The sequence below is a fragment of the Heterodontus francisci genome, chromosome 43, assembly GCF_036365525.1.
Source record: "Heterodontus francisci isolate sHetFra1 chromosome 43, sHetFra1.hap1, whole genome shotgun sequence".
Classification (NCBI taxonomy): domain Eukaryota; kingdom Metazoa; phylum Chordata; class Chondrichthyes; order Heterodontiformes; family Heterodontidae; genus Heterodontus; species Heterodontus francisci.
Genome location: NC_090413.1, coordinates 26,745,890 through 27,809,679, shown reverse-complemented (window position 1 = coordinate 27,809,679; position 1,063,790 = coordinate 26,745,890). Strand labels below are relative to the sequence as shown.

General features: G+C 44.1%; 15 protein-coding genes across 32 annotated transcripts; 4 read left to right on the top strand and 11 right to left on the bottom strand.

The window, feature by feature from the left end:
- Nucleotides 1–9,398: 9,398 nt before the first annotated feature.
- LOC137355765 (surfeit locus protein 4-like) lies at nt 9,399–24,198 on the bottom strand. 2 transcript variants are annotated; one of them, XM_068021265.1, is made up of 6 exons: nt 24,089–24,198; nt 20,887–21,073; nt 15,162–15,238; nt 13,979–14,022; nt 13,088–13,274; nt 9,399–11,331 (listed from the first exon to the last, which is right to left on the bottom strand). In XM_068021265.1, the coding sequence occupies exons 1-6, from the start codon at nt 24,137–24,139 to the stop codon at nt 11,065–11,067; spliced, it is 813 nt and encodes a 270-aa protein (XP_067877366.1). In that variant the 5' UTR covers nt 24,140–24,198; the 3' UTR covers nt 9,399–11,064. The 2 variants fall into 2 exon arrangements, with proteins under 2 accessions (XP_067877366.1, XP_067877367.1); XM_068021266.1 differs by lacking the exon at nt 20,887–21,073 and having other exon boundaries at nt 24,089–24,189.
- Nucleotides 24,199–122,679: 98,481 nt separating this feature from the next.
- LOC137355764 (voltage-dependent P/Q-type calcium channel subunit alpha-1A-like) lies at nt 122,680–767,394 on the top strand. Its single transcript, XM_068021264.1, has 51 exons — nt 122,680–122,728; nt 139,022–139,363; nt 207,082–207,342; nt 278,594–278,699; nt 282,831–282,970; nt 445,342–445,433; nt 446,188–446,349; nt 450,080–450,258; nt 503,231–503,334; nt 509,554–509,669; nt 519,077–519,133; nt 519,809–519,898; nt 521,145–521,354; nt 522,088–522,200; nt 523,810–523,922; nt 526,098–526,229; nt 527,781–527,853; nt 528,364–528,481; nt 530,189–530,256; nt 530,888–530,994; nt 552,958–553,848; nt 556,846–557,306; nt 559,052–559,190; nt 560,683–560,812; nt 564,317–564,376; nt 567,832–567,938; nt 588,052–588,148; nt 588,477–588,637; nt 592,885–593,025; nt 599,996–600,197; nt 604,924–605,088; nt 608,948–609,058; nt 609,771–609,854; nt 618,902–618,907; nt 624,893–625,009; nt 626,418–626,483; nt 631,966–632,063; nt 632,707–632,857; nt 633,894–634,021; nt 643,045–643,141; nt 662,908–663,013; nt 664,200–664,307; nt 665,625–665,725; nt 696,806–696,894; nt 700,770–700,793; nt 707,206–707,341; nt 711,426–711,539; nt 729,776–729,811; nt 737,848–738,040; nt 742,401–742,633; nt 767,262–767,394. Exons 1-51 carry the CDS (start codon nt 122,718–122,720, stop codon nt 767,283–767,285), a joined length of 7,170 nt encoding a protein of 2,389 aa, XP_067877365.1. The 5' UTR covers nt 122,680–122,717; the 3' UTR covers nt 767,286–767,394.
- Nucleotides 767,395–801,446: 34,052 nt separating this feature from the next.
- Nucleotides 801,447–803,088, bottom strand: LOC137355763 (immediate early response gene 2 protein-like). Of its 2 annotated transcripts, XM_068021263.1 has the most exons (2): nt 802,613–803,088; nt 801,447–802,558 (listed from the first exon to the last, which is right to left on the bottom strand). In XM_068021263.1, the coding sequence occupies exons 1-2, from the start codon at nt 802,919–802,921 to the stop codon at nt 802,016–802,018; spliced, it is 852 nt and encodes a 283-aa protein (XP_067877364.1). In that variant the 5' UTR covers nt 802,922–803,088; the 3' UTR covers nt 801,447–802,015. The 2 variants fall into 2 exon arrangements, with proteins under 2 accessions (XP_067877364.1, XP_067877362.1); XM_068021261.1 differs by having other exon boundaries at nt 801,447–803,085.
- A 3,721-nt stretch (nt 803,089–806,809) lies between these two features.
- On the top strand, nt 806,810–823,607 carry LOC137355762 (syntaxin-6-like). Its single transcript, XM_068021260.1, has 8 exons — nt 806,810–806,911; nt 809,545–809,714; nt 812,864–812,958; nt 813,595–813,657; nt 814,815–814,925; nt 816,191–816,297; nt 818,224–818,318; nt 818,795–823,607. The coding sequence occupies exons 1-8, from the start codon at nt 806,877–806,879 to the stop codon at nt 818,869–818,871; spliced, it is 753 nt and encodes a 250-aa protein (XP_067877361.1). The 5' UTR covers nt 806,810–806,876; the 3' UTR covers nt 818,872–823,607.
- Nucleotides 823,608–827,682: 4,075 nt separating this feature from the next.
- Nucleotides 827,683–847,835, bottom strand: nacc1b (nucleus accumbens associated 1, BEN and BTB (POZ) domain containing b). Its single transcript, XM_068021259.1, has 6 exons — nt 847,678–847,835; nt 838,841–839,698; nt 836,278–836,454; nt 836,009–836,114; nt 835,149–835,246; nt 827,683–832,919 (listed from the first exon to the last, which is right to left on the bottom strand). Exons 2-6 carry the CDS (start codon nt 839,670–839,672, stop codon nt 832,654–832,656), a joined length of 1,479 nt encoding a protein of 492 aa, XP_067877360.1. The 5' UTR covers nt 839,673–839,698; nt 847,678–847,835; the 3' UTR covers nt 827,683–832,653.
- An 80-nt stretch (nt 847,836–847,915) lies between these two features.
- On the top strand, nt 847,916–869,762 carry trmt1 (tRNA methyltransferase 1). 2 transcript variants are annotated; one of them, XM_068021258.1, is made up of 17 exons: nt 847,916–847,973; nt 849,585–849,984; nt 851,768–851,823; nt 851,903–852,036; nt 853,342–853,529; nt 854,908–855,023; nt 855,494–855,606; nt 858,691–858,839; nt 859,681–859,764; nt 861,325–861,394; nt 862,127–862,261; nt 863,626–863,711; nt 865,181–865,289; nt 865,776–865,852; nt 867,782–867,901; nt 868,700–868,814; nt 869,541–869,762. In XM_068021258.1, the coding sequence occupies exons 2-17, from the start codon at nt 849,617–849,619 to the stop codon at nt 869,616–869,618; spliced, it is 1,998 nt and encodes a 665-aa protein (XP_067877359.1). In that variant the 5' UTR covers nt 847,916–847,973; nt 849,585–849,616; the 3' UTR covers nt 869,619–869,762. The 2 variants fall into 2 exon arrangements, 1 of the variants encoding a protein (XP_067877359.1); XR_010970963.1 differs by lacking the exon at nt 869,541–869,762 and having other exon boundaries at nt 867,789–867,901; nt 868,700–868,788.
- Nucleotides 869,763–870,398: 636 nt separating this feature from the next.
- man2b1 (mannosidase, alpha, class 2B, member 1) lies at nt 870,399–899,527 on the bottom strand. The gene is made up of 24 exons (XM_068021257.1): nt 899,395–899,527; nt 894,035–894,137; nt 893,328–893,501; nt 892,181–892,374; nt 891,527–891,659; nt 890,415–890,560; nt 888,647–888,763; nt 887,343–887,425; nt 886,602–886,722; nt 886,037–886,115; nt 883,552–883,661; nt 881,805–881,912; nt 881,502–881,618; nt 881,000–881,209; nt 879,896–879,993; nt 879,059–879,176; nt 877,456–877,574; nt 877,035–877,136; nt 876,156–876,243; nt 875,313–875,393; nt 874,830–875,066; nt 873,979–874,128; nt 872,897–872,999; nt 870,399–871,557 (listed from the first exon to the last, which is right to left on the bottom strand). The coding sequence occupies exons 1-24, from the start codon at nt 899,521–899,523 to the stop codon at nt 871,448–871,450; spliced, it is 3,030 nt and encodes a 1,009-aa protein (XP_067877358.1). The 5' UTR covers nt 899,524–899,527; the 3' UTR covers nt 870,399–871,447.
- A 1,543-nt stretch (nt 899,528–901,070) lies between these two features.
- On the bottom strand, nt 901,071–920,090 carry LOC137355570 (afadin- and alpha-actinin-binding protein A-like). 2 transcript variants are annotated; one of them, XM_068020825.1, is made up of 14 exons: nt 920,041–920,090; nt 918,585–918,649; nt 917,874–918,046; nt 915,034–915,249; nt 914,074–914,184; nt 912,672–912,807; nt 911,394–911,469; nt 909,948–910,122; nt 906,364–906,478; nt 904,990–905,126; nt 904,100–904,261; nt 903,849–903,969; nt 902,397–902,571; nt 901,071–901,770 (listed from the first exon to the last, which is right to left on the bottom strand). In XM_068020825.1, exons 2-14 carry the CDS (start codon nt 918,631–918,633, stop codon nt 901,593–901,595), a joined length of 1,824 nt encoding a protein of 607 aa, XP_067876926.1. In that variant the 5' UTR covers nt 918,634–918,649; nt 920,041–920,090; the 3' UTR covers nt 901,071–901,592. The 2 variants fall into 2 exon arrangements, with proteins under 2 accessions (XP_067876926.1, XP_067876925.1); XM_068020824.1 differs by having other exon boundaries at nt 906,352–906,478; nt 918,585–918,653; nt 920,041–920,066.
- Nucleotides 920,091–921,926: 1,836 nt separating this feature from the next.
- clpp (caseinolytic mitochondrial matrix peptidase proteolytic subunit) lies at nt 921,927–930,521 on the bottom strand. The gene is made up of 7 exons (XM_068021255.1): nt 930,430–930,521; nt 927,677–927,778; nt 927,019–927,090; nt 926,837–926,933; nt 925,519–925,706; nt 924,011–924,116; nt 921,927–922,245 (listed from the first exon to the last, which is right to left on the bottom strand). Exons 1-7 carry the CDS (start codon nt 930,448–930,450, stop codon nt 922,088–922,090), a joined length of 744 nt encoding a protein of 247 aa, XP_067877356.1. The 5' UTR covers nt 930,451–930,521; the 3' UTR covers nt 921,927–922,087.
- A 2,124-nt stretch (nt 930,522–932,645) lies between these two features.
- Nucleotides 932,646–940,478, top strand: LOC137355756 (guanine nucleotide-binding protein G(I)/G(S)/G(O) subunit gamma-10-like). Its single transcript, XM_068021256.1, has 3 exons — nt 932,646–932,793; nt 935,907–936,069; nt 937,627–940,478. Exons 1-2 carry the CDS (start codon nt 932,710–932,712, stop codon nt 936,030–936,032), a joined length of 210 nt encoding a protein of 69 aa, XP_067877357.1. The 5' UTR covers nt 932,646–932,709; the 3' UTR covers nt 936,033–936,069; nt 937,627–940,478.
- A 3,635-nt stretch (nt 940,479–944,113) lies between these two features.
- dcaf15 (DDB1 and CUL4 associated factor 15) lies at nt 944,114–967,878 on the bottom strand. 2 transcript variants are annotated; one of them, XM_068021253.1, is made up of 13 exons: nt 967,788–967,878; nt 964,930–965,027; nt 957,275–957,419; nt 956,367–956,473; nt 955,059–955,195; nt 954,791–954,961; nt 952,737–953,549; nt 950,387–950,475; nt 948,703–948,831; nt 947,754–947,836; nt 946,422–946,526; nt 946,213–946,328; nt 944,114–944,933 (listed from the first exon to the last, which is right to left on the bottom strand). In XM_068021253.1, exons 1-13 carry the CDS (start codon nt 967,860–967,862, stop codon nt 944,878–944,880), a joined length of 2,124 nt encoding a protein of 707 aa, XP_067877354.1. In that variant the 5' UTR covers nt 967,863–967,878; the 3' UTR covers nt 944,114–944,877. The 2 variants fall into 2 exon arrangements, with proteins under 2 accessions (XP_067877354.1, XP_067877355.1); XM_068021254.1 differs by lacking the exons at nt 944,114–944,933; nt 947,754–947,836 and having other exon boundaries at nt 946,219–946,328.
- Nucleotides 967,879–968,988: 1,110 nt separating this feature from the next.
- On the bottom strand, nt 968,989–986,842 carry LOC137355752 (deoxyribonuclease-2-alpha-like). 9 transcript variants are annotated; one of them, XM_068021249.1, is made up of 8 exons: nt 986,145–986,395; nt 983,825–983,937; nt 981,503–981,668; nt 979,530–979,605; nt 977,800–977,961; nt 974,760–974,957; nt 972,791–973,190; nt 968,989–969,116 (listed from the first exon to the last, which is right to left on the bottom strand). In XM_068021249.1, exons 2-7 carry the CDS (start codon nt 983,935–983,937, stop codon nt 972,817–972,819), a joined length of 1,089 nt encoding a protein of 362 aa, XP_067877350.1. In that variant the 5' UTR covers nt 986,145–986,395; the 3' UTR covers nt 968,989–969,116; nt 972,791–972,816. The 9 variants fall into 9 exon arrangements, with proteins under 9 accessions (XP_067877350.1, XP_067877346.1, XP_067877347.1 ...); XM_068021245.1 differs by lacking the exons at nt 968,989–969,116; nt 986,145–986,395 and adding exons at nt 984,811–984,912; nt 986,597–986,842 and having other exon boundaries at nt 969,618–973,190; XM_068021246.1 differs by lacking the exon at nt 968,989–969,116 and adding an exon at nt 984,811–984,912 and having other exon boundaries at nt 969,618–973,190.
- A 1,973-nt stretch (nt 986,843–988,815) lies between these two features.
- Nucleotides 988,816–1,002,529, bottom strand: LOC137355750 (hepatic lectin-like). The gene is made up of 8 exons (XM_068021239.1): nt 1,002,210–1,002,529; nt 1,000,666–1,000,767; nt 997,899–997,973; nt 995,877–995,948; nt 994,278–994,370; nt 993,419–993,570; nt 991,291–991,403; nt 988,816–990,519 (listed from the first exon to the last, which is right to left on the bottom strand). The coding sequence occupies exons 1-8, from the start codon at nt 1,002,292–1,002,294 to the stop codon at nt 990,390–990,392; spliced, it is 822 nt and encodes a 273-aa protein (XP_067877340.1). The 5' UTR covers nt 1,002,295–1,002,529; the 3' UTR covers nt 988,816–990,389.
- Nucleotides 1,002,530–1,007,265: 4,736 nt separating this feature from the next.
- Nucleotides 1,007,266–1,042,851, bottom strand: LOC137355749 (hepatic lectin-like). Of its 3 annotated transcripts, XM_068021235.1 has the most exons (9): nt 1,042,715–1,042,850; nt 1,039,642–1,039,769; nt 1,037,676–1,037,777; nt 1,037,259–1,037,333; nt 1,036,520–1,036,591; nt 1,034,068–1,034,145; nt 1,032,161–1,032,312; nt 1,008,414–1,008,526; nt 1,007,266–1,007,942 (listed from the first exon to the last, which is right to left on the bottom strand). In XM_068021235.1, the coding sequence occupies exons 2-9, from the start codon at nt 1,039,724–1,039,726 to the stop codon at nt 1,007,804–1,007,806; spliced, it is 816 nt and encodes a 271-aa protein (XP_067877336.1). In that variant the 5' UTR covers nt 1,039,727–1,039,769; nt 1,042,715–1,042,850; the 3' UTR covers nt 1,007,266–1,007,803. The 3 variants fall into 3 exon arrangements, with proteins under 3 accessions (XP_067877336.1, XP_067877338.1, XP_067877339.1); XM_068021237.1 differs by lacking the exon at nt 1,036,520–1,036,591 and having other exon boundaries at nt 1,042,715–1,042,851; XM_068021238.1 differs by lacking the exon at nt 1,037,676–1,037,777 and having other exon boundaries at nt 1,042,715–1,042,851.
- Nucleotides 1,042,852–1,046,846: 3,995 nt separating this feature from the next.
- Nucleotides 1,046,847–1,063,528, bottom strand: LOC137355751 (C-type lectin domain family 4 member E-like). Of its 3 annotated transcripts, none has more exons than XM_068021240.1 (8): nt 1,063,370–1,063,528; nt 1,061,073–1,061,186; nt 1,060,314–1,060,388; nt 1,058,451–1,058,516; nt 1,056,099–1,056,164; nt 1,055,345–1,055,499; nt 1,052,261–1,052,373; nt 1,046,847–1,048,938 (listed from the first exon to the last, which is right to left on the bottom strand). In XM_068021240.1, exons 1-8 carry the CDS (start codon nt 1,063,458–1,063,460, stop codon nt 1,048,806–1,048,808), a joined length of 813 nt encoding a protein of 270 aa, XP_067877341.1. In that variant the 5' UTR covers nt 1,063,461–1,063,528; the 3' UTR covers nt 1,046,847–1,048,805. The 3 variants fall into 3 exon arrangements, with proteins under 3 accessions (XP_067877341.1, XP_067877342.1, XP_067877343.1); XM_068021241.1 differs by having other exon boundaries at nt 1,055,345–1,055,496; XM_068021242.1 differs by having other exon boundaries at nt 1,061,073–1,061,183.
- Between the last annotated feature and the right edge of the window lie 262 nt (nt 1,063,529–1,063,790).

Sequence of the window (1,063,790 nt, the reverse complement as noted above, 5' to 3'; positions counted from 1 at the left end):
ATTCCGTGAATAGGATTAGCCGCAATTACTTTGAGTACTATTTGCAAATAGGTTGTATTTCTTTAAGCATTCCCCTTTCATGGAATGGATTCTTCCTAGTCTGTTGCCTCTGAAAAGATGAATGGGAAACAGAAAGGGGGGGGGGGAGGTACCGCTGCTCATTGTAGTAACTGGACTCAAATACTCTACACATTGCAGCCATGCAGCTTATTTCATAAACAACGCTTTTAAATATTGTTTTAGCGAGAGTAAAGCAATATCAGTTCAGTTTGTTATTTTACATTTCAAAGTATTATTTCAGCGACTAGTAGCGATTGAATTAATCTCACTGGCCCCTGAGCAAAGTCAGACCGCGAAGTTGTAACTCGCTCCCTGTAAAGTGCCACTTGTGTCATATCTGCTGCACCTCAGTTTTTTTTCACCAAATACGTTTTTTTTGTTGCATTGTACCAAACTTTTTTTTTGCGTCCTTCCTTTCCTCTTGCATAATAGATCGTTTGTTGATGGTTACAGAGCATTTATTACTGCCTCTCCAAATTTAGCAATGGTAAATAGAGGAAGAGTAATTGTAACCGGAGGGCATACACTTAAGATAATGGCCAAAATAATAAGAGGAGGATCGGAGCATTTTATGTCACAGAGTTGTGAGAATGTGGAATGCACAAGCAAGAAATAGCGATGGAAGCAGAATTCATAATAGCTGTTAAAAGGACGTTGTTAAATCTGTTTTTAAAATAAAAATGTATTAGAAAAAAAGGACAGTTGTGTGAGCTGTAGCTCAGTGAGTAGCACTGTCACCGGAGACAGAAGGGCCAAGACCCACTCCAGAAACTTGAGCACAAAACTTGGGCTGTCAATGAATCACAGAACACAATCACACGTTACAGCGCAGGAGGAGGCCATTCGGCCCATCGTGTATGCACTGGCTCTCTGATAGAGCATCTCCCTCAGTTCCCCACACCCCTACCTTCTCTCCATAACCCTGCACATTCTTCCTTTTCATATAACTGTCTAATTCCCTTTCGAATGCTTCAATTGAGCCTGCCGCCACCACACGCCCAGGCAGCGCATTCCAGACGTTAACCACTCGCTGTGTGATTTCTTTTTTCCTCATGTCACCTTTGCTTCTCTCACCAAATACTTTAAATCTGTGCCCTCTCGTTCTCGATCCTTTCACCAGTGGGAACAGTTTCTCTCTATCTACTCTGTCCAGACCCCTCATGATTTTGAATACCTCTATCAAATCACCTCTCAGCCTTCTCTTCTCCAAGGAAAACAGTCCCAACTTCTCCAATCTATCTTCATAACTGAAGTTCCTCATCCCTGGAACCACTCTCATGGATCTCTTCTGTACTCTCTCCAAGGCCCTTACCTCTTTCCTGAAGTGTGCCACCCTGAATTGGACGCAATACTCCAGCTGAGGCCGAACTAGTGTCTTATACAAGTTCAACATAACTTCCTTGCTCTTGTACTGTATGCTTTATTAACCGCTCTCTCAACCTATCCTGTCACCTTCAATGATTTATGCACATATACACCTAGGTCCCTCTGCTCCTGCATCCCCTTTAGAATTGTACCCTTTATTCTATATTGTCTCTCCATGTTCTTCCTACTAAAATGAATCACTTCACATTTCTCTGCATTGAACTTCATCTGCCACCTGTCTGCCCATTCCACCCAATTTGTCTATGTCCTCCTTACAGTTCACAATGCTTCCAAGGTTCATATCATCTGCAAACTTTGAAATTGTGCCCTGTACACCAAGGTCTAGGTTATTAATATATATCAGGAAAAGCAAGGGTCCCAACACTGATCGCTGGGGAACTCCACTACAAACACCAGTGCAGTACTGCATTACCAGAGGTGCTGTCTTTCAGATGAGACGCTAAGCTGTGGCACCCTCTGCTCTCTCAGGTGGAAGTAGAAGATCCCATGATGCAAAGAAATGCAGGAAAATTCCTCTGGGGTCCTGGGTCAATATTCATCACTAAAACAGATTATCTGGTCATTGTCACATTGTGGGAGTTTGCTGTCTGCAACTTGGCTGCATTTCCTACATTACAACAGTGACTACACTTCAAAAGTACTTCATTAGGATATCCTAAGGTTATGAAAGGTGCTATATAAATGCATGTCTTTTCTCTTTCACAGTCAGCTCAGACATGATTGGCCAAATGGCCTTTTCTGCTGTAAGGTTTAATGATATCTCTTCAAAAGGTATGGATGCACAGACAGCAGTGCTGTCTACTATCATTTCAAATTGGGTTTTATTTGTAAGCTTATTTTTATTTAGAGATACAGCACTGAAACAGGCCCTTCGGCCCACCGAGTCTGTGCCGACCAACAACCACCCATTTATGCTAACCTTACAGTAATCCCATATTCCCTACCACCTACCTACACTAGGGGCAATTTACAATGGCCAAATTACCTATCACCTGCAAGTCTTTGACTGTGGAAGGAAACCGGAGAACCCGGCGAAAACTCACGCGGTCACAGGGAGAACTTGGAAACTCCGCACAGGCAGTACCCAGAATTGAACCCTGGAGCTGTGACGCTGTGGTGCTAACCACTGCGCCATTGTGCCGCTTGAACCACATTTTTGAACTGGGGAGACACCCAGTTGAGGTCCAGGAGAGGTTAACAAGGTAATCAGCATGTCTGTATTTAGATATAGAAAATGCAGAAATCTAAAGAACAAACTTCAATTTCTACAGCAGATTTTACAACCTCAGGATGTCCCAAAGTGCTTCATGCTAATGAAGTACTTTTAAAGAATAGTAATTCTGGTAGGAACTATTTTATTAACTATTTTATTGACTTACTAGTATGTTATGTTCCTAATAAAAATGTTTTCTGCAATGATTTAATGTATCTGTTTGGATAGCTGATACTAGGGGCTTGATTTTTAGCCACCGCCAGGGTTGGGAACAGAGACAGACATAAAAATAGCACTGCCGGCCAGCGTTTTTCTTTGTTCTGTCGCAAGGCCAGCATTTGTTGCCCATTCCTAATTGCCCTCGACAACTGAGTGGCTTGCTCGGCCATTTCAGAGGGCAGTTAAGAGTCAACCACATTGCTGTGGGTCTGGTGTCACATGTAGGCCTGACCAGGTAAGGACAGCAGATTTCCTTCCCTAAAGGACATTAGTGAACCAGAAGGATTTTTGCAACAATCGTGATAGTTTCATAGCACCATTACTGAGACTAGCTTTCAATTGCAGATTATTAATTAGATAGTCGTTTGGTATTACAGAATTTGAGTATTGCTGAAAACAGAGACATGTTGTCAAAGCTTTTCGTCTTGCACTCATCAGGACAATCTGAAAGAATACCAATGTAAGGGAAAACAACAATGTTATACTGTATGAGAAGAGAGTGCTAATTGGTTGGCAAGTGAACTCTGATTGGCAGAGGCATTGCCATGAAGAATGTACCAGTTTATGGTGACTGACAGTTAATTGCCAAGCTTTGTTTGAAATTTAAACCAAGCAGCTTGACTCTGATTGGTCAAGGCATTGCCCTGAGGCATGAACCAGTGAATGGCTGTCACTTATTATGTTCAGCTGATACAGGCACAATGTGTGTACATGTTCTTTCTGTCTGCAAAGAATAGGGCCGTGTGTATTAATATATGTAGCTTCCAGTACGCACCAATGTGCCACACTGCCTATTGACAATCTTAAATTGGTTGTTAGCGTAAATCTTAGCACACTGAAGACTATTTAGCAAATGTTGTCCAATCACGGAATCACATCTAATGTTGGACACTGTGTTTTGAGTTTTGCAAGCACAGGCTGGTTGGGTACGGCCTGTACCTTGCCCATTGCAAACAGCGGAAGGGACATGTTGTTTGATACAATCCGCCAGTCTTTGGGATTTACTGCCTTGCATCACACTGGCATTCAAATTCATATATCACATTACTCATTTATTAATTAATTGAATTTAAATTCTACCAGCTGCCGTGGTGGAATTTGAACCCCTGTCCCCAGAGCATTAGCCTGGGCCTCTGAATTACTATTCCAGTAACATTACCACTACACCACCGCCTCTCCTCAATCCCGCCCCTGGGCCATTTTCGCAGAGGTGAGATGGGGATCAGGCAGGGCGTGCCTACCCGCACGCACGCGGCAGGAAGCCAATCAGGCTCATTAAGGGCTACTTTAACACCAGCTAAAGGAAGCCGACTGGTATTTTCCAGTTGGCCTCCAGGTTCCTGGAGCTGGCAGGGGACGATGTAGATGGCTGGAGGAGGCCACCCAGCGGCAGACCAGGGCGGGGAGAGGTGGGGGGGGGCCTGTGCTCCAGGCAGGCTTAGAGGCCCTTCCTGCCCGCCTGGGTGCAGCAGAAGCCCCAGGCTGCCCTGTAGGCTCCCCTCCCCACACTGGCTGTAAAAAACTATATTTTATTTAAATTTTTAAAAATTTGGAGAGAGCGTGCCTCCAGTTTGAAGTGCTCTCTTCCTCACTTACCTGCCAGCTGTCCTGCTACTGATTTCAAGCCGGAAAGCCTCTGATTGGCCCTTCAGTTTCAAGAGCCTGTCTGCTGTCCTTACTTGGATGGTGAACTGGCCCATTCAGGGAAAATGACATTGAGTTTCCCACACAACACAGGCTTCTGATCCATATTTGAGCCTGATAGCAGGGTTCGAAAACCTGCAGGGAAAATCGTGCCCTAAGTTAGGACAGCAGTCCATGGGAATATGTCAATATTTGCAGGAAGTCTCCACCCAAAAAAGTTTTAAAATCACTTACCTCTTCTATGTGTCAACAGGCTATTTGCCCATGAAAGGTACCATGAAAGGCTGGTCCTACTGACAAACAAAATCCACACTTGCCACTATGGAAGTTTTAGAAAGAGGAAAAGGCTGAAAAAGCTTGTCCTTTTCTCAAATCCACTTAACCGCTTTCTCTCAATATAGTCCTAGTAACTTATTCTAAAATGTTATTATCATTCGTTTAAAAATCTTCTGCTCAACTTCCCATCATACAGCTAACTTTCAAATATTTGTAAGATTCAATAATTGGAAAAAGTTACCAACAATTGGGAAGTGGAAAGGAAGCATGTTAGGGGTAAAAAGAATGGGAAAATTCTGGTGCATGTTTCTAGGATAGACTATCTCTTGCTGGGATACAGTTCCATAGGTATAAGTAACCCTCTAATACGATGCCAAATTGACTACTTTTCACATGTGGGCCTGAGTAATGCTGCCAGGCTATTTCTCTGAGCAAGGCATCAGAACAGCACCTGTTTTGCATTCACTAGTCACTTTGCAGTAAGAATGACTGAACCTTGCCTGATTTCACCCTCAGGGATGCTGAGGCTAATGTAGCAACTGACCTACTGTCCAAGCTGAAATCAGCTAACTCACCAGAGACCAGGAACCAAACCTCCATGGATCATTACTACAGCAAGTGGTAACTTTATCCATTTGACCACTAAGGGAACTTGTGCACTTTTTTTTATCAGTTCTTTAACCATATGAGACTTCTATTCATCCTTCGATTTGGGACATGGAGTTTGTCAGCCAAGACATAGAAATTTTATAAAATTGTATTCTACAGATTATACACATAGAAATATAGAAAAATAGGAGCAGGAGTAGGCCATTCGGCCCTTCGGGCCTGCTCCGCCATTCTAAAAAGATCATGGATGATCATCTAATTCAGTACCCTGTTCCCACTTTCTCCCCATATCCCTTGATCCCTTTGGCATTAAGAAATATATCTATCTCCTTCTTGAATATATTTAATGACTTGGCATCCACTGCCTTCTGCGGTACAGAATTCCACAGGTTCACCACCCTCTGAGTGAAGAAATTTCACCTTATCTTGGTTCTAAATGGCATACCCCGTATCCTGAGACTGTGACCTCGGGTTCTGGACTCCCCAGCCATCGGGAACATCCTCCCTGCATCTAGCCTGTCTAGTCCTGTTAGAATTTTATAGGTTTTTATGATATTCCCTCTCATTCTTCTAAACTCTAGTGAATATAGGCCTAGTTGACCCAATCTCTCCTCGTATGTCAATCCTGCCATCCCAGGAATCAGCCTAGTAAATCTTCTTTGCACTCCCTCCATGGCAAGAACATCCTTCCTCAGATAAGGAGACCAAAACTGCACACAATACTCCAGATGTGGTCTCACCAAAGCCCTATATAACTGCAGGAAGACATCCTTGCTCCTGTACTCAAATCCTTTTGCAATGAAGGCCAACATACCATTCGTCTTCCTAACTGCTTGCTGCACCTGAATGCTTGCTTTCAGTGACTGGTGTACAAGGACACCCAGGTCTCTTTGCACCTCCCCCTTTCCCAACTATCACCATTCAGATAATAATCTGCCTTTCTGTTTTTACAACCAAAGTGGATAACCTCACATTTATCCACGTTAAACTGCATCTGCCATGGATTTGCCCACTCAGCCAACTTGTCTAAATCACATTGGAGCCTCTTTGCATCCTCCTCACAGCTCACATTCCCCCCCCAGCATTGTGTCATCTGCAAACTTGGAAATGTTACATTTAGTTCCCTCACCCTAGTCATTAATATATACTCTGAATAGCTGAGGACCAAGCACTGATCCCTGCAGTACCCCTCTAGTCACTGCTTGCCACCCGGAAAAAGACCCGTTTATTCCCACTCTCGTGTCCTGTCTGTCAACCAATTCTCAATCCATGCCAGTACCTTAGGCAGGATACATTCACCTTGGAGGGAGTGCAGTGTAGCTTTACCAGAATGATACCTGAACTCCAAGGATTAAATTACGAGAGATTACACAATTAGGGCTGTATTCCCTGGAATTTAGAAGGTTAAGGGTCATTGTTAAAATTATTCATTTTAAAGAGTATCTCGAGTTAGATTACAGATCAGCTCTGATCAGACTAAATGGCAGAACAGGCTTGAAGGTCAGACTGGCCTCCTCCTGTTCCTATGTTCGCTGATTTTAAGACTGCATTCAGTGCATGAGGTGACAGTGTTTTCCATAAATTTAACACATCAGTTACTCACAGTGCTGTGAGCTAGGCTCAGTGCCTGGAACCTCCCCAGATGCACTGAGAATAGTCCATGGTAAGAATAATCTCTCCTTGTAATTTAATCCTTGGAGTTCAGGTATCATTCTGGTAAATCTACACTGCACTCCCTCCAAGGTGAATGTATCCTGCCTAAGGTATGGTGCCTCGAACTGCTCACAGTATTCCAGCTGTGGTCTAACCAGGGCTTTGCATAACTTCTACTCCCTTGTATTCTAACACTCCAGCTATAAAGGCCAACATTCCATGAGCCTTTTTGATTTTTCTGTACCTGTTCATAACATTTTAATGATATATAATAGTTTACGGAAAATCTGAGTCCAGTTCAGTGAGCTGCACCAAGTACGAGGTACCCTCACGCTTAGCAGTGCACAAAAACTGTTGGGGCTCAGCCCTGCTGCATATCAATATGGTGTTTGCACCCCCCCACCCCTCCCCCATTTCCAGTATCTCACCCATTTACCATTTTCATAACTGTTAATGTAGGCAGTATCAGAGTTATTCTACCATTGGAAAGGGACAAGTGTCTCTGCTTTCCTAATGTTTACATACATGTATTTTCTAGTAGCAGGTCACAGGTCATTACAAACGTGAGAGAAATCTGTCTGTTCCCCTCCTCCATCTGGGGGATGGCCAGGGTGGGGGTGGGGCTGAAGCTAATTGCAACTTCCTGACTGCTATCTGGTTGTGGTCAGGTCAGCATAGACCAGAAATTCAATTGTGCTCTCCTGATCTGTACGGATGAGTATTACACCAAGTGGTGTCTTTCTCTACAAACCAGCTCACCTGATAATTGACTGAAGTTAAAATATTGTGGGTGTGCTCTGAACAGTGGGTTTAACGTTATGAAAGGAACAATCTGTCAAACACAATCATACTGGGGCACATCTGAATCTATCTGCTCTCAAACTGACCTCTCAACTGGAATAGAATGATTTGAGTTCGTTACACTGTACATTGGCAGTCAGATTATTCTTGATTGTGTTAACTTAAATTAAAAAAAAACTTATAAGTTCCAACTTAAACTTCAGAAAGAGATTACACAACTGTGCCCTCCCTCGGCTAGATGTTGGAGTTTATCTCTATCATCTCCCTGGATTGCTTTGGTGCAATTAAAGTTCTTCTAAGTCACACTTTACCTGGAATCTGTCCAAATTCTCTTCTATACTGAAGCCATCACATCCAGCTGGTGTACAATTCCAGTAGCTTGCTAAGTGGTCATTCTTCATGGTAGCCAAAACAGTGAATGTTGATAAGCTACATGACTGCAGACAGCAACACAGTCGAGTTTGTTACTCTCCTTCTCCCACATGTATATGTGCACCACATAGGGATAGGAAATCTGGCCATCAATTCTCTCCTTAGTCAAGGAGCAGCAAAGTCAACTTTAGCACTCCAAATGCTATGCTGGTCAAGATGTGCAAACCCAAGTGATGCCAAGTATTTAATGTGTGGCGTGTACCACGGCAGGGGGTGCCTTTACCCACTGGGCCATTAGGGGACTTTGATCAGAAATTTTAATACCATTTAAATCAATGAGGTAAAAAGAAATCACCACACAGAGCAATCTAGTGGAGAACTAGTATTTATGAAATGCTCATCACATTCTCGAAATCCTAAGATGCTTCTTATCCAATTAATAATACTTTTGATGCATGATCACTTGCGTTGGAAAAAGTGACAGCCAATTTGAGTGCAGCAAAGACCCACAAACAGCAAATCCAAAATGGATCAATTACTGTTTTGGGCAGGCAAGGGAGAAATGTTAGCCAGTACACCCTTGCTCTTCTTCGAATAATGCCATGTTCAACTGAACATATAGACGGGAACTCTGTGTAATGTCTCATGTGAAAGTCCTGAAGCGGGGCTTGAATCCACAACTTTGACTCAGCCAAGAATGCTAGTGACGGAGCTGAAACTTCAGGAGGTTGCATATCACAATATATACACACAGTTACACAAGGGGAGTTTGCTTCCTCCAGCTAGGTGTACATATTGCACATAGACATTAAGTTTTGGTAGCAGTTATTGTCTATTATAGTCACATGATTGGTGTCAGCTCTAACTGTAGTTTGCCACATGGCTGGGGTGTGAGGCTGAAGTGGAACCTCAACATTGTTGACTTTTTATGTATTAGTTTAGTCTTAATAGCAGGGTCCAGTCAGCATGCTGTCCTCCCCACTCCTCCCTCTTTCTTCACCAAAAGAATTAGGTCACAAAACATGAGTTTCCAGCATGGTAATTGATAAAAATATGAATTTAAACTTCCACACAGATGGGATAATGTTAACTTGCCTTTGTAGCCCATTATATATTTGTAAAGGACTGTGGCTTCAACTATTGCCATTACATATAGAACAAAGAGCAGTTTTTCAATGCATTTAATGAGTCTTCCAGCAGAACTGCAAATACAACCACAATGTCAAGACATTCAAAAGTCAGCACTGCCTGCACTTACTGCCACAGATTAAGACACTTTTGTATTAAACACATTAAAATCTATTTATAAAATGGTTATGTGTTTGTAACAGATTATTTTGGCTATTTTTACCTAGGTTTCGGCGAAAAAGTTAACACAGGGTTGAAAGAGGCTTTGAAGAGTAAAACTGTTGAATTTTTGCAAGGGTTACATTGCCTTTATACAAGTGCAACCTGTAGCCTTCTCTCACTCCCTCCTGGATCTTGTATTACTTCAAGCCCAGTGAGAAAGCCAATAGTGACAAGCCCACTGGTCACCAGAGTAGATCTTGCTGTCAAAATATTTGTTTTTACCATCCTCACACCTCTCATTAAATTACGTGACTGGCAATGGTACACAGCCTCACAAAAACACACGGGTGACAGGTGAATTTCTCCATAAAGCAGCTAACTCTACATGTGCTATTATGGAGTGATACTAAGCAGAACATGGGCACTTCCACACCAGCATGAGCAAGAGGGAAAGAGAAAGATTGCTGTGAACCAGTGCAGGAAACGTCCTTGTGGCTTTTTAGCATTGGCAAAAAAAAAGTCGTGACATTTGGCTTATAAATTGTGAAATGAAAATTAGTGACACCAAACACATGGAAAATAGAGCTCAGGTAATAATTAAAGGAGCTAATAAGGACAAGCAAAACATTATCAACTCATGCATTTTAGATACAGGGCCTGTCAAATGATTCGGTATTAAGAGCTGTACTAAGTTTGCTTCTGATTAAGCCGGACAGTGTACAGGTATGGGAGTGTATTGGGCACACCCCTGATTCAGTCATGCAGATGCTGTTTTGCCGAAGATAGATAATTAAAAAAAGATTGAAAACCAAACAAAAACACTTTACCAAATTGTTGGACTTTAGGTGGAAAACGGGACACAGATATAGTCTCAAAGTTGCTGCTTGTACAAGAACAACTAAGCTCGAAACTCAACACATTACAACATTGCTGTGCAAGGCACTTCAGTTTGTAGCAAGGCAGTCGTACCACGTTTGAAAGTTTACAGAAGCTGAATATTCCATACATTACACTAGCAAATAGGATACTCAAGATAATTTGGTCCATTTTGTCAAAGGTCCGTTTGTTTTATTCTTAATACAAGTTGGAATGGTCATGTTATACACCTGAATTGAGATATGGCACCTTCAACATTCATTTTGCCATCGAACCTCAGAATATTCTAACTTCCTGTTAAGCCAGCCAGCCTGTCCCCAGAAATTCATTAAATAGATTGTCTGAAACATCAAAGCCCAGAAAGAAGAAACACTCCCCAGCCTGTACCCAGCATTGAAGCAGTACCAGAAAGCACTGTGCAAAAATATGTACCAGAACTGAGCATCTGGTAAATTTTGGCACCGATTTTAACATCACTTAATTTCTAAATACTAGAAGGGAAAGCAAAACAGTAAAACTGATGTGTGAATTTTAATTTCTGCTTCACATGAAGGAAATCCAATAGGAAAAAGCAATTCAGATTCAGACAGAGAACTGATACGGTAGTAAAAATAATTAAAAAATTACACAAATATATATATATATATCTCTTCCGAAAAACCTCTTCACCACTTCTTCTTATGTTCGTCCATCGAGACTCCTCCAGGCCCCAGTGCTACTACTAACAGAAGGCCGCCAATCACAGACATGGTTTGGAAAAAGTCATACTTTAAGAAGTCATGCATGGGCCGATAAACTGGGACATTCCAGAATGGATTCTGAATCAAATTCAACATAAAGAGCCAAATGACCAGTGTGAGAGCAGCTAACTTAGTCTTGAAGCCAATGGCCACAAGGATTATCAAAGTAGTGCCAACAATGTCTTGAAGAATCTAGGAAAGAAAAATTGCAATACATATTTAGGGAATCCTTGATATATATAAAAAAAATCCTCTACACCCCCACCCACCTCTCAAAGCATCAGCTCATGCTGCAGTAAAGCTCCATGGACACCAGCACCTCTTCCAAACTTTGCATGATAATTTATTTTCTGTATGACACAAAAGTGACCGCTAGGAACATAGGAATAGGAAGAGTCCATTAAGCCCCTCGATCCTCTCTCGCTGTTCAATTAGATCACAGTTGATCCGTAACTTAACTATCTATGCCCTCGTTCTTTAATACTCTTGTCTAACAAAACTTGTAATCTCAGTTTTGACATTTTCAATTAATTTCCAGCCTCAAAAGCTTTTTGGGGGCGAGAGTTACAGATTTCCACTACCCTTTGTGTGAAAGTGTTTGTCCTGACATTACCCCTGAACAGCCTAGTTATAATTTTAAGGTCGTTCCCCCTTGTTTGGATCCTCTCACCAGAGGAAACAGGGTTGATGCTTTTTTATCAACTCTTTTAATCATCTTAAACCGCTCAATTACATCACATCCTAATATTCTTCATGAAAGGGAATACAAATCGAGTCGATGCAACCTGCCTTCAATTTAACACTTTTAGATCCTGACGAATCTGCACTGCACTCACCCCAAGGCCAATATAACCTTTCATGCCCAGAACTGAACATTATACTCTGAATGAGGTCTTACCAAAGCTTTACATAACTAACATAACTTCTACCCTTTTATATTCCAATAGACTATGTTATTGTGAAAGACTCATAGTTGAGTTGAATCCTGTCCTTGCCCGATGTCACCATCTGTACAATTTCTAGGGGCTCACAGGATAAATTGGGTGGGACATAGTAGAGATCTGAGAAAAAGGGAACACATCCTGGTTGGCAGAATGTGGAAAGTCGTGTTCCTCAGATCTATAGGGCATATATATATATACACACACACACATATATATGACTAGAATCCAGTCCTTTATACATGCATACGAAGTTTTATATCCATGCTTGCAGATGACTAAGTTAGTAGGCAAAGTTGTGCAGATGGAAACAGGAAGTTAGAATGGGACATCAGAAGACTTAAGCGAAGGCAAAGATCTGGCAGACAGATATAAACATGGGACGTGTGAAATATCCACACAGCATTGATTAGAATCAAAAACTCTTCAGCATCAACAATAACCCAAAAGTAATTTGCTTGTTTTGTTAATCTGAATAGCGAAAGGGTAAAAGTCTTAACTTTGCAAACTCTAAAAAGAAATTACTGCAACACACTAACTTCTACTCTCAAGCTCAATGTTGGGAGCATTAATCTCATCACATTTTGGCAGATGCACCATAGATCACAATATTTACTGAACTAGCTGAGTTCCTCTGGTATATGGTGCACTCTAACAAAAATCTAACCATAAGGACTGTGCAGCACAGCACATTTAAAAGCTACTGGTGAGGGTTGGAAAGTGAGAAGAAAGGCAGACAGGCAGAGACAGGAGTAGAGTTAGAATACAATCTGCTTCATGTCTGGGGACGTGAGCTGGAATCCAGTTAAGACTACTGGCATGAAAGACACTGAAGACTGCAAGTTAACTCACCAACATTGTTGTATCATTGAACGAGGCAGGATTCCCTCGACTGCCACATGAAGCAGACATTCATAATATAACTTATCGCAGTGCAAGGTCTTGTACGAAACTAATCTGTCAATACTTGGCAATTTTAAAGTAGATGATGTTTTCCAACCACTCACCGTAAGCGCATTCAAGGAGAAGTGCAACAAGGTCATAAACATTAAGACAAGCAGGACACGGCCTCCCAGCTGCATGTACTGACGTGGGGAATTAGTGCCCATGGTAGGAACACCTGCAAACATGGTTTTCCCTTCGGATCGAGACTCGGCCAGCAGCAGCAACAAACCACCTCCAAGTGCAAGATTCCTAAATGGGAGGATCAAAAGGGACTCCATCATTAAACGTTAAGGCTGAAATCTAGAAAGCCAAATACTGTACTTTTTCCAAATACTGAACAGCTCTAATTTACAACACAATTCAAAGTAGCACATAATTAATTCTCCATTATGCACAGCAAGTAAGGTCGACACATACATATTTCTAATAAAGTTTCTGTTCTCTAAGTCGTCTCCCCTTCTGAAGGCCAATGATTTACAATGGTTCAGATCCCTCGGTACCAGTAATCCCATTACTTCATCCAAATGGCCAATCTCGTGAGCCTGGACAATATCAATAGTCTGTGCACCCAGAACAAGCACCATATTCAAAACTGTTCTCAACACACATAGGTTTGCAAAGAAATCACCAGATAGCAATCGGAAGCAGGAAACCTGCCCATTTTCTCAGCACGTTTGGCCAAGAAGGAAGGAGAGACTTAAAAGTTTGTTTAGATACACAAGTACAGCCTTCCCCACTCCCATTCACCCAAACAAGAGTTGGCCCATCTCAACCTTACAACTGATTCAAAATTTCCTCAGCTAAAGTTTTGAGGAAAGGGAGGATTACCTGTATTAAAGCCTCCAAACTGAATTTTCAGATTTAGAAATCAAAGGAATTATCAGAATATCTTTGCTCCGCTCTATGTTAATTTTCAATAACTGCCAAGACTGCAGTAACACCAATTCACTCACCTCATAAGGAATTTAAGGTCCCAGAGAATACTGTAAGCAACAGTCTGGAAAAAAAAATACAGCAAACTGCCATTATTGCCCTGAAACCTCATCAATGTAGGCAACTGTTATTGAGTCATAGAATGTTACAGCACAGGAGGCTGCTCTTTGGCCCATCAAGTCTGTGCTATTACAGCATTCTCATTCCCTTTTCTTATACCCTTTTAATGTTTTCTTCATCAAATAATTATCCAGTTCTCTTTTAAAAGTTATTATAGATTCTGCTTCCACCACCATTTCTGGTAGGGAATTCTAGGTTTTAATAATTCTTCATGTTAAAAAACAATTATGTCCAAATCACCTACTTTGTTCTTTCGATCATCTTAAATCTATGTGTCCGCTAGTTATTGGCTCACCAAACAGAGGAACAGGGTTTTCCCCATTTAGCCTGACATCAGAATATGGGACAGAGCTGATCCCATCTTTGTTATGATGCTGAGCTAAGTTATGCTGCCACGGAAGGAACACACTTTAACATAAGTGGCTGCATATGGAAATTACCATTGTTTTAGCCTTTATTCGGATTTTGGATATTTGTCAACCTTTGCCGAGGCTGGGGGAGGGGAAAACAGCATCAAGCATATGTCAAGTGAAAGGAAACCTAACAGGGAGATAAAAATTAGAAACTGTGGGCAAGTAACAGAGTGCCCGAGCCCCTGTTTGATGAATGGCTGAAAGGACATGTAGTTCCATGAGGTGGAATTGAGAACGGCTAATCTATTTGGCATTTCATTGTAACTTCCCCAGAGAACAGCAGTGCACTCTTACAGGCAGCTGATAAATAAGACAGTACACACAAAGGAATTTGTACAAGAAGAGAGGATATTAAATCTGGGGACGTGAGTTATTAATACGATATTGTATCTTGTGGAGGTGGTAACAAAGGATTAATTATGGCCTCAGTACAATACTCTTCTTGTCTATAGGGGTGGAACATGAGTTAACACCACAGTGCCCCACAGCTCAAGTTACTCATCTCAGCTATGCCACTATGAAGCAGTTCCAGCACAAACATTACTTTTTCCCAACAGGGAAGAAAGGACAAGGGATGATTTGAAAATTACAAGAAAAAATATGTTTATGCATTTCAGGAGTAAAAGAATAGCTTTTGCAATGTGTGTGCATGCTTGCACCTGGAACTTACCTGCATAGCAATGAGTATAAATAAACCACAGCAAGCATAAGGCACAAACTTCCTGCTCAGCACCAGAATGCAACCACCTGGAAATAAAAAGTCAGGTGCTAAAAAAAACCATCCCAGACAGGATTAAAATAACCACAAAACTGCATGTAGCAGTAAAAAAAAAAAAAGGACCTTTTCAGGATTATTTTCAATCAGTATTGGATACTGAAAGAGGCATAGCAAAATACAATATTAAAGGCTATTCAATATTTGAGGGTGAATCTGCAATCTTCCAACCACATGGTATTTTTATAATGATAGGCCATACAGCTGTAAAGACCACACATCTCCACTATTTCTGTAAAGATGACATATGATTACACACCCAAGTAGGACATAGCTTATATGCCATTAGTTGCCTTCATGTGCAAATACAAATCACCCACTATAGATTCTTTTTCTGTTTTTGATTTCACATATTCAGTAGCCTGTCAGTGATTGCAAACTGCTCCTGCCAGTTGTCTGCTGCTGCAGCTGAGGCCACTGTGCTTTTATATAAACTGGACACTGGAGAAAATGTTGCTCCTATCCTTCTCCATTATATATAGAATTTAAATTCGGGTTTTTGTTGCTTTATACAGTTATCAAATCACTCGCAGAGCAATTTTCATCCTCTGCCTCGTCACTGTTGCACTGATTTCCCATTTACACCCATCTGTGTAGTTTAATTGGGATTCCAAAGGTCTCTCTGTTCTTCTGCCCAACCTGTAGACACAAAGCATGGGCTGGAGCCTCACTGCTCGAAGCAAGAAACGGCAGATTCTCCACCAGGCACCAGAGAACAGCCACAGCACAGGACAGGGGAGCTGGCTGCCAGGTACTAGTCTTGTGCTGTAACGAACAGGAGGTAGCAGCACAGTGCTATGTTTACACAAACGTGGGACTGTGCTATGCTCTTTTCAAACTTCCTTCTACATGGATACACTTCCGTTCCCATGGCCAAGCAAATGCACCAACTGACCCATTCCTAGATATGATGCCTTGAGGTAAAACCCGAAGTGCCATGCATTACTTTACAAGGCTGTTTAATACAGAGGGCCCCTCTGTCAGTAGTGCTGGTCCATCACATCACACAGCATCAACTGTTTCGGCTGGAGCTGTAAACTGACTGAAGAGCCAGAAGAATGGAGTACCCGAAAGCCTGGACACGACTATGGACTAGACCAACCACTTTTGCAGCACAGTGCATGGAACGGGCACTGCTGAAAGCACAGGTTCCCCCTTTGCACAAATTTCCTCTCACAGGGTCTATCTGGGTGATGCTAGCGCCAACGTGATGTAGCTGGCGACAGGAGATTGGTCTGTAGCACGTATCCGAGCTAGTCAATCTTCTGTACTGCGGGGAACTGTACACGATGACCAGTCATTAGGGTTGAGATTTTTCTCATTTAGCTCCAATGTTCTATAAGGAACGGTGATCCCAGCTAGACAAGCAGCAGAAAGCTTACTAGTGCTCTGTGCTGGTAAACTGCTGAGCTTTAGCTGGTACAAACTTACTGGAGATGTCTAGCCTTGGCTGTTCCCAAGCTGCATCCACACTTTCCGAAATTAGTTCAGTGTAGTCTGCTGTGCGAATATGCACACTCTTCTTGTGTGGCTTGGTTTAAAGATACACGTGAGCCACTCAGCTTACCAAATAAATTAGAGTTATAGAGTCATTAAGGCAATGAAGGAGGCCATTTGGCCCATCGAGTCCATGCCGAATCACCATAGAGCAATCCAATCAGTCCCATTTCCCCACTCTATTCCCATAGCCCTGCAAGTTTATTTCCCTCAAGTGCCCATCCAATTTCTTTTTGAAATCATTTGTCTGCACTTCCACCACCCTCATAGGCAGCGAGTTTCAGTTCATTACCACTCACTACATAAAAAAGTTCTTCCTCACATCCCCCCTGCATCTCTTGCCCAAAATCTGTGTCCCCTCGTCCTTGTACCATTGGATAATGGGAACAGCTTTTCATCAATGGTTGCAGAAAATAAATATTCATATTGTACACTGGGGAAGCCCCCTTCTCTGACAACTACTAAAATTAGCTAGAATCTGACAGAACAATAGGATGAATTTTAATGAGATGGCTTCTTAAAAGTGTGCATGTTATAGCAGGTTATAGACACTTTTTCCCCTCAAATTCTCTCCAGTCATCCAAGACTCAGATTTCTCAATCACCAGAATGAGTAGGAAAGGCGGTTTGACAAGGAGATTCTGGATGTTGATCATTCACTTTCTCTTTCCTCTCATGACAAAATGCTTCAAATCTGTGGAACACTCAAGACATGATAAAAACAGCCAAAGTTGGTGAGTTTTAGCAAAAGGCATCTCTGAGGCCCATGCCTTTCTGGTCAAGACTCAAAGACTTCACATACAAAGCCACAAACTCACAACTTGGAAGTTGTTAATGTGACAATATTCTCTCGGAGAAACAAAATTACTCACACCTTAAATACATCAATAAGAAAAATGAACAGCCAAACACAATTATTGCCATCAATATATTTTTAGCAGTGCCTACAACTCACCATCAGTAGCAAAGTTAAACTAGAATGAAAGACAGTGATGACAACAAGGTTAAAGTGAGAACTGGAAACTGGGACAATGCTGTTACACCAGAGGCCTTCGTTCAAGGTCCTGATTTAAACGCGTTTTCTACATGCAAGATTTTCAAAGGCACAGAAATAATGAGCACAAGAACCAGAGCATAAATATGAACATACAGCTGCCAAGAATGATGGAGTTTTCAGGTCACTCCTGAATTTGGCTTATGCTATAAAAAAGTGCCACAGTGGGTGGCTGTGCATCTACACAGCTGCGTGCCACTTAAACCTTGGCACAGATTTTTTGTAACCTCTCTTTTAAAATAAAGAAAAGAGTTGCCAAGTCAAATTGCTAAAATTTGGCCACAAACTTATTGAGTCCCTAATTTCCAACTGGGAAACAATTTTAAAATCTACAGAAAGAAAGTGAGATGTATAGAAACATTTACAATGAATGCAGCATAAAAGACTTGGGGTATAAAGGTAAAATGGATTACTCAACAAATTGGGGGAAGGGGAGAGGGGCAAGGGTGTTACGGAGGGGTGGGGGGGACAGTGAGGTAACGTGCTAACCTGCAGGGGAGGGGGAGGCCAATGTAAACCTGTGGGGGTAGTGGGAGGTGTGGGTTGGTGGAAGGAGGGTGCTACCCACTCTGGCAATGAGATAAAGGAGGGTGGGAAGAGGCTTGTGTGAAGCATAAACATCGGCATGTCAGTGGGCTGAATGACCTGTCTGGTGCTATAAATACTTTGTAATTCTTTATGACTGCCTGACATCAAGTTCCTGATGAATTGTAATTTCCTTCAACTCAATGTTGATAAAACTAGATCCATCCTTTGGCTTGCAACAGTACCTTTCTGCCTTGAACACAGGTCTGGATCTTCAGCACTCTGCTCAATCGTAATTTGAACTTTCTATCCTGCATCCAGTATGTGGCCAACAGCGTCTTTGATCTTCAGAACACTGTATGCCTGAAGCCCTCCCTCTCCATCACTGCTGCCAAAATGTCCTCCTAACTTGTACCACCTTAAGCCTAGACTTCCCTAAAGCTGCCCTGCACAAACTGCATCTTATTCAGACCACTGTGGCCCTCTCGCCCCCAGAATCGCACACAACCATCTTCCTCAATGAGCTGAGCTTCAAAATCCACATGCTATGCAACATTAAGACTGCCTAATTTTACCAATACAACATCCACCCCCTCCTTCCTTACCCCATTTGCACCACAGCTAGTCTTCTGTTAGCTCAAGACTTAATACCATCCTCTGCAGCTTCCCTAGCTGACACAAATTCTCAAGGCAAAATTACCACCACTCACATCCTGTCCTGCCCATGACCCTTGTCCAGCAATCAATGGAATTCAAAATCCTGTCTTTGTTCACAATTCCCCCCCCCCGCCTCAGCAAATTGATTTTTCCCTGGTTTTCAAATCCTTCTGAGCCTACTTCTCCAGCTGTATTTCCAAAATCACCTGCCGCACCTTTGACATCATCCATTCCTTCAACTCTAAAAGACTGCCTCTGTCTTCCGAAACTCACCTTGCCACCTGCCTTGAATAGCTCTTTCTGAATTTGCTTCCCTCCGCTTTTCTGTTCACTTCTTGTGGCCAAACTTTCAGACATTTCATGTTGGGAACATGTTAGAAACATACAATGTTGCTCACCCAAACACTTCATACTTTTCTCTCTTAATACAAGGTATTTTTCTCCCCATAACACACTGTTCTGACTAAACAGGCTGGTGTTTGGCCATTTCCTAGGCTTTTTCTCATCATCAGTCTTTGACTAAAAACACCAGAAGTTCAACATTTCCCTAACAAATGAAGATATTTCTTAGGGAAATTCACTGCTTGATGTACTGTACTCAGCCACGCAATCAACTCTGCTTCTCTCTGCACAGATGCTGCCAGACCTGCTGAGTATTTCCAGCAATTCTTGTTTTTATTTCAGATTTCCAGCATCTGCAGCATTTTGCTTTTAGATCAATCCCTGATTTGTGTTAAGTTAGTTGATCTCAGTCAGGAGGGCACTACAATGAGCTAACGTACCGACTTCTGACTGCTACCTAATGGCTTTTCTAAAAACTGCGTGTTGAAGATGGGTAAGAACTGACCACCTCCCCATCACAAAAGAAGAGAGTCTGGAGAAAGTGTCCCTGTAAAATTCACGAGAACCTTTTCAAGAAGTGCTACTGAAGTCCTTTTTTTAAAAAAAAGGAAAAAATGTCACTAGAGGGAGCAAGAACATTCTTACAGCTCTCCAAGACCATCCAAAGGCAGAAGTAAAAAATGGTCATTCACTTTGGATCCGAGACGTATCTAAATGAAAGACTAGGAGATGTGGGGGAATAAACGAATTTGGAGTTCAGGTACAAAATTAAAAGCTAGCGTACAGGTACAAAAGGTCATCAGAAAGGCAAACGGAATGTTGGCTTTTATCTCAACGAGGTTGGAATGCAAAGTAGAAAAAAATTGTCCAATCACATCTGAAGTTCTGCATTCAGTTTTGGCCACTGCGCCCCAAGAAGAATAGATTAGTTTTGGAGTGGGTATAGTGCAGAATCACCAGAATACTAGGGTTAAAAGGGTTAAATTATAAGGCAGGTTGCATAAACATGGTTTGCTTGGAAGACTGACGGGTGATCTAATTGAGATATTTAAAATGATATAATAGGGATTCGATACAGTAGATACAGAAGAATCTATTTTATTCTGGAGGGGAAATCTAGAACAAGGCAGCAGCTCAGCCGCTTAAGAGTGGACTTTTGAACTTGCTTCCTCAAAAAGCTGTGGATGCTGAGTGAATAGAAACTCGCAATACTGAGATCGATAGATTTTTGTTAAGTGCATCAAGGGATGTTGAATAAAGTCAGGTAAATGGATGTTCAGTTAATGATCAGCCATAACCTAATATAATGGGCTGGGGGGTGGTGGTGGGAGGGGGGGGGGCGGTTGAATGGCCTACTCTCATCCCTCAAACTCAGTACGGCAAAGAGTTACAATGCCAAACAGCCTTGTGAAATCTTCAACGGCCTAAAATAGTTCAGTCAGGTTATGGACAAATATGCCCTCTCACTGCCACCACCTGCTAAAAACAAAATGTACCAATGAGTTGCACATTTTGTGAACTTCACTGTTACCATCCAATGACTCACCTAGCTGCCCAATCATATTAAGCAAAACAAATAGGGTGGCGAGGACGTTCCCACAATGCCAGGTCATGTTGATATAATCACACTGCTCACTCCACTGGAACCACATGCGAGCCCCATCTTCCAAGAACGTGCTGATCAGACACAAGTGTGCAACGTGAGGCAGGAAACGCTTGGTCACGCGCAAAAACTGGAAGTAAACAGAAATGTTGTCATTCTAAAATCAAAATGGGTTCAGGACCGTGTAAAGTACATTTCAATTAGCCGTGATTGACTGTTCAGGACAATTTCATTCCTGCTGCACCAAATGGCTGGTTATTCAGTTTATTCCCAGAATGAGAAAGAGGAAATGTTGGAAATCTACAAAGAGACAGAAAATGCAATGCACGACCGTCTTTACTTTAACGCGATTCGTACACCATTCTGAATCAACAGGCCTATGAAACTATCAGGGTTCAAGGCATAGAGAAGCCGCACAGACTGTACTTTGGACATCTCTGTCCTAAACTTAGGAATACAGGCATGTGGAAAAGCAACATTTTGTAGTTTCACTAAAAAAAAAGGAGATAAAATTAAGATACATTTGTGATCTGTGCAATAAGGTTATGCCTCATCCAGGGCTTTGCCCTACAAGTATTCTGGAGCACAAATTTTGGAAGCTACGTTGAATATTTTGACATGCCTATTAATCAAAATCCTGAACACTTTTGCCAAGAGTCATAGTACTTAAACTACATACAAGTTTGCTCATTTAAAAGTACCCCTACTAAACCAACTAATCAGTTGGGAATTGGAGCTGGTCTGAACCTATAAACCTGCACTGTTACTATAAATCAGAGTTGTCCAACATACGGCCCGTGGGCCAGCATCCGGCCTGCCGAAGGCTTCCTTCTGGCCCGCGAATGTAAACTGTATCTGAGCCATTCCTCATCCTCACCGGGGTCCGTGACTGGAGATGAGAAATTTCCCTTTGTCAGACCAGCTTTTAAAAAAAGATCGCAAGTCAGTTTCACAGATGACAGCTGCTGACATCACATCGGGAACAGTGCTTTCCCAACTTCAGACAGACTCAGTTTTCCAGCAGTTTGACTTTTTTTTTCTAAAAAGCCCACCGGAAAACCCCAAATCTGTCTGAGGTTGGGAAAGTGTTGTTCCCAATGTCAGCACCTGTCAGCTGCGCAACTGACTTGCAATCTTTAAAAAAAAAACTGAACCAAACATCCGCTGAGCGTTCTTGCGCTCTGCAACCGTCAGAGAGAGAGAGATATATATCACATCTGACAGAATGATATCTATCCGGAATACTCTGCATCGCTATCCAGAATACTCAGTGCAGGCAAACATTGACTACTTGTGCAAGCAAAGAAATGCCAGGTATCTCACTAAATCAATGTCCAACATAGTGAAGAGAAAGTAAGTCAATACATTAGTCTTCTCATTGAAAGTTTCTTCACAAAAATGTACATTTGTTGTTGTTTTGATTAAGATAAATTTTTAATGCCTTTATCTTTCTGAAATTCTCTCACTGGCCCTATGCAAGATAAAAATTGTAATGTGGCCCCCCCAGGCGAAAGGGTTGGGCAACCCTGCGATAAATGAATGCCATAAATCCACATTTTAACTCATTTTCAACACACCATCAACTTTTCGGACATACTGTACAAAGAGTCAACACTACAGTTTATCATTTAGCCTATGGCATCAGCACCTGCTTTATGAAACAGCTGACCATTTAGTAACATTCCCCATCCCTTCTAACTTTAATTTTCAAAATATTTATCAACTTCTCTAAAGCATTTATGGATTGATTTTCTGGTGGAGAATCTCCCTCTACGTTAAAAACAGGTCTGGCTCACCGCTTCTTTGATGACTTTATGTATAAACAGTGTCATTTCACAATGGTTTCTTGGAACTGGGAATTTACGAATACCTGCAAATCTGCAAACTGCTTATCAACTTTAGAACATGACTATTTACATGCCAGTAAAACACTTTGACTTTAGAAACAGAATATTGTGCACATGTTACAGTGCTCCTATCGTCATAAACATGTCCTGCAATTTAACGTGAACAATTAACTATAAGTCTACTCATCAGTATAAAGCAATCCGTTGACCAATTGTCTGCACCCTCTCCATCTTGAAAGTAGGTACACATGCTGAACAGTGAGCGTTGGTGGATCATTTAATTCTGGGAAACGGAGCCAGAGAACATCACGTCCCAATCCTATTTTCACTCCATATACACAGTTTACAGTAGCAGTCATCCAGGCTTAATTTTTCTCTTCCTTGCTCATAAGCACAGGTCAACTTTAGTGTTACTACCAGAAAACTTGATGCCAATTTGTACAGCTTAGCATTACATCATATAACACATTCACCCAATGAATCATTTGGGATGGTTTATAAACTCACGTCTATCCAGAACAACATATGGGGGAATCAATCTGCACATAAATGTGGCTTTACAGTGCCCTGTAACCAAATACAGAAAAAGTTTGCCCCACACTACAATATGTCACACTATCACACTTGCTTTCGAGGCAAAACACAACTGCCTACGTTCCCCCCAGAACAATTTATTGAGTGATTACAGCACAGGAGGCCATTCAGCCCATTGTGTTCATGCCAGCTCGCTATAAAAGCAATTCAGCTAATCCCACTCCACCTTTTCCCCAGAGCCTGGCAAATTTTTCTCTTCAGATAATTATCCAATAATTATAGTTAGGAAATGAGCTTAGTAACTTACAAAACTTTGTGTTATTTAATACATTTTACAAGCAAACTACAAGTTTTGGGCGAATGTTAATGCCGGAGCTGAAATATTAATTCATTAATTGTTTCAAAACGTTACAGGATGAAATAGCATTGTATATTATAAAGTGTCTGTAACTGTATGAATTAAGGTTTTAATTCCTCAATTGGCCAGCTGTTATTTCTAAACTATCCCACAGCAATATTTGTAGAGATATTGCCAGTAGTTAAACGGTCCCAGAATTATTCTGCAAACACAAAATCACACGGCTGCATCTCAGCAGCATCATGCACCAAATCCGGTTAGGGGTCAATCCGAGTGCCGAGGCTGCAGCCCCCCCGACCAGGCCCCAGCTCCCCGAGCAACAGCGCCTTTCCCCGCATTACCACTGCCCAGGACGGGCGCTGGCAGGCAGGGCTGCGGCCTTGTCTCCGAGGGGCGAGGAGGGTACCTGGTCGGCGAGGTCCTCGGCGGTCCCCATCACATTGTTCTGGACCGACATCTCGGCTGTCTCCGTCTCTCTGCTCCAGGGAAGGGAAAGGGGGAGGGGAGGAGGAGGGGGCGGGGCGGAGGCGGGGCCGCGCCGCGTGCCCGACTGCCACGTATCAGCGCGCCGGGCAACGGGCATGAGCCCGCCGGCGACTACAGTCACCAGGGACGCGCAATGGGGCGGGGGCGGGGGCGCGCGCGGGGGAAGCGCGCGAAATTCGTAAAGCGGACGTGAAAGAGCGAGGGCTGATGAACGGCCACGGGAAAGCGGACCTGACAGAGTGAACCTCAATTAAAGCCCGATTGAAAACAAAATGGTGGAAATACTCGTCGGGTGCTGACAGCTTCGGTGCTGAGGGGAAAACAAAAACATGGTTCTGAGGAAAAGTCACAGACATGAAAGGTCAAACTCTGTCTCTCTCGTTACAGTCGCTGCCTGATCTATTTCTAGCATTTTCTGTTTTTTTGTATCAATTTCCAGCATCAATAATTTGCTTTTGTATTAATGGATTGGGGATTTTGGGGGGGGGGGGGGGGAAGCGGACGTGAAAGAGCAAAAAGTAAAGCGGACCTGAAAGAGTAAAAACTAATTAACGATGGGGTTGCGGAGAAGCGGACCTGAAAGAGGTAATTGACGGAAATCTCAAGCGGACGTGAAAGCGAGCTTGACGGGGGTGGTGGTGTGGGTTTGGGGGGGGGGGGGTGTGGTGTGTGGAGAAAGCCGACGTGAAAGAGCGGCGTATTGGGAAAGTGGACCTGAAAGAACAACGTTATGGGCTGTTTTTATTACGTCAGAGGCGCTATATAAATATTTTGTTGTTGGACGACGGGGAAAGCGGACGCGGTGGAACGAGGGTTAGTGAGTGGGGTGGTAAGCGGACGCGATAGGGAGAGAGTGGGTCGGGACCGCGCACAGGCGGGTGCGACACCGCCTGGAGGACCATTGGGGGAAGAACACGTAAGCTGGAGTTGATTATAAATGCAGCCAAGAATGGGCTGGCCAGTGAGCAACATGCAGGGAATTGGGAATTATAAAGCATGCCTCCCTCACTGAGATCATTATAGCAAGACAGAAAACGAGCAGAGGGTCAGATCAGTGGTTAGAGGATTGTCCTGATGAACTGAGGAATGAGAGGCGAGAACAGAAGTGCTTTTCTGAATTGGGAGACAAAAAAAAAATGATTCAATTAATTAAAAAAGACTTGCATTTATGTCGTGCTTTTCATGACCACCAAACTCTCAAAGCCAACAAAATACTTTTGAAGCGTAGTCACTGTTGTAAAGTAGGAAACTCCGAAGCCAATTTGTGCACAGCAAGCTCCCACAAACAGCAATGTGATAATGACTGAATAATCTGATTTTATGATGTTGATTGAGAGATATGTATTCGCCAGGACTTTGGGGAGAACTCCTCTGCTCTTCTTTGAAATAGTCCTATGGGATCTTTTACCCCCACCAGAGGGAGCGCACAGGGCCTCAGTTTAGTGTCTCATCTGTAAGACGGCGCCTCCAACAGTGCAGCACTCCCCCAGTACTGCGCTGGAATGTTAGCCTTGATTTTTACACGCAAGTCCTGAAGTGGGACTTGAACCTGGCATCTTGTGAGTTAGAGACAGGTTCTACCAGTTGACACCACACATGAGGGAAGGGAAAAGACTGCCTTGGAGCTGAAGGTGGGGGAGTGGTTTGAGAAGAGAGCCTCTGAAATGACTGAAAAGAGGGAGAAAATTGCATCAACTGGGAGAAAGATATCAACGGCATAAGCAAATTTTAAGACGATAAAATGTAGCAACAGAGAGTGTAATTCATAACTGCAATTTCTCCAAGTAATTAACTAAAATGTTTCTCTTTGCTATGATCTTTTATTCTACATGTAAATTTGGATATACCCCTACAGTTTAAACTGAGATAAGCTCATATTTTTGTACTGTCTATGTAACTACTTGCCATAGACCTTTGATTAAGGCTGTTTGAGTTGTCATTTTTAATTGAAGCTGTGAGTTGTTGGTCAGCTTTGATTATCTTGGGGTAGAATTTTCCCTGTGGGTTTCAGGACCCTGCCGCCAGAAGCCGCGCTGTGTAGGGAAGAGTCACACACCTGTGATTTCCCCGAATTGGTAAATTAGTGGCCAGAGGGCGGGCTTACCATCTAACTAAGGAACGTGAGCAGGCGCTCGTAGGTGGAGCTGGTAGGAGGCCCTCCAGCACTGAAGCAATAGCAGCAGGATGCCCTTACAGGTAAGTGAGGGAGAGGGCACCTCCACTTTCACAAATTTAAAGTAAAAATAAAAATTAGATCAAGCAGCTGGGCCACCATTGAGGGGAGGGGGGAGCCCTTCCACAGGGTGACCTGAAGCTGTTGCTGAACTCGGGCAGGCAAGGGGAACCTCAAAGTCTGCCTGGCCCTCCCCAGGTAATTGCCTTGTTCCCCGCCGTCTCCGGGACCTGGCAAATCTCAGTCTGTCTCTGACAATAGGTGTCACGCCAACTTGTTTTGTTGAATGATAGTTTTCTTTAATCCACTGACTGGAAATCTGAATTCATATTTTTTTAAAGACATTTTTTTAAAAGACAGAAGATGACTTTGCTAGCAGCTTAAGATGATTACCTAATTTAGAACATAGAACATAGAAAAATACAGCACAGAACAGGCCCTTCGGCCCACGATGTTGTGCCGATCCTTTGTCCTCTGTCAAGGACAATTTAATCTATACCCCATACACTGTATCCGCATTGCAAGGCTGATGAGGAGGGAGATGAAATGTCTGCTCATTCCCCAGCAAGAACCAAGACCCAGGAGGTTTGAGGGAACTACCTGTTCTTTTTAGCAAGAGAGAAATACTGCGAACTGCTATGTTTGAATCACTGAGTGACTGTCATGTGACAAGCCCCTCCCCATTTGTGGTTTTAAGCTTCTGGTTTTTTCTGCAGCAGAGAAGAAGCAACTGGGTTCTGACACGTGCAGATGCAAGTGGGGGTCCTTTCCATTTCAGCTTGAAAGCTTCAAATCATGATTGTTGACTGACCACCTTTGTATACTCCGGTTACAATTGGACACCTCATTGAAGGAAATCATCCGCATCGCTGTGTCCAAGAGACCCACCAAACCAGCCATCTACCTGTTCAAACTAAAAGCCTCAGGACCATCGATTTCAGCTGGAAGCCTGCTGAATCACCAAACGCCACAGACTGTATACCCCTTTTGTCCATGGACTCTAATTCAATCAATCTACCTTTCCCCACTCTAACTTATTTGTGTGTGAGTGAAAGTTAGCATGTAGTTTATTATATTTATTAGTTTGGTTTGGGTACAATAAAGTTAACCTCTTTCTTAACTCAAGATAACCTGTCTGGTTGGTTGTTGTTCTGATCGTAGTAAGTAATCAAACATCTACTGAAGATCCACAAAAGCAGATATTAGGTCAGATGACCAAAAGCTTGGTCGAAGAGGCAGATTTTAAGGAGTGTCTTAAAGGAGAAAAGTGAGAATGAGAGACAGAAGTTTAGGGTATTCCAGAACTTAGGGTCTAGGCAACTGAAGGTATGGCCACCAACCATGGATTGATTAAAATCGGATATGCACAAGAGGTTAGAATTGGAGGTGCACAGGTATCTTGGAGGGTTGCGGATCTGGAGGAGATTACAGAGATGGGGATTACGACAGAAATGCAGTTTTTAAATTGAGGCTTTCTAACCCAGTCCCCTAATGGCTTATTGGGTAACTAGTGGTGGGACATGAAGCCATACAAAACAGAAGATCCAAGCACTGATTTCTCCCATGACCTCAATTAAGACAGAAAATGGGATATTACATTTATCAGTGAGTAAGTGGGGCAGGAGTGGGACTCAGTCTGCCTTCCTCTCCAGATAACTATCCAAGGACACCAGCCAAAAAATCTGGGTGGGGAGGTTGGATGAGTAAGGATCAGGCTTTGATATGATACACACCACAGATGAATAGCCAACCAACTAGTCTCACACTAAAGAATGGCCACTTTGGCCAGGATGTGTCAACATCTTCAGAAAAAGAAAGGAGACATTTAAAAACTGAGACCATCTAATCTATTTCATGTGGGATTCTTGCAGCTGATGGGGATTGGGTTTCAGTAAGGTACCAAAGAGTTGAAAAGACAGCGAAGTAATCTGCTGTGACGCCTCTGCTCTCCATATTTAGTTACATTTGACACATCAGTCTAAATTCTTCAAGTGCCATCTGATATATGTGCAATAAAAATAATTCTTTGCACTGCCATTCATTTGACTGTCGGTACTGAATTTCCTTTTCATCTTTTAAAATATACACATGCAAACCTGACATTTGGTGTATCTTTAATGGCGCAGTAAAATAGAACTGCAACCAGGCACTGAATCACTTCATAAACAAAACCATTATTTTTAGCTTTGGGATTTCATCCAGATAATAACACAACCTCCAAAATGTGCTGCAATTCTAGATTTCAACCAATGATACTTCTAGATATTGTTAGCAGGCTCATGCTGCACGAAAGATGGCAAAGGATTTCCCTAAAGGGAAATAGGAAAATTAAAAGCAAAGATTACTCTGGTACACCTCAGTTACAAGTAGTATTGGTGTCACTTAATTACTCTGGATGGCTCAGTGGATAAATGCACGACATCTCTGGGGTATGAAACTGGGAGTTTCAAAAGTCAACAAACTTTGTTTGGAGCCAAACTGGCAATCAATTAGTAGGCTGTTAGGATAGAAGTGTTGAGTTTCTCACTTTGATGGTTTCCATTTATTTTGACAAAACTGAAAGATGGTTATTGGGGGTCTGACGGTTCCTTGACGGTTGCTATATTCCACAGAAAGGGTTACCCTATTTGGTAGTTGAAATTGATGAGTGTGAGGAGTAAATACTTCCTCAGAGGATCATTTGACAATTCAAAGCATCTACACCATCAGGACGATCAGTTTTTCCAAGATGCAGTTATGAAAAATACTTCTTGTGTGTGATATTTATCTGGCATTGCTGAACGCCATTGCGAGTTATGGATCTTGAACCTCTGATGACTTTTCAGCAAATGTGGAATTCAGCAATTTTCACCTCATTGATTCCACCTCCTCAAGAGCCTCAAGGCTGCATTATTTTTTCATTTGCAGGATTTAGCTGCCATTTATTGCTCATCTCTATTTGCCCTGAGAAGGTGGTGGGTCTGCTTGCTTAGCTACTACAGAGAGGGATTAAAAGTTAAGCATTTTGGTGTTGTCTAGACTGGGTTAAGGACAGCAGCTTTCCTTAGTGAACCAGTTGCTATTTTACAACAGTCTTGACAGTTTCATGGTTGCTGTCTATTTCCAAACGTCTATGGTGGAATTTGGATTCATGTTCTCCGGATTACTAGTCCAGTAATATAACCAATCACTACTATATCTTGCTTATTCTGTACCTGACCAGAGAATCCTTGATATTGACGCTGGATGTCCAACGTCGTTCCTTGTAGCAACACTGACCTCTCATCTTGCTGAATTATAGAATCAGTGTAACTCACAGCACATAGGCTGATCAGTCCATCTTGCCTGTGCTGTCTCTAAAGGGCAGTTGTGCGTGGTCCCACATTCCCGCTTTTCGTCCATAACCCTGTGAATTCCCTATCCCATCCTCATGTATCTGTCCACCTCACGATTAAAATAATTTTTGGAACCAGCCTCCACCATCTTTTCATATTGAGCGTTTCAGATCCTGACAACCGAGTGAAACATTTTTCCTCATCTCCCCTCTAGATCTTCTGCCGATGATTTTGAATCTATGATTTCTGGTTATTGAACCAGTTGCCGGGGAATAGTTTTTTTTTGTTGCTATATCCATCAAAATCTCATCATCCTATAAATGTCTATTAGGTCACTTCTTAACTTTCTCTGTTCTGAGAAGACCAATCCTAAATTTTCTAACACCTCATAACTTGAAGTTGTCCCTGCGCAACCCCCCTTTGTACCATTTCTAAGGCCTTTAGAGTCATACAGCACAGAAACAGGCCCTTCGGCCCATCGTGTCTGTGCCAGCCATCAGGCACCTAACTATTCTAATCCCGTTTTCCAGCACTTGGCCCATAGCCTTGTATGCTGTGGTGTTTCAAGTGCTCATCTAAATACTTCTTAAATGTTGTGAGGGTTCCTGCCTCTACCACCTCTTCAGGCAGTGCGTTCCAGATTCCAACCACCCTCTGGTTGAAAAAATCTCCCCTCAAATCCCCCTCTAAACCTCCTGCTCCTTACCTTAAGTCTATGCCCCCTGGTTGTTGCCCCTCCACTAAGGGAAAAAGTTTCTTCCTATCTAAACTATCAATGCCCCTCATAATTTTGTATACCTCAACCGCATCTCTCCTCAGCTTTCTCTGCTCTAAGGAAAACAACCCTAGCCTTTTCAGTCTCTCTTCATAGCTGAAACGCTCCAGCACAGGCAACATCCTGGTGAATCTCCTCTGCACCCTCTTCAGTGCAATCACATCCTTCCTATAGTGTGGCGACCGGAACTGTACACAGTACTCCAGCTGTGGCCTAACCAGCATTTTATACAGCTCCATCATAACTTCCCTGCTCTTATATTCTATGGTTAATAAAGGCAAGTATCCCATCTTTATTATCCATATTATATCTTTCCTAAAGTAACAACCATGCTGGCTCTCCTTGATTAACTCAAGCCTTTCCAAATCAAAGTTTATTTTTGTCCCTGCTAATAGTTTCCAATAGCTTCCCCACCATCAATGTTATGTTGTCTGGTTTACAGTTTCCTGGGTTTATCCCTCTCCCCTTTCTTGAATAGTGGTGGAACATTAGCAACCCTCCAGTATTACTCCTGTATCCAATGTGGATTGAAAGATTATGACCAATGCTTTTGCTTCTTTGCATTCCATCGAGACCAGGTGACTTATCAGCTTCCAGTAATGTGAAACTTTATGAACTCAAAATAAAACAAACACATCCACAAATCTTTAATTTAATTGTTCAAATGGAGTGTTTACTCCTGAATGAAGCAGTAAAAGAGTCCAAGACTAAGGGTGGCCTGTCACTCAAATCTGCCCACTTCAGTAATATGGAGATTGTCAAGTTTTGGACAGATTGAGACAAAATTGCGAACAACAGTGCTGCTATCACTGGGTCACACACCTCTCCATCAGTAGAAATGACAGCACAAGGAGGAACCTGAAACAGGAATAGAGAGGTAGTTTGGGTGGAAATGTGGGTGAGAAGGTAGTGAGCTGGAAATGAAGAAACTCAAATTGCATTTCTATACCTACTTGACTGAAACCTGGTGCAGCCTATTGATATTGACAGCAGGTCCCGGAGGAGTAAGTGACCCAGTTAGTTGATGCGACGCTGCTTGTTAGCAAGAGGATTGGAAGGGGAGCTTTCCCGGCGGAGCAGCAGGAGAAGGTAGCGACTCTTCGGTGGGTGAGTGAAGGCATCAGGAGCTGTGTTTTAAAAGTAAGTACTTACTGTTTTACTTACTGTTTTCCTTGTCTTTGAGTTTCTTTTGGCGCCGGAGGAACCGGAAGCTGGTCGGCAGCGAGGACTCCTGGGTAGGTATTTTCCTTAAAGGTGCGGAGCTCCGTGGACTCGGCCTCATTTCCCGGCGGAGCAGCAGGAGAAGGTAGCGACTCTTCGGTGGGTGAGTGAAGGCATCAGGAGCTGTGTTTTAAAAGTAAGTACTTACTGTTTTACTTACTGTTTTCCTTGTCTTTGAGTTTCTTTTGGCGCCGGAGGAACCGGAAGCTGGTCGGCAGCGAGGACTCCTGGGTAGGTATTTTCCTTAAAGGTGCGGAGCTGAGTAAACCCGAGCCGCTACAAATGTAGTGTCTCCCACCCATCCTCCTCCTCTAACCTAATAATAAGACCCTTTTTACCCTCCTCCTCTAACCAAAAAGGACTGAGCAGGTAAGCTATTTACTGTTTTTGTTAATATCTATAGTTGTACTTAACTAAGGGGTAATTGAATAAAAGAAATGGCAGCCAGTGTAGTGTATTGCTCCTCCTGCAGAATGTTCGAGGTGAGGGAAACCTCCGGTGGCCCTGCCGACTTCACCTGCTGGAAGTGCATCCGTCTCCAGCTCCTATCAGACCGTGTTAGGGAATTGGAGCTGGAGCTGGATGAACTGAGGATCATTCGGGAAGCTGAGGGGTTGATAGATAGAAGCTACACGGAGGTCGCTACTCCACAAATCAAAGGCAGCTGGGTAACAGTTAGAGGTGGGAAGAGGTCAGTGCAGGGATCTCCTGTGGTCGTTCCCCTCAACAACAAGTATACAGTTTTAGATACTGTTGGGGGGGACGGCCTATCGGGGGCAGGCTGCAGTGACCGGGCCTCTGGCACGGGGTCCTGCACTGTGGCTCAGAAGGGAAGGAGGGAGAATGGGAGAGCACTAGTCATCGGGGACTCGATGGTGAGGAGTACGGACAGGCGGTTCTGTGGGCGCAGGCGAGACGCACGGATGGTTTGTTGCCTCCCTGGTGCCAGGGTCCGTGATGTTTGTGATCGCGTCTTCAGGATCCTTAAAGGGGAGGGGGAGCAGCCAGAGGTCGTGGTGCACATTGGCACCAACGACGTAGGAAGGAAGGGTGGCACAGATGTTAGAAGTGAGTTTAGGGAGTTAGGCTGGAAGCTGAAAGCTCGGACGGACAGAGTTGTTATCTCTGGTTTGTTGCCGGCGCCACGTGATAGTGAGGCTAGGAATAGGGAGAGAGCACAGCTGAACACGTGGCTGCAGGAATGGTGTAGGAGGGAGGGCTTCCAGTTCTTGGATAATTGGACTGCATTCTGGGGAAGATGGGACCTGTTCAAACAGGACGGGCTGCATCTGAACCAGAGGGGCACCAATATCCTGGGAGGGAGGTTTGCTAGTACTGTTCGGGAGGGTTTAAACTAGTTTGGGAGGGGGATGGGAACCGGACTTGTAATCCAGGGACCAGTGGGTCCACTCAGAAAGACAAAGAGTGTAGTGAGGTATTGGGGAAGGTAGCACTGTCGCAGAGGACAGATGGGCACGGAGAAGGGTTAAAGTGCGTATACTTCAACGCAAGAAGCATCAGGAATAAGGTGAGTGAATTGAAGGCGTGGATGGGCACTTGGGACTACGATGTTGTGGCCATCACTGAAACGTGGATAGGTGAGGGGGAGGAATGGTTTTTGGAGGTACCTGGTTATAGATGTTTTCATAAGATTAGGAATGGTGGTAAAAGAGGTGGGGGGGTGGCATTGTTAGTTAGAAATAGTGTAACAACTGCTGAAAGAATTTTCGAGGAGGATCTGCCGACTGAGGCACTGTGGGTTGAGGTCAGGAACAGGAAAGGAGCAGTCACCTTGATGGGAGTTTTCTATAGGCCCCCCAATAGCAGCAGGGAGGTGGAAGAGCAGATTGGGAAACAGATTTTGGAAAGGAGCAGAAGTCACAGGGTAGTAATTATGGGGGATTTCAACTTCCCAAATATTGATTGGCAACTCTTTAGATCGAATAGTTTGGATGGGGTAGTGTTTGTGCAGTATGTCCAGGAAGCTTTTCTGACTCAGTATGTAGACTGCCCGACCAGAGGGGAGGCAATATTGGATTTGGTACTAGGTAATGAACCAGGGCAAGTGATAGAGCTGTTGGTGGGCGAGCACTTTGGAGATAGTGATCACAATTCTGTAGCATTCACTGTGGTAATGGAGAGGGATAGGTATGTGCAACAGGGCAAGGTTTACAATTGGGGGAAGGGTAGATATGATGCTGTCAGGCAGGAACTGAGGAGCATAAGTTGGGAGCATATGCTGGCAGGGAAGGGCACGGTCGAAATGTGGAACTTTTTCAAGGAGCAGATAGTAGGGGCCATTGATAAGCATGTCCCTGTCAGACAGGGAAGGGATGGTCATGTGAGGGAACCGTGGTTGACAAGAGAGGTTGAGAGTCTTGTTAGGAAGAAGAAGGATGCGTATATAAAGTTGAGGAAAAAGGGCACAGGCATAGCTCTGGAGGGATACAAGATGGCCAGGAAGGATCTGAAGAAAGGGATTAGGAGAGCTAAGAGAGGGCATGAAAAATGCTTGGCGGGTAGGATAAAGAAAACCCCAAGGCCTTTTACGCGTATGTCAGAAATATGAGGATGACTAGGGGGACCGTAGGTCCGGTCAAGGACAATAGCGGGAGACTGTGTGTTGAGCCGGAAGAGATAAGTGAGGTTTTGAATGAGTACTTCTCTTCGGTATTTACGAATGAGAAGGGGTGTATTACTGAAGAGGACGGTGGGAAGCAGACTGGTAAGCTCGAGGAAGTGCTCGTTAGGAGGGAAGATGTGTTGGGGTTTTTGAATAACTTGAAGATAGACAAGTCTCCCGGGCCTGACGGGGTATATCCAAGGATGTTATGGGAAGCAAGGGATGAAATTGCAGAGCCGCTGGCAATGATCTTTTCATCTTCTCTGCTGACGGGGGTGGTACCAGGTGATTGGAGGGTGGCAAATGTTGTGCCCCTGTTCAAGAAAGGGAATAGGAACAACCCTGGGAATTACAGGCCAGTTAGTCTTACTTCGGTGGTAGGCAAGTTGATGGAAAAGGTGCTGAGGGATAGGATTTCTGAGCATCTGGAAAGACACTGCTTGATTCGGGACAGTCAGCACGGTTTTGTGAGGGGTAGGTCTTGCCTCACAAGCCTGATTGAATTCTTTGAGCAGGTGACCAAGCAAGTGGATGAGGGTAAACCAGTGGATGTGGTGTACATGGATTTTAGTAAGGCATTTGATAAGGTCCCCCATGGTAGACTTATGGAGAAAGTCAGGAGGCATGGGATAGTGGGGAATGTGGCCAGTTGGATTAAGAATTGGCTAACTGATAGAAGGCAGAGAGTGGTCTTAGATGGTAAATACTCAGCCTGGAGCCCAGTTACCAGTGGCGTGCCGCAGGGATCAGTTCTGGGTCCTCTCCTGTTTGTGATTTTTATTAACGACTTGGATGAGGAAGTCGAAGGGTGGGTCAGTAAATTTGCAGATGATACAAAGGTTGGTGGAGTTGTGGATACCGAGGAGGGCTATTGTCGTCTGCAAAGGGACTTGGATAGGTTGCAGTGCTGGGCTGAAAAGTGGCAGATGGAGTTTAACCCTGAAAAGTGTGAGGTCGTCCATTTTGGAAGGACAAACATGAATGCAAAATACTGGGTTAACGGTAGGGTTCTTGGGCATGTGGAGGAGCAGAGAGACCTTGGGGTCTATGTGCATAGATCATTGAAAGTTGCAACTCAAGTGGATAGGGCTGTGAAGAAGGCATATGGGGTGTTAGCGTTCATTAGCAGAGGGATTGAATTTAAGAGCCGTGAGGTGATGATGCAGCTGTACAGGACCTTGGTAAGGCCTCATTTGGAGTACTGTGTGCAGTTCTGGTCGCCTCATTTTAGGAAGGATGTGGAAGCCTTGGAGAGGGTGCAGAGGAGATTTACCAGGATGTTGCCTGGAATGGAGAATAAGTCTTACGAGGAAAGGCTGAACATTCTAGGCCTCTTCTCATTAGAAAGGAGAAGGATGAGGGGTGACATGATAGAGGTTTATAAGATGATCAGGGGAATAGATAGGGTAGACAGTCAGAAACTTTTTCCCCGGGTGGAGCAAAGCGTTACAAGGGGTCATAAATTTAAGGTGAAGGGTGGGAGATATAAGGGGGATGTCAGGGGAAGGTTCTTTACCCAGAGAGTGGTCGAGGCATGGAATGCCTTGCCCGGGGAAGTTGTTGAGTCAGAAACTTTAGGGACTTTCAAAAGGCTTTTGGATAGGTATATGGATAAAGGGGAATGATGGGGTATAGATTAAATTGTCCTTGACAGAGGACAAAGGATCGGCACAACATTGTGGGCCGAAGGGCCTGTTCTGTGATGTATGTTCTATGTTCTATGTTCTATAAAAGAACTCACTTTAAAAATGGCAGAGAAAGCAATGTCTCCAAAATTTATTCTGAAGTCCATTTAGAACCATAGAAAGATTATGGCACAGAATGAGGCCATTCAGCCTGTTGTGTCCGTGCTGGCTGAAAATATTAGCCGCCCAATCTAATCCCACCTTCCAGTACCTGGTCCATAGCCTTGCCGGTTACAGCACTCCAGGTGTATGTCCAGGTAAAGGCCTGCTGTCCGACCCGAACCCGACGGGACCCAACGACATGTGTCGGGTTCGGGTCGGGTCGCACTTCCGGGTCCGGCATTCGGGGTCGGGCCGGGTCAGACACGCTCTATCTCAGGTACGTGGCTCCAATGTTAATTTTTGGACTAGAAAGGTGGTTTTGTTAGTTATTTTAACCTTGTACAGATCAGCAACAAAGTGAAAAACGGAAGGTAAGTTAACTGATGGTCGGGTCAGGCGAGGGAAAAAAATGGAAGTACTCGGGCCGGGTCGGGCTCGGCTTGGATTGGTTCTGTTGGGCTCGAGTCGGGTTACTTTTTTGCAGACCCGAACAGGCTTTTATGTCCAGGTACTTTTTAAATGAGTTGAGGGTTTCTGCCTTCACCATTATTCCTGGCAGTGAATTCCAGACACCCACCACCCTCTGGGTGAAAAAGTTTTTCCTCATGTCCCCTCTAATCCTTCTACCAATCACCTTAAATCTGTGCTCCCTGGTAATTGACCTCTTCGCTAGGAAACACAGGTCCTTCCTGTCTACTCTATCTGGGCCACTCATAATTTTGTACACTTCAATTAAGTCACCCCTCAACCTCCTCCGTTCTAAGGAAAACAATCCTAGCCTATCCAATTTTTCCTCATAGCTGCAACGTTCAAGCCCTGGCAACATTCTTGTAAATCTCCTCTGTACTCTGCAGAGCAATTATGTCCTTTCTGTAATATGGTGACCAGAACTGTACGCAATACTCCAGCTGTGGCCTAACCAGTGTGTTTTATACAGTTCCAGCATCACATCCCTGCTTTTGTATTCTATACCTCGGCCAATAAAGGAAAGCATTCCATATGCCTTCTTCACCACTCTATCTACCTGTCCGGTCACCTTCAGGGACCTGTGGACATGCACTCCAAGGTCTCTCACTTCTTCTACCCCTCTCAATATCCTCCCGTTTATTGTGTAGTCTCTCGCTTTATTTGCCCTCCCCAAATGCATTACCTCACACCTCTCTTGTTTGAATTCTATTTGCCACTTTTCCGCCCAGTCAACCAAACCATTGATATAATTCTGGAGTCTACGGCTATCCTCTTCGCTATCAACTACACGTCCAATTTTTGTGTCATCTGCAAATTTCCCAATCATGCCTCCCACATTTAAGTCCAAATCATTAATATATACCACAGACAGCAAAGGACCCAACACTAAGCCCTGTGGAACTCCACTGGAAACAGTTTTCCATTCACAAAAACATCCGTTGACTACTACCCTTCGTTTCCTGTCACTGAGCCAATTCTGGATCCAACCTGCCACATTCCCCTGTATCTCATGGGCTTTCATTTTACTGACCAGTCTGCCATGCGGGACCACGATAAATGCCTTACTAAAATCCATGTAGACCACATCCACTGTGCTACCCTCATCAATCCTCCTTGTTACTTCCTCAAAAAACTCAATCCAGTTAGTAAGACACGACCTTCCCCTAACAAATCCATGCTGACTAGCCCTGATTAATCCGTGCCTTTCTAAGTGACAGTTTATCCTGTCCCTCAGAATAGATTCTAACAATTTACCTACCACCGAGGTGAGACTGATCGGCCTATAATTATTTGGCCTATCCCTCGCACCCTTTTTAAACAATGGTACCACATTCGCAGATCTCTAATCGTCTGGTACCTCTCCTGTGTCTAGTGAGGATTTGAAGATGATCCTCAGCGCATCTGCTATTTCCTCCCTGGCTTCCTTTAACAAACTGGGATGCAATCCATCTGGCCCTGGTGACTTATCCACTTTCAAGGATGTCAGACCCTCTAGTACTTTCTCTCTCATTAATGCTTATCATATCTAAATCCCATTCAATGGTGTGCTTTGCACCTTGTGACCAGTAGATGTCCCCATGTGGCTATGAGGCCCTATAGTTGTTGAGTAAAATGTTCCATTATGATGCAAATCACAGAGAGCAGTGAAATCAACTCCACACACTTCAGTTTGAGTCACATGGTGTAGTTTTGTAATTGCTCAGCTTTGTTGTGCACCCCCAACTTTCTTTGGGATTTCTCCATTCACGCCTGCTCTCTATAAAGTTACCCTCTGTTCTGAAATACTCAAGAGCAGATTTGCCCATCTACAGCAGTCTTTGCATCCGGCACACTTCAAACTGCCAAATGTGAAAAGCAGAGAATGAAAGCCAGCAGTTTCATGCTAGTTTCTTCTGACCCAGAGCTGGGAATTTACAAGTGCCTGCTAATTTACAAACACCAATTAACCTCCAGTTCTGATGAAAGGTCACAGACCTGAAATGTTAACTCTGCTTCTCTGTCCACAGATGCTGCCAGACCTGTCGAGTATTTCCAGTACTTTTTGTTTTTATTTCAGATTTCCAGCATCTGCAGTATTTTGCTTTTATTAACCAATTAACCTCCAGTTGACTCTGTATACAGTAATTAGAATGTATGGGCTTACACAACACCAGCGTGCATTTATATAGTGATCTTAATTGTCATTTCCAACTTTGTCTCAAAGGTTTGACTGCCCACTCTGCCCCAGAGATGAACATTAGTTATCACCAAGCCTTGGTGAAACTGAAAGCTCAGTGAAAGAGAATATGCTTTGAGAGGGGCTTTAAACATTTGGTAAGGGGCAGAGGGCTTTTTTTCCTGAGAGGAGGTCACGATGGCTGTTCTGAAAGGGAGTGATGGGGTGTTGGAGATTAGATGGGTAAACAAATGGGGGGAGTCGGGAACAGCTGTCTAGATCTTGTCAATCTCTACGACCAAGAAAGCCATGAGCTCCTTATGTTTTGTGTCGAAAGCAGGAGGAGGAGACAGATTGGGGGTTTAGGGAAGGAGACTTGAAGAGGCACTTTCTGATAAGAGTTTTTGTATTGTCCTAAGTATTCAAGCTGACACTGGAATAGCAGTAGGATTTGACCATGGAGACAGAAGCATGTTAATGCTTGGTATGGTCCAACAAGATCTGGTGGTGGGCAACAGAACTGTTATGTGCTGTACAGCAGTCAAGTCTATGAGTGACTTTGCGGGAATGAGGACATTGAAGGCAGAATTGAGGGAATTGTTTAGGGGGTCAAGAATGACAACAGAGTTGCTGTGAGTGGAGAGTCAGATAGAGTGAGAGAGCGAGAGGTAGTTTTGTCAAGGGGAAAAGGGTGACATTATAGGAATGGAGGAAGGCAGGGAGATGTGGATGGTAAGGAGGATGACAGAGGTTGGAAATAGCCAAATAGGTGATTGAGACCTTGGGTGTAATGAATAAATATGACGGTGAGGAGGAGGGGACGTTTTGAGGGAGGAGAAGAGGGCAGGGAAGTCAGAAGAGCTGACGCAAGGGAATGTAGTGGGAAGTTGAAGTCACCAAAGATGGGTAGTCAGTGCAAAGGCTGAGGGTGAAGATCTCAGCACGGAATTCACCTTGGAACTTCAGGACAATACACAAGCAGGAGAACCCTTGTAGAAATCCACTCCTTAATTCTATTCAGAAAATAATCATCCCCACTCTGTTGAAATCAAGCTTCATTTCACAAAGGCTAGACCCGACTTTTTTTTTAAATGGTGAAAAGCTAGAAGCAGTGGAGGTCCAAAGAAATTTAGGGGCCCATGTAAATGGATCACTAAACTGTGGTGCTCAGATATTAAAAACAATCAAAAATTCTAATGGAATGTTAGTTTTTATATCTAAACAGCTAGAATATTAAACCAATGCACACATAAAGCCACAGCCCTTTTGATAGCGCTGTCTGTAAACCAACCAACATGGTGTGATACGACACCATACAGACCAGGAATGGTTTGATCCTAAGTTGATCTCAGTCAGAGTTACAATGGGAGCCACTAGACCCGTGGGCTAGAGAAACAAAACAGAAACAAAATAAATTCAGGCAGAGTTGCTGCTTGCATGTCAGCTTTAGCTTAGCAGGAGAAATCTTACCTGTAAATCATAAGGTACGAGCCCTATTCCAGGACTTGAAACATAATCTAGGCTGACACTTCAGTGCAGTACTGAGGGCGTGGCGTCTTTTGGATAAAATGTTAAACTGAGACTCTGCCTCTCAGGTGGATGTAAAAGATTCTATGGCAGTATTCGAAAAGATACCAGAACGCTCTCCGAATCTGTTCAACAATACCACAGCATAAATCTGTGAGTTCAGGAGAGGAAGGAAGAACATTGGAGGCCAAATAAAGCCAGGGGGAGGGTTGCAGTCCAGCATTAGTTCTATTCGATATAAGTTCTATTCTATATTGAATAGCCTCAGATGGTGTTTCAATAGTGGAGTGCAGCTGCTTCCTTTCCAACAAGTAATTACAGGATAAGCTGCCTGCTGCTATTTCTAGTTCAATGATACTTATTCTTGGGTGGTGGGTCCATAAATTGCTCTTTAGTCACTTAATTAAAACATTAATATCCCACTTAATTGGCTTTCAAATCTCAATATTAAGATGTGGAAACAAAAGTGGATTACAGCATCAATGACACATTAATGCTTTTCTTTTGTGAGTGTAAAGAAACTGTATTTTATATGTACCTTTGGCAAGAGCAAGAGCTGTGATGATTTGTATTCATCTCACACATGGCATTACAGAAATGCAGCATCATCTGTGTAATAGTCTGTTCAATCTAAGATCACTCTTCTAGTTAGGTTTAAAAACCTTTTGGGACAGGATATATGATGTGGACTATTTAGACAATAACAAATGAAAAAAATGCATATTTGTGAGAGGATGGGTGGCAGCTTGTCCTAGATTTAGTGAACAGAGGACAGTTTGGCCATAAGGTGAAGCTAACAGCTAAAGATGTTCCTAAACTATAAAAGCACTTTTATGTTGTTGTAGAAGACCTCAGGGTAGTGGGTCTCGAAAGGAGATTCGTTACTTCCATGTCCAACTTCCTCTATTTGACTTGCTGTTGCCAGTGCAATTGTAGTCACTGAAGACTGAACAGTGTTATGACCAGGTGAGGAAGGGGTCTAGGGTTCCCTCTCAGCCTTCACCTGGTCTTACCATAACAGGGTTTAATTTTAAACACCCCGTGTTTTGAGCTCCCCTTGGTGAATCCTTGTTCATCGCTTTCCAATTATAAGGCAAAGAAACCAGCACAAACAGGTTTCCTTAGGGTTAAAGAAGAAAAGTGAAATTTATTAAACTTAAACTAAAAGCTCTAATTTGGTTAACGCCTACGGATACACACCGCGCCCCACACTAACATGCATAGGTGATACGCACATGCAAATAGAGACAGAAAAGAGCAGAAGAAAAATAAAGTGGAAAAGTTTGAGGCAATATCTGAAGAGTTTTTTTGTTACGGGTCTTCGAGCTCACTGCAGAGTCCTTGTTTGTAGGTGGATTTTGCTTCATGTTGGGGCCCAGTATTCTTCTTAAACCTTGTAGACTGTACGGGACTTTTCTCTCTTGGGGTTCAGGTATCTTCAGTGGGTTTCAGTTCTGTGAGAAAGAGTTGGGAGCAGACAGGAGGGGAGGAGGTCTTTTCAATCCAGGAGCACAGAGCTTTCTGTCTTCAAACACTGTCTCTACAATTTAAAACTTCCCAGGTTGGCGAGTAGTCACATGACTGGTATAACCAATTCTGGCTTTGTGTATTGGGTGGGTCGGGGAATGGTCCTTTGTTCCAGGCAGTGTCTGTTAATATGCAAAAAATGTCCTTCCAGCCAGGGGCCTGCAGCCCCTTGTAATAGGGGCTCTCTTTTTCCCAGCAACAATTTGAAATTTAATGTCCATGTGGCGAAATTAATGTGCCTCATTCTTGGCAGGTGGGGGCCTGCATGACAACAGTATTAATGCAAAGGCCTACAAGGGCCATGCCCAGGGTCTGTGCAAATAAATGTCTTGTGGTGAGACTCACCATAATGCAGAAAGACTGCATTCAACCACTGGATCAAAATGTTCTAGCATTTAAAAATGTTGTTAGAAGTGGAAAGGCTGAGTCGGCAGATTAATTACAACATTAATACTGACACTTACAGTTTATGTTTGTATTTTAATGGAGGGATATGGTGCGTGGGGGCTGCAGAGGGGCCACTCCATGGCCAGTATATCCTTCCTGAGATGTAGTGTTCAGAACTGAATGCAGTACTCCAGATGCAGTCTAACCAGAACCTTCTATTTCTGTAGCATAACTTCTACCTTTGTATTCCAGCCTGTTTGAGATAAAGACTAACGTTCCATTAGACTTTTAAATTATTTTCTGTACCTGTTTTTATTCATTTCTGTACATGCACCTTGTAATCTCTCTGCTACTCCAGCTGCTAATTGTTACAAAATGCTCAATCTATTTTTCCTGTATGCGAAGTGAATGACCTCACACTTAGTCACCTTAGTAAGATCAGAGTCATTATGGCACACAAGGAGGCCATTCAGCCCATCGATTCCTTGCCAGCTCTCTGTACAGTAATTAATCAGTCCCATTTCCCCCGTTTCCTGTAGTCCTGCAAGTTTATTTCCCTCAAGCGCCCATCCAATTTCCTTTATATCATTCATCGTCTCCACTTCCTCATAGGCAGCGAGTTCCAGGTCATTACCGCTCACTGTGTAAAAAAGTTCTCCCTCACATTCCCCCTGCATCTCTTGCCCAAGACCTTAAATCTGTCTCCCCAAGTCCTTGTACCATCAGCTAATGGAAAATTAAAAAAAGGAATTGAGAACTTGATAGTGTCTATTCCCCCATGTCATTAGAAATCAAGCTTCCAAATAAAGAAATGAATGATATAAGATCCCACATATTCGGTGTGTGAATGTGCTTTGGTACTGAGCCATGGAGGGTTTAATAGGTCACAGGTTTAATCTCTGGTCTGTGCTGAGTTATCTGACCTCAGTTGGGGTGACTGCAAGGATTCTATAGTCAATTCATGCCTCTATATTAGTGTGTTATCACTCTTTTCAGTTTGATTTAAAAAAAAATTAATTCCTGGGATGTCGGCATCGCTGGCCAGGCCAGCATTTATTGCCCATCCCCAATAAAGCGTGGCTACCCAACCCGAACCCGACCAGACCCGACGACATGTGTTGGGTTCTGATCGGGTCAGGTCTCTCTTCTGGGTCCGGCATTCGGGCTCGGGTCGGGTTGGGTCGGACTGGACATGGACACAGTGCTGACTTGCTCAGGGAGGGAAGTAATCATCAAAATTTGAACATTCAGCCGGGACATCAAGGCGGGAAACGTGCTGCCGGAACGGAGGATCACAACATTTGGATAAGGTAGAGCACAATAACCTGTTTGATATAATTAACTTTATTACGGTAGTCGGGTCGGGTCGGGCACGGGAAAAAAATCAAAGGACTCAGGCTCGGGTCAGATTCAGGTTGGATGTGATCAGGTTGGGCTCGGGTCCGGCTTCAATTTCATACCCGAGCAGGCATTTAATCTCCATTGCCTATGAGAAGGTGGTGGTGAGCTGCCTTCTTGAACTGCTGCAGTACATGTGGGGTGGGTACACCCACAGTGTTGTAAGGGAGGGAGTTTCAGGATTTTGACCCAGCGACAGTGAAGGAACAGCGATATAGTTCCGAGTCAGGATGGCGTGTGGCTTGGAGGGGAACTTGCAGGTGGTGGTGTTCCCATGTATTTGCTGCCCTTGTCCTTCCAGTTGGTAGAGGTCACAGGTTTGGAAGGTGTTGTCTAAGGAGCCTTGGTGAGTTGCTGCAGTGCATCTTGTAGATGGTACACACTGCTGCCACTGTGCATCAGTGGTGGAGGGAGTGAATGTTTGTGGATGGGATGCCAATCAAGCAGGCTGCTTTGTCCTGGATGATGTTGAGCTTCTTGAGTGTTGTTGGAGCTGCACTCATCCAGGCAAGTGGAGAGTATTCCATCACGCTCCTGACTTGTGCCTTGTACATGGGGACTCAGGAAGTGAGTACTCGCCGCAGGATTCCTAGCCTCTGACCTGCTCTTGTATCCACAGTATTTATATGGCTACTCCAGTTCAGTTTCTGGTCAATGGTAACACCCAGGATGTTGATAGTGGGGGATTCTGCAATCGTAATGTCAAGGGGAGATGGTTAGATTCTCTCTTGTTAGAGATGGTCATCGCCTGGCACTTGTGTGGCGTGAATGTCACTTGCCACTTATCAGCCCAAGCCTGATTATTGTCCAGGTCTTCTTGTATTTCTACATGGACTGCCTCAGTATCTGAGGAGTCATGAATGGTGCTGAACATTGTGCAATCATCCACGAACATCCCCACATCTGACCTTATGATTGAAGGAAGGTCATTGATGAAGCAGCTGAAGATGGTTGGGCCTAGGACACTACCCTGAGGAACTCCTGCAGTGATGTCCTGGAGCTCAGATGATTGACCTCCAACAACCACAATCATCTTCCTTTGCGCTAGGTATGACTCCAGCCAGCGGAGAGTTTTCCCCCTGATTCCCAATGACATCAGTTTTGCTAGGGCTCCTTGATGCCATACTCGGTCAAAGGCTGCCTTGATGTCAAGGGCAGTCACTCTCATCTCACCTCTTGAGTTCAGCTCTTTTGTCCATGTTTGAACCAAGTGAGAAAGAAAAATATCAGTAGGGTTCGCTGCCTTGATCTCTGCCCAGTGACCTATGCCAGAAAGTGGATGTTTACATTTGTCATGCGAGGGCAACATTGGACTTGGTCAAAAAGTTTGTCAACATTCACTTCTTGTCGAGTTGTCCTTCTACCTGAGCAGAGGGCAAGGAAAACCATTAACTGGTGATGATTGAACTCACCTGGTTACAAAGCCTGCCCTGATGTATTTTTCCTGAATTAAATGGGGAGTAATTCAGGTTAGATTCTCCATTCTGAACACTGCTCAGGTGGCACAGACAGAAATCTACCTCCCTGTCTCAACTCACATGGACGTTCTGAAGGGCTGTAGGTATGTGTGGATCTCGATTAGAGCATAAGTCAACACTTTCAGCACAGGATGGGAGAAAAATTAGGGAGGACCTATCTCTCTGAGGGGAAATTAATCAGTTCAGTTTGCTGAAATATATATCAACTTTCCTTTGCAAAATATTCTCCATATATTGAGATAAAGTCCATTGGTTTGTTCTTTTTTCCTTATTATTAATTGACTGAATAATTGAAAAATTTGCATCTGAAGGGGAAATGGAAAACTGAAGTAAAACAAATGCAAAAGGTTAAAAAACAAAAGGAGACAGACGAAAACAAGCATGAAAGTGATAAATGCTGACACACAAACAGAAACAGAGAAGACAGATGTACAGTAAAAAGATAAATGAGGCAGATGGAGAGACACAGACAACAAGGCCCTCAGAATCAAATACCAACATTTACTAACCTCTCACCTTTTAAAAAATATTCTCCCTTTCAATTCTTCCTACCAAAGTGGCAACTTCCCCACATTATACTCCATCTGCCACCTTCTTGTCTAATCACTTAACCGGTCTATATCCCTTTGCAACCTCTTAGCATCCTCCTCAGAGCTTACTTTTCTACCGAGCTTTGTATTTCAGCAAACTGGAATATATTACATTCGGTCCCCTCATCTATAGATTGTAAATAGCTGAGGCCCAAGCACTGATCTTTGTGACACTCCACTATTAGACCCTGCCATCCTGAAAATGACCTGTATATTCCAAACCTCTGTTTTCTGTCGTTTGACCAATACTCAATCCATGCTAATGTATCACTTCAATCCTGTGATCCCTAATCTTGTGTAAAATAACCTCTTGTGTAAGTCATACTGTTTATGGGAATGACTGATGTGATCAAACCTCAGAAGATATCTACTGTAGGCCTGAATTGGGGAGACGGTGGCATAATGGTAATGTCGCTGGACAAGTAATCTCAAGGCCCAGGCTGATGCCCTGGGAACATGTGTTCAAATCCCACCATGGCAGCTGGTGGAATTTACATTCAGTTAATTAATAAAAACCTGGAATTGAAAGTTAGTCTTAGTAATGGTGCCATGAAACTATCATCGATTGTCATAAAAACCCATCTGGTTCACTAATGTCCTTTAGGGAAGGAAATCTGCTGTCTTTACCTGGTCTGGCCTACCTGTGACTCCAGAGCCACAGCAATGTGGTTGACTCTTAACTGCCCTCTGAAATGGCCTAGCAAGCCACTCAGTTAGCAAGGGCAACTAGGAATGGGAACAATTGCTGGCCATACCAGTGATACCCACATCCCATGAAAGAATAGGAAAGAAAATTTGTGAGGTTAGTACAGACAAGAACCAAACATGGGATCTCTAGGGACATATGTTTCCAAAACAAAAAATACACAATTAGCTCTTGGTTAGAAACAGAAAATGTCCTTAAATGAAGAATCACTCTCCCCCTTCAATTATCACATCAATCAAATTTATTAGCAAAAAACCATAATAAACTGACTGAGACAAGAGCTCTTCAAAAGTAACATAATAATAATGTTTAGAGAAAATTATTCAGAATTTCCAAGGGAAAAAAGGCAATGAGATCTAAATTGGAACTAACAACTATCTAAATTTGCATATCCACAGGATCATCTGTAATAATTTTTTAAAATTATGCTTTCATGGGATGTGGGCATCGCTGGCAAGGCCAGCATTTGTTGCCCATCCCTAATTGCCCTTGAACTGAGTAGTTTGTTGGGCCATTTCAGTGAACAGTTAAGAGTCACCCACATTGCTGTGGGTCTGGAGTCACATGTAGGCCAGACCAGATAAGGACAGCAGATTTCCTTCTCTGAAGGACATTAGTGAACCAGATGGATTTTTACAACAATTGATGATAGTTTCATGGCACTAGCTTTTAATTCCAGATTTTTAATAAAATAATTGAATTTAATTTCCGCCAGCTGACGTGGTGGGATTTGAACCCGTGTCCCCTGGGAATTAGCCTGAGCCTCTGGATTACTAGCTCAGTGACATTACCATTACACCACTGTCTCCCCATGTTAGAATATTCTGCTTCACTGAGGTGATCTCTTGAATTTTAACAATCAGTTGTTGGTGAGCTCAAATGGCCTCATTCCAATTAAAAACATTCGACTTCTCTTAATTTTCAACACTCAGTAGCTGACGGTGTCACAGTAAGAAGAAGGTTGGTACAGCAAATTGAGTTTCTGGGAGTTAAATGCAGGCTGGTGTCCATGGTTTCTAGCCAAAGGACTCTCAGCAATAGCAGTTGAAGCTGAAATGATTAACTCAATTTATAATGGGAGCTGGGTAAATAGTAACCTTTGTGACTCAAGCTTTTTCAGCTCCTTCCTTCCCCCCTTCACGAGCCCACTGCTCTCAGAGCCTTTATGCGATCTTAGCTGTGATCTCTGGAATTCCATTCTCATCCCATCCACCTCTCCTGTTTGCTTTCAAAATCCTTCTCAAAACCCATCTTTCTGATTAAGCTTTTGCAGGTAGTTGTCAAAAGGAAGAGGTGAAGGAGCGATTTAGCAATTCTGTGGTAACTGGAGTTTGTGGCTGGCAGAGGAGGGGAAATTAAGAGTTCAGGAGTGAATTATCAAGGGAATTAGGAGGGAGGTTTTTTTTGGATGAAGAGGGTTGTAGGGTTGTGAGGCATTAGGAAATTGTGGATGGAGAGGGAGATAAGGAAGTGGTTGAAGAAAGCCTGGACAGTGATACAGACCTCAGGAATGACGAGGCCGCAAAAGATGTTGAGTTGAGACCGGCTGTGGATGTGAAAATTCATATGGAGGGAGAGATTGAATGAGGAGAGGAGGTCAGACAGTCAAGAGGAAAAGTGGCTCTAAGAGTTTAAGCGTGCACTGAGGTCACTAAGGATGAGTAATCACTTGGTGTGGAGGCTAAAAGGCCGAAAATAGGTCTTGGAGAGCAAGTTGGCATGAGGCTTGGGAGGGCTGTAAATCAGAACAATTTTAAATGAGGTGGGATGGATGCCTGAATGTATGGTGCTTAAAGGAAGAGAAAGTACCAGAGAAAAGAAAGACTTGCATTTCTATAGCACTTTTCACCACCACCGGACATCTCAAAGCATTTACAGTTAATTAAATCTTTAAGTGTAGTCACTGTTGTAATGTAGGAAACATGGCAGCCAATTTGCACACAGCAAGCTTCCACAAACAGCAATGTGATAACTGATTAGACAATCTGTTAGTGATGTTGATTGAGGGATAAATATTGACCAGGACACCATCTCTGTTTTTCTTTGAGATAATGCCATGGAATCTTTCATATCCAGCTGAGTGGGTAGACAGACCTCACTGCACTGGAGTGGCGGCCTGGTTTTTTATGCTGCTGGAGTGAGCTTGAACCCAGACCCTTCACATTCAGGGTCAAGTGTGCTACCCACTGAACCAAAGCTGACAACACTAGATAGAAGCTGATGTGAGAATTAACAATAAGAGCTACACTGCCAACCGATACTTATGATTGTTATAGATGTATCATGTTAAACTTGCAAGTTGGTTTAGAAATCATTTGCTTAATTAACTGATGGATCAGTAGTCTACTGATATTGTTCCATGTTGACATTACAAAATAAAGGGGATGCCACTTGGGACCAAGATGAGGAGACATTTCTTCACTTAGAGGGTTGTGAATCTTTGGAATTCTCTACCTCAGAGGTCTGTGGAAGCTCAGTCATTGAGTATGTTTAAAGCAGAGATTGACAGATTTCTAAATACCAATGACAAAGGGATATGGAGACAGTGTGGGGAAAAAGACAGTGAAGTGGATGATCAGTTATGATTGTATTGAATGGTGGAGCAGGCTCGATGGGCTGAATGGCCTACTCCTGCTCCTATGTTCCCAGGGATGCACCTGCCGGTGTCCTGCTGGCCGAAGGTGTCCAGCAACATTATTGGAGACCATTGTCTATGTGAATAATCCCAGTGCGGGGGTCCCTTCATTTGAAAGAACTATTGAGACTTTGCATTTTACTTGTTGGACTACAAGAGGTTAGGTGGTCAGATTCTGGGGAGTTTCAGGTGGGCTTCATATCATTCCTACAGTCTGGCACATAGGATGGATCCAAAATTGAGGGTTAGCTTTGGTCAGTATCTCTAGATACAGATCTACAGTATTAAACTGGTCTCCAGTATTGCAGTGACTGCTTAAAACTGTCTCAGTCATGTCTACATGATTATGATGGTTGCTCATGCATCAACTAAGGAGGTATTAACTGAATCAGGGCAGTAATTGAGGCACAACAATTGGTCTTAGTCCTTCTACACATGGCGGGCTATTAGTGTTTAATCACTCCTGATCACTGTCTAGTGACTCCCAGTTACAAAATGTATCCATGTGGATGTTGGGTGGGAACAGAAATGGACATGTCTGTGGTGCCTGCCACAGTTGAATAGCCTGTCAATAGACTTAAACATGAAGGTCAGCTACCTGAATGAGGTACTGGAGACCTACTGATACCTGTGGGACTATATCCTAGAAAGAGCAAGTACCTTCAGGCGAAAAGGGGAAGAAATTGGAGGGGAGAAGATCTGTGCTGTCTCTTGTTAGTGTCTTTGCTGAATTATATCTCAATGTGAGGAGGTCACATACCTCCTCATTGCTCCACTGCCCTCCAGAGAATCATTTATCCTGCAGATCATTTACATTAACATTGCTCTCAGGCCTTCAAAATGTCATAAGTCAAGGAACAAGTTTTTAAAAACTACTGGTGCTAACTGGAGCATAATCTGAAGGGCTCAAATTGATGCAAACTCACTGTACACATCAGTGAGGTGACAAACAGATGGAATGAGACACTGAAACCAGCCATTCAGAAAAAATAGAGTCAACAGAGGTAATATTTATCAAAATGACGGGGTGCAGGCTCATTGAAAAAGACTGCATAAGCTTCCTGTTACTGATTTCCACATTGTAGTGTTGCCATAGTGCCAGGATCTGGGTAACTGACTCAAATTCTCAGCTGCACAAAACAAGTACACAATTTGGCACTCATCCCTCTTATTTATTGACTGTAAAACCTGTCTATAATAACTGCTGTTCTAGGCTACAGTTGGCAACCTTGATACATTTGTCCAATTGGACAAATTACAAATCTAATTATTTTTCCCAATTTTCTCCTCGACTCTATTGAAAGTATTGATTTTTACTGCAGTGCAGTCCCATCGGCAGCCCTTGGCTCAGTGGCCATTATTTATCATTTGAGTCCAGACAGTGTCAGCAAACTGTTCAACTGGATAGGGGTGGTGAATATTACAGCTCATCCTTCTCTCAACTGCCTACATGCATTTTCCAATGGTGGGCGATCAGGGTCGGGAACCTTGGATGATTATTTTCATCTTCCCTAGGCTAGGGGTGCAGAGGCCACCTGTCACCCCAACTACTGATCTGACTGAGATTGGTTAACTCAGTTATAGTTCTTACGAGCCGAGTTCTTTCACTTCTTTGGGTTTAGGTTCACGGATAAGTGCTTGAATTTTACCAGATTAAAAAATACAGAAACTATCCAGTGTACATCTCTCAGTCACCTCTCTACTTCGGCCACTTCTTATGGTCCTGAATTACTAACCATTGTCAGACGATATAAAACTTTCTCCATAAATTGTTCACACTGTATTACAATCACATCATCTGGTCCTGTTATAGTCTGCTCCTCTACAGTCAACATGGAGTCTGGAGTGGCATCTCGAGACTAAGTGCTGAAGTACAGTTGGACATTAAAATAAACCAACACTTCAAGCTTCCATTAAGTAATTAGGCAAAATTATGACCACACTAATGATTTTACTACAGTAAAACATACCTTTTTTTACTCTTTCACGGGATGTGGGCATCGCTGGCAAGGCCAGCATTTGCTGCCCATTCCTAATTACCCTATGACAACTTGCTCGGCCATTTCAGAAGGCAGTTAAGAGTCAACCACATTGCTGTGGGTCTGGAGTCACATCTGGGCCAGACCAGGTACGGACGGCAGATTTCCTTCCCAAAACGGCATTCGTGAACCAAATGGGTTTTTGCAACAATCACTGAGACTAGCTTTCAATTCCAGATTTTTATGAATTAATTGAATTTAAATTTCACCAGCTGCCGTAGTGGGATTTGAACCCCCCATCCCCAGGTCATCAGCCTGGGTCTCTAGATTACTAGCTCAGTGTTATTACCATTGCTTCACTGTCGCCTACTACAGAATGTATTGAAATTGTTCCACCTTATTCGGGAAGATACACACAGTCCTTTGGAGAGACAGCATGCTGCTAGAATATGTTAGTATTTCAAACTCACTGTGGTAAGTGTAGGCATTACAGAAGTGACTCCACTTCGAAATTACTTAATTGCTGTAAAGTATTTTGGGACGACTGAGGTTGAGAAAGGCTCAACAGCCCTTAGTATTTGAAACACCCACATTAAAATGGGCAGTTTGTTTATATAGGCAAAAACCAATAACCATTATTCATTTGTATGAACATCAATTTCAAAGTTGCCGATTTTAAGTGCTGTGTTTATTTCAGGCTGACTCACTAGTGCCATCTCATTAAAGTTTTCGCTTTCATTAAGACCACTTCCGTATCCAGTTCTTTCTTCTAGTTGGCCCCCACTTTGGAGTGTTGCACATTTGGTGTCACACTGTGATGTCTTGTCTAATTCACATTCCCCCAGTTCTGATGAAAGGTCACAGACCTGAAATGTTAACTCTTGTTTCTCTCTCCACAGATGCTACCAGACCTGTTGAGTATTTCCAGCACTTTGTGTTTTTATTTCACATTCCCCCAGGTTTTACGCTGCCAGAGCTTTTTTCTAGAGCTTTTTCTGCAAGTCTTTCCAATTTCACTTCCTTCCACCTTCCTTAGCTTTCCTGCAATGTGGGAGGAATAATATTATATAAATGGAGACCCCTTTTTGTATGATAATGGGTGGTATAATACCTGAACAAAGTTTATTGTCTTTCTCTTTCTCACCCTATAACGTGCTGTCTGCAGCTCCCCCATTTCCAGCCTCTTCATTGAGAGTGGATCAGAACTGGGTGATAAGCTTTTGAGTCTGCGACAGTGATTGGCTATGTCAAGATAAAAAATGTGGAAATATCATTCTTGTTGCAAAGCTGACATTTCCATCATTTTTACACCGGCCACCAAGTATTGCAGGCAAACCACATTTGCACAAAGATGCCCACAATAAGTAGTGTGAGCCCCATGTAAATGTAAGTATCTCTTTAGCAGCTGTTCATAAAACAATTGAGTCGACTCTACTGATGACAATAATAGACGTATGTATTCTATGTAAATATATTGTATTCAGCATTGTTAAGTGAACAACTTAAAATGTTTAGCCTTTTGTCTCAAGCCAGACCTTTGAATAGATTTGTAATCTCCCTCCCCCAAACTGCACAGTGATGTGAGCTGCCACAATAAGTGTTTTCTGAATTCAGGAGATCTAATGCATCTTAATCCTTTTCCTATTGATTCTTTCAATATTAACTGTTCATGTAGCCTTTGTCTTCCTCTTAAGATTTCTTCACAGTCATGCTCTACCTGGCGGCTCCTACAAGTGCTATTTCACTTTGATGGGTTAGTCATCATAATCCTCTGTCTTTGGAGCCTTTCTCTGTTAAATTATTGACTGTCCTTGTAATCCTGAAAGCTCTGGGTGAACCTCCTAAACAGTTCGAATTGTCATGTCTAACCCAATCCAATGCAATCCATCTCCATGTCTTACTTGGCCAAAGGAAGAATATGATCAAGCGAATGGAATTAGCTAGTTTAGCAATCAGAGAAGAAAAGATTTGCCATGAGTCAGAGGCAACATGCTCACAGAAGCTTTTACTGCTGTTGCACCTATTGATTTTGCGTGATTACTATAAAATCCAATGAATGTGTCACACAGATGTAAAAGCCAAACTTCTGTTCTTTTTATCTCTTAATTTTTCTACTTCCATAATATCGGCACATTTAGTTGTAGAGCTATAGGGGTGACACTACCTTCTGATATCTCACCTAAATAGCCATTTTTCACGTGTAAGTCTTAATAGTAAACGACAGGAGACTACCTATGATCATAGCTGAATGTGAACCTGCCTTTGCTGACTGTCCACATATAAACACTTTCCAGCATGGATCATGATTATGAGCGGAAAGCTATACTAACTTCTCCCTTCCCAAGTTTTCAGTACAGTGGCCAACTCGTTCTCGATTGAGATCTGTCAACAGTACAGATCAGCAATTAAACCTGGCCCCAATCCTGACTCCTGGGGAACATCACAGTGTATTGAACCTAACATTTGCCACAAGACTACTGTTTCTGTTTCATCTTAATCTCTATGGAGGCAAAATTGGACAAGGCCCAAAAGTGGGTGCAAGGATTGAGATGTGGGATTATCCTCCGCCTGTTGCTTCCAACAAAGTTTACATGCTCTCTGCTAGCTTAATCGATTGCAGTATTCATCCAGCGCTTAGCATGTTGTTGAGCGTCTGCACACATGAACAGCGACACAACATTGTGAGACACTAGTTCCAGTTAAAGCCAGGCTTCACCTTGTAAAGGGGAGGTGCTGGAAGTCGTTCTGAAAGTGATTTTGAGGTGGGGAATACTCAATAATGGTACAATATGTTAGAAAGCAGCCTCCAACGAGTTGTTCATGGACATGCCTGGCCAGGAAGGGGCTTTTCCTCCTCTTCCTCCACTTCTTTCTGCTCCTTTTCCTCCTGCTCAGCTGGTTGGCGTATAGTCAAGGGATGTTCCCCCATGCTGAGGTTGCTCAGCATGCAGCTGGCCATCATAAATCTTGATACCTGCTCTGCCAAGTATTGCAGGGCTCCTCCAGCGCGGCCTAGTCAGTGAAGCACAGTTTCAACATGCCAATGGTGTGCTCTATGATATTTTGTGTGACAGCATGGCTTTCATTGAATGCATGTTGCACACCAGAGTTCTGAGCCATGTCATCATTGTCTAGTAGTTTGTCATGGTGGCTGAAATGCAGATGGCACAGCGGACTGCTGCCAGGATTGGACATTGACCTGCAGGATACACTGCCTCTGATCATATACCAACTGGATGTTGACAGGAGGAAATCCCTTTCAGTTGCAGTACATCTGAGAGTTGAGATGCCCAACAATGTGCGATGTGTGCAGTCATTGGCACCCTGTACTACGGGGAAGCCAGCTATCCTCGCAAAGCCAAGTGCTTGCTCCACCTTGCTCTCTGGCAAGAGGGAATTAAATGGATTCAGCTCTCTTGGAGTACAGAGTCTCAGTGACCACCCTCTTACAACAGTGGATGGAAACAGGGAGATGCCAGCCTGGAAGGAGCTCGATGCATTAAGTTTCACGGGCATGGTCACCTTCACAGTCACTGTGACCCTTGCTGTGTTCTGAGGTTGCAGCTGTGGCTGCAGCAGGTGGCTGATATCAGTGAGGATGTCTTTAGTGAAGTGTAGATGTCTGACACATTGTTCCTCGCGAAACACCCCAGGCAGGTATGGCTTCCTGCTGAGAGGCTTTCTCCCCACCACCTCCTCCCTCTTCCAGCAACTTGTCCTTTTCCATGCCACCTCTGCTCATTCTCTGCTGTAGTCCAAGGGGAATGCTGACTACTGCACCCGTATCTGGGATTCTAGAAGTCAGGACAAAGTCCTCCAGAATGCACCACACCACTCCCTTGGAACTTTAGTAACTTAAAACAAAACTCTAGAAACCACCAAACACTTCTAAAATTACAGCAACAGGCAGCAGAGACTAATCAGCAACAAGGAGAGAAGGAGGAGGAGAGGTGACTTAATAGAGACATATAAGATAATCAGAGGGTTAGATAGGGTGGATAGTGAGAGTCTTTTTCCTCGGATGGTGATGGCAAACACGAGGGGACATAGCTTTAAGTTGAGGGGTGATAGATATAGGACAGATGTTAGAGGTAGTTTCTTTACTCAGAGAGTAGTAGGGGCGTGGAACGCCCTGCCTGCAACAGTAGTAGACTTGCCAACTTTAAGGGAATTTAAGTGGTCATTGGATAGACATATGGATGAAAATGGAATAGTGTAGGTCAGATGGTTTCACAGGTTGGCGCAACATCGAGGGCCGAAGGGCCTGTACTGCGCTGTAATGTTCTAAAAAAAAAAAAATCTGAAAGTTGTTGATGATCCCTTTAAATAACACCACTGAATGAGAATTCGCTGGGGCATTGAGCTCCAAAATTGAGCTTCAATTCTGGGTACTGCCTGTGTGGAGTTTGCAAGTTCTCCCTGTGCCTGCGTGGGTTTCCTCCGGGTGCTCCAGTTTCCTCCCACATGCCAAAGACTTGCAGGTTGATAGGTAAATTGGCCATTATAAATTGCCCCTAGTATAGGTAGGTGGTAGGGAAATATAGGGACAGGTGGGGATGTGGTAGGAATATGGAATTAGTGTAGTATTAGTATAAATGGGTGGTTGATGTTCGGCACGGACTCGGTGGGCCGAAGGGCCTGTTTCAGTGCTGTATCTCTAAACTAAAACTAAACTAAAATGGCACCGCTGTGTCAAATCAGTGTTACCCATTGATCGACATCGTGATCTATCTACTCTGCATACTTCCAGCCGACAGAGCACACGCTATCGTCTCCACCAAAATGATGTCTGCCGTGAATCACACCAGAAATGTGTGCGTGTGTCACAGACACCACTTTGGACCTCTACGGCCACTCACAGCACCCAAACATCGGGTGCTCTACATTCTAAATTTGCAGATAACGTCTTCAGTAATCTGGGGAGTTTCAGCTTTTGATGCCTTCCTTTTCCCTTTGCGGGAATCTGTCTACTCTATACCCTACCGATTTCTTATTCCTATAAACTTGGGCTAGACCCCTTTTCAACTCACTGAAATTAGCCCTCCTCCAGACTCTATTTGGTGGCCTATAGAATACACTGAGTAGCATAATAGCTCCTCTGTTGTTCCTTAATTCTAACCAAATAGATTTTGTCTTTGGTCCTCAACTACATCATCCCTTTCCAGTGCTATAAGTTTTTCCATTAGTACTGCCGCCCCCTCCTTTTTTACTTCCTTATCTTTCCTGAATACTTTGTAGCCGGGAATGTTGTTCCCGATCCCCCATTCTTTGAGCCAGATCTCTGTCATTGCCACAATATCGTTGTCCCACGTGACGACTTGTGCCTGCAGCTCACCAGACCTATTTACCACACTACATACATTTATATATATAACTCCAAATCCATCTCAGACTGCCTCATATTTGCCACCCTCCCTCTGTAAAGCAGAACATTTAAATTTGGAGCAGGCGTCACAGTCTGAAATTTGATTAAATCCAAATGCTCATCTGTAAGTAGTATTGGATCATTATCAGTGTATCCAAATGGGGGCTGTCCTGTTAGTTTGTATGGGAGGTAGGGAGGGGGCGTAGTATCACGCTTCCCTGTTCTGAGTTGGTGGAGGCCAAAGAAAGGCATCACGCCTGCCCTTGACAGATCGAGTTCGTCTTTTGATTCACTCACCTGTCCTCCAACTTATACAAAAGCTTATCTTGCTCCAGTCATCTTAATGAAACACCTTCGCACAGCCCATAGCACTGAAACATTGAAACTCTTTGTTAAGAAAGAAAAGCTTCCTCTTTCAAAAATATCATCACATAAAAGACAGAAAACACGAGAGACAATCTTAACATTTCCTTTAATATTGCATTTTTATGTCTGAGTCACACTGATGTGTTCATCGAAATGGAAAATATCTTAAATGTAAAGGACATTTTGAAGAGAAAAATAGTTTGAAAATGATGGTGGTCCCTTTTGTATGTTTTCAAAACCATCAAGCCCACATCATGCGCTGTTTGTTGTCATGGCCTTGTCACAGTGGAGGAGGATTTTCACTAACGTCATTCAATTCTTGAGATAAAATTAATCAAAAGCAGTGAGAGTGGTAGTCAAGAGTGACAATCACCTACTATCAATCTAGAACGTCAATTTTATGGGAAGGTTGTCGAACATTTTCCAAATCCTGACAAATTGTAAGGCAAATTCACAAGCCCACCATTAAGATCAGAAGAAAGCATGAAATGAAAAAAGGGCGTCTGGTCCATCCAGCCTGTTCCTTCCACAACTCACATATAATCTGTTGTGAATGAGGGGACTGCACTGAGATATATGTGATACTAAAGTAGAATAGAAAAAGTTAATCTGGAGCATTATTTTAAGTTAAACAATGACTGTTGAAAAAGGGGACATAGATAAACACTTGCAAAAGGCAAGTCCACACTAATGTCAAGAAGTATTTCTTCACACAAAAAGATGAATATCTAGAATAGTCTTCCAGATACGGTAGTGGGGAAACCCCGGAGTTATTTAAGAGGAAGTTGATGCTGCGATAGGCATCTTGTATAATTCTATGGAGGGTTGAGCTAATGGACTCCCTCATCTGTAATTTTATGATAAGAACTCTACCCAGTTGGTTTAATCTCCTGAAGAGACAGCCCGCAAAATTTCTCCTGCCGTTCCTATGGATAAATCAATCCAAACTACAGAGCATCTATCTAACCTCACATCGTACCTCTCTGAACTGACACAACCACTACCTGGGATGACTGGGACTTTCCTGACCAAAATTTTCAACAGTACAATTTATTACATTCCCTTATTTCATATTTCCCTCTGTAGTATACTGCATGGTGTGTAGGGACAAAGATTGCACTTGAATTGGATTTTAAATGGATCTCTGCTTATATCTGACCCCAAACAGCCAGTCAGGACCATTCTCACCTGTCACCAACAAAGAGAGCTGATGTCCAAAATTACTGGTTTGCTACAATCCCACTCTTGAATGTATTATGCCATCATGAGATTCACTTTACTATCTTGTTACCTGGTTAATGCCAGCTTTATGTAGTGCCACCTATTTTAAAAATCCTGTTGTTTAGTAATTTTAATCAAAGGACCTTGTCCTTTGACACTTTACCTATCCTTCCAACAGAGGTCGCATCCTGTCTCATTGTGGCTAACGTTTGGGACATCAACATGTTTTGCCGAAGTGCCACATATTTGGGTAAATTTACTGAACCCACACTCTGCACTCAAACATTTAGAAAATTGGTGCAACAACAGTTTATCCAACTCAGATTCCTTTCAAATACAGTTGTTCAGGAACTCAGGATCACTGAACTTTACCCTACAATGTGCACTGGGACAGGCTTGATGGACAAGGCAGCCTTTTCCTGCCCGTCTTTTCATATGTTCAAATAGATAAAATAAAATGGGAACAAGAGAAGGCTGCAAAATATTTTCATTTCACTCCTACTTGGCCTGGGAAGAGGGAAGAGAGGTATCAGGCAGGGTTCCCACTCCTCATCATTATTCAGTGATCCTTGTAGACATCAGGCAAAGAGAGAATGAGGTTTGGCTGTGATACCCGCCATGGGGAATAGTCAGCCGACATGTGCACATGAAGAATGAAGCCACTAACTTAGGCCAGATACTCGAAGTTGGCTGACACCTATGGAGCCATATCCCGGAATGCCAACATTTTCAGGATTAAAAAGAAATTGTGGGAAAACACTGCCCCCACACCCCTCCTTCATAATGTAAATAAAGATTCCCCCACTGGTTAAATAAGCTGTGGTTCGGGATAATCCAAAACCTATCAAAACACACAGTGTTCACCAAAACAGATTCCTGTATTTATTAGAGCGTCAAGAACTCGATTCGTACAATTTTTGTGTCTTTCCTCTCTTAAACAGTTTTCATGAGAAAAAATGTTCATAAGTTTGTTTACAAACTTGACAATATAATGAGGTAAATTGTGTTGAACTGCATGAAATTTGCTCTCTGCTTCTGTTCCTCTATGTTTGGGCTGTGGCTTCATAGGTGCTAATTCTACTGCATTATCTCATCCACCCGGCCAAATTTCCTGTGTGGGCAGAGACAGTCAGGAAGTGGTCGGGGTTGGAATTTTAACCTTCCTGTCCAGTGGAAGTCGGGTAAGGGGCAGTAAAAATGGAATACAGAAAATTCCCCACCAACTTCCTGCCCTGATCTGGCTGACTACAATGTTAAATTGCAAGCGGCTAAGGCATTTGCCTAAAGCCGACGAGGGCCACTTTAAATATGTAGATGACTTCATTGGGGGCCTGACTGCAATATTAACCCAAGGTCTGAGTAGAGGTTGCTTTCCAGCTGGATAAAAACTGACAAGAAGTGGATCAAAGGCCAGGAGAGGCCAGACATGTACATTTAAGAAAATATATATTTAGCCCTGTGAGCCAGGTGGGGGAGCAGTTCTTCTCTGTGCCCCACAAGGAAAACTTCAGCCTCCCCTGCTTTGGGCTTCCCTCCCCTTACCCTTGTGGGACCCTCTTTCTGATCATTTACCTTAGTATTAGGGTTTATCACTTCTGGTCTCCAGTAGCGGATTTTAACAGCCGGGCATTTTGGTCAGGACGTTGGCTGGTGCGATTCTAATGAGGTTCGGATGTTAGCATTGGCTGGACCTCTCCACTGCTGCTTCCAGATAGGCCAGTTACTCACTAGACCTTGTTATCACCTGGGACTGAATATAGACCCCTGAAGATCAGCAGGCAATTCAATCATAAAAAGCAACATAACTGAGCCCAGTGTTGTCCTCATCCAGGTTGGAAGTGTTCTTGACACAGAATTACATAGTATTTACAACACAAAAAACAGGCCATTCGGGCCAACATGTCCATGCTGGTGTTTATGCTCCACACGAACTTCCTCCCACTCCCCCTTCACCTAATCCCTTTAACATATCCTTCTACTCCTTTGTCCCTTATGTGTTTATCTAGTTTCTCCTTAAATGCATCTATGATATTTACCTCAACCACTCCCTGTGGTAGTGATTCCCACATTCTCACCACTCTCTGGGTAAAGAGGTTTCTCCTATATTCACTACTTGATTTATTAGTGACTATCTTATATTTATTGATCTCCCCCACAGTGGAAACATTTTCTCTATGTTTACCCTATAAAACCTTTTCATAATCTTAAAGACCAAAATGAGAGTGCATATCCCAGCATGTGATTTTTTTTTAACAATTAAAACGCCTGCAAAGGGTGTGGAAGGAGCACTGAAGTGGAAGACTCGATTGAGTAGTTCTCTTTCCCTGTTTTAGCCCAGGGGTGATAAGCCAACTATAGAAACCCCCCACTGCAGTCCCATTTGAGATCATCATAGGTTGGGGATTAAACTGGTATCTTGTTGGATGCGGATCACACCACTTGATTCATTTACCTACTGAGTCACTGGATGAGCTTTCCAGACCAATTTCTTTTGAAGGCAATGTGTCTTTAACAATAGTTCAGCTCAACTGAACATGAAAACATACAATGCAGATAATGAGCACATTAAAGAAAATAGGAGTGTTACTTTTATAACCTCAGCACTACAAGTGTATTTATTTTCCAATCTATGCAGCTTAGAACCAGTCATCTCTGAAGAGAAGCATCTAATTTCTCTCCTCACAGAAAGCAGGATTTATATTCATGCAGATTTGTTCAATTAAATATATAGAAACTCACAATGTGGAGGTGGAAGATTAGAAATCCCAATTTGGCTTGTGGGGAAGGTTTTTTTAAATTGTGTCATCAAAACGTGCTATGCTGAATGATAATTTTTATTCAACGGTTGGAAACCTACATTCAACTTTTTAAAAAAGCAAGCAGCTAAGATGGCCACCACGATTTCTACAGAAATACCTCACATTCCAAGGGCCTGTTTCTGTGCTGTGTAACTCTATGACTCTATGAGAAGCATGTCTAAATAGCTCTCATCCAGAACAATGGCTTGAACAGTTGAATGAACTACCTGATAATGCTTTCATTAGCTAGACATTCAAAGCCATCTTGTAAGATTACCCCTAGTGGAGATGAACCTCCAGGCAGTCATCATTGAAACAATAAGGCCTGAGAGAGATTAAAATTCTCGGACTTGAACCTCATTAAAGTGCAACAGAGAATACACTGAGACAATCATGTGATAGTCTGTCCATCTCTGTGAAAACTTGGAGTTTCTTCTGAATACATCAGACAAGCTTTGAGTGCAGGACTCCAATGGGGTTTTGTGTGTGTGTGTGTGTGTGTGTGTCTCTCTCTCTCTCCAGGTGATACTGCAAGTTTCGAACCCTGTCTGTGGACTGCAGAACATCCAAGTCTATCATCGCTACAGACAAGGATTCTGGGGAGAAAGCCATCTACAGCACGGTCTCCAAGAAAACCCTGAAGCAAGGGAACTACTTCCACCAGCCAGGAACTTCAGGACCACAAATCAGCCGGAAGGTGACTGATTACCAGACCCCACAGACTGTATATTTTTTATAATTTGTTTTGGACTCTAATCCAACCAAACTATTCTTCATCACTCTGTAACCTATTTGTGCCTGTGTGATTCTCATATGTGTATGTGCGTATGTGCATGTCTGTGTGTATGTGAAAGTTGGAGCGTAGTTTATTATTTTTAGATCGGATTTTGATTTTAAGTACAATAAATGAACTTTTTTGTTTAAACTCAAGAAAACATGTCTGGTTCTTTTATGATCATAACACTTAAAGGGTTACACACTCACTTAATTGGTATGCACATTCACTGTTTAAAAGAAATAAACCCTTTTGTGCTCAAACAAGGAGACGGACAAGAGGGGAACCTTTCAACCCCTCCTCACCTGATCGTAACAACTGTTAGACACGTGTTATGGAGCCATCTCCAATTGAGAATTTCATAGGTGCCCTTGGTGTAGTCCCTAGCTATCACCCATGATATGCTACATTTCCATGGCAAAGAGCTTCACCAACTGCACTGCCTAGGAAGTAAAGAATTTGTTAAATAATGTTCTGCATCCATCTGACATCTGACATACTTCAGATATCATACGTCAAGGTGTCAGAGGTATGAAAATAAAGAGAAAGAAAGTCAAAGATTCAATGTTCGTTTCTCCTGGTCTGTAGCTGGCAATACACTAGCTTCTGACATTCTTTAAGCTTCTCTCACCAACAATTAACTTACAACTGACCTCAGGATTTACAGGGATTAGTTTGTGCCCTTAAAGGATGGAGTGTAATAATTGCAATTTTAAAATGAAAGGAAATAAACTAAGCACAATGATGGTATCTTAATAGCAGAATAATACATTGTGAGGGCAATTTTCTAGTTTGGTGTGAGTAAAAGACTGGTGGTTGTGGCTTGGCCGCCAATCATACTCCCCACCTGATTTTTCCTTCCATTGTGAAAAAGAAAATTGGGTCGGTTGCATTAACGGGGGCCGATCTGCCACTGAACTTTCTGCCCCCTATGTGTTACAAGGTAAAATACTGCTGTCCTGGTTTCACTTGCTGTATCAAAACCATGTGCAGTATCATTCACACTACTGGTTATCTCATTTCACTTAGCTCATAATAAATATTCCTCAATTTTTAATCTCTTACCTCATCCTTCTCTCTCGGAGACAGAAACTCCAGTGGGGTACAGTTCCACATATGCTAACAGTCCATTTGTCATCTATAATTCCTGTTCCATCTGGAGCAGCAGACATCAAACCCATTCATTATTGACAAACATACACTTCCCACAGGCTGGGGAATGGTGTCAATGGAGATTTATCTGCAGGAGCCCTGTATGATTTTCCTTTCTATTTCATGAGCACTGGTGCCAATTGTAGCACCCTGTTGTCACACCAGAGAGGTTGCCAAGCTTAGCATAAACTGGAGATCTAACCTTGGGCTCTGCTGGTATCTATGCTCAATTCTTCTCAAAGGTGTCAGCTGTGGCTCAGTTGGTAGCACTCTAGCCTCAGGATCACAAGGTTCTGGGTTTATGTCCCACTCTAAAGCACGAGCACAAAAATCAATGTGACACTCAGTGCAGTACTGAGGGAGTGCTGAAGTGTCAGAGGTGCAGTCTTTCAGATGAGATATTAAACCGAGGCCCATCTGCCTACTCAGGTGGATGTAAAACATCCCATAGCACTATTTTGAAGAGGAGCAGGGGAGATCTCCCCGGTGTCTTGGCCAATATTTATCCCTCAACCAACAACACAAAAAACAGATTATCTGGTCATTATCACATTGCTATTTGTGGGAGCTTGCTGTGCGCAAACTGGCTGCTGCGTTTCCTGCAATACAACAGGGGCTACATTAGCTGTGAAGCACTTTCAGACGTCTGGTGGTTGTGAAAGGTGCTATATAAATGCCAGGTTTTTTTTTCTCATACTTCTCATTGTCATTAGCAACTGAACCATCAGAGGAACAGTCAGGTTATCTTTAGGAACAAGACATACTGATTCCCAGCACTCAAATTTATGTAAGTGTAATAGGAATATGAAAATATGAAATGAAGTGGATGAAAGACACTGTATGTATCAGGCATTATTGACACCTTGGATGCTGTGAGGAAAGCAAGATACAAAGAAATTACTTAATAACTCAATTTTCTTTATTGATCTGCAAACATGTTTTACATTTTAAGTAAAATCACATAAACATTAGTGCATTGGACAGCCCTGCAGCATCTTGTAACCCACTCTATCCACGGGGAAATTTATGAGAAGTAGGATCAGAGATCATTTTCTGCTCAGTCATTACCCAATTTCGATCTGTCCCTGACCCTCTCGTGGGTTATTGCTCGCAGACTGAGGAATAATGATATCTGAAGATGTTCATCAATAAGCTTTAATTCCAATTAATTTCCCCAAATACGTAGTGATCAATTTATGGAAAAAAGATAATAAGTTGCAAAGAGGACAATAGGCAGCCAACTCATTATCAAAAATGTCAGTCTGGGGCTCTTTTATAAGTGTATGGACTCCTTCCACAATAAGCTTTCTCCTTTGAACTGGGTACAATATATTCCTTAGACTTTTCTGCTAATTAACTGGGAAATTATTTATCGATAATCTTTGGAGTAATGATAGCAAAGTTGTCAACACACCAGTTATCAGACATCATCAAGACAGAGTGTTCTCGCAGTTACTGTGGATGATATGAGCGTAAAAGAATAAGCCCAGCAGAACAATGCACAACTTTTATAGGACCAGATATTATTTAAAATCACCAGGGTGACGTGGCCTCATTCCCAAACCTGTCACACTTTCGAAAGCCTCCTGAAAACCTACCGCTTTAATCATGCTTTCACTACCTCCTCTGATTCTTGCCTTCCTGTTTGTTCCCTGAGAAACTAGAGATATGCCATTGTATGAAAAACACGATTAAAGTGGAGTTCTTGTTGCAGAACCTTTGTATTGATCTCTAAATGAGCTGATGTGTACATAACATGTTAGAATTACTTTTGTAACTTTTTAAAAAAGGTTATTTCTCCTCTCCTGAAGACTTATGTTGACTATAGGTAGAGTACAGCTGAATAAATATGTAAGTTTTCTGCTACTCTGCCCATCATTCATCATTTTTGAACCTAAGGAATAATTATTAACTCTGGAGAAATCATTAACATACAGTGTTACTTCCCATTAATGGTCAAGGGATAGCAAGCACAAGCAAGCGCACTGGTTAATTTCCCCCTCTCTAGCCAAGCAACAATGTGACCAATTGTAATGCCCCTACTGTCATCACATCTGAGATCAGTTAGCTCAGAACTTGAGACCTCTGTAGTCTGCATGGGTCAGTTTTACACTGGGAAGTGTATCTGTAGATGCACAATTTTTAATGAAAAGAAAAATCCTTTAAATTCATTAAAAACTAAACCACATTGAAGAAGCAATTAAATGGCTCCCTGAATGAGTTAGCAGCATTCATTAAGTGGGAAACTCCAATCTTTTAATCTTGGCACTCCATCCACATTGATTATCTGCACATGCGAAGGGGGAATAGCAATCTGATGGGTTTTAGTGAGAATGTGTGGGAGGATTAGGATGAAATAATTAGTATGATGGTCATGGTAATAGTGTGTCCAAAGGGAAGCAGCAGAAATCAATTTACAATTTGTACAAACGCTTTGGTGATGAAAGGAGGTTGGAATATGCAACAAGAAACAAAATGGCCTGTGAGATTAAATTTATCGCTATCAAAATTTTCAGCAGGAAATGATGCAGGGAAACAGGAGGTGACCACCTCTCACAGGACTCAAAATGAATGTGAACAAATACTTTATACATATGTAAAAAGACCGTGGTGGAGGGGCCTTGAAGTAGAAACATCAGGCACAAGTGATATAAACACATGTTTTGCATCATCACATCATTATGTTGGCTATTTTTCATTAAAGTCCTTTAAGTTTCTTGTCCCTAAATAAAATGCTGTTATTTGAAAGGCTGTGACTTAGCCCAGTGTAAACCATTACAGAAACTCAAATGGTAAAGCAGCACTACATTTATCATTTTCACTGTGTAGCACCTGGTACCTATTGATGTGCAGGAGCAACAATTCAGGCAGCAGACTGAATTTTCTGTGATTTGTATTAGGTTGACAAGGTACAATGGATCTTTTTTAATCTATTCTAGTCCAGGGACACTAAGGCTTCTTGTTACACCGTCGCTAATTCTCAAGATAAAATCTACTAAATAACCCTGGGTGGAAGTTGAGTTCTTCTTAGTTTGGATGGCTTAGTATTATACACACAGTAGAGCAGCCAGGTACAAACTTAAGTCTGAGGCTAAGTGGAAGGTTGAGTGGCTACTGGGTCTTGGTGCATAAGCATTGGCATATGATCTGATTGCTTCTTCCTGTACTGACGTTAGGATCCACAAAATTAATTTCTGGGCCAGAGTCATCTTCGTCAGCATAAGTGGGAATTTTAAATGAGTTTTGAAACTGTTAAAACTGTATGTTGACGCTTAATGCATTGTTTCTAAGTCACCATGTGTGCTAGGAACAGAGGCTATGCAGGCAATATTTTTACAATTCTTTTTCAATAGTCTAGTGATCAATACCTGACAGACATTTCAGCTGCTCTTCTCCTGAATACTCATCTTCCTATAGAAGAATTGGGAACGAAATCACAGCAAGACAGTTAATGCAGTGCGATAAAGTAAACCTGAAACAGTAAGTTAGGAAGGGTAGTTGACGCATGCCTCTTCTGGCTGTTCACTTTCTTCAAAAAGGACCCACCAATTTTCTCCCTTTCTCTCTGCTCCTGCTGTCCTGAAGGTGTTGATTCACGCCATGTGGGCCCCTACTCCATAGATTTTGGAGCTGTTTAGCAGTGGTCCATGTGGCTATTTTGTGGTGTGTGACCCTGCACAGTGAGCATTAGCAAGGTAATTGATCGGGAGTTTAATCCTGTCCCCACCCAATGTTGATAAACTCACATTTTCCAACTGTGGTTACTGGATAACAATCAGGATTTTCAGGCTTGGCTGTGAGGAAGAAGCAGAATGGAAATGTTTTCTGCTAAGCTGGATAGAAAGAAAGGTTTCAACCCCACAGTGTTGGCTTCGCACTCACACCTGGTACCACAGGCTATACCATGTCTACATCGACTGACTTATCCTATGTGTGAAAATGTCAGGTGAGAAGTGGTTAAGGCTTGGCTGTGATGGTCTGCATAGTTCGATAACTTGCTAGCAGGGCTAATACATAAATGAAATAACTTATATTTATATTACGCCTTCCACATTGTCAGGACGTTTCAAAGTGTTTTGCAGCGAATGAAGTGGTTTTGAACTGCAGTCAATGTTACAATGTAAGGAAACACGGCAGACAATTTTCTCACAGCAACAGATTAATGACCAGATAACGTATTTTATTGATGTTCGTTAGGGAATAAATATTGGCCAGGACACTGGGAGAACACAGGGGCGGCGCAGTGGTTAGCACCGCAGCCTCACAGCTCCAGCGACCCGGGTTCAATTCTGGGTACTGCCTGTGTGGAGTTTGCAAGTTCTCCCTGTGTCTGCGTGGGTTTCCTCCGGGTGCTCTGGTTTCCTCCAACATGCCAAAGACTTGCGGGTTGATAGGTAAATTGGCCATTATAAATTGTCCCTAGTATAGGTAGGTGGTAGGGAAAGATAGGGACAGGTGGGGATGTGATAGGAATATGGAATTAGTGTAGGATTAGTATATAAATGGGTGATTGATGGTTGGCACAGACTCGGTGGGCCGAAGGGCCTGTTTCAGTGCTGTATCTCTAAAACTAAAACACCCTCAGCTTCTTCAAATATTGTATCTTTTATGCTCACCTGTAAGGGCTGAAAAGGCCTCACTTAAATATCCCATCTGAAAGATGGGACCTCTGACAGTTCAGCACTCCTTCAGTACTGCATTGAAGTGTCAGACTAGATTCAGTGTCAAGGTTTCTGCAGTGGGACATGACCCCATAACTTTCTGACTCAGGGACAAGGGTGCTACCATGAAACCAAGACTGAGATCAGCTTAAGACCAGCCTTCGGGGTAAGGTAGTAGGAGGGCTAATGCTTTCAATGGAGCCATACTCCAGTTCAGGGGAGAAGGTAACTGGCATTTGGATCATAAATTAAAATAAATTAAATCCTTCTCACTGATTAATTCGTCGGCACCATTACTGCTTCTGAAAATTTAGCAATGCAGGAATTGGAGTACAATAATGCATGAAATGCCTCAGATGGGCACAGATGCAAAATCAAGTGAAACATGTTAAAGAGAGATAGTTATTGAGAAGTAAGTAAGTAGAGATATGGCAAAAGGGTGGGAAATTGGGAATAAGAAAATAAAGGCTATAAGGGCTAACAAAATGGCAGAGAAGGTTTGATGAATTGAGCTTACTTATATTCCTATTTTACCACTCTGTTGCTTGACCGATTTGAGCAAGAATATACTGTGCCTGTATTTAAGAATAATTATAGAACTTCAGAAGTGAAACATTATGCTAGGATCTTTGCTAAGTTTATTTCATCAACTAGGGCCCTATGAAGTCTGTGGGAGGATGACTAACATTTTTATGACTAAGTTGACCTATGATATTACTGCATGCACTACTCCCATTTGGTCCTCCAGTCAGCACACACTTAAATTCCCTATGCTGTCAAACATTTGCCTAGAGACAAGACATTTCTAGTGACAAGCATTTGGAATGCAGCTCCTAGTTGTTGGGTGCACAGCAGTTATAGCTAGATTTTAAAATATCCAGAATACAATAAAGAGTTTTTGCTCTCTTCAAACCCTCGGTTCTTCCATTGTTTTAACTTAAGAACATAAATAAGAGCTGGTGTTGGCCATTTGGCCCTTTGAGCATGCCACACCATTCAGTAAGATCATGGCTGATCTTTTCCCTCAACTCTACCTCTCTCTCCCTTCCTGATCCACTCTGCTTATTTTTACCTAAATCTGCTCTACAGCCTTGGCATTTCTCTTATTGCTTTTGAATTTGTTAGTTGATTCTCCTCTCCTCTCCTGAAGGCACTGATTGTTGCTGGGGTTTTGAGTAGGGCTGCATGGTTTCAGAAAACATTTCACCTTCTGCTCATGCAACACAGGCTGTCTGCCATTCAGTGCTGCCAGCAATGGTCTAATAAACAGGCCGGATAAACACACACCAACGACAGCACTACCATTATCAGGGAGCCCAACACTGCTGTTGCTGTTTCTTCCCACATAAGCTCTAATCAAAGGAGCTGGTGGAATTTAAACTGTTTAAATAGATCATATTTTGCTATAAAATAAAACACATACCTAAATCTGAGAAAACAGCACTTATAAGCCATGCATGTAACAATATGTTTCAAACTAAGCAAAGCATAATATATATATGTGTGTGTATAATATATACAGGGATATAAGTGCAGCAGAATGCATTATTGCACTGGGCCACAGAGCTATGGGGCTTATCTTTAAATTCTCACACTGCAGAGTCCCTGATCTTAACTATGCTAGTGCGTGGAGTGAGTAGAGAAAAACAACTGGTTCTGGTTCTCCTTAAAATTAGTTCAAAGTGACAGAGTTATATCAGAATTACACAGAATTCTACAGCACAGAAACAGGCCATTCAGTCCAACTGTCTATGCCAGTGATAATGTTCCATGAAAATTTCCTCCTACCCAATATGCCTTAATAGCCTCTTGTGGTAAAGCATTCCATTTTCTAATAGCCCTCTGTGAGAAAATATTTCTTCAAGTTTCCTCACTGAACAATTTCTGGTTCATAGATCAATGTTTTTTTTTAAAGGTCCTTTTTAAGGCTTTTTTAAGGCCAGGTGACATGGGCTGGATATAGGAACAGCAGGAGGCCATTCATTCCCTTGAACCTGTTCCGCCATTCAATGATATCACGGCTGATCTGTGACCTAACTCCACATACCCGTATTTACCCTATATCCCTTAATACTTTTGGATAACAAAAATCTATCAATCTCAGATTTAAAATTAACAATTGATCCAGCATCAATTGCCATTTGCGGAAGAGAGATCCAAACTTCTATCACCCTTTGTGTATAGAAGTGTTTCCTAATTTCACTCCCGAAAGGTCTGGCTTTAATTTTTAGACTTTGCCCCCAATTCTAGACTCTCCAACCAGTGGAAATAGTTTCTCTCATCCCCTTTCAGGTATAGCCATCTACATCCCATATTCTTTCCAGTCCACCATCTTCTCACCTTTAAACTGTGGAGGTGAACTTAGGAGCTACCTGTGACTTTTTTAAAAATTCTGTTCATGGGATGTGAGCATCGCTGGCATGGCCAGCATTTGTTGTCCATCCCTAATTGCCCTTGAGAAGGTGGTGGTGAGGATCGAGAATGAGAGGACAGAGATTTAAGTAATCGGCAAAAAAGCAATGGTAACATGAGAAAAAACCTTTTCAGACAGTGAGTGGTTAGGACCCAGAATGCACTGCCAGAGAGGGCGGTGGAGGCAGGTTCAGTCAAGGTATTCAAAAAGGGAATTAGACAGTTACTTGAAAAGGAAGAATGTACAGAGTGTTGGGGAAAAGGTGGGGGAATGCCAGTAAGTGAATTGCTCACTCGGAGAGCTGGTGCAGACACGATGGACCAAATGGCCTCCTTCTGTGCTGTAACAATTCTATATTTTAGCTGGAGCTGCTGTAAGGATATTAAGGGGTGGGGAGAAAAATAGGTTACATTTTGATAATAGAAAAAGGACTGTTATTAGTATATGGAATAAGTAACAAGTGTTCAAGAGACAACTGGATGTGTTCCTATAGAGGGGGAATTGAGGGAGGAGGTGAGGTTAGATGGGAATAGTAGGCTTCTTGGCTTTTTCCAAACATTTCTTTTATTCTGATCACAGAAATGCCTCTGGACATCCACATAACCAGCCTTGATTGTTTGACTAATGCTGTTGTTCACTGCAATGCTAAATGACAGCAGGGCGTTTCTCACAGGGTAAAGGAAAAGTACATTAGGATTAGTTCTGTACTGTACAAAGTCTGTTGAGTCAAACACAGAAATAGCCTGATGTCAATCATGGAGATGTTTATGATGAGTATTTCAATGGGAGATAAAACAGGGATTGATGGCAATGGAAAATCCAAGAATGAGAGAATAGGAAAAACAAACACACACACACACACACACACACAGCTACACATCCAATACTGATCCTGGTCAAATGAACGGAAGTCAAGTAGGTTGAGAGGGTTAACGTGAGCATCTAACAGAAGGCTACTGTTATCTGAAAAATCTTTCATTAAAGCTTAATCCCCTGCAGGTTGTTTGAGAAGCACGTTTCTGCCTGGTTTTATGACTTGCTTTTTCATTAAACACGGACCATCAGATGGCAGACTGTTAACGGTTACCATGGCAATACACTTGCTTCTGAGGCTGCTGTTTGCTGTTACAATACTGAGAGCTGGAGAATACATGAAGCTGTTTGGACAATAAGCTTTAATCTATTTACATCCAATTATTTAGTATAGAATGTAATCAGCCAGAACAAAGGGTTACCTTTTCTTCAGTGTCTTTAAGGTTATAAACTTTAATTAACTGTTCAGCAGTTATGACAATAAGAACTGAGGGAGGACAGTGTTGTTTCTGTTACTGTGTAAGTGAAAAGGTTCCAACAGATGGTTCAACACAAGGGAAGAGAAGTGAGTGTACAGAGACCTGCACATTAGGTGTCAGCCTTGGCTCAGTGGTAAGTCTTTTGCAAGTCAGAATATCATGGGTTGAAGCCCCACTTCAGAGACTTGAACACACGATCCAGGTTGATACTTCAGTGCAATACTATGGGAGTGCTGCACTGTTGGAGGTGCTACCTTTTGTATGAGACTTTAAACTGAGGCACTGTCTACCCTCACAGATGGACATACAAGATCTCACAGCACCACTTGAAGAAAAGCAGCAGTTTTTCCCTGGTATTCTGGACAATATCATTAAAATAGATTATTTAGTCACGTATCTTATTGCTGTTTGTAGAACCTTGCTGTACTCAGAATTGGATGGCGTGTTTGCTGCATTACAACGGTGACTACAATTGAAAAGTAGTTAATTGGCTGTGAAACGCTATGGACATCCTGAGGTCATGAATAGGGTTCCCAATCCTTCCCAAATGACCAGGAGTTTCTCTAAATCAGGAATTCCTCCCCTGAGTGCTGCCTCCAGCCGCCCAGAAGATTCAATGATTTACATTTCCTATCGCAGTGCACCATACCCACTCCCACCCCTCCCCCGGCTTTATGACATCACTGGCCACTGTTTGAGATGTCTCAGGCTTGGTGATGCCACTCGCAGAGAGCCTCAACTGTGTTGAGAAGGCTGGAGAGTTGGAAATTGGGAGGTCCTGGGAATCACAGGTTTCAGCATTCGGAGCGGGGGATGTTTCATCAGTTGGGAATTCTCAGCATTTGGGGTGGAGCTCTGAAATTATGGGTTACTCTGAAATCTGGATGGGTTTTGAAATCAGGGAGGGGGAGTCTCTGAAATAGTGGGGGGGGGGGGATCGTTGGTTTCCCCTCTTGCCCATCGTCAACTTGCCCTCTTTATTAGGTAAATGCAATAGCATTTGGAGAGGTTATGTGAGCAAATGTCACATGATCAGATGGCATGTGACTAGGCATCATGTGGTCAGAATGTCATGTGATCAAAACTCCAGGACTGTCTCCAACTAGAGTTGACAACCCTGGTCATGAAAGGTGCTATATAAATGCAATTCCTTTCCTTTTATTACACATTGGTCTTGAGAACAATAGCTCCTAGGTGGCTTAGTGTACTTAGTGCTGATGTTCCTAAATTGTGAGGGACTGGGGGTTTACGATAAGGGTAGCAGGAGAGGACACATGGAGAACAGAGAAGGCCAAGAAGGAGAGCTACCACTGTGACCTCAGCCAGAAAAAGTGAATCAAGTCCAAATTTCTTTAAATTTGAAAGAAATTGGGAAACATAGTTAAATTCTTACTGATTTCTAGAAGTTGAACTTTCACTTCTAGAAATCAGCAGGAATTCAAACATCCTGAGAGCACCCCATGTATGTTTTGTATCAGTTTATACTTTCTCTTTGAATTTATATTTGCTCAGTTTTTTTTTTATAACTTAGAAATTCAGACTTTTGATTGCTAATCTACCATAATTCAAGCAGGATGTGTATTGAGGCTACATAAGTGGCAGCTATAGGCATTTACCAGGGAAGTCTTTTCACAATATTATAGTTTTTAAAAATTCTTTCATGGGATGTGGGCATCACTGGCAAGGCCAGCATTTATTGCCCATCCCTAATTGCCTTTGACAGCAGGCAATTAAGAGTCAATCCTATTGCTACGGGTCTGGAGTCACATGTAGGCCAGACCAGGTAAGGACAGGAGATTTTCCTTCAGGTGAGTGAACCAGATGAATTTTTATAATCTGTGACTTTTCTAATATTTGTCAGTTCCGAAGAAGGGTCACTGACCCGAAACGTTAACTCTGCTTCTCTTTCCACAGATGCTGCCAGACCTGCTGAGTGAATCCAGCATTTCTTGTTTTTGTTTCAGATTTCCAGCATCCGCAGTATTTTGCTTTTATGCTTGAATTTTTATAACGATTGATTATAGCTTCATGGCACCATTACAGAGACTAGTTTTCAATTCCAGATTGTTATTAATTAAATTTAAATTCCACAAGCTGCCATGGTGGGATCTGAACCCATGTCCCCAGGGCATTAGCCTTGGCCTCTGGCTTACTAGGTCACCTCCCCCAGTTTACTTACCAATTCATGCCTGAATTGATATGTACATTCGTCTGCCATTTCAAATTAAAGTCTTCTAAACATCCTTTACCTCTGCCCAGGCCCCCCGCCCCCCCTGCCCCACCCAGGCCTCTTATGTGCTATATAACTGATGTAACTATTATACATGATCAATAATTGTGACGAAATTGAACGTTTTTTGAAACATAAAGTTGAGGATGTTGATCTCACAGAAGGAACAAGTATAGATGGGCAAAAGAAAAATAGCAAATACAATTCTCCACACTTGGACATGCAATTTACATTTACTGGTGCTGACGAAAGTCATCAAATGAAATATGATGAAATCAAAAATGAAGAGTATTTCTTAAATGGTCAGAGGTTGGGAAGTGTTGATGTCCAAAGGGACCTGGGTGTCCTTGTTCATGAGTCACTAAAAGCTAGTATGCAGGTGCAGCAAGCAATTAGGAAGGCAAATAGTATGTTGGCCTTCATCGCAAGAGGTTTTGAGTACAGGAGTAGAGAAGTCTTGCTGCAATTGTATAGAGCCTTGGTGAGACCGCACCTGGAGTATTGTGTACAGTTTTGGTCTCCTTATCTAAGGAAGGATATAGTTGCCATAGAGGGAGTGCAATGAAGGTTCACCAGACTGTTCCTGGGTTGGCAGGACTGTCTACGAGGAGAGATTGAGGAAACTGGGCTGTATTCTGTAGCGTTTAGAAGAATGAGAGGTAATCTCATTGAAGCATACAAAATTCTTACAGGGCTCGATTGGGTTGATGCAGAAAGGATGTTTCCCCTGGCTGGGGAGTCTCAAACCAGGGGACACAGTCTCAGAATAAGATGTAGGTAATTTGGGACTGAGATTAGGAGGAATTTCTTCACTCAGCAGGTGGTGAATCTTTGGCATTCCCTACCCGGAGGGCTGTGGAGGCTCAGTTATTGAGTATGTTCAAGACAGAGATCGATAGATTTCTAGATATTAACGATATCAAGGGATATGGGGATAGAGTGGGAAAATGGCATTTAGGTAGATCAGCCATGATCTGGTTGAATGGTGGAGCAGGCTAGAGGGGCCGAATGGCTCCTGCTCCTGTTTCCTATGTTCCTATGTTTGTGCTGAAGCTCAGAATATCATGAAACGAATAAACTAAAATACCATTGAGACAAAATAAGCTGCCCTCAAAGATAAACCACATAGGTTTTTTCAAACAAAAGGACAGATGAAGCTAACTAAATAATGATGAGTATCTTGTGATAAAGTTTTGGCAAGATTCTTCAAAGTCAGAAAGAATTGCTGCAAGTTTTTGACTGACTCTAAATCACCATTTCACCATAACCTCTTCAACCAGCACTTCCAGGTTTTACTGGGCTATTTGGCCGACATATTTACCAGATTGGTTCCAGGGATGAGGGATGAGGGATTTTAGCTACAAGGCTAGGTTGGAGAAGCTCGGGTTGTTGTCCTTGTAGCAAAGGTGTCCTAGCCAGGACAATGGCTTGCTCTAAGTGATTGAATTATCTAAAATGACTTCATTAGCACGGCAGTCAAGGCAATCCTCACATATTGACTTTAAACAGCAAACCCCCTTCAAGTGTAAATTGACATCCTGGGCATATGGAACCTTGAATTTCATTAGATGGTTCCAGAAAAACCTGAGGCAACCATGTGACCATCTTCCATTTCAAAGGAGTTGTTACACAGACAAAAAGACAAGCAATAACTGAGTGGGCAGCAACAGAGAAGGCTGCAGGCCTCCCTTTCTCACTCTCTCTTCCCCTCTCCCCAGAAAACATAAAGTTTGAAAACCGTCTGCGACTGGGAGACCCTTCAAGCCGACAGACTGCTACAGCCAGCAACCAGGGGAAGACAGCCAAATACAATTCTGCCTTTAGGAAAACCCTGAGCAAAGCAAGCCAGTCAAAGTGCACTATGACCAGCAGGGACTTCAAGAATACAGCTTCAGCCGAGGACTACCGGATCATCCATTTCACAGACTGTGTATTTAAATTCCATTTATTCTGGACTTTAATCCAACCATCAAATCTATTTTTCCTCTGTAATCTATTTGTGTGTGTGTGAGAGGTTCTGGTGTGAATGTGTAGCATTTCTTTTAGTATTTTAAAATCAGGGTTAGAGTGTTAAGTATAATAAACTCACCTCTTTCTTGTTTAAACTCAAGAAAACCTGTCCGATAGGTTCTTTCACATCACAGTAAAGAAAAAAGGTAAAAACACTCACAGAGATGGTAAGCACAGCCACTGCTTAAAAGGAATAAATCCTGTTGCGGTCAAATAAGAGGAAGGGTGAGAGGGGAGCCTGAGACCCCCTCCTCATCTGGCCGTAACAGCAGTAATGACCTGGAACCCGCTGCCTATGATGGTGATGGAAGTGAAGACGATGAATGATTTCAAAAGGAAATTGGATGGGCAACAGAGGGAAATAAACTTGCAGGGCAACAGGGATAGAGCAGGGGAATGGGACTGATTGGATTGCTCTACAGAGAACCAGCCTGTACTCAATGGGCTGAAAGGCCTCCTTCAGTGCAGGAATGGCTCTATGACCCTATTTGACAGGCTCAATGAACTCAATCTTTCTTTGCAAGGTTAGAACTGTTGACATTTTCATCACATACAGGAAAGTACAGATCTTTGCCAAAGACATTAGCAATGGAGTAGTTATGTTTTGTAGTACAATGCAGCTACCTTCCCAACATTGTCTTCTGTCTCCACTGCAGAGATGTAACACGAAATCTAGGTTGACACTCCAGTGCAATACTGAGGGAGTGCTGCTCTGCTAGAGGTGTTGTCTTTTGGATGAGACATTAAACTGACTATTTTCTAAGGTGGATGCAAGAAAATCCCATGGTACTATTTCGAAGAGCCAATAGTTATTTTCCTGGCTAATATTTATCCTTCAATCAACATCACAAAATTAGATGATCTGGTCATTATCACGTTACTGTTTGTGGCACCTTTCTGCATGCAAATTGGTGGCCATGTTTCCTACATTAAAACAGTGACCACACTTCAAAAAGTAAGTCATTGGCTATAAAGTGCTTTGGGATGTCTCGAAGTCATGAAGGATGCCATATAAATACAAATCTTTTTTTTCTTTATTATGGACTGCAAAATGTCAGTCCTAGGAGTTAACAATGTGATTCTGGAGCATTTATCTCCGCTTTTTATAAAATTCAACAAATAGTTTCCTGAAAGAGAGAGGCAAATTAATTGCAGGATTTTGCCAAGGTTTGAAATCCATTTTCAGAGGATTTCACAGCAAAGGTCAAGATTACTTTGAGTCCAAATTAGAATTTGATTGACAGTGTCGGTACTCTGTTCTGAGGAATAATTTTAAAGTCATGTCTCTTGATCAGTTCTGGCCAATTCAGAAACAGTACCCTGATTTATTCTAAAGAGCCATTGAAATAGTTATCTATTTTGCCTCAGTGTATCTGGGTGAAGTGGGATTTTCTTCTCTTCTTACATCAAAAACAAATATAGAAGCAGCATGAATGTAGAGACTGATTTGTTTTGAAACTCTCCAAAGTCAAACTGCCACAACTTGTGGATTTGCAAACATGCTCATCCGACTCACTTAGATAAGGGTGAGTCATCAAATGTTCTTTTCTGCTCGTTTATTCTGTTGTATACTGCAGGTAGTGTGGCATTTATGTTGCCTTCTGTCTTAATGTTACGTTAACCAAGAAAATAAATCTTCTTGTTCTATGTAAAAATACAAGACATGACATTGATCTTTACCAGTAGTGCAAAATGGGCTCACAGTGAATTAGCACCCGATTTTACTCTGTGCCCAATTTTCTTTTCCAATTAATTTCATTGCCAATTCCTAATCAAAATTCTCACCCTAATCACTAATCAACAACTTGAGCTTAGAAGTGTATGTTTGGATATTGGACAAGAATAAGGTCAGGCTTGGCTGTGATACACTCTCCTCCTGTTCCCCCACTCCCAACCATATTCACAATTAAATAGCCTGCCCACAGTGATGGTCTCTGCAATATACATATGAACAAATGACCACTTAGATGAGTTACGAGAGAGCTGCCTGTGCTCACTGAACTATACACAAACGAGCGTCAACACCTTAAGGAAATAATCAGGCAAAAGATGCCCAGTACATTCATGATTCTTCCTGTATCAGCTCCTTCAGAAGTTTTCCCTGACACTACAGATATCACTCCAACGTTAATCAGGATTAGAATCAACTCCTTACCTAATTTTAAGGTATGATATTCACAATGATGGCTGAGTTCAAGAAATCTTTTTCTGTTCCTTTACAAACACACTGGCTCTGATTTTGGACACTCTACCACCCCATTTTTCAGCAGTAGTGGGGCAACTGCAAAATTTACTTATCGCCAAACTCCTCCCCCCCCCCACCTTACCCCGAGACCCACCCACTACTCTTTTCAAATGGGCCTCAATTTAAGCAGCCAGCGCTTGTGCCAGAAACAGGCCGGGGTCTAATTATGGCATTATGTGCTCCTATGACAGAGTTAGATTCCAATACTGTTTTGATTTGGAAAAGCACAGCACCCACTGAGTGTTGGACCAACCTAATACACAAAGCAGGAAATGCTCATAACCAGTGTTTCTTAAAGGGCTTTTTTTTAAAAAGAGATACAGCACTGAAACAGGCCCTTCGGCCCACCGAGTCTGTGCTGACCATCAACCACCCATTTATACTAATCCTACATTCCTACCACATCCCCTCAATTCCCCTACCTACACTAGGGGCAATTTATAATGGCCAATTTACCTATCAACCTGCAAGTCTTTGGCTGTGGGAGGAAACCAGAGCACCCGGCAAAAACCCACACGGTCACAGGGAGAACTTGCAAACTCCGCACAGGAAGTACCCAGAATTGAACCCGGGTTACTGGAGGTGTGAGGCAGCAGTGCTAACCACTGTGCCACTGAACCTTGCTGGAAGCAAGTTTCTACGGGATTTTCTGAACTTCAGGAACATAATTGATTTCCCTGCATCTCACTGACAATCCTTTCCCTTCAATAATTCTCCCTGTCAACCCCCAGCCAAGGCTCTTTCTTTTAATGCAGTGCTGCAGACTCATGCTCTGTGGTTGGCCCATTGGGTTTCCCATTCCCTAAAACAGTGAGATACCGATCAACACTTGAATTGTATGCACAGCTAACCAATTAAATTTAAATGAGGTCTGACCACCAAAGCCATTTGTTAACCAGAGCACTAGGGAAATATTATTATTTAGGGGAGGTTGTTGCATTAAATTCTGAACACACATTCCCAAAGCTCCATTCAAGAATGACAGAAATCTGAAGTACTCATTTGTCTTCGTGTGGATGATCTTGAAATAATCAGGACAGAGGGGGGTGATTTTTTCAGTCAGTTTCCTCAGATCAGTGTCACTTACCAATTTTCAGTCAATGGGCCACTTTTTGAAATGTTTCAGCAGGCTGTACTTGAAATGATGGTTTAAACCCAGGCCTCTGACTCATCACACGGTGAGCTTCAATTTCAGTCATGTCAGTTTACATAATTGCTGTTTCATTAGTGCAATGGATAATGGGATAGCCCTCCCTCCTTCTAGTGTTCCTTTACAACCCCGCTCCAGGACATGAGTACATGATCTAGGCTGATGCACCAGTGCAGTATTGAGGGAGTATTCTATTGTCAGAGATGTCATCCTTCAGATGAGGCGTTAAACCATAATCCTGTCAGCCTGATCCATTGGTTAATGAAAGGTTCCATAACACAATCCAAAGAGCAACAAATAATCACGATTTCCTGTCCAACATACCTCTCTCAACCAATTAAAAATAAGGACGAACTGTATGCAACCCAACCTTTCACTAAAGCCCAAAGGGAAAGAGACTCAGAAATACATTTGCTAATGCCCATACATATGTTTTTTTAATTCATTCCTGGGATGTGGGTGTCGCTGGCCAGGCTAGCATTTATTGCCCATCCCTAATTGCCCTTGAGAAGGTGGTGGTGAGCTGCTTTCTTGAACCGCTGCAGGCCATGTGAGGTAGGGACACCCACAGTGCTGTGAGGAAGGAAGTTCCAGGACTTTGACCCAGCGACAGTGAAGGAACGGTGATATAGTTCCAAGTCAGGATGGTGTGTGGCTTGGAGCGGAACTTGCAGGTGGTGGTGTTCCCATGCATCTGCTGCCCTTGTCCTTCTAGGTGGTAGAGGTCGACATATAATGACTATCAAAAGCTGTTTATGAGCACATTTCAGATGGTTAAAATATGATTCTATTTTTTCAATTGCCCCTCCCTACAGAGAGTGTCAACTCACACACTGGAGTACAATTCCAGGGTTATGATCTGGTACATTGACCAAGTAGTCACTGAAGTTGAGCGCAATCATAACCTTTCCCAGCAGCAACACACGCCACCCAAAAGATAGCAATCAGAAGCTAAAGAAGCCAATGGTTCTGTCGCTGAAGACGGAGCAGGGAAGGGGAAGATGTATGAGAGGCCGCAGATGGAAGATGCAGGAGAAGAGATAGGTTGGAGAAGGTTACAGAGGTAGGATAGGGTGATATCTGTAGGCAAGGACAAGAACAAGAATTTAAAGTTTGAGTCACTGTGTTGGGAGGAGTGGGGAGCAAGGATCAAATGCAGGTCAATGAGCACAGGTGTGATGAGTGAGTGGAGCTGAGTGTGAATGGCAGAGTGTGGGATGATTGGTTGTTTATAAATGGTCCAGAAGGACGGTGGTAAAGAAATTGAATCGAGAGGTGAAGGTGTGAATGAAGGTTTTGGAGGTAAGTTTGGAGGACAGTTGCCATGTTGTGAAGGTGGAAATAAGTTATTCTGGTAACAAATATGGGGTTGAAGTTTGGGGATTCAGATTGAAAGCACCTAGGGAGGGGGTGGAGTCAGTGCAAAGATATGGGCATTTAATTTCAGGAAAATTTGGCTCCTTTACAACTTAATTTGAGACAGACAGTCTGACAAGTAGTTGTAAGGTGAAAGGAAGTGGTGTAGAGGTAGAGCTGAGTGTTGTCAGCACACATGTGGAAGTTGAACACACAGATATATATATTATATATATATATGCGCGTGTGTGTGCGTGTGCACTGCCAATGGACAGTATGCAGATAAGATGAGAAGGGGACAAAGAATGGATGCTTGGGGAATTCTGCAGGTGATTATGTGGAAGCTGCAGAAGACGTCAGTGCTGGGATATGTGCTTTCTGCTTTAGGAATGGTAGGATGCCAGGGCATCCCGCTGAGGCAGAACCACACTGGTGGGTACACTTTACATATTGAACCTTCTGAGACAGCTCCCTCCAACTGGTGTGTGGATGTCAGATCTGAGCCTAAAAGAAGGGAGAGGGAGGGGTGGAGGGAAGAAGAGGAACAAAAGCAATCCTACATAGGTTACTCAAGTTTCAAGGAGAAAAACAAGGGCAGCCATCAAAAGCGTCTGCCGAGCGGCCAAGATACAAACATCAATTTAACCAGGTTCAGGATTCAAACTCACAGTGGCAGAACAAACGATCAGATTACAGAAGCCACAGGCCAATCACAGCTCTACCAGGCAGATGAAAGACTTGCAGCCATCAATCAAGGGATTTACTCAAAACTCTGTAGGATGTAAAGTAGAAATACAAATTGCAGCCAGTCAAAGAGCTCTATCACACACGGATAAGAAAAGCATCTATGACATTAAAATCATCTTCCTAATTTATGTTATGTACGTACATGCACACACAGTAAATTGTGTGGGAGGATGCGACTGGAGATGTTAATAACCAGCATTCCTTATAATCCTACGCAAGTTGCTAGAACTTGCTGCCTATAAGCATGATGGAAGCAGAGACAATGAATGATTTCAAAAGGAAATTGAATGGGCACTTGAGGGAAATAAACTTGCAGGGCTACGGGGATAGAGTGGGGGAATGGGACTGACTGGGGATAGAGTGGGGGAATGGGACTGATTGGGGATAGAGTGGGGGAACGGGACTGACTGGGGATAGAGTGGGGGAATGGGACTGACTGGGGATAGAGTGGGGGAATGGGACTGACTGGGGATAGAGTGGGGGAACGGGACTGAATGGGGATAGAGTGGGGGAATGGGACTGATTGGGGATAGAGTGGGGGAATGGGACTGATTTAATTGCTCCTCAGAGAGCCGGCATGGACCGGATGGGCTGAATTGCCATAATGACTCTAAGTCAATGATTGGTACAATACATAGGGCTGAATGTTTGTGTTGGGGATGAGAAACATGAGCCGGGACTGTTTCCGGGTCCTGAACCCACCCCCGGGGGGAAAACAATCACTGAGCTGGGATTTTCACAGAAGCGCCCCTCAGTGGAGACAGGTCCCCTGCACAATTCATGGTGGCAGGCGGGCTTTCAAAACTGGAGGGCAAATCAGAGGACGTCCAGCTAGAGAGGAGCAGTAGACTGCAGTGAAGAGTAAATAGCTGAGAGGATGCGTTAACATGGAGGTGTCCTCTCACCAACCTTTATAAAACTTTCAATAAAAAATAGATCCAGCAGCCAGACTGCAGGTGGCGGGGCGGGGGGGGGGGCGTGCAGGGAATCCCTCCACAGGATGGCCATTGGCTGCACCCACACCCACTCAGGCAGGAAAGTCCCAGTCGGCTTCTTTTAAGTGAGGTTAACAAGGCTCTTAATGAGCCAAATTGGCTATCCGCCTTGTGGGGGTGGGCAGCCCTGCCAGCCCCGAATATACCTCGGTAAGAATGGCCAGTGCCAGCACTCCAGCTAGCACTGGCATTTTTGGCCCCGCGTGCCTCCATTCTCGACCTCAGCCCATAGTGTATGTTTTTAACTGTGAAAACTGGGTAAAGGGCCATGGGCAGCGCAGCACACCAACAAGGCTGAAAAGAGTAGAATCATAGAAAAATTACAGCACAGAAGGAGGCCATTCAGCCTGTCATGTCTGTGCTGGCTGAAAAACTAGCTGCTCAATCTAAGTAGGAGCGAAGATGAGCTATTTCCGGAAGTAGTGGTTAGGTGCACTCTTTGAATCAGGCAGCTCTTCTTTCCACTGGCTGTTGCATTACGTACAGCACTTTCTCAGTCGAACAATCTGCATTACAAAGACATGGAACAAGCCTCTCGCAAATATACCCTGTGTATGGTTCTAAGGACAGCTCTAAAAAGATGGAGCCAGTTGTATTTCAACACAATAACATTAGAACACAAGAAAAATGAGGATAAGACAAAGGCTACTCAGCCCATTGAAACTCATTCCTCCTGTAGCCTAACTCTTGCATGGAAGGTACATTTTGGCACCCTAAATTGTTTTAGACCCCCTCGCCCTGCCTAGCAGATTATTTGAACTATTTTTTTTCCACTCAGTTCTTCCTAATATATCAATTTCAAATTTATTTTTAAACAAATTTAATGTGCATTGTCTGGTCTCACTTTCTGCTGTTAAAGTAATATTTACATCTTTAAGAATGGATTGGAGATACATTGGCAACAGCTTATGATCACAGAGAGCAGAGCTAACAGGGCATAAATCCGCAACATCTGACCCATCATTAAACCCAATGAGCCTGAAACAATCTTCCAGTTCCTGAAGGAGGAGGATTTGGCAAAGCTTGACTGGGCTCTATTAATCACACTGATAGTAACAGAGGGTCAGTCAGAGCTTCCATTATTAATTGTGTGGTAAGAAATTGCCTCCACCCTTCAGCATGACTGAATATTGAGTATCTGACAGCTTGATTGACTGCTCCGCCCAGCTGAAAAACACAAGCAAAGCCCCTGCCAGCCAGGAGCACGTGAATGTGGAGGAAATAAGGGCAGTTATTGCAAAGTACAGTATTCTCTACTTAATGCAACTTGTCAAATGTTTGATATTGTTAAATGAAGAGCTTCTCCCATTAGGAGCACTGCCTGGAGCAGTGCTATTGATTAATGGGGAAAGATTGCTTGTTTGCCCTCTCAGATTGGAACTGTGTGATCAGTGGGGAGATAGAATAGGGGATTGTGGGGGGGGGGTGGGGGAGGGGTGTGTGGATTGTCGGGGGGGGTTTGGGTGGGGGGGGGAGGTGTGTGGATTGTGGCGGGGGTGTTGGGTGGGGGGGGGAGGTGTGTGGATTGTGGGGGTGGTGGGGGAGAGGTGTGTGGATTGTGGGGGGGGGAGGTGTGTGGATTGTGGGGGGCGGTGGGGGAGAGGTGTGTGGATTGTGGGTGGGGGGAAGGTATTGGATCAGGACAATTAATCTCTATATTCACAGGCAGAAAAGGAAAACAAAGGTCAATCAAGGTTCTGAAATAACTTTGCAACTGCCTGTAATTCCTGTTTTCTCCTTTAGTGGCGGAATTAACCCTTTTGTTTTAAATAGGCTGGAATCTGTCCTAATTGTAGAGAGAGATGAACATGGCAAAAAGAGGTCGTCATTCAACCCCTCCAGCCTGTTCCTCCATTCAGTGAGATCATAGCTGATCTGCATCCAAACTCCATCCACCTGCCTTGGCTCCATATACCTGAACACCCTCGGCTCGCAAAGATTTATCGATTTCAGATTAAAAATTATTAATTGATCTCGTATCCATTGCATTTTGTGGGGGAGAGCTCCACACTTCTACCACCCTTTGTGTGAAGACGTGTTTCCTAACTTCTCTCCTGAATGGCCTGGCTTTGATTTTAAGGTTATATCGCCTTGTGCTAGACTCCCACATCAGCGGAAAAAACATGTTAAGTGTTTGTATGCTGGCGTCTTGCAGTGTAGCTTTAGGTCAGAGATCCCTACTCTAATTGCTAGATAGTTACCCCACTGAAACTTCACATGTAGGTCCTAGGCAAAGGTCAGATTACTTTGGCTGCCATGGCCTCACCAGGCCCTGCCATGATCCTTCCTTAGTTGAGTAACGTGCTTAGCATGAATCACCCATCAATTAAAAAACATGATTTACTGATAACCCAAACCATGTGCCACAAATCGTACAATGAACTTGACCACATAATTCAGACTAATTCCAGAGTCAGAATTTACCATGCTATCTTTGGATCAGACATTAAGCCCGTCTACCTATTCGGGTGGGTGTAAAAGATCTCCTGGAACTATTTTGAAGATCAGAGAGTTTTGGCCAATATTCTTCCTTCAACCAATATCATCAAAACAAATTCTTGGATCATTCATTCATTTGCTCTTGTGGGACTTTGCTGTGTGAACATTCACAGCTTTGTTTGCATAATTAACCACAGTGTTTGTACTAGGAAAAAAAAATGTAACCATTATTTGTAAAACATTTTTGCAAGCCCTGACAATGTAAAAGCTGCTATTATAAACACAATTTAAATTTACCGACTCTTTCTTCCAGTCATTGTAAAACAGCATTTGTCACTCGTCCAAAATGGCAGAGATCTGTACGGTTATCAAATTTCACAGATGAAACCTTATCTAAACAAACATTTCAGCAAGAATTATACACTATAAATTATGTCCCAACTTGTTTCATTCAATTTTATAGGCAGCGTTCCCCACAATAGTACCAAGGCAAAAGTGAGGGGAAAAAATGGCTACTTCTACTAAAACAGAGCAATTTTCAATTGCATTCCCCTATGCACAGTCACATCCTTATGTCTCTCCGTAGTTCAGTCATTTTCTGCAGTTTCTAGTGATCTTTTCAAAGATCACCAGCTACTACAACCTCTCAGAGATCCAAGGGATCATCAGATTTTTAAAGCGAGGAGGGAGGATTCAGAAATGTCCAAAATGTAGACCACACACGAAGTACCTGATCGTTTTGTGAAGCAGGGACAGAGTGGGGAAACCTAGAAATACAGGAAAGGTGAGGGTGCTGATGAATTTAATGGCAGGACCCCATTTGAATTGGTTTTACTCACTTTCCCAGACAGCAGTCAGGAAAGACTGCTGTGCAAGGGTGCAGCTAGGAATCAGAGAGGAGGAACGAGGAATCATGGGGAGGGAGGAGAGACCACGTGGAGGGAGGGGAAGATTGGATCGCAGGGAGCGGGTCTGGAGATCGTGGAGAGGGGTCAGCCGATTTCAGCGAAGGGGTCTGGAGGTCGCAGCAGATTTGTTTGATGGACTGGAAGGAAGTACTTCTCCTATTCCAGGCCCACAAGCAATGCTGGAAAAGAGCAAAAGAGCTTCTCTGCTGGATCCGCCAGTTCTCACTTCACTTCAGCTGCCCGGTTGCCCATTTTTAAGAACTTAACTCCACTGCCACCAATCTCTCACCTGTCCTGGGGTGGGGTTAAATTTCCAGCAAAAGTCTACTTTTTAAAATAAAAATCCTTTCCTCACCACCACCCCAGTTTACACCAGTGTCTCATGTTGCAGTCTTTAGTTATCAACATTTTCAATTTCAATTCATTTTCATCAGTTCCAAAGCAAATAGCATTACTCGAAACATGATCCCATCCCATAAATACAGTCAGTTTTGCTTAAGAGTAATGTTAATCATTTAGAGTATGTGTAATGCCTTGGACTAGTCAATTGAAACAGGGTATATAGTACACAGACTAATGGAGGACAAAGTAATTGATGGCCTTTCTCTCATTTCCTGCTTTGTTCTGTTTTTGATTGACTGTAAAGCCTGGCTCGGGTCTAAAATTAAAACCCGACATGACCCGACACGACATGAATCTCCTTCATCTGTTCCGGCAGTAGGCTATTCCTGCAGCTGGAGTTGTGGGGCATCATGGGTAAGCCAAATCCCATGGCATCCCGGAAGCAGCAGTGTCCAACTCGACCCAACCCGAGCCTGAATGCTGGGACTCGGAATATAGACCCAACCCGATCCGAACCCGACACATGTAGTCGGGTCAAGTCGGGTTCGGGTCAGGTAGCCAGGCTTTAATTTACGGTGCATGACAATGTAAGGGATATGTATTAAAAGAGGAGATATAGTTTGTTAATCTGTTAATTGTGTATCAATGGTTTGATTACATACAGGTGAAGGGTGTTAATTGGGGTCTTAGTTGAGTACTTATAAGCAGACACGCACTGAACTGGTGGAGGGTTTTGAGTGAGGAGCTACGTGGTTGCAATCCTTTCACTCTGCACAATAAATGTGAAACTGAGTAAATATAGACTCCAGCATCATCCTTCCATCACAAGCTAGTTCAACACTAGGGCTGAATTTTACTGCAGGCATTGGGACTCCAACATTGGGCCAAAAAGCAGGTCCCAAGCCCACACTAGCTGGCAATGGGAATGGCTGGCAAATGTTACCGCAGGCGACCTCCTACTGCCATTAAGGATGGTGGGCGGGCTCCTGCTGCTGCCAATGCAATCAGAGGGCTGGCAAGCCCCACCGGAACAGGTGGGCGCTGCTCATGCAGGTTGGGGACCCAAGGGCGCCTCAACATGGAGGTACCCTCGGACAGTACGTAGAAATTAAAATTTAGGGGATTGAGGGTGGTAGGCCCCAGGGGACGGAGGGGAAAGCACTCTGGGGGGATTGTTGGGCCTGTGGGACCTGCCTTTTGTGTCCGCGGGCCCTGCTTTGGGCAATGGAGTCGCTGACTCCAATGGTCCCCAGGACCCCCACAGCGAGGCTGCCTCCATGATGCAGCCGGCCTCCCACACAGCAGGGGCCAGTCTGCCATCAGCAAAATGCTGGCGGTCTGGTAAAATGGCCCTTAATAGGGCCTTAAATTATGCAAATCAGCTGGCCACCTCCGTGGAGAGGGCAGCTAATCCACCTCGCTGCCTACCGCTGAGAAACTTCCACAGTGACTGTATAGCGTCCACACTATTTTACCAGGCACGATCCCCCCCAACCTGCCCGCCATCAGGGTCAGTAAAATTCAGCCCATAGCCATTAATGTGCTTCAATGATTATGTCATTTCAAGTGAGCTTGCAAGAGTGAGACCCAAGCCGAGCTAACACTACATAGTGAAAATGACTTTGTGGTTAAAGCACCTGGAGTTATTGCCATAATTGTACTGGTGTTAATACAAGTCCTTTACACGGTCAGGCTCAGTATTTTATCCACATTAGCTTTCCCAAGTGGAGGTTGCTCACAGAATCACAGAATTGTTACAGCACAGAAGGAGGCCATTCGGCCCATCATGTCTGCGCTGGCTTTCTGAAGGAGAAATTTACCTAGTGCCACACCCTAGCCTTCTCCCCGCAGCCTTGCACATTCTTCCTTTTCCGATAATTATCCAATTCCCTCTTGAAAGCCTCGATTGAACCTGCCTCCACCATATTCTTCAGGCAGTGCATTCCAGATCCTGACCACTCACTGAGTGAAAAAGTTTTTCCTGATGTCCCCATCGCTTCTTTTGCCGATTACCTTAAATCTGTGCCCTCTTATTCTCAATCCTTCCACCAATGGGAACAATTTTTCCCTATCTACTCTGTCCAGACCCCTCATGCTTTTGAACACCACACCTCTATCAAATCTCCTCTCAACCTTCTCTTCTCCAAAGAAAACAGTCCCAACTTCTCCAATCTATCGACATAACTGAATTTCCTATCCCTGGAACCATTTTCACAAATCTTTTCTGTACTCTCTCTCATGTCTTCACATCTTTCCTAAAGTGTGGTGCCCAGAACGGAACATAATACTCCAGTTGAGGCTGAACCAGCGTTCTATACAAGTTTAACATAACTTCTTTGTTTTTGCACTCCATGACCCTATTAATAAAGCCTAGGATGCTGTGCGCTTTATTAACCACTTCTAGAAGCTTCTCCACCACTGACATTAAACTGACCTGCCTGTGGTTGCTGGGCTTATCTTTACACCCTATTTTAAACAGGGGTGTAATATTTGCAATTCTCCTGTCGTCGAGCACCACCACTGAGTCTAATGAAGACTGGAAAATTATGGCCAGTGCCTCCGCGATTTCCACTCTTACTTCCCTCAGTATCCTTGGATGCATCTCATCTGGTCCTGGTGCCTTACCAACTTTAAGTTGGGTGGCACAGTGGCGCAGTGGATAGCACTGCAGCCTCACAGCTCCAGCGACCCGGGTTCAATTCTGGGTACTGCCTGTGTGGAGTTTGCAAGTTCTCCCTGTGTCTGCGTGGGTTTTCACCAGGTGCTCCGGTTCCCTCCCACAGCCAAAGACTTGCAGGTTGATAGGTAAATTGGCCATTATAAATTGCCCCTAGTATAGGTAGGGGAGTATAGGGACAGGTGAGGATGTGGTAGGAATATGGGATTAGTGTAGGATTAGTATAAATGGGTGGTCAATGGTCGGCACAGACTCAGTGGGCCGAAGGGCCTGTTTCAGTGCTGTATCTCTAAATAAAAAAATTTAAAAAGTGCAGACAGCCTATCCAATACCACCTCTTCATCAATTTTAAACTCTTCAGGCGTGTGAATGACCTCCTCTTTTACCCATGACCTGCACAGCATTTTCTTCCTTGGTAAATGATTACTATATGTCCGTCTTTAATACCTCAGCCATGCCCCCTGCCTCCATGCATAAATCCACTTTTTGGTCCCCAATTGGCCCCACTCCTCCTTTTACCACCCTTTTACTTCTTTGGCCTCCTTATCTCGAGAGACAATGGATAAGCGCCTGGAGTTGGTCAGTGGTTTGTGAAGCAGCGCCTGGAGTGGCTATAAAGGCCAATTCTAGAGTGACAGGCTCTTCCACAGGTGCTGCAGAGAAATTTGTTTGTCGGGGCTGTTACGCAGTTGGCTCTCGCCTTGCGCCTCTGTCTTTTTTCCTGCCAACTACTAAATCTCTTCGACTCGCCACATTTTAGCCCCGTCTTTATGGCTGCCCGCCAGCTCTGGCGAACGCTATCAACTGACTCCCACGACTTGTGATCAATGTCACAGGATTTCATGTCACGTTTGCAGACGTCTTTAAAGCGGAGACATGGACGGCCGGTGGGTCTGATACCAGTGGCGAGCTCACTGTACAATGTGTCTTTGGGGATCCTGCCATCTTCCATGCGGCTCACATGGCCAAGCCATCTCAAGCGCCGCTGACTCAGTAGTGTGTACAAGCTGGGGATGTTGGCCGCCTCGAGGACTTCTGTGTTGGAGATACGGTCTTGCCACCTGATGCCAAGTATTCTCCGGAGGCAGCGAAGATGGAATGAATTGAGACGTCGCTCTTGGCTGACATACGTTGTCCAGGCCTCGCTGCCATAGAGCAAGCTACTGAGGACACAGGCCTGATACACTCGGACTTTTGTGTTCCGTGTCAGTGCGCCATTTTCCCACACTCCCTTGGCCAGTCTGGACATAGCAGTGGAAGCCTTTCCCATGCGCTTGTTGATTTCTGCATCTCGAGACAGGTTACTGGTGATAGTTGAGCCTAGGTAGGTGAACTCTTGAACCACTTCCAGAGCGTGGTCGCCAATATTGATGGATGGAGCATTTCTGACGTCCTGCCCCATGATGTTTGTTTTCTTGAGGCTGATGGTTAGGCCAAATTCATTGCAGGCAGCCGCAAACCTGTCGATGAGACTCTGCAGACACTCTTCAGTGTGAGATGTTAAAGCAGCATCGTCAGCAAAGAGGAGTTCCCTGATGAGGACTTTCCGTACTTTGGACTTCGCTCTTAGATGGGCAAGGTTGAACAACCTGCCCCCTGATCTTGTGTGGAGGAAAATTCCTTCTTCTGGGGACTTGAACGCATGTGAAAGCAGCAGGGAGAAGAAAATCCCAAACAGTGTAGGTGCGAGAACACAGCCCTGTTTCACGCCACTCAGGATAGGAAAGGGCTCTGATGAGGAGCCACCATGTTGAATTGTGCCTTTCATATTGTCATGAAATGAGGTGATGATACTTAGTAGCTTTAGTGGGCATCCAATCTTTTCTAGTAGTCTGAAGAGACCACGTCTGCTGACGAGGTCAAAGGCTTTGGTGAGATCAATGAAAGCAATGCAGAGGGGCATCTGTTGTTCGTGGCATTTCTCCTGTATCTGACGAAGGGAGAACAGCATGTCAACGGTCAATCTCTCTGCACGAAAGCCACACTGTGCCTCAGGGTAGATGCGCTCGGCCAGCTTCTGGAGCCTGTTCAGAGTGACTCGAGCAAAGACTTTCCCCACTATGCTGAGCAGGGAGATTCCATGGTAGTTGTTGCAGTCACCGCGGTCACCTTTGTTTTTATAGAGGGTGATGATATTGGCATCGCGCTTGTCCTGGGGTACTGCTCCCTCGTCCCAGCACAGGCATAGCAGTTCATGTAGTGCTGAGAGTATAGCAGGCTTGGCACTCTTGATTATTTCAGGGGTAATGCTGTCCTTCCCAGGGGCCTTTTCGCTGGCTCGAGAATCAATGGCATCGCTGAGTTCCGATTTGGTTGGCTGTATGTCCAGCTCATCCATGACTGGTAGAGGCTGGGCTGCATTGAGGGCCGTCTCAGTGACAGCATTCTCCCTGGAGTACAGTTCTAGGTAGTGCTCAACCCAGCGGTCCATTTGTTTGCGTTGGTCAGTGATTATGTCCCCTGATTTAGATTTGAGGGGGGCGATCTTCTTGATGGTTGGCCCAAAAGCTCTCTTAATGCCATCATACATTCCGCTGATGTTTCCGGTGTCTGAGGCCAGCTGAATATGACTGCATAGGTGTTGCCAGTAGTCGTTTGCGCAGCGCCTGGCTGTTCTTTGTGCAGTGCTTCTGGCTGCTTTAAGTGCTGCGGATGTTAAATTGCTGGGGGCTTTCTTGTAGTTCAACAGTGCAATGTGCTTAGCGGCTATGACAGGTTCCAGCTCTACATTATGAGATTGAAACCAGTCTGCATTTCTCTTCGCACTTTTGCCGTAGGTGGTCAAAGCTGACTCATAGATGGCGTCTCTGACTTGGTCCACGGTCTCAGCATCCCCTGTGGGAGTGTTTTGAAGGGCTGTTACAAGTGAATTTAGAAATTTTTGTAACAGCTGTGGGTGAGAAATTCTGCTCGTGTTGATGCGCGGGTGGCCCTTCTGCTTGGAATGATGCAACTTCTTTGGTCTGAGTCTAACCTTGCTGCACACCAGGGAGTGGTCGGTGTTGCAGTCCGCACTGTGGAAGCTGCGTGTGATTTGAACACTGTTTAAGGCAGCTCGCCTTGTGCCAATGAGGTCTAGCTGGTGCCAACGACGCGATCTTGGGTGCCTCCATGAAACCTGATGACAGGGTTTAGTGTGAAAGAACGAGTTGGTGATGCAGAGGTTATGATAGGTACACAACTCAAGCAGTCTCTGCCGTTCTCATTCATCCTTCCAACGCCATAGTGCCCAAGGCAGGAGGGCCATGAGTCATGGTCGGCCCCAACCCTTTTACTATTTATATGCTTATAGAAGACTTTTGGATTCCCTTTTACATTAGTGGCCAGTCTCTTCTCATACCCTCTCTTTGCTTTTCTTATCCGCTTTTCAATTTCCCTCTGACCCCTCTATATTTGGCCTGGTTCTCAATTGTATTATCAAAATTGCATTTAACAGAATATATTATTAATCATCCTTTTTTCGAAAGAAAAACTTGTGAAGATTAGACTTACTCTGGAAAAAGCTTTTGAAATATATGAATCTTGATTGGGGCTCCCTCTCTGAATAGAACATTCCATGAATTTCTAGTTCCATCACACTCGTGGATTCAGCAGATTATTTGCCATCAGCCATTTAATGACCTGGAAACACTGCTGATGTCATATGACCTTCACCAGCATCTCTTTTAAGTTGTAAAGTTCAATGCTGAGTTTTGCCTTAAAAGACAACGGGCAGAACTTTCAAATCCAGCAGGTGGTGGATCAGTCACCCAGTTTACACCCTACCCATTATAGCCGGGCTATCTCCTGTCCCTAGCAACGATCGTCTCAGTGGAAAAGCGTCACAGAATGAAGGATTCACGGAAGCTGCCAGTGAAACTGGTGCATATTTGCATAATACTCGTGCAGTGATCACAACCCAGTTGAACATTGATGAACTGGAAGCCCTTCCCGTTCACATAAACTGCTGGCTTGTCTTCTGGTATCCGGATAGCAGCAGAATGCCCTGGATATGAGGAAAACTAGTCACTGCTGAAAATTCCAGGATTGTTCTGTTCTGCACGTTGGTATCCATTATTAGTTTGCTCTGAAAGGACTGCACTATAAACAAAAATAAAGACATGCATTTATATAGCACCATTCATGACCTTAGGATGTCTTAAACAATTTGAAATTCAGTCAATGTAGGAAAAGCAGCAGCCAATTTGCACACAGCAAGCTCCCACAAATAGCAATGTGATAATAACCAGATAATCTGTTTCTGTGATTTGATTGAGAGATAAATATTAGCCAGGACACTGGGCAGAACTCCCCTGCTCCTCTTTAAAATAACACTGTGGGATCTTTAGTATCCATCTGAGACTGCAGATGTGGCTCTGTTTAATGTCTCATCCAAAAAAGCAGCACCTCCAACAGTGCAGTACTCCCTCATTACTGCACTGGAAATTAGGCTTGATTTTTTAGGCTTAAGTGTCTTAAGAATAGGATTTGAACCCACAAACTTTTAACTCAGGCAAGAGTATTATTCACTGAGGTGAGGTGTTTAATGCAGCAGGGCACTGCAGACTGAGAGATGCAGCAGATGTCCCCATAGCAGCCTGTGGCGAGAAAAATGAAGGTCGATGATGACATTGATGCACTGGCAAAGTCCGGCACCCTGGTCCAGGGCACAGCATAGGCTGCATAGATGAGTGACAGCCAGCTCGCTGAAGCACAGCCTTCTCCTGCACTGCTTCTTAGAAATACCCAAGAAAATAACTCAGCCTATAGACCCTATGGGCTGAGCAAGGCCTTCTACAGGGAGCCCCACCCACAAAACCCCACCTCCGACCCCATCCGTCCCTCGCCAGCTGTCTTCTGACAGGGCCAGCTGCTCCTCTGATTCCAACTGACTGTCCATCCAAGGGAGTGAAGTAAAAACAGACCCCTGATAAACAGTGAAGGTAGGTAAGGGAGAAAAAAGATCAGAAAGAAGCAAACTGGTTTGGAAATGCATGTCACACAAATCCTAATGAGCTGAGTGCATGCAGGAGAGTGCCATTTTAAACTGAGCTTCCAGTCGCGTCAATCCGTTTGTGAATCCAATGCCAGTAAGTTTTACTCAGTGGATTTGTTACTGGGTGAAACATCTGACCCACCCAGGTAAAATCAGTCGGGGTTCAAGTGACACTATCAGATCCTTATCTGAATTTATTGATGAGGCATCTGCCTGTTTTTGATCTGAGTCAGCTCCAGAATTAAAATGTAAGTTGATAGTTTTCTGGTGGGAATGAAGTGAGGCATAGAATACAAGAGCAGGGAGGATATGCTGGAACTATGTATAACACTAATTATGTCACAGCTAGATCACTGTGTGCAGTTCTGGCCACTGCATTACAGGAAGGATGAGATCGCGCTAGAGAGGGTACAAAGGAGATTTCCGAGGATGTTGCCAGGACTGAGGAATTTTAGCTATGAGGAAATATTGGATAAGGTGAGGTTTTTGTTTTCTGGAGGAGCCTGAGGGAAGATTTAATTGAGGTGTATAAAATCATGAGTGCATTGGAAGGAAGTATTTCTCTTAGCAGAGAGGTCAATAATAATGGTCATAGATTTAAAGTAATTGGCAAAAGGATTAGAGGGAATCTGAGGAGAGTTTTTTTTGCACCCAGAGGGTGGTGGGGATCTGGAACTCACTGCCTGAAAGGGTGGTAGAGGCAGAATCCCTATCACATTTAAAAGATACTTGGATATGCACTTGAAGTTTTGTAACCTACAGGGCTACCGACCAAGAGCTGGAAAATTGAATTAGGCTGGTTAACTCTTTTTCAACTGGCACAGCCACGATGGGCCAAATGGCCTCTGTCTGTGCCGTGAATTTTTAATGATTTCTCCCTCGCTTTATCTTTCTGCTCCTCGAGCTCCTTTTTTATAACCCCATTACTTTGCCATTATCTCTACTGAACGAAAGAACAAAAATTAAAACAAAAAAAAAAGGAAAACAAATAAAAAGACAAAGAAAAGATAGATACCAAAGCAAATGGTTTTTCTTATGAGTCCTTAAAGTATAATTAATCTGCCAAGTGATGATACGCTGGAATCGGGATTTGTATGAGCAGCTTTGAAAACTTTCCAAAAGTATAAAAGGATTTGAAATGTTTGTTACTCATCCTATTTTAGTTACTTAGAATGGAACTGACAGAAATTAAAACTCCTAATGTTGACAATAAGCTTCAAATGTGTGAAAAATGAATATATACAGGGCCAATAATATTCAGGGAGCTGAATGGATTAACTGAGCACAGACAAGGCAGCAGTTGGAGTGGAATAATTGGTCTCAGTCTGTCTGAGACATGGAGATAAAAATCAACTAGGGCTTCTTTTCCTAGTGACTCCATCTCTGTCCAGGGGTATGTCTGTGGACATCATAACCTCCATGATTGAGTAGTCTGTCAACACTCAGTCTAGACTCACAAATGAAGAGTGCCGGAGATGCCTATGGAATTGGAGCTTAGCAAGGGGTCAACATCTTCAGGTGGGGAAGGAGAAATATGGAGAAAAAGTGAGGACAAAAACCAAAGCTGTTCTTGCTTGGGTTGGAACGTTCCATTTAACTGGAATGTGTCCCGATTATAGACTCATGTCTGTTATTGGTGTGCAGCCGGCACCAACTTCAGTATCAATCTGATTTTTCTCTTCATAACTTTGCTTTTCCTAAGTTTTCTACCTGCATCTCTTGAAAGAACAGATTTCTTGCTGGGTGAGGTTTTGTTGACCCAATTACCCTCTGATACTCGGCCAAGTGGTTGCTCTTCATGTGTAATCTCAGTGTGCATCAGCATTTATTCACAGAGGCACGGCAGTTGAGCCTGATCATGTCCTCATCTAAAATCCACATGTAGGAAGTTTCCAGTAGGGATACACGATAATAAGCAAGAACCATAGCTGCAATTTTCCTTCCAACTCTGAGGCACTAAGTCCTATTGGAGCTCCCTCCCCCCAGCCCAGGTATGAAACCTGCACCATCCTGATCTGTATGGCTTCGTATCACCAGTGATGCATTTACCTAATGAGCCGTTGGATGAGCCAAATTCGTTTTATCTAGATCATCGTGCGCCATCACCATCCGGGGCAACAGGCAGATGAACTGATCTGAGACATCTGCTTAAGCTGCCCTAGGTTTGGCAAGAGAACCAGAAGCGACATGAAACACCTTTCTTACACAGCGAGATGCAGTGATCTGGAACGCACTGCCTGAAAGAGTGGTGGAAACAGATTCAAAAGAGAACTGGATAAATACTTGAAGGGAAACATCGTACAGGGTTATGGGTAAAGAGCAGAGGAATGGGATTAATTGATAGCTCTATCAAAGAGTTGGCACAGATACGATGGGCTGAACGGCCTCTTTCTGTGCTGTATCATTCCATGATTCAATGTAGCCATTAAATAGCCTTATTCTGTGATCACTCATGGGCACAAAATCATGACTTATCAATCTTTGGCACCATTCCAAAAGTACACACTGTACAAGTCTCAGAGGAGGATCCTAGGTTGTTTTTGCTGGGTGTCAACTCCCAAAGTTGCCTACAAACCTTGAGTCTGTAGTGCTCCATTGCTCTGTGCAATTGGAAGCTTCTTCTTGCAATAACAAGAGCAGGCCCAGGTGAATCACAATCCTTTTTGGATACATTGGGAGGCATGTACACTGAGTGTGCTTAATACACCTCAACCAGGCAACTAACTCATTTAATTCTGGAAATCATGTGTGATATATGAACAACAATACAACTCAGATGCTAGTTGTTCAATAATATTTCAGTACCATGTGGCACAAAACTCAACTCGTCCAGTGTAAAAAAATAACCAAGTGCACTCAGTACAAGCACAAGAACTGCATATAAATTATGTATCGCGATAAGTTGTACAGTTAAAAGTTGTAAGGTCATTTTTCCAATCTGGGCTGCAGGGAGTCTGACAGGCTCAACATTTACTAAACACTAGGGTTTATTTCTAGAGGGATAGAATTGAAAAGCAGGAAAGTCATATTAAAATTGTATTGAACCTTGGGTAGATCACACTTGGAGTGCAGGATACAATTCTGGTCGCCATATTATAAAAAAGATATAGAGGCCGTTGAGGGCTCTTTAAATCCCTGGACAGTGTTCCGTGGATAGAGACCTGACACAATCTTCACTTGCATTTCCTCTGCTGAGTAATCTCTAAACATATGCAGAGGAAAGTTCACCCTTGTTTGTTTGCCTTGCATTTTTTGCCCATGACAATTAAAGTGTTAACACTGTAAATTTGGGTGTGGTCCTTAAATCAAAGTATAAAGAAATAAAGGTATTCAACTGGAATATACAAAGAATACTTCCAGCAATTAAAAAGATTTTTGACTTAGACAGTAGCCAGAATGTCTGTAACACCTGATTGACTTTACCAATTAAAAAAATACAGATGCCAATTTAAACTTTTGGCGTACTATCGGTGTTCAGGCAGTGGAGTTTGGGTGCCTTCTGTTTTCTTATTGTAACCATTATGATGCCTGGTAGCCCTAGTTTCATTTGCACGTGTTAAACTGGGACTGGAAGCCCACGCTTTGTCCATTTGTACCTCAGAATTGTAGTCAGGATCCTATGTGTGTTTGAAACATAAAAGATCCTGAGTGGTTTTGACAGGTTGGATGTGGAAAGGATGTTTCCCCTTGTGGGAGAATCTAGAACCAGGGTTCACTGTTTAAAAATAAGGGGTCGCCTATTTAAGACAGAGATGAGGAGAATTTTTTTTCTCTCAAAGGGTCGTGAGTCTTTGGAATTCGCTTCCTCAAAAGGTGGTGGGAGCAGAGTCTTTGAATATTTTTAAGGCAGAGGTAGATAGATTCTTGATCAGCAAGAGGGTGAAAGGTTATTGAGGGCAGGTGGGAATGTGGAGTCGAGGTTACAATCAGATCAGCCATGAACTTATTGAATGGCGGAGCAGGCTCGAGGGGCCGAGTGGCCTACTCCTGCTCCTAATTTGTATGTTCATATGTGGTTGTGCTCCTCTTTGCGTATTACAAGTGGCCACTCATGAAGCGGGTGCTGTGGTGACCCTTCGAAGGATCCTGCCCAAGATGGCTGAAGGTGGAGTGTTAGCATAAATGGGATGGTAAATGAACTAATGTCATTGTCAGACCGCTGCTCTCCTGCTACCCAGGTGAAGGTACTTAAAATTGGTGCCACAAAGAGAAAATCAGGGTTCTGGCTGACTTCACCTAGTGTTTAATTTACATGAATTAGACTTTGTAGCCTCAAAGGACCAGAGGTTCAACTTAGAAACAGAATAAAACATTGCACATTAGATGGCATGGTGTAGTGCTCATAAAACACAATGGGGTGTTTTATGCTCTCCTCCACGGCGGGTTTGGAGGTGGGAACAGCATAAAATTGGGTGGGATGGTGGTTGGAGGGGGTGCGGAGGGCAGGGGACTCCTCCACTTTCCCGTCTCTGCCAAAATTAAGTCCGGGACAGGAAGCCCTTCCACCCCTAACCCCCCCCCCCCCCCCACAATGCCAATTGAGGCCTTTAGCTGGACAATCAATGCCCAGTTAAGTGCTTCATCCCACTGCCACTGCAATTATCTGTGTGACAGGTGGCCTTGTTGCCACACTGGAAGCATGGCAGGAAAAACCGTGCGGGCTGCTTGCCAGCTCCGGGGTTGGGGGTAGGGGGGCGGAAATAGGGGGTGGTCCCTCGTTAAAGGGCACTTAGTGCCTGAATGAGCGACTCTGCATCGGGAAGGGGGCCCACTGAGAGCCACCCCCACTATCCTTGCTACCCCTTTACACCCCCCCTCCCCCCTGACCCCCACGCTGCAATATCCCTCCCTCCCCTCCCTACCTGTGGCCTGTGCCAAGCGCCGCTTCTGGGCCTCGGGTAGGTGCTCCACTGGCAGGTGGTGGCATTACTCAGTTAAAGATCTGCCAGCTTCTGATTAGCCAGCGGCTCTCAGAGGAAGGGAGGTCTGTCACTGGGGTCCTTGATCCCATGGAAAGCCCACTGCTGTCCACTTAAGTGCTTAATTGGCACTTGATTTGACGAGCCTCCCACACAAAAGGCGATGTGGGTGCCTTGGTGTCACTTTTTCCAGCGTTGAGACCACCATCGTCACCATAAAATCCCAACTTTTTTTTAAAATCCATCATATTTTAAACTGTCAAATTTCTAAAAAGAGAAAGAAAATAAGTCATGTTATGCTGCATTCATCTGATCAGGAGACAAAAATTTACTAGCAATTATCAGTCGAAACTTCTTCAACCATAACTGCTAATCTCAGCATATCAACAGCGATGAGACTTTGTGGCTTTAAAATGTTTTAAACACAGAATCACATTAATAGCAGCAGATAATGCAAGTGTTAAATTGTAGACCACCTCCAGGCGTATCCATTGTCTCTCGAGATAAGGAGGCCCAAAAGAAGAAATTGTAGAACACTCCTGTCATTATAAAACAATCTATCATCCAACCTACAATGAACAAAGCTTCAGGAGATCCACTCGTAAGTTTAAAAAACATTAGCAGGTTCTGTCACTTGTTATTCGGATGACCAGACAGAATCAAAGAAAGTCGTTCTTTTTTAAAATGAAAAAGTTTTGTTTCAATAGAAAAGTTAAAACAAATATAATTCAGTGAGATTCTCGGCCCTTTCAAATTGGAGATTGTGAGAATGTTTAAATTGGAGAATGTGGGTCAGCTCAGCTCTCCTTCACTTCTAAATGAGAAGATTGTGGTTTCAGGCTCCACTCCTGGACTAGAACTGTTAATCCAGGATGTAACTCCAGCAATATTAAGGGAATAACTGCATTACTGGAGGTGGCAAAGCTTTGTCAAGGTTCCAGTGTTCAAAGAGAAGTAGTGACTTCTCCCGAAGCCCTGGCTAATATTCTTCACTCAACCAATAATGGCAAGAACTAATGATGGGGTTTTACTGTGTGAAAAATAGCTCCCATCTTTGCCCACATAACAGTCACTGCATTTCAAAGTAATTCATTGTCAATGAAATGCTTTCCTCTTTCTGAGATGTATTAAAGCACTATCCCCTACCAACATCTTCTCTCCACTTCCAAAGTTTCACAGCCACTTTGAATACTTTGGCCAGCAACCATTCTTTTTATGTGGGCCAAGACACCAACTGTTAGGCTATTTAACCCTAGTACGACTTTACAGCCAAGCCTGATCTTATTCACGCCTGCACGCACTCACATACATGTACACATTTTCAGCAGCCGTCACTGAATAGGGATCACGAGTAAGAAGTCTGGTTGATTTTTTTTTTATTTACCATTGCCCAGGGACATTGAATCTACTTGCAGTTCCCGATCTTCTGCCCTGGCTAAACCAGCACAGACTTGAGATCAAGCCCACAACCTTTCTGTGTCTGTATGGCTCAGGAGGTCCTTACGGAAGCTGACATTGAGACACATACACATACATAGTAAAGGATGGGAGCCATTGACAGCACTTAACCAATGCGTGCCACTTATGAACAGGAGCTAACAGTGAGAGACGCAAACTATACAGAACCAGATGTCATTATGTCAAGATACATGAGCTGTACAAAAGCGGTTGAGTGTGAATGGACAGTCCTTATCCAACGTATACTGTTGTTACGACCCAGACAGAATAGTGTCTAGGGTTCCCTCTCAGCCTCCACCTGGTCTTACTGTAATAGGGTTTAATTTTAAACACACTATGTTTTTAGCTCCCCCTTGGTGAATCCTTGTTCACCGCTTTCCAATTATAAGGCAAAGAAACCAGCACAAACAGATTTTCTTAGGTTTAAAGAAGAAAAGTTGAAATTGATTAAACTTAAACTCTAATTCGATTAACGTCTACGGATACATGACATGCCCCATGCTAGCATGCATACGTGATACACACATGCAAATAGAGACAGAAAAGAGCAGAAGAAAAATAAAGTGGAAAGGTTTGAGGCAATATCTGAAGAGTTGTTGTTACAGTTCTTCGAGCTCACTGTAGAATCCTTGATTGTAGGTAGATCTTGCTTTTCGTTGGGGCCCAGTATTCTTCTTAAACCTGCTTGCTGTAGGAGACTTTTCTCTCTTGGGGTTCATGTGTCTTCAGTGGATTCAGAGGCTTGTGAAGAAGAGATGGGAGCAGACAGGAGAGATCTTCTCAGTTCAGGAGCAAACAGACTTTGAGTTCAAACTCTCTGTGGCCAGTTCAAAAGAATACCCTGGAACAGCCAGGTAGTCATGTGACCAGCTGGTCTAACCAGTCCTGGCCCTTGTGGATTGTATCCCCCTTAGCAGGCCCTGGAAATCACTTCCTAACCTTTGATGTCTGTTAGTATGTAAATTTGTTTTTCCAGCCACGGCTGATCTGTTTAACAAGTCATTTCCTCGCTCCAACAACAGTTAAAAATCAATGTTCATGACAAAATTGATGTGCCTCATTCTTGTCAGGTGGGGGCCTAGCATGACACTGTGCATACACAGGAGCTGATATTGAATTATCCAATGTGTATCATACTTGTACAGGAGCCGAAACTGATTTACCCAGTGTGTGCTGCACATCTACAGGAACCAACAGTGAGTTATTCAGTCTGTACTATACCTATATGGGAGCTGACATTACACAGAAATATCCTGTAGATAAACAAGCTATACATTACCAGACAGAAGTAACTGGACTGGTCCTGCTTATAGCATAAAATAACATTTGCATTTATGACAGACATGTTACTAAATGCAGCTGCTGCATAATTTCCAATGAAGGTGAGTTACAGCCTTTGATGAAGATTTGTATCTCAGCAATAAATTGTTAACAGTCCCACAGCTCACAGTGTGAACACAGCATAGGACAAGTCCGAACTGCATTAACATGACAGCAACTTAATAAAGCAGCTCCCATTTTGATCTTTTACGTCTGGTTGAATTCAGTAAACAACCCAGGGGCATAATCTGTACAGACTCTAATGTCAATAAACTCCAGACAAAATTAATCTTTCATTGTCAGTAAAAGAAGTGATAGAACAAAGCAGCAGAAAAACAATATAATACTTTTCACTGGTGATGGTTTAGTATATTGTGAATTCAGTAAGTCCCAGAATCAAGAATGGATAGCTCCCTTATGAGGACGTGCTGCAGATTCAACTCCCTCCCCCACCCCTGCTAAGTTCCTAAAGTCAGTTGCATTGATGTAGAAAGCCACGAAGAAACTGTATATGCCCCCATTCTCCAAGAGGAGGGTGAGGCAGAAAAAATGAATGGGCAAAGTAAACTCTGGTCACTGCCATGTAACATATTTTGTATGAAAATATGAAGTAGTAGATTCTGGGGAAAAGAACCAAAATATGACAAATGGTAATACTCTCAATAGAATGGAGGAATAGAGAGACACCTGGTACAGATACATAGCTCATTAAAAAAAGGTTGTAGGTGGAAAAATATAATAAAAATAGCAAATGAGATTTTGAGTTTTATAAAAAGGGGCTTTGAAAGAAAGCAAAGATTGACGATGCAATTGTACAAGACATTAGGTAGACTACAACCGGAGCACTTTGTACAGTTTTGGGGAAACCATGAAAGAAAGGGTATTGGAGTGATCAGTGGTTTGAGGGATGAGTGGTTCAGAACACTAGGTATGTATTCACTGAAGCAGAGGTAGTTAAGGAGGAACCTAACAGAATCATTCAATGTTATGAAAAGACTTGTATGTTAGTGAAAAAATGATTTCTATTCATTCATACATATATACGAACATATGAATTAGGAGTAGGAGTTGGCCACTCGACCCCCCAGCCTGCTCCGCCATTCAATAAGATCATGACTGATCTGATTGTCACCTCAACTCCACATTCCCGCCAACCCTCGATAACCTTTCACCCCCTTGCTGATCAAGAATCTATCTACCTCTGCCTTAAAAATATTGAAAGACTCTGCTTCCACTGTCTTTTGAGGAAGAGAATTCCAAAGACTCACGACCCTCTGAGAGAAAATATTTCTCCTCATCTCTGTCTTAAATGGGTGACCCCTTATTTTTAAACAGTGACCCCTAGTTCTAGATTCTCCCACAAGGGGAAATATCCTTTCCATATCCACCCTGTCAAGACCCCTCAGGATCTTATATGTTTCAATCAAGTCACCTCTTACTCTTCTAAACTCCAGCGGATACAAGCCTAGCCTGTCCAACCTTTCCTCATAAGACAACCCGCCCATTCCAGGTATTAGTCTAGTAAACCTTCTCTGTACTGCCTCCAACGTATTTACATCCTTCCTTAAATCAGGAGACCAGTACTGTACACAGTACTCCAGATGTGGTCTCACCAATGCCCTGTATAATTGAAGCATAACCTCCCTACTTTTGTATTCAATTCCCCTCGCAATAAACAATAACATTCTATTAGCTTTCCTGATCAATGAAACAGTAAATGGGGCCATAAACTCAGGATCGATATTAAAATCATAAAAGTGAAATTTAGAATATTTATTTTTTCATGCAGAGTTATTAGATTGTGGAATATAGGGGGCTATTGAAACTTAGTCACAACATGTAAGATATTAAATTTGCATTTATATAACAACTTATATGGCCTCGGGATGTCTCAAAGCACTTTGCAGCTAATGAAGTGTTTTTGAAATTGAATAATTTTGTAATATAGATAAATGGGGAAATTTTTCCACTTCAAGGTCTAAAATAAACTCTTGTAGGGAAAAATATTAAAGGATAAAGTGAAAGAGCAGGGAAATAGGATTCGAGTTGGTAAGTCTGATGTGGAGTTAGCACTGGCAAATCCCCAAAGGGCTGAATGGCCTCCCACTTTACTGAAATTTCTATAATTCTGTGAACTCCCAGTGGACAGCTTAGAGCAGTGTTGGTTCAGTCTGGGAGCAGGTTATCATCAACCTCTTGGCTTCAGTTGGTATGTAGACATGAGGCAGTTGAAGATTCAATATTACAGCAGAAAAATCAATATCACTGCTTTATACAATGTCCTGGGGTTTCCTCCGTGGAGCAAACCAGAATTTGAACTTGGAATTGGCCCATTTTGCCAATGTCAAGTTACACCCGAATATCCTCTCAATCTCATTAGAATTCACCGAAACTTAAAATGGGCGTAAATGGGAAAATGTAAACAATCAGGACCCAAGGAAAGGCTGAACTCACACATGTATATTTCTTCTTTGAGTCTTAAAATGTTAAGTTATAACTCATTTGATAACTATTCATGCACATCAGACACAATATTTATAATAACCTGCAATTGGGCAAGCTTTGAAATTAAAAGACCACAAATACGATTTGGTTTCCTGCTGCTTATGGTCGCAATGTTGCAAGAACACCCCAATCAAGCGCGGTTGGAGGATATGTGCATTTGTGAGTCAGCTGGCCAGTTTTGTGGGCAGTGGTTTCTTCAGATGGATGGTTTGATGGATGGATGTAAAAGATCAAAGGGAGTTGGGTGTATTTAATTATGTGCATAATACACACACACAAAATTCCATGATCCTTTAAACCATGTAATAGATTTGTGCCCAAATTATGTGTGTATAGGGATGCAAATACGTAGGAAACTTAAGGTCAATGTATTAAAGACAAAAATGTGAGGAAGGAGTGATTTCCATCCTGTTAATAAGTTTCAAATGAGACAATACATGAGAAGAACCACCGTGCTTCCCCCTACCCTCTACAAATAGTGAATATAATACTCAATCCCACCAAAAGCAGCTGAGGCTGAAACAATTAACTTCTACACAAAATAGAGGGTAGTTGTATGTTTAGGTTGATGATCAGAGTTTACAGGGATGCATGCTGGGATAATACATACTGCGCTGGACGTAACAGTTCCTGTGCTAATTGGGGTAAAGGCGAGAAAATGATGATTGTATAATGAAGATGTGAGGATGGATTAATATTGAGAATTAGAGAGAATTTATGTAGAATATTCCATCCAGAGATTAAATGTGTTGGGGTAGTGTCCTCCATTAAGTAAATTGTACATGGTGTGTGAAAGAAGAGGGTTCGATTGGGTAAATTGTCCTTTGCTTGTTCCATGTTTTCTTAGGCTTTTGATTATTTTATTTAATCCAGTACAGAACCAGATACTTGGGAATATAATTTATTGAATCAAGTTAAATGCAGGACTGGTCCGAGGATGGTTTTGATGGATGGCCTAAGACATCAAACACTTTTTTTGCTCACCTGTGTGGTTCAGGAATATAAAATTCTGATTAAATAGGAATATCTTAATTCATGGTCCAAACATCACTTGCAGGCTGCTTAATAATTTTCAACAACCAAGTAGTGGCCAGTGGTCCTGATGTTTGACAGTACCTGATACAGGCCAACTATCATGTTGATTTGATCCTTTGATGGCCTCATTCTCTCCTTTTGCCCCCCAAATATATTACATGTTTTGAACCTGTTACATTTCAGTGTCAAAGTGCTAAAAACAAAATGGAAGCCATTTATTTCATGCTAGTTTTGTAAGATCTGGAGCCAGGAATTTATAATAACTGTTCGAATCTGCAAACCTCACCTCTAACTGATCTCAGGATCTTACAGTTTACAGCAATTCAACTTTTTAACATTAAATGGACAGCCAACGCTAAACACCAAATCAAAATATGGCAGATGCTGGAAAACTAAAATAAAAACAGAAAATGCTGGAAATACTCAGCCACTAGTCTGTCTTATGAATTGCTTTTTCTGGTAAAACACAATTCCTTCTCCAAAACAGCAATCATCCCTTTTTACAGCTGGCCCGATTTCTGCTGGAAAAATGTGATATTAATGACGGAAGCAGTGGATGTAAATGAACAATAAATTAGAACAAAAACAAAGTTCCAAAAATAAAAAGAGAAAAGAGAAGTATGTAACTGTAAAATCTTGGCATGATGAAGACAGTGCTATAAAATAAACATCTCACTCTTAAGTATAAATCATAAGTGTTTGCTTCTATTTGGCCACTTTTCACCAAAATTCTAAGATTTACCATCCTATACCTCTGTTTTGAAGAGTTTAGTTCAATAAAAGGACAGGAAGGTGAGAGCTTATACTGATAGATTACAACAGTTATTGTTTAGTGAGTTTAATATCAAATTATTTGTTTGTAGTTCCGGGGAATTAAAAACTTCTGCATTTCAGATTTTAGTGTGAGCATTAGCACTCCCATGTCTGGTATAGAATGGCTAGATGCAGAGAAAAGCTCCCTTTGCTCTGACCCAATAATGCACCCCAGCCATACCCCAGAAGAATGTCCACTGCACCAATGCAATCACTCCATTTTCTACACTAGTCATCCCATTGGCCTTTCTGAGCACTACATTGGATTCAGTTTTATGTTAAGCCTATTGGAAATTTGGTTGAGATTGCCAAATTCATTTTCTGTCGGATCCTTACTGACCATAAATTGAGGAGATTTTCATTTCATCAGTCTGGGCTGGATCTTAACCCCAATTGTATTTCATACAATTAATCTCAATTGGACTTCAAAGCCATTTTGACTTCTTTTTGGCACCCTTTTATGACATTCTAATCTACCTGAAAGATTGAGCATTTGGCCCCCTCCTGAGCACTGCCAATATTTCAGAGGTCTGAGAGAACATATCTCAGCACACTCTTCAATTCTAAACCACCAATGATATCTGACAGAGAAATACCAGCAGCCTATGCCCAGCAGATTGTTGTAATAGCACAACTGAAACTAGGAAATTTTTGTGTGGGCAGTCAAGAATCCTTAGCTGCTTTCTACCACTCTGTCGTAGAGTATCTGGATAAACCAATTAATGATGCCTGAGTCTGCTCCAAATGGACAGACCAACAGTAAACAAATCTATTCAACAAAGCCGTGATCAATGAATTTAAATAGTCCAGATTTAGAAAGAAGGAGCCTTGAGTTCAACAATTTCAGAGCATGACTGGCCTTTTTTCTATATTTTTCTATTTTATTTTATGACCATATGTCTGTTTTTTCATGTAGAACAAAGAACAAAGAACAAAGATAATTACAGCACAGGAACAGGCCCTTCGGCCCTCCAAGCCTGCGCCGATCCAGATCCTCTCTCTAAACATGTCGCCTATTTTCTAAGGTTCTGTATCTCTTTTCTTCCTGCCCATTCATGTATCTGTCTAGATACATCTTAAAAGACTCCATCGTGCCCGCATCTACCACCTCCGCTGGCAATGCGTTCCAGGTGCCCACCACCCTCTGCGTAAAGAACTTTCCACGCATATCCCCCCTAAACTTTCCCCCTTTCACTTTGAACTCGTGTCCTCTAGTAATTGAAACCCCCACTCTGGGAAAAAGCCTCTTGCTATCCACCCTGTCTATACCTCTCATGATTTTGTACACCTCAATCAGGTCCCCCCTCAACCTCCGTCTTTCTAATGAAAATAATCCTAATCTGCTCAACCTCTCTTCATAGCTAGCGCCCTCCATACCAGGCAACATCCTGGTGAACCTCCTCTGCACCCTCTCCAAAGCATCCACATCCTTTTGATAATGTGGCGACCAGAACTGTACGCAGTATTCCAAATGTGGCCGAACCAAAGTCCTATACAACTGTAACATGACCTGCCAACTCTTGTACTCAATGCCCCGTCCGATGAAGGAAAGCATGCCGTATGCCTTCTTGACCACTCTATTTACCTGCGTTGCCACCTTCAGGGAACAGTGGACCTGAACACCCAAATCTCTCTGGACATCAATTTTCCCCAGGACTTTTCCATTTACTGTATAGTTCACTCTTGAATTGGATCTTCCAAAATGCATCACCTCGCATTTGCCCTGATTGAACTCCATCTGCCATTTCTCTGCCCAACTCTCCAATCTATCTATATTCTGCTGTATTCTCTGACAGTCCCCTTCACTATCTGCTACTCCACCAATCTTAGTGTCGTCTGCAAATTTGCTAATCAGTCCACCTATACTTTCCTCCAAATCATTAATGTATATCACAAACAACAGTGGTCCCAGCACGGATCCCTGTGGAACACCACTGGTCACACGTCTCCATTTTGAGAAACTCCCTTCTACTGCTACTCTCTGTCTCCTGTTGCCCAGCCAGTTCTTTATCCATCTAGCTAGTACACCTTGGACCCCAAGCGCCTTCACTTTCTCCATCAGCCTGCCATGGGGAACCTTATCAAACGCCTTACTGAAGTCCATGTATATGACATCGACAGCCCTTCCCTCATCAATCAACTTTGTCACTTCCTCAAAGAATTCTATTAAGTTGGTAAGACATGACCTTCCCTGCACAAAACCATGTTGCCTATCACTGATGAGCCCATTTTCTTCCAAATGGGAATAGATCCTATCCCTCAGTATCTTCTCCAGCAGCTTCCCTACCACTGACGTCAGGCTCACCGGTCTATAATTACCTGGATTATCCCTGCTACCCTTCTTAAACAAGGGGACAACATTAGCAATTCTCCAGTCCTCCGGGACCTCACCCGTGTTTAAGGATGCTGCAAAGATATCTGTTAAGGCCCCAGCTATTTCCTCTCTCGCTTCCCTCAGTAACCTGGGATAGATCCCATCCGGACCTGGGGACTTGTCCACCTTAATGCCCTTTAGAATACCCAACACTTCCTCCCTCCTTATGCCGACTTGACCTAGAGTAATCAAACATCTGTTCCTAACCTCAACATCCGTCATGTCCCTCTCCTCGGTGAATACCGATGCAAAGTACTCGTTTAGAATCTCACCCATTTTCTCTGAGTCCAAGCATAACATTCCTCCTTTGTCCTTTAGTGGGCCAATCCTTTCTCTAGTTACCCTCTTTCTCCTTATATATGAATAAAAGGCTTTGGGATTTTCCTTAACCCTGTTTGCTAAAGATATTTCATGACCCCTTTTAGCCCTCTTAATTCCTCGTTTCAGATTGGTCCTACATTCCCGATATTCTTTCAAAGCTTCGTCTTTCATCAGCCGCCTAGACCTTATGTATGCTTCCTTTTTCCTCTTAGCTAGTCTCACAATTTCACCTGTCATCCATGGTTCCCTAATCTTGCCATTTCTATCCCTCATTTTCACAGGAACATGTCTCTCCTGCACGCTAATCAACCTCTCTTTAAAAGCCTCCCACATATCACATGTGGATTTACCTTCAAACAGCTGCTCCCAATCTACATTTCCCAGCTCCTGCCGAATTTTGGTGTAGTTGGCCTTCCCCCAATTTAGCACTCTCCCTTTTGGACCACTCTCGTCTTTGTCCATGAGTATTTTAAAGCTTACGGAATTGTGATCACTATTCCCAAAGTAGTCCCCTACTGAAACTTCAACAACCTGGCCGGGCTCATTCCCCAACACCAGGTCCAGTATGGCCCCTTCCCGAGTTGGACTATTTACATACTGCTCTAGAAAACCCTCCTGGATGCTCCTTACAAATTCTGCTCCATCTGGACCTCTAACACTAAGCGAATCCCAGTCAATGTTGGGAAAATTAAAATCTCCTATCACCACCACCCTGTTGCTCCTACATCTTTCCATAATCTGTTTACATATTTGTACCTCTATCTCACGCTCGCTGTTGGGAGGCCTGTAGTACAGCCCCAACATTGTTACCGCACCCTTCCTATTTCTGAGTTCTGTCCATATTGCCTCACTGCTCGAGTCCTCCATAGTGCCCTCCTTCAGCACAGCTGTGATATCCTCTTTGACCAGTAATGCAACTCCTCCACCCCTTTTACCTCCCTCTCTATCCCGCCTGAAGCATCGATATCCTGGGATATTCAGTTGCCAATCATGCCCTTCCCTCAACCAAGTCTCAGTAATAGCAATAGCATCATACTCCCAGGTACTAATCCAAGCCCTAAGTTCATCTGCCTTACCTACTACACTTCTTGCATTAAAACAAATGCACCTCAGACCACCAGTCCCTTTATATTCATCATCTGCTCCCTGCCTGCTCTTCCCCTTAGTCACACTGACTTCATTATCTAGTTCCTTACAGGCTTTTGTTACTACCTCCTTACTGTCAACTGACCTCAATTGGTTCCCATCCCCCTGCCACATTAGTTTAAACCCTCCCCAACAGCGTTAGCAAAAGCAGCTCCAAGGACATTGGTTCCAGTCCGGCCCAGGTGTAGACCGTCCAATTTGTAATAGTCCCACCTCCCCCAGAACCGGTCCCAATGTCCCAAAAATCTGAAACCCTCCTTCCTGCACCATCTCTCAAGCCACGCATTCATCCTGACTATTCTTTCATTTTTACTCTGACTATCACGTGGCACTGGTAGTAATCCTGAGATTACTACCTTTGAGGTCCTACTTTTTAACTTGGCTCCTAACTCCCTAAACTCTGCATGTAGGACCTCATCCCGTTTTTTACCTATATCATTAGTGCCTATGTGCACAATGACAACTGGCTGTTCACCCTCCCCCTTTAGAATGTTCTGCAGCCGATCTGAGACGTCCCTGACCCGTGCACCTGGGAGGCAACATACCATTCGGGAGCCTCGTTTTCGACCACAGAACCGCCTATCTACTCCCCTTACAATCGAATCCCCTACGACTATAGCCCTTCCACTCTTTTTCCCGCCCTTCGGAACAGCAGAGCCAGCCACGGTGCCATGGACCTGGCTACTGCTGCCTTCCCCTGGTGAGCCATCTCCCTCAACAGTATCCAAAACGGTATACTTGTTTTGGAGGGAGATGACCGCAGGGGACTCCTGCGCTGCCTTCCTGCTCTTTCTCTGCCTTTTGGTCACCCATTCCCTTTCTCCCTCAGCAATCCTAATCTGCGGTGTGACCAATTCACTAAACGTGCTATCCACGACCTCCTCAGCATCGCGCATGCTCCAAAGTGAGTCCATCCGCAGCTCCAGAGCCGTCATGCGGTCTAACAAGAGCTGCAGTTGGACACACTTCCTGCACGTGAAGGAGTCAGGGACATCAGCCATGTCCCTGAGCTCCCACATTGAGCAAGAGGAGCATGACACGGGTCTGAGATCTCCTGCCATTTTTAATCTTAAGTTTAAACTTAGTTAAATGAAAAAGGAACGAAAAGTTTTTACCAATCACAATAAAACCAGAGAAATCGAAAAAGCCTTACCTTATAAACACCCCACCGAGTCCTTTTTTTTTTGGTTAGAGGAGGAGGGCGGGTGGGAGACACTACAAGTGTGGTGTCTCGGGTTCAGAAACCGCCCAAATATATAGTGTTTTACTTACCCAGCAGCCCCCCAGCAGCCCCCTGGCCTCCGCCGAAAAACAAAAGGAAATTAAATTTACTTTCAAACGGACTTTCCCAGCTGCTCACTCGCTCACAAGCTGCTCCCGAAAAAGCTGCTGCACTGAAAGGCAGAGCTGCTCATTATTCTGCCATTAACACTCTCTCTGGACTAATGCTTTGTCTTTCACCACAAGCATTAAAACGCTCTTTGCCTTTGTCCCATGACAGCTTTGTTATTTAATCTCTCCTGCCCTCTGCCCTATCACACACCTTCCCTTTTGTTCTCTTCCCCACAAAACTCCTCCCCCCCCCTTCACTTGCTTAAAACCTAATTCTTTTCTAACTTCTGCCAGTTCTGATGAAAGATCACAGACCTGAAATGTTAACTCTGCTTCTCTCGCCACAGATGTGGCCTGACCTGCTGAGTATTTCCAGCACTTTCTGTTTTTATTTTAGAAAGAAAGAGTTTGCCTTTATAAGGTGCCTTTCACAACCTTGAGATGTCCCAAAATGCTTCAGAGCCAAATGGGGCGGCACAGTGGTGCAGTGGTTAGCACCGCAGCCTCACAGCTCCAGCGACCCGGGTTCAATTCTGGGTACTGCCTGTGTGGAGTTTGCAAGTTCTCCCTGTGTCTGCGTGGGTTTCCTCCGGGTGCTCTGGTTTCCTCCCACATGCCAAAGACTTGCGGGTTGATAGGTAAATTGGCCATTATAAATTGCCCCTAGTATAGGTAGGTGGTAGGGAAATATAGGGACAGGTGGGGATGTGGTAGGAATATGGGATTAGTGTAGGATTAGTATAAATGGGTGGTTGATGGTCGGCACAGACTCGGTGGGCCAAAGGGCTTGTTTCAGTGCTGTAAATCTAAACTAAACTAAACTAATGGCTGCAAAAGATCCCATGGTACTATTCAAAGAAGAGCAAGGGAGATCTCTTAGTTCCTGAGCAACATTCATTTCTCAACGAATACATATAACACAGGAAGAGGAGGAGGTTATTTAACCCATTGAGCCTGACCCACCATTCAATGAGGTCATGGCTGCTCTGTAAGCACTGTCTGCTGGGGACCATTTCCACAGGTTCCCAATTCTTCCTCCCATCAGCCAGGTAGTCAACCTAGCCAGGTATCAGGTAGAACACTGCCACTATTTGTTCAGAATGTATATTAAGAATGGCAGAGCCTCTACGTTCCTGAGGTTGCCAGGCTCCCACCTACCTTTCGCTCTCCCACTGTAAAATTAGAGGCCAGATTATTTGGTCATTTATTTCATTGCTGTTTATGGGACCTTACTGTGTACAAATTGACTGCCACATTTGCCTTAATTTCAAAACTTAGGGAAAATAGAGTAAATACTATTTATGCTGCTTTTTACAAGATTCCTGTGACTCTTTTATCGAAATTACAGTGGATGAGTGAGAGTACCCATCTCCCCTTATTTACATTATTTTCTGAAGCAAATGGCTCCCCACCTGCCAAACTATCTACTTCTAGCGGTCCAGATAACAGTGCAGAGCACTCAACACATGCTTCACTCGTGCAGTCAGCTGTGCTAAACAAATTGTGTGGTGGTTTACAAAGCAAGAACGGTTGGAAGGAAATAAAGAAAATCAAACTTGCAATTATATAACACTTTAGTAACTCCGAACTAACTCAAAGTGGCTCATTTGCAATGAATTTGACTTGTAGTTAACTGCTGTCATTTAGCACCAAGCAAGATCCCGAACAGTAATGAAACGAATCAGCATTTCATTTTTTTTTGGTGGTGTTGGTTGGAGGATGAATGTTGGTCAGATCGTGAACATCCAAAACAGGCACAGCCATACCACCAGGACTCAGGGAGCTGCACATCATTAAATTCAGCAACTCTCTTAAACATCATTGAAGCAAACCTTCCATTTTCACTGATTTTAAAAATATTTGTTTACTGAAGTGGGTTGTTTTGTTAATCACAGAAGCAGAAATGTACAGCACATGGAGCGATTTTCAGAAAACCCAGTCCTATTCCTCCACCTTTCCTCATATCCTTCTGATTTTTTATTCTTGACTACCTGTTGCAATTGCTACTTAAAGTGAGGGATATTGGCATAAGGAAAAGGAACAATTTTGCCTCTTTTATGCTCCTAGTATGAATCTCCAGCACTAAGTTCCTTCTGATTGACCCCCAAAATATGACTTCAATAATACTGACAACTATATCATTGTAACAATCTAATTTTCCACATTCTTATGAACTCTTGGAGTGAAATTGCTGACTTCATTTCCAGATATGCTAAACTGTCCTTTCTGCCATTGAAACCCTCACCTGTGCATTTTTCATCTTCAGACTTCACTCTTCCAAGCTTCCCTCCAAAATGCTACCCTGCACAAATTTCAACTTATCCAGAATTCTGGTGCCCTATCCTGTCATACTCTAGCTTCCACTTTCTTATCACTTCTGTCCTCGCCTACCTCCAATGTCACCAATACCCCAATTCATTGAATTCAATTGACCCTCATTTAGAAATGATCCCTTGCTGGCCCATTGCCCTATCTTTGGAACCTCCTCCAACCCCATATCCCAGATTGCACCGTATGTTTTCCCAACACTGGCCAACTATATGTTTCTCCTGTGTATTTGTAAAAGGCAAGCCATGTTTTAATTGAAATTTAATAGTGTTCTTTGAGGCACAGTGTATCAGTATTGGTTGTGTATATGGATTTTCAGGAGGCATTAAGATGCCACACAAATAAAATTAAGATACATGTTATCAAAGGTAAGTTGGCAGCATGAATAGGAAGTTGGTTAAACAACAGAAAAAAGGTTGTGGTTGATGATGTCTTTTGGATTCAGATGTATGTATGGGCGGCACAGTGGTGCAGTGGTCAGCACTGCAGCCTCACAGCTCCAGTGACCCGGGCTCAGTTCTGGGTACTGCCTGTGTCGAGTTTGCAAGTTCTCCCTGTGACCGCGTGGGTTTCCGCCGGGTGCTCTGGTTTCCTCCCACAGCCAAAGACTTGCAGGTTGACAGGTAAATTGGCCATTGTAAATTGCCCCTAGTGTAGGTAGGTGGTAGGGGAATGGTGGGGATGTGGTAGGGAATATGGGATTAATATAGGATTAGTATAAATGGGTGGTTGTTGATCGGCACAGACTCGGTGGGCTGAAGGGTCTGTTTCAGTGCTGTTTCTCTAAATAAATAAATGTAAACATTGGTATCCCCTAGAGTGTTAGGACTTCTCAATACATATAAGTCATATAGAGGGCAGGATCAAAATTTGTATATGATACCAAAGTAGAGACTGTAGTTAAATTTGAAGAGAACAGTTTTACTTAGGGGTAGAGAATAGAAAAAGTGGAGCACAAGGTATCAGCCTTGGTTATTGATAGCACTTTCACATCTGAATTTGAAGATTTTAGATTCAAAGCCTCAATTCAGTACTTCCGTGAAATAATGAGTGAGTGCTTTACTCAGAAATTCTGTCTTTATAATGAGATGTTAAACCAAGGTCCCAATCTGCCCGCTCAAGTGGATGTAAAAGAATCCCTTTGCACTATTTGAAGAAGAGGATGGTAATTGTCCTGAACAACATTTTACCTCAGTGAGGATCACTGATAAAATGATTCATTTTGTCATTTGTCTCATTACTATTTGTGAGATTTTGTTGTGCATAATTTGGCTCCTGCATTTCTTTATATTACAACTGTGAAGAATAGCCACTTACTGATGTATTACAGGATGTTTAGAACTCAGGGAAACATCACTCAGCATGAGTGGCACCTTCAGGACAGGAGGGAGTTTTTTTAAAATCTCCATAATTGTATACATTACTCATTCCAAAGTCTCAGATGATCTGGAACAAACAAATACCAAGGTAGGTGGTGGTTTCCACACAGTTTTCTGTTAAAAAACAATAGCAATATGCCTGCCCCAGAATTTGTGAATCAACAGGAAAGAGGAGCAATGTTTGATTCAAAAACCAAAATCAGACTGATGGTTTTTTTTTCAAATGGTATCGTGACTGTATCAATCATAGAAACATAGAAAATAGGAGCAGAAGTAGGCCATTCAGCCCTTCGAGCCTGCTCCACCATTCATTATGATCATGGCTGATCATCCAACTCAGTAACCTGTTCCCGCTTTCTCCCCATACCCTTTGATCCCTTTAGACCCAAGAGCTATATCTAACTCCTTCTTGAAAACACACAATGTTTTGGCCTCAACTACTTTCTGTGGTAGTGAATTCCACAGGCTCACCACTCTCTGGGTGATGAAATTTCTCCTCATCTCAGTCCTGAAAGGTTTACCCCGTATCCTTAGACTATGACCCCTGGCTCTGGACTCCCCCAACATCAGGAACATCCTTCCTGCATCTACCCTGTCAAGTCCTGTTAGAATTTTATAGGTTTCTATAAGATCCCCCTCACTCTTCTGAACTCCAGCGAATATAATCCTAACTGACTCAATCTCTCCTCATAAGTCAGTCCCACCATCCCAGGAATCAGTCTGGTAAACCTTTGCTGCACTCCCTCTATAGCAAGAACATCCTTCCTCAGATAAGGAGATGAAAACTGCACACAATATTCCAGGTGTGGCCTCACCAAGGCCCTGTATAATTGCAGCAAGACATCCCTGCTCCTGTACTTGAATCCTCTCGCTATGAAGGCCAACATACCATTTGCCTTTTTTACCACCTGTTGCACCTGCATGCTTACCTTCAGCAACTGGTGTACGAGAACACCCAGGTCTTGCTGCATATTCCCCTCTCTCAGTTATAACCGTTCAGATAATAATCTGCCTTCCTATTTTTGCTACCAAAGTGGATAACCTCACATTTATCCACATTATACTGCATCTGCCATGCATTAGCCCGCTCACTCAACTTGTCCAAATCACCCTGAAGCCTCTCTGCATCCCCCTCATAACTCACCCTCCCACCCAGTTTTGTGTCATCTGCAAATTTGGAGATATTACATTTAGTTCCCTCATCTAAATCATTAATGTATATTGTGAATAGCTGGGGTCCTAGCACCGTTCCCTGCAGTACCCCACTAGTCACTGCCTGCCATTCAGAAAAAGACCCATTTATCCCTACTCTTTGTTTCCTGTCTGCCAACCAATTTTCTATCCATCGCAATACACTACCCCCAATCCCATGCGCTTTAATTTTACATGCTAATCTCTTATGTGGGACTTTGTCGAAAGCCTTCTGAAAGTCCAAATAAACCACATCCACTGGCTCCCCCTCATCAACTCTACTAGTTACATCCTCAAAGAATTCTAGTAGATTTGTCAAGCATGATTTCCTTTTTTATAAATCCATGCTGACTCTGCTCGATTCTACCACTGTTCTCTAAGTGCTCTGCTATAAAATCTTTGATAATGGACTCTAGAATTTTCCCCACTACTGACGTCAGGCTGACTGGTCTATAATTCCCTGTTTTCTCTCTACCTCCCTTTTTAAATAGTGGGGTTACATTAGCAACCCTCCAATCTGTAGGAACTGTTCCAGAGTCTATAGAACCTTGGAAGATGACCACTAATGCATCCACTATTTCTAGGGCCACTTCCTTAAGTACTCTGGGATGCAGACCATCAAGTCCTGGGGATTTATCAGCCTTCAATACCATCAATTTCCCCAACACCATTTCTCTACTAATACTGATTTCCTTCAGTTCCTCTCTCTCACTAAGCCCTGTGTTCCCCAACATTTCTGGTATGATATTTGTGTCCTCCTTTGTGAAGACAGAACCAAAGTATGCATTTAGTTGGTCAACCATTTCTTTATTCCCCATAATAAATTCCCCTGTTTCTGACTGTAAGGGACCTACATTTGTCTTCACCAATCTTTTTCTCTTCACATACCTATAGAAACTTTTACAGTCAGTTTTTATGTTCCCCGCAAGCTTGCTCTCGTACTCTAATCAATCCTGAACAGTTTAGAAAGGTTAGGAAACTCATTAAATCCATTGAAAATACTGATCAGTATTTCTCATTCGGTAAATGTCTGCTTTGTGCAACAATGTCCTATGCAGGTCAGGAGGATCACAGATTTAATTATCAGCCTGTACTGAGTTAGCTCATTTCAGTAGGAGGAATGATATGGAGTCTGCAATTTGTCTTAGCACTTCTGAACTCAGTAGATTGAAAAATATAGCTAGGGTTACCACTTAGAAATCCATTGATATTTCATAGGTGTAGAATGTGTCCCTCAGGATCCAATATGGCAGGTGGGGGACGGGCGCATAATCATGTTGGAAGCCGGAAGCCTGTCATATTGGTAAAGGCTCCAGAATAGTCGTCCAGGGACTGAAACAGGTATTAGGCACTTTCGCACGTGTAAATAAGATGCCTAACACCTGTTTGAGGTCCCCTTCCCAAAATTGGGCTGCCCCGAACACAGCCGGACAACTATGTCCGCCTGTAGCCTAACCATCAGTTCTGGATACAGCCACCAACATGGTAAGTTAAAATAAATACTTACCGACTTCAATAATTGTTTGTTTTTAAAGCAGACTTTTCATGGAAAAGTGTCTGGCAAGCTTATTTTTGAGGAACGAACAAGTGCCAGAATGCCACAGGTAATTTTCAAAACCATGACAAGTTTTGGCCCAATTTATACTGCAGTGTCAATTGTTTTTCAACAAATAAATGCAAGTTTTTCTTGAAGATAATACTCCTGAAAATGAACAAAAACATTACTGCATTTATACAGCGCGTAATCACACCTCAGAAATGTTTCAACACACTTTGCACACAACGAACTGCTTTGAAATAAACTGACTGTTGATTTGCAAACAAATGCAACAACCATTTGTGCAGAGTCAGATGCCACAAACAGTAATGAGATGAATGACCAGTTCATCTGTTTGTGCTGGTATTGGTTGAGAGATGAATACTAGCTGGGATACCAGGAGAGGCCCTGCTGTTTTCTAAATGGGAAATGCTTGCTTGAACCAATGGTTGAGGAAGATGTGGCTCTGAAGGCTGGTCCTGTAACAGAGGGATTTATTTTATTTCAAATCATAGAAAGCCTCGATACTGCGTATCTGTTTAAAGGATTTCAGTATGGATGTCACCTTATTTAACTGGCTTGGCTAATTGGTTTCTGTGAACTGTCTGAATCTGGACTCTCACCACCTATGACTTGTAAATAGAGTGACTTTACATTCCTTTTCTTCCCTGATATCGATAATTATATTTCAGAGATTAGGACCATATATAGAATGAAATCTGTATAACCCTATGATTCAATGAGAGGAATCTCCTGTTTCATCCAAGTGTTAGAAACAGTTAATTTTTATCATGGTGAGGAAACAAAACATCATTTGGTATTGCTGTCGCACAAGAGGGTATGAGTCTGTTGCATCAATCACTGTATTTTAAATCCTATAGATGATTGACAGCATTGTTAAATTGTGAATGATACTTTTTTAAAATTTCCTTTGTCTCAATTTGAACTTTAAAGCAGGATATGAATAAACCTATTGCCTTACAACTCCATTACAACAGTGACTGCACTTCACTAATTACTTCAGTGGTTGTAAAGCACTTTGTGAGGGTCTGGATTTATGCAATGTGCTATATAAATAAATCCCTTCTTGTTATATCAAGGCTTTTCAGTGGCATAACTTTTGCTTTGCATCTTGGCTCTTCAATGGGTATAACTAATGCCCTTCACTAGACCTCTCAGTGGGTATAACTATTTCCCTACACCCAGCCTCTTCAATGGGTATAACTTGTCATGCAGACCCCCACCTGCCAAGAATGAGGCATATTAATTTTGTCATATGAGCATTGATTTTAAACTGTTGCTGGAGTGAAGAACTGATTGAAGATCACCAGACACTGGGCGGGAAGGACATTCGCATACAAAACAACGCTGCTTGTGGAGACAAAGGACTATTCCCTGCTCCAATTAATCCAAATGGATTTTGATCACCAGACATTGAAGGTGTAAAGAAGCGGTTTCCAGAGATGGCTAAGGTAATACAATCGACAAACCTCGCAGGAGAGACTGTTTAAAATAAGGAGCTAGTCACATGATTAACCTGCTGGGCAACCTGCGGTTTTTTGTATTGTGCCACATGGAAAGGAACAGAAGGCAGTTTGGACCTGAAGCTGGAACAAGGAAGCCTCTCCCTCTTACTTTCTCCCAAGCTACTGGACCCACGGAAGACACGTAAACCTCAAGAGAGAAAAATCTCCAACATTGGAACAAGTTGAAGCGTGAACTGGGCCCCAACAAATTGCAAGATTTACTGGCAACCAAAGACTCCACAGTGAATTTAAAAGGACTGTAACTACCAGATATTGCCTCAAACTTTTCCCCTTTATTCCTTCTACTTTTTTCTGTTTCTATCTGTATGGGTGTTTATTGCGTATAGAGTCATAGAGTTATACAGCACAGAAACAGGCCCTTCGGCCCATTGTGTCTGTACCGGCCATCACGCACCTAACTATTCTAATTCCATTTTCCAGCACTTGGCCTGTAGCCTTGTATGCTATGGCGTTTCAAGTGCTCATCTAAATAATTCTTAAATGTTGTGAGGGTTCCTGCCTCTACCACCTCTTCAGGCAGTATGTTCCAGATTCCAACCACCCTCTGGGTGAAAAAATCTTTCCTCAAATCCCCTCTAAACCTCCTGCCCCTTACCTTAAATCTATGCCCCCCTGGTTATTGACCTCTCCGCTAAAGGGAAAAAGTTTCTTCCTATCTAACCTATCAATGTCCCTCATAATTTTGTTTACCTCAATCATGTACCCCCTCAGCCTTCTCTGCTCTAAGGAAAACAACGCTAGCCTTTCCAGTTTCTCTTCATAGCTGAAATGCTCCAGCCCAGGCAACATCATGGTTAATCTCCTCTACACCCTCTCCAGTGCAATCACATCCTTCCTATAGTGTGGTGCCCAGAACTGTACACAGTACTCCAGCTGTGGCCTAACTAGTATTTTATACAGCTCCATCATAACCTCCCTGCCCTTATATTCTATGCCTCGGCTAATAAAGGCAAGTATCCCATATGCTTTCCTAACCACCTTATCTACCTGTGCTGCTGCCTTCAGTGATCTATGGACAAGTACACCAAGGCCTGTCTGACCTGTACTTCCTAGGGTCCTACTATCCATTGTATATTCCCTTGTCTTGTTGGTCCTCCCAAAATGCATCACCTCACACTTCTCAGGATTAAATTCCATTTGCCACTGCTCCGCCCATCTTACCAGCCCATCTATATCGTCCTGTAATCAGGCTTTCCTCCTCACTATTTACAACACCACCAATTTCTGTGTCATCTGTGAATTTACTTGCATGCTAGCGTGGTTGTGTTGCACATTCATAGTCGTTAACCGGATTAGAATTTAAGATGAATAAACTTCTACCTTTCATGTTTAAATCTAAGAAACCTGTTTGATTTCTTTGCCTTACAATTGGAGCAGTGAACAAGGATTCACTAAGGGGGAGCTAAAAGCACAGTGTTTTAAAATTAAACCGTGTTATGGTTAAACCAGGCAAAGGCTGAGAAGGAACCCCTAGACCCCTCCTCACCAGGGCGTAACAGGCCCAGGGCGTTGACCCAGCGACAGTGAAGGAACGACGATATAGTTTCAAGTCAGGATGGTGTGCGGCTTGGAGGAGAACTTGCAAGTGGTGGTGTTCCTATATATCTGCTGTCCTTGTCCTTCTAGGTGGTAGAAGTCACAGGTTTGGAAGGTCCTGTCAAAGCAGCCTTGGTAAGTTGCTGCATTGCATCTTGTAGATGGTACACACTGCTGCCACTGTGTCAGTGGAGGAGGGAGTGAATGTTGAAGGTGGTAGATGTTGTGCCAATCAAGTGGACTGCTTTGTCCTGGATGGTGTTGAGCTTCGAGCGTTGTTGGAGCTGCACCCATCCAGGCAAATGGAGAGTATTCCATCAAACTGCTGACTTGTGCCTTGTGGATGGTGGACAGGCATTGGTGAGTCAGGAGATGAGTTACTTGCCACAGAATTCCCAGCCTCTGACCTGCTCTTGTAGCCACAACATTTATGTTGCCAGTCAGTTAAGTATCTGGTCAATGGGAACCCCCAACATGTTGATAGTGGGAGATTCAGTGATGGTAATGCCATTGGATATCAAGGGGAGATGGTTAAATTCTCTCTTGTTTGAGATGGTCATTGCCTGGTACTTGTGTGGAGGGACTTCAGGAGGAGATAGACTGGTGAAATGGGCAGTCACAAGAGCCGGAATTTTATGCCACCCCATCGAGCTGGATGGTGGCAGGGGGGTGTCATAAAATGGAGCAGGTGACTCCGGGAAGCCTTCCTGACCCGCTCCCGCCTCTGCCCCACTTTATGTAGGGCGGTGGGTGGGGGGAGGGGGTGAAAAATGGGCCGCCTGCCCCAGGCCATTCAAGGCCCTTAAATTGCTAATTAACGGACACTTAATGGCCTTTGCCCACCTCCACGGGGATTTTACCCATGGCAAGCGGGTGTCCTGGAGCCAGGAAAGGCCACCCAGTGAAAGCTGGTGGCCTCCCATCACTCCGGGGGTGGGCCCTGACAAACAGGCACAAGGATGGTTGAGGGCCGATCTCGCTTCCCCAACCACCTCCAGAAACCAAGACGCTTCCCCCCCCCTCCCCCAAACGACCACCCTTGCCTCTCCTGGACCCGACAATTACCCCTGGCGAGGCAAACCAAACTTACCCGCACTCCTGGCTCCATGTCCTCAGCTGGGCTGCAGTCCCAGCAGTGGCCACCGCTCCCAGTGGCGCTGCTGGGACTAAGAGCAGCCGGCCTGATGATTGGCCAACAGCTCAATGAGGCGGGACTTCCTCCCTCAAGCAGGTGGAAATCCCTCCTCGGGACAATTAAAGCCTGGCAAACCATAAAATGCGGGATGGATGCCCAGGCTAGGCGGAAGCGGGTTCGCCTGACTTTTGTATCGGTGGCCAGTTCACGTCCGCCCAGCGTAAAATCCAGCCCAAGGTAACTAAAATTTAAAAGAGAACTGTGAAGTGATACATTTTGGAAGGAAGAATGAGGAGAGGCAATGTAAACTAAATCGTACTATTCTAAAGAGGGTGCAGGAACCGAGAGACCTGGGGGTTCACATACACAGATATTTGAAGGTGGCAGGACAATTTGATAAAGCTGTTAAGAAAGCACACGAGATCCTTGGCTTTATAAATAGAGGCATAGAGCAAGGAGGTTATGATAAATCTTTATAAATCATTAGTTAGGCCTCTGATGGAATACTGTGTCTAATTCTCAGCATCACATTTTAGGAATGAGGTCAAGCCCTTGGAGAGGATACAAAGGACATTTACTAGAATGGTACCAGGGCTGAGATACTTCAGTTATGTAGGGAGACTAGTGAAGCTGGGATTACTGTCCTAGGAGCAGTGAAGATTAGGGAAAAATTTAATAGAGCTGTTCAAAATTGTGACGGGTTTTGACACATTAAATTGGGAGAAACGGTTTCCAGTGGCAGGAGGGTCAGTACCCAGAGGTTTAAGGTAATTGGCAAAAGAACCAGAGAGGACATTTTTTGTGCAGCACCTTATGATTGGGAATACAATCTCCGAAAGGATAGTGGAATCAGATTCAACACTAACTTCCAAAGAGGAATTGGATACATACTTGAAAATGAAACATTTGCAGGACAATAAGGAAAGAGCAGGGAGAGTGGGACTAATTTAAAAGCTCTTTCAAGGAGCCGGCACGATGGACAGAATGGCCTCCTCCTGTGCTGTACAATTCTATGAACAAATTCTGAGGTGGAGTTTGAACTCAACCTTGTGACCCTGACTTGAAAAAAAAAACGTTATGCAGAACACAGGTAGAGAGCACCTTTAACTGCCTGCTTTACGGAGATGTGCAGATCGGAAACAGAAATTTTGAGGTACAAACATAAATATTGCTGTTTTAAAATATGAATGTTGTCACTGTGGGCACCACATAAAACCTACAGCGCACTTTATTATGTTAAACACATACACAACGTCCCTTCACGATGTCACAATGTTACCATGTCCTTATTTATACTGCCATACATTTTTAACCCAATTAGGTTTAACAATAATTACCTCTTTAAACTGCGCAAAATAGTCAAGGATTTTTCATTTCCATTAGCTACAAGAAAAAGTATTTAATTATAAATTTTAGAATTAACACGCATTTAAAAAAAAAATTGACATTACCAGGCAGACCAGCAGCGGGTCTGACAGTCTCAGCTTGGAGTGGGAATTCATTCAGACCTCACATTGTTCGAGATGTGCGCTGGGCTCTGTTCATTTCTAAGCTTGTGGAGTACGTTAGTGTGATGATTGATTGTTCCAGGGATGGAGGGGTGGAGTGTTAGGGTCGCCGAAACCTCCTGATCCCTAATGAGGATGGCGCTGGAGTGGGTAGTCCCCAAGACAGACGGTGGAAGGGGTGGAGAAAGCCAGGCTCGGGAGAGGTTGCGAGTCGATGCCTTTAACCTTTTTTTTTAAACGTTGATTTCGTATTAATTTCACAGTACAGTGACTCTGTCTCGCCTTCTGCGTTTATACAGGACTGCATGGATTCCAGGTGAGTGATTTTTGCATTTAACCTATTTAAAAATATGTATATATAAAATGTATTCATATTTTAATTAATGCTATTATCCAAATGCTCCTGGGGGTTTAAAAAAAACTTTATATCCTCCTGAATTTAACTGATTTTAAAGTATGCTACGCAGAATTTCATTTTAGGTTCGCACCAGGAGCGAGCCAGCTTCGCAAATTCAACAAATGCTTTAAGGGAAGATATAGGAGTCCTGAAGCATTTAAGCCACAATTTGTGGTGATTTCACTCTGCTGCATTATTATGCTGTGGTACCTCGTTACATGTTTTCCAGTCGGATTTTTTTTGGAACTTTTAGCCAGGAGTGCTGCCTTTTCCACACACGTCGATCTGTGAAGGGGTTAGATACCTGGAGTGCTTTAAGTATCTTCCTTTAATATTTCCAGTGATTAAAACGCGGATTTTATTGGTGTTCAAAAATAGATAATTAGCTGATCTATGTTGGTGTTGCTCACAGGTAGCTTTTGGGGACCGGGAGCAGCGGCTGATGCGGCTGCTAAAATAAAGCTGTATTTAACTTGGCGTGTTCATTTAAAACCACTGGCTAAGGAACTTTTCTGTAGGTAAGTGGTCTAAATGGACATATCCTGAGGCTAATTGCTGAGGGAGGTTTCTGTGGATAGACAGATGCTGGTAAATCCCTGGGGGTGGAGGTCAGTTATCAAAGAGCAGAAAACCCATCAGAAAATAACTGACGATATTTTCCTGTTTTACTTTAAGCTTTTGACTGATGTATTATATTTGAACACTAGGTGAATTTTTGAGTTAGTCGGATTTTCCTTCCCCATTCACAAGAGTTTTTGGTAAACGTGTAAGTAAAGACTGGAGTTAGGATGCCTTACTGCTTAGTTTAAAATGTTTACATTAGAAGAATGTGCCGTGGACATGGCTTCACACGCCATTGATTTTTGCAGTCGCTTTAAGAGGTTGTTTAGAATATATTGTGGGACAGGCTGCTGCGTGACCACATCGAGAACACTGGCAAACTCAATGCAAATTAGTCAGATGTGCAGACACACTGAACTGTGACTACAGCGCAGAGAAATGTAAAGTGCTGTACATTTGGCAACATATGTGCTCCATGTTGGATTGAGCTCCGAGAGGATGAGGTTGAAAAGAGACCTTGGGGTATTATTCTTGGTGCTGAATATGTCTTGGAGGAATAATTAACAAAACAAATAGAACTCTGCATTATATTTCTAAACCAGTATAATAGAAGTAGCAGAATGATCAACCTAAACTATTGTTCTAGTTGGACAGCCAGAAAAAGAGACTTGCATCTTGACTTCAGCATTGCCTCAAAACACTTTACAGCAAATGAAACAGTGGCTGTTGTAATGTAGAAGCTGCAACGCACTTTGAGTATGGGAAATAAAAACAGAAAGTGCCGGAAATACTCAGCAGGTCTGGCAGCCTCTGTGGAGAGAGAAGCCGATTTAACGTTTCAGGTCAGTGACCATCAGAACTGGCAAATATTAGATAAGAATTAAGTTTTAAGCAAGTGAAGTTGGGGGCGGTGTGGTGAGGAAGAGAACAAAGGGGAAGGTGTTTGATAGGGCAGAGGGCAGGAGAGATTAAATAACAAAGCTGTCTGAGTATAAAGGCAAAGAGTGTGTTACTGTTTGTGGCGAAAGACAAAGCATTAGTCCAGAGAGAGTGTTAATAGTAGAATAATGAGCAGCTCTGACTGCATGAAAAGCAGGCACATGGTTAAAAATTAAAATAAAATATAAAAATATTTTTAAAAAAGGTCAGTCATGCTCTGAAATTATTGAACTCAATGTTCAGTCCACAAGGCTGTAGAGTGCCTAATCGAAAGATCAGGTGCTGCTCCTCGAGCTTGCATTGATGTTCACTGGAACACTGGAGCAGGCCGAGGATAGACATGGTGGGGGGAGGGGAGGGGATTGTGGGGGGGTGTGGTTGAAATGGCAAGCGACTGGAAGCTTGGGGTCATGCTTTTGGACTGAGTTGAGGTGTTCCGCAAAGCAGTCACCCAATCTGTGTTTGAGTATGGGATACATTTCTGGTCACTGAGATACAAGGGAGACACTTAGACCACAAAGTTTGGCTCCTTAGCACTGGATTTTCCATACTGTGGGTGTCATTTTGGCTCCAAACTGGTGTCTGCAGCACATGCACACACTTCTGCTGCGAGCCATGCCAGGTGTCATCTTGGGGAGGACATTAGTGCGTGTGCCGGATGAATGGAGAGTAGGAAGATTGTGACATCAGTCAATGTATAACATTGATTTGACACCAGTGCTGCCATTTTTGGAGCACAATGCTTCAGCTGATGCCCTCTCTTAAACACGTACAGCGGAACATGTGTTCAGTAGCAGAAAGGACACCCCCACCAGCACTATTAAACGGATCATCAACTACTTTGAGGTTAGTTGCTGATTAATTTCTACTGTGAAGTTGGCATACTGTCAGCATCGGAAGCGACAGGTGTGGGTTAATCGCGCATCGTGATTCCTGTGCCTGTTTTCAGGGGCTATCGAAATTTGGTGTCTCAAACTCTCAAGGAGGTGCAGAGAAGAGCCATGAAGTTCATCTCTAGTGTCAGTGATAGCAAATAATAAGGGAAGACTAAACTTTGGGCACATTTACTACTGGTATAGTGATTTCTTCTATATTCAGAGCACTCAATACATGGAATGGAAAATTGGAATCATGTAAATTGGATGCTGTGATGGTGACTATAGATTGATATGAAAGGATTAGCTAATTTGGGCTGAATGGCCTACCTGTTTTGTATTTATCTTAGAATCATGGAATGGTTGCAACACAGAAGGAGGCCCATATGACCCTTCGTGTCCATGCCAGCAGCCTGCAAGAGCAAATAAACTAGTCCCACACCCCCGCCCTTCCCCTTTAGTCCTGCAAATTTTTTCTCTTCAAATAATTATTCAATACTCTTTTGAAAGCCATGATTGAATCTGCCTCCACCACACTCTCAGACAGTGCATTCCAGATCCTAACCACACGCGCGTAAAAATGATTTTCCTCATGTCGCCTTTGATTCTTTTGCCATTCACTTTTGGTTCCCGACCCTTCGTCAACTAGAAGTTTCTCCCTATCTACTCTGTTCCGACCCCTCATGATCTTGAACACTTCTATCAATTCCTCTCTCAACCTGCTCTTCTGTAAGGAGAACAACCCCAGCTTCTCCAATCTATCCACATAACTGAAGCACCTCATCCCTGGTACCATTCTCGTAACTCTTTTCAGCACCCTCTATATAATGCCGTCACATCCTTCCTAAAGTGTGTGCCCAGAATTGGACACAATACTCTAGTTGAGGCTGAACCAGTGTTTTATAAAGTAACTTCCTTGCTTTTGTAGTTTATAAAGCCCAGGATCCCATATTCGTTATTAACCACTTTCTCAACCTACCCTGCCACCTTCAATGATTTGTGCACATACACACTCTGCTTCTGCACCCCTTTTAGAATTGTAGCCTTTATATTGCCTCTGCTCATTGACATGAAGTCCTGTGACATTGATCACAAATTGTGGGAGTCAGTTGCCAGCGTTCGCCAGATCTGACGGGCAGCCGTAAAGGCGGGGCTAAAGTGTGGCGAATCGAAGAGACTTAGCAGTTGGCAGGAAAAAAGACAAAAGCGCAAGGAGAGAGCCAACTGTGTAACAGCCCCGACAACCAATTTTATCTGCAGCACCTGTGGAAGAGTCTGTCACTCTAGAATTGGCCTTTATAGCCACTCCAGGCGCTGCTCCACAAACCACTGACCACCTCCAGGCGCTTACCCATTGTCTCTCGAGATAAGGAGGCCAAAGAAGCCTCATTCTTCCTACCAAATTGAATCACTTCACATTTCTCTGCATTAAATTTCCTCTGCCACGTGTTTGCCCATTCCACCAGCTCGTCTATGTCCTCTTGACGTTTATCACTATTCTCCTCAATACTTCCAAGTTTTGTGTCATCTACAAATTTTGAAATTTAGCACTGAACATCCAAGTCTAGGTCATTAATATAGATCAAGAAAAGCAGTGGTCCTAGTACCTATCCCCGGGGAACTCCACTACATACTGTCCTCCAGTCTGAAAAATAACCATTTGTCACTACTCTCTGTTTCCTGTCACTCAGCCAACCTCGTATCCATGCTGTCACTGTCCCTTTTATTCTATGGGCTTTACCTTTTCTGACAAGTCTGTTATGTGGCACTTTATCAAACATCTTTAGGAAATGCATGTACATCACATCAACTGCATTACCCTCTTCAACCCTCTCTGTTACATTGGTTTATTCTTGCAACTTTTTTTGAACAAGATGTTACATTTGCAATTCTCTAGTCCTCTAGCACCATCCCTGTATCTAAGGAGGATTTGAAGATTATAGCCAGTGCCTCTGCAATTGCCACCCTTACTTCCCTCAGTATCCTCGGATGCATCTCATCCGATCTTTGTGACTTATCGATTTTAACTACAGCCAGCCTTTCTAATACCTCCGCTTCATCAATTTTTAACCCATCAGTGTCTCAGCTACCTCCTCTTTAACAATAACTTTGGTAGCATCTTCTTCCTTGGTAAAGACTGATGCAAAGTGCTCATTTAATACCTCAGCCATGCCCTCTGCCTCCCTGTTTTGGTCTGTAATCCGCCCCACCCCTCCTTTTTATTACTGTTTTTCTATTTATATGCCTATAGAAGAATTTTGGATTCTCTTGTAGTGTTTTGCTTTGAATCAATGGCCGGAATTTAACGTTGGGTGGGAGGCCCTGCACAAAAGGTTGTGGCCGTCGGGCCTGGGAGCCATGCTATGATTTTATGTGGCCCAGGCCCTTAATTGGCTTCAGATGGGATTTCCGCCCCTCTGAGGCAGTTAGTTCCACCTTGAAGAGCTGCTGGCCAATCAGCGGGCTGGCAGCTCTCAGTCCCAGTGGCACCATTGGGAGCAGTGGCTACCGCTGGGATTGCAGCCAACGAGAGGAGCAAGAGAGACGCCGACCCCAGGAAAAAGGTATGTGTGTGGGGCCTCGCCGGGGTCAGTTGGCCTGGGCCTAGGAAGGCAAGGGGGTGGTGGGGAAGGTAATGCAGTTGGGCCATGTGGTGGGGGGGGGGCTCTCCGTGGGGCACAGGGTGCCTAATCAGGAGGGTCCCCCCCTCCCCTTTAGCCTGCTAGGAGGCAGCCAGGTCTTAGAGTGGCCTCCCAGGAGTCCTGAGCCATCTTCCCGCTGCTGGTAATATACCAGTGGCTGTGGGAAGAAGCCCTTAAGTGGCAGTTAATCGGCCTGGAGCGGGTGGGCTGTTTCTTGCTGCCGCCACCCCTCGTAAAATTGCAGCAGGAGCAGGAAGGCAACAGGAACAGCACCCCCCCTCCCACCCCCTCACCCTACCTACCACTCAACTTTACGATCCTCCTCGCCTCCGGCCCGCTTCTGCTGGGGTGGGGCGTAAAATTCCAGACAATGCTTTTAAAAACTCTGTTCTGTAAAATGAAGACCCCTTTAAACCTCTTTACAGGCTCGTTCATATTCTCTGCTCCTCTCCTAAAGGTGGTCTTACTGGAATACTGTATGAGCATCGGTGAGGCCATGGCACTTCACTCAAGTAACTATTAGAGTCATAGAGTTATACAGAACAGAAACAGGCCCTTCAGCCCACCGTGTCTATGCTGTCCATCAAGCACCTACCTATTCTAATCCCATTTTTCAGCACTTGGCCCATAGCCTTGTATGCTATGGAGTTTCAAGTGCTCATCTAAATACTTAAATGTTGTGAGGGTTCCTGCCTCTATCACCGCTTTAGGCAGTGCGTTCCAGATTCCAATCACCCTTTGGGTGAAAATTTATTTCCTCGAATCCCCTCTAAACCTCCTGCCCCTTACCTTAAATCTATGCCCCCTGGTTATTGACCCCTCCGCTAAAGGGAAAAAGTTTCTTCCTATCTCCCCTATCTATGCCCCTCATAATTCTGTATACCTCAATCAGGTCCCCCCTCAGCCTTCTCTGCTCTAAGGAAAACAACCCTAGCCTATCCAGTCTCCCTTCATAACTGAAATGCTCCAGCCCAGGCAACATCCTGGTGAATCTCCTCTGCACCCTCTCCAGTTCAATCACATCCTTCCTATAGTGTGGTGCCCAGAACTGTACACAGTACTCCAGCTGTGGCTTAACTAGCGTTTTATACAGCTCCATCACAACCTCCCTGCTCTTATATTCTATACCTCGGCTAATAAAGGCAAGTATCCCATATGCCTTCATAACCACCTTATCTACCTGTGCTGCTGCCTTCAGTGATCTATGGACAAGTACACCAAGGTCTGTCTGACCCTCTGTACTTCCGAGGGTCCTACTATCCATTGTATATTCCCTTGCCTTGTTAGTCCCCCCAAAATGCATCATCTCACACTTTTCAGGATTAAATTCCATTTGCCACTGCTCTGCCCAGCTTACCAGCCCATCTATATCGATCTGTAATCTAAGGCTATCCTCCTCACTATTTACAACACGACCAATTTTTATGTCATCTGCGAACTTACAGATCATAACCTGCTATATTCACGTCTATATCATTAAAATACACTACAAATAGCAAGGGTCCCAGCACTGATCCCTGCGGTACACCACTGGTCACAGGCTTCCAATCGCAAAAACAACCCTCGACCATCATCCTCTGCCTCCTGTCACTAAGTCAATTTTGGATCCAATTTACCAAATTGCTCTGAATTCCATGGGCTCTTACCTTCTTAACCAATCTCCCATGCAGGACATTATCAAAAGTCCATGTAGACTACATCAACTGCTTTACCCTCATCTAGTCACTGCCTTGAAAAATTCAATCAAATTTGTGTTATTCATGCACGCGCACAGGTGTTGAGTGTGAAGTGGGCTATTTAGCTGTGGAAACCCTTTTCTGCTGAAACCCGCATCCACGCCTTTGTCTCCTCTAGAATAAAAGCAAAATATTGCAGATGCAGGAAATCTGAAATAACAAAAATTTCTGGAAATACTCAGCAGGTTGGGCAGCATCTGTGGAGAGAGAAGCAAAGTTAATGTTTCAGGTCAGTGACCTTTCATCAGAATTGGCAAAGGTTAGAAATTTAATAGGTTTTAAACAAATAAAGCTGGGGTGGGGCAAAAGAGAACAAAGGGAAGATGTTGATAGGACAGAGGGTCACAGAATAACTGACAAGGAGATCATGGAGCAAAGGCAAAGAGTGTGTCGATGGTGTAGTGAAAGACGAAGAGTTAGTGTAGATTGGGTGACCACTTTGCGGAGCACCTCTGCTCAGTCCGAAAACATGACCCTGAGCTTCCTGTCACTTGCCATTTCAACACTCCCCCCTGTTCTCATGCTCACATCTCTGTCCTGGGCTTGCTGCAGTGTTCCAGTGAACATCAACGCAGGCTCGAGGAACAGCATCTCATTTACTGATTAGGCACACTACAGCCTGCCGGACTGAACATTGTGTTCAGTAATTTCAGAGCATGACTGGCCCCCTTTTTTATTTTTAGTTTTGTTATTTTTTATTTTATTTTAGTTTGTTTCATCCAACTTTTTTTTTTAACCATGTGCCTGACCACTTTTTTTCATGTTTGTGCTTTTGGCTAGGGCTTTCATTATTCTGTCATTTAACACCCTCTCTGCACTAACGCTTTGTCTTTCACTGCACCATTAACACACTCTTTTCCTTTGCCCCATGATCTCCTTGTCAGTTATTTTCTGACCCTCTGTCCTATCAACACCTTCCCTTTTGTTCTCTTTTGCCCCACCCCCGTTTTATTTGCTTAAAACCTATTACATTTCTAACTTTTGCCAGTTCTGATGAAAGGTCACTGAACTGAAACATTAAATCTGCTTCTGTCTCCGCAGATGTTGCCAGACCTACTGAGTATTTCCAGCAATTTCTGTTTTTATTTGTTTCCTCTAGACTTGATTATTCTAATGCTCTCCTGACTGACCTCCTACCTTCCACCACTCCTCCGTACACATGAACTCATCTAAAGTCTGCTGCCCTTATCTTAACTTGCACCAAGTCCCGTTTACCAATCACCCCTGTGCTTGCTTTATGTTGACTTCTGGTCTAGCAATGCCTCAACTTTAAAATACTCAGCCTTATTTTCAAATCCCCCCCTGATTTTGCCCCCGTTCTATCTGTTATCTTCTCCAGACCTACAACTCTTCGAGATCTCTACAGGCTTTCAATTCTGACCTTTTGCGCATTTCCGATTTGAATTGCTCCACCCATTGGCAGCTGTGCCTTCAGCTGCCTGGATCCTAAGCTCCCTGAAAGGGAATTCCCTCTCTTAATCTCGGCACAGTGGCGCAGTGGTTAGCACCACAGCCTCACAGCTCCAAGGACCCGGGTTCGATTCTGGGTACTGCCTGTGTGGAGTTTGCAAGTTCTCTGTGAGTGCATGGGTTTTCCCCGGGTGCTCTGGTTTTCTCCCACAGCCAAAGACTTGCAGGTTGATAGGTAAATTGGCCATTGTAAATTGCCCCTAGTGTAGGTAGGTGGTAGGGAATATGGGATTACTGTAGGGTTAGTATAAATGGGTGGTTGTTGGTCGGCACAGACTCAGTGGGCCGAAGGGCCTGTTTCACTGCTGTATCTCTAAAAAAAAAACCCCTTTTATCCTATAAGACACTCCTTGAAACCGACCTCTGACCAAGTTTTCTGTCCTAATTCTCCTTCTGTGGCTCTGTGTCAAATTTTGTTTGACAATGCTCTTGTGAAGTACCATGGTACATTTTATAATGTTAAAAGTGCTATATAAATGCAGGTTGTTGTTGTTGGAGGGCATCCTAACTGAGCCCAATTCTGACCTCACCGCTACATAGTTTCCAGCAGGGATTGTTAGACAACAATCAAGAGCAGGAATCCTGGCTGATCTCTAGCCCCAGGGCACTATAGCCAAGCGTAGTGCATTTATTTTCCCCTGCTCATTCCCGTAGAGTTTAGTTCACTCAATCCAGACATGGATAGAACCCTCAGTGCCATGCTGGGTGAGACTTTGCCAACTGAGCCAGCAGGGGAGTTATGTAGAGTCTTTTAAATTGATTGTTGAGAGGTTATTGGCTGTTCACCTAATGTACTTCCATCACTGATTCCTGTGAATAAATACTCCAGCAGGCAGTATTGTTCACTGTAACTGAGTAACTTACTTAGTAGTGTTATTTGTTAAAGTCACGAGTCCCTGGAAGGCAAGGGTTGGAAAAGACTCCGATCTCTGCAACTAGACCCAAGATTATTGAGGGCACTGTAACACAGAGGATATGATGGTATATTAAGGTCCTGCTACCTCATTAATTTGTTCCCAAGAGTGTCCTGTTGAATCTGATTTATACTGGCATCTGGTCCGACTCTTCCTGTAGGGAATGATTTGAAAATAGAAACCTGTTCTCCAGCACACGTGATGCATCGTAATGACCCCACGTGATGACTGAAGCTGTGTTCAGGGCGGGGATCATATGTGGCTGGGATCATAGCAACATGACAGAAACATGCATGCACAGGGACTCAGCCTAGCATTTTTTTAATAGTCCGGAAAGAGAGGTGGCTAATCTGACTGACCACAAGATCCATGAAAAAGGTACCAGTTGTTCTCCAGTGATTGGGTCATTTTATATTTGGGAACATTATCAATAGCAGGATAAGGGGAGGCGCTGGAGTCATGGTAATGTCACTGGACTGGTAGCCCAGAGGCCCAGGCTAATGCTGTGAGGTCATGGGTTCGAATCCCACCGCGGCAGATGGTGACATTTGAATTCAGTTAATAAAAAAAAAATCTCGAATTTTAAAAAAAAGCTAGTCTAGTGTGACCATGAAACCATTGTCGATTGTTGTAAAAACCCATGTGGTTCACGAATGTCCTTTAGGGAAGGAAATCTGCTGTCCCTACCTGGTCTGGCCTACATGTGACTCCAGATCCACAGCAATGTGGTTAACTCTTAAATGCCCTCTGAAGTGGCCACTCAGTTCTAGGGCAATTAGGGATGGGCAATAAATGCTGGCCTAGCCAGCGACGCTCACATCCCATGAACGAATAAAAAAAAAGAGAACTGTGGGTCTGCCATTCGTGACATTCCACGAAAGTAAAAGTATCTTAAGAGATGTTGTGCTTTGGTTGCCAACTTGCTGTGTCACAGGTGGTAAAACAAATGTCGTCCACATAATTCTTCAGTTGTTTTACAGTATTAGGAGGGCCTACCTTCAGGCTAGATTTCTGCTTCTCTTGTGCGTGTTCTTCTTTCTACACCACCTTACTTTAGGAACGGTTTCGATAAAGGTCCAGCACCCACATTATTGCCAACTCCCCTGATTCACTTGTGCATGTTCTTTCACTTGTTTTTTTTGCAGTGCGTGTGATTCAGCAGAACTTCAAACATGTAGAAAGCCCTGTTTCAACTTTCTATGTGAATCTTATGTCAAAAAACACCAAAGCAAATTGCAGGACTAACAATCCAGAGTGGCAGTTTGAATTACTTTGGAGTGTTAGTAATGTTGCACCTGCCTTTTTAGTTTGAAGATACCAGGAGGTATTCGGGGCTAAAAAAAAAAATGAAGATTAATAAATTGGGAAAAATAATGAATTCTGTCTTTATCGTGTGTTATTTCTCAGGATAAAAGTGCTTCATAGATGGCTGGGGTGGGAGGTCAGCACACTATAACAATCATAATTCTACTCATAAGTGCACAATGACTTCTTCACTCATAAAGCACGGAAGAAATTTTCATTCCCTGGCATGGTATTGAGCTATACGTGGCAGAAAGGTACCAGGTTTGTTCCATGATCTGTTCTGAGTTAGTATCTCTCTATTGGGTATTGAATGAGACATGAAAATTTGCTTCAGAGCCTCTAGGGAGAGGCAAATTAAATCGGCTGCCATTCCTGATTATTCCCCAGTGACTTTTTCTGCAAGGCGTATGTGTGTAAATGTTGGGCAAAGATCTGTTTGGGCTGAGTTACGATATCTCCCGCTTTGATTGCAATGCCAGAAGGAAGCAATAGAAATAACTCATCCAACAGGCCCATACACACAATTCCAGCAGAGGCTTAATAATAGGATCACAGAATAATACAGCACAGAAGGTGGCCATTCGGCCCATTGAGTCTGTGCCAGCTGTCCAGTTAGTCCCACACCCTGCTCTTCCTCCATATTCCTGCAATTTCTTTTCTCCTTCAAGGAATTATCCAATTCTTTTTAGAAGGTTATTAATGAATCTGATGTACTGCCTGATCAGGTAGTGTATTCCAAATTCTAACCACTCATTGCATAAATAAGGGTTTCCTCATATCGCCTCATTCTTTTGCCAATCATCTTAAATCTGGGATCTCTGGTTATTGACAATCAGCCATTGGAAAGAGTTTCTCTTTACTTACTCTATCCAAATCCTTCATGATTTTAAACATCACTGTCAAATCTCCTTTTATCCTTCTCTGCTCTAAGGAGAACAACTCCAGTGTATATCCCAGTAACTGTAGTCCCTCATGCCTGGAACTAGTAAATTCTGTACCCTTTCCAAAGCCTTTTATGTCCTTCCTAAATAGTAGTGTCCAGAATTGGACACAATAGTCCAGATGGGGCTAAACTAGTGTTTTATATTGGTTTAGCATAACTGCCTGGCTTTTGTACTGACTTAATTTATAAAGGATCCCATTTGCTTTATTTGCTGCTTTGTTAACCTCTCCAAATGAAGATTTTGCACAAATACACTCGGGTCTCTCTCTTATTGTACTCCCTTTAAAATTGTACCATTCGGCATGTATTGTCTCTCCTCATTCTTCCTACCAAATTTTTCTGAGTTGAATTTCATCTGCCATGTGTCCAGCCATTCCACCAAACAGTCTATGCTCTCTTGAAGTCTGTTACTATTTTCCTCACTGTTTACCACACTAAGTTTTGTGCCATCGGTAAATTTTGAAATTGTGCTTGTACCCCCAAGTCCAAGTCATTAATGTCAATCAAAATCAGCAGTGAACCTAGTACTAAACCTTGGGAAACTCCACTATATATCTCACTCTAGTCCAAATCACAAGTATTCACCACAACCCTTGTTTTCTATCCCTTAGCCAATTTTGTATCCGTGCTGTTACTGCTCCTCTTACCTCATTGTCTTTAATTTTGCTAACAAGCTTAATACGTGGTACTTTATCAAAAACATTTTGAAAGTCCACACACACCACATCAATTCTGTTGCCCTCATTCACCCTCTTGCTTACTTTAAAAAATTCAATCAAGTCAAATACGATTTGCCCTTAACAAATCAGTGCTGGCTCTGCATTATTAGTTTATGTTTCTCCCAGTGGCTGTTAATTTTCTGCTGGATTATTGTTTCTGAAAGCATCCTCACTATTGATAAACTGACTGGCCCTTAATTGCCAGATTTATCCTTCGTCCCCTTTTTTGAACAAGGGTGTAATATTTGCAATCCTCCAGTCCTCTGGCATCACCCCTGTATCTAAGGAGGATGGAAAGATTATGGCCAGCAACATTGCAATTCCTATCCTAACTTCCCTCAGAAATGTTGGATGTGTCCCTTTTGGACAGGGGGACTTATCTACTTTAAATAATACCAGCCATTCTAGTACCTCTATCTTTTTTATCTCCGGTATCCCGGCAACCTCCTTGATTCTGCAGCTTTGGCAATATCCTCTTCCTTGGTAAACACCAATCCAAAGTACTCATTTAGTTCCTTAGACATGCCTTGTGCCTCCACCAACAGATCTCCATTTTTTTCCTGAATTGGCCCCATTGCTCCTCTGACAAGCCTTTTACCATTAATAGAAGACCATCAAATTCCCCTTTATGCTCGATGCCAATCTAATATCGCACTAAATCTTTGCCCTTCCTATTACCTTTTTCACTTCTCTGTACTTCCTGATACTCCCATATCATCAAACTGTCATATGCCCCCCTTTTCTGCTTCATCCTGTTCTCTAACTCCTTCGTCATCCAGGGAGCTCTGGCTTTAATTGCTCGCTCTTTCCCCCTTGTGGGAATGTACCTAGACTGTAACTGAGTTGTCAGTAATTTCTTTGCAAGTCTGCTTCTCTGACTCCTTCCCAGTATTTGGTGTCCTATAACATCCACCAAGTAGCCAAAATAGATTCATTGACTGCTCAGGGACATGCTCTCTTTATAGCACTGAAATATTTTTCTTAACCAAAACTGCTAAGTGTCCTCCTCTTCCTATCTTTTCTGAATAAGTTGTACAATGAAGTGTTCTAAAGTTCCCAGTTGGAGGCTACCGTGACAGCTGTCCTCCATTCTTGAGTAATCTAGAACAATAACCTGGCTGACTTCCCCACATGCAGAGATGCTGTGCTCAAATATGGGTTTCCTTTTGTTGTTGCGTTTAATTCAGCACAGATCGAGGATGAAATCTAGGAATTTCTTGGTCTTTGTGACTCCCCTCCACACCGAGGAGTGCTTTTACATACTCAGGAGGGACTCTAAAATATAGATTTATGTGCTGTGCTAATTCTGAAGGGACCATATAACATTCTCAATTAGATACCTGGCAGTACTTGTATTATGGCGACTAGATGGAATTACATGATTATAAAATGAAACAAGGAAAATGTGAATCTGCATCAGAGGATGCTATACATTGTAAAGTTCCACTGCTGAACTATATTGCTAGTAAATACACCAACTGGTACTGAAATGAAACATCAAGTTAGATTAGCTGCAGAGGACTGTCTTATTCCAAATCTAAAGGAAAGTCTTTTGCCTGAGGGCTTTGCAAATGTTGGTTCTGATTTGTGGTGTTTCCTATCTTGGGAGCAGACAGTAATATAACCCAAGGGGCCTGGGTCTGGATACCTTACAAACCAATTCCCCATATTTGTGTAATCTTAGAACTGGATATCCATTGTTCGATTTATAAACCATCTGACCTCCTCACAGATTTGTAGCAACATAGCTGTTCAGGCAAATGGCTTCCTGTGCTGTATTAGCCCTATCTCAATGCTAGCTCTTCAATTGGAACTGTCTGCTTCAATCCTTGTATCCTTTTATATTCTCCCTTTCCAAATACTTTATTCAGTTCTCTCGAATTATGTTAGTGTTAATAGGTATTGCAACCTCTCATTCCATGTCATGTTGGTGAATCTTCATGGTACCCTTTTCATAACTTTGATTAGGTCATAGGAAGGAAATTAAAGTCTGCACAGATTCAACATCTTTTTTTTGCTTTTGCTGTAATTTCTCTTATTCAGACTTATGAAAACTTATTTCCCAATGTGTTTTCCTACCATCTGTTGTTTTGCTTTCTTATCAAGAACCGGATGTAGCACTGAATCTTTCCACTTTGGACAAGTGATGCACTGATTAAGAAAACAGTCCTGAATGCATTCTGGAAATCCATTTCCAATTTGACCAAAACCTTTTATCTTATCAACCGGTCAACCATGAAATACTTAAAGTTTCCTATTATTACAACTGTGTTAATACTTTAACCCTTTCTAATTGCGTACGAATCTAAATTTCCACCATTTGGTGGTCTATTATATACTCTCAAAACGATAACAGATCCCTTGTTTCTTAATTCAACCTAGATTGATTATACTTATTCACTGCCAAATATTAAAAACTTTTCTTTGACTGTACGACTTTCCTTAATTAACAAGGCTACTCTTCCTTTTTTTTTCTTCTGCCTCTCCTGATCCTTCCGCCTTATCACACCCCACGCCCCCTCCCTGCGCCCCAGGCTCTTCCTTCTCCTCGCCAACTGTCAGTCCGCGCGACGTTACCGCCAACTGTCATTTTGTGGCCCATTTTCTGTTTCCTCAGAGCAACTGCCCATGGGCAAGGAGCTATCTCATGTTGCAGTCCTCATCTTCATTCTTTCATACCTTGGAGACAAACTTTCCATTTGTGTCTTTGGACACGTTGCTTGGGCGCTTGTTGGGCAATCGCCAAAAATTGTCAATCCACCAGCTGTTGCTGGTGATAGTGTTTACAAATGAAACCGGTTTTCAGTGACTCTGATTTTTTTTGTTAGCATTTTTCTAAAGGGATGGCCTGAATCAGCAATGGTAAATCTGTGTGTGTTGAAGCCAGGATTGCCCAACCCGCTGGAATTTAGAAGAGTAAGAGGCGACTTGATTGAAACATAAGATCCTGAGGGGTCTTGACAGGGTGGATGTGGAAAGGATGTTTCCCCTTGTGGGAGAATCTCGAACTAGGGGTCACTGTTTAAAAATAAGGGGTTGCCCATTTAAGACAGATGAGGAGAAATGTTTTCTCTCAGAGGGTCATGAGTCTTTGGAATTCTCTTCCTCAAAAGGCAGTGGAAGCAGAGTCTTTGAATATTTTTAAGGCAGAGGTAGATAGATTCTTGATTAGCAAGGGGGTGATAGGTTATTGGGGGCAGGGGGAAATGTGGAGTTGAGGTTACAATCAGATCAGCCATGATCTTGTTGAATGGTGGAGCAGGCTCGAAGGGTCGAGTGGCCTACTCCTACTCCTAATTCGTATGTTCATATGTATGTAATCTCCAAACAACCCCCAGTCCTTGAAGCCCACGCTACTTTGTCCTATTTGCCGTTATATTTATTTTTCAGAGGTTTAACTCTGGATTTGGACATTTGAAAAGGGCTGTTCTTATTGGTGGGCAAATCCTAAATCAAAACACCAAGAGCCATTTGAGATTTATGCAAATTAATGAATGTATGGATTTAAACTTTATCTGTGACTTGCAAGGCTCGTAGCACACATCTAAGTAAAGACAAAAGCCAGGACAACTCCGTATTAATATGAAGTTTATAGGTGCACATTTGTGCCCCAGTATTAACAGTTCCCAGATCTGGTATAGCCCAGGTGCAATACAGAGCAAAACTCTCTCGATCCCAACAATATGCCTCAATTTGAAAAAAAGCCTAATCCACTGTGTAGTCCTCACACCATTCATGCTTGTGTTTGGGCAAAAGTGCTAATTTAGTGCCAGTTTTATGTTGTTAGTTCATCCCAACCAGAAGTAGTGTTGAGGGCAGCACTAAACTCATTCCCTATTGGATCCTTACAGGCAACAGATAGCTGAAAGTTTACACTAATCAAGCTGGACTGAAGTCAAAACCAATTCCCTGAGATGAAAGGCTAATGTATAACTTATTGCACCATTAAGTCTATTTTATTTGAACTAATTTGTGTGAAAAATGGGTGTGTTGCTCTGCAGAGTGTTATATTGCCTGGGTGTGTGACAGGGCATGTGCTATTGTTTCTAACACTTTGTGATTTGCAGATGTTAAGTGTTCCATTTATTCTTGGTGTCTTGTTTTGCAGTTCGTACACTTCGCTCTGGGCAGACAGATTGATGAATTCAAAAGCAAATCCATGGACGGATCCCCGAGAGAATCCACAAACAACTGCCCCAGATTTCAGCCCATCATCCCCTCCAAGCTATTATGAAGCAGTCTGTGATGTGAAAGGAGAAGTGGGCACAGATTCTGCTGTCCATCGTAGTCCTAGTGCTTTACATGAAGCTCCGTATTACCAGATGACAGAGAGTGGGCTGGCTGCTCCGTACAGAAGGCGGGGAGGCCTGGTAGATCACAGGGATGTTATCAAAGCACATGAAGCTCATAAAATGCACAGTACCCCTCAGGCAAAGCGAAAGGAATGGGAGTAAGTAATGGATTCTATTTTATATGTTTATATATTGGTAGAAAACCCTAGCCCTAATTCTTATTTTGCCACCAATTTTCTCCCACAAGCCCTGTCTCCTCTCCAATACTTTACCCAAGTGGCCACTTATCCTATGTTGGCCTAGATAATAAGTGTTTTTCAGGATATTTAACTGCTGAGGGCATCACAGTGGGGGCCTATCCAGCCCTTACCCATTTTCTATAGGCATTTGCACTTTCCAGAGGGGTCTTTGGGTTGTGATCATGAATGAGAACCTGCTGACATTTCATCTCCTTGCCCAGGAGTACTCCAATATCTTAAGTCATTCCTGATCAAAATAATTTGCCTAGTCTCTCAAATGTTGAGGCAAGGCATGCAATCCTGTAGTTTGGTTAAGTTACAAAGTCTGTTTTAACTAAGTGCTTTAAATATGGACAATAATGATGGGGCCAAATGCCTGTGTTTGTCACAAGACAAAAGTAATAGAGAAGATAAAGTGATTCAAGAAGTAGTGATTGGATAACTCTAGGCTTAGGTTTTAAGAGCATGAAAATTGAGGAAGGAAGCTGCGTGTGAGGGAGGTATTGGATTTCAGCAGTTTTGAGTTTCTGATGATAAAATGAATTAGAGTAGGCGACTACAGTCAGCCTTGATTTCAACACTGTGAGGATGCAGGGAAGAGGAAGAATATGCAAACTGGCATGTTTGGAGCTTAGGAGAACTGAGATAAAAGTTCAGAAAATCACCAGCAATAGTAGGAGTAAAATGGAAGTAAAATCCCCACTGCAGCACTCTGCATATCGCAACATTACACACACCTAGCCCACGATATTGTAATATGTGCTCCAAATGCACACCAGAAGTGGGTGCAGTGGATTTTTTATCCCACGGTTAATCAGTTAACTTCATGGGTTGGATTTAACCAGCCCCTCGGCATTGTGGATGGTGGTGGGGAGGTCTGTAAAATGTTTGTGGGAGCTGCCTGCCACGACCCACGATGGCCTAAAGGTGTCACTGGATATTAGCAGAGGCGGCAAGGCCTCAATGCGGCCCTTTTTGTTAAAATATTGAAATGAGGTTAATAAAAACGCAAATCAACTTACCTGCTCTCGGCGGACGTCCCACGCTGATTTTACGGCCGCCAGCCGCAACTCGCGCACCTTCGGAACTCAGTGCGGAGTTCCAAGGCGAGACGCTGGTAGGGAGGAGGGATGGATTAAAATTATCAGGGCAGGAGTGGGGGGTGGGGGGTTGGTAGTGGGGAAAACAATCCTTATTGGCTGTGGTGATGGTGGAAGGGGTTTAGGGTCAAAGGGAATAAATTTGGGGGGGAAAGGTCATGAGTGGGAACTCACTTTTCTGGGGAGGATAGGGCATAAAAATAAGTATTTATGCATTGGGGGCGGGGCGGGGAGGGGTGTGGTGGGTAGTGGGAGAGGGGATTGCAGGTGTGGAAAAATCCTTTTTGCAATTTATATCGACCGGCACCTTTTAAATATTTAATTGACTCCTGATGGGCTTGAAGCTCTTTAAAAATGGCGCTGGCACAGGGGATGTGGCGTCCGCCCTGTCTGTCATCTGGGGCAGATGTTCCACCCCCTCCATTTAAATGTGCCCCTGTGCGTAATATTGCGGGGGCTCTGCTGCGGCACTTCTGGGTCGGAAGGCCGCTGACCTCACAGCGTGAAGCGCGCGGGCTGGTAAAATTTCAGGCCCATTTGTGGAATGTTTTCAGTTACATTGGGAGCGATGACAACTTCTTCAAAAGTGCTGGCTGGAATGAAAGCACGCGAGAGCTCACGAGTTGAACATTGTGAGGAAGCTATAAGTTAATTATTATCTCAAATGACTCTGGCTCTATCGATGTGAATCCATATTCTTCACAGGGTCAGGCTCAGGTACTCTTCCCAGTCAACAGCCTGTGTTACTGACTATATTTCTGGTGGTGTGATGCACTATGGGCTTGGCCTAACTATTTCCACTCATATGACTCCAGCTTCTTCCCTGATATCAGAGTCAATGATGGATTGAAGGGAGTGGGTAGACAAAAAGCCAATCAGAGGACAGAAGGGTCTGGGAAATGATGACGAGGTTGCAGAGATAGGTTGGAAGTTTGAAGCCAAGAAAAAGGACTTTAATGAATTGGGGGATGGGGAACCAATGATCATCAGCAACGACTGGTGTGATGAGCAGAATTTAGTATGGGACTGGATGTGAGCATCTGATTTTTGACCAAGTTGGCATTTATAGAGAGCAGAGGATGAGGGCCTGGAAAACGGATATTCGTAAAATTGGGACTGATTTTACCTGAGGTTCCCTGGTTTAAACAGGGTGTTACTGCCCTGCTTATGGTGGAAATCTGGCTGCCAATATCTTGTGTCATGGTCCTGTAGTTTTTTTTCAGAATATGCAGTTTGCCTTTAAGGCTTGCAAGGGATCAGTATTGCTTTAAGAACCAGCAAGTCTCAGGAGTTATGGGAAGGTGCATTTTCGTTGCTTTAGAAACAGTCATTTGGAGACTGCGATTCAAAGGGTGTATTCTCGTTACCATAGAAACAGCCACTGCGAGTGAGTCTCGTGCGATACATTTGTTACAATTCAGTTTTGAACTGGCTGTTATTTGAAGACAGTTTGTTGTAACAGACAGATACACACAGACACAGACACAGCTGTGATGACAGCACCTGGAAAAATAGCTCTCAACCATTTAAACTGAACGAATAGGATTTTAGTCTGTTTAATTATTATCTCTCAAAATTCTAAAAAAAGTCAAGCCTAAACAAAGATCTCTGGTAATTTAAATTGAAGAAAGGGAAGTTAGACTGTGACAATCTTTTATCCCTCAAAAACTCTAAAGTCAGCTTGATTCCACTGAAAGAGCTTACAAGTCATTATTTGTTGAAATTTGCTGGAGACGAAAAGCAACATTCTGTGAGGACTTCAAGCAACATTGGACTGTAAATTTGCAAGGACTCTAATTTTTTTCTATTTTAATAGTTGATTATATCTTCATAGTGTTTTAAGAATTTAGTTCTTCTAATTAAAGAGTTAATTTGTTGATTTAAAGACACCTGGTTTGGTTAGCCTTATTCGGGGGTTAATAGATGGTACAATTTGGCTGGGTCTTTCTTTAATTTGGCACGTTTTAAATATGTTAGCCGATCTGTGGAGTGACGGGATTGGATTAACAGTGCGTTGGTCCCAGCACAATCAGAATCGTATATTTTGATTGGGGGCTTTGACAGGAGCGGTCGGTTGTAACACTTGGTTGCGGCATTTAGATGACTGGCCAGAGAGACCACTTTTAATATGTAGATAGGGGCTATATCACCTGTCCAACATTGCCAGTTGCAATTTTGAGTTGTGCGGTGTTGGCTGTGGATTACACTCAATGTAAACTGCTCTCGGAGTTGGCCTTGAATGTAGCAATAGTTGCTGGGGGCTGTAGTTGTTGGAGAATGGAAATAGTCTTACTTGAACAGCAGTGTCTTAAGATTTCACGGTAAGTTATTCAGCACGGCGGGAGTCTCTGTATGAGAGAATTTTAATACTTTTAATAATTTTAATACTTTCTTTAATCCACATTCTGTCATCAAAACACTCCTGGGCAGGAATTTCAGGGACAGCAGCACCCACTCCTCACCTTGCCCAAGTGGCTGTTCATGTGTAAGACTAGGTTATTTAACTTTAGAAGGCCTCGCAGACAAGCCTAATCTTGCCCTTATCCAATGCCCACATGTGCTTTTTCCAGAGAAAAGGGATGTTGTGGGGATGAGTGGAAAACTATGCTTTATTTCAAATAATTCCCCACTATGCATTGTGTATCTCTATCAAAAACAGGACTTGTCACATCTAATACAAATTTCTGTGTGGCACTTAATCACCAATTAATATAGACCAGAACATTTATACCTTCTTAACTGAATTTCCCACAAACAAACTTAGGGTTCTGATTACAGTCTGAGCTAAGCATTAATTTCAAGAATGCAGAGCATTCATACCCTGTAGCCTTAAAGCAAAACATACTTTATGTTTGGAATTGAATGAGATTCCTGCAATTTATAAATTAACACATCATCTGCAGCTATGTGGGACATCCACTGATATATTAAAATAGAAATTGCATCAATGTACAGAAATCACACTCTTTACAAAGACTAAATAATCATTAAATATACAATATGCTTCTTAGCTGGAGCCTGAAACTGATGGGCACATCCAATTTACAAGGATTTCTCAACAATTATACTCCGAATGATCTGTACTTTTTAATTAACAGCTAACTCTTTAAAGGGACAAAGATTCACAGAATAATACTCTACATTACATACTATAACATAGTTCTGCCCTTCCAAAACGTTTTGTAATCTGGTCGCCACAGGAGATTTGCTAGTGTATATTGGTCCAAATTTTGCGGCAGTAATGATGGGGAAACTGTCAGTGCTCGGCGTCACTACGCCACTGAAACTGGAGTCCGCACATGCGCAGAATAACATGGAAAGCCGGAAGTTTCTGTCAGTGCTTTTAGCATCCAGATTTGCTGTGTGAGAATACTTCAATGTGATTGGCTGCCTACCTACTTGTTGATATCACTGCTGCTGCACACCAAGAAAATCTCTTGACTTGGCGCCAGATTTAAACAGCTGTTGGGAAAGGGGGAAACCATGCCATAGACATCATCATTCTCCGAGATCCGGGCCAATTAAAAGGGTATGTCAATGTGCACAGCCATCACCCTTTGTTTTATATATAACAATCTGATGAAAATATTATATTTTAAAACAATTTTACAAAATAATGAACTTTCTAAATTTCTTGATTTGTCAATTGGAGACAAATCTCTGAACATGTTGGACATGTACTCGCAGCTGTTAAAACGGGCAGCTAAGGTCAGCGTGAAGCACTCCTGTCAGAAGCATAAGGACATGGGTTCAAGCCCCACGCCAGACACGAGCACTTGATCTACGTTGACGCTTCAGCACAGCATTGGCAGAAGTGTAATCTTTTGGGTGAGGCGTTAAACAGAAACTCTGTTCAAGTGAATATGTAAGATCTCAAGACACCTCTTGAAGAAGATCAGGAGAGCTCTCCTGGTGCCCTGGCCGACATTCCTTCGTCAACCAACACCACCGCAACAGATTAAATAGTCATATATCTCATTAACGTTTGTGGGATCTTGCTGTGCAAAAATGGTTTATGCATTTACCAGAAAGCAAGTGACTGCATTTCAAAAATAATTTATTGTTTTTGAGATGTCTTGGACATGAAATGCAAATACAATACGCATATATCGATAAATAAAATATTTGTTTCTTAATGTATTTATGATCTGTTAGATGTAATTATATATCATACCTAAAGTTTGGGTGGTTGTCAGTACATGGTCTGAAATACTGGAAGAAAGGGTGTTTCCATTTGTTGTGTTAAATATAGGAAGGGGAAGGACTAGGAGTTGGGTTGAGAATGCCCTAACTCATTTCGCCTAGGACTTTTGCAACCAGTAGGGCATTTTCATTTCATTGGTCTCGATTAGCTTCTCACTTTGGTGAAAGGGACAGTGTCTAACCCATTACAGTAACTGGCCCCCAATTTCAATTTATTTTTGCCACACTTCTTTCTTCCTCAACCTGAAAATGATGACTCTTGCTCAGGAATGAATCCAGTGGTGTCTCTTTTTTTCACTTTTACCCCTGGCATTTTGCAAACAAAAGTGTGAGATGCACCCTGAACAGGATCCTGACTTGAGGGATGGTTAGAAATGTCACAGTTGATATAGGCTGTAAGAATTCTGAAGCCATATTCCAGCTGTGTATAGGTGTGAAGATTTCACACACACACTTACAATGATGTTGCAATGAGTCTCCCTGAATTTCTGGCTGTGTGATGATGTTTGTTGAATTAGATTGCAGCCAGCGAATCTCTGTAAGGAAATTGTGATCTTTCTGAACTGCTACACAACATGAGGTGTTCTTGCTGCTGCCTTGTTCATTACTATTTCTGTTGTATTGTTTAAAATTGTTGGTTGAAGACTGATCGGGAGGCATTTTGTGTAGAGCTTGCCACTTGACTGAATAGACAGGATATAGAAAGTGAGCTAAATTGCCCATAGTGCAGTGCTCCTACCCACACTATTCCTGTAAATTGATTTTACACACTATAAACTATGCACATCGGAGTAAACAATATCTCAGTCCCTCTGATTAAGAAATGTGGGCGGAGAGACAAATTAAGCACATTCCAGACTCCAATTAACCTCAGCGAAAAAAAAGAATTGTAACTGGTGCAAGACGTTTTTAAAATCCAACAATGCCACTTCAGAGTCAGATTTACGTTGACTCTCAAAAAATGTGACTTTTTGATTTGAAATTGAGGTAGTGATGAGATGTGCCTGTTGATGGCAGTGCAGTATTACTCCAGTATGAATTACCGCCAGGGATGATAGCATAGTGTTACTGGACTAGTAATACAGAGGCCTGGATTAATGTTCTGGAGACATGAGTTTAAATCCCACCATGGCAGGTAGGGGATTCGAATTCAATTAATTAATAAATCAGGGGTGAAATACAACTACTGGATTGTTGTAAAAACCCATTTGGTTCACTAATGACCTTCAGGAGAGGAAATCTGCAGTCCTTACCAGGTTTAGTTTATGAGTCACTGTAGACCAACAGCAATGTGGATGACGATTAACTGCCATTCTGAAATGGCCGAAGGAGCCACTCAGTTTCAAGGGCAATTAGGGATGGGTAATAAATGTTTGCCTTGCCAGTGATACTGGGGGAGGAAACAGGGAAATTAGGATGAAAATGAGTAGCTTGTACTGATTGATATGAAGGACAATTGCACCCCCTTGTGTCAGGGTTGCTTTATGCCTCCTTTCAGTGGTAATGCAAGACAATTTGGCCTATATTTTGCTGAGAGCATCAAAGGAATGGGTTTCGTCATTCTCTTCACCTACAGTTGTCCGGAGACTTTTCGTAGCCTTGTCAGTGAAGATTTCTAGTTTTCAGGCATCTATTCATAATCCAAGGCGGCGCCCTTTATTTAAGCAGTAGTTAACAATTGATATTCTGGATAGGAAGCAATGGCCAGCATTTGACGCCCCCTCCCCACCAAGAGGAGCGGGCTGGTGGGGGGGGCATAAGATTGAGTGGGAGGTGGGGGTTGCGGTTCCCAATGCCTTCCTGCCTCCGCTGCAGTTTTACATGGGGCGGTGGTGAGAAACAACCCGCCCTCCCCAGGCCAATCAAGGCTCTTAAGTGGTCAGTTAACTTTTTTTATTCATTCCTGGGATGTAGGTGTCACTGGCTAGGCCAGCATTTATTGCCCATCCCTAACCTCCCTTGAGAAGGTGGTGGTGAGCTGCCTTCTTGAACTGCTGCAATCCATGTGGAGTAGGTACACCCACAGTGCTGTTAGGAAGGGAGTTCCAGGATTTTGACCCAGCGACAGTGAAGGAACGGCGATATAGTTCCAAGTCAGGATGGTGTGTGACTTGGAGGGGAACTTGCAGGTGGTGGTGTTCCCATGCATTTGCTGCCCTTGTCCTTTTAGGTGGTAGAGGTCATGGGTTTGGAAGGTGCTGTCTAAGGAGTCTTGGTGCGTTGCTGCAGTGCATCTTGTAGATGGTACACACTGCTGCCACTGTGCATCAGTGGTGGAGGGAGTGAATGTTTGTGGATAGGGTGCCAATCAAGTGAGCTGCTTTGTCCTGGATGGTGTCGAGCTTCTTGAGTGTTGTTGGAGCTGCACCCATCCAGGCAAGTGGAGAGTATTCCATCACACTCCTGACTTGTGCCTTGTCGATGGTGGACAGGCTTTGGGGAGTCAGGAGGTGAGTTACTCGCCACAGAATTCCCAACCTCTGACCTGCTCTTGTAGCCACAGTATTTATATGGCTACTCCAGCTCAGTTTCTGGTTAATGGTAACCCCCAGGATGTTGGTGGGGGATTCAGCGATGGTAATGCCATTGAACATCAAGGGGTGATGGTTAGATTCTCTCTTGTTGGAGATGGTCAGTGAATGTTACTTGCCACTTATCAGCCCAAGCCTGGATATTGTCCAGGTCTTGCTGCATTTCTACACGGACTGCTTTAGTATTTGAGGAGTCACGAATGATGCTGCACATTGTGCAATCATCAGCGAACATCCCCACTTCTGACCTCATGTTTGAAGGAAGGTCATTGATGAAGCAGCTGAAGATGGTTGGGCCTAGGACACTACCCTGAGGAACTCCTGCAGTGATGTCCTGGAGCTGAGATGATTGACCTCCAACAACCACAACTGCCTTCCTTTGTGTTAGGTATGACTCCAACCAGCGCAGAGTTTTCCCCCTGATTCCCATTGACTCCAGTTTTGCCAGGGCTCCTTGATGCCATACTCGATCAAATGCTGCCTTGATGTCAAGGGCAGTCACTCTCACCTCACCTCTTGAGTTCAGCTCTTTTGTCCATGTTTGAACCAAGTCTGTATTGAGGTCAGGAGCTGAGTGGCCCTGGCAGAACCCAAACTGAGCATCACTGAGCAGGTAATTGCTAAGTAAGTGCTGCTTGATGGCACTGTTGATGACACCTTCCATCACTTCACTGATGATTGAGAGTAGACTGATGGGGCAGTAATTGTCCAGGTTGTATTTGTCCTGCTTTTTGTGTACAGGACAGACCTGGGTAATATTCCAAATTGCAGGGTAGAAACCAGTGTTATAGATTTACTGGGACAGCTTGGCTAGGGGCACAGCAAGTTCTGGAGCACAGGCCTTCAGTACTAGTGCCGGAATCTTGCTAGGTCCCATAGCTTTTGCAGTATCCAGTGCCTTCAGTCGTTTCTTGATATCACGAGGAGTGAAATCAAATTGGCTGAAGTCTGACATCTGTGATGCTGGGGACTTCAGGAGGAGGCCGAGATGGATCATCCACTCGGCACCTCTGGCCTAAAATTGTTGTAAATGCTTCAGCCTTATCTTTTGCACTGATGTGCTGGGCTCATCCATCATTGAGGATGGGGATATTTGTGGAGCCGCCTCCTCCAGTTAGTTGTTTAACTGTCCATCACGATTCACGACTGGATATGGCAGGACTACAGAGCTTAGATCTGATCCGTTGGTTATGGGATCGCTTAGTTCTGTATCACATGCTGCTTACGCAGTTTGGCACGCAAGTAGTCCTGGGTTGTAGCTTCACTATGTTGACACCTCAATTTGAGGTATGCCTGGTGCTGCTCCTGGCATGCCCTCCTACACTCTTCATTGAACCAGGGTTGATCCACCAGCTTGATGGTAATGGTAGAGTGGGGGATATGCTGGGCCATGAGGTTACAGATTGTGGTTGAGTACAATTCTGCTGCTGCTGATGGCCCACAGTGCCTCCTGGATGCCCAGTGGTTGTGCCACACAACACAATGGAAGGTATTCTGCGTGTGAAGACAGGATTTTGTCTCCACAAGGACTGCACCGTGGTCATCCCTGCTAATACTGTCATGGACAGATGCATCTGCGGCAGGCTGTTTGGTGAGGACAAAGTATGTTTTTCCCTCTTGTTGGTTCCCTCACCTCCTGCCGCAGACCTAGTCTAGCAGCTATGTCCTTTAGGGCTTGGTTAGTTATGGTGCAACCGAACCACTCTTGGTGATGGACATTGAAGTCCCTCACCCAGAGTACATTCTGTACCCTTGCCACCCTCAGTGCTTCCTCCAAGTGGTGTTCAACATGGAGGAGTACTGATTCATCAACTGAGGGAGGCCAGTAGGTGGTAATCAGTAGGAGGTTACCTTGCCCATGTTTGACCTGATGTAATGAGACTTCATGGGATCTGGAATCGATATTGAAGACTCCCAGGGTAACTCCCTCCTGACTGTATACCACTGTGCCACCACCTCTGGTGTGTCTGTCCTGTCGGTGGGACAGGACATACCCGGGGATGGTGATGGCAGTGTCTGGGACATTGTCTGTAAAGTATGATTCGGTGAGTATGACTATGTCAGGCTGTTGCTTGTCTAGTCTGTGGGACAGCTCTCCCAACTTTGGCACAAGCCCCCAGATGTTAGTAAGGAGGACTTTGCAGGGTCAACAGGGCTGGGTATGCTGTCATCCTTTCTGGTGCCTAGCTCCTTGCTGTGTGATCTGTCCGTCTCATTTCTTATCAACTTTGTACCGGTTTGATACAACTGGGTGGCTTGTTAGGCCATTTCAGAGGGCATTTAAGAGTCAACCACATTGCTGTGGGTCTGAGGTCACATAAAGGCCAGACCAGGTAAGGACAGCAGATTTCCTTCCTGTCTTTTTTTTTTTCTCTCCGGGAAATATGTGGTGTGTCTTTAAGACAGCAAAGGATCAGTACTGCTTTAAGAACAAGCAAGCCTCAGGCGTTACCGAGAAGGTGCATTTTGGTTGCCGTTGGACACAACCATACAGAGAGGGAACCAGCCAGCTTCAAAGGGTGCATCCTGGTTGCCTTGGATACAGCCACTCGGACTGAGCATTGAGAGATACTTTTTACAGTCTAATTTTGAACTGGCTTATACTGGAAACAGACTGTTCTACCTCAGAGCCACAGACAAACAGCTGCGCGTTAGCACCTGAAAGGAGAGCTCTCAACCCATTTAAACTGAAGGAAGCGAATTTAGTCAGTTTATTTATTATTCTCTCTCAAAATTCCAAAACATCAAGCCAAGACACAGACCTCTGATAATTTAAACTGAAGGAAGGGAAGTTAGATTGTGACAATCTTTTATCCTTAAAAAATTCTAAAGCCCAAATTGATTAATTAAAAAGTGTTTGCAAGTTGTTAATTGTAGAAATTCATCGCTGGAGAAGGAAAGCAAAAATTTCAACTTCTGGATTAGACAATGGACTGTTCTCCTGTTGAAGAACCCTTTTTCCCCCATCGGATGTCTGTGAGGACTTCAAGCAATCTTGGACTGTTTCACATCCGGCAAGAGCATAAATCTGCAAGGACTCTAATTTTTTTCTATTTTAAATGTTGTTTAAATCTTTGCAGTGTTATAGGAATTTAGTTTTTCTAATTAAACAGTTAATTTGTTGATTTAAAGACACCTGGTTTGGTTAGCCTCATTTGGGGGTTAATAGATGGTACAATTTGGCTGGGTCTTTCTTTAATTTGGAAAGTTTAAAATGATATGTTAGGCGATCTGTGGAGGGATGGGATTGAATTAACAGTACGTTTCTCCCACCACAATCAGAATTGTATATTTTGATTGGGGGCTTTGACTGGAGTGGTCGCTTGTAACATTCCCGAAAGGACATTAGTGAACCAGATGGATTTTTATGACAATCGACAATGGTTTCATGGCCATCATTAGTCGAGCTTTGAATTCCAGATTTATCAATTGAATTCAAATTCCACCTGTTGTGGAGGGATTCAAACCCATGTCCCTAGAGCAATATCCTGGGTCTCTGGGTTACTAGTCCAGTGACAATACCGCTATGCCACCACCCCCACCCTCCCCCCGAACCCAATGCCACTTAAGAGCCTCCTCCCGCCTTCTTGCGGGCTGAGAGGGGCCCTCATGATCGAGCACCCTGTGTCCCACGGCAGGTCCCCCTGAACCCCAACCGCCCCGACTAAAATAAAGCCCCCCCCCGCCCCCCCACCAATTGACCCTCCCCTTGCCTCGCTGAAGTCCACCTGATTGTCAGTGGCGAGGCCCCAAAACTTGCCTTGTTTTCAGGCTGGCATCTCTCTTGCTGCCGATGCTGAGTGCAGTCCCAGCAGTGGCCAGTGCTCCTGGTGGTGCTGCTGGGATTAAGAGCTGCCGGCCCGCTGATTGGCCGGCGGCTCTTAGAAGCGGGACTTCCTACCTCAAGGAGGTGGAAATTCCGCCCAAGTCCAATTAAGGGCCTGGGGAGCGTAAAATCCTGGCATGGCTCCCCAGGCCCGGCGGAGGCAGGCTTGTCTCCGACTTTCTGGCCGGTGGGCGGGGCCTCCCGCCCAGCATAAAATTCCGGCCAATGTTTCATTTGTCAGTAGCCCGTCAAGTTGCTCCTTTGCCTTGACTTCACACTCCCTCGGCATGACTCCTAGTGTTGACCCTAAACCTAAACTGCAAACTTGGCTGCTGTCCACTGCTCACTCTTTACCCAGTGCATTAGCCCATGTCACCCACCCATAAGGTCTGCCCTGTGTTGTGGACTCCCAGGGAGGTCTCTGAGGACCTCCCCTCCATGGACCTTATTTTGAGAACCATTACCCTAGGGGATCGGTGATAGGCCCGTAGGATTCCTTGACAGGTTTCTATATTTTTCTAAATTTTTACTGCCTCCATAGCTTATTATTTCTGTCGCCGATACTAACGAAAATATCTTGTACGATGATAGTAATTCTTTTCTTTGGGCAGTGGACACTTTTTTGACCGTTAAGACAGAAGTTCTCTGGGAGTATGTCAGTATTTTCAGGCATTCCCTAGAAGTGTGCCAATATTTGCAAGTGCTCTCTGGAAATTTGTCAGTATTTTCAAAGTTTTCCCGCAAATAATTTCAATATTTTCAGGTGTCCTCAACACAGAAAACCCTTGAGAAGCATTATATTTCCAAGATGCTTGATACTTGTCATTGGCTGGGAAAATATTTAATTTTCAAGCACCATCACCTTTTGCTTCAAAATACCCCACTGCCTTTTTTAAAAAGATAACTGTAAAGCAAAAGTAATCCAAAGTCTTGTCCAGGCCTGCAAAAGAGAACGGAATGTGCATTACTGATTTAAAAACATATTGCTGCCACAAGATGGTGCTCACATATCTCTTGGCACCAGTGTTGTCAGCAATGGACTGGATACGCACCATCAAGATTGAAAATTGGGGATTGTTAGTTAAATACTTTCTACTGCCTTATATCATTAACAAACACTTTTTTTTTCTGTTTCTCCACTCTTTCTGTTCCCCTTTTTCTAGTGTTCGTGGGTTCAATTTTCCCATGATTGCTCTGACTAGTGGGAGAATCTTGGTGCATTTTGTTCAATCCATAATAAATACAGCGATTGTGAGAGGCCTTTGTCACATCCTGGCCAGTATGAATATTTTGTTTGCTAACTCCTTCCAGTTGCAATCCAGGATTACGGCACATGCTAACTCTTCTGGCATATGTGGCTGAACCTGTTGATGGAGTCATAATAGATCTGTTTGAAACCCACATGATGACTCTGTATGAAACTTCTTCACACACAGAGTTATTAGGGTCTGGAACGTGGAATCAAATTCCATAAGAAATTTTAAAAGGAAATTGGATAAATTTGGAAGAGGACTAATTTTACAAGGTTATGGAGAAAAATCTGGGGCATGGGACTAAATTGGATAGCGCTCTCCAAGAGCTAGCAGAAGCATGATAGGCTGAATGGCCTCCTCTGTGCTATAAATTTCTATGTTTATATTCTAAGCTGTGTGAATACATTTCTTGATAGCGCACCAATGGAGAATCAATATGCAGTGCCATGGAAATTAGTCTCCCTGCTTTTGCTGTGCCCTGTTACAGTATCGCAGATTTCTGTTGGGAGGCAGTGTGTTGAGGCCAGATGTCTCCCTTCAACGAGGACGATCACTGAATCACACATGTTGCATGGCTCCTGAGAAGTCCTGGGAGACACCTGGAAGCAGCTTGCTTGCCTGTATTCTTGCCCTTAGGGGTTGTGTGGCCCAGAAGACCAGCAAGGGAAGGAAATAAGGTATAAAGTAATCAGAGAGCATGTGTTCATTTTCTCTCGAGTTTTTTTTTTCTCCAATTCACTCAATTGACACAGCTGATTTTTCCCTGTTTCAGTGCATGGGACTAAAGTTTTAAGCAATCCACTCTAGTGGGAAGGTACATCAGTGAATCATATCAGAAAGGTTTCAGACTTGATATTTGCTCTGTGTTGGCTGATTTCTTATTTGGCAGCAATAAGGTTCCTCGAATTGGTTTCAACCTGGTGCAGTTACTAGCAATCTTGGTTCTGAGCCAGAATGTTGTTGTCCCACTTCAGCACTTAAGCACATGATCTAGGCTGGCACTTCAGTACATAGTTGGAGGTGTTAACCTTCAGATGAGCTATTAAACTAACCAAATTATGTTTTGGCATTTAATCATCTCTATTTAACTTTTTTTATTTGAAGAACAGGGGATTCTCCCAATGCCACCATTTCTCTTTCAACTAATATCATCAATATTAGACTAACTGGTCATTCGTGTCTCTTCTGTTTATGGGATCTTGCCCTCATGAGCATTCATGACAAAAATCATTGCAATCAATGTTCATGAAGCATTTTGAATTGTTTCTGAGAGAGGTGCTATTGGTAGTATATATGTGTAAGTCTGTGTTAATTTTTTCAGTTTCTGTAGGATGAGGTAATCAGTCAGGATTCCTATACCGTGACCCCTGTTAGACATGTGTGTATATGCATGCTGGGTGAAGACAGTCTTGTCTTTGGTGCCCTCCATCAAATAAGCGTCTGAGACTTCCGTCCAAATGCAAACCCGAAGAATGGCTTGTTGGAAGATGTATCAAAAGGTGTCTGACACCTTTGGAATTATACCCGAGTAAAAGTTAATGCTTTCTGGAAAGAAATGTGAAATTATTAAAATTGATTAAAATTTAATTTATAAAATGGCTTTAATTGGTCAGTAATGGTAAGTAGTGGATGACTACTTTATGAAATTGCAATGGTCACGATATGCAGTAAGGTGCATTCTTCAGAGATTGGGGCTGAAAATACATTGCAAATTAGAGGGAACTTTACTCTGGACCTAATCATGGCAATACATGGCCTTGGAGAGACATTGGAGAGAAGGGGGCTTTACTTTTCATCTAATCATGGTGATACCTAGCCTAGAGGAATACTTGCTGGGACGGGAAAGAACAAGATGTATTCTGCATTGTGCAAAATTCTGATGAATTCCCTTGGATACTCTTCCTTGACAAGCCTCCTGGTACTTGGGAACTGCAGCCTTGGTGATGCTACCTAGTTTAATGTATGCCTTGTAATGGGTTGTGTTCTGTTAGGCTTGTTAATTTTTGTGCTTATTTAGATTGGAGTGTTAACACTTGAGGATAGATCACTTTCTTCAGATTCTGGAACAAGCAGTTCCAGGTAAGGTATAGCAAAGTTAGATGCCCAATAAAGCTTCCTGTATTCTGTCCCAATGTACCAGCCCCAGTCTCTGATCAATACCCTCTTCTACAAATTTCCATTTCACACACCAGCTATCTTGGTGGCTTCTCTGACTGACATTGGCAATTATTGCTGAATTAGGTGCAGTTTTGTCTTGTAGGACTATGATAGGTGGGAACTTGAAACTACTCAAATTCATTTTATCACATGGGCAGCAGAGAGAGGAGACTTTCAACAGATTAATCTGAGCTGGATCTGAATGTCCCAGAGGTAAAAGGATAGTGTGCTACCCCTGTTCTGGAAGGTTCCCTATGGGGGAAAAACTGTATTGAAGTTAACAGAGCAACATTTGCTTGATTAGTCAGAGCAACACTGACATGATTCAAAACATTAATAAAAGTATTAAATTGAAATCCAAGACATTATTTTAGAAAGACTAGACTGTTCAACTTAACATCCCCCTATCTGCGATACCCTCCGACCTCATCACAAATAGCACCCTCTCAATTCTAGAAAATGCATGTTAATTAGTTCAAACAGCACAGGTTTGTTGGCAATTATCTGAATGACATTAAATGCTGTTCTATTTCATTTAATTAGCTTTCACAATTACTTTAGTTGTGCTTTTCAGCACAATCTCCTCAGGCCCAAATTCCATCATGCTGGAGTTTAATATATTAACCCACTCGGTGCTCACATCCCATAACAAGTATCTGTATGGCATTCAATCCAATAATCTGCTCCACGTACTGTAACTAGGGATTACACATCTGTTCCAGACAGTCCCGTTTCTGTCTGCGGTATTTGGACATTTTGAAACCGAAAACTGGACAATGAGGCGGTATTTAAAGCAGAATTTAAATTTTTCCATTCCTCATCATGCAATCTTTAATAAGTTTTTTAGAAGCAAAACAAACCTCATTGGACGAAGATAGACTTCTATTTCTATAGCACCTTTAACACATTTTAAATGTCACTAAGTGTACAATGAAGTGTAATGATTTATGTAGGCACACACAGCAGCCATTTTATATGCAACGCCATCCGACAGACAAATGATCCTTTATTTTGGTATGTGACAGAAGGCCAGGATACTGGTAGAACTCCCTACTCATCTTTAAATGGTGCCATAAGATCTTAACATCCACCAGAACAAGCAGATAAAACCATGCTTCTGCATTTCAACCAGAAAATGGTATTTAAGGCTTTGCAGAACTCCCTCATTATTATACTGGAGTGTCAGCCTATATCATGTGCTCACTTCCTGCAGTGGGGCCTGAATGCACAGCTTTCTAATCTAGTGGTGAGTGTAGCACCACTGAACAAAACTGCTACATTTGACTAAACTAGATCAGCCACGGATTCCTGCTTCAACAATGTTCATTGAAGCCTCAATAACTGAAGCCTCTGCAGCATGTGAAACAAATGGCAACTGGCGCTTGAAATTTCTCTGTGATACTAATGTACACTTAATATCTGAAGGTCCTCCCTCCGTTATTCTAATGATGGTGTTAACCAATTTTTAAATAAATGCGTTAATGTCTCTATTAAACTAGCAGTGTGAAATTTCAGATGATTATATTCCGTTTATATACAAGAATCATACAAAATAATATCAAGGACTAGAGCCAGAATTCTGCGGAGGTGGTAGATGTCCTGCTCCTGGGCCTAAAGCACAGGGGAGACCCCACGTCGGCAGGCGGTGGGATCCGGGGCTGCATTTTGCCAGGGGCAGCCCCCAAAAGTTCAGTAGCTCCACCGGGAGAGGTGGCCATCGCTGGGGCTGTACCTGGAGGATGAGGGACTAGCGATGGCTGTGCGCCCTCAAAGTCAGGTTTGTGGGGTCTGGGGGCACCCAGGCCAGTCACGCGGGCCCCGGTGGGGGTGGAGGTGCCGTTGTGGAGGGCCCCTTAGTGGCTAAAGAACTCCCAAAAAGGAGTTTCCCCCGCCCCATCACTCACCCACGGAGCCAGAGCCCTGGGAGGCCGCCAGGGTTTGCCTGGCAGTATCCTCGTGTGGCAGTGGGCCCTCCCACTGCTGCCAATATGCCAGCAGAGTCAGAAAAAGGCCCTTAATTGGCCACTTAAGTGGCTCAATTGGGCTCCAGTTGGACACACCTTCCTGTGCCACTTTACTAGCCCTCCTGCCTCCCAGCTCATTCCCAAAGGGATGGTAAAATTCAGCCCTAGGTATCTGGTTTTACAGTTTAGAAGATTCCAGACTGTCACACGACTTGAGCCCGTAGAGGATCTGGCAATGGGAATTTGGGACAAGATAAGCTAGGGTGTTTGGCCCATTACAGCATCCAACTATTTCTGAATCATTGTCCCAGCCTCATATTTACATGAGGTACAGTAATCATTTGCTAATTTTTCTGCACGAGTACCCCAGAAAATATTAACACATTACCAGTGATATCCTGCTGATACTGACACGTTCCTCAACGTTCCCATTTTAACTGAAAGACAGTACCATTTACCCACAAGAAAACAGCCCTGCCAATGCAGAACACATTTTTATTACTGAAAGCCATAAACAAATGTATAAACCTGATGAGCTTGTGGGTCCCAGTTTGAAAACCTATTGTAGGAAAATTATCTTGCATTTATAAGTCTATGCAAGCATGACTGAGTGCTTCACGCACAATGAGTAACTGTTGGTATATAGGTAAATGCCACAGCTATTGTGCACACAGCAACAGCAAGATCCCACATACGACACTGATCTGTTAACTCTTTTTCATAGTGTTAGTTAACAGATGAAAATTGACCAGAAAACAGGGCAACATTATTCTTACAGTGCCATGGAATCTTTATCATTTCCTGACCACATGAGTAGGTAGGCACATCTACAGACTTATGTGTTATCTGAAGGACAGCACCTCTCACAGGCAGTACTTCAATATTGTATTGAAATGTCAAGCTAGAGGCCTGGAGTGGGATTTGAACCCACAAACATCTGAGAGCGATACCAAATGAACCCAGCTGACACACCGATACAGACAAATAGTGGACAGGATGAATGACAAACTAAAGGGTCCTTGAACAGCATAAGAAAAGTGAAATTATGAGATAGATAATGATTAAATTGATGTTAGTAGGGGCTAATTAGTGTGCAATAACAGGGAGTCTTTTTTTGGGGTTGTTTGCTGTATGCTGTTACAGGTTACAGGTCATGAGACCAGCAAAGTAAAATATAATGGGAAGGACAGAAGAAACATCATGGGGAGGGAGGGTGGGTGTAGAGACTGGACAGCATGAGTACACTGATTACCAGGATCCTGAGGAGAGAATATACATAGAGAGGAGCTGCTCCCTTTTGACAAGTCCAAAATTAGACAAGCAGCAGATTAAGGGTGGACCATGAGATGGCATCAGAGCTTGTGAAGGAAATCACACCCGCCAAATTGAAATATATTAATTTTGTCATATGGGACACTGCTTGAAATGTTTTTTTTTTACTGGACATTTCAAATAACTTGTTTTTTTAAAAAAGCAGAACTGAACAGCGGAAGAAATGGTTGCACATTTGCATTCTGAAAAGGCTGAGAATGGGAGTGCTCACTGATTCAATTAATGAGACAGGTTTTGTTAATAGTGATGATCAAAAGGCATTAACAGCCTTTGACTTTGTAAGAGACAAATTCTACCCCCCACCGTGCATGTCTGAAAGTCTTTGAAATCCAACAACCCTCCAAGAAGCTGCTGTTTCAAACAAAGGGATTGTCACATGCTGGGCAGACTGGGGCTTTTGTGCCTCACAGAAAGGAAACAGACTGCAACTGGACTGGCAGAAGTTTCTCCCCCTCTCTCTCTCCAGCAAAGTCGCTGGAACTACAGACAAAGCCCCTCTTTGGCCTCTTGTACCAGAGAAGTAAGCCTAGAATTGTGCACCTGGCCCTGGCGAGGACTCCAAGACCTTCACCTCAATCAAGGACACTACCCCAAGGACACTAACACCGTACCTGTAACACATTTATTACAAACTCTACTTCAACCCCCCCAATTCTTTCTTCCCCTCCGTATCTATGTGTGTCTGTGCACCTCTCATATGCATGCGAGCTTGGTTGTGTCGCGTATTTTGATTATTTTAACCGGGTTAGAGTGATAAATCTAATAAACTTACATCTTTCTTGTTTAAACCTAAGAAAACCTGTCTGATTCATTACAATTGCGAATGAACCAGAGTGCGGTGAGCAAGGGATCACTGAGGTAGTAAGCTAAAATCACTTGTTTTAAAAGATGGCCAAACCAGAGAAGGGACAAGATGGGAGTCTGAGACCCCTTCTTCACCTGGTCCATAACAGAAATTTGGGGGCACTCGTCTGAGATTGGACCCACAGGCAAACGAGAAATTGGAAGTGGGAAATCAAATTGATCCCAATCAAAAAGAGAAACGACTTCAATACAGATTTTCTTGTGGTTTGTGTGCTAGAATACTAACATGTCTGTGATCGAAGCCAGTACCACCTCGAGCCAGGGTGATGTAACTTGGGATAAGTAAAAGGCACTATCTATGGAGGAGGTGAGGAATATGGCTGATCAGCGTGAAATCACTTTCCGTGCCAAGGCTAGGAAATCCAAACTCTTAAGACTAGTGATTCTGATTTTTCCCTCGAATCCGAAGAATCAGAGGCAGGGTTAGAATTAGATTTAGACTTGGTAACAGTAGCAAAAATACAATTTGAACAGAGGAAACTTGAATTGGAATTGCAGAGACAGGAGAGAGAGGGAGGGAGACAGAGAGAGAGAGAGAGACAGGCAAGAGAGAAAGAGAGAGAAAGAGAAAAGAACTGTCCAGAAGGAACAGGAGGAAAAGGAGCTGAGGTGGCTTGAGTTAGCTAGGGGATGACAGAGTAACCCCAGTGAAAGCATGGCCAATGTGCAGAATACAAGTAATTAGGGCCGTGTGCTGAGTTTTTGAAATTTTCCCAATTGATCCCAAAGTTCAATGAGGGAGATGTGGAAGCATTTTTTGTAACTTTTGAGAAACTTGCAAGGCAGTTAAAATGGCCAGCTGATAACTTGCTTTGCAGCAGGAGTGTCCAGCTAACAGGAAAAGCCCATGAGGTTTATTCCCTGTTGCCAGATCAAAATTCATCAAATTATGAACTGACTAAAAATGCTATCCTCGGGGCACATGAGCTAGTACTGGAAACATACTGCCAGCAGTTCCGAACCCTCCGGAAACAAGCTGATTAAACCTACTTGGAGTTTGAGAGAATTAAACAGCTGGCTTTTGACCAGTAGTTGAGGGCTCTTAAAATACAGCCCACATATGAAAACCTCCAAGGTAATTCTCCGAGGAATTTTTACACTCTCTATAAAGACCCATGTGGAGGAACAAAAAGTGCACAGCGCGAGGCAGGCTGCAGTTCTGGCTGATGAGTTTGCTCTAATACACAAATCGGTTTCCCGGGGAAAACCTTTCCCAGTCACCCTCACAAATCCAAAAAGGACAAAGGGTGGGAAGATGAAAAGAGCCCAAGCAATCCTGGGAGAGAAAGAAAATTTGGACAAACAGGGGGCCCGCCTCCAGCCAAAAAGGATCGTGCTTAAAGTAGGAGTGAGACCTGGAGGCCTGTGTGTTTCCATTGTAATAAGGCAGGTCACCTCAGAGCTGATTGCTGGAAACTACGGGGAAAGCCTGTAGGGTTAATCGGGGCACACCCGCTCAGTGCAGGAGAAGAGACCCTGATGGAAAGCACAGCAGAGCCAGGCTGTGGCTTTAACTGCAGCAGCAGTAAGGCCAAGAAAAAATATGCTGTGGGTGCAGGAAAATTTAATCGGATCCCTGAAGGTTATCAGGATTTTGAGTCTGAAGGGAGAGTAACCCCATACCCCTTGAGTGGGGCAAGCAAGCCCATAGTTATACTCAGGGACACAGGGGCCACCAGTTCCCTTTTGCTGGGAAAAGGCCTGACTTTTCCCCCAGAGAGTGCAGTAAATGCCAGAATGGTGGTGAATGGTACTGGAGAGCAGTGTACGCCTGTACCTTTACATCGGGTGCACTTGGAGTGCCACCTAGTTTTGGAACCAGTGACCGGAGGGATTGTCCCTAGTTTGCCTGTGGATGGGGTTGACCTGCTCCTAGGTAATGATCTGGGGGGGGGGGGATGAAGGAGTAGTTTCCCCAGTAGTAAAAGAGAGACCGAAGGAGGTTGAGAGACAGGGCAGTGGCAGGAGACGGTCCCCTGCAGTTCCCCAGAATGCGCAGTGAATCAGGCCATGGCCAAAGCAGCTCCCCCAGAGGAGACTGAAGTGGCACTGCAGGCAAATGACCATGAGGTCTGAGACTTTTTTTGGAAAGTTTTGGGATCAGGGCATGGATTAAATGGATTTTCCCTAGCTGAGGCTCAGCGAGCCGACCCAGTATTGAGAAAGTTAGCACAGGCTGCCCAGTCTGAAACTGAAGCAGAGGGAGTCCCTGATTGCTATTATTTAAAGAATGAGGTACTGATGAGGAAATGGAGCTCTCCTCTCAGACCTGAGGACAAAGAGTCGACAGTGGTTTACCAGTTAGTGGTGCCGCAGAGGTACCGGAGAGAAATATTAAGAATGACCCATGAGATTACAATGGCTGTACATGTTGGTATATGAAAAACCAAAGCCCGCATAAGACAGCAGTTTGACTGGCCAACACTCCACAAAGATGTGGTGGAGTACTGCAGAACTTGCCACATGTGCCAAGTTGAGGGGAAACCCCAACCTGTAGTGAAATCTGCACCTCTAATTCCTGTACCAGCTTTTGGGAAACGCTGCAGCAGAGGGCTGGTGAATTGTGAGGGACCCCTGCTGAGAACAAAAGGGGACAGACAGGCACAGGTCTGGCAAAGAGTTAGAGAGGAAAATGGAAAAGGGACAAAGCGGACAGGTTCAAGGAGGTCTGGGAGGATTCCAAAATGAAAACCCCTACTGGCCAGTCAGCCAACCCTGAAATGTTGGAAAAATTAGATCCCACATCCTCTTATGTAAATCCAGTTGACAGAAGCACTCTACCAGGGCTGCTAATAGCATTTGCAGAAACCTGTAGCGACAAGGGGGCAGAGAAACCATGTGGGTGATTCCTCACCTAGTCGAAGTACCACAAGGCATGTAGTGGAATTTGAACAAATACCTGTAAGCAGGAGTGTCCCAGAAGAGAAAGGGAAGATTAGCAAAGAATTCATCCCCAGAGTCAGGAGAAAAGGGAGCCAACAGTGCCCTGAAGTGAACAGCAACTTGATTGACTCACCAGAGCACTGAAAGTGAGGTCACACTGGATCCACCCACTGCAGACTCCCATGATCAGAGCTCCAACCCAGAGCTAATTAAATCCAACAATCCGCCTGCAGACCCCAACAGGAACAAAGGCATCCTAGACAATTATGGAAATGTGCAAACATCAAACCTCCCCAAAAATTCAATGTTTATTGGGATGCCCATTCCCAGCTCATCACCAGCTGATACTAAAGAAACTTTAAATCCACTGGGCAACACATAACTATCTCAGACCCACCTCAAGGGAGAAGAGACAGTTTAAAGTAGCACTGCTACAAAAAGAAAATGACAGGCCGAAACAATTTACGATTTCTGAGTGGATGAGAATGAAAGAGAAATGCATGTGTGCTTTCCTGTATTTTCTCTTCCTTCTAACTTATAATATTTGGCATGGTGCGGAGGTGCGACGGAAACCACACCTACCAAATGGAAATATATTAATTTTGTCGTATGGGACACTGCGTGAAACTTTTTTTTTACTGGACATTGCACATAACTTGTTTTTTTTAAAAAAAAAGCAGAACTGAGCAGCTGAAGACATGGTTGCACATTTGCATTCTGAGAAGACAAGGACTAACTGAGTTGAATAGAGAGACAATAGGAGTATTCACTGATTCAATTAGCGAGTTGGGTTTTGTCAATAGTGATGATCAAAAGACATCAACTGCCTTTGACTTTGTAAGAGCCAAAATCCACCCCCCACCCCATTCACCCACCGAGTATGTCTGAAAGTCTTTGAAATCCAACAACCCTCCAAGAAGCTGCTGTTTCAAACAAAGAGATGGTCACATGACCTACCTGCTGGCCAGACTGGGGCTTTTGAATTGTGCCTCACACGAAGGAAACAACTGGACTGGCAGAAAAAAAGTCTCTCTCTCCAGCAAAGTCCCAGGGAATGCACGACGGCAAATTAAACTTCAAGACTACAGACAAAGCCCGTCTTCGGCCTCTGGTACCAGAGAAGCAAGCCTGGAATTGTGCACCTGGCCCCAGCGAGGACTCCAAGACCTTCACCTGAATCAAGGACACTAACACTGTACCTGTATTCCATTTATTACAAACTCTACTTCAACCCACCCCCAATTATTTCTTCCCCTCTGTATCTATTGTTGTGTGCCTCTCATATGGTTGCGCCACATATTTTAGTAATTTTAACCGGGTTAGACTGATAAGGCTAATAAACTTACATCTTTCTTGTTTAAACCTAAGAAAACGAGTCCGATTGGTTCATTTGCAATTTTAATGATAGTGCGGTGAGCAAGGGCTCACTGAGGTGGTAAGCTAAAATCACTGTTTTAAGAGATAAACCCTGTTACGGCCAAACCAGAGAAGGGGCAAGAGAGGAGTCTGAGACCCCTTGCTCTCCTGGTCATAACATTGTGTTCTAGTGATTATAATTGCATTTTATTATGGGCGGCACAGTGGCGCAGTGGTTAGCACCGCAGCCTCACAGCTCCAGCAACCCGGGCCCAACTCTGGGTAGTGCCTGTGCGGAGTTTGCAAGTTCTCCCTGTGACTGCGTGGGTTTTTGCCGGGTGCTCCGGTTTCCTCCCACCGCCAAAGACTTGCAGGTTGATAGGTAAATTGGCCATTATAAATTGCCCCTAGTATAGGTAGGTGGTAGGGGAATTGAGGGAAGGTGGGGATGTGGTAGGAACATGGGATTAATGTAGGATTAGTATAAATGGGTGGTTGATGGTTGGCACAGACTTGGTGGGCCGAAGGGCCTGTTTCAGTGCTGTATCTCTAAATAAAATAACTAAATTTATTAATATTCAGCAAAGGAAATAACATGCTATTAATCCATTCAGAAAGCCAGAAACAAATGCAGAAAGCGGATGAGTTCCAAACCCGCGACCTCTACCAATTAGAAGGACAAGGGCAGCAAATGCATGGGAACACCACCACTTGCAAGTTCCCCTCCAAGTCACACACCATCCTGACTTGGAACTATATCGCCGTTCTTTCACTGTCGCTGGGTCAAAATCCTGGAACTCCCTTCCTAACAGCACTGTGGGTGTACTTAACCCACATGGACTGCAGCGGTTCAAGAAGGCAGCTCACCACCACCTTCTCAAGGGCAATTAGGGATGGGCAATAAATGCTAGCCTGGCCAGCGATGCCCACATCCCATGAATGAATAAAAAAAAAGTTTTGGGACCCCAGTTTGAAAGACTATGGTGGAAAACTTACGTTTGCTTTCCTGATGAAATTGATTGAAGACATATTACAGAAGTAAAAAGTTCAGACTGTGGGGGAACTATTTTCACCTCCCTACTGAAAATGAAAAACACATTAAGAACAAGAAGCTCTGACTTAATGCTGGTTGACTAGCTGGTTAGATTTTAGCAGAAACCATCATGCCGAATGAATATATGCAAATAAGGGTCAAATGACAACATGACCCTCAATGACATTTTCATCTCGGTTACATTGCTACCGACAGTTCCTCTTCTTGCCTGTGAATTATGGGCAGTACCAACCTGTGATATTTAATGGGATCTTTGGGTCCTCTCAGGCTAAATACAGGAAAAATATCAGGAGCTATTTTGTTTGTGTTACATTGTTATTTTTGACTAGACTATTTAAAAGTGCTTGTAATTGCTCCGCTCCAAAGGGGATTCTGGCAATGTTTTTTTTACTTCATCTGGGATCTTCTGGTATTTCCATTCTGCCAAGACGATGAAGTGAAGTTGCAGATGCGGAGAGAATGAATAGAAGGAGGCGTGCTGCAGAAATCCTTACCCTCCTAACAGAGTTAATAGGCTGAGAAAAATACACATCAAATAATGCAGTGCAAAAAGAGGATGTGCTTTTCCAAGGAGGCTGGCATGGACTTGTGTCATCACCTACAACAAGACCTACAACCAACTACCCCAGGTAGCATAACATTGCTGGTTGCAGTCAAAGTCACTGCAGTCCTCAACTTGACTTGTGAACAGGTGACACAAAACTCGAATACAGTAAACATTGAGGATAGTAGCAGAGTTCGGGAGGACATAGATTGGTGAAATGGACAGACATATGGCAGATTAAATTTAATGTACAGAAGTTTGAAATGATGCATTTTGGAAAGGTGGTTGAGAAGAGACAATATAAACGAAATGGTACAATTTTAAATGAATGTAAGGGTTCACTTACATAAACCCTTTGAAGGTGGCAGGACAAGCTGATAAAAGCTGTTACAAATAAAAAGCATGTGGGATCTTTGACTTTATAAGGCATAGAATACATATACAAAGGAATTATGCTAAACCTTTACAAATGACTTCTTAGGGCCCAGCCAGCATATTGTGCCCAATTCTGAGCACCACACTTCAGCAAGGATGTTAAGGCCTGGAAGTGGGTGCAGAGGAGGTTTATTTATTTAGAGACACAGCACTGAAACAGGCCCTTCGGCCCACCGAGACTGTGCCAACCATCAACCACCCATTTATACTAATCCTACATTCATCCCATATTCCTACCACATCCCCACCTTTCCTCAATTCCCCTACCTACACTAGGGGCAATTTACAATGGCCAATTTACCTATCAACCTGCAAGTCTTTGGCTGTGGGAGGAAACTGGAGCACCTGGTGGAAACCCACGTGGTCACAGGGAGAACTTGCAAACTCCGCACAGGGTCGCTAGAGCTGTGAGGCTGCGGTGATAACCACTGTGCCACTGACTCAGTTATGTGGAAAAACTAAATAAGTGTAGAAGTATCAGGGGATATTTAGTATTATTCAAATGATGAAGGGTTTTGATAGAGTTAATAAGGAGAGCCTGTTTCCAGTGGCAGGAGGGATGATAAACCAGATGACACAGATTAAAGATAATTAGCAAGAGAGAAGAGGAGTAACTTTTTTTATGCAGTGAGATATTACAATCTGGAATGTACTTCCCTAAAGGGTGCTGTAAGAAGATTCAATGTGACTTTCAAAAGGGAATTGGATATATACTCGAAGAGGAGAAATTTGCAGAACTATGGGAAAAGAGTGTGGGGGTGGGGGGTGGTGGAACTAATTGAATAGCTCTTTCAAAGAGCCAGCAGACACAATGGGCCAAATGACCTCCTTCTGTGCCATATGACTTTATGAACTTCTTTGCTTCTGGCCGCTTTCAGATTGCCATAAGGGACCTGAGTAACATCAGTCAGTCAATCTGCAGTTCAAGCTTGCATTAAATTGCATCAGTCAGTTTCTTTTGCCAGAGCACTTTCATCACGTTCCTCATGAATATCCAAAAGCAGAAGGATAGTTCTCTGATGTTTGCACAGATTGCAGGATTTCCACCAAGTCCAGAGCTTCATTGACTGTGGCCATGTCACCCTGCGGGCTCCTTCAGACCACTCCGCTCGCTGCCTTCCTGAATTGCAAGCGTTTTTACCATTTATGTGCATCTGGTGCAACATTTTGCTGGCAGCTGCTTTTATATTACCTGATTCCTTTCCCTGACTCTTTGTCAGAAGAAGCTGGTTGCTTTGGAATATTCACAGAATCATAGAATACTACAGCATAGAAGGAGGCCATTCAGCCAATGAGACTGTGCCGACTCTTTCAAAGAGCTGTCCAGTTAGTCTCACTCCTTTGCTCTTTTTCCTGTAGCCTTGCAGTTTTTTCTCCAAGTAGTCCTTCATGCTTGGCTCATAACCCCTCTCAGGGATGATACTGGACAGGCAAACTACATTAAGTCAGATTCATGGCTCAACTGGAGTCCTCATTTGGCAGAATATTAGAATCCTCAAGCAACAATTTCACTATCTAGACAAGTCTTCTGGGTTTCTGCAACACATCCCACAAAGTGTGGCTTACTGTATCGGCATAACTTTTCTCTGCAAGGAGGACAGCACATGGAATCACCATTGGAAAAGGGCCTTCAGCATGATGAGGGAGAAACCACTGCCCATCAGAGGATGGCAAGGAAGTGGGAGGGTCAAATGCTTGACTACAGCCAAAGCTTCTTAGTAACAGCTCATTGAAGAGTCCCTGCTCCCTTGCATTAACAGTCAAGACCAAAATTGTCCCAGTCCTTTTACCCTCAAATAAACAGCATCTATCCAAAGAGCAACATTGATATTATGTCACCTAACATTGCAGGGCCACCAGTTATGGCATGAACACTCTCCACAAAAACGTTTCAAAAAGTATTATAAATTTCACGCCTTCATTAAATGCCTAATACTAATTATCACCATGGACTGAGCTTTCTTAAGTGCTCTCTTATATAGTCTTGTGCTCCTAAGAACTGCTCTCCCAGCAGCTGCAGGGTGAGAGGTGGAAGGCTGTAACGTCTTACTGATGTTTAGATGTTCATGGTTAGGGACGACTAGGAGCTGAGGCTTTAGCAACAACTCAGTGACAATCTGGCCAATCTGGCACCAAGGCAGGCTTTGGCTGAAGTGGCTGTGAGGGTCCGGAAGTCCTGAGTCATGGCAACATGTTTCATGCCCATGATGTGATTGCCACTTCTATGCTGCTATGTCTCAGAATTCCCCCAACCTGTGGGAGAGCACGTGGGAGGATATCTGACTAAAGCCCCTATCTGTTTTATCTCCCAGCCTGTTCAAGGCAGAGTAGATGTTTGAGCCCAGATCCTGAATGGCTCCAGTATGAGTATCCCTGAGAGAGGCAGATACTGGTGCCAGAGATTCCAGGGAGACTCAGCTGCACAGTCTACGGAGGTAAGCACTCACTCCATGGTTGATTGCAGTGTCTATTTCAGTGCACCAGAATCTCACGAGTTGGTAATTGACTCCTCCATTCTGTCAGACATATTCTGGAATTTCTTAGGCATTGAGCAGTTGCTGGTGCATTGAAAGCACCTTCCTTTTAAAGGTTATGTCCTTGGAATCTGTACCTTTGATATCTTCAGCAGAGCCAGGACACGGGAACAAGAGTAGGCCATTCAGTCCCTCGAACCTGCTTCGCCATTCAATGAGATCATGGCTGATCTGTATCCTAACACCATTCATCTGCCTTGACACCATATTCCTTATCCTTAGCTAGCAAATACCTATCGATCTCAGATTTGAAATTATTAATTCAACTAGCATTTATTGCTTTTTTGTACAAGGAATTTTAACACTTCTCCCACCCTTTGTGTGAAGAAGTGTTTTCTAATTTCTCTCCTGAATGACCTGGCTCTGATTTTAAGGTCAAGTCCCCTTGTCCTATCTCCCCCACTAGCGGAAAATGTTTCTCTCTATCTGCCCCATCAATTCCTTTCAAAATCCAAAAAAACTTCACATCAAAGCACCCCTTAACCTTTTATATTCTGGGAAAACAGGCCTAGTTTATGTAATCGCTCCTCGTAACCTAACCCTTTGAACCCTGGTAACATGAGTTTGCCCCGTTTTCCTGGACTGTCCTTTCTACCTGCACTTGTTCCTGGTCATTTGTGCTCAGTGAATCATACAATGCAGACCCCACCAACACTATTTATAGCACATGGGGTGCCAATTTCTCCACTGATGTGTGAAAGGGTGAGAGCCAAATGATGGTGCATTTTCTGGGAGTCAGTTAGTGCACATGGGGGCCACAAGACATCCAAAAACCTAGAAAAAAATGAGCAGAAGAATTTAGTGGCAATGGTAAGCAATAGCAGATGAATGGCAGTACATTTACAACAGTATTGTTCTGCTGAATGTATGTGAGCGATAAATGTTAAGAAGAAAGCCTGGGAAGATGCTGCTGGACATCTGCTGACAAGGAAGTGCAGTTAGTGCAGGAAGCTCACAGTTTGCATTCACTGATGCCCAAACGAAGATGGAGTGGACAACCTGCCTACTGCCCGCCTGATTTATCCTTCAGACAAAAATTAACCCCTTGATTTCAGGTATTTATGTTGACATTTTCGGACATAATACTTCTGAACATATGAAAACAAGGGAAAAGAAAGGGAGAACAGATCGTCAGGCTTTATCTGTGCTATAATCTGGGCTGTCTAATCAAAACCTAGCAAAGGGGACAATTGCTTTTTAAGGCTTTTCTAATGAGGCATTGCAATCTGGTATTTTGTTCTAATTATTTTAAAGCTCTAATCCTTGCTGTCATTCTGGTGTTGTTACTTCTGATTACCACAGAGGGATGCTCTTGGAGTAACTGACTGAGCTTTGAAGATTTATTTAAATGACCAGCCTCAGCAGAAGGATGGTGTTAAATACCATACTATAAACCGTAGGCTTTGAAATTAAGAGGAGCCTGAGATTTAATTGGCCATAGCTCAGAAACAACACCTCCTGTAACTGTTCTGTCAGAAACTAAATTTTACTCCAGCATAAACTAGGCCTTGAAAGTGCTATTTTATGTATTGGTACCCTATCTTGCATATATAGCACACTTCAGGCCAAATTTAGTTCCTGTCACAAATATCTCAATTCAAAGTCATTATTTGGATCTATTTAGTGAATTCAGCTGTACTGAGCGCCTTGCATAAGCAAGTGCGCACATTCTGAAAACAGTGAAATAAAACGTGCAATTAAAATAGTAATTACAATTCTTCCTTAAAATTTGGCATTTTAAAATTGTCAGAATTAATATGCTCCAGATTGAATGACACTGGTTGGAATCTTGTGCGGATTGAACATTTTCAAGAGTTGGAACCATTTCTGGGTCCCGACCATGCGTGGGTCTGCTGTGTACACTCTGGCACAGTCCTCCAGGGTTCCTAAGGCTGAAACCCAATCAGAGGGCCTGGAGCTGTGGACAGTTGGCAGCACCCACTGGGAGAGGTGGGCACTGCTCAGGCAGATCTTGCTCCTGCAGGACCAGGAAGATGGTACACTGGTCTTCCATGCTCAAATCTATACCAGACTGATGAGGTGAAAGTTTCTCTTCTCTGATTTCTACATGCAGGAGGTTTTGGCACAGTGTCACTGCAGTTCTCAATAAGTGTGAGCTGACAAAAAAAAACTGCCCCAAATTTGGCATCAAATAATAATAAATTAGTAATTTCAGTCAAAGGTCATGCAGCTATAAGAAGTGCAAATGTTGCATTGCTACGTTGAAGGAAGATTCTTCTACAATTGGTCTAAAGCACTGTTGGCATAGAGTATATACCTGTGATTATATACCTGTGATTGGCAGCTAGTTGTGATGCCAAGTGGAGAATTGCTCCTTTATCCACCACTAACTCCATGCATCTTAATAATGAAGAAAAATATTCAAAATATATAAATTTTAAAAGTTTTATTTTCTATTTCCTCCCTTTATAGTAAATTAGGGAATATACCTTTTCTATTCCAGAAAGCCAGGTAGTGAAAGATAGCACTGGAGCCAATGTTTACACACTTTTATAAGCATTTATTTGCAGAGATACACATTACAAACATGCATCACCCAATAGCCACAGTTGCAGTCTGTTGCTTTTTAAAGGGGCACAAGTGAATCCCCAGTTAATGCCCACCACCTGCATACAATTAAATGTAATTGATGTACAATTAACAATGACTAAGCTTTAATCAATGTTGCTTTACGACCAGTCCCCAGGAGAGTGTTTTGAGAGTGGAGTGAGGATAACTCCATCTCAATAGGGGATTGCCTGGTTTCTTCTGATGCTTCCTAGAATGATGATTAAGACCAACGAATCACCTAATTGGGATTGGCCAATGTGACACCATGTTATACAGCTCTGTAGCTACAACAAGGCAGCTGCATAGCACTGCCTGAGTATTCAGTGGTATAACCTGTAGCATGTTGTTGATGAATTAATTTTTTGTTTTTTTAACATTCTGTGGTTGTGAAAGGTGCAATATAAATTCTTTCTTTAAATGAAACTGTGGCTAGTAGCACTTTCAATTCCACTAGAAAATTCAACATAGAAAACATGACCATAGATATGACCATGTAAATACTACCAGTACACAGCCTTGATGTTGGTTAGCTTCCTGTCATCAGAAGCATATTGTCAATACCTCCTAAAGGAAAGAATTTCAAATATATAATACTGTTAATGTCCTCAGGACATCCCAAAGTGCTTCACAGTCAATGGATAAAAGTACTTGTAAAGTTTTGTTGCTGATATTTTGTAGGCAAACATAGCAGCTCATTTACCCCACCAGGATCTCACAAACAGCTGTGAGAGAAATGACCAGCTAATCTATTTTGGGTGATCATTCTTTAAATAATGCCATGGGATCTCTTGCATCCATCAGAACAGGCAGATGGGAATTTAGTTTAACATCGCATCCAAAAGACAGCACCTCTGACAATGGGGCACTCCCTCAGTACTACACTGAAATGTCAGCCTAGGTTATGTGCCCAAGTCTTGTATTAGGGCCCGTGCCCATGAGCTTCTAACTTGTATGAGACTATGATCACTGAGCCAAGCTGATACTGATACCAGATCCAGAATGCGTCTGTTATTTGTTCAGCTGCCTGGGCCCTAAACTCTGGGATTCTTTCCCTATGCCTCTCTGCCTCTCCACCTCCCTCTCCTCTTTTAAGACACTTCTTAAAACCTACCTCTTTGACCATGCTTTTGGTCACTTGTCCTAATATATCTTTATGTGCCTGGGTGTCAAATTTTGTTTGATAATGCTACTGTGGACGTTTTACTATGGTAAAGGCACTAAATGAATGCAAGATGTTATTGTCTGTCTCTCTCATACAAGGAGATAGAATGAGTGTGTCAGTGAGAGAAAGACAGCAAGACATATCTGTTAAATTTAGATCAAGATATTTTGAACACTTGTTATTGTACATAACATTTCATAGTTAGTTTTGACTAGTGCTAAATTTGCAGTTTGTCAGTGAAGTTCTCTCCTCACATCTATTCGCTGAATGATTGCATAAGCAAGATGTAGAAACACCTACAAATGATGTAAACAAAGCAAAGATTAAATTGCAGTTCCCTCATAAGTTTAGAGTCATTTTTGGTCAATCATTACATGCTTCCTTACAGATGATTACCAGTGTATACTTGTAGGCAATTAATACAAGCAGTATGTACTTTATTTTAGGACCATGTTGCCATATGAAAAAATAAAATCATTGAGGCCTGAAGATTCCTCCAAAAGACATTTTACATGTTCCCTTTAAAACTTTGTTGTGCGTTTCTGTTACATATTCTCTCTATATGCATTGTTAAATAGATTCATTGTCTGGGGATGATTTTGATGTGAGGTATATATAGCTCTGCCTGCCAACTGCCGATGAAACCTGCTGCAGCCAAACTATTTTAATGGTCAGTCCGTATTTAAATAGAATTTAGTACTAATGCTAGTGCTAAACAAGCGCCAAGAGGCAGCATATATATCCACGGCAACAGGTAGGTGTGAAATCCAGCAGTTGGCAGGTGTGAAATTTGGCTGTTCATCTGTAAAGACAAGCTGGCCGTTCACCTGAAAATAGTGGAAGGTGAGGACGAAGGTGGGAGGATTTTTGTGGAGGCACAGGAAGAGCAATCATACTCCTCTGGGCCCTAAAAAGATTTTCCACCAGACTTAACTTTGTCATTTTCTAAGCAGCCTCCAACAGTCCCGTTTTAAGGGGCACTGTTTTGTCCACATTCCACACTGTTGGCGGGGCTTGTGCAGAATAGGCACCACACAATTTTCCGTAAAAACTGCATTGTGTTCCAGGTCATAGAAACCCAATTTGCATATAGTGACAGGGTTTCTGTCTATGACGCGCCTTGGCTGCTTATTTTGTGCAAAAATTGTGAGTGGCAGTAAGTGGTTTTTTAGTCTCACTGCTTTCCTGTTCCCTGCAAAATATGAGACAGTATAGAATCTAAAATTATCCCCTGAATGTGTCTATCTCCCCCATAAACTGTCTTTTGCCCAGATTTTAACTGGCTAGTTTTGGGCAGGTAGGCAGCAGTGTGAGTTAGAAACTCACCTGTTGCTCTAGGAATGAAGCATGCGGTAATTTAACTCATGAGCCTCAATTAAGGACTCATTTGAGTCTGCAGTAGTGAAGTCCCAAGGTTTCCTTGTGGGCTCAGAGGAGCACTCCTACTTTTCCTGACCCCTTAAAGAATGTAAAACTTACCTTTTAGGCGTCTTTTGGCTGTGACATTGCTTCATCACTGGGTTGGCCAGACACTCTCTGTCTCGTATACACATTCATCCTGTCTTTCTCTCTTTCTGCCTCTCTCTAATTCTGTATGTGTGTTTGTGTGTGTGTCTGTGTTATACACACAATCTATATCTGTCTCTTGACAGACGCGCGCGCACACACACACACACACACACACACACACGTGATCATCTGCATCTCCTTTTCCTCTCCAAAAACCTTGAATGTATTGTCACCTCCTGAATCCGTATCCAACTTTCACAGAACTCTGTATTTGAATTCCTGCAATCTTATTTCTCTCCCTGTCACATTACCGAAATGCCTCTTACCAAAGCCACAGATGAAATCCTATGTGAACAAACGAATTTGGAACCGGAGTAGGCCACTCGGCCCCTCAGGCCTGCTCTGCCATTCAACAAGATCACAGCTGATCGGATTGTAACCTCAATAGTAGTGGGAAGTTGTGTGTGGAATCAGAGGAGATAGGGGAAGCGTTAAATGAATATTTTTCATCAGTATTTACAGTAGAGAAAGAAAATGTTGTCGAGGAGAATACTGAGATTCAGACTACTAGGCTAGATGGGATTGAGGTTCACAAGGAGGAGGTGTTAGCAATTTTGGAAAGTGTGAAAATAGATAAGTCCCCTGGGCCAGATGGGATTTATCCTAGGATTCTCTGGGAAGCCAGGGAGGAGATTGCAGAGCCTTTGTCCTTGATCTTTATGTCGTCATTGTCGACAGGAATAGTGCCGGAAGACTGGAGGATAGCAAATGTTGTCCCCTTGTTCAAGAAGGGGAGTAGAGACAGCCCTGGTAATTATAGACCTGTGAGCCTTACTTCGGTTGTGGGTAAAATGTTGGAAAAGGTTATAAGAGACAGGATTTAAAATCATCTTGAAAAGAATAAGTTCATTAGCGATAGTCAGCACGGTTTTGTGAAGGGTAGGTCGTGCCTCACAAACCTTATTGAGTTTTTCAAGAAGGTGACCAAACAGGTGGATGAGGGTAAAGCAGTGGATGTGGTGTATATGGATTTCAGTAAGGCGTTTGATAAGGTTCCCCATGGTAGGCTATTGCAGAAAATACGGAAGTATGGGGTTGAAGGTGATTTAGAGCTTTGGATCAGAAATTGGCTAGCTGAAAGAAGACAGAGGGTGTTGGTTGATGGCAAATGTTCATCCTGGAGTTTAGTTACTAGTGGTGTACCACAAGGATCTGTTTTGGAGCCACTGCTGTTTGTCATTTTTATAAATGACCTGGAAGAGGGTGTAGAAGGGTGGGTTAGTAAATTTGCGGATGACACGAAGGTCGGTGGAGTTGTGGATAGTGCCGAAGGATGTTGTAGGTTACAGAGGGACATAGATAGGCTGCAGAGCTGGGCTGAGAGATGGCAAATGGAGTTTAATGCGGAAAAGTGTGAGGTGATTCACTTTGGAAGGAGTAACAGGAATGCAGAGTACTGGGCTAATGTGAAGATTCTTGGTAGTGTAGATGAACAGAGAGATCTTGGTGTCCAGGTACATAAATCCCTGAAAGTTGCTACCCAGGTTAATAGGGCTGTTAAGAAGGCATATGGTGTGATAGCTTTTATTAGTAGGGGGATCGAGTTTCGGAGCCACGAGGTCATGCTGCAGCTGTACAAAACTCTGGTGAGACCGCACCTGGAGTATTGCGTGCAGTTCTGGTCACCGCATTATAGGAAGGATGTGGAAGCTTTGGAAAGGGTGCAGAGGAGATTTACTAGGATGTTGCCTGGTATGGAGGGAAGGTCTTACGAGGAAAGGCTGAGGGACTTGAGGTTGTTTTCGTTAGAGAGAAGGAGGAGGAGAGGTGACTTAATAGAGACATATAGGATAATCAGAGGGTTAGATAGGGTGGATAGTGAGCGTCTTTTTCCTCGGATGGTGATGGCAAACACGAGGGGACATAGCTTTAAGTTGAGGGGTGATAGATATAGGACAGATGTCAGAGGTAGTTTCTTTACTCAGAGAGTAGTAGGGGCGTGGAACGCCCTGCCTGCAACAGTAGTAGACTCGCCAACTTTAAGGGCATTTAAGTGGTCATTGGATAGACATGTGGATGAAAATGGAATAGTGTAGGTCAGATGGTTTCACAGGTCGGCGCAACATCGAGGGCCGAAGGGCCTGTACTGCGCTGTAATGTTCTAATTCTAATTCCACATTCCCGCTTGCCCCCAATAACCTTTCATCCTGTTGCTCATCAAGAATCTGTCAACCTGTGCCTTAAAAATATTCAAAGACTCTGCTTTCACCGCCTTTTGAGGAAGAGAATTCCAAAGACTCGCAACCCTCAGAAAAAAATATTTCTCCTCATCTCCATCTTAAATAGGTGACCCCTTATTTTTAAAGAGTGACCCCTAGTTCTAGATTCTCCCACTAGAGGAAACATCCTTTCCACATCCATCCTGTCAAGATCCCTCAGGATCTTCTATGTTTCAATAAAGATGACTCTTACTCTTCTAAACTCAAGCTAATACAAGCCTAGCCTGTCCAACCTTTCCTCATAAGACAACTCGCCCATTCCAGGTATTAGTCTAGTTGCATTTACATCCTTCCTTAAATAAAGAGACTAATACTGTACACAGTACTCCAGATGTGGTCTCACCCATGCCCTGTATAACTGAAGCTTACTTTTGTATTCAATTCCTCTCGCAATAAACAATAACATTCGAAATAGTTTTCCTAATTACTTGCTGTACCTGTATACTAACCTTCGTGATTCATGCACTAGGACACCCAGATCCCTCTGCATCTCAGAGCTCTGCAATCTCTCACCATTTAGATAATATACTTCTTTTTTAGTCTTCCTGCCAAAGTGGACCATTTCACACTTTCCCACATCATACTCCATTTGGCAGATTATTGCCCACTCACTTAACCTATCTATATCCATTTATAGCCTCCTTATGTCCTCTTCACAACTTACTTTCCTACTTATCTTTGTGTCATCAGCAAATTTAGCAACCATACCTTTGGTCCCTTCATCCAAGTTATTTATATAAATTGTAAAAAGTTGAGGCCCCAGCACTGATCACTGTGGCACAGCACTCATTATATCCTGCCAACCAGAAAATGACCCATTTATGCCTATTCTCTGTTTCCTGTTAGCTAGTCAATCTTCTATCCATGCCAATATGTTACCCCCTACATCATGAGTTTTTATTTTTCACAATAACCTTTGATGTGACACCTTATCAAATGCCTTCTGGAAATCCAAGTACAACAGGAATGCAGAGTACTGGGCTAATGGGAAGATTCTTGGTAGTGTAGATGAACAGAGAGATCTTGGTGTCCAGGTGCATAAATCCCTGAAAGTTGCTACCCAGGTTAATAGGGCTGTTAAGAAGGCATATGGTGTGTTAGCTTTTATTAGGGAGATCGAGTTTCGGAGCCACGAGGTCATGCTGCAGCTGTACAAAACTCTGGTGAGACCGCACCTGGAGTATTGCGTGCAGTTCTGGTCACCGCATTATAGGAAGGATGTGGAAGCTATGGAAAGGGTGCAGAGGAGATTTACTAGGATGTTGCCTGGTATGGAGGGAAGGTCTTACGAGGAAAGACTGAGGGACTTGAGGTTGTTTTCGTTGGAGAGAAGGAGGAGGAGAGGTGACTTAATAGAGACATATAAGATAATCAGAGGGTTAGATAGGGTGGATAGTGAGAGTCTTTTTCCTCGGATGGTGATGGCAAACACGAGGGGACATAGCTTTAAGTTGAGGGGTGATAGATATAGGACAGATGTCAGAGGTAGTTTCTTTACTCAGAGAGTAGTAGGGGCGTGGAACGCCCTGCCTGCAACAGTAGTAGACTCGCCAACTTAAAGGGCATTTAAGTGGTCATTGGATAGACATATGGATGAAAATGGAATAGTGTAGGTCAGATGCTTTCACAGGTCGGCGCAACATCGAGGGCCGAAGGGCCTGTACTGCGCTGTAATGTTCTAATTCTAATTCTAATACATCCACCGGTTCCCCTTTATCCACTGCACATGCTACTTCTTCAAAGAACTCCAATAAATTGGTTAAACATGATTTCCCTTTCACAAAACCATGTTGACTCTGCCTGATTACCTTGAATTTTTTTAAATGCCCTGCTATAACATCTTTAATAATAACTTCTAACATTTTCCTTACGACAGATGTCCAGTTAACTAGCCTGTAGTTTCCTGCTTTCTGTCTCTCGCTCTTTTTGAATAAAGGAATTACATTCACTGTTTTCTAATCTAATGGAACCGTACCCGAATCTAGGGAATTTTGGAAAATTAAAACCACGCATCAACTATCTCACTAGCCACTTCTTTTAAGACCCTAGGATGAAGTCCATCAGGACCCGGGGACTTGTCAGCCCGCTGCTCCAACAATTTATTCAGTACCACTTCCCTGGTGATTGTAATTTTCTTGAGTTCCTCCCTCCCTTCCATTTCTTGATTTGCAGCTATTTCTGGGATATTACTTGTATCCTCAATAGTGAAGACTGATGCAAAATACCTGTTCAATTCATCTGCCATCTCCTTATTTTCCATTATTTATTTCCTAGACTCACTTTCTGTTGGACCAACGCTGACTTTGTTAACTCTTTTCTTTTAAAATAGCTATAGAAACTCTTACTCCCTCAAACTGTGATAAATGTAAACTATCCCTCCTCATCCTTCTCAACCTGTCTACAGCCTTTGACATAGTTGACTACACCATCCACCTCCGACTCCTCCTCTCCACTATTGTCCAGCTGTGTGCGACTGTTCTTGCCAGGTTCCATTCTTATCTATCAAGCCACAGTATCACTTACAATGGTTTCTCTTTCAGCACCTGCAACATTACCTCTGGTAACTCCCCAAGGATCTATCCTTGGCCCCCTTCTATTTCTCATCTACAGTCTGCCCCTCGGCGACATCATCGAAAGCGCAGCATTTGTTTTCACGTGTCCGCTCAACACCCAAGCTCTACCACACTACGACCTTTCTCAACTCCTAAACTACCAGACCTCTTATCCAATATTCAGTACTGAATGAGCAGAAATTTCCTCCAATTAAGTCCTGGAAGACTGAGGCCATTGTCTTCGGTCCCCATTCCAAACTCCGTTACCTAGCTACCGCCTCCATCCCAACCCATGGCAACTGTCTGAGACGAAACCAGACTGTTCACAACCTAGGTGTTATATTTGACCCCGAAATGAGCATCCAAGCCATCACTAAGACCACCTATTTCCTCCCTAACCGACTTTGCCCCTGCCTCAGCTTATCTGCTGCTGACTCCCTCATTCATGCCTTTGTTACCTCTTCTTTTTCTTTTCTCTTCTTTTGGGCCTCCTTATCTCGAGAGACAATGGATACGTGCCTGGAGGTGGTCAGTGGTTTGTGAAGCAGCGCCTGGAGTGGCTATAAAGGCCAATTCTGGAGTGACAGGCTCTTCCACAGGTGCTGCAGAGAAATTTGTTTGTCGGGGCTGTTGCACAGTTGGCTCTCCCCTTTCGCCTCTGTCTTTTTTCCTGCCAACTACTAAGTCTCTTCGACTCGCCACAATTTAGCCCTGTCTTTATGGCTGCCCGCCAGCTCTGGCGAATGCTGGCAACTGACTCCCACGACTTGTGATCAATGTCACACGATTTCATGTCGCGTTTGCAGATGTCTTTATAGCGGAGACATGGACGGCCGGTGGGTCTGATACCAGTGGCGAGCTCGCTGTACAATGTGTCTTTGGGGATCCTGCCATCTTCCATGCGGCTCACATGGCCAAGCCATCTCAAGCGCCGCTGACTCAGCCATGTGTATAAGCTGGGGGTGTTGGCCGCTTCAAGGACTTCTGTGTTGGAGATATAGTCCTGCCACCCGATGCCAAGTATTCTCCGAAGGCAGCGAAGATGGAATGAATTGAGACGTCGCTCTTGGCTGGCATACGTTGTCCAGGCCTCGCTACCGTAGAGCAAGGTACTGAGGACACAGGCCTGATACACTCGGACTTTTGTGTTCCGTGTCAGTGCGCCATTTTCCCACACTCTCTTGGCCAGTCTGGACATAGCAGTGGAAGCCTTACCCATGCGCTTGTTGATTTCTGCATCTAGAGACAGGTTACTGGTGATAGTTGAGCCTAGGTAGGTGAACTCTTGAACCACTTCCAGAGCGTGGTCGCCAATATTGATGGATGGAGCATTTCTGACATCCTGCCCCATGATGTTCGTTTTCTTGAGGCTGATGGTTAGGCCAAATTCATTGCAGGCAGACGCAAACCTGTCGATGAGACTCTGCAGGCACTCTTCAGTGTGAGATGTTAAAGCAGCATCGTCAGCAAAGAGGAGTTCTCTGATGAGGACTTTCCGTACTTTGGACTTCGCTCTTAGACGGGCAAGGTTGAACAACCTGCCCCCTGATCTTGTGTGGAGGAAAATTCCTTCTTCAGAGGATTTGAACGCATGTGAAAGCAGCAGGGAGAAGAAAATCCCAAAAAGTGTGGGTGCGAGAACACAGCCCTGTTTCACACCACTCAGGATAGGAAAGGGCTCTGATGAGGAGCCACCATGTTGAATTGTGCCTTTCATATTGTCATGGAATGAGGTGATGATACTTAGTAGCTTTGGTGGACATCCGATCTTTTCTAGTAGTCTGAAGAGACCACGTCTGCTGACGAGGTCAAAGGCTTTGGTGAGATCAATGAAAGCAATGTAGAGGGGCATCTGTTGTTCACGGCATTTCTCCTGTATCTGACGAAGGGAGAACAGCATGTCAATGGTCGATCTCTCTGCACGAAAGCCACACTGTGCCTCAGGGTAGACGCGCTCGGCCAGCTTCTGGAGCCTGTTCAGAGCGACTCGAGCAAAGACCTTCCCCACTATGCTGAGCAGGGAGATTCCACGGTAGTTGTTGCAGTCACCGCGGTCACCTTTGTTTTTATAGAGGGTGATGATGTTGGCATCGCGCATGTCCTGGGGTACTGCTCCCTCGTCCCAGCACAGGCATAGCAGTTCATGTAATGCTGAGAGTATAGCAGGCTTGGCACTCTTGATTATTTCAGGGGTAATGCTGTCCTTCCCAGGGGCTTTTCCGCCTTAAACAGTGTTCAAATCACACGCAGCTTCCACAGTGCGGACTGCGACACCGACCACTCCCTGGTGTGCAGCAAGGTTAGACTCAGACCAAAGAAGTTGCATCATTCCAAGCAGAAGGGCCACCCGCGCATCAACACGAGCAGAATTTCTCACCCACAGCTGTTACAAAAATTTCTAAATTCACTTGTAACAGCCCTTCAAAACACTCCCACAGGGGATGCTGAGACCAAGTGGGCCCACATTAGAGACGCCATCTATGAGTCAGCTTTGACCACCTACGGCAAAAGTGCGAAGAGAAATGCAGACTGGTTTCAATCTCATAATGAAGAGCTGGAACCTGTCATAGCCGCTAAGCGCATTGCACTGTTGAACTACAAGAAAGCCCCCAGCGATTTAACATCCGCAGCACTTAAAGCAGCCAGAAGTACTGCACAAAGAACAGCTAGGCGTTGCGCAAACGACTACTGGCAACATCTATGCAGTCATATTCAGCTGGCCTCAGACACCGGAAACATCAGAGGAATGTATGATGGCATGAAGAGAGCTCTTGGGCCAACCATCAAGAAGATCGCCCCCCTCAAATCTAAATCGGGGGATATAATCACTGACCAACGCAAACAGATGGACCGCTGGGTTGAGCACTACCTAGAACTGTACTCCAGGGAGAATGCTGTCACTGAGACTGCCCTCAATGCAGCCCAGCCTCTACCAGTCATGGATGAGCTGGACATACAGCCAACCAAATCGGAACTCAGTGATGCCATTGATTCCCTAGCCAGCGGAAAAGCCCCTGGGAAGGACAGCATTACCCCTGAAATAATCAAGAGTGCCAAGCCTGCTATACTTGTTACCTCTAGACTTGACTATTTCAATGCAATCCTGGATGGTCTTCCACATTCCACCCTCTAAACTTGAAGCCATCCTGCTGCCTGTTTCCTTACTTGTGTCAAGTCCCGTTTGTTTATCACCCCTGTGCTTGCTGACCCACAGTTACTCTTGGTCAAGTAATGCCTGGATCTTAAAATTCTTACCCATATTTTCAAATCTCTCCATGGCCTTGTCCCTCTCCATTTCTGTAATCTCCTCGAGCCCCAACTCTGAGAAATCTGTAGTCATCTAATTCCAGCCTCTTGAGCATCCTTGATTTTAATTGCTCCACCGTTGGTGGCTGTGCCTTCAGCTACCTAGGTCCTAAGCTCCGAAATTGCCTTCCTAAATCTCTCCACCTCTCTACCTGTCTTTCTTCCTTTAAGACGCTTATTTAAATCTACCACTCTTGACCCAGATTTTGACCATCTTTCCGAATATCACCTTATGTGGCTCAGAGACTAATTTTGCTTTATAATGCTCCTGTGAGGTGCCTTGGGATGTTTTATTATGTTAAAGGTGCTATATAAATATAAGTTATTGTTGTTATTCTCTCTCCATTGTCTATGTTTCTCCCTCTGTCATATTTACTCTGTGTTCTGTTTGTTTTTCTCTCTGTCACACATGTTCATGCTGAGTTGTATGTCTGACTCTGTTACACATCACTTTCTGTTGTGTCTCTCTCTTGTGCATTCTCTTGCCATTTTGCATTGTTTGCTTTTCCATCTTTCTCTCTGCCTGTCACAAATCATTCTGTGTTGTCTCTCTGTCTGTCAAATATAATTCTGTGTTGTGCATCTGTCCATCTCTCCATCTTTCTCTGCCTGTCACACGTATTTCTGTATTGTGTCCCTCCTTCTTTCTCTCTGTCATAGGAAGAAACTATTTCCTCTGGGAGGTGGGTTGGTAACCAGAGGCCATAGATTTAAAATAATTGGCAAAATAACTACAGGGGAAATGAGGATAAATATTTTTCACACCAAGGCTTGTTATGATGTAGCATGCGTTACCTGAAAGAGTGTTGGAATTAAATTCTGTAAGAACTTACAAAAGGTAATTGCACATGCATGTGAAAAAGACTAATTTGCTGGGTTATGGGTAGAAAGTTTGTATGTGGGAATAAATTCCACAGTTTTATCAAAGTGTCAGCACAGACGTCACAGGCTGAATGGCCCCCCTCAGTATTGTAAGATTCTATGGGGGGAATTTTAACCCTTAAAAATAGGTGGGTTAGGGTGAGGTCAGATGTTAAAATTTTAAAAATCTCAAACTGACCCAAACATGCCCACTTCTGGATTTAACAGGGATGGGCAGCCAACCTGCTCCCAGAAAGTGGGTTAGCAATTTAACTATTTTACTGAGGCTCGCAGCTTCTAAATTAACCAGCTTTGCAGGTTTAACAGTTACCAGCTAGATTTTCCAGGCCTCAGGAAACCCAGCATCTAAATGGAGGCGCGGACAGCTTCAGGGAGAAGCTAAATGCCTTTATAGCAGTGCCTCTGGGTCAGAAGGAGCAGGACTGCTTTCCCCCAGCCCCCCCAAAGTTCCCTCCTCCATCAAATCTACCCACCACATCCGAGCTATCAGCAACAGGCTCCTTACCTGTTCCTGTGCCTGCCCTGGCGTTGTCCCCAGCCAACTTATCAAACTGACTTCCAGCTGGGGAAACTGCCAAAATAAAAAGATGTACTCTAGAAAGTTAAAACTATGGCTTGTGGAATTCCAATCTGGAACTCCCTGTTCCCACAAAACCTGCCTGCCCCTATTAATATCCATGGCTGTGATTCTATGTCATGCTGAAGTCTGTAACTATCCTCCTCACTGTTTGCTACATTCCCAAGTTTTGCGTGAGCTGCAAATTTTGAAATTATGTCCCCATACCCATGTGTAGGCCATGTGAGCCGCATGGAAGATGGCAGGATCCCCAAGGACACATTGTACAGCGAGCTCGTCACTGGTATCAGACCCACCAGCCGTCCATGTCTCCACTTTAAAGACGTCTGCAAACGTGACATGAAGTCCTGCAGCATTGACCACAAGTCGTGGGAGTCAGTTACCAGCAATCGCCAGAGCTGGCAGACAGCTATAAAGGCGGGGCTAAAGAGCGGCGAGTCGAAGAGGCTTAGCAGTTGGCAGGAAAAAAGACAGCGCAAGGAGAGAGCCAACTGTGTAACAGCCCCCGACAACCAATTTTAACTGCAGCGTCTGTGGAAGAGTCTGTCACTCTAGAATTGGCCTTTATAGCCACTCCAGGCGCTGCTTCACAAACCACTGACCACCTCTAGGTGCTTACCCATTGTCTCTCGAGACAAAGAGGCCAAAGAAAGAGAAAGAAAGGTCATTAATATATATTAAAAAGAACAGTGGTTCTAATACTGACCCCAGTGGATACCACTGTATATTTCCCTCCAGTCTGAAAAACAACTGTTCATCTCTACTCTCTGCTTTCTGTTTCTTAGCCAGTTTCATATCCATGTTACTACAATCACTATAATCCCATTGACCTCAAGTTTTCTATTCTCTTTTCATTGATATCTAAGTCAATAGCCGCTTGTAGTGAAACATCCCATTGCCTAATAGCCCTCAGTTTAAGAACCTTCCTCTCCTTTCCCCCTTAGATCTTCCAGTGAGAATGCATACTTTGTGCCTTTCTGTCTCTATGGTCCCAATATTAGCTGGTGTAGGATTTCCAAATGGCAGGTGTAGTTCTGGAGCCGAACAGCATGGAGAAACGGAGGTTGATCACAGGTGTTGGAGAGAGATCGGGGCAGAGATGGGAGGTCAGAGGGGGGTGTTGGTGTTTCCGGGATGGTTGGGAGTTAGTGTTCCGACCGTGGGTGATGTTCGATCACAGGGAATGAGAAATAAGTTGGAGGTTACAGCGAAGCACTCCTCTTCTTGCTCTAAAAAACAGTACTTACCTCTTCCACGTAGAATTCCTTGCCTTCCTTTAGCTGCTGGGTTTACTGAGTCTCGGGAAACCTGGCCAACCAGGGTTAGAGCTGGAAGATAAATGTGGCTTGCAGCCTTACTTAAATATTTAAATGAGCAACTCACCGCTTGGGAGTGGGTTGGTTGCCTGCCTACTGTCTGGTCCCACCGTTATGCAAACCAGAAGTGACTGGGTTTGGGTTCTCTTACGTTTTAACATGCCACCAGACCAAAACTCGTCCATTTTCGAAGGTTAAAATTACTCCCAATGTGCCAATTTTGCTTTCTGTTTCCTCTCTTACTGTGACTTTTTTTTTTACCCTCTGGTTCCTTCTGTATTAATTCTCAGCTCCTCTCCCACGCTTTCTATACATCCTTTTCACTCAATCTGTATCCCTATTTTGCTCTTAGATTCTGTTTTCTCTCTTTTTCAGTTGTTCTTTGTGTCTCCATCTCAATTTCATTTATTGTCTTTTTCTTATATTTTTATCTCTCTAAATTTTTTTTGATTTTAATATAGCCTTGCAATTTTCTGGGGTAAATGCGAGAATTTGGTTTTGCTTTCCCCAGCAGCTAGACTAAAACCATCTCTGAGAATCTGACACCGGCTTATAGCAACACTCGCTCATTTTGTTCCTGTATTCTGCCATCCTCTAATTACAGTGACGCACATACCGGCAAGAATAAGTATTTTAGCACTGGCTCTTTCATGCTTCACCTAAATATGGGACTGAATGCATGTTCCTTTTCCATGAAGAGCCACTGCTCTGCTTCAAATGCCTGGTCCTTGCAGCAAATCTCTGAATCTACTGCACTGTATGCTCGGAGTGACGCAGGCAGCTAATATGTGCTGTGTAGGTCTCCTTACATTCACCCTTAGAGATTAATTTATAAATTACACCTGTAATTTTAGTAACACATTGATTATTCAAAAAGACACATTTGTTTCTGTCAGGAAGGCCTGACTTAATAGAAAGCATCCTGGTGCTTGTGCTGTTTCTTGCTGGCATTCAATCTACGTGACCAGAATAATTATTTTGCAGAGTTTTTTCCAGCTGCTTTGAGAAACCAAGATTGGCTCATGGGGTTGCAATATATTTCTAATTTCTTGAACAATCACTGATAATTTTTACTTTGATCTTTTCTTTTATCTGTCACAATCAGCCCAGATTTGGAATTAAACAACACATTTCACAGGTGTACATCTATCAGTGACTGCAATTGGTTGTGATTGGTTTAGTGGCACCCCCTTAAACACAGTGCTTGTGATGATGCCAGACAAACAACGGACTCCACTGAGCAGCAGGATAGTCAAAATCAAATGATTATAAATGCAGCTCTCGGTCAAGTACAGCTCAATGATGACCCTTGCTTACCACCAGTTGATCACCTTTGGCATTGCTCATTGGTAATCTGGGGTCTGGACCATAGCTTTGATGTTTAGCTGCTAAGGTGGAGCTTTTGTTGAACTTGGTTTCTCCCTTTAAGATGATTCTTCGTGTGCAATCTTATATGGTGGGGGGTGGGGGTGGGGGTGGGGGCGACAGTGGTCTAAATAGCCGCATCTTGAGGTCAGTTTTAGGTTAATTGTTGAGGAAGGTTTCTGTAGATTGGCAGTTGCTTTCTTCTCTTGGGAAGAGCTCACAATGTCAAGGTCATACTATCGGCAGGAAATTGGTTAAATAAATCTAAATAGCATTCAGGTTGGCATCACCCCCCCTCCCCCTCCCCCCACCCCCGGATATCAGAAAATGGCTCTAAAGGCCAATAAAAGTAAAAGCATTATTAACCTGTCGCAGTGGGTAGAGAGCTCAGCTTTTTAAAAATTAATTCATGGAACGTGGGAATTGCGGACAAGGCCAACATTTACTGTCTGCCCCTAATTGCCCTTCTGAAGGTGGTGGTGAGCCGCTTTCGTGAACTGCTGCAGTGCGTGTGGTGAAGGTACTCCCACTGTGCTGTTAGGTAGGCGGCTTCAGGATGTTGATCTAGTGATGATGAATCAACGGTGATATATTTCCATGTCAAGATGGTGTGTAAATTGGAGTTGGTGGTGTTCCCATACACCTGCTGGCCTTGTCCTTCTAGGTGATACAGGTTGCAGGTTTGGAAGATACTGTTGAAGAAATCTTGGCGAGTTGCTGTAGTACATCATGTAGATGGTACACACTGTTGCTAGGGAGAACCTAGCGGTGGAGGGAGTGTATGTTTAAGGTGGTGAATGGGGTTCTAATTAAGCGGGCTGCTTTGTCCTGGATGGTGTCGAGCTTCTTGAGTTGTGGAGCTGCACCCATCCAGGCAAGTGGAGAATATTCCATCACACTTCTGACTTGTGCCTTGTAGATGGTGGACAGGCTTTGGGGAGTCAGGAGGTGAGTCACTCGCCACAGAATTCACTGCTTCTGACCAGCTCTTGTAGCCACAGTATTTATGTGGCTTGTCCAGTTATGTTTCTGGTCAATGGTGACCAACAGACCTTCCAATTTTTTTATAGTATGTAGCTGTTACAGTTAAGTGCAAGGTACCTTTTTTTTGCACATCTGCGCAAGTGCAGTAACTTAAAGGGGCTGACCTTTACATGGCTTGTGCGGGTACTTTCGGGTTGCAGCCGCGCCGCTTAGAGGGAACATTTCTGGTGACCCCCAAGATGTTGATGGTAATGGATTCAATGGTGGTAATGCCATTGAATGTCAAGGGGAGGTGGTTAGACTTTCTTGTTGGCGCTGGTCATTGTTGGGCACTTTTGTGGCGTGAATGTTACTTGCCGCTTATCATCCCAAGCCCGAATGCTGTCCAGGTATTGCTGCATTCATTATCTGAGGAGTTGCGAATGGTACTGAACAGTGTGCTATCAACAGCGAAAATCCCCACTTTTGACCTGATGGAGGAAAGGTCAGTGATGAAGATGTTTGGGTCTAGGACACTACCCTGCAGCGATGTCCTGGGGCTGAGGTGATTGGCCTGCAACAGCTACAACTATCTTCCTTTGTGCTAGGTATAACTTCAGCCAGTAGAGAGTTTTCCCGCTGATTCCCATTGACTTCAATCGTACTAGGGTTTCTTGATGTCACATTTGGTCAAATGCTGTCTTGATGTCAAGGGCAGTCACTCTCACCTCACCGCTTGAATTCGGCTCGTTTGTCCATGTTTGGACAAGGCTGTAATAATATTTGGATCCTGGCTGAACCCAAACTGAGCATTAGTGAGCAAGTTATTTGTGAGTAAATGCTGCTTGATAGCATTGTCAATGACCAGCACTTTGCTGATGATTGCAAGTAGACTGATGGGGCGATAATTTGGATTGGATTTGTCCTGCTTTTTGTGAACAGGACATACCTGAGCAATTTTCTACTTTGTTGGGTAGATTCCAGAGTTGTAGCTGTACTGGAACAGCTTGTCCTTGGCTAATTCTGGAGCACAAGTCTTCAGTCATGTAGCTGGGATGTTGTTGGAGCCTTAATCTTTTGCTATATACAATGCACTCAGCTGTTTCTTGATGGAGTAAATTGAATTGACTGAAGACAGACTTCTGTGATAGTGGGAACCTTAGGAGGAGGCCTCGATGGCTGCAAATGCTTCAACCTTGTCCTTTGCTCTATGTGCTGGGCTCCACCATCATTGAGGGTGGGGATGTTCATGGAGCCTCCTCCTCCCATTGGTTATTTAATTGTCTGTAATGAGAAGCTTTTTATGTTGTCTGATGCAACATGAAAAGAGATTTGTGGAGTTCAGTTGATTGAAGATCTCAAATAGGTTTATTAAACAGCTAACAAGTATATACAGTGCAGAGCTATCTATTTACAGGACTTATCCCTTGGTGTTACAGAGCAGAATGAATCTGGCAAGTAATCACGTGACTGAATCCCGGCACATAGCATGCTATGATCTTAAAGGGACATCACTCCTAAAGGCAATCACACAACTTTGTTTAGCACCATTCATGACTGGATGTGCCAGGACTGCGGAGCTTTGATCTGATTCATTGTGGGATTGTTTAGCATACTGCATCTGCTGTTTCACATGGACATAGTCTTGTGTTGTAGCTTCATTAGGTTGGTACCTCATTTTTAGGTACATCTGTTGTTGTTCCTGGCAAGCTCTTCTACACTCCTCATTAAGTATTGTTTGTCCCCTATCTTGATGATAATGGTAGAGTGAGGAATATGCCAGGCCATGAGGTTACAGGTTGTGTTGGAATACAATTCTGCTGCAGCTGATGGCCCATAGTGCCTCATAGATGGCCAGTTTTGAGCTGCTAGATCTGTCCTGAATCTATCACATTTAGCATGACGGTAGTGCCACCCAAAACGATAGTGTCCTCAGTGAGAAGATGGGATTTTGTCTCCACAAGGACTGTGTGTTGGTTATTCCTACCAATACTGTCATGGACAGGTGCATTGCAGCAAATAAATTGGTGAGGACAAAGTCAAGTAGGTTTTCCTGTCATGTTGGTTCTCACCACCTGCCACAATCTGGCAGCTATGTCCTTCAGGACTCGGTTAGCTCGGTCAGTAGTGGTGCCATCGAGTCAGTCTTGGTGTTGAAGTCCCTCATTCAGGGTACATTCTGTTCCCTTTCTACCCTCAGTGCTTTTTCCAAGTGGTATTCAAAATGGAGGACTACAGATTTATCAGCTGAGGGAGGGCAGTAGGTGGTAATCAGCAGTAGATTTCTTTGCACATGTTTGACCTGATGCTATGAGACTTCATGGGATCCAGAGACAATGTTGAGGACTCCCAGGACCACTCCCTCTTGACAATATATCACTGTGCTGCCACTTGTGGTGGGTCTGTCCTGCTGGTGGAATAGGACATACCCAGGGATGGTGATGGAGAAGTCAGGTACATTGGCTGAAAGATATGATTCTGTAAGTATGACTGTCAGACTGTTGCTTGACTATTCTGTGGGACAGCTGTCCCAATCTTGGCACATGTCCCAAGTTAGTTAGCAAGCTAGTGAGGAGGACTTTGCAAAATTGACTAGGCTGGGGGTACCTTTGTCATGTTTGAATTCTGTGCCGAGCTTGCTTACAGTCAAATCCAGGATGGATGACCTAATTAACCTCGACGTTAGTGGCACTTTATGTTGGAAGCACCTAGTGAAGCATGATCTCAGGAAGGGTTTTGTGCCTCCAAATCCACTAGCATCCTGATCCTTTATGCTACCGTGTTCTAATGTCTCTCACTATCTGGGGTGATCATGTAGGTTAAAGGGGCATTAGATACAGGTTTAAAGCCCCCCCTGCTCTGCCACTAAAAATCTGTCTCACTCAACCCCAGAAGAGCAATCCCTACGACCTACCATAAAAGGCCATCCCATAGCCTTTCGAATTGATATTGCAAATTAATGACACTTGTTCTGGCCCATTATTACTAGGAACTGAATTGAGACCAGCCAAACTCATTTCATGTCAGAACCTTATAAGTTGCGAAGAGAAGAGACTTTCATCTCGTCTGTTTGGGTAGGGTTTGAACACATGACCTAGAGGTAGAAAGCCGGTGCGGTATGTTATGAAGGTGCTTCATTCTTGAAATGTTTTGAGGACTTGTGTAAAAGATTATGGACATTGGTTCATTTGGAAAACTGAAATGATTCCATGGATTTTTTTTTTTACAAGTGTCACTGGGAGGATCTTGAGGTTTTGTTTGGGAACAAATCTTTACTGGATGTCTTTTTCCGTAAGCTAAATAAACAACAAAAGCCTTGGTGACTCGGGGGAGTTGTTTACAGAGAAGTGACATGTCAAGATTTATGATGGTCAAGAGTTTCACTTTTGGGATATTGTTTTGGTTGAGTTGAGGTGTGGGCTGTTTTGAAGGCAGTTGGAGGTCAGCCTGCCAAGAGAGAAGCATCCAGCTTACCTCTTTCCTCCTGTCTCTGAGAAACTCTCTGTATCCAGTGTGATATCTGAAACCCCTGATGCCGCATTTCTGCTGGAAAGCCTACCAGACTAGTTCTCGACATCTCCGGAACAAACTGTTTCTGAAAAGATCCCAGTGACCCGTCTCCGTATACCTGGATGCCAGACCAAGGGACAACTGATATCCTTCCATATCTTCTCATTTTCCTTCAAGATTTAACAAGTATTTGGCCAAAGTACTTTTTTTCTCTTTTTGTAAGGTGAATCTCTGCAGAGAAGCTTATTTATTTTTCATTTAACCGGTGTGTGTGTGTATGCATGTGTGTTGGGTATCTAGAAGTGAATATCTATTTGCATTCATATTTCAAACTGTGTGTTAATGTTTTGTATCTTTACTGGATATGTTGCTTCGGCTTGAAAGTTGCAACTATGAGGAAAGATTGGATCAGCTAGGGTTGTTTTTCCTTAGAACAGAGGAGGCTGAGGGGTGACTTAATTGAGGGACACAAATTGTGAGGGGCCTAGATCAAGTAGACAGGAAGGACCTGTTTCTCCCAGCAGTGAGGTCAATTACCGGGGGCACAGATTTAAGGTGGTTGGTAGAAGGATTACAGGGGTCATGAGGAAAAACCTTTTCACCCCGAGGGTGGTGGGTGTCTGGAATTCACTGCCAGGAATGGTGGTGGAGGCAGAAACTCTCGACTCATTTAAAAGGTACCTGGACATGCACCTGAAGTGCTGTAACCTGCAAGATTACAGACCAGGTGCTGGAATCTGGGATTAGATTAGGCGACTAGTTTTTTCGGCTGGCGCAGACACGATGGGCTGAATGGCCTCCTTCTGTGCTGTAATTTTTCTATGGATAAGTCTTGGTTTATAACAAACTGATAATTTTGTTGTTTATTAAAGAAACCTGGTTGGTGTGTTTTATTCTGAAATAAAAAACAGAGTATATGATTGACTGTATTGGTAACTGGGTGAACATTTGAATATATGTAGTGACCTGTGGAGAAATGGAACTAGAGAAAGACAGTGCACTCCTTCCACCTCGGTTGTAACATATAATTGGGGGCTCTGTGCGGGATAACCCAAAGCCGACAATGTGCAATTGTAAGTGGAGTAATAATAATTGAGAAGAGAAAGAGGAAAAATCAGGTGCTTTAGAGTAAAGTTTACATTACCGGAATGGCTTTGTCGGTTGCTGCGATCTTTCTGGGGAGGGAGGATTTATCCCTGAGTGATTTGACAAACTTAGTCACAGTCACTTGTGATTCTGAGTACGTATAAATGGTAAGCAACTAAAGCAAATTCAGAATGATTGAAATATGTTTATATCATTGGCCCAGTAGCTAGTGATTCATTGAGACTTATGTTTGAATGCCAGTGTTGATTGGTGGATGTGCTCGCTTCCCCCAAAGTCTTACTAAATCTGCTCATTAATGAGTGAAATTTTGGGAGGAGAGAGGTGAACTGAGTTTGCCCCTCCTCTTTCTTCTCTCCTTGTACTGCGTTTGATTGTACCAGTGTCTGCATACTCCAGTACTACTCCCAAGTGACCATTCTTCATGTGATAGATAATGAATGTTGGTTGGTTAGTCAAACCTGTCTTCACCTCAAATAGGTCTATATGGCTCAGTAGTGGATTGGCAGTGCATTCACTCACTAATTCATCAAGGAGCTAATTTAACATTTTTTCTATACTTTTCACAATTATGGATATTAGCAATTTGGCCTAGCAGAGGGTATTGGTTTAAGTTGAAATATGTTCCTGATGCGAACTCAGGTGCAGGATTTTTAAGGAATAATACTCAAAGACCAAGCATCCTTTCTGTCACCTCGACAGAGGGAAGCAAACTAATGCCATCCAGACAAAGAGGAAATTGTTATGTTCGTGAGCTCACCCAGGAGCTAATGAGCCAGTCATAAGAACTGTTAGCTGTCAGAATCTGGGACAACCAGTAATTCATTCTCCTGTTTCAGACACTTCCAGTAGGCATTTATGCACGTGATGGTGGATGCAACTATGTTCCTATGTACACAGAACGGGGTCTGCTAAGAAGTCATGGTTTGAGGCAGTTGCTGGTTTAATTGGTGACCTTATAAGAGGTCACCCAGAGAGGGAAGGAGTCAGGTCAAATTGTCAGCTTTCTATCCTAACAGGGTACAAAATAACAAACATCCACATATTTCAGGTCAGCTGATAAGGTCTGTTAAGAGAAACCGATAAAACCTTGGCTAATCTACCTTAAGAAGAATGGTAATCCGAGCCAGCCTTGATCTGTTTCTTAGTGTGGTCAGCAGCGAATGCAGGGCTGGCAGCCCATTAAATATGGCGCCAGCACCTGCCGCAGAATCGCCATTGCTGCCTCGCATCCCGCTTCTGCTCTACAATTGGGTGGCCCCTGTGCCTCCACTGAGTTAATTGGCTGACTGCTGTAAGATTACGTGCGGCTGGGCACTGAATGCAAAAACAGAAGTAGCACCTACTTCCGGTGCTGCCACCGGACCTGCAGGCTTGCTGAAAAATCCAGCCCAATGAGTTAGAATAGGTGCAGAGTTTTTGTTTCAATGCAGTGAGAACATAGGGAGTGGACAGAGTGTGTATGATAGTGTTTTGAATTTAGGAACAATAGAGAAAAGTTAAGGGAAGCAATTAGTATTGATAGGTAAATCGTACACCAGGAATACTGTTGTTGGAAGGCATGCATGCTCCTTCTACCATCATCTGCGTTAATAAAGGACCCAACACTGTGATCCTGATGACATTAGTTTTACATTTTCATGATTCCCATCAGGTTCTACATCTCGTGCCTACCTGGTAAATGCACAAAGGTAGTTCTATGCAAATTATGATTCACAAGTTGTTTTATTTTGTGTTGTATTGGTGATGGTATGGGAAGCTGCCGTTTAGTGGAAATTCTACAGCGTGCTAATGGGACTCAATTGACTTACACCAGAGTGAATTTATTGTTATGATGTCATAGTGCTCCCCAGTTTACAAACATACAGCTGTAAAACTGTAAAGATGTGCACAGGTCTCGATTTAGACACTGACCATGATTCGCCAAAACAGATCACAAGATCAGACATGGAGAGAGGTGCAAAAAGATCATGGGTCAACTGTTGTTGCCATATTCTTAGGATTTGAACAATAATGTGAGGGATCCTAATAAGATGGAGATACATTCAGATGTCAGACAGAGGGAATAAAGAATCAGAGGTGAGGGGACAGGCCGAGAGAATGAGTACGAGAGAGAGACGGAAAAAGCAAGTGAGACACTAAGAATTCAGAGTGGGAACACTGGAGGGAAGAATTCAAATGGTTGCTGCACTAATTTTACTAGCAAGCTGATGATTACTTTTCACTAAAGCTAGAAAGTATCTCATCCCCTATGAGCTGACACGTGGAATTCTTAGTCCTGTTTGTAATCCTGCATTGAGGAGCTCCTTCTCATGATACATATTTCATGGTTCAGTATGGTGAATATTTTCCAGTTAAACACTTCTCTATCACCTACTATACAGTAACAGCTTCTTATAAAGAATCACTCATAGTGTAATAATGAATGTTCCTTTGACATTGTGTTGCATGGTTAGTGATTAAATGGGCCTGGGCACAAATTTATAAATACAAGTCATCTGGGAAGTGCTGATCCCAACAGAACCTTTTGAGCATCATAAGTTGTGTTGTTGTTACTGAAGTGTATAAGGCAAGGCTTTATTTATTTGTATTTTTAATAATATATATGAATTTATGTTTCTCCCTCTGTTGATAATTGTTCTTCTTGGCATGGTATTGAAACATAAAGACGAGCAAAGCTTCAGCTTCGATCCCTGATATGTACTGAATTAATTCATCTTAGTCGGGTTTTTTTTATATTCGTTCGGGGGATGTGGGCGTCGCTGGCTAGCCCAGCATTTATTGCCCATCCCTAATTGCCTTTGAGAAGGTGGCGGTGAACTGCCTTCTTGAACCACTGCAGACCTTGGGGTGTAGGTACACCCACAGTGCTGTTAGGTGATAATAAGAGCAATACAATTAGACTCAGCATAAGACCTTTGCATAAGAAGAGGAAAAATCAAATAGAATTCCTGCTCCTGATCACTGTCCATGGACCCCATCTGCTATAAAATGTGGGCATCAGATGCTGATAGAGTTGAAGTTGCCAAGATCCCTTCATATTCAAATAGTCTGCTGACACTCACTATCTAGGCTTCCAAATGAAGAGCCAACACTTGGGCATGATACTTGGCACTTGGCAAGGGCTTCTTGGATCTTTACCCAACATGAGTCAATACCTTGAGGGGAAGAGAAAATTAGGAAAAAATAAATTTAAAATAAGGAATTATGAGCTTCAAGGAGAGACATTAGATATAATATTTAAAAACTTTTGGATATTCAGTCTGCATTATAGGGTGTTTCATTTCATGAGGGAAAAGAGCTATGTATTACTGTCATCATGGCAAGTTCATAATCAAGTGATGTGAAGATGGATTTACTTTTTACTTTTCATGAAGGGAAACTAGATGAATAGTAGTTAAAGTTGGAGTAGTGGAAGGCAACTAAGTGTGTTTGGCTAGCATTGCCCACAGAAAAGCCAAATCATTTGAAATATACCTCTGATATGAGAAACTGCAGATAAAAGATTAATTGAAGTAATACCTCGGAATTATACTTGGCTTCAAGGTGATACATGGTCCATTAATACTGTCATTATTTGTAAAATTTGGACAACTTCAGCCTTTCATGTTTCTTTCTAAAGGCAGGGTCCATCGTAACAGGACAGTGTAAGTGCTGGAAGTGTAACATTGACAACCATTACATTGAATACTGAACTATTAAATACACCCTGGTTTGATAAACAAATGCATTTTGTAAATGTTTATGTGCCAATAAAGTTCACTACAGTAGTTTTGTATTTCTTGATGAGACCTAGATTTGAACTCAGGCCCTTTGAGTTTCACCCCTTACTACTGACGAGAGCTCCTACACTCTGTTGGTGATGGTGCTGTGTTCCACTGGATGAGGTCACACACTCTGTATAGTAGTAATAGTATATATAATAGTAGTCAACCTTGTTAACTAGCAGTCCCACATTCTATTACTGATGGTACTGGGTTCCTTTTAATGGGACTCCATTCCCTATCAATACAGCTACTGATCCAGTATCCAGTGACACCCTGTTAGAATGTGTGGACAGATGTTGTATGAGGACAGGATTGTTTTCAGCTGCAGTGCCCCTCTCTGGTCTAGGAACCTGCTTGTTGTATATTGTTCCTCGCATTTCAGATGCTAGGTTGAGTTTGGTTTACAGAGATCTTGGGGTTGTCGTAAATCTAAACAGTAACTCATTTATTATATTTACATGGACTATATACACTTTAAATAACCCTGTCTAGCTTCTCCTACTCATGATGCTTCTTGCTTCTCCCAGGCCTATTACACATGTGATCTCATGTCATCATCATCACAGTGGGAGGTGTTAGTCTCATTATCCCAAACATTAACCCTTTCAGCCCTTTATACTACATCTCCCCCCAAGTCTTTGTCCATATATATTATACACATTCGTTTTTACTTTAAGTACTACCCCATGGCCCCCCGCAAGTCTCTGACATCACAGATTCACACTGTCAGGAGGCTTCACGACTCTCCCTGATGGTGTTCTTGTCAGACTCAGAAGATCAGTAGTCGTTTCCTGAACTCTTGGTCACTGACTAGGATGGCCTTCGTTGAGGTTTGGAGTATCCTGTTTTCTCTGAACTTCAGGATCAACATTTGGTTCATCCAAATATATTGAGGTCTTTGAGGAACAGGAATAAGGTTTCTCCTATTTCGTCATAGTACCTTCTGGAGTATGTACTAGCTAAGACCTCTGATGATTTTCATCTCTCTGGATAATTACTCCTTCTCCGCCTTGGTCTCATATCTATACCTTTTGCCCTTCTATCAACATGGGTAGATTTCTGGTACAATTTCGTCTATTGTAATTCTGACCTTGTTATTTCCTATAAGACTTCTCTCTGACTTGAACTCTGATAATCCTGGACTTCTAGCCCTGTAAGTAGTTTTATGGGTGAGGTAGGAAGTTGAGTTTTGAACTTCCTCCCCATCAACAGCTTGCATGGTGCTCATCCACATAAGCAATGGAATAGACCTGTAGTTTAAGAGTGTAATTTGAAAATCTTCATTTTTCTTCAGCAATGCTTTGATAGTTCCGACTGCTCTTTCAGCTTCACCATTAGATTGAGGACATCCCGGGGAACTTGTGAGATGTGCGAATCCACATTTTCCCGTAAATTGCGTGAAGTATTTGTTTGCAAATTGTGGTCCATTATCTGACACAACCTCATCAGGAATGCCATGCATTGCAAAGATCTCCTGTAAAGCTCGAATGACAGATTTGGTTGGCATTGTATACAACCTTTTGACTTCAATCCATATTGAAAAACAGTCAGTTGGGATTTCCCATGAAAAAAAAATAGATCCATCCCTCGATGTTCCCACGGTCTGGTTGGAAATGCTGTCGATATAAGGGTTCCCTCTGGTCTGGTCTGTGCACTGTGCATACCTGGCAATTAGAGATTATTTGTTCTATCTCTCTAGATATCCCTGGCCACCAAATGGACGATTGAGCCTGTGCTCTACATTTTGTTTTACCCATGTGCATTCCCTGATGTATTCTATCTAAGATATCTGTCTGGAGTGAGACCAGAATCGCCAGCCTGTCGTTATACAGTAGCAACTCATCCATAATAGTGAAGCGCTGTTTTCTGTGTTCAAAGAAAATTTTCATCACTGTATCACTGGGACATTTCTGTGGGCAATATTGATGTATTCGGATGCATTCGTTATCTCACTTCTAAGCATGACGAATCTCTTGAAGGTTTTGTGAACTTGCCAGCCATTGTGATGCAGTGTACTGTGTGTACGACTCAATTTTGTCAACTAAGTTAGCATCCTGTTGTGTAAGATGGTCACCAGTAGCTCTGGATAAAGCATCTGTGGAAGTTTGCATCTTGTCTTGTACATACACCATCTCGTATGTGAATCTCATTAGCCTCAACTGGAATCTCTGAATTCTCAGAGGCATTCTAGTGAGTTCCTTTTCATCCAGTAAGGAAACTAAGGGTTTGTGGTTTGTCACTATGACAACTTTTAAATCAATAATATAATCTGAGACCTTCTCGCAAGCCCACGTGACTGCGAGAGCTTCTTTCTCTATGACTGCGTACCTTGTCTCAGTCTCAGACAATAGTCGAGATGCATAATTGGTCTTCTACATCCATCTGGCTGTTCTTGAAAAAAGACTGCCCCTCGCCCTGTAGCTGAGGTGTCTGCTCTAGTTGTGGTTGGTAGTGAAGGGGTATAATGTGCTAAGATGTCTGGTGAAATCAGCATTTCCTTGATCATTCGAAATGCCTGCTCTAAATGTGCATTACAATACCATGCTTGATCTTTCTTTAAGAGTTGTCTTAAGGAATCAGTAGCTTGCGCTAGATTGGGCAAAAGTTTTGCCAACTGATTAACCTTTCCAAGGAATCGTTGAAGATCTTGGACGGAAATAGGAATTAGGAATTCACTAATGGCTCTTGTCTTTTACAGGTTTGCCATTATGCCCTTACTACTAACAATGTGTCCTAAGAAACGAATAGACATTTACGAAAATTCACACTTTTCATTAAGTGTTGGGCCTTCTTCTTGTAGACGATTCAAATCCACTCTAACCCTCAGGTCATGTTCTTCAGTGGATTCACCATGGACTGTCCGTATGGCATATTACTCCTTTAAGGCCCTGAAAAATGTCTGACATAGTTCTTTGGAATATTTCAGGTGCAAATGTTATCCCGAATGGTAAACAATTAGAACAAAATCTTCCGAACTGAGTAATGAAGGTTGTCAATAACCTTGACTTTTTAATCCAATGGAACTTTCTAAAAGCCACCATTCGCAACGAGTTTTGTGAACATAATACTCTTGGATAACTTTGCCAAGCTTTCGTCTACTGAGGACATGGATGAATTTCCCTTGTGACAGCTTTATTAAGCTGAGTTAGGTCCACACAAATGCGAAGAGTATCATTTGGTTTTAGGAACTGGAACCATTCCCCAACACCACTCCGTGACAGGGGAAATGACTCCCATCCTAGTCATCTCTTCTAGCTGAATTTGGAATTGCATCATTAATGGGTGTGTATCTTCCTTGGCGTAAAAAGATATATACCGGGTTAGCATCTTCATTCAACGTAATGCTATATTTGGTCTTATGTCTTCCTAAACCCGAGAATAGATTTGGAAAGTTTGCTTGAAAGTGGCTCTTGGATTCTTGCTTGAATTCATCCACTTTTTTTGATCAGATGAGCTCTAAACATGCTCTTCTGCTCAATAAAGAAAATTCTTGATTCTGTAGAACATATAGCGTTTCCAATATCTGCTTTTCTTTGTACTAGAGGGTTGCCTGTAGCTTTCCCTTGACTTTGAATTTAGTCTCTCCGGGACCAAGTAACTGTGTGTCTGTTGGTTGTAAGCAGCGTGTTGACAACCACAGTTCATTCTCTGACAAAGACGCTTGATCCGTTGTCTAATTTGAAATTGGTAATATGTCCATTGATATAAATGTCTGCTGTCCAAAAGGCATTGTTAGGGTCATTGATCTCCCCCAGGAAATTTGCTAATTTATCTTTCAATGGAGCTTGTTCCACTGCACTGACAGCTCGTTTCATGAAGACTTTTTGTCTGGAATCTTTAAGAGTAGAGGTCTTGCTTTGCAACACTTTACTGAAGTGACCTATCTTTTTACAATTAAAGCATTTTGCCTTATTTGCAGGACACTGTTCGCATCTGCGGGTCTTTTTGTATCTCAGGTGCATTTGGAATGCGACCTCGTTTTGGGACCAGTGACTGGGGATTGTCCCTAGTTTGCCTGTGGACGGGGTCGACCTGCTCCTGGGTAATGATCTGGAGGGGGTGAAGGTGGTAGAGAGACCGAAGGAGGTCAGAGAGAGATTCGGCATTTTTAGGAGAAGGTCCCCCAGCATTTTCCCTGACTGTGTAGTGACTCGGGCCATGACCAAACCAGCTCCCTCAGAGGAGAATGAACTGGCACTGCAGACAGATGACCATGCTGTCTGGTGGTCTGAAACCTTCTTTGGGAAGTTAGAGGACCCAAGGAATAGGTCAAACAAATCTTCTCTAGTTGAGTCTCAGCAAGCTGACCCAGTATTAAAGAGGTTAGCACAGACTGCCCAAACCGAAACGGAAGCAGAGGGAGTTCCTGAGCGCTACTATTTGAAGAATGAGGTGCTGATGAGGAAGTGGAGACCTCCTCACAGACCTGCGGACAAAGAGTGGACAGTGGTTCATCAGATAGTGGTGCCACAGAGCTACCGTAAAGAAATATTAAGAATGGCCCACGAGCTCAAATGGCTAAACATGTCGGTGTACGAAAAAACCAAAGCCAGCATAAGACAGCATTTTTACTGGTCAAAACTCCACAAAGATGTAGTGGAGTTCTGTAAAACTTGCCACATGTGCCAGGTTGTGGGGAAGCTCCAACCTGCAGTAAAACCTGCACCTGTAATTCCCGTACCGGCTTTTCTAGAACCATCCAGCAGAGTGCTGGTCGATTGTGTGGGACACCTGCTGAAAACAAAAGGGGACAGAAAAGCACAGGTCTGTCAGACAGCTAGGGAAGAAGGGGATGAAAAGGACAGTGAGGACAGATTAAAGGAGGTCTGGGAGAATTCCCAAATGAAAACCCCTACTGTCCGGTCAGCCAACCCCAGATCGAGTCGGGTCGGGTTGGGCCAGACACACACGGTAAGTGCTCTTCTGGTAAGTATTAAAAATAAAAAAACTTACCTGAGCTGGGAGTCCGGGACGAAACTGAGTCTGTGCAGTTAGCGAGTGACGTCACTATGACATCCTCACGCATGCGCTGCAGCTTCATGCAGGTTCGATGTCAGGAAGGTAAGTGAAGGAATGGTTGGGTCGGGTTTGAGGCAAAATTGGAGGGAATCGGGCTGGGTCGGGCTCGGGCCTGCTGTGGTCCAGTCAGGTTCGGGTCGGGTTCTTTTTCCCGACCTAAAGCAGGCCTCTACCTTGGATCCCGGCTCCATGGCATCCTCCTTGGTCAGCTGGGTTGCAGTCCCAGCAGTGGCCACCGCTCCTGGTGGCGCTGTTGGGACTAAGAGCTGCCGGCCCGCTGATTGGCTGGCAGCTCACTGAGGCAGGACCTCCTCCCTCAAGTGGGTGGAAGTCCCGCCTCAGGACAATTAAAGCCCTGGGGACCCGTAAAATGCGGGTCGGAGCCCCAGGCTAGGTGGAAGCGGGTTCACCACCATCTTTTACATCAGTGGCGAGGTCTTGTCCACCTATGGTAAAATCTAGCCCATGGTGTTTTTTGTCACAGTATCAGATAACAAAATGTTCTATGTAAACAAACTTTAAAAATTTCAGGGTACAAATTTTTAAAAGGTGACTAAAGCCATATGAAGAGAAAATTGGATGCTGAATCAGCTGTAGGGGCATTGAATACAAAAACGAGGAGTGATGATCAGTCAATACAATGTAGTGATTCAATTATAGTTGGAGTACTTTCCAAGTCTTTTTATTGAATACAGCTTTGGCCATCCTAATGTACAGAGGATATTGGGGCCATACATCAGGTGCAGCAAAGATTTATTAGAATGATGGAAGGGTGACAGGATAGAGTTATGGTGAAAAACCTATATTCGCCGATATTCTCTTGGACAGAGAAGGTGATGAGAGGTCTAACAGGAGTGTTCAAAATTATGGGAAGGTTTTATAGGGCAAATAGTGAAAGTCATGTCCGCTGATTGGTGAATCAGTAACAAGGAGACATAAATTTAAGATTAGATCATGGAATACTTTGGCGCAAATAGCTATTAAAGTTGAGTCAATAGTGGTATTTCAGAGGGAATTAGATAAATACTAGACGAGGAGGAATATTAAAAGATTTGGGGAAAGAGAAGATAAACGGGATTAGAGTAGATTAGAGTGATGTGGAGCAAGCACCAGCACAAACACAATATGCTGAATGGTTTTCTGTTGAGCTGAAATTTCTTTGGTTTTACAATAAACATTACCATACAACACTAACAGTGTAACACAACTGGGCTGCATTTCAAAGCAACAGTGCATATTGCTGGGAATTTTATTTTTAAACTTTAGACTCCTTTGGGCCTCTAGAGGAAACCTTAAGCCTTCCCTGTCCTGGGTTTCCCTCCTCCTCTCTGGAAGTATTTGGGGCTCCAGAAAAAAAAACAATCCCTGTCAGATCCCCGCTTCTGAAGATTTACCTTAGTGCAGGTTCCCTCTGGCCTGCCTGATTTTAATGTCTGGGCAGCTATTTACACCCTATAGTAATGACTTGGATGAAGAGACAAAGAGTAATGTATCTAAGTTTGCTGATGATACGAAGCTCGGTGGAAAGGTAAGCTGCAGGGAGGACATTGAGAGGCTACAAAGAGATATAGACAGGCTAAGTGAGTGGGCAACAAGATGGCAAATGGAGTATAATGTAGGGAAGTGTGAAGTTGTTTACTTTGGTCGTAAAAATAGAAAAGCAGAATATTTTTAAAAAGGTGTGAAACTGGTAAGTGTTGATGTTCAGAGAGACTTGGGGGAACTCGTACAAGGAACATACAAAGTTAACATGCAGGTTCAGCAGGCTATTAGGAGGGCAAATGGCATGTTGGCCTTTATTGCAAGGTGATTGGAGTACAGGAATAAAGATGTCTTACTAAAATTGTACAGGGCTTTGGTGAGACTGCACCTGGAATATAGTGTGCAGTTTTGGTCTCCACATTTAAGAAAAGATATACTTGCTCTGGAGGCAGTGCAGCGAAGATTTACTGAATTGGTCCCTAGGATGAGGGGGTTGACCTATGATGAAGAGGCTGAGTAAATTGAGCCTATACTCTCTGGAGTTTGGAAGAATGAGAGGTGATCGAATTGAGACATAGAAGATTCTGAAAGGGCTGGATAGGGTAGAAGCTGAGAGATTGTTTCCGCTGGTCAGGGAATCTAGAACACGGGGACACAGTCTCAGGATAAGGGGCCAATCATTCAGGACTGAGATGAGGAGAAATTACTTCACTCAAAGGGTTGTGAATCTTTGGAATTCTCTACCCCGGACGGTTGTGGATGCTCCATCATTGAGTACATTTAAGGCTGGGATAGATAGGTTTTTGATCTCGCAGGTAATCAAGGGATATGGGGAGTGGGCAGGAAAGTGGAGTTAAAGCCCAAGATCAGCCATGATCGTATTGAATGGCGGAACAGTCTCGATGGGCCATATGGTCTACTCCTGCTCCTTTTTCTTGTATTCTTGTGTATTTCCTGCTAACTTCTAAGTTGTTTTGGTCAGAACACGAGAAGGTGGTATACTAATCAGACCTGGCTGGCTGCTTGCTAGCCCATGTTCTTGTCTGGCACTGAAAATAGATCCGTTCATTAATGATCTCATGTGGAGATACAGAATAAGGAGGGGAAAATGGAAAGAATAATCTAGACTCTTTCTGGGCTCTTTCAAAGCAGGCATTGGAAAAAACTTGGCACCCATCATTTTAGTCAGTAAAGGTGTATATAGCAAGGAAGAGGAAAAAACACTTTAAAAGAGCATGTTTAATTCTCAGGCATCAAGGGCAGGATTTGCCCTTTGAGTCAAAACCCTGACATCGGGGTCAAATGGAAGTCACAACCCTGCACTGTGTGGAAAACAATCACCCAGCAGCGATTTTCCCCGAATTGGCCAATTAGTGGACAGAGGGCAAGCTCGCCATCCAATTAAGGATGGCGGGTGGGTTCTCGAAGATAGAAGGCCAATAGGAGGCTCTCTGTCTCGAAAGAAGATGAAACCTGCAGTTCAGGTAAGAGAGAGAGAGGGCACCTCTGTTTTGAGGCGGCCTCTCCAACTTTTTAAACTTTAAATTTAAACAAGGCCCTCAGCACCTGGGCCACCATTGTGGATTGGAACACTTCCATAGGTGGTCTTTTTTTTCTTCTTTCATGGGATGTGGGTGTCGCTGGCTAGGCCAGCATTTGTTGCCCATCCCTAATTACCCTTGAGAAGGTGGTGGTGAGCTGCCTTCTTGAACCGCAGTCCATCTGGTGTGGGTACACCCACCGTGCTGTTAGGGAGGGAGTTTCAGGATTTTGATCTGGCGACAGTGAAGGAACGATGATATATTTCTAAGTCTAAGTGTGTGACTTGGAGGGAAACTTGCAGATGTTGGTGTTCCCCATGCATCTGCAATCCTTGGTCTTCTGGGTGCAAGAGGTTGTGGGTTTGGCAGATGCTGTCGAAGGCGGTATGGTGAGTTGCTGCAGGGCATCTTGTACATGGTACACACTGCTGCCACTGTGCGTCAGTGGTGGAGGGTGGGAATGTTTAAGGTGGTGGATGGGGTGACGATCAAGCGGGCTGCTTTGTCCTGGATTGTGTTTTGCGTCCTGAGTGTTGTTGGAGCCGTACTCATCCAGGCAAGTGGAGAGTATTTCATCACACTCCTGACTTGTGCCTTGTAGATGCTGGAGAGGCTTTGGGGAATCAGGAGATGAGTTACTCACTGCAGAATTCCCACCCTCTGATCTGCTCTCGTAGCCACAGTATTTATATGGCCGGTCCAGTTCAGTTTCTGGTCAATGGTAGCCTCCGGGATGTTGATAATGGGGGATTCAGTGATGATAATGCCATTGAATGTCAAGGGGAGATGGTTAGATTCTCTTCTTATTGGAGATGGTCATTGCCTGGCACTTGTGTGGCGTGAATGTTACTTGCCATTTATTAGTCCAAGCCTGGATGTTGTCCAGGTCTTGCTACAGCTGTGGCCAAGCAGGCAGGGAGGGCTTCAAAGACTGCCAGGAGCACTGATCCTCTGGTCTGCTGCCCGGAGGCCACCTCCATGCAGCTGGCCTAGTTCCTGATTCCTCTGGGGAAAATTTCAGTCAGCCTCTTACAATAAGCCTTAATAGGCCTTTAACTAGCTCGATTGGTTACCTGACACTTGCAGGTGGGTAGCCCTGCCGAATCCCATCCCATTTCTGGGAAAGTGGCCTGGGGGCTGGATGTTGCCGCTAAACCGCACACCAACTGGTGGCGCGAATTTTCATGCCTGCCCGCCTCTGTGCTCGCCCCCATATGGAGCTAAAAATCCTGCCCCAAATCAAACAAAGATTGCACTGAAATATTTGGGACTTCAGAAAAAAAGATGAAATTTAGTCTGGACTTGAGCTCCTCATACAATTGAATTCATCAGATTAGGCTCAGAATTTTAACATAAAACCAGCAGAATGCCCGTTTTTCTTCATAAATAAACAACTTGTCATGGAATTGCAGGAATATGTGGCTTTGAATATACGCTAAAACTCACTGGTCTTTTTCAAATAGTGCCAGGGGATTTTTAACTTCCAGCAGTATCACTTTGATGTCTGTCTAACAGGTCATCTAAGGAAAAGCACCTTCAGTGCAGCCTCTCCTCAATATTACACTGGAATATCAGTCCAGAGTGCTCAAGCCTTGGAGTGGAAGCTTGATTCCAATCTTTTGACTCAGAAGTAAGAGTGCTACCAACCGATTCATACTGGCACTCCATTTCAGTTGGAGTGAAGGGACAGAACCACCTTTCAGATATTAGTAATATTAATGAAATCTTGCAATTCATGTAATGCGCACTGTAATGTGACCTAATATGAAGGCAGAAAAAGTTAACTAATTGAACAGACTGACCTCCTGTTGCATATGTCAGTAAAACAATACCTTACTGATAATCGTTTGCTGGGTACATATGGCCTAGTAGATAACTTTCAACACATATTGAATACATCTGGTGACAATTTATTAGTACAGACATTTTTTCTGTCTACAACATCCATCTCTGTGAGGCTGCCAATCAGTGTCAATCTATATATTTATGCGATGTGTTCATGTCTGCTGGAATTGAATAGAGGCTTCCCCTTTCACTTAGGACCCTTGGCAGAGAAGAGACTTTTATCCCATCAGCCATGGCTGAATTTGAACCCAAGTCCCATGCGAGATGACACTGCCACAATTTATCTCTACTTAAAAAAAAAAATTGTGGTTAACTTTTCAAAATCAGAATTCGAGCCATGTAGTTTAAATATATATATTTTAAAAATTATTTTATGAATAGAATGCATTGAAGACTAGACAGAAAACTAAAGTTATTTGTGTATTAGCAAAATACTAGCCAACTTTGTTCATCAGTATAACTGCTAGAAACAATGGGAAACTCTGTTCAGAGATTTTGACAGTTAAATTGAAGGTTTATCATGAAACTGTTGAAATAATTAAGCTTAATATGTTTTAAGCCCTCTGCTGTACATTATTTGTTTTCAGGCCAGGGTTGAGTGATGGATAAGTTTTCATCCATATGAACTTTCTTTCAGAGCCTTGGGTGGTTAGGGAGTATTTATGCAAAATCTCTCCCCAGGACATTAAATGGGAGGTTCAGAATCCTAATAGCGTAGGGTATACATGCTTTATAGAAGGACGGGGCTTGATGGACTAAATAGCCCTTTGCTATTTCATGTTTCATTTTCTTATTTTAAAATGGGTTCCGGTGATTAGGAGTTATTCATTTGGGAATTGTGGGGGTCCTGATGTCACTGAATTAACATAGGTCAGTGAAATGGTGGTGGCTGCGCCATCGAAAGGTTTGTACATTGTAACTCAGAGATTTGGTGGGTTAGGTGGAATCCATGATAGATCCTGTCTCTTTATTAAATATGTCAATCCTGCTTACTCCCGATTATTGCTCCAAAAATTCAGATATTTGCCTCTTATACTAGCTTGTACTGCTTGCTTTGATGGACTTTCCTAGGAACTTATTTTACAAGCCCATTAACCTATAAAATTTTGACAGCCAATATGAAGGCAAATTATCAGTCCATGACTGAAGAGGAACGTCAAGAATTGGAGTACTCAGTTATGCAGAAAAATTCACAGGACTGAGGATATTTGCATGTGAAAAGATTAGAAAAGGGCATATAATCCAAGTTCTTAAAATCCTGAAAGGATTGGATAATGTGGATGAAAGTGGGCAGCACAGTGGCTAGCACTGCAGCCTCATAGCTCCAGTGACCCGGGTTCAGTTCTGGGTACTGCCTGTGCGGGGTTTGCAAGTTCTCCCTGTGACTTTGTGGGTTTCTGCCGGGTGCTCCGGTTTCCTCCCACAGCCAAAGACTTGCAGGTTGATAAGTAAATTGGCCATTGTAAATTGCCCCTAGTGTAGGTAGGTGGCAGGAGAATGGTGGGGATGTGGTAGGGAATATGGGGTTAATGTAGGATTAGTATAAATGGGTGGTTGTTGGTCAGCACAGACTCGGTGGGCTGATGGGCCTGTTTCAGTGCTGTATCAATAAATAAATAAAAAGCAGATTATTTAATTTGGAAGAAGAGTGCAGCAGTCAAAAACATAAAATTAACAAATCGAAGAAATGATTGAGATTAGAAGAACTTGCGTCTCACCATAGTGTGTGTAGGCTGTCAGATGAGGCAATTACGATGTAATTAACACTTTTTCAAAAAGAGTTGGATGAATAGCATATGGAGCAAGGGGGCAGGGGCTGAAGGTTACAGGGCAAGTGAAGAAAGAGATGATGAAACACTATGTGGAACATGGTGGTTCCTGAGTGGTTGGGAAGTAGAAATGCCATGTCAAAGAATGGGACTGGTTGAGGATATATAGTGTCGATGTAAGATTGGACACTATTGTGTTACTTTATGTGCCTTGGGAGGGGTTTCATGGAGGAAGGGGGGGGGGGGGGGGGTGATAGAGAAACACCCCCTCTTGACCAAATGTTAATACGAATTAGTAGAACTGCTTTTCTTGGCATTATAGAATCTGGGTCAATGAATACTCTACTCTGAAAGGACTAATAACGCAAGGTGGGTTTGATGAATGTCTTAAAATCGAATTTTGCCTCCTCTCAAACCAGGTCATGGTGGGATGGGCTCCTTTTTTTTTAAAGGGGGAATGAAAATGTGTTAGTTTTCGTCTCTCTAAGCTTTTTTGAATAAAATCTGGGTTTTGGCCCCTCATTGGGCATTAGGAATCATGTGGCTAGCTTTGATGCTGTGGGCTGTTGGTTGGCTGTATAAATGTGATCAGATGCTCCCCATAGCTTACGCTTTGCCATTCGATCGGGCACTTGCATCCTAGATTCTAATTGATATAAATACATGAGAGAGGAGGAAAAATGTTTGACGATGCAGTATCTGAAGGAAGCCGATGAAAGGCATGAGTAGATGGTGGATGTTTGCCTGGGAGGCTGTGTGGATTTTACTCTGGGATTCTACAGCTTTGAGATGCAGATGATGCAAAGGCGATCGGGAGAATAAAAAAAAAACTGCAGATGCAGAAACGATCGAGAAAATATCAGAGCTGATTTTTTTTTTGACAGAAGACGGGGAAAACTTATTTCTTAAATCTGCAAATGACCCAGTTATATGAAGGAATAATCCGCTGGACAATGAAAAACTGAAAAACAGAAAAAAAAAACTAAACTAATTGCATGTGCACCAGTATTGGAACAGATGGGATGTAATGTGGAGTTGCCGTATTTCTCTATTGAATGGTGATCTTTGGCATCTGTTTATAGAATGGCGAGATTTGGAGACGAGGTGCCGGCCAGGTATGGAGCCGGCCAAGGAGGCGCAGGACGCGGTGGCAGCCGCCAGGGCGGACCGCCAGGAGCTCCTCAGAGGATGTACAAGCAGTCGATGGCCCAAAGAGCCCGCACCATGGCTCTCTACAACCCCATCCCAGTCCGACAAAACTGCTTGACAGTTAACAGATCTCTCTTTCTCTTCAGTGAAGACAACTTTGTAAGAAAATATGCCAAAAAGATCACTGAATGGCCATATCCTTTTTATTTTGTCTAATTTATTGATATATTTTAAAGTATTGCATGCCCGCAAATTCTTTCGATCGATTGATAAATTGAAACGATGTTGATTTCACACTGGGAAGTACAGATGTCAATTTCACTGGTATAAATGATGGCATCATGTCAGTTGCTCTGGTTATAATGGTTGCATTTGCTGTGACTGGCCCTTTATGTAAATTGGATGGCGATTGCATTACCATTTGCAGTCAGAGGACTATTTGCAAAAAGAAACAAAATAAAACCAATCACGACCAAAAATGTTGCTGTGCTTAAAAATTCCTCCACACTGTGATGCAGCCAATTTCACTTTGAGCGAATATATACAGCCATTTGCAGATATTTATTATTATCATTAGTACACCCTGTCCAATGGTAGCTTTTTCTTCAGAATAAATTATAGAAGCCTTTTTTTTTTGATATGTAATTGCAGACTTTTTTGTTTTTGTAGTGATACAGATCTGGTTAAATGCCTGATGGGAGTGGGATGCATTAACTGGTGTTGCTGACGTGGGGCTGTACCTATTTTAAGGAACCATTGAGAGGTTGGGTGATAAATAGGATTTTTTTTTCTCATGCGTGTGTTCACACAGTCACATGCACTCCAGTGGACACATGATCATATGGATCGGATGAATAAGTTGATTATAGAGTCTATACTGGCACAAAATCCTAACCAGCACCTCTGTAGTTTTTTTTTTATCCACATGCACCTGGGAGTAGAATGGAAAAATAACAAATGGGCATGCATGTTTCTGAATTTCTGTCACTGGAGTTTATAGTAATTGGAGAAGTTAAATTATATCTTTATTAACTGGAGTCCATAATCTTTACCAATGTCCTGGAGATAGTCTTCTGCAGTTTGTTTTTGGTGCAGACTACAAACTTGTGTCTTTGCTTATGTAATACCTATGCTGAACTCTTCTTATAGGGAGGTTTATTAAATTTCTGTCCAGCTTTTTCCAATCGTTTGAGCACATGAACCAAAGTAGAAAATTACATTTTTTGAAATAAATGTCAAAGTACAAGTGTAGTGAGAGTTCACACCATCTGGAAGCTTTCATGTGTACGCTGATGATACCCAACTCTGCCTAACCACTTCCTGCATGGAACCATGGTTACTGCCATTGTTAGTGTTGAGGAGGAATGTCAGAATCATGCATTCCCATGTCAGACATTGCATAGAGACTTCTACTCTGCTATAACCTCAGAAGAACAGCCCCTATTGCTCTAGTGTGACATTCCCCACCCACGCCATACTAACTGGCCTGTGGCCCTATATTTCCCCACCCCCCCAAGGTTAGTTTCATGAGGAAGTAGATTGAGACTGCCAAACTGATTTCATTACCAATAGATAGAGGAAACTTTAATTCCATCAGTCTGGGCTGAATTTGAACCTAGGTCTCAGAGGCAAAAGATCAACGTTTAACCCACTGCACCAACCATTTCCCCCAAGACTGTTTTGTTTCACCTCTGCACAATTGCCCGCATTCACTGTTATACCTCATCCCCATCCTAATGAAGGTTTATTCCTAATGGGCGGCACAGTGGCGCAGTGGTTAGCACCACAGCCTCACAGCTCCAGGGACCCGGGTTCGATTCTGGGTACTCCCTGTGTGGAGTTTGCAAGTTCTCCCTGTGTCTGCGTGGGTTTTCGCCGGGTGCTCCAGTTTCCTCCCACATCCAAAGACTTGCAGGTGATTGGTAATTTGGCCATTGTAAATTGCCCCTAGTGTAGGGAGGTGATAGGGAATATGGGATTACTGTAGGGTTAGTATAAATGGGTGGCTGTTGCTCGGCACAGACTCGGTGGGCCGAAGGGCCTGTTTCAGTGCTGTATCTATAAATAAAATAAATATTCCATCTTCTTATCATTTAAGTGGCTAAATTTCTCAGATGCTGTCCTTGTAATTCCATATTCTTATCTGTATTAAGACCCACCTCTGCCCTTGCTTGGGTTTCTGTACCACAGAGAATTAACTCTTAAGATTCATTGTTCCCTATCCCCTCTTCAAATCCCTACACAGCCTTGGACCTCATTTTCCCTGAGTTCTCCTCCAGCCATACAACCTTGTGCATCTTCCAGTACACTCAGCAGTCTACTTCTTGCTCGAGGATCTACTGTTGCCAATTTCATTTTCAGTTGGTATGTGTCCACTCTCTGGATCTACTTGTCTGCACTCCCTCCATAGTTTATACACCCTATCAGCTTCATCCTTCAAATGCCCCCAAACTTTTCCCTTTGACTTTTGCTTTTGCCCCTGCTCCTACCCCACTACCTCTTCTCCTTCTCTCCTGCTAGATGTCCACTTCCTAGCAGCTGACCTGTTCTGAAACATCACTTTGTAAATAGCAAGTGCTTTAGAAATTGCATTGTTCATTTTCAATTGTGCATTAGCACTAGTCTAACAGCAATGATATCAAATTATATGCAATCAGGTATACATAAATTTCCTGTGGTTAGGCAGCCAACTAATAGAAAATGTTTGTGCATTATATTGTAAACATTACTAAGTTCCTCATAATGCAGTGCAGTGTGATAGTTCTGTTATTTTGTGCGGTCCATCACAATTGCAAAGAAAGTGTATATTATAAATCATACTTTTGCCTCACATTGTTGTATATTTATTGGGGATATACAAGAGTATATATAACATTTTCAAAAGGCAAAATTTCAGTCTTTTCCTAGAGGTACTGTCTGTTAAATGTTCAGTTTAAAAAAAGACCCTAGTGGAGTGCTGTGGCATTGCTTAAAGTAAGGTGGAGTGTATGGTAGAAGTTTGGGAGATATTTGGTGAGAGAGAGCAAATTAAGCCAATAGCGGAAATTTTTGCCGAAAGCCCATTAACCACGACTCGCTTGTACTGATTTGCTTGGAAATTTGAATCAGTCAGAAAATTGTGCTTTACGCACATTTTAAAGTGTCGCTGTAAACTGTGTGGAGGATTGTGTAAATGAATATGAATTATGTAAATTAGAACAGGCACTTTGTATAAGAACATTTCAGAACAGAAAAACATTACTATGAACAACAAGCCCATTTAAAAAAATATTTTAACCCCAATTACCCTTTTCTCATCATATCTCTCAATCCTAATTACATCTAATTGCTTCATTTACACTATCCGTGTCAGAGGCCTTCCCTGGTAATTCATTTCACAGCTCTATGACACTCGATGCCCCCTCTTTTTTTATTCGTTCATGGGATGTGGGTGTTGCTGGCTAGGCCAGCATTTATTGCCCATCTCTAATTGCCCTTGAGAAGGTGGTGGGTGAGCCATCTTCTTGAACTGCTGCAGTCCTTGGGGTGTAGGTACACCCACAGTGCTGTTAGGAAGGGAGTTCTAGGATTTTGACCCAGTGACATTGAAGGAACAGTGATATAGTTCCAAGTCAGGATGGTGTGTGACTTGGAGGGGAACTTGCAGCTGGTGATGTTCCCATGCATCTCCTGCCCTTGTCATTCTAGGTGGTAGAGGTCACAGGTTTGGAAGGTGCTGTCTAAGGAGCCTTGGTGAATTGCTGCAGTGCATCTTGTAGATGGTACACACTGCTGCCACTGTGTGCCAGTAGTGGAGGAAGTTTGTGGATGGGTTGCTGATCAAGCTTCCTGAGTGTTGTTGGAGCAGCTCTCATCCAGGCAAGTGGAGACTATTCTATCACACTCCTGACCTGACCCTTGTAGATAGTGGACAGACTTTGGGGAATCAGGAGGTGAGTTACTCGCGGCAGAATTCCTAGTCTCTGACCTACTTTTGTAGCCACAGATGGTGACCCTCAGGATGTTGGTGGTGGGGGATTCAGCGATGGTAATACCATTAAATATCAAGGGGAGATGGTTAGATTCTCTCTTGTTGGAGATGACCATTGCCTGGCACGTTTGTTGCACGAATGTTACTATGTTTAGCATAACTTCTGCTTTTCAATTCTATCTCTCTAGAAATGGAGCTCAGTGCTTGTTTTGAGCATCTCATTAAATTGCATCACTACTTTTAATGATTTCCTTAACCTTATTTGTGACTATTGATAGCAGAATTATTATTAACGTTTTCTAATTGCAAAATCACACAGCACAGAAGGAGGCCATTCAGCCCACTGTGCCTGTGACAGCTCTTTGTAAGAGCTATTTAACTCCCACACCCCTGCCCTTATCCCCTAGTCCTGCATTTGTTTTCTTTTTCCGGTATATATCCAATTCCCTTTTGAAAGTTACTATTGAATTTTCTTCCACAATCATTTCTGGCAGTACATTTTAAATCATAACAGCTTGCTGTGTGTAAAAAAAAAAACCTCATAGTTCTTTTGCCAATTCTCTTAGATCTGTGTGTTCTGATTATTAATCCTTCTACCAGTGGAAAAAGTTTCTTCCTGTCTACTCATAATTTTGAACACCTATGATATACTCTGCTCTAAAGAGAATCCCAGCTTCTCCAGTCTCCACATAACTGCTCCCTCATCCCTGCAACCATTCTAGTAAATCTCAACTGTACTCTTTCCAAAGCTTTCACATCCTTCCTGTAGTGTGCTGCACAGAACTGCACACAATACTCCAGCTGAGGCTTAACCGGTATTTATAAACTGCATAACTTCTTTGCTTTTGCACTATCCACCTCTATTTATAAAGCCGAGAATCCCATATGCTTTTCTTTTTTAACAGTTTACAACTTGTAATTATACTTTAAAGATTAAGACAGCCATAAGATATGGGGAGTTCTCCTGCTGCTCTGCAGGTGTGCTGAGTATTGTTAGTGAATTCCTGTTCACTTGCAGCCTGACGCCCCCCCCCCCCACCCTTTTGCATTAGAGGATAAATGTGGAGTAATGACAGTCACAATATAGACTCACTTTCGTAACTTGCCACTCCCACTTTACCTGGTGATACTGAGTCAATCTGACTGTCAAAATGGGATTGGTTTTTCCATGTGTGGTACTCTCCCTATCCCAGAGAAAGACCCACAAATTCATCATTTCTATCCTCCAATGTATCTATTTCAAAAATCCTCATCCTCTTCAAACCTCTACAGAACCATGTTCAATCCTACCTCAATAATCACCCCCTATTCACAACAAAGATCTCTCTTCTAAAACAAAAAGCAGAAAATGCTGGGAATACTCAGCAGGCCTGGCAGCATCTGTGGAAAGAGAAACAGAGTTAATGTTTCAGGTCTGTGACCTTTCTGTCTTCTAACTTTGGCTTACTGTCCATCCCGATCCCCTGCACTGTACAATTTTCTGCCTAAGCCTTTTCGACCACTTTCTCTGTCCTCAAAACCTACCTCTTCAACTGTGCTTTTGGTCACCTCTGCTAACACTTTTTAAAAAATCATTCCTGAGATCGAAGCTTCACTGGAAGGCCAGCATTTACTGCCTGTCCCGAATTGCCCATGAGAAGATGGTAGTGAGCTTATTTCCTACCTAGTGATCACCACTCCCATTGTAAAGCACCTCGAGGAACATTTTGTAATGTGAAAGGCTCTATCTAAGTGGAAGTGATTGCATACATGCTGCCATTATGCTGAACCTCTCCATGTGCAGGATGGCAGTACCTTAGGAGTAATTTGGCCCATTTTAAGTATGCCGTTTGGAGGCGAGAGCTCTGTCATCATTATTAAAAGTGCTAGTGTGATGATGATTAATCATCAGTTTAACCTTATAAATGCAGTACTGTAGACAATTTAAACAACCCGACAATACCTCCTCTTGGTGGCTTACCTGGTCAACAATCTGTCCAGGGTGGTACAGAGCCATTTGAAATGGGATGGCCCCAGGTTTTGATCCCTGGTCTTTGGTGTAGTGGGCTATTCAACTGTGGTAGGTATCCCAGCTGAGCTTGATTATGCTCAAAATCACATACTTTTATGCACGATCCAGAGTTTGGATCAGTGAATAGAAATCAAGACAACAGCTATAGTTGTGTTTCTCCCTAGCTTGCACATGCTGAAATCAATTAACATAGAACAGGCCAGGAAAGTAATCGGAGACTTTCCAGGTCTCAATACCTTGGTTGCACACTGGGAAGTATGATCACAAATGTGCTATTAAATTAACAACAAATAGTAATATTTGCGAAAGCAAGAGGTGAGGATTGTGCCTGACGCAGGAAGTGCAAAGAAAGAAAATGCTTGCAATCAAAATAAAATCAGGTATATCATTTCTAAAGTATGTGCTGCATCAGATCCTGTGCCAGTACCATAGCTTAATGATAAACAGTGCAGTAAATGGAATAAAAATGACATGAAAACTTGATTAAATTCTCTCTTTTGTTTAAAAAAATCAAGCAATGCAGAACCCATGGCCCCAATACTACAGCTTCAGAAAAGTCCTTTCTCTTAATTGAAATCAGTTTGTCTAAATTATATCCCTACTGAACTCAGCAGAAAAGAGCCACCAATGATATTAACATTTCTTTCACGAGTGCCCTATAATAATCTTTAAAGAATTAATTAAAAAAAATACAATATTGGCAACAGCAGGCTCTGAATAAAGAGAACCTCAACATTGGCAAACCATGAAATGGTAAAACAACTTGATTAGACGTAAAGCAATTTTTGGTTATTTTAGTGTCAAATACAAATTGGAAGAAGCAGGTAATTTTTCCTGTCTTAAGTTCATTGACCTATGATTTTTCAATGCTGGAATATCACTGATTTTGTGCAAATAGATTTCATTTATTTGATTTTTATCCTTACTGCCATTAGTTAGTGCTCTGTCCCTTTCCTATCCGGTCATTCAATGTTTCAGTTGCTCAGTTGTTGCAAGGGATGGAGTAGTGAAGGGGGAGGAGTTCAGATAGGCTGGTTCCCTGACCAATGTTGAACTGTGCGTTGTTTCATTTCCTCTGCCTCTCCCTGTGAAGCTCTGACCTTTTGCTGAGACACAGTTTCACATTTGTGCAGCCACCTTCACAATCTTGCTCAAGTGGCCATTGTTTAGTGTAAGCAGGCTACTTAATTGTGGAGGAGTATAACAGACAAACCCAATGCAGTCCTCAGCTGACACCTGCAAGCTTGTACTTTCTAGCTGATCTCGCTGGATAATACTCAGTATCTTTGTAGCATTTTTTAACCTCCCTCCTGCCACCTTCCGCACCACCACATCCCCTCCCCCGAATCATCCATCAGAGACCACTGCCATGGGGCCATTTAATAAATCACATTTATATAGCACAGTGAATACAGTAAACATCTCAAAGTACTTTGCAAAGGAGAAACATGCTCAACAATAACAGAAGAATCGAAGTGGAGACCAAGAAGCCTTTGAAGAAGTGGAGAAGAGGAGTGAGGAAGAATGGTTTGATAGTGTAGGCCCATGATGGCCGATGCCAATGACGGTTCCAAGAACTCCAATTTCCCCTCCAAATCGCATCCTGTCTTGGAAATATATCGCTGTTCCTTCATCATCGCTCGGTCAAAATCCTGGAACTTCCTTCCTAAGAGCATAGTGGGTGTACCTTACTAGTTACGCCCACATCCCATGAATAAATAAATGAAAGAAAGTAAGGAAGAAGGGGATGCATGGAAAACCAGAGTTAGAAGAGCAGTGGGTATGAGCTGGGACAGGTTACTAGGATTGGGTGGAATGTGATCTTGTGGATTTATAGCAAGGATGAGGACATTGAATTCACTCCCCCATTTTTGGTTTGATGTTTAAATATCTTGCCACCAGGAACACTTTGCAAAAAGAAGCAGAAGAATTAACATTAACAGGCATTTGTTTTTTTCCTGTTCATTTCTTCCATTTTTTTTTCAATTATATAAACAGGGCGAGCTGATATCGGTGGTTGTCTTCAAGAAGTCGAGGAACCTGTCTGTGAAGAAAATATTTCATTAACTTGATTTGGTTACCATTCTAAAACCAGGTGTAATTCAGTATAAACTGACTGGTCATCCCAATGCTCAGTGTTCGAAGCAAAAATTAAGTCTATCAAACTGAAAATAGCATGTTAGTGTTGATCATAATTCTTTCTAGCCTTAATCTCTGATTGAGATTCTAACAATGAGACGCCCTTGTTCATTTTTGGAAAAGAATATTCATCTCCAAAGAGCGTGCCTGGATGTTTTACCCCTTCTGCTGGTATGGCCCTGGTTTCTCATTCCTTGCTTTTTCTCGTTGGAGATCATGAAAAAGGGAGGGGACAGTCCTAAATTTTAGTTCTGGTGACATTGGCCAGTGAGTCAGCCAGTAGCAGAGGCCCAGAGACACATGGAGCAGCAGACTTACTTGGAGCCATAGCTGAGCAGGAGGTGGGAAGGTGCCAACTGTATTCTAAGTACTAGTGGCTTTGATGGAAAGAAAAGGGCAAAGCATTGAAATATCCTTGGTCACCCAAAAAATAGTCTACTGTGACATTTCAGAGGGATTCTTTTTTATATCAGCAATCCACAACGCCACTGCACTTCCCCTAATGAGCTCTGTTTTGCTCATGGCTGTAAGTGACAAGAGAAGGTTTTATTTTTCACTTTACAAATCAGAACTGGAAAGAAAGTAAGAACAGTAAATTGCAGTAAAGATTGATGCATTCCCTTGTTAGTTTACTGGGTCGATGCACCATGATATGGCACTAAGCACAGAGAGCAGGAAATTCCAGGTTTACTACCAAGTCTATGCTGAATTATCTGACCTTAGCCGAGGCAGCATTAAGCTTCCGTGTCCCTGGTCCAGGTTCCAATTCCTGATCACTATTTAATGATGGGGAGTGCTTGTGCATGAATGTTGGGGTGAAGGCAGAATTGGGCTCTACTCTGATGCCTTCAATGATGGTATAAGCTGTCGACCCTCTCTTGGCTAGTGTGAAAAATGGGCACCAGGGTTGGGTACTTGAGGGGCTGCCAATACCTGTAGAACAGCAACAGTCAGCAGCTTCAGGACAAGGAGCAGGGAGGTGAAGATTTATGAGTAGGTTAGGGTTAGGTTTGGGCTCAGAAAGCTTAATCAACAATTTATGAAACATCCATCACTAAAATAAAAATCCCAAGGATTTACTGTGTCAGGAGCATAGAGCTGTATTTTATTTTCAGTATTAGTTTTACAGTACATGTTCTTTAAGAAATAATAAAAATGGTCTTTTGAAAATCTATTTGAATATTGATTTACACTAGTGGATCTCCTGGGATGTTGCTTATGATAAATTGCAGGGAATTCTGTTTTAACGAGGACAGAAGCATTATAATGTAGTATTGCTAAGATGGAGTTTTGTGTATCTTAGCCAGGTCCTTAAATGCTACAAGGTCTAAACTGCTGTAATTAGAAACATTGGGCCAAATGTTACTATCGAGATGTTGGTCCTGCCGTAGGGACTGGAACTAGGTGCGAGGCACGTTGTGGGCAGGAGTCACTGGCCGCATGTGATTCAGCAGCAGCTGGCCCATTAAGCCTAATGAGCCGTGACACCCGAACAATAGTGTGGTTGGTGTTGGTGTTGGGCCCGGGGGTGGGGAATACAGCGTCAGGTGATGCCTCGGCAGATGCTGGCACCATTTTTAAAGGACTGCCAGCCCTGCATTGAACTCTGCACTCTGAAGGCCTTGGAGAGGAGGAAGTGATTGCAGAAACTGAAGAGATGGCTGAGAGGAGATCCCAGGTGGCTCCACGTTTCCCTGATGCTTCCCTCACGTGCTTTTGCAGGCTGCATGGGAGAGGAGGGATGTATTGTTACTGAAGTACAGCAGAAGGAGACCAGGGAGCCAAACTAAGCAGGCCTGGCACCAGATAGCAGAGGAGGTCGACAGCCGTGGGAACATGCCATGGATTCAGTGCAGAAAGTGGCTCAACGATCTCAACTGGGCTGCAAATTGCCTTTTAATGCCATCATCTCTTGGGCCTTGTATCTGACAAAGCAGGATGGTGGGTTGGGAGCAGAGGGATCAATCCCCTCCCCCACCCTCCAACCTTACCCGCCCCTCTTCCCCCCCCCCCCCCCCCCAAATGTGGGCTAAGGGTCAAGGGATGCAAGCTGACTGAAAGTGACATGGCGAAGTGGCCCTGAAAGGAGGCCCCTTGTCAGCGCAATCTTGCAGGGTCCCTGGAAAGGGGATACATGCAGGAGGCATCTGTGTGCCCCCATCAGTGTTGGGATTGATGTCGCTGTGGGACCAACAGGTCCCTTTCCTCTGGCTGCAGGAGAAAATAGCACACAATTGGAGAGAGCGGGCCAAGAGTGGTGGTGGGCCGCCCATTCTGTTTATTTGAACAGAGGGAAGAGGAGGCCGGGGAGCTGGCTGGACCACAAGATGGGCAGAGCATTGCGGATGGAGAGGCTGGGTCATCTTCCCAAGGCGGCGGGTAAGGTCGCCATGGGTCACAAGGCTGCATCTGCAACAATGGCGCCATGCCGCTCATCAGGCTTCCAGTGTCCACTGGGGTCTGCATCATAGTGGGTGTGTGCAATGACCAGAGGGGAGGCCCTTGACCCTTACATATCTCTGCTCTCTCTTGCAGGTCAAGCGGTGCCAAATCAGGCAGCCACTGAATCTGCGTCAGAGCCTGCTTACTCTGAGAGGGTGGCAGGAGCTTCAGAGGGTCCATTGGCATCACATACTCCCGCACCTTGCACCAGCACAGATACTCGTATTTTGGTAGGTATACACTCGAGTTTAGATCTGGGCACACAACCTGGTGAGCACAGCACACACACGCCCAAGCATCTACTGGTGGCTGTGACAGCCCAGGCCTCTAACAGTCGGAGATCTGTGGGAGGCCAGATCCATGCTGTCCACGGCTCATGACGTGCTTCTGGTATTGGCAGCATCATGGGAAATGCTGCAGTGAGAGGTCCGGCAACCTCTGGCAGAGATGCCAGAGGCAATGCGTGCCCAAGTGCGGATTATGGAGGAGTCCATCCAGGGCTTGAGCTTGATATTGTGTCTGACTGGTGTACGAGTGCCGTCCTCCGTTGAGAGATTGGTGGCTCTAATGCAGAGCCACATCCAGCAGAGCACTCTGTGTCAGCAGGACATTTGTGCAGACTTGCATATCCTCGCCTTGACCAAGGGCACAAGACAGCAGTGGCACCACCAGATCCTCTGCACTCTCAGGTCTGCAGGGAAGCAGAAGTCTGCTTGCTAGGGAGGGGGAGCGGCTGCTTCCCGCAGCTGGGGGCTCCTCTCAGGGTGCTCTTGATTTGGCCAGTTGCTCCTCTGCCCATCTGCCAATGTTGCCCGATGCTTCTTCATCCCTGCTGACAGAGGTGGTTCAGGTTCTGGACAGGTGGCGCTCAGCCAAAGAAGGTATCCAAAGGATGGCCCCCAAGGTCATCCCTAGTCAAGAGGCAGCAAAGACAGCAGCCAGCCTCCACTTCAGCTGACTGTGCTTTAGAGTTCACTTGAGAGATGAAAGAAGTGCCCATAGAATCTCGGGGTTGTCATGGGTGAGTGTGTCTTCCACATGCAAAGGGCAGGCTCTATTGTGAATGTAATTAAATCATTTCTCTTAACTGCCTCCCTTCCCTGCCAGCTGCCCCCACTTTGTTCGCCCACGTGTGAGCCTTGCCCAGGTTTCACTTGCCTGTTGCTCCACTTGCAACAGCCCCTCCAGCAGCTAAAACAACCTTCCCCTCACTCCGCACTCAATGTGTGCAGCCCTGCCTTCATAACCCTGCCAGGCCTTCGATGTTTGCCCTCCCGATGGCCTCCTCCTGCCTCTGTGTTGCCTCCTTGAAGGAGCCAAGACTCAAGCCCCATTAGACCCATGCACCATTTGAAAAATCCAATCAGGACCATAAAATCGCTTTCAGTTGGCCTGTAAAGTATCTTAATTACTTGCCCGCTGCATCGCCATCGAACTTCCTCACTCCATATTTGCCAGCATGGATAAAAATGGGGTTGGGACATCATGACATCTGGCATGTCCCATCCTGATTTTATGTACCCCCACGTCTTCATTCCTGTCCACTTCGTTCCCTTAAAATTCTGCCCATTGTACAATCAAATAGAGGCGAGTTAGCTCCTCCTCATAAAACAACAGCAGGAAAAAACTGCCTTTCTCTTTTTCTTTTGTTTGTTTTGCATCGGTAACAAATTAGGATAGACTAAAGATCTGTCTGTGTACAATAATTCCTTGACAAAAATAGATATAGGTAGCTTTGTCATGCCATTTACCAATTTTCTTTAAAAAAATTCAATTACAAAAAATAACTCCCTTGCCTCTCATGCAGCATTTCTCAGCTGAAAGGACATACAGGTTGCCTGCTCTGCTCTTGTCTAGCCCCAGAGCAGTGTGAGCAGGGCCACAAGGAATAAGCCTTCCTGTTGGGTATTTCTCTTTCCACTCAATGCATAGCCTGTCACCACATGAAGCCCATGCGGGTTGCTTGCCGGCTCTGGGGAGGGGTCCCTCATTAAAAAGCACTTAGTGCCTGAATCAGGGACCCGACATCGGGGGATGGTGGGTCTGCTGAGAGCCAGCCCCCTGCTCTTGCTGCCGACCCCCACGAAACCTCTCCCGCTGTGACTTGCCTGTGGCTTGGTTCTAGGGCTTTGGGTGAGTCCAGTCCCTGCAGCAGCCACTGCCTGTGTGGTGGTGCTGCTCAGCTAAAGAGCTGCCAGCCTCTGATTGGCTTGTACATCGACGATGTCGCCGTTTTCTGCTCGGATCTGCTGTCCGTTCGCAGACTGATGAGCATCTGCGACCAGTTCAAACTGGCCTCGGGAGCCAAAGTTAACCACGGAAGCAGTGAGGCCATGTTCTTTGGGAACTGGGTCGACCGATCCTTTGTCCCTTTCACTGTCAGGTCAGACTACCTGAAGGTGTTGGGGATATGGTTTGGAAGGGCTGGGGCATGCGCCAAAACTTGGAGGGAGCAAGTCGCCATGGTACAACATAAACTGAGCATGTGGGAGCAGCGATCTCACTCCATTGTGGGTAAGAACCTGGTCATCAGGTGTGAGGCACTCACATTGTTACTGTACGTGGCGCAGGTCTGGCCCATACCCCACTCCTGTGCCGTGGCGGTCACCTGAGCCATTTTCCATTTTATCTGGAGGTCCAAAATGGACCAAGTCCAGAGGGACACGATGTTCAAACCTCTGGATAAGGGCGGGAAAAATGTACCCAACGTCGCCCTCATCCTGATGACCATTTTCGTGTGCGGCTGCATCAAGCTGTGTGTAGAGCCCCAGTACGCAAACTCCAAGTGTCACTACATGCTGAGGTTCTATCTGTCCCCGGTGTTGCGAAGGATGGGCCTGGTCACATTGCCGCGGAACGCTCCATCCAGTTGGACCGTGTCGTACCACCTATCCTTCATGGAAAAGTTTCTGCGGGAAAACACCTTTGACCACCAATCTATCAGGCAGTGGTCTGCACGGAATGTCCTCAAGGCCCTACGGTAAAAGGAGATGGTGGATCCTGTCGGATGGTTCCCCGAGCAGACCGCCAAAGTCATTTGGCGGAATGCCTCATCACCAGAACTTTCAAACAAGCACCAAGATGTAGCTTGGCTGGTGGTGAGAAGAGCCCTCCCTGTCAGATCCTTCATGCACGCCCGAAGTCTCACCCCCTCCGCACAATGCACTCGAGGTGGCTGTGGTGGGGAAGAGACAGTTGCCAACCTCCTTCTGGAATGTGTCTTTGCAAAGCAGTTGTGGAAAGAGATGCAGTGGTTTTTGTCGAGGTTCATCCTGAGCAGCTCTGTAACACAGGAGTCTGTGCTCTACGGGCTGTTCCCAGGGACGCATCAACTGCTGCTGGAGGACGATCAATTTGGTGAAAGACGCCCTTTGCTCTGCCCAAAACTTGCTGGTCTTCCAGCACAAAGTATAGTCTACGACCGAGAGTTGCAGACTGGCACATTCCAAGGTCCAGGACTACGTGCTGAGGGACGCACTAAAGCTTGGGGCAGCCGCTGCAAAGGATCAATGGGGAAAGACCACTGTGTATGGTCCTCCCACCAAGGTGAACTGAGGGGCTGCACCCATGGGAAACCCCTTGGGCTGGAGACACCAAATATGGTTTTGCTGTAAAATGTACCTGGCAGGTCAAATGGAATGGAAGGGTTGTGAGGCAACTCACTCCTGTATTGAAGAAAACTGATTTCCTTTGCACTTTTTGGAATGTCAACTTGGAGCTGTTTTGAACTTGTTTGTAATGTATTTTTTACAGATTTTTATGAATAAAGTATATTTTGGAAAAAAACGCTGGCCTCTGGCTGACAGCTCTCAGCAGGCGGGATGTCTATTGCCGAGGTCCTTGATCCCGGGAAAGGCCCCCCACTGTTCACTTGAGTGCCTAATTGGCACTTGATTTGGCGGGTCTTCCCCGGAGGAGGTGGTGTGGGGCTCTCACCGGCACTTTTGCCAGTGGTTGAGCCCCCTGTAGCCAAGATAAATCCTGGCCTCTATTTCTGCATGAAACTGCGATATGCCCCACGCTTTTTTTTTTTTAGAACATTACAGCGCAGTACAGGCCCTTTGGCCCTCGATGTTGCGCTGACCTGTGAAACCATCTGACCTACACTATTCCATTTTCATCCATGTGTCTATCCAATGTCCACTTAAATGCCCTTAAAGTTGGCGAATCTACTACTGCTGCAGGCAGGGCGTTCCACGCCCTTACTACTCTCTGAGTAAAGAAACTACCTCTCACATCTGTCCTATATCTATCACCCCTCAACTTGAAGCTATGTCCCCTCGTGTTTGCCATCACCATCCGAGGAAAAAGACGCTCACTATCCACCCTATCTAACCCTCTGATTATCTTATATGTCTCTATTAAGTCACCTCTCCTCCTCCTTCTCTCCAACGAAAACAACCTCAAGTCCCTCAGCCTTTCCTCGTAAGACCTTCCCTCCATACCAGGCAACATCCTAGTAAATCTCCTCTGCACCCTTTCCATAGCTTCCACATCCTTCCTATAATGCGGTGACCAGAACTGCACGCAATACTCCAGGTGCGGTCTCACCAGAGTTTTGTACAGCTGCAGCATGACCTTGTGGCTCCGAAACTCGACCCCCCTACTAATAAAAGCTAACACACCATATGCCTTCTTAACAGCCCTATTAACCTGGTTAGCAACCTTCAGGGATTTATGCACCTGGACACCAAGATCTCTCTGTTCATCTACAGTACCAAGAATCCTCCCATTAGCCCAGTACTCTGCATTCCTGTTACTCCTTCCAAAGTGAATCACCTCACACTTTTCCGCATTAAACTCCATTTGCCATCTCTCAGCCCAGCTCTGCAGCCTATCTATGTCTCTCTGTACCCGACAACATCCTTCGGCACTATCCACAACTCCACCAACCTTAGTGTCATCTGCAAATTTACTAACCCACCCTTCTACACCCTCTGCCCCATCCTCATAGTTCAGATCTTTAAAAAGATGTTTTAATGAAACAATTTCTAGCAAACTTTCTGTAACAAGTGCATGATCTCATGATGGAAATTGCATTACTTACTGTGACAGAAAGAAAAATTGTGCCCAGTTCTGCCTTACCAAAATTTCCTAGATTCTGGAACAGTCTAGCAGATTGGAAATTAGCAAATGTAACACCGCTGTTCAGGAAAGGAGAGAGAGACGAAACAGGAAATTACATGCCAGTTAGCCTGACATCAGTCATAGGGAAAGTGCTGGAATCTATTATTGAGGAAGTCTTAACAATACACTTAGAAAAGCATAGTATGATTAGAACAAGTCAACATGGTTTTACAAAAGGGAAATCCTGTTTGATATTTATTAGAGTTTTTTAAGAATATACCTAGTAGGGTAGATAAAGGAGAACCAGTAGATGTAATATACTTGGATTTCCAAAGGCATTTGATAAGGTGCCACACAAGGTTAATACACAAGATAAGGTCTCATGGAGTTGAGGGTGATATATTAGTATGGATAGAGGATTGGTTAACAGACAGGAAGCAGAGAGTAGGGATAAATGGGACATTTTCAAGTTGGCAGGCTGTGTCTAGTAGAGTGCTGCAAGGATCAGTGCTAGTGCCTCAGCTTTTTACAATGTATATTAATGACTTAGATGAAGAGCGTAATGCATCTCAGTTTGCTGACCATACAAAGCTAGGTGGGAATGCAAGCTGTGAGGAGGACACAGAGAGGCTGCAAAGAGATATAGACAGGTTAAGTGAGTGGGCAACCAGGTGGCAGATGGAGTATAATGTGGGGAATTGTGAGGTTACTCACTGTGGTTGTAAAAATAAAAAAGCAGAATATTTTTCAAAAGACATGAAATTTGTAAATGTTGCTGTTCAGAGAGACTTTGGTGTACTCATACAAGAAACACAAAAAGTTAACATGCAGGTACAGCAAGCAACTAGGAAAGCAAATGGCATGTTGGCCTTTATTGCAAGGGGATTGGAGTACAAGAATAAAGAAATCTTGCTACAATTGTATGGGGCTTTGGTGAGACCAGACCTGGAATACTGTGTGCAATTTTGGTCTCCGTATTTAAGGAAGGATATACTTGCATTGGAGCCAGTACAGCAAGGTTCACTAGATTGGTCCCTGGGATGAGAGGGTTGGCCTTTAATGAGAGGCTGAGTAAATTGGGTCTATATTCTCTGGAGTTTAGAAGGATGAGAGGTGATCTAATTGAAACATTAAAGATTATGAAGGAGCTTGACAGGGTAGATGTTGTTTCCCCTGGCTGAGGAATCTAAAACAAGAGGACACAGTTTCAGGATAAGGGGCCGATTACTTAGGACTGAGATGAGGAGAAATTTCTTCACTCAAAATGTTGTGAATCTTTGGAATTCTTTACCCTAGAGGGTTGTGGTGCGCCATCATTGAATATATTTAACTCTGAGCTATGCAGATGTTTGGTCTCTCAGAGAAGCAAGGGATATGGGGAATGGGCGGGAAAGTGTACCTGAAGCCCAAGATCAGCCATGATCGTATTGAATGGCAGAGCAGGCTCGATGGGCCATACGGTCAACTCCTGCTCCTATTTCTTATGTTCTTAAATAAAGTTTGATGCACTCAGCACCCCAAAATCTAAGCTGCTGATCTGTCTTTTAAATTAAGCTGAAAAAACAGTCTTGAGGGTATTTTAGTTTATTATAAAACTGCTATTGTTTTAAGTGACATGAAGCATTAAACTGCAGATGTTGGAAATCTGAAACAAAACCAGAAAATGCTGGAAATCTATTTTTAGTGAGACTATTTCAGAAGTTAATACGTGACTTTTTTTTGATAAAACTATTCACATTTAGAGAAACAGAAAAGAGAAATGGGAAAAAATGCAAAATAGCTAAAACAGCGAGGTACATTTTTAGAAGGAGACAGAGGCAGCTTTACCCTGAATATAGCTGTGGTGCACTTGATCTGTGAGTGCTTAATTATGACACTGGGAGCTAGATTCTTCTCCATGATCCTGCCCAAAATCAGGTGAGAGAGTGGCAGAGAATGATGGGAAACTTGGGCAGTGATGGCTACCATTGATTCACTCCCCAGCCTTTCAATTCTTCCCTCTGCCCTTGCTGGGACTACTGCTGGCTGCTTCTTTCCTGCCTGCCTCATGCAGTAGTGTGAGGTATGGAGCAAGTGCTCCTGGTGGATTTCCTTCTGTCCACCTATGTGACTGCTGCTTCCTGGGTTGCAAAGATGGCGATAGGCCCTGGGAAGTAATAATAGCTGCTCTGGGGTCCAGACATGGAGGGAGACGACCTCCATTCTGGCCTGCATTTCCATGCTTTGTAGACCATAGTCCTTGTCTATGGATCTGATGAATCCTGACCCTTGTAACTTGGGACAATACTGCAGGAGTAGAATCCTAGTCTGGGTGTCTGAACACTGATATCTCTCACCTTGATGAGTGCAAAAATTCAACAAGAAAACCTTTAGCTATAATAGCAATCAATGGAGGCGTTGCTCAGCAAATACTGGCTTCAGAAAGTTTTTACGATTTTGCAAAGCTTGATACTGATCTTAAAACTAGAGAAGAAAGTTTGTGTTTTTCGTCAAGATCCTATGATGCTTTGATTGATTGTTTTTTTAAAAATCAGGTTATTTAATCATTAGTGTTGGAGTCAGGAGGCTTATTCATCTGTTTTATCTGGGAGAAGGATATATTACAGAATTTAGAGATAAAACAAAAAAAAATAGAGAATAAGAATGGGACTTTCCTGGGTTCAGTATAAAGGTGGAGGAAGAATTCGTTGCAAGATATTTATAATTTTAAAAATGCTACTCCTCTCCTGCAATAACCTCATGGACAAAGGCACTACTTGAGATGGCTCAAACTGAGGTTTGATTTTTGGTTTGTGTGAATTTGTTGATTGCATTAGGGTCCAGGGAGGAGAAAAATCAACCAGGAATCCCATCCCTGAATTGCTATCCAGCGACACCTACCAGAAGTGTGGGGGTGGAGGTGAGCATCAGATAATGAATAGCCTGGCGACTGATTATTTAAAATCACAAATGTAGAATGCCAAAAGGTGACTGGCACTTGTGGAACTGTACCCAAGCATGACTCAGCATTTTTCAGGAGAGTTGGGGGGAAGTTATATGGGATGGAGGGTGGAGTGGTGACTATGGATTTACACATGCCTTCTGAAGACTGATCAATAAGAAATGCAGATTTAGTGAGAATTGAATATGTCGGTCTTCACTTTCATTAGCAAGTTCAAAATTACTGTATGGTTGAATATTCGATTACTGGGCCAACTGCTGTGCACACACATCAGCACATAATTATGCAGTTACTCAGGTGTGCATACAGTAGCTTACATAAATTACACACTGTGTGATGCACGCACTCAGAGCTGTAACCCAGTTGTTCCTCAGAATCTAGGAATGTGGTGCCGATATTGGCAAAATGAGAGCAGATCTCAATCTAAGCAAAATAAATCTGTTTAACAAGTGAAACAATGTTGATAGATTAACTATTATACCTGTTTTTTTGATACGTGAATCTCATTTTTAGAAGATACTTTACTCACTAAATTAAGAGGAGTTTGTAGTATTTAAAAGGATTATATTTTTGCACGAATGTGATCTGGTTGATTTACTTTCAAAAACATTTTCTGCACCTAGTAGCACTAATTATGCATTTCAACCTGTTTGGAATTATTCTTATGTACTGTATAGCCACATAGTCCTCAATGAAGAAATGAAGAAAAGAACTAGTTGACCTCCTCAGGTGTTGCTCATAGTAAGTCAGTGGATATGGTAGAAATTTGAGAGAATGAATTAAATAGTGCGGAAGTGTTTAAATTTCTCAGAAACTGATTAGAAATAGATAAGGTTATTTTTATGATCTGGACCATTTGAAGCATGATGTGCACTAAATGCAAGCAACTTAAAATGTTAAATACAAAGATAATAATCTGTAAGATAATTCCCCCTTTAAAATGAGTTTATAAAGTGTTTAAATTACTGAATGCAGACACTAATTGACGGTGGCTTTTCAACTTAAAAAAAACTGATAAATGAAATAAATCTTTAAATAGCTTTTTCTCTTGCTGATCATAAATATCACTCCCAATACTCTCCTCTTCCCAATGTTTTTATTACTATCAGTGTGATTGGCCGGTAGTTGTTGTGCACAATTGTTGGACTTTCAACCCAGAAGTTCTCATCTTTACTCACATTCAAACTCAACTGTTATCACATGTGCAATTGTAGTGCTGGTTTCTTAACTGAAGTTGGGACATTGCATTAACCCCAAGGGTCCCTTCCTTAGGCAGTCCCTCAGGATTGAGGGTTAAAAAAAACCTGGCCGTATGTTGGAAAATTGTCTTTTCACCTTTGGGACATTTGTTTCAAACTCAATGCAGATAGATGAAAATCTCCTATTTGTAGAGATGATAGGCCCAATATGAAGTGAGATTGGAGCACTTTCAATCCCATTGCTACTAGGGGCAATTATATACAAATCTGTTCATAATTTGGGATTGGTGTATAAAGTAGTGTGACCACTATAGTGGTTCATCTGTTGAAGGTGACTTTGAGGGCAGAGCAGAGGAAACTTGTTCTGGGCAAGCTTGATCACAATGTAGAAATTAAACGCTTTCCACATTTTCAGCTAATTACTGATGTTACTCACATTAAGTGAAAAGGCACATTCATGCCTCTCCTACAAGTGCATTTTCTTTCAGTTGTCTATGGAGCATACTGATGAAAGCTTTGGGGGCAGGGGAGTAATGAGCATGGGTAAGAAAGAGACAACTGAAATAGATGGATCCGAAAATAATAAAGTTAATGTGGTTGATTTTGACTTTTGGGTGGCCAACCGGAAAAGTGCCTATTCTGGTGGGTAAAAGATCCTTATGACTTTGAGGCCATGGCATCACTTAAATTGGCAGGCAAGCTGCGGATGCCAAAGAGACATTAAGATCAGGCCAGGATACCTTCCAGCATGGTAAGTTGTGGAGGGGTGCGGGGGAAGGGCCAGGTTACTTTTGTGGACCCTGGAGGAGTATGCATGTTCCTTTGGGCCAAATAAAAATAATTTGACACTTGCATTTATTGGGTATCTTTGGTTCCATCATCCATGGAACTGATTTGAATGTGCATGCACAGGCTTTGACCAGTTCTGACTAAAAATGACAATTGGATTCTGATTTTTCTATTAAAAGGGACATAAAGCTTGAAAAAGGCAGGCACTTTGGACACCTGTGGTAGATCCCTTTCAAAATGGATCTGGCTGCATCACCAGTGTTGACATGGTGGTGAGGATTCTGACACTATTTTGATGCCATTAACACAAGGCAAAGAGAGAAAATTATAATGCTAATATTGTTAAATAGGTTCATTTAGGTAGTATTTTCTTTGGATATCGCAAACCATGATTTCAGTGAACCGGCATTTCAGCAAAAAGCAAAATACTGCAGATGCTGAAAATCTGAAATAAAAACAGAAAATGCTGAAAACATTTAGGAGGTCAGGCAGCATCTGTAGAGAAACAGTGTTAACGTTTCAGCTTGATGACTTTTCGTCAGAGTTTTCTTAGTTAATTGATTTAGTAATGTAATCCACAACACTGTCCTTTTTAATGCTTTGATGGGTTTTTTTTTGAACTGGCAAGCTTGAGGTAACATTGAGCTTGCTTCTTAAAAGTAAGAACACAATAAGCAGTAGACAGAACTGAAAATTGTTAATGAAATTTATCTGCCCAAGGTCCTGAAATTTGGTGAATCTGTGGGAGCTGTTGATGGTGTTGAAAGTGGTCTGACTGAGGGCTGACACAGACCCTGTTAAAGACAATTTCTCAAATAGGCCTGGTGAGGCAAATAAATGACTGTGGTACTAAATGGGGCAAGTTTAGCAGAATATTCTTTAAAATAAAGCTGGAACTTATTTTCAGATCCAGAAGCAGTTCTTGATGTAGAAACTGCCCTTTTCTTAATAGTTTAGTGCTGACACTGAAAACCAGAAAACAAAATACTACAGATGCTAGAAATCTGAAATAAAAACATAAAATGCTGGAAACACTCAGTAGGTCAGGGTTAAGTGGTTAATACCACCTACTTGACTGCATTAAAAATTTCTGAACATTGTGTTACAAATTATTTTAGGTAAATGTTAGAGACACCAAATGGTTGTCATGCAACTTGACCTGGTAAATTCATAATACAGAATACTATAAAAGTAGTGGGAACACAGACCTTAAAACTGTTCTCCATGTGTAATGTCCTTGGGATAGACTAAGACTTATCGCATTGTGATTTCAGTTTTGATTTGGGTGTAAGTGCCAGTATAGTCCTCAAGAATGACAGTAACTTGCAGCAACTAACAACTCAAAAATAATTTCTTTTTAAACTGGTAAAATTAACTAGAAATTAAAACCTTCAATGTACAACTATTGACAAATCTTCTGTATAATGAGAAGTACTGAAGTGCAACTGGATCCTGGTTCTAAAAATGTGGCCATGTGAAATTTAATCTTAAAATTGACTCATGGCACTGGTACTTGATAAGGAAGAGCTGGTTACATGTCAGTTGTGTATAATTCTGTCCATAATTCAGTACAAAATGAAAACCTGTGTCCACAAAGTGTCCACAAAGATGCCTGGTATGGCAAATACAAAATTCTCAACTGATACAGTAGGAGGCCCTTTAAAGCACATCATCAGGACAGAGTAGGAGGAGTTTTGCTCTGTGTTTACTTGTGGTCTATCTAACCTGAGGCACTTGGTGTTGATAATGGATGCTGAGACAGAAAATGTTCCATTCCCCAGTGCTAAAATCACTCACTTGATGAAATCATAGAAATGTACAGATTTGTTATATATAAATTTGCTTAAGGTAGTGAAAAGCTGGAATGTGTGCATGAAAAAACAATGTTGTTTTTGCCTCAGAATTCAGAAACTCTAAATGTAGATACAAAGTTTGGTGGGCAGAATAATTAATATTTGTAAGTACAACTATAGACATGTATTGAGATTCAAACAATTTATTTAAAACTAGATTTAAGGACTGTTAACAGCACGTATTTTTTTACCTGGGAATGCCAGTTGCAAAATGCTGGATTGATCACTCATGTTAATTAGCACTTAATTCAACCCTCTGGGTGCAGGGAATTTTAGGAAGTTGCCAGATATAAAATTATGTTTCTTTGTATCCACACCATTGCTTTTAAAAATGGCAAATGTTGGAACAGCAGGAGGTATGGAAATGTGTACTTTGTCCTCTGTTTTGCTACTGATGGAGAATAGTAGCACAGACTTAAATACAGGTTTCTGCACTAATAGACACTTTATTCAGCAATATAGAGATTGTTGCCAGGAAATATTTGAACACCGAAGCAGCCATATTGAGATACATGGTTGTGTTTGTAAGGATCTGAGCTTGCCAGAGTTAAATCCATATAGAATTTCATAGATAGTAAGTGTTTTTTATAAAGGCAAAATGTATTTAATGTTTAATCTTCTCCATGCTGCTAGTAAACCTGTAGGAACATTGTGATTCATTGTGACAAATACATCTCAAATCTTTTTATTTACAGGTAGTTACCCTTCATATTTGAATGAATTTAATTTATTTAGAAATAAATTTAAGATTTGTATTGAGCCAACTGATACTTGTTAAAAAGTAAAAGGGCTGTTATTACAACATCTAATCTGCCAGAATGGCCCTTCAGTCTGCATATTTTCAGCAAAGGACTTCTGTGAGAGTTGTGACATACTAAATGTAGAATCTAACATTGTTCAGAATCCTTCCCCCCCCCCTCCCCCAACCATTGGATGAAAATTTATTTATTTTATTTATTTAGCGATACAGCACTGAATCAGGCCCTTTGGCCCACCGAGTCTGTGTCGACCATCAACCACCCATTTATACTAATCCTACATTAATCCCATATTCCTACCACATCCCCACAATTCCCCTACCTACACTAAGGGCAATTTGTAATGGCCAATTTACCAATTAACCTGCAAGTCTTTGGCTGTGGGAGGAAACCAGAGCACCCAGCGGAAACCCACGCAGTCACAGGGAGAACTTGCAAACTCCGCAAAGGCAGTACCCAGAATTGAACCCAGGTTGCTGGAGCTGTGAGGCTGCGGTGCTGCCCACTCCGCCACTGCGCCATATAACTCATGAATGGGGTAGGGCTGAATACTACCCACATTTCACTCTAACCGTTTATGTCCATGCATCTGTAACCTCCAATTCTAAAGTATAAAATAATGTAACAAGAAATGACTGAGAGCCAGGGATGAGTGTACAGATATTTTCACTTTAATAACATTCACCATTAAAGGGCCTTTCAGTAGAATAGTACCTTTCCTTTTTTAATGTGTGACTACACTTTATGGACATTTTATTTTATTCCATAATATGGCTTCCGCATTTTGTATTGTTCTTCAGCTTTCCTTCTAAGATTTATGAACAAAGGGTTTTTAAATTGCAAATTGAAACAGAATGAACTATTAGAATATGGTGTGCACTTCTGGTGTTATTGGATTCTTGAAAAGTGGATATCCTTTTTACTGTGAAACTGTAAACCTTAAGATTGGAACCCATTCTGAACTGGAATTTGGGTTCCCCACTTGGCTTCAACTTGAAATATTCATACAACTGTCGCACTCAGGAGCCATTTTTTGCCTGCCTTCCTCTTTAAGTTTGGAAGACCTGCTGCTCCCTGTGTCTTGGACCTCTAATCAAAGCCTGCCTGGCTTCAAAATATCAGCAGATGAGATATTCAACATTTTTCTTCAATATAGGATCTATAATGGAACTGCTGGCCCTATATTTTTGTACCTGCTTCTCCCATTACTTCTCTTTCCCATCCCCCAACCTGTGGGGAAAATATTTGACTTGCACTTGACAATTTTTGAGATCAGGATTTCAAAACAACCACATTGCCTTTAACATAGAAAAATAGCCTAAGGCAATTCACAGGAATGTAAATTGTCACTGAGCCAAAGGAGATATTAGGACGGATGACTGAAAACTTATATTGGAAATTATGACAACAGGCTTGCATTCCATCACTTCAGTGTGTAGAACAGTTGTTACAGCTTTGAAGAGATAAATCTTTGATGAGGACTACGCTTAGGGTTGTAGAGCTGCCTGACAGTGAGTTCCGAGGCAGCAACCAATAAACGAGTTAATTTTATTTGGGTAAACTCCACGACAGAACAGGTTGTATAGAGTTTGAGCAACAGATGGGCTGAAAGATATTTTCTATGCTTTCATACAAAATATTGGAAAAGCTTGTGTAGTTTTATATTCATTACTGACTCAGTTTAATTATTGTCTGATATTAACGAGATGTGCTGCACTGTGTAGTGGATGGTGAGCAATTTTTGTATTAAATTATATACATTTTCTGATCCTGCTGGTGGAGATGGGAGTGTAGGATCTCACAGATTGGTCGATAATTTTGGGAACTGTGAAAGGCCAATTTGTTCAGTCGATCAATTTACCCTTTCAATCTCTCATCTTCAGAAACCTAATTAGTTGCCTCTTGAATCAATTTATAGAGTGCCTTTCAGTGGGCTTTCCGGTAGAGAAAGAAAATAACTTTTTAAACATCCCATAGCATTTCATATACAGTGAACTACTTTGAGATGCTATATAGGTGAATGTAACAACCTTTTTGCAACCAGAAAATTCTGAAAAGAAGTAATGAGGTGAATAAGTTACTCTGTTTTTAGTGGTGTTGATTGAAGGAGGGATATTGGCAAGGTACTTTTAGGGAAGGAAATCTACTGTCCTTACCCAGTCTGGCCTATACATGACTCCAGAGCCACGGTAATGTGATTGTGTTTAACTGCCCTCTGAAATGGCCCAGCAAGCCACTCAATTGTGTTTAAGAAGCTTTCTTATCGTCAGCTTCTCAAGTGCAATTAGGGATGGACAATTAATGCTGGTCTTGCCAGCGACACTCACTTCCTGTGAATGAACAAAAAAACGGACACTGGCAAAAACTCCCTACTCTACAAATTATGCAATGTGATTTTTAACTTGCCTTAAGCAAACAGATATTACTTTTAACATCTAAAATTTATTTATTTGGGTGAAAAAGATCCCTCCTTGCTCCTTTTTTCTGATTTTTTAAGTTGTTTTCCCCGGTATTTGAAGCCTTGCCCACAATGAGCAATTCACTTCAGTCAGTTCTGTCAGTTCCCTTAGAGTCAAATCTTCGTGAGGTTACTTAATTCCTAAAAGAAAGTAAGTTTCTTAACTTTTCTTCATCCGTTCAATTTATGACTTTTCTGTAATGCTGAGTGATAGATCACAGAAACATCTATTGTGCTAGGTAGGGAAGAGGGTAAATTACTTCTCCCTCCTTTAAGTGTACTCCCCTCCCTGTACCCATGCATCATTTCACAGCTTAGTATGTAAGATAAGTTGCCTAACAGCTGGTTGGCATCCTTCCATCTATAAAAGATGATGGACATGCTGCAAACAACCCATTTAGGTGGGGTGTCTTCTCTTGGTGAACCTTTGCTGATGGCTGTGAAGGCCAATCCTTGAGAGGCAGGTTCTGCCACAAGTGCCGCACGTGAAGCTGCCAAGTGATGCCGTGAGTTGTTGTTTTCAGCGTTGGCACCTGTTGCCAAGCTGCTGTAGCCACTGGTTGTCGTGGTAATGCACGTCAGTCCACAGGATGCGTCGCCATTTCCCTTTCACCAGCTAGTGATTCCCAGGTACGATTGTCGACATTTAGGGCCTTCATGTCTGCTTGCAAGCATCCTTGAAGCGGAGCTTTGGGCGCCCCACTGGTCGTCTGGCCCCGGCTACCTCACCATACAGAAGGTCCTTGGGTATGTGACTGTCTTCCATCCTGCAGAAGTGTCCGATCCACTGAAGTCGCCTCTATTTGATTAGTGCCAACACACTTGGGAGCTCTACCTTTGAGGACTGCTGCATTTGTGATTTTTGTCCTGCCAGGCTGTACCCATAATGCGCCGCAGATAGCATAGATGGAAATTATTGAGCTTCTTTTCCTGGTAGCTGTAAGTGGCCCATGTTTCACAGCCATACAGCAAGGTGCTGAGAACACAGGCCTTATAAACCATCAGCTTGGTCCTTAGGATCAGCTTGGTGTTATCCCATGTGCATTTCACAAGTTAGCCAAAGGTGGTAGCTGCTTTCCCTCTGCGTGTATCGAGCTCTGCATCAAGGGGCAGATTGTCTGTCACCGTGGATCAAGATCAGGTTTCTGAGTTGGATTACATTGGAAAAATTTAAGACTCTGCTTCCGTTTATAATCTGCTTTTTTTTTGATCTGTGAGCTGTGGAAAAGATCTGGAAAAATCTCGATCTTTTTTCAAACTTGGCAGCCTAACAGCAGGCCTTGATATTCAGCTGTAATCCTATTCAGCTGCTGAGCATTGCATGTCTGTTACAATTCTTCACTGTCGAAGCATGCTAGAAAACCTAACACATGACACTACGAGCCAGTAGAACCTTTGTCCACTCAGTATCCGTCACACATGCATTTATGCAAGTAATATTATCTAACTCATGTAGGGTATTTAATGCAGACACTGAGGGCAGAGAATAGAAACACATTGTTCATCTTGATGAATAGAAAAAAAAACTTGAAATTTAGATTAGGAATACTTCTGATCTGATCATTCAACAATTATATTTTTAGTTTACATAAATGTCAAACAGTTTGTATTTGAGTAGGAACTGTTTTAATTGCATTGGCTGTGCTGGAGATTGTATCTGCATGGCTTTGGCCTCTGCAGGGGATGGCTGAGACAACAGGACACGTTTGAAGCGGATCAGTACAGCAGCACTCCTGTGGTGACTTTTTTAATTTGTTACAGTGTCAGCATAGTTGTATCCAATTCATGTGATAATGGTTTCGTTTCCTGCTCTGCCATCTTCCTCCTGTAGCCCAGGTAATTTAACAACTATGTTATTCCCACCTACTGTTCTTCCACCTCCACTACTGAAGGTGGTGACTTTCTGCTGGAGTGCACATTTACATTGAGCAAGAACAGGAACAAGGTCTGCAGTGATGTCACACTCCTCTTTCTCTCTTTGTTTCCCCCATTCCCAGGGAACATGATACGATAGCCCACCAAAATTATCTAGGCTCACATAGGAAGAATAGCTGTTTGGTTAAGGTGCCAGACAGCTTAAATGGAAGTGTAAGCCGGCATAAGTCATTGCTTTTAGGAGAATGAGAGTGTGTGATGCTCTCCTTACGTTTAAAACAATTTGCATTTATGTAGCATCTTCAAAACAGAAAAATGATCAGGGGCTTCACAGAAACAGAATCAGACAAAAGTTGGATGCCACGCCAAAGAAGGAGATGTTAGGAGGAGTGATAAAAGACTTGGTCAAGAGGTGTGTTTAAAGGAGAAGAGGGAGCTGTATGGGGAGGGGTTTAGGGCAGGAATTCCAGAACATAGGGCCAAGATAGTTCAAGGCACAACCGCCCGTGGTGGAGTGGAGATGCACAAAGCAAACATGTTACCATATGATAGTGACAACACTGCATTTAGAGTGTGTTATATTTAAAATTAATGGTAAACATGTGAATAATGATTTTGTCTGAGACCACTGTCTTTGACAGATGACAAGAGTTACATCTGAAAATTTAGCAATAAAGAAAAGATAATTTGGAAAATCCAGGCTCTTTTGCATGTGGGCCTTATAATTACAAGGAATCTATTGCATTTGCCTGTGACTCCCTGCATACAGAGATTGGGCCTAGACCATGCTAAGCTTAGAAAGCAATGATTAGTGGTTAAGGTTGGAATGAAAAATCCCAGGATAACTCTCCCGCTCACCCTACCAACCAATTCTAGCAACCAGTTCATAACTGAAACAATGGAGGCCTGGGGCGAGGTGAATTACGGCTTGAGTGAGGAGAAAATCATTTTTGAAATGAGGATACGGAATTGCCTTTTTGGAAAAGAATATAAACCCCAAAAAAATCACGATCATGACAAATTGGTTGTGTATTTTTGATTCAGCATATATTTAGCAATGCATCTAGGTCATTCTCAGTAAAGCTAACCCACTTTTATATAAAGCAATATAAAGAAAAGATGGGCCTACATTTACATAGCACCTTATCACAGCTTTTCAAGCTTACATGAATTGCTTTGAAGTATAATGAATTATGTTTTATAGGAAAACACATAGGCAATTATGCCTATAGCACAGTCCCAAAAATACCGGTGTTTTGAAGGATCTGCTAATCAGTTTTCGTTTGATCATGTTGCTTCAAGGATAAACATTGGCCAGAAAACCAGGAAACTCTCTTTTTTTTTTCAATTATGCCATGGGATCTTTAACATCCATCTGGATTAGTAGCACTTTGATAATAGAGCGCCCCCTCAGTTCCGCATTGAAGTATCTGCCTAGTTTGCGTGCTTTTTTTTATTTGTTAGGGGGATATGTGTGTTGCTGGCTAGGCCAGCATTTATTGCCCATCTCTAATTGCCCTTTAGAAGGTGGTGAGCTGCCTTCTTGAACCGTTGCAATCCTTGGGGGGTAGGTACACCAACAGTGCTGTTAGGAAGGGAGTTCCAGGATTTTGACCCAGCAACAGTGAAGGAACGGCGATATAGCACCAAGTCAGAATGGTGTGTGGCTTGGAGAGGAACTTGCAGGTGGTGATGCTCCCATGCATCTGCGGCCTTTGACCTTCTGGGTGGTAGAGGTCGCGGGTTTGGAAGGTGCTGTTGAAGGAGCCTGGTGAGTTGCTGCATTGCATCTTGTAGATGGTACACACTGCTGCCACTGTGCGTCGGTGGTGGAGGGAATGAATGTTGAAAGTGGTGGATGGGGTGCCAGTCAAGCAGGCTGCTTTGTCCTGGAGCTTCTTGAGTGTCATTGGAGCTGCACCCATCCAGGCAAGTGGAGAGTATTCCATCACATTCCTGACTTGTGCCTTGTAGATGGTGGACAGGCTTTGGGGAGTCAGGAGGTGAGTTACTTGCCACAGAATTCCTAGCCTCTGACCTGCTTTTGTAGCTACAGCATTTATGTGGCTGGTCCAGTTCAGTTTTTGGTCAATGGTGACCCGTAGGTTGTTGTTAGTGGGGGATTCAGCGATGGTAATGCCATTGAATGTCAAGGAGAGATGATTAGATTTTCTCTTGTTGGAGATGGTCATTGTCTGGCACTTGTGTGGCGCGAATGTTACTTGCCACTTTTCAGCCCAAGCCTGGATGTTGTCCAGTTCTTGCTGCATATGGATATGGGCTGCTTCAGTATCTGAGGAGTTGCGAATGGTGCTGAACATTGTGCAATCATTAGCCAACATCCCACTTCTGACCTTATGTGGAGAGAAGGTCACTGATGAAGCAGCTGAAGATGGTTGGGCCTAGGACACTACCCTGAGGAACTCCTGCAATGATGTCCTGGGACTGAGATGATTGACCTCCAACAACCACAATCATATTCCTTTGTGTTAGTACGACACCAACCAGCGGAGAGTTTTCCCCCTGCTTCCCATTGACTCCATTTTTGCTAGGGCTCCTTGATGCCATACTCAGTCAAATGCTGCCTTGATGTCAAGGGCAGTCACTCTCACCTCACCTCACTGGAGTTCAGCTCTTTTGTCCATGTTTGAACCAAGGCTGTAATGAGGTCAGTAGCTGAGTGGCCCTGGCGGAACCCAAACTGAGCATCACTGAGCAGGTTATTGCTAAGCAAGTGCCATTTGATAGCACTGTCAATGACCCCTTCCATTACTTTGCTGATGATTGAGAGTAGACTGATGGGGCGGTAATTGGTTAGGTTGGATTTGTCCTGCTTTTTGTGTACAAGACATACCTGGGCAATTTTCCACATTGCCGGGTAGATGCCAGTGTTGTAGCTGTACTGGAACAGCTTGGCTAGGGGTGCGGCAAATTCTGGAGCAAAAGTCTTCAGTACTATTGCTGGAATATTGTCAGGGCCCATAGTCTTTTGCAGTATCCATTGCCTTCAGCCGTTTCTTGATATCACATGGAGTGAATTGGATTGGCTGAAGACTGGCATCTGTGATGCTGGGGACCTCAGGAGGAGGCCGAGATGGATCATCCATTCGGCACTTCTGGCTGAAGATGGATGCAAATGCATCAGCCTTATCTTTTGCACTGATGTGCTGGGTCCCCCCCCATTGAGGATGGGGATATTTGTGGAGCCTCCTCCTCCTGTCAGTTGTTCACGACTGGATGTGGCAGGACTGCAGAGCTTAGATCTGATCCGTTGGTTATGGGATTGCTTAGCTGTGTCTATTGCATGTTGCTTATGCAGTTTGGCATGCAAGTAGTCATGTGTTGTAGCTTCACCAGGTTAACACCTCATTTTGAGGTATGCCTGGTGCTACTCCTGGCATGCCCTCCTGCACTCTTCATTGAACCAGGGTTGGTCTCCTGGCTTGATGGTAATGGTAGAATGGGGGATATGCCGGGCCATAAGGTTACAGATTGTGGTTGAGTACAATTCTGCTGCTGATGGCCCACAGTGCCTCATGGATGCCCAGTTTTGCATTGCTAGATCTGTTTGAAATCCATCCCATTTAGCACGGTGGTAGTGCCACACAACACAATGGTGGGCACCCTCTGTGTGAAGACAGGACTTCATCTCCACAAGGACTGTGTGGTGGTCACTCCTACCAATACTCTCATGGACAGATGCATCTGCAACAGGTAGATTGGTGAGGAGGAGATTTTTCCCTCTTGTTGGTTCCCTCACCATCTGCCGCAGACCCAGTATAGCAGCTGTGCCCTTTAGGGCTCGGTCAGTAGTAGTGTTACCAAGCCACTCTTGGTGATGGACATTGAAGTCCCCCACCCAGAGTACATTTTGTGCCTTTGCACTCCAATTGGTGTTCAACATGGCAAATCACTGATTCATCAGCCAAGGGCGGGGGTGGGGGTGGGGATGTGGTAGGTGGTAATCAGCAGGAGGTTTCGTTTCCCATGTTTGACCTGATGCCATGAGATTTCATGGGGTCCAGAGTTAATGTTAAGGACTCCCAGAGCAACCCCCTCCCAACTGTATACCACTGTGCCGCCACCTCTGGTTCCACTGGCAGGACAGACCCAGGGATGGTGATGGTGGTGTCTGGGACATTGTAAGGTATGATTCTGTGAGTATGACTATGTCAGGCTGTTGCTTGACAAGTCTGTGGGACAGCTCTCCCAATTTTGGCATAAGCCCCCAGATGTAAGGAGGACATTGCAGGGTCGACAGGGCTGGGTTTGCCATTGTCATTTCCGGTGCCTAGGTCGATGCCGGGTGATCCGTCCGATTTCATTCCTCTTCTTAGACTTTGTAGTGGTTTGTTGCAACTGAGTGGCTTGCTAAGCCATTTCAGAGGTAAGTTAAGTGGGTCTGGAGTCACATGTAGGCCAGACCAGGTAAAGCCGACAGATTTCCTTCCCAAAAATTCATTAGTGAACCAGATGGATTTTTACAACAATCAACAGTGGTTTCATGGTTAACCTAGACTAGCTTTTTAATTCCAAATTTATTAATTGAATTCAAATTCCACCTTCTGCTGTGGTAGGATTTGAACCCATGTCCCCAGGACATTAGCCTGGGGCTCTGGGTTACTAATCTAGTGACAGTACCACTAAGCCACCGCCTCCGCTCCACTCAAGTTAAGTCTGTCTTGAACCTACAAGCTAAAAAAAGAGTGCTACTATTTGAGCTAAGCCAAGTGGACATGATCCTTTCTACTTATTGTGGTCAGGATTCTGGCTCTCTTTAGTTAATCTCTGAACATCAGGTGAAGATGTTCTGTCCTTCAGATTTTTTTCTTCTATTCCTGTAGGTATATACTTGGCCCTCACAAGGCATTATCAATGAAGCCACAGATGAGATTGGTAATTCACTGCAAACAAGAATTCTGAATATGTAGTCACTCTTTATTGCAGTGCGCTGCAGCTGGACACATGCTATACCACTGTGTCATCATCCTTTCCCATTATAAAAGCAGAGGATGCAGAAACCTGATAGCCAGGACACTTCAATCTTTGAGTCTTGACGACATGCCCAAATTTTGGAATACCAAACTCTGCTTCAGCAATCCTTGAGATGTGTTTTATCTTTATCTTTTTCTTTATCTTTAGAGATACAGCACTGAAACAGGCCATTCGGCCCACCGAGTCTGTGCCGACCATCAACCACCCATTTATACTAATCCTACACTAATTCCATATTCCTACCACATCCCCACCTGTCCCTATATTTCCCTACCACCTACCTATACTAGGGGCAATTTATAATGGCCAATTAACCTGCAAGTCTTTGGCATGTGGGAGGAAACCGGAGCACCCGGAGGAAACCCACGTAGACACAGGGCGAACTTGCAAACTCCACACAGGCAGTACCCAGAATTGAACCCGGGTCGCTGGAGCTGTGAGGCTGCGGTGCTAACCACTGCGCCACTGTGCCGCCCAACTCAGGACAACAGAAAGTAAAGGAAGTGATCGAGAGATGGATCAATATCCACTACTCTAACAGGCCTCCTTAAATTAACTAATATACCCCTCTCACACAGTAAATCCTGTAAAGGTATTCCAGTGTCTGCAGGTATTTGCTAGGCCCATTTTATTACTCTGCTTCACTTTGCCCTCCTTTCTAGCTATCACCCCATTTAACATCTTTGTCTGCATCCTGATTTGCTTGCATTCTCCCCAACTCTATTCAACCTTGGTAACGTCCTGCACTATTAACTTTGGTCCATTATCTGGGTTTATTAATATTATTAATTTTTTTATCTGAACATGATGCTTCTGGTGACTCATCCAAAGATCAGAATTGACTGCTTCGGTGCATACGTCTGTACGCTGAATCTTTTTCTTCTGAACAAACCTAAAGGGTTTTCATCATGAAAAATAATCTCTAATTGCCTTGGACCCAAACCAGCAGAACAGAGGAGATCAATATTTTCTGGGGAATAGACTGCGAGACTGCTAAAACGAAGAGTGTTTCATGCACGGATTGCAATTAATCAGTATCTAATAAGGACCCGCCTGCAATTTAATTTATAAATGATCTCCTGACTATCATCACCCATTTTGTCCAATCTCTACTCATACACTAGATTCTGAATAAATCAATTCCTGAATTCCACTTTTTTTGGGTGGGGAAGGAATCCACTTTGTTCTCAACAGGACTGATGTGAATATGATCAGATTCTAAATTCTATTATGCAGCAGGAAAATGTGAAGGAGCAGGAAAATGGAATTAGTGTAGATAGCTCTGAAGTGGAACAAACATTACCACTGGGTTGAAATGCCTCCGCCTGTGGTGAAAATCCTATGAATTTTAATCTGGGATGAATCGCGAACTAGTTATTTATAGTTATAATTAGAGAGCAGTGTTAATGTTGACCAACAGAAACCCTATCACTTAGAAACAGTTATTCCTCAGCATAAAATTCCTTGATGAACAACTACCAAATGAATATTTAAAATGAGAAGAAAGTCTCTTACACTCCATGCATTACTAATGCAAATTTTTGTGTTACTTTTAAGAAAAGCATTAGCATAAAAGAAAGCCAGTCAGACCTCCAATTGATTTGAGAACGTAAGACCAACCAGCCTGTGAGTGAACTAAAGGGGCACAGCAATTACACTTTGTGACCTTAAATGAACACATCATCAAGTTTCATATAACTGGACTTTAACAGCAGTATAATACTATTCATTGGCTTGACATTTCCTCAGAACCACTGCTGTAATTTTGCTGAAAGTGTGGCAGAAACCCTCATTTAAGCACACCTCACAAGGATGGAAGTGGAATGGGAGCAGTTCCAAGGAAAGTTCCAGCCCATGTGTGCTGCATGGTATAACACTCCTGTCCTTATAAAACATCTCCTCTGACTTTCAGTAGTATCACAGGAGATCTGCGTCTGTATGTAAAATTGTTTTTTATCTGGCACAATTCAAAGTGGCAAAAGTATGTGAGAAACACAGACAAATATTTCATTTTGTTTCTTTTTTGACCTGGAGTTGGAAATTTACAGGCACTGCAAACTTCTCTCACAACTGTAATTAACCTCTGGTTTACTTCAGGATGTCTTTATTTATTTATAGATACAGCACTGAAACAGGCCCTTCGGCCCACCGAGTCTGTGCCGACCAACAAACACCCATTTATACTAATCCTACATTAATCCTATATTCTCTACCACAGAGAATTTACAGGAATAGCACAAGAGATTGTCTAGCTCACCTAAAAATGGAATAATAGAACAATAGGAAGTAAAAGTTAAAATTTTGTCATAATTTCTTTTTGTAAAGATAGGCAGCATTGTCAAACCATAGTGTTCAAAGAGTGAACTTGCTCATGACCAACGCTGCCATTTGGATGATGTACAGAAAGTGAAATAAAGATTGGGAAATGCAGATAGAATTAAGGGTGAGAAATAACAGAGGTGGACAGAAAATGTAAAAAAATTTTTTTTTCAATTCTTCAACACTAATTTTCTTAGGGAATGAGACCTCAGACTTGTAAAATTAATTATTCAGGGCTAGAGAGGTTGTTCAGCATTAATTATCACTTATCATGCCGTTAAAAGCTCATTTACTCCTAATGCACCAGCCCTAACATTTGCAGCCATCATTATCCAGTCTGTTAGCAAGAACAGCAACAGCACACCATGTGAAGGAGCAAAGATTCTATGGCAGCAACTTTTGGATTTACGCGTTGTACTGTGCATATGCATACTCCGGAAGTTACTTCCAGATTTCCTCCACTATAACGGATGAATGCTGATATTGTCATTTTTATTCTCATTGTAAATTCTGGGCCCTCATTCACACATGCACTGTTTCAAGCAAGTGTCTTTGGATAGTGAGTGGGAACACTGAATAACTTTTTTGCTAGCGGCATTGAGGCCAATTTTAGGGTCAAACTTCCAGTGACATCAGAGATCAGTTAAATCAGTTCAGGCTAGAGCCATCTGGTCATGTTAAGCTCAGTAGCACATTGGATATGGCCTTTATTCACTAAACAACCAAGGAAAGCTGGGATTAGAGTTTTTTAAAAAACAAGGTACAGATTTTTTTTCAGATAGCTTTCTAAATGTTGTGCTGCAGGCTTCAGAAATGTTGTGCAAGGAAGAGGTTGATGTCGAGTCATGTAGCTAATTTCCAGTTACTCAAACCTTCACCCTGCAATTACTTATCTGCCTAAATGGACGCCTAAGATAGAAATGCACTCGTGCAACATGCTGATTCAGTTACTTTTTACCTTGCACCAATCAATGAGCAGTAAAAGTCCGCAGCAGGGTGCATTCATCAGTAAGTGATGCTTCCAGTACACTATATCAAAGTGAAAGCAGGTCATTGACGAGAGCTACAATCACCAGGACACGCTGTGTATATCTGCAGTGCTTGAAGTGAGGCCGACCAGGCCTAACTGGGGACCATTTTATGTTGCAAGATCTGATCTTGCTGCAACATGATTCCAAGCATTTGTAAGAGAGAAGGGCAAAAAAAAAAAGTTATTTAAAATGATTCTGTGTCTTGAGGACAAAATATTGTGTATGCCAAAGTAACACCCAACATCTGTGTAACACCAATACCCTTAGCAATTTTTTTTAAATAACTAGGATTGTTAGTTTCATTTCCTTTTGAATTGGAGAGATTTTTGGGCTGCCTGGATGGCTTAGTAAATAAATGCAATACCCCCCACCCCTGTGAGGTACTGGGCCACACAGATCAGGAAGCTCCTAGCTTTAATAACATGAATATTATGGTTCAGCTGGTTAAGGTGATAAGTAGCTGATTTAAATAGTCAAAGGGAATTTTGGCTTCAGTTACCATCTGTGTTTGGGCCACTACAATTACTCTGAATTTCTGGCTGAGGAATGTAAAAATCAGGCTGTGTTCTTACACCTGATCACTATCCAGTGACTTGCTGGCGAATATCTGTGAATGTCTTGTTAGAACAAATCGGTGTTACATGTATATTGCCTTTTGATGTTAAATAACACTAATTTGTGCAAGCTCACCCATAAAAAATGGCCACTTGAAGTATTGGAACTGAACTCAGATGTATTCTGGCTGAGGTGAACTTTTCAACATATACTTGGAATCAAACTTGAGCACTGATTGTTTTGGAGATGTATCTGCAAATTCCCAATTGTGATTATAAAAAAGTACAATTGTAAAAAGACATAGACCTGAAGAGGTGAATTGTAATCTTGAAATATTTTTCGCTTGTTTTTTGAGCTAGTTTTATTTTAAATTTTGCTACAGAATCATACTGTGGTTCTCAAAGTCAGAGTGGGTGTTTGAGATAGATTTGTATTAGTATTATTGCAGGGTTGATCACCTGTAGAGTTTAGGATAGATGTAAATTGGCGAAGAGGGTGACCTGGGACACACCTTGGGCAACTTTTGGCTTTTGGTGTAAAATACTTTTAGTTTGCGAGGCTTCCCAAGTGCAAATAACATGCAACGTTTGTGTCTAATCTTATTTACATAATGGGGTAGTTTTTAACTTGCCCTACTCAGCAAGAGCAGAGCAAGAGGTTTTCAAAATCAATCAATACAACTTCCTGCCCTATTCCTGCTGTAATCACTTAGGCTGCTATTTTAAGTGCGGACTTCAGATGGCAGTACTGGTGGTGCCTCATAAATACATGCGATGATGTAATTAGGACCCCAACATGATTTTAATTGAGTGAGGCAGAAGCCCTGCAAAGCAGCAAGCACGCAGGGTCAAACTATTCACAATATATATTAATGATTTACATGAGGGAACTAAATGTAATATCTCCAAATTTGCAGATGACACAAAACTGGGTGGGAGGGTGAGTTGTGAGGAGGATGCAGAGAGGCTTCAGGGTGATTTGGACAAGTTGAGTGAGTGGGCTAATGCATGGCAGATGCAGTATAATGTGGATAAATGTGAGGTTATCCACTTTGGTAGCAAAAACAGGAAAGCAGATTATTATCTGAACGGCTATAAACTGAGAGAGGGGAATATGCAGCGAGACCTGGGTGTGTTCTTGTACACCAGTTGCTGAAGGTAAGCATGCAGGACCAACAGGCGGTAAAAAAAGCAAATGGTATGTTGGTCCTCATAGAGGATTCGGGTACAGGAGCAGGGATGTCTTGCTGCAATTATACACAACCTTGGTGAGGCCACACCTGGAATATTGTGTGCAGTTTTGGTCTCCTTATCTGAGGAAGGATGTTCTCGCTATAGAGGGAGTGCAGCGAAGGTTTACCAGACTGATTCCTGGGATGGTGGGACTGACGTATGAGGAGAAATTGAGTTGGTTAGTATTATATTTTCTGGAGTTCAGAAGAGTGAGGGGAGATCTCATAGAAACCTATAAAATTCTAAGAGGACTTGATAGGGTAGATGCAGGAAGGATGTTCCCGGTGTTGGGGGCGTCCAGAACCATGGGTCATAGTCTAAGGATACGGGGTAAACCTTTCAGGTCGGAGATGAGTGGTGAGCCTATGGAATTTGCTACCACAGAAAGCAGTTGAGGCCAAAACATTGTATGTTTTCAAAAGGAGTTAGATATCGCTCTTGGGTCTAAAGGGATCAAAGGGTATGGGGAGAAAGCGGGAACAGGTGACTGATTTGGATGATCAGCCATGATCATAATGAATGGCGGAGCAGGCTCGAAGGGCCGAATGGCCTACTCCTGCTTCTATTTTCTATGTCTCTAAACTTGTGGGATTGGCTTTAGCACTGACTGACTTACTGGGGCACTCAACTGCAGGCACTCAGATCATAGTGCAGTGTTGTACTTCACGAATTTCCAGTGGATTGGTTGAGTTTGGAGATTGCTTGTTTCTATCTCTTCACCAGTGTCATTTTGCTTCATTGTTTTGGATAGAGGAACAGCTGGAAGAAGAGAAACAGCAGCAGAAGCATTTTTAACAGTTGGATCTGTCAGAAGACAACAAATGAGAGGGGTAGTAGGTGATGAGTCAAATGCTACTCATAGAAGATCTTATCCAGTCAAAGACACCAGCTGGCTGAGTCACTTTCCTAGATATGACTGTGGAGTACTGCATCAGGAGACTGTGCTTCACCAGGCAGGCTGTTGCTGATCTATATTTTTTTATTCATTCGTGGGATGTGGCCATCGTTGGCAAGGCAAGATGTTCATCCTATATCTAACTCCTTCATGAAAACATACAATGTTTTGGCCTCATCCATCCCTAATTGCCCTTGAGAAGGAGGTGGTGAACTGCTTTCCTGAAACTCTGTAGTCTATGTGATGAAGGTACACCCACTGTGCTGTTAAGTAGGCAGTTCCAGGATTTTGACCCAATGATAGTGAAGCATTGACAATATAATTCCAAGAGGGGAGCTTGCAGGTCGTGGTGTTCCCATGCACCTGCTGCCGTTGTCCTTCCAGGTGTTAGAGGTTGCAGGTTTAGAAGGCGCTGTTGAAGAAGCCTTGGTGAGTTGCTGCAGTGCATCTTGTAGATGGTACCTGGTGCAACCACTCCAGTGATGGAGAGAATGAATATTTAAGGTGGGAGATGGGATGCCAATTAAATGGCCTGCTTTGTCCTGGATGATGTTGAGTTTCTTGAGTGTTGTTGGAGCTGCACTCATCTAGGCAAGTGGAGAGAATTCCATCACACTCCTGACTTAGCCATGTAGGTGATGGAAAGGCTTTAGGGGTCATGAAGTGAGTCATTTGCTGCAGAATACTCAGACTCCTACCTGCTTTTGTAGTTGCTGTATTTATGTGGCTGGTCCAGTTAAATTTCTGGTCAATGGTGACCCCTAGAATGTTGATGGTGGGGGGAATTCAGCGATGGTAATGCTGTTGAATGTCAAGGGGAGGTAATTAGACTTCCTCTTGTTGGAGATGGTCATTGCCTGGCATTTGTGTGCTATGAATGTTACATGCCACTTATCAGCCCAAGCCTGAATGTTGTCTAGGTATTGCTGCATATGGCACGGACTGCTTCATTATACGAGGAGTTGTGAATGGAACTGAACGCTGTACAATCATCAGAGAACATCCCCACTTCTGACCTTAAGATGGAGGGAAGGTTATTGATGAAGCAGTAGACGATGGTTGGGTCTAGGACACTGCCCTGAAGAACTTCTGCAGCGATGTCCTGGTGCTGAGGTGATTAACCTCAAACAACTACAGCCATATTCCTTTGTGCTAGGTATGGAGAGTTTTCCCCCTAATTCCCATTGACTTCAATTTTATTAGGGCTACTAGATGTCGCTGTTGGTCAAATGCTGCCTTGATGCCACGGGCAGTCACTCTCACATCACCTCTGGAATTCAGCTGTTTTGCCCATGTTTAGACTGAGGCTGCAATGTGGTTGGGGGCCAAGTAGTCTTGACAGAAGCCAAACTGAGTATTAGTGAGCAGGCATTGATCACACCTTCCATCACTTTGCTGATGATTGAACGTAGACTGATGGGGCAGTAATTGGGTAGATTGGATTTGTCCTGCTTTTTGTGGATAGGACATAGTTGGGTAACTTTCCACATTGTTGGTCAAATGCCAGTGTGATAGTTTTTTTTTATTCATTCAAAGGATGTGGGTGTCACTGGTAAAGCTAGCATTTATTCCCCATCCCTAATTGTCCTCAAGAAGATGGTGGTGAACCACCTTCTTGAACCACTGCAGTCCGTATGGATTATAGGTTCTCATTGCAGTTTTTTGACAGAATTTAATGGCTTTCTAGGCCACTACAGAGGGCAGCTAAGAGTCAACATCATTATTATGGGTCTAGCATGGATGAGGACAGCAGATTTCCTTTCCTAAATAACATTAGCGAACAAGAGAAGTTTTTACGACAATCCAGTAGTTTCATAGTCGCCATTACGGTACTAGCTTTTTATTCTAGATTTATTTAATTAACTGAATTTAAATTCCCCAGCTACCATGGTGGGATTTGAACTCATGTCTCCATATTGACAACCGCAACAACGACTTGTATTTATATAGCACCTTTTATATTTATATAGCACCGCAGCACTTAAAGCAGCCAGAAGTACTGCACAAAGAACAGCTAGGCGTTGCGCAAACGACTACTGGCAACACCTATGCAGCCATATTCAACTGGCCTCAGACACCGGAAACATCAGAGGAATGTATGATGGCATGAAGAGAGCTCTTGGGCCAACCATCAAGAAGATCACCCCCCTCAAATCTAAATCGGGGGACATAATCACTGACCAACGCAAACAGATGGACCGCTGGGTTGAGCACTACCTAGAACTGTACTCCAGGGAGAATGCTGTCACTGAGACTGCCCTCAATGCAGCCCAGCCTCTACCAGTCATGGATGAGCTGGACATACAGCCAACCAAATCGGAACTCAGTGATGCCATTGATTCCCTAGCCAGCGGAAAAGCCCCTGGGAAGGACAGCATTACCCCTGAAATAATCAAGAGTGCCAAGCCTGCTATACTCTCAGCACTACATGAACTGCTATGCCTGTGCTGGGACGAGGGAGCAGTACCCCAGGACATGCGCGATGCCAACATCATCACCCTCTATAAAAACAAAGGTGACCGCGGTGACTGCAACAACTACCGTGGAATCTCCCTGCTCAGCATAGTGGGGAAAGTCTTTGCTCGAGTCGCTCTGAACAGGCTCCAGAAGCTGGCCGAGCGCGTCTACCCTGAGGCACAGTGTGGCTTTCGTGCAGAGAGATCGACTATTGACATGCTGTTCTCCCTTCGTCAGATACAGGAGAAATGCCGTGAACAACAGATGCCCCTCTACATTGCTTTCATTGATCTCACCAAAGCCTTTGACCTCGTCAGCAGACGTGGTCTCTTCAGACTACGAGAAAAGATCGGATGTCCACCAAAGCTACTAAGTATCATCACCTCATTCCATGACAATATGAAAGGCACAATTCAACATGGTGGCTCCTCATCAGAGCCCTTTCCTATCCTGAGTGGTGTGAAACAGGGCTGTGTTCTCGCACCCACACTTTTTGGGATTTTCTTCTCCCTGCTGCTTTCACATGCGTTCAAATCCTCTGAAGAAGGAATTTTCCTCCACACAAGATCAGGGGGCAGGTTGTTCAACCTTGCCCGTCTAAGAGCGAAGTCCAAAGTACGGAAAGTCCTCATCAGAGAACTCCTCTTTGCTGACGATGCTGCTTTAACATCTCACACTGAAGAATGCCTGCAGAGTCTCATCGACAGGTTTGCGTCTGCCTGCAATGAATTTGGCCTAACCATCAGCCTCAAGAAAACGAACATCATGGGGCAGGATGTCAGAAATGCTCCATCCATCAATATTGGCGACCACGCTCTGGAAGTGGTTCAAGAGTTCACCTACCTAGGCTCAACTATCACCAGTAACCTGTCTCTAGATGCAGAAATCAACAAGCGCATGGGTAAGGCTTCCACTGCTATGTTCAGACTGGCCAAGAGAGTGTGGGAAAATGGCGCACTGACACGGAACACAAAAGTCCGAGTGTATCAGGCCTGTGTCCTCAGTACCTTGCTCTACGGCAGCGAGGCCTGGACAACGTATGCCAGCCAAGAGCGACGTCTCAATTCATTCCATCTTCGCTGCCTTCGGAGAATACTTGGCATCAGGTGGCAGGACTATATCTCCAACACAGAAGTCCTTGAAGCGGCCAACATCCCCAGCTTATACACACTACTGAGTCAGCGGCGCTTGAGATGGCTTGGCCATGTGAGCCGCATGGAAGATGGCAGGATCCCCAAAGACACATTGTACAGCGAGCTCGCCACTGGTATCAGACCCACCGGCCGTCCATGTCTCCGTTATAAAGACGTCTGCAAACGCGACATGAAATCGTGTGACATTGATCACAAGTCGTGGGAGTCAGTTGCCAGCATTCGCCAGAGCTGGCGGGCAGCCATAAAGACAGGGCTAAATTGTGGCGAGTCGAAGAGACTTAGTAGTTGGCAGGAAAAAAGACAGAGGCGCAAGGGGAGAGCCAACTGTGCAACAGCCCCAACAAACAAATTTCTCTGCAGCACCTGTGGAAGAGCCTGTCACTCCAGAATTGGCCTTTATAGCCACTCCAGGCGCTGCTTCACAAACCACTGACCACCTCCAGGCGCGTATCCATTGTCTCTCGAGATAAGGAGGCCCAAAAGAATATAGTAAAACATCCAAAGGCACTTCACAGGAGCCTTATCAAACAAAATTTGATACCCAGCCCTGTGAAGAGAAATTAGGGCAGATGATCAGAAGTTTGGTCAAAGCGGTAGTTTTACAGAGCATCTTAAAGGAGGAAAGAGAGGAAGAGAGACGGAGAGGTGTAGGGAGGGAATTCCAGTGCCCAGAGCCCAAGCAGCAGAAGGCATGGCCGCCATTGATGGAGTGATTAAAACCAGGGATGCTCAAGAGGCCAGAATTGGAGAAGCACAGAGATCGTGGAGGATTGTATGGCTGGAGAAGGTTATAAAGATAGGGACATGCAAGGCCTAGGAGGCATTTGAAAACAGAGATGATAATTTTAAAATTGAGGTGTTGCATGACCAGGAGCTAATGTAGGTCAGCAAGCATCGGAATGATGGCTGAATGGGACTTGGTGCGACTTAGGACGTGGGCGGCTGTGTTTTGGATGACCTCAGATTTAGGGAGGGTAGAATGTGGGAGGCTGGCAAGAAATGTATTGGAATAATCAAGTCATGAGGTAACAAAGGCACGGATGAGTGTTTCAGCAGCAGAGCTGAAACGGGGTGGAATTACTCAATATTATGCATGTGAAAGTAAATGATCTTAGGGTATGAGGTCAGAAGCTCAACGCGGGGTCAAGTATGACACTAAGGTTGCAAACAAAGTTGGCAGAGAAATGGATGGAGTCGGTGGCTTGGGAATGGGAGTTTGTCGTGGGAGCTGAAGACAATTCTTTGGTCTTCTCAATATTTAATTAGAGGAAATTTCCACTCATGTGATTCTTTTCTGCACCCTCTTGAATGCTTTCACATCCTCCCTAAAGTCTTAATAAAGCAAATGGGATCCTGGGCTTTATAAGTAGGGGCATAGAATACAAAAGCAAGGAAGTTACGATAAATCTGTATAAAACACTGGTTTGGCTGGAGTTTTGTGTCCAGTTCTGGGCACCATGCAGGAAGGATGTGAAGGCATTAGAGAGGGTGCAGAAAAGATTTACGAGAATGGTTTCAGGGATGAGGAACTTCAGTTACTTGGAAAGATTGGAGAAGCTCCATGGAGAAGAGATTAAGGGGAGATTTGATAGAGGTGTTCAAAATCATGAGGATCTGGACAGAGTAGATAGGGAGAAATTGTTCCCGTTGCAGAAGGATCCAGAACCAGAGGGCACCAATTTAAGGTAATTGGCAAAAGAAGCAACAGTGGCATGAGGAAAAACTTTTTTACGCAACGAGTGGTTAGGATCCGGAATGCACTGCCTGAGAGTGTGTGCAGACAGATTCAATTGTAGCTTTCAAAAGAGAATTGGACAATTATCTGAAGAGAAAAAATTGCAGAGCTATGGGGAAAAGGCGGGAGAGTGGGACTAGGCTAGGACTTGCAGAGAGCTGGCATAGACACAATGGGCTGAGTGGCCTCCTGCACTGTAACCATTCAATGATTCTATGATTTAACTGGAGGGGTCAATAGCTGGTGAGGTAGAGCTGGGTGTCATCAGCATACATGTGAAAACTGATGCTGTGTTTTCAGATGATGTCTGCTTGGCTGGCCTCTGTTAATCTGTTAATTGTGTATCAATAGTTTGATTATATACAGGTGAAGGGTGTTAATTGGGGTCTTAATTGAGCACTTATAAGCAGACACGCACCGAGACTGGGGAAGGGTTTTGAGTGAGGAGCTGCATGTTTGTAATCCTTTTACTATGCACAATAAATGTGAAACTGAGTAAATATAGGCTCCTGCATTATCCTTCCATAACAAGCTATCTGGAGTTTAACAGCCTGTAGGTGAGAAATAGGAGGAGGCCAGGGATGGATTCTTGGGCATCATTTGTCCAGTAACATAACCACTATGCTACCATACCCCTATTCAACCATCTGCAACAAGGCTACCTACTTGCTAGTCCAGGTGGCCATATTTTACCAGTGCCTATCAAAGTCACTAGGTTTTTTTCTCGGCTGTTACAGGAGATCATCCGAATTTTCCTGCCACGTACAGCTTTAGCAAGCAGGTCATCTTCTTTCCCGTGGACGCCAATGCTCAAAATTAGAACTCTCTGCAATTTGCAGCCATGGCTGGCTTCCCTCATGTTCAGGACATTATAGACTGCATCTAGCCATCACAACACCAGAATATGAGCCAGCAGCTTTCGTTAACAGGAAGAGCTTATTACTTAATTAATGTCCAGCTGGAGTATGATCACCAAGGAGGATCGTTTATCTGTGCCAGTTTTGCAGGCAGTTGTCACAGTACCCTCATCCTGTAACATGTTCATCCCCGCACTATTAGAGCTGACCAGGAACATAAGAGGATGGTTTCTTATGTAAGAGAGGGACAAGTGCTACCCCCTGTAAGCATGGATGATGACACCCTTGCGCAACCAGACTATGCCTGAACAATTCGGGTACAATCCCAGCTATGGGACCACTAGGAACATCAGAATAGATGCATTGGTTGTAATTTTCCAAAGTCCCTATATTCTGGAAAAGTACCATCAGATCGGAAAATAGCAAATGTAACTCATCTATTCAAGAAAGGAGGGAGACAGAAAGCAGGAAACTACAGGATAGTTAGCCTAGCATCTGTCGTAGGGAACACGCTAGTATCTATTATTAAGGAGGTTATAGCAGGGAACCTTGAAACTTTTAATGCCATCAGGCAGAGTCAGCATTGTTTTGTGAAAGGGAAATTGTGTTTGACTAATTTATTAGAGTTCTTTGAAGAAGTAACAAGCAAGGTGGGTAAAGGGAAACCTGTCGATGTGGTGTACTTGGATTTCCAAAAGGCATTTGATAAGGTGCCACATCAAAGGTTACTACACAAAATAAAGGCTCATGGTGTAGGGAGTAACATATTAGCAAGGATAATGGGAAGCAGAGAGTAGTGATAAATGGGGCATTTTTGGGATGGCAAGCTGTAAGTAGTGGAGTGCCACAGGGATCAGTGCTGGAGCCTCAACTATTTATAATCTATATAAATGACTTGGATGAAGGGACCGAATGTATGATTGCTAAATTTGCTGATGACACAAAGCTAGGAGAGTAAGTTGTGAAGAGGACATAAAGAGGTTAAGTGAGTGGGCAAAAATTTGGCCGATGGAGAACAATGTGGGAAAATGTGAACTTGTCCACTTTGGCAAGAAGAATAGAAAAGCAGTATTTTATTTAAATGGAGAGAGATTGCAGAACTCTGTAGTACAGAGGGATCTGGGTGGCCTGGTACATGATTCACAAAAAGCTAGTATGTAGGTACAGAAAGTGATTAGGCAGGCAAGTGGAATGTTGTCATTTATTGCAAGGGGAATGAAATATAAAAGTAGGCAAGTTTTTCTACAGTTGTACAGGGCATTGGTGAGACCACATCTGGAGTACTTCGTACAGTTTTGGTCTCCTTACTTAAGAAAGGATATAATTACATTAGAAGCAGTTCAGAGAAAGTTCACTCGACTGATTCTTGGGATGAAGGGGTCATCTTATGAGGAAATGTTGGACGGTTTGGGCTTACACCCATTGGAGTTTAGAAGACTGAGAGGTGATCTTATTGAAACATATAAGATCCTGAGGGGACTTGATAGGGTGGATGCTGAAAGGATGGTTCCATTTTTGGGAGAAACTAGAACTTGGGGACACAGTTTAAAAATTAGGGGTCTCCCATTTAAGACGGAGATGAGCAGAAATTTTTTCTCTCAGAGGGTTGTTCGTCTGTGGAATTCTCTTCCCCAGAGAGCAGTGGCGGCAAAGTCATTGAATATTTTTAAGGCTGAGTTAGATAGATTTTTGCTTGACAAGGGAGTCAAAGGGTATAGGGGGCAGACAGGAAAGTAGAGTTGAGGTCACAATCAGATCAGCCATGACCTTATCAAATGGCAGAGCAGGCTCGAGGGGCTGAATGGCCCACTCCTGCCCCTAATTCGTGTGTTCATATGTATCATTGAACACGTTATTGTGCTATAGAAGCAAATGTTCAAATGCCTATATCACCTTGGGGCTCCCTACAATACACCCCATATAAAATCTGTTGCATCATTATAGTGTGTGGAAAATTGCACATCATGTTAATAGAGAATTGCAGTTGGAAGAGTTATCAGCTGATGAGGAAGGACTAGGTGAAGTCAACGGATAACAAAGATTCACTAGATTCCTGGGATGAGACGGTTGTCCTATGGGGAGAGATTGAGTAGAGTGGGCCTATATTTCCTTGAGTTTAGAAGAATGAGAAGTGATCTCATTGAAACTATAAAATTCTTCGAGGGTTTGACAGAATAGATACTGAGAGGCTGCTTCCCCTGGCTGCACAGTCTCGAACTAGGGCCATGGTCTCCGGATAAGGGGGTTGGCCATTTAGGACTGAGATAAGGAGAAATTTCTTCACTTAGGGGGTTGTGAATCTTTGGAATTCTCCGCTTCTGGGGATTGTGGATGCTCAGTCATTGAGCATATTCAAGACTTAGATCGATAGATTTTTGGGCCTTAAGGGAATCAAGAAATATGAGGATCAGGCGGGAAAGTGAAGTTGATGTAAAAGTTCAGCCATGATCTTATTGATTGATGGAACAGTCTTCCTGTTCCAGTTTGCTATGTTCTTCTGAGATGTAGAAGAAAGAGGGCAAGCACAAGCCATTGAAGCCAAGACAGCCCAATAATCCTAAAAAAGTTGATCGAGTCCTGCTGATTTCTCACCTTTTGAAAAGTTGCACAAAGTCACTCTGTATTAACAGTTCTTGTTACCCCCTTCACCACTCCCTTAATCTTACATTAAAGAACTTTGAAACTAAATTGGACAGCTGTTTCAGAGCTGTGTTACGACCGAGGCGGGAGGAGTGCTCTGTCTTTTCTAGTTCCACTTCTCCACAGGTCACAACATATATTTTTTCAAATGTTTACCCAGTTACCAATGCAGACAATCATATACTCTACTCTTTATCCCAGAATAAGATACACCAACCAGGTTTCTTTAATAAACAGCAAAATTATCAGTTGATTATAAAACAAGACTTAAGCAGTAATGAAGCAACGCTGCTCTGCATTTCCAGCACTTCACTGCCCCCCTCCTCCCCCCTTTCCTGGATTTCCAACATTTGCATTATTTATATTATCTATCCCTACAAGATAAAGATTCTTTGGCAAAGGGTTAATGCACAAATTGACTAACTTACTATGCAAAGTCTTAGTGTGCTACAGTCAAGCCTAGCAAATTGTAATTTGTAAGTGCAAAGTGCATTGATAAAGCCAACTTTAGACAAGGTCTTAAATAACAGGAAGTAGTTTTTGTAATACTGTACCTTAAGTATTACATGTGCAGTTTTTATTTATTTTGTACTGTATTTATTTATTAACACACAGATTGAAATATAAAAATTCCCCTTTTTAAATTCCCCATACACAAACTCACCCTCACACTGAAAAAATACAGAAATTCTCTCTGCAGAGGTCTGTTACAAAAAAAAAAGACAAAAAAGAATACTTTGGCCAAATACTTGCTAATTCTTTAAGAAAAAAATAGAAGTTATGGAAAGATGTCAGTTGTCCCTTTTTGGTCTGGTGTCCCAAAAACGCGTAGCCGGCTGTCACTGGGATGTTTCTAGAGCAGTTCTTTTCAGGCGACGTTGAGGATCAGTTTGGCAGGCTTTCCAGGAGAAATGCAGCATCTGGAGTTTCTGACAGGCTTTCCAGGAGAAATATAGCATCAGTTTCTCTATTTTTTACACTTAATTCTCAGGAACTTCTCAGAGATGGAAGAGGGTGAGCTGATGGTGGCTGTTCTCTTGGCTGGTTTTCTCCAACTGTTTTTAAAACAGTTCACACCCCAACACACTGTCCAAAGCAAAAACAAAAACAATATCTCAAGTGTGAAGCCTCCTGACCCCTATAAATCTTGACCTGTCACTTTTCCGTAAACATTTTCCCCAGGTCACCAAGATTTCTGTTGTTTATTGCTTAAAGCACAGGACTTCCAGCAACATCTCAATGTCCTTTCAATGAACTGTCCACAACAAAGCAAAGTCCAGCTTCTATGAAATCTTCAGCCTTCCAATGAATCCATCTCCACAATTTAAATCGAAGTCCTCAAAAACATATACTTAACAAAAAATATAGAAGCACTTTCGTAACAGCTGGCAAAGGCAAGACAGGCTGAATGGCCTCCTTCTATGCTGTAAGATCCTATGATTCATTTAGCCAACCTTTTACATGAATGACATACTTATAAGACAGACACAAAAGCTGTGATGAAAAGACACTGCAGACCAAAGTACCGATACGATAACGGTGATTAATCCAATGCCATGCACAATAATTGTTTTGAATTCATTCCTCACCCAGGTGTCAATCCATCGTGTTTTTCTTAAAATAAGGTTTGATAACTCTACTATTCCTATAGGGCGCTCTTCAGTGACTTCAGCAAAGCTGGTGGAATTGCTGAGATGCTGATGAAGTGTGACTTGGAATCAAAGGGGGAAAGATTCATTAGTACCTGAGAACAGGTGCAGGGATTGCAATGTGCCCCAAACTTCAGGCTGGCTGCTAACTTAAATGATAGCAGTGTGCAGCTTAGCACTAAACACGTTGTCGAATGGCTGCATGCCTCAGCAGGGGGCCAAACTCTGTGCAAGGCTAGCCCCACTTAATGCTAGCCTGCACTATTTAAAGTCAGCCTATACCTCTTAAAGTTGAGGGACAGGGGGAGGGTGGTTGGGGGGCGGCGGTGGTGGGTGGGTGTTGCATTCTGGTTGTAGCAGGTGCTGGAATTGGATAGGGAAGACATTCTGACCAGGAAGAACATTGATTAATGGTACAACAAGGCAGAGAATGTGCTCCAAGGTTCTCAAACACAGCAAGGAGGTCTTGGTGCAGGAGGTGGAGAGGAGGTGAGATGTCCTCTATCCACAGGGGCAACAATGTGGTAGAGTGCTTTACACAGAGCATAGAGCCCATCTTTTCTGGGGTGGAAGGGGTTGCCAACTCCATGAGCACAATTGCAGACCCAACCATAATGCAGTGTCTGATGGCCGATGTCTCGGCTTTTATTGCAGTCCAAGTAGAGGTCACTCGCTGCTGTGGAAGCTCAGACTGAAGTCATTGCAAACCCAGACTGCTGCCACCGATGATGAGTGCAGTCTGAAGTCAGTCCTGCTAGGGCCAACGCTGGTTGCGGTGTTTCTACAAAGCCATCTGCACTCTTCCCCCACTGAACGTCAGCTGCCTCAAACCAGCCATGCTACGGTCACTCAGGGAGCACTGCATATAGGTGTGCCAGGACAGGCAAAGGCACATGGAAGCAGGTACTAAGGGAATGGACAAGGATGATTAGTTGACTTTTATATTGGATGATTTGATTGATAAATTTGGTTGGGAATGTTTGTTTTGTGGTGGCTTTTATTTCAGTTATTGCAGCCAAGAACACTGTGATGGTCAGTAGTAGAGGGAAAGTAAGGTATGGAACTGTTGATGAATGGGGAATTGGGATTTCATGCACTGGTATCGGAGTTGGATGAGTCGATCACAGACAGTCCGACCGGAAAAGGGATGTGTTGATTACGTCCTTCCTTTCTTTTCCTCCTCCTTTTCCTCCTCTTCCTCAGCTGGTTGCCATATCCCTGGCTGTGCCCTCATGATGGGGAGGTTGTGCAGATCTCAAATCTTGACACGCGCTCTGCCGAGTACTGCAGTGCTCGACCAGAACAGTCCAGGCAGTGGAAGTGTTGTTTAAGCACCAGTGGCTGGACTATCATACTGACAAGTAGTTAATTTCTAAATACACATGTGACTTAATGGGTGAAGACAGTATGCTGAGCCACATAGACTAGAGATCTCTATGCTGCATTAGCTGATCTCAATAGATAAAGATGGAAAAATTGCCTCAAACTGCATGAAAGATTTACATGTGCACATACAAATTAGGAGCAGGAGTTGGCCACTTGACCCTTCGAGCCTGCTCTGCCATTCAACAAGATCATGGCTGATCTGATTGTAACCTCAACTCCACATTCCCGCCTACCCCCAATAACCTTTCACCCCCTTGCTTATCAAGAATCTATCTACCTCTGCCTTAAAAATATTCAAAGACTCTGCTTCCACTGCCTTTTGAGGAAGAGAATTCCAAAGACTCACCACCCTCTGAAAGAAAACATTTCTCCTCATCTCTGTCTTAAATGGGCGACCCCTTATTTTTAAACAGTGACCCCTAGTTCTAGATTGTCCCCGAAGAGGAAACATCCTTTCCACATCCACCCTGTCAAAACCCCTCAGAATCTTATATGTTTCAATCAAGTCACCTCTTACTCTTCTAAACTCCAGTGGATACAAGCCTAGCCTGTTCAACCTTTCCCCATAAGACAACCCACCCATTCCAGGTATTAGTCCAGTAAACCTTCTCTGAACTGCTTCTGATACAACTGAGGCAGGAGGAGTGCACTGTTAATTCAGTCCCACTTCTCCACAAGTCACAACATATATTTAAATTTTCAGACTTTCCGATATGATTAATCATATACTCTATTTTTCCCAGAATAAAGCACACCAAACAGGTTTCTTTAATAAACAACAAAATTATCTGTTTGATAAACCAAGTCTTAACCAATAATGAAGTAAACATACACACGAGTTTTGAAATATTAACGCCCCTTATTTTTGTCCTAGCCCTCACGCACACACACATACAAAACCGGTTAACTGGAAAAAAGCGATTTTTGTTTACAGCTATTACAAAGAAATAGAAGGAATAAAAAAAAACTTAGACTGAAAAGAAAATATGGAAGTCCTTTGTTTTGGCGAGATGTCCCAAAGGCGAATAGGCGGCGGCCACTAGGAATCTTTCTGGAACAGTTCTTTCCAGGCGATGTTGATTGTCTGTTTGGGTAGACTTTCCAGGAGATTCAGCACAGAAGGTTTCTCATAAGTCTTACATCAGGTGTGCAGCAACAAAGGTTTCAATTCTCACATTCAGTGCAAAGCTCCTTCAAAATGCAAGGTTCCTGCAAACATGCAGGATTTCTTCAAATACAGGAGGCAACAGGAAACACACATGATGCAGGATTTTCTATTCAAAAGAAAATGGGCTGGCTGGACCTTCTGTTCTCCTGGCAGGTCAATAAGCAAATTTTAACTAAAAGCAAAATACTGCGGATGCTGGAAATCTGAAACAAAAACAAGAAATGCTGGATTCACTCAGCAGGTCTGGCAGCATCTGTGGAAAGAGAAGCAGAGTTAACGTTTCGGGTCAGTGACCCTTCTTCGGAACTGACAAATATTAGAAAAGTCACAGATTATAAACAAGTGAGGTGGGGGTTGGGCAAGAGATAACAAAGGAGAAGGTGCAGATTGGACCAGGCCACATAGCTGACCAAAAGGTCATGGAGCAAAGGCAAACAATATGTTAATGGTGTGTTGAAAGACAAAGCATTAGTACAGATTAGGTGTGAATATACTGAATATTGAACATCAGCAGGTGCAAACCTGAAGAAAAACAACCTGAAAAAAACAGTGGGTGAGCAAACTGAACAAACTAAGATGAACTGAAATAAATACAAAAAAAGATTGTAAAAAATGTAAAAAGGAATGCCAAAAAAAAAAAGGGAAGAAAAAATAACTAAAAATGAAAGTAAAGTGGGGGGCTGTCATGCTCTGAAATTATTGAACTCAATGTTCAGACCGGCAGGCTGTAGTGTGCCTAATCGGTAGATGAGATGCTGTTCCTCGAGCTTGCGTTGATGTTCACTGGAACACTGCAGCAATCCCAGGACAGAGATGTGAGCATGAGAGCAGGGGGGAGTGTTGAAATGGCAAGCAACCGGAAGCTCAGGCAAATTTTAACTGACTGGTCAAACACCAACAGGCTTTTCCACAGTTCAAAATGAAACTAAACCTTCCCAAAGGCATGGTGTGTGACAACCATAAATCTTGACTTGTCATTTCCTTGAAGTAGCTCTTCAGGTCAAAACACAACCCCCTGCTGTGTTCTTTGCAAACAGGTGCCTTCCAGTAAAAACTTGTTTACATTCAGTCCAAACCTTCTGGTAACTTCTTTTAAGAAAAACGCCCAAAGTTCAGCTTCTTCAAGATTTCAGCATCTATGGAATTCTTTTCAGTTTTTAAAATATAGATTCTCAAGTTTTAACAAAAAATTGAAACCCTCGTAACACTTCCAAGGCATTTACATCCTTCCTTAAATAAGGAGACCAATACTGTACACAGTACTCCAGATGTGGTCTCACCAATGCCCTGTATAACTGAAGCAAAACCTCCCTACTTTTGTATTTAATTCCCCTCGCAATAAATGATGACAATTTATTAGCTTTCCTAATTATTTGCTGTACCCGCAAAGGACTTCCATATTGCGATTCATGCACCAGGACATCCAGATTCCTCTGCATCTCAGAGCTCTGCAATCTCTCACCATTTAGATAAAATGTTTCTTCTTTATTCTTCCTGCCAAAATGGATAATTTCGCATCTTCCCATATTACATTCCATTTGCCAGATCTTTGCCCACTTACTTAACCTATCAATATCCCTTTGTAGCCTCCTTATGTCCTCTTCACAACTTACTTTCCTACCTATCTTTGTGTCATCAGCAAATTTAGCAACCATACCTTCAGTCCCATCATCTAAGTTATTAATATAAATTGTAAAAAGTTGAGGCCCCAGCACAGATCCCTGTGGCACACCACCAGTTACATTTTGCCAACCAGAAAATGACCCATTTATGCCTACTCTCTGTTTCCTGTTAGCTAGCCAATCTTCTATCCATGCCAATATGTTACCCCCTACACCATGAGCTTTTATTTTCCGCAATAACCTTTGATGTGCCACCTTATCAAATGCCTTCTGGAAATCTAAGTACAATACATCCACCGGTTCCCCTTTATCCACTGTACATGGTACTCTTCAAAAAACTCCAATAAATTGGATAAATATAATTTCCCTTTCACAAAATCATGTTGACTCTGCCTGATTACCTTGAATTTTTCGAAGTGGCCTGCTATAACGTCTTTAATAATAGCTTCTAACATTTTCCCTAAACAGATGTTAAGCTACCTGGTCTGTAGAACCACAGAAAAGTTTCAGCAGAGAACGAGGCCATTCAGCCCGTCGTGTCCATGCCAGCTGAAAAAACTAGCTGCCCAATCTAATCCCACCTTCCAGCATCTGGTCCATTGCCTTGCAGGTTACAGCACTTCAGGTACATGTCCAGGTACCTTTTAAAATAACTGAGGGTTTCTGCCTCCACCACCATTCCTGGCAGTTAATTCTAGACACCCACCACCCTCTGGGTGAAAAGGTTTTTCCTCACGTCCCCTCTAATCCTTCTACCAATCACCTTAAATCTGTGTCCCCTGGTAGTTGACTTCTCTACTAGGGGAAACAGGTCCTTCCTGTCTATTTTATCTGGGCCCCTCATAATTTTGTACACCTCAATTAAGTCACCCCTCAGCCTCCTCTATTCTAAGAAAAACAACCCTAGCCTATCCAATCTTTCTTCATAGCTGCAACTTTTGAGCCCTGGCAACATTCTTATAAATCTCCTCTGTACTCTCTCCAGAGCAATTATGTCCTTCCTGTAATGTGGTGACCAAAACTGTATGTAATATTCCAGCTGTGACCTAACCAGGGTTTTATACAGTTCCAGCATTATATCCCTGCTTTTGTATTCTATACCTTGGCCAATAAAGGAAAGCATTCCATATGCCTTCTTCAGCACTTTATCTACCTGTCCTGCCACTTTCAGGGACCTGTGGACATGCACTCCAAAGTCTCTCACTTCCTCTACCCCTCTCCATATCCTCCTGTTTCTTGTGTATTCCTCACTTTATTTGCCCTCCCCAAATGCATTACCTCACACTTCTCCGGATTGAATCCCATTTGCCACTTTTCCGCCCACTCAACCAAACCATTGATATCATTCTGGAGTCTACGGCTATCCTCTTCGCTATCAACTACACGGCCAATTTTTGTGTCATCAGCAAATTTCCCAATCATGCCTCCCACAATTAAGTCCAGCTCATTAATATATACCACAAACAGCAAGGGGGCCAACACTGAGCCCTGTGGAACGCCACTGGAAACAGATTTCCATTCACAAAACATCCTTCGACTACTGCACTTTGTTTCATGTCCCTGAGCCAATTCTGGATCCAACCTGCCACATTCCCCTGTATCCCATGGGCTTTCATTTTACTGACCAGTCTGCCATGTGGGACCTTGTCAAATGCCTTACTAAAATCCATGTAGACCACATCCACTGCACTACCCTCATCAATCCTTCTTATTACTTCCTTAAAAAACTCAATTAAGTTAGTAAGACATGACCTTCCCTTAACAAATCCATGCTGACTATCCCTGATTAATCCATGCCTCTCTAAGTGGTAGTTTATCCTGTCCCTCAGAATAGATTCTAACAATTTACCCACCACCGAGGAGAGACCGACCAGCCTATAATTATTTGGCCTATCCCTCGCACCCTTTTTAAACAATGGTACCACGTTCGCAGACCTTCAATCGTCTGGTACCTCTCCTGTATCTAGTGAGGATTTGAAGATGATCCTCAGCGCATCCCCTGTTTCCTCCCTGGCTTCCTTTAACAACCTGGGATACAATCCATCTGGTCCTGGTGATTTATCCACTTTCAAGGATGTCAGACCCTCCAGTACTTCCTCTCTCATTATGCTAATCATATCTAATATTTCACGCCCCTCCTCTTTAACTACAATGTCTACACCAACCCTCTCCTTTGTGAAGACAGTGACAAAAATCTCATTAAGAACCTTGCCCAAATATTCTGCATTCACGCATAAGTTCCCTTGTACAAGATAAAACATCTTAGGGTTTTCCTTGATTTTACCTGCCAATAATTTTTCATGTCCTCTCTTTGCTTTTCTAATTTCCTTTTTTACTTCACCCCTGCACTTTCTATACTCCTCTAGGCTTTCTAATATATTAAGATTTTTGTGATTGTCATCAGCTTTCTTTTTCTGCTTTAACTTACCCTGTAAGCTTCTAGATAACCAGGAGGCTCTAGATTTGGCAGTACTACCCTTTATCTTAATGGAGACATGCCTACACTGTGCCTGTAGTATCTCACTTATGAATACCTCCCACTGGTTTGCCACTGATTTTCCTTCAAGTAGCTGAATCTTGTCCACTTTTGCCAGGTCACCTCTCAGTTTCTTAAAATTTGCCTTCCCCCAATTTAGAACTTTTACTCCTGTTTTACCTTTGTCCTTTTCTATGCTCACTAGCATGTGGCCTTGGAAGTAAATCCAGAGATTACTACCTTTGAGGTCCTGCTTGCTCATCTCACTCCTAACTCCCTAAACTCAGCCTGCAGACCTCATCCCTCTTTCTTCCTATATCGTTGGTACCAATGTGGGCCACGACCTCCGGCTGTGCACCTTCGCTCTCCAGAATGCCCTGTAGCCGCTTGGTGATACCCATGACCCTTGCACCAGGAAAGCAACATACCATCCTGGAATCACGTCTGCGACTCAGAAACACTTATCTGTTTTCTTAACTATAGAATCCCCTATCTCTATTGCTTTCTCATCCTTTCTCCTCCCTGTACAGCTGAGCCACCCATGGTACTCTGGTCATGACTTTCGCTGCACTCTCCAGTACTCAGAACTGGTTAGAAAGTGGGATGCTCTCCGGGGACTCCTGCACTACCTGCCTTGACCTTCTTGTCTGTCTGGCAGCCACCCAGTCCCTCTCTGCCTGCGCTCTCTTAAGCTCCAGGGTGACTATCTCCTGAAACATGCTATCCATGTAGTTCTCTGCCTCGCGAATGCGCCACAGCGACTCCAGCCGCCGCTCGAGTTCCGAAACCCGGAGCTCAAGTTTCTGCAGCCGGTGACACTTCCTGCAGATGTTTGTCCAGGACACATGGTGCGTCCATGACTTCCCACGTGCCACAGGAGGCACATTCCACTTGGTCAAGCTGCCCTGCCATTACTTAAACTTTACAAATTAACTATAACTAATGTACTAACTTACCAGTTACTGGCCAATCAGCTTCTTCCCCTATACCATGGAGGCTGAAAAGGCAGAAAAGAAAGAAAGACTGCAACGAGCAACTCTTTCCCCGAGTCAGTAAAATCCCTCACACACAACTCGCAGCCTGACCCTGTCCAAACAACACTATTCTAATTAGTAATTATGAATAAATTACACTAATTAAAAAAAACTTTAGTAGTACTAACCTTATCACTTACAAGGTAGCTAGTTGAGGGTTTTCAAAAAATTACTTTTTTCCCCTGATTTTTTAAGCTATTTACAGGCAATAACAGCTGTTACTTACTAACCAATCAGCGTACAGATTTCCCATGATGTCAGTGTTAGTTTTTTCCCCCGTCTTTTGAAACCCAGTGCGCGCAGACACAAACAGAGCCGCCGACTGCTGCTGCTCCAGTCTGAGGTAGGTGAGGGCCTCGAGCCCTGCTCTTTGTTTCCACAGTGGGCGGCATAGTGGCGCAGTGGTTAGCACCGCAGCCTCACAGCTCCAGCGACCCGGGTTCAATTCTGGGTACTGCCTGTGTGGAGTTTGCAAGTTCTCCCTGTGTCTGCGTGGGTTTTCTCCGGGTGCTCCGGTTTCCTCCCACAAGCCAAAAGACTTGCAGGTTGATAGGTAAATTGTCCATTATAAATTGCCCCTAGTATAGGTAGGTGGTAGGGGAATATAGGGACAGGTGAGGATGCGGTAGGAATATGGGATTAGTGTAGGATTAGTATAAAATGGGTGGTTGATGGTCGGCACAGACTCGGTGGGCCGAAGGGCCTGTTTCAGTGCTGTATCTCTAAACATAAACATAAACCGGTCCCGCTCTGGATCAGCCTTCTCCCAGGTCCACCGCCGACTGCTGCTGCTCCAGTCTGAGGTTTCCTGCTTTCTGTCTCCCTTTTTGAATAATGGAGTTACATTGGCTATTTGCCAATCTAATGAATCCTTCCCCGAATCTAAGGAATTTTGGAAAATTAAAACCAACGCATCAACTATCTCAGTAGCCACTTCTTTTAAGGTCCTAGGATGAAGTCCATCAGGTCCCGGGGACTTGTCAGCCCGCAGCTCCAACAATTTGCTCTGTACTACTTCCCTGGTGATTGTAATTTTCTTGAGTTCCTCCCTTCCTTCCATTTCCTGATTTACAGCTGTTTCTGGGATGTTACTTGTATCCTGTATGGTGAAGACCGATGCAAAAGACCTGCTCAATTCAACTGCCATCTCCTGATTTTTCCTTTATTAATTACCTAGACTCACTTTCTATAGATCCAATGCTCACTTTGTTAACCTTTTTAAAATATCTTTAGAAACTCTTACTATCTGTTTTTATATTTCTCGCCAGCTTTCTCTCATACTCTAATTTTTCCCTCCTTATTAATCTTTTAGTCATTCTTTGCTGTTTATATTACATCTATTCTTCTGACCTGCCACCCATCTTTGTGCAATTATATGCTTTTCTTTAACTTTTTTAGTTAAGCACGAATGATGGGTCCTCCTTTTGGAATTTTTCTTCCTTGTTGGAACATATCTATTTTGTGTATTCTGAAATATCCCCTTAAATGTCTGCCACTGCATCTCTATTGACCTATCCCTGAACCTACTTTGCCAGTTCACCTTTGGTAGCTCTGCTTTCATGCTGTCATAATTGCCCTTATTTAGATTTAAAATACTAGTCTTAGATCCACTCTTCTCTCCCTCAAACTGAATGTAAAATTCAGTCATATTATGATCACTGCTGCTTAGGGGCATCTTCACTATGAGGTCATGAATTAATCCTATCTCGTTGCACAATATCAGGTCTAGTATCGCCTGCTGTCTGGTTGGCTCCTGAATGTGCTATTCTAAAAAACTATCCCGAAAACATTCTATGAACTCCTCATCTAGGCTACCTTTTCCCATCTTATTTTTCCAGTCTATATGTAGATTAAAATCCCCCATGATTATTGCCATACCTTTCTGACAAGCACCCATTACCTCTTTCTTTATACCCCATTCTACCATGTGGGTACTGTTAGGGGGCCTGTACAGCACTCTCACAAGTGACATTTTGCCTTTATCATTTCTCAAACCGTTTCTACATCCTGGTCTCCTGAACTTAGGTCATCCCTCTCTATTGCGCTAATACCATCATTAATTAACAGAGCCACCCCTTCACCTTTTCCTAGCTTCCTGTCCTTCCTAAATGTCATGTACCCGTCAATATTTCTTTTTTATGTGTGGGAAGTGAAGTTGGTTCAGTAAATTATACTCAGCACTGATAGACTGATATAGGATATGTATTCTATTCAATGACTTCCAAACCGTGGAACTCTGCCTCCCTCCAAATTCCTTACTCCTACAATATCCAGGTAATCACTTGATTGACTAACCTTGTCCTTTTTCCTTTTTTCCAAACGTGATGCTGTCCTGCACTATGGGCCTTGATCCTTCACTTGGGTTTTTTGATGTAAACCACAACCTTCAGAAAATGATTTGTACTTATTCTGGCCCTGAAGTCCCCTTCTGTCGCTGTTTGCCTAGCAATGCAGAGTGACCAAGTGTGACGTCAGACTATAGCACCGAATGATCTGTGCTTAACGGGCTTAGTAATCGTTTCGGGTATGTTTCGAGCTGACAGCAGATCAGCTTGTTTTAAATGTGCAGTCAGAGATGCTTAGCAAAAGGAAATGCCAGGTGGAAGTGGCACCGTGGGGACATTAAAGGAAGATGATTAAATGAAGGAATTGATTTTCTTTTTGTTTAATTAGGGGAATGTACATAAAAATAATAGTCACCATCAGAAAAGTTGCATAGGTCACCCATTATGAGTGGCGATTTGTTTTTCTCAATTGGAAGGAATTGCCAGGAATATGATTGTCCAGCACTGCAGTGCCTTGTGCTTAGTTATCCGGTTTTCTTATGGCTAGGTGGGCAAGTACTCCACCCGGCATGGTACTGAGCTATACAGAGCAGGAAGGTTCCTGTTATAATTGTTGGTCTGTAGTGACTTAGTTTCTCTCAGTCAGCATAGCTGTATCACCATACTAGAGAGGAGCAAAATTTTCCCGTGTTCCTGCTCCTGATAATTCAAGCATATAATGAGTGTTATGACCAAGGTGGGAGTAATGCACTGTTAATTCAGTCCCACTACTCCGCAGGTCATAGCATATTAGTAAAGTTTCCCATCTCCCGGAAAATAACCAAATTAAACACTCTATTCATCCCGCAGAATGCGGCACTAAGGCAATAAGACACAACAACAAAATTATTTATTAATAAACTAAGTCTTAAACAAAAATGAGATAACTCTATATGTGAAAGGATTCTTTTCAACTTCTTATTCTTCCTAACCCTCATGCACACACGCATACATTCAATAAAAAAAGAAACCGGTTAACCGGGAGAAAAGGATGTTTTAGTTTACAACTGTTTCTTAGGAATAATAAAATAACCGGGTTGTAATGTTCTGGTAGGATGTTTCCAGGTCAATGAGCTGTCCCAGAGTTGAATAGTCAGATGCCATTTGAAGTCACTGCAGGCGAGGTTGTGATGGGTAGGTGTTCACGGCACTTTGTCTGCAGCAGGTGTCACACAGATCTTTCAGCAAACGATGTCGCAACATGTCTACTTGACTTTTGAAATAGCAGTCTAGCAATAGAAGCTTTCTTGAGCTTTCAGGATCTTCCAAAACACAAGAGGCAACAGGAATCACTCCTGAGGTAGAGATTTTTCAGAGACTGGAGGCAATAGGAGTTTGCTACCTTTTAAAATGCAGGGCTTCCTCTCAGCAAAGGAGCCTTTCTCCACAGAGAGCAGCAACTCCTCTTTTCCTGGGTCTTTTCTCTCTCCAGGCAGACCACAGCCACCACCTCAAATGTAGCATTTCTTTTTACAAGAGATGCAAGCCTTCTTTTCAGGGAGAAGTCTCTTTTTTATCTGATCTGCAAAAAAACAGGTCCCGGCCAGTTTCTTCTACCTCCTGCCTGTCCAATTCACTGGTCTCCACAAAGCAAAAGTGAAACCAAAAGGCTGAATGATAAGTCATGTGACCGTCATTTCCCTTGCTGCTGGTTGGAACAGGTGTCTTGCGGTCTGTCCCACTCAGTTCAAACACCAAGTTTCAGCATTCGATGTTCACAGAAAATCCTTTTTCTCAGTCTCTTAAAACATACAGAATTCCAAGCTTCCAAATAAAAAACAAAACTCTTGTGACAGCAGCCGAAAAATTGCTGAGCCAGAATCCACAAACACATTCATGTGTAATACCTTTCTACTAATCAAATAATGGTATGAACCAATCTATTTAAAATGTGTTAATGCCACTGCTAAAATAGCAGGCAGAGGAGTAATACATGAATGCATTATGTTCATCTGCTAATATTGGTAACAGTAATATCTAACATATGAATTAGGAGTAGGCCACTCGGCCCCTCAAGCCTGCTCCACCATTCAATAAGTTTATGGCTGAACTGATTACTCCACATTTCCACTTACCCCCGATAACCTTTCACCCCCTTGCTTATCAAGAATCTATCTACCTCTGCCTTAAAAATATTGAAAGGTTTTTGTTAGGCTTCAATGCATGGGCTGGAATTTTTTGCCACCCTAGCGAGCCGAATGGTGGCGGAAGGATGGCGTAGAATGGAGCTGGAGGCTCTGGGAGGCCTTCCTAGCCCACTCCCGCCTCCGCCCCACTTTACGTGGGCCGCGGGGGCTTGAGAAACGGACCTCCCGCCCCAGGCCAATTGAGACCCTTAAGTGACCACTTAACGGCCATGTAAGAGCCTTTGCCCACCTCCATGAGTATTTTACCAATGGCAAGCAGGCGTCCGGTAGATGTGAAAGGCCGCCCAGTGATACCTGGCGGTCTTCCAGGGCACTGGGGTGGGGAAGGGGGGGGCTGACAATCAGTCACAGGGTGCCCGATTGAGGGCCACCCCCGCTTTCCCAACCACCCCCAGGACCCAAGACGCCCCCTTCCCCCCAAACGATCACCCTGGCGAGGTAAACCAAACTTACCTCGGTCCTGGCTCCGTGTCCTCAGCTGGGATGCAATCCCAGCAGTGGCCACTGCTCCCGGTGGCGCTGCTAGGACTGAGAGCTGCCGGTCCGATGATTGGCTGGCAGCTCAATGAGGCGGGACTTCCTTCCTCAAGTGGGTGGAAGTCCCGCCTCTGAACATTTAAAGCCCGGGGACCTGTAAATTGTGGGTTGGATCCCCGGGCTGAGCAGATGCGGATTCGCCACCAACTTTTACGTTGGTGGCCAGCTCCTGTCCGCCCATCGTAAAATCCAGCCCATGGTCTCTGTGACTGGTATCGTGCCCTGGTGAGGGGACAGTTCCAAAAACTATAAGTGCATTTGAGAATATCCAGAGACTGGACAGAAAAGCTCCTGGAATTGGGCATGTTAGACCATCCAAATCACTCAGAATGGGGGAGGTGGGAGTGGAGATGGAAAATGCTTTTTACTCTTTCTACTGTTCAATGCCCACCGTCCCTCACCATTTCTGTTCAAACATTAACAATTTGCTGAGCTATCCATATGAGCACTGACGCAGCATAGTTTTGCACTGAAATGAATATATGACAAACTTGTAGTTTATTAAAAGAAAACTGGTAGCGGAGCAGCATTTTGAGTGCCTTCCCAATTGGCATGGCATGGTGCACATTTCTCACCCACAGTCTCAGCTGGACCATCTGGGAGGAGGTGGAGCATTCGTTCCCATGAGGTGCAGATAGGTGCTTGGATGGTGGATGAGTCAACATAGAGTAAAAGAACCCGTAACCATTTATCATCCAGTTTATCTTATAACCTGATACTGTGGAGAAAGACCACAATAGCTGTGATGTCTAAAATATTTGAAGCTGCCTTATACAGTCATCGATGCAGGTGGCACTGTGCCACCCCTTGGCTCAGTGTCAATTGATTTTTGAAATACCACCACAAATTCTTTGACAATATTTCCTGCAACAATTAAACTGGACAACTGGCTAGAAAATACTAAAGAGAATATTTGGCTGTCTTGGTTGAGTTTTTTTTATAAAGTGGGAAAAAAAGACTTTGGCCATCCATCCTAACCAAAGAATGTGAGTGAATGTTTATTCTGCTACATTAGATAATAGGTCCTTAAGAAATGTCTGTGCCAATTTTATTTGCCATCTCCCTACAATGCTCTTGTTAAATGCCCTTTTTTCAAATTAAAGAAAGAAGTCAAGGGTTCAGAGGTAGATGGGATGGAAGTTACCTCCGAAGGCTGTCAAAGATCCTAAATGAAATGCGAGTGGGCAGCTTGAGCCAAGCTGCCAGTGGGAGTTCACTTCAGAAAGTTGCCCCCACAATCATAGCAATAAAAAGTGTGCTGGCCTGAGAAGAGCAAAATTCTGTGAACTGTTTTAACCCTTTGTTTGTACATAAATCACACAGCAGCATCTGCAGAATAACAGAATTATCTACCCAATGAAAACGTGCAACCTTTTGAATCACTTAAACAATAACAAGTGCTCAAATATGAAAGTGCTACTTTTCAGGTTATTACACATGGAGAAATTTTCATCTTCTGCGCAAAATGGCGTGAAATCCGCTGAGGGGCTGTGCTGCACGATGAAAGCCAGCGTTGGGAGGCCTGAGCCATCACTGTGGATACCACAGGTGCTGCATTGCACCTACAGGGAGGGGTGGGAACTCGTCCACTTCCTACTCTGAGCCAGCCATTAGGTCAGGCCTGGAGTGCTAAGCTGGAGAGGTGGGAAGATATGGGCCTGCTCCATCTGGCCTCAAAAATAAATAAAATGGTTTGTGGTCCTTTTGTGGAGTGGCCACCAATGGAACAAATGAGCAGAGTATGAAAAGCCTTGGGCATCCAAGGTGTGGCCTCCATTTTCACTGCAAACCACCTCTTTCTTTGGCTGAGAAATGGGCTGATATCATTTGAAAATTGCCTTCATGTAATTCAGAATTAATTGATGGCCTTCCAGCCCAAAAAAGGGTAGTAGGTAAAAGCACCATGAGGTAAAGTCCTGCTCGGGCATAAAATTAAAACCCGATCCGGGTCTGATTCAATCACAGCCAAACTGAACCCGACTGGAGCCCGAGTCCTTCAATTTATTTTCATGCCCGACCTGACCCGAATATCGCTAAAATGTAATGACGCATTTATTTATAAAACACGGAGCCAGTCCAGTCCAGCCAGACCCGACCCCGAATACTGGACACAGAATATAGACCCGACCCCACCCGAACCCGACACACGTAGTCGGGTGTAGACGGGTTCGGGTCGGGTAGCCAGGCTTTACCATGAGGGAATGAATTGCACAGAAACAGGCCATTCGGTCCAGCTGGTCTATGCAGGTGTTTATCCTCCACATGAGCCTCCTCCCACCTTACTTCATCTCATCCTATCAGCATAATTCTTCCATTCCTTTCTCCCTCATGTATTTATCTAGCTTCCCTTGAAATGTATTTCTGCTATTCACCTCAACCATTCCTTGCAGTAGCAAGTTCCAGATTCGGACCACTCTCTGAGTATAGAGGTTTCTCCCGAATTCCTTATTAGATCTATTAGTGACTAATATTTATGACCTCTAGTTTTGAACTCCCCCACAAGTGGAAATATCTTCTCTACATCTACCCTCAAACTCCTTCATAATTTTAGAGACCTCTATTATGTCACCACTCAACCTTCTTGTTTTTAGAGAAGAGACCCCCCCAGCCTGTTCCTCTTTCCTGATCATTATAATCTCACAGTTCTGGTAACATCCTTGTAAATCTTTTCTTTATCTTTCCCACTGCCTCTATTTTTTTGTAATATGGAGACCAGAACTATGCACAGTACAGGCATGATCTAACCAAGGTTCTATATATGTTTAACATAACTCCTCAGCTTTTGAATTCTATTCCTGTAGAAATTAACCTATGCATTGTTACCATTTTAATGGATTTATTAACCTGCTTTGCTACTTTTAATACTTTTCACTTGCTAGATTCCTTTGCTTCTCTGCTCCATTTAGACTCTTAGGGCTGAATTTTATCAGCCCTCTGGGGATGGGCTAGGAGGTGGAGGAGGGTCTGTAAAATGGTGAGGGAAGGCAGGGAGTGGAGTGCCTGGCCACCATGCCATCTTTCCAGTAGTGGGGAAGGTGGTGGACAGCCCTCCTGCCCAAAGGCCAATTGAACCACTTCCTGTCGCCACTGGCATTTTATCCTGGCGGCCTCCCAGTGAGCTCAGGTGAGGGAGGGCCCTCCTATTTTGGCACTGTTTGGCCCATGGAGAGGTTCCCAGGTAGCAATGGCCACCCCTGTGGTAGCGGTGCGAACCTGCCCTCACCAATCGCTTCCCCCACCCCCCATCCCTCACCGGGGACTGCCTGACTGGCCTCGACACCCTCTGACCCCACTTACCTGTTTAGGAGGGCAGAGGCTTCCCTGGCATCCACTTCTTCCAGGTGCAGACCCAGCAGTGGCCACCACTCTCAGTGTCACTGTTGAGATTGCTGAGCTATTGGCCCTCTGTTTGGCAGGCAGCTCCTTGGGGGCAGGTGGCCATCCTTAATCGAGATGGCAGCCCCAAAAACAAACAATAAGTTGCCTGACCCCTGTAAAACACATCTCCGGATCCTGCAGATGGTTGAGGTGGAGTCGTCCCCAGCTTTCGGGCCCGTCTTCAGGAGCCCCGCTGTGAGAATAAAATTCTGGCCTGATTTTCCAACAAGTATGTGGCTTAATTATTCCTCCTACAAAAGTGCACCACCTCACACTTATCTATATTGAAATTAGTTTATCATTTACACCCCCATTCTGCAAGTTTATTAACCTGTTGATGCCATGTGTAATATTTTTATATTATAAATAATATTTTTTCAAAAATATACTTTATTCATAAAATTTGTAAAATACATTACATAACAGTTCAAACTTGACATAATATCAAGTGCAATACAGATCAGTTCTTTCAGTAGAGTACATGAGGTGCCTCACTACACTTGCCTTTACAGGTTATATTTACAAAGTACATTTACATTCCGTTTCAAACATTCCCTCCTGCTTACAGCTCAAGGGGTTTTACGCGGTTTCCAGCCCCTCGGCCCACTATGGCAGGAGATTTAGTTTTACTTAGATTTAGCCATCGCAGATGCTGATAAGCAGTTAGTTAAGATTAAGATTGTTGTTGGAAAGGAGGGGCTCCACAGAATCAACACATCGGGGCTATCCAAGGAAGATCAGAAGGATCCTGCCAAATTTTGGAGCACACTGGAGGATCAGCTTCATGTAAAGGTGAACTTCAGAACTGACCGTTCGGAGCCGATGACTTGCAGACAGCAGCCGGAAGAGACGATCAATCAATTCAACTTCAGGTGCCGTGGTAAGGACAGAGACTGCAACTTCTCTGAGGCTGAGCTGTCAGAGGATTATTGAACTGCTCACAGCTTCAACGCCAATAGAAGTTCCAAAAAGACCTGGAGATAAAGAAAGGTCACAGCATTGACGTATTGTTGAATGACGGCAGGAAGTACAAAGCATTAGGCCTGGTTACAAGTACTGGTGCAGTGACCAAGGTGCAAAAACCAAGCAAGTCGCGTGGGAAATGCAGCCTCCTGCACCCACCGTGAAGCTGTCCTGTGTTCCAAGACTTTGCAAGGCATGCAATTTAAGAGGACATTGGGCGATCCAGTGCAGGAAATCTGGTTCCGATAGCACAACCAGAGGGTACAGCAAGCCACGAGCCAACAAGTAGTGCGTGCAGCATACTGACAGCAACAAAGGATGTGCCAGAACGCGACAAAAGTGCAAGCACCTATATGAAGTCAGCGGTAAGACAGACCAGGGTGAAGATTCAAACAGGAAATTTTTAACTCGAAAGCGAATAGGCTTTCCGTATCGTGAATGTGACACAACGTGTGGATGCAGTTACACTAAGGAGTTTGCTACAATTAGCATCATATGCCCAAAGATCCGCACACTCTGCCACAGGTGGGGCAGGTGGTGTTTGGTGAGGCGAGTGAATGGGATGCTCGAAATTCCGAACGCTCCTTCCATTGTTTGCACTTGGTCGCTGCCTGGGCATGTCGACGTTGTTCAAATTGGCTGGCACCATCGCAGTCTCCAGCAAGAGATTCCCACCAATTGGTGGAGATGTCACATTTCTTCAGGGAGGCTTTCAGGGCATCCTTTTAGCGTTTCCTCTGCCCTCCTGGTAGCCTCTTGCCGTGACAGAGTTCGGAGTAGAAAGCTTGTGTTGGGAGTCCTGTGTCAGGCGTGCAGACGATGTGGCCCGTCCAGCATAACTGACTAGCCATGACCAGTGTCTGGATACTGGGGATGTTGGCCTGAGAGAGGACTCGAGTGCCTGTCCTGCCACTGAATTTGCAGGATCTTGTGGAGGTAACGCTGGTGATATCTCTCCAGGGCGTTGAGATGTCTGCTGTACAGCGTCCATGTTTCCGAAGCATACAGGAGGGCAGGTAACACTGCGGCCCTGTAGACCATGAGCTTGGTGCCAGGTTTGAGGTCTTTGTTGTCCAACACTCTTTTTCCTCAGATGACTGAAGGCTGTGCTGGCAGACTGGAGGAGATGCTGAGTTTCATCATCGATGTCTGCCCTTGCTGAGAGGAGGCTCCCAAGGCATGGGAAGTGATCCACATTGTCCAGTGGTTCACTGTGGATCTTGATAGTCGGGGGGCAGTGTTGCACTGTGGGAGTAGGCTGGTAGAGGACCTTTATCTGCCGGATGTTATCTTAAGGCCCATTCTTTCATACACCTCTGTGAATGCATCGACAAGGGTTTGAAGCTCAGCCTCTGAGTGTGCAGATATGCAAACATCGTCAGCATACTGCAGCGCGATGATAGAGGTTGGAGTGACCTTGGTTCTAGACTGGAGGCAACGTAGGCTAAATAGTTTCCCGCTCATCCTGTAGAGTAGATCTACTCTGGCAGGGAGCTTCAAGGAGATGAGGTGGAGTGTTGTGGCGAGGAAGATGGAAAAGAGCGTTGGTGCGATGACACAGCCTTGCTTGACCCCAGTTTGCATGCGGATTGGGTCAGTGGCAGATCCATTGGCAAGGATTACAGCTTACATGTTATCATGCAGCAGGCGGAGGATGGTGACGAATTTCTCCGGACAGCCAAATTTGAGGAGAATGTTCCATAATCCCTCCCGTTTGATAGAGTCAAAGGCCTTTGTGAGGTCAGAGAAGACCATGTATAAAGGTTGCTGCTGCTCCCTACATTTTTCTTGGAGTTGGCTTGCTGTGAAGATAATGTCCACTGTGCCTCTTGATGGACGGAATCCACATTGTGATTCCGTAGGAGCTCTTCAGCCATGGGGAGGAGGCGGTTGAGAAGGACTCTTGTGATGACCGTCCCTGTGGTGGACAGCAGGGATACCCGCCTGTAGTTACTGCAGTCGGTTTTGTCACCTTTTTTGAAGATGGTCACAATTACAGCATCTCGGAGATCCTCTGGCAGGCTCTCTTCCTTTCAGGTGAGGAGATGGGATCCGACGACACGTGTCGGGTTCGGGCTGCGTCATGTCGGGCTTCCGGGTCCGGCATTCGGACTAGGCTCGGGTTTCCTTTGCACACCTTTAGATGAGACCATGTATTTGTGTCAAGTGTGCCTTTCTGCCCTATTTTATAATTTTAGCGGGATTCACTTCTGCACCGGCGGCCTTATTGTTCTTTAGCTGTTAGATGACCTTTTCGATCTCATGTCTGGCTGGGATTGTGCTGAGGTCGTGGCGGGAAGCATGCTGTGGAATGTGGTTGAGGGCGCTCACATCAAGGAGTGCGTTGCGATTGAGAAGATCTTCGAAGTGCTCCTTCCAATGAGGGCTGATTGCCTCTCTGTCCTTGATCAGCGCCATTCCATTCTTTGCTCTCAGTGGGGTAGATCATTGGATACTTGGGCAGTAAATGGCCGTAAATAGTACACAGGAGACTAACGTGTCTACAAGTCAAGATCAACAAAATGATGAGTCTAGATTGCAAAAGGATTTCATCATCACAAGATCTGGAAAGCTCGGCAAACCACCTCTACGTTATAGAGACTCTTAAACTCTCAAATGATAAGTGGAGATCTATCTATTATATAAATAATTTTTACAACAACCCTATTATATTGTGTTTAACTGTTCTTATTGTGTGTAGTGTTTATCTTTAGAGAAAAGGGGGATGTTGTATTAGTGCTTGAAGGAAATGTACAGATCGTAGGTATGAACATTGCTGAAGAAAGTGATGTCATGCAGCATGTGACCTGTGGTTGTAATGTGTTGGAACCCTAGGCTAGATGTGCCTGGTGGGCTCCTCTGTAATCTATATGTAACAGTACTAGTCTTCAAATAAAAGAACGACCTTATTCTACCAGTCGTCTCATTGTGATTGGTAAGTTAGTGCACAGCAAGCAAGAAATGCAACAGGCCTTACACCGTGGCCTTTCCCCATTGAGCCTTTGCAGCGACTGCCCCAAGCTTTAGTGCGTCCCTCAGTGCATAGTCCTGGACCTTGGAATGTGCCAGTCTGCAACACTCAGTTGTCGACTGTTCTTTGCCCTGGAAGACCAGCAAGTTTTGGGCAGACCAAAGTGCATCTTTCACCCAGTTGATGATCCTCCAGCAGTAGTTGATGCTTATCTTGATGTGCGTCCCTGGGAACAGTCCTGGAGCTGCTCAAGATGACCTTGACAATGACCACTGTATCTCTCTTTTTCTAGACCTGCTTTGCGAAGGCACATTCCAGAAGGAGATGGGTGATCGTCTCATAGAAACGTAGAAAATAGGAGCAGGAGTAGGCCATTCGGCCCTTTGGGCCTGCTCCGCCATTCAAAAAAGATCATGGATGATCGTCTAATTCAGTACCCTGTTCCCGCTTTCTCCCCATATCCCTTGATCCCTTTGGCATTAAGAAATATATCTATCTCCTTCTTGAATATATTTAATGACTTGGCCTCCACTGCCTTCTGCGGTAGAGAATTCCACATGTTCACCACCCTCTGAGTGAAGAAATTTCTCCTCATCTCGGTTCTAAATGGCATACCCCGTATCCTGAGACTGTGACCTCGGGTTCTGGACTCCCCCGCCATCGGGAACATCCTCCCTGCATCTAGCCTGTCCAGTCCTGTTAGAATTTATAGGTTTCTATGAGATCCCCTCTCATTCTTCTAAACTCTAGTGAATATAGGCCTAGTTGACCCAATCTCTCATACGTCAATCCTGCCATTTCAGGAACCAGCCTAGTAAATCTTCTTTGCACTCCCTCCATGGCAAGAACATCCTTCCTCAGATAAGGAGACCAAAGCTGCACACAATACTCCAGATGTGGTCTCACCAAGGCCCTGTATAACTGCAGTAAGACTTCCTTGCTCCTGTATACACTTCCCCACCGCAACTGTCTTGAGGGCAGTGTGCGAAGACAGTGAGACTCCAGGCATGCAGGAAGGATCTGACGAGGAGCGCACTTCTCACTACCAGCCAAGCTACGTCTTGGTGCTTGGTTGAAAGTTCTGGCGATGAGGCATTCTGCCAAATGAGTTTGACAGTCTGCTTAGGGAAACATCTGACTGGACCATTTCCTTTTCCCGCACTGCCTCGAGGATGTTATGTGCAGACTGCTGCTTGATGGACTTGTGGTCAAATGTCTTTTGCTGTACAAACTTTTCCATGAGGAACAGGTGGTACGGCACGGTCCAGCTGAATAGTGCATTCCACGGTGACATGGCCAGACTGAGCCTTCGCCATACTGGGGACAGATAGAACCTTAGCACATAGTGACACTTGGTGTTTGCATACTGAGGGTCTATGCGCAGCTTGATGTAGCTGCACACAGAAATGGTCATCAGGATGAGGGCGATGTTGGGTACATTTTTTCCACCTTTATCTAAAGGTTTGGACATCATGTCCCTGCAGTCACGGTCCATTTTCGATCTCCGGATAAAGCGGAAGATAGCTTGGGTGACCGTCACGGCGTAGGAGCAGGGTATAGACCAGACCTGTGCCTTGTACTGCATAAATGTGTTCAAAATGGACATTTTACAATTGACTAAAGTATTAATTCCCTCAGTTTGTGCTTTCCTTGCCCCTATACAGTGAGGTATGACCAGGTCAGCACTTTGTTGATCTCTTTCACTGATGTATGTGGTATCACAGTAGTTTGCAGAAACAAAAGAAAGTTCTGGAATAGTTGTTTGAAGAGAGAAAAACCTTATAAAGTACCATAACACATCCCAACCAATGAAGTGCAGTGATGGCTGGTATGTAGAGAATTGTGAGAATTGCAGAGAAATTGCAGTCCATTGTAAATGATTAAGCCTGACTGGTAAATAAATTTGAATTGTTTATCCAGTTGTCGCAATGACATGGAGACAATTATTTTCTGCCCCCACAACACCATGGTTAGTTTATGTTGGCATTCTTCTGTTCGTTCACACTGACAGTGGTCTCATCACATCCACCTTCCCCCCTAGCCCTCATCACCTTAATCATGCTCACTCCGTTCTTCCCTCCCTAAGTTTGCCTCGGCACTTTTTTTCCCCTAATCCCCTCATTCAGGCTCGTACTGTTTCCCACTCGCTCAACCCCATTTATGTAGAAACAGCTGCTTTGAGGATCAAAAATCTGCAATATGCCCTAGAGTAGCTCTTGCTGATTTTTGCCTGCAAACTTGGAATATTGGTCACTGCTTGAAATGCTGGCTGGATATTGTTCCAAACAATTTTGAGGTACCAAAGGACTCCTGTCTGGAACTGAGCTGAGATTTATGCATGAAAACTGGTAATCATTGTTTTCAGTGTTTATAATGTAAGATTTCTTTACACCAGATTTTGCCTTAACTGACACTCACTCCATTTGAATACATGATTTTAGCAACAATCATCGCCAACTGTATTGTTTTAGCATTGGAACAACACTTACCTGATGATGACAAGACTCCCATGTCCGAACGACTGGTGAGTGATGTTTTTTCTCACACTGTTTTATTATGTGTGTGCATCTATCTGGAAATGAGATGAAAATTGGCTCCATATAACTATGCAACGTGCTATGACTGGAAAGTGCATGGGTGTAGATGTGGGTTCAGGTTGGACTCTATTTATCCCATTGTCAAATAACTTGCAGATGTATAAAGTTCAGACTCATTCAAAGTTGGCTAGCATCCATGGAGCTGTTGCCCAGCCTGATTTGGCATCCAGGAGAAGAGGGGAAATTTCTTGAAAATTATCCGATGTGAATGTTTTTTTTGCTTCCTCTCTTGCTATCCTCTCCTGACAGTGCTAATGTGCTGGGGTATGAGATAAATTGGGATAGTGGTGAGATTGTTCCATTGGATGTTTTTGCAATTTGTTCTTGGATGCAGATGATACTGGTAAGATCACATTTATTGCCCATTGGCTAATTCAGAGGGCATTGTCAATTATGTAGCGTGGACTAGAGTGATGTGTAGGCCAGACTGAGTAGAGACCCGTTCCTGAAGGACATTGGTGAAACAGTAGGGTTTTTACAACAATTTGGTGGCTTTCATGGTCACCTTTTTGGTGCTAGCCCACACATTACCAGATATGTTGAATTACATTTTGTAACTTGCTAGTCCAGTGCCATAACCATGACACTACCATATTCATATACCAGAGCTGAACACTCCTGTGGATTTTAATTTGCCACTTCAACAAATGGAGAGAAGATGAATTCAGATGTACACTAGGTTATCTAAATAGTGGCTGTTCGTTAAATCATGTTCCAGTGGTGACATATTCTTGTTTATGGGGTCACTCAAAGAGCGACGAGCTGCTTTCCAACATATAACTAATTCAAAGCCAAGGAACAAGAAATTGAGTTTCTCCCTGTGAAAATGTTAAGATTCGATAGAAATTCACAATACTACAGAACACTCCTTTAAAAGGGAAACCATATTTGTGCAAAAGTGTATGACAACCCAACTGCAAAGGTATGGGATTCTATAATTCTCCGTGTCCCTGGACTAGGGAGGGGAAAAAGGTCACTATTGAGTAATCCCTGCCAGAAACTGCACATATGTGCGTGGGTTTTGACCGAGAACAAGTTCTGGATCAGCTGTGATACCTTCCCACAGTCAGATACCCTGCTGACACATGTCCAGGCTCACACATGAAGGATACGCAAGATACTGGATGCTAACTTTACTCCAGTATGAGTTAGTACTTTCAGGAAAGAAGAGATGTCTGAGCAGGAGAAATCTACAGAACAAAACACTGTCAAGAACTCCACAGAGTTGACCATATAAACAGGCACCACAAAAATGGTTAGAAACTATTCTTGTCTCAGGATTTGGATACTGCAGCACTTTTCATAACAACCACTTGACTTTTGTTTTCTGTGAGCTGAGTAACTGAGGCATGGGAACCCACCATTGTGCTGAAGGGCTTCCAAGGTAAGCTGCTAAGAAATTCACATATTTCTGTTTGTTTAATATGGAGTGCACACAACTCACTTGCCCAAATCCAAAAAATGTAAGTGCAGGTTGGCATGAGTCAAAGTTTTGGTTTCCTAAGTGTTTGCAGGTTACTGCTGGTATTAATCATGCAGCTTACCAGCATGTAGCCCGAGTACATTTTCTGTTGCTTGTCCAGTCGGGACCACCCTACCCTTAGCACATTAGCTTTCAAGGTTATCTGTGGCCGAGTGTGAAAAATCCCAGCTTACAGTGGCAGCTTCACCCCACCGAGTCTCGTTAATGAGGCAGGCTGGCTGGTCATTTGCCATCAGTGCCCTGGGTTTTTTATATTCGTTCATGGGATGTGGGTGTCGCTGGCTAGGACAACATTTATTGCCCATCCCTAATTGCCCTTGAGAAGGTGGTGGTGAGCCGCCTTGAACTTCTGCAGTCCGTGTGGTGTAGATACACCCACCATGCTGTTAGGAAGGTAGTTCCAGGATTTTGACCTAGTGACAGTGAAGGAACGGCGATATAGTTCCAAGTCCGGTGTGTAGTTTGGAGGGAAACTTGCAGGTGGTGGTGTTCCCCATGCATCTGCTGCTCTTGTCCTTCAAGGTGGTAGACATCGCGGGTTTGGAAGGTGCTGTCTAAGGAGCCTTGTTGCGTTGCTGCAGTGCATCTTGTAGATGTTACACACTGCTGCTACTATGTGTCGGAAGTGAAGGGAGTGAATGTTGAAGGTGGTTGTTGCAAAATTGGTGAAATGCAAAATTACTCGATTCAAGTATTGGATTATAGAGTTTGCCACGTAGCATTGACAGTTCAAATCCTCCGTGCCAGATTTGTTTTCTTTATTTCCACCTTGAAGTCACTTTCAGGTTTTCATTATTTCCGACTGAACTCCTCCTAAAACTAGCATGTAAATTCAACCATCAGAATTTTCTGTTCCTCTCCAGACTGACTTTGTGTGTACTTGGGGATTTGTGAATCACAATATTGTCTGAAACCTCAGTTAAAATCCAGGACTGAGGTTTCAAGGATGAAAAAACAGTGTTGGAACACATAGCTCCCTAAACATTTCCATGATGAAGGGATATCTTCATCAGTATCTGTCTGGCCAACAATTTATATGTCCCGTAGGTGAAGGAAATTGTTGCAATATACAACTCCCTCAATACCTCTATCAAAGAGAGGAGACAGACCATCCAATCTGCAAGTACTGCTTTCAAAACTGTTCTCAGATTCAACTCTTCAATAAGGTTGAGGTCTCTTTGAGATAATATAAGACCACTTTATTAGCATTGTGAAATGTGCAACTTGAAGTCCTGTGACATTGACCACAAGTCGTGGGAGTCAGTTGCCAGTGATCGCCAGAGCTGGCGGACAGCCATAAAGGCGGGGCTAAAGTGTGGCGAGTCGAAGAGACTTAGCAGTTGGCAGGAAAAAAGACAGAAGCGCAAGGGGAGAGCCAACTGTGTAACAGCCCCAACAACCAATTTTATCTGCACCGCTTGTGGAAGAGTCTGTCACTCTAGAATTGGCCTTTATAGCCACTCCAGGCGCTGCTCCACAAACCACTGACCACCTCTAGGCGCTTACCCATTGTCTCTCGAGACAAGGAGGCCAAAGAAGAAAGAAAGATATGTGCAACTCCTGATTTACAAGTGTTTGATGTTGTCAATGGATGCAAATTGGAAAATAACATTCGCCAACCTTTATGAAATGATGAAAAGAATAACATTTGTATTTATAGCCTTATCACATCTATCTCTCTGAAAGATCATTAGAGTTTCACACGGTGAGTTACTTTGATGTGTGGTGACTATTATATAAGCAAATAAGACAATTCTACATGAGACAAGATTAACAACAAGGTGGATAATATTAGTCTTTTTTTTATATTATTCTTTCATGAGATGTGAGTGTTGCTGGCAAGACCAGCATTTGTTGCCCATCCACAATTGCCCTTGACAACTGAGTGGCTTGCTAGGCCATCTCCAAGGGCAGTTAAGAGTCACCACGTTGCTGTGGATTCACATTGCTGTGGGTCTGGAGTCATATGTAGGCCTGACCAGGTGAGGACAGCAGATTTCCTTCCCTAAAGGACATTAGTGAACCAGACGGGTTTTTATGACAATCAATGGTAGTTTCATGGCACCATTGCTGAGTCTAGCTTTCAATTCCAGCTTTTTATTAATTAATTGAATTTAAATTCCACCAGCTTCTGTGGTGGGATTTGAACCCATATCCGCAGGGCATTAGCCTGGGACTCTAGATTACTAGTTCAGTGACATTACCACTATGCCACTGTGTTCCCTTTGGTGATGTTGGATGTGGGAGAAGAGTTTCGTCGAACAGCAGAAAAACTGTCTGCTTCTTTCTGACTATGCCATGGCTTCTTTCGCATCTGCTCGAACTATGTGCTGAAAAGGCGCTTGATTCAAATGCGAAGGACCGAAAATGCAAGTGCTCCTTTCGTAGTGGACTGGCATGTGAGCCGAGATTATATGTTGAAATAGAATGAGACTTGAAGCCACAACTTCTTCTGACTTAGAGTCGAGTGCTACTAGTTAAGGCAAACTAACGTCCTTTATGAGCTCTCAAATATATTAACCAAGAATATATTGAGAAAAGGTTAGTAACTGTTCTTTTTTCTGTTTTATTTTAGGATGACACTGAACCATATTTCATTGGAATCTTTTGCTTTGAGGCAGGAATTAAAATAATCGCTCTCGGATTTGCTTTCCACAAAGGTTCTTATTTACGGAATGGCTGGAACATCATGGATTTTGTTGTGGTCCTGACTGGGTGAGTCACAGGAATGTTGTTTTATAATATTTGTGCTTGTTGGACTGGGGTTATTATGCAGCTCGACGTGCGTGTATGTGATTGTGTTCAGTAAATATATGGAGCTCATCAACAGAGAGAATATACTGGGTTAACTGGAAATGAACTCTAAGATCAAATTGTACTTGAGTAAAGAGTATTTTCCTTGTTAAATAATCCTAGATTTTTTTTTTATTCATTCATGGAATGTGGGAATCGCTGGCCAGGCCAGCATTTATTGCCCATCCCTAATTGCCCTTGAGAAGGTGATGGTGAGCTGTCTACTTGAACCGCTGCAGTCCTTTTGGGGTAGGCACACCCACAATGCTGTCTTTTTATTGACTTTGTAGCGGTTAGATACAACTGAGTGGCTTTTTGGGCCATTTCAGAGCGCATGTAAGAGTCAACCACATTACTGTGGGTCTGGAGTCACATGTAGGCCAGACCAGGTAAGGACAGCAGATTTCCTTCCCTAAAGGACATTAGTGAACCAGATGGGTTTTTACAACAATCGACAATGGTTTCATGGCCATCATTAGACTAGCTTTTAATTCCAGATTTATTAATTGAATTCAAATTCCACCTTCTGCTGTGGTGGGATTTGAACCCATGTCCCCAGAGCAATACCCTGGGTCTCTGGGTTACTAGTCCAGTGACAATACCACTGCGCCACCGCCTCCCCATGATACTGTTACAACCTCTATGAGACCATTAATAAAATGAGATATGAACACTCAGACCAATTAATAAAATTACAAGATAAGATTTCACGTTTTCATGCTATTATTATAACGACTGAACTAAAAGAAATCCCCATGAACTAAATAGTACTTTGTAAGTGGCTGATAACCCAAATTACAGAGAATGTTTTTTTTTCACTTATTAAAACACTTGAAAACCTCACACCACACTTATACACTCCACAGTCCTTCTTGATGGCAAAGCCTTTGCAGTTAAAAGTACCAAACTCCTCCCGGTTGCAATGGGTGGGATCTCCCAAACCTTTTTCAAAGTCAATGCCCTCTTCGCTCACTTCTCCGAGCACCTTTGACCTAGAAGTCTGTGAATAAGGTGATCCCCGGTGATCCTGTTGATTTTTTTCTTCTCCGCAAACTTCAACTTTCAAAATAGGTTCAAGTCTTCTCAGCCTTTCTCTGTCTCAGTTTTTTCTGAGAGCAGGTGTACCCTCTCTCTCTCTTGAGGTTGCCGCCACTGGTCAACTTCCTTGCAGCCTGCTATCAGGCTACCACCACTGGTCTTTTTGACAGCCTGTTTGCCTTCAGAAAATCAGTTAAATTGATCTGGAATCAAAAGTCACCAGCATGTTTGGTGTTTTGTCATTCCTGAATGCTGATTGGTCCAGGATTTTTTTTCTGAAACAGAGTTAACCATGTTTTGAGCCAGTTGAGGATCTTTAACTTAAGTCATTTCTGGAATACTGAGGAGAGGTTTATCATTACCAATTGTAGGAAAAAAAGTCAGGGAGAGGGGAAAGGAGGACCACATCAGCATTCAAAATTCCATCAGTCTGTCTGCTTACCAGTCTCAATATGGATATTTGGAGGAGATAGCAACCAAAGATAGGATGGTTTGGACAAGGTTGAGCAGCCTTTTAATGAAAGAGTCATGGGGCTGAATTTTAAGCTGCCCCAGTGGGTCAGATGGTGGCGTGGGGGCGGATGGGGGTGGCGTATAATTGAGGAGGAGGCTCCGGGAGGCCTGCCTGCCCCACTCCCACCTCCAGCCAACTTTCCGGTGGTCGGGTGGGGGGGCAGGGGGGGAAAATCAGTCTGCCCGCCTGAGGCCAATCAAGGCCCTTAAGTGGCCACTCAACGGCCACTTAAGGGCCTTTGCCCGCCTCCATGGGTATTTTACCAGTGGCAGGCGGGCATGCTGGGGATGTGAAAGGCTGGCCAGTGTTGGCTGCCGGACTTTCCCACGCTGGGGGTGGGGGGGTGGGTAGCCATGGCAGTCGGGCACAGGATGTCCGATTGAGGGCCGCCCCAGCCTCCCAACCCACCCTCTGGACCCAAGACGCCCCCCTCCCCCCAAATGACCGCCCCCTGGTGAGGCATGCCCAACTTATCTTCACTCCTGGCTCCATGTCATCGGCTGGGCTGCAGTTCCAGCAGTGGCCACCGCTCCCGGTTACGCTGCTGGGACTAAGAGCTGCTGGCCCGCCGATTGGCCGGCAGCTCACTGAGGCGGGACTTCCTCCCTCAAGCGGGTGGAAGTTCTGCCTCGGGACAGTTAAAGCCTGGGGATCTGTAAAATACGGGAAGGATCCCCAGGCTAGGCGGAAGCAGGTTCACCACCGACTTTTATGTCAGTGGCAAATTCCCGTCCGCCTACGGTAAAATCCAGCCCATGGTTGAAAGTTAGAATTTTGGACTAAATGTAATCGGTGAAAATATTTCAGAGTAAATGCTCTGTCAGTACCCTTTCTTGACCACCAAATAACCCTGTGATTTAAACGTTGCTAAAATGTAATCTCACTTTCAATTGCAATAGTGTAACTTTAACTGAGTATAAAATGCTATGTATGATGAAATCTTTTTAAGATCAAAATTGTTGCCTAGTTTATTCAAGCTTTTATAAACTGAGATTATATTACCAAATAAAAAGTTGTATGCAATCATTTATAAATTTATTTCCAAAAAGGGGAATCACAAATAGATAAATAGGCAAAAGATAAATGAGGATAAAAAAATTAAAACTTGACATTTCACTGCTCTTTCAGCTAGCATCTTTAAAATTGATTGAAAAAAAACTATTGAGGTAAACTGATAAATGGCAGGAAAAAGGAAACCCACGAAAATAGCAAGTGTAAAGAATTACAAGTGCGATCTGCAGTGTTGGTAAAATACCGAGTTTTGCTTTTTTCCCTTAATTCCTCTTTTTTCTGTGATACCATAACAGGTGGTTTTTGATCTCTGTCTTCATTCAGTTTGTATTTGAGTTTTACTTGGAACTGGAGGTTAACTCTGCGGAGGTCAGTAGAATAATAGAGTTGTTAACTGACTTGTGTCCCATATAGTTTGTAGGTTTATGTTTTTTGTTGGGGTTTTCCATGCATTTGATCAATAGAACAGTGGAGTAGAAGCAGTGGAGTCATTCCCTCTGAGTGTGTCCGCTTACTGCTACTGGCATTTTCATGATCCATGTTTTTTTACGCTCATCACAGGTTGTGACTCATAACCCTCTCTTCCCAAAGTTTTTGCAAAACCTTGACTGGTACAGAGAAGACAAAGTAAGTAATATGTCTGAAAATCGATCACCCCAATGCCACTGATAGGAAAGGGATATACTTTGAGGGGAATAACCTTTGTTTTACATTTCTCCAGAACTTCATCTGTAGCATTGACTGACTATATGGACGATGGGCTCCACTGAGAAATGTGTAGCCCTGAAAGAAAATTATAAAATATTTGGAATACTGAAGAATTATTTCCATTGACTAGTGAATTGGTAACAGTGGGGCATAAATTCAGATTATTACTAGAAGAGTAAAGGAAGAGTGAGAAGAATTTATTTTTCATGCTTAGAGTATGGTACGTAGTAATGTCAGTCACCATTGAAGTTGAGTCAATCACAATATTTAGAAGATGAACACTGGAAGAGGAAGGATATTAAGGAGTAGGGGAATGGGATTAAACTACATAGCTTCAGCATTTATAATGTATCTATCTGGGGTAAGTACCCATGATACATAATACCAACTTAAAGAGATAATCATCATTTCAATCTTAGTTGTAGCACGGGTGATAATCCATTGTTAAAATCTCTGGAAAATACTGCTTGACATTTACTGAATTATAGGGTTGTAACCCATTGAGGGATACTGATGTAGTCATAAACTGTGAGAATGTAGCTTGTGCAGTTTGTCAGAAGAATCCCACAATTGGATTTCTAACTGTTATCCAGTGCTATTAGAATTTAGGCATTCTTTTTATCCCGGCAGCTGGCGGGTTTGACTTTGTGGTGTCTTTGTTTAAAGTAGTGCTGTGTGGTGTTGGCATCTCACTGGGCATAGCAGTTAAAGTGCAAGCTGCCAGGTTATTTCTGATAGTGAATGATGTAAAAATCGACTAGTGTGTGTAGGTTGTGAATTGCTGTTGCACTGCATACTTTGTCTTTCCAATGTCACAATAATGGCTGATGTATCTCATCATAGTTGTTCTGGTTTGATATACGAATTGCTACTGTGATCTTTATACTGGTTATTTGCTGAATTATAAGGTCCTGTGTACAGTGGAAGCCACTATGGTTCAGTAGGCAAACTGCACCTTCTCCCATAGTACTGAGTGATACAGATTAGGACAATTTTTGTTTTGATCCATGGTCTCTGTTAAGTTCTCTGCTAAGGTGATGTTTAGAAACACAACAGTTCGGTGTAAAAAGGAAGACTTGCATTTATATAGTGCCTTTCACAACCACAGAATTTCTCAAAATGCTTTACAGCCAATGAAGTATTTTTGAAGTGAAGTCACTGTTGTAATGTAGGAAACGCGGCAGCCAATTTGTGTACAGCAAGATCCCACTGTGAAATGCCCAGATAATCTGTTTAGTGATGTTGATTGAAGGATAAATATTGTCCAGGACACCAGGGAGAGCTCCCCTGTTCTACATTCAAATAGTGTCATGGGATCTTTTACGTCCACTTGGGAGGGTAGACAGGGCCTTGATTTAATGTCTCATCCAAAAGATGGCCCCTTGATTTTTGTGCTCAGTCCTGGAGTGAGACTTGAACCCACAACCCAGGTTTTGGTGCAGTGGGATGGTGAGTAAATAATTAGCCTGGGTTCCTGTTCTTGTTTGCAGTGCGTTAACTCCAGCATCAAGGGGTGTACCTTTGGATTTTGGGTGAGGACAGGTAAAGCTTGGCAGTGATATCTCACATAGTCGAAAAGGCTGCTGTTCTGCAGGAAGAGTTAGGCAGGTTTGTCAAACATCCTTGGAATAGCATCCCAGCAAGAAGCTAGCAAAGGCGGAATATGTTTTTAATATAAACAGAAAACGTTAATACTCAGCAGGTCAGGCAGCATCAGTGGAGAGAGAAACAGAGTTAACAGGCTGGATTTTACCAGCCCTCTGGGACAGGCTGGGAGGTGGGAGGCCTTGTACAAAGGCTGCAGGAGGTGTCAAGAGGTGAGCTCGATGTCTTCCTGCCGCCATAGGATTTTCTCAATGGTGGGAACCTCAGCCGCCCACCGACCGGAGGCGGGCAGCCAATTAAACCAATTAGTTGGCCAATTATTCACTGGCTTTGGGAGGGGCTGCCGCACTGTGGGGATACTGCAAGTAAACCGTGGCGGTCTCCCAGTGGGTTCCTGGGGGGAGACCTCCTTTATGACTGCTCCATGGCCCATGGAGGAGCTCCCCCGGCGGCAATGGCTCCACCCGCTCCCTGTTCATGGCGCCAGCACTGGAGGGTGCACCCCTCCCATTGCCGGGGCCTGCCTGTCCAGGGCACATTAAATAAAAAACGTACCTGGCCTTCGAGGGTGCCTCAGCCTGAAGGTGCCCTTTTCTTCCTTCAGCCTCAGCAGCAGCCAACTCTGTCAGTGGTGCTGCCAGGCCTCTGAGTGGGCGGGCGTCCTCAATTGGACGTCGCTCTAAATCGCCGCTATTGGTAAATTGCCACCCAAGGTCCTGCCGTCTGTCTGCGCAGGCTCACGTCCTGCTTTCAGCCCGGCAGCAGGTCAGCCCGCACTTTGATAAAGTTGCGGCTAATGTTTCAGGCCGTGAAGTCTTATCTTGTTTTGATGCAAACGGCCATTTTATTAACAATAGTTGTTACATGGTACAATGTGATTGTAAATGTTAGACAAAATCTTGTTGAATTATTTTAGAAACCACTTGTTGGATGCGTCACTTATTGTGTCACGTTCATTCACATCTACGAGAGAATCCCGCTGCATGTGATCATTCTGCTCTCCTGATATTAAAATAATGATAATTTACACTTACACATAATTTTGAAGTTAGAACTAAACTGGTTAAGGTGAATCTAGAGAAACGGAAAGCACTGATTCAAAGAGTCATAGATGCAGAATCAATAGAAATGCTTAAAAGGGAGATGGATGCTAATTTGGGAAGTGAGGATATTAAGGGATAAGGGTAGGAAACTGGGATTCAATAACAAAGAAGTAGCATGGTCAATAAAATGGAGTAGTTTTCACGGACTGAGTGACTAGCTCCTGCTACTATGTTCCTACACTCCTTGAATTACATATGCTAACTTGCATATTTTCACCACTCTCTTTTTAAATGAGTTTATGCTCTCTCACTCATTTTGAATTTAAATATCATATAATATATAAATATATTGAAGTTTTACACATTGTAGAGATTTGGATTTGGGGTGGGTGGGTGTATAACATTGCAAATTTCTTTCACTTCGCTGCCTTAATTTTAGCAGAGATCCTTGGGGTCTCCAGAGGTAACTCTGTGATGGTGGAACAAAGACTATGCTAGAGATTATCTGGCTATAATTTGATAGCTAAGAGCGGTACCAAACAAGGATAGATCTATTGCCTGTACAGTGGAGGAGAAGGATTGGGAGGATGGTGTAGTTAGCTGTATAAAAGGTTGAAATACAACATTGCACCATAGTTAAAATCATAGAGCATGTAATTTCTCACCTTGCTTAGGACCATTTTGGTGCTGGGCAGGGGTGGAAACATGATTGGAGAGAAGCAAACAAAGAGTTGCAGGAACAATGGGTTTGGATTTGGAGGTGACAACATGTTCAAGGACTTTGGAAAGGAAAAGGAGATTGGATGGCAGTTTGCAAGGAAAGAAGTGTCAATGGTGGAGAGAAATGTAGCAGAATAGGAAGGAGGTGGATTCGAGATAGGGATTGGAGTTGGGCAAAATACTCAAGACAGAAAAAATACATGATGGCATGACTGACCAACAAAAAGCATTGAAAACAGGATGGAGGGCCTAAGAGTCAATAGGAAAAATAAGGGAGATAGAAGTAATGGTCTCGGGTTTGGAGTTGTTGTCAAAATGTACATAGGAATGGACACAGAGGGAATTTGGGTTACATAGGCATGGCAGAGATTAGAAGAGACATGCTCTGGTTAGAAAAAGAGGACCTTTTCCCTTACTGCAAATGCCTTGCATCAGATGGATCAAAAATTGTTATAATTAGTAATTACACTGACATGTGACTGTCACCCATCCTTCTCTGATATAGATACATTTGCTTGGATTCTTGCACGCTAGCCAACAGCACAATGATAAACAGCAATTCACCCTTTGCATCACAGCATCAGCCTAGCTCAGCAGCTGTCCTAAGTTACCTCCCAGGCAGCATTGCATTTTGGTTGATCATCTTCATAGGAGGCAGGTAAGTAAGTACAAACCAGTCTTTTTTTGAAGCTTCCACAGCAGAACCCAGTCCTACCTTCACCAGAGATTGCAGACAGGGCCATTTGGATTGAGATTATACATTAGACAATGTTTAGACCTTGAGTATTCTGTGAATAGGAGTGGGTACCAAGGATGCCGCTATTAAAAAGAAAAGAGTTTGACAATTTCTGTTTCTATTTGTGTAACAGAAATATTCAGCAATATTTACTGGAGCAGATGCCAGTCTACCAAAGAGATCAGTTCTCGTTTGACATTGTTCCTTGTGCTGTTCCCTCTATTTCAAAAGAGTGGATCTTTAGCAATAGATGAGAAGACTTTATTAAGACTATATTCATCACTTCACATAGAATGATTAACTTTGAAGTATAGTCATAGGCATTTTTCACACACTGATCCCACAAACAGCTCTGAGATGAAGGACCAGTTAATCTATGTTTGGTGTTATTGCTTGTAGGAAGAATGTTGCCAGAATGCCAAGAAAGCTGTCTGCTTCAAAAAGTGCCAAAAGATGGCACCTCCAATAATGTAGCACCAGCTCAGTACTACATTAGACTATTATGTGCTTTTGTACAAGCCATTAAAACAAGGTCAGATCTGCCTGTTCCAGTGGCCCAAGTGTATGTTAAAGATCCACGGTAGTATTTGAAGAAAAGCAGGCAGTTCTCTTGGTATCCTGGCAACATTCTTCTTGCAGTCAATAATATCAAAAATAGATGAATCCACTTGAAACCAATTCTAATTCAGAGGCAAGGGTGGTGCCAACTGAGCAAAGTGACAGTCTAATGGAGAGCTATTGATGGATTATATATAGATTAATGGATACCTATGAGTAAATTATAGGATGGAATCTGATTGAGCAGTTTGCTTGGTTTATAAAAGGAATAATGGGCACCCAGGAGTGAATTACAGAGTGGAATCTAATCGAGGGGTTCAAATTACTTTATAACCCACAATAGCAAATCACAAACAGTTTCCAACTGTTATCTAAGTCAAAAGCATTTGTGACCTGAACTAGTTCCAGGATATCCATCATTTTCTGTTAATTTACTCTGTGGGTTCATGGGGTGATGGAACTGCTATCAGAAAAAAGTGGTGTTCAGTTTTAGTAACAAGTGCAGACACTGGCAATTGATGTGCTCTGTGTGACTGACGCTGGTGCCATTGGAGAACTAATGATTGTGACACAATTACACGACATTTATCATGCAAATGTCAACAATTAATTTCCAGAAATAGTTATGATTTATGATAATAAATTGAAAATATTAAGCTGCACACTTTTTAATAAATCAATATATCCAGGACTATAATTGGAGCAGTCTATGTAAACTTGTTATACTGTAAATATATCCTCCCACCAGTGATGGCACCCTCATTTTTGCATCTATCAACCTCTTCATCTTGCACTGCAGAGAAACTCTTATGTTCCAAACAACTCTCCAACTCTCACTACATTTGGATATTTACTATAAATATCAGTTTAAAGTATTAGACAAAATAGTGACAGAATGTAAAATGGAGACTGAATTACATTGTGCATGCCTATGTTCAATTTTCTCCCAACCTTTCACCTAGCTTCACCTAAAGACTAAACTTGGTCTGAGCCCCTTAATTTCTCCTTCAATTTCTCATTGGTAAAATACGCTGTTTAGTGCGATACTGAGCAATAAAGATTCGGAATGTTCCAGGTTCAATCTCTGGTTTGTGATGAGCTAATTCAGCTCATCTGGCTAGCAGTTGGATTCTGTAATTGGTCTTAGGATTCCTGAGGTAACAAGAGGGAAAACACCCCACCAAATTTCCAGATGACTATCCATTGACAGTTACTGTGAAGAGCACAGATTTGAATATCAAATGAAGATTTCATGGTCACTGGGTCAAAATCTTGGAACTTCCTATTTTATAGCAATGTGAGAGTACCTTCACTACATAGACAGCAGTGGTTCACTGGCACCCTCAATGGCAACTGAAGATGGGCAGTAAATGATGACCTTGCCTTATCCCAGTAATGAACTAAATAAAAGTTGTGATGTACCTCATGGTGAATGTCGTTCTGATACCACCAAGCCTTACACCTGACAATTTGTTTTTTATTCGTTCATGGGATGTGGGTGTCACTGGCTCGGCCAGCATTTATTGCCCATCTCTCATTGCCCTTGAGAAGATGGTGATGAGCTGCCTTCTTGAACCATTGTAGTTCTTGGGATGTAGGTACACCAACAGTGCTGTTAGGAAGGGAGTTCCAGGATTTTGACCCAATGACAGTGACGGAACGGCGAGATGGTACACACTGCTGCCACTGTGCATCAATGGTGAAGAGAGTGAATGTTGAAGGTTGTGGATGGGGTACCAATCAAGCAGGCTGCTTTGTCCTGGATGGTGTCGAGCTTCTCGAGTGTTGTTGGAGCTGCACCCATCCAGGCAAGTGGGGAGTATTCCATCACACTCCTGACTTGTGCCTTGTAGATGGTGGACAGGCTTTGGGGAGACAGGAGGTGAGTTACTCACTGCAGAATTCCTAGCCGCTGACCTGCTCTTGTAGCCATGGTATTTATATGGCTACTTCAGTTCAGTTTCTGGTCAATGGTGACCCCCAGGGTGTTGATGGTGGGGGATTCAGCGATGGTAATGCCATTGAACGTCAAGAGGAGATGGTTAGATTCTCTCTTGTTTGAGATGGTCATTGCCCAGCACTTGTGTGGCTCGAATGTTACTTGCCACTTATCAGCCAAGCCTGAATGTTATCCAGGTCTTGCTGCACAAGGGCTGCTTCAGTATCTGAGGAGTCACAAATGGTGCTGCACATTGTGCAACCATCAGCAAACATCCCTACCTCTGACCTTATGATGGAGGGAAGGTCATTGATGAAGCAGCTGAAATGACCATTTGAAGAGGACCATAGGGATGGCTAGTACCTATTTAACTCACTGTTTTTTAAATGTTTCAGTGTGGAGAAATCCCTTGCAAATGCTGACTGACTCCTATGGACTCCAGTTCTACTTTTAAAACATAGTGCCAGCTACCCAAAGGTAAATAGTACTATCATTCCAAAACAATTCTTTATTAGCATACAACAATAGATATAGTATGCTGGTAAGTCAATAAATACAGAAATAGCAGGAGACTATGATGATTTTGCATGCCTCCTCAGTGGTCTCATGACCCTAGTTTGAAAACCTAACATTATTCCAACATGAGCAGTACCTGCTGGAGTCAACAGTAGTAAATGGATAAAGTGAGTGTACAGTAATAGGATCTGTGTACTCACAGGTGGGCAGTGGTTTACTTCTCTTGGGAGCTATTACTGAAGTAATGAATCATATTAAACCATGATACAAATCAGATAAATCACTGGTTTCAGTTCAGTGGGTTATTTTTCAGTAAATGGCTGCTGATCCATCAAAGATCAGTTGGAATTGTCAAGAAGAGTACCTGAGAGCTGTTAAAGTGAATCCTAATTCTTTGTTACTGAGTTTTAGATGGCTGCTCCTCATGAAATGCTTGTTTTGCTGGAGAATGTAAGTTAGTGTTGTCTAAAAATAATTTTCAGTCTGCCTTTCTTTGGTGTCTTTGCACCATACGGCACGCTTGGACAACCAGCCTCCGGTTATATTATTGTGAAAGCACCTGCTGGGAAGTGTCAAAAGTGATTCAAGGCATCATGCCATCCAAATTTCCTTTATGAAGTTTGAAGAATTGTTGTGCCTTTTGCTCTGCATCTTTTCACAGCAGTAGATTTGAAGTTGAGAAGTCCCCATGTGGACAATTCCTGATACGAACCCATGTACTGCCTCTTGTGGTCTTGATGTGAAAGACAAGCACACGCACAAGTGAGAACTAGGCTGAATATCAGAGGGCAATTGTGAAAGGAAATAAGAGGGCAAAAGAAGTAGTATGAGAAAGAAACTGGGAGCTAACATAAAAAGGAATCCAAAAGTCTCCTATAAGCATATAATTAGTAAAAGGTGGTCAGAGGAAGCTGATCAGAGACCAAAAAGGAACCTACGCATGGAAGCAGAGGGCATGGCTGAGGTACTACTGAGCACTTCCCATCTGACTTTACTAAGAAGAAGATGCTGCCAAAGTCACAGCGAAAGAGGAGGAAGTTGAGATACTAGATGGGCTAGCAATTGATGAAGCAGAGGTACTAGAAAGATGGGCTGTACTTCAAGTTGATAAGTCACCAGGACCAGATGAGGCACATCCGAGGATACTGAGGGGAAGTAAAGGTAAATATTGTGGCAGTGTTGGTCAAATCTTCCAATCCTGCTTAGATACGGGGATGGTTCCAGAGTGCTAAACTCCAGAATGCTTGTTTTGGAAGGATAATGCTGGAGCCTATATTTACTCAGTTTCACATTTAATGTGCAGAATAAAAGGATTACAAACATGTAGCTCCTCACTCAAAACCCTCCACCAATTTGGTGCATGTCGGCTTATAAGTGCTGAACTAGGACCCCAATTAACAGCCTTCACCTGCTTATAAACAAACCATTGATACACAATTAACAGATTCATACAGGGGACTGGAGAATTACAAATGTTACATCTTTGTTCAAAAAGGGTGTAAGGATAAACCGAGCAACTACAGGCCAGTCAGTTTAATCTGGGTGGTGGGAAAGCTTTTCGAAACAATAATCCCGGACAAAATTAAGGCTGCATTTGCTGACAATGCAACCATTAGGTGGCGCAGTATTGGCACATGCGCAAAAGCAGCCTCATCCACTGAAACGTCACTGTCTGCAACGCCTCAGGCAGCTGCCTCTATTAAAAATGGCACTGCTCAATTTGTCACAAGAAACAAATTAAACCCAAACCCCTTCAATGGATGCGATTGTCGCCTCCATCCCACCCCAACAGTACCCTGCTCCCTCCAAACATCGTGCTCTCTCCGCCGCTCTCTCCTGCGCTCATCTGCTCCCTGCCCTCCCCACTCTGCCGCTTCCCCCTTCTCAGCCACTTGCTCCCCGCCTTGCCGCTTCGGCAGCTTGTCCCTCGCCCTCCCCACTCCGCCACTTCTTTGGGCGGTGTGGAGCGATTGGCTGAAGGGGGAGGCGGCAAGGCTGGGAGTGAGTGTCCGAGGGGGGGAAGCGGCCTGGGTGGGAGCGAGTGGCCGAGGGAAGGCAGTGGCGACGTGGGGAGTGAGCGGCCGAGGCGGGGAGAGGTGGCGTGGTGGGATGGAGCAAGTAGTCGGGAGCAGGAAATTGAAAGCGGCAGTTGAAGTGGGGATGACAGGAGGGAGTGGTGTGTTGTTAGGGAGAATGGAGGTGGCGATCGTGGCTATTGAGGGGTGAGGACATCGTTGTGTGGTGATGTCAGTGTGTGCATGCACGCATTCATACTGGCAAGCTGGCAAATGTTCGCATACACTGATGACATCTGCGATTGCTTCGCGTATGATCTGCATTGCCAGCAGTCACTCTGCTAAATTAACAGTCACTTGGACAAGTGTGGAATAATTAAGGAAAACCAGCACTGATTCAGGGTGGAAGTTCCGCCTCAGGACAATTAAAGCCTGGGGACCCGTAAAATGTGGGACGGATCCCCGGGCTAGGCGGAAGCGGGTTCGCCACCGACTTTTACGTGGGTGGCGAATTCCTGTCTGCCTAAGGTGAAATCCAGCCCTCTGAGCTTTATAAAAAGAGGCATAGAGTCCAAAAGCAAGGAAGTTATGATGAACCTTTATAAAACACTGGTTCGGCCTCAACTGGAGTATTGTGTTCAATTCTGTGCACGGGACTTTAGTAAGGATGTGAAGGCTTTAGAGAGAGTGCCGAAAAGTTTTATGAGAATGATTCTGGGGATGAAGGATTTCAGTTACGTAGAAAGACTGGTGAAGCTGGGGTTGTTTCCCTTAGAGTAGAGAAGGTTGAGAGAAGATTTGATAGAGGTTTTTTTTTAGAATTAGAATATTACAGCGCAGTACAGGCCCTTCGGCCCTCGATGTTGCGCCGATCATCTGACCTACACTATTCCATTTACATCCATATGTCTATCCAATGACCACTTAAATGCCCTTAAAGTTAGCGAGTCTACTACTGTTGCAGGCAGGGCGTTCCACGCCCCTACTACTCTCTGCGTAAAGAAACTACCTCTGACATCTGTCCTATATCTTTCACCCCTCAACTTAAAGCTATGTCCCCTCGTGTTTGCCATCCTCATCCGAGGAAAAAGACTCTCACTATCCACCCTATCTAACCCTCTGATTATCTTGTATGTCTCTATTAAGTCACCTCTCCTCCTCCTTCTCTCTAACGAAAACAACCCCAAGTCCCTCAGCCTTTCCTCGTAAGACCTTCCTTCCATACCAGGCAACATCCTAGTAAATCTCCTCTGCACCCTTTCCAAAGCTTCGACATCCTTCCTATAATGCGGTGACTAGAACTGCACGCAATACTCCAGGTGCGGCCTCACCAGAGTTTTGTACAGCTGCATCATGACCCCGTGGCTCTGAAACTCGATCCCCCTACTAATAAAGGCTAACACACCATATGCCTTCTTAACAGCCCTATTAACCTGGGTAGCAACTTTCAGGGATTTATGTACCTGGATACCAAGATCTCTCTGCTCATCTACACTACCAAGAATCTTCCCATTAGCCCAGTACTCTGCATTGCTGTTACTCCTTCCAAAGTGAATCACCTCACACTTCTCCGCATTAAACTCCATTTGCCATCTCTCAGCCCAGCTCTGCAGCCTATCTATGTCCCTCTGTACCCTACAACACCCTTCGACACTATCCACAACTCCACCGACCTTCGTGTCATCCGCAAATTTACTCACCCACCCTTCTACACCCTCATCCAGGTCGTTTATAAAAATGACAAACAGCAGTGGCCCCAAAACAGAACCTTGCGGTACACCACTAGTAACTAAACTCCAGGATGAACATTTGCCATCAACCACCACCCTCTGTCTTCTTTCAGCTAGCCAATTTCTGATCCAAAGCTCTAAATCACCTTCAACCCCATACTTGCGTATTTTCTGCAATAGCCTACCGTGGGGAACCTTATCAAACGCCTTACTGAAATCCATATACACCACATCCACGGCTTTACCCTCATCCACCTGTTTGGTCACCTTCTCGAAAAACTCAATAAGGTTTGTGAGGCACGACCTACCTTTCACAAAACCGTGCTGACTATCGCAAATGAACTTATTCTTTTCAAGATGATTATAAATCCTGTCTCTTATAACCTTTTCCAACATTTTACCCACAACCGAAGTAAGGCTCACAGGTCTATAATTACCAGGGCTGTCTCTACTCCCCTTCTTGAACAAGGGGACAACATTTGCTATCCTCCAGTCCTCCGGCACTACTCCTGTCGACAATGACGACTTGAAGATCAACAACAACGGCTCTGCAATCTCCTCCCTGGCTTCCCAGAGAATCCTAGGATAAATCCCATCTGGCCCAGGGGACTTATCTATTTTCACTCTTTCCAAAATTGCTAACACCTCCTCCTTGTGAATCTCAATCCCATCTAGCCTAGTAGGCTGTATCTCAGTAATCTCCTCGGCAACATTTTCTTTCTCTACTGTAAATACTGACGAAAAATATTCATTTAACGCTTCCCCTATCTCCTCTGATTCCGCACACAACTTCCCACTACTATCCTTGATTGGCCCTGTTCTAACTCTTATCATTCGTTTATTCCTGATATACCTATAGAAAGCCTTAGGGTTTTCTTTGATCCTATCCGCCAATGACTTCTCGTGTCCTCTCCTTGCTCTTCTTAGCCCTCCCTTTAGATCCTTCCTGGCTAGCTTGTAACTCTCAAGCGCCCTAACTGAGCCTTCACGTCTCATCCTAACATAAGCCGCCCTCTTCCTCTTGACAAGCGCTTCAACTTCTTGAGTAAACCACGGCTCCCTTGCTCGACAACTTCCTCCCTGCCTGACAGGTACATACTTATCAAGGACACGCATTAGCTGCTCCTTGAATAAGCTCCACATTTCGTTTGTGCCCATCCCCTGCAGTTTCCTTCCCCATCCTACACATCCTAAATCTTGCCTAATCGCGTCATAATTTCCTTTCCCCCAGCTATAATTCTTGCCCTGTGGTATATACCTGTCCCTGCCCATCGCTAAGGTAAACCTAACCGAATTGTGATCACTATCGCCAAAGTGCTCACCTACATCTAAATCGAACACCTGGCCGGGTTCATTACCCAGTACCAAATCCAATGTGGCATCGCCCCTGGTTGGCCTGTCCAAAATCATGAGAGGTCTAGACAAATTAGGTATATTGGCAAAAGGTTTGAAAACCAGAGGACATAGATTTAAAGTGATTGGCAAAAGAACCAAAGGTGGCATGAAGAAAATCTTTTTTAAGCAGCGAATGGTTAGGATCTGGAATGGACTGCCTGAGACTGTGGTGGAGGCAGATTCAATCATGGCTTTCAAAAGGGAATTGTATAATTTGCAGGGCTACAGGGTGAGGGCTGGGGAATGGGACTAGCTAAAGTGCTGTTGCAGAGTGCCGGCATGGACTCGACGGGCCGAATGGCCTCCTGTTGTGCTGTCAGCGTTCTATGATTCTATAACCCATCACCCATACCTTGGCCACACTCAGTATCCAGCAAGCACTCAGATTCACTCTCCTTGCCTCACCTACAACCCTTGTCTTCTACCCACATGTAGAGAACTGTGGAAAATCCAGTGTCCCATACTTAAATTGTCATCAACTACAACAACAACATGCATTCATATTGCACTTTTAATATCCCAAGATGCTTCACTGTGGCATAATTTGGGCTAAGAAGGGCAGCTATTAGGAAGGGTGATCAAAAACCTGGTCAAAGAGATGGGTTTTAAGAAGGGTCTTACATAGAAACATAGAAAATAGGAGCAGGAGTAGGCCATTTGGCCCTTCGAGCCTGCTCCGCCATTCATTATGATCATGGCTGATCATCCAACTCAGTAACATGTTCCTGCTTTCGCCCCATACCTTTGGTCCCTTTAGACCCAAGAGCTATATCTAACTCCTTCTTGAAAACATACAATGTTTTGGCCTCAACTGCTTTCTGTGGTAGCGAATTCCAGAGGCTCACCACTCTCTGGGTGAAGTAATTTCTCCTCATCTCAGTCCTGAAAGGTTTACCCCGTATCCTTAGACTATGACCCCTGGTTCTGGACTCTCCCACCATCGGGAGCATCCTTCCTGCATCTACCCTGTCAAATCCTGTTAGAATTTTATAGGTTTCTATGAGATCCCTCCTCGCTCTTCTGAACTCCAGCGAATATAATCCTAACCGACTCAATCTCTCCTCATAAATCAGTCCCACCATCCCAGGAATCAGTCTGGTGAACCTTCGCTGCACTCCCTCCATAGCAAGAACTTCCTTCCTCATATAAGGAGACCCAAAACTGCGCACAATATTCCAGGTGTGGTCTCACCAAGGTCCTATATAATTGCAGCAAGACATCCCTGCTCCTGTACTCGAATCCTCTCACTATGAAGGCCAAGATACCATTTGCCTTTTTTACCACCTGTTGGACCTGCATGCTTACCTTCAGCGACTGGTGTATGAGAACACCCAGGTCTCGCTGCATATTCCCTTCTCTCAGTTGATAGCCGTTCAGATAATAATCTGCCTTCCTGTTTTTGCTACCAAAGTGGATAACCTCACATTTATCCACATTAGACTGCATCTGCCATGCATTAGCCCGCTCACTCAACTTGTTCAAATCACCCTGAAGCCTCTCTGCATCCTCCTCACAACTCACCCTCCCATCCAGTTTTGTGTCATCTGCAAATTTGGAGATATTACATTTAGTTCCCTCATCTAAATCATTAATATATATTGTGAATAGCTGGGGTCCTAGCACCAATCCCTGCGGTACCCCACTAGCCACTGCCTGGCATTCAGAAAAAGACCCGTTTATCCCTACTCTTTGTTTCCTGTCTGCCAACCAATTTTCTATCCATCGCAATACACTACCCCCAATCCCATGCGCTTTAATTTTACATGCTAATCTCTTATGTGGGACTTTGTCGAAAGCCTTCTGAAAGTCCAAATAAACCACATCCACTGGCTCCCCCTCATCAACTCTACTAGTTACATCCTCGAAGAATTCCAGTAGATTTGTCATGCATGATTTCCCTTTCGTAAATCCATGCTGACTCTGCCCGATTTAACCACTGTTCTCTAAGTACTCTGCTATAAAATTTTGTATCATCATTAGCCGCGGGTGATGTACTGGAAGACTACAGGATAGCTAATGTTGTGCCTTTATTTAAGAAGGGCAGCAGGGATAAGCCAGGGAACTACAGGCCGGTGAGCCTTACATCAGTGGTGGGAAAGTTATTGGACAGGATTCAGAGAGACAGGATTTATATGCATTTGGAAAGGCAAGGTCTGATTAGAGATAGTCAGCATGGCTTTGTGCGTGGGAAATCATGTCTCACGAATTTGATTGAGTTTTTTGAGGAGGTGACCAAGAGGATTGACGAGGGCAGGGCGATGGACGTTGTCTACATGGACTTTAGCATGGCCTTTGACAAGGCCCCGCATGGTAGGCTGGTCCAAAAGGTTCGAACACATGGGATCCAGAGTGAGCTAGCCAATTGGATACAAAATTGGCTTGGTGGTAGGAGGCAGAGGGTGGTGGAGGGTTGTTTTTCAGATTGGAGGCCGGTGACCATGGTGTGCCGCAGGGATCGGTGCTGGGGCCTCTGTTGTTTGTCATATATATTAATGACTTGGATGTGAATGTAGGGGGCATGATTAGTAAGTTTGTAGATGACACGAAAATTGGTGATATAGTGGACGGTGAAGAAGGTTGTCTAAGGTTACAACAGGGTATAGATCAACTGGGAAAGTGGGCAAGGGATTGGCCAATGGAATTTAATGCAGACAAGTGCGAAGTGATGCATTTTGGGAAGTTAAACCAGGGCAGGACATATACAGTGAATGGCAGGGCCCTGGGGAGTGTTGTTGAGCAGAGAGACCTTGGGGTGCAAGTACATAGTTCCCTGAAAGTGGCAACACAGGTAGACAGGGTGGTGAAGAAGGCGTATGGCATGCTTGCCTTCATCGGCCGAGGCACTGAGTACAAGAGTTGGAACGTCATGTTTCAGTTGTACATAACGTTGGTTAGGCCGCATTTGGAGTACTGTGTGCAGTTCTGGACGCCACACTACAGGAAAGATGTGATTAAGCTAAAGAGGGTGCAGAAAAGATTCACAAGGATGTTGCCTGGTTTGGAGGGCTTGAATTGTAAAGAGAGATTGGATAGGCTGGGTCTGTTTTCCCTGGAGCGAAGGCGGCTGAGAGGGGACATGATAGAGGTATATAAAATTATGAGAGGCGTAGATAGCCAAGAGTCTGTTTCCCATGGTAGGGGTGACTAAAACTAGAGGGCATAGATTTAAGGTGAGAGGGAGGAGGTTTAAAGGGGATCAAAGGGGTAAATTTTTCACACAAAGAATAGTGGGTATCTGGAATGAGCTGCCAGAGGAGGTGGTGGAGGCAGGAACAGTAGCAACATTTAAGAGGCATCTGGACAGGTACTTGAATGAGCAAGGCATAGAGGGATATGGAATTAATGCAGGCAGGTGGGATTAGTATAGATAGGCATTATGGTCGGCATGGACGCAGTGGGCCGAAAGGCCTGTTTCTATGCTGTACCACCCTATGACTCTAAAATCTTTGATAATGGACTCTAGAATTTTCCCCACTACCGACGTCAGGCTGACTGGTCTATAATTCCTTGCTTTCTCTCTACCTCCCTTTTTAAATCGTGGGGTTACATTAGCTACCCTCCAATCTGTAGGAATTGTTCCAGAGTCTATAGAATCTTGGAAGATGACCATCAATGCATCCACTATTTCTAGGGCCACTTCCTTAAGTACTCTGGGATGCGTACCATCAGGCCCTGGGGATTTATCGGCCTTCAATCCCATCAATTTCCCCAACACCATTTCTCTGCTAATGCTGATTTCTTTCAGTTCCTCTCTCTCACTAAGCCCTGTGTTCCCAAACATTTCAGGTATGATATTTGTGTCCTCCTTTGTGAAGACAGAACCAAAGTATGCATTTAGTTGGTCAGCCATTTCTTTGTTCCCCATAATAAATTCCCCTGTTTCTGACTGTAAGGGGTTACATTAGCTACCCTCCAATCTGTAGGAATTGTTCCAGAGTCTATAGAATCTTGGAAGATGACCATCAATGCATCCACTATTTCTAGGGCCACTTCCTTAAGTACTCTGGGATGCGTACCATCAGGCCCTGGGGATTTATCGGCCTTCAATCCCATCAATTTCCCCAACACCATTTCTCTGCTAATGCTGATTTCTTTCAGTTCCTCTCTCTCACTAAGCCCTGTGTTCCCAAACATTTCAGGTATGATATTTGTGTCCTCCTTTGTGAAGACAGAACCAAAGTATGCATTTAGTTGGTCAGCCATTTCTTTGTTCCCCATAATAAATTCCCCTGTTTCTGACTGTAAGGGGTTACATTAGCTACCCTCCAATCTGTAGGAATTGTTCCAGAGTCTATAGAATCTTGGAAGATGACCATCAATGCATCCACTATTTCTAGGGCCACTTCCTTAAGTACTCTGGGATGCGTACCATCAGGCCCTGGGGATTTATCGGCCTTCAATCCCATCAATTTCCCCAACACCATTTCTCTACTAATGCTGATTTCTTTCAGTTCCTCTCTCTCACTAAGCCTCTCTCACATTTGTCTTCACTAATCTTTTTCTCTTCACATACCTATAGAAACTTTTACAATCAGTTTTTATGTTCCCCGCAAGCTTGCTCTCGTATTCTATTTTCCCCTCAATCAATCCCTTGGTCCTCCTTTGCTGAATTCTAAACTGCTCCCAATCCTCAGGTCTGTTGTTTTTCCTGGCAAATTTATATGCCTCTTCCTTGGATCTAATGCTATCTCTAATTTCCCTTGTAAGCCATGGTTTGGCTACCTTTCACGTTTTACTTTTGCGCCAGACAGGGATAAACAATTGTTGCAGTTCATCCATGTGCTCTTTAAATGTTTGCCATTGCCTATCCATCGTCATCCCGATAAGTAATGTTTCCCAATCCGTCATGGACAACTCGCGCCTCATACCTTCGTAGTTTCCTTTACTAAGATTCAGGACCCTTGTCTCAGAATCAACTACGTCACTCTCCATCTTGATGAAGAATTCTATCATATTATGGTCGCTCGTCCCCAAGGGGTCTCGCTCCACTAGATTGTCAATTACTCCTCTCTCATTACACAATACCCAGTCTAGGATGACCTGTTCTCTAGCTGGTTCCTCAACGTATTGGTCCAGAAAACCATCCCGTATACACTCCAAGAATTCCTCCTCTACGGTATTGTGACTATAATTTGATTTGCCCAATCTATATGCAGATTAAAGTCTTAAAGAAGGAGAGACAGGTTGAAAGGTGAAAGGGTTTAGGGAATCAATTCCTGTGTGGGCCTAGGTAGCTGTCAACACAGTTGCCAATGGTGGGCGAAGGGAAAGGATTGTGTAAGAGGCCAGTCAGAGATATGGAGTCTTTGGCGGGGGGTTGGCGGGTGTGGGGGATGTAGTGATGCAGTGGTGATGTTGTAGGGGCAGAAAAATATTGCAGTGATAGGGAGCTGCGAGGCTGTGAAAGGACTTAAACATGGGACCGAGAATTTTAGATTGGGGCGCTGGGGGACGAGGTGCCAATCTAGGTCAGCAAGGACTGATGTGATGGTTGAGTGGGACTTGATATGGGATAGAATATAGGGAGCAGACATTTGGATGAGCTGAAGTTTACAGAGGGGGAGAATGGAAGACTAATCAGAACAACATTGGAATAGTTAAGGCTGGAGAGGGCAAAGGCATGAATCAGGGTTTCAGAAACAAATGAGCCAAGACCAGAGCAGAAGACATTACGGAGGTGGAAATACTTGTGATGGAGGGTTTATGGGGTCAAAAGCTCAGCTTGGAGCCAAATAGGAGGCTGAGATTGTGAGCTGTCTGATATAACCTGAGACAATTGTTGGGGAGGGAGTTGTAATCAGTGGCGAGAGTTCAGAGTTTGTGCTGAAGGTTGAAGACAATAGGTTCAGTCTTTCCAATGTCCAATGGATGAAATTGCACCTCGTCCAAAACTGAATATTGGACCAGCAATCTGTCAACATAGCAACAGTGTTGGATCAAGAGAAGTGGTGGAGAGGTAGAGCTGGCTGGTGTCAGCATACACATGCCAGCTGACCCCATGCCTTTGGATGATGCATGACTGGGTGACAGAAAGGGGAGGAAACAGGGGAGTTTAATGGAAGGGTCACAAAGGAACCCTGGAATGTCGAAGACTGAAAAAAGGGCCATTGTAGTTCATCTGGCTGGTCTCAAAGGTCAAAAAGAATACAGCAACATACTCTATGTCAATCATTCCTTTTGTCAAAAAACTGTCCAATCCCCTCTTTGAGTTACTGACACTATCCGTCACCTCTGCCTCTATCTTTTCAGTTATTTCCAAACCAGCAAGCCTTTACAAAAATGATAATATGGTGGTATGTATCAATGCAGTAAAATACATTCTTGTGACTCCATTGTGTTGACTTTCTAAAAATAATTGTGTGGATGATAAACCCTTCACTTTGGAAGTACTGGTCTCGAGTAATAATTCAGCACTTCTAGAAGTTTCTTTTTCCTGTTAATCCCAACTCTCTTCAGTTGAGATTTGGAGTGATATATTCATTTATATTGTACAAAGTCTGTGAAGTTAGGACTCCTGTCGTTGAATCAGAAGGTTGTGATTCAAACATTACTAGAGGGACATAATCTTAGCAGGTAGTATTGGAGATGCCGTTTTTCAGATGAGACGTTATACCAGAGCCTTATCTACCTCTGAATATAAAAGATGTCATGGTGTTGACTAAAGAACAGCAAGAAGGGGTGGCACAGTGGTTAGCACCGCAGCCTCACAGCTCCAGCGACCCGGGTTCAATTCTGGGTACTGCCTGTGCCCATGTGGGTTTCCACCGGGTGCTCTGGTTTCCTTCCACAGCCAAAGACTTGTAGGTTGATAGGTAAATTGGACATTGTAAATTGCCCCTAGTGTAGGTTGGTAGTAGGAGAATTGTGGGGATGTGGTAGGGAATATGGGATTAATGTAGGATTAGTATAAATGGGTGCTTTATGGTCAGCACAGACTCAGTGGGCTTGAAGGCCTGTTTCAGTGCTGTATCTCTCTAAGCCTCCCCTTGTCTTGGCTAACATTTATCTCACATGTTTGTTGGACTTTGCTGTGTGCAAGTTGGTTGTCACATTTTTCTACATAACAAAAATGAGTACACTTCAAAACTAATTCAACCTAAGGGCATGAAAGGTGCTCAATTAATACAAATTCTTTATTTTCTAAGTGGGAGCAGTGTTATCAAGATTAAAAGGGTAATATACTCTTTTATTTTGGAACATATAGACGCCCAGGATATCAGGAGTTAAAGGGCTAATATGTGCTTTATTCTAAAAGCAAAATACTGTGGATGCTGGAAATCTGAAATAAAAACAAGAAATGCTGGAATCACTCAGCAGGTCTGGCAGCATCTGTGGAAGGAGAAGCAGAGTTAACGTTTCGGGTCAGTGACCCTTCTTCGGAACTGACAAATATTAGAAAAGTCACAGGTTATAAGCAAGTGAGGTGGGGGTGGGGCAAGAGATAACAAAGGAGGTCTAGATTGGACCAGGCCACATAGCTGACCAAAAGGTCACGGAGCAAAGGCAAACAATATGTTAATGGTGTGTTGAAAGACAAAGCATTAGTACAGATTAGGTGTGAATACACTGAATATTGAACAGCAGCAAGTGCAAACCTGAAAAAAAACAGTGGGTAAGCAAACTGAACAAACAAAGATGAAATGAAATAAATGCAAAAAAAAGATTGTAAAAAATGTAAATAAGAATGTTTAAAAAAAGGAAGAAAAAATAACTAAAAATGAAAGTAAAATGGGGGGCTGTCATGCTCTGAAATTATTGAACTCCATGTTCAGTCCGGCAGGCTGTAGTGTGCCTAATCGGTAAATGAGATGCTGTTCCTCGAGCTTGCGTTGATGTTCACTGGAACACTGCAGCAATCCCAGGACAGAGATGTGAGCATGAGAGCAGGGGGGAGTGTTGAAATGGCAAGCAACCGGACGCTCAGGGTCCTGCTTGCGGACTGAGCGGAGATGTTCCGCAAAGCGGTCACCCAGTCTGCGCTTAGTCTCCCCAATGTGGAGGAGACCACACTGTGAGCAGCGAATACAGTATACTACATTGAAAGAAGTACAAGTAAATCGCTGCTTCACCTGAAAGGAGTGTTTGGGGCCTGGGATAGTGAGGAGAGAGGAGGTAAATGGGCAGGTATTACACCTCCTGCGATTGCAGGGGAAGGTGCCCTGGGACGGGGACGAGGTGGTGGGGGTAATGGAGGAGTGGATCAGGGTGTCGCAGTGGGAACGATCCCTTCGGAATGCTGACAGGGGAAGGGAGGGGAAGATGCGACTGGTAGTGGCATCACGCTGGAGGTGGCGGAAATGGCGGAGGATGATCCTTTGGATATGGAGGCTGGTGGGGTGAAATGTGAGGACAAGGGGAACCCTGTCACGGTTCTGGGAGGGAGGGGAAGGGGTGAGGGTAGAGATGCGGGGAATGGGTCGGACACGGTTGAGGGCCCTGTCAACCACAGTGGGGGGGGAATCCTCGGTTGAGGAAAAAGGAGGTCATATCAGAAGCATCGTCATGGAAGGTAGCATCATCAGAGCAGATGCGTCGGAGACGGAGAAACTGGGAGAATGGAATGGAGTCCTTACAGGAGGTAGGGTGTGAAGAAGTGTAGTCGAGATAGCTGTGGGAGTCGGTGGGCTTATAATGGATATTAGTAGACAACCTATCCCCAGAGATAGAGACAGAGAAGTCGAGGAAGGGAAGGGAAGTGTCAGAGATGGACCATGTAAAGGTGAGAGAAGGGTGGAAATTGAAGGGTATATACTCCTTATTCTGTAGTGGACACAGAAATTGGTATATTTGAATGATGCACTTGATTCCTTGAAATTGACATTGATAAAATTTCCAGGAAATTTATATAAAATTCTGTTTTTTCCATTATTATGGTCCCTGACTATTTTAAAAATAAATAAATAGCAGTTAAGTGTCTCTCATACAGAATTTTTCAGGTGGAGCTATCCGCACTTTATAAACGTGTACTGTGATTAAGCATACTACAATAGTTGTTGTCGGACATCTTCATCCCCATTCTTAACGTTGTATTGACATCTGTTAACAACTGCAATAATCTTCAGATTACAGAACAGTTTTGATTTTTGAAATCTCAGCCAGGGCAGTTGTAGGCCAATTGTAGCTGACCTCAGCATAGCTGCAGTATGGAGAAAATAACATTGCTCAAATACCCCTGTGAACATTTGAAACCATGAATAAACAGACCCAGGGAGACTGAGTGGTGCAGTGGATGAGACAGTACCCTTTCAATTCTGTAACTCTTCCTGCTCTGCTGCCGATCAGCATCCTAATATGTAATACTTTTGAGAAATCTCAGCTCAATTTCTAGTCTGTGTGATACTAGAGCACAATCTGCCCCTAATTTACAATGAAACTGACTCAGAGGCCACAATAGGCTGATGTGCGAAATGGAAAATATGATACTGGTGCACTGCAGTGAGGGTACTCTTCTGAGTCTGGAACTAAGGGAATTTGGTGAGGTAAGGAGAGTTAACACCTGGCACATAAACTGTGAAAAAGTTCCATTCCCCGGTACTTCACCCTTTGATTAGCCCAAAATCAAATTCTTGAAAAACATTGAAGTATGATAACATTTTTGGGGTCTCTTATTTATCATTACAGTGGAGCTTCCATTAACTGCTGTACTGAAGGGGATTCTCTCCTCCTCTCGAAGTGGATAGTGAAAATTAGAGGATCAGTGACAATGTCCAATACTGGTCTTGTTTGTACAGGACAGCAATACTTTAGGACAAGAATATAGATGAGTACAGTACAAATAAAAGAAGCATCACGCAGTATTATTTATTGGGAATTACAGAGTAACAAAGCAGCTGTGCAAACTCTGGCAGATAATTGGGACAGCTTTGTTTAAAAAGAGATTGTTTTGCATCAGTCACATAAATTTGGATTGGAGAGAAGTGTAGTTGTAATAGGGGATAGCATACTTAGGGGAATAGTTACTGTTCTCTGCAGCAAAGACGGAGTCCCGAAAGCTGTGTTGCCTACCTGTTGCCAAGGTTAAGGACCTGTCTTCTGGGCTGGAGAGAAACTTGGAGTGGGAGGGTCAGATTCAGTTGTCGTGGTCCACGTAGGTACCAAAGACATAGGTAGGACTAGGAAAGAGGTTCTGCTGAGGGACTATGAGCAGCTCTGGGCAAAATTAAAAAGCAGAACCTCAAGGGTAATAATCTCCAGATTACTACCTGAGCCACGTGCAAATTGGCGTAGGGTAAATAAGATTAGAGAGATAAATGCATGGCTCAAAGATTGGCGTGGGAGAAATGGGTTCCGATTCATGGGACACTGGCACCAGTACTGGGGAAGGAGAGAGCTGTTCCGTTGGGATGGGCTTCATTTGAACCATGCTGGGACCAGTGTCCTGGCGAATCATATAACTAGGGTTGTAGCTAGAACTTTAAACTAATTAGTGGGGGGGGGTTCAATTGAAGGGAAGTTTAAAAAATCAAAAAGAAACGAGAGCACAGAGGTGCAGGGTAGTGAAGAGGCGAACAGTAATCAAAGTGTGAGAGGAAGGGGCAGAAAATATAAGCAGAAGAGTGCAGCAGAAATTAGAACCAGAATGAGTAATAATGGTAAAAAGTCAAAGCTTCAGGCTCTTTATCTGAATGCACGCAGCATTTGTAACAAGATAGATGAGTTGACGGCACAAATAGAAATAAATGAATATGACTTGATAGCTATTACAGAGATGTGGTTGCAGGGTGACCAAGACTGGGAACTCAATATTCAAGGGTATTCGACGTTCCGGAAAAATAGGCAAAAAGGAAAAGGAGGTTGGGTAGCTTTGTTAATAAAGGAAGGTATCAGTGCGGTGGTGAGTAGTGATATCGGTGCAATAGATCGTGATGTGGAATCAGTTTGGGTGGAAATAAGGAATAGCAAGGGGAAGAAATCACAGGTGGGAGTCGTCTATAGGCCCCTGAAGAGTTGCCTCACTGTAGGACAAAGTATAAATTGGGAAATAATGGAGGCGTGTAAGAAGGGCGCTACAATTGTCAAGGGTGACTTTAATCTGCATATTGACTGGACAAATCAGATTGACAGAGGAAATTTGTGAGTGCATCAGGGATTGTAACGAAGAGTAATACATTGCAGAACCTACCAGGGAACAGGCTATTTTAGATCTAGTAATGTGTAATGAGGTAGGATTAATAAGAGATCTCGTAGTTGAGGATCCTCTAGGGGGTAGCGATCACAACATGGTAGAATTTCAAATTCAGTTTGAGGGCGAGCAACTCGGGTCTTCAACTTAAACAAGGGCAATTACAGAGGTATGAAGAAAGAGTTGTCTAAAGCGGGCTGAGAAAATAGACTAAGGGGATAAGCAGTTGCAGACATTTAAGCAGATATTTCATAACGTTCAGCAAAAATTTATTCCGATCAAAAAGAAAGACTCGATGAGAAGGATGAACCACCTATGGTTAACAAAGGCGGTCAAGGAGAGTATCCAATCAAAAACTAAGGCATACAAAGTGGCAAAAACTAGTGGTAGGCCAGAGGATTGGGAATTTTTTAGGAACCAGCAGCGGATGACTAAAAAGTTAATAAAGAGGGAGAAAATTGATTATGAAAGTAAATGGGCAAGAAATATAAAAGCAAACAGCAAGAGCTTCTACGGGTATATAAAAAGAGAGTAGCTAAAGTGAGCGTGGGACCCTTGGAGGATGCGACTGGAGAATTGATAACGGGGAACAGGGAAATGGCAGATAATTTAAACCAATATTTTGCATCGGTCTTCACGGTGGAGGACACTATAAACATCCCACAAATATCAGATAAGCAAGGAGCTAATGGGAAGAAAGATCTTGTAATAGTCTCTATCACGAGGGACAAAGTATTTGCAAACTAATGGGACTAAAGGCAGACAAGTCACCAGGATCTGATGACCTACATCCAAGGGTTTTAAAGGAAGTGGCTGCAGAGATAGTGGAGGCATTGGTCGAAATATTCCTGAACTCACTGGATTCTGGGAGGGTCCCAGCGGATTGGAAAACCGCTAATGTGACACCCCTGTTCAAGAAGGGCGGGCGACAAAAAGCAGGAAACTATAGGCCAGTCAGCCTAACATTGGTCGTTGGGAAAATGCTAGAGTCCATTATTAAGGAAGAAATGGCAGGACATTTAGAAAAGCTTAACGCAATCAAACAGTCAGCATGGTTTTGTGAAAGGGGAATCGTGTTTGACAAATTTGATAGAGTTCTTTGAGGATATAACAAGCAGAGTTGATAAAGGGGAACCAGTAGATGTAATGTATTTGGATTTCCAGAAGGCATTCGATAAGGTGCCACATAAAAGATTATTGCACAAGATACTCACGCTATTGGGGGTAATGTATTAGCATTGATTGAGGATTGGTTAACTCACAGAATACAGAGAGTTGGGATTAATGGGTCTTCTTCAGGTTGGAAAGATGTAACTAGTGGAGTGCCACAAGGATCAGTCCTAGGGCCTCAATTATTTACTATCTATATTAATGACTTGGAGGAGGGGGCAGAGTAATATATCCAAATTTGCTGATGATATAAAAATAGGTGGGAGGGCATGTTGTGATGAGGACATAAGGAATCTGCAAGGGGATATTGATAGGTTGAGTGAGTCGGGAAAAACTTGGCAGATGGAGTTTAATGTAGGAAAGTGTGAGCTCGTGAACTTTGGTAGGAAGAATCAAAAGGCAGACTATTATTTAAATGGAGAGAGACTCCAAAAAAGTGCAGCACAGAGGGATCTGGGTGTTCTTGTGCATGAAACACAAAATGTTAGCATGCAGGTGCAGCAAGTAATTAGGAAAGCAAATGGAATTTTGGCCTTTATTGCTAGGGAGTTGGAGTTTAAAAATAGGGAAGTCTTGTTACAACTGTGCAGGGTGTTGGTGAGGCCGTACCTGGAGTACTGTGTACAGTTTTGGTCCCCGTATTTAAGAGGATATACTGGCATTGGAGGCAGTTCAAAAGAGATTTACTCGGCTGATTCCAGGGATGAAGGGGTTGACTTATCAAGAACGGCTAAACAGGTTAGGCCTTTATTCGTTAGAGTTTAGAAAAATGAGGGGTGATCTTATTGAAACGTACAAGATTCTGAGGGGGCTTGACAGGGTAGATGTTGAGAAGATGTTTCCACTGGTGGGGGAATCTCTAACTAGGGGACATAGTTACAGAATAAGCGGACACTCATTTAAAACTGAGATGTGAAGGAATTTCTTCTCTTAGAGGGTAGTGAATGCCTGGAATTCTCTAACCCAAAGAGTTGTGGAGGCTAGATCACTGAAAGTATTTAAAGAGGAGGTAGATAGATTTTTGAAATATCAGGGAGTTGAGGGCTATGAGGAGCCGGCATGAAAGAGGAGTTGAGGCCTGGGGCAGATCAGCCATGATCTTATTGAATGGTGGGGCAGGTTTGAGAGGACAAATGACCTACTCCTGCTCCTATTTCTTATGTTACTGGTGTGTACTAGATAAGATTTTTAAAAATATATAAGTTGATTTTCTCATGTCTTTGCTCATAGTAAGTTGAAGGAAGCACTGTTTGTAAAGGATGGAAATGTTACATTATAGAATACAGATATGGCCCAGAATTTGCTGAGAATATAATGATGAGTTTAATCTGCACACCATTATAATTGTGTAACTAACCCAACAATTTGTGACAAGGAAGAGATACAGATACCCTGGGAGTTGCAAATCGCCTCAAGTTGCAGGACGATTCATGTTGCTCTGCTATGAGCATTGCAAAAAACACAACTCACCTTCAACATCCCCATGAGTTTCAAAAAATTGTGGCCAATTTATGCTGTTAAAACAAATAAAACTCATTGCAGAAAGTTAGGACTGCTAAGGGCCCTTTAAATGACAGGATCTATGTTCCTGCAATGCCCCAACCTTGGATGTCCAGAGAGGGAACAATTGAAACTGTAGAGTCACATTCACGCAGGTAGTGAATTGTTCCTAGAGGTTTTTTTAAAATTCAAATTTTACATTTTAAAATTATTTTATTACTTTACCTTTCTGTATCTTTTTTTCTCTCCCTCTCTTAACACAATCTCTCTTTCCCTCTTTTTTTCTTCCGGTATTTAATTTGACTCTATTTCACATTATTTCCTTTCCCCTCATTCCTCTGTTTCTTTATCCTTAAATCTCACTGGTTAAGTAGATAAGCAGTTGCTCCTGTCATTCACCAAGGCTCCGTTGAACTCATGCATAGCGTATCAGGTCACACTTCCAGCAATTTGAGGTGCAAATTTTAGTTCCAGGTGTAAGGTAAGGGAAAAAAATCTAACAATTGGGCGGCAAATTATGGGCCAATACTCTGCTTGTTGGAGCTGTGTTCCCTTTTGACCATAAAATGTAACTGTTAATAAGCAGAGCCTCAGTTGAATCAGATGAAGAAAACTATATAAAGTGGGAACAGTTCGAGTTCTAATTTTTCTTCATTCTGGAGGTTAGAACCCAGGATAAAACAGCTGGATTACTTTGTTGTGATTTTTAGAAGTGCGATTGATAAGGAAACATTCTAATCCCTGTGCTTTAACTGTGGCAGAGAAGTGAAATAAATTTACGTGATAATAAAATGTAACACGGGGGGGGGCTGGATTCTATGAGTCCACCGCCAACCTCAGTGGCGAGCTCAAAAAACTGTGGCCCACCCGCCAAAGAGCCGCCACGATTTTAAGCGCGTGGCTCATTTAAATAGTCGGGGTGGCCCGCCCCACCAATCACGTGGAGGGGGTGGGCTGTCCGTCCCCAGTAACAGTGCCAGCTGCCTGTGCGCCGTGCTGGCGCCATTTTTAAACAACAGCCAGTCGTGCCGGCTTATTTAAATATTTAAAGAAATATGCACCAAAATTAAATAAATACATTTCTTTTTCCCACCCCCCCAATATCAATTACGATAACTATTTGCCCTTTCCCCCCCGCCCCAAAATTGCACGAAGTGTAAGGTTCAACCCTTCCCATCATCCCTTGCACCCATTACGTATATTTGACCTCACCTCCCCCCACGCGAGCAAACTTACCTCATCCCCCCCTCCCCACCTGTGTGGCGCCTTGTTTCCCCGGACGGGGGGCTGAAGATCACGGCGGGCCCTCAAGATCTAAGGTAACTGTATGTAAATTAATTTTATTGATTTGAATATTCAAATTGTGGTTCCGTCCCAGTGGCGGGGTGGGGTGGGGGGGGGGGGTCGTGCCGGTGGGGGGCGTGGAGGGTGGGGTGGAGGGGGGGCCGCCACGGATCCTTGCTGCCACTGGGAGGATTGGGCCGGGACCTGCCGGCATCGAAATCCCTGGCGAGCCTCATCCGAAGCCATCTTCAGGCACCCTGCGCCACCGATCACAACACGAGGGCTTCTTAAAATCCAACCTAGAAAGTCTGACAGGCTTTTACATATACCATTCTAATGTATCCCGTGTCATTGCTTATTGTGAGGCAAATCTGATTTGGACTGTGGAAGTGGGGAAGGGGTCCACATTTCCAATGAATGAATTTGGAAAGATGTTTGTAAAGGATTTTCAGTGCTTTTTTGTCTGCAGTAATTTCCCTCCAATACACAGAAGTGTACAAGGGCTGGTGCTTATAGATAGCAGCTTCTGACAGTTTCTGTGAATGGGCAGTTTTGCGGTTGACCATAAGTAAAATCTGGACACACAAGTACATTTGGAACTGGAGCCTACAATCTGCTGAATCTCCAGGCTGCAAGTAATGGCACTGGAAACCCCAATGAACCTCATACTGAGGCTTCAAACATAGGCACAGGCCACTGAAAGATAACTTTGTTTCAAACACAATAAAAAAGAAAGACTGCATTTATGTGACATATTTCAAAACCTCAGGGCTTCTCTAAAGCACTTTTACAGCCAATGATATATATTTTGAAATATAATCTCTATTGTAATGTAGGAAACGAGGCAGGCAGTGCACAGCAATAATGATGCAATGTGATAATGACCAGATATTCTGTTCTTTTTGTGACGTTGATTGAAGGACACTGGGGAGAACTCCCCTGTTCTTTGAAATAGTGCCATGGGATCTTTTACATCCACCTGAGAGGACAGGCAGGGCTTCGGTTTAATTTCTCATCCAAAATACTATTATATAGATAAGATTAATCTTTACAAATTTTTATTTCTTTATTATGCTGCTAATTTCCTTTCCATCTGTAAGCCCTCAGCTTAGTGAAAAAAGATGGTGGTTTCAAGGATCTCAGAAAGTATTCTGAGCAATTTGATTGGTTTTCTTTTTTTTTATTGATGTTTGCTCAGTTTTGAGTCATAATTCTTTGAACTTCATTGTGGATCAGGTGCGATGCCTGTAGGGTGACAAATAAAGCACGTTCCAGAGGCAATGCTTTTCTGTATAGGTGGCAGATTATATATAAAATCTTACTTTTAGAATGCATTGTCATGCTCCAGCCATAACACACTACTAGTGAAAATTGGAATGAAATTTACAAGTATCTTCCAATCTGTAATTAAACACTAATTGACTTCACTCTCTATTTAATACCAATTAGAGGTGGTGGCCTTGATTGTTGTATTAGCAGCAGAATAATACATTTTGTATTGCATAAGAGAACATTCTGCATTGCACAGCCCTTATGAGACAGCACTTCATGTGCAGTGCCATGGTAGATCTGCCAATATATAGATATGAACAAAGGCCATCTCTCTATAAATGATTTATACAAAATTATGCCTGTTGATTGCAACATCCACAATTACACACCCAGGTTGCAAGTTGAAAAACTAAGCCGTATGTCCCATTACACTTTTGACGTAGCAACTTGCTTTCTAGTATTTTGACTGTGCTTTCAAGGCCAGTATAACAATATCCAGGGCTGTTTGGTTGTCAGCTTCTTGAATTTTTTTTTGCCAGTTTTCAAAGTTGGTATGTGTGTGATTAAAGGTATTCCCAGTGTAGTACTAATCTTCACAGACAGATCAGCTTTTATCCCCACTATCCTGAACTTTTTTTTCAACCATCACCTGGGACTCTCAAAAATGGCATCGATGCACCTGAATTGGAGAGGAGGAAAAATTTAGTTAAGGTTTCCCCTCCTAATCCAGTGGCCTGCTTGAAAGTGCTCACGAGTTGTATTGAGTGAGGACAGAATCAGGTTTGCTAACAATTTTTATCTGGACTCACACATAAAATATGCCCATTTGTATCTAGGATTGCCAACCTTCCAGGTTTGCCCTGCAGTCTGTCAGAATTAAGGATTCATCTTCAGGGCACTGCTATGAGCAACCCAGGAGAAAAGTCATTGGGGCAATAAAAAATTGTGTTTTTTAAAATTTTCTTTGAACACTTTTGTCTATTATTTATAAAAACATCAATCATGGGAGAAAGGGCTATTTAAGTGACAGTCAAGAATTATACAATCAGGTAATGAATAGTCTTGTCAGTTTTCCAATTGGCTGTGGAAAGGTAGGGCACTGCGAGGATGGACATGGTGGGCGACCAATGACAGTAATGCTGGGGGCGGATCTGTTGGAGGTAAGAGGTCATGCGATGACACCTCCAGGAATATGTCCAAACAGAGCTGGCTGCTTGTATACGGTACTATAGCAGTGCCAGTAGCCATGAAACTTATCCCAGCAAGCGGCAGCAGCTTCAGGAGAAGTGAAAACTGGAAGAAAAACATAGAAGCCGAAGCAAGGAAGCTTGTGCATAATCCCATACACCTTCTATTACAAAACATCATTCATCACAGTCTGTGCCAATATGCTGGTGAGGGAATCAGAACATTCACACTGTGCAGATAGAACCTTCCAGCAATGCCGAGCTGTATGGTTTCAGATCTTACCTGCTAGCTTCTTGTCCTAACAGTGAGAGGAAGCAGGCTGCTTTCTGCCCCTTGGGACAGCAACTACTGTAAGCTTGTGCTAATGACTCTGGCACACTGATATATAACAGACAGTCCCCAGATTTATAATAATGGTATAGCTTTGTTGTGAGATACCCTGTTCTTTCAGTTTCAGCGATTTCATTAAAATCACCGTTGTAACACGAAGGGTAAGGGCTAGGTAACAAGACAAAATAATTTAACTTCAGTCCTGTCGATTAAATGCTCCCTTTCAATTGCAGCCCAGTAGACATGAAAGCTCAGTGTGAGTGAAAGAAGATGTCACTCCCCTCCCCCATGAACAGCTTTTTCATTGACCTTGTCAGGCTGAAAGACACAGGAAACAGTGGGGATTTTCATCAGTGGCCTAGCAAAGGCCTAAGTAAAGAGAATTGGCTGAGAATTTTTTATTATTGGCTGTGGTCTCTTGTATCTCAATGCAAAGAGGGAAGATATGAACTTAAATAAATTAGGGACAAGGAAGAAAAAAGATCAGAACAGAAATCACAGAGAAAGCCGTCCTTGCTGTCACCTTGATTAAACGGTCATCTGTTTTTCCTCTGTGTTATTAGGAATTGCTGCGATTAAACATTAATTGGCAATGGGAACAGTTCAACTTCCATTTTTATGAACTTCCTGCTGGCTAAACATTTATATGCAGTAATTAGTAAGAAATCTTGGTGGCTGATGGTTTGTACACCAGCCTGTTTTGTAACAGAAAGACTCAAGACCTTATCAACTACTATTTGCTACTGTCACAATAGTAAGCCAAGAATATGTCAGTTTCCTGTATTCCCTTCCCTCTCCCCCCATTCTCTCCCATCCTCTCATGTTGGATACAGTGCCACAGATTTGGTTACCCTCTTATACCTTGTCCAAGTGGTATTAACTTTGACACTATGCAATCATGGATGTGGAGGGGTCATAGTTGGAGGGGAAAATCGCCTCTGAGCCTATTTCTGTCCTTGCTTTATGCCCATGTACATCCACTTTAGAATTCAAGTTTTTTTTTTGCTACACTACGTAGAGACTGTTAGAGGATTGATCAGTCTTTGTGTAAAGAAGCAACATTGATCCTGAACTTGCTTTTTACTAGTTTATATCTATTTCTCCTTATTGTGCAGTAATATTTTAACTGGACATAGTGGACTGGTTTTATGGGCTCCCCTGAGTTGGGGTCCGAGGCCCATAGGATGGCGGGGGGAGGAGAGGAGGCGAAGGGCCCGTTGCTGCTCCATCACCAAGTGATTTTTCCCACGGGCGAGATAGGCCGATGACAGCCTTCCTGCCCAGAGGCCAACTGAGGCCCTTAAGTGGCCAATTAAGGGACTCCCCCCACCCCCCCCCCATCGCTGGGATTTAACCAGCGGCAGGGTGTGGGCCTCCGCTGTGGAGAAGGTGCCTTGTAAAATGAGCTCTTCCGTGGGCTTCGGGGAGGCGGGGGTCCCTTCTCCATGGGCTATCTGTGGCCCATGGAGGGCCCTGGCTGGGAAGCAGTGCACCTCCCAGGACCCCCCCCCCCCCCTCCCCCTGGACTTTATGACCACCCATTCCCCCTCACTGGGGCCTTCAGGCCTGGCCCTGGCAACCCCAGCTCACTTACTTGAGGTCTGAGATTCCAGCGCTGGGCCTAGGTCCTAGGCCTCTGTAGTACCGGCAGTGGCCACCACTCCTAGTCTTTAAAGGGATGGAGATCCAGGTGCCAGGAACTTCGTCTCCGGAACAACGGAAGATCGCGCCGGGGGTGGGGCACAAATAAGCCGATGCGGATGCCCCCACCTTTTTGGTCTGGCGCCAGGAGCCCCACCTCCTCCACAAAATCCAGCCCAGTGTTTCAGATTAACATTTCACTTACTAGGTTCTATATGATGATATGATCTCCTCTCATTCCTTTCCTTTTGTCTTCGAGATTTTACAATAAATTTGCTTCCATTAATGAAAGATCCCGGATGCATTTACAGCCCTCCCAGAAGCTGGGTTAATGCCACATTGGTAGATATACTATCATCCCTGCCCACCAGCGCACACAGAGTGCTTGGGAAGTATTGATTTGTTATCAGGGACACTGTTTGAGAGATGTAGTTTCCCTCAGTAGTGTATGAGAGATGAAATAATGACTACCGCTGCTCATTGATTGTTGTCCAAGGTTCTCACACAAACTGGGGGAAGAGAGGTTGAATTAAGGGGTCAGTAACTGCTTTAGTAATGTTATAAATACTCATGGCTTATCTAGAAAGAGATCAAACAATAAAGAGCAATTGCAGAAAGGATAATTTTTATCCTTTTTATTTTTCTCTAAACCTTCAAACACGATTGGGCAAGCAGACACAGAACAGAACGTCCTACTCACTCGCTCTCCAGATTTGAAATCTCTTGGAGGTTAAAGTCTGGCAAGGAGCTTGCAATTCATTCACTGGAATAGCAATAAAGTCAAATAATTCTGCTTCCCTTGCAGTAAGCGCACCCTAGACAGACAGAAGTTGTTAATCTTGTGAACCCTGTAGAATTGCTGTGAGGGCCCCAGTTTGCACTTACATTTAAAAACACCAGAGGATCTCATGGGGGGTGGAGGGGGGGCCGCGAAAAATGCAAAGGCAGGGTTCCCCCCGCCTTGTCGGCCCAGCGTCGGGAGCCCCACCTCCTACACAAAATCCAGCCCTAAATGTCTGATGCACAGACTCGGAATAGTTTTCTAATGGGCTGAATTGTTTCCTTTGGTCAATTTCTACTGCTTGTGGCAGATGGGACAAATAGTAGATACATGAGAAGTGTCTGAGTTGTCTTATTTTACGTGTGCGTTCTCATTGACATCTGAACAAACAAAAAGGAGCTTTTATTTTTCTAATGCTTTATCACATTTCTCAAATGTCTCGAATTGATTGACATAGAATTGTCATGCAGACCCCCACCTGCCTAGAATGAGGCACACATTATTTCGCCACATGAACATCAAAACTTAAAATTGCTGCTGGGAAGAAAAGAGGGCCTATTACAAGGAATTGCCAGGTCCCTCGCTGGAAAGACTTTTTTTGCATAGCAACAGACAGTAGTTGAAACGGACAAAGGGGCCACTCCCTGCTCCAATTTAATCCACAATGGACTTTTGATTACCAGACATTGAAGGTGGAGAGGCTAGCATTCCAGGTTAACTGCTAAGATGGACGAATACACAAACAGATGTGGTTAGACCAGTTTAGTCACATGACTAATTGACTGTTGGAGTTTTTTGAATTTGAACTTGCTCCTGGACTGAGAACACCTCTCTCCTGTCTGCTCTCATCTCTTTCTCATGGAACTGAAGACACATGAACCCCAAGAGAGAAAAATCTCCTACAGTGAACAAAGTTTAAGAAGAATATTGGGCCCCAATGAAAAGCAAGACTACTCACAAAAGGGCTACAGTGAGCTCAAAGGACAGTAAACAAGAAACTCTTCTGATATTGCCTCAAACCTCTCCATTTTATTTTTCTTCTGCTCTTTTCTGTCCCTATTTGCATGTCTGTATCGTGTATGCATGCTAGCGTGGGGCGTGTCGTGTATCCGTAGGTTTAAACCGAATGAGAGTTTAAGTTTAATAAATTTAATTTTTCTTTTTTAAACATAAGAAAGTCTGTTTGTGCTCATTTCTTTGCCTTGTAATTGGAAAGCTGTGAACAAGGATTAACAAAGGGGGAGCTCAAAACACAGTCTGTTTAAAATTAAACCCTGTTACAGTAAGACCAGGTGAAGACAGCAAAAGACCCCGAGACCGCTTTCTCGCCTGGTCGGAACAGAATGAATTACTTTGGATTGCAATGACTTGTACAGTCAAACTTTGCTGCCATTTTATTCACAGCAAGAACCCTGAAACAATTAGGTGAATGATGAATTAGAATTTTGATAGTATTGCTTGAGTGCAGAATATTGGCCTGAACAGTGGGAGAACACCTTGCTATTCAAATCGTGCCATGGGATCCTTTGCATCTACCTGATGAGACAGATGGGTCCTTAATTTAAAATCTCAAGGATGACTCCTTTGATAATTCAGTACTGCATTAGAATATTAACGTCAATTGCTTATTAGAACCCACAACCTTGTGATGAGGTTGTCAATTACAGAACTCCTCCCTCCTTTAACATCAGGAAGTTCAACAATGAACATGCTGTTCATGTGTGGTGTCACTGAAGTGAAATATCATAAAATCATGTAGGGGAGATGGAGAGAAAATTCTACACAAAATATTTTATCTGAACCCTGGCCAGAAATTCAACACCAGGTGAACAGTGCATTTTAAATTGTATAATGAAAATAATAGTGAATCTTCATGGGGCTATTCATGGTAATGCACAGTTTTACAAGGTCTGATACGTGTAATTCTGCTGCTTATATTGCCAATGTGTGTCCCTTTAAGGCTAAAAAGTCTAATTGATAAGTAAATACTGGCTAATTAGAATTAGAACATTACAGCGCAGTACAGGCCCTTCGGCCCTCGATGTTGCGCCGACCTGTGAAACCATCTGACCTACACTATTCCATTTTCGTCCATATGTCTATCCAATGACCACTTAAATGCCCTTAAAGTTGGCGAGTCTACTACTGTTGCAGGCAGGGCGTTCCACGCCCCTACTACTCTCTGAGTAAAGAAACTACCTCTGACATCTGTCCTATATCTATCACCCCTCAACTTAAAGCTATGTCCCCTCGTGTTTGCCATCACCATCCGAGGAAAAAGACTCTCACTATCCACCCTATCTAACCCTCTGATAATACATAGATAAGTTAAGAGGCTGCACATTCTCTTATTTTTGGATCTTTCTGTACATTCTGAATGTTGCCTTTATTTCTCTATACTTGTCCTTCAATTGTGGCACAGGCATTTACATTACAGAGTGTGTGATATCTGGAGGCAGAGGCTACATCACTGAGCAGTCTGTAAGCAATTTTATAATAGATCAAGTGATTTTAGGAGAAATTCTAACATCAAAAATGTTATTCAGGTTGCTGAATTTTCAGCTGGATCACATAAAAATGATTGTTTAAACAATATAAACACAATGCACTGATGTGATTGAATTTGATTGATATGAGACTGCAGCCTTTCAAATTGTTACATTACTGTGGAATCTTTGTTGATCTCTAGTTCAGTGAATCAGTGTGGTTTAGTTGGTGAAAAAGCAAAATGCTGAAAATGCTGGAAATGTGAAATAAAAACAGGAAAATGCTGGAAATACTAAGCAGGTCAGGCAGTATCTGTGGAAAGAGAAAGAGAGTTAACGGGCCTAATTTTCATTCGGCTGCGGAAATGGGACTCGAGGCAGACAGGCCTGCAAAGTCCCACTACCAGCCAGCCAGCGTGCTGATCTCCTGCCATGGTTTTGCCTCCAGGCAATTTCCATGGCAGGATCGAGGGCATGTTGGCTACCTGCCCACATGCCAGGTAGCCAATTAGGCAAATTAAAGGGCCTATTAAGGCCAATCTCCACACGCCTATTGGAATTTTCTAGCCCCCCACTGCGGCCAAAATACAGTTGAGGGATGGAGGCGGTCTCCCGGCAGTAGACAAGGAAACCAACCACCTGCCATAGTCATAGGGCCACAGCTGTGGCCGCAGGCTGTCCGCTGGAGAGGTTGCCCCTCCACAAGACAGCCGGGCAGCCATGGCCTCTTTGATTTTATAAATTTGTATAAGCTCTTCAGAAGGCATCTCCATCTTGAAGCGCCCTCTCTTTTTCTTCACTACATCAGCAGCTCCCACCTCTGGCAATGGGGCTATCGATCTCTCAGTGCAGGAGAGCTTCCTATTGACCGTCCAGCATCGGGAGTCCACCCTCCTTCCTTAATTGAATGGAAATTCTTTCATGGGATGTGGGCGTCGCAGGCCAGGCCAGCATTTAATGCCCATCCCTAATTGCCCTTGAACGGAGTGGCTTGCTAGGCCATTTCGAGGGCATGTAAGAGTCAACCACATTGCTGTGGATCTGGAGTCACATGTAGGCCAGACCAGGTAAGGACAGCAGATTTCCTTCCCTAAAGGACATTAGTGAACCAGATGGGTTTTTACAACAATCGACAATGGTTTCATGGCCATCATTAGACTAGCTTTAAATTCCAGATTTATTAATTGAATTCAGATTCCACCTTCTGCTGTGGTGGGATTCGAACCCATGTCCCCAGAGCAATACCTGGATCTCTGGGTTGCTAGTCCAGTGACAATACCAGTACGCCACCGCCTCCCCTGGAAGCAGTCATTGGCTGCCTCTTTGAAAATTGCCCTCTGGGTCCCAGCGCTAGCATGTGTGGGTTCCCAGCCCGCATTTCCTCCCGAGAGTGAGATCGGGACCCACAAACAAAAATCCAGCCCAACGTTTCAGGTCTATGACCTTACATTAGAATTAGAAAAAGTTAGGGATGTCAGTAAGTACGGAGGCTGGGAAAGTGGGGCCAGGGTAGGAATGAACAAAAGTGAAAGTCTTTGATAGGTTGGAATGAGGAGAGTCTAAATGACAAAAGAGAGATGGTACAAAGTAAAAGGGGATGGTAATGGTACAAATAAAGAAACAAAAGATGAGTCTAGAAGAAGTGTAAATGCCAACAGCAGAACCATTGCCAACAGCTGCCATTCGAAATTGCAGAAGTTATGATCTAAAATTGTCTACCTTGATATTGAATCTGGAAGGCCGTTAGATGCCTAATTGAAAGATAAGGTGCTGTTCTTTGAGCTTCAGTTGGGTTTCATTAGAACAGTGTCAGAGGCCGAGGTCAGCGTGGGAGTGGAGCGGAGAATTAAAATGTCAAGCGACGGGAATCTCAAGGCCCTGCTTGTTACAACTCAGATAGCCAGGTGGTAAAGGATATAATTAAGAACAGAAAGTGCTGGAAATACTCAGCAGGTCTGGCAGCGTCTGTGGAGAGAGAAACAGAGTTAACGTTTCAGGTCAGTGACCTTTTTCATCAGAACAGTTACTGCCAGGCCTGCTGAGTATTTCCAGCACTTTCTGTTTTTATTTTGGATTTCTAGCATCCGCAGTATTTTGCTTTTATTTATTTATTTATTTAGAGATACAGCACTGAAACAGGCCCTTCGGCCCACCGAGTCTGTGCCGACCATCAACCACCCATTTATACTAATCCTACACTAATCCCATATCCCTACCACATCCCCATCTGTCCCTATATTTCCCTACCACCTACCTACACTAGGGGCAATTTATAATGGCCAATTTACCTATCAACCTGCAAGTCTTTTGGCTTGTGGGAGGAAACCGGAGCACCCGGAGAAAACCCTCGCAGACACAGGGAGAACTTGCAAACTCCACACAGGCAGTACCCAGAATTGAACCCGGGTGGCTGGAGCTGTGAGGCTGTGGTGCTAACCACTGCGCCACTGTGCCGCCCTTTATTTTGCTAAAGGATGGAGCACTGTAGCCTAGTTTTTAGACACATCTAAGTTTTTATTTACAGAGACACACATTGCATGTTGTGTACCTCCAACCAACAACGCTCTTAGGTGAGTCCCTGGTTAATACCCCCCACCTGAAGGCAATTTACATCCAATTGATATACAATTAACTATGTTTGTTGACTGAATGGAGGTGTCCAACCTGCATTTGCTTTCCCCAAAGTAGAGGAGACTGCATTGTGAACAGCGATACGGTATACTAAATTGGTTTAGTTAGTTACTTGAATCAAAGTGAAAAAATGTGACGTTTCATTCCCCCCCACCCCCCCCCGGTTAGGGACAGATTTGATGTGTGACATGTGTTGCAGAGGCTGTTAATTGTACATACTTCTCACTAAGTATGTGACGACCCAATGAAGGACAGTGTAGAATCTTGTGTGATTTGCTGTGTTTTTTCCCTCTCCGCTGCTTGGGAATACCTTCATCATTTAGTTTTTGGTACAAGGTGCAAAATTCAGTGTGTCTGTGGTGATACTAATGCTGGTGCTGCTTTACCTGAGACTTCTGGTTGACTCTTGATGGGTTAGATAATATTGGCACCAGGGACAGTGTATGGCACATTGCTAACTATTGCAGCATAAAGCTCTGTGCTGAGGGGTGTATGCTTAAACTTAAATGATAAAGGCAACCTATAACTAAGGCCAATGTGTTCCATTTTCATGAGTCACTACAAGCATCTTAGTGGAAGTGAAATTGTTCTGTGATAATGGTAAGGAGCACAATGCACAACTAGGGGCAATTTACAATGACCAATTTACCTGTTCTTCCCCATGTTCCTTATGGAGGTTACAGTGACACTCAACCTTCATTGAACCATAGAACCATAGAAAAATTACAGCACAGAAGGAGGCCATTCAGCCCATCGTATCTGTGCCAGCCGAAAAATCTAGCCGCCTATTGGAGAGCACAGGATCCACGAGGGAAGGTGGGGATGTGGTAGGGGATATGGGATTAATGTAGGATTCGTATAAGTGGGTGCTGTTTCAGTGCTGTATCTCTCTATGATTCTATGACACCTGTCCTTCTCAGTAATGCTCCAGTTAATGTTACTAGGGGAGTGGGCAACTACAAATTGTGGGGGAGAGCATTCACTCCTGCAGATGAAATGTTATAAGTGCTTTGCCAGTCAGGTGTGATGGTAGGCACTTATGGAGAAATTATTTTGAGCTGTATAACACTAGTGGTGGTTGTGGCCTGTAACTGGTAGTCGGAGGAAAGTGAGGTGATGAATAAAGGATGGGTTTTTATTGTAACTTTAGCATCACTGAAAAGAGTTCAAAGTGGCTGTTGTATAGCTTTGGACTCAGGGTCTAATTGAGTTTGGCATCATAGAGTCATAGAGAGTCATAGAGTATTATGGCTCAACGCGCCTGCACCGACCATCAAGCACCCATCCTAACTAATCCCATTTCCCCGCACTTGACCCGTAGCCTTGTATGCTATGGCATTTCAAGTGCTCATCCAACTACTTCTTGAATGTCGTGAGTGTTCCTGCCTCTATCACCCCTTCAGGCAGTGTGTTCCAGATTCCAGCCACCTTCTGGGTGAAAAAATTCTTCAACTCCCCTCTAAACCTCCAGCCCATTACCTTAAATCTATGCTCCTTAGTTATTGACCCCTCTGCTAAGGGAAAACGTTTCTTCCTATCTACCCTATCTGTGCCCCTCATAATTTTGTATACCTCAATCAGGTCCCCCCTCAGCCTTCTCCGCCTCAAGGAAAACAACCCTAGCCTATCCAGTCTGTCTTCATAACTGAAATGCTCCAGCCCAGGCAACATCCTGGTGAATCTCCTCTGCACCCTCTCCACTGCAATCACATCCTTCCTATAGTGTGGCAACCAGAACTGTACACAGCACTCCAGCTGTGGCCTAACTAGCGTTTTACACAGTTCCATCATAACCTCTTATACTCTATGCCTCGGCCAATAAAGGTAAGTATCCCGTATGCCTTCCTAACCACCTTATCTACCTGTGCTGCTGCCTTCAGTGATCTATGGACAAGTACACCAAGGTCCCTCTGACCCTCTGCACTCCCTAGGGTCCTACCATCCATTGTATATTCCCTTGCCTTGTTAGTCCTCCCAAAGTGCATCACCTCACACTTCTCAGGATTAAATTCCATTTGCCACTGCTCCGCCCATCTTACCAGCCCATCTATATCATCCTGTAGTCTAAGGCTTTCCTCCTCAATATTTACGACACCACCAATTTTCGTGTCATCTGCGAACTTACTGATCATACCTCCTATATTCACATCTAAATCATTAATGTACACTACAAATAGTAAGGGTCCCATGTGCAGTATAACACCAGTGTAGCACCAAACAGGATTTGATTTGGGATCCTTAGATGCCATGTTACTGGTTAAATTTATCTGAAGTCAATTTCAGTGTTCAAGTGTATGTATGCTCTTGCACATGCTTTCTAAGTATTTAATCTTTTTCTGCTGGCCGAGATTGTTAGATCATAGCTCCTTCCTGGGCAAGAGAAGCATAGTTAATTCCAAAATGATAGCAAAATACTGCAGATGCTGGAAATCTGAAATATTGTTTTGCTTGACCGAAACTTCAGATATGAGTCTTGATCCAGTGATTGCAGCACAAATACATACAATTATCATGCATGCTGTGCCATGGTTTAACTACAGTTTCTTACCCTCCCCTCATACAATATTGGTACCAATATTCCAAATTAGCTGAGTGATGACACTACAGTGTGAAATACTTCTGCATATATGTTGTTGTGTGTGAGAGAGAGTGAGCCTCTGGGAGTTCAGAAGAATAAAACTATTTGCTTTCATTACATTTGCTATTGTATCACTGTTAGCTTTTGCTTTCTCTCTTTCTGATGATCTCAATCAGTTGTGATCAGTTGAGTTACACGTTGAGCTGGAGAATGTCACAAACACTGCAGTCTATAAAACATTATTCTAGAGAGCTTGGAGAGGAATGTGCAGAATATTGAGATCCAAGTGTGTAAGCTGGCTGCTTTTCATTTTTGAATGTTGCTGACGTCTGTGTTCTTGAGGAATGACAGACTGGAAATGAATCTATCAGCAGAGCTTCCAGCAGAGCTCCGGGACAATGCTGTATGTCCTTGGTTCCACTGCAAGACAATGTGCTGGGGAGAGCCCACTGAAAAGGAATAGCTTCATTGGTTAGAAAGAAAGATAAATGAAGGCATATTGCTTTGAATTTAAGTTAAAAACCCAGCTGTTGTATTTTGCTCATTTTAGTCTCCAGTGATTTTACATGGGACAAAATATCTACTGTGCAGTATATATGTGACAAGTTTTGTTCATGAGTACATTGGGAGATGTCTGCAAGGAGAGTTGGGCCATCAGATCCCAATGGTGTGGACCTGGCAGCCCTGACTGCCCATCCTCCTGTTGAGTACTTCTGTATCATACCTCATCCAATGGTTCAGTGGATAAATGCACTGGCATTGTAGAATTGAGCTATAAGTAGAAAGACACCAGCTTTAATACCCAGGTAGTGTTGAGTCAGATAATAGAATTCCCTATGAGACAGTTCACTTGGACGAGAAATTTCTGATGAGATTCAGCAAGAAAGACTTCTAATTAACGTGAAAGCATTGCAAACCATGGTAGAGTATTGGATTGGATATGAAGTTGGGAAAAAGAATAAGAGCAGCAGGGTCACCTAAAATCTTTTGGTTTAGGCGTGGAATCCCACTTCTGAACATTATCCATTGACCTGCTCGAAAATGTGTCTGTGTGTGAGGACAGGCTCAGATTTAGCCGTGACCTCCCCGTGGAGGAATGGCTTTGTGATACTGTCTGGACTACTGCATGAAGCATAGTTGCTTGGATGAGGCACTTGAGGATTGCTGGTGCAGATAAAATTGTATCTCGGCTGAGTCAGCCACTTGCAAAGGAGAGAAATGATGGCAAAGTATCCAGCTGTTACACATACTGAATCTGCTGGGTAAGAGGTTTCATGAATCTTTAGTTTAAACACTATTGTTCTTAAAATCCAAATGTACCATTTTCCCCTGTGAATAAATGACCTAGTTACATTAAGATATATTCAACATAGCTTCATTTTTTCCCAACTGATGAATTTTTGTGTTCGTCAGGGTTGGTGTTGGAAATTGAAAGGTTGTCCACATCGAACATTACCAGATAAGTATCAGTGCAGACAGATGTCGGGTAAGGCCCTCTGTAATCTGCCACAATAATGCTTTAATCCCAATTTCAAGAGCACCCCTACACCATCAGAGTTCATTGCTATTTCCTACACCAGCTGTCCTGGTGGTCACTATGGAGGTTGCTACTGCATTGTGCTGCAGTTTTCTTGGTATTGACTTGTGCATACTGTGTAGGATTGATTTTATCCAATTTTTAATTACTTGAGACATGAACCTAGAAATTGGTTCTTTCAGCACTCATTTTTGGGTGCTACTCGGACTACTATGGCCCTAATATGGCAGGCAGTAAGAATGCACATATTTCCATCTAAAAGTGTGCCCGCCGCCATATTTGGTAAAGACAGGAATATGCATCCTTTAACCATATATGCCTGAAACAACAATAATTTGCATTTATATCGCACCTTTAATGTAGTGAAATGTTCCAAAGTGCTTCACAGTAGTGTTGTTAAACAAAATTTAACACTGAGGCACATATGGAGATATTAGGACAGATGCCCAAAAGCTTGTTTAAAGAGCCGTTCGGCCCTTTGCATTTGCAAATAAGGGGCCTAATCCCTCTCCAAAACTGGTTTGCCCTGAGCCAGACAGTACCAGTTGCACTTGGGGAGACCAGTTTGAGTTTGAAGGGAAGACTGCATTTTTCACTGTTCTATCAGTCTCCCGACTTTCCATTTACGAGAGAAATGAATATTTCTGTAGGACATACCAATTTGGAAGTTGTATTTAAGATAATGCGCCTGAGTTAAGTAACGGGTTGGTATTCTGACTTTTCAATTTTGAGACCTAGGTTTGACTTTGGATCACACTAGGCTAAGTCTCTGTGTGCCAGATGAAGTCAGAGCCCTTTGTTTCCACAATTTAATTTCTCTCTTCTATCATCTGTTCCACACAAATTTCTTGAATGAGTGGATGAGCTGGAGAGTAACTCCCAGGCCCCATCAATGCTACTGTATAGCTCAATACTGGTCTGTGTGAGAGAGGTGTGTTACAGCTGACATCTTCTTGGTTGCATCCTGAAGTAAATTTTAAAGTTTAATTGTTGTTGGTGAGTGAAATTTATAGATTGGCAAGTGTTTAGAAACTGGTTCCTTCTCTGTCTTTGAAGATAGTTTCAGTATGCAGGTTGAACAGTTTTGTAGGAAATAGGGGTAGGGCCTGTTTCTGTATCCCAAACCCACTCCTGTGGGGAAATCAGTCACTCAGAATCTTCTGTTTCAATAAGATCACCTCTCATTCTTCTCAACTCTAATGAGTACAGGTACAATCTGCTCAACCTTTCCTCATAAGACAACCCCTTCATCCCAGGAATCGGCCTAGTGAACCTTCTCTGAGTTGCTGCCAATGCAAGTATATCCCTCCTTAAGTAAGGAGACCAAAACTGTACGCAGTCCTCTAGGTGCCGTCTCACTAACGCCCTGTACAGTTGTACCAATACTTCCCTACTTTTATACTCCACCTCCCCCTTGCAATAAAGGACAACATTCCATTTGTCTTCCTAATTACTTGCTGTGCCTGCATGCTAACTTTTTGTGATTCATGTACAAGGACACCCAGATCCCTCTGTACCACAGCATTCTGCAGTCTCTCTCCATGTAAATAATATTCTGCTTTTCTATTCTTCCCACCAAAGGGGATAACCTCACATTTTCCCATATTATACTCCGACATGCTTCAACATGGAGGTGCCCTCTCTCCAACCTTTTCAAGTCCTTAGTTAAAAAATAGATACAGCAGCCAGGCCGCCGTTGTTATGGCTTTGCGGGGGGAGGGGGGGGGGCAAGGGGGGGGGGGTGGGCGGTGGGAATATTGGTGGTGCCTGGTGGGGAAAACCCCTTTACCCATCTCCAGGAACCGAAACTGGCCCCCACCGGTGCGGGAACCTGGAAAACGACTGGAAAATTCCAATTGGGCTCCTTTAAATGGCCTCAATTAGGCTCTGAGAGAGCCTGATCAGCTACCAGCCATTTACGGTACCAGCCAGCCCCGATCCCACCTCTGCAAAAATGTCGGCAAGATGGAGCAGGCAAATTTTCGGCCCCGCCTGACTGTAAACCCGGCCTTGGCGAGGGCTGAAAATCCAGCCCATTTTCTCAGATGCCTATTTGAATACCCTTGTGCAACTATAAAGCCTTACTGTTATACTGCTGCTCCTATGTGGTGCAACTTGTGTGGCTTCAGCAGAGGTAGAGGCAAGCTGCTCAGGTCTTTGCTCTGACTGCTGAGATGCTCTTGGCCAACTTCCACTGGCTTTCAGAGTCCATGAGGACTCCGTCAAAGACTGCTTCACTTGCACCAGTGCAGGGGCAATCGGGAGAAAATGAAGCAGGTGGACTACTGAGAGGTGGGCTGGAGTGTATTTAATGAGGGAAACTATGAAGGAGATTCTTTTTTATTCGTTCATGGGATGTGGGTGTTCCTGAAAGGCCAGCATTTATTACCCATCATTAATTGTCCTTGAGAAGATGGTGGGAGCAACCTTCTTGAACCACTGCAGTCCATGTGGTGTAGGTATATCAACAATGCTGTTATGAAGGGAATTCCAGGATTTTGACCCAGTTCCAGCATTTTGATGCATGACATTGTATAAGGATGAGGGTGAATGGGAGTGATGGATAGATAGGTGGGGATGTGAGGAAGTAAATGGAAAAAGAAGGATAGGTGCATCTGCAAGTGGGTGTGAGGAGTGATGTGATGGAGTAGGCTTGAGAAGGGAGAATGAGGGGATGGGGGTGATGTACACAGCAGGATATAGGTGAATGTGCCTCTGTACTCACCTTTCCTGACCTGGTTAGCTCATCATAGTGCTTCCTGCACTGAATCCAGGAGCATGGCACCACACTCCTGCTGCTGACCTCCTTTACTATCTCCAACCACTCCTTTTTGGTCTCAGCGCAGGCTTCTTCCTTCCGTTGCTAGGTAATAGTAGCAGTCCTCGGCAACACATCAAGGGAGCTGTCAGTGAAACGGGTCGCAGCCTTTGCTCATCCGGTCTTCATTCTGACACATCCACCTCTCTGACAGCCAACTCCAACTCCTTCAACTGGCATGTTTGAATTGTTCCTTTAAATACTGGAGTTGCCAATGCATCATGTAGGTTCACATGGTGCTCTCTGCCACTGATTTGTGAAACCTGGATGCAAAATGATAATGAGGCGGCTGAGTTTAAAAAGCCACTGACAAATGCTCTGAACTTGCTTCCAGCTTTCCCGCAGGCTATCAGGCCCATCCCTCCCTCACCACCACCAATTCCTAGCACCTCCTCAACTTCGGGCCCGATTTTAAGTATTAATGGGTTATTTGACCTTACAGATCAGCTCTATACAGCCTAGCATTACAATTGGCACTTCATTTATCTACTGATAGACTGGGGGAAGGAACTGATTCAATTCATTTTAAATCAAGACACAGATTGTCTTCCAAAACATCTAAAATTCAGAAAAAACCTAAATGTTTTCCCCATTTTTTGCCTAAAACACTTTATCCAAAATTCTTCTTGTTTGATTTGTGGTTTTGCGCTCTCTTTCTCTCCTGTATAGTGCTGTGTGTGTTAATTTAACTGTAGGTAGATGGTGTGCTAATATTATGAACAAGCTGATGAATGTGCTTTGTGCTATTCTTGTGCAGCCCATTCATCATTCAAGATGCCGTAGAGGCAGCTTACACCTTTGCCTTTCAGAGAAAGCATTACATTGCAAGATGATGTATTGTACCCCAGAGTGAATGGCAGGACAAGGAGATGTTTCCTCTTGTGGTAAGCTCAACCCATTGGAGAAGTTAATGAACAGAAGCCAGCTATGATCATTAACGTGAAGGGAATGTTCAAGGTGGCATCACACTTCCCTGGACAAATTCAATATTTTCCACCATGCACTTGAAACTGGAATTTGAATATTCAAATTATTTTCTCGTGAGTCAGCAGTACTGCTCTACTCAAACTAGAGTTTTGCAAACACATTTCTTTTTGCTAAATAATTACAATTTAATGAAGAATTTTCATCAGTGAGTGTGGAATACCAAATAATTATTATAATCAGTTATGCAAATAAGAGTCATATGTATTGTGGGAGTCAAGCTGTGTTATGAATGGAAAGAGTGGGTGCATAGAGCCCTTCGCTGATTTAGCTGCTGTTTCTCCTCATGTAAATTCTTTGGAGTTGATTTAAATTTGACATTAATTTGGGCCCCACTCTCTCACTGCACTGTTGTTCAACTGCTCTGATGACATAAGGCAGAGCTATAAAACAGGGAGCCTGCAGAACAATTTTCCAAGGTTGACATTGTACTGCACTTTGGGCCCCAAGCCCAAACCCCCTCATAGGACATGAATCTCCAGCACTCTTCCTCTGACGGCCTGGAAGAACTGTGCCTTTTAAATTTTTGCGCCACAGCAACCCCTCTCCCCTTGATGAGCTATCGAACCCACGGCCACCACCCTCTAACCATGGAACTGAGAGCCACTCAAGGATGACCGGAAATGGGACAATTAGAACAGCTTGTGGAGGGGAGTGTTATGGCATTGGATTGGCTAGGCTGGGCCAACAGAGATTAGGGTATGGGACATTGGGACACAGGAAGAAGAGTTTGTGAGATGGGGCCGAGGGGCGGGGTGTTTCGTGAAATTGGGAAAGGGGGAGGAGCAGGGGATGTTTGTGAAATTGGGCCAGAAAAAGAAGGGGTTTGTGAGATTGGGCCAGGGAGAGAGGGAGTTTGTGAGGTTGGGAGAGAGGGTGTTTGTGAGGTTGGGAGAGAGGGTGTTTGTGAGGTTGGGCCAGGGAGAGAGGGTGTTTGTGAGGTTGGGAAAGATGGGGTTCGTGAGGTTGGGAGAGAGGGGGTTTGTGAGGTTGGAAGAGAGGGGGTTTGTGAGGTTGGGCCAGGGAGAGAGGGGGTTTGTGGGATTGGGCGAAGGAGAGAGGGGGTTTGTAAGGTTGGGCCAGGGAGAGAGGGGGTTTGTGAGGTTGGGCCAGGGAGAGAGGGGGTTTATGAGGTTGGGCCAGGGAGAGAGGGGGTTTGTGAGATTGGGAGAGAGGGGGTTTGTGAGATTGGGCCAGGGAGAGAGGGTGTTTGTGAGATTGGGAGAGGGGGTTTGTGAGATGGGGAGAGAGGGGGTTTGTGAGATGGGGAGAGAGGGGGTTTGTGAGATTGGGAAAAAAGGGGGTTGTGAGATTGGGAAAGAGGGGGTTTGTGAGATTGGGCCAGGGAGAGAGGGGGCTTGTGAGGTTGGGCTGGGGGAGAGGGGGTTTGTGAGATTAGGAAAAAAGGGGGTTGTGAGATTGGGAGAGAGGGTGTTTGTGAGATTGGGAAAGAGGGGGTTTGTGAGATTGGGAAAGAGGGGGTTTGTGAGATTGGGAGAGAGGGTGTTTGTGAGATTGGAAGAGAGGGGGTTTGTGAGATTGGGCCAGGGAGAGAGGGGGCTTGTGAGGTTGGGCTGGGGGAGAGGGGGTTTGTGAGATTGGGAAAAAAGGGGGTTGTGAGATTGGGAGAGAGGGTGTTTGTGAGATTGGGAAAGAGGGGGTTTGTGAGATTGGGAGAGAGGGGGTTTGTGAGATTGGGAGAGAGGGGGTTTGTGAGATTGGGAAAGAGGGGGTTTGTGAGATTGGGAAAGAGGGGTTGGTGAGATTGGGAGAGAGGGGGTTTGTGAGATTGGGAAAGAGGGGGTTTGTGAGATTGGGAGAGAGGGGGTTTGTGAGATTGGGAAAGAGGGGGTTTGTGAGATTGGGAAAGAGGGGTTGGTGAGATTGGGAGAGAGGGGGTTTGTGAGATTGGGAGAGAGGGGGTTTGTGAGATTGGGAGAGAGGGGGTTTGTGAGATTGGGAGAGAGGGGGTTTGTGAGATTGGGAGAGAGGGGGTTTGTGAGATTGTGAGAGAGGGGGTTTGTGAGATTGGGCTAGGGATATTTTTAACTTTCAATACACCACCTCCAAGGGTGCCTCCATGTTGACTGCCCTCACAGTCCCCAACCTGCCTCAGCAGTGTCCACCTCACTCGGTGGGGCTGCCGAGGCTACAGAGCTGCTGGCCCTCTGATTGGGCCGGCAGCATCGAGAGCCTGCCGACGACTAGTGCAGAGGCAGCCAATTAGGAGGCCACTTCCAGGAGGATTGTGCCACCAGGTGCGGTGCCGGCAGGTGTGGGCTTGGGACCCTCGTTTTGTATTGACGTCGGGGTCCCAAAACCCATGGGAAAATCCAGCCCTAGGCTTTAGACATTTTATAGAGATATATAATGGGATAGAAAGAATGAAAAAATAATTTTAGATATGCCTGGGACAAAGGGGCACAGCTTCAGGGTCGCAAAGGAGAAATTTAAGACAGATGACAGGTAGCATTTCTTTATACAGAGGTTGCTAAAAAGTTCCAAAGGCTAGTTGAAATCAGGGCACTGCATTTATTTAAGAAGCAGCAATGGAAAAATGGTAAGGTTTGTATTGTGAAAGGATGGGATGAAATGGGCTGAAGGATCTGCTTCAATCTGAACTAATTCTTTGAAGAGATTGACTCTTTAAATTAGAAAACCATGCCAGTACTGTCTGAGTAAATAATGTAGAAATGGATTTAACCAGTTATTTATGTTGCATCTATTATATTCCGTTTGATCAGAGCTATTGATTTCTGCAGAATTATTATGCTGTAATACAGTTTCAAATCTTTTCTGCCAATTTGCTAGTTTATCTCCTCATACTCGTGTTCCCCTCTGCTTGGCATTATTTTCTCATTGAAAAGGTAGAATGGTAACCTTTACCTGCCCTGTAACCAGCTCCTATCAACTCTTCCTCCAGTTCCTTGGTGGAAGATCACCCCATATTCTGTTTCTCGCCTTCTGCTGATACACATTTAGCACAATGCAACTGAAAAGAGGGGTTGCTGCATTCAAGAAGCTTTCCAGTGGGTGTTGTCACGGAACTGTTTTTTTCTCCTTTGTTTAAAGCAGTGTGCCTTTAAGATTCTGTTTTAAAACAGTGTGCCTTTGAGACAGAGCACAGTTTGCCAGCAGCTGCACCTGTTTGCTAGGCCACAGCAGGAGAGAGAGAGGGACACATGGTGTACCTTAACTTTCAACTGTGGATAAAGACTGGATTCAACTAGAGTCCAGCGAAGACTGCTCTGAAGGAAGAAGCTGTCTATTTCTCTTAGCAGAAAAACTACATTGAGTAACAGGCTGCGTTATTGCCTAAGGAGAGAAAAAACCCTGTAAAAAGAACATTTGTCTTCAGGAGGGACTTTCTGTTTGTTTGTGTTTGCTGAAATTCTCAGTAAAGTTCTACTGAAAAACTACCAATTTTAGAATCCAAATAGACCTGTGGCTATACTCCTTGTTAAAAGAACTGTGTGACACCTGCTGCAACCGAAGTGCTTTGAACGCCTATCTGTTATAGCCTGGAGACTTCGAGTGGCATCTGATTGTTCTAATCTGGGACACCTCGCCAACCTGGAAGGTAACTCAACAGGACTTACAACCCAGCTACTTATTTTATTCCTAAAAATTCTGTTTTTTAAAAACTGGTTAATGATTGATTTTTGAATGTATGTGTGTGTGCATTAGGGTTCAGAGAAAATAAGAAGTTATAAAGTCTTGAGACATAAATTTATCTTAGTGGTGTTTAAGATTTAGTTTATTAATAAATAGTTAATTGTTGTTGTTTAAAGATACCGGGTTTGGTCTGTTTTATTCTGGTGGTTACTAAAGTGTTCAATTTGGCTAATTTCCTGCAGGTGGGAAAACTTTAATAATATGCTGCGACCTGTGGAGTATTGGGACTGAATTGACAGTGCATTACTCCTGCCCCAGTTGTAACAGTATGGTTAAAAGAATGACAGGGTGCTCCCTGAGGGGGAAAGAATGGTTGCCATGTCAATGAATCATACAACACAGAAGGAGTCCATTTGGACTATTGTGCCTGTGCCGGCTATTTGGCAGAGTTGTTAATGGGAGAATTAACAGATTAAAAATAGCTTTGAATCACAGTGGCATAGCAATTTTAAGCAATGATTCTCAGTACCACAGAGGGGTGGTATGTTTGTTTGGGTCAGTGATCTCCTGCCATACGATCAGTTATCCAGTTTCACCCCTCCTTTGCTGATGTGGTGAAGAGTCACGTGGTTGCCAAGTGCTTCTCCATTGGGAGGCATAGTCAACCAAGGTCAATGACATAACATTCCCAGAAGACATTTTATAAGCAGATTTAAAAACCAAGAAGTAGTTTGGTTGCTTGATTTTTGGGCTGCAGAGGGTGTGCCATGTGGAAACCTGGAGCTGGGAAGAAAGTATTGCTATTTTGTTTGTACCCTGAACTGCAAATTATTAAGTGTAAGTTAATCATGTTGTCAGTGACTCAATAATGCCACGGAACTGCAAGCATAACTGGTTTGAAACTACTCTGTGCAATATTAGTAACCCATATAAGTTATTCTGTCCACTTTGTTAATGGCTGGGTTAAGCCTGTTTAATCCGATCAATTAATGCTTTTATTCAAATTGCATTCAAAGGAGTTCTCGTTAACTAGTAGGCCTGCTTTTGCTAATATTACACAGCCTGATTTCAACCAACAACTTCTGGCAAACCAGATTATCACCATGCCAATGCACTTTCAACAATAAATGAGAGTTCCCCAATGATATTATTGAAGAAACCCGTGCGGGCTGCACAGGTAACTTACAGGGAATCGATGTAGTCTGTGTAGCATTGCTTGAAGTGCTACGCAAACACATTTTCCCCCTTGTGTCTGATTTGTATGATTTAACCCTCCACCCACTTTGCTGGAAACTGCAAGTGTGTAGGATATGGGTTCCCTTACTGTCAGAGTTAGGTAGACTGCTGACATTCGTTGTCTAGTTTCAGGTACAAAGAATGATGCCCATTTTGGTGAGGTAGTGAAAGGATTCAGACACCCGTGGAACTGTATGGCAACATGAGTGAGTGCCTTCAGAAGGAGAGGAGGGAGCAAATTAAAATTAATATTTCTCAATAGATCTCATTTCTGATTTGAAGGCTATCTTCTGTGGCTCACTGCCATGCTGTTGGCCACCTCTGTTAATGTCTCAAGGTTGTAGAGTACAAGGGAGGGTATCTCCTATGGTGTTCGTTCTGAATGCATTTTCCATATGCTTCACTTTACTTGTGGCCATCTGTCTCTCTTTTAGAAATACACTACTTTATATTTGTTCTGCCCAAGCATAAAGAGCTTCTCGCAGGATATATGAGTTTGGGGCCTTCGTTATTTACACTACATGAACCTTTTTTTTATTGCAGTGACTGCATGTAGCAGCTGAGTAGATGAAATTAAACAAGAGCCAAGCTAAGGCCTCACAGTAAAACATTGCAGCTTGTCTATTACAAAAATTCTTCATGTACTTCATGTTTGGGAAATTTAATGTGCCTTAAAAGCATTTTATACCGTGACCAGGCGAACAGGCCAGATAGTCTGTTGAGCATTTTGTGCTGTAAAGTTATTCACTGTATATTTGAGGGGACAGATCAACATTAATGCTAGGGATTTTAACTTTCTGCAACCAGGGCTGAATTTTTGCTTGGGGGCGGGAAACAGGAGCCGGGGAAGAAATAGTCACTTGAATTCTGACCGGGGCGCCCCCTTAATTGGCATGGAGACAGGTTCTCTGTCCAGTTAAGGGCAGCCGGCTACAGTAAATGGTAAGTAACTCGGAGGGCACTTCAACAGGAAGTGGCCTTTCAGCCACTTTTTAAGATATGCAATTAAGAAATAGAGAGAGCAGCCAGGCTGCCGCTGTGGGAACGGGGTGGGGGGGGGGGTGGGGTGGGCTGCGGGGGTGTTAGTGGTGTGGATGTTAGGGGAAGGGGTGCCCCTCTACAGGTGGCTGTTGCCGGTACCCACACCCAGGCAGGCAGGGAGGGCCTGTAGGACTGCCTGGAGTGCTGGCACCCTAGCCTGCCAGTGGGTGCCACCTCCAGGCAGTTGAACTGCCCCCCGTTGCATCGGAAAACTGGAGGCCAGCTGGAAAATCTCTGGTTAACAAGGCTCTTAATGCATCTAATTGCCTTCCCGCCTTGCGGGGGTGGGTGACCTTGCCGGGCCCCAAACATGCCTCGGCCAAAGTGGCCGATGTCGAGAATAGGGTTAGGAAACTGGCAGGTCAGCTGGCCTCGTAATTTTTGGGCCCTGGTCACCTCCGTGCCTGACCTCAGCAGGGACTGAAAATTCAGCCCCCAGTGTCAGCATTAAGTGCCCATAGGCCTTATGTAACATCAGCTTAGATGAAGGTTTTAGCTGCCCCTGCATTACCTAAGGAATATGCGCTAACTCCCAACCTATGTAAAGCTCTCCCGATTGTACTATTGTGAAATTACCACGTCAGCTTTTGTCAGTTTGCCAATTTCATGGTAAATTACAGGCAATTCTTTGTCAAATTTACTGACACTGGCAACTGGATTGAATTGGTTCAAAATTAATATCAGTTAGTCTCTCAAGGCCTACTGAACCAGAATGAAAGCAAACTGTTGTAACTGACTGAAACAATCCTCAGCCAATTCGGTTCATTCCACATGGTATCAAGAATAAAGTGACTCCTGACAATGCAGCGGCCCACTGACATCATCAGAGCGCTCCAAGCTGCACGATAAAGTGTCATCGGGTATCCAGTCCCCGACTCGGCTGGAGGAAATGGCTGAATGGGAGACTTTGAGGCTGGAGCTCTCCCCCCTCGGAAAATTGCTGCAGGCCTCGGCGCTTCCTCCCTTTAGTCGCTCGCTCCAGACCTCGCTGCTCCCCCCCCCCCATTCCCCTGGCCGATTGTTCCTCACTTTGCGACACCCCACTGTCTGGCCACTCGCTCCCCGTTTCCCCGGCCCCCCCCTCCAGCCGCTAACTCTAGACCACGCTACTTCCCTCCTTTCGGCCACTCGCTCCTATGTTGCCCTTTCGTCCCTTGCGGTCAGCCTTGCTTCTTCGGGCGGTGCGTGGAGAATGATCAAATGTGGGAGCAAGTGGCCGAGAGGAGGGAAGCGCCGCCGTCTATAACTAGTGGCTGGAGGTGGGGAGGGTGGGCTGTGGGGGGGCCGACTGGAGAGCGGCGTGGCGCGAGCGGGGAACAATCAGCCGGGGAAGTGGGAGGGAGCAGCGAGGTCTGGAGTTGGTGGCTGAGGGGGAGAAGCGTCTGGTGGGGAGGAGGGGGAGAAAGCGAGTTGCCGAGGGGGGAGAGTGGCCAGTGGGGTGGGATCTAGTAGCTGCGTTCAGGTGAAATCAGTCCTGGTCAGTCATATAAACGAATCACAATAACGAATTGGCAGCACATTTTATACTCTGCCCGATTTTCCTTTCCATCGATCGGGGTGACAATTCACTGTCTTCCAATGGAAATTCAATCATAAAATTCCTTTTGTATTTAATAAGATTACTAGCATATTAAATGAATCTGAGGATTACAGTTAGTATCCTATAACTACATAGAATATTTCTTGGCTTCCATCCAACTTAATGTAAGGTTAGTTTGCTAGAATGATCTAGCCATAGGTATTTCCTGTGATAAATTGAACAGCGCCTTCTTTAATCCTGGCAGATGCCTGAGCGTTGCAGACACTGACGTTTCAGTTGAAAAGCCTGCATTTGCGCATGTGCAAGTACTGCGCCAATTAGTGGTTGCGTTGTCAGCAAACACAGCCGCGAATAACTCACCTCCTGACTCCCCAAAGCCTGTCCACCATCTACAAGACATTTTCCTTGGGAACACATGTACTGAACTTGTTCTCCTTAAATTGCTGTATATTTCTAATTATTTCAGGGAATTCCAACACAACAGGTTCCCAACAACAGCAATGAGATTCCCATCTACAAGGCACAAGTCAGGAGTGTGATGGAATAAGGGCCTGCTCGGGTCCACAAAAAAAAACCCGACCTGAGCCCAACAGAACCACATCCGATCCGACCTGAGTCCTTCCATTTTTTCCCGCGCCAGACCCGACCCGACCATCAGTTAGCCTACCCTTCGTTTTTCACTTTGTTGCTGATCTGTACAAGGTTAAAATAACTGTTACAAAACCACCTTTCTAGTCCAAAAGTTAAATTAACAGCGGAGCCACTTACCTGTGATAGAGCGTGTCTGACCCGGCCCGACCCGAGCCCGAATGCCGGACCCGGAAATGCAACCCGAACCGACCCGAACCCGCCGCATGTCATTGGGTTCCGTCAGGTTTGGGTTGGGTAGCAGGCCTTTAATGATGGAATACTCTCCACTTGCCTGAATGGGTGCAGCTCCAACAACACTCAAGAAACCCAACACCATCCAGGACAAAGCAGCCCGCTTGATCGGCACTCCACACACTAACTTAAACTTTCACCCCTGTTATGACCGACGCAGGAGGAGTGCACTGTTAATTCAGTCCCACTTCTCCACAGGTCACAGCGTATATTTAAATTTTCCCACTTACCAATATGATCAATCATATACTCTATTTTTCCCAGAATAAAACACACCAACCAGGCTTCTTTAATATACAACAAAATTATTAGTTTATTGTAAGACAAGTCTTAACCAATAATGAAGTAAAACAAGCAGAAATCTAAATATCAAAGCTCCTTATCTATCCTAGCCCCCCCCTCCCCCACACACACACACACACCAATTAACCAGAAAAATAAAAAGGCTTGTTGTTTACAGCTCTGTTACAAAGAATTTTTTTTAAAAAAGCACTTAGGCAGAATACTTGTTCTTGGTTTTGGTTTGGCATCCCAAATGCACATAGATGGCTATCACTGGGATCTTCCTAGAACAGTTCTTTCCAGGGGATGTTGAAGATCAGAATGGGTAGGTTTTCCAAGAAATGCAGCTACGGAGGTTTCAGATAGGTCTTACAGCAGAAATGCGGCAACAAAGGTTTTCAGTTCCCGCATAGTCGATGTGCAGGGTTTCTTCAAATACAGTTGGAAATAGGAAACTGATACACTGTATGCAGGGTTTCTTTTCAAGAGAGAGAGAGAGCTGGGTCTTCTTTGGCAGGCCAAAATCAATTGTCTATTGTAACAGTTCAAACTGAAACTAAAAACATTCCAGAAGACAAGCTTCTTGCCCTCTGTAAATCTTGACCTGTCACTTCTTTGTAAACACCTCCCCAAGTCAAAAACAACCCCTGCTGGGTCATTATTCACAGACAGGTGCCTTCCAGTAAGACTTGTTTACAAGCCAAAACCAGAAACCTACTGATGACTTTTTAAAAAAAAGTTCCGTATCTCTTCAAGATTCCAGACGAATCAATGTCCATAATTCCACTAGAAGTCCTTAAAACATATTTTGCAAAAAAAGTAAAAGTACTCTCGTAACACTCCTTCCAGCACCGGCGCATAGTGGCAGCAATATGTACCACATCCAGCTGTGAATGGTGGTGGACAATTAAGCAACTAACTAGAGGAGGTGGCACCACAAATATCCCCATTCTCAATGATGGGGGAGCCCAGCACATCAATGTGAAAGGTGAGGCTGAAGCATTTGTAACAATCTTCAGTCAGAAGTGCCGAGTCGATGATCCATCTCGGCCTCCTCCTGAAGTCCCCAGCATCACAGATGCCAGACTTCAGCCAATTCGATTCACTCCGCGTGATATCAAAAAACGACTAAAGGCACTGGATACTACAAAGGCTATGGGCCCTGACAATATTCTGGCAACAGTACTAAAGACCTGTGCTCCAGAACTTGCTGCATCCCTAGCCAAGCTGTTCCAGTACAACTACAACATTGGCATCTATCTGGCAAAGTGGAAAATTGCCCAGGTATGTCCTATACACAAAAAGCAGGACAAGTCCAACCCGGCCAGTTACCGCCCCATCAGCCTACTCTCAATCATCAGTAAAGTGATGGAAGGAGTCATCAACAGTGCCATCAAGCTGCACTTGCTTAGCAATAACCTGCTCAGTGACGCTCAGTTTGGGATCCGCCAGGGCCACTCAGCTCCTGACCTCATTACAGACTTGGTTCAAACATGGACAAAAGAGCTGAACTCAAGAGGTGAGGTGGGAGTGACTGCCCCTTGACATCAAGGCAACATTTGACCGAGTATGGCATCAAGGAGCTCTAGCAAAACTGAAGACAATGGAAATCAGGGGGAAAACTCTCCACTGGTTGGAGTCATACCTAGCGTAAAGGAAGATGGTTGTGGTTGTTGGAGGTCAATCATCTGAGCTCCAGGACATCACTGCAGGAGTTTCTCAGGGTAGTGTCCTAGGTCTAACCATGTTCAGCTGCTTCATCAATGACCTTCCTTCAATCATAAGGTCAGAGGTAGGGATGTTCGCTGATGTTTGCGCAATGTTCAGCACCATTCACGACTCCTCAGATACTGAAGCAGTCCGTGTAGAAATGCAGCAAGACCTGGACAATATCCAGGCTTGGGCTGAAAAGTGGCAAGTAACATTCACGCCACACAAGTGCCAGGCAATGACCATCTCCAACAAGAGAGAATCTAACCATCTCCCCTTGACATTCAATGGCATTACCATCGCTGAATCCCCCACTATCAACATCCTAGGGGCTACCATTGACCAGAAACTGAACTGGAGTAGCCATATAAATACCGTGGCTACAAGGGTAGGTCAGAGGCTAGGAACCCTGTGGTGAGTAACCCACCTCCTGACTCCCCAAAGCCTGTCCACCATCTACAAGGCACAAGTCGGGAGTGTAATGGAATACTGTCCACTTGCCTGGATGGGTGCAGCTCCAACAACACTCAAGAAGCTCAACACCATCCAAGACAAAGCAGCCCACTTGATTGGCAACTCATCCACAAACATTCACTCCCTCCACCATCAATGCACAGTGGCAGCAGTGTGTACCATCTACAAGATGCTGCAGCAAAGCACCAAGGCTCCTTGGACCGTACCTTTCAAACCAGCGATCTCTACCAACTAGAAGGACAAGGACAGCAAATGCATGGGAACGCCACCACCTGCAATTTCCCCTCCAAGTCGTACACCATCCTGACTTGGAACTATATCGCTGTTCCTTCACTGTTTCTTCGCTGGGTCAAAATCCTGGAACTCCCTTCCTAACAGCACTGTGGGTATACCTTCCCCAAATGGACTGCAGTGGTTCCAGAAGGCAGCTCACCACCACCTTCTCAAGGGCAGCTAGGGATGGGCAATAAATGCTGGCTTAGCCAGCGACGCCCACATCCCATGAATGAATAAAAAAAATTACGAGATGCACTGCAGTAACTCACCAAACATCCTTTAACAGCACCTTCCAAACCCACAACCTCTACCACCTGGAAGGACAAAGGCTGCAGAAACATGGGAACACCAACATCTGCAAATTTCCTTCCAAGCCACACACCACCCTGACTTGGAAGTATATCACAGTTCCTTCACTGTCTCTGGGTCAAAATCCTGGAACTCCCTCCCTAACATAACTGTAGCCATACCTACACCAGACGGACTGCAGCATAGAGTCATAGTCATAGAGTCATACAGCACAGAAACAGGCCCTTCGGCCCATCATGTCTGTGCCGGCCATCAAGCACCTATCTATTCTAGTTCAACAAGGCGGCACATCACCACCTTCTCAAGGGCAATTAGGGATGGGCAATAAATGCTGACCTTGCCAGTGATGCCAACATCCCATGAATGAATAAAAAAGTGGCCATTCTGTATGTATGCCCAGATAACATTGTGTGTAACTTATTCAGTTGTAAGTAGCATCACACTGCCAAGCCTGAGCCTGTCCTTGTCTGATACACACACACACACACACACACACACATGGAGGTGGTAGTGATCTCAAAACGGATTTGATAGCCTTACCATCCCATAAATGCTGATGATCTGTTTGCACTATTTCTGTAGAGGCCTGGAACATAGGAATAATTGTAGGCTAGTCAGCTTCTCAAGCCGGTTATGCTTGCTGCTGGGTACAGTCAAAGAGAGATACAGCACTGAAACAGTCCCTTTGGCCCACCGAGTCTGTGCCGACCATCAACAAAACATTTATACTAATCCTACATTAATCCCATATTTCCTACCACATCCCCACCTTCTCTTTATTCTCCTACCTCCTACCTATACTATGGGCAATTTACAATGGCCGATTTACCTATCAATCTACAAGTCTTTGGCTGTGGGAGGAAACTGGAGCACCCGGTGGAAACCCACGTGGTCACAGGGAGAACTTGCAAACTCCACACAGGCAGTACCCAGAACCGAACCCAGGTCGCTGGAGCTGTGAGGCTGCAGTGCTAACCACTGCACCACTGTGCCGCCCCTGGGTAGAGGCCCTGTCATGCTTAGCACCCACCTGTCAAGAATGAGGCACATTAATTTTGTCATGAACATTGATTTTAAACTGTTACTGGAGTGAAGAAAGGACTTGTTGAACACATCAGCTGTGGCTGGAAAAGACATTTGCATATTAACAGATGGTGTTTGGAAGGACAAAGCAGCCATTCCCTGACACATTCAACCCACAATGGACTTTTGATCACCAGACATTGAAGGTGGGGGAGCTCACATTCCAGGTTGACTGCTAAGATGGCCGAATACACAAATGGACATGGTCAAACCAGTTAGTCACATGACTAACCTGCTGGGCAACCTGAGTTTTTGAATTTGTACAAACAGTTTGGGGCATGTCTGTTTGCTCCTGGACTGAGAAGATCTCTCCTGTCTGCTCCCATCTCTTTCTCACAAGCCTCTGAATCCACTGAACACACATGAACCTTAGGAGAGAAAAGTCTCCTACAGCGAAGAAGGTTTAAGAAGAATATTGGTCACTTTTTCCCTCTCTCTGTCTAACCTTTTGCCAGCCTTGTGCCTGCCTGTCCTTTTTTGTTCTCAGCAGGGGACCCTTACAGTTCACCAGCCCTCTGCTGGAGGGACCTCCTAACAATGACTTAGGGGTGCAAGTTTCACTGTAGGTTCGGTTTCCCTCTCAACCTGGCACATGTGGCAACTCCTGCAGTACTCCACCACATCCTTGTGGTCTTTTGGCAAGTCAAATTGCTGTCTTATGCAGGCTTTGGTCTTTCATATATCGGCACATACAGCCATTGTAATCTCGTGGGCCCTTCTTAATATTTCTTTCCGGCACCTCTGTGGCACCACTGACTGGTGAACTAGTGGGCCCCCAACAAAAAGCAAGATCTACCCACGATCAAGGACTCTACAGTGAGCTCAAAGAACCGTAGAAACAACTCTACAGATATTGCCTAAAACCCTTCCACTTTATTTTTTTCTTCTGCTCTTTTCTGTCTCTATTTGCATGTGTGTATCGCGTATACAAGCTAGCGTGGGGCACGGCGTGTATACGTAGGCGTTAACCGAATTAGAGTTTAAGTTTAATAAATTTCAACCTTTCTTCTTTAAACCTAAGAAAGCCTGTTTGTGCTGGTTTCTTTGCCTTGTAATTGAAAAGCGGTGAACAAGGATTCACCAAGGGGGAGCTAAAAACATTGTGTGTTGAAAATTAAACCCTGTTATGGTAAGACCAGGTGAAGGCTGAAAGGGAACCCTAGACCTCTTTCTCACCTGGTCGTAACAGATCCTATGACATACACAGACCCCAATTGGCGTTTTAAGACAAAACTAGTTGGAGAATGTGCTGTGCAAGCTCTGATCATTTTTAGGCCAACTAAAGATCCCAAAAAAGTAAGTTATAGGCCTGGATATTGCGATTTGTGGCAAAGTTAATTTATCCCCCTTCCCTTCACTCTTCCATCCCCAGAACAGAATTTTTTGGTACCCAATTCAGCACCTGTAACACCAATCTCTCTGAAATTAGCAGCTTAATGAGAGCTGGCATTCTGGGAACTTCCTGATTTTGACTCTGTACCGCAGCTGAAGGTGCATTTTTCCCACTGAACCACAGGGATCTGATACAAACCCAGTAATGCCAAGATCAAGCGCTTGTTGTGATGTTTAAAATCAGCACAGACCTGCTTCACAACATCATGAGCATGCAGGCTGTGGGAGTGCTGTGACACTCTTCCGCCCCCAGGAACAGCTACACTTCAATAATTTGATATGGGGTCTAATTTAAATCTCTACTCCAGTGACTAGTTTGCATCAAATAAATATAGTTTAACACCAGAAACAATAAAAATGAATTATTTTCTGATAATATTTACAATGCTGTTGAATCACATAGGCAGAATTTAAAACAACTAAGTGGATTATTAAAATATTTAAGACAACTAAGTGGATTATTAAAATATTTACTCATTGATGAACAGCCCATAATTTCTCAGTTGATTCTTCTAGTAGAATCTCAGACGAGCAGAAGAGAAAGCTATTGATGGAAAACAACTGAGATTAAAATCTAGTAAATATAGCTAAGAAACCAGTAGGATTCCCCTTTGAGCTTTCCCTGATGTTCAGTGAGTAAATGTGCTGTGGAGTGTGATACTGAGCCATACTGACGGTTGGGCAGGGCCGTGCGGACCAGGTGGGCAGCTGTGTGGACCAGGGAGGTGGGGCTGTGCGAACTGGGGGTGCGGCCAGGCTGACTAGGTGAACGGAGCCACGCGGACCAGGGGAACGACACTATGCGGAACACGGAAAGGGAGCCATGCAGACTAGTGGTTTGGAGCCATGTGGACCAGGGGCACTGAGCCATATATGGGCTTCGAAATTGGAGTCCTAATCTGTGTTTTCAGCTGGGATTGCAACAAATATACTATAGTTGGCTCGAGTTCCCTGAGCTGAGCAGAGTAATATTAGCCAGGATTCCTACTCCCCTATATTGTCCAGTAATCCATGCTAAAAATGTCAGTGTGTTGGCATCGGTTGAGACCAGGATCAAGCTGAACAATAATATCTCCATCGCTAAATAGCCTGCTGACACTCAGGCCCTGTTTATAACTCCCCTCACCTGCCAGAAACTGGGCTGTGGTGGTAGGGGAGGGGGAGGTAGTTAAACTGATGGCAGAGAGTCACCTCCTCTGATCCCACTGCCTTCTTTTGAACATGCGAGTGGGACACCCCTAGGAAAAAGTGAGTAGATTGGGTACAAATCAGGGGAGTCGAGGGTTATGGGGAACAGGCAGGAAAGTGGAGTTGACGGCAAGGTCAAATCAGCCATGATCATATTGAATGACGGAGCAGGCTCGAGGGGCTGAATGGCCTACTCCTGCTCCTATTTCTTATGTTGTTATATTCAATGATGTCCCCTCCAACTAGATTTTAATGAGCTTTTTAAAATACTTTAATTGGCCTCCATAGGAGAGTGGGATTACTGTCCTTCCCTCCCTCCCTCCCCCGCCCTGGTTAACATTGCTGATGCTGGAAACTGACGCACTGGCGCCAGTATTTTCGGGGGGCCCTGCCCCCACCTCCATTCCCAACCCTGTGGGGGTGAGGGGGCAAAAAGTCAGCCTCCTGGTTTGTCACCCATTTGGGGGCTTCACATGCACGACTGTGCCCATTATTCCCTTAGAAATTGGGGTCTCACTGTCTGGACTCAAAGGAATGATGGCCACTAGGGTGCGGTATCATCATCCTGATGCGTGGAGTGAGTAAGAGTCAAAACCTTTCGTAGAGGAGGAAAGATGGGGTTAAAGAAAATTGAGTACGTAAATCTGTGTTCGACAATATGCTGCCAATTTAGAAGCTAACAGATGCTAACACATTATGGACACGAGACTGGAAGATACAATTACATTACATTCAACACATAGGCTGGAATTTTATGCCCCTGCCCTTCCCCAGCCTCGGGAGCAGGTTGGGAGGTGGTGGGAGCATAAAATCGGGTGGGATGGCGGGGGTGCTGTGCCCATCGCTTACCCACCTCTGCTGGTATTTTACCAGAGGCGGGGGAGGTGGCGTGCTGCCTGCTAATTAATGGCCACTTAAAGGCCTCGCCACACTGCTGCTGGTATTTTACCAACAGTGCGGGTGGGGGCCCACGCCACATGGTGAAGCCACTGGGACTGCGGGCTTGCGGGGTGTGGGTAGCAGTGTCCCACCTGCTCGGGCACCCTGTGCCCCATGGAGGGCCCCCTGACTTGAAGAAACAGCCCCCCCTCACCCCTTTGCCAGAACCTGCCTGATAGGCCCCAGCGAGCCCACCCCACTTAGGTTTACTCCAGATGTCCAGTATTGCTCCCGGTCCTGGATCTACTGCAGGCCCAGCAGTGGCCACTGCTCCCGGTGGTGCTCCTGGGACTGAAGAGCAGCCGGCCCTCTGATTGGCCAGCAACCCTTGAAGGCGGACATCCTGCCTCAACGGGGCAGAAGCCACAACCTCAGGCGACTAATTGCCTGACGACCGTAAAATCTGGTCATGGCTTCCAAGGCTGGCGGAGGCAGGAATGCCCCCGACTTTCCAGCCAGTGGGAAAGGGCCACCACCTCAACATTAGAGCCCAGCCATTGTTGGTGAAACACAGAGCTGGAAATGGATAGTTCGCTCCTGTAATCTTGTTGGTAGTTTTCGGAGATGATTTGAACATTTATAATGCAATTCCAAATCCAAATTTAAATGAGTTTATTTCCTTTCTTTCTACCTAAGTATTTTTCCAGTTGCAATAAGCTATTGATTTAAAAATAAACACAAAGCAGCTAGCTGCTGTCGGTTGCTAGCTTCCTGTAGCCATTTTGGGGAGTGTTCAGTTACATTCACTCTTGATGTTCTTTGCAAGCTTCAGGCAACAAAAATAACATGACTTCCAAAGCTCGTCTCAGCAATTTACAGACACCTTCATCTCAAGACAGAAAGGCCACGAAATATGGTTCCTTAACGCCCGGTTTTTGGTGCTATGAGTGCCTCCAGAATGGTGTCCGCAGTTCATGTGCACACTTCTACAACAAACTGCACTGGACACCATTTTAGTGAGAATGTTTTCTCGCATGCTGGGAGTGTCTACTGGAATTATGCAGAGTAAGCAGATCATGGCGTCAATCAGCGTGTCATGCTGATTTGATGCCAGTGCTGCCATTTTGAAGTTCAACCCTCCAGCTAATGCCCTCTCTTAACCTCGCACAGCTCAACACGTGTCCAGCAGCAGGAAAGACCCACCCGAGGCCCACCACCACCAGTGTTATTTTAAGGGATTATCAACTACTTGCAAGTTAGTTGATGTTGGCTTTCTACTGGACTGTTGCGGTTGTAGAAGCATTTCTTGGTTTCTAGACTTCTACATGAAGTGGCACAGCACCTGCTGAGGGATTTTCTCCTGACTTCAAGGACTCGGTACAAATCAGACATGTCTGGGGTAGTCTGCCTCCCCCTTAGACAATAGCAAGACAGAGAAAACGAGCAGAGGTATCACAGAGCTGGACAAGCTGCTGGAAGAGGAGTGGGGGAGAAGGGTTTTCAATAGGAGGCCAAATCTGCCCAGGGTGTTCACGGAGCAATTCCCCTACTCGAGCCTTAGCAAGGAACAGACATCTGACCTCACTGAGGACATCCTCACTGAAATCTGCCACCTGCTGCAGCTGTGTGGGATGACATTAACAGGACCACCTTAAGAGCTGTAAGTGAAGATCACCAGAGGAAGTGATGCCATGTCACATGTGACCAGGGAGTTGCAGGTGTAGCCCAACAGAGTGAGATGTATTTGGATGTGTTCATGCAATAGCTGTATATATATAAACCCACATTTTCTTTGGACCTTGCTTGGAGTCCTGTGAATCTTACAATCCTTCACACACCAAAGGAACAAGTAATATTACAACAGCCACAGCTGCAACCTCAGAGCAGGGTGAGGACAGCATTGCTAGTGGCTGTGACGATGACCGTGACTTTTGTGTTTCTGGCTCCTCCCAGTTTCTGACCACTGTTGCAAAAGGGAGGTCACAGAGAGCGAAATACATTTCATTCTCTCTTGCTAGAGAGAAGCGGGTGGAGAGAGCATGGTGCTTTGTGAGGATTGCAGACTTCCACATGGTTTCAGCTGCCATTGACTGCACACAGGTCGCGTTGTGAGTGCCACATGTCAACTCTGAGATGTGCCACAACCGAAAGTGATTTCTCAGCTCAACATCCAGCTGGTATGTGCCCATATGTAATGTATCATACAGGTCAATGGCTGGTGTCCTGGCAGCTGTGGCAGTCACCGAGCCATCTGCATTTTAGCCACTATGACAAACCAAAGGGTGGCTACTGGCCGACAGGGGCTGTCCTTGATGACATGGCTCATGACTCTGGTGCATAACCTATGCACATGTGGGCAGTATGCATTCAGCGAAAGCCATATAGGCCAACGAACAGGCCATTGGGATGCTAAAACAATACTTATGCTGCCTGGATCGCTCTGGAGAATCCTGCAGTACTTGGCAAAGCGCATGTCATGATTTGTGTTGGTCTGCTGGGTGCTGCAGAACTTCACCATCAAGAGGACACACCTGTTGCCACCAGCTATATAGTGGCCAACTGAGGAAGGGGAAGAGAGGAGGCTACCAACAGAGGCCATTTCTGCCTGGGCTGTCTGTGATCAACTTGTCTTATTGTGATACCAGTAAATGCAACCCAATTCTCTTACCACCAACAGTCCCACATCTTATCTTCCTTTTACTGACCATCACAGTGTCCTTTAGGCCACAATGCTAAAATAAAAGCCACCACAAAATAAACCAAACCAAGATTATAAATCAAACCATGCCATCCTGCGTACAAATGTCAACTAATCATCCTTGTGCATTTATTTTCCTGTTTTCCCGATGCCTTTTCCTGTCCTAGTGCTCCTACACAGGAGGTGTAGGTCCCTAAATGTTTACATTTTATATTCTACTTGCCATCTTGCCTTTGGACAACCTCCTGCTCCATGGTGTCGAGGTCAACTTCGTGGTTGTCTTCCCCACAGTCCTTCTGCTTATCATCAGAAGTATCAAGTAAATTGTATCTTTTGGACAGGACCAGTGTCTGTGGAACCTCCTCCTTGATTTTCCCTTGGTCTTCCCTATCCTGCTGACTGACAATCACATTCTTCCCTTCCTGCACCTCTACTTTCCTATGAAGTGTGACTGCATGCTGGAGAAAACGATCCAGAAATTCCTTCCCCTCCCTGATGTGTAAGAGTGTCTCTAACTCTCACTGCAACTCAAGGACTCTTCCAGCGACATTTCCTGTAGAAGTGGCAATCCGGGACAGTCTCACTGTCTATCAACTCCCACATAACACTCTACCAACATACAACCTGCACTGCCATTTTTAGGTTTTGTTTTTTTATTGATAGTACTTCAATTCCAGATTATAATAGAATTACTTGAGATGTAGATTATATTTAGTAAATGGATTTAGCTTGATTTCAGATTAATTTGTAGCTAATTAATGTTTTTGTTACCTTCTTTATGTTAGTATCTCCTTATTTATTATTTATGTCCGCAAGATTTTTATTTAATATATTTTGTATCCCTTTAATATTGGTATCCTCTATTTGGTTTATTTCCTGAGATGTAATTAATCACTCTAATTATTTATTTATATATTTACTGTTGCCCTTTGGTTTAAATTACTGAGCACCTCCTCATTCCCCTCGTGCTCATACCTGTTACCAGACTGACTCTTATAATAGAAAATAATTAGGCCAGATAAATTCTCTTTTAGTTTCTAAGGGAAAACATATGAAAATGAAGCAGGAGGTTGGATTATATAAACCCTCTTTAGGGAGTTTATTTATCATTATATGTTGGACCCTGATGCTTCCCTGCCCCAGCTAATTGGCAGAAATAGGGGTTGTTGAACCATTTAGGAGTACTCCCATTAGTTGATGAAAGTTGGTACTGGCTTTGAAGTGTGACAGAATCTAAAATCTGAAGCTCAAGCACCCGTGTTTTTCTTGGTGAGAATTAGTTGAAGTACATTCACTGAACCATTGGGCTGGCACAGTCCCCAGAGTCACACCTCCAATGCCAATTTGTAGTGATGCCCAAACACCACTACAGGATACCAGACAAGGTTCACCCAATTACCCATTAAATAAACACTTGGTTTCACCCCAGAATTAGAACTGAGGCAGCAAGGGACTTGCTATTTTAAAGTGAGACATGAAGATGTTCTTAGTTGAGCTGAGAAAGCACCCTCTTGCAGCAATTAGACTCTGTTATGTTAAGGTACAGGCCAGGTTACTGACGGGCTCACTGTGGTAGTAGAACAATACATTGTGCTTTATGTGTCAAAATAATTTATTGTTAGTAATGCCACAGGAGAAATCGATTCTGCAATGACACTGCATAGTATGGCTGGGAGGCGGGATTGGTGGAGTGGGGGACAGGTGTGCATGTGGAATAATTCCTTATAATCCCAGTTGATATCAATGTAATATTAAAAATATTTCCTTGATTAGATGCCAATAGGTCAGAGTTGCCTCTGTCAGACATTTGTGCACATAAAATCGTATTTGTTGCTTCCTGGTAGTGTTGTAGGAGACCAGTAATTTGAAGCAGATGGATTTGGCCTCCTCAGAGCTGCAGAGGAAGTGGTGCCCAAGAGCTCATTTCTTTCAGCTCAGCAGCAACAAATCCAATAACACTCTTTTATTCCTCCCCTTTTTCCACTGCGTTAAATTTAGCTGTTGCTCAGTTTAGGTCTTTAAATAGTGTAAAAGCTTATTCCCTTGTATCTATTTCTAGCACCTTCCAGAACTTGCCAGAAGATTTTAGCTGAGGCACACTTGACAGCTATATTCATCTTTTCCCATTAATGTTTAAGGTCTAGATTTCTGTTTATTCACTGATAGATACTAAAGGAACAGTTAATGGAGAAAGGAGTTTTGGATGGGAATGGCAGGAAAGGTTTTTTAAAGACTAGTGCTGAGCAACAACTTCCAATCTGGGTTTAGGTGGAGTGGAGTGGTGTTGTAGCACACTTGGTAATTCAGTATAGTAACCCTGTAGCACGCGAAGATTGACATCACAGCTGCACATTATAGTAACTTTGCATTCTGGTATTACTCTGTGATGACGTTCCAGCTGGAGTTTTGCAGTATGATACTGCAGCTTGGCCTACATGGAATCATAGGATGGTTACAGCACAGAAGGAGGCCATTCAGCCTATCAAATCTGTGCCGGCTCACTACAAAAGCAACTCAGCTAGTCCCACTGCCCCACCCTTTCCCCGTAGCCCTGCAAATTTTTTCTCTTCAGGTGTTTATCCAGTTCCTTTTTGAAAGCCATGATTGAATTCAACACTGTGGCCTTTGTCTTTATCCAGTCAAGTCCCACTTACCACTACATTTATTTTTTATTTATTTAGAGATACAGCACTGAAACAGGCCCTTCGGCCCACCGAGTCTGTGCCGACCATCAACCACCCATTTATACTAATCCTATATTAACCCCATATTCTCTACCACATCCCCACAATTCTCCTACCAACTACCTACACTAGGGGCAATTTACAATGGCCAATTTACCTATCAACCTGCAAGTCTTTGGCTGTGGGAGGAAACCGGAGCACCCGGCGGAAACTCACGCAGACACAGGGAGAACTTGCAAACTCCACACAGGCAGTACCCAGAACTGAACCCGGGTCGCTGGAGCTGTGAGGCTGCGGTGCTAACCACTGCGCCACTGTGTAATTTTTTTGTATTCATTCATGGGATGTTGGCTATGCCAGCATTTATTGCCCATCCCTAATTGCTCCTGAGAAGGTGGTGGTGAGCTGCCTTCTTGAACCGCTGAAGTCCATGTGAGGTAGGTAAACCCACAGTGCTGTTAGGAAGGGAGTTCCAGGATTTTGACCCAGCGACAGTGAAGGAACGGCGATATAGTCCCAAGTCAGGACGGTGTTTGACTTGGAGGGGAATTTATAGATGGTGGTGTTCCCATGCATTTGCTGCCCTTGTCCTTCTAGTTGGTAGAGGTCGTGGGTTTGGAACGTGCTGTCTAAGGAGCCTTGGTGCATTTCTACAGGTCATCTTGTAGATGGTACACACTGCTGCCACTGTGTGTCAGTGGTGGAGGGAGTGAATGTTTGTAGATGGGGTGCCAATCAAGCAGGCTGCTTTGGCCTGGATGGTGTTGAGCTTCTTGAGTGTTGTTGGAGCTGCACCCATCCAGGCAAGTGGAGAGTATTCCATCACACTGCTGACATGCGCCTTGTAGATGGTGGACAAGCTTTGGGGAGTTAGAAGGTGAGTTACCTGCCGCAGGATTCCTAGCCTCTGACCTGCTCTTGTAGCCACGTTATTTATATGGCTACTCCAGTTCAGTTTCTGTTCAATGGTAGCCCCTAGGACATTGATAGTGGGGGATTCAGTGATGGTAATGCCATTGAATGTCAAGGGCAGATGGTTAGATTCTCTCTTGTTGGAGATGGTCATTGCCTGCCACTTGTGTGGCGCAAAGGTTACTTTCCACTTTTCAGCCCAAGCCTGGATATTGTCCAGCTCTTGCTTCATTTCGACATGCACTGCTTCAGTATCTGAGGAGTTGCGAATGGTGCTGAACATTGTGCAATCATCAGCGAACATCCCCACTTCAGACCTCATGATTGAAGGAAGGTCATTGATGAAGCAGCTGAAGATGGTTGGGCCTAGGACACTACCCTGAGGAACTGCTGCAGTGATGTCCTGGAGCTCAGATGATTGACCTCCAACAACCAAAACCATCTTCCTTTGTGCTAGGTATGACTCCAACCAGCGGAGAATTTTCCCCCTGATTTCCATTGACTCCAGTTTTGCTAGGGCTCCTTGATGCCATACTCGGTCAAATGCTGCCTTGATGTCAAGGGCAGTCACTCTCATCTCACCTCTTGAGTTCAGCTCTTTTGTCCATGTTTGAACCAAGGCTGTAATGAGGTCAGGAGCTGAGTGGGCCTGGCGGAACCCAAACTGAGCGTCACTGAGCAGGTTATTGCTAAGCAAGTGCAGCTTGATGGCACAGTTGATGACCCCTTCCATCACTTTACTGATGATTGAGAGTAGGCTGATGGGGCGGTAATTGGCTGGGTTGGACTTGTCCTGTTTTCTGTGTACAGGATATACCTGGGCAATTTTCCACATTGCCGGGTAGATGCCAGTGTTGTAGCTCTACTGGAACAGCTTGGCTAGGGGTGCGGCAAGTTCTTCAGGAGTACAGGTCTTCAGTACTATTGCTGGAATATTGTCAGGGCCCATAGCCTTTGCAGTATCCAGTGCCTTCAGTCGTTTATTGATAATACGCGGAGTGAATGGAATTGGCTGAAGTCTGGCATCTGTGATGCAGGGGACTTCAGGAGGAGGCCGAGATGGATCATCAACTCGGCACTTCTGGCTGAAGATTGTTGCAAATACTTCAGCCTTATCTTTTGCACTGATGTGCTGGGCTCCCCCATCATTGAGGTTGGGGATATTTGTGGAGCTGCCTCCTCTAGTTAGTTGTTTAATTGTCCACCACCATTCATGGCTGGATGTGGCAGGACTGCAGAGCTTAGATCTGATCCGTTGGTTATGGGATCGCTTAGCTCTGTCTATCGCATGCTGCTTACGCAGTTTAACATGCAAGTAGTCCTGGGTTGTAGCTTCACCAGGTTGACACCTCATTTTGAGGTATGCCTGGTGCTGCTCCTGGCATGCCCTCCTGCACTCTTCATTGAACCAGGGTTGGTCTCCTGGCTTGATGGTAATGGTAGAGTGGGGGATATGCCGGGCCGTGAGTTTACAGATTGTGGCTGAGTACAATTCTGCTGCTGCTGATGGCCCACAGTGCCTCATGGATGCCCAGTTTTGCATTACTCGATCTGTTTGAAATAGTTGCTATGACAGGGGAAAGCTCCTATAGTGGCTCTGGTTTATATAAATACACCTCTTTAAGTGATTGTTGGAGCCTCTAAAGTCAGTAGCTCCATCTTAGTTACCTCATACCCTCTCATCTAGATCAGTGCTATAGTTTGCCATCAGGTTGTTCAGAGAAATGCTCAAGTGTGCCAGTGAATTCCTCTTTGTATCTCCAAAAAAAGGAAGGAAATAAGATTCGAAGGTTGAAAACTTGCTTTCATTCTGATGTGGCTAATCTGTGTGTGAGGTCATGTAACCTTGAAATCTGCTTTTGAAGTAGTTGAGATCGACATCATTAAATATGACGGCGTCGGTATTCTGCACCTCATTGAACAAAATCTATTAATAAGTCCTGGGTCTTGAGATTTGTAATTTCCATGAAGAAATCCTAGAGAATCTGATTTCAAAATGAATGATATTTGATTGCAAGCCATCACTTTCTGGCCAAATCTGAATTTAAATCCACTGTCAGATTGAAGTATCCTTAAATTTAGTTGTAATTCCCTATCATCAACTCCCTTCTCTCTTGTCTACATTACCTATCTATTTATATATAAAATTTGAGAACATCTGTTACACTCCGAGCAATAGACTTTCTATAGGATGCCAACAAATCACAGCTGACCAATCTTTATAAATAAAAGTATACAAATATGAGAGTCATTTTCTGTTTGCTTTTCTGATTAGCGGAGAGGGGTCATACCACTGCCAAACTGGAAAAGATTTTCTTCATCACTCCTCCTGTAATTACTTTCAACTTTCAATGGTCATTTGCCTCTAATTGACTTCCAGACTACTTGGTCTACTTCCTCACACAGAGTATCTCAGCAGTGGCCTTAAAGGAACAGGTCAGGTTAACAGATAGTTCTTACAATTGTGCTCTAGATCATAGAATACCCATGAGAAATGCCAGGGGAAATCAAATAGTAATTTTTAAATTATAATCTGGGTCCAGGCAGTCATGGAAGAAAAGGAACAGAAGGGGGTGTGGTGGTGATAGTAAGAAGTTCTTTTGGGCCTCCTTATCTCGAGAGACAATGGATACGCGCCTGGAGGTGGTCAGTGGTTTGTGAAGCAGCGCCTGGAGTGGCTATAAAGGCCAATTCTGGAGTGACAGGCTCTTCCACAGGTGCTGCAGAGAAATTTGTTTGTTGGGGCTGTTGCACAGTTGGCAAGTATTAGTAAGAAGTATTAGCATTGTTATCACAGAGTGGGGGAATCAGTGGTTCCAGTTTTTTTTTTTCTGTTCATTTGCTTACCTGGGATGGGACCTTATAGATTGAAGAAAAGTCAATAAGAAAAAATAAAATATATTGATATGTAATCTTTCAAATCGCTTTATTCCTTTCCCCTCACTTTCCCCTGTATTCATTGTTCTATTCTATCTATTGCACAGCTTTTCCAACAAGAAGATGGGTTTAATGCAGTTTAATACTTTGTGACAGAGTGATCCTGCCACCATTTACACCCTCACTATTGTGATGTGAGGAATCACCCAATCTCCATCTGGCAGCATTTTACGGAGTCGCAAGCTCAGAATGTTGAGACTTTTGACTGTGGATTTGCATTCTTATATGCGTGGCAGATCCACATTGGGACCATAGTACAATTCCATTTCTGTAACGATCTACTAGTCTCTAATATTTGAAAATTCTGTATGGGTTGCAATTTTCCATTTCAAAATGATTAGAAACACCTATGTCACATTTCATATCTCCAACTGCTACCTTTGTATGTCTCTCCTCCCTTCACCCCACATCAATGGAAGCGCTTTCATCCACTTGGGCCCTGCTATTTGTAGCTCTCCATCTCTCCTCCATTATCTCCTCAAGATCTGTTACTAGACCCAGCTTTTGGTCACACCCCTCCTAATCCCTTCCTTGCTCAAGAACTGTTTTCCTTATTAATAGTTGTGAAACACCTTGGGATGCTTTTTACATCAAAGACATTATATAAATACTTGTTATAATAGTAGCAGTAAATTGTCCTTTATTTTCTCCTCATTGCTAAAGCTGCTAACTGGTGTATACCTCCAAAGATGTTGGGCACCATTCTGTACCTCGCTCATGTGGCAATTGTTGAATTGTCAGTATAAGCTGTAGTGTCAGCAAGCTATCCAACTGTGGATTGTATCTCAGCTAATCCCAACCCTGCACTCATTCGGCATCTACACAAATACTTTTGCAGTAGGAATTACTGGACTGTGATCAGGAGCAGAAAACCCAACTAATTTGTATCCCACTATCCAGGAACTATTCCAGGAACACAAACTAATTGCATTATCCCAGTTGCTACCATTAAAGGCCTGTTTGGGTCTGCAAATGAGACCCGACCCGAGCCCGACAGAACCCCATCTGACCCCGAGCCTGACCCGGCCCAAGTCCTTTCATTTTTTCCTGTGCTCGACCCGACCCGACCATCAGTTAACTTACCTTCCGTTTTTCACTTTGTTCCTTACCTGCACAAGCTTAATATAACTGTGGCAAAACCACCTTTAAAGTCCAAAAAGTAAATTAACATTAAAGTCACTTACCTGAGGTGGTGATAGAGCGTGTCCGATCCGGCCCGACCCGACCTGAGCCCGAATGCCGGACCCGGAAGTGTGACCCAACCAGACTCGAACCCGACACATGTCGTCGGGTCCCGTTGGGTTTGGGTCAGGTAGCAGGCCTTTAGCTGCCATACTGGAATCCAACTAATAGCAAAAACCAAGGGAACAACTAAATTCGACTGTGCTAGATATCTATGTCAGGCACATGTGAGGCCCATAAGAATCTCCTAATCAATCTACTGAGAAATTCACACAAGGAATGTTCCTACTTGTCTGATATGAATTACTCACTCTACTCATACATGTCTCACTTACATAACTTCAAAGAGCAAAGTCATCAGTTAGCAAGGGTTGGGATTTAAGGACTCCCATTATGCTAAGGGGTGCAGCTTGACTTTAACAAAATAAACTGCAATTTACTAGCACAGAACACTGACCAAGTTCCCTCTGTTCATTCAGTTCAGATCACCTTTCCTGTAGGGTATTAGTTTGCAGGGTTATGTGGAGCTGAATGGGAAGAACGCCCAACGTCCAGTAGCAGGTTTGGAAAGTGAAGGACTTTGTAACCTGTGTATGAATGGAATAGTTAGTTCCTCTGACATATTCCCTGGATTTTCAAAGATTGCAACACATCCTGATAGAATGGTACAATTTCCATTTGCAGAGCCTTGAGCGTTAGAAACTTAAGGAATTGTTGTTTTAAGTGGATTTCCATCACTGAGTTAGTTATAGAAGCTGTTCTTTAGGAAGAACGGCTTTTCAGCATAAGTATTACTCTCATCTGTGCGTAGTGTAAAAATCTCCTAGAAGTTCCTCCAATAGCTGAGTAAGTAAACACTCTACCTGGTGTGGTACTAAGTTGCACAGACTGGCAAGGTGCAAGTTTTGGCCACTGACCTGTGCTCAGTTAGCTGAACCCTTCTGGGGCCAGAATAAAGGTGTTAGAATTGTCCTCAGCACACTTGGCCTGGCTTTGAATCCGGAGACTCCTGCTGGAATATGTGTGCTGTGTATGAGAGAGAGTTTGGTGAGGAAAGCATTGGCTTTGTTCTCCTTCATAGTTGAAAATCCTGCTGCCACTGCCTGCGAATAGGTTTGCACATAAGAAATAATCACTTGAGCCAGGTACTGAAGGGTTGACAGTGCCTGGTGATGTCTATGCTACGGTAATCCAAGAGGTGCCAATGTCTCCAAAATAGGAGAGGAGAAAATGGTTGAGTCTTGGAAAAATGAGCTTTTAAAAATAAAAACTCTTCACCCTGTTACAGATCAACCTTTGCTCTTAGTTGACATGTGACATTTCTTTAAAAGAAACTGCTCTACTGACATCAGCTACAGCAGTGTGAGCAGGCAACTTGGTATGACATCCCACAGAGCAGGATTCAATCAGCTCTGGATGTTGATTCGAGATATCAAGCATGAGAAATGTATTACAACGAAAATAAAATAGCCAATTTAACCGAATGCAGCGTGCTGCTGCCATAAATACAATTGTTCCACTTCACTGCTTATGCGTAATATGGGTAATAAGGGTTTTCAGTGAGCTGTTCAACAGAGCAGGGAAATGTACAGAGGGCCTTATTATTAGAGATTCTTTTCCAAGAGAAAGAAAGGCTACTTAGATGGGGATCAGTGGGATACAAAGACTAAGTGGTAGCGTTCTCACTGTTGAGTCAGATAGTTGTCAGTTCAGATTCCAATGCAGGAACTTGAACTAGGCTGACACATTCAGTGCAGTACTGAGGGAGTGTTGTACTGTTGAAAATGACAACTTTAAACCAAGGCCCTGACTGCCTCGTCAGGTAGATGTTAAATATACCATTGCACCAGATAAAAAGGAGCAGGGGAGTTCTCCTAACATCCTGACCAACATTTATCCCCCAAGCAAACCTATCAAAAACACCATTTATCTCGTTGCTGTCGGTGTGATTTTGTGTGCAAAATAGTCGCCAAGTTTGCATACATAACAGCATGACTACACTTCAATAATAATTCAGATGTAAATTGTATTGGGTCATCCCGAGTATGTGAAAGGTGCTATATAAATGCAAGTTCTTCTGCCTTTTTTAACTTTATGGCGATCAAACATAGAGGATTACTGACTTACAGAGATCAAGGGCTGAGTTTTACCGGGATGGCTGAGATCTCACCGCCAGTGCCGAAAGCGGTAGGTGACCCTGCTTAGGCCGGTGGCGGGACCCAGAGAGGCATCTTCCTGGCGTTGGTCAATTAAGTGGCTGCCGCTGGGTCTGCCATCCCTTTTAAGGACGGCGGTCCTCCCCAAGAGCTGCCAGCCCAATCAGAGGGTTGCACCTGCAGGATGATAGCGCATTGATGACCGTGCGCCCTCAAAGACAGGTAAGTGGGGTCTGGGGTGCCGGGATCAGGTAGGCAGGCCCCAGCGATTGAGGTGGGGTGGGGGGTGAATCAGTGAGGGGAGGCATCAGCGTTGCCGCGGGAGCCCTCTGAAAGGCCCCCTCCCCCCACCTCCGGAGCCCACTGTAAGGCCGCCAGGTTTCATTGGATAGTCTCCCCATGTGGCAGCGGGTCCCCTTGCCGCTGACAAAATTTCCGCAGAGGCAGGAAGAGGCCCTTAATTGGCCACTTAAGTGGCTCAACTGGGTTCCCAGGAGGCGGCACCTGTGCCAGCTTTCCCACCGCTGGCAAAATGTCATGGCAGTGGGAAGACTTCAGGTGTGCCCCAGTGCTTTCCCACTCCATTTTGCCAGGCTTCCCGCTTCCCAGCCCAGTGCCAAGGGGCTGGTAAAATTGCAGCCCAACACAATGAGGATGCATAGATAGAGAGGGTGGCGACATGACAGGGATCAATGGATACAGATGCTAAGACAATGGGATCACATAGTAAGTGGATTGATGCACTATTTCTAATACCAGGAGTGTTGTACCATTTAACATCATTATTTTGCTGCTGATGTGCGGCTGTGTTTTAATATGACTTGTTCCTTTAAATATTTGTCCCTTTAAGGCTACAGAGTTTAATTGTTTTAGGTGGGACATTTTGAGGTCAATAGCAGGTTAACTGCTAATGGTGAGGAGAACTTGAGGATTAGCAGCTGTTTGTAAACTTCAAGCTCCAATCAAAAGAAGCTGTCCTATTTGTATATACACTTTTGATACTTTGAAGTGTGAAATTTGAAGTGCGATGGCCTCAAGAAATTTTTTATGTGTACTTTTTTTAAAATAAATGTGCTACTTTAAATTTCTCAGCAATGAATAGTATCTGTCACCTAACTGCTACTCTGCTAACCTATTCCTGTCTGTAATCTTCTGTATACTTTCTCAATATTTGTCATGCCCCTTAAATTGGCGTCATCAGCAAACCGCAATATCATTCTTTTTAAGCCCATGTCCAAAAAAAGAGAAAGCAAAAGCAGCCCCTGCAGTGTCATTGCCCACTGTCTGTGCACTTAATGGGCTGGATTTTATCTGGCCAGCAGGAGCAGGAGTGCAGGTGTTGGGGGGGCTGAAAAATTGGGGAGGCTTCGCCCAGAAACCTAACGTTGTGATGTCGGTTCCGGATTTTGTCAGCGGCAAGAAAAGTCCAAGGAGGCATTGCCGCTACGACACGGCAGGACTGCAGTTATAATTGCTGAAAAGGTATTTGCCATGTATTTGCATCGGTCTAACTCAGATTTAATGGGTGGTTTCCTATTCAGTGAATGATGCGCGGGGATTGCGTGCATTCAGATTCTTGGGTGTTTACAGGTGGCGGCACTGAGGCAAGGCACAGGAGGCAGCCGTGGGGTGTTTTGGATGAATCCAGGAAGTGGAACAGGGGGTTACGGTGGCCATTGCCTGACAGTGGCGTAGCCCTCGAGGCAAGGGTGGGTGCAGAGGGGGTGCAGCCCTCGAGGCAAGGGTGGGTGCAGAGAGGCATTAGTCTGTGATCAGAGGGGAGGGGCAAGGGGAAGGCTCCCAAGGCAAAGTCATCTCTCCAGGGACAGCACACCGGAGGGGGAGCAACCAGCTGGATTGGGTCTTACACACCCAGTCTTTGTAGATCCCCGCATTGCACAATAGAGATTCAGAGGAAAGCAGGCCAGGTAGCTGCTGGGCAAGCTGGTGAAAATCGGCTAGGGGAGCCACAGCAGCCAGTCGTGCCGAGAAAGGTTTAGCCGCAGCAGAGAGTGTCTTGGACTCATCTCAGCTATCTCCAGATGTCCAAATGGCAATGTCAGCGAAGACTGTGGCTCTCCAGGGAGGCCGTCTCCCACTTATGTGCCATTCTGCAGGATGAGCTGCAACCCATGGGCTTTGGTGGACATCCTATGCCTGTGGGCCTGAAGATCACTATTGCACTCAACTCTTACGCCTGCGGATCTTTGCAGGGCCCCACTGGGGTCATGTGTGGGGTGTCAGCAGCCCACCGCTATATCAAGGAGGTGACCAATGCCCTTTCAAGAGCACCGACCATGATGTGCGGTACTGGACTGACCCTGACAGTCAGGCGGAGAAGGCTATGGGTTTCCATAGGAAACTGTCATCGATTACACGCATGTGACAATCGTGGCTCCCTCAGAGCAATCATAGCCTTCATCAACAGGAAGGGCTTCCATTCAATCAATGTTCAACTAGTCTGCGACCACTGAAAGTATTTCCTGCAGGTGTGTGCCCACTTCCCGGGAAGTAGCCACAATGTCTACATACTTCAGCAGTCCCAGGTGCCATAGCTTTTCAGGTCCTCCGCTCGCCTTCAGGGATGGATTCTTGGGGACAAGAGCTACCCATTGAAGACATGGCTACCAATGCCTGTGAGGAACCCTCGGAATGCAGCAGAGGAGAGGTACAACACCTGCTACAAGTCCACCTGAATGACCATCGAGCAGGCCATTGGGCTGCTGAAGATGAGATTCCGGCGCCTGGTTAGATCTGGCGGAGCCCTGCAGTAATGCCCCAGTGAGGATCTTAGGTATCGTGGTGGTCTGCTGTGCTCTGCATAATCTGGCAATGGAGAGAGGGGATACCTTGCATTAAGAGGGCATGATTGAGTGCCATTCCTTATCCAACGAGGAGGATGTGGAGGAGGATGCCAAGCAGGCAGCATGGGATGGTGTACTAGAGGCAAGGGCCATCGAGAGAGGTGCAAGAGAGGCTTGGGTCAATATCATACATAACCGTTTTTTGCCACCATGATGCCCATTCCAAGAGAACTCAGTAAAGACTCACCTCACTGTATTCTTTCCTATCACACTCCCAGGAGATGACATGGCTGTTAGTGAGTGAATCATGATGCTAAAGATATCATGTCTGTGCGGATCAGGGTCAGTGGACCATTATTGTGTGTTTTGTATAATCACAAAATTTGGAGCATACAGAAATATGTGATCAGAATTTTTTGTGTAACGACAGAGAGATAAAGGAATCTTTGTCTTAGTAAACGTAGATTTAAATGGTCAAATACCCATGGATTAGAGAGAATCGTGCTACTGGAACCACAGAAATATCAAGGAAATAATGAAGGTGATAGTGCATGTTGAAATTGTGGAATTTTGTTATAAAACATAAATGTGATTATAAAATATAACAAACTATATTTCAGTTGAATTCAAGCTTATTTTAAACTATGCCAATGAGGTGTATGGTTTTGACTGTACTTCAGTTATATTAACCAACTGGAATCTTCCTTCAATGTTAGGCATACTGAGGGGTGCAGAACATAAACTTTTAAAACACATTTGCTCAATATTTTAGAGTTTGTTTCTGAGTCTCTCTCTCTCTCTTTCTCTTTCTTTCCTCTACTCCTCTCCTCCCTTTTTGGAGGCGTCATCTTGATTTTGTCTCTTCTGTATTATTTGGCTCTCATATATTTTGTATTTTTTTATTTATGTTGTCTTGTACTCTATGTTTGTTTGTCAACACATCTATATCTCCCTCTCACTCACACACTGTGGGCCAGGATTTCTTCAGTGTGAAGTTGAAATTTAAATTGGTTCTGTGCTGATTACTCCAAAATTTCCTGAGAATTTCGTCAGTGTGCGCCTGAACATAAAAATGGGTATAAAATAATTGGGGCCTGAAGCAAATATAGAACATACACCATCTATCTAATTTTAGTTTCTCTTTTATCTTATTAATGTTATGAAAATTATTTTAAATCCATCAAACTATCATTTCTGCACACTAAGCACAGCATGTTTATTTTTAAGGTAACAAATTCTGATACCATAAAAATATTAAATAGTAAGAAAATATTATGCAGGTCACAGTAAGGAGAAATTACTAAAAACAAATAGTTACCAAACACCAGAATTAATGACTTACGGTCGTTCTGCACCTAGAAATTTGGGGTAGATTTATGTTCATGTAAAACTGGTGCAAATGCTCGAGAAAGTTTGTGCATAGTGCTGTTTGGCTGCAAAACTAGACAAATCAGTCGTGTGCAAATTTCCTCTGGAGGAAAAGAACGGCACTATTCTGCTGTTAACCCACATTTACAATGAAATGTTCCAGGAAATTCTGGGCTTATTTTGCTCTCTGTTGGTCTCTGTGTCAGTTTATGATGGACTGGTAGTGTGTATGTATGACCCTCCCCGGGCAAACAGTGGGTAGCCAATTAGGGTAAGTAAATGGCCTATTAAGGCCAGTTAACAGAGGGGGACTGGAATTTTCCAGATGGCCTTTGGGCTCCCTGAGGCTTCGGGAACTAGGCCAACTTCCTGGAGATGGCCTCCCAGAAGAAGAGCCAGCAATCCAGGCAGGCTTTGAGGTGCTCCCTGTCTACCTGGCCACAGCTGCAGGTTCCTCCACAATGGTGGTCCAGCAGCTGTGGCCATTTTTCAGTCTAAAAGTTTTAAATGTTGCTGAGAGGGCACCTCATGATGTAGGCAGCCTGTCTTCTCTTACCTGAATTGGAAGCCTGCTGTTTCTTCAGCCCTGGAGGGCCTCCTATTGGTTCTCCAGCTTTGAGAGTCCACCAACTATCCTTAATTGGATGGCGAGCCCGTCTTCTGGCCATTAATTGACCAATTCGGGAAAAATCCCTGCCAGGTGATTGTTTCCCACATGGTGTGTGATTTGACCCTGACATCGGGATCCTAACCCAAAATCCTGCCCCGATCTCAGGCTGTCATTTCTACTATAGAATCATAGAAAAATTACAGCGCAGAAGGAGGCCATTCAGCCTGTCGTGTCTGCGCCAGCCGAAAAATCTAGCCGCCCAATCTAATCCCACCTTCCAGCAGCTGGTCCGTAGCCTTGCAGGTTACAGCACTTCAGGTGCATGTACAGGTACCTTTTAAATGAGTTGAGGGTTTCTGTCTCCACCACCGTTACTGGCAGTGAATTCCAGACACCCACCACCCTCAGGGTGAAAAGGTTTCCCCTCATGTCACCCCCAATCCTTCTACTAATAACCTTAAATCTGTGCCCCCTGGAAACTGACCTCTTGCTAGGGGAAACAGGTCCTTCCTGTCTACTCTATCTAGGCCCCTCATAATTTTGTACACCTCAATTAAGTCACCCCTCAGCCTCCTCTGTTCTAAGGAAAACAACCTTAGCCGATCCAATCTTTCCTCATAGCTGCAACTTTCGAGCCTGGGCAACATTCTTGTAAATCTCCTCTGTACTCTCTCCAGAGCAATTATGTCTTTCCTGAAATGTGGTGACCAAAACTGTATGTAATATTCCAGCTGTGGCCTAACCAGCATTTTATACAGTTCCAGCATTATATCCCTGCTTTTGTACTCTATACCTCGGTCAATAAAGGAAAGCATTCCATATGCCTTCTTCACCACTCTATCCACCTGTCCTGCTGCCTTCAGGGACCTGTGGACATGCACTTCGAGGTCTCCCACTTCTTCTACCCCTCTCAATATCCTCCCGTTTACTGTGTATTCCCTCGCTTTATTTGCCCTCCCCAAATGCATTACCTCACACTTCTCTGGATTGAATTCCATTTGCCACTTTTCCACCCACTCAACCAAACCATTGATATCATTCTGGAGTCTATAGCTATCCTCTTTACTATCAACTACACGGCCAATTTTTGTGTCATCTGCAAATTTCCCAATCATGTCTCCCACATTTAAGTCCAAATCATGAATATATACCACAAACAGCAAGGGTTCCAGCACTGAGCCCTGTGGAATGTCACTGGAAACCACTTTCCATTCGCAAGTACATCCGTCGACTCTACTCTTTGTTTCCTGTCACTGAGCCATCCTGCCACATTTCCCCGTATCCCATGGACTTTCATTTTTCTGACCTGTCTGCCATGTGGGACCTTGCCTTACTAAAATCCATGTAGACCACATCCACTGCACTACCCTCATCAATCTTCATTGTTACTTCCTCAAAAAATTCAATCAAGTTAGTAATACATGACCTTCCCTTAACAAATCCATGCTGGCTATAATAAAAGCAAAATACTGCGGATGCTGGAAATCTGAAACAAAAACAAGAAATGCTGGAATCACTCAGCAGGTCTGGCAGCATCTGTGGAAAGAGAAGCAGAGTTAACGTTTCGGGTCAGTGACCCTTCTTCGGAACTGGCAAATATTAGAAAAGTCACAGATTATAAACAAGTGAGGTGGGGGTGGGGCAAGAGATAACAAAGGAGAAGGTGCAGATTGGACCAGGCCACATAGCTGACCAAAAGGTCACGGAGAAAAGGCAAACAATATGTTAATGGTGTGTTGAAAGACAAAGCATTAGTACAGATTAGGTGTGAATAGACTGAATATTGAACAGCAGCAAGTGCAAACCTGAAGAAAAACAACCTGAAAAAAACAGTGGGTAAGCAAACTAAACAAACTAAGATGAAATGAAATAAATGCAAAAAAAGATTGTCAAAAATGTAAAAAGGAATGTAAAACAAAAGGAAGAAAAAATAACTAAAAATGAAAGTAAAATGGGGGGCTGTCATGCTCTGAAATTATTGAACTCAATGTTCAGTCCGGCAGGCTGTAGTGTGCCTAATCGGTAGATGAGATGCTGTTCCTCGAGCTTGCGTTGATGTTCACTGGAACACTGCAGCAATCCCAGGACAGAGATGTGAGCATGAGAGCAGGGGGGAGTGTTGAAATGGCAAGCAACCGGAAGCTCAGGGTTCTGCTTGCGGACTGAGCTATCCATGCTGGCTATCCCTGATTAATCCATGCCTTTCTAAGTGGCAGTTTATCCTGTCCCTCAAAATTGATTCTCATAATTTACCCACCACCGAGGTCAGACTGACTGGCCTATAATGATTTATCCTATCCCTCGCACCCTTTTTAAACAATGGTGCAACGTTTGCAGATCTCCAATCCTCTGGTACCTTGCCTGTATCCAGTGAGGATTTGAAGATGATCCTCAGCACATCTGCTATTTCCTCCCTGGCTTCCTTTAACAACCTGGGATGCAATCCATCCGGCCCTGCCAATTTATCCACTTTCAAGGATGTCAAACGCTCTAGTACTTCCTCTCTCATTATGCTTATCGTATCTAATATTTCACACTTCTGCTCTTTTACTACAATGTCTGCATCATCCCTCTCCTTTGTGAAGATAATGACAAAAAACTCATTAAGAACCCTGCCCACATCTTCTGCATCCACATGTAAGTTCCCTTGTACATCTCTGATAGGCCCTACCCTTTCCTTAGTTATTCTCTTGCTCTCAATGTACTGATAAAAGATCTTTGGGTTTTCCTCGATTTTATATGCCAATAATTTTTCATGTCCTCTCTTTGCTTTTCTAATTTCCTTTTTTACTTCATCCCTGCACTTTCTATACTCCTCTAGGCTTTCTAAGGTATTAAGATTTTTGTGATCGTCATAAGCTTTCTTTTTCTGCTTTAACTTATCCTGTAAGCTTCTAATAACCGGGGGCTGTAGATTTGGCAGCACCACCCTTTATCTATGTGGGGGCATGTCTACACTGTGCCTGTAGAATCTCACTTTTGAATGCCTCCCACTGGTTTGCCACTGATTTTCCTTCAAGTAGCTGTATCCAATCTACTTTCGCCAGATCACCTCTCAGTTTCGTAAAATTTGCCTTCCCCCAATTTAGAACTTTTACTCCTGTTTTATCTTTGCCCTTTTCCATGATTAACTGTATTATGGTCGCTATCTCCAAAATGGTCACCCACTGTTACTTCATTCACTTGCCCAGCTTCATTACCGAGGACTAAACCTAGAATTGCGCCCCCTCTCATTGGCCTTGTTATGTGCTGGCTAAAAAAGTTCTCTTGAATGCAGTTCAAGAATTTTGTGCCCTCCGTGCCCTTCACACCGTATCCCAGTTGATATTTGGGTAGTTGAAATCCCCAACTATTATTGCCCTATAGTTTTTGCACTCAGAAATTTAATCTTATATCTCCCTCGAACTGGGGGACATAGTTACAGAATAAGGGGACACTCATTTTAAACTGAGATGCGAAGGAATTTCTTCTCTCAGAGGGTAGTGGGTGTCTGGAATTCTCTACCCCACAGAATTGTGGAGGCTAGATCACTGAAAGTATTTACAAAGGAGGTAGATAGATTTTTGAAATATTGGGGAGTTGAGGGCTATGAGGAGCTGGCATGAAAGAGGAGTTGAGGTCTGGGGCACATCAGCCATGATCTTATTGAATGGTGGGGCAGGCTTGAGGGGCTGAATGGCCTCCTCCTGCTCCTATTTCTTAAGTTCTTATGAAATGTTGGCTTGAGAGCAGTGGGAAGTGTTGAAATGGCAAGCAACCGGAAGCTCGGGGTCTGGGCTGCACTGCTTGGATTGAGCGGAGGTGTTCCACAAAGTGGTTACCCAATCTGTGTTTAGTCTCCCCAGTGTAGAGGAGCCCGCATTGTGAGCAGTGAATACAGTATATTACATTGGAAGAAGTACAAGTAAACCGCTGCTTCGCCTGAAAGGAGTGTTTGGGGCCTTGGATAGTGAGGAGGTAAAAGGGCAGGTATTACACCTCCTGCGAGTACATGGGAAGGTGCCATGGAAAGGGGACGAGGTGTCGGGGGTAATGGAGGAGTGGACCAGGGTGTCGCGGAGGGAACGATCCCTTCGGAATGCTGACAGGGGAGGGCAGGGGAAAATGCATTTGGTGGTGGCATCACGCTGGAGGTGGCGGAAATGGCGGATTATGATCCTCTGGATGTGGAGACTGATGGGGTGGAAAGTGATAAAGTGATAATGCTATTTAACCACAAACATTTAACAATTTGTCAGAACAGAAGGATGCCCATGACATTAATTATTCTTTCTCGTAACCTGTGTTTTAAACACAGCCCCTATGGTGAGATTCCCATTTCACAGCTATTAACTAAATCAGATTTATTTCTTTGGGGTCACATGTTTGGTCCCATTTTCTCATAAAACAATTCACAGATTGTGCACCTTGCAAGATCAGAATTTCATCTGAAGGTTGTCAGCACAGGAGTGATGTGTGGTTATGTGCCATTTCATTGCAGGCTGTAAACTTATGGCAAGTCAAAAAGATAGATAGTGATGCACATTTAAAAAAAATGATCCATCAGGAATGGGAAATGTAGATTGGATCGAGTGTGTGAAATGTGGATTGAAATCTGGGTCAGATCATTCTCAGCAGTGATTTTTTTTTTTGTTTTCAGTCCTGCGTTGGTCTTGATTATCAAAATTTCCAGATGGACAAACCACCCCCTCAGAACTGTTGGGAGATTAGCTCAACATACGATGTTACATTCCATAGATCTCAACCACAACTATCCAACTTTACACCATATCTCTCAATCTCTCCTTAACTGTCCACCTACTCACCATTTCCCTCACTCCCTTCCCTCAACTATCCACCTTCTCATCATTTCCCTCAAGCCCTTCCCTCAACTGTCCACCTTCTCACCATATCCCTCACACCCTTCCCTCAACTATCCACCTTCTCATCATTTCCCTCAAGCCCTTCCCTCAACTGTCCACCTGCTCACCATATCCTCCACTCCCTTCCCTCAACTGTCCACCTTCTCATCATTTCCCTCACTCCCTTCCCTCAACTGTCCACCTTCTCATCATTTCCCTCAAGCCCTTCCCTCAATTGTCCACCTTCTCACCATATCCCTCACACCCTTCCCTCAACTATCCACCTTCTCATCATTTCCCTCAAGCCCTTCCCTCAACTGTCCACCTTCTCACTATTTCCCTCACTCCCTTCTCTCTCTTCAGGCCTTTCTTTTCTACTGGAGAAAGTGATACTAATTTGTCTCTATCGGAGTAATTACCATACAGGTATTTTTCTAAAAGACTTGGTCACACTTTGACTTTAAAAATAATCTTTCTTATCTGTGAAAGTATGATTATATCTATCAGGAAAGATTGAACAGGCTGGGCTCTGTAGAACAGAGAAAGCTGAGGGGAGACCTAATAGAGGTTACGGTTATGAAAAGGTTTGTTAGTGAAGATGTTTCTACTTGTGTGGGGAGACGAAAAGTAGGGGTCATAAATATAAGATTGTAACTAATAAATCCAAGAGGGAATTCAGGAAAAAATTCTTTACCCCAAAAAGTGATTAGAATATGGAACTTGCTACCACAAGGAGTAATTGAAGTGAATAGCGTAAATGTATTTAAGGGTAAGCTGGATAAACACATGAGGGAGAAAGGAATAGAAGAATATGCTGATAGAGGGAGAGGAAGAAAGGTCAGAGGTGGCTCATATGGAGCACAAACACTGGCGTAGATTGGTTGGCCTGAATGCCCTATTTTTGTGCTGTGAATGCTATGTAATTCTATGAGACAAAAAAGTTAAAGAAATAATGCCTGTAGACTGCTTTAATTAAGGAAGCCTGACCCTGGAGTTGACCTTATGTCTGGATAAACAAGGTTCAGTCAGAGGATTCAGGCAGATAATTGGTGGCCATGACTGCCTGAAAGGATGGTTGAGGTAGAAACCCTCAGCGCATTTAAAAAACACTTGTATATGCACTTGAGGTGCTGTAACCTACTGCGTAATGGACAAAAAACTGGAAAGTGCGATTAGACTGGGGCTGGATTTTTACGCACTGCCCCCTCCAAGGAGAGAGCTGGGAGATAGGGAGGGGTGGGGGGGGGTGCAATGGTGGGGGTGCTGTGCCCATTGCTTACCCTCCGCTGCTGCTGCTGGTAAAATATCTAGAGGCAGGGGAGGCAGCAGATAGTCCACCCGCCCTTAGGCCAATTGAAGCCCTAAAGTGGGATGGGCACTTTGGCATCTGGGGAGGTGGTCTAGTAAAACCTAGTAGCCTCTTTGCGGTCTGTGGAGAGGGCTTGTGCGTCCTGAATGAAGAACTTGTGGGATAGAATATTTAGTGTAGAAGAAGAAGAGAGAAAATTTCAGATTTGCAATGGTATTACTGATAAAACAGAGAGAGAAAAGAAAGTTGAGAGAGAGAGAGAGATATTCTGGAGGCTACAGGTGCCTATTTTAAAATTTTTTTTTTAGAGATACAGCACTGAAACAGGCCCTTCGGCCCACCAAGTCTGTGCTGACCATCAATCACCCATTTATACTAATCCTACATTAATCCCATTACCCTCTCACATCTCAAATTTCTTCCTTTAATTCTCCTACCACCTACCTATACTAGGGTCAATTTACAATGGCCAATTTACCTATCAACCTACAAGTCTTTGGCTGTGGGAGGAAACCGGAGCACCCGGAGAAAACCCACGCAGACACAGGGAGAACTTGCAAAGTCCGCACAGGCAGTACCCAGAATTGAACCCAGGTCGCTGGAGCTGTGAGGCTGCGGTGCTAACTACTGCGCCACTGTGCCGCAAGATGGCAAGAAAAGCCTCCTAGATATAAAAGCAGGATTCAAATCATGTGTTGATCTGGTCTTAACAGAAAGTTAATGCATTTTCAAATTTCTTCATAGATCATGTACAAATCCTAACATTAAAAATACTTAACAAGAAATTATTGTAAAATCTAGAAGAATGAGAGGGGATCTCATAGAAACCTACAAAATTCTAACAGGACTGCACAGACTAGATACAGGAAGGATGTTTTCGATGGTGGGGGAGTCCAGGACCAGGGGTCAGAGTCTAAGGATAAGGGGTAAGCCATTGAGGACTGAGATGAGGAGGGATTTCTTCACCCAGAGAGTGGTGAACCTGTGGAATTCTCTACCACAGAAAGCAGTTGAGGCCAAATCATTAAATATATTCAAGAAAGAGTTAGATATAGTTCTTAGGGCTGAAGGGATCAAGGGATAGGGGAGAAAGCGGGAGCAGGGTACTGAGTTTGGATAATCAGCCATGATCTTATTGAATGGCGGAGCAGGCTCAAGGGACCTTATGGCCCTCTCCTGCTCTTATTTCATAGGATTTTATAAAATGTAGTATATTTGGGAGAGGAGAGAATAAGGGAGAAATCTGAGAGGAGAGAAGAGCGATAATTATTTTGTACCTGGTGCCAAAACCAGGGGAATAACAGACTACATGTCACTAGGGATTTCAGTATACTGTTGAAATCCCTAGTAACTCCATATTCTCTTCACCAATCTTCTTTGCAGCATTGCCCGCCTCCACTGTTGATGCCCTTTTCTCCATAAATTTCAACTTGTGCAAAATTCTGCTGCTAATCATGCATCATATTCCATACTAACATGGTCCCTGTCACCCCAATTGTGCTTGCTGAACTACGTTGGCTCCCTGGCTCCCAAAGCATTAAATTTAAAGTCCCCTCCTTTAAAGTTGTCTGTGTCCCATGGTATTGCCTTGCAGTATCTCTGAAATCATCTTGAGCTTCCTTAATATATTCTTACATTAAAGGTGCTACATAAATACAAGTTGTTGTCTGCTATACTAGGTAGGAAATAATAAATAGCAACTGTCAAGCAGTCCTGAGTTGTTTTGTACCACAACATGCATAACCACTTCCGATGAAGGGTCACTGACCCGAAACGTTAACTCTACTTCTCTTTCCACAGATGCTGCCAGACCTGCTGAGTGGTTCCAGCATTTCTTGTTTTTAATGCATAACCACTTAATGGCATAGCATTAGTAGAAATACCAAATCTACCAGAGACTCATACCCATCTGTAATTATCCCCCAACCTTCTACTCCTTTGTATGCTCTGCTAACTACAGTGCAATTCCTTCTCCTCATTGCATGCTGTTAAAATTTGGCTGCCATCTCTTTTAGTGGTGAGCTGACCATGTGGGTCAGGAGGTCCTTGGTAACCAAGAGCAACAGGGGAATAACATCATTGGTGCAATGACCGCCTAAAATCAGAGGTATATAATGGCAGGAACAGATCACTTACAGGAGTATAATATTCAGATAATATGGGGAAGATTTTGTATCCTGCAAAAATTAATACAAAAATTCTGATCCAAGCTTAATGATGTTAAAATACAATATCTTGGTAAGTGAGCTGTGTGGTAATTAGATTGGTTCTGTAATGCTGTTGAGCCAAGCAACTGAACACTGTTTGTCTAGTGAAGTACTTTGGTGAATTACTGTGTAATAATACAAAAACCTCAGGGTACAGTAACTGCTGGTTATAAATACCAGTTTTCTTAACCCTGTTCACGCTATAGGATTGAGAAGACAATTTAACTGAGGGAACATATTTTATATAACAACAATAGCACCTTTAACATTGTAAAACACAGAAGCCCTACCAAAGAAAATTTGACACTGAGCCACATAAGGAGATATTAGGACACATAACCAAAAGTTTGTTCAAAGAGTTATGTTTTAAGGAGTGTCTTAGAAGAGGAAGAGAGGTTTTAGGGAGGGAATTCCAGAGCTTAGGTCCTTGGCAACTGAAGGAACAGCTGGCAATGGGGTTGGGATTAAAATTTGGGATTCTCAAGAGGCCAGAATTAGAGAAGCGCAGAGATCTCAGAGTATTGTGGGCCAGAGGCAAAGGAGAGGTGAGGCCATGGAGGGATTTGAAAACCAGGATGGGAATCAGAGCATTGTGTGAGCCAGTGTAGGTCGGCAAGCGTGGGTTGATGGGTGAACGGGACTTGGTGCGAGTTAGGAAATGGGTAACAGAGTTTTGGGGGCCCTGAAGTTTATAGAGGCAGATCATGGGAGACTGGCCAGAAGTGCATTGGAATAGTCAAGTCTAGAGGTAAGAAAGATAATGAAATTTTAACTTACCTAGTCACTGTAAACCAGTAGCCCTGATTATCAGTGACCCATAGAGAGGGGTAAGGGTCATGGCATCATGTGCCTTATTATCCTGGTCTTCTCCCTCTTCTTATCCATGCACACATTATTGACCAGGCTGTAATTTAGAGCTATGCTGGTTCAATAAGGTCTTGCAGTGACTTATCATTTACTGTGCATACAATTGAAAGTTTAATCATTTTTAAGATTGAAATGACTGGAAAAGAAATTTAGCGTCCTAACTTCCTGGTGGAAATCTGCTCAGAGATGTAACATATTTTCGGTTTCTTTATTTCTTGGGGCGGCACAGTGGCGCAGTGGTTAGCACTGCAGCCTCACAGCTCCAGGGACCCGGGTTCAATTCTGAGTACTGCCTGTGTGGAGTTTGCAAGTTCTCCCTGTGTCTGCGTGGGTTTCCTCCGGGTGCTCCGGTTTCCTCCCACATGCCAAAGACTTGCAGGTTGATAGGTTAATTGGCCATTATAAATTGCCCCTAGTATAGGTAGGTGGTAGAGAAATATAGGGACAGGTGGGAATGTGGTAGGGATATGGGATTAGTATAAGTGGGTGGTTGATGGTCGGCACGGACTCGGTGGGCCGAAGGGCCTGTTTCAGTGCTGTATCTCTAAACTCTAAAGGATAGCAATATAATCTGAATCCCAGTGCTGTGAAGAGAAAGCAAAATAGAGGATCTATGTTGTTTGAATGGGTTAAAGAACAGGTTCATGGTGCACTGGTGCTAATATAAGCTTTCTGCTGTATTCCTCTTTTTTAGGTCGTTTCATTTTAGTATTTCAGGTCTTCCTTAGCTTCTGACTGATTTTCAGATGTATTATCTGAATTAACTGTCTGTTAAATTCAACAAAATTCCATCAAAAGCTGAGGATGACTTGAGACAGTCAACAACAAAATGGGAGAGGAATGAGGCAGAGACCAAAATGATACCATTCATTCTTCCAACTCTCTCTCTCTATCATACATCAGATGTCACATTTTAAAGTATTAGAATTAAAAAGAAGAAAGGCAGTTATTTTCTGCATTTTTTCTAATCTTGATGATCTGATCTTTTGCCAAGAGTAAGAGCCAGGATTTACAAACAACTGCCAAGCTGCAGATACTTCCTTCAGCCATCACCTTCTAATTGACCTCAGGATGTCCCCATTTATACCACTTTCCCCCAGGAAGTACCGAGCAGTAACCTTAAAGTGACATGTCAGTGAAACAGAGCTCCAGTGTAGCATCTCCAAATCACAACTGTGCTTCAAACCCACTCCACCCCTGATTATCATCACATAAGGTCAGCTAGTTTGTTGTTTGTGTAGCTCAAAAATAATGATACATTGCAGTGAGCCTTGAACATTGGTCATTTGTCTATGCCAACTGCAGTCTCAACATGAGAAGACTGTAGATCTTTGTGCATGACAACAAGTAGGCCACAATGTTCATGATTTATTGTAGTTTGTAGAGGTCGGATGCAGGAAGGCATTTAAAGCAATAAAAGCATGCGGAAAATTCTTAGCATCAGTAAAGAATAGCTAGGATCAGTGATTGGCAATATTGCAGAGGTGGAATATAGTGGTGTTGATGATCAATTAGATAGAAACACAGAATCAGAAATAGGGCATTCAGCCACTTGATAAGACTGTCGAGCTTTGTGCGTGACAAGGTGCACAACGCCTAGGGATGATCCCTAGCAATAGGAGTGGGGGAGAGGCCCACTATCATTGGGAGGGAGGGAGGAAGCCTGCGCTCAGGAAGTGGGAGAGGACTGCAATTGTCGGGGACAGGGGGGTACGGAAAAGTCTGTGTTCTGGGGGAGATGGGGGCAGGGAGAGGCCCGCAGTCGTGGAAGGGGGTGGTGGGAAGCCTGCATTCAGCAGAGGGAGAGAGGCCCACGATTGTTGGGGGGGGGGTAGGGGAAGCCTGCGTTCAGCAGGTGGAAAGTATCACAGAATTGTTAGTGCAGAAGGAGGCCATTCGGCCCATCGTGTTCGCACCAGCTCTCCGAAAGAGCAATTCACTCATTTCCATTCCCCCGCCTTCTCCCCGTAACCCTGCACATTCTTCCTTTTCAGATAACTGTCTAATTCCCTTTTGAATGCTTCAATTGAACCTACCTCCACCACACTGAGGCAGTGCATTCCAGACTTGAACCACTCACTGCGTGAAAAAGTTTTTCCTCATGTCACTTTTGCTTCTCTTACCAAATACTTTAAATTTGTGCCCGCTCATTCTCGATCCTTTCACGAATGGGAACAGTTTCTCTCTATCTACTCTGTCCGGACCCCTCATGATTTTGAATACCTCGATCAAATCATCTCTCAGCCTTCTCTTCTCCAAGGAAAATAGTCCAATCTATCTTCATAACTGAAGTTCCTCATCTGTGGAACCATTCTCGTGAATCTCTTCTGCATTCTGTCCAATGCCCTCACATCTTTCTGAATGTGCGGTGCCCAGAACTGGATGCAATACTCCAGCTGAGGCCGAACTAGTGTCTTATACAAGTTCAACATAACCTCCTTGCTCTTGTACTCTATACCCCTATTAATAAAGCCCAGGATACTGTATGCTTTATTAACCATTCTCTCAACCTGTCCTGTCACCTTCAATGTCTTATGCACATATATACCTAGGTCCCTCTGCTCCTGCATCCCCTTTAGAATTGTACCCTTTATTTCATATTGCCTCTCCATATTCTTCCTACCAAAATGAATCACTTCACATTTCTCTGCATTGAACTTCATCTGCCACCTGTCTGCCTTTTGAAGTTCTACACTATCCTCCTCACAGTTCACAATGCTTCCAAGTTTCGTATCATCTACAAACTTTGAAATTATGCCCTGTACACCAAGGTCTAGATCATTAATATATATCAGGAAAAGCAAGGTTCCCAACACTGATCCCTGGGGAACTCCACTACAAACCTTCCTCCAGTCCGAAGAACATCCATTAACCACTTCTGTTTCCTGTCATTCAGTTAATTCCGTATCCATGTTGCTACCATCCCTTTTATTCCTTGAGCTATAAGTCTGATCACAAGTCTGTTTTGTGGCCTTTTGAAAGTCCATGTACACCACATCAACAGCATTGCTCTCATCAACCCTCTCTGTTACCTCCTCAAAAAACTCCAGCAAGTTAGTTAAACATGAATTGCCCTTAAGAAATCCATGCTGGCTTTCCTTAATTAACCAACATTTGTTCATGTGACTATTAATTTTGTCCTGAATTATTTTTTCTAGAAGTTCCCCACCACCGAAGTTAAACTGACTGTCCTGTAGTTTCTGGGCTTATCTTTACATCCTTTTTTGAACAAGGGTGTAATGGTTTGCAATTCTCCAGTCCTCTGGCACCACTCCCGAGTCTAAGTATAAGTTGATAGAAAACTTTGGGATTTCCTTTAATGCTAGCTACCAGTCTCTTCTCATGCTCTCTCTTTGCTCCTCTGCTTTGCAGTCCTGCTACGATGCAACCCATATGTCTTATACAGGTCCTACCTTCCCCAGAACTGGTCCCAATGCCTCAGAAATCTGATGCCCTCCCTTCTACTCCAGTTCTCCAGCCACGTGGTCAATCACTCAATTCTCCTATTCCTTTGCTCACTTGCACGTGGGACTGAGAGTAATCCTGAGATTAATGCTTTTAAGGTCCTGCTTTTTAATCTCTTTCCTAGCACCCTAAAATCTTTCAGGACCTCATCCCCCTTCCTACCTCTGTCATTGGTGCCAACGTGGACCATGACCGCTAGCTGTTCACCCTCCCCCAGAAGAATGTCCTGTAGCCTTACCGTGACATCCTTGACCCTGGCACCAGGGAGGCAACACACAATCCTGGAGTCACGTCTACGGCAGCAGAAACACCTGTCTGTTCCCCTAACTAACGAATCCCCCATCACTACTGCTTTTCCACTCTTCCTGCTCCCCTCCTGTGCAGCTGAGTCACCTGTGGTGCCACAAACTCGGATCTGACTGCACTCCTCTGAGTTACCATCACCCTCACCAGTATCCAAAGTGGAAAACCGATTCGCAAGCGAGATCATGGGGGCTGGGGGCAGGTCGATGATTGGGGCGGGGGGAGACCTAGGGGTTTCTTGAGGAGCCTGGGAAGAACTCTTCCTAGTTTATAAGGAGTGCTGAAAGGGGCATTAAACTTTGTGGAGCCAGCAGCTCCCACCCTCTTTTAACGGCCAAATTTCCCAACACTTGGGAAACCCTTGCATCAGCAGTAAATTTCACATCGGCTTCCCGTTGCACTGTGGGAACCCAATTTAAATATGTTAATTGAGCAATCCACTTCTCCATGACAGGACACTCAGATGTCCTGATATTCACTGCCACTAAATAGGCAGGAGGCACGTGTGCAGGAAGGCCGGGATCACATTCCTCATATTTCACTGTTTAACCCTCTCCTGCCCATTATCTGGTAGGGAGGTTAATCTTGAGGCCAGAGAATTAGGGATAGAGAAAACATCAGATAGGGGAGTAATTCTAACTAACCCACCCGTCGGGAAACTGACGCCATCGAGTGCAACACTGATGTTATACCCTGCCCGAGTCTACTCATCATTGAAGTCAATATTTGACAGGGTGTCAAACCAGCGTTCCACCTGATTTGGTGAGATTTCTGACTAGTGAGTTAGGTGAAAATTACCCCTATAGTTACCAGAGGGGAGTGAGAGAGAGAGTGTTCTGAAAATAAATTGTCAGAGTATCGCCACAGAAGATCAATATAGTATGTGTTCCTGAACCTGCACATATCCACAGTTGAAAAATATCACACCTCAGAGTGTCACTTTTGCACTTGGCCCAGATACCATATTTGTAATAAAAGCAAAATACTGCGGATGCTGGAAATCTGAAACAAAAACAAGAAATGCTGGAATCACTCAGCAGGTCTGGCAGCATCTGTGGAAAGAGAAGCAGAGTTAACGTTTCGGGTCAGTGACCCTTCTTCGGAACCATATTTGTAAAATAGTTACAGCTGAACAGGTCAAAAATGTACCAATAAACAAGGAGCATTTTTTATTTAAAAAGAAGAGGGATTAAAAATTCCTGCTTGGTTTCTTTTGATCTGGAGATTGGGATTTACGAGTGGCTGCCAATTTACAAAGCTAACCTCAGAATGTGTCTATTTATAGTGTTTCTACCTTGTCACTTTGCTGGAACTGACCTGCTCAAGCACAGCTTCAGCTTAGCAGTGGAGTATGACACTGAGTGTTAAATGGTATAACATTCTTATCCTTGTAAAACAGGAATTCCGTAGGAGATCCAGTAAGAAAGGAAGGAAAAAAATAACTTGCATGTATGTACTGTCCTTCACATCCTCACGACATCCCAAAGCATGGCTAATATAATGTAGGCAAACATGACAGCACTTTTCTGCACAGCCAAGTTCCACAAACAGGAATGAGATAAATCATGGGATAATCTGTTTTTAGTGATGTTCATTGAAAAATAAATGTTGATAGCGTTATGACCAGGTGAGAAAGGGGTCTAGGGATTCCCTCTCAGTCTTTTCCTGGTTTAACCATAACAGGGTTTAATTTTTAAAACACTTTTTTTAGCTTCCCCTCAGTGAATCCTTGTTCACTGCTCTCCAATTGTAATGGCAAAGATATCAACCAGACAGGTTTTCTTAGATTTAAGCAAGAAAAGTGTACGTTTAGTCACCTTATAACTCTAATTCGGTTAAAACTACTAAAAACACGCGACACGGCCATCCTAGCATGTATACGCGATAAACACACATGTAGATAGAGACAGAAAAGCAGAAAGAATCAAGGGGAAAGGTTTGAAGCAATAGCTGGAGTTCATTTACTTTCTTTTGAGATCAGTGTAAAATCTTTGATTGCTGTTAAATCTTGATGTCCCGTTGGGGCCCAGCACACTCTTTCAAACTTGTTTCAATGGTTTTCTGTCTTGGCTTAGTTTCTTCTGTGGGTCCCCGTCTTTGCATGAGAGGGAGAGAGAGCAAGACAGGGAGATGCTGTCTTCCTTCAAGTTTAGTTACAGCCTCTTGAACTGTTCTGTGAACACAATTCAAAACTCCAAGTTGGCCAGCAGGTTAAGCGACTAACTCCTTATTTGGAACAACCTCTTCTGTGGTTTGTGGATTGTCCATCTTAGCAGATATCCTCAGTGGGTGGGGTGGGGAGGGATGGGATGCTGGCTTTTTACACATTCAGTGTCTGGTGATCAAAATCTATTTGGGTTAATTGAATCAGGGAGCAGTTCCATTGTCTTCTCCAGGCAACTGTCTCTTAGAATGCAAATGTTTCCAGCCACTGTCCTTTTAAAATGCAGGTACAGCCATTTTTCAGTCCAGTAAAAGTTTCAATATTAATGTTCCATATGATGAAATTATTATGCCTCATTCTTGGCAGGTGGTGTTTCCATCACATTAAGATACTGGAGGAAATCTCTGATTTTTTTGCATATTGGCATGGGATCTTTTACATTCATCGAATAGACAGACAGGGCCTCGGTTTAACATCACATCCAAAAGATGGCACCGATTGTGCAGAACTTCCTGAGTACTGCATTGGAGTATCAGCCTCGATTACATGCTGGCCAGTGAAGTGAAGCTTAGTATATAATAACTAGCAGACTTTTGCAGTCAAATTAGTGTCTTTGTTGCAACAGTACTTCTATAAATACAGGATTTCTAGTTATTCTTTCACCAAAGTCTTTAACAGAATCAAAACTTCTCACTCTGGACAAAGCTACATAAAACTGCCCATGTGTAAAAACAGGCCTAGGAAAATAAATACAAATTCTGTCAAGAGACTCGGTTCTTGTGACTTGTTTATAGTCATAGAATATGATAGTTTAATTGGGAATTGTTTTCTCCTGAATTGAAAAGGCAGGTTTACTTTTGATGAGCTCAAAAAATATTATTCAAGGAATAAACAGAGTAACTTTGATGTTGGGCTCTCCTTACCTTCCACTGTTTTTGTTCTGCACCAACTCCCCCATCCTATCACTGCAACCAACCATTGGCAGCTGCATATGCGTCACATGTTTCAGTCCTCTGCTACCCCACGTGCCTCCACATGCACCAGGCACTGCCCATCAAATAAACCCACAAATAGATGCGCCCCTTAAAGTGACCAATCAAAATAGTCCAGACAGACAAAAACTATGATTAATATGCCCCGGTGTGACATTTCCATTTACAAAACCAGCCATGGGCTGATGAGATTGGCAATTTGTTCCATTTGGTGCAGAAAGCCATCAGGATTTGGACTGCAAATTGCCCAAACTCATTAAACAGAGGATCCTAATTGCATTTTTACATTTAAGCATGTGGTTCTCCCATCACTGGCTACAGATCAGGAATCTAAACTTGTCAGTTTGACTTGACGAATGACATTGGGTTATAGGAATTGCTGTCAGATTCACCAGGCTTACCTGTGTTCAGTGCCTGATGCACAACATCATCGAGTGGAGGTATAAACGGGGAAGAACAGTATCAGATGGCGTTTTGGTGCTGAAATATAAAATGCCTGTAGAGCCTGCAGAACGAGGAAGCTGGCTTTGTACCCAAGTGCTTTAGATGCAAGGCCAGTGTTTCATCATTTCCCACTATTGCACCCATAGATTGGAATGCAGTGGTATGGTCTCACCCATCCCCTCCCTACAAGGTAGTTTCTGCTTACTTATGTTGTATTAAGTTAATTGAAGAAAGTAACGATTTTGTTCCCACCAGGTGAGCAATGTGTCTGGGGGGCCTCTTGCTGTCTTCACCTGGTCTTACTGTAACAGGGTTTTAATTTTAAACACAGTGTTTTGAGCTCCCCTTTTTGTGAATTTGTGTTCAGTTTCTAATTATCAGGCAAATAACTGAGTGTAACCAGGCTTTCTTTGGTTTAAAGCAGAAACAGTAAATTTATTAAACCTTAAACTTAACTCTAATATGGTTCATGCCTGTGGATATATGACCCACTCGCAGTAGCATGCACACACGATATCAACATGCAAGATAGGGACAGAAAAGAGTAGAAGAGATAAGAACTGTTTGAGGCAATATCTTGTTACTGTTTCTCGAGCTCGGTGTAGTCCTTGACTGAAGTTATATTCTTGCATTTCGTTGGGGCCCAGTAATCTTCTTAAAACTTTGTTCAAGTGGCACACCTTTCTCTTTTTGCATTTCACGTGTCTTTAATGGTTTCAGTTCCCTGAGAGATAGGCAGGAGGTCTTCTTATTCCAGGAGAGCACATGGCATTCTAACTGGCAAATTCTTTGTTTGGGAGTTCCAATTCAAAAACCTCCCGGGGTGCTCAGCAGGTTAGTCATGTGACTAGTTCCTTATATGGAACAGTCTCTTCACATCCCTTGTTGGAGGCTCAAATTTCTCTGCCCCAGCCAGCTAGCCATGTGACTAAAACTAGTCTGACCACTTCTGTGTATTGGAGAGCAACTGCAGAGTCTCCATTGTTTCAGCATTGTCTGTTACCGTGGAAATGTCTTTCCGGTCAGGACTTGCAATTTTAAGTTTTAATGTTCATATGGCGAAATAATGTGTGCCTCAGTCTTGGCAGGTGGGGGTGTGTCTGACAATTTTTAAAAATTTATGTGGGTATCACTGGCAAGGCCAGCATGCATTGTCCATCCCAAAATGACATAGGCAGAAGGAATTGTCAGGTAACTGCTCATTTCACTATCGTTGCAGGAAATGTGCAAATGTCTTTCTTTTCTTGCATATGACTTACATTGTTGTGTTATGGAAAATTTGCATCTGACAATTACGTGGAGGGCTGCTGTGCTGGCCACCATGCACAGAGTTTATTATCCTGAGGAGCCACTATACTTCCCTCCCCCACACTGATCCTAGCCAAATTCAATTACATTAGCAGTTGGGTAATGGAGTGACTTTGTTCAGGCCCACATGTACAGCCCAGGCAGCTTCCAGGAAATGCCTAACTGTGTAGAAATGCTAAATCGGCATTGCACAGCCAGTTCCTGTTAAATTAATAACCACTTTGCTACAAATCATTCACTTTCTGAATAGACAGACAAATCAACCCCTTTGCTGGCTTGCTGTTTAAAAGTTTAGCTTCTGATTATAATTAAAGCTACATCATCCCATCAACTCCAGAGAGAGGCTGGAAGTAAGAGAAGGGTCACTTAGAAGACAAAGTACTTTTTTATTGTATTTTGTCCAAGAGAACAAGGGAGATGCCAGAAACTGGTGTCTGATTAAAATTAAGAAAGTTTGTATTGAAGTGTGAGTCAGGGCCAGTTTTATATCCCTTTTATTGTTGCCCTAGTTCGAGTCCTTAGTTTTAGCACTCAAGCCAATTAGGACATTAATCGGTATCCAGAGATCAGTCTTACTCCAGGCAACTGATATACTTTTTATAACTCAAAACCTTGGTATTGCACCAGCCGGTGTTAAGACTTGTCTTCAGGTACTTTTATTGTTTCTGTAGTGAGATTGTGGGAGAGCGATGGCTATGCACCATGTCGCCATATTTGTACTGTTAAAATGTTAACTCCTTTATCCAAGCAGTAGAATCGTAGACCCACATTTTCATAATTGTATGGTTCTTCCATCACAGTAAGTGAGCCTGTTTTAATAGTAGAAATGTAGGGAGCCATTGCATGTGTCCTGCTAGACCCCCCACCTGCCAAGAATGATGCATATTAATTTCACCATATGGACATTAAATTTCAAATTGTTGCTGGGAAGAAGAGAAGGCCTGTTACAAGGGCTGCCAGACACTTGGCTGCAAGACATTTACATACCAATAGGGACAAGAGAGGTTACTTCTCTTATCCATTTAACCCACAATGGACTTTGAGCAGCAGACATTGAAGGCAGGGAAGCCCATTCCAGGCCCTGCTAAGATGATACAATCCACAGAGCCAAGACATGGTCAGGCCAGTTAGTCATGTGACTAACCTGCTTAGCAACCTGGGCTTTTCTGAATGGTACAAAAAGTTTGAACTCAGAAAGACTATTTGCTCCTAGATTGAGAAGATCTCTCCTGTCTGCTCCCATCTCTTTCTCTCAAGCCTCTGAATCCACTGAAGACACATGAACCCCAAGGGAGAAAAGTCTCCTACAGTGAGCAAGGTTTAAGAAGAATACTGGGCCCCAACGAAAAGCAAGATCTACCTACAATTAAGGACTCTACAGTGAGCTCCAAGAACCGTAACAAAAACTTTTCAGATATTGCCTCAAGCTTTTCCACTTTATTTTTATTCTGCTCTTTTCTGACTCTATTTGCATGTGTGTATCGCATATGCATGCTAGTGTGGGTGCATCGTGCATCCATAGGTGTCAACCGAATTCGAGATTAAGTTTAATAAATTTCAACCTTTCTTCTTTAAACCTGAGAAAGCCTGTTTGTGCTGGTTTCTTTGCCTTATAATTGGAAAGCGGTGAACAAGGATTCACCAAGGGGGAGCTAAAAACACAGTGTGTTTAAAATTAAACCCTGTTATGGTAAGACCAGGTGAAGGCTGAGAGGGACCCCTTTCTCACCTGGTTGTAACACATGAATGATCTTTCCCCACAACTAAAACTGGAGGAAATGCCAAGTATATCAGTCAGTTAGCTGTGGCTCAGTTGGTAACACTCTTGCCTGTAGCTCAGAAGGTTTTGGGTTCAAGACCTACTCTAGAACTTAAATGCAAGCCTGACACTCCAGCACTAAAGGATGGATGTACTATCAGAGGTGCTGTATTTTGGATTAGATGTTAAACTGAGGCCCTGTCTGCCTTCTCAGGAGGATGTAAAAAAGCCCTTGGCGCAGTTTTAAGGAAGAGTTACCCCCAGTGCCTTGGCCAATATTTGTCCCTCAATCAACATTACAAAAACAGATTGTCAGGTCATTATCACATTGCTGTTTGTGGGAGCTTGCTGTGCGCAAATTGGCTGCCGTGTTTCCTACATTACAACAGAGACAACTTGAAAAGTACCTCATTGACTGCAAAGCACTTTGAGACGTCTGGTGGTTGTGAAAAGCGCTATATAAATGTAAGTCTTTCTTTCTTTAAACAAACAAGATCAGAAGTTGTCAGTTTAGGTCTTCTTCCCTTTTAAATAGACTAGATATTTAGGAATTCTGCTTCACCATTATCTGCAGCTTCTGTATAAATCCAGTTTCTCTGATTGTTGTCCAAGAAGGTTATAGCTTCATGGATGCCGCCATCATTATTGTTTGTTTAGGAGATGGTTCGGTATTTTGAAAAGCAACATTTTACCTCAACTTCTGCATTTGCCTCAGCTACGTAGAAATATCTTCCGAGCTGTGAATTGATAGATGATTCCATATTAGTTTTGGCTCAAAATTTGAATTGTCTATTCCTGACCAAAGAAAGGGCATTGTCCTACCCAATCACCTATATGGTGTAGGATAGTTTGAAAGTGATCCATGCTGAACTGTGATCGTGTGATTGCAGCTCAGTGAGTGGATGTTGACCAACAGCCATTTCTTTATTTAGTTAAGCTTTTATTTACATGGAGTTCCTCAACTTCCCATTCTTTCTGCTGTGCCCCAACTAGTTGTGGCAGTGCCATTGACTTGATAGATTTTTGGCACCATTTTTGTTTCACTGTAGGCTTTTGTGCCACTTGACTACTGTGGCAGAGTCTTGATGTCTTCCCAACAAAGGACAGTAAGTTTAATATATTACAAGATCAGTTTTAAGCATATATTTCAAGTTCTCAAGGATGATGTTCCATTCTACTGTGCTACGATGTCAGCTGTTTCTGCTACCTCCAAAGAAGGTTACCTTTTGTCACAGTTGGAGATACTTACATCTCTTATTACTAAAGAGTTAGAGATATGAAGCAAAAGGTTCAACGAAGAGAAAGCTCTTCATACAACGATTCATTCTATGAATACCAGCAATTGACACAAGAGGGACAAGTTAAGATACAACATTGGAGCATGTGCACAGTTACTCACCTTTATGATTGGGATGTTAGAAGGCTTATGATGATAGATCTTTTTTTGACATACTTCTGCTCAGGGTTTCACTGTGGCTCAGTGGCAGCATTTGTGCCTATAGATTAGAAGGTTATGTGTTCAAGATCCACTCCAGAAATTTGGGCACAAAATCTAGGATGGTGTTATAGTACAGTAGTAAGACTGTCTTTTGGATGAGACTTTAAACCGAGGCTCTGTTTGCCCTCTCAGGTGAGGAGCAGGCAGGAAATTGAGTTGAGGCAGAAAATCAGCCATGATTTTATTGAATGGCGGAGCAGGCTCGTGGGACCATATGGTCTAGTCCTGCTCCTACTTACGTTCTTTTTTTCCTCAAATGGCAATTGATGCTTGATCAATTGTTAATTGTAAATTTGAGATTAATATTTTTGTTATCCAGATGTATTAGTGGATGGGGGAAAAGGCAGGGGGTATATGGTGTTCGGTTGCAGATCAGCCATGATCTCATTGAAAGGTAGACTATGCTCTAGGGGGTAAATGGCCTCCTGGTCCTACTTTTTCTACACAACCTATATATAGCAGCAATGAGCTTGATAGGTTCCATATAAAAGTTCCAAAAATATATCATCACTTCAAACTTCTCCACATTGAACTCCATCTGCCATGCTTGCACCCAATTCACCATCCTGTCGATCATCCTGAGGCCTATAACTAATTTCATCACTATTTACTACTTTGCCAAGTTTTGTATCATCTGTAAACTTTACACTGCTGCTCCCTACACCCAAACCTGGGCCGTTCAAAAATTGAGAAGAGTAATGGACCCATAACTGGTCCTTGGGGAACATCACTGCCACCTCCCAGTCTGAAAAAACATTCATTCACCACCACCCTTTGCTTCCTGTCACTGAGCCAATTTTGCATCCGTACTGCCACTTTCCCCTTAATTCCATAGGCTTCACATGAATGTCAGCCTCTACTGAGCTTGCAGCCAGTCAGCAGTGCGTTTAGCACTGGACTGCATGCCCCAATCATAGAGATGAGCAGGCAGCATAAAGTTTGTGTGCAGGGTAATCATGCATCACAAATGGACCATATCCAATTTTTAGCCCTATGACTTAGTGTGACACCCATTAGTTAATTCCTGCTCAAAACATTTTGGAACCTATGCAGAGTTTTATTTTCCTCACTTGTTCAGCTGCTTATTAAACCAAGACTTGAAAGGCTTTTAGTCGTGCAAGAACTTGGAATTAAAGGTATTCAATGAACAAGGACAAGCACAATAAATGAAGGCAAGTAAAGATTTCAGATTTTTTCCCCCTTGTATTTCAGTACGATTGTCTAACTCACTTTAATAGAATATACTAGGCATTGGGAAGTGATTTCACTGTGACAGCATTTTTTTTTTTTTATTTTCACTTTCACAGATTGTACAGTCTATAGCAGCAACTAGCTTGGTAGCTTCCATGTAAACCCTGAACAGTGTGTAAAAATAACATTTAGGTGTTGGATTGAGCACATCAAATTTGTCTGTCATCAGCAAGTTTATTGCTCGGTTGCATTATGTGGAAGTCAAGGGTGATTAGTTTCTGGTGATCTATTTGGTGGGAACCACAGCAGTTCCTGCTGGATTAGATACAGCAACATACTTGAATAGATCTTTGATCTGAATTAAAAAATGGATAAACTTTGCACATAAACAGAGTGTTCACACATTAATATGGATCGCTTCAGTGATGGTGCTCAGAACAGCTCCTGTACAGTTAAACAGCACACTGCTGAAATGCTCCCTAGAACACAGTCTGTTCCCATTATTACATTCTGTCCAAAGTATGTTTGGGGTGTGGGTAAAGCATTCAAAAATTGGAATGACATTTGTGGATAATTTTTTGAGAGTGTACGTGTGCACACACTTAATGCTTAAGGAAACCTGCCTTTTTTATTTCATTCTTAGTATGTGGGTATCATTGACATGGGCATTTATTGCCCATGCTTATTTGCTTCGAGAAGGTGGTGATGGGCCTTCTTCTGTAGCGTTTTGATAGAACTGAGAGGCTTGCTTGACCACCTCAGAGGGCTGTTATGTGTCAACCGCTTTGATGTGGGACTGGAGCCCCATATAGTCCCAGACCAGGTAAGGGTGGCAGTTTTCTTTCCTAAAGGCCATTAAGAAAGTTGTGTTTTTATAACAATCTGACAGTTCATAGCCACTTTTACTGATGGCAGCTTTTTATTTACAGATTTTTTAAAAACTGAATTTAAATGATAAAAGTTCAATGCTATGATTTGAATTCCATAGAAACATAAAGTACAGCACAGAAGGAGGCCATTCAGCCCATCGTGTCTGCGCCAGCCGAAAAAAGTATCCGCCCAAACTAATCCCACCTTCCACACCTGGTCCATAGCCCTGCAGGTTGCAGCACCTCGGGTACATGTCCAGGTATCTTTTTAAAGAATTGAGGGTCTCTGCCTCCACCACCGATCCTGGCTGTGAGTTCCAAACACACACCACACACTGAGTGAAAAAGTTTCCCCTCATGTCTCCTCTAATCCTTCTACCAATCACCTTAAATCTGTGCCCCCTGGTAACTGACGCTCCCCCGCCCCACCCTTACCCCCGCCAGGGGAAACAGGTCCTTCCTGTCCACTCTATCTGGGCCCCTCAATTTTGTACAGCTCAATCAAGTCACCCCTCAGCCTCCTCAGTTCCAGGGAAAACAACCCTAGCCTATCCAATCTTTCCTCATAGCTGCAACCTTCAAGCCCTGGCAACATTCTTGTAAATAATTGCCAGAGCAATTATGTTCTTTCTGTAATGTGGTGACCAGAACTGCACGCAATATTTCAGCTATGGCCTAACCAACACTCTGTACAGTTCCAGCATCACATCCTTGCTTTTGTATTCTATACCTCGGCCAATAAAGGAAAGCATTCCATATGCCTCCTTCTTCACCACTCTATTTAACTGTTCTGCCACCTTCAGGGACCTGTGGATATGCACTCCAAGGTCTCTCACTTCTTCTACCCCTCTCAATATCCTCCCGTTTATTGTGTATTCCCTCGCTTTATTTGCCCTCCCCAAATGCAATACCTCACACTTCTCTGGATTGAATTCCATTTGCCACTTTTCCGCCCACTCAAACAAAACATTGATATTGTTCTGGAGTCCACGGCTTTCCTCTTCACTATTAACTTCACGGCCAATTATGGCGGACAGCCATAAAGGCGGGGCTAAAGAGTGGCAAATCGAAGAGACTTAGCAGTTGGCAGGAAAAAAGACAGAAGCGCAAGGGGAGAGCCAACTGTTTAACAGTCCCGACAACCAATTTTATCTGCAGCGCCTGTGGAAGAGTCTGTCACTCTAGAATTGGCCTTTATAGCCACTCCAGGTGCTGCTTCACAAACCACTGACTTCCTCTAGGTGCTTACCCATTGTCTCTCAAGACAAGGAGGCCAAAGAAGAAAGAATTAACTACATGGCCAATTTTTGTGTCATCAGCAAATTTCCCAAGCGTGCCAGCCACATTTAAGTCCAAATCATTAATATGTACCACAAACAGCAAGGGACCCAACACTGAGCAGTGTGGAACACCACTGAAACCCGTTTTCCATTCACAAAAACTTCCTTCGACTACTACCCTTTGTTTCCTGTCACTGAGCCAATTCTGGATCCAACCTGCCACCTTCCCCTGTATTCCATGGGCTTTCATTTTGCTGACCAGTCTGCCATGTGGGACCTTGATAAATGCCTTACTAAAATCCAAGTAGACCACATCCACTGCACTACCCTTGTCAATCCTCCTTGTCACTTCCTCAAAAAACTCAATCAAGTTACGAAGACATGACCTTCCCCTAACAATTCCATGCTGACTATCCCTAATTAATACCTGGCTTTCTAAGTGACAGTTTATTCTGTCCCTCAGAATAGATTCTAACAATTTACGCACCACTGAGGCCAAACTGACTGGCCTATAATTACCTAGCTTATCCCTCGCAACCTTTTTAAACAATGGTATAACGTTCGCAGACCTCCAATCATCTGCTACCTCACCTGTGTCCAGTGAGGATTTGAAGATGATCCTCAGCACATCTGCTTTTTCCTCCCTGACTTTTTTTAAACAACATGGGATGCAATCCATCTGGTCCTGGCGATTTATCCACTTTCAGGGATGTCAGACCCTCAAGCACTTCCTCTCTCATTATGCTTATTGTATCTAATATTTCACACTCTTCCTCTTTAGCTACAATGTCTACATCATCCCTCTCCTTTGTGAAGACAGAGACAAAAAACTAATTACGAACCGTGCCCCCATCTTCAGCATCCACGCATAAGTTCCCCTGTACATCTCTGATAGGCCCTACCCTTTCCTTAGTTATCCTCTTGCTCTTAATGTACTGATAAAACATCTTCGGGTTTTCCTTGATTTTACCTGCCAATAATTTTTCATGTCCTCTCTTTGCTTTTCTAATTTCCTTTTTTACTACACCCCTGCATTTTCTATACTCCTCTGGGCATTCTAAAGTATTAAAATATTTGTGATCATCATAAGCTTTCTTTTTTTGATTTAACTTACCCTGTAAGCTTTTAGATAACTAGGGGTCTCTAGATTTGGCAGTAGCACCCTTACTCTTTGTGGGGACATGCCTGTAGAATCTCGCTTTTGAATGTCTCCCACTGGTTTGCCACTGATTTTCCTTCAAGTAGTTGTATCCAGTTCATTTTCGCCAGGTCACCCCTCAGTTTTGTAAAATTTGCCTTCCCCCAATTTAGAACCTTTGCTTCCGTTTTATCTTTGTCCTTTTCCATGATTATGCTAAAACTATCTGTATTATGGTCACTATTTCCAAAATGGTCATCCACTGTTACTTCATCCACTTGCCCATCTTCATTACTGAAGACTAAATCTAGAATTGCGCCCCCTCTCATTGGGCTTGTTACGTGCTGGCCAAAAAAGTTCTCTTGAACACAGCTCAAGAATTTTGTCCCCTCTGTGCTCTTCACACTGTTTGTATCCCAGTTGATATTGGGGTAGTTGAAATCACCAACTATTATTGCCCTAAAGTTTTTGCACTCAGAAATCTGCCTACATATTTGTCCTTCAATCTCCCTCTCAATATTTGGGGGTCTACTATAGTACACTCCCAGTAATGTAGCTGCCCCCTCTTTATTTCTGAGTTCCACTCATAAGGCCTCGTTTGATGAATCATTTAGCACATCATCCCTCCTCAAATCTGATATTGATTCCTTAACTAATAATGCTACACCCCCTCCTTTTTATCTTCCTCTCTATCATGTCTGGAAACGCTACATCCTGGGATATTGAGCTGCCATTCTTGCCCCTCTTTAAGCCAAGTTTCTGTTATAGCAAAGATATCGTGTCACCATGTGTCTATCTGTGCCCTCAACTCATCGGCTTTATTTCTATACTCCTTGCGTTTAAATAAATACCCTTTAACACTGCCAAATTCCTGTGTTGCACACTTTTTAACCTTTGCTTCTTCTGCCTTTCAGAGTCACTCTCTAATTTTGCTAATTTTCTGCCTCCCGTTCCCTGCCCTGAATTTGTCCTATCTAAGACTGCACTCAGGTTCCCATCCCCCTGCCAATCTAGTTTAAACCATCCCCAACAGCACTAGCAAACCTTCCTGCAAGGATATTTGTCCCAGTCCATTTCAGGTGCAGACTGTCTGGCTTGTACAGATCACATCTTCCCCAGAACCGGTCCCAATGCCCCAGAAATCTGAAGCTCTCCCTCCTGCACCATATTTCCTGCCATGCATTCATCTGGTGTATTTTCCTATTTCTATACTCACTAGCACGTGGCCTTGGGAGTAATCCGGAGATTACTACCCTAAAGGTCCTGCTTGCTAATCTCTTTCCTAACTTCCTAAACTCAGCCCGCAGGACCCTATCCCTCTTACTTGCTATATTGTTGGCAGCAAAGTGGACCATGACCTCTGGCTATGCACCCTCGCCCTCCAGAATGTTCTGTAGCCGCTCGCTGATATCCATGACCCTTGCTGCAGGGAGGCAACATACCATCCTGGAATCACGTCTGCAACCACAAAAACGCCTATCTGTTCCCCTAACAATAGAATCCCCTACCACCATTGCTCTCTTGTCCTTTTTCCTCCCTCCCTGCACAGCAGAGTCACCCATGGTGTTCTGATCATGACTGTCACTGCACTCTACAGAGGAGCCCTCCTTCCCATTGGTACTCAGAACTGAATACCGGTTGGAAAGTGGGATGCTCTCCGGGGACTCCTGCACTACCTGCCCTGATCTTATTGTCTGTCTGGCAGCTATCCAGTCCCTCTCTGACTGTGCTCTCTTAAGCACCAGGTTGACTATCACCTGAAACGTGCTATTCACAAAGTCCTCCGCCTCGCGGATGCACCAGTGACTCCAGCCACCGCTCGAGCTCCAAAACCCGATGCTCAAGCTTCTGCAGCCGGACATACTTCCTGCAGATGTGTTTGTCAAGCATGGGATAACACCAAGCTGACCCTTAGGACCAGGCTGATGGTTTATAAGGCCTGTGTTCTCAGCACCTTCCTGTATGGCTGTGAAACCTGGGTGCCTTACAGCTACCAGGAAAAGAAGCTCAATAATTTCCATCTTTGTTGTCTGCAGTGCATTATGGGTATATCCTGGGAAGATAAAATCACAAATGCAGCAGTCCTCTCAAAGGCAGAGTTCCCAAGTGTGTTGGCACTAATCAAACAGAGGCGGCTTCGGTGGATCATACATGTCGCAGGATGGAAGACAGTCGCATACCCAAGGACCTTCTGTATGGTGAGGTAGCCAGGGCCAGACGACCAGTGGGGCGCCCAAAGTTCAGTTTCAAGGATGCTTGCAAGCAGACATGAAGGCCCTAAATGTTGACTATCGCACTTGGGAGTCACTAGCTGGTGAAAGAGGGAAATGGTGACACATCCTGTGGACTGGTGTACACTACCACGATGACCAATTGCTACAGCAGCTTGGCAACAGGTGCCAAAGCTGAAAACAACAACTCACAGCATCACCTGGCAACTTCACGTGAAGCACTTGTGGCAGAACCTGCCTCTTGAGGATTGGTCTTCACAGCCATCAGCAAAGGTGCAACAAGAGAAGACACCCCCACATAAATGGATTGTTTGCTGTGTGTCCATCATCTCCCATAGATGGAAGGATGCCAACAACAAATAAAACCAACACTTTACTCAGCAGCATGGTGCCAACTGTAGCACTATTACTGACACTGCAGCTGTCATTGCTGAACAAGAATTGGATCTGGGGCTTTCTTATCTGTACTTCTTCATTACTTGATACATAAATTTGCTGAACCCTTAAAATAAACTTTTTGAAGTTCCAATATTTCTGTTCGTCTTTCCCCTTTATTTTTTTAAGATTCCTGTGGTCAGGGAGGAAATATGCAAAATAAAAACAGAAAATGCTGGAAATTCTCAGCAGCTTTGGCAGCATCTGTGGAGAGTGAAACAGAGTTAATATTTCAGGTCTGTGACCTACCATCGACCCCTCTGTACCTTTTTATTAATTTAATTTTTAACATGGAGTATCAGGAAAGTACAGGTGGATACACTACAGGGTTGGATAGGTGAAAATACAGAATTTCCGATAGGATAGATGGTATAAAATTCAATTAACGTTCTAATGAATCAGCTGCTGTTTATTAAAAAGATGGATAAAACTATACATAAGTGTGGATTTCAACCCGGCTGGAGATTGACGTAAGTTAGACCAGATGTGCAAAGGCTTGGGTTTTATTTTTTAATCTTTGAGTGAGTGTTAACATTTTTACCTACTTCCTGCAGAACATAGTGGAAATAGGCTAAGGTGAGACTCCCTCTGATTATCTTTCTTGTCTATTATACAGATAGGACACACTTGGGGCTAGATTTTGTTCTCCTCCCGACATCGGGCTCTGTTGGGGGGCGGGGATGTGGCGTCGGAAGATCGAGGCGGCAACGGACTGCCACGGAACCCGACGCCAGGATTGCCAGGCCCGATCTTCCCAGCGGTGTGGTTGGCCTTCCGCTGCTCTGCGACGGGACCCGACTTTACATATTTAAATTACCTGTTTGCATGAATTAAAATCTAAGCCACAGCGATCTTACCTGCAGTTCCAGATCTTCAGCGCGATGGGCGGCACTCATCGCCTTCGCTTTTCCGTCCAGGGAAAGCTGGCACCATCAAGGTGGAGAAGGGGGGATCTCTGCATTTGTAGTGTAGTGGGGGGGAGCAAAGGGGTCAACTCTGCACTTAGTGCAGTTGAGGGGGAGAAGAGGTCAACCCTGCATTGGTAGTGTAGTTGGAGGGGAATGGAGCAAATATGCATTTTTTGGTGTAGTTGAGGGGGGAATGGGGACCACTCTGCATTTTCTTCGCAGGGCTGGCACCCCTTTAGAAATGGTGCCAGCGCTTACGCAGAAACAGTTGACGCCATTTACGGCATCGCCGAGGCCACTGCCACCATGTGATTGGGAGGGGGGGTGGTTGCTGCCCTACATATGATAATGAGCCACCAGGCTGGAGATTGTGGCACCGTGGCAACGCGTGGCCCATGCCTGCAGGCGGCCATTTTTTTATGCTGACCACATGATTCAGCTCCTGGATTTATCAGAACACAGCACAGCCAAGACTTGTAGAATGGGAGATCTGAGTTCCCATTACTCTTTGGCATGTGCCTCCTTTTTCACAAAGAATGCCAATGTGTCAAGATCATGTGTGAATGTGTGGGAATGGAGGCTGCCCCCCGTTCTCATTTTCCTCAACAACCAATGAGAAATTCTCAGTATTACTCTAAGTTTGGGAAGCTCTTTATTTAATAATTCAACATTAAGAACTCAATATGCAGAAAATGCTGGTATTCAGATGATTCTCCATGTAGCTGCTCAGAAGCTGCTCTTATGTTGCTGTCGTTTGTGCAGAGATAGAACATGGCTCCCCTGTTCACTGACTGAGGATGAATTTCTGGCACATTACACCACAGATGGTGTGTGCTTGAAAATGCAAGTTGGTTCTTTGAGCTGTAACTGTTTATGTACTGGATTTGCAATTGGAATCATGAAAAATGTTGCTTCTGGATGAAATGTATGTCTATTTCCCCCTTTTTTCATTATTTTCACTCTTTGCTCCTGCCCTTCATTGGAGCACAGTGTTATTATGCTGCAGAAGTGATATGAAATACTACGCCACCTCCACAGCCCGGCTTCCTTTTTGTGGCCCTTGTAACTGGAGATTAATAGGCCAAAACCCTCCTGATTTTTCATCCCTGCTTCTTCAAAGAGGCCTTCCTATGCATCAGCAGCATGTTGAATCATGCATGGTGCATTGTGCACATGTACCGTCCTCCCAAATATACCCCTTGTTCTAATAAGACCTTGTACAGTTTGAACCCCTCAATTTAGTTTGATAGTGTGAACTTATATATTTTAACATTTTTGTTCACTTACCGCCCTCCAGTTCTCCGACCACAGTATCATCACTGTGTTTCTTTCATCAGCCTACAAGGCTAATTGTAGACTTTTCTACAGGGCCCTGAACTGTTAAATGGTGATCTCACCTTGAAGGACAGACCTGAACAGTCCAAACAGTGAACGTAATTCAAAAAATTGTACAACTGATCCAATAAAAGATGCTGGGATTTTCTGTATTTTTCAGATCAGCAGTGTTCTCCTGGTGTCTGTGCATGGTATTGATTACTGAGCTGCACAGATCAGGGAAATCCAAGTTTCCAACCAAATATTCTGCCGTGTTAGCGGATCTCAGTCAGGGTGATTGGTTTTGATGTCTTGAGCTGAGGAGGAAAAATTATAATCAGCCTCGATCATCATCCAGTGACCCCTGCTGGAAAATACTTGGATGTTGGGTGAGGAGGGAAATATTTGGTTGGGTGAGGACAGGATTGAGCTTGGTGATATTTCCCCAGTGTCCAGTACTGTATAACATTCAGTATTTAGGCCATTGGATGAAGAATGACATTTGGATGCAGTTTTTGCTTCCTCACGTGGTGGGAGGTATTGACGTTTTGGAAAGGGTGCAGAGGAGGGCAACAAGATTAAACTGAGCTTAGAATGCATTAGTTACCCAGACAGGCTTAAGAAGATAGGCTTTACAAAAGCTTAGAATCAGGGGTGATTTGATCGAGGTTTATGAAATAATGAAGGGACTAGATTATTTTTACGTGGGCCAATTATTGCAATTGTACAGGTTAGGAAGGACCAGGGTTCAGGCTTACAAATTATGTAAGGGCAGAACTATGTTGTATGTTAGGTCAGGTGAGAGCGACTGTCCTTGACATGCAGGCAGCATTTGTCTTGAGTGTGGCATCACGGAGCCCGAGCAAAATTGAAGTCAATGGGAATCAAGGAGAAACCCTCCACTGGTTGGAGTCACACCTATTACAAGGAAAATTGTTGTGTTTGTTGGGGGTCAAACATCTACTTCCCAGGATATCGCTGCAGGAGTTCCTCAGGGTAGTGGCTTAGCCCCAGCCATCTTCAGCTGCTTCATCATTGACCTTCCCTCCATTATGAAGTCAGAAGTGGGGATGTTCACTGATGATTGCACAATGTTCAGTACCATTCAGTTGTCAAGATCAAATAGGGAAGTGCAACAAATGCTGGCCTTGCCAGTGACACACACATCGCATGGAAGAATTTAAAAAAAATTGCTGAATCCCCCACCATCAACATCCTGGGGTCACCATTGACCAGAAATTTAACTGGACCAGTCATATAAATACAGTGGCTACAAGAGCAGGTCAGAGGCTGGGAATCCTGCAGCAAGTATCTCACCTCCTGACTCCCCAAAGTCTGCCCACCATCTACAAGGCACAAGTCAGGAGTGTGAAGGAATACTCTCCACTTGCCTGGATGAATGCAGCTCCAACCACACACAAGAAACTTGATGCCATCCAGGACAAAGCAGCCCACTTGATTGTCACCCATTCACCAACTTAAACATTCACTCCTTCCACCACCGACACACAGTGGCAGCAGTATGTAACATATACAAGATGCACTGCAGTAACTCACCAAGCCTCCTTCGACAGCACCTTCCAAACCCGTGACCTTTACCACCTAGGGGCAGCAGACGCATGGGGACATCACCACCTGCAAATTCCCCTCCAAGCCACACACCATCCTGACTTTGAACTATATTGCCATTCTTTCACTGTCGCTGGGTCAAAATCCTGGAACTCCCTTCCTAACAGCACTGTGGGTGTACCTACATGGACTGCAGCAGTTCAAGAAGGCAGCTCACCACCACATTCTCAAGAGCAATTAGAGATGGGCAACAAATGCTTGCCTTCCTCACGTGCCATGGAAGAATAGAGAATAGTGGACTTGTGGAACAGGTTTCTCGTTTTTGTCGTGAACGCTGATACTTTGTGTTTCTGGCTGAGGCACAGATCACCATGTACAGAGGTCCTGCAATATAAATTAAGCTCTATTTGATCTCCTCGACCAATTTCGATCCCCTAAAGCAGTCGGAGAGGAACTTTGCAGATTTTTTTTTTCCTGAAGTGGCCTGGGGTTTTTTTTTTGACTCTCTCTCAGGAGATGACATGTCTCCAGGTGGGTGGAGAGTCTCTGCGACATAATGCATAGAGGACTGTTAACATTGTACCTCTGTTTAAAAAGGGAATGAAGAACAGACCAAATAATTACAGGCCAGTCAGTCTAACCTAAGTGATGGGCAAATTATTGGAATCAATTCTGAGAGACAGGATAAACTGTCACTTAGCAGGGCACAGCTTAATCAGGGATAGTCAGCATGGATTTGTTAAGGGAAGATCTTGTCTGACCAACTGGATTGAACTTTTTGAAGAGGTTATAAGGAATATTGATGAGGGTAGTGCAGTTGATGTGGTCTACATGGATTTTAGCAAGGCTTTTGACAAGGTCCCACATGGTAGACTGAATCCCATGGGATCCAGGGAAATGCAACAAGGCGGATACAAAATTAGCTCAGTGGCAGGAAACAAAGGGTAATTGTTGACGGGTGTTTTTGAGACTGGAGGCCTATTTCCAGTGACATCCCGCAGGGATCAGTACTGAGTCCCCTGCTTTTTTGTAGTATATATTAACGATTTGGACGTAAATGTAGGGGGCATGATCAAGAAGTTTTGCAGACGACATATATATTGGCTGTGTGATAGAAAGCAAGGAGGGTAGCTGTAGATTACAGGAAGATATTGATGGACTGGTCAGATGGGCAGAAAAGTGGCAAATGGAATTCAACCCGGAGAAGTGTGAGGTAATGTATTTGGGGAGGTCAAACAAGGCAAAGGAATACACTATTAATGGGAAAATACTGAGAAGTGTAGAGGAAGTGAGGGACCTTGGAGTGAATGTCCACAGATCCCTGAAGGTAGCAGGACAGGTCGATAAGGTGGTTAAGGTGGCATATGGAATCCTTTCCTTTATTAGCCGTGGTATAGAATACAAGAGCAGGTTATGCTGGAACTGTATAAATCATGAGTTAGGCAACAACTTGAGTACTGTGTGCAGTTCTAGTCACCTCATTACAGAAAGGACATAATTGCGCTAGAGAGGGTACAGAGGAGATTAACGAGGATGTTGCCAGGATTGGAAAAATGCAGCTATAAGGAAAGATTGGATAGGCTGGGGTTGTTCTCCTTGGAACAGAGAAGGCTGCGGGGAGATCTGATTGAAATGTACCAAATTGTGAGAGGCCTGGATAGAGTGGAGTTGAAGGGCCTATTTACATTAGCAGAGAGGTCAGTGACTAGGGGCGGGGGTGGTGGGGGGGGGTGCATAGATTTAAAGTAATTGCTAGAACGATTAGAGGGGAGATGAGGAAAATGTTTTCACCCAGTGGGTGGTGGGGGTCTGGAATTCACTGCCTGAAAGGACAGTAGAGGCAGAAACCCTCAACTCATGTAAAAAGTCTCCGGTTATGTACCTCAAGTGCCGTAATCTGCAGGGCTACGGACCAAATGCTGGAAGGTGGGATTAGACTTGGTGGCTCAATTTTTGGTCGCACATTCACAATGGACAAAGTGGCCTCCTTCTGTGACATAAATTTTCTCTGATTCTATGATGCTATATGGAATAGGATAGATGACGCACTGAGTCTTTTCCTGAATATTTTTTGTATTTTTGTATGTTTGTACACGGTTAGTGCCTTCGGAAGCACACTGTTGCAGTACTTAGTGACTGAGGGTCGAAATAATTCGAGATTAATAAAGGAAAAATATATTCGATTGGTCTAATCTGTTTTGTATCACATGGACGATCCTGTTTGAAAGAAATGAGGCTTTTCTGATGCAAAAACAGGTCATAAATCAATCGGTCAAGAGTGTGCAATCTCAATCCACACTTCAGTGCATCATTGTTGGAAGTGCTATCCTTTGAATGATACATTAAATGGAAGCCTCTGGCTGCTGCTAATTCAGATAGATGTTAAGGATTCACAGGATGAATTGAAGATCATAGAGTTCTTCAGTGTTCGAGCTTCCCTCAACCAACACCATCAAAAACTGACTTATTGCTCATTCATCGCCCATTTGCTGTTTATCAGACCTTGCTTGTGTCCACAATGGTTGACATTTTTGCCTACACAGCACTTCAATGTAATTTGAGATTTTTGAAGTTTTTTGGGATGCTTTTGAGATGTGATATAAATGTTAGACTTTTAATTTAATAGCTTTTTTCTTTCATTTTAATGTAGTACAGCACTGGGAGGTTGTGCACTCCAATACACCTAAAATAGGAGCCCTAAAATGGGTAGAAAAAGCAAATTTTCCGTTTCGCCCATAGCATTTTTTGGGATTAGCCATTGAAAGCTATAAAAATTCCATTGGAGTCTCACTTTGAATAGGCTGGCCCGAAGGATAAATTAAAAGAAGCTCAGTTTGTGAAAATGCTTTATGAAATTATCGGAGCCAAAAAAAAATCTGCACTCAACCATCATTGATTCGCGAGAGCTAAGTGTGCCTGCTTAATGAGACTATTTGTAAAAAAAAAAGCTCAGCAGGGTAATAATGCTGGTGGCAGGGCATGGGAGAGCTTGGCGAATCATGTGAGATCGCTTCAGGCTCTGTCAATGCTGGGTGTCTTTCTATATCTGCTGAATTGTCTCATGCTGGCTTAGCACAGTGCAGACAAAGCTCCTTGATGGCAATTCATTCTGTCAGAGTCACTGCAAAATTGAAAAAAGAGCCATTAAACTCATGTTGCAAAAGAGGTTGAGGAAGCCCATGCAATACCATGCTCTAGAACAGCAGCAATTCAGAGGCTGCAGAGATTATGGTGTACTGAGGAAAATATACCTCAAGTATTGCCCTGCTGTTTGCAGTAAAATTCTATGTCTCAGGGTTTAGTTCCACAAAATAGCAGGGATGAGAAATTGGGCGCATTAACTCCTGTTTTTGGGCACTACAAGAGCTCTTAGAGCTCCAAAATGGTGTCCACAGCATGTGCAGATGTGAGGAGCGAATCACAATGAATGCCAAATTGATGTAGATGTTAGCAAGCACGCAGTGAATGTATGCCTTGAGAACAGGCAGATCATGACATCAATCAGTGGTGCCATTTTGAAATTCAGCGCTTCAGCTAACATCCTCTCTTAACCTACCACAACTAAACGCGCGTTCATTCGCAGGAAGGACACCCCCGCCCCCCCCAACCCTCTCCCCAACCCACGTTATTTAAAGAGATCAGCAACTGCTTACAGGTTAGTTGTTGGTTCATTTCTTCTGGCTGTTGCTACAGTTCTGCAAGTGCTTGGTGCTTTCTATAGTTGTTTCAAGTTGCAGAAGTCTACAGGGAAGGGTGTGGAGGTGCTGAGGACTTTTTGCTGACTTCAAAGCTTCTGTACACACCATTGCTCCAAGGCATGGGTGCAATAGTAGGCATTCCTCTTGGAATACAAGATGACTTGGAGAATGAACAGAGGCCATGCAGTGCAGGACAAGTTTCTGGAAGAGGGAGGAAGCGGAGGGTGAAGGAGGCCGTATTGCCCAAGTTGTTAAGAGTACAATTCTTCTACCTGAACCTCAGCGAGGAACAATGTGTGAGACATCTGTGTTTTACTTTGGATATTCGTACTGAAATTTGCCCCCTGCTAAAGCCACAATTGCAACCTCAGGACACAGCAAGGAACTTTTATGTGTCTGGCTCTTTCTAGGTTGAAGCAGGAGATATTTGCAACATCTCACAATTTGCCATCCACTGTTGCATACGGGGGCTGCTTTGGCTCTCTCTTCAATGACAGCTGACATTTCATTATCTCTTACTGGAGACAAGCAGGTGGAGTCAGCACCTGGCTTTGCTGGAATTCCAGACTTTCAGTTGCACAGGGTGTCACTGACTGCACGCATATCACTTTGCGAGTGCCACATGTCAACTCTGCCGTGTACCACAACTGAAAGGGATTCCACTCCCTTGACGGCCAGCTATTGTCTGACCATAGGCAATGAATCATGTAGGTCAATGCCTGGTATCCTGGCAGCACTCATGATGCCTTCATTCTGTGGCAGTCTGTTGTGCCATCTGCATTTGAGCGACCACAGTAAATTAAAGGTTGGCAAATGGACGAGAAGTGCTAACTGCTGACAACATGGCTGCCACACACACTTGCGCAGCATGCATACAATTAAAGCCATGCTGCCACATGAACTGTGATGGACAGACCATTGGCATGATCAAACAATTCTTTCTGCTGCCTGGATTGCTCTGGAGGAGCCCTGTAGTTTCTTTTGGGCCTCCTTATCTCGAGAGACAATGGATACGCGCCTGGAGGTGGTCAGTGGTTTGTGAAGCAGCGCCTGGAGTGGCTATAAAGGCCAATTCTGGAGTGACAGGCTCTTCCACAGGTGCTGCAGAGAAATTTGTTTGTCGGGGCTGTTGCACAGTTGGCTCTCCCCTTGCGCCTCTGTCTTTTTTCCTGCCAACTACTAAGTCTCTTCGACTCGCCACACTTTAGCCCTGTCTTTATGGCTGCCCGCCAGCTCTGGCGAATGCTGGCAACTGACTCCCACGACTTGTGATCAATGTCACACGATTTCATGTCGCGTTTGCAGACGTCTTTATAACGGAGACATGGACGGCCGGTGGGTCTGATACCAGTGGCGAGCTCGCTGTACAATGTGTCTTTGGGGATCCTGCCATCTTCCATGCGGCTCACATGGCCAAGCCATCTCAAGCGCCGCTGACTCAGTAGTGTGTATAAGCTGGGGATGTTGGCCGCTTCAAGGACTTCTGTGTTGGAGATATAGTCCTGCCACCTGATGCCAAGTATTCTCCGAAGGCAGCGAAGATGGAATGAATTGAGACGTCGCTCTTGGCTGGCATACGTTGTCCAGGCCTCGCTGCCGTAGAGCAAGGTACTGAGGACACAGGCCTGATACACTCGGACTTTTGTGTTCCGTGTCAGTGCGCCATTTTCCCACACTCTCTTGGCCAGTCTGAACATAGCAGTGGAAGCCTTACCCATGCGCTTGTTGATTTCTGCATCTAGAGACAGGCTACTGGTGATAGTTGAGCCTAGGTAGGTGAACTCTTGAACCACTTCCAGAGCGTGGTCGCCAATATTGATGGATGGAGCATTTCTGACATCCTGCCCCATGATGTTCGTTTTCTTGAGGCTGATGGTTAGGCCAAATTCATTGCAGGCAGACGCAAACCTGTCGATGAGACTCTGCAGGCATTCTTCAGTGTGAGATGTTAAAGCAGCATCGTCAGCAAAGAGGAGTTCTCTGATGAGGACTTTCCGTACTTTGGACTTCGCTCTTAGACGGGCAAGGTTGAACAACCTGCCCCCTGATCTTGTGTGGAGGAAAATTCCTTCTTCAGAGGATTTGAACGCATGTGAAAGCAGCAGGGAGAAGAAAATCCCAAAAAGTGTGGGTGCGAGAACACAGCCCTGTTTCACACCACTTAGGATAGGAAAGGGCTCTGATGAGGAGCCACCATGTTGAATTGTGCCTTTCATATTGTCATGGAATGAGGTGATGATACTTAGTAGCTTTGGTGGACATCCGATCTTTTCTAGTAGTCTGAAGAGACCACGTCTGCTGACGAGGTCAAAGGCTTTGGTGAGATCAATGAAAGCAATGTAGAGGGGCATCTGTTGTTCACGGCATTTCTCCTGTATCTGACGAAGGGAGAACAGCATGTCAATAGTCGATCTCTCTGCACGAAAGCCACACTGTGCCTCAGGGTAGACGCGCTCGGCCAGCTTCTGGAGCCTGTTCAGAGCGACTCGAGCAAAGACTTTCCCCACTATGCTGAGCAGGGAGATTCCACGGTAGTTGTTGCAGTCACCGCGGTCACCTTTGTTTTTATAGAGGGTGATGATGTTGGCATCGCGCATGTCCTGGGGTACTGCTCCCTCGTCCCAGCACAGGCATAGCAGTTCATGTAGTGCTGAGAGTATAGCAGGCTTGGCACTCTTGATTATTTCAGGGGTAATGCTGTCCTTCCCAGGGGCTTTTCCGCTGGCTAGGGAATCAATGGCATCACTGAGTTCCGATTTGGTTGGCTGTATGTCCAGCTCATCCATGACTGGTAGAGGCTGGGCTGCATTGAGGGCAGTCTCAGTGACAGCATTCTCCCTGGAGTACAGTTCTAGGTAGTGCTCAACCCAGCGGTCCATCTGTTTGCGTTGGTCAGTGATTATGTCCCCCGATTTAGATTTGAGGGGGGTGATCTTCTTGATGGTTGGCCCAAGAGCTCTCTTCATGCCATCATACATTCCTCTGATGTTTCCGGTGTCTGAGGCCAGCTGAATATGACTGCATAGGTGTTGCCAGTAGTCGTTTGCGCAACGCCTAGCTGTTCTTTGTGCAGTACTTCTGGCTGCTTTAAGTGCTGCGGATGTTAAATCGCTGGGGGCTTTCTTGTAGTTCAAAAGTGCAATGCGCTTAGCGGCTATGACAGGTTCCAGCTCTTCATTATGAGATTGAAACCAGTCTGCATTTCTCTTCGCACTTTTGCTGTAGGTGGTCAAAGCTGACTCATAGATGGCGTCTCTGATGTGGGCCCACTTGGTCTCAGCATCCCCTGTGGGAGTGTTTTGAAGGGCTGTTACAAGTGAATTTAGAAATTTTTATAACAGCTGTGGGTGAGAAATTCTGCTCGTGTTGATGCGCGGGTGGCCCTTCTGCTTGGAATGATGCAACTTCTTTGGTCTGAGTCTAACCTTGCTGCACACCAGGGAGTGGTCGGTGTCGCAGTCCGCACTGTGGAAGCTGCGTGTGATTTGAACACTGTTTAAGGCGGCTCGCCTTGTGACAATGAGGTCTAGCTGGTGCCAACGACGTGATCTTGGGTGCCTCCATGAAACCTGGTGACAGGGTTTAGTGTGAAAGAACGAGTTGGTGATGCAGAGGTTATGATAGGTACACAACTCAAGCAGTCTCTGCCCGTTCTCATTCATCCTTCCAACGCCATAGCGCCCAAGGCAGGAGGGCCATGAGTCATGGTCGGCCCCAACCCTGGCATTAAAGTCCCCCAGCAGGAATAGGTGTTCGGTGTTGGGGATGCTGCTAATGATGTTATGGAGTTGTTCATAGAACTGGTCTTTAGCTTCAGGTGCGGAACAGAGTGTTGGAGCATAGATGCTGAGTAGGTGTACTGGACCAGAGGTGGTGAGCAGTCGGATGGACAGTATGCGTTCCGAGCCATTTGAGGGAGGCTCTATCATGCTGAGCAAGGAGTTTCTGATGGCGAAGCCCACTCCATGCTGTCTTGGTTCTTCAGGATCCCTGCCCTGCCAGAAGAAGGTGTAGTCTTGCTCTGCTAGAGAGCCACTCGCGGGGAGGCGAGTCTCCTGAAGTGCTGCAATGTCCACATTGAGTCTACTGAGCTCGTTGTTAATGATGGCGGTCTTCCGAGAATCGTTGATTTGTGTAAGGTCTTCCGACAGGCCAGGACACATAGTTCTGACGTTCCAGCTTGCAAAGCGAAGGGCTGGTACCTTCTTTCCTGTAGTCCTGTAGTACTTGACAGAGTATGTGTCAAGATTCATTGCAGTTTGCTGTGTGCTGCACAATCTTGCCATCACGAGCGGACAGCCCTTGCCACCAGCTGTATGGCAACCAGCTGAGGAGCTGGAACATGAGGAGGAGTCGGAGGTGCAGTAGCTTCCAGAGGAAGAGGGAGGAGGCAACCTAGACAGCCCCTTTCTGCCTGGGCTGTCTGTGACAAACTCATCTGAGTACGATACCAGTAACCACAATCCCAATTCCCCATTCACCAACAATCCCACTCCTTACAAAAGCAAAACACTGCAGATGCTGGAAATCTGAACTAAAAACAGAAAATGTTGAAAAAGCAGGTCAGGCAGCATCTGTGGAGAGAAAAACAGAATGAACATTTCAAGTTGATGACCTTTCGCCAGAACTTCCCTCTATCATTGACCATCACAATGCCCTTTTGTTAACAATGCAAAAATAAACATTCTAAAACAAACTTATAAATAAAATCATGCCATATTACATACAAATGTCAATTAATCACCTTTGTGTATTGTCCTAGTGCTTGTCTTCTGTGTCTCTTTGGTTGTTCTAGTGCTCCTATGCAGTTCTCCTATGCAGTTATTATGTAGATTGGTTAGTTAACAGGAAACAGAGAGTAGGCATAAATGGGTTATTTTCTGGTTGGCAAAATGTAACGAGTGTTGTGCCACAGGGATCTGTGCTGGAGCCTCAACTTTTTACAATTTATATAAATGACCTAGATGAAGGGACCAAAGGTATGGATGCTAAATTTGCTGATGACACAAAGATAGGTAGGACAGTAAGTTGTGAAGAGGACATAAGGGGGATACAAAGGAATATAGATAGATTAAGTGAGTGGCCAAAGACCTGGAAAATGAAATATAATGTGGGAAAGTGTGAAATTGCCCACTTTGGCAGGAAGAATAAAAAAGAAGCGTATTATCTAAATGGTGAGAGATTGCAGAGCTCTGAGATGCAGAAGGATCTGGGTGTCCAAGTGCATGAATCGCAAAAGGTTATTAAGAAGGTACAGCACGTAATTAGGAAAGCTAATAGAATGTTTTAGTTTATTGTGAGGGGAATTGAATACAAAAGTAGGGAGGTTATGCTTCAGCTATACAGGGCATTGGTGAGACCACATCTGGAGTACTGTGTACAGTACTGGTCTCCTTATTTAAGGAAGGATGTAAATGCGTTGGAGGCAGTACAGAGAAGGTTTACTACACTAATACCTGGAATGGGCGGGCTGTCTTATGAAGAAAGATTGGACAGGCTAGGCTTGTATCCACTGGAATTTAGAAGAGTAAGAGATGACTTGATAAGATCCTGAGGGGTCTTGACAGGGTGGATGTGGAAAGGATGTTTCCCCTTGTGGGAGAATCTCGAACTAGGGGTCACTTTTTAAAAATAAGGAGTCGCCTATTTAACACAGAGATGAGGAGAATTTTTTTCTCTCAGAGGGTCGTGAGTCTTTGGAATTCTCTTCCTCAAAAGGCGGTGGAAGCGAGTCTTTGAATATTTTTAAAGCAGAGGTAGATAGATTCTTGATAAGCAAGGGGGTGGAAGGTTATCGAGGGTAGGTGGAGATGTGGAGTAATCAGTTCAGCCATGGACTTATTGAATGGCGGAGCAGGCTCGAGGGGTTGAGTGGCCTACTCCTGCTCCTAATTCATATGTTTGTATGTTTCCGGCAGGCATTTCATTGTGCGTACCCATCAGTGTTCTTCTGTATGCTGCCCGATCAAAGTAATTATCTGAGTCCTCTGTAGCAGAGCCCATGTGGGACCTTGCCCTCCGGCAAGATGGCACCTGTGAAATCCTTGCCAATTCCCTGACTGCAGGCCACTTGCGCCCGATACCTCACCACGTGCAGTTCCTGCCTTTAGTCTATCATCTAAGATACAAATTGTGTCAGTATCTGAGGTGGTGGCTGCAAGTGTGAAATCAAGTTATGGTGCTGTGTCTCTATCATTCTCCACTGCCTGTCCAGATTGCACCTCTTCGTATCTGAAAGGAAACAGGCACAATGGTAAGCTTGTGGCACAGGGAGAGGCGGAAAATAAGAGGTGCGGCTTACCTTATCTGCAGCTTGCAAATCAAAAGAGATTGTGGGATGATGGGGTAGTGGGATGTGAGAAGGAGGTTTGGGTATCAGGATACTGTCATCTTCAATGGTTTCAACCCCACTGCTGGCAGCGGCCTCAGCAATGGGTGTGCCAATAATGGTCAACACACTCTCCTGCATGGAGGTTAGGACATGAAGGTGCAGCTGACCCCCACTGTTTAGCTGCTGCTGCCCCAAGTTATGCGCTGCCTTTTTTTGCACGAGAGAGAGAAGGTTTTCAGTGAGTGTGATGCAATCTGTTTTGGCTGATGATGCTGGTGTGCTTGAATAGCTGGCAGCATGTGCATGCTATGAGATGTAGGTGCGAGGCTTGCAACAGTGCTAAGTGTGTGAGGGTGAGGTGAAGCATATATATGTCATGATTGATAAAAATTGTTGCCAAATGAGTGATGGGGGTTGTGGTGATTTGAGCAGTGGCTGATGTTCTGCTCCAAAAAGCCAGTTGGTGAAGGATAGTACAGGAGCCAATCTTTACTCAGTCTTACATTTATTTACAGAGTGAAACATTGCAAGCATATACCTTCTAACTCAACCACACCACAGTTTCTTTATATGTGTTCATGAAATCCCAATTAATGTCCTCCACCTACATATAATTATACGATTACAGCCTAGGCTAGTGGTTGTGGGATATGGCATTTGAAGAAGCATTGACTGACCTTGACCACTTGTGTGATGGCGCCTTGGTAGATGAGATGGAGAGGAGGAGAAATGTGATCTCTCGACAGGAGTCAGGAGCCCCTTCAGACAAACTTTGCAAAGACAGTGGGACCAGATATCCATGGAGGGCAATGCCTGGAGTCAAGCTCTGACAATCTAGATACAGTGCCACAGAAAGTTCAATGATCTCACCTGAGTGGTCAAGGTTAGTGAATGCATCCTTCAAAGCAATTTCACACTGACTATCGCTAGCCTCGCACACTGCTCAATTCACGACACTCCCTTCACTCACTTACCAAGATTTTCTATCACTCATGACTCATACCTAACATGCATATGTTTCACCTCATCCTCACACACCTAGAACTGTTGCAAGCCTCACAACCAGACCTCACAGCATACATACACTGCCAGCTATTCAACCATGTCGGCCACATCACCAAAGCCCATTGTACCGCAGTTACTGATACATTTCCCTCTCTCTTGCAGGACAAGGTGGCACAAAACCTGACCTAACCAGTGGGGGGCAGGTGCAGCTGCAGTCCTTACCCCAGAGAGGAGACAGTGTTTGCTAACATTGCAGCATCCATCACTTCACACTTCTCTGCCTTAAATCTCATCTGACACGTGTCTGCCCATTTCACTGGTTGGTATCTGACGTCCGTTACTACCCTCCTCAGCATTTAGTACATTTCTGAGTTTCATACTATCTGTAGACTGTGAAATTATTGCTCTCTGTTTCTTAAGTGGACTGTTCAGAAATTTCTAAAGTGAAAACTGAATATAAAATAGTTTTGTAAAAAGAACCTTATCTCTGTGTCTTTGGTGTGGAGTAATTAGTTATTATGTTTACAAAGGTTTTGCTATGATTTTTCAAAGCAAATATTAGAATGCATGCCATAATCACAGTTACTGGCCTGCCCTTAAGCTGCACTATGTTCGCTTTTGGACTTAAAAGGTGGCTTGATGCTGGACCCTGAAATCCAGCTTTGATACCAGTGCCAGAAATTAAAGTTTCAAATAGTGTAGTATGGCTTTTGGTGGTTTAGTAGTACTCCACTTTGGAATTTGATTGTTTTAAATGGCAAACAGATGCTTTAGAATTGATAATATTTTTGATACTGGAGGTGGAACTACGATATCTAAGTATGGTTTTCAGTTCGTTTTGATGGAAGTAATTTAGTCATCCTATCTCCAAGTGTTTTAACCTCAGTGAGCTCTGATACCCATTTAAAATAAATAAGAATGGAATGTGCATTATTTCTGCACTGGTAGAGCCTAACAGGTTTTAGGGACTTAACCAGAATGCAGTGTAAGTGTAATTACATTAAATAACTAGCCTTATTTATGTGAAGCTAACAGTGATGGTTTATTTGTCAATAAGATCAATTTTGGTTAATAAGTTAGAGGATTTGTTTGATTCAAAGATCTGTTGGCATCAAGAATGCAGAAAACCAAACTGTTGGAAATGCAGATAGCCATTTTGTGCCAACATATTTTAGATTTAGATTTCAGGCCTGAATTTTACGCCCAGATTTGAGACTTGTTGCCTCTGTCTGGATAACAAACTGGTCAAGTCCCATTCATTAATAGGCAGTCTTGCCTATTTTGGTTTGAAGATGCAGTTCTTGATTTTTAAGTGGATTTATCTCCCTATCTTATTCATTTTGTTCATAATTTTGAGAACTAACATTTCCTTAATGTTGCTGGTGTTCTGTGGTTTTAGGGCAGTGATGTTATTCTTTCCTGTGATGTGAGCTTCACTGGCTAGGCCAGCATTTGTTGCCGATCCCTAATTTCCCTAGATAAGGTGGTGGTGAGCTGCCTTCTTGAACTGCTGCAGTCCATCTGGTATAGGTACCCCCACAGTGCATTATTTCTGCACTGGTAGAGCCTACCAAATTTTAGGGAGGGAGTTCCAGGTTTTTGACCCAGCAACAGTGAAGGAACGATGGTCTAGTTCCAAGTCATGGTGATGTATGACTTGGAGGGTAACTTCCAGGTGATGGTGTCCCCATACATCTGCTGTCATTGTCCTTCTATGTGGTAGAGGTCGCAGGTTTAGAAGGTGCTGTCGAAGGAGGCTTGGCGGGTTGCTGCAGCTTTTATTTGGTACGCACTGCTGCCACTGTGCGCCGGTGGTGGAGGGAGTGAATGTTTAAGGTGGTGCGTGGGGCGCCAATCAAGCGGGCTGCTTTCTCTTGGATGGTGTCGAGCTTTTTGAGTGTTGTTGGAGCTGCACCCATCCAGGCAAGTGGAGAGTATTCCATCACACTCCTGACCTGTGCCTTGTAGATGGTGGACAGGCTTTGGTGAGACAGGAGGTGAATTACTCACCACAGAATTCCCAGCCTCTGACCTGCTCTTGTAGCTACAGTATTTATATGGCTGGTCCAGTTAAGGTTCTGCTGACCAGTATCTTTGACTATATTAGGAGTTGTGAGGCGACGGCATCATTGTTGACTGTGCTGCTGGTGTGTTTGTTGTTTGGCTGCTCCCAGACGGCAAGCAGTTTCCATGCCTTTCAGCTTGAGTGCGTGAAGTCAATGCTGTTTCCCGCCATCTTATGAGGCATCCTTCATCAAGGAACTTGAGGAGTGCTGTTGCTACTTTGGGGTTCTCATTTTCCCTGTATTGTTCCAGGAGTTGCTCACTTTGCAAGGTTCAACAAGATTTTTCTGAAGCCCTGGGGAACAAATTTTGTGGTTGCTAGTTTGAGAAGTCAAGTGAAGTGGTTGTAGTTCTTGGGGAAGGGTGGGATCCGATTAATGGTGGTTTCTATGTATCTGCTGCTGTAGGCATTTCAGTTGCCCCTCCGCAGATTCCAACATGGTTTTGGCTTTGAATTTATGGATGGTAGCTTGACGCTGGTGTGGATGAGACTTGGGCAATGTTGGAAAGATGTGCAGCATTTGTCGGGAGCACATCAGTGGTCGGCCTTTGCTGTCATGGGTCATGAAGCAAAGATCAGGTGACTAGTCCTTTATCCACCTGGCTGAATGGAATGTGCCAGGCTGCTTTGCATCGTACACAAGTTTTAGATCACGCGTGGAGGCCCAGTATGACAGCTGTTCTCCCGCAGTGTTGTTCTTGGGGTACCCCCTCATGTGATGTTGGCTGTTGAAGTCACCAGTGTAGGTGTGCTGCAGGCTGCAATACGCTGTTGGGCCAATGGTCATTTGGTGGATTGTAGACATTTGTGATATTCAGCTTACCCACTTTGATGGAGATGGAGTAGGGATCGTCTGATTTTAGGTCTTCATCTTTGATGAGGCTTTCCTTGATAGGAACATAGGAAATCGGAGCAGCACTAGGCCATTCGGCCCCTCAAGCCTGCTCCGTCATTCAACTAGATCATGGCTGATCTTCTATCTCATTGCCATTTTCCCGCACTATCTTCACATCCCTTAATATCTTTAATATCTAGAAATCTATCGATCTCTGTCTTGGACAAACTCAGTGACTGAGCCTCCACTGCTCTCTGGGTCGAGAAATCCAAAGATTTACCACCCTCTGAGTGAAGAAATTCCTTCACATCTCAGTCCTAAATGGCCGACCTCTTATTCTGAGACTTGCGTCCCCTGGTTCGAGACTCACCAGCCAGGAGAAACATTCTTCCTGCATCAACCCTGTCGAACCCTGTAAGAATTTTTTATGGTTCAATGAGATCACCTCTCATTCTGACGTAGGTGGCTAGACTGTATGTCTGTTATCCCTGCTTGCAATGAGTTGTTACCCAGAATGTGGGCTTGATGGTTGGAGTGGTCCGCAAGGTGGGTTTCTTGCAGGGTAACTGTGTCCCATTCCTGTCAGAGAGGTCTTTAGTGAGTAGCTCACGTTTTGCCCAGGATAGGCCTTCAGCGTTGAGCTGGTATATTTTTGTTGATGGTCTTATTTCTCGACTTTGTTGTCCCTGAGAGAATCCATTTTCCAGTGGATTTTTACTGCTTGGATCAGGAGCCCAGTAAATTGGGGTTCAGTTGCGTTCTTGGCAGCATTAGTTTGCAGGTTTTCAAGTTGTAAAACTTACTTTAAAAGGAGGACCACATGCAGGTTACTGTCCCCCACATCCCCTTGCTTTGAAGCACATTCGCTGTTCTGCAGGTGAACATGCAGCCATTTTGTACACAGCAAGAGACCAAAAGCAGCAATGGGGATGGAAAATGAAACAAAATTAAAAGAGAACATTTTACACTTACAGAAGCCATTACTTCCTCTGAGATGTTGATTGCGGTTTTCTGTCATCGGGTGATGGCAACAAACCCAGATAAGCAGGTTTTTCTGAATAATTAATTCGAATGAGTTTTTGTATATTTTAATGCCAGCTGAAAGGAAAGAAAACAAATTAAAGGGCACATTTCCAAAATTGTCAACACTAGTTAAGGTCATGTGTCATTGCTTACATTTAGTTTGGGTTCTGGTGCATGGTTGTCATGTTCAGCTGCTAAAATGGACTTGTGTTTTATCTGTTCTGTTTCTCTAAGGCACTGCTAATGTGCCTATATGGATCTAACTGTTTCAACATTGCAAGTTATCAGCACTCAGGCCTAGATTTTCCTTGCTGAAACCATCAATTTTTGGGCAATTTAAAGGCAATCTGATCAAAATAAGAGCAAATTGCCTTTCTGCTGAAACTCTGTCCCAAAAACTAGTCAGCAGAATTTGCCTCCCGTGACCATGAACTGACTATCTGAAACGCACCTTAACACTTGCAGATAAAGTCATGGAGGGCGTAGCTTTGTTATGCCTGCGTTCCACCAATTCTGACTTCTTGTGCGTTCCTGATTTTCTTTGCTCCACCATTGGCCTCAGCTGCCTAGACCCTAAGCTCTGGAACTCCCTCCTTAAAACTCTCTGCACTCTACTTCTCTCTCCACCTGTCTTAATATATCGTTCTGTGGCTCTCTGTCACATTTTATTTGATAAAGCTCCTGTGAAGCACCTTTGGATGTTTTACTACATTAAAGGCGCTACATAAATACAAGTTGTTGCTTATGATGTGGACAGGGAAGAGAGGTTGGAAGCCAGGAGAGTGTGGCACCATCAGCAACTTCCAACCTGTAGATATCCATGCCACAGGGTCTATAGACAGAGAAAGTTCTATCTGAATTTTTCTGATAAACCATGTCTTGAGAAGGCTGCAGATATACCAACTGTTGGAACCTGACCTGTAGACATTTTCGACCAGGGTGATAGGCTTGTCAGTGTTATAAAGGTCACCACACTACTACATTTTTATATGTCCAGATGTTTCTAAGTAGCTTCTCATGACATTAATCATGTCAGATCTATAAGCACTGTATCGACATATTATGCAATGGCTGAATTGCCACCAGTGCAGGGTATTATTGATATCACCTATGTGGCTACAAAGACCCTCTTTGAAAGCATTAAAAAATTCGTATACAGGAAAGAAGTTCATTCAACGAATGTGCAGATAGAATGATAGAAGCTATCTCATTCCACATGTCAGTGCATGCTACCCACGGAAGCAATCATGATTCTCTTATTCTCAGGCGATCGAGGCTGCTGCATTGTTCAATCAGAGCACCATGTCAGGATGGCTGATAGGTATTCACTTCAGCCCTGGGTAATATCTCTTTTCCGTCATTCGACAGAGGTTCCAAACAGGTACGATGTATTATTGAGTGCTGCATGATTAATAGTTGAGCAAACATTTGGGATGCTGGGGTGCCCTTTTCATTGTCCAGATCAGTTTTGGAGCCCTATAGTATCCTCAACAATGGTTCAAGAATTATAGTGGCTTGCTGTACCCTTCATAATTTGGCCATTACAAAGGGATTGAGCTTTCCAAGCACAGAAGGTAAAGAGGAAGAAAGTGCTGGAGACTAATTCCCTCATCAAGAAGTGGATGCTCAGGCGAGAGAAGTTGGAGGTACATCAGGTGGGACATCATCAGCAACTTTTTCCACTAGAAAGGGTGCACCCCATCTACAGAAATCAAAAACACCCCAATTGTCCCTTGCCTTTCTCTCAGGTGACAACGACCAGTTCTATCTTTTTTTGACAGCGTCCTTGTAAGGAACTACGTTTTGGGGGGGGAATTCTATGCTCTCCCCCACGGCGGGTATGGAGCTGGAGTGAGCATATAATGGGGTAGGGGTGGGGAATCTGCCTAAATTAAATCCAGGTCAGGAAAGCCTGTGAAGGGCCATCCCGCTTTGCCGCCAATTGAGGGCCTTAAGTGGACAATTAAGCACCTTATCCCATTGCCGCCGCATTTAACTGAGCGGCAGACGGAACTGTCGCTGCACGCGAAGCATGGCAGGAGAAACCGTGTGGACTGTTTGCTGGCCTGGGGGCAGGGGGGGTGAGAGGTGGGTGTGGGGGTGGTCTCTCTTTAAAAGGCACAGTGCCTGAACGAGGGACCAGCATTGGGAAGGGGGGGGTGGCCGCTGAGTGCCAACCCCCTGCCCTTGCTGCCGACATCCCCCTACACCTCTCTCTCCCACACCTCTCTCCCCAACAACCCCCACCCCACGAGACCCTTCCTGCACTGACCTATGTGTGGCCTGGGTCCAGTGTTGTTTTTGGGCCTTGTGTGGATGCTTCGCTGGCAGCAGCCACCACCTCTGCGGTGGCGCAGCTCAGTTAAAGAGCGGCCAGCCTCTTATTGTCCGGCAGCTCTCAAAGGGTGGGACTTCCGTCACAGGGGTCCTTGATCCCATGGAAGGCCCACCGCTGTCCATCTAAGTGCCTAATTGGCACTCGATTCGGTGGGCCTCCCACAGATGAGGCAACATGGGGTACTCGCCGTCCCTTTTGCCAGACGTCAAGACCTCCATTGCCCGAATAAAATCCCAGCCTTGAGGTCATGTTGCTTTGCAAGTTCCATGTCTGCCTGGAGGCCCAGGCCAGATACTGCATCCTATGCAACCATTGAAGGTGGCTATCACTATGATCAGAAAAGGTGATATCTGCAACTCGTTATTGAAGCCCCATGGGCTTAACTGAACTAATAGCATGAAAGCTGCTTGTGAGTTCTAAAAGCCTTTTCTAGGGTGCTTGTTTGGGCATTTATGGACGCTGTCATTGCTAATGTTGTATTAATTGTATGCAGGTGGTGGACATTTACTGGGGATTCACTTGTGCTCCTATAATTAGGAAAAGGCTGAAACTGTAGTGGTTGGTTGAGGAGGTGCATGTGTATCTCTGTAAATAAATGCGTATTGGAGTGTGTAACAAGGTTTTGTTTTTGTGTTAAAAACTTAGAATTCTGTGTGTTGTAAAAAACTGAGAAAAGGATTTTTTGCTCAGTGGACACCGACTTGCAAATAGTTGGAATTTTTGCAATGTTTGAAAGGAAGTTCATAACAAAAGTTGAACTTTATGGGTGCTTTGAAAAGAAATTGAACTTGTACATGGACAGGAAAACAGGCAATTTGAAGGAAACCACAGGGGGTTTGGCCTTCCTCAGAGCAGTTTTTTTTTGAATGACGAGACACTGTGTCTGGACATGTGGCCATGTTCTGGAAGGTTTTTTTCACTTTGAACCCTTTAAAAAGCCAGTGAGTTGGACAAAGAGCAGGCATTTTAAATCTTTGCTTTGATCTGCCTGGAGCAAGAGAGGAAGACCCAGAGAAAAAGACTTCTCTCTGTAAAGGAATCCTACATTTCTTGAGAAGTAACCCTGCATCCAGTGTGGTTCCTGCTGCCTCCCATGTTTTGGGAGATCCTGCAAACTCAAGAACGTTTATGCTGCTAGACTGCTGCTTCAAAACCCAAGCAGACCTGTTGCTACACCTTTGCTGAAAGATCTGTGTGGCACCTGCTGCAGTTAAATTGCCGTGAACAATATCCATCACAGACTGTTCATCAACCTTGTCTGGAGAGGCTTTGAGTAGCATCTGCCTATTCGACTCTAGGACATCTTACCTTACCAAAAACATCGTACCAGAACATAATAAAATCAATCATTTTATTTTTTCCTTTTTATTCTTAAGAAACAACTGTAAACCAAAAATCCTTTTTCCTGGTTAACCTTTTTTTAAATGTATATGGGTGTACATGAGGGTTAAGGAAATAAGGAGTTTTTCATATATATAGATTTATCTCGTTAGTAGTTAAGACCTATTATTTCTTGTCTAATAAATAGTTAATGTTGTTGTTTAAAGAAACCTGGTTTGGTGTGCTTTATTCTGAGGGGACAAATAATGTGTTTAATTTGGCTATTCTTCAGTAGATGGGAAACTTTATTTGATATGCTATGACCAGGGGAGTAGTGGGACTGAATTAACAGTGCATTATTCCCGCCTTGATCATAACAGGTGTATAAAATTGGCTTCAATTATATCCTTCACCACCTGGCTTCCCGGAATATATGTCATTTCTGCCACACCTGAAGCACAATTTCTTGACACTTTTCATGCTGCAGTTATCTCCTGGACTGCCATGCTCACCATTGTGTTCTTCATGCCCTGCTATACCTCCTCCATGGTTGGCAGATGTGATTTGTGCACTCCTTCAACTTATCCACAATCTAGAATACACGAGAGGAGATTGTCTCCACTACTTGAACATGAAATCTATGCTTCCAAATCATAGATATTTTAAAGACTGAACTCCTGACATTTTCATTCTTGTGCTTTTCAACTTAGAGAATTCATCACTGCACCCTATGGGGAAAGGCAAGGTTTGCTTCCAGCTCCTCCTGCTCACTACTGCTCTGTGATTTATCTTGTAGTTTACACTTTGTCTCACTATTTACTCCTTCCTGAGTGAGCATATCTGGGCTAGTGCTTGAATAAGTAAAGTGCCATGACAGTGTAAATGAATTAGATGGAGCTAACAGACTGTTCTTCAGATCTTATTTTCTCTAAAGGTGCAGCACTTTGAGGAACACATGGCACATATTTTAGGAGGATGCACCATAATTTTTGAACCAGAAGATGTGACTGCAATGAGAGGAGGTCTTTCAAGTTTTTTTTAACACTGGAGTGCTGACTTGGGTTGCATTAGAGTGTTATAGTGGAAGTTTGGTAACTGAGGAAGTTCGGTGAGGAGGGAGCGAGGAGCTCCTTTCATTTCCTGTCCTCAGAGTGAGGGGAGCCGAGAGCTTCCAAAGAGCACAGCTGACTGGTGAGTAAGTCCTGGTGGGTATTTTTCAAAGTGGATTGAATTGTAAGTCATTGTTTTAGAAAGACTTAGTTGTTTTTTAATATAATCTTCCATAGTTTTAAATTTAAAGGGTTTAGTCATGGCAGGAGTGCTTGAAGCCGTGGTTTGCTCCTCTTGCTGCATGTGGGAATCCGGGAACATTTCTAGTCCCTGGGACCAGCATGTGTGCAGGAGGTGTGTCCAGCTGCAGCTCCTGGAAGCTTGGGTTTCAGAGCTGGAACGGCGGCTGGAAACACTGTGGAGCATCCGCGAGTCTGAGAGCATTGTGGAAAGCACGTATAGAGAGGTGGTCTCACCGCAGCTGAAGGGACTTGAGGAAGGAAGGGAATGGGTGACCACCAGGCAGTCCAAGAGAAACAAACAGGTAGTTCAGGAGTTCCCTGGGGTCCTGCTTGCAAATCGGTATTCCATTTTGGAGGCTGGTTCCTCCAGGGAGTGCGGACAGAGCCAAGCTTCTGGCACCACAAGCAGCCTGTTTGCACAGGAAGGGGGAAAGAGAGGAAGAGCAATAGTAATAGGGGATTCTATAGTCAGGGGAACAGATAGGCGTTACTGTGGCCGTCAACGTGACTCCAGGATGGTGTGTTGCCTCCCTGGTGCCAGGGTCCGGGATGTCACTGAACAGCTGCAGGGCATCCTGAAGGGGGAGGGTGATAAGGCAGAGGTCATGGTACATGTTGGTACCAATGACATAGGTAGAAAGAGGGATGAGGTCTTGTATCAAGAATTCAGGGAGTTAGGCAGTAGACTAAAAAGCAGGACCTCACGGGTTGTAATCTCTGGATTACTCCCAGTGCCACGTGCTAGCGAGTATAGAAATAGGAGAATAGCACAGATGAATGCGTGGCTTAAGAGTTGGTGCAGGAGGGAGGGTTTTAGATTCCTGGACCACTGGGACCGTTTCTGGGGAAGGTGGGACCTGTACAAGTGGGACGGTCTACATCTGAACCAGAGGGGGACTAACATCCTCGCTGGCGGGTTTGCTAGTGCTGTTGGGAGGAGTTTAAACTAATTTAACAGGGGCAGGGGACGCAGACTCCTAGCAGAATAGGGATACAGCTAAGCACAGGAAAGCAAACAAGTCAGAGGGAATACAGTGGAAGTAAGTTTCAAGGGAGTAAGACCAGGATGGAAGGCCTCTACTTTAATGCCAGGAGTATTGCAGGTAAAACGGATGAGTTAAGGGCAATGATTGACATGTGGAATTGTGATATAGTAGCCATCACGGAGACATGCTTGAGGGAGGAGCAGGATTGGCAGCTCAATATCCCGGGGTGTAGAATCTTCAGGCGAGACAGAGGAGGGGGTAAAAGAGGAAGGGGTGTTGCAATATTAGTTAAGGAGTCAGTTACAGCAGTAAAGAGAGATGATATCTTGGAGGGGGCATCAAATGAAGCTTTATGGGTAGAGTTTAGGAATAAAAAAGGGACAGCCACATTGCTAGGTGTTTATTATAAACCCCCAGATAGTCAGCGGGAAATTGAGGAGCAAATATGTGCGCAATTTGCAGAGGTGTGTAAAAATAATAGGGTAATTATGTTAGGTGATTTCAACTTTCCCAACATTAATTGGGATAGTTATCATGTTAAGGGCTTAGATGGAGTGGAGTTCTTAAAATGTATACAGGAGAACTTTTTAGCTCAATATGTAGAGAATCCAACAAGGGAGGGTGCAGTGCTGGTCCTAATTCTGGGAAATGAAGCCGGACAGGTGGTTGATGTGTTGGTGGGGGTGCATTTTGGTGATAGTGACCATAACATAGTACAATTTAAGCTTGTTATGGAGAAATAAATATACAAATTGCAAAAAAAGGTTTTGGATTGGGGGAGAGCAAATTTTAGTAAAATAAGGCAGGACCTGGCCAAGGTAGACTGGAAAGAGTTACTTGTCGGGAAATCTACAGAAGAGCAGTGGGGGGCATTCAAAAAAGGAAATGGGGAGGGTACAGGCCCAACATGTTCCCTCTAGGGTAATAGGTAGGGGCAACTAGTCCAGAGAACCATGGATGACCAGAAACATTCAGGGTATGATGAGAAGGAAAAGAGAGGCTTTTAGCAAATACAAGGAGAGCAAATCAACGGAAGCATTAGTGGAGTACAGAAAGTGTAGGAAGGAGCTTAAGAAAGCAATTAGGAGAGCAAAGAGGGAATATGAGAAAGCTCTGGCTGGTAAAAGTAGGGAAAATCCCAAGATATTCTATAAGTATATCAATGGGAAGAGGATAACCAGGGAAAGAGTAGGACCCATTAGGGACCTAGGGGGAAATTTGTGGGTGGAACCAGAGGACATTGGTAGCGTGTTGAATGAATACTTCACATCTCTTCACCCAAGAGAATGAGGATGTAGATATGGAATTCAGAGAGAGCGACTGTGAGGTTCTTGAGCAGATTGTCATAGGGAGTGACAAGGTATTGGAGGGTTTGGAAGGCTTAAAAGTGGACAAATCTGCAGGTCCAGACGATTTGTGTCCCACGATGCTGTGGGAGGCGAGGGTGGAGATTGCAGGGGCTCTGACCCTAATTTTTAATTCCTCTCTGGCCAAAGGACTGGAGAACAGCTAATGTGGTCCCACTATTTAAGAAAGGTTGTAGAGATAAGCCAGGGAACTACAGACCAGTGAGTCTCACGTCAGTGGTAGGGAAACTATTGGAGAAAATTCTGAAGGAGAGAATCTGTCACCACTTGGAAAGGCAAAATTTGATTAGGAATAGTCAGCATGGCTTTGTCAGAGGGAGGTCATGCCTAACAAATTTGATTGAATTTTTTGAGCATGTGACCAGGTGTGTAGATGAGGGTAGTGCAGTTGATGTAGTTTACATGAATTTCAGCAAAGCCTTTGACAAGGTCCCACATGGGAGACTTATCAAGAAAGCAAATGCACATGGGATACAAGGTAATTTGATAAGGTGGATTCAAAATTGGCTTAGCTGTAGGAGACAGAGAGTGATGACAGACGGCTGTTTTAGTGACTAGAAGCCAGTGTCCAATGGCGTACCACAGGGATCTGTGCTGGGTCCCCTATTTGTCATTTATATAAACGACATAGATGACTATGTGGGGGGTAGGGATCAGTAAGTTCGCGGATGACACAAAGATTGGCCGAGTGGTTAACAGTGAGGTGGAGTGTCTTAGGTTACAGGAAGATATAGACGGGATGGTCAAATGGGCAGAAAAGTGGCAGATGGAATTTAACGCTGAAAAGTGTGAGGTGATACACTTTGGAAGGAGTAATGTGACATGGAAGTATTCAATGAATGGCCTGACACTGGGAAGTTCTGAGGAGCAAAGGGACCTTGGCGTGTTTGTCCATAGATCTCTGAAGGCAGAAGAGCAGGTTAATAGGGTGGTGAAAAAGGCATATGGGACACTTGCCTTTATCAATCGAGGCATAGATTACAAAAGCAGGGAGGTCATGTTGGAGTTGTACAGAACTTTGGTAAGGCCACAGCTGGAGTACTGTGTGCAATTCTGGTCGCCACATTATAGGAAGGATGTGATTGCATTGGAGAGGGTGTAGAGGCGATTCACCAGGATATTGCCTGGGATGGAACATTTAAGCTATGAAGAGAGGTTGGATAGGCTTGGGTTGTTTTCACTGGAGCAGAGAAGACTGAGGGGTGACCTGATCGAGGTGTACAAGATTATGAGGGGCATGGACAGGGTGGATAGGAAGCAGCTGTTCCCCTTAGTTGAAGGGTCAGTTACGAGGGGTCACAAGTTTAAGGTGAGGGGCAGGAGGTTTAAGGGGGATTTGAAGAAGAACTTTTTTACCCAGAGGGTGGTGACGGTCTGGAATGCCCTGCCTGGGAGTGTGGTAGAGGTGGGTTGCCTCACATCCTTTAAAAAGTACCTGGATGAGCACTTGGCACGTCATAACATTCAAGGCTATGGACCAAGTGCTGGCAAATGGGATTAGATAGACAGGTCAGGTGTCTTTAATGCATCGGTGCAGACTCGATGGGCCGAAGGGCCTCCTCTGCACTTATTATTCTGTGATTCTGTGATTAATCAGCATGTCTGAAGACAGGAAACTCTCTCAGTACTGTAAGTGACCCATCCCTTGAACTTGAATTTGACAACTCTTCTCCAACTAAGTGGACATTCGTCTGAACAGCTGCATTTACACTATAACTGTAATGTTGGCGTAAAGCAGTTTCATTTCTTACTAATTATTAGCATAGATGCAGTCTGAACCTGCAATCTGGATCCGACCTGAAATTAGTGAAACAGAGCAAGTTCTACTGGAGGAGGAAGTAACATTCAGCTTTGCTCCAGATTCAGGTTGGGTTTAACTCCAACCTTTACACTACAACTGGAACTGTTGGGGAGCCTGTGCATTGTAGCTATTTCTGAATAAACAAATTCTAAGAGTGCAAATAGCCTTAAACTGTATTATTTGAAGCAGTAGCATTTTGAGTTTGATGCATTGACATTTGGGATTAAAAAAGTAGGAAAAGATCATCTCAAAAATGGAAATCCAGAATAAATGTACAAACTTGCAATGAAAAGAGGACACCCTTACCTTTTGGGATCTACCATGAATTTACCAGTTGCAGCAATATTCATTGGTATTCAAGCAGTCAAAGCAGATACACATCTGTTTCATTATTATCCAGAGATTATTCCTTGTATATAGCAGGATAAATCAAAGTGACTTCTTTCTTCTCTTCTCCCAACCCAACCCATTATGCGTTTACACTGATCGGGAGCACATTTTCATTAGTGACGTTATTTTTGAGCTACAGCTTGTTGCTCTGGAGATTATATGAATGAGCAAATGTCCATTGCTATAGTAACTGTTATGAATGAGTTATGGCCCATTGCCATGGTAACAGTTATGAATGAGCAGTGGCCAGTTGCCAAGGAAACTATGTGAATAAGCAATGGTCCGTTGCTATGGAGATGGTGTGACTGAGAAGACACCCAGTGGCATGATTCTATTGAATAGGTTTCAGAAATTCATACATGATAAAGCTTTGCATTTTTGAAATTCTTGATCATATACCAAAATTGTTTTATAAGGCATATCTGACATGCAGGGTTTTATAACTAAAAAAAGTTAAAAATCAGAATATGGTGTTATTCTCACTGCTAAAAAAAGAAATTATTTAAATTTCAGCCAGAACCTAGGTTTTATCTCTCTCTGTCGCCATATAGTTAGTCACCTCATATCACCTCAGATACTCGTTCAGATTGGCGAGGAGAGGAGACAAACAAGCTGCAGTATTCAGTGATTTATGGTGTTGATAATAAATATATGCGATATACCTAAAGCCTGGTGCCTCTAGATCAGCAATGCCCCAAGGTCAATGAGATAGCAAAGGCAGATAGTAAGGGTGCAATAAATTAGCTTTATTTCCCCTATGGTAGCGAGAAGACAAAACTTCCAGGGATCCTGCTCCAATCCGATATCTCATTACCCCTGCGGAAACATGGGCATATCAGATGACAGTAGGATTCAGTATTGCTATGAATAGCCAGACAACATTTGAACTAGACACTGGTGGGAATCCAGTGACCAAGAAACTGTACCAGGATTTGAGTCAGGAGAGGAGGGGAGAAAATTAGAGCAAGCTGGGAAAAATTGCAAAACACATGCTGTTATCAGTAGAGATGTACATGTGATAAAACAGTGGAATGTGGAACATAACTGCACTTGTGTAGCAATGTTCTCGGTGTCGTATGCAGCCCAATTCACCTGGCTGCACACTGAACTCCACATGCCTGCCTAAAGCAGAAGATTGGTCTTGCAGAGTTATATAGATAGATACAGTGCATATTCTGTCTGGGGAAGTAACAGCTCCTGTGTTGGAACCAATAGAATGTGAATCTGTGAACTGTTACTTTCTTGTAACTTGCCATGAGAATTGGTTTGAAATTTGCTGGTGTCATGCCACAAATACAAGCTGAAATAAGCATGAATTTAACACTATATTTGTAATATCACTGCATAACATGCTTGTAGAATGATGCTATACAATGCCACACGGGCAACAGTCTAATTGTCCTATCCAGACCCCAAATTGGAATGAATCCAAAGTTTGCATTTGGATTTCTGTCTGCGTATTGGAACACGTCCAGCATTAGCTTTCATTGATGCCTGTTGTTGACATTTCACCAACTTTCTTGGACTGCTACTCTTGTCAGTCCTGCAGATAAACACTATTTTACTTATTCATTGAAAAGAATAATTAAAAACTACTTTTCTATTAAATTTATCTTCTATGGCATTTTTCATAGTAAGCCAGAGGACATGCTGTTATAAAAGGACAGGACTTTTCTAGTATCTGGTGCACCTTGTCTTGCTCTCCTGCTAAGGTACAGCTGTATCTAATCTTACTAACCCTCTTCAAGACTGCAAAGTCTAATTGCAGTAACTAGACATAACCTAAGGTCATTTAGAGGTTAATTGCTGCTGATAAGCAGAGTTTCCAGATTGGCAGATGCTTATAAATTTCTGATCAGGAAAATCAACAGGAAATAAACTGCCTTTCTTTTAAAAAAATGATTTTTGATCCTTGAAATATGACAGATACATTCTAGGCTTTTAATATAGTATAGATGTTGATCATTTAACGAGGTTGCAGGAACAGAGAGACCTGTGGGTTCGCATACATAATCTTTGGCAGAACATTGTAAAAAGGCTATTAAAAAGCATAACAGAATCCATGGTTTTATAAAAAGAAGCATTGAGCACAAAAGCAAGGAAATTATGATAAACATATATAAATCACTGGTTAGGCCTCAGCTGGAGTATTATGTACAATTCTGGGCACCACACTTTAGGAAGGAAGGATGTCAAGGCCTTAGTAACGCTGCACAGGAGATTTACTAGAATGATTCCAGGGATGAGGAACTTGAGTTATGTGTAGAGACTAGAGAGCTGGGGTTATTCTAAGGCAGCTGCCTTTCCTTTCTTATATATAAAGCATTTAGTGTGGACTTGATGATGCAGTGGATTCAACACTAGTCTTTCATCTTGAGAACCTGGGTTTAAATCCAGCACAGACTGATGGAATGAAAGTGTTCTCTTTCTGCTTGCTATAATCCAGTTCCTAGTAGACATGTGCCCACAGCAGTAAACTATCTAATTTGGCCTTAATCGGCACTGAATTTGCACTCAAAGCAGGATGGCTGGTGTGAAAATGCCCCTTTGGTATGATATAGGGCATGAAAAGCAGGCTTTTCTTTATTTGTTCTTGGAATGTTAGCGTCGCTGGCAAGGCCAGCATTTATTGCCCATTCCTAATTGCCCTTGAGAAGGTGGTGGTGAGCTGCCTTCTTGAACTGCTGCAGTCCATTTGGTGTAGCTACACCCACAGTGCTTACAGGAAGGGTTTCCAGGATTTTGACCCAGCGACAGTGAAGGAATGGCGATATAGTTCCAAGTCAGGATGGTGCGTGGCTTAGAGGGGCACTTACAGGTGGTGGGGTTCCCAAGCATCTGCTACCCTTGTCAATCTAGATGGTAGAGGTTTGGAGTTTGGAAGGTGCTGTTGAAGGAGCCTTGGCGAGTTGCCGCAGTGCGTCTTGTAGATGGTACACACTGCTGTCATGTGTGCTGGTGGTGGAAGGGGTGAATGTTTAAGGTAGTGCATGGGGTGCCGATCAGGCGGGCTGCTTTGACTTGGATGGTGTTGAACTTCTTGAGTGTTGTTGGAGCTGCATTCATCCAGGCAAGTGCAGAGTATTCCATCACACTCTATACTTGTACCTTGTAAATGGTGGACAGGCTTTGGGGAGTCAGGGGTGAGTTGCTCAATGCAGAATTCCGAACCTCTGACCTGCTCTTGTAGCCACAGTATTTATATAGCTGATCAAGTTCAGTTTCTGGTTAATGATAACTCCAGGATGTTTATGGTGGGAGATTCAGTGATGGTAATGCCATTGAATATCTATTGTTGGAGAGTGTCATTGCCTGGAACTTGTGTGGCACAACTGTTACTTGCCACTTATCAGCCCAAGCCTGAATGTTGTCCAGGTCTTGCTACATGTGGGCACGTATTTCTTCTGTATCTGAGGAGTTGCAAATGGTACTGAACACTGTGCCATCATCAGCAACATCCTCACTTGTGACCTTATATTGGAGGGGAGATCATTGATGAAGCAGATGCTGAGGAGCTCCTGCTTTGATGTTCTGGGGCTGAGATGTGTTTTAAAAATTCTTTCATGGGATGTGAGCGTCGCAGCATTTGTTGCCTATTCATAATTTCCCTTGAGAAGGTGGTGGAGAGCTGCTTTCTTGAACTGCTGAAGTCCATCTGGTGTAGGTACACCCACAGTGCTGATAGGAAGGGTTTCCAGGTTTTTGACCCAGCAACCGTGAAGGAACGGCAATATAATTCCAAGTCAGGATGGTGTGTGGGATGAAGGGGAACTTACAGGTGGTGGTCTCCAACAACCATAACCAATTACTTTTGTGCTTGGTATGACTCCAACCAGTGGAGAGTTTTCCCCCAATTCCCATTGGCTTCAGTTTTACTAGGGCTCCTTGAAGGTACATACGATCCAATGCTGCCTTGATATCAAGGGCAGTCACTCTCACCTGACCTCTGAAATTCAGCTCTTTTGTCCATATTTAGACCAGTGCTATAATGAGGTCTGGAGTTGAGTGGCCCTGGCAGAACCCAAACTGAGCATTGGTGAGCAGGTTATTGCTGAGTAAAAGCTGCATGATAGCACTGTTGATAACACCTTCCATCACTTGCTGATGATCGAGAGTACACTATTGGGGCGCTATTTGGCTGGATTGGATTTGTCCTGCATTTTCTGGACAGGACATACCTGGGCAATTTCACATTGTCGGGTAGATGCCTGAGTTGGAGCTGTACTGGAACAGTTTGGCTAAGGGCATGGCTATTTCTAGAGCACGTCTTCAGTACTACAGTTGTACAACGTAGAGTGAATCAAAATGGTTGAAGACAGGCATTTATCACCGTGGGAATCTCTGGTGGAGGCCGAGATGGCTCATCAACTCGGCACTACTGGATGAAGATGGTTGCAAATGCTTCAGCCTTGTCTTTTCCACTGACGTGCTGGGCTTAGTCATCACTGAGGACAAGGATATTTGTGGAGCCTTCTCCTCTGGTTATTTGTTTAATTGTCCACCACTACTGGATGTGGCAGGATTGCAGAGCTTTGATCTGATCTGTTGGTTGTGGAATCGCTTAGCTCTGTCTGTAGCATGCTGATTTCACTGTTTAGCATGCATGTAGTCCTGTGTTGTAGCTCCACCAGATTGGCACCTCTTTTAGTTTAGCGGCCTTGATTTACTCACACAAAAAAGAGCTAGATAAGAACCTAGTTGCCATTAGGATTGACTGTTACAGGGATAGCTATACACTGAGATGAACAAATACTCCATAGGACATGATAGCTTTTTGCACTCTGGTGGAGGAGACAATTGCTGTCTTAACAGAAGTAACCAAGGTTGAGAAATTGAAGTTTGAGGATAGATAAAAGCTGTGGAGCTGTGGTTCATTACCTCCAAGGATCAGGGAGGATTTATACATAACTTTCTATCCAAATGTCTGTAATAGTGTGCATGATAGGTAAATTGGACATTGAGTAGAAGTACATTGATCATGTACTTATCCTCTTTCTACAGGGGAGTAGAAACCAGATAGTGAATGGATTTTCAACTTTTCAACTGCTGATTGCATTACAGCTCAAACTGATACTGTTTGCACCTGATGTCCAGATGCAAGAAGTTTAAAGTCGGGATCACTGAGCAATGATCAGAAATGGCATTACTCATTCAAATTGTAATATCCCTATCTGAAATCAGCTAATTCAGAACGAACTAGTGACCTTGAACCGGAGACCTTCCCAGTCTGTATAGCTTAGCACCACATTCAGCATCAAGATGCATTTAACCTATTGAGAAAGCATATTGATTCTGATCAGAAAAATAAGAAAATATATTTATTAGTACAAAGAGATCAATAAAAGCAGGGAAGAGCCACAAGTGGGAAACTGGAGAAGAAAACAATGCAGGTTGGGAATGGAAGGATAAATTTACTGATTGAGCTAACAAAATCTGAAATGAAACTCTCCCATTCAGCGATTAGCCCTAGTTAGTAGAAACCGCCTTGGTTCAGTCCACTGCACATGTGTTGTGTATTAGTGATCTCTGAGTTCTAACAGAGACTTGAGTTGAAGTTCATCCTGGTCAGTTAGTGGGAAGCTACAAATTAATATTTGAAGCTCTTGTTACAGTCCATTATCTGCCTTCTACCTCTTCCACTGAGTCCCAGACCCAGCATGTTAAGAAATCCTAATCCAATTCAAAGTTCTCAGGTCCTTTATTGATTTCCACATTCATTTAAACTGTTGGACCTGTGTAAAATACAAACCACCAAAACTGTACTTACTGTTCAAACTCGGTCTCTATCTCCTTTTATATTTAGACATACTTAACATTTATTTTGTGCTCAAGGTAAAGCCTGTTAATGTTCTGAGGTGCAACATTTTTCCATTTCAAGCACCCAGTATCAACATCAAGGTCCACGGACCATATATAGCACATGCTTTCCACACCTGCCCTTCCAGCGTCCCCAGGTTAAGTACAGTATAGTTAGAGTAAATCTCCCTCTACACTGCCCCATCAAATATTTCATGATCAAGACAGTACAATTTGATGCAGTTTAATGATTTCTCTACATTGTTGCGTGAGTGTCCCTCAGAAGATATTACACCACTGTGATATTTTCCATTTCCCATACCAGCTACACCGTTGGCCTCATCAAATTTGGCAATTAGCCTAAACTGTTAGCAGGTTTGTGCAATTGTTCCTGTCCATAGGTATTGGGTTGAGACTGGTCTAATCTCATTCTATCTAGGGCTGTTACGACTGACATGAAGAGGGGAAAAAAATGAAGGTGGAGTGAAGAATGAGGAAGTCTGGGTGGATGTGATTCCAGGTCTGAAGTGACGGGGCCAAAAGTAGTGACTAAAATAACAATAACAACTTGTATTTATATAGGTTGGGAATTTCCTTGGCTACTTCAGCTCTGCCATCATAACTTAGCTGGCAGTGCTGTTTATGCAGGGTTTCAACAGAGTTCCATCACACTTTCAGTGAACTTGGGTAGCGCCCGGTTCGCTCCAAGGAAATTCATTCCTTCGCACCTTTAGCATAGAACTAACATACAAAGGTACTTCACAGAGGGATAAGGTGAAAACATGAAGGTGGAATGAAGAATGAGAAAGCAAAGAGGTGAGTTTTAAGGAGGTGGAGGATTTTAGGATTTTTAAATTTGAGATGTTGGCGAATCAGGAGTCAACGTAATTCAGCAAAGATAAGGGTGATGGATGAATGTGTCTTGGTGCAGGATAGGATATGGGTAGAATGTTTTTGGAATGAATTGAAATTCATAACATATGAAGGATGGGAGACTGGCCAGGAGAGCATTGGAATAGTTGAGACTGGATGTGACAAAGACATGGGGCTGAATTTTCGCATTCCGCCAGGGGCGGGAATGGATACGGACGGGGCCCGAAAATACCAGCACTGGCTGACGTACTGGTTTCCCAATGCTATTCCCAGTGTCAGCTACGTTCACCAGGGCAGGCGGATAATGGGATCGCGATTCCGCCATATCCCCCATTAAGGCCGTTTAAGGTGCATGGAGAGCTCATTAAGAGCTTGCTAATGGGGGTGCTCAGAGTTTCATGGGGATGCACGAGCTACACACACTATCTGGGGCAGACCGTGTGAAAGCAAGTGGGCAGAGGATTACCCTGGATCCATAAAAGATTAAATGGCCCAGAGGGGGACTCAGCCATTTACAAACAGGTGCCCTTGGCACTACGCAGGTACTGGGGTTCATTGGCAGCAAGCACTTGGACGGTGCAGGGGGTCATCACTCTCCTGGCATTGTGGGGGCAGAAGAGCAGAGGGCAACGCTGATGAGGACAATTGGGCAACCAGCTGACCACAAGGAAGGCATATGGGATACTTGCTTTTATCAGCCGAGGCATAGAATTTAAGAGCAGGGAGATTATGATAGAGTTAGTTAGGCCACAGCCGGAGTACTGTGTACAGTTCTGGGCACCACACTATAGGAAGGATGTGATTGCAGTGGTGGGGTGCAGAGGAGATTCACCAGGATGTTGCCTGGGCTGGAGTATTTCAGCTATGAAGAGAGACTGAAAAGGCTAAGGTTGTTTTCCTTAGAGCAGAGAAGGCTGAGGGGGGACATGATTGAGGTATATAAAATTATGAGGGGCATTGATAGGTTAGATAGGAAGAAACTTTTTCTCTTAGCGGAGGGGTCAAAATCCAGGGGGCATAGATTTAAAATAAGGAGCAGGAGGTTTAGAAGGGATTCGAGGAAAGAAATTTTCACCCAGAGGGTGGTTGGAATCTGGAACACAAAGCATGAAGGGGTGGTAGAGGCAGGAACCCTCACCACATTTAAGAAGTATTTAGATGAGCACTTGAAACGCCATAGCATACAAGGCTACGGGCCAAGTGCTGGAAAATGGGATTAGAATAGTTAGGTGCTTGATGGCTGGCTGAACACGATGGGCCGAAGGGCCTGTTTCTGTGTTGTAAAACTCTATGACTCTATGACTAAGGCAGCAGCTCGCAATGGGGGCATGACTGTCAGATTTTGGGCTTAGTGGCGAGGAGGGGAGGGGAGAGAAATGAGGGGCAGGAAGGACACGGAGACCATACCCTCAACATAGGATCTACCACTGAAGAAGGGAGCTACTTGGACCTGACTGAGACCCCCTATACAAGATGGTGCATCTGCGCATTGAGCCATTGGGGAAACTAGCCTTGGAATGTCTATAAGTGTGCTGTTGACTTAAAACTGTGGAAATATAAGGTTTTTTTTAACCTGATGTAGCAATTGTACAAAACCAATTACAAAACACTGAATTGGTTTGTGAAGACATTACCTACACAATGGGCTGGATTTTATGGGTCCCCCTGAGGTGGGGCTGGAGGCAGGGGAGTACGGAGAATCGTGATGGGTGACGGGGGGCAGAAGGCCTGTTGCCTCCCTGCTGTCAAACGATCTCACTGGGGGCAAGATGGCCAATGATGGTCTTCCTGCCCAGAGGCAAATTGAGGTCCTTGTGGCCTATTGAAGTTCAATTAAGGGCCTCTTCCCACTGCTGCTGGGTTCTTATCAGCGGCGAGGAGTGCCTCTGCCACACGGGGAGAGTGCCTTGTAAAATGAGGCGGGCTTGGGGGTGTCCCTCCTCTGTGTGCAATCTTTGGCCCGCAGAGGATGGCCACTGGGACTCAATTCACCCCCTAGGATCCCTCTCCCCCTGGGCTGCACCATCACGCTTCCGCATCCCCCCCACTGCCCCCCCACCTCCTCACCGGGGCCTTCCGAACTGGCCCCGGCAACCCCGCCTCACTTACCTCTGGTCCGGGGTTCCAGCGCTGGGCCTGAGTCCGAGGCCTCAGCAGTATTGGCAGTGGCTACGGCTCCTGGTGGCGCTGCCGATACTGCTGAGCTGCCGGCCCTCTGATTGGCTGGCAGCTCATGGAGGCGCCAACCCCGTCTTTAAAGGGACAGAGATCCCGGCTCGTGAAACTTTGAGGCAACAAGACTGGAGGATCGCTACCGGGGTGGGGTGGGGTGGGAGAGGGGGTGGAGGGGGCAGGAAAAGGCCGAGGCGGGTACTCCCCACCTTTTCAGCCTGGTGCCAGGAGCCCCGCCTCCTGCACAAAATCCGGTCCAATGTCTGCTAATTCTTATTTCCTTTTCTGTTGGATCCTGATTTCCCTTGATGCACCCTTTGCCCTAATCTCCCTTAAATTTGGAAGTAAATTGGCTCTCTCACACAGCTCATAGGATGGATGGTTTCTGTGGACAAGGTCGTACTGGTGTAGCAGTGGGGTATTCTGTGGTTGGAGCTGAGGGATGTGTTGGGACAAAGTAAAAGAAGCTTTATTCTGCATTTAATCCTTGATGTACTTGATCTGGGTGTGCTTGGTGTTGATGCTGTGTGAACAAAATTGAAAGCATTGCATCCCCTAGGACTAACATCTTTCCTTTTGATGAGCACAAAATTACTACCAAAAAATGCTAAAGCTGTCCATTAATTTCAATGCTATATCCTGATTTTGCACGTGTCTGTTAAAGCCATCCATTAACTTTTTCCACCCTGTCATTCACAAACACAGTGAGGTGAGCCCCTTTCGACAACCAGTCCGTACCATTACAACCTGGCTTCAGTTTCTATGTTGGTGAAGTAAATGCTTATTGATTGGATAAAAAGGATATTTTATTTCACAGAGGTGTAATAAATGTGCTCTTATTAAAATTAACATGATGCAGCAAGAACTACAATTGCAGTGGCGATTGCCTCCTAATGTAATTAGTATTATGCAGTAACTGAGCAGCTCTGTCAGCAAGATACCATTTTACTTCAGTATATTCATAGTTCTGTTCTTGCTTCATTCATACTTCTGTACATGCCAATTCAGTTAGCCAAACAAATTCTTGTCTGTATCCTCATATGATGCAATGACAGATCATCCTGCCTACTACATCTGTTTCATATGATGGGGTCTGTATGGGCTACCAACTATTCCCTAGCCACCCTAATCACTGCCTGATGCTGAACCAGACTATTTGCATCCCTGGCATTCTATTTGAGTCTGAGTTGAGCTTCTGAACACACATTCTCTCCATCACCAAGACTGTCTCTTGCCACCTCTGTGACATTGCCATCTTCACACTTGCCTCAGTCCATCTTCTACTGAAAACCACATCCAAGCTTTTGTTACCTTTAGACTCGACCATTCTAATTCTCTCCTAGCTGGCCTCCAACCCGACATAATCTTGAGCTTATCCAAAGCTTTGCTACCCTTATCCGAACTCGCAGCAAGTCCAGTTCACCCATCACCTCTGTGCTTGCTGACCTAGATTGGCTTCTGGTCCAGTAATGCCTCGATTTTAAAATTCTCGACCTTATTTTCGGTCCCTCCATGGCCTCTGCACTCCTTATCTCTGTAACTTCCTCCAGCTCTACAAACCTCCAGGATCTCTGGCTTCAACCCTAAGCTCTGGAATTCCCTCCCTATATTTCTCTACCTCTCTCTCCCCCTTAAAGCTTTTGGTCATCGGTGTACTATCTTTTTATGTGGCGAGGTGTCAATTTTTGTTTGATAACACTCCTGTGAAGTACCTTGGGGCCATTTTGCTGCTTTTGAGGCACTATAAATATGAAAGTTGTTGTGACATAGTGGATCAAATGCATTGATCAAGTGTCTCTGCTTCGGGTACAATCGTTGATCCATGTGCAAATGGCACTCAAAATTGTGTTAGTTTGGCATAGTGAGTTTTTTGCTCAGTTGTCCACTCAAATTCAATTCGATATCGCCAAAATTAAAATGTTCCATGAACCAGAGCAATTGGGCAGCATTTTGAAATGTAATTTTTAACAAAGCACAGTGGTGCAGTGGTTAGCACTGCAGCCTCACAGCTCCCGTGACCTGGGTTCGATTCTGGGTACTGCCTGTGCAGAGTTTGCAGGTTCTCCCTATGACTGTGTGAGTTTTTGCCAGGTGCTTTGGTTTCCTCTTGCAGCCAAAGACTTGCAGGTGATAGGTAAATTGGCCATTGTAAATTGCCCCTAGTGTTTTAGTTTTAGTTTTAGAGATACAGCACTGAAACTGGCCCTTCGGCCCACCGAGTCTGTGCCGACTATCAACCACCCATTTATACTAATCCTACACTAATTCCATATTCCTACCACATCCCCACCTGTCCCTATATTTCCCTACCACCTACCTATACTAGGGGCAATTTATAGTGTAGGTAGGGAATATGCGATTACTGTAGGGTTAGTATAAATGGGTGGTTGTTGGTCAGCACAGACTCGGTGGGCCGAAGGGCCTGTTTCAGTGCTGTATCTTTAAATTAAAAAAAATAAAGTTTTTTTGTATTACAACATATTCCTCGATATGGTGCAATTTTATTAATACAGCTGAAAATGTGTTTATCACAAAAAAATAAGTTTTTTTAATAAGTGTTTGATCCAGAACCTGCGAGTAACTGATTTTAAATTAACTAAAAATGACTTCAGAAAACTATATAAAACTATATAAAATTTACTAATTGTCAGTTTTTAGTAAATTAACAAAAAAGCTATTTAAAGGTGCCTGTTATTGGCCTTGCACCTAAAAATAATCCATTTTAAGAGCCCGCTTAGAGGACATATACAGGTGCAATTAGCGGAAACTTGCTGTGCTGTTTAATTTGATTTGGGGGTACAGCCTGTGTTGTGGAGAGCTTCCAGTGCAATGTTTTTCCAAACTGGAACAAAAGATCATGGAAGCTCGATATGCACTGGATGTAATTTCCACTGGAATCTTTTGCACTAGTTTGGCTGATTTTGGGTGAATTATGCTGGAAATCCCTGTGCAACCTTGCGGAAACTACAAGCCACTCCTTTTATCGATGGGAAACAGGTGGGTCAAATCCCTTATAGATGGAAGTCTTTTCTCCCTTCTGGTTATCAGGAACCAGTGATGTGAGCTCTGATGAAAGATTATTGACCTGAAACCTTAACTAGCTCTGTTTCTCTGTTGCTGCCTGACCTGCTAAGTATTTCAGCATTTTGTGTTTTTATTTCAGGCAGTTTGAACTTGGTTCCTAGTCGGCACGGATTTGATTAACTTTCCGACCATTGCATTCTGTGAAATGTGATAAATGGCTGTTTTTGGCATTTCTCCAATATTATGACCAATATTCCACCAACGTTATGATGGGAGATCAGGAAACTACTGCAGAAATTCTACCCCAGTTGTAGAAATTAGTGCTTGAGCTCTGCAGACTCTTCAGATTCTTAGACTCATCACTCCTGCCTTAATCAGGTGATCTTGGCAGCTGCGGAGCCTCGTATATCTCAATTGAAGTTTTGTTCCATGGAGCTGCTCAAGAATGTATTTGGCTTTTTCCATGACAAATATCATTGGAAGGACTGGGAGGAAAAGAGACCGAAAACCATAACTCTGCATGGCTGCAAAATCAGCATTTGATCCCCACTATCAAAATATTTATATATACTACTCCTGACAGTTTAGCCACATTTCGGATAACTGCAAAAGAATCTTCAAATTAATAGATAATGGGGGAGCAACTGGTCTCGGTAGCACCCGTTTTTTTGGTTGCTATGACTGCCACTAGGAATTAAAATAGTACCTGCGGCATGTGGGCACACTTCTGGCTTGAAGTGTGCCAGACACCATCTTGGGAAAGAGTTTAGTACGCGTGTACTTAATGCCCACTGCAAGTTTTTTATTATTCTGTCATGAGATGTGGGCATCGCTGGCCAGGCCAGCATTTGTTGCTCATCCCGAATTTCCCTTGAGAAGGTGGTGGTGAGCTGCCTTCTTGAACCGCTGAAGTCCATGTGGGGTAGGTACACCCACAGTGTTGTTAGGAAGGGAGTTCCAGCGACAGTGAAGGAACAACGATATATTTCCAAGTCAGGATGATGTGTGACTTGGAGCAGAACTGGCAGGTGGTGGAGTTCTCATGTATCTGCTGTCCTTGTCCTTCTAGCTGGCAGGGGTCAGGGGTTTGGAAGGTGCTGTCGAAGGAAGCTTGGCGAGTTGCTACGGTGCATCTTGTAAATGGTCCACACTGCAGCCACTGGCGGTGGAGTGAATGTTTAAGGTGGTGGATGGGGTGCCGATCAGCGGGTTGCTTTGTCCTGGGTGGTGTCAAGCTTCTTGAGGTAGTATGCAAAATAGGCAGTTCACAAAGTTAACCAGCATGATTTGATGACAATGCTGCCATTTTGGCTTTCTCTTAAACGCATACTCTGTACAAGTGCTAAGCAGCAGGAAGGACACACCCCACCAGCACTATTTAAAGGGATCATCTACTTACAGGTGAGTTTCTGGTTGATTTCTTCTGGCTGTTGTTACAATTCTAAAAACAGAAAATGCTGGAAATGCATTCTCTATTTCTCTCTCCACAGATGCTGTACATTTCTAGCATTTTCTGTTGTATTTCAGATTTCCAGCATCTGCAGTATTTTGCTTTTGTATTAGATGCAGAGAGGCTGGGCCGAATTCTTAAACAGCCACGGAGGCAGGACCGGAGGCTCGCAACGTCCCCGCCACCGGCTGGCGTGCTGGTTTGCCGGCATGTTCTTCCCTTGGGGTCATTTTTGAAGAGGCTGTTTCGGGGGGTGGTGAGTAGTCGAATGGCTACCCACCCACAAGTAGCGGGAGCCAATTAAGCCCCTTAATGGAACAATTAAGGCCACTGTGCAGACACCTGGAATTTGCCAGTTGGCAGTCGGGGCTCCCAATGAGGCCAAATCCCAGTTGATAAATGGAAGCAGCCTCCCTGTGGCAGACCAAGGTGTCAGCATTCCATCTACCATTTTTAACTCGCCCAGCCCATAGTCGCGATTGCAAGGTGGACGTAGTATTTGTAGTTCTTTATGGACCTCAATGCCATTAAGCTGGAATCAGCTATAGCTCCTGCTGAAAAGTCTGGATGTCTTTTTTTTATTTGTTCATGGGATGTGGGCATCGCTGACTAGGTCAGCATTTATTGTCCATCTCTAATTACCCTTGAGAAAGTGGTGGTGAGATGCCTTCTTGAACTGCTGCATTCCTTGGGGTGTAGACCTCCAACAGTGCTGTTAGGAAGGGAGTTCCAGGATTTTGACCCCACGACAGTGAAGGAACAGTGATATAGTTCCAAGTCAGGATGGTGTGTGGCTTGGATGGGAACTTGCAGGTGGTGGTGTTCCCATGCATCTGCTGCCCTTGTCCTTCTAGGTGGTAGAGGTCGTGGGTTTGGAAGGTGCTGTCTAAGGAGCCTTGGTGAGTTGCTGCAGTGCATCTTGTGGATGGTACACACTGCTGCCACTGTGCAATGATGGTGAAGGGATTGAACGTTGAAGGTGGTAAATGGAGTGCCAATCAAGCGCTTTGTCTTGGATGGTGTTGATCGTCTTGAATGTTGTTGGAGCTGCACCCATTGAGACAAGTGTAGAGTATTCCATCGCACTCCTGACTTGTACCTTGTTAATGGTGGACAGGCTTTGGGGAGACAGGATGTGAGTTACTCATAGAAACATAGAAATCATAGAAAATTTACGGCACAGAAAGTCTCTACTTGGCCTATCGTGTCTGCGCCAGCCGAAAAACAAGCCACCTAGCCTAAACCCAATTTCCAGCATTTGGTCCGTAGCCCTGAGTGCATATTCAGACACCTATTAAATGAGTTTCTGCCTCTACTATCCTTACAGGAAGTGACTTCCAAACCCCCACCACCCTCTGGATGAAAAACATTTGCTCATCTCCTCTCTAATCGTTCTACCAATCACATTAAATCTATGCCTCCTAGTCACTGACCTCTCTGCTAAGGTAAATAGGCCATTGCCATTTACTGTATTCAGGCCCCTCACAATTTTGTACATCTCAATCAAATCTTCCTTCAGCCTCATCTGTTCCAAAGAGAAAAACCCTAGCCTATCCAATCTTTCCTCATAGTTGCATTTTTCCAGTTATAAATCTCCTCTGTACCCTCTCTAGTGCAATTACATCGTTTCTGTAATGAGGTGACCAGAACTGCAAACAGTACTCAAGTTATGGCTGACACCTCATTTTGAGGTATGCCTGGTGCTGCTCCTGGCATGCCCTCCAGCACTCTTCATTGAACCAGGGTTGGTCCCCTGGCTTGACGGTAATGGTAGAGTGGGGGATATGCCAGGCCATAAGGTTACAGATTGTGGTTGAATGCAATTCTGCTGCTGATGGCGGACAGCAGCTCATGGGTGCCCAGTTTTGAGTTGGTAGATCTGTTCAAATTCTATCCCACAGTTAGCACAATGGTAGTCATCGAGAGATACAACACTGAAACAGGCCCTTCGGTCCACCGAGTCTGTGCCGACCAACAACCACCCACTTATACTAATCCTACATTAATCCCATATTCCCTACCACATCCCCACCATTCTCCTACCACCTACCTACACTAGGGGCAATTTATAATGGCCAATTTACCTATCAACCTGCAAGTCTTTGGCTGTGGGAAGAAACCGGAGCACCCGGCGGAAACCCACACAGTCACAGGGAGAACTTGCAAACTCCGCACAGGCAGTACCCAGAACTGAACTGGGTCGCTGGAGCTGTGAGGCTGCGGTGCTAACCACTGCGCCACTGTGCCGCCCACTATGCCGGTAGTGTCACACAACATGATGGCGGATATCCTCAATATGAAGATGTGACTTTGTCTCCACAAGGACTGTGTGGTGGTCACTCCTACAAAACTGTCATGGACAGATATATCTGTGACAGGTAGATTGGTGAGGACGAGGTGTTATGAAAGTACTTTTATTTTTAAAAATATTTTTTGAGGACTCATATTTTAGAATGGTGGACTTTGGTTCATTTGGAAAACTGAAAAGATTCCTTGGATGTATTTTTTTTTTAACAAGGGTCACAGGGAATACACTTGAGTTTTGTGTTTTCAAACAACCTTTACTGGATGTCACATGCCTTAAGCTAAATAAACAACAGGAACTTTGGTGGCGAGGGCAGTTGTTTACAGAGAAGTGACATGTCAAGATTTATGGTGGTCAGGAGGTTTTGATTCGTTGATGGGCTGTGGACTGTTTTGAAGGCAATTGGGTTTGTAGCCTGCTGAAAGAAACACCCAGCTCATCTTTCTCCACCTCTTTGAAAAAAAACCCTGCTAATCCAGATTAATAGTTGAAATCCCGATTCTGCATTTCACCTGGAAAGCCTGCCAGATTAATTCTCAATCTGCCTGAAAATGAAAAGACCTACTCCAGAAAGATCCCAGTGACAGCAGTCTTTGGGAATTTGGGACGCCAGAATAAAGCAACAACTGATATCATTCCATATTTTCTCCTTCTCCAAGAGTTAACAAGTATTTGGCCGAAGTATTCTTTTGTCTTTTTTTTTGTAAAAGACCTCTGCAGAGAAAATGTCTTTTTTTATCTAACTGGTATGTGTGTGTGTGTCTTGGGTATCTAGAGGGGAATATCTATTTACATTCATATTTCAAACTGTGTGTTAATGCTTTGCATCTTTACTGGATAAGACTTGTTTTATAATAAACTGATCATTTTGTTGTTAAAGAAACCTGGTTGGTGTAGTTTATTCTGGGAATAAAGAATAGAGACCGCATCGAAAACTGAGTAAATATTTAAATATATGTTGTGACCTGTGGAGAAGTGGAACTAGAGAATGACAGTGCACTCCTCTCACCTCGGTCGTAACAGAGGTCAACAGAGGTCCCTCTGTTGGTTCCCTCACCACCTCCCGCAGACCCAGTCCAGCAGCTATGAACTTTAGGACTCAGCCAGCGCTGTCAGTAGTGATGCTACCGAGCCATTCTTGGTGATGGATTTTGAAGTCCAGAGTACATTCTGTGCCCTTGCTACTCTCAGTGCTTCTTCCAATTGGTCTTCAACATGGAGAAGCCCTCATTCATCAGCCGGGGGTGGGGGTGGGGGGGGGGGGGGAGGGGGGTGGGGAGAGGGAGCGGTAGGTGGTAATCAGCAGGAGGTTTCCCTGCCCATGTTTGACCTGATGCCATGAGACTTCATTGGGTCCAGAGTAAATGTTGAGGACTCCCAGGGCAACTCCCTCCCGGCTGTATACCAGTGTGCCACCACCTCTGCTGGGTCTGTTCTGCCGGTGGGACAGGACATACCCAGGGATAGTGATGGTGGTGTCTGGGACATTGTCTGTCAGGTATGATTTTGTGAGTATGACTATGTCAGTCTGTTGCTTGACTAGTCTGTGGGACAGGTTGCGAGTGGGCAAGATCAGGCTTGATAGTGATGCACCCTGTGTCTGCCATTAGTCAGTACAACTCAATTAGAATATAGCACATTTGGAACCTCTCCTAGAAAGAGTTGATTCAGTCAGGGAGAGAAGAGGAGAAAATTACAGGTAATATATTTCCAGGTTTTCTCCTTGGAACCACATACCTGCTTGGACTTGGTCTCATTGAGGCAGATTCTGCTTCCTTTCTATTTCCTATATAGTGCACCATTTAGTTTGCTAACTTTTCGGATCTTTTTGGTTAGATTTCTGTCTGAGTTTGTAACTTCTGTTATATGAAACAGAGACATAAAGAAAAAGAGGCATACAGAGAGAGGGAGAGACAGCGACAGACACGGAGAAACATTTCCATGAACCAATCAGAACATTGAATGTTTGCAGAGATTTCTTAAAAAGTTACAAACCAGTTCTGTCAGGCCCATTCCTTTCCCTTCCCTCACTGCTGAACTGCAGGAATCCTTCTTCTTTTGGGCCTCCTTATCTCGAGAGACAATGGATACGCGCCTGGAGGTGGTCAGTGGAGTGACCTCTCCATGGCGCATGCCTGGGCAAATTTATGGAGGTTGAGAGTTGCCCAGTCGTCAAAACCCCCCTCTCGGCCTTTCTGGTGGGGTCCAAAGGAGTGCAGGACACGACGTTTGGCACCAGTATGGCTGCAGGAACTGCCGGAAACATGCCAAAGGTGACACATGACCGCCTACGGGGTTCCGCTCCGGATTTTCTGTTAGGGTTTACTCCCTTAGCCTTGGTCTCTCCCGAGACGCCCACAAGGCAGTGGGGTTGTTGGGGCCCCTACACAGTTCTTATTAAACCCCGTAGCAAGGACGGCTATTGACAAAGACAGCCAGGTTTGATAGAACAATGAAACTTCCCTTTTATTGGAGGCCACCAATGAGCTAAACCCGACCCCTAGTTTTGCCAAATACTGCTTCCGCCTCCGCAGTGATGGCAAATGAAAGGATCTGCCACCCCATACTGCCAAACCCAGCTGCCACAGTTCTTCGGGATCTTAATTTGTGCTATTCCATTGAATCGATGACCTGTTGGTGGATGTAATGCAAGAGGGAAGAACTGGAAATAAATTCTCATTATTTCAGGCCAATGGGGCTATCTGCTCATCCAATTCAGCAGTACACCTAGACTGATTTTTGCCCACTGAGTTGTGAACAAATTCTGAAAATTTCTGTGCTCCAAAATCTCTGTGTTTCTCCAATACTGGCCCCTTGCTGTACCATTAGCAGCCATGCCTTCAACTTCCTGAGCCATAAGCTCTGGAATTTCCCCCTTAAACCTCTCCTTCTTTAAGACGCTTCTTGAAAACTACTTCTTTGACCAAGCTTTTGGTCACCTGTACTAATATCTCCTTTTATGGCTTGATGTCATTTTTGTTTGATAACGCTTCTATGGAGGCCTTGGATTGTTTTACCACATTAAAAGTGGTATATAAAATGCAAGTTATTGTTGCTTTGGTCTGGGGCTCCCTGGGTGACACCATTCCCTGATATGGAGCTAAGTCATACTGACTGGGAAGGTCTTCAATTTGATCAATGATATGTACCACGTTGATTTGACCCAGGTCAACAATCGGGTGCTCTTATTGGCTTCAGTGACCCTGGACCGGGGAGTGGAAAAATTAGTCAGATTTTCAACATAGGAATAGGAGTAGGCCATTCAGCCTCTCGAGCCTGTCCCACCAGACAATTAACTCATGGCTGATCAATACCTCAACTCTATCCTTGTTTATTCCATAGCCCTCACCTAACAAAAATCTATTGATCTCAGTCTTGAAAGTTTAATTTGACCCATCATTTGCAGCCTTTTTGGAGAGAGATTTCCATTTGTCTTTGTGTGAAAGGTGCTTCCTGATTTTACTCCTGAATGTCCCAGCTCTCATTTAAAAATTATAGCTTCTTGCTGTAGATTCCCCCAACAGAGGGAGTGGTTTCTCTGGGGGAAATTGGTCTGCGGCATTGGTGCATAACAGGCAATAGTGAATCGGCAGCTCATGTTACACTCCACCTGATTTTCTTTTTCAATGAAGCCAGTGGAAAAGAAACTTGAAGTCATATATAATAGACTGGCGATTTGTTAGTGTCTACTTTGCATTGCGGCCCATGACTGATTTCACTCCCCTGTATCGACCCTATCTAATCCCTTTATTGTTATAAATTCCTCGATTAGATTACCCCTGAACCTTCTAAACTCCAGCGAATACAAGCCAAGTATATGCAACCTGCACTTGTAATTTAACATGGTATCATTCTGGCGAAACTATACTCTACCCATCACGAGGACAACATATGTTTTGAGGTTTGGTGTCTAAAACCGAGTGCAGTAGTCTAGATAGGATTAAGCTTGGACATGTCACTGCTTACTATCAGGATTGACACTGGGGGAATAGCCACTTGGATGACATACCAGAAATTGTGGAACTGTATCTTAACAAGTCAGTGGATTCAGCAAAGGGAGAGAAATGAAAGGTGGGAAAGAGTAGAAAAAAAATCTCCAATCTCCTTGTTAAAGATAGTGATAATGTCTTAGAATATGTAAGTTTGACAGTGTGATATTAAAAGGCTAGGTCTAAGAATCCTTGATGCATTCAGGTAATTCAAATCGAAATATGTTCATATGTTGCATGGGTTTAACACAGTTGAGATTAAATTGTTCCACGAACAAAAAAAATGTTTGCCAGTGTTTTCTCCTGAAGTTGATGCCATTGTATGAAAGTCTATCATGTGGGTTTACTCTGGTGACATTTCTATGGCTGAACCCTGCTGATGTAAACCACTATCCAGGCACATATTGGCATAGAGTTGGAATTGTACAGAGTTGCTATTTGGATGGTATTAGTTGGGGTAGGCTGTGTTTAAATCTCATTCACTTCAATCCCTGTGCTGGATCTCAATAATATAAATGTTCCAGTCAGCACAATCATTGATTGCACAAAGCTGGTAGTGCAGGATTCAGTTTAGTTATTCATTCACTGGGAAATATGGTATTGAGCTGTGTGAAACATGGAAAATATATAGCAAGGATTCCCTACTGGTTCCCTAATCAACCTAGGAGAAAGTATTTAATCTCGTGAGGGCCCAAAGTACGCAAGCCAGGTTTAATGCAATAATTATACCAAGCTACAAAGACCAAGATGCAATCTAACAGGATTCTTTCATTTTTGTGTGCAGCACTGAGCCCTTAGATTAGGGCGGCACAGTGGCGCAGTGGTTAGCACCGCAGCCTCACAGCTCCAGGGACCCGGGTTCGATTCCGGGTACTGCCTGTGTGGAGTTTGCAAGTTCTCCCTGTGTCTGCGTGGGTTTTCTCCGGGTGCTCCGGTTTCCTCCCACAAGCCAAAAGACTTGCAGGTTAATAGGTAAATTGGCCATTATAAATTGTCGCTAGTATAGGTAGGTGGTAGGGAAATATAGGGATAGGTGGGGATGTTTGTTGGGAATATGGGATTAGTGTAGGATTAGTATAAAAAATGGGTGGTTGATGTTCGGCACAGACTCGGTGGGCCGAAGGGCCTGTTTCAGTGCTGTATCTCTAATCTAATCTAATCTAATTAGGAAAGTTCCAGGTTTGACTCTTGCTTGCTGTTGTATTGCTCTCAGTCATGGGTGTCAGTTGAGGATCCGCAATAGGCACAAGCACCCAAGGTTAAAATGAGGAGATAAAGCTGTTTAAATTCCCACTCCTGATTACTTTGCTGGAAAGCGCACAAGTGTGTATGTTAAATTAGGACCAGGTTAAACTTGTCAGCAAAGTTGAAGCCCGTGGAATAGCAGGGAGACAACATGGATACGAAGTTGGCTGAGTGACAGGGACAGAGAGTAGTGGTGAATGATTGTTGGCGGACTGGAGGAAGGTATATAGTGGAGTTCCCCAGAGGGTGGTTCTAGGACCATTGCTTTTCTTGAGATATATTAATGACCTAGACTTGGGTGTATAGGGCATAATTTCAATATTTTCAATGATACAAAACTTGGAAATATTGTGAACTGTGAGGAGGGTCACGAAAGACTTCAAGAGGATAGAGACTGGCTGGTAGAATGGGTGGACAGGAGGTACATGAAATTTAATGCAGAGAAGTGTGAAGTGGCATATTTTAATAGGAAGAATGGGAAGAGGCAATATAAAGTTAAGGATAGAATTCTCAAAGGGGCGAAGGAACAGAGAGACCTGGGGGTATACGTGCAAAAATTGTTGAAGGTGGCAGGGCAGGTTGAGAAATTGGTTAAAAAAGCATCTGGGATTCTGGGTTTTATAAATAGAGGCATAGAGTACAAAAGCAAGGAGGTTATGATGAACCTTTATACAATTCTGGTTCGGCCTCGACTGGAGTATTGTGTCCAATTCTGGGCACTACACGTTAGGAGGGATGTGAAGGCTTTAGAGAGGGGACAGAAAAGATTTACGAGAATGGTTACACGGATGAGGGACTTCAGTTATGTGGATAGACTGTAGAAGCTGTGTTGCTCTGCTTAGAAAAGAGAAGGTTGACAGGAGATTTGATAGAAGTGTTCAAAGCCATGAGGAGTCTAGACAGAGTAGATAGAGAGAAACTGTTCCCTTTGGCAGAAAGGCCAAGAAACAGAGGACACAGATTTAAGGTGGTTGGCAAAAGAAGTAACGATGACAAGAGACAAAACTTTTTTACGCAGTGAGTGGTTCAGACCTGGAATGCACTACCTGAGACTGTGGGGGAGGAAATTATAATGGTGGTTTCAAAGCCACTCTCTCATGGTGGCATAGTGGTAATGTCACCAACTAGTAATGTAGAAGCCCAGGCTAATGCCCTGGAGACATGGGTTCAAATCCCACCATGGCAGCTGGTGGAATTTAAATTCAATTAATTAATTTAAAAAAAATTTTTGGATATAAAATTGGCTTGGTAATAGGAGGCAGAGGGTGGTAGTGGAGGGTTGTTTTTCATATTGGAGGCCAGTGACCAGTGGTGTGCCGCAGGGATCGGTGCTGGGCCCTCTGTTGTTTGTCATATATATTAATGACTTGGATGTGAATGTAAGGGGCATGATTAGTAAGTTTGCAGATGACCCGAAAATTGGTGATATAGTGGACAGTGAAGAAGGTTGTCTAAGGTTACAACAGGGTATAGATCAACTGGGAAAGTGGGCAAGGGAATGACAAATGGAATTTAACGCAGACAAGTGTGAAGTGATGCATTTTGGGAAGTTAAACCAGGGCAGGACATATACAGTGAATGGCAGGGCCCTGGGGAGTGTTGTTGAGCAGAGAGACCTTGGGGTGCAAGCACATAGTTCCCTGAAAGTGGCAACACAGGTAGACAGGGTGGTGAAGAAGGCATATGGCATGCTGGCCTTCATCGGCTGAGGCATTGAGTACAAGAGTTTGGACGTCATGTTACAGTGGTACATAACGTTGGTTAAGCCGCATTTGGAGTACTGTGTGCAGTTCTGGTCGCCACACTACAGGAAAGATGTGATTAAGCTAGAGAGGGTGCAGAAAAGAAAGATTCACAAGGATGTTGCCTGGTTTGGAGGGCTTGAGTCACAAAGAGAGATTGGATAAGCTGGGTCTGTTTTCCCTGGAGCGAAGGAGGCTGAGAGGGGACATGATAGAGGTATATAAAATTATGAGAGGCATAGATAGGGTAGATAGCCAGAGTCTGTTTCCCATGGTAGGGGTGACTAAAACTAGAGGGCATAGATTTAAGGTGAGAGGGAGGAGGTTTAAAGGGGATCAAAGGGGTAAATTTTTCACACAAAGAATAGTGGGTATCTGGAATGAGCTGCCAGAGGAGGTGGTGGAGGCAGGAACAGTAGCAACATTAAGAGGTATCTGAACAGGTACTTGAATGAGCAAGGCATAGAGGGATATGGAATTAATGCAGGCAGGTGGGATTAGTATAGATAGGCATTATGGTCGGCATGGACACGGTGGGCCGAAGGGCCTGTTTCTATGCTGTACGACTCTATGACTCTATGACTAAAAGGGAATTGGATAAGCAGCTGAAGAGAAAAAAACTGCAGGGCTACGGGAAAAGGGTGGGGGAGTGGGATTAATTGAATTGCTCATGTAACGAGCTGGCACGGACACAATGGGCTGATTCTGTGACGTAACCATTTTATGATTTTATGATTCTATGAACCTGGATATGATGTCTTTCCACCTACCCACAAATTCATTACCATAAGAGAAGACTAGCTGCTTACACGAGGAACTGTAACCTAACATGAGTCTGAGCAGTTAAGTTATGCAAGAAAATAGAGAGGAAACTTTTTGCTGAGATGCAGCACAGCCCCGTTGTGCATTGTACAGGAACAAGGTTCTTTCTGTGTTCTGTGGCCTGCATAGAACTCGAGGCAGATGCACAATAGAGTGCGGGAGTACAACTCGTGTGTTGTTGAATATAGGTACGTGACGTGCACTTTCTGTGCTTTCTTTTCCAGTATCGTTGCTACAACAGGGGCCGAATTTGATCTTCGAACTCTGCGTGCAGTTCGAGTCCTCCGACCCTTGAAGCTGGTTTCTGGAATTCCAAGTAGGTATCACAACTGCTTTAAAAATAGTTTTTAAAGATAACGAAGCAGTAGATTTCAAGAATTATTCTCTGGTGAAGCTAATCCCCCAACATCTGTATTCTAAAGTGATGTACCATCGAGTGGTAGAATGTGGCACTGAGCCTCACACTAGCATTTGTGATGTAACCTGCTGGTATTTAATACTGACAATGGGGCCAAAATTTTACCTTCGGGCTGATTTAAGACAGGCAGAAAGTGACTGGAATTTAACTTTTAACTACCAGCATCATTTGAATTCTGCTGCATGACATTCCACCCATTTTGGATCTGACCTTTGGGAAGGGGCTGTTGGTGAGATCTCATTGCAGTGGAGCCTAACATTTTGTGTGGAGCCCAGAGGAGCCTAGCCCATATAGAAAGGTAAAAACGTAGTTTTTCTTTTGGCTTCTTTGCTGCTCAGGCCTCAGTTAAAACTGATGTCATCAGGACCTGACACACATGTGCAAAGATGGACCTTGTCAACTTTGGGTGGGTTGATTGGGTTAAAATTCGTAATGTTGGGATCCTGGTGGCTTTCCAGTAGTTAATGAGCCTGGGCGATTTTGCCTGCCAACCTGCCTGGTTTTCACTGAAAGTGTTCCATTTACCAGAACTAACGTGTTTCATTTTAGCGAGCAGGACGATCACACCAAACCACAAATGTTGGAAGGTAAAATATTTCCTAGGCATGATTTACAGAAAATGGGAGCTAATTGGAGTTTCTTTGTATTTCAGGTTTACAAGTCGTGCTCAAGTCCATCATGAAGGCAATGATCCCCCTGCTTCAGATTGGGCTGCTACTATTTTTCGCCATTCTCATGTTCGCTATCATCGGATTAGAATTTTACATGGGCAAATTTCATAAAGCGTGCTTCGATAGCAACAGTACGTTTGTGTGTCTGAAAGTGTACAGGTAGAAGTCTGGATGAGGCTGCAGTTTATTCCAGATTTTTGTGAATCATAAGAATGAAAAGCGAATTGTCATTGGATTAGCCTGTAAACCCTGAGATTAAATCACAGCCGTATCCTCATGTTGTTTGAGTTTTCTAATGTGTACTGTTGTCTTGGGGAGTGCTAATGAGAAGAAAATGAACAGCTAATATGGTACTGAACTATATAGAATAGAAAGGTATCAGTTTTGTTCCCCTATGTGCTGATCTTATTCAGGGCGACAGTTGGAAGGCATAAAAATGCTACCTTGCTGATTTGCTATGAAGGGGGATAAAATCAACCTGCTGCGGTCCATGACCAGGATCCAGTGATCCCTGCTGGAAAATGGACCTGTGTGAAATGAGGATAGGGGCTGGCTTGGCCATGATGCCCCCCCACCTCTTGGAGAGAATTGGCCACTAATTCCGTCTAGGCTCACACACGAGAAATAGGCCACCTGTCAGAAGTCCTAGAGGCTTGCCAACACATGTCAACTCTACCCAACGAGACTTCACGACTTCAGGAGGGGAAGGGGGGAGCAATTTGAATATAATGCTTGGTATGAGGGATATGGTGATATTAAAGGTGGATGGGCTTAATCTCTTAAGCAAAGGAGGTTTGTTTGGCAAGATTATCCTGTTCCTAGAAATACTTTCTTTCTTAGAAACTCTGATATATTGCATATGTACACACATACATAGATATAGATATATAATTCCTCGATTCCATGCTTACCATCTGATCCAAGAGCTGACCCCAAGCATATATTACAATAATGCACATTATACAGAATGGAGAAAAATTCAAGCCAGGCCTATTACCTGCTTGGAAAAGCTAAACACAGATAATTCCACAACCTTCCCTGTTGGTATTGTCTTAATGACAATTATCTGTGCAACTGCAGTTCAGTCTGAAGCATCTCTTGTTTTATCTGCATCTTCTACCTGAAGACTAATTAATTTAAGGGTATCTAATCATACATTAATGTGTTCCACATCCCTGCCTGTACATCACTTCCTTTCTTCTACTTGCATTGAACCTGTAGTTCAATTGACAGTGTTTAGAGTCATACAGTTATGCAGCACAGAAACAGGCCCTTCGGCCCACTATGTCTGTGCAGGCCATCAAGCCTATCTGTTATCCTATTTTATTTGTATGCTATGGCATTTCAAGTGCTTATCTAGATACTTCTTAAATGTTGTGAGGGTTCCTGCCTCTACCACCTCTTCAGGCAGTGCGTTCCAGAATTCCAACCACACTCTGGGTGAAATTTTTTTTCCTCAAATCCCCTATAAACCTCCTGCCCCTTACCTTAAACCTATGCCCCCTGGTTATTGACCTGTCTGCTAAAGGAAAAAGTTTCTTCCTATTTACCTTATCAATGCCCCTCATAATTTTGTATACCTCAATCAGGTCCCCCCTCAGCCTTCTCTGCTTTAAGGAAAACAACCCTAGCCTATCCAGTCTCTCTTCATAGTTGAAATGCTCCAGCCCAGGCAACATCCTGGTGAATCTCCTCTGCACTCTCTCCAGTGAAATCACATCCTTCCTATAGTGTGGTGCCCAGAACTGTACACAGTACTCCAGCTGTGGCCTAATTAGCATTTTATACAGCTCCATCATAACCTCCCTGCTCTTATATTCTATACCTCAGCTAATAAAGGCAAGTATCCTATATGTCTTCCTAACCACCTTATCTACCTGTGCTTCTGCCTTCAGTGATCTGTGGACAAGTACACCAAGGTCCCTCTGACCCTCTGTACTTCCTAGGGTCCTACCATCCATTGTATATTCCCTTGCCTTGTTAGTCCTCCCAAAATACATCACCTCACACTTCTCAGGATTAAATTCCATTTGCCACTGCTCTGCCCATCCTGTCGTCCTGTAATCTAAGGCTTTCCTCCTCACTGTTTACAACACCACCAATTTTCATGTCATCTGCGAACTTACTGACCATACCTCCTATATTCACGTCTAAATCATTAATGTACACTACAAACAGCAAGGGTCCCAGCACCGATCCCTGTGGTGCACCACTGATCACAGGCTTCCAATTGCAAAAATAACCCTCAACCATCACCCTCTGCCTCCTGCCACTAAGCCAGTTTTGGATCCAATTTGCCCAATTGCCCTGGATCCCATGGGCTCTTACTTTCTTAACCAATCACCCATGCAGGACCTTATCAAAAGCCTTACTGAAGTTCATGTGGACTACATCAACTGCCTTACCCTCATCTCCACATCTAGTCACCTCCTCGAAAAATTCAATCAATTCCGTTAGACACGATCTCCCCCTGACAAAGCCATGCTGACTATCCTTGATTAATCCCTGCCTCTTCAAGTGGAGATTAATCCTGTCCCTCGAAATTTTTTCCAATAGTTTCCCTACCGCTGATGTTAGACTCACCGGCCTGTAATTACCTGGTTTATCCCTGCTACCCTTCTTGAATAGTGGTACCACAATTCCTTGATCAGATTCCAATCTGTAACACCTTCTAAGTAATCCAATGTTTTATAAATGACCAGAATGGCTCAGTTGGATTCCAGTCTGTAAATTACTCTTAGATATACTTTATTCTACATGTAAATCATCTGAAACCCTTTGCTCAGATTCCGGTCTGCACTCGCTCTGAGGTATCTGTTATTCAATATAGATTCCACCTAAAGCTTGGGTCTCTAACTCATTACCAAGTATTCGTTATAATGTATGTAGACGATCTGAACCTCTCGGTGGGACTTGAGTCTGTAACTCAATACTGACACTTGCTGGTACATGCATATGTGTGGGCACCGTTTGGGTTAGGTTTGACACCATGCATCGTCAAATAGCTTATAAACATTTACTGTCTGACCTCACGCATGAGGAATGGCATCTGCATGAGGTACCAGAATGCAGTAGGTATCCAACAGACTGTGTTCAGCAAAAATCAGCGCCTCCAAAAGAGAAGAGGGGAAAAAGTGTGAAGAAATAGTTAATGAGCTTGTTAATACTAATTTGGTCAACTTTCAACAAATTCAGTGCTCTCAGTTCAGTCCTGGAGAGATGTGTATTGAAGCACAAGTGGGTTTACTGCACTGGAACATTAACCCTGTTACCCCAGAGACCTGGGGTCCATTCATCCCTCTCTCTCTGAGAACTGGGGAGGTCTCTTAAGTGCTGTTTTGTATTGACAAGTAAAAGATAGCAATTAGTTGTTGCAGGAAGTCAAGCTCTATATTGTAATTTGAACACTTCCCTACAATTTTGTGATGTACAGATAGTCAGGTGCCTCCCATGAAAGCCATTATAGAGTGTGCTACCTTTCAGTAATCAGAGTAAGTAATGAATACCAACAAGTCAGTGTAAGTATTTAATCTTTCCAAGAGTTCTGCTGGTTTATGTGCAAAACAATGGAGAGCTAAGGCTCACTGCCAGTATGAAATATAATCACAGAGAAAAATGGATAGTGGGGAGTTAAAGGCTGGAATCTGACCGAGGGCATCAAGCGATACTGTATATTGTAAAATGAATGAAGCTAAAAGAGGTTTGAACTATCATAAGAAACACAGCATTTTTTATTTATTTATCTGTCTCTTGATGATCCATGTGGCTTTGATTGAATCCGGAATGAAATGGATCAATCTGTTTTGATTGTGATATTACAGTATATTTGAATTCTAAATGTAGATTGTCTTGTTCACTTATCAGATGAAATAGTGGGTGAGTCTCCTTGTGGGACTGACTTACCCGCTCGAATCTGTCCGGTTGGAGTCAACTGTACTGAGTACTGGGAAGGACCAAATTATGGAATTACACAGTTTGACAACATCCTGTTTGCTGTACTGACTGTGTTCCAATGCATCACCATGGAGGGCTGGACTGATCTATTGTATGATGTGAGTAACCAGAAGCCAATATTGTTTTAGTCTTTCAAGTAATTTTAATTTTAGTCTGAGTTTTGGTCTTGTCTCTGGACCTCAAATTTTTATCATATTATTTGTAGCCTTTGGAAGAAATGTAATCCTAGTTTTAGTTTTTTTTTATATTTACATTTAGTCTCGGAAAACCATTGCCAAACATAATTTTTGCTCTCCATGTTTTTTTCCCTAATTTTCTCAGGCTTTTTTTTTCAAGATTCATATGATATAAACTTTTTTTAAAATTAACTTGTGATCCAACAAATGAAGAGTTTTTATATTTTTATATACTTTAGTGAACAAGTTGAGTTAGTCAGAGGATGTGCAGTTTTAAGAGGCCAAGAACATTATACAAAGTGAAGTGGAATATCGATTTGTGCCCCTTTCAGGCTCAAAGGGAGAATTATTCTTTGAATGAATACATGGGCCAATTACAAGTCAGATTGCAGATGAAACTCCAGGGTTTGCTTGGTTGGGAGCTCAATGAATTGGAGGCAATGTGGAACAATGTTCCCGGAGACCAGGAGCAGAAACCTTTAAGATTATTTTGCATCTATAAGAGAGCTAAGTGCACAAGTAGAAAGTGTCGCAATAATCCTAATTGTAAGGATGGTTGTTGTAAAAGTTTAATCCTGCCTACACTAACATCCAACTTGGAGCTGTTCAATTGTTTTTAGTTTGTTTTAGCTTACTTGGAAGAGGTTACGAAAATATTTTTTAAAGATGATAATTAGGACATGGAAAGTCCCAGCAGAAACAGTGGTGGAAGCAGAATCCATAGTAGCTTTTAAAAAGGAAGTGGATGAAATTGGAAAAAGAAAACATTGGAAGAGTATGGGAAAAGGGCAGGGGCATGGGACTAAGTGGACTACTCATTCAGATAGAAAAATGAAAATACTGTGGATGCTGGATATCTGAAATAAAAACAGAAAATGTTGGAAATACTCAGCAGGTCTGGCAGCATCTGTGGAGAGAGAAATGGAGTTAACGTTTCAGGTCAATGACCTTTCATCAGAACTGGGAAAAGTTAGAAATGTAATAGGTTTTAAGCAAGTGAACGGTGGGGGGGAAGGTTGGGAAAAGGAACAAAAGGGAAGGTCTGTGATAGGATGTAAGACAAGAGAGATTAAATGACAAAAGGGTTGGTGGTGCAAGGCCAAAGGGAGTGGTAATGGGACAGGTGAAGAATCAACAAATGTGTGTAGAGGAGGTGCGAATGGCAGATTGTTCTGCGGACTTCCCTTTTGTTCTTTTTCCCATCCGTTCCCCCTTTCACTTGCTTAAAACCTATTACATTTCTAACTTTTCCCAGTTCTGATGAAAGGTCATCGACCTGAAATGTTAACTCTGCTTTTCCCTCCACAGATGCTGCCTCACCTGCTGAGTATTTCCAGCACTTTCTGTTTTTATTTCAGATTTCCAGCCTCTGCAGTATTTTGCTTTTATTTCCTCTAATTTAGAATTAAGGTTTCTAACTTAGGTATTTAAATATATATATATTTCACAATAACATGATTAAAATAGTGTATAAAATTCTCCTTTGTGTCTTTGAATACCTTTATTAATGTTTTTGCTCGAAGGCCCCACCCGTTATCAAAAATCTCGGGTTGGAGCTTATATCTTGTCTAAGATATCAGGATTAATTTTAACTCTCTGCAGTGTCTGCAGACATGAGTTCATGGCTCCATTCCTGCCTGCAGTGTGGGGAATTACAACATGCATCAGTTTGATTCTCTTTGTGAACTTGAAAGTGTATCTTTCCTCAGGCTGTAATAGTATTGCAATATGTTTTTTGAAATGATTTCAAAGTAAGCTGGAGGATGAATTTTAGAATCTTTTTGAGTTGAAATTTTACAGGAAAGCTATGATGAATTGTTTCTTTTCTACAAGAGAATCTGGCTTCAAGAGACAGAGATGGAGGGACTTTTATATTTTATTCATATTGAGAATTTGAAAAGAATGATTGTTGATATAAAGATTTATTTATGCATCAAAACAGTCTATTTGGGCTGAAATGTATCAGTATGCTGTATCAGTATCCACGGCAGTGCGCTATGAAGGTGGCGGCCCTCTGACATGGAAGTACCTCCGCCGAGCCCCCGTGATATTACGCGCGGGGGCTCATTTAAATGGAGGCGATGGAGTGGCCGTCCCTGATGACGTAGAGGGGTTGGCCACCGTGTCCCCAGCAATGGCATCCGGCACCATGGCGCTGGTGCCAGCACCATTTTTAAAGGGTTTCAAGCCCTTCAGTGACTTTTTAATATTTAAAGGTCCCGGTCTCAAATAATAAAAATAAAATTTTAATTCAACTTTAAATCCCGCCTCACAGCTGATCTGATAAAATTCAGCCCTTTCTGTATAGCAGGTAAGGGGCATAATAATTATTTCCTTTCCAACAACCAAACCAAATTAGGAAAAAAGTGTTTTCTGTCTTTGGACAGATACGTCTTTTCACATTCTTTCACTGCAGAAGTGCACTCTCCTGACTTCCATTCTTACTTCCAGCAGTGCACTCTCTGACTGTCAGGTCATTGAGAAATGCCTCCGGAGACCAGCTAATTGTAAGGCTGAACTTAACACGGCTGTCAGAGGCGGCTATGGTAGTGTGGAGAGATGGAGAATCACAACGGAACTGTCCGCCTGGAAATCCGCCATCCTTATGATGAGAGTTTTTTTTTAATTCATTCATGGGATATGGGTGTCGCTGGCCAGGCCAGCATTTATTGCCCATCCCTAATGGCCCTTGGGAAGGTGGTGGTGAGCTGCTTTCTTGAACCACTGCAGTCCATGTGGGGTAGGTACACCCACAGTGCTGTTCGGGAAGGGAGTTCCAGGATTTTGACCCAGCAACAGTGAAGGAACAGTGATATAGTTCCAAGTCAGGATGGTGTGTGACTTGGAGGAGAACTTGCAGGTGGTGGTGTTCCCATGTATTTGCTGCCCTTGTCCTTCTAGTTGGTAGAGGTTGTGGGTTTGGAAGGTGCTGTCGAAGGAGCCTTGGTGAGTTGCTGCAGTGCATCTTGTAGATGGTACACACTGCAGCCACTGTGCGTCGGTGGTGGGGGGAGTGAATGTTTGTAGATGGGGTGCCAATCAAGCGGGCTGCTTTGTCCTGGATGGTGTTGAGATTCTTGAGTGTTGTTGGAACTGCACCCATCCAGGCAAGTGGAGAGTATTCCATCACACTCCTGACTTGTACATGTTGGACTGACTTTGGGGAGTCAGAAGGTGAGTTACTCACTGCAGGATTCCTCGCCTCTGACTTTCTTTTGTAGCCACGGTATTTATATGGCTACTTCAGTTCAGTTTCAGGTCAATGGTAACCATCAGGATGTTGATAGTGGGGATTCAGTGATCATAATGCCAATAATGTCAAGGGGAGATGGTTAGATTCTCTCTTGTTGGAGATGGTCATTGCCTGGCACTTGTGTGGTGCAAATGTTACTTGCCACTTATCAGCCCAAGCCTGGATATTGTCCAGGTCTTGCTGCATTTCTACACGGACTGCTTCAGCATTTGAGAAGTCGTGAATGGTGTTGAACATTGTGCAATCATCAGCGAACATCCCCACTTCTGACCTTATGATTGAAAGAAGGTCATTGATGAAGCAGCTGAAGATGGTTGGGCCTAGAACACGACCCTGAGGAACTCCTGCAGTGTTGTCCTGGAGCTCAGATGATTGACCTCCAACAACTACAGCCATCTTCCTTTGCGCTAGGTATGACTCCAACCAGCAGAGAGTTTTCCCCCTGATTCCCATTGACTTCAGTTTTGCTCGGGCTCCTTGATGCCATACATTGTCAGATGCTGCCTTTATGTCAAGGGCAGTCACTTTCACCGCACCCCTTGAGTTCAGCTCTTTTGTCCATGTTTGAACCAAGACTGTAGTGAGGTCAGGAGCTGAGTGGCCCTGGCGGATCCCAAACTGAGCATCACTGATCAGGTTATTGCTAAGCAAGTGCTGCTTGATAGCACTGTCGACAACACCTTCCATCACTTTGCTGATGATTGAGAGTTTACTGATGGGGTGGTAATTGGCTGGGTTGGACTTGTCCTGCCTTTTGTGTACAGGACTTACCTGGGCAATTTTCCACATTGCCGGGGTAGATGCCAGTGTTATAGCTATACTGGAACAGCTTGGCTAGGGGCGTGGTAAGTTCTGGAGCACAGGTCTGCAGTACTGTGGCCGGAATATTGTCAGGGCCCATAGCCTTTGCAGTATCCAGTGCCTTCAGTTGTTTCTTGATATCACGTGGAGTGAATCGAATTGGGTGAAGTCTGGTATCTGTGATGCTGGGGACTTCAGGAGGAGACCGAGATGGATCATCAACTCAGCACTTCTGGCCGAAGATTGTTGCAAATGCTTCAGCCTTATCTTTCACACTGATGTGCTGGGCTCCCCCATCATCGAGGATGGGGATATTTGCGGAGCCACCTCCTCCAGTTAGTTGTTTAATTGTCCATCACCATTCACGACTGGATGTGGCAGGACTGCAGAGCTTAGATCTGATCCATTGGTTATAGGATCGCTTAGCCCTGCCTATTGCATGTTCTTACGCTGTTTGGCATGCAAGTAGTCCTGTGTTGTAGCTTCACCAGGTTGACACCTCATTTTGAGGTATGCCTCGTGCTGCATTGAGGAAACTGGGCCTGCGTTCTCTAGAGTTTCGAAGAATGAGGTGATCTCATTGAAACTTACAAAATTCGTACAGGGTGTGACAGGGTGGATGTAGGTAGGATGTTTCCTCTGACTGGCGAGTCTAGAACCAGGGGACACAGTCTCACAAAAAGGGGGAGGCCATTTAAGACTGAGATGAGGAGGAATTTCTTTACTCAGAGGGTGGTGAATCTTTGGAATTCTCTACCCCAGAGGTCTGTGGAAGCTCAATCATTGAGCAGGTTCAAGACAGAAATCGATAGATATCTAGATCCTAAGGACAGCAAGGGATACGGGGATAATGTGGGAAAGTGGCATTGAGGTAGATTAGCAGTCATGATCTCATTGAATGGCAGAGCAGGCTCAATGGGCTGAACGGCCTACTCCTACTCCTATGTTCCTATGTGATGTCAGTTCTGGATTTTGTCAGTGGCGGGAAAGCACGATGGCTGCACTGTTGCTGCAGTGCAATCAGAAGCTACTTGAAATTGCTGCAATGCTGATTTAAATATAATTAATTCTGATTTAATGATTGGGCCTCGATTCAGTGATGAGCGGGCTGCACTCATGTGCCTTCAGATTCACGAGTGTTAAAACCTGGTGGTACCGAGGCGAGAGGCCACATTGCCACGATGGGAACGCAGCCTCGAGCATTGCTACATAGGAGAAGAGAGGGGTTCCGGAGACTGTGTTACTGCATGCTCTGCAAGAGGGTCCTGGGTCTGGGGGGCTCTGCAAGAGGGTCCTGGGTCTGGGGGGCTCTGCAAGAGGGTTCTGGGTCTGGGGGGCTCTGCAAGAGGGTTCTGGGTTTTGGGGGCTCTGTAAGAGGGCCCTGGGTCTGGGGGTGCTCTGCAAGAGGGTCCTGGGTCTGGGGGGCTCTGCAAGAGGGTCCTGGGTCTGGGGGGCTCTGCAAGAGGGTTCTGGGTTTTGGGGGCTCTGCAAGAGGGTCCTGGGTCTGGGGGTGCTGCAAGAGGGTCCTGGGTCTGGGGGTGCTGCAAGAGGGTGCTGGGTCTGGGGGTGCTCTGCAAGAGGGTCCTGGGTCTGGGGGGCTCTGCAAGAGGGTTCTGGGTTTTGGGGGCTCTGCAAGAGGGTCCTGGGTCTGGGGGTGCTCTGCAAGAGGGTGCTGGGTCTGGGGGTGCTCTGCAAGAGGGTCCTGGGTCTGGGGGGCTCTGCAAGAGGGTTCTGGGTTTTGGGGGCTCTGCAAGAGGGTCCTGGGTCTGGGGGTGCTCTGCAAGAGGGTGCTGGGTCTGGGGGTGCTCTGCAAGAGGGTCCTGCGTCTGGGGGGCTCTGCAAGAAGGTTCTGGGTTTTGGGGGCTCTGCAAGAGGGTCCTGGGTCTGGGGGGCTCTGCAAGAGTGTTCTGGGTTTTGGGGGCTCTGCATGGGAATCTAGGGTCTGGGGGGCTCTACAAGGGGATCTGGGGTCTGGCGGGGTGGTGCTCTGCAAGGGGGTCCTGGGTCTGGGGGGCTCTGCAAGAGGGTCCTGGGGGCTCTGCAAGAGGGTTCTGGGTTTTGGGGGCTCTGCAAGGGAATCTCGGGTCTGGGGGGGCTCTGCAAGGGGGTCCTGGGTCTGATGGGCTCTGCAAGGCAGTCTTGGGGGCTCTGCAAGGGGGTTAAGTGTGAGTTGGGGGGTCCAGCATAGGGTTAACAAGCTGCTGTGTGATGTGTTTTGGTTGCTCACACTGCTGGAACAGAGGTCGGCCTCTGAGGTCCATCTGCGACTCTGCCGAGAGAATTGTTAGAATCTAAGTTGCCAAGGCAGGGTTCTCTCTGCATTGACAGTACTCTGCAGACCCACAGGTCACCTAGCATGGGTCTCATATACCGTGTATTTCTGGATCCCTGCGGCGTGATGCAGTGCTTCCGAAGGAGGGAGGGACAAGGGGCTACTGGGCTTGGCTGTGAAGCTCCATGACGAGAGCAACAGCAGTTGGCCTTGCCACGAAGGGCTCACCAGCACCACAGAATGTACCGGATTCAGAGCAGATACCTCCAAATGCCTGAGCGTTACCGTCAACGAAGACTATGGCTGTCCAGGGAGGCTGTCACCAGGGTAATATGGCCTGCTACAGGACGAGTTACAACCAATGGGATTTGGGGCTCACCCTATGCCAGTGGCCCTGAAGATCACAGTTGCATTAAACTTCTACGCATCTGGATATTTCAGGGATCCACTGGGGAAATGTGTGGGGTCTTCCGGGCAGCTGCCCAACTCTGCATCAAGGAGGTGACCAATGCCCTGTTCAAGAGGGCCGGCAACTATGTTCGCTAAAGGACTGACCCTGACAGTCAGGCCGAGAGGGCCAATGGATTCAGGACCATCGCAGGGATTCCCCAGGTGTGATAGATTGCACGCATGTGATAGATTGCATGCACGCATCAAGACTCCTAGGGATCAGCCAGCCATCTTCATCGACAGCAAGGGCTTCCACTCAACCAACATGCAACTGGTCAGTGACCACTGAAAGCCTTTCCTGCAGGTGTGTGCCCGCTTCCCAGGAAGCAGCCACGACTCCTACATACTTCGAGTCCCAGGTGCCACCACTTTTCAGGGCCCCCGCTCACCTTCAGGGATGGATTCTCGGAGACAAGGGCTACCTATTGTAGAAATGGCTTCTCACACCTGTGAGGAACCCTCACAGTGCAGCAGAGGAAAGGTACAACAATTGCCACGGCTCTGCCCGAGTGACCATCGAGCAGGCCATTGGGCTACTGAAGATGAAATTCCACTCTCTCAATCGATCTAGTGGAGCCACGGCGAGGGTATCGTGGTGGTCTGCTGTACTCTACACAATCAATTAGCGCTGCAAAGGTGGGGAGGCCTTACATGACGGGGAGATGCCCGAGTTACACATCCATCGATGAGGAGGACGCAGAGGAGGGAGAGGGGCAAGCAGCAATGGATAATGAAGACTCTGCGCTGGAGGCTGGACCGGTTGTGGCATGCAAAGGAGGCAAGAAACAACATAATAACTTGCTTACAGCCATCCTGATATTCATTCACAGAGTCAAATTAAGGCTCACCTTAATGCATGAACTCTGTTGCCTTCTTTCCATTTGTGTTGCCTGTCTTGTGAGCAGCTGCAATGCGCACTAGTGCCCATGGGAGACCATATGTTAATGAGGGCTGCCATCACATTGGCAAGTTAATGAGGACATTGGCATTGCCCTAAGGGGGAAGGGGAAATTCAGCAGCTCACAATGAAGGCATAATGACACATGGCTTTCATACAATGATGGCTAATGATTTGAACAAAGGAACTTTTAATTAATGATGATGAAACATATGAGTTACACCTGTGAGACTCAAAGTATGGCTAGGTGTTTGTGGGTGCTCCTACGTGGTGTGATCCCTGTGACAGCAGCCAGGCTAGAAGCAGGCTGCTGATCAGACTGCCCTTTGACCAGTGATGACTTTGGGAGGCGTCATCTAGTTGCCTGAGGCCTGGAAGGTCCTGGCTGCCTGAGGGTGTCCTGGACTGGTGCAGGACTCCTTAGGCGTTGTGATTGCTGGAACTGAGTATCACTGACAGAGGGGTAGAGGAGCTGGTGTCCACACTTGGAGTGCTCTGAGTGGAGCCCCTAGCTGTGGAGGCCAGCCTCTCACAAGAACACAAGAAACAGGAGCAGGAGTTGACCATATGGCCCATCGAACCTGCTCCGCCATTCAAAACGATCATGGCTGATCTTAGGATTCAACACCACTTTCCTGTCTGTTCGCTAGATCCCTTGATTTCCTGAGAGACCAAAAGTCTGTATATTCCAGCCTTAAATATCTTCAATGATGGAGCATCCACAACCCCCTGGGGTAGAGAATTCCAAAGATCCACACCCTTTGAGTGAAGTAATTTTTCCTCATCTCAGTCCTAAATGATCGGCCCCTTATCCTGAGACTGTGAACCCGTGTTTCAGATTCCCTGTCCAGGGGAAACAATCTCTCAGTGTCTACCCTATCCAGCCCCTTTAGAATCTTATATGATTCAATGAGATCATCTTTCATTCTTCTAAACTCCGGAGAAAACAAGCCCAATGTACTTAATATCTCATCATTGGACAACCCCCTCATCCCAGGGACCAATCTCGTGAACATTTGCTGCACTGTCTCCAATGCAGGTATATCCTTTCTTAAATGTGGAGACCAAAACTGCATATGGTATTCCAGATGTGGTCTCACCAAAACACTGTACAATTGTAGCAATACTTTGTTATTCCTGTACTCCAATCCCCTTGCAATAAAGGACAACATGCCGATTGCCTTCCTAATTGCTTGTTGTATCTGCATGTTAACTTTCTGTATTCCTGTACACGCACACCCAAGTCTCTTTGAACATCAATACTTACAAGTTGCACACCTTTTAAAAAAAATATTCTGCTTTTCTATTCTTATGACCAAAGTGCATAACTTAGCACTTCCCGACATTATACTCCATCTGCCACCTTGTTGCTCACTTACTTAAATTGTCTATATCTCTTTGTAGCCTCTCTGTGTCCTCCTCACGGCTTACCTTTCCACCTACCTTTGTATCATCGGCAAACTAGATACATTACTCTCTGTCTCTTCATCCAAGTCATTGATATTAATTGTAAATAGTTGAGGCCCCAGCACTGATCCTTGCGGCACATCATTATTTACTGCCTGCCAACTTGAAAATGCCCCTTTTTTCATTATTCATTCATGGGATGTGGGCATCGCTGGCTAGGATAGCATTTATTGCCCATCCCTAATTGCCCTTGAGAAGATGGTGGTGAGCTGCCTTCTTGAACCGCTGCAGTCCATGTGGGGTAGGTACACCCACAGTGCTGTTAGGAAGGGAGTTCCAGGATTTTGACCCAGCAACAGTGAAGGAACGGCGATATAGTTCCAAGTCAGGTGGTGTGGCTTGGAGGGGAACTTGCAGGTGGTGGTGTTCCCATGCATTTGCTGCCCTTGTCCTTCTAGGTGGTAGAGGTCGTGGGTTTGGAAGGTGCTGTCTAAGGAGCCTCAGTGCATTGCTACAGTGCATCTTGTAGATGGTACACACTGCTGCCACTGAGCGGCGGTGGTGGAGGGAGTGAATGTTTGTAGATGAGGTGCCAATCAAGCTGGCTGCTTTGTCCTCTATGGTGTTGAGCTTCTTGAATGTTGTTGGAGCTGCCCCCATCCAGGCAAGTGGAGAGTATTCCATCACATTCCTGACTTGTGCCTTGTAGATGGTGGACAGTCTTTGGGGAGTCAGGAGGTGAGTTACTCACCACAGAAATCCTAGCCTCTGACCTGCCCTTGTAGCCTCGGTTTATATATGGCTACTCCAGGTCAGTTTCTGGTCAATGGTAACCCCCAGGATGTTGATAGTGGGGGATTCAGTGATGGTAATGCCATTGAATGTCAAGAGAAGATGTTTAGATTCTCTCTTGTTTGAGATAGTCATTGCCTGGCACTTGTGTGGCACAAATGTCACTTGCCACTTATCAGCCCAAGCCTGGATATTGTCCAGATCTTGCTGCATTTCTACACAGACTGCTTCAGTATCTGAGGAGTCACGAATGGTGCTGAACATTGTACAATCATCAGCGAACATCCCCACTTCTGATCTTATGATTGAAAGAAGGTCATTGATGAAGCAGTTGAAGATGGTTGAGTCTAGGACACTACCCTGAGGAACTCCTGCAGTGATGTCCTGGAGCTGAGATGAATGATCTCCAACAACCACAGCCACCTTCCTTTGCGCTAGGTATGACTCCAACCAGTGGAGAGCTTTCCCCCTGATTCCCATTGACTCCAGTTTTCCTAGGGCTCCTTGATGCCATACACGGTCAGATGCTGCCTTGATGTCAAGGGCAGTCACTCTCACCTCACTTCTTGAGTTCAGCTCTTTTGTCCATGTTTGAACCAAGGCTGTAATGAGGTCAGGAGCTGAGTGGCCCTGGCGGAATCCAAACTGAGCGTCACTGAGCAGATCATTGCTAAGCAAATGATGCATGATAGCACTGTTGACAACACCTTCCGTCACTTTGCTGATGATTGAGAGTAGACTGATGGGGTGGTAATTGGCCAGGTTGGATTTGTCCTGCTTTTTGTGTACAGGACATACCTGGGCAATTTTCCACAATGTCGGGTCGATGCCAGTGTTGTAACTGTACTGGAACAGCTTGGCTAGGGGTACGGCAAGTTCTGGAGTACAGGTCTCCAGTACTATGGCCAGAATGTTGTCAGGGCCCATAGCCTTTTCAGTATCCAGTGCCTTCAGTTGTTTCTCGATATCATGTGGAGTGAATCGAATTGGGTGAAGACCGGCATCTGTGATGCTGGGGACTTCGGGAGGAGGACGAAATGGATCATCAACTCGGCACTTCTGCCCACTTGTTGCTTCCTGACTGTTAACCAATCATCTATCCGTGTTAACATATTAACCCCCAACTCCATGAGGCCTCATCTTACCAATTAACCTTTTGTGTGGCACCTTATCGAATGCCATTTGGAAATCCAGGTATACTGCATCTACTGGTTCCCTTTATCTACCCTACTAGTTACATCCTCAGAAAACTCTACTAAATTTGTCAAACTGGATTTCTCTTTAGTAAAATCATGTTGACTTGTTCTAAGCATACTGTACTTTTCTAAGTGCATTGTTAAGACTTCCTTAATAATAGATTCCAGCATTTTCCCAACAACTGATGTTAGGCTAACTGGCCTGTAGATCCCTGTTTTCTGTCTTCCTCCTTTCTTGAAAAGCAGTGTAACATTTGCCAACTTCCAATCTGATATGACCAGTCTCGAATTTAAGGAATTTTGGAAAATCATAGCTAGAGCATCCACCGTGATTGCAGCTATCTCTTTTAGAACCCTAGGATGTAGGCCATCAGGTCCTAGAGATTTGCCAGATTTTAGTCCCTTAAGTTTCTCCAATACCTTTTCTCTGCTGATATGCATTTCCTTAATTTCCTCACTCTTTTTAGCCCCTAGGTTACTGTCTATTTTGGGTATGAAACTTGTGTCTTCCACTGTGAAGACAGACACAAAATATTTGTTCAGTGCCTCTGCCATTTCCTTATTCCCCAGGATAATTTCTCCTATCTGTGCTTCCAAGGGACTAATGTTTACTTTAAGGCTGTGTTTGCTGACAACGCAACCACTAGGGGGCTCAGTACTAGCACATGCGCAAATGCAGCCTCTTCCACTGAAACGTCAGTGTCTGCGACATTCAGGCAGCTGCCAGGATTAAAGATGGCGCTGCTCAATTTATCACAGAAAAACAACTTCAATCCGAAAATCCCCACAATGGCTGCCATCGCCACTTCCATCTCACTCCCAATAGTCCCCTGCTCCCTCCTGCCATTGTGCTTCTCTCTATCGGTCCCTCCTGCGCCTGTCTTCTCACAGCTGCCTTCCCTTAAGCACTCGCTACAGCCTCACTGTTTCTCCCCCTCCCTCAGCCGCTCGCTCCAGACCTCGCCACTGCTCCCCCCTTCCCCTTCCCTCGGCCGATTGTTCCCCACGCCTCGCTTCCTGCCTCCCCCACCCACCACCCCACTCTCTGGCTGCTTGTTTCCCGCTTCCCCCACCCCCCCCCCACCACCCTCCTCCTCCAGATGCTAGCTCCAGCCTGCACCACTTCCCTCCTCTCAGCCACGCTCCCACGTTTGATTGTTCTCCATCGCCCGAAGAAACAAGGCGGGCCACATGGGGTGACGTAGGAGGGGAGGTGAGGTGGGGGATGGGGAATGGCGAGGTCTGAAGCGAGTGGCAGAGGGGAGGAAGCAGCTGGTGGGGAGGAGGGGGGAAGGGGAGAAAGCGTCGAGGCCTAGAGCAAGTGGCCGAGGGGGGAGAGCGGCCAGTGGGGTGGGAGGGAGTAGCTGAGTGGGGGGAAGCGGACGGGGGGAGCGAGTAGCTGAGTTGGGGGGATCGAGTGGCGGGGATCGAGCTCCAGCCTCAAAGTGCCCAATTCAGCCACTCAATGACGTTGGCATTGCGCGATGATGTTGGCATGGCGGGATGACATTTTCCCACGTGTGCACCAATTCGTCCTGGCAAGATGTAAGCCGTGCATGTGTAGCATCTTACTGAGAGCAGGAGACCGTTTGCGCATGTGCGCAGCTTGGAGCACTCTGATGATGTTGGTGTGCCGCTACGTTGTCAGGAGTCACATTGTTACTTTGACTACTCTCTTCCTTTTGATATATCTATAAAAGCTCCTCCTCCCTATAAAGGCTTGCTTGAGCCTCCCTGCTCACCAGAGATAGACCGGGAGCGGGAGAAGTCTCCAGGCTCCTGTTCCTTCTCTCGCCTTGCCACTGCTGCGTTGAGCTCATGGCCAATGCTATGGTGTGCAGGCCTGCGTGCAACTGTGGGATCTGGCTCTCCATGAGGGTCTCCACCATGCGCTCATAGGCCTGAGACATGGCAGCAGTCATGGCATAGATGGACTCTTCCATCGTCTGCTCAAGGCTGCACGTGGCCTCTGGCATCTCTGCCAGATGTTGCTGTACCATTCTCTGCAACTCCAGCATGCTCTGTGCTGTTGACACCAGAGGCTCGTCATGGGCCTGGGGCTCAGCACGGGCCTGGCCACCCACAGTCCTCCAACTGTCGGAGGCCTCGGCTGTCCCAGACTCATCCAGCTGCTCGGGCGCGTGTGCAGTTCTCTCACCAGCTTGTGATCCTGATTCTAAAGCCGAGCAGGTACCCACCGAGGTGAAAGTATCTGCGCTGGTGGAAGGCGCAGGAGTGTCATGGGACAGTGCATCCTCTGAGTGCTCCTTCTCCTCAGAGGTGGACGATTGTCCCCTTGTGGCTGCAGTCTCCTGCGCACGCCTATCTGCATGCATGTGTGGATTAGGCTGTGCAGATTTCCTGATGCCAACCATGCGTGATGTGGGTCTCCAGCATTAATGGTATGCCAATGAGAGCCAATCCTCACTCTCTTGTGTAGGACTCCAGTCTCCCCGTCCGAAATAGCGCATCCACCCTGGGTGCCCGCCATCTCTAGTGCCTGTTCCTTCGCAGAGGTGTGAGGATGCCGAGCCAGTTTGGATCATCTCCCTCCTATTGTGGTCCCTCTTTTCCTGCGAGAGGAATGATGGAGATAGTAGAGAATGGCAGGGAGATCAACATGACAGTTCTGCTAATGTCAGACCCTCATCCCCTACTGGGGGATTTGATGTATCTCAGGTTGACACACACAGTCAGTGAGATTCATACAGGTGGGATATGAAGACAGGTGGCCTGTGGCCGGGATGCAGCCATGCATCCTCTCGGTGAAACGCAACTCTAGCCCCTCTGCCATCACCATTGTAATGCTACCCTCCCAATGCCGTACACCCTCCCACATAGTCACATACACTCCCTAAAAAGGAGAGTGATATGGAGCACTCATCTTCGTTGAGGAGAACGTTGAGCCTCTTTCGACACTAGACTTAGTTGTGGTGGGTGACCCCAAGGCTGCTGGCCTCTTCTGTGATCTGCACCCAGGCTTGCTTGGTCAGGCGGGAGGACTTCTCCCTGCTGTCACTGGCGAAGAGAATGTCCTGCCTTTCTCTTGCAGCAGGAGAATCTGCAGGGAGGCATCTCTGAACTTTGGGGCCACCCTGTGTCTTGCCTCGGCTGTCCATTGCTGTCCTCCTTGGCGGGGGAAAGGGTTGGGTGGGGGTGTTGGGGTTCCATTACTGAGCTCTGGTTCATTTTCAGTAGTACACTGAAAGCTGCCAGTTACTCTAAAGCAAAAGTGAATGCAGGGCTGGCAGGCCAGCACCTGGAGTCATCTGACACCACAATCACTGCCTCACCTCCCACGCCCACCACACGATTGGGGGGAAACATGCCTCCGCTATCCAAGTGATGGACAGAAATGGCGCCCTTTTCTGGGCCCACCGCCGGTCCTGGTGGTGGGCTTATTAAATTCAGCCTTAGAGTGCATTCATCACACCCTAAACTTTGGCATGTTGTTACTGATGCAAAATAATCTTTAAAAAAAAGAACAAAGCAAAGCATTTCATAATGGGTTTTTCTGACCTGGGGCCAGACATTTACAGTTACCTCCAATCCTAATACTTCCCTTAGCAAGCAGCAATTAAATTCTGTTTGACCTTGGTCTGTCCTCACTTAATAGCAATTCAGATGTGTTACCTTAAAGAGGCAAACTCCAACTTGATAGCAGAAAATTGCATTGTTCATCACATGATATAAAATTTTTTACCTTTATAAAATAATACATTGTTGGATTTACGTTGAGCAAAGCCAGTATTGTTCCAATGGTGTTCAGCAAAATGTCCCACTTGTTGTTTTGCACATAACACACAAGAAATTCCAAATATCTGGCCACTGTTCTGGCCTAGAAATAATTTACATTTTTGGCTAATCTCTTACATCAAATTTTAATTTTGTTTTGTTAAATGGAACAGCCTTGATTACTACTTGATTATACAGCTAGTTAATCACATGAGATGATGCATGTTTTTAAAATGCAGCAAATGGGCCTCATGATGAACCATTGCTGAGCACCCATGCCATGATTAAGGGAATAACAGCACTGCCTGGTGTAGTATTGAGTCATACAGATTGGTACAACTGCAGATTCAGTCCATGGGCTGTGCTGATATTGGGTTGCTGGTAGGGGACGCTACATTTGGTATTGCGACAGCCCCCACCCCTCCGCTTCTCCCCCTGCCCGCCAGTCGAATAAGATTAAAATCATCAAAGACAAGATGAGGTTGAGTATAACACCCCTCCACGGTGAAACCCGGCTGACACGCAATTGTTCGGCTCAAATGAAGAATGAGTGTTTGGATAAGGAATGGAAATGTATTTCTGCATGATTCAGAAGAGGACAAGAGAAAAAAGGAAGTAGCAATAAGCTAGTCCTATTTGAGTGCCACATGCAAAAGCTAGAATCTGCCCATTAGCATCTCTCAAAAAAGCAGCATGCTGTTTTATTTTTAAAATGCATATTTTTCTTTTATTCTTTCTGTGATACTTCCCCAGACTCCCCTCAGAAAGGTGATGCACATGAGCCTGTTCAACTGTGTCCCTGCTGATATTGCATGATTCACTTTATTATTGATTGACTGCATGACCGTGTGTTATATATAGTACAATAGCCTCTGGCCACAAGCCAGGATGGCATTCATTGTGCAGAATAAGATGGATAATATTCCAGTGACAGGAAGAGGCAGAACCTTAATGTCCTCTTTCACTGCAGGTTGGATAGGGATGTCATTTCAGTACAGTATTTCTTTCCTTTCAGATTACAATAACGTACTGAAATATTCCTAGTTTTATAATTTACCTTGAAACTTCTTTGCCTGAACAAACAGCATTTGAGAGTTGAAATTCTGACTAGAATCCAAGAAAATCTTTAACCATTGAATTGTTAGTGTAATAACTAATCATTTTTTCTCCAAAAAAAATTTATAGTTTTTTTTTAAAAATGTTATCCTTTTTCCTCCTGCTCCCTTTTCCTAGAGTCCAGTAACTGAGTTGCCTGTAGCACCCCACATTCATGGCCATTCGTCCTTTCACAGATCATTCGACTGTGGATAAAGAAAAACATAAATGAAAATACATAAAAGTTGTAACACAGAAACAGACAATTCGGAGTAACCAGTCTACATTGGTTCACTATTTGCTCACTTGAGCAAATATTCCTAATCACATTTACACACTTCATTTCCATATATTTTCATTGCCCTTATCTTTATTCACCGATCCAAACTAATTTCAAATGTTGACACGAAAATAATACACTTCTATCTACCCTTTCATATTTTTTCATAATTTTAAATGCTTCTACCATATGTTATTTCAATATGTCTTGCCAATTAAAGTGTCCTTTTGTTTTCTGAATTGGTCCCTACTCGAACTGACGTCAGATGTCTGAAACTCACTTCATGCAGGACTCTTACAGCTGTTACCACTGAGGCAGGAGGAGTGCACTATTTTTCTCTAGTTCCACTTCTCCAAGGGTCACAGCATATACTTAAATGTTTACCCAGTTTCCGATATGGGCAATTACATACTCTTTTTATTTCAGAATAAAATTCACCAACCAGGTTTCTTCAATAAACAACAAAATTATTAATTTATTATAAAACAAGATTTTTTCAGTAAAGGTGCAAAGCATTAACACACAGATTGGAATATGTACGTCCCCTTCTAAAATTAGCCCAACACACACACACACACACACACACACACACACACACACACATACAGCAGTGAAAAAATAGAGGTTTTCTCTGCAGAGATCTCTTTATAAAAAAGACAAAAAAAAACTGTGGCCAAATACTTGTTAATTCTTGAAGGAAAGGGAGAAGATATAGAACGGTATCAGTTCTTCCTTTATTCTGGTGTCCCAACTTTGCATAGATTGCCGTCACTGGGATCTTTTTGGAGCAGTTCTCTTCAGGCAGCTTCGAGCATTAGTCCGGCAGGCTTTCCAGGAGAAATGTGGCATCGGGTTTCAGCTATCACACTGGATTCTGGAGAAAGGATGAGCTGGTGTCTTCTCTCTTAGCAGGCTGACCTCCAACTGACTCAAAACAATATCCAAAATGAAACCAACTTTTGACCACCATAAATCTTGACATGTCAATTCTCTGTAAACAATTCCCCAAGTCTCAAGGCTCTTGCTGTTTAGCTTAAGGCATGTGACATCCAGTAAGTGTTTGTTTTTAAACAAAGTTCCCAAGTCCTTCCAATGACCTTTTTTTAAAAAAAAACCAAGTCCAGCATCTATGAAATTTCTTCAGTGGCAAATGAATCCATCTCCACAATCTTCAAACCAGAGTCCTCAAAAAAAAATTTAAAAATGGAAGTACTTTCATAGCACAACCAACAAGTGAGAGTGGAGTGGTGCAGGTAGCAGCTCTTCTGCCCCCATGTCAGTATCACCAGTTTATCCACCATTCCAGCTGAAAGAGGATGGTGATGCTTCTTTGCAGGAAGCCCACAGCACAACGGAGCTCTCCAGGCCGAGGACAGCCGCCAAGGTCATCTGTATCCATGGAGAACCAAAGTCAGCAGGCAGCCTCCGCCTCAGCTGACAGCACAGAGCTAACACTGCATAGGACTTCACATAAGTGAATTAAGAAGTGCACTTAGAATCACTGGGTTTTCATGGGTGAGCGTTTGTCTATCATTACACTGTCCACCTCTGTTATGACTGTAAATAAATCTTTACTCCTAGGCATGGACTCTCTCCCTTTTTCCTCCATCAAGGGCTTGACCCTTCACTGCATCCAAACCTCTCATAAGAAGCAATTGCTGATGCTGCCAGGGCTGAACTCTAGAGCCTCACCAGATCAGCTATGTGTGTATGTTCAATAAGACAATGCATGGTTAAGGAAGGAATAGTGAAAGATGGCTGCATAAAGGAAGGTCTTTATTGGATAAGGTACAGGGCCATAAAGGATGATATGAAACTCGAATGGAAAAGGGCATCGTGAGCCTCCCTTGCGCATCTCTCATATTCAGTGTCATATTGCCCCTGGGGTTCTTCATCTGGCCTAGCTTGCCCATCATGCCGTTCCAGGTCCTCTTTGTCTGAGGAGGCAGTCCACTTCTCTCTTTCCTCATTGCTCATTGGCTTCTCTCTCTCTGCAGGGCTAGGTTGTGCAGTGCACAGCAAACCACGACGATACAGGAGACCCTTGCGGGCCATTCTGCAGGGTTCCCCCGACCAATCTAGGCACCTGAATGTCATCTTCAGCATACCATTGGCCTGCTCAATGGAGCTCGTGTTGTCCTGTGGCAGGCATTGTACCTCTCCTTTGCATCCATGCGTGGGTTCCTCACAGGAGTCAGCAGCTATATCCTCAGTCGGTAGCCTTTGTCTCCAAAGGCTGGAGGGAGGGCGGAAAAGTTCAGGAACTTGGGACTGCCTCAAAATGTAGGCATCGTAGCAACTTCCCAGGAAGCGTGCGCAGACCTGCAGAATCCATTGATGGTGGTCGCACACCAGTTGTACATTGAGGGAGTGGAAACACTTCCTGTTGATGAAGGCCACTGGCTGGTGTTGCAGAGCCTTGATGGCCACATGCATGCAGTCGATGACCCCCTGAACCTGTGGGAATCCAGTGATGGCCCCGAAACCAATGGCATTCTCTGCTTGTGAGTTGGGATCTTGTGAGTTGGGTAACGCACATAATCTCCGGTCCTTCTGAACAGGGCATTGGTGACTTCCTTGATGCACTGATATGCCATGGACTGCGAGATTCCACAAATGCCCTCTGTGGATCCCTAGAGTGATCCGTTGGTGAAGAGGTTCAGTGCCTCGGTGACCTTCAAGGCCCCTGGCAATGCATTGCCACCCAGTTCCCTGGGGCACAGGTCATTATGCATCATTGCACACAGGTCAGTGACGTCATCCCTGGAGAGCCATAGTCTTTGCTACTGCCTCTTAGACTTCTGCAGGTAGTTGAATCTTGACCTGTATACTTTTGCTGGAGGTTACCTCCTTCTGCACCGGCCACTTCCCTCACTCTCCCTTTTTCATGCTTCTGTCACGTTCGGAGGCTGCTGAGGTCCCTCCTATAGGCTCATACTCCGTTGTGGTGCCACTGAAGGTGCCTGGCCCTCCCTCCCCGCTCAGGTGCATTTCATATTCAACAGAGTCCCCGATGCCTGGGTGAATAAGGCCCATGATAAATGGCTTCTCCTGAAAGGCAGTCTTCCCCTGCCAGTGCCCCTTGATGTCCAGACTTGTGACTCTTGCTCAGGTTTTACTTGCCCATTAGCCTCTTGAATTGGCCCCCTCGCAGTGCAGCCAAGCTTCCCCTCACTCCTAACGCATTAAACTCAGCCCTCCCTTCGTGGCCCTTCCAGGCCCTCGATGTTTGCCCTTCCAATAGCCCCCCTTTCCAGGCAGGCATGATGCCGCAGTCTGTGGCATATCAGTGCAGATATCGATGTCACCTCCTTCAAGGAGGCGAGACTCTGAAGCCCTGTGAGACATGTGCGCTGTTTATTAAATAGCTTTCGTTCAGCCATTTAACTAACTTAATTACCTGCCCACCGTGTTGCTGTTGGACCTCCACCCTCCATGTTTGCCACCATGGGCAAAATCAAGATGGGACGTCATGACAGCGGACTTCCTGTGCGACGTTTCCGGTCCCAATTTTATGTCCTCCCACACCTCCATTACGTCCACATCAATCCCTCAAAATTCAGCCCATCATTTATTTTGCTGTGCACCTGGAGTTCCACTTTATTCATTTGAGGTAAGGGTTAACTGAATGCACTGGGCTAAAGATGTGCAGACTGGTGGGAGCTCTTGTGCCCCTGGCAGAAATTGGCAAAGAATTGGAATGGCTCTCTGTTTTTGCCTTGAAGTAGTTTTTGTTCTTTTATGTTTCAAATGTATTTAGAAAAATATGGTGTTATTACGCATGAACATATATTTTTATGAACATTGACAATAAATAATGGGAGTGCGAGAGAGCAGGATTAATGGATTACGGCACTCTACTGTGATTAAGGACTCAGGGCATTGAGTATTTTCTGAACTGTGCAATTTTTGGATCTACTGAGTTGAGCGATGTCAATTTCAGGAGAAATAAAGTACTTCAGTAAATCCTTGCATCCAGTGTCAGCATCAAAGCACTGCTATGTCAGATATAGCATGGGTTAGATATATATCAGCGCTTTCTGTGCTCAGCCACAATGACCTATCTTAATTCAGCCTCAGTACAATGTACCCCACAGCACCAGTGTTAATTTTTCCCATTTTATAATTAATTATGCTTTGCCGTGTCTAAGTGCGATTGCTAATTTGAGTCAAATTGTAGTAAGCTTACGCCTACTATGGTTTAAATTTAATGTCTTATTAAAAGGAAAGCACTCCAACAATTCAGCACTACTCTGTACTGCAATGGAGTGCAGTCTAAAATATGTCCTTAAATTATGGAATGGGCTTGAACCCACAATCTTTTAACTCAAGGGGCAACTGGGACAAGCTGACATTGGATCCAATCCCACTAACCCTTGCATTGAGGTCATATCCAACACTTCTTTGGAAATGACAGACTTGGATATGTCACACTTGATGAATGCTTATCTGAAATTCAAGATCTGGTTTAACAAGTCCCTTCAACGACCCAGTCAGCCAAACCAAGGTAAGTGCAAGATTCTTCAAAGTTCTTTTTACAGGCTCAACTCCAATTTGCCTTCAAACCCCTGAAGACCTTGGCTCTTAAAGAACTTTCTGAGGAACTGCCTTCCTCTCTTGTTGGCCTATTTCAATTGACATTAGTTCATTCGCATCTAAGTGGAAGTTGAAAAACATCATGGCTGTTCCCAAGAAGGGATCAAGGTCAGACCCTGATAAATAAAACTAGATCTCCTAACAGATGACATGGGCCCACAACAGCTTCTGTGTGAGAGGAATGCTTAACATTGAACTTAGTCCTCTTAGAAAACCACTCTTCATAAAAGAGTAAATGAGGCTTGAAGAGCTGGGAACTTGCTTTTTTCAAATGTCCAGCACTGTCTCCTTAACTATTTCCTGTAACTTGTATATTAATTATCTTAGGAAATGGGAGAAAGCACATTTGGTGAATTATAATCATTTCTAATGAGTTAAATCAATGTTATTTGCAATATGGTCAAATTGCCCCTTGTGGCCCACTTTTTCACAGATGGCCCTTTGCATGCTTGCTGCTCCCTCTGTCTTTGGCCTTCGTTATTACCTCCTAAACTATGGGAAGTTGCCAGAACTGAATTTCAATGCTAATCCTTCACCTCCTCTTACTTTCCAGTGAGATGAGGCAATGTAGGCAGGAATACCTAGCATCTATGACATTAGTGAAAGAACTCTGATCAAACGAGACGATCTGCAGTTTTTCTTTCCACTCCTGAGAAGCCTTCACTTGGCAACTGTCTGGGTAGCATGTTGGAAGCCAGGAGCTCAGTGTGGGAAATTCACAGGCCTAGCCTTGATTTTGTTGCTCCTTGTTGAACTGTGTTGGAACATTCTTGAAAGTCACAAGCAAGATATTGCTTAGGATTGTAGCCATGAATGAAGGCATAGAGTAGTGGGGGAGCAGCAGTTGTTATACCTTTACTGCAATGTGTGTCAATCAGGTGACCCCCAAGCCTCTGGATTCATGCTGACAAATGGAAGTCCCAACATGGTAAACATTTACCGGGAGTTGTTAGGGAGGGGTGAAGAAAATGGAGGAAATGACCAGATGTCATAAAACAAAACAAAAGAAAGAAAATCAAAAAGCAAAGAATCTGAAAATGAGGTTAAATGCGTTGCTGTTTGTGTGTTCCCTACCTGTTCATTTTGTGTGTTCCCTACCTGTTCAGTTTGTGATTTGTTGTTTTAGGGACAATGAGTCAATCAGGTGCAAGTGTGACACAGAATTTGCATGGTCTGTCACTTTTAGGTAAGAAGAACCTGCTAGACTTGAGTCTTTGCATGGTAAACGGTAAACCCTACAACACCAACATGTGTGAGGTGCTGCTGGTGGTGCGGAACCTTATAAAAAGTGGGTCGTATGGGGGTGGAAGCATGGTTGTGGTTTTTAGCTGCCAGCCTGAAGCAGTGTTTAAACTGGCCCGCCCCTTTAAGATCAATGTTCAGGTTATTCTTTTGAGGGAGTCATCCAAATTGGACATCCTGAGGGCAATTAGAGGCTCAATTCACAGAATCACAGAATCACAGAATAATACAGTGCAGAAGAGGCCCTTCGGCCCATCAAGTCTGCACCGATGCATTAAAACACCTGACCTGTCTATCTAATCCCATTTGCCAGCACTTGGCCCATAGCCTTGAATGTTATGACGTGCCAAGTGCTCATCCAGGTACTTTTTAAAGGATGTGAGGCAACTTGCCTCTACCACCCTCCCAGACAGTGCATTCCAGACCATCACCATCCTCTGGGTAAAAAAGTTCTTCCTCTAATCCCCCTTAAACCTCCCGCCCCTCACCTTAAACTTGTGACCGCTCGTAACTGACCCTTCAACTAAGGGGAACAACTGCTCCCTATCCACCATGTCCATGCCCCTCATAATCTTGTACACCTCGATCAGGTCACCCCTCAGTCTTCTCTGCTCCAGCGAAAACAACCGAAGCCTATCCAACCTCTCTTCATAGCTTAAATGTTCCATCCCAGGCAACATCCTGGTGAATCGCCTCTGCACCCCCTCCAATGCAATCACATCCTTCCTATAATGTGGCGACCAGAATTGCACACAGTACTCCAGCTGTGGCCTTACCAAAGTTCTGTACAACTCCAACATGACCTCCCTGCTTTTGTAATCTATGCCTCGATTGATAAAGGCAAGTGTCCAATATGCCTTTTTCACCACCCTATTAACCTGCCCTTCTGCCTTCAGAGATCTATGGACAAACACGCCAAGGTCCCTTTGTTCCTCGGAACTTCCCAGTGTCAGGCCATTCATTGAATACTTCCATGTCACATTACTCCTTCCAAAGTGTATCACCTCACACTTTTCAGCGTTAAATTCCATCTGCCACTTTTCTGTCCATTTGACCATCCCGTCTATATCTTCCTGTAACCTAAGACACTCCACCTCACTGTTAACTACTGGGCCAATCTTTGTGTCATCTGCGAACCTACTGATCCTACCCCCCACATAGTCATCTATGTCGTTTATATAAATGACAAACAATAGGGGACCCAGCACAGATCCCTGTGGTACGCCACTGGACACTGGCTTCTAGTCACTAAAACAGCCGTCTGTCATCACTCTCTGTCTCCTACAGCTAAGCCAATTTTGAATCCACCTTATCAAATTACCTTGTATCCCATGTGCATTTGCTTTCTTGATAAGTCTCCCATGTGGGACCTTGTCAAAGGCTTTGCTGAAATCCATGTAAACTACATCAACTGCACTACCCTCATCTACACACCTGGTCACATGCTCAAAAAATTCAATCAAATTTGTTAGGCATGACCTCCCTCTGACAAAGCCATGCTGACTATTCCTAATCAAATTTTGCCTCTCTAAGTGGAGATAGATTCTCTCCTTCAGAATTTTCTCCAATAGTTTCCCTACCACTGACGTGAGACTCATTGGTCTGTAGTTCCCTGGCTTATCTCTACAACCTTTCTTAAATAGTGGGACCACATTAGCTGTTTTCCAGTCCTCTGGCACCTCCCCCGTGGCCAGAGAGGAATTAAAAATTAGGGTCAGAGTCCCTGCAATCTCCACCCTCGCCTCCCACAGCATCCTGGGACACAAATCATCCGGACCTGGAGATTTGTCCACCTTTAAGCCTTCCAAACCCTCCAATACCTTGTCACTCTCTATGACAATTTGCTCAAGAACCTCACAGTCTCTCTCTCTAAGTTCCATATCTACATCCTCATTGTCTTGGGTAAAGACAGATGTGAAGTATTCGTTCAACACCCTACCAATGTCCTGTGGCTTCACCCACCGCCAATGTGGAGGGTGGGTTCTATAGATTGATAATTGCTTGTAAATCTTCAAAATTCCTACCCTTTGGGAAGATACCGGATTATTTGTATCAGAAAAACCAGTAAGAAATGACTGGCTTTCATTTTTGATATTTTTAAGTGTTTAAGTCACATCCCAGACATAAGACATTATATATATATATATATATATGTCTGTATGTTCATAATTTGACACTGAGCCCAAATCTAGCATAATACATGAATGCGCAGAATTGTACAGGCATAAGGAATAGTGTGTGTTATTAGAATTAGAATTAGAACATTACAGCACAGTACAGGCCCTTCGGCCCTCGATGTTGCGCCGACCTGTGAAACCATCTGACCTACACTATTCCATTTTCATCCATATGTCTATCCAATGACCACTTAAATGCCCTTAAAGTTGGCGAGTCTACTACTGTTGCAGGCAGGGCGTTCCACACCCCTACTACTCTCTGAGTAAAGAAACTACCTCTAACATCTGTCCTATATCTATCACCCCTCAACTTAAAGCTATGTCCCCTCGTGTTTGCCATCACCATCCGAGGAAAAAGACTCTCACTATCCACCCTATCTAACCCTCTGATTATCTTATATATCTCTATTAAGTCACCTCTCCTTCTCCTTCTCTCCAACGAAAACAACCTCAAGTCCCTCAGCCTTTCCTCGTAAGTTTCTAGCTGCTTTCTCTTTCTCAAAAGTCCCTGTGCTTTTCCCTGATAAAATTCATAGCATTACTGTTGCTGTGGGAAAATGTGCATCTCATTTATAACTCCAGTTGAAAAGTCTGCAAATTTATTTTTCCTGTAACACTTTGACCGTTCAGAAACAGGGGACCCGATATTTATACATGGCATGTGATTATATACAGAAAATTACAGTATATTTTTATTGCCATTTCCATATAATAGTAATATGATCTGCATACAGCAACCTCATTGCTGAATTAATAGTAATCTGTCTTAAGGTTGCAATCTATTTAAGGGCTCAGATCACCAGGACACATGGTGTAGTTTTCACCTATAGGATTTTATGAATTATACTCTGTGTTGGTTTGTTCAAAATACTTTAGACAAATTTCTGATGGATTCTAGATGCTGCTGCTACTCACTGATCTGATGGGCACAGTGTAGACTGCCAACCCCATAAATATGTAGCTGGTGTTCCATGCAGCTAGCTTGCTACTATGTAAAGTGCACAGCACGTGTGAATGCATGAATAGGAAAAAGCAATGGCTGCATCATCTAAAAAGTGTCTTTTGTGTCAGCACCTCTCCAGAATACACAATTGCCATATCCTATTTATCATTTCTTTGAGTGAAACATTGCCTCCATCTTCGCTTTCCCCTCTTGCCTTGCATTTTTTTGAAAGCTGAATGCAGTTGATTGAATCTGAATTAAGTCCATATTTGAATACTGTATTTCTTTTCTCTACATTTTTCCCAATCTTGTTGCTATTGGTTTTTAAAATATTATAGATTGTATCTCCTCTTGTACTGAAGGTGCTGACTAGTGCTGGAATGTGATTTTATTGGTGCTGGACACTCAAGAAATCACATTCCTTGTATGATCCTCGACTGAGTATCAGACAGACCATTGGAGAAAGAATTCACAGTCAACCTTATCACCTTCTCACTCAATATCGATTTGTGCACTTTCCAGCAGGAGGTAGGGATGCTGGGAATGGCCTCAAGACCCTTGGGCTAATGAGAGGCTAAGAGATTGAAAACCCAACCACAGCTGATCTATCCCCCCAGTAGCCCAACGGTTTTAAGATGACTTGTAGCACCTAAACCTAACATGGCTAAGATCAGTTACAACGGGATTGTCCAACATTCTGCCCGCGGGCCAGGATCTGGCCCACCAAAGGTTTCTATCCGGCCTGCGGATATATTTCAGACATTAGAAATTCCCCATTCACTTCTTCTTTCAGACTGGCTTTTTAAAAAAAAATCACAAGTCAGTTTCACAGCTGACGCATGAGAGCGGTAACAGCAGTTTCCCAACTTTGGACAGATTCGGGGTTTTCCGACTTTTTTTTTTAATAGACCGCCTGTCAGCTGTGAAACTCAGCGTGATCTTTAAAAAAAAAACTGACAAGTACAAAGCTGCTGTGCTGAGTGCTCGCATTCTCTGTAACTGCCAGAGAGCAAGAGAGAGAAAGGGGAGGTGGGGAGGGGAGAGAGAGAGATGGGAGGAGAGAGGGAGAGAGAGAGAGAGGGGAGGGGAGAAAGAGAGAGGGAGAGAGAGAGAGGGGGGAGAGAGGGGGGGCACAGAGAGGGGGCAGAGGGAGAAAGAGGGGGCAAAGAGAGAGAGAGACAGAGAGAGAGAAAGACGGGGGACAGAGAGAGACAAAGGAGGGACAGATAGAAAAAGAGGAGGTACACGGACAGCACGGATGACACATTGGGGGAACACAGAGAAAGAGAGACTCAGAGAGAGAGAGAGACAGAGAATCAGAAGAGAAGAGGGAGAGAGAGTGATCAAGATCACTCCTGACAGATGGACATCTATCCGGAATACTCCACGTTGTCACAACAAGTAGGCGGGCAGACATTGACTACTTGTGCAAGCAAAAAAATGCCAGGTATCTCACTAAATCAATGTCCAACATAGTGATGAGAAAGTAAGTCAATAAATTAATCTTCTCATTTAAAGCTTCTTCACAAAGATGCACATTTGTTGCTGTTTTGATTATTTTGCCTTTTTCTTTCTGAAATTGTTTCACTGCCCCCCCCATGTAAGACAAAAATTGTAATGTGGCCCCCACGCCAAAAAGTTTAGACAACCCTGATATACAACATTCTGTGCATGTGTGTGCTCCAAATGTGAACAAAGATTCTCACGAACTGGGGGAAAATATTTTAATTCCATATTTTTGTAAATGTTTATGTTTATCAAATATAGGGGTAGGGATGGTAAATGGAAGTTTCCCAATCTAGGAACAGTGTCATTATCAAGTATTTTCAGGTCAGGCACAGCAAAGTTGATGGAGGCTAAAGCTCTCACTTTTCTGCTTCAGCAATGTGCCTCAGCTGCTACCTCAGAATATCTGCCCCGATAGGAGAGGTGTGAATTTTGTTCATTTCCCAAAGCAGCTATCATTTTTCAGTGCAATTTCTGTGAGCCTGGACAGGGAGGCTATTCAGTTGTGATCTGCTAAGCCAGATCCTATCCACACTTGGCATCCACCATGTGTGGAGGTTCGATCAGCAGCAAAATCTCTATCTGATTATTGTTTTTCTTTTCCTCCACCTTAGCCCAGGAACAAGCAGGCCACTTGTAATATGGCACTTGTAACAATGCTGCTTTAGCACAGACTAGAACAACCGTGGAACTTTCCGATCTGTATGATTTTAATACTACACAGGGCGCTGCTTCTCCCCAGATCACGTGGGATCAGTGATGCGACTCCAATATGTGAAGTACATTGTTGTATTCAGCCTCAAGGGTAACACACAATCCTCTGTGCTACTTCATGTAGTGATTAAATATAGTAACAGTGAGTCGCAGTGTGTAGGATCACAGTCAGCACAACCACTTAGGATGGCGATTATTTTTCTAAGCAGTGTGTAGGCTGCAGTGATGCAGTTCTCTCCAGCACTGCTGATGTCTGGTCTCTTACGTTAGTTTAGAGATACAGCACTGAAACAGGCCCTTCGGCCCACCGAGTCTGTGCCGACCATCAACCACCCATTTATACTAATCCTACACTAATTCCATATTCCGAACACATACCCACCTGTCCCTATATTTCCCTACCACCTACCTATACTAGGGGCAATTGCTAATGGCCAATTTACCTATCAACCTGCAAGTCTTTTTTTAGGTGTGGGACACAGTCTCCCACTCATGTTCTTATGCATAAATTGTGGGTTGCCTTAGTAAATGATTTGTGTTGAGAGCTTAAGAGTAAAAATAAATCATTTAGCAGTGTAGAAAATGGCTGCAGTGTGCGAGTAGTGACTGAGTAAATTATGTTTTTCCCGTACAATTTTCTTCCATTGTCTTTCTCTACCTTGATTTTTGCTATGGTATAGTTCTATGGCTACATGCAGCCCTGCAGTAACTTACCCAAATGGCCATTTTTCATGTGTGAGACTGGACAGTTTGAAGATCAGCAGGACATATGACAGACAGTAAGAAGCATCACAGACAAACCCAATCTTGTCCTCATTTGATGTCCACTTACGCACAGTTTACCAACACTGTAGCCCAGGACAGTGAGGACAATTGAAGCATTTCAACTGCTGCTTCAAGTATATACATATATATATATTTACATATATATGAGGGATTGAACTGTGACCTTCCTGCTCTGTTTAGTTCAGTATAATAGTACTACATTGGACAGTGCGTTTATAGACTTGAGACATCAATGATCTTGTTGACTGCATGTTAAAGGCTACTTACTGCAACCAGATATCTTGTCAGCTGGAAATGGGATGTGTCTATTGCTTTACCAGACAAGGCAGGACTGCTGGGAAGTTGTAAATCTGAAGCTAGTCTTTAAAATGGAAGTCTCACTTCTGCAAAATTGTTAGATCTGTGATTCCGATTGCTGTCTCAGAGCCCTTGTTGCTATCATGTTTGCAGGAAGCTATCTCTATGCCAGATTGCTCACCAGCCAATAATGGAGCTCCTCACAGTATCCCAGCATCCTATGGTGTTGTAGCTTCAGATTTAGATTTCACCAACAGCCCTTTGAAACATGTCATTAAGAGAGGCTACAACTATGTCAGGCTTTGGACTTGACAAAAGGTACTCAACACTGACCCTCCACCATCAGAATTACCCTCTCATACATAATTAGGGGCACTTCTCACCCTTATGTTCATAGCAGAATTAGTCACTCAAAGCAAATCCCCTCTCACCTACTCACTTGCATTATGAATGTTCCCTGTGTCTGGGAACTATTCATGTGTTCCAAGACAGGGTTTATTAGTAATCTTATAGTAAAGGATCCTCTGGGGAAGAGTGATCATACTATGATAGAATTTCATATTAAGTTTGAGAGTGGTGTGGTTACATCTGAAACTAGGGTCTTAAATCTAGACAAAGCCAATTACAGAGGTATAAGAGATGAGTTGGCTGAGGTGGATTGGGAAATTAGATTAAAAGATATGATAGACAAGCAATAGCAAATACTGAAAGAAGTAATTCATAAATTCTCAACAAATATAAATTCCCTTGAGGAATAAAATCTCCACTTTAAAAGTGGTCCAACTGTGGCTAACTAGAGAAGTTAAGAATAGTATTAGATTAAAATGAGAGGCATATAATGTTGCCAAAAAGAGTGGTAATCCTGAGGATCAGGAAAGTTTTACAAGTCAGCAAAGGATGACCAAAAAAGTGATAAAAGGGAGAGAATAGAGAGTAAACTAGCAAGAAATATCAAAACAGATTATAAAAGATTTTAAAATTAAGAGATTAGAGAATGTAAATGTTGGGTCCCTTAGAGCAGAAACAGGAGAAATTATAATGGCAATAAGGAAATGGCAGAGAAGTTAAATAAATATTTTGTGTCTTCAAAATAGAAGACACAAATAACACATCAGAAAGTTTGGGGAACCAAGGGTCTAATGAGAGTGAGGAATTTAAAGTAATCAATAGTAATAAAGAAAATGTACTGGAGAAATTAATGGGACTAAAAGCTAACACATCCCCTGGACCTGATGGCCTAGGGTTTTAAACAAGTTGGCTGCAGAGGTAGTGGATGCATTGGTTTTGATCTTCCAGAATTCCCTAGATTCTGGAACGGTCCCTGTGGATTGGAAGGTACTAAATGTAACCCCACTATTCAAGAAAGAGGGAGAGAGCAAGTAGGTGACTATAGGTCAGTTAGCTTGACATCAGTAGTAGGAAAAATGCTAGAATCTATTATTAAGATGTGGTAACAGAGTATTTAGAAAATCACAATATGATTAGGAAGAGTCAACGCGGTTTTATGAAAGGGAAATTATGTTTGACAGATCTATTGGAATTTTTTGAGAGGATGTAACTGGCAGGGTAGATATTGCGATATCAGTGAATGTAACAGATTTGGATTTCCAGAAGACATTTGATAAGGTGCCTTACAAGAGGTTATTATACAAGATTAGAGTTTATGGGATGGGGGTAATAGAATGGTTACAGCACAGAAGACCATTCAGCCCATTATGTCTGTGCCAGCTCTCTGTAAGAGCAACTCAGCTAGTCCCACTCTCCTGATCTTTCCCCGTAGCCCTGAAAATTTTCTCTCTTCAGTTGTTTATCCAATTACCTCTTGAAAACTACAATTGAATCTGCCTGCATCACATTCTCAGGCAGTGAATTCCTCCTATCCCCTCACTGTGTAAAGAAGTTTTTCCTTAAGTCACCATTGGTTCTTTTGCCAGTTACCTTAAATTGGTGTCCTCTTCTTGATTCTTCTGCCAATGGGAACAGTTTCTCTCTGTCTAGACCCTTCATGATTTTGAACACCTCTATCAAATCTCCTTTCAACCTTCTCCTCTAAGGAGAACAACCCCAGCTTTTCCAATCTATCCACATAATAGAAGTCTTTCATTACTGGAACCATTCTTGTAAATCTTATATATTTGTATGGATTGAGCATTGGTTAACAGACAAAAAACAGAGAGTAAGAATACATGTATAATTGTCTGCATGGCAGGATGTAACTAATGGGCGGCACAGTGGCGCAGTGGTTAGCACCGCAGCCTCACAGCGCCAGGGACCCGGGTTCGATTCCGGGTACTGCCTGTGTGGAGTTTGCAAGTTCTCCCTGTGTCTGCGTGGGTTTTCTCCGGGTGCTCCGGTTTCCTCCCACAAGCCAAAAGACTTGCAGGTTGATAGGTAAATTGGCCATTATAAATTGTCACTAGTATAGGTAGGTGATAGGGAAATATAGGGACAGGTGGGGATGTTTGGTAGGAATATGGGATAAGTGTAGGATTAGTATAAATGGGTGGTTGATGTTCGGCACAGACTCGGTGGGCCGAAGGGCCTGTTTCAGTGCTGTATCTCTAATCTAATCTAATCTAATCTAATAGAATGCCGCAAGGATCAATGTTTGGGCCTCAGCTATATACAATCTATATCAATGACTTAGATGAGGGGACCGAGTGTAATATATCCAAGTTTGCTGATGATACAAAGATAGAGTCATAGAGTCATAGAGTCGTACAGCATAGAAACAGGCCCTTCGGCCCACCGTGTCCATGCCGACCATAATGCCTATCAAGATAGTGGGAAAGTAATTTGTGAGGAGACGTAAAGATGCTGCATGGGAATGTAAACTTGTGAAAGGGCAAGAAGGTGACAGTTGGAATATAATGTGGGGAAGTGTGAAATTATCCATTTAGGTAGAAAGAATGGAAAAGCAACATTTTTTTTTAAGGTGAAAGACTAATAAACTTTGGGATTCAGAGGGACTTGGGAGTCCTTGTACACAAATCACAGAAAGTTAACAGGCAGGTACAGCAAGCAATTAGGAAGGCAGATGATATATTAGCCTTTATTGCAAGGGAGTTGCAGTACAAGAGTAAAGAAGTCTTGCAATTATATAAGACTTCGGTGAGACCGCACCTGGAGTACGGTGTACAGTTTTGGTCTTATTATCTAAGGAAGGATTTGCTTGCCATGGTGGGGGGAGGTGGGTTGGGGGCAACAAAGGTTCACTAGAGTGATTCCTGGGATGAGAGGGTTGTCCCATGAGGAATGAATGAATAGAATGGGCCTGTATTCTCTGGAGTTTAGAAGAATTAGAGGTGATCACATTGAAACACATAAAATTCTTAGAGGGCTTGACAGGTAGATGCTGAGAGGCTGTATCCCATGGCGGGAGAATCTAGAACTGGAGCTCACAGTCTCAGGACGATGGGTCAGCCATTTCAGACTGAGATGAGGAAAGATTTCTTCACTCAGGGGTTGTGAATCTTTGGAACTCTCTACCACAGAGAGCTGTGGATTCTCAAGTCATGGAGCATGTTCAAGACTGAGAATAACAGGTTTTTGGGCCTTAGGGAATGGGGATATGGGAATGGGGCAGGAAAGTGGAGTTGAGGTGAGGATCAGGCATGATCTTTATTGTATGGCATAGCAGGTTCGAGGGGTTGAATGGCCTCCTCCCTGCTCCTATTTCTTCTGTTCTTATGGCAACATTGCTGCTCTATACAATTTTAAAATGTAGATGCCACTGTGATAAGGGTTAAAATGTTGGGTAATGTAACTCTAGACTCTATGAAGAAACTGCTGAGGATGTACATTAAGACAATGAATTTTTTAACAAGCATAGTATTAAAAACAGAGTGAATACCTAGCCTCTTCTGCTTCCCTTCTCCTTTTATCTGTGTTTCCTGCTTGCATTCTCTCATGCTGCTGAGGATGTTATTGTCGCGTTCTCTCAGTGCATTCATCCTCTTCTGATTTAGACACTCCCGAGAGTGTGGAGTGAGCAGGCAGTGCTAGCTCATTCCTTTTTGGTAGAGTTGCCTAGGCTGGGTGAATGATACTCTGATACTGCCTTCAGGCTTTAGTTGCATGCATACACCTTCTGGGACAGTCAGGCCTCAGGTTTATATCCCCAGGTGGACAGAGATTACATTTCAATGTTAATTGGCCTCTGATCCAATGGAGACCTTCAGATAGCATCCATCATAACAAAAAAATTTACTGTCAGCTTTCTGACTACATTTCATTTATTTCAGCGCATAAAGAGGTCATTAGCCTCTCATTTCTCCCTCCTCATACATTCTGAGATTTTCGGTGAGGGATTAATTCATTTTAACATTTAGAAGTTCCGACCCCAACCCTTCCCCCGGTCCCAGTTTGTTCACCTCCTCTCCTGAAAGCACTTACTGTTGCTGGAGTACAGTTCTATAGCTGCAGAAAACTGTGCTATCAACACTTTCAGATCAGGTGCAGCACAGGTTAGATGCAAGGCAAATTCCCTTTGCACTATTCCATCAAGCACTCCTAGATCCTACACAATTGATTTTGTGCAGTGAAAAGTGCCCCTACTGCACCAGAGCAAATGTATATGTTTTCCATATCAATCTTTCTGAGTGAGTTATCTAATTTTGGGCCAGTCTGTTCTGAATAATTAGTAGTTTTGTTTGTGTGAACCCGTGCGCACTAGGAAGTGGATTGTGACTGCCCCACGTGCATTCTGTGTAGCAGCCTCACAACTGGTAGAGAGAGGAGATTTCCATTGTTAACCTGGGCTGGATTCCAGACCACAGGGGTGAACTGTCGGCTTCTAACTACATCACCTTAGTTCCATTCTGCTCTACTAAAGATACTGATACTTTATTCCATGGGTACCAGTTACTTTCAGATACCTTTAAAGCTGCCATTATTAGGGTGAGAATCTCTATGCTATTTGGCCACAATCACTGTGCTGTTTGACCTGGCCTCACCCAATGCCCACAGATATAAATTTCCAGTAGAGGCTGCTGATATCTTGCTAAAATCTAACAGGCAAAGGCTGACTAGGGCGATCTGTTAGGATGTGGTTTCACAGCAGCTCAGCTCCCTGGTGATGTCAGGTGGTTTTGGTGGTTTTGGATACCCATCAATGCGTGTGTTTCCACCTCTCTGGTTCATGAGGCTGACCAATTGTCGTGAGGTCAGCTAATTTGGCACAGATCAGGAATGGAATCTGGGACCTTTGTGTCTTATTTGGCTGGTAGTAAATTAGCCCAACCAGGGGGAGCAGAGTCTTATCAGGGTTTCTGATTTTTACAAAATCTTTCTGGTTGAACAGAAGAAAAATTAAAGCAAACATTTTTTTTTTGCTGGTTTGGGAACGATGACAACTATGGAAGTTCCTCTGCAGGAGGAGAGAGTGAAGTTTTAATGACACACTTCAACAAGATTGCTGTATGCAGTCATTTTCATTCTCTGGTAGATACGTATTCAGTTTGACCTTTCAGAACATATGGTGAAGAGATGATGTGTAAGTCAGGGCTACACATAGTGCATAGTCAATGAACAGTTTCGTTAGCGTTAACCCCCTTCGGTTTGTCTATTGGATGAAAGTAGGAGATTTTCTGATGTGAGGAATGAGATAGCTGGTATCTGAGAGAACCTCATCTGAGCTGAGTGCAGTAGAGCAGAAATACTCTCTTTTTTGGTGAAAATGAACGAAAAGTCAAAACTTCAGCATATTTACAAAACCTTGACAGATTGCCAACATAGAATGTTGATGGTGTAAGGAATGCAAAAATTAGAACTTTGGCAATCACCTCGAGATTTTCCTTCCAAGGGTGGGAAACGGACATTGGGACTGTTTCCAGGCCCCTATCCTGCTCCTGGGAGTAGCAGTCACAGCCCCCGATTTTCACAGGGGCAAACTGTCCCAGCATACAGCTCGTGCACCCCCACCAAAACCTGAACATGGGCCTCAATGAGCTCTTAATGAGCTCTTTAACTACTTTAACTACAGTTATTATCAGATCGGGCCGTGGTTTGCCTTTTGAGTTTGAGCAAAATACAGGGCATACTGGATAAAAGCTGAGAGTCACTCACACAGTCCTGTACAGCCCTTGCCTGTCAGTGTTGACTCCCATCCATCTAAGGAAGGATATACAAAAGCAAAATGCTGCGGCTGCTGGAAATCTGAAATAAAAAAGCAGAAAATGCTGGAAAGACTCAGCAGGTCTGGCAGCATCTGTGGAGAGAGAAACATATTTAATGGCTGGAATTTTACGTTGGCCTGGAGGTCCCGCCCACCGTACAAAAAGTTGGGAGCGAACCCGCTTCCACTGGACCGGGAAGCCATGCTGTCATTTTACGTGGCCCAGGCCCGTAATTGGCCTCGGGCAGGACTTCTGCCCCTCTGAGGCAGGAAGTCCCACCTCCAAGAACTGCCAGCCAATCAGCGGGCCGGCAGCTCTTCAGTCTCAGCAGTGCCACCAGGTGTGGTGGCCACTGCTGGGACTGCAGCTAGGCACAAGAGCAAGAGGGACGCTGGCCCCGGAATGAAGGTAAGCGTGTGGAGCCTCGCCGGGGACAATCAGCCAGTCCTTGGCGAGGCAAGGGTGGGGGAAGGGGGCGGGTTGGTCGGTTGGGGGTGGGGGGGGAATGTAGTGCAGTGGGAGCGGCTTGTGCTGGAGGGGGCCCTCCGTGGAACATGGGATGCCTGATCAGGAGGGCTTACCCTCCCAGCCTGCAAGGAGGCCATCAGGTTTTACTGAGCCGCCTGCCAGCCGCTGGTGATATACCAGTGGCAGTGGAAGGAGGCCTTTAAGTGGCAGTTAATTGGCTACCTAAGGGCCTTAATTGGCCTGGGGTGGGCAGGCCGCTACTCGTGACGGGAACGGCACCCCGCCTTCCACTCTATTCTACACAACGCCCCCCACCCCAACCACCTCCAGCCCGCTCCAGTGGGGGGTATAAAACTCCAGCCAATGTTAGGGAAGGATTGCCTTAGAGACGGTGCAGCATCAGTTCAGTAGATTGGGTTGTCCTATGATAAGAGTTTGAGTAGAATGGGCTATACTCGCTTCCGTTTAGAAGAATGAGAAGTGATCTCATTGAAATGCATAAGGTTTTGAGGGGGCTTGACAGGGTAGTTGCTGATGGGTTGTTTCCTCTGGTTGGAGAGTCAAGAAATAGGGGGCTTAGTCTCAGGATAAGGGGTTGATCATTTAAGACTGAGATGAAGAGGAATTTCTTCACTCAAAGGTTGTAAATCTTTAGAATTCTCTACTCCCGGGGGCTGCGGATATCATATTCAAGGCTGATAGATTTTTGGACTCTAGGATAATTGAACGATATGGAGATAGGGCGGGAAAGTGGAACTGAGGTGAAGATCAGCCATAATTTTATTGAATAGCAGAGCAGGCTTGAGGGGTCATTTGGCCTCCTCTTGCTCACATTTCATGTGTTATATATCCAGTAAAAGCTGGTGTGTTCAACTCCACTATGTCTAAGGGTGATATGCATATCCATTTACAAACTTCTGTTGCATTCAGTCTCATGGACATCTGAGGGATGGCTCCTGTACATTTATATTTTAAACTGACTAAATTATGCCTACCTTTTATGGATTTATGTTGTCCATAAAAAAGGTTTTTAAGCAAGCTTGTTTTTTCAAAAATCCCCTTGGGAGCATAATGGAGTTTAGAGAGACATCCGCACTTTCTGTAGTTTTCCTGGGAAAGTCAATAGTAACCGAAAACCATCAGCTCAATCCCTCCCTACATCTGTCCAATGCCACAACAAACTCTGAACTATCTGTTCACATCTTTCTGTCCAGCAGCTATTGATATCCTGACCCTGGCTCCACCCCTTGGGGCCGACAAGTTCTGCAGGAGTCCAGTTTACTACTGGAGTCTGGTTTTAGAGGAGGATGTGCAAAGTTTTCTAAAATGTAAATCCAGCACCAAAAATCTTTTATTTTTCAAAACAAGAGTTCTTTTCTTCCTATTTGCCTGTATTCTGAAACTCGGAGGTTAACATTTTTGACAGATTTTCATTATCACCAAAGTAAATGCACAGTGGCGCAGTGGTTAGCACTACAGCCTCACAGCTCCAGGGACCCGGGTTCGATTCCGGGTACTGCCTGTGTGGAGTTTGCAAGTTCTCCCTGTGTCTGCGTGGGTTTTCTCCGGGTGCTCCAGTTTCCTCCCACAAGCCAAAAGACTTGCAGGTTGATAGGTAAATTGGCCATTATAAATTGTCACTAGTATAGGTAGGTGGTAGGGAAATATAGGGACAGGTGGGGATGTTTGGTAGGAATATGGAATTAGTGTAGGATTAGTATAAATGGGTGGTTGATGTTCAGCACAGACTCGGTGGGCCGAAGGGCCTGTTTCAGTGCTGTATCTCTAATCTAATCTAATCTAAATCTTTGAACTAAAGCTATGAGCCTCTATAACAACAACAACTTATATTTGTATAGAGTTATACAGCACTGAAACAGGCCCTTCGGCCCATCGTCTCTCTGCCGGCCACCAAGCACCTATCTATTCTAATCCCAGTTTCCAACACTTGGCCTGTAGCCTTGTATGCTATGGTGTTTCAAGTGCTTCTCTAAATACTTCTTAAACGCTGTGATGGTTCCTGCCTCTACCACCTCTTCAGGCAGTTCATTCCAGATTCCAACCACCCTCTGGGTGAAATTTTTTTCCTAAAATCCCCTCTAAACCTCCTGCCCTTTACCTTAACTCTAAGCCCCTGGTTATTGACCCCTCCGCTAAGGGAAACAGTTTCTTCCTATCTACCCCCCTCATAATTTTGTATACCTCAATCATGTCCCCCCTCAGCCTTCTCTGCTGCAAGGAAAACAACCCTAGCCTTTTCAGTCTCTCTTCATAGCTGAAACACTCCAGCCCAGGCAACATCCTGGTGAATCTCCTCCGCACCCTCTCCAGTGCAATCACATCCTTCCTATAGTGTGGTGCCCAGAACTGTACACAGTACTCCAGCTGTGGCCTAACTAGCGTTTTATACAGCTCCATCATAACCTTCCTGCTCTTATATTCTATGCCTCAGCTAATAAAAGGAAATATCCCATATGCCTTCCTAAAAACCTTATCTACCTGTGCTGTTGCCTTCAGTTATCTATGGGCAAGTACACCAAGGTCCCTCTGACCTTGTATCCATTGTATATTCCCTTGCCTTGTATAGTTAATGTTTCAGGTCAGTGACCCTTCTTCAGAACTGGAGAAGTTCTGAACAAGAGTTCTGAAGAAGGGTCACTGACCTGAAACGTTAACTCTGCTTCTCTCTCCACAGATTCACTCCCTCCACCACCGAAGCACAGTGGCAGCAGTGTGTACCATCTACAAGATGCACTGCAGCAACACACCAAGGCTCCTTAGACAGCACCTTCCAAACCCATGACCTCTGCCAACTAGAAGGACAAGGGCAGCAAATATATGGGAACACCACCACCTGCAAGTTCCCCTCCAAGTCACACACCATCCTGACTTGGAACTATATCGCCGTTCCTTCACTGTCGCTGGGTTTAAAATCCTGGAACTCCCTCCCTAACAGCACTGTGGGTTTACCTACCTCACATGGACTGCAGCGGTTCAAGAAGGCAGCTCACCACCACCTTCTCAAGGACAATTAGGGATGGGCAATAAATGCTGGCCTGGCCAGCGACACCCACATCCCATGAGGAATTAAAAAAAGATGCTGCTGGACCTGCTGAGTATTTTCAGCATTTCTTGTTTTTATTTCAGATTTCCAGCATCTGCAGTACTTTGCTTTTACTTATATTTATATAGTGCCTTTAATGTAATAAAACATTCCAAAGGTGCTTCAGAGGGGCATTATGCAGCAATATTGAATTACCTAGTTATATAAACTCTGCATGTGACAAAAGCCCATAATATGGATACATAAAGGGACTTCATCATGAATGGTCCATTTTTTGATAAGGGCTTATACCTTTTTGCCATTTCCTGGGCTGGTCTGCTGGAATATAACACTGAGAGAGTTTGGAGAAAGTAAAGATTGAGGGATATAGGATTTGTGATTTTTTTTTTTGCCCCTTCCTATTAGGAAGAATCTTGCCTCAGCCAGCCTTGGCTCAATCCTTGATCTTTACAGAATTGGCTTGGATAAGAACATAAGAAACAGGAGCAGGAGTAGGCCATTCGGCCCCTCAAGCCTGCCCTTCCATCCGATAAGATCATGGCTGAACTGCCCCAGGCCTCAACTCCTCTTTTGTGCCAGCTCCTCATAGCTCTCACTCCCCGATATTTCAGAAATCTATCTACCTCGTCTTTAAATACTTTCAGTGATCTAGCCTCCACAACTCTCTGGGGTAGAGAATTCCAGGCATTCACTATCCTCTGAGAGAAGAAATTCCTTAGCATCTCAGTTTTAAATGAGTGTCCCCTTATTCTGTAACTATGTCCCCTAGTTCGAGATTCCCCCACTAGTGGAAACATCTTCTCAACATCTACCCTGAGTTAGTCTCAGCCTGGGCACTAAAATTGGTCACAGTGCCCCAAAGTTAGAGACAAGCTGTTCAAGATGCTACAATCAAGCTGCAGAGAATGACGGACCCTAACAGGTCAGAGGGGTAAGATATATTGCAATCACTACATGCTGCAAATGACAAGATGTTAGGACCCCTATTCCGCTTAGAATTTCTTGACGAGACTTGGCTAGAAACCACATGGAACAGACACAGAAAGAGTTCTCAACACACATTTTTCTGAATTGACTGAGGTGCAGTGCTGCATTAATATATAGAGGCAGAGATAGGTACTGATAAATGGGAGCCTGTTCCAGAATATTTTGAACTGCTCCAGAAAGGCTGGGTTATTTGGCTATTAAAACCTTACTGTACAGCCACATGTGTTTTAGCTTCTTTCGATTTATTTTCTCAATTTTCTCCCCGGACTGTGCTGACCCACGCAAGGGTGCAGTTGCCTGGTCTTGTATCTTGCTCAAATGGTATTCCTCATCAGCCAGCAGACTAATCAACCTTGACAATGTCCACATAGTAATCACTTATTAGTAAACAGGAGCTGGAACCCCGTGTGATTTGTCTCTCCCCAACCAAGTGACACTGAGGTTCATTTTAGAGTTCAGGCTGGGACGAACCACTTGGCACATTCCCGGGATTGATGATGGGGCATTCTTGATCTGTATAGCTCAGTGGCACTGTTGCTAATATTTTGGGAGCGGGGGGGGATTTCTTTCCTACAGACAGCAGGTGTTAAATGTGCTATAAATGCTGAGCAATGAGAATGAGTGCCTGTTTGCTGATTTAAATTGCTAGATAGAGCATTTTAATTATATCCATTGTTCATTTTATTGATATAATGGCATCGACCTGACAGTAGAAAACTGTTTCCTTCAGGGAACAGTGCAATCATTTCTCAAACGGGTTATTAGAAATAAGAGAACATGATGTTGGAGCAGTAGCCCATGTACCAAGGAGTATGGGTGCAGGTCTTGCCAGCAATTCTATGTTTGATGAATTCCAGACCCTTTCAGGGAAAGAGCGCAAACTCTGAAGCTTAGTTACTCCCAACTACTTTCAGTCACTTCTCAACAGTTAGACATGAAGTAGTATTGACAGACCAGGGATGAATTTGTAGTCTTAGTCTGTATGAATCAGACAGTTTTTTTTTCCTAAAAAGTTGAGTCCTTTTTCTCCTTTTTCCCCTGTCTTGCTGTATTCTGATGGCTCAGAGCGCAGGCTGATGACCCTGCTCCTATGCTGATTTGAAATCAGTTGCAAAATAGTGCTTTGAAGAAGCCTGGATGAAACATTCTTTGATAATCTCCTGCTCTGTCTCCTCCTGTTCCATCGCTAAGGTGACTGGCATAAAGTGGCAGCTTTTGGTGGTCACAGAGAGACAATGTAAAAGGCTGTGATCTACCTGGTTGGTGCGCAGTCCTGTGGGAGTTGCGACTTGATACAGCGTGGCATGAATTGACCTGCACTCTCGCCTGCGGGTTTGCGCCCAATTTCTCAATTATATGCTGTCACGGGGAATTAGTGAGCAGACATCGAGAGGACTGCAACAGGCTCAAGGAATCTTTTCCTACCTGTTCTCTCTACTTGGAAGAGGTGCAAAGGAAGGGGAGGTTACAGAATGCAGAAAGGAAATAATTAAAACCATAAGGGATGGAATTATTGGGTGAAGGACTAATATATATATAATGCACTTCAGTTAACTATCAGGTGAAGGACTGTACTTTAGTGAAAATCTCCAAACTGCCACTGTCTGGAGTAATCCCCATTTACTGGCATTCCAGAATATAGGAACTATTGTCAGTGTGGCTCATTTGGTAGCACTCACTTCGAGCAGAAGTTTGTATGTTCATGCCTTATTCTAAAACTTGAGTCATAATCTAGGCTGACAATGCAGTGCAATATTGCATCCTGAAATGCTACATTATTGGAGGTGCTGTTGTTAAAATGTTAAATCGAGGCCCTGTTTCCCTGGTCCAAAATGGCTGCAATTTTCACCTCCATTAACACCAGTCATTATATTTCAAAGCCATTCTTCTTCTTTCGTATGGCTCCTTGAACAGCAATGACATTAAATTTGGTCATCCACCCTATGGCCTCTGCTGATCGGGAGTGAGTCGAAGCTATTCTACCAGGGAATGATCTTGGTGAGCAAGATGCTCCATATTCATATTGTTTCTGTACACCATCACGTCGGGCTATACTTCATCTTTCATTCAATCTAATATGATCTAATTCTGGTCTCTTGAGCATCCCCTGATTTTAATTGCTCCAGCATTGAAGGCTGTGCCTTTAACTGTCTGGGCCTTAAGCTCTTAAATTCCCTTCCTAAACCTTCTCTGATTCTTTACCTCTCCTCCTTTAAGATGCTGTTTAAAACCTACCTCTTTTACCAAGCTGTTCTAAAATCACCTTATGTGGCTTTCAGTCAAATCTTGCTTTGTAATGCTCCTGTGAAGCGCCTTGGGATGTTTTATTGTGTTAAAGGTGCTATATAAATACTTGTTGTTGTTTCTCAAGCAGATGGTTTATTCATTGTGTATGAAGTGTTTTGAGATGTTTCAGAGAAATGCTCTGTAAATACGTGTTGTTAGTGCTGGAATCTGAGAGGCAATGTTGGAGCCCTGGGAGAAGATGCATCATTTGTTTTTGAAAAGTCAAACCAGAGAAAATGATTGAGTTTCAAGTTGATCTCTCACCTCCCATAAACCAGAGCTAATGCTGCATCTTAACATGGTTCGATGGTGACAGTACCTAGCTATCTGAAATCCTTCATCCACTGTTTTTCTTCTTTGAGTTTCTTGATGTTGATTTTTCTGTCCTCTTGCTCCCTCTCTTGGGCACCCAGTGCGACATGTCATTCCCTGGAAATGTCAGCAGGAAAGATGCCAGGATACTGCCATGGCCTCCCTCTAACTAACTGCTCAGAGCCACTGTGGCTGTAAAACAAACTAAGGACCCTGGTAATCTGAAACTGTAGCTGCTGTATCCAAACTACAATGAATCTGATTTAATTTTAAGAATCCCAGAATCTACAGATTTAATGCAATAAGATTTTTGCTTTGTAAATCAACATTTTTTAAAACTTTCCAGTGTGGGGAACGCCTGCAAATACTGACACACTTCTGGGAACCTTTGTAATTATTGGCTTACTCCTGGAAACCCCTGAAGATACTGGCAACATCATGGGAACAACTTAAAATATTGACACATTTCCTGTAAATTTGGGCACGCTCCTGAGAATCCCTATGAATGTTGACACATTCCCCTAGGCCCTCCCCTGAAAATATTGATCAATTGACAGGATCCCTTAATTCTAACTTCTGAAATACAAGTCAAGATTTTACCAGCCCCCGGGAGAAGGGGTTGGGAGAGTGGGAGGGTGAGGGTGGGGTAAAATCATGGGGAGCTGCATCGGGTTGGCTCCTCGATGCGGTCCCACCTCTGGGGCATTTTACCAGCGGCGGGACCGGATGCAGATCAACTGCCCATTCCAAGGAGGCATAATTAAAGGCACAATTAAAGGCCACTTAACGGGGCCAATGGCATTTTGCCGATGGCGAGGTGAGGCCACGCCATGTGGGGAGGCTGTCAGCTAAATGGAGGCGGCTACCCTGCAGTAGCCGGGTGGGGGGCTGTGCAACAGAGTCGGGGGCTTTAAGGCCCAAAGAGGTGGCCAAGGGCAGGGAAGGCAGCTCCCGCGACCCCAACTATCTCCCTGGATGGGTTTCTGATCCGACCCTCGGTCCCCCCCGGATTTGATCTGTTTTTGAAAAGGGCCTGGCCCAGCTCCCAAGGTCTCCTATGTGCCTCAGCACCTTTCCCTGTGGCACTGCTGAGGCTTCAGAGCTGCGGGTCCTCTAATTGGTCTGGCAGCATCAGGAGCCCGCCCGTTTCCTTAATTGGATGGCAGGCCCACAAGCCGTCAATTAGGCTGCCACCTGTGGTAAAATTGCTGAGCAGGCCCTGCTGCTGTCAAGTGTGGGCCCAGGACCTGCAGTAAAATTCAGGTCACAGTGTCAACTCCCCAAAGGAAATAATTACAATCTACAGAAAATATGTTTTGTCCATATGTAGTAATATTTTCCGAGTAAGTCAACAAATTCAGAAAATATGTATAATATGGGATTATTAAGTCATTATCCTTGTGATTGGCATTCCTGTTCCCAGATGGATAGAACTCTGGCCACTTTGCTGCTTTCTCCAGGACCCCTGGGCAATGTCCAATGAATTCCACATACTCCAGTTTGAAAACCTACCTGCCTCAAAATTCAGACGCTTCCATTTTTGGGTGTGTGAGGGTGTGCAGGGATCAGTCCTTTTGCTTGAATGGTGAGACCTGAGGTGCATTTGCTTTTGGCGGTCATAACCAGGGCAATTGGTTCAAGAGATAGTGGTGACTGGGGGGATGATAGTTGTGGTCAAAGGGGAGGTAGCTGTGGTGATCTGGGTGCCAGGCAGCAGGAGGAGAAATCCTGTTCGACGTTCAGTTAAGTATATTTTAAAATCTTACCTTCTCTTAGTTAAATGCAATTCGGATTGTTTCTCAATGCATAATTTGAGCAAAACATTTAGATTTTTATTCAATGTAGTTTACCTTAGTGGAGAGAAATGGCACTGAAACTTTTTGTCATATTCTTGTCCCATCTGTTAGTGACACAAACACACAATAAAAGTCTCAAGATTACAAATTCAACTATTCTTCTGTTAGCAACATTGAGATAAACAAAATAGTGAGTATTAGATAAGGAAAGTTTTGCATTTACATAGTGCCTTATCGTGCATTTCAAAGTGCTTTGTGTACAATGAATTACTTTGAAGTGCAGTAGCCTTTGTTATGTAGACAAACGTGCCACTATTTTGCACACAGTAAGATCCCACAAACAGCGATGTGATGAATGACAATCTGTTTTTGGTGGCATTGACTGTGGATAGTAAATTAGCCAGAACAGCGAGTGAACTTCCTGCTGTTTGTTAAATAATACCATTCACCTTAACTGCCAGTTTAGATTATGTGCTGGGAGAGTTTGATATGACAGTATGGAGGGATTTACCTGATATGGAAGCTCTTGATGATGATGTATTCAATTCCCCCTATGTTATAAGGAAAAGATCGGTGTGTGTGTGTTGGCTCAGCACTCTCACCTCTAGGTAAAAGTTTTGGGGTCAGCCCAAGAGTGTCTCTGGGCTCATACGCCAGTAAAATGTAATAGTCAAATATGTCATCTTTCAGATGAGACATTTAATTGTGGTCCTGTTTCTGTTATTAAAGATAACATGGCACTATTGGAAGAAGAGCAGTGAGTTTTTCTGGTCAACATTCCTCCCTCAGAAAACAGCGCTCAAAAAAAATGTTAACTGGACCTTCATCTCTGTTGTTGTCCCGTCCTCCATCTTTGCATCCTCTAATTCTCTTGCTTTATGCACCCTGCCATCCCCCCTTCCTATGCTGCACCAGTGGCAGTAGAGCATTCAGTCAGTGAGGCTGTACTTTGGTACTCCCTCCCTAAACCTCATTGTCTCACCTCTTTCTACCTTTAAAAACTTACTTAAAGCCCTTCTTTTTGACCAAGCTTCCAGTTACACTTCCAAATTGCATTCTTTGTGGCTCACTGTCTGTCCCACTTTCCATTGTGAAGCGCACTGGGAGTTTTTTACATTAGTGTATAGGTGCAATATCAATGTTAAGTTGTGTGATGTTACTGCATTCTTTGGAAGGCAGTCCCTCAAGCTAGTGTATGCGGTGAAAAAGGGACCAATTCTGCTTCTCCCCCATCCCCTCCACATATAGACATACACACAGCTTTTCTGGTAAAGCAGGGGCCTGACAAGCCTCCACAGGAAGGGAGTGAGAAGAAATTGCAGGTATAGTCACCCTCAGGGCGGCTTCTGCTCACCTCCACGTGTCTAAGGAAACCTAAAAAGAGTGGAAGCATATGCATTTGTTCAAAAAGCGTACTCTTCTGATCTACCTCAAAAACTCTGGATGTACCACTGGCAACATCAATTGGTGGTGAGTTCTAATTCTAGCTAGGTAAGCCTTGTTTTAAAGCAGAGCTTATATACGTCAACAAGTAAAGGATGTTGCAGCTTTAATAATTTGTAGAGTTCTCTAGAATGCACAGAGAAACAGAGTTCAGCTGAACTCACCACTTGTACTCACTCCAATAAATAGCAAGGGATTGTTACATGGAAAAAGCACCCGGAACTCATGAAGATTCCAGTTCTATTCCACTGAACACCGAGGATGTGAAGAGGGGAAAAAAGAACAAAAAGGAAAAAAAAAACTGTTGTCCAAAGATACAAACAAAAGCATTATTTAGAATGGCATATATGATATACAATGGCCACAATCATATACTTAGACTTTGTTCGGTTTCGGAGCACCTTTCCTTAGATAGCCATTTTCTTCCAAATTTTCAGGGAAGATTTTCTGGTATAGTTTGAGTAGGATGAGGTTACTCTGTGCTCTAGTATCAATTTTCACCTTCATATTTATCATTGTGAGCTTATTTCTCACCCTCTTCCTGATCTGAATGGTTGTGTGAATTTCTTTTCTCTGGGAACTGTTGCATCCAAACATTTCATGCAATTGTATGGTTCCTATGTCCCTCGTGTTCTCAAAATCATCATCATCTTACAGGGTATGGGTGTTTTGGTTTCTTTTCCTCCTTGTTTCCCCTATTTCTCTGTCTCTGGTGATTTGTCGACTATCTTCATGTGTTCTGGCAGTGTCTATAGCCTGCAATATTGTGAACTTATCCTTTCCAATTTGAGCTTTTTGTACTTCAGGGTGTGCAGAACCCAAATTAGCTGATCTATCAGCCTTTCATCTATGTTCTTAAATTTGAATTTACTGGCTGCATTTTTCAATCTTGTTACAAAATTGTCAATAGGCTCACCTAATTCCTGTCTGAGACCTTGAAATTCATCTCGGTAGATCCGATAATTTGATTTTGGCTGGAGATGGGTGCTGAATTTTTTAAAAATTTAGCCTGGGTTTCTGTTGTCCTCTTCACTCAGCTTCCAGCTATTAAACAAATTTAGTCTTTTATCTCCTGCCCAGAGATGGATATAGCTGACCCTCTCGTCTTCGCCGGTGGCTTTTCAGAAATTACTGAATGTCAATCTGCACTTTAGTTTAAACTTCTCAAATGCCTCCACGACATCATCAGATTCCCAATTCATTGCTGTGCCGGCTGACAATTTCATTTTCAGTTTTTGCGCTATTCACGCAATTTTTCTTTCCCTCTCTCTGGCACTAATTTGGGTCAATTTTTCCTCACCTAATTCAGCATTAAATTCATTTAAAATGTTTTAGGTTTGCTCACAGACCCCTGCTGCTACCATATTATGTATCCTGGTTCCCATAAGTCAGAAATAATCACACTTCAGACTTGGAAAGACTGGAGCCCTTTGTTTATTTAATTCAGCTTCCATGCTGCCTGGCAAGGACTGTCTTAGAGTGATGTAGTGTTACAATCACATGACTCTAGTGCAGCAGTGAATGTGGCTGCCTGAAGCACACTTACCCATGATAATTAGTTTCAAACTCTTTACAAATAATATAACAATATATAACAGTAACAAATACATGAATTATTCATATGTGGTTGCACAATTGCCACTCACCCTGGCAATGTAATGTTGCCTGCAGGGCAAGCCTTCACTCATCAAGCCATTGTCGACAATTGAGTTTGCCATTCCATCTATAAATTCTGGGTTGGGAGGCCAGCTAATTGATGCCCTGATCTGTGTGGAGAGGGGAGTTGTTCAGGAGTGTACAAATGCAACCACAACCCTATGCAGATTCTCCAATTTCACTTGCAGCAGTGGGGGGATGGGGAGTACCAAGTTGAGGGGGGGAGGTTACAGTACAATGGCCCTGTTATAGGATTAAGATTTAAATCTTCTCCTATCTGACTTTTATAAGTTGTGATAGGTACTGTGAGAATCATAATCATTTCAATCCCCATACCAACTTAATTAAAGGGAGTTTGTATTCTGCTGAACTACTACGTATTCCCAAATGTTTGAAAGGGAGCTCATCAGCTCAGAGCTGACTGTGGTGGAAAACAGGTGATAACAGATTGGCTGCCCATTATATACCCCATCTGATTTTTCTTTTTCCAATTGACTTCAATAGACATGCAATACAAAGGGTGGGCTGTATAATGGCTGGGCTGCATAATGGTACATGTGTATAATGGCGGGTTGTATAATGGTCGTGCCGTATATTGAATGGGACATATGTCAGGCAGGATGTATAATGGGCGGGGTGTATAATAGGTGGATTTATAACGGGCGGCTAATCCACCAGTGACCATTTCTCACCACCACCAAATACATTCAACATTTACTTAGTTCCTTCTTCACTTGCTTCACGACTCCTCAGATACTGAAACAGCCCATTTCCATATGCAGCAAGACCTGGACAACATCCAGGCTTGGGCTGATAAGTGGCAAGTAACATTTGTGCCACACAAGTGCCAGACAATGACCATCTCAAACAAGAGAGAATCGAACCATCTCCCCTTGATGTTCAATGCACTAGTGCAGCAAGAAAAGAACAGGAAGACAAGGAGAGTGACTTGACATGTGATGGAATAAATTCACCCAGACACTGACCCTAAACTCTTTTGTGAATTATATTTTTTGAGCAGATTGTGACTGAAACTTCCCATCACAAGTGTCACTGGTGAAATCCAAACTGCCTGCATCTCCTGATTGTAGTGAGCTGTCGAGGCAAACTATTTTGGAAGGGACCAAGTACGCCAGCTATAAATAAAACTTTGCAATTCCCCCAACTGAAAGAAAAATCCCTTTATTGAGGCTGTCACTTGAATGCTGTAGATCTATAGTGTCTAGGATCTAGATTGGATTTGAATTCCAGGTGGTGAGAAGTCAGCAACTAGAGCAGCAGTCAAGGCACAAGAATTGACCACTGCAGTACGCTTAAATTGATTTCACATAGGACCTTACGGGTAACAAATACCGAAGATTTTTTTTTCATCAGACAGTGCTGCGTCATTTTTGTCACAGGTGCAATGGATAAAACTCCCCTGCTCTTCTTCAAAATAGTTTCATGGGATCGTCTATGTCCACCAGGGAGGTCAAGCGATGCCTTAGTTAAACATTGGATCTGAAAGATGGCACTTTTGACAGTGCAGCACAACCCCTCAGCACTGTATTGGGAATGTCACTAAAGTAGGACTTGAACCCACAACCTTCTCACCCAGAGACTGCTACCCACTGAGGAAAGGCTGAAAGAAAAGAACTGGATGAAGGAAAAGAAATGGATGAGAATAGTGATTGACTATGTTGAAAGTTACAAAGAAGTCAAGGAAAACGACGAGGGTTATTGCACTGTGGTCACAGGGTGTATCGTTTGTACCACTTTGCCCATGAGACTCTCTGTACCATGAACAGGATAGAAACCAGACCGATAGGATGCAAAGAGGCAATGATGGGAGAACATGGGCAGGTCCATGGGCTGGTGATCTGTTATTGCTGTTTACAACCGGGTAATCCTCACCTCTTATAGGTGCCACTTTGCAATGGTATCGCTGAGATCAAGGAACTTACCATGCAGGGAATTCCAGACCCAAACTTATGTTTGGCATGACATGTCAGAATCTCTACAGCCCGGTGCTAAGTTTTTGAATATTTCGGCTCATTTAAGAAAACATCCTGAGTTCGGCATCTTACTGAGCAAAATAAAAGAGCAGCTTGACTGGCCACAGAGTATAGAAACCTTTGTAATGTTAGACAGGCGATAGCGCAGAGATGGCTGGCTTGAAAACACAGAGACTGACTCCATAGTTACACACCGCACATCAAGATCTCTGTGCAATTACACAGAGTTTTACAGATAAAGACGGCATGCAACCACACATAACAATACAGTGCTTCAAACCCCTGTGAGATAATATCACATTTCCTTAAATACCAACCAAACTGGCAACCATATATAATGGGTTTTACTCAGTAATGAAAAGGCATCTCAAGTGATGCCTGGAATGCTTTGCTCCTTAGCAACTTGCACAACGAAAAAGATGAAGCACTGTGGCAGAGACCGGGTGGTATTTTATGCTGTCCCCCATGGCAAGTTTGGAGGTGGGGAGGGCATTTAATTGGGCAGGATGGTGACGGGGGGAGACCCTGCCACCTTGCTGCCTCCACCTGGATTAAGTCCGTGGAAGGAAGGTCCGTGGATGGCCTTTCTGTCCCTCTGCCAATTGAGGCCCTAAAGGGGCAATTGTTGCCCAATTAAGGGCCTCATCCCACTGCCACTGGTATTAGCCCAGCGGCGGGTGGGCCTATAGTCACACTGAGAGCATGACATGCAAACTCGTGCCGGGTTGCTTGTGGTCTGCTGGGGGTGGGGGATCCCTTGTTCAAAGGCACTCAGTGCTCAAGGGACATGGCATTGGAAAGCGGGGGTCCTGCTGAGAGCTGACCCCTGCCCTTGTCGCCGACCCTCCTACACCTCCCTTTCCCTCGACACCCCTCCCACCATCACTTACCACTGGCCTGGGTCACTCTGCAATGTAGGGCATCCAGTGGGTGTCCTTCTGGTTGGCCAGCAGCTCTTGGCAAGCGGGACCTCCTGCCCCCGGGGTACTAATCCTGGGAAAGGCCTGCTAGTGGCCTCCTAAGTGTCTGATTGTCTCATCAAAGCGAGCCTTCCCCAACAGAGGCAATGTGGGTCTCTCGCTTGCTCTGCAGCCAGCGGCCGAGACCCCTGTCACCTCAATAAATGGATGTTACAACCTACCAAGAGATACAGAGCATGAAAGAAAGACAGAAAGAGGAAGGGAAAGAAGAGAATTAAGAGAAATGGAGATAAAGAGAGGGAGGAAAAAGAGAATGACAGAGGGGGACAGTGGGAGAGAGGAATGAATAGGTAAACACAAGGAAAGAGAAGAAAAGCGAGAGAAAAGGAAATGGAGAAAGAGGAAAAAGAGGATAATTTCAGAAAAAGGGAGAAAGGGAGAGATGGATTTTACCAGTCCTTTGGGAAGGGGCTGGGTGGCAGGAGAGCCTGTAAAATGGTGTGGGAAGGTGGGGGGTGCGGGTCGCGTGCCTGTCGTCTTCCTGCTGCCATGTCATCTTGCCAACGTTGTGGAAGTTGACAGATGGACCTCCTATCCAGAGCCCAAACTGAGCCTCTTCCTGCCACCTACCCTCACCAACTACCACCCACCCTTCACTGGGGCCTGCCTGACTTGCCCCAGTCCCCACTTACCTGTGGCACTGCTGAGGTTGCTGAGCTGCCAGCCCTCTGATTTGGCCAGCAGCTCTCGGAGTCGGACGCCATCCTTAATAAGGACAGCAGCCCCGGCACCAGCCAATTGATTGACTGCTGCCGACAAGATGTGGCCCCAGGTCCCTCTGACTGCCAAAGCGGGGTTTTCCTCCCCGCCCCAACTTTGGGCCCAGAGGTAGGACCCCTGCTGCCAGAGAATAAAATTGAGGGAAAGAGATGGCAAGTGAGAGTATGCATTCTATTAATTTGAACACTGTACAATAATGTTTTTTCCACCAAAAACAAAGTGAGATTTAGGTTTGGAACGAAAGAATTAGTCCCAGCTTCCCCAAAAGTAGTTGCTCTCCCAACCTGCTCTAAACAACAATAACTTGCATTTATATATTGTCTTTAACATTAAAAAATTCTTCCCAAGGTACTTGATAGAGGTGTAAGGGAAAAAATGAAGGCTAAGCTAAAGAATGAGACATTAAAAGGGGTAACCAAAAGCTTAGTGAAAAGAATGGATTTCAGTAGAGAAGATGGGTTTCGAGATAGATTTCAGAGTGGTTGACCTAGGCAGCAGGAGATACGGCCGCCCGCAAAGAGATGGCGGGAATGCATAGCAGGCCAGATTTGGAGGAAAGGACAGGTCGAGGTGAGTTGTTATAAGGCTGGAGGTGGTTACAGAGATAGTGAGAGGCTATTAAACATGAGAATTTGCTTCAGACATTGCTGCTCGGAGAAGTTCATGTAGGAGAAGTGCTCCCTGAAAACTCACTACAGGTCTGGCCTCCTACATAGTCCTCCACCCCCTCCTCCCTCTTGTCCCATCTGCTCCTGCTTTCTCCTGTCTTCCTTGCTAACTCCCCCTCGTCCTCTGGTGTAGGAGGGTCCCGCTCCCGTTTCCCCCCTTACTGATGGTTCTTGACTTTAGGAATTTTGTAAAGGTCAAATTGCACAAACACAACATTGGGCTGAACCACAAACTTGTTTATTAAAACCCTCCTAACGCCCTGATACAAAGACCTCTAAACTAATTTAAAGGACACAACACAACACCTTGATTAGTTAGTCTGATTTAAATCCCTCCACGATTTGACCTCGGCTCCCACCCAAACACACAAGTCACCACGACTTTTAAGATAAACCTTTTTCGAAAAACCACAGGCAAAACCCCACGTTTCTGCCCCAAACTCACTCAATTCAAAACCCCAAACCCTCCCAGGATTTGGTTGTTACACTTAAAATTGCTTTGAACTCTCAGCCCCAAATACCCCTTGGATTTGGCTGATAACTTACAATCCTCCAGGCAGTTGGTCCTTCTGGTGAGAATTTGTAGGTTGACCAGGTTGACCGTTCCTGACCCTCCTGCAAACCCTTCGATCTTGTCCGTTTTACGATGATCCTTATCGAAATATCATAAACACATCCCCTGAAGCCATCCTGCTGGATGGTCAGCGCTTAGCACCTTTTAATCTTTTTTGTCTGTTACCTGCCTGGTCCAGCCAGATCCATTTAGTGCTGATGTTATTTCCAGGACCGAGAATGATGAACTACACCAAGGTGAGGTATTCCAGGCTCCGGAGCTGATAGACATGAAAAGGTTTCTCTCCTGTCTTGACAGGGGTGAATGCTGTGGTCTGGGGCTGGTTAGTTGTAACAATGGCCTCCCCAATGACTTAATTGGGTTACATGCTGGCAGTTATCCTGTGTCACTGTTATGATAATGTCCCAAATTCCAGTCCTTTAACAGTATCAGTTCTGTTGTGATGTTGGAATGTTTGAAATTGACCCCTTGGAATGCAGCCTGCCTCTATGAGTTTTGTTGTGAGGTTTGGCTTTTATTCACGGTACTAGTGTCCGTGGGGGTTGGGACTTTTACCCATATTTCATAAAGTCCAGTTTTAAAGTCTTGGATATGTATCGCCATTCATTCATCGCTGTCGCTGGGTCAAAATCCTGGAACTCTTTTCCTAACAGCACTGTGGGTATACCTACATCCCAAGAACTGCAGCGGTTCAAGAAGGCAGCTCACCACCACCTTCTCAAGGGTAATTAGGGATGGGCAAGAAAATGCTGGCCTGGCCAGCGATGCCCACATCCCCCGAATGAATAAATACAAAGAAATTTTTTTAAAGTGCCATCTTTGACTTGGTTGGAGGGGAAGGAGTAAGAACATAACTTTTGAGGAAGAAAAGATAGGTGTCAGCCTCCGCTACACCCTGTGGTAGAGAGTTTCACATTCTCACCACTCTTTGGGTAAAGAAATTTCTCCTGAATTTCATATTGGATTTATTAGTGACTATCTTATATTTAAGATCCCTAGTTTTGGTCTCCCCTGTCAAATGAAACATTTTCTCGAGTTCTACGCTATCAAACACCTTCATAATTTTAAAGACCTCTACATGTTTTTTAAGGTGAAGTCAACTCTGGTACAAATGTGGATCGACCCATGACTGTCAGGGCGATAGTCTCTGCCACACCCCTCCTCAATGTTTCTAAAGTTCAGGTAACCACCTCTGCTCACTTTCTCTTCCCTTCCATCCCTCCTCTTAGAGAAAGGAATGTGCATATTTATGAAAACTTATCTCCTACAGAGCTAGGAGAGGAGAACTGCTGAATACTGACACGAGAGGGAGGCAGGAGAGTAGTGGGCATGGGGTTCCTGGACTAATACAAACTGACAGCTAATTTCATTTTTCGTTTCTTCCTTTCAGAGCAATGATGCCTTAGGGAACACCTGGAACTGGCTGTATTTCATACCCCTCATCATTATTGGCTCCTTTTTTATGTTGAATCTTGTCCTTGGTGTCCTGTCAGGGTAAGTAGCTCCTGGTCTATCTGTATTTTACTTTGGAAGATTTAGCTCCTTGACTTCAATATCTAAATCATTGTGAGATGTGCCAGTTAACGAAAGCAAACTCTTCCCATTTGATATGTGGTGTAACAGGGCAAGAAATTTTGTTCAGTAAAGTAGTTTGATGAATATAGGCTTTTTTTCATTTTTTTTCTCCTACCCTTTTTGAACTGCATGTGTTTGACACTGTGGTGATCACATGATATGAGGGTAGAAGATGACGACCATGGCTCTCTCATTGCAACTGCCTGTTAGGAGGTTCGTCGGGGAATATGATTCACCACAAGAATTCTGCCTCTCTTGTTCCCCTCCCCACCCCCTCAGCATTCCTCATAACTTTCCCAGGGAAATGCCATAATCTCCTTGTGACAGTCTGCTCATGATAACCTGAGTCAGGGACAGTGTGTATGGGGATAGAACCTGCATTCTCTACTATCACCTCCACTTCATAGATCTGAGCTTTAGCATTGCAACACTCCAGTTTTAAGAAACACATCAAATCTCTTCACAGCAAATACTGTTCTGACTGTTTTCTATTGCTTTTTATATAAATTCTGCAGAATTTGTTGTAAATTGTTTGATAATAAACTGTTTCTCTGGTCTTAAGTGGGTTTGGAGCAGCCCCACCATATTGATAACATCAGACAACCAAATAAGCATTATACCTTGGAAAGGCCACAAGCATTGCTGGTGTAGAAAAAATAAGTGACACACTGGTTGTAGTAGGGATTCCCCCCCCCCCCCCCCCCAGCAAGAGTCAAGACCTTCAGCATAGAAGGGGACAAAACCAAGGGGGGAAAAAAATGTTACTGATTATAACTATAGACAACAGGCAGGCTACGGTCTCCAAGGAGGCCGATCACAAGTTTTAGGGTAGCTGCAGAAAATTTCAAGGATTGTTTGCAAGGGAAGATTTCACTGCACTTCTTTGCCATTTGCCCTTCAGACAGCTGTAATCGATGAAGTGAAGATCTTATTGAAGGGTCAACCATCCATTCCAACTGGCTTCAGCCCCTAATCCTTGTAGAGTCAACTAACTTTAATGAGAAGGCGCTACAATTGGCTTCACTATCTCTCAGTTAGAGAGGGGAAAAGGTAGTTATGGTTCCAGACTCTGATTACCATCAAATAACTTCTAATGCAAATATGTGACTGTGAGTTTGGAGTAAGGTCAGGACTCAGCTGTGATATCCCTTGAGGTAAAATAACCATCAGCATTCCCTAAAATTAACATCAGCTTTACACAACTAGGAACAGTAGCAGGTGACTAGTACCCTGTGATCTGCAGCACAGCAGCAGTCAGTCGCTGCAAGAGAGAAGGGGAAAAATCCATGGTTTTACTGAAATGTACAATCCTAACGACAGGTTCTCATTACTAGGTTCATGCACATCAGTTAGAGAGTATTTGGCTGATCTTTTCCATGTTATACAGATCCCTCTTCCCATTGCAATCTGATGTCTCTCTAAACTCTTCACTTTGCCATAAATTTTCCCACATTCAGCCATGCCTGTGGTCACCTCCCCCACCCTCTTCCCAACCTTGCTTCACTGTCTTCTTGTAAAAAGCATCTTAGGACGTTTCACCGCTCTAAGGGGAGAATTGTCCTTCATGATTCTGGCAGAAATTGGATGTAATAGTAGTGAAAAATGAGGAAAATTTGTGCAGTGCCTTTTCACCTGTTAGTAATTTCCTCCCACCGCTAACCCTAGTGATTGCCGCGTGCAAGGCCCAGGTCCCCAGTGGATGTTGCTCCCATTTATCCCACTTCTCTGGGCTGCCACATGGAAAGTAGCAGTAGGCCTTGGAAAGAGGCAGTAATGGTCCTAAGTTCCCTGAATGGAGGAGGAGTGGGAGTAGATGGCCAAGTAGTATCTCTTCTCCCTCTCAGGCCTAGTCCCTACATGCAGAAGGGTGCACTCTCAGTCTCGGCCTTCAGCGGGAGCCTTCGTGCCAGCTTTGGGGCACTTTTGCCCTTTACTGCCTCTTCTGGTGCAGCAACATCGCTGGGACTTTGCTCATTAGAATCCCAGCCTGAAGAAGAGAATCTCCCCTTAAATGTTGTATCTCAGTAGAGGTTGTTGTTTTCTTTACTGTTGACGATGATGATGCATCCAAATCTTCTCCCAGGCAGCTTAAGTGACAGGATTAACTGTAGACACCACGCATAATATATAACCAGCAGCATAATTAATAATAAAAACAGAAAGTGCTGGGAATAGTCAGCAGGTCTGGCAGCATCTGTGGAGAAGGAAACAGAGTTAATGTTTCAGATCTGTGACCTTTCATCAGAGGTTAGAAATGTAATAGGCTTTGAGCAAGTGAAAGGGGGGGAAGAAGGAAAAAAGGGAAGGTGTTTGATAGGACTAATGCTTTGTCTTTTAACGTAACTATTAGCACTCCCTTTGCCTTTGTTCCGTGACATCTTTGTCATCTAATCTCTCCTGGCGCACACCTTCCCTTTTGTCTTCTTCCCCCTCCCCCTCTTCACTTGCTCAAAGCCTGTTACATTTCTAACCTTTGTCTGTGATGAAAGGTCACAGACCTGAAACGTTGGCCGAAATTTTACACCACCCCAACGAGCCGGATGGTGGTGGGGGTTGGGGGGTAGGGGGGGGTGGTTGGCGGAGGGGTGGTGGGATAAAATGGAGCGGGAGACTCCGGGAGGCATTCCTGACCCGCTCCCTCCTCCGTCCCACTTTACGTAGAGCAGGGGAGGGGGGGGCAAAAAACGAGCCGCCCGCCCCAGGCCAATCAAGGCCCTTAAGTTGCTAATTAACGGCCATGTAAGGACCTTCGCCTGCCTCCATGCGGATTTTATGCATGGCAAGCGGGTGTCCTGAAGCCAGGAAAGGCCGCCCGGGGAAAACTGGTGACCTCCCCGCGCCCCGGGGGCGGGCCCAGACAATTGAGCACAGGGTGCCAGATTGAGGGCCGCTCCCACTTCCCCAACCACCCCCAGGACCCAAGACTCCCCTCCCTTACCCCCCAAACGATCACCCTTGCCTCGCCGGGACCCAACCGATTACCCCCGGTGAGGCAACCCAAACTTACCTTCACTCCTGTCTCGATGTCCTCGGCTGGGCTGCAGTCCCAGCAGTGGCCACCACTCCCGATGGCGCTGCTTGGCCTAAGAGCTGCTGGCCGCTGATTGGCCGGCAGCTCAATGAAGCGGGACTTCCTCCCTCAAGGGGGTGGAAGTCCCGCCTTGAAACAATTAAAGCCTGGGGACCCATAAAATGTGGGATGGATCCCCGGGCTAGGCGGAAGTGGGTTTGCCACCAACTTTTACGTCGGTGGCCAACTCCCGTCCGCCCAACATAAAATCCAGCCTGTTAACTCTGTTTCTCTTTCCACAGATACTGCCTGCAACAGTAGTAGACTCGCCAACTTTAAGGGCATTTAAGTGGTCATTGGATAGACATATGGATGAAAATGGAATAGTGTAGGTCAGATGGTTTCACAGGTCGGCGCAACATCGAGGGCCGAAGGGCCTGTACTGCGCTGTAATGTTCTAATTCTAATTCTAATAACAGTTTCCATAAGTGGACCAACCTCTTCCACCATTTTTTCCTCAACATTTTATTTCAGGAAACCAAGCATTACAAACAAGCAGGTTACAAGTTAAAACAGGAAACGTTGGCAAACATTTAACAATTAATTGTCTAGGTATATATTTTGAAAAACCTTTTTTAACAAGAGAAAAATCCTACAGTGGTTTCACACTGATAGTACTGGCGTATATTTTCAACATGGCATTTACAAGTGGCAACATTCATGGCCTAATTTTGTATTTTTTTATAGCAATTAAACATTCTTCAGGTCTCAGTCAGACGTGGGTTGGGCAGTGCAGCTGAACTGGGCACAAGGAGTTATCAGAACCTCTCCAGGGTTTTTTTGGGTGGGGACATTATAACTGGGAGCAAGTGGTGGTCACTGTTCTTAGTGGCATAAATCCCCTGTAGGTGGTGTGATGTGGGATTTGTAAGAGATGATCTGTTGTACAGATCTTCAAGAAGGAGAATGCTTGACATTTTCCCAGCTATGGACAGACTCCATACTTTACACTGACTAGCATATCCTTAGAAACGCAGTGGCTGGGCCACTTCAACTGCTGTCAGGCCTTGCTCTCCTCTGCTAAAACCATCCATTGCTCCGTGATCATCCTGAAAAAGAAAAATAACTTTTGGTTTCTTTTCTTCACTACCAATTGTTTTCTTGGAGTAGACGCTGCCATCACAAGCCCCAGTGGTGCGGGAATGCGCACAATAGGTGGAATCTAGCCACCTCCGAAATCTTTCAGTCGTCGGCACCAAAAGTAGGTCCTGACCCCCGATGGTGTTGGCTGGCCACAAAGCGTCACAATGTTCTGAGAGATAGCCAATTAAGAGGCTGCCTCTGCGTTCACCATCCAGTAAAGGATGGCAGGTAGGTTCCCAAGGTAGGAGGCCCAATCAGCGGGCCCGAAGCTGAGGGCATCCGGCAGTCCCACCGGGAGAAGTGGGCGCTGCTGATGCATATAGGGGACAGCGAAGGTCATTTCAAGATGGAGGTGCTCTCTGAAGACTTCTGCAACTTTAAAAAATGGCTACAGCTGTCAGGCCAAACTGCTTGTGGCCATGGCTACGGTGCTCTGATCCCTGCAGCTCCATGATGGGGCACTGAGAGGAGGTGTTGATTGCCCTCCTGGCCTGCTGTTGGGAGTCCGCTTTCAGGTACCTGCTAGGCTTCGGCCTCAAGTTTGCTCAGAGGCATGAATATGTCAGGTAGCTGGCCCGACACGCTAATTTCTAAGTTTCTTCTGGGCCCTGCCTCCGCGGGGCTGGGAAGATTCCGTCCGGTATGTCCCATTTTGGTACACTGTAAAAGCCTGAAGATATGAAATGTGCTGTAAACATACAAAGTCTTACTTTCTTTAGAAAATAGGGCACGCTTCAACTAGCCATGAGCAGTGCTACATGAGATTTATATATACTGTAATGTTTTGTAATAAAAATTAATTTCAAAATAGTCCATGAATCTGCAGTGAATACTCCTACACAACATCGCTGAGTCTGTGATTACATTTTTCATGTACTGTGGTAAAAATATTTTGTAAAAGTGACACCAGACAGGAATAATTGATCAAAATAAAATTACGTGGAGAGTTTTAAATATGTGGTTCTTTTGAAAGATTGAATTAATGTCATACATAGAGGTATATACTGCAGCTATATGGAGATTGTTTTACAAATAATGTGCACATTTCCATCCACAGAAATGATCAGAATTATAACTTCAGAGTTATATAAGAAATTAATCTCTTCATCTCCGGTGACCTCGACTAATTGTATTTAATGCAGCCCGCCTTCCTTTCATCAGTAGCCCTCAATAATCTCGCTGATTTATGTGTCTCTGGGCTTCCATTTATAGCCTGCCAGACTAGACTAGGGTTTAGTTGCTTCCTTTTTTCAAGTTTTACAGAAAAAGGGGGAAAAAACTTGCATTTATATCGTGCCTTTCACAACTATAGGAGGTCCCAAAGTGCTTAACAGCCTATCAGGTGCTTTTGAAGTGTAGTCACTATCATAATGGAGGAAACATGTCAGCCCAATTTGTGCAAAAAACAACTTCCCACAAACAGCGGTGTAATAACGAGCAGATAATCTGTTTGTTGGTTAAGTGATTAATATTGACCTGGACACTGGGGATAACTCCCCTGCCCCTCCTCAAGTAGTGACTTGGGATCTTTTATATCCACCTGAAAGGGCAGATAGGACCTCTGTTTAGCATCTCATCTGACAGGAGGGTACTCCTTCAGTGCTGCATTGGGACTGTCAACCTTGATTTTTGTGCTCAAGTCCTGGAGTGTGAATTAAACCTAAAGCCTTCTGATTCAGAGGTGAGAGTACTACCCACTGAGCTATGGCAACACACATGGGAATGTGTGATGCAAGGGAATGTTGTTCGGAGGCAGGGTTATCTCAGCTTCCTGATAGAATGACTGGTGCAGCAGCATTTTTTTTCTCTTCACTTGGCAACTGTTTACTGTGGCGTTATTGAAATCAGGAATTTCAGGGCCACATCAATGGTGCAGTGTTGTGAGTTTCTGATAGTGCTCTTGAATAAGATATTGACACAATTGTGGCCTCTAACAAAAGTCCAGTGTCACTACTCTAACAGGTTCTGGGAAATCTTTGTTGCAGGGAGTTTGCCAAAGAGAGAGAGAGGGTGGAAAATAGACGCGCATTCCTAAAACTGAGGAGACAGCAGCAGATTGAGAGGGAGCTGAATGGTTACCTGGAGTGGATTTGTAAAGCAGGTAAGTGTGGGACTCGAACAACAACCATGCTGAGCTGGAGTTTACTAAAAGACAAGGGATATTGTTGCCTTTGAAAGGGTACGAAGATAAACAACCAGGTTGAAGGTGACCGTTCAAGTTGAGAAGAATGTTTAAAAAGCAAACTGGATCCTTGACTTTATAAATAGAGGCAGCGAATACAAAAATAAAGAAATTATGCAAAATCTTTCTAAATTACTTGTTATGCTGCAGTGGAGTATTGTGTCCAATTCTGGGTAACCACGTTTTAGGAAGGATGGCAGGCCGTGGGATTGAATGCAGAGGGGATTTACTAGAATGGTACCAGGGTTAAGAGACTTATGTGAAGAGACTAGAGCAGCTGAGATTGTACTGCTTAGAGCAGAGAAAGTTAAAGGGAAATTTAATAGAGGTTCTCAAAATTATGAAGGGTTTTGATAGAGTAGAGAGGGAGAAATTGTTTCCACTGGCAGGAGGGGCAATAACCAAAGGACACAGGTTTAATACAATTGGTAAAAGAACCAGGGGAGATCAGGAGATTTTCTTTTTACACAGCAGGTTGTTATGATCTGGAATGTACCGTCTGAAAGGGCAGTGTGGGAGCAGATTCAATATTAACTTTCAAAAGTGAATTGGATAAATACTTGAAAAGGAAAAATTTGCAAGGCTACTGGGAAAGAGCAATGGAGTGGAATTAATTGTATCGCTCTTTCGCAGAGCTGACAGAGGAACTATGGGCTGTATGGCCTACTTTAATGCTATATGATTCTATTTGTCTAGTCATCTGGAAATTGTGTAGATACCTCTTTAAATAGTAGGCGTAGCTGTGAACTGTTAGAAAGTGGATCAACATTTGACTAAGCATATAAAATAACAAGTTAACTTTCAGTAGTTTCAGGAGCTCCAGGAGAGAGAAAAACAAAACAATCACCTGACAAATCGCTAGATACCATGCACATACACCCAGGTCACAGAATCCAAGTTCTGATGAAAGGAAATTGGGCTTATTCTCTCTCAGAAACTTCAGGCTGATTTCATAGAGCTATACAGCACAGAAACAGGCCCTTCGACCCATTGTGTCTGTGCCAGATTTGTACCTTTCAAGATTATGAATGGAATTGACAAAGTTGATGGAAGTAAATTGTTCACTGTGATCAAAAGTTCAAGTATCAGCCTGTTGTTAAAATGGATACGTTGGTAAGAAGGGAAGTTTGACAATAATTTTTAACATAGCAAGGAATAATATATTTGTAGCATAATCAGAAAATGCTGTAAACACTTAGCAGATCAGGCAGCACCTGTGGAGAGAGAAACAGAGATAATGTTAGCTTTCTACAATAAGTTAAAAGTGAATGTCATAACTGAGTGTTATGTGAACTTGCATATTACATACAATACATTTCTCACATATTAGATACTATAAGATACATTCTGTACTAGTTAGGAGTTCATCTAACCTGGGGGTTAAAGCTCAGATAGCATTGAAGGGTTGTATTGGAGAGTGGAGATAGCTGAATAAAGTCTGTGAAGCAAGTTAAATCTCAGTCTTGCTAAGTGTGTCATTAATGGAGGATCTGACAGTGATGATGAGGTCTAAAATATTGGATTAGGTTCCTGAACTGTTGCAGTCAGCTATGGTTTTAGGCAGATTGGAATCTCCTGGGATTAGAGGTGTAGATCTGTTTGATCCCAACGGTGAAGCAAGTGTAGTGACAGCGTGCTGGGTTGCGTGGCTGTAAGAGTTTGAGGCTTACGTGAACAACAGAGACCTGTTTCTCAATGGGGTGATGTTGATGCAGCGAGTGCAACAGAGGGCTTTGTTGCTCTACACTTGATGGCACAGGAGAACACGATGCTTATGACAAGGCTGTGAATGCATTAAATAATTATTATGTGGTGATGGTGAGTGCAACATTTCAGCGATATGTTTTTCGACAGATGAAGCAGACAAATGGGGAAACTGTTGTGCAGTTTGTCACTAAATTGCGCCAAACATCTAAGGGATGTAATTGTGGAATGGATTTGGATATTCAGCTCCGGGGTCAAGTTGTACAAAGTTGCCAGTCGAACTACTTGAAGCACAAGTTGCTCGAAAACGTTGTGTTAACCTTGGCGGAAACATTGAGGGTGGCAGCTTCATTTGAAGCTGTGGAAGCTCAATTCCAGCTGATGAAATTGGATGCAGATGCCTCAGCTTCAGGATGTCCTGGATCAAACTCAATCCAAGTGAACAAGCTTAGATCCTCCAGAGGGCAAGGTAGGAATTGCCTAAGTCAGACAGAGAAAGAGTGCTTCAAATGTGGAAATTTGAGACATTTTGGGAAGGATTCTTGCTGATTGGTGGGATGAAGGTGGACATCATCGTGGATGCTGCAAGTGATAGCAATATGATTGGTAGGAAATTGTGGGAAGAATTGAAGAAGAAGAGAATTGAGTGCACATTATGGAAATGTGTCAAGTTGTCCCCATACACATCCAAGATACCACTTTGAATTATGGGATGTTTCAAGGCTTTAGTGCAAGTAGGTGAGGAAATGGTAGATGCAAAGTTTGAGGTCATTGAAGAGAAAGGGGGAGCACTCATGAGCAGAGAGACAGCTCAAGCCTTAGGGGTGTTGTATGTTGGATTGAAGGTGCACTTAGTGAAGGTATATGCTGAACTGAAGGAGGCGTTCAAACCTGTTTTCCAAGGGATAGGAAAGCTTTGTGATTGTTAGGTCAAGCTGACCATTGATGACAACGTCAAGCCAGTAGCTCAGCCTGGATGAAGAACACCTTTTGGATTGAGGAGCAAGGTTGAAGCCAAGATCCAAGAGCTCTTGATCAAGATATTGTTGAGCCAATAGAAGGACCAACACCTTGGGTGAGTCCAGTAGTAGTAGTGGACAAACCAAATGGAGACGTAAGACTATACATCAACATGAGACTGGTGAATGAGGCAGTGGTTAGAGAACACCATCCTGTACCAACTGTCGATGATAAAACTCCAGGAGATGTTGACCCAGTAACGTGTTTTCTAAGTTGGACTTAAAGTGGGAGTACTACTAGCTAGAGTTGCACCCAGATTCTAGGAAGGTGACAGCGTTTGTCACACACTGTGGAATGTACTAATATAAAAGGCTGTTATTTGGTATAACTGCAGAACCTGAGATTTACCAGTACGGGATCCATAAAGTAATTCAAAGTGTCCCAGGAGAGGCCAATATTCTAGATGACATCATCATTCATGGTGCCTGTCATGAGGAACATGGTGAGAGGTTGAGACTAGTGTCGGCAAGGTTACAAGCAGCAGGTCTAATAGTGACTGCAGACAAACGCCTATTCAGGGTGTTAGAGCTGGTATTTATGTGTCACAAGTTGACAAGCAAAGGCATAAATCCAGCAAGAGAGAAAGTTAAGGTAGTGGCAGAGGCAAGAGAACCAGTGAGGTATGAGGGGTTTTCTTGGTCTAGTGCAAACTATTGTGCAAAATTCATACCAAACTTTTATTCAAAGGCTGATCCATTGATGAGGTTACTGAGGAAGAATGAATGATTTGTATTAGGCCCAAAGCAGAAGGATGCATTCAGAGCACTGAAGGAAAGTTTGATGAGTGCTCACACTCTTGGATATTATGATCCAACGAAGGTCATAGCGCACACCAATGGGACTTTGGTGGGACTAGGAGCAGTGCACGTGCAGACACCAAGAGTCATCGCATACACAAGCCGTGTGGAAAGGTAATATTCTTAGACAGAGAAAGAAGCCTTGGGACTGATCTGGGCATGTTAAAGATTTCATGCATACTTGTTTGGCATTGAATTTGAGTTGCTGACAGACCATAAACCACTGAGGACAATATACCCTCCAAGGTCAAAACCATGTGTTGCAATTGAGAGTTGGGTATTTAGACTTCAGCAATACAAGTACAAGGTTAGTCACATTGTGGGGAAGACGAACATTGTGGATTCACTATCAAGACTACTGGAGCTGGAAGGGTCTACGCTAGAGGAGGAAGCGGAATAGTTTGTGCGATTTGTAATGGTACATTCGACCCCCAGAGCAATGACAATTAGGGAGATAGAGAGAGAGTCAGACAGATATCCAGAACGAGAAGACATCAGGCAGACTATCCAGACAGGAGAGTGGGAGAAGTGTACACACAAGTCCTACGTTGCTGTGAGAGATGAACTGTACACAATGGGGAAATGTGTGCTCAGAGGCAACAGACTTGTAGTGGCAAGGCAGCTAAGGAATAGAATGGTGGCATTGGCTCATGAAAGTCATTTAGGAATTGTCAGTATGAAGCAGAACCTGAGAACTAAGTTTGGTGGCCTGGAATGGAGAAGGATGCAGAAAAATTTGTCAAATCCTGTCATGGATGTCAAGTTGTTAGACAACACAACCCACCTGAACCAATACGCAGCACATTGCTACCAGCTGGACCAGGGACTAGAGACTCAAGCGTTTCTGACACCAGGCTGATAGCATACAGTCCAGAGGCACAGATGAAGGCTCCGGAAAGGAAACGGGTACCATCAAGTCTAGGGACAACAACCAGAGTTTCTGAGATGGCAGGGAGTGCCAAACGTCAGAGAAGACCACCCAAGAAATATAAGGATTTTACCTAAAGTGCATGTATTCATTTGTTGAATGCCAGAAAAATCATGGACATGTTTTCATCTGATAAGGGAAGGATGTCTCGATCCTAACTGATTGTTATGTGGACTTGCATATTAGATACAATACGATACTCATATATTAGATACAATACAGTACACACATATTAGATACTATAAGGTGCATTCTTTAATAGTTAGGAGGTCATCTGACCTGGGAGTTAAAGGGCCAGATAGCACATGTTGAAGGACTTTATCTGGAAAGTGAAGATGGCTGAATAAAGTCTGTGGAACAAGTTAAATTTCAGTCTTGCTAAGTGTCATTGCTGGAGGACCTTACAGGGAAGACCTTGCAGTAATTCACACAGGGTACTGGCCACTGGTCTAACGTCTGCCCAGGACAGTTGGGACAGTCCTGACCAACATTTAGTAATAGACAGATTGTCAACTTCCTGTTCCCCACCCTGCTCTTTTCAATTTCCCGCTTTCCTTTCTCCCCCACATGAAAGTGAAGGAGAGAGAGAAAGAAGAGTCGGTGGATAGTGAGACAGCAGTAAAAGAGAAGAGACACAGCAAAACAGTAAAAATAGTGAAAATTAGCCTGCAGGGCAGAAGAGGCTGAGTTCTTTTTGCTTGGGCAGAGCCTGAGAAAAGCCCAGCTTACAGTGTTGTAAGTGTAATGAAAAGCTTTTTATGTTGTCTGCCGCAACATAAATGCGATGCGTGTTCAGTTGATTGAAGATCTCAAACAGGTGTTTTAAACAGCTAAACTATTATTTAATGCAGAGCTGTCTATTTACAGGACCTACCTCTTAGACTTATGGTAGCAGAGTGAATCTGGCAAGTAGTTACATTACTGCATCCTGGCACATAGCTCATTAGCATACTAAGATCTTAAAGGTACATCACTCTTAAAGGCAATCACACAACATCCCTCTTTTTTCCAAAGATGTCTTATATGCTAATAGTAAAAATACATAAAATTAGATAATATCAAAATTATTTAGACATGAATAGAGATTGAGAAATTTACAAATGTAGAAACTTAGGAGTCCATGTATCGATTCAGTAGATTGATAACTCTTCCAGATCTGGTTCGTTGTGGTGCTGGCAGTTCTCTAGAGAGCAGGAGTGAAGGCGCGGCATAGTTGTTCTGTTGCTGGGTTTCCAGACTGCTCTGTTTGATGCTGGTCAGACCAGGTTCCAGTCCTTGGAGATTTCCTCTTGGCGATGCTCTTGTGGATGGTTATGATGTTGAGGTCCTTACACGCTGGCAGTCCTGCCACTGCTGGTCTGCACGTGTCTACTAGGGAGAACGTTTGTGGTTTCCATGCCAACTTGCCATAGCTGCATTGCATTTTTGATGTGCCATTGCGAGGGATCGGTGACCCATTGTAAACAGGTAACTTGGCAGTCGTCAGTTATATCATTGATCTCCAATCGCTCGGGTACAGAGCTTTGAGGATTTGGACTGGTAGGATATTTGAACTAATGCTGGTGTCAGTCTTGACCTTGAGTGTATGCTTGCCAGCTTTCTTTGGGCACTTGATGTGAATAGTGGTGAAAGTTTCCAGTTGCTGGACTACATCAACATGATGTGTCAGGTTCACAATGTGAAATGTTTGCTCGTCTTCTGACTGAGACTTACTTGTCTCGGAGTCATGGCTCAAGTCTGTTTCGCCATGGACTTTGTATATCGGCTTGCGTTTATGCAGGTCTCTGGCGCTTTCCTTGCTGCTGTTGCCCTGTTTTCGGTTTGCTTGTGTTCTACCGTGACTTCTGGCTGCATCTTTGGAGTCAGAATTCCTGCATAGGCGGGCCCAGTGTCCTTTTACACCGCATGCCTTGCACAGGTCACAAAATGCAGGACAACTTCTCCGTGAGTGGGACGAACCACACTTACCACACCACTTGCTTGCCCTTTTCGATCTGGTTATGGTGTCGATACTGTTGGCTACACCTAGTGCTTGCAGGTGCTGCTGTCCAGCGACAATGGCTTCACATTTCCTGCCATCTTCCAGTAGTGCGTCAATGCTGTTTCCTTTCCTTTTCCCCAAGAGATCCTTCTGAAATGCTTCAATGGGTGTTGATACAATCACCAAGTCCATTAGTTACTCTGACATTGCAGTTTCTGAGAAATCACATTTGTTGCCCTTAGTATGGCATCTGCTGACAAACTGGTCTATTAATTCCTGTGGCTGTTGCCAGTAGGCCATCAATTCCAGCCGGTGAATTCGAAAATTCACTCTCAATCGGAGCTAATCTTCCAGCACTTTCCATATCTTTGCGGGATCTTTCTGATCCTGTTCAGATAATCCAGAGGTATTGATTCTGTGCAATCCCTCATTTCCAAATGCTATCATTATTTTTATAGCCTGTTTTTCTAGTTCTTCAATTACTTGGTCTGTAAAGCATAATTGCATTCTTTGATGGAACAGTTTGAACTCAGATAGGATGTCCGAGGTTTTCCAGTTCATGCTGGGAAAATTGGTATCCATGTTCCTTTTTTTTGCTTTAAGATGTGGTTCTGTGACTCCATACTGCTTTCCCAATAAAAAATTCTCTGTTTTATAGACTGGCTGCTTTGATTGACAGCAGCAGGTGTTTAGCAGTGCTTGTCTGTCTGTTTATACAGTTGTGCAAGAGGCATTTCAAGTGCTTTATTTGCTGGAGTTTGTTTGTACAGCCGGTCAAGAGGCAATTCCTCATGCTTGAGTGGTTTTATGCATTTTTTAAGCTCAGGCTGAGTGAATGAAAGCTCTTCACACTGGAGTGATTTAATGGGTTTCTTCTTATAGCTCTAATTGCAAGCTGCATGAACGGATTCCCGCGCTTCTTGCTATCGGACGCCTCCTGTAATGGTGTGGACCTGGTCAGCATGGGGGAGCCCTTGAAAACAATTGATCAGCCTGAGATAGGGATTGGATTTTCCCTACTTTTTTTCTTTTACTGAGCCTTTTAAAAAAAATCAACTTTGCAAACACCTCAAAGCTTTTTCTTCAGCTGGGGTTCATGTACCGATAGCACACTGTCTCATCCACTCACAGTGATTGATTTGCAGCCTGTTGTTCAGCTCTGTCTTCAGCTGGAGGTGAGCTTTTTTTCTTCTTTACACTGTTTGGGCCGGTGTTTCTTTTAACTTTCTCTCTTTTAGATGTAGGTAGTTTTTAAAGCTGTTTTCCTGTGGTCTTCAATCTTGGATCCTGTCTTCTCAGCACAACTGCCACCATGTAATGAGAAGCTTTTTTATGTTGTCTGATGCAGCATAAATGAGATGCGTGGAGTTCAGTTGATTGAAGATCTCAAACAGGTTTATTAAACAGCTAAACTATTATACAGTGCGGAGCTATCTATTTACAGGACCTACCTCTTGGTGTTACACTAGCAGAGTGAATCTGGCAAGTAGCCACATGACTGCATCCTGGCACATAGCTCATTAGCATACTAAGATCTTAAAGGGCATCACTCTTAAAGGCAATCACACAACAATAAGAATCACTGAATTAGATACGACAGTTAGCTTATGCATTTGGAGATTAGGTGTATGTGAGTAGGCAGGGCATACTTGTAGTCCATCTCTGATGTCTACCAATATTTTGTTGGTGGTTCCACCTACGACAGAAGCTGGAAGGAATTAGTGAACTGACAGCTGATTAATATCTCTATGGATACAGCAATTAGCCCAAGGAAAAGAACCATTGAAGATATCGCATAATTAACAGCAATTCTCCATGTCAAACATCCCAGAACTTAAATCAATCTTTAATTTACTCTTCTCAGGAAATCTGTTTTATGTACACATAAGGAATATATATTGCTATGACCAGGTGAGAAAGAGGTCTAGGGTTCCCTTTCAGCCTTCACCTGGTCTTACTGTAACAGGGTTTAATTTTTAAGCACACTGTGTTTTTAGCTCCCTCTTGGTGAATCCTTGTTCACCGCTTTCCAATTATAAGGCAAAGAAACCAGCACAAACAGGCTTTCTTAGGTTTAAAGAAGAAAAGTTGAAATTTATTAAACTTAAACTCTAATTCGGTTAACGCCTACGGATACATGACATGCCCACACTAGCATGCATACACGATACACGCATGCAAATAGAGACAGCAAAGAGCAGAAGAAAAAATAAAGTGGAAAAGTTTGAGGCAATATCTGAAGAGTTGGTGTTACGGTTCTTCAAGCTCACTGTAGAGTCCTTGATTGTAGGTAGATCTTGCTTTTTGTTGGGGCCCAGTTCTTAAACCTTGATCGCTGTAGGAGACTTTTCTCTCTTGGTGTTCATGTGTCTTCAGTGGATTCAGAGGCTTGTGAGAAAGAGATGGGAGCAGACAGGCGAGATCTTCTCAGTTCAGGAGAAAACAATTTTCTGCCCAAACTGTTTGCAAATTCAAAAAAACTCAAATTGCACAGCCGCTTAGTCATGTGACTAGTTGGTTTGACCATTTCGGTTTGTGTATTTGGCCATCTTAGCAGTCAACCTGGAATGCGAGCTCCCCCACCTTCAACGTCTGAATAAAAAGTCCATTGTGGGTTGAATGTGTCAGGAAATGGCTGCTTTGTCCTTCCAAACACTGTCTGTTGATATGCAAATGTCTTTTCCAGCCACGGCTGATCTGTTTAACAAGTCCTTTCTTCATCCAGTAACATTTCAAAATCAGTGTTCATGACAAAATTAATGTTCTTCATTCTTGACAGTTGGGGGCCTAGCATGACAATATGTTTTAGGAAATATTTTGCAGTGTTAATTAAATTGCATAACCTTTCATCATATTCCCATTTTTTTCCTATTATTTGACTATTCATTTCATGCAGAGGAGGTGATACTGGCAGAGGAGGAGACTGACACTGAGGAGAAATCACCCTTTGATGGTAAGGCTCTTTTTAAAAGACATATTCTCTTCACTTAGTAAAACGAGCATACTGGGAACTATTTGGATAATAGTTAAAGTTTTAAAGAGGATCATTATTCTCAGCTCCCATTGCTTGTATGAAACATTCCCAGATCAAATATAGCATAGTTAGATGCAGTCTCTCCCATCAACCATTATATCGACCTGATTGAGTGAAATGCACAAGTTAGTGAATCCCTTTTACAGAACTCAAAATTGGTCAGGAAAGTTAGAACTGGGCATTTATGGGAATGTGTTAGTATTTACAGGGGTCCCAATAATATGTCACAATTTCCAGGTACTTGGGACTCCCTCGGAGTGCCTCAGCAATTTCAGGGAGTCCCTGGGAGTGTGTCAGTATTTGCAGGGAGTGCCTGGGAATGTGTCGATAATTTCAGGGAGTCCCTGGGAGTGCGTCAGTATTTGCTAATACTTCTCTAGGTTCCCCAGAAGTATATCAGTATTTACAAGTGTCCTTGGTAGTGTGTTAACCTTTCCAGGAGGACCCCATAGAGAAAATTTGAAACTCATTATTTTAAAAAGCTGATTTCCTTCTTCAAAGAGTCAGGTTTCGCTTTGGAAGAATTGAGCCTCTCCACTCCATCTAATGCATTTTCTCTCTCTTCATCTGTCTTTTCCTGTCTGTTTTATCCAGCTATGAGGAGAGGAACAATAAAAAAGAGTAAAACCGATTTACTGAATCCTGAGGAGGGTGAAGATCACCTGGCGGACATCTCCTCTGTTGGTGAGTGTTTTACAAAGTGCTGCTCTAAATGTCAGGAAGTGTGACAAACACAGTAAAAGGTGTTTTGAAATTCCCCAATGGCTCCATTGGAAAATGCAGTGTGGAATTGACTGGACAGAGCAATAAAGTTACGGATTCATTCCAGGTTTGTATCAAATCGGGCTGATCTCAGTCATAACACAGTAAGGGAGTCTGAACCATCTTCAACCACAATTCCTTCTCCAGTGACTGTTTGTTTATTTTTATTTAGAGATACAGCACTGAAACAGGCCCTTCGGCCCACCGAGTCTGTGCAGACCACCCATTTATACTAACCCTACAGTAATCCCATATTCCCTACCACCTACCTACACTAGGGGCGATTTACAATGGCCAATTTACCTATCACCTGCAAGTCTTTGGCGGTGGGAGGAAACTGGAGCACCCGGCAAAAACCCACGCGGTCACAGCGAGAACTTGCAAACTCCACACAGGCAGTACCCAGAATTGAACGCGGGTCCCTGGAGCTGTGAGGCTGCGGTGCTGACCACTGTGCTACCCTACTGTGTTGTTGTTTAGGTTCACATGTGCAGGACAGATGAGGTACTGGAGGTGGCTGGTTAAACTACAGACACACTGTTCTAATTATCTGGTCCCTTCCTGATCAATTTTAAGTTTTGCAAAAGGGCTTGACTAAATTGCCCATCTCATATCCATTATTGTGCAAAGTGAAATAGAGAGGCAGTAACTAATGTTCTTGAACTATGTAAATCTTCATTTAAATGAAGCATTTTTCTTACTCAGCCATCATGGTTTGGGCTTTCTCAGTGACTTGGTGCATTAAATACATCATCTGGTGTGATTCTGAGTTGAAGAAGAGCCAAGGTTCCACACCTGGTCTTTGCTGAATTTACTGACCTCAGTCAGGGTGTTCCTGTTGGCTTCAGTGCACCTGGGCTAAGGAGGGGGCAGGAAATCATCTAGGATTACTGCTCTGGATTGCTGCAAGAATCTGCGCAAGTTGCGGATTTAGTTAGGGGGTAGAATTGGACTTGATTTTGATGGCCCCGCAGTTGTATAGCTTGCACGTGATGATTGTCCACTTAAATCAGGTATTGAATAGCTGCTGGTCCTCAGCAAACTACTTCAGCACAAGGGGAGGCGAGAAGAAGGGAAAACCAGAGAGTGGGCAAAATCAGAAATATTAATCTATATGCTAAGCTGATGTTTTTATTAATTGGCTGTGTGTTGTTTTCTCCTGGAACAGGATCTCCTTTTACAAGAGCAAGTATTAAAAGTGCCAAACTTGAGGGTTCTTCATTTTTCCGTAAGAAGGAAAGACGGTTTCGCTTCTTCGTCCGACGGGTAGTGAAAACTCAGGCCTTTTACTGGACTGTCCTTAGTCTGGTAGCACTCAACACCTTGTGTGTTGCAATTGTACACTACAAACAGCCAGACTGGCTCTCCGACTTCCTCTGTGAGTTTCTCAGCAGGACATTCATACACTGTTGTACATTAGAATGAAGGAGTGGGTGGCACACAGGTCAGCCTGTGTTATGACTTAGATACAGAGCGAGAGGGTGGTGGAATCTTGTCTAACATGTCATCACACACGTATTCCAAGGAGTTACATCCTCACAGTCCTATTTAAATAGCTGTTAACACATTATAATTCATTAAAAGTAGGTGTTATGCCATTAACAAAATGTCGTTGAGTTTTTAGACTTCTTGTTTAGACATCCTATTTGAGGGGTTTGCTGGTTACTAAGAAGAAGGTTATTTTAATGAGGCTGGCTGCTGTCCGACTCTAGGAAAACTCACTATGGTCTAATTGTACAGAGTGCCTAGGGAAGTCCTGCAGGAATAGTGCATCCTGCACACGTTGTGGGGGGGGGGGGGGGGAACTCAGTATATTATAGCAGAATAATATATCCTATATCTATTATAGTAGAACAGTGTATTCCATGTGTTATAGTAGAATAGACCTTGTATATGTTATATAATAACAGCACGGTTTATATGTATTAAGGAATCCAGCAACTTGTATTTTTATGTAGAATTCGGCAACCTATATATGCAAATTCCTGTGTCCCCATTTATAATGGGGATTGCTTATCTAAACTTGTCATGCTGTAATTATGCTCTCCTGCCATTGGTTAGATTATTTATGCCCTGTAGTTAACTGATTGTCTTTTTTTCTCCATTTTCAGACTATGCAGAATTCATTTTCTTAGCACTCTTTATGTCAGAAATGTTTATAAAAATGTATGGGCTTGGGACTAGGCCTTACTTTCATTCTTCTTTCAACTGTTTTGATTGTGCGGTAAGTGGCATTTAACAATTTCTTTCTGAGTCTTTTATTCTTGGGACTCCCTATGATGTCTTAATTGGTAAATGCACTGCACAGTGAGGAGCTACGGCATAGACCAGGAAAGACCTGGATTCATGTCTGCCCTGTGCTAATTTAGCTAATCTTGCTGTATGGGCTCATGGAGGATGAGGCTTGGAGGCCCTGCTGGTGCCTGGAAGCTGTATACTGGAGTGTGCCATCATGTTCAGGGGAGGCAGATGGAAATGTCATATTGGTTAATTTTATGAAAATGGGTTAGTTGTCGAACTGGTTAGTTAGTATGTTGAAGAGTGGAGAAGCTCAGTTATGGTGAGATCTCTCTCTCTGCCGTAGGCTTTGGGCTGGATTTTGTGGAGGAGGCGGGGCTCCCAGCGCCAGGCCGAAAAGGCGAGCGAAACCCCACCTCTGCATGTTTTTCAGCCCCCCACAGCAATCCTCCGGTCTTTTGGGGTCAAAGTATAAGGAGGCAGGATCCCTGCCCCTTTAAAGACTTTACAGAGATGGGGATCCCGCCCCCAAGAGCTGCCGGCCAATCCAGGGCTAGAAATTCAGCAGTACCGGCAGCGCCACCGGGTGCGGTGGCCACTGCCAGTAGTGCAGAGGCCTCGGACCCAGGCCCAGTGGTGGAACCCCAGAGAAGAGGTAGATGAGGCGGGGTCGTTGGGGCCAGTCTGGAAGGCCCCGGCGAGGGGGTGGGCGTTCAGCTTACTGGGAGGGGAGGTCCCAGGAATACAGTTGTTCCTGGAGGAGGGTGGTCCTCCGTGGGCCACAAACTGCACATGAAGGAGGGACCTCCACCACCCCAAGCCAACAGGGAGGGCACCTCATTTTACAACGCATCCTCCCTGCCAGGCGGAGGCCCTTCACCTCCGCTGTTAAGGGCCCTTATTTGGCCTCTGGATGGGAAGGGCGTCGTCAGCCTATCCCGCCCCCAGAAGAATCGGAACCAGGATTCCCGGTGTTGGGTCCCGTGGCAGGTGATTCTGCTCCAATTCTCCGGCACCCCCCACCCCCTGCCACGAAACCCACCCTCGGGATGAGAACAAAATCTGCCGCTTTGAATGTGATGAACAGGTGAAAAATTGCTTTGGTAGGTGTGTGGCAACATTTTAAATATGTTCATGAAGATTTTGTCTGGTTGGTATTTGTAGTCAAAACGTAAATGCATTCAAAAGGAAATACCAATGGAGTAAACCTGCATAAACTTGTTTACGGTGTTGGCAGGCTTCATTTGTGGAGACATTACAGAAAAGTATAATTCTGTCTTAAGTTAATGTCCACACATGTACCCTTTCAGTAGGGTTCATTGGATAGTGATGATCTCACTCTTTTTCCGCTCTATTCCATTTCTATTAGTAAATCTGAAAAGAAAGATGAGTTATTACTTTGCATATGACTGTTGATGAGAACCCTGAATCAGAATCATTTCTGGTGAAGGGCCCCTGTAGAATTGGTTAGCCGTCTTGCATTCAGACAGAGCTGCTGTGTATTCTCAATGTTCTGTGTTTCGATTTGTGATTTCCAGTATACCTAGTTTCTTTCTCTCTATTGATGGGTGAACCTTTCCTCTGTCTTGTTGCAGGTTATTATAGGCAGTATTTTTGAAGTGTTCTGGGCTGCTGTTAAGCCAGGTACCTCTTTTGGCATCAGTGTTTTACGGGCACTCAGGTTACTGCGAATATTCAAAGTTACAAAGTAAGTTTGCCCGGTTCTCCATCCTGTCTGTTCCACATTTGGCTGATACTATTGATGTTCACATATTCCAGATTGGGCTGAAATTGTTGATTTGCACTGAATTTGATTCACTGATTACTTTGGCTGGAGTTAAAATTATTGCAAGTAGGGTAGAATGTAAATTGATTGACAGTAAATTCAAATGAACTATTCAGTGAGTTAGAACCTGTGCTTCTACCTGGGACCAGGGTTAAAATCCATCGAACACTAATGGGAACATAATCTTCTCTCTCTGCTGTTTTTGAGGGTCCTACATGAGCTGAGTTTGTCAAATCTCGATTAAGTTCTGTGATCCCACAAAACTGCCCACAATTGGCAATCTCAGTGAGAGACCACAGTATTGCTGAGGTGGAAATGAAAATGTATTATACTAGTGCAATAGGGGGCACTCCTCTGAGGTGTATTTGTGGAAGCAGTGTAGAGGGAGCTTTACTCTGTATCTAACTGTGTTGTACCTGACCTCAGAGGGCTGGATGTTGACACTGGGTGCTGGAATGAAAAATGTGTTTCAAACCCCAGTACTAACATTCCTGAGCTGGACTAGCACCCTAAGTATCCATACTTAGTGACCAGTTTTAAAATGGCAGAGGACTTGGAGCAGGTCTCCTTCCCTTTTCATACATTGATGGTGAATGCCATAAGCTGCCATTAGGTTGAACATATCCCAATTGTTTTCCCATATATAGACGAACAAACTAATTCAAACAATCTGATGGGTGCATCTGCATCCCTGTGTGCCACACTGAACACCTCATTGTAGTGCCATGACAATAGTGCATAAATCCTTGGATAATCCTGTCGTCAGAACATCTTACTCTGTCATCTATTATCTCCCAAAAAATGTAAAAGCAAAAAGTATAAGAGGGTGAGTTGTGAGGAGGATGCAGAGAGGCTTCAGGGTGATTTGGACAAGTTGAGTGAGCGGGCTAATGCATGGCAGATGCAGTATAATGTGGACAAATGTGAGGTTATCCACTTTGGTAGCAAAAACAGGAAGGCAGATTATTATCTGAACGGCTATAAACTGAGAGAGGGGAATATGCAGCGAGACCTGGGTGTTCTCGTACACCAGTCGATGAAGGTAAGCATGCAGGTCCAACAGGCGGTAAAAAAGGCAAATGGAATGTTGGCCTTCATAGCGAGAGGATTCGAGTACAGGAGCAGGGATGTCTTGCTGCAATTATACAGGGCCTTGGTGAGGCCACACCTGGAATATTGTGCACAGTTTTGGTCTCCTTATCTGAAGAAGAATGTTCTTGCTATGGAGGGAGTGCAGTGAAGGTTTACCAGACTGATTCCTGGGATGGCGGGACTGACATATGAGGAGAGATTGAGTCGGTTAGGATTATATTCACTGGAGTTCAGAAGAGTGAGGGGGGAGCTCATAGAAACCTATAAAATGCTAACAGGACTTGACAGGGTAGATGCAGGAAGGATGTTCCCGATGGTGGGGGAGTCCAGAACCAGGGGTCATAGTCTAAGGATACGGGGTAAACCTTTCAGGATTGAGATGAGGAGAAATTTCTTCACCTAGAGAGTGGTGAACCTGTGGAATTCACTACCACAGAAAGCAGTTGAGGCCAAAACATTGTATGTTTTCAAAAAGGAGTTAAATATAGCTCTTGGGTCTAAAGGGATCAAAGGGTATGGGGCGAAAGCCGGAACAGGCGACTGAGTTGGATGATCAGCCATGATCATAATGAATGGCAGAGCAGGCTCGAAGGGCCGAATGGCCTACTCCTGCTCCTATTTTCTATGTTTCTATGAATAAACTTGCAAAGTATTCTACAGAGGATATTTGGCTATATACAATATTTAGTGTTTAGTCTTGACATAATGAGGTATTGAATTGAGACTGCTAGTTGGTCAAATACTACATCCAGTAACAATGTATCATCAATACAAGTTTAATGATCATTACAAATTTTATTTTGAACAAACTGATTTTTTTTTAAGTGGTACCTTCCTTTTAGAGGAATGCTTGCGATTGTTCAGGTGGGATCGGGCTTTCAGTCTGTATAAACAAACACTGAGAACATTTCTCATTCTCAGTAACGCAGGTAGAGGATTTTGTGCTGTATCGAATTTTAGCTTCCTCTACCACTATAAAACTGATCGAGATTTCTTCTTCCCCAGGTACTGGGCTTCTCTTCGAAACTTGGTCGTCTCCTTACTGAGCTCCATGAAGTCTATTATTAGCTTATTGTTCCTATTGTTCCTCTTTATCGTTGTATTTGCTCTTTTAGGGATGCAGCTCTTTGGCGGCCAGTACGTATCAGATTCCTAGATATTTTGTTGTGTATGCATGTCATCTGTGATTGTATTCTTAAATCAAATCTTGCATCATATTGTAAATATTTAACTATATGAAGGAAATGGTTTGATTAGCAATAATGGTACATGTAATGGGGTCATAGCCAGGGACTGATTTCAAACATTATCAACTGCAGTAGGAGATCTTGCTAAGTAAGCACTGTACTATAATTGATTATTGTGTGTGGTTTTGCTAAATACTGTGTTACGGTCGATCGTGGTGTGTGACTTTGCTATGTTATGATTGAACATGGAGGGAACTTTGTCCAAACACAACTGTGAATAAAAGTTGTAGGTTTGACAAGAAGGAACAAGTTTTATAGTCAGATGAGTCGAGTTTGTGCTGCTGTTGCTTTTATCCATATAAACAGTGCTGTAATGTGTTCACCTTTTCTGAATGCATCACATCTGGTTCTTTTTTTTTTGCTTTTTGTCAGTTTTTCTCCCCTGCTTTCCTCCTGAGAGCCTTGACTCCTTGCTAGGATAAAGTGTTTCTGACTTTGTAACAGTAACATTGCCAACATATTGTTTATCTGTGTAGTAATATGGATCTGTTTCAAAAATAGCAAAATTAATGCTTTTTAGATATGATTTTCAAAAAAAATTGGAATGCTCCAACTCACATCATTGTATATAAAATTATGAGGAGCATTGATAGGTTAGTTAGGAAGAAACTTTTTCCCTTAGCGGAGGTGTCAATAACCAGGGAGCATAGATTTAAGGTAAGGGGCAGGAGGTTTAGAGGGGATTTGAGGAAAAGAATTTTCACCCAGAGGGTGGTTAGAATCTGGAACGCACTGCCACAACATTTGAGAAGTATTTAGATGAGCACTTGAAATGCCATAGCATACAAGACTATGGGCCAAGTGCTGGAAAATGGGATTAGAATAGTTAGGTGCTTGATGGCCGGCATGGACACGATGGGCCGAAGGGCCTGTTTCTGTCCTGTATAACTCTATGACTCTATGATTCTATGACATAATTGTTTATATAGAAGTGCAAGAAAGTTGAAGCATAACATAAGTCTACCATTTTTAACAAGTTACGGGGAAAGGGAGGATTTGAAAATAACAAGAGATTAGATGCCCTGATAACAAATTTGATGAATGCACTGCCTACTCTCAATCAAACAGAGCAGGCCAATTCTTGGGCTGAATTAGCAGATCTTAGCAGGGCAAGCAACTGGGATGCTGCACCTGACATCCACGCCCCAGATCCAAGAAGGGAAAAGTCCATCTCTATTCAGTGACCTGAACGGGAAAGTGTGTATGCAGGAAGAAGAGTCAAGTTTTCATTGTGATACCTACCCTACCCTATAGTTAAATAGACTTTCACTGTCTATGCTCACATATAAAGAATGAGCATTTGGGTAAGGCATTGCAACAGGCAAGAAGGATTTCAGAAAAGTAGGGGGGACAATTAGAAAGAAAGCATAATGTGTTTTCAAATGAACCAGCAAGAAAAACATAGTTTTGATTCCAAGTTCCCTCTTTTTAAATGTTACAGATTTAATTTTGAGACTGGCACACCCTCCACCAACTTTGACACTTTCCCTGCAGCAATAATGACTGTATTTCAGGTAAGATACGATGGTATAACACTGGCTGCAGGCAAGCAGGTAGAAATAAGTCAGGACAGTGAAAATCCCACCAATTCTCATTAGTCTTGAGTAAAAAAAAATGTAGATTAGTTCTTTAAAAATTAATAAATAGCAATGTACAGTATTTCTATAAAACCTTTTATGTCAATATGTCTCAAAGAACGTCACACAATGAATTACTGTTATGCAGGCAATTAAAGTGGCCTGGTGTTCAATCTAAATTGTGTAGTTTTTTTCTGCTCAGGCCTGTGGTATCTATTAAAAAAAGGAGTAATGTATTATTATACTGCTTGATTTCTCCAGAATATTACAAGAATTTGATGGTTGACAGTTGCAGTTGGGAGTTTGGAAGGGATGCCTAACATGCTTCCATCTCCAATGTACAGAATGTGTGTGCCGCCCCAAGACTTTATTTTCTTGCTAATACAAGGACGACAGGAAAGAAAAATGAATTTTAAGTGGGTGATTGTCACATTTATTTCCCTCTAGATTCTGACTGGTGAAGATTGGAATGTTGTAATGTACGATGGGATAGAATCCCAGGGCGGTGTTAACAGAGGGATGATCTCTTCAGTCTATTTCATTGTTCTGACTCTCTTTGGGAACTGTATCCTTGTCATTTCAAACTTTGGAATATCCACGCAGTTTTCTGGCCCAGTCCCACCAAAAACATGGACATAACTTGATAGTTAAAGCAAGTTATAATTAGCCCAGCTTTCTGTACTGCACATTCCTGGTGAGAATTCTGTTACTTTCCCTCCAACCCTCTAGTTCTGAATTTCTTTCCTGGAGGAAAGAGCTGTTCCCTGTCTACCTTGGCGTTATTATAAATACCACAATCAGATCACCCCCTTACCACCCTCAGCTCTCTTTCCCAGGTGTAATTCTGATGAATTATTGAACTTTCTTCAGGGCCAGTAACACCTTTCTGAGATAGGTTTCCAAAATTTGTGCTTCATAACTGATCCCTTAAGAGATAAAATGATGATATGTTGCCCAATCCCCGCTGTTGTATCCCATGATCGTTATTGTGAGATTAATAGAGGTTGGACCAACAATTTTTTTATTTACTCTATTTTACCATGAAACCAATAGGGCTGAGATGCCCTTTTTATAAAGTTATATCCTCCTGTTTCTCCAATGGGTTGTTCCTGTGTTATTTAGTATTGATGGCAAAGAGGGCAGATTTGATTGTCGATGACCTTTCATCAGATCTCTGATGAAAGGTCATCGAGCTGAAATGTTAACTCTGTTTCTCTCTCCACAAATGCTGCCTGACCTGCTGAATATTTCCAGCATTTTCTATTTTTATTTCAGATTTCCGGAATGCACAGTATTTTGTATTGGGTAGAGATGATTCTTATACTGAGGTTTACACCCAAGACATTCTGAAATCAGCTGCTTGGAAGTAATCTAATTGGCTCAGAATGCACCCCTCTCTCCTGTGGGAGTGTGCCTGGCATCTGCTTGGCCCCTGTCTACACAGAGACAGGTCTACAATGGTGCAAGCTGATAGTGTGACAAAAATGCAATGCTCTGATTTATTATGTGGGCTATTAAAGCAGTACCAGGAATATATTTTTGTTTTGAGCTTCTATCCTTCTTTATTTTGTTTACGTTCCCTTTCTTTCACCTCCTGACCTTGGCCTGCAGCCAAGAAAGAAGGCACATAGCCTTCTGTCAGTATCCCAGTAGACTGCTTCCAGGAGGTCTGGAGCCATGTAGATGTGGGTTTCCCTTCAACAGTAGGAACTTCTGCAGTTCCTCCCTGCTGTGCTTGATCAGAATGGAAACCACTGTATGGCCCTGAAATTATTACGCAGACTCACACCACCCTACCAGCCAGAACTTTGGACTTTGAGTAGAACCATTAACTTGTTATTCACCTGATAGGTAGAGCATCAATTTCTGAAGTGTGTGGGTTCTTTACAGTTCTTTAGGGTGGCTCTTGATAAGAGAACGATATTGAAGCAACTTGAGAGAGGGGGCTTGTTAAATCTGCCTAGTGATGCATCATGGTCTCCTGAAACATACTTGATTGGTGTAAGGAGTCAGAGAAGTGTTTTCTAGACCTTTTCCAGAGGAGACACTGCATAAAGTTTTATAATTTAGTTAATGGTGACCATTAAAGGGCCTGACAGTCTTCCCCTTCTTTTCATATGTTCCATACCATGTTCAACAATAGTCAACAAAAAGACGCTTCATAGGTTTCTTTCCTGCAACCTATGTAAATGAGTGGAAACCTGGTATATGATCTCTTTAGCGTTTTTTGTGCACATGCTATCCCTGTTATTACCTTCATTTTGCCAACCAGACACTCTGTTGAACGTATTCTTGGCCATCGCTGTGGACAACCTTGCCAATGCACAAGAACTTACAAAGGTAAAATAAAATAGTTATGTCACTTAATGTTTTATTTGGTAACTTTTTATGCTCAAGAAGGCAAAGAAATATTAGTGCTGAGGTTGGAACACCTTCCATTTTAGATAGCCAGTGAGAACATCATGCAGTCCCAGGTCAAGTACAGCCCAGGCCAAATGCAGCATAAAGTTCCTTTTACCTTGCTCCACCCAATGTGCTTCAGCTCCCATCCTGGAGGAGCGCTCATATGCACCAGTGCATATCGGTTTTTTTTGCTTTTACACACCAGCCATCCTTGCGGCAGTTTTGTGCTGTGGATCCATTTCCACTGGGACTTGTACTGAAACTGGACCAGGCTCGTTTCACATTAGTGCTTCGAGCGAAGTGAAAGACTTTCATCTAATGTTGTAGATTGGAATCAAACCAAGAGAACAAAAGGTATGCTGTTAATCAGCAGTTTGTAACATTTAGTACACGACATTGCTACAGCTATTAGTAGAGCACAGTAATAACACATATATAGAGCATTGCTACAGCTGTTATCAGTTAACATACTGCAATATTATTAGTATACAGCATTAGTACAATCAGTACTCTGTTTCTTATCAACTTATTTAAGTTTCTCACAGAAGCACTCAATGTGTCACAATAGGATGAACAAGAGGAGGAGGAAGCTGCCAATCAGAAACTTGCACTGCAGAAAGCCAAGGAGGTAGCAGAAGTGAGTCCATTGTCAGCTGCCAACTTGTCAATAGCTGCGTAAGTAGAGCTTGTTTAATAGATAATGTTATGTGATATTTTGGTACTAAACAACTTGAATTTAATATGATCATAGAGCTGAGCTGAAGGCTAATTTAAAAAATAAAGTTAAACTTTGCCAGAATAGCTGTTTCCAACTGTAATTGTTTTGAAACTTTTAATTGAATAGACCACTTGGCAAGACATTTTGGGAACACTGTGGACAAGTTACTGATTTGTAAGGTGGCACGGTGCCCTAATGTGCTCCAGCTTGCTATTCCATGGTCTAGCCGAACATTGCATTTGTGATTCACCTCATGGTGGGGCGCTAATCCTATAGAACAGGTAAGGGGTGAAATCAGGGCCCAGCACCCCAAAATGTTCTCTCACCTCTTGGTGTAGGTATATAATTGATCAACTGTCTGGCGCCTTGGCCAGAGAATGGAAAAAAATTGAATTTAAATGAGGGAATTCAATCCAAACAAGAAACCAGAATGATGCATTTCCTGCTTTGTTGGAATCTGGGTTAAAATCCATCTCTTATTCTGACAGCTGCATCCTATATGAAGTGAGTTCAGCTATTCTCTACCGCCCAGCTTCAAGTGGATGTAAATGTGAGGCAGAAATCCACCCAGAAACTGTCAATAATTTGGCGATTGGTACTGGTTATAGCTAAACTAAAGAGAGAAAAAAAATCAAGAGGAGACTACCTGTTTTAAGTAACACTCCCATCTCTATCTGGGAAGTACAGTAATAATCATATATTTGACTAGTATCAAAATAACATTTAATTTCTTCCTTTTTGGAAAGCCTTCATTTCAGGCTCCTGCCCTCCAAGTGATGGCTTGTGTCCCAAAACAGCTCCTTTCATTTTACCACAAAAGCAAAATACTGCAGATGCTGGAAATCTGAAATAAAAGCAGAAAATGCTGGAAATACTCAGCAGGCCAGGCAGCATCTGTGGGGAGAGAAACATAGTTAACGTTTCAGATCAATGACCTTTCATGGGAACTGAATGAACCATTCATTTTAGTAGGGCTGGGTCTCTGGCCATTGGTTAGGTGGCCCAGATCACTTCCCAGGTTGGTCTAATGGTCCACATCCCACTGAAATGAATGGAGACGCTCCAAGATAAGGCAATCCCTCCATGTCATTGCCTTCACCAGGCTGTTGTGGGGGAGTTGGTGGTAGAGTAACTGGTTTTGATTAAGCCAGACAATCAGTATTCTCATACAGTAATTAAGGAATCTATACTTTTCCATAAGAGATGGGACTGAGTATATTGCACAGAAAGTAATTCCCTGACATTTTTCTTTCATCTACAACTCTTCCAAAAATGGTGCATGAACTTTAACTAGACGCTCTGAAAACTAAAAAGAGGAAGGGCTGCAAGAGAGGACAAAAGATTACATATAGCAACAATCAGAAGAGCAAGCCATTAGACAGAGATCTTACTCTGGGCTTAGTTGCAAACTGGCAAATTCATTCCTCAAAGCAGGATAGTTTAAAATAGCAAACAGCAGAATTTGGTACCAGTATATTACGTTTCTGTCTGCTGAAATCAGCAGTTTCTGGCCTCATTTACACGTTCTGCATGTATCAGCTATGTCAGGTACATGTTGACATGTCCAATGTGTACATTTTTTGTAATTGTTGTCCAATTCAAAACAACATGTTCATCGTGTATTTCTTTTATTTATTTGAAATCTAAATACCACTAAATCTTTGTTTAACCAGATACAGTTTTCTTTTTCTTAATGTAAGATGGTCATTCCTCATATTAGTATTATTTACTGAGCATACATTTATTTCCAAAGTAAAAATTAATTACTCTCTGGTAAGTAATTGGTCAGAGCTCTCCCGATGTCTTAGTAGGAATGTGCACCACTGGGTATGATATAGTCCTACAGACCAGGAAGGTCCCAGAGTTGATCCCCAATTTATGGTGACTTAGCTGATCTCTGCCAGGAGCTAAGACTGGCCTGAGTGCTTCCATGTTAGGAAGAGGGGGGAAAAAATCAGACGGATTCCTCCTGCTCATTGCTATCCAGTGATTCCGACGAGAAAGAAATTGATTGTGAGGACATGATCAGTCTCCATGGTTGAATATTTTCTGACACACACTGTTTGAGCTCACACAATAAGAATGGTTAATTGGGTGAGGTGCTGGAGTGCTGTCGGGATTGTACTCCAGTAAGAGTCAGCATCTTCTGGTGAAAAGCATTGGGGAAAAAAATCAAAATATCCTCATTAAAAAAAATTGCTTAGAGAGAGAGAGAGCCATCACCAGGCTACACTCGTACACATCCTGACGGCCACTGGGAACAGTTGGTGGGAACAATGGAGCAACCAGAAAGGAGCAGAGAGGGAAAATAAGTTCAGCAAACCTAGACTTATATGAACCTTGGGAAGAGCAGGTTAATATTTATTTCAAATCAAGAATTTCTTAATCTAAGCATAAAACTGCGAACTAGAACGTGGGTGGAGTTGGGGTTAAATGCTGCTCATTCACTTCTAGGATCTGGGTTCAAATCTAGTTCAGACAGATGGAATTAAAATCTCCTGTTTCTCATTGTAAGGGTCTTGCATGAATTGAGTTTGGGCAGTCTTAATCCAATTCCTACTGGAGTCAAAACAATTTCTAATTTAGTACCAATTGGCAAGCTCACTTAGAGAATGGATTATATCGGATATATGGCTCAGAAACAAGCCATTCGACCCAACCAGTCCATCGCGTTTATGCTGCACTCGAGCCTCCTCCTGTCTTTCTTCTTCTAAATCCATCAGCGTAACCCTCTATTCCCTTCTCCCTCATATGCTTATCGAGCCTCCCGTTAAATGCATCTACACTATTCACTTCTACCACTCCCTGTGGTAGTGAGTTCCACATTCACCACTGTTTCAGGAAAGAAGTTTATTCTGAATTCCCTGTTGGATTTCTTGGTGACTATCTTCTATTGATGGCCTCCTTCGCACAAGTGGAAACATTCTATCTGTATCCACTCTATCAAAACCTTTCATAATTTTAAAGACCTCTGCTAAGTCACCCCTCAGCCGCCTTTTCTCAAGAGAAAAGAGACCCAGCCTGTTCATCCTTTCCCAATATGTATACCCAAGCATTTCTGGTATCATCCTTGTAAATTTTCTCTGCACCCTCTCCAGTGCCTCCATATCCTTTATAGAATATGGCAACCAGAACTACAAAACTGGGAAATGCAAGACTGGCAATGATGCAGTAAAATTTATTGTCTGAAGTTAGGACTGAGGCATATTGTTAGGGTAGAGTTGAGGGAGCTTTACTCTGTATTTAGCACACATTTAAACTGATATTAATTAGGTGCAGGAACTGGGAAAGTTTCCACTCATCATTGCTACTGTTACTTCCCTTGAGCATGAAGTTCGCGAAATAAATAAAAGGAAAATAACTAAATTATATCTATTAATTATATATAAATGCCTTACGTCTATGCACATTCATCACACTGCAGAAGTCGTGCTTCTGAATGTCAACGTATAAAGAAACAAAACAGCCATTTCCTTCTATAATAAATAAAAACAAAAAGGGCTGGAAATACTCAGCAGGTCTGGCAGCATCTGTGGAGAGAGAAGCAGAGTTAACGTTTCAGGTCAGTGACCTTTCATTAGAACATATAAAACCATCTCCTTCTTGTTTTTTACACTTGGATAACCTGGCATCTCTCCAGGGACAGCAGCGGAGAATATACAAGCAGTTAGTTGGCAAGATGGAAGAACCTGAAAGGGACAGTGGGGGAAAATAAGCTGAAAGTAGCTGCCACTCTACACAATGTTCCTTCAGCAATTAGCCTCTTAGAGACTTCTGGATGTGCCTATTTAGACCACTTCATCCCAGGAAGTACCTGAGAAGTAGTATTGAAAAAACAGGCCAGGTTATAAATACAGATCCCTCTTAGTGCTAGATATCAGCACTATTTTCCAGATTATCTATAAAGCAATTCCATGGGAGACTATTTAGGCTGAAATTAATATGAAGTTAATATATATTTTTTAAATAAGAACACAGTAACATTGCAAATAAAGATTTTAATGGATACATTCACACTGTAATTAAGACAATTTTATCTGTTAAGTCAAAGTCGTCAACACTAAACCTACAATTAAACTGTTTAAACGAGACGTTATTTTGAAATATTATCACAGATTGGGTCCGAATGATTATCTACACCATCATGGTTTGGTGTGTATTGATTCAGCTTATTAAGGTTTATAGATTGTTTTCCCCAAGTAACTCAGTTATTTTCTCCCCTCTCTTCTCTGCCTGTTTAGTACAGGAGGCAAGTACAAATAAAAGAGGCTGTTGGGCCCATCTAGCTCATAGAACTGTAGAGGAGTATAACCCAGAAGAAGGCCATTTGGTCCATTGTCTCTATACTGCTCTTTGTTAAACTAATCTGTAGAAAATGTGGTCCTCATTGCCGTATTTAATTTCCTCTTGAATTATTTTAGAGTGTTCGCCTTCAGTACTTGGCCTGAAAGGCCATTCGGTTTAATGTAGCCACTTAAGTAGCTACCAGAGGGCTGCTGGTCCTTATGGAACCATATCCCTCCAAGACGAGGTGCCTTCAGGAGAGGTGAGGAAAATTAGGGTGAAAAAGGTTCAAGCAGTATTTGTTTGCTGCTGCTATGTCAGTTGGGAAAACACTGCCCCTGGGTACTTTGAGAAGAAAATCAGCTAGAGTTCCTGCTCTTGATCACCATCCAATATTCTCTTGTGCAAGGTGTTCCTGTGTGAGCATTAGGTAAGACAGAATCAGGCTCAACTATGATGCCCAAAATGATTAAATACTTTGCGGAGATCCATCACATAGGCTCACAACATGAAGGTGAGGAATCAGGGTTGGAATCATATACCATCATGCACCAGTGTCCTCAGGGAACCGTGGAGAAATTGGAATATTTGGCAGCTTGTTATCCTGAAGCAGCATGACCCTTTTTTCAGCTTTTCTTTCAAACTTCCAGCAATGAATATCAAATGAATACAAAGCATCAAACGTTGATAGTAGTGTACAAATCCTTAATGTATTTGGGTGACATTACCAAGATAATATCTATGTTAAAATGATGGATAGGAAATGCCTTACAAATGCATAATTCTTGTTTGCTATTATCAGCAACAGATATTACTAGCCTATGAAATTACATTTTTTAAATCCTCAGTATTTATGAAATTGCTTTTCGAAAACTTGAATGGTTGAAGTCTGACCTCACTTCTGCTGGAGAATGTGTCTCTGTGTGGGTATCGGATCAGGACAGGATTGGATTCAAGCTTGGGCTGAGAGACTCTCACGACTAAAAAGCCTGCCAGCACCCATTATCTAGACTCGCACATGAAGAACAGCCACTTGGGCATAATACTAGAGAGCTGCTGTTTCCTCTGGGACGGTAACCCCCCCAACAAAGGTTGACACCTTAAGGAGACAAGGGGAGTAAAGTGTGGGGAAGTTGAAAAATCTAACTTGGTGCTAGGTATTTTGTCATGGGTGGTGCTGCACTTTGAGCCGGGCCAGCTCTGAACAACTCCATCACATCATTTAATACATGACTTTATTTATTTCAGTAATCACAGAATTATCATTACTTCAGAACATACCATTGTGTAGCAATTTGCTGATTGATGTTTGTGAGTTTTTTTAATTGTATATTTTTATATGATGAGGTATCTTAAGGCACACCTGACTTTCCTGGCCTGGCTATGTGGCCCTGGCCCGAGTAGCCTCAAGGCTGAAGGAGACTTCAAATTTAGCTCCACATTTTGAAAATAGGCCAACATTGCAATTCTAACATAATGTTGAATGGTTAGAGTATTGGATTTTTTGAACATTTTGAAAAAAAAATTATTTTATTACTTAAATGAGAGAAAAATCTCAGTAATTTTGCTTTTTAATCTTGTTTCTTTGCTCAGTTCAAATCAAAGAAACATGAAAATACCAACCACAACTAGCACAATCTCTTTTTGTTGAATTATCATACCTTTAAATTTTAATTGATTTGTGTATTCTAGGGTACTTTTCCCTTTTTGTTCCCTGCCTTGACCCCCCCCCACTCCCACCCCCCCCCCGCCCCCAGATTTATTTATTTATTTATTTAGAGATACAGCACTGAAACAGGCCCTTCGGCCCACCGTGTCTGTGCCGACCATCAACCACCCATTTATACTAACCCTACACTAATCCACTGACCACCTCCAGGCGCGTATCCATTGTCTCTCGAGATAAGGAGGCCCAAAAGAAAAGAGAACACTAATCCCATATTCCTACCACATCCCCACCTTCCCTCAATTCCCCTACCACCTACCTATACTAGGGGCAATTTACAATGGCCAATTTACCTATCACCTGCAAGTCTTTGGCGGTGGGAGGAAACTGGAGCACCCGGCGAAAACCCACCCGGTCACAGGGAGAACTTGCAAACTCCGCACAGGCAGTACCCAGAATTGAATTTAGTAGGCCACTCCAGTAATGCTCCATTGCATTCACTTGGGGGCATGTGAGATTGGCCTGGCTGACACTTCTGATTTTCCCTCCATCATTTTCCAGTATAGAAGCCTAAGCAAAATAAAAGTTAAATGATTTTCTAAGTTGCAAGGTGTTGGCGGAGGATGTCTTTTCTGAACTGAAAATACATGACTTTCCATATTTTGGTTTAAAACCAGGCTTTTAAGAGTTTTAGGTTCTTTCTCCAAGGCATTTTCATACTTTCTTTGTTATTGGGTACTATGATAAGTGCCCTCTGCAGCTGAGAGCACTAATGGGTGAGCTGCCAACAGGCCTCAGTATCTGCCTGTGTTGCCTTCAGACTTGTTGCTAGGAGGTAGGAAAAGTGACTGAGTGGAGCAATTCTCCCTCTTGATTTTCCCCTCCCTTTAGTGAGGGCCCTGATGTGAACTCCTCCGCACAGCAACATGATGGGGTTTTGGCAACTGGGGATTTGTCGGGTGAAACGTGGTTATCAACCCATAGCCTCAGTGACACTATATGTTACAGAACCAGTGTTAGAAAAATTAATTGATATTAGCATGGTGAAGGGGTTATCAAATGCACATCACACAATTGACTCTACCTAAAGTTCATCTAAAATTGGTTCTAAAAAAGGTAATTCTATCTGTTCCCACACTACAGAATCCAATACTCAAACCTTGAAGGCAATTTGATATTTTTGAATATCATTGGTCAAAGCTACTTGTTTTTTTTCCAAGAGGCAATGTTGATTTTATTTAGTTAAATTTTCAGAAAGTTTGAAAACAAAAAGTAGCCAGGACAGTCATGAATAAAAATCCCAGAATGTGTGCACTTCATCTGGTGTTTGGTAACAAAGAGCATTCTTCTGAACTTTGACACTTTTTCCACATGTCTGAACAGTACAGAAAGGGTAAGACCCCCTTCCCCTAGGACCTCAGTGTACTACAATGATGCCTGCACTCAAATGTAAGTACTCGAGCAGTGCAGGTTAGAAGTGAAACAGAAAGACTAGAGTTCCCCCCAAAGCATCCAAATAACTTCTACCAGGGATTGATCGCTTTTGTTGAATTATTTTTATATTTATTATGTATAACATGCACTCAGGCAATGCTGAGATGTGCCTAATGCTGTCAAATCTGGTTTGTAAGTCCCACTTTTGTGTTTCTTGAAACTTTGAAAACAGTTATAAACCAATATGACAAATAATTTGCTTATAAAATAGCTATACAAAAGTGATATTTATACTGCAAATGTTATATTTTGTGTGTTTTGTTATTTTGATGTAAAATGCATATGGATTGTAAAATCGCACAACTTATGTTGATAGCTATCTTTGCAGGTTAAATGCACAATAATATAGACTAGGTGCAGCAGTGGATTAGTTCATTGGTTTTTACCCTCTGGGACTTGTGTTTGAATCCAGCACGAACTACTCTGTCTACTGACTGTGAAATGAATTTAGGTCACTTTCAATTAGGATCGCTAAGTCTGGTTGGACGTATTCCAACCATGATCACATGATGGCCAGCCGCCAACCATTCTGCCCTGCCACTCTCCCATCACTGTTCACTTGCCCATCACTGTCTCCTTGCCTTCCTATGCCAGTTGGAAAGCAAACAGAATCTTTGTTACCCAGATGGATGATTCTTAACTGTCAAACGGCATTTTACCCATCTCCTTTATTTTTATAATTAATCAAAAGAAAGTGGGAAAGCGCATTACTTTTTTAATACCCCAATGTTTTTCTCCCGGGTTGCTGCAATCCGATCGGATCTGAGCAGCAGTTGAGTTGTGGAGGGAACTGGCAGCCATATTTTGAAGTTGTCTGCAGGCTGTGACTTGAAGAAGCAATGCTATCAAGTTTAGAGGTACTGCAGAGGCTGGAGCCAAAGTGAAGTGTTGTTAGTGAAAGGGTGTCTCCCAGGTTCACAGCAGCCACTGGAGACAGGACAAGGTTCTAGGGAGGTTCATCACAGTGTGGGCTTCATTTGGCTTATGGGGTCAATGTTTTCAGACTTTGACTCCTCCATTGAGGAGGAGGAGTGGCACAGAGATGGGAATACAGCCATGTGGAGCGCCTGTCCAGGGGAGCTTTAGTGGGTTGGGGAAGCCATTGGACATGGATGAGGAGGGCACGTGGGGGTAAGAGGGCAGCCTTAAGGTCATAGAAGGCGCTACCCAGCTCGAAGGGTGGACTGGCAGAGGTTCCTCTTCATGACGATGTCCGGGCACCAATCTCTACGAAGACTGCATCTCTCCAGGCAGGTGGTGCGGAGCTGTGCAATATGCTGGAGCAGGAGTTGATGCCAGTAGGAAGTGGCGGACATCCAATGCCTGTTGTGTTAAAGGTGGCATTGGCACTCAACTTTTCTCCCTGTGCTTCGGTGCAGGGATTGTCTGGAGGTCTGTGTGGCATCCCTCAGACAGTGGCCCATTGCTGCATAAAGGAGGTCACGGATGCCATGTACTGTCGGGCTGGCCAATATATCAAGTTCACAATCAATCAAGCCAGTCAGGCCAAGAGGGCACTCAGCTTCGGGGCCATGACTGGATTTTGTAGTGGATCATTGACTGCATTCATGTGGCCATCTAGGCACCTTCAACCAAGTGCCTTTGCGAACAGGAAGGAGTTCCACTCCCTGAATGTTCAAGTTGTCTGTGACCACCATAAGCAATACTGCAGGTGTACGTGAGCCAGTTCCAATTGCCTCTGCTGTTCAGGCTACCCAAATGCTTTTGTGGCTAGATAATGGGGACAAGGGATATCCACTGAAATCATGGTTTCTGACCCCTGTACACAACCCTAACATACAGGCAGAGGACACATACAACCAATGCCTTGGGACTACAAGGCCCACCATCGAGGAGGCTATTTGCCTTTTGAATATGAGGCTTAGATGCCTCAATAGATCTGGTGGAACCCTTCAATATGCACCCTCAAGGGTATGCCACATCATTATTCTCTGCTGCAGATTGCACAACCTGGCGCTCTAAGAGTAGCGCTGGAGTTAGAGGAAGACACTGAGCGAGCATCATCCTCGGAGGAGGAGGATGAGCATGAGCATGAGGTGCCTGAAGAAGTACCAGCTGATGAAGATGGTACCGCATGGGCCCAGCTCACCAGGCAGTAACATGCATGGCAGGGAGACTCGCAAATCTCTGATCAGCAGACACTTCACATGAGGACACGTGCAAGAGACCACCAAACCAAGAAGTTATCTCCCAGAGGCGGCCTTGCTGACCTTTCATAAGAAGCCCTTATCATCTCATTGTACCCATAAAAACTGTATGCTAAGGCCTTCTGTCAACACAGGTGCTCATGAGGCTCACTTTTATAGATCCTCCATATATTTGATTCCACATCTGTCAACTGGTGTACACAAATAAATACACGAGTAGTTATACATTGAATTTGAAGACCTTTAACTCTCGTTAAACATTAAAGGCTTCTGTATTTAACAAATAATTATCACCCTAATAATAAACCCAAGTGCTAGTTTATGCAATCATACGCTTACTTACGGTAACTTCTACGGGGTGCTCTCCCTGCACCTGGAGTTGATGTGGGTGCAGGATGCTGCCTTTCTTACTCCAGTACATTATATGGCTTGTGTCCTCTGAGTGCCTGAGCCCTGCTGGGGCCCGACACATTGGAGGCCCCCTGTATCTGTGCAAGGGCTGTCTCAGTCATCAAACCAGCATGCAGTGTTAGTGTCACCATCAAAGGGGCTGAGAATCTGCCTTCAGCAATGGAAGTGCCTCGCGAGGAGCACCCCCCCCCCCCCATTGCCTTCAGCCTGTCTCCTCTTCCCTTACAGGCCCCACTCGTACTCCCATCGTTATTTGATGCAGTTCAGCTGGCCCATCTCACCCACCCATCACTCTATAGATTTTATAGATGCCAGGATATGCAGGTCTGTGTGCATGCTCTGCAGCCACAGTGCTAGTCTCTGTGAGGTTCGCCAGTCTGTCGATGGAGGATTTAATGTGCTCCCATGCGAGAGAAACGGCGCCACTCATGCCATGGATGGACTCCTCCATCGTTTGCGAACAGGAATGCACTGCCTTGTGAAACTCTGACACATCTTCACACATTTCATGCTGCTGCTGAAGGATCTGCCACTTTGCAGATCTCACCTGGGGTTCACCATCTACATGAAGCTGAGCATCGCTGGGCCTCTCCTCACTCCTCCAAGGGGAAGTGGCCGCAGCTGTCACTGCCTCTGTTTCATCCCCTGCACGTCTGTGCAGTGCCCAGCAGATTTTTCCACCCATTCTACACACCACAACAAATGAGAGTGTATCTGTGCTAGTGGAAGGTGCACTGGAATGACGTGACACAGTGTCTTGAGATAGCAGTGCTTCCCAGTGTAGCAGAAGCACTTGTCTCTTCCTCATCTGCTGCTGTACCTGCTAGAGAGACATGATGTAAGTGAAGCAGCTGCTTCTTCAACCAACCCTTTGTGCCGACCCTTGATCAGGAGCTTACAGTGGCATTAAAGGCCCACACAGGTGCCACAGGCCACACATGGTCTAGGGAATGAAGGATGCAACCATCGCTTTACTCACTCTCCATTGCTTCCACACCTGCCTCGCCCTCAGCGACAGGCTGCCCTGCAGTGACCCATCCAATGTCAATGGTCTCTTCCTCTATTTATGTCACCACAGTGATAAAAGCCACTCCACCTCCCGTGTGTTGATACTCGCTGGCATTATGAGCTCGCTTCTCCTGCAAACACAGACATATGCAATGCCACTCCTCTCTCATGGCCCATCTTTGCTGGTCACTCTGAGGCACTATAGATATGCAGCACCACACCGCTGGGATGGCATGGTCAAGCTGCCGTCCAGCCATCTTGATGCAGCATTCATCCATCACTGTCCATGGGGTTCAGGTGCACGTGAACTGGGTGCTTCAATGTGGACGTTGGTGCCTGGTGTTGCCCTGTGCATGGATCTGTCACCTGGCCTCACATTTCATGGGTGCCTTTTAATTCATGCTGGGCTTCCAGTTTGAAATTCTAAATGCCACTCACCTTCCCAGTCCACACCAGGTCGTTAGATCTCTTCCTGCACTGAGATCCAGATTCTTGCAACCACCCCACAGCTGCTCAGTATGTCTGTCACCTCTAGCCATGCCTTTATCATTAGGCTTGCTGGCCACCTCCTCTCAACTTCTGGGAACAGGACATCTCTCTTTTGTCTTACTGCCTGCAGTAGCACCTCCAGGGAGGCATCACTGAATCGTGGAGTGACCTTTTCTCATGCTGAAGCCATTCCTCCACTGCCTCCTTTGCTATAGAGCCCCCCCTTTCTAGCCTGTGCCTGCAGCCTGCCTGAATGCTCACATATGCCTTTATAAATGGTGCCTCACAGTGAGTTGCTGGCTCCCCCACCTGATAGCCCTTAATTGGTTGTTCGTAAAATTGACAAGGATGTCTCGCCGTCCGCCTTTTTTTTATTCATTCATGGGATGTGGGCGTAGCTGGCTAGGCCAGCATTTATTGCCCATCCCTAATTGCCCTTGAGAAGGTGGTGGTGAGCTGCCTTCTTCAACTGCTCCAGTCCTTGGGGTATAGGTACAACAACAGTGCTGTTAGGAAGGCAGTTCCGAGATTTTGACTCAGCCACAGTGAAGGAACAGCAATACTGTTCCAAGTCAGGATGGTGTGTGACTTGCAGGTGGTGGTGTTCCCATGCATCTGCTGCTCTTGTCCTTCCAGTTGGTAGAAGTCACGGGTTTGGAAGGTGCTGTCTAAGGAGCCTTGGTGAGTTGCTGCAGTGCATCTTGGAGATGGTACACACTGCTGCCACTGTGCATAGGTGGTGGAGGGAGTGAATGTTTGTGGATGGGGTGCCAATCAAGCAGGCTGCTTTGTCTTGGATGTTGTCGAGTTTCTTGAGTGTTGTTGGAGCTGCACCCATCCAGGCAAGTGGACAGTATTCCATCACACTCCTGACTTGTGCCTTGTAGATGGTGGACAGGCTTTGGGGAGTCAGGAGGTGAGTTACTCACAGCAGAATTCCTAGCCTCAGACCTGCTCTTGTAGCCTCGGTATTTATATGGCTACTCCAGTTCAGTTTCTGGTCACTGGTAGCCCCTAGGATGTTGATAGTGGGGGATTCAGCAATGATAATGCCATTGAATGTCAAGGGGAGATGGTTAGATTCTGTCTTGTTGGAGATGGTCATTGCCTGGCACTTGTGTGGTGCGAATGTTACTTGCCACTTATCAGCCCAAGCCTGGATATTGTCCAGGTCTTGCTGCATTTCTGCACGGACTGCTTCAGTATCTGAGGAGTCACAAATGATGCTGAACGTTGTGCAATCATCAGTGAACATCCCCACTTCTGACCTTATGATTGAAGGAAGGTCATTGATGAAGCAGCTGAAGATGGTTGGGGCCTAGGACACTACCCTGAGGAACTCCTGCAGTGATGTCCTGGAGCTGAGATGATTGACCTCCAACAACCACAACCATCTTCCTTTGCGCTAGGTATGATTCCAATCAGCGAAGCGTTTTCCCCCTGATTCCCATTGACCTCAGTTTTGCTAGGGCTCCTTGATGCCATACTCGGTCAAATGCTGCCTTGATGTCAAGGGCAGTCACTCTCACCTCACCTCTTGAGTTCAGCTGTTTTGTCTTTGAACCAAGGCTGTAATGAGGTGAGGAGCTGCGTGGCCCTGGTGGAACCCAAACTGAGCATCACCGAGCACGTTATTGCTAAGCAAGTGCCACTTGATGGCACTGTTGATGACACCTTCCATCACTTTATTGACGATTGAGAGTAGACTGATGGGGCAGTAATTGGCTGGGTTGGACTTGTCCTGCTTTTTGTGTACAGGACATACCTGGGTAATTTTCCACATTGCCGGGTAGATGCCAGTATCATAGCTATACTGGAACAGCTTGGCTAGAGGCACAGCAAATTCCGGAGCACAGGTCTTCAGTACTATTGCCGGAATATTGTCAGGGCCTTCAGTCGTTTCTTGATATCACGCGGAGTGAATTGAATTGGCTGAAGTCTGACATCTGTAATGCTGGAGACTTCAGGAGGAGACTGAGATTGATCATCCACTCAGCACTTCTGGCTGAAGGTTGTTGCAAATGCTTCAGCCTTTTGCACCGATGTGCTGGGCTCCCCCATCATTGAGAATGGGGATATTTGTGGAGCTACCTCCAGTTAGTTGTTTAATTGTCCACCACCATTCACAGCTGGATGTGGCAGGACTGCAGAGTTTAGATCTGATCCGTTGGTTATGGGATCGCTTAGCTCTGTCTATCGCACGCTGCTGACGCAGTTTGGCACGCAGATAGTCCTGTGTTGTAGCTTCACCAGGTTGACACCTCATTTTGAGGTATGCCTGGTGCTGCTCCTGGCATGCCCTCCTGCACTCTTCATTGAACCAGGGTTGGTCTCCTTGCTTGATGGTAATGGTAGAGTGGGGGATATGCCGGGCCATGAGGTTACAGATTGTGGTTGAGTACAATTCTGCTGCTGCTGAGGGCCCACAGCGACTCATGGACGCCCAGTTTTGCATTGCTAGATCTGTTTGAAATCTATCCCATTTAGCACGGTGGTAGTGCCACACAACACGATGGAGGGTATCTTCAATGGGAAGGCGGGACTTCGTCTCCACAAGGATCGTGCGGTGGTCACTCCTACTAATACTGTCATGAACAGATGCATCTGCGGCAGGCAGATTGGTGAGGACGAGGTCAAGTATGTTTTTCCCTCGTGTTGGTTCCCCCACCACCTGCCGCAGACCCAGTCTAGCAGCTATGTCTTTTAGGAATCGGCCAGCTTGGTCAGTAGTGGTGCTACCGAGCCACTCTCGGTGATGGACCCCACCCAGAGTACATTTTGTGCCCTTTCCACCCTCAGTGCTTCCTCCAAGTGGTGTTCAACATGGAGCAGTACTGACTCATCAGCTGAGGGCGGTAGGTGGTAATCAGCAGGAGGTTTCCTTGTCCATGTTTGACCTGCTGCCATGAGACTTCATGTGGTCCGGAGTCGATGTTGAGGACTCCCAGGACAACTCCCTCTCTACTGTATACCACTGTGCTGCCATCTCAGCTGGGTCTGTCCTGCCGGTGGGACAGGACATACCCGGGGATGGTGATGGCAGTGTCTGGGACACTGTCTGTAAGGTATGATTCTGTGAGTATGACTATGTCAGGCTGTTGCTTGACCAGACTGTGGGTCAAATCTCCCAACTTTGGCACAAGTCCCCAGAAGTTAGTAAGGAGTACTTTGCAGGGTTGACAGGGCTGGGTTTGCCATTATCGTTTCCGGTGCCGAGGTCGATGCCGGGTGGTCCGTTTGGTTTCATTCTTTTTTATTTAAGATGCCAGTGTTGTAGCTGTACTGGAACTAAAGGCCTGCTACCCGACCCGAACCCGACGGGACCCGACGACATGTGTCGTGTTCGGGTCGGTTCGCTCTTCCGGGGTCCAGCTTTCGGGCTCGGGTTGGGTCGGGCCAGGTCCGGATTGGACACACACAGTACTAATTGGACTTGAAAGGTTGTTTAAAAAGATGAAGATTGGAGCCACGACGTCAGTGATTGTTTGGTCACAAGTTAAACAGAAACCCATGGAGTTGTGCCCAGACAGGTTGTGTCACACTGTACCAGTATCTGTATTGCTTAAAATAAAGATAGCAATTGCCCGAAGGCCCAGAAAATATCATTATACATTAGCTAGACTCCTGCTTTACAGGTTGAAATACTTGCTGCAAGTTTATCCAGTGAGCAGCTGAGATGCAGAGACCAGGAAGGTCCTGAGTGATTATTATAAAATATACAGTATTTATATTAAAAATATAAAATGATCACTGTCAGGACTCTAGTCTACACACATACAGTACTGTACTGTAAAGCACTGTAAAGACCAATTAAAGGCCTGGGGAGGAAAAAATTCCTGGTCTAGCTCCCCAGGCTCAGCAGAGGCGGTCTTGCCACTGACTTTTCGGCCGGTGGATGGGGCCTTCCGCCCAACAAAAAATTCCGGCCATAGTCCTGTGTTGTAGCTTCACCAGGTTACACCTCATTTTTAGGTGGGCCTGGTGCTTCTCCTGGCATGCTCTTCTACACTACTCAATGATCACGATTGGTCCTCTGGCTTGATGGCAATGGTAGAGTGTGCTGTGGCCATGAGGTTACAGATTGTGTTGGAATACAATTCTGCTGCTGATGGCCCACAGCACCTCATGGATGCCCAACTTTGAGCTGCTAGATCTGTTTTGAATCTATTCCATTTGGCACAGTGGTGGTGGTATTGCCACACAACACGATGGAGAGTATCCTCAGTGTGAAGATGGGACTTTATCTCCACAAGGTGGTCACTCCTAACAATGCTTTCATGGACAGATGCATATGTAATAGGTATGTTAGTGAGGATGAAGTCAAGTAGGTTTTTCCCTCAACCACAAATTGGTTGTGAGCAGGAATTAGTAAGGTTGTTTATTGTTTTTATAAATCTTGTCACAGATTTTATGCAGAATTTAATTGATTTTTTGTTCTAATTGCCCTAAACTGTAAAGTGCTTGGTGTCGCACTGCATTTGATCTATGGTCTGTGCTAGGTTAGTGGCCTCAGTGTCCCTGGGATAGGAAAGGACAAAAGAAAAAAGAACATGAACTAAACTATATAAAATAATTGTTCAGTATATTCTTTCTGTAGAATAATAGATAGCCGGCCCAAAAGAAAGAAGAAGAATAGATAGCAGGGAAGCTGTAACCACACTTTGAGTAATGGACAGTCTCACCCTGTGTAATTCTATGAATTCCATGGAACTGACTCCCTGCTATCCATCATAGATTTTCAATGGGACGATCTCCAATATCACAAAATTCTGTCTTCACACCAAAATGCGATAAGCTGCTTTATTCATGAAACCACTTTTGCTGATTGTGCAGTACAATTGTGTGAACCACTTCTGTATTTGGACTTCTTTTGCAGTCATGGTGCATGAAATGATTCCCTTTTAATCTTTCATTTTGTTTAGTTTTTTCATTAATGTTAATCAGTTCTATTTTGTTGCTTGCATTTTAATTCTCACTGGTTGACTTTGCAGGTGGAAATGGAATAATGTCTCTGGTTAATGAATGGAGTCAGTCAAATTTCTTCAGACCACCCTCCTCTCTCCCTACCCCCGCCCTTCACACATGTGAGCACAGACTCTGAGTTGTGCTTCCTGATGTTCAAACTGGCTGCTACACTTCTGATGAGTGATGGTCTTAATAACACCATTAGATAACATGTCCTGTGCTGGAGGAATATTTTACCTCCAATATGATAATGACTGAGAGCAGGTTTTCATCCTGCAGCACACTCCCAGCCCTTGTCGGTAATGAGCACTGAGGTTAGCCGGCATTCCCAGTCTTCTGCTAATGCATTAAGTACTGCTCTAGTCTTTTCTCTTCCCTCTGAGGTGAGGCATATCATTTGTGATTGAGTAGACATCTTTACTCTGAACTTAACCATGTATTATTTGACCTGTAGGTCCATGGTGCTGAAACTGTGAACGTGTTCTATTCCAATCCATTACTTGATAACCACAATAAACTAAGTTCACAAAGAATGGATAACCGACCCATTTGATTGCAGTTATATGATCTTTTTATTGATCCATGGTTGATCCATGTGCTTAGGCAGCTCAGTTACTCTCCCACAAGTGAAACATCAATGCACAATGAAGGAAAATAGAAAAGAGGGAGGGACAGAATCAAGAACAAAATTGAATGTGCTCTTCCAGTTTCCTGCCTTGCAAAGCAGCTCATGTTGAACTCTGTACATTTAACTGATTGCATGCTGCATGGAATGCGCTGGATATCATTTGCACTCTGGTAAGTAGATATGGCACTGAGTGCGCCAACAACCTCTGCTGCATCTTTAATTTTCCCTCTTTTGCTCATCACGGTTTTGTGTTTTCTGCTTCTTTTCATGTTCAGTTTGAAGCTTAAATAAATCAAAAATAAAAATGTATTGATAAAATTCTCCCTGAAGGCAAGAAGGCTTTCTGTTTGGTTCTGCCATTATTAGAGGCTATTTCTACGATTCCAGGATAACCAGGTCTTCTACCCCCCCAACCCCTATCCTGGATATGCAGTCAATTGGAAGAATTTCCTTTCACTTCCAGAACTTGGGTTCAATTTCAGGCTAAACCAATGAGAAAAAAGCCTCTTCTCTCGGTGACTGTAAGAGACCTAAGTGAAATTAGTTTACAACATCTTTAATCTGTTTGTTACATAATATTACATAGTATCCAAAGCACAGGAACAGGCCATTCAGCCCAACATGCCCATGCTGGTATTTATTCTCCACACGATTTTCATCCCACCCCCTATTCATCTAACCCCATCAACATATTCCTTTCTCCCTCATGTATTTATCTAGCTTCTTCTCAAATTCATCTATACTATTCACCTCAACTACTCTGTGTAGTAACGAGTTCCACATTATCACCACTCTCTGGGTAAAGATGTTATTCCTGAAATCCCTATTGGATTTACTAGTGATTATTTTATATTTATGACCCCTAGTTCTGATCTTGTCCATAAGTGGAAACATCTTCTATGTTGATCCTATCAAACCCTGTCATAATTATAAACAGCTTTATTGGGTTGCCCCTTAGTCTTCTCTTTCCTAGAGAAAAGCATCCCAGCCAATTTCTGATAGGTGTAACCTCTCATTCTGGTAAATAAGAATTAATCTTTAATCTATTTTCTATGTGTACAAGGACAGAGTGGCAAACTGCTTAAAATTCAGTTCTAATTCGCATTAAACTGGGAAAAGAATATATCACACTTTAGAGATTGACGTTGAAGCACATTAATGTTGGATTGGACAGGAAACGAGGCAGAGAAAATGAGAATCCAGATGAGATGGAGAAGCAACCAAGAAGCTGGCATGCTCAATCCACATGGTGCAAACAGAGAGAGTTGACAGGGATTCAATGTGAAAGGAAAGGAGACATAAAAACCCAACAGGCTGACTAATGTCCTTTAGGGAAGGCAAACTGCCATCCATACCTGGTTCATCCTATGGGTTGAATTCAATAAGCCCACAGCCGAATTCGGCGGCGGGCGGAAAAAACAGGCCGCACGCCAAAGAGCCGTTGCGATTGCAAGCGCAACGGCTCATTTAAATAGCCGGGGGGGTTACCCCTCCCCCAATCATGTGGAGGGGGTGTGCTGTCCATCCCTGGCAATGACGTTAGCTGCCTGTGCACAGGTGCTGATGCCATTTTGTCAGCCCTACTGGGACATTTAAATATTTAAAGTGAAATTGATTTAAAATAAATAAATACATTTCTTTTGTCTCTCTCCCACGCCCCCCAATATCAATTAAATTAATTATTTTCCCTTTGCCCCCAAAAAACACTTACCTTCACAATCTGACCTTCCCCCCTCAAACTGCACAAACTTTAAACTATAGCCCTTCCCACCATCCCCTACACCCATGGCGTTCATTTGACCCCATATTCCCCCCCCCCCACCCCCACACTGAGAAACCTACCTCCTCCCCGCCATTGTTGCGCCTCGTTTCTCATTTCCGTAGACGGGGATCCGAAGGCGTGGTAACGCCAGCTGCAAGGGTGAAGATCACGGGGGGACATTAGGAGGCAATGGGAGACTCGTGAATTCAGATGATTTAATTTATTTAACTATTTAAATGGCGATCCCATCGCCGAGGGGCAGGGGAGCCACCACAAGGCCTCACCGCCACCGGCAATATCAGGCCAGGCCCTGTCGGTGTCAAGGTCCATGGCGGGCCTCATCCGGGGCCATCTTCATGCCCGCCCCACCACAGATCCCGACATCGAGGCCTCGATAGGATCCTGACATGGAGGCCTCTATAGAATCCAGCACTATATGTGGCTTCAGTTCCACACCAACATGGTTGACCGCTAACTGTCCTCTCAACTAGTATAGCCAGGGCAACTAGGCAATGGGCAATAAATGCTGGCCTAACCATGGATGCCCAGATCATGAGAATGCATAAAAATATACCTTGTGTAACCTATGCCTTATATAGGATATTGATTTAAAGTTATTTCACTAATAGGTTCCCAGGCACCCATGTATGGGATTTTGAGAGTGTCCCACGTAAGGACTCAAGCCTTATTTTATACAAACTTGATTTAGTTTGACTTACCTTTGCTTATTGTTTAACTGAAGTCAAATGGCTCAAAAATAATATTTCAAAAAGGTGTTCTCATTACAATTTCTGTATTTTAATCATGGTTAATGCCTTGATTCCAGTTATAATATGAATGTGTTAACTTGATAGAGTCAATGTCTGGTGTTCCAGTAGGAAAATTATGGGGTAGAGTTTCTGCTCCAGCACAATTTGCAATTTGCCCGAAATAAGCCAACCCAGTGCAAAAGTTCAAGGAATTAGAACTGCAAGTTGTGTCCAGGGCAAATTGAGTTTTCACTATCTTTTGCGCTAATTTAAAAATCATCGTGCAGGAAGGAGGCCCTGCCCACACAACTGGCCATGGCTCCACATCAAATTAATCAGCATGATCAGTTTCTACTAATTATGTCTGTTTGCGGCTCTTTGAGGAAGTTCTTACGATTCTTTTGCATTTTTAGGTAGAAGGCAACTAATTCACCAAGAAACCTACCAGTGTATACAAATACAGCTTGTAGATGGTTCTGAAAGTCATTTTGTTATTCAAAATCAATTTGCTCCCATATAATGAAAATGCTTATTTTTTGTGATAAGCCCTTTTTAGCTTTATTGGCCAAACTGCGCTCTTAAATATATCAAGGAATATTTTTTTAATGCAAGGGAAACAAAATAAACAATTACATTCTAGAACCCTGCCCGATTATGTTGGTTCATGGAAGATCTTACATTTATCATTAGACAAATGAGTTTGAGCAGAAGATTGAACCATATCTTTACTGCGGAAATTAGTGCAATTTTGAGCACAATTTGTGTCCCAGTTGCATTCAAACTAATAGAAATCATAGAAATTTATGGTACAGAAGGGGGCATTCAGTCCATTGTGTCTGTGCCATCTGAGAAAGAGCTATCCAACCTAATCCCACTTTCCAGCTCGCGGTCCGTTGCCCTGAAGGTATAGCATATCCAAGTACTTTTTAAATGCAATGAAGGTCTCTGTCTCTACCACACTTTCGGGCAGTGAGTTCCAGATCCCGCCATCCTCTGGCTGAAAACGTTTCTTACCAATTCCCCTCTAATCCTGCTACCAATTACTTTAAATCTGTGACCCCTGGTTATTGACCTCTCTGCTAAGGTACTCCATCTAGGTCCCTCATAATTTTATATACCTCAATTAAATTTCCTTTCAACCTCCTCTATTCCAAAGAAAACAACCGCAGCCTATCCAATCTTTTCTCATATCTAGAATTCCTGAGTCCTGACAACATCCTCGCAAATATCGTCTGTACCTTCTCAAGTGCAATCACATCCTTCTTGTAATGTGGTGACCAGAACTGTATGCAGTACTTTAGCTGTGGCCTAACCCGTATTCTATACAGTTCTAACCTGCCTGTTTTTATATTTTGTGTCTCAGCTAATAAAGAGAAGTATCCCGTATGCCTTCTTAACGGCCTATATACCTGTCCTGCTACCTTCAGGGATCAGTAGACATACACTCCAAGATCCCTCTGTTCCTCTACACTTCTCAGTATTCTACTATTAATTATGTATTCCTTGCCTTGCTCTGCCCCACATGCATTAACCTCACACTTCTCCACATTGAATTCTATTTGCCATTTTTCTGCCCACCTGACCAATCCATTGATATCTTCCTGCAGCCTACAGCTTTCCAGCCTGTCAACCATCCAACCAATTTTTGTATTATCTGTAAATGCCCCTTACATTTCAGTCTAAATCATTGATATACATCACAAAAAGCAAGGGATCTAATACTGAAATAAAAACAGAAAAAGCTGGAAATACCCAGCAGGACTCACAGCATCTGTGGAGAGAGAAACAGATTTAACGTCTCAGGTCAATGACCTTTCATTGCTTCAGAAATGTTATAATAGCCATTCAGGGCAACAGATGATTCCATTTGTAAGGAATTAAAGTTCTAAGGAAAGGTTAAGGAGGTTGGGTTTGTTGTCGTTATTAAAGAAACTTTGAGGTGACCAAATTGAAGTTTTCAAGGTGATTAATAAAGGCAAATTGCTCACTGTAGGAGCCACAAATAGAAAATGAGCAAAATGAGATTGAGTTGAAATGAATTTTTCACCTAAAGTGTCATCAGTTTATGAGGAAAATTCATTCAAGTGGACAGAACAGAGGGGCTGAGAGATGATTCGGCAATTCTCTGGAGGGAGAAGGCTTTGAAATGTAATGATAAAGCAGGTCGGCGGGGTTGATCTATTGAAAAGAAATGGGCTTAAACTTCTACAAACAGGCAGATTTTAGGAATTGTGGGGTATTGGAATCTGGATACTACACTGGCCAGTCAACCTGGTAACTTCCATTTTTTTTGCAGGAAAGAACAACAAAAGAACCAGAAACACGGTAAGACAGTGTGGGAACAGCGAATGAATGAGATGAGAAAGCAAAATCTGATGACCAGTCGGGAGGCCATTTACAATGAGTTAGACCCTGATGAGAGATGGAAAATGGCCTACTCCATGAATATCCGACGTGACATGAAAACACACCTGGATCGACCTTTGGTCGTTGACCCTCAGGAAAACAGGAACAACAACACTAACAAAACCAGGTCTTCAGAACCCTCAGCTGATCAACAAAGCAGTCAACAGAGGGCTGAAGAGTTTCTGAGAAAGCAGACTCGTTACCATGATCGACCCAATGACCCGAACAAAGACAAGACATTTGACAGGGAAATGGGGGGAATGGAACAGGGAGACAGGCTCAGGAAGTATCATAGTAACAGCAAAGAAGGAGAATCAAATCGAGATGGTGTTCCTAGAGATGTGGAATACCGTGGAAGGGACCGGGAAGGAAATCATGAGAGGAGCACAAAGGATGGTGATGGTGAAAGGAATCGAGCCAATGACTGCCACAGGCGGCATCAACACAGATCAGGTGTAAGCAAAGAAGGGAGAAGTTCCTCACCAAGGCCTGAGGGAGACAGAGAGCGCAGGCATAGGCCACACCGGCGTAATGCAGAAGGTCACGATGTCATTGGAGTAGAGGAGGGTGTCAAAAGTGAAAGAAGTGAGAGGCGTTCAAAGCACAGGGAAGGTACCAGGGGCAATAAGGAGGGGAAAGGAGGCGGAGAGGGCGAGAATTCTGATGCACCAGAGAAACGGCGGAGGACTCGTCATGCTCAATCCACTTATGACAATGATGCAAAAAAAGAGAAAGATGACAAGGATCCAACAGCAAAGGAAAGGAGACACAAACGGAAGAAGTATGTAATGTTTTAAAGTGATTTGAGAAGACTTTTAAAGTAATGTGGTTCAGTTTATGAACACTCATTGTATGAAATGCAAAATTCATTGCCCAGTGTGCTTATATTCTATAATAGTAATGACTTAAAAGGGCAGTCTGGTTTTGCCAAGATAGCAATCATTGATGCATTCTAAAATAAAACATTCAAGTGTCACAGCTCAGGAGTTATGTCAGTCTAGTTCAATTAGCAATACTCAAGTCTGAGTCAGAAGGTTGTGGTTTAGGCCACAGTCCAGGATTTGAATATATAACGTAGGTTGGCACTCCATTGCAGTCCTAAATAAATGTTACATTGTTGGAAGTGCCTACCTTTGAATGAGACATTCAGCTACTCTGGCTATTCCTATGATTCAGGTGAATGCTGTGGATCCCTTGACATTATTTGAAGAGCAGTAAGAATTATTCCCATGTCCTTGCCAACATTCCTTCCTCAATTTACATAACAAAAAACAAATTAAATGGTTATTCCTCTCGTTACTATTTGTGAATGCTTGCTGTGTACAAAATTGCTGTGTGTTTACCTACAGAATAGCAGTCACTACATTTCAAAGTAATTCATTATGTGTATGAATCTGTGAGACATGATAAGAACATAAGAACGTAAGAACTAGGAGCAGGAGTAGGCAATTCAGCCCCTCGAGCCTGCTCCGCCATTCAATACAATCATGGCTGATCTCATCTCAGCCTCAGCTCCACTTTCCTGCCCGTTCTCCATAACCCTTCAACCCATTACTAATTAAAAATCTGTCTATCTCTTCCTTAAATTTACTCAATGTCCCGGCATCCACCGCACTCTGGGGTAGTGAATTCCACAGTCTCACGACCCTTTGAGAGAAGTAATTTCTTCTCATCTCTGTTTTAAATCTGCTACCCCTCATCCTAAAACTATGACCTCTCGTTCTAGATTGCCCCACAAGAGGAAAGATCCTCTCTACGTCTACTTTGTCAATTCCCTTAATCATCTTATATACCTCAATTAGATCTCCTCTCATTCTTCTAAACTCCAGAGAGTAAAGGCATAAACTGCTCAATCTCTCTTCATAAGACAAACCCCTCATCTCTGAAATCAGTCTAGGGAACCTCCTCTGAATTGCCTCCAATACAACTACACCCCTCCTCAAGTAAGGGGACCAAAACTGTACGCAATACTCCAGGTGCAGTCTCACTAATGCCTTGTACAGTTGCAGCAACACTTCCCTACTTTTATACTCTATTTCTTTAGCAATAAATGCCAAAATTCCGTTTTCCTTCCTTATTACCTGCTGTACCTGCATACTAGTTTTCTGCGATTCATGCACGAGGACACCCAGATCCCTCTGCACTGAAGCTGCTCTATAGCTGTCAGTTTCTTAATTTATCTTTGTGCTAATGGGAAAATTTGTGAGAGAGCCCAAAATAACTAATGCACAGGAATCTCAGAGTGAAGACATAACCAGCTAGTCTGGTACTGATCTCAACCAGAACAATTGACCATTGACATGTGGGGTGGAGAGCCAGGGTTTCTGCTACTGATCAATATCCACTGAACAATTGCTGAAAAATGTGCATGTGTATTTAGGCAAGGTCATAATTGTGCTCGGCTATGATTCCCAGCAATATGCCTTCATGGAGAGGCAGGTTATTAGAAAAAAAGTACCTCACACTTCGCCCAGCTCTCAGCTGCTTTCTCAGGATCAAGAACATTTTGATATCATACATCTTCTCATGATGAGGACTTTTGCATGCTTTACAAGTGGTCCGTGATAAATTTTCCCATTTCCTTCCACTGCAGAGGAAGTCCTCAGTCACTACTCAGGATTTCCTTCATAGTGGTACAACTGAGATCAAGAGCTCAACTGTGATTGTTCAGGGACAAAGATCTTTCTTCTCACTGCTACTCGACACAACCTGTTGGACTCCATTTTTTTGTACCCACTGTGCAGACCTCTTGTATAACCAGCGGGTTTGCTTCATCCCTGATGGTCCTTATAAGTAAAGGTCACTTTTAGGTCCTAGTAAGCACAATGAGAAGACTATTGATAGTCAAAAACATTGGTATTCAGTGCCAAGCCTTGCGCTCAGGACCAGAGTGCTTCAGAACAAGCACAGAGCCCAGTGCTCCAGATCCAACGGAGAGCCCAGAGCTCAAGAAACAGCACAGAGCCCAGAGATATGGAACGTGCATACAGCCCAGCAATCTGGAACTAGCAGAGAGCTCAGCGCTCCAGAACTGGCACAGAGCCCAGTGCTCTGGAACCAGCACAGATACTTGAAGGAAATAAACTTGCAGTGCTACAGGGATGGAGTGGGAGAATGGGACTGATTGCTCTACGGAGAAGCGGCATAGACTCGATGGGCCGAATGGCCTTCTTCTGTGCCGTGATGACTGTATAACTGTATTCCTTATACAAAGGTCTATGATTTAATTAAACAGAGTGCACAGAGAAAGCCCTATCTTCCAACCTACCTTGTGGGAAAATGTTGGCATAATTCCTTATCCTGCCATTCCGCAGTGTTACTCATTGCAGTTCCAAAGCCCTTGACTACAGTGTTGCCGTCACTAAATTTGGTCCAAACTAACAAAAAATGAAAGACTTGCATTTTTATAGCATCTTTCACGACTTCAAGATGTCCCAAAGCACTTAATGTAATGAAGTAATTTTGAAGTGCAGCCACTGTTGTAGGAAATGCAGCAGCCAAATTGTGCACAGCAAGCTTTCAAAAACAACTATGAAATAAATGACAAGATCACCTGTTTCTTATATTGGTTGCAGAATAAGTATTGGCCAGGACATGCATGGATTTATTCTTGTAAAAGTGACTTAAGTACATCTTGGTGCATTTGTTTTAGTGATGTTGGCAACCTCTGTTCTGTCTGGTGCCACACATTTTGTGTTGAGTTGAACTTTTTCGTTGTTGTAGCTTGTGCATTTCTGTTCTACTTTCTCTGACCTACGAATCTATTTTGTTATTGAAGAGAAAGCCAAGGAAGTGCTCCTCCTGCTCCAGGTGGTCCAGCCCTTTCTACCACTCGACCAGTGCAACAGGATATGAACAGGCAGAATGGACAACACACAGAAGACATAGACAATCTCAGAAACAGCAAGCTGGCAACCCAACCTCCCAATCCCAGGAATGCCAATAACCCCAGGGATGTCACTAATCCAGCCAACTCTTCCAATCCCAATTCCAAAATTGGAAACCATACTAACCCTCATAATCCCAGCAACCCATCCAATCCCAACAATACAGCCAATCGTAAAGCCCCAACTACTACCCCTGGAAACCCTACCAACCCTGGGAACCCCAAGAATCCAGAGAATAGCCTCATCCTCACCAATCCAACGAATCCAACCAATCCCAACAATCCAGCAAAAAATGCTAAGAAGCCTGATCACACTACTATTAATATCCCATTTGCAGATCCTACCCTGCAAGGTAAGACTGTTGGCTGCAAGATCATTTATAGAAATATTAAGCCTCATGTAAGGGATTGGTACTAGTCATGGGAAACATTTCCTTGGTACACTACGTGTAACAAAAAAGGAATCTTCTTTATGAAATTATTAAATTTAGCACTAAAAGGCAATTCATCCCCCATTTCCCATCCTCATGTTATCTGAATAACATGATACATAACAGCTAAAATGTATAGAATAATCACATTGGATCCAAACTCAGTTTTATAGATCCTTGAGCTGTTTGGTAATTGGAAACATCCAAAACCAGGGTTAGGTTTAGATCCAACCCAGACTGGTGGGATGGAAGTTGGTTTTAAGCATCTGGCGTGATGTTAACCATCTTGTCCATCACACATCAATTTAGCAGCCAGTTTTGGATCAGCAGTAGCAGGTCTTTGTGAGCAAATTTGGCTTAGATGTGACGGTGCATGGAATAGGAGACCCGGTTGAACAGGTAGAGCTAAAAGCCAATGAGAAATGTTTTCCAGGTATTCTGTCTGACTAAACATCGGTAGGTGGAACATTGAAGGAAATATTCATGAACTGGAAATGTGTTTTTTTTTCTCAAAGGCATTTTTTTTAAATGGAGCTTTTAAACTTAGTTTTATAAACATACAAATCCAATGATGGATGATAATGTTTACTCACTATGAATTAGAAAGCATCTAGGTCCAGTTAATGTGGGAATGAAGCTTGAGTATTCCATATTGTTTTGTGACCTCCATATTAAATTAAATACATTAACTGTTGCCCATTGTTATAAACACATCAGCAAATCTATCTTTTTTGGCTCAGCTGATTAGTTTAATTACTAAAGGTTCTGTCCAGTGCGGGACTTTGTCATACAAATCAATAAAGTCTCAAATTTTGGCTCCTTCTTGACTGAGTTAGCTGTCCAATGCTGAGTTGATAGCAAGGGCCCTAACATTGTTAAAAAAAAATTCAGCCAGGGTTGCTGCTGGAAAGTGTGTGGATGGATTGGATATGGCTGTCACCTGGTTCTCTCTTACTTTGTAAAATAGCCTACCAACTCTTATTGTCTAGGTTCACACATAATTCCCTTGAGTTTAGACGGCTGAGGAGTGATCTAATTGAGGTGTTTAAAATGATAAATGGATTCAACAAAGTAGATGCAGAGAACTATTTCCTCTGGTGGGGAATCTCGAATAAAGGGAGCACAATTTTAAAATGAGAGCCAGGCCATTCAGGAGTGATTCAGGAAGCACTTTTTCACATTTCAGGTAGTGTAAATATGGAATTCTCTCCCCCAAAAGGCTGTGGATGGTGAACAGGCCAATTGAAATTTGCAAGTCTGAGATCAAAAGATTTTTATTGGGTAAGGGGATTATTGAATATGGAGTGAAAGTAGGTAAAGTGGAATTGGGGTACTCACTGGGCCGAATGACCTATCTTGCTCCAATGTTCCTAACAACATCCCTTTGTGGTGAGATTGCAGACAGCTATGGCACCTTAACCATCCTTTCTGAAAGGGAAGGTTTTCTGCCTATTTGTTTTCAATTAATTATTTCCATTGCTTTGTTCAAAATTAATACTTGTGAAAGAAGTAGATGCAATAACTTATGGGGAGGAAAGAAAACGTAAACCATCGAAATTAGACAGATTTGCTTGTGTGACAACTTCAAAAGATATCATTTCAATGTAATGAAATGGCAAACATGGACAAGCGTGTAAAAAGAAAACCATGGATCTCTTTTCTTTCAGTAAACAAAAATGCAAACACAGACGCTTTGCCAAAAAAGGAAGAAGAAAAGAAAGAAGAGGAAGAGAAGAACGATGATACAGATGGGCCGAAACCGATGCCACCCTATAGCTCCATGTTCATATTGAGCACTACCAATCCGTAGGTCACTTTCAAATATTTTTCAGAATTTGGATTGTTTAAGGTCTCATCTTTGTTTGACTAGACTTGTCAAGTTGTACTTCCCAGCTTTTTTTTCAGAAAGGAAGGAAGGATGGAAAAGGAGTTGCAATTTTTTTTATATACATTGAGAAACCAAGATAGACAGTCGGGCTTTGAAATTCCCTGCATCTGATTAGATAGGCCCGAACAGAACATAATATGGGGCCTCAGACCTCATTATCATAGAACCAGCAAGCTGCATGCAGCAGGAGGCATCCCCAAGCCGCTTGCTGCCGAAGTGGAGTCGGAAATCGGGGTACTGCAGTTCCGGCAGTGACCCTCAGGTAAGTTGGTCAAGAGGACAAAGCTCACAAGATAAATATGGGTGAGGCAGAACATTTAGAATATCCCAGCTCATCTATCTATAAAATGCCTATGGTCCCCCAAGCACAGATTCTAACTCTTTCTTAAATAATTTTAGAATTTTTTCCAGCACTATCTACATGGAAGTCCATTCTATGAGTTAATGATTAATAACAGCTCTAATTTTGAACCTGCATCTTCTTGCCTTACTGCTGTGACTTAAGTTGAACATATTTACCTTTTCTATACCATTTACTTGGGCATCATCTCAGTTGTCTGTTCTCAAAACTGTAGAGTCCAAGGGCTAGTTTTTCCGCTCCCTGCCCTTACAGGATGGGTGCGTGACCTAGACTTGTCAACCAATCCTATTCTGACCCCAGCCCTGTTTCCTGGGTGGCAGGCGATCAGCAGGATTCTCACTAGAAAGCAGGAGACGCCAAGCAAAATCCAGGCATTATCACAGTGGGACCATTGCTGTGACGCCTGAATAATGGGAGCTGCATTGTCGGGACAGAAAAGCCCCAAAGTCTTTGATATAGTTCCCTCTCAGTTTCAACAGATAAGTACGGGCTGGTGAAATGAAGTGAGAGGAGACCACTAAAGAGCCCTGTCTCTCCACCTGGTGATCCTCGGAAGCGGCAGAAACAGTGATGGATGAAAAGGAAATGAACTGGGAACTGTGCAACTCCAATCCCTGCTAGCATTTGCATACAGCAGGCATGAGTAAGGCAGGGAGCAAGGTTAGTATAAGGGATAAAAACAAGAAATGCTGGAACCACTCAGCAGGTCTGGCAGCATCTGTAAAAAGAGAAGCAGAGTTAACGTTTCGGGTCAGTGACCCTTAGTATAAGGGAAATTCAGGTCAGAGCTGTGTGGCTGCAGTAGGCCTCACTGTCTCTTTTGGCCCCTTTTCTGTTATTCTGGCCTCTGCCCGCCTCTGAGCCTGGCTCCAGCAGGGACTGAAAATCCAGGTTGATATGTCTGCCAACTGAAAAATTATTATTCCCATTAATACATTGATCCTTTTTTTAAACAAGTTTGTATTGCTCTACTGGTTAATTTGTTTTACAAAGCTGCAGCAACAACCCATGATTGCAATAAACCTAGTTATTTAAAACTTTTTTGACAGACTGCGCAGAGCCTGCCATTACATTGTAAATCTACGCTACTTCGAAATGTGTATCCTTATGGTCATTGCAATGAGCAGTATTGCACTGGCTGCAGAAGATCCCGTCCAACCAAATGCCACAAGAAACAATGTAAGCTATTACCATTTAATTTTTAGTAAAATATTGTTCACTGTGTTTCCAAAGGGTCACTGGTACATTGAAGATGAAGCAGAGAAAAATGAGAATAATCCTGAGTGTAAAGGGGGGGAAATAAGATTAAGAGTAGAGAAGCTAAACATCCATGGTAAACGACAAGGTAGAGCAGAATCAATAGACCAAAAGGCCTACTTATGTTTATATGACCGCAAAATTCAGTTGTGTAGTGGCCATATTGGTGCTATGGGTGCCTTTAAGTAGCTGTATCCAACCACTTTCGCCAGATCACCTCTCAGCTTTGTAAAATTTACCTGCTGTCAATTTAGGACTTTTACTCCTGTTCTATCTTCGTCCTTTTCCGTAATAATGCTAACTCTAGCTGTATTATGTTCACAGTCTTCAAAATGGTCGCCCACTGCTACTTCATCCACTTGCCCAGCTTCATTTCCAAAGACTAAAATCTAGAATTGCACCCCATCTCGTTGGGCTTGTTACATGCCGGCTAAAAACGTTCTCTTGAATGCAGTTCAAGAATTTTGTGCCCTCTGTGCCCTTCACATTGTTTGTATCCCAGATGATATTAGGGTAATGAAATCCTCAACTATTATTACCCTATTGTTTTTGCACTCAGAAATTTGCCTACATATTTGTTCTCCAACTCCCTCTCACTATCTGTGGGTCTATAGTACACTCCTAGTAGTGTGACTGCCCATTTTTTATTTCTGAGCCCAACCCATATGGCCTCATTTGATGATTCTTTTAGCATATCATCCCTCCTCACAGCTGTAATTGATTCTTTAACCAATAATGCTACACCCCCTCCTTTTTTATCCCTCTCTCTATCCTGCCTGAAAACTCTATATCCAGGGATGTTGAGCTGCCATTTTTACCCCTCTTTAAGCCAAGTTTCTGTTGTAGCAATGATACCATGCTTCCATGTGGTGAAGGCCTTGGTTTTCAATTCAAGGGTTCTGCTCAGACCACTGGTTCCCAGTTATGGGTGATGCAGTTTCCATCCCCCTTGGCCTGCAGCATGACAGGGAGAAGGAGCAGAGGTGACACAGAGGAGAACAAGCTGCCCAAAGAGGCAGGAGGAGGGGAAGAAGGGCTCTTAGCAGGGGGCCATATCCACCCAGGGTCTTCAGAGAGAAATTCTCCTATCTCAAACTCAGCAAGGAGCAGTCAGACGTCTCTGTTTCACTGAGGAGGTGATCACTGAAATTAGACACCTGCTCCAGGCAGACTGCAACCTCAGAGTGGGGTGAAGCATTGCCAGTGGTTGTAAAGTTAATCAGGCCATGAATGTTCTCAGGTCAGGATCCTTCCAGCTGGGACCTGGCGACATCCTGAACATCTCGCCGTTTGTCATCCACTGCTGTATAAAGGTCACTGACACTCTTTATGAAAAAAGAGGGGAATACATTGCATCAGGCGGAGTGAGCATGCAGTTTCGCAAGGAAAGCAGACTTCCTAATGGTGCAGGGTTCCATTGACTGCACACCTGTAGCTTTGCATGTGCTACGTGTAAATTCAGAGATGTACTGCAACTGCAATTGATTTCATTCCCACAATGTCAGCACATCATGCAGATCAGTGCCCGATATTCTGGCAACAGTCCACTCTGCCATTATATGGTACATGAGTACATGATTAGCTCCTAAGAGATCTGCGTCAGTTCTGATAAATCACTCGTGTTTTATTTATACTTTGTTAAGTGCTTAAAATTACCATAATTTGCAGGTATAACAGATGCATGGGAGTTTTTTCAAATAAAATCTTTTCAGGAAGCTGATGGAAACAGTGATGTTCAAGTTACAATTTAACATTTAGACTAACCAAAAGTTGCATCCAACCATAAGGGTGGCTACTGGGTAACAAGGGCTATCTACTGACCATCTGGCTCATGATTCCTGTGCACAACCTTCCCAATGTGGGCAGCATGCATATAACAAGGACCATGTTGCCACACAAAAGGTCATCGAGCAGACCATTGGAGTGAGTAAACAACGTTTCTGCTGCCTCAACCATGCTGGATGAGCCCTGCCATACTCCTCAGAGCATATGTCACAATTCATCATGGTCTGCTGCATCCTGTACAAGCTCACCCACAAGAGGGCACAGCCCGTGCTACCAGGTATACAGTAAAAAGCTAAGGAGGAGGAGGAAGGGAGGAGGCAGACAGCACATCCCCTTTTCGACTAGGGTGTCCATGATCGACTCATCTGACTGTGCTACCAGTGAACGCAACTCCAATTACCCATTTAACAACAACCCCACGCCTTACTTTTTCTCTGTTACTGTCAGAGCATCCTCCTGTCCAGAATGCTGAAATATAAGCCACCATAAAACAAACATTGCAAACCAACTTTATCAATTAAACCATTTAATTTTCCGCACAAAAGTCAACTATCCCTGTGCATTCCCATGGTGCCTGTCCTCCGTGTGCCTTTATCTGGCTTAGTGATCCTCCCAGAGATTACAGCATGGCTGAAGGAAGACTGCTAACTTTCAGTGGGGAAGACTGCAAGTGGCCTTGAATGATACCATGGAGCAGCTCCAGGCTTAGAGGGCCTGACTTTGAACCGCACCATCTCGGCATGGGTGGCAGCAGTCTGTGCTGCCTGGCTGACAGGCAACAGCAACTAGCAGAGTGGCAGTGGTGGGAGGATGAATGCTGTCATCCTGAGAGAGAGGAAACGGGTTTGTGCTCCATGGAGCCACTGCCACTCATACAGTACAGTGCCTTAGCAATCCTAGCAATGTGTGGGAGGACAGATTGCTGGAGTGCTGTGAGTCCCTGAAAGCCCCTTTGCACACTGTGACCTCCATTTAACAGCTCTTGCCCCAACCATCAGTTGAGGTTCTTAACAATTTTATTACATCTTACTGACCTATTTCAGTTCAGTATTTTATTGTTTCCACAGACAGTTTAGCTGACATCAAGTACTTGGCAGATGAATGAACTTTCCTTCTATAACTTCATGCTGCAACTCTTCAGTAGATCAGAACACTGTGTCACCAGTTACCTTGTTATCCTCATTATTTTTAGGTTTACGTAATTGAAAACCCTTCATGAGGGGTTTGAGCTCATAAGGGTTAATTCCACAATTGTGTGCTTCCGCTAGGGCAGCTGCACTCAAATGCAGCATGCATTGGACACAGAATCACAATCCTGTCACCCCAGTTCTCCAAACTGTGCTCCTGCAAGTACAGCTCCCTATTGGGAAGAGTTGAGATAGCACCACAGTTGAAAAGATTAATCAAGCAAATCAAGAAGTAGTGGTTAGGTGATTCCAAGCTTGGGTTTCTAAAGTCTTTAGTTTGGAAAAGAAAAGAAAAGCTGAAAGAGGCAACATGTTTCATAGTTTTGAGATCATGGAAAAGAATGAGCCAGAGTAGGAAATACAATTATTTAATGATAACTACTGTTAATTATCATCAGTGACTAGACTGTGAAACTTTGATTTCACTCATTATTTTCATTCCTTCTTTCCACAGGTTTTAAGATATTTTGACTATGTATTTACAGGAGTCTTTACCTTTGAAATGGTTATTAAGGTAAGTTATGAAAGCACTACCCAGTGAGTAGCTGAATCATATAGAGCAGGATTGCTCCAGGTTCTTTGCTGAATTAACTGATCTCAGCTAGCCTGATAGTACCGATGCAACATTTGACCTGAGTTATAGAGGGAAAAATCTGACAGGGATGTACTACTTAATTCCTTGTGACCTGATAAAGGTCTTTAAGATTGTGAAAGCACTGTATAGAGTAGACATAGCAAAAATATTTTTACTTGTGGGGAGTCCAAAACTAGAGGTCATAAATATAAGATAGTCACCAATAAATCCAATAAGGAATTCAGGAGCAACTTCTTTACCCACAGAGTGGTCAGCTTGTGGTACTCACTGCCACATAGACTAGTTGAGGTCGATAACATAGATGCAATTAAGTGGAATCTAAGTAAGCACATGAGGGAGAAAGAAATAGAAGGATCTGTTGATAGGGCGAGGTGACCCGATGAGAGATACCCTGTTTCTATGCCATAAATTCTATGTAACTCTTTAGAGACTGATTCTGCAAAGTGTGCTACTGTCGGGGAAGGATAGGATTAGGATTAGTTCTGATGTGACTACTTATCTCTGATCAAATAGCCAGCACTCAATTTTCAGGCTCAGATGTAAAGAATGGTCACTTGGCTAGTACTAGAGTACAGCCCTCACGTGGGAATGAACCATCAGTGAGGAGTTGGTTTCTCCAGGAGAGATAGGGAAGAAGATTTAGGGGGAAAAATACAGAGGCTTTGAACAGCTGAGCTGCTCCTCTGCTGCACTTTATCGTGTAATAATGAGGTTGATCTAAATTTTGACTGTCAGATTCTGCTGATGGCTTTCAGAAATTTAGTTTATTTTCTGTGATAGTGGTTCAGAACCACAGTAATGAGGAGCTAGGTGTGCGGGTAGATAACAAGCAGTACTGGGAGTGATTGGCAGACAAGGAAGCAGAGGTCTATCAAGACATGACGGAAAGTGGGCCCAAGGCACGGCAGGCAACAAGTGGTGGGCAAATGTCTCCAAAGAGTGAAGGCCCAGAAAGAAGGGTTGGAGGTGAGGACAGTGAGTGAAGAAAAAAAGAATTACTTGCATTTATAATGCCTTTTGCAACTTCAGGATGTCACAAGCACTTTGCAACCAGTGAAGCACTATTGAGCTGTAGTCACTTTTGGAATCTGGGAAACACAGCAGCTAATTTGTGCACAGTAAACTCCCACAAACAGCAATGAAATAAATAACCAGATAATCAGTTTTAAGTTTCAAGAAGGCAGCTCACCACCACCTTCTCAAGGGCAATTAGGAATGGGCAATAAATGCTGGCCTGGCCAGCGACACCCACATCCCATGAATGAATAAAAAAAAGTGTTGGTTCAGGGATAAATGTTGCTCAGGGCACCAGGAGAACTTGCCTGCTCTTAGAGTGTCACGGGATCTTTTACATCCCCCTGAGAGGGCAAATGGGACCTCAGTTTAGCACCTCATCCAAAAGATGTCACCTCTGACAGTGCAGCACTCCCTAAGTACTGCATGAAATTTCCCACATGGATTATGTTCTCAAGGTTTGAACTGCCGACATTCTGGCTCAGAGGCAAAAGTACAACCACTGAACCAAGACGGACATCTTAAATACGATCGAGAAATAAGAGCTAGGAATGTGTGTAACAAGTTAGGTCTGAAACAGTGGTAATGACAGTGAATTGCGGGGGGCGGGTGCAGGTGCGGTTGCAGGAAGGTAAGAAGGGAAGAGGAAGGAGAATTTCTCTGAGCACTATTCGTAACATATATAAAGAATAGGTTCATGATTTTGTTCTACATAATGCTCAAAGAAAATCTTCTCCAGAGTCAAAAACATTAATATATATATACACCCATAAAGAGCTGAATTTTTTCCCAACTTCCCAAAGATTCATTCTTTTTATAATTAATCAGAATGGGGGATTGATATTCCCCCTACAATCTGATTGGTTGTCTTTCATAGTGCAAGTAGTGAACAAGATCAAAATTTTGAGATATGAGCCTACATTGACACGAGCATACGATTTAGGAGCAGGAGTAGGCCACTCGGCCCATCGAGCCTGCTCCGCCATTCAACAAGATCATGATGTGATCTGAATGTAACCTCGACTCCACATTCCCGCCTACCCCCGATAACCTTTCACCCCCTTACTTAACAAGAATCTATCTACCTCTGCCTTAAAAATATTCAAAGACTCTGCTTCCAATCGGGAAGGGTGTGTGTGATGCTCTGGTCACAAAACAAATTATTTTAACTGTATATTAGTAAACCAGTTAGGTTTTAATTTTAAAAAAACATAGCCTACACTCTACCAGACGTAATGTTAATTTCACAACTTGCTATAGTGGAATTTGAGCTTATGATGTCTGGGTTGTTAGCTAGTACTATAACCACTAGGCTACCCATCTGTATTTAAAATTATGAAGACGTGGAGTAGGATAGCTAGAAACAGGCTGCTTCTAGTGGTTGAGGGGTCTAGAAAAGAGGACATAGATATAAGATGAAATGTAAGAGACATCTTTTTTACACAGAAGGTCATAAGGCTGTGGGATGTACTGGCAGAGTTAGTGATTGATCAAAAACCTTCTTAGTGTTTAAGATTAGGTATTTGAAGGAAAGGGGGAAAAGGGATATGAGAATACAGGTAGGACATAGGGCGGCACAGTGGCGCAGTGGTTAGCACCGCAGCCTCACAGCTCCAGCGACCCGGGTTTGGTTCTGGGCACTGCCTGTGCGGAGTTTGCAAGTTCTCCCTGTGACCACGTGGGTTTCCGCCGGGTGCTCTGGTTTCCTCCCACAGCCAAAGACTTGCAGGTTGATAGGTAAATTGGCCATTATAAATTGCCCTTAATGTAAGTAGGTGGTAGGAGAATTGAGGGAAGGTGGGGATGTGGTAGGAAATGTAGGATTAGTATAAATGGGTGATTGACGGTTGGCACAGACTCGGTGGGCCGAAGGGCCTGTTTCAGTGCTGTATCTCTGTATGACTCTATGATATGGGATTCGGACTGCTGCTCATATGGAGTATACCCATGTGGACTGGTTGAGTCAAACGGCCAGTTTCTATGCAATTCTATGTAAAGATTGGACAGGCAACTGGGATAGCGGTAGGCTACAATTGGCTTTAGTACACAGGGCTGGGGAGGAAAAATCAGACAGACTTCCCGCTTCTGTTTGCTATCAGTAGTGAAAGATGTGAAAAGTTAGCATATCGACCATGAATGTTGGTTGCTGAGAGGACTGGATGCAGCTCGTGGTGTTCTTCAAAATCGTATAGTCTGCCAGTACTCACTGTAACAGGATAAACTTGAAGAATGAGTCAGATAATGGAGGGCAGTTATCAAATCCTAATATGTGTCAGGACCTTTGAGAGAAAAGTAGTAAAGGAAAAAAAGTGAGTTGGATAGTCAAATGCCATTTATTTATTTCCTCTTTCTGTTTAAAGATGATTGACCTTGGCTTAGTCCTGCATCAAGGAGCATACTTCAGAGACCTATGGAATATTTTGGATTTCATCGTAGTCAGCGGTGCTCTAGTGGCTTTTGCGTTCACGTAAGTTTCTTCCTGATCTCATGTGCCTGCTTGGAAGGTTCTGCTGTCTAGGAACTGTGTATGCAGTGCATTCATTTTTTTCTCAGTTTTTCACTGAGAGACACGGTATTTACGCTCTGCTAGTATCTCTATGCTTGCAGAGAAAAGGTATAGAATGCATGCTGTCTATACTTAGCAACTGTTCTCAAATTTTAAGTTTTCAGAAGTGTTCAACACCAGATTGGGGCGGGGTTTGGGAAAAGCTGTAATGGGCAAAACTAGCACAATGCAAACAGAATGAACACAACAGAAATATTGTTGACTATATTCATGGATAAAAGCTTAATAAGTTCATATGACATTCCTATGTTCAGTATTTTAACAGAAGTGTTAACCCATTGAAAATGGAGGGATTAATACCTTCATTAAAATACTGGGCAAAAGATTGTCACATAAATACGCTAAACATTCTTTTGCCAAAAGTCATTTCTGTTTTACTACCAGGGCTGTAACCCTGGCAAACGCACTGATCTATACAGACCAGGAAGGTTCCATCTCTCCTCCATGCTGAGTTGGTTGATCTTATTTCGGACAGTGATAGAGGTGCTACAGTTGATTTCAGCATTTCTCGGCTAGGGAGGGTTTAAAAAGTCAGCTGGTGTTACAGCTCATAATCATTGATCGGTAACTTCTGATGGAAATGTGTGTGTTTGAATGTTAGCCTCAGCTGTGATGACCACACGTAGCTTGCTGATACTCACCGTCCAGGATCAGATAGGAAGGCTGAGCACTTGTGTGAGGTACCAAAAGACAGATGTCTTCCACAGAACTGTATTTTACCATGAGTCAACGCCTTCAGGAGAGGAGGGGATAAAATTGGAAGGGAAACCAAATATAGCTGTGAACATTAGTCAACATTTTTAGAAATGGAGTAGGTATGATAAAAAGGTTCATTTAGACCTTGGGACAAGAAATTAAACCACTCTCCCCTTGTATTGAGTTAGAGAGCATATGATGGCAGAGTATATTTGCCCACCTGGGTACTCTCCCCTTCATTTCCCTCTCCTTCCCAGTGCTTCTAGATGTTTGTATGTTGAGGTGGGCAGATTTAAAAGAAAATATATACTCTTGTGAAAATGCTGAAAATTGTGAAAATCGCTTCGTAGTGCATCCAATTTAAAAGTTGTTTCTGAAATCATTTTCATAGTAGCGTAGGCTTGAGATCAACTGCAATAAGTGTTTTAATATTTGTTGGGGCTATATGTGATCAGTCCACTTTAGCCAATAACTACATGAAGTATTCAAAATATCCAATTCAAATTTCTCTTAATATCCCATTTGGTGCAGTTCAGGCTTTTGATCATTCTTCATTAATTCCATGCCCAATTTCCCCATTTTTTAGAGTTATTTATCTCCCTTTCCACACCTTTTATTCCTATCATTTCCTACCTATCATAACCATTTAACCGTTACTCACCTTCAACAACAGGGACAAATGCCTGAAAATGTATCTGGCATATCTGGCATTCCGTGTTGCTCCCTTTCTGTCTTATTAGAGACACAAGTAACAGGGTAAAATATGTTTTATATTTATAACTGACACGGTTTTAACTCATTAAATAATCCAACATTATATTGGTGCCTTCACTTGGTTTTAAATATTTTAAAATATTAATTGGAGCACATAGACTGTTGGAAGATGTAGACAGAACAGTGGAATACAAATCTACCATGGTAATAATGAAGCTTGATATTGTTCTGGTAAGAGCTCACAGAGTGCTGTGTGTAGCTCTGGTCACTGCATTTCAAAAGAAGTGTACAGGCATTGGAGAAGATGCAAAGAAGGATAACAAGAATAATTCTAATTGTAAAGAGGGTGAACTTTCAGGAAAGTTTAGATTCTGAAGCAACTTAAGTTCTACAATCTAGAGAAAAGGTAGTTAAAGGTTATTCTCACTGATGTGTATATAAAATATTAAATGATGTAAGCAAGGTGAACACAGATTATTACTTTTAGGTCAGTGAAGCCAGTTGTACTGAAGGACCGATATTTAAGTTAATGAAAGTAAACTTAAAACAGATCTTAGAAAATATCTTTAATGAAGGGTTAATTAATGTTTGGAATAATCTGTGAGGTAAGACTGTAGAATCAGATACATTAAGGGAGTCCTCGTTACAGTTAAATGTTAGACTGGATGAATTAGAGTGTTAAGCTCCATGGACTGAATGGCCTTTCACATTTGTATGCGCTTTTTTTTGCTGGCATAATAGTGGTGTTTTTGACTGTGGTGAGGTGGAATACAGCTACTTCAAGAGAGACGGAGGGGTTCTTAAGGCTGTCATATCTTGTAATACCTTAGCCAGTAAGTGGTGTGATGTGCTTTTAAGATTCAGAATTTCAAATCAGGTAATAAATATTCTATCTCATTAACTATCCAAGTCCAACTTGGATCAGTTGGATTTTTGTGTCATACCTGGCAGTTGTGTTGTTACTGGGGAGAGGTCTATGACATTGCATTATACAAAAGGTGGGTAAGTTTAAATCACTGACATTAGTATCCAGAGGGAGTCCAAGACTGCAAAAACATGGTACTGCCTCTTTTCCTAAAATTGTACCTTTGTATCTGTTGGGACAGATGTTGTAGTTAGTGATGGATTGGTTCTTATTAACTAGATCACTATCTACTGCTTTCTCTGTCTGTCACTGTCCATTCTTCCCCACTAATATCTTATATGAGAGATGTCCAAGACCTATTCCAGTACCAGTGCACATACTGTCACATACTTGCTTCATATAACATGGGCCATGTTTCATTGTCCTGCCTGTCTGTAATGCTGAGCATTATAAAGTATAACTGGAGAATTATACTGAGCCTCCAAAACTATTTCTCATTCATATTATTTTCCGAACCAACTTTTCAAAGAAAAAAATAAACTTTACATTTTATTTATCAAAGGCAGAAAGTTATGAACATATACAGCAGTCACTCAGCACCTGAGAGCAAAAGGTTAAGTTAACAGTTTGGGTGGGACTACTCATTAGAACTGGCACAATCAGAAACTCTTTTAACAGACTGACAAAGATGAGGTAGCATGTCTGAAAAAGTGAAGAGGGAGAAGGGAGGGGAGAACAGCAGGATTCTCCAGCTTGAGTGCGCCTCTTTTAATATAGGGCGCAACGTGAAATATTAATCTTGTCTGTGCTTCTTCTTCTGTGTACTTTCAGTGTTTCTGCTTTTATTTCATATTTCCAATATTTGTGGTTTTTCTTTACTATATTTTTATTTGGAGATTGAATGAGAATTAAAAACTTGTTTCTGCGGTTGTGTCCCCTGTGATTAGTGTTGTTCCTCCACAGTTTTGGCCTCAAGACATTGGATCATTGAGTCATTGTCTGAAATATTTAGAGTAATCAGCATTTCTAACATGGAGGGAGTTACTTTGTGTAGAGATTTTAGAAACGCATTTGTAAAGAAATACCAACAGGAAGTCTTCATGAATATGTCACTGGCTAATGACTGAGTAATTCTTCATGAATGGATTTAGTGATTGAATAATTCTGACCCCACAATCTGTCTTGTTTCATTGGGTATACTATAAGAGGCTGTAGAGTTTCCTAATAACCAATCAGAAAGAGGTAGGGACTTTCCATCTGTGCACGCAACAACCTGTGATTTTCCCTCTATTTGATGGACAGGAAAATTGCAGACTGGCAAACAGAGAAACGGAAAATCTTGGCTCTCATTTCTTACTAAACATGTAGTGATGATATCACAGTCATTGATTGCTCAATATAAAAGTTATATGCCAGTGAAAACGTGCCCTTTGTCAATCAGCTAATGACCATTGAAATACCTCTTATTAAAAATATGATGAATCTGTAATATATTACCCATCCCCCCCCCACCCCACAAAGTAATTTCGAGGCAATAATCTACCCTTTCAGTTCACATAGAAAGAGACAGCAGAAAAAGAGGCCATTGGCTAATTGTTTCTGTATTAGGTCTTTGAAGAACTATCCAATTAGATCCACTCACCTGCTCTTACCATGTGGCCCTGCAAATTTCTCCTTTTCAAATTATTATTGGTGCTTGTAAATTATAAATGTTTACAATATGATCCAAACTCTTCAATTTGATCTGACTGTAACTCACTGCCAGATAGCCTTTTTTATTTAAAAGCCATCTGAACCCCTCAATTAGATTCCAGTCTATAGTGGACTCCCAGATAGCCATTGTTCTAAATATAAGTCATCCGAACACTGGCCGGAATTTTATGCCACCCCAACGAGACAGCTGGCGGTGGGGGGGGGGGGGGGGGGGGGGTGGCGTAAAATGGAGTGGGAGGCTCAACGAGGCCTTCCCGACCCACTCCCGCCTCCGCCCCACTTTACGTAGGGCCGGGGGGGAGGGGGGGGGGAAGAACGGGCCCCCCACCCCAAGCCAATCAAAGCCCTTAAATTGCCAATTAACGACCACTTAAGGGCCTTCGCCCACCTCCATGCAGATTTTACACAGATTGAGGGCCGCCCCCGCTTCCCCAACCACTTACAGGCCCCAAGACACCCCACTTCCCCCAAACACCCACCCTTGCCTCGTTGGGGCCCAACTGATGAGCCCCGGCGAGGCAACCCAAACTTACCTGGACTCCTGGCTCCATGTTCTCAGCTGGGCAGCAGTCCCAGCAGTGGCCACCGCTCTCAGTGGCGCTGCTGGGACTAAGAGCTGCCAGCCCGCTGATTGGCCGGCAGCTCAATGAGGCGGGACTTCCTCCCTCAAGCAGGTGGAAGTCCTGCCTCGGAACAATTAAAGCCTGGGGACCTGTAAAATGCGGGACGGATCCCCAGATTTGGCGGCAGCGGGTTCACCACCAACTTTTACATTGGTGGCCAGCTCCCGTCCACCCACCGTAAAATCCAGGCCCTTGCATTAGATATCAAACTGTGTCTCAGCCCCAGATTTCTGTTGTTCTGTGTATCTGAACACTTGGCTGGATTTGAGACTATTAACTACTCCCAAATATTTGTTACCCACTGGCTTTTCTATGAGATCTTAATACAGAATTGTAGACTGCAATTTGGATTGCAGATTTTAGAGATCTGTTAAAGGGAAGTTCTAGTGTTGAGGCCCTTGTTTCAAATGCTGAGATTTTTTTGCACAACCTGGAGGAAAGGCCGAGGCCCATAGTGTAGGACATCACCAAAGCTGGAAGGTGTAAGAGATAGACAAGCTAAATCAAGGAATTAGGTGCCATCAGGTTTGGGTTTTAAAAACCTGTAGATTGTAGGAGGAGAGAAAGTTTTAAGGATCTGGAAAAGGATAAGTCACAATATGTTCCAGTGCTAGCAGTCTGAGTTATGAGGAAAGAGCAGGAATCTTGGGCTTCTCAGGGTAGAAAGGAGGGATCTGGCAGGTGGTTTTTATAGAGGTATACAAGATTTTATTAATTGTGTAGAAAACATTCACCAGGAATATTACTTTAAATTAAACTGTGGGAGTAGAACAAATGGGCACAGTTCAAACTAATAAGAGGTCATTTTCGGACAGTGAATTCTTTTTCATACAAAGTGTGATCAACATGTGTAATTGACTTCGAAATAGAGTAGTTTAGGCAAAAAACATGGCATAATTTAAGAGACACTGGATGGGGCCATTAGAATCTTTCTAAATGGGGGAATTAAGATGTTCTGAAATGCCTTCCTCACTCATTGTGATCATGTGACAATATAATTGTGTTTTAAGAGGAAGAAGAGAGAAATGTTCAGAGGAGCACTGCCAGTAAAATACTTAGCATTGTTCAAATATGGCTGCACTTTGGATGGTGCAGAGAATCATCCTCCCCATGATGAGTTTCAGATCTCTGTTGATCTGTTGAGAAGGGTAGGAGGAGAAGCCATTCAACAGTCAATGCATTTCTTTGGTTAGAGGGAGAGCAAGCCAAAGTCATCCCATTCCACTCGTAACTGGAAAAGAGCATAGCTAGGAACCTGGTTAGATGTTGTCTAGCCACTCTCTCGTTCATGAATAGTACAGAGTATCAACAGATTCAAAAAAGAAAAGAGAAGATATTAGATGCAAAATGGGGAACAAGTGTTAAACAATAAAATGGTGTACATGAATGTGAATGTGATTCATTGCAAGTTGATGATTATTCAGACAAATTTAAACTAGAAATAATATAAATGTGTCAAACTCTCCTGGACTATTAAGATTTCAGAAATTTGTGAATGTTAAGAATTAAATTGTCCCTGTTACTTTACACCAGAGCTGACTTGTTGCACGCTGATATGATAGGACTTTCTTATCTGTGTTCATGTCTGGGACAAGTGATTGGCTATTGCTCAGATCCACCTGGAAACAGGTACTTTCACTGTTTCCGGGAATTTTTATGCGAAATGACAGCCCATTGGCAACAAATAGTGCTGCAGACAGTAAGTGTAGAATTCATGGGATTTATTGGCCCATACCAAATCATTTGTCCCAAACATGTCCAAAAGACTATCGGGTGGAATCACCTTCCCTACCTGTTGCTATGGAAGAAGGAGATCCAATGATGCATTTTCATTGAATAACTGAAATGGATCCCTTTTGGATATGGTACAAATTGATGATTGAGAAAATAGCACATAGCACAGAGCCGGGTCTGCCTGTCGAAGGTTATAGTTGCATGTTGCATGTTGGTGCCGGTCACATTGGGTTTCACTGCTTGAACCTATCGTGGTGAGATTTCAATACAGTGTCACCAAAATGTGACATTTTTGTGTCTTAAGTTATATCCACAACAAGAGATCCAAAAATGTATTAAATTATCACTAAACATATCTGTAGTTTATTTGAGGTCATTAGAATGATGAAGTGTAAATACCCCAAAAATGGTGACCCATCAATACACTTAGGCCAAAAAACTATTTATGGACAAGCACATGGAGTAGAACATATGGTCTTATCCACTGGTCAAACTTTCATCACTAAAAGATTTTGACCTTGTTTTGGTTTTTCCAACTTTCTCCCCTGATTGCCTGAAGCTGCTGACTGTTGCTGGGCTTTGGTTCCACGGGCACCAGAAACCCTCTGATACCTCACCCAAGTGGTTGGTCTTCATGTATGAGCTTGGACTGTGGGTGTCAGCAGACTATTGATCATGGGAGCACTAATCTGACTCTGATCAAGACTTCACTCCACAACCACACATACATGTTCTTGCCGGGTCACAGTCAGTGACCAGAAACAAGAATCCTTGCTGTTTTTTTTTTTGCTTTTACTATCTTAAGGACACTAAGTGCACTTATTGATAAATTAGCTGAAGTCAGCTACCTACCTCTGCACAGACCATACTCCAATCGAATATCTTCCTGCTTTATGTTGCTCTGAATCATAAATGTGGTGCTTTTAACAATGGAGCCACTGGAGGAGCTGTAACACTTCTCTTGTTTTTCATATTTCTCTTCATTTGTCTGGTTTGTATATCCAGAATTGGGTATCAAAAACAATCTGAATTTCCTGGCCTTTTCACCGGCTGCCAAAGTCCTAAATGGGGGAAAGAAGGGCGTTCGAAAGGGGAGGGAGGGATCCTTTCACATTCAGATGCACTCACTGGTAGGTAACTGAGAAGCAGAAATAATAATATCCATCAGAAATCTATGTTGGGCCTCCCCACCTTCTCTGAACAACAACGTGAGGCCTCCTTATATCCAGGTAAGAATGAAAGCTTATGAGCACCAAACCAGACCTACCTCAAGTAGTGCGCAGGTTTCTAAGTGGGACACTAAAATAAAAAAAAATACTGCAGATGCTGGAAATCAATTAAAAACAAGAAATGCTGGCAATACTCAGCAGGTCTGGCAGCATCTGTGGAGAGAGAGACAGCGTTAACATGGGCAGCACAGTGGCGCAGTGGTTAGCACCGCAGCCTCACAACTCCAGCGACCCGGGTTCGATTCTGGGTACTGCCTGTGCGGAGTTTGCAAGTTCTCCCTGTGTCTGTGTGGGTTTTTGCCGGGTGCTCCGGTTTCCTCCCACAGCCAAAGACTTGCAGGTTGATAGGTAAATTGGCCATTATAAATTGCCCCTAGTATAGGTAGGGGAATTGTGGGGATGTGGTAGGAATATGGAATTAGTGTAGGATTAGTATAAATGGGGGTTGATGGTCGGCACAGACTCGGTGGACCAAAGGGCCTGTTTCAGTGCTGTATCTCTAAATGAATAAATAAAACGTTTCAGGTCAGTGACCCTTCATCAGAACCACACACCACCCAAAGCTACACTAAGAAACAACATCCATTGTTTTGGATTCCTATACTATGGTCAAACCTAAGGAAAGGAACCTGTAATTGGGTACTAACTGAGTATTCTTACTTAGACATGTCATGATAATGGTGAGTGAAACTCAAACGGTTGATCCTAATCAGTGTATAGTTGTCCTGAAATGCTATTCTTTCTTAAAATGCTCAAATAGCTGAGATTTTCTGTGAATTTATATCTTCAGAAAAGTTTAAAAACTCTACATTACAGCACCCCAAGAGCAACATTGGGTTGAAAGGATTGAGGGGATTTCTGCTAAACTTGAACTGGACGATATCATTGAATGCAGAGGCACACTTTCCAGAACTACCAGCCTTTACCTTGATGAACTTCATATTTATTTCCCCAACAATAAAAAGGACTATCCTTAAGATTATAAAGAAAGTGTTGAAAATAAATGATTTCAAAATTGAATTGTTTGCCTTCAAAAAATGGAGGACATAACCCTGGCTCAGTTTGAATAAAATTACATAGAATCTGCAGGACCGACTATGTAGGTGTTTATGCCCCGCACAAGCCTCCTCCTACCCCTCTTCATCTCACCCCATCAGCATATTGTTCTATTCTCCCTTATGTGCTTATGTGACTTCCCCTTAAATGCATCAAGGCTCTTTGCAGTGGCAAGTTCAACATTCTTCCCACTCTCTGGATCAAGAGGTTTCTCCAGAATTCCCTGTTAGATTTATTTGTGACTGTCTTATATTTATGGTTCCTAGTTTTAATCTCACCCTCAAGTGGAAACATCTTCTACTTTTACCCAATCAAACCCCTTCATAATTTTAACAACCTCTGTTAGGTAACTCCAAAACCTTCTCTTTTCTAGAGAAAAGAGCCTCAGTCTGTTCAGCCTTTCCTGTTAAGTATATCCTCTCAGTTCTGGTATCATCCCTATGAATCACTTTGCACCTTCTCTAATGTAATTATTCCAATTTCTGACTTGGATGGCCTTGCAAGACCATGAATGACTGCAGGGTCAAAATGAAAGAAAGAGTTGCTGCTGGTGATACTGTCACTAAAGACCAAAGGTTTTATTGAACAAAAGCTTATCTCAGATCAAATAACCTTTTGTCCCATGGCCTATTCTGATATTGGATTATCCAAATGCAGCATTGTTGACTCAACCTTTGGCCCATCTTTGCTGGCAGTGTTTTTTTAAACTCGTCTCATTTGTGCCTAAAATGAATTAACATCCAAATGAGCATTATATTACATCACCATCTAACTTTCACTATCAACCATTACTATACATCTAACAGCATTAGGCTTAATTTTCCCTTTATTGGCACCATCTTTATTTGGTGGTACTGAGACTCAGCTTCTCTGCAAGATCTTTTTCTTTGGACTTCCTTTTGGCTACAAGATAGTGGCACGGATAATCCAAAGACCCAGTGGGCAAAGAATTGCCTGCTTGGTATAGACCAACAGGCACTAGAACATACTGGCACATTCACTGCCGAGGCTCACACACAAACTGGGCGAGGAGCAAAAGGCACTCAGTGTCTGTGGAATCACACCCCAATGAGAGTTGATACCCGTAGAAGAGGGAAGAAATAGAAGAGAATAAAGAAAAATAAGATATTCATCATGTAAGTTTTACTTTTTTTTAATATTAATGGGATTATTACAAGGCTAGATTTTAATATTGTTTATGTCATGTGAGTTGCTGCTCTTTAGGGCTCTTTGATGTTATCTTAAAAATCCTATCAGTGGAGGTAATATCTAAAGTTTGTGGGGCTGTGTCATCTCTAAACCTTACTATTTTCACTTGGGAGTCACAAGGAATAAACTACCATACTCACTACCAGTCACTTATGGTAAGAAATACCACACAGCGTACCATCATTGTATTAGCACCACCATATGATACCTAAATAAAAAATAATGGAGGATTAGCACGAGAGAATATTCTAACACCGCCTTACAACTTCCTGGTGGCTATGCTGATATAGCTAAACTCAACACCCCCTAAAATGGAGAAAAATTGGATAGGATTCCTTCTCCTGATCGATATCCAGTGAACCTCACTGGAAACTGTGTGGACATAAGGTTGGGACAGAATCTAGCTCAGGCATGCTGCTACACACTCGTACCACGAACTGTCCAATCCCACACATGGTCACGTGAGCAAGCTATGGAGAGCTGTCACCATTCATAAAATTACAGCCAAGCATGAGTCAACATCATCAGGGAAAGTGGGGGAAGAGAACAAAAATAATAACAAAGGTTAAAGCTAAATAAGTGAACGCTGATATAGAAATAACCAATGTTGCCCATCTGCAGCTAATGCCAGCTCTCACCAGCTTGTGTTGCCAGTAGGCACTGCATGATGACATACATTACTGACACCTGGTTACTGTTGTGAACAGAATCTGGGCACCACTGAAGTTTTTGAATCTTTTGCCATCACTTGGGTTCAGTAGTGTTAGTCTGCCTTGTGTTATCATAGTAATCTATTTCAAATATGCATAGTGTGGTCTCCTTGGTATAGATGCTCCCTGATGTAGCTCTGCCTTTGTTCTAGAGCTGTGACTGGCTTTGGCCCCCTAACCTACAGTTGGTGCATCAGCTTTTCTATGTAGAGATTTTTAAAGGAATGGTGAGGGGGTCAGCCAGTGCAGAGCACGGAGTGTGGCAACGTTGCATATGTGAGCATGGCGCTGGCATTATGTAGCTCGTGGTTTTTTTCTTTAAATCGCTTTTACCTTTCTCAACAGGAAGCCGCCGTCGCCGGAGTTGGGGTCAGATCAAGAGTCCTCTGAAATGTAAATCACCCAACGCAGCTGGCGCTGGGATTTTTTAAAGACATTTATTGTGAACCGGATTATTCATTAGTATTTAACTGATATTCAGAGGACCTTATTTATGTATTTTAACTTTTTAATTTTCCCCTCCGTATTTATATTTTTCATTTATTCTATTCTGTGTGTCTTCATGCACCGTTATTCCTGCTCCCTAGTAACTGAGATGGATTGATGCTTTGGTTCTATTCCCAAGATTTCATCGTGCAAGTATATAACCTACTGCTGGAGCCATTGGAGAGCATAGCAGGATACTGTTCTCCCTGGATTAGAGAGGGGGAAGCACCTCTTTTCTGTCCAATGCCTGCATCCGCTCATCCTAACTAAATACCAGAACGCAATAGGAAGTTGCAAAGCCTGCGGCCTAGCATGCCATGTACAGTGCCCCAGCCCAGTAGTGAATATGCTGCTGTGTGCATTTGCCAGGTTGCTTAATAAATGCTGTCCTGTAGCTTCCCTTAGCCTGGTGTGGTTCCGTATTGTACAAATCAGGAAAGTCCCAGGTGAAATTCATGGCTGTATTGAATTACCTCTGTGCCAAATGGAAAATCAGACTAGGCTCCCACTTCTAATCACTAGCTAATGGCCTCTGTTGGAAAGTCCATTGGTGGGGACATGGGTAAGGATTGACTCAGCTGTAATGCTGTTCCATGGTTAAATGTCCTGCTGACTCTCATCGTTAAGTCACATTGGCCACTTGGTTGAAGTACACAGGGCCACAGACACCTTCAGAACATTGTCCTAGCAAAACAGTGCCTTCAGCAGAGGGAGGTGTAAAGAAGATTGAGGTATAAGAATATAAGTGGTGCCAAACCAAACGTTCTCTGTCCAATCACTGTATTACACAGTAACTGCTTCCAGTAAGGTTCTGTCCGCGTAGCATCATCAGACTCATTTTTCTACTTTTATTCATAGTTAATCTATGGATATAAATGTGGACATTGCAAGCCGTGTGTACTCCATAATCCTCATAATCTCTGTTTAACTGACTCATGTCCCAAACCTCAGCTATCTACATACTACATCTTTATTACCTTCCTAGAATACACAGAACTGAGGCTTAGAGATGTAGAGGATGTGGTGCCAAACAAGTTTTGGCCTGATGTCAATAGTGTTTGCAGAATATAGCAATGGCAGTCAATGTAAAGATCACTCTAGAAGTAAAAGACTGGAGTAACGTTCAGTACTATGGCGAGCATTCTCTGTTATGTACTGTTTTCTTGGTTCCTGGAACCGTATATTCTAATAATAGTCGAATGCAGTTGGTGTGCTAACCCTTCTGCTCTTTTATTAAAAGATTTAAACATGACTTTTCTACAGTTTATGTAGGAGTGACTGTTTTCTGGTTTAAAATCTAATTTTGTTTTATTGTGCTATAGGTAATTATGCCTTGTGTAATTCAGTTTTGTAGTGTTGAATGGAAGATGCACAATGTGGAGTAATTACTTAAGAGATTGTCAAGTGACATCAGACAGCCTCTGTTATAATCATGTTTTCTGATGTCACATTTGGTTCATTTGCTTAAGGACATTTTACTAAATCGCAACCCCACCGACCCAACGTGCAAGACAATCCTTCTTACTGTCCCAGCCCACCTACAACCCTGTCAACCTGCATTCTCCCAATATCTGTCAATCCTTTCTCTCGAGAAGTACATGCAATGCAAACATCAGTTGAGATTGTGATTTCCAGAACGTGTTTCAGTACAACGTCAGATTGCTAAGTAGAATTTTCTTGTGTGTAGTGATTTCCCCCAGCTTCCTTTTCAGTGTCAGCCCATCACTCCCCATCATGTGCCGTGTCAGCCCATCACTCCCCATCATGTGCCGTGTCAGCCCATCACTCCCCATCATGTGCCATGTCAGCCCATCACTCGCCATCATGTGCCATGTCAGCCCATCACTCCCCATCATGTGCCGTGTCAGCCCATCACTCCCCATCATGTGCCGTGTCAGCCCATCACTCCCCATCATGTGCCGTGTCAGCCCATCACTCGCCATCATGTGCCGTGTCAGCCCATCACTCGCCATCATGTGCCTACTTTATACAGTGTGTTCTTGCGTACAGGACTCTTTAAAGCACATTTTTTAAACATTCTTTTCAACAATTTCTAATTTTCTCCTCTTTCTTGAAGGCACTGACTTGTGCTGGCACATGGTTCCTCAGGCACTGACCATCTATTAGCACTGGGTCAAGTGGCCATCCATCATATGTGGGAGTAGACAGTGAGTGTTGACTATAGATGCATCGCAGCTGACCCCGACCCTCTCTTAACCTGATGTCCACACGTGACACGGTTTCCAGCAGGAGGATAGCAATCTGGAATTTAATACTGGTTGATTTCTCCCCAGCACCTCCTTTTCCTGTCAGCCAAGGGGCACTGAAGCCAACTGTAGTGTCTCTATTGCGTCCTAGTTTAAATTGGCTAACAATACAGATAGCGTTATAACATTGAGTCTCTCTGAATTGTATACTTCAGTGCTCAACTGGGGATGCATTTATCCTCTTGAGCATTGGGGATGCATTTGGCAACAAGATTAGAATCAGGTGGCATTGTAAGAAGGTGAAAATCAGCCAGGGCTCCCACTTCTGTTCATTATCCAATGACTCCAAACGGAAATTGCATGAGAGTGTTGAGGAAGGACAGAATTGAGCTCAATGTTTAACTATACAGCCAACACTCATCATCTAGGTTTATAAATGAAGGATTACCACTGAGCGAGGTAACAGAGGTCAACTAGCCAGTGCTCTCACGAGAAGAGAGAAATTGAATGGAGGAAAGTGGAGGTCTTGAATTACAATTGATATTTCCTGGTTTGTATGATAATCGCTATATGTACATGAACAATTAATAGTTTCAGTTCCATCATATCAGAGGGCAACAGTTGTTTGGTCTAATGAAGCAATCAGGCAAGGAACAGCAGCAGAAATGGCAGTTTAGCAAGTTGACTACTTTTCTTTAGTCTCTCATGTCTGAGATTAGAGAATTTAATGAACCAAACAATCAGCAATTCTATAACTGACTGATTCCTGAAGCAGTTCTATGGTGGTGCAGTGGGTAAGGCATTGATTTTAGCCCTCTCTGGTTATGGGTTCTGACAGATGAAAGAATAAAAGGTATGTGGCAGCAAACTGTAACTTAATCTCAAGCCTTTTGTCCTTAGATCTGAATGAATGTAATATGATCCCTGAGATTAGGTTACAGACTCAGTGCCTGGCAACTAATATTTTATGCACCATATACTGTCTTTGGCTCCCCCATTGATACATCCAATTCTCAGTGTGATACTAAGGTATACACACCAGGATGTTCTGAGACTTAATCCCTGGCATGTGCCGAGTTGGGGTGGCACTAAGACTGCGACAATTAACCTATGTATTCCTGACCTAAAAAATATTGACTACTCACTGTCTATTAACTCCCACTGCAATCTGTGCATTGGATGTAGATGGAGTCAGACTCAGTGGTGATTTCCCTTCACAGTCAACACTGACCATCCCACCTGAAGAATGACCATTTGGATACAGTACCAGAAAACTACCAGTGCTTCTGGAACTTTATCCCAGCATGGGATATTCAGGAGAGGGGAGCAGAAAATTATTTTCAAAATATGGTTTTTATTGTAGTTTGTTTGGAGTAGCACGAAGTAATTTTGATGTTTCATGATTGATGTTTTGATGGGGCAGAAAAGTATTATTTTGATGCATAATTTTTGCAAGTTTATTAAAATATCTTGCAATATATATTAAGCCATTCCGTACACAGTATGTATTTTAACCCAGTAACCAATAATTGTGGCATTCTCTTCAGTCCTTCCCAACCAGTGGATGTGATGTTCAAACAGTATGAAAGGTTCCCTCTTACTGTGGATAGGACGTGAACTGACATGCTCTGTTTTTCTTGCACTTGTTGGGGGGAATTATCTTGAAAAAATAATAATTTGATGGCAAATAAAATGAAGTTTTGTTGCACTTTTGAAACACAAAAGAATTCTTCCAACAATTGCAATCTCCATTTAATAATTGTGACTGTATTTCTGCTGTTTCTTATTCTTCTGCGCCCACTATGCGGGTTACCATGAAGTATTTCTCTTGCTATGAGATAAACTTCACCCAAAAATTCCATGAGGCCTTGTTTTCAGTAAGAAAATAATTTGTGCTGTCAACTTCCGCCTCCTCCCAGTTTAAGAATGCGAGGGTCAGATAAATAAATGAGCACAGTATGCTCAGTTTGGAGGAATGCAAAACAGCAGAGGAAAAGTGAAGAATGAAGAAGAATGGGATAAAAGGATTAAGGTCACTTTTCTGTGTCTTAGTTTCCTTTCAAGCCAAAAATTCATGCTTTATCCATAGACAGGCACTACCTCAGAAGCCATGCAAACCAGGTGTCCACCTGGAAATTTTTAAGGGAGGATTATGCTCTCAAGAAACTATGTAGGGAATAAGAGAAGAGGGAAACAGGAAATAGAGAATACTGAACTGGCATCCATGTTTTATAGATTAAGGACTGAGAAAGCCATTTCCTCTTTGACAAGTTTTAATTAGACTCCCAAGAGGTAATTATAATACAACATGGATGTCAGTCATTATTTTGTTTATAACACTCTTGTTTTGTGTTTTACTTGAAGAAATTAATTTGTAAGCTTTTGTATTTTAATAACTAGATTATATCACTATTCCACTGTGACACCACTTGTGAGTTCTATTTCACTGTACGAGTGTTATAAAAATAGCTTTGCTCTCCACTGCAGTGGCACCAATGTGTGTTCATTGTGTGACCATGTCGCACCTACATTAGACCTGAAGTTTAATTGAGAACCAGTTTCTTATTTAATCATTAAATCTGACAAGATCAGTGGAATTAATTTGCTAGGCTGCCTATTGCGCATTGTCACACCACATGCTATAACCTACACTACCTAGCATAGTTATGGCATTGATCAAGACCTAATAGGAACTGTGTTATTGGAGCAACACCAAATGTCATTTACATTAGCGAGTAATTTAAATTCTATTGTAGCTTGTAGTTGGTCACAGGTATGATGTGCACACAGACTGATGGAGAGTGGCCTCATGTTTTTTCTTATAGGTTAGAGCGAATGTAAGCTTTTAATTTGCGATGTCCAATTCTCTTGAATTTTCCTCTCCAACGTCAAAAGAAACTGCACTCGATGAGTGAGGCTGTTTCTTGGCCGAATTCTTTAGTGTACATGGCTGACGTGACTGTTGGGGCCTGTGCTTTGTGTCTTCTGTGTCCTGTTTCCCTATTTACTGCATTGTCTGTATTGGTTCTTCAGGTTTTTATAACTGTGCCTTCTGTTTTCTAAGTCTGATTTACCTTTGTACTTGCAGTACATGTTTGAGCTTTTTTTGTCCTTTTTTTTACACTGACCCTTTTCTCGTCTTTCTTGACTTGCTGGATCAGGAGCCTTATGGGGTAATATTTCTGCTCTTTCTCTTTATAATAGTCAGCAGTTTGCACTGTGTTCTATTCCTCTCTGTGTATCTCTCTCTCTGTTTCTCTCACTCTCGATTTTATATCTATATATGTATATTTCCGCTTTTTGATAAATGATTATGTTGCTGTTCTGCTGGGTGTAAGGCACTGACGTCATTATATCAGACCAGGCTGGGGTATCGCAGCTGAACATTTTAAAAAACACTTTAATAGGATTAAGGTGATCACACACCAGATTTTGAACTGGCCAGTCTAGTTTTGGGGATGGTCGCCCAATAGTTATGAGAAGTTAACATGTTTTCAATTATTACATTTAAAAATATATTATTCACAAGTAGATCCTTTCTTTGTTTTCTCGGTGATGAGCTGTTTCGCAGTGACACAGACAATAGAATTTTTTCACACATTTGTGAATTTATTTTACAACATCATCACACTCTATAGGAACCCTGCCCCTCTTGCAGAACCTTGCCCCCAACTTCATCTTGAATTGGGTAAAGGTGCAATGTTATATAATGTGATTATAAATTCACACATTAGAATTGAGCAGTGTCAGTCGGCTCACTAATTGTGGTTAGCGAGATACTATGCCTTAGTGCGGAAACTGAATTTAAGAGATTATGTTCATGAAGCACTGTTTTGTGCTGATAAATAGACATATCCAGCTGTTCATGAGCTCCAATATGCTACAATTAATTCTGCAGTAGCCATCTATGGTTAACACATTCTTTGATATATACAGGAAATACTTGACAAATATACCAAAAAGCACCTCACAATTCATGATTTAGCAGAAGCCCTATTTTTAACCAACTATTTCTATGAAGCAAGCCCCTTTAGTGGCTTATATTGATCATGGCTGTATCTGTAATTCAGTTAACCTAAAGCCCAACAAAATTCTCCAAAAGAAATAGGTATGAAATTCATTCTAATTACACCTGCTCCCCTTCTCATTTGGGGTGCGTGGCTAAGTTATCTGACTCAAAGAATTTTGACAATTTGCATCCATTTTTATCCTATAATCAAATAGTGTTAATTATTGAGTTTTGAAAGAACTTCATCATAAAAATGCGGTGACCTGAATTTGATTAATGAGGCTATATATGTGAACACAGCTGTTTAATTCTTTGTGGGTACTTTGTGGATGCTCTGGGACAGGAATAATTTAGGAGATGCTAATGTCTTTGTCAAGACGATAGTAAGAGTTGGTTGTATGAGATTGCTACAGCACCTCCTGAGCTGCAAGGCTGTAACTAAAATGAAAGTCAAGTGCAATAAAATAAAAGTCAAGTGCAAGGTTGGGCGGTTACCAGGCTAACCTCACTATACAGTCACTGTCAGATCATACAGCCAACCTACAGCTTATCAAACCCTGTGTCAGTGATGATAATATTTTAAGCTGAAGTTAGACCTTGTTAAGTCTTACAAAAAAGTCATGTATAAATTATATTTTTCCCTAAAGCTAGGAGTTCACACGGTAGGTTAAACCTCTGATGCTTGGGTACAAGTCAGCTCAGACTGATGGGACAAAGGTTTCCTCTGCTGGTGATGATGCTTATCTGCATAATGAGGTTGGACAGTTTCAATACAGGTCCTGATGAGTATGGGTCTTTAGCACAGAGCTACTAATAATGCAGCACCAAGTTGCATTATTCTAAAAGGCAAATCTAAAAGGCCACAGGATGGTTGGTTTTAGAATTACAAAAATGGCACATTAGTGTCTTGTAGAGGTGGGTGTGGGGGCCTCCTCTGAGCTTGGGGCTGAGGTATATTTTTGTGATGGGGTAAGGGGGGCTTTACTATGCATCTGGGTATACCATACCTCATCTCAGAGTGTTTGACACACATTGCTTTAAAAGTAAAAGGTTCCATTCCTATCACTAATATCGCTCACTGATTAAAAATAGGAAAAAAATCACTACAAAGGGTTTATCCTTCAAAATTTTTATTTTGCAATTTGTATTTATATGTTTCTTTTTCTCTGTCAGTTTATCAATATTACTAACAAAGAAAGTCCTGTATTCCTTGGAGGACATGAATCCTCCCCTTTTGGATTCAAGATATCCAATAGTCCAACTGGATTTATAATTCACAGAAATTGATAAGCGTACAATTGACCAATCAGTTTCCCATAAAGTTTACCATCGGTTTACAATGCTGTGAGATATAGTTGAACATCCAGGCTTTACACATACAGGTATAAACACTCCAACATACTTTTTTTACCATCGGATACTACTTAGAAAATAATGATTCACTCTAGTATGGAAAATACCTGAAGAATGGGTTCAGTACCCTTGACTGGGATAAGATATTTAACAACAACTTAAATTTATATCGCGCTTTTAACATAATAAAGCGCCCCAAGGCACTCCACGGGACCATTATAAATCACAGTGGTGCAGTGGTTAGCACCGCAGCCTCGCAGCTCCAGGGACCCGGGTTCGATTCTGGGTACTGCCTGTGCGGAGTTTGCAAGTTCTCCCTGTGTCTGCGTGGGTTTTCGCCGGGTGCTCCGGTTTCCTCCCACATCCAAAGACTTGCAGGTGATAGGTAAATTGGCCATTGTAAATTGCCCCTAGTGTAGGGAGGTGATAGGGAATATGGGATTACTGTAGGGTTAGAATAAATGGGTGGTTGTTGGTTGGCACAGACTCGGTGGGCCGAAGGGCCTGTTTCAGTGCTGTATCTCTAAATAAAATAAATAAATAAAAAATAATAAAATATTGTTGTTTGTTCTTGTATAAGGTATTTACTTCTTGTATTGGTTAAGATATTGCATTTTTTCACTTCAATAGGAGAATTGATTATTCAGATGAAACAGTTTTCATTCTGCATGGTTTGAGAAATGTGTTTAGCAGTGTTTTTATGAGATGAAAGAATTCATCCTATCTGGCAGCTGACATGCAATGGCTTACTTCTTAAGTAGCCTGTTCCTCAAGCAATTTCCACATCAAAAGCTGCCTGCTTTGTTTAGTGCAGTGAGCATTGCAATACCACTGATACATTTGGGCAGCCATAAAGACAGGGCTAAATTGTGGCGAGTCGAAGAGACTTAGTAGTTGGCAGGAAAAAAGACAGAGGCGCAAGGGGAGAGCCAACTGTGCAACAGCCCCAACAAACAAATTTCTCTGCAGCACCTGTGGAAGAGCCTGTCACTCCAGAATTGGCCTTTATAGCCACTCCAGGCGCTGCTTCACAAACCACTGACCACCTCCAAGCCCGTATCCATTGTCTCTCGAGATAAGGAGGCCCAAAAGAAAGAAGAAAGAAGAATTTCTGCACTGAAATGCAATTAAAGTAATAGAGAAGACAGTTTAAAAAAAATTAGTCGGCTGAGAAAATAGTGTGATAAAGGTTGCACAATGTCTATCGAAAGTTTGTCGAGGCCTTCATTCCACTTGAATACATTTACTTAAAAAAAAAAGGAGAGGTTTTACTTTAGTATGATATTTCTGAAATAAGGTGAGTTTTTAGATGTATTAAAAAGGAACAATTGTATGTAAACAGCTACAAAAGGCTGTCTCACAGTTGGTGTTATTGTGTGAAGTGCTTATTTAGTATTATTTTATTGTCAGTGGGAGCAAAGGGAAAGATCTGAATACCATCAAATCTCTGAGAGTCCTTCGAGTGCTGCGACCCCTTAAAACCATCAAACGGCTGCCCAAACTCAAGGTAACGCAAATTTTCTTTGATTTGACTGCATTCAGTTCCAAATTTCTTCTTTCTTCATTAAAGGGATGCTAAGACAGGGTTCAATGATTCTGTTAGAAACAACCACTGCATTTGCCATGTGTGGTGGCAATATAAACATGTTCAGAAGACTTCATTTATCGGTATTTCTGGTGAAATTACAAACATGTTTTTTTGAAAAAAGAAGCTGACAGGAAATCATTATAAACATACTTAAGATATGGTTCAATAGTGATAATTAGCTCTGGTCAGTTTTGACAAATTTTGCAACTTTTTCTGGCTCTCTCATTTTGTTACTCTCTCCTTCTAGGCTGTCTTTGATTGTGTGGTAAACTCCTTGAAGAATGTTCTCAACATCCTGATCGTTTACATGCTCTTCATGTTTATTTTTGCTGTAGTTGCTGTGCAGCTATTTAAGGGCAGGTTTTTCTACTGCACAGACGAATCCAAAGAGTTTGAGCGGGATTGCAGGTACATAGCTAACATTCGACACACAGATTCTTTCCGGTACAGAGTTATGGATGCTTGTGTAGTACATTAGAAAATAAATATATCGGGGTGTAGTAATAAAAACAAGAAATGCTGGAAATACTCAGCAGGTCTGACAGCATCTGTGGAGAGAGAAGCAGAGTTAACGTTTCAGGTCAGTGACCTTTCATCAGAACTGGCAAAGGTTATAAAGGTTTTAAGCAAGTGAAACGGTGGGGAGGCGGAGGGGGAAATAACAAAAGGGAAGGTGTGTGATAGGGAGAGGGCAGGAGAGATTAACTGACAAGGAGATCATGGGGCCATGACAAAGAGAGCGCTAATGGTGCAGTGAAAGACAAAGCATTCGGCAGAGAGAGTGTTAATGATGGAGTAATGAACAGCTCTGTCCAAAAGAACAAACATGAAAAACCAAGTTTAAGGCAGGCACGTGGTAAAAAAAAATGATAAAACAAAATAAAATAATAAAAAAGGGCCAGTCATGCTCTGAAATTATTGAACTCAATGTTCAGTCCGGAAGGCTGTAGAGTGCCTAATTGGAAAATGAGATGCTGTTCCTCGAGCTTTCGTTGATATTCACTGGAACGCTGCAGCAGGCCAAGGTCAGAAATGTGAGCAGGAGAGCACAGGTGTGTGTTGAAATGGCAAGCAACCAGAAGCTCGGGGTCATGCTTGCGGACTGAGTGGAGGTGTTCCGCAGAGCGGTCACCCAATCTGCCATAGCCTTTGCAGTATCCAGTGCCTTCAGCCACTTCTTGATATCACATGGATTGAATCAAATTAGCAAAGACTGGCAACTGTGATGCTAGGGTCCTCCGGAGGAGATGGATCATCCACTCGGCAGTTCTGGCTGAAGATGGTTACAAATACTTCAGCCTTGACTTTGCACTAATGTGCTGGGCTCCCCCATCATTGAGGATGGGGATATTTGTGCAGCCACCTCCTCCTGTTAGTTGTTTAATTGTCCACCACCATTCACGACTGGATATGGCAGGACTGCAAAGCTTTGATCTGATCAGTTGGTTATGGGATTGCTTAGCTCTGTCTATTGCATGCTGCCTATGCAGTTTAGCATGCATGTAGTCCTGTGTTGTAGCTTCACCAGGTTGACGCCTCATTTTGAAGTATGCCTGATGCTGCTCCTGGCATGCCCTCTTGCACTCTTCATTGAACCAGGGTTGGTCTCCTGGCTTGATGGTAATGGTAGAGTGGGGGATATGCTGGGCCATGAGGTTACTGATTGTGGTTGAATACAATTCTGCTGCTGATGATGGCCCAGAGTGCCTCATGGATACCCAGTTTTGAGCTGCTAGATCTGTTCTGAATCTATCCCATTTACCACAGTGGTAGTGCTACACAGGACAATGGAGGGCATGCTCACAGTGAAGGTGGGACTTCATCTTCACATGGACTGTGCAGTGGTCACTCCTACCTTTACTGTCGTGGGCAGAAACATCTGCAACAGGTAGATTGGTGAGGACAAGATCTAGTAAGTTTTTCCCTCTTGTTGGTTCCCTCACCACCTGCACAGGCCCAGTCTGGAAGATATGTACTTCAGGACTTGGCCAGCCCAGTCAGTATTGGTGCTACGAGCCACTCTTTGAAGTCTCCCACCTAAAGTACATTGTGTGCCCTTGCCACCCTCAGTGCTTCCTGCAAGTGGTGTTCAACATGGAGCAGTACTGATCAGCTGAGGGAGGGCGATAGTCAGTAATCAGTAGGAGGTTTCCTTGCCCTTGTTTGACCTGATGCCATGAGACTTCATAGGGTCCAGAGTCAATGTTACGGGCTCCCAGGGCTACTTCCTCCTGACTGTATAACCCCTGTACCGCCACCTCTGCTGGGTCTGTCCTGTTGGTGGGACAGGATATACCCGGGATGGTGATGGTGATGTCTGGGACAATGGCTGTGATTGGTCCCATTTCCCCTCTTGAATTTTGTTTTATTTTTGTTTGTGGGACGTGGGCATTGCTGCCTGGACCAGCATTTATTGCCCATCCCTCATTGCCCTTGAACTGAATGACTTGCTAGGCCATTTCAGAGGGTATTTAAGAGTCAATCACATTGATGTGGATCTGGAATCACATGTAGGCCACACCAGATACAGACAGCAGATCTCCTTCCCTATAGGACATTATTCAACCAAATGGGTTTTTACAACAATTGACAATGGTTTCATGGTCACCGTTGACTAGCTTTTAATTCCAGATTTATTAATTGAATTCAGATTTCACCATCTGCCGTGGTGGGATTCAAACCCATACCCCCAGGGCATTAGTCTGGGCTCTGGATTACTGGTCCAGTGATATTACCATGATGCCACCATCTCCCCTATTTGTTCCTAACCTCTTTCTTTATCCACTCTACCCTGAGAGTTGAAAAGGTTTTATGTTAAATGTTATATATTTATTAACCAGTAAATAGTAAATGGTTCACTATAGCTTTTTAAAAATCATTTTCAATTATTCAAAATTGGGTTACTCACCAGAGCTGGACTAGACACTCTGATTAAAAATGCTTATTTTTTTGTGATAACTCAGTTTTCAGCTGTGTTAATAAAGCTGCTCCAGGTTACCGCTCTTAACTATATCAAGGAATATTTTTAATGCAAAATTTTAAAAGAATTCTCTTCTAAACTGCTGCCTGATTGCACTGGTTCATGGCAGATTTTATATTTGCCGATATGCAAATGAGTTTGAGCGCAAACCTCAGCCAAAAAAAGCTGCTTAAAACTAGAGCAATTTGAAGCACAATTTGTGACTGAAGACGGGGTGTCTTATTTAACGTCAGTTGAATTAGGGGGTATACTGGTTATGTACTGCACTAGTAATCCAGAGGCCTGGACTAATGATCCAGAGACATGAGTTCAAATCCCACCACAGCAGCTGGGGAATTTAAATTCAATTAATTAAATAAATCTGGAATAAAAAGCTAGTATCAGTAATGGTGACCATGAAACTACCTGATTGTTGTTTTAAAAAAAACACCTGGTTCACTAATGTTCCTCAGGGAGGAAAATCTGCTGTCCTTACCTGATCTGGCCTACATGTGACTCCAGACCCACAGCAATGTGGTTGACTCTTAACTGCCCTCTGAAATGGCCTAGCAAGCCACTCAGTTGTATTCAACAAGGTGACTCACCACCGCCTTCTCAAGGGCAATTAGAGATGGGCAATAAATGCTGGCTTTTCCAGCAACGACTGCATCCCATAAATAAATAAAAGAACAGTTTATTGCTTTAGTGTTGGTGCTTTCAGAGCTGCCCCAAATGCAGTCTTGATTGATTCTACCACAGCCTTTCTGAATGACTGCCAACCTTGGACACCTCTCAATAATTGGTTCCAAAGCTCAGAAATGTCTGATCACCTTCTTAGTCTCATCTTCTTAGCCAAAGGCAATGACAGGTGCCTGAAATAAAAACAGAAAATGCTGGAAATACTCAGCAAGTCAGGCAGCATCTGTGGAAAGAAAAACAGAGTTGAAGTTTCAGGTCTGTGACCTTTCCTCAATTCTGATGAAACATCACAGAACTGAAACGTTAACTCTGTTTCTCTCTCAATAGATGCTGCCTGACCTGCTGTGTATTTCCAGAATTTTCTAATTTTATTTCAAATTTCCAGCATCTGCAGTATTTTGCTTTTGGACTGGTGCCTGAAGACTGGGGCAGAAAACAGGAAAGAAAAATTCATGCAAATAAAAGTAGTCAAGTGAGATTTTTCATGTATGTTTATCTGTGGTCATCTCGGCTCAGTTGGTGCACTCTTTTGTTTGAGTCAGAAAGGCATAGGTTCAACTCATACCCCAAGACTTGAGCACAAAATCTAGGTGTACAATTCAACATAATACTGAGAGTTCTGTATGGTTCAGGATACAGTGCTTCAGACGCGACATTACAGCCAAGGCCACATCTGCATATTCTGCCAGTTCAGGCAGACTTCAAATTGTGGCCACAGGGTCTTAAAAGAAAAGCACAAAATTCTTCCAGTGTCCTGGCCAATACTCCTCCCACAACCAACACCACCAGAAACAGATTAGCTGGTCATTTACTCATTGCCGTTTGTGGGAAGTTGCTGACACAAAATGACTGCCTCATTTACCTACATAACACCAGTCACTGCACTCTGAATTAATTTATTGTTTGTGAAGTGCTTTGAATTTTTTATGAGATGTTTTAAGGGAATATATAAATATAAGTCTTTCTTTCATTTTTTCTTTACCCTTGTCTGTTTCAGAGGACAGTACCTGGTCTACATGAGGGAAAGTGATATTAAGGCACAGAAGCGGGAGTGGAAACGATATGAGTTTCATTATGATAACGTGCTATGGGCCTTACTGACTCTCTTCACTGTTTCTACTGGAGAGGGCTGGCCAGAGTATGTTTCATTATTCAACATAATTGCAGTTCAATCTTTTATTTCTCTTTGAACCTTCAGTCTCTTGTTTAGCAACTTTCACTAGAAACTGTGTGTGTGTATGCCTGTGTGTGAGAACAGTATTCGGCTCAAATAACAAACCCACACTCAGACCTGGATTTTGTGCTGGAGGGGGGGCTCCCGGTGCTGGATTGAAAAGGTGGGGGGAGCCCAGACTCTGCCTTTTCTTTCCGCCACCACCCACTGCCCCCCGACCCCCAGAACAATCCTCCAGTCTTTTAGAATCAAAGTTTTGGGAGGTGGAATACCTGTCCCTTTAAAGACTTTAAAGCAGTATTGGTGGTACTGCAGAGGCCTCAGACCCAGGCCCAGCAATGGAACCCTGGAACAGAGGTAATTTGGGGGTGAGGTCGTGCATTCCAGGGGGAGTTGGGTCCCGGGGGTAAAGTTGTTCATGGTGTCCTCCGTGGGCCACAAAATTGCCCATGAAGGAAGGACCTCCCCACAAACCTGCAGAGAAGAGAGGGCGCCTTGTTTTACAAGGCACTCTCCCAGTGCGGCAGAGGCCTCCTCCCTCCCACCCCACCCCTCCCACCCCAACTACCCCGCCACTGGTAAGAGCCCAGCAGCAGCGTGCAGGGGCCGTTAAATGGCCATTAAGCCACACAAGGGCCTCAATTATCCTCTGGGTAGGAAGGCCATTGTCGGCCTATCCCAACCTGGGGCGATCGCTGGGTGACGAGGCAACGGGCCCTCCTCCCCACAGCCCGTCGCAATAGTCCATGCCCTCCCGCCTCAGGGGGCCTCACAAAATCCTGGCCTCAGTGTCTAGATCAACATTGCCAAGTACATTCCCCATTAATTAGGAATCCAGATGTGACTAAATTCAGTTCCGATCAGTAAAAGGAGTAGCAGACACCATCATTGAACCAGTGATAGTCATCAACACCTGCATGACTATCAACATCTGCATGTACAGTGAAACCTTATTGTGAATTTGTTGGTAAAATGGTGAGATAGTAGAGTATTTTGATCACTATGAGTGCTTTACTGCCTTGGTTAGTGGTAGATGCTTGTTAAATAAATATGCACATGGAGCACATTTATCTGTATTCGTTGTTACAACCAAGGCAGGAGGAGTGCACTGTTAATTCAGTCCCACTTCTCCATAGGTCACACCATATATTTAAATTTTCCCACTTACCGATATGATCAATCATATACTCTATTTTCCCCAGAACAAAACACACCAACCAGGTTTCTTTAATAAACAACAAAATTATCAGTTTATTATAAAACAAGTCTTAACCAACAATGAAGTAAAACATACACACACAAATTGAAATATTAAAGCCCTTTATTTATCTTAGCCCCTCACACCCACACATGCATACGTACAGCCGGTTAACCGGAAAAAATAAAGGGATTTTTGTTTATAGTGCTGTTACAAAGAGAAAGAAAACACTTTCGGCAGAATACTTGTCCTTGGCTTTGACTTGACATCCCAAATGCATATAGATGGCTGTCACTGGGATCTTCCTAGAACAGATCCCCCCACAACCAGGCGATGTTGAAGATCAATTTGGGTAGGCTTTCCAAGAAATGCAGCTACAGAAGCTTCAGATAAGTCTTACAGCAGAAATGTGGCAACAAGGTTTCAGTTCCCAAACGTTCAATACACAGGTTTTCTTTGCATATAGTTGGAAATAGGAATCTGACGCACTGGAAATGCAGGATTTCTTTTCAAGAGAGAGATGAGCTGGGGCTTCTTCTGGCAAACAAAAACCAACAACTTTTGTAACAATTCAAATGGAAACTAAAAACAGTCCAGAAGTCAAACCTCCTGATCTCAGTAAATCTTGACCTATCATTTCTTTGTAAGCATCTCCCAAGTCTGGAACAACCGGAGAGCAGGTTATTTCAGACTTGGTATTGTGTAACCAGATTAATTAATGACCTCAGAGTAAAGGCACCTCTAGGTAGCAGCGACCACAATATGATTGAATTTTACATCCAGTTTGAAAGAGAGAAGAGTGGGTCTAAGACTAGTATTCTGAACTCAAATAAGGGCAACTATGTGGGCATGAAACCTGAGCTAGCTGCAGTAAACTGAGTTACTAGGCGAGGAGATAGATCAATAGAGAAGCAATGGCAGACTTTTAAGGGGCTATTTCAGAATGCTCAGAATAAGTATATTCCTGCTATAAAGAAAAATTCTAAGGGGAGGACCCACCATCTGTGGTTAACTAAAGAAGTTAAGAAAAGCATCAAACTTAAGGAAAAAGCCTATAATTGTGCAAAGGTGAGTGGCAGGTCAGATGATTGGTCAGAATATAAAGAATGGCAGAGAATGACTAAAAGGTTAATCAGGAGAAAGAAATTAGAGTATGAGAGAAATGTAAAAATGGATAGCAAGAGTTCTACAGGTATTTAAAAAGGAAAAGAGTATGTAAAGTGAGTGTTGGTCCTCTAGAGAGTGAGAATGGGGAATAGTAGATAATAAGGAAATGGCAGATGAAATGAACAAATATTTTGCTCCTGTCTTCACTATAGAGGGTACAAAAAATTCCAGTAATAGCTGTAAGTCAGGAGGTGGAAGGAAGAGGAACTTGGTGAAATTACAATCACCAGGGAAGTGGTACTGAGCAGACTGAAGAAGCTGCGGACTGACAAGTCCCTGGGTCCTGATGGACTTCATCCTAGGGTCTTAAAAGAGGTGGCTAATGATGAGGTAGTAAATGCGTTAGTCTTAAGTTTTCAAAATTTGCTAGATTCTGGAAAGTTTCCATCAGACTGGAAAGTAGCAAATACAACCCCTCTATTCAAGAAGTGGGTGGGGGTGGTGGGGGAGGCAGAAAACAGGTCAGGAAGCTATAGCTGGGCACTTAGAAAAACTCAAGGTAATCAGGAATAGTCAGCATGGTTTTGTGAAAGGGAAATCATGTTTAACCAATTTATTGGAGTTCTTTGAAGGAGTAACATCGGCTGTGGATAAAGGGGAGCCTTTACTGTACTTGGATTTCCAGAGGGCATTTGACAAGGCGCAAAGTTGGAGCTCATGGTGCAGTGGGTAACATATTAGCATGGATAAAAGATTGGCTGGCTGGCAGAAAACAGAGTATGCATAAATGGGTCCTTTTCTGATTCGCAGGATGTGATGAATGAAGTCCCGCAGGGGTCTGTGCTGGGGCCTCAACCTTTTACAATTTGTATCAATGCCTTAGATAGGGGAGCGATGGCATGGTAGCTAACTTTGCAGATGACACAAAGATAGGCAGAAAAGTATATTGTGAAGAGGACATAAGGAGGTTGCAGACTAATATAGATAGTTTGAGCGAGTGGGTAAAAATCTGGCAGATGGAGTATAATGTGGGAAAATGTTGTTCACTTTGGCAGGAAGAATAAAAAAGCAGAGTATTACTCTGAATGACTGCAGAATTCCAAAGTGCAGAGGGATCTAGGTGTTCTAGTGCATAAGTCACAAAAAGTTAGTATGCAGGTACAGCAAATAATAAAGGAGGCTAATGGAATGCTCTCCTTTATTACGAGAGGAATTGAAAATAAAAGTAAGGATGTTATGCTTCAGTTATACAGGGAATTGATGAGACCACATCTCGAATACTGTGTGCAGTTTTGGTCTCCTTATTTAAGGAAGGGGAAAGATGTAAATACATTGGAGGCGTTTCAGAGGAGGTTTACTAGATAGATACCTGGAATGAACTAGTTGTCTTATGAGGAAATGTTGGACAGACTGGGCTTGTTTTCACTGGAGTTTAGAAGAGTGAGGAGAGACTTAATTGAAGTATATAAGATCCAGAACAGTCTTAACAAGGTGGATGTGGAAAGGATGTTTCCTCTTGTGGGGAGTCCAGAACTAGGGGGCACTGTTTTAAAATTAGGGGTCACCCTTTTAGGACAGAGACGAGGAGCATTTTCTTTCTCTGAGGGTTGTGCAACTTTGGAACTCTCTGCCTCAGAAGGTGGTGGAGGCGGGGTCATTGAATAATTTTAAGGCGGAGGTAGATAGATTCTTGTTAGGCAAGGGAATCAAAGGTTATCGGGGGTAGATGGGAGTGTGAAATTCAAGACAAACAGATCAGCCATGATTTTACTGAATGGTGGAGCAGGTTCGAGGGGCCGAATGGCCTACTTCTCCTCCTAATTCATATGTGCATTTAACCCCTGCTAGGTGATTATCCACAGACAGGTGCCACCACGTAAAACTTGTTTACAAGTTAAATCCAGGAACCTTCTGGTGACTTCTTTGAAAACAAAAACACAAAGTACAGCATCTCTTCAAGATTCCAGTTGAATCAATGTCCATAATTCAACTCGAAGTCCTTAAAACATATTTTACAAAAAAAAGAAGCACTTTCGTAACATTGTGTAAGATGTTTTCTACTAAAATTAGTACATGTGACTAAATCAGGGTTGTCATAGCCACACTTGTGGCTACTCAGCAATTACTATTGGATAACACTGGTCTAGGTTCACAGAGAAAGAATAGCATTTTCAAACTGGATTGAGTTAGATTACCAGTGTCATCTTTACCAGCTCCATGTAAATACATCAATTGGTGTTACAATGGATAAACAAGCAAAATTATGAGTAAAATTGATTTGCACAACAAAGAAATGTGAATTGGAAATTCAGGCCTTCTAAATTTCATAGCTGTGGAGTGGGGTGGAAAATGTAACTGGTTATCTGGAAAATACTCTTCTTTCAAAATCAGCCCCATACAACCCTCCTGTGTGACATTGGGTGGGGTAAATTGCAATGCCCTCCCCGCCACAAGATGTCTATTACAGAAAGCCAGGTGGTGAAAGATAGAACTAAGCCAATCTTTACACACTTCCATAAGTATTTATTTACAGAGTTACACTTTACAAACATGCACCGCCCAACCCAATAACCACAGTTTCAGTCTGTTCCTTTAGGGGCACAAGTGAATCCCCAGTTCATACCCACCACCTGTATGCAATTAAATACAATTCATATACAACTAACATGCCACAGTTGGCATCAATGTGATTTCAACTTGAGACTTCAGTAAGAGGTTCATCAGTACTTGTTTAGCCACAAGACACTACATTCCTGCATGTTGGATTTTCCAGTCTATCATTAGATCTTAAAGGAGATATGTACAGAGTAAATGCTCAATGTCATGTTCTCCAGTGTCGGGTAGCTCCAGATGACTGTTCGTCAGGATCCAGGCAGCCCTTCCCTGAGAAGTTCTGAAGGCCTGAATCTCCATTTTGGATCTTTTAATGGTACAAATCGATTTTACTGGTAATTTTGGTTGTTTACCCTGGCTGCTGAGTCTAGAACCAGGGGACATAGTCGCAGAATAAGGCTAGGCCATTTAAGACTGAGATGAGGAGGAATTTCTTTACTCAGAGGGTGGTGAATCTGTGGAATTATCTACCCCAGAGGGCTGTGGAATCTCAATCATTGAGCATGTTCAAGACAGAAATTGCTAGATATCTGAATACTAATGACATCAAGGGATATGGTGATAACACAGGAAAGTGGCGTTGAGGTAGATGATCAGTTGAGATCTAATTGAACGGTGGAGCAGGCTCTATAGGCTGAATAGCCTACTCCTACTCTTGCTCCTTTATTCCTATGTTTTACCCATTATTTTGCTTATATAAAATTGGTAGAGTTTGAATCAGTGGCTTGAAGCAAGCACTAGTTGCCTGGTACCAAAATGGTATTTTTAGAATTGTATTTTTTTAAACAAATGGATATTGCTACATTGCTCTAGCCATTGTCCCAAAGGACCATAGGCATCTCCGTCCATTGGAGAGAGACTGTTAGTGATGTATAGCTTGAGGGTCACCAATCCTCAAGTGTGCGGCAAGGCAAGGAGGCAGGCTCCCATGAACTACCACAACGGTATGGGGATTGAACCTGCGCTGTTTGTGCCTTTCTGCATCACACTCTAACCGTCTAGCTAATTGAGCTACTGTCACCCCCCCCCCCCCCCTGCCAAATGGTTAGCGCTAGAAGAAGAAACAACCTACCTGGTTCTACTCCTCATAGTGAGGAATAGAGTCATCGGGGGAGTTTTATGCTCTCCTCCGCATTGTTTTTGGAAGCATGTAATCAGGTGGTATGGTGGAGTGGGGGGAGCCTGCCACCTTCCTGCCACCACCGAAATTAGCCCAGTGGCAGGCAGGCCTGTCACAACGCAGGAAGCACAGCAAGAAAAATCGTGCTTGCCAGCTCCAGTGTGGGACGTCCCTCATTAAAAGTGCCTGAATGAGGGACCCAGCATCGGGAAGGGGTGGGGTGGGGTGGCTGCCGGCTGAGAGCCACAGAGTAATTTGCGGCATAGAAGGAGGCCATTCGGCCCATCCAGTCCATGCCAGCTCTCCACAAAGCTATCCAGTCAGTCCCACTCCCCTGCTTTATCCCCGTAGCCCTGCAAGTATATTTCCTTCAACTGCCCATCCAATTTCCTTTTGAAATCATTCATTGTCTCTGCTTCCACCACCCTTGTGACCAGCAAGTTCCAGGTCATTACCACTCACCGAGTAAAAAAGTGCTTCCTCACGTTCCCCCTGCATACTTGGCCAAAACCTTAAATCTGTGTCCCCTATTCCATGTACCATCAGTTAATAGAAACAGTTTTTCCTTATGTAACCTCTCTAAGCCTGTCATAATCTTGTACACCTCTATCAAATATTCCCTCAATCTCCAGGGAGAACAACCCCAGCTTTTCCAACTGTAACATTGTAACTATAATCCAACTAAAATCCGCCATCCCTGGAACCATTCTGGCAAACCTCCTCTGCACCCTCTCAAGGACCCTCACATCGTTCCTAACGTGTGGTGACCAGAACTGGATGCAGTACTCTAGTTGTGGTCTAACCAGAGCTTTATAAAGGTTCAGTATAACTTCCCTGCTTTCGTACTCCATGCCTCTATCTATGAAGCCTCTAATGAGTCTTCTTTTTCTTCACAGTGTACTGAAACATTCAGTCGATGCTACCTATGAGAATCAAGGACCCAGTCCTGGCTATAGGATGGAGATGTCTATATTTTATGTTGTCTACTTTGTTGTCTTCCCTTTCTTCTTTGTGAACATCTTTGTGGCCTTGATCATCATCACTTTCCAAGAACAGGGAGATAAAATGATGGAGGACTACAGTCTGGAGAAAAATGAGGTTTGTGCTGTATGGCCATCTTGGCAATGTCCTGTTTGGAAACCAAACTAATGTATGGTCAGGAATTAATATATGTGGGGTAAAAATAATTACAGTTGACTTATAAATGTTATAACACATAAGATGGAGTATATATAGGAATAAAAGAATGACTAGAGTTAGATTAGGGCCAATCAAGTATAGTAGTGGGAAGTTGTGTGTGGAATCAGAGGAGATAGGGGAAGTGTTAAATGAATATTTTGCGTCAGTATTTACAGTAGAGAAAGAAAATGTTGTTCAGAATACTGAGATTCAGGCTACGAGGCTAGATGGGATTGAGGTTCACAAGGAGGAGGTGTTAGTAATTTTGGAAAGAGTGAAAATAGATAAGTCCCCTGGGCCAGATGGGATTTATCCTAGGATTCTCTGGGAAGCTAGGGAGGAGATTGCAGAGCCTTTATGTCGTCATTGTCGACAGGAATAGTGCCGGAAGACTGGAGGATTGCAAATGTTGTCCCCTTGTTCAAGAAGGGGAGTAGAGACAGCCCTGGTAATTATAGACCTGTGAGCCTTACTTCGGTTGTGGGTAAAATGTTGGAAAAGGTTATAAGAGACAGGATTTATAATCATCTTGAAAAGAATAAGTACATTAGAGATAGTCAGCACGGTTTTGTGACGGGTAGGTCGTGCCTCACAAACCTTATTGAGTTTTTCAAGAAGGTGACCAAACAGGTGGATGAGGGTAAAGCAGTGGATGTGGTGTATATGGATTTCAGTAAGGCGTTTGATAAGGTTCCCCACGGTAGGCTATTGCAGAAAATACGGAAGTATGGGGTTGAAGGTGATTTAGAGCTTTGGATCAGAAATTGGCTAGCTGAAAGAAGACAGAGGGTGGTGGTTGATGGCAAATGTTCATCCTGGAGTTTAGTTTCTAGTGGTGTACCGCAAGGATCTGTTTTGGGGCCACTGCTGTTTGTCATTTTTATAAATGACCTGGAAGAGGGTGTAGAAGGGTGGGTTAGTAAATTTGCAGATGACACTAAGGTCGGTGGAGTTGTGGATAGTGCCGAAGGATGTTGTAGGGTACAGAGAGACATAGATAGGCTGCAGAGCTGGGCTGAGAGATGGCAAATGGAGTTTAATGCGGAAAAGTGTGAGGTGATTCACTTTGGAAGGAGTAACAGGAATGCAGAGTACTGGGCTAATGGGAGGATTCTTGGTACTGTAGATGAACAGAGAGATCTTGGTGTCCAGGTGCATAAATCCCTGAAGGTTGCTAACCAGGTTAATAGGGCTGTTAAGAAGGCATATGGTGTGTTAGCTTTTATTAGTAGGGGGGTCGAGTTTCGGAGCCACGAGGTCATGCTGCAGCTGTACAAAACTCTGGTGAGACCGCACCTGGAGTATTGCGTGCAGTTCTGGTCACCGCATTATAGGAAGGATGTGGAAGCTATGGAAAGGGTGCAGAGGAGATTTACTAGGATGTTGCCTGGTATGGAGGGAAGGTCTTACGAGGAAAGGCTGAGGGACTTGAGGTTGTTTTCGTTGGAGAGAAGGAGGAGGAGAGGTGACTTAATAGAGACATATAAGATAATCAGAGGGTTAGATAGGGTGGATAGTGAGCGTCTTTTTCCTCGGATGGTGATGGCAAACACGAGGGGACATAGCTTCAAGTTGAGGGGTGATAGATATAGGACAGATGTGAGAGGTAGTTTCTTTACTCAGAGAGTAGTAAGGGCGTGGAACGCCCTGCCTGCAGCAGTAGTAGATTCGCCAACTTTAAGGGCATTTAAGTGGACATTGGATAGACACATGGATGAAAATGGAATAGTGTAGGTCAGATGGTTTCACAGGTCGGCGCAACATCGAGGGCCGAAGGGCCTGTACTGCGCTGTAATGTTCTAAAAAAAAAGTATGAGAGGAATCCCAAATGGAAATGTCATAGTAGTGCAGCTTCTGATGTTGGTATTGGGGCACAGTGGAAAGATCTTTATTTTGCATCTAACATATTCTGTAGCTAACCTGCTAGTCTTTGGTGCTGACACTGGGATACAGCACTAAAATCCTCTATCTTGATGAGTGTAGATATTCGCTTTCCTCGACAAGCACAAGATGCTAAAATATTGACATGCGTTCCAGCCATAATAATTGAAAACTTCTGTGAGGGATTATGGAATTTCACCTGAAGTGACAATACATTTTATATCACCCTGTGCCTTGTGTATGAGATACTAAATATATTGAAGGATTCCATATAATTTGAAGCCTGATACTGAATTTCTGCATGGTATCTTAAACAGTCCTTTATAGCAGGAATGAGGAAGTGTTGTGTTTATTACTGGAACTGGGTTAAGTTGCTGTTTTATGTCAGTGTTGTTGTTTGGCTTCTGGGGAGTTAAGTTTGTGAATAATGCACACAGGAATTAGGCCCAATCAGCCTGCTCCTTTTTAATAGATCTCAACCCCACCTACCTACCTTCTCACCAAATCCCTTTTCCTGGGACACCTAAATGTCTCTTGAATCCCTATATACTTCTGTTACAGTACTTTCCTTAATTATTTATTCCCAGTTCCTACTACCCTTTGGGTAAAGATTACCCATGAATTTCCTTCTTACTCCTGTATCACATAGTGCAACTTTTGTTTCATTATTTTTGTTCATCAAATTGAGGAATATTAGTACAAGTAAATTTCCTAATTTTTAACTTGTCATCTATATTTGAACTCTTCAACACAATTAACTGTTTGTTCCAGACCAAATTTGTCAGTCCCCTTCATAACCTTGACAACTTCAGTGAAGTTATCTTGAAGTGGTTGATGGGTAGATAAGAGTAACATTGGTAGAAACGTCAGATTACCGCCATTTGAGGTAGCGTATGTTATAAAGATATATGTAGCCTGAGTTGATTTTGGAACCTAATACAACAGTATAAATCATTCCAAGTACCTGACATATTGCATATTCTTGTTTTCCCCTTGTGCAAGGACCTCTAAGATCACATCTCTGCTGGGTGCTAGGATATGAGTTATCCCATATCCTTGGCTCTGGGACCAGTTAGATTCTATCTCCCCTGTCCCAGAGACCAGTAACCTTCAATGATTTTGCATTCTACTCTCTATTCCGCCCAGTACTCATTTTACCTTTCCCAATTGTCTGTTGACCAGTACAGCTGTAGTCAACCTTTGTAAGCAATATAATACATTTTTGTTTCTTTATCTGAGTGTTGACTCAGATCCCTTTCTATGGACTGACACTTTTGTACAACCTTTGACCACTTCCCTTTATACCTCCCACCAAGATACTTGGAATACCAGCATGAAGTTAAGACAAAATATATCAACATTTAAAATCTGTTTTTAAAAGCAGTTTCACAAGATCAATGTGGATTTCTTAGATTTTTAGATTAGAGATACAGCACTGAAACAGGCCCTTCGGCCCACCGAGTCTGTGCCGAACATCAACCACCCATTTATACTAATCCTCCACTTATCCCATATTCCTACCAAACATCCCCACCTGTCCCTATATTTCCCTACCACCTATCTATACTAGTGACAATTTATAATGGCCAATTTACCTATCAACCTGCAAGTCTTTTGGCTTGTGGGAGGAAACCGGAGCACCCGGAGAAAACCCACGCAGACACAGGGAGAACTTGCAAACTCCACACAGGCAGTACCCGGAATCGAACCCGGGTCCCTAGAGCTGTGAGGCTGCGGTGCTAACCACTGCGCCACTGTGCCGCCCCTAAGACCATTCAGCCATTTATAACTCATCCTCCCAGGAAGACCTGACAGTCTTCCCATAACTGCATCCAGCTGCTTCTATAAAGCTTGGATGATTCACAGAGAGTGAGAGAAAGATAGTGAACATTGATAAGTGAATTATCAGCTAGTGATACAATCAGAAGGTTCCAATAATGTTATAATCTACAAGAGCAAAGATTAAATAGTGTAAAAATATTACCCAAATACCAAGATTGGGTTAGTACTCCATCATTAACTTAGCTATTATAATTGCATTTATATTTCATGGAAGATAACAACAACTGTCCTTTTTACATTAAATGTTATGCTATTGCAGAGTGATGTGACCTGTTTCCTTGTTATTGGGAGTGGGGGAGAGTGCTGGATCTGGTGCTGCTTCTCTTTGGAAACTGGGTGACACTCTGGATTGAATCTAGTTCAGATCGGGGGAGAAAAGATCTGCTTGTTGTAAGTTCCTACATGCAATAAATTTGGGGAGTCTCTATCCAGAGCAGGGTAGGTGTAGGTGACAAGTACAAATTACGCTAAATTAGTAGACTTTTTCATCGAGAGCACAGAAGTAGCTGCTGTGGGAAATAGCAAGTACAAGGCTTGGCTTTGTTGATCAGAATAAGGACTCAGGACTTCCCTGTACAAACAGAGGAAAGATAAATATTTACTGAAACAAAAACAAGAAATGCTGGATTCACTCAGCAGGTCTGGCAGCATCTGTGGAAAGAGAAGCAGAGTTAACGTTTCGGGTCAGTGACCCTTCTTCGGAGGTTCCGAAGGGTCACTGACCTGAAACGTTAACTCTGCTTCTCTTTCCACAGATGCTGCCAGACCTGCTGAGTGAATCCAGCATTTCTTGTTTTTGTTTCAGATTTCCAGCATCCGCAGTATTTTGCTTTTATTTTGCTGCTAAATATTTACTGTATGGGCCTATAATGTTCTGAATTTGTTACTGTTGAATTGATCTTCATTATCTTGTCTCTTGCAGAGAGCATGCATCGATTTTGCTATCAGTGCCAAGCCCTTGACACGTCACATGCCCCAGAACAAACAGACCTTTCAGTACAAAATGTGGCAGTTTGTGGTGTCGCCCCCATTTGAATACACCATCATGGCCATGATTGCACTCAATACTGTGGTTCTAATGATGAAGGTCAGTAAAAAGTTTCCACTTTTACTTTCTGTTTCTCACTTCAGCTTTTTCCCATTTGTGTTCTGGCACCACTGTCTCTTGTCCCACTGCCACACGTCTCCAAGTGACTATCAGTACCAAAGGAATGTGACCTCTGTGGAGTTTGCCATTCATTCAGTCTGTTTTTCCTCTCTTCCCTCCCATTATCTTATACCACAAAATGTTCCCTGTTGGCAGTTTAGCCAATAATTTCTGGAAAGTTTACATATGTGTATAAAAAGGACTGGGAAAAAGCTATCTGGTCCATCCAGACTAGTCCATTCAAATATGGTGCAGTCATTCACACCATAAACCATCTCCATTTAGTCACACACTCTCACAGGGGAGGTTTAAAGATCAGTTTATTTCAGGTAAGGCTGTAATTGGAACTGGGAGCCTAACTTAGTGGGAACAGTCACCTAGTGGCTATGTTACTGGACTAGTAATCCAGAGACCTGGACGCAGGATCCAGACATGAGTTCAAATTATGTTAGTTAAATAAATCTGGAATAAAAAGCTAGTATCAGTAGTGGTGACCATAAAACTACTGGATTGCTGTAAAATCCCATCTGGTTCACTAATTTCCTTTCGGGAAGGCAATCTGCCATCCTTAACCTGTCTGGCCGATAGGTGGCCAATGTGGTTGACTCTTAACTGCCCTCTGGAATGACCTGTTAAGCCGCTTAGTTGTATAGGAATGGGTAATAAATGCTAGGCTTGTCGACAATACCCACATTCTGTGAATGACTAAAAACTGGCTTAAATTTAACATAACCCCAGTCTTCTTTATAATGATCCCTGTTCATATATTTCTTTAAGGACCTTTTACTCATTGCATTTCATCTGTCTGGAATTGAAGCTGAAGAGCAGTAACTCTTATAGACTCAGGGCTGAATTTTATCCCTCTCGGGACGGGCAGGTGGCGTGGGTGTCCATAAAATAGCAAGGGAAGGTAGGGAGTGGACTGCCTGTTGCCTTCCCAACACCATCCAATTTGGCAGGGACAGGGAAAGCCGAGGACGGCCTTCCCACCAGAGGCTAATTGAGGCCCTTAAGTGGTCAATTAATGGTATTTTACCAGCAGCTGATGGGGGCCCCGCCACGTGGGGAGGTCACCCAGTAACATCAGGAAGCCACCCTGTGGGTTTGGAAGGGGGTGCCCTCCTGCTTGGGCAATCTGTGGCCATGGAGAGCCCCCGGCAGCAAAGGCTGTTTCTGCACCAACACCCAGTCCCCTGCCCTCAACAACCCACCCCCCTCACCCCACAGCGAGCCTGCACCACTTACCTGCTCTCTGATACTCCATTGCTGCTCCTAGTCTTGGGGCCTCCTGCAGTCTCAGCAGTGGCAACTGGGCAGCCTGGCATCAGACAGTTAACTGCCTGAGCACCTAAAGCAGCTGGAATGCCCCTCAGAACGGCCAAGGCAGATTTCCCTCAGCTCTCTGGCCCGGTGTCAGGAGCCCCACCTCCTTCATAAAATTCAGCTCTCAGTCTCTGATAATTCCTGTGATGTCTACTTTTACCAAAACCTATCTTACAGGGTTGTGTAGAAGGAAACACACTGATTCAATTAAACTGATTAAGGTCTATCGTACAGTCTCCTATTCTGACGTTTTTTCTGCATGAATTTCTTTAATTCCACAGTCTCTTAGAAGTCAACAACTTCCCCCTCCCTGCCTCTTATTGGGGTAATTTTAACCTTAAGACATGGGCGAATTATGTTGGGTGAAAAATATAGTTGTTAAAAATCTGAATCCTGGCCTGGTTCCACCTCCAACCTTGCCCACTTTCAGTTTTCACAGAAGTGGAATGCCAGGCAAGCGACCAGCCTGCTCCGAGGCGGGGGGTTGGCACTTAAATATTATAATCAGGCTATGAGCTTGATTATTAGAGCCTCATTTGAAATGTTACTATGGACAGCTGAGTTTCCCAAGCCTTGGGGAACCCAGCAGCTAAACCCAGGCGAGAACTGCCAGATCTAGAAGGTGAGTTCTTCCTTACTTACCTGCTGGATTTAGCATGTCTGCCTGAACAACCCCCGCTCACAATTGGGCACCCCCTTCCCCTCCCACAACCCTTTTGATCTCCCCTGACCCTCTCTACGAGGTCCCCAACCTTCCTCCCCAAGGCCTCTGATTGCCCCCACCCCCCAACCAGGCTTCCGATCTCACCCCCGACCTTCCCCCAAGACATCACTGATTGCCAACAATCCCCCACCCCCAGGTCTTCAATCTGACTGCACCCCACCACCACCCCCCCCCCCCCACCCACCACAACCTGGGATCTGTCTATACTGCTCACCGGAACCCTGGGTTCACCGTCCACCACCCCACCCATCTCGCTCCACAGATGCTGCCTGATCTACTGAGTATTTCCAGCATTTTCTGTTTTTATTTGACAGCAATACTGAAAACTAAAAGCAATGTGCAGGGGGCTGCACAGTTTTATAAATTATATGACAGATTACAGTTGACAACTTTTAATAGAGCTGTGGTTAATAGGGATATCCTTATACAAAGAATGCCCCTGGTCACCAATCAATTCATTGTTTCCACTGGAGAAAAGGAAGCTAAAAGGAAATTTAATAGTGGGGTTTCAAATTATGAGGAATTTTGAACAGGCGAATAAGGAACGACTGGGCTGAATTTTACCAGCCCCAATGCTGTGGGTCGCAGTGGGTGGGGACCATTTAAAATTCAGTGGGGAGAGGCCCACCTCGACCCCCGACATCGGGAAGGGCCGCTGCATATTACCAGCGGCGGGGGGGCCTCTGTGTGCCCTCCCCCCGCTGCCTGGCGGCGAGACCTTCATCTAAATATTCAAATGAACAATAATGAGATTTAAATTAACTTACCTGCACGCCGATTTTATGGCCACCGAACGCAGCTCGCACACCTTTTGAATTCCATTACGGAGTTCCCAGGAAGGGGGGGAGCGGCAAAAACAAATACAATTGGGTGAGGGGATGGTGGGAAGGGGTTGAAGGTTAAAGAAAAGAAAGTGCAGGAGGGAAAGGTTGTGATGGAAACTTTAATGTTTTTGGTAGGGGAGGACAAATAATACTGATTATTCATTGAGGGGGTGGGAGAGGGGACTTGAAGTGTGCATAACATTTTGTTGCAATCTATTTAAAAACCTGCCACTTTAAACATTGAAATGTAAGTGAAGGGCTTGAAGCCCTTTAAAAATGTGCCGGTGCCAGCACGGTGGCACCGGACGCCGTTGCCGGTGTCGATATCATCGGGGGTGACCGCTCCGCTCCCTCTATTTAAATCAGCCCCGTGCGTATTATCACGGGGTCTGTGTGACAGCACTTCCATGTCAGAAGGTCACTGAGTTCAAAGCTGCCGCCATATTGCGCAGTGCGCTAATAAAATCCAGCCCGTGATTTCTGTTGGTGAGGAGTTACTAATGAGAAGTTTAAAAATGAGTGAGGAGCGAGATCAGGAAAATTGTTATTTTTGTAGAGAATTGGTCGAGCATGAAATTATTTTTTTTACCGCAAGCAGCAGTTCAAGCAGAGAACATTGCATTTTTTAAGGGAAAAGTGGATAAGTATTTAAATCATAAAAATGCAGGACTTCGGTGAAAGCACAGGGCACTGGGATTAGTTCTTTATTGTTTTAGTAAAGAGCCAGTACCGACACAATGTGTTTAATTACCTCCTTTTGTGCTTAAGTCAAAGGGTCTGATTCTGCAGTGACATCCTGACAAGTGAAATAACTTCACTTATATCAGAGTGCCACAATTAACAGGCTTGAATGATCTGTCCCTCCTGCCTCCAAAGTCCGTGTTAGAAGTACAGCATTAATAACTACACTCTCTTTTTCTTGTTTTAGTTTTCTGGTCAGCCACAGTCTTACGATGATGTTCTGAAGTATCTCAATATGGTGTTCACCATTTTGTTCTCATGCGAATGTATCCTGAAAATTATTGCCTTTGGAATTCTGGTGAGTCTCTGGCACGACTTTTATAATATCCGTTTTTGTCCCTAAATCTTCTCCCCTTCCTCCCCTCCTGAAAACACTGACACTTGCAGGATACAGTTCCACAGGTGCTAGAAACCTTCCATTGCCATTCTTGATGTGTGAGCAGACGTAAGTGTTGGTGGACATTTCAATTATGGGGGCAGTGCATCTGGGCACAACCCTATCCTCACCAACGTCTACGTGCATGCACTTTCTAGCCAGCAATACCCAATAGTGAGCATGAATGGAAAGCTGACTGATTGCTTTCCCTTCCCTGGCCAAGAATCATTGAAGACAATTGTAGCTTTCCTCGCGTGACCCCGTGAATCAGTTGACCTGACCCAGGGTAGCACTTGACGTACTGCACTTGGCTGCAGCAACTCTGGCCTAAGGAAGGGGGGAAAAAAATCATCCAAGACTGTCACTCCTGATCAGTGTCCAGTGGCTCATGTTGGAAAGTGTGTTTGTGGACATCTGTTTGAGGAAAAAAACCGGGCTTTTCTATGATGCCTTATAATCCCAATCATTTTCCAGCACTCGATGTCTGAGCTGACACATAAAGAATACGTACCATGGGAGACACTGATAGACCAGTGCGGCCCATAGCTCAATATGAGCCAGCACATTCAGGGGAAGAAGATGAAAATCACTTCAAAATTCAGCATTTCTAATATTGTTGATTTTTGCTCCACAGAACTATTTTCAGGATGCTTGGAATGTATTTGATTTTGTCACAGTCCTGGGCAGTGTCACTGATATATTAGTTACAGAATTTTGGGTAAGTATCCATTAAAAATATTCATATTAAACATCTTAAGTCTAGCAATTAATAAACAATAGCCTGATCTCTGCTATGATAATAAGGAGACAGGTTATTTCTGACTCACTGATGTTGCAGTTCCTGAAGTCTTCCTGAAGCAACTCCATCTGTTCCTGTTGTGTAGTTCTGATCACACCAGTGCACATAATTGCATCTTAAAAATGTTTTGGAGTACAACCTGTTTAATCTCTCAGCGGAGGGCTGCATGGCCTGATCATTCTGGCAGGAGAGGACTGGATTCCCAATCAGAATTTTACAATCATTTCTATATTTTAATCTTAAATGCATCAGAAATAAATATTTAAAAAACAATAAATTTGCAACAGCAAAACCGTCAAAGGAAGCAAACAAATAAAACATAGTGAAATTGATTTTTGGTGAAATTTTAAGATCAATAAGGTGAGATATATTGACTCTGTGGAAGGGAATATTTGTATTAAATACACCCCATGTTAGTATCAAAGACCTCAGAACAGCAATCTCTACTGCACCATTTCCCCACATATCTCTTATTCTGATTTTGAGTGAGATTCACAATTTAATAACAAATATGACAAATAGAGGAATAGAGTACTAAGCAAGAAAGTCATGCAATACCTTTAGAAATCAAAGGTTAGGGCTTCGTGTCCGATTTTTGGCATCACATTTTAGGAAGAATTGGAGAGGATTAGATTAGATTAGAGATACAGCACTGAAACAGGCCCTTCGGCCCACCGAGTCTGTGCCGACCATCAACCACCCATTTATACTAATCCTACACTAATCCCATATTCCTACCAAACATCCCCACCTGTCCCTATATTTCCCTACCTCCTACCTATACTAGTGACAATTTATTATGGTCAATTTACCTACCAACCTGCAAGTCTTTTGGCTTGTGGAAACCGGAGCACCCGGAGAAAACCCACGCAGACACAGGGAGAACCTGCAAACTCCACACAGGCAGTACCCAGAATCGAACCCGGGTCCCTGGAGCTGTGAGGCTGCAGTGCTAACCACTGCGCCACTGTGCCGCCCTATGCAGAGGAGATTTACCAGGATGGTACCAGTGTTGAGGGATTTCAGTTCTGTGGATAGACTGGAGAAGCTGGGATAATTCTCCTTTGAAAAGTTTAAGGGGTAAAAAGGTAGAAATGTTCAAAATTATGGTTTTGATAGAATAAATAAGGAAAAACTGTTTCCACTGGCAGGAGATTCAGTCACCAGAGGACACAGATTTAAAGTAATTGGCAATAAAAAAATGGCATTTTTTTTTTAGTAACGAGTTGTTATAATCCGGCTGAATGGGTGTTGGAAGCAGATTCAATTTGTAGCAATCGAGGGAATTGAATACATTTTTGAAAAGGAAACATTTACAGGGCTATGGGGAAAGAATAGGGGAGTGGGACGAATTGGCTAGCCCTCTGAGATTAGTTCTGTCTTTTACAGAGAAAATTAGAGTGTGGAATCCAGGTGGGGCAAAGAGATGCATGGGTGGGGGAGGCGGGGGGGGGGGGGTGGGGGAAAGAGGGCCACTGTTACTATAATGATTGTAAAGTTTTGCGCCAAACCATGTCCTTAAATTGTTCGTGTTGGTTGGTTTGTAAAGTTAGCACCATGTTGGATGTCCACCCCAGGTTAATCCAATGGAGTTCCAGTCTTGTACACCATTCAGTTCCTTTACTCTGTGCTTTTGTGGATTAGATGGCCAGGAAAGAGCCCGCTACTCTGCTCTAAATAAAGTCTTCAGAAGGCATTCAGGAATGACAACTGGTGTTAATCATTGTGAAGTGTCATATTTAGCTGTCAGTTACGGAATAAATCATTTCAGTTTTTCAGAGGGACAGAAATTGAAAGAGGGATATATTATTTGTCTAAACTATTCCCCGCTAAGATGTTATGCCTTTGCAGGCACTCACTGTCTAGACTACAGATGATTATTACTTAGGCAAGATACCCAAGGGCAGTCAATGCCTATGGAGCCATACATAAGATTTCAACGTCTTCAAAAGATGAGTTGTGAAAATTGGAAGATTAAATTCATGAAATTGAGAGAAGGAATTTTTAAATATCTCATAGAATTGTTACAGCTTAGAAGGAGGCCATTTGGCCCGTTGTGGCCATGCCAGCTCACTGTAAGAGTAACTCGGCTTGTCCTACACCTCCACCCTTTGCCCATAGCCCTGCAGGTAATTATCTTCAGATAATTATCTAATATCCTTTTGAAAGCCTCGATTGAATCTGTCTCCACCACACGCTGAGGCAGTGCATTCCAGATCCTAGCCACTTGCTGCATAACAAAACATTTCCTCATGTCGCTTTTGGTTCTTTTGTCAATCACCTTAAATTGGTGTCCTCCAGTTCTCGATCCTCTGCCAGTGGGAACAGTTTCTCCTCATCTAGTCTGTCCAGACCCCTCATGAATTTGAACACCTCTATCAAATCATAGAATCATAGAAAGTTTAAGGCACAGAAAGAGGCCACTTGGCCCATCGTGTCTGTGCCAGCTGTAATTCTAATCCCACCTTGCAGCATTTGGTCCGTAGCCCTGCAGATTACGGCACTTGAGGTGCCGATCCAGACTCCTTTTGATTGAGTTGAGGGTCTCTGCCTCAACTACCCTGTCAGGCAGTGAGTTCCAGACCATCACCACCCACTGGGTGAAAAGGTTTTTCCTCATCTCCCCTCTAATTCTTCTACCAATTAGTTTAAATCTACGACCCCTCGTCGCTGCTCTCTGCTAAGGTGAATAGACCCTTCACCTCCACTTTATCCAGCCCCCTCAAAATGTTGTACATTTCAATCAGATCTCCCCTCAGCCTTCTCTGTTCCAAGGAGAACAACCTCAGCCTATCCAATCTTTCCTCATAGCTGCATTTTTGCATTTTTCCAGTCCTGGCAACATCCTCATAAATCTCGTCTGTACCCTCTCTAGTGCAATTACATCCTTTCTGTAATGAGGTGACCAGAACTGCACACAGTGCTCAAGTTGTGGCCTAACCAATGAGTTGTACAGTTCCAGCATAACCTCCCTGCTCTTGTATTCTGTACCTCGGCTAATAAAGGAAAGGATTCCATGTGCCTTCTTAACCACCTTATCGACCTGTCCTTCTACCTTCAGGGATCTGTGGACATTCACTCCAAGATCCCTTACTTCCTCTACACTTCTCAGTATTCTCCCATTAATCATGTATTCTTTTGCCTTGTTTGAACTCCACAGATGCATCACCTCACACTTCTCCAAGTTGAATTCCATTTGCCACTCTTCTGCCCATCTGACCAGACCATCAATATCTTCCTGCAGCCTACAGCTATCCTCCTCGCTATCTACCACATGGCGGATCTTTGTGTCGTCTGCAAACTTCTTGATCATGCACCCTACATTTACATCCAAATCGTTAATATGTACCATAAAAAGCAGGGGTTCCAGTACAGAACCCTGCGGAATGCCACTGGAAATAGCCCTCCAGTCGCTAAAACAGCCGTTAACCATTATCCTTTGTCTCCTGCCACTGAGCCAATTTTGTATCCACTTTGCTGCATTTCCCTGGATCCCATTTTTTTAACCAATCTGCCACGTTGTCAAAAGCCTTGCTAAAATCCATGTAGACCACATCAACTGCACTACCCTCATCTATCTTCCTTGTTACTTCTTCAAAAAATTCGATCAAGTTGGTCAAACAAGATCTTCCCTTAACAAATCCATGCTGACTATCTTTGATTAACCTGTGCCTTTCTAAATGACAGCTTATCCTGTTTCTCAGAATAGATTCCAATAATTTACCCATTATTGTACAACTGGGACCTGTACAAGTTGGATGGGTTGCACCTGAACCGGAATGGGACCAACATCCTTGCTGGGAGGTTTGCTAGTGCTGTTGGGGGGGTTTTAAACTAATTTGGCAGGGGGATGGGATACAGAGTAGGGGGTACAGTAGGGGGTGATGCACAGCCAAATATAGAAGAGACTTTAAGTCAGTCTGGAAGGCAGAACAAATATAGACCTGTTAAGGCACAAGTGAATAATGCAAGGCTGGATTGCATCTATTTTAATGCAAGGAGTCTTACTAGTAAGGCAGATGAATTGAGGGCATTGATTAACACCTGGGAATATGATATTATTGCTATCACAGAGACATGGTTGAGGGAAGGGCAGGACTGGCAGCTCAATATTCCAGGATATAGAATCTTCAGATGTGACGGGGGTGTAAAAGAGGAGGTGGCATTGCACTGTTGATCAAGGAGTCAATTACTGCAGTAAGGAGGGATGATATCTTAGAAGGTTCCTCAAATGAGGCCATATGGGTAGAACTTAAAAACAAAAAGAGGGCAATCACTTGGCTGGGAGTGTACTACAGGCCTCCAATAGTCAGGGAGAGATAGAGGAGCAGATATGTAGGCAAATCTCAGAGAGGTGTAAAATAATAGGATAATGATAGTAGGGGATTTCAACTTCCCCAATATTAACTGGGATAGTCTTAGTGCAAAAGGCTTAAAGGGGGTGGAATTCTTAAAGTGCATGCAGGAGAGCTTTTTGAGCCAGCACGTAGAAAGTCCTACAAGAGAAGGGGCAGTACTGGACCTAATCCTAGGGAATGAAGCTGGACAAGTGGTAGAAGCGTCAGTGGGGGACCATTTCGTGGATAGTGACCATAACTCTGTAAGATTTAAGGTACTTATGGAAAAGGACAAAGATAGACCAGAAATAAAGGTACTGAATTGGGGGAAGGTCGGTTTCAATATGATAAAACAGGATCTGGCCAAAGTGGACTGGGAGCAGCTACTTGTAGGAAAGTCGACATCAGACCAATGGGAGTCATTCAAAAAGGAAATAGTGAGAGTTCAGGGCCATCGTGTTCCTGTAAAGGTGGAGGGTAGGACCAACAAGTCCAGGGAACCCTGGATGTCAAGGGATATAGAGGATTGGATAAGGAAAAAAAGGAGGCTTATGGCAGATTCAGAGGGCGGAAAACAGCAGAGGCCCTAGAGGAGTATAGAAAGTGTTGGGGGGTACTTAAAAAAAAAAATTAGGAGAACGAAGAGGGGGCATGAAAAAACACTGGCGGGCAAGTTAAAGGAAAATCCCAAGGCATTTTATAAGTATGTTAAGGGCAAGAGGATAACCAGCGAAAGAGTAGGGCCCATTAGGGACCAAAGTGGCAATCTGTGTGTGGAGCCGGAGGACGTAGGGGAGGTTTTAAATGATTATTTTTCATCTGTGTTCACTATGGAGAAGGACAATGTAGGTGTAGAGATCAGGAAGGGGGATTGTGATATACTCAAACAAATTAGAATTGAAAGGAAGGAGGTACTAGCTGTTTTAGCGGGCTTAAAAGTGGATAAATCCCCAGGCCCAGATGAGATGTATCCCAGGCAAGGGAGGAGATAGCAGGGGCTCTGACACAACTTTTTAAATCCTCTCTGGCCACACGAGAGGTGCCACAGGACTGGAGGACAGCGAATGTGGTACCATTTTTCAAGAAGGGTAGCAGGGATAAGCCAAGTAATTATAAGCCGGTGAGTCTAATATCAGTGGAAGGGATACTATTGGAAAAAATTATGAGGGATAGGATTAATCTCCAATTGGGGAGGCAGGCTTTGTCAGGGGGAGATCATACCTAACAAACTTGATTGAATTTTTCAAGGAGGTGACTAGATGTGTAGATGAGGGTAAAGCAGTTAATGTAATCTACATGGACTTTTGATAAGATCCCACATGGGAGATTGGTTAAGAAGGTAAGAGCCCATGGGATCCAGGACAATTTGGCAAATTGGATTCAAAATTGGCTTAGTGGCAGGAGGTAGAGGGTGATGGTCGAGGGTTGTTTTTGCAATTGGAAGCCTGTGACCAGTGGTGTACCACAGGGATCGGTGCTGGGACCCTTGCTGCTTGTAGTTTACATTAATGATTTAGACGTGAATATAGGAGGTATGATCAGTAAGTTCACAGATGACACGACAATTGGCGGTGTCGTAAATAGTGAGGAGGAAAGTCTTAGATTACAGGACGATATAGATGGGCTGGTAAGATGGGCAGAGCAGTGGCAAATGGAATTTAATCCTGAGAAGTGTGAGGTGATGCATTTTGGGAGGACCAACAAGGCAAGGGAATATACAATGAATGGTAGGACCCTAGGAAGTACAGAGGGACCTTGGTGTACTTGTCCATAGATCACTGAAGGCAGCAGCACAGGTAGATAAGCTGGTTAGGAATATGGGATACTTCCCTTTATTAACCGAGGCATAGAATATAACAGCAGGGAGGTTATGATGGAGCTGTACAAAATACTAGTTAAGCCACAGCTGGAGTACTGTGCACAGTTTTGGTCGCCACATTATAGGAAGGATGTGATTTCACTGGAGAGGGTGCAGAGGAGATTCACCAGGATGTTGCCAGGGCTGGAGCATTTCAGCAATGAAGAGAGACTGGATAGGCTAGGGTTGTTTTCCTTAGAGCAGAGAAGGCTGAGGAGGGACCCTGACTGAGGTATGCAAAATTATGAGGGACATTGATAGGTTAGATAGGAAGAAACTTTTTCCCTTAGCGGAGGGGTCAATAACCAGGGGCGTAGATTTAAGGTAAGGGGCAGGACGTTTAGATGGGATTTGAGGAAAAAAAATTTCACCCAGAGCGTGGTTGGAATCTGGGACACACTGCCTAAAGGGGTGGTAGAGGCAGGAACCCTCACAACATTTAAGAAGTATCAAGATGAGCACTTGAAATGCCATAACATACAAGGCTACAGGCCAAATGCTAGAAAATGGGATTAGAATAGATAGGTGCTTGAATGCCAGGACAGACATGATGGGCCGAAGGGCCTGTTTCTGTGCTGTATGACTCTATGACTACTGAGGCTAGACTGACTGGCCTGATGCTTCACTCCCTTTTTAAACAGAGGTACAACGTTAGCAATTTTCCAGTCCTCTGGCACCACATCTGTATCCAGTGAGGGCTGGAAAATGATAGTCAGACTCTCTGCTATTTCCTCTCTTGCTTCTTTTAACAGCCTAGGATACACTTCATCTGGCCCTGGTGATTTATCAACCATCAAGAATGCTAATCCCATTAATACTTCCTCTCTCCCTATGTTTATCACATCCAATACTTCACACTCTTCTTCCTCCTTAACTACAATATCTGCATCATCCACTATTGTGAAGACAGAAGCAAAATATTCATTAAGAACCATACCAATATCTTCAACTCCTACACATAGGTTACCATTTTGGTCTTTTATGGGCCCTACTCTCTCCTTAGTTATCCTCTTACTCTTAATGTATTGATAAAACATCTTTGGGTTCCCCTTGATTTTGCTTGCCAATATTCTTTCATGCCCTCTCTTTGCTTTCCTCATTTCCTTTTTGATTTCAGCCCTCCACTTTCTATACTCCTCTCGATTTTCTGTAGTATTGAGTTCTCTGTGTCGGACATAAGCTTTACTTTTCTGCCTTGTCTTATACTGTAGGCTCCTTGACATCCATGGGGTTCTAGATTTGGCCACCTGACCCTTTTGTTTTGTGGCAACATGTTTACCCTGAACCCCTTGAATCTCCCTTTTGAATGCCTCCCACTGTTCTGACACTGATTTACCTTCAAGTAGCTGTTTCCAGTCCACTTTTGCTAAATCATCCTCAGTTTAGTAAAATTGGCCTTGTCCCAATTGAGAACTCTAACTCCTGTTCTATCTCTGTCCTTTTCCATAATTATGTTAAAACTGACTGAATTACAATCACTACCACCAAAATGCTCTCCCACTGCCACTCCTTCCACCTGCGCATCTTCATTTCCTAAAACTTAGTCTAAAACTGCACCCTCTCTTGTTGGATTTGCTGCAAACAGGCAAAAAAGTTCTCCTGAATGCACCTCAAGAATTCTGCTCCCTCAATTCCTTTCACACTAAAACTATCCCAGTTAATATTGGGGTAATTAAAATCCCCTATTACTACCCTATTTTTCTTGCACTTCTCAGAGATTTGCCTACATATTTGCTCTTCTATCTCCCTCTGACTGGGGGTCTATAGTACACTCCTAGCTGTGTGAGGCCTCTTTTTTGTTCCTTAGCTCAATCCATATGGCCTCATTTGATGAACCTTCCAACATATCATCCCTCCTCACAGCTGTAATAGTTTCCTTGACCAAAATTACCACTCCTCCTCCTTTCTTATTCCCCTCCCAACGCATCTGAAAACCCTGTAACCAGGAACATTGAGCTGTCATTCCTGTCCCTCCTTAAGCCATGTTTCTGTAATAGCTATAATATCATACTGCCATGTGTCTATCTGTGCCCTCAGCTCATCTGCTTTATTTGCTATACTCCTTGCATTGAAATAGATACCCTTGAGCACTGCCAAACTCTTTTTTTATTTTCTAGCCCTGGTTTCCTCTGTCTTCCAGACTCATCCATTAATTTTTCACCTTTCATTTCATTTTTTGATTTGGTCCCAGCTGAGTCTACCCTCAGGTCCCCATTCTCCTGCCAAACTAGTTTAAACCCTCCCCAACAGCACTAGCAAAGTATCCCGCGAGGAACTCAGTCCTGGCTCTGTTCAGGTGCAACCCATCCGGCCTGTACAGGTCCCATCTCCCCCAGAGCCGGTCCCAATGTCCCAGGAATCTGAAGCCCCCACTCCTGCACCATCTTTCCAGCCATGTATTCATCTGTCTTATCCTTCTATTTCTATACTCACTTGAGCGAGGCACTGGGAGTAATCCAGAGATTACTACTTTTAAGTTCCTGCTTGCTAATTTCTTACCTCGCTCCCTAAATTCTGATTGCTGGATCACATCCCTCTTTCTACCTATGTCGTTGATTCCGATGTGGACCACGACTGCTGGCTGTTCACCCTCCCCTTTCAGGATGCTGTGCAGCCGCTCAGTGACATCCTTGACCCTGGCACCAGGGAGGCAACACACCATCCTGGATTCATGTTTGCGGCCACAGAAACGCCTGTCTGTTCCCCTGACTATTGAGTAACCTATCACTATGGCTCTTCCAGTCTTCCCTGTTACCCCCAGTGCATCTGAGTCACCTGTGTGCCATGGACTTGGCTCTGGCTGCACTCCTCAGCTTAAGCATCACTTTCCTCAGAACTGAATACCTGTTGGAGAGTGAGATGCACTCAGGGGTCTCCTGCACTATTTGCCTGATTCTTTTTGACTGTCTGGTGGTCACCCATTCCCTCTCTCCCTGCATGCTCTTAAGCTATAAACGCACTATCCACGTAGCTCTCATCCTCATGAATGCACCGCAGTGTCGCCAGCTGCCACTCAAGTTCCAAAACCCGGAGCTCAAGCTGCTGCAATTGACAACACTTCCTGCATGAATAGTTCTCCAGGATACGGGAAGCATCCTGGAGCTCCCACATAATGCAGGAGGTGCACTCTCGAGATTGAAGCAACCCTCCAATTCATTTATTAGTTCCTTTGCTACTGCTGAAAAAACCTTACCAATACTACAAAAGCTTAGAATTATTAATAAAACCTTACTCGTACTGATAAATCCTACTAAAAATCAATACCGTTCACTTGTTAAAATAAACCTTACTCAAAAAAAAACTACTCACTTGTTCCTTATTATTAAGCTATTTACACATGCACCCTAACAGTGGTGTACTCACCCAGCTATTTAGAGTTATTCCCTAAATCTCCTCTCAATTTTCTCTTTAAGGAGAACAGCCCCAGCTTCTCCAGTGTATCCTCGTAACTGAAGTCCCTCATCCCTGGAACCATTCTTGTAAATCTTTCTGCACCCTTGCCAATGGCTTCACATCCTTCCTAAAGTGTGATGTGCAGTTGAGGCTGAACCAGTGCTTTTGTACTGTATGCCTCTATTTATAAAACCCAGGATCCCATATGTCTTATTAACCACTTTCTCAACCTGTCTTGCCATCTTCAATGATTTTTGCACATATACCCCAGATCCCTCTGCTCCTGCACCCCTATAGAATTGTATCCTTTATTTCCTATTGCCTACTAAACTTTCTTCTAAAATAGGCAGCACTGCTCCATTAAATCTTGATGTGTCCAATCAGCTGTAACTTGGTTTTCACACTCTGAGGTTAACTAGATGAACTGGTTAGAGCAGATAGTTACAGGTTTTCATCACTAATGTGATGCCTCAATCTAATACAAATCTTAATGTAGGAGATTGCAACATTGATTTCTAATCTACTTTAAATTATTTATGCTAATAATTTAGCGCTTATTAACAGGTTTTTTAATATCTAGAGTAATTTTAGTTGTGATACTCAAAGTTTATTGTTCACTGAAATACTGGGGGTGGGGGATGGGGACAGCAGGGGAAAGGACGAGCAATTAAAATGGAGTGGCTGCATTCCTCGTTCTGTTCCCGCTGATTTTGGCGGTAGATGAGGCATTTGTCGGATTCGAGTGGGAGCCTTATGCATAAATGCTAAATGGGGTCCTATAACGTCAAAAGGTCTCGATGGCATTTTAACTGTTGCTCGAGCAGGGAAACGGTATTGGCTTCCTGCTCAGGCTTAATCAGTTCTGCAGCTAGTGGGAAAGATAAAGAGGCCTTCAGCTTTGTGAAAGATTTTCCTTTGTGGGGCCAGAAGGAGCAGGAGTGCTTCTTCAGGGCCCACAGGTAAAGTCACAGCCTCCCTGCCCAGATAAACTCCTCTTCCCTCCTGCAGGAACCTCCCAAAAGCACCTCCCCACCATATACCTTTGGCTGCCCAATCTTCACCTGGTAGCAATCTCTATGTGCCATCTTCCCACCTACCCTGCTTCACACTTGCCTGTCTTTGCCCACTTGGAGTTAAAATTGACCCCAATTGAACTTAAAGCAGCTGCAAAAATGGTTTAGATTTTTTTGGGGGGGGGAAAGTTGAAGGATTCAGATTTAGCATAAGTTGTTTCTGTTTTACATTTGGTGAACAGTAGGGCAGATTGCCATAGGGGATGGAACTGGGGCTAAGTGTTGTGGACAGTGCTAACTTAAAATGTCTCACAATAACAGGTCAAAAATAAAATGCTTCACTTTCATTTGAGAAACTAGAGCTGCTTTCCTCTTGTAATTCTTCATCTGAAACCAGGCATGATGAATCAACATCAGCCAAAAGGAGTCCTTTCAATGTGATTTAGAACAGGGATCTCCCTTTACTGGTCTTAATTTCCTACTTCTCCTCATTCCCCCCGAAATCACAAATGGGTACTGAGTAATTTCTCACCTTCCACCGTCTGGAAATCATGCTCATTCCATGCCACCCAAAAAAAATGTTTTAAATTATTGTTAAATTATTAAGATGTACAAGATCATTAAAAAATGTCAAAGCAAGAAAAGACAGTTTAGACTATCAATGTTCCATTCAGACTTCGGATCTGATTATTCAATCAGTAACTTTGTTCCCACCAATGCCTGCTGATCTCCAACTGCAAGGAAGACTTGTTCTCTTCACTGACCTTCTCTGATAAAGAATAGGAGCAGTGTGTAAAGAAAATAAGAATAAAATCTATTGACATTTAAATTTGACAAATGCAAAATGGGATATAAACAGTGTCTGTGTGATGATGCTACAATCTAGATATAAAATCAGAGCTGATGTGACGTATGAGACACTGTACAATACAATATTTTGTAACAGGAAGAAATAAACCTGTTTAGCAAAGGAATATGGCTGAAACAGGAAATAGTACGATGTAGAGTTATAGATCGGGTATTCTCATTTTCTTATCCATTGTAAGTACTTCTACAGTTAAAAGTCTTAAACTTTTTTTCAAAGCGACAGTGCCTTAATGAAAAAGTGTTTGGGAGGGTGAAGAACCACACGTTATTTTCATTATGATGGTACTGTGTTTAAGTAGCCCTGCAATATGTTTGTGTTGTGGGCTGGTAGATGGGAAGAGGACATTTGCCAGTCATTTGTTCAGTGGGGAATGGAAAAAATTCAATGTGGACGTTTTTGCTGGATGCCTGATCATTGCTGTCTAGTGATAGATTGGTTCAACCACTTGGGCACAAAGCGGAAACTAGGAAATGCACTGCGAATGAGTTTTGCCATAGTCAGGGGTGGTAGGACCTAATCTGGATGCTTATCAGTGATCTCCTGTACTGACAGAGACATAACAGTGTGCAAGACGTCCAAACCAATCCAACTGTATTAACACACCCTTTGAAAGAGACTGGTGCTCTCTCACCACCTGATGTTTATTTTTCAAACCTGGATGTTGGACTATTTTTTGCTAGTTTTCCTACTATTCTTGTCCAAATTGCACTATTTTGCACCAGAAGTAAGAAAAATCACAAAAATCACTGCAAATGGACACTTTTTGTACAATCACTGTACAATGTGATGAAAATAGTGCCAAAAATCCTAGTGCCAAATTAGAAGCAAAGTACAAACTATGACTGTATGTACAGGCACATGTGTGTTACTTGCTCTCCCCTGACCAAATCCTGCAGCCAGTGTGTACCATTTCTGTCTGAACCAGTCTATCATTATTGTATTTTTGGTATAGATCATTGCCGTTAAAAGAAAAAGAACTGCCTATAATGATTTATATATTTCTTGTTTTATCTTTTCACATGCTGTCTTTAATCTGTGCTTTATTGGCACAACGCCTTCTGAAATAATTCATCCAATCAAAATGCACTATGAAATTCATGTGTCCATCCATGTATCCGTCTGTGTGTCCATGCCAACTAATTTTAAAACTGGTTGCAAATCAATCCCAATGCAATCCAATTACAATCATCCATCAACAACATCTACATATAGACCACGGTTGGTTTGTAATTTTTTGAGCCTAATGCATACATAAACTAAGTACCCTCGGCATGCCATGCAGCGCTGAATTGTGAATTGCTGTTGCTTTCTTGCATTGTGTTTTTTGGCATGGCTTCGGATTTTGTTGTAGCCCACAGCACCACTCACCTCAGTCTTCCCCTCCCAAAACTTCAAGAATAACTTTTGCACTTAACAATGAAAAGTCCATTTAGCGCAACAAAGCCTTGCCTGTCACAGTTCTATCTGTTTCATAGTGAAGTCTACCCAGCCCGTTAAATCTACAGAGGAAGGTTCAGCAAAGTTTCTCTTTGTCCTCAAAGTTAAACTGAACAAAGCTCCAGAATTTTAATTTTTATATCCTACATTAGAGGTCCTTGGCAAATGTTTTATTTAATGACAAGGCTGTAGTAGCTTAGGGACCATCATATTCTATCAAGTGCTGCTCAACCATCAGCCTATCTTGCCCAACTCTCACATGTCAGCTCCTCCATAATAAAATCCACCTTTTAACTCTGAAAACTACCTTTCAATTCTCAAGCTGCCTCCTCCATCACCATTCCCACTTTTCAACAATCAGATTACCAAAAGCAATGGGATTACATTATAGGCAAAGGGGTTTTACCATAGGTGCTGAAATTGCATCACAAATCTTCACAGGTACATCTTTTTTCAAATGATTGGCTTTTTAGGTCTTTAGAGCCAAAAAAATCCTTTTGATTTGTGTCTCCTCTTCAAGTCTGTGGACCTCATTTCCTGCTTTGGACTCTTTCCTCATGTTTGGTGCATTAAAGATTTGTGCATGTATACGACAGACCTGCTGCCTCTACTTTACCTAACATGGGTGATGAAGACTTTGAAATATCCAAGGGTGACTTATTAAGAATCCTTCATACAAACAGAAATATACTGAAAGAGATTAACGCTCTGATGATGTATGTGTCACCTATGGACAACTTAAAATTTAAACATGTAATAAATTACATTAAATAATGAATATATTTGAATGAGATGATTAAATATATTAGGAAGAAACAGTATTGAGCAATGGATTAATACCATGACCTTTCACCTTTAAGACCTGAGTTGAATCTAGTCTATAATGGTGATGAAGGTCTAGCGTCCCACACTAAATGAATTTAGGAGAAGTCTCAATCCAGCTACGAGTGGGTACAAGACAAGGCTACAGAACTAATGTTTCTTTATTATGACAAGTTTAGCCAATACTTGGTACAAACATACTTCAGTGGAGCACAGAGTTAAAAATTATCAGTGTGAAAGGCCTTTCCTTGGTTACAAAATCTGTCACAAGAGGAGGAATTCAGTGTGTCCTTGCCAATAGGTTGCTGTGTCACCCTTTATATCCTGGTGGTCAGGCCATGGAAGTGTTGTTACCACTTCACATATGTGTAGAACACAGTGGTCTGGCGAAGAGTTGTTGTAGTGTAGTCTTGCTGCCTCTTTCTTTCTTCACTCTTTGCCAAAGGGTATGATTTGGAAAAGCACCATGTAGAAACGATATAAGCCAGCGTGGGCCTTTTTTTTGAGAAGCCCAAGTGAAAAAAAGATCAAGGCTCCTAGTGCAGGACAAGAGCAAAATTGGAAAAAGTTAAAACGAAGACGAGGTAAATGAAGAGCCAGTGGTTAGGTGACATCTAAGGTTGAAGGATTTATTTTGATATATATATATATATATATATATATATATATAATAAAATTCTGCTCACCTTTTGTTTCTCTTTGCCATTCTGTGGGTATTTGATAGCTGGGTCATACCACTGATAAATTCACGCTGTTGCATTAGTAGAATTGTACATTTGCTGCATGTGTTTCAAGAGCTGCCGATTGATCGGCCCATGGTTCTTACCAGGGTCTGCTACTGTGTTGTTACTTTTTGCAATTGGTGCCCGTGCATGCTCACTGGAGTCTACACATGTAAATCATAACTTAAAACGGAATTGTTTTATTTTGACGGAGTGCTTGCAAACCCCGCATACATGCATCTTACATGTAAGTAGACTCCACATTATGGCTTGCTTGTGTCAAAGAACAGTGCATTTGGTTGTGTTATAAATATATATATATACATATATATTTATATATATTTTAACATTTAACGAGGAAACCCGTTCTTTTCCATGATTGGATGATGGCCAGACTTGTTTTTTGGGAGTCTTCTTTAAGTGCCCTTCTTGTCAAAAGCAGCCAGCAGAGACAAGCAGGCATTCACCTTTAACTGTCCTGTTTGTTCATTGACCCCACTTTTGTAGAAAAATATTATCAACCTGAGCTTTCTACGACTCTTCCGTGCTGCTCGACTTATCAAACTCCTGAGACAGGGCTACACCATCCGTATCTTACTGTGGACGTTTGTCCAGTCTTTTAAGGTGAGACATGGAGCTGTTCTGTTTTCATACCAGTCCCTCAGACATCAAACACATGTTGGCAAGGGGACTGGGTGGTGCAGTAGATTAGACACTGTTCTTTCCCCTTTGGGAACTAGGTTCAAACCCAGTCCAGGCTGAATGTCTGCTTTGGATATAGAATCCATGTTTGGACAGTCTCAATCCAGGCCCTACTGGGTACAAGCCTACAGCACCAAAGTGCATCAAGTTGGTAAGTTTCTCAGAGAACTCATAGGATGGCTGGTGTGGGAAATTGGAAAATGTCGCGTGAGTGGAATTGATGGGGAGGCACTATTCTGAAGTTGGGATGGAGTAGAGGGAGCTTTACTTTGTGTCTAACTGTGCTACATTAATTTGGGAGTACTCGGTGCTAACATTATGGGAATAATTTTAACCCCCAAAATGGGTGAGTTTGGGTCGGGTGGAAAGATAAAATGTTACAAATGTTTAAAAAAAATCTCAAACCCGAACCCAACCCACCTCAGATCAGCCCACTTCCAGTTTTAATGGAGGAGGGACGAAAGGTGGGTGACCAGCCTGCTCTCAGGTGGCGAGCTAGTTGTTGAAACTTTTTAAGGGGCATTTTAGCAAATGTTCTATCTATTCTTACCTAATGTCTGCTGGGTTTTCCTGACCTTTGGAAACTGCTGAGTAAAAGGAGCTGAGAAGGGCCTAATCCATCAGGTAAGTGCCTTTACAGCACTGCTTGTGGGTCAAGAGGAGGAGGAGTGTTTTCTCCAGACCTAACAAGCTACCTTGTAAACCCCACTGCGATCTGTCCAACACCTCCATGATCTTCAATCCTCCTTGCGATCTTTCCACCCCTCCCAACCACACTCTAACACCCCATGACCACGATCTCGCCCCCCCCCAACCATGTTTTACCCCTCCTGTGACTTACATCTTGCCCTCAACAACAACGTTCTGCCCCCCCGCCGCCCCCACACCGTGAACTCTTCCCCGAGTGATCTCTACCCACTAGACCCAATGCATTCTTCTGCTGCAGGCTTTCCTGCCTGACAGGCAGGTAGCCTGTTAATCAGCCTATCAGGCTGGCTGTTACTGGGAAACCTGGAGAAAAAAAAATTACAGCACATCCCTATATTTAAAAACTGTAGGACCCCTGGAAAACTGGTACTTTCGAGTCTATAACTCTTCCCTCCAACCCCCGCTCCAAAGACACAGCTCAGTAAATATGTGGCCAATATCAAAGGTGTCCCAGCACCAGAATCCAGTACCTAATTTCACCTGACAGTTTTCAGTCCCAGTAGGTAAACAACCTAGTTAGTATGTTTGTGGAATATGGAATATCTTATTAGTGTGATACATAATGTTGCTTTTTTGAGACATTTGGAGAATTGAATGAATTGGGTGATTGACTATTTTGCAGGCATTGCCTTACGTCTGTCTGCTGATTGCAATGCTGTTCTTCATTTATGCCATTATTGGAATGCAGGTGAGAATGAATTTTTTTTTCTATTCATAATCTATGAGGTGAACGGCCAAAACCTTCTCAAATCTGTTTCTAAAAAGTTACCATTGATGCACTAGTTTAAATAAACCTAAAATAGGTCTCCCCTCCCCTCCAGCTCAGCTGCAAAATGTGCCACAGACAATGAAATTCAACAGGAAGATCCCAAGGTTCAATCTCACTGCCAGCAATAGGGTCACTTCAAATGGCTGTCTTTCAGTGAGCTCACAACAGTGGAATAGACACTCGGAGCTCGGACTAGGCAGGTCTCTATTCAGGTCAGAAATTTGACATTTAGAAAAATGTCACAGTATATTTCTGAACAGAAGCATTTATACAACACCTTATAACAAACGTAGGACTAGGAGTAGGCTATTTAGCCCTCAAGCCTGTTCTGCCATTCAATGAGATCACGTGTAATCTGTGACATAACTCCATATACTCACCTTTGCCCCATATCCCTTGTTACGACTGCTCAGGGCAAAGCTCCCAATCAAGATATATGATCCGATCGTGGTGGGAGCAACGCACTGTCAATTCAGTCCCGTTCTTCCACAGGTCGCATCATATTTCTTTAAGCTTTCCAAATTGAAGGAAAAAGCAGCCAAATTGAATAATCTAGTAACCCCCAATGAAGCAAACCAAACCAGGTATCTTTAGATATCAACAAATTAACTAATTATTTAAAAAAACTAAAATCTTTAACATTACTAAGATAAACCAATATCTAAAGACCTCATAACTTCTTATTTAAAAATCTAACTCCCGCATTCACATACATATACTCAAACTAACAGTAGTTTTTAATTAGCTGCCCGAGAAAAGTCTTTGCAAGTTCCGTTCCTGACGAAATGGAGTCTTCCAATACAACACAAAGTTCACTTGCAGTTTTCCAAGGTCGATGAAACAGAAGGTCCTTCCAAAGATGGGGTTCAACAGTTTGGCTGTTGTAGTATTAAACTCTTCTTTTTTTTTCCAGCAATGAACACAGCAGATCAATAATTTGTTGTGAAAGAAAAAAGCTTTTTCTTATTTTTTTTATGGAATTAATTCAGCTTGAGGCTTTGTGGGATTTTGGGAGAGGAACAACACATTTTTTCTTCAGTTTAAATTGACTCAGAGAGCTCTCAACTAACTGCTGCTCAGCTAATTTAAAAAGTCAAAACTGCAACATTGAATCTTGTATTCTCTCTCTCTCTCTGTGGCTGTCACTTGGCAACCAGGATGCACCCTGGCTCACTAAGACTCTGGAACTTTCTGCCTTAAAGATGTACTGAACTTTTACAATCTTAAAGGCGCACCGTAATATTTCCGAGGAGAGAAAAAAAAACACAGGACCATGACACCCTTAATATCTTTGGTTAACAAAAGTCTATCTGTCTCAGATACATAGAAAGAATTACTTTGAAGTCCACTGATTGCCATTTTGCACACAAGATCTCACAAATGGCAGTGAGATAAATGAATGATCAGATCAGTTGTTTTTTGGTGGTGGTAGTTGTTGAGTGGGGTATGTGGAGAGAACACTGGGATGACTCTTGGCTCTTCTCTGAATAGAGGTGGGGAAGGAAGTGGGGAGTATCGTAACGGGTGGCGGGGAAGGAAGTAGGGCGGAGGGCCTGTCACCAAACGATCTTCCCAGAGGTGGGATAGGCTGACAGAAGCTTTCCAGCCCAGAGGCCCTTAAGTGGCCTATTAATGGCCTGGTCCCTCTGCTGCTGGGATCTTACAGCGGAGGACACCTTGCAACACGAGGCATCTTCCCTATAGGCTTGGGGGAGCTGGGCCCTCCTCAGTGGGCAATTTGTGGCCCACAGAGGACCCCCAGTGGGAACAACTTTACCCCCCCAGGAATCCCCTCCTCTGGATTTCATGACCACCCCCACCCCCTCGCCGGGGCCTTCCGGACTGGCCATGGTGATCCTTTCTCACCTACGTCTTGTCCAGGGTTCTGGCAATGGGGCTGGGTCTGAGGCCACCACTCCTGGTGACGGTGCCAATACTGCCGAACTGCTGGCCCTCTGATTGGCCAGCAGCTCATGGAGGCGGGATCTCCATCTTTAAAGGGACAGAGATCCCGACTTGTGAATCTTTAACTGAAAAGCAGCAGAGGATCAATCCTGGGGAGGTGGGGTGGGGGGGCGCAAAAGTGCAGAAATGGGGTTCCCCCACCTTTTCAGCCTGGTGCACGGGAGCCCCCCTACACAAAATCCAACCCATCATGTGCTCGGGTGCTGGAGTTGGGTCTTGAACCCACGGCCTTTTGGTGGGAGTGCTACCAATTAAGCCAAGCCGGCACTTTGAACATGTAGAACCATAGAAAAGTTACAGAACAGAAAGAGGCCATTCAGCCCATCGCGTCTGTGCTGGCTGAAAAAACTAGCCGCCCAATCTAATCCCACCTTCCAGCACCTGGTCTGCAACCTTGCAAGTTGCAGCACTTCAGGTGCAGGCCCAGGTACCTTTTAAATAAGTTGAGAGTTTCTGCCTCCACCACCCATCCAGGCAGTGAATTCCAGACACCCCCCCACCCTCTAGGTGAAAATGTTTTTCCTCATGTCTCCTCTAATCCTTCTACCAATCACCTTGAATCTGTGCCCCCTGGTAATTAACGTCTCCGCCAGGGGAAACAGGTTCTTCCTTTCTACTCTATCTAGGCCCCTCATAATTTTGTACGCCTCAATTAAGTCACCCCTCAGCCTCCTCTGATATAAGGAAAACAACCCTAGCCTATCTCCTCTGTTCTCTCTCCAGAGCAATTATGTCCTTCCTGTAATGTATTGCTCTTGAACATTTCCTCTGTAATATAAATTCATTTGTAGTGAGACTATAAACTGAATGCTCTTTTAGGATTTTGAACGTGAGGTTCTGTGTTAAAACCTTCATGAATGCATGGAATGTCATTTTGATGTGGCAGAAATTGATTGGCTAATCCTAATGGTTAGTGCAGTTTATGGATCACATGATGGTGATTCCCTGTTGTAATTGGTTTATAGTAACTTTATGGCAGGTCCTGCAGTGGCTTGGGTCTCTTGCCAAGGAGAACGGAATCCAAACTGAAAGTCACTGACATTCACATCTCACGCTTTCCCGTGGGAATAAACTTCCCTATCTGCAGTAGGGTTGTCTGGGAGGAAGGAAAGAAACTGATTTCAAAAAGGAATGTCTTCCAACTCTGCTCAGAACACCTCCTGGGAAATTAAACAAGCAGCAGTGTTGTCAGTATTCACCAAAATGGTTGCGGCTGGACAGCTCCATTCATCCAATCAGGGGAGAGGGAATTAACCAGTGGAGAAAGATAATGAAATATTGCAAAAATATGATTTGCAAAATCATAATATTTATAGTAACTGAGCAATCCAAACCAGACTGGAAAGACAGTCCCCTTGCTCTATAGGATTTGCACATGAAAGGAGGGAGTGTGTGGGGGGGAGCCTCAATTCAGCAGCTAGTGGTGGGGCCCACAGTTACAGACAGACCTGCTCCTAATTAGGCAATCTCACTCATTAAGCTATGAGATGGTTGTGATAGGGAAAAGGAAATGTCACATTGATGTAGTAGTGGACACTCTTCTAAGTTTGGGGATGAGACGCATTGTTGGGGAGGTGTAGAATGAGTTTTCCTTTCATGCATTCTGCTCTGGAAGTGCTTGATGCTGACTCTGAGCGCCTGAAATTGTTCCATTCTCTAGTAATAGTAGTGCTGAACTTGATTGATGATCTCAAAAGGCACCAAACAATTCTGATCAATGACATCCATTTATTTGTTCTATCTCTGTTGAGTTTTACATCCTGTTTACATAGTAATTACTGCTGACCAGGAAGAAGCTCAAATGAGTTGGGCGTCAGGTGTGAGAAGAGCCGAATTAAATTCACCAGAGCAGAATATGTTTACCGTAGGGAGAGGAGAGGAGAAGAGAGGAGGGGAGGGGTTGTGAGGGTGCTTCATCATCACATGTAGCAGTTAATTCAGTTGCCCATCATTTGTAAGTAACCCTTACGAGTTAATATCTTTAGAAATAAAAATAATCGATTCATTGAGACTGAGACAGAATGATGATTGAATCAGGATACATTCTAACAGTTTTCATTTTTTAAATGGTTCTCTAAGGTATTACATCTGCTTATATCTTAGAGTAAACTATTTGCAAATGACGTTTGATAACTAAAAATGGGGCACAAGACATTGTGTCGGTACCCAGGCCCTGTTGAGCCGCAGTTTGTTGGTGATTTCCGGTGGTTGGAAAGGATAGTGAATAGTCCTACCTGGTTTTGTAGAAATGGTCGCGAACTGGCTGACACTGTGCTGCCACTTAGTGGCTAAACATAAGATATATAGCTGAACGCATCAGACTTGCATGAGTTCTTTATCCAACTGGTATAGGTAGCATTGCCCAGTTACTGGGATAGACCTGACTGCTAGCCCTGAGGCAACCCATGGTTATCACACTTGCAAACTACTGTACCACTTAACAAGTCTCCCAGTCTCTCTTCTCCTGCTTTCAGTGATTCTGAACTGTCACCAAGACGTTCTACTTGGATGGGCTATTCTACAGGCATAGGCTAGTCTACAGGGATGGGGAGCAGTAACAGTGACATTCCCCCTGAGTTTTTGATACCATTATCTGGAGAGAAGACCAGTTAGAAGCTGGTCATCACTGCTGGGAAATCGCCACATCCCTAGAGGTTTTAAGTCACCCCTTTCCACCTGTGACCAGCCCCCCTCCCCCCCCCTCCCCCCATGCCTCTTGAATCCCTCTAGGATATTGACAGATCTCAGAATACATCAGGTGGGAGCACAAAACCAGATGACTCAAACTGACCCCTAATCTGTTGATTTATTTCGATGAGTTAACCTAACTTAAGCTGCCATTTTAGGTTTGAATTGTTGGATAATTGAAAAACTTTAGCAACATTTTGACAAACGGTGATACATTAATCCTGGTTCCATGATCCTGCAGACTTTTCCTCCCTGCATTCTCACTGTGTTAAAATCAAGATTTATTGCAGTATCTCTAACCCCTAACCCTTTCTTTCCTAGGACCTTAAACCTGTGGGACATACCCCTCCCCTCCCTCCATCTTCCTTTCCAACTATAATCTGCAAATTTTTAAAACCCAAGCTTGCCATGATTTAACAAGTTCTTCCCTACTCTTCTCAACCTTGGCAGCCTTCACTTAAGTTTCTCAATTAAAAAAAATTGAAATTCCAGCAGATTTTGTTGAGATTCTGCAAAGATGTATTTCAATGGGGATTCTGTACCCTTCACACCTCGCGTAGCTTTAGCAGATGGAGAAAGTGGTCACAGTCTGTTTTAGAACAAGATATATGCATTATGACATTCTGGAGCTGTTCCATGCTGCTAAGTATTCATTTTAAAATATTTTTTCTTTTTCTCCGATGAGCAGATTACCTCTGTGAACACAATGATTAAGCCTCAGGATAAGTACTGTTGTTTGATTTTGTAGCTATTTGGAAATATTGCGGTTGATGATGATGAAGATAGTGAAATTAATAACCACAACAACTTCAGAACATTCTTCCAGGCTCTGATGCTTCTCTTCCGGTGCGTAACATCAACTTTATTGACTTTTTATTCTCCCCTCACCTTCTCCTGATGCCTGCTGGGGTACAGATTCCGTAGACACAAGGCACCACACCAGTATCTTTCCTCACTCACCCTAGGCAGTGATTGTCAGCAGGCTATCAAAGCATATAAAGTACAAAACCAACTCCAATTCTGTTCTCACCTGCCATGCAGATATATGCACTTTTCAGCAACGATCACTGTGTAGTGATCAAGAGCAGGAATATTAGCAACTCCTGTGCTTCTCTGGCTAAGTCAGCCCAGGCCAGAGATTGAAACTGGAATTTCCTGATCTGTAGAGCTCAGAATGACAGTATTCACTGCACTTAACTACCGAGCCATCACAGAGAACGACTCAGAGCAGATGATTCCTCCCATTAGTAAGTTCATTGTTCAGGCCCGGTGCACAAACCGAGACAGGAATTTCGAGTCTGGAAGAGGCCTCAAATGTTACCCAATAGGTTTTTGTTGTAGAGTTGGGAATCACTTGTACTGGGGCTTTTATCAAATTAAAACATTTCAGATGAGTTACTAACAACAGTGTGGGTGAATTCCTGAATGGTTTTGATCCGTCTTTCCTGACTGCAGTCAGTTCTGTAACAAGACTGTGTGTGTATTTCAGGAGTGCAACAGGGGAGGCGTGGCATAGTATCATGTTATCATGCTTGGGCGGCAAACCGTGTGATCCACGATCTGGCATCACAGGAAACGAGTGTGGCAATGAGGTTGCCTATTTCTACTTTGTCTCCTTTATTTTCCTCTGTTCCTTCCTGGTAAGTATCAAGTGTGTTACTTTTCTTGTCAGCCTCTTTATTTAGTAACTAAAAACCAAAAATGTTGGATATATACAGAAAGTTCATCTGTATCTGTTTGCAATGTGTATCCTTCACATAAGAAGCATTAAACAGAACATTCTGCTAATGATACTGATGGCCTGTTATGTATTTCGAGCCTTTTCAGTTTTTTTTTCTCTATTATTACTCCATTGTTGTCACATCATTGAGCTAACCAAAGTTTGCTTTTTACAATTCATGTCTTTATCAGTTTCCATTTTCCAAAATGATTTCCATGATTCCCAGAATGAAATATATACTTAATTTATGTCACTGATGATGTAGTTTGGGACATTGGGTGTTGCCATGAGATCACATGCTGTCCTTTCTTTTCTGGGACCTGGGTTCTGACCTAGCTGATATTTATAGAATTAAAGTCTCCTTTTTTCTGCAGGTTTGAAGGATTGTACCCAAAAATCAGTTTTGAAAATTTCAATCCAGTAAAAAAAGCATGTAGTGGAGATTTCCAAGTTTGTTCCCTTTCTCTTCCTCACTGATCATAACACGTACATGTTAATGTACATTTTCTCCTCCTATCTCCCCTGTAGACACGATTCGTGCTAAGTTGTGGTTCCATCAGACCCTTGCCCAAGTGGTCAGTTGAGTAGTGAAGATATGAGGATGGATGAATATTCCGGAGGTGTTTGATATCACTAGAGTTTAGAGAATATTTCCCTTCCCTCAGGAGATTTAATGGGTGTAGCATTCATGACAAAGCAGATTGTACATTGTCTAAGCAAGAAGCAAGACTGATTCTGGCTTATTCTCATTCCCTGCTGCTTGGCTTTATGATAATACCACTTTGGTCTGATGTGACAGCTAAGATTGGGAATCCTCCATATGGGGAATCTTGTCATAGCACAGAGGGTTCCTGCATATTTCCCCACCCTTTACAGTTCACTGTTACACAGGTAATAGCTTGTAGTTAGTTAATGAGGTTATTCGAGTTTACGCTTCTTCCCTTTTTATATGTCAGATGTTGAACCTCTTTGTTGCCGTCATCATGGACAACTTTGAGTACCTGACGCGGGACTCTTCCATCCTTGGACCCCATCACCTGGATGAATACGTCAGGGTCTGGGCTGAGTATGATCCAGCTGCCCGGTAAGCACCTGTTCTTAGCAAGCTTCCTCCCTTAGAGTTCTCTACCAGAGCATGAAATCTGAGGGGATGGGAAACAGGAACTGTAAGCTGCATCTGAATGCAGCCAGAAACAGTGTACATACACAACTATGGGCTCACTGCTCACATAAAAATTGGGGTTAAGGTGTTAATTTTCAGCTCGTTCTTTGCTCTAGTGGTTAATGACAGGTTGGTATGAATCAGCCATGTATCCAGGTTCAGGTGCAATGGAAAAGACCTGGATGAGTGGGGCTCCAGTCGGATACCAACAACCTGTCACCCCCATCTGGAGATCATTTTTAAACTTTTTAGAAACATCTCCCTTTGATAGATGCAACATCTCTGGCACCTGTCTAGAAACCTTCCAATGAGTGCTCAAGCTGAATGAGAATTTCTGGCTTGCAAGCCTAACTTCCAAGGGGCATAAGTAACGGGACTAAAATGATAAAAGAAAATTTCTAACATCATGAATCCCACTCCCTGAGCATGTGTCTGCATACACTATGCAGCAGAGCGGAATAAGTACATTCCCTGCTGACAGTCTGGCCATTTGTGATCTCTCGGAGATCCTGTAAAAATGCTGCCAGATTTTCTCGGCTGCGGAGAGGCTAACTGATTTGTTTTAAAAAAAATTGCAAGTGTTTTATTAAACTTTTAAACTGACTACTCTGTGGGCCCCATTTTTCAGGCAATTGTCTGGCTACCTTTCAGTCATAAGTGGACATCAGTAATGTTGTTAGAATTTTCCCCCTGTTCCCAATCAATGATGGCAATTCCACTTCATCTGTCTTCGTGGCTTTAATATAGGTAACATGTATTCGCCCAAATTTTCAGTGTTTATGAAATCTGAGTATTAACAGGGTTGTGGTTTTAAAGGTGTGATTTCTCTCGCCTCTGGTGAGCTGTGTATTCCTGGAATATGCACACTCCTCACGTAGCATAACAATTCCATGCGGTCACAACTTCTTAACTAGAAATAAGAATGCACCTAAAAGCCAAAAGTCACAGGATGTGGACAAGGCTGTGAGTGAAAGCTGGTGTTTTTGTTCAACAACATTTAAAAGTCCTTTAACTATGACTTTTGAAAATCTTATGAGCCCCAGTTATGACATGTGAGTGGGATAGGTCTTTCATTCTGGGACATATGCAAAGAAATGGGCTGGAAGGTTAAGGTTTTCGAAAAAGTACTAAAGACCTGTTACCTTTCAGCGTTCACCTGTAACAGGATAATGAGAGAACCAGAATCCCAGACCAAACTGGATAAATCCAGCCTGTTTGTTATCATTGGCACATGTTGCTGGATGACTGAACACCATTTTGGTTTAGAAGTGAAGAGAGAAAGGTGTTCCTATAGGAACACCTGTATTGACAGTCACTTATGGCTGCTGTGGAGGAAGTAACCTCAGTATTCTGACTGAAAAGAGGGCGTATGATACCAGAAGATAGTCTCCAGACAACTGGAAAAGGGGCAATTAGAGGGGAAACTGTAGAGCTGGTTATTTTACAAATATATCCCAAGAACCCATGCTCAGAAATAGGTTGAATAGAAACACTCCAATTTCTGGCACAGGAGTCGGGTTTCCTGGCAGTGGTCCAACAGTAATGGTTATCCATGGATATATTGCAGGTCCATTTAGGTCACTTGTTTGTCCCATTCATTCCCGGTATCTAAAGTAAAACTTTGGCTGCTGTAGGCACCTGTAGCATATCCTGGGATGGATTGGATTCTAGTCAGCTGCTCCTGGTAACTGCTCTTATAAAAGGTCATTTGATTAATCTCCCTTCTGGTGGAGGAGGTGACTCTTTAGGTGACAACTTAACACTGGAGTAATAACTAAAATCAGATGAAGGAGTTGGTCTTTGAATACACTCCATTACAATGAATGAATTCTGTATGTGTTAGTGGAGAAAAGACATTGATCACTGACTGGGTGAAGCAAGGAAACCAACATTCCAAAAAACTACTTTTTGACAGTGTCCCAGATATAATTCCCTCCTGCCTTCCCCACTAGTCACAAAACTGAATAAAAAATAGTTCTCAAAAGCCTCACCGGTTTTATACTCCTTGATGTAATTGAAGGTCCTCAAGAATATCCCAGACTTGTCCCCCAGTATCTGATGTTATGTGTGAATCCTGTTATTGTTCCTTGTCATCTGTGAAGCAATTACTGTTCAGTAAAGTGATTGTTGTATAAAACTGTGTCATTTGAAAAACAAATGTTTAGACCAAATTTTGTAATGAAAGGACATGCCTAATCTCAACTTCATTCTGCAAAATTTAAAGTTGCATTGTATTGTCAAAGCCTGACCTGGCTCCAAGATGTTATAAAATCATGTCATTTATTTCACAATGACACAGGCCATGAAGGGCCCAGCCTCGATTACAGTTCTGCCCTGAATCTCTGCCAGAATGGCAGTGGGAGCCTGACTAGAAAATGTACATGACAAAATGTTGGGGGAGATGAGGCCAGGATACCTGGCTCAGGTGTGATAGACCCAACTTCGCAATCTTGAATAACCTGCAGACACTCACTAGCTAGACTCACACATTAGGAATGACCACTTAGACAACGCAATAGGGATAGTCAGCATTTGTGGATTATACCCCATCATGAGGAAGTGTTTTCAAGAGAGAAAAGAATAAAATAGGAAGAATAATCATGATGATGATAAAAAGGTTATGGCCCGAAATCAATAAGGGAGCGTGAAATTGTGGTTGAATTTACCAGGGAGAAAACACCAGAATCAACACCTATTTTTTCTCTCCATTTATTAAAAAATGAAAACACTATTTTCATTAACTTAAAATCAAGAAACTTAATTTAATTAGATCAAGCTAAGTAAAGTATTTGCATAAATCCACAGAGCCCGGGATCAAAATGAAAATATAGCTTTTTGCTCCATGACATACCCAGCTAAAGATTCATGATTATAAAGGTTATTTCGATAGAGCTGATCCAGGCAAATTGTTCACCCAATTGAAGAGTTCAAATACTAATGGATCAGTAGGAAGATAGGAGTAAAAAGGAAAGTTCGGTGGAACTTGGTCATACAAAGTGTAATAGACTAATGAATTAAGTTACAGGGAAAAGTCACTGAATCTTAAGAGTATAAATGGGCTCCAGAGATAAATAGAAAATGCCAGAAATGCACAACAGGTTCCGTCAGCATCTGAAAAGGAAAAAAAAGCAGGTTAACATTTCAGTGTGGACCCTTCATCAAAACTAAGCTTTTCCTTTTCAGATGCTTGCTGGCTTGCTGTATATTCCAGGATTTTCTGTTTTTTTCCAATTTGTGTTTTCCCTTGGAGAGACTAACAGTGTTTTTGGAGAGGATCTAGGGATATTGGGAGAAGGTGAATAGTTGGGGCTATCTGTCAAAAGGGACCAAAACCAAATTGAATCTTTCCTGCCTATTTTTGATTATGTGAAGATATTGCAGATGTCCACATTGCATGTTTTCCCCCTCCCCTGACATTCTCCCGGATTGCACTCTGGCTAAGGATGCACAGTTAGAATTTTAATTTAATTTGAACAAGAATTCGACCGGCTACGTCGGAGTTCCAGTGATTCAGTTGGGTTCACGAACCTCCGAGAATTTATCCAAGTAGAGCAGTTAATTTTCCCCCCTTAGGTTCTGTGGTGGATCATTTTCGAGGATTATAGCTGCAGGGGAGGCCGTCAATGTACAAAGGAATTAAGTTAAATAGAAAGAACATTCTGTAGGAACAAGAGGTTGGAATGAGAAAAGCCCTTCAGGCCATCAAGCACATTGCCACAGTCTGTACATATCTATAGTAATCATTGACCCCACTACTCCCTTCTCCAAGCTCTTTCTACAGTCCATGCACAGCAATATCAAGAGAGCATTAAGCAGAATTCTTATCTATTGGACATGCCAGGGACATGCAATCACTAAGTGAGAATGATGTAGTCCATCCAACGACTGATGAATTCCTGAAATCTTTACAAGACTTTAGAAAATAAGATTTTCTCATGACACTTTGTATAATGGATTTATAAATATATTTAGAAAGAACATACAGATGCAATTGCAGCAGATCCAGCCCATAGCTCAGTTTCTTATTGTAGTAAGATGTTACTTGGTGAGAAGTTGCTGTAACAGACCACACCTCTTTTTTTAACAAGTGTACAGGGATGGCACTTGCCTTGTGGGTGTCCTGTGCAAAGGGTCAGTTTTGGGCCCCTTGTTTTCCTAGACAATCTCATTACTGGATCCACTCAGAACCCCACTCAATTGCATGGGTTGCTTGACCCTAATGCCACATCTGTAGGTGGCGTTCATCTGCACAGTTAACCTGATTAATTAGGTTATCAATGTTGTAATAAAATTATTACTACCACCAAAAGCTACATGAGAAAAATAAATCAATCATTTGTCAGGGACATAACAGGATCAGTAACAATTTTCAGTGAGTTAGGGAAGTTACGTCTTGGCCTTTACCATACTCTGCAACTTTAAACATCTGATTGGCTGGTTTGTTTGTTTATTTCCCCAAAATTCAACTTTCTACAATTCTTTGGAGGCAATATCCACCCATTGCTGAATTTTTAACCGAATTCTAATTATGTAGTGAACAAACTAGTTTCTGCCTGCACTGTGACCTGTGTAGTTTCTAAGCAAGATGAAGCCTTGACTGTTGTTAAAGGTGAAGATATCATAATGGTTGCCACTTTGAATCTCGATGGATGTGGCAACTGCTGATATCATGGATCAGGCACAATTCTAATGTACAATATAAAACTTGAAAATTACACTCTGCCTACAGCCTCGCTCTTCTATCAAACGCAAACCTGATTTTTTTTTTACATTATTTAGCAACATTCTGTCAGTTGTCCGCACAGATGAAAGGCTAAGCCATTATTTGCATCAGTTACAGGTGTGTCTCTAGGACTTACAGATCTCACCTTAAAGAACATTTGGAGTGACTAAGAGCATCATTTGCAATGTGGCATAACATGGGTTAACATTTGGAGGACTATCATATGTCTGATGAGTGACTTGCTTTTCCTTTCTAAGCACTGATCTGTTGAAAATTATGGGGTATGATGAGAGTGAGATAGGAAAGTGTTGGATCTGGGGCTACTGTTACAAGTCTCTCCGAGTTAATAGGAAATTATATTAGATTATGTTACCCCGTAATGTCTCAATGTTGTAAAGAGGGAGAGGTTTCTTTGCCCATACTGGTGTTCTTCAGTAGCATCTTATTGAAATGGTGGTTAGAAACAGAAACCAGGAGCTAGGGATAGTCTCTGGCCATCATATCACAAAGGGAGAATTGCTGCTCTCCGCTCACTGTTCTTATTCATAATGGCACAGGAGGAAGAGTTTTGCACAACATGCTGTTTCTAAACATCAGCTGTAAATAATAAACAGTACCACAAAGGATAACTGTAACCATGCGTATAGCTGTACCTTAACGGCATTTAAGATTCTGGGCAGTTCTCCTTTTAATACTATTTCTCAAATTTGAAACACAGATCTCCTGTCCTGGGGTTCCTGTCTCAAGTATGTTGAGCACCTTTTACTGTCACACTTCCTCCGGCAGAAGGAGAGAGTGATGTGAACAAGCCCATGGACTCCTCTATAGCTCACGTCCCTATTTATCAGCACCTATTCACCACTCCCTGTCCATCTGCCAAGATGAAGCCTCCTACCTGGGAACCTAGCTAGGAGCTGACAATACCCACTGTTTTGGACAATAGAAGAGGAAAGAACAGCTGAGTTTGGAGCCTAAACTCTGATCTTTGAGTCCAAAGTAGTGTGAATTTATAGAACAAAAGGCTGGATCTCACTATTGCCTATTGCCTATGACAGTAACTTAGATAATTCTGATGTCTTGAGTTTTTGAAAGGAAGCTGAAAAAAGTTTACCAGCACTATTTCCCTTCTTGCTCGATCTTGTATTTCAATAGGTTATAGTAATAATATAGCACCTCCGTGCTTCTTTGTGGTCATTCAATAGAACCACATTGGAGATGTTACTACCCATTTCATCATGGATTAAAGCTAGTCTCCAGATGACCAAATGGGAAGTAGTGTATGGTTGTACTCTCTAATTGGAAGGATTGTAAAGGAAGATATCCGCACATTTTCCAGTAACCTTTATTGCCCTGTTTTACAGTTAAAAACTACCAACTGGAGGAGCAGCAATTTTATATAGATCTCTGGCTGTAACATCAGAAAACCTCGATCCAATGACATTGTGAACAGGGCAGTAGTTTGTGGTAGTGCTCCCTGTTCATGGCATTGTGGGAGCAAAGCCTTGGGCCCTAACAACGGGGGCAGTGCTACACAACATCTCTGCTCTCAGGCCATCTATCCAGCAGTATAAAGTAGAGTATCAAAAGATAATTGAGACAGCAGTAAGTGTAAAATTAATGAGTAGGGGCAAATTGCAAGACTGTATTTCCTGTTTAAAATTCAAAATGGCAGCTATGTTCCTCTTAGAATAAACCGTTTGTTAAATATAATGGCCATTATGACGCTATTGTTGACGACCAGATATTTTGATTTGCCATTTGATTTCCCCAGAAAACTTGAGCATCACAGTTAAAAATAAAGAATCACCCCAGCTTCTGATTCTCTCATTTGACTGAAGCTAACTCCAGGGCCCGGATTCTCCTCTTTGGAGTGGGGTTTCAGCCCGATGGAACCCTGATCCATTTTCCTAAATCAGGATACATTTGTGAGGCACACTGGCTCTCAACATAATTCACCACCCACCCCACCCCTGACCCCCCCCCCCCCCCACCCCACCGACCCCCAACAAGAGGGAGCTCGCTAGTACAAGGGAGCAAAATTTCGACAGTGCTGCAGCACTAGAAGAGGCAATAAGGGACTACAAAGAAAGAAAGTACCCCAAAGATGTCATTAGGCTCCCACTAAAGGTTTTGCTGGCAAGTGCTGAGCCTGGTTTGGAGGGAGAGTAGGCAGCTTCAAGGCCCTCTACCTCTGCCTCATTCTGGGCAGTATCACAGACAAGTATCCTGGCCCAAGAGTCATAGAGATACCAAGGAGCTTCTTAATCATCCAGGGTTGAAAGAATGTGCCTGATATATTTATTTTTTGTGAAAGACACATCTGTCCACTGTTTAATGATGACCGTAAAAGGATGCAGGATCCTTCATCCAGTGGATCCGAATTCACAAAGAGCAATGAAATGCTTGATCTGATTCAAAATTAGATTTGCCGTCTTCCTTTTATCTTTACAGGAGAGAGGGTTATATGGTTTGTAGCTTGGATTGTAAACTTTCAAAAGGTATTCTTGAACAGGATGAATCTGTGCTGTGCATGTTCATCAATTGATTTCAAATCCTCAACATCTGGAAATACCTAGTGTAGTTCATACATTATCCTAATTTATCGATGAGCAGGTAGATACATGAGTTAACCTTGAAAATGGCCTAATGGCCATTTCATGTTGTTAAAATAAAATTCTATTCTCATATAACTCAGGCACATTTGAGCTATTATTTCCCATGCCTTCTCCCTTTGTTTGATGGGATAAAGTTGATCCTTAAAGCAAGTCATAACACGATCATACCAACCCTGATCTTTAAACTCCTAAAAGAAAATTGAATGAAGATGACGTATTTACAATTAAAAGTCATCATTGTGCAGGACAATTACGTCATATGGCCTTGCTTTATAGTAATTGCACAGTGGCGCAGTGGTTAGCACCGCAGCCTCACAGCTCCAGCGACCTGGGTTCAATTCCGGGTACTGCCTGTGTGGAGTTTGCAAGTTCTCCCTGTGTCTGCGTGGGTTTCCTCCGGGTGCTCCGGTTTCCTCCCACATGCCAAAGACTTGCAGGTTGATAGGTAAATTGGCCATTACAAATTGCCCCTAGTATAGGTAGGTGGTAGGGAAATATATAGGGATAGGTGGGGATGTGATAGGAATATGGGATTAGTGTAGGATTAGTGTAAAACGGGTGGTTGATGGTCGGCACAGACTCGGTGGGCCGAAGGGCCTGTTTCAGTGCTGTATCTCTAAACTAAACTAATCATATACAGTCAGGGTCATTTCTACCTACATTCAAAAGCATGTTTTGTTTACCATCTTATCACAAGTCCAAAACTTGACAAAGGGAAGCTAGGGATCAAGATTTTTATTCTGATTTTTTACTGCTGATGAAAATTCATTGAACACCTTGAGTGACTACCATCTCCACATCAGAGGAAAACTGGACTATTTAACTGTTTAGATCCCTGATTTATATTCTAGCTACTGACTGATGGGATGGCACTCTGTTTAAGATGGTTGTATTGATGTGATGGTTGAGCCACTACAAACCAGCTAATTAGATTCTCAGTGCTCTTGATGTGCTGTGCTTTATAATGTTTTACATTAAGTTCCTGTATGTTAATTTGTGAAGTTCTGCTCTGTTTTAACCTCAGGGCCTTGTTTTCACTAACTGATTGTATTCTTTTTCCAGCGGTCGCATTCATTATAAGGATATGTACAGTTTGTTGCGTGTTATCTCACCCCCTCTGGGCTTAGGCAAGAAATGTCCTCATAGGGTGGCCTGCAAGGTTTGACTTCCACTAACCTACCAACCTAAGCATCAATGAATGAGTGTGCTTTCTCTTTTTTTGCATTTCTTGAAGTAGAATGTGCAGGAAAATGCAGTCACCTAGAGAAAATAGCATGGAAATGCACTGACCAACCTCAACCTCAGCCATTGCTGCTTGTCGTAACCAATACCACTCAGCATCTTGGGTTCATTACTGTAGGGACAGAAACTGCATTGACAAAGACTGGCATCTCCTCACAACAGGCAGAGGACTTTTCATCAAGACTAAAAGAAAATGCTCTGTACTTCTATGCAATACTTAGACGTTGCATAGATATTGGGTGAATTTCTGCGATTGACAGACCCATAAAGAATAACTTTGTAATTTTTTTGTTTTTGTTTGTTTCCTTCCATTTTTCTTTTCGTTCGTCTTGGATACATCTTTTTGCCTCATTTCTGCTACAAAGTGGCCGCATCAGTTACACTGATATGTATGAGATGTTGAGACACATGTCTCCGCCCTTAGGCCTGGGGAAGAAATGCCCTGCGCGAGTTGCTTATAAGGTAGAAATGTGTCCTTAGTGTTCAGTGTGCCGGAGAAAATCTGTGACCTTTGAACTGTTAGGGTCAGGGATCGTGCAGTCCAGAAGAAGTGGGAGGAGTCTGAGAAAGTTGACAATAAATGTGATCTATCTATAAGTTGATGGAACGTTTATCTAAAATCATACCTCAGTTTCTTTAAGAAGGAGGTAATTTATTTCCCCGGCTGAATTACTTTCTCTTAATTGAAATCATTGTGGATATTTTGCTTTTCCACCTACCCTGAAGTATTTGATCCAACAATTGGTTTTTAAAAATTGAGCAAACAACTTGCTTTTAGATGTGATATTATCCAGATAATCCTCTTCCTTTATCTTTAGAATTTACAGATCTTGTATGTGTGTTCTGGAGAAAAAGCTCACTACATCTCACAGAGCCAAACTCTCTTGGGTTCTTCCTTCAGTCTTTATTTCTTAAGTGGGTTCCCTTCATGTCAGTTTCAGATGCTCACTGCAGCGTCAGCAGAACCAACAAGCAATCTGTAGACTCCTGCTACAAATGTGCCAGTCTTCCTTTTGGATTATCTGGTGAGAGATGTGTATTTGCATGGAAGAGAAAGGGAGGGGGGAATCCGTTCTTTCAGACATTTGGTGGTCCAGGCTAGAACCTCAATTTGTACCCATCATTATTCTTACTGAGCTAGATTTAGATACATGCCTTGAAGTGTATTCAAGTTTCAACCAAGAAACAAATACATTTGTGACCTCCCCCCCCCCCCCTCCCCAAACAGGCTACTTTGTTCTATAGCTGCGTAGGTTAGTTTTATCCAAGATCAACTTATCCTGAATTTAGTAATAATTAACTAAAAGGAATGTAAGCGCCTTATCCCCTCACTCCAATTTTGTCATCATCTCTCTTGATGGCACTAACACTTACTAGAATATAGGATCCACAGGTACCGTCCACTCTATCACTCCACCTGGATGGCCATTCTTTGTGGGTGAACCTAGATAGTAAGTGTTAGCAAGCTATTTGGCCCATAGGCTGGTGAGGTACTCCACAGCCAACTGACCCTGCCTTCAGTTGACGACCACACACACATGCACTGTCCAGTATTGGTCACTGAATAGAAATCATGTGTGACAACCTTGGCTTTTCCCAACATTGTAGATGCTGAATCTAACCACCATCCTATCTGAGATCAGCTGACTGAACACAAACCAGGGATGGAATTTAAGGCCTTGCTGGTCATGACTCAGTATCACAACAGTCTGTGCATTTACTCACTGAGCCTTTAAGGGATGTGAACATTGACCCTTTAAGCCAGTTACAGTATTCAACTCACAAATCAAAATGCCCTGAAACAGATCATCCTCGGTTTTGTTACCTTCTCAACCAAACGCAGAGATGTTAGAATTCTTCTGGTTGGTCTGCATGGCAAACTTGTGAAAATCTCCTCTGCAGTGAATCTGTAAATATATTCATTTAGAATGCGTTTACAGATTCATTCAGAGGAGATTTTCACATGTTTGTCATGCAGACCAACCCGAAGAATTCTAGCATCTCTGCGTTTGGTTGAGAAGGTAACAAAACCGAGGATGATCTGTTTCAGGGCATATTCATATAGAAATGTTTACATTCTTACTGGAGACAAGGAGAAGTCTCACATGCAGTTACAGAGTTTCCATGCACAGTGGCCAAAGCAATCCTTCCCCTGGAGAATTAGGAGAGGTGAGACCCAGAGAAGCTGTGAGATCTGAGTGTTGGACATAAAATGCATCATCAAAATATCACCCACTCTACCACTACTGCTTTTGTATTGTGAATACAAAACAGAGTTTAAATCCAACCTTCCTTAGCTTGGTGAAACCTGAATCAGAAGGGAAAAGATCATTTGTTGATTGACGAGAACAAAATTTTTTAAACAGTTCAATATATAAAAGTTGTTTTACAACAAGCACACTCCCCTTCCTGTGGGTTGCATGACGATTGTTGTGTGTTTCAGAGAGGGCAAATTCAATTACTCTTCAGGTATTCAGGCTGAAAAATAGAATTTTTAAAGCATTAAATAGTTTTAATTTTCGAGTTCACCTCTGACCGTTTAACTGTTACTAACTTTTCCAGCTTTTACCTATTTTCTTTCTGTCAATGCAGTTGTAACCTGTATTGGTCCCTTTTTCCTACATAATACACCTAGTTAATCATGTGTGCTTTCTCTCTTTCTCTCTATCCTGCATGCTGCAATGTAAAGATGTGCCAACATTGATAGGTCAGTCTGAAGTGGGCAAAATGCTGTGCTCTTGGGATTATCCAACGCTGGACCTTTCCCCCTTTACCAAATTTCTGGTGATTTTAAAGGTGGCTTCCCATAAAATTATCTATTTTGGGGCATATATAATGACAAGATCAACATTTATTTTTTGCTTGCAAACTGTATAGACTGTGTTTGCTGTGATGTTGGGAGTTAGCTTGCCTGTGATTGGTTGTAGCCGGGAGCTTACCACAGAAAAGAGCAGAAAATCCCAGTTAAAAGTTGAAATGTTGGCATATCGGTGCACCCATCTCAGGCATGGACCCCGCTGAAATCCGCATAACCCAGCCCATGCATAACCTCTCTTTTCCAGCCCATGCATAACCTCTCTTTTCCAGCCCATGCATAACCTCTCTTTTCCAGCCCATGGATAGTCTCTTCTATTCCTTATTCCTTTCCCAATTTCAACATATTCTACCCCATTCTCGCCTCAAAATGGCACATGTGCTTAGTTTTTAGACCGCAAAGAATAGATGTGGAAATAAATATTACTATTTAAAATCCATATATCCTCCATGCACGCCGACTAGATAAAATATACATGCTCCATTTATGGCAGTGATATTCCTGTTATGGCTTGTGCCACTTGCGGCTCAGTCCTTTCACTCATGACTCCTCAACTGTTGCTCCATGTTCTCTGGGCCTCATGGCCTGTGTGCTGTGGGATATCATCCAGAGTTGGAATCCTTGGCTCTTTCCTCGTCTTTTGTTGCGAGGATGTGAAGGGCAGGGAATGCTTTTAGATTGGCATTCATAGGTCAAAAGAAAGAGCTCTATTATAGGGCATATAATTTAAATGTAGCTACTGTCCTCATAGTTTTTTTTATCTTCTATTCCTGCTGCCCAGTGTAGCACCCTTGAAATCAGGAGCTCACTGTTTGGGAATTGCTTTCACAGACCCACATCGCCACATTCCATGGTGTAGGGTTTTGCAGCATTCCTGAGAGAAGTCCTTGGATAGGATGTTGCTCAGGACTACAGCCCTAAACACTGAAAAGGTTGGTGAATGATTTTGACACAAGTCGATGTTTAATGGGTTGAGTAGATTTCTACAAAATGTGTCCATAAAGCACATCTCAGGGAGCAAGCGTTGGAACCGGTAATGAGGTGAGAATGGTGAATGACCCTGCACTTTCCTTGAACCAATTAATCCTATGTTTTACAAAATTTTAACCCTGGGCCTACCCCTACTCAGCAGGATAGGTCCAGAGCACTTTTTCCTTTGTGTTAATACAGTTCAGGTTTTTAAAAGGTGAACCTCAGCAAACTTAAATCTGATATCCATGAAATTTACAGGAATAGATTCCTCAGAGAGGATGTATTTGCCCACTTTCTAATATGGCTGATTTAATTACAGCATAATTGTTCAATACTTATTTATAAATAGCTGCTTTGAACAAGCGTGTCATACCAAAACCCAGTCCAAGGGTACTTTTACAAGTTGCTGTTGTATAATTCAAACACTACTGACATTTCCTTGGAACTACAGAACAGAAAGAATCCAGGATGAATTGGAGTCTGACTTTGGAGACATCAAGATTGGAGGGTTTCGTCAACAGGGGAGGTGAAGTAGGGAGGGATATGAGTGATATTGTGGAGGGGATAATAGATGGTCTTGGTGATAAAACCAGATGTGGAGTTTGAAGCTAAGCTCAGGGTTATATAGGAAACTGAAAATCTGCACTCCTGGCTTTCGCTTGAGTGAACAACTTCAGAGGGTGAGATTGGGGCAGTGTGCAGTTTCTCATGGGGTGAGATTCAGTCTTGCCATTATTGACCTAGAGAAAGATGTGGGACATCCTCAACTTGCTGCCTGAGGCAGCCAGATAGGCTGTATAATAATAGTTGCAAATAAACAAAACTAAAGTCAACATACAGACGGAAGCTAAGCCATGGACGTTGGCCAACAGCAGTATGTATTCCCAAGTTCTGCTCTGCTGATTTTTTATTTACTAGGAAAGGGATTTTAACTTGTAGGAAACAATCTGTCAGAGGTACAAATATTAACTGTCAGGAATTCATGCTGATCTCAGACCAGTGGTAGTATGAGTGGTGATCCTTACAACCAGTTTGTAGACAAGTAGCAAAATAGATAGCAAACTGACTACAAAACAGAAAACAGTCGAGATTAAAGGTAGTTACTCAGACTCGCAGAAGATGGGAAGTAGTGTTCCACAAAGATTGATGCTGGGACCACTGCTGTTCACCATTTATTCAAATTTGCAGATGATGGCAGATTGGGGGGGCATGTTCAACACTGAAGAAGACTGTAACAAGATACAAGAAGATGTTAAGTTTGCAGAATGGATGTGTAAATGGCAAATTGATTTCAATCTAGGTAAGTGTGAGGTGGTGCATTTGGTAGGAGGAATAAGGAGGCCACATACTCTTTTGAAAATAAGAGCCGAAATAGTACAAAGGGACCTAGAGTTATAGATTCACAAATCATTAAAGTTAGCAATGCAGGTTAACAAAGCCATAAAAGATGTAAACAAAGCAGGAGTTTATTTCTGGAGGAATATAATTGGAAATGCAGAGAAGTTATGTTAAACTAATTTAGAATCTTGTCAGACCACATGTAAGAGTTCTGATTTCCATCTCACAAAAAGAATATGGAAGCACTGGGGAAGGTGCAAAAAAAGATTTACAAAGATGATACTGAGATGATAACTATCGGGAATGACTGAGGAGGCTAGGGTTCTTTACTGTAGAAAAGAAAGGTCTGTCAGGTCATCTGATAGAAGTCTTTAAAATTTTGAAGGGGTTCGACAGGTTAGAGAAGATACTTCCACTAGTGGGGGAGTATAAATCTAGGGGCTATAAATATAAGATAATCATTAATAACTCCAATTGGAAATTCAGGAGAAACTTCTTTACCCAGAGACTGGTTAGAATGTACAATTTGTTATCACATTGGAATAGTTGAGGCAAATAGCATTGATGCATTTAAGGAAGCTAATTATGAGGGAGAAAGGAATAGAAATATATGTTGATAGGGTTAGATAAAATAAGGTGAAGGGACACCAGCATAGACCTGTTGGGCTGAATGTCCTGTTTCTGTCCTGTAAATACTATGTAACCCGATAGCAAATAGCAACTGCGATTCTTTCTGTAGGCCGTTTACACTGTGTGCAGGTCACTGGTTCAGTGTGTTTCACTCCAAACCTCACCAGGGAAAGATCTAGACAATTCTGGTTATTTTGTTCGGAATGCTACCAAACAGTAAGTAGAAGCACATCAAACCTGAGTTGGAAAGCAACACATGCCAAAATTGGAAGCCAAAAACAAAATAACTCCAACATCAGAATAGTACTGGAATTAGGGATTGGCTGTGGGAGCTTGGCTGTCAGTCGCCATCTTGCCTTTTTAATAGTTTAGATGCAATACATTGGAGGGTAGCGCTCGCACCATGGAGGGAAGGGGCAACCAGCTTATAACCACTGCAAAGTTCAACTGCTAATATTGGTCGTGCTGAGTTGGAGAAACAGCAGAGGCCAGGATCCCTTTTTATCCCACATACACTAAGAGCTAAATTTTGTCAGCCTGTTGCAGGTCCCAGTGGCAGCACCGGATGTGGGTGAAGTGGGTGCCATTGCTGCATGCCATATGTGTGGCTGGCCAGCCACAATCACACAGCAGCCAGCCAATTAACATAACCAAGGCTCAGGGCCCATCCTATTGCAGGCTACTAGGTACTGATGGTGGCATCAGCTGACAAGAACGTAGGCGCTGGCACCATCTTTAAAGTGCTGCCAGCCCTACTTGTACTGTTGCCTTTCACTGATGCAGTGAATCTGGAGTGTTGCTGGACCCCTCTATGGCTGGTGTAACACCTCGACCTCCCCCCCCCTACTGCTGCTGCTGGAGCTTCTGGACACTCCTCTACTGGACACTCCTCTACTGGACACTCCTCTACTGCTGCTGCTGCTGGATCTTCCTGCAACTCCCTGCACCCCTGCATCAGAACTATGGACCGACTGGACAGAGCATGAGCCAATTGAAACCATGTCTGAGGCAAGACACCGGGTGGCCCCACAGTTTTGCGATGCCTCCCTGGGGATTCTCCTCCAGGCTGCAAGGAGAAGGCGAGAGGTCCTCTTTCCAAGGGATGGCAAGAAAAGACCTTCCCACCTGACTAGGCAAGCCTGGATAGGGATTGCAGAGGAAGTCAGCAGCCGTGGGATCACCCCGCTACTGGAACTGGGTCCAGTGTCGCAAGAGGGTCAAAGACCTCTTTTGCTCCACCAAGGTGAGTCCTCCATACCCATCTCCTCTTTGGGACTTGCATGTTGGTACGCAGGAGAGAGCGCTACATGGGGAGGGAGTGACAATGAGGGGGTGAGGCATCACCACATCTTGTCAGATGCATGGCTGCATCTCATTGACAGCTGCCTTCTTTCAGAGCTCACCCCCAATATATCCCCTGCGAGCGGACATGAGGAGAAGCTATTTGGGGGACCCCATCAGGGGACAAGAAGTTGCTACAAGCATAAGTATCCAGTTCTTCATGTGAGGTCTAACTGTGCCCGTCTTTCCGCTTGCAGGAGGAACTTGCGCATAACACAAGGGAGACATCGAGGATGGTGGTGGAATCCCTGATGCAGATGGTGAGACTGGAGTGGCTGAACAAGAGAGTGAGGAGACATTGTGTTCTTTTGTCCTCCACCACACTTCTGGAGATCCACATCATGCATGGTTGGCATGAGGATAGCTGAACAACCTAACCCACAAATGTTTGTGTTCTTTCATGCAGGCCATTGCACAACCGCTGGGACAGGGGGCATCTTGTCAATCTCTGAGAAGGAGGAGGAACAGTCAGAGGATGCACTGTCGCATCATTCCCCTCCACCTTTCATCAGCTCAGATACTTTCACGTAGGTGGCATGCACTCAAGCATAGATTCAAAGTCACAAGCTGATGAGAGCACCATGCTTGCGCCCATGACAGCCGAGACCTCTGACAGTCGGAGGACTGTGGGTGGCCAGGCCCATGCTGAGCCCCAGGCTGATGACAAGCCTCTGGTGTTGGCAACACAGAACATGCTTGAGTTGCAGAGAGAGGTAAGGGAACACCTGGTGGTGCTGCCAGAGGCATTGCGCAGCTGTAAGCAGACGATGGAGGAGTCCATCCATGCCATGAGTGCTGCCATATCTCAGGAGTGTGAGCAAATGGCTTCCTCCATTGAGAGGTTAATGACCCTCATGGAGAGCCAGATCCCACAGATTCACGCAGACCTGTACACCATCGCCTTGGCCACGAACTCAGCGCAGCAGTGGCAAGCTGAGAGAGGATCGAGTCTTCTGGAGTCTTCTCCAGGTCCTCATTCTTCTCTGGTCAGCAGGGAGGGTCAAGGGAGGAGGAGAGGCTGCCCTCTACATCTGGGGGCTCCCCACAGAGCATGGTCAGTGGCTCCTCACCAGCCCTCAGGCCTCTAGCACCAGAGGATGTCTGCCAAAGGCATCCCAGGCCAAGGGACAGCTCAATCAGCAGTCTGCCTCCACCTCAGCTGGCAGTGCAGGGGTTGCACTGCATAGAAGTACATGAAAGCATATAAAGAAAAGCACCTAGATGCACTTGGGATTTCACGGGTGTACTAATGGTGGCCTTTGCATTGGTTGTTACAATTGCGGTAATAAATAGAGGTCAGATCCATTGCTGTCAATGGTTCATGTTGTCATTGCTGAATAATAAGGTGCAACTTGCACCCTTGCTCTCTCAATGGGCTGCCAGTGCAGGTACAGGCCGCATTTGGTCAGTGTCTCAGATGTGTCAGAGCGTGCGGTGAAGCTGGGTGCTAGGCACTAGAGTGCGATAGGAAGGAGGTGACAGGTGGATTCAGTGAGGTGAGTCTTTATTGAGTTCACTTTGAAAGGCTATCATGGTGGCAGGAAGTGGGTATGTGCCTGCCTTGCATGTCTTTCAGTGGCCTTGTCCTCTGGTGCAAGGGAAGCAAGATCCACTGCTGTCTGCTCGGTAGCCTTTTCCACATCCTTCTTGCCAGATGAGTACTGGCAATCAGTCATGTCCTCTTCATGCGAGGCCTCCCCCTCTGCTGTGCTGGATTGTGCAGAGCATAGCCAACCACTACAATATGCGAGACCCTTGCTGGGGCACACTGCAGGGCTCCACTGATCAGTCAAGGCACTGCAATATGATCTTCAGCAGCCCAACGTCCCGCTCGATGGTCGCTCGGGTGTACTCGTGACAAGTGTTGTATCTCTCCTCTGCTGCCTTGCGAGGGTTCCTCACAGGCGTGGGTAGTTATGTCTTTAATGGGTAGCCTTTGTCCCCAAGAATCCATCCCTGAAGGTGAACTCGGGGCCTGAGAAACTGTGGCACCTGGGACTGTCAAAGTATTTAGGCATCGTGGCTGCTTCACTGGAAGCAGGCACACACCTTCAGGACGCATTTCCAGTGCTCGCAGACCAGTTGAATATTAAGTGAGTGGAAGCCCTTCCTGTTGATGACACTTTGCGATGGCTTTGAAGGTGATAGCCCTCTCTGCCCGATTGTCAGAGTCAGTCCGGTACTACACATAGTGGCCAGCCCTCTTGAACAAGGCATTGGGCACCTCCTCAACGCACCAACGGGAGACCGCACACATGTCCCCAGTGGATCCCTGGAAAGAGCCAGACACTTAGAAATTGTGCCACAGTGATCTTTAGGACTATAGGCATTGGGTATCCACTGAAGCCCATGGATTGCAGCTTGTCCTGAAGCACAGTGCATAAGTCAGTAACAGCCTCTCTGAAGAGCCGCAGTCTTCACTTACGCTTGGACAATTGGAGGTAGCTGGTGAGTCCAGTACGCTCTCTGGCAAGGATAGACCCTTCTTGGCATGGCCGGCTGCTGTTGGTCTCCTGTGGAAGCTTCGTGGGTGAGCTCAGCCAGATCCTGGTCCTCCCTCCCTCTGCACCGCTGCTGCGTGGCCCGGGGCCCACAAAGATACAGTTTGTGAGACCGATGCCAGCTGATTTTTTTTATCCTTTCCATGCGCTGTCCTTACAGAGACGAACTCGCCTTGGATCTTTCCATTGCTACTCCCCTCTGAAGACATGCTAATGCCCCTCAGTGCCCACCCTTGCAGAGAATCCAGCATCCAAGACTGCGCCCACCCTACCCTTGCACGTGAGACTGCACCCACCCTCCCTTACACTCGAGACTGCGCTCACCCTTGCAGAAAGCCCAGCACTGCAGGCCAAGAATGCCCTCCATGTCACCCTCTTCCCTTATCCACTACTCCCTATGGCTACATTCCTGCAGCAGCACTAAGGCTTCACCTCGGTGCCACCATCTTTAAATGACCAGGGATCTGATCCCCATGTGCCACTGACTAAATCTGAACGCCCCATAAAATTTGCTTCAGTTCAATGCAATTTGTGACACCAGCGGCGCCTTGGAGCTTTTCCGCCGCTGGCAAAATCTGGAACCAATGTCACAATGTCGGATTTCTGGGCGAGCGCGCCCACCCCAATTTTTCGTCAGCCCCGCGCCTGCACTCCATCTCCTGCTGGCCAGATAAAATCCAGCCCTAAGAGAGGGGAGGAATTCAGAGAGAGCATCTGAGCAGGCCCACTGTGACCCATGTCCTGGTGCCCAGCTGAAAAGCAGCACTGGGCTGACAGCAGATCGTCCACTTGTCCTCCCAGCCACAATATTTCTAGTGTACTAAGTTGGAAATAGAAGTATTTCATATGTATAAGACCATTCTTTAAAAAAAAACTCAACTGTTCTTACATTCATTTACTCATTCAAAAAATTCCAAAGGGTTTACTGATACCTTATCATTTGATTCCTGACAGATTAGCACTCAATAAAGGACTGCTAATGTTAGTAGAGTCATTTACATATAGTATACACTGCGCTGGGTCAAACTGAGGAATATACTGAGGAATAGAACTGGTACGCTATGGCCTGGTAATGGTTATGTGATGGTGTAATCTTGCAGTGCTTATGTCACAATGGGTTACTTAGCTCTCTGCATCGTGCAATGACACAAGCTATGGCTTCCTGCTGGCTTACTCCCCCTTCCCAATTAATTAACTGAGTATGAGGATTAATTCTGAGTGCAAAATCATACCCTTCACCTTGGTGGCATACTGATTTTGCCAGTGTTCCGATGTCAAGGGCTCTTGGGATGTGAGCCTCAGTTTTGTTTATAGGGAAGGACAATGTGATATTATATGCACATATATATTATATATATATATATATATATATATAGAATCATTATTAGTTTAGATTATCAAGGTGTCTAGATCACATTGCTCTCTCAGTTTAGTACTCCACTATACCTTTTATTTATATAATAACTATTAAGGTTCTAGGGTAGTTTATTCAGCTGCAGTGGTTATCTACTCCCTATAGCTGATGTGTTAGGACTTGAAGTTTACCAGGAACAATTTATAGTTAATTAGCATCAATGTGCCAGTCTATTATATATTAGCTAGCTGGACAGGAGCTAAGGGCTGATATTTGATCACATGATGTTCCTCAGAATGGTTGGAACTTTCTGATTGGATTCCAGCCTCACTGCTTCCTCCCAGACATCACTTTTCTACCATAATAAGTAATGACAGCAACATCATCTGAAAGAAAGTGTGACTTAAGTCCTCCCATTAGTGTAGGGATGTCAGTCAAACACTTGCATCGCAACTGGGCAGTCCCAGGATCAAATCACATGATCTTCTTGTTGCTGACATATCATCTGTGCTGTGTCGTTTGCCCTTTGAAAGGCTGCAAAGTGGGCTTGCATTCTTTGGAATCTCAGGAATGGGACTTATTCAGCGAGCTTCAGAAACAGGCTGACATAGAGATGTCCGTGCTTTGGACCGTCTGAGCCTTCCAGCTGGAGAAAGGTTTTTTTGGTGGAAGAAATTGGGAGGGAATTTGAGGAGAGAGGGACGATGGTTATAATTGAAGACTGTAAATTTTAAAAAGGCAAATCTTATCATCAGATTATGTTCCTGTAATTTGCTTAAGTTGTTCCCCCTTCCCTATGTCGAGTCTTCCTCTTTCCCCCGACCCTTTTCTGCCTCGCTCCAGCTGGGGTTCTGCTACTTGTTAGGAGATTATGAGAGCAGTCTGGGCCCACAGCAATCCCTGATTACCTCTCCCTGCCTTAGGGGTTGCCCCTACCCTTTGCCTGATGCCCCTCTCAAGGACATGACTCAAATCAAAAATTTGTGATGAGCAGTAGCGGCTGACCTTGCTTGTATCTTACCCCATGTCGGAATTGCCCCTCCACCCTGTTCATCCCTGGGTGGTTCATGTTTAAATCTTTTCCCTCCCCATTCACTATTGAGCACTCCACTCCCCTTTATTCCATACCTTATGTGTTGACCTTTTACAGGACCTCAAAAATAAGCAGTTCAGTTAATACTTTAACTGTTTCCACAGCTGAATGATATAAAACAATGAATAATCACTCCATGAATCATTCTCCTGTGATTCCACAACTCGCTCAACCAGTCTCAGATAATCATAAAACACAGCATAGGTATGCTTGATATTTATTGTATTATTATGACCAGCCCTCCCCACGACTTGTGGAGTTTCTTACTGAAAAGCAGACCTCCCCTACATTGGTTTATTGGTTAAATACTCCACCCATTATATAATTGTGCCAGAGACTGGAAAGGTCACAGGTTCAATTCCAAATAGGGACGCAGATTCCTGAGTGCAAAATCGAAGAGGATCTAAAAAGTGAGGGGGAAAAAAAATAGAAATAGCAAAAATAAATTACCCCAACATTAGACATTCATAAACCAGCTAACTTGCGAAAACCCCACAACCAAAGGCTAGTTTCCCATTGAAGGTAGCACTTAGCAACACACCATTCACAAGATCAACTCTCAAAACATCAGATATTGAAATGGAGCCAGCCTCTTCGTTTTGGTTCACACGAAGAATGCTGCCAAATAAAGATCAAGCTTCCTCCTCCCCCGCTGGCCCCCACTACCCCACTCTGGTTGGAGCCATATCTTTTTATTTTTAAAAAGACGCCCAATGAACTTTACCCTCTTTCTTCCATTTAACATTTTCATTTTCCTCTGTGATTATCCTTTTATATCCATGGGCTTTTTCTGATGTCCTCTAATCCTTTCTTACATTTCCTGCTCTTCCAAACAATACTGCTTCTTTAGAAAATTCTGTGCTGATGGTAACAATGATTCTGTGGCACACCTTATGCTGCCCCCTAAACCTCCCAAGCCAGTTTTTGAGGTTCCGTGGGAAAAAACATATGGATCTTTTTGTTTTTCCTGTATTTTTCTAAAGCACTTTCATTTACTCATATTTAAATATGAGTTCCTCGGGGTGGTGTCCTAGGCCTAATCATTTTCATTTGCTTTATCGATGACCTTTTCTCCATCATGAGGTCAGAAATGGGAATTGTCATGATGATAACTGAGTATTATGTGTACTTGCATATTAGATATAATGTGCTACTCACATATTAGATACATGACGGCATATGCTGTACTCGTTAGGAGTTCATCTGACCTGGGGGTAAAAAGGTCAGATAGCAAATGTTGAAGGATTGTGTCTGTAGAGTGAAAATGGCTGAATAAAGTTTGTGAAGCAAAGGTAAATCTCAGTCTCGCTAAGTATCATTACTGGAGGATCCGCCAGTGACGACGAGGAGTAAAATATTGGATTAGATTACTGAACCATTGCAGTTAGATATGGCTTTAGGCGGATTGGAATCTGCTGGGATTAGAGGTATAAATTGGTTTGATCTCATTGGTGAAACCAGTGCAGTGAGTGCACGGTGGGTTGCATGGCTGTAAGAGTTTGAGGATTATGCGAACAGCAGGGATCTTTTCTCGATGGGATGACATCAACGCAGTGAGCGCAATGGAGGGCTTTGTTGCTGTGCAATGCTGGGGTATCGGTGAGAGAGACATTCAAAACACTTAGTGGAACAGGAGAACAGGATGATTGTGACAAGGCCATGCATGAATGCATTAAATAATCAATATGTGGTGATGGTGAGTGCAACATTTCAGCGATATGTTTTTGACAGATGAAGCAAACTGATGGAGAAACAGACACTAGATTGCGCCAAACATCTAAGGGATGTAATTATGGAATGGATTTGGATATTCAGCTCCGGGGTCAAGTTGTACAAAGTTGCCAGTCGAACTACTTGAAGCACAAGTTGCTCGAAAACGTTGTGTTAACCTTGGCGGAAACATTGAGGGTGGCAGCTTCATTTGAAGCTGTGGAAGCTCAATTCCAGCTGATGAAATTGGATGCAGATGCCTCAGCTTCAGGATGTCCTGGATCAAACTCAATCCAAGTGAACAAGCTTAGATCCTCCAGAGGGCAAGGTAGGAATTGCCTAAGTCAGACAGAGAAAGAGTGCTTCAAATGTGGAAATTTGAGACATTTTGGGAAGGATTCTTGCTGCTCTGCTAAAGGAAAGACGTGCAGAAATTATGGGGGAAAGAACACTTTGCTAAGAAGTACAGAAGCAAAACTGAGAAGAGAGGAAAGTCTAGAAAGGAAAACAGAAGGCAGAGGAATGAACAAGGCAGAAATGTATACCGAATAGAGGATGACGGCAAGGATGATGGTGAATGTGATGAGGGACACATGTTTGCAGTCAATGATGTGAAACATGGAAAAGTTCCAGTGCTGATTGGTGGAATGAAGGTGGGCATCAATCGTGGATGCTGCAAGTGATAGCAATATGATTGGTAGGAAATTGTGGGAAGAATTGAAGAAGAAGAGAATTGTGTGCGCATTATGGAAATGTGTCAAGTTGTCCCCATACACATCCAAGATACCACTTTGAATTATGGGCTGTTTCAAGGCTGTAGTGCAGGTAGGTGAGGAAATGGTAGATGCAAAGTTTGAGGTCATTGAAGAGAAAGGGGAAGCACTCATGAGCAGAGAGACAGCTCAAGCCTTAGGGGTGTTGTATGTTGGATTGAAGGTGAACTTAGTGAAGGTATATGCTGAACTGAAGGAGGAGTTCAAACCTGTTTTCCAAGGGATAGGAAAGTTTTGTGATTGTTAGGTCAAGCTGACCATTGATGGCAATATCAAGCCAGTAGCTCAGCCTGGATGAAGAACAACTTTTGAATTGAGGAGCAAGGTTGAAGCCAAGATCCAAGAGCTCTTTGATCAAGATATTGTTGAACCAATAGAAGGACCAACACCTTGGGTAAGTCCAGGAGTGGCCAAGCCAAATGGAGACATAAGATTGTGCATTAACATGAGACAGGTGAATGAGGCAGTGGTTATAGAATGGCATCCTCTACCAACTGTAGATTATAAAACTCCAGGAGATGTCAACAGGTAAGGTGTTTTCTAAATTGAACTTAAAGTGGGAGTACCACTAGCTAGAGATCCACCCAGATTCTAGGAAAGTGACATTTGTTACACACTATAAAAGTCTGTTATTTAGCATAAACGCAGCACCTGAGATTTACCATGGAGTAATTTAAGGTGTCGCTGGAGTGGCCAATATTTCAGATGACATCATTGTTCATGATACCTCTCGTAAAGAACATGATGAGAGGTTGAGACTAGTGTTAGCAAGGTTACAAGCAGCAGGTCTAATGGTGAATGCAAACAAATGTTTATTTGGAGTGTCAGCTGATATTTATGGGTCACAAGTGGACAAGCCAAGGCATAAATCCAGCAAGATAGAAAGTTGAGGCAGTGGCAGAGGCAAGAAAACCACAAAATACCAGTGAGGTGATATTTTGGTCTCGTAAACTATTGTGCAAAATTCATACCAAACTTTGCTACAATGGCTGATCCATTGAGGAGGTTAATGAGGAAGAATGAACAATTTGTGTTTGGCCAAGAGCAGAAGGATGCATTCAGAACACTGAAGGAAAGCTTGATGAGTGCTCACACTCTTGGACATTACGATACAATGAAGGTCATTGCGGATGCCAGTCCAGTGAGACTAGGAGCAGTGCTAGTGCACACACGTGCTAGAGGACCAAGAGTCATCGCTTACGCAAGCCGGTCTTTGATGAATGTGGAAAGGCGATATTCTCAGACTGAGAAAGAGGCCTTAGGACTGGTCTGGGCATGTGGAAGATTTCATGCATCAAATTTGAGTTGCCGACAGACTGTAAACCACTGGAGGCAATATAATTTTCATGTGCCCCAATTGAGAGTTGGGTATTTAGACTTCAGCAATACAAGTACAAGGTTAGTCATATTGTGGGGAAGACGAACATTGCGGATTTACTATCAAGACTACTGGAGCTGGGCAGGATGGAAGGGTCTACGCTAGAGGAGGAAGCGGAATAGTTTGTGCGATTTGTAATGGTACATTCGACACCCAGAGCAATGACAATTAGGGAGATAGAGAGAGAGTCAGACAGAGATCCAGAACGAGAAGACATCAGGCAGACGATCCAGACAGGAGAGTGGGAGAAGTGTACACACAAGTCCTATGTTGCTGTGAGAGATGAACTGTACACAATGGGGAAATGTGTGCTCAGAGGCAACAGACTTGTAGTGGCAAGGCAGCTAAGGATGGTGGCATTGGCTCCTTCATTCAGGAGTGGTCAGTATGAAGCAAAACCTGAGAACTAAGGTTTGGTGGCCTGGAATGGTGAAGGATGCAGAAAAATTAGTTAAATCCTGTCATGGATGTTAAGTCATTAGGCAACCCGACCCACCTGAACCAATATGTACCACATTGCTACCAGCCGAATGGTGAGAAGATGTAGCTGTAGCTTTTTTAGGTCCGTTTCTGTCAGTACTGTGAGTATGTTGTGATGAAGTCTACAACAGCAGAGAAAACAGTGATAGCTCTGACTGAGATATTTGCGCAGTCTGTTACTTTGTACTCAGACAATGGGCCACAATTTATTTCACAGGTGTTTGCTGACCACAGGCAGGTTACAGGGATTTATCATCACAGAGTGATACCAAAATGGCCACAAGCTAATGGAGAGGTGGAATGTCAGAATCAATCTCTAGAGAAGCAGATGGGAATTGTGAAGGCAAAGACTGGCAGGAGGCACTTCTGTCATATGTTGCTGTGTATAGAGCAATTCCACATACTACGATAGGGAAGAGCCCAACAGAGTTGCTGTTTGGATACAAAATCCATACCAATCAGAGACATCATTGATGATCAAGAGGTTCGAGACCATGATGCTGCGAAGAAGGGTGCGTTGAAGTTTTATGTAGATCATAGAGAGTCTGATGTGATGCCAGGTGATGAAGTGTTGGTTAGATGAGAGAGTCTGAGCAAGCCGTACACAACAATCTTTTCAGAACCAATAGTGTTATTTCCAAAACTGGAAATAGAGTAACTGTGAGGTTATCAGAAGGAGTAGAATATGACAGAAATATGACGTTTGTCAAGAAATATCAGTGTCGCAGTAGTTTTATAATTCAGAACCCAGAGTCTGAGCTAAATCTGGTTCCAGATCAAGATGCGCAGAGATGGGAGAACAGCAGGTAGCAGTTCGACATTGAGATGAGGTTCAGATGGCAGCAGGGACTGGATTAGGGACCAGAGACTCCAGGGCTTCTGACAGCAGTCTGAAAGCTCGCAGTCCAGAGGCAGAAATGAAGGCTCCGGAAAGGAAACTGATACCATCAAGTCCAGGGGCAACAACCAAAGTTTCTGAGATGGCAGGGAGAGCCAAGCATCAGAGAAGACGCCCAAGAGATATGAAGATTTTAACTAATGTGCGTGTATTCATTTGTATAAAGCAGGGAAAAGCATGGACATGTTTTCAGTCTGAAAAGGGAGGGATATCATGATGATAACTGAGTGTTATGTGAACTTGCATATTAGATATAATACGGTACATGCTGTACTAGTTAGGAGGTCATCTGACCTGGGGTTAAAAAAGTCAGATAGCACATGTTGAAGGACTGTAGAGTGAAAATGGCTGAAAAAGCAAAGATAAATCTCAGTCTTGATAAGTGTCATTACTGGAGGATCTGACAGGGATGTTCGCTAATGATTGCACAGTGTTCAGTACCATTCACAACTCCTCAGATACTGCAGCAGTCCCTACCCGCATGCAGCAAGACCTGAACAACATTCAGGCTCGGGCTGATAAGTGGCAAGTAACATTCATGCCGCACAAGTGCCAGGCAATGACCATCTCCAACAAGAGGGAATCTAACCATCTCCCCTTGACGTTCATTGGCATTACCATCGCTGAATCCCCCACCATTGACATCCTGGGGGTTACCGTTGACCAGAACGCTAATTGGACCAGCTATGTAAGTATTGTAGCTACAAGAAAGACCAGGTCAGGCGCTGGGAATTCTCTGCGAGTAACTCACTTCCTGACTTCCCAAGGCCTGTCCACCATCTGCAAGGCACAGGTTTGGAGTGTGATGGAATACTCTTCACTTGCCTGGATGAGTGCGGCTCCAACAACACTCAGGAAGCTCAACACCATCCGAGGCAAAGCAGCCAGCTTGATTGGCACCTCATCTACCACCTTAAGATTCACTGCCTCCACCACTGGCACATAGTGGCAGCAGTGTGTACCATCTAAAAGATGCTCTGCAGCAACTCGCTGTCTCCTTCGATACCACCTTTCAAACTCACCTCTACCACCTAGAAGCAGATACATGGGAGCACCATCACCTGCAAGTTCCCCTCCAAGTCACACACCATCCTGACTTGGAACTATATCGCCGTTCCTTCACTGTCGCTGAGTCAAAATCCTGGAACTCCCTTCCTAACAGCACAGTGGGTGTACCTGCAGCGGCTCAAGAATTCAGCTCACCACCTTCTCAAGGGCAGTTAGGGAAGGGCAATATATACTGGCCTTGCCAGCGATGGCCATATCCCATGAACAAATGAAAAAATAATTGTGCACAATTGAAGGTGAAATTCCTCACTCCTCTTACATTTTAATGAAAATGTCATGAGGGTAAAAACAGTGTCTGTTGAATGCAGGCTGCCATTTTTTCACTATAATTACTGGGCAGGATTTTCAACCCCTTATCAATTGAATTGCTGCAGCAGTGGCATTTGCAATGTGGCCTGCACCCTACTTAAGACACTCTTGCTACTATGCCTTCTCACCTGTGCATCTCAGCAGGCCTGCTCATCTCTGCATAGCTAAGCTTGTGTACATAGACTGCACAACTGCAGAATGTCTTCGGATCAGGGATTCAATACAGTTATGTCTTTTCAAAGACAGCAAGTTGAGCGTGCAACTAGATAGTGTGCCATGATTTACCCCAGGAGCTGTCTGGAGATGCAATCCTATGCATCCTGTGTGTGTCACACTGGTGCAGTGTGCTCGACCACTCCTGACAGCAGTCCTCTCGGGCAAGATGTTGTTTGGGATTGTAGTCCTCCTTCCAAAATTAGCAACACTGTGATGAGCAAGACCTGTATTCCTGCAGGGTGTTGCAGCTTACAGCACAAATAGCTCGATTCAGCAGACCTTTTCAAACGTTTCTGTTTGTCAGATCTCTCACGTTAATTGAGACCCTTTGCAAATAATGACATACTCCTGAGTATTCTGTGCAAATACTGACAAACACCTGGAGACCATCTGAAAATATTGACCTATCGATGCGCTCTGAGGACTCAATGTAAATATTGATTAAGTTCCCTCTTATAACTTCAGAGTTTTTACCATTCATAGGAACCATAATGCTACCAATACAGAGATCCTTTTATCAGTGTACAGAAATAGAAATGTGTCAGTAAGTCAAATAATATAGAAGTCTAATGGCTTCACAACCCCTGTGGTATCCTCAAGGAACCCAAGTTGGAACATGTATGTCTTAAATGATTTCCACTGTTCCTTATTCAGCACAACTTAATTTCTGGACATCTCTCCTAATACCTCTCATACTTCAGCTATTCTGACTGTCTCATCCCCTCTCTCATGCTGTCTCTGCCTACTTTCCCTCCACATTATCTCTGTGTGTGTCTCTTTCTCTCCCCTATCACTAGCATTACACTTTCCTGAAAAAAAATCTTCGAAACCATTTCATAGTCTCCAGCTTTAATTGCAACAAATGCACTATCTTTGTCCATTCCTTATTCACTCAGGAATCTCTGGATGCTGCTGTTAATTATCCTCGAATAATGCTGCATTGCATTGAGAGAGCAGATTTTAAGCAATAGCATATTATAGCGTAGCTGTGAATGAAATCCAGCGTCGTATCCTTAGAAGCTTCTGTGTACAACTTGACTGCACTGCTTGTCCTGTGGGGTACTTGTGCTGCATGCTGCATGCATCTGCATCACTTGTGTGTGTTAACTGAATGTCAGTACCTCAAGTGGAACTGGGAATGACCATTGCATTGTGTTCTGTTCCACGGATTATTTGTGTGCATCGTGTTATATTGCAGTTATGACTTGCGTACTTGCATTTGTACACAAATGGAATGAACTGTTTGAAAATGTTTAAACTGAAATGAAAGGAACCTCCAAGTACTTTGCGGCGACTCAGCCAAACAGCAAATTGTGCTTTGGGCTAGGTTTGTTGTGATTGGTTCCCTGCAGAGGCTCTTGCGAATGGATTTGCCGGTTGCTGATGACAACAGCGTACACTTCAACTCCACGCTCATGGCACTAATTAGGACAGCCTTGGACATCAAAATAGCAAAAGGTATAGTGTGGATTTATTTAATTGTCATGCTTTTCATGGCCATGGTAGTTGCTACAGTACATGACTAACGCAGAAAAGTTTGTGAAGATTTATACATAGGCATCCAAGAATCTACTGACTACCTTACTTGCATTGCATAATTATTTCATGTTACCAATTAGATGGAAGATGGGGCATTCATTTATTATGTGCCGTAGCTTTTGTTTGGAGGCTCCATTAGCACATTCTCTCACAAAGTTAAAAGGTTATGGGTTCATGCCTCACATCAGAGGGTGCAGTGCATAACCTAGCCTGAAAATCCAATGCAGTACTGCGGGAATGCCATGTTGTATGAGATGCCGTCCTTTAGATGGGCCATTAAACCAAGGCACTGTCTGTGCCTGATTCTTCAGGTGGAAGGTAGACGTGGTGCCATTTGAAGAAGAGTAGATAGCTCCTGTAGTGTCCTTCCTCAGCCAAGACACACAAACTCAGATTAACTGCCGATTTCAATTTATTGCTTTTTTTTCAGATCTTGCTATGTGCAAAATGACTGCCCTATTTTCATTCCTAGCCGTCACTGAACTTCACATTAATTGATTGTTTCTGAAAGGCATGATACGGCACTAAATAAATGCAAGTGCTTTTTTTTCCAGGCGGGGAAACATCTTGCTCCCTGACCTCTTTCAATTTCACTCTGACAACAATCGCTGGAAAGTGTGGGGAACTGTCTTAGTTCTCCCTCCTTTATGGCAGAAAGTGTCTGGCCTTTGCTCGGCATCTCCCCATTCCAACACAACTCAAACTAATAACTTGTCCTGAAAGGGAAAATCATCGGCATAAATCTGTGTTCGATGCCTCCTTCATGCACAACGGTGGTCATCCGATACAACACCTCTGTACCCCAAATACCAATTACTTAATTTTCAATGGCATTGAACTTTTAAATAAAGTCACCTTCCAGTCCTGTAAAAATTTATTTCTCGGTTATGTATCACAACTGTTTCACTTAGACCACCTAGTGATATGGGAAAGCTTTCCCCTCTGTACTATGTACATGTGAAGAAAAAGTTTATTTTTGTGGCACATAGAGAAAAAATCTCGCTCTTAGTGGTTGCACATAAAGACATTTTTGCCGCAATTGAGGTCTAATTAGAATTTAGCCCAAAATGTTCCACTAATCCATTATTATCTGTCTCTTTATTAGGAGGGGCTGATAAACACCAAATGGACCGAGAGTTGAGGAAGGAGATGATGTCCATCTGGCCTAACCTCTCCCAGAAGACAATAGATCTGCTGGTTACACCTCACAAATGTAAGTGCAGTTCTCATGATAACGTTCTTTGTTCCCCCCCATTAGTTCTTTATGCTTCCTGCCACATCACTGCTAATGCTACACTTGAACCAGGTGAGAGGCAGTACTGGGGAAAGAATCAGGGTGAACTGCACTTCCTAATTTCATCTCCTGCGTAATCCGCACCCCCTCCCACCCCCACCCCGAGAGACAGTCAGTTAAACTGTGCTGTGCATCACCCTGTTAACTCTAACACCATGGCATTGTTTTTGGTATTGTCAGATCTTTCTTAATTGATTTATTAATAACAGTTCATGCTGTGAAATCATTGTTCTTATTGTTGGAGCAGTAATCTTGTATACAGCAGGGTCAACTGCCCTCTAATAGTAAAAAATTGACACCAAAAACTAGGAACTCAGACCAGTTTATCGTCTGTCTTCTACCAGCTACTTTACCTGCACGAAATCAAGGAAGATTCCTGCTCTCCATCATTCTGGATTCCTCATAACATCATTTATTATCATTTCAGCATTCAGTCACCATCCTTTAATCCTAATTCACCATCAGTTATTACAGAACTCACTCATTATCATGTTAGCGTCTCTTCATAGCTCATTAACCAAAGAGGCAATATAGTCCTCATTGAATTCTTTCCTTGTTATTTCTTATATTAAGTACTCCAGAACTGATGGTTACGTACTTTGGCCACATAGCTGTTTTCTGTGGAATCTCCTTTGTGGAGAAGCATTGGGGGAGGCGGTGGCGTACTGGTATTGTCACTGGACTAGTAACCCAAAGATCCAGGTATTGCTCTGGGGACGTGGGTTCAAATCCCACCACAGCAGAAGGTGGAATTTGAATTCAATTAATAAATCTGGAATTTAAAGCTAGTCTAATGATGACCATGAAACCATTGTCGATTGTTGTAAAAACACATCTGCTTCACTACTGTCCTTTAGGGAAGGAAATCTGCTGTCCTTACCTGGTCTGGCCTACATGTGACTCCAGATCCACAGCAATGTGGTTGACTCTTACATGCCCTCGAAATGGCCTAGCAAGCCACTCAGTTCAAGGGCAATTAGGGATGGGCAATAAATGCTGGCCTGGCCTGCGATGCCCACATCCCATGAATGAATTTTAAAAAAAGAGGAGTCAATCACTAAATCTTAATGAGCATGTGTGAAGATGAACAGACTTTAGAAAATTGAAAGAAATATAAGTGTTCAGGAGAGCAGTACAGGGAGGGCATGGGAAGAGAACATGTAACCAAGAACAAGCCCAGCTCTTTGTTTCAGTTTCCTAATTCCACTTCTTGTCTTCTAACCTTCCTGCCTGCAGCAACTGATCTCACTGTGGGGAAAATCTACGCAGCTATGATGATCATGGAATACTATCGACAAAGCAAAGCCAAAAAGCTCCAGCTACTCCGTGAGGAGCAGGTACTAGCATAGCAGAAAGAAATGATTGAATCGCAAATGCTATCAGACTATCCAAAAAAAGAATCTCACAGAGAAAGAAAAAAACTTTCCTTATTTGCTGTGCTTCCAATTTTGCTTTGTGATATGTGCTTCTTACACATTCCCATCCATGCTGTTTCATTTTAGATGTCACAGTAATAGAGAATAGAGCATTTTTAACGGTATTGATCTCCCAACCTAGTTATTTTTGCATCTCAGCAAATCTGGGGTATACAAACTGTGGTTCATGGGTCATACATGATTGGCGAGTCCTGGCTGTACAGCCCATGAAGCCTCATTAACTTTGTTTCAATTTGCACATATTTCTCACTTGCTGGTTTGTCCTGTTTGAATTTTGTGGGCCTGGTGGTTTGGAAAGGGCTGTTCTTTGCGCTGTTGCACTATTGTTGGATAAATACTAAATCAGTACACAGGGGTCTGTTAACATCAGCAACTTGAGCGAGAATGGGAACAAGAATTAAAACTTTATATGTGGCTTATGAGGATGCATGGCTAGCAGGCCATAAGACAAAAAGCTTGAATGCTCCTTCAGATACTCTTGCTGGAGTTAACTAAACTTACCAATATCTGCACTTTTACAATTTTTTTATTATAAAATTTTAAAAGTTTTTTTATATATATATAAAGGACCACCATCTCAATGAAAAAGTATTTGTCAAGCAATTACTTTTTGGAGGAGATGGAGGACAGGGAGCTGTGGAATGTGATGGTGTGTTTCAGCAACAAAATTAGAAAAAGATATATCAAGTTTTTTTATGCAAAGTGATGCCTTTATTAATGGGAATTATTGTTTGAGCCTGTCATATATCAGGAGTTTATCAGTGTCCATTGTTTGACCAGTTCCTTGCTTTCTTGAGGAAATATTGTTGTTTGTGGATTTTCCATATGTTTCTTGTTGGTTCCTTCCCTGCTTTTAATGTCTACCACAAGTAGACCTTTTTTATTTTATTTTGAATGCATTGTGACCTCATATTGTCCACATGCATGAGACTGAACCAATTACTAGCCCAGCCTTCAGTTAGTATTCTGCCCGTGTGGTGTTAAAGTCATGGATCCATGGCCAGTGTTATAGCCAGACATATCAGGCTCTAAAAATGCATTCAACACCAGAAAGCATTAAATGTACAAAACAAATTGAAGCAAACAGCCATAACTTCAACTGTACATTTACCAGCATTTATACAATACTAGCTGATCTCCCATGACGTCTGGAGTCTGCAGCACAGTCACAGCGGTTATCTGCTAAGGTGAAGCTGTACATAACTTGGCCTTCAGGTCACTGCTCAGGTACTTGCTGTAGGGGAAGTGATCTTATCTCAGACATCCTCTGGTCAATTAGAGGCTAATTATTGAGGAAAGTTTCAGTACTTTAGGAACTGCCAGTTTCTGCTCTTGAAGAGAGGTCAGGCTATCAAGGACAGAAAATTGCTGGCAATTTTTGTAAAATTTTGACACGTTGAGATATGATATTTGAAGTGTGACAGATACATGCTAACATACAGTTTTGTATAGTAGTGAATTTCCATTCTCACAGTAAGTCAAGAGATTGTATTGTTTTATAAGGACAGGAACATTATGTGTACATTCTGCAATTAAAGTGTAGCTAGGTATTGGACCTTTTAAGGATCTGCATTCTGGAAATGATTACTTGGGGCAGTTACAGCCCAGGCAGTAGATCAGAACCTTGTCTTTGTAAACAGTCAGTTAAGAAGCTGTAGAAATTCAAGCTACAGTATTAGCTACAATACAGATATATGTTTTTAATTTATTTTTTATCTTGTAAGAGAGGGAAGTTCAGAGAAGCAATGTTCCTCATAGTAGCGACAATATACAGAGATGAGAAAGGTTATGAAGAGAAAGAAGTTGTTGCTAGTGGTGAGTGTGAGATGTGTCATTCTCTTAGAGGCTGTGCTCAACTGATTATTCTCAGTAGAATAATCTGTCCTAAATACTAGTTCCTACTTCACTAAAACAACCTGAATAACTTGCACACATCTGCTGTTCATCCATTGGGTTATGCAGATCCCATGGTTCTCAGTTTTATTTCCGTTGCTATTGCTCCTGCAATAAACATCTTGGGTGATAATATTTTTAAGAAACATCAAGTAGCTAAGAAAAGGAAAGAGTGGAAATATTGGGAGGGTGTAAATGGAGAAGGGTGAATAGAATTTATAAAATGTTAACAGGTCTCCTTCCTCAAGCAATAAGTTTGCATGCCTACAAGGGTAGAGGCATTGTGATGTATGAGTAACAAAATAGATCAGGTAAATGAGTTAATTGTGGGTGCGCACCAGCAGAATAAATATATACCATTTAAAAAGGCAGCTACATTTCAGGATATTGTGGATTAATAAAGAGGTTACAAACTAACATTGAAGAGGGCATTGAAGCATAAGTTTATTTAAAAATGATTAAAATAAGGAGAAAGTAAGGAGAAAAGTTAAGAAAGGGATAAGGAAAGCAAAGAGGGAATATGAGGGGAGAATCTCAAAAAATGTTAAAAGGACAATAAAGTATTCTGCGAACATCTCAGTAAAAAGAGATTTGTTGATTATGAGATGGGCCCCTTGAACGGAGAGGATGATGAGGCAGTAGAGGATATGGAAAAAATTGGCAAGGAGTATTTACAAAAGAGAAGAATATTGGGGAACAGGTAAATCCTGAATTGGTTAATCCAACACAAGAGTTGATATAATAAATGATGACAAAATGTCATAACTTGATGGGATACATTTGAGGATCCTGAGGGAAATAGGAGAAGAAATAGGTAGCTTTAGGCAACAATTTAGTAGTAATTTCCCCTGCTGTGCTATAAAATTCTGTCCACTGGCATCATGAATGATAATACGCTATAGATAGGTTTAAAGGCAGGGACAATTTCTCAGAATTTGATTAAAAAAAGAATACATCGTACAGTTTTAGACGAAGTAGCATAGACTAGTAAAGTCCTAAGTTTAGTCCCATCCTGCAATACATTAATTAGTCTTGTGTTCTACAGTTGGCCTGACATCATCAGGCTGGATAGGATGGGGCATTATCTAGCAAATACTGTTAGAAAGTGCATGATTGTGGGTATCCAAATGAGGACAATAGGGTTTGGTTATGATACACTGAGTAATCAAAATCCTGCCAGCGCTGGCTGCCTAGTTTCTCGTTGAAAAATAGCCACTTGGACTAAGTACAAAGAGCCACCAGCAGGCATAAAACCGTAACCCAGAACCTTCAGAAGAGGAGGGAAATTGGAGAGAGAAAGGAAATCAAGACATTCAGATCTCTGTTTTCACTTCACATTATTCCATAAAATATGAAGCTTTCAAGCCAACCGTTACACATTACTCGAACGACTGAGACTCTAATGAAGCATCTTTAGAGGCTAGTCAGAACATTATTTACAGTTATCCTATAATAGTGAAATGTACAGTTAGCATTCTGATCGTTAAAAATATGACTTTTATTCAGATCAGAGGTGACCTGAAGTAGCACTTAGCTGACGTGAGACAGTGGCGTAGTGGTAATGTCACTGGACTAATAATCAAGAGGCCCAGACTAATCCGCTTGGGGACCAGGGGTTCAAATCCCGCCATGGCAGCTAGTGGAATTTGAATTTAATTAATTAAAAAAAATTCTTAGAAAAATAAACTGAATTGAAAGCTAGTCTCAGTAATAATGCCAGGGAACTATAGTCGATTGTCATAAAAATCCATCTGGTTCACTGATGTCCTTTAGGGAAGGAAATCTGCCGTCTTTACCTGGTCTGGCCTACATGTGACTCCAGATCCACAGCAATGTAGTTGACTCTTAACTGCCCTCTGAAATGGCCTAGCAAGCCACTCAGTTCAAGTGCAGTTAGGGATGGACAACAAATGCTGGCTTGTCAGTGACACACACATCCCATGAAAGAATAAAAAAAAGATTGAGATGTTTAAAATAATGACAGGAATTGACTGGGCAGATGGCAAATAACTGCCCTCTGGTGGAGGGAATCCAGAAGAAGGAGGCATAGGCCCAGAAATTTGAGGGCTCCCGTGTTTGGACACGCGGGGGTACAGGTTTAGTTCCCTGCACAAGAATGGAGAGGTCAAGGGCCCCTCGATGTTGTGCACCTCGGATCTCAATAACATCAAGCTGGTGTGGTGAAAACTGAGGCTATATCAGACAACTAGATCACTGCCGCATCCCTAATGTAAAGGTAGATTGGGGTGGGGTGGGGAGGGGAGAGATCGGGGAAGGATCAGTTCTGGGGATGGCAGAGAGATTGGCCCCTGGGTCGAGAAGATTGGGGCTTTAGGGTGGTGAGGTGAGGGCTCTGGAGACAGAGTGGGTCTCCGGGAAGGATTGGTTTCAAGAGTAGGAGATTGGGTCTCGGGAAAGTATCAGTTCCAAAGGTAAGATATTGGGTCTTGGAAAGATCAGTTCCGAGGATAAGAAAGGACTGGGGAGAGAGATTGGGCCTCAGAAAGACTGATGTGCCTCAGGTGGGAAGAGCTTGGACCTCTGAGGGGAGTGTGCCCAGTGGCCGGTTGTGCTGTGCAAGTTTAGCATGTGGCAAGTAAAGCATTGGGACAGTTGCAAATCAAGAACAGGTCCTACAGAAGCGCAGACCCTAATTTAGATAAATAATTCTGCTGTTAAAATGTTCCTGACGTGCACTTTTGGCACGAGTCCATCTGCTTTTTCTAATATTGCAGGCAGCCAGAGAATGCGAGGGCTTCCTGCTCACCATATTGGAGGCTTAGGAGGCTGCTGAGGCGCCTGAAAAAGAAGTGCTGCTTGGCCAAGTTTCTAGGTCATATTCTTAGAATTACAACTAAGCTGGATAAAAGTGAGTCCTGAAAAATTTTCTTCACACAAAGCAGATGACTCACCACTTGAGAAACTTATGATGCTAACAGTCAGCATGAGCTCTGCAGCGGCACAATTTAATGGCCTCATCCTCTACAGGCTCGATTTCTGGTTTGTCTGCAGGCTGCTAGTTAGCTATTGTGTCTTTTCTGCATTGCACAAGTGAATTCTGAGTTCTGGGAACAATGTTGTGCTGGTGCTAGACTGCTCTTGTCTGCTTTGGAAAGTTTATTCCAGTCATGGGTGAATGGTAGGTCTGCCTTTGGGGAATGAGGAGGGAGCAGCTGGCAGAGGGAGGAGGAGAAGGCACTGTGTAGGAGGCCATACCCGGAACGGGTCTGCAGGGAGCACTTTTTGTGCGTCAGTGTTACTGAGAAGCAATATATGAGGTTCTTGTGCTTCACCAAGGAAGCTGTTACCAAGCTATATCACCTGCTACAGCCACAATTGGAGTCTCTGGACAGCACTGCCAGAATAAAAGCAAAATATTGCAGATGCTGGAAATCTGAAACAAAACAAAGAGTGCTGGAAATACTCAGCAGGTCTGGCAGCATCATTGGAGAGAGAAGCAAAGTTAACGTTTCAGGTCTGTGACCTTTCATCAGAACAGTTCTGATGGCGGGTCACTGACCTGAAATGTTAACTTTGCTTCTCTCTCCACAGACGCTGCCAGACCTGCTGAGTATTTCCAGCACTCTTTGTTTTGTGACAGCACTGCCAGTGTGTGTCAAGAACACTGTGGCTCTGAACTTGTATGCTGAGTTAATTCCAGGCTACAGCAGATGACATAAGCAACATCTCACAGTCTGCTTTATCAAGGAAGTGAATGAGGCTCTCGATAACTTGGAATAACACATACATCACATTCAGAGAGAAACAGGACGAAAGAGCACTAGGCTTCACCCGGATAAACTGCACCTACACCTATGCGTTCCTATCATTAGTCCAGCATCTTTCTCAGTAGAAAAGGATACTGCTCCCTGAATGCGCTGCTTGTTTATGACCGTAGGCTGCATCATGCAGGTCTGTGCCTAGTTTCCTGATAGCAGTCATTCAACCTGCAGCAAGTCCTCTGTGCAGCTTTTATTCCAACCAAATCCACTAGGTCACAGGCTGGCTACTTGGCAACAAGGAATAACCCCTCCAGACATGGCTTATGACTTCTGTCAGGATCCCAAGCACAGACACGGAGCTTGCCTACAATGAGAACCATGCTGCTACCAAAATTATAATGGAACAGATATTGGTGTGCTCAAGTTTGGGAGGAACTCTGCATGCAGTACACTCTTCATTGTGTCTATAGATTTATGACTGTGTGCTGCATGGCAGCACATGCTACGTAACATCGCTAAACTGACGGTCCAAACCTTATAACCACTTGAACAGCAAGAATTGGAGGAATCGTAAAATCATCATAGAAATTTACATCACAGAAGGAAGCCATTCAGCCCATTGTGCCTGAGCCAGAGGAGGAGGAACATGATGAGGAGCAGGAGCAGCATCCAACACCACTGCCCCCTAGCTGCCAGAACTCTCAGAGCAACTGATGCCTCACCTGAACCATCCCACAATCCTTCGCGCCATTTGATTGCCTTCCTTCACCGTGGCCTCATGGCTCTTGACCTCAAATGACTACAAATATGAACACCAACATCAATTCCAGAAAGCAGAAATTTTACTTCAACACCAAATTTGAATAACAGTACATTGGAATAATTAAGAAGCATTCTTGTGCAACCTGCAATCTGTCTTGTGTGTCCTATAAGGTGTATCACCAGTGCCTACAGCTTGGAAGGTGCTGAGCTACCTTTGAGGACCTTCAAATAGCTGTAGTGCGTGACCTTAAGCATCTCTGGGCTCGAGGGCCAGACTGCAGCATCACAGCCTGGATTGGGGCATTCTAGATGAGTTGGCTATGGTGGCACTGACAAGGGTACTAGTGTAGTGGGTGGAGAGGGAGCAGTCAAACTGTTATTTGGAGATGGGACAGAAGGTGCCTCTCCCATCAAGCCAAGGCCACTCTCCTGGGGCTGCACCTCAGCACGCTATCTCTGCGTGAGAATAGAATATATGTGACGAGATGCTCTGGAGATCTGTTGGTGCTGGCCCCCAGAGCCAAGATTGCTGCAGTGTGAGCTAACATGGAAGCAGTCACCAGAGGCACCAATATGGTGGGGCCCACTGCCGTGTTCAGGGAGCTGGTCACTCACTCTGCGCATGACAGAATGGACACCATGCTCTGTGCAAAGCATCAATACAAGTTGCAGCTGGACCCCTTCATGGCCTCAGGCATTGGGCTGAATTTAGTGAGCCCGCCGGGGGTCCCAGAGGTGGATGTGGAAATGGGCGCCGTTCCTGTTTGTCACATGGGCGGCCACCCCACTACAGTCATGCAGTGGGCGGCCATTTTGCATGATGGAGGCACAGGGCCTGCCAATCATAGAGCGGGATGCAAGACACTGAATACAGCATCAGATGACTTCGGAGCAGATGCTGGTGCCATATTTAAAGCCCTGACAGCTCTGCTTGCATTGCTTCCTTGCACAGGCAAGACACAGGGTGGCCTATGGTTTAATGATGCTTACCTCAAGATTCTTCTCCAGGCTGCAAGGGAAAGGCAGGAGGTCCTCTTCCCCAACAATGACAAGAAGAGGTCTTCTGCCTGACCAAGCAAGCCAGGATGGAGATAATTGAGGAGGTCAGCAGCTATGGGGTCACCCCATGCATGTGGGTGCAGTGCCGCAAGAGGCCAATGACCTCCTTTGTTCTGCCAAGGTTGAGTGCTCCCCACCTCTCCTTTTTAGGGATTGCAAGTGGCTACGCAGGAAGAAGCAGGACATGGAGAGGGAGGCACTACAACGGCGATGGCAGGGGGGGGCGATTAGACATCACATCTTCTGACAGATGCTTGTCTGCATCTTGGCCACAGGCCACCTTCTTTCACAGCTCATCCCCGTTAACTCCCCTGAGAGCTGATGGGAGGATGAGCTAGATGTGAAAGCCCAGTGGGGGATGAGGGACTGACACTAGCAGAACATGTTGATCTCTCTGAAGTATGACAATCTCCATCTTTCCATTTGCAGGACAAGAGGGCCCACAACAGGAGGGAGACAGCCCGGACTGATGGGGGCAGAAAGGATCTTCGGCCTCTCATCACAGCTGAGAAAGAGGCATTAGAATTGGCAAGGACACGGCAGCTACTCCATATCAGATGGAGAAACTGAAGTCTGTACGCAAGAGAGTGAGGATTGACTTCCATCGACAGACAGTTCACCTCTGGAAACCCACATCATGTATGGTTGGCATGACGAGATCTGCACAGCCTAATCCACACATGTTTGTGTTCTCTCATGCAGTTCGGCATCTGCAGGAGACTCAACCAGAAGGGGGCCAGATTCCACCTTTTGAGGAGGATTGGCAGTCGGAGGATGCACCAACCCATGACTCTCCTTCCTGCACCTTCCACCAGCACAGATACTTTCACCTTGATGGGTTTTTGCTCGGCTGCAGAATCAGGATCACAGGCTGGTGAGAGCTCTGCACGCGCGCCCGAGCAGCTGCCTGAGGCTGACACAGCCGAGGCCTCTGACAGTCAGATGATTGTGGGTGGCCAGGCCCATGCTGAGCCCCAGGATGCTGTTGACAGCAAAGAGCATGCTGGAGTTGCAGAGAGAGGTAAGGCAACATCTGGCGGAGATGCCAGATGCCATCAACAGCCATGAGCGGACGATGGAGGAGTCCATCCATGCCATGAGTGCTGCCATGTCTCAGGCATGTGAGCACATGCCTTCCCCCATTGAAAGATTGGCGACCCCCATGGAAAACCAGATCCCACAGACCTGCACACCATCACCTTGGCCATGAGCTCCACACATCAGTGGCAACGCAAGAAATGGATGAGGCACTGGAGTCTTCTCCAGCTCCTCGTCATTCCCTTGAAAGGGAGGAGGAGAGGCTGACCACTGCAGCTGGAGGCTCCCTTCAGGCCACTCCGAGTAGTGACACCAGCTCCTCAGCCCCTTCGCTAGTGAGCCCAGCTCACATGCCTGAGGAGAGTCCTGCACTTGTGCAGGAAACCTTCAGGCAGCCGGGGCCCTCCAGACCTCAGGCAGCAAGAGAACGGCTGCCGCAGTTATCACAGACCAAGGGGCAGCCTGATCAGCAGCCTGCCTCCAGCCCAGCTGCTAGCGCTGGGGTCACACCTCATAGAAGCACTCGCAAATGTATAAAGAAAAACACAGAGAAACACTTTGGGTTCATGGGTGTTTGATATCTGACATGTGATGCTTCATATAAAGTTCTTTTGGTCAAGCCATTAACGTTCATTGTGTAAAAGTGATTATTCTATCATGCCTAATTGTGAGATGCTGAATTCAACCTTCCCCATGGACTGCCAATATAAGCACAGCCCTCATGTAAATATGATCTCCCATGGCCACTAGCATGTGTTTCAGCTGGGCACTAGGCATGGGACATAAATGGAAAGGACACAACAGGTGACATGCATTGAGTATTGTTTTTTTGGTGAATGGACATCAGGTGGTTGGAAGCGGGTAATTCAGAGATTGTCTCTTGCCTCCTTGGTTTGTTGCTCAATCTGCCTGGCCTTCGATGCAAGGTCCAGCGCTACTTGCTTATCTCCCTCCTCCGCCTCCTCTTCATTGGTGGAGAAGTGTCGCTTCAGCATCTCATCGTCATGCAAGGCCTCCCGCTCTCTGCAGTGCTGGATTGTGCAGTGCACAGCCGACCATAATGATATGCGAAACTCACGCAGGGCCTCCACCAGATCGATTTAGGCAACGGAATCTCATCTTCAGCAGCCCAATGGCCTGCTCGATGATCACTCAGGTGGAGCCATGGCGAGTGTGGTACCTTTCCTCCACTGCATTGCAAGGGTTCCTCACAGATGTGAGTAGTCAAGTCTTCAATGGTTAGCCCTTGTCCCTGAGAATCTATCCCTGAAGGCGAGCGGGAGGAGGCCTGAAAAGCTGTGACACCTGTCGAAGTATTAAGGTATCGAAACTGCTTCCTGGGAAGCGGGAATACACCTGCAGGAAACACTTTTAGTGGTCGCAGACCAGTTGAACATTGATGGAATGAAAGCCCTTTCTGTTGATGAAGGCGGCTGGCTGGTCTGTTGGAGCCTTGATGACCATATGCATGTAATCTATCATACCTTGCACCCAGGAAAATCCATCATGACCCTGAATCCGATGACCCTCTTGGCCTGATTGTTAGGGTCGGGCCGGTGGCATACATCTTGAAAAAGCATTGGTCACTTCCTTAATGCAACATTGGGCTTCTTCCTGGTAGACCCCACACATATCCCCAGTGGAGTCTTGGAATGATCCAGATGCGGAAAGGTTTAGTGCCACTGTGATCTTCTTGGCCACTTGCATAGAGTGACCCCCAAATCCCACAGGCTGCAACCCGTCCTGCAGCAGGGTGCCTCCCCGGAGAGGCCGAGTCTTCACTGTCCCTTAGACATTAGGAGGTAGCTGATTCGAGTCCGGTACACTCTCTGGCGTAGGTGGGCGCTTCTTAGCATGACCTGTTGATGCTGCTCTTGTCTTGGAGCCTCCTGGGCAGGCACAGCTGCCTCCTTGCCCTCCCTCCGGAGGCGCCGTATCACCCAATGGGGGTCCAAAAAGACATGATTGTATGAGGCCCATGCCTTGTGACCAGTGGCCTCCAGAGCACTGTCGATGCAGAGGTGATCCTGCCCTGGCAACTGAGCTTTTGCTACTTCTTCTGGCAGACTCCCTGATGATCCTCAGTGCCCACCCTTGCTGATAGCTGATCCTCTCATCCTGCAGTATGGCAGCCCTACAACTCACCTAAACGTTTGTTCACCAGACACAGCCACTCAAACCCAAGCACACTTCCCCGCACTTGAAGAGCCCCTGAGACCACATCACCGCCTTGCACCCTGAGTCACCCTGAGACCCAGACTCCCCCACCCCCTGCAGGGCCCCCCATTGCAGAGCCCCTGAGAATCAGACCCCCCTTTTAGAGCCCCTGAGACCCCGATCAACCTTGCAGAGCCCACGAGACCCCAATGCTCCTTGCAGAGCGCATAGCACTGGAGTCTAAAAATGTCCTCCGCACCCTGCTCTTCCCTTATGCAGTGCTGTTCGTGGCTGCCTACACGTCGCGGCACTGAAGCCTCACCTCGGTGCTGCGAACTTTTAACGCTCATGAAATTGAAGGCACATGAATGCCACCTGCCATCCACATAATCACAAGGCCCCCCATTGAATCGCAATGAATTATATGCTCAGCAATTTAAAATACGCTCCCGTCACATCGGGGTGTCAGTTCTGCCTTGGTGCTTTCCCGCCGCTGACTAAAACTGGAACCACGTCATGACACTGGATTTCGGGGCGGACGCTTCTGACGTGATTCTCTGTCCCTCCATACCTCCATTCCCGCTTCAAATGGCCCCACAAAATTCTGTCCATTGTATGTCAGCTCACTGGCAAGTAACTCAGTGCATGTAGATTTTCCCAATGTATGCCCATCAGCCTTCTTTGGTAGCCTGGGCTCTCGCAGTTGGAATCTGTGTCCAGTGCAACAAGAGCTAATATGTGATCTCGCCTTTCTACCCTCTGCCCTAGCTCCTGTACACTTGTAATTCAACTTGTGAAGATTTCTCTGAGCCTCCCCTCAAAAGTGTGCACGATACCAGTTTCTCAGCTGGTGCTTGTGGAGGTCAGATCCAAGTGATGCTGCATCTTCAGGAAGGCTTTCCTAACCAGTGGGAGAGCTATATCTTTTGGTTCTACCCTGTTTAGTGATTCACCAATAGGCTTATCAATAGAAAGGCTACTTCTCCTCCATCCTGCTCCGGGGAGTGCAGGTTTAAAAAAAATCCCTTACTGTTCTCAAAATTAATATGGGCCATCCTGGCTTAATGGGGAAGGGAGAGTCAAGTGGTTTCTCTGAAGAAGCAAGTCAGAAGTCAAGGGGAGGGGGGCCCAATTGAATGGGGGTGGGGGGGGGGGGGGGTGTGGTAGGGCACTAATGAACCAGTAATGGATCTAAAGATTTTTTGTGGGACCATGAGGAGCATTCATGCTCTTCCTAGCCCCACAAAAATCAGTGTAGAAGATCTTTTTGGAATGATTTCTGAGCCGTCGGCAGCAGTCCCTTTAAGAGCTACTGGTTAAACAGCTCATGCTGAATACCAATATGAAAAAGGACTCATGAATACTAACAAACCATTTCAAGAGCTGCCTGAAAACAGGCAACAAGTGGTGCCTTTTTTTCAATTATCAATTGTTGCTCACCCTGTTTTACAGTAACTGAAAATTGCCTCCGTTGAATTCCCAATCTCAGCTGGGTTGATAGGATAGACAGATGCTGAGAACAAAGACAAAGCTTTTCCATTCTCCCTACTTCCCTTGAATCCAACTACAACAGAGAGGGAGAAAGACTCAAGTTATTTTGGCATTCTGAAACCTACGCCCCTGCTTATTTTCTAGACCTGGGATTGCCGTGTAATACAGTTGGGGGAATAATAGCTTTAAAAGTCAAAGGGATGGGGCAAGAAAATGTCTCAGCCTAACATTGCAGAATAGCTGAAGAACTGTACTGTCAGGACACACAGCATGGGGAGATCAGGAAGGAATCTAGCATTGCAACCAACCTGTACCCAACCTAGGAATCTCTGGCACCAAATTCAATGTAAAATATTTAAAAATGTTCTACTCTCCAGAACTTCACCTCTGCACCTGAAAATATTAACTCTATAACCCACCATTTCAATGGGTCTTGTCTTTAATGTTGTACCAGATCTCTTGGTTTGGCTAACCTGGATTTTGGTAAGCAGTGGCAAATTGTATTGCGGAAGTTCCAAGTTATCAAACTACAACATCCTTTGATGTTGAAGACATAAAGGAAAGCTCCCCAATGGCTCAAACGGTCAAACCAACCAAGAAGGTTTGATGAGTCAGTTATTTTCAGAGTAAGTAACAATTGGGTACTAAAGTTCGCCTGAACGAGGGAGGGAAAAATTAGTCACGTTTGCTGCTCCTGGTCACTGTCCGGTATCCCCTGCTGGGAAGTATTTGGCCATCAGGAGGACCAGATCATGTTCAGCTGTGACGGCCCCCACGAGTGAGTCGTCTGCTGACATTTACTGTCTGGTTTCACACACCAAGATAGGCCACTTAGGTGAGGTACCGGAGGGTGTCCAGTGTCCATGATACAGAACGGCAGCAGAGTTGAAATCTTCAGAAAAGGAAGCAAGCAAAGTGGTGACAAGAAGCAGCGAAGAGAAACTGGATGTACAAGGCATTGAAATTATGGTAAATCCCAGAGCGATGGTTTTCTTCTCATTATCAAAAGTTTTAAACATAGAAATGGATGGTTTCTTTCAATTACTACACAGTGGTGCTATATTCTGAACAGTAACTCACGCAGTATGGTCCAACTGTTTCTATACATTTTTGTCTCTCCATTCGTCCCTTCCTTATCTCCCAAAAGTGTTAATTCATGCTGGGGTACAGTTCTGTGGAAGAAAAATCATACTCCAACATTTCACCTAAATGGCAATTTTTCAAATCTACATCTGGACGTTAGTGTTGGCAGGCTATTCGATCTTGGCCTTAACTGACACACACAGTCACACTTTTCAGCAGGGGCACTGGATAATGATTAGGAGGGAAACCATAGCTGATTTTCTCCTCCCTAGTCCATTGACCAAGTCACTTGCAGAACTTGTACTACTACCCAGCTGAGATCAGCCAGCTCAGCACAGATTAGGAATCAAACCTGGGACCTTCTCAAGTGTATGACTAAGCTACACACTATCTTTACCAACTGTTTAATGTTTCTGATTGTGCCTCAGTGATTAAGCTTAGCTGTGTCTTCCACATTAGTGTGATGCCTCAGCCATGCTGCCACTTATGGATTGCCCACCCTGAATGTGCTAAACAATTCCTATTTGAGGCATGTCTTGTGCTGGCTGAGCTACAGGATCAAAGGGTAACCTATGCTCCCTTTCTACAGACTGACACCTTATTGAGATATCTGAGAGGGGATGGAAAGAACCAGTCTCCTTGTAATGTGGCCAGAGTTAATTTAATTTGTAAGTTGCTGCGCACTTGATCCCCTTTCTCATAGCTACTATGCTACCTGACTTTGGCGGGTGGCACTGTGGATAGAGTGGTGAGCGAGGTGGAGAGAATAAACTGCTCATTTTAAAACTATTTTTATAAAACAGCAATGTTGTTCAAAAACATACTCTCAATGAATTCTGTCCTTCAGTGCATTAGAGCAAGGTAACCTGGTCAGGAATCTTGTTGCAAGACTGAGCAAAATAAATGTGTAACAAAAATAAAATCCCACCTACCCGCTCCCCTCCCCAACCCGACTCAGTGGGATCATCCTATGTAATACCAAACATACCAAGATGTCCAGATCCAAACCTAGGCTTTTGCTAATCTCGGTCAGGGTAGCAATGAGGGAGCTATAATTAGCTTCAGCTGCCCTGGGCTCGGGACCGGGAATATTAGCTCCTAACTATCATCCGAAGACCTCTGCCAAGCAGTCTGCATACATCAGATGGGGTTTGGATTGGTCTCAACTATGATGCTGCCCCTTCTGTGGGCAAATAGCTTGCAAACATTCACTGTCCTAGTCCACACCTGGAGAATGATCACTTGGGTGAGATGCAAGAGGGCTGCTGTTACCTGTACTACTCAGCATAATTCCGTGCCCGTAGGGGAGAAAAAGGGGAGAAAACCAGCAAGGGAGACAAAATAACTTAAAAAAATGCTGATGATCTCATCTGAAACTGGCAAATCAAATGAAGGCTTTCAGCAGTAGAGAAAGGAGCCTTTCTCCTCAGAGTGATGAGTAGGCCTTTTTTAGATTTGTCTGTTTTACTTTAATATATTATTTTCAAGTGTTGGGGAAGATAGTGAACAGTCCTGTCAATAAAGGCAGGACACCCATTGTGACAGTCATTGTTTATTCTGATAATTAGAATTGTAGAATTTAAGTCAATTTTTTTAAGGCATGAAAATAAAGCATTTCTTTCAAACTTGCTTGAGCTGTTTCTCTGTTCTCTACATAACACAGTTTATTTTTCAACTTGACATTATTCTTCGTGTTAGGCTCCCCCATTCAGACTATCTCCCTTGGTCAGTGTTGTGGAGCAAGCTGCTCACCAATGGTATTTCCAGTGCCAGCCCTATATCTAGGGTTATCAATTTTTGCCAAGTCAAAGAAGCAACACCAGAGAAGGTTTAGAAATGAGCGTGGAGGATGCAGCTTCATATCAAAGTATCTTAAAAGAAGTCAACTTATCCTTTGCGTGATTGTTTCCAGCACAATATGTGGTAGTGCCAAACCAGAGCTTGTCAGAATGAAGAATTAAAATGTTCCTGTGCTTATGCATGCAGAATTTGTCAAACAGTCTAGTTCTTTCAACGTTCTTTTAAAGGAAAACTGTCCCAAACTTAGACTGTCCCAGTTCACAGTTGGATGGGTGGTGTCTTTCTTCACAGTCCATCCATAGACACTGGTAATAGGCACCTTATAGTTGTAGAGAAGGATGGAAATCAATGTGAGTGTAAACTGGGCCTCAGACTAGGCTTTTAGTCACAAATTCCAAAGTCTATTATTGTAGCTGCTGAGCTGTCCCACTAAAATCATGAGAGCTGGAAGGAGGGTGCACAGCTTAATCCCTTATGCCATCATATTCACTGCTGTTGATCCAGTCAACCGTTTCTAGAAGCAATCACTTCTTAGTGAGCAGATGAAACCTCGGCTGTTTTTTCTCTTTCCTCTCTCCCTCGAGCACTGAGCATTAAGATCAAATTATAGTGTCTCTATCACTGCTCCAGCTAACTCTTCAAACGCAACACACAGCTGCAATTGAACATGGCAACTCTCGAGCCCGTAAATGTACACCAGGCAGAAAATTTACCAATCCAGCCATTATAATTGTTTTCTTCAGAAAGGTAAAATTATATTGCTGATAATTGTGTTGAATTTGTAAGTGATCTTATAGTTTACAGTTTTTGTTTGCGGCAGATATGTAAAATCCTTGTCTTGTGCACTGGGATAGATCTTGCATTATATGGGAACAGATGATAACACAGCAACCACAAAACAGTACAAGCTGGTGAAGATGCACTATGCCAAATGGGAACATCAAAATAATGGGAGTATCAAAATAGAGAACATTCATCAAAGGATGGAGTCATTCCTTTTACATTTATACAGAAAAAAGAACCCGACTTTTGTCAAAAAAAACAATATGCCAAATGAGAAATATTAATTCATCAGTTGGAAACTTACATTAGACTTTTAATGGAGAAAATCCTATAGATAACTTTTAAAAACTGGAAGCCAAGATGGCCCCTGCAATTTGCATCTGAAACACCTTTACACATTCCAAGGCCCAACTGGAGCCTGAGAAGCCTGGACCCAGAACAATGGCTTGCTCTAAGTAATTGAATTACCTCGGATTGCTTCATTAGCATGGCAGTCAAGGCAATCCTGACAGATTGACTTTGAAAGAGCAAACCCCTCCAAGTGTAAATATTGGCATCCTGTGGCATGTGCAGCCAATTCTGAACCTTGTATCTCAGTAGAAGGTTCCAGAGAAGTCACAGGCTGTCATGTGATCATCTGTCCATCTCTGAAAAAACTGGGAGTTTTGTTACACAAAAAGAGAGAGGCAGTAACTGAGACTGCAGCAGCAGAGAAGGCTATGTGCCTCCCTTTCTCTCTCTCCAGAAAACATCAAGTTTGAAAACCATCTGCGACTGTGAACCCTCCAAGCCTACAGACTGCTACAGAGACCAGGGGAAGAGAGCCACCTACAAGACTGCCTCAAAAAAAACACTGAGTCAAGCAGGCCAGCCACAAAGTGCACTTTAACCAGCCAAAGACTTGAAGAATACAACTTCATCCGTAAGACCAACGATTCATCCAACCTCTGACTGTGTATTTAACTTCTATGTATTCTGGACGTCAACCAAAAGCCTACTTTCCACTTGTAATCTATTTGTGTGTTTGTGATTCCTCGTGTGAATGTGTGTGAGAATGTGTAGCCTTTTTTTTATTATTTTAGATCAGGTTTAGCTTGTTGAGTATAATAAACTACCTCTTTCTTGTTTAAACTCAAGAAAACCTGTACAATTGGTTCTTTCATGACCACATTAAAGGTAAAAAGTAAAACACTCACTGAGGTGGTAAGTACAACCACTGTTTAAAATGGAATAAACTCTGTTGCGGTCAAATAAGAGGAAGGGCAAAGAGGGGAGCCTGGGGCCCTCTCCACACCTGGCTGACCCAGGTGACACAACGACAAATGAGAAATTGGAAGTGAGAAACCAAATTGATCCCCATCAAAATCTTTAAAACGTCATTACAGGTTTTCTTGTGTTTTTTTCTGCTAGAGTTGTGACATGTCCACATTTGAGGCCAGTACCTTCCTAAGCCAGAGTGAAGTCACTTGGGACAGGTTAAATGCCCTATCTGTTGATGAGTTGAGGAATGTAGCTTAGCAGTTAGGGATTACCCTCTGTTCAAAAGCTAGGAAATCCAAAATCCTAAGACTTGTGGCCAACCATTTTTCGCTTGAGCCTGAAGATTCAGAAACAGGGTTAGAGTCAGAAACAGACAGGGTGATGTTAGCTAAAATACAATTAGAACAGAGGAAACTAGAATTAGAATTTCGGAGAGAGAAAGAGCAGAGTGTCAAGAAAGAGAAAAAGAGAGAGCTTTCCAGAAGGAGAAGGAGGAAAGAGAGTTAAGGCGGCTTGAATTAACTAGGGGAAGACCCAGTACACCCAGTGAAGGCATGGCTAGTGAGGAAACTACCCCTACCTCAGGACCATGTGCTGAACTCTTAAATTCTCCTAGTTGATTCCAGAGTTCAATGAGGGGAACATGGAAGCATTTTTTGTCTTTTTTGAAAAGCTTGCAAAACAGCTGAAATGGCTGGCTGTGAGCTAGAAACTGTTGTTACAAAGCAAGCTAACAGGAAAAGCCCATGAGGTGTATTCACTGTTGACAGACGAAAGCTCATCAGATTATGAGATGACTAAAAATGCTATCCTTGGGGCATATGAGTTAGTACCAGAAGCATATCGCCAGAAGCAGCCTGGTCAAAACTACCTCGAGTTTGAAAGGGTTAAGGAACTTTTGACCAGTGGATACGGGCACTTAAGATACAGCCCACATATGCAAACCTCAGAGAGGTGACCCTTCTCGAGGAGTTTAAAAACTCACTTCCCCTTTCTATTAAAACCCACATAGAGGAACAAAAAGTTCAAAGAGCCAGGCAGGCTGCAATTCTGGCTGATGAATTTACCTTGTACACAAGCCCTTACCCCAAGGGAAACCCTTCCCTAGTCACCCTCACAAACGCGAAAAGGATAAAATGTGGGAGGGTGATAGGAGCCTGAATAGCATGGGCAAGAAGGGAAAGCTGGACACACTGAGGGCCCTCCACAGGCCAAAAAAGACAGCGCTGAGTGCATTTCCACTGTAACAAGGCAGGTCACCTTCGAGCTGACTTCTGGAAATTACAGGGAAAACCTGTAGGTTTGGTCAGCACACACCAGATCAGAGCAGGAGAAGGGGCCCTGATGGAACACACAGCAGAGCAGGCTGTGGCTTTAACTGCAGTAGTTAAGACCTAGTTAACCTACGGCTGCAAGTGTGGGAAAATTAACAAAATTCCTGAAGGTTACCAGAATTTTGTATCCCAAGGAAAAGTGACCCCATACCCCTCAAGTGGGGCAAGCAAGCCCATAGTCATACTTAGGGATACAGGGGCCACCAAATCCCTTCTGTTGGGATAAGGCATGACCTTTCCCCCAGAGAGTGCAGTGAATGCTAAAGTGTTAGTGAATGGTATTGGTAAGTGGTGTATGCCCATACCCTTATATTGGGTGCACTTGGAGTGCGACCTAGTTTCAGCACCAGTAACTGTGGGGATTGTCCCTAGTTTGCCTCTGGATGGGGTTGACCTGCTCCTGGGTAATGATCTGGCAGGGGCAAAGGTGGTAGCCTCCCCGTAATTTTAGAGAGAATGAAAGAGTTCAGGGAGACAGAGCAGTTGTAGGAGAAGGTCCCTGGCATTTTCCCTGACTATGTGGTGATTCAGTCCATGGCCAAACTATAGAACCATATAAAAATTACGACACAGAGGAGGCCATTCAGTCTATCATGTCTGTGCCAGCTGAAAAAACTAGCCACCCAATCTAATCCCACCTTCCAGCACCTGGTCCATAGCCCTGCAGGTTACAGCACTTCAGGTGCATGTCCAGGTGCCTTTTAAATAAGTTGAGGGGTTCTGCCTCCACCACCATTACTGGCAGTGAATTCCAGACACCCAGCACCCTCTGGCTGAAAATGTTTTTCCTCATGTCCCCTCTAATCCTTCTACCAATCACCTTAAATCTGTGCCCCCTGTTAATTGACCTCTCCACTAGGGGAAACAGGTCCTTCCAGTCTACTCTATCCAGGCCCCTCATAATTTTGTACCCCTCAGCCTCCTCTGTTCTAAGGAAAACAACCCTAGCCTATCCAATCTTTCCTCATAGCTGCAACTTTCAAGCCCTGACAACATTCTTGTAAATCTCCTCTGTACTCTCTCCAGAGCAATTATGTCCTTTCTGTAATGTGGTGACCAGAACTATACACAAAACAAGCTCCCTCAGAGAAGTCTGAACTGGAACTGCAGACAGATGACCCTACCGTCTGGTTATCTGAAACCTTCTATGGGAAGTTAGAGGACCCAAAGGATGGATTAGACAGATCTTCTCTAGTTGAGGCTCAGCAAGCTGACCCAGTATTAAAGAAGTTAGCACAGACTGCCCAAACCGAAACGGAAGCAGAGGGAGTCCCTGTGTGCTACTATTTAACGAATGAAGTGCTGATGAAGAAGTGGTGACCTCCTCACAGACCTGCGGATGAAGAGTGGACAGTGGTTCACCAGATAGTGGTGCTGCCAGGTGACAGTAAAGAAATATTAAGAATGGCCCACGAACTTCCAGTGGCTGGACATATTGGTGTATGAAAAGTCCAAGCCCACATAAGACAGCATTTTGACTGGCCAAAATTCCACATAGGTGTGGTGGAGTTCTGTAAAACTTGCCACACATGCCAGCTTGTGGGGAACCCCAACCTGCAATAAAATCTGCACCCCTATTTCCCATACTGGCTTTTGGGGAACCCTTCAGGAGAATGCTGGTGCATTGTGTGAGACCCCCGCTGCCAAAAACAAAAGGGGACAGGTCTGTCAGACAGTCTGGCAGCAAGGAGATGAATAGGATGTGAGGACAGGTTAGAGGGGGGCAGGAAGGATTCCCAGCTAGAACCCCTACTGTCCGGTTAGACAACCCTAAAGTGTTGGTGAAATTAGATCCCACACTCTCCTACTTAAATGCAGGCCAAAGAGATATCCAACCAAGTTTGGTAACAGCATTTATAGAAGCCTGCAGGGGCAAGAAAAGTTCCCAAAAGGGCAAATCAACAGTGAGAGAGATGCATCACCTCGTTGAAGTTCTGCAGGGGAGTGTAGTGAAGGCTGGACAGACACCTGCGAGTAGGAATGTCCCAGCAGACATGGGGCAGATTAGCAAAGAGAGCATCCCCACAGTAAAGGGAAGGAAAAATGCCCTAAGTAAACAGCACTTGTGTGACTCACCAGAAAACCAAAAGTGAGGTCAGTGTAATCCACGCACTGAAAAACCCAATGATCAAGTCCCAAACCGAAAGCTAATCATTCTAGGGAGAAAAATTATCAAGTTGCTGGAACCTGAATGGTTAAGGCCACGTGTTGCAAAAACAGCAGTTGAGAGGTTAAAAATTGTACATACAGGAAAACTTGCCTTAAGCAATAATGGAAATTCGCAGACCCCAAGCTTCACCAACAATCACATGTTTATTGAGATGCACATCCCCAGGGTATTGCAAATTGATCCGAGAGGAACGTTAACCCCATTTGACAACACATGACCATCCTAGCAAAACTCCCAAAAATTATTAAATCGCATAGCAAAGCCAGCTGCAGCAATTCTAGGATTAATGAGTGAATTTGAGGAGTGAGTGTTAAGAATGAATGTGTGTTTTCTTCTTTTGCTCTTTTCCACAACTAATGAAATGTTTCTATTGTCACATTTCATTTCCACATGGTGCAGAGGTGTCAAGAAAACACAATATGTCAAATGAGAAATAAGAACATAAGAAATAGGAGCAGGAGTTGGCCATTCAGCCCCTCAAGCCTGCCCCGCCATTCAATAAGATCATGGCTGATCTGTCCTAGGCCTCAACTCCTGTTTTGGGCCTGCTCTGCCTAACCCTCAACTCCCCGAGATTTCAAAAATCTATCTACCTCCTCCTTAAATACATTTAGTGACCTAGCCTCCACAACTCTCTGAGGTAGAGAATTCCAGAGATTCACCACCCTCTGAGAGAAGAAATTCCTTTGCATCTCAGTTTTAAATGTGTGACCCTTATTCTGTAACTATGTCCTCTAGTTCGAGATTCCCCCACCAGTGGAAACATCTTCTCAACATCTACCCTGTCAAGCCCCCTTATATGTTTCAATAAGATCACCTCTCATTCTTCTAAACTCCAATGAATAAAGGCCTAACCTGTTTAGCCGTTCTTGATAACTTACATTAGACTTTTGTTACAAACAGGTAGTTAATTTTTTTTTCTCTGAACAAATTTCCCTGTTTTTTTCAATCACCTGTCTGTAAATAGATTAGTGATTGAATTTCTTTCCCTCCCTTAAACCCTAATAAAAGATGACCGCATCAAAAACACAGTTTTTAAAGTTAAAACAAAGAAGTAGGGTTTATTAACTAACTCTTAAACTCAGGAAGGGGTTTAACTTTGCCATGCAAGCTTACAAACATTCAGGGAAAGGTTAAAGGCATAAAAATGCAAGGACATTTACTAAGTAGAAATATAAACTAACATGAATTTCAGTTAAAATTAGTGTCCTTTTAAAAATATCAAAAAAAATGAAGATCACCGACTGGAAATGCTGAGTAGGATTAGATTAGAGATACAGCACTGAAACAGGCCCTTCGGCCCACCGAGTCTGTGCCGAACATCAACCACCCATTTATACTAATCCTACACTCATCCCATATTCCTACCAAACATCCCCACCTGTTCCTATATTTCCCTACCACCTACCTATACTAGTGACAATTTATAATGGCCAATTTACCTATCAACCTGCAAGTCTTTTGGCTTGTGGGAGGAAACCGGAGCACCCACCCGGAGAAAACCCACGCAGACACAGGGAGAACTTGCAAACTCCACACAGGCAGTACCAGGAATCGAACCCGGGTCCCTGGAGCTGTGAGGCTGCGGTGCTAACCACTGCGCCACTGAGAAGGAGTCGCTGAGAAAACCTCTACTCTTACAAATTTCTGCTTCTGACACTCTCAGATTTAAATGGAGGCAGTTTAATTGCTTCTTTTGGACAGAGAGGAAACTGGTAGAAATCAGGCTTTCCTGCTGTTTTTGCAGCTTGTTTTTTCTTGCTAGATTTTCCAAGGGGGTTCTTATCTATTTGTGATACTTTTAATGGAGAAAATTCTACAGTTAACCTTTTAAAAACTGGAAGCCAGGGTGGCCACTGCAATTTGCATCTGAAACACCTTTGCACATTCCAAGACCCAACCAGAGATAGACATCTGAGAAGCCTGGACCCAGAACAATGGCTTGCTCTAAGTAATTGAATTGCCTAGGATTGCTTCATTAGCATGGCAGTCAAGGCAATCCTGACAGATTGACTTTAAAAGAGAAAACCCCTTCAAGTGTAAATATTGGCATCCTGGGGTCCGTCTAAAACTTTGTATCTCATTAGAAGGTTCCAGAGAATACACTGAGGGAGTCATGTGACCGTCTGTCCATCTCTGAAAAAACTGAGAGTTTTGTTACACAAGAAGAAACAGGAAGTAACTGAGACTTTCGTAGCAGAGAAGGCTGTGTGCCTCCCTTTCTCTCCCGAAAACATCAAGTTTGAAAACCGTCTGCGACTGTGGACCCTCCTAGCCTACAGATTGCTACAGAGACCAGGGGAAGACAGCCACCTACAAGACTGCCTCCAAGAAAACCCTGAGCTAAGTGGGCCAGCCACAAAGTGCACTTTGACCAGCCAAGGACTTCAAAAATACAACTCCATCCGGAAGACCACCGATTCATCCAACGTCAGACTGTGCATTTAACTTTTATTTATTCTGGGCTTTAATCCAACCAAAAAAACCTACTTTGCACTATTTGTGTGGGTGTGATCCTCGTGCGAATGTGTGTGTGAATGTGCAGCATATTTTTTTTATTATTTTAGATCAGGTTTAGCTTGTTGAGTATAATAAACATGCCTCTTTCTTGTTTAAACTCAAGAAAACCTGTCCCATTAGTTCTTTCACGATCGCATTAAAGGTAAAAAGTAAAACACTCACTGAGTTGGTAAGTACAACCACTGTTTAAAATGGAATAAACTCTGTTGCAGTCAAATAAGAGGAAGGGCAAGAGTGGAGCCTGGGACCCCCTCCTCACCTGGCCGTAACACTTTGATCAGGAGCCACAAATCTAACAAGCTGGGACTGAAAATCCTAACATTGGGGTGGTGAAAATACATCCAAATCCTACCCTCCCACAACTCTCCAAAGGCCTTGGTAGGGCTAGCATTGCCAGCTTACAAGGGAATTTTACGAGTCTAAGTTGCTTATGGAGAGCCCCATCCACTGGCAGCATTTGTCACAAAATCAGACACTTGTTGCCCACAATTTTATAGCCATTAAACCAAAATGGTGGCAGCAAAGCAGACTTACAAAAATACTTTGTTTTTGCCAAGTGGGCTTGTGGTTCCATCCTTGGGCTACATCGTTTACTTTGCTGCCACCAACATTTGGAAGCCAACCCGTCATAATTAAAACCTCCCAATCCTGGCATACAGAGTGAACTTGGACTGTTAATTGAAAAGCAAACTTTCGGTGTTCCAATTTTGGAAATCTCTGAATGGTCTAGCCCCAAACCAGATGGGTGGCGCTCTTTAACATGTCTGGCACGTATCAGTCTCCAGTTGGTTCATTTGATGGTCTTTACACAGTTGTGTGAACTGGGAAAAGTTAGGACTTGTTTCCAATCAGATGAAGCATTACGTTGAGTTTTAGGTGCTTGTTAATCAATACCATTATAATGACGCTGCAAACCACAGCAGCTGCAGACCTCAGACAGAATTTGTCTTAGCCTGGTGACCCCAACATAAGATATTTATGTTGGTGGATTTTGGGAGGGGGGTGGGGTTGTCATTACTTTAAGCAGATGGGATATTGCCAGTGTGACCAGATAGAGTTTCAGTTTAGCACAAGACAAACCCTCAGAAAAACTTCACTGATAGTTGGTTTAGCCATTGGAGGAACCATTTCGAGCTGTGGGAGAGGAGAACCAGCATCATTTTTACCATCCTTTTTTTTTTATAGAGATACAGCACTGAAACAGGCCCTTCGGCCCACCGAGTCTGTGCCGACCATCAACCACCCATTTATACTAATCCTACACTAATTCCATATTCCTACCACATCCCCACCTGTCCCTATATTTCCCTACCACCTACCTATACTAGGGGCAATTTATAATGGCCAATTTACCTATCAACCTGCAAGTCTTTTGGCATGTGGGAGGACGGAGCACCCAGAGGAAACCCACGCAGACACAGGGAGAACTTGCAAACTCCACACAGGCAGTACCCAGAATTGAACCCGGGTCACTGGAGCTGTGAGGCTGCAGTGCTAACCACTGCGCCACTGTGCCGCCCTCTTGTTGCATGTAAAATCTTGATGGCACAGGTTTATGTGGTTCAGTTGAAATAGAAAAAATAGATTGCAAACCTAAAACAGAAACAGAAAATACCGAAAAATTGTGTTCCAGTTCTGGCAAAAGGTCTACACACAATACGTTACCTGTCTTTCCTCTTTTAGTTGCTGACAGGTCTGCTGTACATTTCCAGCATTTTATGTCTTTAGGTAAATGTGTTGTGTATTGTGTATTGATGAAGGCAATGCCCCTTTAAATCAACTTAATGCAAAACCTAAAGTTCATGTTTTGTTTCTGTACATAAACTTTGCAACCATCAGAAAATAACTTCTGACTTTACATTAATCACACTTAGAAAACAAAAGAAAGAAAGCCAATATGACCTCTAATTGCCCTCCAGATCACCTCTTGAAATGTCTACTTAGAGCACCTTTTAGTCTTACAAGCACACACAGCTCCATCTTAACAGCAGAATAATTATGATACAATGTCTTTATAAAACTATGTATCCTCTGACTTATCATGAGCAGCATCACAGGAGATTCACTAGTGTTTGACAAAAAAGTACTAAACCGTTCGCCCTGATGGTTTGAAGAGAAAAATTTCTAGCTTGGTGAATGCAGGACCGAGAAAGCGAAATGCAACCTGTACACTATCATTTAAACTGGATTCTGCTTTTCTTTCAGTGTTTACCTCTTCATTTTTCTCCTTAAGATGCTTTGTAAGCTGCCTTCTGTCCGACTTGCCATTCTTCATGTTAGAGTCAGTGTATTAAGTTCGGCAGGCTGTCTCCATCAGAGGAGTCACAGCTGAGCCTATTCCTTTATTCACACATACACTTGCCAGTAGTAGCGAATGAGGGTCATTATCACTCCATCTCTATTCACCGTAGAGTCTCCAAAGCCAATTGTCATCCCACTAGTGTCCCAGGCAACTCATATCAACTAATAGTACCGAGCAGGGTCAAAAATGAGATCTTCTTGGGTTATAAGGCTTAGTTCCACACCATAAGGTGCTTTTAATAGTACTTTAGTAGCTAAATTCTAATTAGCTGCCATAAAATCAAGTATAACACAGTCTGTAAGCACCCTTAATGACAGAAGGAACACAAGTAAAAATCATAGAATTTGGTCACGAGAGACAAACTAGAGACCCTGACAAATATAATTTTAAATCTTGTTGCCATTTTTTCCTAATCTGGTTTTGAACAATTTATTATTGTTTAGGTTAGGGTAAGTACTGTCCCTCATCCATCAATCAGTTTATTTTGTCCCCCCCCCCCCCCCCACACCTCTCCTCTCCCCACTGCAGTGCTGCAGATGCTGACTCTTGCTGGGCCATTGTAGCACAGGTTCTGGCTGCCCTCCACTAATCTACATAAGTGTGTGAGCCTGGGAAGGTAATTCAGTTGTGGAAGATATCACAGCAGAACCTGACCATTTCTTACCAGACATCTTAATATCAAATCAGGATCCCAAGCTTATTTTGCCCTTCTTTACCAGGGGGAATTGAGATCTGCTATAGTAATCCCTAACCTCCCTTTCCTGCAGTTGGGAACCACTAGCTCAGGATCATAGCTGGCTGACATTTTTTTTATTGAGGAATACCAGCTGTAAATCACTGCAAAAGGCATAAAAACTAAGGCCCAAAGAACTGTATTGGAACATTATCATGTGAGCTTTAAACCTGTACCCCTGCATTGTAACGATACATACTATCTCATGATACAGATCAATAGAGTGCAAGTTAACTAGCTGGCTGGGTGGATATTAATCTGTATCAAGTCCTTATTCTGAACTTAGATAACTAGTGGGCAATATCTAAAGTAAAGCAAGTTGCAGAAAACAGTACAAGGCTAGAGGAAGAGGAAAAACTTGGCACTCTTTGCTATGAGCACTCGTTCCATTGGGCATTCCATTGGCAGTAGTTCTGATGAAAAATAGCACGACAAAGTGAAGGTCCTGACTGGAACCCATTTGATGGACAAGATGCAAGTTAGACATTTGCAAAATAAGTGGATCCCACTTATCTCTGTCTGGGCTTTTCAAAACTGAAGCCAAACTAAATTAGAGTTTGGAACTCACTGTATTTTCTCTTCATATAGACCAAGAGCCATGTGGTGTAAATGGATTAATAGACCAAGATTGGTTCTAACACTTCACTCAACCAAATCACATATTGCTAATGGTTTTGCTAATGATTGGGTGAGTGACTATACTAATCTCCAGAAGTCCTTAAAATGTTTGGCAGCCATCAGAATTCCCATAGTGAGGAAGAGGATTGTGACTTCTGTTCCATCTGGATGGGGTATCCCTTATTTAACTATTCTCCACCTTGTTGTACAGTATATTTGAATTTTGAAAAAAACAGTTTTAATAAAATGTAATGTTGTAATGGCTGAGAGATTAAATGCACTAGCTAGCGTGCTACTGAGCCACACATAACAGGAATCACCGCTTTTGGTCGTAGCTAAGTGAGCTTAAATCAGCTGGGCTGGTAGTTTTGATGGGCTCTCATTAACTCCAGCATCCCTGGGTTACAGATGGGAAAAGTCAGTCTGTCCATGCCTGCCTTCTTGGCCCCTCCCCCCCCCCCAAACTCCGATTGCTACCCAGTGATTGCTGTTGAAAAGTTCTTGTGCAGGAATTGGTTAAGAACGTGATCAAGGTTGGCTAGAGTGCTCACATCTTCATATAGCCTGTTGATCCACTTCCTGGGCTCACACGTGAAGAAGGGGTAAGACACCCGTGGCCTGCTGGGAGACCCAGCATGAGACGATGCCTTAAACAGAACAGGAGAGAAAATGGGGGAAGAGGATGGACCAATTTAACAAATACTGTTTAAAGTCTCTCCCTGTGTACCATTTGTTTTGATAAAATCCCATTGAAAGATGTCTCCTGTGTCCCAAAATGTTGGAAGGTTGGAGTGGCCTGCACTATAATTGATTCATTATGAGCCAATGTTGATCATGTTTGAGACAGATTCTGACCTGAGAGGAAAAAAAGGAATGGTTTGTAAAGGATTGAGATTGCCAAACAATTTTCTTCAAATAAAGCTGTTGTTTTTGGAGTGGACTGTTCGAGGAAAAATATAAGTCATTGTGAATTGCTGATCTAAGTTGTCCCTCTGTTGGAGATGTGTTTGTGCAGGCTGTCGCAGATTGCTGCAGGGATTTTGAAGGAGAGGGGCCCCTTTGACGGCAAGTCGTGTTCTGCCACATTGACAAGAATGGAAAAGTTTGTAAATTTACTCTGCTTTTCCCAACCTGCACAGGTCAATAAAAAGGGAATCCTGTCTGTAAATGTGTTCCAAAATGCTGGAGAAAAGTTTACCCCGGATTTCATTTCTGCATCTTGTCTTCAAAGCACCAAACGAATGCTAATTATCTGCATGATTTTTTTTTTGTTTTTTAATGAGTGCTTTTGGTTCAGATGACATTCATTTACTCAGGAGGGTCATTCAACATTGAATCTTTAAGCAGGATGTGAAATTGTGGAAAGACACATTCAAAAAAAGCTCATGTATGTTGAGTTTTAGTTAAGACAGGGTGGAGCCTCTCACAACCTAAGATTAATAGAAAAACGCCAGGACCACATGCAGGGTTTACAGGTGTCAGATTTTATCCCATTTTCCCTTTGCTTGGCCATCCTAGATCCTGAGCCAGTGGGTGGATAACCTGCTAATGGACCACTGCCAATGCTACTCTGAAGCCACCTATTAGGAAGTGTGCCAGACTGGGCTGTTGGGAAGAGAGGAGTGACTCTTTCCCTCCCCTGAAGGGGAATAGTGTGGCCAGTCATTACTACCATTTCCTCCTGCAAATGAGAATGGAATGAAACCATGGCAACACATTGGAACTTCTGTCTTCATTGTTAAACATTATTTTGTTTTAATCTTGAATGTCCTTGAATGTGTTGTCACCTCCCAAAGCTGTGCCCATCTTTCCCAGAACTCCGTGATTGAATCCTTCCAATCAGGTTTCCATCCCGCCACAGTATTGAAACAGCTCTTATCAAAGTCACAAATGACATCCTACGTGATTCTGACAAAGGTAAACTATCCCTCCTAATCTTTCTCAATCAGTCTGTAGCCTTTGACAAGGTTAACCACATCATCTGCTTCGAACGCCTTTCCACTGTCCTCCATCTGGGTGGGACTGCTGTCACCTGGCTCCCATTCTTAGCTATGTAATCATAGACAGACTATCACTTGCAATGGCTTCTCTTCCTGCTCCCGCACCATTACCTCTGGTGTTCCCCAAGGATTTTTCCTCAGCCCCCTCCTATTTCTCATCTATATGCTGCCGTTTGGTGATATCTTCCGAAAGCACAGTATTAGTTTTCATATGTAGACTGATGACACCCAGCTCTATCTCACCATCATCTCTCTTGACTTCTCCACTGCTGCTAAATTATTAGACTGCTCATCCAACATCCAGTACTGGACGAGCAGAAATTTCCTCCAATGAAGCCATTGTTTTTGGTCCCCGCTCCAAACTCCGTTCCCTAGCTACCGACTTCATTTCTCTCCCTGGCAACAGTCTGAGAATAAATGCATCTGTTCGCAATCGTGGTGTCATATTAGACCCCAAGATGAGCTTCTGACCACATATTCGCACCATCACTATGACTGCCTATTTCCACCTCCGTAACATTGCCTGACTTTGCCCCTGCCTCAGTTCAGCTGCTGCTGAAATCCTCCTTCATACCTCTAGACTTGACTATTCCAACTGACTTCTGGCTGGTGTCCCACATTCTACCCTCCGTAAACCTGGAGACTTCCCAAACTCTACTGCCCGTATCTTAACTTGTACCAAATTCCATTCCCCTTTGCTCGCTAACCTACGCTGTCTCCTGGTCAAGCAACGTCTTGATTTTAAAATTCTCATTTTGTTTTCAAATCCCTCCATGGCCTCGCCCCTAATCTCCTCCAGCCCCACAACATTCCAAGATAACTGTGCTCAACTACTTCTGGCCTCTTAGGCATTCCGATTTTAATCATTTCACCATTGGTGGCTGTGTCTTCAGTTGCCAAGGCACTAAGCTCTGGAATTCCCTCCCTACACCTCTCCGTCTATCCATCTCGCTTTCTTCTTTTAGCATACTCCTTGAAACCTACCTCTTTGTTGCTTTTGGTCATCTGACCTAATATGTGGCTCGGTGTCATGTCATATTGTTTTATCATGTTCCTGTGAAGTGCCTTGGAACATTTTATTATGTTAAAGGAACTATATAAATATAAATTGTTGTAATATAGATAAAGTTCAATGCTCAGCTACTTTATTTTCAATCTAATGAAAATAGCAGCTCTTTCCTGGGATGGTGATCTTTTTGTTACAATGGCTGATATTTTATGTTCATCTTTTGATATATTTTCCCCTGCAACTTCTTTGTCTTCCTCTGCCATGTGGCATCTATGATTGGGTGTGTCATTTGATGCCTGCTACCAAGCTTCTGAAAGTAGCTTATTGGAGATTTGCAGGAGTGACTCAGAATGTCCTTCCCTCCCTCTGAAAAAGGTGTCTGGCCTTTATTTAGCTCCTCCCTGTGGCAGTATGACAAGTCCAGAAGCAAACCAGGCCCAAACCAATGATATGCTCAAGGCTGATGCATCACCATAGTACCTGAACATTTTCCTAAGGTTCGTTGAAACTTATGTGATTTCACCTGGTGATAGGTTAATTTCCATAATCTGTAAATATGTTTCGAGCAAGTTTATAAATTACCCATCATGATCAGAGACTTTTTTTCTCTGAATTTCCTGAAGGCTGCATGTCGCGCTAGGAAATAATTCCATGAGCATCCTCTGGCAACCTTGCCCACTTGCCCCTTTTTCATGTGTGCACTTAACAAGTGCCAGGAGGCTATTCAACTGTAACTCCATTGAGCCTGATCTGGTCATAACTGAGAATCACATTGACACACTTTGCAGAAGGTATCGCTGGATAACGATTAGTGAGAATCCTGTCTTATGCTTCTTCTCTAGCCCAGGACATACTGGGACCAGTTGTAACACCACTACCACCTCAGCTGAAACTTGCTAAGATGACTAAACTAGGATCTTTGGATCAAAAGTATAAATAAAAACTATAATTTTCTAATGCATTTTGTAAATATTGTGACTGAGTATAATCTATTCCCTGATTCCTTGCTGTGGTATCATCATTATAATTGCAATATGGAAGGTCATTTGTACTGTTATTTATGGTATCAAGAATACAGATTAACTCTCACAGAGCTACAGTGTTAAATGACCCCCCTTTTTCCAGAATCAGGAGTGACCTGGGAGGTAAATGAATCTTCTCTTGGCATCACAACATTCTGAATCTTGTATCTTCATTCCCATAAGTCTTTCTGATGCCAGCTCTAGGCCATGTTATATCTCACACAGAATCGAACGCCATTACTGTTTCAGCGCATGGAGCCACCATCACCCACGCAGGAGATGGATCCAGGGCAGAATGCCTTACCAGAACCCCCGCACATCTCTGGAAATGGCCTGTAAGTTCCAATGTCAATGAATTATGTCTTAAAGCAGCTAAATCCATAGAATAAACACATTACAGGGATCACATGGTGTAGAATAAAACTGTCAATGGGACAGTGGATGGAACTCAAGCCCTTGGCAAAAACTCTTCAGAACAATTGTACAAGAAATCACTGGTTTTAAGTTGATCAGTATAACATATAAAGTACATGTTTTATTTTGGGAGTTTTTATCTGTAATTTACCCCTTTACTTTTTTTTCCCTTTCTCCCACCTCACCCCATTGGGTCTAAATAGTTCTCATGAGTCAGGAGGATGAGATGGTCTGACACCAATCAATCTCTATTGATATGACTGATATCACTATTTAGTTGAACCACTGGAAAGCACACTGACCAGTATGTAAAAGGAACTTCACTCTTACCATCCCCAATAGGTTTTTCAGAATCAGTCAAGACTGTGAATTGTACACAGGTCTCATAGTTGGGATTGGAATTTGTATCTGTGTTTTCTTGTTAGTATTGGGATACTCAATTCCAAAATTTAAAGGCACAAATAGAGGTTAATGAGTATGATTTAATGGCCATGACGGAAATGTGGCTACAGGGTGACCAAGACTGGGAACTGAATATTCAAGGATATTCGACATTTAGGAAGGACAGGCAAAAAGGAAAAGGAGGTGGTGTTGCGCTGATAATAAGGGATGGGATCTGTACAGTAGTAAGGGAGGATCTCAGATCAGAAGAACAAAATATGGAATCTGTTTGGGTGGAGCTAAGAAACAGCAAGGGGCAGCAAACATTGGTAGGAGTTGTTTATAGGCCACCAAACAGTAGTGGTAGTGTGGGACATGTTATTAATCAGGAGATCAGAGAAGCATGTAGCATGGACAATACAGTAATCATGGGTGACTGCAATCTGTATATAGACTGGATAAACCTAATGAGCACTAATGCTGTGGAGGATAAGTTTCTGGAGTGTGTTAGGGGTGTTTTTCTAGAGCAGTATGTTGATGAACCGACGAGAGAACAGGCTATTTTAGATCAAGTATTATGTAATGAGAAAGGGTTAATTAATAATCTTGTTGTAAAAGTACCTGTAGGGATGAGTGACCATAATATGATAGAATTTTGCATTATGTTTGAAAGTGAGGTAGTTCAAACTGAAGCTAGGGTGTTAAATTTGAACAAAGGAAATTATGAAGATATGAGGGGCAAATTGGCTGAAGTGGATTGGGAAAATATATTAAAAAGAATGACAGTACATAGGCAATATATAGTCTTTAAAGAATTATTATATAGTTTACAGCAACTATACATTCCTTCAAGGTACAAAAACCCCAAAAGTAAAGGCAGTCAACTGTGGATAACAAAGGAAGTTAAGGATTGTATAAGATTAAAAGAAAAGGCCTATAAAGTTGCCAGAAGTAGTAGTAAACCTGAGGATTGGGAGGATTTTAGAATACAGCAAAGGAGGACCAAGAAACTGATAAAGGGAGAATAGAATATCATTGTATATGAGCAAAAAACATAAAAACGGACTGTAAAAGCTTCTATAGGTACGTAAAAAGGAAACTTTTTTAGGGGGTAGGATCAGTAAGTTCGCGGATGACACAAAGATTGGCCGAGTGGTTAACAGTGAGGTGGAGTGTCTTAGGTTACAGGAAGATATAGATGGGATGGTCAAATGGGCAGAAAAGTGGCAGATGGAATTTAACGCTGAAAAGTGTGAGGTGATACACTTTGGAAGGAGTAATGTGACACGGAAGTATTCAATGAATGGTCTGACACTGGGATGTTCCGAGGAACAAAGGGACCTTGGCGTGTTTGTCCATAGATCTCTGAAGGCAGAAGGGCAGGTTAATAGGGTGGTGAAAAAGGCATATGGGACGCTTGCCTTTATCAATCGAGGCATAGATTACAAAAGCAGGGAGGTCATGTTGGAGTTGTACAGAACTTTGGTAAGGCCACAGCTGGAGTACTGTGTGCAATTCTGGTCGCCACATTATAGGAAGGATGTGATTGCATTGGAGGGGGTGCAGAGGCGATTCACCAGGATGTTGCCTGGGATGGAACATTTAGGCTACGAAGAGAGGATGGATAGGCTTGGGTTGTTTTCACAGGAGCAGAGAAGACTGAGGGGTGACCTGATCGAGGTATACAAGATTATGAGGGGCATGGACAGGGTGGATAGGGAGCAGCTGTTCCCCTTAATTGAAGGGTCAGTTACGAGGGGTCACAAGTTTAAGGTGAGCGGCGGGAGGTTTAAGGGGGATTTGAGGAAGAGCTTTTTTACCCAGAGGATGGTGACGGTCTGGAATGCCCTGCCTGGGAGTTTGGTAGAGGCAGGTTGCCTCACATCCTTTAAAAAGTACCTGGATGAGCACTTGGCACATCATAACATTCAAGGCTATGGGCCAAGTGCTGGCAAATGGGATTAGGTAGACAGGTCAGGTGTTTTAATGCATCGGTGCAGACTCGATGGGCTGAAGGGCCTCTTCTGCACTGTATTATTTTGTGATTCTGTGAACTTTTGGCTAAGACAAATGTGGGTTCATTACAGGCAGAGTCAAGAGAATTTATAATGGGGAATAGAGAAATGGCAGAGAAGCTAAATGATTACTTTGTCTCTGTCTTCACTGAGGAAGATACAAGAAATCTCCCAGAATTGGAGATCCAAGGGACTAGGGAGAATGAGGAATTGAAGGAAATTAGTATTAGTAAGAAGGTTGCATTGGAGAAATTAATGGGTCTGAAGGTTGATAAGTCCCCAGGACCTGATATTCTACATTCCAGAGTGTAGAAAGAGGTAGCTAGGGCGATAGTGGATGCATTGGTGATCATCTTGCAAAATTCTATAGATTCTGGAACAGTTCCTACAGATTGTAAGGTCGCAAATGTCACCCCACTATTTAAGAAATGAGGGAGAGAGCAAACAGGGAATTACAGACATGTTAGCCTTACATCAGTAGTAGGGAAACTGCTAGAATCTATTCTGAAGGATGTAATAAATGGACACTTGGATAATAATGATCTGATTGGGCACAGTCAACATGGATTTATGAATGGGAAATCGTGTTTGACAAACCTGTTAGAGTTTTTTGAGGATATTACTAACAGAATTGATAAAGGGGAGTCAGTAGACGTGGTCTATTTGGATTTTCAGAAGGCTTTTGCTAAAGTCCCCCACAGTAGGTTGGTTAACAAAATTAAAGCACATGGGATAGGAGGCAATATACTGACATGGATTAAGAATTGGTTAACAGGCAGAAAACAGAGAGTAGGAATAAACAGGTCATTCTAACATTGGCAGGCTGTGACTAGTGGGGTACCACAAGGATCAGTACTTGGGACCCAGTTGTTCACAATATATATCAATGATTTGGATGTGGGAACCAAATGTAATATTTTCAAGTTTGCGGATGACCCAAAACTAGGTGGGAATGTGTGTTGTGAGGAAGATGAAAAGCGGCTTCAAGGGGATTTGGACAGACTTAGTGAGTGGGCAAGAACATGGCAGATGGAATGTCATGTGGAAAAATGTGAGGTTATCCACTTTGGTTGGAGAAACAGATGTGCAGAGTATTTCTTAAATGGTAAGAGATTAGAATGTGTAGATGTACAAAGGGACCTGGTTGTCCTCATCAGTAAGTCAGTGAAAGCTAACATTCAGGTGCAGCAAGCAATTAGGAAGGCTAATGGTATGTTAGCCTTTATCACAAGAGGATTTGAATACAGGAGTAGTGACGTTTTGCTTCAATTGTATAGAACCTTGGTTAGACAGCGCCTAGAGTACTGTGTGCAGTTTTGGTCCCCTTACCTTAGGAAGGATATTATTGCCATAGAGGGAGTGCAACAAAGGTTCACCAGACTTGTTCCCGGGATGGCGGGACTGTCCAATGAAGAGAAATTGGGGAAACGGCCTGTATTCTCTAGAGTTTTGAAGAATGAGAGGTGATCTCATTGAAACCTACAAAATACTTAAAGGGATAGACAGGGTAGATGCAGCTAAGATGTTTCTCCTGGTTGGGGACTCTAGAACCAGGGGACACAATTTCAAAATAAGGGGGAAGCCACTTTGGACCGAGATGAGGAGAAATTCCTTCACTCAGATGGTTGTGAATCTTTGGAATTCTCTACCTCAGAGGGCTGTGGAAGCTCAGTCGTTGAGTATGTTTAAAGCAGAGATTGACAGATTTCTAAATACCAATGACATAAAGGGATATGGTGATAGTGTGGGGAAAAAGGCATTGAAGTGGATGATCAGCCCTGATCGTATTGAATGGCGGAGCAGGCTCGATGGGCTGAATGGCCTACTCCTGTTCCTATGTTCCTTTTAGGGATCGAATTTATATCTGAGTCTCCTAGTTTGGATTTAAACTCAGTTCCTAGTTAGTATTGTAATTTATATTTGGGTTCCTCGTTAGAATAATAGAGTTATAGAAATTTACGGCACAGAAGGTGGCCATTCGACCCATTGTGACTGTGCTGATGGAAGAGCTATCCCACCTAATCCCATTTTCCAGCTCTTGGTTCGTAGCCCTGTAGGTTACGGCACTTCAAGTGCATATTCAGGTGCTTTTTGAATGCGATGAGGGTTTCTGCCTCCTTCTTAGGAAGTGTGTTCCAGGTGCCACCACCCTCTAGATGAAACATTTTCTCCTCAACTCCCCTCTAATTCTTCCACAAAATTATTTTAAATCTAGTTAGAATTGGGATTTGTACCCAAGTTTCCTAGTTGGGACTGTGATTACTATTTCCACGTTGAACTTGAGAATCCAATTTTATTTGTTAATAATGCTGAACCCCATCCGATCAACGTTTCTAAATGTTCTCATTAGAGTAACTGGATTGGATACTCTTAAACAGTTGCATAGAATTTACAGCATTGAAGCAGGCCATTCATCACATTAGGTCTATGCTGGTTTTTATGCTCCACACTGGCCTTGTCCCACTAGCGTATGCTTCTATTCCTTTCCTCCTCATTTGTATAATCTAGCTTCCCCATAAATACATTGATACCGTTCACCTCAACCACTCCATGTGGTAGCGAGTTCCGCATTCTCACCACTCCTTTCTTTTTCCCCCAAGTTCTTTTCACATTCAATCCAACAATTGGTTGGCTTAATAATGTATAATAAATAATAATAATAGAAAGACTTTGTTGGATGAATAAGATTGTGATTCACAGTATTTTTCTATGTGGGAGGTGAAAGCTATGTTCTTTCTTACAGGAGTGAAGAAAAAAAATGCTGTTTATAGTAATGAAAATTAAGGTGTTGATGACATAATTGCTTAACAGTGACATTATATTAGTTTCAGGACATGCCCAGTAATATGCTTACACTGTGGCTGTGGCACTACAGAAAACATTCCAGCTGTTCCACAGTGTTTTAGAACAGGCAAAGCTACTGGTGCCAGGCTGCAAACAGCTTCTTAAGAATCATTTCTACTCAACAGGTTAACCTGAAATAGTAAACCTTTCCATTGAGATTCCAATCAGACAGTTAGATGTATGGATCAGACTAACTCTGAATCTCAGTCATAGAAACATAGAAAACAGGAGCAGGAGTAGGCCATTCAGCCCTTTGGGCCTGCTCCGCCATTCAAAAAAGATCATGACTGATCGTCTAATTCAGTACCCTATTCCCACTTTCTCCCCATATCCCTTGATCCCTTTGGTATTAAGAAATATATCTATCTCCTTCTTGAATATATTTAATGATTTGGCCTCCACTGCCTTCTGCAGTAGAAAATTCCACAGGTTCACCACCCTCTGAGTGAAGAAATTTCTCCTTATCTTGGTTCTAAATGGCATACCCCGTATCCTGAGACTGTGACCCCTGGTTCTGGACTCCCCAGCCATCGGGAACATCCTCCCTGCATCTAGCCTGTCTAGTCCTGTTAGAATTTTATAGGTTTCTATGAGATCCCCTCTCATTCTTCTAAACTCTAGTGAATATAGGCCTAGTCAACCCAATCTCTCATACGTCAATCCTGCCATCCCAGGAATCAGCCTAGTAAATCTTCTTTGCACTCCCTCCATGGCAAGAACATCCTTCCTCAGATAAGGAGACCAAAACTGCACACAATACTCCAGATGTGGTCTCACTAAGGTCCTGTATAACTGCAGTAAGACATTCTTGCTCCTGTACTCAAATCCTCTTGCAATGAAGTCCAACATACCATTCGCCTTCCTAACTGCTTGCTGCACCTGAATGCTTGCTTTCAGCGACTGGTGTACAAGGACACCCAGGTCTCGTTGCACCTCCCCCTTTCCCAACTATCACCATTCAGATAATAATCTGCCTTTCTATTTTTACAACCAAAGTGGATAACCTCACATTTATTCACGTTATACTGCATCTGCCATGCATTTGCCCACTCACTCAACTTGTCCAAATCACATTGGCGCCTCTTTGCATCCTCCTCACAGCTCATAGTCTCCCCCAGCTTTGTGAAGTCTGCAAACTTGGAAATGTTACATTTAGTTCCCTCACCCAAGTCATTAATATATATTGTGAATAGCTGGGACCCAAGCACTGATCCCTGCGGTACCCCACTAGTCACTGCCTGCCACCCGGAAAAAGACCCTTTTGTTCCTACTCTCTGTTTCCTGTCTGTCAACCAATTCTCAATCCATGCCAGTATATTACCCCCAATCCCATGTGCTTTAATTTTGCACACTAACCTCTTATGCGGGACCTTATCAAAAGCCTTCTGAAAATACAAATACATCACATCCACTGGTTCTCCCTTATCTATTCTACTAGTTACATCCTCAAAAAACTCCAGTAGATTTGTTAAGCATGATTTTCCTTTCATAAACAGGCGCGTATCCATTGTCTCTCGAGATAAGGAGGCCCAAAAGAAAGAAAGAAAGAAGAAACCCATGCTGACTTTGTCCAATCCCGTTTATGCTTTCCAGGTGTTCTGCTAGCACATCCTTTATAATAGACTCTAGCATTTTCCCCACTACTGATGTAAGGCTAACTGGTCTGTAATTCCCTGTTTTTTCTCTCCCACCTTTTTTAAATAGTGGGGTTAGATTTTCCACACTCCAATCTGTAGGAACTGCTCCAGAGTCTATAGAATTTTGGAAGATGACCACCAATGCATCCACTATTTCCAGGGCCACTTCCTTTAGTATTCTGGGATGTAGATTATCTGGCCCTGGGGATTTGTCAGCCTATAACCCCATTAATTTCCCTAGCACTATTTTTTTTACTAATACTGATTTCCTTCAGTTCCTCCCTCTCATTAGACCTTTTGTTTCCTAACATTTCTGAGAGGTTATTTGTGTCCTCCTTTGTGAAGACAGAACCAAAGTATGTGTTTAATTGTTCTGCCATTTCTTTGTTCCCTATTATAATTTCCCCCGTTTCTGACTGTAGGGGACCTACATTTGTCTTCACTAATCATTTTCTTTCCACATATTTATAGAAGCTTTTACTGTCAGTTTTTATGTTCCCCGCAAGTTTACTCTCATACTCTACTTTCCCCCGCTTAATCAACCTCTTTGTCCTCCTTTGCTGAATTCTAAACTGCTCCCAATCTTCAGACTTGCTGCTTTTATGCCTCCTCTTTGGATCTAATACTATCCCTAATTTCTTTTATAAGCCACGGTTGAGCCACCTTTCTGGTTTTAATTTTGCGCCAGACAGGAATGAATAATTGTTGTAATTCGTGCACACGTTCTTTAAATATTATCCATTGTCTATCCACAGTCAACCCTTTTAGTAAAGTTCCACAATCTACCATAGGCAACTCGCGCCTCATACCTTCGTAGTTTCCTTTATTTAGATTCAGGACCGTAGTTTTGGATTGAACTACTTCGCTCTCCACCTTAATGAAGAATTCTATCATGTTATGGTCGCTCTCTCCCCAAGAGACCACACACAACAATAATCCTTTCTCATTGCACAATACCCAGTCTAGGATAGCCTGTTCTCTAGTTGGTTCCTCAACATATTGGTCTAAAAAACCATCACGTACGCACTCCAGGAAATCCTCCTCCACAGTATTATTGCTAATTTGGTTTGACCAATCAATATGTAGATTAAAGTCACCCATGATTACAGTTGTACCCTTATTGCATGCGTCTCTAAATTTCCTGTTTAATGACATCCCTTACATCTCCACTACTGTTTGGGGGCCTAGAGACAACCTCCACCAACGTTTTCTGCCCCTTGCTATTTATTAGCTCCACCCATTCAGATTCCACATCATGATTTTCCAAACCAATATTCTTCCTCACTATTGCATTGATTTCCTCCTTTACTAACAACGCTACCCAACCTCCTTTCCCTTTTTGCCTGTCCTTCCTAAATATTGAATACCCCTGGATGTTCAGTTCCCATCCTGGGTCACGCTGCAGCCATGTCTCCATTATCGCAACTATATCATAACCATTTATATCTATTTGCACTGTAAATTCATCTACCTTATTGCGAATGCTCCGTGCATTAAGACACAATGCCTTTAGACTTGTCGTTTTAACATTGTTAGTCAAAATGACAGTGGATATTGCCCATTTTACATTTTGGTTTGCAGATTGCTAAAGTTGGCCTTAGTTCTCCCACGTAGGCACAGCTTATGCCAGGCAAGGCTTTTGCTTCTGATTCCTGTTCAGCGGCCCCCTGATGCAAACTACAGTTTTTTTTTATTCGTTCATGGGATGTGGGCATCACTGGCAAGGATAACATTGATTGCCCATCTCTGAGTATCCTTGAGGAGGTAGTGGGGAGCCACCTTCATGAACCACTGCAGTCCACGTGGTGTAGGTACACCCACAGCGCTGTTAGGTAGAGAGCTCCAGGATTTTGACCCAGTGACAGTGAATGAACGGCCGATATAGTTCCCAGTCAAGATGGTGTGTAATTTGGAGGGGAAATTGCTGCTGGTTGTGTTCCCATGCACTTGCTGCCCTTGTTCTTCTAGGCAGCAGAGATCACAGGTTTGGAAGGTGCTGTCGAGGGAGCCTTGGTGAGTTGCTGCAGTGTATCTTGTAGATGGTACACACTGCTGCCACTGTGCACCGGAGAATGTTTAATGTGTGTGAATATCAGGTAAAGACATTGTTGAAGCCAGCTGTAGTTTCCAACAGTCAGCAGACCTTTTGGTGCTTACTTTCTAAGCCCATGCGTAGAGACTGGCGATTTGGGCAACATGGCAAATAATTGTCACTGCCCATGGGATAATATTCCAGCATGAATTACAAAACGTGGAGGGGGATGTGGGGTCCGTGATTGTTGGGGGGCAGCAGAAGGAAGGCAAAAAAGATTCTGTTAAAAACCACAATCTTTTGAGATAATAGAGGATATAGGCAAACCAAAATGAAGTGATGCAATTTGTATCTGTGATCCACTTTGTGGTGGTTTCCTGTTTTTAACAATGCTATCTAAGAAGGCACAGAGGTGAGGTCTGATGAATCTCCGCAGGGCCCCAAGTCACTCTCCTAACCCTTGCAACAAATGGTTTCAAAGAAGAATGGGAAGAAACCTGTCAGCAGGCCCCTCAGCTGCAGACAGACCAAGAGAGAACGGAGAGAAAAGTACTCACACATTTTCCCTAAGAAGTTAAGAAAGCAGGAACAAGAAAAGACCATTCAGCCCATCAATCTCATTCAATCATGGTATACACTCTATTCATTCAGTCCACATTTAATCTCCTGTGAAAGGCCAGAATTCCATTAGCCTTTTTGATTATTTTTCTGTACCTGTTCATGACATTTTAATGATCTGTGTACCTGACCCCTCAGGTCTCTTTTGACCTCCACTGTTTCTGGCTTTGACCATTTAGAAAGTGCCCTGTTCTGTCCTTTTTGGGATCCAAAGTTGGCCTGAGCAGATATCAGTTGCAAAATATGCAAGAAAACGTTGCTGTGCTTGGCACTGACATCCCTCACCTTGATGAATCCACAGGAAATAAATCATTGCCCAGATGCACAGAGAGTGAATGAGGGGATGCTTCAGACTTCAGAAGAATTTGGGTGCCAGATGCAAAATAATTAGTAACTTTCCTGAAACATGATTTTTCACTCCTCTTTTCCTGCCCACTATTTGTCACTAGTAGTTACCCTGCAAAGCCTCAGTCAGAAGTGCCACCCCTCTTTAAATTACACGAGAATCTCCGCCCCACCCAGGTTCCAGCATTGCTGGAAGGGCAAACTACTGCTACTTGAAGCCATGTCTTCCTTTAATATGCCACTGGGTAGATGATGTCTAAGATGTTCTGCCTAGTATTGATTGCTGGCTTCTTCTTTGTGTATATGTCCTTATTAAATGCACAATTTCTCTTCCCAAAGCACGCAAGATGGGATTATGAAGGAAAGCCAATCTTGGGTCACAGACCGGGCTCAAAAAATGTCTCAGAAGACAGGGGCTTGGAGTCCTGAAAGAGGTCGATCGGAGGAAATAGAAGACACTCGGCCAAACTCTCAGGTATAAGTTGTCAAAACAAATCTCACAGTTTTATTGCTTGGGACCACAACAGTTAAGATGCTCACTTTATAATCCTGTGGTCGTGTGTTTCAATCCTGGCAAAAATTTGCTAGCCACAAATGTCCTGAATCCTGCCAGTTCTAGACTGGTTCATTAACAATAGTTTAAATGTTTTTTACTGACAGAATCAGAAAACACTGGCTTCTGCAGCCTTGTACATTCATATCATGTTCTTCTTCCCCTACAGACCATTTGTAGCCATATGTCAGGTTAGACACTCTGGAGCTTCCAACTGACAGCAATCTTGTTTCATAATGACTTAGCATCTGCAGTACCGTAGGCTTGAAAGTTAACTTCTAAAAGTAGTTTGAGACATTTTATTCTATTTAACAATTTAAAATGTAAATATTTAAACTGCTGCTAGTATTCCTGACTTCTTGAAAATAATTGTTAGTGTTTTTTATCTTATTTTGAGAATGTTATCCTTTAGGTCTCAAAAGGCTGCTCCAGAAAACTCCTCTGCCAATGCTGCTCTACAGGTGGCTTTGTGGAGTTGTGTGTAAGCTACAGGTAGAGCTTCATCCTCTGAGTTTCTTTTCCTCCCTGTTGGGAAGCATCTGTCCTTCCACACCATCCCACCACGTCCTGACAGCATGGCTGAGACTGGAAAGTTGGAACATGGGCAATCATGAATACCAGTGTACTGGAGCTCTGCTCATGGACTTTTGAAGGCACAAGAACTACCTATATCCATCTCAACTTTTTATTTGTTTCTTTCTTATTTTTCACCTTTTAGCTCCAACAAATAAACCATTTCCCAGCTGAGTGGCCCGATATTTGACCTGCTAGCCAGTCCCTGCTAGTGCCATTCTGTAACTGGACTCATTCTGTGGTGGTTGTATTTCGTACGTGCTTTATATCACCCTGGGCTCTTTATGTAAGCCTCAAAGTAGGTAGATGTCTTTTTTGAGGAGATTACCAGTTTGAGAGCCAAAATCTCATCAATTAACCTGCTGGCAGTTATCCAGTTAGGTATTCTAGTTCTATATTAAACAGTTCACCACAGTGAATTACACCTAAAACTCTCCAGGGTATTTGTTCTTTAATAAAGGAAGTACATTTATTTAGCACCTTGTCACATCCCTTCACCTAAAGTGAGTTACTTTGAAATGCATTGACTGTTGTTATGTAGACAAGTGTGACTGCTCCCTTATACAAACAACAGGATGACTGTTTTCTGCTGTTAATTGAGACAGAAATATTGGTCAGGATAATATTCATATAGTTAAAAATTTGTAATTTATTTTGTTCATTTGCCACCATAAGGTGTACATGCTGAGCACAGGAGAGACGGTCGGTGAGGTAGGGGAAGGGACAATCAGCATTAAGACTGTATGGCCTAAAAGTACACAACAATACATCATTCCATTTGGATCAAGGTGCTGTGCCACAGTCTAGCCCTTCAGATCTTTTCAGCAGCAGATCATGAAACATAGTATATTTTATGTTATATGCCACTTGGAGATCACCCATGGTGTTATTCGGGGCGAGTCAGAGGATACTCTGTTTTATATTGGGTATAATAAACAAAACATGATGGAGATAGTGTGACAGCAAAATGTTGCAAGAGCAAATGTGATACTTATAGAAAGTGAATGGTTTATTAAAAAATCTATAATATATTAAAAAGCTTATGTCTGTATGCACTTCTTGTAATTTTTTTTCGTTATAAATTCCTATGGCAATGTTTATAATGGAAAATGCCTCAGTAAACTTGTCATGTTGGAATTACATTCTTCCACTAGAGGAGGGACTGCATCACGTATACTGTGGGGAATAAAGGGGATGGGGGGGAAGATGTAATTATAGTCCAAAATGTTTACAGAGGCATTTTCCATTATAAGTGTGGACACAGGAATTATAATGGAAATATCAAAATAGGGACAGAATGTATGATTTTAAATATGGGGACTGCATTACACCTGGTTCAATTATACCCTGGCCTCTAGCCTGGCTTCAACTGAAGTCGCACAGTAATTATACCCTCCCACCAGTGGTGTTGTACCATGTTGCTCTGGCCATAGTCCCAAAGGGCCATATGCATCTCTCCCCATTAGAGAGACAGTTGGTGATGTATAGCTTGAGTCACCACTCCTCAAGCATGGGGCGAGGTGAGGAGGCAGACCTCCATGAACTACCAAAGCCAGTATAGGGATTGAGCCCATGCTGTTGGCGTCTTTCTGCATTATAGACTAGCTGTCTAACCAACTGAGCTAACCAGCACCCCTCCCCCCGTTATACCATATACTACAGAATAAACTATATGACACAGCAATCTAAAACCTGTTGACCAAGGAATCCCCTGATAGCTACAAATTGTTTCTCAATAAACGTCAATAAAGCTGCTGCCGTACAAGAATAGATCGGAACTCAATCAAATTCATCCTAAAATAACTAAATTACTCTACGTCACAAGAATAAGTGATACCCTGCCGTGATTTCAAGACATTTAATCTCACCACTCAGGGATTTTTCTTGAAATTTTCAATGATATCTGTACTGCCTGCCCCACCCAGTGAGACTACTAACTTGCAGTTATTCCCAGGTAACCATTATGATCCGTGTTGCCCATGTTGTGATAGCTTACATAATAACACTCCAAAAGCAATACATTATGTGAAGCACTTTCAGACATTTCAGCAATGAGATGAGGCGTTCTATCAATATATTATAATAAGCTTGTCATATTTCATTGTTAATAAGACCATAGTTAGAAGGTGTGGTAGTACTGGTTGCCACAAGTGAGACTGATGTCTGTCTTGATGCTAATTAGGAGTTGATGTCTACTCACCAGCACAGAACCTTCAGTACTCCTCTGTGTATACCTGTTCATGAATTCCTCTCATAACTTGAAATAGCTGACAGCTTTGACAATACTGCAGCACTTTACATTGCCACTGAGAAGCTAGACGTTTAACCACAACGACACGTGGGATGGAGCACTATCTCGTTACCTCTGTGGCTGGGTTTTAATTAAGCCCGTACTCATTTGAATGGAAGTTTCCTTTCTCTGGCAGCTGAAAGAATTCCACATGATGTGAGTTTAGGACAATCTCAAGTAAAAACAGAAGATGATGGAAATGCCTGGCAGGTCTGGCAGCTTCCGTGGAGAGAGAAACAGAGTTAACGTTTCAGGTCAATGACTCTTTGTCAGTGACCCTGATGAATGGCCACTGACCTGAAACATTAACTCTGTTTCTCTCTCCACAGATGCTGCTGGACCTGCTGAGTATTTCCAGCATTTTCTGTTTTTATTTCAGATTTCCAGCATCCGCAGTACTTTGCTCTTATACTAGGACAATCTCAATGCAGTTCACAATGGGCATAGGCCTACCAATAATTCCTTAGGTTCTAAAATCGGCGCTCAAACAGGACATTTGTGAAGGACAATAGTGTGGAGACTGGAAACATCCCACTGGCAGATGCAGAAGTTTAAAAGCATTTTTGTAACACAGTAGAGGGAACATTATTCTGTAACTAAGCTACGCTTTGCCTGACTTGGAAGTGTTTGATGATGTTACTGAAGACAGGAAGTGGAGAAATGTTCTATTCCCAGTATTGATGGCGCCCAAGCCAATGTGAAGAAAGTTTATCATAAAATTTAAGATAAATAATTAAAACAGATATAAATACTTAGATCTAAGTTATGCGACTGATGGGTTAATCCTGTAACTCCCTGCCTAATAGCATTGGTGGGAGTACCATCACCATACCGACTGCAGCAGTTCGAGAAAACAGTCAACCACCATCTTCTCAGGTCAGCTGTGAATGGGCAATAAATGCCGATATTACCAGCAATGCCCACATCCCTCTAATGTGTGCACCTTCTAAATTATAATAATTCCCCCCATTTTTTTTATGTTTGTTTATGTCAACCCATCAAGCATGTAGTGGGGTATACTCCTGAAAGATTTACACTCAGGTTTAGCAGATAGTACGAGGAGCCTTCCAGCTCACTCAGTTCCAGCTGAGGCTGACGTTTCCTCCCCTTTAATACCCCCCCAAATTTGGCTTTGTATTGCAGGCTGTGGAGATGCAAGAAATGGGGAGGGACGGCTACTCGGACAGCGATCATTACCTCCCGATGGAAGGCCAAAGTCGAGCAGCCTCCATGCCACGGCTACCTGCAGAAAACCAAGTGAGCTCAGTGAGATGTACTCTGCTGCATTCTGTATCATGTTCCAGTATTTTAACTCTTTCAATGCAACCAGTGCCAGATGAGTTCTCATCTAAAAGCATCACAGAGGAAATCGTTAGATTATTAACACGCCCAAATGAATTGTTCTTTTAGTTTATTTGCAGGGGAGAGAATAGTAACAAATAAAATCTTTAAAGGGGCATTGACATTAAGAATTTCCATGTTGCAAGATAGAAATCCCTGTGTCAATCAGCAATCAGTTTTATGGAGGAGCAGCAAATGCATAACTTTCAAAGACATGATTTTCATTCAAAGTCTCATGTGAGGATCATGTTCCTGGGTGCTGTCCATTGGGTGCTGTCAGATGGGTGCTACCTGTTGGGTACTGCCTGTTGGGTACTGCCAGTTGGGTGCAGTCGATTGGGTGCTGCCAGTTGGGTGCTGCCTATTGAGTGCTGTCTATTGGGTGCTGTCAGATGGGTGCTGCTAGTTGGGTGCTGTCCATTGGGTGCTGTCCATTGGGTGCTGCCTGTTGGGTGCTGCCTGTTGGGTGCTGCTAGTTGGGTGCTGCTAGTTGGGTACTGCCAGTTGGGTGCAGTCGATTGGGTGCTGCCAGTTGGGTGCTGTCCATTGGGTGCTGTCAGATGGGTGCTGCTAGTTGGGTGCTGTCCATTGGGTGCTGTCCATTGGGTGCTGTCCGTTGGGTGCTGTCCATTGGGTGCTGTCCATTGGGTGCTGCCTGTTGGGTGCTGCTAGTTGGGTGCGGTCGATTCGGTGCTGCCAGTTGGGTGCTGTCCATTGGGTGCTGTCAGATGGGTGCTGTCCATTGGGTGCTGCCTGTTGGGTGCTGCTAGTTGGGTGCTGCTAGTTGGGTGCTGTCCATTGGGTGCTGTCCGTTGGGTGCTGCCTGTTGGGTGCTGCCTGTTGGGTGCTGCTAGTTGGGTGCTGCTAGTTGGGTGCTGTCTGTTGGGTGCTGCCTGTTGGGTGCTGCTAGTTGGGTGCTGCTAGTTGGGTGCTGTCCATTGGGTGCTGTCCATTGGGTGCTGCCTGTTGGGTGCTGCCTGTTGGGTGCTGCTAGTTGGGTGCGGTCGATTCGGTGCTGCCAGTTAGGTGCTGTCCATTGGATGCTGCCATTTGGTTGCTGCTGATTTACAGGGAGAAAGGATGAGCATTTTCTGCCTAAATCTATATTAAGATTTTATTTCTTTTTGGTGCATGTTGTGAATATTTGAACTTTGACTTTGGAATGTAGAACCAATCAGGGAACCTGCATTTTAGTGCAACTCAATAAGGCCCAAATCATGAAACTAGGCTTATGGAAAGATAAGGCGAGTTTTCAAATGTTGATTCCTAACAAGGAAAAGAATATTCCTTTTAAAAGGAGATGTTGTTATCCTTGGGTAATGCAGCGCTGAAAGAGTTAAAGTGAGATCATTGTTTTTACAAGAGGGATTGTTTGCCTTTTTCATCTGCATGTTTTAAATTTTCTTTTTTTTTTAACTTCTCCACTATTCCCCAAGCATCCCATAGGAAGGGATAACCTGCTAACATTGCAAGAATGTTTCTGATAATCTGTGCCATACAATTTCCTTTTGGTGTTTGACAGTGGATCTTTAAGATCTTGAGCATAATTGACTCAGTGAAGACTCTCATCATGATTGTTGGACTTGGATCTTCAAATCAAGTGCTCATGATGAGGCTGCATCAACACAACATTTTAAACTGAAACATTGTGAAAACAAAGATATTTCACTAAGAAATCATCCAAAGACCACATTCCTGCAAGAGTCACTAATCTAACTGAGGCTCCTCCTGCCGTCTCTAGACGTCATTGTATGCAGACCTTCCAGCAGTGAATCATTAGACAGTGATTGAGAATGGGAACTCTGGCAAAATTAAATTTCGCCCTCCCAAGCTCAAAGACACTAAAACCAATTTTTGTGCCCCCTCTGCACCACCTTGCTTGAAACCAGTTACTTCAGTAAAGACCAAATATCAGACTGGGATGTTCTTCCAAATCTTATAAGTATAGAAACATGTATATGGACCATGATTCCCTCTTCTCCATGTCTTCCAACGACATTACAGCAGTTATTGATAGCGTCTGAGAAGGTGATATCTTGACGATGATGTCTTTGTTGTTACAATGACACTTTAACATTCTTTCACATCCTTTTTTGAAGATGCGTAGGCCTTTCCATTCGATGTTAACTAAAAGGCTTTGTGTTTGTCATCAGCATTCCTAAAGCCGTTATTGATGTTGCCTAATGGCTGAGCACAAGCTTACAGAATACATGGTTTGCATTATTACACCATTTCGTAAGCACATGACTTGCGAGTAATGGTGATTATTTTGCCCTTTTGTTCTTCTCCAACTGTAGACATTGACCAAGGGCTGATTTTTACTCTGTGAGTGAATGGGTTTTGACTGAGTTAAAAAAAATCAGGCCCAAAGTTCCACAACACTCTCTCTAAATGGATTTTGGCAAGGGTCTTTAGATCAAGGATTCGGAAACTAGGAGTCCAAGCAAATTCCTGTGCCCAGTTTTCAGGAGCTCAGTGCTGGATTCTTGAAGTCACAGTGGGCAATTATTTGGTGCAGTAGTGATGATTTGTCTCAAAATGTCTCCAGCTTATTTGATAAATATATCATTGTAGTATTTACTATTTATGCTATAGACATCTAGTGGTAGAACTTCTAGACTGTGCTAATATTTATTTCTAAACATATTGACGGACTGTCCAATATGGGCATTTTTGATCTCTAAAATATCCAACTAGAAATTCAACCATGCATTGAATGGCTGCACTAATACTAGTTCAATTGATAGGAAAGATGATCACAACATGTGCTAATGTTTGTAATTCTGAAAGGAAATTAACTCCTATAGAAAAAAGATCTTCAAAAAAGAATTAATAAAGATGATGGAGTCAGATGGATTATTGGCCCCTCGGCTCTAAGATTTAGGTTCAGTAGAGGGGACAGAAGCGTTCTGTGATGGCAGTTATGAATCTTAATTCAAATTAATTTTCCAACCATACCTGAACAGACATATGTTTACAGCACAAAACCAGTCATAATTTGTTCTGAAAAGTGAAGGATGACAAATAGATTTTGGCAATGGAAATATCCTTTAGATTAAGGGAGGAAAGCAGTCAACTACATTAAACCTGCACGATAACACAACTCATAGAGTCATAGAGTTATACAGCACAGAAACAGGCCCTTTGGCCCATCGTGTCTGTGCTGGCCATCAAGCACCTATCTATTCTAATCCCATTTTCCAACACTTGGCCTGTAGCCTTTTATGCTATGGCATTTCAAGTGCTCATCTAAATACTCCTTAAAAGTTGTGAGGGTTCCTGCCTCTACCACCCCTTCAGGCAGTGTGTTCCAGATTCCAACCACCCTCTGAGTGAAAGCATTTTTCCTCAAATCCCCTCTAAACCTCCTGCCCTTTACCTTAAATCTATGCCTCCTGGTTATTGACCCCTCCGCTAAGGGAAAAAAGTTTCTTCCTATCTACCCTATCTATGCCCCTCATAACTTTGTATACCTCAATCAGGTCCCCCCTCAGCCTTCTCTGCTCTAAGGACTGAACTGAAAAGACTGAACCCTAGTCTGAAACGAAGGAATAAATTTTTCTCTAACATTGAAGCTTTCACTTTTGCCTCCTTTTCCTTCACATTCCAGACCCTGCATTTATTCTCACCATCTCTATACATTCTCCCTTTTTCTTGCTCTCTTTTTCATGCTTCCTTTTCACTAATGTTCTCTTGTACTTTCTGCCACATTTGTTCATTCTGATTCATTCTTTCCATATCCTGCTCTCCATTTCACTTGCTTATGAAGTTTTTCACACTCACAGTTACAAAATTTAACAGGACAGACATCTTTTCAAAAACCCCTGATTAAAATTTGAAAGCAGCACAGTGACACTTCCAAGTCCAGCACAGATTCTTTCAGCCAATCAGATTGAGCATGCCGCACCCAGTGAGGAAGAAATTGAACCCCACTGTGCCATGTTTTTTGCTGCCATTCACATCCCCAAGGGTGCCTAAAATACATCCAATCCCAATTTTGTTCAGTAATTTTTCAAGTGTCCTCAGCAACCACCTAAAACTAGCATTATTCTCCTTACATATGTGAATGAGGAGCCCAAAGCATGCATTTAACACTCCACTCCGAAACTGGATAGTGCTGAGTGGAGTGCATATTATGGCCTATAAACAGAAAATGCTAGAAATGCTGAGCAGGTCAGGGAACATCTGTGCCTAATCTGCTTGTGATTCTTCAGCTGTTGCTTGGCAAAAGTAAGTAAAAGGATATTTGTCATGTAGGCCCCAACCTGCCAAGAATGAGGCACATTGGTTTTGTCATATGAACATTGATTTTTAACTGTTGCTGGAGCGAGGAAATGACTTGTTGAACAGATCAGCCGTGGCAAAAAAAAAACATTTGCATACTAACAGGCGGTGCTTGTGCAGACAAAGGACCATTCCCTGACACACCAACCCACAATGGATGTTGATCACTGGACAGTGAGGGGATGGGGAAGCGCATTCCAGGGCCTGCTGGGGTGATGCAATCCACAGGGACCAGGACTGGTTGGACCAGCAGGTCACATGACTAACTGGCCGTTCCAGGGTTTTTTGAACTAGCCACAGAGAGTTTGAGCAAAAAGACTGCTCCTGGACTGAGAAGATCTCTCCTGTCTGCTCCCATCTCTTTCTCGCAAGCCTCTGAATCCACTGTAGACACATGAACCCCAAGAGAGAAAAGTCTCCTACAGCGAACAAGGTTTAAGAAGAATACTGCATTCCAACGAAAAGCAAGAACTACCTACAATCAAGGACTCTACAGTGAGCTCGAAGAACCATAACACAAACTCTTCAAATATTGCCTCAAACTTTTCCACTTTATTTTTTTCTGCTCTTTTCTGTCTCTATTTGCATGTGTGTATCGTGTACACATGCTAAAGTTGGCGCATCATGTATCTGTAGATGTCATCTGAATTAGAGTTTAAGTTTAATAAATTTCAACCTTTCTTTTTTAAACCCAAGAAAGCCTGTTTGTGCTGGTTTCTTTGCCTTATAATTGGAAAGCGGTGAACAAGGATTCACCAAGGGGGAGCTAAAAACACGGTGTGTTTAAAATTAAACCCTGTTACAGTAAGACCAGGTGAAGGCTGAGAGGGACCCCAAGACACTTTTCTCACCTGGTCATAACAGTAATTTGAGTGCTAGTGTCCGGAATTGACCCACAGACAAACAAGAAGTGGGAAGCCAAATTGTTCCCAATCAAAAAGAGCAAGATTTCATACAGGTTTTCTTGTGGTTGTGTGTGCTTGAATACTAACATATCTGCAACTGAAGCTAGTAGCTCCCCAAGCCAGGGTGAAGTAATTTGGGATAAGTTAAAAGCACTGTCTATGGAGGAGTTGAGGAAAATGGCTGAGCCGTGTGGGATCACTGCACGTGGCAAGGCTAGGAAGTCTGAACTCCTAAGGCTAGTGGTGAGCCATTTTTCCCTTGAATCTGAAGAAGCAGAAACAGGGTTAGAAGCAGACCCAGACAGGGTATTGCTAGCAAAGATACAATTGGAACAGAGGAAACTGGAATTACAGGAGAGGGAGCAAGAAAGAGCCTTCCAGAAGGAACGTGAACAAAAAGAGAGAAGAAAGACAGGAGAAGGAACAAGAGACAGAGAGAGAGAAGAATATTCTGGAAAGAATGCAAAGAAAGAGAACTGAAGTGGCTTGAGTTAACTCGGGGGCGACAGAGTAACCCCAGTGAAAGCATGGCCAATATGGAGGAGCGTAATTCAGGGCTGGGTACAGAATTGTTCAAACTAGTTCAACTAATTCCAAGATTCAATGAGGAAGATGTAGAAACATTTTCTGTGTCTTTTGAGAAACTGGCAAAGCAGTTAAAATGGCCAGCTGAGACCAGGCCTCTTTTGTTACAAAGCAAGCTAACTGGAAAAAGCCCGTGAGGTTTATTCCCTATTGTCAGATGAGAGTTTATCAAATTATGAACTGATAAAAAATATTATCCTCGGGGCATATGAATTAGTACCTGAAGCCTATTGCCAAAAGTTTAGAACCCTCAAGAAGCAAGCTAATCAAACTTATCTGGAGTTTGAAAGCTGGCTTTTGACCAGTGGCTGAGGGCTCTTAAAGTACAGCTCAGCTATGAGAATCTCAGAGAAGTAGTTCTGTTAGAGGAATTTAAAAACTCTCTCCCATTCTCAATAAAGACCCATGTAGATGAGCAGCGGGTTCAGAGAGCCCGGCAAGTGGCCGTTTTAGCTGATGAGTTTGCTTTAATCTATAAGTCAGTTTCCCAGGCAAGAACCTTTACTAATCACCCCTACAAATTTGAAAGGGACAAAGGGTGGGAAGGTGATAGGAGCCCAAGCAGTCCTGGGAGAGAAAGGAAAGCAGGAGACACAGGGGGCCCTCCTCTAGCCAAAACGGAAGGTGCTGTGAGAAAGAGTGAGACCCGGAGACCTGTGTGCTTCCATTGTAATAAAGCAGGGCATTTAAAAGCTGACTGCTGGAAACTAAAGGGAAAACCTGTGGGTTTACCAGGGCACACCCACTCAGTGAAGATGGGAACCTAATGGAAAGCACAGCAGAACAAGCTGTGGCTTTAACTGCAGTACGAGTGAGACCCAGGAAGCTTACGGCTGCAAGTGCAGGAAAATTTTATAGGATTCTTGAAGGTTTTCAGGGTTTTGTGTTTTAAGGGAAAGTTAACCCCATACCCCTCGAGTGGAGCAAGCAAGCCCATTGTAATTCTCAGGGACACAGGGGTCACTAGATCCCTTTTACTGGGGAAAGGCCTGACATTTCCCCCAGAGAGTGCAGTGAACACCAGAATGGTGGTGAATGGTATTGGAGGGCAGTGTATGCCTGTACCTGTACACTGGGTGCGCCTAGAGTGCGACCTAGTTTCGGGACTGGTGACCGTAGGGATTGTCCCTAGTTTGCCTGTGGACGGGGTTGACCTGGTAGCCCCCCCTCCCCTCAGTAGAGAAAGTAAGACCGCAGGAAATCAGAGAAACAGGGCAGTGGCAGGAGACGGACCCCTGCAGTTTCGCTGAATGTGTAGTGGATCAAGCCATGATCAAACCAACTCCCCTAGAGGAGACTGCATTGGCACTGCAGGCAGACAACCATGAGGTCTGCCCGTCCAAGACTTTCTTTGGAAAGTTAGGAGACCCAGGGACTGAATTACATACATTTTCCCTAGCTGAGGCTCAATGGTCTGACCCAGTATTGCGAGAGTTAGCACAGGCTGCCCAGTCTGAAAGTGAAGCAGAGGGAGTCCCTGATTGTTACTATTTAAAGAATGGGGTACTGATGAGGAAATGGAGTTCTCCTCGCAGACCTGAGAGCAAGGAGTGGACAGTAGTTCACCAGTTAGAGGTACTGGAGAGAAATATTAAGAAGGGCCCACGAGACTACACTGGCCGTACGAAAGACCAAAGCCCGCATAAGACAGCAGTTTGACTGGCGAAAACTCAACAAAGATATGGCGGAGTACTGCAGGAGTTGCCACATGTGCCAGGTTGAGGGGAAACACCAACTTACAGTGAAACCTGCGCCCCTAACTCCTATACTGATGTTAGGAGGACCCTCCAGCAGAGGGCTGGTGAACTGTAAGGGACCCTGCCGAGAACAAAAAGGGACAGGCGTGCACAAGGCTGGCAAAAGGTTAGACAGGGATGCGGAAAAAGTGACCAAGAGGACAGGTTAAAGGAAATCCAGGAGGGATCCCAGATGAAAACCCCTACTGTCCGGTCAGCCAACCCTGAAAAATGTTAAAAGTTAGAACCCACATCTTCCTATGTAAATGCAGGCACTAGAAGCACTCCACCAGAGTTGCTAACAGCATTTACAAGAACCTGCAGAGCCAAAGAAAGACCTCTAGGAAGCAGAGAAATCATGAGGGTGATGCCTCATGTAGTCAAAGTGCCACAGGGGAGTGCAGTAGAGTCTGCACAAATACCTGCAGGCAGGAGTGTCCCAGAGGACAAAGGGCAGATTAGCAAAGAATTCTCCCCACAGTCAGAAAAAAAACCACCCATCCCCTGAAGTCAAAAGCCTTTGCATGACTCAGCAAAGCAGTGAAAGAGAGTTCACGATACACCTGCCCACTACTGACTCTCCTGAAAAAAAAATTCCAACTCAGGGCTAATTAAACCTAACCATCTCAAAGACCCTAGGCAGCCATGGAAATGGGCAAATTGAAGAAAAACTTCTCCAAAGAACCACATTTTTATTGGGATGCCCAAAAAAGGGGCAATTTTAATAAGTTTTAGGATTTGTGAATGAATGAGAGAAATGCATGTTTTTTTCTATATCTTATATTTTCTCTCGACCCTTTTAATGAAATGCGTTTTTCTCAAATCGCATTTCATTCCGCTGGGTGTGGAGGTGTCATGCAGGTCCCCACCTGCCAAGAATGAGGCACATTGGTTTTGTCATATGAACATTGATTTTTAACTGTTGCTGGAGCGAGGAAATGACTTGTTGAACAGATCAGCTGTGGCTGAAAAAAGCATTTGCATATGAACAGATGGTGCTTGTATAGACAAAGGACCATTCCCTGATGGTCATTCAATCCACAATAGAGGTTGATCACTGGGCAGTGAGGGGGTGCAATCCACAGGGGCCAGGACTGGTTGGACCAGCTGGTCACATGACTAACCTGGCTGTTCCAGGGTTTTTTGAACTAGCCACAGATTTTGAGCAAAGAGACTGTTTGCTCCTGGACTGAGAAGATCTCTCCTGTCTGCTCCCATCTCTTTCTCACAAGCCTCTGAATCCACTGAAGACACATGAACCCCAAGAGAGAAAAGTCTCCTCCAGTGAACAAGGTTTAAGAAGAATACTGCATTCCAACGAAAAGCAAGATCTACCTACAATCAAGGACTCTACAGTGAGCTCGAAGAACCGTAACAGCAACTCTTCAGATATTGCCTCAAACTTTTCCACTTTATTTTTCTTCTCTTTTCTGTCTCTATTTGCATGTGTGTATCGTGTATACATGCTGGCATGGGGGTGTCAAGCGAATTCGAGTTTAAGTTTAATAAATTTCAACTTTTCTTCTTTAAACCCAAGAAAGCCTGTTTGTGCTGGTTTCTTTGCCTTATAATTGGAAAGCAGTGAACAAGGATTCACCAAGGGGGAGCTAAAAACACGGTGTGTTTAAAATTAAACCCTGTTTCAGTAAGACCCGGTGAAGGCTGAGAGGGACCCCTAGACACCTTTCTCACCTGGTCATAACAATATTTTTTAAGGGTTGATGTGGAGTCAGGAGAGGTACTCCTGAAGGTTGGTGCCAACTTGCGGTTGTCCCCTCCCATTGTCCTACATCCCTCTCCAGCCCCCTCTTCTGAGGGCTTACCAGAGGACCACTGCCACTGAGGCAGGCAGCCCAAAAGTGATTTCCTTGAAATGCGTGAATCGTCCCTGGAAGGACAACAGGTGCCAGCAGCGCACCCAAATTATTGAAATGAGGCTGAAGGCTCAACTTAGAGAAAGCCTTGGGTCTTCTGGTTCGGGCCGCAGCTGTCTTAAACCTAGTAGAGTTTTACTTATTGCGGAGATCCATGCCTGGCCTTAGCGCCTTCATCTCAATTTCATCCTCTGACTCAGAATGGATAATTATGGGCATCACATAGTTCCCTGAGTTAATCATAAATGGCTTCTAGTCATCACATCGCAATCATTCCTCTCAACTTGGTTTTATTACTGGTGTGATATGAGACAATAACGATTTAGACATCTTACAGAGAAATCTTGAAGGGTGAAAGTTTTATGAAACTAAATCAGGCAATGTTCATCGAATCCAGTATAATTTGATAGTTTCATAGTTAAAGGCACTTAAACAAATGGATCCTACCATTAAACCTATTTAAGCACAATTATTACAAAGTATACTTGATGCCAACACCATGTTTGTTATGTCCAATCCTTCATATTGATTCTATAGAGTTTTCAGTTTGTAATACATGATAATGTAAGATGGTTCAGGCCCTTTGAACTCAGCCTAAATACACAAATTGTGATTTAAGTTAGATCAAAAAACACACATCTGAATTTTTACTCTGCTGCAATTCCACAGTCATCCTTAAAGCCAGCAATGTTATCACGAAATCCAACACCAATCTGACTTAATTGCCACACCCTCATGCCTAAACCCAATGGTGGAACAGGCTGAAGGGGCTGAATGGCCTACTGCTATTCCTATGAGCTTACACTGCTAAAGGGGCCATGCTTGTTTTTCTCGCATTGGCCAACCACTTGTTATGATGAAACAATTCACAATGCTCCAGGCTTCACAAAACGCCACCCTGTTGTTTATGCATAAAGTCATCAGGCCAAATTGACAAATGTCTCTTCTCTCTTGTTATTGATAAAGTCAGTGCTCTTCAAATTCATGTTCATTGTGGCTACAGAGCTGTGCTCTCACAAACAGTTAATAGTCTGAAACAGGATTTAATTTTTCATAGAATGTTCAGCAATTTACTGTTCTGAATCCTTGTGATGGCTTTGCTAACAGAACCAATTCTTGTAGGTATCCTCTAATAAGATATATATTTCTACTCCAATATTCCACAGATGCCCTCATTCTTTCCAACCCCCTTCCAATCCAGGCTCTCTAAATATTCCTTTCAATCAGTTTTTGGAGAGTTTCTTCTCATTTTCTTGTCAGTCAAGGTGTTTATTTGTCAGTTTAATAACATGATAAAATACTGATTTGATGGTTGAAGATCTGCTCTCCAAATATTCCAACTATAAGCATTCCTGTTTTGCAGCAAGGTGTTTTATTATCTATTACTCTGTCATGGTGTGGTTGACGCTTATTGTTCACCCATGACATTTCTCATGATCCTGGGTTTGCTGTCATTTAATGGCTGAGCATGGAGGTCAACCATGGAAGGTGGAGTCAGGCTAGAAACATATTCATGTATGTGCTAAGGACTCGTTACATGAATTGTTGCCAATGACATTAAGATTGAAGAAACTGGGACCAGGCTGCCTGCCTTATGATCACGAATTGGTACCTGTTCTTCGAAAAACATAAACTAGAAGGATGAAGAATACATTTAAAAAATGGAACAAAATATAAATATATATCCTGTTGAATTATTGAGCTGTGCTTCTGAAATTTGGTTCTGTTTTACACTGATGATTCATCAGAACCTGTGAAGGGGTTAACTGCTGCAAAAAGATGCTATTATATGCATGTTTAATCTCCAAGCAACGAATGGCCATCAAATTTTGTGAACACAGATATGAAGATACAATTAAATAGATAAATTGGATAGGTAGAGCCACTGTGCCTGAGCCATCAGTGACAAGAAAGATCTTTATTTATGACTTTCACAATGACCGTGCTTAAATCGTGTAGGCTTAATGTTGAAAGCTACAGTATCCCATCTTGTGTAAAACTTTGAATAAATTGTCTTGCAGGCCCCCACTTGCCAAGAATGAGGCACATTAATTTTTGTCATATGAACATTGATTTTAAACTGTTGCTGGGAAGAAGAGAAGGCCTTGTTACAAGGGCTGCCAGACACTTAGCTGAAAAACATTTGCATACTATCAGACAGTGCTTGTGGAGACAAAGGACCATTCCCTGACACATTCAACCCACAATGGATTTTGATCACCAGACCTTGAAAGTGTAAGGGAGAGCATTCCAGAGACAATCCACAAAAGCCAGGACTGGTTAAACCAGCTGGTCACATGACTAACTGGCTGGTCTAGGGTTTTTTGAACTAGCCACAGAGGTTTTGAACTCAGAAAAGACTGCTCCTGGAGTGAGAAGACCTCTCCTGTCTGCTCCCATCTCTGTCTCACAAGCCTCTGGACCCACTGAGGACACATGAAGCGCAAGAGAGAAAAGTCTCCTACATCAGACAAGGTTTAAGAAGAATACTGGGCCTCAACGAAAAACAAGACCTACCTACAATCAAGAACTCTACAGCGAGCTCGAAGAACAGTAACCAAAACCATCTGCAGATATTGCCTCAAACTTTTCCACTTAATTTCTTTTGCTCTTTGCTACCTCTACCTGCACGTGTGTATCACACATGCATGCTAGTACGGCGCATCTCCATCGGCATTGACCGAATTAGAGTTTAAAAGTTTAATAAAGTTCAACCTTTCTTCTTTAAACCTAAGAAAACCTGTTTGACTAGTTTCTTTGTCTTATAATTGGAAGTTAGTGAACAAGGATTCAGTAAGGGGTAATAAAAAATTAAACTCTGTTACGGTAAGACCAGGTGAAGGCTGAGAGGGAACCCGAGATTCCCTTCTCACCTGGTCGTAACACAATTTAGTAAAATAATCTAATATGATTCGACAATCTGGAACATTCTTTGAGCAACTGTAAAACCTGAAACTTAAGATAACTTAAAAATAATCATCACCTCTGGTGTGAAAATTCTGCTTATTTTCTCTATTCTTAAATCAGAACAATCTTACACCATCAAGTAAGGCTGTAACCCTATCCAGCAGAAGCAGATACTAAACAGTACAGGATAGGAATTCTGCTCCTAGGTAAACATTTCCTATCTCCAAATAACCTGGAAACACCAACTTTGATGGGGCTGTCCAAGACAATAATTTGCAATCAAACCCTCCCGGAGGAGGCCTCCATTTTATAATAATACTTACATTTATATCATGCCTTATCACATCAAAACATGATAAACTTTCATCCAATTATCTAGTTTTGAAGTGTAGTGACAGTTGGTAGTAAGAAAACGGCAGGTATTCTGCTTCAGTAACATCCCAGAAACAGGTACTATTGGATGAAGTCCGGTGCAGCTCCTTGCTTTTTGAATAGTGCCAGGGGATCTTTAACCAGCACAAGAGGCAGACAGATGTTGTTGAGATTTATCACTTCATCTGAAGGCTAGCACCTCTGATTCCTTCAATGCTACACTGGAGTGTCAACCTAGATTATAAACTCAAACTCCTGGGGCTTGAAGCTGCAACTATCCTGACCTAGAAGTAATATTGTTACCTGTTAAGCTAATCTGACATCCTGTTGTTTCATGTTAGCAATAGATATAAGCAACCTGCACAATCCTTGAACTAATTTCAACAGTAAATATGTCACTGTCTGGATCTTAAGTGCAATTTCAGACAAACCCTGACCAGCCCACAATCAATTCTACAAATCCATTCATTGCTTTCTCACTCATTACTGTTCACTAGTTTGTTTACTCCTTACATCTTTTTTTCCGAATTGGAATGTTGTTTATGGTGTTATTCTTCCCAGGCTACTTATCTCACTCTGAGTTATGAAATCCATGTGCACTTTTATCTGTATTCATGAAGGAAAAGGTTACCACTCTGTTCCTTTACATCAGCTGTTTGTCAGCTTAGCAGAAATCAACATCTCTAAACTCCTTAGACTGAAAGTGAAACATTTTTGCTAACGTATTTTGGATTTTTTCATACCCCTCATCTCACTTCACGCTTCCCATTTTTCTCTTCCTCTGCTGAAGGAAGTGGCTCTTGTTCAGGTAAAGTTACATGGCTCTGTACACGCTCCATAGCTCTATGTACAGTTCAATGGCCCTGTGTAAAGTTCCATTGTTCTGTGTTTGTTCTATGATTCTATGTACATTCCATGGGTCTGTGAATAGTCACGAATAGATGCATAATAACATCATGCACAAGTCACCCAATGTCATCTTCATGATGCAGTAACATTTATCAGCATGAAATATCTCACTACAGTACAAATTACACCATGCCATTGCATATTTACACGCACAAGAAACAAACAGTCTTGCCATCTCAGTGCCTATTATACCATTTTAAACAGTATGACTGAAAAATATTCTAACATAATGATTGCATTTAAAAACTATGAAAAAAGCATAACAAAAGGTGTATGTTACTGGAACAGCCTATTTTCGGATTATGGTCTCAATGAATGGGATACTGCAGCTTCTTTAATGTATTAATGTGCATTTGTGCTGTTTACTTTTCCTATGTATTAAGCACCAATTTAATTTTTGAGCTTTTTAATAGTGTGCTTCTCAATGTCAAATCTAGTTTGCGCCTTATGTATATTTAGTAAATGTAGCAGGCCAGTCCAACCAGATTTCTTGCTTCTGCGCGGATTCAACTAAAGTTGGGTTACTTCAAAACTATGACTCAGGTAAATATTTGGAAACTCTGGCAGCCACATTGAGGGGTGGATATATATTTTAATGCTGAATCCACAGTACTAAAAGTGTCATTGTAGATCAAATACAAATACAAACCACCTCACTGATTATTTGAGAGTAGAGTCCAAATTCCCATCAATAGGTGACTGTGTAAACTAATCACAATAAATGCAAAATAGTGGAACGAGGGTCTTTAACTTAAGCTGGAGGCCTTTGAGCTTTGCATGTAAGCATCTGTGGGATGTGGGCATCACTGGCTAGGCCAGCATTTATTGCCCATTCCGAATTGCCCTTAAACTGAGTGGCTTGCTCGGCCATTTTAAGAGTCAACCACATTGCTGTGGGTCTGGAGTCATATGTAGGCCAGACCAGATAAGGACAGCAGATTTCCTTCCCTAAAGGGCATTAGTGAACCAGATGGGTTTTTACAACAATTGACAATGGTTTCATGGTTACTATTAGACTAGCTTTTTAATTCCCAGATTAATTAAATTCAAATTTCACCATCTACTATGGTGGGATTCAAACCCGTGTCCCCAGAGCAATAGCCTGTTTTTTTTGGATTACCAGCTCAGTGACATTACCACTACACCGCTGCTTCCCCCTCTGTGTCGAATAATTGTTAGATAATATCACTATCCATGCTCCCCACAGTGCAATCTGATATAAGAACAGTAAAGAAGCTGTTAGGGGAGTTGAACAAAAGCTTGGTCATAGAGATAGGCTTAAGGAAGGTGTTAAAGGAGAAGAAAGATTGGAGAGGTTTATGGAGGGATTTCTAGCTCGTGGAGTTAGGTGGCTGAAGGCTTGGCCACTTATTGTGGGGTGCATTGAGCAAGAATGCTAGAGAGGCCTAAATCAGAGGAGCCAAAGTTCGGGGGGTTGTATAGAGGGAGGAGGTTACAGAGATAGGGAGGGACAAGACCATGAAGGAATTTAAACGTGAGGGTGAGAATTTTAAATTTAAAGTGTTATGGTGTCACGGGCCAGTGTAGGGCAGCAAGGACAGGGGTGATGGAGAAGTAGAAGTTGGTGCGGCAGAGTTTTGGATGAACTGAAGTTTATGGGGAGTGAAGTATTGGAGACCGGCCAGTGGAGTATCAGAATAGTTGTTTGGACATGGATTCGATAGAGGTGGTGACAGATAATGTTCTGGACCTGGAAGCAGGTGGTGCAAGAATTTGGCACTAAGTATAGTTTGCAACTTAAATCTTTTGTTGTGTTGTTGTTTTGTCTTTGACATACTCAATGTCTCTTAAGCTGTAATCATACTGAAAAATAAATGCAATTACCCACTTTTTTTTCTGGTTCAAGACGTAACCTTCGCTGAACCTTTCATTCTTAACTCTCTCTACCAATTGTGAAATTAAGTTTAAGGTTTTTATAGGTCTCTCGTCACGCATTCTGTCCTTGATGATTTATTATATTCTGATAACTAGACCCCCAGAAATGAAGTCATTACTGTCAAAACACCAGATGTGAACCATCTAGGGCTTATTGTTGCAAATTATATTGATAAAGCTTTCATCAACAGGCACAGATCATACATCCTACATCACAGCAGCAGAGTCAGTGAAATAGTCAGTGAAATAGTCAGTGAAATAGTCAGTGAAATAGTCAGTGAAATAGTCAGTGAAATAGTGTGCTGATACACAAAACTCTAAAGCGTCCTGGGAATGAATAAGTTAACCATTTCAATATTTCTAGCTACAGTACAAATCCACAAGCCAGCTACAAGTTAAAAAGAATGCAAAAACCTTAATCATATCAGATTAAATCAAATCCATATCCTACCTATATATCTATACACAAATAGGGTTATCTTACAATGGTCCTTTTGATGGAGCAGAACTGGGGTTCCAAGCTCAGCTCAGGGTTGAGTACCAGATGTAGTCAACAACTACTCTTCATACATTGTGAATTATATATATATATATATATAGATGCATATAGGAACTGCACAATACCAGACATAATGAAAATCTTACCCTTGACAATGTGTTACAATGAAGGAAGGTTAAAAAAAAGGATTTGTCACTGTGGGCAGTTCTTCTGCACCTCCTCCCACCCACCTGTTTAAGAGAAATGTTGGCAGAGATTAGCAGCAGATTTGCTTCCCATCTGCTTGGCCAGAGAATGGACTGCAATGACGTAAACAGAGGGAATTGAATAAATTACATTGGAGCTTTGGTTTGGGTAGAAAATAAACTGCCCAGTCTGCCAGTAAGCCACACAGACCAGGAAGGCCTGAGTCATTCCCTGTTCTGTGCCATTAGTGATCTCACTCTAAGCAGTGATACTAGAGTTACCCTCAATATCCCTGGGTTAGGGAGGAAAACATCCGTCAAGGTTTTCTCATTATTCAACAATCCCAGCTGGAAGTTTTCTTTACCTCTGAAACCTCAGTTAGGTAAAACCCAAATGATAGAATAAGAGCCTGCTCTGTACTAGCTGTAACTGAAGCGAGTTTGGGGGACGTTTCAAACCAGTCTTTTAATGTGTGTGACTCCACACGAATATCCAGAATTCAGCACAAGTTGGTACTTTATTGTCACTCTCACTCAGAAAGTCCACAAGGCAGCTGTGAAGAGGGGAAATATTTTGACATTAACACAGAGGATGTTATACTACTATGGGGCGGCACAGTGGCGCAGTGGTTAGCACCGCAGCCTCACAGCTCCAGCAACCCGGGTTCAATTCTGGGTACTGCCTGTGTGGAGTTTGCAAGTTCTCCCTGTATCTGCGTGGGTCCCCTCCGGGTGCTCCGGTTTCCTCCCATATGCCAAAAGACTTGCAGGTTGATAGTTTAATCGGCTGTTATAAATTGTCCCTAGTATAGGTAGGTGGTAGGGAGATATAGGGATGTGGTAGGAATATGGAATTAGTGTAGGATTAGTATGGATGGGTGGTTGATGGTCGTCACAGACTCGGTGGGCCGAAGGGCCTGTTTCAGTGCTGTATCACTAAACTAAACATCCCAAATGTTCTGTAACTGATAGATGCTGACACTAGCGGCCCGATTTTAACCTAACCCACTCGGCAAGAAGGGAATGATGCCAATGAAGAGTAATATCATCAAAAAGTATTCAACGCATGTCTGACCTGAACACACTCCCATTCCTGCTGGGCAGGTTAGATAGAAATCAGAGCAGAAGTGGCACACAAATAGAAACGTGTTCCATTCCCAGACCTCACATTCCTCACTTTTTTAAATTTCCCCCTCCAAAATTTCTATCATCAGAACAGGTGGAGGCCATTCAGCCCCTCGAGCCTGTTCCACTATTCAATGAGATCATGGCTGATCTGTGAACTAACTCGATATAACTCCATTCCAATAAGCCCACAGTTTCTTGCCCAAATGGAACAGACTGCCTGCTGAGGAGGTGTTAGAAGCTAATGGCGTGGAAAGAGGAACTGAGAGATTTGGCAGAGAAAAGGATTAGGGAGCAGAAGAAATTATGTATGGGATAATTTGAACTGTGGGACCAGCCAGGTGGACTGTGATGGTCTCTTCTGTCCCTAAAAGATGTAGTATTTGTTTTATATGTGGAACAAAAATTCTCAAATAATGCTAGCCTTTCTATCCCCTCCCCAAAAACTAATCACTCTTTCAGCTTGAAGAAATCCTGTTGGTCTGGCCTAACCACTTCTCTTTAATGACTATAAAACAGCCAGGTGTTTTCTATTCTGCACTTTCTACCTGCTTATTGTATAACTGTTATATCTTTGTGCTCTTTTCCTTCTTACCCTTTCTTCTCCTTTTTCATATCTTTTGGTTTGAAATACCCAACTGTTATTTTAACAAAACTTCATTGACTTTGTTTGTGTCTTTCCATACCCTGAACATTCTTGTTGCTGTCTTGTTTCTCTGTTTTCTATGTTTCCCTTTTTTTTTAATGTGGGATGTTCTTGCTGCCATTTCCTGTCACCTCTATCCCGTCTCTACCTCCTCCCCTATCTGTTCCCTCTTTGTTGTGTTTTTTTTCTGCCCTTCTCGGTATGCACCCTCTCTTGTGGCTGTTAGCAGAGGAGAAAAGTGCGGAACCGTGGAAATAACCTCAGTGTATGTACCCTGTCTTAGTCTCTCTTCTCTTGTGTTTTGATTACACTTGTCTGTCTCTAAGTTTCATTTTGCCAAATGTCAAACTTGCCGGTGTCTCCCTTAAAGGGCCTGTTCAGTTGTTAAAGAAACAATGTCTAAATAGTGGGAAAAGAATGTGATCACTCTTCCCCCAAATAATTATTTGCAGGCATAAAACAAAATGATGTAAATCAGACTGAAATGTATAAATGTGACAAAAAGTGACACACAGATCACGCAGCTCTTCCCCGAAGAATGAAAGGTTTGCCAAACATTTTCCTTTGTGAAGAGAATGGCCCTTTTATCTGCAATGGTACTTAAACAACTCGGTTCCTCGAAATTACTCCCTGGATATTTTTTTCAATTAATATGTTAAGTATTTGCATGACTATTAATACACAAAATGTTTTAAGTTATTTTCATTTTATTGATGGCAGGTGTCAGAAGTATTCAGGCAGGAGTGGGTTTTCTTTTAATTATTTTTTAGTATTTTCACCCCTCTTCTTTTGTCTATCTAATCTGATATTGTGCAGCCAAGGCAGCAGCTGCCAGTGCCCCGTCTAACCTGGGTGGTGCCGGGAGCTGCCTCCCATGACCCTCCTCTCAGGTTTCCCCAGCACACCCGCAGCCAGATCCAGCTGCAAGGCACAGGCTGCACCAGCACCTCACTCTTTGCCTCAGGAAATGAGCAGAACACTGTTCAAAGCTGCATCCACTCTGTGGTAATGTCATGTACCTGAGGCTAATTGTCCCAGTCCCACTGACTGAGATAACTCAATACAGACCAGGTATTGAATCTAGATCCTTCCTGGTCTCATGGCTCAGTACCACACCAGCCAATATACTTATCCAGTAAACCATCAAGGATTCTATTTATATTCCTTTTAAAAACAAAATCTAATGCAATGACAACTGAACGCGCCTTTTGATAGTTTGCATGCTGAGGGCTTTGAATCCAATCAGGTGTTTTAAAGCTTGACTTCATTTTGTTTTAGGAGATTGTGGGCAGCCAGGCAACCAGCTGAAGGATTGCATGTTCCTGAAAACTTGCTAGAATGTTATCGCATGATGTATCTCTTAAAAACTCAGTGCTAGCATGTGACGTGGTCTTTAACTGTTTGACAAACAGCATTGATGTAAAAAGAACTTTGTCATATGGGGAGGGAGAAACCAAAATTCAATTTCTATGGTAGTGATAGACCGATATCAAAATGTGTCGGAAACCAGCAGAAGCCTCATTATTCAATGTAAATCGGGCTCTTGTGATGTCATTGGAACCCCATTGCAATTTTGGTGTAATTAAGTGCAGTGCCTGCTGAGTTCTGGACCTGTCCAGTGCGCACAGCTAGAAATGGTCAGAAAGGGTGTCCCTTAAAGGCATCATTGAAAACAGATCTGACAACAAAATAAATGTATATATTTAGCACATTTTTAAGACAATATGCACCTCACTATTAATTGTTCCCCTCTCGACTGGCCTAGCCCTGCCTTTTATCCCTTGATGCAGGCCCAAGCTCAATAAATGGTCAGCTGGATTTCTTATCTACCCAAAGCGGCAAGCTAATACAAAAGCAAAATACTGCAGATACTGGAAATCTGAAATATAAACAGAAAACACTGGAAATACTCAGCAGGTCAGGCAGCATCTGTGGAGAGAGAAGCAGAGTTAACGTTTCAGGTCTGTGACTTTTCATCGGAAATGACCCGAGGTGTTAATTCTGTTTCTCTCTCCACAGATGCTGCCTGACCTGCTGAGTATTTCCAGTGTTTTCTGTTTTTATTCCAAAGTGATAAGCTGCCTATCGTTGCTCCGAATGTGCTGGCAGCTCACCAGTTCAATGCGAATGTGACATGACTATCAAAGGACGCATCAGGGGAGCAGTCCAATCATTCCCCACACATCACCCCCCCACCACCCCCACTGCCCCAACTGATGTAACGCAAAAATAAAAATCAACCTCCTTGCATCTTCAGTCTCAGAACCAGACATTATCCTGCACCAGGAAAATTTTCAGACAGCACTCAAAGTAACCCCAATAAAGAACACACTCACCCGGACTCTAATAGAAATAATGACAAATTTATAGAGAATTAAAATGTTCTGTATCTGTTCTTATGCTGCATGTCCAAAAATTCAAATATAATTCCTGTATTAATTGCATCTTCTCTTTCATCACTGTCAGGTCATAAAGAATTGGATTTTTTGATATTGTACATTCAGGGCACCTATCCACGCAGCTTTCTTCCCCATTCCTCAATGTGCTTTAGCAGCCGCACAAATATCTTGCACACTTTATACCGGTCTATCACTAAACTCAAAAAGGATTGTTGGTTTAGTACCATGTTGGTTTATAAACAGCTAGCAGTGTCCTGATGTTCTTTGAACAAATACAATGTTCATATCTTGTTACTGCGCCTTAAAGGAAAAGGTAAGAATGGGAAAGCAAAGCAGTCCCACAATGAGCAGGGGAGATCCACAAATACTGCTATTGATCAGTGGGAACAGACAACCCTTCCTGCTATTGGGCAGTGGCAACAGACAACCCTTCCTGCTATTGGGCAGTGGCAACAGACAACCCTTCCTGCTATTGATCAGTGGGAACAGACAACCCTTCCTGCTATTGGGCAGTGGGAACAGACAACCTTTCCTGCTATTGGGCAGTGGGAACAGACAACCCTTCCTGCTATTGGGCAGTGGGAACAGACAACCCTTCTTGCTATTGGGCAGTGGGAACAGACAACCTTTCCTGCTATTGGGCAGTGGGAACATACAAACATTCCTGCTATTGGGCAGTGGGAACAGACAACCCTTCCTGCTATTGGGCAGTGGGAACAGACAACCCTTCCTGCTATTGGGCAGTGGGAACAGACAACCCTTCCTGCTATTGGGCAGTGGGAACAGACAACTCTTCCTGCTATTGATCAGTGGGAACAGACAACCCTTCCTGCTATTGGGCAGTGGGAACAGACAACCCTTCCTGCTATTGGGCAGTGGGAACAGACAAACATTCCTGCTATTGGGCAGTGGGAACAGATAAACACTCCTGCTATTGGGCAGTGGGAACAGACAACCCTTCCTGCTATTGGGCAGTGGGAACAGACAACCCTTCCTGCTATTGGGCAGTGGGAACAGACAACCCTTCCTGCTATTGGGCAGTGGGAACAGACAAATATTCCTGCTATTGGGCAGTGGGAACAGATAAACACTCCTGCTATTGGGCAGTGGGAACAGACAACCCTTCCTGCTATTGGGCAGTGGGAACAGACAACCCTTCCTGCTATTGGGCAGTGGGAACAGACAACCCTTCCTGCTATTGGGCAGTGGGAACAGACAACCCTTCCTGCTATTGGGCAGTGGGAACAGACAACTCTTCCTGCTATTGATCAGTGGGAACAGACAACCCTTCCTGCTATTGGGCAGTGGGAACAGACAACTCTTCCTGCTATTGGGCAGTGGGAACAGACAAACATTCCTGCTATTGGGCAGTGGGAACAGATAAACACTCCTGCTATTGGGCAGTGGGAACAGACAACCCTTCCTGCTATTGGGCAGTGGGAACAGACAACCCTTCCTGCTATTGGGCAGTGGGAACAGACAACCCTTCCTGCTATTGGGCAGTGGGAACACACAAACATTCCTGCTATTGGGCAGTGGGAACAGATAAACATTCCTGCTATTGGGCAGTGGGAACAGACAAACATTCCTGCTATTGGGCAGTGGGAACAGACAAACATTCCTGCTATTGGGCAGTGGGAACAGACAAACATTCCTGCTATTGGGCAGTGGGAACAGACAAACATTCCTGCTATTGGGCAGTGGGAACAGATAAAGACACCTGCTATTGGGCAGTGGGAACAGACAAACATTCCTGCTATTGGGCAGTGGGAACAGACAAACATTCCTGCTATTGGGCAGTGGGAACATACACAAATACTCCTGCTATTGGGCAGTGGGAACAGATAAACACTCCTGCTATTGGGCAGTGGGAACAGATAAACATTCCTGCTATTGGGCAATGGGAACAGATAAACTTTCCTGCTATTGGATAGTGAGAACTGATAAAGACTCCTGTTATTGGATAGTGAGAACACACAAACATTCCTGCTATTGGGCTGTGGGAACACACTAACACTTGTGCTATTGGGCAGCGGGAACACATATACTATACATAGAATCTGTGTATCTATATATAGTATATGTAAAGTAGGTACAGACAGCTTATAAATATGTATATACAGCATGTCTATAGATAGTATTCATATATGTATAGGCAACATATACTGTATATTTAGGCACAAACAAGAAATGTTGGAAATACTCAGCAGGCCTGGCAGCGTCTGTGGAGAGTGAAGCAGAGTTGTTTCAGGTCAGTGACGCTCATCAGAACTGGCAGATATTAGAAATGTAATAGGTTTTAAGCAAGTAAAGCGGGGGTGGGGAAAGAGATAACAAAAGGGAAGGTGTTGATAGGACAATGTCACAGAGAATAACTGACCAGAAGGTCATGGAGCAAAGGCAAACCATCCCCCACCAGGACGGTTTGAGGGCTCTCCGCTTCTTCCTTGAACAGAGGCCCAACCAGTCCCCATCCACCACCACCCTCTTCCGCCTGGCTGAACATGTTCTCACATTGAACAACTTCTCCTTCAACTCCACTCACTTCCCTCAAGTAAAAGATATTGCTATGGGTACCTGCATGGGTCCTAGTTATGCCTGTCTTTTTGTGGGATATGTCAAACATCCTTGTTCCAGTCCTACTCAGGCCCCCGCCCCCAACTTTTTTTCCGGTATGACTGTATTGGTGCCGTTTTCTGCTCCCGCCCCGAACTGGAAAACTTTATCAACTTTGCTTCTAATTTCCACCCTTCTCTCACCTTTACATGGTCCATCTCTGACACTTCCCTTCCCTTCCTCGACTTCTCTGTCTCCATCTCTGGGGATAGACGGTCTACTAATATTCATTATAAGCCCACCGACTCCCACAGCTACTTCGACAACACTTCTTCACACTCTGCCTCCTGTGAGGACTCCATTCCATTCTCCCAGTTTCTCTGTCTCCGATGCATCTGCTCTGATGATGCTACCTTCCATGACAGCGCTTCTGATATATCTTCCTTTTTCCTCAACCGAGGATTCCCCCCACTGTGTTTGACAGCGCCCTCAACTGTGTCTGGCCCATTTCCCGCACCTCTACCCTCACCCCTTCCCCTCTCTCCCAGAACCGTGACAGGGTTCCCCTTGTCCTCACTTTCCACCCCATCATCCTCCGCCATTTCCGTCACCTCCAGCATGATGCCACTACCAAACGCAACTTCCCCTCCCTTCCCCTGTCAGCATTCTGAAGGGGTCGTTCCCTCTGCAACACCCTGGTCCACCCCTCCATTACCCCCACCACCTCATCCCCTTCCCACCTTCCTCTGCAAGTGCAGGAGGTGTAATACCTGCCCTTTTAAGAACATAAGAACTAGGAGCAGGAGTAGGCAATTCAGCCCCTCGATCCTGCTCCGCCATTCAATACGATCATGGCTGATCTCATCTCGGCCTCAACTCCACTTTCCTGCCCGTTCTCCATAACCCTTCAACCCATTACTAATTAAAAATCTGTCCATCTCCTCCTTAAATTTACTCAATGTCCCGGCATCCACCGCACTCTGGGGTAGTGAATTCCACAGACTCACGACCCTTTGGGAGAAGTAATTTCTTCTCATCTCTGTTTTAAATCTGCTACCCCTTATCCTAAAACTATGACCTCTCGTTCTAGATTGCCCCACCAGAGGAAACATCCTCTCTATGTCTACTTTGTCAATCCCCTTAATCGTCTTATATCTTTTACCTCCTCTCTCCTCACCATCCAAGGCCCCAAACACTCCTTTCAGGTGAAGCAGCGATTTACTTGTACTTCTTTCAATTTAGTATACTGTATTCGCCGCTCACAATGTGGTCTCCTCTACATTGGGGAGACCAAACGCAGACTGGGTGACCACTTTGCAGAACCTCTGCTCAGTCCAAAAGCATGACCCTGAGCTTCTAGTTGCTTGCCATTTCAACACTCCCCCCTGCTCTCATGCTCACATCTCTATCCTGGGCTTGCTGCAGTGTTCCAGTGAACATCAATGCAAGCTCGAGGAAAAGCATCTCATTTATCCATTAGGCACACTACAGCCTGCCGGACTGAACATTGAGTTCAATAATTTCAGAGCATGACGGGCCCACCTTTCTATTTTTAGTTATTTTTTTCTTTTTTTGTGTGTTTATTTTATTTTAGTTTGTTTCTACTGTGCCTACCCAATTTTTTTTTCATGTTTGTGTTTGTGGCTGGTCAGTTTTTCAGTCCATTAACACCCTATCTGTACTAATGCTTTGTCTTTCAGCACATCATTAACATATTGTTTGCCTTTGCTCCGTGACCTTCTGGTCAGTTATTCTGTGACCTTGTCCTATCTACACCTTCTCCTTTGTTATCTCTTACCCCAGCCCCACTTTACCTGTTTAAAACCTTTTACATTTCTAATATCTGCCAGTTCTGATGAAGGGTCACTGACCTGAAACACAGATCTCTCTCCACAGATGCTGCCAGACCCACTGAGTGGTTCCAGCATTTCTTGTTTGTATTTCAGATTTCCAGCATCCGCAGTATTTTGCTTTTATTTTCCTGTATATTTAGGCAGTATGTCTATAGTGTATTTTGGTTAGTATATACAGTGCATGAATATATAATATATCCGTGGCTAATATACATAAGGTATGTATAGGTAATACTAATTCATAGAGTCATAGAGTCATTTATGGCACAGAAGGAGGCCATTCAGCCCATCGAGTCCATGCCAGGTCTCCACAGAGTTATCCAGTCAGTCCTGTGATTCTGTGATGCTGCCCATGAGAGGTCAAAAGGTGAATTAAAATGTGACGTCTAAGTTTGCTGCAAAGTAAGTTTGCAAAGAAAGTCTGCAAAGAAGGTGTGTGCTATATGTAAGACTCTTAATATATATATGGACTATAGGGAACCTAACACGGGAAATTGACAGGAGTGGGTACAATACTGGTTTTACACTACACCCAGTTTTACGCTTCATTGAAGTCAGCATCAGGCGGGCTGTAAAACCAGCCTTCCGCCCAATCCTGTGGAATTCCTGCTGGGCAAGTTGTTATAATTGTCGCCTACGTATCTATAGATTGTTACATGTTGTACAGGTAGGTATCATGTATCCTGTGTGTAAAGCAAGTGCATGCATAAGTAGAGTATGTAATGGCACTATATCAGCTGTTTCTAGATGCATATTACACACAGGAAGTTTATATATTATATGTATATGTACAGATAGTGTATGTGCAGTGTATCAATAATATACACAGGGTTTAATCATTTGTATCTGCACACTGCATTAGAGTGCTGTAAGTCTATGTATGTTAACGTATCTTCAATATATTTGCCAAGAATATACATTTGTCAAACTTCCTGCCAGTTCTTCCATAATAATTGATTATGTCCACATTTATAATGAAGACTGTCTGTGTGTAAGCACCGTAGCACCATCAGTGCAAGAATTTAATTCTAGTATGATAGGTTCACCCAGACAGATCTCATAAAAAAATGTGTGGATGTAGGAATTTATAATGTAAAAAACAGACACAACAATGTGTCCAAAACATAGTATCGGAAGTAATATTTAGTAGTTAGGCCAATGCTCAGACGTAAAATTTTTAATTAGTTTTATAATATAAAACATATTAGTAAATGTATGGTATTGTAAGTATAAGATATGCTTTAAGTTTAACGTTTGTCCCAAAACAGCAGCTGGTATTTGAGACTGGGACTCTAAGTGATGGAGGAACTAGTATTTGTCCAGTGCAGGTGGGCTCAGTAGCTGTATAAATAATGTCACCCCTCCAAGTACTGTGCGTTTCCACACAATCCTGTTGCTTTTCGCACCCTGTGCATTTCATACTAGCTTCGTGAGTTTTTTTAACTACCAGAGAGTGTTTTTTAAGTAATATAGATTTTCTTTTTGGATCACAGACTATTGAAGATACAAGCCCGATAAAAAGATCAGCTTCCACGTTGGGCCACCAGCGTTCCAAAGGCATGCGGCTGGATGACTATTCGCTAGAGCGGGTCATCCCGGAGGAGTCACAAAGGCCCCATCGCCGCAGGGAGAGGGGTCACAGGACGTCTGAAAGATCACTGAGCCGATACACAGATGCTGACACGGGTAAGCTTTTTGTCATTCCACTGAACGGGTGCAGCAAGACAATACAGAAAGATATTCCCCGAGGGAACTAGCCCAAACGCTTGACTTATTAATGCCCCGGGGGTTTATTTGTCAGTTCCGAGTGGAATTAATTTCATATCCCGGTCACATTAAAATATACAGGAAGAGTATCTCCTTTGTCTCATTATCTAGTGTAATGCTGAGCAATACAGATAAAGCAGGACTCAGGATCAGTCCTTGATTTGTGCTGTGTTAGCTGTGGTTAACCAGAGCAATATTAAGGTCACAATTAAGTGTCCTCCAGCTAGGGAAGGGAAAAATACATTCAGTAATCCAGTTCCTGATGGTTACATACTGACTCCTTCTGGAAAATGCATGTGTGTGGATTTTGGTTTAAGACAAGTTTGGGTTTGGATATTATGTCCTCTGAGATTGAATAGCCCATTGACATTCATTGCCTGAGATGGTACATGAAGAATGCCTCCTAGGTGCCAGATGACACTTTACACCCCTGGACTCTTACCCTCGTATTGCTTGGGAAAGGGAGGGAAAACGGGAAAGAAAACTGGGGAAAAACAAACAGAAGATCCTGGAATACACAGCCTTACACACAACATCCTTTCATTCAAAACATTTATCCACTTAATCAGCAAGGAATTTTAATATTCAGTGCTTTGCCAGTCAATGAAATAAAGACCGCACAGTATCTCCCCGTGGCTTCTCAATGCGGAATTGCTTTTTGGGTATTACTATTTCCTAACTGGATCCTTTGCTTACCTTCCTTCATATGACAAATTTAACGATCCTAATATCTGAGGAACTATTGTATTCCATAAAGCTCCAGCTTTCCTTATTCTTCTAACCTTCACCAATATCACTTTCTGTACTTTTATATATCTTCATATAAAAAACCTTTTATTGGAATCGAGGGGAATTTTTAAATAACCTAATGGAAGTTAAATCAAACTTAGTCTGATAAAGTTGAGCTAAATTAATTAATTATTCATATTGAGGTAATCTATGTATAGGAGCGGAAGATGTTGGTATGGTTCTTAATGAATACTTTGTTTTTGTCTTCACATAAGAGGGCGATGATGCAGATATTGTAGTTAAGGAGGAGGAGTGTGAAGTTTTGGATGTGATAAACATAGGGAGAGAGCAAATATTAATGAGATTAGCATCCTTGAAAGTTGATAAATCACCAGGGCCAGATGAAATGTATCCTAGGCTGTTAAAAGAAGCAAGAGAGGAAATAGCAGAAGGTCTGACCATCATTTTCCAGTTCTCCCTGGATACAGGTGTGGTGCCAGAGGATCGGAGAACTGCTAATGTTGTACCTCTGTTTAAAAAGGGACTGAAGGATAGACCGAATAATTACAGGCCAGTCAGTCTAACCTCGGTATTGGGAAAATTATTGGAATCTATTCTGAGAGTCAAGATAAACTGTCACTTAGAAAGGCACAGGTTAATCAAGGAGAGTCAACATGGATTTGTTAAGGGAAGATCTATTTTGACCAACTTGATTGAATTTTTCGAAGAAGTAACAAGGAGGATAGATGAGGGTTGTGCAGTTGATATGGTCTACATGGATTTTAGCAAGGCTTTTGACAAGGTCCCACATGGCAGACTGGTTTAAAAAAAAATCCCATGGGATCCAAGGAAATGCAGCAAGGCGGATACAAAATTGGCTCAGTGGCAGGAAACAAAGGGTAATTGTTGACGGGTGTTTTAGCGACTGGAGGGCTGTTTCCAGCGGCATTCCGCAGGGCTCAGTACTGGGTCCCCTGCGGATATATTAACAATTTGGACATAAATGTAGGGGCCATGATCAAGAAGTTTGCAGATGACACAAAGATTGGTCATGTGGTAGATAGTGAGGAGGATAGCTGTGGGCTGCAGGAAGATATTGATGGTCTAGTCAGGTGGGCAGAAAAGTGGCAAATGGAATTCACCCTGGAGAAGTGTGAGGTGATGCATTTGGGGAGGTCAAACAAGGCAAAGGAATACATGATTAATGGGAAAATACTGAGAAGTGTAGAGGAAGTGAGGGGCCTTGGAGTGAATGTCCACAGATCCCTGGAGATAGCAGGACAGGTCGATAAGGTGGTTAAGAAGGCATATGGAATCCCTTCCTTTATTAGCCGAGGAATAGAATATAAGAGCAGGGAGGTTATGCTGGAACTGTATAACTCATTGGTTAGGCCACAACTTGAGTACTGTGTGCAGTTCTGGTCACCTCATTACAGAACGGATGTAATTGCACTAGAGAGGGTACAGAGGAGATTTACGAGGATGTTGCCAGGACTGGAAAAATGTAGCTATGAGGAAAGATTGGATAGGCTGGGGTTGTTCTCCTTGGAACAGAGAAGGCTGAGGGGAGATCTGATTGAAATGTACAAAATTTTGAGGAACCTGGATAGAGTGGATGTGAAGGGTCTATTCACCTTAGCAGAGAGGTCATTGTGAATGGGGCATAGATTTAAAGTGATTTTTAGAAAAATTAAAGGGGAGATAAGGAAAAACCTTTTCACCCAGAGGATGGTGGGGATCTGGAACTCACTGCCTAAAAGGTTAGTTGAGGCAGAGACCCTGAACTCATTCAAAAGGAGTCTGGATGTGCACCTCAAGTGCCGTAATCTGCAGGGCTACGGACCAAATGCTGGAAGGTGGGATTAGAATAGGTGGATCATTTTTCGGCTGGCACAGACACGATGGGCCAAGTGGCCTGTTTCTGTGCCTTAAACATTCTATGATTCCATGACTAAAGGATCAAAATTAAGGGAACAAAGTTTAAAAATGAGGAGCAAATCAGGAATTCAAAAAGGTTAATAGACAGAGAATGACTTATCAGGAAAAGTAATTGAAACAAACAATATAAATGGGATTGAGATAATTTGATATATTCCTTAGGAAAAGAAGGGATTTGGGAAAAGTGGGACCGGTAACCACCTTTATAAAGTTGAGCTATTGGATCAAAAGGTCTCTCCCCTTTTCCTAAAATTTTGAAGTTCTTATCCCATTCCTCCCCAGATATTCACTATCTTTATTCTATAACTGGTAACAGTGCATGAATTGCTTGAGCTGGCTTTTGTTTGGTAGTTTGTATCTTGTGTGGTTGGAGGAGGGGCTGGTTGCCAGTACTTTCCTTCATTACTTTTAGTTGGTACTGCTGTTTAAATAGTATCTCACAAAGTGCTGAGGATGAGAATCTTTTTTGGTGTTCTCATAATGGTGCAAGTTCGTGAGGAGACGAAACCCAAAGTGTTTTGTCAATACTTTATAGACCTCTCCACACATACCTGGTCACATCAGAGGAAAACTGTCTTCACCACCTCAACTTCACAAACAACTTAGGGCGGCACAGTGGCGCAGTGGTTAGCACCGCAGCCTCACAGCTCCAGTGACCCGGGTTCAATTCTGGGTACTGCCTGTTTGGAGTTTGCAAGTTCTCCCTGTGACTGTGTGGGTTTCCTCCGGGTGCTCCGGTTTCCTCCCACATGCCAAAGACTTGCAGGTTGATAGGTAAATTGGCCATTATAAATTGCTCCTAGTATAGGTAGGTGGTAGGGAAATGTGGGGATGTGGTAGGAATATGGGATTAGTGTAGGATTAGTATAAATGGGTGGTTGATGGTCGGCACAGACCCGGTGGGCCGAAGGGCCTGTTTCAGTGCTGTATCTCTAAAACTAAAACTAAAAAACATTGTCACAGATTTCTATCATCAGCAGCAACTGGAACATCTTACCTTAGAAATGATGACTATTGTAGGATTAAGCTTCCATGCTATTGGAACTATGCAAGCCAGCTTGTGGAGATCTGATACATCAGGCAGACTGCAGTGCACATAAATATCAAGCAAGTGACAAATCCTTACATTTGCAAAGGGCAGCACCATCATCATTTTTTCTTTGGGAAGGAGGCATCAAGCTGTTCAGGATGCAGAACTTTCACAGTGTTAGATTGGGTTTCAGGTGTTCTAGATGGCACACAGTATCAGGGCTCCTCATATCAACAATTGTACTCAATCAATGTTGAGTCGTATATGAGAACAGAAACAAATGGCGCATGTCAATAATCATTATCTTGTGATTCTTTATTTGAGCAGCATACCAGGGTGCCCACATTATCTGACGATGAAACACTGAGATAAGGGTGGCTTAGGGAAGCATTGGGGAAAGGGCTGGCATTTTTGCCTACATGCCAACAGTTACTGTACTTCAAAATAATTCCTTTTATATAAAATATTTTGAGGCATTTCTGAGAAAGTGATAAGGTGCTGTAAAAAAAATCCAAGTCTTTCTTTCTAAACATTTTTCGATTTCTTTTTCTTTGCCTAAATGATCAGCTTTTATTGATATAGGGCTTGGAACAGACCTCAGTACCACAACACAGTCAGGTGACATCCCTCCAAAGGAGAAGGATCGTGAGCGAGGAAGACCCAAGGATAGGAAACATCATCATCACCACCACCACACATCATCTGACAAGGAGCGCTACTCCCAGGAGCGGCATGAATACAGCAGACCACGATCGAGGGACAGGCGATGGTCCCGATCTCCAAGTGCGGGTCGCGAGTGTGTCCCCCATAGACAGGTGGGTCTGCAGAGTTCACAGACCGTGGATGCAGAAGGAACTATATACAATAATATATCTTACATGAACTGAGGCAACTAGAGAAATCTGCTGAACAATTTAAATCCAACACTTCTGGAAAATTATGTCACTATTAACTATCCAAATCTCACCTACAATGGTTGATAACCTCAACCCACTGTAACCCCAACCCACTGTAACCCCAACCCCAATCCACTGTCACCCCATCCCAACCCACTGTAACCCCAACCCTAATCCATTTTAACCCCAACCCTAATCCACTTTAACCCCAACCCCAATCCACTGTAACCCCAACCCCAATCCACTGTAACCCCAACCCCAACCCCAATCCAATGTAACCCCAACCCTAATCCACTGTAACTGCAACCCAAATTCCAATCCACTGTAACTGCAACCCCAATTCCAATCCACTGTAACCCCAAACCACTTTAACCCCAATCCACTGTAACCCCAACCCAGTGTAACCACAAACCACTGTAACCCCAACCCCAACCCAAATCCACTTTAACCCCAACCCCAAACCACTGTAACCCCAATCCCCTGTAATCCCAACCCCAATCCACTGTAACCCCAATCCACTGTAACCCCAACCCACTGTAACTCCTACCCCAACCCCAATCCCAATCCACTGTAAGCCCAACTCCAATCCACTGTAACCCCAACACCAACCCCAATCCACTGTAACCCCAATCCACTGTAACCCCTACCCCAACCCCAGTCCACTGTAACTGCAACCCCAACCCCAATCCACTGTAACCACAACCCCAATTCCAATCCACTGTAACCTCAACCCAACCCAGTGTAACCCCAACCCAGTCTAACCGCAAACCACTGTAACCCCAACCCCAATCCACTGTAACCCCAACCCCAACCCACTGTAATCACAACCCGAACCCCTATAACCCCAACCCTCTGTAACCCAACCCCACCCCACTGTAACCCCAATCCACTGTAATCACAACCCCAACCCCAATCCACTGTAACAGCAACCCCAACCCCAATCCACTGTAACCGCAACCGAAACCCCAACCCACTGTATTCACAACCCCAACCCTCTGTAATCACAACCCCAACCCCAACCCCAACCCACTGTAACCCTAACCCCAATCCACTGTAACCCCAATCTACTGTAACCCCAACCCCAACCCACTGTAACCCCAACCCCAACCCACTGTAACCCCAACCCCAACTCACTGTAACCTCAACCCACTGTAACCCCAACCCCAACTCACTGTAACCCCAACCCCAATCCACTGTAACCCCAACCCACTGTAACCTCAACCCCAACCCACTGTAACCCCAACCCCAATCCACTTTAACCTCAACCCCAATCCACTGTAACCCCAACCCCAATCCACTGTAACCCCAACCCCAATCCATTGTAATCACAACCCCAACCCCAATCCACGGTAACCTCAACCCCAATCCACTATAATCACAACTGCAACTTAATCTACAGTAATTAGCAAACATGTCTCATCTATTGTCATACGTAAACCCACTCGCACCCATTTTAATTAATAACCCCAACTACTTTGATTAATAACCTTTGCCCCACCTACTGTAATTAAGTAACACCAGCCAAACCTACTGCAGCTAACAATTAACCCCAGTCGCACCTACTGAACCTATCTCATTAGTGGATTTTCTTTCAGTGAGGTTGACAGTAGGAGGTGGCCCTCCCCCAACGCTTTGGTCCAAGGAATTCATGCAGCAACAAGCTACAGCCCTTTAGTGTTTCATTATGCACAATGTGATGTTTAAGAAGCACTGGGAACTGTTCAGTAAATTTGGAGTTCGCTACCATTCTATTTAATTCCTATTCAATGTTAAGTATATTTGCTAGGAAAGGAAATGGTAAGCTGTAAATGATTATTAAACCAGAGGGATTCTAAACTACAGATTTATTCTCAGTATAGGAAAAGGACCACATCTTACTTATCAATTAGTGGGACTAGTATTTAAAAGGATGCAGTTGCTATCTAAGCCAAATTCTAGTGGAAATGAGCCGTTAGCATTTTAAAATTTGTGACTCGTGATAATGTGGAGGTGAAAACAGATCACATACGTCCATGCAGCCCCTGTCATTAGCTAGTGGAGCAAGAAGCAATGGACAGCAAAATGATTAACAAAGTTCCCAAAAGAGAAAAAATTTAAGTGTGAGATATTCCAATAACTGTCCATCTATCGAGTGTCAGAGCACGTCACTTGAAGATTTCTCAGGCTGCTTCCAAGTTTGATCAGTTACCTGATCTCAGCCAGACTGACAGTCGAGACTTTACGTTTAGCCCCAGTCCACTGACCAAGAGAGAAAATCGGCCCAGGTTCCTACTCCTGATCACTATCTATTGGAATCTGATCACTGCACGCATAGTCATTAGATGAGGGCATAGTGAGGCTCAGTTCTCATGTTCTCATGGCCAAATAACCTATTGACACTCATCATCTGGGCTAAGGAAATATAGCCCTGCATAGAGCAGTGATCTTCCATCCCCATGAGGAGAAAGCAGACATTAACCATGTCCATCCTAACTTTACTCCATCTGTTATCCTTCCCCACCAACATGAATCAAAGCTCCTGCTAGCCAATTATGGATCAAGATAGATGGTCACATGTCTCAGGGTCTGTTCTAGAGGAGGCATGTGTAGTGATGAAGAATCCTCTCTAGGAGCTAATTGGAAAAAGCAAACCACTTTAAGTAGGAGTTGAATGGAATGGAAATTGGAGACCTTTATGAGCATGTTTCAGGCAATTCTTTTGCATGGTGGCTCTTTTGAATTTATTGGGCTCCAAGGATTGCAATGAAATTGCTGCAATGTATGGTTATTCATTACCTGTTTTACTGAGATCCAATAAGTTATACTGTGAATGCTGTCTCCCTCCTGCCTTCTGCTTTTCTGAAAAGCCATTAGGCCATACAGGTTAAATATATTGGATAACAGATATTTCACACAGCACTTGCACATTACACTTCCCTCCCTTCCCTTACTCAATACGAGTGTCCCATAAGGAGAAGGAGTTCACCTGAGCATGATGCAATGATTATTTAGATTTCATTTCGAAACTTTTTAAACCCTGCAAGCTCCAGAAGCTTTTACCCATTGGGTGCTATTGTTCTGCATGGGCTCCCTACAATTATTTCATCTGCAGCCCTCTCCCTCATTTCAATCTAGAGCACTTCAGAGATTGACAGGGTGCTATCCATGACCCGACCCTGCCAATATTCAGGTATTGGCCAATTGTTTGCCTGATAATTCATCCTTTGGAATATTTTTTAGCCAATCAGGGCAGTTTTTATACTTTGCACCCACCTCCAAAATAGACTAAATTAAAGGAACAACTGTGAAAGATGGAAAAATGGATTAAAATTGGTAAAAGAGAGTGAATTATTCAGGAAGGCAGAACTCATTCTTATGTAAAAGGACAGAAAATAGTGAGGAAGAGATTAGGAGGAAAATAAACAATAGAAAGAGTACATGTGAATTGTTTAAATACCTTTTAATGTAAATTCTGTCTTATTTGGTTCTTTAGAATTAGTTTGACATAAAACAAGTGTCACTTCAGATGAGAGAGTTGACAGCTACTTCTGATGTTTAAGTAGTAGTAGTTTTATAACTGTAATATTATCTTTCAGCCTCACACGCTGCACTTCATAGTAAATCATTGTATGCCAAGCGCTTTGAGATGTTCCAGACAATTGTGATAAAGCACGATATGAATTCAAGCTTCTATTACCACCATACATGAGCTAGAGATGAACAAATCCAGCCAGCCCAGAAAGATAGGAGTTTCCCCAAAGATACAGTCCAAGAGTTTATGGTTACATTTTCATACATCTATCAGGGAACACCACGCTGCAATTAATATCACCAAAGGGCGAAGCTACTGGCAGCAGTGTTTCCGGATGGGTGCTAAACATGCTCATATCCAGGGACTCTCCGCAGGACTTTGGTGAAGATGTTAAACAGATTAACGCCACTATTAAAAGAATGCAGAGAATTGAATAGGAGCATATTAACTGACCGTACAATAACATATCCAGCTAATTTGTACCCTTAAAAGATTTTAATCAATTGCCTTAATGCTGATTAATAATCTGTGCAAAAAAAACTTACAGTAGTTAAGTATGAGTAAAGGTGTAGGCGGCGCATTGCATATCGAGTGGTGCGTACATCAATTTCCCCTTCACCCCAGTGAATCTGTGCCTCTGGAGCTGCCAAACAGAGGCAAGGAGGGAAGTGGGTGTGGTCTGGCCATATGGTCAGTGGGAAAGTCATTCCTGCAACATTCTCATGTAACGCCCAGCTGCTGTCTTATAGTACCATTGAAAGCAAGTCACCTAGTTCGATGCAGTTGCCACATGCCCTACAAGGACCAGAGCACTTGTCAGAAAAAATAGATTTCCTTTCCCATCCTCTCCCCTTTCGCTGCTGACTCTCGTTCCGAAGGTCCCAGCTGCCCCTCTAGAACCTTACCATTTTTTCTTTTCATTTTTGAGCACAGACAGAAAATGTGGACACTTTTCAACTATCAAGGATGAGCTTCATCTTCTCCTCACCAGCTGATCACACAATATATTTTCCAGTATAATTCACTGGACTGTGATCAGGAACAAGAGCCCTGACTAATTTATTCCCTTCTTAACCCAGGAGATACTGAGGGTAAATAGTAGCACACCCTCACCAGCACTTTGGCTGAGATCAGCTAACTTGGAGAACTAGCGGAGGGATTTTATATATTCTTCGTCACAGTGGCAGTATGCTGTTCATTCATCACTTCTTAATTGTTATCGAGCGTGAAGTCTTTTAACCCCAACTTTAAGTAAAATCCAAACAAAATTTACTATGCTGCAGATGCTGAAAATCTGAAAGATGAGCACAAAACACAGGAGACATTTTGTAGATCAGGCAGCATCCGTCGAGAATGCAAGGCAGTTGGGACTGTGATGTTGTATTAGCTGAAACACAAAAGAGTTAGCTAATTTCTTGACAATGTAGAGTTTCTTCAATAGTGCCAGTTCTTCAACAGCCACTTTATGCAGAATACACCTGTGAACTGCACCAAGGGGTACAGTGTTTTATCGATCTGCAACCTAATTTGGTAGTTCTTCAGTTTAACAATTCTGTGGAAAACAGATATTTATTCAAAAGTTGAATTGTATGGAAATTGCAGACCACCTTGATAATATTGAGAGCAATTGCAGTGTTGTAGCAAAGTAAACCTCATAGGCCTGTGCTACTGAAAGTTGTCAAAAACTGGTGGAAATTGAAGGAATCTGTAGACATGTGTATAAGTTTGAACTGTTTGAGTGGTGGTTTAATGGGTAGTAGCTCATTGTGCTTTTGAGCATCACATCAACTAATGCATCAGTATCAACTAAGACATCTAATGAATGTCCTTCCAGCAGTGATGTATGTTTAGATTGGGTTGGACGCATGTGTTTCTCAGGTTCACTGCAGGATATGGCAAAACTGTATGTTCTATCATCATCGTCGGACTGGATCCTCATTACATGATGCAGGGCTGGGTGTTTGTTTTATGCTCTTGTTCGTGTCTTGAGCTGAATTTCTTTTCACCTGCCAAGCTGGTGTTGGAGGTCACAGGTATTTTGGTACCACTCATATGTATATGAGTACAGTCCATGCCTCTGACTACCCACCTCCACCCCACCCCACCCCCCCACCATCCCACCCCGCCCAGTACCTGGCCTGCGACTACTTGAAGCTGATACAAAATGCAAAAGTTATATATTTTGATTCCCAGCACTGACCCTCACAATTAAAGAAATCTCATTGTGTGTCTTATTTTTTTCCCCATTTTAAATCTTCGGCTGACACACAATTCCACGGCCAAGCACCCAGGGCAACATGCCCCCCTGAGCCAATGCTTCCCTGTAACTGGCCACTAGGAGGCAGACAAGAGCTATTTCCTGGTTTGTGAGATCTCTCTTGGATAAGAGATTGGTGTTCACTTGGTGCTTTAGCCAAACATCAGACCTGAGATGGGAGAATTGTGGCAGAGTATAACTTCATTGAGTAGCGTAATCCTGATTATTGGAAGTTTTCTCCCTCCCCCCCAACCCTAATCTTTCTTTTTTTTCCTCCCTCTCAACACTGTCCCTTGCCTAGGACCCTAATCTGAGGCTGAAATGATGATGGTACTCTTGGGCCTACCCAATGAGAGGTTGCACGATAGATGCAGGTGTTGAAGGCCATTTGGGCCATCCATTCAGAACAAACCTACAGTTCCCCATCATGCCATCTAACTATTCTTAGACGATGCCAGGATTTTTGTCTCCATTACTCTGCTCAGAAGTCCATTCCACCCTTTATGTGAAAATCTTTGAAATACCAGGTTCCATTTCTCCTTTTAAAACTCTGTCCACTTCTCCTATTCTCACAATTTAACTTGAAGCTTGAGGTTTACTTTCTCTGTCTTGTTTACTGTCTTACACACTTCACTTCCATTCGCAAAAGCAGGCTGTATTTTACCTTCCCATCACCTAACAGCATAGGCAATATAACAGATGCACCATGTGTGGAAAACTGAACCATTGATCTACATCTTCCAAAACGTCTTCAAAATAACTTCATGCTGTGTCACTGCATCTCCGTTAGTTTGGTGCTACTTCTGAAGCTGTATCTTCAAGGGATATGGAGAAAGACTCCTTAAAACAGCTGATACAGGTTTAATCCCTCAACTGTGCAAAATAACTGATCTAAATTGAGGTGGCTGCAAGGCAGCTACAGTCTACCTCAGCACTCCTAGGCTAGGGAGAGAAGACATTAACCAGGGTTCCCAGTGGTAATCAGTATCCAAAAACTTCCTATTGGAAAGTGCCTGTGTGTAAGCATTGCACGAGGACAGGATTTGCCTTAGCTGAAATACCCTGTGGCATGGAATAGCCTGTCTAGACGCACTGAGTGCTCTCATACGTAAAGAATGAGCACTTGATGGACTGAGAACCCCTGGTAAGCTATAACCCAGCAAGAGTCAGCACCATCAGGAAAGGAGAGATGAAAGACTGAAAAAGCACACAGCAACTTAATGACTAAAACACACACTTCAGTCTTCCGTTTGCATTGGTATGAGTACAATCCAATGTAGTAAGAAAGGATGTGAGGATTAAGTGAAAATTCCCATTTTTGCCCAGTACACAGTTAAAACTGCATCCAGCAAGATTCCTCCATCAGTTGTTCAGACTATGTCTGTGACCTACATCATCATGTCTTTTTACATGAGTGCCTAATTTTCTCCTATCCTAAAGTCTTATATTTGTTTGTCTGTACTTTATTCTTAAATTCCCATTTATTCCCTCCTGTGTATGCGGGATGCAATTGACTGTAACGGATAAGTCACAAGAGTGCCACATAAGAACTACCAACCAAAAGGAAGGTCTAAGGTCAAAATTCAATTAATTAACCGAAAAGGCCAATCTACTGTATCTACCCATTTTATTCAAAGCAAGAGTTATTTTCATAGAATCATAGAAATTTTACAGCACAGAAAGAGGCCACTTTGCCCATCGTGTCTGTGCTGGCCAAAAATCAAGCCACCCAGCCTAATCCCACCTTCCATTATTAGGTCCATAGCCCTGCAGGTTATGGCACTTGAGGTGCATATCCACACACCTTTTAAATGAGTTGAGGGTTTCAGCTTCTAATACCCTTTCAGGCAGTGAGTTCCAGACTCCCACCTCCCTCTCGGTGAAAAAAAACCTTCCCTTATCTCCCCTCTAATCTTTCTACCAATCACTTTAAATCTATGCCCCCCCCCCCCCCCCCTAGTCACTGACCTCTCTGCTAAGGTGAATAGACCCTTCACCTCCACTCTATCCAGGCCTCTCACAATTTTGTACATCTCAATCAAATCTCCCCTCAGCCTTCTCTGTTCCAAGGAGAACAACTCCAGCCTATCCAATCTTTCCTCACAGCTGCATTTTTCCAGTTCCGGCAACATCCTCATAAATCTCCTCTGTACCCTCTCTAGTGCAATTACATCCTTTCAGTAATGAGGTGACCAGAACTGCACACAGTACTCAAGTTGTGGCTTAGCCAATGAGTTATACAGTTCCAAATTAACTTCTCTCCTCATATATCTATATCCAAATTAACTTCCCTCCTTCTATATCTCGGCTAATAAAGGAAAGGATTCCATATGCCTTCTTAACCATCTTATCGACCTGTCCTGCTACCTTCAGGGATCTGTGGACATTCTCTCCAACTCTGCCATGTGGGACCTTGTCAAAAGTCTTGTGTGCTATATATTATTTGATACACCATTGACTATTAGGACAGTTATTGAAGGATTCCTTCAATATAGCATTGCATCTGAGCACCAGTATCAGCCATGAAGCTTGCCTTCAGAATCGAAGGGGAAACATGGACCAAAAACAATAAAAAAAACCTTCTCTACAAACTCCACATTGTAAATTATTTTTAAAATAATGAATATGCAGGGGTCCTTACAAATTCTCACCAGAGGGTTAAAATGATAAAGCATCTGAACTTTGCTATTTTTGTTTTCTGGCATTCCTGACTAGGATTGCTGCACTGTGATCATGCTCACCTACCTATTCCCAATGTAGACTTGTTTCACGCGCTAAAGACCAATCAAAAGCCCTCCCGATGGCTCAATTGGTAAGTGTGTTGTGGAACTGATCTATAAAGAAGTCCTAATGTTCAATCCTTGGTGTGCACTGAGTTAGCTGATCTCAGCCAAGGTAGCAGTAAGGTTGTCTCTAAGTTAGGAAAGAGGGTCTTACACAGCACCACCAGGTTTATTCTGCTTCAGAATGCTATCTGATAGAGAATGGGTAGTAATGTAAAGTGGGTGCGGCACCAGGAATTCTGGTATTGTGCCACTGTCCTGAAACTGACGCAACACTATGAAAGCATCTTTAGAGTTGCAAATAAGGCCCAAGCGATGAGGTTAGCAAAAGATCCTGAGAATGGCACGTAAATTGTAAGAGATAAAAGTATGGTTGAAAATAGTTAAGTATGAACTCAATATTTTCCATAAGTATTCATCAACGAGGTTAACACTAATTCGATGTTCAGTTTCTGTAATATACACAAATCCTACAGGCTGTTGAAGTCAGTGTGGCAGAGAGACTTAATAAGTTAAAGGGACTTAAGACAAAGAATCAGCTTATCCTGAAGGAGGCGGGGGAGGACTGACCCCAAGTGTAAAGGGATGAATTTTTTTTTAATGTATTCACTATTGGGTTGTGGGCATCACTGGCAAGGCTGGCATTTATTGCCCATCCATAATTCTCCTTGCGAAGATGGTAGTGAGCCATTTTCTTGAACCATGGCTGTCCACGTGGTGTAGGTACACCCACAGTGCTTTTATGGAGGGAGTTCCAGGATTTTGACCCAGCGGCGGTGAAGGAACGGCGATATAGTTCCAAGTCAGGACGGTGTGTGACTTGGAGGGGAACTTGCTGGTGGCGGTGTTCCCATGCGCATGTTGCCCTTATTCTTCTAGGGGGTAGAGGTCATGGGTTTGGAAGATGCTGTTGAAGAAGCCTTAGCGAGTTGCTGCATGAGGAGAGGCCAGATAAACAAGCTCCACAGTCTAAAAGTGTTAAGTGGTGTAGATAAAATAATCCCATAATATTACTTCACGTTAAGCTGTGAGAATAGTACTGGAGAGCCAAATAGGAGAGTAAATTATAAACAGATATTCTTTACTCGAGGAGTGCTAAATGTTTCAAATAATCTAAGAGGTAGGATCGTGAAGGCAAACACATTGGAAATATTCAAAATGTAACTGGATGTTATAATGGGATTTAGGATGCTATCAGGATGAGCTTCAATAGGAGAGTTAGGGTATTATAGCGAATGGCTTCAATGTTACAGTTAGAATATGAGAAAGGGCTGTGAGAGGAGAGTTAGGGTCCTAGTGCGATATGTTGATTGGAAGGTTAGGGTACTAGAGAGATGGGTTTCAATGGGGCAATTAGGGAAGAGCTGCGATGGGAAGGTTAGAGAAGTAGAGGGATAAGCTTCAATGGGCGAGTTAGGGTACTAAAGGGATGAATTGGAATGGGAGAGCTAGGGCACTACAGAGATGAGGTACAATGGGAGAATGAGTTGAATAAGGATGAGTTTTGATGGGAGTGTTAATGAACTAGAGGGATTAGCTATGATGGGAGCATTAGGGTACTTCAGGGATGGGTTTCAATGTGAGAATTAGGATTTAGAGAAATGAGCTACAGTGCGAATATTAAGGTACTAGTACGATGGATTTTGATAGCAGAGTTAGGGTACTTACAGGGATGAGGTTCGACAGGAGAGTTAAGGTACAGACTGATGGGGTTCAATTGGAGAATGAGGGTTTAGAGGGATCAGCTTCGATGGAAAGGTTAGCACATTTCATCCGAGTAATGATGAGCAACAAGAACCCTGGCTGATTTTCCTTCCCTCCACAACCCAAACACTGAAGGCACTGTTGCCCTAATTTGAGCTTACTAAGCATAGATGGAAAATAAACTTGGTAGCTGGTCCATTCAGCTCAGTACTAGACAAGGCAGTACATTTACCCATTGGACCACTGAAGGAAACCATCAGCGTTTTTAATCGCTCTCAATGCCCACATTCCAGACTTGTTTACTGTGGTGTAAATTTCAGATATTAGGTGACACAACAACAAGAACCAACATTTATGTAGTGTCTTTATAGTAAATACAGTGTCTTTTATAGTAAATCATGCTAAGGCATTTCACTAGAGTGTTATCAAAGAAAATTTGACACTGAGCCACATAAGGAGCTATTAGGCCAGATGACCAAAAGCTTGGTTCAAGAGGTAGGTTTTAAGGAGTGTCCTAAAGGAGAAGAGATTAGGATAGAATTCCAGAGCCTAGGGCCTAGGCAGCTGAAGGCACGAGCACCAATGGTGGAATGTTGGGTGTGCAAGAGACCAGAATTGGAGGAGTGCAGAGATTTTGGACATTTGACAGGCTAACAGAAAACCTAGGAAGTTAGGACAATGAAAAGAAGTTAGAACTGTTTCACACAAAGGGTAATGGAGCTATGGAATTGATCAGAATGAAAAGATTTTGAACTGGACGGTATAATTGGGTTCAAGATAATTAGATATGTTTCTAAAGAGAGAAAGGAATTTGATGAGGAAGTGGCTAGATTGGGGGTGATGTCTGGAAAAGGAGTAGATTGTTGGGCCAAAGAGCCTTTTCCTGTCACTAAAAATCCTTATGTTTTTTATCGGATTGACATCAAATGAAGTTAGTGTGGCTCAGGATTATAACAAGAGAATCTTAGACAGGAGAGAGAGGAGGCCCTTGAGATTAGTCAGTTCAGAAAGGAGATTTAGATTTAACAGGGAGATTTTGTTGGGTCTGTGCCCAGACGCACTGGATAGTTCAGGCACAGTCAGTATTGGAGATTCACACATGGCAAACTGTGCACCTGTGGAAGAACCAGTATGATGATCTCTGCTAATTTAAATGAAAGGAAATTAAAGGTGAATTGAGTGGCTTTTTTTACAGGCATACACTCTGATATTCGCTGCACCCAGACATATACCCAGGAAGATCTCCACAAACATATCAGATACAGCCATGATTGGAATAAGAATAAACATTCCAGAAATGCACAACAGATCAGTCAACATCTGAAAGAGGACGATAAGTTAACTTTTCAAGGGGGTGGGATCCTTCATAATTAGGGTTTACCCCTTTTTAAGGGACTGACATACATAAGTCCAAAGGTGAAAGGGAGACCATCAGATTTCTCTAGCCTGAGCATGGGTCAGACCCCCAGAAACATTAACCCATCTTTTCTTTCAGATTCTGACATATCCGCAGTTCCAGCTTAGGTTTTGGATTTCCAGCATTCATAATGTTTCCTATTTTATCTCGCGTTTAGACTCCAAGCTGTTTAATGTGTATGGCCTAACAAAACGGTTTTAAACCCTTGTAAACTAAAGGACAATGTCTGCTCTCTTTAACCCCTTGACTTACAGACGTCACTTTCTCTTTTTACTTTCTTTTGACTTTTTGTTCTTGTGATCGTTGCTTCCCCCTTTTTTCCTTTTGTTATCTCTTTGCTTTCTTCGATGTTTTTCTGTCTGTGTTTTTTCTCCTGGTTTTTTATTTTTTGATTTGCTTTGTTTCAATTTTCATGTAGGGCAGTAGTTCTGTGAGTGGGAGTCCAGTACCTTCCACTTCTGGCACCAGCACACCGAGGCGCGGACGCAGGCAACTCCCCCAGACTCCCTCCACACCTAGGCCGCATGTCACCTACTCCCCTGTGATCCGCAAAGCCATGAATACGTCACAGCAGCAGGGCAGGATACCAACCCCCGTGCCACGCAGGTACTCCCCATCGCCCCCGGAGCATCAGAGGGGGGAGCGACAGAGCAGCAGCAGGTCTCCTGCCATGGAGAGAAGCACCGTCCCCCGCAACGAGTCCCCTCGACTGAATCGCCAAAGCAGCAGCCGCTGGTCCACTCCCAGCTCCCACGTATCTGAGCCTTACCTGGGGTCTCACAACGATGACTATTACTGCAGCCCTGACTATGATGTGCCAAGTGAGGAAACTCTGACCTTCGAGGCTGCCATAGCGACAAGTTCCAGAAGGTCGCCCAGGACTTCTCGGGCGGCGTCATCCTCCGTCTCCCCCTCACGGCATGGGCGGCGGGTACCCAACGGGTACTATCATAATCTTGGGGTGACGAAAACGAAAGGACCTGGCACAAGGAAAGGAATGCATAAACCCTACAGTGAAACTGATGAGGATGACTGGTGCTAGCCCCAACATTCGTCTTATATTGCCAAGTGCGTCAGGGGCAGTCTCTCAACCTCTTAAGACTTGAGCTCTAGCCTTCTAAAAAAAAAGTTTTAAAAAACCCACAAAAAATAGGAGAAAGAAAAAAAACTGAAAAAAATTTTAAACTGATCTTTATTGGGGTGGGGGTTTGGAGCATGTGTAAAAATAAATCCAAATGGGGGCATAGCAAAGAAAATAGGGCTCATGTGGGTCCTCATAACAGGTTTAGCTGTCTTTAACACAAATGAGAGGAAAAGAGAAGGAAACAAAACCCTAAAAGGATTTTTGGAAACTGCTGGGTTTCATTGATGAGTTTTATCATCCGTTACCTGTTAATATATATTGATATTGTGTGGGGGAATGAAGGTTATCCAGTACACATTTCAGTCACTCAAGTTCATCTGAATGCCTGCGATACTACTGACGTCTCTGAGGAGGGGCTCTAAGCAATGACAAACAAGAAGAAAAAAGTAAGAAACCCATCTACCAGCTTGGAAGTTCTGTTGTGTGCCTTCTTGCCTCATCAGAACAGCCTATCACAGCCTGGAATCCTCTTGAAGTTCTCACACTGTGGAAAGAGCAGGTCCTGTTCAAGAGCACTTTGATTTTGCGTACGTACAGGGCATGAGGTGGGGAAGGTTAGGGGAGAAAATTGCCAGATCAATAATTAACTTATTAACTTTTGTGAGATCATTTCCATCTCATTTGTAATTCTGCTTTTTCTAACCTGTAAGTTGAATGAGGATGGGTACATTTGCTCCTCACCAGGGGCTCTGGATTGATGAGAGGGGCAGAGGAAGGTGAATCACTCTAAGACATTCAAAATGAACACTCTTAGCAAACAAAAGATACCAACCCACTGCAAAGCAAAGTGCATGCTTTTTGGTGTGAAACCCTATCTCCTGTGTCTTTGTGATTTAATCCATTGGGATTGTTTGTAAAAATTTTTTTTAACTTGCTTTCCCTGTATCCCTCCTTTTTAATTCAGGATTGTGTGGATTCTGCGTGCTTTAGGTCTAGGATTCCCAGTTATTGCCAAGTCCCTGTAGCAGATAAAGAGTGATGAGGAGATGCGGGGCGTTGGGCAGGATTATAACACAAGTTCTGATTTTAGTTCACTGCAGATTCATTGAAATCTTAATAATTACTAATGACTCTTAAAAAAAAAACAAAGTAGGAAAACGACAAGCTGCTATTTTAAGAAACGGACTTCTGGGGCCCAATTTTAACTCCAAGCAAGTGGGTGGGTTTTGAACGAGTTAAAATCTTGAGCTGGTGTCCAATTTGCAATATTCCTGAATTATTCAAAACACTGGCCAGCACTGGACAGGTTGCAACTCCCACCAACCAGCCAGATTGGACAATCCTTCGAGTTTCCTTCATTCTCTGCCCTCATTGTCCACCCAGTCCAGGGCTCGTTGACTTTGTTTCTGAAGTTAACGTTTATCCTCACTAGGAATCAACAGGTCCATTGAGTTGCCCGAGAAATTACAAGCTGAAATGATCTCTCCCAGATCCTGCATGCCCTGGTAAAGACTCAAGGCAAGACAAATTAAGAAGTCGCACTTTGAAAGCTTGCAAATTGTGAGAGCAAAGGAAGGCTGAGGGAGATGAGAATTTCCACAGCTTTTGAAGGTGTTGAGAAGTTAGAGTAGAAAATGGTGCTGTTTCAACACAGTAAGGGATATAGGGCGAAGAAAAAGGGTGTGGGACAGTATATTTGAAACTTAGAAGGAATAAGTACCAACAGCACTTTTTTTTAGATCACACAGCATGTAATTGGCTCTGGCACATATTCTAAAGGAGGAATGCGATGCAAAACGCAACGAGCAGACAAAAGACGTCCAATGAAACAGAAAGAGTAGTCAAAGCCTCGCTTTCTCCTTTCTGAATCAATAAATGCGTGGCCGTTTTGCAAGTGTGCTGAGTTGCTGGTAGTACCGAGATGGCAGCAAGCACTGTGTCTACCCCACAGCTGCACAGGCTGACCTATCTGGAGTCTTAGCTTCTGTTCACTTTTCAAGTTTTTTCCAATAAGCCTGAATGATCAGAGTCAGTTTCAGTTTTGCTGCTCGTCCTGATCCGTTACAGCCAAGCAGAGGGAGAGGGAGGCATATGGCAAACAAACCAGGAGAATTAGGCTCGAGATGCACGACAGTTTACTTACATTGGTTCATATTTCTTGCCTGTTCAGCTATCAGTCAATAAATTTGAACTGTTCCATGAGTTTTTATAACGTGGATTCTAATGCACTTTTCCAAAATTGGGGAGATGATAATACACTGAAGGTGTGGCTCCAGACTATAGCAGTTCACTTTTGCATTCACAGAAGGTGGTCAATGATACAAAGCTCCTCCAGCCCCCATCCCTAGTGCAATACTGCCCTCAGATGAGCATTTGCAAAAAGTACAAGCCTTAAAATATCCAATAGCACTACCTGTGGGTACAGCAGGAATGTGCACTAGCCAAATGTGTCAGTCAAAGGGGAATGAAAGAGGGGGTCTTGAGTCCTCTTTGATTGATGTGTGCTGGTTCATGGAAGCCCACATCCAGCGAGGGGGTATCAGTCCTCCTGAGCTGCCCAGCATCTTGTAAAATATCAGCACTATTCTCAACATGTCTGAAACGGCAGGAAAATACTGGGAAAACTTCTAATATGGGAATGCAGGACCCTGTAAACAGCAACAGAACCTTTAATAGTGAACACATGGCATTTTTGTGTGAAAATGTTTGCTGAGGCTATGCATCATCATTATTGTAAATACATTAATGGTTCTCTTAGAATAATAAGATAATGATTTGAGTTTATAGTCAATACAGTTCCAAAAATAGAGATTATAAATTTCTGGGAAATATATAAATATATAGATACATATATTTATGTATGAAGAATATTTATTAATATAAGACACTGCAGGGACAAACAGTATTGCTGCTGTTACCTGAAATGTGAAAGCGGGTAGAACAGGAAAAAGAGAATTACAAAATACACAAGTATTGAATCGTAATGGAGGTGATCTCATAAAGTTTTGATTGCATTCTATTCTCCAGCTTTAATTGTCATTCTGATCCACTTGGCTGCCAGCTCCTGACCTGACCTCCTTCTTTGTGTAAAGTTGTGTTATTTACATACTCCTATACACTCAAGTATAAGATTGGATGTTTATGTTCTTGTATGGGGCTAAATGTATTGGGGGGGGGGAGGGGATTGTCTTGTACAAGGATCATATCCTCTCTCCCAGTGGAGCAATTCCTTCAAGGATTGTGTGCTCAACAGAAGTACCAACCATGCCTGTACCTTCCAGCTCCCGACTTCTGGCTTGACCTGCTGCCAGAGACTGCCCAGCAGGGGTAGATACAAGGAGAGATCTTCTGATACCATCAGCAGGAGTCTCAGCTGATGTTGGGAGAGAAAATTGCCCTTAAAGTATGCAGGAGCTAATAGGAATGTGCTGATTACAATGTGGAAAAAAAAGCAAAAGGAAAATGTATCGTCGGTCAGAAGCAGATATATTGGGGGCAGGTCCTGAAACCTACAGATAAAACTGGAAATCAGGAAATCTTATTTTTATACTTTGATCTCCATTCCTTCACTACAGAAGTTGTCATCACCAAAATCTCAGCCATAAAATGACACAAAAGGCTACCTAATTAACAAATTACTTTTGAAATTATGATGCAAATAAGAGAGCAGAAATATTTCCAAGTCAAGTAGTTAATATAGAAAATCAATTGTGAAATAATAATAGTGATAGCTGTAGTTTCCCAGCTGTCTTAGAAAATGCAGAATTATAGCCCAGTTTCGAACTGAGACTCCTGCATTGTTTTCCCCTCAGGCTGTCACTCATCTTGCTGCTTGGCATTTTTGTTCAGTTTCTTTTCAGTTCCCACAAAACGTGAGGTGAAATATATTTATTTTTCCATCATTTAAAAAGAAAGGTCTTGAATGGTGTGCTGTTAAACCTGTTCTGTAGTTTAGCCCCATATTGAGGACAGGAAATTGATTCAACCAAAGTAACTATTATAACTGGCATCTTAAAATTTACTCCAATAATACAAACCAAATATTTGAACCATCCATCTAGGCACCAGCACAACAGCAACAAAAAGAAACTTTACACAAAAAACTTCAAATAATATTGTTTTTACGAAAGCCGTCAGCCATATATGCACATATGCTTATCATCCCAGTGGGGAATATATTTTTGGACGGTGGGTTAGTTTGTCAGAGATTGATTAATACTGTTCTCTGTCTTTATTTTGAAGTACTTTTTGTGTTATTTTGCCAATATTTTCTGAATGTTACTGTATGGACTGCAAATAGACTTGCAACAAATTCCTACCTAGTGTATGTGTTGCCTAGCAATATGTAATACATTTATTGTCATGAACTTTGGCAGTGGGAGGAATGTATTTTGTTGAGCAGGGTTTTGCCAGACAGAAGATACTTTAAACTACTTAATTTCTCTATTTGGGACTTATACTCCAGAAACATATACAAAAATTTCTGTATCTCCTGTACCTTAAAGACATCACACTGATCATTTTTGCCAACAATAAGATTCAGTCCCTATTCCATTTGCAGGAGCCAAACATTATTAGATGAAGGAAAAGCAAACTACTGCAGATGCTGGAAATCTGAAATAAAAACATGAAATGCTGAAAATACTCAGCAGGTCTGGCAGCATCTGTGGAGAGAGAAGCAGAGTTAACGTTTCAGGGCAGTGACCTTTCATCAGAACTCATGATGAAGGGTCACTGACCTGAAAAGTTAAATCTGCTTCTCTCTCCACAGATGCTGCCAGACCTGCTGAGTATTTCCAGCATTTCATGTTTTTATTATTAGATGTAGGCTTAGAGTCTGACTGAAATCCACTTTAAGAATTTTCTGAATTTTTCCTCTGGGAAAGTTATTTTATATTTCCCCTCCTCTCCCTTCTCCTTAAGTATTTTCTTGTCACATGTTATTTCTGAGGCAAAGGAAGGGAAAGGTGGAAACTGTTTCCATACTTGTGGCATCATTGTATTGCGACTGGCCTGAAGGTGCCTGAAAGTGAGAGCAGTGAGGTCTTTGATTTTTATTTTCCTGCCTCCCTGAAGGAGGGAGAAACCCATCTTCTGCTCTGTGTCTTCTCGTAATGGGATTGTCTGACGATGCAAATGGCAGCACAGCCCAAACTCCAGGTCGCAGCATTGTGTCGCTGCTCCATCCATCGTTTCGAATCAAATCAAAATATCGCTTCATCTGATCGCAGTCTGGGCATCAGTCAGAGCTACAGTTGGCCCTTAGTGTCCCTGGAACTGAGAGTGAGGACGAGTGCTCCAGATTGCTATTCTTGCTAGAGTACCATCTGTGTGTGTGGGTCTCGGAAAGGAACATGATCAGAATTAGGCTCCACTCCTCTGTGGTTGAATATTCTCCCAGCATTCACCATGTAGGCTCACACAATAAGAGGTACTTTTACAGCCAGGGATTCACACCCCAACAGGAATCAGCATGTTCAGAAGAGAAGGGGAGACAACAGGGGGCAGGGATAATCTATTTTGTTCATGTGCTCCCTCAGTAATCTTGGAAGGTTGCTGCTGTTTTGAAATTTCTGAGTACACGCCGGCATTGAGGAAAATCACAGTCAGCATGCCGAGGAGGTTCCAGCATGGACCAGCAGTGTAGGACATTCCTCACATTCATAAATTACCCCTTCCCCTCAATTCAACCAGCTACACGAAACCATCATGCATTTCTTACAGCTCTACAATCAACTCTGTTTTTAGTTTTTTAAATTCTGCATTATAATCTTTTAGAAAAAATTAAATCCCATATTGGAAAATATTGTGGATGAGAAATGTCAGTGAATCCTGCTCTTAAAGGGTCCTTCATGTACTGCAAGGTAGAGAGCACAAAAGTTATGGCTTTTATCATCTGCAAACCTGATATATGATTGAAAGATTTTTAATAGTTAACTAGTGTGCAAATCATGTTTAGACCAATGCAATGAGTAGCATTGATACCTGAAAACAGTGTTTTTAGAAAATATGGGGTCCAGAAGTTTGAGCCTGAAGGAACTCACAGTGGACTGAACTCCTATTTATCATATACACTGACTTCACTGTTCATCTGTTTATTTCTTACCTGTGTAGACCACGGTACTGCATTAGCATGTGGGAAGATACAGCATTTGCTGAATGCTGTACCAGTCTTGTTTTTATGGAGGGAGGAGGCTTTTGTCTGTGAGGGGGAGTTTTTGAGGAAACTGAATTCCTATAGCTGTGGAAGAAAAATAATTAGTCAAATCCCATTATACTTGTTTCAGTGGTAACTCCACATGGCTTCAAAAGCTATTGGCCCACAGGCCTCAGAACTGCGCTCGTTCTGCTCCGTTGCCCTGGTTACAGGGCTTCCTCTGCACTTCTGTAGAAGTTACGACAGCAGATTGTAACAGCTCGGAAAAAATTCCTTGTATTACCTTCTGCAGTGCACAGTCTGCGATGTTTCCTTTTTTTATATGTTGCTTTCAAATTACAATGAAAATATCGCACCATGAGGTGAAGTGCACCGATAATGAGATAATGGCCTTACAGGTCCCACCGTTTACATATTTATTTATAAGGAAAAGAATGGCCATATTGCCTCAGTTGGCTGTAGTCCTCTTTTTGGAGCAAAGCTCCCTATGGAGCATCACATGTGTAGTGGCTATGTTACTAGACTGGTAATCCAGAGGCCTGGACAAATAACCCAGAGAATGTGAGTTCAAATGCCACCAATGCAATTTGAGAATGTAAACTCAGTTTTTAAAAAATCAGCATGGAACTGTTGGATTGGCAGCAAAACCCAAATGGTGCACTATCCTTCTTTAGCAAAGGAAACCTGCTGCCGTCTGAACTCTTACTGTCTGTGACTCCAGTCCCACACCAACATGGTTGCCTCTGAAGTGGCCTAGCAAGCCATTCAGTTGTATCAAACAACTAGCGGTTCAAGAGGAATCCCCACCATCACCATTTTGGGGCAACAAGGGATGGGCACCAAATGCCAGTCTAGCCAGTAGTACCTACATCCTGAGAATGAATAATTTAATAAAGAATCATTGTGGAGGCCGGGAAGATTGGCAAAGCCTCACTCCCTACTTCAAAATGGCATTTTTTATTTCCTGATAGTGGCCTAAGTGGAATCCACATTCTGGACTGTTCTGCTGTCCTGGGTGCATTATGTCAAGTAGCCTGCAAGAGAAGAGAGACCTTCATTAACTAATGCCAGACCATGGGCTATAAAGGATCATATCAAACTCGAATGTATAAGGGCATCGTGAGCCTCCCTTGCGCATCTCTCATATCCAGTGTCATGTTGCCCCTGAGGTTCTTCATCTGGCCTAGCTTGCCCATTATGCCGCTCCAAGTCCTCATCGTCTGAGGAGGCAGTCCACTTCTCACTTTCCTCATTGCTCATTGGCTTCTCTCTCTGCAGGGCTAGGTTGTGCAGTGCACAGCAAACCACGACGATACAGGAGACCCTTGTGGGCCATTCTGCAGGGCTCCCCCGACCAATCTAGGCACCTGAATGTCATCTTCAGCAAACCATTGGCCTGCTCAATGGAGCTCGTGTTGTCCTGTGGCAGGCATTGTACCTCTCCTTTGCATCCATGCATGGGTTCCTCACAGGAGTCAGCAGCTATATCCTCAGTCGGTAGCCTTTGTCTCCAAAGATCCATCCTTGAAGGCTGGAGGGAGGGCGGAAAAGCTCAGGAACCGGGGACTGCCTCAAAATGTAGGCATCGTAGCAACTTCCTGGGAAGCGTGCGCAGACCTGCAGAATCCATTGATGATGGTCGCACACCAGTTGTACATTGAGGGAGTGGAAACACTTCCTGTTGATGAAGGCCGCTGGCTGGTGTTGCAGAGCCTTGATGGCCACATGCATGCAGTCGATGACCCCCTGAACCTGTGGGAATCCAGTGATGGCCCTGAAACCAATGGCCTTCTCTGCTTGTGAGTTGGGATCTTTGTGGTAACGCACATAATCTCCGGTCCTTCTGAACAGGGCATTGGTGACTTCCTTGATGCACCGATATGCCATGGACTGCAAGATTCCACAAATGCCCTCTGTGGATCCCTGAAATGATCCAGTGGCGTAGAAGTTCAGCACCACCATGACCTTCAGGGTCACTGGCATTGGATTGTCACCCAGTTCCCTGGGGCACTGGTCAGTGATGGCCCCCCTGAAGAGCCATAGTCTTCATTAGCACTGCCTCTTGGAAACTTTGAGCCTTGGTCTGTACAATCTTTCTGGAGGGTACCTCATTCTGTGCCAGCCAAGGGATAAGCCATTTAGGACTGAGATGAGGAGGGATTTCTTCACCCAGGGAGTGGTGAACCTGTGGAATTCTCTACCACAGAAAGCAGTTGAGGCCAAATCATTAAATATATTCAAGAAAGAGTTAGATATAGTTCTTGGGGTGAAGGGATCAAGGGATAGGGGAGAAAGCGGGAACAGGGTACCTAGTTTGGATAATCAGCCATGATCGTATGGAATGGCGGTGCAGGCTCGAAGGGCCAAGTGGCCTGCTCCTGCTCCTATTTTCTATGTTTCTATGTCCAGAGGCCACAGAAGTCTATGGACTCATAGTCCGTTGTGGTGCCACTGAAGGTGCCTGGCCCTCCCTCTCACTCAGGTGCAATTCATATTCAACAGAGTCCCGGATGCCTGGGTGAATGAGGCCCATGATAAATGGCTTCTCCTGAAAGGCAGTCTTCCCCTGCCTGTTGCCCCGTCTTGATGCCCAGACTTGTGACACTTGCCCATTAGCCTCTTAAATTGGCTCCCCTGCAGTGCAGCCAACCTTCCCCTCACTCCTAACACACTAAGCTCAGCCCTCTCTTCGTGGCCCTTCCAGGCCCTCGATGTTTGGCCTTCTGATAGCCTCCCCTTCCAGGCAGACATGATGTGCATGATGCCGCAGTCCGCAACGTTTTGGTGCAGATATCGATGTCACCTCCTTCAAGGAGGCGAGACTCTGAAGCCCCGTGAGACCTGTGCGCCATTTATAAAATTGCATCTGACACACAAAATCGCTTTCAGTTGGCCATTTAACTAGCTTAAATACCTGCCCGCCACTTCACTGTCGGGCCTTCGCCCTCCATGTTTGCCACCATGGACAAAATCGGGATGGGACATCATGACATCAGACTTCCTGTCCGACGTGTCCCATCCCAATGTTATGTTATCTCATGCCTCCATACCCATCCACATCATTCCCTTAAAATTCAGCCCCATATTTAAGACATAGATCTGACCATCTGTGTGTGCCTGTCTTAGTGTGTGTCTCCATACATCATTTTTTTTCTAACTAGCCATTTTAACTACCATTTCCAAACCAACCACAAATATCAGCTTGCTAAAGTATTTACATATATCTACTGCTTATTTTAAGGCAGTACATGATAGCTTTAATAGTTAATTAATCAAGATAACATAAGATTATGGATTCATAACCTCCATCTTACACAGCTGACCTTCACAATCTGCTTTAACCCTTCCCCTCTCTCATTGTCTTTTTGAAGACCTCACAATCTCTTCCAGTCTCCCAACACCTCATTCCCATATAAGCACTGTTACATTCCATTGTTGCCTACTTTTGCCCTCTTGTTATGATATTGAAATATACTGCTGTTGACTAAGCCAAATGCAATGATCAAACTGCCATAGAGGTGAAACTATCTGAAGCCTATTACTGTCCTCCAATGGTTCAAACCCCTTTCTTCTGAATACACCCAGGCCCCCACCCACTCTTACAAACATGCACAGCGACTCAAAACCAGAAGGACACTGTGTAAAAATGGAGAAGGTTTTTTTTTAAATATAGTATAAGTGTGATAACTTCAGCTATAACTTGGAAAATCCAGTCTGAATTTTAAAGTAATTATTATTTGGAAAAGTTATTTGAGACCTAGACACAAGTTGCAGATCAGCAGTATATAAATGTTAGTTGAGGCTTTATTTTGGAGGTCAGAGGAGTCTTGTGGAATTTTTGTGGAGCTGTGGGGCATTCAGGAGACCCCCACATTTTAAATTGGTATGTGTCCTCACTACATTGGGTGCCCATCACAACAGACTTTGCAACCAAACAAACAGCTGACCCAAGACCTTGTACCCATTCCTCAAGAAACAGGTATCCCAGTGACAGTTTTCCACAGGGAAGGAAAGGGAGCTAAATAAAGTTTTGATGACATTCCTCAATATTATGAATATACAATTTGCATATTAATTAATAGTGGAAAGGTAAATTCCACAAAGGCCTTTACAAACCCATTGAAATGCACTGTTTGAGGACTGGATGCGTAGTGAGATTACCACCTTAATAAGCATGATCAGAGAAAATTGTAAACTTACAGAAGCACATCAGGTTGTTTTAACAGGTCTAAGTGAATTGTGACTATTTGGCAGAGTTTTTAAAAGCAGGAGAATCCGTGGTATTTTGATTAGATTTGTAAATCACAAAACCATCAGGATACAGAAACTAATCTTGAATTTCCCTCCGACTGATTTCAGTCACAGATATGCTCCCACAACCTTAATTTTTTAAAAAGTATTTTCCCTATGCTCTCCATGCCACAAACCAAACCCCCTTACTACCAGCCAACCTGTCCCAACACAGCACTATACTGATCAATGGTAGGTGAATGAGAGGCCAAGAGAGACTAGTCAAATCACCCTCCCAACCTCCCTTCATCTCTTCTGTCAGGAATAATCTTTTCCTCAACCTCTGCCATGTGCAGACTGTCAAACTGTACACATAAATAAACAGCAGCAAAGGTCATGAACAACAATGTAATTTAAAGAAGCTTTGTAGTTTGTGCAAGTAAAGAGGGGAAAGATTAAGACACTGTGGGAGTAAGCAAGCTGGTTATAAAGACATTTGTAGAAGATGGACAATAAATACTGGCCTTGCTTGCAACACCCACATCCCATGAAAGAATTTTAAAAATAGATTTTCTGGAAAAGCCCCATGTCTTGTATTTGTTTTTTTGTTCTCAATCCACAGAGCTGCTTTGGCCCTTCCCTGCTCTTTCTGTAGAGATGTGTTTCTTGATGTTATTTTCTCATATTAAGACATAAATATGAACTTCACCCGGAATAAAACTCAAATATTAAAACTGCACAAGTGAGTGTGGTTACTGACACACTTTGTACCAGTTAATCATTTACTGGTGACGAAAAGCCCAAAAATATATTTCAGCCATGTTATAGAGACCAGCTGATACAGATAAGCAAAAAGAAAAATCTCTTGTCTTTTCACCTCCAAGCCCTTACTTTGCATGCAGCTCAGACTGATGTCAAGCTGCCAAGGCCCAATGTCAAATTAATTTGTCCAGTCTCGGTCAAGTTCCTTATGGCTGGAGCCGATAGCACAAAAACAATCAAAATTTAATTCATCCAGGTTACACCTGTCGGGGAGGGGAGGCGGTGCTTGACATAAAATTGGAAAAGTGTCTCATTCTTCCCAAGCATGACCCTCCTCAACTCACAGAAATCAAGCATGGGTTTCCCCACGTACAAGGAGGTAAAGACTAATCAATTGGAACCCTCCTATCTATTGTGATATGGATGGTGCCGTTTTAGCAATTGTCCCAGATCGAGCTGTACTCTGTGGGTTAAAGAAAACACGTTGGATTTGGGTCAAACTCTAAAACTTCACGTAAGTCTAGATCAGGATTTACTAGGGAAGTGAATGCAGTGATTTAGAGTTGTGAAAAATCAACTCAAGCAATGATATATTTAAATTAATGTTTATGATGTTTTACAAAAACTTAAATCACTTTACAGACCTCACCATCGGCAGATATTTAACCACGATCGACAACATGGCATCATCTGAATCCGGCGACACTCAAACTGTAGCAATACTGATGCAAGGGCAAAATTCAAATTAGTCCCTTTTCTAAGTCAAAGAATGAAAGAAACGGGGTGGAGTGTTCATTAAAGGCAGGTTGAATTTCTGTCCTAGTTTCAAGAATGTTGTAAGGTTTTTTTTAAAATTACTGTTGATTTCACAATTGACAAAAACTTGACTGCTGAAAAATGTTTTTGTAAAGAGTAACGAGAGACGGTAACTGTTGGTAGGTTCATAGGTAGCTGCGTCTCTGAGCAACATTATCAACAAAACCTGTCAAAAGGCTTGAACACATCACTGGGGATGGGACAGAGAGGGAAAGAGAATTTCAGAAATGTATTATTTGTTATTTGGGAACATTTTCATTGGTCCCTGTCTGTCATCTCTCTGCTTAACCAATGCACTGTTGAAGAAAGATCTGGAAGTATGTACTAGTGGGATAAGAGGGCATTCTTTGTAATACTATGTCTGATGCACTGAGGGGCTCTTTTAGAAATGACTGGCCGAGCATTTGATCCGTTCATGTGACATTCCCTCGCCAACTATTTTAATGACCGTGTTAACTTGTTTAAAGTAATGTCATGTGAATGTTTTTAAGTGTCTGCTAATATAACAAGTCATTTCTAGATGTATATAGAAAATATTCTATGCCAATGCATCATACCTCGGGCATCACGTTCTAGACTGGCTGCCTGCGAATGAAAAATAAGCAATAGTTTTTTTGACCGTATCTCAGCGGCACAGAACAAGGGTACATTTTTAACATTTTTAAGTGGGTCGGAAATGCTGATACATGTATGTGAAAAAGTCTTGTTACATTGTCAGTGTTGAGATATCTAATGAATGCTCTCGGAAGTTCCTGGGGTGTATGATACAGTGGCTGAAATATGTTACAATGTCGGGGGAGAGTTTGTTGCAAGCCTGATATGCAAGTGTGGAATAGCTATATGTATTGCGATGAGATGCAATTGGAGAATATTCTGCTTTTGAGTAACAGTTGGACGCACGTGTGTTCAGCTTTGCTGAACTGGAAGACTGAATGATCTGGCTTGCCCACAGGTGGTTAGGCCAGTCCAAGTTCGTTGCATTTGGTTCAGACTTCCCCAGCACCCATCCACTGGCGCATCTTCAACTTCAAAGGCTTTTCGTTCATGCTTTCCTCCAATGTTTTCTGTAAGTCTGTGACAAGCTGTTTATAGGCTTTTCCCTGCAGTCATCCGATCGTCTGATATTCACCAACACATTAAGGCATCAGCATTATCCTTGGCGAAAGTGGCTGCAGCTGGAGAAAGGAACCAAGGAAGAGTACAGATGCTGCTGTCACGAAGAGGTGCAATTGTACTGAGGGTTCCTGTGTGTCAGACTCTTTTCACAGTCTGTCATTTTAAATATTATTTGTGTTAATGGAGTTAGCGTCTAACTGTTTGTCACCATAGAAAGTTGTTGTTGCAGAAAATCTGAGCAACGATGGTGTCAAATGTTTCAATAAGTCCAAAAGGTTCAGGATTGAACCATGGTTTAAGCACAGGCTGTCTGCTGTACGTACTCTCAATAATGCTTCAAAAACTGTTACACTGCTGAGTGGCTGCCTTATACACTAAAATATGCTGTGATACCCCAAGGGTCAAAATGCATCACTTTCCCCCTTCCACAGTCAACAGTAATTCAGAACATTATCTTTTAATCTCTGGGATCAGGCTCTAAATCTAGCCCAGGCTAAGTGGTTGAAAGTTTCTTTCTGCGGAATGCCAAGATCCTTTGTAAGATGAGGTTTGTAGAAAGTCCAAACCCAATTTCCTGCTGGTGCAAGTCCAAATTTCCTATAGTTACATATTAATTGTAATCTCACTCAGAGATCATACTGGTGGCTGGTGTACAAACCTGTATCGAAGCAAACTGGTGCAGTAGAAACACTTTCCCTAGGTTACCATTCTGGCATGTTTTTACTCTGCATCTATTGTACATTAACCTGGAGTTTCTTGAAATTGATACTGTTTGAAAAGTTCAGGAGTGTTAATATCCCTCACCTCAAACAACACAAAAATGACAAAACAACATTAAAGGAGAAAGTTCTTGCCTGGTGGATAGAGGTTGTAGTCTCAGTTATTGTATGAGCCCCAGTTCCTGAGTGGGGCAACCTCTTCTTCTCAATCCATCATTGTTTCATTTCAAGTGTGATATTCCAGGTTTATCTTTTATATTTAATATCTTGACATGATAATACTGAACACATGCAGGTCTAACACCCCACCAAGTTCAGGTGTTTTAGAGCAGTGATGGAATTCTGTGACCCCCAAAATATGACACTGAGCCAAGATTCTACCATTCCGTTATCGCTTCCCACAGTTTGAATGACTGTGGTCAATCAACATTTAGTGATGGCTCGGTGAGATTCAATGAGGAGCTGAGCCTTACAGATTGAGATGGGGCCAGGTTGAATACCTTGGAGCATACTGTGTTAGTTGATCTCAGTCAGAGTGGCAGCTGAGATGTTACAATTAATCTTATTGCCCTTGGTTGGGAAGGGGTAATTACCCAGGTTCTATGCCTGTTCACTATGACTGTAACTGGTTCCTGGAAGTAGATGTCAGGTGAGGCAGGATTGAGCGTAGCGGCAATGACTCCCAAAGTCGAATAGCCAACAGGCACTGCTTGGGCAAGGTGACTGAGGGTGATTGGCATCCACTAAGTCTTAATCCAGCAGTCAGTAGCTTCAGGAGAGGAGCAGAGGTAGAGAATTGTCACAGTAAACATCCATTGCATTTTCACCCCTCCCCTCCAAGATATTGAAGCTTTTTTTAAAAAAAAGAAACTTTTTTTCTCCCCTGTCCTCAAGCTTCTTTCATTAAACTTGACCTTATCGGAATTGAATGGCGAATGCTGGAGATGGAAAATTACACTGCTCACGGCTTCATTTTCATCACTGCCCATTGGAAAAAGTGTGCAGATAAATGATGGCCTTTCCTGGCACATGTTAAACCACATGTGATGTAATCTTGCTATGTGTTTACAAATAGAGTTGTAAGAGTCTCACTGACAAATGTCTGTACAGGTTACAGGAATAATACAGGGACATGTACCCGATGTTTATGTTGCAGACTTTGGGTCTCACCAGCCTGTTAGATTGTGCAGATTACCTTGCACTCATGAGATGTCATGCTCACAGTTTTTGGTAATTCACCACTGGCTAAGGTAAATACATCAAAGGTAAACACATTTTTTTCCATCCCCTTTGTGCTCAGCCTACACAATATCCGATATCTCACCTGAGAGGTGGGCATGCAGGCTGCCATGCTCTAACCAGGTGCTAGGAAACACAAAAGCAGCTGGTAGTGAATCACTCACTAACTTTCCTAACCACACTGTCTACTAGGCTACCTGCCCCTGATGGCACAACTGAACTGCGAATGCTTGTTGCTAAAATGGGAATGTTTTCTGTTCCCTCCCTATTGATGGGCCGCACCTCAATAAGCAATATAGTCATTGTAGTGGCATCACAGTAATAAATGGTGTGCATTGAGGAGTGGGTAATGGAATATAATTGAGTGTAAACAGGTGGACTCTCCAGTTATCTGGGGGAGTGCCTGGACCTGTTTGGCAACTTCCCCTGACAACATGGGAATTCATTGTCCCGATGCCCTCTCACTCTGTGTGTTGGTGCATCAGCCTGTAACTCTTGAACTGCACAGTCTTACACAGGCTACAAGGCAGATCATTTGGGGAGCAGCTTGTAGAAAGAGAAAGTAATGATCATAACATATTGAATATATATTTAATAATTCTTATTCTATTTTTGTCTTATTATTAGTGATGGTCTTAAGAAGTAAGATTACAAAGGTTTCTATAGTCTCTCTGGATGCCATTTATCTTACAAAGAGACATAATTGATTGTGGCTGGTGCCATTACTCTTTCCCTGTTCTGTATTTGAGGAGGATCTCAGTTCATTAGTTTGCTTCAGTGATTCTTGTATTCCAACTCATGTCATTTTAAAATTAGTTTTAATGGCAACCCTGGTGGATTGGTGAGTAAATACACTGCTTGGTGTAGAGCTGAGTCTTGCAGGCCAGAAAGAAACCAGCTACTTTCCCCGGTCTGCCCGAAGTTAGCTCACCCAACAGTGGGCAGTGGTAGGTGTGGTACCATTGGCCTCAGACCCCTTGGTGAAAGTCAGTGAAAATAAATCAGCCAGGGTTCCCATTCTTGGTAGTTACCTAGCTGTAGTTCATGTGTGTGTAGATGTCAAGTGAAGACAGGGTTCAAGGACAGCTGTACAATCCTCTCAGATGCCTAGTCTATTCACACTTGCTGTCCCAGGCTTGATTATGAAGACTGATCACTTGGTCAGGATACTAGAGAGCTGCTAGTGCCTATGGAACCAAACTCCAGTATGAATTAACACCTTCAGGACAGGAGAAGAGAAAATTAAAGAGTGGGGAATGGAATATAATTTAGTGTAAAGGGCTATAAGCTACTCAGTATTCAATGTTATCAGTTACTGGATGAATATGATGTACAGTTAGGAAGCAAAAGCCTGTGGCTAAAATTCTGTCCTGAACTTTTGACTGAAGGTCAGACTAAATTAATCTCTGGTTTCTAGGACAAAAGAAAATCTAAATGTGTTGGTGGGTCCCCCCACCCACCCCCCCCCCCCCCCAAAAAAAAATATTGATTAAAAGCTCTGCCTACCTCTCTCCTTCCTATTGATCTCAACGCTCCATGTCTCTGCTCCACTTTCTGTGGTGCAGACAAGCTTCTCAGGAAATGGTATCATGGCACTTAACGGGAGATGATATTCCCTTCCCTAGTTCACAGAGCTGTTTGTCTTACTGTAATATGTATGTGCTCAGTGGTGATATTGTTGAAATTGAATTCTGATGTTGAATCAGTCTTGTGAAAATTCTTCTTGGAGAAGCACGAGCCATATGTTTAACCATCCTAAATTGATTCAAAATATCAAAGCTATGTAAAAAACAAAGACAGTCAGTAATGCTGGTTTTTCTGACTTTGACAACCTGGTCTCTCCCCAAAGACAGGCACTGAAGATTTTATGGACAGTCATCAATGCCAGAAAAAATTCCCTTAGCAATTTTCCTCTGCCCTCCCTTAGTCTACTTCCACATAGCAAGTAGCTGAGCTGTGGCCTTATAGGGAGAGGCCAGGTTGAACATGTGGCTCCACCTTAGCAGCTAACTGTTTAGTAAAGATTCCGCACCATTGGTGAGCAAAGCCACGATTGATCAGCTATTCATTTAGTAATTTTTCTTGAACTTTACATATAGATAGCCCAGTGCATGTAACTCTGTGCCATTTTTAAAATTCATACGCTTACTGTTTTATCTATAAATAACAGAAACCATTTTTGGTTAACCTTTTCGGCAAGATGGCAGAGTTTAACAACCAACCTGATCTATTGGCATTGCAGCAACTTGCCTCCGTGATGGGATTTGGGTCCTTGCAGCTGAATTAAGCTGATAATGGCCTAATATTCACAAGGAATCCAGGAGTACAATGGCTTATTTCTGGAGGGTTTTTTTCCAGAACTGAGAGGTGGACACACTCATTCATCGCAACATGACCCCTCTCCCCTCAACTTCACGCTCCTATTTTCCTGTAAGCAGCAGAATTGAAGGGATTACTCAGTTGCTGCTTAGGGGACAGAGATTGAAAGGACCACTGAAATGATGTAATATGTAAAAATAAAGTCCAGGAAGGGATGGAGTCTAATGGAAAATGTGCCTGTGTCTTTTAATAGCATTTATGTATTCCAGGAAACTAGGAAAGGGAATACTTTTGTTAAATTTATAACAGCAACATCTATCAAATTGAATTCCAAAAGAGGCAGATCTATCCAGGCACAGCCTGTTGATGTGAAAAAGTAGGAACCAGTAGCATTTAGTTTGATCTGGCTACCAACTGTTGTGTCATTCTGTTAAATATGTCGACTTATAGAGCAAGGGAGTAAAATTGCCGCCTACAGACTGGTGAGATCTTGTCTCCAATAATTTACAAGTCGAGTCCACCCAGAATCCTGCTGAACCAGGTAAAACATGGCTGCATTAGGAGCAAAGCATCCACATTCTACAAGTCTCTGGCCTTTCAGTAATTGGCCAGGGCAACTGTCAACATGGTTCTGCTGCACTCATTTGATTGTCAATGTAAATTTTAAATGCAGCCAACTATTACTTGAATGCTTCTTTGCTGTATCCCCTTCTCTCCATAGACAGTCACTGAAAGCAAAGACCCAAATATTTACCATAAAATCCCATCTATAAGTGACAACTTACTGCACATTTGTGATGCCCTTAATCACACAAGGAGCAACTTTTTGTAGCCAAAATGTATTTTTTTTAGAAGGGGTGTTACTTATAATCTAGATTTTATGGTAACAGAACATCAGCCTGCAATCCCACTGAAGTGAAGCTGGATTACTGATAAATTGTTGTACCATTCCCCATAGTGAATCCCAGATGGCACAATCATGGAGCTGTCTAATGGAGACCAGTCTAATGAACTTTGGCAGTTGGCGACCCATGCCACGTTCTCAGTACTGTGGAATGGAACTTGTTGCACCCTTTGTTTGCTGGAGGTTTAGAGTCGTTTCCAGTCGCTTGTTATGTGCATGTTTCTTTTTTAACAGATCAGTATTACTTCAGTGATTAACGACCCACAAAAAAAAAACCTGGGAACACATCCAGTGGACTATGCAATTCCATCAACTGCCATTCCTCCCCCTGGTATTTATCCAACAGTATTTGCTTGTTTTGAAGCAGAGGTTACAAGGTCCATGACTCTGCAAATGAAAGAGATGACCTTGCAACAGTGGTGTCTGTATTCTGCATGGTGTGTAGTAGCATGGCTTCTGGCACTGCCCTGCCCCTCTGCTCTTTTCTCTCCCCAGTCTTTATGTTGCTTGCAGTCTGCAGCCGGGCACATCCTGAAGCCACTAAAGCTTTCTCTCTGACCTCTCTATAGGGGTGCTGGTCAGTGGTGAGTGAATGTAAAGGTACTGGTGTTCTATCTGTCTGCTACTGGCATTTATCTAAAATGACAGCTAATTGGGTGAAGTTTTAAATTGAACAAGTTTATTAAATAGCCTCTTTAGCCAGCAAGAATTTCACTACTGAGACCCTGTTAGGGTAAAGTCTTGCCAGGTGACTAAGTCAACTGTTTTTTTTTTTAATGCTACCTTTACACTGTGGCATCTTCACTTTAAACATTTAAATTAACTCTAGGTAGTATTAGAAAGAGTATTCACTGGGCAATTCCTAAACCTGGAATTATTCTGTGTGTGGCATCAAACAGTTACTCCTCCCTCAGGGGTTCTCACATTGCTTCTTTCTGAAGTCAGGTTGGGCCCTGGCTACCCCTCAGCATAACACTAAAGTTATAGTGTAAACATGCACCAGCTCATAATCTCACTCTTCCAACACTCATTACTTTTGCAAGTCCCAAGGAGAAATAGATCCGAGTTCTACAGATTGCTTTGGTGACAATGTGCTCCAACACAGTCATTTTAAAATTGACTCAATTGGATTCCTAGCAGCTTTGTTGGTGAGTGCTGTGCCTGGTGGGTTACTGGATCAGAAAGATCCCAGATTTCATCCTTGGTCTGTGCTCAGTTAACTGGTCTCGGCCAGCACTATAGCTAGTCGTGAGACACTGAGGTAGGGAGGGTGAAAAAGAGCTGTGTTCCTTCTCCTAATCAAGTACTGCTCTGGGATGGGGACAGAGACGGTGCCTGGCAGTGATACCCTCCACGGAGAATAGCATGCCAAACTCACCATCTCAACTGACACTACTTGGGCAAGATACTGGATGCCAGGTGGGATCCCAGCAAAGAACCAGCAATTTCAAGAAAGGTGGGGAAGAAAGTGCTGCCATCTATATCCCAGGTTCATTACAATTCTCTAGAGGGAGTTGGGATAAAGTAAGAGAGTGGGTAATGCCTGGACCGAAGTATTAACTTTCAGCTTATTCGAAATAGACATTTTAAAGCCTAATTTTTATTCTATTCTTACTTGTGGACTTTATTTTTCAACAACTCATTATTTAACCTAAGACCCAGGTATAGTTTGAGACTTAATAGTGTATAAAAGTCGAATTAAAACTGCATTTAGAGTTGTTTTTAGTATCTTACAACTCAGTACCTTGGCTATTATATATAAAATGCTCGATATTTAATATTTAAACAGGAAATGCATAGCTTGTTGAATAAAACTCCATAACATTTCTTGTTTAAATAGCTTCAGTTCTTTCTTGACTTCAGATGGGTCCACCTTGTGTGATAATTGTGAATAAAGATTATGGGATTAATGAAGTGCGAAGTTGTAGTCAGATCGAGAACCTGTTGCGGTTTGGAACGTCTTGGTGGTGAAATTAATGTCAGGTGTTAGCGAATCCACTGCCCATATCACTTGCTGTCACTTTTGTTTTCCATTAGCAAGATGTATAACTAGCTGGTGATTCACTCTCGCCTGTTCTGCACTACTTCCAAAGATGAATATCATCCCTGCCCGCACACCCCATCACAGAGCAGAGCTGTAGCCAGGTATATGCACTGGGAGGGAGGGATCAACAAAAATTCTGGGACTTATCAGAGGGAGGGAGAACTGATGCAAAAAACATGGGCCCCTCTTTTCTGTTACAGTGTTATTTCTGAATACTTCCCCATGCCCCATCATGGGCTGACTTAATGGAGTTCAACGCTTGGCTTTGCTTCACTCTTTACAAAAATGCCACTAGAATCTTTCCACTGTTCTTGGACTCCGTTTTATTTTTGCTTATTAGGTATATACAGGAAAGGTCCCAGAGATTGACAGGAAATGGACAGGAAGCTAGCAAAAGAAACTGCATAGTCAGGAAAAGCCTGGTCCCAATGAAAGAATGTGACTTGATTCCTTTTCCCACTTGAACTCTTGGGAAAAGATGATCACCAAACAGCACAAAGTGTTAGAGTAACTTTTCAAACATTCCTTGCAGCAATAACCTTGTGATTAAATTTGCATCCTCGTCATCCCTCCTAGTTATTAAACTATTGGGTAATGTGGTATTTTGGCACCAGAAATCCAAAATCCTACTGGAGCTATTGTCTTAATTGTGTATTTATCTAATTGCTTTGAAATGTTTACACTTAGGAAATTACAGAAAATCAACTTAGTAACCATTAAGAACAATGAATATAATTTGAACATTGAAGCTACTTTTCCGCACTCAGTTACAACCACAGTTCGTAAATGCCCCGCCTGATGTGGTGCTGAGCCAAGGAGGGCTGTAGGTCCCAGCTTCCACTGCCCATCCTGCCCCGTGCTCAGTCAGCTGAGCTAGCCGGAGCAGCAGATCCAGCTACAAACTGGCTCAAATGCACCTGGGCTGGCGAGAGGGAAAATCAGAGGGTTCCTGAGCACCACCAAAGATTGCAGCTGGAAAGTGTGCAAACCCAGATTGGAATAGGACAGGATTGAGTTTGGCTGTGATGTTTTCCATAGTCAAATAGCCTTCTGACACTGACTGTCCAGATTCAAATATAAATTCACACATAAAGGCCTGATTTTGCAGTCTCAGCCCTCACTGGTACTCAATTGACAATTGCATTTAGAGATATTATAGGATAACTGATATGGAGAAAGAAAGAAAAAACACTATAAGAACACCCTCTTGAAAACACAATTGGAGCAGAGCAGAGGGGGCTTTACTCTCTATCTGACTATGGCCTGAGGGTGCTTGATGCTGACACTGAGGTTTATAATGGATAGTGTTCAATTCCAAAAGGCAAAAATCCCTCACTTTGATAAGCACAAAATTTGTAACAATAAAAATGGCTGTCAAAGTCTGTAGAATTAGTCCCCACACATGCCAGCCACTTAAGAATTGGAGAAAACTGGGGGAATGAATAGGTTAAAACCAAAATGTACAGGCAAAAGACGAGGCATTCCTTAAATATCATACTGCTGATAATGTTTTGGGAGAAAGGATTACTTTGTGAGGTCAGAAGAATGAGTTTCTTTATTCAGATGCAGTCTGGGTTGCTATTATAGTTCCCTCTTGTCTCTTTCCTCTCAACCAGCCCCCTGTTGCCACACATCATTTACAAATCAGGCCAGTCTGGGTTAAAAACACATCATGTCAACTGTTGTTAATGATGCTCCCAACACTAAGCAGAGTAATGATTGACATGAAAAAAGACAATGTCAATGTTATGCTTGTTTTCGTCCCTTTATCAACTCATCATTCTTTTGGGAATTCCATTAACTGATTCTAGCTTAGAAGTGACAATATTTTGCTGCGTAACATTTGCAGAGCTGATGCTATATTTGATTTTGCTCCCTGAGTTGCTTCCTACACCTCCCACTCTCCTTGTCTGAGGGAATAGACTGGAGACCTGATCCTAGGCTTCTCTACTAACGCAGCTCTGCAAATGGGCACTTGGGAAAACTCACTGTGATGGCCCTCTGATATTCCCTGGCTCCTTTTGGAAAATCCCTGCGCTCCATTGACAATATGGTAGCACTACTTCGCTCTGCCATTAACTTTCATTTAATAGTCTGGGCTGTTTCATTATTCTGTTGTAGAATTAGGCTGCCCACGAGCAAATAGGTGATAGAGGAGCATTTAGAAGGATTTGAGAGAGCAGACATCTTGTCTTCTCAAAAAGTTTTTTTTTAAATCTTTTGTAGATAATATCCACAAAACAAAATTCCCTGCAAGTTTCTAAAAATACCATGTTTAAAATAGAATTGGAAAACTGGGCTTTGCTTAGGGCCTTCAAATTAAAAATTCCTTATCATAGATTTTTGAATATTTGTGATACTTAAATCTGTGCAAAGACTGTTCAGTAACAGCAGCAATATTCTGGTAGTAACCCTATCACATGGTTTTGTTCTCCAGACTCAGTCCACTGCAAATTAGATTTAGAATACCTGAAACTCATTTCACTTCCACAAAGCTTAACAGCCACAAGAGGAGGAGCCCTTCCTAAACCCCTCTGCCCCGACCGCCCCAGCTGGGCTGGTTTCAAACCCATATCCTTACAGCTGAAATAAGAGGGCAGTGTTCAGCACTCAATAGCACCCTGATCTCCCCCACACTCTTGTTCCCATGCTCACTGTATCTCTTTCCTCCTTATTGTAGAACACTCCAGTTCATCTTTCTGCACATGAGGCGCACTGTATAAAAGCAAGTTGTTTTCGATCTAGTCCTGGCTCTATAAGCTTTTCCCAATTCATTACACAATGCTAATTTATCTCTGGTAAAACAACTACTTCTTCCAGAATTATGAACTTCAGTGTAAATGAAGGATTAAAAAATACTATGAATGCAATTTTGTATGATAATGCCCAAGTAAAGATGGACTGAAGTAAGGAGGGGCCTGATATGTCCATCACTGTTTGAAAAGGTGTTCTCTAAACAATATAACTGATTACTATAAACACTCTTCGGGTGTTTTGTGTTCCAGTCCCAGTCCTTGTATAAAAATCTTATTAAATATGGTGCTGTAAGGCAACCAGATATCCTCAAGCTCAGTTATCTTCAACAAACATCACCTTTCAGCTAATCATTTGTCATATTCAGATGAGATGTGCCTGTACAAATCCTAAAGAGTGATTCCAGTTGGAACTCTGGCTAATTCCCCTAAATTGGGAAGGTGTTGAGGCTGAAAGAGTAATAATTACCCAGCCAGATGATTACTTTGGGACATCTCTGTTCAAATAGGCCAATCTATAACTGAGAAAACCCATCATGCCTCTTGTTAGCAGGTTAGGGTGTTCATTACATTCATTGTTGCCATCGAACAGAATATTGGGGGGGAGGGGGAAGAGAGGTTGAACATAAAATATATTATTTGGCCCTTAACCTTTGCACTTGTCGTAATCTGTCATCCAAAGCTTCTATTTTTTGAAAAAATAACTATATAAGGAAAGGGAAAATGTGAATATGTTTACGTATATCCCCTGCCCAAGAAAAAGGTTTTTAAAAACAATAATGTGCCATTGTTTGCACACCACTGACCAGAAATTTGGCTTTTGTTCTATCTTGGGTTTAGCACAGAAAAAAATAGGCCTCAAATGTATGAAATAAACCAAATATTTAATTTAACATTTTTTCTATAATTCTGTTTCATTCAGAAGACTATAATAGAATAAGTTTTGAAATTATTTAAGAACATTTTAAAAAATGCATGAGATTTTTAAAATGCATTTTAAGCTTCTTGTTTCATTTTCTCCACTCGATATTCAAAGTGCCCCTCTAAAGGCTTCGGGGCTGAGCTCACTTTAATCAAGGGGCCTTTGGTGCTCCACTCCACCATCCCACTCAGTGCACCTCTCAATCAATTGCGGAACGTGCAGACATAACATACAGTAGGAGCTGTGGATTAACAAGAGTACTAAAAGTAAAAAAAAAACTGCATGTGCGATGTGCATGCCACTATATGGGTAAATGTCATCTTCAGGATTATAGATGTTTTTAGGGCAGTGTGTTCTTTCCTCTATTTTTAACAAATTTGGTAAATTAATGGAAGTTTGTTTGAGATATTTATATACATGCTGTTATCAAGATGGTCGAATCCTTCACCAGATATACCTGAGTAACAAAGTCTAACAAACAGTGACAGGATAAAGCTGCCTGATAATGTAATACTTTGGCTTTGGACTATCAGTGCTGTTTCTACCAGTGCATTTTGTAATCCCAAACAGAACCTTCCTTACCAAACCTGAATAAATCAGAGAGTATGCACATGTGAACTGTCTGCAATGGGTGTTATTGTTTCATTCAGCTTCCTACCCCTCTTTCTCTTTCTGTCTTAATTTTTTTGCCTTCCAGGCCTCAAATGGTGTCAGTGACAGCACTCTGCTACTCCAGACCTGTTGGTTTCACTACTTTGGTCCTCCAGGCCATTAGGTGGCACTGTCGGTAGCATCACTTTGGCTCCAAATGCACCACCCTACAGTTTGGGAAATTGGGCATCCCACACATTGGTCTTGTACCTGATCTTCTGACCCACATCCACTGCTTATAAAACCCATCCCAGCCTGTAATCTATATTTAAACCTTCATAAAAAAGCAAAGGCAAAAGAAAAAATTGCTGGAAACATGTGTATGTGGAAACCAAGTTTACATTTCGGGTCAATCATCTCTTTTATAGTTCACCCAGCTTTCGGAACACAGTCATCAAAAAAAGGTTTTCTTATAATGAATACAGATCCCCCTTCACTGTACCGCCCAGTAACACCTCAGCAGCTTGGCTCAGTCCAGTTCACCTGAGTGCAAAAGTTGTGTGGGTTTGTGCCCCATTCAGGCATTTGTGCTGAGATATTGGCATTTAGATTAGATGTTGAGACAAGGTCCTGTCTGCCTGTTCTGGCGTGAGAAAGAGCAAAGAGTTTGGTTTCCTGGACTTCTACCAACCAAAACAAATCAGCTGTCTATTAGTCCCATTGCTTTTTGTGGCTGATGTCGAAACAAATGATTAATTTCCCTAAATACAAGTAGCCACCATTTGAAAAATCATTCATGTGTGAAGGACTGTTGATATTTTGACATAATAAGGTGTTGTATAAATGCAATCATTTTTGTTCCTACACCTCTTACATTTCCCTTTCATTTGCATTAACTGTTTGAGTATGATTATCCAATTAGTAGTAAACAAGGGACACTTTATAAATGGATTCATTCTTGCCTCATCTGGAATGGCATTGCAGACTTTTAAACCATTGGATTGGCCTCAACTTCAAAATGAAAAAACGCTTTCTAATCCAGAGGGTAATAATTTGTCAATTTTTATGTGAGAATTTAGAGATACTCCCTCAACACCATGTGCTGCATTAATGTTTCAATTAGGCAACCAGGTGGAGCTATACTGAAGTGAAACAGTCTGCAAGATAGAATTTGTAACCCAGCAGTGAGCTGCTGGCCGCACAGTTGCTTTCAAGTGTCCAGTTGCTGGACTTTTAGTAACTTTACACATGGAAGGTCACTTAGGGTTAGGCCCCCTAAAAAAAAACAGGAGTCATTTAAAAAGGGCCAAAGACGGTCCCGGTGACATCAGAAGCTGCTGGTCCAGCTCACCATCCCATGGAGAGCGGCAAGAAATATCAAAATGCACAGAGCATCTGCCATTTTCTCGGGACCGACACTGATCAATGAACTTTTAACAAGACATGTAACCCTAATGGCTGTCTGGTTAACTGCACTGACTGAGAACTGAGCCCATTGCTGATCTTTGCTACAATTCTCCTCAGCACATAGGGTGAAGGAAAGGAAAATATCAGCCAGTTGCCACCTCGATAACTTTCCAGTTACACTTGCTGAAATGTGGATACACTGAGAACAAAGCTGGAATGTCTTCCATAGTTACTGACTCTTGCTATCTAAACTCATACCTCAAGAGTGTCCAGTTGGATAATAAACCCAGAGTGTCTGTGTCTATGGAAACGTGCCCTCACAGAGACTCAACACCTTCAGAAAAGGAGGGAGAGAAGGAAGAAAGCAGAGAAAACAGAAAGTGGCTGTAATCTCTTTGGAGCAGTGTTGCTTTCAGGCTTCTGTAGCTTATGAATAAATTAGGCTGTCACAGTTTTGACTTTATGAAGCGCATATTGGCCCATATGAATTCATGCCATGAGATTTTACTCAGCTTCTCAGTTCCTGGGAGGTGACCCATTCCTGGAGCCTTCCCGTTCAAGAAGGAAAACGGGAATACCGGTGAAGCAGGAGTGTCCCTCTATCGGATTCTGGGCTAGACAGTTCGTTACTTGAGCAGGCCTGACCAGAAAATGTCTGAAATGTAAACGAGATGTCCAAGGGGCCAGTTTCTAAAATAGAATTTGTGTTTTTCATCCCCCCCCACTTGAAGCTGTGGTCTAGTGTGATACTGGGCAGTGTTTGTATCTATGAGGTTGTCAAGGCAAGGCAGGTTGTGAGATGTTAATGAGGCTGGGCTTTATTACTGCCATGACTGCACTTCAAATAAAATCTTGAAAGTGTAAAGTTCCTCACTGCTTACTTTAAATTAATTTGCTTGAAGTCAGGCCAGCCTGTAAATGCTCCCTGGTGTTTTATTGCCATAAGCCCACCTATCCAGTAGAGGGAACCAAGATGTATTTTGTGGGTCTTGAAATTGGTCTGACTGCTGACCCCAGTAAAGAGTAACTCACCTCCTGACTCAACAACAAGGCACAAGTCAGGAGTGTGATGGAATACTCGCCACTTGCCTGGATGGCTGCAGCTCCAACAACACTCAAAACGCTCGACACCACCCAAGACAAAGCAGCCCACTTGATTGGCACCCCATCCACAACTTTAAACATTCACTCCCTCCAACACTGGTACACAGTGGCAGCAGTGTGTACCATCTACAAGATTCACTGCAGCAATTCACCAAGGCTCCTTAGCCAGCACCTTCCAAACCCACGACCTCTACCACCTTGAAGGACAAGGGCAGCAGATGCATGGGAACATCACCACCTGCAAGTTCCCCTCCAAGTCACACACCATCCTGACTTGGAACTATATCACCGTTCCTTCACTGTCGCTGGGTCAAAATCCTGGAACTCCCTTCCTAACAGCACTGTGGGTATACCTGCCCCACATGGACTGCAGCGGTTCAAGAAGGCAGCTCACCACCACCTTCTTGAGGGCAATTAGGGATGGGCAATAAATGCTGTCCTTGTTAGTGATGTCCATATCCCATGACTGAATACAAAAAAGGGTGACAAGAGGCATGTCACTGATTCACCGACTCCTGTACAAACACCAACAGCTGCTGTGTGCTCCATGACACAGTGTTCTCGCGTGTCAGAAATTTAAACTGACTCTGATGAACTACAAAATGTGTGAAAGGAGGGTCTAATAATTCTTACATTTATAAGGTGCCAATCATAGGGGAACACCTGCAGAGGGAGCTGTACACAAACCTTTAACCGGGGCTTTAACAATAAAGCCATAGAGTAGCTGAAAAGTGGGTAAAGGCAGTACTTTACTTCCCACCACTTGGTAACTGGCCACTGCCCAGACCCCAGCTCAAGCAACATTCCTTATTCCGATAAAAGGCCACAGACCTGAAAGGTAAACTCTGTTTCTCTCTCCACAGCCGCTGCCTGACTTGCTGAGTATTTCCAGCATTTTCTGTTTCTATTTTTACTTTAGGTGGTAAGTTTATGTAAATTTAGGCAGGCTGGCAGAAATAGCCACCTGTGTCCAATTGTAATTCACAGACTTCCAGCATCACTGTAGGAAGCTCTGTGTGTGTGTGTGTGTGTCTGTTTGTGTATCTACGTCGACCAGAAATCTCCATCCAACCACACCATGTGTGACCGTAACTCCACAGATTGGTCACTCTACAATTTTCCCGACAGTGGAATTAGTGCTAGTTTGAATACTTCAGCCTGGATTTCATGGTCAGCACACAAAGCAACAACATTGCTGCTAATCTCGAAGAAAGCTGTCCACAAAGACTTAATGACTCTATGACATGGTTTTCCCCTTTCCCAACAGCTTTTTAAAATTTCCAAAATATACTTTATTCATAAAAATCTGTAAAAAAATACATTACAAAACAGTTCCAAACAGCATCAGTCAAACAATACAAAGAGTGCAAAGGAGAACAGTTTCCTTCAATACAGGAGTGAGTTGCCCAACAACCCTTCCATTTCATTTTACATGCCATGTACTTTTTGCAGCAAACAAATATTTTCTGGATACAGTTCAAGGGGTTTCCCATGGATCCAGCCCCTCAGTTCACTATGACGGGAGGACCTTACACTGTGGTCTTTCCCCATTGAGCCTTTTCTGCGGCTGCCCCAAGCTTTAGTGCGTCCCTCAGCACGTAATCCTGGACCTTGGAATGTCTGCAACATTCGGTGGTGGACAACTCTTTGCGCTGGAAGACCAGCAAGTTTCGGGCAGACCAAAGGGCGTCTTTCACCGAATTGATAGTCCTCCAGCAGCAGTTGATGTTTGTCTCGGTGTGCGTCCCTGGGAACAGCCCGTAGAGCACAGACACCTGTGTTACAGAGCTGCTTGGGATGAACCTCGACAAAAACCACTGCATCTCTTTCCACACCTGCTTTGCAAAGACACATTCCAGAAAGAGGTGGGAACCGTCTCTTCCCCACCACAGCCACCTCGAGGGCATTGTGCGGAGGGTGTGAGACTCCAGGCATGCAGGAAGGATCTAACGGGGAGGGCCCTTCTCACCACCAGCCAAGCTACATCTTGGTGCTTGTTTGAAAGTTCTGATGATGAGGCATTCCGCCAAATGACTTCGGCGGTCTGCTCGGGGAACCATCCGACAGGATCCACCATCTCCTTTTCCTGTAGGGCCTTGAGGATATTCCATGCAGACCACTGCCTGATGGATCGGTGGTCAAAGGTGTTTTCCCACAGAAACTTTTCCACAAAGGATAGATGGTACGGCACAGTCCAACTGGATGGAGCGTTCCGCAGCAATGTGACCAGGCCCATCCTCCGCAACACCGGGGACAGATAGAACCTCAGCACGTAGTGACACTTGGAGTTTACGTACTGGAGGTCTACACACAACTTGATGCAGCCGCACACGAAGATAGTCATCAGGATGAGGGCAACGTTGGGGACATTTTTCCCGCCCTTATCCAGAGATTTGAACACCGTGTCCCTCCGGACCCAGTCCATTTTGGATCCCCAAATGAAACAGAAAATGGCTCGGGTGACCGCCACGGTGCAGGAGTGGGGCATGGGCCAGACCTGCGCCATGTACAGCAACAACGTGAGCGCCTCGCACCTGATGACCAGGTTTTTACCCACAATGAAGAGAGATCGCTGCCCCCACATGCTCGGCTTATGGAGTACCCTGGCTACTCGCTCCTCCCAGGTATTGGTGCACGCCCTGGCCCTTCCGAACCATATCCCCAGCACCTCCAGGCAGTCTGACCTGACGGTGAAGGGGACAAAGGATCGGTTGACCCAGTTCCCAAAGAACATGGCCTCGCTCTTGCCGTGGTTAACTTTGGCTCCCGAGGCCAGTTCGAACTGGTCGCAGATGCTCATCAGTCTGCGAACAGACAGCGTATCCGAGCAGAAAACGGCTATGTTGTCGATGTATCAACAGCTGTTTAAATCTGGCGCCAAGTCAAGAGGTTTTCTTAATGTGCAGCAACAGTGATATCAACAAGTAGGTAGGCAGCCAATCACATTGAAGTATTCTCACACAGCAAATCTGGATGCTAAAAGCACTTAAAATCCTTCATTTTTAATTTAAATTTCCAGATAGCAAAATAAATGATTATGATTGGATTAAGATAGAAGCTGAAATAAAAATAAACAAACTTTTAGGACATATTTTTTAAAATATGTATTTTTTTTATTATTATGTAGAAATTTGACATTCCACAAATATAAAATTATCTGTTCAGGGTCAGCGAGGATGTGTAGCTGCAATTATGAAGTTTGCATGCCATTTAAAAACTCAATTATAATTCAACAAGGTGTAACTTTTTCCAGGGTTTTATTCCGCATTATTCTGCACATGTACGGACTCCAGAAGTCGCTGCCAGTTTTAATGGAGCAATTATGGTGAATGCTGACTGTTTTGTCCTCATTACTACTGCAAAATCCGGGCCTTTGCTTTAAAACCCAAGATTTAAATGTAATTTTTTCCAAATTCCTTCTGTGGAAAAATGGTGGGAGTTTCCCCAAAACAAAAATGATTTAAGTGCAATCAGAGCCTCTCCTCCTTTACATAGAACATAGAACAGTACAGCACAGTACAGGCCCTTCGGCCCACGATGTTGTGCCGAACCTTTAACCTACTCGAAGATATCTTCTGAGAAAACTGTGCCATTATACATTCTGTATGTTTTCATTGTGTGAAGCACTGCTCGATAAGGTGAGGTGTTACAGTACATAGTGTATGGAAGGTAACCCCACTCCACAGAGCAGGCAGGAGGTAAACATGCTGTTCTTCTCTTAGGCTGTCAGAATACCAGATGCCCCCAAAATGGCCCCAGTCTTCCCTCCTCTCTGATACTGGCTCTTTTGCTGTGCTCTGTGTAACACTCACCCAACGTTGTGTGTTGGAGCGGATAGTAACGCATACACATGAATCACACACCAGCAGGCATGACTGAATCCTTCCCCAGAGCTGACAGTGAAATACCCAGCAGTGGCTGTGAGTAAATTAGCTTTTTCCACCGTGTACACTGTGAGACACTCACAAACTAGCTTTTTTTTAACTAGTGTGCACTGTACATACAGGAGTTGGCAAAGACAGCCATGAGTCATATAAACCAGAAGTAAGTGAATCATTGCCTTTCAGTCAGTGTGCACTGTACATACAGATATGGACACACATACAGCACTTCCGGGTTTAATAGAGAGGTTTCCAGTGCTGGGCAAGCCTAGTTTCCATAACTTTCCCTCCAGCCATCCTCAGGTGAGAAAGCAAGGTGCTGATCTCGAATTGCTGCTGAATGTAGGCAAGGTGCTGTGATCTTGCCGATTGTAATATGCTTTCTGCCCTGCCAGCTGATTGAGTTTGACGGCACCCTAGCCAGTCCAAGTGGGCACAGACCTCACCAGTCGGGGAAACCCCTCCACCCAATACAGAAAGCAGAATGAATGAGGGTCTTGACGCATTGGCAGCATTCTGTGTCCAATCATTGCAGCATTCCTTATTTTTTATACACGCAACCTCAGCAACATTCCACACAGCTCACTTCCTTTCCCCTCCCTCTGCCCAGTGCCAAAAAAAGCATCAGCCAAAGCATGTGGGGCTCACGGACAAACACAAGTCCGGGAGAGCTGGATTCTGCGAATCCATTTATCCTTTGATAGAGACTGTGTGGAAACCAGGCAAGTATGGGCTTGCTCTCAGTGTCGAGTTCAATAGAACAGAGCATGTGATTTATCCATCCTCTTCAATATCACACATGCTCCCCGCAAACTACAGGGCTGCCTGGGCCTATGGAACACAACTCCAACTGAGTCAGAACCTAGATGGGGGAAATCGGCAGAAAAAACTGATACAGAGATTCCACAGTATTGGGAGAGATTTAGGAAATAAAAATAGGAGGAAGAAGGAGAGCACAGATAGAGCAAGAGACAAGTAGTGACAGATCAGACACCTGTCTTAATCATTGCCACAGTGCTTTCTATTTTATTATTCATTCACAGGATGTGAGTGTCACTGGTAAGGCCCAGCGTTTATTACTCATCCCTAATTGCCCTTGAGAAGGTGGTGGTGAGTTGCCTTCTTGAATATGATTGAGTGGTTTGCTAGGCCATTTCAGAGGGCAGTTAAGAGTCAACCACATTGCTGTGGATCTGGAGTCACATGTAGGCCAGACCAGGTAAGGACAGCAGATTTCCTTCCCTGTAGAACATTAGTGAACTAGACGGGTTTTTATGACAATCCAGTAGTTTAATGGTCACCATTACTGAGAGTAGCTTTTTATTCCAGATTTATTTAATTAATTGAATTTAAATTCTCCAGCTGTTGTGGTGGGATTTGAACTCTTGTTATCAGAGCATTGGCCCGAGCCACTGGATTGCTAGTCCAGTAACAGAATCACTATTCTACTGGAATCCTCTTAATGTCACTGTCATGAGACAGTACAGAGGTAAAACTGCACCTTCGGAGGGTCAGAATTGAGGGAGCGCTGCACTGTCGGAGGGTGAGTACAGAGGGAGCGCTGCACTGCCGGAGGGTGAGTACAGAAGGAGCATTGCACCATCGGAGGGTCAGTATTGAGGGAGCGCTGCATTGTCGGAGGGTCAGTGTTGAGGGAGTGCTGCACTGTCAGAGGGTCAGTGTTGAGGGAGTGCTGCACTGTCAGAGGGTCAGTATTGAGGGAGTGCTGCACTGTCAGAGGGTCAAAGCTGAGGGAGGGCTCCCTCAGTACTCCCTCTCCGACACTGTATCACTCCTATTTCTACATGCTGCCCCTCTGACATCATCCGAAAGCTCAGGGTTAGTTTTCACATGTACACTGATGACACCCAGCTCTACCTCACCACCACCTCTCTCAACTCTTCCACTGTTGTTAAATTATCAGACTGATTATCCAACATCCAGTACTGGAATGAGCAGAAATTTCCTCCAATTAAATATCAGGCTGAAGCCATTGTTTTTGGTCCCTGTTCCAAACTCCGTTCCCTAGTTACCAACTCCATCTGTCTTCCTGACAACAGTCTGAGATTAAACCAATCTGTTCACAAACTTGGTGTCACATTTGACTCCGAGATGAGCTCATATTCGTTCCATCACTGAGACCGCCTATTTCCACCTCAGTAACATCACCTGACTTCGCCCCAGTCTCAGCTAATCTGCTGCTGAAACCCTCATTCATACCTCCATTACCTCTAGGCTTGACTATTCCAACACACTCCTGGCCAGTCTCCCACATTCTACTCTCTGTAAACTTGAGGTCTTCCAAAACTCTGCTGCCTGTGTCTTAACTCGCACCAAGGCCCATTCCCCTATCACCCCTATGCTCACTGACCTACATTGGCTCCTCGTCAGTGGCTTGTGCTTTTGTTTCCAAGACTAGAAGGTTGTGGGTTTAAGTCCCCTGTCCAGAGCCTTGAGCACAAAAATCTAGGCTGGAACTGAGGGAGCACTGTGCTGTGCTGCCTTTCTGATGAGATATTAACTGAGGTCCCATCTGCCCTTGTAAGTGGAAGTAAATGATCCCAAGGCACAATTTCAAAACAAAGCGGGGGAGTTCTCCCCTGTATCCTGGTCAATATTTATCTCTCAACCAACATTTAAAAATTGATTAGCGATTATCTGGCCATTATCACATTGCTAGTTGTGGGATTTTGCTGTTTGCAAATTGGCTGCCACATTTCCGACATTACAACAGTGACTACAGTTAAATACAGAAGTGCTTAATTGGCTGTAGAGCACTTTGGGAGTTCCTGAGGTTGTGAACGGTGCTATATAAATGCAAGTCTTTCTTTCACACCCAGGGCTCTACGTTCCCTAATTCGAGAGCAGTGCGGGTGAAACCACAGCTACCCACATGTCTGCTCTCAGATCCTGACCTGTCTCGTGCAATATAAGGGAGGCATTAATTGTACAGGAAGTTTGAGGTAACACCCAACACCGTGAGGAAGGGTGGGGGTGAATCTACTGGAGCTGCACACTCATAAACTGCCTAACTACTAACAAGTAGCAGTGGAAACTCTGCAATTTATCACTGATACAAGTTGTGGAGACAGTACCCGCCCCAGGATAGTGACGGGGAAATATTTAACGGCTGCCTAACTACTAGCAGCACAGTTGCCCATGGGTCCTAGACACAAATGCCTGTAGTTCCAGATTCCTAAACACAGAATTCCAGGAAGCTTATTAAAGGTCAAGTACAGTTCAAGCTTTTTTTGGGCAACATAATATCTGTGGGGTTGGGGGGGTGGGGGTGGGGGTGGGTGGGTGCAGGGAGTGGGAGATTGGACCAGAACTGGGGGCAAGAGGGAAGGAGTATAAAAAAAAGAGTATACAAAAAATAATTCAAGCACCAACACTCAATTGCTTGAAAATATAGCTTTCACTTGGTTAAGTCAACACCAGTGTGTAGAGGTTCCACTGACTTTGTGTCAGATTCCGGTGCTGATCCAGCGTGAAAAGATTTGGGAATTTACATTGTAAGTGAGTTATACCCAAAAACACGCTTGTGTTTCCACCCTGATTCAACTGGACCTGATCAGGGCCCCTGCTTAAAACTGGCCACAGCCCACACCCTACCCCCACTCCCCCCTACTCACCCTTACCCCCAACTCACCCCTACCCCATTCCCCCCTACCCTCACTCTCCCTACCCCCACTCCCCCGCACTCCCCCCTACATCCACTCCCCCTACCCTCACTCCCCCTACTCCCCCCAACCCCCCACTCACCCCTACCCCCACTTCCCACCTAGCCTCGCTTCCCCCTACCCCCACTCCCCCTACCCCCACTCCCCCTAACCCCACTCCCCATCTTCAATCCCCCCTACCCCCACTTCCCCCCTAGCCTCACCCCTCTACACCCCACTCCCCAATTCCCCTACCCCCAATCCCCTCCCTCACTCCCCCTTTCCCACCCCCTCCTCCACTCCCCTCCTCCTCCCCCCACTCCCCCCTCCTCCCCCACTCCTCCTCCAACCCCCACTTCCCCTCCTCTCACTCCCACTTCCCTCTCCCCCACTCCCCCTCCCCCCACTCCCCATCCCAACACACCCCACACCCCCCTTGCCTCTCTTCCCCTGACCCCCCCACTACCCCATCCCCCCTACCCCCACTCCCCCATCCCCCTACCCCCAATCCCGCCATCACCCCCTAGCTCCCACTCTCCACTCCCCACTCCCCCACCCCCACTCTCCCATCCCTCCACTCCCCCCTACCTCCACTCCCCCATACCCCACACCCCCACTCTCCCATACCCCCCTACCGCCTACCCCAACATCCCCCCTACACCCACTTCCCCCCTACCCCCACTCCCCCTTCCCCCCTGGTCAACATTTCGAGATTCCACCTTCTGTGCTACTTCGGGAAGTCCCTGCGAATTCTGCTCATTTCTGAGGCAATAGGAGACAAGTCCTAAAAGTCTTTATGCATAATCAAAAAATATTTAATTTATTAAATAACTGACTAATGTTCATCAATGAAACTATTGAACGGTTCAGTACAGTTTATATTTATAAGTAATTTTCAGACATTTTATATCTGGTTACTCACAGGTAAAGAACTTAAGAAAACTAAGTTTTGTGATAAACCATTTTCAGCTGTATTAATAAAACTGCACCAGGTTAACATTCTTAAATACTTCAAAGAATATTTTTTCATGGAAAGAGCAGAAATGATTACGGCTGCCCTGTGATTATGCAAATGAAGCTCCTGGGCTTGATCTTCAACCTCTGTGCTGATTCTGCTGAAAATGTTGCTCCTTAAGAGGATGGTCGACCCTCCTGAATTATCCTGCTGAGTTCAGGAATTAAACTCCTGGAGACTGGAAACTGCTACAAACCCGCTAGAAAATCATTGGGGCATTAAATAATTAACAGAACCTACAGCCCAGGAGGAGGCCATTTGGCCCGTCGTGCCTCTGCTGGCTCTTTGAAAGAGCTATCTAATTAGTCCCACTCCTCCCTGCTCCAGCCCCAGAGCCCTGTAAATTTTTGGTCTTCAAGTATTTCTCCAATTTCCTTTTGAAAGTTACTATTGAATCTGCTTCCACCGCCCTTTCAGGCAGTGCATTCCTGATCACAAGAACTTGTTGTGTAAAACGATTTCTCCTGCTTTTCCCACCTGTTCCTTTGCCAATTACCTTCAACTAGCGTCCTCTGGTTACCAACTATCCTGTTGGTGGAAACAGTTTCTCCCCATTTATCAAAACCCCTACATGATTTTGAATGCTTCTATCAAATTTTCTCTTCACCTTTTCTGCTCCAAGGAGAACCCCAGCTTCTCCAGTCCCTCCACAGCCCTGAAGTCATTCGCCATGATACCATTCCAGTAAATCTCCTCTGCACCCTCTCCAAGGGCGTGACATCTTTCACTTTTATTTATGTAAACATTGGGGTCGTGGGGAGGGAGAAGCTGTTTGACCGGGAGACGAGGTTGGAGGCAGGAGGTCATGTGCCAGAACCTCCAAGCAGAATTTTGGCAATATGGCCTCAGATAACCGGCTGAGGGAAGGGATTAATCAACCAGGTTTGATGTGTCTTCACCCGCCCACCCGCGTCATTGGGTGAGATAACTGATATGCTGGGGAATGGGTTCCAAGGGTATCAGCGCCCTCGGAAGAGAAGGAGAGAATGTCACTGAGTTTATATTTAAAATGGGCTGTTCCATTTTTATTTAATTCTCAAAATGTAGACGCCACTAACAAGCCCAGTTTTATTGCCCATTCCCCAGTTGCCCTTGAGAAAATCTTGAACTGCTTCAGTCCATGTCGTGAAGCTGCTGTTAGGGAGGGAGTTCCAGGATTTTGACCCCAGCAACAATGAAGGAAGGCCGATTCTATGTCCAAGTCAAGCTGTGTGACTTTGGGGGGGGGGGGGGGGGGGGGGGAGGGTAGCTCAGAGTGTAGTGTCCCCTGTGCAGTGTACACCTGCTGTCATTGGTCCTGCCATGTGTTGGAGGTTTTGGAAGGTTTGTTGAGTGCTGAAACCTACCTCAATGTGTCATTCTCTCTTGGGGCAGATTTCACATGACACCCAGACACAATCATAACAATTAGAAGCAGGACCCAGCAGGGATAAAGTCGAGCTTAGGATGTGGATGTAAAAATAGGGATTGTCCCAAGGCACAAAACAGGAATCCCACACAGGAGTCGGTGTAAGCAGGAGTGCTGCGAACACTCAAGAGTCTCTGTGGTCCTGGCACAGTGTCAGCAGCCAATTGATGGCACAGGGCTTCTGTAATGCAGAGTCGTTCAGACAATATAAATTCAGGGCATTACCATGACAACACAGCCACGTTCCCTCGGTGACTTAGCTGTGTGTTCGTCCTCAGGCAGTATTTCCCAGGAGACTGGGACAACACACAATCAACAGGCGCACACACACACACAGAGCTGCAAACAATGGAGCCTCCTGGCAGCTGGGATATATTGTGGGCTGTGGAACAGCAACTAGCTGAACAGGCTGGGCAGGTCCTGACACATTTCCTGCATCCATGTGAACTCAATTTAACTAATTTTATAACATAGCTCACGTAACTCCTAAACCTGTCAGATGAAACACAGATCCCCACAAAGATGATTTAATAGCTGCCCAATGCTATGTTCATTATACTAGAGAATTATATAGAATTTTACAGCACAGAAACAGGCCATTCTGCCCAACTGGTCTATGCTGGTGTTTCTGCTCCACACGAGCCTCCTCCCACCCTATTTCATCTCCCTCTATCAGCATATCCTTCTATTCCTTTCTCCCTCATGTGTTTATCCAGCTTCCCCTTAAATGTTATTTACCTCAACTACACCCTGTGGTAGTGAATTCCACATTCTCACCACTCTCTGGGTAAAGAGGTTTCTCCTGAATTCCCTATTGGATTTATTAGTGACTATCTTATATTTAAGTTTTGGTCTCCCCCACAAGTGGAAACATATTCTCTACGACGAATACATATGTGAATGTGAGACTAACTTAAAAGCCTTGAGACTTGTGAGTCCAGCCTTGGCAACACACAGCAGCTCCGCCTTGTCTTACCAAGATAACTGCGTTCCTGTGCCTCAAGGATGATTTGTATCCTACAATATCTACCCCCTCCACCCGATCCTGCTACCTCCCTCATTCGTGCAAACAAAAAAGGCTCCCTTCAATGTGTAACACACTGCACAGTGCGCCATAAAGCAGCAAGGCCCCTGGTTCAATTCAGGTTGCCTGTTGAGTGAGCCGATCCCAAACTGGGGAGCAGTGAGGACTCTACATCCAGCTCCAGTGGCCCTGGGTTTGAGACAAGATAGCCACTTCTACCCATCTACCAGTGGCCCTTGTTGGAAAGTGCATGTGAGGATGTCCTGTGATGGGATAGGCAGTGATTTTGCCCCACATGGTCAAATATTTTGTCAATGCTGACGACCACACTGAGTGCATTCCCTGACTGGCATATAATGGTGGGATTTTAACTGCTCATGTGACAGACAGCTGTGGTTCAGTGGGTAGCACTCTCACCTCTTGGGCAGATAGATCATGAGTTCAAGTCCTACTCCACAGGATTCAGCATTTAATCCAGGCCAGTATTCCAGTGCAGGACTGAGGGAGTGCTGCACTGGTGCAGGTGCTGTCTTTCAGATGAGACACTAAACTGAAACCACGTTGCTCCCTCAGGTGGACAAAGAAAAATCTCATGACACTATTTCAAAAAAGAGCAGTGGAGTTCTCCTAAGTGTCCTGGCCAATATTTATCCCTCAATCATTATCACATTAAAATAAAAGCAAAATACTGCAGATGCTGGAAATCTGAAATAAAAACAAAAATTGCTGGAAATACTCAGCAGGTCAGGCAGCATCTGTGGAGGAAGAAGCAGAGGTAACGTTTCAGGTCAGTGACCCTTCATCAGTTAACTTTGCTTCTCTCTCCACAGATGCTGCCAGACCTGCTGAGTATTTTCCAGCACTTTTTGTTTTTATATCATCACATTGCTGTTTTGTGGGATCTTGCTGTGCACAAATTGGCCACATTTCCTACATTACAACAGTGACTACAATTCAAAAGTACTTCAGTGGCTGTAAAGCACTTTGGGATGTCTTGATTGTGTGAAAGGTATAAATGCAAGTCTTTCCTTTTTCATGTATCTACTTGCTGTTATCCTGAACATCAGCAATCCCTCATGTTGAGGATGATTCGTCCTTGCGGATGGCTGGGTGGAAGTGAGATGTCAGTGTTGGCTGTGGGTTTACAGATGGCTTATGAGCCCTAGCTTAGCCTTGCAGGCTCTCCCACAGTGAGGACGTCGGTTGTTGGCCAGTAGAGGTGGTGGTGGATTGTTGGTTCGAGCAGCTGCCTCTCCATCTCTCTCGTCGTTCTCTCTCTCAGTGGCTGCTCTCATTGATTGGGAAGTCTTCCACCATTTTTGTTGCGATTGGACATCTGCTTTCCACGTGTTGATGTTAATAGAGCAGACCTTCATGGAGGCTTTGAGATTGTCTTTGAATCATTTCCTTTGGCCCCGTCTGAACTGGCTCCCTGGTGTAGCTCTGAGTCGAGCACCTATTCGGGCAGTCTTGAGTCAGACATTCTGATGATTCATCTCAGCTGATGAGATTACCATGGCCTCTATACTTGGCATGTTCTGTGTCTTGGAGGACGCTCGTGTTTGTTTCTTGTCCTCCCATTTGATTCACAAGATCCTTTTCAGTCAGTGTTAATGATGATGTTCTCCGGCCTTGATATGGTGTCTATGAGTTGCCAAGCTTCAGCATGGCGGAGAACAATGGGGAAAAACACAGCCCGTTAAATTCTGAGTTTATATCACAATTCTCGAAAACTCGAGTATGTAATTTACCATAGGCAGAGCTAGCACTTTGGATTCGGTGGTGTACCCCTTCATCAATGTCAGCTTTTTGAGATAGATAGCATCCAAGATGTGGGAAGTGAGGGACATTTTCCAGCCCTTCACCATGAATCTCAATTGAAGCTGTTGGATTAGATACATTGGGTGTGGGTTGATAGAGGACTTTGGGCTTCCTGGTGTTCAGGGCAAGTCACTTGTTCTCGTAGGCTTCGGTGGGTAGGTCCATACAATTTGATCAATGATGAGAGTGGCACTGAATTTAGAAGCGTGCATTTTCCAGGGCTGTCAAACTAACCTAATCCGGTAGATCCAGGTTGCGTTGGCAAAATCTGAATGAGTCCCGTGCCTCAAGAGCGTGGGTTTGTATGGGAAATTATCCTCCCGCGTGTGTTTATCTTTGTATTTTCTAATCCCTGTAACGAGTGGTGTTTAGGACACTGCAGTTTTACATCATCCCTGCTAATAGTTTTCTGTGTTCAGCCATTGGAGGATGAATGTGGGTGGACTCCACTCAACTGAAGTCATTATCTGCTGCAGGGTAAAGTCCAAACTTGTTTGACCATGTTCCACCTAATCTCCATGTGTAGCTCCCTGGAAACTTCCCCACCCACTCACTGGGAGGAGTCAAACTTTTCTCTTTATCACACTCCTCGCACCCACTCCGACCGTTTGTATGAACAGATTTATTGTTGTTCCACCAAGCCTTAACAGGGAAAAGGAAACACCCAGTGTAAGGCTGAGCTGAACAGGCCGCCACAGGCTCCAGTTCGATCCTTGGCCACAAATGGGATTGGGGGGGGGCAGCAGGTGTTACTGTTGGTCCCTGTGTACCTGAGCTAGAGAAACGTTAGTCTGGGCTCCTGCTCCTGATTGCTATCCAGTGTTTCATGAATGATAGAACACGGAGGAGGCCATTCTCAACCCATGTATGGGCGGCACAGTGGTGCAGTGGTTAGCACCGCAGCCTCACAGCTCCAGCGACCCAGGTTCAATTCCGGGTACTGCCTGTGTGGAGTTTGCAAGCTCTCCCTGTGTCTATGTGGATTTCCTCCGTGTGCTCCGGTTTCCTCCCACATGCCAAAGACTTGCAGGTTGATAGGTAAATTGGCCAATAGAAATTGCCCCTAGTATAGGTAGGTGGTAGGGAAAATATAGGGACAGGTGGGGATGTGGTAGGAATATGGGATTAGTGTAGGATTAGTATAAGTGGGTGGTTGATGGTCGGCACAGACTCGGTGGGCCGAAGGGCCTGTTTCAGTGCTGTATCTCTAAACTAAACTAAAACTAAAACATTGTATCTGGGACAGATCTTTTGAAAGAGTTGTCCCAATCCTACTGCTCTTTCACTATTGTCCAGACAAAGGGAGGTGAGAACGAACGAGGTCAGGGTCAAGCCCCCAGGAATCAGAACTCAATTCATTTCGGAAATGTTGCAACTCTTCACAGCTCATAGTCATGATGCAGAATGAGTCTATCCAGCCTAACACTAACAATGTTTCCAACATTACAACAGTGACTACATTCCAGAAGTATTTCATTGGCTGTAAGGCACTTTGGGACAACATGAGGTCATGAAAGGTGTTATATAAATGCAAGTCTTTTATCAAATGGGTGACTGCATGGGGTGGGGAGAGAGAATTGGGGAATCAGCCTTCAGAAGCACCTCACACGTTGTGTGCCGCTTATATTTTATAGTATTTATAATGACTGTTCGTAAACATATAATTAGAAATAAAAGCATTTCGCTCCAAACTAGCTTCAACATGCCAACTTACAGCAATCAGGTACTGTGCCCTTAACAGAATAGGCTACATTAAGCACAGTGAGCATCAAAAATGCTACTTTGAATGTTACATGATGTAATGTTTCTTGCTTTATAAAACAAGTCCTCCTCCTTTACTGTGAGCAATGTGACGAGAGGATGCTGTTATTTTCCCCAATATTGTTCGCATTTTTCCTCATTCTCTGTCAGACACATTAAGTTTTACTGGCTCTGCTTCAAGGGCACTGGAGATTCCCTGATTACTGAGTGGTTGTTTTGCATGTGGACGTTAAGGCAGAGTGCCAGCAGCCTATTCCATTGGGAGGGCATTGCCACTGATCCCAACATCTACACAAGTGGGAATCTCTGGCTGAGTGTCCTGCCCCGCCGCCCCCCACATATCCAACCCCCTCTCTATCCTAGGGACACTAAATTTTGCTCCTCATATAAATGGCAATAAAAAGATTAGCAAGTGGGTAGTCACTTTACTGAGTGGTACCAGCTTTACTCAAACAACTGCAAACTGTTCTCTACAAGTGGCAAACCGAACTCTACCTTGTGTTCCAAGGCTGTGTATCGAGCTTGGGGATTGGCGGCTGGAACTGATTCTCACATTGTCCTTGACAGCTCTTTGGAATTGTGCCCATTCTGATATGGTGAAAGTCCACAAGCCAGAAATGACCTTTGTAAAATGTGTTGGAGCAGGATAGAAAACCTACCCACAACTCCAACAACATAAACATCCACCTCTGTGTAACACATTGTAATACCCACCCTCACCATTACACCCTAACCCACCTTCACTCACCCTCACACCCTAACCCACCCTCACCATTCACTGGAATCTACATTCAGAGCAGACCACCACCTGCATCCTGGTCTTGCTCTCAGGAGATTGTTCTCACCAGGTCCTAGTGTCAGAGAGAAGCACAAGTTAATGAGGCCTCGATGAGCATCATGGAATTGGATGTCAATTACTCAACTACTTTACTTACAAGGCTACTGCAAGGACATGGTAAAGTTTTACACTTACTCACCCAGCACTTTCTTGCTTTCAGATCTGTGTGGATGGGGGAGGGGAAAATGGAAGTGAAACCAGAGAAATGGTCACATTGTTTCAGTTGATTTCCTCATTTTCTGCAACTTGTCAACTTTGCAATGTTTTGTTTGTTTCATTAATACTGAGGAGATGCTGCATTTTGTTTTTTCTTACTGTTTGCTTGGGTATCCACAGGGTGTGGACCAAGCTATTTCACGTACTGTTCAGTCCTGTCAATTTTGATGCCAGGACTGACAGATTAAGAACTATTAGGAAAGTTTGAACAGAAACAGGCTTTGTTCTTTAAAAAAAATGGAAGTTTGAGGGGTGACTGGATAGAGTCTTTAAAATTATAATGGAATGTGATAGGGTAGATGAGAGAAAATATTAGGCAGACACTAATAAATCAAATAGTGAATCCAGGAGAAACTTCTTTACCAGAGAGTGAAACTCGCTACAAGTAAATAACAGATTGATTTAAAGAGGAAACTAGATAAACACAAGGGAGAAAGGAATATAAGGATATGCTGATGGGGGCGATGAAGAGGGGTGGGAGGAGACTGATGTGGAACACAAATAGTAGGGACCTGTTGGGCCAAATGGCCTGTGACATGGTCCACCAGCCAAGCCAACACCAAAATGCTGGAAAATGCACCAATTAAATTGTCAATGTTTCAAGTGGACATGAAGTCATACACAGCCCCCCACCCAGAAAGTCATACTTCAGCAAAACACATGTTGTAATTTCATCTTCTCCCACATTCCACGTGATGGATTGTTAGACCCAGTTTCCAACTGCAATGGGAAAGAAGTCTGTCTACTTTCAGTTTTTCTCACTTACCCAGTATTCTGGACTTGAGAGTCAAGACCATGTTAACCTTCAGAAAAGGTGAGAAAATTGGAAGGAAGTGTTTGATATATAAACAAACAAGTAATGTTGATATGATCTAGGGAGACTAGTCTGGAAAAATGTCAACTGAACTCAATGTATTTTTATGCTTGTAAGTTGTGTGTCATGGTCAACTCATAAAAGATCACGAACAGCTCCACTTATACCAGCATTGACAACTCCATTTCCTACACCCAGCCTCTGGTCAGCTGCTCAGTTAGAATTCCTGTTCTGTGGGCCCTCGCTACATCCAATACTGTCCCAAACTCATTTCAAAAGAACCTTACAGGCATCAGAGAGGAGACATTCATAGAATGTGACAGAGCACAAGATCATCTACTTGTGCCAGCTCTTTGAAAGAGTTAACCAACTGGTCACAATCCCCTGCTCTTTCCCCACAGCCCTATAACTTTGGTTCTTTTTCCAAGTCTTTATCCAATTCTACCTTTTAAAAGTTAATTCAACCTCCTTTCACTGCCCAGAAGTCTGATCTAAATGCAAACCCTGCTTTGAGAGGTGAAAGGCCTATCCATTGACTCATTATTTAAAAAGTGTGTGTTTAGTTTAGAGATACAGCACCGAAACAGGCCCTTCGGTCCACCGAGTCTGAGCCCACCATCAACCACCCATTTTTATACTAATCCTACACTAATTCCACATTCCTACCACATCCCCACCTGTCCCCCTATATTTCCCTACCACCTACCTATACTAGGGGCAATTTATAATGGCCAATTAACCGATCAACCAGCAAGTCTTTGGCATGTGGGAGGAAACCGGAGCACCGGGAGAAAACCCACAGACACAGGGAGAACTTGCAAACTCCACACAGGCAGTACCCAGAATTGAACCCGGGTCGCTGGAGCTGTGAGGCTGCGGTGCTAACCACTGCGCCACCCCATCTGTGTGGATGCAGAATCTAGAATTAGAGATAAGATAGAGCTTGGGATAGTTTTAAAAACCCAAAGACAGGATGGAAGGTATAAGTTATGCTGAGTGTTGATTTCATATTGATTTAACACACGGCACTTCTGTTTAACATCCTCAGAGACCACACATTGCTCAGGTTAAGGCAGTAACTGAGTGGCTTCATCTCTTTTCAGATGAGGAACTGTCATGGCAGCTGTGTCTCTACAAGAGGTCATGGTTTAATTAGGGACATTATTAGGGGCCAGCTACCATTTTGTTTTGACTGAAGGTGAATTTTTACTTTTTTTTTAATTAAATGAACATGTTTGATCATATGTTTTCAAATCAGTCATTTTCTGCTTTGAAAAAAGTAATTACCCAAGATGGAGACTAAAGTTCCAAAAATTATAGTAGTGATTTTCCTGTAAAGTTTGTTCTAGTTTTGAAGGACCCCCAATATTAAGATTTCCACAGTAGATTGAACTTCTGAATCTTAACCACATGTTACTGTTTAACTGGTCACATAATAACAGTCAGCTTGGTCCTTTCAGGTGCCAGGCAATGCTATGCTCTTTGTACTCTCAAAATTCAAATCACCTCATATGCCTTTGTTTACAATGATCTGGCCTGTGACAGCCATGTTTAATAGCAGCTGACGTGCATCATCACCAGTCACACATTGCAGAATAGGTTTCACATAGCGACCTCCCAACACCCACTCCGCTATCCTTTACCCTTCCATCCTGAAAATGCAGAGATGTGGTTCCACAGGGACAAGCCCAGAAGCAAGTGACCATTTCTCACATTGGAGTCCAGTAGTCTGACTCCAAAGAGTAGAGCACATAATCCAGACATTCCCAGTGCAGTACTGAGGGAGTGCTGCATTGTCAGATGCCATTTTCAGGAGCAGATGCCAAACTGAGGCCCCATCTGTTCTCAGGCAAATATAAAAGATTCTGTGACATTATTCAAAGAGCAAGGGAGTTCTTATCAGTTCCTTGGCTAATATTTATCCATCATTAGAAACAGATTATCTGGTCATCCTTATTACTGTTTGTGCAGCCTTTTTTGTGTATAGATTGCCAGCCACATTTCCTACAACAGTGTACTTTTTTAAAAAAAAAAGCACTTAACTGACTGTAGTGATTTCAGATATTCTAACTGTTAACAGTACTATAGAAATAAGTTCTCTTCCAAACCTCATATCCTTTCTCCATGGTTTAAAAAAAGTTCTTCTTCATAACTGGACCAGTGATCAGCAGCAGGAAGACAGGCTAACTTCCTGCTCTCTAGCCCAGGCTAGTGAGTGTGTTAGTGACCCAGCTAACCCAAGGCAGACCCCCACAAAAATGAAAGATTTAACCAGGTCAATATGACTCACTAAGACACTGGGCAGCCCATCACTGAACTCCATCCCAAATTAGAAAGACATGGAAATAGTGGGGGGTTGGGCAAGAGAAACCTTCAAACAGCAAATACTGTAATTTACAACAGCATCTGAAAAGATTAGTAACTCTGCTGTAGACCCATCACAAATCAAGCAATTAGAATTTCATTCATTTTATTGGCTTATTTGGAAAAAGCCCTGAATTTAGAAATACATTTCAAGTTCCATATAAAATGTAAATTTTCGAAGCAAAAAAAAACAAAACACGACAGTAATTTTGAATTAGAAAAGTTCATAGTCTGATAGGGAGAGATTCCTGCCAGTCCTTAGTAAGGCGAGCAGGGGAACCCCTCCCTCACACTCTCGGCTCAGTTTGGGGAGCTGATGGCTTTAGCTCCAGTCTCTAGATGAAAACAGGACGCTCGGGATCCTGTTGTGCAACATGAGAAAAGCGCCTCGTCACTGCCCTGGACTTGGCACCGACTTCGGGAAACACGAGTCACTGCTGTTGGCTCCCTCTGGAAGTTTCTCCTGGGAATTGGTGATGCCATTGCCGGACACCTTGCTCCCTGACCCACTCTCAATGAGGCAGGGCTTATTAGAGCTGGAGACGATGCCCAATATCGGGAGGGTTGAACGATCCCTTCTCCAGAGGAGATTCCCGGGATGTGGGATTTCCAGGGAAGCTTCTTGTTCATTTCTCCGTCAGTTTCCAAGCTGACCGGTTCAATAAGCGACAATGGGTCGGACCCAGATGCCCAGTTTACTCAGGTCTGTGTCCCGGCAGACGTGGCCCGGAGACGCCGCCTGCTCTCTGGGGGAATCGGCTTTGCCTTTGCTCAGGAGGCCGCTGAATCCCGAGCCGAAGACGCTGACCAGGCTGTGGATGTTTGAGGTTTCCATTTCCTGGCCCGGCCTCCGGGTAACCTCCTCCTCCTCCACCACCTCCACCTCCTCCAGTCTGGCTCTCTTCCTGGGCAGACACTCAGACTCAGCCCAGTCCCTCTGATCCGAGCCTTTCCTCCGCTTCCTGCTCCTCTCCGGCCCGCATACCCGGCCCCGGGGCCTCAGCCGCGCCTCGTCTGGGGTTAACCCGGGGGCTGCAGTCACTTCCACAGGCCGCTCACCGGGGCAGCAAGTCGGGCAGAGAGGGGGATCAGAGCGGCCAGCCTGAGCGGAGCAGTCCTGGGGCGGCTCCGATACATTGTATCCTTCAGAATGGATACATTGGGCCTGGATACACTCCCCGGCCTGGATACACTCCCCGGCCTGGATACACTCCCCGGCCTGGATACACTCCCCGGCCTGGATACACTCCCCGGCCTGGATACACTCCGACTCCGCTGGAAACTCCTCGCCGCCGGGGTCCGCTCTCAGCCCGGCTCTGTTCTCCCGCTCCTCGGGCCGGGGTTCGACCTCCATGGCAGCGGCCTCGGCCTCGGCCTCCAGCTTGTCCCCTTGGCCGGCCTCCTGCTCGGCTCTCACATTCAGGTAGATGTCCCGGGCGCTGCGCAGCACCAGCGACAATAAGAGGCTCTTGTGGAGCCGGATTCCTCCCCTCTGGAGCCGGGAGCTGTACATCTTGCCCAGGGCCACGGCCATCACCCGCTGAGCTTCTATCTTCACATCCATGGCAGGAGGAGGAGAGGGTGGGGGGGGGAATATTAACCAGGATACCGGGGGGGAGGGGGTTGTTTGAATGGCAGACAGTGAAAGAACCTCCTCCCTCTACTGCTGCCGCTCTATCAATCGTCACTCCCGGCTTCAGCCTCCTTTTATATCAATGAGTCAAACTGCAGCCGCCCCGCCCAGTGTCTCGCTCAGTAACCCCCAAAACCGGGGGCACAGCCTCCCCCTTTCCCCCAGCCGGTACTCCCCCAGCCAGCCCTGCCCCAACCTCCCAAATTCCTCTCTCACCCCCTCCCCTTTAACCCAGCTTCTGGGATTCGTCCCCTTTCCTCACTTGCTCCATATATGGTCCGGCCGGATGGCACCTCGTCACTTTCAAAGGGCGGCGGCGGGGGGGAAACGGGTAGTTTCCGAGTCCATATTTGGCAATGGTTGGAAACTCCCTGTAAATCTGCCTCCAAAATCCAGTTCCAGAGGCAAAAGTCGCGCCCAGTTTACAAAAAAAAAATCAAAATATTGAATATTCTCAGAGTCAAAGTGTTTGAATTAGAAAGGGGAAACCCAGTCGGACTTTTACAACATTGTAGATGGTTCAAGAGAGTCGTTTCCACCAAAGGATCTGGTGACAAAGCAGAACAAATCAGTCTTGAAAAGTCTCAAAGCTAACACTTCCAATAAGGGTCAAAAGTATATGTTTTTTTCCGGACAGAAACCCAGTCATTTCCTGCTGCTCTTTCTGACATCTCTCCAGGGGAAGTTGTCAATGGACATCACGGGGTTTTACAGACACATCTAACATTATCCTTTACTTGTTCAGATCCTTTAGTTTGGCAGCTTTGCTTTTTAAACATGTTCATTTTAATCAGCTCATCTGTCTGTTTATAGCAGTGATGCCCTCACAGGTAGGCTGAATTCTTGTCAGTGACATTTATTTAGAGATACAGCATTGAAACAGGCCCTTCAGCCCACCGAGTCTGTGCCACCCATTTATACTAATCCTACATTAATCCCATATTCCTACCACATCCCCACCATTCTCCTACCACCTACCTACACTAGGGGCAATTTATAACGGCCAATTTACCTGTCAACCTGCAAGTCTTTGGCTGTGGGAGGAAACTGGAGCACCCGGCGGAAACCCACGCAGACACAGGGAGAACTTGCAAACTCCACACAGGCAGTACCCAGAATCGAACCCGGGTCACTAGAGCTGTGAGGTTGTGGCACTAACCACTGCACCACACTGGTCATCCACCAATCTATAGAATCTTCCCTCCACTTCAGTGTGGAGTGAGGTTGAGCTGACTGAGGGAGACTCAGACTTGAGATTTGGCTAGTTTAACAGGGTGGGGGTGGGCACTGGGGAATACTGACCCTGACATTGGTCAATCCAAAGGCAGGTGACAGAAATCCATGGAGTGAAATGGAGGCCATCCCTTAAAGCTGGGTCAAATGATCTTAAAACACTTGTGGGGGGGTCACGAATCTCCATGACCCCTCCCCCAATGGCTCTGCCTCTGCTCCAATTGACCTCAAGAGTGGTAGGGGTGACTAAAACTAGAGGGCATAGATTTAAGGTGAGAGGGAGGAGGTTTAAAGGGGATCAAAGGGGTAAATTTTTCACACAAAGAATAGTGGGTATCTGGAATGAGCTGCCAGAGGAGGTGGTGGAGGCAGGAACAGTAGCAACACTTAAGAGGCATCTGGACAGGTACTTGAATGAGCAAGGCATAGAGGGATATGGAATTAATGCAGGCAGGTGGGATTAGTATAGATAGGCATTATGGTCGGCATGGACGCAGTGGGCCGAAGGGCCTGTTTCTATGCTGTACGACTCTATGAGTGTGCCTATTTAAACTGCCTGCCCACGAGGAGAGACATTGAGTGCTGACCATATAAGGACAGTTGCGGTTGATCTCCACCTTCTCAGCAGCTTAAAAATATATAAGAAATAGGAGTAGGCCATTTGACCCCTCGAGCCTATTCTACCATTCGATAAGATCATGGCTGATCTGATTGTGGTCTTATCTCCACTTTCCTGCCTGTCTCCCATAACCATTGACTCCCTTGTAGATCAAAAAACCTCACAGACTCTAGACAAACAACAGCACAGTCTGAAAAATATACAAACTCATTGACATCTCAATTGTATGGTTCCATTGAAAATGACTAAAATTAGAAATATATTCTGTACAAAAGAACTCCCTTAAAGCAGTACCTGTCCATACCTATTAACATTTAGGAAGTCAGCACATCAACAATGAAACTAGTTGGTGACTTTAACATTAGTAATGAACACTCATTATTCCTGGAATGATAATATAAAGTGAGGGGTGACAGTGCTTAAATAAGACTTCTACATATAAAATCTAATCACGAGGAAGGACAAAGTCACAGCTTTCATGGAAAAGTGGATGGAATTGCAGGATAGGGAAGTTCTGGAAAAATCCTGCTAAAAAAAAGCAGCTTAACTTTTTCAGTCACGCTAAACCGTTGGGTCCAATTCCCAATGAGTAGAAGTATCCATTCCCAAAATGACAGTAATAATTCTGAATTCCATTTCATTTTTCCCACCGGAACAGATTCTAGAAAAATATATTTGTATTTATTTTGTCCTTTTAATACTGTCAAATATCCTAAGATACTTTGCAGGAGCATTATCAAACACAACTTAACATTGAGTTACATAGGGAGATATTAGGACAGGCGACCAAAAGCTTGATCAAAGAGGTCGGATTTATGGAGCGTCTTAAAGGAGGAGAGAGAGGCCGCGAGGTTTAGGGAGGGAATTCCAGAATTTACAGCTCAGGCAGCTGAAGACAAAGTCACCAATGGTGAGCGATTAAAATCAAATAACCTTATTACTTTAAAATAAACTGAGAAAGTAGAAATAATAAATGGTAATAGTTTAGTTTAGTTTAGAGATATAGCACTGAAACAGGCCCTTCGGCCCACCGAGTCTGTGCCGACCATCAACCACCCACTTATACTAATCCTACACTAATCCCATATTCCTACCACATCCTCACCTGTCCCTATATTTTCCCTACCACCTACCTATACTAGGGGCAATTTCTAATGGCCAATTTACCTATCAACCTGCAAGTCTTTGGCATGTGGGAGGAAACCGGAGCACCCGGAGGAAACCCACACAGACATAGGGAGAACTTGCAAACTCCACACAGGCAGTACCCGGAATTGAACCCAGGTCGCCGGAGCTGTGAGGCTGCGGTGCTAACCACTGCGCCACTGTGCTGCCCTTAATGTTGGGATTGATATCAGGAAGTTCTTTATACACGATGAAATGTGGATTTGAATGTAGAATACTGTAGACAAAAATCCCTGGACTCATTTAGGTAACAATTCTTGAATCGTAGTATCACAGAAAGTAGCCATTTGACGGGTGCTGGCTGTTTGGTCGAGCTATGCAATTAGTCGCCATACCATAGTCCTTCAAAGTCTTCCTTTGGACTATACGTCCAATTCTTAATCGGATTTTAAAAAACTTGCATTTTTATGGCACCTTTCATGACCTCAGGACATCCTAAGGTGCTTTGCAGCCAATGAAGTATTATTGAAGTGTATCCACCGTGGTAATGTAGGCGGCAGTCTACTTGTGCACAGCAAGATCCCACAAACAGCATAGTGATAATGACCAGATCATCTGTTTTGGTGATGTTGGTTGAGGGATAAATATTGGCCAGGTGACTGGGGCGAACTCCCCTGCTCATCTCCTAAATACCAAGTTATTAAGGCAGATGAGAAAGTGGATGGAAACTAAAAGCTCAGGCCTCCACACCAGGGGCTGGAGCTGTTTAAATGGGCTCCGATAGTTTTCAGCAAGCTGATCTTTTATTTGATGTTGAAGCTCAGTCCTTTGTCATGTGATGAGGGAGTACTTCCCGGATGGTATTGAGTGGGACTGGCAGTGGGAATTGTGCATTGTGGAAAGATAAAGATGTCACTGGAGGATCCATTTTTTGTGGTGAGAGGGTAAGTTATTAAGCATTGCACCTTCTTTTACTGGGAGGATGTAGCTGGCAGCTACAGGGGAGGTTGCTTTGCTGGGTTTAATGAGCTGCTGCAACCACTTCCTTTTCCTGTTGAGTTAAAAAGGGTTTTTAGGAAGTTCTCAAGCCTCCCCACACTCCCTCCTGTTCATTCCCATTCCCCACTATCCCAGAACTGCAGCTTCCCCAGTTTGCTGGTCAGATTTTGCCATGCAGGAGGATGTCCTGTTCCCCCCCCCCAGGGTGGGATCTTTGTAAAGAATTGAACAGACTCCACAAATCACAGATCTGGGAGAACAAGTCACAGCATGTGAGGAAGCAGGAGTTTGGAAGAAGTTTTGGTGGCTCCTGGAATGTGAGGGGCGATTCCCCAAGGTGGCACCAGCCAGATTTCATTCTGAAAGAAAGAACTTACATTTCTTTATTTACTGCTTTTTTTTTCACAACCGCAGGACGACCCAAAATAGTTTACAGCCAATGAAGGCATAGAATCATAGACTGGTACAGCACAGAAGGAGGCCATTTGGCCCATTGAGTCTGTGCCAGCTCTTTTATAAAGCAATCCAGTTAGTCCCACTCCCTGTTCCTTCCCCATCGCTCACAAGATTTTCTCTTTAAAGTATTTATCCAGTTCCCTTTCGAAGGCGACCACTGAATCTGTATCCACCATCTTTATCAGGCAGTGCATTCCAAATCCTTACCACTCGTTAAAGTTTTTTCCACAAGTCGCCTCTGGTTCTTTTGTCAATCACCTTAATCTGTGTCCTCTGGTTATTGACAGTCAGCCACTGGAAACCGTTTCTCCTTATTTACTCTATTTAAACCCTTTGTGATTTTAAACACCGCTATCAAATCTCCTCCTCGTCTTCTCTGCTCTAACTTCCCGTTGGAATGTAGCTCTGTCTCTCCATCTATCTGTGTAATGTGATGCACAGGATTCTATTTTGAGAAGGTTCTTCCTTTGGTGGAGATGGGGTAAAAATCCACAGGGAGCGTGGGGGGGAGGGGGAGCGTGGGGGGGGTTAAGGAGGGGGAGCGTGTGGGGGGGTTAAGGAGGGGGAGCGTGTGGGGGGGTAAGGAGGGGGAGTGTGTGGGGGGGTAAGGAGGGGGAGCGTATGGGGGGGTAAGGGGGGGGTATGGAGGGGGAGCGTGTGGGGGGGTAAGGAGGGGGAGCGTGGGGGGGGGTACGGAGGGGGAGCGTGGGGGGGGTACGGAGGGGGAGCGTGGGGGGGGTACGGAGGGGGAGCGTGGGGGGGTAAGGAGGGGGAGCGTGGGGGGTAAGGAGTGGGGGGGGAAAGGAGGGGGAGCGTTGGGGGGGGGAAAGGGAGGGGGAGCGTGGGGGGGGAAGGTGGGGAGCGTGGGGGGGGGAAGCAGAGGGAGTGTGTGAGAGAAGGGGGAGCGTGGGGGGGGGGCGGAGGGGGCGTGTGTGAGGGGGATTGTGGGGGAGGAGGGGGATTGTGGGGGAGGAGGGGGAGTGTGTGAGGGGAAAGGAGGGGGATTGTGGGGGGGAAGGGGGGAGGAGGGGAGTGTGTGAGGGGAAAGGAGGGGGATTGTGGGGGGGAGGAGGGGGATTGTGGGGGAGGAGGGGTAGTGTGTGAGGGGAAAGGAGGGGGATTGTGGGGGGGAGGAGGGGGGAAGGGGGGAGGAGGGGGAGTGTAGGGGCTGTGACGTTAAGACTAATCCCATCCTCACTCTGTGTAGACTTGTCAATGGAGTCACTGGATCTCAGTAAGGATGATGCTCTTCACTTCCTCCCAGGAAGAGTTAACAAGCCGAGGAACTCGCTGTTGCAATGTTGGCAACGATGAAATAGTTGGCGGGTTGTTTCACTAAAATTCTTGATCCAATCTCCTGCCCAAAATCCATTCTCCGCTGCTGCGGTGTGCGCTGTACCAGGTGGAAATTTCTCTGGAAGGTGTCACATGGTTTCGCTCTCCTCCCAGTCTCCGGGGTTTCTGATTTAGATTCCCCTTCAGGTGGGTGCCTAGTGCAAGCCCGGGGTGGGGGATGGGGGTTTTTTCCATTGGAGGAATCAGGTCTCCACCAGCTGCTCCCCGGCATCTGCCTTCCAGCAGTGGGAGTAGAGTGGGATCGTTGACCCTCTCCGGTCTCTGGGGGAAAGAATACCCCCTCTTCAGATACTTCAGCATAAAATCCAGGCCCATGCTCCCAGTGCAGTACTGAGGGAGTGCTGCACTGCTGGAGGTGCCGTCTCTCTGATGTGATGTTAAATCGAGGATCTGTCTGCTGTCTCAGCTGGGTGTAAAAGATCCATCCCTCAATAAACATCACTAAAACAGATTACCTAGTCATTATCACATTGCTGTTTGTGGGATCTTGCTGTGTGTAAATTGGCTGCCTCATTTCCTACATTGCAACAGTGACTACACTTTAAAAAGCACTTCATTGGCTGTAAAGCACTTTGGGACATCCTGAGGTTGTGAAAGGTGCTATAGAAATGCAAGTTCTTTCTTTACTGTCAGATTGCCATCTATGGCATCACCACCACCAACACTCGTCTTCTTCCTGCCCCTCCCCCTCTCCGCCCCCTCCCCAGCCAGTCCCTCCACGACTGCCCTGGTTAACATGTTCTGAGATCTCTTCCTTTGTTTGCAGAGAGGTTCAGAAGGCAGTGAACACAGCTCGGGGACTGTACCAGCGATGGTGTGAGTTACTGCAGGATACACAGAGTGTCAGCAAGGAGGAGTATGACTGGACAACAAACGAACTTCGCAACAGCCTGCGAAGTATCGAGTGGGACCTGGAGGATCTGGACGAGACCATCGATATCCTGCAGTAGCAGCTGTGCACTCTTTTCCATGTATTGTTAAAAATCTGTTTTCTGCCCTCCTCCTTGGCGCTGACCCTGACTGGGGTACTGGTCCTGAGGTGCCAGCTGCCTCTGCCAAGCACGTGAGCCTCAACAGGCTATTCAACCACTGTAGGCATCACAGCCGAGCCTGACCATGTCCTGTCCTGTCCTGATAGTAACACTAGTTACACTTTCCCATTGGGACAGTGATTTGCAGCAGGAGCCCTAGTTGAATCTTCCCCCAGAGGTGCTGAGTGGGAATTGTAGCCTCCCCCGACACCCTACCCCCTTGCTTACCACCAGCCCGGCTGAGAGCAGCAAACTTGGGCCAGGAATCTCACCTGGGATTGTCTGCTGTGTATGGCTCCGTCAACACCAGTCGCCATGGTTACCCTTTGAGTTAAGGGGGGAATGCTGCGTGTGGGGACAGCCCTGGCAGGCGGCTGCTGTCTGATTGTCGGTCAGTGTACTGTGATGAAGATCACTCAGTCACTGCTGAGCTGGGGATGCAGAGGCTGAGTCGGCAGGTTGCCAAAAGTAATGCAGCAAGTTTCTGAAAATGAACATAAAGGGAGTCATCAAAAATCGGCCAAAGGTTAAATAGTAACTGGCAGGAATTGTTGGTGCAGGAACAGTGGGTGTGTCTGATTGTCTGTGTATATATCAAATATATGTGTAATCTGTGTGAGACTAAAAAGGACACTGAGGTGTTAAAAATGTCTATAACTCTGTTTCATATGGTAGAACATTCTCATATGTTTGATGAGTCACACTCCTCAGCGCAGGACCCAAGTGTAGTCCTGCTCTATGCTGAGTTGGTTCATAGAACCAGAGAAACTTACAGCATAGGAGGCCACTCAACCCATCGTGCCTGTGCTGTCTCTTTGAAAGTTCTGTCTTGCTTACTCCCACACCCCTGCTTTTTGTCTGTAATCCTGTAAGTTCCTTATCCTCGAGTATGTGTCCAAAGAACAAAGAACAGTACAGCACAGGAACAGGCCATTCGGCCCTTCCAAGCCTGCGCCGATCTTGATGCCTGTCTAAACTAAAACCTTCTGCACTTCCGGGGTCCCTAACACTCTATTCCCATCCTATTCATGTATTTGTCAAGATGCCTCTTAAACGTCGCTATCGTATCTGCTTCCACCACCTCCCCCGGCAACAAGTTCCAGGCACTCACCACCCTCTGTGTAAAGAACTTGCCTCGCACATCCCCTCGAAACTTTGCCCCTCGCACCAGCCTGCGAAGTATCGAGTGGGACCTGGGGGATCTGGACAAGACAATCGATATCCTGCAGTAGCAGCTGCAGCATGACTTGCCAATTTTTATACTCTATGCCCCGACCAATGAAGGCAAGCATGCCGTATGCCTTCTTGACTACCTTATCCACCTGCGTTGCCATTTTCAGTGATCTGTGGACCTGTACGCCCAGATCTCTCTACCTGTCAATACTCCTAAGGGTTCTGCCATTTACTGTATACTTCCCACCTGTATTGGACCTTCCAAAATGCATTACCTCACATTTGTCTGGATTAAACTCCGTCTGCCATTTCTCCGCCCAAGTCTCCAACCGATCTATATCCTGCTGTATCCTCTGACAATCCTCATCACTATCCGCAACTCCACCAACCTTTGTGTCGTCCGCAAACCTACTAATCAGACCAGCTACATTTTCCTCCAAATCATTTATATATACTACAAACAGCAAAGGTCCCAGCACTGATCCCTGCAGAACACCACTAGTCTCAGCCCTCCATTCAGAAAAGCACCCTTCCACTGCTACCCTCTGTGTTCTATGACCGAGCCAGTTCTGTATCCATCCTGCCAGCTCACCTCTGATCCTGTGTGACTTCACCTTTTGTACCAAAAGTCTTTACTGAAGTCCATATAGATAACATTCACTGCCCTTCCTTCATCAATCATCTTCGTCACTTCCTCAAAAAACTCAATCAAGTTAGTGAGACACGACCTCCCCTTCACAAAACCATGCTGCCTCTCGCTAATAAGTCCATTTGTTTCCAAATGGGAGTAAATCCTGTCCCGAAGAATCCTCTCTAATAATTTCCCTACCACTGACGTAAGGCTCACAGGCCTATAATTTCCTGGATTATCCTTGCTACCCTTCTTAAACAAAGGAACAACATTGGCTATTCTCCAGTCCTCTGGGACCTCACCTGTAGCCAATGAGGATGCAAAGATTTCTGTTAAGGTCCCAGCAATTTCTTCCCTTGCCTCCCTCAGTATTCTGGGGTAGATCCCATCAGGCCCTGGGGACTTATCTACCATAATGATTTTCAAGACGCCCAACACCACCTCCTTTTTGATAATGAGATGACTGAGACTATCTGCACTCCCTTCCCTAGGCTCATCATCCACCAAGTCCTTCTCTTTGGTGAATACTGATGCAAAGTACTCATTTAATACCTCGCCCATTTCCTCTGGCTCCACGCATAGATTCCCATCTCTGTCCTTGAGTGGGCCAACCCTTTCCCTGGCTACCCTCTTGCTCTTTATATACGTATAAAAAGCCTTGGGATTCTCCTTAATCCTGTTTGCCAATGACTTTTCATGACCCCTTTTAGCCCTCCTGACTCCTTGCTTAAGTTCCTTCCTACTTTCTTCATATTCCTCAAGGGATTCGTCTGTTCCCAGCCTTCCAGTCCTTACGAATGCTTCCTTTTTCTTTTTGACGAGGCTCACAATATCCCGTGTTATCCAAGGTTCCCGAAACTCCCTTTTCAAATTATTCATGGAGTCGGCTTCCACCATCTTTTCAGGTGAAATGTTCTAGATCCTGATAATCTGAGTGAAAAAAATTCTCATCTCCCGCCTCCCCCCCCCATTGTGGGTGGGACAGTGCAGAACCAAACTCTGTAAGACCACGCTTTGGGATTTCAGTAAATGCTGTGAAGTTTTTATAGTGAAATGTGATTTAAAAACTGGTGATCCCTAGTTTTATTGTAATTTACCGGATTTGAGTCTTCCTTTGTGTATAAATAATATTATATGGCCGAGGTTTGCTCTGTCTGTCTCTGTGATGGAATTGACCTTATCACAGGCTCCTGACTGTTTCTGTTATCTTTGCTGAGACGCCAGACTATTGTCCCTTAACTGTTGCAAACGCATTGTGGAATCGAACCCTCGGAAGTTCAAGATCGAGACTGTAGAACTGCAAGAGAGGAAAGCATTTGTCATCAAAACAAGACAAACAGTGAAGGTAGTGTACGGCATGGGTGCTACTGGACACAGCCAGGGTCACAGCGCAGTTAATCATCATTGGTGTTCGCTCCTCCCCCACCACCTGCTATTTCCTGTAAATTTTCCTTTTTCAAGTATTTATCCAACTCGGCTTTGATAATTAGTATTGAATCTGCTTCCACTGCCCTTTTGGGCAGTGAGTTTCCAGATTTACCTGTGAGCGAGGTATTTGGTTTGGGGGATGCCTGAATTTGGTGCCTTCGCTCCTGCTCTCTGAGTCCCTCCTCTGCTGATGGGCTTTGGTTTCTTCATGTACCTTTTACCCTATTCAGGTGTGATCCCTAGACGGTGAATGTTGCTGGGTTATTCGACCATGGGGGTGCTGAACATCACATTCAGGTCCCAATTCTCAACTAAAATGGTGCACTTTCCAACAGGGATAGGAAACAGGAGCTGGAGCCTTGGCTGCTTTCCCCTCTCTCAAACTGTACTGCAAGAATTATCACAATTTGAAGTACTGTGTTTTTTATTCAGCTTTCAGTGCTAATCCACTGCACCCTGAAGGCAGTAAACTGCAAGGTTAAGGAGAGAGAATCTCTGCTGAATTACTGGTGGTATAAAGTGTTTCTAACTAACTTTTCCTTTACCTCACTAGGAAATGAAAGACCACGTTTCCAGTCCTTCTGCCACTGCATTTGCTGAGAGGAGAAACAAACAGGTGAGCAGATTCGGGTCTGCCGTGTACCGTTTCAATTTTCCTTTCTCTCCTCCTATCAGACTCTGATTCTTGAGCTGGTTCAGTTCCACATTCCCCTTCAGCCCTCTGCTGTCTTACCCAAGTGGGAGCTGAGACACGGAATGCTGTCAAACTATTGAACTGCAGTTAAAATCACAGCCAGCATGTTACTATCATTGTCTCACGTTGGACAGTGACGAAGAGTGGGAATTCTGGCTGATTTGCTAGCCCAGGGCTCTGTGGCACAGATTGGGATTTTAACTTAGTTTGGTACAAAGTTAGTTAGCACAGATATTCTGCTCACTAATCTCACACGCTGAACTCTGACTGGTTCTGAGATTTCAAAATTTTTTTTCAAAAAGTTTGAACAAATAACAAATAATTTGAAACTAGTGCGACACAACACAGAGGGAATTTATTGCTAAACATATATTGAATTAACACACTTCCATTTCTGTTGTATGGAGAGGGTGGAGAAACTGGGATTTTCTCCTTCATAAAGTGATGGTTAAAGGGGAGAATTAATCGAGGTGCTCAAAATTATGAATGGTTTTGATAGAGTAAATAAGAAGAAACTGTTTCCGCTGGCAGGAGAGTCGGTTACCAGAGAACAGATTTAAAATAATTGGCAAAAGAACCAGGGGGAGATGAGGAGATTTTTTTTTTTTACACAGCGAGTTGCTGTGATCTGGAACGCGCTGTCTGAAAGGGCGGTGGAAGCAGATTCAATAGTAACTTTCAAAAGGAAATTGGAGAAATATTTGAAAAGGAGACGTTTTAAGGCTAGGGGGAAAGAGCAGTGGGGAGAGACTAACTGGATAGCTCTTTCAGGGAGCTAGCATAGGCTCGATGGGCCAAATGGCCTCCTTCTGTATTTTTGGATTCTATCAGATGATTTGAAAGAAGTGACTTTGAACTAAGAGTATATTTAAGCCATGAGGCAAGTCTATGGTCCTTCTTGGACCCTCTCTCAGTTCTGGGGTTGGTTGAAGAATTGCCTTTCCTCTCGGGCAGTGTAACACACTCTGTTATTTTTACGATGAACTGTTGAGCACTGCAGCTCTTGAGTAGCATCAGTGTTTGTGTGACGGACTGTAATGGGGAAAGCCAAGCCTGAGCTACTCTTGCTGTTGTTGTAGAGTCTGCTTGGAGGCATTGAACACCAGCCCACGGACCAATACAGGCGTCTGGACCAGGAGCTGGCGAACACAAACTCCCTGTACATCGAGGAGCAGCGGGTCCAACAGCGGGTATGTACTCAAACACACGGCTACCTGGTACTTGAGAGGCTGAAATGAAGAGCCAAGGCCTAAAGTGCATGATTAACACCAACAGCTAGAGAGAGGTTGGGTGCAAAAGCCTGTGTGTTAGTGAGGTAACAGGTGAGGAGCTCTGCACTTTGTAATCATGGGAAAGAACCAGCTGGGAGGCAGCAACAATTTGGATTTATATAGCACCTCGAACATAGTCAGCTGTCCCAAAGTGATTTACAGGAGCATTACCAAACAAAATTTGACACCGAACCACAAGATATTAGGGCGGACAACCAAAAGCGTAAGTCAAGAGGTCGGTTTTAAGGAGCGTCTTAAAGGAGGAGAGAGAGGCGGAGAGGATTAGGGAGGGAATTCCAGAGCTTTAGGGCCCAGGCAGCTGAAGGCATGGCCGCAAGTGGTGAAGTGATGAAAATTGGGGATGCTCGAGAGGTTGGAATTGAAGGAGCTCAGAGATCTCGGAGGGTTGTGGGGCTGGAGGAGATTGCAGAGGTAGGGAGGGGTGGGGCATGGAGGGATTTGAAAACAAGGCTGAGAATTTTAAATTGATGGCAGTGTGATGATTGAGGTCAATGCAGTGCTGTCTAACGTCCTTTGGAAACTGCATGTGAACAGGGTTATTCTTGCCCTCTCCTCCCACCAGTCCTGCACAGATTTGCTCACTCTACACAGGCCTGGTTATAGACTCTGTGACTGTGTGTGACTTAGAGACACCCAGTGCATGTACTAACTCCAGGATCAGCGGTGTGACTGCCCAGCTACAGATCTCTTTGTTTTATTGTCTGGATTTAAGCAGGGTGGGGGAATGGGGCAGTCCTAATCTGTACAAGTGCACATCCTGTTGATCAATTGTGAAGCAGCATTTCAGTGCTGATGGTGTAATGGGGAACTGCATCCTCCAAGTCACACACCATCCTGACTTGGAACTATATCGCCGTTCCTTCACTGTCGCTGGGTCAAAATCCTGGAACTCCCTTCCTAACAGCACTGTGGGTGTACCTACCCTACATGGACTGCAGCGGTTCAAGAAGGCAGCTCACCACCACCTTCTCAAGGGCAATTAGGGATGGGAAATAGATGCTGGCCTGGCCAGCGAAGCCCACATCTCAAGAATGGATTTCAAAAGATATTTTAATTTGTGGCCAAAAAGAGACTTTGGTGTGAAAATTGCACAGAAATGATCTTTATTTTTCTGAAGGCCAATGTGAACAGTGATGTAACTGTGACACTTGATGTCCAAACAGCTGATAATGGAGCAACAAGATGACCAACTAGAACTGGTGTCGGGCAGCATTGGGGTCCTCAAGAACATGTCGGGGCGAATAGGGGATGAGCTGGAGGAGCAGGCAGTGTAAGTAAATTAACGTAGTGGATAGATTAAAGTCAGACCAAATGAGTCATGAGCAAACTCCCAACTGTTTTACTTTCATTTAGAAGCCTAGTTAAAAGGGGTGGGTTTACAGAGCCAGACTGAATGGGTAGAACTCTCACCTCTGGGTCAGAAAGTCTTGGCTTCGGGTTCTGCCCCAGAGACTTGAGCACAAAATCTAGGCTGACATTCTGGGTCAGTACCGGGGGAGCGCTGCACTGTGGGAGGGTCAGTACCGGGGGAGCGCTGCACTGTGGGAGGGTCAGTACCGGGGGAGCGCTGCACTGTGGGAGGGTCAGTACCGGGGGAGCGCTGCACTGTGGGAGGGTCAGTACCGGGGGAGCGCTGCACTGTGGGAGGGTCAGTACCGGGGGAGCGCTGCACTGTGGGAGGGTCAGTACCGGGGGAGCGCTGCACTGTCGGAGGGTCAGTACCGGAGGAGTGCTGCACTGTCGGAGGGTCAGTACCGGGGGAGCGCTGTACTGTCGGAGGGTCATTACCGGGGGAGCGCTGTACTGTCGGAGGGTCAGTACCGGAGGAGTGCTGCACTGTCGGAGGGTCAGTACCGGGGGAGCGCTGTACTGTCGGAGGGTCAGTACCGGGGGAGCGTTGCACTGTCGGAGGGTCAGTATCGGGGGAGCGCTGCACTGTCGGAGGGTCAGTACCGGGGGAGTGCTGCACTGTCTGAGGCGCTGTATTTTGGATGAGACAATAAACGGAGGTCCTGCCTACCCCATCAGATAGACCTTAACCATGACATTATTTTGAAGAAGAACAGAGGTGTGCTCCGGCGTCCTCGCCAATAATTATCCCTTAACCAGCATCACTAAAACAGATTACCTGCTCATTATCACCTTGCTGTTTGCTGTGTGCAAATTGGCTGCTGTGTTTCCTAAATTAGAACAGTGACTACACTTCAGAAAGTATTTCATTGGCTGTAAAACCCTTTGGGATGTCCTAAGGTTGTGAATGGTGTTGTAGGAATGTTAGATTTTAATCTTTTGGTGTAAGATGTGACCAGGTCTGAGTGAAAATGGGGAGAAAATATTTCATTACTTGGCACTTGCGGGAATAAGTTAAAAGTTGTTCCCCAGTGGTTGCAGGTTCAAACTGATTGCTCATGTAATGAAGTTTGTTGGTACGTGGGAGGACTTTGCAGAAGTAGAAAATCTCTTCTAATCTGGGGGAAGGAGAAGGGCAAAGAGTAGAATGACTTAAAAGATGAGACCGAGCCCTGGAGAGTGGCCATGATCTTGGAGTTTCTGAAGGAAACACATGGGCAGTTTTGTGACCACACAAGGCTGTGAATGCAGATTATCTTGTTTGTGGGATCTTGCTGTGTCAGCAGTCACTGCTGCTCATTGTGTGTGAAGGGCTTGAGAGGTGATGAGGCTGTCACTGTGAGCTCAAAAAATATTTACATTACCGTCGACTTGCTAATGAAGCAGCTGCTCTTTGTAATCAGAGGTGTTTATTACCCAGCAACTTCCTCTAGCAATCTGAGTATAATGCAAGATAAATGTGTGAACATCACTGTCAATTATTCTTCATACGTTAAGAACAAAAAAGGCCCTCTTACACGCATGATCCCACCCCGAAACCACGTCATCTCCTAGGAGAGCTGAAAAATACAGATTAAAATATCAAAGCAAATATAGAAAAAAAAAGGGCAATTTTCCCACCAAATTAGGGGGTTGAAACTAGTCTGGGTGATCACTCTGGCCCCGACTACTGTCTCTTGTACAAAGTGATCTTGGCCGCAGCCAGAAATAGGCCCAGTTCTCCATCGAAATAATTCACTGCATCGGTGTCCGTCGTGTGAGATTGGCAGCCTGGCGCAGAGGTTCAGTATGTTCCAGGAAAAGAACCACCTCCTGCCTTCTAACGTCGTTTCATTTCCCTTTCCAGCATGCTCGATGAATTTTCCCACGAAATGGATAACACCCATTCACAGCTGGACAGCACATTGAAGAAATTGGCCAAAGTTTCTCATATGACCAGCGGTAAGCCTCCCCTGTGCCTTCTCTGCCCCGCCCTGCTCTCCTCTCCGTACAGGAGGTGGCCATTCGGCCCGTTCCCGCAGTGGTACTAGCTCAGTGTCTGAGCTATCTACTCTTAGCCCCATTTCCCTGCTGTTTCTTCGGATCCATCTTGCATCAAGCATTTAATTCCATCCTAGATTTTCATCGCCCTACCATTGGCGGCCGTGCCTTCAGCTGCCTGGACCCTAAGCTCTGGAATTCCCTCCCTAAACCTCTCCGCCTCTCTTTCCTCCTTTTAAGATGCTCCTTAAAACCTACCTGTTTGACCAAGCTTTTGGTCGCCTGTCCTAATATCTCCTGATGTGGCTCATTTACTACATTACTGTGCTATGTAAGTGCAAGTTGTTAACCTGCTCAAAGCCCCAAATAGCGTTTGAAGTGTTGAGTTGCATAGTGCCTCTGGTCTGATACTGATGGTAACTCTGTTTGCTTGGCAGCTCGGCGTCAGTGGTGTGTGATTGTCGTTCTTCTCATCATTCTGATTGTGGTGCTGGTATTAATCTTCACTCTCTGATCATTGAGCTGGGACTTTTAATTGCGTACGACACAAGTTGCCAAGGGCAATCAGCAACTGGAACATCTGTCATGGGAGAGAGCAGGAGCAATTTACGTGAAGCTCCATTCAGATCCAGGGCAGGGTTCCGGAAATAGCGACTTTTCTACTGTTATTTTTGGACCTCGGTACTGTATTAAAATGACCAAACTTCTCGCACAAATGTGGAGGGGCGAGGAATGTAAAATAATTTTTTTTTTCAATAAGTTAGCTTGTACATTTCAGGACATTACTAGTGGACACGGGGTACTTGCTTTAGAAGCGGACAACTTAATCTCCAGCCTTATGGCTTTTTAATAAATAATGCAAATCAATCTGCAACAGATAACAACAACCTCAGCCTCCCCTTGACAGACAGATCTGCACCTACAGAACGTTAGGATGCTAAAACTGTGTGACATTAAAGGGAATAGTAATTCCAGTCCCTGGATTCCTCTTTGCTGAGGAATGGAGGTGATGTGGGGTCAGGTTTGTATTGGGAAGCACAAGAGATCTGGGCACAGGGCAGGTCTTACAGACAGACTGAAGTCTTGGTAATTCCCTCCTGCTCCCTCTATCTGCAGGACTTGCTCAAAAAGGATTCCCACAGTCTGACTTCTCTTGCAGGACCTGAACCATTTGGCTTTGCAGGCACTGTGCATTTCTCCTCGTGAGTCAGAAGGCCGCAGGTTAAAGTCCCACTCCAGAACACACAATCCAGGCTGACGCTCTGGTGCAGTACTGAGGGGGTGCTGCACTGTCAGAGGTGCTATCTTTTGGATGAGATGTTAAACCGAGTCTTCTCGGGTGGATGCAAAAGATCCCAAAGCACTATTTCAAAGAAGAGCAGGGGAGTTCTCCCCGGTGTCCTGACCAATATTTATCCCTCAACCAACATCACTAAAAACAGATTATCTGGTCATTATCAGATTGCTGTTTGTGGGATCTTGCTGTGTGCAATTTGGCTGCTGTGTTTCCCACATTAAAACAGCGACTACATTTCAAAAGTATTTCATTGACTGTGAAACACTTTGGGACATCCTGAAAGGGCCAAAAAGAAAAATAATTTAATTGCAGATTTCTGACAGTAGTTTTAACTTTGACCACTTCCACCAATGGAGACGGGTAGTGTGTGACTTCAGACAGGACGTTGGAGGTGATGGTGTCCCCACAATATTGCTGCTCTTTTTCTTGTCAGTGGTAGAGGTCACGGGAGGATGTGAGGTGTTGTAGAAGTGACTATGCTGAGTTGCCCCAGTGCATCCTGTAGATTGAACAGAATTCTGCCACGCAGGGAGTGGATGTTTAATCCAGCGGCACAGATTGGGTCTGTCCTGGATAGTGTTAGTCTGCATGAGGGTTGTTGCATCTGCACCTAACCACGTGATTGGTGAGTATTCCAGCATTCTCTTGACTTGAGCTTTGTAGATGACGTAGAGGCTTTGGGCTTCGGAGGTGAGTACCCAATCTCTGCCCTGCACTTGTAGCCATGGCGATGATATTTTAAAAATTCATTCATGGGCGTCACTGGCAAGGCCGACATTTATTGCTCATCCCGAATTGTCCTTGAGAAGGTGGTGGTGAGCCACTGCAGTCCGTCTGCTGTTGGGGAGGGAATTCCAGGTTTTAGATGACAATGAAGGAACGCCCAGTATATATCCAAGTCAGGTAGTGTGTTTGACTTGCAGGTAGTGGTGTTCCCATGAGTTTGCTCCCCCTAACCTCCGAAATCGTGGAGGTGGCAGGTTTGGGAGGTAATATTCATTAACCGTCTGGCCAATAGCGATTCCTCCTCTCTGAGGATGCCGGTGGTGGGTAACATGGTGATGGTGCTGTTCGTTTTGCTGAAACTGATAGCCCTTTAGATAATCTTTTTCCTTTTGCCACACCCCATTCTCCCCCCACCCCAGCCCCTTACACAGCTCTGAGGAAGATCCCAGGTCACCTTCACTGTTCACAATTCATGAATTTGCATCAGAAACCTGACTGTAGCCCTCCTTTGTCCTGTCTGAAAGTGCACAGTCCAGAGCTGGCATACATGGTAGAGGATGCTCCTGTGATAGACTCCTGTGATGCCTTCCCTTCTTTCTGCCTCTCAACTCTCCTCTTGTGAAATAGAAATGTGAGGTTGCAATCCTGAGGAAATGATGCTCACTGTTACTAGCTATCCTCTGCTATGCTAGCTTCTCTGGGTCAGGATCACCTACCAGTCAGATAGATAACAGACATCATTGTAATCGCGAGATCATCAAGGTGTGGTGAGCAGTCACAAGTAGAGCAGGTGGACAGATTGTGACCAGTGAACCCACCCAATCTGGCTCATCAGGCCCAACTAACTCCATTCTAATTGTATTTCTCTGATTTCTTTCTTTGCCTTTTTGAATTTCATGGGCTGGAGACTTGGAAGGGGCTGCCTTAATGTTAACTTCTAAACACTGAAGATATGTTTATATCAGCAACTTCAGATGAAGGGAATTCATGGGCCTGGGATCTAAACTTTGGATGTGGCCTGATAGAAACCCATGTGAACCTCGATGACAAAAAGCTCCTGAGATCTACCAGAAACTAGACTCGGAGTTGTCCAGTTGGCTGTGGCAAAAGCACAGCCTAGGGTGGCCTACACCTCAATGGTTCTAGGTCTGATCTTTAGTCTGTGTTCTGTTAGTGAGCCAGGGATGAGGTTACAGTCGGCGTCAGCAGCTCACTCCGAGGACAGAATCTGGCCAAGGTTTCTGCTCTTGAATATTAACCGTCTCCTCCTTAGGCCTTCACCTAACGAATGGCCTCTCGCGTGAAATGCAGCTGCCATCTTGGCCCAATGGCTAGAAAGTGGGACAAGGAACTGTGTTGACCTGTTTAATAACCAGGCCTCAGTGTCTGCAGAAATGATGGCAGTTGTTGAGTAGAACGTTCACAAGTGACAATGGTGCCATGTAACTTGTGCTAAAGTAACTGATCTCCTTCGATGTAAGGAAGGCTCCTTGTCCATAGCATGGCGATAGAGTGACGGGGACGATGTTCATGCACTCTGGCTGCTGGAATGAAAGATTTTTATGTCCTCTTTAGTATTGAACCAATGTGTTACTCTGCAGGTGTTCCACATTATAATTGCCAGTGTGGTGGTGATTGAGGGTGGTACTGAGCATGAGAACACCAGCTTTCAGTGGCAGTGCATGAATGATAGGGTTTTATTTAACAATCGTAAGTTGGCATGTTTGTTCACTAGGTGATGACCTTCTAGTTCAGGAGCAGGCATTGAAACATCACAACTTAAGGACTGGCAAATTCCAGAAATTAATTTCGGTAAGGTTATGAGAAAAGAACTTTTACATAGACATCGATTGACCTCAAACATGTTTTACACAATGAATTACTTTCTTCAAATGCAGCGATCGTATGTTGGTTGAGGTGCTGGGTGCAGAAACCAGTGTTTTAGCAATTTCACAGTTGTGGATTGTTGCATTAAAATGACTGAAATTTATACACTTAAAACAATACAGTGAAAACTTGCATTTCTGAGCTCAAGTTTAAGGTGCTGATTTTTCACTGGGGATTGGGTGGCGGGTGAGGGTGTTTAATGATCTATAGAAAGGGTCAGCGACCTCGAGAGAGAATTGGGAGAGACCGAGTTGCAACTGGAATGTTTCCAGCTATTGGTTGATTTAGTTGTAACGATGTTGCTCACTAGAAATGCAAAAGGGAAGAGAGTTCAAAAAATGTACAAAAGTATTTGTAATAAAACAGGCATTTAAAATTAACAGCTGATTGCCTCCCAATTGTTATTGTTGTTGCATATTACATAGTAGTTATAGAACAGCGAGGTCTGTGCTGGGTGTTTATGCACCACACAAGCCTCTGCTCATCCTATCAACATATCCTATTCCTTTCTCCCTCATGCACTTAACCAGCTTTCCCTTAAGTGTATCTATGCTATTCATCTTATTGCCTCCCGACCCTGGTTTTTGCCTTCAGGACAGTTTTCTTGTCTGAAGATGCAGCCCCAGCTCCTACCAAATGTTTTTTTTCCCCTTACAGTGGGGCAGTGTCCAGCTGTCCTTTGCTTATCTACACGTTACTGTGGCCGAGATCAGGAACTCAGCCTGGGAAGGACGGAGTAGATGTTAAACTCTTGGCCTATCCATCAGTGGCCTGGCCCAATGCTCTTCCAATAATTGCTGCTCCCAATCATTAACCTTCCTCTCACTCCGCTTCCTGTGATCTTCATTTGTACCACCAGAGTGGTCATCCTGCTTCAGCATTGGCTGGGGAAAGTAGGGTTTTAATATTGTTTTCCCTCTTCCCTCCCTCAGTTTCCTCTGCTCTCTCTCTCCTAAAGGGAGTGGGATCCACAGGAACTAGCCATCCTGTGGTACCAGTCCCAAGTGCCCAAACTTCATGCATCAGTTTGGGGGTGAGTCGAATTAACTCCCAGCCTGTAAACCATAAAATTAGGGTGAACAGCCCAAATTTGGGACACTTTATTTTACTATGGAGAAATGTTAAATAATTTAATATGTTTATTTTTTGTACCATTATTTCTGTGCTTCAAATGCAATGTTTCAGAGTCTAGCATGTGTTTCAATTTCTTTTTTGCCTTCACAACATTTTCTGCATTTTGGTGGCTCATAGTCTAAACATTAAATTATTAATAAAGGTGTCACAACTGTTGAGATTTGTGGGAATACAAGCAACTGAAATAAATTTCAGATATATTTTAATATTCGTATATATTCAGACAATATTTTATTCATCAGGGCAAAAGGCTATTTGACTGGGAGGAGGAGGGGTGGCAAGACACAAGTCCTGTCCTCATCTGATGGTGACAGGTCGTTTGGTTTTCAGCTGATGGTCACTGGAGAGCGACTGGAAGCAACCCACCTTAAGTCAAGTTGGGGATGGGGACAGGGGGCCAAGACTATCTGTAGTGTCTCAGCCATCAGTGTGGCCGAGTCCAGCAAACTTGAGACAAGCTGAGGACGGTCCTGCTCTTTGTGATTCAGCAGCTTTTTATTACAAATAAAGACACGAACTTGATCTGTGGAAGATACAAGTGGCCAAATGATTACTTAAAGGGATCTTATGACATTTCTCTGTCTGCTAATTTCAGTGGAGGTATTAACCCACTTAACACCTGCAGTGAAATAGCAGAGGAAATGTCGGAAGTGATACTGGTCTTGGGTAGTCTCACAAAACAGGCAATCGTGAATCAGCAAAGACTTCACCTGGGTCGGATGGATGACTGGCAGCAAATTCGCTATCACCTGTTTTGTTCAAGTGTCCATTCATTCACTTACGTCACCAACTGTTGCTTCTAGACTAGGCAGCAAGTAACTAAACAAGAAGGTAAAAACTCGTCTTTTTAATAGTCACAGGCTTATGTGATACATAAACTTTACAAGTATTGGTCAATATAAGCAGTAGCTGGAAAAACATTTATGCACAAGTATTTTGTACAAAACTGCTATATTAAAAATGCTGATCGCACAAACTACATACAGATGACACTGATATACATGTAAGGCAACAGCGACAAGCCATCAGCAATGAGTCTGGACTTGTATGATGTTCTTCCCCACCTCCCCACTCTTGAAACTAAATTTAAATTGACAATAGTTAAGCCAAAATAAGAACTATATATACACATTACCCTAAAAATGCTTTTTTAAATTATTTTTTAGAAGCTAATAAAAAAAAAACCTTTCCTCACAGATTACAGGTAAAAGTGCAGTCATCACTTTAGGATGCCCAATGGCAGGTGAGAGAGGAGCTTTAGATGAGAAAAGGGAGGTGAATTTTACTGGCTGGCCAAAATGAACATTGGCAAACCCATTTAACACATTCCCTTTCAGTTCTTGGAGCCCATTCTCAGCAAGGCAGTACACACAGCTAGTCACCTTACTCTTAACCCATAACTCTGGGATTCAAATTATTATTTGTAAATGGAGGAACTGATGAAATTAGACATTTGGAAAAGTTGTATTAAAGCTTGTTATTTCTACTTTTAGAAGTAGTCTACTCTGCCATTATCTGGAGCCCAGATATCTCTCTCTCCTTTAAGTTCTCTTCACCATCTTTCACAAATAATTTTCCATCAATGACTTGCTTATACCATCCTGAGTGTCATATGATAGACATTCTAAATCATCGTCTTTTGAGGTGACAAAGCTAAATCAAGCTTGGTTCTTTCATTAATGAAGAGCCCTAAAGAACAAATGTTCTATGAGGCTGTGGTGTATTCGAAGGTTACTGTTTAAATAAATACACATTACACCCTGCCCTCAGTATTACAGTGAAATCACTTAGTCTTTAACTCTCGTTGTACAGAATTCCATTGGACCAATCCACTTTACATTCACTCTCAGTGTATAGACTTGCATTGTTCAATCCACTTTCCATTCACTCCCATTGTATAGATTTCTGTTGATGTAATCACTTCCCATTCACTCCCATTGTTTGTAGGTTGATTAAGTCTCTTCCCATGCGTTCCCACTGTATACGATTCCTTTACCGAAGCACAAAGTTTTCCCTAATTTTGGGTTCTCACATACTTGTAGTCAGTGCCGCAGTCAGTAACCACTTGCACACTAATACTTCTTAGATTATTTTTGTATAAAAGTCTCTGAATTTGGATCCAATGACGGTACAAGTCATTTTTAAACACACTGAGCATTGATATTTAATTGATCTTTTCAAGTGTCCAACATAATTTGATTGTTCTAGTGTTTAATATTAAGACATCCTTCATCTCGGTTGCACCTAAAATTAATCTTTAATTTTTTCACTCTGATGAATTCCAGGGAACCAGATCACTGAGTGCAAATTGAAAAGTAATAATTCAGCTAATCAATTCTGATCGCGCCATAGCTCCCCCTCCGATCGCCAACTGTTATTCTTTGTATATAAAAAAAACTATTTTGTTTTCAGCTGAGGGATGCTTGTCCAATTTCTAATATCCTTTCCTGTTTCAGTGTCAGCATCAAGCACTCCTAGGTTGGGTCACAATGGTTAGATACTAAGTCACACTCCCTCTACCCAGCCCCAATTACATTTCCCAAGTCAGAGAGTAGGTTCACAGTGTCTAACTAAGGGCACTTTTGGCCTGCATGCACAAATAGGCAGACAATGCTTTCATTTCACTCGGCTGAGCGGGATTGGAAGATGGGAGTCTCCCTGCAGTGTATCATTAAGTGTGAGAGGGGCGAGAGCTGCAGTGATACTGGTGTCTGATTCTGCAGTACATCACAGGAACCACATCTGCGGCAGGTAAGCAGGAAGTAATCTACAGGCTGTGTAGCACTCGGTGACTGTAACCGGCTTCATACACTCACTGTCTTGCTCTTAATGTGCATGCTTTACCTTGCAGGAGTTTGCAAAAGTGAAGTCTTGCAAAGGTTAGCAAACAGTTGTGCAGCCTGTTAATATAATCCAAATACAGTATAGCTATTCTGACATTAGATATCACTTAGGCACAGACACACTTTTACACCAACTCTCCCTCCAAAAGGACTTTTGGAATCTATACCTGGATTGGGTAGGTATGAGGAAGGCCTAATAGCTCCCACTTCATGTCAATACAGCCTTTTTCTCTCTTCCCTTGCCTGTCCTTCCTGAAGGCACTGCTTCTGGTTAGTTCTGTAGCTGATGGACACTTTACCCATGTGGATATTCTTCACAACTGAGTGTGGGCAATCAGTGCCAGCAGGTCGCTTGGCCTCAGCGAACAGGCTCCATCCTATCTTCCCCTGACACACACACACACTTTCAGCAAAGGTCGCTGAACAGCAGTCAGACATGGAATCTCTGGCTGATGTTAAATGCCCCCACAATCTTAGCTCAAGGGCATAAAAAGCCAATTGTGACACTTCCTGGCAGAGATCAACACACTCGGGACAGCCTCAAGATCAATCCTAGGCCTTCCTAGATGCGTATGGGTCACTTACTCTCTAAATTTACCAGGTGATTGGGGGAAATCCCTCTCTCTTCTTGATGAGCTGCAACCAGATAGTTCTGCTCTTCACCAGAAGGCATCTCCCTCTGTGACCGCCCTGGCTCATTGTTGTCAGTAAACCTCCAAACTCACATCCCCATGAGGGACTGGCGTATGAGAAAAATAACTGTCAACAGTCCCAATGTGCCAAACACACAAAACAAAATCCCTATCGGACAATTTCTTGCTAGAGTACAAGTCTCTCCTCCCCTCTTTCAACCTCTTGGTTGACCAAATCTCATTAGGGTTGCCAACTTTGGTTGGATATATTCCTGGAGGTTTCATCACTTGACCTCCTGCCCCCATGCTCCTGCTGTTGGTCGCCCAACATGTCAATCCTTGCGGGCTCTGTCCTACCCTAGCCAACTGGGAAGCGAACAGACTCTTCATTAGCTAATTGCAGGATTCTTGCCAGCCTTTCTCCCCCCAATCTCCAATATTGTTATAACTAATAAATGAAAGTATTGAAACAAAAATTTTAAAATAAAAGCAATTTTTTTTTAGTGCCCTGATGAGTTTTCTCCTGGGTTTGCTTACAGTAGAGTGCTGAGAATAATTTTCAATTGCTGGAGACTCCCGGTCAGTCCTAGAGAGTTGGCAACCCTAAGTCTCACCCTTGCCCCCTAAAAGAACAACCATAAACTGTTCACAAGAACTAGGCTTTCCGCAGGCATCTGCACTTAGCCTGACCCTCTAAAGACCTTCAAGAGGAAAAATAAAATTACTGTACAAACACAGTCTACGTGCCCCAACCACTACTACTGCAATAATTTTAATTCTGCTTGGAGTGGGGGGGGGGGGGGGGGGGGGGGGGGGTGATATTATAACATAGTGTGCACGCACAGAGGTTTGATTAAAAAATCCTGAATCACAGGCAGGGGCCAGTAGTTTACAGTGACTGAATATGTCAGACTTCATTTTTATTACATGACACTGGATTTTTGTTGAGTTCCCCAATTCCATCCACTCTTCTGGAAAAATGCAAAACCAGTGGACCTTGTCTAGAACATTCAAAGGGGCTTCCGTTCCCTATAATCAGGGCCGTGGGTTCATGGTGGCCTAGCCATTCAAATTGTATACTTATTCATGGGAATCATGGGTGATTCATCATCGTGTTCCATGCTAGAATGGGGCCACTTCCAGGCAACAGAAAAAGAGATTGGGGTGCCCATGTACAAGAAACACAGAAATTTAGCATGCAGGTACAGCAAACAGTTAGGAAGGCAAATGGTATGTTGGCCTTTCGTGCAAGGGGGCTGTAGTACAAGCATAAGAAAGTCTTACTACAGCTGTTCAGGGCTTTGGTGAGACCTCTGGGTACTGCTTTGGTCTCCTTATATAAAGGAGGTTATATTTGCCTTGGAGGTGGTGCGGTGAAGGTTCACTAGATTGATTCCTGGGATGAGAGGGTTGTCCTATAAGGAGCAATTGAGTAGAATGGACCTATGCTCTTTGGAGCTTAGAAGGATGAGAAGTGACCTCATTGAACTTAAAAGATTCTGAAGGGGCATGACTGAATGGATGCTGAGAGATGGTTTCCACTGGCTGGAGAATCTAGAACTAGGGAGCATAGTCTCTGGGTAGGGGGTTGGTCATTTAGGACTGAGGTAACGAGGAATTTCTTCACTCAGACGGTTGTGAATCTTTGGAATTCTCTACCCAGAAGGCTGTGGATGCTCAGTTGTTGAGTATATTCATGGCTGAGATCAATAAATTTTTGGACTCTTGGAGAGTCAAAGGATACAGGGGTCTGGCTGGGAAGTGGAACTGAGGTACAAGATCAGCTATGATCTTACTGAACAGTGGAACAGACTTGAGGGACCATTCTTGGCCGCCTCCTATTTCTTATGCTGTAAAGGGGTGGCCAGGCTCCTCTTCCTGATCACGATCAGATGACTCCTTTATGCAGGTGACTGCTGAGGACAGCATCAAGCTTGGGAGTGATGCTCCTCACAGTTGAATAGCTGGGCGGGGTGTGCACCGTCTGGGCTCACACATGAAGAATGGATACTTGGTTGAGGTACCGAACGGTTGACCCTGTCAGGGAACTTGTACCCAAGCTCGAGTCCCCAACACAAGATAACTGGTCAGTGCTATAAGAAGACAGTCTAAAACCTTTTGAAAACTTGAATGGATCAAGAAAGGTATTAAAAAGGTATAAAAGGTGTTAGTGAGTAATCTTATTCCTTTTCAAATTTAAAAGTGTCCTGAATTTGAATCTTCCTTTAAAATAATACTGAAAAGATCAGATTTCTGAATAGAACTATGAATTACAAAATCCCTCAGCTTTTACTTGGATTCTCAAAATGGCAGAAAACACTCCAGGAAGTTTTAGGGTCTTGTAAAGACGGAAGTGTTGGGGGATGAGGTAGGATATTGTAATAGAAGAATTTTCTTAAAGGGGATCACTCATTCCTATGCAAACACAGGTGACTGGGATAACAGAAACCAGGCTTAAGAAGGGAATGCCTATTGGAATGTGACAGAGAGATTGTATGATTGGCACTGGACAACCCAAGGGATTGCTCTTAGCAATAATGATATTCAACATGGCAGGAGGTTGACTATCTTATCTCCACAACAATGCCATTATATAACACAGTATCTGGTACATTCACCTGACTCCAACCCTGGCCTCAAAAAGACGACTTGGGGCTACCCACAAAACTATGGACATCCTCAATATTGTATATTGGGCTAAGGAGGTCTCACTGAGTAAATCTTCCAACGCAACCCAACTTACCTCCTCTCCAAACCACAAGCCCTTGCTGCAGCCCTCCCAGTATCTATGACAGCACCAAGTCTGAGTTTATCTTCTTTGCTTACTTTCAGCACCGATTTCCTTTTATCCACACTGTTCTATAGGCAACCAGCTAATGTACAGGTTGGCAAAACTGACCTGTAACTGGCCACCTTTACAATTTGCATTCGGATTGCACATGGTCCAAAATATCAGAAAGGTCAAATAGAGGCCAGATGATACACAACGGAACCAGTCTCTAGTGTGGATCTCACACAGAGCTCGCTGGCAGCGGTATCCTTTAATGAAGAGAAAGATGTCAGACCTGCAATGATGGCACAGGTAGCCAGGGTAACTATGGTGCCAACTGCCTGCTGTTTATACGAACCTATTAATGGCAAAAAAACAAGTGGTACCATTCCCTTTGAGGACTGAAGGGTCTATTCTAGACTCAGTAACAAATTGACTCCCTACCCCTATTTAAAAAACGCATAATATTTTCTAGAATCTTTCTCTGCTAAAGCGTGCATTTTCCACTAACTCTCTCTCCCTTGCCCCAAACTGGATGTGACTATAGTTGACACTACAATACATCCTGTTGATTAAACAAAGTGATTACTATTTCTATACCTTTTAAAAAATATATTTAAAATGAAATGGTATCTTATTTCGAGTCGAGGTGTATTGACGCCTACATTGATTTAAGCTCTGGACAATCACCAGCAGCCAGTCCTGTATTTCACACTGCTGGATTTGGTAACCCAGGTGAGCAATTTATTTTGTGAATTTGGTGCTGATCAAGGTGAGGATGGAACATAGAACATCAGCATCAAATACAGTAACATTTGATCCAGTGTAGATCTCTTCTACAGTACCTCATCAATGACAAAGCACCTCATCAATGACAAAGCACCTCAGCTACATTAGTGTGACACTTAACCATTTTCCACACCAGCCACCTTCTAGTGCTAAATCAGGGACAGTTTTGTGTTGTGGGTCATGGAGACTAGATTGAGATTGTCTAGAACCATCTGCACTGGATTTCAACATAGGTCCCAGAGGTTAAAGGTTAACTCACCACCTAGTCCCCAGTTGCACCTCCTCCCCAACATATTATAAAACCAACCCTTCATTATCTACACTCCAAATATCACAGAAGAGAAGGGGAGATTTAATAGAGGTGCTCACAATTATGAGGGGTTTTAGCAGATAGGGAGAAACTGTTTCCAGTACCAGGAGGATCAGTAACCAAAGGACACAGATACAAGGTAATAAACAAAAGAACCAGAGGAGAGATGAGGAGAATTCTTTTTTTACGCAGTGAGTTGTTGTGATCTGGAATGCGCTGTCTGAAAGAGCTAATAATAACTTTCAAAAGGAAATTGAATAAATACTTGAAAAGGCAAAATTTGCAGGGCTAAGGGGAAACAACAGGGAAGTGGGACTAATTGGATAGCTCTTTCAAAGAGCTGGAATAGAAATGATGGGCCGAATGGCCTCCTTCTGTGCTGTTTCATTCTATGATTCAATTATCTGCTTATCCACCAGATTTACTTGCTGGATAAAGCCTTGAACAAGAAATTGCTTCATTGAACAGTTCGCTAATGTTTTTCTTGTTACTTGCATTGTGTTAGTCTTTATTCCGGGGCTGTTGGCCTTAAGTTACCTGTCATTTTCCAGGGGGAGTGGGGATTCCTCCATTATGGTGAATGTGAAAGTTCCACTCTCTGTGTCTATGCATGTGTGCGCGTCAGTGTGTATGCACGTGTCTGATTACATGCATATGTGTGTCAGTGAGTGAGAGAGAAAGAGAATGTGGGAGCTGCTACACATGCTACAGAATACACCAGTCTCAGTATCGGAGATGGTATCATATAGAAGGTAAGTAGATTAACAAATATTGTATCCACAGTCTGTGAGATCTCCTGGACTATTTTCCATCGCCTGAAAGGGTTGGAGAGGAACTTTCCAGAGTACTTCATCCCCTTATTAGCCCTAGGTTTTGTCTTTTTTTGTCTCCCTCAGGAGATTTCATGGTTTTGTTAATTGCATACATTTTATCTGTAAACGGCTGGGTGAAGAACAAACATGGCCAGTGAAAGGATTTGGAAAGAATTTAGTGGATGAGCTGGGACAAGGTGAGGTAAGTGGGTAGGTAAAACTGGTTTCTGGGAAAGTTGAGTCACTTGGAACGCTTTGCTAAAGAGAGATTAAAATGCAGTAGTAAAATCAAATCACACACTTCAGCAGAGAAAGTCTGTGAAATAGTTAGCACAACCCAACCTCCCAGTTCTAGCGATTTCAGTAAACTGGGAATAAATTGGAGCAACAATCTCAATGTGTGAAGTCTGCCCTTATTCATCAGCACAAACTGTTTATATAATCAGAGCTGCTACTGCTGTCCTCAAAAGGGTTAAACATTATTGCAGTAAAAAGAGCAGTTAAAAAAAATCCTTCAAGACCGTAGCTTATGAGACTATTATTACATATTATTGTAGTGTTGATTTAGTGAAATAAAAAGGCAGATGGGCATGAAGGATACAAACTTGTGTCAACTCCAGGTCTCCCCCCTCCAACACAGAACGGTGTCACCTTAGATGGAGGGGGAGGACGGGTCAGGAATGAAAGAAACCAATTTGGGAGTGAGAAAGGTAACAGTCTCCGTTTCGGATAGGCTGCCCCAACCTACCCAATTAATCTAGGCCGCAAGTGTTCAGGGTTCAATCTAGGCCGAGTCTTTGAGTGGTTGGCACATCCATTTATTGTGCGCCCTTGCTACCCACAACCTATGGACTGTGCAATACCTAACCCATTACATTTGCCTCCACAACCAACCATCCCCACCCCACTCCACCCACCGTTGTACACATTCTTTCCTATCTTAATGACTCACTGATGCAGAATAAATAGTTTTTGTTTCTGTACCATTGAACAGTACTTGTGTGCACAAAATGCCAGATTTTTGTGTGTTCTGCAACTCATGGGTCATTCTAGATTGAACCCTGGATTTTGACACCTCCTTCCAAGATGGCTCCCGTCACTGAGCAGACTCCAAGGAAGATCCTGCCTCGCCGTCGTGATTGGCAGCCTCTAAGGCCTGCTCTGCATTCAGTACGTCCGATTCGAGGTTGACCCCTGTAGTGTCCGAGATAAAGGAGTGGTAGGCGTCTCCCTCCACCATCAGTAGCTTCAGCTTGGGAATCCAGCTCTTGCGGACCACCCGACGAGCGTTGGTGCACATGTCTGCTGCAATGGCATTCATCTCGCTCTCCTTGAAGTTGGGGGCGAAATTCTGGCAGTAGACTGCAGGGGGCGAAACAGCACCAGCATTAGAACAGACTGAGTCATTGATCTCAAATACTGCAGTTTCTTTTTTATTTAATCCATTCCCGGTTCTCTCGCCTAGTGACCATTCTTCAAGAATGAGACTGGGCGAGTGTCTGCAGGTTTGTGAAGGGGCATTACAAACTACACAGTCTGCTCTTCCGCCACCTTCCCAGTGATCTCTCCATAACAATCAGAAACAGGAACCAAGGCTGATTATCAGGTTATTGGTTCATGATCAGCATAACGGGACTACAGGCTAATCACATACTGGACCAACTTTTAATCTCATTATTCTGATGGGCTGTTCAATTCTGTCTCTCCTTCTTTAAAATCCTGCTTAAAATCTACCTCTTTGACCAAACCTTTAGCAACCCATCTTAACCCCTCCTTTGGCTCGATGCCCAGTTTTCTCTGATAATGCTGTGAAGTTCCTTGGGACATTTTAATATTTTAATAGCACTAAATAAATGTAGGTTGTTGGTATTCACAAAGAAAAGTCTGAAAACTATGAATGGAGATTCACCCAAAATCTATTTTAGTTCACATAACTAAAAGAAAACATATTTAGTTAGAATTTGGCATGCTTATATTTCATTATAATGGAACAGCCAGGAAGCACTGCTAATGGATCGAGGCGGTGCAAAATTTGAGAGGAAGAATCAATTTGAATAAATGCCTTGCTGCTCATTTAATTTCATGGTTAATGCAGCAGTTTTTCCAGAATACACCCAACCAGCAAGTAAAATGAAACAGGACAGCTGGTTTGACATTCAGATAGGTGGCTCCACTTAACCTGCGACAGTAACAGATGAGAGTGGGAGCTGCATGACAAATGGGGCATAAAGGAGCAATTTCTAAAAAAAAAAAACCCACACACACACAAAACTAATTGGCCCTGGCCAAGCCTATGCAAATGGCTGGCAGTTCTGAAGATAGAAAGACATGCTAATTATTATAACTCATTGATGTAGATTTGAGTGGCAATTTAGAATTAATTAGTGTTATAATTTTTTTTTTTTAATTAAAAACTTATTTTCTCTTTCCTTCCTCTCCGGAAGATGCTGACATGTTGCTGGGGAAACAGATCTGTGGCTACCTGTAGACCACAGGAACTTCACTCCAGTGGCAATTCCTTTTGTGTGAGACTAGACGGTGAATGTCGGCAGCCTATTTGACAACAGCAGCATCACTGCAATGCCTGATTCTACCAGGCCTCCCTGACCCAGCTGTGATAGGGTACTTCAGCAGAGATGGGTACTTTATAAACAGTACACAGATATGGGGAGCTAGTAGCCCTTTACAAAAGAGCCTTTGAAGGATTGGCAGATGATTTGCCCAGTATTGCGATATCCCACGGAGATTGCAGTGTTCTCCTTATCTCGGCCAGGCTATCATGGGGAGTAGCATGCCGAGATCAGGCACGTCCCTTTGGGGGAGGAAGCAGGAGATATTCCAGAGGGAAACAATCTATTAGCAACTGGTTACAGGCTATTCAGCTAACACAGCACCAGGAGGAAGCAATGAATGCCTTTACTGACTTACAACAACAGTAACTTGCATTTATATAGCACCTTTAAACATAGTAAAACGTCCCAATACTCTTCACATAAGTGTACTCAGACAAAAACTAATGCCAAGCCAAAGAAGGAGACATTAGTACAGGTGACCAAAACCTTGATTAAAGAAATAGTTTTAAGGAGTGTTTTAAATGTGAAGTTTAGGTGAAGGTACGGCTGCCAGTGAGGACAGGGGCGGCGGGGAGGGCAGTGGTGAAGGAAGTATGGGATGCACAAGAGACCAGAAGTGGAGGAACGCAGAATTCTCGGACTGTTGTAGGGCTGGAGGAGGTTATTGAAAGCAAGGATGAGAATTTTAAAATTGAGGTGTTGCCAGGCAAGGAATAGTTGATCCGAGAGGTAAGAAAGACATGGATGAGGGTTTCAGCAGCAGATGAGCTGATGCAGGGGCAGCGACAGATGATGTTGCAGATGTGGAAGTAGGCAGTCTTGATGATGGAGCGGATATGTAGTTGGAAGCTCATCTTGAGGGTCAAATAAGACACCAAGGTTAAGAACGGTCTGATTTAGCTTCAGACAGCGGCCAGGGAGAGTGACTGAGTTTGTGGCGTCCACAGATGCTGCTGAATGTTCCAGGAGGAGTCACAGGCTGACCTGTGAGCACAGGGTCTGGCCTCACCATACTCACTTTTTACTGCATTGAGGACTCGACTATCCAGAGGTTTCCTGCTCGGGTCATTTGTCGAGGAGCGGATTCCAGTGCCACAGCTGTTTGCCAGCGTGTTCCTGTAGCAGGAGAGGAAGAACATAAACAAATCCACAGAATACAGTAGTGTGAACAACAGGTCTCCTGCTCAAATTCTTTTCATAATAGGCTGCTCTCCAATGCCTGGTTTTACAAAACTTTCCAGGAATTGGGCTGAAATTACAGCTGTATTTCCCGCCCCCTCCTTCCTTTCTTTCCACAAAAGTGTTGGCTTGTATTGGGATCCAGTTTCACAGGCACTTCCTGCACAAACACTGAATGTCAGCAGGCTGCTCAACCATGAAGGCATCCTCTCCCTGTCCCTGACTGCTTAATGCAAAGCCTCAGAGTTTAAGGGGAAAACATAACCACAATAAACAGAAAGTGCTGGAAATACTCCACAGGTCTGACAGCATCGGTGGATAGAGAAGCAGAGTTAATGTTTCAGGTTGGATATGACTCTTCTTTGGTTCTGTCTAAGCTAGTACTTTCAGTCTGATAGGCAATCTTTTCACTTATCCTTTGACCTGTTGCAATATTCCCGTCTGTATTTTGTCGACCCTTTTCTCATTTAATCATTCCTGCCCTCCACCCAATCACTGACCTCCCCCCTCTCGCTCTTTCCCGGATTCCCATTTTCCCTGGCTTAAAAGCTGTTCATCTTTAACATCTTCCAGTTCTGATGAAAGGTTGTCGACCTGAAAAGTCAACTCTCTCTCTCTCTCTGCAAAATCTGCCTGACCTGTTGAATGTTTCCGACATTGTTCTGGTTTTAATTTCACTTGGTTTCTTGCCCATCTTACCGGTCAAAGAAGGATGCGAGCAGCCTTCGGAGGAGGACTTTGTGACGTGTTCCTGCACAGACATGGCAGTTCATTAATTGAGCTCGAGTGATGAAGACACTGGTTCCTGTCACAAAAAATAAAAATAAACTCAAGCAATCATTCTTCACCAAATGAAACAGCCCAGACACAAGCAGGATGACCATCGATGCGAAGGCCAACCTGGCGGAGTAGCTGGGGAGTGGGAAAGCCTCAATGACGGCGAAAGGCATCTGAAACGTGGGCCGTACCTGTAACAAGTTCCAGCTTCTCGGTGGGATCCCCCTCTGCGTAAAGCTTGGGGTGACATCTGTTACCAATCTGGGTGATCAGTTCAGCTGGCAATGCCGCCAGGTCTCGCCGCATCCGCACCCTCGAGCGGGCATCTGTGGTCAAGTGATCGGGCAGGGCTTCGACCCGCTCGGCCGCTGGGGGAAAAAACCAACAAAACGGTTCTGATGATAAGGTGCAATACATAGAATGCACAGCACAGAAACTGGCCGTTCGGCCCAACTGGCCCATGCTGGTATTTCGCCTCCATGCGAACCTCCTCCCACCCGACTTCCTCTCACCCTAACATATCCTTCTATTCCTTTCTCCATGTGCTTAGCCTGCTTCCCCTTAAAAGCATCTATGCCATTCATTTCAATTACTCCCTGTGGTAGCGAGTTCCACATTCTCACCACTCTCTGGGTAACGACGTTTCTCATTATTAGTGACTGTCTTATATTTATGGCTCCCTATCAAGTGGAAACATCTTTTCTACAGCACCCTATCAAACCCCTTTCATAATTTTAAAGACCCTCTATCAGGTCATCCTTAGCCTTCTCTTTTCCGAGAAAGCAGCCGCATACCGTTCAGTCTTTCCTGATATTTAGAACCAGTCAGTTCTGGTACCTTCCTAGTAAATTTTTTTTGCACCTTCTCCAGTGCTCCTGTATCTTTTTCATAATATGGAGACAGTATTCCAAGTGTGGTCTAACCAAGTTTCTGTACAAGTTTAACATAACTGCTTTGAAGAAGAGTCTACATCCAAGACATTAATTAAACCTCTCCCTCCAAAGATGCTGACATAGGTGCTGTGTATTTATCGAGGTTTTACTTATTGACCAAGTGTGCAGGGAAAAACAAGGTAATTCTGTAATTTAACAAACTCTTTACGCTGATGATGTGCACTGAACCAGGAGATGACTGAGGAAAATGCAGGACAAAATTCTGTTCAGCACATTCCAGCTCGGACATTCAAGTTACACAACGTGGAGCCGAGCAGTCTCTTTCTCAGGCTGCCGTGTGCTGGTGCAGATGCAGCAGAACAGGCTAGTATTTCAAATTGGTTTATGGTGGTCAGGACCAGGCGAGGCATCAGTCGCTGTGTTCTTCAAACTCAAGACGTTAGTCAGTTACACTGTCAGGAATCTGGCCGATGGGTGCTCGAATTGGTGTCAGCTGTGGCTCAGTGGGTAGCACCTGCGCCTCTCAGTCCGAAAGTTGTTGGTTCAAGGCCCACTTCAGAGACTTGAGCACACAATCTAGGGTGACATTCCAATGCAGCACTGAGGGATTGCTGCACTGTCAGAGGTGCCACCTTGGATGAGACGTTAAACCAAGGCCCCGTCTGCCCTCTCAGGTGAACTGAAAAGATCCCATGGCAACTATTTCGAAGAAGGATAGGAGAGTTCTCCCCGGTGTCCTGGCCAATATTTATCCCACATCCCAACATCACTAAAAAAACAGATTATCTGGTCATTATTTATCTGGTCATTGCTGTTTGTGGGAGCTAGCTGTGCACTAACTGGCTGCCATGTTTCCTACATTACAAAAGCGACTACACTTCAAAGGTACTTTGTTGGCTGTAAAGCGCTTTGGGATGTCTTGAGGGCTAGAGGCGCTATAGAAATGCAACAGTTTCTATTTCTGTTTTTGAAGGTGTTCTTAAAGCTGTGCAGGTGATGAGAGAAACTGACCCTCCCTCCAGTGACAACTCTCCACGGTGAAAACATTTTCACACCCAGGAGTGCTGGACCCATGGAAGCCCTGAGAATTTGCTGTCAGATTATGGGGGTTGGTTACCCAGTAGGAGGAGCAGATCCCCATCTCCACTGAGTCACCAGCTAGATCTGTACATTACACGGCGGAGCCCAGTGTGACCACGCTTCAGGAGAGAGACAAATGGACAAGTGAGGAAACAATGAACGGCATGAAAGCGCTCTGAACCATCCCCAATTTGAGAGTGAGGTCTGATATGTTTAATGATATTTGGAGGGGCCCTTGTTGTTCTGCATTTTCCTCTATGAACTACTGTCTTCCGGTACAAAGCAGCTCCAGTCTCCTACCTCGAGCTCCAAACTGGATTCTCCCATCACAGAGACTCGTGACTCAGTACGCTTTGTTTGTAATGCACCGCAACAGAGGGTTTCTCTTAACCAACATGATTGTAATAGTTTGGGCTACTCCTTGCCATCTCTCCAAACACTTCCCATCATATTTGTGTCAAACATTCCCCATCATGCATGCACCAAACAGCTCTTCGCGGGCAGGTGCACATCATTTTTCCTAAGATATCCCGCCCCAAGTTTGGATCTGCACCAGGTTATAGGGACAAAATTCCTTCTTGCATGATGTAGGAAATACTCAGCCTCTCTGTTCTGCGCCTGCCCTGTTGCCTCCCACCCACCCACTCCTCAGTTACAGCCAATGTAAGAGATTTAAATGCTAGGAAATCACATGGAGCCAATGCTCCCGATAGCAGTTGCCCCTTTAAATTGGCAATCTGGATGTTGCCACTGATAGCAAGATAGCACATAGCAGGCTTACCTGGCGGCCCCACATTCATCATGCTGTACATAGTGTACATGTTACAGATCTGTCTGTAGTGCTCCTCGGTCATATCCTCGCTGCCTTCCTCCTCCTCGTCCTCTTCATTCTGGTAGGAGTTAGGACTGTCACTGGTGTAGGCACTGGAGGTGCCGGGACTGGTGCGGTCTGAGCTGCCTTGCCCACCTCCTCCACACCCCTGCTGCCGACCTGCGGGGGCTCCATGGGAAACCCGAGCCAGCTTGGAACTGGCACTGCCGTTCCCCTCCCGCTGGCCGTTGTCCCACAGGCGCTTGCCGATGGGAGTGAACTGCACAGAGTCCAGCTCGGCCTGCTCCGTCTTGACACGCGACACCAGCGAGAGAGGGGTCGCCGCCAGCGATCGGGAGGCTTGCGCGGGGCTCGGAGGCTCGGAGGGTGTCTCCTCCACGTGCAGGCCCTGGGAGTCACACCGCGGTGAGCTGACCTTCAGGCAGAACTCAGTTTCCTTGTCCATTATCTGCTGGATCTGGAGGAAGCCGGCTGTGTACATCAAGAGGAACTGGTCACCCATGTTCATGCTAAGCCTGCCAGTGTAACAGAATGCTAGGATCTGCTGGAAGGACTGCGGCTGGACAGCTGTGGGCAGTTCGAAGCTCGTGCAGTTGTTTGAGCTGAACAAGTCACGGAAATAGGAGCTGCTCGCTGCCAGGACTGCACGGTGTGCCTTGAAAGCCTGTCCCTTGACAACGATGGAAACATCACAGTACAGGCCCTGGAGCCGCTGGTCATTCAGAGATTCCAGGATATTATTCCCAAAGTTCGGAATCTCCATTTGCAGGGTCTGTGCCATGGTGTCCACTCAGCACACTGCAGTATCTGCCAGGATAGAAGAGGACACAATAATGTTAGTATTAGCAGATTTTACATGTAGCATTTCACCTGTAAAAGACTCTTCAGCTGTGATTCAGTGGGTAGCACTCTCACCTCGGAGCCAGAAGACCCACTCCAGAGACTTGAGCACAAAAATCTAGGCTTTCACTCTAGTGCAGTACTGAGGGAGTGATGCACTGTCAGAAGTGCCAACTCAGATGAGATGTTAAGACGAGGCCCCATCTGCCCTCAATCAGATTAACTGGTCATTATCATATGTGCTTGTGGGAGCTTGCTGTGCACAAACTGACTGCCACATTTCCTGCATTACAACAGTGACTACATTTCATTGGCTATGAAGTGCTCTTTGTTTTGGGGTTGTGGAAGGCGCTACAGAAATGCAGGTCTTTCTTTCCCATGCATCCTCACTGTCCATCATCCCTCACTCATAAAACCTTCAGGCTTTGATTGGCACCCTTTCACCCCCATCTCCTAATTTATCCCAGTTATGATGAAGGGTATACACACCCCAAAAGCCATAACCTGTCTTTTCCCTTTAGACCTGTTCTGTATTTTCAGCATTTGTAGTTTTTTCCCTCTTTATTTTCCTGATTTATCTGGTCTTCTATTCCATTCTTTTTCAACTTAGCACTTAGTAGCAGCAGCAGCAAGCACTTCCGAGTCAAAGGGCAGCAGTGGTACAGGACTCTATGTGACAATGGTGCTTCCATTCTCTGCCAGGTCAGAGTTCAAACCAGAGGTCAAAAGCAAAAGCTACTAAAATCTTGAAGTAGAAATGGCCCAAAAGGTCAATTAATAGCTGAAGGACAGACAAACTCTTTAAGTATGACTCACTGTTCAGCAGTTCTAACGAAGAGGTCATACCAGGAACCAACATTACCCTTTCCGATACTCACTGCACTGCTCTGCATTCTTTTGTGTTTTCACTCCACCTGGACTCTTGCTGGGGTACAGTGCCATAGCTGCCAGCTGCCCTCAGATTCAGGACAACTTGGGATGGGCATTAAATACAAGCCTTACCAGCGACAGCCACGTCCCGGGAAAGAATTAAACAAAAAACACTGTCCTTCATTCAGGCTGCATGGTCCACAACATTTCTCAAACACAAGTTCTCCCAGTGCCCTGACCAATATTCCTCCCTCAAATTAAAGCCACCATAGGAGAAACAGAATAACTGGCTATTTACCTCATTGCTATTTTTGGGATCTTGCGTGCAAATTGGCTGCCTCACTTGCCTACATATCAAGAACTGCATTTCAAAAAATGTTAACTCATTGGTTGCGAACCAACGCTAGGATGGCCTGAGAATAGGGTTCTATATAAATACAAATCAACATGTTCTTTACAGAGGGACACTGATGACTTCACAAGCAAATTGATCTCATCCTCAGCCAACAGTCCACATATGAGCATTTTATGGAACTTGGTTACTAGACAGCAGTCAGGGGCAGGAACCATTGCTGGTTTTCCCCTTCCCTGGCCAGTTTCTTTCTCAAAGTACAAACGTAACCTGGTTCAGGAAAAAACATTTCTTTCCGACAACCTAGTTCAGGCTTCAAACCTTATTCACAGGCCACGCTGGTCCTTTATTACCCAGCTCAGCACCACTTAAACAGTCCCAAAATGACAGCTTTCACACTTATAGACAGACAGCTGACACCGTGTGAGATGGTGATGGCCATTGCATGAAGCTTTACAGGTTTAGAGTGGAGCCCTGCACACTTCACCGCCATGCAGCTCACACTGGCAGCTACAGTCAGTGAGAAGATAGCAGGTCAGATTAAACTGCTGGCTAACATTACAGGGGAATCCAAAAGCATGTGTGGCTATATTTCTATTTACATCATGCACCAGGAGTCCAGGATAGTCCTCAACACAGATAAAACCTTCTGCTTAATCACCATGTGAAGCTTGGTCCCTAGCCAAGCTGTTCCAGTACAGCTACAACACTGGCATCTACCCGGCAATGTGGAAAATTGCCCAGGTATGTCCTGTACACAAAAAGCAGGACAAGTCCAATCCAGCCAATTACTGCCCCATCAGTCTGCGCTCAATCATCAGTAAAGTGATGGAAAATGTCATCAACAGTGCGATCAAGCGTCACTTGCTTAGCAATAACATGCTCAGTGACACTCAGTTTGGGTTCCGCCAGGGCCACTCAGCTCCTAACCTCATTACAGCCTTGGTTCAAACATGGACAAAATAGCTGAACTCAAGAGGTGAGGTGAGACTGACTGCCCTTGACACCAAGGCAGCATTTGACCAAGTATGGCGTCAAGGAGCCCTAGCAAAACTGAGGTCATTGGGAATTAGGGGGAAAGCTCTCCGCTGGTTAGAGTCATACCTAGCACAAAGGAAGATGGTTGTGGTTGTTGGAGGTCAATCACCTGAGCTCCAGGACATCATTGCAGGAGTTCCTCAGGGTAGTGTCCTAGGCCCAACCATCTTCAGCTGCTTCATCAATGACCTTCCTTTAAACATAAGGTCAGAAGTGGGGATGTTCACTGATGATTGCACAATGTTCAGCACCATTCGCGACTCCTCAGATACTGAAGCAGTCCGTGTAGAAATGCAGCAAGACCTGGATAATATCCAGGCTTGGGCTGATAAGTGGCAAGTAACATTCGCACCACACAAGGGCCAGGCAATGACCATCTCCAACAAGAGAGAATCTAACCATCTCCCCTTGACATTCAATGGCATGACAACTGCTGAATCAACCACTAACATCCTAGGGATTATCAATGACCAGAAACAGAACTGGAGTAGCCGTATAAATACTGTGGCTACAAGAGTAGGTCAGAGGCTAGGAATCCTGCAGCGAGTAACTCACCTCCTGACTCCCCAAAGCCTGCCCACCATCTACAAGGCACAAGTCAGGAGTGTGATGGAATACTCTCCACTTGCCTGGATAGGTGCAGCTCCAACAACACTCAAGAAGCTCGACACCATCCAGGACAAAGCAGCCCGCTTGATTGGCACCCCATCTACAAACATTCACTCCCTCCACCACCGATGCACAGTGGCAACAGTGTGTACCAGCTACAGGATGCACTGTAGCAACGCACCAAGGTTCCTTAGACAGCACCTTCCAAACCCGCAACCTCTACCCCTAAAAGGACGAAGGTAGCAAATGCATGGGAACACCACCACCTGCAAGTTCCCCTCCAAGTCACACACCATCCTGACTTGGAACTATATCGCTGTTCCTTCACTGTCGCTGGGTCAAAATCCTGGAACTCCCCTCCGAACGGCACTGTGGGTGTACCTACCCCACACGGACTGCAGCGGTTCAAGAAGGCAGCTCACCACCACCTTCTCAAGGACAATTAGGGATGGGCAATAAAAGCTGGCCTGGCCAGCGTCGCCCACATCCCATGAATGAATTTTTTTAAAAATTCTGATTTTGGAAAAAGTAAGTTTTTAAATTCACTCTCGGGATGTAGGCATTGCTAGTAAGACTGGAATTTATTGGCCATCTCTAACTGCCCTGTCAGATGGCCGTTAGCGACGGATTTTGGTGTGGGACTGGAGTTACATACAGGCCAGACCAGGTATGAAAGTTTCCTTCCCTATAGGACATTAGTGAACCAACTGGGTTTTTACGACAATCCAACATCTTTGTGGTCACTTTTATATTTCCAGATGTATTTTACTTAATAAAATGAATTTAAATTCTCAAACTGCCAGGGTGGGATTTGAGCTCATGGTCTCTGATTATTAGTCCAGCCTTTTGGATTATCAGTCCAGTAAGGTTTTAAAAAATCCTTGAATCTAGGTACAGTGATTATCATGATTCCAGTCTTTACTCCCACCCTTTTGACTTTCAAGGGTCAGGTTAGGTCAGACAGGCAGTTAAAAGTTCCACAGAGAGAAAAAATCCGAGAAAACAAAAATCTTCTTGCAGAAAAAGAAAGTTTGAAGCTGGTCTTTTGACACGCCCTCTTTGTTTTAGCCTGAAGTGTGATGTCCTGATTGCCCATAAAACGGAGCACCAGTCCCTCCAAGGCAGTGAGTGGAAGCTCGCAATAGGTGCAAAATCCTTACTCTGAGACACGTTTCCACAGTGCAGATGGAAAGATTTGAAATAGCAATTGAAACCTGACATCAAACATGTATCCAAAGATTGGAGTTTATCTTTCACAAAACTCACGAGGGAATTAATCTGCGGCAGTTAAAAAAGCCACCTTTAATACAACGAGACTCTCGAATTATTCACATTCAATGCAGTTTTTGTCACCAGCGTACCAATACACTGGAGTAGAAATCAGAATTAAACCAATAACCTTTAATGGTGTGCCAATAGGCTTAATGACTCATCATCTCAAATTGCTCCTGTCACTAACAAGAGATCTGTACCCTTCACCCTGGCATTATACAGCTTAAACCACTCTCTAAGTTTGAATGTACAAACTCTATAATTGTACTGCAGTCTTTGTGGAAATATTGTGAAAATTGATCAGGCTGCTATTGTACACCTTACATCATCAAAACTAGCTGATAATCTCTGCCCTCTCGATTTCAGTAGATCCTGGAACATCAACAGAGCAACATCCACTATGGACAAGGTTCTTAACAACAACATACATTACGTAGAAACTACACTACAGAAAAATAACCAAAGGGGCTCCACAGATGCATTAAGGAGAATGGATGCGGTGCCAAAGGAGAGGTTGTGAAGTGTGACTAAAGGCTTGGTCAACAAGCTTTTCTGAAGTTTCTTTGTGCCTATGTCTCTCATCTCACCTTGCCCTTCAGTGATCGGCAATCCAACTCTTTCTTCATGACCCGGGGAGGGGGGGGGGGAAGGGGGGGGGGGAAGGGGGGGGAAGGGGGGGGGGGAAGGGGGGGGGGGGAAGGGGGGGGGGAAGGGGGGGGGGAAGGGGGGGGGGGGAAGGGGGGGGGGGGGGGGGGAAGAAGGGAGAGGGTGTCGACGACCCTCTCTTTCACCTCTTGGGAGGCCACACAAAAAACAAACCCTGGGCTATCTCTCCTTTGGATCCTCCATTTTCCCCCCAGGGAGAAATACAGGGCCTCACTCAGCAGCACCCAGATAGTGCATGAAAGATTGAAGACACAATATGGAGAGGAATGGCAGGTGCTCACAAACACTTAGTTAAAACTCCTTAACTGAGACTATTTCTGGCAAATTTCTGGATTCAGAACTTGTTTCCATTCAGAAACCTGGAGAAGGGCAAAGGCTCATTCAAGTCTCAATCCAGAGACTGAAGCACACTCCAGTGCAGTACTGAGGCAGTGCTGCACTGTCAGAGGTACCATCTTTCAAATGAGAAGTTAAACCAAGGCCCCCATCTTCCCTCTCAGGTGGTTGTAAAAGATCCCATGACACTATTTTGAAGAAGAGCAGGGGAGTTCTCCCCAGTGTCCTGGGCCAATATTTATCCCGCAACCAACATCACTAAAACAGATTATCTGGTTATTATCACATTGCTGTTTGTGGGAGCTTGCTATGTGCAAATTAAGCTGCGTTTCCTTTGTTACAACAGTGACTACACTTCAAAAAAAGGACTTAATGGGCTGTGAAGCCCATTGGGAGGTCCCAGGGTTGTGAAAGGTGCTATAGAAATGCAAGTCTTTGTTCTGGTTCAAATGAGTAGAAGAGATAAATCTCAGTGAGATTAAAACAAGCTTGGGTTTTAAAGGAAGAATTGAAGACCAGGGACAGAAGACTTTGGGGGGCTGCTCAGCTTTGGAGTCCTGAGAAAGGAGTTAGAGTACAAGGCTGTCACACTAAGACTGTAGGGAGGGTGAAAGGGTGTAAAGAGAAGGCAGTTCTTTTGTTCAAAAGAATAATGTCTGTTGCAGTATCAATAAAGACCAGAAAGGTTACAGTGCAGAGAGAGAGAGAGAGAGATCAGAGAGTAGAGGTGAGTAAAGTTTAAGCCATCAAATTAGAAATGTTAAACTAGATTCCTGGTCAAAGTTGCACCAAAATTTTTTTATTACAAAACAACAATCACAGATGTGTATCAGAATCTAATCCTATTAACCTCTGTTAATACTGAATTACACAGCACTGTGACTGTTCACTGATACGAGCTGCAGATTTTGTACACACTACACAGGGCTGCAGGTACCAGCGATGGTCTTTCATGGATTTGACTCATTTGGAAGTGCAGGCCACACTGGCACTTTGACCAGTCTCCCCAATGCTTCAGTTGGATGAAGGACAGCCCAGCTTCGAACTGAGTAGTTCACAGCATGAAGCTCGCAAGTCCCATTGCCAGTCAGTGCTGTGAGCTGATCTCAGCTGGGGTGGCAACTGCAGAGCTGAGATTGATCTCAGTCCTTGGCACTTGCTCACTATCCAGTGACTCCTGACCAAAAGTACCCGAGTGTGGAACTTGGGTACAACATGGCTCAGCTAGGAGTTCCCCGAGTAACTTGTTGACATTCACTGTCCTCGTGCACGCACACACACACACACGAGAAGAGCATAAGGGAGAAGGCTGGGGCCAGTGCAGCTGTACCCAAGCATGATTCAGGGTCTTTAATGGGAGGAGAAGGGAAAAATCAGAAGGAACAAATAAGGGAAAACAGAAGCTCAAGATTGTTTTACAGTTTTGCTGCAGTTCAAAAACAATTTTCAGATGACAAGAAAATTGAACATTGATGCACTGTACCATTAGGACTGTTCTGCTATAGAGACTGTGCTCTGGAATCGAATGCAAATGGTAATTGAAAGCAGCATTGCAAAGAGGAATATAATTACTAAATGTAATGCTCACAAAGTCAAACAAATATCATGTAATTCACAAGCTGTAAATTAAATTTTTCTATTTTTATAAGTTTGATGCTCATCAAGGCAAGTGATTTTAGTGCTGGGGAAACAGAACAAGTAACCCATTATCAGCAATAAGTACTCCCAGGCTGGTACAGGTCTGTTAGCTGCAGAGTAATGGTAGTTGTAACTCTGTCCCAACAGCATGGCTCAGCTCAAACCTCAAAAAGCATCTCCCACAGTATCTATCCTACGGCCTTTTCAAACCAGGGTCAATTTAGTAGCAAGCTTCTACAGTGTGTTCATGTCCACAAATAACCGAATGTAAACTTTCCAAACCCATTACAGACTGCAGTGGGGACTTTGATCCTGTTGAACCTGGCTGGGTATAAAACAGAGATTCTCAGGGGTGAACAACCAGTTCTAACCCACTGTAGCACCAAGCTTTTAAAAAAAAATCTATACAGTAACACCAGAGGTACCTAAGGTTTGAAAGATAGGCTCAAATTTTAAATAACATTTAAATCCCAAAGTCCAGCTGTTATTGTTCCATTGCATTTAGAATTCCACAATCTGATCTTGACTGATTCTCAATTGAAACTTTATCGGGATGTTTTCCAATGCCCCAGGTGCATACTGTAAAACACTGCATATAAATAACTCATTTTTAGCAAGTAAAGATAGAGCATGCAAACAATTTTCATGCAAATCTAGTTATAAACAACTTATTAGTGTCTGATCTCAACTAGGCTTAGAAAATACACATAATGGAGCACCCCCACCCTGAAACAGTGTCAATTTGTATTTTGATTTCTGCCAGTATTACACAAACACTCAATAAATCACCCATTTTCTCACTGAAGAGGTCAGACAATCCTGATAACTAAAAACAAGTTTTCCCACCATCATTTTTCTCTGTGGAGAAATCTGTCCTGTGAGGAGGACCAGGCTTCCAGTAAATATAAGTTTGGGAAGTATTTGAGAAGTGCAGCTTGGATAGTTTGCTGCAGCTTTTTAAGTTTTGTTGCAATCTAAAGGAGCCCCCCTCCCCAGTCTGCACACATCCCCCAAAACACACACAAAGGGGGCATTAAATCTGGGAGGAGGGAGGGGGGATAAAATAAATAAAAACCCAGGATCTGTCATCTTATAAAAGGAAGGGTTTGATGAATAATTGATGCAGCTTGGAGGCCAAAGCCTGGGCTGGATGCTCAGAACTTACCCCAATGTCTCTCAATGCTTGCAAGCAGAGCCTAGCAGCAGCCATTCATTGTCAGGACAGCCAGCGCCTAGCAACCGAGCGCCGATCGGAGCCCCGACTCCAGACCCCCGCAGCCGAGCGCCAGCCTCATCGAGCCGGCGGCCCCCGCGCCTCCCAACCCCCCCCCCCCCACCACCAACAACAACAACAACCTTCCAGTCACTGACGTCACCGCGGTCCACTTCCCATCAGCCTTCGCCGCCCTCAACAAAATGGCGGCTCCCATCGGACCCTATTCCTTGCTGCTTGGTCTGTGGGTAAGTGAAACTTTCAATGGACTGTCTTTTTTTTTCAAAAAAAAAGAGAGAAACTTTTCGAGTTTTTAAATTTTGATTGTATGTTTAAATTCTGACACCTGCTGGTGAGCATTTGCAGCCTCTTCTGTTTATATGTTCGCATCTTCCTGAGATGCTGTGTGTTTTATTTTTGGGTGACATTTGAATCTTGCATTCAAATCAGTTATACTTACAAAGGAGAAAATGGTGCAGAGGGCTATGAAGAAAGAGCAAGAGGGGGAGGTAAATGGGACTAATTGGATAGTCCTACTAGGCATAATGGGCCGAATGGCCTCTTCCTATATTGTATAAATTCTGCGTATACTCAATATTAAATCCTCCTAGTTTCTATTCCAGGGTAGGTGGGGCTATACTCAGCACCCCAGACGTACTAGGCCTCTTTTGGCTCCCATTACTGCTAAGAAATAATAGGAGGGTCACCAGCTCTGGGGAGGATCCTCTTTAGAAAATTCCAGGTTGTCAGCCTGTGACTGAGAGCCATTTTAACTTTTTGCCTTTTTTATAGGACTTAACCATGTTTCTAGATTTCTGCTGGAGAGGTTTTTTTTTCAAGAATCTTTTGCAAAAGGAGGGAAAGGATTCTCGTTCGTTCCTCTCCTACTCCTACATTTCCTCAGTATTAGTCCCTAAATTTCCACTCCTGCCCTCTACCAGTGGCTTCCTCTTACTGCTGCTGTTTTCCACCTGCTCAGACCCACCACTTCTCTCGCTCCCCATCCCCATTTCTTACTGCTATCCTTTTCTTCGAGCAACCTCCTACAGTGCTCCCACACCACCAATCTACTAATGCTATTTAACCACACAGTGTTACCACTGCATGGTGTTGCCATACATATGACAGAGAGCCAACCTCCTACCTCTCTACAATCTCTTCCTGCCCATCTCCTTTATTCAGGTGATGTTAATTGATGCTAATAATCTGGGGAAACTACAACATAGTGTCAGTGAAAGGCCACTATGCTCTTGGAATTCCAACACATAACTGGAAAAAGAAATAAAGTGCCATTTGGGTTAGTATCCATTTTTTTCTCATGCCTCTGTGTCATTGAACTTATATTTTGATTGGGATGTTTAACCAAGGTCCTGTCTGTCCTAAATAAAAACAGAGAAAATGCTGGAAATAATAGAGAGAGAAAAACAGAGTTCACGTTTCAGGTCTGTGACCTTTCATCATAGCCCTGCTTATCCTCTTAGGTGGGTGTAAACATCCGATGGTCAGTTTTGGAAGACGGGCAGGGGAGTTCTTCCTGATGTCCTGGCCAATATTTACCCAACCAACATTGCTTAAAAAAAAAACACAAATTAACTGATCATCATTGAGGGATCTTGCTGTGTGCAAATTGGTTGCTGTGTTTCCTACATTACAACAGTGACTACACTTCAAAAAGTACTTCATTGGCTGAAAGTGCTTTGGGACATCCTGAAGTTATGAAAGGTGCTATATAAATGCAATCCTTTGTACTTCTTTGACTAAACAAATATAAATGCACATTGCTGATCTGTTTAAGATCTTTTCCCCTCTAGTATTTAATTCTGACTTTTCTTTAATGGATTATTCTTTGTTTTCCCCAGAGTTAAACAACCACAGCTTGAGTTCTTGCTTTATGCTGGTAAACAGTGTGCTGCAGGTCAGATACTTTGTTCACCGCACTCGGAGTGTGGCCAGGATCGTGGCGAGGAGAGCAGTGCGGGCAGAATCTCTCCTTCACGATACCGCAGGGGAAAGCTCCACGATGGAAATGGGAGAGGAATCACAGGCAGAGCCAGGCCTGACGTGCAGAAGCAATGATGGTGATCAGTGCCAAAAAGCCAGCCTTTTGGAGGCTGCAAAGGACGCTTTGCCAAATTGTGCAACCTCTTCAGGGATTAAGAATGGCGAGACTGTTATAAATGAGGGGAAGGCAAAGATTATCTTCCCCAGTGCCAATGAGGTATTTTACAATCCTGTACAGGAGTTCAACCGTGATCTAACGTAAGTAATGGTGTTAATGGACATGTGGTAACATTGAGCAGGTCTCACTATCAGCGTCATAATTACACTGCGTAAAGGACGATAGTTAAATATTCTTTTGCAGTTTCTTTTTAAATAGTAATTTCTAGCATTGTTGCAGACCTGGAAGAGCTACTGAGTGCCAGTTTCAAAAAGCTGAATTAATGCACACAGTTGGTGCCAAATCGTTTGCAGTTTGTGGTTGTCTTTCTACTGTTATAAATTCTGATCTTGGCTGTAACTTGTCCGAGGACATCACCCGCTCACCCGGTCCACAAACTGGCTAGTTAGCTAAAAATATTTCAAAGGGTTTCTGATTTGTGATTTTTCCTTTTATATAAAGTAACATTCAGATATTAAGCGCTTCAGTCCACGCCAATGTTTGGCTCGTAATTTGGATCCGATCAGGTCCTCATTATTGAATTGTGGGGTTTGGAGTGAAGAGCAAGGTGTCTTGGGCCAGGTATGGTGTGAGATGGATGCAGACTAGAGCACTGTCCTCTTTTTAGATTGGAGTTGAAACTAGTTTAATGTCAGCTGTGTGACTGGGGTGGGAATATCAGAAGTTTTATTTTTATTTATCGGGGCCTTTCACATAACAAGAGCTCCCAGGGTGCTTCACGGGGAGCAGTGCCTCCTGAGCAGGAAGCAGAGGTAGTCGGGGATGTGACGGAAAGCAAAGTCAGGTGAGAAGTTGAGAAGTAGGGGAGGTAGAAAGGTTGAGGAATGGAATCCCAGTGTCCAGGTGCCATGGTGGTTGAAGGCTCGGCTGAGGATTTGTGGGGTGGGGGGAGGTGGCAAGCCCAGGGTCTCTGGAGCAGAAGCAGAGGCCTGGGTTGTGGGACGAGACTGTGGAAGAAACTGAAGATTAATGAGGATTTTAAAGGGTTTGAAGTTGTCCTACTGTCATTGCAGACTTTTTAGATCCAGTGAGAGTGTTTACCCTGGCTGGAGAGTCTAGAATTAGAGAGTCAGAGTCTCAGGATAAGGGGTCAGCCTTTTAGGACTGAGCGGAGGGCAAATTTCTTCACTCGGAGGGTTGGGAATCTTTTGTAATTCTCCACCCAGAGGGCTGTGAATGCTCTCACTGAGTATATTCAAGACTGAGATCAATAGATTCATGGACGCTAAAGAAATCCAGGGTTATGGGGATAGTGTGGGAAGGGGAAGGTTAAGGTCAAGGTCCTAATGAATGGTGGGGCAGGCTCAAGGGGCTGAAGGATATACTCCTCCTATTTCTGTTGTTCCAGGACACAGTGTAAGTAGGGAGGAGGTCTGCAGCCAGGGAGCCTTTGTGGCGACTTGATGAATTCTCCAAGGAAACCAGAAAAAAGGGCGTAACTGGACTAGAGTGATGAGGTTTTATACAGCAGTGCCACTCCATAAATAAACCAATCATGGACTTCCTGACGGTTCAGGAGGTTTCCAGTTTCAGCTCTGCACTGTTATCTAATCTCCGGACATAATGCCACAACAAGCCTCAGCGTGCCAGGGCTAGGTAGTGATGATGTGACCAGGGTTCCTGCTGTGATTGCTGTCTGACGTCTCTGTTTGAGAAATGTGTGTGTGAGGACAAGGTCAGAGTTGGCTGTTGCACCGCGCCGAGATCAAATATCCTGGCGGCTGTGGCATTGGTGGAGCTGCACCCCAGCAGGAATTGCAGCCTTGAGGAGGGAGAGGAATGGGTTGGGGGTGTGAGAAGGGGGGAATGTTTAATAATTTGCTGCAGTAATTCTTGCTTTTGTGTTCTCTCGCTCTGTCTCAGGTGTGCCATCATCACAGAGTTTGCCCGACAGCAGCTGCTGACTAAGGGGATTCGAGGTGAGTGGATTTCGCCTTGTTTAACAGGGGGTGGTGAAAGTAGGTATGCTGCTAACCAACTTTGAAATATTTTACACAGTGCTGGTCCCCGGAGAAGAGGACAGGCAGGCGGTTGTTGTAAACCTGACGGAAAGTGAAAGTGGTGGGACTGCAGCAGAATCGGAAGATGCACCAGTGGTAAATAGAACGGCCAACGTGGGAGAGAAATGTGAGGTGAGGCAATTCTCACTGAGCGTAGTTATTTTCATTCTTGGGAGGTGGGCAAGGCAGCATTTACCGCCCAGCCCTAATTACCTTTGCAAAGGTGGTGGTAACCTGCCACCTTGGGGCTGGGGAGGAGGGAGGGAGGTTGGGGCTGGGGAGGAGGAGGAGGAGGAGAGGTTTGCTAGGCCATTTCAGAGGGCAGTTAAGAGTCAACCACACTGCTGTGGGTCTGGAATCACATGTAGGCCAGACCAGCTAAGGTCGGCCGATTTCCTTCCCTGAAGGATATTCGTGAACCGGATGGGTTTTTGTGACAATCCCATAGTTTACAGTCCCCAATACCAAGACCAGCTTTTTATTCAAGATTTATTTAATTGAATTTAAATTTCCCACCTGCTGTAGTGGGATTTGAATACTCATCTCCAGACTACTAGTCCAATATAATAACCACTATGTTACTCAATTCAAATGTTTCTAAACAAAAGGTTCTGAATGTTGGACCCACTTCCCTGTTGATGCAGTTGCATGTTTCTATCACAAAATTTGCAGGACAAAAGGCTGATGTGAGGAACAGCATTAAATGCTGCTGGAACCTGGTGCTTTCAGTTGCTTTGCTGTGCTGTGAGTGGTTGGAGGGATGACATGTTTGAATATGAAACAAAATCATTAGCTTTAGTTCGATTGGTGTCAGAAATAATGGAGCAGAATACTGCTGAGCAACTGAAATACCAGTAGATGGATCAGCTAGTTTAACATGAGGTTTACAGTTTCCCCTGATCGATGCAGTAGGGGGGGGGGAGGGAGGAGGGGGCTGGGTGAGCGGGGGGGGGAGGGAGGAGGGGGCTGGGTGAGCGGGGGGGGGGAGGGGCCTAGGGAGAGGCAGGGGCTGAGAGGGGCGGTGGGGAGGAGGGGGGGGGTTGCGGAGGGAGGAGGAGTATTCCTGGGAATTGCAGGAATGAAAGGAACATGTGTTTGAAGAGGGCTGGGCTGGGCCAGGACACTCGGATCCCTGCCTGAATAAAGGGGACTGTGAATGGGAGGAGGGAAGAGCGTCTCTGGGAACGGGGAAAATTTTATCATGTGCAGCCGCTCACTGAGGCATTATAGTTTGGAGGACCTGGGTCTGTTTGCAATATCTAACTTTGCTTAAGACAGGTCTGATACTTTACAATGGGTTGTGAGCTGCTGGCCTTGGAAATTCAACCTGAATGTTCTTGTTTGTGCCTCTGCCCCTGAGCTTCTGTTTATAAATGTCTAACCCTTGCACCATGCTGTTGCTTTATTTTATTTTATTTGGTCTCATTCTGTGTACAGGGTGGGATCCGTGTACTAGAGGGTTTGGCAGCGTCTGGGCTCCGCTCAATCAGATTCGCCAAGGAGGTCCCTGGAATTCACAGTATTGTGGCAAATGACTTTTCCTCAAGAGCAGTGGAATTAATGAAGAGAAACATTGAGCTTAATGGAGTGGAGCACATGGTAACAGCTAGCTTGGCAGATGCAAGGTACGGTGTACGGGTTTTTATTTGAGAGCTTGATAAGGGATCTGAAAGGTCCTCCATTTCTTGCACCCAGTGTCTGTATCAAGTGTTCTTGAGTCAGGTTACATGCAGGATAATAAAGAACTTACATTTCCACATCTTTCACTAGTCAGGGCAACCCAAAGAGCTTTTTTTTTTTAAAAAATTCATTCGTGGTATGTGGGCGTCACTGGCCAGGCCAGCATTTATTGTCCATCCCTAATTGCCTTTGAGAAGGTGGTGATGAGCTGCCTTCTTGAACCACTGCAGTTCATGTGGGGTAGGTACACCCACAGTGCTGTTAGGAAGGGAGTTCCAGGATTTTGACCCAGCGACAATGAAGGAACGGCGATATAGTTCCAAGTCAGGATGGTGTGTGACTTGAAGGGGAACTTGCAGGTGGTGGTGATCCCATGCATTTGCTGCCCTTCTCCTTCTAGTTGGTAGAGGTCGCGGGTTTGGAAGGTGCTGTCAAAGGAGCCTTGGTGCATTGCTGCAGAGTATCTTGTAGATGGTGCACCCTGCTGTCTCTATGCGTCGGTGGTGGAGGGAGTGAATGTTTGTAGATGGGGTGCCAATCAAGCGGGCTGCTTTGTCCTGGATGGTGTCGAGCTTCGAGTGTTGTTGGAGCTGCACCCATCCAGGCAAGTGGTGAGTATTCCAACACACTCCTGACTTGTGCCTTGTAGATGGTGGACAGGCTTTGGGGAGTCAGGAGGTGAGTTACTCACCACAGGATTCCTAGCCTCTGACCTGCTCTTGCAGCCATGGTATTTATATGGCTACTCCAGTTCAGTTTCTGGTCAATGGTAGCCCCTAGGATGTTGATAGTGGGAGATTCAGTGATGGTAATGCCATTGAATGTCAAGAGAGATGGTTAGATTCTCTCTTGTTGGAGATGGTCATTGCCCGGCACTCATTCAAAAGATGCCACCTCCGCCGGGGCGGCGCTGCCTCAGTCCTGCACTGTGGTGTCAGCCTAGATTTTGTGATCAAGTCTCTGGAGTGGGATTGAGCCCACAATTTCCTGACTCGGACGTGAGTTTAACCCACTGAGCCATGGCTAACACAAGTCAGCACCTTTAGGGGAAGGAGAAACTTTAAAAGAGAATAAGAAGTGTGTCAAATTAGTTGCAGCTGTCCAACTAATTGATCTGTAAACAGGAATGAGGATTAACACTTTTACCTTTTCCAATGTCTCTTTGGATCCTGTTGCGATTGGTTCCTGCCGCCTTGGCTGAAAGTTTGTGCTTTCTAAATTTAAATTTAAGTTTATAAATACTTGGCTGATTCTATGATGTAACATATCAGACTGTAGAGAATACTAACCGGGGAAAGGGGGGGGTTGTCTCCAACTCTGCAGCATGCTCCTGTACGAGTCCAAGAGGGGACGGCACCGGTTTGATGTGATTGACCTGGATCCCTACGGAAGTCCGTCGCAGTTCATTGACGCGGCCGTTCAAGCCGTCAGTGAAGGAGGTGAGGTGGAACAAGAGAATGTCTGATTGGAATTTCAAAACTGGCCATTGGAATTTTGGGCCCTTGTGTTGGAGGGGAGTGGGTGTGGGGGGTGGGGGGAGAGGGGGTGTGTGTGCGTCTGACAAACTCTGCTGGGCTTCTGCGGCTTGTAGGTAACTGCCTTGGGAAGGAGTGTTGTTGCCTGGTGAGCCTCCTAGGGCTAGGAGAGGGTGCCTGTTACAGTCTGGATAGTGCTGCCCTGGAGGTAGAATTCTTGTAGTCCGGATGCTGTTGCTGGGTGGAGAATTATAACATTTTTAACCTTTTTTGACCAGCATTTCTCTCCTTTTGAACTTCCTGTCAGGGCAGGGAGGTAGTCTGTGTTCCACCACTAACCCTCTGTGTGAGCTGTAGGGAGGGTGCTTGCTTCAGTTGAATGTTTTGGGGGATTAGAGTAAATCTGAATAACTAAATCTCGTGTTCCTTTTCAGGGCTTCTTTGTGTCACGTGTACGGACATGGCAGTGATGGCCGGGAACAGCGGGGAGACCTGTTATAGCAAGTACGGAGCTATGTCGCTGAAATCAAAGTTTTGTCACGAAATGGTGAGTTTCAGCCGATTCCGGGCCTCTGCTATTCTGGCAAGTGCCAGGAGGGTAGGAAATCTCTGGGAAAGAGGCTGCTAATTCAGGAAAGCACTTGGGAAGGGACAGGAAGAGAGTGGAGTCAAGGAGACACTCAGCGCATTGTGGCTGGTTGGGGGGGAAGGAGTGAGCTCTGGATACTTGCGCTTTATTCCCACTCACTCCTTCTTCTGGGCTACAAGTACGCCGGCACCTCTAGTCAGAACTCTTCACTTGAATCGTTAATATTGAGGGAACCGTTGTAGCTGGGCCCAATGTTGTCATTGCTCGACTCGTGACTTACACCATGGTGATCAGTGGCAGGAATCCTGCCTAATTCCTGTGCGGAGTTAATGATCTCAGTGGGTGCCTGCGGTCTCCCTCCGATGTCTGGGGGATGTTTTACAGCCGTCCTTGGTGCCAGTGGTACCCAGGTTTAGGTTTGGCGCTGGCAGTACATGGCAGTCGGGGGTGTGGGGACATCAGATAATTCACCCACCTCCTGTGATGCTGATTGCTGGTGCCTCTGTCTCTGCTTCTTGCTGCTGAAGATAACTCTGTAAATGGGATAGTAGGTGGGGTCTGAAAGTGACGTGCAGAATCGAGCCTGGGAATGAAAAGCTATCTCTGGTTGCCTGGATACCGCAGTCCAGTTGTGAAGCAGTTTGGGAAGTTTTGCTGTTGAGAGGCACTATATAAATGTAAGTATTAGAATGCTGCACTCTGCACAGTTCTGATTTTCAGAATATAGAAAGGATATAGAGGCATTGGAGGACATTCAAAAAAAAATTCACAAGGATGCTGCCAAACTGAGAGGCAACTGTCAGGAAAGATTGATCAGGCTGGGACTCTTTCCTGTGGAAAAGAGAAGGCTGAAGGGTGACCTGATAGAGGTCTTTAAGATTATGAAAGGATTCGATAAGGTAGACGTAGAGAAGCTGTTGGGGAGATCAAAACTAGGGGACCATAAATATAAGATAGTCATGAAGAAATTCAATAAGGAATTCAGGAGAAACTTCTTTACCCAGTGAGTTTTTTTATTAATTGAGGGACGTGGGCATCGCTGGCCAGGCCAGCATTTATTGCCCATCCCTAATTGTCCTTGCAAAGGTGGTGGTGAGCTGCCTTCTTGAACTGCTGCAGTCCTTGGGGTGTAGGTACACCCACAGTGCTGTTAGGGAGGGAGTTCCAGAATTTTGACCCTGTGACAGTGAAGGAACAGCGATATAGTTCCAAGTCAGGATGGTGTGTGACTTGTAGGGGAACTTGCAGGTGGTGGTGTTCCCATGCATCTGCTGTCCTTGTCCTTCTCGGTGGTAAAGATCGTGAGTTTGGAAGGTGCTGTCAAAGGAGGCTTGGTAAGTTGCTGCAGTGCAGTGGTGAGTATGGAAAGGGAACAGTTGAGACAAATAACATAGATGTATTTAAGGCGAATCTAGATAAGAACATGAAGGAGAATTGTAGCAGCAGAATTGTATTCAACCACAATCTGTAACCTCATGGTCCAGCATATCCCTCACTCTACCGTTGCCATCAAGCCTGGGGACAAACCCTGGTTCAATATAGAGTGCAGGAGGGCATGCCAAGAGCAGCACCAGGCATACCTAAAATGAGGTGTCAGCCTGGTGAAGCTACAACACAGGACTACTTGCATGCAAAACAACAGAAGCAGCATGAAATAGATAGGGCTAAGCGATCCCATAATCAACGGATCAAACTTAAGCTCTGCAGTTCTGCCACGTCCAGTCGTGAATGGTGGTTGACAATTGAACAACTGACAGGAGAAGGAGGCTCCACAAACATCCCCATCCTTGATGGGGGAGGCCAGCACATCAGTGCAAAAGATAAGGCTGAAGCATTTGCAACAATCTTCAGCCAGGAGTGCCGAAGGGATGTTCCATCTCTGCCTGCTCCTGAAGTCCCCAGCATCACAGATGCCAGACTTCAGCCAATCTGATTTACTTGGCATGATATTAAGAAATGACTGAAGGTGCTGGATACTGCAAAGGCTATGGGCCCTGACAATATTCTGGCTTGTGCTTCAGGACTAGCCGTGTCCCTAGCTAAGCTGCTCCAGTATAGCTACAACCTGGCATCTACCCGGCAATGTGGAAAATTGCCAAGGTATGTCGTGTGCACAAAAAGCATCAACACCCTGGGGATGCCATTAACCAGAAACTGAACTGGATCAGCCCTATAAATGCTGTGGCTACAAGAGCAGGTCAGAAGCTGGGAATTCTGTGGCGAATAACTCACCTCCTGATTCCTCAGTGTTTGTCCACCATCTACAAGGCACAAGTCAGGAGTGTGATGGAATATTCTCCACTTGACTGGATGGTGCTTGACGCCATCCAGGACGAAGCAGCCCGCTTAATTGGCACCCCATCCACAAACATTCACTCCCTTCACCACTGACTTCAGTGGCAGCAGTGTGTACCATCTACAAGATGCACTGCAGTAACTCATCAAGGCTCCTTCGGCAGCACCTTCCAAACCTGTGACCTCTACCACCTCGAAGGACAAGGGCAGTAGATGCATGGGAACCCCACCACTTGCAGGTTCCCCTCCAAGCCCCGTACCATCTTGACATGAAACTATATCGCCGTTCCTCCACTGTCGCTGGGTCCAAATCCTGGAACTCCCTTCCTAACAGCACTGTTGGTGTACCCCAAGAACTGCAGTGGTTCAAGAATGCGGCTCACCACCAGCTTCTCAAGGGCAATTGGGGATGGGCAATAAATGCTGGCACAGATTCCCCCAAACAAATAAAAAAGAAATAAATGATATGTTGATGGGGTGAGATCAAGAGGGGTTGGGAAGAGGCTCGTGTGGAGCATAAAGACTAGCACAGACCAGTTGGGCTGAATGGCCTGTTTCTGTGCTGTACATTCTTAAAGAATTATCTATTTCCTCGCACTAGTTTACAGAGCTGGTGGCCTGGAGATAAGTTTTCTGGCAACCCTATTGCTGAGGAATGACTAAAAAAAATGGGATATGTATAGGTTTTTTTTTAAGTGACATTGTGTGTCACCCTCCCTCACCCTTGATCTTGTTATTCCTGCACAGGCTCTACGCATCATCCTACACAACTTGGATCTTCGTGCAAACTGTTACCAGCGATACATCATCCCTGTCCTCTCCGTCAGTGTTGACTTCTACATCCGTGTGTTTGTCCAGGTGTTCACGGGACAGGCTACGGTTAAAGCATCTGCCAGGTACGGTATCTGGGTGAGGCCCAATCAATCTGCTCGATGTAGGAGGCTGCGCTACTTAAACCTAATTCATTTAATTTTTTCTTTAAAAGACGTGTCAATTGCTGTGCAATTTCTAACCTTTTACTGTGCGTCTGACCCACTTAAACTGTTTGCATTTAGGTGCCATTCCTTGTCCCCTCCACGTGAAGGTGCTGGCTCCTCCTGAGTTTGATCATGTAGTTGCAGGCTCGACTTTGCACAGTATTCAAGTGGTCATTGTGGCTCTGCCAGGGAGTGTCGGATGTCCTACCCACTGATGTGGGGAGGCTTGAGACAGACGGTTCAGCTGACTCTGACCTGGTCCTCGGCCCATGTTCATGCCAACAGATCAGTGCCAGGCCCATTTAAATTGGTGTGCAGCATAGGCCTGTTCCCCCTGGGTCATGTCCTGGAACAGTCTGAATGCGTGCCCTTGTTGGAATGCATCCACAGAACAAACTTCTCTCGCTCTCTCTCTCTGGCTTTAATTGACAGCTTCACTCAAAGAAGCAGCCATACGAATGGCTGGAGTGTGAGCTGGAGATACTGCTAGTGCGGTAAAGTTAGTCTCTTCCAAGACATGGTGCTTTCTTCCTGTTTCCTCCCAGTCCAATAAACTCATTTTAATTTGCCATAAGCTGTATAATTGCAGCAGTTATTTTTTATTGATAAATCTGTGTCTGACTCAGTAACTCCTAAACCAGTTCTCTTCTATCTGCCATGTTTAGAGGAGAACCTAATTTATTGATGTGATTAAAGTTTTGAGTGTGATACGGAGGGTCTGTAAGCTGCTATGTGTCTGAGCTTTGTGATTCTGTTACAGTAAGCAGGCCCTGGTATATAACTGTGTGGGCTGTGGCACCTTCCACATTCAGAGAATGGGGAAAATGATCCGCCATGGCAACAAGTAAGTGACTGGCTGTTTCTCCTTGTAAAGTTATTATGCAATGTTACCCGTTTTATTTTGTTTCTTCCCTGCTGATCTCCTCGTGGTTACTGCTGTGTCCCAGTGACAGAACAGTCTGGGCTGCAGACGTGCTGTCGATGCTGCTGCGTTACTCCGCTCTGCTCGGCCGAGGGAGATCTTTCAGAGGTTCTGTCTTCTCTCTTGGATTCAGTAAAAGATCCCAAGCCACTATTCAAAGAAGAGCAGGAGAGTTGTCCCCGGTGTCCTGACTAATATTGATCCCTCGGCCAACTTCATCAAAAAAATAGCAGGTGATTTGGTCGTTATTGTGTGGCTTTTCATGGGACCTTGCTCTGTTTCCTACATTATAACATTGACTATACTTCAAAAGTACTACCTTGTCTGTCATACACGTTGGGATGACCTGAGATTGTGAAAGATGCTGTAGAACATATGAATTTGGAGCAGCAGTAGGCCATTCGGCCCCTCAAGATTGTGGCTGATCTGATTGTAACCTCAACTCCACATTCCCGTCCACCCCCTATAACCTTTCACCCCCTTGCTTATCTAGAATCTATCTACCACTGCCTTTTGAGGAAGAGAGTTCCAAAGATTCTCAACCCTCCTGAGAGAGAGGATTTCTCCTCATCTTTGTCTTAAATGGGCATTTCCTTATTTTTAAATAGTGACCTCTCGTTCTAGATTCTCCCACAAGAGGAAACATCCTTTCCACATCCACCCTGTCCAGACCCCTCAGGATCTTGTATGTTTCAATCAAGTCGCCTCTTGCTCTTCTAAACTCCAGCGGATACAAGCCTAGTCTGTCCAACCTTTCCTCATAAAGACAACCCACCCATTTCAGGTATTAGTCTAGTAAACCTTCTCTGAACTGCAAGTGCATTCATTCTTTTTCATACTGGATGAGTCCAATTTTGATTCAGTTGCTTTAATACTGAAGGCTGGGGTGCTGATGAAGTAGGTTAGTCTGTCCTTTAACTCTTTCATAAAACAGCTATTCTTAGTGACTGAAAAGTTGTCCTACAAAATAAAAACCAACTGTGCTTTGCGAGTATGCTAATGTGTAATGCTTTTCATCTGTGGCTCAGTGGGCAGCAATCTCATTTGAGTCAGAAGGTTGTGAGTTCTCGTCCAACTCCAAAGACAAGAGCAGAACATTTAGGCCAATGATCTCCGTGCATATTGTGGGCGTGCTACATTATTGGATGAAATGTTAAATCGAGGCCCCTTTTGTGCTTTCGGTTAAAGGTCCCCATGGTGGTATTTCGAAGAGCACGAGAGTTCTCCAATATGTCCTCGCCAATAGTTATCTCTCAATCAACATCACCAAAGCAGATTATCTGGTCATTCCCATTTTGCTGTTTGTGGGATCTTGCTGTGTGCAAATTGGCTGCTGCGTTTCCTATGTTACAACAGTGACCATACTTCAAATTATTTCATTGATTCTGAAGTGCTTTGGGACATCTTGAGGTTATGAAAGGTGCCACAGAATTGCAAGTTCTTTCTTTTCTAATAGTATGCTGTGGTAATGTTTTTTTTCAGCTACAAGTACACAGCAAGCTCGGGGCCGCCGATGGGAGCAGAGTGTGAGCATTGCTGCCAGAGGCACCAGGTAAGGGAGCCCTTGAATTCGGCATTTCCATTCTGTCTGGTCAGTGCAGTGTTGGTATAGCTACTCTGCAGTCCCAGTATGCAGTTATTAATTTTTTTTTAAAATTGATCATTAGACAATAGGATAAAACTGCCAATCTCAGATTAGAGCAGATCCTATTTGTCTTCTGACCGTTCTGTGATATGCAAAGACTTGGATAACAAGTATTGCATGTATATAGCGCCTTTAGTGTAGTAAAACATTGCATGTATCAGAGCGTCATGAGGAACAAGCTTTAAAGCTCCGTTTCCATCCTCACCAAATTTGACCAGAATTAAAGAATTTCTGTGGATGTGCAGTCCGGTGCTTGGCACTTGGTAACCCAGTGTACATGGCAGACGCTTGGCACTCTGGCTCAGTTAGTGTTGTTAATTGCTCCAGCTTGGAAGCGACATCCCTCAAAGATAAAAGCCGGCTCCCCTGGGGGTGGGGGGGGGGGGGTGGGGTGGGTGTCTGTGTGTGTCTATTGCAGGAGTGTAATCAGCTGTTTCCGTTCAACTTTCCACCACTCCAGCTTCCACCACTCCAGCTTGCACTATCAATGGAGTTTTTCTGTTTTTTGCAACCACCAGTTCAGACCATTAATGTGAATGCTCCTTGTTTCACAGCCTGTGTAAAGGTGTGTGTTCACCAGGGGAAGGTTATGCCAGCTTTTTTTGTGGATTTAGGCTGATGTTTCTTTTCTGATTTCAGCTTGGTGGTCCAATCTGGGCTGAGCAAATCCATGACCAGGGCTTCATCAAGAGGGTTCTTGAATCAGTGGAACACAGCCCACAGCGGTTCAAGACTTCTGATAGGATACTAGGCATGCTCAGCATGGTCACCGAGGTGAGCTCATAGAGTATTTCCGTTTGGCTGAAGGACCAGGTCTTGTTGGGCAGAACAGCTGAGGGAAGACTGAGTAAATCCAATCATTGGGTGGATGAAAACGTGCTTGGGTTTTAAAAGCCTGAAGAATGAACATAGCTGCTTGTCCCATCCTCCGACATCAAATGTCATGAATATTAAAGGACAGTTGACTGTTCTGTAGAATGATACAATAAAGCAAAAGGCCATTCAGCCCATTGTGCCTGTGCTGAGATATAGGCAAATGCAGCAGCCATTTTGTGAAACAGTTCACTTCTAATCTGTCCTTTTTCCAATGTAAACATTTCTAGTAGTTTTTCCACATGGCCAATCCCATTCACCAACTTGGAACAAACTCTCAACTTCAACTCTGTGGCCCTGGGAGTGGGAAGCAGTGGCTAAGAGAAATACAGACCGATCTCTGAGATGGCGACATAAGGGAGAGATAAGGGGTGGGAAAACCAGTCTCCCATATAATATTGGGAAGACCGAAGGCATCATCTTCAACAAACTCCATACCGTCCTTCCTGTTTCCATTCCCCAGGAAATGATTAAAGCCTCAGAGTCCTATTCAGCCCTGATAAAAGCTTCCAACCCCATATCCGCTCCGAAATAAAGACCGTCTGCTTCCACCTGTAGTTTTACCTGCTTCCATCCCTTTCTCACTGTACCAGGCACTGAAACTCTTAAATATCCTTTGTCAGCTTCAGGCTCTGTGCTCTTCATCCTGCACCCTCTGTAAACCTGAGCTCATCCCAAGCTGCATCCTGTCTCACTCACACATCACCCTTGCCCTTGCTGATGTACACTGGGTTCTGTTCCCCCAACACCTTCATTTAAACTACTTCTTCTCATGTTTAAATCCCTTCATTGCCTCGCCCTCCCTAACTCTGTACAAACCTTCCACCCCTCACCCAGAGCTCTGTCCATCTGATTCTCCGGCCTCTTGAGCATCCGCACCCTGCTTCCTTTGCCCATCACTGGAAACTGTGTCTTCAGTCACCTAGATCCCATCCTCTGGGATTCCCTTCCTATCTCCATCTCCTCCTTTTAAGACCTACACTTAAAACCCTCTGTAACTAAACATTTGGTCACTTTTTTTTTTACCCCCCTCCCCACCTCCCTCCATCACTCAGCTCCTCCTTTGGCTTAACATCCATTTTTTGATTGTCTCTGTCTCTGTGAAGTTTCTCTTTGTTGAAAGTCCAAGTTGTTGTATTGGCTTAAGCACTACCCCTTTTATCTTGCCCTATCATACGATGGGTGAAATAGCAGATCAGCGCTTTACAATGTCATGCGATCCATTCGTTTTACATTTCGCCTGAAATTGGTTTCTCCTTTACTAGGAGTTGCCGGACTGCCCTTTATACCATACCATGGACCACCTGAGCAGTGTTATCCACTCTAATACTCCATCCCTCCTGCAGATGAGGTAAGATCATTGCTTTTAGCTTCTCTCCTCTGCCTCTTGTGAATGATGGTCCAGAATGTTGGGAGGTGGATGAACAAACTCTAAGCAGACTGTGCTGGGGAGGTGAACAGAGGCTCTTTCATAAGAAGGCAGAACGAACTGGGCCTGCCTGAGATGTGGCTTTAGTGACTTCTCGGAGTTCCTGTGCTGAAGCTGCAGCAATTGTACTTGTGGATAAAAGGCTCGGGGGGGGGGGGGTGGAAACGGAGGGGGCTGTCGGGGTGGAGGAGTACACAGGATCCTGGGTACTCTCAGTCCCAGTGGGGTGGTGTGTCTGTGAAGTTACAGGAGGTATTTTGATTTTTTTTTTTAAGTGTTTAAAAGTTTATTTTTATATTGGGTGGATGAGAAACTTTTGAGATGGCTGTAACTCCAACATGTGGAGGTTTTTTTTTGAATAATAACAAGAAATGCTCAGCAGATGTGTCAACTCTGCTTCCCTCTCCACAGATGCTAACGTTTCAAGTCAGTGACCCTTCATCAGAGCTGGCAAATATTAGAAATGTAATAGGTTTTAAGCAAGTAAAGTGGGGGTGGGGCAAGAGATAACAAAAGAGGTGTTGATAGGACAAGGTCACACTCTTGCCCCACCCCCACTTTACTTGCTTAAAACCTGTTACATTTCTAATATTTGCCAGTTCTGATGAAGGGTCACCGACCTGAAACGTTAACTCTGCTTCTGTCTCCGCAGATGCTGACAGACCTGCTGAGGATATCCAGCATTTCTTGTTTTTATTTCAGATTTCCAGCATCTGCAATATTTTGCTTTTATTGGAGTTTTTTTGGGTTGTGAATGTGGAGCAAGGATTGTGCGGGGTGATTGAGATATTCACGAAGCAGAAAGGAGAAGTAATAGACTTGAACAATGAGAATGGAGTAAAATTGACAGCCTCAGCAATCAATGTAGGTGATAGACATTTTATCTTGATGCATGTAACAAGGAAGGAGGGTGAATAGTTGAAAGGGATTTACAAAGTTTATTATATTGTGCTTTCAACTCTGATTCAAATCCAGCAGACAGACGAGTGTGATGAAGGTTTCTTCTTTGCCAGGTGCAGAGTATTAACCTAGCTCCTAATGTGTACATTAGTGTGTTCATAATTCAACATAAATAAGTATTAAGTTGTTGTTTTGGAAAGGATAGTAGAAAGGTTAGTGCGTAGGGGCTGCTTTTTGAGGTTTGGGTTTCATGGGAGAGTGTAGAGGGGACTTTATACTGTATCTAACTCATTCTGAGCTTGTCCTGGGAGTGTTTGATTTCAGTAGTTGTGAAAAATCGCAATGATACTTCATTTCCCAGCTTTGAGTACAAAATAATTACCTCCAAAAATTCTTCCTTTTAACAGTTAAAGACAAATGAATATGAGCTGCAAGGAAATATATACTGAGAAGTGATTTCAATCTCTTTATTCTCTCCCACCTTCTGTTAGGTCTGCCCTACTTCATGCTGGGTATCGAGTGTCCCTCTCGCATGCTTGTAAAAATGCTATTAAAACTGATGCACCATCTTCAGTGATCTGGGACGTCATGAGAAGCTGGGTAAGAGGCGAATCTGTAGGTGTTTTGAGTGATGTTTGTGTCAACACTTAGATGCGAGATAAAGTGCATGAAATTAGAATTATTTGATGTGCAAAGGCCTTTAAAAATGAGCGAGCACAGGGCTTTGTACACTGGAATTTGAGGCGGTGTATTTTCTGAGCAGTTAGAGCAGGGGTCTGGAACCTGCAGCTCATTAAGGACTCGTGCGACTCCCGACATTGATCGATTGAATCAGTTTTGTTAATTAAATGGCTTGTTTTGCTTTTTAAACTTATTGACACTGTACTTGTGAGAAAATATCATTAACGTTTTTGTAAAAACCTTTAAAATGTTGTTGAAATGTGTCTTTTTCGTTATTATTGGCTTTTATTTGGGTAACAGCATTGTGGCTCTTAAGAGCATTTTAAAAATTTAGTCAACACTATCTTTTCTTAAGATTGCTGACTCCTGTGCTAGAGGTTAATCCGGGCTCTGTTTCTCGTGTAGGAAAAGATCCACCCAGTGAAGCGAGAGAAGCTGTCTGAGAGCAGTCCAGCCTTTCGGATCCTTGGCAAAGAGCCTGTGTAAGTTGTTTTTAAATGTGAATCCTGCTGTCAGGGTTGGTGTTGCACTGGGTTGTATGGGCTGGCTTTGTACAGATCAGGAAGAGTTCGTGCCTGGTCCCTGTTCAATGCTGAGTTAGTTGGTCACTGTCGGGATGGCAGTAAGGCTGTTACAAATGGTCTCGGTGACCCCTTGGGCTGGGCTACGGGTGGGGGGGGGTAACAAAACCAAATCAGTCAAGGTTCTTGCTGTTTGTCCTGTGGATCCCGTTGGGAAGTGAGTGTTTGTTGCAGATGAAATCAAACTCTGCCATGATGTCACCCCATGGTCACAGATGCTGCCTGCATTCACTGTCCATCTCTGACTTGGAATACACCAATGGGCACTGGCTACACAGTGCCTCCTCCAAGCAATGATCCTTCAAGGATGCCATGCCTGAGACTGCTGTGATTTGGCTGAAGCTGTGCCTCTGTCCTATGGCACAGTGTAATGCATCACCAAGTGTGTTGTCACCTAATAACATTCACCTAGCGAGTACTGTGTGACTTTTGTCAATTTTTCCCTTTTTCCAATGAGCTCCAGGGGTGCAATTTTCTTTCCAGTGGCTGTTCATTTTGTGTGAACATTTGCAGACTATTGTACTGTGGAAGGCAGCCTGGCTGAGCCTGTCCCTGTGATCACTTCGAATTTACAAGAGGTGGCACTGGATAATGATGGGAAGGGGTTTTGGTGTTGCAGGAAACATTATTTTTCACCCAGTGAGTTGTTGTGATCTGGAATGTGTTTCCTGAAAGGGCATTGGGAGCAGATTCAGTAATAACTTTCAAAAGGGAATTGGATAAATACTTGAAAGGGAAAAATTTGCAGAGCAAATGCAAAGGGCAAAGAGCAGTGGAGTGGAGTTAATTGGATAGCTCATTCAAAGGGCTAGCACAGGCACAAAGGGCTAAATGGCTGTCTTCTGTGCTGTAACATTCTATGATTCTAACAGGGCTGGAAGAAACCACCACAGACTGAGGGCAGTTTGAAAATCACTGTAGGCTCATCTTATAGACTCTTGATCAAATACCTATCCTGTTCCCTCTTAAACCTGCCAACACTATCTGCCTCCCCGATTAGTTGGTCTGTTGCATGTATTTGCAACTGTAATTAAATCTAAATTCCTTGTTGTGGAATTTGTGATTTATCGAAACACAGGAGTTAAATTTATTTCCATCACTTTTAGAATCTGAGAGTCTGTTGTTCCAGGTTTTACCTTCCCCGCTTTCATTGCCTGTAATTGTAACTCGCGTGCCTGGCCTGAGAAATCAGTTTAAAAGCCCCTCAGCGTGCCCACTCCAATGACATGTCTGTATTGCAGTTACACAGCTGAGGCTGGGCCAATAATTTGTACAAGTTGGGAGTCTGTGGAACAAGTTTGAGGGAGATGGTGGAAGCAATTGGAATTGATTCATTCAAATATGAGGGATTTCTTCCAGAAAGTAGCAATTTGAGATCCAGTATGAGTAGTGTGGAACGTGCTCGTAAGGATCAGGTGACTTTGGACCTCTTGGTTCCCAAAGCTCTCCGCCACTGGGGGTTTTCCTCACCTCCATGTCTGTGTTGTAGATTCATTGATTGAGATTAATTATAGTGATTGGTCAATCACTCCATAATCATGTGACCACCGGGATGGTAAGAGGTGAACCTTGGTCTTGCAATTCCTAAGTTGATTATCGTTTGAGTTCCTGTAACCCAGCAGTGCTAAAATAACTCTAATCTCATACTGACTGAGGTACAATTGTGTGCGACTGTTTCATGTTTGTTTTTACCAGCTGAATGATGCAGAATTTCTTTTGGGTTTGTAGAGTTGCCAATGGTGCGCGATTCTTCCCTGTTTCCAATCCTTTCAGAATAAACCTGTTGTATTTCTTTCTCACTGGTTTTTGCACTAACCTGGCATCTCTCAGACTGCAGGCTTGCTTCGATATCCGGGAAGATGCGAATCCCAAATCTAGGAAGCAAGGGCTAAAACGATTCCAGGAAAATCCAGCAGCCAACTGGGGACCAAAGGCGAGGGCCAGAGCCGGGTAATATTCCAGCTGGGAATGGGCACTGCGTCCGGCTGTGTCAGGTCGGGGGCTTTTTTTGTTTGTTTTTTTTTAAACTGGGCAGGAGAGGACTTGATATTTTTGCTTCTAGCAAATTAAAATTCAAAATAAATTCTGCCCGCCCCCCCCCACCAAAGTCATGGCTCAGTGATGACAGCGATGGGTAAGGGGGGAGAAATCGCAGCTGCCTTTCAGCCTCCGAGTGCCTTACAACCGAAGAAATGCACGGGGCGAGCAGTGATTTACCAGCACAAACTTCAGTTCTCTTCCTGGGTGCTCACTACCACACTCCACTTCCTTACCACTTGCCAACCTTGCTCCATTGCTCATTGTACTTACACTCTCTCTTGCCCCCCTCTCTCTCCCCTCCCTCTCTCTTGCGCTCTCTTTTTCCTCTCTCCCTCCCTCTCTCTCTCTCTCTCTCATATACCCCTCTGGGCTGCAGCAGATGCCATAGATGTACTCATGTGAATCTGCATGTCCTAAAATAACAAGGAGTTGTAGCCAGTTAGTTGTGTTCTCTTTCCCTGGAGGAGTGTGTGCACTAGTGTAAGAACTTTCAGGCTGGTTTAGTCTGACAGGCTGTGACATACACACTCCTTCCACAGCCATAGCCATCTCTAAACCAGCTGATGGAGGCGGGGGGTGGGGTTAGTCCTATATGGCGACAAGAGTTTCTGGGCTCTTACAATCCATATGATGAGGTTCCAGGTGTGTGGATGTAAGTTGAGGCTCTCTAATGAAGTTGTTAGAGTTGGTGCTCTGTGTGTCTCCTAGTGGAGGAATTCTACAACCGCTAGAAGAGAAAAGCAAACGGCTGCAGAATAAACGGAAGCAGAAGCTGGACGATCCAGACTATGGGAAAAATATCACCTGTAAAAAGTTCCGAGAGGTAAGAGTGAAAGCTTTTGGTAACATGGATTTGTTTGAATCTGAGGCTTGACTAAACTGTGTGTGTTCACATCGCTGGCAGATGCTTGGAGCTAATGCACAACAGCAGGCGGTCTATTAAAGGTGGTTACACCAGACGTGTACTAGGCATTGGGCCAGATCCCTGCTATAGAAGTCAGTTAGTGATCCTTGCACTTACAGGCATTTCACTTGTGTGTTTAGCTGTGATTTACCCCAGGGAACCTTCTAGAAACATTTGGGTTTCTAACCATATAGGTGCTGGCTGTTTCATTGGTCTGTTAAGGGAGGGGGGGTACTCGATGGTCAATGTGCTACTTAAATGGACTTTTGGAGACTCGAAGTCCATTTTTAAAAGTTCCCAGATGGTTAAGAGCATTGATCCACACAGTGCTACCCACTGAAATCCTGATACTCCATGACACCATTGGAAGCACCCAGTGGAGACAAAGGTTTGGGATCTTTCGCAGACAGGACCCCCACCCAGCACCTTAAACTATCACTCCTCTGGGAACCGAGGTGTGTTGAATTGTTTTATCCATCTCTGCCAGATTTAATCCATCTTCGTCCATGCATTAGGTCCGAGGGTAATGAAGGGTTTCAACACTGCATATGGGGTACTGAAGTTACCGGGGGTTGATCCACACATTAGAGTTGCTGAGATGTACTTTGTATTAGTTGCTTGGCTGATTTGCCCTTCTCATCGCAGGGAAACTGTACATACGGAGAGGAATGTCGTTACTCCCATCAGGATGAGAATGAGACCACGACGAGAACTGGCCAATAGAAAACTGCGTCTCTCTGAAGCTTGCGTTGAAGGTTCTGTGGCACTATTTATATTGCAAATTCTGAAGCCTCCGGGAGGGGGGGAAACATCCTTTACTCAGTGGTTGCAGAATCTGTATATAAAATGTAAAATATTCTACATGCAGTGTTTTGTTATTTATAATTAAACTGCATTTTTAAATAAGTTCTTGGCTAAAGTATAACTGTGTTTTCCCCCAAACCTGATCATGTTGTCTTGTGTTGGGATGCAGTTCTAGGGAGTCTCCCAGTAGTTTGTCCAATTAGCAAGTGTTGACAGTGGAGGCTACCATTCGTAAATGCTGTCCTGATCTCACCTAATGCCCATTTAGGTCAAAGTCACTGAACGGCGGTCAAGATATAAATTCTTGGCATATTTTCCCCCTCCTTCAGCTGCCTGTGCAAAGGCCAATTTTAGCATTTCAACTGCGTTAATAGCCCAGAGATAGAACCTGGCAATCTGTCTAAAGTAATCCTAACAGAGTTAAAAGAGCAGTTCCTCTTCACCTCCTGTTTTTGCAGTTGGAACAACTGAAGATGTCTGTGCAGCAACAGGCTTTGTGTCACATGAAGTGCTGTTGGTTAAATGTTATTGTTTTACTTGTTATAGCCGAGATCCCCCTCTCTATTGAAAGCATTTCCTCCTTTCTTCAGGCTTGTGGTCTCATTCAGAGAAAGGACTTGATCTAGTTTATTGCCTTACCCCTCCAATACAGACCTGTATTGGTACGTGGGTGTGCAAACAGTAGAATAGTGACACAACTTTGTGTTAATTCGAGTTTTATTTTGTTTCAATTACTTTGAAGCATTTTGGCTGTATTAAGTGACATTGCTGTGCTTTACATCACGTGAGTATAAACAGACAGGCACAGTTTCATGAATACTGCCTGCAATGGCATTGTCCAAGTTTAATAACCTTCTTTACTACAACTTAATGGGAGTTTAGTAATAATGTCAGATTTAAAGTAGTCACAAAAGTATTAACAAGGAAACTTATTGCACATCTTCTCCAGTCTAAATCATTGATTCTCTTTGGGGTCAGATTCTGAGATCAGTTGTCACTGTACCTCAGTTGACTAGATCCTTTGCTGAAACACTTGATACATTCTACCCATATCTCAAACTCTGGCCCTGGAATTGTTGCAGCCTTTAAACAGATGCTCCTAAAAGGAGATATTCTCCTTACAGGATTGTTCCTGGCCAGGACCACATCGCTATACAATGGCCCGGGTAGAACTATTCAATGTGTTGCCCTGTCCCTTTTTAAAGGTCAATAAAGCTAAATAAAATAAATCCTTCTGGATGGTGCAGCTCCCAGCTTTGAGAGTCAGTGTGTGGGGGAGAAAGGCAGCACATCAGATAATTGAGTTTTGCTGATGCTTTTCCCTGTGCTCTATTTGCCCATTGCGATCAAAAGGGGATAGGTAAGCAGGCAGCTGTGTAAGGTTTTGAGGTGGGGGAAGTACGCTAGTCTAAAATCATCAGGCAGTTGCCTTACCCGTTTCATTAATAGAAGTGATTGACTGACCACTTGCAGATCTGCTGATGATAGAAACCTAATCCACAAAATTTAAAAGAGTGAAGGAACCTCAAAAGGTCAGGCACTTGTTAACACTGAATAAAGTGGTAAGTATCACTAAGGCTACATCCAACAAAGGATAGAAGACCAGCAGAATCAAACCTGTCACTCAATGACACTGTCCCTGTGTAAAACAGATTAGACTACTTTGGAAATTCCATGTGCTTGCTGATTGTTTGTTTGGCTCATTCTCACGGTGTTTCAGTGGTCCTGCTTATTCCCGGTGTGGGCAGTTACCGATACTGAATGTGAACACGGAATGTGCGGATCTCCATTGGATTAAGAACCACCATGAGCCTGGAGGTATCTTTATGGCTGGAGGCTGACTCAGTATCTTCAACTTCTGAAAGGAGCATAAGGTAGCATCAGAAATATTACACAATATATAGGACATTCAGCCCAGTTACAGTGGTGTTTATACTCTGAGTCAGGAACAGCTGTAGACTATTTAGCCTTTGAACCTATTCAGTGAGATCAAGGCTGGTCTGTGACCTAACTCCACATATCAGCCTTTTCTCCATATCCCTTAATACCATTTGAATAACACATCTATCACTCGGATTTAAATTTAACAATTAATTTAGCATCAATTGCTGTTTGTGGAAGAAAGTTCCAATTTAATTTCTGAAAAGTCTGGCTCTAATTTTTTTTTTTTAAGACTGTACCCCCTAGTTCTAGACTCCCAACCAGCAGACAGAGTACCTCTCTGTCTATCCTATCTATTCACCTTGATATCTTGGATCAAATCACTCCTTAACCTTCTAAATTCCAGGGAATACAACCCTAGTTTGTGTAATCTCTCCTTGCAGTCCAGGTATCATTCTGGTAAATCTATGCTACACTCCCTCTGGGGCCAGAGCTGTTTACAGTACTCCAGGTGTGGTCTAACAGTGGCTTTGTATAGCTTTTAGATTGGTTTCTACCCCCCTGGATATAAAGGCCAGCATTCCATTAGCCTTTATTTTCTGTACCTCATCATGACATTTTAATGAATCTATGTAAATGGGTCTCTTTGGACTGCTACGATTTCTAGTTTTACACCATTTAAAAAAATTACTCTATCCTTTTTGGGTTGAAAGTGGATGATCTCTCATTTACCTACATTTAAAATCCATTTGCCACAGTTTTGCCTATTCACTTAATCGATTAGTATCTCTTATAATTTTATGCTTTCATCACTGCTTATAATGCTGCATATCTGTGTCATTGGTAAATTTGGATATATGGCTTTCCCATCATCTGAGTTGTTAAATGACTTAGTAAATAGTTTTTTTTTTAAATGCCCCATGATTTATCTCCTGCATGTTGCTTGCAGGAGATTAATCTCAGGACAATCCTGGAGGGTGAGTGGCCCTATCTCACAGTTACCTCACTGCCACTGTCTTCTGTCCTAAGTTTCAATATAGAGGTGAAAGGTGTCTCTAACCAATTGTAGCACCGATTAGAGTTCCTGCCCCTGTTGACACTTATTGAAAGGATGTTTGCTTAGCGTGCCCAGCATTGGAATGAGTGGAGCCTGCAGGAAAAGAGAATGGAATTTGCAGCAGCAAAGACACTGTGAACCCAACTTGCACGTGTCCCAGGGCTGGTGAAGCTGCTGCAAGTTGTGCTCACTCGCAAAGTGGAGGAAAGAGTTTAAGCCAAAGGAGGTGTCGTTCTGACAGACGAGCTGCAGGACCAACCTTGCATCGTTTTCCAAGTAAGCCTGGACAAGTCCTCTTTCCGCTTGTTGAAACCCAGAGACATTTCCTCGACAGAAGTGATCTCAAAAGCAGAAAATAAGTTCTGGAGAGAAAAAGAGATAAATTAAATATAAAGGTCATTCTCATGCAAAGCAGGAGGTTCATTTCAATTTTTTTTTTTGTTTACTTTCCTGTAAGTCCTGGCCACCCTATAGTCCCTCTCCCAGGAAGTGAGTCTGAGTGTGGTTAGTGAGTATATACAGACATTTGACCGCGAGTGGCATCAGAGCCGAGCTATGTCTTCGCTCAAAGTTGTTGTGTTGCTCTAGAGCAGTTGAGACCCTGGCTGAGAGCAAACACGGAGTGGGGATCAAATGTTGGCTCTTGTCGGTGTATCTTAATACAGTGGATGGAGGTTTACTGCCACAGATCATTAAACAATGCACCTATCATCCATACAGCCATGTTACATAATGCATACTTTCCCTTCACTCTTCAAACACAGCTTTGTATGTTCCCCAACACATGTAGCCTATGTAACTTCCAAATCTGTGACCTCTACCACCTGGAAGGACAGGGGCAGCAGATACATGGGAAAACCACCACCTGCAAGTTCCCCTCCAAGCCACACACCATCCCGACTTGGAAAAATATCACCGTTCCTTCACCGTCATTGGGTCAAAATCCTGGAACTCCCCTCCTAACAGCACTGTTGGTGTACCTACCTTACAAGGACTGCAGCGGTTCAAGAAGGGAGCTCACCACCACCACCTTCTCAAGAGCAATTAGGGATGGGCAATAAATGCTGACCTAGCCAGCGATGCCCACGTCCCATGAACGAATATTTTTTTAAAAAGCCACCTCACCCACACACTCAGGTAAAGATCAGGTACAGGATACATGCAGTGCTGAACTCAGTGCGTTATCCTGACATGGTCTCATTATCATTCCCAACCAAAAGAATTTAGGACCCAACAATTTTGGTGGAATTAAAAGCTCAGCTGTTTGATAGAGATGGTCCTCCATCCTCCCTTTCTATTTTGCCTCTTAAGTCACTACTTAAAAGCAGAAAAGGAACCTACAGCCAAATCCACAGTAACAGGCTTCGAGTACACGCTGCTCTCCCCCTTTTCAAATTGGTGCTCCAGCCGTATCACGATGGACTGGGGGTCCCACTGAGCCAGGGTTAGGAGATGGATGTTGTGGGGTAGCTCTGCCTTCAGGGCTGAGAACTGGAAATGTCAAGAAAACAAGTAGAGACCAGGTGAATAATGCAAAAAATAATTCAATTGTATTATACAGAATGTACAGCCATTCAGCTCAACGCCAGTGTTTATAGTCCACATGAAGCTCCTTCCCACCCCATCAACTTATCCTTCTGTCCTTTTCTCATTTTAGTTTCCCCTCAAGTACATCTATGCTATTTTCCTGAACCACACTGATAGCAAGTTCCACATTCTAACTATTTAGTTATACAGCACAGAAACAGGCCCTTCGGCCCATCTCTGGGTAAAGATTTCTCCTGAATTGTTGGGGGTTTTTTTTTTTTAGTGACCATCTTATATTTATGGCTCCTAGTTGTGGTCTTGCTCATGAGTGGGAATATCTTTTCTACATCTAGCCCATCAAACCTTTCCATAATCTTAAGATCTCTATCAGGTCACCTCCTCTTCTCTAGAGGAAATAGTCCCAGCCTGTTTAGTCTTTCCCGATAGCTGTAACCTTTAAGTTCTGAATGTGTATCTAAGACACGCCAGAGTATTAACCACAAGATACAAGGTATGCGGCACAGAAACTTGTTAACAGTTATGAAGCAGCTGCACTCCCATGGTGCTGCTGATGGGTAGCCTGGAGGCAGACTGTAGTGTTGAAAGGACTTGCTGCTGTCAGTTTCTTCTTCCCTGCCCTCAAACCCATCCTCAAATAAGGTTACCTCAGAAATGTGAGTCGGGCGGGTGCTGTAAGGGGTTCTTGTGCCCTCGGCCATAACGATCCACGGAGCCATGTACTCTGCCTGCGCTTGCAGTCTGTGGAGCTCAGCAGAGGCATCGACTGTGTCAAGGAAGACGAGATGCTTCCCTCGCACTATCAACCCATTGCCATCATAACCCGGCTCTGATAATGCCTCCCCGACGCCTCTGTTATCGTCGTACAGCAGTCTCCGATGAACCTGGTGTGATTAGCGCAGGATTTCAGTTACATGATAATGACAGAGACTGCTCACTCAATCACTGTTTATCTTTTACCCCATGGGTACAGACCAACAGGAAGTCAATAACATTACCAAATTCAACACAAAATGCGGGTCTTTCTACTGACAGTTGCAATCAATTCCACCTTTAACTGGGATTAGCAACAACTAGAAGCTAACACACCCACCACCCTGCCAACAGGGAAGAACTGAAAATAGAATTACCATGAGCTCTAGTGAGCCATCTTTGACGCTGCTTCCTCCCTGTGATCGGTCGGTTAGTACAGTCAGCTGAACCTTGCCATCCTGAAACGAAAACTGCACCATTAATCCAAACCTCCGGCAGACAACACTCGGCCATCTACATTAACAAGGTCTCAGCTCTGATCACAGCACACCTCAGCGGCTGTGGCCCTGACCATACCTCTCCCCCAGGTCACTGTCCAGTGAACCTCACTGCAGCAATATATCTGCAGTCTGGGTGAAGGCAGAATCAGACCAGGGTGTGAATAATCCGCCCATACTCACATTTCAGAGGAACACTTTTTTTATATTCATTCATGGGATGTGGGCGTCGCTGGCCAGGCCAGCATTTATTACCCATCCCTAATTGCCCTAACTGAGTGGCTTGCTAGGCCATTTCAGAGGGCATGTAAGAGTCAACCACATTGCTGTGGGTCTGGAGTCACATGTAGGCCAGACCAGGTCAGGACAGCAGATTTCCTTCCCTAAATGACATGAGTGAACCAGATGGGTTTTTACAACAATCGACAATGGTTTCATGGCCATCATTAGACTAGCTTTTAAATTCCAGATTTATTCATTGAATTCACATTTCACCTTCTGCGGTGGTGGGATTTGAACCCATGTCCCCAGAGCAATACCTGGGTCTCTGGGTTACTAGTCCAGTGACGATACCATTACGCCACCACCTCCCCTGAGGAGATGCCCATGGGACTGTACCCCAACAAAGGGGATGGGGGAATAACTCTGCTTTACTATAATCAGGGGAGGTCTTTTGTCCATGGGCGTCTGTAGAATTAAAGTCGAAATAAAACAAGGTTTTACCTTCATGTAAATACGACTGTTCACAGGGTAGTAGTTTCCAGCAACAGGCTCGGTTTGTTGGAGTTGCCATGTTGGCCGATAATCTCTCCTTGAAGCAAAAAGGAATTACAGAACGCTGTACAGTGCATGATGATTAGAAATGCAATTCCCCAAACAAAACCTATAATTGATTATCCCAGAACTTAAACAAACTCCCGTTCTTTGGCTGCTGTTTTGCAATTTAAAACCTCCAGTCCCAGGCAGCTTCAGAGCAGACCTCCTGTGGAATTTACTGCCAACAGCTCCCTGCTCCCCACACTGGAATTTAACTGTACCTGTGATTTTTTTTACTTCACAGTAGTGGCCAGATGTTACTCAGTGGAGGCACTTTTACCTCAGAATGCAAAATCCAGGCCAATACTCACAGTGCAGTACTGAGGGGGTGCTGCACTGTCAGAGGTGACGTCATTCAGAGATGTTAAACCAATGCCCTCTCAGATGGGCATAGAAGATCCCACGAAGAGCAGGGGAATTCTCCCTAGTGCCAAAATTTATCCCTCAACCTGATTATCTGGACATTTCTCTCATTGTTGTTTGTGGGAGTTAGCTGTGTGCAAATTGACTGCCATGTTTCCTACATTACAACATAGACTACATCTCAAATACTTCGAAGCACTTTGGGACATCTTGAGGTCATGAATGGCGCTATATAAATGCAAGTGTTTTTAGTGAATGAGCTGCAATTTCACCTGACAGTTGCGGAGTTTGTTTCTATAAAAAGATAATGTCGTTGGGTGACGCTTCAATGGGTTCTGTCCACAGCATCAACTAGAGGCCAAAGCCTGTGACTACATTGTTACAGGCAACTGTTTCCCTACAGGATTTCCAAGATGTTCTTACCTTCGTGTAAGGATCTCTCTCCCATTGGAATCTGTGTAGAAAATTCCAGCTGTTTTTAACGGCGTGTCAAAGCGGCTGATAACTTCCTTGCCAATTGTGTCACTAACGTTTAGGAGAAAAGGAGGGAAACACAAAGTTAAACCTGCATTTGATTCCACTGGGGGCCCCAGAGCAAGGAAGAGAGCTTCAAATGTCTGATGAAGCCTTGCTGCACTTATCAATCTTTAAACACTCGAGCAACCGTGTTGTTACTGGGAACCCTGCTGGGCACCTACACTGCATGACACAGTACTGAGGCCCCCAAGCCCATATCCCTGACCCTGTGTTTTCAGGTCAATCTCTCCATTCCCTTCACCTGACCCCAGGCTGAGATGTCACGAGTAGTATCTGTGCCTTTGTATCTGGAATCCTGGATACTTACGCCACTGGAATTGGCCCGACAGTCCACTCTAATTCCACAAACTTCTGGTTTTTGTAGAGCCGAACGACCTGCGAGCACCATGACGAAAAGTTTTGATAAACTTCCTGAAATAAATCCGTCTGCAGAATGGGTGAAAAAGAACGCTTTGTCAGATATTTCCCTCTCCGTTTGATCTCCCGTGTCTGCCCCACACCCACACACTATATCCCCACCTGTAGGCAAGATGGGTGACTTTCACACAGGCCTTGCACAACGTCGCAGTGACAGCGGCTGCGAAACTATAATTCGTCACTAAACCCGAGTTAGAAAGGCAAGTATGGAGAACGGAAATGTCACCAATGCACCAGGGCAGAGGGTGTGAGGGAGCTTTACTCTGTACTTGAAACATGCCTCTGTCAATATGTCCCACTCCAAAGACATGAACAAAGAAATCCAGGCTGAAATGCCAGTGCAGTGCCGAGGGAGTGCTGCACTGTCAGAGGGGCAGCACCGAGGGAGTGCTGCACCAGAGATGCCGTCCTTTGGATGAGACGATGCTCAGAGGCCTCACCTGCCCTCTCAGGTGGATGCAACTGATCCCACAGAACTATTTCAAAGAAGAGCAGGGGAATTCTCCCCAATGTCCTAGAACCATAGCAAAGTTCTGGCACAGAATGCCGGCTGAAAAAACTAACCACCCAATCTAATCCCACCTTCCAGCACCTAGTCCGTAGCCTCGCAGGTTACAGCAAGTGCATGTCCAGTTACCTTTTAAATGAGTTGAGGGTTTCTGCCTCCACCACCGATCTGGGCAGCAAATTCCAGACATCCACCACTCTCTGGGTGAAAAATGTTTTTTCTCATGTCCTCTTTAATCCTTCTACCAATTACCTTAAATCTGTACCCCCTAGTAATTGACCTCTCCGCTAGGGGAAACATGATCCTCCTGTCTACCCTATCTAGGCCCCTCAGTTTTGCACACCTCAATTAAGTCATCCCTCAGCCTCCTCTGTTCCAAGGAAAACAACCCTAGCCTATCCACTCTTTCCTCATAGCTGCAATTTTCAAGCCCTGGCAACATTCTTGTAAATCTCCTCTGTACTCTCTCCAGAGCAATTATATCCTTTCTGTAATGTGGCGACCAGAACTGTACGCAATACTCCAGCTGTGGCCTAACCAGCATTTTATACAATTCCAGCATCACATCTCGGCTTTTGTATTCTATACCTCGGCCCATAAAGGAAAGCATTCCATATGCCTTCTTCACCACTCGATCTACCTGTCCGGTCACCTTCAGGGACCTGTGGACATGCACTCCAAGGTTTCTCACTTCCTTCATCCCTCTCAATATCCTCCCTGACCAATATTTATTCCTCAACGAAACAGATTAACTTGTCATTTGCACATTGCTGTTTGTGGGATCTTGCTGTACACAGATTGGCTGCTGCATTTCCTACGTAACAGCAACTTGAACCACAGACTCTCCTGGTCTGTAACGTTGGCTCCTCCCTAGATAAACCCTTTAAACATGCAACTTTCCTTTCAGGTATCTAGTGCTCAAACTCGAGCTGCCTAGCCACTCATATTAATAAAATATAAATAACAGTCCCTCGCTTGCCTTTACCTGGACTGTGTACGTCTTCACCCTTTTGGACATTGGGAAAGGGTACTCTTGTTTCGGCCTAAAAATATAAGCTCCAGAAGCTTGGCTGCTCTCATTGTTTCCTGTACTGGCGTCGTACCTATTCAAACACATTAACAATATAGATTCAGTGATCACCCCAGCCAGCCAGGTAAACAGACCTCATTAAATATAAAACAAACACTAAAAAAGTTCCCTCCTGAAGCTGCTAGCCTTTGCTGTGATTCCACAGGTATCAGCTGGACTCCAGGAGTTCACCATGCCAGAATCCAGATAGCAAGTGGTGACACGCTATTCGACCACAGCGTGCATCACAGTCCAGACTGATTCCATCCCCATCTGACACCAGCATGCACGCACTTTCAGCAGAGAATCAGAAACAGGAACAGAGTCTGAATTATACCTTCCTTAGCCCAGGAAGCTCAGAAGGAGATTATAGGGGCCTGTGCATCACCCCAGCAAAGATATCAACCCGTCTCTTATGGGGCTCAGTACCACTCCACGGGGTGTATTTAACTATTGAGCCATAGCAGCTGTATAATTAAATGCCTTGCATGGACCGTCTGTGCCGTAAGGTGTAGGACAGTGAATAAACAAAGAGATCAATCTCAACAATACAAAGCCTGCATCATCAGTGAAGGGCTAGAACTAAATGGGCCAAATGGGCTTTTTCTGCTCCACAAGTCATCAGTATCTGTGACATTTGAGTGCAGGGTCTCGAGTATGCCTGGTCATAATGCTGGTTCGGGTTTTGGAGCAAAGCAAGCTTTCATTAACAGTAGAGAGAGAGGGAGTCCTCTGTACAAGACAGTTACTTACCAGTGAAAACTCTGAGTAACAGACAGAGAAAGATTCTTGTGCAGGTTCTCAATCCCACTGATTAGGCCAGTGTTCGCATCAAATAACACTCGGATGTACTGCACATAAAACAAAAGAGAGAATGAGAAAAGCAATGTTTACAACTGTGCCAAAATGTTAAACCTTCCCAGTGCTGGGCACAGGATTTAACAGTATTGAGAAACTAAATGGAGGGGCAGCATCTCCAACGCAGGAGACAAGCAAGCTGGAGGGAGCAGGAAGGAAAGACAAGCCAAGGCAATCAGGAAGTAGTTACCTACTTGGGCACTGCGAGTCAGCAGGCTATTTGACTATGGTGGGAGTCACAGCCAAGCCTGATCCATACCCCCACCCACCCCCCCCCAACGACTGTCTATGCACATGCACTCTCCAGCAGGCTATGGAGGGGAGGGGATGAGCATGTTCTGTATTCTCCAGTTGCCCTGACGTAAATGAACCCAGTGGTGTGAGGCGGAGCAACAGACCAAAAGGTACTGCGCTCGATACCTGTCCAGTGCTGAATTTGGCTTGGCTATATGCGGTTGGTGATGGGTGGAGTGGGGGAGTGAGCCCTTAACCGAGGGCTCAAGGTTTCACACTCATGCTGTAAAATGCACGTATACAGATCCAATGAGGTACAAAATGTAGCTGCAATGTCTCAATTTAAGCGAACTGGCAAAAGAACCAGGGGCGTCATGCAAATTTTCTTTATTAAAACACTGAGTTATGATGATCTTGAATGCACTGCTCGAAAGCAGATTTAACAGTAACTTTTAGAAGGGAATTGGATAAATACTTGCAATGGGGAGAAAAAGAAAGAGCAGGTAAGTGGGACTAATTGAATAGCTCTTTCAAAGAGCTGGCACAGTCACGATGGGCCGAGTGGCCTCCGATGCCGGATGGGCCTGTGACTCCGCATGGTGAAATTGCCTGTGGACTCTCACCACTGAGGCTCACACTTAAACATAGCACAGGGAGATGGCTATTCTCCGCTCACCCCCTGTGGAACTGCACCCCAGCATCAAACAGCACAAGGGTGGGCACCCCAGCTCTTGGAACGCCCCGGCCGTGGAAAGGACTGCTTACCTCATTTTCAATCGTGAGGCCTTTCTTTCTCCGGTCATGATGTTTCCTCTCTGACCTGAGCAGTTTGCTAAACACAGGGCTGTCTGACGCCCTGGACACTTTGTAAGTGCTAAAACCCAAGGCTGGGACCCAGGCCTTGAAAACCAGCTCATTCACTGAATGGCCACGGTCTTTCCGCAGTGCTTTTGTAAAATCTGACACGGCAACAACCTGGGAGAGACCGGGGGTGGGTGGGGGGGAGGGGGTGCGGAAGGGGATGGGGAGAGGAGGAGGAGAAGAGAGAGAGAGAGAGAGAGAGAAATTACCTCCAAAATGTTACACCGCTATACTTTATATTTATATATTCCAATTCAGATCCAGTACTTCAGAGTAAATCACTGAGGTAAGCTATTAAATGACAACACTGCTAAAACAGCAGGTTTGATGTGTGACAATTTAACAAAAGCCCTTCATATATATCCTAGGAGTTCTTAAAAAATAATTGTTTTTAGATTTGCATTACCTGATTTGGTACCAAGCTGCCTTTGGGGTCAGAAACATCATAGGAAGTTCCGTTGACAGGGACTCTCACATACATACTCACTGCTCTGGCCAAGGGATTGTAGAGATTAACTGTAAACTGGAGGCACAGACACAGGGTTAACACCGAACCTGAAAGTAACACAGTGACAATGCCCCAGGAAATAAAAAGCAAAATAAGGTAATGTTACTAGAACTCAAATGATATCCACTGTGATCTGACAAGGGATAAAGGAAAGGGGGTACAGAAAGTGAGGGAGAGACCTACTGAACAATGCAGACTTACTTTTTTAAGTTCTTCGACTTGAGGGCAGACACTGATGTTGAGCTTGTTGCAGAAGATGAAATTCTGCTTCATTCCACTGAGACTTGAAAGAGCGTTACTAACAAGCACCTAAAAAGGAGCGAGCACAGAATAAAGCAGCAACACAAGACAAACCTCCAAACCGCAAGTTCCCATCCTATCAAACCATTATGTGATATTGTAAGGGAAGTACTTTGAAAGCAATGCAGTTTTATATTATTTATCACAGCGGTTCCCTAGTGCCTCAGCATCTGTGGAATGTGTCATACAGAGGGGACATGGTCGTTCCCGGGTACTTAGGGGTGATGTTACCAGGTCTTGCTGTAGGCTTCGTTATCAGAGGGGTTGTAAATGGAGCTGAACACATGTGGAATTGTCAAACAACCCCACTCCTGACCTTATGATATTGGAGGAAAGGTTATCGATTAAGATATTTGGTGCAGGACACTTCCCTCAGTAACTCCTGCCCTGATATCTGGGGTTATGACGAATGACTGGTTCATGGAGTTGCCTGCTCCGTTAGGCATCTGGTTATTGACCACCATTCTCAACTAGATGCTGCGAGGATGACAGAGGTTTACTCTGATCTGTTAGTTATGGAACTGCTGATTTTGTTGTTTATGCTGAAACTAGCCATGGGCTCGCTTCACTCCTTCTAAGATAAAACTGGTGCTGCTCTTGACATCCCTTCGACGATCTGCACTGAACCAGTGTTGATCTCCTGGCTGGATTCCAATTGAAGAGTGAGAGCCATGCTTCAAATCCTGAAAGTGTACACGTCCGCTACTGCTGATGCCCTATAGCATATCAGGTTTCTTAGCTTTTGGCTGCCAGATCTATCCTTTAGTCTGTCCCAAATAACACGCCACATAATGCAAGATGTCCTCACAATGAAGATAATACCTCGTCTTCAAGAGGACTGAGCACCACAGCTATGGTGGACCCTATGGTAAGTAGGCTGAGGAGGATGTCACCAAGTTGGTCACTTCCTCATCACTGCTCAATGCTGGCAACTAAATCCCACAGGACTTGGCCAGCTTGGTTAATGGCAGGACAAGTGAAGTACATTCTGTCCCTTTGCTTCTCTCAGAGCTTCCTCCAAGTGATATTCAACATCACAACCTTTCTTGTCCATTTATTCAACTCTATCATGGGTCAGTGCTCCTCTGAACTTTCTCTTTTTGTTCCTCCAAAGTTGCACGTACACCAGTCTAGACGTTCTTCTGTCTCTCTACATCTTTGTTGTGTTGGACTCAAGAATCTTCTCCTCCTCCAACTCATTCATCCGCGGAGCTGTTGAGCTCCTCTTTTCCCTCAGTCTTTCCTTCCTAGGTGTCAGTCTCAGAACAAGGAATCGGCCATTTAGAACAGAGATGAGAAGAAATTTCTTTCACTCAGATGGTTTGAATCTTTAGAATTCTGTACTCTAGAAGGCTGTGGATGCTCCATTGTCGAATATGTTCAAGACGGAGATCAATAGCTTTTTGGACACTAATGGAATCAAAGGATATGGGGATAGTGTGGGAAAGTGGAGTTAGAAATTGACCTGAGGGGCCGAATGGCCTACTCTCGTTTCTATTTCTCGTGTTCCTCTTGCAGCCTTAGGCTTTTAGAGCCCAACTTAGGTGTCAACTGACTGTAATTCACCAATTTATCTTCTCTTCTACCATTACTCTATGGGCCTTGGCTTTTCAATAAAACCTGTAAGGGGGACAGATTCTGGTCATACCTCACACCGATCCCAGCCTTTGGCTAGCTTCTTAGCGTAATCATCTGCAACGTGCTGCTTCTCTGTGCCAGAGACAGCATCATGATGCTGGGCCACTCCCATCGCCTTCTCTAAAGTTTAAAAACACCACACATATTGTTAATTCCACATGATCACAAAACAATCATTCAACTGACTTTAGACACACAGGTGTGAACGTAAACCAGAACGGGCGCAGACAGAGCAACTCGACATGGAGCAACGAAAATCCCAGCTCCTTCCGACCGGGAGTCAAGTACCAGACCAACACATCATTGACCCCAGGTGCTGGCAGTGAGATTCAGTGCTTTTCCCTCTCTTTCTCTCAGAGACAGTAAGCAAGGGTCACGACTAGGATCAGGGCCTGGAGTTTTCTCTAAGTTGTGTTGATTTTGTCAGCAAAATTTGCCTGGAATTGGTGAAACCAGTGCAAATGATTGTGGAATTTTAAGTGCAAGTTACATCCAGCCCAAATCGAGATTCTGCAATCTTTTGCAGTAGTTTAAAAAGCATTTAAAAAGCATTCTGCCCACAACACAGGCCACACCCCCAAATTAAATGAATTACTATGGTGAGTTTCTGATCCTTGTGCCTGTTTGCAGCCCTTCGAGGGCTCTTAAAATTAAGCTGCTTTTTTGAGCTGCAAGGACACGAATATGCACCTTATAAAAACATTTGAATATATAATTGTTAAATTTACTGAGAAACTAACTACACCAATGTAACCAGTAAATATTCTGTATTGTCTTTAAAAAGCTGGGCTGAGAGATGGCAAATGGAGTTTAATGCGGAAATGTGTGAGGTGATTCACTTTGGAAGGAGTAACAGAAATGCAGAGTACTGGGCTAATGGGAAGATTCTTGGTAGTGTAGATGAGCAGAGAGATCTTGGTGTCCAGGTACATAAATCCCTGAAAGTTGCCACCCAGGTTAATAGGGCTGTTAAGAAGGCATATGGTGTGTTAGCTTTTATTAGTAGGGGGATCTAGTTTCGGAGCCACGAGGTCATGCTGCAGCTGTACAAAACTCTGGTGCGGCCGCACCTGGAGTATTGCATGCAGTTCTGGTCACCGCATTATAGGAAGGATGTGGAAGCTTTGGAAAGGGTGCAGAGGAGATTTACTAGGATGTTGCCTGGTATGGAGGGAAGGTCTTACGAGGAAAGGCTGAGGGACTTGAGGTTGTTTTCGTTAGAGAGAAGGAGGAGGAGAGGTGACTTAATCGAGACATATAAGATAATCAGAGGGTTAGATAGGGTGGATAGTGAGAGTCTTTTTCCTCGGATGGTGATGGCAAACACGAGGCGACATAGCTTTAAGTTGAAGGGTGATAGATATAGGACAGATGTCAGAGGTAGTTTCTTTACTCAGAGAGTAGTAGGGGCGTGGAACGCCCTGCCTGCAACAGTAGTAGACTCGCCAACTTTAAGGGCATTTAAGTGGTCATTGGATAGACATATGGATGAAAATGGAATAGTGTAGGTCAGATGGTTTCACAGGTCGGCGCAACATCGAGGGCCGAAGGGCCTGTACTGCGCTGTAATGTTCTATTCTATTTCTATTAAAATTATTTTTAGTAACTTAAAATTGGGTTCCTCACGGGTGCTGTACTAGACACTGAGTAAAATGCTTACTTTTTATGATGAACCTATTTTATTAATAAAACTGCAGCAAGCTACCACTCTTAAATATAACAAGGAATTTTTTTTTAAAAATGCAAATAAAAAGTTCTGTTCTAAACCACTGTCCAATTGCGCTGGTTCATGGTAGATTTATGTTTGGTGACATGCAAACCTGCGCAATTTGTACCTCGATCACTGACTGCATCCAAAGTGAAAACTCTACTCCAATGTTCTTACTTTGGGAGATCTCTGGGCAGTGATCATTGTCCCTTCATTGCATAATGCAGCACATTGTGACATTATGAAGAGTCCTTCTTGAGGTTTTCTTTTAGTCAGTATCCTCCTGCTCCCTGCTGATTGAGAGGAATACAGTAGTCTCAGGAGTGTCAATCACCCTCCAAAAGGCAACATCTGCCAACAACGCAGCCCTCCCTCAGTACTGCACTGGGAGTGTCAGTCTAGTCTCTGGAGTGAGACTTGAACCCACAGCCAGAGTGCTACCCACTGTACTCCGAGGTGCAGGAATGAAGAGGAGTACAAAACAATTAACGAAGGCACCTTCTGTAGTTTTAATCAACAGGAAAGGAAGCAGTGTAATGACCTGCCATGCTGTACGGGGCTGTGTAATGTGGAAATTGAGGTGGGTGACGGGAGTGTGGATAATGGATGCATCAGTCTACATCAATAATTCAGGTGAGAGCATCTCCCGAGCCAGCGCTCTGTCCCTCTCCACGCAGTGTGCCTCAGACCTGGAATTCAGTGGCTGGAGGCTTGCAGACTGTTGCCAACCACTGTAATGTCATAGGTTTCCTGAGATGCAGGTGGGACACGTAGATCTGGGACTCACTCAATACAGAGCTGTCTCCAACACCGTAAGGGCCACTGCGAGAATCCGAAGCTGCCAGGACCTCCAACTGATTGCAGACCTACAAAGGAAACACACGTTGGAGACAGTAACTCACTGACTAATGAAAGAACCCATCACAACTTCCCAATCGCCATTGCAAGATTCCACCTGGATATCCTTCATGAATTCCATTTACTGCAGAATCTGGGATGTTAGGCACATGTCAGTGACTTTGCACTGTGTAACGTGCAGTGGCTGACTTACAGCTCAACCTTCTTTAACGGGAGGATCAAACTCTGTAGAATTTGTGCAGTTCCCTCTAGCCCCTGCAGCCCACTGCAACCCATATCATTGTCCATGTGCCCCAACACATTTCTCCATTGCTGCAACACCCCCCCAAACACCCGACCAGGTCACTCCTCAATCAGAACTCTTTTTTTTCCCCAAAGGTGTTTTTTTAATGAGCTTCTGCCGACTGCAGTTCAAAATCAAATTACAAACCCTCACATCGAACAAAAACATTAAGGGACAAAGATTATGCAGTGTTTATATAAACCCAGCCCACCTGTAGGAAATTGTTGCTCAGCCTCTCATATCGTTTCAAAGCAGGGCGACTGGTAAAGTAACCTGTCCAGAACTGATGGGGACCATCTGCGTATGGGAAGAAATCATCAGACTTCACAGACCTGCAAGGGTTTTTAATGAAAACAGAGGATTAAAGGCTGCTAGTTTCACATCGTTGTGAGGTGCTTCACCTGACACCCAGAAAATGGGAGTGTTAAGCAGTCATGGCTTGTAACTTTTAATAATAATTTTTAAAAATAAAATATATAAACTGAGCAGAGCTCCCAATGGCATTCTGAGCAGTATCAAACTTGGTTTACAGAGTGCTAAGAGGCTGGGCTGAACCTCCTGGGATCTTTATAAAAAATACTTTGGCATCCACTTTATGGATAATTTGAGACATGACGTGTTGAGTGGAGTGTGCTTGGGATGAACAGGTGGGTTTGGATCTATGATTCCCAAAGCTCTCCACTACCAGGGGTTTTCTTCACCTCTGTGTCTGGGCCTGTTGTAGATTCATTGATCGAGATTGATCACTGTGATTAGTCAATAACTCCATCATCGTTGTATCATGTGACGACCAGGGTAGCAGGAGGTGATACAGACCCTGGTCATGTCTAGTAATTCCTGTGTTCCCATCAACCAGATCAGGGCTGCTACTGCCTGTGAGACTGGGCCCCAATTACAGTCAACACTTTCAGAAAGTGAGGGGAGGATAACAGAAAACCAGCTTGAGACTTACCAGGTCAGGTTTGCCTTGTTTAACTCATACAGATAGCAGGATGGAGTGGAGTAGAGCACATTGACGCGACTCCCAGTGCTTTGCTGTTTCGAAACAAAGAAGAGGCTTGAATTAAAATCTTCATCCTGCAAAAGCAATGGCATTTCTTGCAAGCTAAGTCCATTAGAGGCCTCTGATTTCCCTTGAGGAACAGGACTGGGTGCAGACTCACAGGCCTGACGTGTGTTTACAAACTGCCAGGAAGCTTCGGCAATTTAAGAAAGACTGATGGATATTCTGTGAGTCACAAATCCAATCTGGGCTATATCCCACTAGGGAACATGCAGTCAGGTTTTAAAAAAAAATAGAACTTGCATTTCTACAGGTGTCGTTCACATCCTCAGTCTGTCCCAAAGTGCTTTTCAGCCAATGAAATACTTTTCGAAGTGTAGTAATGTAGGAAACGCAGCAGCCAATTTGCGCACAGCAAGATCCCACAAAACAGCCATGTGAGAATGAGTGGATGAAATATTTTTAGGTGTTGGTTGAGGGATAAATGCCGGGCAGGACAAGAGAGGAAGCGGCGAGTCAGCATCCAATAAACCATCATATCCCTGAATGACGACGACGGGCTGAAGGGCCTGTTTCTGTGCTGTATAACTCTATGACCCAAGATCACGGTTGGCGCGCTACTGATATTCAGTCGCTGGGGGTCAGTGGGATATTTAGTAAATACTGCGACACATCCAGGGGATTCTAGCCTAATAGGTAAAGGTGGCAACGAAGACAGAATGACCAGAAGCAGCGGGTTTACTTCCTGGTCTGTGCTATGTTAGCTCATCTCAGCTAGGGTTATAATTGGAATTCAGCTTCCAGGCTGCTCGGGGTGGGGGGAGGGGGGGGGGTGGGCAGGTGTGGAGGGACGACAGCTTCTCAGGATATCTGCTGCCTAGGCCCATGTATGAAGACAGGACCCTGAGAGAGGTAAGTGATCTCCCCAGCAGAACGGTGGAGAAAAGACAGAATTGGAAAGACAGGGCAACTAAAGTTTGCTCAATGAGACTCCCTGGAATCTCACACTCAGATCCTGCAAATCAACAAGAGAATGTTAAAGGGTTCCCCTGTTTCAGGACTTTAGACTGAATGATCTACCCCTAAAACCTACTTTAGCCCCTCCTCGAAAATAACACTGGCAACATCCTAAAAGGAGGTTAGAGTGTTGTGAGCAGTGGAATGGTGCACGGCCCAAGGAGACTGTAAACGAGATCAAAGCAAATACAGTTAATAAGAACAGTGAATGGATCAGAGTTTGGTACAAACATTACCGCAGCATTCACGTATTTGATTAGCTTGTCCAGGTTCTTGTACCACATGTTTGCATTTTGATACTGGAAGTCCGATCCCATGGTCATGATGATGTGCTCAGTTCTGTAATGCTTGGACTGACCGTAGGAAACACACACACGGTTAAACACTCATTCACAATGGCATTTACACAGTGGCTTTTCATGTCAGAACATCCTAAAACACTTGAATTTTAGAACTGCTGCCTTTCTTTTTCTTTCTTTTGGGCCTCCTTATCTCGAGAGACAATGGATACGCGCCTGGAGGTGGTCAGTGGTTTGTGAAGCAGCGCCTGGAGTGGCTATAAAGGCCAATTCTGGAGTGACAGGCTCTTCCACAGGTGCTGTGGAACAAGTAGTATTATAAAAACACTGATAAGGCCTCAGCCGGAGTATTCTGTTCAATTCTGGGCACCGAACTTTAGGAAGGATGTCAAGACTTTAGTGAGAGTGCAGAGGGGATTTACTAGAACAGCACCAGGGATGAGGGACTTCAGTTACGTGGAGATACTGGAGAAGCCAGAATTGTTGAGAGGGTTAAAGGGAGATTTAATAGAGTCCCTAATCATGAAACGTTTTGATAGATTAAATTAGGAGGAACTGTTTCTACTGGCAGAAGGGTCAGTAGTGAGTTGTTGTGATCTGGAACGCGCTGCCTGAAAGGGCAGTGGAAGCAGATTCAATAATAACTTTCAAAAGGGAATTGGTAAATATTTAAACAGAAAAAATTTGCAGGGCTGTGAGGAAAGAGCAGGGGAGTGGGACTAATTGGATAGCACTTTCAAAGAGCCAGTACAGGAACAATGGGCCAAATGGCCTCCTTGCCTAGTGTAACATTTTACGATTCTAGTGTTCGAGCACCATTTGAAATGCAGTGTCTGTTACAAAGGGAGATGCAACAGACATTCTGCGCCAGCAACGATCCACAAACAGTAATCAGGCCTCTCGTTTTACCGGGTTATACATGGAGATGCTGCACCTTTCAAGATTGTGTGTTGTTTGCAATGTCAGAGTCGCAGACGGGCAGAAGCTGGGCAGCTACAACTGGGAGTTTCCCTGCCCTCTTTTGAGATGGTGATGGTGTTGGGTTGGGTTGTTGGTGAGCCAAGTTGTGTTTCTTTTTAAAATCCTGAGCACCTTTTGTCATGAGAGTTCCTGATCTCACTGACCCCAGAGAAGTGCTGAGTGGAAGCAGAACTTCCCCAGTGTCTGATGTTACCCCACCCCTGGCAGCTGTAAACAATGCTACACTGTAGGGAGATAGGTCACTCACACACAGACACACACTCCCCCTTGGGAAAGGTGGGGCAAGACAGTATCCAACAAAGACCAGGGTGATTTTTGTAGGGGGAGCTGAACATTTATAAACCCGAGACTCACTCCACTTTGCTCCTGATGCGAGCCGTATTGAGTGGACAGGCAGGAAGTGAAGGTTGCAGTGCCTCCCACTGGGGAGAGGTGTTGAATAGAAAAATCGGTGGGAAGTGGTGAAGAGTAGGAGCAAGCTTTGTGCCAACCCACTTGACTATTTGACTGTGGAAGGCGTCCCTCTCCTGAACCCACATGACTTTCCAGCAGGTGTCCCTAGGGAGGGGTCAGGAGTAGGAACCCGAGCTGACGTTTATGACGTCCATTATGAGGCATCAGTGCGCTTCTGGCTGAACATTATAGTCTGTGGCTCCAAATACCCACTGAACAGTCAGTGAACCTCAGTAACATTAATTACTGTTATAAAGATAAAGGAACTCACCTGCTGGTGTGCAGTTTTTATGAAATAGGAAACAATTTCGTCCACATTATACTCATCCAGATCCTTATCATCTTTGATGGGCTCATCAAAACAAAGCACATCCCAACAGAGCAAACTGGGAGGGTTATATCCATTGGGCAGAACACCTGGAAAAAAAAAATATATGAAACATTAATGTAATATACAGAATCTTCAGATCAAATAAACTAAAAGGTAATTGTGCTGAGGAACCCTATGGTATTACTGAAAGGCAGCTTTCAGTTCAAACCAGTTCAGAGTTCATTCAAAGCACAATTTGTTATTGTGTTTCCCTAATAGAAAGGCTTCATGAAATTCTCGTACTGTTCCTCCCATTTCCGCACCCCCCCCCCCCCGACTCTGTTCCCCCCCCCCCCCACCCCCCCAACACCCCCCAGTCACCTTCCTTGATTTACTCTGTTTCCAACTGCAAACCCAACCCTCATTTTTGTTTTCAATTCATTCGCAGGATGCCGGCAAGGCCGAGCAATTACTGCTCATCCCTAATTACCCTCGAGAAGGTGGTGGTGAGCTCGGCTATTTCAGAAGGTGGTTAAGGCCCACCACATTGCTGTGGGTCTGAAGTCACATATAGGCCAGGCCGTGTAAGGGTGGCAGATTTCCGTCACTAAAAGGACGTTAATAAAGCGGATGGGTGTCATGGTCACCATTACTGATACGAGCATTTCATTCCAGATTTATTTAATTAATTGAATTTAAATTCCCCAGCTGCTGTGGTGGGATTTGAACTCACGTTTCTGGATCATTATTCCAGGCCTCTGGATTACTAGTTCAGTAACATAACCACTATGCTACCATATCCAATGATCTCATTCCTATACTTTCTAACTCCAATCAACGCCCATAGCTTTTCTCTGCACACTCTACAACCTTCTTTCTTCCCATTCTCTGCTCACTCCTCTCACACGAGCATCAAGCTGCATTTACAGTACTTACTGTTACTCGGTTGATCTTGCCCGAGTTATCATACTTTACCACCAGAGAGATCACTGCAAGAAACCATTTCCAATTCAGCAATTTTTACAAGGTTTTGGTAGCTAAAGAGGAAAAAGACAGTAAACATCATTCACAACCTGTGAATAGATCAGCATTGGGTTTCAGCAGATTTGCACTGGCTCTCCACACTTGTTCCATTTCCCGGAGATCTTCTCGGTTTTTCTTGTCCTGATAATCAAGGCGGCCAAAGAAAAGGCCATCGAACCCCATCTGCAGACAGAGAACAATGAATAAAGTACAACTCGCACGGTGTAACATTACCACGGGTCAGCTGAGCTCTGCAAACACGCCTGTCTAGATATTCATGAGCAGGTGCAGCTAATTAGGCATTCGCTAGGAGGTACTCCAAGGGCTCTCATTATTCTTCTTTCCTTTTTGACAAGTGCCTGGTTGCTCCAACTTCCCCATGGAGTAAATCCCCAATCCCAGCAGGAACATTCAAATTAGGAATTCTCAACATGAGCTGGCAACAACTCACATCCAGTCCACGAACTGCCTCCGTCACAGTATGTTCACACTGTGCATTCTTAACTCCACAGAACCACTTAGTGGCCAGAAGCTGCAATTACATTGTGACCGTCGAAATGCAAAATTGAATGTTAAATGTTGACATAGCAATTTACAATGGTGAAAGTGAGACCAAAAGTGGTGAAAAGAGATGAGGTTTGTCGACACAGGATGACATTGTTACTACACAGGTAACTGATTGGTAAAATGACTGGCATTCCTACCTGAGCAAAGAGGGAGGCCTGCTCCCTGGAGTGGCCGAATGGGTCGATGTGCCAGGCCACACGGGGTCGGCCACACTCTCCAAAAGTGTCGTTCAGAAATTGGAAGCCCAGAGTCATTTGATCGATGATGGAACTGTAGTGGGTGGTTGCCTCGTCATTCATGCACCAGCCCCCGTTAACAAACTCCAGCCTGCCTGCAGAAACAAGACAGTCTTGGCTCAGAACCAGGAAAATCCAACTGAAGTACCGATCTTACAGCTCCCTCTCCTGTGGTTCAGTCACTGCAGGGGACTTCTGATATCATTCAAACTAGGAAGTCCCGGGTTCAAATTCCAGCCTGTGCTTAGTTAACTTATGTTAGCTGGGTGGTAACTGCATTGCTGAAAGTCACTCAGTGGGATTCATGCTCACCTCCAAGTTAGAAAGTTGTGGACCAAAATTCAGGCTGATATACCGTACAACCTGACCCACCCTCCACGCAGCACATGGACTAACCCATGCTCCGACGCTACATACTTCAATTTCACAGAATACAGGGAGTATACTAGGGGATTTCTCTTTGGTCGTAAACATGAGAACATTTGTTGGTTTGGCACTGAAATCAGATGCCATCCAGTATCGCTAGAAATAGTGGTCACAAGAAATCTGGCTATATGTTAACACACAGCAACCAAAGGAAATCTTCAACATACAGTCCGTAATAAGTATTTGTGACTGATCCATCCCATTACCAGATCCCACTGCCTGTTGCTGTCCCACAGGGTGTGTATTTTAGTGAGACTGTTTTAACATTGGGCGGCACAGTGGTTAGCACTACAGCCTCACAGCTCCAGCGACGCGGGTTCAGTTCTGGGTACTGCCGGTGTGGAGTTTTCAAGTTCTCCCTGTGTCTGCGTGGGTTTCCTCCGGGTGCTCCGGTTTCATCCCACAGCCAAAGACTTGCAGGTTGATGGGTAAATTGGCCATTGTAATTTGCCCCTAGTGTAGGTAGGCGGTAGGAGAATTGAGGGAAGGTGGGGATGTGGTAGGGAATACGGGATTAATGTAGGATTAGTATAAATGGGTGGCTGATGGCTGGCACAGACTCGGTGGGCCGAAGGGCCTGTTTCAGTGCTGTATCTCACTCTACTCTATGAGAACACATTACCTTCGCTGACCAGTTGTTTCACCACCTTCTTCATGCTGTTGGTCTGCTGGTTCCACCAGCGATAGAAGAACGCAATCTCCACATAGATGAATCGCTTAGCAGGGTCTGCCTGCAGCTGCGGGATCACAGAATCCAGGATGTACTGTACCCCAGCACGCTGGATGACAGTCTTGCCTGAATGGGGAAGACAAACATTGTTTACTGGACTTGGGCAATGAAACATCTTTGAAAAACATCACAATTCTTGAATGGCCAACGAAACAGACACACACACATACAGATTAGGTAAGAACAGGAGGAGGCCATTCAGCCCCTCAAGCCCATTCTACCATTCATGGCTGCTCTGCATCTCAGCTCCAGTTCCACATCTTCCGAAACCCTTACCCACCGGAAATCTAATGATCTCAGTCTCGAAAGCTCCCATTGTCCCAGTATTTGTTGGGGAGCGAGTTCCAGATTTTCAATTTGCTCCATGAAAGGACTGCTTCCTCATTACCTTCCACAAGGGCCTGGCTTTAATATTGATAGTCAGAGAGGAACATGAGCCAGGTAACTGAGGGAACTCCCTGCTTTTCTTCAAATATTACCATGGAATTTTACACCTGATCTGAAGGCCAACCCCTCTGGCAAAGCAGTTCTGCACTGCAGGTCTTGGCACAGAGGTATAGGGGTGCTACCAAGTAGCTGAAGAACTTAAATATATTCACCTCCATAGTAATACTGATCCACTGTCTTAAGCCACCCCACATCATCGTGAGTGTGTGGCACCAGGTGAACATTCAGCATTCCAGGGTTGACAGCAGGACAGGCCTTGTGGAGGAAGAAAGTAAAATTACATTAATATTTAACGTAAAAATAAAATTCAACTGATCGAGAATCCCGGGCAAGTTTTCTCATCTGACGTGCGCTGGATCCCAAGGACTGCGGTCGAGAGGGCTCGCTGGGAAACCCTCTCAGTTTAATGTGGAGACACAAGTCAGTGGTTAGTACCTTTCACACGATTTCACCAATCTTCCAAGTCTGGGTTCGCAAACTGGCAGAAAGCACAAGCTCATCGAGAATTCTGCTGCCGGTATCTCAACTCACATCAACACGCCTACGCTCACTGACCCACATTGGCTCCCACTCCAACACCTCAATTTTAAGATTCTTATCCTTATTTTCAAGTTCCTCCATATCCTCCTCCAGTCCTATTACCCTCCAAAATCTCTGCACTTCTCCAATTCTGGCCTCTTGTCCATTCCTGATTTCCTTCACTCTTACATTGCTGGTTGTGCCTTCAAACTCTGGAATTCCCTTTCTAAAACTCTCCCTCCCTCCCCCTTTAAGACATTCTTTAAAATCCTCTGACCAAGCTTTTTGGGCACCTGTGCTAATATCTCCTTTTGTGGCTTGGTGTCAAATTGTCTCTCAAAATGCTTCTGTGAAATGCTTTGGGAGGTTCACTTTGCAAAAGGTGTTATAATCACGGGAGCCTTTCTTCGTTCCTCTATCTCCTGGAATACCAAGGCTGGTTGCAGTGTGGGGAAACCAGTGTTCCCATTGCTGATCGCCATCCTGCAATCTCCGGTTGGAAAATGCATGGATGATGTGAGGACAATGATGGAACAACAAACTGGAGCAGGATCAGCAATAAATCTCCTACTTCCTTCTGACCAACACAGCTCTAATTAAGCTTTAAAACACCCCCTTATGCCGACTAATATTTCCCCATTTCTCAATATCTTTTAATGCAACTTATTCTATTTATAAAAAGCAACAAAAAAAAATTCAAACCCTGAATGCAAGAGACAATTTTTTTTTTTAAACAAACATTTATTACAATTGCGAGGCCTCGGTGAAGGGCTGAGTCCTGAGGGCACCAGAGGAGAGAAAATGAGATACATTAAAATGCAGTGGCAAGGTGATCAAAGTTGCTGTGGATTGGGGTAAGACTGAGCGAGGTGAGGAGATTGTGGGAAGGAATGAGTGAGATTTTATACACTTCCATTTCTCGATTGGACTTCAAAAGTACCTCAATGGCTGTGACAGCTGTGGCTAGTGTGTAGCTCTTTCACTTCTAAGTCAAAATATCATGGGTTCAGCTCCCACTCTGGAGATGTTGAGCACATACTCTAAGCTGACGCTCAGTGTAGTACCGAGGGAATGCTGCACTGTCAGAGGTGCTGTCTTTCGGTAAAGATATTAAACCAAGGTCCTTCCTGCTCCCTCAGATGGACATAAAAGTTCCCATGATACTATTTTGAAGAGGAGCAGGGGAGTTCTCCCCGGTGCCCTGGACAAAATTTATGCTTCAATCAACATCATTAAAACAGATTATCTGCTCACTTGTTATATTGCTGTTTGTGGGAGCTTGCTGTGCACAAATTGGCTACTGCATTTCCTACATTACAACAGTGACTACACTTCCAAAAGTACTTCATTGGTTGTAAAGCACTTTAGAACATCCTGAGGTTGTGAAATGCAAGGTTTTCTTTCGATATTAGGAGGAGCAGCTGGAGAATTTGACTTCGTCCTTCACTCTCCACTTCCAGGAGGTGTAGGAGAGTAACTGGGGGTGAGTCTCCTCAGATTGTCCTGTTTCTCCTGACGAGACCGGGTTGGGGGGAGCGGGTGTTAGGAGGCAGAGTTGGATGCACCGGGGCAGAATAGCTCATTAATCTCTCTCGGGTGTTCTCAGACTGACTATATGCTTCCAGCATGTTTCCTGTTTTTATTTGAATTTATTTTTCTTTTCATGGTCTGAATTATGCAAATCAGTGTAAACTTTCAGCAGAAAAAAAAACGACGTCTTGAATTTCTAAAGCATCTCTCACAATCTCAGGATGTCACAAAGTACTTTACAGCCAGTGAAACCATTATTGAAGGGTAGTCACTGTTGGAAATGTAGGAAATGCTGAAAGCTGTGGCTACTCAAATGCAAGATTACTAAACACATCAAACAAACAAAATAAGTGTCAAGGTTTCTCCATTTATTTAATAATTTAAAAATCTTGTGTTTTGTCAGCAGGAAGTTCAAAACAGCCTTGAATCTTAAGCTGGAACTCACAAAAGGATAAAGAGGCACCAAATGCAAATACTGCCTGGGCTAAACATACAAGGACAAATAAAGCAAGATGTGCAGACAGCAGTCAACAGCTGAAAGGAAGAGACTGGCTACACACAGGGGTGTGCAAATGCTTAGGACAAGCCATTTCTGATCAAAGATTGCACTGAGACATTAATCTCGCTCGGGTGTTCTCAGACTATGTGCTTCCAGCACTTTTCCTGTTTTTATTCGAATTTATTTTTCGTTTCATGGTCTGAATTATGCAAATCAGTGTAAAATTGCAGCAGGAAAATGTGAGAAGACTTGAATTTCTACAGAGCCTTTCACAATCTCAGGATGTTGCAAAGTGCTTTACAGCCAATTAAGCCATTTTTGAAGGCGGTGGGGGGGGGGGTCACTGTTGTAAATGTAGGAAATGCTGCAACAATCTGTGGCTACTCTTATTCAGAGAATCCGGATACTAGCATGTTGGATATTATGCCAGAGGAAGGCAGTTATTTGCAATAACTGCACTTTGGGCTCAATAAACAGTGAATGGGAGCACAAGCCATGAACACCACTTAGTGCCCGCACCAGCGCCACTCAGGATCTCTGCTCTGCATGGTGCCAGGCACAATATCTATCCACTCAGTCATCGGGGCAACACTTTGTAACTAGGAACCCAAGTCAGACATGCAGGAGGTAGTGTCTGGAAATGAATGTCTCAATGGCAAGGATACCAATCCCTCACAACACACTGAAGGCCACACAGCTAGCAGGATCAGGGCTTTATTACTGGAGAAGTTCTTATCCAACCAACAAACCTGAGCTGCTGCACTTCCAACAGGCTGCCCAGAGACCGGGACATATGGAGGAGGAGCTAAAAGCAAAACTATGTTAAAATATTTAAAAGGGGAAGCAGACGATACTTTAAAAAAATATAGAAATCACTTCCCTTCAGAGAAGGATTTTATTTTTATTTTATTTATTTTATTTAGCGATACAGCACTGAAACAAGCCCTTCGGCCCACCGAGTCTGTGCCGACCAAGACCCACCCATTTATACTAACCCTACAGTAATCCCATATTCCCTACCACCTACATACACTAGGGGCAATTTATAATGGCCAATTTACCTATCAACCTGCAAGTCTTTGGCTGTGGGAGGAAACCGGAGCACCCGGCGAAAACCCACGCAGACACAGGGAGAACTTGCAAACTCCGCACAGGCAGTACCCAGAATTGAACCCGGGTCGCTGGAGCTGTGAAGCTGCGGTGCTAACCACTGCACCACGGTTTGCATTTCTATAGTGCCTTACATGACCTCAGGATGTTCCAACGTACTTTACAACCAATGATTTTTTTCCCCTCCAGTAGTCAACACAGCAGCCAATTTGCACACAAGCTCAAACAAACAGCAATGTGGTAATGACCTGATAACCTGTTTGTAGTGATGCTGATTGAGGGGCAAATATTGGCCAGGATATCAGGTAGAACATCCTTGCTTTTCAAATTGTGCCACGAGACCTTATACACCCACTGGAGAGAGATGACAGTGTGTCATCCAAAAGAGAACATCCAGCACTGCAGCACTCCCTCAGTACTGCACTGGACAGCTTGAACCCACAACCGTCTGACATAGGAGAGTGCGCTAGCATTGAGCCCCAGATGACACCTATTATACACTCCACCGTTGCTTCCTCATGGTTTCACAATCCAAGATTGAACCAACCTACATTCTTGGATTCTGCACATTGCCCCAATTCTAAGCATGCATGGCTTTACAAGTGTTGTACAAAAGAGGGATCTCGGAGACAAGACTACTTCCAAACCTTGTGTATCTAGCTCCTGTCAATCCTAAATTTTTTGTCTGTTATGGGGGGAAAAAACCCAATTAGTGTTTCACAATACACCTCACAGGTTTGAAATTGTGAAGATCATTTAGTCGATCCCAGGTCATTCACCCTTAACAATCCCCAATCGTAGTATCCTGCTATTCCCGGGTTTGCCTCCAGTACCCTCACCAGAAATCCACTCCACATGAGGATCAGTGTCAAGATTTGTCAGCGTCACATCACAGTTTAAATTGAAGCAGTTTTTCACATTTCCCCAATTAGGGCCATCTCTCTTTTCAAGGTCTTTCAGAAAGAACGGTTTCCAATATCATTTGCAAAATGACTGATAACATCTGTACCCAGTACCAGTAGGGTCTTTGTGCCCATACTCCACAGAATGCTTAGATAAGCACTAGAAATAAAAGTTATCCAAGTCACTTCCCTATACTGAGCTGCAAGGATGGGCCTGTCACTTAATCATTTCTGGAAATGACAACCTCAATATTCAATTATTCTGTGTTAAACCATGATCAAGATTGGTGCATCTTTCTCAAATTTTATTTTAATGGGTTCGCAGTTCACCTCATTCTGAACTTCCTAAAGTTCAGCAACATTGCCCACGGAAACTTATATCTCGTCAAATTACAAAACCACCACAGGAACAATCCATGACTGGAATTCACAAACATACACTCAGTTTATGGAATAAATGATCCCTTACTATTATTCTGTTATAGAATATCTGTAGAAAAACACAACTAAAGTTATGTTCCAGTATTTATGAGAAACTAGAAAGTGTTTTTTTAAAAGTCAAATGGGGGAAATCCATAGCAGATTTGTATAGTCTGAAAGGAGGCAAGTTACAGTCGCGTTTACACAGATGTTAGTTTAGACTCGAGAGAGACTGGAAGCCCAGAATCCCACTACTGGAACTTAGTAATTTAAATGTAGTGAGCCAGCTCACAAGCACATTTCTCTGAATCGGTTCATTTGCGTAAAAACAACAGTAGCTCCGGTAAAGAGACTTCCTCAAAAGTGACAATCTCTTCCTCTCCTCCAGACACACACACACACTCAGAGGCTGTGCATTCCCGAGGCTTGCTTATCTCAGATTTCTCTATATTGCTACCATCAGACCGGTTAACACAGCGGAGCGGTCACAACATTGAACAGGTCCCAGCAGCTTCACCCACTTCCCACTCACCTGGTATCCACAGCCCCCGGTCAGCTCCCCATCGCCATCTACCCCGGGACCGAGAACAAAGAGGCAGAGAGAGAGGAGCAGCTGAAAGCGCTCCGCACCATCCCACACAGCCATCAGCTCCCGGATCATGTGACGAACTGCCACGTGATCTCAGATGGATACACTGAGGGGTCAGGTGACTCGGACCCGCCCCTGACCGCAGGAAGCTGAGGGAGGAGCTCGGAGGCAGACATAGCAAGTTTTGATCTCCGACTTGACATCACAATGAGCTGAAAAGGTCACAAAGCAGTTTCACTAAAGTAACCATTAAATTTTCCTGCTCATCCCACCTGTTATAGAATGTGCAGTACAGAAATTGGCCATTCAGCTCATCTCCATCTCCAGCCTGTTTCAGTGCTGTATCTCGCTATGACTCTGTATGCCCATCAGCCTTTTCCTGTTGCTTTCCCCTTCATGTGTTTACCTCAATTCCCCTTAAACTCCCCTTGGTAGCCAGCTCCACATTCTAACCTCCTTGGATTGGGAGCACACCGCAAGCCCAGGTCCCACCCATGACCTTCAGCGAAAGGAGATTTTACACAGGAAGGCAACAGTCAATACAGCCAGGAATTTTAACCTGAAAAGTAGGCATATACTGGGAAACATCCATCTGACAATGAAGATTGCTGTGTTAAACACAGTTGCCCTGATGCATACAGAAAGAAATAACTTTCACAACCTTAGCACAACCCAAAGTGCTTCACAGCCAATGAATTTTGTGGTGTGGACACTGTTGCAGGAAACACAGCATCCAGCTCATTCATAGCAAGCTCCTACAAACCGCAACGTGGCAATGACAAGATAATGTCGATCGAGGGACAAATGTTGGCCAGGAAACAGGGGAGACCTGCCCTGCTCTTCAACTAGTGCCATGGAATCATTTATGTCCAGTTGAGAAGGCGACGGGGCCTCAGTTTAGCACTACATTGAAAGACAGTGCCTCGAGTTCCTCAGTGCCACACAGGTTATGCGTTCAGGTTTCTGGAGTGGGGTTTTGAGCCCACAACCTCCTGACAAATGTGAGGGTGCTACCCACTGAGCCATGGTTGACATGTTGAGATATAAAATTAATTAGCTTTGGAAGAATAGCAGGGTTTCATTTTGTTGGCTGTAAAATCTGGGTGTTATCACACCCAGCATCTCCAAATTTAACTTGCAATATAGACAGATTTCTCCAGCATCCACTACCTACACCTTCATTAAAAATCACGACTGATGGATGTTTAAACTTTGCTCCACTGTGTCACCATGAAGGGAAGGTAACCAAGAAATAACTGCTGAGGATGCAAGTCAGCTGTTGGGAGGCTGTAATGTGCTGAGTGAGCAACAGTTGTAATTTCCATGATTAGAGCCCATTCAGCAGAACTCAACCTTAACTACACCCCACCCTCCACACCAAACTCAGGTCAGTCGGTTTCTCTCACTGAAGTGGGTCTAGGCTAAGTCCACATCATTCAGTGTGCCAAAAGGATGTCGCAGTCTGAAGTTTACTATTCCAAAGAGAACAGGGCAAAAGCCCCAGGTTACACTAGCATGTGTGGCATTTGTACCTTGCACCCATCAAACCCTTGATAAGCAAATAAGACCAGTGAACAAGTGAACTGCAAAAACAAAAAGTTTATTAAACACATACCCTTTGCATACATGTCAACATTGTAACCCCACAGAATTTCATGCATCAAGGCTTGCGACAGTTTATAAATTCCTATTAACACATTAAAACATGCACCTGGCAATCTACTTAAAAAACCCATTTGTGGCATTACCCACAGCAATTTGTCAGGATGACTGGCAACATTAGTGGAACCAATCAAGACTTTCAACTTTTCTCTTCTAGGACTGAACTCGGCAACATTCAAGTCTCAGTTTTTCCTCTAAAATGTAGCAGCAATATGTAATTTGTGGAAAAGTAACATTTGATTATATGCATTGTCTACAATAACTAAAATAGAAATCTCACCCGCTTCCAGCACTGAGGCAAGAACAGTAATTAAAAATGTTAAACAAACTGGCTTTCTGCCCCTCAAGCTGAACAGAGTTGCAGTTGTGGAAACACATGATTTCCCCGGGTGCATGCAGAACAAACCAACACATGACTCATTATTTTAAAAAAAAAAAGGACTGGGTCATCCCTCACATTGCAGCAGAAGAAACAAACATTAGATCGGCATGCACAGGTGTCCACTGTACAAAGAGTCATCTGGGTCATTCACAAATAGAGCAGTGCGGATCCAGTCAAGACCATTCCTTGTTTGGGTTGCTGAATCTCGCTGGTTGGACAGGCTCTCTCTCGTGCTGCAGGATCTTTTAAGTCGCACAGTAGTGGCAGGCCTGAAACTGTAGCAAAGATAACAGGACTCAAATTCTGTACCAGATACATTGCACATCAAGATCCAGCAAAAACAACATACAGGTCACACTTGCTGCACTCCAGCCACAGATATACACCCAAAGTTATGGATAAAATAACTTTATTCCAGATAAAAGGGATCTTCCAGAACAACTTTGCAGATTAACAATGAACTTTGAACTGGCTGGGATGACAAAAGTACATACTGCACTAACGGATACGGACGTGTGGAGTCAGCAGTAATAAACTGGTCATCCCAGCTGGTCCAAAAGTACCAATTTCTGGACTAGCACAATGGAGCACCTGAACATGCCAACCTAAATGGCAGCCTTGTACAAGGGGAGATGAATGTGGCTCACTCACATTAGGAGAGAGGCTGATTAACAGTGACCTCTGCAAAAAAAAAAAAAAAAACTTTGACCTTATCAAATTCATCATTAGGGTGGAAGTGAGAAAGAGAGAGAATGTATTTTACACTGCATTTTCACACACTGACCACCCAGCACATCCTCTCCCATCTAACACTACTGATAAACCCTTTAGAAGGTGACATTTTACTGAAGGGACCATACTGGGCAGGATCAGACTGACGATCATCAACACTAGCACTCACCTGTGTTCTGGAATCATCCCCAACACTTCGTGGGTTGTAGGCAGAGTGTGTCTCTGGGGGTTTATGCATTTGGACGGTGGGCTCGGAGTGTGCATTGGAGTATGGCGAGACCGCATGGGCAACAGGCCCATGTTCCGATTGGTTAGACGTGGAGACACATTTTCCTGGTCCGGGCCTATAAAAGTAAAGCAAGGGTTAGTTAGTAAACCCATAGAGAAATGGGGACACTGAGAACAAGCTCCTGAATAGATCACTATCCCACATCTCCTGCACAACTTTCTCTAATTCCAATTTACTGGGTTTGATGAAGAAAAGTGGACACACCAAACAGCTGTGACGTTTCATTAAATAAGATGCACGACGTGAAATGTTGGAGAGGCACTGAAAGACTACGCAAATTAAAGTCTCATTCACCAATCTATGTCCAATAGTTTCTTCCACTCGAAAGCTCTCTTCGGCGTATGCATTGTTCAAATGGCCAAAACATGGGTAGCAAAAGGAGCAGCTCCAGGTAATATGCTCAATACATTTCAAAAACTGTTAAACATAGTGGTTTGAGGCAGCAGCTGCTCCAATGTTACCGTTTGGAGGAAACGTACTTGAGCTCTGCTCCAGAACAGTGATAACTTGGCCATTATCTTGAGTGCTAACAAAACATAGATCCAACATACCAGGTAAAGCTGGGTGATTGAGGGTTGGAGTCCAAAGAGAGCCCTGATACAATGGCATTGCACCTTTTTAAAAGTGAGGTTCCTTAAAAGGGAACTGCAACTGGAATGAGAGCAGACTGTCCTCAGCCAGAACATAAAAGAGGTATGAGGTGCAAAGTTTAAGAGAAATAAAGAACTGAAAAGATGTATTGTGTGGTCTTGATTATAAAAGTATTTAAACGCAAACATTCCTTCAACAATACAAAATATTCCAAGACAGTAGGACCATGTAACACAGGAAACACTAAAGGGAAATCTGTAACATTCTCCCCAAAAAGCTGTTGAGGCTGGGTGGGGGTGAATTGAAAATTTCAAAGCAGATTGATAGATTTGTGTTAGGTAAGGGTATTAAGGGTTAGGGAACCAAGGCAGGTAGATGTAGCCAAGATACAGATCAGCCATGGTCTAATTGAATGGTGGAACTGGAGGGGCTGAATAGGCTCCTATGTTCCTGAAAGCCCATTGGCTTAGTTTTGGGCACAGTTTCTCCTAAAGAACTTAATGGGGAAAAAAAAAAGTTTGTTAAATTAAATAATCTCAAGTCTGCTCTGTACAGTTATTATATGGAAGAACAGGAACATTCTGTCCAAGGTCACTGCTTCTCCATGGAACACACATTTGGAATCACAGTAACAATTTCAAAACACTAGTAAAAAATCCTCCAACCCGCGTAATAAAAAAATAGAAATCATAAGGCAGTGGTTCCTTGACAATTAGATGAGATTTCGAAGATAGTCCTTACTGGCTATAGCAAAGGGAGTCCGCAGTTTCCACTTGGGTTTTGTCCTCTGATCCCGAAATGGAGTCAGGTTCAAGAACTGCTCCTTCATGTGTAGTGCACATTCCTCCTTAAACAATTTTCTCTAAAGCAATAACAAAAAAACAAAAAGAAAAGCAATTTACAGCAGGTCGTGTTCAGGAACGTCCTGGCTCCACAATCTAATCAACACAAGGCTCTTTCAATGCTCAGTCCACCAGCAGTTTCCTACCCACCTCCTGACCCAGGCGAATTGCTGCCTCTGTGAACTTCTGCCGTTCTATCTCAAAGTTCTTTTTCTGCTCATCAAACAGCTGCCTCTCTTTGCAAAACCATTCCTGCTCCTCCAGCAAATCAGAACCCCATGCAAGATCTTCCTTCTGAATGGCCAACTGGTCCTGGAATATTAAAGCAATGTTTATAGCAAAACACAGAAGTCAGCTTATAAAAGGCAAAGTCTATTTGACATCAACTGCCCTACTTCATTATGTATCTACAATTTCTGGATATCCCCATTAAACTGCAAAATATGGATTCCCCACATGTAGATTAAAGTGACCAGAGGAAGCTGGTCAGAATCAGACCTTCCCCAGTCCCTGAAAATGCACAGAAGCAGCACCAAGACACCTCTCATCCACTCATTCTAGAGTCCCTCTCCATTTTGGACAGGAGAAACATGGCTAAAGACCAGTCTTGCTCTTAAGTGCTACACGTTAACAGGCGTACCTCAGGCACAAGCCCCATCAGAATCACCCACTCTCCCCAAAGACAGGAGTGTTCATGTACACAGTACATTAAAGAACAGGGAAAGTCGACGACACCAAAGGCTGCCTTTTGAACTCTGAACCCAGGATTTAAGTACTCCTATGGGCCTCAGAGCTCAAATCTGTTACAACCATTGGGGCAGAAGGTGATTACAATGAGCAATACCACATAGAAAGAATTAGAGAGGGAAGAATGGAGTAGAAAGAATAGCAAGATATTAATCAGTTTACAGCATAAAAGCTAAAAAGTATGACAAAATCGCTCCTTAGAGAACACTGTGCTAATCAAAGAAACAAAAGAAATGCTGCTTAAGTATTAAAATCACGTTCATTCAATTGTTGTTTTACACAGGACCTCATACCTCGAGAAGCTGCTGCTGTGCACGGATGATTTCCTCACTCTGTCCAAGCTCCAGCTTCAGCTTGGCCATTTCCTTATCGTGGTCAGTCACACTGACAACATGTTCATCCCCCCCAACGACCGGAGACTTTTGCAAAGCTGAGGTGAAATGATTGCATAGGGACAGTGGATTTATTTGGCCTGCTTGTTACACTTAACAGTCACCAGTAAGTCACATAAGAGAGATCATGGTTGGTTATTTGTTTTATTCATTCTTCATACATGAGAGTTGCTGGCAAGGCCAGCATTCATTGCTTATCCCAAGTTGCCCTAAAGGTAGTGGTGGTGAGGTTATTTGTAGCAATTTGATTCAACTGAGTGGCCACTCGAGATGGCAGTTAAGAGTCAACCGCTTGGTGTGGGTCTGGAGTCAAATGTAGGCCAGACCAGGTAAGGACAGCAGGTTTGCCTCCCTAAAAGGGCATTAGTGAACCAGATGATTATGACAATTCGACAGCTTCGTGGTCACTTTTACGAGACCAGTTTGTTTAAAAAAATATCTGGATTCAAATTCATAAACAGGCATATGATTTGAACTATTGGTCCAGGCTCCTGGGTTACTATCCCAATAAAAACCACTACACTATGATACCATATAGCAAGCTGCCAGTGTAAGTCATAATGTGCTAAGTGAAAGAATACACATGCGTCGGAATCTGTCAATTCATGGACAGCTCCAGACATTGGGTTGCTTTATTTCAATTGACAAAAAGTTGGGATGGGGTGCAGTAACATAAATGGAAGTCACCCCAAGGTATCGCACATTACTTGGCAGCTATAGGATGCTCTGGTGCCAAAAGGTTCTTCAGACAGACCAATTGACATGTGGAAAGGGTTTCGGAGTATGGTAGTGGGGGCAAAATCCTGGAACCATTTAAAAAGCCAGCGATTGCTGTGATGTGGGGAGGGGGCACAGGCACTAGAAATTTTCCTGGATGAGTGAGAAGGGATAAACCCAATATCCTTCCCTACACCTTAATGTTGTAGTTAGAGTGACACTGGAAGCACTGCTCAACCACCAGTGGGAGAAACTTAAATTAGTTACAAACACAATCCACCTTAGAGTTACAACGCAGACAGAGTCGTACAGCAGACTTGGAAACAGCTGCTAGCACCAACACTACCTTGCCAAGTGGTTTTGAGATGTACCTAGGTTCATGAGCTGAGGGACTCCTTTGCTAATGTCCAAAAGGAGGAAAAGGTTTGTACCCAATGGGATCCATTACACAATATAAATTCTTAACAAGAATTTCATTTTTTAAATTCCCACTTTGTACACATTAGATATTTCCCAGTGCAGCTGCCATAATGAGATAAAAGGTACCATTCATGTTACCGATTCCTCCTAGTTTCACCAAGTGATCCTTTAAGGAGTTCCACTGCTTTTGAACTCCGTCAGTAAGATGCCCCCTGGCTGTATCCTCGACCTCATTGAGGCTGATTTCTTCCTCCTATTTTAAGAAGTCAGCACAAGAGTTCAGCACTTTAGAAGTTATACAAGTTATAACATTACTTCAGTATTCAGCACTGAATAAGTATGCAGTTTACAAAAAACACCTGGTGTAAAATCCTGTGTACAAGACCCTTGCAGTTCTTGATAACTCACTACTCTTTGATGGGTAGGTCATCAGTCTACCTGGGTCAGGCTTATTCTTGGTTCATTCAGCCTCACTCTAGCTGCCTCCAACTGGGCCAAATCATGTGGAACACAGAAATTGACTGATACGGTGTTATGTGACCCAACTCTAATTTAGTTCATGTGTTAGTGAGCAGTGCCCTGCTGCAGAAGACAAAACAGAATCCATGCTCCAATGACATGGCAAAAGACCTTGAACAGTTTTAAATGTTACTGATAGTCATAGACTCAGAGTCATAGAGTTATACAGCACAGAAACAAGCCCTTCGGCCCATCATCTCTGTGCTGGCCATCCAGCACCCAACTATTCTAATCCCATATTCCTGCACTTGATAGTTACATGATTTTAAGAACAAGATGTTAGTCGATTTAGTTATGTTTGGTCAATCAATTCTATGAAGAGGGTGGTGGGTGCCTGGAACACATTGCCAGCGGAGGTGGTAGACGCGGGCACGATAGCGTCTTTTAAGATGTATCTAGACAGTAACATGAATGGGCAGGAAGTAAAGAGATGCAGACCCTTAGAAAATAGGCGACAGGTTTAGATAGAGGATTTGGATCGGCGTAGGCTTGGCGGGCCGAAGGGCCTGTTCCTGTGCTGTAATTTTCTTTGTTCTTTGAACAGAGAGACGAGAAAGAATATGAATTTATATGGTTGCCATCTTCAAGACATCCCAATGCACTTCACTGGCAATAAACTTTTGAAGTGTAATCACTATAACTATGCAGCAGCCAATTTCCCCACAGCAAAGTTCTATAAACAGCAAGTTAAATAACTGAAGTTATTCTGTTTTGGTGTTGCTGGTTGAGATATTTTGGCCAGGACAGCAGAAGAACTCCCCTAGCTCTTAAAATAGTGCCATATAAACCGTTTCATCCACCCAAGCAGCCAGACAGGAGCGGTTTAACATCTCAATATGGCACCTGTGATACTGCAGTACCGTACTGAGGGAGTGCTGCATTGCCAGCCCTAGATTATCTGCCAGTTCAATCTGCGCAAGCGTGCAGCGACATCACACAGATGGTTGCCTGTGTAGTGACGTCACTGCCCACTCACCCAGCAGCGTGAACCAGCAGACAGCTGTGCCGTCCAATTATTTTCTCTCCAGTCTGTCCCTCAACCACCCCATCCTCCCTCCCCCAGTCCCTCCTGCTCCCTCAGTGTTGCAGTGTCAATGGATGCAGTCTTGTTCAAAAAACAAAATTGAAGAATAGCCCCCTCCTTTTCTGTACCATTCTATGATCATGAAATGTTTTCATTTTTGGAGACTGCCTTCTCTCATGTCCCCTTCAGAATGCAGAGACTCACTTGGGTGGAGAGTTGTTAAAAGAAAGAGAGTTCTAGGGATGATAGGGACATTTCACCATGTAATATGATTACATTCACACATGTACAGGACTATTAAATCCCAGCATTTCTGAGAAAGAAAGAGAACATGCTCGATGGAAGACGAGTTCAGAATGTGAATGATGGCCTCTTTAAAGCTACAGGATCTATAGTTTTAGATTGACTTCATTTCTGCATTGGACGCCATGACAGGTTCCACATCCTGCTGTCCAGCCACAGAAAACACTTGCAAATTCTGCAGCCTTCAGGGCAAATTATGGAAATAGGTTGAAGAATGAGCAAAGGGCACCAATGACAGTTAGCATCCACTGGAGTCCCATGTGACATATATAAGAATACACTTAAAATTTCTGGAGCAAGTTGCCAACTCAGCTAAACAGCTGAATCTCTGAGAATTGCAGGGTTCTGCGTGCAGCATTGCAGGAGGCTAATCTTGGTGTTGGCCTCAATTGCACATGCCGACCAATTAGACAGCAAATGTCCCCCAGTTAGCTGCATAATACACAGAGGGCAGTGAAGGGTGAGAGAATCCTGGAATACCCACTTCAGACTCTCTTGATAACTAAGAAGGACTAAAATCAAATGACATGATTAATCATAGGATTTCACTGTGTAATTGTTACACAATGCATGATGATTCCTACACCCTGTTATGAACTGCCCTGGATAGGCCCAGCTGGGAGACAAGATGGTGGAAAACCTAGCAGCTGGGCCTTCAACGATCAGAGTTAAAAGACAAACGCCAGACTTCTAGCATTGTGAAAGGCAGTCAGCTTGTTCTGTGGAACCCAAGTAACATTCCATGGACCAAGAGACAAAGGAAAGCGACACATCTTGAGTCTCAGATAGCTTGCTACAGCAAGTAGCTCGAAGCAAGCACTGGCTAGCATCAGTATGTTAATGAGCAGATAATGGTCCAGGAATAGAACTGATGGATTCAGGGGTCATGGAAGACTTGGCCTGGCCAGAGCAGGTTGCAACGTTGAGTATGTACCATCTTTGTAATTGGATAGTTACGTCAGGCACAAGATTGGGTTAAATTGGTCTTTGCTGTGTAAAAAGAGAGAAGAAAGGACTTCCTGAGCACAGAGATTGTAGAGGCAATCGGTCAGAGACTTGCGAACATCCAGCAGACATAGCCAAGGAAGGGATGGGCTGACGGAGGTATGCCACATGTCACACCAACCGGATGAAGGCACCTGGGGCACAGGCTAGCAGGGATAGTCTTGTGGAGATCTCAACCTTCTACACAGGGCATCACGGTAATAACTCACGATTGTGCCTGGTTAACTATTGCATCAAGTCTCGCTTACACTGAATAAAATATCACCGGTCACCAAACACAGGTCAAGTCAAATCATTTGGAACTTAAGAGCGAAAGAGTTAATTGGTCAGAACCCTAAAACTAACAAGGAGAACAGCTGAGAGGACTTGAAACTTTCAGATCATACATTCTCCAGCAGAGGCTCAGTTTTCAGCCATTTGTGGAACGGTAACACGAGTGCACACAATGATCCAAATAGCAGATGGTGATCCTATGAAAGGTATTACTGCTCTTCGCAATAGGACAAACTATCACAGGGACATAACCAACCGTCTGCACCACTCTACCAGATGATGTCCTTTCTCACAACCCACAACTCAGTACAAGAGAGTCTGGATCATTCCAACAGCACCAAACTCCAGCATCTGAATGACATGTGTGGGCAGAGCAGGATTCCATTAGAATCAAAGATAAAAACAGAGTGCTGAAAATACTCAGCAGGTCTGGCAGCATCTGTAGAGGCAGAAAGAGAGTTAATATTTCAGGTCTGCGACCAATCATCAGAAATGCTTTTATTCCCATTAGAATCAGTTAGTAAAACTCAAATCTATTATAATACTGGCACCCATTGTTCCTTTCACATTAGCTTCTGTGATGAAACCACATACTTACCATAAGCGACTGAAGAGAATTGGCTATGCAGTATTTTGTGTGTGGACTGAGAAACCCACTTATTTCTCGCTCCATTTGGTTCAAAACTCTCTTCATCTCTACATTGTCCAATGACAGCTCCTTGATTTGAGCCTCATAGTTTCTTGCGAGCACTTTGTACATTTCCTCTTCCCTCCTGCAGCACAGAGCAGAAATTATGTGTTTTAAAGCAGATAGTGGGCCATTCTTAAGACATCCAGTTCTCCCACCGCCAACATCAGCCCATGCCATCTTCAACCAGGGCAGAGGAGATGGCAGAAATATTGGGCAATTGACCAGCAGAAAATTGAAGCCTCCAAGTTCAGGTTATAAACTCCACAGCAGCAAATACCATCAACTCGCGCAGAACACAAATACAGATCCTCAAAAAAATCAAAGTGAAGGTTGCTCTGGGTCAAAGCTGACATTGATTGGTCGGAGTTATGGTAGTGATTATTGGAGGGGAAATTCAGACCTCACCAACTCAGGGAGTGGATTCACCACTTCTACTCACGAGAGAATAGTTGGTATCATTTTACCCCACAGTGCAGCTTAAATACGAGGGCAGTGGTGTAGCTGCTTAGAGCAGCAACATTTGGACAGAGTAAGAGGACAAAAGGTTTGAATCCTGCGCAGTTCAGGTCCAGACTGGAGTTGCACCACACAAGAAGAATGCCGAGCCTCCTAGGAGAAAATGGGGTGGGGGAGGGAAATGAAAAAAAAAAAAAAGAGTGGTTTAGCTAAAGCAGAACTTCAGGTCTCTCAGAAACTCATTCCTTAGCATGCTTAGCAGTGCCCGGGAGGGAGGAGGGCATTGGCAGAAGTATGGAGTGGGCAACTGTCCACCCTCAGAGGCCAAAGGTAGAGTACAGCAAAGCATAATGGGGAAGTAATGTAACCATTTAAATAGAAGACAGTTACATTCCTGTCACTTTACATGTGGCAGGACAGAGTTGAAATCTCACTAGTTTGCAAGTAACTCATGGCGGAGGTATCCGGGCTCAGCAACAGGGTTATTCTGGCCAATTTGAAGGAAAATATCCATCTGATCCCTCTGAAACTGCATGAGTCAAGCCCTCTCCAATACCTCCCGAGCAGTCTACTCTGCACAGTCATCAGCTCATAGAGTAATTAAATCTAAACTACCCTGGGTTCAAAGCCACCTCTCCCATTGTAAAGTTTATGTTAGCAAACACATTGTGTTTAGTTTGGTTATATCCAGGAATCTTGAGTACTTGACAACACAAACTCCCTTTTCACTCCTACATCTCCATTCCTAAATGCTAATGCGAGTGTAGCAGAACCACAGCGCGATTCTGTTCAAGCCGACAGTGCCTCAACATGGCCTAGAAATCTCTGCCACTTATTCAAGATGTTCAATTAGGATTGCAGTTTTAGTTTTGACAGAGTGATGATAGCAAATCCTACCTGGATTCAGTCTTGCCTGTTCTCCATAAGGAGCGTCTTCCATCAGATCGTCCAATGTGGTTCAGGATATCTATAGCTTAAAAACATTGAAGAGTAAGAAAGATTTAGTTTATTGCATTTATTACTTCCATGGCAACAATTGTCAGCTTCTCTCAATCCTGACAGGAGATATTGCCTAACCTCAAAGAAGCCCTCTAGAAATCAGTATCGATCACCCATCCTTCTTCCCACTCATTCCTTCTGACAATCCGACGCCACAGTGTATCTGCTTAGCAGTCCCTAGAATACAAACCCTCTGGAAATAGATGCTGGAGCTGTATTTGAAACACTAGAGAACCTGATGGGGGAGCTGACAGAGGAGTTTTCCAAACTTTTCTCCCTAACTGGCCTGGATTTTTAAAAAAACATTTCTTTGCATCTCCCAGGTCACATGGTTTTCTGGTAGGGTACGTACACATTGTAATACATCTCCCAGGTCACATGGCTTTCTGGTAGGGTACGTACACATTGTAATACATCTCCCAGGTCACATGGTTTTCTGGTAGGGTACGTACACATTGTAATACATCTCCCAGGTCACATGGCTTTCTGGTAGGGTACGTACACATTGTAATACACATTGTAATACATCTCCCAGGTCACATGGCTTTCTGGTAGGGTACGTACACATTGTAATACACATTGTAATACATCTCCCAGGTCACATGGCTTTCTGGTAGGGTACGTACACATTGTAATACACAAGGCATCACAGCTTTTGGACAGGCTTTCCTGTCCGCCTTTGTTCATATGTATTTTGGTATTGCTATCCATGTTGATTCCTGTCCTAGACTGCAGGTTAGGCAAGTACAGTCCCACTGCTCATAGCAGGCTTGTTGTGTTAACTCAGTAGCAACTGTCTCTAATTATCCATTACATCAAGAATCTCGTCATTAAGGTGATCGCACTTTAACAAGGCGCAAACAGCTGCCTGAAACTGAAGACCCAACTAAAATTAATAGAACTCTAAATGGCATAAGACAGGGTTAGTACATACAAAAAAAAAATCAACCTGAACCATAAACTGTTTCTTACTCCACTCTCTCCATGTGACCTGCTGAGTGTTCCCAGCATTTTCTGATTTTATTGGAGATTTCCAACATGCACAGTATTGGGCTTTTAAGTACTTAGCGAACAGCCCTAAATAGGCAATGGGTTTCATACCTTAGAAGCGGGGACTGTGTACCCTCGATTGGAACCCCCTCCGCCCCCAACCTCCACGAAAAGTGCAATAGTTACCAATCCTTTTGTCCCTTTTGTCTGTCAGGTGGTGATGCATCTTCTCCTTCAGTTTGCTCAATTCCTGCTCTTTCCTCTTCAGGTCATGGACATGCTGAGCCGCCCGACTTGCAATAATACTCTGTAACTTCACCACCTATAAGAGAGATGGCAGCAATCACCAACCCAGAAGTATTGAGAGTTTAACCCAGGTTCACAGTTAGCCATGGTCAATTCTAAAGCTGCCAAGTTCCCAAGCTCTGGAATTCCCTCTCTAAACCTCTCCACCTTCCTCCTTCAAGAAGCTCCTGAAAACCAGCCTCTTTGGCCAAACTTATGGTCGGCTGCCCCAATAGCTCCTTATATGGCTTGGTGTCAAATTTTATTTGATAATGTGGCTATGAAGTGTCTTTACTATATTATAGGTGCCATATAAATACAATTTATTGTTGCCTAATGAAATTCCAAGGGAGCTGGTCAACTCCGACTTTAGCCAAGTACCCGATTAACACACAGTTGTGGGATGGTGGGGGGGGTGGGAGAAAGGAAAGTGGAAACGGGCAAAGAGAGGCCCTAAATACAAGCCCGCTCCTGTCCTCACCTTAAATCCACATTCCCCAACAGATCATTGGACAGTGAGCAAGACCTAGCTGGGTTTTCCTTCAGGCTCTGGGACAAACTGTAGCACCCATTCAGCCTTCTCCTTCTTTCTCCCTCGTTTTCCCCACTACAGGTGAGCCCAGCTAACAGCACAGAGCTCGGGGGCCTTGCTGCTATGACTGTATTTACTCTGCGATTGTTATAATGAAGGGAAGAGGAGATCTTTGAAGGAAATGCGGTACCATTTTTAAAATTCATTTGTGGGATGTGGGCATCGCTGGCTAGGCCAGCATTTATTGTCCATCCCCAATTGCCCTTGAACCGAATGGCTTGCTCGGCCATTTCAGAGGGAATTTAAGAGTCAACCACATTGCTGTGCGTCTGGAGTCACATGTAGGCCAGACCAGGTAAGGATGGCAGATTTCCTTTCCTAAAGGACATTAGTGAACCAGATTTTTTTTGTTTGTACCACAATCGACAATGGTTTCATGGTCACTATTAGACTAGCTTTTAATTCCAGATTTATTAATTGAATTCAAATTCCACCATCTACCGTGGTGGGATTCAAACCCACGCCCCAAGTATTAGCCTGGGCTCTGGATTACTAGTCGTGACATTACCACTACGTCACCGCCTCCCCCATTCATTCTGGCACAGCAACTACATACCTGATCATCTGTACCAGATACACTTACTGGATCCAAACGTCTAGATATCTGCCATTCTGCACTCTCTCCAACGGGTCACAGAACAGACAGAGAGTGGGTTAGAAACAGAGCTTGGCGTGATTACGTTTAGTTTAACACCTTGACATAGACCTGACCTCCTCCTTATGGTTCTTTAGCTGGTTATTCAAATTCTGGAGGCTCCCCTGTCTTTGGTGCTCCTTTGCTTGTAAAGCAGCAACTTCCTGCTCGAATGTCGCTACCTGTTCCTGTTAGGAAAGCACAAACAATGGAACTGTACGTCTACTATATGGTCTTTGAAGGACAAAATTTCAGAGTTATTTGATCCTCCTTCACTTCAAACAAGCTGCTTCCAGATTATTTTTGGGGGGTGGTCAGCGGAGAGTAATAGGGCCAGCTGATCAACCACCAGTATGAACACGTCACACGAGACCACACTACCACACCCTTATAATAAATGAACAGGCCAGCAGCGTTGGATTCTCAGTCTAAAGATTTCTGCTACCTTGGTGGAAACAATACGGAGGTCTCTGTTGGTACTGTGGAACAAAGGAGCAACTCAATTCAATGGGAGAGCGACAAGACAGCAAGATTCCCCATGACACCAATTAAAGAAAACCACCTCCTGTTGGATACCAGAGCACAGCAAAGACAAGGAGCTGATGAACCCCAGGCCCCTTCCTGTTGCTCTGGGAGGTAAAGCCTGGCTCGGGTATAAAATTGAAACCTGACCCGGGCCCGACAACAGCCAATCCGAACCCGACCTGGGCCGGAGCCCTTTAATTTTTGTTAAATGCCCGACCCGACAATAACATATTAATGAAACAGAAAAAAACCTCAGATTAAAATGAAAACAACACGAAACAAAACAGGGCAGTCCAGCCTGACCCCAAATGCTGGACGCAAAATACAGACCCAACCCGAACCTGACACACGTCGTCGGGTTCGGGTCGGGTAGCCAGGCTTTACTGTGAGGAAAGGGTGGAAATGGTCACATTCAGGTTACAATTACCTGGCAGTATCCTCATTTAATAACCCAGCGTTAGCTTTACTAAACTGTTTACTTTATTACAGACCGCAGTTCCAGTATAACCCACCTGCAGTTTCAACTGGCTGCTTTTCAAGCAATCCTGCTCACTAAAAGATTTTAAACGCTCTGTTTCTAGTTCATCCACTTTAGCCACATTCTTCCAATAGAGTTGCAGCAGGCTGTACACACAGTTTATTAGAGCTACATGGTTAAAGCCTGAAGCCGGATTCTCCTCAAAACTATCATCGCCATACAAAGGAGGAAGTCCCAATGCGTTCAGCTCCTGAAATATTTGATAAACAGTCAACTCCATTTGATTAATATCACCTCCTTAAAGTTAAGAGATTGGGGAATGGCTAAAAAAAAACCTGCCCACTCACCTCTTGGACAAGCTGCAAATCCAGGACAGACAGGAGGCTGTGTACAAGTAACCCATACTAGCATTAATCAGGTAGCCTCACTCAAAGCTTACAAGTATTGAGGAAAGAGACATCCACCACTTCAGTCTAGACCTAAACTATGCTGAGACTGTCTACACTCCAAGTAAGAAAATATATGATTACATAGAATATACAACACAGAAGCAGGCTATTCAACCCATTCCATTCCACATCATGAAAGAAGTTATACATTATGAAACCATAAACTAAACTTGGTCATTTAATATAAGACTCATGCGGGTGGACCCATGATAATTAAAATGATACACCTGCACCACAGAGGCAGAGAGTTCCAATTTACTGTGTTGGAGATAGTGCCCTCAGTAACGTTTTCAGTGAAGTATTAGTGATGGCAGACTAGGTACTCTTGCCTTTGACATCATTAATATAAATGCTGTTATGGGATTGTATTAGAGACCCACATGTTTGAGGAAGATGGCCTCACAAGCAGTCATCGATGTGTGCAATTAATTGCAAACTGTAAACTCAGACACCTACCCCTTAGCAATGATAACAGCAGGTCTGAATAGGAAGATATTGAAACAGAAGAGGATGCAAGGGGAAAGCCAGGAGTGGCATAGAGAATGACAAGTCTTAGTTTTGGCAGTGCTACTCCTCCCCCAACCTCCACTATAGGACCATTTAGAATAAGAAAATTCCATAAAACTATGTCATAGAGTCGTACAGCATAGAAACAGGCCCTTCGGCCCACCGCGTCCATGCCACCCATAATGCCTATCTATACTAATCCCACTTACCTGCATTAATTCCATATCCCTCAATGCCTTTCTCATTAAAGTACCTGTCCAGATGCTTCTTAAATGTCGCTACTGTTCCTGCCTCCACCACCTCCTCAGGCAGCTCATTCCAGATACCCACTACTCTGTGTGTGAAAAAATTTACCCCTTTGATCCCCATTAAACCTCCTCCCTCTCACCTCAAATCTATGCCCTCTAGTTTTAGTCACCCCTATCATGGGAAACAGACTCTGGCCATCTATGCCTCTCAATTTTACATGACTCTATCATGTCCCCTCTCAGCCTCCTTCGCTCCAGGGAAAAACAGACCCAGCCTATCCAATCTCTCTTTATAACTCAAGCCCTCCAAACCAGGCAACATCCTTGTGAATCTTTTCTGCACCCTCTCTGGCTTAATCACATCTTTCCTGTAGTGCGGCGACCAGAACTGCACACAGTACTCCAAATGCGGCCTAACCAACGTTGTGTACAACTGTAACATGACATCCCAACTTTGTACTCAATGCCTTGGCCGATGAAGGCAAGCATGTCATATGCCTTCTTCACCACCCTGTCTACCTGTGTTGTCACTTTCAGGGAACTATGTACTTGCACCCCAAGGTCTCTCTGCTCAACAACACTCCCCAGGGCCCTGCCATTCACTTTATATATCCTGCCCTGCTTTAACTTCCCAAAAAGCACCAATCCCTGCGGCACACCACTGGTCACCGGCCTCCAATCTGAAAAACAACCCTCCACTACCATCCTCTGCCTCCTATCACCAAGCCAATTTTGTATCCAATTTGCTAGTACTATATTGCATTCTCTGTAGGCGCAATGTGCTGAGACACAGTCTCTACGGTCCTGTTACAGGGTGGGGAAGTACAATACAGTACACAAGTTGTTTATAGTGACATCTGCTGGGTGTATGCTGGCACTGCACTCCTGGAGAACAAAGTCTTTCCCTGCAATGAGGCACAGTATGTTAAGTTGGTAGAGGCAATCTATGCTGAGCAACAGATCCACCTGATTAAGGTTGATGACAACAAGAAACTTGGTGAGTGGGTAGGCCTGTGCAAAATAGACCGAGAAGGGAAACCTCGCAAGGTTATAGGCTGCAGCTGTGTTGTTGTCAAGGATTATGGTAAAGACTCACAAGCCAAGGATGTCATTGACAATTATTTCAGGGCAAAGGATGTGTTTCATAAATAAAAACAAAAACTTCAAAAAAAAGAAAAATGCTTTCAATTGGACTGATCTGGGAGCCTTCTCAAATTCCCTGGTCAGAAGCTCAGAACTGTGGAGGAGCATGTGTCATAACTGGCTCAATGGCCAAAACAAAATGATCAAAGTAGGGCTGATAGAGACACATCCATTCACGCGACCCATGAACTGCAACTAACTGATTAGATTACTCTTTCTGACGGGCTCTGACTGATTCTTGGCACACGACATTCTCCGACACTCAGCAGGGGTGTGGGGTGGGGTTAGTGGAGGGAAGAGAGAGAGAGAGAGAGAGAAAAAAAAAATTGAGACACGCAAGGATGCATGTAATTTCTCGGTAGAATTTAGGGTCCTTTGTTTGCTTTGAGTCTATAGTGTCCAGGATTAGACAGGTGGCTTCTTGCTATGGCTATAGAAAACAGTGGTATCACTCAATTCCAGAGACCACAGCATCTGCATTTACACATCGGTCATTGAAACTAAACCAGTATTTCACTTTCGCTTACCTTGTTTAAATACGAGAAACACTCCTCTGCGTTGTCACCCCAGCAGAAAGTACTTTGATTGAAAAGGTTTGGAAGCGACAGCACTGGGGAGCAGTGTAGGGTTAGGGTGCTGGCAGGGGAGGAGAATAGCGAAGCAGATTGAGAAACACACCTCAAGATGAAACTCTTTGCATCTGTGGACAGATTAATTTTAAAGAGGTCAATACCAACATTCAGTTAGGGCAAGGGTGTCCAAGCAGGAGGGCCAAGCAGCTTCAGTTATCCTGCCCACAGAGCCTTGCCCTATTTCTTCACTGAACTTACAGTAAAACTGAAAGGCAAAGGAGGCAGGACGGCAGATTTGGTGATGCAGGAGTTAACCAATAAGGTTAACAGCCGAGATAGGATGCAATATTTAAAATCTCATTTGGGGGCCCGAGGTAGCTTTGCTTGGGAAAAACCTTGCCGTCCTCTGTGCTTAAGCCGCCCCATCTTTTCTAAGTCTGCCAATGCTACTGACCAGGGTAACGTGTCTAATTTCTATGTTGGGGCCACCGCTGCTTAAAGTCTGAAAGCAGAGGCATGTTTATGACTGGCAAATCAACACTCATTGGTGACTACGAAAAGTGCTTTGCTGGCTGTAAAGTACTTTGGGATGTTCCGAGGTCATGAAAGGCACTATATAAATGCAAACCTTTCTTTTTACACACTATGGATTGGACAAAAGCTCACCTGGAGAATGTCCAGTTTCAACTGTAGACATGGTCTTCCAGTCACCCATCTCCCCGACTGGTAATCTAACTTGCCAGAGGATGAAAACAGTAGGTGTTATTAGAGAGTTTTATGGTGGAGGGCTGGGTGGGATGGAGAAAGATAATGAAAGCAAAAAGAGACAAGGAAAATGACCCAGGAAATTTACATTGGCATAAAATAATTCCTTTCACAAATCAAATGCTGGCATTTCACCACTTTTCCCTCATACTTCCATCAAATGATCTACTCTGGGGTGGGAGGAGGGCTCGTGTGGAGCATAAATGACAGCACAAACCAGTTGGGCCAAATGGCCTGTTTCTGTGCTGTAGACACTATGTATATAATCTCCACCACATACTTGAACTCGCTATTAGGATGAGGTGACCAGAGGGGGGAATTGCCTTCAAATTATCTGCCCCCTCTCTCATTCTCAAAGGCAATTGCAAACACCATATTAAAGATACAGTCTATACCGGACCACCTCCTGCAGCTTTCCACCCTGTTACTGTAGCATCTGCTGTTTTCACTCTGCCACCCCCTGCTCCATTAAAAAAAAAGAGCACTGAACAAGAACTCTGCAGATGGCAACAGAAATATAAAACATTTAAAGCACAGAATAGGCCATTCAGCCCATCGTGTCCATACTGGTCAAAAACAGCCATCCAGTCTAATTCCAACTTCCAGCCCTGTATTTTACAACCCTTCAAGTGCATATTTTTTTTTTTTTTAATGCAGTGAGGGTTTCTGCATCTACCACCCTTCCAGGCAGAGAGTTCCAGACCTCCACCACCCTCTGGGTGGAAAAAAAATTTACTTAACTCTCTTCTAATCCTTCTACCCATTATTTTAAATCTATGCCCCCAGTTATTGGCCTCTTTGCTAACAGAAATAGGACCTTCCTATCCGCTCTATCTAGGCCCCTCATAATTTTATACAGCCCAATTAAATCTCTCCTCACCCTCCACTGTTCCAAAGAAAACAATGCCAGCCTACCCAAATCTTTCCTCATAACTAAAAGTTCTCCACTCCTGGCAACATCCCTGTGAATCTCCTCAGTACCCTATCTCGGGCTATCATATCCTTCCTGCAATGCAGTGAACAGAACTGCATGCAATGCTCCAGCTATGGTCTAACTAGTGTTTTATACAGTTCTAGCATAACCTCCCAGCTCCTTATACTCAGGGCCTCGACTGATAAAGGAAAGCATCCTCCATGCCTTCTTGACCACCTTATCTACCTGTCCTGCAACAGACAGGGATCTAGAGACATGCTCCAAGGGTCCTCTAGACCCTTTCTAATATAGGCCCCAAATGCAGCAAGTTGACAGCAGTGCACTGTTCATCAATACAACACCAATGACAAAGCAGCCAAGCCGGGTAAGGAACCTTCAAACCCCACCCGCGGCCCCAGTATTCACTCAGTCCCGGGCTCTCACCTCAGCCACCCAACAACTCCCTGAACAGCCGCCCAGCCCCGGGCTTTAAATCTCCCGCCATGACAACCGTACCCACCCCCTTCCCAATGACAGCACCCATTGGACCAGCCTCTTCGGGATCCCTCCAATCAGCAACAGCGCCAGCAGAAATTCCGACCAATCGGGGAACGCCGATACAGCGCACGCGCGGAGGTTCGATACGCCTCTGGGAGTTGTAGTCCTTTCCATTCTGGTCGCCGCCTAACCTGTGGTCACACTGCCCCCTGTGGTAGGATGTCCACTCAGCACAAAGTGCCAAAGAAAGCAGTTTAATGGGATTTTAACTCAGCAGGCACAGACACCTCCAGAATCAGAGGCAAGGACTGAAGCCATATCCCTCACTCCATGCAGCTTTCCGCGTAACGGACTCTTGGTTAAAAAAAAAATTGTATTTATATAGCGCCTTTCACCACCTCAAGACATCCCAAAGCAATTTACAGCCAGTGAGCACTGAGACAGGGGTACTTTTTTTAAAAATTGTTTCCTTTCTGTCTCAGTTTTCCTCTCTCAATCAAATTTTTCATTCTTTCTGTACCTGATTTGATTTTAATTCATCCTGTTTCCTTCTCTGCCAGGCCCGCGTTTCTTTCTCAATCATTCAATCTCAGTGTTTAAAGAGTTGGTTCCGTTGCTCTTTAAGATACCAGATGTCCCATTATCAACTTGCACTTCCAGCAAGGTACAGCACAAATTATATTCAAGCTGAAAGCTGCAGAAAACAGTCTAACTGAGGGCACACTGTTGAGATGTGCCACACCAGCAAGATTTTAAAGTTATTCCCTCTTTTTCTGGGCTCCCTGCCAGAATAAACCATTTCTCTCTGCTTAGCTTATCAGCTCCTTATGGATCGTAAACCCTTCAATTAGATTCCCCCCTTAATCTTCCATACTCAAGGTAATACAAGCATAGTCTGTGCAACCTGTCCTCATAACGTAACCCTTTAGCTCTGGTATCATTCCAGTAAAACTGCACTGTCCCCTCGCCAAAGCCAATATATCATTCCCTGGTGTGGTGCCCAGAAATGAACGCAGTCCAGTACCTCAGGCCCTCAATCTCAGCAGGATTTCCCACCAGGGTGAGGGAAGGGAATCACTGCCATGTAAATGCCTGTTTTCAGGTCCTGTGCTTTCAGGAGGGGAAGGGGGTCAATGGATAAGAACTGGAAGCGGGCACCTTGTTCCAACTTCTCCGCACTCCTCCAATTCTGGCCTCTTGCACATCCCTGATGATCACCGCTCCACTTGTGCCTTAAACTGCCTAGGCCCTAAGCTCTGGAACTCCCTCCCTAAACCTCTCTGCCACTGCTCTACCTCTTTTGGGACATTAATGACCTGGAACTCACTGCCCACAAAGGTGGTGGAAGCTGAGACAATCACTGATTTCAAGAGGAAGTTGGATGGCCACCTGAGAGTAGACTTGCAGTGCTACAGGTATCGAGCCGGGAGTGGGACTGACTGGATAGCTCCGTGGAGAGTTGGTGCTGTTCATGACATCCCAAAGCATGTTAAAGCCAATGAAGTACTCGTTTGAAGTGTAGACACTGTTGTTAGTGTAGGAAATGCAGCAGCCAATTTGTGCACCGCAAGATCCCACAAACAGTAACGTGATAATGGCCAGATAATATGTTGGTTGAGGGATAAATATTGACCAGGACACCCGGGAGAATTCCCTTGCCCTTCTTCAAAATAGTGCCACGTAATCATTTACATCCACCTAAGAAGGCAGACAGGGCCTTGGTTAACTTCTGACCCAAAAGTAAAGCAGTACAGTTTGACAAGTTCCGATGAAGGGTCACTGACCCGAAACGTTAACTCTGCTTCTCTTTCCACAGATGCTGCCAGACCTGCTGAGTGGTTCCAGCATTTCTTGTTTTTATTACAGTTTGACAAGTTGTTAGTTACAAATGTTTGATACAAACGCTTTATTGGGTAAATGGATGAGGTTGAAACTACAATCGGACACACTGTGGAGAAATTGGACTAACGATGAATCAGGTGGACTGGACAGTTCAGGGCTCAGGGGAGCCCAATGTCGTCGTGTCGTCTTTATGCACGAGTTGTGGCTCATCTTCCCCGTCCTGTGGAGGGTGAACGAGGACCTTATCGATTATCCCAAACTCCTGAGCTTCCACCGGACTCATGTACCGATCCCGCTCCATTGCTCCTTCTGTAAAACACCACAGCCATGACGGGATTTGGCAAACAATCAGGTCACTTACAGTTTTCGATGGTGCACAGTCTCCAGCACTGACACTGCCCTCACCGATCTTGGACAGCCACCTCAATCAGACAGATGGTGCTCACCATTCACCATCACCATGGCAGCAATTAAACCATATTAAGCGCACTGGCTATTTCAAGCAGTTCGGTGCTTACCAATTTCTTAAAAGATTACTTTTTTTAATGGCAGTATCCAATTAACACCTCACCTTGTGACAGGAACGAGCCAATATTACAGCCACAAGGATATCAACTGAACCAAGACACTGTTTCACAAGTTGACCTGATCTCACATTAAACCTGTCAGCTGACTAAAGCTGCCCAAATCTCCACTGCTCTCCAGCGATTGTTAAAACAATGCAAAGGGCGAAACTTGAGGCAGCTGCAATCAGCTGTTTCAGCCGTGTGAGGCAGCTCGGAAGTGCAGCCATACTGCCCAGTCATTCCCATCCCCACGGGATGCCTCTTGGCCCTTCTGCCACTGCTACGGGCCCAACATCTGTAAATTACTCTTTGAAATGTTTTTGGTAACAATGAGCAAGTTGCTGGCTACCAAACGCACCCAGTATCAGCGATGGGGACGGTACTTTGAGAAATACACACACCTTGTCAGTGAACAGAGCAGGAAAACATGGAGACTCAGAATGATCTCTCAACCCAATTGGTTTAAATATCTCAAATAACATGATGTTACTATTTCCTCTCCTGAAGGTGTTGGCTCACAACAGTGTGCATCTCCAGGGTTACCACAAGCCCCGACCCACACCACAGTCCTTTGTCAGTGACCATCATTCACTCACTAACTGAGATAGTGAGTGTGGACAGGCTATCCAACCAAACAGGGCATCATAGCTGAACCAGATCCTCCCTTCACCCAATGCCTACATGGCACTTCCAGTAGAAAGTGACAAGACTGGAAACCCTGGTGGAATTTTCTGCCTCTCTAACTCAGTGCACTGAGGCCAACTGTGTTACCTCAACACTCAAACAGCTCAACACCATTCAGGACAAAGCAGCCCACTTGATCAACACTCCATCCACTACCTTAAACATTCACTCCCTCCACCACCGACGCACAGTGGCAGCAGTGTGTACCATCTACAAGATGCACTGCAGCAACTCACCAAGGCTTCCTCAACAGCACCATCCAAACCTGTGACCTCTACCACCTGGAAGGACAAGGGCAGCACTCGCATAGAACACCACCACCTGCAAGTTCCCCTCCAAGACACACACCATCCTGACTTGGAACTATATCGCTGTTCCTTCACAGTCGCTGGGTCAAAATCCTGGAACTCCCTAACAGCACTGTGGGTGTACCTACCACCCCCCCCCCCCACATGGACTGCAGCGGTTCAAGCAGGTGGCTCACCACCACCTTTGCAAAGGGCAGTTAGGGATGGACAATAAATATTGGCTTTGCCAGCAATACTCATAAAATAAACGCCAAAGCCCGGGCTGAGATCTGCCTACTTGTGGGACATTCCGTGCTCCAGTTTTCTAACATCACGTCCACCAGAGATCCAAGTCTTTTCAGGGAATACCAGAAGAAGTATGCCTAGTGATTCTACACCACCCTCACCAACTGAAGCATCAGGGCGAGGAGGGGGAGGGGGAGGGGGGGGGGTGGGGGGTGGATGTTTAAATAGGACTGTTTTATTTCACTAATTACTGTTCATGTAACATCCACCAAGCTGAAGATAAGCACTTACCAATCACGGATAGCTCCTGCTTCGTGTGTTTGGCATAGATGTTATTGATCTGTCTCTTAATTTTGAGGATCTCCTCTGCCTGTATTGCGATGTCAGTGGCCTGGCCCTGCGAAGGAGGCATCAGACCAGCGATTAGATGTTTTAGTTAAAATGAGTGCTCCTTTGTTATTCGTCTCTCAAGACTGTCTCCCCCTACCCACTCCCTCACCATCAGTATCCCTGCACCACTCAAAGCCAACAATTTGCCAATCAACACCCACAGTAAAACAAACGCCGCTCCAGAAATAATATCCTGGGGGTGGGTGGGGGAGGTGGGAGAGGAGAGAGAGAGAGAGAAGAAACACACCTGTATTTGTCGAGTTAGACAACTTCTATTCAAGTTGCATCATAGACATAGGAAATTGCCCCAAGGTGGTTCACTGAAGCTCAATGAAAAGATGGACACCGAGCCATACTCGGATAGGATGATCAAAAGAGGTGGACTTTAAGGAGGGACTGAAAGGAGAAGAGCGGGATGGAGGACACAGCCGCCAATGATGGGAACAAAGGGAAGTCAGTTTGGGGAAAAATAGAGGAGGTTCTGGTGATGGGGTAACACATCTCACAATGAGTTACTCTGAACTGCAGCAACTGTGAAGACAAATGCTGGCAGCCATTTTGCACATAGCCAGATTCCCCCAAACTGCTATCAGATAAATGAAAGTTGATCTGTTTTTTTGGTGAAGCTGAAGGAATGTTGGCCAGTATACTGGGGGTACACCTGCTCTCCTTCAAATGGTGCCATGGGATCTTTAACATCGTTCTGATCAGTTGTTTAACACGCCATCCAAACGACAGCATCTCAGACAATGTGGCACACCCTCAGTACTGCACTAAAATGTAAGCCTGGATTGAGAGTTCAAACCCCAGTAACGGGGCTCAAACCTTTTTGACCCCGAGGCTAAAGAGCTACCGACAAGAGACACCGACAGTCCTGTTCACCACTGAATACTGAGCTATTAGGAATTACACTGCAAGGAGTGAAGCCCAGTCTGGGAGCTTGGGGGGCAACATATCACAATTTACAGCCATTAATACCCCACCAAGTATTCATCTGTCTATGGAGAAATAGGTTTGTGGAAATCTGGAACTCTCTCCCAAAAAAGCTGTTGAGTCTGGGGGACAATCGAAAATGTTAAAACTGAGATCAATAGATTTTGTTGGTTACGGGTATTAAGGTAAATGGAATTAAGATTCAGATCAGTCATGATCGAACTAAATGGCAGAACAGGATAGAGGGGCTGAATGGCCTCTCCCTCTGTCGACATCACATGCCCCTGAATCCGAAGGCTGAAGGTTTAAGCCTCAATGCTGGAAATAAGAACAGGCTCCAAGCTGGCATCGTTCAGAGTCATTAAACCAAAACAACTTCTTTCTTTCATCTAAGAATGGTATCCCCAAAGAAATGGGTGTAACATGAAGCCCACACAATGCAGAGCTGGAAATATGCAACTGCTCCTGATACTTACAGATGCCCCTCCCGAGGGTTGGTGAATCATGATGCGTGCGTTGGGTAGGGAGTGCCTCATGCCCGGGCAGCCTGCGGCCAGAAGCAAGGAACCCATGCTGGCAGCCTGCCCTACGCACCACGTGGAGATGGGGTTCAGGATATACTGCATAGTGTCGTAAATAGCCAGGCCAGCAGTCACAACACCACCTACACGTGGGTCAAAAGCAAACGGAGTCACTGAACAGCTCGCAGAAAACATTTTGTGGGCTGCGGCGATGGGACAGTACCCCACAGGGAGTGACACAAGAGTAGGGACAAGTGCAGGGTTGTGTCCTGCTACACTCAGTACAATCAGACCGTTCAACACTCTGCTTTCCCCTTTATACTCAATGTACTGAAAGCAAGATTGCTCCTTCCCCCTTTCCTCCTGCTGGCAGAACCCCCTTCCCGTGCTGGTTTGATCCACAACCTCCTGATTTACCTCCCCATGGCCTGTTACTCTTTTGCCTTTTGACCCCTCACCTCTCCTTTCTTAATAAAATCTCACGCATGAGCAGGGGCTGCAATACCTCCCAATAGAGAAAGACTTGCATTTCTATAGCGCCTGTCACAATCTCAGGATATCCCAAAGTGTTTTACAACTAATGACGCCTTTTTGAAGTGCTGTAGTCACTGTTGCTAAGAAGGAATTTTGTGCACAGCTAACTCCCACAAATAGCAACATGACAATGACCAGATAATCTGTTTTAGCGATGTTGATTGAGAGATAAATATTGGCCAGGACACCAGGGAGAACGCTGATCTTTGAAATAGTACTGCAGGGTCTTTTACAGCCACCTGAGAGAGCAGACGGGGCCTCAGTTTAATGCCTCATCCAAAAGACAGTACTTCTGACAATGCAGCACTCACTCAGCCTGGATTTTGTGCTCAAAGTCTCTGGGGTGAAACTCGAATCCACGACCTATGAGTCAGATGACAGAGTGCTACCCACTGAGCCACAGCTGACACCAAGTCTGGGTCCAAGTGCAAATAATTATTCTATATGTTATATCAAAGCATAGGGGCAGCACCAAGAAATATAAAAGTGCTGAATCATCCGTGACAGTGGAGACAGACCTCATCATAGATCTTGTGAAATGCGGCTAAAATCACCAGCTCCACTTCTGCCTTTGGTGGTGGGCGGGGGGAGGGAATGGTGTTGGGAATGTAAACAGAAGCAGGCAGCGACAGGAGTGAGGTCCTCGCGACGCGCTCCCCTGAATCAGACGAGAATCTTTCAGGGGTTCCTTAGCACCAAAGGTTGACACAGAGACACAGAGACACAGACCCAAGCTCACCTGGACTGTTGATGTACATGTGGATTGGTTTCTTGTTACTCTCTGACTGAAGGAACAAGAGCTGAGCAATCACTAGACTGGCGACAGTATCGTCTATCTGAGAGAGACAGAGAATTGTTAAACTTCACCAACACTACCACTGACAAAAAAAAAACTAGGACTTTAAAAAAATGTGTACTCACAGGTCCCATGACACAAATAATTCTTTCCCTTAACAGTCTTGAATAGATATCATAAGCTCTCTCCCCACGACCCTGAAAAGAAAGACAATTATAAATACTCTGACTGTTTGCAACCTGGACTATTCTAGTTGACCCTGAGCTGAGCATCTGACCCCACATCCTCTCCATTATCAAGACTACCTACTTCCACCATTCGTAGCATTCCCCAGCCTCAGCTCATCTGCTGCTGAAACCCTCATCCGCACCTTTGTTACCTCTAGACTTGATTATTCCAATTCATTCCTGGTCGGCCTCCCATCCTCCACCCAATGTTGTCCTAGCCAGCGATGCCTACATCCCGTGAATGACTATAAAGAAAATAATTTCTGTGCTCGCTGACCTATGGCAACTCCCAGTCCAGCAACGCCTCGATTTTAGAATTCTCAACCTTGCTTTCAAACGGCCTCACCTTTCCCTGTCTTCTGTAACGCCCCTTCACCCCCACAACCCTCCGTGATATCTGTGTTTTTCCAATGAGAAGGCGACGATCAAGTGGGGGACAAAGAGAGAGAGAGAGTCAATGATCTTCCAATCCCAGGATCTGTTGCTATTGGTTACAACACTGGAAACAATGTGTTATCTGATTAACAAGGAAACTCTGTCCCATTGAAGCACTTACTGTCTGTTCGATGACTATGGGGATTAATGGGTGATGACAGCCCGATGTCTGATGAATCTGCCTGTATCCTATTATCAGCTGTCCAGAATGCTGCAAAAACATCTAAATAGAAGAGTAAAATATATATTTTTATTTTGTATCTGTGCGCTCACGTTTTAAAAAAATGCTTAAATGATACTATCCCGTGTTTGAATATTTAATGTTTCCTACATTACAACAGTGACTGCACAACAAAAGTACTTAATTGACTGTAAAGCACTTTGGAACATCCTGAGGTTATGAAAGGCGCTAGAGAAATGCAAATTTTGTACTGAGGAATTGGATCATACAGTAAACTAGACTCTGGCCTTTTGCTTCTGGGACTTGCAAAATGGATTCAAATGCAGTCCAGACTGACAGATGAAGGTCTGACTGGAAGAGTCCAACACGAATTTGAGCAGCTTCAATCTAGTACCTACTGGGTTTAGGCCTGCAGGACAGAAATGTTCCTAATTTGGCAAAAGGTGGCAATCTTGCTCAGAAAGGCCATCAAATGGAATGAGAAATGGAGAAGTCCCATTTGTGAAGTAAGAGATTGTGGTTGGGAACAACACAGAGCGAAAGGAGCTTTGGCTGGGCTATATCTGACCTGCAGAGCTTGACGCTGATACCAGGCTTCTGAAATACTGACACTTAATATGCAATACATTGTTTTAAAAGTGTAGATACAATGTAGGAAATTCACAGCAGAGTGAAGGTCCAAACATTTGCTTACAAGGTGATAGCATCCTCAGTAAACATGAGGGAAAGAGAGAGGATCCAAACTACTCCCACACCACAAGAAACAGTGAGACACTTAATAAGAATATTGAGAATCGGTGACATGTTTTACAAAGAAAGAAATAGAGGCAAAAGAAAGTGAGTGAGAGAGAGAGAGAGAGAAAGACAGACAGATTTGCATTTCTATAGCACCTTTCACAACCTCAGGACTTCCCAAAGTGCTTTACAAACAATGAAGTCCTCTTGAACCCTGACAGCAGTAGGCCACTTGAGCCTGCTCTGCCATTCAATACGATCATGGCTGATGTACTTCAACTCTACTTTGTCACCTGCTCCCCATATTCCCCCAAAATCTATCTATCTCAGCCTTGAATATATTCAACGATGGAGCATCCACAACCCTCTGGGGTAGACAATTGCAAAGATTCACAACCCTCTGAGTGGAGAAATTTCTCCTCATCTCAGTCCTAAACCATCAGCCTCTTATCCTGAGACTGTGCCCTCGTGTTTTAGATTCCCCAGTCGGGGGAAACAATCTCTCAGTATATACCCTATCAAGTCCCCTCAGAATCTTGAATGTTTCAATGAAATCGCCTCGCATTCTTCTAAACTCCAGAGAATATAGATCCAATCTACTCAGCCTCTCATCATAGGACAACCCTCTCATCCCAAGGACCAATTTAGTGAACCTTCACTGTACACTCCAAGGCATGTATCTCCTTCCTTAAATATGGAGACCAAAACTGCAAACAGTATTCCAGGTTCTTTCTTTCTTTCTTTCTTTTGGGCCTCCTTATCTCGAGAGACAATGGATACGCGCCTGGAGGTGGTCAGTGGTTTGTGAAGCAGCGCCTGGAGTGGCTATAAAGGCCAATTCTAGAGTGACAGACTCTTCCACAGGTGCTGCAGAGAAATTTGTTTGTCGGGGCTGTTGCACAGTTGGCTCTCCCCTTGCGCCTCTGTCTTTTTTCCTGCCAACTACTAAGTCTCTTTGACTCGCCACAATTTAGCCCTGTCTTTATGGCTGCCCGCCAGCTCTGGCGAATGCTGGCAACTGACTCCCACGACTTGTGATCAATGTCACACGATTTCATGTCGCGTTTGCAGACGTCTTTATAGAGGAGAATTGGACGGCCGGTGGGTCTGATACCAGTGGCGAGCTCGCTGTACAATGTGTCTTTGGGGATCCTGCCATCTTCCATGCGGCTCACATGGCCAAGCCATCTCAAGCGCCGCTGACTCAGTAGTGTGTATAAGCTGGGGGTGTTGGCCGCTTCAAGGACTTCTGTGTTGGAGATATAGTCCTGCCACCTGATGCCAAGTATTCTCCGAAGGCAGCGAAGATGGAATGAATTGAGACGTCGCTCTTGGCTGGCATACGTTGTCCAGGCCTCGCTGCCGTAGAGCAAGGTACTGAGGACACAGGCCTGATATGGTCTCACTAAAGCAAGACTTCTTTATTCTTGTACTCCAATCCCCTTGCAATAAAGGTCAACATGGCATTTGCCTTCCTAATTGCTTGCTGCACCTGCATGCTAACTTTCTGTGCTCCTTCTACAAGTACACCCACGCCTCTCTGAACATCAGCATTTAGAAGTTTCAGGCCTGTTAAGAATTATTCTGCTTTTATGTCCTTACTACCAAAGTGAGTGACCTCACACTTCCCCACATTAAACTGTATCTGCCACCTTATTGCCCACTCACTTCACCTGTTGACATCTCTTTGCAGCCTCCTCCTCACAGCTTACAATCTTGGACAGGTTACTCTGGTAGAGTGTGTGGGTGGTGGGGGGAGGGCTTGGTGTGAGATTGATCACCAGGTGGAGAGGCACAAACCCAGAGCCCAGGTAACCCAGACAGGTCACACAATAAAAAGCAAATGTCAAGAAGACTGGCAGCTTTAGTCTTGCAAATGAACTAAAGTTTATTTTAGGCTTTTTAGACAGGCTTGCAGTTGTTGTAACCCTACCCTCAGAGCCCCAGCTCCCACTCACCCTCAGTCTCTGCAGCAACATCTTGGCTCCCTCTGACCTTCCACCCGGATGTTCTCAGTGAGACCCCTCCATGGATGACGTAAACCGGAAGTCGCTTCACCATGGCAACGCGGCCTGGTGCGAAGCCGCAGCAACATCAGCCTCTGCAAGGTGAAAAGCGGCCGCTGGCAAACCCCTGGGAATTCTGCACCCTGCGGCAGATTGTTATTATTAATAATATTGGTAACGATTAAGTAACGCAAACAGTTTTTTTTCACAACTGTAAAGTGGGTAGTTTGGCCAACCATAAAGTAGCGCAGAGTTTCCATCGAGTGAGGGCAATTTTTTGGGACATTTCAAATAATTCAATCTCAAGCCCAATACTTTCGTATTTTCCTCAATGGATGATCAATATTTACCCTTTCAAATGTAATTGTTAATCACAAGCTTCAGTGAACTAGCAGGTGTGGGGAAAAAACCTGGGCCATTATAAAACCAGAAAAATTCTGCAAATACACAGCAGATCAAAGAAAACTTAAAAGCAAAATACTGTGGATGCTGGAAATCTGAAATACATACAGAAAATGCTGGAAATACTCAGCAGATTTGCTGAGAGAAACAGTCAATGGTTCAGGATTACTGGTGAACAGATGTTGCCTGATGTGCTGAGAGTTTGCAGCATTTTGTGTTCAGGCAGCTTAATGTTTGTGGTACACCTTGAACTGGACTTTTTTTCTGATGGACCAATAAGGGTGACACTGAGCTGCCAGCAGGTCTGATAAAGGTTCTTTTCCTGAAATATCAGTCTGTCTTTCATTACACACACTATTGGCCTTGCTGAGTATTTCCTCTAGTAACCAGTGATGCCAATGATACATTAAGGCAGGAATATTGACACTCCCCACCCCAACAGTAATCAAAGTGGCTATTCACCACTTTATTGTTTGATGGAATGCCTTGTCAGGCCACATAGCTTCCTCATTCATAAGTTTTTCTTTATTCATACTGGGGATATGGTGTTACAAGCAAGGCTGGAATATATTGCCCATCCCTAGTTGCAGCTTGAGAAGTTGGTGATGGGTCTTTGTCCTGAACTGCTGCAGTCCTGGTGGTGGATGTACTCTCACAGAGATGTTAGGGAGGGAGTTCCAGGATTTTGACCCAGCCATGATGAAGAAACTGCTGATATATGTGCTCAAGTGGGGGTGTTGCGTGACCTGAAGGTGATGGGGGTGTTCCCATTCACCTGCTGCCTTTGTTCTTCTAAGTAGTGAAATTGGTGCTGTGAAATGACACTGTTGATTGTACACAGTATCATAATTTTTAATATTTGTTCTTGAAATGTGGGCAATGGTGGTCAGCCCGCATGTTGTTCTGAGGGTATTGGGAATCAACCCTGTCCCGTGGCCAAAACCAAGTCGTGGTGGCAGGTTCCTTTTCCTGAAGGACATTAGTGAACCAGTTGGGTTTTTGCACCAATCATGCAGCTTTCATGGTCATTTTCTGGTGCTAGTCCATAAATTACAACATCTATTGAATTCACTTTCACAGTTTGCCATTGTGGGATTTGAACTCACAACCTCTGGTTGCTAATCCAGTACCAGGGCTACCAAATTACCGTACACTTTTCCCATCACACATGGAACATTTAGTCCTCAAGTTGACACTATTCTTGTGTCATCGTATGAAACTATATATTCTCATACTTGCATTTATACAGCACCTTTCACAATCTCAGGATGTTCCAAAGCGCATTATAGCCAATGAAGTACTTTTGAAGTGTAGTCAATTTTGTAATGTAGGAAATGTGGCAACCAATTTGCACACAGCAAGCTCCCACAAACAGCAATGAGATAATAACCAGGTAATGCTTTAGTGAAGTTGGCTGAAGGATAAATATTGGGCCGGGAGAACTCCCCTGCTGTTCTTTAAAAAGTTCTGTGGGATATTTTACATCCACTTGTGAGGGCAGACAGGGCCTCGACATCACATCTGAAAATGGCACCTCCAACCGTGCAGCACTCCCTCAGTACTGCTCTGGAGTGTCAGCTTGGATGCAAATTAGAATTCATACATTGAGTCTGGGTTATTTTGCACTTAAAATGAATGGAGTCACGCAATAATTAAAATGAAAAAACGTAAATAATATAGTGCCAGTAAACTGAATGGTCATATTATCCTGTATGGGATTGTTTCCTAACCATGGGAAAGGATCTATTGGCCAGCTGGGTGTGGAATTGTTACTTTGTTAACTTTTTTTGGGGTGGGAAAGTGTTGCTTTTTTTTTTGCTCCATTGAAACATGTCGAACAGTAACAGTGGCAGCGTTCAGCTGCAGAAAATGGTGGAGCAACTGCGGCTGGAGGCCAGTATGGAGCGCCTCAAGGTGGGAGCTGGACAGAAAACACTATGCGAGGGCAAAGGAGTGGGGGGGGAGGGCAAAGGAGGGGAGGGGTAGGGTAGGGCACAGGAGAGGGGGGAGGGCAAAGGAGGGAGGACAGGGGGGAGGGCAAAGGAGAGAGGGGAGGAGAAGGGGAGGGCAAAGGAGTGAGGAGAGGGGGGGAGGGCAAAGGAGAGAGGGGAGGAGAAGGGGAGGGCAAAGGAGGGAGGAGAGGGGAGGGCAAAGGAGGGAGGAGAGGGGGGGCAAAGGAGGGAGGAGAGGTGGGGAGGGCAAAGGAGGTAGGAGAGGTGGGGAGGGCAAAGGAGGAGGAAAGGGGGGGGAGGGCAAAGGAGGAAGGAGAGGGGGCAGGGCAAAGGAAGGAGAGGGGGAGGGAGGGTGGAGGAGGAAGGAGGGGTGGAGGAGGAAGGAGAGGGGAAAGGAGGGGGGAGGGAGGGCGGAGGAGAGGGGGGGGGAGGGAGTGCGGAGGAGGAAGGGGGGAGGGAGTGCGGAGGAAGAAGAGGGGGGAGGGGAGGAAAGGGGGGAGGGGAGGAAAGGGGGGAGGGAGGGCGGAGGGGGGAGGAAAGGGGGGAGGGAGGGCGGAGGAAGAAGGAAAGGAGGGAGAGAGGGCGGAGGAAAAAGGAAAGGGGGGGAGGGAGGTCGGAGGAAGAAGGAAAGGGGGGAGGGAGGTCAGAGGAAGAAGGAAAGGGGGAGGGAGGTCGGAGGAAGAAGGAAAGGGGAGGGAGGGCGGAGGAGCAAGGCGAGGGGGGAGAAGGAGGATGGAGAGGAGGTAGGGAGGGCAAAGGAGGATGGAGAGGGGGAGGGGGATGGCGAGGAGGTAGGGAGAGCAAAGGAGGATGGAGAGGGGAGGGAGGGCAAAGGAGGATGGAGTGGAGGAGGGAGGGCGAAGGAGGAAGGATGGAAGGAGGATGACGGAGAGGGGGGAGGGTATGGATGGAGCAGGGTAAAAAGGCATAGGGGTGGGTAAATGGGTATATTTAAACACAAAGCAATTGAGTTGGAGGCGATGGGGTTTGGGAAGTGATGTAGCAAATGGCCTGGGCTAGGATAATGGCAGCAGAGTTTTCTTGGAGGTGGGCTAAACAGCGTTGGATCAAGTCTGGCAGTGATAAGGATATGGATAAGGGTTTTAGCAGCAGATGTGCTGTGGCAGTGCTGGAGATAGGCAGTATTACAGAGGTAATGTGGCCTTGTTGATAGAGGATATGGGGTTGGAAACTCATCTCAAGAGTTTAATAGGACTGTGAGTTTGTGTCCAGTCTGGTTCAGCCTCAGGCGGTGGCAAGGGAGAGGGATGGAGTCAGTGGCTAGGGAACAGAGTTTGTGATGGAGGTTGAAAACAATAGCTTCAGTCCTGCTAATGTTAAATGGAGGAAAATGCAGTTGATCTGAAGACTGGATATGGGACCAATAATATGATCACACAGGCAGTGGTGGGATCGAGAGAGCTGGAGGAATATGTGCAAGTATAGGAGGAGTGAAAAATATTCTGCTCTTAGCAATGGGGAAACTTTATTAATTGCAATATGGATGTAATTGTCCCTTTGTTTGGGGCTTACTGCTGACTGTACTATGAAACAAAGCCACTCAGTGTCTGACCGTCTGCTCAGGGTCATGTGTAAAGCATAAAGCAAGGCAGGCAGTTCATCAGCACTCTGGTCCATTCCAAGAACTAAAACAATGAGTGAACTGTGCTGACTCCTCTCCCGCAACTACTTGACTTGGACTCTTGCCCCATCCAGTTTTCCCTTCCTCTCCTGATGCTTACAGCCCATATCAAGGTACAGTGGCAGCACTATCAGCAGCCTCCTGCACCCACCACCCATTCTTCATGTAAGGGGCCAGACAGTGCATGTCCTCGGGTTATTTAAGCAAGGGAGGGCATCACATTTCAGCTTCCCGACATCACCCCTGAACGGCCTAGCTCAAATTTTAAGGTTATGTCTTGTAATTTGTGTATACACTTTCCAGGTGGCAATCAGGGTGGGAATCAAAGATCAGGATCTCAGGCCGATATTTCCCTCTCCATCTCCCCAGGAGCACTGAGGCCAAAGCTGTAGCTTCAATTCTTGCCTCAGCTGAAAGGTCCCTGTGACGCTGAAGGGAGTTTGGAAACCAGCTGTTTTCGTAAGCCGTGTCCCAGCTTACATAGTTCCAGATCTTGAGAAGTTGGAGGGAGGAGCCAGCTTACGTTTCGAACAGACACATACTATGTCATTTGTTAAATTATGTGTCTAACAGCGACTTATCTCCTAATGTTTTTCAAAACCAGGAACCCCATCCAGCTGTTCTGTGGGAAAATTATTGAGCTAACACTGTGTACATTGAGGCGACTCATAGAAGCATAGAAAGTTTACGGCACAGAAAGGGGCCACTAGGCCCGTGTCTGCACCAGGCAAAAAACGAGCCATCCAGTCTAATCCCACCATCCAGCATTTGGTCCGTAGCCCTGTAGTCACTCGGAACATTGAGAGAAAAATGAATTAGACTAACTAGGCTAGGCGCTGCAGAGAAGTTGGTTCATGTAATATTGGCTCTATTGTATTATATTGCAATTATATAGTCAAGTACAGCACAGAAAGAGGCCATTTGGCGCATTGAATCTTTTGAATCCAGTTAGTCTCACTCTTTCCCCATATCCCTGCAATTGTTTTCTTCAAGTATTTATCCAATTCCCTATTGAGTCTGTTTCCACCACCCTATCAGGCAGTGCATTCCAAATCCTAACCACTCGTGTGAAAACGTTTTTCCTCATGCCACCTCTGGTTTTTCTGTCATTCACCTTAAACCTGTACTCTCTGATTATCGACCCTTCACCCGTTGGAAACAGTTTCTCTTTTATGACTCTATCCAAACCCTTCATGATTTTCAACAGGCTTCCTCATTTGTTCAGTTATCTCTGCCCTGCCTCACCTCACCTCATCTACATTATTCACAGCTCCCCAAGTTGCAGTTATGTTCCACACCCCAGCATGAGCTATAAATAAATCACTTAAAAGCATATATTGTACACATCCCAGTGCACCATTTTCTACAACCATGTGCTGTGGGCACAGCGCCAGTAGTTTATTCCTGATTTCGTTCTAACTTTACCATTACAGGTTTCTCAAGCAGCTGTGGATCTGAAAAACTTTTGTCTTCAAAATGCTCACAAAGATCTCCTGCTTGTGGGGGTTCCATCTGGCGATAATCCCTTCAGACCCCCAAAATCCTGCCTTCTGCTGTGAGTTCATCATCAGGCATCATTCAGCTGTCCAGTAAATGGTAACAGAAGTTTAATATTTATAGCCTGTATGTTCTATTTATGTTCCTACAATAGAGAACACAGCAACAGTAAAAAAAAACTTCTTGTTCCTTTTGTCAGCTGTGTAATTTTACACTTCCATTCCAGGTTTGCTTGATTTTTTTTAAAATATTCATTCATGGGATATGGGCATCGCTGGCAAGGCCAGCATTAATTGCCCTTGAGAAGGTGGTGATGTGCTGCCTTCTTGAACCGCTGCAGTCCACGTTGTGTAGGTACATCTACAGTGCTGTTATGAAGGGAGTTCCAGGATTTTGACCCAGCCACAGTGCAGGAACAGCAATATATTTCCAAGTCAGGATGGTGTGTGGCTTGGAGGGATACTTGCAGTTGGTGGCAGTCCTATGCATCTGCTGCCCTTGTCCTTCTGGGTAGTATATGGCTATCAAAGGCAAGTTGCTGCTGTGATTAGGGTATAATTACGGAGCAAAGGAAGGTATATACAGTTAGATCACAGATCAGCCACGATCGTATTGAATGACGGTACAGGCTTGAGGGCTCCTGCTGGATGCTGTGCCTGACTGACCGTGTTCTGGGAGCGCACAGCAGAGGAAAGAAGCATTTTGAAATATAGTGGAATATAGTTACACTGTTCAGTTTTCTGCTCCCTTAACTGACATCGCAAAGCCAGTAAAATAGAAGTAAAATACTGCGGATGCAGGAAATCTGAAATAAAAACAGAAAATGCTGGAAATACTCAGCAGGCCAGCCAGCAGCGATGGAGAGAAAAATAGAGTTAATGTTCAGGTTGATGACTTCTCACCAGGCACTTTGACGAAAGGTCAAAAACCTAAAATGTTAACTCCTTTTCTCTCTCTGCAGCTGCCGCCTGGCCTGCTGAGTATTTCCAGAATTTTCTGTTTGCACATCCCTAGAATAGATTATCTGTTCATTATCACATTGCTGTTTGTGGGAGCTTTCTTTGCACAAATTGGCTGCCATGTTTCCCATGTTATAGTGACTGTACTTCACTAGTACTTCATTGGCTGTAAATCGCTTTGGGACGTCCTAAGATTGTGCGAGATGCTATATAAATGCAAGTTCTTCCTTGTCAAGGTGATAAATGTCCGAGCTTGGGAGTGGAACACTTTTGCTACCCTCAAGTACTCCCCAGCTCGGATAAAGCACTGGCTACTGTAGACTCAATCTCCCTCTGCTCTGCCCTAATTAGCTGAATGCATTGGACCCCAACATGCTGTGTCACAGAGCAAACAGGAGGCACGTGTGATGGGCTGAGTTCAATTTTAAGTTCTGGGGAAACATTTTTGGGAGCGGGTTTGGGGGGGAAATAACAAAGCCAGGAGGAAGTTCCCTCGAGATGATAGGCACCATCCCGCAACAGATTACACAGCAGCATCAACAAAGGCCACCAGACAGGTTTCTGTGCTGAGTGAGCCATTTACACACTCAGCTGCCTTTCTCATTCCATTCACTGAAGCAGCTGGCATTGACTTCAGGAGAAAAATTGGTGAAGCAAAATAAAATCCTAAAGCTGTCTTTGTTTGGTTTCCTTTTAGGTCAGTGATTAATTTAATCGGAGTATTGTGTAATCTCTGGATGATCCTAATAATACATTCCTGAACAACGCACTAACATGAGACATGGTCATGAACACACAAATACTGACGCCTGCAAGAACAGAACAGAAAACGCTTGCATCTGTAACAGGAACTGCTCTGGCAAGAATACTTGGAGAGGGGGTAGGGGGCAATGAGTTATTTGCATAAACTGATTGAAGAATGGTTTGTTCCACTATGTTTTCGTGTTTAATACAATATACTGAATACAGGAAAACGACATTGAAAATTTTGAAAGCGAAACTGGGCACCTAGTTTTGAGAGTCTGTACAGATTTACCACTCGGGACTAAGCTGTTGCAGTAGTTGAGCTCTGTCTCTAGAGGCTGCTAGTGAGCTGTCAATTCTCCCGAGCAGCATCTGGTGTTGGAAGACATTGCAACATTTACATGGATGCGAGACTGAAAAGTTTCTCTTATTTGTGAACTCCTGAGTACGAGGAAGCCAATCATTTCACCGCATAGCAAAGGAAAAAAAACCCGTTTGAGGTTCCCTGAAAACCTAATGAGCCTGGTAATTTCAGAATCATGGAGAAAAACAACAAAAACCCAAAGCATATGACTGGTACTGAACTTACAAGATTAATACCCACTCTGAAGAGTGGCACTCTCTCAGATGTTGGTTCATCAGTAGGACTGTGCGCTTTGCTTGGGATGCAATTTTTGAAGTTTGGCAAAGTTGGGATATGGGAGAACAAGTTAATTTCATGCAATTTTAGGAAAGATGTAAAATTCATTGGTTTATTTTCCCCCTCAGCATTGTGGAATTTCAGGTACCCCATGTAAAAAATTGAAATTGGAAAATGTTTATAGCTTTAGTATCTTAAAGGTGCTTGATTGTACTGGTACCAAAGTTAATTTTCATAGATACAGTGCAGAAGACGCCATTCGGCCCATCATGTCTGTGCCTGCTCTTTGAAAGAGCTATCCAATCAAATCCACTCTCCTGCTCTTTCCCCATAGCCCTGTAAATTTTTCCTTTTCAAGTAATTATCTTATTCCCTTTTGAAAGTTACTACTGAATCTGCTTCCACTGCCCTTCCAAGCAGTGCATTCCAGATCATAACTTGCTATGTAACAAAAATTCTCATCACGCCTCCAGTTCTTTTGCCAGTTACCTTAAATCTGTGTCCTCTGGTTACTGACCCTCCTGCCAGTGAAGACCATTTTTGCTGCGTTTTAAGATTTATCCAGTCATCCACTTATCGAATAAACAGTGTGACCAGTGATGGTGAGCACAAAAAATCATTCACTGTGTGTAACATGCATTAGAGACCCTTCACAGTCCTGCAAAAACCTGTCAACCTTTTGCTGTCAGCAGTACAAACTCCTCTCTTTACAGCTTCCTGTTGATCTTCTGTTAGGTACCTGTACGAATTACATTAAATTTATAATAGAAACAGGCCATTTGGCCCAACCGGTCCTTGCTGGTGTTTATGCTCCACACAAGTCTCCCCCCAACCCTTTTCATCTCACCCTATCAGCGTATCCTCTATTCCTTGCTCCTTCATGTGTTTATCTAGTTTCCCCTTAAATGCATCTATGCTATTCGTTGCAATGACTCCACACAGTCCTACATCTCACTGGCAGCTCTCAGGACCTATCCTTCTTGGTGGAGCCCTGGCAGTAAACAGCAGCAGAGTTTTGAACAGTGACTGCACAGTTTCACTGCTGATTCCATCACTGCTGGCTGGGGTGCACATCACACCACCCATTAAGACTGTAATCCCATTGAAAGAAACATGTTTCTTAAGATTATTAATTCCTCCTTTCAATGACTACCTGAAAATGAAATCACATTGTATATGTATCATCAGTATTTACTGAATGGCTGTTTCTATAAAGCCTTGTGACTCACATGGATGTTTTAAAATATACTTGGATTTCTTTACCAACCTGAATAGATGGAATTTAAATCTGCACAAGTGATGACCTTGAGACTTGTTATCAATGGCAATGTGGTTCCCAATCAAGTAGGAACATTGGCTGCTCGCCCCAAGAAGCAGGCCATAAATCACAAAGACCTGAAAAATCAGCACCTTTGCAACAAGAGAGCATTTGACGTCTGTCATTAGTTGTCCTGTTAATAGCAACATACCGGTACTGTCAGTAACCTGCTCCAACAAATGCTGGAGGGAAGTGCACAGAGTTTTTAGTGACACAGTAACTAGATTCCCTTTAGCCCTGAGACCACACTGTCTCAACAATGAGAACTCTCCAACTTCACATTTATAAACCTGTACAATCTACAAGTAAGAAATCTACAAGAAGGTACTTTCGATTTGGGAGTTAAAAACCATAATCCCATTTTTGTGCAATACAGAGGGATGACATCCCTCTGCCCATTTAATTCCCCAATACAGTGCAAAACACAGCTTATATATCTCCTCATTTGGCATTTCTTCACCGATGAAGGTTGTAGTCATCAGTTGCAGGCCCGCTGGTGTCTGGTCAGGTCTATCCGTGACTGGCAGATTCTCCCACAGCGGGTGCAAGTGAAGGTGAAGTCGCTGCTGGGAGCGAATGGATTTATCCTTCTCCTTTTCTCTTTCATGCTGGTTCTACAGGAATGTAAAAAAGGCCCTACTTATCTAATCCAATCCACTCTGATAATAGACTGTCACTGAGAACACACCATTCTGTATAGGTTTGCCAGTTCTGGTTGGGTGTGGTGCTAGCAGTTTTTACACTTGACTGCCTCACCTGGTCAAAGCTATTTCCAACCAAACCACCAACCCCCCATATCTCCAATGTTCCTATTACTATTAAACAAAGTATTCAATAAACAAAAAAATGTCTTTGATTTTTCTTCTGGGTTGCTTGCATCATTACCTTGAAGATTAATATTTTATTTCCAGGAGATCCCAGTTCTGAAGAAGGGTCTCTGACCTGAAACGTTAACTCTGCTTCTCTGCACAGATGCTGCCTGACCTGCTGAGTATTTCCAGCATTTCTTGTTTTTATTTCAGACTTCCAGCATCTGCAGTATTTTGCTTTTAGATGCCAGGATAGTCCTGGAGGGTTGATAACTGCTAATGTCACATCATCCTTTGCTCTGGGATTGCCTGCATCGTCTCGTCGAAGCTGGCCTGTTGAAGCATTCCACTGTGTGTGTGTGAGCGAGAAGCACTTGCTCTTCTATTGAACACGATGATTGCAGTTGCCTGTGTAGCAATCGCTTCCAAGCGCATTTTGTAAAAATAGATTGAAAATACTATTTAGTCTGCAAAATTCACCATTTTCAGTATGAAATATCTTGAAATGTACCAATATTATATTGAATACACAGAATTACAGCTGGCCCACGTGAATTGGGACATTCTGCAACCCCAACTTGGCTTTGGGAAATTTACTGCTGTACATAACAGGCACGAAACCAGCCAAGGATTCTATTTGTGTCTAAAATGATCCCTGACCCAGTCAGTTTTTATTTTATGTAATGATACGACTGCCTTTCTTTCCTATGTCGCTGATGCTCACTTTCTAACTCCCAGTTATCTTCTCTGCAGCCCAGAAGATGACCAATGCTACTCTGAAACCAGATACCAGAAGGCAGACCAGAGCTGGGAGTGTGGTGCTGGTCAGGGGCTCCTTCCACATGGGTTCTATTCTGAGCAGCAGCACAGCCGAGATCAGGAACTCTGCAAACAGTGATTTATATCAGGGATTCGTCTACCTAAAATCAATCAATCTCAGTTTTTGATATTTTCAGTTGATGCTGAGCACCTTTTTGGGGAAAGAGATTTATAGATTTTCACCACCTGCCTCCCAAGGTATTCATTTAGGAGCAGTAGCCAGGACAGTCTAAAAATTTAGAGGGGCTAGGGGCCCGAGGAGGCATCTGGCTTGGTGCTGTCACAGCTCACAGAGAAGGTAGACATGCAAAATTGTAGGTCAACAATCTTGCATGTTCCATGATAAATCAGGCAGCTTACATGGATATGATTTCAGAAGATGCATTTGGATAAAGTACTTTGTATTGTGTATAACTTCCTAAATATCAGTTGCAGAGCTGATGAATACACAACTCTCCGATCCAATCTGTAACCTTCAGCTTTCTAATTGCATTCTTTTTTAAATTCTACATATTTTTATAGGTAGATCATTAATTGAAATTTCTCTTCCACTTTCCATTGGTCAACTGGCAAAGAAAACATGTTTGAAATGGCACCCGGCATTATGCAGCATTCTGAACTTCCCTCCACCGTCAAGAGTGAATTAACGAGTTTAGACAGCAGTTATATCACAACACAAACATCACAAAGCGCTTTTACACAATTAGTTACTTTTTGTTTTTAGGTCAGTGACTTAGGTAGGCAATTATGTCACTAAACTATTCAGTATTGTATTTCGTTTATATAAACAAATCGTTCTAAACAATTAATTTGTTAGGTAAATCGAGGAAGTCTTGGAATACTAGTTTTTCTTCTGCTGGTCATCAACCCCCACCACACAAACCGGGTGGCAGGAATTTTATTTTAGTTAGGATTACAGTCAATCGATAAAATAAACAAATGTCTCCCTTCAGTTTATCAATATATGTAAAACTATACATATTAACATGGGTTTTGTCCTACAGTAAGCAGCATTTAACTGGTGCCTATTCCCTGGTAAAATGGACGATCACTGGTAGGGTTTGCTAACCAACAGTGCAAAAAAACAAATAGAATCAGAGTCATTTACATTATGGAAGGTGGCCATTCAGCCCATCGAGTTCATGCCAGCTCTCCACAGAGCAATTCAGTCAGAGCCACTCATCTGCTCAATCGCCATAGCCCTGCAAGTTTATTAACATCCTTTCAAGCTGTGCTAAGCTTTACAGTCCCTACAAGACTGGTATGTTATTTCTTTTGAAGTTGTTTTAACTTTGCTTCCACATGCTGTGTCTGACGCAAGTGACCGAGAGGTGAGCAAGGCCAGCGCCATAAGCTGTTCTCATGTTGAGATGAACCAGTGGCTTGGAGATGATTTACCACGAGGTCCCCTCCACTCAGCCCTTCCTGTGGGGAAGCCGTCAACCTCATCAACCTCTCCACAGTGCAGGAATGCAACATATGGGAACAGCATTGTATGCCACAGTACATTGTATCATTACAATGCCCTGTGCTGAGACTAGTGTCTCTTAAATCAGTATTGCCTGCATCTTATGTAGGACAGAAGAGCGTGTAATATCAATTTAAGCCTTTATTTCTTATACCACAAACTGTAAAAATGTACATTAATATATTAACCAGTGGTTTGTTACTCTATTACTGCAGCCAAATAAAGTTTCTAATGCAGTTCCACTTTTCCTAGATATGTTTCTGAACAACTTTTTTTTAGTTTCAGATTGAGGGTGGGAATGTTATCTTTTAGCAGGACTTTAGCTACTGCGTTTTAACTCGGTGTGAACAGATAAATCAAGGTGCCAATTGCACTGCCCGGACAACCCGCTTAAAGGGTATGGGAAAAGGGTGGGGTAATGGGACTCATTAGGCTGCAGAGAACAGTCATCTGTTCATGACTGATTAAAGAGACTGGTTCAACTAATAGAACTTGGAGGGGTAGAACTGACACTGGAGGCAGCTGGATTTCTTAGCAAGCATTTCAGCTAAGCCTGCAGTCAGATAACCAGTCGCATAGGATAGTCCTAGACAAGCAGTATAAAAAAAAACTTACCGATAATCCGATGTTGAAATCCCAGCAGGAACCAAACTCCCCTCTCTTCAACAAGGCTGAACGCAACTGGTGCCTTGGTAACTATAGGTCTACCCGGCAATCTTCCTGCCGCTCCTAGTACCCCTCCCTGTGCGCTCCCCTCTGAGGTAAGACAGCCAGCTCACTCTGCGTTACATGTGGTGGTCACAGTCCACTCCCACCAAGCCACCACTCATTTGCATACTGCTCGACTATTTTGCGGACCCCCGGAAAGTCTCTATCGACCCTTAGGGGTCCACAGATCCCAGTTCGAGAAACACTGCTCTAGAAAAGAATAGAATGAGGAGTGACCCGATAGACGCCTTTAAAATTATGAAGGGGTTTGTTAGGGTAGACGTTGAGATGATGTTTGCACTTGCAGGTGAGACCAAAACTATGGACCATAAAATATAAGATAGTCACTAATCCAAAAGAGAATTCAGGAGAAACTACTTCAACCAGAAAGTAGTTGCAGCAAATAATATAGAGCATTTAAGGGGAAGCTAGATAAGCACATGAGGGAGAAAGGAATAGAAGGATATGCTGAAAAGGGTGAGATGGACAGAGGTGGAAGGAGGCTTGTGTGGTGCATAAACATGGGCATGGACCAGGTGGGCTGAAAGGCATGGGCTGTAGATTCTATGTAACACCAACCATTAGCACATGGTTCTGTCAGTCAGACTGCCCCTTAGACCAATTTGATGGACGAATCAGGTGATGTTTCCCTCCAAAAGAACACTATTCACACTAAGCTTCTCTCTATATTTTATTGAAATTCACAGAGAGGAACACATTCATACTCAGCAACAGCTTAACATGGAATACAGTTACACCAATCACTACCTGCAATTCTGTAACCAGAAAACCAGTCCATACCAAATATTCTGCAGGGCTCCATTTTACTGAGGGAGAATGTTCACCTCACTGTGCAGGGTCCACGTGGCATTCAGTGACAGATACTGTTCTTGGTCAGAAAGAAATAAACTGGGAGGATTTAAGGAGGGAATGTAACAAGCTTTTTGCACTTTCAAACTAGATACTAAATAGCGTTAAATATGACATAAACTACATTTTAAAAAAGATGAACACTCTTCAGTTAAGTGGCCTGGAGTCTCTCAAAGACATTCACATAACACAAACTAACAAAGTCCTAAATTAGATGCTGAGGTAATGCAGACACCAAAACTTTTGGTATGGGGAGATACCAGTAGTTGTGAGATATGTATCACCCTCAAACAAAACCCAAAATATTCGATATCCTGTATACACTTGGAAGATTTTTTTAACTTTTACAAAGTTCTTTTTTTTTTAAAACCTCCAAGGGCCTGGCCTTATTTTTAGGCCTGAGAAGGAATGATTGAAAAAAAAAAATTGAACGAAGAAGAGGTAGCTGCTTTAAAAAATAAAAACTTTTTAAACCATCGATACTATTTGCGGCCAACTTTGTTCTCGACACCAGGCTCTTCATCCTTCCCTTTAAAAATCATTGGTGAAATGGATGACAGCGATGTTCACCGCTACAGAACAATCCACATGCTGCGTCCACTGTCCGCCAGGCGCTTCAGCGAGCGACCTAGACAAAAGCAACATTCACATTGAATTTCCATGTTCCTATCCTGTTCACTGTGCTTCTGAAGCCAGGATTTCAATACAAATCCTGTCAAACCAAACCTGAAATAATGAGACCAGTCACTTGCTCATCGGCAGCCAGTCAGATTGAAAAACAACACAAACTAGAATGGTCGTGTGATTATTAGCTACTGAAATGGTTTAACAGACCTCACTGACATTTTGAAGGGTCACGTGATTATCCACCCATATCTTCCCACCCTGTGGCACTGGACTTTGAAAACATAACGCATCACATCACTGCACAAGCCTGTGAAACAACCTCACAGGTAGGGTGGGGCTATTCAAACTCTAAGGTTGTGTTGCTCACTAGGTTTTTGTCCAATGCCATATTGGACATGGTGGCAGGGTGGTAATGTCACTGGACTAGTAATCCATAGGCCCAGGCTAATACCCTAGGGCATGGGTTCAAATCCCACCAAGGCGGCTGGTGGAATTTCAATTCAATTAATAAATTCAATTAATTAATTTAAAAACCTGGATTTAAAAGCTAGTCAGTTTCATGGTACCATTACTATCATTGATTGCTGTAAAAACTCATCTGGTTCACTAATGTCCTTTCGGGAAGGCAATCTGCTGTCCTTACCTGGTCTGGCCTACATGTGACTCCAGACCCACAGCAATGTGGTGACTCTTAACTGCCCTCTGAAATGGCCTAGAAAGCCACTCAGTTGTAAAGGGCAATTAGGGATGGGCAGCAAATGCTGGCCTTGCCAGCGATGCCCACATTCCTTGAAAGAATTTTCAAAAAACTGAACCAACCATGCTTATAGGGGAGCTGGCTGAGGAATATAGCAATAGACTTCAGCACAGCGTGACAGGACATAGGTATGCACCTAAGATTCCCCACACAGGGCTCCTGATTTAATGATGCCACTATTGCCAATTGCAAGACCAGGCACTTCCCCAAAAGGGCAAAATGAAAGCTACATGCCCAGTGCTTCTGTTTTAACTGGTGCTCCCTTCACTCCGACTAGCAGTCCTTCATCTCCTTTGGTTGGAGAGTCAAAGAGAGAAACAGCACCAAACGCCAGGTCAGACAACATTCCACAGCGTGGCAAACTACCATTCGAGGCCTCTAGACACTTGGAACTGTGCGTCTGCTGCGTGACACTGGAGAAGGCAGGCTGCAAATGGCCCCAGGTTGGATTGCGCACATCACTGTACTGCAATAAGTTTACACGCGGGCGAGAGCCACACACACCCTTGGCACTAAAGCACACCTTTATGCAGAGCTTCGTTAGTCATTCTGTTGACGTTGCGGAAGGTACTTTCAGGAACCAACCACCTCATTGCTATATCAACACAGCTTTTACGGAAGGTACTCCAAACACTGCCACTGTAGAAAAGGATTGGAGAGAGAAGGGAACGTTAGCCTAAATTTCCATTCCTTGTGCAAGATGGTATTGGGAAAATGCACAACTTAACTCACCTTGTTTGCCCCTGTACAGCAGTTAAGTCTCCAACTCCCACCGTTGCAAAGATGCCAGTGTTTAGGTTCCACGTGCCCTTCAAACAAGTATGATAGGTCTTGGGTCTGAAAAATCAATAATAGAGTTTGATAGTATTTCACAACTACACACACAGCACAGCTTACTAACACAGGATTGGTTATAGGGAGAAGCATGCACTCATAACTAAATGAACAGTAGCACACAATAGTTCCTGTTATAGTGGGAGAGGGACATACTGTGAGACGTGCAGTGTGGTAGCTAGCCAGAGTTGAATATTTCAGATTAGAGAACTATTCCAGAGTTCTGGAACCCGCTCTCTAAAAGGGTGGTGGAAACAGATTCAATAATACTTTCCAAAAAGAGAACTGGATATATACTCAAAGGGAAGAAATTTGCAGGGCTACGGGGAAAGAGCAGGGGAGTGGAACTAATTGGATAGCGGCATGGGCACAATAGGCCCATGTGCTATAAATTTATGCTCAGTATTCTTTGGGACCTGTGTAATATTTACGTGGAACTTTCCTTCAGGTGATGAAATGGATGTGGTACAGTATGCATGGCCTGTGAAAGAAGTGGGCTTGATGGGTCAAATGATCTATTATGACTGCAGAATTTATCTACTGTACTGTCATCAGGTGGTTGAAATAAATCGCAGCACATCCATTCATTGCCGTTCACAGCAGTAGCCGTGACTTTGAGAGCAGTGACAAAGTGTTTTAAACCATGGATATGCTAAAAAGGACTCAGAAAAAGAGAGGGGAACATTTGTGCTCATCAAGTTGAAGGATGATTGTGCTAGGGAACAGAATTTCCCAACACAAGACTTCAATCCCAGCATCACGGATTCTTAGGTAAAGTACAACACAGGCAGCTGTAGAGCGGAGCAGCTCCAACTCTCTCCTAACAAGGTATCCCAAGTCCAACCCCAGAGGAGCAGCCCCTACAGCACCTATGCAGCACTTCCATTTCTCACCCCAGCCATCCTTGTGGTTGCTCCAAGTCAGACTGGCAAGTTAATGCCAATTGATAGCAAACGTACATTTTAACGCTGCAGGCAAGGGCCACTATGAACTGTGCTGAGACTTGGCAAATTCATTTCACATTACACTCTTAGAAGCAACAGAGTGAGGAAAATTGCATCTCATTAGTCTGGGCCGAAAGGTCAGTGTGAGCACCTACCCATGAAGTCCTTGAATGGAACAAACTTCAGATTTCCCAAGACAGTTAATATATGATGCAAGTGTAGCCTCAGATCTATCAGGTCTACAGTTTCAGAACTGCACACACTCTAAAGGTTACTTTTCCCTTACCTTATTTGTCCTTCTTCATCTGAAGGGTATGCCAAGAGCAGCAGTCCTATGTTAATGATGACATGGTTGGTTATAGGGCAGACCTTGAAACGGAAACAGATCACTATTGAACTGATGTTACTGACAGTCCCAAAAGCCAAGGGAACAAGAACGAACTGCACTGAAAGTACAATCTGTAAGCAGTTGGTTTATGTGCACGCTTTTCCACACACCATACAAGGCCTTTGAGCAGACAATATAAAGGTGCCGAAGGGACAATGTGACTTGGAAAGGGTGGATTGAGGAATATGTTAAGGTGATAAAGGTGGGCTGATCTGTGGAGAGCAGCTGAGCAGTTAGGCCTCAAGATTTTTGTCTATTCCTAAAAATGCTTGCGTTCCTATATCAAGCTCCTGAAGTCCATGGGAATAAACCAACCACTCACCTCCCACATCAAGGGAAAAACTGGAATCTCAGTCATTCTTGGTCACACTCAAGACTACCCTTTATGGACAGTTTCAGAGTGCAAGTAACAATGACCTTACTGCTGGCCCCTCGCCCGGTCACAGATGGTGTGTGGGGTACTGGGAAGATATTGCTGTTTAAAACAAAATAGAAATAATAAACTGGGGCTTGAACAAAAACGTAGATCTCTTTCAATTTCTAACACCTGCTGTAAAGTAATGGGGCTACTGACCAATGAAGCTGCAGTCCTAGCAATCTCTCCAGCTCAAATTTATCATACTTTAATTCTATAGTCTCCAGAAATCAGCTCTAATTTATTTTACTGACAATAATCTTATCCAGCCTTTATTTTGCTCTTCACTTAGGCCAATTAAAGTGACACAGACTGACTACCCCAATGACTGGACTGGCCACATGAAGGATCACCCTGTGAAGCCACGTCCTGTCACGCATACCATGCCAGGCTGGCTGAAACACAATGCTTGTTCAGTCTAAATCCACTTACCTCTAGGATTACAATATCATAATCACTGAAGGAACAGTATCGCTTTGACCAGGAAGCATCATTCTTTATAACCTCATTAATGACATATTCAAAGTCAAGTGTCAGCTGCTCCACTGTGAGGTACTTGCCCTAGAAATTCACAAGATGCAAGAGATGGGTTGCAGGGAGACACAGAAAGACCAGGCACAAGGTGGTTATATATCTCATTAAGACTTTGTCCTCATGAAAATGTAAAGCAGTGAAAGCATTTAAACCACTCCTCTTAACTACCCTTGATTGCACAGTTGGCAAGGACAATATGTACCAGAACATATACATGCCAAACAGTGTCAGCTGTGACTCAGTGGGAAACCCTCTCATCTGAGTCAAGGTTGTGGGTTTAAGTCACACTCCAGAGACTTGAGCACAAAAACCTAAGCTGACATTCCCAGTGCAGCACCAGAGGTGCCGTCCTTCAGATGAGACGCTAAACCGAGGCCCTGTCTGTCCTCACAGGTAGACGTAAAAGATCTATTGCCACTTTTTTGAAAAAGATCATGGGAGTTTAGCCCCTTGAGCCTGCTCCATCATTCAATAAGATCAAAGTTGATCTTCTACCTCAACTCCATTTTCCTGCCCCATCCCCATATCCATTGGCTCCCTTAGTGTTCTCTTAGGAAAACATGGCAGACAACTTATGGGCAGCAACGTACCACAAACAGCAATGTGCTAATGACCAAATAATCTGTTTTAGTGATGTTGTTTGAGGGATAAATACTGGCCAGGACACTGTGGAGAACTCCCATGTTCTCCTTCAAAATAGTGCCGTGGGATCTTTTACGTGTACCTGAGACAGTATTCCGCACAGTGCAGCACTCCCTCAGTAATGTACTAGATTTTGTGCCAACGTCTCTAGCGTGGGACTTGAGCCCATGGTCTTCTGACTCAGAATGTGATCTGTAGGGCTCAGTGCCTTATCATGTGAACTATCGTGGCTTCCCAAATCCACTGAATACTTCTATCTACCTATATATATATATGTATATAGGTATTCTCTACAATACAGTATACTAGCACACCCCTTTATCATCATAATTAAAGCAAGCTGCACATCCAGAGTTTCAATTTAATATTGCCCATGGACACTGCATATTTACCAGTTTTCATCACAAACTCAATTCATCCCAAAATGTCCTTAGCTATTTTTCACAAAGAGAGAAAAAATAACCCAGAGCTCTAACACTTTCAGCCAGAAATAGGCAGTAATCAGGGGATATAGTTACTACAGCTCTGTGTTTTACGATGCAGTATCACTGATAGACATATTTATCGCATTGGTAACTTCAGAGATTTACACATGAAATTCACTGAAGCTAAAACACTCAATGTTCTGCAATACCTCAACTCGAGTTATTTCTACCAGCACCATTGCCAGACCTGTAAGCATCAGTACTTCACTGTAGTGTTTACAATGCAAAAGACTGTCTGCAGACAGAATCAAATTTGCAAGAATGAAATCTAAAAACTTCTCTTTTCACATTTCAATATTGCATATCCCACTATTATAATCATAGTGACATGTCAAGTTGCTACACAGTACAATCAGTGAGTTCTCATGGCTGTTGGCAACCCAGTACAATGCCACGATAGCAGGTTTCTAGCCTTCCGAGTAGGAAAGGGTTACGATGCACGTTGGTTAAAATACCTGATACAAAGTACTTTCTTTCACAGGTTTCAGGTTCCTTCCCCTCAAGTCAGTCACTACAAAATGCAGCGAGATCTTATCATCATATCCTGTGAGAAACAAGATCTGTTTTAGTTTTCCAACAACAAAGCACCTCACAGTAGCAAACTAATTAGCAACAACTGCAAGATTAAACAAATCCTTCGAGATCCTCAATCACACAATTCGGTGAACTTTTATTAATATAAAATGAACTAACTTCCTCAATTTAATCCTTCGATTTAACACTGCAATTCTACCACCACAAATCTTCAATAATGCAAATGAGCCAAGTTCCACCTGCTTGTTGCGTCAGAACCACCATTTGGAAGATGAGCTAACATTGGTAGAAGATGCCACCCAATTGCACTCCCAGTGCTGTACTACGACAGGAGTGAACCCATTTTCAGCACAGACACCAGTGAGAATATGGTGCCACCACCCCCCCACATCCCAGTTTGAAGATGAAGTGAAAATCTATTTGTAGTTAATGGTTGACAGACCTGCACGCGTCACCCTTTCACTGATTTAACAAAGTGCAGCTGTCAAGCATCAACATTTTTAACTGAACGGTGACATTGCGCCAAATCACTCTCACTACGGAAAGGTTTAAAAACAGCGGGTAAACAGAAAACTCACAGAATTATTTCCAACAAACTGTAGCTGAGCAAATTATCAGGGAATATTATCATTCCAACATATGGTATTAACAGGATCAGGAAGAGGCTATTTCATTTCTGGAAATAGGTAGGATTTGGGAATATGGCGGGGAAAAGTGGAGATGAGATCAACCAAAAAGGGACCGAATTGTGTAGAGAGGGGGTGGTGAAATTGAACCATAGCACGGAGAATCAGATTACTCAGATACCTCAAGGTCTGCTCTGCGACCGGACATTAGATGAAAGAGTGGGTGAAAATACTGGCTTTTAACTTTAGGCCTGGGTTCAAATTCAGACCAGTGTGACAGGATGGCTGTTATTGTTAAATGTGTTTGGCCAGTCTCAATAGTTCCTGATGGACACAAAACTGTCCTTAATTCAACATTAGATGGACAATCTCATTCAAGATTACTGGTGCAGAAGGAATGCTGTTGCCCCTGCGTCCAACAGGTTTCTGAGCAATGTTTACTCCAAGCTGCGTGGGTGCACAGCCACATGGCAATTGGGAATATTCTGTGCAGGGAACAAACAGCCTGAATACAAGCCCTGTTCCCTTTAAGACGTGCGTGTGCACAGTCCAGCATCAACCTAAAGGGACCGTGCAGGGCAACAAGCTCATCACAAAACAGAACTTAGAGGGAACGTTGCCGAGCAGTGCTTGAAGTTGACATTTGGTTATTTGAAAGAAATGTCCAAATCTCCAGCACCTCAATCAGCACCAAAATCACAAGAACGTCAAAAGAAATAGGAAAAAAACAATCTGCAAATGCTGCCATCTAAAATCAAGACAGAGAATGCTGGAACTTACAGCCTCAGGCTAATCAGTGTTTGAAAAGAGGACTCGCAGCCCACTTAGGGTTGGGAGACAGAACCAACAACTGGCTCTGTAAGAATGTTAGTTCCTTAACTACCCATCTAAATAAAGAGCCTGCATTTGCAGAACGCTTTTCACATCCCAGAGCACTTCCCAGCAAATGAACCTAAGTGCAGTCACTGTTGTAGGGAAACAAGGTAATCAAATTTTACATAGCACGATCCCATAAACAGCAGTGAGATGAATGGCCAGATAATCTGTTGTGATGGTGCTGGAGGAGCCCCACCAGAAGGACACTGGGCACACCTCAGCTTCACGGAAAAAGTGCTGTTGGGTCTTGTACGTTCACCTGAACAGGCAGGTGGGATCTCGCTTAACTGTCCCATCCAAAATGTGGCACCTCTGACAATGTGGCATGACCCCAGTACCACAATGAGGTATCATCTTAGATTGTGCTCATGTCTCTGGAGTGGGGCTTCAACCCACAACCTTCTGACTCATGAAATAGTGCTACTCACCGAGCGATGGTGATAATTAAGCTGGGACAAAAATAAACCTGGGATCTGACTACTGCTCACAATTACCAAAGGGCAATCCTGCTGTTTCCAAACACCAACCAACAGCCAATGGCAGTGTGACGAGGGTGAGGACCTGGGAGGAGGTTCTCTGCCAACCCTTCTTTCTCAGGAATTGTGCGTATTACAAGGGAAGAATTGAGCAAAGGGCCTTCTGAGAAAGTACATCTAACAGCCAGGACCCATGGAACATCACAAGGTCATTGCAAACTATGAAGCAAACAGCACACCAACAACCAAAAATGGAGGTGTAACTGAATTCTTAGTACTGCTGCTTAACTCACCATCATCATCTGCAACCATACCAGAAGGTTCCAGAACATAATGCAGCTTTATGTAGTTCACGTAACCGGGGTCTGTTTGTGCAGTTTCGTGGTGCTGGCTGGCAGTATTGTCCATTGTGCCTGATTCACTCTGAACAAACTCACTTGTCACTTCAGTCCTCAGTTTAGCAGCAGACGATACACCGTTGTCCAGAACAGGTTTCCCCAGTGTTGTACAAGTGCACCCTAATACAAGCGAATGCGAGCACTTGGGGTTCAAGGCAACACAACTAGAACACTGCATCTCTAACATTGCTTCAGAAGAGCAGGAGGGGAGCGTGAAATCAGAAGTCTCATTTCTCTGTGTACAAAGGACCTTGTAGTAGTCTTCTGTGGGCTTCTCTTTTAGGGCACCTTCCTTTGGTTTGGATACAGCTTCACTTAAACTACGCGACACAGCAGTGACACTGCTGGCAGCTCTGGCTCGCCTGAAAATGTCAGCTGCAAATTCCTTTGCTTTGTCTGTGGCAGAAGATTGGTCACACTGGGCAGGTTTACACTCTGCCAGTATAGCGTGCTTACAGCTCTTAAGTTCCCAGCTCAGCATTTCCTCAGAGCAGCTTTCACAGCGTGTGCACCTGTTAGTGTCGGATTTGTGTAAGATGCAGTCCGATGTTCCATGGCTGGATAAAGGACTATTGGCATCTTCACACTGCTTATAACTGGACGTGACACTGTCCATTACTGGCGAAGTAAGACTAGGATCCAACTCATGGTGTCCTGCAGGTTCAGTGTTTTCACTGCTCCTACTGTACAGAATCTGTCCTTTCTCACCTGAAGCACACAAAAAAACAAAGCAGAACAGTTCTTACAAGTCTGAATTGGAAACAATAGCTGGTTAAGTATTGGTTATAAAAACACATCCATGGTAAAAGTGATCTCCTGGGCTGGTTTTGATCGCCTAACAGGAATTTTCCCCCTTGTTGGTCCTGGGTTTTTTTTCCTGGTTATTTGCCTCTCCCAGGAGATTCTATGGCTGCAGCGGGTAGGAAGAGTGTAGTCAAGATGCTCCAACCATCAGGAGCAAGGAGCAGCTGGTCTTTTCCTTCCCATCATTTTCATAAACCAGAAAGGCCTCTGCCTGAATTTTGCCATCTACGCTGAGTTAGTTGACGTCTGCTGGAGGTGGCTGTTGTGGGGTTACAATTAATCACAATGGCCCTGGGTTAGAGATGGAAAACCAGTGACCCCAGTGAAGTATGCATGTATGTACACGACTGGGCTCGCTTACAATGCCCAATAGGGAGAGATGGTAATTATACCCAGGTGCTGAGTGTGACTAGGGAGAAAATTTGCAAAGCATCGATGATCATTATGAGGGAGTCAGAGTACAGCGGAGAGGTGTCAGCAGATTAAAAGTAAGCGACTGTGGTGCTCCCATCCAAAAGGTAAAGGACCTTGCACTTATATCACACCTTTCACAACCAGAGAACGTCACAATGTTTTACAGCCAATGAAATGCTTTTTGAAGTGTAGTCACTGTTGTATTGTAGGAAATGCAACAGCCAATTTGTGCACAGCAAGCTCCCACGACAGCAATGTAATAATAATGTCAAGACGGTCCTTTTTTTTTTAAAAAAAAGTAATGTTGGTTGATGGATAAACATTGCCCAGGACACCAGGGAGAACACTGTGTGCTCTTCCTTCAACAATCCATGGGATTTGAGATAGCAGACTGGGCCTTGATTTAATGTCTCATCCAAAAGACAGCACCTCTAACACCACTCAGCATAGACTGGGAATGTCAGCATAGATTTTGTGCTCAAGTCTCTGTAATGGGACTTGAACTCACGACTTTCTGAAGAGTTAGCACTGAGTCATGGCTGACACTTAAATACGTTTCCAGATACAGTGGTGGTAGTGAAAACCAACTGGCTGCTCCAGTGAAAGGGGAGGAAAGTCATGTATATCTGCCTTTTGGACCAAATATCCTCCCTATCTGTAATTATCTTGTGACTAACCTACTCATACATATTATCAAGGTTCCCACATGAACAATGACACTTGGAGCATACCTGTTGTGTTTACAGATATTGCACATGCTACCAGTGAGTAGCTGGTGTTCAGTAACACCACTCCATCTTTCTTGAGCTGGAAGGCAGGCTGAAACGTGGGGAAGGGATACACCACCTGGTACTTTGTATGAAGCATGAAACCGTGCTGTAAACAATAGGCATTCTGCTCATCTGTAAAGCACACAACACCAAGTTAGGTCTTTGCAATGTGAAGTCGTACAGCTTTAACATGCACATGTCCAATTGAAAGAAAGGTCTTTTTTCATACCTGTGTTAAGCAAAGCCACGTCCTTGCAATCGGGACAGAACGCATATGGCGGTGTAGCAACTGTTGTAATATAAATATCTCTATCATTCTCATCACTCATCACCATGTTTATCAGTAGATCGTTCACTGAGCGAATGCTGTATTAAAAGAAACTGAATTACATTTTCATAACAAGGTGAAAAAATAATTTTTTTTTAAAAATTGGCTGGAAGAGGAAGAGCAAGGACCCTGCACCCTACCCCAACCCTCCCCGTCCCTAACACTCATAGCAAGCGGAAGTGAGTCACCCACACTTCTTCCAGCAGCTGTAAGTGGAACAGATTCTGGGGCATAGGTCACTCGCCTGCTGGGAAAAGCTAGAAAGGGGAAAAAAATTTTAAATGAAAAAAAAAAGACACCAGAACAGCAAGATCCCATAAAAAACTAACAAGTTCATCTGTTTTAGGTGGTGTTGGTTTGCTAAGATATACAGTGATTCTAATAGTGCTAAATGCAACAACAAGCGGGTGGAGCTGCAGTTTAATGACTCATCGGATATTTGTGCTCAAGTCTCTGGCGTGGGGTTTGAACCCACAACCTTCTGACGAAGAGGTGAGAGAGCTACCCACTGAACCAAACTGACACTAGAATTAAAATCTTAGCAATTTTTCCTGTAGGAGTGGACGGGGTTGAAAATTTTCAGAGAACTAGACAGAAACACCAACCTACTTAAATATAATTTTCATTTATAGAATCAAAACAGACATTTGAGTATTGTGTTCAGTTCAGGGCACAGTATCTCAGGAAGGACATATCGGCCTTAGAGGGGGTGCAGCGCAGATTCACCAGAATGATACTGTGGCTAAAAGCGTTAAATTAAGAGGAAAGGTTGCACAGACTAGGCTGGAAAAAAGATTGAGGAGATCTAATTGATCAAAATGATCAGGTTTAAGATGATTAAAAGAATTTGATAGTTTCTTTCTATCTACCTATTTCCTCTGGTGGTGGGGATCCAGAACAAGAAGGCATTACCTTAAAATTAGAGCTACTTCAGGGGTGATGTCAGGAAGCATGTCTTCACACAAAAGGTAGAACTCTGGAACTCTTTCCCCAAAAAGCTATTGAGATTGAGACTGAGGTGGGGGTGGGGGGGGGAGTGGAGGGTTAACTGAAAATTTAAAAACAGAAATTGAGAGTTTTCTGTTTAGCAAGGGTATCAAGGGATACAATAACAAGGCGGATAGATGGAGTTAAAATGCAGGTCAGCCAGGATCTAACTCAATGGCGGGACAAGCTGGATGGCCTCCACCTGTTCCTTTGAATACTTACTTGAACCCAAACACAATAAGCTTTGAGGGATCACTTGGCCATTCACACACTGTTAGATACAAGTCGCTGTACACTTCCTGATCTTTGAAAAGGTGCACTTGTCTCACCTAAAGATCAACAAAAAAGATTTCTTTAAAAATTTGTTTTTCTTGTATAGAACAGTAATTCAGAATATGAATATCCTCCTAAAAATGAATATGTAGTTTAAGTATAGCTAGTATATTTTTGTGTGTATGTGATGTGTGTCTGTGCATGAGAGAGAGGGGTAGGGAGAGGGAGCTGGAGGTTACTCTGTCCCTTAGGTCAACAATCCTATATCTATTTCCTGGCAGGATGATGCCTAGTCCACCTGGTACCTGCCTCTACTGCCCTGTGTAAGAGTTATGAGGTGCACACGAGCAGGCTAGCCTCCTCCACAAGATATTGCGCAAGGAATCAGAGGCAAGATGCCAATTTCTTTCACTCCGTGTCTCTGTAACCTCCTCCAGCCCTTCAAGATATCTGAGCTCCTCCATATTCGGCAACTTGTGCATCCCCATTACTCCACCACTGGCGGCCGTGCCCTCAGCTGCCTGGACCCTAAGCTCTGGAATTCCCTCCCTAAACCCCTCTCTCTCTCCTTCTTTAAGACACTCGTTAAAACCCATCTTTTTGACAGAGCTTTTCATCATCTGTCGTAATATTTTATGTGAAATTTTGTTTAATAATCACTCCTGTGAAGTGCCTTGGGAACTTTTACTACAGTAAAGGTGCTATATAAATACAAGTTGTTGTTGAGAAACTAAAACTGACAGAACATAATACCAAAAGGCAGACAAAAAAGGGGCGATGCCCATCCAAGGATTTATTTGAGTTCAGCAAGGGAATTCGGAACGCTCTCTATTCACAAGGAAATCTTTGGTACGCACCTTTTTCAACTTGTCATGAATGTTGAACTTCCACCAGTACAGATAATACACGTAGTACGGTAATTCGTCAATATCCTGCTCTGGCACATCCCTGGTGTAGGATAGCACATACCTACCGCATTTTGTAAAGCCAAGGAATATGTGGCTGTGGCAGGGGGAGGGAAAAGGGAGAGAGAAAGAGAGAGAGAGATTAAACAACAGAAAGTAAAAATGAAAGCAAGGCTGCATTTTCTCCACTCATGCTTACTTGTGAACCATGACAAGTCTCGTCAGGTCATCACTGTATTGTGTGCGCGTGCAGGGGGGGGTGCTGTTGGATGGGGGGTGGGGGGGGGTGGGCAGTAGTCATTGCAGAGTGCATTAGGAAAGGGAGCACTGAATAATTTCTCTCTCCCTACCCAGGGGAACTGAGCCCTACTGCAGCTTCCGTACTGCTGGCCAGCTGACTCAGCTCAGACTAAAGAACCCAAATAGAAACTAGCATCTTCCCGATCTGCGTGGTTTGCTTGACCAGGTCTGCCTTGATCCAACTGAGCGGTGGAATAGGCTCAAGGGACTGAATGGTCTCCTCCTGTTCCTAACTACCCATTATCTAAATTCTCTGAGCCACAAGCAAACAGCTCAGCTCTGCATTTCAATCAAACATTTATACATCAAGAATAACTGAGTTGAATTACGAACATACAAATTAGGAGCAGGAGTAGGCCATTCGGCCCATCGAGCCTTCTCCACCATTCAATAAGTTCATGGCTGAACTGATTACTCCACATTTGCACCTACCCCTGATAATCTTCCACCCCCTGGCTTATCAAGAATCTATCTACCTCCACCTTCAAAATATTCAAAGACTCTGCTTCAACCGCCTTTTAAGGAAGAGAATTCCAAAGACTCTCAACCCTCAGAGAAAAAATTGCTCCTGATCTCTGTTTTAAGTGGGCGACCCCTTATTTTTAAACAGTGACCCCTAGTTCGAGATTCTCCCACAAAGGGAAACATCTTTTCCACACCCACCCTGTCAAGATCCCTCAAGATCTTAGATGTTTCAATCAAGTCGCCTCTTACTCATCTTAATTCCAGTCGATACAAGCCTAGCCTGTCCAATCTTTCCTCGTAAGACAGCCTGCCCATTCCCAGTCTTCTTCTTTGGCCTCCTTGTCTCGAGAGACAATGGGTAAGTGCCTAGAGGTGGTCAGTGGTTTGTGAAGCAGCGCCTGGAGTGGCTATAAAGGCCAATTCTAGAGTGACAGACTCTTCCACGGGTGCTGCAGATAAAATTGGTTGTCAGGGCTGTTACACAGTTGGCTCTCCCCTTGCGGTTGTCTTTTTTCCTGCCAACTGCTAAGTCTCTTCGACTCGCCACACTTTAGCCCCGCCATTATGGTTGCCCGCCAGCTCTGGATGTCACTGGCAACTGACTCCCACGACTTGTGATCAATGTCACAGGACTTCATGTCGCGTCTGCAGACGTTTTTAAAGCAGAGACATGGACAGCCGGTGCGTCTGATACCAGTGACGTGTTCGCTGTACAATGTGTCCTTGGGGATCCTGCCATCTTCCATGCGGCTCACATGGCCAAGCCATCTCAAGCGCCGCTGGCTCAGTAGGGTGTATATGCTGGGGATGTTGGCCCTCTCGAGGACTTCTGTGTTGGAGATATGGTCCTGCCACCTGATGCCAAGGATTCTCCAGAGGCAGCGAAGATGGAATGAATTGAGACATCGCTCTTGGCTGACATATATTGTCCAGGCCTCGCTGCCATAGAGCAAGGTACTGAGGACACAGGCTTGACACACTTGGACTTTTGTGTTCTGTATCAGTGCTCCATTTTCCCACACTCTCTTGGCCAGTCTGGACATAGCAGTGGAAGCCTTTTACATGCGCTCGTTGATTTCTGCATCGAGAGACAGGTTACTGATGATAGTTGAGCCTAGGTAGGTGAACTCTTGAACCACTTCCAGAGCGTGGTCACCGATATTGATGGTTGGAGCATTTCTGACGTCTTGTCCCATGATGTTCATTTTCTTGAGGCTGATGGTTAGGCCAAATTCGTTGCAGGCAGCCGCAATCCTGTCGATGAGTCTCTGCAGACACTCTTCAGTGTGGGATGTTAATGCAGCATTGTCAGCAAAGAGGAGTTCTCTGATGAGGACTTTCCGTACTTTGGTCTTTGCTCTTAGACGGGCAAGGTTGAACAACCTGCCACCTGATCTTGTGTGGAGGAAAATTCCTTCTTCTGAAGACTTGAACGCGTGTGAGAGCAGCAGTGAGAAGATCCCAAACAGTGTAGATGCAAGAACACAGCCCTGTTTCACACCACTCAGGATAGGAAAGGGGTCTGATGAGGTGCCGCTATGCTGAATTGCGCCTTTCATATTGTCATGGAATGAGATGATGATACTTAGTAGCTTTGGTGGACATCCGATCTTTTCTAGTGGTCTGAAGAGACCACGTCTGCTGACGAGGTCAAAGGCTTTGATGAGATCTATGAAAGTAACATAGAGGGGCATCTGTTGTTCGCGGAATTTCTCCTGTAGCTGGCGAAGGGAGAACAGCATGTCAATGGTGGATCTCTCTGCTCGAAAGCCACACTGTGCCTCAGGGTAGACACACTCAGCCAGCTTCTGGAGCCTGTTTAAAGCAACTCGAGCGAAGACGTTCCCCAATATGCTGAGCATGGAGATTCCACGGTAGTTGTTGCAGTCACCGCGGTCACCCTTGTTCTTATAGAGGGTGGTGATATTGGCATCGCGCATGTCCTGTGGTACTGCTCCCTCGTCCCAGCACAGGCAAAGGAGTTCGTAGAGTGCTGAAAGGATAGCAGGCTTGGCACTCGATTATTTCAGGGGTAATACCGTACGTCCCAGGGGCTTTTCCGCTGGCTATAGAATTAATGGCATCACTGAGCTCCGATTTTGTTGGCTGTACGTCCAGATCATCCATGACTGGCACAGACTGGGCTGCATTGAGGGCGGTCTCAGTGACAACATTTTCCCTGGAGTACAGTTCTAGGTAGTGGTCCATTTGCTTGCGGTCAGTGATTGTGTCCCCTAATTTAGATTTGGGGGGGGGGGGGGGCGAACTTCTTGATGGTTGGCCCAAAAGCTCTCTTAATGCCATCATACATTCCTCTGATGTTTCCGGTGTCGGAAGCCAGCTGAATATGACTGCATAGGTGTTGCCAGTAGTCATTTGCGCAATGCCTGGCTGTTCTTTTTGCAGCGTTTCTGGCGGCTTTAAGTGCTACGGATGTTAACTCGCTGGGCGCTTTCTTGTAGTTCAACAGTGCAATGCGCTTAGCGGCTATGACAGGTTCCGGCTCTTCAGTGAGATTGAAACCAGTCTGCATTCTGCTTCACACATTTGCCATAGGTGGTCATTGCTGAGTCATAGATGGCGTCTCTGATGTGGGCCCACGTGGTCTCTGCATCCCCTGTAGGAGTGTTTTGAAGGGCATTTTCAAGTGAATTTAGAAACTTATGTAACAGCTGTGGATAAGATATTCTGCTGGTGTTGATGCGCGGGTTGCCCTTCTGCTTAGAGTGAGGCAGCTTCTTTGGTTTGAGTCTAACCTTGCTGCACACCAGGGAGTGGTCGGTGTCGCAGTCCGCACTGTGGAAGCTGCGTGTGATTTGAACGCTGTTTAAAGAGGCTCGCCTTGTGACGATGAGCTCCAGCTGGTGCCAACGACGTGATCTTGGGTGCCTCCAAGAAACCTGGTGACAGGGTTTAGTATGAAAGAACGAGTTGGTGATGCAGAGGTTGTGATAGGTACACAACTCAAGCAGTCGCTGTCCATTCTCATTCATCCTTCCAATGCCATAGCGCCCAAGGCAAGAGGGCCATGAGTCATGGTCGGCCCCAACCCTGGTATTAAAGTCCCCCAGCAGGAACAGATGTTCGGTATAATACTAATGATATTATGGAGTCCCTCGTAGAACTGGTCTTTAGCTACAGGTGGGGAGCAGAGTATTGGAGCATAGATGCTGAGTAGGTGTACTGGACCAGAGGTGGTGAGCAGTCGGATGGACAGTATGCATTCCGAGCCATTTGAAGGTGGCTCTATTATGCTGAGCAAAGAGTTTCTGATGGCGGAACCCACTCCATGCTGTCTTGGTTCTTCTGGATCCCTACCCTGCCAGAAGAAGGTGTAGTCTTGCTCTGTAGTATTAGTCTAGTAAACCTTCTCTGTACTGCCTCTAACACATTTATAACCTTCCTTAAATAAGGAGACCATACTGTACACAGTACTCCAGATGTGGTCTCACCAATGCCCTGTATAGCTGAAGTATAACCTCCCTACTTTGTATTCAATTCCCCTCGCGATAAATGATAACATTCTATTAGTTTTCCTAATTATGTGCTGTACCTGCATACTAACCTTTTGCGATTCGTGCACTAGGACACCCAGATCCCTTGCATCTCAGAGCTCTGCAATCTCTCACCGTTTCGATAATATGCTTCTTTTTTATTCTTCCTGCCAAAGTGGACAATTTCTCACTTTCCCACATTATACTCCATTTGCCAGGTCTTTGCCCACTCACGTAATCTATCTATATTCCTTTGTAGCCCCTTATGTCGTCTTCACAAGTTACTTTCCTACCTATCTTTGTATCATAAGCAAATTTTGCAACCATACCTTCAGTCCCTTCATCTAAGTCATTTATATAAATTGTAAAAAGTTGAGGCCCCAGCACAGATCCCTGTGGCACACCACTTGTTACATCTTGCCAACCAGAAAATGACCATTTATGCCCACTCTCTCTTTCCTGTTAGCTAGCCAGTCTTCTATCCAAGCCAATATGTTACCCCCTACACCATGAGTTTTATTTTCTGCAATAACCTTTGATGTGCCACCTTATCAAATGCCTTCTGGAAATCCAAGTACAATACATCCATCGGTTCTCCTTTATCCACTGCACATGTAACTCCCTCAAAGAACTCCAATAAATTGGTTCAAAATGATTTCCCTTTCACAAAACCATGTTGACTCTGCCTGATTACCTTGAATTTTTCTAAATGCCCTGCTATAACGTCTTTAATAATAGTTTCTAACATATTCCCTAAGACAGATGTTAAGCTAACTGGCCTGTAGTTTCCTGTTTTCTGTCTCCCTCCCTTTTTGAATAAAGGAGTTACATTCGCTATTTTCCAATCTAACGGAACCTTCCCTGAATCTAAGGAATTTTGCAAAATTAAAACTAGCACAGTAACTATCTCACTAGCCACTTTTTTAACACCCTTGGATGAAGTCCATCACAACCCGGGGACTTGTCAGCCCGCAGCTCCAACAATTTGTTCAGTACAAATGGGCGGCACAGTAGTTAGCACCGCAGCCTCACAGCTCCAGCGACCCGGGTTCAATTCTGGGTACTGCCTGTGTGGAGTTTGCAAGTTCTCCCTGTGTCTGTGTGGGTTTCCTCCGGGTGCTCTGGTTTCCTCCCACATGCCAAAGACTTGCTGGTTGATAGGTTAATTGGCCATTATAAATTGCCCCTAGTATAGGTAGGTGGTAGGGAAATATAGGGACAGGTGGTGATGTTTTAGGAATATGGAATTAGTGTAGGATTAGTATAAATGGGTGGTTGATGGTCGGCACAGACTCGGTGGGCCGAAGGGCCTGTTTCAGTGCTGTATCTCTAAACTAAACATCCCTGGTGATTGTAATTTTCTTGACTTCCTCCTTCCCTTCCATTTCCTGACTTACAGATAATACTGAGATGTTACTTGTATCCTCAATAGTGAAGACCGATGCAAAATATCTGTTCAATTCGTCTGCCATCTCCTTATTATCCATTATTAATTCCCCAGACTCTCATTCTATAGGACCTACGTTCACTTTGTTAACTGTTTTCTTTTTTAAGTATTTACAGAAACTCTTACTATCTGTCTTTATATTTCTAGCTAGCTTTCTCTTGTACTCTAATTTTACCTCCTTTATCAATCTTTTAGTCATTCTTTGCTGTTTTTTATATTCTGCCCAATCTTCTGATCTGCCTCCCATTTTTGTGCTTTTTCTTTAAGTTTGATACTATCTTTAACTGTTTTAGTTAACCACGGATGGCAAGTCCCACCCTTGGAATTATTCTTTCTCGTTGAAATGCATCTATTCTGTGTATTGAAATATCCCCTTAAATGTCTGCCACTGCATCTCTATTGTACTTAGATTTCCATAAGGCATTTGATAAGGTGCCACATCAAAGGTTATTGCAGAAAATAAAAGCTCATGGTGTATGGGGTAACATAGAAGATTGGCTAGCTAACAGGAAAGAGAGAGTAGGCATAAATGGGTCATTTTCTGGTTGGTAAAATGTAACAAGTGGTGTGCCACAGGGCCTCAACTTTTTACAATTTATATAAATGACCTAGATGAAGGGACCGAAGGTATGGTTGCTAAATTTGCTGATGACACAAAGATAGGTAGGAAAGTAACTTGTGAAGACGACATAAGGGGGCTACAAAGGGATTATAGATTGATTATGTGGGCAAAGACCTGGCAAATGCAGTATAATGTGGGAAAGTGGGAAATTGTCCACTTGGCAGGAACAATAAAATAGAAGCATATTATCTAAACGGTGAGAGATTGCAGAGCTCTGAGATGCAGAGGGATCTGGGCGTCTAGTGCATGAATCGCAAAAGATTGTATGCAGGTACAGCAAGTAATTAGGAAAGCTAATAGAATGTTATCGCTTATCGCGAGGGGAATTGAATACAAAAGTAGGGAGGTTATGCTTCAGCTATACAGGGCATTGGTGAGACCACATCTGGAGTACTGTGTACAGTACTGGTGTCCTTATTTAAGGAAGGATGTAGATGCGTTGGAAGCAGTACAGAGAAGGTTTTCTAGACTAATATTTGGAATGGATGGGCTGTCTTATGAGGAAAGGTTGGACAGGTTAGGCTTGTATCCGCTGGAATTTAGAAGAGTAACAGGCGACCTGATTGAAACATATGTGTGGAGATCAGGGCAATGTAAAGTATCAAGCCATTCGAACGCAGTCCGAGGGGTCTTGACAGGGTGGGTGTGGAAAAGATGTCTCCCCTTGTGGGAGAATCTCGAACTAGGGGTCACTGTTTAAAAATAAGGGGTCGCCCATTTAAAACAGAGATCAGGAGCAATTTTTTCTCTCAGAGGGTTGAGAGTCTTTGGAATTCTCTTCCTTAAAAGGCGGTGGAAGCAGAGTCTTTGAATATTTTTACGGCAGAGGTAGATCGATTCTTGATAAGCAAGGGGGTGGAAGGTTATCGTGGGTAGGTGGAAATGTGGAGTTATCAGTTCAGCCATGGACTTATTGAATCGCGGAGCAGGCTCGAAAGGCTGAGTGGCCTACTCCTGCTCCTAATTCGTATGTTCGTATTCGCTATATGTTGTCTGGGCCTATACATTATGCTGTGGGATTCTAAAACATAAACACAATACATTTGTCTGAAAAATCCTCTCTCTATTTTTGAACTAGCATGAGCCTGTTTAAAATTAAGAATTATAGCCTCTGTAGAATCGTGCAATGCTGCAGTCAAATTCACCAGTATCCCACAGAATAACGGCAAGGTCTTGGGACCTAACATTCTCAAGTTAAATCAATGAATGAACCTAATTCTTCTCAACATAAAAAGGTAGGAATTAAAATATCTGTTAACTCAGGAAATGGTTTACGTACCCAGCTAGTAAAAAATCATCATCCACAATGTTCTTCAGGGGGACGCAAAGAATGGGAGGCAAATTTTGGAACATTCGGTGCGAGAACTGGCCAGTTATCTGTAAAACAGAGAAAAAGGAACAGCCGTTTGTAGCCTTAAAAATAAGAATCACGTGACAACGGGTTATTGTTTGGTCAAGGACTGCGTTCGAATGGCTTGATACTTTACATTGCCCTGATCTCCACACAGCCCTACACCTGACCCAACCATGTAATGACAAACTGTGGAAAGGCCTGCGATAATCGAAAACTTGACTCACCATTCAGCTAAGTTGGGACTAGGAAGCAACTGTCCACCCACTCCTCATCATAACACTCTTCTGTTCCAGAACAAGCATGAGAAAACAGCAATGCCCAGAAAGATCTCAACAGGGTAATCTGAATGGTGCTAACTTCTAAGCTCGGCTTTTAATTAAAGAATTTAATTAGAGGGAGTAAAAGCCCCTAGAGTATCCATTTAATTTCAAGAATCATTCCCTGATGCAAAGTTGGTGTCACAATATACAATTCCCAGTTGTTAAACAAGTTCCTCCTTAACTTGCCATGTCCATTAAAACCTGGATTAAGAATCATAACAAGCCTGTGATAAATTTAACAGAATATCAGAAAGCTTGGAGTGTTTCACCTCCCAATGAATGGCATTTTAATCATTGACTCCTCACTCCCAAATATGTCTGGAAAGGTTTGCTAAATTTTTACCAATTTTTTCATCAGAAAGCTAAAATTCCAGAAAATTCTACACATATTAGAAACTTAAACCGAGAGAGAATCGAGAGCATGTTGTTGACCCAGCCAAGACAGAGGATGGGAAAATAAAAGATAAAGACAAACTTGCATTCCTATAGTGCCTTTCACAACTTCAGGATGCCTCAAAGTGCTTTACAGCCAATAAAGTACTTTTGAAGTGCAGTCACTGTTGTAATGTAGGAAACACGGCAGCCAATTTGTGCACCGCAAACTCCCGTAAATAGCAATGTGATAATGAGCACATAAACTGCTAGTGATGTTGGTTGAAATAACACCCCTGCTCTTAAAAGCAACTTAAAAAAAGAGGGAGCACTTAAAACCCAACACTAAAAGTGCCCCCTGCCAAACTGTTGGCGCATGGCACATTTCCCATTTTCACACCATTCACTCCCAGTGACTGTACCAATTACTGCCAAATTAGGAACAATTTTTTTTGTTGTAGTTTCAGTTTCATTAGGAACTACACTGAAACTACCCAAACTCATTTTATATACCAGCTTTATAGAAGAGATTTTCACATATTTAACCACTGGTATCTAAATCACTGTACTATTTAGTTCTTAATAATTGTATGTTGTGTCATGTTATCATTCTGAAAGTAAATCATACAGTGAATTCCATTTTGAAATGTAGTGACTTGTAAAGACAAACACAGTGGCCATTCTGCATCAGCAACATCCCACAAACAGCAGTGATGCAAATAACTAAACAAACTACTATTTGGTGGTACTGATTAAGGGAAAATGTTGGTCACAGCAGCTTCTTCTTATACTTTAAGATCAACCTGAACTAGTAGGCAGGACCTCGGTTCAACATCTCACGCGAAATATGGCAGCTCCAACAATGCAGCGCTCCCTTTGTACCGTAAAGGAATGTTACCCCCAACTCAAGTTGTGTAGTATGACTCGGTCCCATTAAACTTTCTGATCCAGATTGCCACCAACTGACCAAACTTACAAGGATGAGATGAATACTGAAGTGTTACTGGACAACAATCTTTCCTGGTATCCTCCCCTACGTTGTGGAATAAAACTGCTGCTTATAAAGCAGACAATGCAGGAAATATTTAGGGCATTTTCTAGTAACGACACACAATAGTTAACTGCCAGCTTTCCTTGGCACAATCACAAGAAGGTTTACCCTTCTGTAACATTACATCGCGTCTACAGCACAGAAACAGGCTATTCGGCCCAAGTGGTCTATGCTGGCTTTCATGATACATACGAGCCTCGTCTCAGCCTATCAACATATCCTTCTATTCCGTTCTCCCTTATGTTTATCCAGCTTCCCCTTCAATGCATCGATACTATTCATCTCAACTGGTCAACGTGGTAGTGAATTGAGCCAGTGAACCACTTGACAGACGAGGCAATCAGTCTTCAGATTTTGGATTACCAAACACATTGAACCTTGTGAAGAGGGCAGGAAATGGGTGCTCCTGGAACACCCAGATATCACACAGGGCTTTTTTTTTTTAAAAAGGGGAGGGAAAAAAAAAATCCCAGTGCACAACATTTAACAACACTACCAACGCGAAAACTCCTGACTGTCATTGGGGGCGAATCCTTTTCAGAAGAAAGTTGGGGAGAAGAGTGGTGCAAAAACCAGCAAACAAAGGAATTTCACTGGCAAGCACTGATTATTAACGTGCAATTTCAATCTGGGCAAGGTTAAAACACACACACATTGAAGAGGATGCTGAAAGCAAGCGTAAAAGACAATCTTTCATTTATCCAGCTTTTGAGGTCTCATTTTGCAATTGAAATGAATTGTACCACTTTAAACAAATAAATATATGATGATGGTAACCACAGCTCAATAGCTCCTGGCAGCTTTAGGGGATTTGCGGTATATTGCATTCAAAATAAAACATTTTAAGCTGTCCTGGTTAATGGAAAGTGGTTGATTATTATATTTTTGAGATGTTGCTGTGGGAGAGAGGGAGAATTTGGAGTTATTTTCCCCACTGAGTCAATCCCAGTTTTACAGCTTTATTTAGGGGGATTTCACTCTGTGCAGGCACAGTAAGTGTCAGATGTTAACTGAGCCTGGCCTGCCGCCCATTCCAGTACCTTCAGCCGGTATAAGCTCCTCAGGACGTTGCTTTTCTTCCTCCCACTCGGACGCTTGTTCCAACTCGGCGCCATCTTCTCCTCAACTCCGCCGCCGCGCAACCCAACCTGCTGGGCCAGCCCGGGCCCCGCCTCCCAGCTCTCTACTGGTTACTCCGTCCCTCAGCGCGACTCACTATTGGTCAATCTCTAACGTCAATCATTGCCGCCTAGCGAGTTAGGTTGAGAGGTTCCTCCAGCAGCCCCCCCCCCCCCGCGTTGCTAGGCTAGCGCCCTCTGCAGGGAAGGCAGCGCAGCACCCCACAGAACAATTTAAACAGAGCCAGAAGCTCAGCCAAGTCCCAATGGCTAGAGTGTTCCAGCAATATCAGAGCAAGGAGATTCACCCCTGCCTCAGCTCACTTCCTGCTGAAACCCTCATCCATGCCTTTATTACCTCTAGACTTGACTATTCTGATGCATTCCTGGCCGGTCTCCCACATTCTACCCTCCGTAAACTTGAGGTCATCGAAAACTCCCGTGTCCTTACTCACGCCGTCCCATTCACCCATCACCCCTGTGCTCTCTGACCTATATTGGCTCCCAGTTAAGCAATGCTTCCATTTTTAAGATACTCATCCTATTTTTCAAATCCCTCCATGGCCTCACCCCTCCCTATCTCTGTACTCTCCTCCAGTCCCGCAACCCTCAGAGATCTCTACACTCATCCAGTTCTGGCCTCTTGAACATCCCTGATTTCAATTGCTCTATTATTGGTGGCCGTACCTTCAACTGCCAAGGCCCTAATCTCTGGAACCTCTGCCCTCCGCCTCTCTTTCCTCCTTCAAGATGCTCCTTAAGACCTAGATCTTTGATCAAGCTTTTGGTAATCTGCCTTGCTGTCAGCTTTTATTTACTATAAATATAAGTTGTTGATTTCCAGTTTTAAAATCCTGGGGTATAATGAGTTAAGATGTGAAAAGATTTGAGGAGCGATGATCCTATCTTTGAGTGCCGCAGCTCAGCTAAGGTGATGTAAGAGGAACCAGTTAGTTTTGAGCATAACTAATCCCCCAAGGCAATACCAGAGATTCAACCTAGACCTTAGTGTCTGTAGGTCACATATCACTGCTGCAATTTCCAGCAAAATCCCCACAAGTACAACATTTAACACAAATCAATTTCTCGGAACATTTTATTCATCTCAGACATTCCTAGTGAACTATGAACTTTGTGCTGCCCAATTTCTTGCTGCTTATTGGTGGAATGTTGTCCAAATGCAATATATTTGCTGGAATTTTACCAAGAATGAAGGACTTCAATGCTGTGGATAGACTGGGTTTGTTCTCCCTAGAGCAGAGAAGATTAAGAAGAGATTTAATAGAAGTGTTCAAAATTATCAAGGGTTTTGATAGAGTAAGTAAGGAGAAACTGTTTCCACTGGTGGGAGGGTCGGTAACCAGAGGACACAGATTTAAGCTAATTCGCAAAATAACCAGGAGGGAGATGAGGACATTTTTTCACTCAGTGAGTTGTGATCTGAAATGCACTACCTGAAAGGGCGGTGAAAGCAAATTAAATAAGAACTCTCTAAAAGGAAATTAAATGTATACTCGAAAAGGAAACATTTTCAGGGCTAGGGGGAAAGAGCAAGGAGAGTGTGGGACAAATTGGATAGCTCTTTCAACGAGCGAGCACAGGCACGATGGGCTGAATAGCCTCCTTCTGGGCAGTATCGTTCCATGATGTCTTAGATGTGCCATTTACATGCTTGATGGATTGACACTTCAGTATATTTGAAAGTTAATTTTCGAGCGTTATACAAAGTAAAACCAGACCAGAAACAACATACCAGGTGAATTCTGAGGTTAAACCCAGGATTTATTCTGTTACACAGCACCACTGATTTACTGATGATTCAGGCAAGAATATTCAGTGCTACAAATTAAACAACGTATTTGTGGACGCCAATACAGTGACCTGGAGCGGCAGTTCACTGTGGCAGGAAAACCATCATCAATCTCAGCCACTCTCGAAGCAAGGAACGGAAAGAGTGAGGCACTCAAGCATCTTTATGTCTGTGGAGGGCGGGCAGTAAAGTGTGGGGCTGCCCCACATCACATTTCTATTGGAGGAAGAGCAGTATTAGTTCTAAGCACCGTAGGTAGCGTGTCCCCTGGAAATGCCAACATACTTCAATGACATAAGCCTGTCTTTCTGTTTCACTTCAAAGCCCAATATCAGGGAAAGGAGCCATGGGAAACTAACCAGGATCGGATAGTGAAAGAAAGGAGTTGCATTTATATAGTGCATTTTTGTCAGTTCTGATGAAAGGTCACTGACCTGAAACGTTAACTCTGCTTCTCTCTCCACAGATGCTGTCCGACCTGCTGAGTATTTCCAGCATTTCTTGTTTTTATTATGCATTCATATAGCGCCTTTCACAACCTCAGGCATCCCAGAGCACTTTACAGCCAATGAAGTACTTTTAAAGTGTAGTTACGTAGTAAATGCAGTAGCCAATTTCTGCACAGCAAGCCCCCACAAACAGCAATGACTGGATAATCTGTTTTAGTGATTTTGGTTAAGGGATACATGTTGGCCAGGACACAGGGGAGAACATAGGAGCAGGACTGGCCATTCAACCCTTCAAACCTGCTGCGCCATTCTAGATCATGGTTGATCATCTGTCTCAACGCCATATTCTCGCACTATCCCCATTTCCCTTGATGTCATTAGCAACTAGAAATCTATCGATCTCTGTCTTGAACTTACTCAGTGACTGAGCTTCCACCACCCTCGGGGGCCGAGAATTCCAAAGATTCACCACTCTCTGAGTGAAGAAGTTGCTCCTCATCTCAGTCCTAAATGGCTTGCCCTTTATTCGGAAATTGTGTCCCCTGGGTTCTAGACCCCACAGCCAAGGGAAACATCCTTCCTGCATCCACCTTGTCTATCCCTTTAGAACATAAGAACTAGGAGCAGGAGTAGGCAATTCAGCCCCTCGAGCCTGGCTGATCTCATCTCGGCCTCAACTCTACTTTCCTGCCCATTCTCCATAACCCTTCAACCCATTTCTAATTAAAAATCTGTCTATCTCCTCCTTAAATTTACTCAATGTCCCGGCATCCACCGCACTCTGGGGTAGTGAATTCCATAGCCTCATGACCCTTTGAGAGAAGTAATTTCTCCTCATCTCTGTTTTAAATCTGCTACCCCTTATCCTAAAACTATGACCTCTCGTTCTAGATTGCCCCACAAGAGGAAAGATCCTCTCTACGTCTACTTTGTTAATCATCTTAAATACCTCAATTAGATCTCCTCTCTAAACTCAAGTGAGTAAAGGCCTAAACTGCTCAATCTCTCTTCATAAGACAAACCCCTCATCTCTGAAATCAGTCTAGGGAACCTCCTCTGAATTGCCTCCAATACAACTACACCCCTCCTCAAGTAAGGGGACCAAAACTGTACGCAATACTCCAGGTGCAGTCTCACTAATGCCATGTAAAGTTGCAGCAATACTTCCCTACTTTTATTCCTTTCGCAATAAATGCCAAAATTCCATTCCATTTAAGAATTTTGTAAGTTTCTATGAGATCGCCTCTCATTCTTCTAAACACCAGAGAATACAGGCAAATTCTCTTCAATCTCTCAGTGCCACAGGGCCTCAACTTTTTACAATTTATATAAATGACTTGGATGAAGGGACTGAAGGTATGGTTGCTAAATTTGCTGATGACGCAAAGATAGGTAGGAAAGTAACGTGTGAAGACGACATAAGGAGGATACAAAGGGATATTGATAGGTTAAGTGAGTGGGCAAAGACCTGGCAAATGGAGTATAATGTGGGAAAGTGTGAAATTGTCCACTTTGACAGGAAGAATAAAAAAGAAGCATATTATCTAAATGGTGAGAGATTACAGAGCTCTGAGATGCAGAGGAATCTGGGTGTCCTAGTGCATGAATCGTAAAAGGTTAATATGCAGGTACAGCACGTAATTAGGAAAGCTAATAGAATGTTATTGTTTATCGCGAGGGGAATTGAACACTAAAGTAGGGAGGTTATGTTTCAGCTATACAGGGCATTGGTGGGACCACATCTGGAGTACTGTGTACAGTACTGGTGTCCTTATTTAAGGAAGGATGTAAATGCGTTGGAGGCAGTACAGAGAAGGTTTACTAGACTAATACCTGGAATGGATGGGCTGCCTTATGAGGAAAGATTGGACAGGCTAGGCTTGTATTCGCTGGAATTTAGAAGAGTAAGAGGCGACTTGATTGAAACATATAAGATCCTGAGGGGTCTTGACAGGGTGGATGTGGAAAGGATGTTTCCCCTTGTGGGAGAATCTAGAACTAAGGGTCACTGTTTAAAAATAAGGGGTTGCCCATTTAAGACAGAGATGAGGAGAAATTTTTTCTCTCAGAGGGCCGTGAGTCTTTGGAATTCTCTTCCTCAAAAAGCAGTGGAAGCAGAGTCTTTGAATATTTTTAAGGCAGAGGTAGATAGATTCTTGATAGTCAAGGGGGTGGAAGGTTATTGGGGTTAGGTGGAAATGTGGAGTAATCAGTTCAACCATGAACTTATTGAATGGCAGAGCAGGCTCGAAGGGCCGATTGGCCTACTCCTGCTCCTAATTGGTCTGTTCGTATGCTCTCCTCATAGGACAATCCCACCATCCCAGGAATCAGTCTGGTGTACCTCCACTGCACTCCCTCTATGGCATGTATATCCTTCCTCAGTTGTTCTTCAGAATAGTGCCATGAGATTTTTACATCTACCTTCGAGGGCAGATGAAGCCTCGGTTTAACATCTCATCCAAAATATGGATCTGAAAGAAAATATCAAGGCCATTGTCCATTAGAGGCAAACCTTGGCCAAATCTGGATATGACCTTGAGCTCGCTGGATGGGATTCCAACAGACTATAAGTATTTGTCATGCTCTCTGTGTACTAATATACAAACAAGCTCTTAAACCCAAACTGGCAAAAGCAAAGGAAAAGCTAATCGGTGCACATTTACCCTGAAACCACCATCCCAGCCCCAGCTCAGAAATTCCTTCTTTGCTCCTCATTGCAAGGACAGTTGCAGATCTCGCAGGATGCAGCTAGGCTCAAGAAAGAATCCCAGACAACTGGATCATTGGTGCAGACAGTTCCACCTCCTCTGTGTTCCTGCGCCTGGTCTCGGTTGATATCCCCAATGCACGTCCACTTAACATCTCCGCCTGAGCTTGTCACGCACCATTTTGAGTGATCGTCATGGCTGCTGAAGCTGATGTTTGCGGTGAATGTAACTTTCTTCACGTTGTACACTGCGTACTTCATGCTGCAGTTGGACAGGAGTGTGTGCTCAGAATTTGGCCACGTCTCAACCAACAAGTCACTCTGAAAGAAGCTCGCCACCCAGCCGGAGTATAAATCTGCAATGTAGAAGAACATATAACAGTGATCAACAGCATCTCTACCCATTCCATCTAGACCATAAATGTGAGATAGTCATTAACAAATCAATACAGAAATCAGGAGAGCCTCACCAGAGAGTGGTGAGAATGTGGAACTAGCTACCACAGGGAGTAGTTGAGATGAATAGTGTAGATGCTTTTAAGGGGAAGCCAGATAAACACATGAGGGAGAAAGGGCAAAATGAAGTAGGATGGGAGGAACAAAAACAAGAAATGCTGGAATCACTCAGCAGGTCTGGCAGCATCTGTGGAAAGAGAAGCAGAGTTAACGTTTTGGGTCAGTGACCCTTCTTCGGAAGGAGGGTCACTGACCCGAAACGTTAACTCTGCTTCTCTTTCCACAGATGCTGCCAGACCTGCTGAGTGAATCCAGCATTTCTTGTTTTTGTTTCAGATTTCCAGCATCCGCAGTATTTTGCTTTTATTTTAGGATGGGAGGAAGCTCATGTGGAGCATAAACACCAGCATGGAGCAGTTGGGCTGAATGGCCTGTTACTGTGCTGTAAATCCACACAATACCTCCTTGCATCCCCTAATGATCCTCTAAGGATTAGGTTTAGGCTTAGGGCCCCAAAAATTTAAAGGGAATGCCAGAATTAAAATAGCCAAAGTGTCAAAACAGCTGAAATATTCCCCACCTACATTCAGTTATGTGAAGAAGCTGAAATTATCCTCCTTAGTGTTCAGAAGATTAAGGGGGCATTTAATAGAGATGTTCAAAATTGCATGGGGTTTTGACAGAGTAGATAGAGAATAACTGTTTCCGGTGGCAGGAGGGTTGGTAGTTGGCAAAAGAACCAGAGTTGCGAGGAGGAGAATTTTTTTTTACACAGCGAGTTGTTGTGATCTGGAATGCGCTGCCTGGAAGGGTGATGGAAGCATATTCAATAATAACTTCCATGCTAAATATACCTGTGCCAGCTCTTTTGAAAGAGCTGTGGCGCAGTGGTTAGCACCGCAGCCTCACAGCTCCAGGGACCCGGGTTCGATTCCGGGTACTGCCTGTGTGGAGTTTGAAAGTTCTCCCTGTGTCTGCGTGGGTTTTCTCCGGGTGCTCTGGTTTCCTCCCACAAGCCAAAAGACTTGCAGGTTGATAGGTAAATTGGCCATTATAAATTGTCCCTAGTATAGGTAGGTGGTAGGGGAATCTAGGGACAGGTCGGGATGTGGTAGGAATTTGGGATTAGTGTAGGATTAGTATAAATGGGTGGTTGATGGTCAGCACAGACCCGTTGGGCCGAAGGGCCTGTTTCAGTGCTGTATCTCTAAACTAAACTAAACTAAGCTATCAGCCCCACTCTACTGCTCTTTCCCCATAGTCCCACAAACTTTATTTTCAAGTATATATATAATTGAAAGTTACTATTGGATCTACTTCCACTTGACTGCAGGAGTGTTGAAAGCATGTGTAAGCTGGAATGGTTTGCAAGGGGGAAATGCCTGAGATTCGGCAAGAGTAGAGAAAGGTAAATCGGACTGAGATAGGGTAAGAAGGGAGCTACACTGTTAATGGAGAAAGTACATTACCATCTCCAAATTTGCTGTATTTTGCAAAACTGATGAAGCGTTTCCCTGCTGCAGACGATAGGTTGACCGCTCGATGCCAGGGAGGGGCCTTCAGCCGTTCACCCGACGCTGCCTTCGTGAGGTTCACAAGATCTTCGGCAAAAGTGGACGGGACAGACTGATAGTAGACACGAGGGTTGTTGTACAACAACTGCGTCCCTACAAAAGGCAACATGGCAGGAGGAGAGGTTAGATATTTCAGGAAACTTTCACAACAGTGTAATCCTTCAATGAATAAAGTAAAACAAATTAAAGAGCAAGAGACGCTCTTTTTTAGTTTAGTTTAGTTTAGAGATACAGCACTGAAACATGCCCTTTCGGCCCACCGTGTCTGTGCCGACCATCAACCACCCATTTACACTAATCCTACACTAATTCCATATTCCTACCACATCCCCACCTGTCCCCTATATTTTCCCTACCATCTACCTACACTAGGGGCAATTTCTAATGGCCAATTTACCTTTCAACCTGCAAGTCTTTGGCATGTGGGAGGAAACCGGAGCACCCGGAGGAAACCCACACAGACACAGGGAGAACTTGCAAACTCCACACAGTCAGTACCCGGAATTGAACCCGGGTCGCTGGAGCTGTGAGGCTGCGGTGCTAACCACTGCGCCACTGTGCCGCCCCAGTTTGGGGGGGGGGGGGGGTGATTTATTTGCTCTCCTGATGGTTGGAGTTTCGCAGGCATCAGCTATCTCAATTATTAGATTGCTAAAAGTTACTAACCAGCATACTAATTGTTAAAATCTAGCTATTATAAACTAACAATGACTTATTATAAACTAACATTTTGCTTTATTAGAATCCTTCTTTGTAGTATGGAAAAGTGGGAAAAGGTAGGAAATAAGGTACAGTATAGACAAGATGTCAAGGCAGAGAGATTCCGTCTTATGTCAAGTTTTAAAATGCTTGCTTGCAGTAAAAATGTCAGATCTTGAGAGCAGACAGTGACAGACTCTGCATAGATTTGTCTTATAGTGAGATAAGGCATCCCCGGAAAAGTACAAGCATTGACATAAGGTGGTTAACACAAAGACTTTTTCTACGTTTTAATAGCAGGAATGAAAAGGTTGGCAACCATCACAAAAGAATCCTTGGTTGGTTAAGAAAGACATCCTTTAATACAAGACTGCTCACAGATTGGTGTTAACTGCAAGGCTGCCAGAATAAGTTGGCTTGTGACTTTGCCAATATGCGGCAGAGAATTTGAACAACAAGAAACTACAAGAGAGAGAGAGAGAGCCAAAAGCTTGAAGACCACAAGCTGCAAGAGAGAGAGTCATGTGCTCTGCTGTCCAGTCCATAATACAGGTTAGACTGTTAATTACAATAGCTTACTGAGAATTTGACAAACTTGTCCTTACCTATATCTCAATTAAATCAATTCACAACAAGCTGTTTGCTGCCAAGTCTGTTCCCACCTTAGAAGGGGTTATAAAACACCCCTACCTTATCAAAAATCTTACAAGGCCTTAGCACAGAAAGAGGCCTTTCGGCCCAACTGGTCCATACTGTATTTATGCTCCACACGAGCCTTCTTCCACTTATTACACTAATGTGCTTTGTTAAATGATAATTTTCTTTAATCCACTGACTGGCAATCTGAATTTATTTGTTTTTAAAAGACATTTTAAAAAGATGACTTTGATAGCAGCTTAAAATGATCACCTAGTTTGCAACACTGTATCCTACATTGCAAAGGCCTGAGGAGGGAGAAGAAATGTCTGCTAATTCCCCAGCAAGAATCAAGACCCAGGAAGTTTAAGGGACTGTTTGTTCTCTTTCTTTTAGCAAGAAGCAATACTACTAACTGCTATGTTTGAATGACTGAGTGACTGTCATGTGACAAGCCCCTCCCCATCTGTGGTTTTAAGATGGTGTTTTCTCTGCAGCAGAGGAAAAACAACTGGACTCTGACACATGTAGACCCTAAGTGAGGGTCTCCCTCTCTGTCTCTCTCCATTCCAGCTTGAAAGCTTTCAAATCCTGCTTGTTCACTGACCACCTTTGCATACTCTGGCTACAATCAGAAATCCCGTTGGAGAAAATCATCCGCACCCCTTTCTCCAAGAGACTCACCAAACCAGTCGTCTACCTCCGTCAAACTAAAAGCCTCAGGACCTCTGAATTCAGCTAGAAGCCAGCCGAATCACCAAACTGCACAGACTGTATACATTTTTTTATGGGCCTCTAAACTCAACCAATCTATCTTTCCTCACTCTATAACCTATTTGTGTGTGTAAACCTCTGGTGTGCGTGACAGTGAAAGTTGGCGCGTTGTTTATTATTTTATTAGTTTGGTTTAGGTACAATAAAGTTAACCTCTTTCTTTGTTAACTCAAGAAAACCTGTCCAGTTGGTTCTGGTTATGATCATAGCAAGTAAGTAATCAAACACCTGCTGAATTGGCCAGTACATCCACTTTAAGAAAGCGTTAAACCTGTTGTGGTCAAACAAGGAGAGGGAAAAGAAGGAAACCTTTCACCCCCTCCTCACTTGACCGTAACACACCCCTCTTCATCTCATCCTATCAGCATATCCTTCTATTCCTTTCCCCCTCATGTGTTTATCTAGCTTCCCCATAAATGCATTCTATTCGCCTCAACCACTCCCTGTGGTAGTGAGTTCCACATTCTCACCACTCTCTGGGTGAAGACGCTTGCCCAAAGTATTCACCAATCAGCCTCAATATGGAGTGTCAGCATGCCAGGCCACTGTAAGGGTTATAAGATCAGCTAACTCCAGACTGCTTGGACCAAACTGCACCCAGTTAATGAATATTGATTGAAAGTAGGAACCCAGGCCAATTTTTTATACCCCTTCCTTAGCCCAGGACTTTGGATATTGGTTTCCAGTGCATTACCATCCCAGCTAAGGTCCACTTAGGTATCAAAATGGGAGCTTCCTGGGCAGGACATTTAACAACTGAGCCACTCGGGGAGCTTTGCACTATTTTAAAGAGAAGACAGCAGCATTTGCCGAACAATCTGCTCACCAATTTCTATGAACTGCGAGTATAGGTATGTAACACAGAGGAACGATTGTCCATTTTTCTTTCCACTGTCTGGCCACGAGTGCCATTCATCAGTGCTTGATGGGAAGTGTGGAGTACTGTGAACTAACCAGAAGCCTTGTTTCTGATCCAAAAGGACAACTCCTGGTTTTAGGAAGAAAGAAATACTGATCAGTAAACACTTCCAGTGTCTATATAACCAAACGACACAGTGAGAACAACCAAGATACTCTAATCCAGTAGCAGAAGCAACATAAGGACTACACATTCCATCATTAAGGTGTTTGAATTTTAGACTCAGTGGGAACTGCAAGGTATAAGCTGCAACATATGGAATACAACAACAACTTGCATTTATACAGCACCTTTAACATAGTAAAATGCCCTAAGGCGCTTTACAGGAGCATCATGAAACAAAATTTGACATCACATGAGGAGATATTAGGACAGGTGACCAAAAGCTTGGTCAGAGGTAGGTTTTAAGAAGTGTCTTAAAGATGAGAGAGGTGGAGAGGTTTAGAGAGGGAATTCCAGAGTTTAGGGCCCAGGCAAATTAAGGCACGGTTATCAATGGACGGACAAAGAAACATCAGGAAGATGCATAAGAGGCCAAAACTGGAAGAATGCAGAGTTCTCAGAGGCTTATAGAGCTGGACGAGGTTAGAGAGATAGGGATGAGGTGAAGCCATGGAGAAATTTGAACACAAAAATGAGAAATTTAAACTTGAGTCATTGTAGACCAGAAGCCAATGTGCAGGTCAGTGAGCAGGGGTGATGGGGTGATGGGTCAACAGAACTTGGTGTGAGTAAGGATAAGGGCAGTTTTGGACGAACTCAGTTTGTGAAAGATGGGAGGCCAGGCAGGAGCGTATTGGAGTATCCAAGTTTAGAGGTAACAAAGCAGGGTGTGTGCTTCAGCAGAAGACGGGCAGAGGCAGGGGTAGAGACGTGTGACATTATGGAGTTGGAAGTCGGCGGTCTTGGTGTTGGGGAAGATGAGGATTGGAAGCTCAGTTCAGGGTCAAATAGGATGTCATGGTTCTAAACAATCTTGTCAGCAGACAGGGGCCTGAATGCAGTTCCCCAAATCTAAATGACACAAAGAATAAAGGAAGTTGCATTGATTTAGCACCTTTCATGACCTCAAGGCACCAGAAAGAGGTTTACAGCCAATGAAGTAATGTGGGAAACACAGCAGCCAATTTGCGCACAGCAAGCTCCCACAACCAGCAATGTGACAATGACCAGACAATCTGTTTCAGTGATAAATATTGATCAGGACAAACTCCCCTGCTCTTTTGAAATAGTGCCACAGGTTTTTTTTTTACATCCAATGGAGAGGGTACCTTGGTTTAATGAAAGATGGCACCTCCAACAGTGCAGCACTCCCTCCATAGTAGCACTGGAGTGTCTGCCTGGGTGGACCCTCAAGTTTTGAGAGTGGGGCTTGAACCACAACTCTCTGACTCAGAGGCAAGAGTGTGACCCACTGAGCCACAGCTGACACCTAACACGCTGGGCGTAAATCACCTCTACAAAAATCCATTCAGCAATCAAATATTTCAAGCGCATTTGCAAAGAAGCAGAGCAGCAGGAAGGTGGGGAGAAAATAGCCCTGTAACCAAACCCATTTTAAACAGAATGTTGCTTATGGAAAGGCCTATAGACTATTGCATGAGAGGAAACATCACTGCATAGTGATTGCTCATCACCTTTAGTATGGCCAATGTGAGTAGTAGAGTCAACACTGATCTGGTCATTGTAGAGCACATATGCCACATCGTCACTCTGTAAAAACAAAAAATACAGGAATGAATGCAGAAATCTTTCCAGCTGCTTCTTACTGCCTCTAAGCAACCTATTAAGTCCAGGCATCTACAGTCATAGAACTCCCCCTAACTGCGAACCAGCCCCTCTGGAAATCCCATATCAACATGTTTTTATGAACACAGACAGCACAACACAGAGTATTCCCTGCCCAGCTCAGCACATGCTGCCTGAACAAAGTCACAGCACTTTCCATAGCTTTGTAACCTGGAGAGAGAACATTGCTGTCACACATCCAACAGTGTCCCAAGCTACTCTGTACCAGTCTGTCCAATAAGAGCAGTACCAGGGCGATTATGGTTGCACGAGGAGCACAGGTTGCACAGACTCAGCTTGTGTTCTTTCGAGTATAGAAGATTAAGGGAGGATCTAACTGAGGTGTTTGAAATGATTAAAGGATTTGATAGGGTAGATGGAGGGAAACTATTTCCCTGGGTGGGGGTTCGGGGGTGGGTGGGATGTGGAGTCAAGAACAAGGGGGCATAACTTTAAAATTAGAGCTCGACCATTCAGGGGTAATGTCAGGAAGCAGTTCTTCACACAAAGGCTAGTGGAAATCTGGAACTCTCTCCCCCAGAAAGCTGTTGAGGCTGCGGGGTATCAATTAAAAATTTTAAAATTGAGATTGTTTTTGTTGCAGAAGCGTGTTAAGGGACAACGAACCAAGGCTGGTGGATGGAGTTGAGTTACAGATTAGTCACGGGATCTAGGAGGTGATGGGGAAAGAAAATTATTGAGCCAGCAACTTTGTGGTGTCTGTAAAACCAGGAACCACTTAGTGAGCTGTCCCAACTGCTGACTAAGATATCAGTGTAATTTGCAGCAGTTTGCAGATTTCCATTTGTGATTTGGAAGAAACCTGTCTGAATATTTACCAATCCAAATAAGTTATTACAGAGCATGGGGTCACCGTCCAGCAGCTCACTGCCCCCAACCTTTGGGCGGGGGGGTCACAGGATCCTCAGGCGCACTCTACGCTGAAGAGGTGGAGGATAGACCACACAAAACTCCAGTAGCCCCCAGCAGATGGATCCCTTAGCTCACCTCGTACACAACCCACCCTCTGCTGAATTTAGCTATTGCAGGATTACTGAGTCACAGGATGATACAACGCAGAAAGAGGCCATTCAGTCCATCATGATACTGCCAGCTGTTTGACAGAGCTATCCAATTAGTCCCACTGCCTCCACTCCTTCCCTGTAGCCCTCCAAAGATTTGACAACATAAGAAGAATTTGGGTGTGAGGGGGACAAAACATCTGGGGAAATTCAATCATTTATAGGGCAGCCATAGGGAGTATTACCCTACAGGGCTCTGTGATATAGAAAAGTTCCACAAGTACGCACCATATGGTCAATAAAGCATTTCAAAGTAGTATTGTGTGTTTCGGTGAATCATTCTGCCCTCTCAGGTGGACATAAAAAATAATTCAAGGCCACTATTTTGAAGAGCAGGGGAGTTCTCCCTGGTGTCCTGGCCAATATTTATCCTTGAATCAACATCGCCAAAAATTGATGATCTGGTCATTATCATCTGTGGGCTCTTGCTGTGTGTAAATTGCCTGCCGTGCTTCCTACATTATAACAGTGACTATACTTCAAAGGTACTTCATTGGCTGCAAAGCGCTTTGGGATGTCCTGAGGTTATGAAAGTCACTATGGAGATGCAGGTCCTTTCTTTCTCAAATTCAAAGAGGAGACTATCAGACTGCAGTTCACTCTGGTGGTCAATATCCTCCCATTGTCTCCTACAAAAGCGATGAATGGGTGATTGGTTCCTGTATCACTATCCTCATGATCATTAACACCTCGCACCATGCCCCTTCCAGCTCAGTGACAGAAACCACCATTTCAGTTACCTGATGTTTAGATCTATTGTAGAACTGCTGCACAGTTTTTCCCACAGCTCCGTCAGACTCATTGATTAAGTGTTTCCCAGTTTTCCAGCTGTAGGTCGTGGGGTCCATGTACATGTACGTTAAACCATTTTGACTGACGTGTTTGGGTAACTTGTAAATAATAAACCTGAAAACACAGGGGGTGGGGTGGAAGGAGATAAAAGTCAACAGGAAAGACAGTGTGAATGAAAAGGGAACACTGCCCACATAACCTAGTCATGGGCATCTTCAATAAACCACTCCTGGTGGGTACGAGCCCACAACACAATATCTCCCCGCCTCACTCAGAGTCAAGAAGCTCAACACTATTCAGGACTAAGCAGCTCACTTGACCAATACCCCATCCGCCACCTTAAACATTCACTCCCTCAACCACTGACGCACAGTGGCAGCAGTGTGTACCATCTACAAGATGCAACACAGCAACTCACCAAGTCTCCCTAGACAGCACCTTCCAAACCCGTGATCTCTACCATCTAGAAGGACAAGGGCAGCAGACGCATGGGAACACCACCATCAATCTGTGCTGTACCTGACTTAGTAAGTGCTCAGCACCAATCTACAGCCCCAGAAATGAAAGCTGTCAGGGTTCATTTTGACTGTATGATAGTTTAAGTGACGGACAGTTCACCGGTCATTTTAACATCTCTCCCAATTGACTCCAATGGAAATAATAATCACAAGAGATGTAAAAGGCATCACTGAGCCACTCTCACCTGTTTTACAGCATCACACTGTTAAAATTACTCCCTTTGAGTGCTAACACGCAAATAGTTTATTAAATTAGTTTTATACCTCTCAAAGTACCAGTATGTCTGAGATATTACACAGTGTTGCTAGGACAGGATATGCAATGCCCAACACTCTTAAAAGCCATGGCTATCTGGGTCACTAAATACAAAAGCTTTTCTTCAAAAAGAATTGTTCTTTGTCGGACCACTAGAAAATATTTCTCTCCCAAATGATGAAATAAGATTCTTCCAGTGAGTTCTCAGGTTAATAATAATGTGTTACTGACATTGCTGAAACACACAAACCTCAATGATATAGAAAGAGGGGGAAATCCCTTTCCTCCCACCTGAACAGACGGCTCCTTCCCCTCTGGTGGGTAACAGAGCTTCTGTTATTTTTGTTAAGGAAGGGTATTAAGGGTTAAGGCTGGTAGATGGATTTAAGATAAGCCGTGATCTAATTGAATGGTTGAACAAAGGTCTGAATGGTGGAAGGAATGGTAGTTCTGAGAATATTTTTGAATGACTCGAATTGATAGTTGTTAAAGAAATGCTGGGATAGTGGCTTCTTAGAAATAGGTTTTTCTCGCTCTACCTCTCACTTCAAGGAACTCTTTAGCTGCCTGCTAAAGATAGCACAGACACAGTGCAGTCAAGATACATTGTGTTTTCCAGAGGGAGAAATCACTTCTCCAGATACAGGCCTGGGCCTGATAAAGCCTCATGATTCCTTATCTAAAAAAAAATGTCTGGTGAAGCCAGCAAGATTCTCTTACAAGAAACAAGCAATGAGGTGACTTCATGGGCGAGGGCATGGAAATAGGAGAGGTTCATCTCGGGTACCTGTCCCTTGGTAATTGGACAATTAGATGGGAAGATGTAATTGAACAAATGATTGGCATGAGATACTCACCAACCCCTAAAAGTAAAGTATACAAACAGGCAGTCAAGTAGGGAAAAGGACAGACGAAGGGAGGAGGCTCTTTAGGGTTGCTAGCTTCAGCTTATCACCCTGATTAACCTAAAGGTGTGGAAGAGATCGTTACAGCAAGCAGCAGAGATCAGGCTGTTCCGTCCGTCCGTCCGATCCACGACCAGTAAACCTTCTCACCTGTCACATGTCATATACCTACTATATCCAGTCTGACTATGTGTTGTATTTGACCTGTCGCTTCTCCATAAACCACTTTAACCTTTAAACTAAACCATCTGTGACTCCTCAACTCTTTTGAGTAACCTGTTACCCCTGATTAAGTCTTACAAGACCGAGTCAAAATCCTGGAACTCCCTTCCTAACAGCACTGTGGGTGTACCTACCCCACATGGACTGCAGCGGTTCAAGAAGGCAACTCACCACCACCTTCTCAAGGGCAATTAGGGATGGGCAATAAATGCTGGCCTGGCCAGCGTCGCCCATGAATGAATAAAAAAAAAGTCCTGTTCCTATGATCCTTGCTGATCAGAAAAGTCACTTCTAATATTTCCCTGATGTTTGCAGCTCACTGTTTAGTTAAAGAAGTTTTGGATGTGGGTAACAAATGCCCCAATTTACCAATCGACAGGCTGACCATCATCATTGTAGCAGGAAATGTCAGAGATCACAGGAGACACAAAACAGGCAACAATCAGAGAAGCGAGTGTGCACCAACAAACAGAGATGTCCATCTGAAAAACAATGAGAATATTGAAGATTGACAGGTTGAAAGTATCCTCTCCCAGCCAGTAATCATTGTATTCTCATTCTTGTTTATAAACCCGTTCATAGCCTCCTTCCTGTAATCTCCCCAAGTCCTATAACCCTCCGAGATAATCTGCGCTTGGCCAATTCTGGCCTCTTGCATTTTCTTTACTCCATCATTGTCTGCCGTGCATTCAGCTGCCTGGGCCCTAAGCTTTGGAATTCCCTCCCTAAACCTTTCTCTCCTCCTTTTAAGATGCGACTTAAAATCTACCTCTTTGACCAAGCTTTTGGTCACCTGTTCTAATATCTCCTTATGTGGTTCAGTGCCAAATTTTGTTTGATAACACTCCTATAAAGCACCTTGGGATGTTTTACTAGGTTAAAGGTGCTATGTAAATGCAGTTATTGAGATCTATTACCACTCTTTCATCATCACTGGGTCAAAATCCAGGAACTTCCCACCCTAACAGCACCTTCACTGCATGGAGTGCAGCCGCTTGGGAAGAAGGCAGCTCACCATCACCTTCTCAAGGTCAACTAGTGATGGGCAATAAACGCCAGCCTTTCCAGTGATACCCATAACCGAAGAAGTGATTCTTAAAAAAATTCTGGCAGTGGATTAAATGTGCGGCCAGGGTTTGTTTTGAAATGTATCGTTTAACGTGCTCTGCCTTCCCCTTCCTGTTTCAAAATCAACACTCATTGCATCAACTTCTACAATCTACATTCAAAGCCAACCATTTGCCCCATAACTATAGACTCCTGAAACCCAGGGTTGGCATTATCTAAATCACTGACTTTCTGCACCTTAAGCTTTCCTATTGTTTTCAATCATTAGTGGCAGCTTAGCCCTTCACCTAGGTATGTGGTTATGTTACTCAGCCAGTCTTCCCAAATACTCCAAAGAATGTGAGTTCAAATCCCACCATGGCAGTTTGATAATTTGGATTCGAAACCACCTAGAAATAAAAAACTGGTATCAGTAAAAGTGGTCATAAAGCTGTCAGATTGTTATAAAAACCTAAATGGTGCACTAATGTCCTTCAGGCAAAGAAACCTGCCCTCCTTTCCCAGTCTGGGTCTATATGTGACTCCAGTCCCATACCAATGTGACTGATTATTAAGTCATTCAGTTTTGTATCAAATTGTTACTAGCAACCCATTACCACCTCACTAGGGATGGGCAATAAAGACCAGTCTAACCAGCAATGTCCACATCTTGAGAATGAATAAAGGAATAGGTTTTTCAGTTTATAAGAACATCAAAGCCATTCGAAAAGGCTAGTATTAAGAGCTGGGAGCACTTTGCACCAAAAATATGAAAAGAATTCTTAATTTTATATTAATTGTGTTTAATTGTAAGCAGGTGGTGGGCATTAACTGGAGATTTACTTGTGCCCCTGTAAATAACACTGACTTAAATTGTCGTTGTTGGCTTAGGCGGTGCAGGCTTGTAATCTATAACCCTGTAAACAAATGCTTATAAAAGTGTGTAAAGATTGAGGGTGAGAAAAGACAAGGTTGAGTAATCTGAGAGCAGGAACAATGAGACAATCTCAAAAAGATCTTTTTTTAATTCTTTCATGGGACGTGAGCATCACTGGCCAGGCCAGCATTTGTTGCCGATACCTAAATGCCCTTGACAACTGAACAGCTTGTGAGGTCATTTCAGAGGGCAGTTAAGAGTCAACCACATTGCTGTGGGTCTGGAGTCACATGTAGACCAGACCGGGTAAGGACGGCAGATTTCCTTCCCTAAAGGACATTAGTGAACCAGATGGGTTTTTACGACAATTGATGATAGTTTCATAGCACCATCACTGAGACTAGCTTTCAATTCCAGATTTTTATTAATCAATTGCATTTACTAGTTACATTTTAAATCTCACCAGCTGCCATGCTGGGATTTGAACCTTTGTTCCCTCAGCATTAGCCTGAGCCACTGGATTACTAGTCCAGTGACATTACCATTGAGCCACTGTCTCCACTGATCCTGTCATGAACCCACAAGAGAAAACTTCACCAGTCCTCAACTGCAGCCTAAAATAAAGTTGAGATTTTAAAAAACACACGTACAAATCCAGTTTCTCTGGTCCAGCTGTGTTAGGGACATGAAAACGAGTCCCTTTGATCTCCCCTCTCCCTCAGTCCTTCACTTTATCCCCCCCAGTTACAGTTTTCATGTACTCACTGCCTTGCTGTGGATCTTCCTTCAATACGGTGCCTGCTTTCACTGGCACCACCGTCCCTGCCCCTCTCTCTGCCTGTTCTGCTGCAGTTAAAGCACCTGTCAGAAGTCTGGCATCTTTTTTTTTCAAAAATATACTTTACTCATAAATTTTGCAAAAAATGTAGAACAAAGCAGTTCAAATTTCACATTTCGGAAAGTAAAATAGAAATAAGATTTCTTCAATACAGAAAGTCAGTTCGAACCCTTTTCTCACATACTTTACCCAACCCACTGAGTCACAAGACAGAGTGGAGATTGAACATGTTTGGAAGAGTCCATCTAAAAGTTTAGGAGAGGGGTCTGAACGAAATGAAACTTGGCAGCCTTAACTCAGTCAATAAAATAAGTTATATTTCTACTTTCGGGATTCCCCCAGCTTACCAGTACATCAAACAACTGACTCTTTTACTCACTTCTTCGCTCCGGATCTTTTTCTGAACAAAACTTTTCAGTCATAAGTTTTATTTCGGGAGGAGATAAAATGAGAAATTCCCTCTGAAACAAGTTTGACGACCAGAAGATTATTTTTTTCTGTCAGTCTCGGTCGGTGTGCCTTCACAAAGCATCAAAGAGACAAGCCAAGCTGCTCCATTGACACAAAATCAACGAAAAAGGCTTACTGATAGAATGTGATAGTGTGCAGCTGAACAAAGTTTCATTTCCTGCTTTTAAAAACCATTCGTCAGTGACGCTGAAGACCAAGTTGGAAGACTTGCATTTATATATCATCTTTCAACACCGCAAAATATCCCAAAGCGCTTTACAGCCAATGAAGTACTTTTGCTGTGCATTGACTGTTGTAATGCAGCCAATTTGTGCACATCAAGATCCCACAAACAGCAATGTGGTAATAACAGATAATCTGTTTTAGTGATTTTGATTGAGAGATAAATATTGACCAGGACACCGGAGAGAACTCCCCTGCTCTTCTTCTAACCAGCGGCATTGGATCTTTTGTCTCCACCTGAGAGGGCAGACAGGGCCTTGGTTTGATATCTGATCTGAAAGAAGGTACCTCCAACTATTCAGCACTCCCTCAGTACTGCGCAGAGAGTGTAAGCCTTGCTGTTTTTGTGCTCATGTCTCTGGAGTGGGACTTAAACCCAAAACCTTCTGACTCAGAGGCAACAGTGCTGCTGACTGAGGTACATGATACTGACCCAATGCTGGAAGTGATATGACCGGGCAACAGTGGATGATAGGAGGATACAAGATCCGAAATTGTCTGAGCACCAGGACCTTTACTCAAATGACAGACTGTTCAGTCCTAGGGACTAGATCTCCACAGGTACAAACACTGTGCACTCAGCCATGAGGTGAATGGGACTGAACAGTCAGAAACTGACCTGCCAGGACAAGTCACAACATCTCAAATCCCATAATCACTTGTTGCCAACAGCAGAATGTTCCATTCAGAGGAAATGTGTGTTGCAGTTATAAATTACAGTAAAGAGACGGGTGTAGGAATAACAATTGGCAACTGTAATATGCAATGCCTCAAATATTAATATTCTTATCCATGTTTTCAAATCCTTCCAAGGCCTCAACCCTCCCTATCTTTGTGATCTCCTCCAACCCTACAACCCTCCGAGATCACTGAGCTCCACCAATTCTGTCCTCTTGTGCATTCCCAATTACCTTCACTCCACCATTGGCGGACGTGCCTTCAGCTGCTGAGGCCCAAAGCTCTGGAATTTTCTCCCTAAGTCTCTCCACCTCCCTCGCTCTCTCTCCCCCCTCCTATAAGACGCTCCTTAAAACCCACCTTTCTGACCAATCTTTAGGTCACCTGTCCTAATATCTCCTGTGGCTTGGTGTCAAATCTTCTCTGATAATGCTCCTGTGAAGCAGCTTGGGATGTTTTATTACATTAAAGGTGCTATTTAAATGCAAGTTTTTGTTGTTGTTGTGACCCATTGCACTACCACGCCACACACACACCCCCTGCCCCCACTATGCAGTCAACATTCCCTCTAATTTATTTTCAAGTGTGGGGGAATTTAAGTACACAGTCCCTTTAAATATTTTTGCACGGCTTCACACGTGTGGTAATTTAAAGGGGCCGATTTGTGCATGGTGACTTTCGTGCAGCTTAGAGGGAACGTGCAGTCTCCTGGAAGGGGCACAAAAACGGAGGGAAAGAAAAATAAATTTTAGGCTAATTTAGGAAAACCTCTGAGAAATCCCTCTCTCACCCCCGAAGATGATCGCACAGTAGCAAAAGACACAGTGACTGGTAGCCAATAAACCCCAAATACCACACTTACTTTCTAAACATAGATACGGTGCCCACACTAACTCAGTATCAGTATCAGTACCTAGTATCTCAATCGAACATGACCAGAGTGCATCAGCAGTGTAAACGCAGAAAACCTGCAATTGCTGGGCTACTGATAACATACAAACGTTGTGGGGGTGGGGATGGAATTGTGGGGGGGGGGGGGGGGTGCAGAATGGAATTCCACCCAATTCCCAAAGCGAAAGAAATTTTCTGCACGGTCCATATGTCACTGATGCACTGGAAAACAGCCAGGAAATTCTGCCCCCCCCCACTTCACCCTCACTCCAGCCCTGAAATGTGAGACAGTGCTGAATTGTGTGACTGTTTTCATCAGATGCTCCACAGTTTATGGTGTGTTATAACATTATAACTCCATGACAGATACACAAGGGCACTCCAAAGGTTTATTTTACTCAAAAGTGTCACATCACAAACAATAAGCGTGAAGCCTCATTAAACCCATCAGGACATGAATTATGAGTTGTTGGTTCCTGCAGAAAATACTGGGAATGAACGTCTTGACTTTTTTTTAATGTGTTTTCCGATCGCTGATAAAATCATAGAATCGTTCAGCACAGGACGAGGCCATTCTGCCCATCATGCCTGTGCCAGCTCTCTGAAAGAACTATTTAACTCGTCCCACTCCCCTCCTTGAGCTCTTTCCTCAAAGCCTTGCAAATGTTTCCTGGCATAACAACAAGAAATGCTGGAAATACTCAGCAGGTCGGGCAGCCTCTGTGGAGAGAGAAGCAGAGTTAACGTTTCAGGTCAGTGACCCTTCATCAGAACTGGCAAAGGTTAGAAATGTGAAAGGTTATAAGCAAATAAAGCGAGAGTGGGGCAAGAGATAACAAAGGGCAAGGTGTTGATAGGACAGAGGGTCACGGAGAATAACTGACCAGAAGGTCATGGAACAAAGGCAAACGGTATGTTAATGGTGTGTTGAAAGACAAAGCGTTAGTGCAGAGACGGTGTTAATTGACAGAAAAATGAACAGCCCTGGCCCCAAGCACAAAAAACAGTGGGTAGGCACATGGTAAAAAAATGAATGATGAAACAAACTAAAATAAAATAAACAAAAACAAATAATAAATAAGAAAAAAGAAAAAAGAAAGAAAGAAAAAATAACTAAAAATAAAAAAAAGGGGGCCTCTGAAATTATTGAACTCAATGTTCAGTCTGGCAGGCTGTAGCGTGCCTAATCGGTAAATGAGATGCTGTTCCTCGAGCTTGCGTTGATGTTCACTGGAACACTGCAGCAATCCCAGGACAGAGATGTGGGCATGAGAGCAGGGGGGAGTGTTGAAATGACAAGCAACCGGAAGCTCGAGGTCCTGCTTTCGGACTGTGTGCCTTGGCATTGCAGCAATGCAGGTGAAAATGAATGAAGACAGTGATGGGACAGGACCTGTAGGTACGACAACATCACCCACTTTCTGGTTGAATTTCTGTGGGGCAGAGGACAGGGAGGGAGTGTGAGTGGAACCTCCTGATTGGCTGCTGTGACTTCAGCATAAAATCTCAGGTGGATGTAAAAGATCCCATGGCACTATTTCAAAGAAGAGCAAGGGAGTTCTCCCCGGTGTCCTGGGCCAATATTTATCTCTCTATCAACATCACAAAAACAGCTTATCTGGTCATTATCACATTTCTGTTTGTGGGAGCTTGCTGTGCGTAAAGTTGGCCGCCATTTTTCCATTATTACAACAGAGACTGCACTTCAAAAGTACTTTGTTGGCTGTAAAGCTCTTTGCGAAGTCAGGAAGTGATGAAAGGTGCTATATAAATGCAAGTTTTTTCTTTACTGCCAGCTATGTGGAGATGTATGAGCCATAAGGAGTCCTTAAAGAAGGAAGGGTTAGTTTTTGCTTTCACATTCCAAATGTTGAACAGTTGCAAACACTGCACTGGACTTAGTAACATTTTCATTGGTGAGCCTCCTTTTCACAGATGAAGTAATCTTTCATCGAGCATGGAGCATCGTTCCACATTCCATTCATCCAGAGGTGAACGCAACCTTCATCAACACTGTTTGGTTCTCCCGGCATCCAAAATCTGAGGAACGAAACCTAGTTATTACTGTATCCAATCCTGGGGATTCACCGCGACATCATCAGGTAAACTAGTAATCTCTTTAAGGAGTGAATCATATGGTCAGGAGAACAATTAAGATTCCCTTTAGTTTTCAAATCTCTCCATGGTCTCGACCCTCCCGATCTCTGTCACCTCCTTTACCCTTACAACCCTAGGAGATCTCTACACTCCTATCTCTACACTGGCCTCTTATGCATCCTTGATTTTGATTACTCCATCATAGGCTGCCATGCCTTCAGCTGCCTTAACCTGAAGCTCTGGAATTCCTTCCCTAAACCTCTCCGCCTCTCCCTCCTCCTTTAAGACATTCTTTAAAACCTACCTCTATGACCAAGCTGTTGGTCACCTGTCCTAATATCTCCTTACGTGGTTTAGTGCCAAAGTTTGTTTGATAACACTCATGTGAGGAGCCTTGAAATGTTTTTCTATGTCAAAGGCACTACATAAATACACTTGTTGCTAGAGAGGATTTCCATCAGAATTCCTTTTTCTTAATCGCACTATCAGTGTTCTTCGTCTCTATGGAAGGTTCCACGTCTTTATAACACAATAATAATTGTTTCCAACAATATCCAGCTCCGGTAATATTGAAAGTGATGATATTGGAAACAATGTCTTTACATTAAGTCATTTATTTTTAATGAAGTAAAGGCAGGTGTACAGACTGTGTTGTAAGTCACTCAGATGGCCAATGTCTGGCACTTGCATTGTGTATTGTTTGACTGAACTTACTTTTGTGTTGTCTCATAATCTGTGCCATCCACCCATTGCCATTTATTCTCACTGTTGTGATCAGTTAGACCAATCCAGAATCTCCTGGATTCAGTTTCCAAGGTAACAAAATGCTGCACAAGGATGGAAAAAGAACATTATCAGTAATTAAATAAGTAAAATATTTAATATGTTATATTAGCTGTAATGGACCCTCAGGCAGGCTTAATTCTAGACTCACCAACCCTCTAGGATTGCCCTGGAATCTCCAGGAATTAACGATTAATCTCCAGGACACTGCTCCAAGCAAACCTGGACAAGGAATCATTGGGACATTGGCCTGACTCCTTTTCCTGACAGCAACCAGTGTAATGTCATCTTTAAATAGCGCACAAATTCCCTCCTTGCTATTGGCCGTGTCCAGATTCTGAGGTGCTTCCAACTCAGTGCTGGATATTAAAAACACGGCCAGGTTCAGCTGGGATCAAGTTGGCACCTGTGGAAAGCACAGGATCAAACTTACACTGAGATCCCGGGGGAGGGAAATCAGCCCCATTATCTCTTGAAGGGTATTAGGTTCTGAATGAATTGCATCAGCAGCACAGGAAGCCTCAAGTACTCAAACCCCAATCCCATCTTCTGCCATGTCCCCTCCACCCTGTCACACTCCAACATCCCCTCATCCTCACACTCCAACATCCCCTCATCCTCACACTCCAACATCCCCTCACCCTGTCACACTCCAACATCCCCTCACCCTGTCACACTCCAACATCCCCTCACCCTGTCACACTCCAACATCCCCTCACCCTCACACTCCAACATCCCCTCACCCTGTCACACTCCAACATCCCTCCACCCTGTCACACTCCAACATCCCTCCACCCTGTCACACTCCAACATCCCCTCATCCTCACACTCCAACATCCCCTCACCCTGTCACACTAACATTCCCTCCACCCTGTCACACTCCAGCAGCCCCTCACCCTCACACTCCAACATTCCCTCCACCCCGTCACACTCCAAAATCCCCTCACCCTGACACTCCAACATCCCCTCCACCCTGTCACACACTAACATTCCCTCCACCCTGTCACACTCCAGCAGCCCCTCACCCTCACACTCCAACATCCCCTCCACCCTGCTGTACTCCAACATCCCATCCTCCGGGACTCTTCCTACCCTTCTCCTCACCTACCTCACTGGGCCCATCCAAATCACCTCACCACCCTGCCATTTCCCCACAACGCACTATCCCTATCTCCTTAGCTGCCATATTGTTAGCGAGACAGGAACAAGACCAGGTCATTCAGGCCCTCAAGCCTCTTCTGCCAATCTATTAGATCATGGCTGATCTGTATCCAGGCTCCATCCACCTGCCTTGGTTCTGTAACCCATAATGCTCTTACTTAAAGAAAATCTGTCTGGTTGAGACCTGGAAAACTTTGGTAACCCTATCATAGGATCCTAGAATCCTTCAGCCCATTGAACCTGTGCTAGCTCTTCCGACGAGCTCTCCAATTAATCCCACACCCCAGCTTTTCCCCATAACCCTGCAAATTCATCCTGTTCTCAAGTACATGTCCAGTTGTCCTTTTGAAAGGTCCAATGGGATCTGTTTCCTCTAGTCTTTCAGATAGTGTGATCCAGATCTTAACAATTCTCCATGTGAGGATATTTCTCCTCATTTCCTCTCTAGTTCTTTTGCCAATTATTTTAAATCTATGACCTCTGGTTATTGACCCACTTTCCAGAGGAAACATTTTCTCCTACTGGCTCTATCAAATTCCTTTGGAATTTTGAACAGCTCAGGTCTTCCCTCAATCCTCTCTACTCTAAGAAGAACAATCCCAAATTCTCGAATTGGATAATTATTTGAAGAGAAACAATTTGTGGGTCTATGGGGAAAAGGCTGGGGGGAGGTGGGTGGTGGGACGAGATGAGGTGGTCTTGCAGAGAGCCAGCATGGACACGACAGGCCGAATGGCCTCCTTCTATGCTGTAACCATTCTATCATTCTGTTCTCCAATCTCTCCACATAACTGAATCCCTCATTCCTGGTAAACGTCCTCTGTACCCTCTCCAGCACCAGCTTCTCAATCTCACACAGACTGATGAAACAGAGCTTATGGTGTAAACGTAGCTTTACCTGCTCAATAATGCTGTTTATGACGAGAAGGTGGGTCCCACGGAGGGAACAGTACAAACTGCTCATGTTCCATGACGCTCGTTTAGTTGAAAAGTAGTAACAGCTCTCATTGAAGTACATCCAATTGTGAGGACATTGAAGGTTCTGACATGCTGAAAAACATTCAACAATTACCTGCCAAGGCTGAGGGGCCAAATCAACAAACTAGCACAAATGTTACTAAATGAACACAACATGTCAGAAGTGATTTTCAGTTGACCACAGTTGCCAGGTTTCAGAGGAGTTGCACTTTGCATTATAAACAATGATTTCCCTGCAGTTGTGGCCTCGTGCGCATCCCCCAATTTTCATCGCTCCACCATTGGAATTCCCTCCCTAAACCTCTCCACCTCGCTCTCCTCCTTCAAAGATGCTCCTTAAAAACCTACCTCTTTGGAAAAACTTTTGGTCGCCTGCCCTGACAGCTCCTTGCGAATCCCGGGGAGATCATCAGAATCACGCTGGTGAGGTTGCCGAAGCAGGAAATCTGTCTTAATGCCTTCAGGAGAGGATGAGGGAAAAAGCTGCGACAGATACTCTTTTGGGCCTCCTTATCTCGAGAGACAATGGGTAAGCGCCTGGAGGTGGTCAGTGGTTTGTGAAGCAGCGCCTGGAGTGGCTATAAAGGCCAATTCTAGAGTGACAGGCTCTTCCACAGGTGCTACAGAAAAATTTGATTGTTGGGGCTGTTACACAGTTGGCTCTCCCCTTGCGCCTCTGTCTTTTTTCCTGCCAACTACTAAGTCTCTTCGACTCGCCACATTTTAGCCCTGTCTTTAAAAAGCTGCGACAGATACTCACTTTATTTAAATTGACATACCTTCAGATAAGTCACCAGGTTCTGGCAACATTTCCAGTTTTCTAGACATTGTGGATATTAAGTTAGCCTTTGTCCTCGATAACTCCTCCAAAACTAAACAGCAAGAGGGAATCAAGATTAGATCATAAGGAGTGATAAATACAAACACACACACACACACACACACATTCACACGCACATCAACACTCTCTCCCCACACACACTGTCCACTCACATAAACACGCACTCTCACACACACATACTCACATTCACTCAAACACACACATTTTCACACTGCCACACACACAAAATTCCCTCATGCGATGCATTACTTTTTAATGTGATTAAAGCTTCCGTGATAAAAACAGCCATAGAAAGAATGACCAGTTAATTTGTTCCTGACGGTGTTGGTTGTGGGGCAGGATATTGTTCAGGATCCTTCCAGCGGGGTTTGCGTAAATCCCTAAAACAGCTACAGGTGGGAAAAGGAGGAAAAGGTGCTGTCACATGCAGGGGAATGTCTTGCACTTAGTGCTCACCATGGAACAAAAATTAAATTCATTCAAATTGCAAGGGGTTGGTGTTTGCAATCAGAATGAGGTAGGGGTCAAAATTCTTATTAAACCACACTGCTAAATTTTTAAAAAAGTTCATGGCGGGATTGCTTTTCTTGGGCTGGCAAAGACATATTGGGCCGAATGGCCTCCTTCTATGACATAAATTTTCTATGTCTCTATAGGGGACAAAATTCTTTTCTGAGCTTCACATATGTTTCCTTTCTTGAAGGCTCCAGTTGGGTTCCTTGGGTGCCAGGAGAACAGGGTTCCATGGCTGGCCATTTTCACTATGTGGGCTTAAACAGTGAGTGCTGGCAGGCTATTCGGGCATGGTGTGTATCACAGCCAGCCTTGACTTTCTCCTCACTCAGTGTTCACATCTCCGTGCTTGCCAGTGGTGGAGCCAAAGAATGGCAAAGGGGAAATGTGGTCCCCCGCTAATTCTGAGTGAGGTGGGCAATATTCTTCCCCGAGTTTTTGGTGATTGGTTCCTGCTCAATGTTTCTGATGCTGCCATTCAATTGATCCAACCTTCTAGGACGTGGAGGCTTTGGAGAGGGTACAGAAGAGGTTTACCAGGATGTTGCCTGGTCTGGAGGGCATTAGCTATGAGGAGAGGTTGGATAAACTCGGATTGTTTTCACTGGAACGACGGAGGTGGAGGGGCGACATGATAGAGGTTTACAAAGTTATAAGCGGCATGGACAGAGTGGATAGTCAGAAGCTTTTTCCCAGGGTGTAAGAGTCAGTTACTAGGGGACATAGGTTTAAGGTGCGAGGGGCAAAGTTTAGAGGGGATGTGCGAGGCAAGTTCTTTACACAGAGGGTGGTGAGTGCCTGGAACTTGTTGCCGGGGGAGGTGGTGGAAGCAGGTACCAGAGAGACGTTTAAGAGGCATCTTGACAAATATATGAATAGGATGGGAATAGAGGGATATGGGCCCCGGAAGTGCAGAAGGTTTTAGTTTAGGCAGGCATCAAGATTGGCGCAGGCTTGGAGGGCCGAATGGCCTGTTCCTGTGCTGTACTGTTCTTTGTTCTTTGTTCTTTGTTCTCCCACTCACCTCTTGCCCCCATCTGTGTCACTTCATTGCGAATACGCAGCTCGAGTTCCGTCAGCTCTGATTTGTCGGAAACTAAAATGAGAGAAATGATTTAGACGTCAAGGTTAGAATTTAGAAAGTGACCTTAAAATGGTTGCAGTGCGAGTTACAATGCAGGGAAAATTAATCCCTTTCTCTAGAATGTGTTAACCAATTCCTAACAGACACCAAATAATGCCAGAGATTTGGAGGAGAAACAAACAGGATTCACTGCTGTGTTGGCAAACGGTTTGCAACGTACAGTTTCTAGGAGTAAGGGGAGACTTAGGGAGCTAATGCTTAACACAGCTTTGAGGTGCTGGAAGGGATTGGTTAGAGTGGAAGGTGATGGGATGAATCCTGATTGCAGCTCCAGAAAAAGAAGTTTATACAGGAAGGAATATAGAACAAAAGACAACAACAGCTTGCCTTGATATAGCACCATTAACAGAGTAAAACATCTCAAGATGCTTCAGAAGACTATTATCAGAAAAATGTGACACTGAGCCATATAAGGAGATAATAGAACAGGTGACCAAAGGCTTGGTCAAAGAGGTTGGTTTTAAAGAGCATCTTAAAACAGGATAGAGAGGTGGAAAGGTTAAGAGAGGCAATTCCACCGCTTGGGGCACAGACAACTGAAGGCACTTCTGCCAATGGTGGAACAATGAATATCAGGGATGTGTAAGAGGCCAGAATTGGACAAGCCCAGAGATCTCAGAGGGTTACTGGTGATAGTTGAGCCTAGGTAGGTAAACTCTTGAACCACTTCCAGAGCGTGGTCGCCAATATTGATGGATGGAGCATTTCTGACGTCCTGCCCCATGATGTTCGTTTTCTTGAGGCTGATGGTTAGGCCAAATACATTGCAGGCAGCTGCAAACCTGTCGATGAGACTCTGCAGGCACTCTTCAGTGTGAGATGTTAATGCGGCATCGTCAGCAAAGAGGAGTTCCCTGATGAGGACTTTCCGTACTTTGGACTTTGCTCTTAGACGGGCAAGGTTGAACAACCTGCTCCCTGATCTTGTGTCGAGGAAAATTCCTTCTTTATTCAATTAGGAACTTTCCGGAAGCTTGAGATACTTCAGAGTCTGGGCCAAAATTGTAGAAGTCATTTTACTGTCCATTGTGGTTCATTCATTTATTTAAGAAGGAATTTATTTAAGGGCGGCACAGTGGCGCAGTGGTTAGCACCGCAGCCTCACAGCTCCAGCGACCCGGGTTCAATTCCGGGTACTGCCTGTGTGGAGTTTGCAAGTTCTCCCTGTGTCTGCGTGGGTTTCCTCCGGGTGCTCCGGTTTCCTCCCACATGCCAAAGACTTGCAGGTTGATAGGTTAATTGGCCATTATAAATTGCCACTAGTATAGGTAGGTGGTAGGGAAATATAGGGACAGGTGGGGATATGGTAGGAATATGGAATTAGTGTAGGATTAGTGTAAATGGGTGGTTGATGGTCGGCACAGACTCGGTGGGCCAAAGGGCCTGTTTCAATGCTGTATCTCTAAACTAAACTAAACTAAACTAAGCACCAGGGAGAAACTAGTCAGTCCTCAAACAGCTGGAGAGTCAGCAACAAAGGCACAATGCCTATGCCTGGAAAACTGGAGGCTATGACATTCTAAAGGTCTGCAAGCCTGTTCCTATTGAAATGCACCGGTACAGAAAACCAAACTCTGACTTGCTTTCTCAAGTGTGAGTGAGTGGTGAGTGAGTGATGTAGCGCGAGACTTTTAGGGTAAACGTGTGAATAAAAATAATCTCTTTATTTAAGCCCACAAAAAGCATGCTGCTGGTTATTCAAATTGGCCATATATTCAGGGGTTAAGAAACACACACATCTCCCTTTTCAAAAAATACATTGATTAGTGACATTAAAGAAAAGGGAACAGAAGCTTCAGTTCCCTCTCAATTTTGTCCATAACACTCTGGAACCACGAGCTTGTGCAGGTGAAGCTCCTGCAATGATGCCAATTTCACTGCAATCAATGATATTCCACTCACCATTATTCATCGTCTGAGAGATTTGCATCTGGACTTGCGACTGAAACTCCTCCACTGCCCCATTGGCCTCTGAACCTTAGAAACCAGCAAGAATTTAGGTGCAAAGTTAATTTAGCACAGCCAAGAGATAGTAAATTAACTTTTTCAAATCTGGAATTACCAGCAACAAACCCTTCCAATTGTCACAATGAATGAAACCTATTGAAAAGTCAGGATGATCAACAGATTTCGATCTGTAAAGTATAACACCACTGCTCTGCTGTTGGATAGGGCAGGCTATTTTTAATGTCAAACATGCTGTTGGGGAAGTTGCAAAATTGCGAAGCAGGCATTGACTATGCTGCCACAATATCTGAAGAACTTGATTTTGTTTTTTTGCAAGATATCTCCAACTTCCTTATGACTTGGAGCCGATTGCAATGTTACTGAAGTTCAGGGCAAGATTTCATCAGCATTAAAATAGACTTCAGAATCGATTCCATTGCTCCTGCTCCCCCCCGCGTTTGGCGTTGTGACATGAGTTTTATCATTAACTATTCTTCAGCCTCTGCTCTAAAATAAACTGTTCCACCAATAATGTCACAAGTAGCATCTAAACCTTGGCTATCTGTTCAGTCTCCTGGCATTAGCTGATGGAACTGCTCATTTGAAGAGAAACAAGAAATGGTTTCTTGATGTCTATCAGCCATAAACCTGAGTTAATATCGTGGTTCAAATATTTTAATCCTTTCCTCTCCTCTGCCCGCTCTCCTCTTTTCTCTTTATCCACACCCAACTCCAAACAGATATAAAAATAAATACATTTTCCCCCGTTCCCCATTTCCTGAGTTAGATTGTGAGATGTAGCATGGCCACTTTTGGAAAGTGATCAACACCCAGGCCTGTGTCAATATAGGGTGACTTGGGTGACTGCATCTATGACTATATTGCTGGGGAAGATTTGCTATAAGTGGCGTAACTGAGATGGGGAACTCAACCTTTGAAAGGCTACGTGGCCCAAATCCACATTCTGGCTGGAATTTTTCGCTTGTCGGATGGGAGCCGTCCACCGACCGAAAGTCAGTGGCGATCCCACCGGGCCTGGGGATCCAGACCATATTTTACAGTTCCCAGGCCCTTAATTGGGCTTAGGCGGGACTTCCACCGCATTGAGGCAGAAAGCCCCACCTAATGGAGCTGCTGGCCGATTAACGGGCCGACAGCTCTTAGAATCAGCAGGGCCAATGGGAGCGGTGTTTACCGTGGGACTGCAACCCAGCTTCAAGAGGAAGGACGGCCCGGAAAAGAGGTAGGTTTTTGGGGCCTCGCTGGGGGTGATTGGTTGTTTCCTGGCGAGGCAAGGGGGGGGGGTCAATTGGGGGGCGGGGGACAGAGTGGGTGTTTGGGGTAGTTGGGGCTTTAAGGGCGTCCCTCCATCGGGCACAGGATGCCCGATCAGGCGGGACCCCCCCCCCAGGCCGTCAAAAGGCCGCCAACATTTGTCAGGTGGCTTTTCTCAGGCCTGTCAATGGTAAAATCCCCATGGGGGCGGGAAGAGGCCCTTAAGTGGCCGTTAATTGGCTACCAGCCTGCTCTTTGAGGTGGGGTGATAAAATTCTGGCCCCTGTTATCCTGTAATATAAACAGTGAACACTGGAAATACTCATCAGCATTTGTGAAGAGAAACCCAGTTAATGCTTCAGATGCTGCTGGACATACTGAATATTACCAGCATTTTCTGTTTCTATTTCATATTTTCAGCATCCGCAATATTTTGCCTTTTGCATGCCTCTTATTCTGTGTGGTGGAGTGTTGGTATTTCTAGATGTTATCTCTCCGAAGTAAATCTGCCCAGTTTGGTCTCATTAGTATCGAGTTATGACTTTGTCCTCCAGCCTATTTTGAACTCATTGGCACCTACATTAAACTGATTTCACTCAGGATTCTTGGGAGCCGTCAGAAAGAAGAAACTTTGATTGTCGGCCAGCTTCGCACCAAGGGCCATGAAAGGACAATATTCCACTTTGTTACACTGGCCTCTTACCCTTCAGAAACCAGCTGATGTTGCTTGATTAATGAGGCAGATTAAGCAAATGTTCGATAACCATCTTGTAGCATAACTTAATACAATTAGCTTCTCATTGTTATACCTGATGTGTGAGGCATAAATATAATCTTATCCAGACATATCCATAAGTAAATGACATAGACTCTAAGTTTTGGAGGGTCAGTCTATTAATCTGGCTTTCTACAGTCATTTGCACAAGTTCTTTAAACATGTTCTCTTTCGAACAAAGCTTGCAGATTGCTGATCATATAGCCAGACCCAATGTAACGATTCCAGAACAGTCTTGAAGAATACATTGATGGGCTTGCAAGAAGGGGAAATGATTTGACACGGAGCCACATTCTGGAAGTTTCTATACTTGCCCACACTGAAGCTTTGGCTACCTCAGTGCCATAGTTTTACATTAAAACGTCCCAGAGTCGGTGACGCTATGTGTCATTAAATGACTTGTCTCAATAAATTGCCTCCTTTGTTACAATCAGTCACACCTAAGTTGACCTGGAAACAATGCTGTTGTTGGACAGTTGTGTTTAATTACCAAGTCTGAATCCATTGTGGCAGAACCTTCACCACATGGACTGTAGCAATTCAAGTCTAAAACCTACCACCTTCTCAAAGGCAACTAGGGATGGGCAATAAATGCTGCCCTTGCCAGCAATGCTCATACTCCAAGAGTGAATAAAAAAAGAACAACATGGACAAAAGTGTAAAGTTACTTACATTTAATGACTCCGGTGATCAGAAGAATGAGGAAGACACTGAGGACGATGAAAATTAGGAGCATCAGCCCCTTTCCACAGATGTGTGACTTGAATCGGCTATCTGAGATATTCCAAAGATGGTACTGGTTAGAATATCATATTATATGGTGTTCAAATCTTCGTAATGATGAGGAAACCCAATTACTGCCAATAAGCACACTATTACCATTGATTCTTTCAAGCTGTAGCCTTGAGAATACTAATACCAAATATCAGGAACATGTAACAGAAACAGTGGATTTATATCGAGCTTTTAACATCCTCAGGTCATCCCAAAACATTCTACAGCTAATGAAGTATTTCTGAAGTGTTATAGTGTAGGAAACAATTTGAGCACAGTAAGATCCCGAAACAGTAATAAGATAAGAACCAGGTCATCAGTTTTGAGAGATAATCATTGGCCAGGACACCAGGCAGAACTGCTCTGCTCTTCTTCACGTAGTGCCTTGGGATCTTTTAGTCCCACCTGCCAGATCAGCTGAGGCCTCGGTTTTGCATCTCATTTGAAAGACAATACTTCTGACAGTGCAGCCCTCAGTATCGCACAAGGATGTCAGTTTAGATAATGTGCTCAAATCCCTGGACTGGTTAGTGAACTCACAACCTTCTGACTTGGAGGCGAGAGGACTATCACAGAGCCACAGTTGACACCTTAAAAGAGCTCGAGGACTTCTCCTACGGCTGAGCCCAGGAATTTGGGGCTCACGGAATCGGTTTACAAGAATAAAACAAATCTGGAAAATTACAGCAAGACATTCTATTGCTGAATCAACTGCAGTGCAGCGGTTAGCACAAGAGTACAGTCAGATAGGCTTTGTCACATCTTCAAAGTGAATGTTATTTTTCTAGTTTTCAAATCCCTCCATGGCCTCATCCCTCCCTATCTCTGCGCTCCTCCAATTCTGGTCTCTTCAATATCCCTGATTTTCATTGCTCCACCATTGGTGGCTGTGCTTTCAGCTGCCTGGACCTAAGCTCTGGAATTCCCTCCCTAAACCTCTCCTCCTCTCTTTCCTCTTTTTAGATGTTCCTTAAGCCTACCTCTTTGACCAAGCTTTTGTCCTAATATCTTCTTACACGGCTTGGTGACAAACTTTGTTTGATAATGCTCCTGTGAAGCACCTTGGGATGTTTTGCTACGTTAATGATGCTATATAAATATAAGTTGTTGTTGTACAAACAGTTAGCGATAAGGAAGCAAACAGTAAGTTGCTAAGAGATTCAGCAAATACTGCAAGGTATCTTAAATAACAAGGAGCTGACTGAGAGGATCGGTCTCCCTTGCAATGTCAGTTTTATGTGGACATTTCCCAGGCCAAGGAAGACATTATCGAAGAAGATCTTGACTAACAAGATGTCATCAAGAGCAATGGTCCCCCTCATGCAAAACCAGCGAACCAGATATTCTGTAGCTCTCTTGACTGTTTAAACAACAAAATACTCAAGGCAAAAGAATACCCACTTGGGCTCACTTATTCCTGCCTTCACTGCACTAAAATATACCTGGAATCCACTTAGCCTGTTGCTGATTTTGTTCGCTCTCAAGGTTGAAATTCTCATAATCGTCAATGGCAGTTTCCCCAGCCATTCTGTAAGACGATGCAGAAACTGGCGCTGGGCGACGCAATGAGCTGTAAAGGCAATGGGTCACTTTATGTTGTCTGTTACATTGAAGATCAAGAGCAGTTTCTAAAATCCAAGGAAGCCGCCCGTTTGCAGAATTGAAACCAGTTCAAGTAAAGCTGACACTGACATTTATGAATGATGTAAATATTACAGAAGGAAGGAAAAGGTGGTAATGATCAAATTGACTAAACTGCAACTCTCAGCATTAATGATGCACACATTTCAGAAAAGTATTTTCTCATGTTTTGAGCTTCAGGGAGTCAGAATTCCATCCAAGGTTTGCACATAGAATGATGGATAAGGACGGGTGCGATATATTGCCTGAGGAGCAATCACACCCACAGTTTATGCCTTCTCCTGAACCACTGAGCTTCCTCCTCCAGATCCAGAAGTGCCAATGGAATCCACACAAAGGAATTCCCGTCCGATTCCCCTGCTGCAAGTGAGATGCCTGGTGGAAGTATGTAGGATAAAAGTTTGAAATAGAAGTTGCAATGCAATAAAACCTAAACGGTGACCAAAATTATTGGAAATGCAGACAACTGCGTGTCAGAAATCAGGGCTTGATTCAAACTGAGCTGCAGCGATTAAAGGGCTGTAATCCAACTGGGCTTTCTTTCCAATTTGTTCCTGGGATGTGTGCAATGCTGACAAGGCAGAGTTTTTTGCCCTTTGCAAGCTACCATGAGAACATTAATTACATAAAATTCACAGCACAAATGGGCCATTCAGCTCAACTAGTCCATCCCAGTGTTAATGCTCCACAGGAACCACCTCTTAGCTCTGTTCAACTAACCCTATCAGGAAACTTTCTATTCCTTTCTCCATTGTGTACATATCGAGCTTCTTTTTAAATACTTCTACACTATTTGCATCAACCACTGCATCTGGTAGTGAATTCCAAATTGTAACCACTCAGCCATTTCCCAGCGATATTGGGTGGAGTGTAAAACTGGGATTCCAGCCAATTCTGTGAGATTCCTGCCTGAGGAGTTTGGTTAAATTTATTTGTTTTCCTGCAGCAAAGCTACGAGACATTTAGCAGTTCAATAGAGTTCCTATCCTTTACTCAATAGAATGTCGTGGTGTGCAAGCTTTGAATTTGGTCTGGTCCCAGTATTGAGACCACTTTGGGCTCTCTAAATTGTGCTCTCTCATTGGCGGTGAGATAGCCAGTGGAGGACTGTAAGTAAAGGCGTTAGGAATTTTTAAAAAAATTCATTCTTCGGATGTGGGCATCGCTGGCCAGGCCAGCATTTATTGCCCATCCCTAATTGCCCTTGAGAAGGTGGTGGTGAGCTGCCTTCTTGAACCGCTGCAGCCCATGTGGGGTAGGTACACCCACAGTGCTGTTAGGAAGGGAGTTCCAGGATTTTGACCCAGCGACAGTGAAGGAACGGTGATATAGTTCCAAGTCAGGATGGTGTGTGGCTTGGAGGGGAACTTGCAGGTGGTGGTGTTCCCATGTATTTGCTGCCCTTGTCCTTCTAGTTGATAGAGGTCGAGGGTTTGGAAGGTGCTGTCGAAGGAGCCTTGGTGCATTGTTGCAATGGATCTTGGAGATGGTACACACTGCTGCCACTATGTGTCGGTGGTGGAGGAGTGAATGTTTCTAGATGGGGGGCCAATCAAGCGGGCTGCTCTGTCCTGGATGGTGTCGAGCTTCTTGAGTGTTGTTCGAGCTGCACTCATCCAGGCAAGTGGAGAGTATTCCATCACACTCCTGACTTGTGCCTTGTAGATGGTGGACAGGCTTTGGGGAGTCAGGAGGTGAGTTACTCACCTCAGGATTCCTAGCCTCTGACCTGCTCTTGTAGCCACAGTATTTATATGGCTACTCCAGTTCAGTTTCTGGTCAATGGTAGCCCCTATGATGTTGATAGTGGGGGATTCAGCGATGGTAATGCTGTTGAATGTCAAGGGGAGATAGTTAGATTCTCTCTTGTTGGAGATGGTCATTGCCTGGCACTTGTGTGGCACGAATGTTACTTGCCACTTGTCAGCCCAATCCTGGATATTATCCAGGTCTTGCTGCATTTCTGCACGGACTGTTTCAGTATCAGAAGGGGTCGCGAATGGTGCTGAACATTGTGCAATCATCAGCGAACATCCCCACTTCTGACCTAATGATTGAAGGAAGGTCATTGATGAAGCAGCTGAAGATGGTTGGGCCTAGGACACTACCCTGAGGAACTCCTGCAGTGATGTCCTGGAGCTCAGATGATTGACCTCCAACAACCAAAACCATCTTCCTTTGTGTTAGGTATGACTCCAGCCAGCAGAGGGTTTTCCCCCTGATTCCCATTGACCTCAGTTTTGCTAGGGCTCCTTGATGCCATACTCGGTCAAATGTTGCCTTGATGTCAAGGGCAATCACTCTCACTTCACCTCTTGAGTTCAGCTCTTTTGTCCATGTTTGAACCAAGGCTGTAATGAGGTCAGGAGCTGAGTGGCCCTGGCAGAGCCCAAACTGAGCGTCACTGAGCAGGTTATTGCTAAGCAAGTGCCGCTTGATGGCACTGTTGATGACACCTTCCATCACTTTACTGACGATTGAGAGTAGGCTGATGGGGCGGTAGTTTCTGGGCTGGACTTGTCCTGCCTTTTGTGTACAGGTCAAAGTTCGGAAATTTTCCACATTGCAGGGTAGATGCCAGTGTTGTAGCTGTACTGGAACAGCTTGGCTAAGTGCGCTGCAAGTTCTGGTGCACAAGTCTTCAGTAATATTGCCAGAATACTGTCAGAGCCTTTGCAGTATCCAGTGCCTTCAGTTGTTTCTTGATATCACACGGAGTGAATCAAATTGGCTGAAGTCTGGCATCTATGATGCTGGGGAATTCAGGAGGGGGCCGAGATTGATCATCAACTCGGCACTTCTGGCTGAAGATTGTTGCAAATGCTTCAGCCTTATCTTTTGCACTGATGTGCTGGGCTCCCCCATCATTGAGGATGGGGATATTTGTGGAGCCACCTCCTCCAGTTATTTGTTTAATTGTCCACCACCATTCACGGCTGGATGTGGCAGGACTGCAGAGCTTATATCTGATCCGTTGGTTATGGGATCGCTTAGCTCTGTCTATCGCATGCTGCTTACGCAGTTTGGCATGCAGATAGTCCTGTGTTGTAGCTTCACCAGGTTGACACCTCATTTTGAGGTATGCCTGGTGCTGCTCCTGGCATGCCCTCCTGCACTCTTCATTGAACCAGGGTTGGTCTCCTGGCTTGATGGTAATGGTAGAGTGTGGGATATGCTGGGCCATGAGGTTACAGATTGTGGTTGAGTACAATTCTGCTGCTGCTGATGGCCCACAGTGCCTCATGGATGCCCAGTTTTGCATTGCTAGATCTGTTCGAAATCTAACCCATTTAGCACGGTGATAGTGCCACACAACATGATGGACGGTATCCTCAATGTGAAGGTGGGACTGCATCTCCACAAGGACTGTGCGGTGGTCATTCCTACCAATACTGTCATGGACAGATGCATCTGCGGCAGGCAGATTGGTGAGGACGAGGTCAAGTATGTTCTTCCCTCGTGTTGGTTCCCCCACCACCTGCTGCAGACCCAGTCTAGCAGCTATGTCCTTTAGGACTCGGCCAGCTCGGTCAGTAGTGGTGCTACCGAGCCACTCTTGGTGATGGACATTGAAGTCCCCCACCCAGAGTACATTTTGTGCCCTTGCTACCCCCAGTGCTTCCTCCAAGTGGTGTTCAACATGGAGGAGTACTGAGTCATCAACTGAGGGAGGGCGGTAGATGGTAATCAGTAGGAGGTTACCTTGCCCATGTTTGACCTAATGCCATGAGACTTCATGGGGTCTGGAGTCGATGTTGAGGACTCCCAGGGCAACTCCCTCCCTACTGTATACCACTGTGCCACCACCTCTGGTGGGTCTGTCCTGCCGGTGGGAAAGGACATACCCGGGTCTGGTGATGGCAGTGTCTGGGACATTGTCTGTAAGGTATGATTCCGTGAGTATGACTATGTCAGGCTGTTGCTTGACTAGTCTGTGGGACAGCTCTCCCAACTTTGGCACAAGCCCCCAGATGTTAGTAAGGAGGGCTTTGCAGGGTCGACAGGGCTGGGTTTGCCGTTGTCGTTTCTGGTGCCTGGGTCGACCTCGACCACCTAGAAGGACAAGGGCAGCAGATGCATGGGAACACCACCACCTGCAAGTTCCCATCTAAGCCACACGCCATCCTGAATTGGAACTATATCACCGTTCCTTCACTGTCGCGGGGTCAAAATCCTGGAACTCCCTTCCTAACAGTACTGTGGGTGTACCTACCCCAAATGGACTGCAGCGGTTCAAGAAGGCTGCTCACCATCACCTTCTCAAGGGCAATTAGGGATGGGCAATAAATGCTGGCCTGGCCAGTGACGCCCACATCCCATGAACGAATTAAAAAAAGACATTTCAACCCCGGCTTGGTGGAGGGTTGAGGATGAGTGAAGAGAGGAGGACACCAAGGACATTAAACGATGATGGTGTAAACCATTGGTCGGAAATTTCCTCGGAGCTTTCCACCACATTTCTGGGGATGGTCCAGGAGCAGCTCCGAAGGAAATCCCTCGTCGTTCACTTTTTGAACATGTTTTATTTTGATCTATTTTTTTTTTCCAGTGTTGTTCTCCCTGTTCTTTGTCTGGGCATTGTTGTCCGTGTAGCTATCTCAACAGTCGGGACGGATTGTGCACTCAGGCATCTGGGAATCCTGTTCTCTGAGTACAGTTCATGTTTAGATACATCCGCTGGTTTGATTTCTCATGTGCCATGGTTAACACATTTTCAGTAGATCTCTGGCTGTGCTATTTTAACACAGCGCTGACTCAATCTAAAACAAAAGGGTTAATTAACATGTTAGAAGAGCACAGACAGGAAATTAATGTGAACCCACTAACCTGTGCTTAAAACACACACACACACACATGCACAATCAATAACATTGAGGTTTTATTATGATGTCTCAAATCTAATGAATTGACAAACTGACTGGAAATACAACAGGAGTAAGTCGGACTTGGTACAGAAAGCAAAAAAGGAATGAAACTAAAGAAATATAACATATTTGTCTTTATGCATTTAGCTGTAAAATAAACAGAGTGTAAAAACAGGCACAGACCGCGAACAATCTCAATATAGAAAACACCTCTACCGTTAATACCGAGGCATGTTAATGTACAGAGTGATGTTGGTCACACGGAACTGAAAGGAAGACTCGCATTTATATCGTGCCTGCAAAATCCTCAAGACGTCTCAATGAGCTTTACGGCAATTCAGTACTTTTGAAGGGTCGTCACTGTTGTAATGTAGGGAAACCCATTGCAACTTAGGTGCTTGGCCTCCACTTGACAAGGTTGAGTTGAGTTGAGTGTAGTGCCACTCAGCCTGGAATATTGTACTTGTTTCAGATATGAACTGACAATTCAGAAAATGTCATTTGTATTATCGAGACGTGCGGCAGGCATTTCAAGTTGACTTGGCCTTTAGCTCACAGATCCAGAGGAACTTTGCAGAGCAACTGTTGTCGTTCCATTTTCCTCCATCATCAGTGTGGACACAATCCTCAGTATTCCCGGCATTGTTTGGTTCCCCTTCATTCCAAAACCTTTAAACATAAAAGTCCACAGAGATGTTAATAAATGTGCCACGGCAGATTGCCTGGGAAGTAGTTTTACTAGCTAATGCTTGAATTGTAAAAAAAGAGCAACAATTTGCATTTATATAGCACCTTCAAAATAATACAACACCCCAAGGTGCTTCACAGGATTTGGTTCACCTAGTGCCCATTTTTCAGGCACTACACAGCCCCAAGTCCTCACCATGCAGGGCAGAAAGAACGTGCACACTTCCAAATGAAGCCTCCTTCGACAGCACCTTCCAAACCCACGACCTCGACCACCTAGAAGGACAAGGGCAGCAGATGCATGGGAACACCACCACCTGCACACTTTGCAGTGGGAGATCCCACACAGCAATCAGGGTTAAGAACTCTGGACTGAGTTTTTTTCCCCCCCTTCCTTCACCCTTTCTTAGAAGTCTCCAGCACTTGCATTGTATAAATGTTAAATGAACTTACGTTAGTGTTCTCTCATAGTCTGTGCCATCCACCCATTGCCACACATGCTCATTCTCTTGATCATGCAGACCAATCCAGAATCGTTTGTTTTCACTTTCTAATGTCAGAAAATACTGCACAAGGATGGAAATCGAATGAGTAATTCAGAAAAGGGGATCTATTTAATACATTAGTTTACCCGCGGAGTCTGTAATGGGGCCTCAGGTAGGTTTGACTCCAGGTTACCACCCTCAGGAGTGCCCTGACATCCCCAGGAATTAAAGATTAATTTCCTGGACGCTGCAAAAGCATCAGCCAGGAGAAGAATTACAGGGGCATTAGCAGACACTGTGTTTTTTAAAAAATTATTTGAATATATTTGTTCACTAGTTAGATAAAGACAGGAAATAAATGCTGTTTGACTGACAGTCAACAATCATTCAATCAGAAAATGAAGAGTCTGTTCACATTCTGAGGATGCACATGTTCGGCGACCAAGGGTGAGAGTGTGGGGGCGGGGTGTTTCGAGATGAAACCTTCAGGAAAATGTCCATCTAAGGTTGGCAACCTGACTTATCTCTTTTGGTTTCTAACACTTTGCAGCAGACACTACCTGGCACATGGTGAGTTATTGGAGAGGTTGGCAATATGCTGTGGATGTGTTACTGTTGGCATAGACAATAACACCATCCATTACCAGTTCAGAAATGGATCTGCTCTCAGACTCTGTGCCAGATGATCGACGGGCAAGCTGACCTCACAGTAGTCGTGACATTACTGATGAGCTGTCTTGTTGCAGCAAAACCGCCACTATGTCCTTTTCAAAGCCAGGTTCCTGCTCCCACCATAAACAGATGCTCAACTTCCTCCTGCCCAGTAAGCCCTTTCAACATTAAATAGCGCACAAATTCCCTCCTTGCTATTGGCCGTGTCCAGATTCTGAGGTGCTTCCAACTCAGTGCTGGATATTAAAAACACGGCCAGGTTCAGCTGGGATCAAGTTGGCACCTGTGGAAAGCACAGGATCAAACTTACACTGAGATCCCGGGGGAGGGAAATTAGCCCCATTATCTCTTGAAGGGTATTAGGTTCTGAATGAATTGCATCAGCAGCACAGGAAGCCTCAAGTACTCAAACCCCAATCCCATCTTCTGCCATGTCCCCTCCACCCTGTCACACTCCAACATCCCCTCCACCCTGTCACACTCCAACATCCCCTCCCCCTCACACTCCAACATCCCCTCACCCTGTCACACTCCAACATCCCCTCACCCTGTCACACTCCAACATCCCCTCCACCCTGTCACACTCCAACATCCCCTCCACCCTGTCACACTCCAACATCCCCTCACCCTGTCACACTCCAACATCCCCTCCCCCTCACACTCCAACATCCCCTCACCCTGTCACACTCCAACATCCCCTCACCCTGTCACACTCCAACATCCCCTCCACCCTGTCACACTCCAACATCCCCTCACCCTGTCACACTCCAACATCCCCTCCACCCTGTCACACTCCAACATCCCCTCCCCCTCACACTCCAACATCCCCTCACCCTGTCACACTCCAACATCCCCTCCACCCTGTCACACTCCAACATCCCCTCACCCTGTCACACTCCAACATCCCCTCACCCTGTCACACTCCAACATCCCCTCCCCCTGTCACACTCCAACATCCCCTCCCCCTCACACTCCAACATCCCCTCCCCCTCACACTCCAACATCCCCTCCCCCTCACACTCCAACATCCCCTCACCCTGTCACACTCCAACATCCCCTCACCCTGTCACACTCCAACATCCCCTCACCCTGTCACACTCCAACATCCCCTCACCCTGTCACATTCCAACATCCCCTCACCCTGTCACACTCCAACATCCCCTCACCCTGTCACACTCCAACATCCCCTCCACCCTGTCACACTCCAACATCCCCTCACCCTGTCACACTCCAACATCCCCTCACCCTCACCAACATTCTCTCACCCTGTCACACTCCAACATCCCCTCACCCTGTCACACTCCAACATCCCCTCACCCTGTCACATTCCAACATCCCCTCACCCTGTCACACTCCAACATCCCCTCCACCCTGTCACACTCCAACATCCCCTCACCCTGTCACACTCCAACATCCCCTCACCCTGTCACACTCCAACATCCCCTCCACCCTGTCACACTCCAACATCCCCTCATCCTGTCACACTCCAACATCCCCTCACCCTGTCACATTCCAACATCCCCTCACCCTGTCACACTCCAACATCCCCTCCACCCTGTCACACTCCAACATCCCCTCACCCTGTCACACTCCAACATCCCCTCACCCTGTCACACTCCAACATCCCCTCACCCTGTCACATTCCAACATCCCCTCCACCCTGTCACATTCCAACATCCCCTCACCCTGTCACACTCCAACATCCCCTCCACCCTGTCACACTCCAACATCCCCTCACCCTGTCACACTCCAACATCCCCTCCACCCTGTCACACTCCAACATCCCCTCACCCTGTCACACTCCAACATCCCCTCACCCTGTCACACTCCAACATCCCCTCCACCCTGTCACATTCCAACATCCCCTCACCCTGTCACACTCCAACATCCCCTCACCCTGTCACACTCCAACATCCCCTCCACCCTGTCACATTCCAACATCCCCTCACCCTGTCACACTCCAACATCCCCTCCACCCTGTCACATTCCAACATCCCCTCACCCTGTCACATTCCAACATCCCCTCACCCTGTCACACTCCAACATCCCCTCCACCCTGTCACATTCCAACATCCCCTCACCCTGTCACATTCCAACATCCCCTCACCCTGTCACACTCCAACATCCCCTCCACCCTGTCACATTCCAACATCCCCTCACCCTGTCACATTCCAACATCCCCTCACCCTGTCACACTCCAACATCCCCTCCACCCTGTCACATTCCAACATCCCCTCCACCCTGTCACACTCCAACATCCCCTCCACCCTGTCACACTCCAACATCCCCTCCACCCTGTCACATTCCAACATCCCTCCACCCTGTCACACTCCAACATCCCCTCCACCCTGTCACATTCCAACATCCCCTCACCCTGTCACACTCCAACATCCCCTCCACCCTGTCACACTCCAACATCCCCTCCACCCTGTCACATTCCAACATCCCCTCACCCTGTCACACTCCAACATCCCCTCCACCCTGTCACACTCCAACATCCCCTCCACCCTGTCACACTCCAACATCCCCTCCACCCTGTCACATTCCAACATCCCCTCACCCTGTCACACTCCAACATCCCCTCCACCCTGTCACATCCCAACATCCCCTCACCCTGTCACACTCCAACATCCCCTCACCCTGTCACACTCCAACATCCCCTCCCCCTCACACTCCAACATCCCCTCACCCTCACACTCCAACATCCCCTCACCCTGTCACACTCCAACATCCCCTCCACCCTGTCACATTCCAACATCCCCTCACCCTGTCACACTCCAACATCCCCTCCACCCTGTCACACTCCAACATCCCCTCACCCTGTCACACTCCAACATCCCCTCCACCCCTGTCACACTCCAACATCCCCTCACCCTGTCACACTCCAACATCCCCTCCACCCTGTCACATTCCAACATCCCCTCACCCTGTCACACTCCAACATCCCCTCCACCCTGTCACATCCCAACATCCCCTCACCCTGTCACACTCCAACATCCCCTCACCCTGTCACACTCCAACATCCCCTCCACCCTGTCACATTCCAACATCCCCTCACCCTGTCACACTCCAACATCCCCTCACCCTGTCACACTCCAACATCCCCTCCACCCTGTCACACTCCAACATCCCCTCACCCTGTCACACTCCAACATCCCCTCCACCCTGTCACACTCCAACATCCCCTCACCCTGTCACACTCCAACATCCCCTCCCCCTCACACTCCAACATCCCCTCACCCTGTCACACTCCAACATCCCCTCACCCTGTCACACTCCAACATCCCCTCCACCCTGTCACACTCCAACATCCCCTCACCCTGTCACACTCCAACATCCCCTCCACCCTGTCACACTCCAACATCCCCTCCCCCTCACACTCCAACATCCCCTCACCCTGTCACACTCCAACATCCCCTCCACCCTGTCACACTCCAACATCCCCTCACCCTGTCACACTCCAACATCCCCTCACCCTGTCACACTCCAACATTCCCTCCACCCTGTCACACTCCAACATCCCCTCCACCCTGTCACACTCCAACATCCCCTCACCCTGTCACACTCCAACATCCCCTCCACCCTGTCACACTCCAACATCCCCTCACCCTGTCACACTCCAACATCCCCTCCACCCTGTCACACTCCAACATCCCCTCACCCTGTCACACTCCAACATCCCCTCACCCTGTCACACTCCAACATCCCCTCCACCCTGTCACACTCCAACATCCCCTCCACCCTGTCACACTCCAACATCCCCTCCCCCTCACACTCCAACATCCCCTCACCCTGTCACACTCCAACATCCCCTCACCCTGTCACACTCCAACATCCCCTCCACCCTGTCACACTCCAACATCCCCTCCACCCTGTCACACTCCAACATCCCCTCACCCTGTCACACTCCAACATCCCCTCACCCTGTCACACTCCAACATCCCCTCCCCCTCACACTCCAACATCCCCTCACCCTGTCACACTCCAACATCCCCTCACCCTGTCACACTCCAACATCCCCTCCACCCTGTCACACTCCAACATCCCCTCACCCTGTCACACTCCAACATCCCCTCCACCCTGTCACACTCCAACATCCCCTCCCCCTCACACTCCAACATCCCCTCACCCTGTCACACTCCAACATCCCCTCCACCCTGTCACACTCCAACATCCCCTCACCCTGTCACACTCCAACATCCCCTCACCCTGTCACACTCCAACATCCCCTCCCCCTGTCACACTCCAACATCCCCTCCCCCTCACACTCCAACATCCCCTCACCCTGTCACACTCCAACATCCCCTCCCCCTCACACTCCAACATCCCCTCACCCTGTCACACTCCAACATCCCCTCACCCTGTCACACTCCAACATCCCCTCACCCTGTCACATTCCAACATCCCCTCACCCTGTCACACTCCAACATCCCCTCACCCTGTCACACTCCAACATCCCCTCCACCCTGTCACACTCCAACATCCCCTCACCCTGTCACACTCCAACATCCCCTCACCCTCACCAACATTCTCTCACCCTGTCACACTCCAACATCCCCTCACCCTGTCACACTCCAACATCCCCTCACCCTGTCACATTCCAACATCCCCTCACCCTGTCACACTCCAACATCCCCTCCACCCTGTCACACTCCAACATCCCCTCACCCTGTCACACTCCAACATCCCCTCACCCTGTCACACTCCAACATCCCCTCCACCCTGTCACACTCCAACATCCCCTCATCCTGTCACACTCCAACATCCCCTCACCCTGTCACATTCCAACATCCCCTCACCCTGTCACACTCCAACATCCCCTCCACCCTGTCACACTCCAACATCCCCTCACCCTGTCACACTCCAACATCCCCTCACCCTGTCACACTCCAACATCCCCTCACCCTGTCACATTCCAACATCCCCTCCACCCTGTCACATTCCAACATCCCCTCACCCTGTCACACTCCAACATCCCCTCCACCCTGTCACACTCCAACATCCCCTCACCCTGTCACACTCCAACATCCCCTCCACCCTGTCACACTCCAACATCCCCTCACCCTGTCACACTCCAACATCCCCTCACCCTGTCACACTCCAACATCCCCTCCACCCTGTCACATTCCAACATCCCCTCACCCTGTCACACTCCAACATCCCCTCACCCTGTCACACTCCAACATCCCCTCCACCCTGTCACATTCCAACATCCCCTCACCCTGTCACACTCCAACATCCCCTCCACCCTGTCACATTCCAACATCCCCTCACCCTGTCACATTCCAACATCCCCTCACCCTGTCACACTCCAACATTCCCTCCACCCTGTCACATTCCAACATCCCCTCACCCTGTCACATTCCAACATCCCCTCACCCTGTCACACTCCAACATCCCCTCCACCCTGTCACATTCCAACATCCCCTCACCCTGTCACATTCCAACATCCCCTCACCCTGTCACACTCCAACATCCCCTCCACCCTGTCACATTCCAACATCCCCTCCACCCTGTCACACTCCAACATCCCCTCCACCCTGTCACACTCCAACATCCCCTCCACCCTGTCACATTCCAACATCCCCTCACCCTGTCACACTCCAACATCCCCTCCACCCTGTCACATCCCAACATCCCCTCACCCTGTCACACTCCAACATCCCCTCACCCTGTCACACTCCAACATCCCCTCCCCCTCACACTCCAACATCCCCTCACCCTCACACTCCAACATCCCCTCACCCTGTCACACTCCAACATCCCCTCCACCCTGTCACATTCCAACATCCCCTCACCCTGTCACACTCCAACATCCCCTCCACCCTGTCACACTCCAACATCCCCTCACCCTGTCACACTCCAACATCCCCTCCACCCCTGTCACACTCCAACATCCCCTCACCCTGTCACACTCCAACATCCCCTCCACCCTGTCACATTCCAACATCCCCTCACCCTGTCACACTCCAACATCCCCTCCACCCTGTCACATCCCAACATCCCCTCACCCTGTCACACTCCAACATCCCCTCACCCTGTCACACTCCAACATCCCCTCCACCCTGTCACATTCCAACATCCCCTCACCCTGTCACACTCCAACATCCCCTCACCCTGTCACACTCCAACATCCCCTCCACCCTGTCACACTCCAACATCCCCTCACCCTGTCACACTCCAACATCCCCTCCACCCTGTCACACTCCAACATCCCCTCACCCTGTCACACTCCAACATCCCCTCCCCCTCACACTCCAACATCCCCTCACCCTGTCACACTCCAACATCCCCTCACCCTGTCACACTCCAACATCCCCTCCACCCTGTCACACTCCAACATCCCCTCACCCTGTCACACTCCAACATCCCCTCCACCCTGTCACACTCCAACATCCCCTCCCCCTCACACTCCAACATCCCCTCACCCTGTCACACTCCAACATCCCCTCCACCCTGTCACACTCCAACATCCCCTCCACCCTGTCACACTCCAACATCCCCTCACCCTGTCACACACCAACATCCCCTCCCCCTGTCACATTCCAACATCCCCTCACCCTGTCACACTCCAACATCCCCTCCACCCTGTCACACTCCAACATCCCCTCACCCTGTCACACTCCAACATCCCCTCCCCCTGTCACACTCCAACATCCCCTCACCCTGTCACACTCCAACATCCCCTCCACCCTGTCACACTCCAACATCCCCTCCACCCTGTCACACTCCAACATCCCCTCACCCTGTCACACTCCAACATCCCCTCACCCTGTCACACTCCAACATTCCCTCCACCCTGTCACACTCCAACATCCCCTCACCCTGTCACACTCCAACATCCCCTCCACCCTGTCACATTCCAACATCCCCTCCCCCTGTCACACTCCAACATCCCCTCACCCTGTCACACTCCAACATCCCCTCACCCTGTCACACTCCAACATTCCCTCCACCCTGTCACATTCCAACATCCCCTCCCCCTGTCACACTCCAACATCCCCTCACCCTGTCACACTCCAACATCCCCTCACCCTGTCACACTCCAACATTCCCTCCACCCTGTCACACTCTAACATCCCCTCCACCCTGTCACACTCCAACATCCCCTCCACCCTGTCACACTCCAACATCCCCTCACCCTGTCACACTCCAACATCCCCTCACCCTGTCACACTCCAACATCCCCTCCACCCTGTCACACTCCAACATCCCCTCACCCTGTCACATTCCAACATCCCTCCACCCTGTCACACTCCAACATCCCCTCACCCTGTCACATTCCAACATCCCCTCACCCTGTCACACTCCAACATCCCCTCACCCTGTCACACTCCAACATCCCCTCCACCCTGTCACACTCCAACATCCCCTCACCCTGTCACACTCCAACATCCCCTCCCCCTGTCACACTCCAACATCCCCTCACCCTGTCACACTCCAACATCCCCTCACCCTGTCACACTCCAACATCCCCTCCACCCTGTCACACTCCAACATCCCCTCACCCTGTCACACTCCAACATCCCCTCCCCCTGTCACACTCCAACATCCCCTCACCCTGTCACACTCCAACATCCCCTCCCCCTGTCACACTCCAACATCCCCTCACCCTGTCACACTCCAACATCCCCTCACCCTGTCACACTCCAACATCCCCTCCACCCTGTCACATTCCAACATCCCCTCCCCCTGTCACACTCCAACATCCCCTCACCCTGTCACACTCCAACATCCCCTCACCCTGTCACACTCCAACATTCCCTCCACCCTGTCACACTCCAACATCCCCTCCACCCTGTCACACTCCAACATCCCCTCACCCTGTCACACTCCAACATCCCCTCCACCCTGTCACACTCCAACATCCCCTCACCCTGTCACACTCCAACATTCCCTCCACCCTGTCACACTCTAACATCCCCTCCACCCTGTCACACTCCAACATCCCCTCCACCCTGTCACACTCCAACATCCCCTCCACCCTGTCACATTCCAACATCCCCTCACCCTGTCACATTCCAACATCCCTCCACCCTGTCACACTCCAACATCCCCTCACCCTGTCACACTCCAACATTCCCTCCACCCTGTCACACTCCAACATCCCCTCCACCCTGTCACACTCCAACATCCCCTCACCCTGTCACACTCCAACATCCCCTCCACCCTGTCACACTCCAACATCCCCTCACCCTGTCACACTCCAACATTCCCTCCACCCTGTCACACTCCAACATCCCCTCACCCTGTCACACTCCAACATCCCCTCCACCCTGTCACACTCCAACATCCCCTCACCCTGTCACACTCCAACATTCCCTCCACCCTGTCACACTCTAACATCCCCTCCACCCTGTCACACTCCAACATCCCCTCCACCCTGTCACATTCCAACATCCCCTCACCCTGTCACATTCCAACATCCCCTCCACCCTGTCACATTCCAACATCCCCTCCCCCTGTCACACTCCAACATCCCCTCACCCTGTCACACTCCAACATCCCCTCACCCTGTCACACTCCAACATTCCCTCCACCCTGTCACACTCCAACATCCCCTCCACCCTGTCACACTCCAACATCCCCTCACCCTGTCACACTCCAACATCCCCTCCACCCTGTCACACTCCAACATCCCCTCACCCTGTCACACTCCAACATTCCCTCCACCCTGTCACACTCTAACATCCCCTCCACCCTGTCACACTCCAACATCCCCTCCACCCTGTCACACTCCAACATCCCCTCCACCCTGTCACATTCCAACATCCCCTCACCCTGTCACATTCCAACATCCCTCCACCCTGTCACACTCCAACATCCCCTCACCCTGTCACACTCCAACATTCCCTCCACCCTGTCACACTCTAACATCCCCTCCACCCTGTCACACTCCAACATCCCCTCCACCCTGTCACACTCCAACATCCCCTCCACCCTGTCACACTCCAACATCCCCTCACCCTGTCACACTCCAACATTCCCTCCACCCTGTCACACTCTAACATCCCCTCCACCCTGTCACACTCCAACATCCCCTCCACCCTGTCACACTCCAACATCCCCTCCACCCTGTCACACTCCAACATCCCCTCACCCTGTCACATTCCAACATCCCCTCACCCTGTCACATTCCAACATCCCTCCACCCTGTCACACTCCAACATCCCCTCACCCTGTCACATTCCAACATCCCCTCCCCCTGTCACACTCCAACATCCCCTCCCCCTGTCACACTCCAACATCCCCTCCACCCTGTCACATTCCAACATCCCCTCACCCTGTCACACTCCAACATCCCCTCACCCTGTCACACTCCAACATCCCCTCACCCTGTCACACTCCAACATTCCCTCCACCCTGTCACACTCTAACATCCCCTCCCCCTGTCACACTCCAACATCCCCTCCCCCTGTCACACTCCAACATCCCCTCCACCCTGTCACATTCCAACATCCCCTCACCCTGTCACACTCCAACATCCCCTCACCCTGTCACACTCCAACATCCCCTCACCCTGTCACACTCCAACATCCCCTCCACCCTGTCACACTCCAACATCCCCTCACCCTGTCACACTCCAACATCCCCTCACCCTGTCACACTCCAACATTCCCTCCACCCTGTCACACTCCAACATCCCCTCACCCTGTCACACTCCAACATCCCCTCACCCTGTCACACTCCAACATCCCCTCCACCCTGTCACACTCCAACATCCCCTCACCCTGTCACACTCCAACATCCCCTCACCCTGTCACACTCCAACATTCCCTCCACCCTGTCACATTCCAACATCCCCTCACCCTGTCACACTCCAACATCCCTTCATCCTCAGACTCCAACATCCCCTCACCCTCACACTCCAACATCCCCTCATCCTCAGACTCCAACATCCCCTCACCCTCACACTCCAACATCCCCTCATCCTCACACTCCAACATCCCCTCACCCTCACACTCCAACATCCCCTCACCCTCACACTCCAACATCCCCTCATCCTCACACTCCAACATCCCCTCACCCTCACACTCCAACATCCCCTCACACTCCAACATCCCCTCATCCTCACACTCCAACATCCCCTCACTCTCACACTCCAACATCCCCTCATCCTCACACTCCAACATCCCCTCACACTCCAACATCCCCTCATCCTCACCTCCAACATCCCCTCCACCCTCACACTCCAACATCCCCTCATCCTCACCTCCAACATCCCCGCACCCTGTCACACTCCAACATCCCCTCACACTCACACTCCAACATCCCCTCACACTCCAACATCCCCTCATCCTCACACTCCAACATCCCCTCCACCCTCACACTCCAACATCCCCTCATCCTCACCTCCAACATCCCCGCACCCTGTCACACTCTAACATTCCCTCCACCCCGTCACACTCCAACATCCCCTCATCCTCACACTCCAACATCCCTTCATCCTCACACTCCAACATCCCCTCACCCTCACACTCCAACATCCCCTCATCCTCACACTCCAACATCCCCTCACCCTCACACTCCAACATCCCCTCATCCTCACACTCCAACATCCCTTCACCCTCACACTCCAACATCCCCTCACCCTCACACCCCAATATCCCCTCATCCTCACACTCAAACATCCCCCTCACACTCCATCCCCTCATCATGTCAAACTCCAACATCCCCTCAACCTGACACTCCAACATCCCCTCACCCTGTCACACTCCAACATCCCCTCATCCTCACACTCCAACATCCCCTCATCCTCACACTCCAACATCCCCTCCACCCTCACACTCCAACATCCCCTCACCCTCACACTCCAACATCCCCTCATCCTCACACCAACATCCCCTCATCCTCACACTCCAACATCCCCTCACCCTCACCAACATCCCCTCACCCTGTCACACTCCAACATCCCCTCACCCTCACACTCCAAATTCCCTCATCCTCACACTCCAACATCCCCTCACCCTGTTATAATCCAACATCCCCTCATCCTCACACTCCAACATCCCCTCCACCCTCACACTCCAACATCCCCTCACCCTCACACTCCAACATCTCCTCACCCTCACACTCCAACATCCCGTCATCCTCACACCAACATCCCCTCATCCTCACACTCCAACATCCCCTCCACCCTCACACTCCAACATCCCCTCATCCTCACACTCAAACATCCCCTCATCTTCACACTCAAACATCCCCTCATCTTCACACTCAAACATCCCCTCACACTCCATCCCCTCATCTTGTCACACTCCAACATCCTCTCATCCTCACACTCCAACATCCCCTCATCCTCACACTCCAACATCCCCTCAACCTGACACTCCAACATCCCCTCACCCTGTCACACTCCAACATCCCCTCATCCTCACACTCCAACATCCCCTCATCCTCACACTCCAACATCCCCTCCACCCTGTCACACTCCAACATCCCCTCATCCTCACACTCCAACATCCCCTCATCCTCACACTCCAACATCCTCTCCACCCTCATACTCCAACATCCCCTTACCCTCACACTCCAACATCCCCTCATCCTCACACCAACATCCCCTCATCCTCACACTCCAACATCCCCTCACCCTGTCATAATCCAACATCCCCCCATCCTCACACTCCAACATCCCCTCCTCACTGTCACACTCCAACATCCCCTCATCCTCACACTCCAACATCCCTTCATCCTCACACTCCAACATCCCCTCCACCCTCACATTCCAACATCCCCTCATCCTCACACTCCAACATCCCCTCCACCCTCACACTCCAACATCCCCTCACCCTCACACTCCAACATCCCCTCACCCTCACACTCCAACATCCCCTCACCCTCACACTCCAACATCCCGTCATCCTCACACCAACATCCCCTCATCCTCACACTCCAACATCCCCTCCACCCTCACACTCCAACATCCCCTCACCCTCACACTCCAACATCCCCTCACCCTGTCACACTCCAACATCCCCTCACCCTGTCACACTCCAACATCCCCTCATCCTCACACTCCAACATCCCCTCATCCTCACACTCCAACATCCCCTCATCCTCACACTCCAACATCCCCTCCACCCTGTCACACTCCAACATCCCCTCATCCTCACACTCCAACATCCCCTCATCCTCACACTCCAACATCCTCTCACCCTCACACTCCAACATCCCGTCATGCTCACACAAACATCCCCTCATCCTCACACTCCAACATCCCCTCATCCTCAGCAACATTCTCTCACCCTGTCACACTCCAACATCCCCTCACCCTCACACTCCAACATCCCCTCACCCTCACACTCCAATATCCCCTCATCCTCACACTCCAATATCCCCTCATCCTCACACTCCAATATCCCCTCATCCTCATACTCCAACATCCTCTCCACCCTCACACTCCAACACCCCCTCATCCGCACACTCCAACATCCCCTCATCGTCACACTCAAACATCCCCTCACATTCCATCCCCTCATCTTGTCACACTCCAACATCCCCTCATCCTCACACTCCAACATCCCCTCCACCCTCACACTCCAACATCCCCTCATCCGCACATTCCAACATCCCCTCATCCTCACACTCCAACATCCCCTCATCCTCACACTCCAACATCCCCTCCACCCTGTCACACTCCAACATCCCCTCATCCGCACATTCCAACATCCCCTCCACCCTCACACTCCAACATCCCCTCACCCTCACACCCCAACATTCCTTCATCCTCACACGAACATCCCCTCACCCTGTCACACTCCAACATCCCCTCATTCTCACACTTCAACATCCCCTCATCCTCACACTCCAACATCCCAACATCCTCACACCAACATCCCCTCATCCTCACACTCCAACACCCCCTCAACCCTGTCACACTCCAACATCCCCTCATCCTCACACTCCAACATCCCCTCCACCCTGTCACATTCCAACATCCCCTCAACCTCACACTCCAACACCCCCTCATCCTCACACTCCAACATCCCCTCCACCCTCACACTCCAACATCCCCTCCACCCTCACACTCCAACATCCCCTCACCCTCACACTCCAACATCCCCTCATCCTCACACTCCAACATCCCCTCACCCTCACACTCCAACATCCCTTCAGCCTCACACTCCAACATCCCCTCATCCTCACACTCCAATATCCCCTCATCCTCACACTCCAACATCCCCTCACCCTCACACTCCAACATCCCCTCATCCTCACACTCCAACATCCCCTCCACCCTGTCACACTCCAACATCCCCTCATCCTCACACTCCAACATACCCTCATCCTCACACTCCAACATCCCTTCAGCCTCACACTCCAACATCCCCTCCACCCTCACACTCCAACATCCCTTCATCTTCACACTCAAACATCCCCTCACACTCCATCCCCTCATCCTGTCACACTCCAACATCCCCTCATCCTCACACTCCAACATCCCCTCCTCCTCACACTCCAACATCCCCTCACCCTGTCACACTCCAGCATCCCCTCATCCTCACACCAACATCCCCTCCACCCTGTCACACTCCAACATCCCCTCATCCTCACACTCCAACATCCCCTCATCCTGACACTCCAACATCCACTCCACCCTCACACTCCAACATCCCCTCACCCTCACACTCCAACATCCCGTCATCCTCACACCAACATCCCCTCATCCTCACACTCCAACATCCCCTCACCCTCACCAACATCCCCTCACCCTGTCACACTCCAACATCCCCTCACCCTCACACTCCAACATCCCCTCACCCTCACACTCCAACATCCCCTCATCCTCACACTCCAACATCCCCTCACCCTCACACTCCAACATCCCCTCACCCTCACACTCCAACATCCCCTCACCCTCACACTCCAATATCCCCTCATCCTCACACTCCAATAACCCTTCATCCTCACACTCCAACATCCCCTCATCCTCACACTCAAACATCCCCTCATCTTCACACTCAAACATCCCCTCACACTCCATCCCCTCATCCTGTCACACTCCAACATCCCCTCATCCTCACACTCCAACATCCCCTCATCCTCACACTCCAACATCCCCTCAACCTGACACTCCAACATCCCCTCACCCTGTCACACTCCAACATCCCCTCATCCTCACACTCCAACATCCCCTCATCCTCACACTCCAACATCCCCTCATCCTCACACTCCAACATCCCCTCATCCTCACACTCCAACATCCCCTCATCCTCACACTCCAACATCCCCTCACCCTCACACTCCAACATCCCCTCACCCTCACACTCCAACATTCCCTCATCCTCACACCAACATCCCCTCATCCTCACACTCCAACATCCCCTCACCCTCACACTCCAACATCCCCTCATCCTCACACTCCAACATCCCCTCCACCCTGTCACACTCCAACATCCCCTCATCCTCACACTCCAACATACCCTCATCCTCACACTCCAACATCCCTTCAGCCTCACACTCCAACATCCCCTCCACCCTCACACTCCAACATCCCCTCATCCTCACACTCCAACATCCCTTCATCTTCACACTCAAACATCCCCTCACACTCCATCCCCTCATCCTGTCACACTCCAACATCCCCTCACCCTCACACTCCAACATCCCCTCATCCTCACACTCCAACATCCCCTCCACCCTGTCACACTCCAACATCCCCTCATCCTCACACTCCAACATACCCTCATCCTCACACTCCAACATACCCTCATCCTCACACTCCAACATACCCTCATCCTCACACTCCAACATACCCTCATCCTCACACTCCAACATCCCTTCAGCCTCACACTCCAACATCCCCTCCACCCTCACACTCCAACATCCCCTCATCCTCACACTCCAACATCCCTTCATCTTCACACTCAAACATCCCCTCACACTCCATCCCCTCATCCTGTCACACTCCAACATCCCCTCATCCTCACACTCCAACATCCCCTCCTCCTCACACTCCAACATCCCCTCACCCTGTCACACTCCAGCATCCCCTCATCCTCACACCAACATCCCCTCCACCCTGTCACACTCCAACATCCCCTCATCCTCACACTCCAACATCCCCTCATCCTGACACTCCAACATCCACTCCACCCTCACACTCCAACATCCCCTCACCCTCACACTCCAACATCCCGTCATCCTCACACCAACATCCCCTCATCCTCACACTCCAACATCCCCTCACCCTCACCAACATCCCCTCACCCTCACACTCCAACATCCCCTCACCCTCACACTCCAACATCCCCTCACCCTCACACTCCAACATCCCTTCACCCTCACACTCCAACATCCCTTCACCCTCACACTCCAACATCCCCTCACCCTCACACTCCAACATCCCCTCACCCTCACACTCCAATATCCCCTCATCCTCACACTCCAATAACCCTTCATCCTCACACTCCAACATCCCCTCATCCTCACAATCCAACATCCCCTCCACCCTCACACTCCAACATCCCCTCATCCTCACACTCAAACATCCCCTCATCTTCACACTCAAACATCCCCTCACACTCCATCCCCTCATCCTGTCACACTCCAACATCCCCTCATCCTCACACTCCAACATCCCCTCATCCTCACACTCCAACATCCCCTCATCCTCACACTCCAACATCCCCTCAACCTGACACTCCAACATCCCCTCACCCTGTCACACTCCAACATCCCCTCATCCACACTCCAACATCCCCTCATCCTCACACTCCAACATCCCCTCATCCTCACACTCCAACATCCCCTCACCCTCACACTCCAACATCCCCTCACCCTCACACTCCAACATTCCCTCATCCTCACACCAACATCCCCTCATCCTCACACTCCAACATCCCCTCACCCTCACCAACATCCCCTCACCCTGTCACACTCCAACATCCCCTCACCCTCACACTCCAAATTCCCTCACCCTGTCATAATCCAACATCCACCAATCCTCACACTCCAACATCCCCTCCTCACTGTCACACTCCAACATCCCCTCATCCTCACACTCCAACATCCCTTCATCCTCACACTCCAACATCCCCTCCACCCTCACACTCCAACATCCCCTCATCCTCACACTCCAACATCCCCTCATCCTCACACTCCAACATCCCCTCCACCCTCACACTCCAACATCCCCTCACCCTCACACTCCAACATCCCCTCACCCTCACACTCCAACATCCCCTCACCCTCACACTCCAACATCCCCTCATCCTCACACTCATACATCCCCTCACACTCCATCCCCTCATCCTGTCACACTCCAACATCCCTTCATCCTCACACTCCAACATCCCCTCAACGTGACACTCCAACATCCCCTCACCCTGTCACACTCCAACATCCCCTCATCCTCACACTCCAACATCCCCTCATCCTCACACTCCAACATCCCCTCCACCCTGTCACACTCCAACATCCCCTCATCCTCACACTCCAACATCCCCTCATCCTCACACCAACATCCCCTCATCCTCACACTCCAACATCCCCTCACCCTCACCAACATCCCCTCACCCTGTCACACTCCAACATCCCCTCACCCTCACACTCCAATTTCCCTCATCCTCACACTCCAACATCCCCTCACCCTGTCATAATGCAACATCCCCTCATCCTCACACTCCAACATCCCCTCCTCACTGTCACACTCCAACATCCCCTCATCCTCACACTCCAACATCCTTTCATCCTCACACTCCAACATCCCCTCCACCCTCACACTCCAACATCCCTTCCACCCTCACACTCCAACATCCCCTCATCCTCACACTCCAACATCCCCTCATCCTCACACTCCAACATCCCCTCATCCTCACACTCCAACATCCCCTCACCCTCACACTCCAACATCCCGTCATCCTCACACTCCAACATCCCCTCATCCTCACACTCCAACATCCCCTCCACCCTCACACTCCAACATCCCCTCACCCTCACACTCCAACATCCCCTCACCCTCACACTCCAACATCCCCTCATCCTCACACTCCAACATCCCCTCATCCTCACACTCCAACATCCCCTCACCCTGTCACACTCCAACATCCCCTCATCCTCACACTCCAACATCCCCTCCATCCTGTCACACTCCAACATCCCCTCACATTCCATCCCCTCATCTTGTCACACTCCAACATCCCCTCATCCTCACACTCCAACATCCCCTCCACCCTCACACTCCAACATCCCCTCATCCGCACATTCCAACATCCCCTCATCCTCACACTCCAACATCCCCTCATCCTCACACTCCAACATCCCCTCCACCCTGTCACACTCCAACATCCCCTCATCCGCACATTCCAACATCCCCTCCACCCTCACACTCCAACATCCCCTCACCCTCACACCCCAACATTCCTTCATCCTCACACGAACATCCCCTCACCCTGTCACACTCCAACATCCCCTCATTCTCACACTTCAACATCCCCTCATCCTCACACTCGAACATCCCAACATCCTCACACCAACATCCCCTCATCCTCACACTCCAACACCCCCTCAACCCTGTCACACTCCAACATCCCCTCATCCTCACACTCCAACATCCCCTCCACCCTGTCACATTCCAACATCCCCTCATCCTCACACTCCAACACCCCCTCATCCTCACACTCCAACATCCCCTCCACCCTCACACTCCAACATCCCCTCCACCCTCACACTCCAACATCCCCTCACCCTCACACTCCAACATCCCCTCATCCTCACACTCCAACATCCCCTCACCCTCACACTCCAACATCCCTTCAGCCTCACACTCCAACATCCCCTCATCCTCACACTCCAATATCCCCTCATCCTCACACTCCAACATCCCCTCACCCTCACACTCCAACATCCCCTCATCCTCACACTCCAACATCCCCTCCACCCTGTCACACTCCAACATCCCCTCATCCTCACACTCCAACATACCCTCATCCTCACACTCCAACATCCCTTCAGCCTCACACTCCAACATCCCCTCCACCCTCACACTCCAACATCCCTTCATCTTCACACTCAAACATCCCCTCACACTCCATCCCCTCATCCTGTCACACTCCAACATCCCCTCATCCTCACACTCCAACATCCCCTCCTCCTCACACTCCAACATCCCCTCACCCTGTCACACTCCAGCATCCCCTCATCCTCACACCAACATCCCCTCCACCCTGTCACACTCCAACATCCCCTCATCCTCACACTCCAACATCCCCTCATCCTGACACTCCAACATCCACTCCACCCTCACACTCCAACATCCCCTCACCCTCACACTCCAACATCCCGTCATCCTCACACCAACATCCCCTCATCCTCACACTCCAACATCCCCTCACCCTCACCAACATCCCCTCACCCTGTCACACTCCAACATCCCCTCACCCTCACACTCCAACATCCCCTCACCCTCACACTCCAACATCCCCTCATCCTCACACTCCAACATCCCCTCACCCTCACACTCCAACATCCCCTCACCCTCACACTCCAACATCCCCTCACCCTCACACTCCAATATCCCCTCATCCTCACACTCCAATAACCCTTCATCCTCACACTCCAACATCCCCTCATCCTCACACTCAAACATCCCCTCATCTTCACACTCAAACATCCCCTCACACTCCATCCCCTCATCCTGTCACACTCCAACATCCCCTCATCCTCACACTCCAACATCCCCTCATCCTCACACTCCAACATCCCCTCAACCTGACACTCCAACATCCCCTCACCCTGTCACACTCCAACATCCCCTCATCCTCACACTCCAACATCCCCTCATCCTCACACTCCAACATCCCCTCATCCTCACACTCCAACATCCCCTCATCCTCACACTCCAACATCCCCTCATCCTCACACTCCAACATCCCCTCATCCTCACACTCCAACATCCCCTCACCCTCACACTCCAACATCCCCTCACCCTCACACTCCAACATTCCCTCATCCTCACACCAACATCCCCTCATCCTCACACTCCAACATCCCCTCACCCTCACACTCCAACATCCCCTCATCCTCACACTCCAACATCCCCTCCACCCTGTCACACTCCAACATCCCCTCATCCTCACACTCCAACATACCCTCATCCTCACACTCCAACATCCCTTCAGCCTCACACTCCAACATCCCCTCCACCCTCACACTCCAACATCCCCTCATCCTCACACTCCAACATCCCTTCATCTTCACACTCAAACATCCCCTCACACTCCATCCCCTCATCCTGTCACACTCCAACATCCCCTCACCCTCACACTCCAACATCCCCTCATCCTCACACTCCAACATCCCCTCCACCCTGTCACACTCCAACATCCCCTCATCCTCACACTCCAACATACCCTCATCCTCACACTCCAACATACCCTCATCCTCACACTCCAACATACCCTCATCCTCACACTCCAACATACCCTCATCCTCACACTCCAACATCCCTTCAGCCTCACACTCCAACATCCCCTCCACCCTCACACTCCAACATCCCCTCATCCTCACACTCCAACATCCCTTCATCTTCACACTCAAACATCCCCTCACACTCCATCCCCTCATCCTGTCACACTCCAACATCCCCTCATCCTCACACTCCAACATCCCCTCCTCCTCACACTCCAACATCCCCTCACCCTGTCACACTCCAGCATCCCCTCATCCTCACACCAACATCCCCTCCACCCTGTCACACTCCAACATCCCCTCATCCTCACACTCCAACATCCCCTCATCCTGACACTCCAACATCCACTCCACCCTCACACTCCAACATCCCCTCACCCTCACACTCCAACATCCCGTCATCCTCACACCAACATCCCCTCATCCTCACACTCCAACATCCCCTCACCCTCACCAACATCCCCTCACCCTCACACTCCAACATCCCCTCACCCTCACACTCCAACATCCCCTCACCCTCACACTCCAACATCCCTTCACCCTCACACTCCAACATCCCTTCACCCTCACACTCCAACATCCCCTCACCCTCACACTCCAACATCCCCTCACCCTCACACTCCAATATCCCCTCATCCTCACACTCCAATAACCCTTCATCCTCACACTCCAACATCCCCTCATCCTCACACTCCAACATCCCCTCCACCCTCACACTCCAACATCCCCTCATCCTCACACTCAAACATCCCCTCATCTTCACACTCAAACATCCCCTCACACTCCATCCCCTCATCCTGTCACACTCCAACATCCCCTCATCCTCACACTCCAACATCCCCTCATCCTCACACTCCAACATCCCCTCATCCTCACACTCCAACATCCCCTCAACCTGACACTCCAACATCCCCTCACCCTGTCACACTCCAACATCCCCTCATCCACACTCCAACATCCCCTCATCCTCACACTCCAACATCCCCTCATCCTCACACTCCAACATCCCCTCACCCTCACACTCCAACATCCCCTCACCCTCACACTCCAACATTCCCTCATCCTCACACCAACATCCCCTCATCCTCACACTCCAACATCCCCTCACCCTCACCAACATCCCCTCACCCTGTCACACTCCAACATCCCCTCACCCTCACACTCCAAATTCCCTCACCCTGTCATAATCCAACATCCACCAATCCTCACACTCCAACATCCCCTCCTCACTGTCACACTCCAACATCCCCTCATCCTCACACTCCAACATCCCTTCATCCTCACACTCCAACATCCCCTCCACCCTCACACTCCAACATCCCCTCATCCTCACACTCCAACATCCCCTCATCCTCACACTCCAACATCCCCTCCACCCTCACACTCCAACATCCCCTCACCCTCACACTCCAACATCCCCTCACCCTCACACTCCAACATCCCCTCACCCTCACACTCCAACATCCCCTCATCCTCACACTCATACATCCCCTCACACTCCATCCCCTCATCCTGTCACACTCCAACATCCCTTCATCCTCACACTCCAACATCCCCTCAACGTGACACTCCAACATCCCCTCACCCTGTCACACTCCAACATCCCCTCATCCTCACACTCCAACATCCCCTCATCCTCACACTCCAACATCCCCTCCACCCTGTCACACTCCAACATCCCCTCATCCTCACACTCCAACATCCCCTCATCCTCACACCAACATCCCCTCATCCTCACACTCCAACATCCCCTCACCCTCACCAACATCCCCTCACCCTGTCACACTCCAACATCCCCTCACCCTCACACTCCAATTTCCCTCATCCTCACACTCCAACATCCCCTCACCCTGTCATAATGCAACATCCCCTCATCCTCACACTCCAACATCCCCTCCTCACTGTCACACTCCAACATCCCCTCATCCTCACACTCCAACATCCTTTCATCCTCACACTCCAACATCCCCTCCACCCTCACACTCCAACATCCCTTCCACCCTCACACTCCAACATCCCCTCATCCTCACACTCCAACATCCCCTCATCCTCACACTCCAACATCCCCTCATCCTCACACTCCAACATCCCCTCACCCTCACACTCCAACATCCCGTCATCCTCACACTCCAACATCCCCTCATCCTCACACTCCAACATCCCCTCCACCCTCACACTCCAACATCCCCTCACCCTCACACTCCAACATCCCCTCACCCTCACACTCCAACATCCCCTCATCCTCACACTCCAACATCCCCTCATCCTCACACTCCAACATCCCCTCACCCTGTCACACTCCAACATCCCCTCATCCTCACACTCCAACATCCCCTCCATCCTGTCACACTCCAACATCCCCTCATCCTCACACTCCAACATCCCCTCCACCCTCACACTCCAACATCCCTTCCACCCTCACACTCCAACATCCCCTCATCCTCACACTCCAACATCCCCTCATCCTCACACTCCAACATCCCCCCCTCACTGTCACACTCCAACATCCCCTCATCCTCACACTCCAACATCCCTTCATCCTCACACTCCAACATCCCCTCCACCCTCACACTCCAACATCCCCTCATCCTCACACTCCAACATCCCCTCATCCTCACACTCCAACATCCCCTCATCCTCACACTCAAACATCCCCTCACACTCCATCCCCTCACCCTGTCTCACTCCAACATCCCCTCATCCTCACACTCCAACATCCCCTCATCCTCACACTCCAACATCCCCTCCACCCTCACACTCCAACATCCCCTCCACCCTCACACTCCAACATCCCCTCACCCTCACACTCCAACATCCCCTCACCCTCACACTCCAACATCCCCTCATCCTCACACCAACATCCCCTCATCCTCACACGCTAACATCCCCTCCACCCTCACACTCCAACATCCCCTCATCTTCACACTCCAACATCCCCTCACCCTGTCACACTCCAAAATCCCCTCATCCTCACACTCCAACATCCCCTCACCCTCACACTCCAACATCCCCTCACCCTCACACTCCAACATCCCGTCATCCTCACACCAACATCCCCTCATCCTCACACTCCAACATCCCCTCCACCCTCACACTCCAACATCCCCTCCACCCTCACACTCCAACATCCCCTCACCCTCACACTCCAACATCCCCTCACCCTCACACTCCAACATCCCCTCATCCTCACACCAACATCCCCTCATCCTCACACTCTAACATCCCCTCCACCCTCACACTCCAACATCCCCTCATCTTCACACTCCAACATCCCCTCACCCTGTCACACTCCAAAATCCCCTCATCCTCACACTCCAACATCCCAACCTGCGAGACCCATACTACCCTGACTCACTGGGCCCACACCTTCCCTCTCCCACCCCACACTTTTCCTATGTCACCTCCATAAATGCCACAGTGATAGCCAATAGCAACAGGATGAGGCCATTCAGCCCCTTGAGCCTATTCCACCATTCAATCCGATGAATGCTGGTCTGTATCTGGATTCCACCCATCCGCCTTGGTCGCATAATTGTTAATATCTTTGCCTTCCAATAATCAGCTTGGTTTGGATCTGGAAAATGTGTGCAATCTAATCATGAACGGACAGTAATTGTGCAAACTTCACCTCACCTGCTCTTCAGCAGTGTTAATAACCAGAAGGTTGGACTCTCGGAGAGTACAGTACAATTTGCTATTTTTCCATGTGTCTGCTTTCGTTGAAAAGTAGTAGCAACTCTCATTAAAGTGTATCCAATTGCGAGGGCATTGAATGTTCTGACACCCTGAAAAACATCAAACATTTACCTGTTGATGCTGAGAGGCCAAATCAACAAACTGGCATAAATTATAATAAATTAATACAACACATTCGAAGTGACTTTCCATCAACCACAGTTGTTAGTTTTAAGAGGAGTTCTATGTTGTTCTGAAACATTAAAAATGATGATTTCCCTCCAATTCTGCCTCTTGAGCATCCCCGATTTCCATCGCTCCACCAGTGGTGTCTGTGCCACTGAGTCCTAACCTCTGGAATTCCCTCCCGAAACCTCTGCATCTCTCGCTGTCCTCTGCTAAAAAGGCTCCTTTAACTCTATTTCTTTGACCTAGCTCCTGGTCCCTTGTCCTAATACCTCTTTATATGGCTTGGTGTCACATTCTGTTTGATAACGCGTCTGTAAAGTGCCTTAGGACATTTTACTACATTAAAGGCACCATACAAATCCATTTTGTTATTGCTTACCAGAAAGATACCTTCTGCCTTTGATGTCGCCCCATGGAAAAAACATTCAAACCTTCTCAAAATAACAAGTCCCACCACTTCTCGGCCATCTACAGCTGAGCAAGAGGAAACCAACCCTCAATGGTCGTTGTTCACTGCAAATTACATCTGTCAGTTGGTCCTTCCGTCTGATTAAGCACCAGACTCCTGGAGAAGTCGGGAGCTGACACCATGGATTCCCGAGTGTATCACCCACAGTGGATCTGGCTCTGAACACCCATCAACAGCTGTGTCCTTTTGCAGCCAATTTGACCAGGGTGGGTGGGGGATGGGAGGGTGGTCACTGGTTACCTCACTTCCTCCTGCCCAGAGGACAGCCACTCATTAGACAAAGGACAAATGCAACTGTGAGCCCTGGCTGGATGTATAGCTAGTCCAGCAAAACAATGTGGCTTCATCCATGTGCCTGCAACATGATACACTCTGGCCCACCCCAGGCGAACTGAGAGGGAGTTCCACCTGTTAAAGAACAGAAAGAATGGGACTTGCATTTATATAGCGCCTTTCACCACCTCAGTACATCCCGGAGCACCAGCCAATGAAGTTCTTTTAACCATAGAACCATAGAAAAATTACGGCACAGAAGGAGGCCGTTCAGCCCATCGTGTCTGCGCTGGCCGAATAAAAACTTGCCACCCAATCTAATCCCACCTTCCAGCACCTGGTCCATAGCCGCGCAGGTTACAGCATTTCAGGTGCAGGTCCAGGTACATTTTAAATGAGTTGAGTGTTTTGAAGTGTAGTTACAGTTGTAATGTAGGAGACACTGCAGCCAATTTGTGGACAGCCAACTCTCATAGGCAGCAAATCAAGAATGACCACATAAATGTTTCTTTAGTGATGGCGATTAAGGGATAAATATTGCTCAGGACGCCAGGAAGAACGCCCACCAACCTGTATCGAAATAGTGCCATGAGATCTTTTACTTCTAGCTGAGAGGGTGACAGGGCCCCAGTTTCATGTATCATCCAGAAGACAGCACCTCCAACAGTGCAGGACCCCCTCAGCACTGCACTGGAGCATCAACCTGGATTTTTGTGCTCAAGTCCCGGAGTCCTGAACCCAGAACCTTGATGATTAATTGATGAAAATGCCCCCCAAAACACAAGGAAGAATGCCAAGATGTTGGAGAGGGTGCAGAGAAGGTCTACTAGAATGAACACACTTCCTCCACACCACTTGACTGGACAGTTCATCATTTAATCACTCTGATTTATATCAACATTTATTTAAATGGACTTATCTTTGGATCACTCACCAGGTTCTGGCAACATTTCCACTTTTCTGGATAATGTGTTCATTAATTCAATAATCTTCCTCGATAACTCCGTCAAAACTAAACAGCAAGAGGGAATCAACAATAGATCATAAGGAGTGGTAAATACACTCACACACACTCCCACACAAAATATCTCACACACACACTCCCACACAAAACCTCTCTCACAAACACACACTCCCACACACACTCCCACACAAAACCTCTCTCTCACACACACACAAACTCTCGCACAACACACTCCTACACTCACACCCACACTCCCTCACAGACACACACACTTTCCCACACAGATGCATCTGTGACAGGCAGATTGGTGAGGACGAGGTCAAATATGTTTTTCCCTCTTGTTGGTTCTCTCACCACCTGCCGCAGACCCAGTCTAGCAGCTATATCCTTTAGGGCTTGGTCAATAGTGGTGCTATTTATTTTTAAGTAAATTTAAATTTTTCCAGAAGCAGGGGTCACAATCTCAGGATACGGGGTATGCCATTTAGAACTGAGGTGAGGAGAAATTTCTTCACTCAGAGGGTGGTGAACCTGTGGAATTCTCTACCGCAGAAGGCAGTGGAGGCCAAATCATTAAATATATTCAAGAAGGAGATAAATATATTTCTTAATGCCAAAGGGATCAAGGGATATGGGGAGAAAGCGGGAACAGGGTACTGAATTAGACGATCAGCCATGGTCTTTTCTCAATGGCAGAGCAGGCCCGAAGGGCCGAATGGCCTACTCCTGCTCCTATTTTCTATGTTTCAATGTTTTTATGCTACCGAGCCACTCTTGGTGATGGACATTGAAGTCTCCCATCCAGAGTACATTCTGTGCCCTTGCCACCCTTAGTGCTTCTTCCAATTGGTGTTGAACATGCAGTGTGAGTATGCATCTGTTGAACACTGCAGCGGTTCAAGAAGGCAGCTCACTACCACCTTCTCAAGGGCAATTCGGGATGGGCAATAAATGCTGGCCGAGCCAGCGACGTCCATATCCCATGAACAAATAAAAAAAACTCACACACACCCACACATACTCTCCCCCACACACAAACACATTCTAATACACGCACCCACACCCACTCTCCCACACACACTTACACACACAACACACACTCCATTTGAGATTGGAACTGCTGGGTGACCAATGCAGAGTGTGGGGGTTGGGATATTGGAGGCAGTAAGTCATGTGATGACAATTCCAGGAAGACATCCAACCAGAGTTGGCAACCCTAAAATCACCAGAATGGGCAGAGTTAGTGCCAAAGCCTGGCTACCCGACCCAAACCCGACCAAACCCGACCCAAACCCGACCAAACCCGACCCAAACCCGACCAAACCCGACCCAAACCCAACCAAACCCGACCCAAACCCGACCACATGTGTTGGGTTCAGGTCGGGTCAGGTCTGTATTCTGCGTCCAGCACTCGGGCTCGGATCGGTTTGGGCTGGACTGTACAGTTTTGTTTCATACTGTTTTCATTTTAATCTACGATTTTTATCTGTTTCAATAATATGTTTGTTATTTTTGGGTCGGGTCGGGCACTTAAAAAAATTAAAGGATTCGGGGCCCGGTTTAGGTTCGGGTTGGCTGTTGTCGGGTAGGGCTCAGGTTGGGTTTTAAAGCCAGGCTTTAGTTAGCGCCTCATCCCGAGACAGTTACTCCCGACAAAGCAGTACTACCTCAGTGTCAGGGTTGGCACCCCCATCTAGATTATCTGGCATGGGTGTGATAGATCGAATGGCCTCCTCCTGTGCTGCATCATTCTATGAGGTCCTGGAGGAGACTTGGACCCCATGGCACAGGAACATAGGAATAGGATGGGGCCATTCAGAGGCTTGAACATGGCCCGCCATTCAATCAGATCAGGGGTAATCTGCATATTCTTGCACCCTTACTGATGTGGTAGGCACACATCTGGATGCAAACTTAGATAGTGTGGCAGGGGCTTGGAAAGTCTGGTTGTACAAATGGTGATGTTTGGAGAACATGCAAAGACCTCTGTCTTTCCTTCCAGCAGAGGCTCAGTCAATCCTTAGAACACAATTACAGACAGGAAGAGGATTGAAAGGTGCTGCCTCCTGCAGGGGAATGATCCACACCCAGTACTCTCCACCAAGCAAGAATTAAATTCATTCAGATTGCAAGAGGCTTATGTATGCAATCAGATCAAACACATTGCAGCTTTCAATCGACTCCTGACTTGTATTTGAAAGAGTATTAGAAATTGGAATATCACTGTTGCTCATGATTGAAGATCAGAAAGTGTAATGGTTGGATCTTAGAATCAAATATTGTACCATACCATACGTAATCAGTTTGTTGTAATTGAATATAATGAACATAACAGTGAGTGAGGTTGCTGATGTCTACTTCTGAGTCTCTGCTCAGTGTTTCTGATGCTGCCATTCAGCTTGCCTAACGCAATCCCATTCACCTCTTGCACCCATCTGTGTCACTTCATTGCGAATACGCAGCTCAACGTCCTTCAGCTCTGATTTGTCTGTAACTAAAATGTGAGAAATGATTTAGACTTCAAGGCTAGAATTTAGAAAGTGACCTCAAAATGCAGTGCGAGTTACAATGCAGGGAAAATAAGAACATATGAAATATCAGCAGGAGTTGACCATTCAGTCCGATGGATGGTGGAACAATGAATATCAGGGATGTGTAAGAGGCCAGAATTGGACAAGCCCAGAGATCTCAGAGGGTTGTGGGATTATCTAGAATCCATTAGTGTCTATCTCCCCATTTCTGATTGCTTAGTGTCTACCTCTTCATCTCAATCCTTCAGTATCTATCCTTTCACCTTAATCCCTTAGTGCCCATTCCTCCAATTGCACATCCTCCATCTTTAATTCTTCATTGTGTCTATCCATCTAGTTCAGGTGTTTAGTTTCTATCCATCTTCTGTCCAATGAATCTATCTGACTTAAAGATGTTGTACAATCATCGCATGTGATCACAAGCATGGGCCTTGGCTGTTTTGTCTTAAAGTCAAAGCAGAGGTTGAGTTCAAATCCCATCATGACAAACGATGGAATTAAATCTGGTCATTTGTGAGCTGGTGCCAGGAGATCTGGCCATGTAACAATCCAGCTTGTTCACTGCTGCTCTTCAGGCATGGAAAACCTCTAGGGACTTGCAATAAATGCAATCAATGATATTCCACTCACCATTATTCAGCGCCTGAGAGATTTGCATCTGGACTTGTGACTGAACCTCCTCCACTGTCCCATCGGCCTCTGAACCTTAAAAATAAGCAAGAATTTAGGTGCAAAGTTAATTTAGCACAGCCGAGAGATTGTAAATTAAATTCTCCAAAGCCGAATTACCAGCAACAAACCCTTCCAATTGTCACAATGAATGAAACCTATTGAAAAGTCAGAATGATCAACAGATTCAGGTCTTTAGCAAGTCTGAATCAGGTGTGAACAGATAATAGACCACAGCGGTTCAGGAATAAAACTCACCACCACCTTCTCAAGGGCAACTAGGGCTGGACAACAAATGCTGGCCTTCCCAATGCTGCCCACATCTTAAGAATGCATTAAAAAAAATCCAACATGGACATAAAGTGTAAAGTTACTTACATTTAATGACTCCGATGATCAGAAGAATAAGCAAGACACTGAGGATGATGAAAATTAGGAGCATCAGCCCCTTTCCACAGAAGTGTGACTTGAATCGGCTATCTGAGATATTTCAAACATGGTGCTGGTTAGAATATTATATGGTCTTCAAATCTTCACAATGATGAGGAAACATATTGCTGCCAAATTAGCGCACTTTTATCATTGATTCTTTAAAGTTGTAGCCTTGAGAAAACCAATACCAAATATCTGGAACACACCCATCTCAATGCATGTAAAAGAACCCGTGAATTTATATGGTGCCTTTAACATCCTCAGGACATCTTAAATTGTTATACAGGCAATGAAGTACCTCTAAGGTGTAGATACTGTGTGATGTAGGAAATGTGGTGGCCAATTTGAACACAGCAAGATCCCACCAACAACAATGTGATAATGACTAGATAATCTGTTTCAGTGATGTTGGCTGAGGGATAAATACTGGATGGGACGCCAGGGCAGAACGCTGACGCTGTTCTTCGAAATAGCGCCTTGGGATCTTTTATGCCCAGCTGAGACTGCAGAGGGGTCTTGGTTTAATATTTCAAACAAAAGACGGAACCCTGACACTCCTTAAGTACAGCACCAGAGCGTCAGCTTAGATTATGTGCTCACAACCTTCTGACTTGGAGGTGAGAGGATTATCACAGAGTCATGGTTGACACCTTAAAGGAGATTGAGGGCTCCTTCAACTGCTGATCCCAGGAATTTGGGCCTCACGGGATCTGTCTACAAATGTAAAATCAATCTGGAAAGTCACAGCAAGTCATTCTGTTGCTGAATCGATTGCACTGTGATGGTCAGCACATGAGTGCAGTCAGATAGGCTTTGGGAGTGTTGTCTCATCTTCAAAGTGAATGTTACTTTTCTAGTTTTCAAATCCCTCCATGGCCTCATCCCTCCCCATCTTTGTAAGCTCAGACAGCCCTACAGTCCTCCAAGATCTCTGCCTTCTTGCACATCCCCGATTTTCATCACTCCACCATTGGTGGCCGTGCCTTCAGCTGCCTGGGCCCAAAGCTCTGGAATTTCCTTCTTAAACCTCCCCCCCACCCCCTCTCTATCTCTGTCTCCTTACATTTTTTACAAAAGACATCTTTGACCAAGCTTTTAGTTACCAAAATATCTCCTTTTGTGGCTCGGTGTCAACCTTTATTTGCTCATCACTCCTGCAACATTTTAGTTCATTAATGGTGCTATATGAACACAAGTTGTTGTTGTACAAACAGTTAGTGATAAGGAAGCAGTCAGTTTCTAAGAGATTCAGCCAATACTGCAAGGTATATAAATAACAAGGAGCTGACCAAGGGGATCAGTCTCCCTTGCAGTGTTAGTTTTATGTGGACGTTGCCGAGGACAAGGAAGACGATCTCGACTAACGAGGTGTCATCATGACCAAAGTCCCTCCCCTCACTCAGAACCAGCAAACCAGATGTTAGTAACAAAAACAGAAAATGCTGGAAATACTCAGCAGGTCAGGTAGTATGTGAGGGGGAAAGAGACACAATTAATGTTTCAGGTCGATTACCTTTCATCAGAAATGGCAAAGGTTAGAAGTGTAATAGGTTTTGAGCAAGTGAAAGGGGGCGGTGGGGGGAAAGAATAACAAAAGGGAAGGTCTGTGATAAAGGGTGGAGGGCAGGAGAGATTAAATGACAAAAGGTTTCACAATGCAAAGCCAAATAAAGAACCAAAAGATGTGTCTGGATGGGGTGTAAATGGCAGGAGAGCAGCAGTCTGAACACAAAAGGATTAAGAATGAAACAAGTGGAGGGAAATAAAACACAAAAAAAAACAATAAAAGTAAAACATGGGGCCAGATGTTCATGTTAGTAGCACTCATAACTGCTTACACAACAAAATAGTCAAGGAAAAAGAATACCCACTTGGGCTCACTTATTCCAGCCTTCGCTGCACTAAAATATACCTGGAATCCACTTAGCCTGTTGCTGATTTTGTTGGCTGTCGAGATCGAAATCCTCAATATAGTCAATGGCAGTTTCCCCAGCCATTCTGTAAGACGATGCAGAAACTGGCGCTGGGCGACACAATGAGCTGTAAAGGCAATGGGTCACTTTATGTTGTCTGTTGCATCAAAGATCAAAAGCAGTTTCTAAAATCCAAGGATGCCGCCCCTTTGCAGAATTGAAACCAGTTCAAGTAAAGCTGACACTGACATTTATGAACGATGTAAATATTACAGAAGGAAGGAAAAGGTGGTAATGATCAAATTGACTAAACTGCGACTCTCAGCATTAATGATGCACACATTTCAGAAAAGTATTTTCTCATGTTTTGAGCTTCAGGGGGTCAGAATTCCATCCAAGGTTTGCACATAGAATGATGGATAAGGATGGGTGCGATATATTGCCTGAGGAGCAATCACACCCACAGTTTATGCCTTCTCCTGAACCACTGAGCTTCCTCCTCCAGATCCAGAAGTGCCAATGGAATCCACACAAAGGAATTCCCGTCCGATTCCCCCGCTGCAAGTGAGATGCCTGGTGGAAGTATGTAAGAAGAAAAGTGGAATGCGATAAAACCAGGTCTTCTGACTGCACTCCCCAAGGAATCATCACCCGCACTAGTAACTCGACACTGACTGTTGAATATCAGTGAGTAGCACATTCCCCGAGGGTTCTTTCAGTGACTGCCTGTTTTTCCAATATGATTGTCGGTCACCCACTCATCTTTCCCGGACTCTCTGTAGCTGCTGGGCGAGCACCTCCTGAAACGACTGTCCTTGAAAGTTTCAGCTTCCCGTGTACACTGTAGTGTCAGGTGTAGGAAGTACAAAACATGCTAACATAGTAAATAGTGAGCAGGGTAGTAGCAGACTTCAGGAGGACATAGGTAGATTAGTGAAATGGGCAGACAAGAGGCAGATGCAGTTTAATGCAAATAAGTGTGAAGTATTGCATTTCAGGAGATACACCATGGAGAGGCAGTATACATAGAAACATAGAAAATAGGAGCAGGAGTAGGCCATTCGGCCCTTCGAGCCTGCTCTGCCATTTAAACAAAGAAGTCATGTTAAACTTTTACAAATCACTGGTTAGGCCTCAGCTGGAATATTCGATTCAATTCTGGATGCCACACTTTAGGAAGGATGTCAGGAACCTGGAGGTAGTGCAGGGGAAGTTTACCAGGATGATACCAGGAGTGTGGGACTTCAGTTATGTTAAGTGATGGGAGAAACTGGGAAGGTTAAAGGAGGCAAAATAGAATAATTCAAAATTATGAGGGGTTTTAATAGAGAAAATAGGGAGAAACAGTTCCCTTTGGTAAGTGGGTCAGTAACTAGAGGCCATAGATTTAAAACAATTGGCAAAAGAACTGGAATCATAAGAGCTTACAGCACAGAAGGAGGCCATTCGGCCTATCATGTCGGTGCTGGATCTTTGAACCAGCAGCTGTTCTTAGTCTCATACCTTCATTTTTATAAGACATAGCAGGCCAGATGAGGTAGGAACGACTAATCACTCCGTGACGGATATTTGTGACCTAGTTGGGTTTTTATGACTGGCAGTTTTCATAAGGAGAAAAAGAGAGTAGCTAAAGTAAATGTTGGTCCCTTAGAGGATGAAACTGGGGAACTAATAACGGGAAACAAGGAACTAGCAGAAATTTTAAACAAGCATTTTGTATCTGTCTTCAGAGAAGCCACAAAAAATCACAAGAAAAGTAGAAAATCAAGGGGAAAAAGGGAGGGAGGGAGGAACTTTAAAAAATCACTATCACTAGAGAAAAAGCACTAGGAAAACTAATGGGACTAAAGGATGACAAGTCCCCTGGACCAGATGGCCTACATTCTAGGGACTTAAAAGAAGTGGCTGCAGAGATAGTGAATGCATTGGTTGTAATCTTCCAAAATGCCCTAGATTCTGGAAAGGTCCCAGCAGACTGGAAAACCGCAAATATAACACCTCTATTTGGGAAAAGGGGGCATGACATAAAGCAGGAAACTATAGGCCAGTTAGCCTAACATCTGTCATTGGGAAAATGCTGGAATCCATTATTAAGGTAGTAATAGCAAGACATTTAGAAAATCATAATGCAATCAAGCAGAGTCAACATGTTTTCGTGAAAGGGAAATCATGTTTGACAAATTTATTAGAGTTCTTTGAGGATGTAATAAACAGGGTGGATAAAGGGGAACCAGTAGATGTAGTATATTTAGATTTCCAAAAAGTATTCGATAAAGTGCCACATATAAAGTTACTGCACAAGATAAGAGCCCATGGAATTGGGGGTGATATATTAGCTCAGATAGAGATTTGGCGAACTAACAGGAAACAGAGAGTCTGGCTCAATGAGTCATTTTCAGGATGGCAAAGTGAGGTGCCACAGGGATTAGTGCTGGGGCCTCAACTATTTACTTTCTATATTAATGACTTGGATGAAGGGACCGAGTGTATTGTAGATAGAACATACGAAATAGGAGTAGGAGTAGGCCACTCTGCCCCTAGAGCCTGCTCCACCATTCAACAAGATCATGGCTGATCTGATTGTAACCTCAACTCCACATTCCCGTCTCTTTTTGGGGCTATCGCGGATGATTACTGTCACTTAAGGTTGAGAAAGATAGATCTCACAGACACTTGAATGGGTTTGAAGAATTAATCTAACTCTCCCCAAAGGAAAGGGCCAGCTGAGAATATTACCGTCCTCCAAATAGCCTTTTTAACAACTTTTAGCCAGATTATAATAACCTGGATATTATAAGGATCCAGGAATCTCTCCTCAGTAATGTACAGCAACGGGTTCACGAGTTAACGATACAGAAAACTATGTGAGACAATATAATTTCTAAATTATGTAAAAAGTTTATTAAAGAACCAAACATACAATTCACAGTTGGGGAGACAGATAATAGTTAATACTGCTAGGAAAAGAGAGGAAGTGTAATCTTGGTTCTAGCAGAGAATCCAATTTTTAAATCTAAATACCGTTGCAGTAAAATATTTAAGATATCCATCTACTGTTAAAGTAACACTTACCTGAAAACTCCGAGTAGAAGGTTACAGAGTTCAGTGAGATACCTCTATCCCAGTTCAGGGAGAACGATCATCGCCACACCACAGTAGCAGAACCTCTATCATGAGGCATGTTGGAGCAAGTCCAAACTAATCTAACAATCGACCAATGGTTGCTTATTTATGTTATTTCTAAGCTGTATAACTAATTTTTTACATATAGGGGTGTTACTGCTTTTGCAAATAGATTAGTTCCCTCTTTATTTCCAAAATAGGGCTGTATCACTGTTAATTTCTAAGAAGGGTTGGGCCAGCAGCAAGCTGTGAATCATTTGTGGTGGCCAATATCCCTTAGTCATCCAACTGTGTTTCAAGATTATCATTCCATTTCATGGGTTTCATTAGTTTTGACAAAATTTCAGTATGAGGGGCACAGCGAGGGTAGATAGGAAGAAACTTTTTCCCTTAACGGAGGTGTCAATAACCAGGGGGCGTAGATTTAAGATAAGGGGTTAGGAGGTTTAGAGGGGATTGGAGGAAATATGTTTTCACCCAGAGGGTGGTTGGAATCTGGAACACACTGCCTGAAGGGGTGGTAGAGGCAGGAACCCTCACAGCATTTAAGAAGTATTTAGATGAGCACTTGAAATGCCATAGAATACAAGGCCAAGTCCTGGAAAATGGGATTAGAATAGATAGATGCTTGATGGCTGGCATGAACACGATGGGCCGAAGGGTCTGTTTCTGTGCTGTATAACTCTATGACTCTGTGACTATGACTGGTTTAGCGCTGTCTGCGTAAGACCATCTTATCAACTATTACACTGTGGTAGCTTACATGGTCGTTTGCAAACTGTGTTTTCAATGTTTTACTGTGTGATGAGGTTCATTACTTTTGGGAGTGAATCCCTCTCATCAGAAGCTACAGAAGCTGCCTCTATGCTCTAAGATGAGGCAAGCCCTTCACCATAGGGGCATATTCAGAGGTATGCCTTTGAACATTTTTTTAACACTTCAGGAAGATGAACTCTGCTTTTATATTTTTAATCCCTAATACATAAGAACTAACTCTTTGAACCTTATAACCCCTTAATTATGACCAGATTCCTTCACAAGCAGAATATTATTTAAATGGAGAGAGACTGCAGAATGCTGCAGTTGAGAGGGATCTAGATGACCTCGCACATAAATCAAAAAAAGATAGTATGCAGGTACAGCAAGTAATTAGGAAGGCAAATGGAATGTTGACCTTTGTTGCAAAGGGGGATGGAGTACACCTTCTCAAAGGTAATTAGGGATGGGCAATAAATGCTGGCCTGGCCAGCGACACCCACATCCCATGAAATCCCATAAAAAAATACATAAAGGTAGCAAGTCTTGCTACAACTGTACGGACCATTGGTGAGACTAGGCCTAGAGTACCGCGTACAGTTTTGGTCTCCTTATTTAAGGAGGGATATGCTTGCATTGGAGGCAGTTCAGAGAAGGTTCACTAGGTTGATTCCCGGGATAAAGGCATTGCCTTATGAGGAAAGGTTGAGCAAGTTGGGCCGATACTCATTGGAGTTTAGAAGAATGAACTTATTGAAACAGAAAAGATTCTGAGGGGGCTTGACAGGGTAGATGTTGACAGGATGTTTCCCCTCGTGGAGCTATCTAGTATTAGGGGACATAGTTTCAAAATAAATGGTCTCCCTTTTAAGATGGAGATGAGGAGGAATTTCTTCTCTCAGAGGGTTGTTAATCTTTGGAATTCTCTTCCCCAGCGAGCAGTGGAGGCTGGGTCATTGAATATATTCAAGGCTAAGTTAGACAGATTTGTGATCTCCAAGGGAGTCAAGGGTTATTGGGTGCAGACAGGAAAGTTGAGTTAAGGCCACAATCAGATCAGCCATGATCTTATTGAATGGTGGAGCAGACTCGAAGGGCCGAATGGACAACTGCTGCTCCTAATTCTTATGATCTTGTGATTTTCAACCCCACAGCCTGAAATCCTAGGTGGGGAGAATATCTGATCACCTGAGGTAACTTTGGTGGAAGATTGCAGATATATGGTGAATTAGGTGCTTCTGCTGTAGGATGTTGCGTGTTGTAGTGTAGGAAGCATTCGCCCATCACAAGTACCCACTTTGACCCTGCAAATTTTCATCAATTGGTGACCATTGCACTGTGTGCGAACAGTTTTATTTGAAATTCAAAATCAAAGAGAATTTGTGCTTAAAAGGGGAGATATCCTGGAAGGGAGTTATCCCCAGTGATTGGGCAGCAGAAACTTAGGTTAAAATTGCCCTGAGTTTCTCTAAGAAACCCATCAGAAAGATACTGGGATCGGGAAGAACCCTTGTTTTACATCTTGTCTGATTTACTCTTCTTTGGCCTCCTTGTCTCGAGAGACAATGGGTAAGCGCCTGGAGGTGGTCAATGGTTTGTGAAGCAGCGCCTGGAGTGGCTATAAAGGCCAATTCTAGAGTGACAGACTCTTCCACAGGTGCTGCAGATAAAATTGGTTGTCGGGGCTGTTACACAGTTGGCTCTCTCCTTGCGCTTCTGTCTTTTTTCCTGCCAACTGCTAAGTCTCTTCGACTCGCCACACTTTAGTCCCACCTTTATGGCTGTCCGCCAGCTCTGGCGAACACTGGCAACTGACTCCCACGACTTGTGATCAATGTCACAGGACTTCATGTCGTGTTTGCAGATGTCTTTAAAGCGGAGACATGGACGGCCGGTGGGTCTGATACCAGTGATGAGCTCGCTGTACAATGTGTCCTTGGGGAACCTGCCATCTTCCATGCGGCTCACATGGCCAAGCCATCTCAAGCGCTGCTGGCTCAGTAGTGTGTATATGCTAGGGATGTTGGCCACTTCGAGGACTTCTGTGTTGGAGATACGGTCCTGCCACCTGATGCCAAGGATTCTTCGGAGGCAGCGAAGATGGAATGAATTGAGATGTCGCTCTTGGCTGACATACATTGTCCAGGCCTCGCTGCCGTAGAGCAAGGTACTGAGGACACAGGCTTGATACACTCGGACTTTTGTGTTCCGTGTCAGTGCGCCATTTTCCCACACTCTCTTGGCCAGTCTGGACATAGCAGTGGAAGCCTTTCCCATGCGCTTGTTGAATTCTGCATCTCGAGACAGGTTACTGGTGATAGTTGAGCCTAGGTAGGTGAACTCTTGAACCACTTCCAGAGCGTGGTCGCCAATATTGATGGATGGAGCATTTCTGACGTCCTGTCCCATGATGTTCGTTTTCCTGAGGCTGATGGTTAGGTCAAATTCGTTGCAGGCAGCCGCAATCCTGTCGATGAGACTCTGCAGACACTCTTCAGTGTGAGATGTTAATGCAGCATCGTCAGCAAAGAGGAGTTCCCTGATGAGGACTTTCCGTACTTTGGTCTTCACTCTTAGACGGGCAAGGTTGAACAACCAGCCTCCTGATCTTGTGTGGAGGAAAATTCTTTCTTCTGAAGACTTGAACGCATGTGAGAGCAGCAGTGAGAAGAAGATCCCAAACAGTGTAGGTGCGAGAACACAGCCCTGTTTTACGCCACTCAGGATTGGAAAGAGGTCTGATGAGGCGCTGCTATGCTGAATTGTGCCTTTCATATTGTCATGGAATGAGGTGATGATACTTAGTAGCTTTGGTGGACATCCGATCTTTTCTAGTGGTCTGAAGAGACCACGTCTGCTGACGAGGTCAAAGGCTTTGATGAGATCAATGAAAGCAACGTAGAGGGGCATCTGTTGTTCGCGGCATTTCTCCTGTATCTGAAGAAGGGAGAACAGCATGTCACAGGTGGATCTCTCTGCTCGAAAGCCACACTGTGCCTCAGGGTAGACACACTCAGCCAGCTTCTGGAGCCTGTTTAAAGCGAATTGAGTGAAGACTTTCCCCACTATGTTGAGCACGGAGATTCCACGGTAATTGTTGCAGTTACAGCGGTCACCTTTGTCCTTATAGACGGTGATGATATTGGCATCACGCATGTCCTCTAGAGATTTACTCAAGAGATTTACTCTATTGAAGTCAATATTGGGGGGAATATAATATTCCACTCAATTCTGTGGGCTACCTACCTTGTGAATTAGTTTAAAATTACCCAAACTAGTTCTATTGCTGTTTGAAACAAAACCACACACACACAACAAATTAATACCTAGGGGTTTTATTACCATTTCACAAATCTAATGAGTTGACAAACTGACTGGAAATACAACGGGCTAGATTTTTCCAAGCCCATGACATTGGGTTCCATGGCGGGGGAGGCCAGAACATGAGCAGGTGTGACACTGGTGGGAAGGGTGGGGAGTTAAGATTTTAGGTGCGGGGGTGGTGGGGGGGGAATAGGGTCAAATAAGCATTATCAGTTGTCACGGAACTTTTTTTTCTCCTCTGTTTAAAACAGTGTGCCTTTAAGACCGAGCACAGTGTGCCAGCAGCTGCACCTGTTTGCTGGGCCACATCAGGAGAGAGAGAAGGCCACATGGTGTACTGTAACATTTAACTGTGGATAAAGACTGGCTTCAGCCAGTCTGAACTAGAGTCCAGCGGAGCCTGCTCTGAAGGAAGAAGCTGACTATTTCTCTTAGCAGAAAAACTACATTGAGTTACAGGCTGTGTTATTGCCTAAAGAGAGAAAAAAAATCCCTGGAGAAAGAACATTTGCCTTCTGTCGTTTTTTTGTATTTGTTGGAATTCTCAGTAAAGTTTCTACTTAAGTACTACCAATTTTAGAATCCAATAGACCTGTGGCTATACTCCTTGTTAAAGGAACTGTGTGACGCCTGCTGCAACTGATGTGCTTTGAACACCTATCCGTTACAGACTATCAAATTCGCCTGGAGACTTTGAGTGGCATCTGATTGTTCTCATCTGGGACACCTCACCAACCAGGACTTACAAACCAGCTACTTAGTTATTTCCTAAGAAATACTATTTTTAAAACCGGTTAACCGTTGATTTTTGAATGTATGTATGTGTGCATTAGGGTTAAGAGAAAATAAGAAGTTATAAAGTCTTTAGACATAAATTTATCTTAATAATGTTAAGATTTAGTTTATTAATAAATAATTAATTTGTTGTTGGTTGAATTCAAGTTAATGAATTAACCTGGTTTAATCTGTTTTATTCTGGGGGTTATTAAAGTGTTTTAATTTGGCTAATTTCCAGTAGGTGGGAAAACTTGAATAATATGCTTGTGGAGTATTGGGAATGAATTGACAGTGCATTACTCCCACCTTGATCGGAACACAGTGTAAAGAATGAACTTTCAACTTTGTACAATCTGGGGGGTGGGGGGGATCGTCAGAATTCAAAGGTAAATGTTTTGGGGAGAAAGGACAAATAACTAACGTAATTTTTATTGGGGAGGTTGGAAAAGGCCGTTACAATTTTATTTTGTAAATCTTGGAGGGGGTTCATTTTAAAAATTCAAATTTGCTGACAGGGCTGGCTGCCCTTTAAAAACTGCGGCAGCACCTGTGCACAGGCAGCTGACACCATTGCTGGTGATGGGCAGCCCATCCCCGCCACGTGATTGGGGGGGAGGGGCTATTTAAATGAGCCACTGTGCGGGATATTGTGGCGGCTCTTTGGCGTGTGGCCCGTGCGTGCGGGCTGCCATTTTCTGAGCCCTTAAAATCCAGTCCAACAGGGGTAAATTGATCATGGTACAGAAAGCAGGAAGGAAATGAAACTAAATAAAAAACATCTTCATCTTTAGTCACTCAAGCTGTAAGATAAGCAAAACGTAAAAACGATAAGCACAGACTGCGAACAATCTCGAAATAGAAAGCACCTCCACGGTTAATACTGAGGCGTGTTAATGTACAGAGTGATGTTGGTCACATGGAACTGAAAGAAAGACTTGCATTTATATAGTGCCTGCCACATCCTCAGGACCGCCCAATGTGCTTTACAGCCAATTAAATAGTTTTGAAGTATGGTCGCTGTTGTACGGAAGCTCTTGCCAATCTAGGTGTTTGGCCTTTACTTGGCATGGCTGACCTGAGTTGATCTGAGTTGAGTTATGTTGAGTTGAGTTGCGTTTAGTGCCTCAACTGACAATTCAGAAAATGTGAGTAGATTTGTATTCATGAGAACTGAGCAGAAATTTCATGCTGCCTTTTTCTCGCAAATCCAGGAATAACTTGAGGAACACTTGTTGTCATTCCATCTTCCTTTATCATCAATGTGGGCGCAGTCCTCGCCATTCTGCATGTTGTTAGGTTCTCCATCAGCCCAAAACCTTTAAACATAAAAGACCACCAAGGTGACAGTGAGTAGAACACAGCAGATTGCCTGGGAAGTAATTTTACTCTAGATGTAGCTACTGCTTGAATCATAAGAACAATCATTTGCATTTCTATAGCACCTTTAATGTAATAGAACACCCTCACGGTGCTTCATAGAAGCCTAATCAGACTAAAATGGTTTAGGTTATGTACGCAGGTCTCTGGCGTGGTGCTGGATCCCATTAGTTACCTGAGTTGTCAGTCTTCATGTGTCAATCTTCAGAGTTGTCAATCTTCAATCTTCATAAATACTGAGGCCCAGAAATTGGAAGCACCCATTGCACCTGCTTTTCAGGCGTTACATAGCCTCCGAAGTTCCCGAAATGGTAGGCACTCGAGAACGGCCTTCCATATTGAGTAGGGACAAACAAGAGGCACCCTTACTGGCACCAGAAGCAGGCATTAGGCCATCTGTAAATAAGGAGCTGAGTACCTGATTGATGTCCATGCTCCAACGTTGGCTTGACCTGATGCCTGAATGTTGCTCCACTATTTGAGCCATTGAGAGCATCACAGCAATGCTGCACATTGTCCAAACAGAGGCTCATGAATGCCACTGGGTAGTGGCAGTGGGAGACTCCATACAGCAATCAGAGACAAGAACTCTAGTCTGCGTTTTCTTTCCCCTTCCTTAACCCTTTTTTAGAATGGTTCTTAAGTTGGTGAACTATAGTGAGACAATACTGGAGAAGGAGAGATTGTCACCCAGACATGAGAGGGACATTCAAGGGGTTGGAGGTTAGGAGTAGAGCTGCAAAACAGAAGACTGAATGGTGAGGAAAGACTGCATCTACCATCCCTTTGTCCTATCATTGGCCCTACACTCTGGAATTTCCCCCCACCCTCCCCACCCCCCAAACCTTTCTGCTTCTGCTCCTCCCTCCTCCATGACCAAGCTTTCCGCTACTCCTCGTAATATCTCCTTCAAAGGCTTGGTGACGAGCATTTGTGAAGAACCTTGGGTCTTTTTCTGCGCTAAAGTTGTTTTATACACAGCTGGGACCACTGTTTTTCACCATTTACATGAACGATTTAGACACTGGAATTGGAAGAAGTACAATCCCAAAATTTCCCAACAACACCAAACTTCAGGGTGTAGTTAATACACAAGAGGACTGTATCAAAACAGAGAAAAAACCATTAATAAGCTTGTGGAATGGGCATGTAATTAGCAAATGAATTTTTAATATTGCTAAGTGTGAGGTAGTGCATTTTGGTAGGAAGTTTAAGGAAGCCACATACTGCCTGGATAATAAGAATCCAAATGGGGTAGAGGAGCAGAGGGAACCAGAGGTACAGATACACAAATCACTAAACGTAGCTTCACAGGTTAGTAAGGCCACAGAAAAGCAAACACATCAATGGGGTTCATTTCAAAAAGTGTCATGAAGATGTGTTATGCTGAATGAGGATTTTAATCCATTGATTGGAAACCTACGTTAAACTTAAAAGAAATGGAAAGCTGGAATATTACTGTCAACATTTACAAAGACTTTGCCACAGCTAGAAATGGTTACCAACATTTACATTTGAACACCTTTCACATTCCAAGGCCTCAAAGTGAAGACACATGTCTGATTAGCCTTTCCTCAAAACAATGGCTTGCCCTATTGATTGAACTACCTGGCATTGTTTTCGTAATCAAGAAATTCAAAGCCATCCTAGCCATTAACATTGAAAGGGCGAACCACTCCAGGGTAAACATTGACACCATGAAGCCTGAGAGAGATTGAAATTCCTAAACTTGAATCTCATTAGAAGGCACCAGAGAATACACTGAGACTGTCATGTGACTGTCTGTCCATCTCTGTGAAAACTGGGAGTTTTCCTTGGACAGACAGACAAACCAGAGACTCAATCCATGCGGAAACCAGAGGGGGTGGGGGTGTGTGTGTGTGTGTGTGTGTGTGTGTGTGTGTGTGTGTGTGTGTGTGTGTGTGTGTGTGTGTGTGTGTGTGTCTGTGTCTGTGTGTGTGTCTGTGTGTGTGTGTCTGTGTGTGTGTCTGTGTGTGTGTCTGTGTGTGTGTGTCTGTGTGTGTGTGTCTGTGTCTGTGTGTCTGTGTGTCTGTGTGTCTGTGTGTGTGTGTGTGTGTGTGTGTGTGTGTGTGTCTGTGTGTGTGTGTCTGTGTGTCTCTCTCTCCAGAAGACCTTGTGCGAGGCATGTAAAGCCTGGCTGCCGGTGTCAAGATCCAAGACAAAGACCCCAGGAAGGAAATTCTGCTCAACTGTCTCCAAGAACAACTACCAACCCAGATCTTTAGGGTCACGAATTCAATCGGAAGGCCATTAAAGCTACTAGACACCACAGACTGTATAATTTTTTTTTATTGATCCAAACTCTGTCCCAACTATTATTCTTCTCCATTCAGTAATATATTGGTTTGTGTGATTTTTGTGTGAGTGAGTGAGTGAAAGTATAGCCTCATTTTATTGTTTTATTTAGATCGGGTGTTTCGTTAAGTACAATAAACTCAGCTCTTTCTTGTTTAAACTCAGGAAAACCTGTCCGATTGGTTCTTTTACAATCACAACAAAGGTAAAAGGTAAAACAGTCACTGAAGAGGGAAGCACATCCACTGTTAAAAAAAGAAACAAGAGGAAGGACAAGAGGCGAGCCTTGCGACCCCTCCTCACCTGTTCGTAACAAAGGATAGAATTGAAAAGCAGAGAAGTGATGTTAAATTTGTATAGAGCTTTGGTTAGACTACACTTGGAATGCTATGCACAGTTCCAGTCTCCATATTATAAAAGGAATATAGAGACACTGAGAGAAATGCAAGAAAGATTTAGTAGAATGATACCAGAACTGAGAGGTGACAGGTATCAAAAAAGATGGAATTAGATGGAGCTCGTTTCTCTAGAAAAGAGAAAAGACTGAGAGGAGACCTGATAGAGGTCTTTAAGATTATGAAAGGGTTCGATAGGGCAGATGTAGAGAAGATGTTTCCACTTGTGGGGGAACCCAGAACTAGGGGCCATAAATATGATAGTCACTAATAAATCCAACTTCTCTGCCCAGAGAATGGTGAGAATGTGGAACTCACTACTATGGAGAGCAGCTGAGGTGAAAAGCATAGATACATTTAAGGGCAAGTTGGATAAACACATGAGGGAGAAAAGGAATAGATCAGGTGAGATGAAGTCAGGTGGGAGGAGGCTCATGTAGAGCACAAAAAACCCCAGCATGGACCAGTTGGGCTGAATGGCCTGTTTCTGTGCTGTATATTCTATGTACTAGGTAATATAAGTTCAAGTTGTTGTATTAATTGTACTCACGTTGGTGATGATCTGAAATTTGTGCCATCAACCCACTGCCAGTTTCCTTCAATGGCAACATCGCTGAGCCCGATCCAATACATACTAGGATTTGCTGCCACCTTTATAAAATTCTGGCAAAAAGATTAAACATCAGGAGTGAAACATCATAAGAAGAGGAAGCAATCCTTTTATGCCCAGGGTATTTAAAAGACAGCAAGCATTAAATTCAATTGGGGTCAAGCTATGCTAAGGGTCAGTACTGCATTCAGCCAGGAAAATCTGTAAGTTAACATCAGCAAAATCGCAACCTTTGCTCCTCCTACTCAAATTGCTTTACAGAATGAACAGGTAGAACAACCCCAACTGCTTGCATTTATATAGTGACTTTCACAACCTCAGAATGTCCCAAAATGCCAAAGTACTTTACAGTCACTTTTTTTTTTAATGTAGTCATTGTTCTAATTGTCACGCTCTCGGAGGGAACAGTGATGAAATAAACTGGAGAAATTATGAAGTAATAATCAACTGTTGAATTGAACTACAAAAAAGTGGACACATCGGTGCCACAGACAAAATGAAGTAGAGGTCAGGTGATGCCCTCCTGAACTGTCAATAAACATGTTTGACTGTGAAGATGAAACCCATTATCCATGTCTGAATTAGCTTTGGGGAAAACCCATTGAAATGGAAAACAACCCATCCCTGATAACAACTATAGAATGGAACTAACAAAGACTTTTACAGACAGACTGACACCGAAGCCAAGGCCAAAATAATAGGTGTAAAATAACACTTAACTATCATAATGGACCACATTGTATAAATCACCCCAGGGAAAGAGCCCTTAGTCACCCGACCAACACTCCAACCTGACAAGTTTCTACCTTAAAAGGTATCTCTCTGGAGAGAGACAGACAGACGCAGAAGACAGGCAGAACATCCAGAGAAGGTCTTTTCATTCCAGAATAGCTGTGAGACAGTTTCAGCTAAGCAGGAGCCCTGCTGACAATATCTTTTAATTACTACAGCAGAGAAATTGCAAGGTGACTTTGGAACTCCCTAGCTTTGAAAGTGAACCAGGATATCCCACCATCGACTTTGGATTGAGGCTTAACCACAAGGAGCCTACGACACTTCATCCTTTTGAAGACAACGAACATTCAGGCCTGCATTGCTGAAAGATTTCCTCCCGAGAAGCTTCTAAAGTTTTTTTTCAAACAATAATTTTTTTTTACAATAATTGGACTCTAATTGCATGTTACACTCTACTCTCTATCTGTGTGTGTGTGTGTGTGTGTGTGAATGCATGAGTGGGTAAGGTCGCAAATATTTTTCAGTTATTGTGTAAAAGAAATACTTATCTTTTTTAACCTATGAGAAAACCTGTCGTTTGTCTATTTATTTGACCCATAAAACACTCAGGGACTAAAAAACTATTTTAAAAACATTATCTGCAGTCAGTTGAGAGGTGAAAAGTGAAAATCACCCACACCACTTCCCATCTGTCCTTAACAGATTGGGGGTGCTGAGCCGGGATTCTGAAACAACAGATAAAACGAGACTTTTGGAACCAGGAGGAAAATTGATTGCTAAAATTGAAAAATTAAATAAGCAGGTTTTCTCGTATCCTTTTTTTCTCTAAAGTGCTAAAAACAAAAGACATGGCCACGTTCAATGCTGAAGTGTTTGTAGAGCAAGGAGAAGTATCCTGTGTTACATTAAATCAATTAAGTATTGAGGATTTTAAAGCTGCAGCTTCCCAGGTGGGAATCACTTTCCAACAACAAAGAAAACGAAAATACTTAAGAATCTAGCTAGACATCTTAATCTTACCCCAGAGTCAGAGGAAACAGGCATGGAACCTGCAACGGAAAAAGAAACCCTAGCTAGAACTCAATTTGAAATGGAATTTCAAAAAGAAAAAGAGGAAAGAAAGATGCAGATAAAAAAGAAGAAAGAGAGATGCAGTTTCAAAAGTAAAAGAGGAAAGAGAGATGCAGATGAAAAAAGAGGAGATGCAGATGCAAAGGGAGGCAGTGGTGAGACAGTTTGAGTTAGACCAGCTGTGAGCAGACACACTGCAAGCACAAGGTGAAAATGCTGCCAGCAACTCAAATATTATCTCCAATTCGGAGCAAAGCTTTGATGTTTTGAAGTGTTTGTGGACCCTGCCTGTCATTACGCCCACTTCATATACGTGTGTTATCATTCTTTAAATAATTACTCATTTTGATAAGGCACTTGAACTAATCAATCGTCCTTAATCTCTCGGGCACCTATTCAATCCATCACAAGTACAAGTAGAAAACTCTGGAAATAACACTGCAGCAGAAACACAGAAGATCTGGAGTTGAAGTTCCAAACATGACAAGTTGGCAAATTAAATTCTAACACAGCTGGTCATTTGAAGGCAGGCAAGAGAAAACTAAACCACAAAAGTTGCCCAATTACTCAACCCAAGTGGTTCAACCAGAGAGGAGGAAGAAACTTTATATAGCTCCTTTTATAATCCAGGGATATCCCAAAGCACTTCACAGTCAATGAAGTACTTTTGAAACAAAAACAGAAAAGGCTGGAAATACTCAGCAGTCTGATAGCATGTGTGGAGAGAGAAACAGAGTTAACGTTTCAGGTCAGTGACCTTTTATCAAAACTGAGTCAGTACTTTTTAAATGTAGTCACTGTTGTAATGTAGGAAACGCGGCAGCCAATTTGCACACAGCAAGATCCCACAAACAGCAACGAGATAATGACCAGATAATCTGCTTTTAAGGTTGAAGGATAAATATTGGCCAGGACACTGGGGAGAACTCCCCTGCTCTTCTTCAAAATATCTTTTACATCCACCTAAGAGAGCAAACAGAACATCTCATCTAAAAGACATCACTGACAGTGCAGCACTCCCTCAGCACTGCACTGGGCGTGTCAGCCTAGATTGTGTGCTCGAGTCTCTTGAGTGGGACTTAAACACAACTGTCTGAATCAGAGACCAGACCACTGCCAACTAAATCATGGCTGGCACCCACTTTGGGTAGGAACCAGCCACCACGAGCCTTTCCACAGCCTGTAAAAATAAATTATCTGACACACACACAGCCTTACCTGCTCCAAAATGCTGTTGATCACAAGCAGATGTGAATTCTTCAAGGAGCATTGCTGCGTTGCAAATTGCCAGGAGCCCTTTCGGGTTGAAAAGTAATAACAGCCCTGATTGAACTGATACCAGTTAGGGGGACACTGGTGACAGGTGCACCCTGCTGAAAGGGGGAAACAAGAGCGAATGAAGCAAAAGGAAAACACTCCCCGGGTCTGGAAAATTTACCTTCCCCTAAGAGTTGAGTGAAAGTCCAGTTAAACACAGGTATCTTCCCACACTTCTTAGAAAAGATAAAAAAACAAAGACTTAAAACACTTAATGAGAAAGAAAAGAATTGATCGATGGCTCAGTACAGATAGCAGGCTTGACACACTGGGTACTTTGTTTAATATTGGATTTGCTTGTCCACAACATTCCGGACACGTGGAGCCTGGAACTCTGCCTTTGATTTCTAGGTTGACGTCCATGTGGGGCCGACGTGTCCAGTGGGTGTGAGTGACCCTCCCCCACCATACCAAGCATGATTGGGTTGTGGGAGCCCATAAAACCCACCCTGTCGAGGACTAACCTGACTGTTGCTGGGATAAAGATGGTCTTGGCCACTGAAGGAGTGTTCATGCCACGACCTATCAAATGGTTAATCAGCCTGCAAGCCCTTCCACTGCTCCGCACATTTCCCTTTGGGGGAAGAGTGGGATGATAGGAAAACAACAACCAAGATGCACAATTAATTTTCAGGTTGAAGTATTAACCACTTACCTTTGATTTTCATATTAGAAAGCTCGCTTGTTATATTACTGTGGCTTCTCTCAACTTCTTCAGATACTGCAAAACAAAACATGTTGACACATTAACCAGCAGAGCTCCTGTAGTTTTGCTTGCAGTAGGTTTTGTTCTGTGCAGTTTTATGAGGGCAGGTGCATCACAGCCTGTAACACATGGTGTATTATTCTGCTGCAAGAGGGGGGAGCTTTACGTAAATTGGCCTGCGCTTTTAAGGCCGTAAGATCGAATTGCTGCAGGTAGGCACATTCCGAGGTCAACTGCAGAGTGTTTTCTTTCACTGGCAAAGATTGTCTGGAACTTTTCCTTTTATAGCTTTTCTTTTCGGGGTAACACAGAAATTTACATGTGCGGCAAAGTATGACGCACAAGTGTGAGGAACCAATCTGGAAATTTTGTGTGTGCGTGCGCGTGTGAGAGAGTATGTATTTGCGTGCATGTGTGTGTGTGTGTGTGTGTGTGTGTGTGTGTGCGTGCGTGCGTGCATGAGTGTGAGTGTGTGCGTGCATGAGTGTGAGTGTGTGTGTGTGAGTGTGAGTGTGTGCAGACAAACTGTGTAAGATTGTAAAAACAGGCAGGTGTTAAGGTTTGGGCAGTCAGTGGGTAAACACACTCACCCTTCATCTCTGGGTCCAAATTCCCCGAGTTTACTGGATGAAAAGTTTCATCTCTCTCAGTTGCTGAGATTCTCCGTGAAGTGAGTGTGGGCCTTTTTTCAGAATGAAAGGTGCATTTGAGATCCATAATACAAGAACTATCTCCAATGGGCATTGAGAAATCTGTCTCACAATATGTGGCAGCTTGGGAAATGGAAATGTCAGTTTGGAGAGTTTGGGGGTTGCTGTTCTGCGGTTGCTGCGAGAACGCATTGTTGGGACGCCATAGATGCAGGTTTGCTGTGCATTTAACCTTCGCTGAGTTTGACTTTGGCCAAGCCTGATGCTAACACTGGGTGCAAAGTTTACCAATTGTTCCACTTGCCAGTGCTGGCGTGTTTCACCCCGCACCTTGATGAGAACGAACATTCACAAAATATAAAATCATAGGAATTGCTAGACAAGAAAAGACCAAGCTTCACCGAGTCACATGGTACAATGATAATGGATTTATTAACTAATCACCTCGATCAATCTGTATCAATGGGCTGGATTTTCCCGGCCCCTGAAGATGGGGGTTGGAGGCGGGTGGGGGAGGGGTATCAGGAATCTCGGGTGGGAGCCGAGTCAGGACAGCTTCCCGAGGCATTCCCACTACCAGGAAGCTTTCCTACAGTCGGGCTGGCAACTGGATCGGCTACTCATTCCAGGGAGGCAGGCCACCAATTAACTTGGTTACGGACCCAAATAGGGGCGATTTTGCAGCATTACCAGAATTTTTCTACCAGTGGAGATACCCTCGCTTCCCCCCAACTGGCGAGTGCAGACTGACAGCTCACTGCAGGCAGCCTCCCCATGGCAGGCCAGAGACTATTGCACCAGTGGCAGGGCCACATGAACAAAAGGCCACAATCGTGGTCACATCTGATCCTGTGGAGGGCTTTCCCCTCTATCCCGATGTCCTGACCAGCTTCCCGAGTTTTCAGTGCCGTGTTGGCCAGCGAAGGTGTCTAAATATTGAGGCACCCTCGGTCCGTGACCTGCCTCAGCAGTGCCCACCTCTCCTGGTGGGACTGCCGAATCTCCAGAACAGTTGGCCCTCTGATTGGGCCAGCGGCATCAAGAATCCGCCCGTTGTCCTGAATAGGACAGTGAGCGCAGAGGCAGCCAATGAGGGGCCGCCTCCGGGGACGTTGAGCCGCTGCTCTTGTCGCTGGCGAGGGCGGGCGAAGGACTCCCACTTGGTCCCAACGTCGGGGTCCCGAAGCCCGTCGGAAAATCCAGCCCAATGAGCCTACATCAGACCCAGACATGAGGTGAGGATACCAGGGCTGAAAGGGTTAATTTATGAGGACAAGTTGCATAGACTAGGCTCATATGGAAGAGGTGAGTGCAGATTATTAAGGGCTGATGTCATTGAGATGTTTACAATAGTTAAAGGATTTGAATATAGAGAGTGAGTCCAGAACAGGGGATCCAGTCAGACTGTTATCCCCCCCTCCCATTGTGTCAGCTATTGGAACCCATAAAGCCCTACCATCCTATTGGACTAACCCCCATCACCTGCGTTCCAGCCACGGAAGGAGGGTTCATGTCACGGCCTGTCAGATGGTTAATCACCCTCTGTATCCTCCCCTGCTTCACATATTACTCTTCGGGGAAGAGTGAGAGGGTACGAAAACAACAACCAAGATACATAATTAGTTTTCAAATTGAAGTATTCATCATTTACCTTTGATTTTCATATTAGAAAGCTCGCTTGTTATATTACTGTGGCTTCTCTCAACTTCTTCAGATACTACAAAACAAAACACGTTGACACATTAACCAGCAGAGCTCCTGTAGTTTTACTTGCAGTAGGTTTTGTTCTGTGCAGAGGGCAGGAGCAACACAGTAACACATGGTGTATTATTCTGTTGCTAATGGTTTTCTCAAACTGTTTTGTTCGAAGGATCCTTTTTCAAATAGATTTGTAATCGCGGACTCCCACCTAAATTATAATACTACATAACACTCATAATACCTGGGCAAACTTGTGTTTTTGTCACTCTTTGCATTTAAGTAGTACTTATATATTTAAACAAACTCCCCTCTCTTGACCAAGGCTGAACTCACCTGGTGCCCACCAGTAGCCTCGATAACTTCAGGTCTACCTGGAGAGCTTCCTGCCACTCTCAGTGTTCCTCCATGTGTGTTCCCCTCCAAGGTCAGACAACTTCACATTCGGTGACCACACTCTGCTCCCACCAAGCCTGCCTCGGCCCACCGCTCATTCACCTACTGCTCGACTATTCCGTGGGCCCCGTGGACAGTCTTTATGGAGCCCAAAGAGTCCGTGAATCACAGTTTGAGAAACACGGCTTTCCATAATCTGGCCTGTGCCCTTAAGGTTATTGCTGCATGTAGTCGTGTCCTGAGTTCAAGTGGAGGCTAATTGCTTCTTCAGTAGGTCCTGAGGCCAATTAAATTGATGTTTAAATTATGAGAGCAGGTCACACAGACTGGGCTTGCACTGGCTTGAGTATAGAAGATTAAGGGGTGATCTAATTGAAGGGTTTAAGATGATTAAAGGATTTGATAGGCTAGATAGAGAAACTATTTCCTCTGGTGGGGGGGGCGGAGAGTCCAGAACAAGGGGGCAAAACCTTAAAATTGGAGCCAGGCCATTCAGGGGTGATGTTAGGAAGCACTTCTTCATACAAAAGGGGGGCGGAAATCTGCAACTCTCTCCCCCAGAAAGCTGTTAAGGCTGGGGGTCAATTGAACATTTCAAAACTGAGATTGATAGATTTTTGTTGGGTTAGGGGCATTAAGACTTATGAAACCAAGGCAGGTGAATGGGGTTGAGATACAGATCAGCCATGATCTAATTGAATGGCGGAGCAGGCTCAAAGAGTCACTCCTGTTCCAATCTTCCTAATCTTCCTAAGAGCTCTCGGCCAAAGTCACCTGTTCCGTCAAACTGTGTTAGACGTTCCATACATCATGTCTCAAATTATGACTATTTAATTTGCTTTCGAATGAATCATTACTAACTGCTTGCACTGTCTCCAGTGGGAGTATGTTCCATGGATGAGATACAGCCTCTATTTAAGTCTTCATTTCACAGTATCTCACATAGAATTACATAGGATGTACAGCACAGAAACGGGCCATTCAGCCCAACTGGTCTGTGCTGGTTTTGATACTCCATTTGAGCTTCCTGCCAATCCAATTGCCTCTTATCACCCTACCTCCCCATATCCCTCTAATTCCTTCTCCCTCGTGTATGCATCAAGCCTCCACTTAAATACATAAATACTCTCAGCTTCAACCACTCCATGTGGCAGTGAGTTCCACATTATCACCACACTACGCGTATAGAAATTCCTCCCAATTTCTTGATCTGATCTGTTAATGACTATCATATTTACACCCTCAAATTCCACAAGTAGAAATACTTCCTCCACAGCCACCCAATCAAACTCCTTTGTAATTTGACAGATCTGTATCAGTTCACCCTCGATCTTGTCTTTTCCAGCTTTTTCAATGAGATTGGGACGTCCACTTCAAAGTTTAACTGAAGATAAAATGCTGGAGCCTGGGGTTCACTCACCGTTGCCTTTGAACTGAGCAAGTTCCATCCATAAATTCCCTTGCAGCTCCTTCATTTCCATGTACATCCCTGAAACTGGGAGACAAGGGGTTAAAGCAAAGACATGTACAGTGGCCCTGGGCGCACAATGGACCACTGAGAACTTTCTGACAACACACACAAATGGTCAATTGGTAAAAGCAGTGGACAGTGGTGATTAACAATGTATGAGCAATAAGGTATTTTATCTGACACTTGTTCTTTGCCGCAGCTAGTGGGTGACCTGCTTACCACTTTGATACAGCAACATTACACTGCACCATAACAGAATGTGAGCACCCCTCTGCATTTAGCTAGATATAAAGAAATTATGTTAACCTTTACAAGTCACTGTTTAGACACCGGGATTATTGTGTCCAATTCTGGGCCCCACACTTTAGGAAGGAGTTTTCCCTGGTGTCCTGAACAACATGTATCCCTCAATCAACATCACAAAAACAAATTATCCAGTCATTTATCTCATTGCTGTTTGTGGGAGCTTGCTGTGCATACACTGACTGCCGGGTTTCCTATATCGCTACTTCTTAGGCTGTAAAGTGCTTTGGGAAGTTGTGAGGAGGTGACAGGTGCTATAGGAATGCAAGTTTTCTTTTTTTCCCTTAGATCAGCCAACTCAACGTAGGGGTTCACAGCTGGAACTTTAACTATTGATGTAACTTGATGTTAGACCAAGGAACGGATTCACCGACACAATCTGAGCAGTTCAAACGCTCTACGTACTTTTCAGTAGCCCCACTAGCAGAAACAGGAGGGTCAGGAAGATACAGAGACCCAGGAGACCAAAGATGAGCAGTAGGACATTCCTTTTTCTGTAATGCTCCACATTAGGATCTGCTGAAAGACAATATGACAATATATTGATTAGTAAGGACACCATGGGGTTTGCAGACAGCACGAGACATAAGAACTCCTGAACTGCCCGATCTTCCTTAATCCCAACTTCACTATTCCATAATGTGCAACATACGTAAGTGGGGGAAGGGTAAGGTTCCCAACCCTCCAGGATTGGTCTGGAGGCTCCAGGAATTAACGATCAACCTGGTGAACACAGTCGTGAGCAACTCAAAATGATTGAGGCATTAAAAAAAAAAGTGTTTTGTTTTTAATTTTTTTTAGAGCGTTTTTATTTAATAGTTATTAAAATATTGGAGATGGGGAAAAAAAGGTTGGCTGACTGACCAGGCGAAGGAGGGAGGCCATATGATAAAACATCCTGGAATAGGTCTAACCAGAGTTGGTAACCCTAGGGAGGGAGGAAGTGTTTAGTCGTGATGTTCCAGCCATCACAGTGTTGACTGGCCTGATGGATGAGCTGCTCTTTCCCTCATCATCAACTTCCTATGTTCCCATGTGGTAACTATCCATCTCCAAAAACCTCCAACAGCCTCCATCTCTGTGGAAAAGCAAGTTATTAGGGATGTGCATGGTTAGCTGGTAAAGTGCAGGCACAATCTATCTGACTTCCTATACGTTTGCAGAATTGCAGGCAGACTTGCATTTCTATAGCGCCGTTCACAACCTCAGGGCCTTCCCAAGGTGCTTTACAGCCCATGAAGTACTTTTGAAATGTAGTCACTGTTGTAACGTAGGAAACACGGCAGCCAATTTGAGCTCAGCAAGATCCCAGAAACAGCTGTGTGATAGCATAGAAACATAGGAGCAGGAGTAGGCCATTCAGTCCATCGAGCCTGCTCCTCCATTCAATTAGATCATGGCTGATCATCTACCACAATTCTCCTGTGTTATCCCCATATCCCTTGATGTCATTAGTCTCCAGATATCTATTGATTTCTATCCTGAACATGCTCATTGATTGAGCTTCCACAGCCCTCTGGGATAGAGAATTCCACAGATTCACCACCCTCTGAGTAAAGAAATTCCTCCTCACCTCAGTCTTAAATGGCCTAACCTTATTCTGAGACTGTGTCCCCTGGTTCTGGACACACCAGCCAGGGGAAACATCCTATCTACATCTAGTCCGGTCACGCCCTGTAAAAATTTTGTAAGTTTCAATGAGATCACCTCTCATTCTTCGAAACTCTAGAGAATACAGGCCCAGTTTCATCAATCTCTCTTCATAGGACATTTTTTGTTTAAGGCTTTCTTGGTGCCCTTCTTAGGAGCTTTCTTCTCTTCAGGCTTTTTCAGTTCAATTTCAGACACAAAAATAATGACCAGATCATCTGTTTTTGTGATGTTTTTGAGGGATATATATTGGCAGAGGCACCAGGGAAAATGCCCCTGCTCTTCTTTGAAACAATGTCATGGGATCCTTTCCATCTACCTGAGAGGGCAGACAGGACCTTAAGGTTCAACACCTCATCTGAAAGGCAGCACCTTTGACAGTGCAGCATTCCCTCAGTGCTGCACTGGGAGGGTCAGCCGAGATTTTTGTGCTTAGGTCTCTGGAAAATGTCTTGAGCCCACAATCTTCTGACTCAGAGGCACAAGTGCTACCCACCAAGCCATGGCTGTAAACCACACATATCTGTGGCCTTTGGTGAGTGATCTGATCTCAGGAGGGAGCATCGGTTGGGTCTCGTGAAAAGGAACCATCCTGGGTTGCCACTCCTGATCATTCTTTCCCCCTTCTATCAGACGAACAGATCATTTACCTCATTTTTGCCCGTGGGATCTTGCTGACTGAAAAACCCTCCTACATTTGCCTACTTAACAGTCACTGCAATACATAGTTTCTCAGTCATGTGACGTGCCCTGTGATGTGATAAAACACTGTATAAATGGAAAGCGATTGTTTCAAGGAACAGGAAAGAATGAGGGAACAAAGCCAAGAAAATGAAAGGAGGGAGGAAACGGAAAGATGAAATGGATGAAAAATAATCTGATTCACGAAGCAACTAATGTCACACTTCTAAATCCAGGCAATAGATAAATCAGGAGAATACACAGAAAATATTCCATTAGAGTTTATGACGTTCTGATAGTTAAGATAAGGTCTCCTATTTCCCCACTCTTGCAGTGTAAGATCCTCCCACACCCCGTAACCCAGAAGATACCTTCATCTTGGGTCTTCACTTCATTTTTTTTTCCTTGCTGATTCGCCATAGAGAATGATTCCAAGTTGTCATACATGCTCATCTGGGACATGTTGCTGTTCGTGAGCTATGATTTGGATTTGAGGGACTGGTTCTACTTGCTCTGATACTGAGGAGTTGAGTCTGAACCAGTTCTCAATTCATGTTTGTTTCCTATTTCGAAATCAAGTACCTCAACAACCAGCCTCATGCCTGCCTTTTCCTTTCATTTCTCCTTTTCATGGAAACGAAACTAATAATTTCATGTTGATCCTTATGCCAGACGACTGTGCCACAGTCAGCATATCAGCATTACTGTACATGTGGCACTGGGAGAGTTTCTCAATCTTACTGTTAACCATTAGAAAACAGAATAGATAATGAAGGGGGGAGGGTTACATAC

Bases quoted from the DNA above. Each gene is read 5' to 3' on its own strand.
- LOC137355765 (XM_068021265.1), bottom strand. From the start codon at position 24,139: ATGTCGGTCCAGAACAATGTGATGGGGACCGCCGAGGACCTCGCCGAC. The intron at 14,023-15,161 runs GTAAGTTCCAGG...TTTTTTTTCCAG, and splicing joins TTATACTCATTGCTATGCAG to ACTGTTGCTTACAGTATTCT. The intron at 11,332-13,087 runs GTGAGTGGTTGG...TTTCTTTCCTAG, and splicing joins TCTCCTTGAATGCGCTTACG to ATTCTTCAAGACATTGTTGG.
- LOC137355764 (XM_068021264.1), top strand. The intron at 282,971-445,341 runs GTGAGTCACAGG...TTTCTTTTCCAG, and splicing joins TTTGTTGTGGTCCTGACTGG to TATCGTTGCTACAACAGGGG. The intron at 700,794-707,205 runs GTCCAATGAAGA...CTCTTCCCAAAG, and splicing joins GTTCCCGGGATGGCGGGACT to CACGCAAGATGGGATTATGA.
- LOC137355763 (XM_068021261.1), bottom strand. From the start codon at position 802,921: ATGGATGTGAAGATAGAAGCTCAGCGGGTGATGGCCGTGGCCCTGGGC.
- LOC137355762 (XM_068021260.1), top strand. From the start codon at position 806,877: ATGTCACTGGAGGATCCATTTTTTGTGGTGAGAGG. The intron at 814,926-816,190 runs GTATGTACTCAA...ATGTCCAAACAG, and splicing joins AGCAGCGGGTCCAACAGCGG to CTGATAATGGAGCAACAAGA. The intron at 818,319-818,794 runs GTAAGCCTCCCC...TTTGCTTGGCAG, and splicing joins AGTTTCTCATATGACCAGCG to CTCGGCGTCAGTGGTGTGTG.
- nacc1b (XM_068021259.1), bottom strand. From the start codon at position 839,672: ATGGCACAGACCCTGCAAATGGAGATTCCGAACTTTGGGAATAATATC. The intron at 836,115-836,277 runs GTACGGCCCACG...TTTTTGTGACAG, and splicing joins GAAGCTGGAACTTGTTACAG to GAACCAGTGTCTTCATCACT. The intron at 832,920-835,148 runs GTGAGTATGGTG...CGCCCCCTGCAG, and splicing joins AGTCCTCAATGCAGTAAAAA to TCTACTGCCAGAATTTCGCC.
- trmt1 (XM_068021258.1), top strand. From the start codon at position 849,617: ATGCTGGTAAACAGTGTGCTGCAGGTCAGATACTTTGTTCACCGCACT. The intron at 855,024-855,493 runs GTGAGGTGGAAC...GTTCCTTTTCAG, and splicing joins TCAAGCCGTCAGTGAAGGAG to GGCTTCTTTGTGTCACGTGT. The intron at 867,902-868,699 runs GTAATATTCCAG...TGTGTCTCCTAG, and splicing joins AAGGCGAGGGCCAGAGCCGG to TGGAGGAATTCTACAACCGC.
- man2b1 (XM_068021257.1), bottom strand. From the start codon at position 899,523: ATGATCCGGGAGCTGATGGCTGTGTGGGATGGTGCGGAGCGCTTTCAG. The intron at 887,426-888,646 runs GTAATGTTTGTA...GTTTCGAAACAG, and splicing joins TCAAATACGTGAATGCTGCG to CAAAGCACTGGGAGTCGCGT. The intron at 886,723-887,342 runs GTAAGTCTCAAG...AAACCCTTGCAG, and splicing joins AACAAGGCAAACCTGACCTG to GTCTGTGAAGTCTGATGATT.
- LOC137355570 (XM_068020824.1), bottom strand. From the start codon at position 918,633: ATGGGTGACTGGAAGACCATGTCTACAGTTGAAACTGGACATTCTCCA. The intron at 911,470-912,671 runs GTAACTATTGCA...AATGTTTTTAAG, and splicing joins CAAAAGGGACAAAAGGATTG to CTATAGATATCCTGAACCAC. The intron at 904,262-904,989 runs GTATGAGGTCCT...TTAATATTCCAG, and splicing joins CACAGCAGCAGCTTCTCGAG to GACCAGTTGGCCATTCAGAA.
- clpp (XM_068021255.1), bottom strand. From the start codon at position 930,450: ATGTTGCTGCAGAGACTGAGG. The intron at 927,779-930,429 runs GTGAGTGGGAGC...TCTTCTATTTAG, and splicing joins TGTTGCTGCAGAGACTGAGG to ATGTTTTTGCAGCATTCTGG. The intron at 922,246-924,010 runs GTAAGTGCTTAT...GGTGTTTTACAG, and splicing joins GCAGGAGCTATCCGTGATTG to AAGGAGCAATGGAGCGGGAT.
- LOC137355756 (XM_068021256.1), top strand. From the start codon at position 932,710: ATGTCGAACAGTAACAGTGGCAGCGTTCAGCTGCAGAAAATGGTGGAG. The intron at 932,794-935,906 runs GTGGGAGCTGGA...TTACCATTACAG, and splicing joins CCAGTATGGAGCGCCTCAAG to GTTTCTCAAGCAGCTGTGGA.
- dcaf15 (XM_068021253.1), bottom strand. From the start codon at position 967,862: ATGGCGCCGAGTTGGAACAAGCGTCCGAGTGGGAGGAAGAAAAGCAAC. The intron at 953,550-954,790 runs GTATGCTCCAAG...TGTGTGCTTCAG, and splicing joins AATATCTGTAAACACAACAG to GTGAGAAAGGACAGATTCTG. The intron at 948,832-950,386 runs GTATTTTAACCA...GTGAATTTCTAG, and splicing joins AAGAAAGTACTTTGTATCAG to GGCAAGTACCTCACAGTGGA.
- LOC137355752 (XM_068021245.1), bottom strand. From the start codon at position 983,937: ATGGACATCTCTGTTTGTTGGTGCACACTCGCTTCTCTGATTGTTGCC. The intron at 981,669-983,824 runs GTAAATTGGGGC...CTGTGTTTTCAG, and splicing joins GATGGTCAGCCTGTCGATTG to GTTTATTATTTACAAGTTAC. The intron at 973,191-974,759 runs GTAATGTACTTT...TCTACATTGCAG, and splicing joins ATACAGCAAATTTGGAGATG to ATTTATACTCCGGCTGGGTG.
- LOC137355750 (XM_068021239.1), bottom strand. From the start codon at position 1,002,294: ATGGCTGGGGAAACTGCCATTGACGATTATGAGAATTTCAACCTTGAG. The intron at 1,000,768-1,002,209 runs GTATATTTTAGT...GGAATATCTCAG, and splicing joins ACAGGCTAAGTGGATTCCAG to ATAGCCGATTCAAGTCACAC. The intron at 993,571-994,277 runs GTATGTCAATTT...AATGTTTTTCAG, and splicing joins ACCTGGTGACTTATCTGAAG to CATGTCAGAACCTTCAATGT.
- LOC137355749 (XM_068021235.1), bottom strand. From the start codon at position 1,039,726: ATGGCTGGGGAAACTGCCATTGACTATATTGAGGATTTCGATCTCGAC. The intron at 1,036,592-1,037,258 runs GTGAGTGGAATA...CTCACATTTTAG, and splicing joins CTCTCAGGCGCTGAATAATG to TTACAGACAAATCAGAGCTG. The intron at 1,034,146-1,036,519 runs GTGAATGGGATT...CTTGCTGTTTAG, and splicing joins GACACAGATGGGTGCAAGAG to TTTTGACGGAGTTATCGAGG.
- LOC137355751 (XM_068021240.1), bottom strand. From the start codon at position 1,063,460: ATGTCCCAGATGAGCATGTATGACAACTTGGAATCATTCTCTATGGCG. The intron at 1,058,517-1,060,313 runs GTGAGTGAACCC...TTTGTTTTGTAG, and splicing joins TGCTCAGTTCAAAGGCAACG to TATCTGAAGAAGTTGAGAGA. The intron at 1,056,165-1,058,450 runs GTAAATGATGAA...TTTGTTTTGCAG, and splicing joins TTCTAATATGAAAATCAAAG to TATCTGAAGAAGTTGAGAGA.